The 1,090,873-nt window shown below is 42.5% G+C and overlaps 2 protein-coding genes across 2 annotated transcripts; both read left to right on the plus strand.

Moving 5' to 3' along the window:
* Positions 1–45,498: 45,498 nt before the first annotated feature.
* Positions 45,499–264,025, plus strand: SEMA3E (semaphorin 3E). The gene is made up of 17 exons (XM_065404326.1): positions 45,499–45,619; positions 160,202–160,362; positions 164,741–164,800; positions 169,973–170,092; positions 212,840–212,933; positions 226,456–226,575; positions 229,548–229,690; positions 231,528–231,642; positions 232,050–232,119; positions 233,110–233,254; positions 240,815–241,037; positions 243,467–243,558; positions 245,880–245,921; positions 248,807–248,973; positions 257,473–257,540; positions 260,361–260,500; positions 263,573–264,025. The coding sequence occupies exons 1-17, from the start codon at positions 45,505–45,507 to the stop codon at positions 264,023–264,025; spliced, it is 2,328 nt and encodes a 775-aa protein (XP_065260398.1). The 5' UTR covers positions 45,499–45,504.
* Positions 264,026–419,433: 155,408 nt separating this feature from the next.
* PCLO (piccolo presynaptic cytomatrix protein) lies at positions 419,434–973,790 on the plus strand. The gene is made up of 26 exons (XM_065409113.1): positions 419,434–419,672; positions 425,702–426,836; positions 441,521–442,906; positions 698,998–699,921; positions 710,309–715,460; positions 715,828–717,842; positions 776,237–778,439; positions 786,099–786,235; positions 801,139–801,220; positions 823,737–823,862; positions 867,518–867,626; positions 868,268–868,335; positions 869,091–869,302; positions 880,364–880,414; positions 881,870–882,000; positions 885,505–885,531; positions 890,052–890,145; positions 900,537–900,608; positions 904,571–904,751; positions 906,146–906,340; positions 907,592–907,774; positions 922,097–922,238; positions 926,366–926,433; positions 970,662–970,796; positions 971,431–971,576; positions 973,650–973,790. Exons 1-26 carry the CDS (start codon positions 419,434–419,436, stop codon positions 973,788–973,790), a joined length of 15,354 nt encoding a protein of 5,117 aa, XP_065265185.1.
* Positions 973,791–1,090,873: the final 117,083 nt, after the last annotated feature.

Consider the following 1,090,873-nt stretch of genomic DNA (forward strand, 5'->3'; position numbering starts at 1 on the left):
ACACAAAGCGTTACCTATCTTATCCCCATAGCAACGCTTCAAGGTGGGTAATATTATTTCCTGCATTTTACAGAAGGAGAAAACTGAGTCAGAGAAGTTGTGATTTTTCCCAAGGCCACACAGCAAATAAATTCATGGCAAAGCCAGGATTAGCACTGAGGATTTCCTGGCTTCCAGACCTGTGCTCAGTTCCCCAGGACACTCAGTTAACTAATTAAAAATATGAATTGTATGTCCCCATGAGTGTAATTGTTCTTCCATTTAGTGTATTTTCTCTAGGATTAAAAGTCCGTGGTGCTAACATCACCAACTTTGTTCTCCCCTCCCCCCCATTATACTAGCAGATTTACAGTAATGCTTCAGGACAGAAAGAGGCCGTGTGGCTCCATGCAATCTTTCCCTGTAGTACTTATACCCTGAAATGTTTTTTTTTTCTCTCTGCTTCAGAGTGCTTCTCTAACACTTTTGAATGATCACAGCTGTGGTTTCTGGTGCCATCTCAGTTGATCCATTCTACATGTTAATTATCCCCTCCTGTTCTCCTGATTGCCACAGAGCCTGGAATTTTCTTTTTTGACCTTGTTAATTTCTCTTCATGTCTTCTATACCCCTCCGAGTTTTATGTAACCTCCGTTCCCTTTTAAATTCCCCTTTCTTCTTCTTGTTACTATTTATATTTATGCTAACACCCAGAGGGGTTGTGCTACATTTGGTTTCTACATAGACATAGGTAGTTCCTGCCCCCAAAGACTTTACAAGCTAAGAAGGGGTTTATAATCTTAGAAAACATAAAGTTGCTTTTTCTGTCTTTCTGTTATTGATTCCCCCTTTATACCAATTCTAGTTCTTTGTTGTATTTTCAGCAATTTAGTAATATTTAGTGTGAATTCGTATGATTGCACTGTAATACTACAACAGTGGTCCTTTAGACCTTTGCACAGTATTCTTAACAATCTATTCTAATTGGTGCTCTATTCCTTACTATATACAACCCTAGAGAGGTGACAGCTGGGAGCTGGAAAACTTAAGTGGGTGCCCTCGAGAGCCCAGGGAGAGGGGAACAGGTGCAGTTACCCTGAAACGGGGACAATATGGTGGCTGTGTGGATGGGATCTCTGACACTTAGGAATTATCAATAAATTACTAACAACAGGAAAATCAAATATTGTAGAAGGAACCCACAGAGAAAAGTGTATCATTCTTTTGGGGGAAAGAATAGCAAAAAGGGAGACAGGAGTAGGATTTAGGAACCATGGAAGAAACAGATGTTGAACTTGTATGAGCAGCTAGATTCCCCAGGGAGTGGTACTTCTCTGGAAGCGTTTACAACCTAGGTACTTCACCTTAATCACCCCCACTGTATTTTAGTTCCTGTAGGAGCTGTGTAACCTTCCCCGTAGAGTAGAATGCAGTCAAATAGAAAACATTCATAACTGCAGTACAGTATGGTCCCCAAAGATATTGTATGGGATTGCAATGTCTGTCACAAAGATACTATCTGATTTACTGTAATTACACAAGAGTTTAGTATAGTGCACCCATTGAATTAGGAGGAAACATCCACCTCTGGATAGGAGAAATCTTGATGCCAGGTAGTCTTGGTGTTTGTACAACGTTTCTATGCTGGCATACAGAAGAGCTGTGACTGAGGACAAGAGATGCAACTTGTCAATGGACATTGATACCATGAGGATCTGTTCAGTTGCACTCTTTTGGATAGGGCATAGTCTGGTTAATCCAGACTCCTTTTCCCCATTAGTGGCTATTTTGATCAATGTCAGACATTTATATTGTTTGTGGAGAAGGCAGACCATCTCTTGGCTGGTCTCCCTGGACCTTTTGACTGTGTGATTTCAGATGGGTCTCGCTCCTTGATTGGATTCAACTTGGCTTCTGGAAAGGATTTCTGTGGCCTTCAGAGTTCTTTGTGCCTGGCTACCTGCTGTTCTGGTCCTTGTCCATCTTGAGTGCTTTAAGTTAACAGTGATGCTGTGATGACATAATCAGGCATTACTAGTTGCTCACTTAACAAAGGTAAGATAATGAACACTCTTAAACATGCAGAAATCCCTACCATCCTCAGAAAATCTTCTCTTAATGTTGGTGATCTTGCAAGGCTGAAACTACTTCTTCTTCGAGATTATAGTTAGGAAAATGGTGGCTTTTCAGTTACACTTATATTTGGACACCAGTAACATCCTGAAAGATTCCAGCCTTCCTCTAAATGTAGATCATGCTTTTAAGGGGCACATGAATAAACCCTGTAGATTTTAGTTTGGAGTCACATGGTGCTTTGGTCATTTTCTCAGTCTCTGGCAAAAAATCATAGAAATCATAGAACTGGAAGGGACCTTGAGAGGTCATCTTGTCCAGTCCCCTGCACTTGTGGCAGGACTAAGTATTATTTAGACCTTCCCCTGTAGGGTAGAATGCAGTCATATAGAAAACATTCATAACTTCAATACAGTATGGTCCCCAAAGCTATTCCTGACAGGTGTTTGTCTAACCTGTTCTTAAAAATCTCCAATAATGGAGATTCCACAGCCTCCCTAGGCAATTTATTCCAGTTCTTAACCCCCTGACAGTTAGGAAGTTTTTCTTGATGTCCAACCTAACCTCCCTTGCTGCAATTTAAGCCCATTGCTTTTTGTCCTATCCTCAGAGTTTAAGAAAAACAATTTTTCTTCCTCCTCCTTGTTACAACCTTTTACATTCTTGTAAACTGTTAACATGTCTCCTCTTTTCCAGACTAAACAAACCCAATTTTTTCAATCTTCCATCATAGGTCATATTTTCTACACCTTTAATCATTTTTGTCGCCCTTCCCTGGACTTTCTCCAATTTGTCCACATCTTTCCTGAAATGTGGCGCCCAGAACTGGATACAATACTCCAGTTGAGGCCTAATCAGTATGGAGTAGAGCAGAAGAATTACTTCTCGTGTCTTGCTTATACATCCCAGAATGATGTTTGCTTTTTTTGCAACAGCGTTTCACTGTTGACTCATATTTAGCTTGCGATCCACTATGACTCCCAGATCCTTTTCCGCAGTATTCCTTCATAGGCAGTCATTTCCCATTTTGTAGGTGTGCAACTGATTGTTCCTTCCTAAATGGAGTACTTTGCATTTGTCCTTATTTAATTTCATCCTATTTACTTCAGCCCATTTCTCTAGTTTGCCCAGCTCATTTTGAATTTTAATCCTATCCTCCAAAGCACTTGCAACCCCTCCCAGCTTGGTATCGTCCGCAAACTTTGAGTGTACTCTGTATGCCATTATCTAAATCATTGATGAAGATATTGAGCAGAACCGGACCCAGAACTGATACCTGCGGGATCCCACTCGTTATGCCCTTCCAGCATGACTGTGAGCCACTGATAACTACTCTCTGGGAATGGTTTTCCAACCAGTTTTGCACCCACCTTATAGTAGCTCCATCTAGGTTGCATTTCCCTAGTTTGTTTATGAGCAAGTCATGTGAGACAGTATCAAAGGCTTTACTAAAATCAAGATATACCATGTCTACCATTTCCCCCCCATCCACAAGGTTTGTTACCCTGTCAAAGAAAGCAATCAGGTTGGTTTGACAAAATTTGTTTTTGACAAATCCATGCTGACTGTTACTTATCACCTTATTATCTTCTAATGAATACAATGGGCCTCTCAGCAGCTTCTGAGATGATAGTGAGTTGTTCTTTGCTGACTAAGGGTTGCTGTAAGTGTGTCTGGAACTGACCTGCCCTGATTCAAATCATACTCAGAAGACAGCAGTCTGTTAGTGGTGATGATTAATTGTGTGTCACCACTGACAGGGTTGATATTGCATCCCTCTGGTATCTTTTTTTCTGTCTCCCATGTTGTTCAACATACATACAAGGTCACTTGGTGAGATCATTTCTAAATGTAGGGTGGAGTACCATTAGGAAGCTAGTGACATAGAGCTTTATGTCCCTTTTCCCTTATGCTCTGAAAGTTCAGTCTATGCTCTCAATGATTGTAGGTATCAGTCTGCAAGTCTGGGAACAGAAAAGTCTATCTGCCTCATAGAGGTCATGTGTGGGGAGGCCCACACTTCCTTCACGTCCCTGGCTGGGATTTGTTTAGAGAGGTAGTGAGTCAGGCTGAGGGACTCAGTGAGAACATTTTACCTTGCTCTTCCCCAGGAGGCCGGTTTGTGTTGTAATGCAATGTACCAATTTGTGTGTATTGTTTTGTATTTTACAAGATGAACGCAGTTCTTTTTCCTGATCTTTGTTGTACTTATGTTTCCTGAGCATGTGTCTCAGTTTCTACATTCCATCAGCCTGTAAACCTGCTGTCTGAGAAGTCAGAATTGAGTCAGGCTGAGATGAAGGTTACTGTATGTGATGTAAATATGTGTGACTTGGCAATACAATATTACCCTTTCATTTTCCATAAATGTGTGGGACTTCGAGCATGGAGTCTGGCAGAAAGTATGCAGTGTTCACAACTAACAAATCAGCCTTGAATTTAGACTTAATAATTCATGTGGGTACAAGTAGATGCCTGTAAGCGGGATGAAATGATTTAGTTTAATGACTCTACAACTCATGAACTAGACGACTTTAAGACTCATGTTTCTAACCACTGAAATTTAAAGTAACAGATGCTTCAGTAATGGGAAGACTTCTAAATTAAACTAAGTCTTATGGTTGTATGCTGTCACTATTCTAGAAATATTCCTAGTCTTAGAAATAGTCACTCAGATATTCTTTGTGTTTAATTATTAGTTTTCCTTTAATAAACCAAAACTACCGGTGAAAAAGTAAAATGTGGTCTATGAAGTTTTAAAATAATCATAAAATATAACGTAGTGAATTGTCTTACTGAATGTTTTACACATAAGTTATTGGGCTCAATACAGGGGTGGAATTGTTTGGCCTGAGTTTTACAGGAGGTCATATTTGGTGATCTAATGGACCCTTTTGGGCTTGAAGTCTATGAATCCACTTCCCCTCTTAGATACACATATAAGAGATCAAATTTTCGAGGTTGGAATTTTTCAGTGAAGAACCATGTCAACTTTCTAAAAAAATAAGTGGGTAGGATGAGTAAAAAACAAAGAGTAAAGACAACAAAAGGAAAAAAACAAACAAAATCACAAACCAGTATAAGGAGTTTTCTGTCAGTTGCATTTCAGTTGAGTATAAAATACCAGAGAATGGCCTGAGACATACATACCTCTATCTAACCCCAAAATACTTCAATGACCCTAACAGTGTAGCCGAGGGATCGGCAACCTTTAGCACGCGGCCCGTCAGGGAAATCCGCTGGCGGGCCGGGACGGTTTGTTTACCTGCCGCGTCCGCAGGTTCAGCCGATCACCGCTCCCACTGGCCACGGTTCGCTGTTCCAGGCCAATAGGGGCTGCGGGAAGCAGCACGGTGTGGGCCGAGGGATGTGTTGGCTGCCACTTCCCACAGCCCCCATTGGCCTGGAACGGTGAACCGCGGCCAGTGGGAGCTGTGATTGGCTGAACCTGCGGACGCTGCAGGTAAACAAACTGTCCCGGCCCGCCAGTAGATTTCCCTGGCGGGCCGCTTGCCAAAGGTTGCCAATCCCTGGTGTAGCCCTTTGCAAACATCCCTCTTTTCCCTAATATACTTCCTCATCAGCTTAACCCCCATGTGATTCTGGTCACCTCAAAGAAAAGGAGTTTTCTAATCAGCAAAAGAAGAGAGAGACTAAAACCATACACACCCATTCAACCTGATACATCCCCCAGACACACTGCCACTGACCTGTTTCCTGTCCTATACATCTCTGCCACCTTATCTAGATGGTGATTGCGCACCCTCAATCAAGCTTTTAATTCTCACTAAATATTACCTGGCAAACTAACTGTGTGTCACAGGTAAGACAAAGGTAGAGAGATAAGTTCCCGCCAAGCTACTCGGCCGCGCAGCAGCCTATTAAGCGCTTTAAAGAGATCACTGAAATATAGCCACCTCTAGAGATGGAGAATGGCAGATTTAAGAGTGTAAATCAAGATTATGCAAGGAATCAGGACAGAAAGTGAGGAATATTTGAATCAATGGATACTACGTGAGAAATGAAGGGGGAGCAGAAAGGAATAAGCCTATTGGAATTTAATCAGGATACAGGGAATAAGGTTCTTGTAAGAAATGCCATTAGGTCAGGACCACAGCTGTATATCTCATTTGAAGGATAGAACCCCTATGAGTATGCTGGCTCCTATAATAATACATTATAATTAACGTTTTTATTATAAAATGCTTATGATTCATATAGCACCTTTCCTTGAAGGAAACACTGGGGTGAATTCCCGCTCATTACTCTCTAGTGACTTGACCAGGATTTTACTCCACCTGTATGGATTTGGGAAGTGGGTTTTTTTGTTTGTTTGTTTGTTTGTTTTGCAAGGTTGACAACTTTCTCATTTGTGTTTGTTTGTTTTTCATTTTTGTTTTGGTAACGTGTTCAGAAGCATTGAGGTAGATCGCTTCATTTTCTAAGGTACCTGCGGTGATTCCATTTAGACTCCTATAATATACAGTATTTAAAAAGAAGAGAATGAGACTCTTATTCTGTTTAAACAGGATTCTTAATTCTGAAATAGCTGTTATAACATCATAAAGTTTCTTGTGGAGTCATTTTCTATAAAACACAAAGTGGGTTTTATACAACTTTTTTTTTCCCTTGAGTGCTTAGGGAAAATTCTTGACACAAAGCCTTCATTGGCAATCACCATCTGTCTCTGTGTGGCTGGCAGGTGCTAATTGGCAAAAGTGAAGGGAGTCTGGAATAAACACATAGCTCAGTATAGCCAGCCCTGTTCAGCTGCAAAAAGAAAGTTCTTTGAACTTTTACTGGCTGTTCATCAAATCAAGCTTTTCAGGGCAACAAATGCTTAGCTTTGTAGCAGTGTTAAGAGGACAATATTTGTAGCTGTGTGGTTGTGACAAAGTGTACTGGCTTAGTTTCCTGATAGTTTTTATTGCGAAAGAAATGAATTTAATCAGTGATACAGTTTAAGCTGTTAATGTAGCTTTTGTTTTAACACTTACTGTTTCATGGGAACTGCTTTGGTCCCTAAGATGTAGAAATAGTGTTTTTGATTTAGGACATAGAGACTAAAGTGTACTGTGTACATTATTACAAAACTCTAATTTCACTGAGAGTTTCTTTCATGTCATAAAGTATCTGACTAAGAAAGTTTAGTATTTAAAAGTATGAAGCTGAAATCACAATGTTGTTGTGTATGTATTTTTTTTGTATGTTAACGGCCATATTCAGGTGGCTTTACCTATGTTGAATAGGACCTTACTGACCCCTAATCTGCATGTAGTCCTGTTATGGGCTGTAGGATTAATCATGGAGTAAGGTCCAACTCAATTTAATATTGGTAGAATCGTGCCTACATGTCTTTCAGCCTATAGTAAACTTCTTTAAGAAGTTAATACATTAAGGTGATAAGCTTTTTGTATTTTGTTTTTTTTAAACAGCCTCTAATTTTTCAGTTGCACTTAATTGGGGGCATGACCATAGTATTTAGATAGCATAACTATCTCATTGTTCCTGCAAGTCATATATATAAATGGTATTGCTTTTGTCCCCAATCTGAAAGTTGAATTGGGCCCCTTCAAAAGTTAGTCCTAAGAAATATCTTTCAAAATGTGTCTCACACATAGCTGTATTTAATTACAATATCAGATTTAGAATGATCATGCAGTATGCTATAAAAATTGTGGTTTACTGGTATTTAAACTGCTAGATAATACAAATACAATTTTCCAGGTCTAATAATATTGATTCTTCAGGAAAAGTCCTTCAGAACTTAGTGGGAAAGTATAATCATTTTATAAGTGTTTAGCTATCCTTTTTGAACTTCAGCAATGTGATCCAATGGTTAGAGCAGTGGACTGGGACCCTGGAGACCTGGGATCTATTCCCAGCTGTGTTTCTATGCGCTAAGTCTCTGTGTGTCTATCCTCAGTTCCCAACCTTTGTGTTTCCTTGCCTTGGTAGGGTGGGATTTTCAAAGGTGCCTAAGGGAATTGAATGTGAATTTCATTGGTATTTGGAGGCCTAACTCCAAATGGTTGGATGTTCCTTAGAAAATTCCAGCCGTAGATTGTTAATTCTTCACAGCAGGGACTGTCTTTCCATAAGTATTTGTAGAGCACAAGGCACAATGAGTCCCACATCTTGGTTGGAGGCTTCTAGGCCCAATAATAATAATAGCATATAGAACTTATATAACATAGAATTATAGATCTCATCCGTAGCCCATAGAACTTTATGGGTTGATTTCCTTTCTAGGGTCTCTTTGAACCATTCGCTAAACTTTTATACATGTGTACAATAATTTCTTCAGAATCTCATTGCGTTTCTGAGGTTGGAGAATTTCGCCTCTGTTAAATTCTATGTATATTAGATAATGTTGTTGTAAATCATTAAAAGTCTGAAAAAAAATTTGTGGAGGGAAACTGACTGTAAATGAACAACAATATAGTCAGCTAAAGAATTCTAGTTCACTTTTGAATGTTCTTATCTTTAGTCATGATCAACTACATATGTGAGGGGTGTCACTGGCCTGCAGAAGAAATTGCCTTCAGTTATAGAATCATAGAATCATAGAATATCAGGGTTGGAAGGGACCTCAGGAGGTCATCTAGTCCAACCCCCTGCTCAAAGCAGGACCAATTCCCAACTAAATCATCCCAGCCAGGGCTTTGTCAAGCCTGACCTTAAAAACCTCTAAGGAAGGAGATTCCACCACCTCCCTAGGTAACCCATTCCAGTGCTTCACCACCCTCCTAGTGAAAAAGTTTTCCCTAATATCCAACCTAAACCTCCCCAACTGCAACTTGAGACCATTACTCCTTGTTCTGTCATCAGGTACCACTGAGAACAGTCTAGATCCATCCTCTTTGGAACCCCCTTTCAGGTAGTTGAAAGCAGCTATCAAATCCCCCCTCATTCTTCTCTTCTGCAGACTAAACAATCCCAGTTCCCTCAGCCTCTCCTCATAAGTCATGTGCTCCAGCCCCCTAATCATTTTTGTTGCCCTCTGCTGGACTCTTTCCAATTTTTCCACATCCTTCTTGTAGTGCGGGGCCCAAAACTGGACACAGTACTCCAGATGAGGCCTCACCAATGTCGAATAGAGGGGAACGATCACGTCCCTCGATCTGCTGGCAATGCCCCTACTTATACAGCCCAGAATGCCGTTAGCCTTCTTGGCAACAAGGACACACTGTTGACTCATATCCAGCTTCTCGTCCACTGTAACCCCTAGGTCCTTTTCTGCAGAACTGCTTCCTAGCCATTCGGTCCCTAGTCTGTAACAGTGCATGGGATTCTTCCGTCCTAAGTGCAGGACTCTGCACTTGTCCTTGTTGAACCTCATCAGGTTTCTTTTGGTCCAATCCTCTAATTTGTCTAGGTCCCTCTGTATCCTGTCCCTATCCTCCAGCATATCTACCACTCCTCCCAGTTTAGTGTCATCTGCAAACTTGCTGAGAGTGCAGTCCACGCCATCCTCCAGATCATTAATGAAGATATTGAACAAAACCGGCCCCAGGACTGACCCCTGGGGCACTCCAGTTGTAACCGGCTGCCAACTAGACATGGAGCCATTGATCACTACCCGTTGAGCCCAACAATCTAGCCAGCTTTCTATCCACCTTATAGTCCATTCATCCAGCCCATACTTCTTTAACTTGCTGGCAAGAATACTGTGGGAAACTGTATCAAAAGCTTTGCTAAAGTCAAGGAATAACACATCCACTGCTTTCCCCTCATCCACAGACCCAGTTATCTCCTCATAGAAGGCAATTAGGTTAGTCAGGCATGACTTGCCCTTGGTGAATCCACGCTGACTGTTCCTGATCACGTTCTTCTCCTCTAAGTGCTTCAGAATTGATTCCTTGAGGACCTGCTCCATGATTTTTCCAGGGACTGAGGTGAGGCTGACTGGCCTGTAGTTCCCCGGATCCTCCTCCTTCCCTTTTTTAAAGATGGGCACTACATTAGCCTTTTTCCAGTCATCCGGGACCTCCCCCGATCGCCATGAGTTTTCAAAGATAATGGCCAATGGCTCTGCAATCACATCCACCAGCTCCTTTAGCACCCTCGGATGCAGCGCATCCGGCCCCATGGACTTGTGCTCGTCCAGTTTTTCTAAATAGTCCCGAACCACTTCTTTCTCCACAGAGGGCTGGTCACCTTCTCCCCATACTGTGCTGCCCAGTGCAGCAGTCTGGGAGCTGACCTTGTTCGTGAAGACAGAGGCAAAAAAATCATTGAGTACATTAGCTTTTTCCACATCCTCTGTTACTAGGTTGCCTCCTTCATTCAGTAAGGGGCCCACACTTTCCTTGACTTTCTTCTTGTTGCTAACATACCTGAAGAAACCCTTCTTGTTACTCTTAACATCTCTTGCTAGCTGCAACTCCAAGTGTGATTTTGGCCTTCCTGATTTCACTCCTGCATGCCTGAGCAATATTTTTATACTCCTTCCTGGTCATTTGTCCAGTCTTCCACTTCTTGTAAGCTTCTTTTTTGCGTTTAAGGTCAGCAAGGATTTCACTGTTAAGCCAAGCTGGTTGCCTGCCATATTTACTGTTCTTTCTACACATTGGGATGGTTTTTTCCTGCAACCTCAATAAGGATTCTTTAAAATACAGCCAGCTCTCCTGGACTCCTTTCCCCCTCATGTTATTCTCCCAGGGGATCCTGCCCATCAGTTCCCTGAGGGAGTCAAAGTCTGCTTTTCTAAAGTCCAGGGTCCGTATTTTGCTGCTCTCCTTTCTTCCTTGTGTCAGGATCCTGAACTCGACCATCTCATGGTCACTGCCTCCCAGATTCCCATCCACTTTTGCTTCCCCTACTAATTCTTCCCGGTTTGTGAGCAGCAGGTCTAGAAGAGTTCTGCCCCTAGTTGGTTCCTCCAGCACTTGCACCAGGAAATTGTCCCCTACACTTTCCAAAAACTTCCTGGATTGTCTGTGCACCGCTGTATTGCTCTCCCAGCAGATATCAGGGTGATTAAAGTCTCCCATGAGAACCAGGGCCTGCGATCTAGTAACTTCTGCTAGTTGCCGGAAGAACGCCTCGTCCACCTCATCCCCCTGGTCTGGTGGTCTATAGCAGACTCCCACCACAACATCACCCGTGTTGCTCACATTTCTAAACTTAATCCAGAGACTCTCAGGTTTTTCCGCAGTTTCATACCGGAGCTCTGAGCAGTCATACTCCTCTCTTACATACAATGCAACTCTCCCACCTTTTCTGCCCTGCCTGTCCTTCCTGAACAGTTTATATCCATCCATGACAGTAGTCCAGTCATGTGAGTTATCCCACCAAGTCTCTGTTATTCCAATGACATCATAGTTCCTTGACTGTGCCAGGACTTCCAGTTCTCCCTGCTTGTTTCCCAGGCTTCTTGCATTTGTGTATAGGCACTTAAGATAACTCGCTGATTGTCCCGCTTTCTCAGTCTGAGACAGGAGTCCTCCCCTCTTGCACTCTCCTGCTCGTGCTTCCTCCCGGTATCCCATTTCCCCACTTACCTCAGGGCTTTGGACTCCTTCCCCCCCGGTGAACCTAGTTTAAAGCCCTCCTCACTAGGTTAGCCAGCCTGCTTGCGAAGATGTTCTTTCCTCTCTTCATTAGGTGGAGCCCGTCTCTGCCTAGCACTCCTCCTTCTTGGAACACCATCCCATGGTCGAAGAATCCAAAGCCTTCTCTCCGACACCACCTGCGTAGCCATTCGTTGACTTCCACAATTCGACGGTCTCTACCCAGGCCTTTTCCCTGCACAGGGAGGATGGACGAGAACACCACTTGCGTCTCAAACTCCTTTATCCTTCTTCCCAGAGCCACGTAGTCTGCAGTGATCCATTCAAGGTCATTCTTGGCAGTATCATTGGTGCCCACGTGGAGAAGCAGGAAGGGGTAGCGATCCGAGGGCTTGATGAGTCTCGGCAGTCTCTCCGTCACATCGTGAATCCTAGCTCCTGGCAAGCAGCAGACCTCTCAGTTTTCTCAGTCGGGGCGGCAGATAGATGACTCAGTCCCCCTGAGGAGGGAGTCCCCGACCACCAGCACCCTCCTCCTTCTCTTGGGAGCAGTGGTCGTGGAACCCCCGTCCCTAGGACAGTGCATCTCATGCCTTCCAATCGGTGGAGTCTCCTTCTGCTCCCTTCCCTCAGATGTATCATCTACTCCACTCTCCGCATTAGTACCTGTGGAGAGAACATGAAAACGGTTGCTCACCTGTATCTCCATTGCTGGTACATGGACGCTCCTCTTTCTTCTTCCGGAGGTCACATGCTGCCAATTTTCTTCACCGTCCCTCAGTCCGCTCTGCGCAACCTGCTCCGATTCTTCAGAACGTTGTGCCTGTAGAAGCATATCCTGACGTCTGTCCAGGAAATCTTCATTTTCTCGTATGCAACGCAGGGTCAATACTTGTTTCTCCAGACCTCGAACCTTCTCTTCCAATATGGAGACCAGCTTGCACTTTGTACAGACAAAGTCGCTTCTGTCCTGTGGAAGAAAGACAAACATGGCACAACCTGTGCAGGTTACAACAGCTGAACACTCACCTTCCATATCACCTTCCTTCTAAGAGCTTCCTCAGCTGTTGCAGCAACTCACAGAAGCCCGCGAGATGTAAGGCTCAGTGGGCTCTCCGCAGGCGAACTCCCAGGCAAACTCCCTCTGTTAGCCTCCGCTGTTCGCCGCCAAATTGTGTTGAGTTTCTGCAAAAAAGTTGCACTTTTCGCCACTAAAATTACCATGATTTTACTTAATTTACAGTGAAAATGTATTTTCCTGTACAGAGACCTTGCTAGTATTCATTGAAAATCTGAGGCATGAATTTGTAATAAAATTGTGAGGCCCATTTTTGGAACATTAGTTAGAGCTTCCCTTCTTGTTTTTGAAAAACTAAGGGTTCAACTGCACCAGGTGGAAAAGGCACAAGGTCTTTCCTGCTTGTGCCCCAGCATAAGGCCAGGCAGAATGACAGTGCTTATATGACAGTTACCATCTTGGCTGACACACTGGGAATTGAAACAGGGATTTCTATAGCTAAAAGCATAAGCAGCTAAAGCTTAAGCTATGAAAATACAGGCTCTATAGCTGGGTCTGTAACAAATATGAGCATGGAAACCATTACGCTGCGTTTAGACAGGAGACACTTTGCACACCCTCTCATTAAAGTGTATGAAAACTGGTGTTGCATGGCATGCCAAAGATGACAGAACAGAGCCCTTTAAATTTAATTTCTGAAATGACTTGCTGCATCGCTCTGAAATGCTTATGAGAAAGAACATCTGTTATTCCTCCTCTAAGCATGTCTCCTCTCATCTTCTTTGAATGAATACACTGAATCAATCCAATTGTTTGATGGCGACTGAGGAAGAAGTTTAATCAAATGGCTTTTGAGGTAGGAACAATCACGGATTAACACTGACAAGCAAGAATTATTGCCTAAAAACATGAAGGGAGTCAAGATTATCTAGAAACAAAGGGGCGTGTTTTTTCTCTCTGATGTAATGCAGCATTTCCTCCCCAGATCCAAGGCTTAATTTTTGTAATAGTTTTAGAGAACATAAATGAACAGGACTTTTTATAGGTCTTGGCTATCTACTCTCATTTCAGACTTCATTCATTGAGAGGATTTTCTCTTTCTGGACCCAGTAAATATCTTCACACGCCAAGATCTTTGGCTTACTACTAGTGAAACCTGAATTCTCTTGGACAAGGATAACTAGTGGACCTGACCCAATCAGTAATATACATTGTAAGCACTAAGCTGAATCTAAGGGCCTGAAGACTCACAGTCCTTGCAGATGAGCTGGATGTCCTTGGCTGTCTTCTAGCACAGGTAGCTTTGGGTATGAATATCATTTTGAAATATCTACAGCCATTTAATCAGTAGTTTGGCCTTCGTCTGTGAGCCGCACATCAGCATTTTACCAACAGCTGTGAAGAAAAGACAGTTTATCTATCTATATATCATATAAATTATTTCAGGAGAGGAACATGGCACCTAAATAAAAAATAAATAGAACTGTTTCTCTGCTATACCACTGTTCTGCTAGAACCTCTGCTCATGTCTAATGTAATCTAACAATGCTGAACAGAGACATCAGGGACCTTTTTATAGAGATCTGGTTATGTATCAAGTTGATGAGAATTGTGGCAAGTTGAGTGTCACAAGGAATCTTATATTCCTACATATTTTCCCCCCATGATTGTTGTTTTGACTAAAGGAGCAAGCAGCTAAAGAGTTTTTAAAATGTGGGGGAGTGGCAGCGGCTATGAAAAATCGGAAATGTCACATGTCACTGGTTCTCAGCAGCAACGGCACTGGTAACTTTGGAATTTGTTTAACACTCAATTTGCATAGTCCTAAAAATAAATCAGTCTTGAAACATTCGCTGTGCCAATGTGCATCCACGCTCATTTTTTAGGCCCCGAAGGGTGGTCTCATTTTTTTATTTTAACAGTTTGGGGATTATTACGGACATTGTCAACAGATTTAGTGCCAGCAGATTTAGGGCTGACTGAGGATCCTTGTTCTGAAATGATTTGCCTTAGTATATTGGTCCAGAGCAGACATGTGCCTAGGGTGTGTACTCAAATCATTGATTTTTCTTTAGGACTTAGTCTATTTCACGTTGCTGGTAGCAACCTTGAAGCCAAGGAATGGCTTTGTTGAGCCCCACAATACCTTTGGAGCTAAGCTTTTAAGAAGGGTGGCTGTTATGAAAGTCAGATTTTGTTAGTACGTGATGAGCATATTGAAGGGAACTGTTATAATTCCAGTTTTGTTTGAGGTCTGGTGTCGACAACAAATGGCTGTTACCAAAGATTCTCATTTTGTTCCTGCTCACCATCTACAAGAAAGAGTTGGTGTGTTCTTTAGTGCCTTGGCAACTATCTGTGGGTGGGTCACATAACTCAATGTAGGATGCTTGCCAAGTGTACCCAGATTTTTTGAGAATTAGCTACAGCAATGAAGGCAGGCATCTACTAAGCAGCACAGTATGGGGAGAAGGTGACCAGCCCTCTGTGGAAAAAGAAGTGGTTCGGGACTATTTAGAAAAACTGGACGAGCACAAGTCTATGGGGCCGGATGCGCTGCATCCGAGGGTGCTAAAGGAGCTGGTGGATGTGATTGCAGAGCCATTGGCCATTGTCTTTGAAAACTCATGGCGATCGGGGAGGTCCCGGATGACTGGAAAAAGGCTAATGTAGTGCCCATCTTTAAAAAAGGGAAGGAGGAGGATCCGGGGAACTACAGGCCAGTCAGCCTCACCTCAGTCCCTGGAAAAATCATGGAGCAGGTCCTCAAGGAATCAATTCTGAAGCACTTAGAGGAGAGGAAAGTGATCAGGAACAGTCAGCATGGATTCACCTAGGGCAAGTCATGCCTGACTAACCTAATTGCCTTCTATGAGGAGATAACTGGGTCTGTGGATGAGGGGAAAGCAGTGGATGTGTTATTCCTTGACTTTAGCAAAGCTTTTGATACAGTCTCCCACAGTATTCTTGCCAGCAAATTAAAGAAGTATGGGCTGGATGAATGGACTATAAGGTGGATAGAAAGCTGGCTAGATCATCGGGCTCAATGGGTAGTGATCAATGGCTCCATGTCTAGTTGGCAGCCGGTTTCAAGTGGAGTGCCCCAGGAGTCGGTCCTGGGGCTGGTTTTGTTCAATATCTTCATTAATGATCTGGAGGATGGCGTGGACTGCACTCTCAGCAAGTTTGCAGATGACACTAAACTGGGAGGAGTGGTAGATACGCTGGAGGATAGGGACAGGATACAGAGGGACCTAGACAAATTAGAGGATTGGGCCAAAAGAAGTCTGATGAGGTTCAACAAGGACAAGTGCAGAGTCCTGCACTTAGGACGGAAGAATCCCATGCACTGTTACAGACTAGGGACCGAATGGCTAGGAAGCAGTTCTGCAGAAAAGGACCTAGGGGTTACAGTGGACGAAAAGCTGGATATGAGTCAACAGTGTGCCCTTGTTGCCAAGCAGGCTAATGGCATTCTGGGCTGTATAAGTAGAGGCATTGCCAGCAGATCGAGGGACGCGATCGTTCCCCTCTATTCGACATTGGTGAGGCCTCATCTGGAGTATTGTGTCCAGTTTTGGGCCCCACACTACAAGAAGGATGTGGAAAAATTGGAAAGAGTCCAGCAGAGGGCAACAAAAATGATTAGGGGGCTGGAGCACATGACTTATGAGGAGAGGCTGAGGGAACTGGGATTGTTTAGTCTGCAGAAGAGAAGAATGAGGGGGGATTTGATAGCTGCTTTCAACTACCTGAAAGGGGGTTCCAAAGAGGAGGGATCTAGACTGTTCTCAGTGGTACCTGATGACAGAACAAGGAGTAATGGTCTCAAGTTGCAGTTGGGGAGGTTTAGGTTGGATATTAGGAAAAACCTTTTCACTAGGAGGGTGGTGAAGCACTGGAATGGGTTACCTAGGGAGGTGGTGGAATCTCCTTCCTTAGAGGTTTTTAAGGTCAGGCTTGACAAAGCCCTGGCTGGGATGATTTAGTTGGGAATTGGTCCTGCTTTGAGCAGGGGGTTGGACTAGATGACCTCCTGAGGTCCCTTCCAACCCTGAGATTCTATGATTCTATGATTCTAAGCCAATGTCCATCCATACAAACACCAGGAACTTTAGAGGCTGTGGATACTGTGCAGCATCTGTGGAAAAGCTGTATATAATTTGACCTCATCTGGTGACAATTATGAAAAAATAGCAGCAAGTCTGAATGAACTGGTTGCATCTCCATCTATTATACTCAGTACACACAGTTTGCATCCTGGAAAAGACCAAGGATAGAGGGCGTGTGATCAACTTATATGGGTAATATTTTATTTCCAATTTGGGCAATATGGAGATGTAGCTGAAAGAAGGAACAAAATTTGTTTACTGTGCTGTCCAAATACCTTTTTTACTTGCCTGTGGTTCATAAATTTTAGGACCAGAAGGGACCATTAGATCATCTATTCTGACTTCCTGTGTAACACAGAATACAGAATTCCATCCAGGTACTATTGTATTGAGCCCAATAACATGTGTTTGACTAAAGCACATCTTCTAGAACGGCATCCAGTCTTCATTTGAAGATTTCAAGGATTTGAATATCCCTTGGTACTTTAGTCTGATGGTTAATCACCCTCACTGTTAAAAATCTGAGCTTTGTTTTTAATTTGAATTTGTCTGGCTTCAGCTTACAGCTACTGGTTCTTGTTATGCCTTTTGCTGGTAGACGAAAGAGCCCTTTAGTACTTGGTATTTTCTCCCCTTGTTACAAATGGTTACTAGCACTGCTGGGCATTTCATTGGAAACAACCAAGATTCCTTGTTAGAGAAGAGGCAATAGCACTTCCTATCTCCTTTGACATGCTACTTGAGTGACATGATGATTTGGGACAGGCTATAAGAGCCTGATCCAAAGATCATGGAAGCCAATCAAAGTATTTCCACTAACTTCAATGGGCTTTAAATCAGGTGTTCTATCAGGTGCTGATAATTTAAATTGAAAAGAGTCTTCATCTAATAGGAATCTTCTTAATAAGATATATCTGCTCTGGAATAAGGTGTAGCTGCTCATTGTATGCCTCTCTGAGGCTCTTGTTTTTGATGTGTTAGTAATTTTTTATTTTCCTAGGGCCACATTCTGATACCCTTACTCTCACTGGATAGCACCTTGCTCCATGAATAGTCAGAGTGAAATCAGTGTGACTGCTTGTTTTGCAAGATACGGTTTTATGTGAGTGTGGGTGACAGAATCTTAGCCTTACTTTGTCATTTGTAGCAGATAGCATACTTGGAACTGTTTGGAAGGTTTACAAGCTTCTATTTCTATCTGCTTTCTAAAAACTGCACAGTCTGATCAACAGTTCTGAGAAGGAATCTGATCTCATGGTGGGGTGGAATCACTGATATATACAAGAAAATGATTTCTTGGAAGTGATTAATTTGGCTTTTCCCTCCTTCCCACTTTCTCTAACATCTCTTGCCAACTAATAACAGAATAAGGAAATCTGGTATGTTTGGGCTAACAGCTGAATAGTACTATAAAGCAAAAGCAATACCAAACCTTAAAGAAGTAGCCTTGGCTTCTGATCTCAGTTATGAAACCTAGATGTGTAGGGCTGGAAGTGATCTTGAGAGGTCATCTAGTCCAGTCCCCTGCACTGAGGCAGGACCAAGTCAACCTAGACCAATTCTGACAGGTGTTTGTCCAATCTGTTCTTAAAAGACCTCAATTCCACAACCTCCCTTGGAAGCCCATTCCAGAGTTTAACTACCTTTATAGTGAGAATTTTTCCTAGTATCTAATCTAAATATCCCTAGTTCTAGATTAAGCCTGTTACTACTTGTCCAACCTTCAGTGGACATGGAGAACAATTGATCACTGTCAGGGCCGGCTCTAGCTTTTTTGCTGCCCCAAGCAGCAAAAAAAAGCGCCGCCCCCGAGCCCCCCCCAGCCGAGCGACGGCGCCGCCCCCACCCCCAAGCCGCGCGCCGCGCCGCCCCCCCCCCGCCGGAACCCCCCCCCCGAGCGCCGCCCCCCCCGCCGAGCGCCGCGCGCCGGAGCCCGCCCCCCCCGTGCCGAGCGCCGCCGGAACCCCCCCAGCGCGAGCCCCGCGCCGCCGCCCCCGCCCACTGCCAAGCGCCGCCGGAACCCCCATTCCAGCGCCGCGCCCCGCGCCGCCCCCCCCCGTCGAGCGCCGCGCGCCGGAGCCCGCCCCCCCGTGCCGAGGCCGCCGGAACCCCCCGCGCTGCCCCCCCCGCCGAGCGCCGCGCCGCTGGAGCCCGCCCCCCCGCCGAGCACCGCCCCCCCGGAGCCCGCCCCCGCCGAGCGCTGCCCCCCCCCCGCCGAGCGGCGCCGGAGCGCCCCCCCCCCGTGGAATGCCGAGCCGCGCTCCTCCCGCCGCCCCTTACCTGGTGCCGCCCCAAGCACGTGCTTGGGTGCCTGGTGCCTGGAGCCGGCCCTGATCACTGTCCCCTTTATAACAGTCATTAACATATTTGAAAACTGTTATCAGGTCTCCCATTGGTCCTCTTTTTCAAGACTAAACATGCCCAATTTTTTTTTTAATCTTTCCTCATAGGTCAGGTTTTCTAAACCTTTAATCATTTTTGTTGCTTTCCTCTGGAGTCTCTCCAGTTTGTTCACATTTTTCCTATAGTGTGGCATCCAGAACTGGACATAGTATTACAGCTGAGGCTTTAACAGTGCCGAGTAGAGCAGGGAAAATTTACCTCCTGTATCTTACATACAACACTTCAGTCCATACATTCCAGAATAAGATTAGCCTTTTTTACAACTGCATCACATTGTCGACTCATATTCAATTTGAGATTCACTATAACTAAGGCTACATTTTAGTCATGGGTATTTTTAGTAAAAGTCATGGACAGGTCACGGGCAGTAAACAAAAATTCACAGGCCCATGACCTGTCCATGACTTTTACTAAAAATATACCCACCCTGACTAAAACTTGGGGAGGGGGGGAACAGATGCTCTGGGGGTGATGGTCTGGGGGTGGTGGGGGAGGTGACCCGGTACCCCGTTGGTATTGGGGAAGGAGGGTTGGCGGGGCTGTCAGGGGCTTCCTACCTGGCTCCGCGTCCCTGCAGCTCCTAGGTGGCAGAGGCAGAGGAAAGGGCAGGAGCTCCTCCGCTGCTCCTGCTACAAGTGCTGGCTGACGCAGCTCCCATTGGCCGGGAACTGCAGCCAAGGGGAGCTGCAGGGGCGGGGCCTGCGGGCGCCAGCGGTGCGCAGTGCAGAGACCCTCCCCTGCCTAGGAGCTGCAGGGAGCCCCCCCCCCCAGGTAAGTGCCCCCCACACCCTCCAAAGACCTGTCCTTAGCCCTGAGCCCCCTCCAACACACCCAAACTGCTGCTGCTGGCCCAGGGGCTGCCCGGCTCAGGCAGCCCCTGGGCCAGCACCAGCCACTGCAGACGTCACAGAGGTCACGGAAAATCACGGAATCCGTGACTTCTGTGACCTCCAAGACAGACTCGCAGCCTTAACTATAATCCTCCAGATCCTTTTCTGCACTAGCCAGCTGTGCATTTGATTTTTCCTTTCTAAGTGAAGTACTTCACACTTCTCTTTATTGAATTTCATCTTGTTGATTTCAGACCAATTCTTCAATTTGTCAAGGCCATTTTGAATTCTAATCCTGCACTCCAAAGTACTTGCAACCCCTCCCAGCTTGATGTCGTCTGCAAATGTTATAAGCATAGTCTTCACTCCATTATCCAAGTCATTAATGAAAGTATTGAATAGCACCAGAGCCAGGACTGACTGCTCTGGGACCCTACTACATACCCCAGTTTGACAGTGAACCATTGTTAACTATGCTTTGAATATTCTTTCAACCAGTAGTGAACTCACCTTATAGTAACACCATCTAGGCCATATTTCCCTAGTTTGCTTATGAGAATTTCATGTGGAACTGTGTCAAAACCTTTCTAAAATCAAGATATATAATATCTACAGCTTCCCCCATCCACTAGACCAGTTACCACATCAAAGAAGGAAATTAGGTTGGTTTGGCATGATTTATTCTTGACAAATCCATGCTGGCTATACCTTATAACCCTATTATCTTCTAGGTGCTTACAAATTGATTATTTAATAATTTGTTCCAGTATCTTTCCAGGTATCGAAGCTAAGTTGACTGGTCTATAATTCCCTGGGTCCTCTTAGTACCTATTTTTAAAAAAGAGGAACAATGTTTGCCCTTTACCGTCCCCTATGAGTTCTCAAAGATAATTACTAATACAGGAGAACCCTGTTTATCTGACCCTCCATTATCCGGTTCTCCATATTAGCCAAACAATCAGCGCACACACGTCCAGAAGCGGCCATCTTTCCTGTGGCTGTTAGATGGCACTGCTGATTAGCACTTTCCCATTCTCCAGCTTATCCAAATTTTTCATGATCCGATCTGGTACTGGTCCCAATTAGATTGGATAAACGGGGTTCTGATGTAGTTCCAAGTTTGCTTCAGCTAATTCCTTAAGTATCATAGGATGAATTTCAACAGGCTTTGCTGATTTGAATACATCGTAATGTATCTAAATATCCCTTTACCTGTGTGTTCCCTATTTTGGCTTGCATTCCTTTTCCTTTGTTGTTAATATTAATTGTCTGGGGTGTCCAGTCACCATTAACCTTTTTAGTGATGACTGAAGCAAAATTGGTATTAAACAACTCAGTCGTCTTGATGTCATCAATTGTTAGATCTCCTTCCCCACTAAGTAGAGGACCTACACGTTTCCCTTCATCTTTCTCTTGTTCCTAATGTATTTAAAGAGTATCTTCCTATTGCCTTTTATGTTCCCTTGTCAGTGTAACTCATTTTGTGCCTTAGCCTTTCTGATTTTGTCCTTCTGTGCTTGTGCTATTCTTTTGAATTACTCTTTAGAAATTCATCCATGTTTCATCTTTTTGTAGGATTCCTTTTTGATTTTCAGGTCATTAAAGAGCTCCTGATAGAGCCATAATGGCCTCTTTCTGTTCTTCCTATCTTCTCTTCACATTGGGATAGTTTTCAGTTGTATCTTTAATATTGTCTCCTCGAGAAACTTCCAGCTCTTCTGAACTCCTTTATCTCTTAGATTTTCTTCCTGGAACCTTACCTACAAGTTCTCTGAGTTTGTCAAAGTCTGTTTTTCTGAAGTCTGCTGTCATTATTCTAATGCTCTCACTCCTTCTTTTCCTTAGAATAATGAAATCTGTCATTTAATGATCACTTTCACTCAAATTGCCTTCTACCTTCAGATTCAGAACCAATTCCTCCCTGTTAGTCAGAATCAGTTCTAAAACAGCTGTCTCCCTGGTTACTTCCTCCACTTTCGGAAACAAAAAGTTGTCCCCAGTACATTCAAGAGCTTATTGGAAATGTAGTGTTTTGCCATATTACTTTTACTACAGAAGTCTGGGTAGTTAAAGTCCCCCATTACTACTAGGTCTTGTGTTTTGGATATTTCTGTTATTTGTTTTTAGAAATGCTTCATCCACCTCCTCTTCCTGATTTGGTGGTCTATTGTAGACCCCTAACATTATGTCATTCCTATTTTACCAGCTTTTATCTTTAAATATGATGAAATATGTATATATAAAGGGCCATCAGTTAGTGGAGTTGACTTTTGCCCTTACACAAAAGGATTTATATCCCTTGTAAGTTTTTATCCTCTCTAAAGTAACTGTGATCAGAATCTGATGCTAATCCTTCCCACAGGAAGACATTTTTCCTGTGGGAAGGATATTCCATAATTGTCCTCTAAGGGTTTTCTAGCACTTTCCTTTGATGCATTTGGTATTATGACTATTAGAGAATAGCAAGTAGATTGGATGGTTTAATTGAGTATGGCCATTCCTATACCATATATATTTTATTGTGTTTGGAAACATGGTAATCTTTGTGGAAGAATGGGGATTAATTTTTCCCCACACAGCGGCTTATACTAGGGGGGCACTCTCCCTTTGCAAGTTCTATTCATTCCCAGATAAAATGGTGAGATTATTCCCTCTATCACGGGGTTATGAGGAACCCTCTGTCATCCTGAAGCACCAACAGCACAACATTGAGGCTCTGTGTGCAAGGGGCACAGGTGTGTCTGACTAACCATTTCTTCTTTAAGAGTTTCTCCACTTTCTTCTCTCTCTGAAGCAAAAGATTATGTCGTCTTGTATGCACAGGCTGTTCAGCAATAGCCTAGTTTAAATGGAGCATTCACCATATTTTGGCTCATCATAAACCTGATCATATCTAACACCAATTTTTCAATTCGCAGTCAAAAAGTCAAACAAATGTCATTTGATGCTGTTACTTACCAATTTACTCCATAATCTCCATCTTCACCTCTCTCTCAAGCTTCTGTGCTCTAGCTTAATATAACATGACCATTAAAGCACCTCACCAGGGATACAAGTACAGTTTACTGTTCAGACAGTAGTATCGTGCGTTGGACATATTTGGAGGTTTCTCAGGCAGGGCTGGTCTGCAGTCAAATGGTTCACTGAGTAGAACCAGATAAGCATGCAAGCATTTGCTACAGAGGCCAAAACTCACTCTCCATTAGTGTAGACACACCCACACTTTACCTGAAACTCTGCAGCTCCTGATATGTTTATTTTAAATGCATATGTTTTAGGAATAAGAGGTTGAACTTAAGGTGTGTCAGATGGATTCTCCTCTTACTTACTCCAGTATAACTCATCTGAAGTCAGTGCAGTTTCACCAGTGTTAAACTGAATTATGTGAGTGGAGAATCAGGCCCAAGATGCCCATGCTTTGAGAAGAACATGTGTGAGGTCCCTTCGTACAGTTACTAACAATCCTTCCATAATAACATGGTGAAACTTTTAACTCCTGCTTCAGTTGGGAAGCCCCTAAAAGCTGAAGATACTCATGCAAATGTATTCTCTGCAAGGGAAAGGCCAACCTTGTTCAAACATGGGAGAGAAGTTAAGAGTCGTAGAAGCGGCCAGCCTTCAGTCAGGTAAAAGCAAGAGCAATGAATACCACTCATTTGGATTGGGCTATGAACTAGTTCTAGGGAAGCTCCACACTTGTTTGTGCATGAGTGCAAAAATTTATTATTCCTCAGTAGATTTGGGGATATTGGTACATGTTCATGACCTTAACTGATCTGATCCTACATCATGGTCTGCTAATGTGTAAGACTGAGGCCTTCCTTTGTGCAAAGCAGAGTTACTCTATTTTTGAGAAACCATGCATCCTAGATTAGAACCTGGACCAAAGATTTAAGATGATGTTCCAGGCTCAGGGGGCCTTAAGTGATGGTAAGGAAGGCCCACAGGAGACAATCAGCTCTCCTGCCTCCCATGAATTGGCCAATAGGTGGCCATAGGAAGTGGAACCTATGCCTGACCTCTTCTGCTTCTCCATGTGGATTCCAGACAGGGTGGGGGAGAAGTTAGGGGGCAACCAGACCTCAGAAGGAAGCCCCTTCCCTCTGACATAATAGATCCCAGGAGGTGAGTATCCCTTTTCCTGTCTGATTAAATCTCCACCCCAAGATGAGAGAGGGTAAGGGAATGGGCATTACTGGTTGTGCTTTGTTTTCCATGTATAAAATGAGAGATGAATTACAGTAAAATTAAATGCTACTGAACAAACAGGACTAAGTAATCATCAATGTTGGGCCAGAGGAGAATACACAATATTTTAAATTATAAATTTGACCTATAGCGAACAGTTTATAATCTTTGAATAAGTAACCCATTGCCAGTTATGTATAGCAAAAATGATTCCATATTCCATATTGCTGTAAATAATTATTTGACAATATATTCCAATCACATACTAAAATGTAAGGCTACATTTTCACATTAATTTAAAGATATGTAGAACAGAAACCTGGACTCCAAAGAGACAGCGCAGCAAGACTAGAAATGAAGCTGGAGATTCTGGTTTTATGGTGTTCACTGAAGAAGAATGAGAAATGTGATTGACTATGTGGAAATTTACTGGCTGCCTGGAAACTGTTTTTTCAACTTCTTCAGTGTGGAAATTATCCAGAATTACTACCAACTCACTGGTTCGCTACCATAATTACCACTAGTTCATAAATAAGAATAATCTGTTTTGGAACATCTTTCATGGGTGTTTGTTCTTAGATTTTTCTATTCGACTTCACATTTCTACTGTAGTTATTAATGTATCTTCTCTCTGTGTTTCTTTTCTATTGAAAGTTCTGATTTCAAAGACTAGGCTACTATTAAAGATGTAAGGGCAAAAGGTAATCATTTTATATTCTAAAGAAATCCTTGTTTTGGTTATAAAACAATAGATTATTAATGGTGGTGATCATACACTTGTGTGGGTTTGCCATTGATTTCAGTGGGACTAATTAGCACAGAGTTGTCTAACCCCAATGTTAAAATTCCAACACTTCACCTGCTGTATATTCAAGATAATTTATTCTCATCCTGATTCACACAGAGTTTTAAATGTGGGGAAATATACAAGCAAATAATGCTTAATATGACATCAGTAAAATCCAAACATTATCGTAGCCTGGAATTTTTTTTTTTTTTGTTAAAATTATATTTCTTTTAATTCCTTGTTTTTGAATATGCTGTTAATTTAAACCATAACATCAGTCTAAAACTCACCAAAGCAAATAGACTGATAGTGAAGGCTGGACTATGTCCAGCTCTATTTAGGGGAAGAGAAGAAAGAGTAGAAGAATCTCCACTCCCTTGAATAGGGATTGCTGGTTCTGCTCTTTTAGCAGTAGGATTCTGCAAGGCTAGTAAGGCCTGGGGTAGCATTATCATAGAATCACAGAAGATCAGGGTTCGAAGAGACCTCAGGAGGTCATCTAGTTCAACCCCCTGCTCAAAGCAGGACCAACCCCAATTAAATCATCCCAGCCAGGGCTTTGTCAAGCCGGGCTTTAAAAACCACTAAGGATGGAGATTCCACCACCTCCCTAGGTAACCCCATTCCAGTGCTTCACCACCCTCCTAGTGAAATAGTTTTTCCTAATATCCAACCTAGACCACCCCACTGCAACTTGAGACCATTGTTCCTTGTTCTGTCATCTGCCACCACTGAGAACAGCCTAGCTCCATCCTCTTTGGAACCCCCTTCAGGTAGTTGAAGGCTGCTATCAAATCCCCCCTCACTCTTCTCTTCTGCAGACTAAATAAGCCCAGTTCTCTCAGCCTCTCCTCATAAGTCATGTGCCCCAGCCCCCTAATCATTTTTGTTGCCCTCCGCTGGACTCTCTCCAATTTGTTCACATACTTTCTGTAGTGGGGGGCCCAAAACTGGATGCAGTACTCCAGATGAGGCCTCACCAGTGCCGAATAGAGGGGAATAATCACTTCCCTGGATCTGCTGGCAATGCTCCTATTAATACAACCCAATATGCCCTTAGCTTTTCCAAAGTAAAAGGAGAGGGGCTCTGGTCCTACCTCCCTTTTTTACCAATCTGTAGAGCTGGCCCCACATGCAGGAAATTTGATAGCACCTTTGCAAAGAGTAGCATAAAAGTCATGCTCCATGGAGCACTAGCAGACATTGAGCCTCCATGCCACCACATAGGGCAGTGCCATAAAAGGTCACATATGTGCCTCTGGACCCTATTCAGTTGTCAAGTCTGGATGACTGTGTGAGTTGCAGCTTCCATATAGATGCCCAGGAGGAGGGCAGGTACTGGGTAATTGGTGCATGGAGCCAAGGCAAAAACCTAGTGGAGTCTACACAGTTCCGTAAGATCCGCACCTTCCTCTGCTTTCTCATTATGACTTGTCTGATAACTGGTAGGAACCTCTCTGTGAGGAAAGCCTCTGCAGGGGAATCCTACTGCCACCCCCTCTTGGTGAGATTCAGTATCCAGCACCATAGTGCAGAGGGCAAACTCACCGCACCTATTGAATAGGAGGCGGTATGGGTGGGTGGCCCCAAACACCTGCCCCTATGGTAAAGTAGCCTCCCACAGGTAAAGGTACCGGGTAAAGGTAATCTCCCCTTTAGAACAGTGTATCTTTATAAAAAAATGAAGAGTTTGTATTTTGAAACACATACTGGATTGGCACTGATCTAATTAAACAATGTCCCCACTAACAGCTTTAACACGCTGGCTGGTACTGTTAAAGGATTAGGGCAGGGGTTCTCAAACTTCATTGCACCGTGACCCCCTTCTGAGAACAAAAATTACTATATGACCCCAGGAGGGGGGACCGAAGCCCAAACCCACCCGAGCCCTGCCTCCCTGGGCAGGGGGGGGGGAAAGCCCAAGGGCTTCAGCCCCAGGCGGGGGGGCCTGTAACCTGAACCCTGCCACCCAGGGCTGACGCCCTCGGGCTTCGACTTTGGCCCCGGGCAGTGAGGCTTGGGCTTTGGCCCCAGGCCCCAGCAAGTCTAACGCCAGTCCTGGTGACTCCATTAAAACAGGGTCGTGACCCACTTTGGGATCCCGACTCACAGTTTGAGAACCACTGGATTAGGGGTATTATTGAGAGGCGTGGACTGGTCCATGCTGATCTTTCTAGACAGTGGGATCCCCAAGATGATTTATTATTTGAGGAAACTGACCACACGAGAACTGATGGTTCAGTTCAAGTGAAAGATATATCTTTCTTCGCAGCTTACCACTTATTTTTATAAATAGAGATTTTTAAGGATGCGGAGTAGGGCATTTCTAGAGTTGGTTTTGTAAAGTATCTCAACTAACATTGAAGATACATTTAGAAATTGTGTCTAGTTTAGCCACTTGTATTCGTTTATCTGAGCAGATTGGTTGCTATGAGTAACCAGTAAGGGGTGGGTCTTAAGTCTGTACAGGAATAGAGGAAGATTGGAAAGACCATGTATTAGGTTTGTAAAACCAAACCAGGGTTGACTGAGACCTGAGGCATTTCATCTGAACCCACCAAAGACTGATGGATTACATAGATAAAAGGTGCTGCCTTTGGCCATCTCTGGTTTAAGCTGCTTGTACCTACTATCAGTGGTATAATTTGAGTTAAGTAATTGAGTTGTTGGAATTTTCATACTTCCTTTTTGAATGCAACAAATAGCTCATTTACATAAATTTTTAGTTTCTTACCCACTTATAAAACAATTGAAAATACTAAACAGAATTAGCATTTAGCAAAGGATGCAACACGAAGACCTGCATACCTTCACTTATATAAGTAATGCTAATACAGGTGAATAACCCTAATAAAGTGAGTCTATTCATGTGAATTACTCATGTTAGTAAGGGACTGCAAGTTTGCATCTTTAGTCTGAAATATCAAATCATGAAGATCAACTTAGAAACTGAATGCTCTGGTACAATACAATGATGGGAGAAGCATTAAGAATAATTAAAACATATGGTGATATAATATACTCGAAATAAAAATAATAGCTTTTGGCTATAGTACCACGGTCTCCAGTTCTGGGGTGTGCATTCGGTGACACTTCAAAAGCAAGTCAAGTAGCCAAAAAGTTAACACCAGCTCGACTCTTTAATATTTTGCTGTTTCCACACTGTACTTTTGTACTTGCAAAGGCCCATACCTTTCTGTACTGAAGTTTGGAAATATAAATAATTATATAACAATGTAATACTATGACTATTACTCTTTACAGATGAATTTCACACCTATGTAATTTGAGGATTTAAATGGTGTGCAAGCACTGTGCCGCTCATCTGCACAGGTGTGAATTTCACCTTATGCAAAGTGACAGCTCTAATTCACCACTCATGCAAATGGGTGCAATTCCTTTGACTACAGAGCCACATAGGCTATCACAGGTGCCTGAAGTTCTCAAATAAATGTGTTATTCCAGATTGTTTACCCTACAACTTCTACAATCTGTCCATGGTCAATTTTGAGCAGAAAAAGAGGCAACATTTGTCAAATGATTATTATTTGTCTTACAGTAGTCAAGTTTGAGGCCCTTGTGTGCTCAGCTCTGTGCAAATACATAGTAAGAGTGAGTCCTGCCTAGAGTGACCAGATAGCAAGTGTGAAAAATTGGGACAGGGAAGGGGGTTAATAGGAGCCCATATTAAAAAAAAGCCCCAAATATCGGGACTGTCCATATAAAATCGGGACATCTGGTCACCTAGTCCTGCCCCGACAAGCTTATACTATCTCTCTGTCCTTCTGTCTTGTCTATTTATAAAGTCAGTTGCCATGGGTTACACAGCAGGCCAAGCGGAAGGAACAGGTTTCCTGAGTTACAGTCCAGTGCTCTATCAGTGCACCACTCTGTTAATTACGATTTATCCAGTTAGCTCTAGGATAGATTGCACACTCTTTGTACCTTGCAAAGTGCAATACAAAACAATGCAAAAGATAGATAGATGTAGATAGATGTAGAAATATATGCAGATTTCTTCCTGTAACATCTGTTTTAAATTAGATGGAAACATTCCTCTTTCTAGAATATCACTGTAGTTTTACCACCTCTTGCAAAAATAACACATTATAATTTTATGGTTCACTTAAAAATGCTACTATTCAACTTCTTTTTATGCTTTCATGTGGTATAAGCAAACTATGTATTTTCCTAATCCATAACATCTGAGTCCCTTAAATGGCAAGTGATGTCTTCTACATAAAAGTAGACCATTTCCATAGTTTTTATATGGGACTGTTAAGGTAATGCTAAAGAATACCTTGTTTTTTGCAGCACTATGAATGAGTTCAAATATCTGGGGATTAAGACTGCCTTGCGACTGTTGGATCTACAATGCTGTTGTCTGGTTGAAGCATATCCTGACATCATTGATGTCATTAACCAGTTAGTACTTGGAAAGGAAGATTTAGTTTGATTAAAATAGAAGGGATCCTCAAACTGTCAATGGGATTAGTCAGGTGATTGAAGTTAAGCATGCTTGTAAGTGTTTGCAGGATGATTGTCTATCTAATAGGTACTTAAGGGCCACTCCCAACACCTCAATATCTGAGCACCTCAGAAACATATCCTTGGTATGCCTCTCTGACTTAGAAGAGTATTATCCCCATTTTATAGATGGAGAATCTGAGGCACATAATGCAGCAACGTATCCAAGACCACAGAAGTCTGTGGCAGAAGCCAGAACTGAATCCAGATCTTCTGAATCTTAGTCTAGGGTTTCACCTCTAAGACCCTTCCTTCCCCAGATGTCTGCATCTTTGATCCACATATTTCATTTGACATTTTTGTTGTCATTTTAGTGGCTCTTCATGGAGCATTCTTGAGGTTTATATGGTCATGAAAAAGACTGCATATTCTTCTCAAGGAGATCTTGTTATGAAAAGAGTCAGGTGGAGTAGCTATTATAAAAGCAAATTACACCTGCTGGTGGTTGAGACTCAGGGCAGGTCTACACTACCGCTAAGTCAATGTAACTTACATCACTTAAGCGCTGTCCACACCATGCTACGTTGATGAGAGATGCTTTCCTGACAACATAGCTTCCACATCTTGCTGAGATGGAGTAATTATGCCAGTGGAATGGTGTGTCTTCACCAGACGTGCCATAGCAATGCAGCTGCATTGGTGCAGCTGTGCCAATGGAGCGTGGTAGTGTAGACTTGCCCTCAGTTATACAGACAGGTGGTGGAGACCAGAGAAGGGAGTTGCTTGATTTAGGATGGTATCCCAAGCATGTTCAGATGCCCTTAAAATTTCTGCCATATATTTCCTCCTCCATCAGATGTAGAATAACTTGCCACTGTGTCTGCCAAATAGACTTGTATTTAGGAGGCACAAGAAGATAATTCTTAAAGAAAGAATTATCCATATTTTATCCATTTGTTATCCATATTTTAGTGAAGGAAGTTTATATTCTTTTGTAGAGCTGAGTAAGATTACTATGTATTTGCACAGAGCTGAGCACACAAGGGCCTCAAGCTTGACTACTGTAATACAAATAATAATCATTTGACAAATGTTGCCTCTTTTTCTGCTCAAAATTGTCGATGGACAGATTGTAGAAGTTGTAGGGTAAACAATCTGGAATAACACATTTAGATTTCATCCCAACCCAGTATTTCAGCATCTTTATGCCAGAACATTAATAGCCACTGCAGGTCTGAGGTGCTGCATTTCAAAACAGAAACTAACTTAACAAATTGAACAAAAGGTTTGTAAACCCTACTGAAATATATTGATGTGGAGCAGGTAACAATCCATGTGGGGAATTATACAGAGATGGGGTACGGAATTAGGAGAATGAAGAGAGGAGGACTGGATAAGAGAGGGCTGGAGACTTAGAAAATGTTGATTTGCTGTAAAAGGGAAGGAATAATTAATTAAGCTTACATTGCACATTTTAGCTTTTCTATCTTTTTTTTAAATAAGGAAATGTAATCTGCAATATCCAGCAAAGTGCTGGAGAGATAGGATCATATTTCAGTGTCTGGTGGTAAAAGCAGTATTATTAGTAATTGAAGATGTTTTGAACCAGGCATTACACATTCTTTATAAGGTGGGAGAGATCAGTGGAGTTTCAGTCCTAAAATGTGATAGGGTTAGCATCCTAGAGACACTTCATTTAAAGTAAGACTAATGGTGTCTCGTGATTAATCATTTATTACTCTGAACATTTCTGTACAATAGGATCGAGACCAGGAGACTCAGATGAGATCTCTGCCATCAAGGGGTCTTCTCACACAATTCAGTGTGACATAGTTGTGTGAACTTTGCAAATGATGGAGGGCAGTATGTGATAGTGTGCAGATCCAGATTTAAAACTAGGACTCAAATCTGTTTCTGATTTCAGATTTTTTAAAATTCTTTATATTTTGTATATCCTGAGCAATAGATATTAATATTTTATGGAGAATGCAGATCTAAAATTAATAGTGTACAGAATAAACCTTTGAATAAAATTTACAACTTTGGGTTACCGGGTGGCTCATGGATTGGTTCCAATTCAAATCCAGTCGAGGTCATTAGTGACTGAATGTTGTTACCATCTGATGACCTTTCAATGGCCTGTGAAAACTATGTGATATCAGTCTATTTGCCACTAGGCAGAGGTCATTTAATAACCACAACTGACACTTCTTGATAGCCTCAGCAGAGTGGCCAAGGACAGAATAGGCCATGTAGAGTGAACTTGTTGTCTCACCACTAGAGGTGTTATCTCTAGGACAGGGTTGAGGCATACTTGAAGATGGAAGGCTGTGCTGTTCATGCTTGTGCTGTAGCTATTCTATGAATAAATAGAGAACTTTGGTCCCAAGGTGTCATTCCAGCACCTTTCATAAGCTGATGTCTCCTGCCTGGAGCCCTGAGCATGGTGTTGTGACTGGCATGATTTACAGACTTCTCTGACACCTGTCATTTCTGCATGCAGCAAGAGGGAGACCATGGCACACTGGAGATAGGCATGAACAAGGCTGCAGCCCTTTTTCTGGCTTGTCCAGAATCTCCTATTGACTTTCTGGGTGCACTTTTCCCCACATATGCCTTTTAAACACACCCCAATCCATGGACTAGGGTTGCCAGGCATCCGGTTTTCGACCAGAATGCCTGGTTGAAAAGGGACCCTGGTGGCTCCGGGCAGCACCACTGACAGGGCCAGAAAAAGTCCAGTCGGCAGCATAGCAGGGCTAAGGCAGGCTCTTTGCCTGCCCTGGTTCTGCACAGCTCCCAGAAGCGACTGGCATGTCTGGCTCCTAGGTGCAGGGAGGACACAGGGGCTCCGCGCACTGCCCTCCCCCACCGCCCGAGCGCTGGCTCCGTAGCCGGGAACCGTGGCCAGTGGGAGCTGTGGAGGTGGTGCCTGTGATCACGGGCAGCGCGCAGAGCCCCCTGGAGGTAAGGGCCGCCCGGCCAGAACCTGCACCCCGAACACCTTCTCACATCCTAACCCCCTGCCCCAGGTTGGAAACCCCTCCCACACCCTAATTCCCTCTCAGTGCCCACACCCCTGATCCCCTCTTGCACCCCACCCTGTGCCCCAGCCCTGAGTCTCCTCACGCACCCAAACTCCCTCCCGAAGCCTGCACCCCACACTCCCTGCCCCAGCTGTGACCCCCCTCTCGCACCCAAACTCCTTCCCGGAGTCTGCACCCCCTTCCCCTGCCCCAGTCCTAAGGCCCCTCTTGCACCCCAAACCCTTCATCCCAGGCCCCACCCCAGAGCCCGCACCCCCAGCCGGAGCCCTCTCTGCCTCCCGCACCCCAACCCCCTGCTCCAGCCCAGTTAAAGTGAATGAGGGTGGGGGAAAGCGAGCGACAGAGGGAGGGGGGGATTAGCGTGACCAGATGAGAGACATTAAATATCGGGACACGAGGAGGGGGGTCGCCGGCGGAGCAAAAAAACAAACAAACAAAGAAGAGCCGGCAGCGGAGCAAAAAAAAAAAATTGGAGCAAAATTGGTGGGGGCTGAGCACCCACCGGCAGCTCCCCTCCCCGCCCCCCACCGCACCAGCTCACCTCCACCTCCCCTGAGCCAGCTGCCGCGTCCTGCTTCTCCCCCCTCCCTCCCAGCTTCTCCCCCCTCCCTCCTTGCGCCACCATACAGCTGATTCGCGCAATCCTAGGAGGGAGTGGGGAAGAGGAGGAATGCGGCGTGCTTGGGGAAGAGGCGGGGCCAGGGTGGGGATTTGGGGAGGGATCCAATGGGGCAGGGAGGGGGCGGAGTCGGGGCGGGGCAGGGGCTGAGTTGGGGGCGGGAGGGGGCACGAGCCCCCTCCGCCTGTGCTCCGGAGTGCAAAATATCGGGACAATTCGTGTCCCGACCGAACATCGGTCGGGACACGGGACAAACAAGTAAATATCGGGACAGTCCCGATAAAATCGGGACGTCTGGTCACCCTAGGGGGGTGGAGTGAGCGGGGCAGAGCCTTAGAGAAGGGACAGGGAAGGCGTGGGGCTTAGGGGAAGGAGTGTGGAAGGGGGTGAGGCCAGGGTGTTCTGTTTTGCGTGATTAGAAAATTGGCAACCCTACCATGGACCCACAAAGTCAGCCTCATCCTAGCACTAGCCAAAATGGCCATCTATCAGTCTAGGAGAAGGAGGCTTGATAGAGAGTTTCTCTGCCACTGTGGGTCCTATTTCCAATCCCTGATTATATCACATATGGGGGCAATTACTCTGGGCAGTGTCTACTGACTCGTTGGACTTCTTCACAAAGTAGTGGGAGCTATCCAGTGTTCTCTGCTCAGTGTTCCCTCCTTTTGCATTGTTGACTCTCACTCCTATTCCTGTTTTACCGTTTGTTGTCTCAAGCAATCTGTTGACTCGTGATCTCTGTGCCCCTTCCCTTGTTTGAAGGAGTGGGCTTTTAGTTCTGGTAGGCTCTGCCTACATTTTCAGGATTTCAACTAGGCTAGCACCTTTCACACACAAATAAGAAAAAAAAATTCTAATTTCCTACTTAGACTCTGAAACTAGCGAATGAAAACATCCTCTCTGACTCCTTCACCTCCCATGTGAGAGGAATTCACCCGCAAAGTGGTAGAACATCTGCTATGTTGATTTGATATTTATCATCATAAGCTCCTGATAGCATTAAAAATCTTGTGTAAATATATATAGAGGCTTGGCAGAATTCAATTTTTATTTTTTATAATGTTGACAGATGTTTGTTTTTAAGCATTTTTTAATTATCAATCTGAATTTTCAATGTTGCAGGAACTTATGGAGGGGTCAGACAATAACTGTTTAAAGACAGTAGACATTGAGATTCAAAAAGTTAAAGGTTTATAACAGTTAAAATACAAATTGTCGGCATCTCATGTCAAAATATACAAAGGAAATATCCTTAAATCAAACTCTAATAAGTTCTCAAGCAGCATTTTTTTTTACTTTTCCTCTGTACATTTCGATGATTATTATAAATGGAAACAGTTTTTTCACCTGTTTGTGTGTGTACGGTGAAATTGATGTTCTCTGATGTTTACTAATAAAAAATGTATCCTTCCAAGCCTACATATATAGAACAGAGAGATGTTCATCAGAAGACTAACCTCTAAGAGTATCTGTGGAAGGAATAAGTTCAGTGAAGCTAACGTAATCAGCAGTTTTTCCAAAAACTAAATGTGAAGTAAAGACAGGTGTGACTATTTAATTTTATTTGTAGGAAAACCTTTTAAAGAAATGTTTTAAACCAACCAAGATATTAACTGTGGAAAATCTCTTGAGCTGGAAAAAAATGATCTTCAGTAAGACATAATTGCTCCCAGCCTATAGCTATTTAAGCACTAAAGACTGTTAATACAGTAAAGGTTGTTGGTCGGCTGCTGGCTGTTCAGCTCATAGAGATAGATGTTATCAACTACTGTTGATCAAGTTTTGTGTGTACATATATATATATATATATAAATGCTTATGGGAGCATTAGGTTCACCTTAAACTATATCCCTTGTCTTGCAAGGACATTCCAAAATTTCAGTGAGTGTGATAAGAAATATTCATCTTTCATAAATGGCCAGCTGCTCTGCTGAGCGCTTTTGTCAAATGGCCTGAGTGCAGGATTGAGCCAGGAACTCCTGAGTTCTAATGAACATTGAAACATAGAAATTTTCATACAGCAACAGACCAGTGGTTCATTAAGTCCAGTTAGGGAACAGAAACAGTACCAAGATGTGACACAAATGACTCATCAAACCTTTTGAATATTGAATACTTGATACATTAGCAGCACAGCAAACAGTTTCCAGATAAGCTATCAACCAGAATTTGTTCTCACCAAATACACCTCTACCCCGATATAACTCGGTCGTGGGGAGCCAAAAATCCCTACCACGTCATAGGTGAAACGCCGTTATATCGGGGTAGCAGCAGCAGGGCTCTGGCGGTGATTTAAAGGGCCCGGGGCGCCCCGCAGCAGCCGGCGCCCCAGACCCTTTAAAGCGCTGCCTGAGCCCCACTGCTGCAGCCCCGGGACCAACACAGCTACAACAACACTGCATTCCTGGTATAAATTGGCACAGTTCTGCTAACTTCAATGGAGTTGTGCCAGTTTACATCACCAGAGAATCTGGCCCTTTGCCTTTTGCTTCTGCACTAATAGTAATTAAGTGTTTTGGGTCTAAAATATTAGAAAAACAAAACCTAAGGAGTGAGAGTTGCACAGACTGCTAATGTGCTATACAGCTACCAAAACATGAGGGTATGGATATTTTCCAACCTGCCACAATAGATATCCCAAAATGAGTTAACATCTAGTGAACATTTTAATTATTGCTCTTTTAAACTTTTATCATAACAACTGTTCTGGTAATTACACTGAGTATTAAAGTGTAGTTTGAAGCAAAACCACATAACTTATTGTAGTGTAAATCGGGGTTTCCTTAGGCAGCCATAATTTGCGCGTCCCTCTGGTTTTGTGTACTTTAATGTTTCTATTTTAGTGAATACACGTATGCTTTTTGTTAGAGTGGGGAAATCGTAGCAGACTAAACTGTAGACTAGGCTGCTTTTTGGGGGGTCATGCCCTCCTTTGGTGTTGGAGGAAGATGGCCACTTATACAAAAGCAATTCATGATTCAGAGAATCCCTGCAGAGAAGTGTGGTTTTCACTCACTCCTCACAAAGTACACAAAGCTCCTGTATAAAGAGTGTTGTGTTTGTCTAATTAATCAAACTTTTAATTGCTGGCTTCCCCATTGCACACACAGTGGTTTTGTTCAATTCAAAATAGACATGAGTCTGAACCACAAATTTTATAGGATCATAGAAGTTAGGAAAAGACCTAATATGTCATCCAGTATATGTGTCTTCCAGGGCATGGTTGTCTATTTATAAATGATGAGGCTTCCACCACATCCCTTGGGAGACTATTCCACATCCTAATGCATCTCACTGCCAAGAGGTTTTTTCCCAACATTCAGCCTAAATATTCCCTTTCTTAGTTTTATCCTGTTACTTTAGATTTTATGTCTGTGTATTACACTGAAATAAGCCCACTCCCTTGTGAGTTCCAGATTTGTGTAGGTGGTTAAAGTATCCACTCTTAGCCCCAGATTCCACAAGCTACTCTGTGTGGGCATAGGAGTGCAAATGGCATGGAGTAACTTTCAGGATTTGGCCCATAATATTATTAGCACATAATTTTGGATCCCGATTTCAAAAATCAAAGGTGTTTTCGATCAAGCATTTGATTTTTTTCATAACTGGGAAGACCAGCTGAAAAAATCAGATTTGGATTCAAGGCTGTATTCCAAATACTATATCCAGGGTGTTTGGAATTTATTTCTCACCAAATAGAAACCTATCAGTATAGAAGGGTAACAGTCTTACTGATGCTATTTGGGCTTATTTTTCACACAAACAGACGTTTTCACTCCCATACAGTCCTACTAAAAGTATGTGATGTTACCAGTGACAAAAAGTCCTCTGATTCTTAACAGGACAGAAATTTATCATTGTATTGTTATAATTAAATAAAACAATTATACCTACCACTTACAAGGTTCTTTTCATCCAAAAATTCCAAAAGACTTTACAAAGGAATATAACTTTATTATGTCTGTTGTAGATATGGGGAAACAGCGGTATGCGTAGGTTTGGGGCAAAATTTTCAAAATCTGCCACTGATTTGTGATGCTTCAGTTCTTGGGTGTCTAATTTAAGACCCTTAAGCCCATACTTTTCAGAGGTGCTGAGAACCTCATGTTCTTATTGACTTTAATTGAGCTACAGGTGCTCAGTACCACTGAAAATCAGGCTTCTAACTACAGTTGACTCAAGCTGCCCACTGAAAAATTAAGGCTCCCAAAATGAGTCAACACTTTGGGGATAAGTGGTAAGTGGCATGGCAAGTCAGTGGTAGAGAGAAATAGAACCTAAGTCTCTTGTCTCCCATTTACACTGCTGTCAGTTAAGCATTTAATTATTCCCACAAACCTCTGGGCACCTGCATGTATGGAACAACTGCACCAGCCCAAACAGTAGGATTAAATATCTGCAAATAAATTATACCTGAAAATGCTACTGAACTTTGGCATTGCAGAGCTGTAAAATTGGATTCCTTAAGTTTAATTACCACAATCACTGATTTTTATTACTGGAATGATGTGAAATGACTGGAGAGATTTGGGTACCTGAGTAGGTGTAGGTATGGGGTAACACAATACCCATCCATCCTTACTAATGATATGTGTGATCTCAGCAGGGAGACAACAGATTTCTTTGGGATAAAAGCCGTCAAATATCTAGCACTAAAACAGGACTGACACTCCAATTGCATCTCCACAGGGTCATAATTTAAATGATTACCTTAATGCTTTTTGATGCCTGGTCACCCATCTTGCTAAAATATGAAGTTGCTGGATCTTCAAAAATGAGAGTGCACTAGAAACAGAGAATTTTCAAGTGGTCCAGTCTGATTGCTGATGGCCCAAATAAATATGTGTCTAGACTGATGTCCAACATGTAATCAAATGGTAATAAGTGCATTCATCGTGATTACAGGGCAGATGGTAAAAAAATAATCATTCACTATTCATGGTGTAAGAAAAACCCAAATTCAGAGTGTAAATCTGGAACTTTCTTTGTTTCAAGTTGCGCATGATAAAGAGCAGTGATGAGATGTTCTATTTTTTAAAACAATTGTAATTTTGCCTATGATGTGGCTGACATAGTTTTTTAATCCTGTTCTAATACAGAAAAAATGTAGATTGGATATTCTGGGTTTTTCCTGAAAGAGTGATGACATGGTTAAGGCTGGGATTTCAGAAGAGCTTATGGGATTTTGGTGCCTAATTCCCCTAAAGTTCTATATCTCCAGGTACTGCCTGAAATTGTTTGCGGGCTTGGCTACACAGAGGATTTGCCGTGATTGCAGCCAACACTGGCCAGCCACCAGTTTAGCTGCACTAATGCAAAACCTCTAGTACTAACGGGCAAACCTCACCTATGCTTGAAGTCAGGGTTGGTTGCACTGGTGCAAATCGCAGCATATAGCAGCTTACTGTGTCTGCAGTGGGGATTTCTGCTGGTGCAGTTGCACTGGAAGCTGGCCGCCAATGACTGTAAATGGGACAAACCCAGAGTGTAGCCAGGGATGCGATGCCATCAGTTTGTTGCAATGGGATTGTGGAATCCATTACGTGGCAATAAAACTGGAATTGATTTTCAAATATTTTGTATTAGAATGCATATGCAATTTTAAAGCCTGCAACTGATTTGTGGTTAAATCAGTTTATTATTTATAACTGCTTTTTAGTTTCACCTGTAATATGATTATCAAAATAAAACATGGCCTAAAGTTTCAGACAGAAAATTTGTGTGTTATGGTTGTTTTGTGTCTAAACAACCAATGTTAACTTTGTTAACAAGTGTCTCTGTTGGCACCCAAACCATTGCATTCATGTGCAGAGAGAGGCTAATAACTGGAATCAGATGACTACAAAGTACCTTTTGAGGCAAATAATATTATCTACATATAACCAATTATTTCCTAAATACAGTGCCATTGAAGAACCAAGGAACAATCAATTGGCAGTAAGATCATTAGAGAGCTTAAAGGGACAAACACATATTAATTTGATTGCTCGTTCAGGCCAAAAAAAGGCATCATTAGGTTTGTTTGGGGTTTTTTTAATGTATATTCTTCCTGCTGAGTTAATAGGAAATAGCTGGTACACATAAACACTTAGTACTGAACTTTTAACCACCCTGCTATTATTTGTTGCCCTGTGATCAGAAGAAAAATATGACATTTCAGTTTTCCTTGATCTTCAACAAATAAGTGTTGTTGTTTTTCCCCCCATTTAGAGACCATAGAATTTGTTAACAACAAAAACCATCAAACCCCACATTCCAGTAGAAAAATCAGTAATTTGATTTTCATCCAAGACTAACCATACAATTCTGTGACCCATGTACTAATCATGAACCGGGCATATACATCTGATTTCAGGAATAAGATATTCTGATTTGCCTTTCTTTTATTGTAAACTGGTAAAATGTCCGTGAAAACAACAGTATTTGAAGGACGCTCATGTATTTTACCTTGCCCTCCCCCCCAAAAGGTTAACTAGAGTAAGTGATCTATCTCAAGAATATTAGGCAGCTTATTGGCATTCACCTGTCATTAATTTTAGAAATGGCATTACTGCAAACAGCAATGCTCAAAGGACAATAAATTCCAATAGTTACTTCTCAGAACCTAATCTTTTTGGAACTAAAAGGTGCGTAATTTAGTTGAGAATTCTTTTTTCTCCATAGCATTGACTTTAAATAAAATGTTGTGGTCAGCTTAAACTATAGGTTCCTGATAATCAAACGCTTATGTTTATTGCCTGTTGTCCAAAGTAGATCCTGAATCAAAGCGAGAATGCACCATCTCTAACACAATATAGAAGTAATGCTCCACAATCTTAAGCACATTAAATACATTCATATAACATTAGGGTCTGACTTCAGCAGACAAAAGCAAAGACCTCCTGCACCATCCTTTACCTGATGTCAGGATGAAAAGCATTATATAAGAGCTAGGTATTATTACGCTGTTGTTCCTCTGTATTGACAATCTCTGGGAATACTGTTTCACCATCAGTTAACACATCATAGCAGGGGTCAATGGGGTCATCTGAGTGGATCTGTGCCTTTCTTTCTGAGACATCCCAGAGGGTAGTATTGGGCAATTGCTTACCTGCTACTACGGCTCTGTCATCTGCATGTTCTATCTTGTCAACCCTCTGGTTTATTGTGTATGAGGGGGGTGTTATAGGGTCAGTGAGGAATTTTGGGTTATGGTGCCTCCAGTATATTAATGAAATACAGATTTATATTGCTACCTTTTCTGACCCTACCAATGAAGTGGAGCCATTTACCAGTGCTTAACAGGATATGGGATTGAGTCTAACTGACTGAGATAAGAGAGAGAATGATCATAGACTAGGTAGATTTCCTCTTTATTTTATCTGCCTATTATAGATATTTCTTCATAGTAGTATCTAAAAGCTGAAATGGCAGAAATAACATCAGCACCTGATGGATATGAGCTTGCTGATGTACACCAGCTGAGAATCTGATCCAGTAAATATAAAAGTTGTGTGCTTTTTATTCTCATAAATAATAAAGAGAGAAGATTTCCAGGACAGTAAAGTGTATCATGTTCAAAATAGGACTATGAGCCAGAACTCCAGGCTGGCTTTTAAAATACGTTAAGGCTATACTTGGACCACCCCCGTTTAAAAGCTGTAAACACTTCATTTTGTTTTATTGTTATAACATTTAGAATTTGTTACTGTTGCTAGTAGCTGAGAGTCTACTTATTTATATCATGCCATGTTTACATGTCACTGTACACACTGCACTTAAATCAGTTTGCATAATATGTTAGAAGTGTTTTGTTAAGAATGTTTAGATTTACAGGCTTGGTGATTTCATTGGAGTTGCTCTGGATTTACAATCGTGCAAATGAGAACAGAGCCTGGCTACAGTATTTAAGTATGCAATGCACAATATAATTCATAGTCCAATATATGCAGTTTTAAATTATACCTACAGAAATATTACTCAGACTTTACGTAACAAATTGTTGTGCTTTCCTTTTCTTACAGACTTACTAAAGAAAATGTGTAGTCTTGTTCTTTAGGAAGATGTAATCATAGAACTGTTCTGCCATCTGGAGTATATACCTTATATATTCCACTAGTGTAAACCCAGAGCAAGGTGGTTATTGGATTTGTACTAGTGTCACTGAATGCAGTGTATGTCCCAATATTCTTAAAAACTCTGAACTTTCCAAACATGAAATCACTTATTCCCCTGCCAGCCTCTGCTCTACTGGGATTAAGTTTCTGAGACTGATTCAAAGTTGACCGAGATAAACCATTGTATTTAGTTTATTAACTCAAATATTAGAGTTAAACTTGCCTTGGTTATATATAGCAATCTCTCAGGATCCCAGACAGGTACTCATACTCATCTGAGATTAAATCCTAATATTTGAACGTTTATATAGTTTTTCTTCTATCCAAAGAGTTCAAAACCCTTTACAAACAAGCCTTACAACACCCCTGTGGGGTAGGTATGTTAGTATGCCCATTTAACTGAGGGGACACAGGGGCACAGAAAGGTTATCTGTCTTGCCTCAGGTGGCCAGACTTGCAGATCTGTAGCTGTCCCCCCATGACTCGCATTGCACATTCTGCGCTTCAAGTTTGGGCAGTGGCATGTAAGAGAAAAACAGATCCAGTGTAACAGAGATGACCTTCCTACACTGGTGTAGAAAAAAGCCAGAGAAAAGGTCCAGAATAGGAATTCCTCTCCACAACCCCGCCACCTCAGTCCCCTCCCCACCGACTCCCTACAAATTAATCAATTGCCGCATACAAATATGTGATTGTCCCTTTTCTCGTGGTCCCTTAGTCCCCCTTCCAATCCATTCATCCCCTACACCAGTCCCTCAGTCAGGGTGGATCATAATCAATGATTTTTTAAAAAGAAATAAAAAAAAATCAGATTTTTTTAAATTTGGATTTTTTTTTTTATAAAATGCTTTTTGAAGAAAAAAACTATCTTTGAGCTATAATGTATCTTTAGATATCTCGTCATGGAATAGGGATTATAAATTCTAATTCTATAGTATCAGACAATATAGTCATGTAATATTTAAGAAAAGTTTTGTGAATGAGTTCCAATAGTTCATGGATTAGGGACCCAATCTTATGGGGTTCCATAGGATTCTGTATAGATTATTTAAATTAATCTTTTTATCTACCCAGTGGGACTCAGTGCTCAGTCTAGAGGATACCATCAGAGATGCTTAGTTTTGCAGTTCTCAAACTGAGGATTTGTGTATCCAGAGCTAACATGCTTGTTAACAGCAAAAATGTTTTTAAATAAATAAATAATATATAGAGGTGAGAAATAACAGACCTCAACCCTATTGTCCTTCTGCAAATTTGTGTACACAGAGTCAATCCCTTACCTCTCTCTAAAAGTGCAGTTTTTAAAAGTTCAATGAAAAGAAGATTGTTGGGGGCGGAATAGATATGGACATGGAGAAGAAGTCTGGAGATAAATATGAGAAGCAAGGGACATATGCTTGTTTTGTTAAAATATTATATGTTTGCTGTTGAAGAAAAAAATCCATAATACTTAATATTGTTTTAGTTAAATAAAACAATTTAAATATCTGTCTGGTGATGTTCTCCTCCTAATACAGCATGGCACGAAAATCCTCCAAATATTAATGATTAACCTGTTGAATTGGAGATAGTTCACCTCCCAATGACTTCATAAATATCTGCTTCAATTACTTATGGTAAATGAAATAACTAAACAATCAGTCTTTTTCTGATATAGCTGTAAAACTAATCTGAATTTTTTTCAAAATAAATTACTGTTTAAAAATGTATAGTGTGTGCCTTCTAAAAATGAAACCTACATCAATCTCTGCGTTGTGAAGAATATGTATTAAGGGTATAACAACCAACAAGAATGCACTTTTATATAGAAATCCATGATTAAATCGAGTCTTCCTGACTAGTGATTTAAATCAGTTTGATTTAAATCAAATCCACCCTGCCCTCAGTTATCCCCTTTCCTGCCTCAGTTCCTCACCTAGAGGCTGAGCTTTTCTCCTCAGCAGCAGCCATAGCTTCTGGTGGTGAGGAGCCTAATGCTGTGTCTCCTTCCCTGGCTAGGGGCTCAATCTTCTCAAAGCTCCCTCAGAGTTTCTCATGAGAGGCTCTGAGGGCAGTGACAGGAAGGGAAGGGGGGCAGGGCCTCAAGCAATGACCCTGCCCACTCTGAGAGGCTAGAGAGTCTCATTTCAGATCAAAAAGCCTCATCCTCTGGCCAAAAGGTAAAAATTAGGCTAGCTGGGCAGATCTTGCTGATTCTATTGGAGCTAAAACTCTGATAATTGCCATTATATGTTTAAAAACAACGACTACTATAGTACATCTCTATCTACAGTGTACAGTACAAACAGTTTTGGGTGGCAGAGGAATTGCCACTTGCTCAGGTACACATCTTTTCTTTGCACAAATGTGCATCTCCCTCCATTTGGGGCTAATGCAGAATCTGGCCCACAGTTTCTAGCCACTAAGGTTTAAAGCAATGGAAGCAAAAAGGGGCGAAGCCATAAAATTTTCAAAAGTGGATCTAATTTGGTGCATTAACTTTTGGCTGTACTACCTGGGAGTCCTGAGGCCTGAGTTTTTCAGAGGTACTGAGCATTTACAGTAGTGGGTGTGGTATAAGAATCTGAAGAACAGAACAGAATATGGCAAGATAATTTTGAGGTTTTGAGGCTCATAGCATATGGATTTGTTTTTCATATTGTACACCTGCACCCAGAACTTTGGGCACTTATCATAATACATTAAGTTAAAGGCTGCTCCATTGTCCATACAGGGATCCTCAAAAGCCTTAGAGTAAAAATGCTGTTTTGATCATCCCAAATTTGCAATGTTTCAGCAATTTTAGGCTTAACTTTATACTTGAGAGAAAAATGAGTCCTCTAGTATTTTAAACTCTGTTACGGATATTCTTTTAATTAGGAAATATGCAAATACAGTTAATACAAATGTACAGAACCTCAGCCAAAGCCCGTTGAAATTAACTGGAGTCTCTCCATTAATCTTGGTCATTGGATCACGCCATATACAACACCTTGTTAGTTAAAGTACACAGCCCATTGACTGAGCTTGCTAATACTTCTGTGAGGTAGGTATTGTAATACCCATCTTGCAAATGGTAAACTCATGCACATCGAGGTCAGTGTTCTGCTCTAAGGCACACTCTAGGCACACTCCCTCATAAATGTATTCCAGATGTAAACTGACACACGTTAGTTATCAATGCTTTGTTTTTGACACAGGTATATTTTCTAATTACAGATTGTGAAAGTTTTCTATGCTTTCTCGATTACAGTGTAAGAGGTGGCTGATGGGCATTTGAAGACCTGATATTGCTTTATCAGACCATCCAAACAATACATTCCCTTTGTGTATACATGTAATATACGTGTCTGATCCTACGAACACTTATTTGCATAAGCAGCTTTATTCATGTATATACATGTCTTTGGGATCAGAATCACAGATCATATGTAAAGTAAGTATAATGGTGGGATTTTACGGTACAGAAATTATAATCTGAAGGGAAACTGAACTCACCAAGGTATCTTTAAAAGCGAGGTAAAACAATAAATAAATAAAAAGGTAGTATGCAAAACGGATATTTATTTGTATTCTGATCTGTGTATTAACATGCTGTTTAATTAGTCTAAATTATGATACATTTGAACAGTTAATGATAGGGTGAATCCTGCTCTTTAATTGTTCTGGGAACAACAACTAAAATGACTTTCTAAAACATATTTTTCCAAAGGGAAGGGAAGAGGGAATCCTGGACCCCATCCTGGTGCCTGAGAATGAGAGATCGTTAAGCAACTGGAAGGATCAGTGCACAGCACATGGATCAGAAACATTCATAGAAGCAGCAAGTATTGTATATTGCCTCAACCCTTCCTGAACTTTCCCAGTAAATACAGCATGCTGACAGCCTGGCATCCCTGCTGGGTGGATCCTGCAACTCCAGGAGGGAATGGCACTTCTTGTTTTTAATTAGCAAAGGTGAAAGGTGAATTAAAACTAGCTGTTTGGCAAGTCGGAGCAAGGGACTGAGTTCTGAAGAGCACCAAGGAGGAGGGTTCCCCCCCCCCGAATGAATTGCTGAGCAGGAGGGACTGAAAATACAGCTTCTTCCTGAATCCACTGGCAGAGTTACTGAAGAGAGCTCAAGACACAACACTGCAGAGTAACGCCTTGGAATGTCCTCTCAGTTTATAAACAATTGTCGCAGGGAGAGAATATTTTTACATGACATTTGCACAGCCTGACAATGTGGAGCTGTGTGCTGTTCTGATGAGAACTGAATTTCCCATAGAGATCCTCACAAACTGAACAGAAAAAGACTTAGCTGCATTGGGAAAGTCAAGAGTGGAACTTGAAGCTTTTAAAAACAAAACAACTAAGTGAAGAAGCACAAGAATTTGATCTTGGGCAGCATGGCATCTACTAAGGACCTTTTAATCCTGGCACTATATGGCTTGTTACTAGAGTTACCGACCGGATGTCATACAACAGATACAAGGCTGCCAAGATTACGTCTGTCACATAAAGGTAGGTCAGTATGTCAGCTAGGTTTTGTGACAAATTCAACCTTGCTGTAACTCCACCACTTCAGTGGAATTACTACACCACGGATGAATTTGAACACTTGACAGAATGAAATATTCCTATTCAGAAATGAATATAAATGATTTTTCCTGTGCTTAATAAAGGGTGCAATTTAGTTTGCTGTAGACAGCAATATTTATTTTAAAGCATTTCTACTGATTCATAGTGGCTACTACAATAGCCTTTTACATCTTAGAGTGCATTAAACTAGCTAGTCACTCTGTCATTATTCTCCATGTTCTGTGAAGATTGTTCTCTAACAAGGATGAAATGCAATAGATAACACATGTGATCACTGAATAGTTTATGATATGCTGTCTTCTACCGGGTAAGTCCTAAGCAGTTAAATGCCTGTTTTATACATTTTGCTGTGGATCCAACTTATGTATATAGTGGGTGAATTCCTGTGCAGCCTGATGAATCATCTTCTAAACTAGCAAATGTCATCACACTATAATTAAAATGACTAACTGCCAATATAAGTCTGCTTTCAGATTGACTGAATTGCCCAAAGATAAATGTCATTTTGCCATGAAATAGCTGGGTGGGTATAAAACTCTTGACTCTTTATTTTAGTTGCAGTTCACCTGAAGTTTGAATCCCTCCTCCTTAATTCCAGATAAAATCCTATGAGCCAAATTATGCCCTCATTTGCACCTGGGTAGTAGGGTTGCATAGGTTTAAATTCATTCACAGGTTTCTTTATTTCAGCTTGAGCCTTTTTTACATAAATACTTGTGCAGTTCCATGCAATTGTAGTTCTCTGCAGCAGCACACACATTAACAGATGACATAACTAGAAAATATGCAGCCAGATTGTTGTTGCAGAAGAAGTTAAAAGGACAGAGTATGCATCATATGCCCATAATCTGTCAATAAGAAATGTTTTTATATTACCTATTGTACAAAGATTAAAAGAAAGTGACTCTCTTCTTTGCTGACCTAACAAGGATGGGGAGGCAGGAGGGAAGGAAGAAGGAAACATACTTGAGAAAAATTACTGTAGTTATTAAAACAGACAATTAAGCTTCATCAATATGAAATATGTTATAATAGTAATTTTTAAAAAATGTATTAGCATCAGACTACAAGTACACTTTGTACAGAGTATAAACTAGCATGAGACTAAACAGGATTTAATTGTATTTTATATAGCAATCTGAATTACCAGTTATGGGAGAAAGAAAGGAAAAGCTGAATAGGATAATTGGTCTGAATGTCTTGTTAGAGGGCTAACAGAAGTGGGTTTTGCTTTTATAGACCATTTGGAACACTTTTTAGTGGAAGAAAGATTTGTCTTAAGGAGCTGTTTTGTAATTGAACCAGTGATTAGCATCAATGAATGAAATGAATTGATCCTAGTTTTATACAGGAGACCTTATTTTTTTTGACATATGGTTTTCAAAATACAGTAGCAACTATTGATAAGTGTTGACTTTATCCTGCTTTATGGAATCCCTCCCTTCTGGAAGCAACATATTTGAGTGTCAATTTCTTGTTAGGTGTAATTAGAAATACTATAAGTATCATAGATATTACTTGGTGGTGATGGGGTGGGGGAGAGGAAAAAGGCCCAGTGAATGAGATAAATAGTCCTACTGTTGTGTTAATACAGGGCGCTGGATTAGCTGCCACTTTTGGCAAGCTTCCCATGATGGTTCTGTAGGTATTAAATGTTTCTACTCTCACTTAGTGGGGTAAATTGTTTTTCCACTGGTTAGAATCAATGTGCATTTCACTGCATGCTGCTTTCATTTTCAGAGAGCTAATAATTTGGTCATAACACATCATAATTCTGTGATGCTTTTAAATAGATTATAAAATACCAGTTTCTCACTCAGGGCCAAATTTTGACCCCACTGAAGCCAGCTGTCACTGATTCCAATGACTTTACTGTGACAAAGATTTGGCCCTATTGTATTGACTCTGATCCCTGATATGAGCACACTTATCACCACCTTATACTTGGTACATATATGTACTGCAACTGATTTTACAAGTTACACTGTGCTGGGTTCCTGTGTGCATATTCAAAGTCAAAGGTTAGAAGTGTCATACGTGTTTGCATCCTGGGAACAGCTATTGTAATTCTCCCAGCTAAAAGAATGTAGCATTCAAGAGCAAGACAATGACTAAATGTCCTTGCTCTATTCACTAACCAAATATGAATAGCAGGAGGGTCTCCCATCCTAATTTTATAGTTCCAGAGGGCTGTTGCTCTGTGTACCAAACAGGCAATAGGGTAATTATAATGAAATTATAACTTGTCCTCTTTACAAAGCCAACCTATGCTTTGGAGTAAGTCGCCATTTTGAGATAGGTGACAAAGTCAATATGGATAGTTATAGTATGGAATAGCCTTAAAATCTGCGCAGAGACAAATTTATAACAGACACTGATTAATGGAACTGCGTTTGCTATTCACACTCCTCCTGTTTGTGACTGTGTATGTTTGTGGCTAATCAGGACTTGGAAGATTATATGATAGATAGTTTGGACAACTGTATGATAGGTAGTACAATGAGGTATATGCCCAAGAATCAAACATATTTTTAACTCATCTGTTTAAAAAGATTTGTACTTCAAAACATCTAAAACATTTTCCATGAGCTAGAAATCAAGGAAGGAGTTTAACTTATTAATATTTAGTTTAATTTCAAAAATGGCTCATTTGAAATAGCTGTGAGGCAGGAGATCCTTTATCTACACAGCAGGCAAGGACTGGCCAATGGCAGTGCAAACTTTTCACACCCCTGCGCAGCAATATCAAGTTCCTGATGCACTAGGGTAACCTTTGTGGATGAGAATAGCACAGTCACCATGCTAATTAAGGGAGAGATTGTGTAACCCTTACTCATGTGTATCAGCACCTACTCACTTAATTAGCTTCCATGGCAGTTCATCAGTAGCAGTACATTCTTGAATTACCAATACATTTGTCAAGCCTCATATAAACTGTATTGGTGATTTTTAGTAAGGTGGGCACCTGTATGCAAGAAACTGGGGCTACCAGTTCAGTTTACCCAGAACCTGCTCTTGCTCCCACTTAAGTCAATGAGAGTTTCACCACTGACTTAAGTGGGAACAGAATCAGAGTTATAGTTAACTCAACAGCCATCGGATGTTTGCAGCTTTTGGTTACTAATTGTCTGAACCAATTTGAACCAGTGACAATATGTTCCCTCTTCCATTATGATTTCCCTGAGCCAACCATTCACCTTTCAGTTATCAGGAGATTTATACCAGGATTTAGAAAAATGTTCTTGGTTTCATGTTCTTCAGTGCTACAGTTTTGCCTAAAGGTCAGGATCTGATGATGAACAATAAACATCTTAGGGTGCATTATTACATCAAACTATTGATTCATGCTGATTTGTAGAGTTACAGATATATTACTGCTGTGTTCACTATTATAGAGAAATAAAGTTTCTACATTAGTATGTTACAGGTTGACAGCTACGTTTAAAATGATATAAAAATCATTAGCTCATTTTATGTATAATACAGACTCTGCCTAATGAGGTGCTAATGGAAGCCAAGTTTCAGCTAATAGTCTTTATAGGCTGATGGTAAAATTCTTTCCCAATATCCCACAGTTAGCACTCTCAGCACTGGGAAAGACATAATTAAGGTGGAATCAATAGACACTGTATGTTAAACAGAAACTATTTACGTTACATGTTGAAGTAGGACTGGTTTTGCAGAGGACGGTGGGTCTATATTTAAAAGCTTGCACAGCCGTGATAACAGGATCTGGATCAAAAGCTTTCATGAAAATGTTTGATACCCGTGTACAAATTCAATTTACAATACATTTTAAACTACGCTTTGTGGTAATGCATTTTTGTGTTTGGCAAAGAGAAAAAAGTAGAGAAATCCACCCAAAATTAGCCAGAGTAAACAAAGGAGGCTTTGGTATAATAATAATAAAAAGATTGTTTTTGTATCTGACTGTGTTCAGTGCATGAATCCATCCCATCATTTATTTTCACTAGCTAATTCAAGAAATCTCAGAAATTAGAGATGAGTGGAGAAAAAATATTATCTCATTAGTCCATTTCCCTGCAAATGTAGGTTTCCTCCTTACATTATTAACAGATTGTCAGGTTGGGTATTAAATGTGCCAAGTGGTGAACCTTTCATCTCTTCCCTTGGGAAACTGTTTGACAACCTACTGCATCTCTGTCAGGAAACTTTGCTGATATTCAGACAGCTTTTCATCCAAATTTCCTTCTCAGTTTCATCTTATTACACCTACTCATATCACCTAACTCCTCTCAGATATTTGTATTTATTTTGCTCCTTTGCCACTCCTTAACCAAGCTGTACAAAGTTACCCCTTTAATCTTTCCTGATAATCACGTCTCAATCCCCGGATCTTTTTCTTCCTTTTTCTCTGAACTCATCCAATATGTGGGTTTTACCCTTCTGATAAATCAGATCTGTGGAGGGTATATGTGCATTTGAAGGCATCCTCCGCCTCAGCCCATCTTCCTAATTTCTATTTCTATTTCCTATTTCTGTTCTTAATTCCTCCTGCAGTTTAGTGAAGTTGTAGGCAGGCAGAAGGAGAAAGTTGGACTAAAAAAGAAGTAAGCTCTTCTCTAAGGACAAACAATTTCAAATAAGGACAGGAGAAAGAACTGAAGAGAGGCAGAAAACAAGAATGTCATCCATATGTGAATTTTAATGTATATGATTAATTTCTGGGTTTTAGGTCTGTTTAATCACCATTGAGGGCTGTTGTAATTTGTTAACAAATTTGGTTTGTTGTCATTGTAGTTACGAATGAGGCAGCATTGCCACTGCAACAATTTTCAATTATAACTTCCTAGATGACCTCAGCTTTGAATTTTTTTTTTAAATTTTTTTTTACTAAGTGTGATCAAACTATTAACTTTAACATTGCACTAAGCTAGGACCATTCAAACTGTTCATTTCAAATCTTGTTAGTTGTTGTTGTGGTTCTTCTTTGAATTGTCTAGGAATTGTCTAGGAGCCCCAGTCATGGACTCGGACACAAAGACTGCTGCTGCCGCACAGAATGCATTGCCTTCTTTTATCAGAGATTCACTTGAAAAAACAATCCTGATTTCTGAGAATGGATTTGCAAGCATTCACCAAACGATTTTGATGAATAGGTTGCTCATAAACTTTGCTGTTCACGGTTGACTACTCATGTTGTCTGTGTGCGACTGAACACCTGAATCACATGGTATTGTTTCTGATTCCTGACCGGATGGATGCAACTTTTTAGCTGCAGAATAATGAATACAGCAAAATGAAGAACAAAATTCTGGGAGACAGTTTTTAGATAAATGAACATTAATGATTGTAAGTATGCCAATTGCTTTATGAATGCACAGTGGTCATCTCAATATTCCAAATAAATGATTGTAGAGCCACATGAATCCTAATTAAGGCTAAGATTTTGTCACAGACATTTTTAGTAAAAGTCACAGACAGGTCACAGGCAACAAAGAAAAATTCATGGAAGCCCGTGACCTGTCCCTGACTTTTACTAAAAATATCCCTGACAAAATGGGGAGCCCAGCTGCGGGGTCCCCATGCTGCCTGTGGAGGATGGGCAGCTGCAGGGGCTGCTCAGAGCTCTGGGGGCCCCCACCGCCACACCTATGGGGACTTGGAGCTCCAGGGTCCCCTGGCTCAGAGCGCTGGGGTATCCCACCACCCATAGCGGCTGGGAGCTTTGAAAGACTCTGGACGCCTGTGGCACCTTGGAACTCTGGGGCCCTGCTGCCCTCGGCAGCTCAGAGCTCCGGGGAACCCCCACCGCCCGTGGCAGCAGGGGGCTTTGGGGTACCCCTGCTGCCTGTGACAGCTTGGAGCTCCCAGGTCCCCTGCCCCCCCCGTGGCAGCCAGGAACTTCAGGGGGCCCCTGCCCCCTGCGGCAGCTGGGAGCTGCAGGGGGACCCTGCTGCCTGAGCGGCCAGGAGCTGCGGCCCTGCCGCCCATGGCAGCTGGGAACTCCGTGGGGCCCCTGGCATCTCTGGCCACGGGGACCCTGTAGCTCCCAGCCAACAGGGCTGAATTCACGGTGGTCGCTGGAAGTCACGGATTCCATGACTTCTGCGACCTTCATGAAAAAATTGTAGCCTTAATCCTAACCAACTCAGTTTGCTTACAATCTGCTATGGAGGCCTATTCTCTCATTAATATCACAGTAAATGGAAATTATTCAGAGGGCTCAATGAGAGAGTTACCTATTCAGGCTCTGGGTCAGATCTGAGCTACAACTGGATGAGGATCTGGTGCTTTAGAGGTACGTGACATGAATTGGTATACATTACTTTTTTGCGCTTGGATTCTTCGCCACACATGATGTATGTAGAGCACTGCAATTCTGAGTGTTTGGGAAATTAAGAACTATATTATGGCTGTAGTTCTATGGAATGTGGCTGCGAATAAAGACTAATAACCAGAATTATGAGTGTTTAGAAACAATCTGTGTCTGTGTCTTTCTCTATCTTTCTCTTTACCCAAATTCTTGAGGGTAGATAGAACTCAGTGTCAGTACAGAAATGTCCTAGGGGGGAAAAATACAGATAGGAGCTCTTTTGTCTTAGGCTCGTTTCTTTTTCTCTCTCCTTTTTTGCTGTCTCCCACTGATCAGACAACTGATTCCTTACACTGAAACCATGGCGGTTTTTAGGCTTTTCCAACTGAGCCTAAAGGGGCTTGTTCACCAGAGCTGGAATTTGTGGCAAAGAACTCACCAGCTCCTCTCATAACTACATCTTATTAACAAAGGCTTTTGTGGGTTTTGTTGCAGCAAAATTCTGAGGGGATACACTGTATTGGTGTTTGTCTTGAAGCAGACAGCTTGCAGTATAACTTCAATTGGCTTGTTGATTTTGTTTTAGAGAACTGGGTGTCATCTGAAGTTTCTAATCAGTTATCTCGCTGCTTTCAAAGAGCCACCACCATCTGTTGTTGTAAACTTTTTTAAACACATTGCCTGAGTTATTATTCCTCTGGAAATGAAAGCTGTATTTTAGTTAAATACATGCAGGATTAATATTATTTATGTGATTTACAGTATGCTGTGCAGGGCCACGCATCTGTTTCAAAACTTTTGAGAAACTTTTGGGTCAATAAATATTGTAAAACTGTGCGGTGGGAATACTAAATATTATTAAATCCGGTGTCCTGGTTTTCTTCTTGTAGTAGTCAAAGATCATGAAACCACAAAGTGCAGCCCTCATTAATTAGAAAATATTCATTTAAAAAACAAAACAAAACAGACCCTGCAAGTAAAAAGGTGCAAATCTTTATTTTACAGCTGAAACCCATTTAACTTGAATACATTATTCTTAATGTTGTGTTTATTAGATAATCTGTTCTGCCCTTAAGTAGCCAGTTAAGGATCCAAGATGGCAACATGAAAGAAAAAGTTGAGGAAGAAAGCTGGTGAAAATTTTATGCTGCTGCAAAAAAAACACTAACTACATTATGAGCTTAGTTTCAGTTAAAAGTTTCTGTAAAATGAAGTAAATGGATCTGTGTTTGTTTTAAAGAAATTGAAATAAGTTACCAGCATAAATATTGAGTTTTGGGAACTGAGCAGATCTTCTATATACACTGACATATTAAAATATTATTCCCTTTTCTGAAAATTAATAATTCACTTAATTCAGAGTTTCAATAAGAAAAATGTTAGCAGCCTATCGTGTCCATGCCTTTGGCATTTAACTCTGGAAAATGCCTTTCTCCCCTCTCTCTCTCACTTGTTTCAATCTGCCTCTGTGTTACACATTCTCACTCTGGAGGAGGAAAGTTATGAGCAGTTCACCTTGTTAACCAAGTCAGTTGTGGGCTTACATAATTGAATTTTTCCCCCCTCAGGAACTTCTGTAGTTAAAATGAAGCTATAAAGTGATTAGATTTCACCATGATGGATCTCTCTGTCCAGCAGCTCTGTAATACTCACAGTGAATTTTGCCCTTACAGAAAAAAGGAGCACAGAAATATACCACCAGATGATTGCTTTTCAGGAAAATCTTTGATCTTCGTTACCATCATCAAAAATCTGAACAAAAATACTTGCGATGAAATTGATCATTTCTTGTCACGGTGTTGGTTAAGAGAGGAGAGAGGAAGTTCTCTCTTTGTGCACTTCAGGAATCCTTCTGCCCTAAGATCCTTTGCCACTAGATCTTTTCAGAAGTCATTTAAATTACATCATATCAGTGGGCATCTGGATTCAATGCTTAACCTCACTACACCGAGCGAGCAAATCACCTCAACATGCTTTGCCCATCCCGTTGTTTCTTTTACAATCTACCAGAGATTTGTGGGTTTTTTTACTAATGGGCTATGTGTAGGTCCTCACAAATATGATTAGATGTGAAAGATCTGTTTACAGTTTCTGTACAAGTATATGCAGGTGGTCTGTAACCTCAGACATGACAACATCGAATTCCTGCCAAACCTCTCCTGGTGCTGGTATGATGCACTCACTATGAATAGGAGGCAGTAGCTGTAAAGTTTGCATAGCTCATACAGCTAGAAGAGAAATCTAAATAGACTGAAAACTTTAACTCATCCTTAAATTACTTTTTATTAGGCTCAGGTGAAAACAGATACTTGCTGGAGATCTAGTTCATCCACCTTGCTGCCTATCTGAACAGATACAACACGCAACATCCTTTGCTACTTATTAAGTCAATTAGGACTCTGATCTAAAGCCCATTTAAAGTCAATAGGAGTCTTTGTGTTGACATTAATGGATTTTGGATTAGGCCTTGAGTGCAGTGGAGCTGTTTTTCAAACTGAAATGTTAGTCAGTGTGTAGGAATATCACCTGCTTGTGTTCCATGTTTTAAACCTATTGGGGAAGACTGTCAGTGTGAAACAAAACCTTACACCATGGTATATTATCAAAAAACCCTGTTTTGAGATACTAAAGTTGCTGTATTATTTATCTCCAAAGAACTTCATGATTAACACATGTGACCACCATTGGTTATGGATAGATTGCATGGTGACACTTGGACCTCCAATATCAAGAAGAATACTCAAGATAGTTATCACAGGCTGCACATGTTAGTTGGGAAACTACTTTCAATGCTTCTGGAAGAGAACAGGTAAGAAGACATATGAGATAAAGCCTGAATCAGCCTATTAACCATTCAACTTGGAGGAAACTCTGGAGTTTCCTAAGTGCAAAAAACCCTATTTTTCATAGGCACCTTATGGTAGTACAGGTTTTAACTCACATTATAAGTTTATTTTATGTTAACGTTCACACCAGAAACCTAACTATGAGTTACACACTTTCAATCAGGGGACTTGAAACAATATCATATGACTTATGTGACCAATTGTAACTCAGCATAGTTTGAATTATTGGATTGAGTATTTAACAGCAAACCATGGAGTAAATGCAAGGTTAGAAAACTGATATATTCAAGAAAATCCTGATCTGTCAGCAGACAACAGGGAAAATGTAGTGAAATAAAGTATTTGATGGGACTTATTCACTCAACTGTAATAATATGTTGATTATATGCCAGCATCCTGAGAAGGGCAATATATGGTTCACTTTGGAGTCTGATCCGGCTGCAGCTGTTAAGAAAAAAAGAATAGAGTATATGATTCTTATGAAATTATGTTGCTGACATTTCAATTTCATCAGCACTGAAATGTTTCAGTTTTCAGGCAGTATACTCCTTCCGTGAAGCATCTGAGTCTCATCCTTTGTCTCTGTTTCTTTATCCTCAAATAGAATATTTACTAACAGATTTAGGAGGGGCTTAATTGGAACTCTCTGGTATGCTAATGATTTTTTTGGCAAGCTGCTAATAAAACAATTCTCTAAGCCAAAGAATTAATGTTTGGAAGAAAGTCATATAAGTGTAGGAAGACTCAGGATTCTGTATGTACCTACTCTATACTTACCTCCTTTGTGCTTATTTTTATCTAAAGGGCTGTTGACTTCAAACTGTGAAGGGATTTAAGCTTCCCTAGGAAGTTGAACAATGGGCTTCTTACGGGTGCTAAATTTGTTTTATAAGGGGGGGAGGGGTATAGCTTGTACTTGTAACATACAAAAGATTTGTTTAATAGGCTTAATAAAAAAGCGAGAGCAACTGTAAACATATTTTACTTGTTGACGTACAATAAATGTCACAGAAGGACTGACCATTTCTTACGCTGATCTTGCTGACCTTCGCTGAAGAGAATGATTTAAAATGAATGCAGAATATTGTAATCCTCAAAACTTCAGTATCAATACATTGAGGTTTTTTCCTAGCTATTAGTCCTCAACACAGTGTTACCAAAATTTAATATCAGTACTCTTTCTGGCCATTCTGTACTTATCTTGAAGATAAATCATCACTTAAGTCACGTTGCAGCCGGAAAGCTAAAGGCTAGTGAGTGTTGCCAAGAACTCCTGCAACTCTTATTTACAACTAAGCCAAGTATTTTACTGTGGGTGGGTGTGTGGCATAAGCAAGAGTAAAAGAAAATAAGCTTGCTCATTTGTGTATTAAATGATTCAGCTCAGCTGATTGAGAATGTTGTGATGCAAAGCTTGGAAATACTTGTTCTCGCTGAGCACAGAAAGATGTAAGCTGGTAAGCAATATACTTGCCTTTTAGGGCTCTCATGCCTGTTACAAGTCTTTGTTGCAGAGATGTCGCGTGTCTTTGTGTGTCGTTCAATCTGTCACTGTCGTGTCTTTCTCTGCTCCCTCATCTCAGGCCTTACAAAGTCCTTGTGCATATTTTCAGGTTATACAGAAGTCTGGAAGAGCACCCACTTTCAGGAAACACTACAAACGTAAAGAGGGTGTTGTGACAAAGTTCCTCCTCTATCTTGGTGGGTCCTGCGCTTATTGGTGGATTTTCTTGCCTCAGAGATTCACCATGTGGGTTGGGGAACAGCCCAGAGACCTTACCTTCTGGAAGAACCCACAGTCCAGGTCAATTGGGAGGTTTGGGGGGAACCCGGGCCCGCCCTCTACTGCGGGTTCCAGCCCAGGGCCCTGCAGCTGTCTATAGTGCCTCCTGTAACAGCTGCATGACAGCTACAACTCCCTGGGCTACTTCCCCATGGCCTCCTCCAAACACCTTCCTTATTCTCACCACAGGACCTTCCTCCTGGTGTCTGATAACGCTTGTGCTCCTCAGTCCTCCAGCAGCACACACTCTCACTCTCAGCTCCTTGCGCCTCTTGCTCCCAGCTCCTCACACTCCCCCCACAAACTGAAGTGAGCTCCTTTTTAAAACCCAGGTGCCCTGATTAGCCTGCCTTAATTGTTTCTAGAAGCTTCTTCTTAATTGGCTCCAGGTATCCTAATTAGCCTGCCTGCCTTAACTGGTTCTAGCAGGTTCCTGATTACTCTAGTGCAGCCCCTGCTCTGGTCACTCAGGGAACAGAAAACTACTCATCCAGTGACCAGTATATTTGCCCTCTACCAGACTCCTGTACCCCACTGGTCTGGGTCTGTCACATATCCCTCCCCCCTGCTCAACGCCAAGGGGTTGGGCAGCTTGGGACGCCAGACAGTGCACACGTGACAAGCCATCGGCATTGCCATGACGGCTCCCTGCTCTGTGTTGCACACGGAACTGGAAAGGTTGGAGGGATAAGAACCATCTGGTCACCCTTGTGTTCTTCTCCTTGTTCCGCTGCATCCATTGAAGAGGGGCATGGTCGGTCACGAGGACAAATCTGCGCCCGAGCAGGTAGTAGCGCAATGTTTCCATGGCCCATTTTACAGTGAGGCATTCTCTCTCCATCACTGCATATTTTTGTTCCCTTGGAAGGAGTTTCCGACTGAGGTATAGAATTGGGTGTTCCTCCTCCCCGACCATCTGTGATAGAACGGCCCCAAACCCTACTTCCGATGCATCCGTCTGCAGGATAGCCCTTGATTTCACCAAGGAGTTTATCAGTACGGGGTTATTGCAGAGGGCAGTCCATAGGTCTGTGAATGCTTCCTTTGCGGCGTCAGACCATCTCACCAGATCAGGTCCACAGGCTGTCACTAGGTCTGTCGGGGCTTGCCCTTGTGGCAAAGTGGGGGATAAATCGTCGGTAATACCCCACCACACCTAGGAACGCCCGGACTTGTTTCTTGCGACTTGGTCGGGGCCAATTTTGGATGGCCTCTAACTTGTTCACTTGGGGTTTTACCAGACCTTTTCCCACAATGTAGCCAAGATATTTGGCCTCTGTAAACCCTACAGCGCACTTGGCAGGGTTTGCTGTAAGGCCAGCTCGCCTGAAGGTATCGAGGACTGCCTCCACCTTCTCCAGGTGGGTTTCCCAGTCTGGGGTATGAATGACCACATCGTCCAAGTAGGCAGCAGCATAACTGTTATGCGGGCGTAATAGCTTGTCCATGAGGCGCTGGAAGGTAGCTGGGGCCCCATGTAGTCCAAAAGGGAGGACAGTATATTGAAAAAGACCCTCTGGTGTAGAGAACGCAGTCTTTTCCTTTGCGTCTTCTGCAAGGGGAATCTGCCAGTACCCTTTGTCAAGTCTAGGGTAGTCAAGTACCAGGCATTACCCAGACGGTCCACTAGCTCATCTATGCGAGGTATGGGGTACGCGTCGAACTGGGATACTTCGTTTAGTCGCCGGAAGTCGTTGCAAAATCTTGTGGTGCCATCAGGTTTGGGCACCAGCACGATTGGTCTGGACCAGTGACTATGGGATTCTTCGATGATCCCCAACTCCAGCATTTTTTTTACTTCTGCTTTTATTTCCTCCCTTTTTGCCGCTGGCACCCGATAGGGCCTCATTGTTACTCTGGCCCCAGGGTTCGTGACGATGTGGTGATATGTCTCGGTTGTTCGATCCAGTTTTGTCGAGAACACATCTTGGTTCCGGAAGATCATCTCAGACACCTCATTCTTCTGGTTTGGTGTTAAATCTGGAGACACTCTCACCTGTTTGGAAGGCTTGTTTTCCTGGGTTAGGTCTTTTTGGACTGTTGTGCATGCCTCTTGTGCATGCCAGGGTTTCAGAAGGTTAACGTGATAAATCTGTTCTTGTTTTCTGCGTCCTGGCTGCCACACCTTGTAGGTTACTTCCCCCACGGGTTCGACCACCTCATAGGGCCCCTGCCATTGGGCCAGAAGCTTGCTTTCTGCCGTGGGTACCAACACCATAACCCGATTTCCTGGTTGGAACTGTCGCACTTTTGCCTGGTGATTGTAATGGGTTCGCTGGGCCTCCTGTGCCTTCTCCAAATGTTCCTGTACAATAGGGGTAACCCGGGCTATCTGGTCTCGCATCTGCATTACATGCTCTATTATATTTCTCCCCTCATTGGGTTCCTCTTCCCAGATCTCTAGTATGCCATGGGGGTGACGCCCGTATAATAACTCGAAGGGGGAAAACCCAGTTGAGGCCTGTGGTACCTCCCGGATAGCGAACATAAGGTAGGGTAGTAGGGTGTCCCAATCCTTCCCATCCCGACTTACCACCTTCCTTATCATAGCCTTGAGGGTTCGGTTAAACCTTTCTACCAACCCATCAGTCTGCGGATGGTAGACCGAAGTTCTCAGGGTATGTATATGGAGCAGCGTACAGAGGTCCTTCATTAGCTTTGACATAAATGGGGTTCCTTGGTCGGTTAATATCTCCTTCGGTAGCCCCATTCGGGCAAAGATCCCCACCAGCTCTTTGGCTATAGTTTTAGAGGCCCTGTTCCGCAGGGGGACGGCTTCTGGGTAGCGAGTAGCATAGTCCAAAACAACAAGTATATATTGGTGGCCCCGAGCCGTCTTCTCCAGGGGTCCCACTAGGTTCATGGCTATTCGCTCGAAGGGGACCTCTATGATGGGAAGGGGTACTAAAGGTGCCCTCAAGTGGGGACGGGGACTGTGCAGCTGACACTCCGGGCAGGAGGCACAGTACCTCCGCACTTCTTCATGTACTCCAGGCCAGAAGAACCATCGTAGGACTCGTGCCAGAGTCTTCTCTACCCCCAAATGCCCCCCAAAAAGATGACTATGAGCAAGCCTTAATACAGTGTTCTGGTGTTTTTGAGGTACTAGGATCTGCTGTACCTTCTGCCCCTGTACTGGTGCAACCCGGTATAAGAGATCCTTCTTCATTATGAAGTAGGGTCCTGGTCCCTGGGTTTTTCCTTCCACGGGGACCCCATCTATTTCAGTCACCTCCTTCCTAATGTTGTCATACCTTGGGTCTTCTGCCTGGTCCCGTCCAAAATTTCCTCTCCCGGGGCTAATCTGCCCAAGATCTAGGGGCCCAGTCTCTGTTGCCTCTACTGGTTCAGAAGCGTTAGGGTGGGGGTCAGACTCAGGTGCTTCTCCCTTCTGCGTGGCCTCCTTTTCAGCTGCGCGGGTCCGCCTACCTACAAGAGTGACCCTCTGGCTTTGGGTCAGTATTCGGGTTCCCAAGGCCTTAGCTGCCCTTCTTTCCCTTTTTGTCTTTCTACCCTGTCTGGGAGTGGAGAACAAATCTGGGGATATTTCAGAGAAGATTGGGGGTTGACAGTCTGCTGTGGATGCCTCATCAATTTTAGGGTCCCCATTTTCTCCAATCCCCCTACTGGGAGTAAGTTTCCAAACCCTGGGAAGTCCCTCCCTATGAGCACCGGGTATGGGAGTTTAGGGACTACACCTGCTGCTACCTCAGTAGTGTTCCCTTGGATCTCGATTTTTACTGGGATGGTGGGGTAGTAACTAAGGGCACGTCTTCACTACCCGCCGATCCGGGGGGTAGCAATCGGTCTATCGGGGATCGACTTACCGCGTCTAGTGAAGACGCGATAAAATCGATCCCTGATGGCTCTACCGTCGACTCCGGAAATCCACCGCGGCAATAGCTACGCTATTCACGTAGCTGAAGTTGCGTATCTTAGGTCGACCCCCCGCTGTAGTGTAGACCTAGCCTAACTGTCCCATGGACACATGTTATCCCCGTACGTTTAGCCTGCAGCAGCTGACTACGCTTCACGAGCTTCCGTGAGATAAGTGTGATAGCACTCCCCGAATCAACCAGTGCCGTGGTCCCTACCCCATTTAGTTTCACTGGTCTGGTATACATATGTGGGGTTAGTGAGACCCCCACAAGGTGGATTAGGGAGCATGGATCTGCCCAGTTCCCCAGGTTACACTGCATAGGCTCCTCAGCATTGGGACACTGTGCAGCTATGTGTCCCCACTCCCCGCAGGCATAACATCTGTATGGAGCCCTAGGCGTTCCCCGGTCTCTTGGTTTGGGCAGTCTAACATCACGATCCTCTTCTCCCTCAGTGCTCCGACTCTTTGTGGCCTCTAATGGGCCTTCAGCCTCTCTCTTTTTCCACCTGGGCCCTCCTGGTGGCCCAGTCACCTGAACTTTAGGGCTTGGTGCTGCTAGTTTAACCCGGGGTGCCTCTTCCTTAACTGGTCGGGTCAGCTCCCTCGCTGTCCTTCGCCTCTCTACCAGGGCGACAACCTCATCATAGGTGGAGGGTTCATTCTGGCTTACCCAGGCACGAAGGTCTGGTGGTAGTCCCCTCATGTATCGGTCGATGACCAGAACCGCTAGTATCTCTTCCGGACTCCGGGACTCTGTTTGCAAGCACTTTCGTGCGAGATGGATGAGGTCATACAATTGGGACCGCGGGGTTTTGTCTTCCTGGTACCTCCAACCGTGATACTGCTGGGCCCGCACTGCTGTCATTACCCCAGATCTGGCCAGGATCTCTGCTTTCAGCTGGGGGTAGTCTGCCACAGCCTCTTCAGGCAGATCATGGTAGGCCTTCTGCGCCTCCCCACACAGGAATGGGGCAAGGATGCCAGACCACTGATCTCGAAGCCAGGCCTCCCGTAGGGCTGTCCTCTCAAAGGCCAGAAGGTATGCCTCTACATCATCCTCCCGTGTCATTTTCTGCAGCCAATGGCTGGCCCGTATGAGCCGCGTCCCATCATGGCTCGATTCAGCTCTGTAAGGGACTTTACCTTTTTTACCAGTTCCCGCAACATAGCTCGGTCTTGAGCAGCCTGGTCCATCAGCAGGCGATTAGTCTCTTGCAGCAGCCGCACTGCCTCCTGTTGGGCGGCTGCCTGGACACGGGTAGCCTCCTGCTGGGCCGCCGTAGCTTGTATCAGTGCCCGCACTACGTCATCCATTGTGGTGAAAAAAAATAAACCCTCTCCCTTTTTTTGTTTTGTTTTTTGTTTAAATCACCCTCCTTCTTCCGCCGCGCTGTGCACCCCAAGATCCCACCGCTGACACCAGTGTGACAAAGTTCCTCTTCTATTTTGGTGGGTCCTGCGCTTATTGGTGGATTTTCTTGCCTCAGAGATTCACCATGTGGGTTGGGGAACAGCCCAGAGACCTTCCCCTCTGGAAGAACCCACAGTCCAGGTCAATTGGGAGGTTTGGGGGGAACCCGGGCCCACCCTCTACTGCGGGTTCCAGCCCAGGGCCCTGCAGCTGTCTATAGTGCCTCCTGTAACAGCTGCATGACAGCTACAACTCCCTGGGCTACTTCCCCATGGCCTCCTCCAAACACCTTCCTTATTCTCACCACAGGACCTTCCTCCTGGTGTCTGATAACGCTTGTGCTCCTCAGTCCTCACACTCCCCCCACAAACTGAAGTGAGCTCCTTTTTAAAACCCAGGTGCCCTGATTAGCCTGCCTTAATTGTTTCTAGAAGCTTCTTCTTAATTGCCTCCAGGTGTCCTAATTAGCTTGCCTGCCTTAACTGGTTCTAGCAGGTTCCTGATTGCTCTAGTGCAGCCCCTGCTCTGGTCACTCAGGGAACAGAAAACTACTCATCCAGTGACCAGTATATTTGCCCTCTACCAGACTCCTGTACCCCACTGGTCTGGGTCTGTCACAGTGTGTAACAGGCTCACTCATGTTTGGAGGGATTAGTTGGCACCACCTCCTTCGGTTGCTCACCCCCTTGGTCTCTATGGACTCAGGATGCTCCTTCTTCCTGGCTTGGCCCCTTTGGCCAGGTCACTATAGTCCTTCCCTTCTGGGGCATCAAAGTCCCACTGGACAAACTGTCTATCTGTGGTCTCTGGCATTCTTCTGATTCAAGTCAATAGCACTTCCCCAGTGTCCGGTAGGGACCTCAGACCCACTTGCTACTCCAGGTTCCAGCCCAGGAATCCTAAAATCAGCAGCCAAAGTCTACCATTTCCATGAGTGTTTTCCTATTTGCCCTCTGCAGGCTTTCTTCTCCACCACCTATCTATGTAAACCCCTTCCTTGGGCTCAGGATCCCAGGGCTTCTGCCCCTTTCCCCTCCTCCCCCCCAGGTTTCTTCCTTCTCTCCTAACTATGCCCAGAGAGTGACTGCAGACCTCCACCTCTTTCTACCAGCCCTGCCTACTCCTGTCCTACACAACCCCTGTAGGGGAGGTGTGGGGTGAACACCCCATCACAGGGTGATAGGTTGCATCAACCTGTTGATTAGTGTATTGTTTTGCACAATGACACATTACAATACAGAGAGTGTTTTACTAATTCCAAAGTGCAGTTTTTTAAAAAAGTGGTTCCCAGTAAATGAATGTTTGCAGTTGTACTGAAGAATGCTACACCCTGACAACTTTGTATTGCATTTCTTAACTACTTGCATTTTTGGGATTTAAAATGGTTCATGTTGTTGAGAATAACAAATAAATAATTGCCAAAAAGGGTGATTGTTTCTCTAAAAGTGGCTTTGAGGACAGAGCTTACCTTTTTACAGTCTAGCCATGTGATATGTCAAACATTTAATCTAGAAATTGTGCTGAGGCCTCATTCTGCTGTCATTAATGGCAATGGCAAAATTCCTGAGAGTTTCCATGAAAGGAGGAACAGCCAACAGGTTCCCTTGCTTCTCTCCTTCCCTGAATATAAACCTGGCTTACTCATTTAGAGTCTGATCCTGCAAGGCCATAAGAGCAACATTTCTCCATGCCTCTATATCATATGAAAGGCAGACCTCACTGGACATGCTTCTCAGATTACTTTATAGAGCGTTCCAAGGTCTATGAGTGCAAGGAGCTATACTTGTGATTTATTATTTTGAATTATTTTATTATTGTGCTGTTTAAACATGTGCCCTTTACTTTTCTAACTCTGGAAGAGCCCCTTTCAACTACATTGGAATAGCTCTTTTCAATGTTACAAAAATGCAGCAAATAACTTTACAAAAGAAGCTCACTGCTGGAGGGTACATACTGTGGGACAACATGTAAGCTGTCAGATCAAGCCTCTGTGCTCTTAGAAGTGTAGCATATGCCTGGTTAATGACAAATACTTACCTGAAAGCACGTCTGAGGCCTAATGAGGATTTGAAAGTAATAACTGATAGGGTGTATACATGCTTGCAAGACTGCTCATAGAGTGTGCCAAGAATTTTGTAATGATATGGAAATATTGTGTAAATTAGAACTGTTATGGGATAGCAAGCCAATTGGCATACATTGGTGCCCCACAATGATGACTGGGTATGTTGCAGGATCCAAAGGGAATGCCGAAGGGTTTGTTTGAAGACATCATGTCTCAGCATATCTTGTGTCTAGGGTGGCATAAACACAACTTATAAAGTAATTTTATAACTTTATAATAATATAATATTATAACTCGGAGAAAGTAGATATCAAGCCTATGATGAAAGTTTGTTTGGAGTTTGTTTTCCAAGTTAGTCACAAATTATATTGATGACTGTAGTCCTACGGCTTGGTCGAGGTATTTTGCTGAGGTGTGTGAGTATTTAGTTTGAAAAATGATGGGAGGTTTCTGAAGACTTAGGACAAGTCTACACTACAAAATTAAGTTGACCTAAGTTATGTCTACTTACAACCACAGCAGTGATTAAATTGCCTTTGCATGTCCACCCTACACTCCTTGTGTCGGTGGTGCTCATCCACACCAGGAGCGTCTGCACCAAATTAATTGTCACAGTGGGGCATTTTGGGATGGTTTCTGAAAGGCAGTAATAGTCGATGTAAGCAATGCAGTGTCTACACTGACACTGCGTCGACCAAACTACATCGACTTAAGTGCTACGCTTCTCACAGAGGTGGAGTTAAGTCAGTGTAGTGGGTGAGTTACATCGGTCGGAGCTGCATTTTAGTGTAGACACTTACAGAGTTAGGTCGATGTAAGCTGCCTTATCTCGACCTAAGTCTGTAGTGTAGACCAGGGCTTAGATTCTCATATGCACTTTGTCCCAGAGGTTTGGTTTTTATTAGAATGTTGCTCTTCAGTCTATAAGGTCTGGTGTCACCAGGCATTGTGATTTGGATGACAGAGATTAGTTGTTAAAATATTCAGAGGAGGTTCCATACTTGTCGTAACTGTATTACAACAACATGGAATAACAACCTGTTTCTGTTGGTGTCTCAGAGTTTTGAAATTGCTTTCACTGGAGATATAATCAGGCCTGTAACTCTTTGTTCTACTCATTTGATACGGATTTATCTGTATGAATAGAGAAAACTACGGAATGCGGTAAGGGGAGAGTGGGAGTTGGGAAGCTGGCATGGCAAGCGCTGAGCTTTGCTTCAGCATTGTTGATTGAACACCACTTGTACAAGACTGTTTAAATCCTAATTTGAACACCTCTCTGTTTTGCTTTTGAAGAGCAACACCTTGTAGTGATGTATATCTATGTTGGGGGTGGAGATGAACACCAGAGAACTGAACTGACAGTCCCTGAAGTTGGGATATCGCTGTAACACTACTGAGTGCAATTATAAATAAATTACTTACATCAAGATATTACTTGCAAGGAGTGAAATCCTGGCCTTCTTGAAATCAGTGAGAGTTTTGCCACTGATTTCAACAGGGCCAGGATTTCACCCACGAAGTTTTCCCTGTATATAGAGACTGGACTGGAATTTGGTTAATCTAGGTTTGATTCCTGGTTTTACAATAAACTTCCAGTATGACTTTGGGTTGGGATTTTCACAGGGACAGCTTGCTTAATTACTTACTATCAAAACTATGTAGTTAAGTGGCACATCAGATATCAGTGTATTTATTGGTAAAATTTATGAATATATAGCAGTATAAAGAATTATCAAACATTTGCAGCTCCAGGATGGCTATATCTTCCTCCTGCTTACCATGCTTACTGAAGGAATCACTGAATGCGGGACTTGCAGTATCTCTGGTCTTCATTTTACAACCACTGAAAATTTTACGAGGACCCTTTGAACCTTAGCCCTACCACCACTGCTTTCAGAGACAAAAACTTCCATTGAACTCAGTTGGAACGAGAGTGGGCTCTTTTTAGGCCAATATGACTTCATGCTTATCCAACTTCTAACACTCTTCCCAGCTCTACCCACAGGAATGTCCATTTGGGTGCTAATCCGTCCTATGGCTTTAGGTAGGATACTAAGCAACAGCAAGCCCCATTCAGTAGCATACAGCCGGATGTACAGCATGCTGAGCCACTGCTGGAATTTGACCAAATATACTCAGTACCTCTACATTACTGTGCACCTTGTTCAATATCCTGCTGGATTGACCCCATCCTGCTTGTACAGATGAAGCAGTGTAGTCTAGAGATTGGAGCAGTGACCTGGGAGTTGGGATGGTCCAGTGGTTAGGGTGCTGGCCTGGGACTTGCAAGACCTGGGTTCATTTCCTTGCTGTGCCTCAGGCTTCCTGTGTGTAACAGTAGGCAAGTTACTCAGGCCAGGTTTACACTGAAAAGTTAAGTCAACCCAGCTACATTGCTCAGCCATGTGAAACATCCACACACCCTGAGCAAGGCAGTTAACCTGACCAAACTCCTGGTGTAGGCAGCACTAGGTTGATTGAAGAATTCTTCTGTGGACCTAGCTACTGCCCCTCCCATCACTGTAGTGAATGTCTACACTGAAGTGCTATGGCAGCGAAGCTGCTGTGCTGCAGCTGTAGTGTTTCAAGTGTAGACTAGCTCTCAGAACTTCCCTACTTCACAGGGGGCGTTGTGAGGTTAAATACATTTTAAAATTGTGAGGTGTTCAGCTACTATGATAATTGAAGTACCTTAGATAGATTGTCAGAGACTTCCCTAGTGTTCCGTTCTCAGCTCTGCTACAAAGTAGCTGTTAAGACCAACTCAAAATTATTGCCTTAGGCCAAGTCTACACTAAAACGTTAGGTTGACCCACACCCTTGAGCAACGTAGTTAAACCGATCAAATCTCCTATGCAGACTGCGCTAGGTCAGTGGAAGAATTATTCAGTTGACCTAGCTACTGCCTCTTGGGGAAGTGAATTAGTGATGGGTGAACACTCTCCCCCTCAACTCCCACCCGGGGCCCAAGTTTAAGTGTAGAAACATAGCATGAATGGCTTAGTTTATTCATTTGTAAAATAGGTGTAATACCTCACATGGGTCTCCTGAGGCTTAAACTTGTCAATTGCTTTGACATCCTTGGATGAAAGGAGCCATGTTAAGTGTAAAGTGTTGTTATTTACACATCTACCCTCTTATCTGGGATGATAGCAGTTGCAGAAAGGCATGGGAAAACCCTGTAACATTCTTTCACCACTTCTTTCATCCAAGGATGTCAAAGCAATTTACAAATTAAAACAGAAGGTGCTACTAAAAGTCACCCTGATTCATTCAGGCACAGCAAATGGAACAAATAGGCTTCAAGAGAGATTACCAAGGCACCAACAGGAGACGGTCATTAAAAATTAAATAAATAAGAGCAGAGCTTGCTTTGGCTCACAAAAGAACCAAGCCACCTTTACTTTGGCAGGTATTCATCTTCTCCATTCCTGTCCTCACTTCTCCCTGTGCACTGCTGGGAAACTTGCTCCGGTGAATAAATTTCATCCAAGGTTTAACTGCTGTAGTAGGAGCCAGATAGATGATCTGTCATCAGTGCTCTAACAGTGCTTTCACCTCTGCCCAAGTTCCCATGTAAATCACAAACTATATAATCTGTTTCATAGGTAGGGCACAGTGCAGCAGACATACTTAGAGAATCCAGTTTATCACTGACTAATATACATTAGGCTGAAGATATTTTCTTATATATTAGTTTTAAGCATCATGCCTCTTTTGTGAAAACTAAAAATAAATATCTATGGATTTCTTGTTGTACACCTCTACCCCGATATAACGCTGTCCTCGGGAGCCAAAAAATCTTACCGCGTTATAGGTGAAACCACGTTATATCGAATTTGCTTTGATCCGCCAGAGCGCTCAGCCCTGCCCCCCCAGAGCGCTGCTTTACCACGTTATATCCGAATTCGTGTTATATCGGGTCGCGTTATATCGGGGTAGAGGTGTATCTTTACAATAATGCAATGGTCACGGACAATATAGTAAATGAATAAAACCCTGAAGAGAGGGATTTTCTCCTGCAAACAGATTTTCCCCAGCAGACACTTGCTGTTTTTAGATGGTGTGGAATTACCTCTCCTGCCTTTGCCACATCATTTTGGCACTTTCCATTCCGATCACAGAGATACCGTTTAACAGTGCAATTAAAACTGCGATTAATCACGATTAATTTTTTGAGTTAATCGCACGTGTTAACTGCGATTAATCGACAGCCCTAATTATTACCTTAGAATAGCTCATTTTCTTCCCACTCTTTGTGGCCGAAAAGTCTTCAGTGAGGTCACTGAAATCCAGCTGGTGAAACAAATTACACTCAGTTGACATTGATGTCAAATTATTCAATCTTAGCTGATCCATACTTGACCTGAATCAATCTTTGATTAGGGCCAATTTTGTAAATGAGCATTCGCCTCCAGCATTAGTTACTGGCAGTGTCCAAAAAATTCATAATGCAATATCTACATTGGGAAATGCAAAAGGTGAAGCAAGTTATTCGGAGATTTGTTGTTCTTATCTCTTACATACAGTCTAAATTGAACCAATTCATCTACAGAATCCTCCTATAAATTCATGTGATATTTCTCTTGTAGTTTAGCAGCAGAAGCACGCATTTTGCATGCAGACAGCCCACTAAAATTAGTAAAAAATCCAAAGTGGGCACACACTTCATTATATGCTTCATAACTATGGGCAAATCTACACTACCACACCGCATCGACGCAGTTACACCAATGCAGCTGCACCGCTGTAGTGCGTCTGATGAAGACACGCTAGGTCAACAGGAGAGCACTCTCCCATTGATATAATAACTTCACCTCCTTGAGATGCTGAAGCTATGTCGGCAGGAGAGCATCACCTACCGACGTGTGTGAACAACGTTTAAGTTGTGGTAACTTACATTGCACGGGAGGTATCTTATTCACACCCCATAGCTACATAAGTTACATGGACCTAAGTGGTAGTGTAGCTCAGCCCTATGTTGCAGCGTTGTGACAGTTTTTTCAGTCATAATGTTGAAAACCTCAATTCAAAATTTATCTTGCCCTGCCAACATGTAGTTCAGCTCCTCAGATTCACTGAGGTTTTTTTCCGCTTTAGCTCTTTTTACTCTTACATTGAGAAACTCCATTTTTTATTATTTTAGCTGCTGTTTCATAGCTGTTAAATTATTCCTGTAGGTCTGCCACAAATTCCTTCAGGAAGCCCACCAATTTCACAGCAGTAATGAGGTCTAGCTCAGTAGCCTGAAGAGCATTACCTATTGACTGAAATCTCTGTAGAACTGTGTTTCAAGAGCTGTAAAGAAAAGCAGCTTCCAGCTTGTCCATTTTGCTTTGCAGAGATTGAGCGGCACTGTGCGTGCTCGGTTTCTGTTTTAAATCATCAGCTAGACTTTTCAGAGAATCCTGGTTATTGCCATCATTAAGACAAAGTGCTTTTGTAGCCTGGCCATGGGCAGATCATCTAGTACTAGCCAATCCTTCAGGGTTTTAGTTCTTTTATTGTCGCTAGGATCTAATCCTGATATAACAACATGCCAGCAATGGGTTGATTCATAGATTCCAGGGCCAGATGTGACCATAGTGATCATCCAGTCTGACTTCCTATATAACACAGGCCTTAGAACTTCCCCAAAATAATTCTTAGGACATATCTTTAAAAAAAAAAATCCAATCTTGATTTAAAAATGGTCAGTGATGGAGAACCAGCCGTGACTTTTGGTAAGTTGTCCCAATGGAGCAGAAATTAAAAGGAGACTGAAGAAACAAAATGAAATATTTACCTCCAAGCAGCAGTTTATCATAGAACACCAGGGTTGGAAGGGACCTCAGGAGGTCATCTAGTCCAACCCGCTGCTCAAAGCAGGGCCAATCCCCAGACAGATTTTTACCTCTGTTCCCTAAGTGGCCCCCTCAAGGATTGAACTCACAACCCTGGGTTTAGCAGGCCAATGCTCAAACCACTGAGCTATCCCTCCCCCAATTTATGCTAGTAACCGCAACTAAACTGAGGGAATGAGCTGCGCTCAGAACCCACTACTAGTGGATTAATCTCCTAAATTCATATTTGGAAACCTTTCTATGTTCCGGACATGTTCCTGGCATTATCATAACACTGACCTCTGCAATTAGATGTGCCAATGTTCATCTCCTGGAAAACCGGACAAACAGAATGGAAAAGCAGTTCTCCAAGACGACTCATTATAGGCAGAAATTTCAGAAAATGCTCTTGAATCTGCCTGCCTTGTGATACATAGCGCACAGTGAATGTAAGATGATCAACATGGAATATGTCTGGAGTGGAGTCTAATAATTGAAATGTACTTTTGCTATCTGCAACTGACGGATTATTTCAAAAAGTACTTTTTACCCCTTTAAATACATAAATTCTTTGGAAATAGTCAATAATTCTTAGGTGCCACAGATCTCAAACCCAGGCCTGGGAGGTTGAGCCTTATCTGCTGCACCACTGAGCTGCAAGGGCTGACGAGGGAGCTGCTGCTCATACCCCACCACTAGAAGCTACACTGACTCAGCAGGGTCAGATGACTAACAGCCAACTGTTGTTGTAGGCCTGCTGTTGCATAGACTGATGAGAACAAGTCCCTGCTTCCTTGCCTGGATCCTGCTTCCTTGCATTGTCCCTGTTACTGCTACCTAACAGGCATCATCCCTGTTTCTGCTACAACACCTTGTTCCTGCTTCCTCACCCTGACCCCAGTTGCTGATACTGGCTTTGATTCTTGGTGTGATCCTTTGATCCTACTGGCTTTCATCCTTGACATGACCATGACCATGACCCTACTCCTGGTTCCAACCACAAGGTTAGACAGCCCCTGTTACAGACCTTGACAGTGATAGGGATGAAGGCTTTCCTTTACCAGCATTTCCATATTTTTAATATGTTCATAAAGGAAAGAAATGAACCAACTCAACAATGCCAAGATTCCCAAATATTTACTGTTATTGGGGGATCCCACACTTTCATTATCTCCTCTAAAGTGAAGACCACTCTCAACAAGAAACTTTACGTCTGCAACAACCATGTCTAAGCACATCTCTCCGATATGTTCACTTATTTTCAAGCTGTTTTTTCAGCTCATTGTGTACCTGGCCTTTTACTTGTGTCTGGGAAATGCAAGTAAGCATTGTGTTTTGATGATAAACTCTGCTCTCATGCTCTAAAATGGGAACTGCAGCATGTTTCCAGTCATTAAATCCAGAAGTACTAAGTGCAGGTACACAAGAATCCCTAAATAATCAGCATACAAAACAAAAACTAACCCTGTCAATGGGGAATAAGGAAGCCACAGATTCTCCATTTTTCAGAAAGTATGCAAATGGCGTTTTTGATAAGCACTACTTCTGATTTCTTGTAACTTTTTTTAAATGCTGAAAAATCTCAATTTTTATTTTGACACAATTGAGGTCCTTTCATAATCCAGGAAGATTGCAGTGTCTCAGTTGCTGGAGCCCAGAGTACAGTATCGGTGACAAATGGATTAGTTTTAATATCCACTATATTATTGCTTTCATATGTGGCAATTTTCACTCTCTTCTGAAACTGATTCACTGGAGAATGTAAAGTTAGAACTTGCGAGTAATTCACAGTATGATCCATGAGTGTCAGTTGTTTCCTTCTGTTGATTTTTCTCTGATGACTATAGATCTTGGAATTCATTAATATTTTCAAAAAATTCTAATAGATTGGAGAAACACAACATCTCTGTTCTTCTGTCATGGTCATCTAGGTATTTTATAATTCTCTCTTCGATAAATTAGCTGAAACACTAGCTCGATATTGAAATAAGGCTTATTGTTCTGTAATTCACAGGATCACCTTTACCATCTCTTTTTAGATGGTACAATATTGTGCTATTCCGATCCTGATTTTCATGAGAGATTGCTTATTTTTGTCAACAGCTTAGGCATTTAATTCTAAAGTGTCTTCAGAACTCTTGAAATGCCACTGACTTGTATTTTTATTTAGAACCTAGTGATATTTGGAGTTTTTTCTTAAAGGCCTAACTCTCAGAGCGAAAGAGAATCTCAGTTTTAGTTTAAAAAGAAAAAAAGTTTGTAGCCCTCACAGTTGCAGAGAAAAACTTGAAGATATAAATAAGGGTCAAAAAACAGAAGGGAAATAAAAAAAAAACCCTGCATCTCATGATTTTTAAAACAGCATTAGATACTTTAAACATGGAACTCTGAGCCATGACTTCCAAATGCATGGGGTCGGCAAGACTTATATGAGTGCCAAAAAGTTCTAGTGAGACCTTAATTTATTAATTAGTTCCAGTACTCCTACTTTTGTCATCCTATTCTCTGACTGGGCCTCATGTGTATTACTTGAAAAATATATGTCTGGGATAGATGTTTGCCCAATTTTGTCTATGAGGAAGAAGAATTCAAAGAAATCATTTACTCCCTTAGAGCCTCATGGATCCACCAATTCTTTTGTAGGCTCCATAAATAATCTATTTGCTTTTATGTCTATTTGCACTTCATATTCCTTCCTAGCTTTCCTAATCACCAGTTGCAATTTGTGTCATATTTTGTTTCTTTCTGTTGAGTTTAATTGGGCTGGATTTCAATTTTTGGAAGGATACCTGTTTGGCTCAAGTAGCAACTTGAAGCTTGCTATTTAACCATATTGTTTTGTTTTACTTACTTTCCATATTCCTTTTCATTTGGGCCTCTTCTGACTCTGTTCTGCTATTCTTAAGTAGCCTCCATGCTGAGTCTAAGGATTTTAATTTCCTCACTTTTGGCTGTAGGATCTTTTTTTTACTAGCTTTTTGGTTGATTTTGTTTTTGTTTTTAAAGTCCTCTTTCTAAAGTTTCACATCACAGTACTATATTTTTGGTATGATTCCTCCCTCAAGAGTGTTAAACTTAATTATATTGTGGCCACTATTAGTTAGTGGCTCAAGTATAGCTACTTCTTGAATCAACTCCAGTGTGTAACTTACGACTGGGTCAAGAGTAATATTCCCTCTTGTGTGTTCCAGAAGCAATCACTTGAGGTGTCAAGAAATTGCTTCCCTCAACACCGGCCCCCATTATGACATATGGTCAGTTTATGTATGGGTTGTTAAAGTTACCTATTACAGTTTTTTAGATTTGGTGCCTCTTTGATCTCTTACCATTGTGCACTCAGTATCCTTTTCCAGTAGCAGTGGTACAAAGCCTACTTGGAATTTGTATCCAGACAATTTTGAATGCATGCTACATGTCATTACAAAATGCTGTTATGACACAATGACTACTTCCTGCAATATCCTGGATAAACCTTATTGAACTAAGTTTAAGTATCTTAGGAGTTCATTGTATTTAAAAATGCAAATATTTATGTATTATTGTGGAATTGTATGTAACTTCTTTAAGGGGAAGAGAAGGTGAATGTAAACCCAGAGGAGTGTAATGAGCTTCAAAGGACTATTTTAAAACAATGGGCCAGACAAGTTTGAACTTCTGAAGCTGCGCTTTGAGGAGAAACCCATTGCCTGGCTGATTACCTATTCACAGTCTCTGCAGATCAGACACACAACTGGACAAAAGAGGGACTCACAGATTCATGGGCATGTTTGTTCTGAGCTAATCTGTTAGGAACTTGTGACCACAGAAAACCTCGTTTGTGGGGTTTGAAGGACTGATCCCTTGCCAGAGCCCTGGTTGGAGTCAGGGGGTGATCTCTAGTAAGCTTATTAACATATATGTAGGTTCTTTTATTGTTTTAATATGTTTTCTGTATAACGCTTTTATCTTAAAAATAAAGGTGCTTGCTTAGAAAGAGCTGAATGGCAACTTCACTGACAGTAGTTACGTTGTTTATAGCCTCTGAGCAGAAGGCAAAGCAGGCCTGATGAGGCTGTCTGTCTTGGTGGGGAATTCTCAGTGTAGTTTGGGAACTGTGCAGCCTGGGAAAAGCCCCAGTCAGAAGAGAGATGTGGGTCTCCGCCCAAGAGAGGTGGTGGCTGGGGAGCCAGAAACCTGAGAGTGAGTTCCTTTGTTGGACCACAGTGGGGAAATACAAGTGTATTTGCCCTGAATTGTGACAGTTATAGCACTACATACTACAAGACACTTGTTTAAACATCACTGGAGACCATTAAAGTGAACAAGAACAACTTATCAGCTGTGAGTTTGTGGTACCTCCACAGTTGAAAATATAAATAAATCCCTGATTGGTTTAAAATATCTTTGATTTTAAGTACAGGGAATTCTATTTATTAAGCACATATTGTTATCCATGGGGGATCATGATGCGTTGATTTTTAGCCCATCAATCTGTTGTACCTATCTCATCCCTTTATTTTTTGGTCTAGTTGAAGATAAGCTTCCATCTCTCTCTCTCTTTTCCATTAAAGGCCTCTTATTTCTAATGGTCTTAATTGGATCTCTCCTCCATTGTATCTGAATTTGGACTAGAGAATATCCAAATTCAGGCTACACTCTGTCCTGCATCAGTATAGACACTCACTACAGTGATGGGAGGGGTTCTCCCATCACTGTAGTTAATCCACCTTTCCAAGAGGCAGTAGCTAGGTCAACAGAAGAATTCTTCTGTTGCCCTAGTGCTGTCTACACTGGGAATTAAGTCAGTTCAGCTAAGTCACTCAAGTGTGGATTTTTTACACCTCTGAGCGACGCAGTTGGATCAACCTAACTTTTTAGTGTAGACCTGGCTTTAGGCTTACTTCTCCACCTTACCTTATTATATTGGTTTAATGTCAATATAATCATTGCTTTGCATGACAATGTTTTAGATGCTCAGTACATTAGAAGTCTAGTTTTAGGCAGCTAGTTTGGAAAAATGTTGACCTTAGTGTTTAGGGAAGATGTTGGATATTGACCACACTGCAGACTGAAGTTGTTTATTCATCTACAGCACAGGGGTAATGGAGTAGTGGAAAGTATTACATCACTATACCTTAACCCTGACTTAGAAGGACCTCTAGTGTTGACAAGATTTATCATTCTCTCCATCTATTAAATTCTTTGTCTACCTGCAGTAAGTGCCATCAAGACTACTGAAGAAGTGTCAATTGTAAAAGTTTGTCCTTAGGCATCTAGACAGAAGCCAACAAACAGCCATCAGATGGTAGCAACTTCTGATCAATACTTAATGGGTCCAGCTTCAAAATAGAAATGACCTAAATGGGAAAAGGCACTCTGAACCATCAAATCCAATAAGAAACGTTGCTCTGAAATAGAGGAAAAGTTGATCTTTCAATCGGGTCCTATAGCTGGTTTCAGTCTTACTGAGAATCAGCTTTATTTTCTCTCAACTCCTTTACATTCCCAGAAAATTTAGTTAACGTTAAAGAACTTCCAGCTGCAGCAAGTTGGGTGGTAATTCTGTGATGTCAATAAATGTCTACTGGAGCCTGGGTTAACTCCACTAAACTTATGACGTAAGACAATTAGGGACTTTCAACCAGCAAAAGGTCTGTGGATGAACTTATGTGGGTGAATCTGACACCATAAAAGGCCAGTGGTCTCTGATTTATTGTCTATACCATTCTGCATATTGCATCAGATAAAACTTTCTTTTTCCCTATGAAAACTTAGAATGACATCATAGCAGATAGAATGATAACAAAATCATGGCCACAAAATGATAAGTGATGTCTGAGCTATGTTTCTCTTTTTCCAGAGCAAAGCACTACTTAAAATAATGTCCTCCATGTTAGCCACATTACTGTGGGTTCAAGAGTTAATAAAAATGATAGATGGCATATGATTATGTGGAATATGTTCTGAGTTCTTAAATAACGTGCATAATGAATTTGGTAAATATCTGCTGAATAATGCATAATGCTCTCTATATTTTCAGGAATCAGGGGGTAGCCGTGTTAGTCTGTATCTACAAAAACAACAAGGAGTCTGGTGGCACCTTAAAGACTAAGATTTATTTGGGCATAAGCTTTCGTGAGTAAAAACCTCACTTCTTCGGATGCATAGAGTGACTCTGTAACTTTCACTCTATGCATCCGAAGAAGTGAGGTTTTTACTCACGAAAGCTTATGCCCAAATAAATCTGTTAGTCTTTAAGGTGCCACCAGACTCCTTGTTGTTTTTATATTTTCAGGAGTTGCTTCAAGAAGATTAACTCATTGTTAATCTGCAGACTATGGCCAGATAAATTTAGAAGAACAGATTACACTGAAAATACAGCCATTTCCTTACTAGCAAATACATTATAATAGTTAAGTGTTTTATTAATGAATTTATCCTTTGCTTTGATTTTTGTCAAAAAGAACAAGCTAAATAGGGTTAGGTGAGTACATGGAAGGGAGACCTTGAGAGGAAATTCCAAGTGTTGCAGAATGTGAAAAGGCTGATTTTAGGTCTTCACCCCAGGTCCTCATTGTCATGCCTGGCACTGGGCCAGGATTTTATCCATTTTCTCTCTCCTCTCCTCTCTCTGATCATTTTGTTCTTTTTGCTTCCAAATTATTTTCTTTATTCCTCTCTTGCTTTGAAGCTGCCTTGATATGGAGAGATTCGATTGGAAGAGGAATTATGACTGTGTCACAGCTAATAGGGAGAAGGATATACATAAATTGGTGGGGGTACATAGAAGAGCCAGAAGAACGATTAAAGGATTGGAAAACAGACCTTATAATGATGGACACAAGGAACTCGATCTAGTTAACTTAACAAAGAGAAGGTTACAGTCTATAAGTATGCACATGGGGAACAAATATTTAATAATGGGTCTTCAATCTAGCGGAGAAAGATATAATAAAATCCAGTGGCTGGAAGTTGAAGCTAGACACATTCAAAAATTCTTGATACAGGGGCACTCTGAAAACATATGAGCTAATGTAGCACCAAGAGTTACATTTCCAACAGTGGTCAACATTAGAGGCCCATTGCTATTTACATATATGGGGACCACTATATTCAAAAAAGTGTCTTTTGTTGAATAAGCTTTAGTCTCAGGTCTATAGTTGTTTTTTAACATTTGATACAATATTATTCATTTGGGTAGGAGATAGTTGAGTATCCAACTCATTGTTTCAAGCACCTCTCAAATTATCAATCTTTGGCAGAGTTTTTTGGATCAGAAAAATCTCAAAAGGATACCCTTAGCCAAGTAAATCCAGAAAGTTTCCTCAAAATAATAAAAGTTCTGGAGCTTTCAGTGCATCTAGCACATTCATAAGTAAATGCTTTAACTGGAGATATTTCCGTGCTCCGGATCAGGGCAAACCAAATTGTTGCTGAAGATCTACAAATGATTTAAATGTATCATTGTCAATTAGTTGTGACACAATCGTAATTCCTCTCGCCATCTAATCTCTCCACATCAAAGTGTTGCCACCAATTTTAAGGATAGGATTCCTCCATAGGACTGCCTCCACATGGAAGAATGGATGGAAGCAGAATTTTCTAGCCAAATTTGTCCAAGCTTGCCTTCCCAGCCGTTATTGTGGACTCTCTGGAGCCACCAAATCTATAACAATTTGATCCTACACTGCGTGAAAAGAGAAGAGGGTATATTAATTGTTGTTCAGTCTGAACTCAAGGTGGGATCAATATAGTCATATCTAACAGCCACGAAGATGCATGGCTTAACAAAAAGGAAATATGATAATTTTTCAAATTGGGAAAACAAAATCCCTTCAGAGACAAAGGGACCTGTAATTTGTTCAGAGCCAGACTAGTTTTCTTACTTGCACCGCCAAAGGAACATTCTGAAAATATTATTGAATTTCTTAAAATAAGTTTGTGGAATAGAACTAGAGAGACTCCCTCAGAACTTAGAAAATTCTCGGAAGAACATTCATTTTCAGTATATTAATTTTACCCACAAACTGAGATTTTACTAACTCCATCTCCCCAAATCGTTAGCCATTGGTTTTATATTTATCTTAGGGATGTCTTGAATATTATTGAGAATCTGTATTCCTAAATATTTAATGTAAGAGAATTACTATTGGAAAAGCCCAATTTGGGAAAAGGCAATTATGGGCATAATTTTGAATGCATAAGATTTCTGATTTACCCCTATTAATTTTATGTCCTGAGAAATGTCCACGTTTATTAACAGTGATTAGAAGGTTAGGACTGGTAACCTTGGGCTTATATACATATAAAAGAGAATCATCTGCACAGAGCATAATTTTGTGCTCTGTTTGGCCCACTCAAAACCATGAATATGTTGATTTGCTCAGATGGTAATGGCTACAGGTTCTAGAGCTAAAACAAGCAAAGAGGAGAAAGGGGGCAGTCCTGCCTTGTACCTTTCTGTAATGGAAATGGAGCAGAAATAATAGCACTGGTAACTATCCTGGAAGTATAAAAGCTTAGTCCAAGCAATAAATATTTTTTTTTGCTAACACATCTAAAAGATAGTCCCAGGCAATGTGGTCAAAGGACTTTTTGGCATCTAAAGAAATGACAGATGAGGGTTCTTTACAATCTCTTGAAGCAGCAATAATATCAGTTAATTGACACAAATCATCTGATCCATGTGTGTTATGAAGAAAACCCACCTGATTTGTGTGTATAACGTGTGTCCAATTGTATGGCAAGAGCTTTAGCTAAAATCTTAGCCTCACAATTGATTAAAGAAATTGGCCTACATAGGCTTAGAAATAACTGAAATTACAACTTCTCTTAGAGTAGGTGGCAGAGTTTGCTCATTCTTGCTCTCTGTAACGGGGCGGGACTCACCCCTGCGGCGCCTCATGCTGGTCATCCTTGGGAATTAGCTCACCCAGCCTTGGAGCACCATCTGCAGGCCAGTGATCCACCTTGCCGCTGGCCCCGTGTCCCTCCCAGGACCCCAGTGCCCCTTTTCTCTGGATGCTGCCCCCTGGCAGTAATCCCTCAGTCTTAGGGTCTCCCCTCCCCGGGTAACCCCCACCCACTATTCCCACCTCGCCTCAGTATACGGCTACTGCCAGTCATTGTCTAGCCCCCACCCCCTGGGACAGACTGCACTATCAGCCTACTCATCACTGGCAAGGCTGGGTTTGGACCTGCTACCTTTGCCTACCCCTGGGCTGCCCTCTGCAACCCCCAGTACCTTTTAGCCCAATGCTAGGCTGCAGCCTGGGGCTTTCCAGGCTGGAGCTCCCCAGCTCCTCTGCCTTTCCCCAGCGTTGCTCCACTCAGGTACCCTGTCTCTAGATCCCTGCAGCCAGGCCCTTCTCTCTCTGAACGCAGAGAGAGAGACTTCTTCTGGGCCTCTGGCTCACAGCCTTTTATGCAGGCCAGCTGGGGCCTGATTGGGGCATGGCCCAGGTGTGGCTACTTCCCCAATCAGCCCAGGTCTCAGAGCTGCAGTCCTCTTCAGAGCTGCTTTCAAGCCCTTCAGGGCAGGAGTGGGGTAACCACCCCGCTACTCTCTCATTGAACATGTTCAATAATATAGGTGTTAAAGTTTCAGAGAACTTTTTGTAAAATTCAATAGGGAACCCATCTGCATTGGAGTCTTTCCAACATTTATTTCTTTTATAACCTGTGTCAGTTCTGTGATTTCTAGGGGGCATCTAAAAGTTCCTCCTGAAAGCCAGAGATCTGCAGTAGAGATAATCCACTAAAAAAAGTTATATAGGGCATCTTTTACTGATTCCTTCTTCAGCTAAATATAGTTTAGAATAAAACTGTTGCATTGTTTAGTAATATCTTACTGTGTTGTATATAATTTATTGCTACTATTGTGAATAGCAGCAGTCTTATTTCTGTTAGCCTTTTTGCTTAAGTCTATGTGTCATAAAAACATAAGAGCAGCCATTCTGGGTCAAACCAAAGGTCCATCTAGTCCAGTATCCTGTCTTCCGACAGTGGCCAATGCCAGGTGTCCTAGAGGGAATTAACAAAACAGGCAATCATCAAGTGATCCATCACCTGTTGCCCATTCCCTGCTTCTGGCAAACAGAGGCTAGGGACACCATCCTTGCCCATTCTGGCTAATAGCCATTGATGGACCTATCCTCCATAAATGTATCTAGTTCTTTTTTGAACCCTGTTCTGGTCTTGGCCTTCACAACAGCCTCTGGCAAGGAGTTCCACAGGTTGACTGTAAATACTTCCTTTTGTTTGTTTTAAACCTGCTGCCCCTTAATTTCATTTGGTGACCCCCTAGTTCTTTATGAGAAGAAGTAAACAACATTTCCTTATTTATTTTCTCCACGCCAGATTCCCAATAATTTCCCTTCAAACAGAATAAAGCAAACTCTGCCTTTTGGGACATAAGTTTTTTGATTTCATATCTTAGATTGATGAGGGTTCTGAGTTTCTCTGGAGAGGAGGCAGAAGGATACTCCACATTCAAGGTCTTAATTTCCTTCATAAGGGTATCAATTCTATGTTCTTTCTACTTCTTTTTAAAGGAGGCATAAGAGATAAGACCTTTGTTGACGTCTTCAAAGGCTTTCCAATGTGTGGCAGGTAATGAAGCAGCAGGGACATTTTTTTTAAAACAAAATAATAATCATGTATCAAACAGCAGAGAGGTATTTAATCTCCACCATTTATTTGAGGGGGGAGGGACATGCCTGGGGGCCTAAAAGATATATGTATAGGAGCATAGTGGATATAACAATAGAACCAATGCCACAATCAGTGATAGAATTTATCAAATCGTATGACACTAAGAAATAGTCCAATCTTGATGACATTGAATGAGTGTAAGAAAAAAACCTAATGTCTCTGGCGATAGTATTTCCCAATTTCTGCACATCTTGTAGGACTAAATCAGCCATGTATGTATGGGTATTAGTGTTTTTAAACAGAGATGGAAAAGATTTATCAAGGACTGGGTCTAGAGTTGCATTAAAATCTCCAGCTATAACAACAGGATGGTGGCCCATGTTATTTATACTTGTAAAAATATTAGGTAAAGAAATGGGGGGAAAAATTTATGAAAAATGTTTGAGCTTAACAAAGAGTACTATAGAATTGCCAATTTCAGCCCTGAGCACAGTACATCTGCCTGCATTGTCAGAGCCGGGGCTCAAAATATTTACATTCAACTTATGGGTTAGTATAGCAGTGCCCCTTGCATGAGAATTAAAGCAGCAAGAAACTCAGAGGCCTACCCAATCTATATTCAGTTTATGAGCTTCAAGTTATGTTAGGTGTTTCTCCTGGAGCATGGCAATGTCAACATTTTGTTTTTTTAAGCATCGAGAGTGAGTGTGAGTGTGTGTGTGTGTGTGTGTGTCTTTTAATAGGGTTTTAAAAACCCTTTATATTCCAGGAGAGACATTTAATTATTGCAGACATCATTGTTAAAATATACTGTATAAAATATAAAGTTGCTTTGTGAATAAATGGGAAATTGCAATTTTTCCTGAGCAGCATACAGTTCTTGCATATTTAAGCAGCAAAAGTTATATAATCCAGGGGTAGGTTGTTGCTTCCCGGTACATATTCTACATGAGTAGGAAGGAAATTCCTGGGGTTGGATGGTATTGGAAGGGAGACAGAAAGAGGAATTAAATATATGAAAAAAACAAAACAGAAAAGATAGCAGAGAGAGAACTACACATTGATACCATACAACAATAAGAAGAATCTGTTTAAACAGTCCAAAAATATGCACTTGACACCCGGGAACACCAGGTGAAACTTAGAGATCTTCACAATCCTCTCTCTGGGGCCCCAAACATTACAACTATAGCAATCACCTATTACCAATAAAGCCTTAAAATTCTCTGGGGTTTTCCTGGTCCTGCTTGCAGCCATGGGACTTTGTAGGGAAGCTCATGATCTCATGATCTAGCAGCCGTCAATTTGCACTAAGCCAGCCTACAGTTAGGTGGTGTGAGTTGTCTCTCTGTTTTAGGGAGCAGCCTGCTTTGCTTTTCTCTGTTATCATTCTGACTTCTACAAAATAAAGTGCTGTTATTTTTCTACCTTTCAGCAAGAGTATTTTATGTTTGGATCTAACTTCTCAGGGTGTATGCTATGAACATAACAGTCACAGGGGTGGATGAGGTGATCCCTGTATATAGTTTCTATATGAGTTCCTCAAGTGTTCAGTTGTCATCTGGATGAAAGGCACTATATAAGCATAAAAACATTATCTCATTTGGGTTTACAAATCCCATACATGATGAAATACAGCTCGGATGCATGTGTGACCTATTGGCTTTAGTACATTGGAGACAGGTTTTTTTTCTTTTCTTCCCCCATCACTGTGTCTAATTCAAAAACTCTCTCTTGAAGAAGGGGGGGGGTCGGAGGGTATGCATGTCAACTTTCCATATATACATATCTGGAATCTTTAGGCTCATATCATCTTATAAACATATCTGTCCTTTATCCATGTGTGTATTCTGAACACCCTTACAAAGGGTAGACAGCTGTCACAGAAACAGTTTTTTTCCTTGAGAGCTAATACTTTCTGGAACTAGACTATTCTTTTCCCTTTACTGCTTATATTCATACTGTCAGGTCAAGCCTATTGAGGCAAACATTTCACTTGTTTCATTTTAACATGTTGCAGCCACATTCTGATTAAAGCTTTAGTTTAACTAGAACTGACATAAGCCCTTACTTAGGGCTGTTGGTCAAAGATGCATATTTTGCCTTTTAAATAAAATGTTTCCAGAAATGAACTCAGTCACAGAGAAGGTAAACTAATTACAAATTCAGATTTCCTCGGAATCTTCGAGTCATTTAGGTAATATTTAGATGGCAATACTGGAAACCCTCACAGAGTATACATTAGTTGTTGTTTTTTAATTAACTTTAATTGACTTTTGAAACTCAGATAAGCTTTGATGCCAGGTTTATATTGTGCATAAACTGTGTCTCAATCAGATTTTGTGTGTGGAATTTATCAACAAGAAAAAAAAAAAGGAAATCTTTATGAATGAGTGGAAAGCAGTTCAGGGCCAGACTGTCATTAGTATAAATAGGCATTGTTTTATTGGAGTCTGTTAAGTGATGCTGATTTATAGAGGATCTGGCCCTTAGTGCTTTGAGTTAGGTTTGGATGAGCACTCAAAAGTTCAGATGCTTCTAGAGAAGATAGGAGTTGATAACAACCGCATCTGAACAGTCTTGCGTCCAGACATTGTTGGGGTTGGTATCCTTACCAAGATTATATATCTTATATATATATATATATATATATATATATATATGTAATCCTTCTGCCCATCTGAGTTGGCAGCAACAAACAGGATTCATAACACAAACCATGAGCAAAAGACCCCCCCCCCCCCCAAGTAAGTTTGGCAGTATCCTTTCCCCCTTAGGGTCTTAAGTCCAGCAACCCCAAAATCACCCAAAAGTCCAACAACCCAAAAGTCTCTGTCCCTGGTCAAGTATCAAAGGGGTAGCCGTGTTAGTCTGGATCTGTAAAAGCAGCAAAGAGTCCTGTGGCAGCTTATAGACTAACAGACGTATTTGGAGCATGAGCTTTCGTGGGTGAATACCCACTTCTTCGGATGCATGTAGAAGAAGTGGGTATTCACCCACGAAAGCTCATGCTCCAAATACGTCTTTTTGTCTATAAGATGCCACAGGACTCTTTGCTGCTGTCCCTGGTCAGTGCAGCCCCAGAGTTCAAAAGTTTATCTGCAGAGTTTTACCTCCCAGCCTGGGAGAGGGGGCAGCACGCAGCGGTGTTAAGGGGCACCTTATGTGGTCCGAGGCCGACTGCCCCGCCTCTCCATGGGGTTCTGCTGCAGCCTTCACTGCGAGCCGCTCCACCAGCCGTTCCGCTCCACCAGCCATCCCATGAGCCACTCCGTGAACGGCTCCGCTCCAACAGCCGCTCCGCTCCCACAAGCCACTCCAGTCATCCCGCAAACGGCTCTGCTCCGCCAGCTGCTCAACAACATATCTTCAGCCCCCTCCCCCCCCCAGCACTCAGTGATTTCAGCTTGTAGTAGGGGAGCCTCAGTTCTGGTGCACCATTGGCCCAAAGTGAATTCAGCTCAGCAGCCTGTAACTAGACTCCTAATGGAATTAAAATTAGCTCTGATATTCCACAGTAGAGAGAGAAGGAGGTTCAATTAGTATTTCAGACCCTCAAAAGGGGCCATACCATCAGGTACAAATGCCAGTCCCCAACCTCTCGCTGTTCACTGGGTTTTGGATCCCATGTCCCTTGTCTAGCGAGTGCTACTTAGTTGATGGTGAGTCCCTCTGTCATAAAACAGTTTCATTGTCCTTGATTCACATAATCAGGGTAACAACACTTTATTCTCCTGCCCCAATAACAGAGAAACTGGGGATCCCACAGCAGCCAAAGTGACCATTTGGGCTGCTAGACGGGGTGGGTGTTCCTATGCAAACAAGATCAGCCCCTGAAGTTCTTTTCCACAACTCGCCACAATTCACCACCAGATGTTAGGGTAGAGCTCATCCTGACTCTGCTTACATATATATAACAATTTTGCAATTGTTTCTTACCTCTATAATATGCCAAGCCTTGCACCTGAAAATCTCCAAACTTTGAGCTTTTAAAAATCCAAATCAAGATCTAAATCTAGATCAGAATTTTGCAGCTTGGTCTCATCTCTACTGTCGAGTCTGCAAAATTGTAAAGGGAAATCTAATCAAAACAGCATTTCTAATGAATTTTTTGGTACTTCATATACTTCAGCTGAAGGAGTTCTGTTTTTTTTCCAGAACCCACAGGGGTAGAACCTCCCAGAAAAAGACAGCAATGGAAAAAAAAGTTAGCCAAACATTTCATTAGAACTGAACTAATGATTTATTTTAATGGTTAACTGGCCGAATCAAACAGTTGCCCCCCACAATTTTTGTTAGTTTTGAAATGAAACTGAATTTTTCTGGTGTTTCATGTTGAAGCAAAAAATGGAAAAAAAAAATTAATGAGTCAAACACAACATTTCAAATGCCAACTCCAATTGACTTTTTATAAACAAAATGCCAATTTGAATCTATTTTTTAAACAAAATTTGGATTCAAATTGACATTTCTAATTTTTCTTTCAGTTTAACAAGGAGAAGGTTAAGGGCTTAGGAAAGCAAACTGGGATTAGGCAGTTTGCACATAAACTCAAGGGTCAAAATTTTCCAATTAAGTGCCTAAGGATACATCTACTTTGAGCTGGGGGGTCTGATTGCCAGCTCATATAGATGTACCCACACTAGCTCTGTTCGAGCTAACACCTAAAAATAGCAGTGTGTCTGTAGCACCACAGGTAACCACTCAGGCTACCCCAGTGGTTCTCAAACTTTTATACTGGTGACCCCTTTCAAACAGCAAGCCCCTGAGTGCGACCCCCCCCTTATACATTAAAAACACTTTATATTTAATACTATAAATGCTGGGGGTGAAACAGGATTTGGGGTGTAGGCCAACAGCGCATGACCCACCCAAGTAATAACCTTGTAACCCCCTAAGGGGTCATGATCCCCAGTTTGAGAACCCCTGGGCTAGCTGTCCCAAGAAGAATTCTGCCTGACTCCGGGCTACTTACTTGGGAGGTTAGAGCAAGCTGCTGCCCATGCCGCTGCAGGCATAGTGCTATTTTTAAGCGCTAGGTTGAGCAGAGCTAGCGTGGGTACCTCTGCATGAGCTGACAATCACAGACTTGGGCTGCAGGGCTATAAAATTGCAGTACGGATGTTCGTATTTGGACTGGAGCCTGCATTATGGGACCCTCCTCCCTCACGGGGTCCCAGAGCCTGGGCTCCAGCCCCAGCCTGAATGTCTACTCTGCAGTTTTATAGGCAGCCTGAGACCCATTTGTATAACAAATTATACAATTTAAACCTTCAAAATTCCAGTAATTCCTTTGGATGTTACACCACAAAGTCCTTCAGCCAATGATGGGGCCCACAGGAGCGTAAAGGTCTATGCGTCACCCTTAGGACAACAGAGCCAGCAGAGGCAGGATTAGAAGTGAAATCAGAGCCACTGCTAGAGCAAGCAAAATCTCTGTTGGGGCAGGAACTACCCCTCCAGCTGCAGATGGTGCAGTGGAAATTTCCAGACCTGCTTCACATGTGACGGGCTCCCGTACCTGAACTAAATTATTGATATGCCAGTGAGACCCATTGTGCAATTCATATGTTATCACTCCTTGATGCTGTATAACCTACCCTGGAAATGAAAGCTGTGACCCAAACTTGGATCCCCTCCATGATATGCATACATGTACCCATTGCTCCAACACCAGGGTCTTCACCTAGCCCTCTGTTTGTCATCGGTGTAAACTTTGGAGTATGCCTGATACTTCTGTACATGGGTGTGAACCTCTTGCAGATCTATATGCCTGGGATCTTTAAGAAAGGGGTGCCACAAGTGTAATGATAAGCACAATTATTGTCCCAGCAGCAGCAAAGCTGGTGAGTGACCTGTACCTCTCTGGGGAACAGTCCAGTAATGATGTAGTACTGAGTGAAGAGCTTACAGAACAGGCAAACCCCTGGGACAGGTGAGCCTGGAGCCTGTTCTTCAATGTGAGATTAAATCTCTCTACATTCCCGTTAGCCTGAGGGTGTTATCTCAGAGTACAGACAGGCCAGATCCCTTTATCTGCTAGGAATTGGGTAAAACAAGTAGGAACTAACTGCAGTCCATTATCAGTAATTATTGTGTGGGGATAACCCCACCTAGAGAATCACTCCTTCAGCTGATCATAGATTACTTGTACTGTTATTAAGATGCTAGCTGCAACCTCTGGCCATTTGGAAAAAAAGGTCATAGACTATTAACAGAAACTGCTGATGCTGTAGGGCAGGGGTTATATCTCCACATACGTGTGGACCCTGCTTCCACACACCAAATCTTACTCCTGTTTCAAAGCAGAATAGATCAAAGTGTGGTACAGAACTTTAATTCTCAGCATCAGGGTCCACACAGAAACTAAGTGCATGGCAGGCCAGTGCGGGGTAGATTTACACCTCAGCTTGCCATGAATTTAGGGTACGTCCAGATTACCCGCCGGATCGGCGGGTAGTGATCGATCCCCAAACACGCTCCCGTCGACTCCGGAACTCCACCAGGGCGAGCAGCGGTAGCGGAGTCGACGGGAGAGCCACGGCTGTCGATCCCGCGCCATGAGGACAGGAGGTAAGTCGAAATAAGATACGTCGACTTCAGCTACGCTATTCCCGTAGCTGAAGTTGCATATCTTACATCGACCCCTCCCCCCCCAGTGTAGACCAGGCCTTGTTCTTCTTTAAGTCCTTGCTCATGTTGATTCCATTCTAGGTGAGTGCGCGCTCACGTGCATGGTCGTTGGAGATTTTTGCCTCAGCAGTATCCGTAGGGCCGGCTGTGGTGTCCCCTAGAGTGCCTCGCTCATGCCACGGTGTATCATGTGCCACCGGCCCTACGCCCGCTCAGTTCCTTGTTACTCCTCGTGGTAGTCAGTTGGAGCGCCTCTGTCCCTTGCTTCCCAAGGGGCCAGGGGTTCCTTTTCTCAGCCTTGTGCTTGTAGTTGTAAATAGTTCTATTGTTTGTTAGTTAGTAGTTAAGTAGCCGTTAATGGTTCAGTTAGTTAGGATCCCAGCGGGGACTTTGCCCCAGGCGGGGCATACCCTGGGCTCCGGGTTTTAAGCCCTGCTCCACGTGTTACAGGCCTATACCTGTTAGCAACCCGCACGATAGTTGTCTGCAGTGCCTCGGGGAAACCCGTGTGATGGAGCGTTGTCGCATCGGTCAGAACTTTCGTCCTCGGACGCAGAGGGGACATGACATATGACTCAGGGCCTTCCTGATGCAGGCTGCCCTGCACCCAGCTTTGGAGCCAGCTGGGCTCGAAACGGCACCCAGTGGTTTGGCTTTGGTGCGTAGAGCACCCCCGGTAACGGGCTCCTCTGAGCACTGATCATCGGGATATGGAAAGAAGAGGATTCTATTCCTGCTACTTCCTAATCCCGAAGGCAAAAGGGGGCCTCAGACCAATTCTGGACCTGCGTGGCCTCAACAAGTCTCTCAAGAAGTTGAAGTTCCGCATGGTCCCCCTGGCCTCCATCTCCATCTCCATCCCCTTCCCTGGATCCGGTGGACTGGTACACCGCTCTTGACTTAAAGTACAGTTACTTCCATGTCACCGTATTCCCGGGACACAGACGGTTCCTGCACTTCATAGTGGCCGGGCGCCACTTACAGTTCATGGCTCTACCCTTTGGCCTGTCTTCGGCCCCCAGGGTGTTCACCAAAAGCGTGGTGCCAGTGGCGGCTTGCCTCAGATGTCGTATCTTGATGACTGGCTTATCAAGGGCAGGTCTCTGGAACAGGTGCAAAGGAGCCTCGATCTAGTGCTTTCCACCTGCAGCGACCTGGGCCTGTTAATAAACACAGCAAAGTCCACGCTAACGCCAGTCCAACGCATAGAGTTTATCGAGGCGGTTCTCGACTCCATGCAGGCCAGGGTCTTCCTTCCTGAAGTGAGTTTCCAGGTCATGGCAGACTTAATCTCCCACATAAAAGTCCACCCGCTCACCACGGCCCACACGTGTCTGCAGCTGTTGGGCCACATGGCTGCGTGCATGTATGTGGTCAGGCATGCCTGACTTCATCTGAGGCTTCTGCAAACGTGGATGGCCTCGGTTTACATTCCCAGCAGGCACCCCCTAGACTGAGCAGTCACGGTACTAAGCCATATCCTACTGTCGTTCGACTGGTAGTGGGACCCCAAGTAGGTGCTCCAAGGAGTTCCTTTTGTGTCCCCGACCCCATCGCTCACCCTGGTCTCGGACGCTTTGGATCTGGGCTGGGGAGCCCACCTGGTGAGCTCAACACCTGGGGCTATTGGCTACAACCCGACCTGGCCCTTCACATCAATGTCAGGGAGCTCAGGGCGGTTCGCTTGGCCTGTCAGGCTTTCTTGCCCCACCTGAAGGGCAAGGTGGTGCAGGTCCTGATGGACAATACTGCCGCGATGTATTACATCAACAGGCAGGGTCTTCGGCGCCAGGTCTTCGGCCCTTTGTCAAGAAGCACTTAGCCTCTGGGACTTTTGTGTGCGGCACGACATTCACCTGGTGGCTGCCCAACTTCCAGGAACCAAGAATGTCCTAGCGGATTGCCTCAGCAGGACCTTCTCGTCTTGCCACAAATGGTCACTCCATCCAGAGGTGGTCAGCCTAATCTTCCGCAGGTGGGGGACTCCCCAGGTGGACCTGTTTCGGCAGAACAGGAAGTGCCATGTGTTCTGCTCTCTGCAAGGCAGGGACAAGAGCTCCCTGTGGGATGCCTTCCTGATTTCATGGTCGGGAGCACTGAGGTACGCCTTCCCGCCAGTGCCCTTGATCCACAGGTCACTGCTGAAGGTGAGGCAAGACAAAGGCTTGTGGGCCCAGCATGGCCCTGTCAACACTGGTTCGGCAGGCTCCTCAGTCTGTTGGCAGCCACCTCCCTGCAGCTGCCTCTTCGCCTGGATCTCCTGTCCCAGAACCACGGCAATCTGCTGCACCTGTACCTGGCAGCACTGTACTTGACAGCCTGGCTGCTGCGTGGCTAAGTGGAGATGAACGGCAGTGTTCCGCCAGTATCCAGAAAGTCCTGCTGGGCAGCAGGAAGCCCTCCACCAGAGCTACCTATGTGGCTAAGTGGAAGCGATTTATGTGTTGGGCCTCAGATCATCACATCTGTGCAGAAGAGGCCCCACTGCAGCACATCTTGGATTATTTGCTGCACCTTAAGCTCCAGGCCTATCGCTGTCCTCGGTCAAGGTGCACCTGGCGGCCATTTTGGCGTTCCATCCTCCATTTCAAGGCAGGTCGATCTTCGCCCACCCTACGATGGTGTGGTTTCTGAAAGACCTGGAGTACCTTTACCTGCATGTTCGAGACCCGGTACCCCCTTGGGACCCTAATCTTGTGCTCCCAAGGCTCATGGTTCCCTCCTTCGAGCCCCTAGCCTTGTGCTCTCTCCTGGAAGGTCTCCTTCCTAGTCGCTATAACTTTGGCCCGTCAAGTGTCCGAAATCAGAGCACTAACATCCGAACCACCTTACATGGTCTTCTATAAGGACAAGGTCCAGCTGCGTCTGCACCCGGCCTTTCTGCTCAAGGTCATCTCCCAGTTCCATACTCGTCAAGACATATACTTGCCGGTCCTTGTCCTAAGCCTCACACGACAGATGAGGAATGCACGTTGAATCCCCTGGACATCAGATGGGCCCTGGCCTTCTACATAGATAGAAGAAGGCCGTTCCGTAAGTCGACACAGTTGTTTGTTGCAGTCGCAGACAGGATGAAGGGTTGCCCAGTGTCTGCCCAGAGAATATCATCATGGATCGCGGCCTGCATCCGCTACGGTTATGAGCTAGTGAAGGTGCCCCTGCTGGCGATCGTGATGGCTCACTCGTCCGTCCACACATTCGCTTTACACTATGCGCTGACCCAGCAAGCTTAAGATGATGCTGGTTTTGGCAGAGCAGTGCTCCAACCTGCGAGTCTGTGAACTCCGAGCTCACCTCCGAGGATTCTGCTTGTGAGTCACCTAGAATGGAATCGACCTGAGCAAGCACTAGAAGAAGAAAAAACGGTTACCTACCTTTTGTAACTGTTGTTCTTCAAGATGTGTTGCTCACGTCCATTCCATTACCCACCCTCCTACCCTTCTGTCAGGGTTGTCGGCAAGAAGGAACTGAGAGGGCGTAGGGCTGGCGGCGCCTGATATACGCGGCATTAGCATAGCACTCTAGGGGGCGCCACAACTGTCCCTACGGATACCGCTAAGGCAAAAATCTCTGACGACTGCGCATGTGGGCGTGCACACACCTAGAACGGAATAGACATGAGCAACACATCTCGAAGAACAACAATTATTAAAGGTAGGTAACCGTTTTTTTCATGTAGACAACTCAGGAGTCTTTGCAAATTGTAATAATGGGGCATATAGGCACAATATGATGTTTTCAATGGGACTACTGGCATATTTCAAGTTATGTGTTTGAACTTCTGCAGGACTAGAGCCAAAGTTTACCCATCATATAAGTCCCAACTAGAATTATGCAATTATTAACTATTATAATTCAATTATTTATTTTTAATTTTATTAATGTCATGTATTATTTTTGGTTTAATTAGTTGAATCAATTTAATTTTATCATTACTAAATATTTAATTATTATTTAACCTACAACATGCAGTAAGATGGGGAGCAAAGAGAATAGAGTGTATGTTACAAGTGTTTTGTATAAGATCAGAAAGGACACTAATAGCTTTCCTAACCCCACCAAAAGAATAGATGCATCAAATGTAGATACAGTATATTGAATTCACGAGTGTGTTAACTGATACGTATCCCTCATATTTTTTCTTCAATGTTGTTATATTGCCTCTTTTGTGCTGTAATCCTTACTTTGGCCAAACCCCTCCAAATTCAATATTTCAACAGCAGACCTTGTTATTTAAAGATGGCTTCTTAATCGTTTTAATAGCACTTGACATTCTCAAAGCCTGTTGCTTTAGTCCTAGGGGACTGCCCAGAAAATGGATGAACTGCTATAATATTAAGGCTAACAAATCTTCATTTGAATAGCCTTTGTAGTTTACCATGACAGGAAGAGTCATTAACTACTTTGTACTCCCCCCTCAGTAAATCTAGACTTTCAAAAGATGGTGTAACCTACACTGCAGCCCAACCAGCAGGTTTCATGTTTTCAATTTTCTCATCAAGACTTCATCTCTGAGTTGCCTGCAGGACACTGAAGGCTTGCACATCGTGTTACAATTGCTGTTTGCTGTGGGGTAATTGAGAAGCCGGGATTCCCAGTGTTTCAGCTTACAAGGGAGTAGTACTGTGCAGTACACACCAGTTTCCTGCCCTATTAATTAAGTCAAGGATTGTGCTCTTTATTTCATTATAGGCTAGTTAGAGAATTCTCATTTCTTCCATATGTCAAGAGATCATTTGTCTGCATCTCTGGGACAAGTGTAATAATAGATCAACCTGTATGTAACAAAGTGTGTCTGTGACCAATTCATTTGCAATGATAGGCAGTTTGAATGGGAAAACATGCTCATGTAGAAAATAAGTGAAGACGAGGAGACCTGCTCTCCCTCTTTCCTACTCATTATATTCTCTAAATGACTAAGTATTTAGGGGGGTGTGGAGGAGAAAGAGAGAGAGAGAGAGACTCTGTAGGCCAGTGGTTAGGGCACCCATTTGAGAGGTAGGAAACCCAAGGTCCATCCCCCTGCTCCAATCACTTTCATTATTTATCGACAGTGAAACAGCTTTACAGGAGAGATACCACATCAGAATACCCCATAACTGAGTAGTTGGAGCACTCTCCTGAGAGATGGGAGATCTCTGTTTAAATCCTTTCTCTCCTTCTGGTGGTGTGGTGGGAATTGAACCTGATCTCCCACATCCCAGGTGAGTGCTTTAACCGATGGGCTAAAAGCTATAAGGTAGGCAGCACTACCGCCACCTTTACAAATGTTTTGTGTGGATCAAGAAAGGTGCCTACCTCATCCCTGCAACAAATGCCTAAGGTGCCTATGCTGCCTGACTCCTGGTGGCTTGTCCCCATTCATGGATCACTAAGCAGAAATAGGCGCCTCCCTGCAGCCTGGACTTAGGTGCCTATCTCTGTGAGAGGAGTTGGGTGTAGCACACACCCCTCTCGTCAGCAACTGCCATTGACCAGTTTAGGTGGCCCTCACCTCACCTGCAGGCTTTTGTGGGTCACACTCAAAGGGTCTGTCTCTCCCTGTTCATTGCACAGGGAGCCTAGGTGCCTAACTCAGGCTTTGTGGATCACAGTTTTGTCCCTGTGGTTTTCTAGGTGCCTAAAAGTTGGGCATTGTGATGCTCAGCATTGCAGTGCCTAAGTCCCTTTGTGGATGTGGGGTGAAAGTTCGTTTAGCCGCTGTCTAGGGAGGAGTTGAATAACACCTCTCAGCTGTCTGCTCAGAACGCTACATAATTAGCTTTGTTATGGGAGCTGTTTCAATAGGAATATATCTGCTCTGAACCTGTAGATCTTGAAGTGATTGTCTATCAGGAGAGGGGTGAGCAGATGAACCTTATAAAGCCTTTAGCAAATTTTGCTTGCCCCTGGCTGCTTTTATAACCTACCTACACAAGAGAAACCTGAGGAATCTGAGGCAATTTATGTGAGTTGGCTTAACTACTTGTTTTAAGAACTGGTGTATATGAGTAGACAATGTACACCTCAGAGGGCCTCAATGAAGTAGGAGAATGTAGAGATTATAGCATTCTAGCAGAAACCAATGAAAATAGGAAGCAGTGCAGGCTTTGGTGTTTGGATCAAACTTCCATCAGCTTTATACGTTGAGTGCCAACTTACCTATTGGCAAAGCAAACGTTTAAAGCGTAGCAGATTTTAAAGGAATCTCTCTCTATTTGCAATGCAAAGTGATCTATTGGATTAAACCCTTGCTACTCCTGCTACATGGGCACAACACAAAAAGAACTGCTACCTCCCCTGTCAATGCCAGGCCATGGGGTTTCCCAGATCTCAGCATTGATGTAAAACAGACTAAGGGTCAGAGTGAGGGACAGATCTTCACTCAGAGTGAGTTGGTGTAGCACCAATGACATCACTGAGGGTATGTCTTCACCAGAGGTAGAGGTGTAATTTCCAGTTACCCATGCTAGCTTTGATAAAGCCAGCATGATAAAAATAGCAGTGTAGCTCCAGCTTCACAGGTGATGGGAGGGACTAGCTTCCTCCAGTACAGTACCATCTGGGACCCTAGGATATGTACTGAGAGTGGCTAGCCCTTCCCGCCACCAATGGAGCTGCGGCTATGCGGTTATTTTTAGCATACTAGTTTAAGCAAACCTAATATGGGTATTTCTACGCAAGCTGGAAATTCCAGTTCCAGTGCAGAGATACCCTGATTTACACCAGCTGAGGCTTGGGATCTTTAGAGCTGCTGCTTCCATAGTGTTTTCTATGCAGAGTTTCTTTGCACCAGTGTAGGTAAGCTACCAGGCTAGTCCCATTTTGAACTGGTATTAATTGTGGACTCTAGTGATTTGCATAAGAATGGCTACAAAAATATGAATTAGATTGTTCCAAATTTCCCTAATCTAGACAAGTCCCAAATTGTTTAATAAAAAAAAAAGTCTTCAATCCATATCCATTTTTGAATTAACATGCCAGGTATTTATCTCTTCCAAAGAAAATGTAGAGCTCAAGAAAAATGCCTGATTGACATCATTGAAGAGTCTGTTTAACCTCTGAGAGGGAATAAGAAGGCCGGTCTGTAGAAAATCAAGTTTCCCCACACTATTTTGACACTGTCCATCATAAACCTTGCCGCAGAGATTAATTATATCTCCATCCGCATTCCATCTTTTCCCTGTCTGATTAGGTTGACAAGGTACTAACTGGAATTGTCATTATAATTGTATAGAAGTAGCAGTTTGGGGCAGCAATCGGGGCACCATTGTGTAAGGTGATGTACACACTTGTAGTCAAAAGAGTTCTTGTCCCAAAGAGCTCACAATTCAGAATAGTGTCATTTGGGATGCAGATGCTGATCCTTCAGTCTAAGGGCTGATCTACATGATTGGATCAACCCAGCTACATCACCCAGGGGTGTGAAAAATCCATACCCCTGAGTGATGTAGTTAAGCGGACGTAAGTCCCCATGTTGACAGCACTTCCATCAACCTAGCTACCCCTCTGGAGGAGGTGGATTACCTATGCTGTGTGAAGAACTCCTCTGTCAGCCTAGGTAGTGTCTATGCTGAAGCTTTACAGCAGCGCCGCTGCAGTCCTGCAGTTGTTCTGCTGTAGCATTTCAAGTGTAGACAAGCCTGCAGGTGGGACTACTGTAATATTACCAACTTATTTTACATAGGGTGGTAACTTGGCCCAGAGATTTTAAAGAGAAGGGATTTTATGATAACGTAATGTTGCATACTATATGCCAATACTGTCACAGATGCAAAAGGATCCTTATTTGTGTCAGAGACAGGCTGAATGGAAATTCTATGCTAAAGGTATCTCTAGAAACACGGATGTTTAGATGTTCATGTATGTAGACAATTTTAACATGAATTAGGTCACTGCATGCCATTGAAATAGGTACCCTATGGGGACCCTCAGATACATAGAACAGAATGATGGCCTAGGGACTTATGGGACTGGCTAATAATGTGTTATGTGGCATAGAAATTGTCTTCTCTACCACAGTAATGCAACAGCCTAATAAGCGTCTGCTTATAAAACATACCGATTGACTGACTTTGAGAGTCTACCTATATGCAGAGTATCAGGAGGTAGTCGTGTTAGTCTGTATCCACAAAAACAACGAGGAGTCCTTAAAGACTAATAGATTTATTTGGGCATAAGCTTTTGTGAGTAAAAAGCCCACTTCTTCAGATGCATGGAGTGAAAGTTACAGATATGGGCATAAATATATTGGCACATGAAAAGAAGGGAGTTATCTTATAAGTGGATAACCAGTGTTGACAAGGCCAATTCAGTCAGGGTGTATGTGGTCAACTCCCAATAAATGATGAGAAGGTGTCAATACTATACCGGAAATCTAATGACCGCTATACTTACCTACATGCCTCCAGCTTCCATCCAGGACACATCACACGATCCATTATCCACAGCCAAGCTCTAAGATACAATCGCATTTGCTCCATTCCCTCAGACAGAGACAAACACCTACAAGATCTTTATCAAGCATTCTTAAAACTATAATACCCACCTGGAGAAGTGAGGAAGTGATTGACACAGGGAGACGGGTACCCAGAAGTCACCTACTATAGGACAGGACCAACAAGGAAAATAACAAAACACCACTGGCCATCACGTACAGCCCCCAGCTAAAATCTCTCCAGCACATCATCAACGATCTACAACCTATCCTGGAAAATGATCCCTCATTCTCACAGACCTTGGGAGGCAGGCCATGCCTCGCTTACAGACAGCCCCCTAAACTGAAGCAAATACTCACCAGCAACTACACACCATACCACAGAAACACTAATCCAGGAACCAATGCCTGTAACAAACCACGTTGCCTACTCTGTCCCCATATCTATTCTAGTGGCACCATCATAGGACCCAACCACACCAGCCACACCATCAGGGGCTCATTCACCTGCACATCCACTAATGTGATATATGCCATCATGTGCCAGCAATGCCCCTCTGCCATGTATATTGGCCAAACCAGACAATCTCTATGTAAAAGAATAAATGGACACAAAGCAGACATCAGGAATGGTAACATACAAAAGCCAGTAGGAGAACACTTCAATCTCCCTGGACATTCAATAACAGATTTAAAAGTAGCCATCCTTCAACAAAAAACCCTTCAAAAACAGACTTCAAAGAGAAACTGCAGAGCTACAATTCATTTGCAAACTTAACACCATTAATTTGGGCTTGAATAGAGGCTGGGAGTGGCTGGCTCACAACAAAAGCAATTTTTCCTCTCTTGGTATTGACACCTCCTCATCAACAGACTCCTCATTGTACCTATATGCAGACAGCTAGGCAATATATTAAATATTAATATTTATTTGGATAGTCCCGATTTTTGGATCTTTTTCTTATATAGGCTCCTATTACCTCCCACCCCTGTCCCGATTTTTCACACTTGCTGTCTGGTCACCCTACTCAAGGGTCTGTCAATAGGATATTGAGCTGCTTTTAATTTTCATGCTGATAGTTTAGCTATAGGTAATTGTGAAAGTTATTGAAAGCTGGTGTAAATCCACAAGTTCAACTGAAGCCTGTGAACCGATAGCAGTGTACACCTTCTTCAAATCTTGACTAAGTAATCGATGGAATTGTGTCAATTTCAGTGTCAGAGGACACCTAAGTTATAAAGGATATTCTGAAATCCTTTCATGATTAAAGTTAAAGTTACATATCAAAAAAGTTTGGTTTGGTTGAATTTGAGCAAACTCATGAAATACACGACTATAGTGTATTTTTGGTCACTACTGCCTCCCTGAATCAGAAAAAAAAAATCTCATAGGAAGTTTTATACTGCTTAACCACAGCATATTTTCCCATCCTTTAGGGAATACATAATTTTGGTTGAAAGGGATACTGTGTTATGTGTAACCTAAAGTTTTCTCTCATTTTAATGGATTTTTCTAAAATATTAAAGGCTGGTAATGGAAAATTTTAAACACTAGAGACTAAAATTACATCACGTTGCTTTCATTAAATGCTACCTTTAACCCTTAAGAAAAGAGAAGCAGTGATCAAAGTGGCAAATAGTTTCAACATCTTCAGTTTAAAAAAAGCTAATTTAAAAGGATAAATTCTTTGTAAGAAATGGAATAAATACAGATTCACAATGACTGCATATTTTCAGCAATGGGTGATTACTCTCTGACTTAAAGGGACAGTTGTTAATTTAATATTTTGGATGCCTATGAAGATTCTGCAAACATTCAACTTTCATAAAAATACCAGTATGGCTTGATATTGCATATAACAACTAAACATTTTTTATCATCCTTTGAAAATATACTCTTAAGTTACACTCTACATATATGGAAACATAAGTGCAGCTGGAGTGTTTAAAATATAGCCAAAATGCTGTTGTGACGTGTCTGGAATCCCACAGACATGTCAGTACATATATTTGCACTGCCTAGAACTAAACGGTTAATGCATTAGGACACTTGTGCCTATTTAAACATTGCTTTGTAATAATTGAATGTATACTAATTACAGCTGGTTGGGAATTATATGTCAACATTATATTTTGATGGAAAATGCAGTTCTGCAAAATCAAAATTATCCACACATGCAAAAAAAGTCATTTAGCAAGTACACTAAGAGCTCCCTTTGAAAGATCAAGGCAAAAATACTCCATGAAGAAGGAGGACAAAGAAATTATATTTAAATAATCACAAGTTGGCAAAGCACACATGATTAGAAGAGTCTATTACAAAAGCCCTATTCATCCAAATGTGCATATCTAAGCACAGAATTTGCATTATGGTGTCTATTCAGATTAGGTTACTTGCAAGAAGGTTTTACTGAGTCTGTCCTCACATACAGGCGAAAAACTTCAGTCACTCTCACTCCACTATATCATAGACCAGTGTACATCCACCTATTTTTCTCCCGGTTTTTGCTGGGCTGTGGTTGGCCTGCCCCACTGAATCTGCTGAGCGTGCTCTGACTGTAGGAGCAGGTTAAAAGGGTGTGCAGGCAAAGGGTGGTGGACAGGCTGCAGGAAAGCGGAATCCAATCTCCAGGGAGCCAGAGGGAAGGTTGAGCTTGAGAGGGGACCATAAGGCTGGTAAGGCCCACAGGCAGAGGCTTCGCTAACTCCCCTCCCCTTCCCCCCATTTGAGAGCCAGCAGGCCCTGCAGCACCCTGCTCCCGTGGACTTTTCTTTTCTTTTCTTTTTCTTAGAAAGACTCACTGTTTGGACTATAGGGACCACTGAAGGGATCTACTGGTAGGAAGTAGCCCAGGGAAATGATGTTGGACTTACTGCAGGGAGCACCTTGCTGGTGTTGCTTCCTATAGGGCCTGGGCAGGTGGGAACCCAGTGGAGAGGGATGGCCCAGGTCCACCTCCCACACCCTCTTAAGGACCAAGGCCCGGATGTGGGTGGAAAGGTGACGATTCCTGGCTTAAGGTTAGGAACAGATATCTCTACCGCCCTGACAGAGGGGCAAGGGGCTGGAGTTGGTTGTGCTAACCACTGGGCCTCCTGTCCCTCTGAGCCCCCTATCACCACGTGGTTATCATAGCCACATGCAGGTTTTCATAATGACAGCAAATTATCCAGTATTGAAACCACTTTTCAAAGTTAGGATTGTTAAAAGTCGTTATCAGATGTTTCATTCAAATATTGCAGCATGACAAGCTCACAGACTGTGCACAGGATTTTTATTAACCCATATGTGCTTAATTCCATGTGTTGTAATGATAATAAAAATTATGATTATTATTTATGTGTATTATGGTAGCACCTAAAGGCCCCACATCAAGATTGTGGCCCCATTGTCCTAGATGCTGAACAAACATATAAGGAGTAATTCCGGTATATAAAAATGTTCTGACACATGTTCTTAAACCAAATTCTGATCTCATTTATACCAGTGTAAATTCAGACACTCCACCATGGAGTTTCTCTGGATATATAGTGGCGTCAATAGTGTTACTTTGAATTTACACAGGTGTTACAGAGCTCAAAACCTGTTCCATTATTTTAAAATTACAGAATATCAGGTGCAATAATTGACATGCTAGAGTTACTGAAGGCAGACAAACAGTTGACATCATCATCATTAGGCAGGCAAACCATTTATTTTTAAACAGGCTAGATCATGTTGTTTTCAGTCTCGGGGCCAAAATCTGTGAGGCTCTTATTAAAATAACTTTTTTATTTGACTATAAATTGACTAAGAGCACCATACTCAACCAAGGGCAAATTTCCCCTTAGACTTCTTTGGCTACTAAGGAACACAATCTAGGCCTAAACACGGTTAGGGTTAGTGAGGTTTTGTGATAACAATCTAGGGCCCTTAACAAGATGTTAATAGACGTGGTGCGTTGTTCATACAAATGAAGGAATTCATGTGAACATTTCTATTTTTTTTACACTTTCTATTGGCCTGAGTTGGCTGCTTTTTTTTCAACAACAACACTTAACACCGACATCTCAGATTCATTTACCTCGAGGGCCAGCCTTAAGACACGTGCCAAGTGTAAAGCTACTCAAGACCTCAGACTTTTAGGTTCCCCTTTTTGTCAGCACTCTTTTCCAGACATACCCAGAACTCCTTATTCACCCAGCTGCTTGCAGTGACTCCCCCTGGGGTCAGCTGGGTGCTCAACCATGTGAAAATCAGGCCAATTATTTATCTGCCTCAATATGGATTTGGATACCAATTTTTGGAAATCTTAGCCTAAATGATTAGCTGAGGATGAAGTTCTTAAGTATTGATTACTGTGTGGTGTTTGCTAAGGAAAGACCAGTATTAATTTATAACCAGCACACCATATGCATGGCAAACTGCAGCTCCTTCTGTAACCTTCCCATACAGAAACATGTAATTTATGGTTTTTTTCTTAGAAGATTTGTATACTCTATTTAGGATTGTTATGAGCTCTGAGCTGGGTGTTTTCTGGCAGTTAATGAACATCAGAGTTTATGGCTCTGCTTAGCTTTGGCATAGGGTTGCCAACTTTCTGATTGCAGAAAACCAAACACCCATGCCCCACCCGTGCCCCGCCCCTTCTCCGAGGCACCACCCCCGCTCCCTCCATTCCCCCTCCCTCAGTCACTCGCTCTCCTCCACCCTTGCTCACTCGCTCATTTTCAACGGGCTGGGGCTGGGGGTTGGTGGGGGGGGGGGATGAGGGCTCTGGCTGGGGATGCGGGTTCTGGTGTGGTGCTGGGAATGAGGGATTTGGGGTGCAGGAGGGGGCTCCGTACTGGGGCCGAGGGGTTTGGAGTGTGGAAGAGGGTGGTGAGGCCTCCGACAGGGGGTGCGGGCTATTGGGTGGGGCCAGGGATGAGGAGTTTGGTGTGCAAGAGTGGGTTCTGGGTTGTGCCGAGGGGTTCAGAGGGCGGGAGAGGGATCAGGACTGGGGCAGGGGGTTGGGGCATGGGAGTGGGTGAGGAGTGCAGGCTCTGGGTGGTGCTTACCTCAGGCGGTTCCCGGATGCAGCGTCATGTCTCCACTCCAGTTGCTAGGCAGAAGTGCGGCCAGGCAGATCTGAGTGCTGCCCCATCCACAGGCGCCACCCCCAGAGCTCTCATTGGCTGGGAAATGTGGCCAATGGGAGCTGCAGAGCCGGCACTTGGGGCGAGGCAGCGTGCAGAGCCCCCGGTTGCCCCTACACGTAGGAGCTGGAGGGGGGACATGCTGCTGCTTCAAGGAGCCGCAGGGAGCCACTGCACCGCTGTCCAGACATTTAACGGCCTGACCGGAGCCGCCAGTGAAATAGATATGGTAGCTCACCTGATACAGGATTAGTAGCATAGGTGCTTTTAGTTTTCCCCGGGGTTGCTCCACCCCTGCTCCACCCCGGGGCCCCGCCACCACTCTGCCCCATCCGTCAACGGCCTGCCCTCGCTCCACCTCTTCCCACCCCCATTACCCTCCCCTGACACCCTGCCCTCACTTTGCCTCTTTCTGTCCCACTCCGCCCCCTCTCCTGAGGCCCCGCCCTTGCTCTGGCTCTTCCTGCCCCTGCTCCAACTCCTCCCCAGTGGCCCCTGCCTGCCCGTTCCTCGCTGCTTTCCACCCTCCCCCAAATTCCTCCCCCAGCCACCAAACAGCTGGCTGTCCAATAGCTGATCGGTGGCATGGCAGAACAGCTGTGGCTGGTGGTTGCTGAGCACCCACTATTTTTTTTCTGTGGGTGCTTGAGCCCTGGAACACCCATGGAGTTGTCGCCTATGATCAGTAGTATTAATTATTGGATAATCTCGGTGCCTGGGAGCCCCAGTCATGAACCAGTACTCCATTGTGCTAGGCGCTGTACAAATAAAGACGAAGAAGATGATGTATACCCCAAAGAGTTTACAGACAGAGACAACAGAGAGAGACAGACAAGAGGTCTGAGTCAAAGATGCTGCCCAAGTTAACTAATATAGCCATCAAACACACAGTCTCTAGCATTATGACTTTTTAAAGCTTAAAACAGGTTCTGTTTTTCAATCCTTTTTATTTATTTCATAGGAGGTTATGCTGGAACTTAGTTAAGAATATAAAACAATGCTGAAGGAGGTAAAAATTCAGGTCCCAGCAGAGAAGGTTTTCAAGCCTTTTAGCCCATCTCTGGAAGGAGAAGAGCTTATTAAAAAAGCAAAATGGGAGTAAAAGATTTAAAGGTTGAAGAGATGTAGCAAGCGGTAATGCTTGCTGAGGTAACAAGGTGCTGTTCATAATGGAAATGCAGTTGGTATGACAAGTGGAGATATAAAAGGGAAGTATAAGATTATAAACAATGAATCAGTCTTTGAGCAGGAGGAAAATTTTGGGAAGCCACTTTAAAGTTCTCAAAGATGACAAAGATGCTTATGGCTTTAGGTTTATAGTTACACTGGATTTCAGAATGTGTTACCGACATATACAGATATAGGATACATCAACTTGTTTATCTTAGAGTAACATAATGCTCCTGGGTGGGTTGGCAGCAATTGGGATTGAACATGAGACCTCTATTGCATGCACTAAAGAACAAGGTTCCAGGTAGCAAAGATGTAGCACATTCATAAACCTCCGTTTCTCCTACTAGCTTAGCTGAAGTCTAACATTTTGCTAATACCATGATGGAGAATTTATTATTTGATCTTCTAGTGACGATTGTTTGATGTTAGGCTTTAACTTCTGAATGATAATTCTTTGCACTTAGACATTTTTTTTTCTTCTGAGGATCTCAGAGCACTTTGCATGACTACTACTATTCATGAGATATGACACCATTTTAAAGATAAAGTAGAAGAGGCACAATAAGGTAAAAGCCCAAAATTTTTGTCTAATTTTGAAAGCCTCAGTTTTTGCGTGCCCAAGTCAGGAACATAGGGCCTGATTTTTTTCAGAGGCGCTTACTGCCCATTGCTCCATCTGGAGTTAATGGGAGGTACCGCTGCAAAGCATCTCTGAAAAATCAGGCGTGTTTCAAGTTTGGCACCCCCAAATTAGAAGGTACTTTTGAAAAACAAGTATTAAGACTTGCCTAAATCAGGGTAGACCTGTGACTGAAACCCAGGAGTCTTGCCTCCCAGTCCTTACTAGCCAAAGCACTTTAGCAGAAGCCCAACGGTGGACCTATGCTAAAAGCTCCTGTGCTAGAAGTTGATCCCCTATGGAGCTATCTAAGCTCCAGAGACTCTGGAACATCCTTAGCTATGCTCATAAGTTTCTTGTTATAGAATTATTCACTAATAGAGCTTGTAAATACATTGAGCCATAGTTTATTTTCAGTTTGCAGAGTTCACAAATTCTGCCAACGAATGCATCCTTAACAAACGCATTAAAAATATTGAATAGAAACAGTCTAATGTGCCGGTGCCCTGTGCCAACACTCATAATTTTAAAACTACTCAACTGATGTTCCTCAGATTTATTTTGCTTCTTAAATCTCAATGTAATTTACAAAAAACAAATAAAAATCTCTTTTGAAGTGTATCGCATCAGACGTTTTTTAGTGTGAAATTGCTGGCTGGAACAGATGGAGAAAATGTATTCCCCAACCCCCCACTTCCCACCCCATCAATTTCGTGCAAACTTTCAAAAACAATTCACAGTTGGGGTGAGACCGAATGTAGAAAATGTAATTCAAAGGAACTAATCTGACAAAGCTATTGAGCAACTGTTACAAAGAGATTAGACTGGTAGTTAACGAGGGCAAGCAGTACACGTGCACACTATAATAAGTAGCAGATAAATTTTCACTTTTATAAATCTTTCCTCTGCCTGTTGACTAGACAGATTAGCAATACTGGCTTTTATCTTGCCTCCAGTAACTAGTGGTCAGATTCTTAAAGGTATTTAGGTGCCTAAAGATGCACATAGCCACTTAGTGGGATTTTCAAAAGCATCTAGATGCCTAACTCCCGTTCAGATCAATCAGTCAATGTGCATATGTGAAATCAATGGCAGATAGACACCTAGGCACTTTTGACAATCCCAGTAGGCAGCTCTCTGCATCTTTAGGTGCCTAAATACCTTTAAAGGTCTGGCCCAAGGCCCTTAACTTCAAACAAATAACTGTAGGGCCAAAGTTTTCAGAGATGACTAGTGATTTTTGTGCCTCAAATGTTGGATATTTATTGCTGGGACATCTTAAAACAGCCTGATTTTAAGAAATTGTTGAGCACCCACCTCCTGAAAATCAAGCCCCTTTTAAATTGTCGAACAATGGTATCCCGGAAACTGATCCCCTCAAAATCACTAGTCGTTCTTGAAAAATCTCAACATTAATCAGTTCAAATGTAAAGAAGTGTTTTGAGTAGTATTGCCTTTATTGAATGTTATTGCACAGCAAGCAAAAGCTGCACAGAGTAATCTAAGGCCTTGTCTACACCACAGAGTTTTGTTGGCAAAAGGCAGCTTTTGGTGGCAAAACAGTGGAGATATAAACACTGCAATGCCACTTTTAGTGACAAAACACTTCAGTTTTGGCAACAAAATAAAACCACCTCATTGAGAGACATAGAGCTTTTTGCGGCAAAGTTAAAATGACAACCTGTCAGTGTAGATGCTGCCGTTCGTTATATCAACAGAACTGGCCTCCCCCAGTATCCCACAATGCCCGCTATGACCGCTCTGCTCACGGTTTTGAACTCGGTTGCCCTGCAGGCATGCGCCCCTCCCCTTTCAAAGCTCCCTGAAGTTCTGACAGCTGAGCCTGCTGCTCTGCTCTGGGAACAAAGAACAAAACATTAAGGTGGAATGCTGTTGTCTCCCATACTACAAACACTGCTGTGCTGTGCAGAGCCAGGGAAGGAGGTGGGGCTGATATCGGGGTGTCCCCCTTCCTCTGCCTGAGGACTGGTTGCTGTTGGTGGCTGTCTGAATGTAGAGACAGCAAGCCAACACACTCACTCACCCCAATATACAGTTTCCCCCACAACACTCTGACTTTGTTTCTCCCCCCCTACACAGACACTCCCTGTCACCCCTTCTCCCCCTTTCCCGCCACACACTTCAGTTGAAAAGCATCTGGCAATCTAGTAGGATGCCGATGGAATGATGGGATTGAGAAACCTGCATCATGTAAGGCTGTACCTGCCCCATGAGACATTTCAAACCGTTACCAAAGCACCCTGCGGCCACTTACACAGTGGGATAGATACCCACAGTGCATTGTTCTCTGTGTTGATGCAAGAGCTGCTAGTGTGGACGCACTCTGCCGACACAAGGAGCATAGTGTGGACATGCAACAGCGGGTTAATTAAAACGCTTAATTAAAGCGGCAGAACTTTTGGCGACAAAACTCTGCAGTGTAGACATAGCCTAAGGTGCAGCATTTAATTTAACTTACCTTAAGACATCTGTGTTAATTCTTTGCTTTCTGTATAAGCCTTTGTTTAAATTCTGATCAAGAGCCCATCGCTTAAATGTATATTAGGAACCTGTCACACAAACAAGAACATTTACAAATGGTGCAGGTCACTCCCATGGGCCTCAATAAATAAATAAATCTACATTAATAATGAAAAGAGGAAATAACAAATCCAGGGGAAGTAATTAATTGCCTGCTAATTGATTCAAATCAGATTCACACTTCATAAGGTCAGTTTTAATTGCTTTGAAAACATGTCAACTCTCAGAGGCCTTTCTGAAAAAGAAATGTTTGCTTTTCCTGGCAAGAGGGAAAATTCAACACGGTGTAGATAGCAGCATAACAAAAGGTCTGGAGTTTTTATTTTTAAGTTTTTCTTTCCTCCAAATTTCCATTGGCTTATAACAGACCCTGGAAGACCTACTACCAGTAGCTAATTATTCTCATTTATTTATATAATGCCGTAATATTTTTCTTCTTGAATCATTGAAACCGATGTTCATTGAAAACGTAGAGGTTAGCCATGGTTCTTTAGACAGGGTTTCAGCTAAAAAAAAACCTAGGTTCTGGCATGGGCTACATGCCCACACAAGGAAGTAAGAACCCTAACACCACGCTTATACCGTCCTTTGCTGGGGTTACTCAGATCTTGGGTCCACACATAGGAATAAGCATTGCAGCGTCACTTGCCTGCCCAAAGCAGGTGGCCAGGAAGGGGCATGAAATGAGCAGAATGAGAGCCTTGGCACCACTTTCCCACTTGCTCGCCGGAGTAGCTGAGCTGGCATGGAGGTGGGTAAGTAATTTCTTTCTGGTGTAGGCTGTTTGGTAAATTATTTCCTCTCTGGGAGCAAGGAGGGAGGAATGGTGACTCAGATGGCTCTGAGTCACAGTGTTTCTGTGGGCTGTTCCTGGGGTGGTGCAGTTTACACATCAGTTCTTGCTGAAGGGTGCATCCAAAGGCACAATCTGTTCTGGCCAAAAATAAACAATGAAAACTTTTTTTGTTGAAAAATGTATGTTTGCAGAGAATGACTTGAGAATGGAGTTTGTCCTCAGGTTTTTTCTCTTTCTCAATTGCAGTCCACTGGCATAAATCAAGAGTAACTCTGTGGAAGTCACCTGTGTAGCTGAGACCCTGAATTTGGTCCACTTCTTCCATTGCATTTATTATGATGTGAGAATTAAAAATGCTGCGTGTCTCACAGTACAAAATATACTGTGCATAAGAACAGCCATACTGGGTCAGACCAAAGGTCCATCTAGCCCAGTATCCTGTCTTCTGATAGTGGCCAATGCCAGGTGCCCCAGAGGGAATGAATAGAACAGGTAATCATCAAGTGATCCATTCCCTGTTGCCCATTCCTAGCTTCTGGCAAACAGAGGCTAGGGACACCATCCCAGTCCATCCTGGCTAACAACCATTGATGGACCTATCCTCCATGAACTTATCTAGTTCTTTTTTGAACCCTGTTATAGTCTTGGCCTTCACAACATCCTCCGTCAAGGAGTTCCACAGGTTGACTGTTCATTGTGTGAAAAAATACTTCCTCACAGTACAAATAAAGAGACATGGTCCTTTCTCTGAGGAGTTTACAATCTAATTGATATATCAATATACCAGTATAAAATGAGCTGAAGCAAACTGGGAACATACATTTACTACAAAGTGTAACATGGTATTTTGGGGAAGGGGAGGGGGGTATGAAGAGGATACCTTTCTGTAGTGTTTCATTGTACCTTATTAGATCAACCTTTTAAGAAGACCAGTGTATCAAATATACCGAGATGTATTGTATTCTTTTCCTTTCTCAGCTAATCAAATACATTTGGATAATATTTCGCTCTGGAAGTATACTCGGATAGGCACTGTAATTTTCTATATAGACCCTGAATTGGAAAAAAAATTAAACACATCATAAAGTCCATTGCTGCTCAGGAGAGCACTTAAGCATGTGCCCAAATACTGTCCTATATAGAGAGGCATATGAATCAAAGCCTATGTTTTTAAGGAAGATATTCTAACCTTACAGTCTGCCCTTAGTATGGCGTGGAGAAGCCCCACTCCAGGAGCACAGCAGAGAACAAATTGTGATGTTACGTCAAAATTCCTCCCGTTTCATCCTTGCTCTGGGAGGGGAGTATGTTGCTTCACCCTGCCCCTGCATGCCTAGTCAGCTACTCTGGCCAACATGATGGGGAAAAGGCATGGTGGGGAAAATAGCCCTGGCTCTCTTCCCCAGGGCTAGTCACAATCTGAGCAGGCAGAGTAAGGGCTGTAACTCTCTAGCCATTGAGCACTAAATTGGATAAACGTGTGCAAAGTTTCCTCAACCTTCAGTTATCTTATGTCTTTCCACTAAACAATGAGACTGTGTTAAGGAGTGAACCTTACAATACCAACTAATTGCTACAGTCCAGCATTAGGTGACAATCCTGTGCCTGTCAAATGGAGCTTTGCTAGTACTGGACTAGCCGTCGGCCCCAGGTGTGCGCCACTACTTAGTGTCAGATAAAGGAGACACATCTAGCTTAATTTTGATCTCATATTTTTATGACAAACTGTTGTGCAGATCAAAAGTGTGTGTGTAAATAAAAATAAAACAAACCAGAAACACATCCCCCAAAGCCCTAGATTTAGTATATTTAGCTCTAATAACTTTTAAACATCATCCTTCCATAGCATCACTTGCAGAAGTTACTCATGTGCAGAATGCCCACTGTGTACTGCATGTAGCACATCATCATACTCTTATTCATGCAGCCTCAGGGATTTTTCCACCAGTGGAACAGTACATAACAAGTATTACACTTTCAGCGGACTTCTTGTGGTTTTTTGGGGGCGGTTGCTTTTTTTAATACTAAAGGTAGTTAATTGGTGGCATGTCTGTACCAAAACAGATATGTAATTATTGCAGCAAAGTTTTCATCTAGAGAAAATGATTCAGGAGTCCTGAGTCAAAAATGGAGCTGGGTAAATAATTGATTTTCTTTTTTGGTTCAGTGGCAGGTCTGCAAAATAAATACAAAATTCAGTTCAGGTCGAACCAAATCTGAAATTTTGCAGAATTTTGGGTGACTTTAAAATGTCTGTTTGAGGTCTATTTCAGAGTAGGGATTCAAACCTGGGTTTCCCACACCCTCACTGCTGAGCAAAAGGGTTGGGGGAGAAAAGGAGCCAGGAATCCCACCACTACCACTACCACCACCTTCTGGCCTTTTTGTGAAGGGCCGAAACTATTCATGTCAAATTCGCAAATAGTTTTAGGTCAGCCAAACTTCATTTTTCCTCAAATAAACAATTTTTCTGAAAAAATTTGCCCAACTCTAATCAGGAAGGAAAGCTCTATTGCATGTTACCTCATATGTATCACTTCTCTAAATACTCTCATAACATAAGAATGCTTGAACAAGTCAGTCTATAGTCAGATGTGTGTGTTGCTAACTAGAGCTGGTTGGAAATTTCTGTTGAAACCACATTTTGACAAAAAACAGAAAAAATATAGTCACGAAAGATATTTTCCAGTTCCTGATCAGCTATATTACTAACAATAAAAAAACCACAGAACCGTATATAAACTAATTTCATTTACTATTTCCAAATGTATGGAATCATTAAGCAGTTTAAACTTACAAAAGAAGTATCATTATCCCTATCTTACATAGAGAGGCACAAAAATGGGATGAATTCCTCAAGCCCATACTTTAAATTGGGGGTAGAGCTGGGACTGGAATATGAGATTTCCTGGATCCCAGCTCACTACCTTAACCTCTCTCGCTCACACACATACACACAGTTTTATTTAGCTAGATAGATATTGTGTGTGTGAAATATTGCAGCTTGGAATACAGATGATCATTTCCTTTACTTTTTTTCAGAGTTTTGTGCATGGGCTATCAGTCAAGTTCAAAATGCAGCTTTCCCAAAACACTAGAAGTCCCTTTGAATCTGTGGTTTAAGTATACAAAAAAGTTCCAGACAAACAGGGCTTTTCATCTTACCTGAAATTGTTTCAAGCATTGCCTCTACCTTTTAGGATTAATTCCTGCAGTCTCATCATTTCTTGTTTACTCAGGCAAAATTTCATGGGCCCAATTTTCAGTTATACTTCGGCGACTGTATATCTTCCTAGTTGGTGTAAAGGGTCTTAAAGTGGAATTGTATTTACATCCCACTTTACTGCCCTTTGCACTGCTTGGTATAAGTTGGCCTTATGTTAAATGAGGATTACGGGCCATAAAAGTAAGGGCAACGGTTTTTGTCTCTCAGGCCTGTTCTACACTACAAAGTTAGGTTGATGTAAGTTGCCTTGCATCGACCGATGTGTTCACATGTCTACACTTAAATTTGTTTCTGGCTGACCTAAGCATCCCGTTACAGCGACACAGTAAAACCACATCCCTGAATGTTGTAGACTTGGTTCGCTGCTTGTTCAGGGTAAGCCCCTGGTGGGCCGTGAGATGCTTTGTTTACCTGAGCGTCCGCAGGTATGGCCACTTGCAGCTCCCAGTGGCCGCAGTTCACCGTTCCCTGCCAATGGGAGCTGTGGGAAGCGGCGTGGGCCAGGCCATGATGGAGCTACTGAGGTCAACGCAGTGTGAGTGTAGACACTGCATGATCTGTGTCAGCCCTAACAGTCCTCTAGCAGCTATTCAACAATGTTCCATTCCCTACGACAGTGACCGTTCTGGTCACTATTTTAAACTCTGTTGCCCAGGGGTCACAGAGAGTGGAAGCCACACCTCCCTTTAGACCCACGCCGCCTAGGTGTTTTTTAAAATGCCTTTTCCTGATTGGCCACTTTGGTGAATACACTTGGCAGCTTACCCTTCTTTGTGTGCAACTGCCCGACTGATCATGCCAGCTCCGCACAGTAGACACACTTCTTCCAGAGTAGACTGGAAGTATTGGATCTCCCGGGCCTGTGGGGAGAAGAGGCTATATAAGCACATTTATGAACCAGCCATAGAAATGTGCATATGTATGAGGAGATTGCATCGGGAATGCAGGCAGGGATATCACAAGGCCAGGGAGCACAACAATAGATCCAGTGCTGCACCACAGACCTGCCACTTCTACAAGTTGATGCATGCCATACATGGTGCAGACCCCAACAGCACCCTGCAGCTAAAACCACCATCACCTGTGGAAAATTGTGCCACTATTCAGTGCTATTGCCCTATACTCGTACCCATCGAATAGGGACTGAAAATTTATAGCTTCCTACCACAGAATAGGGGGAGGGATAGCTCAGTGGTTTGAGCATTAGCCTGCTAAACCCAGGGTTGTGAGTTCAATCCTTGAGGGGGCCACTTAGGGATCTGGGGCAAAATTGGTCCTGCTAGTGAAGGCAGGGGGCTGGACTCAATGACCCTTTGGGGTCCCTTCCAGTTCTATGAGATAGGTATATCTCCATATATTATTATAATATCCCTCCTCCTCTCATCCCTGGCGGGCCATACTCACTATGGCTGGGGCTGTAGAGCCGTTCTATGTAGAAGCACTCCGAATCTGACATGTCAATAAGCATGTTGTATTAGGTGTCTGTAAATCCAGTGGTACATCTGTTTCATTGTTCTCAGCAGCTTCTGGTGTGGTGGCCCTGAAAGATGCCCCCTCCACACCCACAGCATGCCTGGCCCTGATAAGGATGAGAAAGAAGAAGACTAGGGAGGATATGTTCTGTGAGATCCTGAAACCCAGTGCTGCATCAGATGATGGACAAAGTGCTTGGGGAGCAATATGAATGACAGCATGGAGAAAGGTAGAGGACAGGAAACAGGCCCAGGAATCCCAGCAGGACAAGGATAGGGAGATATACCAGGACATAATGGTTCTCCTTAGGCCAGAAACCCAAATGCTGCAGGCTCTGGTTGACTTACAGGTCTCAAAATCCTGGATTTTCCATCCTTAGCAGTTCTTGGAGAACTCCATGGTTGCTGCTTCATACACCCTCCAACGTACCACGTGGCATCCTGGGGCTCATTAGGACCCCTACCATTCCTTGCTGGGAGACAGCAAGGAATACCCCAGCTTCAGAGACACAGATCTGTGAGAAGCATGGTTTCTGTATGTGTAGCCACAACAGACTATTTTTGTGCACTCAAATGGACATAAATGTTTACTTCCTAATTTAAAATTATCACTCCATTATGTTAAAGATTTGTATAACATAGCCTGTGGGTTTGTATAACACGGGCTGAGGGTATTTTTGCACATTGATTTTCTGTACTGTTTTTTCCCACTCAATCAAGTTCTGGTTTTGGAGAAGCAAATTACTGTATCTTTTATTTCACAACAGCAATTGCAGTGTTGGGCTCTTGTAACAGCCCTTGTGTTTGGATGCTCAAAGTCAGTAGAGCTCCACCTCCGTCCTCCACCCTGGAATCAGCTTTTCTCCCTTTGTCTCACAGCTATTGTTCAGAACACAAGAGATAGGTATAACCATTGGGATATTTTTCTCACTAAGGATCTAGTCTAGTGAGTAAGCACTGCCAGCATCCCTTCAACCTACCTAAAGCACATTCAACAGTCATTCTGCACATGCTGAGCTAGTAGGTGAATCTTTCCTTGGTGTTGTCCATGTAGCCAGTGTATGGGTTCATGAGCCAAGGGACAAAGGGGTAGGCTGGGTCCCCCTGAATTCCTATTGACATTTCAATATTGCCAATGGTAATCTGCTGGGCAGGGAAGAATGCCCTTGCTTGCAGCTCTCTGAACAATCCTGTGTTCTTAAAGATGCAAGCGTCATGCACCTTCCCTGACCAACCCACACTGATATTCCCAGCATACCAACCACAGAAAAATAGCCCTTTCTGTTGATTTACTCTGTGACAATGTGGGCTGGTGCAGCCCCATTTGAGCAAATCTATCTGCTATTTCCTACATGTTACCAAGAGTCACAGTCCTGCGTAGCAGGAGATGATTAATGGCCCTATGCACTTGAATGACAACGGCTTCCACTGTGGATTTTCCAACTCCTTAATGATTTCCCACTGACCTGTAGTAATCCAGCATTGCAAGCGTCCAGAGTGTGGTTGCCACTTGCTTCTCCACTGTCGATGCAGCTCTAACTCTGGTGTCCATGATCTGGAGAGCTGGGGCGAGTCTGGCATGCAGATCCAAGAATGTAGCCTTTCACATCTGACAGCTCTGCAGCCATGGCCCACCATCCCAAACCTGCATTACGATGCGATCCCACCAGCTGGTGCTTGTTTTCTCAGGCCCAGAAGCAGACTCCACCATCTGAAGCTGCTCCATGAATGCCACCAACAACCTATTTTCATTACGTCGCTCAGCAAACTGTCCTCAAAGAAATTGTCATGTCCTCTGATCTTGTGGTACTTCCTGAGGGTCTGCAAATACAGGAGAATCATGCATAATGTATTTGTAACCTTCCTAACAACAGTGCAGAACTCTGCGGACTCCAGGCTTCTGTCAGAGCTGGCAGACCCTGAAAAGTGCTGTGCAAGTTTGTTTGTTCAAATAAAAAAGAGGCAAAAATTATTGGATACAGGTGGCATTATGCGATGGAAAAAGTTGCATACGGGGCACTTGATCCCTAGCTCTTAGAGGTCCCTGGGTGAGTCGTTTCTATCCCACAACACGTTGTGAAAAATTAGGGAAAAGGCATTTCACCAGATGGTGTTACGTGGCACACTGGTATACCTACCTATGGTACACCACACTTTACATCAACACAAGCACTCCTAGTAAATGCACACAGCACTGATGCAAGCAGCCAACTGTGCACTCATCTGAGCAACATACAAACTTCAGTGTGTGTATGCTGACATAACTTGTGTCAACCACAATTTGTAGAGTAGACAAGGCCCTAGTAAACTGCTGCACAATCTCTTCATCTGATCCTCATCTTATTATGAGAAAATTTGCATTGTTAAACAGCACTGCAACCTAACAGCACGTGCTAGACTTCCTATTCCAATGCTGCAAGCTATTAAAGATTTCAAAAACCTTTGTTGCTAGGAATTTTAATTATGACAGCCAGGGTCATTCGTATTGAGAGTTTTAAATCACGGGCATAAACTTCAGATCTTAGTGAATGAGGCAAGAGGTTACGATGTGAAACTTCATCCCCATTGTAAAGTTCATATGCTGCTGATTATAAGCCTGCAAACAGAGCCCTAATTGCTTCTTTCTAAAACAGCTTTCTAAAGAGTTATTTTGAGCAAAATTAGAATAGATGACAAGGACAAATTGCCATGAAATATGTGTGAGCATAGTTCTAAAAGTCTACTTTATAATTTAAGAAGATATCAGTGAGATGTTATTAGTAACATTCATTAGAAATGTTTGACATCTTTAGCCTATACAGAGTATAGGTATAGACTATTTCCCAATAATGCTGCCATGGAAGTCAATGGCATTACTCCAGTTGAATGAACTGGGAGTAGGATAAGTCCCCTCTTCAACTTCTCTTACGATTTTTCTCCTCTTTTTACAGAGCTTACTTGAGCTGAAGGTACCACATGTGGGTTCTTGCTTCATTGATTTACACTGTGTGCAACATCATTTGGGGATGTAAATCAGTGAAGAATTTGGTCCACTGTATTTAGAGATGAATTCTGACACCTATGAAGATAATCCCTAAAATGATATTTTGACTCAGTGTTTAAAGTTTCTGATTATTAATTTATTAATCCTGTTTTTAAGAACACACATTTCCAAACTCAACTTTTATATCGACCCATGATATATTTAAGCCAAACTCCGCTTGGTAGCTGCAGCATGGGCAAATAAATGTATTTGAGGGTCCTCTTCTTTGAAACGTAGCACTCTGAGAACACTCTACATGCACACAAAGAATTAATTTGCTCCAGACTTCTAGTATCTCCACTTCATGGAACACCTGTGTGTCAATGAGAATAAATTGTGTTAATCAGTAAAATATCTAATGGCATTATGCCCATCATTTTGCTTGAGTGAACATGCAAAGAAATTTTAAAAAGAATCTAACAAAGCTGCCTCTCTTGAATTCTTCATATTATTCTTCCAAAATATTAGCATTCAGTAATTCATTTTTTAGCCAACAATAATCCAGCAGACTAAAGCATAGTAAGATTGAATGGATGGAAGGGAAAGGTAGACAAACTCAGACTGGAAATGGGTGCAGATTTTTACCAATGAGGGTAATTAATCTTTGGAACAGCTAACCAAGAGAAATGGAAGAATTTCCAATAAGTCTTTAAATCAAGGTTGGATAGCTTTCTAAGTCATATATACTCTAGCTCAACAGGAATGAGCTTAACACAGGATTTACTGGGTAAAATTCTACAGCCTGTAATGTGCAACAGGTCAGACAAGAGGATCATAATGGTCCCTTTTGGCCTTAATATCTATGGGTTAATTCATGACTACTTTAAGTCAGTTGCAAAACTCCCATTGATTTAAATAGGGACAGGATTCCATTCTATAAGTCTATGAACAAATTTTCTAGTCATGTTAGAGGAAAACAATGGAAAACACTTTAGGTACATTTATTTTAGGTCTCTTGTAAGTATTTGTTACAAAATGAATACAAGAACTGAATATATTGGTGTAGAGTGTATCGGCTGTTTTTGTACTGTGGCAATAATTTCTTACCTTCCTTTTTTCTCCCTTCATCCCAAGGGATTGTAAAGAGCTTTACAAACTGATCATCAAAGTGGATCATTTCATTTACCACTGAAATAAAGCTGCCCCTGGGGTGAAGCTGTTTTGTTTCTACTAGTTTTGTACATTGCTGTTTTTATTGTACGCGTAGGCTTGTGCGTGAAGAATAATTGGAAAGTGGATCATTGCCTGGATGTTGGAAAAAAGTAATTTCCACCCATAAAAGTACAGGATGTATTTTATTAACTATTTTAAAAGTGAATGATAAGAATTTGGCAATAGTATGAGAACCTTTCAGTATAAACAGTGGAGCATGTCAGCAACAACTATGAAACACCTCAGAAAAGTCCAGCATTACGTGTAATATTCAAAGTGTGCCTTCTGATGCTCTGTTACCTTTAGCAACAGTTCTGTAGCTGAATTTCTATTGGAAAATGTGTTCTCCAGTTTAAAGGAAAAATTATACTTCAGCCAGAACCCAACAGAGCTGGAATATCTGCAAGCATCTTTCTTGTACTTTCATCTTTTAGTCCTGTAAAGTAGGTGTTAAATTCCTAGTATAAGAGCAGTCATGCAACCGAGATGATGTAATATTAGTATGGAAGTTACTATGCCAATGCCTGTATTAAACTTCTAAGCCTCTGTGTGAACTAGATAATAAAAGTGCTGTGCTGTCATGTTTTCCAGTACGTATTCTATTTCTAGTTACCTAAAGCACTATTGAATTAAATTTGCAATGGTAATTATTGAATTTTGGATGCCTCAGTTTTTGGGTGCCCAACATGAGACATCCCGTGGGCAGCCTGATTTTTAGAGGGCCAATATTCACAATTTCAAGTCTTCTCAAGTTGTGCATTCAAAATTACTAAACATTTTTGAAAATGTAAGCCATCCTGACTAAGATTTGTCTAGAAAAATTAAAGACTGTACATAAACAAGTTCCATAATTACAATATATTTAGGGGTAATCTGAAGCTGAGTTGTTAATTTCACTGATGCTGAATGTGATCGTTGTGTAACAGCAGGTCTTTGACAAAATATGTATTATAACTATCTTCAGAAATAATCCTGCACTGGACTCTGGAGAGAAGGCCTGGATGACCTAAAAAATCTTTTCCATCTCTAGCCTCAATGGGTATGTGTACACGGGAACAAAAAACCTTGTGTTAGCAAGTCTCAGAGCTCGAGTCTACAGACTAGTAATCACTCTGTGGCCCTAAAAATAGTCATGTAGACGTTCAGGTGCAGGCTCTGAAGCCGAGGGAAGGGGATCAGTTACAAAATCCAAGCTCTAGCTCGAGCCTTAACTTCTACACAGCTATTTTTAGTGCCATAGAGCAAGTCTTGTGAGCCCACGTCTGTAGCCCCAGGCTCTGAGACTTGCTGCTGTGGTGTTTCTGGTCTGGTCTATACTACAGAGTTAGGTCGATGTAAGGTAAGCATCTACTCTAAAATGTAGTTCCCATCAATGTAACTCACCCACTACACTGATTTAATAACTCCACTTCCGTGAGAGGCATAGCACTTAGGTTGATGTAGTTAGGTCGATGCAGTGTCAGTGTAGACACTGTGTTACTTACATCGCCTGTTGCTGCCTTTCAGAAGCCGTCCCACAATGCCCCACACTGACAGTTAAATCGGTGCAAGCGCTCCTGGTGAGGATGTGCACCGCTGACACAAAGAACATAGTGTGGACATGCGAAAGTGATTTGATTACTTTGGTAGCTGTACGTCGACGTAACTTAGGTCGATTTAATTTTGTAGTGTAGACCTGCCCTCTTTTTCTTTGCCGCATAGATATACCCTATGACTCAGGTCACAGAGACAGCAGAAATCTAAATATCCCATTAATCCACATGGAAATGTAACTTTTTCCTATTGGTGCTTTTCACGCCTCATCAAGGACCCAACCCTACTCCCAAAGAAATCTATTTGAGTCTCTCTATTGACTCCAGTGAGAGTCATATGGGGTTGCAATGCTCATTGTTATCAATAATAGCTACTGTGCAAGCTACATTGATACACATTGAGGACCAGATCTTGATCCTCTTAAAATCAATGGCAAGCTTCCTATTGATTTCAGTGGGACCAAGGTTTGGTCCCTGTTGCTTTATTTTGCATGCAAGTATTGTCTACTTTTTCAGCTGCTTCCGATAATGAAGTATCGAGTCTTATGCGATTAAGACACGAAAGGTCTGCTGTTATGACCCCTAATTGCTCCTGTCTTAAAACATTTCAGTACTTCTAAGATGTGTAATTCTGTTTCTTTTCAAGGCACATGAAAAGGGATAATGTTAGCATTTTGCAGTTAATTCAATTACTTTCCACTTGTGAAAACGTTGACAGGATTTCCTACCACTGCAAAAAGGGCCCTGATTATTAGGTGTGATTGGCAGCCCAGACATAACTGCTGAACTGCAGCTAAAATTGAAGCATTTTATCATCACTTGCTACATATCCTTTGCGACAAACCATTCAGCAAAACATTTAAACCATTATTCCAGTGAATTGATTTTCAACAGCAATTAATGGCCAATTTGTTAGATAATAATCTCAGTCAAAGCAGAGACCAGTTAGAATCTGCTCTAGTGATGGATAGCAGAAGTTATAGTATTTGTCATCCTAAACCACAGTAGTCGTTAAATCTGATCGACCAAATTCTTTTTTTATTTACATCCTTATACAACATCACAGTAGTCAGAGAACTTGGCCCTACACATTTAAAATAGTTCAGAAATAAGGAAAAAGAGTGACATTTTACTGGAAAAATGGATCTTTGCCTGGATATTGAATACCATAATTTTCCACCCACAAAACACAGGATGTGTTTTATTAATCATATTTAAAGCAAATCGTACGAATTTTGTAATAGCATAATAGGAAAGGCTTTGACTTTGAAAAGTAGAGCATGTCGGTGACAGCTATGAAACACTCCTAAGAAGTCTTAAAGGTGCCACAGGACCCTCTGTTGCTTTTTACAGATTCAGACTAACACGGCTACCCCTCTGATACTTGACTCCTAAGAAAAACATCTCAGTTAAAAGCTGACTAAGAGATGATATTAGAGTATAATGATGAGTGTATAGACCTTGTAGGAGAGAGAGGCAGAATCCAGGGAAGCACGGCTATTGGTCCAGCATGCATATGATTAATCCTGGTTAGGGTTTTTTCAGACAACTAGATGAACCCTTGTTGGAAATCCATAATGCAGAGATGATGAGTGGGTGCTAGAGATGTGTCCAGACTTACAGAGGGCCAAAAAATGCTATAGATCAGTATGAAGCCTAATAGGAGTCTGAAGATACTACACAGGCTGAATACACCTAAAGCTGCTGTCAAGGCTGTGAGCAAAGAGATTTCTTTTAATTCTCTTCTCTTTAATTATACATTGTCATCTCACTAAATGTCCAGCCTATGGCACCTGCAAGTTTGCAAGCCAATAAAAGGCTCTCTTACCTAAGGAGATGGTTGTGTTTGAATGAGTGGCTGATGTTCCCACCAGACTTTGGGCTGGTTTTTTACAACAGCACAGCATATAGCCATTTTACCTGGGCTAGCAGACAGAGTATGTACCCAAGGTCCATGATGAGTGTGTACTACCACACTGTACTGTCGTCTTCACTCCTATTGTTACCCACACCAGCTGGATGCAAGCTAGCTCGCGTAGATTAGCTTTTGCACAGGGTGGACATACCCTTTGACTGAATTCAGCATAAGCTCTCCTGGGATGGGTTGTTTAAATAAGTTTATAGGCCCATGTATCCCCTACACTGAAACGCTTGGGCTGGGAGAAGATCAGTTGATCACTCCCTAAGGAACAAGAGGGGGCAGCTGCCTACCCCCAAAGAAGTAGGAGGTGAGAGATGAGGTTGCAAGTCACCATCCCTTGTGAACTTCAGATAAAGTTAATGTGTGGTGAGGATGGGGGAGTAGGGAATCTTTTGGGCTCTGGAAGATGGAGCGGCTTGGGTGGTAAACATTAGAAACTCCCAAGTCAGGCTTGTTTTTCACCAATAAACAAGCAAAATACTGTAATTCCAGCTGAATTTGCACCCAAACTTCTGTGCTGGTATGTGATTAGATCAGGTATAATATATAGGGCTATTCTCTGCCTACTCCTAAATTAAGCTTTTCTAAGGTTATTTTACTAGAACCTTCATTATTTTCAAATACAAGCAAATAAAGAGAATTTAACAGTGGCTAGTAGAAACTAACAAAAGGACTATGTTCACATGCAATTTAAATAATCTTTAGTACAATCTTCTTTTTATTCCATGAACATTTCCAATAAGGTTCTGTCACAATTAGACTTTGCACTCCTGCATGCTAAATAAACTATTTTTTCTTAATTGTGGTGGCTTCTGTGTGAATAAGTACACTTAAAATAGATAACGTTTTGCTAAATTATATTAGAAAAGATGGGAAATTGATAGATTTATTTCAGAGAATTCTTGTATATCATCATAGCTCAGTTAGCCACACACAGTCCTGTAGGTGTGCTGAGATTTTAAATATGGCACTTGTTGCATAACTCACAATTTTCCTCGCAAATTCAATTTAGAGTAGCAAAGAATTACTGTCTATCCAACGTAACTGCTCCTGTAATTTTAGTAGCTGTAAATCTGGAATCCAAAGAAAGCAAATATTTTTATAAACTCGCCTTTGTTATGTCTATATTTAATTAAATGTGGGAATATGATTTCCCCCCCCCCCCATAGCCATCTGCTTTTTATTATGATACCTACATTTTCCTACAAAGCTGAATAGGCATCATCTATTAATAAAGAGAAATTATTTCACTCTGCACTTTGGAACAGATACAGAATAATTGGAACCAATGGGAGAGGCTATTTATTTATTTATTTATTTCACCAAAAAGCTACTCTTCATGTTAGGAACGATGATTCCACTGATATGTCTTCTGGTTGAGTGCACATTTTTATTGAGCTGTTACTTAATCCATCAAAGACGTTGATTATATCTTTTAATAACTTGAACAGTCAAGAAAAAGATTGATTTAATGTCATGGCAGTTTTAGCACAAAGCAGGCATTTTAAATCTGAGATATATGTCAGGAAGGGAAGAAATTGCCTCAGGGCAAAGAAGAAAGTATTATAATATTTCAGTGAAATACATCTCTCCCACCAGTTCAGCTACTCCAGTGAGGGATAGTGCTAGATGCTTCTGTTAAAAGCATTCACAATTTGTAAAGTCTTCCAAGAAAGACGGAGAGAACTTGCTCATCTAGACTGTAGTCACTTCATTTAATAATATTTAGATATCCTTTTAACTCTGGGAATTATGTAGTTTATTCAGTGTTGCTCAGAGATGATGCACTTCAGTAAAATGCCATGTTTTTGACACTTTCCTTAAATAAAAGTAAGGAAAAATAATTTTAATGTACACTACTGCTTATCATGTCTTCCTCCCTCTCATACAAGGATCTCAAAAGCACTTGGCAATCATTAACTGATTAAGCCTCCCAATAGCTAATGTGAGCTAGGTAAGGGATACGTGGGGATAACTTCAACACCACGTCACTGTGGCTTCACTGCAAAAACAGGCGTATTTTTATACTGAGATAACTGACTCAAGATACTATCTTAATGTAAAATCCAAGTGGAGACCAGGCACGCATGGGTTTTATCTCAATTTAGCTAGTTGAGATCAGGACTATATCCCCACCTGGCTTTGACCTAAATGCTCTAAATTGAGCTAAAAATCATGTGTGCCTTGTGCCCAATAGGATTTTACATTGTGTTAGCTATCTCAGTTTAAGAACACACCTAATTTTTGCAGTGAAGAAATAGCCTGTAACATCTTGTCTACATACAGTATTTGTACTACAATAATTCTATTGGTTTACTGATATAAGCACTTTTATGCTCATATAACTGCATCCACACTAGGGGATTACACCACTTTAACAAAATTGGTGTCTAAATGGATGTAGCTATGGTTGATATAAAAACTGTATGCAGACCAGCCCTAAGGCAGTCCTCTCAAGAGTGGGATGCAGCCCTTGCTTCAGTAGCATTCTATGCAAACATTTTTAAATGGGAAGAACACTAACGTGTCCAATTGAAATTGGGAGGGGAAATTTAGGGAGGCAGAATGTACCTACTGGGGTCTATACCAGCTCTTCACGATCTGCCCAAGGAGGACCCTCCATTTCCACATCTTCTCCACCCTTATGCATAGAAGATTGCTGTTCAGTGGGCTCCAGACCCATTCTTCCCACAGATCCTCTGGAGAGTACTCCATAGTTCCAGAACTTAGGGTGGGAGAGGCTGGGAGACTGGACCAACCACAAGAGTAGTTGGCAGGCCAAGGAGATGTACATTGTTTCCCCAACCCCTTGAAACGTATGCCACTTTTCCACCACAAATATGCCCCACTTGCCCTGATAGTTCCAGGGCAGGTGCAGACAGCTGGAGTCCCTAGTAGCATAGCTCTAGTGGTATTGCATGTGGGTGGATGTGGGGTGGGGAGCATTAGGAGCCAGTGCTAGTGCACAGAGGGAATCTGTTTGCAGAATGAGATTTTTCTGGCTGCTAATGCAAGCTGCAGTAGGGTATCAGGTTGTTATGAATACAGGTTTCAATAAAATCTGTTTTATTGGGACACTGCTAAGAGATCCTGTTTGATAATAGGAATGGCTGCATGCTGCTGTTTTCATGGTCCGTGTACAGTTCAGGTGGGTTTTCAAGAAGCTGATATTACAGAGGTCATGGCATTGTTGATTGCAATTAATTTTTTTTAAGATTCTACATGCATTAATTTTCTTCATCCAATACAGGTCTCATTATTTTAAAATGTACACAGGTGCATACAGTCCAACTGTATGGAACATAAGATAATAATCTGGATACATTTCCTTCTCAGTTTTATAGAGAGTTTATTTATACTACTTGATGCTTGTGCTTTGTGAAGCCAGCAGTGTGTGCTGGCTGAAATGGGATGTTTTTCAGGATAACTTCAACGGTAGTAACTTCCAGACCTTTATAGCCTTTTAGGTGCTCTGTCATAATGCAATCCACACACAGGGGACCCCAGTCCTGTTAGTCGAGGGTCAAAATTCAAACTATGATAGGGTGACCAGACCGCAAATGTGAAAAATCGGGACAGGGGGCGGAGAGTAATAGGAACCTATATAAGAAAAAGACCAAAAATCAGGACTGTCCCTATAAAATCGGGACATCTGGTCACCCTAAACGATGTACTGCTCTTCAGTTAGCTGTGGAACTCCTATTGATATCAACAGAATCACAGCTTTCAGACTGATGGAACTGCATGGCCATAACTTTTCTGTGGCAAAATTTCTCCTGGTACTTTTTAAACCAACAGAATTTTTTCTTATTTACTATGGTTGTATCTGAGAAGCTAAAGTGAAGCTGAAGAGCCTGCAAAGATTTTAGATTTAAGATTACAATGCAAGGTCACAGGAAAATATGCAAAAACTTTCCTGCTCTCACTTGCTTCTTTTGGCAGCACCTGAATAACAAGGCTTCCCCGCAAATCCCCTGGTGTTGATGGAAAGCTACCTAACTTCAGGCTAGCGAAAGTTCTGACAAGCGTTAAATACATCCTTCCAGGCTGCCCTCTGGAAAACAAAAATCCCATCTGAGGATGGTTTGCAGTTGAAATAGGAGCTAGAAGTATTTGAAAGCAGTACCAGGATGTTTTAGAAAATTTAATTATTAATCTCCAGGGCACTTAGTTAAGAAAGTGAAGTGTTGAAAGAGAAAAGAATTAAGACCGTTAAAGTATGCACATTTGCAGTATTAATGAAGACTGTCCCCATCAGAGACCAAGTCAAGTTTTATTTGGTAATGGTGCATTTCCAAATGGTTACCTGTCTTCCAGTGATCCAACGTGAAGTCAGTTTGCAAACAGCATGGCCAGTAAGTAATCCTTGACTGTATGAAGTGACAGATGTGAGAATCCAATTAGTGAATATTCACTATCTATAAAATTCATATTCAGAACACGCAGATTCCTAGTTGAAAACAGGGCAAATAGGTTTTGGTACAGGAAGAATGTCCTTGCAGCAGCCATTTCTGCCATTTCAATCCTTAGGGGCAGATTGTCAGAGTCTAACATGGCTGCACTGGGCTGTTCTGTAGTCTATTCAAGGACAGAGCAGCTATACACTATCCCTTACTAAGGGCAGATTGTAAAGTTATAATCGTTTGGATCATCCTTTTTTTAATACTCTCCTTGTTAGACTACCATGAAGTCTGACCAAGAGCTAAGAAAGTACTGAGCAAGTAATTTCTGTCCCAGCTTTACCGTAGGAAACTTTTCCCCTCCCGGGGAGTGGGGAATCAAACAGGACAAAAGAGAGAGAGAGAATCTAAAATTGCATCCCCAAAGGCCTGCTTCCTACACCAACACTTTGTTGAGTAATACTTTCTTTTAATTTCTCCCGTGCTTCCAGATCTTTTAAATTTCTATGACCCGATAACCCATCAGACCTAAGCTACCTCTCCGTGATGGCATGAAAGCAAAAGATTATTCTTATATACAGAGACTGTGCTAAGTATTGTAACAGTCTTACTGAGAAGAGTCTGGAAGCCTGGTTCTCAGTGCACACCCCTTAGCATCAATAGATAGCACCGCAGAGCACATATACTTTGATTAAGTGAAAATGGAACCTTAAGACTGGAAGGTGAGATGTGATGTAACAGTTTTATGTGGCTTTGTTAACCTGAAATGCTTTGAGCTCTTTATCTCTTTCAAGTTTCTAAGGTATAAGTGAGTCAGAAAGCCTTTTTCTGTTCCTTGAGGATGTAAGAAATACAATGGAAATTCAGTTAGAGGACTAGGAAGAGTATGTCCGCCCTGGTGATGGCATGTTGTGTACATGTAGCTACATGCCACCGTGATAAGAAGGGTGCATCGACACGGTGGTGTTTCACGTGGCAGTGAAAGGTTCTGGCAGTGGAGAGGTAGAGGGGAAAGGCTCTGGCGGGGGTCTCTCACTGTGGCAGGGAAAGGCTCTGGCAACTCCCCACAGACAAAGAGAAACTGAAGTGCTCTAACAGCTAGTCAAAATCACTAGATGACTATTTGGTTCTCTTGCATTTAGAGGTCATAAATGATCCATGATTGGGTGGTGAAAGGATTCTGAAATCCAAATACGTTAGAAGCTGATGGGCTGGCACCCTTAGCAGCTATAAGTGGTCCAGAGGGTACCCTTAATTAGCTAGGAGCTGGAATACAGAGAAGTCAGGTGGCTTGCTTGGGAGCACTAGTGTATTAGAGAAGTTCTTATTAGGTGTGAGACCTGAATCCTAATAGCTGGTTTTGATGCTGACTTACTTTGTGACCTTGGGCAAGTCATTTAGAGCCTAAAGATGTACATAGGTGCCTAATAGGACGTTCAAAATCACCTAGCACCTAATTGCCATTGATTTCAGTGGAGGTTATTCACCTAGGTTCTATTGAAAATCCCACTGAGCATTCCTCTGCATGTTAAGGCATCTAAATAAATACCGTTAAAAATCTGGCCCTTATTGTCTTGAGCTTTATTTGCCCTAATTCTAAAGTGGGGACAATGACCTTTACATACCCATTAACAGGGTTATGAGGTCCAGTTAAATAATGGTTGGAAAGTGCAACATGCCTGTGTAACCCTTCTGCCAGGCCGAGTTGATAGCAGCAAGGGCCGGGTTCAGTACATAGGGGTCCCCTCCCAACAGCGTAACACAAAACCAGCTCGAGCCCCCACCCAGTGACCTGGGAAAATCTTACACTCACCCCTGGGCGCCTCGAAGAGGCAATACTTCCCCTCTTGCAAGCACAGAGTCTCGGTGTAGCAGAAAATGTTTAATAACATGAGGTAAATGACATAGCATTAAATTGGGAAAACACCACAACTAGAGTTCATAGACCAAACCATGAGCGAAGACCCACCCCAGCAAATTGCGCCGTTGGTTCTTGAAACCAGCAACCCAAGAATCACCAAAGTCCCAAAAGTCCAACAACCCCCAAAGTCTCTGTCCCCAGTCAGTACAGCCCCAGAGTTCAAAAGGGGGGGGCGTGCAGGGTGTTAAGGGGCACCTTACGTGATCCGAGGCCAACCGGCCACCTCTCCATGGGGTTCCGCCGCAGCCTTCACCACAAGCCGCTCCACTCCACCAGCTGTCCCGTGAGCTGCTCCTGCCGTCCCACGAACTGCTCTGCTGTACCAGCTGCTCCAGCCATCCCCACAAACGGCTCCGCTCCGCTCACAGTTCCTTGGGCCGCTCCAACCGTCCCCGCAAAGCTCCGCTCTGCTAGCTGCTCCTCCAGCCGTCCCCGCAAACTGCTCCGCCAGCCGCTTAGCAACATAGCTTCAGGCTCCCCCACTAGTTAACACAGCACTCAATGATCTCAGCTCTTAGTAACTTTAGCTGTTTTGTGATTTCAGCTATTAGTGATTTCAGCTAATAGTAAGGGAGCCCCAGTGCTGGTGCACTATTGGCCCAAAGTGAATTCAGCTCAGCAGCCTGTAACTAGACTCCTAATGGAATCAAAGTTAGCTCTGACATTCAACAGTGGAGAGAGGAGAAGGTGCAATTGGTGTTTCAGGCTCACAAAAGGCACCCACCCCACCAGGTACAAATACCTGCCTGCCTGCCCCCAACCTCTCTCAATTCACTAGGTTTTGTAACCCATGCCCCTTGTCAAGCGAGTGCTACTTAGTTAATGGTGAGTCTTTCTGTCATACAACAGTTCCACTGGCCTTGATTCACAGAATCAGGGTAACAAAACTTTATTCTTCCTGCCCCAATAACAGAGAAACTGGGGATCCCACACCAGCCAAAGTAACCACTTTCAGTTGCTGTTGTCTCATGCCAGGCGGGTGGGTGTGCCTATGCAAACAAGATCAACCCCTGGAGTTCTTTTCCACACTCGCCATAATTCACCACCAGATGTCAGGGTAGAGCTCATCCTGACTCTGCTTACACATGCAAAAATATTATGAGGCTGGTCTGTTGCTGAAATGGGAGTAGAATTCAGACCACATAGGTTCCTCTTGCTTTGCTAACACTACTGAACTGCCCACTGCACCACCAATCTCGTTTGCAGGAGCATATTTTTCTGCAAGAGTGGCTTTATCAGTTTTTCTTTGTTGAGAATAATTGGAATTTCAGGGCTGCAAATTGATGGGAAACAAAATGATGAAATACGTTGCAATATGTGTATGTATGCAAAAAATATTGCTGCTTTTTCACCCACCTCTAATGCAAGTGATGCCGGAGACTTTCTGTGCCTGCTAGAAGCTCAAAGGTAAACAAAGTATCAGTCTAACAGAGCAAATTCTGCTTGTGATTTCTTTGGCACGCAGTGAAGTTTTGAAAAGAACTTTTGCTGCAATTAGTAGAAATAATGGGGGTGCTTGTAATCTCCTTTGGCCCATGACCAAACAGTCTTAAATATATTGATTGTCATATAAATTAGAAAGTTAAGTACAAGAGCTTTAATTTTTGTAACTGAATCAAATACGGTTGCATGACTCTATTAACACAACCAATGGAGCATCCAATTATTTGGTTAGCTTGTATTTAGCATTTCGCAAACCTTAGGTTTGGAGATTAGTGGAGATAAACAATCAGCAGCTCAGATGTTTGGATCCTTCTTGGTGGTTTCAGCGTTTGCAGAGACACTTGGATGGCACAGGGACTTGGCTATTCTTGCAGCTCTATGTGGGGTTTCTCCAGGCCAGGTTTGAGGCAAACTGGTGGGGATGGCAGGGGAAATGTTCATTGCTGCTATCCACATTTGTGCCTGTTTTCTGGTTAAGTAGAAGTTTTCTGTCTCCAAGGCTTTGGTACCAGCATCTTTCACGCAAATATTGTGAGGTGGTTTCAAAAAAAAGAAAAAAAAAGGCCAGTGGAATTTTGGGGCTGCATATGAAAAGGTATCATGTAAGATCATAACTACATGTGGATCGTTGCATTAAATTTTGGGTACCACATTAACAGAAAATTATTGATGGGATTTCAAAGGAAAACAACAAAAATAATCAGGGTGCTTCGGATTGAATTAGGGCTTGAACATACAAGTTACTGAAGACAGCTGGTCAGAAAAAGGGACTTTCAATTCCCATCCCCCTCCTCCTTGCCTTTCAAAAATTTGAAATTGTTATGAGATCTTGCAATTCAAAAAACTAGCCCCAGTCCAGTAAACTACATAAACCCATGCTTAACTTTAAATGCTTGAGTTGTCCCATTAACTTTGTGGTGGAATACAATGGTTGCTTCCTCATTTGTCAGCCAGCCCTCTGTTTTATGGGGCCAGATGTGGAATAAAGCACAGCTTTAATCCCTAGGAATATCCCACTTCCGACCCATCTTTTGCCTGCCTTCCTTCCCTTCTTTCTGATCACAAAAGGATCCAGCTAATCAATGAAAATAGAAGCATCACTAGACAGGGAGGAAGACAGGTGAGTATAGACTGCAGGTTACACTGAAGCCAGAGGGGAAGACGGTAGAGGATAGTGTTGAGTGTAGGTCCTTGAAGAAAGCAGGCCTTTAAGGGCAGTCGTTCTTGTTCCTCCTCATCTCTTACTCTTCTAATTAAAGGTTAGTTAAAGTGCCTTATCAGAATAAGGGAAAACTGGGGGTGAGTGTAGGTTATATTTTTAGAATTTACTGTGCGATACTTCATCTTAATTTTTAATTAAAATAAAAATCTGGTGGAGGCCACAACTAAGGCTGCCATGTCATGTGTGTGGTAGAACATCAAATTGTCTGTCATTATTAAAACCTTTGAAAATTAAAGTTTAGAGCTTTCCCTTTTAAAAAGATGAGTATTTTTCATTTATTTATTTCACCATTGAGTTGGACCATTGAAGCCTTGTTTCTAAACCACAATTTTTAATAAAAATAACATATTCCGCACACTACTGAAATAACTACCCGTGGCTACCCATCTGGAATTCATTTAATCTCATATCATGGGATTTATGTCACTGCTTTCCAATTTGACATCGAAAAGCACACACACACACACACAAAAATAACATTGACACAAGGATATAGTTATGTTTATCCTTATAGGAGCGGATTTTTCTTTTATTTTCAAAGTAGCATCCTTTGGACTGGCACACGTCATTGGCTTATGGAACAAAAATACCAGAAGTAGGCATGCTGAAGTGCGCTCGCACAGGCCTACAAAATGAGAAAGCTGTCAGTTTTGCAATCCTTGTAGCACTCTGAATGAGTCACTTCCACTGAGCCCAATGGGAGGTTTCCATGTGAGAGGACTGTGAATCAGGCATTAGGAGATTTCCCCCAGATATGCCAGGGGACCATAATTCTAATGGCCGCATCAAGACTTCATTCTCTAACAGCATAATCCCAATGTCCATTAAAGTCAATGGGAGTCTTTCCATCAACTTTAATGGGCATTGGATCATGCCCAATGAATCTTTTTAAAGAAACATTTCCCAAATTATTTTGGTATCCCGTAGATGAGTGTGATAGCCAAATAGTTTTAGTTAGTTTTATGAAGGCCCTTAAGTATCCAATGGCAGACTGGATACTTACAGAATTTGTGCTCTATATTATGGGGTATATCGTGCAAAGGGAATTTCCTTTGTTGAGGATAGATTCATTTTTTGGCATTAAGCATTGCAAATTAAACTCAACAGCTGCTGCTCTTCCATTGTCCCTCCTCATCCCCCCTCCCCAAGGTGGTTTGTAAAGGCCTGATCCACAGCCCGTTGAAATTGATGATTGTATTCCATTGACCTCAGTGGACTCTTTATCTAGTCCTTTATCCATAAACCAGCAATGAAAAGTGACCAAAGCCTCTCCCTTCTCTAAGATGGATCCACAGACCCCCATATTTCTGGCATTTTTGTGAATAGGAAGGATGCTCACCTATCCGACAGCATCCTAATATAGGGAGCAGGTTCTATTCTGCTATTCTATTGATGTCTGTGTCAGCCAGGAGAAAAAAATTAAAAGGAGCCATGTGGTCTGAAATGCAGCTTAGGTTAGCAATAACGAAGGCTCTGTAGATTTTTGTTCCAGTGTGGGACAGAATGTTCTCCCAATACTTCCTCTTCCCTCCCAAACAAATTGTCCCCTCCCTGCCACAGCCCACATTGTGGAGATATGACAGCCTGAGCTCTGTTGTATGGAAGCCAGCATGATCACCTCAGCAGTAACCAACTGTGAAGTCATAAGATAAGATTTTGTCATTGAGTTCAAAGGGATCACGGATTCAACTTCAGCTTCAGCCTCATGCCCCAGGGCGGTGGGGCCGGAGCTGTCAGCCGCCACTGGCATTGTGGGTTCTGCAGCTCTCAGCCACCGCAGCGCTGGCCCCAGAGCGCTGAGCAACCACAGATAGCGGGAGCCCCGGAACTCTGAGCCGTTGCGTACTGGGATCTTGAAGCTCTGAGCTACCCCGGATGCCCCGGAGCAGTGAGTCAATCCCCCCGTCAGCCTCTCGCCTGACAGTCTGCTCCCCCTCGCCATTATTTTTACTAAAAATCACAGACAGTGTGGGACAGAATGTGGGACAGGGCTTCCGTGAATTTTTGTTTATTGCCCGTGCCCTATCCCTGACTTTTACTAAAAATAACCCTGACAAAATCTTAACCTTAGTCATAAACAAAGAAATATGACTTCAGCTGAGGAATAAGCATCAGGAATGGCTGAACTATAAGGAAACAAAAAGCCTATTTTCATACAAATGTCTTCAGTCATAAAAACGGAAGAAAAATAAAACAGGACCTATGTGCTATAGCAGCAGAGATTGCTTTAAATAGGCCATTTTTGAAAGTCACGCATTCAGGATCAGCAGGTCTTGAAACTGTAACAGAGTGAGCATACCACTATGATGTGACCGAAATGAACTAGAGCAGTGTTCATGCTGGTATGTCACATTTTCATGTAAATAATGGTTAGTCTTAAACAGTAGGGAGCCCATTTATATGTTTGTCTAGGCTGTGAGTTGTGTTTTAATACATGCTATTGAGCAGAGGCGTTAGATCCTATGTTTATTTTTCTTTGTATCTTCATATTTGGTATCCTTAACCCCTAGAGATATTTTCCTAGTGTCTGACTGATGGTAAATGTAACAGGTTCCATAGGATGTGCTTTTTTGAAATGACTACATTTTTTTCCCTTCTGACTCATGGAATCAAATATATATGGTCTGTAGGGGAAGAAATAATATGCTATAGAAGAATATGTGTTACACTGTTAGACATGATGTATTTCATTTTGCCTCATTCTGTAGCACTTGGAACAGGTTTGGAAATTAATACAAAGAAAAGTCTCAGAAGAAGACAAATGGTGGACAGTAGACTGCAACAGAGCCATGTGATTTTCATTTGCAATGTACTATTATTGTATTGAATTTCACTTATAATATTTCCTGAGAAAATAGCATTCAAAGACATTAAAATAAATGAGAATAATATCAGTTCAATGTTTCCAAAATATCTGTAAATTTCACTAAGACGTAAAGCTAAGTTTTACTAAGCAAAGTAACTTCATTGCCAAGATAGAACTATTGAAACATGTGCAGACATTTTAAATTATAAGCCACCAACAAATGTATTTAATTTTATACCGTACTAAAGCAAATACCCAGAGCAACATAGGTTACGTCTACACTGCACACGTCTTTCAGCAGCATGTAAAGTATGTACTCAGGTAGCCCCAAAAGCACGGGTTTAAGTAGCAGTGTAGACAGTGAAGCACAGCTTAGGTGACTAGAGTACAGACATGTCTGAAAGATGTGGGTACCTACCTGAGTACGTTCTCTACATGTCTCTCTGCTCACCCAACCCATGCCTTCCTGCCTACACTGCTATTTTTAGCCACGTTGTGTCCCGCTACCTCCCAGCTGCTGGAGCCATTCCCGACCACAGGAAAAGACTCCGACAGCAGGGAAAGGCTCTGGAAGGAGGAGGCAGCAAGGAAGGGCTCCAGCAGCAGCTGCCTCCCACCACCAGAGCCGTTCATTGACATATGTAGCTATACACCGCAGTGTGGATGCAGCTTGATACAACTGCAATGGCAGTTTGTAGCTACCCGTACACTACACACTGCCAAAAGGAGTGGGTACTGTAGACACAGCCTGAGAGGACAAAGCAAAAAAGGAGCAATTCTGAAAATATTTATTTAAAATCCCATCAATAAATGACATTAAAATCTTTAAAAGTCACAAGAAATTCTGCATTTTGACTATGCAAAGGATGGGGATCCAGTGCAATGCTACTGCAAAGGATGGCAGAAAAGGAGACCTCTCCATTTATTGTGGCAAACGATGCTCTTGGGTGCATGCACTTGGACAGAGTGGATCTCTTTGATTTAAATCCCCAACGTTAATCATGATTTTAAATAGAATTTTAAAAAACCCAGAACATTTCATTAGTTAAATAAAACTTCCTTGAATGTACTGGATACTCAAGAAAAAAAGTTTATCAAAACATTTTGCAAAATTAATTGATTTATTAAACAAGCAGTATTATCTATAGTTAGAGAACTGAGTTAATTGTTTCTGATCTTTCAGGGTTTTAGAAGTAGTAGATGTCCTTCCTCTCACAGCTGGATTACATACATAGGTTGGAAAAAAGAAAGCAAGATTTCTTGTTTTGTTATCTCCAACTGGTTTCCTAAGTTTGAAGGAACTAGTCATTGAACTGAACTACTTGAATAAAATAAAATGAAGAAAATATCCTCTTTGCTTCTGCAGAAGTGGCTACCACTGTCAAAAATGTTCCAGGTGCTTAGCCAATGACTGCCACCAGTTCAGTTATTTGACTGTCTTTAACTCATATAAGCTTGCAGTGTCCAGAGGTCATAACTGGACACTGCAAGACGGAGGTTCCTAGGGTTGTGTCTGGGACTGGAGATATTGGCTAGTGTCATTCGGTTGCACAATCCAAGGAGCAGCTTACATGCCAGAGGCTGTGCATGAACAGCCCAGGAGCGGGGGTTCTCACAGCAGAGCAGGGTAAGGCTGGCTCCCAGAGTCAAGGATTGGAGTGACCTAGCAGATCACCGATCCAGATAACACCAGAGGGGAACGTCACAGTAACCCATAGGGTAATAATCAAGTGTGGGTCCTGATTAACATTCCTTAAGGTACTGTTGTATTAAAAAGTTACCTATACTGGATATACTGAGCAAAGAGAACACTTAAAGACAATTCCTAGCAGAAAGTTAGGAAAGACTTCTATGAGCTGAAATATTATAGAGCAGTTTATGTATAGATATATATAGAGATACATAATATATATCAGTAAGATATACTACCATGTTAATGTAAATTTGTTGGACAGCAAATTATTACAACAGCAAGAAAATTCAATCAGAGTGAAGTCGAACTTCAGTTCCTTAACTCACAAGTGCTTAAAATTATGGTGGTGTCTACACACCAGGTTGGCCCTACATTCATAAGGTTAAATAATGTGGCTGCACATTAAAAGGGATTGGTTGATTTTATGACACACTGGAAGGGATATTTTACTGACTAATGGAATTGACTAAGAATAATTAATTTTATGGACCATTGTACTTATTTATGTAAGATAAGAATAGTCCATTCTCATGCTTCAGGGTGTGTACTGATCACCACAAGGTTCACAACGCAATTTTTCACCACACGTACCACATTGCAGTTTTATGGGGAGTTTTATGGGGAGTCCATACTCCCCATAAGTATGGGGAGTATGGACCAACATCAGAGGAAAGATACCAGACCAGAAGAACCAATGATCTGAGTAGTTAAGGCTAATCTTATGTTTCTGTTTAGACTGTACCATAACTCTTAGGAACAATGAATTGAGCAATGTTGAGGCAGTGTAAACCTTACCTCTGATTTTCTTGTAAGTAGCTAATTAGCCCCTTAGCATTATTTTGACATGTTTTTATGGTTTCGTTTATTTAATTTTGGATTATGCAGCTTGAAGTGTGGCCTAAATTTTCAGAGTGAATGCAGCAGTGAGTTAACCTACATTTTCATGGGGTGAGGTTGTGCTGGCATGCCATTGCTGATACTGTAGTACAGTCAAGTTTATTCATTTTGAAAACTAAAAAGGCTCTTTGATTTTGAATGACCTGCACACAAGATGCCGATTTAACAGGCAGTTGTATTAACAATACTTTGCAATAATCTAGCATTAAGTAGATAAAGTTTAGCAGGAACACATGGAAACTGAATTTCTTCATATTACAGTTGAATAACAGCTTGGCAGAGATTATGTTATATGATGTTATATATATACTGTTTTAATTACTGCATAACATACATTTAAATAGGATCTCTCATGTGTAATATGATTATGCAAGATGCACTTTGGGCCCCAGGGCCAGATCCTGATTCATCCATCAGAATAAATAGTCCCATTGACTTCAGAATGACTGCTTATGTATGTGAGTAATAACTTCTCATGTGACAAGTCAATAACAGATCAGAGACAGTGATACTCCCACTGATATGTCACTTGCATCTTATAGAAAAAGCTGATACATTGATTTAATTGGAAATTAAGGTGGGTCAAAATGTTTTGGAGCGGAGGTTTCCCAAAAATTATTTGTGAAAAAAAGAGTTTTGTTTCATTTGAAACTTTTGTGATTTTTTTCTCCTCCTTTAAAAAAAAAAATCATTTCAAACAGAAGGAAAACTTTAAACTTTTTTTCCCACTAGAAAAAAAAAGGGAGGAGACAGTATTTCCCCCACACAGTTTTACTCACAGTTTTCATTTCTCTTCTTTTTTTTTCCATTGAAAAAAAAGGGGAGGGGATGAAAAAATGAGGGAAATATTTAAATTATAATTATTTATATACATATTCATATAAGGTCTGTTGTGATCTTATGAGTCATTTGGGGTGTATTCGTTGAATCATCAAACAGAAAAAGTTTTCCTTTTAAAACAGCTGGACAATCAGTATTGGTCCTAATTCCACCCTGAACCTGTGTATTCAAAAACCCATAACCCCTTATGGATTTAAGTGCTGTATAGCAGTGTGTAAAGGAAGACAGTGACGTGTTTAAGGCCCAGAACTGTGAGACAGCAAACTTAGATTTCATTCCTGGCTATTCACAGTCTTTCTCTGTGATCTTGGGCATGTCACAATGACCAGATTCTGCACACAATTAATATACTTCTCTTGAAACTCCACTTAAATTAGTAGGGATCCATAGAGTGTGAGTCTATGCAAAATTTGACTCTTCGTGCATATTTAGCTCCCACAAGTGGGACAAACGTGTTTGTACCGAGGAGAACACATTGATCCCTTTATAGAGGAGACATAGACCAAATTCATCAGTGGTAGGCCACCGATCAATGGGGTTGTACAGAAGCAATTGAAAGAAGAACTTAACCTAATATATTTAAAGTAATCCGAGGCTCTCTGTGTAACGTCCTGGAAGGGACATTACTGTGGATGAAGTCCTGAGGGTTGCAAAGTCTCTCTTGGGAGTTGGACCTGTAATTGGACTAGGATTTTGGATCAGTCAAAGTAGAAAAAGCTTCTGAAGAATCCATCCCATGTTTCTGCAGCACTTCAGTGCTTGTGGAACTAGGCCTTAGTACTATGTAGATCAGTTCCCCATTGGACACATTAAAAAAACCTACATCCAGTTGGGTTTTAATTAACAGACTAAGACCTCCTATCAGGGTAAATATCCTCGAGGAAGGGGTGATTTTGTGGTTAAGGCACTGGACTGAGACTTAAGAGTTCTTTGTTCAGTTCTCAGCTATGCCATAGTCTTCTTGTGTGGCCTTAGGGAAGCAACTGTGCGTCCGTACCTCACATGAAAAATGTGGAAAATAATCCTTTACTTACTTTCTCCCACTCTTTGTCTGTCTTTTCTACTTGTACTTTAAGCTCCTCAGGGAAAGGACTGTCTCTAATTATAGATATGCCCAATGCCAAGCACAGTGGGGCCTTAATTTTGATTGGGGCCGCTAGGTACTGCTGTAATTCAAAAGGTAAATACTAATGTTACCTTCATACCGAGTCTTAGGGCTGGTCTACATGCAGAGTTGCACCCAAATAACAAAAGGTATGAATTAAAACAGACTCAGTTATTTGGCTGCAAATCTCTGTGCGAATAATCTTATTTTGGAATAAAAGTGGCTTAAATTGATTTAGCTCAAATTGGTTTATTAACTTTTAATTTACATCAGTTTTGCATCTTTTGTTCCAAAATAATTGTCCACACAGAAACTTACCCCAGAGTAACTTAAAGTGATTGAAATCATACATTTTTGTTATTTTGGTGAAAGTTTGTGTGCAGACAAGTTTGTTCCTTTAAAGTTTCATAATACAATAGAACACAGAACCTTGGAGATAAGAGGTATCATTCAAAGTAACTTTCTTGTCCATGAATACTTACTAAACATCACAGAATCTTTTGCCAAGATGATCAAAGTCATATTTGATTCCTGCCTTTGTAATGGATTAAACTTTTGTTTCCTACATTTGTCAGCATACAGAAAAAAGAACACTAGTTGAGTTTTTTGACCAAGTGAGCCCATTTATCAAGCTGACATATTGGCTACCACACAAAAATGTACAGAGTCCATCAATAGTGTAGATGAAGGTATAAATTAAAGCCAAATTTGTATGCCACTCTGAGATAGGTGATGAATGGGATGCAACTTAGCTTGATTAATCTTTGCACATTCTTAATATCTCCTACTTGACATTTGTAGTGAGCTGCTTCTTTTATGAGCATTCTTTTTATTTCACTTATGTACAAAAGGGAGTTAATCATACTTCAACTTAGTCATCTTTTTGTCACTGACCCACCACAGGGATTTGGCATCCCAGCCTTAACACTTGATTACCTCACCACACATTCAATCAGTCTTTATATCTCTCTTTCTCTGTTGGGGAAATGATTTCACATTCCACAGCTTCAAGAGGTGCAGTGTTTAGCACATTATTCAAATATAAAAAGGCATTAATAACACATTTTCCACCTCAAAAATAAAACTTCATTGCCTTTGAGTTGACACACATGTACCAGTGGGACTTCTGTAGAAAGAAACAAGTTGAGGCAGTAGCTGGAAGCCTGCAGTTTTGCTTGCAAATGCATTCTGTGCTCAGTACCAGAATATGTGGCCTTGATTATATTTCTGGAGTAAGTCAGGAAAAAAATCAAATGACTTACACTGGTGAAGGGGGAGCACTATCAGGCCATACATAATTATGGAGAAACCATTAAGGTGTCCTCCAAAAGGCTGTTAATTTATTCCTTCATAATGATTTGTGGCTAGCATACACAGGAGGAACAATTATTACAGAGGGGACTAGACTATCCAATACAATCACACAGGAGTGTCAATGGTCATCAGTAAAGCCGTTACCTATCTGTAGGACTCTTCAAAGCTACGATTTTTAGGGGAGGGAGCATTATGGCTTTACACATATGCAGTCCTTGACTGCAGTAACTCTCCTGGCTTTGACATAACGTGAAGGGATAGCCGTGTGTGGCCAGCAGTGAGCAATCAAGATCTGCATGGCACAGCAGGCTGCCCTAGCAGAGAGCCATATGCTCTCCTTTGTTGTACTATGAGTAGTCAGAGCTAAGATGCCTAGAAGTCTACTACAGAACTGCGCTCCACAGATTAATACATAGCTCATTCTCTAGTCCTGAGGGGAAGAGGGGATCTGAAACAAAATGTATAGCAAAGGGCATGGCTGCAAGCAGAAACTGAAGAGAACTAAAATGTTTGAACATGTTGCCGGAGGAAAATGTCAAGCACCACACTGCTGCATATATGGTATTAGGGGATGACAGGGTGTCTGTAAGTATGGAATGAGTTCATTCAAGCCCCTTGCAGCCTGAGATGAAGCTCATTTGCAGATGGGCCCCGTATGCTTAGGAATCCTTTGAAGCGTATGTCATCCTCTACAGAAGTGTGGATATTTGCCAATAGTAAGTAATTGATGCTCAGACTAGTAATAATTTATGCTTCTGCTGTAGTCAGACACATGTCTAATTCATTTTAGTCCAGTTCTTCTTCTCTTATTCCTCCTGGATTTCCATAGGCCACCCCCCACCTGGAGCATATAAATTATCAAGTTCTTATCTTCTGAAGATCTTCTAGGTGAGAGAAAAATAGTCTGACAATTTACCAAAAATCGCTCTTGGTTTGTGCTTGTGATTTCACAGCAGATTTTCAGCAAATTGCTATACTTTTCAACACACCGGATATGGGCCCTATGTACATAAGTGGTGGAAAAAGCAGATATATATAAATTTTGCATTACCCTGTGCATTCACTGTAGCTATCCTCCATTGCCATATCATTCAATGAACTTCTCTGCAATGCTGCTGCAGGCAACTTTTCAGCCAATTTCATCTAAATACTATTTTAAGAATAAACAACATTCAGTTAGTTTTCTTGCTATCTCTGCTCTCCCCTCAATGAAGCCAGTGGGAATTGTGGGTTCTCAGTCCCTCTAAAAATGAGGCATTTAATTAGGTACAAATTGTGGGTTGAAGTGCCCAGATGTGAACACTGTAACTTCATTGCCTGGAGCACTAAGATGTTGAACTTTACGTAATTAATCAGAGCATGTTGTTCAAGGGCCACTACCAACAACGGTAGTAATTAAACCATTGTCTATACATTTAACAAGTAATGAAGTAGAGCTAATTCAGGGTATGTCTACAATGGAGATAGAAGGTAGAATTTCCAGCTTGAGTACACATACCTGCTCTAGCTCTGATTGAACTAGCCTACTGAAAATAGAAGTGTAGCCACCGCTGTGCAAGCAGCAGGGTGGGCTAGCTGCCCTGAGTACATACCTAAGGTATAGGATGGTATCAGACTCAGGGGAGCTTGGAGTACACTTTTAAGCAACATTACGGAAGTTACAGTGGTACATTCTTTTAATATCACATTACATTTCCTTAGTGAAACTAGGCTTCCCGTCACACTCATCCCTACACAACCATTCACACACACATAACTTATAAGTACTACAGAGCATGTGGCTTTTGTGAGATAACTACACATCATAAAAAGCAACAGAGGGTCCTGTGGCACCTTTAAGACTAACAGAAGTATTGGAGCATAAGCTTTCGTGGGTGAATGCCCACTTCATCAGACACAAGTAATGGAAATTTCCAGAGGCAGGTATAAATCAGTATGGAGATAACGAGGTTAGTTCAATCAGGGAGGGTGAGGTGCTCTGCTAGCAGTTGAGGTGTGAACACCAAGGGAGGAGAAACTGCCTCTGTAGTTGCATAATGACTCATGAAGTTGATGGATTTCCACTCCAATCGGCTAAATGCAGTGCCTTGCATAATTTGCAAATGAACTGGAGCTCAGCAGTTTCTCTTTGGAGTCTGGACCAGACTCCAAAGAGAAACTGTTCATTTGCAAATTTGACACCATCAGATCAGGATTAAACAAAGACTGTGAATGGCTATCCAACTACAGAAGCAGTTTCTCCTCCCTTGGTGTTCACACCTCAACTGCTAGCAGAGCACCTCACCCTCCCTGATTGAACTAACCTCGTTATCTCCATACTGATTTATACCTGCCTCTGGAAATTTCCATTACTTGCATCTGATGAAGTGGGCATTCACCCACAAAAGCTTATGCTCCAATACTTCTGTTAGTCTTAAAGGTGCCACAGGACCCTCTGTTGCTTTTTACAGATTCAGACTCACACGGCTACCCCTCTGATACTACACATCATAAGTATACGGCAATGCATGAGGCCTAAGGTCAAGTCACCCCATGCTCCTGAGGAGAGCAATCTTCTCCCAGAAAGGCAAACATACATATTTAAAATGTATCACAAGGAACAAGTGTTTCAACATATATCCGTCTCGAATTATTCACAGGGAGGAGGCAGATTACAGTAGCTCTTCACTTAACTTAATCTTAACTTAATCTTGAAAAATGCGACTTTAAGCGAAACGATGTTAAGCGAATCCAATTTCCCCATAAGAATTAATGTAAATGGCGGGGGAGGGGGTTAGGTTCCAGGGAATTTTTTTTCGCTGCCTGCTAGAACAGTACTTTTCCCACTACTTGCAAGATTCTCTGGAAGAGCAGCCCGTCGGAGCTACAGGGTGGGGGCTTGGAACCAGGGTGAGCCGGCAGCCCCCCAGCACCTCCCAACCGCCGGCGGGCATCGCGGATCAGTGCCTTCCCCCGCCCTCTCTGTACCTCCTGAATGCGGCAAAACGGCTCCTTCGCCGCGTTCAGGAGGGGGGAGGCGCTGATCCGCGGGGCCTGCGGGTGGGAGGCGCTGGGGGGGTGGGGTGGAGGGGAGCTAATAGGAGGGCTGCCGGCCCACCCTAGTTCCAAGCCCCCACCTGCAAAACAACGTTATAAGTGAACATTGCACAACTTTTAAGGAGTATGTTCCCTAATAGATGAGTGACATAACAACGAAACTACGTTCACTGGGACAACGTTAAGTGAGGAGTTACTGTATATTCAAATGTTAATGAATAAATAGCATTCCATTCCTATTGATTAAAGCTTTAAGTCAATAAATAACTAATCATTCTGGTGCTACCAGAATTAATTGTTGATATTGTACCAAATAGCATTAAACAGAGATGTATAAATATGTTGGACTTTGCTCTGAAGTTCATATTTGCTGGTTTGGCTTAAAAACTGAGCACTGGGAATATTGAGGTTCTCTACAGCCCAGAATGTAATGAACAGGAATGTTGTTTATTAATTAAAATACATAAAAACAAGCCCCAATATTGACTAGCAACTGTCACATGACAGTAGTAGGAAGAACCATAGAAAGAGATATTTTCTTCTAAGACTGAACAAGGAACTTTAGCAGAATGGGGAAAACAATATTATTCTGGAGCTACTTTACCTCCCTCTTCACCCAAGTGTCTGCCTGCAGCCTTTTCCAGCCCCTCCCAGCCTGCCTTCCAGCTACAGTTTTTAAAAGACTCTAAAAATATCCTCACAGTCCTATTTTGATGAATACAGCTCCTCTGATTGAAAGAGGACCAGCACAAGGCAAATGCACAACTTACATCCTCAAAATTTGCCAACTCCACATATTAAAAGAAATCATGAATCAGACTCTAAAAATAATGAGATTAAAAAATAAATAAAAATGGGGGGTCTTTTTATTTGTTTTCTGGCATTTAAGCTTTTAGGATTCACTTGGCCAAAATGTTTCAAGCTTTGGTCTGCAGTTATGAGGGATAGAAAGTTACTTTTTAAATTAAAGTACAGAGTCTAACAATCACATAACTCCAGGAACTGCACCGAAAAGTGCTAATTGTAATGGGTAGAACTGGTTGGAAACGAGAAATTTTTATTCCCCAGGAAATTCCAACATCTCAGGGGAAAAAATTATTTTGAATGAGAAGGAGAAGCTGAAATTTTCCATGGAACAAAAATTCTGAAAAATTTTGATTCAGAACCATCAAAATGTTTCATTTTGACAGTGTCAAATGTTTAATTTTTGCCCTTATAATCTATATAATATTAAAAATTATGTAATTAAGGAACCATTTCATTTTACATGTATATAATATTAAAATTAATATTACATACACGTTTAAATGAATCAAAACAATAAAATCGAAATGAAAAGTTTTACCTTATTCATTGAAACTAAACATTTTGACGTTATTGAAATGAAATATTTCAACATTATCAAAATAACATAGGCAAGTCAAAACAATTCAGCTTGACTTTTTTCCTGTTAAAACAGTCATCAAAATTGATGCATTCCCACAAAACGTTTAGATTTTGAAAAAGCTACATTTTCAGATGGGAAACTGTTCAGTCAAAAAAATGTCAACCAGCTCTGATAATAGGCTAGCTCATGTCATCTTACTTATACCGAAAACAGCCTTATTCTTCAAGTAGTCCAATTAGAGCCAATGGAACTACTCAAGGAGAAAAATGCTACTTAATGTGAACAAGGATGAGACATTCTGCAAAACTTTGCTGCCATTGCATTGCATGGTATGTGCTATTTTTAAACAAAGCACTACTTTATTTCCTGCATAAATATTATTTATAGCAAAAAAGTATCTCAAGTGCAATTTATTCAAAGTTCACATCAATATCCTACTCAGAATAATAGTAATAGAATTAAATACTGTGTGATAAAAATAGAAGGAAAAAATTGCCACAGTGCCATAAGCTTTTCATTCAGCCCCCATTTAAATTTAATGTACATTTGCAAGGTATTGTTCATAATTTATAATAAATAAAGTCTATAAGTCTACTGCAACGGAACTTCCACTTAACAAGGACAGACAAAAGGCAGACCTTTTCTTTCTGTACAACATTTCTTATAAAGATACAGTAATAAAGCCTCATGCAAGAGACTGATCCTTTCTTTACAATAAGAAGACTATGAAGGAAAGAAAATTTTATAAGCCACTTGGCCTGGTTATTTCTCAGTCAAAGGGTATATCAGTTACTCTACACAACTGCAGCATTCCAAGCAATAAATTAAATTATGGACATTAGAAGCAAGCACAGTTTACATCTGGGCAAGATTTAAAACTGAGGCACATTTGATGATTTCTGTAGTCCCAGCAGAAATATTCCTGCAGAAATAATCCCCTTAAAACATGCTTTCTTAAAAGACTTTATTCTTTCAAATGCCCATGTGCCTTGTGCATATTTGATTTTTTTTAATGTGACATGAAAAAAACAACCTTGATTTCCTCAACTATTTTCCCTTTCTTTAATCGTTCTGTGATTTGGGTAGTGCTATTGCTTTAAAGTTCTTACTGTGCTCCAGCATCCATGTGGGCAAACTCCTGTGCTTGCCTGGAGCACATTGACTTCAGTGGTGTTTAACACAAGTCCAAGTCTGCTGGGTCTGATGTTTTTGTAGGTTTGGGGCCTTAATACGTATGTAATGCAGTAGGGCTTGAACCTAGGATCTTTGGTTTAACATGCTCACCATGCTCTGTGATTGAAAAAAAAAAAAGGTTTTAGCACACTCGTAATTCCCATTTTGCTCATGCCAAACTGGGTAAAACTGGATTATGCATAAACAATATTTTAGTTCATTACAAAATTGTTTGATTAGCTCTAATGGCTGCACAAGAAGCTGGAATGGCTGTTGGCATTGCATCCTCCGGTTCCTGATGCTGGAGAACACTTTATGTAATTTGTGCTGAGAAGATCATAAAAACAGAACAGAAATAGACAGTGCATCAGGGTCAGATTCTCAGCTGGTGGAAATCAGTGTAACTGCATTTATGCCAACAGAGCTGTGCCAGTTTACTCCAGCTGAAGATCTGGCCTTTTTTTTTTAATTCAGCAGATTACAGTGAGATGCAATTTATGCTATTTATTGCAGCCATACAATTTTCCTGCCACCATCCTCAGCAACTGTAATCTCTTCCCTACAGAGGTGGGAGTAGAACTGTATGAAAAGTTCACAATGCACCATAGACACCACCCTGCCAAGCTCACTTGTTTTTGGGATTTGGTATAGACATTAAAACTTGATCATGCATTTTTTTCTTCCCGTAAAGACCCGTTGAGGTTCAAGAGAATGCAGGTAAAGATTGAAGTGTACCTGGATTAATGGATTGTTTTGCATCACAAATTAAATCTTAAAAAATGTGTGGCATGATGGTGAAATTCAGTGGTTTCAACTGTGTTTCACTTGGAGTTCTGGGATTCAAACTCAAAGCCAAAATTGGGTGGTGGTGGGAGATGGATAAGGATGAGTCCACAAGTATCATCCTTAAAGAAAATATTCACAGGAACCCTCGTGTGGCAAAGCTTTTGAGTTCTTTACAGCAATAATCTGGAGATAGGATCCTCTTATTTTTTGAATGCTACTTAAGGTTTTAAAAAAAACCTCTGACATGAGAATGTAAAAAGGGAGATAAAGTAAATATTTAACAAAAAGAGATTCCTTGCATGTCTTTGCTGGAACTCGCTTGACATAGAGGACGGGTATTTCAAGAGGCACAATTTGCTTTAAAGGGCTGTTGCTTATATTGTGGTATGTGGATGTATAAATGCTTATCATTGGAATGTGATACAGAAGAGGAGGAGGGGTGGGAAATGGCACAGTGGCAGGTAGAATTACTTGACACTTTAGCTGCATTGATTATTTCAAAGCACTATCCAAAACTCTAGGTGCTATAATCCAAGACAATACAACAACAAACCAATCCATAACATTGCTGTCCTGCTGTAAATCCATCTCCAAAATAATATGAACCCACCAGAAAATAAATACCAAGAAAAATTACGCTATTCTCCCAAAGGACATCTCTCCCTGCACTCCCCCAATCTTTTCACTCTCCCCAAAAGTGAAGGATAGAAACAATTTAATTTTGTCCAGGACATTGACAGATTATGGCTATTTCAGACCAATTGAGATGTACATTTCAAACTGTTAGATATTGTAAGATAGCTGCATTATTGATGCAGAAGATACTATTATCTGTAATTAAATCACTTAACATAGCCCCACCTGCTGCTAGGTAAGAAAGAGAGAGATGGATATAACTGACTATTTTTAATTCTTGAGAGGTGTTCAGATAGTACTGAAGTCCATGTAAGAACCTAGATAGTTGGTAGTTGCCATGGGTGGAGTGAATACGTGATTCTGTCAGGAACAGAAGTGGTCGTAACTATATAGCACAATTGATTGTGGCCATATTTGTGGTAACACCTGCAATTTGTGGGGCTGGAGTCACACAGAAAATGTGACAACTTTTTAAAAAGATCTTTTATTTTCTGCAACATAGAGCCACTGGGGCTGCTTCAGGGCCAAAACTCCACTGTGGTGTGGTTAGAGTCAAGCGAGCAGCACTCGCTTACCCCAGATCGAAATTTGGCCCATGATCCTTTGAAAAAGTAGACCCTTACTACAGGGACTATATTTATATTCTCATTGATAATTTGTTTTTGGTTTTTGATAGTGTTGTTTGAGATGGCAAGTAGCCTTGTTTGTAAAACAGAGCCTTATTTTACAATAGCTGACATCAGTTATTATAATATACGTACACAAATTTTACTATAAACCTACCCAACCTGTGGTCTCTAGGGTGTTTTCCTCAGATCTCTGTTTGAACTGCCTTGGGAAATGGAGTGTGGGCGGTGTGTACATCGAGCACATCACCGGCCACCGACAGTACCAGGAGGCGTGAGCCAGAGTGACATCGTTCTCCCACTACAAGAAAGGGACCAACTGACCTTCTCCGTTGGATCATATGAACTGGAACCATAAACTCCCTGAACATTAAATCTCACCAAATGAGGGTCAATCCATCCTCATCATCATATCCACTCATTATAATCCACACCCGAACATAGCCACTTTATGAATTTCATACCCTCATATCTCAATGTCTATACTTTGACCCATCAACCTTTTACCCTCAATCGGGGATATTGCAGATTATGTATTCCTCATGCCACCTTATCTTAAACCAAACTTTGCACCCTCGATAATCTTTATGTTATTCCCTGATAACCAGAAACTTCTATGCTCAAACTCTGTTCACTATTTTTTTTAACATCATCTTAATAAAATTTTTAAGTCACTCTGGCCTCATCGCTGTTTGTCGTAAAGCTGATAAATCCAGCCAGTAATACAAGATCAATACCCTGAACGCCACTTTCAGATATCCGCATTAGTGTGTAAAGAGTAAATTATATCACAGAAATTAATGCTGGAAATGGCCTGCTAGGTCATCTGATCCTTTCCCTGCATGGCTGTCACCTACATGATATGTTCTTGTGCTTCATCTCATCCAATTTTAATTCTCTCTCCTAATAAGGCATCTACTACTTGCCTTTGGAGACTATATCACAACTAATAGGTCTGACTGCCAGGATGATTATTTCTAGTCTTTATTACTAATTATTCTGCCTTAGACCACCCTAAACAGTTCCTCTCATTCTTTGATGCATCATTTGCCTTCTGCAGATACTTGTAGAGGGCTATCATGGCCACCCTTAATGTTACCTCAGTCCTGATTCTCCATTGACTTCACCAGTGCCAAGTAGGTGCAGAACATGCCAAGTCAGAACTGTAGCCACTGTGCACTGCGGTGGAACAGTAAATTTCTTCTACAACTGTAAATGCTCCCTCATGGGAACAGCACCCTCTTGCCTCTGAGCAGGGATGCCATCTTCTGAGCAGCAGCGTGCAGGTTTTAAGCAGCAACATGAGTCAGGAAAAAATGGGTGGGGATTGTCCAGAAGGATAAGTCCATTGCCAGACTTAAGTATGCACAGTGCCTCTCTCTTGGGGAAATAGGCATCTGTTCACCCAGGAAACTGTATTGGGAAGCCTAGAATAATCAGCTTATATCAGTCCACCCTCAGTGATGTTATTTAAATTAAAGTGGAGCATGAAAGCTGAGCAGAGGAACTGGTGGAAAAGGCTGGCTATACCAAAGCAATGCAAAGAGACTCTTACGGTGCTATAAATCACAGCAGGCCAAACTTTCTTCCCTAAGTGGGTTCCCCTTACTCAAAAATGATCTCCAGGCTCACGCTATACATGAAGGATGAACTACTATATTTATACTGAATGTCCAGCTGCAGAATCTGTCTTTCAGATTGCTCAAGAGCTGGCCATCTAATAGATGGAGGGGCTTGCTGCCATGGGTAAAGGGCTCCAGTGGAGTGGAAAGAGGGAAAAATTCATGAAGCACTAACAGGCTGCAGTTTTCTTAAGACACACAGAGTCTGTGTGTCTAACGGTGAGGTTGTGGAGATGGCTGTGGTGCGGGGAAGGTTGTGGGTTTGCATTTTGCTCAATCTCACACTGAAAAGCCCCCTCCAGTTGACCTAACTGAAAAATAGGTACCCTACTAACAGGCTAGGGCCATCAAAGGCAGTTAGATGTGATTCTTGCCACATCACTCCCTTGTGTACTGTTGGTTCTGAAACTGAAGCGTGTCAGCCTGATGAGCCATTGGCTCAGGGGAACTTTGACTTTGTAGAGACAGTATTTCAACTCACCCATTAGCTAAAATGATATAGACCCTTACCCTATAGTCCTTATGTGACAAGTAATAGCAGTCACATAGCTGATGACTGCACCTAGGTTGCTAAACCTTGATTTTACCAGAACAGAAGGTAACTATTTTGCTTTAGAAAGGTATGATGTACTTCCCCCACTCTGGCACTACCTTGCCAGCACTCGCTAACATATCAAGTGGGAGGCCATGGACTCACCCTGTCAAGGGGAGATGAAGCACAGATAACAGCATTAACTATTCCCCCCCTTATAGTTCTTAGCAGTTAAAACCAAATTCTGCCTGCCTCCTGCAGAAGAAAATACTCAGACAAATGATCTCATTGAAGTCAGCAACTGTTTCCATGAGTACGTACTTACCAGCGTGGATCAGGGTTTCACAAATAGGACCTAATGCACTGGGGGAAATGATTTAAATTCACACAAATGGACATTTAGCATCTGCTTTTATTGCTTTTTTTAATTCGCCACTGTAGTGCAATTATTTCTAGCCCCCTTCACACCATACTTCAGTGTGCAGAATATTACCAGCAACCTCACACCCCAAAACAGAATAATGTTCCCAATTCCTAACTCCTTAAATAAGGGGGAAATCTCCCCTAACAAATGGCAGAACTACTTGAATTTAACATTTTCCTCTAAAATATTAATGGAGTACAATATAAACAATTAAATAGCTTTCAGTTAAATAATGCATGCATATGAACTGTTCATCCCCGAGTTAAGGATTCTTACTTGTGACAGTTTGGATAAATATATTATTCAATGTCAAGTTATTTCATACAATACATGATGTATATTTTGCATCTGTTTCATAACATAATGGATGAATAATTGCATCTCACAGTATAAATACTGGAACAATATGCATCATGAATTATAAACTTAATAGACCCTCAGATAATCCAGTGGTTATAAATCTGTGCAAAATATGAGTTTCAGTTTACCTCCTGTGTCAAATGTTTCACTGTGGAACTGTTTCCTATTCACCCTGAAGCTAGTGGGGACAGACTCAGGCACTTTGTCAGTTTCAGTGAGCATGCTTGGAAGGCATCATGTAGTCTATCCAGTTTATAATAATGAGAAAAAACACTTGTTTGTACAAGTTGTTCTTTCATAGGTGTCCCATTCCCCACCCCCACCCCCATCTTAGCATACTACTACTTTTATCAAACACATATATATTAGCTAAATGTAGTGGTACAAAAACAATGAGGAGTCCTTGTGGCACCTTAGAGACTAACACATTTATTTGGACATAAGCTTTTGTGGGCTATAACCCACTTCATCAGATGCATGGAGTGAAAAAAAGTAGGCAGGTATAAATATACAGCACATGAAAAGATGGGAGTTCCCTTACCAAGTGGGGGGGGTGGGTCAGTGCTAACGAGGCCAATTCAATTAGGATGGATGTGGCCCATTCCCAACAGTTGACAGGAAGGGGTGAATATCAACAGAGGGAAAATTACACGGCTACCGCTCAGAAACCTGTAGTGGTACAGTGGGCACATTTCAAAAGTTGATTCTGGTTTTAGAGATAGTTATGCTTTCAGACATATTCCCTATTTTTAACATGGGAGAATAGCACTACAACCAGTAAGATCCCTAGAACTTTGAAGAATGTTTTGAATGTACTGACTGCATATCAAGCTGTGAGTGTTTGCTTAAAAGCAAGTTCTGATAGCAAGTAGTTGGTCTTGTTGTTAAGACACTGAACAGAAACTTGGGGTGGGTTCCAATTCCCTACTCTTCCACAGATTTGACCTGATCCATAGCCCATTGAAGATAATGGAAAGACTCCATTGACTTCAGTGAGCTTTGCATCAGACCCTTTTTCTCTCTCTGCGTCACTGCCCCATCTAGATAATGGAGACAACACTTCTTTTCCCCCACTTTCTTTCCATCTTCTCTATTCAGATTGTAAACGCTCCAAGGCAGGGACTGTCCCTTACTATATTTGTGCAGCACCTAGCACAGTGGAATCTGACCAGACCTTAGTTCATAGAATCATAGAATATCAGGGTTGGACAGGACCTCAGGAGGTCATCTAGTCCAACCCCCTGCTCAAAGCAGGACCAATCCCCAACTAAATCATCCCAGCCAGGGCTTTGTCAAGCCTGACCTTAAAAACCTCTAAGGAAGGATATTCCACCACCTCCCTAGGTAACGCATTCCAGTGCTTCACCACCCTCCTAGTGAAAAAGTTTTTCCTAATATCCAACCTATACCTCCCCCACTGCAACTTGAGACCATTGCTCCTTGTTCTGTCATCTGGTACCGCTGAGTACAGTCTAGATCCATCCTCTTTGGAACCCCCTTTCAGGTAGTTAAAAGCAGCTATCAAATCCCCCCTCATTCCTCTCTTCTGCAGACTAAACAATCCCAGTTCCCTCAGCCTCTCCTCATAAGTCATGTGCTCCAGCCCCCTACTCATTTTTGTTGCCCTCCGCTGGACTCTTTCCAATTTTTCCACTTCCTTCTTGTAGTGTGGGGCCCAAAACTGGACACGGTACTCCAGATGAGGCCTCACCAATGTTGAATAGTTGCGGGCCTCTAGGCACTACTGCAATATAAATGATAATAATGAAGCTGCAATGCTGCTGCTCTGTTTCTGTTGCCACTGTGGGATGTAAAACAAGAGTCCTTATGAGAAATTATTATTTTAAAGGCCACCCAGGTAAATATTTCATGCTCTACCTAGCAGAAAGGCAGCTTGTGGTGTTTAGATGCTGCATGTGAAGCTTGGAAAAGAGACTTCCACTGTAAATAAAGTTCTGTTGAAATTGTTAATACTTTGCTTGGTGGATACAACACATCTGTAACAACAGAAGGCATAGTGACCTAAGAAAATCATTGCATCTCTGCTGTTAAAATAAAACACAAATATTTTAAAACAAAGATGCCTTTGTATACAGACACAATAAAGAGGGAAGTATTGAAGGAACACTGAAAGTGCAGTTTATACACAGACTGTGAAATTAAACAGGACAGGGTAATTCTGAAACTGTGTTTCTCTTTCTTTCTCTATGGTTACTATCAGATGGGATGAGGGTATACAAACATGTACTTGTAATTTAGATTACATGTTTCTGTGTAGACTAGAGGGCCTTTCATTTTATTGGTTTTGGGGCAGGGGTGAGTTCAAAAGCATTTAAAGGATTTAGGAACACAAATTCTATTGAAATGCAATGGGACTTGTTTCCCTAAATCTCTTAGATGTTTTAGAAAAATCTTACCCCAAATTTATTATGATGATTACACTGAAGGCTAGTAGTGGAAGCCCAGCTTCGGGATGAACCCTTAAAAATTGTGTAAGGGAGCCCAAACTGTTTTTAACAGTATTTGACCCTTCAGCAACTAAAGCATGGCTAGGCATACTTTAAACAAATTGTAGCCTTTGTTCCCTATTTTTCCGTGCACACATGAAACAGAGGAATAGAAAATGTGTGAATAAAAATGTGTGTAATCATCTGTGAAGGCTCAGGGTACCTGTGCAGTGCTTTAGATAATTCATAATTGTTATATGACCAGTAATAGCTGCCTAATGTTGACATACCTTCTCCAGTTACTTTAGCTAACATTAACTTTGTCAAGATCTGCAGTGTCAAAGTCAAATGGCAGAAGTATTTTAAATGTCTCAGTTCTCTTGACTGCTAATATTTGCATAGCATTATCGACATTTTGAAAGGCTTCAAAGTTGTCCCTAGTTATTTACATAAAGGGTTTTTTCTCTCTCTCTCCCAAGATATTTAACTTTCCTAATGCTTTGCAGAAAATTAGGTATATATGGGGAAAATCTGGGAAAACAAATCAGACAAGAAATGGTTTCTTAAGGAAGGTGTTTGCTATATAATACTTTTCTTATGTTGGCTTTAAAAAGAGATTCATGATTCCAAACACTTATCCTATATCGGCCTATACCTTTAGTCTGTATTTAAATGTACCTTGATATAGATTCTTCCTTAAAATAGTGCATGATGTAAGCACCTTCATCTGGCTTTATTTAACATGGAAAACTATCTAATTTAATTGGACCTAAGAAACAAGCCTTGATTTATGGATTTCTTGGGCACCCAGATTCCCATTAAAATGCATAGGAGTTCTGGGTGTGTCAGGAAAACAGGATCAAGCCAGAAAGAGTAGCCAAAGAGATGAAAACATGGAGCCAAACCACAGTTGGTAAAAATCAGTGTAGCTCCATTGAAGTCAATTATTTGCAGCAGCTGAGGTTCTGGCCTATTTCATGTTACTCTACACCAGATCATTCGAACACAGTTTTTTTGTTGAATTAGGAAGAGCAGATTCCAGGGGCAACAAAATATTGATTGCACATGGTGCCATTTGTTTACTTTATATTTACAGATATTGTGCTCAGCCTTATGAGCCCTTAGCTTTACTTGGGGTCTGTGGTGTAGAAGGGTGTTTTTAACTCACCTATGGAATATTATATCAGACGCTGCATCTGCTGTGAGTAATTGATTTGGCAGAAAAGCTAAGCTGAAAATTTCCTTTAATCTTTTATTTCTTTACTTCTCAGTTTTCCCTCTTTTTTTGCTTTCCCTACAATGCCTCTTTTCTCTTTCCTTCTGTTTTTTATCATGTTGATGGTTCCAGATATCCTTGCTTATGCTGTCAATCACATGCCATCCTGTCGAAGAGTGTATGCCCCATGAAAATCACTTGGGATAGATTATTTTTATCCATCCTTTCAAAGGAAATTCAATTTAACAGTCATTTTGAATAGCATAAAACGCTAACTTATTTGGCATCTTTATTTTAAATGAAAGCACCGGATTCTCTTCCTGTCAAAACACTGGATTTCTCCATAGGAAGAATTCTACCACTGCTTGATTGGTAATAAGCATGTAGTGAGTGGTACACCTTAATAAATCAAGATCTCAAGAGGCCGATCTGTGTTTGATCACAAAAGTGCTGTACTTATTTGAACCATATGTACCTTCTAAAACACAAAGATTTATAAATCTTCTCTTTCATCTGTTAAACTATTAAGAAATTAAATATAATTTAAGACATTTTAACTTATTTTTAGTAGATTCACTCAATAGAAACAGTGCCATATAATATTTATAAATAACAAAATTGGCTTTCCCTTGATAGGACAGTTAGATAATGTTCTTCAGGACTATTTCAGGTTGTACTCCACCAGAGTGTAACAATAAAATACTAATATTTTCACTTTTATATATGTATTGAAACTCTATTTCGGAATAACCATGGAGGAACTAATGGTATTTAACTCCCTATTTTGCACTTTTTGCTCAGGGAAAAGTCCTACTACTAATAATAATAATAATACTAATAATAAATAAATACCTAGATGTCATATAATGTTTGTCATCCGTACATCTGAAAGTGTTTTACAAAAGAGATAAGTATCATTAAATATTGAAGTCAGTGTGGAATTTTCCTGAGTAAGGAGAGAGAAAGAAGAGCTTAGGTGAAGTGGGGACAGTTTGCCCTTGGCCACTCTTTGAGAGGGCACCCATATCAAGCTGTAACCTGGCATGTGGGGTCACAGTGCCACTCAGGTTTGGCCCAGTGGCCTCTCCTCCATGACAGAGGGGTGACCAGGCCAACCTGAGTGGCACTGCGACCCCACACACCAGGTGGTGTTGCTCGGAACAGGTAAGTTGCTTAGGCTTCGGCTTCAGCCCTGGGTGGTGGGTCTCAGGGCCCTGGGTTTCAGCCCCATTTGGTGGGGCTTCAGCTTTCTGCCCTGGGCCCCAGCAAATCTAATGCCGGCCCTGCTTGGCGGACCCCCAGAAACCTGCTTGTGGCCCCCCAGAGGGCCTCCAACCCCGGTACAGAATAGGGTGGCCAGTTGTCCAGTTTTCGACCAGAACACCTGGTTGAAAAGGGATCCTGGAGGCTCCGGTCAGCACCACTGACCAGGCCATTGACTGTGCCGTTGGCGGCGGTGCGCAGCAGGGCTGGCAGGCTCTCTGCTAGCCTCAACACCGTGTGGCTCCCAGGAAGCAGCCAGCATGTCCCCCCTCTGGCTCCTATACATAGGGGCAGAAGGGGACTCCACAATTAGCAACTGGCCAATGGGAGCTGCAGGGGCAGCACCTGCAGACGGGGCAGCACACAGAGCCTCCTGGCTGCACCTCCGCGTAGGAGCTGGACAGGGGACATACCGCTGCTTCCAGGAGCTGCTTGAAGTAAGTGCCTCGTGGAGCCTGCACCCTTGAACCCCCCCACCCCCCGCGCCCAAACACCCTGCTCCAGCCCTGATCCCCCTCCGACCCTCCAAACCCCTCAGTCCCAACCCGGAGCCCCGTCCTGCACCCCAAATCCCTCATCCCTGGCCCCACCCCAGAGCCCGCACCTGAAGCCAGAGCCCTCACCCCCTCTCACATCCCAACCCACTGCCTCAGCCTGGAGCCCCCTCCCGCACTTTGAACTCCTCATTTCAGGCCCCACCCTGGAGCCCGCATCCCCAGCCGGAGCCCTCACCCAGCCCCCTGAGCCAGCCCAGTGAAAATGAGCGAGTGAGGGTGGGGAGAGCGACCGACAAAGGGAGGGGGGATGGAGTGAGCGGGGGCGGGTCCTCAGAGAAGGGGCAGGGCATTGGCGGGGCCTCGGAGGAGGGGTGGGGCAGGGGCGGGCAGGAGCGTGGTGAGGGTGTTCAGTTTTATGCAAGTAGAAAGTTGACAACCCTAGTTGAGAACCACTGCTCTGGACAATGAAATATAAAGCTATAGGGCAAGCTTAAAAGCTAGTGAGCTCAATGGACTTGTACTGATTTATACCAGTTAAGGATCTGGCCCTATGCCCAACCAGTTGCATATATAATGGTGATTTATCTTGTTACAATATACACACTTGTCATTTTTCTTCCTTTTAAATTACCAAGATTGGGCGGTAAGGGATGGGAGATCCTAGCCCCACTGAAATCACTGGCAAAACTCCCAATTCTGTGGGCCACGATTTCCCCCAGGATGACTATATTTTTGTTTTATATTACATCTTTTCACCTGCTGTATCTATCCACCTATTCAGTTAGGTACCCAATTTCCAAGTTTTTGCTCTTTCACAAACATTTCACTGACAGTATCAAATTGGAACCATGTGATTTGCATGTTGTACGAATAGTTTGACAAAACATATCTTTGCTCCTGGTTTTCCTTATTTTTTGTTACGATCACGGTGTGGCTCTAGCCTCACTTACACCAGTTCTTCACCAGTGTAACTCAGTTTACTTCAGTGTAATTACTCCTGATTTGCACCAGAACCAAGGCGATCAGAATCAGACCAATGCCTTCCATTCAGTGCATTGAAAGAGAGCATATTTGATCTTTTTCCCAGCATACTGTTTTATCATTCTAAAACATCAGTATGGTCACACAAGACAATCTAACTTTAATAATAAATAAAGTGAGGAGGAGCATGGGTGCATGTCAAAAATTTATCCCAAATGTGTTATACTGTCACTTGTTTAAAACATGCATTACTTCCGTGTCATTATAATCCATTGAAAAAACAGATACTGAAAATGCTTTCCACTGGTTTGAAAAGAGCCTCTCACCCTCACCCCCTTTTTTTAATTAAGTTTCCATCATTACAGTGAGTTGATGTTAAGTAGCAAAATATCAACATTGAATTTCTCTTTAAAAACGAAAGAAATAAAATTGAAGACTAGAGAATATTTATTGGACTGGCATATATTCCTTTGATTAAATTTTAAAATCTCTATGTTTACAGCCTATGTTTATGTTGTTATTTTTAATGGGAGCTTCAGCTTCACTGTGGAAAGCTATGAAGGGGAACTTTACTCCAGAATTCTACATGAGCATATGCTTTGGTTTCTGTAGGGGTGGATGTAGTATCCATACTATATATCTTGGCAGATTTGTAATGTTTTATGTTTCCATTGCATAAGACATAAAAATAGATCCGTTACAGTGCCATCTGCTGAATATGATCTACAATCACTAAGAAACATAAACTAAATACTTAGAAGACAGAAAAAAGTGAAAGATTAATGTTAAGCACAAACAGCTACTTAATGAGATCAGAGCACAATCTAACAAGCTTAACTATGTAAATGCATCTCATGTTTTTAAAGGTTTGAATTCTATTGAATATTTGCAACTAAACCAAATTTAGAGGGGGAAAAACCCAAAATGTACCCAGCAATCTGTTACATGAATAGGATCCCACCAGTAATAATCTTGTCCAATATTGTAAAAAGATAAGGAGAAAGTTCTGTGCTTCCTAAGGCACTTAGACCATCCAAAAGTACAATAATCACCTTATTTAATTTCAGAGATTTTTATGAAATGTGGTTTGTGCAGACAAATACGGGAAGGTCTGTATTTAGAGTTGTGTTTGTGGGATTTATTTTTCCCTCTGATGTTTGCTGTACTCTGACTGCAGGCTTCATGTTCAAATCCACAAATTCCAAAGAAGTGTCTAGAAGAAAGTTGATTCCTCCATGGGAAGAATCATCCATGGACATCAATGATCTATCCCTTTTGACTGGGACAAATACATTCTCCAAATGGAGCTTCTTAGCCAGGATCATCTGCTGTTAAAAAGAAGAGATTGTGTCATGTGCCTCCTTTTAGTCTACAAGGACTGTAGGTTTACAAGTATCTGATGTGACAGCCAATGTAGTGACTGTTTCTACTAGGACATTTGAATGTTGTAGTGCTGTGATAACCAGGAAGAGTGAATGTCCACAGTTGACTCAAGTCCTTTAGTTTGTTACTGTCTTTAGCTGTATTGGTCAGAACAGATCTAGGGGAAATCCTAGCTCCATTGAAGTCATAGGCAAAACACACACTGACTTCAGTGGGGCCAGGATTTCACACACACACACACACACACACACACACAGTGTTTATAAAAGGTAGTTGAAAGGTGAAATTTCTTCCCCATTTTGCATATTAGCTGACTATTAATTCCTGATTAGCATTCATAAATTGGAAGAGCTAAATCCTTGATGCTATGAAAGTGAGCTTATATCATCCCAGTTACTGAATGTAGCAGAAGACGATGTTTCTTGCAGCTATTAGGATATTGCTTTCTGTTTATTGCTCTATCAAATTTCTGAGGAGTTGGCCCGGCTGCCATATTATAATAATATATGGAGATATACCTATCTCATAGAACTGGAAGGGACCCCGAAAGGTCATCGAGTCCAGCCCCCTGCCTTCACTAGCAGGACCAAGTACTGATTTTTTGCCCCAGATCCCTAAGTGGCCCCCTCAAGGATTGAACTCACAACCCTGGGTTTAGCAGGCCAGTGCTCAAACCACTGAGCTATGTGGCTGCATATTATAGCAGAGTTCCTCACTGCACTCTCTCACAATGACTTTTACTTATATTTTTCACATTAACTGAAAATTTAAGTATCGCAGACTAAAAAGTATATGGATTCTTTTTGTGTACGGAAAAACAGAGTGGTAACTTTCAGCATTACCACTATCTGCGACTTCATAAGTTATCTCTTTTTTTAGTGTGATTCATTCTGTCTTTTTAGTACAATGGGTCGAGGTGAAAGCGTAGGGGTTGGGGAAGAAATGAAGGATCTTTTCCCCCTTTGATATGCTATTTAGGCAACAGTATAGCTATTCTGAGCCCAATAAATAGCATTGAGATGCAGCTTCAAGTGTTCATCTGCAGTGTTTAAAAGCAGGATTGCTTTGAAGATTATGGGTAGGTCAGGGAGGCAGAATGACATTGCTAGTGTACTGGCTCATGTTCAGTGGCAAAGATTCCTTGTTTCCCAGGGAGAAAGAACTGTGCCTCCTGTTATCAATTTTATATGGAATATTGCCAGTTAAGGGTCCCAACCTTGTCAGACTGATCCAAGCACTTGTAAGATGATATTTTTATTTTGGTGATGGATTACTAGTTGTGGTTCCTGTGTATAATCATTTGCTCTAAAGTACTGATGGGTTGAGGATGAAGGCTGGTTTTACTGTTACCATCCAATCAGGAAGAATGGCATGTCCAGGGAAACTAAACTGACTTTTATAGGCTTGAGGACAGGCTGAACTTTATTCTTAAAACCACTAGTAGATGGTTGTCCTCAAATTTGAAGGTTGTCTAATGAGTCTTATCCAGAAGGACTTTTTGATTTATCCTGTAATCATTTGTGTTACAAGTCTCTCAGGATCTTTCTATATCTCTCTCTCTTGGTTTCTCTTCTTTTCATACATCTCTTTTTGGCAAGAGGAGTGAGCAGATTTTGGAATTCACTGGTAGCAAAAATCTGAATTAATTAACACTCCTTTGTGTTTTGCCAGGTTCTTGCCAAAGCTGGCTAGCTATAATATTTGTAGTCCACAGCTAAACTGATAGTTAAAGAAATAAAATGTCATTCCGATTTCTGCTCACATTACATGGACATCACAGATTACATTAGAGAATCGATTACATTATTGTTTGAGACACATGGCAACCCTAAGTGCTACCTCTTGTTATGAAGCAGGCCTGAGAGGGTCACCTTGCATACTCTGCTTGTTCAGCATGTCAGAATCATTTGTCAATGTCCCACATCTGGAAAGCATCTTCACTGGAAGAATGCGCTGCAGAATTAAGTAATGTGGGAGGTAAGATTGTATTTCTGCAAAAATTTAAAGAGGGAACCGAAGATTTTTTTGAGAAGGCAAAAGAGGTGAGCGATAGACTTGTGTGGTTGTGATATAATGCTACACAAAGCCATGCGCCTGTGTAGCTTTGTCATCCTCCTTAACAAAGTACAAACCGGAACATGGAACAATCAGTATTTATGGTTAACAACAGAAGCCTATATAGAGGGTCTGCACTGGGGGGGGGAGGGAGGGAAGTGTTGGCTTTTGAGAGTTGGGTTATCAGGGTAAATGATTAGTCTAGGCAGCAGCATGTTGTTGGCTATGCACTCAAAAATCACCACCTTTAAAAAGTTTTCTTTATTTAGAACACCAAGCATATTTTGCTGAAAGAAAAAAAAAGGGTTTTAATTTAAAAACTGGAGATGTCATAATCAAATAGTTCCCAAGTTCATTCTTCTAGGAGGAGAGATATTTGCTCTAGCACAATCCTCGGAAGTTTGGAAGGATAGACATTATTTGGGAAACGAGCATTAAAACAGGGCAGAAATTAGCCATAGTGAATACAGCCTGGTATGGCTCTGCAAATAGCCAACAGTGTCCTGTCCAAGAAAGAAGAGAGCTGCTGGAAGCCCAGCACATCTCATCATTTTTCATTATCCTCACATAGAAGGGAGAATAATCCGAATCAGTTCATAAAAAGTGTGCTTGTTATAAGAAAGAACTTGGCAAGTGAGATTGCCTTGAATATCTGCCAATGTGTGTCTGGAAGGCAGAGGACAGACCTGCAGAATTGGACAGGGCATGGAAATCAGTGAGCACGGAACTGGGAAGTTTTGTTCAATTTCAGATACTGTAGTTCTTTTATGAAATATATTCTAAGAGCCTATAGTTGCTCTAAGCCTTTGATTGGTAAGTGAACTGACAGAGTCAATTTAGGAATGTGTAAATATTGAAACAACCATTTCTTTGTGTGCCCAGAGGAAGCAGAGAAATACTGTCCCTGCAGTAATGATGCTTTGTATTTATAAGATAAAGATTTCAAGGAGCTAATTACACTGCCTGAAATAGCTAAGTAGCATTCTACTAATCTTACAGATAGTTAAACTGAGATACATTGAGGTTGTGACTTGCCTAAGGATGGGAATGGAAGCAAACTGGCCTTTCCAGTCCTCTGTGCTAAACACTAAACAATACGGCCTCCTGAAACAGTCCTTCCTCTCCAAATGGAGTATCTTTTAAATTTCTATAGATCCATGTGAGGTGTAGGTTATGGAAAAAAGCCTTTTAGCTTTGGCATCTATACTGGCTTATCAAGGGGGGAAGCTCCTCTTTAGCTCACATGGTATGTAGTAGCTTCTGCATATACAACACAAGGAGCCTGATTGAATTCTCATATAGAGCAAGTCCAGCCACCAAATGGGAGGTTCTGCTAATTGGCTAAGTATTACCTAGTGTTGAGCCACCAGTCTGTAGTCCATCTACAATACAAGGTTATGGATGAAATTTTTGCTATCATTTACACTCACACAGTCCCTATTGACTTCACACCAGTTTCCCCCAGCTTGTTTCACAAAGTTTTTGCAAACTCACCTTTTGCACTCTCCATTATTGCTTTTGGGCTGTTTTAATCAGTGAGAATGGGACCTGGAGGAGCATACGTGTCTTCTGGATGTTCACTATAAACACATTTAGACACCGGGAACAAATTTTCCTAGTACTGTTCAATAAAGTCAATAATGTTACACCAGGAATTAATTTGGCCCAGGGATACTAATTTTTAAATATGGATGCCTATATAGGACAAACCTCTCATAGTTAGACATCCAGATTAGTGTTATAGGAGGTGCATATATTTCCCTCCTCCCCAGCCTGATCTCAAAAGATGCTAAACTCTCTCAACATCTCAATGGGAGATGAGGATGCACCTGGCATGACTGAGTTTTATGTACAAGTCTGTCGATTTAAATGCCCAAATGTAGATTGCTCATCCTATTTCGGCACTCACATTTGAAAACAAGTCCACTCTGATTTCTTGTGCAGACCTAACCAAGAGGCATATATGTCAAGTGCAATATTGTCTCTGTTATGAGAATTTTGCTCCCAGGACAAGGTGCAGGTAAACCAGGGGAGTGTTACAAAGATATCTCTGGATCTTCTTCTGACCAGTGTATAAACAGAACTTTCAGAGGCGTAGCGAGCGTCCTCCATACCCTCCGACCGGAGGGGGCCCCGCAAGGAAGGGGGCCCCTAAAAGTGGCAAAATAAATACCGCATTCCAGTTTCTGCATTGTAAGGGGCCCCGGCCGGACATATGTTCGGAGGGGACCACCGTTCGGAGGGGGCCACGTTCTTTGTTGCTACGGCCCTGAGAACTTTACAATTCCATTTTTCTCACCCCAAGGCTGAGTCAAAAATAGAATATATAGGGTTTTTATCATTGAAAAGGAAAAGCAGGAAGTGTTGTTTGAGACAAAAATTGTATTTGCAGTTCTGGTTTGATCCCGTTTCTTATATAAATACAAATATATATATATATTGAATGCTTCTGAAAGATTTCATTTGGAGAGAGAAATTTTCTGACCATGCAGAACAGGTACAATGCAGCATAGCTTTTCTGACATTTCACCACCAAAATATCCCACTTCTAATCTTAATATAATACTAGCAGTGATGAAAAGGCTCTTCTACACAGGAAAGTTAACTAAAGATGTTAAGTTAATGCACATAAGTTAATGTGTGTTAACCCCCATGTGGATGCCCACAAGTAATGTGGCTTTAGTGTGCTGTAGCTTAATTGTCCAGCATCAGGATTTTAGTCCCTTTTTTCAGGCTTGAGTTTTACTTCTTCAAAATAAACCAATTCAGCACAATGTTCACCAATAAACAGGTCCCTTTCCCTAATGCTGGGTCCCCAGAAAGAGCCTGAGCTGCTCTCTAAAGGTGTCATTTCCAAGGCGCTCTTTCTGGGCATTAAAACAAGTCTCTCTGCTCCCTTTTGCTTTCAGCCTTTCTGGCCTGCTCCTTGCAGGATTACACTCCCTAGGCCATCTGCCTGGGATCTAAGGAGGGCCTCTCTGCTCCCTTCTCTCCCTGAATTCAGGCTGCCCTTTAACCCAGCAGACCTGGTACCGAGGGTACTCGATACGGAAAAAAACAGGCAAACAAAAAACCTGCAGCAGAGGGTCTCAGAGCCTGAGTCAACTGACTCAGATTCATGCTATGGGGCTAAACATAGCAGTGTAGATGTTCCTGCTTGGGCTGGAACCTGGGATCTGAAACCCTCTCCCTTCACTGGGTTTCAGGCCCAAGTGGGAATGTCTACATTGCTATTTTTAACCTCATCACGTGAGACCCTTGTGCCTCGAGTCAGTTGACCAGGGCTCTGGGACTCACGGCCACAGGTGGGTTTTTTTGTTTTTTGCAATGCAGATGTGCCGTGAGTCACCAAGCTTCTATCATCTGACCCCGGGACTTATTCCCTTCAGCAGGGGAGAGGGAGGATGAACCTGGGACAGGGTGCAGGTGAGCCCCAGCCCTCCTGAAAGGTCAACTCACCATGTGGCAGCTACCCCAAATCCCTAGTTGCCTTTGAAAATGTGGGTATACAGGGTACAGGATGTGTACTACTCTCATTGATTTCAGTGGCAACATTTCCATTGAATTCAATGGGAGCTGAGTTGGGCCTTTAATAGAAAAAAAAACATATGAAAGGGATGAAAGGAAGCAATGTTATTGTGAAGTGACTGAGAATGTACTTACTTATCATTGGGGGCTTAACAGACATGCAGCTTGGCGGGGGAAGCAAAGACTGGGAGAATTTATCCACCAGAGTCTGAATTTTTGGCAAATGACTTTCCATTGATTCAGCCTCCTTTTCTCATTTGCAGTTAATGTTCTAAAGAGTTGTTTCCCTTTTCTGAAACACTAAAGAGGAAGCATTTTGTTTTTCTGTCACATGATAGATTGAGCATAAAGATTACAATGTACAAATCCACTTCCAGGTCTCCAGGACATTTGGACAGTTTTGAAAATTGTTACCAGGTGTTCTGTGTCTCTCTCTTACTAGGCATTTGTAAGATTAAGAATATCTTAATGTCCCAAAAAAACTTTTACCTCATTCCCTAGAAAAAACATGAAAACGAAGTCGTGAAACTAAGTTGTTGGGTATTGATCATGCACACTGGTTGTATTTCAGAGCTCTGGGATTTAAACAGGACATCAGTCTTTCATAGCCCATCTGGATACCTTGGTCTTCACACAATGCTGCTGGATGAATATCAAGAGCGACTGTTTGTGGGAGGAAGGGATCTTGTGTATTCTCTCAGCTTGGACCGAGTCAGCGAGAACTACAGAGAGGTGCGGTAACATAAAATAGTGCATGGCATGTGATTCTGCATGAGAATAACTTCCTAGGGCTGGGGGACTTGGATGGCTCAGGTGACTGGAAATGGGATAGTTGATGTTTTCAAGTTTAAAGGGACACCAAAGGGAAATTTCTCTTCTTTTTTTTTTAACTAAATTAATACCCACGATCACTTGACCTGCAAAAGATTGATGGAAATAAATATTTCTCACACTATTTCAGCTTGTTTATTTTGTGCATTTGACAGCATTTTGTTTACAGTTGATTGAACTGTTTCCTCATATAGTCTTTCCCACAGCAATGGTGGGAAGGGAAAGCATTTAAAAAACCACAGAAGTACACAAATTGGAAGGGGCCTAGATTTCAAGTTGACTGTGTCCCTTTAAGTCACTGGCTCAAAGCCAATCTAGGTGAGCAGTGGCTGAAAGTTAGTATCATTTGTAGCCTGTTCAATGGTTTATGGGAGAAGACTTGGTGGTTTCTACTGGAGAGGTTTGCACGTTACAAAATCATTGCTTATAGTCTACGTGGCAGCCTAAGTGGAGAGACCTCCAATGAATGGGGATGGAGACTGAACTGCTTTCTGACCCCTGAGGCTGAGATTGGAAGCACATTGACAGAGCAGTGTAAGGACAGGTCCACAGTACACACTGTGCTCGCCTGCTCTGTGGATAAAGGATTTTTAAATCTGGCCCTTTTCAACAGCATCAAATTCACTTCAAAATAAATAAATAAAACGCAGTTAGAAAAATATCTTTAACTGATTTCCACCGTGTACCAACCCTTAGACAATGAGCAGCTGACGCAAATACTCAGGAGACAAGTGTATTAAAGTGGCTATGTAGGAAATTAAATGTTGGGACTCCACAAAGCACAGTGATACACACAGGGCCTTACCCTTCCACTGTAAGATGGACGTTCACTGCCCTTGCATTTGGTAGAAATTGCTCGTGTCCTGTGATGAGAGTAGTATCCAGGGATACAAAAACATTTAAGAAGTGTCTGTTTCTATAAAGTAACCAATCTTTCAATTAAGAATAAATCAGCATAAGAAGAGATGACAGCATAGAACATCTTATGCTTCTATCCAACCATCTTAACCATCTTGTCCCATCTGGACACACTATTCAGGCTCTCATTCCAGTGACTTTAAAAGAAAGATGAGCCATTTACTCTGAAACTCCACCCTCTGTCGGGAGGCCTGTGCACAGAGTATATCAAATTAGTGGCATTTTTTTTAATGATATGCAAAAGATCAGAAATTGGAATAAATGTTCAGCCTGACTGAACATATTTGGAAACATGACCTCATTGGGCTCGGCTCCTCAGAATCAACTTTCATAAGCTCTTTGGCTTTTCCTGTTGGTTATCCTAGAGTGCATTGCAGATATCCACTCCAAAGTCGAGAGGGCAGAGTAGAGAGACTTTGACTGCTGCTAGGGCCAACAATTTTATCAGCAAGATGTAGACGGAAGGCACTTCATCAGACTTTTTCACATTAGAAATTTAGAGTGAAGTTTGAGTGATCCGGTTCATGCATTTCTTCCTAAGGACCTCATCAAGCTGTAATTAATGGTATATTAATTAGCCATTTGAACTTTTCTTTCACGTTGCAAACACTCATTGAATTAATCTAAGACACAGTTATAAACCAAAGAGAGTATAATTACCATTCCAAACTGATACTGTGAAGAAGGGGGGAAAAAGAGGAAAGGCAAATTTATCTATTTCAGTCCTATCTCTGGTAACAGAGACAAGTTTCCAGAAGCAGCAGGGAAATTTTGTAAAGCTAGTGACTCTGGATCATATTTCATAAATCTCCTTTTGTCTTTGGTATCCTTAAAACATGCTGAAAAATTTTGTTGCAGTGTTCCCCATGTCTCCACATGGAATATGAAGAGAGTTTTTATTACCTCTAGCCTTAAATCTGAGACATGGGGATTATCTAGAAAAACAAAAACCCTTTTCATCACAGATGTATCCCCTCTGTCAGAAAACAAGCCAAGAATTCCTTAGAGTATTCAGCTATGATGAGTCCATTAGGAGCTCCTCTGAGAAAAGCAATAAAGTACTGGGTAGATGTAAAATGATTTTTGTGTTTATTGACTGCCAAAATAATCCAGCAAATCTAAAATAACTTAATTGGTGGAGAATTTGAGGTGTGCACTCTGTGGAGTCTACATTTTAAAGACATCTATTCTCTTCCCCAGAGTTTGATTCCCTAACACCACCAAATTTAGAATGTAGAGTACATTTGTACCTGTAGGTGACTAAGTATGAATGTATTTCTCTTTCTAACAACATTAAAAACATCTTCATTTATTGTCCTGGGCACCTTTTACATCATTTTAAGAATCAGTACAATTAAAACCAACAACAAGCTCTCAGGAAGCAGTCTTGTGGCTAAAGCATTGGATTAGGTATTTAGGGGACCTTGATTCAACCCCAGCAGGCTGTAGACTTCCCATGTGACCTTAGGCAAGTCATTTAATCTCTCTGTACCTCAGTTCCCCATCTATAAAATGGGGATAATGATACTTCCTTTCTCTTACCTGTGACTGTCTTACCTATTTGGATTGGAAACTCACTGGATAAGGTGTTTCTCTTCTTATGGGTATGTACAAGACCTAGCATAATGAGGCCCTGGTTTCAGGAGTGAGTTTTACCTACAGATCACACACAGCAGTTTTATAACTTATAAAATTGTTAAAATTGTTAGTGTATTCTACAGAAATAATTCTGAACACTACAGCTTCCAGTGGTGATACTGTACTGTTCTGGACCTTGTCTGGAGAAAGCTATGGTATTCTGTGGAGGGTGGGGAGTGATTGGAGGTGGGAAGAGAAACAGTGATCTGAGAAGTGGAAGGTGCATGTCAATAGGTTCACAGGACTAGTTCACAAAACCATACAAATGTTCAGATACTTCTGTATACCTTGTGAGGCCTCCCTCGTATGACCCTCACTGTCCTGGGATTTCTTATTCCCCTTGATACCACTTTTTGCATCTGGCTCTGCACACATTTGGGGCCTGAGACAAAGCCCACAAGACCTATCATTATCTAACACATCTTAGGAGAGGAGGCCTGTGTGGTGTTATGTATTATTCGTATCATTGTGGTGGAGTCTCCATCTCTTGAAGTCTTCAAATCAAGGTTTGAAGACTGGTTGCCTTTCTGGACAGTATGTTTTAGTCAAACACCAGTTATTGGGTTCAATACAGAAGTAATTGGATGAAACTTAATTGGCTTGTGATATACAGGAGATCAAACTATGTGATCTTCTGACCTTAAACTGCATGAATCTGTAGCTCATAACACTTCTCCAAACTGACCTAGACTTTGGAAGAAGTGAGGGTGTTGTTCAGCGACACTAAGCATGGTTCCAGCTCTGATTAAAACATTTCCTCTGCCTGAATTTGCTCAGAGTGGTTGCTTTATGTGGAGTTAAACCAGGTGAGAGTTTAGCCCAGCTATCAGTGCAATCTTACCATTCCACATGCTTATTCCTTTGCAAAGTATATTTTTAAAGTAGCCTTTTCCTATAGTGGAATACGGACAAACCTTAATGTCAGCAGTCACTTCCCACTATTTATCTGTGAATTTCCAAGCAGAAATCTTATTTTCGTTGAGCTGAAAATGGTATCACCCAAAGTGGAGACATTTTTGTTTTCAGTTCTTAAAGTGCTAAGAAGTGAAATCATCAGGCTAGTCCACCCAGGTCATTGTTTCACATATTTTTCATCCGTACAAAGTAGAATGAAACAAAATTCTATAGCATTTTGAAAAGCCACTTGTGACATTTGGCCTTGCTTGCAATAATTGACACTAAGCGGCTGATCCTGCCTTCAGTGAGGTTAATAGCTAAATTCTCATTTACTTCAGTGGGAGCTGAATTCTATCCTAAGTGATGTTTAGAGCAGGAAACAAGTGATTTTCAAATTGGTGTTCAATGGGAAAGTGTTTAAAGTCTTTGGATATTAAGTGGGCACAGTTGTACTGAATTAGTACAAAATACTTTGGTGCATGGATTTCCCTTCAATTCAGAGAACCAATATTGAGTTTCCTCCACTATCTGATGGAGAAGACCGCCAGGTGTAATGCAGGAGAAATTAAATGCCTCCTTATAGACTTGTATAGTTAACTTGTATAGTCAGAAACCTTTTGGCAAAAATTTGAATATTTAGCTTAATAACTGTTCTGAAAACTGGAATATTACAAAACATTATAAAATATTACTATATAGATTGTAGCAATGAAAACTGTACATTGAAAGTGGTGACTCTTGTAACCCGATCCAAAGAGGAAAAGCTGGATTGGCTGTGAATTATACCCATTTATATCCCCACATGAATGATCTTGTGTTATTTCAGATACATTGGCCCAGTACACCCCGGCAGGCAGAAGAATGCACAATTAAAGGAAGAGATGTTGTAAGTATCATTAATTGCAAATTAATTACCTTTTAATTAGAGATGGGGTTGAACCAGAAACTTGGATTAAAGCATCCTTTAATTTTTGAGTGTTCAAAATCCAGATCCAATTCTGAATGTTGCAGTGTGGATCTACAGCATGACTATTGTTAGCACATTAAGTCACTGGTTTAACTGCTTTCAAGACCAAGCAATAACTGAGCAATGAACACACTGGCTCCTACTACCATACATGGGTTTTCTTTGGAGGTTTCACACCTAGTAATGGCCAGGCCCGGCACTGCTTAGTTCATGAGAAGTGCTAGGATTGGCATCAGAGTGAAAGCCATTTGCTAACGGATGTTGATAGTTCTGTTTCTTCCTTTTCTCATGCAAGATCTCATTTACTCAGGAAGATTGAGGAAATCAGAACTTTCTTATCCTCACAAATCCATTTCAACCAAATCTTGCCATTTTTCCCACCACAACAATCCATTCCTTACTTTCTGTCCCACATGCTGAAACTCTCATCCAGTTCCATATTAACATCTATTTTGAGTACTACAACCTCTTAATTTTAGGCCTCTATGATACTAACTTAGCCATCACCACCCCCTCCACAACGTGACTGCTAAAATTATCTCCCTCATCTCATCTGTCATTCTGAACATATCATCTCTAGCCTCCCCTTCAAGTTCTGCACTGGCTTGAATAATGGCCTTGTCTCCTATCACATCTTCCCTCTTCACCCACTGTTGTTTGCCAGTAATGTCAGTCTAGACACCCTATTGATTTTTCTTCTTACATGCCTATCTCCCTGCCTTTGTCCGTATCGCCATGTGCATAGAATATCATCCTACCCTGGTTCACCAAGCTGCAGCCTCTCTTGATTCTAATCTCTCCGAAAGACTAGACTACTTCTTATAGCATACCCACAAGAAGCAAGTTAAATTAATAGTAATATATAAAATGCACTGTAAGTTACATCCACCCCTGTGGTCTGCTATCCCCACACACAGGCCTATGGGCCTTTAATAGGTATCAGTGCAAGGATGCCGGGACTCACACCCGTACAGAGTTCCCATTTGGCACCATAGACTGAAAATTCTTTGGGGCACAAATGATATTTATTTTGTACAGCATCAAGTTCATTGTCAGCACCTAATGAATGCACTTGCCACTGAGCTAGCTAACACTGGACAAGAGGATTTTAAAAGGCCAGGGTGAAAATGTGTGAAAATACAGCAAACAGTCAAGCGCAAACACAGCCACAACAAATATTGTCAGTGACGCCTAGGAAGCTGTAAACATCAATGGTCAACACTAGCATGAAAAACATACTTCTCATCTGCCTTGAGGGCATGGAAGCACCAGTTTTGAGAAAGGAACAACCAAGCTATCTCACTCCTTACACACCTGAAGCTGAAGTGAACCTTGCTGAAGTTTCTTAAATGTTCAATAGACTTTTTTCAGCCCTCATTTCACTGAATTACCTGCACTAGCAGGAGACTGGACTCGATGACCCAGGATACCTCCTCCAGTCCTATGTGTGTATATATATATATCAGGAGAGATTAATAAGACTGGGACTTTTCAGCTTGGAAAAAAGACAACTAAGGGGGGATATGATAGAGGTCTATAAAATCATGACTGGTGTGGAGAAAGTAAATAAGGAGGTGTTATTTACTCCTTCTCATAACACAAGAACTAGGGGTCACCAAATGAAATTAATAGGCAGCAGGTTTAAAACAAACAAAAGGAAGTATTTTTTCACATAACACACAGTCAACCTGTGGAAATCCTTGCCAGAGGATGTTGTGAAGGCCAAGACTATAACATGGTTAAAAAAAGAACTAGATAAGTTCATGGAGGATAGGTCCATCAAAGGCTATTAGCCAGGATGGGCAGGGATGGTGTTCCTAGCCTCTGTTTGCCAGAAGCTGGGAATGGGCGACAGGGGATGGATCACTTGATGATGACCTGTTCTATTCATTCCCTCTGGGGCACTTGGCATTGGCCACTGTCAGAGGATGGGATATTGGTCTGGATGGACCTTTGGTATGACCCAGTGTGGATGTTCTCATGTTCATGTTTTTGTGCTTTCAAAATCAGTCTGGAAGCAGAAGGGGAAGGGGAAAAACATGAGAAGAACCTTCCTTGTGGTGATTTCTTCCCAATAAGAAGCAGGAAGTACCATGAAATCATAGGATAAGGCCCACTGTCTTCAGATTTCCAACCTGACTGGACAGAATCCAGATGTTCTCAATATTACCCAAACTTTTGGAATTTATCTAACTTAGTATGATTCTTGAAGCACTTGAGGTTTATCTATTACTCCCTCTCAGGAGAGGTCAGTATCACAATCAAAGCCCCATTTCCCTGTGCTCACAGTGCTTTTACAGATTATAGTTTATGATGTTTTGTCCCCAGCAGCAGTCTTACAGGTTTCTAGGGAAGTTAAATATTCATTCTCTTATAAAAATATACATTGTTCTTCTTCTATAATAGCTCAACCCCCCTGAAGTTTATAATAATGTTACTACAATCCCTGAGGTCATTACCATGGAACACTGCAATGTTTTTTCTCACAGGAATCCGTGATTGATTATGAAATGCTCTATCATCAGTATTGCCAACCCCAAACAGTCAAAAATCATGAGTCAGGCCCCTCCAAAATCATGGGATTGACTTCAAACTCCATAAGATTTTTTTTTTATGTAAGTTATGGGTCTTTTTATTTGATTGTGGTGTTTGAGTCTTTAGTGTTTCTGTTTTCCAGCTCTTCTCTGCAACCATGAGGGCTAGAAATGTACATTTTTTTTAAACGAAAGCTTAAGATTCTAACCTAATCATATGACTCAAGGAGCTAGAACTTTAAGGGTCTGACCACACTGCAGCTTGAAGCATGCCTCCCAGCCCAGATAGACAGACAAGAGCTAGCATGCTAAAAAAGAGCTAAGTGTACGTTTTGGGATGGGCAGCAGCGTGGGCTAGCCACATGAGTACAAGTCCACCCGACCTCTTGGGTTCATACTCAGGTGGCTAGCCCAGGCCACTCTGTCTGTGCCACAATGTCCTTATTCCTATTTTTAGCATGCTAGCTTGAGTATCTGTCTACCTGGACTGGGAAGCACACTTCCGGAGCAGTGTAGACATAACCTAAGAAACACATCAACTACCATGAGAGTCACGATGTTAGATTTAGCAATACTGTCTCAGAGAACACTAACAACACAAAAAATCATTCCTGATCCTAACTGGAGATCAGATTGAGCCTTGGATCATGAGGATATATAATGCTAGTAATTACAGGGAACTCTAAAATATTGGTCTATTCAGTCTTCAACAGCTGAAGATGCTCTACTATCAACTGATGGTGTGGTCCAAGAGCCTCAACTGGGACAGAACAGATGCCAGACACTTTCTACATTTTATTCTCATTGTTTTCATAACCGGTTCAAGTGACCACATTACTCTATTGCTTATTTTAGACCTTCCCTATGTCCTCCTTCTTTGCCATCTTTTTTTGTTTTCTAATACCACTTTCTGCAAGATAAACCCTTTTATAAAATGTCCTTAAAAATAAATTCTTAGGCCCCTTACCTTTTACTGCCTCTGCTTTTTGTCTTTGCTGCCACCTTTCCCACTTTGCTCTGAACGAAGCATATTATACATGATAAGATGTGTAAAAAGTTTTAATAACCATCTTAGTATTTAGGTATTCTACACTTTTCTTCACCACCTCTTACAGACTCTTAAGAGGTTATCAGTTCATCTTGTAGCAGTAAAACATTAAGTATTGTAGTCATAAATACCATTGCAGAAAGCTTGTAAGAGACTAAATAGGACAATTGAATTGGGAAACCTTGTTCTTGACAGCATGTGCACAACCTTAAACTTGGGCTATGCTTTACTGATTTGGCTCAAGCCAAAATAAAACTCTATTACTTTAAATCCTGTGTGTCGACTGCAGACATGCAAATATAGAAATGGGGCTTGGTTTTGGCTTAATTGGCTTGTGAGTTGCTTGTTGGCTAGTTTTTGGCTGGTAGCTTGTTGCTTCTTTTTTTGATCGGCTCCCAGCAAGCGGGGGCAAGAGGGTGTGGGGGGGAGAGTCAGGGTGGAATAGCGGGCCCTCCACAGTCCCAGACTGTACGCCGGGGGATGCAGTCAGATAGAGTGTTGTGGTTCTTAGAGATTGGCTTGTTTTTGCCTTGTTTTGAAAAGGGAATAGCTTGATTTTTGGCGTATTGTGAAAGTCAGGGTGCTTATTTACTGTGTGAAAGTTGGCAATTGTGGACTCAGCTGCCCTGTGATAGAGGGCGTTTAGTTCCCCTCTGCATTTTTGTCAGTCGGACATCAGTCAGAGGTAAGAAACATATTCTGTAATAGTGACTCCAGCTCCTTAACACAGTAGAGTGTCAACGAGTAAAACATCTACAGATCTATAATTGATCTAATGGACATGTTAAAGATAACCTTCTCTGAAGACAGACTATATATATATATAGTGTGTGTGTGTGTGTGTGTGTGTGTTCTCTATACACCGTTTCACAAGAACATAACAAATGTGGTTTAATAGGTTTACTTAGAAGTACATATAGCAAAGTTTATTTTTCTAATTTGCTGGATCTGCCATTTCCCCCGGCCCATCTACCATTTATCCTGAGCCAGATTCTGGTCTCTGCTACACCAATATAAATACAGAGTAACTCCACCAAAGTCAATAAAATGACTGAAATTACACAGATGTAAATAAGTGTAGATTTGGACCACATATATTAGAGGAAGGAAGGATGGGCTCGTAGTTAGGACCCTGGGAATGAGCAGAGCTGGATTCTATTCCATGGAGACTGCAGATTTATCGTATAACATTGGGCAAATCACTTAATCTCCTTGTTTCTCTGTCTGTAAGAAGGGGATACCCTATCTCACAGGTATTCATTAATGGTTGTGATTTGTACTCCGGTATTGCAGTGATAAGAACTATAGAATCATAGAAATGTAGGGCTGGAAGGGCTTCAAAAGGTCTTGTAATCCATCCCCCCTGAGCATAGGAAGGATTAAGTATACCTAGACCATCCACATAAGTACTTAGACAAGGGAAGCAGAGAGATTCCCATGGCTCAGAGGAAGTGGGGTTGTTTTCAAATTATCCTGAATACTAAGTTTCTCCTTTTCTTTTAAAAATAGGACGAATGTGCAAATTACATCCGTGTCCTTCACCGATACAACAGAACACACCTCCTGGCCTGTGGTACGGGGGCTTTTGATCCCCTCTGCACTTTTATCAGAGTCGGACATCCATCAGAGGTAAGAGATATATTCTAGAGCCAGGACACTGTTCTGCGCTGTAGCAAACCCCTCCCATAGTTATATATAAGCACACAAATTTAAGCACAGTGGAACATTGAGGCTGTTGAAATGGAGGGATCCCAGGTCGCACTGCAGTCTGTGCAAGAGAAGTAGCGTTCCCTATATACCACCCCACATGCAACGACCACTCACAATTGCAGTCCTTGCACTCTTGTAAGTGCAAGGACTGGTCCCTAATAATGTCTCCATAGGCAGCCACCCCTAAAGGAAGAAGTCCTACAGAATTCTAAGAAGTCCTATAGAATGTAATAAGAGTAATAACCTTGCTATAGGTTTCTTTTTTAAACCATCCTATTGAATTAGACAATGTTCTTTCTATAGGATAGTTCAAAAAACCTGTAGAAAGTTCTCTGTTGTATCTGATATGGCTTGAGAGCAGTTATTATAGAATCATATTGATTTCTATAGAACCCTGTTAAATTCTATAGGACCCTGACATACAAGTTGGTCGGGGAACTATGAGACCTAGCAGGCCACAGAGGGGGAGCACACATTGACTTCTGTGGGACTGCTCATGTGAGTAAAGTGAGCAGGATTTTGTCACCAGACATCACCGTTATTAAGTTGTTACAAAATGACCATTTAATTAAGTAATTGCAGCCAAATGCCTCACTGACAAAGTGTCATCCTGATGTCACGAATGAGTGATGAATTGCTGAGTGATTTCCAGCCTTATGTAATTATGTAAATAGCTAATCTAACTGAAAACATATTTTGGAAAATTACACATAAAATTGCACATTACTGTCGTCTTGGAATTTGTTTTAGATGAATTATATAGCACTTTTTGAGATAAAGGTGTATCAAAGTTTGCATCCTAAGTCTTTCCCTCCCGGGCATTTATAAACTGAATAATAATATGCCTTTTGATGTGCCGGGAGATGCAAGCTCTCATCCCAGGATTGATATAATTTTTTGTTTCTTTTTCAGTGTTTTAGTTTTGATCAAACACAGCTGGTGCACTTAAATATCTTAATGCCTTTTGTAAGATTTCATCTTTCCACAGAATGCTATGGCTGTACTCTCTGCTGACTTCCAGCCTTTGCTACCACATTGAAGGCAATAGCACTGATTCTGATCGCTCTTACACCAGCAGATCTTCAAGGAGTATATTGGAGTTACTCATGGTTTACGCTGGTGTGAGCGAGGGCATAGACAGGGCTAATGGGATTGCAGAGGGTGTCAGTCGATGCAGAGTTTGGTCCTAAGTCTATAATGTCAACATTCTCATGCAAGAAAAAGGGTTTCCTGCAGTCTGCAGGAATCTAGAACTCTGCAATTTCAAGTTTTTTAGCTCAGAGTGTAGTATTTAATGGCTGAATTAAGAGCACAATGGGTTTTGGATCTGGTTCTGAGTATCTATGTGCAACTTATCTATGTGTACCTGCAGCTACATGTGGCCCCAATGAGTTGGGTGGCTTGATTTACTCAGATGAGGACTGATCTTGCACCCATTGCCCACCTAAAATAACCACTGAACAGTTTTTGAAATCCCCTAAACCTAAACCTGAGGCTCTTTGAGGACCTCGATGCCTTTAACTGGATGCTGAGAATGTTCGGCATATTGCAGAATCAGGCTCTTGGCCAGCAAGCTCAGTCAAAATCACCAAGTTCCTCTAAAAAGAACGAGGAGTCCTTGTGGCACCTTAGAGACTAACAGATTTATTTGAGCATAAGCTTTCTTGGGCTAAAACCCACTTTATCGGATGCATGTGGTGGAAAATACAGTAGGAAGATATATATACACAGAAGACATGAAAAAATGGGTGTTGCCACACTAACTGTAAAGAGAGTAATCAGTTAAGGTGGGCTATTGTCTAGGTTTTCATGTGAAAACTTGAACCCATGGTTTTTTTGTGTAAATCCATAAATCACTGAGGAGGAGCCGTATCTCAAACTTTCCAGAAAAGCTGGGAGGAGTTTTGAGTCTGTGATGAGAAACAAAACCAGTTGAGTTTTATTTTAAGACTCTTCATGAAAGTTCTGCACAGATCTAATCGTTCCTCACCTGTTGAGAAGAACTGAAAGGGAAGGGCCCACATTATAAAGCTCACATGGAGCCACCACTCCACAGATCAGCAGCAGTGCTGTGAAAGCAGGCCCTGCTCCTAGAGCCCTGGTTAGTGGGATGGCTGGGAATGAGCAAACAGTCAAAGCCAGCCTCTCAGGGTATGTCTACACAGCAATATAACCCTAGGCGTAACCCCCCCACACTTCTGTCCACACACCAATTGTGCTAACTAGGGCTTGGACCTAGGGTCCCAAGACCCTGCAGGGCTGGAAGGTCCAAGCCCATCTTAAGCTGAGACCTAGGGTCCAAGCCCTATTGGTTTCCTGTGTGCACGCATCCCCAGCTTGACTTGGGTCCCAGCCATCCTCCAGATGTACCCCAGAGTTCCTGGCTACAGAGGAGCAGTGTTGCAGTCAGCCAGTGCCGAGGCCGGAAACACCATTACTGCCTGGCCGAGCATGCTTCCTGTTCCTGCTCCGCTCGCCGCAGCAGCAGATCCAGCTCCTCCTCACTGCTGCATGGAGCTTGCCCGGAGCAGGGAGCAAAGCTGACAAGCAGGAGGCGGCTTCCGGCCACTGAGATGTTGGGGGTCATCCCTCCCCGGCCGTGATGAGACGGGAGCCCTGCTGCTCCTGCTTCCTGCAAGGCAGCCGCTTGGTCACACGCCGCTCTCTTGCCCTTGCTCCTGTGCTGCCCCTGCCCTCCTTGGGGCTGCGTGTGCAGGGGCACCCAGGCTTCCTGCACCATCAGGGCAGCAAGTGGGAGCCAGCCCCAAAACTTTCCCACACCCTCCTGTGGCAGCGGCTCTGGCTCCTCCTTGTTGCAGGGAAGTTGTATGGCTGGCTCCCACTTGCGGCCCTGACAGCGCATGCCACCCAGGCGCCCCAGCACACACTGCCCTAGGGAGGGCGGGGAGGGGGAAGGGCAGAGAGCAGAGCAGGGACCAAGCGGCTGCCCTGCAGGGAGGGGGAGAGGCCAGGATGTAGAGGGTCATCCCTTCCCCGGCTGTGCTCAGCCAGGAGCTCTGCTGCTTCCCCTCCCTGTAGGGCAGTTGCTTGGTCCCCACTCTGCTGTCTGGCCCTTGAACCCAGGCCCCCACCTTTCCCCCTCCTCCCCCCGTCCCTGGGGCTGTGTGTGCAGGGACACCTGGGCAGTGTGCACTGTCAGGGCAGTGAGTGGGAACCAGCCCCAAAACTTCCCTGCAGCCTCCCACAGCGGCGGCTCCAGCTACTCCTTGCTGCGGTGCAGAGCTTGCCCAGAGCAGGGAGCAAAGCTGACAGGCGGGAGGCAACTCCCAGCTGTCAGGATGTTGGGGATCATCCCTTTCCCAACCGTGCTGAACCGGGAGCTCTGCCGCTCACCCTCCCTGCAGGGCAACTGCTCCGCTCTCTGTCGCTTGCTCCTGGGCTCCCCTTCCCTCCCTAGGGCTGCAGAGGCGCCTGGGCAGTGTGCATACCCGAAGAGCTCTGATTGGCTAGAGAGCTGGTAGGCAAGAACTGCATGGGCTGCTGGAGAACTACATGTGACCGCTGCTAAGACCACAGATGGCTGAGAGTCTGAGCTCCAGGCTCAGGGCAGGAACAATCTGAACACGTCCCCGTTGAGCTGTCTCTGTGTAACCCACACACCTCCAGGGTGTGGTGTTCTGTCCAATCTAGTGGCACCGAGACCACTTAGAGAGAGTTAAATGACTCTGCTCTACAGCCTTAACTAAAAGCCAGTTGGCTTTTAGCTGATACGGTAGAGGCTCATGCACTAAGCTCCAGAGGGCCCAGGTTTGATCCTGCCCGCTGACAACTGGGGTCTGTCTGTGTTACACCTGCACGTGAGAACTGGCCAGAGCCCAAAGGCAAGCAGGGCCCTTATTGGCGACTGAGGGACTGATGCCGGGGGACACTGGGACCTGTTTGTTGCTGATCAAGGTGACTGCTGCTGATCAAGTTGAGTGTTTGTGTTGGAGGGATTTCTGGGTGAATTCTTTCCTTCCTAAAGGCTGTTATAGGGGTCTCAATCCCAAGGCAAGCAGTGGGGGTTTGGAACTGAGTATCAGTAAAGGAAGCCCGCACCACACTCGAAATGGGCAGATTTAATTTAGCATCTTTATTACATATACATTGAACCATAGAGAGCAAGCTTAGCTATTAACATCCTTTCACCCATAGGGGAGAAAAGGCTTAGAAATGAAGTTACAAGTGCTTTTCTTTTCATTTCCAAATGCTGTCCAAACACTTCAGACTGTTTGCCAAAATGATTCAAGCTCTGCTATAAACAATCAATCAGTGTATATATTTAAAGATTGTAACCATAATTCCAAGCAAAAAATAAAAAGCATTATTGAATGTTTTCTGGGGTTGGACTCAAAGGAACTGATACAGCACTGCTGTTTCCTAGTGTAACTGTTGGTGGGCTAGAGTTTACTTCACCGCCTTTCTCCTAGTGCCGAAGAACAGCTCCCGTATAAAAGCACATGGAGACCCAGAATCAGGGCTGTCCTTAGGATTTCTGGGGCCCTACGCAAGTTACCTGAGGGGGGATATCGAGGGATGGGGAGCGGGAGGTGGGGGCTCCTGAGGGGGGATATTGAGGGATGGGGAGGGGGAGGCAGGGGCTCCATTGAAGGCGGTCCCCAGCTGGTGCCGCTGATACCAGTGTGTCGAGGGGGCCCAGCCTCCACCCCTGCCCACAGACCCCCAGAACCTGCCCCCCGCCCGGTGCCGCCCTTCCCTCTGCTGCCCACCTGGCACAGCTTCTGCTGGGACTTGGGGTTTCCCTCCACCGCCCAACTGCCCGGCGCGGCTTCTGACGCAGCTCAGGGCTTCCCTCCACTGCCTGCCCGCACACATGGGGTGGGGTTGATGGAAGCTCTGGCCAGGGACCCCCCCACACACCCAGCTTTGAGCTGAGATTCCGCTCTCCAACACCCACAGCCCCACGCCAGATCCTACCTTGTTGATCTCCCAGGGGACGGAGAGAAGCCCTCCGGCCACTGGGTGGGCTGAAGGGAGTGAGCAGACGGGGAGGGGCCAGGGGGCTTCTTCCACTTCCCCCCTTTTTAAAAAAATTTCCCACCCGCGCTGCAGATTGGTTGTCCTGATTCACTCTGCACATGTGCAGCGAGGAAGACGCCGGGTGCAAACTGCACACAACCCCCGCCAGCCTGCCTACAGGTAGGGACAGCAGAGTCAGAGTGCAGCACAAGCTGAACAGGCCCCGCAGCCCGGTGGTGCCCCAAATTTCAAGGTGCCCTACGCAGCCCCATATTCTGCATATGCCTAAGGATGGCCCTGCCCAGAATTCAGTCAATGAGGATTTTCAGCAAGGATTGCACAGGGTCAGCCTCCCCACAATCAAGTCCAAAAAGAACAAAAGGAATGAACTTAATTCTTAAATTCCAGTTTTATAAAATCTTATGATAAATAACAACTGTCTGTAACATAACATCGTTACTTTATAATCCACATACATCATCTTCACAGTTATAAACAAAGAAAGAAAGAAAATAAATTAAATCTAAACAGGCCAGCCTCCACAGAAACTTAGGCTTGGTCTACACTTACCCCCCAAGTCGAAGTAAGGTACGCAAATTCAGCTACGTGAATAACGTAGCTGAATTCGACATACCTTACTTCGAACTTACCGCGGTTCAGACGCGGTCCACACGCGGCAGGCAGGCTCCCCCGTCGACTCCGCGGTACTCCTCTCGCCGAGCTGGAGTACCGCAGTCGACGGCGAGCACTTCCTGGTTCGATTTATCGCGTCCAGACCAGACGCGATAAATCGAACCCGGAACTTCGATCCACAGCCGCCGAACTAGCACGGCAGTGTAGACATACCCTTAGTGAGAAGAAACTCAAGAGTTTCAAAAGCTAAGGTTGAGTCTCATTTGCAGCCTTTGTATAGATGTTGGTGATCAATCTGCTCAGTCAAAAGCATTGCAACACCATCTTCCCTTCACTTGCTTGTAGAAATCTTCATCTGGAATCCATGCAGACTCTTCCTACTCCTGTGCTGAAATCACTCAGTTAGCTACTCAGCTAACTACTTAAATAACCACCACTCAGTTAAGTATATAGATTTTAAAAGTCCTGTTGCAAAATGCTTCAGAGTTAGGGGGAAACAGCCTGCTTTCTGCTTCTACGGCTCAGCTTCTCCCAACGCACACAACCACATGGCCTTTTGTAAAGCAGCTGCCCTGACTAGCTGCCCTCATGAAGTTCAGCTACAGGGAACCTATTGAGCATACCCAAAACTACCACACCCAATTTGAGAAATTTCTGGGTGTGGAGTGCTAATTGTGCGTCTGTGTGTCTAGCAACAATGAATCAGACACAACTCACTCCTCTTCCCTCCCTCCCCCTCTGCTTCTCTATACAGTAGAACCTCAGAGTTACAAACACCTCAGGAATGAAGGTTGCTCGTAACTCTGAACAAAACGTGGTTCCTTCAAAAGTTTACAACGTAACATTGTCTTACCACAGTTTTCAAACTTTACTATGCAGAAGAAAATTGCTGCTTTCCCCTCATTTTTTTAGTAGTTTACATTTGACACAGTACTGTATTATATTTGCCCTTGTTTGGTTTTGTTTGTTTGTTTCTATTGCTTTCTGATTTTGTACTTCTGGTTCCAAATGGAGTGTGTTGTAGACTGGTCAGTTTGTAACTCTTAGGTTCTATTGTAGATCTCTGAAAGAGATATCTCTCTAGTAGGTACATGGGTTACACTACAAAATTGAAATTAGCCTTTCTAATTATTTGAAACAAAATTTGGGGCAGGATATTTACATTCGTGTAAGAAACATTGTTCACATTGCATATATTACTCTTGTTTTGAAAGTTTGGTTCTAGTTAGGAATGTGACTACAAAAATAACATCCATATTTATTCTCTCTCAACTACTCAATGTCACATTTTCTCAGTTTACCAGGCAGAAAAAGATGATTTTTTCCCCTAACTCCTTACATTACAGTCTCAATTTAGGAGCTGCAACATCCAGCTGTTTTCTTTCTGCGTCTTACATCAGCACCAATGATTAAAGATTTTTCAGTCAAAATTTAGCTGACAGTTTTGTTCATGATGACTGAGGCCATGAGAATTCCGCACACATTGACTCCATGGTGGGAACAGTAGCAAAAGTGATGGGTATTTTTGTTTAATCTTTAAATTAAGCAATTGGCTCACATAAACACAAACAGCAGACCTAGAGCCAAGTTCTACAAAGTTTACTCCCAGAAGTTAATGGGACTACTCACCTGCATGAGATTTTGTGGAATCAGGCCTGCGTTGAGAAAGGAGGCATTACTTTGACATAGTCAATGTTCTGACTAGAACCACGCAACAAGGAACTATTTTCAAGGACCCATTCCTACCCTGAAGACAATGACAGTCAGGGTTCTGAGCACCTAAGAAGTTAAGTCCCTAAGTTAAGGTCATGTGAATCACAGAGTCACTGTCTTCTAACACTGAACAAGGAACTTCATTAGAAAGAGGAAAATTGTGTTGTTTCTAAAACCATTCTGTATACCTCTCATTTCCTCATTGCTTCTCTTGCAAACCTTTCCCAGCCCCTCCTGCCTAGCACTTCCTGCTACAGATGCAAAAAATCAGTGACCATCTCCTCGGAGCCCTATTTAGGAAAAAATAAACAATCAGCTGATAAAAACAGAAAACAAAATAAACAAGAAAATAAGAAAAGAGGTATTCATGACAATAAGCACAGCTCATGATCCTTCACTGATGCACTGTTGTCACCTTATTTGTCCATCCCTCCTTCTCCTTCCTTTGTTTATTGTTGTCCCTTGCTGTGATATGCCAAATTTTGGTCCTAAAGTTACACCGGTTGAAGGCATAGGAATTTTCCCAATGAACTCAAGTGAGGCAGAATAAAGTCCCAAGGATGCATGGCCACATTCTGATCCAGCTAGTGTAAAACTGCGTAGCTCAGTGGCCCTCAGTCTCAAAAGGTGTTGAGTGCCATACCTGTGGTGTGGTAGAAATAATACATTATTGAATAGGCTAGATTGTTATCTTACTGTCCAGCTCGAGTAAGGAGTAGCTGCACTGCCCAAGGAGCAGTGTGGGGACCAAATTGTGGCTTAAAAGTCACAATTTGGACCCAGCGTATTGCTTTCCTCTTTGGGACTGCACCAGCCTGGTACCTGGAATAGCTTTCTTTCCTCCTCCAATCCCCCATCTCTGCTTACCTGTGTGGGAGAAAGAGTACCAGCCCACTGGCAACTGCTCTCCCCATTGCATAGGGTCTGGCAATGAAAATAGCAGGGAAGCATGGTGACTTCTTTTACCCTTCAGATGGCTCAGACCCAGGCTCACCATTAAGCCTAGTGACCGAACTGTGTTCGCTGTATTTTTCTTCTCTTGTTGTTATTACTAGGGACATTTGTATGAATCCAGGATCTTTGTTTCTTAAAAAAATTCATCTATTCTTTCTGCTTATTTCCTACTGTTGTGTCATACACACACACACACACACACCATAAACCACCCGTCACGTCACCACGAGAGACTGAGCCGTAGAGTCAACTGGACTCCCCAAACTCAACTTCTCAACTCCCCAAACTTCTCAATGTAACTTTGCATAAACCTTAAGCTACATGTAGGGATTTGAACTGTCCTTTTATTTGTGAATATTTGCATATTCTCTGAGGGCAAAATGTACACGAACATTCAACAGGAATTTCTGAGCTATAAAAGAATTTAACACCATGATTACAAGCAACTGAAGTGTCCAAGAACAACAAGGCAGTTGGATACGCTTTGGAATGTAACATTTAGCTGAAACCTTTGCACTCAACAATTACAGAGAATGTTAGTCAGTCATTTTTCAAAGATCCATGGAAGTTTCATTCACTAAAAGATTCAGAATTTCTTTTATAATAGACAGTTAGGATCAGTGGTTATTATTATTTATTCTGTGTAGACCCCCCCCCCCCATTGATTTCCCCCATTGAGTTGCAGAGGCTATCCCCTGTGGGATGGATATTATAATTAGCACCCAACCAACTTTGCTCCTGGGGAATTGAAGTAAAGCCTTTTATTAATTGCCCTCATAAACAATACCATGATGTACTGTGCCACTCTCAACAGCTGAAAAAGAAAAGGAGATGTGACTTGCAATAAATGACAACCCGGACAGAGTTAATAAGTCACTAGACCATGTTTATATGGTGCCAGATTTTTTTTTCAAAAAGTGTTTTGGTCCTTGAATTTTTAAATAGGAGACAAAACATGTCTCTTAAGAGCCTCATAAAAATCAAAGTTTTATTGAGAGAGAGCAGGAAATGTAATAAGAGCAGAGGTTCATATGTCTAGTTATAGGTGCAAGGAGCATTTTTATGAAGTTGCTGATACTTTGGATTAAATATGTTGACACTTCAATAAAAAATAGTAGCTGTGGTTTGAAACACAGCATCTGACAGGAAACTCCACAACTGAGATTAGGGCCCATCTGAACTCATTTTCCTACACCCCATCCCCTTAAGAATTATAGATTTCACAGTCAGAAGGAACCATTGCAATCATCTAGTGTGACCTTCTATATAATACGGGCCACAGAACCTCCCCCCCAAAATTCCCAGAGCATATCTTTTAGAGAAACATCCAATCTTGGTTTTCAAATTGTCAGTGATGAAAATCCAGCATGACCCTTAGTAAATTGTTCCAATGATTAATTACTCTCACCGTTAAAAATTTACACCCTATTTCCAACCTGAATTTGTCTAGCTTCAACTTGCAGCCATTAGATCATGTTATACCTTTCTCCGCTAGATTGAAGAGCCATTTATTAAATATTTGTTCCCCATGTAGATGCTTATAGATTGTAATCAAGTCATCCCTTAACCTTCTCTTTGTTAAGCTTCTTTAAGGTTTATAGCTGTACTGAAGAGGTCAAAGGGATGCTGTTCTGGTGAGCAGGGTGACAAGTTGGAGGTTCAGGGAATGGGGGCTAAGGGGAGTGGGAGGGGACCTATGGGATACTGGGAAGGAGGATGTGGGAATTAGTGATAGGGTTGTGACCTCCTCCTCATGGCCCTCCTTGCTGAGCCCATCTACCCTCCCATTTGAGCTGGGATCTGAGGGGTCCCCGTCCTCTGGGGATGTCCAAGCCCCACTCCCTGTACACCTGTGTCTGTAGCAGTCCCTGTAGGGTCCCTGACCATCTGTCGGGGTGTGGTCCCCTTTCCCTACCCTGCCCTTCACGTGAGCTAGGTTCTGGAGGGGGCTTGCATTTATGGGGATGTCTGAGCCCCACTTGGTCCCTGCCCCCTCCAGGTTTGTGCATGATCTGGGGGTCCCTACTCATCTATGGGGGGGCTGACCCATCCATTCCTGCCCCTCTCATGTGAGCCAGGTTCTGGGGAGGTTTACTTTGCTGGGGGTATCTGAGCTCCTCACAATACCCCCTCATGAGGTTCTGGGGTGCCCTGTCCCTTTAAGGGGGTCTAAGCCCATCTCTCTACCTCTCCCTCCCCCATGTGAGCCAGGAACTGGAGAAGCCCTGCCCATCTGGGTGGCAAGTTTAGAACTGGCATGCTCGGCACATGCACCAAGAATACACTGCTGAGACTTGGTTGAGGAGCTAAGAATGCATATGCCTGACACATAGAAACTTCAACACTGGGCGGGGAGAGGGGAACACCCACTGACATGAATGGAGCCATTCATACATCTCAGAGCTATTGTTCAGGCTGTATGCATCTCCACTGAGTATTCACTTTCATATAGCTGAGAACATCTCATTGATGATCAGTGGGCCACTTTTCACTTTTCTGATCCTGCTATTCTGGTGATGGCTGTGTATGCTAGTGTACCAAGCTTGCATGCTCAGCACTCTCATATATGGTGGGGAAACACGGGCAACTTATGCTCATCAGGAGAAAAGGTTAAACAGTTTCCACTTACGCTGTTTACACCGCATACTCAACACAAAATGGCAAGAAAGTCACCAACGCAGAGGTTCTTCAAAGGGCAAATTTACTAAGTGTGACAGCCCTGCTCAAGCAAAGATGACTGCGCTGTCTGGGCCATCTGAGTAGGTTGGAAGATGGACATTTACCCAATGACATGCTATACGGGGAGCTATCAGAAGAAACAAGAAAAATAGGACATCCCAAGCTTCGCTATAAAGACACATGCAAGCAAGATATGAAGGAATTTGGAATTGATCCTGATGGATTTGAAATCTTGACAAGTGATCGTAACAAGTGGCACCATTGTCTCCATCAGGGCATAAAAGTCCATGACAGGAGCTGGCTCCTCCAGCTTGAAGAGAAAAGAGCCCGTAGAAAGCAAGCAGCTCCCAACCAAGGTACATACATTTGCAATAACTGCCAAAGATCATGCAAATCTCAGATTGGACTATTCAGGCATGTGAGACATTGCAAACCATCTACATCATAGGTTGCAATTCCCACCATCTCTCACAGACGAAAGGATACCAACCTATTCTGGTGATGGGTGTGTAGGGCACCTCCCCAGGGTTAAGGTTAAAAGCTGCTTTCTGTATAAAGGATGACTCTTTTCAGTGCTCTAAAATCTGCAGTCTTACGCCGTTTGTCTTGAAATTTGCTATGCCTCATCATGGGAGTTTAGGATAGGGTTAGTGATTCAAATGTGGGATCACTTGAGTAGGGGGGAGCCATTAAGTTCACAGATTCTAGCAACTTTGAAGTTTGAAACCCACCCCATGCAGAAATCTGAGAATGAACTGTAAACATTTGGGGAAAATCTGCCTCTGTCTAGGTTTGTGGATGTTTTTTGTTTGGTTGGTTTGTTTAATGAAATCTGAGAATATTCAGAATGTGCTGAAACTATTTTTGAAAAGAAAATAAATTGCACATATGACTGCTCACTGGGTGGAGTGTCTAGGGGTACAAGAATTGGTGAGAATGTGGGGGAGCGGTTCGAGTCTGTATTTAGGGATGGGGTTATTATGAGGAGAGGTAAATGGGAATGCATGGTAGGGGAGGACAGAGGGGTTGAAATTAAGAGGGGTGGGAGAGGAGAAGATGGGAGAGGTTGGACAATGTGAAGGTTAGCAGAAGAAATCGGGTTTTTTGGAGGGAGGGGGCTGTCAGCCCTGAATTTTTGTATTCCATGTGTGTGCTGCGATATAGAGGAACCCTACCCCTCTTCAGACTCCAAGCTGCTCTCCTGGCCCGCTGTGTGTTCTGGGATCTGGGGGAACATGTTCTTCTTGGGGTATCTGAACTCCACTCCCTGCCCCTTTGTGGGATCTTGGGTGAGGGGAAAGAAGGTAACGCACATTTAAACATTTGAAATCCAGGAAAATGAATAGTTGATAGACATCAGTCCTGTGTGGAGTGGAGAACTGGCCAGAGTGTGTGGGGGAGGGGCCAGGTTGGAGAAGAGGCAGATTGGGTAGACCTGGGGCATGGCTGAGGAAACCTGGCTGAAGCAGGAGTCCCAGCTGGAGGTTGCTTGTGGGAGTGAGGAGCCCAGCTCAGCATGGAGCTCAGGCTACATAACTACAAGGTAGCATTCAGCCCTCCAGTAAGCTGCTGCCTGTGATATATTCAGGGCAAGCAATGAGCAACTTTTTATATGTTAATGTTTCTACAGTGTCAACTAATGTCTTAAGGGGAGGGGGAGCTGGAAATGTTGGTGGATGGGGCTACATGCCGCAGGAGAAGGAGAGAGACACACCAGTGTTCTCTCACATGCTTGGAGTTACTGTAACAACCATGTAATAAAACTCTCAAGGTCTGGGGACATAGACCATGGTTGAGATTTATCTCACCAGACCTGTTAGCAGCTACACATTGCAAACATTTCAAAGCATGACCATTTCCCCCATTCTACTATAACAAAAGTGTACAAGGGGGGAGGGGAGCGGAATCATAAGCAACCTTGTGGTCTAGTGGAAAGACCACTGGACTGGGATCATTCTTAGCACTTCCTCTGGTCTGCTGGGTGACCTTGTACAAGTCATTTAACCTCTCTGTGCTTCAGTTTCCCATCTGTAAAGTGTGAATAATGCTGTTCATCTACAGATGAAAAGCACTGTGTAAAAGCTAGGTCCTTCGATTATTACTTAGTCAGAGTAACATGTTATCTGCAATCCTAGGTGAGAACTATAGCTGCCTAAATGACCATTAACTACTACCAACATACATTTCTTTTTCTGTTTAAAAAACTAGGAAATTAAATGGAAAAAACGTTGTTAACACAGAGTTAAGGGTGCCCAACAGTAGCTCATGCCCTACCAGAATGCTGAGTTCAGCAAAACTCAAACTTAAATACAGAGTTAAGGTAAACACGCATGCAACTTTAACTCTGCCCTCTTTGAATAGTGCCCCACAATGCCCATAACACACACATGCCCACTCTGCCTTTTCACTGTGTGTGAACTGCTCTTGTTGTATGCTCAAACACTGAGCCTACTCTCCTGACAGAATACCTTGTAAAATTTAACAACCACTTCATACACTTTTACAATCCCTTTACCCTTGCACACAGGATACCACTCTAAGCCTATACTTTCTCCTACACATCATTGAATACACAGACTGCTCTGATATCCCACCTTACTACTGACAATACCCTTGGGAAGAAGACCCCAGTATCCTACATTTGACACAACCTTCACCATTCTGTATTGAAATGATGCAGAATGGAACCTCAAGTTCCGTATGCACCTCCTTCCTTGATAATACATAGGGGAGAGGGGACTCAGACACAAATCTCCCCATATCACAATCACAGTTATTCCAAGCTCTCCAATTCATTCATCCACTATTCAATACATCTCCACCTAACACTGTGAATGGAGCTGGAGTGCATGCAGATAATTCCCAGTGGTTATTGCCAGCAATGAGAGGGCAGAATTAAAGTTGTGTGGGCGTTTACGTTACATCTATATTTCCTGGTTTTCAGAAGTTTGAGTTTTGCTGATCTCAACATTCTGAAAGGGCATGAGCTAACAGTGGGCAACCTTAACTCTGTGTTAACAAAGATTTTTTGCCATTTAATTAGTATTAATTTGTATTTCAGTAGTCAATTCAGGATCAGTCAGTCATTCAGGATCAATCCCTATTGTGTTGGGTGATATACCTTGACCCAATAAATTACATTATTTGTACCAAAACTCCCTGATTTCATTCAGGGCAAATTTGTGTCTTCCCCACTCCATCTTATACTGATAAAAAATGGCAAAATTCTGCCTCCTGGGAAAAATCCTGAATGTTTACCCAGATATAAATTCATAATTTTGCCATTCAAAAACAGCTTTTGGCTGCATCTGGTGGAGCACTGAGCTCCTCCAATGCCTAGTGAAGTCAGAAACAAATTTCCATCTACAAAAATATCAGTGATTTAGTTGTCCAACTTGAGACACTGTAAATGGCTTTTCAGAGGATGGCTTTTCAGCACTTTCTGATAATCGAGACCCTTTAAGTTGCTCAGTCTGGACACTCAAAACTTTATGCACTTTAGAAAATCTTGGTCATAACTTCTTATGTAATAATTGCGAGATGCTTTGGAATCCTTCAGGAGGAAATCTACAGTGATGTAATACATATGCTGTAGTGTTTCTTTCATCAAAGTTTTGTGAATTTTATAAAAATAGTATATCATGACACTGCTCTGTTGGTTTTAATATAAAATAATAAACTTTAAATACACTGAAACATATTAGGTAATATGCAACATTTATTAGACTCTGCCTCTAGCTTGGGTTATACCATCAAAGTCAAACCAATTGCATTTATTTCTAAATCAAATTAATTATAAATTCAAGGACAAGCGATATTCCCTATTCAAAGATGAAATACATAACAGATGAATGTAGTGATCTAATTATAATAATGGTTTAATTGCCAGTGCTTTATAATTCCAGGCTGCTTAGCAAAGCTGGGACCAGCAATTACCTTTCCAAAAACATAGAATTACATTCATTAATAGGAACATACAGCTTTTTTCCTCTTTAGAATAACTTTATTACTTTGGCTCTGATGCATGTTGGTTTCCCAAATGTAAACGTTTAGACAAATTGCCTTAAAATTAACTGCTTTTTAAAAAACAAATGACTGGATTAGAAAAAGAAAAGCTGGAATACTGATTTAGCTGTCCCTTTCAAGAGATATAGTGGATGAGATGATGTCTGCAAAGGAAGATCCGACTAGCTGTCTTCCAACAAATATGTTACATAATAAGAAAGCTAATTATTTCTGACTTCGTTAAATGCTTCTGAATGTCAATAGGGCCAAACAAGTCAAAGAAGTTTTGTACTTGGCTGCTGGTGAGAAAAGAACAGGAATCCATTGTGCCTAAAATCAATTCTTTCCTTCCAAGGAAAGAGCAATCAGAGGAGTCCCCTGCTCTCCTAGGGTTCTATGAAAAGTTTAAAAGGCATACCTCCCAGACACCGCTCCCCAGTAATTAGCCTGGGAGACACCCTCAATACCAGGTTCAAAAGGTGAGGGAAGGAGAAGAAAATGTCCTTGGCTGTCATCTGCCTATACACCAGCATCCCTTATAATGATGTCATAGCTGCCTGCCTCAATTATCTCCAAAACAACAGACAACACTCAGATCTCCAACCCAAGCGCATTGCCAAACTCATCCATTTCATCCTCACCCATAACAATTTTACATTCAACAACAAACATTTTGTCCAAACCCTGGGTACTAGGATGTCTCTCCAATATTCCAACATCTTCATGGGCCACCTTGAGGAAGAATTTCAGGACAAATGCACTACAAAACCAATGATATACCTGAGATACATCAATGATATTTTCATCTTTGTGGACAGACGGCCTAAACTGCTTCATAGATTTCCACCACAACTCCAACAACCACTGCCCATCCATCAAATTCTCCCTAGAACTCTCCTGTAGGAGTATTAACTTCCTGGACACCATGATCAACTTCAGCAATGGAATTCTACAGAGTACTACCTACAAGAAACCCTCAGATCACCACACTTACCTTCACATCTAGTAACCAAGAAATCTGTTATCTACATCCAGGCACCCAGCTACCACAGAATATGCTCTGAGGAGAAAGTCCAGGATACATACCGTAACACACTTTAAACCACCTTCATCAAACAAGGGCATTCCACCAGAGAAATAGATTGCATCGTGAAACAGTGCACCCAAGTACCCTGAGAGACCATGCTTCAGTGTGGAACTAAAAAACCTCCAACCGCACACCCTTAGTTGTCACCTACCACCCCACACTGGAACCCATACAGGGTATCATTAAACAATTACAATCCATACTTGATGGGGACCACATTCTAAATAAAATTTTCCCACACACTCTCTTCTGCATTCAAGCCTTCTGCTTTCGGATGCCTCCAAGCTCATCATCTGAAACAAGCTCCCCACAGACCAGGACCCACCAACTCAAGTGGCACCAGAACCTGCCAAAACAACAGATGCAAAACCTGCCGACATATCTTCACTGCTAGGATGATCAACACCCTCCATAATACACCTTTCATGATCCATATGTCCTATACATGCCTTTCACAACATATGGCATGTCCCACCCAGTGCACTAAATGCCCCAATAACAACTCTGTGGGTGAAAGTAGACAATCACTACACTCTCGAATGAATTTGCACAGAAAAATTATAAAAGACAAAAACACCATACCACCCACAGGTATATATGCAGAATATTTTAGGTTCATTGGGATGAGCTCATAATTTGATTAGGGGATAACCTAATAATTTGGTTAAGGGAAAGTGAAATAATGATTTTTGGTCCTCATAAGTGGTCTATTCACAGGACCAGCAAAGGTGGGGAGGGCGGAAGAGGTTTTGCATTGTTCCATGGCACCTCTACTGGTTTATTGAATAAGTAGTATAGATTTGCCCAGATTGGCCTCCCTACCTGTTGTCCTTGGTCAGAATATATGTATTCATTTTTATTTTAAATCTGTCCATTGCCCTATAGGGGTGTAGTAAATTACTAAGGCAACATCTGACCACCAGCGTGAGGAGAAATACAGAAGGGAAAACAATCTGGACCATAATCTTAGTCTCAGACCCTTTACAAATTATATACATATAGCCACAGTGAGATGCAGCCATCATCTGGAGCAGAGAGCATCAGCCAGACAAACAACTGGGTGTCATAGCATGTAGGGAGAACGGAAACTGTGGTCAGGGACAATGGGTTAAATCCTTTGCGGCACTTTCTGTAAGAAAAAACTTTAATGTCTACACTGAGCAGACAGAACCTCATTTTTAAATGCCTCCCATAAAAGAGCCCCAACTCAGTAAACTACACAGAACTACATGTATCAGCCTCAGAGGACTGAAAGGCTAAGTCCTTCCTTCCACAGTATGAACTGTGATTCTAAGGAGTCTACAGTAGGTACTTCAAACCTGATGCATAGGTTACTAAGCTATTGCCTTTACAATTAGCCTTGAGGGACTCTGCATGTCAGAGTTCTAGGGGAGGAAGAACCATTCCAAATTATGAATCTTTAGGGCCTGTTGGAAAGGAACAAGCATTACATAAGCAAGAAATGTGGGCGGGCTCAGGAGAGGAAGGGGGTCAGTGAAACCAGGCGGGAGTCTCTCTGTGTGTTTGCCCACTTTTTGCTCCATATTTCACCTAATGTTTTCACTGGTTTTCTTTCTCTGCCCTCTTTTTTTCCTTTGTTCACATTTTCTCGTAAGTGGAGCATGAACACAGTAACATTCAACCGTCTACTGTGCTTTTGAGCTAACATTGTTAGCATGGTTTCAGAATTAGGCAAAACGAGTTCACCTCTTCCCACTTGAATGAATGGAATTGATCTGATGTGTGAGCCGTGAAAGTGTGTTTAAAACATGTCTCAGTTTTAATGTTAAATGGATTGTCTTTGCCTTCCTGATCAGTAATTCACATTGTTGTCATCGTCCTTTCAACTTGATCTATTCGTTTAAAAAAAATAAAATTGTGTCAGTATTTATTTTTATTATTCAGATAGCATTTCTGACATATCATTTTGCAATCTAAACAAACATAGCTCTGCTCAGTTATTTCTTCTGTATACCTTTTTCCTCTTACCTCATCTCGGTTCTCAACATGCAGGGGATTAAGGAGCTGGAACATCTGGTTTCACTGATCAAACAGAAGTGGGTGGTGGTCAGCCCTTCACTAGATAGAATGTGTGACAAATTCTTACCCTGAAAATATTTGCTCAGAGACACAGCGTCTCTCTCTCATTGCCTGGATAAGGAGCCAGCCCAGTCGGAAAGCCATCAATTAAGGCTCTGAGTGTTTATCAAGAAAATTCAGTTATGGACTCAAATCTGCAGCACTAAATACTATGAAATTGTTTATTTTCTCCAGTCTTTCCCATCCATAGTTCATGTAAACCTAGTCATTATATTTATGGATGTTTTAATCTGATGTCATGAGTTCATGTATGTAAAGTGATGCCAGGTAAGCATCATCATCGTGCATTGCTTAAATGCGGCTACGTTCTAAGTTTAAAGTTAACCAAGCTATTTAGGTGAGGAGTGTGAATTGATCGGCCGTATGTACTGAATTTTCTATCACATTAGGTTTAGCCCTTTGCATGATTAAAGACAGGTGGTCAGAAGGGGACAAATCAAAACAGAGAAACAATGTTGCTATCAAAAAGAGTAAGGAAGATTCCACCTGTGTTGTAATTTGACAGAAATAAGTAAAACACTCTGCAATGTACAGAATTCATCATATGTACGGCTGGATTCTGCCACCATTACTTAAGGTGAATAGTGACTTTCCCTGAGAGGTCTCCCATTGAAGTCAATGGGACTGGTTGTGGAGTAAAGTTGCTACATAACAGGCATAAGAGTGGCAGAATCCCAGCTGTAATAATTAAAAACAGCAAATATGGAAGCATCATTGATTTTAGGTGATCTTTTTGCAATTTTATAAAGTGACCTCTTTTTCCCCACAGAAGTTATCGATCTTCAAGTGCATAAGCTCCTCATTCTGCTCATATTCATTCAGCAGCCAATGGTTCGAAAGATCGACTAGACCTGTTTTAATCCTGGATGCTCCTGGAAAATTACTTTTCATTTCACACACATGCACCTTTCCCATCCCCCGCCCAACCCTACCCGCATGGTTTGTTACCTTTCTCCAGATATAGCACCTGCTTCAGATGCAGCCCTCAGTAACAAGAACAAGATGGGGCTCTGAGATTGTCATCCTCTGCATCCATCTCACTTAAAATGGGATTTTGTTTGGTGGAAATGGTTCATCTTGGGAGCTTTGTCATTGACTTCAGTGGAAACAGGAATGGATCACACCTTGGTCACTTAGATTGACATTCTCTCTTATGTAGAGGACCCGCACAAGGCCTATACCTTAAGTCCCACTTAAGCTCTAAAAGCAGGTTCTAAAAGTGGTGCAATAGGGCCTTGCGCTGGACCTCTGCACCTGGCAAATTTCAACCTTAGAACTTATTTCCAATAATACCTAAGGTAATGATGTCCCAGTTATTGATCTCCTTTGACAGCCCTCTCCCGATTCACCTGATGCCGTTGCTCTTTCTATGGACTCAGGTTGTGTTTTCCTATATTTCTTTTGCTGTTGGTTATTTTCTGTGTGATAGCAGAGCCCTCCAAAAAGGCTACTCCAGCTTAATGAGTGAAGTAGTTTCTGCAGCCCTCACATATCACCTCACAAAGGGGAAATTATTGGAGTAATCCACATGGCATTAGGTCCACTCCACATCCTTTCTCCAGACTCCCCCAGTTCCAGGTGCATCTTGTGTGCTGCTGCAACTGCAAAGGGAGCCCTCAGGTGTCTGGGTCCTGCTCCATGGAGCAGAAGAGCACTTCCCCTTCAAATTCTTCCCCTCCTTGCAGGGCCAGCCCACAACATTTTGGCACCTGAGGCGGGGAGCTCAAATGACACCCCCATGCCCCCTCACTTGGGCCAAAACTTTGAAAGGTCTCAATTCTGCCTTCTTCCTGTTCTACTCCTCTCATGGTACTGCTCTGCTACCTACCCCAATAAAGGAGAACTAACAACTTAAAATGCCTTGTTCCAAAATTGTAAGTAACACTTAACTTTCAAATGCCTGAACATCAAATGTAACTTTTCTTGTCTGCATAGTAAACACTGGCATTTTTTTCTGTTTGAATAATCAAAGTGGTGCTTTCCGTGCCTTCTTGGTTGCAAAGATTTGAACTGCAGCCAAATCGGAAAAAGCAAGTCCGGGCATTCCTGGGTGTGGTGGGGTACTTCCGGCGATTTATTCCCCATTTTGCCACAAGAGCAAGTCCCCTGACGGACCTGATAAAAGCCCGGGGTCCAGACATGGTGAAATGAACAGATGCCACAGAGAAAGCATTCACAGATCTACAGACAGCCCTCTGCAGTAACCCCATTCTTATAGCCCCGGACTTCAACAAAGAGTTCATTTTACAAACAGATGCATCTGAAGTAGGATTGGGAGCTGTCCTATCACAGATGGTCGGAGACGAAGAACACCCGATCCTCTACCTCAGCAGGAAACTTCTCCCAAAAGATCAGAAGTATGCAGTGGTTGAGAGAGAGAGTGCCTTGCTTTGAAATGGGCCATGGAAACACTACGCTATTACCTGCTGGGACGATGGTTTACCCTTGTGACCAACCATGTACCCCTCCAGTGGATGCAGTGAAATAAAGAGAATAACGCAAGGGTGACCAGATGGTTCCTGTCCCTACAACCTTTTCAATTCACCATACAACACTGGGCTGGAAGCCACCGTGGTAATGCAGATGGCTTGTCACGGGTACACTGCCTGACATCCCAAGTTGCCCAACCCCGTGGGAACAGAGGGGGGGGGATATGTGACAGGGTCGGGCCAGATGGGTACAGGAGAGTGATCCTATTGGGATCCAGGAAGTGGGTGGGTCCACAGGACCTGGAGACCAAAAAATTACGGGGGACAACTAATAAAAGAGCAGGGACAGGAGTGAGGTCAAAGGGTCAAATGAAGCGAACCAGACGGGGACACCGAGCAGAGAACCTCAGACAGCGCCCACTGCTCCTCGAAGGCGTCAAGGGAGCCAGCGGACGCCGCCCAGAGGAACTCTGCCCGGATACGTGAATGAACGGAGGACCTGAAATAGGCCCCACAGTCACAGGAGACTCCATCGGCCAACCTCCTCACTCTGGTTTTATAGATGGCCAGTTTCGCTAGGGCCAGGAGGAGGTTGACCAGGAGGTCCCGTGACTTTGTGGGGCGACGGATAGGGAGTGCATAAATAAAAAGGTGAGGAGAAAAGTGCAACCAAAATCTTAACAAAATATCCGTGAGGAGCCGGAATAGGGGCTGCAGCCTGGCGCACTCCAGGTAAACATGCGCCAGGGTCTCCCTCACGCTGCAAAAGGGGCAGGTGTCTGGGATAGGGGTAAACCGCGCCAAGTACACGCCCGTGCTCACAGCTCCATGAAGGAGCCACCAACTGATGTCCCCGGTGGGCTTCGGGATCAGAGCAGAATAAAGGCTGGCCCACCGGGGCTCCTCACCCTCCAGAGGTGGCAGAAGGTCCCGCCACTTCGTATCGGGGCGGGACGCGAGGGTGAGGACATGAAGCAGGAGAGTGATAGAAGGCAGATATATTAGCCTCTGATTAAGCAGGTCCCTTTTCCCTGGGTAAGGTAACAGGGGCGGTTCCAGAACAATCAGGAACTTGCTGGAACCAACTAAGGCAGGCAGGCTAATTAGGATACCTGGAGCCAATTAAGAAGCTGCTAGAATCCATTAAGACAGGCAGGCTAATCAGGGCACCTGGTTTAAAAAGGACCTCACTTCAGTCAGTGAGGGGCGCGCAAGGAGCTGAGAGTGAGAGGGCGTGCTGCTGGAGGACTGAGGAGTACAAACACCATCTGGCATCAGGAGGAAGGTCCTGTGGTGAGGATACAGAAGATGTTGGGAGGAAGCCATGGGGAAGTAGCCCAGGGAGTTGTAGCTGTCACACAGGTGTTACACGAAACACTGTAGACAGCTGTGATCCACAGGGCCCTGGGCTGGAACCCGGAGTAGAGGGCAGACCTGGGTTCCCCCCATCCTCCCATCTCCCTATTGGATACAGGAGGAATTGACCTGGACTGTGGGTCCCAGCAGAGGGGAAGGTCCCTGGCCTGTCCCCCAACCCACTAGGTGGATCAGCAGAGACTGCGGGGATTGTTCTCCTTCCTTTTCCCCATGCTGGCCAGTGATGAGGTTAGCTGAGTGAACAGCAGGTCTGAGCCACTAGCAAAAGTGGCCAAACTGAGGGCTGCCGTGAATCTCTGAGGCGAGCAAATCCGCCAATAGGCGCAGGACGCACCAAGGCAGAGGAGGAACTTTGTCACATAGTGGTGTGTGTACATTTCTTGGGTGGTGACTCTTCTTAGATGCTCCTGGAGTACAGCATCAAACTCAGCCATCAATTCCACAATTTTAAGGAAGTTTCCATTGTTTGGCACATACAGCTGATCTGAAGTGCCATGCAGTGCTAGGCTTTGGGTAGCAAGCATTCTCACAATGGCAATGAGCCTTTTCAGAACATTTTGCCAGTAAAGAGACTCTGATGCAATCTTCTCTTGATGCTCTTTCCACCTATGGAATGCTCTCTGGTGATTTGCTGCCTTCTCATGGCATGCCAGATTTCTAGCCAGATTTTTCCAGTCCTTTGTTCCTGTAGAACCCAGTGTGGCTGGAACATTAGACTGGAAGAGTTTGCAACAAAACCAGTATGCAGCATTCTGGGTTTTTGAGTACATAAGCCATAGCCTCTCCACTTTGTCACCATTGGGGATTTTACGCCAGTAATGTGTTGGATGGAAATTTCTATTTTAATTGTCTTTGGGGGACATGAAGTTTTTCATTTGCTGTGGCCCATGCAGTACAAGGAAGTCCCTTAGGCTACTGCTCAAGTGGGTCCACAGTCCTGGATCATCTAGACTTAAGGAACTAAACTCAGCAGCAGCTGTCTCTTGCGCCTCCACCACACTCTTCTCTGATCTACACTTTTCTTCAGGAATGTGCATGGTTACATCCATTTGAGATGGAGATATGGATGCTGCAGTAGCTGCCAGGTAACCTGCACTCTGACTAACTGGAAGATCAGGTATCTCCTCACCACTCACATCCTCACTAGGGCCGGAAGGCTCACCGTGAACATTTGTGTCTATGTATCTCAGGAGAGCTCATTCCTGCTTAGATAGAAAAGCTTCCTTTGCTTTCTTTCTTTTTCTGAATGCTGCCCCAGAGGGGCATTTTCTTCTTTCACTCATGACTGCTGTTCTGTGCCCGCTATAGTGGCTCTCAACACTCAATTGAAGGGGACAAAGCAGGCTGGTAGCAGGGCCTGAGTGAGGGAAGATATCAGCATCTTAAGGGCCTAACTGGCTCATACTACTTCAGTTGACTGCCTGTTCTCCTCTAGTGGGTTCAGGGAAGCAGCAGGAAACAGGAAGCGCCCTGAGAAGCTGGTGTTAATCAGTCCAGGCTCCTGGGGGTGCTAGAGAGGTACCTAAGAGACTCCTTCTCCTCTCTCTCCCTGCAGCTCCTGCTGCTTTCTGTTATTCCCTCTCACCTTTTCTCCTGCCTGCCTGTTATGTCTCTTGTGCCCTCCTTCCTCCAGCACAGCACTCCACCATCTCTGTGCATCTAGAGCAGAGAGAATACATATGCACCAGCAGCAGACACAACTTTCTACACTTTGGGTCCTAGTGGCGCCCCCCCATAGTCTGGCACCTGAGGTGGCCGCCTCAGTTCGCCTCATGGTAAGGCCAGCCCTGCCTCCTTGTGTAACCACTGATTACTGTGTATTTAGTTTCCCTCGTCAAGGCCTGGTCCACAGAAGATATGAGTCTGTTACCACTAGAGAACCTGGCTCTGTAGCTCAAACTGTAAAGACCTTTTAGCTCTGGAGGTCTCTGGTATTGGCCAAAATGGCAGCATTCACATTTGTGCCCTTTAAGTGCACAATTTCCATTACCAGGGCCCCTCCACACCATTGCTCCCTATAGAGGATGTGTACAGCTATTGGCCACACCTGTGTCCCTCCTAGAAGTCTGGCCTGGAGTCACCATTGCCTAATGAGGGGCTTTGAAATCCTCAGATGATGTCTGTGCTCTCTCTGTGTGTAACTGTTACTATTGCCATAGTTTTCCACATGTATTAAATCATAGAGCGCTTTTTCCGGCTGCTTTAGGGCACAAATATTGGCAGAAGTCACACATTTCTAATCCTTTAGCAAAGCCAGCCGGCAGCATGACTCAGTTCCAGATTTTAAACATGTTTTTACACTGGAGCCCAATATTCTGCACAATTTAAATATAAAATAAAATGAATGGACCTGAAAATTACACCTGAGTTTTCAGGGAGGATTTAATGTCTATAATATTTAATGCACTCTCATTGATCTTTTCACTGTCACTGAATAGCAAAGATGATTGAAAACAGATCTCGGAAACAAATACTACGCCCAAAATAATCTTTATCGTGCTGGATAGAGGAGGAACAGAAAATTTCAGCTGGCTTTATGTGGACTTTTCTTTTTATTCTAAATCTATCTCTGCTCTGAGAAAATAAAGTTAGATGAACATGAAAGGTAGGATTTTCCAAAGTGCTCAGCATTGGGCCAACTTTGCAGCCAGTGAAGTTCATGGTAAATCTCCCATTGCTTTCAGTGGGAGTAGAGTTTAGCCAGCATTTAGCTTTTTTGAAACATAATATGTTTAGAGCTAATATTCTTTGGGCATTTTCTATAGAAAGCCGTGATTTATAAGGAATGCTCTTATTAAGTTACCGAGAAGTAATTAACAGCAGTTCAGAGAGTCAGTACAAGTCGTAATTAGCACTTAGTTGGTGCACAGGCCTTTTCATAGGGATTAACTTCACCAGAAGTGTTTTCCTATTACCTCAGGTCTTCTTTAAATCAGAAGCATTAAAGTGGATGCTGGAAAGCAGAAAAATGGGGCCCAAGACCTTAAACAAGAACGAGAGCGAGAGCTTGGCAACACAATGAGGCTAGTAGCAGAGGAAGAGTTCTCGGACCCACACCTGCCTTAACAGAATGATTTCCTTTATTGTAGAAGGGAAATAAATTTACTGTAGAACAAATAAGTCAGGGCTTGGGCAGTTGTGTGGCCTGTGACCTCATCAACTCCAGAGGTTCTTTCTTGCTGACTGGAGCTCTGCAGAGAGCATTACTGCAGAACAAGTTAAAAATTACTTAGACGAGTTAGATGTCTTCAAGTCACCAGGGCCTGATGAAGTGCATCCTAGAATATTCAAGGAGCTGACTGAGCAGATATCTGAGCCATTAGTGATTATCTTTGAAAAGTCATGGAAGACGGGAGAGATTCCAGAAGATTGAAAAAAGGCAAATATAGTGCCAATCTATAAAAAGGGAAATAAGGACAACCTGGGGAATTACAGACCAGTCAGCTTATCTTCTGTACCTGGAAAGATAATGCAGAAAATAATTAAGCAATCAATTTGCAAACATCTAGAAGATAATAAGGTGATAAGTAACAGTCAGCATGGAATTGTCAAGAACAAATTGTGTCAAATCAACCTAGTAGTTTTCTTTGACAGGGTAACAAGCCTTGTGGATAGAGGGGAAGTGCTAGACATGGTATATCTTGACTTTAGGAAAGCTTTTGATACTGTCTTGCATGACTTCTCAAACAAACTAGGGAAATGCAACCTAGATGGAGCTACCATAAGATGGGTGCAAAACTGGTTGGAAATCCGTTCCCAGAGAGTAGTTATCTGTGGTTCACAGTCATGCTGGAAGGGCATAACAAGTGGGGTCCCACAGGGAATAGTTCTGGGTCCAGTTCTATTCAATATCTTCATTAGTGATTTAGATAATGGTATAGAGAGTACACTTATAAATTTTGCAGAAAATACCTAACTGGGAGGGGTTTCAGCTGCTTTGGAGGATAGGATTAAAATTCAAAATGATCTGGACAAACCGGAGAAATGGTCTGAAGTAAATGAAATTAAATAAGGACAAATGCAAAGTATTCCACTTAGGAAGGAACTATCAGTTGCACACATACAAAATGGGAAATGACTGCCTAGGAAGGAGTACTGTGGAAAGGTATCTGGGGGTCATAGTGGACCATAAGCTAAATATGAGTCAACAGTGTAACACTGTTGCAAAAAAAGTGAACATCGTTTTGGGATGTATTAGCAGGAGTGTTGTAAGCAAGAGACGAGAAGTAATTCTTCTGCTTTATTCCGTGCTGATTAGGCCTCAACTGGAGTTGAGTTGTTCTGGTAGCCACATTTCAGGAAAGATGTGGACAAATAGGAGAAAGTCCAGATAAGAGCAACAAAAATGATTAAAGGGAAAAAAAGTGATCCGGGTAACTACAGGCCTGTTAGTTTGACATCTGTAGTATGCAAGGTCTTGGGGAAATTTTTGAAGGAGAAAGTAGTTAAGGACATTGAGGTCAATGGTAACTGGGACAAAATACAACATGGTTTTAAAAAAGGTAGATCGTGCCAAACCAACCTGATCTTCTTTGAGAAGGTAACAGATTTTTTAGACAAAGGAAACTCAGTGGATCTAATTTACCTCAATTTCAGTAAGGCATTTGATACGATTCCACATGGAGAATTATTAGCTAAATTGGAAAAAATGGGGATCAATATGAAAATTGAAAGGTGGATAAGGAACTGGTTAAAGGGGAGACTACAATGGGTCATACAGGAAGGTGAACTGTCAGGCTGCAGGGAGGTTACTAGTAGAGTTCGTCAGGGATCGGTTTTGGGACCATTCTTATTTAAAGTGGGAAAGTGCTAATAAAGTTTACGGATGACACAAAGCTGGGATGTATTGCCAATACAGAGAAGGACCAGGATATCATACAGGAAGATCTGGATGACCTTATAAACTGGAGTAATAGTAATAGGATGAAATTTAATAGTGAAAAGTGCAAGGCCATGCATTTAGGGATTAATAACAAGAATTTTTGTTATAAGCTGGGGACACATCAGTTGGAAGTAACAAAGGAGGAGAAGGACCTCAGAGTATTGGTTGATCACAGGATGACTATGAGCCGCCAATTTGATATGGCCTAATGCGGTCTTGGGCTGCATCAGGCGAGATATTTCCAGTAGAGATATGGAGGTGTTAGTACCGTTATACAAGGCACTGGTGAGACCTCATCTGGAATACTGTGTCCAGTTCTCGTCTCCCATGTTTAAGAAGGATAAATTCGAACTGGAACAGGTACTGAGAAGGGCTAGGAGGATGATCCGAGGAATGGAAAACCTGTCTTATGAAAGGAGACTCAAAGAGCTTGGCTTGTTTAGCCTAACCAAAAGAAGGCTGATGAGAGATATGATTGCTCTCTATAAATATATCAGAGGAATAAATACCAGGGAGGGACAGGAATTATTTAAGCTCAGTGCCAATGTGGACACAAAAACAAATGGATATAAACTGGCCATCAGGAAGTTTAAACTTTAAATTAGACGAAGGTTTCTAACCATCAGAGGAGTGAAGTTCTGGAACAGCCTTCCAAGGGGAGCAGTGGGAGCAAAAGACATATCTACCTTCAAGACTAAGCTAGATAAGTTTATTGAGGGGATGGTATGATGGGATAGCCTAATTTTGGCAATTTATTGATCTTTGACTATTAGTGGTAAATATGCCCAATGGCCTGTGATGGAAATGTCAGATGGTATGGATCTGAGTTACTACAGAGAATTCTTTCCTGGGTATCTGGCTGGTGAGTCTTGCCCACATGCTCAGGGTTTAGCTGATCGCCACATTTGGGGTCAGGAAGGAATTTTCCTCCAGGGCAGATTGGCAGAAGATTCACCTTCCTCTGCAGCGTGGGGCACAGGTCAGTTGCTGAAGGATTCTGTGCACCTTGAAGTCTTTAAACCATGATTTGAGGACTTCAGTAGCTCAGACATAGGTTAGGGGGTTGATACAGGAGTGGGTGGGTGAGATTCTGTGGCCTGCATTGTGCAGGAGGTCAGACTTGATGACCATTGTTAAGGTTCCTTCCCCACTCTGAACTTTAGAGTACAGATATAGGGATCTGCATGTAAACTTTTTTAAGCTTAACTACCAGCTTAGATCTGGTTTTGCTGCCACCACTCCCAAGTGCTAACTCCCTTCCTTGGGTAGCCTTGAGAGACTCCTCCACCAATTCCCTGGTGAACACCGATCCAAAACCCCTTGGATCTTAAAACAAGGAAAAAGCAATCAAGTTTTTAAAAAGAAGGCTTTTAATTAAAGAAAAAAAGGTAAAAATCATCTCTGTAAAATTAGGATGGAAAATAACCTTACAGGGTATTCAGATTCAAAGAGCCCAGAGGAACCCCCTCTAGCCTTAAGTTCAAAGCTACAGCAAACAGAGATAAACACTCTAGCAAAAGGAACATTTACAAGTTGAGAAAACAAAGATAAACCTAACACGCCTTGCCTGGCTGTTACTTACAAGTTTGAAATATGAGAGACATGTTCAGAAGATTTGGAGAGCATGGATTGATGTCTGGTCCCTCTTAGTCCCAAGAGCGAACAACAACCAAAACAAAGAGCACAAACAAAAGCCTTCCCCCCACCAAGATTTGAAAGTATTTTGTCCCCTTATTGGTCCTTTGGGTCAGGTGTCAGCCAGGTTACCTGAGCTTCTTAACCCTTCACAGGTAAAAGGATTTTGGAGTCTCTGGCCAGGAGGGATTTTATAGTATTGTACACAGGAGGGCTGTTACCCTTCCCTTTACAACCATAATGGTCCCATCTGACCTTAAAATCTATGATTCTATGATAAAACATGATCTATGAGGGACGATGGAAAAAATGGGTTTGTTTAGTCTGGGAAAGAGAAGACTGAGAGGGGACATGATAACAGTTTTCAAGTACATAAAAGGTTGTTACAAGGAGGAGGGAGAAAAATTGTTCTTCTTAACCTCTGAAGATAGGACAAGAAGCAACGGGCTTAAATTGCAGCAAGGGAGGTTTAGGTTGAACATTAGGAAAAACTTCCTGTCAGAGTGGTTAAGCACTGGAATAAATTGCCTAGGGAGGTTGTGGAATCTCTATCATTGGAGATTTTTAAGAGCAGGTTAGACAAACACCTGTCAGGAAAGGTCTAGATAATACTTAGTCCTGCCATGAGTGCAGGGGAAAGGACTGGATGACCTCTCAAGGTCCCTTTCAGTCCTATGATTCTATGGACATTTCTTGCCATAAGTTAGATGGTGAATTCACATTGTTATCTGCTTGGGTGGCAGTAAAAATAATTTTGAATTTCAGATCTTGCCATTCCATTGACACCTGGGCAAGGAGGTCAGCCGGGTATTTTTCCCCCTCAATAAGCGGATGATACATTTTGAAACTAGAATAGTTCTGCAACTAAAACTGTTGTGGCTTTCCATGTATCTAGGTGTACATAAGGTTGCTCAACACCATGCTGTCTGAGCACTTGCATTGCTTACTACACTTTTGCTCAAGTGAGTAGTAATTATGTAGGCTTCAATGGGAGTGAGTGAAATTATGCACATGCTTAAGTGCATGCAGGATGAGGACCTAAATGCCCTCTGTATGAGCTTCCTGTGTGGCTGGTTTTCTTTGAGCATCAGCTCATTCTCTAGTGGTTTCAGCATCTTAAATGGTTTGGTTCTTTGGTTTCCTAATTAAAGGCTTTGACATTGTCCGAAAACTTATTTTACTATTCTAACCCACTGTACAGATTTAGTCATTTGTTTATACAAAAAGGATACTTATCTAATACTCTTGGGTATAATATAATAGTTGTATATATGGAAACTGTTTAATCTAAATTGTTCTGCACATTACTGAAGGCTAAATGATTTGAAGTGTCTTTTCAGGCCTGATCCTATCGTCAGCTTTCAGTTATGCTACCTAAAGTATAAACCTTTCTCCCTACATCCAGTACAGTATATCTCTTTCCCCACATACTTTCTTGATGAGGTGGAATGTACAGCTTATGAAAGGTCATAGAGTTGCAGGTTCATTTCAGAGCCTTGTATTTGAATTAAAACACTGACTAGGTGCTGTGCTGATATATACAGACATGCTCTGTGATTTTTCAATTTTTTTTTTAGAAAATGTGGGAGTCAAAGTTCGTTCAATACACCTATCCTGAAAGAAGCCTCTGCATAGTGTATTTAACATCTGTATATATTATGGTGTAGGGTTTATAAAGGATGCATATTTGCAAGAAGGAAGGTTTAGGGATCAGCATGGCATGTGGGCGCAGGCAATTTGCACTAATAACTCTTTTGTAGTCCCCGAGAGAAAACAAAAAGAAAACACAGAGGAGATGGGTTCCATCAAAAACACTCCAGTTGTCTGTTGTGGACACCAGTTTTCTTTGGAGCCCTCCAGCTTTTAACTTTTCGTATCACATAAAAATATCTATTTGCAACAAGGAAAAGGTCTTTCCAGTTGCCATGTTTGATGAAGTATAAATAATATATGTCAACAGAAGTTCCTTGGTGCTTTAGGTCACATTGTTTTGGTAACACACCAGCATCTTCAAGGTGCTACTGTCATCTCATATAAATCTGAGTATTATATACATATGCATCCACTCAGATACAGACACACCTGCTCTCTATATAAACTATTGCAAAGTATAATGGCTCTCCGTCAACACAAAATTATATTGTCTCCATGGAAATTGCTCTAAAAATGTTTTAAATATGTTAATTACATTTTAATACATTAAAATATTAATTTAAATATAATATACATTGTAACTATATATAAAGAGAAATTCATCCATTATATTTATCCTCACTGTTCAGTGAATGAACCCGTCATTCACTGTGCGATCTCCAACCTTTGTGTTAAATGAGAAATGCAGAGGGCCTGTGGAAATAACAGCATGTGATCATGTTATTAGGACAGTATGGTAGTGCATACTTACAAGGGGGCATTTGGCATTTCCTGACTTGTGAGTGCTTATCTTTGTAACCTTATTAGTGTTCTTTTAACACACTTGTCTTATCTTGGTTTTTGTTTAAAGATAAATTTTAGAGGAAAAGAAATTCAATATGTGAAACTACTTGCTGAGTCCCCCTAAAATGCTGTGTCCTGCATAGTGGGACTTCCATTGCACTGGAAGGATTACTATTGACTTCAGTGCACGTTGAATTGGTGCACACCTTATACCATGAATCAAGGGATTTTGCAAGACCCTGCTTCAGTTAATAGAAATCTTAAAGATAAATAAGGCCAAAAAGAACATAAGGGGTATGTCTATGCTGCAGCTAGGAGCCTGCTTCCCAGCGTGTGCAGGCAGAAATGCACTAGCAAGCTAAAAATAGCAGTATGGCCCATAGGTACTGACTTTTATTTTTCCCCAGGAGTGATCCACGCTCGCTCCACCCTGAGGACCCTCCCCCCACTCCGCCCCTTCCCCTGAGGCTCCACCCTCTCTCCACGTCTTCCTGCCCCCACTCCACCCTCTCCCCGAGGCTCCTGCCTGCCTGCTGCTTGCTGCTCTCCGCCCTCCCCCAAGCACCTCCCGCCAGCCACCAAACAGCTGATTGGTTCTGCGGCGCCGCTGAACATACGTGTGCCTGGTGCTTGAGCCCCGGAGCACCCACGGAGTCGGCGCCTGTGGTATGGCCACAACGGCACAGGCAGTGGCATGAGCTAGTCTCCCAAATATAAAATTGCCTGAGTCCCTAGATACATACTCAGGTGGCTAGCCTGGACTGCTGCCAGTGCCGACATGGCCACATTATTATTTTAAGTGCACTAGCTCAATACTGAAGATATCTGAGGTTAATAGAGATAAGGCCAAAGACCTTGTACGTTGTGATCTTGATCCGAAGACTAATGAAGGTCTTCCCATTGACTTCAGTGACCTTTGGATCGGGCCGCGGATGAATGACTGTGCACCATGAGAGGAAGAAGCATCATGTGAGTCATTTGAGGGGCTAAGCAGAAGACACTTGCTCCATTCTACATGCCATCATAGAATGTGATTTACTCTGCTTTACAAGGTTACGTGAACAGAAAAAAAATCAAGGCTGCTTGAGCAGCGTGAGTCAGATCTCACCAGCATCCTATCCATTGCTTGTTCCCTCAAAGAGTTTCTGCATGCTTTTTCACAAGCAAATATATGAATATTTATCACCTCAGCATCCCTGGTTTACATTTTTGCCCTGTGACTGATTTTGCAGGTGAAAAGGATTCAATGTTTTTCACACTACTATTTAAATATCCCCCCAATATGTAAACACTGATACAAGAAGGCCAATCGACCAAATCATCTCTTGTATATGATTTCATTTGCTAATTAAAGACAATATAATGTTGTGACCACTCATGCTAGAAGTGAACTTTGCCCAGTATGTCAGATTGAACGTGAAATGATTCAGCAAGTGCCAAGAACCATAGTTACAGATTTCTACCTACAGTCATGGTGGCCTAAAAGTGTAATTTCCCCCAAGGAGGAATTACTGGTCTGCAATACAAATTACCTTGAGTTCTTGGTCAAACTGAAGCATAATTCCCCTGCAAGTTACTAACTTGTTAAAAGCAGCAAAGAGTTAAGTGACTTCAGTTGTACTGTTTGATACATATTTATACATATATTTTTTAACTAAAAGTGCTAAAATCGGTATCTTTCCCAGTCTGTCTAATGTCTCAAACTTCTTTTCAGAGGAATGGCAACCCCTTTCCCATTCCTTTTCATGAACATTTTGAAGGTCCTGTATTATATGGAAGAATACCCTACCCCAAACTTTGCTGATAATTACCATTAATAGATCAAGTTACTCATTTTAGGCCCATTCCCAGTGGAATCAGTAAGAGTCTCTCCATTGACTTCTGTGAGATATGGCTTGGGTCATTTTACTGTATCTTCAAGGAACACACATATCAATATCTCGGGGGTTAGGGGCGTTGCTATTTTTTCCCCTTACATGGAAAACACTTGAGGAGTCTTAAAACTGAAAAACAAACAAACAAGGAAAATCAAATTATTTTGCCTCATAAATATACTTTCATAGGGTCATCTATACATAGCCTCTTTATTAAGCCAGTGTTTAAAGCTGACCATGTGCGTAAGTGCTTTGCTGAATGGGAATGGATTTAAGCACATGCTTTACATTAAGCACAACCTAAAATTCTTTGTTGAATCAGAACCAAAGGCAAGTGAAAAAGCAAATCTCTACTCTGCAATTTAATGTAGCCTTCAACTTTAATAGTTCTGATTTTCCTTTTCTTACATTATTATTTATAATTTACATTATATTTTTATTCTCTAACATTATTAATTCCCATTGAGTTAGTTAAAGATAAAATGGCTGCAGTTCTTGGAACTAAGTATATTTTTGCAAAAGATGATTATTTTAGTAATAGCCAAGTGTGCATTCGGTTTCTTTAGTCATGGAAATTATACATAAAACTTTGATCTCTGTTTTTTTCAAGCTATGCTTAGATTTTAGTAACTCCACCCACCCATCTGTGTTGTTGTGTGACTTTTACCCTAACCACTGGAAAATGCCTGTAAAATAAATGACAAAGTTGAATTGCTATGTACTATCCTGTAGGGTGTGAGTTTTCGTCTGACAGTCTCAAAGGATTCCAGTGTCACACACACACACACACAGCAAGAAGGGCTAGAGTGATAATATCAGCCCTTGACGTTATTAATGTGTCACACTTATTTCATTTAAATTGGCATCATGTGGAAACAGACACATAGTCATCTTCAATGACTAACCTCCACGGTTAGAAATGCTGTATTTGTTGTGCTGTCCCAGAAGGCTAAAATGGAAAATCTCCCTTGGAAAAAGTTATTGTCTGCATTTTGCAAACCTTTTTTGTGATGAGCTCATGCATCTGCTAGCATTTAATGTGGTACGTGTCCTGCTTTCTATCAAAACTGAAAAACGTCTCCATGTTACACTGAAATCCAAATTTTTGCCTACCTTGATTGATAGTGATGGCTTGTAAATTTAAACCATATTGCTTAGTCAAAAATTCCAGCTGTTAAAACATAGATAATGACAGGACAATATAAATACTGCCTACCATTCTCACTACAGTTAACCTGCACACTGCACATTCCATGAACCATAAAATAGATGATTTTCGGTTTTCAGATTGTCATCATGGCTCAATGGGTCAGTTTATCTTTGTGTTGGTTTTTTTTTATTGGTTGCCTGTGATAATAATAAGAATCCAGTGAGTTAAGTTGTCTTGTGTGCAAAAACAGCTTCACCATATGCAGGTTTCACTGCACTCCCTTAAAACCACTCATTGATTTTAAATTAAACGGCCTAATGTGCACCATGCATATTATGGCCTTATTTCTGCAAAGAGATCTGTGCAGGCACTGTGGTCTGTCTGCATAGGTCTCATTGAAGGATCCAGGCCTAAATGACTGTAGAAAGTGCTGAGGAGAAATGGATGGTTTCAGTTTACAGTGTTTTGCATGAACCTGTTTTGTTGGTTTGGGTCACATTTGTTTCACATTGAGCTTCGGGTTTAAATGAGTCCAGGGAACCAGCACAATGAAATGTAGAAGAAACCACTGAGTTTTGTCTCATTTCACCGTGAAACAATAATTTGTCTCAGGTTCACTCAGAATCCCTCCACAATTCCCAGAAGGGTCGTAAACCCAAGGCAACTTTTTGAAGAATGTTGCTCAAATTTAAGGTTTGCAATAGCAGGTGAATTTTCCCTGACGGAAACTGAACGTTTGAATAGAATATTTATACCGTCCAATGGAATTATATAGCAAATATATAGTTCTTTCTTCATTTCTATTGGCTTCTTGAAAAATGATATAAAAGGAGATAATTTTCTATTAATTTCTACAGATTTTAAGAATAATTTCAAGAGAACCCTTTTCAATTTCTATGGGACTCCATTGGGTTTATCTTTATCGAATTCTATAGGCAGAGGGTGCTTAAAATTGCCACCTTAGACAAAACTTCAATATGCTTCCCCAACCTCATAGGTCTAGACTGGAAGATTTGGCCCGGTTGCCCCTGATTTGGCCTGATGGAGGGGCAGCCGGGCCAAATTTGAATGAGAGGCATTGTGCTCTGGCCCGCTGGCTTATAACACCATTCAAATTTGGCCCAGTCATCCTTCTGTCAAGCTGCCACTTTAGGCAGCTGCCCCAAAATCTACTGTCCTAGTCAGCTGCCTAATTCACCAATAGTTAAGAGTGGCCCCGGTCTGTAAGATGTTCCCATAAGACTAGCCTGGTTTGGGTTTACTTATGAAATTTCACATATCCATATCTATAGAGCAGTGGCCTACATTATTTCCTTGCATGACTTAAGATTTTTCTCTGCCAGGTTTCACTGTCCCAAGTTGATCAAAAGCTACTGCTTTTAATGGGATTTACCTAAGTAAAATGTTGAGCAAGAATGACAGTTTATGGTTCATAAATAGGGCCATGTCTTGTCATGAATACATCCCTCACCCCCTCCAGTTTGTTTAAGTTGCAGTTCTGTGTGCAAAATAATGGCACAACAGGAGATATGGACCCTACCATATCAATTGCAGAAAACAGTATTACTGCATAAATAGCGTAAACAACATTTCTGCAACTATTGGTGTGAAATGTTTATGTTAATTTGCTTCAACTCTGTGTCCACCCGTTTTCTGTTCACCTTATTTACTGAAGAAGGTTTCTTTTATCGATTTTAAATTTGCAGTCATTGATTTCATTGAATATCTCATTGTTCTTTTATCATGAGAGGGTAAATGGACAGCACAAGTATTGGGAGATCATGTTAAATCTATGAACTCACAAGTTATTTCTCTAATTACTTTTCACCTTTGTCTTTGAAAATTGTTCACATTCTTTGGTTTTTGTTTAACTGATTTACTGACAAATGCTTCAGTGAGGAAACTCAGGTGGGGGGAGGGCAATATTTTTCATTAGTACCTTTATTTTTAGTAGCTGGTTAAGACAGAGATAACAGCAGGTAGGCACATTCTCTTAAGAAGAATTTCCTTTGCATCACATTTTTGGACAGTAATGACTCTCTAGTGCATTCTTCATGGTTTTCAGTAGTATATTTTCCCTTTGTTTTGTTCTCTTTATTGTTCTTGTTTACTGTTGACCCAAAACATCCTGATTTTTTTTTTAACCCAAACTGGTGTGTGATGTTTAAGAAATTTGGGATGAAATTCAGGATTCCACAAGAATCTTATTCCCTTGTGGCTTGAAAATTGACCAGCAGCAGGATGGAATAACCCAAGCCACAGGATAAGGTGATAAAGTCTCCCTCTGTCTTTTCCTCATATCTCCTTCCTCTCTTTCCCTCTCTTTTTCTATGTTAACATTGGACTATCAGTATTCTAAATTGATTGGCAGCATTACTGTAGGCTAACAGAGTTCTCACTCCCCACCTTCCGCATGCACATGTCAACCCAAATACCTTTTCATATACAAGTGTGGAAGGAACAAGATGCACAAGAAAATGGAAGAACTTGCACAGAGCAGCAAAATATAATTAGAGCTTCAAAGAGCCAGTGTCACTGAAGATTTGGAAAAAACAACACTCTTCAAAACTGGTGACAGAGCAGGCAGCAGGAGATGGGGACTAAAGAGGTGCCAAGTTACCATTAACTTCAAACCACATCCAGCAGCAAGGGGATGTTTCAAAACAGCACCAGGAAGGAACCAATCAGAGCTCATGTTTCAAAGCAGAAAGGCTAGTCTTTAACTTCCCTCCAAGTATCAGTGGTGTGTGCCTGTGGAGTGGGATAATTAAATTGTGCATAGGTTTTTGTTCAGTCTCTTATCTAACTAAAACATACCAGTAAAGAAAGAAAGCACTCATCAATAGTTATATTGAAACAAAGCTGTTTGTTTCAAGGACTCCAGCTTCACTGGTTTCTAGTCGTTAGATGAATCTCAATTTTAAAGTATCTGTAAATGAGCAGTTTTGTAATTTTTTAACCCACACCTAAATAAACATAGTTAGATGGGAGACCCACCATGGCTAGACTCAGTGGTCAAGGGGGTAAACCCTCACTGGAGAAACTGAGTCAGTGCTGAGTGTGTCTGTGGCAGGGGTAAAACATACCCAAGGTCTGCTGGGAGTGGTTAGATTCTGGCACAGCTAGGAAAGTTGTGGGCCACCACTCCACTGAGATCAGGGAAATTGAAGCACAATTAGATTGCCAAAATATACATAGTACAATAATCAAGAATTTGCATTATAAATATGGGAGCAGAGGAGACTCAGGGGGTAAGAGATCTGGTTTCACACCTTCGGGGGGGGGGGGCGACAGATCCCTTTACTGACCAGGGTGATCCAGATGGGTGTGAAGCAACCACTTAGTGAAGTATGGATGTTAAAGAGGGGGAAGTCTATGGGTTCAGGGGGTCTTTGAACTGATGCCTGCAGGGTAGCCAGAGGCTAATCCTACTGTATTAATGTCAGGGAGAGAGGTGTGATACGGAGGCCCATTGATGGTTCACTACTCTGTGTCAGCAACTTTTGTCATGCCTGACATACTCACCACACCTAACACACTGTTGTCATAATCTGTATTTATCTGTATCATATACAAACTGATAACACCCTAGTCCCGAAAATCATTGAGTAGTGGAAGTACCGGCTGTGTTCAAAGAATTATAAATATGTGCTAGAATTATGTTCTTTAAATGTGTTTGGCAAGCAATGCACAAACCCAATCTGCCTAGAGAAAGGAATGTATATTTGCTTGTCTGACCAGGCTGGTCCTCAGGCAAAGACAATAAAGGAACATTTACATGTAAGATAAACAAAGTTATCAAGCTAGCAAGTGGGAGAGAAGACAGCATGGTGTCTGCACCCCAGAAGAAGGGAGAAACTTTGAGCTTATTTTTCAAAGAATACATTTCAAAGGTTTACTGGACTAAAAAGAAAGGGGGGAAAATCTCTAATTTCTCCTGAGGAGTCAAAGAAGCCCCACGCTTTGAACTTTGTGTGTTGGGTCCTGGCAAAATGTCCAGTCAGCCATGCTGAAAAAAAGTCTATGATAAATAAACTTTTCTGAACAAAATACTCTGTGTTTTTAAGTTTTAGGCTTAGAAGTATATTTTTACTTCTGCTTATTTATAGCCATTTCTATCCTTATTCCTTATTCTTGTTATCACTTAAATCTAGGTTTTTTTTGTTAATAAACTTGTTTTGCTTTTAACACAAACCATCTCAGCACTTTGGTTGAAGTGGGGGGTTTGTCAACCCGTTACGTTAATAAGCTGTTGTGTATTGTCTCTTTAAAGGAGCAGCAAACTTAATGTATTTGAGTTCAATTAGAGGGCTGGACACTGCAGAGAGATGTCTTTGAGGAACTTGGGAATTAGGGTTCACTGATTGTTACCTGCACAGTAAGGTTTGGACTGGCAGATTCCTGAAGAGTTTGCTGACAAAGCAGACAAGATGGTGTGTCAGGGAGCTGACACACAGTTTACAAGCTGCACACTCACTTGTTGAGGCAGAGTAGTTAACAGTGATTCACAATTGTAGATGTCCTCGGCAGAGGTCACACTGGTGTACTAGTCACTGGGTGAATCTCAACTTTAAAGTATCCTTAGATGGGCAGGTTTGTAATTATTTCCCCCCGAATCTAAATGAACTAGGACTGTCAAGCGATTAAAAAAATTAACCGTGATTAATCATGCTGTTAAATAGAATAGGATACCATTTATTTACATATTTTTGGATGTTTTCTACATTTTCAAATATATTCATTTAAATTAAAACACAGAATACAAAGTGTACAGTGCTCACTTTATATTTATTTTTATTACAAATATTTGCACTGTAAAAAACAAAAGAAATAGTATTTTTCAATTCACCTAATACAAGTACTGTAGTGCAATCTCTTTATCATGAAAGTTGCACTTACACATGTAGAATTATGTACAAAAAATAACTGCATTCAAAAATAAAACTATGTATAACTTTAGCGCCTACAAGTCCACTCGGTCCTACTGCAGCCAATCGCTCAGACAAACAAGTTTGGTTACATTTCCAGGAGATAATGCTGCCACTTCTTGTTTACAATGTCACCTGAAAGTGAGAACAGGTGTTCGCATGGCACTGTTGTAGCCAGCGTCACAAGATATTTACATGCCAGATGTGCTGAAGCTTCATATGTCCCTTCATGCTTCAACCACCATTCCAGAAGACATGCGTCCATGCTGATGACGGGTTCTGCTCGATAATGATCCAAAGCAGAGCGGACCGACACATGTTCATTTTCATCATCTGAGTCAGATGCCATCAGCAGAAGGTTGATTTTCTTTTTTGGTGGTTCGGGTTCTGTAGTTTCCGCATCGGAGTGTTGCTCTTTTAAGACTTCTGAAAGCAGGCTCCACACCTCGTCCCTCTCAGATTTTGGATGGCACTTCAGATTCTTAAACCTTGCGTCGAGTGCTGTAGCTATTTTTAGAAATCTCACATTGTTACCTTCTTTGCATTTTGTCAAATCTGCAATGAAACTGTTCTTAAAATGAAGAACATTTGCTGGGTCATCATCCGAGACTGCTATAACATGAAATATATGGCAGAATGCAGGAAAAACACAGAGCAGGAGACATACAATTCTCCCTCAAGTTGTTCAGTCACAAATTTAATTAACACATTATTTTTTTAACAGCATGGAAGCATGTCCTCTGGAATGGTGGCTGAAGCATGAAGGGGCATATAAATGTTTAGCATATCTGGCACGTAAATACCTTGCAATGCTGGCTACAAAAGTGCCATGCAAATGCCTGTTCTCACTTTCAGGTGACATTGTAAATAATAATAATAATAATAATAATAAATAATACGGAGCAGGCAGCATTATCTCCCGTAAATGTAAACTTGTTTGTGTCTGAGTGATGGCTGAACAAGAAGTAGGACTTGTTGGCTCTAAAGTTTTACGTTGTTTTGTTTTTGAGGGCAGTTATGTAAGAAAAAAATTCTACATTTATAAGTTGCAATTTTATGATAAAGAGATTGCACTACAGAACTTTTATGAGATGAATTGAAAAATGCTATTTCTTTTGTTTCTTTTTTGCAGTGCTAATATTTGTAATAAAAATAATAATATAAAGTGAGCACAGTATACTTTATATTCTGTGTTGTAATTGAAATCAATATATTTGAAAATGTAGAAAAACATCCAAAAATATTTAATACATTTCAATTGGTATTCTATTGTTTAACAGTGTGCTTAAAACTGCGATTAATCACGATTAATTTTTTTAATCACGATTAATTTTTTGAGTTAATCACATGAGTTAACTGTGATTAATCAAGAGCCCTAAAATAAATCTAGCTGGATGGATGATGTTCAATGTAAAAAAATATTTTCTTCTGGGGCAATTAGTTGAAAATGGACAATAAATTATTAATGTGGAGAAAATAGCTGGATAAGGGGAAATTGTAGGGGTCTCAATTGACCTCAGAGGATCTATTTCTTCCATTGCAAACACTTCAACAACCGTATAACCTACCTGGTGCAAATGGTGTTTCCTACAGCTTAAACATCTTTTGAAGGGCGTATTCAATCCAGAGGCAGTGGGACTGCCAGAAATCCAGAGTTTCTGTTGTTGTGAAGAGAGCTCCATAGGTTTACCAGACCAGCTGTAGCCTCTTAAGAGTTCCTGGCCCAAGTGACAGTCCCTAATTTAGATTATCTGTGCTGGGCCTGGAACAAAAATTTGTGTATAAACCTGAGCCCTAGCCAATGGGGAAATGCCTTACAATACATTAAAACCTCTATTGTTGATATGTGATTAAGGCTGATCCAGCAGAAAATTATATTTCATTCACACTGGTCTCCACATAAGTTACAGAGCTTGGGTTTTCCCAACACAGACTGCTTCTGGAGATGTGGGTCTTCTGGAGCCATGCTGGCTCATGTGTCTTGGGACAGTGCCAAGATCCAGTCTTTTAGGCTAGAAGTAGATAGGAGGATTAATACGATGATGGGTACAGTCTTAGAAATTACTTTCCAAACTGTGTTTTGGGATATATCCCAACATCTTGGAAACTCTCCGCTCATGGAAAGCTTGTTTCTATAGTGCAGTGCTTGTAGCCAAATGGCTTATATTGCTTTGATGGAAGAGCAGATTGCTTCCAGGCATAGAAGCTTGGCAGAGAGACCTGGCTGGCTGGCAACTACAGAGTGAGTAACATTTCAGAGAAGATGGGCCTTAGACAAATTTGAAAAGATTTAGTCTAACTTTGTACAGGCCTTGATTGATCTCTAGAGGATGAGAACCGAAATGTCACTCTCATTACCCTCTCTTCCCTCTCCCCCCACCCCACCGCTCTGTTTTCTGCCCTCCTGTTCTTTTATCTTGCTGTCCCTTTTAAAAACCTTTACTTTTTTAGCTTCCTTTTTTGTGTGGTTTTACATCAACCCAAACATTTGACATACATGTATACCACCAACCTAAAACTGAGATCAGTTCACCAAGCAGAAGGATTGAATTTATACAGTATGCTGAAAGAAATAATATGGTTTCATATACTTGTTTGATGAGTGAATCTGTGACACCGAACTGGCATTGCTGAAATACATGGTATCTTATATATTTATAATGCAAATTCTTGATTATTGTACTATGTATATTTTGGCAATCTAATTATCATAACTGTACTTTCTCCTCCTCTCCCTCCTTATTTTTGAAGGGGAAAAGTTTAATATATACATTTTAAAAAAAAGGTTTCCAATTAACGCACTAATCACATACTTAGATATTTATCTACCATTTATTCAACACTCAGACAAAATACACTCACCCACCAAAAACCAGCACACCTGTCCAATAATTTTGAATATTAACATTTGATAGACATGCCTAGTTTGTTAAATATGTGTAATCAGAGATTTCACTCAATTTATAAAATCACCAGAAACAGCATGTCTTGGATAATGTAAAGGTGCTCACTTTGTAATAAAGGTAACACCCTGTTAAATGAGCTGGGGATTATATTACTGTTTAATGTTTCTCTAAGCAAAAGCTCACTGTTGTAATGAACATTGTTTTGGCTCTGATATTTACATGGCAAAGATTTGTTAAAATTCATAAATAAATAGTTTTAAAAATATTTTCTTCTGTGCTCTCACCTGACATTTTAGTTAAATAATCGCATTTCTCTGAAGCTCTTTTGGGAACCCAGAAAAATGCGGGTGATAAAAGCGACAACATTGCAGGAGCAAGAGTTCAGGTTAAGTCTTAAACCGAGAAAGTTAAATTAGATTGCCCATCTTCTTCCAAGACGAATTTTGGAGTACATCTACAACATAAATCACATCACATGCTCTGAACGTTTTAATCAAAGATTCGTTCCTAAAACTTTCTAGTACAAAGAAGACACACACAAGTCCCAAATCTATGCTACATGTATTATGCCATCCTATCTAGAGAGGATGAATACATTTCTTTGCTAAATAGTTATTGAATATTTAGATAATTTTAGAAGAGGTAGGGACATTTTCCCTCACTATGAAAATGAAATGAATCACTGATTCAATAAATGTTGCAGTGTAGTCTGCATGCAAAGGTGTTTTGTGGAAATCAAAGACTCTTTATAACAAATTTATTAATGAACAATGGTACCTTATTTTCTCCACTCAGAAAAAGTCAATTCGGTTCAGAGATATCAAATACATTAAAGCTAATCTTTTATTATTTTATTTTAATGTAGTATTTATGCTGTTTTCTGTGACTTTCTTTAAAGGATTATCTATTTCAACTGGACTGGCACAAATTTGAGAGAGGACGAGGCAGGTGCCCTTTTGATCCCAGCTCCTCCTTCATCTCAACTTTAATTGGTAATGAACTTTATGTCTCAATCTTCAAGGTGCTGTCAAACTATCTTTCTGAGTTTCTTTCGTCAGCTCTCCTAGGTGTTGTCAGTATTTCTTTACAGCCTTTGGCATGTCAGACTTACTTCTATCAGTGGTGCCCACATTAATATTACATTCCAGACAGTGTTAATTTGAGCAAGTGTATCTCAGACAAGCGAGCAAATGTTATATTACATGCACTGTTCTACAAAGATAATTGATTGTCACTTAATATTAATGGTAACGTCCGTTTTCTTTTCTTTCAAAGCAAAATTATGTATTCAGCTCAAAATATTTACACAAATGAACCGTGTATCCCAAAATGACAGTTTTCACTGTGAGCTTCAAAGACTTAATTTTGACAACAGGAATCTTAGAGAAATGCTATTAGGCCGAATGGTTTTATAACTGAGGGCTTTTGTTGTGTATGCAACCTATAAGTTTTCTTAAGATGTCAAATGTAGGGGGTTTGTAATTGTCTCGTCTTGTAAACCAAACAAACAAGGTGCTTATGAGTAGAAAAGCGTGTTTTACACTGAACATTGCAGCAACAGAACTTGGCCCCAATCCTACAAAACAATTAATGTGAGCACATTACCAGGCCACCACAGAACAACATTGACTGCTGCCCATGAGGCTCTTGTTGCAGGATCGAAACCTTTGAAACTAAAATACAATGCAATCCAGCATGTATTTATTTTATAACGTGGTGTTCTTGGGCATAGCGTAGGATATCATAGCTTGCCAGTCTTACAGTACAAAGATGTTAGACTAGATGGGGACAGTAGATAAGGAGAGGTGTTGATAAGAATTACAGGTACAAGAAACAGGCCAACAACTAATGTTTGTGGGAAGGGTAAATTAGATGATTTTTGAGCTTTTCTTGAAAGAGATAGTCAGTGAGATAGAGAGGTGGGCTGGCTGATTCACAAAGCTAACAAGGACCACAAAGAAAGGACCAACTATCAGTAGAGGAGAAGGGCTGATATTATGAGTAAGAATAGGCTTGAATAGAGAGAGTAGAGGGAACATCTGAATCTAGAGGAAGGGTGAGGAGATATGTGTCAGGGGGTCATTATGAAGAGACGTGAAGATGAGGAAAGTGATTTGGTTTGATATCTTTCCGGAAAGAAACATTCTGGAGATAGTTTTGTGTTGTCCTGTTTTTCTTGATGTTTGCAGTTTACATTGCAGTGGCACAAAATGTGTGGATTTTAATGCTTTTTTGTTGTTTATCTCAAACACCAAATCTCAATTTGTCCAGAGCAGGAGGGGTGTTAATAGACTGTATCATCTTGAACTAAAATCAGAAAGCCTATCCCTAGTATTTCAAAGGTACGTACCATGAGTGGATTATATTCAGATACTATGTTCACGTATCCTTTCACTTCAACACATTATTTTGGTGAGATTTCCCTCCAATTCATGTAAAATCCTTGAAGTTACTTTTGTTCAGCAAAAACTAACATATTGTAGTGCCTTCCCAGTATCATTCATCACAGCTCAAATAATTTCATATTTAGTGGCTATATAGACATGGAAGATCCAGAAAAAATATTTTGACTGACTTACACTGTGTTACACATGCCCCTGAAGTACAGTTGATTATGGGTCTTTCACACACTCTTCATCTGTCTGTGTTTCAACCATTTAATAACCAAGACCGTGATCACACAGTGAGCTCTGCATAGGTACAGGGGTCCACCTGCACAGAGCTTAACTGTAGGACTGGAGCTTAGCAGTACGGTCCTGCAGTTCTCAGTCTTTACTCAGGCAAAACTGAGAAAATAAATTAGATTTGATTCTGCTCTAACTGCAAGGTCAATGTGAGTTTTATTATTGTCTGAAATGGGAGTCAGATTGTGTCCTGATTGAGCACTTCATGCCTGGGCATAAGGTACTTGCACTTCATGCCTGGATCTTGGAAAAAGCAGTTTTGGATACATCTGCACATCATTTTAAAACCCATGAGTCTCAGAGCTCGGGTCTACAGACTAGGGCTCCCACTACGGCACTAAAAACAGCTGTGTAGACAGGCTTGAGTTTAGGCTCAGGTTTGAGTTTAGGCTCTGAAACCTAGAGAGAGGGGTGGGTTTCAGAACCTGAGCTCCAGCCCAAGTGGCAGCATCTACACGGCTGTTTTTAGCACCGTAGCACAAGTCCCATAAGCCCAAGTCTGTAGACCTGGGCTCTGAGTCTGGCTGCTGTGGATTTTGAAATGCATTGTGGACGTATTTTTAGAGGTCCCATTCTAGAAGCTCTTCATGTGCAGAATTTTCATTGAAGTCAATTAATGTTCCACAAATACATGGTTTATAGGATCTGACTCCTAAGAGCCTATCATTTTAGTATCAATATTTTAGTATCAATAGACAAATGATCTCACTGTTTTCTACTAAGCAGTATGAAAGTTTCCTAAAAACTTTAGGTTCACCAGGAATTTGTTTTATGTTAAGAATCAGATTAACTTTTCTAGGAAAAAGTCATCCTTTAAATAGAAATATAGCCAGATTGTCTACATTCAAACTGTTGTGAGGAAATGCTGTATTCTTAAAGGGTCATACAGTAGCTCAAGGAACCTATTCTTGATGTTATTTAAAAAACAATACTCATCTGAGGGTATAAAGTTCTTAAAGGTATAAATAGTTTTATATATATTTTTATTTAAGGGGCTCTCATATTCATAGTGAAGGGAAACACTAGAAGAATATGTTTTAGAGTGATTTTTTTTTACCCCTTTGAGGCCTACAGTGGAGCAACCACAGAAGACATAACACTTGGCAAATGAACAGAATTAATTCTTAGGGCATCTCATGAGACCATGCAGTGTAGCTGTTTGGGTTTGTGGCAGACGGTTGACAGTTTGGGGTGGATTTGTCTGGAGGACAATGAGAGTGTAGAAACAAGCATTGTAGCCATTAATAAATAACCTTTGTGTGGATGACACCAAAGCAGCAAGAGTGAAAGGCTGAACTACTTGCTCGGTCCAAGCAAAACAAATGAAGGCTAATCTTTGGATGAGATAAGGCAACAGGAAGATTAGTATTGTATGAAAAAACAGGCTAAGACTTACTCAACCTAAGAAGACTTTAGCCATTTAGCTGTACATGGAGCATGCAGCCATAAAAGAGATAAGAGATTAAGAAAATAAGAGGATGAATGAGGGCCTAGCCACACATATTTGTGTGCTGGCACCCAGCTTTGACCAAACATATGCCAGAGAGGCTTGTGTACCTGAGCACCGTGTCCAAGGGATTCTGGCTCATTCCACGTGAGAGTAGGGGCCTTTCTTGTCCATTCCTTCTTTCTTGGCCCCTTTATCTAATATTGGATTTGGCACCTCACTAGACAAGCTAGTGTGTGCTTGAAGAACTATCTGCCCAGCAGAAGGGCTGGTCCTCAACACCAACACTGGCTGGCAAGAGTATAAACCCAGGGGTTTTTTTTATTCATCCCAGATGAAGAACGAATATATTGTCATATAGCTTTGTAACAAGGGAAAGGAAGTTGTAAACAGGGAAATAAGTAAAATTTTCAAAAGCACCTAAATGACTTAGGTGCCTACATCTCATTAAAAGTCAGTGGGAGTTAGGCTCCTATTTGACTAGGGCCCAGATCCTCAATGATATTTAGGAATCTAACTCCTATTGATTTCAATGGGAGTTAGGCATCTAATACCATGGAGAAGATGGACATAAGTCACTTTTTAAAGTGGGACTTAGGTGCTTTTGAACATTTACCCAAAGGCCTTTAACAAATCATAAGTTTAACCCAACTCCTTTTTTTGTTTTAAATCTCTTGAAGGATTTTAAATTTGTTTCCATCTTTGTAACCGAAGGGCTTTCTGACACCACCAAACCCTCCATTCTTTTGAGACCTCCCTCTAAATTTCATATTACTCCCATTTTGGTTTAACTGATTACCATCTTCCCAATTATAATTTGTTTTTAAGCAGGAATCCAGCATCCTTCCTAATGGGCTGAACAAAATGACTTTAAAGTTTTATCTACCTACCTCTCTAAGTGTGCGTTTTCAGTTCTGTCCTATTCAAACCCATCACCATGATATCTGACCATTTATTTTTGTGCCCATCACAGTGGTATCTGAATGCTTTACAAATTTAAGTCCATATTATTGTTCTGAAGGAAGACCTGAATTGTCTTTTCTCTCCCATAGTCTAAGATTGAGCTAAATTGTTTAGCACTTCATTTCTTTATTCTATCCTTCTATCGCTCTCTCTTTCACTCAGTTGTTCTCTTTCCCATTCCAAGAACAGGCATGAAAAACCAGAAGGATCATTATCAGAATGGATTTTCCTAGATAGAAAATAGACATTAAAACCTAGTGTAAATTTATCACAGCTTGCTCATAAAGTATTAGATATATCAAAAGTTATAGGCCTAAACTGTTTTATCAGCCACTGTGGTCTTAGTCAATCAGCCTGCGTGATTTATTACAGAGCCACTTTGACTATTGAAAGCATATGGGATGATAGGGGGATTTTTTGTTTTGTTTTTTAGAAAATAGGTCCAAGAGTTTTGTACAGAATTTTTCTAAAATTTACATTTTATACAACATCTCTGCAGTTAAACATCTATTCTGTTTCCTTATGCTGACAATAAATTGTGACGAGTTTAATCATTCATAATAGAATTTTCATCACAAGCTACTTTACCATCAGGTCAGATGACCTGTCATAAAACTCACTAAAATGTGGGATATTCCGTTTTAAAGCCAAGTCGGGAACTATCATTTTATTGAACCAGGATTTTTAATTGAAGTGCTGAAATACACAAACTTTTCTTTTGACCTAAGTAAACCTATTTAAATTTGATTTTAGTCATACATATTGCAAATGATCTTCCAGATTTAACTATTTCTAAACTTGTATTGCTAGGGCCTGAATATCCCCACTGAAGTCACTGAGCCCCAGACCTTCAAATATATTTAGGCACCTAACTCCCATTGATTGCAATGGGAGTTTCAATGGGAATTAGGTACCTAAATACTTGAAATCAATGGGAGTTCGGTGTGTAAGTATCACTGAAGACCTGGGCCTGAGCCACACCTGTGTAGAACTGCCCCATACTAGTACTCTTAATTATTATAGTTTAAAAATATAGAATACTTGCCATTGGGGTGCTTTGCAAAAGTTATAGTTTGGCGGCTCCATAAAAAGGAGTACTACTAATGGTAACTCTTAATATTTCCATTGTTTTACTACTTTCACTTCAAATTACTCATACCAAAAACATCACCAACAACTGAAGCACAGCCATTTCTGAGGTAGAAATAGCCTATCTAGTCCAAACTTGCAGTAATTTTAAGAGGAGATGTGGGAAATAATATTCATTTGATATTACACAAAGGATTCAACTAAAAGGAATGTTACAACCTTGTGCTGGAATTTGGCACCCTTTTAACCTTGGGTTATACCTGTATTCTTAGGAAAATTGTCATGGTATACGGCCATGTGTTTTATGTCAAATCAAAGATGAGATTTTCATCACGACACTGCCCCCTATTAATTTGCTGGGATATTGCATTTTTGATAACTGTGAGGATACCTGTGTTGTTTCTTTTAAAATATAGCACAAAGCCAGGCAAGAGGGAGATTGGGGAAGTTTCCAGGTAAAATCTCTATAAGGAATCAGAGAGAGAGTAGCTTTGGAGACAGTACTCCTGATATCTAATAACATTTCTTGTTCAGTGTTAGAAAAAAAGGATTTTGTGCTTCTTTACCATTGTCACTTGAAACAAAATCAGTTCTGCATTTTCCTCTTCTTTGCACATTTTTGCAACTTTTACACTTTTTTGCTTAGAAGCACAAAATCCTATTGTCCTGAGTTGTCAGACAAAATTCCAGTTGCTTTCCAGGATTGCAGAAATTGTCCCTTAATTTGTTATATCTAATTAAAAGCACTCCAGAGCAAATCCTGACTTCATTTCAATGAGATAAAAAACAGAAGATGCCATTAGACACATTAGATAGTGTACAATGCATGTGTCTTCTCCAGAGAGATAAACTACACCCACTCAACTGGGACCACACCAAAATCAGGTTCAAATATTTGTTACACAGTCTACCTAAAGTGTATATGCTGTCAAAGTCTTGCTCTGCTGATTAGAAACAGATTAGTGTGAATATTTTAGAAAGTCAAGCAAGAAAATGCATCATTTCCCTATACACACTATAACATTATACAGGTAGTTATGTTAATCTTGTGTATTAATTGCTCTGGCACATCCTAAAAAGTTTACAGTAATGGACTGTAATGTATATGTGACCTTAAAGCAATGAGAATCTCATTATTGAAGTTTAAAGAATCCTAATGCGGTATCTATTTGTTCCTCATTCAGAAAATGTACATTAGAAAAGCAGCCAATATTGGCTTTACCCTGCATTCCGTCTGCATCTAAAATTCCTAGGGAATTTTGAGAGTACTAGGAATGCAGAATTCAACCCTGTTGTTTCAAATAGCAGAATTTCCTTTCGGTGTATGAAACTCTTAATCAAAAATCATTGTACCTAACCATTGGAGCAACTTACTAAGGTTGTGGATTCTCCATAACAGGCAATTTTTAAATCAACATTGTTTTTTTCCCCTAAAAGATATTCTCTAGTTCAAATAGTAATTAATTCAGGGGGTCCAGGGAAGTGTTATACAGGAGGTCAGACTAGATCAGGGATCGGCAACCTTTGGCACGCAGCCCGTCAGGGAAATCTGCTGGCGGGCCGAGACAGTTTGTTTACCTGCAGTGTCCGCAGGTTCGGCCAATCGCAGCTCCCACTGGCCGCTGTTCGCCGTTCCAGAACAATGAGGGCTGCGGGAAGCGGCGTGGGCCAAGGGATGTGCTGGCCGCCGCTAAGCGTGCCAAAGGTTGCCGATCCCTGGACTAGATGATCACAGTGGTTCTTCTGGCATTATAATCTATGAATCTGTGAGTTGCATCATTGTTAAAATATTTTGAAATGTTTTCCTTGTGAAATCAGCTATCACAGTCCACTAATCCAAGCTCCTATTGCTTTCCCCTGATTTTCCTGATGAATCTTCTTGCTATGGAATCAATAGTCTGAGCCAGGGGTGGCCAACCTGAGCCTGAGATGGAGCCAGAATTTACCAATGTACATTGCCAAAGAGCCACAGTAATATGTCAGCAGCCCCCCATCAGCTTCCCCCCCACCCCCGCTCCCAGCACTTCCTGCCCACCGGCAGCCTCGCCAATCAGCGCCTTCCCATCCCTCACCGCACCTCCTGATGAGCTGTTTCATGGCATGCAGGAGGCTCTGGGGTGGGTGGGGGGAGCGAGGGCATCGCAGGCTAAGGGAAGGGGGCAGGAAGGGGTGGACTGGGTGCAGGGCCTGTGGCAGAGCCAGGGGTTAAGTAGTGAGCACCCCCCGGAACATTGGAAAGTTGGCGCCTGCAGCTCCAGCCCCGGAGTCGGTGCCTATATAAGGAGCCGCATATTAACTTCTGAAGAGCCGCATGTGGCTGGTTTGAGCTATTAGACCAGCAAATAGTCAAGAAAAAAGAGAGAAGAGATTTATTTGTTTAATCTGTTCCCTACTTTATATAATCACTGTACTTACAAAAACACTACGTTTGTGCAAATTTATGGAAAGACAGTGGACGGGGCACTAACCGGGGAGTCAGAAGTTCTATTTTGGGTTCTGCCCTGATTTAGTGGCAACTACGAGAAAGTAACTCTTTGTTCTCCAGTTTGAAATGGGATGCCTGATGATACTTACCTTCCTTTGTAAAACACTTTGAGATCTACAGAAGAAAAACTCTGTATAGGCTTATCCAAAGACAATGCAAAATCTGCCATTGACTTCAGTGGCCTTTGCACCAGGTCCTAAAAGAGCTGAATGTTGTTATTAAGGAAGGAGGAGAGCAAAATCAGAAAACCATAAGTAACTTTTAAGTTAAGGTTACAGAAGGAACAACCATACTGCATGTCCTGTATTTTTCAGTTATATAAATTCTATAGCATAAACAGGGAATATATTAATTTACATTCTTAACTGAAAAATAAGAATGGAAACTTCTACTTATTATAAGTGCAAAATGACAGCAGGGATTATTAACTTTGGAAATTTATCAGCATTTTCAGACATTTGTGATTCATTCTATATAACCTTAAAGTTGCATTCAGGTAAGTTTTGTTTTGGGGGATTTTTTTGTTTTTTGTTCGTTTTTGGAGGGGCAGTGTGCATTTCATTTTCTTGAATTCTTTTTTTCTAGAAAAGAGAAACATGGAATTGTCTTTTGTGCTCCTACTTAAACTTTGATGGTCACCTTTCATTGAACTTAATGGGATGTGGGAGGAATGCTGTAAGCTATTGAGCAAAATCTGCCAAATTGACTTCAGCTAAGTAAAGGCTTCAGGTTTGGATCCATTTTTTGTGTGGAGAAGGCAGGCAGTGTCAACAGTTCTTTAATTAATAAAACCTCTCTCTCTCTCTCTCTCTCTCTCAAAACACAAATCCTACCCCAAACAGAGATTTTACCCCGAAAAAGGAAAAGTGACAGACACTGCATAGTTTGACTTGGTACTGCACAACGTTTTGATTAAATAACTAGAACTATATAAAATTAACATGGCACAATTAAATCGATTAGAAGCTGACCAACTGATAGGCCTCAAAATGTAATTGTAAATGTGGTATCATCATCAAGCGGATGTGTTTCTAGTGGGAGACCGCAGGGATTGGTTCTTGGCCCTATGCTATTTAACATTTATATCTATGACTTAGAAGAAAAAATAAAATCATCACTGATAAAGTTTTCTGATGACATAAAAATTGGGGGAATGGTAAGTAATGAAGAGGACAAGTCACTGGTACTGAGAGATCTGGATCAGTTGGTAAGCTGGGTGCAAGAAAACAAGAAGTGTTTTAATACAGCTAAATGTAAATGGATACATGTAGGAACAAAGAATGTAGGCCATACTTGCAGAATGGGGGACTCTATCCTGGGAGATTATTTTACCTCCATATTTGACACTGGTGCTATCACTGCTGTGTCCAGTTCTGGTGTCCACAATTCAAGAAGGATGTTGATAAATTGGAGAGGGTTCACAGAAGAGCCCCATGTGTTACAGGGATAGAATCTAGGAGCTCAATCTATTTAGCATAACAAAGTGAAGGTTAAGGGGTGACTTGATCACAGTCTATAAGTAGCTGCATGAGGAACAAATATTTCATAGTGGGCTCTTCAGGCTAGCAGAGAAAGGTATAACATGATTCAGTGTCTGGAAGTTGAAGCTAGAAAAATTCAGATGGGAAATAGGGAGTAAATTTTTAACAGTGAGGGTAATTAGCTATTGGAATAATTTAACAAAAGTAGTGGTAGATTTTCCGTCACTGATTGGATGTTTTTCTAAAAGATATGATCTGGGAATTATTTTGGGGAAGTCCTATGGCCTGTTTTAAACAAGGGTCAGACTAGATTATGATAATGATCCCTTCTGGCCTTGGAATCTATGATTCTAAGTCCAGTAGAGACTTTGCTATTGATTTTACAGGGAAGGTGCTCACATACAATGTAGTTGGGTGGACGTATAAAACCCTGAGATAGAGATAGGAGCGCACTACATTAATATGCACTGTGATGGCGGAATCTTCACAACAGGGGGATAAAAAAGTAGAAATTTGTGCCAGAATTTTCAAACTTGGAGTCCTCAGGTCAGTACCTAAATCTATGTTCTGAGGGTGCTTTGTACATATGAAAACCTGGCCATTTATTTTGGTGCCATAAGATGATTTTAAAGGCTTGATCCGAAGTCTACTGTGGGACAAGAGAGAAAATAGAAAATCTCTGAATACCAAAAAGGTAAAAGTTTGCAGAATCAAGTTAAAGTTCTTGTGCTGAAACCACTTCCTGTCATGCTGACCATAGCTTAATCTCATTGTTTCCTTGTACTTCCCCCGTTAGCTACTGTCTTATACTTAGATTGTTAGCTTTTTAGGCCAGGGACTGCATATCATTTCTGTGTGTGTCTAGCGCCTAGTATAATGGGGGTTTGGTCCATGGGGCTTCCAGGTGCTATTGCAATCCAAATAACACAATGGTAAAAAGAAGTACAGCAAATGATTATTTGCATCCATCTTCCAGCTGATGGTATTTTCCATGTTTTGACTGTCCTGCTAATCAACTTGTTCAAAGCAGAGAAGCATCATATTTTGAATTATAAATTTCCACAGTTTTACTGCTATGAAGCAGCCTGTGATTTGTCAGATTAAATTTTTGAAAGGGCGATATATGGGTTGTGTAGTTCATTAACATGTTGCAAAGGATGTTTTGAATATTATTCAGACACTGGCAAGCTCTCTTGTCTTAGCACCACTGGGGTGCTGTTTTTTTATTTTTATTTTTATTTCATTTGCTGATATGTTACATGGTGGTGACTCAGTTTATGTTATAAGGTAATATCCATTCTTCATGAGGAGAAGCCTAGGGGAAAACTTCCCTCAGTTCTGAATCAGCTGTGGTCTCTGAACCAGACCCAGCTGCCAGGCTGCTGTAAACTTTCCAGAATCATTATTTCGACTTATGGTACCATTAAGTTCTCATATAACTCTTAACAGAAACAAAATCCCCACCTAAAGGGGGATGTGCAAGCAAAATTTGTGCTTTCATTAAAGTCCATAATCACTAGCAAATGTTATTGATCAGTACGTTTATTTTGATTAGGGAGCAAGAAATGGTGTTACTGAAATCTCCACACACATTAGCTTGGGACTGGAAATAATTTACTTCCCTCTGTTTGTATAGTTTGTGGCAGCTGTTTTATTTTCTAATGTAAGGGTGCCATCTAGTGGTCATAACAAGCTACTTTTTTAGTGAAACCTAACCAAATGCTAATATAATCTCAGATTCATAAATGGTATATTATTAAAACACCCTAAAACAGGCACTTGATGTAACTTGAGCATTTTCATATGCGCTGTCTGCATCTCATCTGTAACAGCAAGTGGTCACACAGGATATCAACACTGAAGTCCGGTCCAGTGCTGCCTGACTAGTGTTGAATCCCTAATCCCTGCAACTTCACTGGACTGGTCACCTCGTACATATGGATGATATGTGACTCTCCAAAGCCATATTTTATGGAGAGTTGAAAATGGGAGTACATATGCTAGGAGGCCAATGAAAACAATACAAGAACACTCTCAAAGCCCACCTAAAAGCTGGCCACGCCGACCCGAACACATGGGAAGCTGCTGCTGCTGCTGGTAGATCAGGATTGTGGCAGACCTGTTGGTCTGAAGTTAAAGCCATTGAGAACAGCTGAACAGAAAAGGCCAAAGAGAAGCATGAGCGAAGAAAGCAGGCTGTGGCAAAAACATGTGGCCATGTCTGCCAGACATGCGGACGCATCTGCGGATCCCTCATTGATTTACATTTGCCCAAGAAAACACACGGAAACAACTTGACTCTCTTATGTCGACTATGACTATTATTTATTTTTTAAGAGGTGGATATTGTCCTCTTATAAAACTTTGAAATCAAATTTATGTTTGCATATGTTTTCTTTTAGAAAAACACAATGTGCTACAATTTAATATACCAGTAGTTATTAAGTAGAAATCTATGGGCTAAAAACATAAGGGGCAAAGTTTTCAAAACAGCTCAGCTTCCATTTAGGCACCTAGAGAAGGGCTGGATTTTTCAAAGTGAGCAGAACCTAGCTGTTCTCCTTAAGTCTCTTATGGACAGATTTTCAAAAGTGATCAGCACTCACCACGCTGGGCACTTCTGAAAATCTGGTCGCTTCATTTTGGTACCTGAATGGGAGCTGAGCTCTTCTGAAAAATCTGGCCCCATTTCTGTTCACAGCTGTCTTTCAGCAAATATCCTACCACCAGACTCCCCCACCTCAATCTTTCCATTAGGTAGTACTGTTCTAAAATAGCATGCTGCTTGCAAATGACAAGATTAATGCCATTTTCCTTGGAAATATAGTTGGTATAAACAACCATGAACAAGAAATAGGATTACAATAAGGTAAAGCATTTTATTAGTCTCTGATACTGAAGCCTCAGCTCCCAGTGAAGTCACAGTATGTCACAGAATCAGATTTATTATTATTATTATTAATTTATTATTTTAATTATATATTATCTGTGTATTATGTAATACCTAGCGGCCCCATCTGAAATCAGAGTCCCATTCTTCTAAGTACTATACAAAGCAGAGTAAGACAGACCCTGCCATGAAGACCTTTCAGCCTAAATCAGTGGTGGGAAACCTGTGGCCCACAGGCTGCATGCAGCCCATCAGGGTAATCTGATTGTGGGTCGCGAGACATTTTGCTGATTTTGACCGTCCGCAGGCATGGCCCCCCGCAGCTCCCAGTGGCTGCGGTTCGCCGTTCCCAGCCAATGGGAGCTGTGGCAAGCGGTGGGCCGCAGGGATGCCCACCATTGGTCTAAATTGACAAGACAGACAGTGGGTAGGGGAAAGAAGCATTACTATCTCCATTGTACAGATGGGGCGCTGAGGCAGATTAAATGAATGCCAAAGGTCACACAGGAAGGCTGTAGTAGAACCAGGAATTAAACCCAGATCTCCTGATCCTAGTCTAGTGTCATAATCGCAAGAACATCCTTCTTTTCTAAGGGCCTGAAGTCAATAAGACTCTTTTCATCAACTTCAATAAGACATGAATGAGGCCCTAGATCCGTTAAGAGTAGGCACCTTTTGAGGAGCACAATTTGTTTTTAGACAGGAAATTTCACCTTGTAAAGAAGTACTATCTATAGCATGCTATTCTCTCTTATTATTTATCATTTGTATTACAATACTACCTCAGAGCTCCGATCACAGACCAGGACCCCATTGTGCTAGGTGCTGTACAAACAAAGAGCAAAACCACAGTCCCTACCCAAAATAGTTTACCCAGTTTCTCTTCCTTATTTATTGTAGCTTAAGAGTTCTGTATCGTGAGGAAGGGTGAATCTGGTGGAACCTTTGGTTTTGCTAATCTTACTAATGAATATATTAGACTCTCAGTATAGACATAGACAGCGTGGAAACTTTTTCTCCGGTAATTTAAACCCATCCGGTATTTTTAATCCTGAGGTTTTTTCAGTTTTTAACAAAATGTTTTTCTCACAAAAGAGAAGCCTGCACTATGTTGGAGAAAACAAAATTCCTCGCTACCTTCCAAAAGCTAGGCTGGCTTCCAGCAGGCTTCTAACACCACAGTTCTGTCCAAAGTATTAACTACAACTTTCCTATGTCTTGCAATTATGGGCTTTGGGGTAAAATTGTGCCACAGGCCAGCATCCCTTATACATTCCCATGGGTTGGCTTTTTTCCTAATGTTCTCAGTTCATATACAACCTCACATACTCAGTGGCTGACTCAATCTCTTGGCTAAAGTTGTAGAGAATATTAACAAGTTGTGTCTATCATGTTTTTTTTTCCATCACCACTTCCAGAGTACCTAGTAAGTACAGTATTGCCCTAACTTGTTTACTAATATGTCTGGTCTGCAGGGGGTGAGCTGTTTGCTGGGCTCTACAATGACTACTGGGGGAGAGATGCTGCTGTCTTGCGTACTATGGGTCGTATGCCACATATTCGAACTGAACCTGATGATGAACGTTTATTGAAAGGTACAAGAAGTGAAAGATACAGGGCCCCTCCTCTTCATAAAGTTAGGGAAATCTTCTTTGGAGATCTGTTGTTTATCAGAAATGAGAACTACAATGTCATGAGCCAGATTCACCTTGGATCCAGCCAGGGCCGGCTCTGGCTTTTTTGCCGCCCCAGCGGGGGGGGAGGGAGGGGCGGCCGGAGCCCCGGGGGGAGGGCGCCGGGGGGGAGGGCGGCCGGAGCCCTGGGAGGAGGGCGGCGAGCCCCGGCTGGGGCTCCGCTCTCCCCCCGGCGGCCAGAGCGCCGGGGGCAGGGCGGCGAGCCCCAGCCGGGGCTCCGCTCTCCCCCCAGCCGGGGCTCCGCTCTCCCCCCAGCCGGGGCTCCGCTCTCCCCCCAGCCGGGGCTCCGCTCTCCCCCCGGCGGCCAGAGCGCAGGGGGCAGGGCGGCGAGAGGGCGGCGAGCCCCAGCCGGGGCTCCGCTCTCCCCCCGGCGGCCAGAGCGCAGGGGGCAGGGCGGCGAGCCCCGGCCGGGGCTCCACTCTCCCCCCGGCGGCCAGAGTGCAGGGGGCAGGGCGGCGAGAGGGCGGCGAGCCCCGGCCGGGGCTCCGCTCTCCCCCCGGCGGCCAGAGCGCAGGGGGCAGGGCGGCGAGCCCCGGCCGGGGCTCCGCTCTCCCCCCGGCGGCCAGAGCGCAGGGGGCAGGGCGGCGAGCCCCGGCCGGGGCTCCGCTCTCCCCCCGGCGGCCAGAGTGCAGGGGGCAGGGCAGCGAGAGGGCGGCGAGCCCCGGCCGGGGCTCCACTCTCCCCCCGGCGGCCAGAGCGCAGGGGGCAGGGCGGCGAGCCCCGGCCGGGGCTCCGCTCTCCCCCCGGCGGCCAGAGCGCAGGGCGCAGGGCGGCGAGGCTCGCCGCTCTCCCCCCGGCAGCCGGGGGGAGGGCGCCGGGGGGGAGGGCGGCCAGAGCGCCGGGGGGAGGGCGGCGAGCCTGGCCGTGGCCCCGCTCTCCCCGGCGGCCGGAGCGCCGCGCCGCCCCACCTCCAGGTGCCTCCCCAAGCACAAGTTTGGTGGGCTGGTGCCTGGAGCCGGCCCTGGATCCAGCACAGAATTTTAGAGAGGGCTTCTCTCTGCATAAGATCCTCCCAAGGGGTTGAAAGAGTGCACCAACACAGGCTTACAGCCAGCAGTGGACAATGTGATTCCACAACCGGCAGGTCACCTATGGAGAGTGCATGCTTAGGGAGGCTAGATGTGCTGATTCAGGGCATCAGCTAAGGAGCCTCCACCTTAAGCCCAAGAGAGGACAGAGGTGACAGCCCTGTTGCCTGCCTTTTCCAGTGGGCCTCAGACCTGGGGAACAAAGAGGAAGGCTGGTGCAAGGAAGTGCAGTTTGGATCTATTTGCGCCAGTGCAAGTGAATTTGGCTCATTGGCTCTACAATGTGGTTGTAGATTGGAGGCATCTCAAAAGTGGTGATTTTTTCAGATGCTAGGGGTGAAATCCTGGTCCCACTGAAATCAATGGGAGTTTTGCCATTGACTTAGTGAGTTGGAATTTCAACCTAGATACAAGGCCTCATTTCACCAAACCACTGAAATATGTACTTAACTTTGAGCAAGTGTTTCAATCTCTTGACTCCAATGAGACTAAATACATGCTTGAGTAGTTTGTTGAATCACGGACCTGGGTACTACAATGGCAAGTACTGTATAAATCAGTGGTTTTCAAACTTTTTTACTGGTGACCCCTTTCACATAGCAAGCCTCTGAGTGCGACCCCCCCCCCCCTTATAAATTAAAAACACATTTTAATATATTTAACACCATTATAAATGCTGGAGGCAAAACGGGGCTTGGGGTGGAGACTGACAGCTCACAACCCCCCATGTAATAGCCTCGTTACCCCTTGAGGGCTCCCGACCCCCAGTTTGAGAACCCCTGATATAAATGATGTCAGAGATAATTAAAAAGTTAGATAGATGTACTCAATACATAGGCAAAATTGATCTTATCTCTAAGAGATCTTCTGTTTAAAATTAGGTTTCATGGTGGTATGGTTACAGTTTTGTTTTTTAATTTCCTCTATTTTTACACTGTGATTATGAAAAGGGGAAATATTTTAAAATATATATTTATATTTATATTTTAATCAACCAACATAAAATCCCCAGCTTAGTCCTCAATGACAGCAACATCTTAAAACAGCGTTATGGCTCCAATATCAGAGCAGAAGTGTATGAAATATTTACATTAAAAAAACATCCTATAATGATATCATGTCAGGTCCTAAGCTTCTTAAGAGGTCATGTCAATGGAATGAATGCGGTTCCAGCTTTTGAAGAAAGCTGTAAATGCTTTCCCAGAATGACTTGGGATGAAAAAGAATCACTCAGAACTCTGCCCAGGTTTGTGTTAAAGGTTCACAACATGGGTAAACCCAAATTTCAGCTTAGTAATGAAAACCCAAACCAGAAAAGTTTCAGGTGGTTACTGTTTCCTAACAAAGGTGCACCCAGCTCCTTCTAGCTACAGGCACACCTCTGTTAGCTGAACAGAGCTGGTCCTTTATCTCACTTGTAAACGGCACTTTGTCTGAAGCCAAAGTTGGTATTCCTGGGCTTGTTTTGTATGTGGCCAGAGATTGCTACATAAACTCAGTGCCAAGTTTCAGCCTAATTTAAACTAAAATGTAAAAGCCCCAGAGAACAGGGCGGGAAAGAGATCTTTTCCTTGAACATATACAAAAGCATATTGATATGCGAACTGGAGCTATAAAAATATTTTTGAAGCTAATGTTTTCCACATGTTCTGTAGATACCCACCCAAATAAAATAGGTTTCTACTCTGTTTCCGCCCCGAAAATGGTAGACCTTTCCCTGGAAAATCTCTGCTTTCTTCATTACATTTTCCTGTTCTCTATTAAAATGGTTAATTGATTTTTAAAATATTTATGATGTTTTAATAAACTTGAGCCAACTCCTTTTTTTTTTCTTCCTTTTTAAAGGACCAAAGTTTGTTGGCTCATACATGATTCCCGACAATGAAGACCGGGATGATAACAAAGTCTATTTCTTCTTTACTGAAAAAGCGTTAGAGGCAGAGATAGGCGCTCATGCCATTTATGCCAGAGTTGGACGAGTGTGTGCGGTGAGATTCTTTTGTCCTGATCCTCTAGTAGAACAACTTACTGTGTGCTCACTTTTTCATACATTCTCCCACCTTCAAATGTACCATCAGTTAGTATTGGGGGTGGAGGGGAAGGGCGTCAGATGGGTCTGAACAAAAATCCTGCATCTAACCATCCTCCAACTTTTGGGAAATTCAAAATCCTAACCCACATTTGGGCTGGAAGCTGAACCTCCTCATCCAAACACTATTGAACTCTTTAGTGAGGATGTTCAAAATCCAGACATGGATCCAAGTTTAGTGGTTTAAGCCCATCTTTAGTTCTTTTGCAGTTAAGTGACACAGTTTGGTAGTAATAATAATGATATTTAGCACTCAATGCTCACACAGCATTTCCCCAGCCAGATTCTATCCTGCATCAGAGCTCTCCTCGGAACAAGGGGTGGATGACGAATAACAGGCTGTGTGAGGGGTTGGCTCCAGCCCCAAAGCCACTTACAGCTGCTGCCAGGCCATTCTAAGTAACACAATGCTTTATGGTCCCTACGTACATGGGAGAATATGGGAGCTCAGCCACATGCTACCAGCACATACCTTCCTGGCCCCAATGTGCCACCTACATCAGGGATTGGAGGAACAGTATTCACAGGGCTCCCTGTGGATACCAACAAGGAGCTCTCCTTGGATTGGAATATTCTGCTGCTCATTTGCAGCCGGTTTCTAGCCTCTTTGCATGAATAGCGAAAATGAGCCAGATCGCAATAGATCCAGTCTTATATGTGGAGAGCACCTTTTAAATATGAACTAATTAATCCTTGCAATACCACTGTGAGCTAGTAAGCAGCATAATCCCCATTTTACCAATGAGGAAAATAGGTGAAATGATTTGACATGGTCACACAGCAAGTCAGTAGCAGAGCCAGGAATAGACTGCAGATTTCTCAGTGTCTAATCTGCCTTTGAAGGCAGCCACATTCATTCTTCATAACTAAAAGAAGACTGATGGATGTACAGAGATGTACAAATGGAACAACATGCAAAACTGCTTTCTTAGCAGGAGACACAGGATGTTACACTTAGCCTCCAGCAAACGGCTTGTTAAAATTTCTTATGCAGCCCCTAGTTAAAAGAGAGTCAAGTATATGAAACATCCTAAATAGGGATGGTATCAAACTGAAACCCAGATTCTCAACATCACCAATGCTTGGCATCCAGAAGCCCATGTCCCCTCTCAAGGCTGAGAAATGACACTGCACCTGGGCGGGCCGGGTTGGAAGGTGGGGACTGAGTGTCTGGCAGGTGAGGCACTGGGGCCAGCAGCCGTAGTGAGGATAGTTCGACTGGGATTGATGAGAAATTTCTGGGGGCTCCCCGATATAGGTCTTGGGACATATTTGCAGGACACTGTGTGGAAGGTTGCAGTGAATTAGCCCTGTCTGTAACTGTTCCATAGACAGATTTGGGGTTTCTGTCTCCAAGTCTGTTGATGCAGCACTGCACTCAGTTCATATAAAAATATACAGTCAGCTAAAATGTTTGGACTGTTGCGTTAACAGACTGTAGAAATAAATGTGAAGGGTTTACAACAGCTGGACAGGTAAAACTAGTTGCAGCCCTGGTATTTAATTAAAAATTCTTACAAACCCACAGCTTTTAATGAGAAATTGAATAAATCTCTACAGTTTTACTGGAGACTGACTCCAAAATAATAACACAAGTGGAATAATAGAAATGTGGTTTGAAATTGTATGCTTCAGACATTGAAAGGCATGATGAAAGCGCAATTCAACATAGAGTATTGTTCTTCTAGATGCATTCCTCTAAATTACATTTATTATTTGTTTCTCTCTCCACACAGAATGATATGGGAGGACAGCGAATGTTGGTGAATAAATGGAGCACTTTCCTCAAAACCAGACTGATCTGCTCTGTGCCAGGAATGAATGGAATCGATACACATTTCGATGAATTAGGTAAATATCTTGGACAGAAATAAAGTTACACCACATTGTACAGAATGTGAACTTCCCTGCTAATCCCTTTTTACCCTCAATATAGGACATGTATCATTAACAGGAAGTGACTACTAATCTTTGAATTACAACAAATATATATATACCATATATTTCTAATACAAATATTTCAATACATATGTTCCTTATATTTCAATATATATTATAATATATAAAATGGATTTGCAGAGTAGGCTATCTTCCATTACACTTGTATTTATTTATATCATGTTTTTAAAAGCTGTGTGAAATTAAGTCGTGTTTATTGAGAAATAACTTTACACTGTTAACAAGCAGTCAACTCTATGTCCTTTGGGACTGAGAAAAGTAGGTGAGCTATAAATAACATTGTATTTTCATTTTTACAGAGGATGTGTTTTTGCTACAAACTCGGGATAACAAAAATCCAGTGATATTTGGACTCTTTAACACTACAAGGTAACCAGCTAGGAAATATGACAGTAATAGAGGCATATTTGTCCAGTCTATAATTAAGGAAGATGTCAGTTATGTGATAAATATCATATAGCTGATACACATTGTATAACTGATCAATTTAATTCCGCTTCACTTAGAGCCTAATCCAGAGGTTGGCAACCTTCAGCACGTGGCTCGTCAGGATAATCCGCTGGTGGGCCATGAGACATTTTGTGTATGTTGACCATCCTCAGGCATGGCCCCCTGCATCTCCCAGTGGCCATAGTTCGTCGTTCCCGGCCACTGGGAGCTGCGGGAGGGCATGCCTGCGGACAGTCAACGTAAACAAGATGTCTCGCGGCCCGCCAGTGGATTACCCTGATTGGCCGCATGCCAAAGGTTGCCAACCCCTGGCCTAATCTATTGTCCACTGAAGTCAATAGAAGGACTCAGATTGACTTTAGGTGGTGGTGTATCATTCCCATAGGTCCTGATTCAGCAAGAAATTATGCAAATGAATAGAGAAAGTCTATGAGTAGAAGGATGGTCTAGAGTTTAGGGGCCCTAGTCTAGAAGGTGGGAAACTGAGGTTCAGTTCCCTGTTCTTCCATGGACTTCTTGTGTGACTTTGAGCAAGTCACTTATCTCTGTGACTTAATTTTGCATCTGTAAAATAGAGATAATAGCACTTCTCTGCCTCAAAGAGGTGTTGGGAGACTAAATACATTAAAAATTGTGAAGCATTCAGATACTATGGTAATGATGGAGGCCATGTTAGTACCTGAGATAAGGTAATCAGTCCCATTGATTTATGGAACCAATCACATATTTAAACATAGACATATTTTTAAAATATCTTGCTAAATCTAGATTTCATGAGTACTCATTATTAATGCATTCACCGGGTATTACATTTATGTAATAAGTTCTATTAGTATGATTAATTCAACCACTAAACTGTACACTACAGTTACAATCTTTGCATTAACATCTTTGATTTTTATTTTATAGCAATATTTTTAGAGGATATGCTATATGTGTCTATCATATAGCTAGCATCCGAGCAGCCTTCAATGGACCTTATGCTCATAAAGAAGGACCTGAATACCATTGGTCTCTGTATGAAGGAAAAGTACCTTACCCCAGGCCTGGTTCGGTAGGTCCAAGAGAAACCCTATTTTCTATTGTGATGTCAGTCTAATTCAAGTTGGGAAGCAAATAAAATAAACAGGTCATGATGGATAAATATCATAATGTCCAGAATTGTGATAATGAGTATTTGATATCAATATGATGCTATTGAAAATGGATGTAATGACTCTAGCAATACATTATTAAGACTATCAACAATATATTTTACTCAAAGTAAAACAATGACAGTTAGATCCCTAGGGGCTCAGAGGGCTTTGGATTAGACCCTAGTTATCACCTCATGACTCTGTCTACAAAGATTACATGTTTTGGTGGTTTTGGGGGCAAAAAATACATGGAAGTGGTAATTGACTTTTTTGCAATATCTCCAATTTTTTCTGGTTTTAGTAGTTTGGGAATAGCATAAAACCAGGCTTTCTCAAGGTATTTCACTACCTCTTTTCTGGTCCCTGCCAGGACCAGGATATGCAGTGGAATAGGAAAATGTTAGAGCAAAAAAAGCATAGAAATGTAGTACTGAATCATAGAATGTCAGGGTTGGGAGGGACCTCAGGAGGTCATCTAGTCCAACCCCCTGCTCAAAGCAGAACTGAAAGGGACCTGGATAGGTCATCTAGTCCAGTCCCCTGTACTGAGGCAGGACTAAGTATTATCTAGACAATCCCTGAGAGGTGTTTGTCTAACCTGTTCTTAAAAACCTCCAATGACGGATATTCCTCAGCCTCCCAAGTAATTTGTTCCAGTGCTTAACCACCCTAACAATTAAGAAACGTTTTCTAATGTCGAACCTAACTCTCTTTTCTTGCAATTTAAGCCCATTAATATCACGTCCCCCTCAGTCTTCACTTTTCCAGATTAAACAAACCCAATTGTTTCAATCTTTCCTCACAGGTCATGTTTTCTAGACCTTTAATCATTTTTGTTGCTCTCCTCCGGACTCTCTGTAATTTGTCCACATCTTTCCTGAAGTGTGATGCTCAGAACTGGACACAGTACTCCAGCTGAGGCCTTATCATTGCTGAGTAGAATGAAATAATTATTTCTTGTTTCTTGCTTAAAACTCACCTGCTAATACATCCCAGAATTATGTCTGCTTTTTTTGCAACAGTTTTACATTGTTTACTTATATATAGTTTGTGATCCACTATAACCCTCAAATCCTTTTCTGCAATACTCCTTCCTAGGCAGTCATTTCCGATTTTTTATTTGTACAATTGATTATTCCTTCCTAAGTGTACTTTGCATTTGTCCTTATTGAATTTCCTCCTATTTAATTCAGACCATTTCTCCACTTTGTCAAGATCATTTTGAATTCTAATCTTGTTTTCCAAACCACTCGCAATCCCTCCTTGGTACCATCCGCAAACTTTATAAACATACTCTCTATGCCATTGTCCGAATCATTTATGAAGATATTGAATAGAACCAGAGGCAGGTCAGATCCCTGAGTGACCCCACTCGATATGCCCTTCCATCTTGACTGTGAACCACTGATAACAACTCTCTAAGTATAGTTTTCCAACCAGTTGTGCACCCACTTTATAGTAGAATCATCTAGGCTATATAAAATGTTAAATCAAGAAAAGTTAATCCACTGTTTTGAACCTTACTTCAAAGTTCTCGTTCAATTTGATGCAGGTTTTGTCAAAGGATCAAATGGTTCTTGATTCCAATAATATAGGCCAATGCTCAGACTAGAAATAAGGTGCAGATTTTTAACAGTAAGGGTAATTAATCATTTGAACCATTTACTTAGGGATATGGTGGATTCTCCATCAATTTAAGTTTTAAAATCAGGATTGGGTGTATTTCCAAAAGATACGCTGTAGCTCAACCAGAATTTATTTTTGATGCAGAGATTACTGGGGTGAAATCCCATAGCTTCTATTATGCAGAAGGTCAAACCAGACTAGCACAATGGTCCCTTCTGGCCTATATGTATGGCTATGTACCATGGTGCCAGGACCCTACAGATGGATGGATAGATTTGATCTGAACCAGTTCCCACTTTCTATCCCTTCTTCTGAGCATCCTGCTTTCCATTCCATTTGCCAATTTTACAAACATGGTGAAAGGAAATAAAGATTTTTTTTACAAATTTGCAAAGAACAGAGCTGCAAGAAGAATATAAATGTGCTTCTTTCTCGACTTTGTTATGACTTTTCCCAGAAATGGATCTTAGTCCCAATGCACACTAAGTGAAAAGGAAACCCTGGGGCATACTCTGCAAATACAATAGAGCTGGCCTTTTTCCCATGGCATATTTTGCCAGTATACAGGAGCTGGCATCTGCACAGTTGTTTGTGCGTGGCATATAAGTTTTTATTTGGTGTATTGCCAGATTTCTGATGGGGATGACTTACACACACATTCCTTGCATAGAAAGAGGAGAAGAATGTCTATGATGATGCTTCTTCACAGGCATGGACCAGCATCCCTCTCTCAGGCTCCCTCTGTCTGTCTGTCTCTGATTTTCGATGTCTCTAAGGCTCCCATCACCATGGGATCTAAACACCACTATTCTTGGTGGTGGGCTTCGGAGCTTTTAAATAGGTTCTCAGCACATTCACATTCCATGGATATCAATGGTAGCCGAGGGTACACAGTGCCTCCCAAGAGTTTGTCAGCACCTCACAGGATCGGGCCTAGGGTCAAGAAGGCCTGATTCTCCTCTCACTTCCTCTGATGTAAATCAAGAGTAACTGTGTTGAAGTCAATGGAATTGAACCATGGTGTGAATGAGAGGAGAATCAGACCCCAGATTTTTTCCTCTCCCCATAGGGCTCCTTCCCCACAGTTGTCTTGTGTAACTAATTAGCTGTACAAGGTATTATTACCAGCTGCAATTTTGTTAGGCTCAACAAGCCTTTCCTGTAAAATGTCAGCCTCATGCAGATTTTTGGCTGTGTGAGGCCCATTTACATATGTAACCTGTTTAGCTAAAACACACATGCTGCTTTGAAATGTCACCCCTTTATCTTCTAATTGGCTAAGGGTTTGTTCTCCTGAGTCTACCAGTAGAGTAAACAGTTTGCTGGTTCATTACTCATGGTATTGCTTTTGCTTTGCTATCTGAATCAGTATTAAGCTTTATACTAAAAGCAATCATATGCAAAAATAAACTTTGTGTGCAATCCATTTATCATAGAATCACAGAAATGAGAGGTAGAAAGGCCGATTACATTATCTAGTCCATACCAATGCAGCTTTGTTCCCTATAGTATAATCTCAAATTCACCATCCGGTCTCATTTAAAATTACTGTTGGTTTCTGCTGCTTCTTTTGGGGTAGGAGTCACAAGCCAAAGTACAATAGAAGATGTTCCCCTAAAGAGAATATCTGGGATTTGAACACTGTAAATGCGATTTATACCATCTTGATGTCACAGGGCTTTTTGTTCCTTTGTTGATGTGGGGACAAACTTTAGCTATTGGTGTTGAGTCAGGATAAAAAGACTGGGAAGTAAAATGCCTAATTTTCAGCCAGGTGGTGGAAGGAAACTGAAGTAATCATCTCCAAATTTAACACTTTCCATGAGACCGCTATGCCAGTTATTGTATCTGACAAAATAAGAGGAAGTGAGGTTGCACCGTAAACAGATTGCAGAATGGTTGATTATTTTACAAAGATTAGATTCTTCTCAACTATTCCGAAAGTCTGTATTCATTCCTTTTTCAGGCAGCAAAACCCTCATATCCCAGAGCAAGGACTGAGTAAAACTGAATGAGGATTTCCACATTAGTCTCTACATTTCTGTTAGGAAATCTTTTTAAACAAATCTGAATGTCTGGGTTTTCTTTCTTTCTGAGCAAGCCACTAGCACTGAGCCATTAAATGGAACTTTCTGGTAAGAAGGACAAAATACTGTGCTAAATCCTCAGCTACACGGGAACCAAATTCAGCCCAGTTGATGGGGAGACAGGCGAAGGAGCTGTGTGCCATTCCAGCTTGACACCCATATCATGCCCCTATTCTTCATAGCACCTAGAGGCCCCAACCAAGATCAGGGCACCATTGTGCTGTCATCATCATCACCAAAGGGACATTGCCAATTTGCAGATTCAGTGCCACCTGGATCAATCTCTGGCAAGGTGCTTATGGTAGTCTAGCTGTATATTCAGTTTATGTCCATCCCTGGCAATCTTATCGCACCACCCAAGCTTTTGGCAACCATATGATTGTTGGACATGTAGTAGCATTCCTTGGTATGCATGCTTCGGAATTTGTTGGTCTTCCATTCTCATAATATGTTTATATTAAGAAAGTCATCTAAACCAAATCAATGCTGATGGAGGGGTTTGACTTTGAATATCCTCATTTCTAATCTTCTCTTGCCACTTGATATGGAGCAGCTGACGAAGATGATGGGAATCAAAAATATCAATCTGGGGTTCTTCAGCCTTCCTCAGTGCGCATGTTTCATTGCCATACAATAAAGTTGGTGTAACTGTGGTTCCATATATCCTCAGCTTCGCAGCAAGCGAAGCAAGCTGAAGGCCCTGAAACAAGGCAGGAGCTGCTGTTCTATGCCTGTCTACATCTTTTGAGCATCCTCCAGCCCTGTCTGTGACTCTGCCCACGTACTTGACAGTTTCCAGCTGTTCAGTGTCCCATCTGGACAGGTTAATACTGAGCTGGCTATAATCTAGAGCTGGAGGATGCCAGGGACTTAGTTTTATCTATTTTGACCAATGTGTACTGCTTTTTGCTCTACCAGATTGGACATCAGCTGCAGCCATTCCCCAACTGAGTGAACAAGACAATGTCATTGGTGTATTTGAGATCTCAAAATAGAATGATCTTCAGGTGAATGCCACGAATGGCTGCCTCCTGAAGCTTATCCATCAACCAGTCAATATTGATGTTGAACAATGGTGACATAATGCAGCCTTGCTGAACTCCCATAGAGATAGGAAACAATGCCATGTATCTGTCATTGACTCAGGCACAGATTTCAATTCCATTAGAGCTCTTCTATCAATGACAGTCTCTTCCCAGGGACTCTGAGTTGCTCCATTGCGCTAGAAACTATGCAAACAGAGAGTAAGGGTCAGTCCCTGGACCTTAAGAGCTTAACAAAGGGTGGGAGCAGAAAGAGAGGGACAGAGAGGTCAAAGTCACTCAGCATGTGAGTGGCAGAGCCTGAACTCTGAGTCCCAGTTCACTGAATCGTGTTGCCTTCCTGTGCTCAAGAGTGTTATGGGACCTGGATCAGCTGGCAATGCTAGCTTTATGCTAGCTGAAGATTCAGCCATTCTTGACTGAGATTTAGGGCAGCGGTAGGGTCATTTAGTGCTGCTTCAGTAGCACAAAGGGATCTTTGCGTGGACCAGGCACTGGCTCTCTGAGTTTGTGTGTGGGGACCAGACTGTCAGGAGTGGCATGGTGGTGGTGCCGCTTCTTGGAAAGATGTTGGTTGCATTGATCCCAGTGCCTTCTCCATGTTTAGTTAATTCTGAGAGCAACAGTGACAAAAGAAAGCAACAAACCTTGCTCACCTCTATGAATCAACTTCTATCGATGTTGGCAGTTGGATGAGACTAGGTGGAGTCTATAAATTGGGGGAGAAGAGCAGTTTTAAATCACACAAACCCAGAGCTCACATATTTGGTAGAACTTGACTGGTTCTGGCAGACTCTACAGTCTGTATCTGCTGGAAGTATTACTTTGGTCATGTGTGTAATCAGGCTACTATTCCGTTGTCACATCTAGTGTATTTTTACTGTGGTGCTTCTGAAAACAACACCAGCTTCCTCAGAAATGGTGTTGAAGGGAAACTTTAGAGGCAGCTGCATCTACCAGTTCCTTTCTAGAGTGCCTTACTGCTTTTAATTCAAAAATAAAAGCCTGCAAAGGATCGTATTTATTAAATCTCTCTTGAGTTGGAACTTTGCAATGGAACTTGGCAGTGCTACTCGATATGCTGTGCAGTCCAGGGAAAGCGGAGGTTCAGCTTCTCTGAAAACCCCAAACCCTTTCCCTTTATTACAAACAGCTGGTGAAACTCCATCCTTAGGCTGATTAGACAATTACTTCCAAGTCAACACTGAGCATTCATGGAGCCAACCCCCAAAAGTGGAAACAAACTTCTCCCCCTTTGACAAGTGCAGGAGCTTGTTATTGTCAATTATAGTTGGCTGCAAGTTTAAAATGACCATTTCCAGTAAACATTAAGAGGATTTTATTTCATTTTATTGATTGAAAATCCAATTTAAGTAGGGAGAGCCTGCTACTGTGGCTTTGCTTGAAATGCTTCTGAAAACCACACTGCCATGCGGAGATTGGGAGGAAGTGAATGTTACTGAAATATTTCCAGCTTGCTCATAAACGCTTTCAATTAGAGATCATGAGGCAAATTTGAAATGAAGAATCTATGTTAAGTTAGGGGACATTATCCTATTCTTTACATAATATTTAAAAATTAACTTTTATGGATAATGCCACAGTTTAGCCCTATAAGTAAATTTAACCCAATCAGTCAATTCGCTCCAATCACTGATTTACCGTGTATTTGCTTTGCAAAATGGTAGACTGATCAAGGCAAACATTGGTATTTCAGGCTAACCTGTGATATATAATACTGTCATTATGAGGTAGAAATGAGAATTAAATGCAATACCACTAAGCGTCTTGAGATCAAGAATTACTGCTGGTGCGGTGGGATTCATTTTTTAAATGTGCTTAATTTCCTATTATGGTACGTTCTGCAATCAAAGTAAAATAAACTATAGATTGATACCAAATGTTGCAGTTTTGCTCATTTTTCATGGCTGGCTGTACTGAGTAGGAAACGTCTTTCTCCCTACTGTCTTATGATTAATGAAAAAAAGCCAAGAACCATTCTGATAACATTTTAAATGAAAATGGAGGGGAAAAGAGGCACTACACTTTTTGTGAAAAACTAAAAATGTTGATGATGTCAATTTTTCATCAAAAAATCTTTTTACAAAAAAAAAAGCCATTTTCCCAATAAAATAAAGGTCTCTGGGTATGCCTGAGCATGGGCTAGCCTACCCGAGCTATTTGAATCCAGCTAACTCGGTAACAACTGCATTGAAGACAGCTCAGCACAGTCAGTAGAAACCCAGCATGGATCCTGGGGATATATTCGGCTCACTAGCCTGCAGAGTCTGAAGCCTGTGCTGCATTGTTTCTGCTGTTGTTACCCATGTTAGCTGGATTCATGCTAGCCCAGGTAGGCTAGCCTGTGCCCAGCTTTTGCTGTGTAGACATATCCTATGTCTGAAAAAAACCTGATCAGCTCTACTGCTAATGTATTAGAGACCTGGAGCTAATTTATTTCTGTAATACGTTATGAGAGGCCTTAACACTGGTTAGAAAACTCCCTTTATGTAAGTGTATGTGTGCATGCACACATATTTATATATACACACATATATATATGCCCCCTTTATTCCCTAATCCCTCAAACATCCATGCCTTCTCTTCTCCTGGGAACTGTGGAGAGTCAGCATCCTTGAGAATAAGGCCTTTATCATATATCATCTATGCCAGCATTAAAAAAAATCCATGCGTATAACCAACCTATCACATGTTTTTGCAGTGTGCCAGCAAAGTCAATGGCGGTCTGTATGGTTCCACCAAAGACTATCCTGACGAAGCTGTCCGTTTTGCAAGGAGCCATCCACTGATGTATCAGCCCATCAAACCTGTCCATAAGAGGCCAATACTTGTGAAAACCGATGGCAAGTACAACCTAAAACAAATAGCGGTGGATAGAGTGGAAGCTGAAGATGGGCAATATGATGTCTTGTTTATTGGCACAGGTAAATAAAAAAGATGGCATCTTATCTTTTTTCCTCCCAATTTCAACAAATCTATAACACCTCTCCAAGATTAAGCTCTTTCTGTTTGAAAGGCATCAAGGTGAAACCACAATCCTAATAAATAATCATACTCGACATTTCCATAGCACGTTTTAGCCGCAGAGCACCAAATGCAAGGAGAGATTACAAGTCTCCTATTTCACCACTGGAGAATCTGAGGCAGCGATTTATCCAAGGTCATTGAGCAGACGAGTGGCAGAAATAAAAATAAAAAGGGCTGGAATAGAAGGATTAAAAACTGGGGCCTAGGTTTTTAAGAATGGGAGCCTAAAATACAGCTCCTGCAAAGGGACCTGAATTTTCAAAAGTGCAACTCCCACTGATCACAGTTCAGTGCCACGCCTGAGACCCAGATTCAGGAGAAATTAAAATAAGTGGTCTGATTTTCAAAAAAGTCAGTGCAAGCTGCTGGCTTTATTGCTGGGGACCACAAGTCGGGTGGCTGGTGTTAAACAGAAACAGTCCGTTTTTAGACCTACACTGTGATGCAGTACCAGGAACTTGTCATTGGAAGACGGGGTTGCCCCATCCTGCAATTCAAAAATAAGCTGCCAAAAGTTTGAGAGTTTTGCTAAGTTTTCAGACATTCCTAATACATTTTGATTTCTCAAAATACCTTTTTTTAGCACCCATAAAACAACTTTGGAAAAGGTCAAATATGTCACAAGCTTTCATATTTCGAAGTCTGGGCAGGCCCACAGAATGGTAACATCCTTTAATGCCTAACTGTTCTTCGGAACTTAAGAAAATGGCAATAAGACCTGGAAATAGACTTGAATCTTTGCAATATCGAACTTGTCTGGAAATGATTTAAAGATTCATACCTCTAAATTTTATCATAGCAACAGGGATTACTTGACACAGGCACTAATGGCCAGTTTGCCAAAAAAAAAGCATTTAGTGCAAGCTATCTTTTAACTCATGAAATTTAGATGGAAACCACATTTCACTGTTCAAGGGATACAAAAGAAGTGTACTTGTAGAATAGCAGGGCATGCTTTAAATTAATACTGTGTTCTAAACTTTAAAATTTTGATTCCAATATGTGGTGAGATTAATCATATGCCATGGTCCTTGTCATGTATGCTTCTATGCTGGATTTCATAATGTTGACTGTATATTTTATGCTTTACACTTGTATATATAGTAAAACTTGCATGTTCAGAAAAGCAAATAATGTCCCTGATCAAGCGAAAGCAAAGATGTAGCTAGCAGAGCCACTCACCATAGTTAAGTATGTGCTTAAGTGCTCTGCAGGACTGGTGCCTAACTGCAGCTTATTCTTCTCTTCATAATTTGTTCTTAGGCGACAATTTCCAGCCTAGCAATCTTGGGTTCAGCAACTTTGAACCCAATCATGCAGTCTTTACTCTGGCAAAAAAATTCAGGGGTGCCCTTGGTATTATTTTGCAGGAAAGGGTCAATCTTCCTCTATCTGGATCCAACACCTGTAGTGTTCATGTGGTCTAACTATGAATGGAGTAGTTTGAATGGCTTATCAAAGAGGAAGTCTAAACTTCAAGGATAACGTTCCACAACATGCTTGTCAGCAGGATTCACAGAGGGACTTAGTTATGAAAATCTGAGCTCCGGACAGTAATTCCTTTTAACTGTTCCCTCAAAAAAATGGACCTCTTTGATCCATTTTTTTCTTTGAGGAGAGGTGTTGGAGCCTACTTGAATGGCTCCTTTTTATGTACATCTCTTTTATCTCTCCCTGAACTTTTTTTTCCCCCTGGTGCCTTTCTGGTTAATTTTGTTCTCCTGTAAATCAGAGATGAGTGACAATAACAGGAGACAGGAAGCAGCAATTGCCGCTGATGATGACAAACTCACAGCCTCGGGAAAATAAGGGATCTTTAATAACAGGCAGCAATACAAAAATGAAGCAGAGGGAGACCAACAGTTATTCCAATGTGTTAATTTATTGTAACACAACTGCAGTGAGAGGCAGTATTGTCTAGTGGATTGACCACGGAACCGAGAGACAGAGCAACCTCAACTGTGTTCCTGACTCTGCTCTTTCTTGCTGGGTGGCCTTGATCAAGTGACTCAACCCTTAAAGATCTCAGGCCCAAATCCTCAAAGATATTTAGGCACCTAACTCCCATTGAAGTCAGTGGGAGTTAGGAACCTGTATACCTTTGAAGATTTAGGCCTCCATTTCCTGATTTGATATCACATGTATTTTTGTGTTCAAGATTCAAAACCAAAGTGGATAATAAAAGAACTAATAATATGCAATACATTTGCAAGTTTGTTGGTTTTTATTCAATATCAGTTTAAAGAAGTTATTAATTTGCCAGTTGACGAAGATCAAAATATTACTACCAGTTATGACTTCTATGGTGTTTTCTATTTTCTTCCAGATAATGGGATTGTGTTGAAAGTCATTACAATTTACAACCAGGATACAGAATCAATGGAAGAAGTGATTCTTGAAGAGATGCAAGTATTCAAGGTATGATGCCCTGTGTAAGAAACATATATCCAACTGTCACAAATCTAAATTAAAATGCCGACAGTGTATCAATATGAGTGAAAATACAATATCTCTGTGCAGTGAAACTCTGATGAGACGCTAGTTTTTCAATAGGAAATTTTCATTATAAACAGAAGTGTAATGAACCGGAGTTGCACAGTGAATACTGAAAGAGCTGAAATAAGTCAGGAATTTCACTCTATGGTTTAAATCACAGAAATGTAGAGCTGCAATGTTCTCAAGAAGTCATCAAGTCCATCGTCTCATGCGAAGGCAGGCCCAAGTAAAACTAGACCATCCCTAGGAGGTGTTTGTCCAACTTGTTCTTAAAAACCTCTATTGATTGATTATCAGAGGGGTAGCTATGTTAGTCTGGATCTGTAAAAAGCAACAGAGACACCTGTGTCACATGCGTCTGACGAAGTGGGTATTCACCCACGAAAGCTTATGCTCCAATACATCTGTTAGTCCTAAAGGTGCCACAGGACTCTCTGTTGCTTTTTATTGATTGATTGGATTCCACAGCCTACCTTGGTACCTATTCCAGCACCTAACTGCCCTTATAGTTAGAGAGTTTTTCCTAACATCTAAACTAAATCTCCCTTGCTGCAGATTAAGCCGATAGGACAAGAATCAATCTTCAGTGGACATGGAGAACAATTGATTAAGGGCTCTTTATTACAGCCCTTAACATATGTGAAGATTATCAGATCCGCCTTCAGTCTTCTTTTCTCAAGGCTAAACATACTCATTTTTAAAAAAAATCTTTCCTCAGAGATCAGGTTTTCTAAACCACTTTTCATTTTTGTTGGTCTTCTCTGGATTCTTCTATTTGTCCACATCTTTCTTAAAAATGTGATGCCTGAAACTGGACTCAGTACTCCAGCTGAGGCATCACCAAAGCAAAGTAGAGAGGGCAATTACCTCCTGGGTCTTACATATGATACTACTGTTAATGCACTGTAGAATTCTATTAGCCTTTTTCACAGCTGCATCACATTGTTGGGTCATATTCAATTTGTGATCTGCTATAACCCCAAGATCTTTTTCTGCAGTACTACTGCCTAGACAGTTATTACTCATTTTGTATTCGTGCTTTTGAATTTTCCTTCCTAATTGTAGTACCTTGAACTTGTCTTTATTGAATTTCATCAACTCCAAATTGTAAAGGTCATTTAGTATTCTAATCCAGCCTTCCAAAATGCTTGCAACTCTTCCCAGTTTGGTGCCATCCAAAATTTTATAAGCATACTCCCCACTCCATTATCCAAACCATTAATGAAAATGTTGAATAGTTCTGGACCCAGGACAGATCTCTCTGGGACCCCAATAGATAAGTCTTCCCAGTTTGACAGCAAACTATTTGAGCATGATTTTCCAACCAGTTGTGCAGTTTAATCTAGACCATATTTCTCTAATTTGCTTATGAGACTGTCTTATGTTCAAACAGAGCCTGTAAGATTTTAGGCTAATTTATAGGTAGAAGACTAACTACGTGATTTTATCCCTCCCCCAAAAATAGTCAGTTACGCATCTAAATGGGTTAAATTGCAAGCATAACATTGCACCCAGGTTACTGGAGATTTAGTGAAGGTCCAGCTAAAAACTGGGGCCCAGAAAGAGAGATTCAGTATATACTGTGGGCCAGATCTTGAGTCCCTGCTTAGAAAAATTTCCTGTTGCACTCAATAAGAATTTTTCCTTAATAAAAATCACAGTTTTTTGGTGTGTAGCAAACTAGATGTAATGAAATCCTATCCACAGAGTCACTACAGTCCTAGGACTACAGGGCTTGGACCAGTAAGTGGGACTAGTTCTCAGTGTAGTCCATGAGAACTCTCTTCTGCCAGTGTCACAGGAAGTCTGAGAAAAAGACAAAGGGGACAATGCCACAAGATGGAATGTCAGATAATTTAATCTTATCTATAGTCAGCCTGCCATCTATAAAGAACCCTCTGCTTATCATATTGAAGTGGGACAAAAGGGATCAGTGAAACCAGGACTTGACATTATGGTCAGCATGGGAACTGCCATGTTCCCATTGGGTTTGATATTGGTCCCTGAATTAAAAATATATGGTTTTAAAAAAATCACTTTTTATAAAAATAATAGTTCTCAATTTCCTTCACTCTGACAAAGTGACCTAGAGAAAATGAGGGTATTTCACATGGTATAGAGAGGAGAGCCACATACCTTGAGTAAATACTAATACTCTTTCTGTTAAATGTACAGTCGTCATAAACAAGGCATTTCTTTTGATTTCCATGTAAAGCAAAGGACCAATCTCTTATTTTTTTCAGGTGCCAGTTCCTATTATTTCTATGGAAATATCTTCAAAGAGGGCAAGTATTTTTCTGTGTTTAAAATAACATGACTATAACTGAAATGTGGAAAAGATCTAAATTGTATATAGCTGGGTACCATATATAAAGAGATCAGGTCAAGTAATATATGATAATGTTTTAATATAAACTCATAGTTAATCATGCTCTGCTTTTTATGAAACATTTAGGTTTTTCATTGCTGTATAAATCTGCAGGGTTCACATTAGCATCCATTTCAAAGCAAGTGAAAATCAATCTAATTCATGAGTTGCTGGCATAGTAATCGCACAGGGAATAGCTTGAGACTATTCAGGGACTTTTTAACTGATAAATTTGAAGTGATTGAGCAAGGGAGCATGGGGATTTCAGTGTAAGGGAGCCTCCTTTGTACTCCCCACCTTCATATTCATTGGCCCCAGAGAGTGTTGGGCACAATTTAAATCACAGTTTCTGAGTGTCCGCCAGAGAGGGTATGATTCAAGCTGTCTCCATGATGCTCCTAGCTCTTTCTCTCATAGGGAGCAAAAGACCCAGCTGGGAATCTCCATATCAGTCCAAGCTGGCCCCAGATCTTCATTTTAACAGAGGATGGCTGAATATTAGTTCAAATGACTGGTGTCAGCCTGGTTGAGGGCAGGAATTCGAAACTGAGTCCATGGCTTTCTGGGCCGGAAAGGGCCGAGCACCACAAAGGGCTGTTGGGGGAGACCCTTCTCTCACTGATAAGCAGAAATCTGGAGGGTTTGAACCAGATCAGGACCAACCCTCCCTCTCATGGGGCTACTGAATGTGGATGTGGGCAGCACAAAGGAGCCTCTCCTTGCCTGGAAATCTGCATGCTCCTGTGGCCAATAACTTTACATTGATCAGCAACAGATTTTTCCTTAGTCCCTGTTTCCCTAAAGTTATTCCCTGCTGTGATTATTGTGCCAGCAATTCATGAGTCAGATTGATCTTCCACTTGCTTTGATAATATGAACCCCACAGATCATAATGAAACAGAGCGTGATTAAGATGAGTTCACATTTAAATATCACACACTATTAGATGATCTCGCTTTTATATGCACTTATATGCATTTCACATTTTTGTCACATTGCATACACTCACGTGTGTATATATTATAGGTGATGCAGGTAGCAATGCCTATGGTTGCCCAGTACTTCCCAGTATAAGACCCTGTTTTCAGTTGCTTATAGTTTTGCCAAACTTTAACTGCTTTGGCTGAAATGTTCCATGCCAAGGTGTTTGCCTCGGGCTTTAGAGTTTCAGCAAAAGTGGTTCAGCCATTTCTGAGTGTGAAATAAGGAAAAAATACATTGTTTCGCCTATGGTAACAAAATTGGTTTGAAATTCTTTTTTAGAAGCTCTAACATCTCATGTTTTGGAGCAGGGACATAAAATTGGGCACAGAGGTCACCCTGGCATCAGGGATGTGCCTTTTGCAGATCCCATGAAAAAACACCCCAAAATGGCCAAGTTATGAGCCTTTGAAAAAAATCTCAGTTCACACATGCTCAGTAGCGACTTGTTAGAGTTTGGCTGGTAATTCTCTGAAAATTCCACTGCACTGAGCATGCTTCAGCCCCATACAATATCCCACCCTGCAGAGCAAGAGAACCTGCTCCACCAGAGCTGCAGGATCTGAGCAGGTCTTTCCCTGCTATTGCTCCTCCCAGCGACTATGGTCCACTGTCATGCCGGGCACCGGAACTTCAAGCAGGAAGATAGTTTGTGAGTGTGTGCGCTCACCGTGCCACTCCCTACACACACCTTGCTGGCACCCCTCAGCAAGGAGAAGAAGGAAGAAGCAGCCTGACTTGAGTGCAGAGAGATGAGGTGCAAGGGGGAGAGAAGGAATAGGGGTTGCGGGGAGGGGAGATAGGAGATGAAGGTAGCTGTGGTCTCATCAGGAGCAGAGATCTGGAAAAAGGAATGGGTAGTAACGGGAGGGTGAGGAGATAGGAGCATATGTGGGGACAGGTTCAGGAGCAGAAGGGAGGAGGGGATAGGCGCATGAGGCAAAAAGGTTAAGAGCTGGCCAGGGGATAGGAGCAGAGGAGTGGGACTGAGGCAGGAGCTTGGACCAGACGTGGGAGAGAGGCAAGAGGAAGTGGGGCAGGACCCAGGGCTAGGGGGAAGAGAAAATATAGGAACAGAGGTGGAGGGAATGGAGTAGAGTGGGGGGATAGGAGCAGGAACTGAAGAGGGAGGGGGTGGGTAGAAACAGAGTTGGACAGGTATAGTGAGGAGAGAGACAGAAGGGTTTATAGCACTAGAACACACTCCCCTATGAAGCCGAGAACTGAACCCAGGAGTCCTGAGTCTCAACATTCCTTTGCTGTCTCTCAAACAGCTGTGAAACACTCTGGCAAAGTTTGTTTCATCCCCATCTTGTGCTGGCCCGCAGAGATAATGACAGCGTAAATCTGCTGCCAGTTTTTCAATCGGCTCAAGCGCCAGAGCTCTGTGCTGGGACTTTATAGGTCCACATCCTGCTGATAACCCACCAGGGGATTTTTATGGTTCCACATGATGGAATTTCTGTTTTTCAGTTTGCTTTTTTAAACACTTAGAAAATTACACCCAGAAAAAACAACATTAAAATAATGTTAAGGTTCCAAAGTCAAGTTAGGAAATGCCAGAATTGAGCTTGCGTGTCCAATCTTAATTCTGCCCTTTTCTGCATATGCATTATGTGCATCCTTTAATTATATGACCACATACAATTATATGACCTGCCTCACACAGTGCACAAGATAGCTCGCCAAGAGGGCAGAAGGGAATTAAGCTTGCATGGGCAACTGTAAAGCTGGCATTTTCTAAAGTTCAAGTGGCAAATGACCTTGTCTTTTCCTAGTAGATGCTCTGCCCATTAACAGTGTGTGCTACATTTTCTACAGCAACAACTGTATGTTGGATCTGAGTCTGCCGTAGCACAAGTGAAGTTCCATCAGTGTGACATGTATGGCACAGCCTGCGCTGACTGCTGCCTAGCAAGAGATCCTTACTGTGCTTGGGATGGGATATCCTGTTCTAGATACTATCCCACAGGAATGCAGGCAAAGAGGTGAGAACTGTATTTTGCTTCGAAATCCTCTTTGCATAATAATTATCTAAAGAGTTCCTATTGCAACAGAAATGGTTTCCCTTCTCCCCCTCGTATAAATAACTGAACAATGATGTACTTTAGCTAAGGATTTATTAACCCAGCCTTAGGGAATACTGAAGGATATAAATGAACATGCTGACATGCACAGATGTTAAGTGCACACACTTCTTAAGAGCTAGACACACTGAGTGTTAAACAAATGTCTGATGTTCCCGAGGCTACAGCTTGAAGACACGACTTCATTCTCTACAATATGCAATAATTTATTTGGATTGTATTATATGGTGAACTATACAATGCAACAGCCTATAAAAATAAAGAAAGCAAATATATTAACAGCCAAATATCATTGTAAGACATATTCAAACAGTGCCTAGCTCTCTATCAATATATTGTAATGATTATTACATAAGTCAGCAAAAGGGCATATTATTTATGATACAGTCCTTTCCATGATTTACTTTTAATTGCTACTTCTGCAAAAACATGCTCATATTTATTAGAACTACAACTTGGCCATTTTCAACAGGGTTACTTTGAACTAATGCAAAGATGTGTTCCTTTTGTACCGAGATGCTGCTGAAAAAACAGTGATGACAATTACTCCAGAGGCAGTTCATAATCTCTCCAAATCCACCAATGCTCTCTTAAAAAACAAGACAGGTCTATGGTTGTGGGGTTTTTTGCTTCATCCACGATACCTCATGCTTGTCCTCCCATGACTCTGGAAGCTTGGTAGTCTCAAACCTGTTGCTAACTGTAGCTAGGCAAAATGAATGTTTGTGATTTTTGAAAAGGTGATGGGAAGAGAATTGGGTAGCACAGTCTTTTGGATAGAATGCCTCATAGAAACCATACATGAGCAAGACAGCCAAAGATTCAGCTAAAGAAAGAATCTATCAGAGCATTCTGTTTTTGCAAGATCCAAGTTAAGCTAAGTAGGAATTCCATGACATGTCTACACATTGTATCAGATCCTCCTTGCATAACTCATGGAAGCAGTCCCAATGAAGTAAATGGAGACCACTCACTTGCCTAAAACGAGAAGAATCTGGCTCAGATTGATACAGTCCTGGAAAGTGCTGATGGAACAGATACATCATCCATTATATTCTGGGCCAGTAAGCATTGTTCCCTACAGTACAAGCAGAAATTGGATGATCATAATTATATTGCAAATTAGATACTCGTCTAATCAAGTAAATAAATGCCCTGGAGATTCCTGATTAATCTATTTAACTAGGAACTGTGTGGTGCAGATAGCCTCATGCTGTCTTGCTAATGCACCTCAACAAGATTCTGGAGGGTCTGTCTCTGGAGAGAAGAGAGTAGTTCAATCTCTCCATTCACTCCTTGGCTTCTCTGCTGTTAAGAGCTAGCTATGGTAATGGGGGCTTTGTGATGTCCACTATTAACTGGACTTGAGACCACAAACTTACTTTACATGTGGGAGGTCACTGAACAGATAGTAACAACTTTGCTTTGCTATCCACCTGGTTCAGGGTGGAGAGACTGGGCCTGCTGGAAAAAGTAGGTCTCCATAGAGAGAATGGAGCCCCTCACCCTGCACCAACACCACCTTTCAATGCTTCTGGGTAAGATGCAGGTCTGTTGTGGCTGCCTGCATTCTGGACTCATGCAGATATGTTGATCAGCCCAGCACTCAACACCCCAGAAGAGGTGTGTTTGACTTAGGGTTAGCCATGTCTCTGTTCTCCAACTTCCCCCTGCCTTGTGGCTGGCGGGCTAATTTAGGGAGTAATTAAAGGCACAGCAAAAACTACCTGTAAACACTCATGCCCTAACGCATCTGGAATGATTGGTTTCTTTCTGGCAGCCCCAATGACATCATGCCACTCTCCACCATTTTCATGCAGCACTCCCCTGCCTTGATTTGGTCCTAATACTAGCCTAGCAGCTTGAATTTAGCCCTAATTGCATGGAAGTGAACACAATATATTTGGGTTGGGTTTGAAATCTTAAAATCAGTCATACTTAATAGTGCAAACTCAAGCAGAACCACGTCTGGGTAGTTAATGCCACCCCTCCTTTAGATCAGCTACTATCTCCTTTAAAACTTAATGAGTGTAAGGCGTGAAATGTGTTTAGACAAACATGAAATAGAAAACCTGCAGGCTACTACATGTTGTTAAGTATGTTGCTAAAGAATGTCGTTACTGCTGCCAGGTTGTTTTGGCTGCTCAGTACTTCTGTTCTTGGAGCTCTGGTGCTATCAGCACTAGCAGAGAGTGCAGCCTGCTAATTCAGCAGACCTCAATGTTATCAAGGAAAAAGACCACAGGTATTGTTTGGTGACAAAGGCACTCAGCCAGGTTTATAGAGCTAAATGTCCTGGGTTCTAATCCCACAACCATGATAACTACATGGTAACTCCAATTCAACATTGTACTAGAGTGCAGAGTTGTTTTTAAGTTCATGCCTATGGAAAACACTTAAGCATGCGATTAACTGTAAGCAAGGGTTTAAGTCCTAAAATGGGATTAAGCGTATGTTTAAAGTTAAATTGATGTTTAAGTGATTTGTAGAATAAGGATTTAAGTGCTAACCCCAAAGTCAACATGGTATTAAATACTAAGATGAGTGAACATGAGTGGCTGGTACTAAATAAGGATATTGATATAATAGGCTTCACAGAAACCTGGTGGAATGATGACACTCAAGGGAACAAAATATATAGTAATGACAGAATAGATCATGCTGATGGGGGAGTGGCATTATATGTGAAAGAAAACATGGAATCCAATTTGTAACAATCTTACATGAATCAAACTGTACAATAGAATCTCTATAGATATAAATTCCATGACCAGGATGGTGATGGTGATTGAGAAATGCTCGGGGAGATTAGACAGGCTATAAAATAAAAAATCTCAGTAATAATGGGGGATTTCAACTATCCCCATATTCACTGGGTACATGTCACTTCAAGACAGGATGCACAAATAAAATTTCTAGACACCATTAATTTCTGCTTCTTAGAGCAGCTAGTCCTGGAACCCACTAAGGGAAAAGGTGATTCTTGATTTAGCCCTAAATAGAGCAACGGCTCTGGTCCAAGAGGTGATTATAGCTGAATTTCTCAGTAATAGTGACCATAATATAACTAAATTTAACATCCTTGTTGTGGTGGGTCAGAAGGACACCAAAGAAGCCCACCACAGTAGTATTTAACTTCAGAAGGGGGAAACAACACAAAAATGAAGAAGCTAGTTAAATGGAAATTAAAAGGAACAGTCACAAGAGTGAAATGCCTGCAAGCTGCATGGACACTTTTTAAAAACATGATAATAGAGGCTCAAATTAAGTGTATACCCAAGACATCCTTTAAAAATTGGAAGTAAAATCCTATTGAGGAAAATAGAAAGGAGCATAAAGTTTGGGATGTCAAGTATAAGAGTATAATTAGGCAGGCCCAAAGGATGCGAGGGAGATTCCTGCACCTGAACCATTCTTTTTAGGTGACAAATCTGAGGAACTGTCCCAGAGGGAGATGTCTGTAGAGGAGGTTTTGTAACAAATTGATAAATTGAACAGTAGTATGTCACGAGGGCTAGATGGTATTCACCCAAGTGTTCTGAAGGAATTCAGATATGAAATTGAAGAACTACTAACCATGGTATGTAATTATGGCAGTGTATACCAAGCCTTTTGAGGCCCCTTGCTGGAGGCCTTATGGTCCTACCACATCCCCTCCCAGGAAAGGAGCATTGAAGGTGGGTCTTCCAGGATAGGCTAGAAAGACATAAAGGAAGCAGCCAATTGGAGTGCAGCAGGCTTATATAAAAGGAGTTGCAGGGCCTGAACAGGTCAGTTACTGGCTGGGACCAGAGGGGCAAGAAAGAGTATTTGTTATCGGTCACAGGCAATCAAGAAGAGAACCAGAAGAAGGGCTCTAGTGGTACTTGCATGCAGTGAGAAAGAAGAGGATTTGAAAACTTCAGCCCTGAGGTCAGGGTGAAGAAAAGGGGGCTATGTGGGAACAGGCCCAGGGAATAACAGCAGCAAAGTGAAGGAAGCAGTACGTGGCTGTTGTGTTTAAGGTCCCTGGTCTGGGACCCAGAGTAGTGGACAGGCCCAGGTCCCCCCACCAGCCAATGCTGGAGTGGCCTAAGCCCCGAAAAGGAGATATGACTAGTATAAAAGACCAAGAAAAGGGATTTAAAGGGGCCCAGAGACATGGCTGAACACCCTGGTGAGGATTGACTTACAGTTCTGGTGGGACTCTAAGAAGGGGATAAGTTTCCTATGGAAGCCCAAGCAGAGGTCTGGACTTAAAGGAGCCCAAGAGGGTCAGAAGAGAGAAGGCATCCTCAGGAAGGAGAGGCTGAGTCCATCTTGAGCCAGGGAATTGGATGACTTTACTTCATATTTGTTTTGGACTTGAATACCCAAGAAGGGGTTTATCCATTTTACAACAACGTGACTTGGCTGGAGGGCTGAGCCACTGAAGACCCACCTAATGAGGCCAACAACCTACAGGATAGCTACCATGATGCTTTTTTTAAAAAAGGCCCCAGAGGTGATCCTGGCAATTACAGACTAGTAAGCCTAACTTCAGTACCAGACAAATTGGTTGAAACTATAGTAAAGAACAGAATTATCAAACACATAGAAGAACACGATTTGTTGGGAAGGAGTCAACACAGCTTTTGTAAAGGGAAATCATGCCTCACCAATCTATTAGAATTGTTTGAGGAGGTCAACAAGCATGTAGACAAGGGTGATCCCATGGATAGTCTACTTGGACTTTCAGAAAGCTTTTGACAAGGTCCATCACCAAAGGCTCTTAAGCAAACTAAGCAGTTATGGGATAAGAGGGGAGGTCTTATCATGGATCAGTAATTGGTAAAAAGACAGCAAACGAGGAGTAGGAATAGATGGTCAGTTTTCACAATGGAAAGGTAAATAGCAATTTCCCCAGGGATTTATACTGGGACCACTGTTGTTCAACATTCATAAATGATCTGGAAATAGAGGTAAGCAGTGAGGTGGCGAAGTCTGCAGATGATACAAAATTACTCAAGATAGTTAAGTTCAAACTAGACTGCAAAGAGTTACATAGGGATACCACAAAACTAGGAGACTGGGCCACAAAATTCATTGTTGATAAGTGCAGATTAATACACATGGGAAACATAATCCCAGCTATACATACAGAATGATGGGGTCTAAAGTAGCTGTTACCACTCAAGAAAGAGATCTTGAAGTCATCATGGATAGTTTTCTGAAACCATCTGCTCAATATTCAATGGCAGTAAAAAAGCTAACAGACTGTTAGGAACCATTAGGAAATGGATAGATAATAAGACAGAAAATATCATAAGGCCACCCTATATAAATCCATGGTATACCCACACCTTCAATCCTGTGTGCAGTTCTGGTTGCCCCATCTCAAAAAAAGATATATTAGAATTGGAAAAGGTACAGAGAAGGATAATTAAAATTATTAAGGCTGTGGAACAGCTTCCACATGAAGAAATACAGGGACTATTCAGCTTGGAAAGAAGGCATCTAAGCAGGGATATGACAGAAGTCTACAAAATCATGAATGGTGTGGAGAAAGTGAATAAGGAAGTGTTATTTAGTCCTTCACATAACACAAGAACCGGGGTCAACCAATGAAATGAATAGGCAGCAGGTTAAAACAAACAAAAGGAAGTACTTCTTCACACAGTGCACAGTCAACCTGTGGAACTCATTGACAGGGGACGTTGTGAAGGCCAAAACTATAGCTGGATTCAAAAAAGAATTGCATAAGTTCATGGAGGATAGGTCCATCGATGGCTGTTAGCCAAGATGGTCAGGATGCAACCCCATGCTTCGAGTGTCCCTAGCCTCTGACTGTCAAATGCTGTGACTGGATGACAGGATGGATTACTTGATGATTGTCCTATTCTGTTAATTCCCTCTGAATCATCTTGCATTTGTCACCATCAGAAGACAAGATACTGGGTAGATGGACCATTGGTCTGACCCAGTATGGTCGTTCTTATGTTGTAACAAATGGTCTGATGAACTAAAACCAGTGTTTTATTTCATCAATTTCAATTTATTCTTGTTTTAACATGTTCATTTTTTTTTTTCTGAACCATTTTCCTAGCATTTCAGTCAGGTTTCTCTTACCACAACTGTCACTCATAATAGCAAAATGTCACCAAACAGATGGATTTGCCTCTTGAATGAGGCAACGAATAGAGGAAAGTGTTGCAGGATCATGACTTTCATTAGCCTTTACCCCATGCACAGATTATCGTGATCCAGAGCACAATTCTGACTGATATCCTAGTCACCCAAAAAGAGGCCTCAGACAAGACTGATGGGGCTCATAAGACGAGTTTGCAGTCAAGGCCAATGTCTGAAACACTTTGTGTATTCACACCTAGGACTAGAGAATCCAAGTCTTTAAAAATGTCCCCCACTGCCCGGGGTCCTAAATATGCCTTGCTAGCGGACGCTTTATTCACCCGTCTCAGTCTCTTATCTGTGGATATTGAGAGGCGCAGCTGCCATCTTTATGTCCAAGTAAGAAGCACCAGGGCAAGATGAAAAAGTCACGTGATTATGACAAAATTGCAGCTTTCATTTAATAAAAACAACATATGTTTCTATTCCTCATGACTGTGAAGAAAAACTTGAAAATGTAAACCAAGTATAATTAGTGGTGAGATGTCTTCCAAGAATCTGCAGAGAGGCTGGAACAATAGTTGATCTGCCCCATATATCTTAATGCGATGTTAATTCTGAGACCTACCAACAGCAGGTTCCTCCATGTGTGATGATAGGATGAGAACTCCTACCTAGATTCCATCATCATAAAGCAACCTCCCTAACACCTCCTCATCCCCACTTAAAATTTCAACACATGTGGTATTCCATTGGCCAGATCTTCAGCTGGTGTATAGCAGCAGAGCTCTAATGAAGTCATTGCGCCTGTGCTGATTTACACCCGCTGAGGATTTGGTCCCCTGTGTCCTGGTGGCAGGAAGAGCGGTGTTAATTACTGATATTATTTAAATAAGAACAAAGTCATTAGGCTTGGCTTATTTCTGCTATACATTGTATATAGTAGGTACACATTAATACAAAAATAATTGTGTTCTAGGAGGTTCACCATGTTGTCTGTTCCTTTTAATCAGCTGTTCAGCCTTGCATGTGCAAGACAGATAGTTCTGTATAATTGTTCTTTATGCAAACACAGGAAAATTATCCTGAGTTCTAACTGTAAATTTTAGGACTCAAAATACGGCAACTTTCAAGGTGGTAAACTCAGCTTCCGGATACTTTCTTTCTTAGCAACTAGCTTTAATCTTATTTATCGTTATGGTCAGAGAACAAAATGTTCAAAATAATAGCATCATGCTTGTTGGTATCCATCGGAGAGTTAGGTATTTGCATTTATTTTCCATAGTTTTGTAAATACCTTCTTTTCAAAAACCGAGAGAGTATTGTCTAGTGGTTGGAGCCAGGATTCCTGGGTTCTTGCCTCAGCTCTGCCAGTGACGCAGTAGATAGGCTAGTTTCCCCTTTGGTAAAATGGGAATGATAATACCAATGATGTAGGAGCATTGGGAGGCTAAAGTAATGTTTGTAGAGTGTTTTAACTTCCTCTGATGAGAGGAGTTATACAAGAGCTAAGAATTAAAATAACCCTCCGGACAGATTGTAAACTGTGAAAGACTCAAAAGAACTTTTCTGCTAAATAGTGTCGTGTGTGTGTGCGCGTGCGTGTGTAAAAGTTCAAAGCAATCTTGCAGCCAGTAAATTCAACCGCTTAGGAATTCCCCTGCCTATGGGAATGCTCAGTTACTGTTGAGTTGCTATAACAGCTTCTATCACAGGCCTTCTAGTAGGGTGACCAGACTAGAAATGTGAAAAATCAGGATGGGGTGGGGGGTAATAGGAGCCTATATAAGAAAAAGACCCAGAAATCGGGACTGTCCCTATAAAATCGCGACATCTGGTCACCCTACCCTTTAGGGCTCTGGGATACAGGGCATGGTTAAAGGAAGAGAATGTTTTCAAGATACAGCAGCTTTCATGCTGCTCCAGATTTTGCCAGGGATCAGAATGGTAAACACTTCAGAAAGCTTACAGCTGCCTCCGGTCTTCTTTCCCCTAAACTAGCACCGAATTGATCCAGAGTATCTGGTTTCAGTATCTATAGACTGAGTCAAATGTACATATCTGAGACTTTCCTTTAGACACATAAGACTTCTACAGACAGTCTCCTCCTTCAGGCATCTGCGCACCTTCAGTTTAAGTGGAGGAAAACAGTACTGATGTATGAACTTAATTCCACGCAGTGATAGTGCTGGCCAATGTTTCAGCAGTAAGATCGAGTTCCCTGAATTTCTAGTGCGTCCAAATTTAGTGTAAAAGGTCAACAGTCCAAAAGTTAAACATATTTCTTAAAACAATTCCATTTTTTTCCCCCAGACGTTTCCGCAGGCAAGACGTTCGACATGGAAATGCAGCTCAGCAGTGCTTTGGCCAGCAGCTCATTGGTAATCCACACACAGTACAGCAGAATGCTAGTGAATGCCTAGAGCAAACAGCATGGATTTGACACAGGGGAAACATCAAGGGCTGAGTCTGACCTCAGCTACACAGTTTTTATACTGATGTAACCCTTGATTTCAGTGGAATTACTCCTGATTTACACCCTTGACATTAGAAGCACACTGTAAGGACCAACATCCCAATGCAGGAAAGCTTTCCTTTTCAAGGCAGTGCTTAACCATGTACTGTGCTTAAGTCCCATTGGATTCAGTGAGACTTAGGAGCATACTTAAGTGCTGTCCTAAATAGGGATGGACTTGCATTCATGCTTAAATGTTCTCCTGAACCACAGCGCAAATCCTGCAACGTGCTCAATGCCCTCACATCCCATTAATTTCAACCACTGCTACTGTGTGCAGTATAAAAACTTAGATAGGTAGCAGCTGCCAGGATGTGCTGAGATCCTTGCCAGATCAGGCCCAATAAATCTAAAGAAAAAGAATCAAAGATCAGGGGTTTCTCTGTGACAGATGTTTCTCCAGAGAATTTTTTTGCTGAAATTGTATTTTTCTGCAGGATGGATTAGAATTTGAAAGGGAAATATTTCAAGATGAAATATTTGTTAAATTTGCCCTGGGTCATTTCATACCATCCATTTTCAGCAGGATAGCATAATATATTCCATGGGGATTTCTGCTAGAAAAAAATAGAGGGCATCTATGGCCCACTGTGACACTTAACTGCAAAACTGCATGCAATGAAGATTGTAGATTTGATTGCGAACTACACTAGGAACCTCACAATAGAGCATAGCAAATGAAAATAAAGAGAGAAAGAGAAATCGTAATGGTTATTAATTCACAAAAACTGATCATGAGTTGGTATCGGGAAAATATTCTCCCTACACTCCACTCCTCTTATAGTGCTATAAGAAAATGAACTAGAAAGACTGCTGCCTTGTTCCACTATAGCATCTCCTTTGTCTGTTCTGCCATGTATTTCAGTATATATAGGAGCCTGCAACTGACTCTTGGTTAGTCACATTCAAATGAAATTTTTATTAACATTTGGGTGGCAAAGCTAGACACTTGGACTTTCTGTGCATGTGTTGTAGAGATCTGCAGTAGAGCTGGGCTGGGAATGGTTTTTCCATCCCATGAATATTTTTGAGAGTTCTAAATGTTTTCCTGTCTTGAATTAAGGGGGAAAATGACATCTCAAAAATATTTGCAATCTGAAAAATTGTGTTTTTGTTTTGCATTTTGGATCAATTGAAACAGTTTGTTTTGATAATTTTGGAATGTTTTGTTTTGATTTTGATTCCCCCCCCCTTTAAACCTTCTTTCAGTCTAATTAGCCTTTATTTTGAAACACAAAGTTGCTTTGAACCAGAATTTTTTGTTTGAAAATGTTGAAATGAAACATTTTGACAACTGGAATCTTTTTCCTTGACAGAAAATTAATCAAACCCAACCTTGTTTCGTGAACAGTTTTGTTTTGATGAATCAACATTTTTAGTTAAAAAAGAAAAAAAGCCCATCATCAAAAAATTCCCAACCAGCTCTAAGCTGTACAAATTCTGGACACACCGTACAAAACAGTTTAGAGGTTCATGGGTTTTGAGGGTTTGATCATGTAACATGCTAAGAAATCTGGACCCAATCCTGAAAAATAATTTATCCCATGCTTACCGTCAAGCATGTAAGTAGTCTTATTGGTGTCTGTAGTGGTTCGGACTCACCCCTGCCCCGCCTCCTGCTGGTCTCTTCTGGGAATTAGCTCAATTCAGCATTGGAGCGCCCCCTGCAGGCCGGTGGTCCGCCTATCCCCTGGCCCCCCCATTGTCCCTCCCTGGACCCCGGTGCCCTTTTACCTGGGGTGCTGCCCCCTGGCAGGACCCCCCACAGATCTGGGTCTCCCCTCCCTGGGGAACCCCCACCCACTATCCCCACCTCACCTCAGTATCAGGCCATTGCCAGTCACCATCAAGCCCCCGCTCCCTGGGGCAGACTGCAGTATCAGCCACTCATCACTGGCAAAGGGGGGTTTGGACCTGCTGCCTCTGCCTACCCAGGGATGTCCCTTTGCAACCCCAGTACCTCGCTGGCCTTACTCTAGGCCCACAGCCTGGAGAGTTCCCAGGCCAGAGCTCCCCAGCTCCGTTAGCCTTCCTCTAGCCCTGCTTCCCTCAGGTACCTCTCAGCTCCAGGCAGCCAGGCCCTTCTCTCTCTAAAGCAGAGAGAGAACTGTCTGGGCTTCTGGCTGCCCTGTCCTTTATAGGACCAGCTGAGCCTTAATTGGGGCGGGGACCCAGCTGAGCCTGACTTCCCACTCAGCCAGGGAGCTGCTTGCCCCAACCACAGCCCCCTCCCAGGGCTGTTTTTAACCCTTCTGGACCGGAGTGGGGTGACCACCCCGCTACAGTGTCACTGACTTAAAATTAAACACATGCATACGTGCTTTGCTTAGCACTTTGCAGGGTCAAGCCTATAGACACATGTACAATCACAATCACCCGTCATGCAGTACTTTGGCAGGCTACTATACCTTAGGGCTGGATCCTGTGAGATCCTGAGGTGATCCATGCCTTCCATTCCTCCTGTACAGAGTGGGAGCAGAGGGTGCTCCACAGTTCACAGGACAAGGCCAATAATAGGTACTAAATTTCAATCACTACCTGGAGGGCTCTGGATCAAATTCCATTCTAAAGGTGAACCTCAAAGGAGTCCTTAAAAAGCCCAAAGGAAACGTGCTTAATGAAAAGGATAGCATTTATTTTAGTTACACAACTGGCAAATAAATAAGAATCTTACTTTCCTTCACAGGAGAAGCCCTGGAGAAGACTGAAGAACGGATAGTATATGGAATAGAGTACAACAGCACTCTTCTGGAATGTACCCCTAGAACTTTACAAGCTAAAGTGATCTGGTTTGTGCAGCGAGCCCACGAAGCCAGGAAGGAGGAGGTAATTTCCCATGTAATTCTCGTTATACCATATTTATAAAAAGGGTCTGTCATATTAGGGATCTTACAGGTAAATGAGCCTTCAGTGAAACAGCTGGTACCAGTTGGTGTAATTTACATAGATTCATAGATTTTTAAGGGCAGTTGGGAACATTATGATTATCTAGTCTGACTTCCTCCATAAACAGGCCACGCCATTTTACTCAGTGATTCCTGCATCAATCCCAGTAATTGATGGTCGAATGAGAGCATACGTTTTAGAGGAGCATCCATTGGCGGCTCTTGAGTCTTTCATTTGGGGAGGCTTACACGCACATGCCAGAAGCTCCCTAGAAGTGGGGGGACCGCCAGCCCCTGGACCGTGTCCCCACCCCCCAAGGCCCCATCTCTTCCCTTGAGCCCCCCCCCACTCCTCTTCACCTCCTCCCCTAAGGCCCCCACCCACCTCTCCTCTTTGCCTCTTCCCCTGAAGCCCCCCCACCCACCCGCTCGCTCACTCCTCTCCGCCTTTTCCCTCAAGGTCTGCCCCCACCCACCCACTGCTTGCTCCTCTCCCCCCAAGGCCCTCCCCCACCCACTGGCCACTCGCTCCTCTCTGTGGCAGAGAGGAGCAAGCAGGGGTTGGGGTAGGCTTCGGGGAAGAAACTGAGTGGGCACTGGGGCAGAGAAGAGTCGGGGTAACAGTGACCCCCCCTCAATTCTGGGGAGCTTCGCTTCCAGCACTCCAAAGGTGGTGGGCCAGCGTGCCTCCAAAGGGAGGTGACCCACGCCACATCCACAGCATTTGCCCTCCAGCATGGCCAGCCTTTTTTGGCAGGGCCGCCCGGGGGGGGGGGGCAAGTGGGGCAATTTGCCCCAGGCCCCGGACCCCGCAGGGGCCCCCATGAGTATGTCGGAGACTCCCCCCGCCTCCGTCTTCCCCCATCCCCCGGCGTCTCAGCCAGTAAGGGGGCGGGGCTGCAAGCTGCGGCCGAGCGGTGGGAACTCAGGCCCCACTGGAAACACCACGCCGCTGCAGCGCTGGACGCGACGCACTGAGGCTCCAGGAGAGGGGATAAGCGGCATGGTAAGGGGCCGGGCACCCCCTCGACCCCATCCCCCACAGCCCTGACCCCCAGCTCTGAGCCCAGCCCCTCTGAGCCGGGCACCCCCCCGACCTCATCCCCATCCCCCCCCAGCCCTGACCCCCAGCTCCAAGTCCAGCCCCTCTGAACCGGACACCCCCGACCCCATCTTCCCCACAGCCCTGACCCCAGCTCTGAGCCCGGCCTCTCTGAGCCGGGCACCCCCCCGACCCCATCCCCCCACAGCCCTGACCCCCAGCTCTGAGCCCAGCCCCTCTGAGCTGGGCATCCCCGACCCCATCCCCCCCCAGGCCTGACCCCCAGCTCTGAGCCCAGCCCCTCTGAACCGGACACCCCCGACCCCATCTCCCCCACAGCCCTGACCCCCAGCTCCGAGCCCAGCCCCTCTGAGCCGGACACCCCCCGACCCCATCCTCCCCACAGCCCTGACCCCAGCCCCTCTGAGATGGGCACCCCCCCGACCCCATCCCCCCCACAGCCCTGACCCCCAGCTCCGAGCCCAGCCCCTCTGAGCCGGGCACCCCCCGACCCCATCTCCCCACAGCCCTGAGCCCAGCCCCTGTGAGCCAGACACCCCCTGACCCCATCCCTCCAAAGTCCTGACCCCCAGCTCCGAGCCCAGCCCCTCTGAGCCGGACACTCCCCTGACCCCATCTCCCCACAGCCCTGAGTCCAGCCCTTGTGAGCCGGGCACCCCCCAACCTAGAGCCCAGCCCTGGGCAACAGCAGCACCACCCCCAGGCAGCGACAGCCTATTGGCACCAACCATCACCATCACCCAGCAACAGCCCATTATGTAATTGCAAATGTATACATACCATTAAAGCATTTAATGTTTTTAAATAATGTATTTAGTGTATTTACAAATTAATTTTTGAGTGTATTTCACTAGTTATTTTTTACATTTCCAAATACATGTTACTATAGTATTGCAACTTTTTTTTATGGAAGGGGCCCCCAAAATTGCTTTGCCCCAGGCCCCCTGAATCCTCTGGGCGGCCCTGTTTTTTGGAGAGGCTTAGCCTCCCCCAGCTTCTTACACATGCCACCCATGAATGCATCCAATCTTCTTTTAAAACTTCAAAGTTTTGCAAATGATTCCAATGATGAATGTTTATCACTTAACAATTTGCACCTTATTTCCAGTTTGAATTGTCTAGCTTCAACTTCCAACTATTAGTTCTTGTTATTCTTTTGTATACTAGTTTAAAAATGCATTCCACCATCAGATTTCGGCCTTACAGGATGTGATCAGTGCTATCTATCTTAGTTACTTATATGGCCCCTGTGACAATTTTCAATGTTTTTATCCTCACAATACCTCTGTAGTGTAGGGAAGTGCCATTTTCCCCATAGGGAATCAAGGCACAGAGAGACTAAGGGCACGTCTTCACTACCCGCCGGATCGGCGGGTAGCAATCGATCTATCGGGGATCGACTTACCGCGTCTAGTGAAGACGCGATAAAATCGATCCCTGATGGCTCTACCGTCGACTCCGGAAATCCACCGCGGCAAGAGGCAGTAGCGGAGTCGACGGCGGCGCGGCAGCGGTCGACTTGCCGCCGTCCTCACAGCCAGGTAAGTCGACCTAAAATACGCCACTTCAGCTACGCTATTCACGTAGCTGAAGTTGCGTATCTTAAGTCGACCCCCCGCTGTAGTGTAGACCTAGCCTAAGTGACTTGCCAGTTCTCACACAGGAGGCCTATAGCAGGTCAGTAAATTGAACCCAGGTTTCCAATGTCCTATGCTAGCACTCTCACCACATAATCTCCTCCCTCCTGCCATAAATGTAACACTGTATGTGCTTGAAAAAGGCATGTTACAGGATCTTAGATTTGTGTCTAAATACTGACTGCTGAATTTGTAGCCAAGTCCCTACGGTACATTTAAAAATGATTGCACCAATGTTTCTAATGTAGTCCTACAATCTTGTACTCACTGTGACTGCATTGATAATGCCGTGTATCATTGGTTCATTTCTCAGGTGAAGACAGATGACAGAATCGTCAAAATGGACCTTGGCCTCTTATTCTTAAGGCTGCACAGGCTGGATGCAGGGACCTACTTTTGTCAGACTGTGGAACACAGTATTGTTCATATAGTCAGAAAAATCACCCTGGAGGTGGTGGAGGAAGGGCGCGTGGATGAAATGTTCAACAAAGACTATGAGGAGGACATACCTCACAAAATGCCATGCCCAGCGCAGAGCAGCATTCCTCAGGGATCGAAGCCGTGGTACAAGGAATTTCTGCAGCTAATAGGGTACAGCAACTTCCAGAGGGTCGAGGAGTATTGCGAAAAGGTGTGGTGCACGGATAAGAGGAGGAAAAAGCTGAAAATGTCCCCATCCAAGTGGAAGTACGCCAACCCACAGGAGAAGAAGGCACGCATCAGGCCAGAGCATTACCGCCTCCCCAGGAACGTAGTTGACTCTTGATGGACAAAATCCATCCATTCTTTCTGGGAGAATTTTTATTTGGACCTAAGGAATAGGGAGAAATCAGTCTTGGGTTTGGTAACTGAAACAGGTTTATATATATATTAAATAATGGGACTGAAAACAGAAAAGTGTTCTGTTAAATTATAGCTTATACTAGCTGTTTCTAAATAGGTCATTGCATTCAGTGTTTTCCATTTAAGGAGAACATGACAATCATTGTACTTTGAGTGCTTTAGTCAATTTCCCATGTGGACCATGCTTCTGCTGTATATTCTTGCATATTAAGGGAATATTAAAGTAAACTCAGATAGCTAAGCATTGACAAGCAGAAGAAAAATGTGATGTATAATTTCCATTGGTTTCACAAATGTCCTATTGCTTCTAAAAGCAGCACATTGCAAGATCTTAGCTTTCACTTGTGGCATGTTTGTCTGTATTCGTAAGAGCCACAAGTTGTGTTAGTGTGGTGTACTCTTATTTCTAAAGATGTTGAAGGGGAATCTTATTTACTTCCCATCATTGCTTGTCTTTACCAGTAATTTATGAAGCACAGTGTACTACTATCACAACTAAATAGTACTGCCTTGTAACTTGATGTAAGTCAAATGCATGCAGAGAACAAAAGCAGAATGAAGTTCTTCAGTGTAACTTGCTGTAAGACATTGGAGTAATAGTTTAGTCAGAGTGTAAATCATGATTATGGCAATGGACAGTTGGCTCAGTAGATATAAGATTTATAAGAATGCCCTCTTGTGGAAAAAGAGAGCATTTCCTTATCTTGGTGTTACATTTTCTGCAGAAATTTATATACTTGAGTGTTATCCACATTCTCCTGATTTGCAGCCTGTTAGTTTTACAGCCTTTCTGCTGCATGTGCTGAAATCTCAAATATTTCAAACACAGGGTTAGAAATCACTTGTACTGGGGAACAGAGCTTAAAGAAATAAGCAACATATTAAGGCATTCAATGTAATATGCTTTTGCTGTAGCAAATACTGGTGAAAGAGACAGGTAGTGAAAACAACTTGTATTTGTATAGTTGCATGGTCTGATTTACCTGATATGGAATCTCTTCTTAGCACAGCTATTTTGCTGAAATTGTGAATACTAGGGATGTGGGATCAAAAGAATAAGAAATCACTTACCACCTAGAATTTTCAGAGTATCACTAAAAAAAATACAAAGCTTTAATTTTATGTTTAATTTTCATATTTTTCTTAAAAGCGTAACACATTTTAGCACGAAGAGTCACATGAGAAATTGGATGTGAACATATGAATTGGAACTAAAAAACCTGCAAATATAAGCTACAGTTGTGATATAAAAATATGAATCACAAATAGCACAGTTGGAAAACTCTAGCTGAGTGTGAGTTCTGCAGGATCCTTTCCCATCTGCTGAGATGGGTTTTAGTGTGTGAATGATTACATCCCAATTGTTTTGCACCACTAGATAAATCAACTGCTTCAGTCAGAACATGACCCCAACCATAATGAATAGCCCCAAGTCTATAAAATTGGTCTGTCTCACAATTTTATACCTATCTCATAGAACTAGAAGGGACCCTGAAAGGTCATCAAGTCCAGCCCCCTGCCTTCACCAGCAGGACCAAATATTGATTTTGCCCCACATCCCTAAGTGGCCCCTTCAAGGATTGAACTCACAGCCTTGGGTTTAAGTAGGCCAATGCTCAAACCACTGAGCTATCCCTCCCCCTAGGTAACCACACATCTATTTCAGGGATGTTCCAGTTAACAGGTTCATATACAACTCATTCCACCTTCAACTTCTAATCAAGAAACGGTGTCTGGGATTAACGTTCTGGGGCACACAGATTTGTTATTAACCTAACAATCCTGTTATTAACCTAACACTGGAGTGGAGGTCATTGCTGTGCACTCCAGTGTCTCTAAGATACTCTGTATGTGGAACGAACAAAACACTGTGTCTGAGAGAAGGCAGTTGCTGGGATCAGAGTCTAAAGCTAGCATCGGAGTGAGCTTAACTAGGATCTTATCTCTTCAAAAGCATCATTTGCTGGGAGCAGAGAGTGTCTTGGTGCTCAGAGGGATGCTGTGTGCAACTTGCCAGTAAACAGAAGCAAAAGGAGAAGCAGGATTTCATATTATATCAGTCACACAGATAGATAAACCTCTCTAGCTTCTAGTTATTTTAAGTAGGCTGCAATTTATCTAAGAGTTTGCATGGCACGTAGCTAGAGGGGCTGGCTCAGTGATCCAGTGGCAAAGGCAGGAGGAGATCTGAGCTCTCTGCTCCCTTGACCAGGAGAAGCAGAGAACATTATGGAAAGAGCATCTACAGCCGCTTTGGGAGAGGGAACATCTTGTAGCCACACCCTGTTGCTGATGCTGTGTATGGTGTGAACACCCAGTGCAGAAAGCATCAGATGAATTCATTCTGCAATGCCAGTTTGGGGCTGGAGGGGCTTTACTCCAGTTAGTATCATATATATTGCTACAGCTTCACACAAAATTGTAGCACTGAAGTCTACGAAGTAGGGGAGGAGAACATATATACCCATAGGCATCCCTACCTATTACTTACCTCCTCTTAATTAGCTAAGCAAAATCTGACTGGCATACACATACCATCTGACTCCCCCTAGTGGTACACTATTACAACCCCACAGAAGTTCTCCAGCAGCAGGCAGGTAGTAGGTTGCTAGGGTGACCAGATGTCCCAATTTTATAGGGACAGTCCCGATATTTGGGGCTTTTTCTTATATAGGCTCCTATTACTCCCAACCCCCTGTCCCGATTTTTCACACTTGCTGTCTGACACCCTATAGGTTGCTTGACATTTAAGAGTAGTGGGTAAAGAAATGAAGAATACTAATAGGAGAGGTCCCGTAGGCTAAAGGAAATATAAATTCTCTCCTCCTCCAGGCATTACTGGACATAAAGGCATTCAGATTTTCCAAGTGAAAAATAATCTCTAAAGCAATTCATTGATTGGGGGTTGGGGAAGATGCATGGTGTCTGTCACAGCAGAGATAAATTTGTGTTATAGGAATATAATGAGGATTCTTTATTCAGGCCACTGGACATGGACACCCTTCGGAGTTCTCCCAAGCTCTCTAGCTCTCAGAAGAACTAAACACAGCTAGTCCAGCGACGCCACATCTCCCCAAATCTTGTTCTGAACTGAATCATCATAGAATGTGTTTGCTCCACTACTGGAGTATCATAGAATCCACAGCTCTTGAAGGGTGATGTTGGCATTTTCATTAATTTGTTGTCAAGTAGCTCAGTGCTAAAGGCTCATGTCAGATGCAGTACCACGCAGTGACAGAAATAACAAATCCTCTGTCAGCTTGAGGGAACTAACTCAATTATATGTATATGGAATTCTCTGAGATTATAGGTGGAAATCAGGTGATCCACAAACCAGAATTTCTGTTTCAACACAATATATTTTTGATAGTTTCCTTTCCCAATGTTAGTTAAATTTGGAGAATCATCTTAAATTCTTAGCTTGTGCAGGGCCAGTTTGAGGATCTTTAAACCTTCATCATTAATAGTGACCGTAACAATTCCTAAAACCAAGATCTCCTTTAAAATTATTATGACTGCGGAAGAAGAGCAAGTGTGACAATAATGCATTTGAGTCAGATATGCATTTTTCTGCACAGAGGTGCTTTTATAGTAGGCAACGTTATTTAAAATGCTTCTTTGTGTATATACGGGGTGGTGTTGTGTGTTTCTTTTCATTATGGATTTGATGTATTTTGTATGTGCATGAAGTGGCCTAATTATATAATGAAGTACAGTACAGTATTTGGGTGATATAATCTGTATGGCTTCCTGTTATTTATTTCGGAGCATGTGGAGCAGTATTTATTTTCACTGATCACCCAATGGATATATTATCTCCCATCAATTTCTAGTGTGGATTGCACATTTCTGAGGGCAGGATTTCGTGACAAAAGACTGGCGGATTATAATCTGTAGCAGTTCACTGAGAGGTAACATGAGTTAGTGGACAAGGAACTAGAGGGCTAGTCTACACTAGAATTGCTACAGCTGGGCCGCTGTAGTGCCTCTCGGTGCTCTCCCATTGGCATAATTACTCCACTTCCCCGAGCGGCGGTAGCTATGTTGGCGGGAGAGCGTCTCCTGCTGACATAGCGCTGTCCACACCAGCGATTAGGTCGGTGTAACTTATGTCGCTCGGAGGGGGGTGACTTTTCAACACCCCTGACCAAATTAAGTTATACCGAAGTAAGTGCTAGTATGTTCAAGCCCTGAGGACTCATTAGGCCTGGGCTCTGACGCTGACCTACTGTGTTACCTTGACAGGTCACTTCACAGCTCTGTGTCTCTGTTTCCCCTCCTGCTGGTTTACTGTCTTGTTATCTGAGCCCCTGGTCCTGCAATTTGTTGCAAGAGGCACTTAGAGAGTAATCTCTTTGGGACAGGAGCTGTCTCCCACTATGTTTATGTACAGCTCCTAGCATGATGTGGCCCTGACCTTAGGGCTTCTAGGCACCACTCCAATACAAATAATTATTATTATTGCTCTAAAACTTTTTGTTATGGGACGTTTGTCTTGTATACCTCAACACAGGTCTTAAGACTCTGCCTAACTTTTCTGTAGCAAAGAAACGTCTCTTGTGTGTAGTTCAAAATTGTGAAAGAAACAACACACGCACATACGCACAAATGCGCGGACCTTCATTTGGCTGAACAGATGAGTCGGTAACCATATTTTGAAATGACTCACAGATTATTTTCCAGCATAATTAATATACTGGTGGAGCTGCATTTTTATTAGTATTATTTTGGAGAAAAAAAATCAATTTTCTGTCCTTGAAAAAGTAGTGAACCCATTTCTTTTTTTGGGCGGGGGGAGGGAATCCATGAATATCCTCATTCTACCTAGGAGCAGCGAAGTTGGAGTTATTTATGCCACCTCATGTCTCTAGGTCCAGAAGTTACACATACTCTTGAAAGCTGCACTGTCCAGATAAGAGGCACTGGAAGTGAGCTTTTTTACATTTGTGACCTAGCAGGATGTTTGTTATTCCCATCAGCCCTGTGAATCCATTTCCGTTCACCAAACTGCTGTTTTCGTTTGAGATTTTAAAGAGCCAGAGGGAGGATTCCTGTTCATTTACCTCAGGTAATTGGTGCAAATGAAGCTGTGACTGGCAAGTCTTGTTTTTTAAGTGATTTTTTTTTCTTTGATAAAATACTTTGCCTGAATAATACTGTAATCTTGCAAAACTGGAACAGCTGACAGGATCATGATGCATCAAGTACAAATACTACAAGCTATGATTATTTAAAACAAGGAGTTAATCAGTGTTTCATTGTGTCTCAAGATCCAATCCTTCAACTAGACCCACACACACAAACCCTCGTGTCCACACGGACCACTGTTGCAGTCTGTGGCCTGCAAAGACATTATTGCCCCTCCAGACCAATGCAGCGTATAATACTATAGCTGAGATTGCAAAACACTCTGTAATATAAGGATGTACAGAACATTAACCCTCTGTTTCCTTGTGCTCATAAGTCTCTAAAGTCAATGGGGCTGTTCATGGGTGCAGGGGTCAGCCAACATGAACCCAGCTGCAGGTTTGGGACTTTAAAGCCTGGTGCTTTAAGGCCCCAATACGCACTAGTATTGCAAGCAGGGCTCCCTTTTACCTACAGGGAGCATGTAACAGGGTGCTGGCCAGGAGGTCCTGAGCCAGCCCTCTGTTAGCCCAGCCCCAATTAGGAAGCATTGATTGGACCTGGCTGAGTATGCCACGCCTAATTGGATAGAAGGGAAGCACCTGTGGACCTCATTAGCCAGCGGGCTATATAGGGCAGGCAGGCGGAGCCAAGGGCTGTGCATCCCTGCTGGCTGGAGAAGCTAGCTGTCCCCCAGGTTGCTACTTGGCAGCAGTCTGTAAATAGAAGTGGTGGGAGCTGACACTGTAAATAAAAGGCACTGGTGATTGCACTCAGAAGAGGTCTCTGGCTGATTTGTTGCGAAGACATGTGACCTCCTTGCTACCGAGCCCCACTGAATTCAATGGAGCTTTGCATAGTAGCAAAGGTAGCCTGTTTGGAGCAGCTTTTGGGATTAGGGCCATAATGAATGAGCTATTTAGGCAAATATTCTTATTTACAGCGCTCAGCGAGTTATGGCAAAACAAAATGTTCCTTTCACTATGAAGTCTGGCTGCTCCAAATGGAGACTTTGCTACTATTGATAGTGTTATTGCACATTATTTTAAATACTGCAGCTGAAAAAGGGCTATATTCGCTAACTGTTCTATTTAATTTCTTTCCGTTTACGTATACATTAAAAGCCATCTTTCCTAAGACCTCCCATCAGTTTTGAGAAATGTTAAAACATAATGCATCCAGCAAAATGGGCTATCTCCGCGTTATTGCTTCTGGCTGTAGACTAAGAGAACACTCCAGTGATTCATATTCTGAAGGCTTTCTTCACACCTGACAGTACTAGAACCCCTCCACCCCCGCAATTTAACAAAGAGAGCTCAAATCCACCTTCAATGTAGAAACTGCTGACTGGAATAAATTCGGGAAGGGTTCCAAACCCCAGAGTATCACCTCTTCCAACTGTTGCATGACTGTATTTAATAATCTATGAAGCTGATGCATATATTTATAGAGTGCTTAGGATGGGTTATACCAACCCCACTCTGGACAAAACAGGGTTAACTAGCTAATTTGGGCCCTGCCTCTCAGCACCAGTGAGAGATGTCAAAAGTGGAGGGAGGAGCTTAAAATGGAGAAACCCAGCTCAGTTGCTGGCAGACTAGTAAGGTGAGCTGTCTTGAGCTCCTGGAGTAAGGGCTGGCTAAAGGCAAGAACTCAGCTGCTTGCTCCCCAGTGACTCCGGCAGGGAAAACTGGCTGCAGATCCACTTGTGATGGGACTGTACCTTTGCCAGTGGGCATAGATGGACCCACACTTTTACAGAAGCTCTGAGGGAAGACAGTTTGATTACAATCCTGGGATGATTTGTGTTTGTTTATTGAAAACCCTTGGGTGGGGCAGACTATCTGGGGCTCAGCCAGAGGGCTGAGCTTCTTAAGACTGGACTGATGTGCACTGCTGAGACACCAGCGCCTTCCAGAGCAGAGGCTCCATGTGAGTGTTGGGGCCTAGTCCAGGGCCTAGGGATATCCTGGCAGAGGAACACCAGGGACAGTGCCCTGACACTGTGATGTGTAAGTGCTAATTGCCATACACCTAAACAATCATTAGATCATAACAACTTTCAGGTCATTTTCTTGGTGCATCCACATGATTTCCACAACCTCCATGGCTACTGCTTGACTGTTTTACTCACCTCTGCAGTTCTGGCTGCGAATCCAAGTCCTGGTGTGGAACTTGAAGCCACAATCCACGAAGCCCCGAGATATCAGAGGTACTATAAAGCAAAAAGAGTGGGAACATCCTGTGACCAGTCACTTCTTAAAGAGAGAGCAAATTGTGTGCGTTAGAAAGAGAGCGTTCTACATGAAATACATGACTGTGGAAGATCATCTCTTGTAAAAGAGGGCAGCAGCCAAATGGTAAGCTACTCCCATTGGGCTCATTCTAAGGAAATGCTTGGCTTTGCCAGAGGTGGATTTTTAATAAAAATAATTTTATGGTGGTGATTTTCATGGTGGCTAACGGAGTTAGGTGCTGATTTGGGTACCTGACTCTCTTCAGCATCTTTGAAAATCCCAGCCCATATGACTTTCAGAAAGCTAAACTGTATCTTCATAGTTATCCAAGGAATTATTTTTTCCTTCCTTTCTTCTTTTTTTAAATCAGAAAAAGATCAGGGACTTACATTGTCTTGCTAGATCTAAAAAGCAAACAAACAGAATCCCCCCTGAAATAATTGTAACACGTCGGCTGCAAAGTACCATTTACAATAACTTCCTATAATGCACAGGTCTGGCTGTTGCAGAGAAAGACAGAGAACATTTATTAAGTGGAATACAGTAACTCCTCACTTAAAGTCGTCCGGGTTAATGTTGTTACGTTGCTGATCAATTAGGGAACATGCTCGTTTAAAGTTGTGCAATGCTCCCTTCTAATGTTGTTTGGCAGCCGCCTGCTTTGTCCACTGCTTGCAGGAAGAGCAGCCCGTTGCAGCTAGCTGCTAGGGGCTTGTAACCAGGGTGGACTGGCAGCCCCCCTATCAGCTTCCCCCTATCAGCTCCCCACTCCCCTAAGTTCCCTGTACTGCAGCCGCCCAGCAGGCTATCAATTGCCGGCAGTTCAGCTGTCCCTCCCCCCACTGCCATGTGCTGCTCCTGCCCTCTACCTTGGAGCTGCTCCCAGAGACTCCTGCTTGCTGTGCAGGGGAGTGAAAGGGGGGCTAATGTCAGGGTGTCCCCCTCCCCCCTGCTCCTGCACCCCGCTTACCCCTTCTCCATATAGAGCAGGGAGGGGACATGGAGGAAGAGAGAGCCTGGGGCAGCAGCTGCTGTCTCAACTTCCTGATCCACTTAAAAAAATAATGCACTTAAGAGTGGGTCAGCTTACTAAAAGGGGCAGTGTGCATCTCTCTCTCTCTCTCTCTCTCTCACACACACACACACACACACACACACACACAAGGTGTGTGTCTGTCTCTGTCTGCTATGCTGTCTCCCCTCCCTCTTGTTTGTGCTGCCTTGTGTGAGAGGCTACATTAACAACAATGTGTTAACCCTTGAAGGCTCAGCCGAGTGCTAGTTCATCATTTAGCAGCAAGGCATTCCCTGGGAAATATCCCTCCCTCTTCCACCCTCTAACTTCACCACCTCAATCAAGCTTCACAATCATCATAGCTGTGAACAGTATTACATGGTTTGTTTAAAACATTTACTGTGTGAATATCTATATAATATATAGTTTTTTGTCTGGTGAAAAAAATTTCCCTGGACCCTACCCCCCCCCCCCCCATTCTTATGGGGAAATTGGATTCGCTTAACATCGTTTCGCTTAAAGTCGCATTTTTCAGGAAGATAACTACAACATTAAGCGAGGAGTTACTGTATTCCAAATAAAGAAATCTACTAGAGCAGTGGTTCTCAAAGCCAGTCCACCGCTTGTTCAGGGAAAGCTCCTGGCAGGCTGGGCTGGTTTGTTTACCTGCCGCGTCCACAGGTTCGGCCGATCGCGGCTCCCACTGGCCACGGTTCGCCGCTCCAGGCCAATGGGGGCTGCGGGAAGCGGCGTGGGCCGAGGGATGTGCTGGCCGCCCTTCCCGCAGCCTCCATTGGCCTGGAGCAGCAAACCACGGCCAGTGGGAGCCACGATCGGCCGAACCTGCGGACGCGGCAGGTAAACAAACCGGCCTGGCCCGCAAGGGGCTTTCCCTGAACAAGCAGCGGACTGGCTTTGAGAACCACTGTACTAGAGAGCATGCTGCTGAGAGAGAGAGGGAAATAAAAGTGGAGCCGATTGCACCAGTTGGCCAGTAGATGTCTTATACACCAGGGGATCTTTCAATTTCAGAGAAGCTTAACTTGTTTTGGGATCACAGAGGATGGTCATCCTCTGTACCAACCCCTCCCTCCCCACATGCTGCCCCCCAAAGAGCTTCCTTATTTATCCAGCATAAAAAAAAAGTGTGTGAGTGTACCCTTCCCTATGCTATACCCATAGACAACAGTTACTTTGTGTGCTAACTAGAACTGAACTCTCTTATAATCCAGGCAGTGAAGTCTGCTCAGGTTACACAGACAGTAAACTGGCTTCAGGTCTGATTAGTGACAGACTTCATGTCTGGCAGTGAAGTTTGGGGTGCACGGGGTTTTCTTTTGGTGCATGAGGGACTTTCACCTCATCAGAAAAAGTGTGGCAAGTAAGCCAGGGCCTGCTCAATTTAAAATCAATAGAGTTTCACCATGGACTTCAAAAGGAGCGGGGTCAGGCCCTATGTCTCTGTTTTCACTGGAGGCACAAACTTCTGATGCTTTCAAGCTGAGCGTTGGCTGTCTGCCTACATGAATGTGCTGAGGATACACAATAACGGGCACTGGTGTGGATCGTAGCATTGTGAAGAATGGGAGGCTTATTTCTGAGCCGTTTGCTCTTTGTTCTGTTTTCTGGTATGTTGCCTGAGTGCTGTAAAAACTGAAACAAATCCTCTTTATGCTCATGTTCTTATAATAGGAGGTGAAGGTCTCAGTACCTGTAACAGTCAGCATTTAGAGAGGGGCAGGAGGGGGCAATTCCATTTCCAGCCCAGGTAACTGGTGATGCCCAGGAGGAAGGTTGTAAAACTGCTCCTCAACCTTCTGTAGTGGGGAGGACCCATGCAACAGAGGATTTTCCAGCCCCTGCCTATGAGCATGCATGCTGGATGGAGCTATCACAGAGTTGAATTCTACTCCACATTTTGACTCACAGGCCTTTGGGCATAAGAACCATACCGATACGAGGGGACCTTGTGTGGCTGTCAAGGCTGGGGCAGGATTTGACCCATCTTGAACACCTTAATATTACAAGCAAAGTTATTGTTTCCTGTATAGTTTGTGAAGCGGTACACAGAGTATGGATACAGCCTCCTCTCCTTACATTTGTTCATGCCATACATGGCATTTCTCGCTGACTGAAAACAAGGGTGCAAATATGTGCTACAGATTTTTATCCTGTGGACATCTGTCTACTGAAAATACCAAACTTATTACACATGAGTTACTAAATAGATGGCAACTGGCATGTCCACTTATTGATCTCCTCTAACCTGGGCTGGGTTTGAACTGATGACCTAAAGAGAGAGGGTATGTAGCCTACCCATTGTTGAGTCCTTCAGACATCTGTTCCCCAAAGATATAGTTTAACCACAAACCTTGATACCTTTGTTCCATCTATAAGAAGTAGTATGTTAAAAGGACAGCTAAGATATATGTAATTCTGTCTCAACGCAGGGGGATGGGTTAGATGATCACTTGAGGTTCCTTGGGTGCTACATTTCTGATTCTATGGTAGTCTGTGCTCCGTGCCATCCAAGTTAAGATACATTGGCAGAAGAACTGAAGTGATATTTCCCCATTGTGTGACGTTGTTTGATCATTTATTTCCACAGTGACTTAATATTGGAATTGGGCATTTTCATTTAAAGTGGTAGGGGAAACAAACAGGGTATAAAATTTTGCTTGGTGACTTTGAATTATGGTGCTAAGCTTTTATAAATGGAACTAGAAACAAATTATTACACAAAGGTTAATGAAAACAATAATGCCCCTGAGGAGTCCACCACAATTAGTCAGTGAAGGCTGAGCCGCGAACTACATGGCCTTGTTTGCCCTTTCATGGGGGCTAATTGGAGAACTGATGCTGGGTTGTTAGCTTCACCATGGATTCCTATAACACCAAAAGTTACTGTAACTAACCCCATCTGAGGCCTGAGCAGTGCTGCTTAGAAATCTGGTAGCCCTGATCACGCTATCAACCTCTGGGGCAAGCACTATTGACACTCCAATTATCAGAGCCTCTGGGGCATCTAATGCTTGGTGGCTTTACCCAAGAATAACACTCACATGTAAGGATCAAATAATTAGAGGAACAGTTACTCCTGGTCTGGAATACCTGTTGTTTAACATGCGATGTATTTCATTTTAAATTCACTAAGCATTGGGTATAATTTAAACTGCTAATAAAATGATACTAGTTTTGATAATAACTAAGGCTCAGATTTAGTCACAGGATTTTTTAGTAACAGTCATGGCTAGGTCACAGGCAATAAACAAAAATTCATGGCCTGTGACCTGTCCATGACTTTTAATATATATACCCCTGACTAAAACTTAGCAGCTCTTAGGACCCTGGGCGCTGCTGCTCTGGGGGGCCCCGGGACACTGCTACTGTGGGGGCCCGGGGGCTGACGGCTAGCCCCTGCACTGGCTGCGGGGGCTGACTGTCCCCAGCCACGCCTGCTCCGAGGCCCCAGGGACCGCTGCTGAGGTGCTCCCCAGGGCCGCCGCCGGGACCGCTGCTTGGGCACTCCCCAGGGCCAGCTGTCCCAGGGCCAGCTGTCCCAGGACCACTGCTCGGGTGCTTCCCCAGGGCCTACCGCCCAATCAGCGGCTGGTGTAGCTGGCCCCGGGGCAGCCCCCAGGACCACTGCTCGGGCACTCCCTCGGGCTGCCCCCGGGACCACTGCTCAGGTGCTCTTCAGAGCCAGCCGCCCTGGGACCACCTCAGCAGCAGCCAGTGCCCACTCCAGCAGTGCCCTGTGCGTTTGGTCCAGGGAGTGCCCAAGCAGCTGGCCCCGGGATCACCCGCACCAGCCATTGCAGCTGCGAAAGTCACCGAGGTCACGGAAAGTCACAGAATCTATGACTTCCGCGACCTCCGTGACAGAATTTACAACCTTAAAAAGAACTAATTAATAACAGTTGGCCCTTTGATCTAGACTAGCTGACCCCTCTGTGATATCCTGCAGACTCACCAACTCCCATGGAATGGAACACACACTCCAGTACTAAAAGTTCTTCTTAAATAGACAACTGAGATGGAAACTTAACCCTGCTCTGTTTGTGTTTGGTTCTTGTGCCAACATTGAGATGGTTAGTCCTTTCAGCCAACGCATTTTATGCCATGTAAATTAACAACTGTCTGAGTTTTCTATGCCCATGATATTATCCTCAGTTTCCTTCCATTACTAGAGGCCGATTGGCCATTGTATATATGTAACCCATTGTCCAGTGTATATTACATGCTTCTTTTCTAGTGTCTCATCCACAGACCTTATAAATCTGCTACAGCTATAAACTCAGATGGTGCTGAGTCATGCTTTTAGTTCTAGAGGTCCTGGGTTCAATCTCTGGTGACAACTCATAATGGCGGTCTCTATGGATATACTTTTGAATGGACCAGTTATGTGCTCCCAGAGAACAGCATCATGCAGTACTTACACTAGGCTCTATGCCCCCTAGTGGCTGCCTTCTGGGATTTGCATTACTGTACTACCGTTAGGCTCATAGTCTTCTACAATTTCTATCGATATTAACGAGTTGTAGCTCTTAATTATACCATCAAAACAAATCTCTATTTTGGACCCTAAGAATGAAATCCTGGCCCGATGGAAGTCAATGACAAAGCTCACATTGGCTTCAAAAGGGCCAGGATTTCACCCTAGGTGTTTTAATATTTTTTGGTTTGGGTTTTTTTTGCAAGTTCCACCTTTAGAATTTTAGCACTCCAAAATGTCTTACTAGTCTAATGAGGGGTTTTTTCTAGCAATTGCAGAATTCGTAGATTCCCTTCATTTCTAGTATAAAGTCGGTTATTTGAAGGGATTGTATTTAAAAATAACATGAAGGGGAAAACACACACACACACACACACACACACACTACCTTGAAACAGACTGGGGCCTTTGCTTAGCACAGCCTACTAACTCTTCTTCAGATCAGGGGTTAAGCACTAGCAGCCTGAAACAATCCTTTAATACACTACAGAGCTTAATATTCTTAGAAGAGACATATTTTCATTTGAATAGATTTAAGCAGCAAGGTGGCTGAAAATGTACTTTTACATAAACTCAAACTGTGAACCAGTTCCGGAAAAGCTGATGTTGGGGATTATCAAGGCTAAATCATAGATCTAAGCCTTGTCCCTTTTTAAAATACATCACATGATAACAGAATATATTAATACACCATTTTGTATTTAATTGGATTTCTGGGTATAGAATGGGTGTCTTTTAGGCATCTCTTGAAAATACTGATGAAAAAAATGCAAAAATCCCCATATGGGAAGAACTCATTTACTGCCTAACTTCTTTTGAGTTTCATTTCTGAAATGCAGTTTAATTCTTTTGGATATTTATGATCTAGCTGCAGAAGCATTCATGCTGCTCAGTGGATGAGCACCATATGTCCTACCTGCTCATAACTAATACATGTCTAATTTTGTATGTGTGGTATTGGGTACACATTGCAGACAATGAGCCCAGGGTTCTTAACACCTACTACAGCAAGGCGTGCACACAGCTCTTATGGGTGCCTCAGAGCATGAGTTACGAAGTGCTGCGTTAGCCTAGAACTAAATTCCCCCCTTTATTATATTTGAAAATGCATCTATTGCAATGATTTTCCTTTTCTGCGTCATTTCATTTTCCTTTCCCAAACTCTCTGAATTGGTTTTTAGCAATCAACATTTTGCACTCATCATATGCACTAGCTACTTTGTGACGCCAGATGATCTGGGCATGATTCTCCACTGCTTTGCAATCATGTGTTTCTGTGCATAGGTGTAATATGCTACCAATACAGAATGGCAATGTGTTATATCCATTTTGCAGCGCTCTAAATGACTTCATGGGGTGCAAGACAGTGGGAAACCCATACCATTTGGTCCCTATATGCAGGACCAGCATTGGGTTGTGTGAGGCACTGTACAAAGTAGGCCCTATGACACCTCAGACACACTCTATTAATATTGATAGTTTATGTAGTGGAGTGGAAATATCTAGCAATTGTTTGGGCTGGACTGGAAGGTCTAACTGGTACATGACCAGGCCTCATTAGGGAAATGCAGCAAGGTTTTGCATCTGGGAAAAGGTGGGTCAAGAAGCTTGTCTGTTATGCTGAAGATTCAGAAAGCCATTTTATGAATACCCAATTTAAGCCCTATTTACATTGGCCTCATGTTAGTGTAAGGAGCATTTCGGGCCAGGTGCACTGGAACAATTTTTATAGTGGGAGTGGTGAAAGGAGGCGCGTTCGGTCACAATGCTGAACAAATTTGTCCCGTCTTAATCTACAGATGCGTGGATAGGCCAAACCTGAGCATCACTGTGACCCTGTGCGCCAGGTCATAGCTCCAGGAGCAGGGAGGCGGGCAAGTGCAAAGCGTCCCTGTACTGCAAACCAGGGGCTGCTGCTGCATCCCTAGTTTCTGCACCACTGCTTCAGGCAGGCTGTGCCTGGAACAGAGGCACATAAAGACTCCGTACCCCCACAACTGCACCATCATTGGGTGGGTAGGAGAAATCCCATGTTGCACGGAGGAAAGTCCTGAGTGGAATTATGTCTCTCCTAATGGATACTGGGTAGCCAGGGAAGCCAGCAGGCATTAAATTTAAATCCTTTCAGCCTCCCAGAGTTACCTAGAAGTCACTTCACACACACACAATCAAGCTAATTGTCCCAGGACTCCTCCTCAAATAAGTTGTCTCTCGGCCAGGATGAATAGCATGTGACCTTCCTCCTGTAAACAACTTAGGGAAATACCGCATACCCACACCACTCCCCAAAACACTATTCCCTCAGGACAAGAAGCAGGTAGATCATGAGAAATAGAAAGAAAACAAGGAAAGAAGAAGTGGGACCGCTAAACACTGAGAATGAGGTGGAGACTGAAGATAATCTAAGGATGGCCCTGTCCATCTCTCTCTCTCTTTCACCTAAGAAGACAAAAGAGGTTTGGCCGATCGCGGCTCCCACGGGCTGCAGTTTGCCGCTCCAGGCCAATGGGGGCGGCGGGAAGCCATGGCCAGCACATCCCTTGGCCCGCGCCACTTCCCGCAGCCCCCATTGGCCTGGAGCGGCAGACCATGGCCAGTGGGAGCCACGATCGGCCGAACCTGCGGATGTGGCAGGTAAACAAACTGGCCCTAGGGGTGCTTACCCTGGCGAGCCGCGTGCCAGAGGTTGCCGACCCCTGCCCTAGAGCCTAAGTTACCTCCCCATCTTTCCCTCCCCTCCAATCAGGAGTGGTGGGAGGAAAAGGAGTTGATGCACCTGTCCTCTCTTCTCCCACCCGCCAATGACATGCCCCATTTAGCGAGGTGAGTATTTGCACACTCATGTCATTGAGCTCATCAATGTATGCCATATTAATGTCGTCATATGGAGAAAGACAGCACATGGCAATGCTGGATCCAAATGAGCGTTGATCAAAATATCCAAACATTTTCACAGAAATTAATGTAAATGAAATGAAATTTGCATTTTGTTTGAAATTTTTCACTGAAGTTTTAGATTTTTCTTGATTTTTAAATAGGTATCTTAATAATGGGATGGGAGGTTACCATTTTCCCTCCACTAGCTTTCCTTTTTTATAATTATTTCCCCTTTTCTAAAGGAAAAATGTAAAATAAATACATATTAGTGGTTTTTTAAAATAATTCCCCACTGGCTCTCTTCTTTACCCATTTTCCTGATTGAAAAAAGGGCAAACTGTACAATAGAAAGAATTGGGGTGGGGGAGGAAATATCCCCAAATAAAAAAAAAATTGTTTTGGTTTTCAGAAACCAAAATGAAAGTTTTCAGTTTGTAACAAAATGAATGTTTTAATTTCATTTAAAAAATTTTCCATTAAAAAAAAATTTTTTTTAAGTATTGAATCAAAAATTATCTGTGAAAATTCAAAAAAACCATTCTTTGTTGAAAAAATATTTGATGAAAGTAATTTGACCAGCTCTAATCATATCGCAAATTCTGTCACAACATTCAAAATAAACTGTTGGGACAACTGGTAGCCCTGCCTGTGTTAGTGCTCCTTACACTGTCCCTCCTTCCCTTTAGAGTGGAGAGCTTCCTTTGCTCCTTAAGTTCTTTATATCCGTTTCTCTATATATCAACTTGTAACAAGGTAATGGTGCTACAGCCAGTAAAGAGTTAACAAGTCCAGGCTGGTCATATGGTAGCTTGGGGCGAATATAAAAGGAATCTGGGTTGCAGGGGAGCTGAAGAAAAAGGTGTGTCTGTGTGTCCTATCAGTTCCTGGCTGGCTGAAATAGGTAGTACCTCTTGTGAGTACTGCTTAGGTTTTTTTTGTGAGTGATTTGCTTTTGTTTTGTGGATGAAAAAACAAGCCCTGAGGAAAAGGCCTTAATTAAGAGTGCTCATTCTTAGAGTTTTGCTTCCCTTCCCTGGCTGGTGAAATCTGCCCAACAGCCTAGACATCTATTAAAACAATGAATTTGCCACCAATGTCTATAAAACACAAAGAAAAACTCACATTTCAGAAACAAAAAACAAAGCTTATTAAAGCCACCGTGAATCAACATATGAAAAGCCACTGCCATGCCGTAACAGTACAAAACAAGCTATATATTACTAAACACAGCAAACTACATTAACAGAACATTATTAAGATTGCAAAGTCAGTTTCACTCCAGAAGTCATAGGTGCCAACTCTGTGGGTGCTCCGGGGCTGGAGCACCCACAGGGAAAAATTGGTGGGTGCTCTGCACCCACCGGCAGCCAAGCTCCCCGTCCCAACTCACTTCCGCCTCTTCCCCTCCCCTGAGCATACCACGTCCCCGCTGCTCCTCCCAGCCGCCGCAAAACAGGTGTCCCACCTTTTAGGGTAGGGATTGGAGTCCAGCTCACTTCGTGCACAGTTTTGGCCCAGGCTGCTGTTGTAGCTTCCCGTCCAGTAGGGTTGCCAAATGTCTAATCACACAAACCCAAACACCCTTGCCCCGCCCCCTGCCCTGCCGCTTCTGCAAGGCCCCATCCCTGCCCCGTCCCTTTGAGTCCCCTCTACTCCATCCCCCCACACTCTGTCACTTGCTTTCCCCCACCCTCACTCACTTTCACCAGGCTGGGGCAGGGGGTTCGGTTGCAAGAGTGTGTATGGGCTCTGGGCTGGGGCAGAGAGGTTCGGAGTGTTGGAGGGGGCTCCGGGCTGAGCCTGGGGCAGGGGGTTGGGGTGAAGGGTGTGGAAGGGGGCTCAAGGCTGGGGCAGGGGGTTAGGGTGCGGGAGGGGGTGAGGGGTGCAGGCTCCGGCCGGGCGGAGCTTACCATGGGTGGCTCCTGGTCGGTGGCTCCCTGCCTGCCTGCTCTGGCCCTGCGCTGCTCCCAGAAGCGGCCAACACATCCCTCCAGCCCCTGAGGGGGTAGGGGGCTCCGCATGATGCTTCATTTTGGATTGATCCAGAATGACAGTTTTTTGAATTCTTTGGTGAAATGAAGAAGAAAAATAATAAGAAGAAAGTTCATTTTGATTTCAAGATTTTTCATTTTTTAAAAATGAAATTGAGAGAAATTATAAAACAAAACATCTTCCAAAATGAAAAGTTGAAACATTGTGTTTAGAAATGCCAAAATTGATCCAGGAGAATTTGAGGAGGTTTTATGGACAGCCAAATATTGGTTTAATTTCTGCTCTCTCCCCCATGAGCACAATTCTGAGGGGAAAGCTGTTCCAAATAGATATTAGTATCTTGCTGGAACTGATAGGAGATGGGTAGCTAGGGCTGAATCTCTAGTCCTTGGAAGAAAGTGTGACATGTAAGTAGTTGGTGATAGCTTTAAATTTTATATATGAGCATAGGCTAATGCTGTCAATGCAGATAAATGAGTGTTGCTTTGTGTAACTTCTAAAGCAGGGGTCTCAAATTCGTGGCCCGTGGACCATCTGCGGCCTGCAAACCTCCCCAATGTGGCCCGGGGGGCTCCAGCAGTTTTGGGGCCGGGTCTCCCCTTGGCCCCAGGGAAGCTGCCCCCGTGCGCCCCTGCGGCCAATGGGAAGCTGCAGGGGCGGTGCATGGGGGCAGCAGTGCGCGGAGGCCCCCCGGCCCGCCCTGCCTTGGAGCCCCAGGTAAGCACCGCCCTTCCCTCCCAGAGCCTGCACCCCCACCCCCTTCCCACATACCCTCTCCCACCCCCAAACTCCCTTCCAGAGCCTGCAACCCCACCCCTCCTCCTGCAGCCCCTGCCCAGAGCCTGCGCCCCAACTCCATACCAGAGCCTGCACCCCAATCCTCTATCCCCAGACCTCCTTCCCAGGGCCGGCTCCAGGCACCAGCCTGGCAAGCAGGTGCTTGGGGCGGCCGCTGCGGAGAGGGGCGGCACGTCCAGGTATTCAGCGGCAATTCGGCGGACGGTCCCTCACTCCCGCTGGGAGCAAAGGACCTCCCGCCGAATTGCCGCCGCAGATCGTGATCGCGATCGCGGCTTTTTTTTTTTTTTTTTTGGCTGCTTGGGGCGGCCAAAACCCTGGAGCCGGCCCTGCTCCTCCCCCACCCAAACTCTCTCCCAGAGCCTTAGGCAGGTGGGGGGTGGAGTTTTGGGGGGAGGGTTCTGGGCAGCATGAGTGACATTATTGGCCCACTGGGAGGATTTGAGGACTGGCACTGGCCCTATGGTAAATTGAGTTTGAGACTCCTGTTCTAAAGGGAGAAATCCACTGGGAAACAATTTGTGAACCCTGTAAAATGGCAGCAGACAGCTTTCAGTATCATTGTTAATGGAACTCCCATGTTTGCAGCCCTGTATTTTAAACAGCAGTGCCCTGCACATGTTGAAGCCTAAAGAATTGTGGTCTCTGTGCCTGTCCCTGCTTTATAAAGAAAAAAAAATTACTGAGGTGCTGAGAAAGTGACTTGAAAGCCATAAAGTAGTAGTTTGTCACAGTTTGTGATATTCCCGTGGGAATGGTTTGGTTGCACATAGTGATTTTGCTGGAGACTTTTGTCCTTTCCTGGCTGCTTTCATCTGCACTGAAAAGTTGACAAAAAATAGTAACTTCACACACTAAACTGCGGATCATTCAGCCTTGCTAATTATATAAAAATAGTTCTAATTATAATACCACAAAGTATTTTTATATTTATAAGTGGCAGGTGCTAATTTGTGTGTGTGAATTGTTGCATTTTTAGATTTAGCAAATGAGTATGGTGCTATCTTTTAATTAATCATTAATCCTGTTCCGGCCTCTGCTCTCTAAAAAGCAACTGGAAAGCTGTTGCCTGTGAATTCCCATTGCACAGGGAGGATCATGGGTGGCAAGCTGATAGGGTCTAGAAATGAAACTGATTTAGGATTTGTGGCTAGGAAAAAACGGAGATGTGGGCAATGGTGTATCTGCACTTCAGATCTTCCCAATTTCTGGAGTAGCTCCTCAAGTGCCAGGCATAAATAACAGCAGAGTTTGGGCTGCTGTAACTTGTGCTGGAAACCAGGCTGGTCCGCAGACTGCTCCAGAATTCGAGGACCACAAGTATTTAAATCTTCCTTTTGTTTTTGATGGGGTCAGCTAAGCTGGTTGTTTTTGAGCTGTTTACCTGCTGTCATGTAATGGTGTCAGTGTAACACTAGGTACACCATCCTTTGTAGTCTCAGCATCTTTTGGTTTCAGCAGGCAAAACCTGAGCTTTTTTATGCTGCAAATGTTAAACAAACAGAAATCCTAGAAGCTTCAGTCTGTTGCCTTCATTCTCTGTTATTATACAGCAGTCATCTTCATGATGCCTGAGTGAATAAGGGAATTTCAATTTAAGAAGAAAGGAGTTTTACTCTCATTTAATTTGAGGGTGGAATTTTAATTTAAAATTTCTTTGCTTTCCTTTATGGGTTTTTGTTTGTCTCTTCAGTTTATCTTAACAGTTCTCTGATTTACTATTCTTTCCTTCACTCTATTTCCCGTAGCAACCAGTCAATCACTGACTCTACCTAGAGAAGCAGCAACAATTTATGAATACACCAAGCATAACCTGGAAGTCATTCACGTGACTACAAGATGGAGTAAATGGAATGTCTGGATGCCTTCAATAAGGAATGAGAACACGTACAGACATCAGGGAGTCCTGTCAAATGAGCCGTGTTGGTAGAAGAAATGGAAATGGACATCCTTTCAGAAAAGTGAACTATATCAGCAATACATCAGCACTAGAAGAAATTATCCTGTATACAGAAGAAGAATGCAAATAATAAAATCCAATGAAGAATCAAAACAAATATTGATATATCTTCTCCTTTACTTCTTTTTAAATGGTTGTCAGATACAATATATTCACCAAAACAATAAAAACACCTTGTGATGGGTGGGGCCTTGCTGGTCGAGCTGGGGCGCCTCCATCAGTCCACTATGGGTGTGTGTGACGGGTTCAGTCACAGAGACCCCCTTGGGACTTTCACCTGACGTGCTGCAATTACCTCTGAGTCCGTTTTCCCTGCCAGCTTGGGACTTCCAGAACCCTGTCTTGTTGAGCCAGACACGCTGGCCTGCTGCAACACAGACCCAGGGTCTGGTCCACGCCCCCAAAGCTGCAGACTTAACTTGAAACAGCTCAGCAGGTTGCCTGTTTCCAGCACCAAGACACCCAGTTCCCAATGGGATCCAAACCCCAAATAAATCCGTTTTACTCTGTATAAAGCTTATACAGGGTAAATTCATAAATTGTCCACCCTCTATAACACTGGTAGAGAGCTATGCACAGCTGTTTGCTCCCCCAGGTATTAATCACTTACTCTGGGTGTATTAATAAACAAAAGTGATTTTATTAAGTATAAAAAGTGGGATTTAAGTCGTTTCAAGTAATAACAGACAGAGCAAAGTAAGTGACCAAGCAAAATAAAGCAAAAACACGCAAGTCTAAGCCTAATCATTAAGAAACTTATTACAGGTAATCTCTCACCCTCAGAGATGTTCCAATAAGCTTCTTTCACAGACTAGACTCCTTCCTAGACTGGGACCAATCTTTTCCCCTGATACTGTGCTTGTTAGTTCCAGCAGATATCTCAGGTGAAAAGCAGGGGTTTTCTCATGACTGGCAGCTTCCTTTGTCCTGCTCCATCCCCTTTATAGCTTTGGCACCAGCCGGGAATCTTTTGTCTGTGCTTGAACCGCTCCCCTCCTTTTAAATGGAAAAGTATTAGATTTCAGATAGATTCCGGTATCTAAGGCTGTGTCTACACTGCATACCTTTCAGAAGCATAGGGAGGGGCAGTAGCTTTGTTGGCGGGAGAGCATCTCCCACTGGCAAAGTACTATCCACACTAGTGCTTTTTGTCGTTAAAAGTTTTTTGTCAGTCAGGGGTGTGTTTTTCCTCACACTCCTTACCGACAAAAGTTTTAATGACAAAAGTGCAGTGCAGACATAGCCTCAGTGTACTACATGTATGTATCATCAACCACAATTGTAATCTCATCAAAGAATGAAATCAGATTTGTTTGAAAAGATCTGTTTTCCACAAAACCATGTTGACTGCCATTAATTATATTTCTATACTTTAATTCTTTATTAGTTGCATCCCATATCAGCTTTTCCGTTATTTTGCTGAGGATTATAGGCTAACTGGCATATAGTTACCCAGGTCATACTAATTGCCCTTTGAATATTGGCACACAACATTAGCATTAATCTTCTGGAATTTTCCTGGTATGGCAAGATTTATTAAAAATTCACCTCAAAGGCCAGAGATTTCCTCAGCCAACTCTTTTAGGACTCTTGGGTGCCATTTGTCCGGTTCTTCTGATTTAAAACTGTTTGTCCTAAGTATATCTTGTGTTCTATTGGTAGCTCTTTCTGATTCATCTTCTGAAAATGAACAAATCACCTAACTTTTTATGCTTCAGTTTTGCATTTGAAAATAGGTATATCTTCCTAATTTTAGATTGAAATCAGGTTCTTTTTTTCTTATGTGTTTATACAGTGCCTAGCACAAGGGCCCAGATTCATGATTGGGACTCCTACATGCTTTTCAATACAAATAATTAGTAACACCTTCCTTCTTCACAGGCTTAATTAATATTTGTAAAGCACTTTAAGGACATAAAGCAGTAGGTATTACAAAATAATATTATCAATAAATGTAGGACTGAGAAAATGAAGAGAGAAAATTATTAATGTTCCATTTTTCTAGGTAGCATGTGAGATTATTAGAGTCATATTTCAGGAAAGCACTTAAGCATATGTTTAACTTTGAAGTCAATGGGACTCAAGCACTGCTCAGTGCTTTCCTGAATCAGGGCCTAAAAGTGCTGGTGGGAAACCCCATGACTCCTTGCTCTGTCATGAACAAAAAGAATCAGACAAGTAAGAAATTACAGAATCAAAACTCCCCACTAGTCACTATTAGAGACAAGTTCCACATATTCCATACTTTTGGGGTGTGAGAAGCCTGAACCCAAACCCAGATTCAAATTTTTCAAACCTCTATAACGGGGGTGAACCACAACCCTGAATTCAAACCTCTGCAAACTTTAAACTCTGTTTACCTCATAAAATCAATTTGAATGTTGTGGCTTGAGTTTATGATTAGTTAGTGTAGCTTGCAAGACCTTGCGTGAGTAAGTGCCCATTCTCAAATACTGGTCTCAGCTTCAACACATCAAAATCATTAAAAATATGTTCACTACAAACTTTCTCTTTGGGTACGTCTACTCTAAAGCTGGAGATGTAATTTCCAGCTTGAGTAGACATTCCTGTGCAAGTATGTACCTAGGGTCTTGGACGGGATCATATCTGGGGCAACTAGCTCCTCCCCACCACTCATTCTGCCACAGCTACACTTCTGGCAGATTCTTAAGGCACAAGTTGCCTTGGTTTTCCCAGATTTTCTTACACAGGCTAAAAATCCTTCCAGCCGGGGACCATCACTTCCCACAGTTCAGTCTTTGTTCCTCAGGTGATTTCAGGTGTGGTGTTGTAGGGAGAGTGAGGTCCCCTCATGTTGTCATTGTCCCTCTTTTATATCTTCCCCTCACTTGCTGGAAAGCTTTTTTGCTGTCACCAGGGTCAAACAGTTCCCATTGTGTAGAGCTATCTCTGAGAGGTTTCTATTGCACACAGGGTAATCCTTATGCTTGTGTGCATTTCTTCAATAATCCACTAACATTGTTTGGCTTCATCCAACGTAGCACATTTGAAATACAGAGACTTGGTCAATATTCCTAGCTTCAGATACCAAAATGATACATGCATACAAATTGGATAAACACATTCAGAAAATCATAACTTTCCAGTGATACCTTACATGAGCCATCTTGCCTAAAGTACATCTCAGTTATGTCATATCCATATCATAAACATATTTCCATCAAGAATATGGAGTGTAACGTCACATGTGGATTTTACTGGTAGCCCACACTAGTGCACAATCAGAGGAACAGAAAGTAAGTGCAAATGAGTTTTCAATTGATCCTTCATGTCTATATCTCCTCCTCACAAAAATGTGTGTGTTGGCCTTGGAGAGGGGCATGAAGTATAATGTATAATTTTCCATTTCCATTCTACTCCTCAAACTGTCATGAGACATTTCACGCTATTTTTAGCCTCATTCTACCCTTCACATTATCAAGACAATTGGAAGGTGTTATATGTTTTTCTGTTCTTGTTCAAATGCATGTAATGCAAAGGGATTAATATTATGCCATCCTCTGCTCCCGTTACATACTCTATTGGAGAAACAGTATAATGGGAAAATATACCAGCCATTTAAACAGTCTGTGACAATTCACTGTAGTGGGGAAAGGTGCTAAAATACAAGAAGAAGAATACAGGTGTCCATTTTTGGGAAAAGGGATGATGCCAAGAATTGGAGGGAATACATATTGAATAATCCTTTCTTGTAACAGCCCTGAGATTCCCCGTTCTCAGAGTCTTCTTCTTTCATGGTCAGAAGATAAGTGATGGGGGAGGGCAGATACTGTACAGATCAACAAGAGATTTTTTTTCTTTTTGTAACAAAACAACCCATTAGATAGATGGAGTCTTGTTGCCCATGGTAACAGGAAAACTGCATTCCAGCTGCATGACTATGTATTTTAGTTTTATCTATTTCTTTCTAAATTATAAATAAAAACAGCAGCAAAAGAGAAGTAATTAAGGTTATGCATTGTTTGGTAATTAGAGGGAGATTTGGTAACAGAAGAGATTTGTTCAGAGAATACTGTAAAACCTATTAGTTATATGGGTAGTATTTGCTTTCAGCATTTAATGCCTCTAACTGTACATACAATAACAATATCCTGGAGGGTAGCCTCTCTCTCCACTGCCAGACAGCTTGGAAAAAGGAGCTTGAGTTTCTTTACACTGTTTGTTGGAGGTGGGAGTCCTGTCTGGCTTTGCTTGCATATACACACACTACAAAATGTACTGTGCATGCTTTTGCCTGAGTATGAAAAAGTATGAGCACTTTCACATTATAGAGTATGGGCTAGATCCACAAAGGGGACTTGGGGGTTGTCTACACACCCAATTAGACAACAGCAAGCTGGGCAGTGACTCTTCCCTGCACTAACCTTCCATGGTCTAACTTTCTATGTACACGCCGATGACGTGCCTTAATGATTTGGTAGAACACTTTGCTCTAGAGCAGTGTTTCCCAAACTTGGGATGCCGCTTGTGTAGGGAACGCCCCTGGCTGGCTGGGCCGGTTTGTTTACAGCCCCATCCACAGGTCTGGGCGATCGCGGCTCCCACTGGCCGCGGTTCACTGCTCCAGGCCAATGGGAGCTGCTGGAAGTGGCGGCCAGTACATCCCTCAGCCTGCGCCACTTCCAGCAGCTCCCATTGGCCTGGAGTAGCGAACCGCGGCCAGTGGGAGCCGCGATCGCCCAGACCTGTGGATGGGGCTGTAAACAAACTGGCCCGGCCCACCAGGGGCTTTCCCTACACAAGCGGCGTCCCAAGTTTGGGAAACACTGCTCTAGAGTCATCTTTGAAACATGACTACTTCAAAGCCCATTAACAAACTGTTAACATGCATCTGCAGGGTGCACACAGAGAGTTAGACCATGGTAGGTTATTGCAGGTTAGATTCACATCTGCCACGAACGGGTATGCCTAGTGGTCAGAACTGTGGCAGTCAGGAACCAGGAGTTGGAGCCTAGTGATTAGAGCCACATTCAGGAACCAAAAGTCAGAGCCAGAGTCAAGAACCAGGCCAGGGAGCAGGGCTAGAGCAGACTGGGAACGAGGCAGTCACAGGAGCAAGTGCAGATTCAGGCATAAGCCCAGCGGCAGATTCAATGCTTAAGAGCATGTCGGCTGGTTCCCCTCAGCCAGTCAGGTGGATGGGCCAGTCAGCCGGTTCTGCTGTAGCTCACCCATGTCCATTAGTCTGCCTGGAGTTTGAGCTAGCTAGTCCCAGGCTGAGCAGCAGGTCTTGGTTCCTGACAACACGGTCTTTGCCATGGTCCAATTGTTCTTGTACACAAGCCCTTAGTCTCATGTTGCAATGCCTAACTTTGGGTGGTGGGCTGCCCAGTGGAATCCACAGCCCTGAGTTAGGTTCCTGCCACCCAGGCTCCCTGTACAATGCGTGGGGAGAGTAAGGCACCTAAGAATGGAATTCACAGAAGGCACCAAGCTGAGCAAGGAGATGCCTAAGCCAGCCAATAGGAAACGATGAGATGGTGCGGCCCAAACTGTAGGGAGTTAGGCACCTCCCTCTGCTTGGGATCCCTGCAAAAAAGGAGAAGGAAGAGGTTTCCCCACCCCAAGTAGACCAGTGGTTAGATGACCCACTTAGGCTGTGGAAGACCTAGGTTCATATTCCATGGTTGCTCCCCTCAGGCCAGTGCCCTAATCACTGGGTTGTAGGGTATTCTAGGGTGAGACTCTCTCCTGTTGAAGTTGTTCCAGTGTTTATAGATAAATAAATATATATTCATCAGAGCAGCAACTGGAACCTGACTGTCACACACCCCTCATTAACTGTCTCTGACCCAATTAATATTATTTGTTGATTCAAAGTGGAACAGCATCAACAAGAGAGCTTGAGAGGGACTGGCTATTGCCATCTAGTTTAGAAGTTAGGGCAGTTACCTCAGAGGTGGGAGACCTGGATTCAAGTCCCTGCTCTGAACCAGGCAGAGTGGGGATTAGAACCTGGGTTTCCCCCCTTGTGGGGTATAAGGGAGTAGTATTGGTGGCACCACCTCCTCCTCTGCTGGTTTTTTTTGTGGGGGGAGAGAGGGGATCCTGTAAATGTGCTCTGAGGCCATTTAAGAACACGCCTACTGGATTGAACCTCGCAGGCAAGGTAGATGTGGGGAATGCTTAGTTTGGGGACTAGGTGCTGAGCAGCTTGGTGGTGTCAGGATTTAGGCAGCTTTTCATTTTCCCGCTACCAGAAATGTTGGTGCCTACAGGATTAGGTGGCAGCTGAGTGCATTTTTAAGGGTCTAAATTTTGGGCTTGGGCACCTAACGTGGCAGTTAGATTAGATGCCTGAAACCCTTTATGAATCTAGCCCTATGTCTTCTGTGTGCCAGTCCAGAGGAGAGAGATTGCAAATGAAGCCAATACACCAATAAGCCAAGGGAAGATAGTGTCTCTGCATTAAAAATGTACATTTGATTTGTGTTCTCTGGTGCATGTTAGAACTGTATGAGGGCTGGCTAGGGCTGAGCCAGGGTAAGTAAATAAGGGTTCCTGGAACGTTGACGATGGTTGAGCAGCCTGAATAAGAGCTGGCTGCTCTAGTTATTGTATCTGAACTACGAGGATATAATTATTCAAAATCCTTTACACCACATTTTACAAACATAAACAGACAGTTCCTTTTTTGGAAGAGGTCATAATCTGAGAGAGACAAGACAAACAGACAAAAGCAAAACAAAACCTGGAGCAATTAATCAGGAACGGAAGAGTGTGGAGAGATTGCTGTGAGGAAGGCAAAAGAATTACTGAGACCTTGTCTACACTAGAACTTACTTTGGTATAATCTATGTTGTTCAGGGGTGTGAATAATCCACACCCCTGAACAACGTACATTATACTGACCTAAGTGCTGGTGTAGACAGCCCTATGTCAGTGGGAGAGCTTCTCCTGCTGACATAGCTACTACCTCTCATGGGAGATGGAGTAATTCAGTGGTTCTCAAACTAGGGCCGCTGCTTGTTCAGGGAAAGCCCCTGGTGGGCCGGGCCAGTTTTGTTTACCTGCCACGTCCGCGGGTTTGGCCGATCGCGGCTCCCACTGGCCGCGGTTCGCCGCTCCAGGCCAATGGGGGCTGCATGAAGGGCGGCCAGCACGTCCTCAGCCCACGCCGCTTCCTGCAGCCCCCATTGGCCTGGAGCGGCGAACCGCGGCCAGTGGGGGCCGCGATCAGCCGAACCTGCGGACGCGGCAGGTAAACAAACCGGCCCGGCCCGCCAGGGGCTTTCCCTGAACAAGCAGCGGCCCTAGTTTGAGAACCACTGGAGTAATTGAACTGATGTGAGAGCTCTCTCCTGTTGGGTTAGAACATCTTCACCAGAAGCACTACAGTGGCATAGCTGTAGCTGGAAGATTGTCCTAGCTGAGGCAGTTGCATACATGAAACTGCAGAATTGCATTTCTACCACTGTGTGGGACTGTGTGAGGCTATAAATCAGGAGTGCTCCCAGAGCACTCACATGATTCAAGATGGCTTCTCTTAGCTCTAACTAGACTTTGGCTTGCTCTCTAGTGAGAATAAAGATCCTTCGTATTGGAAGCAGTTCCCTAATAGAGGAGCTACTTCCCACAGGTAAGAGAGAGTTTTGGATTTTCCCTCCTTATTTAATACAGGGTGGAACTTTATGTCTTTAAGCATATTAGAATGCAGAGAATTGGCATAATAAATCTGGGGCTCCTTTGCGCTAACCCTTTATTTCAGTGGCTCTGCTTGGTCCTTCTTTCCCTGAGTGCAGGAGTGATCCATTGTACAAACACAGACTGATTAAAAGGCATTGATAAGTATTGTGTCCTGGCACAACGCATTCTAGGTTTTTTTGCCTCCAAAAGGCTTCAGACTTTGATCTCTCATAACCCAGAGCACAATCCCAGCTGCTGAAGTAGTGTCTCTTGGGCCAGCTGCCATCTTCAAATCTCTTGTGTGCTAGGATATTTGCAAGCCAAAGGTATCTGGTGCATTTCAGAGTCTCTCTAAATTGGAAGGACTAGATTGAGGAACAATTGAGGTGACATAGCCATGAGTTTGCCATATGGAAGTTTTATTAGATCCTGAGTGTATGACACCATTGCCCTGTGATTTGTATTGGCTATCAGTAGGTTTTAATTGGGACTGATTTGTATAAGGGGTCATCTCACTCCCTGGACAACAGTGATACAGTTGCAATCAGAGGAGGATGCTCAAGATGGAAACCTCTTGTTTTGGTTTGGTCACTCTGAAGGGTTGTTGCCTCTGAAACTTAGCGTTTTGGGTTTATTGTAAGTCCCCTTCTTTTTCTCAGGCGTTTGGGAGGAGGTGGAGCCAAGATTTGGAGAACATGTTTGGTTTAATAATATAATAGTTGTGTCACCAACAGGATATAAGGGGGGGGAGATGGGGGCTCTAGGCTTCCCATTCTTGTTCTTACTGTGTCGGGTAAAGGGAGGAAGGGTAAGTGGGTGCCCAGGGCACTTAACTCTGTGTCCCTCATTCTCCTTTTTTGTTTCTGTGCCCCCGCCCTTATTTCTTTCTTGATCTCTCTTTTCTGGGCAGTCATACGTGCGTTCTTATTTTTCCAGCACAAAATACAGACAACACTGGCTGAAAAGTAACTAGAGATAAAATGTTGCATTGAGGCAAGGATAATATGAGATTTCATCTGGAATACTGAGTTGGGGGTATTTTGTAATCAGCTGCCTTCTCCAGCGTTTGTTCTGGCTGAGCTAGGAGGCCGTACTTCACTGTGTGGAATAAGTGTCATATTTAAAATAAACTATTATGTAATATATACTTATTTGGATGATAGATTATGGCTCAGATTAAGATATACTGATCCCACTGGTGAGAGAGAGTCTGCAATAATTCTCAAGTTATCAGGGAATTAGATATATTTCTTTACCAGTAACTCAACCGCATTTTAAAACACAGGCACAGACCTGAAAACTCTTGGCAAGTTTGCACTGTGAATCTATTCACAGCTCTGTGAATAATTTGTAGCAAGAAAGTATTTGAAGTTTACCTATTTTCTGTTCATGAACAGATCACTATTTTGAATTTAGTCTTTTTTCTGAACTATTTGGTGACTAATTCCTGTGTGTAGAATTTATTTGTGAGAAGTTCATCATGAGTATTTCACATTCATACTATATACATAGATTCAATGTATTGTTGCCAACTCTGACAGTATTTGTTTTTTTTCTTAAAATCCCAGCTCCTGAGGTGATGTGTGATTATGTAAGAGTCTCAAATTTCATTGTTTTATAAGTTTCTCACCCTTATGGTTTTGGAGAAACTTGAAATGTGAACCTTAAGACTCAAAAAACACAGGGCATATAAAAATAACTCTATTTTTAAACATCTCATGATTTTAAGACAATTTCATGATTTTTGTGGGGGACTTGACTAATGATTTTTCAATGTTTGGGGTTGGCCATGCCCTAGATTGAAGAAGAGTAACTTTGAGGATCAGGTTTCTGGTCTGAATACTGACAATTATTAATTCAAAATGTGCTTTCTATGACTATCCTGCAGTATATCTTAAAATGTAATACTTCATTGCAGTGTTTGCAACCCACACATTCCATCAATTTGAATAGTGCAGGGGAAATGGAAAGTGAAATTAACTAGAAACTGACTAGACTATTCTCAACTGAGAGAAATGCAAAAAGTAAAAAGCATAAATAGAAAAGTAAAGCCCCAATCCTACAATTGGTTCTATATGTACAGCCCTGCAAATGTGTGGATATCCACTTTATATCCACAGATATCCGCATCCGCGTACTATTTTTGCAGATCGTGGATGGATGCAGATACAAATTTTGTATTCATGCAGGGCCCTATCTATATGGACAGACCTTTGTGCCCCTGAATGTCCCATTGACTTCATTGAATTTTTGCACCAGAACATGGATCTAGTTGCAGAATCAGCCTTTGCCCCTATCCCCACTCCCTCAAAAACCCCCCAATCCTTTGTTTTAACATGTTGAGGAGTTTTCAGTAATGTACACAAAGTATTGTACATATCAAAAAGTTAATGGTGGGGGGGAGAGAGCCACACCTGATAGTCTCTTCACAGCTTCATTATTTTTTAATGGTGATGAAACCACTACATATTTCTTTCATGTCATTATGGATAATCAGCCAAACTTCACAGCATCTCCAGATTTATCCACACTAGTTTGGCCTTGAATTCAGATAGGCAATCTCATTAAGGCAGACACTCCATTATTTCTAGTACTTCTTGATTTTTATTTGATTGAAAATAATGCAAAAACAGACTCTTTCAGTTTTTCTGTATTTCCACCTGTCACGCTATCGGGATTGGCTCACAACTGTGAGTGCCTACCTCAGGGTAGACTGTCAGAAAACAAGGGCTGACACTCCAAACTGGTGGTATGCTCTATAACAGGGGTAGGCAACCTATGGCAGGCGTGCCAAACGTGGCACGCAAGCTGATTTTCAGTGGCACTCACACTGCCCGGGTCCTGGCCACCGGTCCGGAGGGCTCTGCATTTTAATTTAATCGTAAATGAAGCTTCTTAAACATTTTTAAAACCTTATTTATTTTACATACAACAATAGTTTGGTTTTATATTATAGTCTTATAGAAAGAGACCTTCTAAAAACGTTACAATGTATTACTGACACACGAAACCTTAAATTGGAGTGAATAAATGAAGACTCAGCACACCACTTCTGAAAGGTTGCCAACCCCTGCTCTATAATTAGATTTCACCAAGCCAGTAATAAATTTGAACTCCTGGATCACTATACCAGTCTTACCGTGTACCCTTAGGTTCTCCAGCCTATCTTGCCACCCAGACAAACTGGACTTAGTGATAATGGTCACATAAACCAAAAAACACACCACATCAGGCTGCTCCCAGTCCCAAAGGACTAGCCACTTACCCCAGATCAACTGGTACTTCAGATCTTACACCAAAGACAATGCTGGAAGCCAATTCTGTAGTTAACTATAGGTTTATGAGCTAAGAAAAATAAATTAATTATTGAGAGATTAAGGAAGATAAAATATATTAACAGATAATTCACCGTTTGTAACTCCAAGTGTTGGCAGTGATATAATAAACTGTCAGTTTCACAAAAGTCTTTGAGGGCTATCCAAAATAACTCTGGGGATCTCAATCTACTCTGTCAGTTTTTATGCCCTATTAGAATCCAAACAGTCCAGAGATGAGGGACCTTTCTTTGAATTCATATTTACATCTTCTCACAGAAGACAAGCTGAGAATCTCTTTATCCATGTGGGTTTTTACTTTGATGATGATGGGTGAGGAAGGCACTTAGACTTTTGACCTCCGACCATATACATAATGATCACTTGCTTTGAAATTAGCATTTTCTGTTAAAGTCCTTAAGTCCTTCATTAGCATTTCATAAGATTTCTTTGATGGGTAATTTGATTACAGGAGAATACACAATGTAAATGTTTGCTATTGCATTATACTGATAAGTGAGAACAATACAAGTAACCATCCTTTAGTTTTCATGAAGTTTAAACACCCAATACTCTTGTACATTTGACGGCTACTTTGATCTAACCTAATAGCAAGTAAACTGGCTTGTGGCTCTGGACTGACATAAATACATTCTAGCATGATCTGGTCAGCCAGCGTCACATCACCCATTATCTGGGCTGGAATTGTAGAGATACCAAAATAACTTTTTCTTTTAAAATTAAATAAACTTTACATTTTTGAAAATCAAGCTCAGTGCAACATTTAGCTGAATATTCAAGCTAGTTTACATTTTATCCAAATCTGTTAGTGAATCGCTACACATCAAATAACCTCTGCATTTATAGAATACTTTTCATGTTCAAAGCCCTTTGCAGATTAATTACTAAATAATTAATCTTCACAGTTCTCAATTTACTTTAACTGGTGATATGAATGTTCAGCACTTTTTAATTAGTGGCTATTTTTAAAAGTTGGGACCTAAATGATTTGCCCATTGGGAGTCAGAACCAAGATTGGAATTCAGGAATTTCTGGTCCCTGTGCTCAGGCTTTCAGATTATGCTGGTCTCTATTACTGATCCAAATGCTATGTGGTGCTTTACAATCAAAAACTAAGGGCAAATTTTGCTCTCAGACTCTCCAGAGTTATTTCATCAATGTCAGTGGAGTTAGTCCATTTACACTGATTTACCGGACAGCAGAAATTAGGAAAATTCTCCCCTCGTATAAACGTGTGTGTACTTATATAAGATCAGAATTTAAATTTACTGTGTTAATGTGACAAAGATTCATTTCAAATATTAATCACTAGAGCTGATCAAAAACCTCCAAAAAACTGCATGAATATTCAGACCAACTGAAAACCGAATTTACGTAGGCTGTGTTTGCACCTCTTTTGTGTTATCTTCCCACATGGATTCTATCTATCAGCAAGAATTTGTTCTCCATGCAGATAGTGGCAGGACAAAATCCTTACAAATAAACATTCAGGGTCTTTCCTAGGGTTGCAGAAGTAGCAACTGGATTAGAGCCACTCTGGACAAGCAATAAACAAAAAGCTCTTATCAGTTCTTATCAGACACAGCTACTGGAGTGAAGTGCTGTATTTTAAAATGACACGCCTTCCTCTGTGTTGAGGGAAAGCAGTGAAGGTTGAAATGGAACCACATTTTATATAAGTAATAAAAGGTTTTCCAAAAGGTTGAAGAGAACAGATAAGGTGCGGGAGACGACAACCGATCACCCTGAACACTCAGCTAATGATTACTGAATACAAAGAACCATCAGGGACAAATAACTTTCTGAGGTCAATGTTTCTTTCCCTGGCATTTCTCTCAAATCATCATAATCTATGTTGCTACAGTTATCAACGTGGCTTTGAGTTAAGAAGTTAATTATTGGTATGAGTGACAGGACATTAGCTATTGATGGGCAACAATTAGTGCAGATGACCGTCAGGAATGACCATGCTAGACCCGCAAACCCTGCAAAATGAAGACCAGATGCAGATCTAATCTTGATTTATTAGAACACTTGGATGATGCACAGATTCTGTCCTCTGTTTCTAGAGGCAGTCAAGTAGCAGTCTGATGGGGACTGGTGCACTTAACTTGGGTGATGAGTTACAATATATTTCAGTTTTCAAATGGAGTCCTCTGTACTGAGATGAGTGGAGTTAGCTAAAGTTAGTGCTGTCTATTCTATTTAAATATCCTTTTATCCAACTTAGGTGTTTGTGTTTTAATATTTCTAAGTGTTCTTAATGCACCTTTCACCAGGTATTTTGGTACAAACTGTGCATGCTCCTTTTTAAAGTGAAAGCTATAACTAGGTAAATGTACATTGTTTAGCCTTGCCTACTCAAATTGTATTGTACTGTTCTGATGCTGCATTCCCTCACTTACCAAATCCAGTCCAGCGTTCGAATCACAATAAGTCTGATCCACACCTCATTGGAGTCAGTAGAAGTCTTTCTACTGATTTCAGCAGGCTTTGAATCTGACCAATGTGTCCCCAAGATGAATTTGCTATAATGCACCTAACCCTGGACTGCTGGTTGAGCCTTCCTAATGCGGGTGAGGTGTTGGCATTACTGTGTGCTGTTTACCTAGTGCACATGGAGCGGCACTAATGGCTGGAGCTCCTTCAGACAACTGTGCATCAAGCTGGCAGCCCATTCAATAAAAACAACTTAAGTGCACACCAGAGAACAAAGTACTCTCTCTATTTTAGTTCAGCCAAGGTTTCTGGCTGTTCTGTGGTTTCTTGGGTTATTTTTCTGACTCACTATGACTGTCCATTAGGTGGTGCCTAAATGTCCTGTGATACCTTTCCAATGCAGAACTATTCAGAATCACTTTGAACGCAGAAAATGTTTTCAAGCATTACAGTACAGTACTAGCTGTACAAAGTATTATACACTATAAACCAAATGTATAACATTGCACCACAATAAAATATGATGGGGTGGTGTCCCTTTAAAAGTAAGTTTTGTGCTGTCAATCAGCTAATCTTTATTTCTTTAAAATATAGGCACTCACCCTACTTTACTACTACTTGTCTGTGTTTTGTTTTTTATTTTTGTGTTGGTAGCTGTGTCTGCATATATTTGTTCATGAAAACCATTTAAGCAGAAACCATTTTATTTAAAAATGTCCTCAATACTTATAAATAAATGTTGAGGAAAAAGGAAGGAATTCTCCTTGGCTCTGTTGAATTTCCAGAAATAGTTCCAAATCTCATTCCAAATGAATGGAGGCAGAATCTTCCTAGAATCAGTATACAGTAGCATTTGCACAAAATATTCTTCAACAGTTACACAGCTTCTCTCTCTCTCTCCAGCAGCTCCTATACATTGTGACAGGAAGCCAGTTTTATTTTAAAGGCTAGAAGCCTTTTCTGCTACTAATCCTTCTGCAGTCCTCATTGGCAGCCACTAGCAAGTAATGTTGTAAAATGTCATCTTCGTACAGGCCCTCAGTTTCCCCTCTCAAATCTGTGTGTTCCTGGCAAATCCAAGAATCAGTTACTCTTTTCCATACAGACAAGCAGTGACCTTCATTCTAGAATAAGGAAAACAACAAAGCGAGAAGGAATACAAAAAAAGTCTCTAGGAGAAAGCAAAGTGTGTGTCTCCTTAATAACATGCTTCAGCAACTCTACCTGGCAAAATGGCAGCTGGCTTTGCAGGCAGCAGGCTTCTAGAGAAAAGTCCACAGTAAACCCAAAACAAAATAATAAGTTACATACTGTAATTACGCATGCCACTGGAGATTTTACCTTTTATCAATAGATATTCTCAACATCAGCTTTCTATTGTGTGTTTTTTTTTTTTTTTTTTAAGAAATTCTGCACTGTGTTGCTATTGCTCTCATCAGACTCGGGCTTTGGATTGTGAGAAGGCAAGGGAAAGTGTGAATGCAAGACTTGAGTCACTCCAGGGCCAATGCTGTGGTACAGAGATGACCTTGAAAGTCTTGATGGAATATGCAATTAAGACTGCAGAATTAGGAGGCATAAGCTGCTGAGAAGTTTAGTCTCCGAGTAAGTCATGTAAAGTGTTTGAGAGGGCTGCCAACTAGGAGAGCCAAACACAGTTCATCAAGAAAATCTTACATGTGTATATATAGCTTCCTGATTAGCACACATCAAACTAAAGTTAATGGGTATGGAACCGCAGTTAAACCAAACTACCCTTTTGGGGGTTTTAGGCTGTAAAGCAAATGCCTAGTTTAGACTCTATTCAGGTAGATAAGGGCTGTAAAGCAAATGCCTAGTTTAGACTCTATTCAGGTAGATAAGGGATATTCATGAGTGACACTGACAGCAGGAACCATCACTAATGCAAATTCATAAGTGTACGAACTGCTTTTGATGTTTTTACAGCCTTTGTGCAGGCTGCCCTGTCAAACGCTTCCTGTGACCTACTCTGAGACTAGCCTTCTCGGCATCTTTGTCTCAAAGGTGAATGCAATTAGGCCTCCCAAGTTAAACCTCGTCCCCAGAAAGACCTGGTCCTGGGACACGCAAGTCTTGCCTTTGCACATTGTGCCGTCTCATAATGCACAGTCCTGAGACTGGGAGCAGTAGCAATGAAGCATATCTTTTTCTTTTATTAAATATAAAAAAGATGAGGGTAAAAGAAGTGAGAATGGATAAGGTTGGCTGTGCTTTTGGGGGAAGTGATTGAAGGAATAGGCACCTCTCTAAGCAGTTCTCTCACTATTCTTATATAATTATGCAAGACCAGTAATGTCTCTAGAGCCTAATAAAGCAGTTATAGCCTACCGGTTATTACAGACACACTGAGGAAAAAGCAGCCTATAAGTGGGAAATACGTCTCTTTAGCATTCATTTTATTCTACTGTACAAAAACTGCATCAACTTGTTTGGTCCATTTAAATTCTGCCTGCCTACTTCTTTAATCCCGGTAGTCTGAACAATGCCAACTGCAGAATCTGGGCTGCATTATTACTTGGGCATTATTCTGGTAATCAAAGCAAAACTGTAAATAATCAAGCCTATGAAGTTTATATTCAGAAATATTTATGTCTCTTTTGTTCCTGTCATTCCACCAGTGAAAAATTATTAGTGGGTGGGGGGAATATATAGACAGAGTATATTAGTTTTCACCATTTATACTTTCAATAAATATGATCAGCTTGATTCAAGAAAAATGATATCTTTTGAATTTTACTATGTGCTGTCACAGAAAATCCACTTTACAGATTAATGTCTCCCAGACACGCAAAGTTTACATGATCATCTTGGAAAAGATCCAATAGGTAAGATGCTCAAAGAAGTCTGAGTATTGTAAAGCTAAAGCTGAAGTAGGAATTTTTCTGATGGTTCTGATTTTAACTTCGTGTTTGTATTACCATGAAGTAGTTTGCACGCTATAATTGTGAGATGTTCCCTAACTAGTTGATGATTTTGCTGCTGTTGATACTTTGAGACAGTCCCTGGAGGGAAGACTGGTTGTGCTTTTTTCTTGTCTGTATAATTTAGCCCTATGTGCTGCAGTGAAATGTTGTAGACAGTTCTGGATGCTCAGAAATAAAGTCTGGTGAGATTAAGCCGAGTTTTGCAGAGTTAATCTTTTACAGTATTGCCAATGCAAAGTTTTCAAAAACCTTTAATCTATCTCCCCCCCCCAAAAAAATCATGAGATTTAAAAACAAAAAATAACCATTGGGGGGTTTTAATTGGCCTTGTGGTTTTTGAGCCATTAGTTTCAAATTTGCAAGCTTTTCTTCATTATGAGTGCTAGAAATATTTTTTTAAAGGACAGTTAAGAGTCTCACATAATCACTCGACTCCGGTTGCTGGGTCTTTAAGAAATATTACAACTCTTGTGATAAAACTGCAAGAGTTGGCAACACTGATTAAGTGACTTTAAGATATTCCATTGCCCTGTCTGTATAGTGAAGTTGGCAGAGGTGGGAAGAAATCCAGAATGAGTAAAATGTGAATATATTTTCCGGTGAGAAACTGGCCAGTGAGGACAATTTCTCCCATCTCATTTGCATTGCAAAGTTAATCATGCAGCTTTTGAGGCTGCAAGAAAAACTGCCACATTTTACCAGTACAACCCAAATGTATCGTCGTAAATCCATGACTACCTAGGACATCATTGTGGCAGCCATAGGTGCCGACTCTACGGATGCTTCAGGGCTGGAGCACCCCTGGGAAAAAATGGTGGGTGCTTAGCACCCACCGGCAGGCTCCCTATCAGGTCCTTCACCTCCCCCCAGCGCCTCCTGCCCACCAGTCAGCAACTCCCCCACCCCTCCCAGTGCCTCCCACCCCCCATGGATCAGCTGTTCCGTGGCATGCAGGAGGTGCTGAAGGGGAGAGGGGAGGAGCAAGAGCCAAGTGCACTCAGGGGAGGGGGCAGAATGGGTCCGGAAGAGGCGGGATGGGGAAGGAATGGGGGGCAGGAAGAGGCAGGGTGGGGGTGGGGTCTTGGGAGCAGGGGTGGGGTGGAGGCGGGGCCTGGGACAGAGCCAGCGGGAGCACACCCTAGCACATTAGAAACTCGGTGTGGGTGGTGGCAGGAAGGATAGAATTCAGATCCTCCTGCCCCAAAAGCCTAACAAATACGCTCATGGAGAGTCTCATTTAGCTGTTTTGCATTGTAAGGTGCATGACACACAGTTGAACAGTTCAGATTGCATCCATCATGAGTAGTCACTTCATTACAGTATCCTCCATGATGAATTAAAATGACATGATAAAATAGGTGGTCACATTCTGAAGGGCATTACCCCACCATCTCACTTCCCCCCCATCCCAAAAAAATTCTGTATCATATCTCTTCATCCTATGATATTTGTTTAAAAAAAATTAGACACAGAAAATAATTGTTAGGTCATTTGGTCTATCCCCATCAATGACAGATTTTCTGTGGTATACTCTCCTATTCTGTCTAGTTCAGTAGCATCACTTCATCATACTTGTTTATTTTCCTGATCACAATGTTCCTGTTGTACATTCCAGAGAGCAGTTGTGCCAGGTGATTTTGATCAGTCTGGAACAAATTTAATTTTAATGCATTTCTGAATTTCCCCTCCCTCACCAAATGAATGCATGGAGGTTTTTCTCTGTGCAGATAGACTATCCTGAAGTAGGTACCTGTACAGGGATATTTTCACATCAAGAATCTGCTTGGAGAGTCATTTCCCTTGCACGTTCTCACACACCTCCACTATCCCCAAAGTACTCTGCTCTCTTGCTTTCCTGCTGTGTCCCTGTGACTCATGAAGTACGTAGGCAAGAGTTACACTAACAGTGACTCAGGAGCAGCATGGAGACTTCTTTAAAATCTCCAAAAGATGGGCGTCTGTGTGGGATAACGACAACAAAAACTGATGTGTGGTGTTCATGTCACCAGAGCTAAGGGAATTGGAACTCCAACTGACAGTGGAGTGTTTCTGTATAAATTGTTCACTGTTGCATTTGAATTTAGCCACTGGCTGTAAGATGGGGACTGCAGCAGGAGGAGTGTGAGTGTGGTACTGGTGATCTGACAGGGACAGATGGATTATTTCAGGTGACATCTATTCCCAGCAGTGAAAGCACCCAAGTGCCTGTGCCAAGGAGTCAAAACAATTTATTATTGGTTAATGGGAGGGTTTATTCATGAGGTTTAATGCATAGGACAGTGACCTTGAAAATCAAGAGCCAAGGGTTCTAATCCAGGCTCTGCCCACTCACTTTTACTGTGATTTTGGGCAAGACAATTCCCCTCCTCCATTCTTTCTCTCTTGTCATTTTAGTCTATTAGCTCTTCAGGGGAAGAACTGTCCCTCACCTGGTTGATGGATTTAGTATGTGGGTACTGGATGGTGGTGGTGGTGTCCTGTGATATACAGTGGGTCAGACTGGATGATTTAGGGATCCCTTCTGGCCTTTAACTCTGACTATGTGTTTGTGCAGCACCTGCTATAAATGGGGCCTTGACTTCAGTTGCAGCATCTAATCACTACTCTAATATAAAGAATTGTGGTAATCTATCTAATGATCGGTCAGCTAAGATTCCTACCATGAACTCCACCTTTATGAAATTGTTTCACAATTACCTGCCAATCAAATATGTTCTTAGGGCTCTCTCAAGGGAACAAAAACCTTGAACTGAATATGGCAAAAAATAGTAAAAAAGAGTAAACATATTTTGGCTGTCTTTGGAACCTTTCTTACACTCTCACTAATATTTTTGGCACAGATTACCGCTACAATTACAATTGTTTTAATATCTAAATTCAGAACACCACATCTTGGATTGAAATGAGGCTCCTCGGGGGGGGGGGGGGGAGGGAATGAAAAATACAGGTCAACTATAAAATTATCTTGTTTGTTTTGTTTTCTTGCTTGTAATAGGAAGTTTGTTTCTAAAAAACTACATTAAATTAAGAGTAAGGACTAGATTATAACCTCGGCTGTACTGCAGACATCACAACATAATTCAAAATCCTACTAATGCACTCTGGCAGATTATTGATTGCTGTTTGTGTCAGACACTTTTGACGGAGTCCATCCCTAACAGACTCTGTTTTTAAGGCAGCACAGGGAGATTTTTGCCCTTCCCAACCAGCTGCCCTTAAAGGTAGAGGGCCAAAAAGTACCTATGTTACTCATGAAGGTCCTGCTTCAGGAAAAAAGCATTTAAGCACAGGCTTGTGACCCATAGACCTTGTCTACACTATAGGCGTAAGTCAACCTAAGTTACGCAACTCCAGCTACGTGAATAACATAGCTGGAGTCGACGTAGCTTAGGTCGACTTTCTGCAGTGTCTACACCGCGCTGAGTTGACGGAGACTTACCTTATGCTTCTTGTTCCAGTGGAATACCGGAGTCGACGGGAGAGTGATCTGCAGTTGATTTAGCAGGTCTTCACTAGACCTGCTAAATTGACCCCCGGTGCATCGATCGCTGCAGCATCGATCCCCGATAAGTGTAGATATGCCCACAGAAGTGAATGGCACTTAAGTATGTGCTCAAGTGCTTTCCTGACTCATGGCCTAAGGAGCTCTGTTGAAGTCACATGAGTAAGATGATCATTTGGGCTTGATTGAGAGTTGCACAGCAAAATCCCTATGCAATACACGAAAAACATGGATAAGAACCTAATTTAAGATGACAAAAGCAAAATAAATTCTGAGGTCTCCACCTTTAACTAGTTCAGCTGTCTAGGGACTGTAACAATCTCATAACAATGTATGATGTTCCCTAATTTATCCTTGTAATGTTTTTGCTTATCTGAGATGAGCTATTTTTTGCTTTTTTCAGTGAGTTTTAGCAGACACCTTTATTTTCTTCCCATCATAATCATGATTCTGGAAAGGTTGGGTGTGCAGATTTTTTTGTGTCCCTGCTGGAAAATTATCATGAGTTATACAAAATTACCCAAATGTTAAAGGTAACATAGTATATGGGCATGATATTATAACAAATTCAGGCCATCTAGGAACTTCATGGTGGTTGCTATCTTCCACACCATAGTTATCTGAGATGCCACAGAGACAGTGTCAATAGATCTTGGATCCCCCTGCTCCAAAAACACAAGCATCTACCATCTGAGCTAAGGGAGACATCTCTGTTAGCAGTATAGGATCTATGACACAGAGTTAAGTGGTTCTGATTCCACCCAGTAGAAGCCATTGGTACACACTGTGACGTTGCACTCCATATGCTTTATGGAAATATGTTTATGAATATGACATAACAGGAATATGCTTTACGCTAAATACCCCTTGGATGGTGTCATTGGAAAGCTTGTAATCTACTAAGTGTGTTCATGCTTTTTATTTGCATGTATTATTTATATCTGGAGTTAGGAGAATAAGATATAAACTTGTATCACTGATGTAAACATATTAAGTGGAGGCCATTAAGGGTGCTCCAGAAACAATCAATTGTAAATGGCCTTAGTTACTTGAAAGCCTTCCTGTGTACGTGTGGGCCAGCCCATTGGGAATGGAGACTAGGGGTCTTATAGTGACATGTGACCATGTCACCTGATAATGAAGGAGGGGTGGGGACCCAGAGAGACAAAAGATTCCCGCCTTGTTCCAAACTTATAAAAGGGGGTGGAGCAGGACAAAAGGGGCTGCCAGTTATGAGAAAACCCCTGCTTACCACTTGAGATGTCTGCTGGAACTAACAATGACTGTATCAGGGGAAAGGATTGGTCCCACACTAGTAAGGAGTCTAGTCTGTGAAAGAAGCTTATTGGAACATCTCTAAGGGTGAGATATTATCTCAAATCTGTTTCTTAATGTATTAGGCTTAGACTTGCGTGTTTTTGCTTTATTTTGCTTGGTCACTTACTTTGTTCTGTCTGTTATTACTTGAAACCACTTAAATCCTACTTTTTTTTACTTAATAAAATCACTTTTGTTTATTAATAAACCCAGAGTAAGTGATTAATACCTGCGGTAGCAAACAGCTGTGCATATCTATCAGTGTTATAGAGGGTGGACAATTTATGAATTTACCATGTATAAGCTTTATACAGAGTAAAACGGATTTATTTGGGGTTTGGATCCCATTGGGAACCGGGTGTCTGGGTGCTGGAGACAGGCAACCTACTGAGCTGTTTCCAATTAAGTCTTCAGCTTTGGGGACATGGACCAGACCCTGGGTCTGTGTTGCAGCAGGCTAGCGTGTCTGGCTCAACAAGGCAGGGTTCTGGAGTCCCAGGCTAGCAGGAAAAATGGGCTCAGAAGTAATTTCAGCACATCAGGTGACAGTCCCAAAGTGATTTCTATGACCGAACCCGTCACACACACAATACATGCAAGTTCACTATATGCATCACTAACACATCCCACATTGCACACTACGCTGTGATCTATGTAGTATGTAGACATGATGATCCCAGGAGATGAATTAGAGAGACTTTGGCAGACTTAACTCTGCATTGTCCTGCTATGTAAGTCTAAACATGGACCCTTTTATTTAATTTAATGTAATTTACTGCTTTCTCTTTCTAGTATTGGAAGTTCACTTGAGCTTTTTGATAGGAAATTATTTCCTAATGATGAAGGCTGGCTAACCCAGAAAACATTTGTAAATAGGCAGGGATTATGATTTACATTTATTCTGCTCTATCTCCTGCATTACAGTGCTCAATCTAAACTTGAAGGATTTCCATCACTTTCATGGCATTTATGATTTGAGTTGAGCATGCGACTTTACTAATTCCTGCAGATTCATGATCTGACCAAGACCAAGGTCCAGGAGCCAAGATAAAAAATAATAGTTAAGTAATTCATTAGTTTTTTTTTTATAATGCGTGTTGGTTAACGTACATGGAAGAATTGTAAAGTATAAAATAGGCTTAACCAGATAGGCTAATAAAAAGATTCATATTCTGAGTCATTATGCTAATTTTATATCAAAACTACTTATAGAAACAATGCTCCAAATGATGAACATGTAAACAGAGCCAAAACATTTGAAGAAATATAAAACAACGGACCATTAGATCATCTGTAACTAATGTATGTTCAGGGGTGGATCCAGCCTATTTCTGGTGGGGGTGTTGAGGTAGGTTAGATAGAAAATGGGGGAAGGAGGGGCTGTGCTATACATCTTGTGGGCGCACATAATTATTTATTTTTAACAGTACACATTTAAATGTGTGTTTTATCTATGTTATCCTCAAAAGGAGAATAAAAATACATACAGACAGATCGATTTTAAACGTCATCTATGGCAGGTCACTGGTGCAACATTTATTCACATAAAATCAATAGGGGGAAAAAACTAAGCCAATAAATAAATAAACCAATAATACTAATAAACAAATACAAACTTCTGGAAGAAAATTACTGGTTAAATAATACTAATAGCTAATTACTTTAAATCGGAGAATGCACATTTTAAACTTAACCATTTACACACGGCAAAGTAGGATATTTGGAAGGTTTGCAGACTCAGGGCCATAATACAACAACTCACAATGCAGTCATTCAGGAGCAGGGGGCCTCAGTGCTGGAGAAGGTTAACTGAACACAAGTGCTGTAGCAGGTGTTACCTGGACACCTTCCGCTCTGTCCTCCATCCTTAGCAGCAGCTGGAGGAGACAATGGGTGGGAAGGGGGATGGATGCTGGGTTTGTGCTGCTCCTAAGCAGTCAGTTTGCAAACCTAAGCCTGGGCTAGAACATGTACAGCTGCAGCAGGCACATGGCAGGGAGCCGCATGCTGGGGATTAGAAGCAGGCAGGGGGGAAGCAGGGGCGCCATTTCAGATTTTGGTAAGGGGGGCAATTTTAACCCTGATTCCAGGGGCTACTTGGGCACCTGAGAACTAGGGTTTTTTGCAGACAACTTATAAATTAGCTGACAGGAGCACTATATTTAATTCCTATACAGGCAGTCCTCGGACTTATGACACAATTGGTTCCTGAAAATTGCACCGCAAGTCGAAATATTGTAACTCAGAACCGCAATACACTCCGTTGTGAGACCAAGCATTGTAAGGTCGAAACCAATTGTCGTAAGTCGAATTAGGGGGTCAATTCAGAAATATTGTAAGTGCCATTCATCGTAAAGTCGAGGACTGCCTGTATAAAGAAAGAGAAAAATATACAAACACCAATTAAAGCCATATTTTAAATTTAGAACAATCAGGAGATAATACAGCAAGGTATTCCCAGTCCCAAACCTTGAGGTATCAGTTTTGGAACCTTAACATAGATATCAGAAACACAAGTTTGATACCTTGTACACTATCTTTAGAAGAGATAAATAAAATCTGCTTACTTACCCTAATAGACATACTCTGTGTTACTTCCATTATCTACTTTATTTTAGTCAATTGTTTTTCACTCCACTAAAACTGTATTTACTTAATTTTAAAGTACATAATTAAGTTTTTCTCTTTTATTAAGAATGATGATTTATTTTTCTTATTTTGGCATTTATGTTACTGATCGCAATCATGTATGTGACTCACTAACATTTGACTCCATCATTACTATTAGTATCAGACTTGGAAGCACATTTATTTTTGTATGAATTTTAAGTTATTTTACACGTATAATTAAAATACAATTTGAAAATAAACAACTTTCATCTACACAAGTATCTAAAGTTATGTGTTTAGCTAATGGGGTTTTTTTAAACTGGCACTGCTAAAATGAGTACAAGCTGAATTTACATTCTAGAAGGATACTATTATTTGATTGTACCACTTTAAATAATGAATGACGAAGCACAATATGGTAATAAAAGTAATGATAATTACTCCAGGCAGGACAGCTTAGGCATTTTAGAACTCACTACTCAAAGAATTAAATTTAAGCATAAGAGAGAAATAGAAGTATGAAATGCACAGACCAGTCAAAAAACCAATACCTTATCGAACTTTGAAAGAATGAAAGTATAGAGAATATATGTGCATTGTGTATTTGGACAGGAAGTAGCAAGATAAAAACAACAATAATAAAAGTGTGTGTGTGTGTGAGAGAGAGGGGGGAGTGTGTGTGTGACTGCGTGTGTCAGTGCGCTGTCTCTTTAAGCCAAGCATTCAGGAGCCTGAACGCTTGTTCAGTACAGCAGCAGCCGCAGCTCCCACTTCTGAGCAGAGGTACCAGCACAGATAGACTCCATGTCCCCCCAGTCCAGCTCAGCGGAGTCTCACGTGGGCATGGCCACCTCTAGCATCGGGCAAGCTTCCGCAGCATACTGCCAGGCCTGGATCGGCTTCCCAAAGAAGGGGAGACTATCATGGTGGTGGCAGCTGGGTGGCCGGAGAGTGGTGGTGCCTTGCTGGACACCCAGCACTGGGAGGGGTGGCTATGGGGAGGAGAAGCCAAAGGAAAATTTTGGAGTTACTATAGCCTCTGCATCCCACCCCCCCAGCACCACTCATGTGCCTTCTGACCTTAAAATCTAACTATTAAAGGTGTTTGGAAATATGGGGGAGTCTTCCCTGAATATTTGGCCACCCTGTAGGGTTGCCAGGTGTCTGATTTTTGACCGGAACACCTTGTCAAAAAGGGACACTGGCAGCTCTCATCAGCACTGCCATTAAAAGTCCAGTAGGTGGCGCAGCGGGGTTGGCAGGCTCCCTGCCCGGCTTCATTCAGCTCCTGGGACGCAGCCAGCATGTCCGGCTCCTAGGCGGAGGGGCACCCATGGGCGCTCCACGTGCTACCCCCACCCTGAGCAACAGCTCTGCAGCTCCCATTGGCCCTCACCCCCTCTCACACACCAACCCCCTTCCTCAGCCCTGAGCCCCCTAGTGCACCCAAATTACATCCCGGAGCCTGCACCCCAATCTCCTTCCCCAGCCCGGAGCTCCATCCCGCACTCCAAACCCCTCAGCCCAAACCCGGAGCCCCCAGGTCCCACTCCAGATCCTGCACCTCCAGCTGGAGCCCTCACCCTCTCCTGCACCCCTGCCCCAGCCCAGTGAAAATGAGCGAGTGTACGAGGGTGGGGCAGAGCAAGTGATGGAAGGAGGGGTTTGGAGGGAGGGGGGCAGATCCGTAGAGCATAGGGGGAGCCTCAGGGAAGTGGGGGCAGGGAGTGGGACAAGGGTGTTCGGTTTTCTGCGATTAGAAAGTTGACGAACCTATCACCCTGTGTCATAAACAGATAGTTAAGGGTTAATGCCTCTTTTACCTGTAAAGGGCTAAGAAGTTCACTTAGCCTAGCTGACACCTGACCAGAGGAACCAATGAGGGGATAAGATGGTTCAAAAGGAAGGAAGGAAGTTTCCTTTGTTTAGAGTAGTTTAAGTTTTGACCGGAGTGGGAAAGCTCCAGAATTCAGCCTCTTATCAAGTAGTGAGTATTAGTGAAGGAAATAAATAGGTTTATGTTTATTTCTTTGTAACTTGTCTTGGGCATTAGGGAATGAGTAATTCTTCCTTGTTTTAAGATCCAAGGGGTTTGGATCGGTGTTCACCAGGGAATTGGTGGAGGAGTCTCTCAAGGCTACCCAGGGAGGGAAAGGTTTTTTGGTTGAAGACAGTTTCCCAAATGACTCAAACTATTTGGGTGGTGGCAGCCAGACCAGATCTAAGCTGTTAATTGAGCTTAGGGGTTCACATGCAGGTCCCCAGGGGTTCACATGCAGGTACCCTAAAATTCAGAGTGGGGGTGAAACCTATGACACCCCGAGATCCAAGTGCGAATGTTTTTGTTAAAGGTTCTGAAATCTCTCTAGCTTACTTCTAGGGTGCTAATCACCACAGACTCTGCCTGAAGGTGTTTGGATATGTTGGCCTACAGTTCCAAAATGACTAGTGAGTCTGGGCGCTTCCGTTGTTGGGTGCCTAACTTGAGATGCCTCAAAGGACTTGATTTTTCAGAAAGCTCTGAGCACCCACTTTCTGCAAATCAGGTCCTTTTAAGGTATATCAAATTGGTCATCCAAAAATTGAGGCTTCTAAAATCAGTGAGGGCTTTACGTTAGGCCTTTACGTTAGGCCTTTCTTTTCCTCTTCTCCATTTTCACAGGCCTTGGGTAAGCGCCTGCAGTTTTGGATGCTTGTACAAGCCAAACACAAATTTGCTATTCTCTAGTGTTAGAGCCTGAGGTGTCTCGTCCAGCCCTACTTTCTAATCCACACTTTCACTTGCCTTTGTTCACATTTCATAACTGTCTACAGTAATCACCGTTACCATATCTGATCTTACGTAACATCAATTTACATTTTGTATAAGTGCTACTGTACAAAAGATGAAAATGTCCTGAAAGCAGATCAAAGCTCACTCTTGCATTGAAAAATGTTTAAAACTAGTCATAAAAAAATACTTGCATATTACAGGGTCTGATGCAAACCCACAAGCACAAAGAAAAAATTCAGAGTTGACACTTGCCATCTGTTCTTAAATCACTGAGAAGCAATGCCAGGTGACTTAAGGACAGCATTTCCAACTGAATACTAACTTTCCTGGCACTTGTGGACTTAGAAGAATGTCAGTTAAAGCAGGGCGTCTATTTACACAATTTTAGGATATACCTACACTTAAAAGGCTGCAGCTGCGCCAAGGTAGCGCTTCAGTGTAGACACTGCCTACGACAACTGGAGGAGTTCTCTTGTCAGCATAAGTAATCCACCTCCCTGAGAGGTAGTAGCTAGAATTCTTCTGTCGACCTAGTGGTGTCTACACTGGGAGTTAGGTCGGTATAGCTATGGATTTTTCACACCCTTGAAAGATGTAGCTATACTGATGTAAGTCCCTTGTGTAGACCGTCGTTAGGGTCTCAAGTTAATTGATTTTTGTCAGTCTTTTCTGTTCTGGCCACTCAGCATATGAGTTACACGAGCTTAGGGTATGTCTACACTGGAAACTTCAAAGTGCTGCTGTGGGAACCCTCCCGCAGCGCTTTGAAGTGCGAGTGTGGTCACGCGTGAGCACTGGGAGAGAGCTCTCTCAGTGCACCTGGTTATCCACCTCCATGAGGGGATTAGCTCCGAGCTCTGGGAGCGTGGTTCCCAGTGCTCGGAGCCTGTCTACACTAGTGCTTTAAAGCGCTCAGACTTGCTGCGCTCAGGGGGGTGATTTTTCACCCCCCTAAGCCAGCAAGTTAGAGCGCTATAAAATGTAAGTGTAGACAAGCCCATAGACACATCACAGTTTTATAGTTTTTTAACATGAACAGTATGCTTGGTGCTGTTCAATATACCAAAGAACGAGTCCTTGCCCCAGAGAGCTTGTGATCGGCAAAACAGAAACATCCACAACCAGATGGAGGGCTGACTTAAATGATTTTGTTTTGGAGTTGTTCTTAATTGTGAACTCCTTGCTTGTTGGCAAGGTGGAAGAAGTGGGCATCGTTGTAGGGAGTTTTAGACTTCCTTAGGCTTAGTGGGACAAATTCAGAAAGTGAAGTGTAAGAGGGGCCTATTACATGTTGGTGAGTTGGTGTAAGTCTAAAGAAGGCTAATGAGGGCGTCAAGGAAGGTGTAATGGGCATGCTGAGGGAACTGGAAAAGGGGGGTATGTTACACTAATTTAGACTCCTTCTAGACTCTTGTAAGGCTTGCCTTTACTAGACTTTTTTACCCTAGAGTAAAAGAACAAGGTAAAGAACAAATGTTTGTAGCCTGGATCAAACATCTACGAGGGGTTCCAGACTGGCATTTAGTTAAGTACCTGCAGTTAATTGATTAACTCAGTACAAAAGTCTAGAGTAGATATAACCAGACTCATCTCTGAATTTGGCTTCTTGATATGTCAGTTATACCAACTTGGACTCCTGTGCAGTCAGATTTGTTGCACTTGATTCTGCTCTGTTACACTGATGCAAATTGTGGTAATTCCAGTTAAATCAAAGGATATATGGTGGGCTCACTGAAAAGAGAATTGGGCTCATGGCATAAAATTCAGAAGTCATGTATAAAGTGAACTTTACATTACATTAAAAATAACAGGAGTACTTGTGGCACCTTAGAGACTAACAAATTTATTAGAGCATAAGCTTTCGTGGGCTACAACCCACTTCTTCGGATGCATTACATTGTATTAAGTGAGGGTAAGTCTAGAAAGAGTCTAACATACAGGTTTGGAAGAAAGTATAAATTGCACCAATTTACCACTGAATTTGTCCTTCCCTTAAGGGGTGAACTGAAGCAGGATAATCATTTGTAACACAGTTTACTTTCTGTCATACATGAAGAATGAAATATATACCACTAAGTATGTAGCATTCCAAAGGGCAGGTAGACACTGAAGAATGAATAGATTTCCCCCTTTAACTCACTTCTGGAGCTTCTCCTAATGTGCAAAGGGAAAGGCTGTGCTCAATTTAGGAATGTTTTGCCTCATAGGAAGGTGCTGACGATTTATATGTGGAGATTAGGAAACAACATCAGAGGAAGAAGAGAAATTAAGATAACAGCAAAATAAATGAATGGTATTCTCTCCCTGGTGTATTGGACTTAGTTTTCTGTGTTGTTTCTCTTATTGGCTTCATCCCTGCATTAAAGATAACTTCTGTGCTGCGTCTGGGTTCGATTGGATTGGCAGGAAACGATGGAGTAGCAGCTGTTCTCTGTATTTGCCATGGGTTTTCCAGTGTTGTTACAGGAAAGCCTCCTGACCTGAGTTTATAACCAAATATCTGACTGTTTGGTTTCTGATAGAGAAGGGACCAAAGTAAAGCTGTAGATCATCCGTGGACCCTGAGGTTTTTCAAAATCTAGAACTAAATTTTGCAGTTTGGGGTCATCTCCAGTTTTTGGCTATCTCAAAGTATGATTTATGTTGCCTCTAAATCACCAGCTGCTGCACACTTGAGGTCATTTTCTCCTGCTTCTGATACAATTGTTGGACTTCCTTACTGATTCTAAGTGGATTGGTATGAAAGTTAGTCATTCTGCCTCGTCAGGGAGCATGGAGATACATTTGTGTCAAATTTCTGTCCCTTGAATTTTGTGTTATACTTTTGGTCTAAACTGTTTATTTTCTTCACTTTTAAAGTATTTATTTTTCTTTCACAAAAAACATGTAAAATTAAATTATGTACTCCGAAGTGGCTGTTTATTAGAGCACAATTAGATAATGAACTACTTAGGCCTTCTTCTTCTCAAATAATTGCCTAGCTCGTTTTGTTAGGGGCTCTGATACCACACTGATGGACTTAGGATACAATCCTAAACAGAAGAGAATTTGTTCATGTGCTGCTAGAAGTAGGTAGGAAAAAAAGACTATCATTTTTACAAATATTCACTCCGTTATTTTGAAATTATTTGCTTCAGCTAATTTCATGACCCTTTGTGTATTTATATTCTGATTTTACTAACAGGCATGTTTGTGTAACCATCCAGTTTTTATTGTAGAATGTTTGTGTAAAGTGAATTTCAAATTCCACCGTTGCAAGTAATCATACTATAGTCATGAGTAAGGCTAAGATTTTGTCACAGATATTTTTAGTAAAAGTCGTGGACAGGTCACGGGCAATAAACAAAAATTCATGGAAGCCCCTGGCCTGTCCCTGACTTTCACTAAAAATATCCCTGACAAAAGGAGTAGGAGGGTTCAGCACCCACTGCTGCTGCGGCTCCCGGGTCCCCCACTGCTGCAGTGCATCCCCTCTCCCACAGGCAGCTGGTAGCTGCGGCAGTCCCCCACGACTCACTGTAGCTGGGCAGCTGTGGGGCCCACTGCCGCAGCTGGACAGTTGAAGGCCCCGCCCCGCCATGGCTGGACAGTTGCATGGGGTCCCCCCACCGCCCGCTGTGGCTAGACAGCTCCAGGGTCCGCCAGCCCTCTGCTGCCTGCCACGGGCAGCTACGGGGTCCCCCCACCAGGGCGGGGGCTGGGAGCAGCAGGGCAAAAATGTCAGAGAGGTCAATGGATTCTGTGACCTCCGTGACATCATTGTAGCCTTAGTCATAAGCCAATTAGAGAAAGATGTACCTTGTGGCCTGTGTGCAATCAACACAGCTTGAGAATTGAAATAGATTATTCACAAGTGGTTAGTTATGAGTATTTCATCTACAGGCCAACAATTATTCTTAGAAGTATTTGGCAAATAATTGAGTGATGAATAAACGTTGAGAAAACCATGATCATTAGACAATCCACAAGCAGAAGATGACACTAATTTTGTTTATTAAAAAAAATTATGACTTTTTTTTGTCCACATCTTGAAATGAATGATTGACATGTTTTGGCTGCTGTCCTACAAACACTAATGCGTGTGCTTAACTTTAAGAGCATGACTTCAGTAGAATTACTCTCATGCCTAAAGTTAAGCATGTACGGGATATTTTCAGGGCCTTAGAATAATATATGTGTGTGTAAAATGTCAGTGATGTAAGATAGCCAGCTACTATTCTATCAGAACTCTGTTAGGGGAGCTCTCCTGGACTACTGAATTATTACTAATGAGCACAGAGCTAGCAAGAAGCTGCATTTGACTCGAGTAGATGTTTCAGTTTTTCAAACAGCTGGGATTTGCCTTCGTCCTGACCATGAGCCCCACCATCACCATGATTTTTCAGGCAAATGAACGATTATCCAGAAAGATAACTCATGATGGACATGGCCTCATTGGACCTTCATCCCTTGTCTTTATAATGTGAGTTTTATAGTAATGTTCCTTAAACTCACAGTCACGGTCATAAAGCCCTGGGAAGAGACTTTGAAAATTTTATTAGAAGCTTGGACATAAAAGGTGAAATATTTTTTCATCATAATATTTCATCTTTCTGTTGAGTCAAGAGAAAACACCAAACTTGTTTGCAATATTCCTTGAGGTATAGCTGTGTAACAACTGTGGTTGGATCAATTTTGCTGAACAAAAATCCAGTTGGTTTGTTCTTGAAAATGAGATGAGTTTGTGAAAGGTTTAAAACAAACAAATTGTTCTGAAAACATGTTTTAATTTTAATAACATACTTCCAAAAGGTGTAGGAAGGATGACTTTTGTATAAATAACATACACAGCCTATTTGTTCCCAATTCTCCAAATATCAAATATTAATTATAGTAGTATGAATACACTGAATGGGGAATCAATAAATATTGACACATCTGGCTATCTACTATGGTAGGCAGCATCTAAAAAAAATAAGCACAATTAAAAACATATAACCCAGCATTTGACATTTTATAATAGAAAGTGAATCAATTGTAAGAAGACTTGAGTTACCACTAGGCACTACTGCATTGTGATGAAAAATTAGTTCTCTCCAAAGGAACAGGGCTCATATGAATTTTATCCACTAGAGCAGTGGTTCTCAAACTTTTTTTTTTCATGGACCACTTGAAAATTGCTGAGGGTCTCGGTGGACCACTTAATGATCTTTCTAAATGTTGTTTGTACCATTAGCTAACTATTGTAAAGCGCTTTGGATAAAAGCGCTATTTAAAAAAACTCAACAACTTAATGATTAACAGTTTTTTTGTTCTACAAATAAAAGCACACAACTCATATTTTAATATAAGTGCTTACCTTTCTAATGCGATGGATGTGCCCTCTCTCCCCCGCCGTGGCAGCCCCTGAGCTAGGGCTGGGAAGGAGAGGGGGGTCTCTCCCCCACCACAGTAGCCACAGAGCTGAGGCTGGGAAGGAGGGCTGTCTCTCCCCGGAAGCCACAGCCCTGGAGCTGGGGAAAGTCACCTCTTTCTCTGGCCGCCGCAGCCCTGCACATCCCAAATTCCCCCCACTCCCTCTTCTCACCCCATTGCCCCCTCCCACCTACCCCCTATTCCCCCCAAGACCACCACCTCACCTTACATGTGCGTCTTCTCCAGGGTCCAGGCACCTAATTAGTGTAGCCATGCCTATGCAGCTTCACTAATTAGGTGGGTGGTCCTTCATTCTCTTGTGTGCGGCTGCCCAGGCGCGCATCTTAGAAGGAACTATCCGCGGACCACCTGAATGGAGTTCGTGGACCACAGTTTGAGAACCTCTGCACTAAAGGGTACTTCCACGTCCCTGTCTTTGATTGTAAACTGGTCACAAAGTGCTAGATAAAATCTGTATAAGCATTTTCATTTTGCAGAAATTAAACTGTTTTTTTTTTAATGAATCATGCTCAAATGTCACTGGAGATTTTAAAGCAGTTAAGTGCACTTGTATGAAAATTTACTTTTGCATTTAGGATTTAAGTATCCTATACTGGCACAGAATATTTGTATCCACTACTTTGCAGACGCAGTTTAGTGCACACAATATCCCTTGATTGTGGAACTGGGGAAGATATGGCAGCTATGTTATTTCTTGGCAGCTGGCAAAGAAACAAGTCTAATTTGGCCATCAAGAGGTCAATGTCAAGAACACAGGCCAATTTTATTAAGTAGGGAGATTGCACTCTCAATGAAATTTCTAATCAAATATGAATATTGTATCCTACGGTTCAAGAACTAGGATGTGAGTCATACAACTGACAGCATCAAAGTCATAACATTCAGCATGCTGTAATCTGTGCAGCCCTTCTGGTTTTCTGCACAGAGCTGGTTGGTCATTGCTGAATGGCTCCTCCTCCTGGTTTCTAGCTGCTACATTGAATTAAGGAAGTTAACAACACATTAAATGCCTTGGTAATGTTACTTTTCAGCATAAGCAATTGCTGTAATTGCCACAGGGATGTTATGGGAGCGGGGAAGGTCTGCATAAATGTGACTGAGAGGGGAGGCATTTCAACAAGTGGGCCTGGGGTCAAGAAGACTCAGACTTGTGCAGACTTATCCAATACCAACATAGAATCATGGAAATGTAGGTCTGGAAGAGACCTCAAGTGGTCATCCAGTCCATCCCCCTGTGCTGAGGCAGGACCAAGTATGTTTGTCCAACCTGTTCTTAAAAACTGCCAGTGACTGGGATTTCACAACCTCCCTAGGTAACCTGTTCCAGTGCTTAACTATCCTGACAGAATACTTTTCCTAATAGCTAACCTGAATCTCCCTTGCTTCAATCTAAGCTGATTACTTCTTATCCTACTCTCAGTTGACATGGAGAACAATTGATCACCGATCTCTTTATAACAACTATTTACGTTTTTGAAGATTATTTTATGTCCCCCCTTAGCCTTCTCTTCTCTAGACTAAACTTGCACAATTATTTCAGCCTTTCCTCATAGGTCATGTTTTCTAAACCTTTGAACATTTTTGTTGCTCTCTTCTGAACTCTCGCCAATTTGTTCTGGTTCTTGAAGTCTAGTGCCTAAACCTGGACATAATACTGCAGGTGAGGCCTTACGAGTGTCAACTAAAGTGGAACAGTTACTTCCAGTGTCTTAGGCTATGTCTACACTACAGGATTATTCCAATTTTACAGAAATAGGTTTTTGAAAACAGATTGTATAAAATCGAATGTATGCGGCCACACTAAGCACATTAATTCGGCGGTGTGCGTCCATGTACCGGGGCTTGTGTCGGTTTCTGGAGCGTTGCACTGTGGGTAGCTATCCCATAGCTATCCCATAGTTCCTGCAGTCTCCTCCGCCCATTGGAATTCTGGGTTGAGATCCCAATGCCTGATGGGGCCAAAAACATTGTCGCGGGTGGTTCTGGGTACATCCTCCCCTCCCTCCTGGAAAGCAATGGCAGACAACCATTTCGCACCTTTTTCCTGGGTGAACAGTGCAGACGCCATACCGCAGCAAGCATGGAGCCCGCTCAGCTCAAGACAGCAGTCATGAACATTGTAAACACCTCACGCGTTATCGTGCAGTTTATGCTGAACCAGAACCTGCAAAACCAGGCGACAAGGAGTAGGCTACAGCAGCGCAGCGACGAGAGTGATGAGGACATGGACATGGAATTCTATCAAACCATGGGCCCTGGCGCTTTGGAGATCATGCTGTTAATGGGGCAGGTTCATGCCATGGAATGCCGATTCTGGGCCCGGGAAACAAGCACAGACTGGTGGGACCACATAGTGTTGCAGGTGTGGGACAATTCCCAGTGGCTGCGAAACTTTCGCATGCGTAAGGGCACTTTCATGGAACTTTGTGACTTGCTTTCCCCTGCCCTGAAGCACCAGAATACCAAGATGAGAGCAGCCCTCACAGTTGAGAAGCGAGTGGTGATAGCCCTGTGGAAGCTTGCAACACCAGACAGCTACCGGTCAGTCGGGAATCAATTTGGAGTGGGCAAATCTACTGTGGGGCCTGCTGTGATGCAAGTAGCCAAAGCAATCACTGAGCTGCTGCTACCAAAGGTAGTGACTCTGGGAAACGTGCAGGTCATAGTGGATGGCTTTGCTGCAATGGGATTCCCTAACTGTGGTGGGGCGATAGATGGAACCCATATCCCTAACTTGGCACCGGAGCACCAAGGCAGTCAGTACGGAAACCGCAAGGGGTACTTTTCAATGGTGCTGCAAGCACTGGTGGATCACAAGGGACGTTTCATCAACATCGACATGGGATGGCCGGGAAGGGTTCATGACGCTCGTGTCTTCAGGAACACTACTCTGTTTAAACGGCTGCAGCAAGGGACTTACTTCCCAGACCAGAAAATAACAGTTGGGGATGTTGAAATGCCTATAGTTATCCTTAGGGACCCAGCCTACCCCTTAATGCCATGGCTCATGAAGCCATACACAGGCAGCCTGGACAGTAGTCAGGACCTGTTCAACTACAGGCTGAGCAAGTGCAGAATGGTGGTAGAATGTGCATTTGGACATTTAAAAGGTCGCTGGAGATCTTTACTGACTCGCTCAGACCTCAGCCAAACCAATATTCCCATTGTTATTGCTGCTTGCTGTGTCCTCCACCATCTTTGTGAGAGTAAGGGGAGACCTTTATGGCGGGGTGGGAGGCTGAGGCAAATCGCCTGGCCGCTGATTACGTGCAGCCAGACACCAGGGCGATTAGAAGAGTACACCAGGAAGCGCTGTGCATCAGAGAAGCTTTGAAAACCAGTTTCATGACTGGCCAGGCTACCGTGTGAATGTTCTGTTTGTTTCTCCTTGATGAAAACCCACCCCCTTGATTGACTCGTTCTCTGTAAGCAACCCACCCTCCCTCTGCGATCCCAGCTTGCTTTCAAAGGAAATAAAGTCACTATCGTTTAAAAATCATCCATTCTTTATTAATTGATTATAAAAAGAGGGAGAGAACTGAGAAGGTAGCCCGGTTGGGGTTTGGGAGGAGGATAGGAGGGAAGGAAAAGGCCACTAAAAAAGTTCAAAGTAATGACAGCCTTTTGGTTGGACTGTCCACTGGGATGGATTGGGAGGGTGCACAGAGCCTCCCCTCCCCCCCCACGTTCTTACACGTCTGGGTGAGGAGGCTATGAAGCATGGTGAGGGGGGAGGGAGGTTATACAGCGGCTGCAGTGGCACTCTGTGCTCCTGCTGCCGTTCCTGAAGCTCCACCAGATGCCGGAGCATGTCCGTTTGATCATGCAGCAGCCCCAGCGTTGCAGCCTGCCACCTCTCATCTCGAGAGTCCGTCCTGTCCTCACGTTCACTGGCATCTTTCCTGTACTTTGATACCGTGTCCTTCCACTCATTCAGATGAGCTCTTTCATTGCGGGTTGATTCCATGATTTCCGAGAACATTTTGTCTCGCGTCCTCTTTTTTCGACGCCTTATCTGAGATAGCCTTTGGGACGGAGGAGGGAGGCTTGAAAAATTTGCAGCTGTGGGAGGGAGGGAAAAAAGGGAGAGAAGTATTTAAAAAGATACATGTTACAGAACAATGCTTATACTCTTTCACAGTAAACAACACTATTCACATTACATAGCACATGTGATTTCGGTACAAGGTCACATTTTGCATCTTTTAATATTGAGTGCCTGCGGCTTTGGTGATAGAGAGCATAGACGCAGATCCGGGCAACAGAATTCGGCTTGCATGCGGCCATGGTAGGCCATTGTCTTTCGGCTTCTGCAGCTTTCCTACAAGCAGCGCCCTCCTTTCCCACATACCAAGCAAAACCCCTTGAGTGCTGCGGTTTTCCTGTTAACGTGCAGCAGCAGAAACCAAACTAACCCCCCCCCCCCATCCAATTCTCTGGGATGATCGCTTTATTCCCCCCCCCCCCCCGCATGGCTGGTATCAGGGAAGATCCCTGCAGAAACCAAACTAACGCCCCCCCAATCCAATTCTCTGGGATGATTGCTTTTATCCCTCTCCCTACCGCGTGGCTGGTATCAGGGAAGATCCCCCCCCCCCGCCCTGCTTGGCTAACTGCAGGGAAGGTCTTCTTTTCAGCCACAGGCAAACAGCCCAGTAGGAACGGCCACCTCTGTCCCCTTAATTAAATTCCCGTATTTCAACCAGGTTACCATGAACGATATCACTCTCCTGAGGATAACACAGCGAGATAAAGACCATACGCTGCCAGGCTTTGTCATGCAATGATACCAGATTACTTGCTACTAGCATGGCATGGTCAAGTGTCCTACCATGGAAGACGGAATAAGGCTGCACTGCCCAGAAACCTTCTGCAAAGGCTTTTGTAGTACCTCCAGGTGAAGTCCCTGGAGGATTTCCGCTCCATCCCCAGACACGTTAACAGACTTTTCCAGTAGCTGTACTGGCCGCGAATGCATCCCAAGTTCTCAGGGCAAATTAATCATTAAAAATCGCTTGCTTTTAAACCATGTTTTATATTTTAAAAGGTAAACTCACCTGAGGTCCCTTCCATGGGGTCATGGTCTTGGATACTGCCTTGGGAGGGTTGGGAGGGTACTTCACTCAGGCTGAGAAAAAGATCCTGGCTGATGGGGAGAACGGAGTGCTGTGTGCTCTCCTCAAGCTCGTTCTCCTCCTCCTCCTCCTCCTCCTCCTCCTCCTCTTCCCCGTCCGCAGAATCCTCAGGTGTGGCTGAGATTACCCCCGCCTCGGAATCCACGGTCAGAGGTGGGGTAGTGGTGGTGACCCCCCCTAGAATTGCATGCAGCTCAGCGTAGAAGTGGCATGTCTGCGGCTCTGATCCGAAGCGACCGTTTGCCTCCTTTGTTTTTTGATAGGCTTGTCTGAGCTCCTTAACTTTCACGCGGCACTGTAGTGAGTCCCTATTGTGGCATTTCATCTTTTGGAACGTAATTCTGCTAGCACTGAATCCTCTCCCCATATAGTGATCAGATCCAGTACCTCCCGTACGGTCCATGCTGGTGCTCTTTTTTCGATTCTCGGACTGCATGGTTACCTGTGCTGATGAGCTCTGCATGGTCACCTGTGTTCTGCACGCTGGGCAAACAGGAAATGTAATTCAAAAGTTCGCGGGTCTTTTCCTGTCTACCTGGACAGTGCATCCGAGTTCAGATTGCTGTCCAGAGAGGTCACAATGGTGCACTGTGGGATAACTCCTGGAGGCCAATACCGTCGAATTGCGGCCACACTAAGCCTAATCCGAAATGGCAATACCGATTTCAGCGCTACTCCCCTCGTCGGGGAGGAGTACAGATATCGATATTAAGAGCCCTTTATATCGAAGTAAAGGGCTTCGTTGTGTGGATGGGTGCAGGGTTAATTCGGTTTAACGCTGCTAAATTTGAGATAAACTCCTAGTGTAGACCAGGCCTTACATACAACACTTCTGTTAATACATCCCAGAATGACTCCTAGAGTTTAAGGCCAGAAGGGACCATCATGGTCATCTAGTCTGTTATTTGCCTTTTGCACTGCAAGTCACACTGTTGACTCATTCAATTTGCCATCCACTGTAACCCCAGGATCTTTTTCAGCAGTACTACTGCCCAGCCAGTTTTTCCCCATTTTGTAGTTGTGCATTTGATTTTCCTTTCTAAGTGTAGTACTTTGCACTTGTGTTTATTCAATTTAATCTCGTTGATTTCAGACCAGTTTTCCAATTTATCAAGACCATTCTGAATTCTAATCCTATCCATCACAGTTCTTGCAACCCCTCTTGTTTTATTTTCTCTGCATATTTTAGAAGCAGACTCTCCACTCCATCATCCAAGTCATTAATGAAAATTATAAAACCCTCCACTAGATATGTCCTCCCAGTTTGACAGTAAACCATTGATAATTACTCTTTAAATATGGTCTTTCAAGTAGTTTTGCACTCACCTTATTGTAATTTCATGTAGACCACTTTGTTTATGAGAATGTAATTTGGGAAAGTGTCCCAATTTTAGCTTGTTGTACATAATTAAATAGGTTCCATTCAAATAATTCACTGTCACATTATCTTTCCCATTGTTCTTTTTTCTGGTTCTTCTGGTTCTTCTGGTTCTTCTCAACAAAAATGATTAGGGGTATGGAATGGCTTCCATATGAGGAAAGATTAATAAGACTCGTCTCTTTTCCAAGCTGAAAAGTCCAACTAAGGGGGGATATGATTGAGGTCATTAAAATCATGACTGGTGTGGAGAAAGTAAATAAGGAAGTGTTATTTACTCCTCCTCATAACAAAAGAACTAGGGGTCACCAAATGAAATCAGTGGACCTTTGGTCTGACCCAGTATGGCCATTCTTATGTTCCTAAATGCCAGTGGAGATGATGTTCTATGAAGAAATATTGCTATGTACTGTAAACAACTGCAACACCCAATGAGAGCCTAATCCAAAGCCCAGTGAAGTTGATATCCATCATTTCTTTGACTTCAGAGGACTCTGGATCAGGCCCTAATTCCACGCAAACTTGCACGTCATAATGCGCCAGGCAAATGACTGCCATCTGTTATCATTATATATGTGTGCATTTATGGATGGCATATTAACAAAAAAAAAACAGGAATGCATTAGGCATTTGCTAACATATTAATTTTATATATTTGTTAAATAAAACCCTATATTAGAAGAGTTAATTAGGTTGCAAAGCACACAATATTTAGGAAATGCTTGATTTATTTTCTTCCCATTGTGAATACGCATTATGATTCAGTTTTTAACTCCATGATCACATATCATTTTTCCCCCAGGGCACCTTACTCACGTGTGCGTTTGCAGTGTCAGGCTCAAAGTTTGCATCTTGAGCTGGATCTTGACCTTCTACCAAGTTTGGGTGGTGTTTGCATCCAGGGTGTTGGATGAGTCCAATTTGCAGAGGGGAATCCACTGCAAGTTCACATCTAGATTTCAGGAGTGTTCTGATCTGAGGTTTTGGTTTGGGTGCATCTCTGTTGCTCATGTCTCATTGTTTTATTAAAGGTGGCTTCCTTCCCCCATATTACTGCTGGTATATGAAGATCACACATTTTTACTCCATGTAGGCTGTAAGTGGGAGCAAGAAATACTTTATGCTTCCTACATGGCTTGTAGGCAGTAACATACAATATAATACTAGCACCAGCAGATATTTCATCCAGTTAGAAGTAAACAGTGCAAAAGCGGTCTTACGCATGGGATTACTTGATTATATTTTTGAAAGAAACTAAAATAGCCTTCTTACCGTTATCTGTACCACTCCTCCAACAACCTAAATGCTTTTATACCCCCAGTGGGAGTGAAGAAAAAGATTGGCACTAGATAGTTAAAAGCATCTAAATGCATTTCGTAAGGAAAGCTTAGGAAATATTTTTAGTTTAAAAATTGTAGGTTATTCATGCAAATTTAACAGCATTTCACTTGACCCTGTTGCCTCTTTTCAAATGCCATTTCTAAGTGCACAGGTTGTGGCTTTGGCACAGGAGCTGTTGCTTTTTAAAGATTGTACATGACATGTTTGGAACAGTTTTTAAAATTCACCCTTTTAGGTGAACCGAGACAGTGCTAGGGATGGCAGGGGTTCCAAGGGGCTGGGTGGGGTAGGGGTGTGTGATTGAAGAAATTTGCCTTTGAGGTCCAAATTGATTGAGACAAAGTTTGCATTATTAGAGCTGGTCACTGAAAAAAAGGGGTCATGGTAGCGGGGGGAGGGAATTGCAAAATGTTGCTTGTCCATTGAAATTTAAAATTCAATTACATTTTGATCATTTTTTTGGAATATTTCAACTCACTGTATCTTGCAACTAAGATTTTATTTAGGTCAAACTTTTCCCATGTGGTTGAGTACTTCTTGAAATTAAGATATTTTGCTGGACCATCTTCCCATCTGTAACTATTGGTTATGTGAAAACTAGGACAGTGTTCTGAAAATAAACTTCCTTTACTCCAATTGCAGAGGCTGCTTGGTTACATTCCCCTATATTGTTTGTGCTGTTCATCTCCGTGCTGTTCAAACCATGAGAGAACATATCAAATGTATCCTGAACATCCAGCCCCAGAACCTGGACCTGAGATATGGCAGTAGAGCATAGCTTTATTTGTATATATGTGAACTTCAGCTGTGATGATATATTTCCACATGAAGATGTTTATAGCTATCATATATCTGTTGGATTGGCCTATTACTCAATTTTCTTGCCCCTAACATATGTAGACAGTGCCTACATCTATATGTAAAATAGTCCTGATTAAATTCAATACAAAGAGGAGTGAGGAAATGAATCTGGAGCGTTTGCCCTTTTAGTCAAACCTAAAATGGAAGATAAGGTGGGATGTCTGAGTGGGTTAGAAAATATAGACAGATGGCTTTGCAGTTTAATGCTTTTATTGCAATATAGCAATTTGACTTCTCTACCCTGTTCACTGATGCTAGATATTCACCTGCCCATCCTACAAAATGCTAAGCAGTATCTCCATTAACTTCATTCTTGGAGAATCAGGCTTTACCTTTGCAGCAACTAGTTGTTATGGCGGCTGAGCGCTTTGGCCCTAAAAGAATGACTGCTCATGTGCTTTAAGTGTTGTTGTAGCAGTGTTGGGCCCAGGATATTAGAGAGACAAAGTGGGTGAATTCATATATTTTATTGGACCAACTTCTGTTGGTGCAAAAGACAAGATTTCAAGCTCTTCTTCAGGTTGCGGGGGTGGGGGGAGCGAGGAATCACTGATTGCACACCCCTAGTTGTTACCTACCATCCCACACTGGAACCCATATGTGGTATCATCAAATAGTCTTCGCTGATGCGGGCCACATTCTGAAAGAAATCTTTCCTGAGCCCCTTCTTCTGTCTGTCAAACAACCCCCTCACCTTGTCAAGCTCATCATCAGAAGCAAGCTCCAGGACACCAACTCAAAGCAATACAACACTTTGCTAGAACAAGGGATAGCTCAGTGGTTTGAGTATTAACCTGCTAAACCCCAGGTTGTGAGTTCAATCCTTGAGGGAGTCACTTAGGGATCTGGGGCAAAATCAGTACTTGGTCCTGCTAATGAAGGCAGGGGGCTGGACTCGATGACCTTTCAAGGTCCCTTCCAGTTCTAGGAGATAGGATATCTCCATTAATTATTATAAAACCTGCAGCCATATCTCCACTGCTACGATGATCGGTATTTCCCACAACACACCTTTCAGAATCCATGGATCCTATCACAGCATGCACATCCCATGCATCAAATGCCCCAACAACAACTATGTGGGTGAAACTAGACAATCCCTACACTCTCGAATGAACTCACAAAGAAAAATGGAAAAAAAAAAAAACAGAACGCCCTATCACACCCATGGGTGAACCCTTTTTGCAAAACAATCACTCCATATCTCTCAGACCTTGTCCTCAAAGGAAATCTGCACAACACCTTCAAAAGGTGAGTTTGGGAGTTTAAATTCATAACTCTGCTAAATACCAAAAATCATGGACTCAATAGAAACATGGGTTTTATGTCACAACAATTTGTAACCCACTAACTTTGTCCCATGACTGCAGAAGTGTTAATTGCCCACTTCATTTTGAATAGTTTCTTGCAATGTGTGGAACTCCTTATGTTTAACAATCTGTTCCCTCTTGTATTTAGCTGTGACACTGATTACCTTACCCAAACCTGAAGAAGAGCTCTTTGAAGCTCCAAAGCTTTTCTCTTTCACCGACAGGAGTTGATCGAATGAAAGCTATTACCTCACCCACCTTGCGTCTCTCATATGCTTAAAGTTATGCATGCGCTTATGCGTTTTGCTGTACCAAGGCCTGAGTGCTCAGCACCTTCTGGGGTCAAGTCCTCAAGTTACCAAGTGCCTTAGCAAGAAATTGCAAGATAAGGAATTCTTATGTACAGGGCTACCATTCATCTGGGGTTTCCATTCTCCGTTTTCCATGTCCATTGCCTCTTTTTCTGAGCTTCCTTTTTCTGTCTGGGCAGATTTTTCAAATAACAGGACATGTCCAGGGGGTGTGCAGAGCAGACAAGCTGCAGGTCAGAGTCCTGACTGGTCCCCTTCTTGATTGATCTTTCCCTTGCAAGCCACAGCTGTCAGCTCCCACCTACCCAGGCCCCAGCTCTCAGCCCTGGGGAAAGGGTCCTTCTGGGAGGTGCTGATTGATGGCTGTCAATGCGTGTTGGGCTTGTGCCAGCCACCCTGCCACTGTGACAGGCTCCCTCACTTCCAGTAAGTGCCCCTGCTGCAGGTACCCCCTCCAGCACTCCCAACTGTACGCTCTCTCGTCCCAGGTTCTTTTGGAAACCTGAAATACGGCAATCCTTCTTATGTCAGAATGTAAGAATACCTCTTTTAAAAAGAACACTAATTGTTATGAATGTGTGCTCAGAGCCTGCTGACCTACTACTGAATAGAAGTTCAGTCATAATGTTACAGTAGGTCAACACTACAAACTTGCCTTGGCGCAGCTGCACTGATGTAGGTGTGCTGCTGTAGTGCTTCTGATGAAGGTGCTCTAAGCCGACAGGAGAGAGCTCTCCCGTTGGCTTAATAACTCCACCTCTTAATAACTGTGAGAGGTGGTAGCTATGTCGGTGGCAGAAGCTTTCCCGCTGAAATAGTGCTGTCTACATGGGACGGGGGGGGGGGGGGGGGATGTTAAGGTTAGTATAACTACATTGCTTGGGGTGTGCATTTTTCACACCCTGGAGTGATGTAGTTATACCAAAGTGTAGTATAGACCCAGCTGTTACCGCCCAAGTGCTCGAGGCGGACTTCAAATGGTCCGTTGCCCGGTGTGCTTGGCACCAATAAAGACACCGAGGGGAGAAAGCAAGCCAAGTTTATTTCAGAGCTCTGAAATGGCACTAGGAGACCAGCATGTCTCAAATCCAGTGCAACAAATACAAATAACTTTTACCTTTTATACTTCAAGCAGTCTCTGTGTAAGCCTTTGTCCTGTTACTCCCTCTTACACCTCCCACCCCTCCCTTCTCTAGCAGTTACAATTAGGAACGTTCCCATACGCCTGCTTATCTTGTGGCCTTGCAAGGCCTGTTTACAGCAGTCTGCCTGCTAGAAAAGCTGACCCTTACATTTCTGCTTCAGCTTGCTACAAAGCCTGTAAGCAGCGAGCACAGAAGTAGGTGAGAGTTCACAAGATGGTGTTTGGGGGTGCCGATAGGCCCAGAGCAAAAGAGCTTCATCGACACTTTGGTCTTCCACTCTCCCGAGTTACCTGGTAGCTATGCCTAGTGGTCCCCCAACAATCCCTCCTTTGAGAACACTCAACAAACCTTTGTCAGAGTTTTCTCATACTCTAAAGACAAAATGCGATTAAGCTCCATACAATTAGGATTATCAATGAGAGGGTATAAAGGAACCTCTGGGGAGGGAGAGGTACAAATCTTACATATGAGCACTTTACAGCAAATGAGCAAAAGAACAAGAATAAAACATATTACCACACCTGTGAGCAAGATGCGAACAATGTTTCCCCCTACATCCCCTAGTTCCCCTAAACCAGGTATCCAACCCCAAAGGGAATCCAAAATAGTAGGTTCCCCTTCCTGGGCCTTCCACTGGTTAAAGGCCCGTTCTGCTGACAAGATGTGCTTGTTAATGTCCTGTGAAAACTCTGGGACATAGGTACAACACTCTTCTCCAATAAGGGCACAGACCCCGCCTCGTGAGGCTAACACATAATCTAGGGCCTGTCGGTTCTGCAAAGCCAGCAGTCGAAGCTGGTACAGCTCAGAACTTATGCTTTTCTCTATGGCTAGGGTATCATTGGCAAACTGGGTGAGAAATTTAGATAGTCTTCTGTAAAGTTGGGCTAGTCGTCCCACCCCATAGGAAGGGAGGGCTATCATCCCAAACCTGTCTCCTTCACTGATGGGTTCTAAGGTAGCTCTCAAGGACCGATAGTACCTGGGACGACCTGAAGGAGCCTTGGGTAGAATGCGGAGGGGAGGAGCAAGATAGCCTTTGTAACAGCTACCATGCCAACCATTAGGAAGCCATTTGTAGGCACTAGTACCACAAACCCAAATACCCAAAAGACAAAAAGAATTATTGACACTAAACAAGTCAAAAAATAACAAGACCAAATACAGAGGCCAGGTCCGCCTTCTGTGAGAAAATAAAACCAATGCTCAGGGTTTTCGCGGGGAGTATGCCGTGACTGTTCAGAAAGATCACAACGCATTCCCAGCGATCCTTACTGTCTTTTGAATAACAGCTTAAGTCCTAAATCGTCGTTAGCAGTCTTCTCCGCAGGCTGGACAGTCCACTGTTTAGGAATGGGCACTGCTTTCAGTCGAGAGTGATGAATCCAGTTCTTGTGTCCTTCGACCTTTGCCGCTGTATGGGTGACAAGCAGGACGGTGTGGGGTCCCTTCCACTTCTCTTGGAGAGGCTCGTCCTTCCAGGTCCGCACGAGAACGGAGTCACCAGGCTGCAGGGAGTGGACCGGAGTATCCAGCAGAAGAGGCTGTGAATCTTTGGTGTACCTGTGAAGAGAAGAAAGAACAGCAGACAGAGAGCACATATACTGAGACAAGAAACCACACCCCACTTCCCATTCCCCTGCCAGAACTGGGGTACCATTCATAGGCCATGCTCTTCCAAACATAATCTCGAAGGGACTAAGCCCTATCCTACCCTTAGGGAGAGCACGAATGCGAAGTAACACAAGGGGTAAGGCATCAGGCCACTTAAGAGAGGCCTCCTGACAGACCTTTGAAAGGTGTCTCTTGAGCGTCTGATTTGTGCGTTCCACTACTCCACTGGCTTGTGGTCGCCAGGGTGTGTGGAGTTTCCAGGGGATTTGCAGAGCACTTGATATCTTTTGAACCACTTGAGATGTGAAGTGTGTTCCATTATCAGATTCCATCCATTGGGGGAGGCCGAAGCGAGGAATAATTTCCTTGACAAACTTAAGAGCCACTGTTTTGGCAGTGTTGTTGCGACATGGGAAGGCTTCAGGCCATCCGCTGAATCGATCCACTAAAACAAGAAGGTACCTGTACCCTTGAGTCCTGGGAAACTCAGTAAAGTCTATTTGCCACACCAATCCTGGGCCTGGGGTAGGTTCCAGGGTGGCTGGTGGCACTGCTACTCCTGGTCGTGGGTTATTCTTTTGGCAAATTAAACATTCAGCTTGTACCTGTGATGCTAGGGGTTTAAGTCCAGAGGTTAGAAAATATTTAGTCATGAGCTGGGTGAGAGCCTCTCTGCCTGCGTGTGTGGTTTGATGCAGTTTCTGCAACACCGGTCGAATCAGGCCCTTGGGCAGGAGGATTTTTCCCTCTGTGGAATAAAACCATCCCTCTTTTTCCTGGAGACCGAGACTGTCAGCCAGGTTTCTGTCTTCTTGGGAGTACTGAGGGGCTGCAAGCTCACCCACTGATGGGATGAGGGCATGCATTTGGGCATTCTCCTCTGTTGGTGATTTCAGGGTAGCAGCTCGCTTAGCTTCCCTGTCTGCTTTGGCATTGCCCCTGGTTACATCTTGATCTTCCCTTTGATGGGCTTTGCAATGCACCACTGCTACTGCTGAGGGGAGTTGTACTGCTTCTAAAAGCCGGAGAATTTGAGACCCATGCTTAACCGGAGAGCCTTGAGCTGTTAACATTCCCCTTTGCTTCCACAAACCAGCGTGGGCATGCAATACCCCAAAAGCATACTTTGAATCAGTAAAGATATTAACCCGTTTGTCTTTTGCCAGCTCGAGGGCACGGGTCAGGGCCACTAGTTCAGCAAGCTGGGCAGACGTTCCTGCCGGTAAACTCTCAGCTTCCACGGTATCATGAAGAGACACAATAGCATAACCAGCCCTCCTTTGCCCATCCACAACAGTACTACTTCCATCTGTATACCATTCCAAGTCAGCATTTGGGAGTGGCTGATCTTTTAGATCTGGGCAGCTAGAATACTGAACATCTATGATTTCTAAACAGTCATGTTCCTGGTTTTCTGTCTCTGGTAGCAGTGTAGCTGGATTAAGGGAGGGACAGATCTGCAGGGTGACTTCAGGATTCTCTAACAGCTTCGCCTGGTACCGAGCAACCCGAGCCTGTGTGAGCCAAAGACCCCCCCTTAGTGTCCAGCAAGGCTCGGACCATATGAGGAACATACACTTGCACAGCTCCTCCCAGTGTCAGCTTCTCCGCTTCCCCAAGCACTAGAGCAGTAGCTGCGACCGCCCTCAAACAGGCTGGCCATCCCTTTGAAACTTGATCCAGTTGTTTAGAAAAGTATGCTACAGGACGCTTCCCGGCACCTAGTAACTGAAATGCCCTGTCCGCTTCTGGGGACCAGTGAAAGGGGTCTTGATCCGCTCCCTTAACACATTCATACAGAGGTTTAGCCCACAGTCCAAACTCTGGAATCCATATTCTGCAAAAGTCTGCCATGCCCAGAAATGCTCTAAGCCGTTTACGGTTGCTGGGGATGGGAACTTGGCAGATAGCCTCCTTTCTTTCGTTTGAGAGCTGTCTCTCTCCCTGCCTGATGTGAAATCCCAGATATTGAACCTCTGTAAGAGCAATTTGGGCTTTGTTTTGAGATACCCTGTATCCTCGCAATCCAATAAAGTTTAGGAGACTCACAGTAGCTCTGAAACAAGGGATTAGACCCACAGCAGCAATTAACAAATCATCTACATATTGCAGCAGGAGGGCTCTGTCTGAATTATCCCACTCCTCCAAGTCTCTGGCCAAAGCCTGTCCAAACAGAGTGGGGGAATTTTTAAATCCTTGAGCCAATACAGTCCAACAAAGCTGCTTTTTAACCCTTCTGTTGTCCTCATTATGCCTTGCAGTATTTTGCTGATCTCAGTTGCTTGGGCACATTCAGGCCCCCCTCCTTTCTCTTGGGGGTCAGCCAAGTCTTAGCTGTCCTTGGATGAGCCTGCTAGCTGTATTTTCCTCTCAGTTAACTCATTCTGTGCTTTTTCCTCTTCTCCCTTTCTCAGCTTCTTCTAACTTCCAAAGGAACCTTCCACTCTTCACTTATACACCTTTCTCCAACCATTAACACATACTTATTGCCATTATACACCTTTCCCATAACATAACTGCTGTACAGAGCTTTCAAACAACAAACCAGGATGAGCACACTCACTTCTGAGGATTCCACTCTGTACAACCTCTGGTGTCCAATAGCTTTCCCTTTTAAACCTTAAATGCCTTCTCTGTCTTCCTCCGCTTAGCCTTGGCTATAACCTGATTCCGCTCCACTTCAGACAACAGGGTTCTCATAAGTATATTACAGTCATCCCAGTCAGACTTATGGCTAGCTAGACTGACCCTATCTGTGCTGGCCGTTCCTGTGTTCCTGGCCGGGCTACCACACTCTCAGTAATCAACGGATACAATCCCACGGGGGGGGGGGGGGTACTCTCTAAAGCCTGTGGGGGTGGAGGAGCCGAAGGGGACACCGATTCTGGCATTACAACAGTGGGAGGGTTCTGGGGTTTAGCAGCACATATTACCGAGCCTGTCGGAGTCAAATGACACTTGAGCAAAATATCAGTCCTATTTCTTAATACCATAAACGTATACGCATAGAGATGTTCATTCCATTTACCTGTTTTCTGACAAAACAAAAGCAACTGAAGGATCGTGTTGTAATTAAGTGATCCTTCCGGTGGCCACCTTTCTTGGCACTCCAGCTGGTACTGAGGCCAATCAACTGTACAGAACCTTTTCAATTTACTTTTAATCAACTGATCAGATCCAAACACCTTCCAGTTCACCAGAATGCATTCTAAAGGTGTACACTGTACCCTGCCGGCTGTACTCTGTCCCTGCCCCATACTGAGGGAGACTCTGGGCGTCCCCAAGTCACAACAGGTAGACCTCTGGGCGTCCCCAGGTCAAGACAGATAAAGTCCCCACTGGACTGTTCCTACCTTATCCATGGGTCCGGTTCTGCACCGTCGCCCTATCGACGGTCCGTCGCCCTATCAACGGGACCGGTTCCCCATCGTCGCCTGCAGCTGCTTCTCCACTGTCTGTGTGCGTTGCACCGTTGTGCCCTCCGGGGTCGAGCAAACCACGTCTCTGCCGAGGCCCCCCGATGAAGTCACCGGTGAGCGCTCTGGGCGTCGGTCGTCGTCGTAATCCGTCGGCCACCAGGAGGGATCCGGGCAAGGCTAAATTTCAGCCTCGAGCCCACCCAGGGACGCCAAAACTGTTACCGCCCAAGTGCTCGAGGCGGACTTCAAATGGTCCGTTGCCCGGTGTGCTTGGCACCAATAAAGACACCGAGGGGAGAAAGCAAGCCAAGTTTATTTCAGAGCTCTGAAATGGCACTAGGAGACCAGCATGTCTCAAATCCAGTGCAACAAATACAAATAACTTTTACCTTTTATACTTCAAGCAGTCTCTGTGTAAGCCTTTGTCCTGTTACTCCCTCTTACACCTCCCACCCCTCCCTTCTCTAGCAGTTACAATTAGGAACGTTCCCATACGCCTGCTTATCTTGTGGCCTTGCAAGGCCTGTTTACAGCAGTCTGCCTGCTAGAAAAGCTGACCCTTACATTTCTGCTTCAGCTTGCTACAAAGCCTGTAAGCAGCGAGCACAGAAGTAGGTGAGAGTTCACAAGATGGTGTTTGGGGGTGCCGATAGGCCCAGAGCAAAAGAGCTTCATCGACACTTTGGTCTTCCACTCTCCCGAGTTACCTGGTAGCTATGCCTAGTGGTCCCCCAACACAGCCTTAGTCTTCTTTAGAACTCATCGAATTATTTGCTGAGGGAAAAATTTGTTGTTAGTTTCTGTTAGCGAATTCTGTGAACAAATAACAATTACATAATTATTATTTATTTTTTCTGTTACCATAGTGCATTGGAGCCCTGGTCTTGAACTTAATTCACAATTACTGGAATAATTTATGTATGTAAATTTCAGCCTTGGAATTGTTCATGAGCTGTTCGTAGTTAGCATTGCTGCAAATGTTTGCTATTCGAGCTGTGTGATTGGTCATCAGTCACATTATGTTGTTCTACTTCTCTGATTAGAAGACATAAGCTAAAAACAGTCAGATACCATGGTTATGAGCACAGAACTAAACCTAAATAGAATGAATGTCATTAACCTGAAATTAATGTTTCATCACAAAATGAATTTCTTTTCCTTGGTTAAATGGATGGTTGCTATGTTCTCAATTTGCTTTCAGTTGACATTGCTGTGAACCAGCATTGCTCGTATGAATGTTCATGAAAAGATAGCCCATAAAGTTGTGAACATGGGCAAATATAAATGTGAGTCAGAATTCCCAAAGACAAGTGCAGATGCTTCCCTCCGCCACACCGCTACCATTCACCCACCTCTAGTCACGATTAACGGGCCACTGGTAAGCAGAACTATGTAAGAGAACTGATGCAGGACTCTTTTTGCACGATGGCTTAGCTAATGTTACAAATCTTTTGATTTCTTAAGTACCAAATTCATTCAATTAAATTGAAACCCTTCCTTCCCTGCACACACAACTACACCTCTACCCTGATATAACGCGACCCGATATAACACGAATTTGGATATAACGCGGTAAAGCAGTGCTCCGGGGGGCGTGGGGCTGCGCACTCCGGCAGATCAAAGCAAGTTCAATATAACGTGGTTTCACCTATAATGCGGTAAGATTTTTTGGCTCCCGAGGACAGCGTTATATCGGGGAAGAGGTGTATACTCCAGCTATCTTTATTTTATTTTCTTGTATTACAAATACCTAATTTTAAGTCAGCCCTGGAACTAATGTTTTAATATGTCACTATTTTGCCACTATGCTTTTCTCTCTGTTGAAAACTCTCTTTTTAAAGCAAATGTATGAAGTTACTATTTAAATAGGATAAATATTACACAGTAGGATTGGAGATTAAACGTAACCTCTACAGCACTTGCCTTAGACACAGCTTACTCTCTCTTTCATGAAAGCCTGGCTCCCACTAAATAGCACTAATATGTGAAAAATATGAAGACTGTATTTAGCCTATGGTCTTTTTTTTTTTTTTTTTTTTGAAGTAGTACATAAATCCAGGCAGATTGTTTTCTTCTTAAACTGACAATCCTATCTAGAAATTCCTCTTGAATAGCTGAGGCCTGACATAAATCATCTTAAAGAAGTCTTGTTGTCTGCTCTGAAGGGGGCTGAGAAATCTATGGATTATCACAGTGGCATGAATGTGTGTGGAATTAGGAACTGGGGGGCTCTGCTGATTATTTATCTTTTTTAGACTGCACACATTATTCACAAAAAATTCCAGCTTCCTCGGCTCTGTTGCCTCCTGTTGAACATGGCATCTTTCAGAAAGGTAGTAAGCTAGTCACACACAGAGGGCTTGTCTTCACTAAAAGTTGCCAAGTGTCACGAGATAAATATGCGACCCTGCCTTTCGAAAACAAGTCCAAGCCACCCCAAAACAAGGAGCTTGATAAGAGGTGACTTGAGCTCCCCCCGGGCTACTGGTTCCACTTCCCCCATCCCTCTACCTCTTCTAGTGTCCGCTCCACTCTGCCCCGCCCCTCAGGTTCCCCACCGCTCATGTCACACCTCTCCAGCTCCTCCCTCCAGGCTTCCAACCTCTCTCTGCTCCCTCCCCCCCCCCAGCCACTCTAGGAGCACTAAGTATTTAGAAACCTGCCAAAGGCACTAATCCGAGTTTCCCACAGATTAGATTCCTTTGAAACAAATGGTTATGAAAGGACTAAACCTCCCTTAGTACAGCAGAAAGGGAACTCCTGAGCCTTCCTCTGCACGCGTGCAGTCCTCCCCTCACAGATGCTAAGGCACATGAAAATTGTCAGTACAGCATCAACAACATGCCAGGCTCTTTAGAAGGGTAATAAGACCTGGTCCCTGCCCCAAGCCCAAAGAGTTTGCAGTAGGTGGGCAACATACCAATACGGGGAGATGGAAAGAAGGCAATAGAAAGCCACATACCTGAACATCGAAGTAAGGCACAGGGTCTGGTTAGTTCCCTAATTTTTTTGAAGCATGTGTTGGGAGGGAAGTCAGAGGAATGGTGGGAAGATCAGGGTTTGAAGGAGGGTTTAAATACAACTACATTAAACAGCAAAATCTTATCATCCATTTTCTGGATTTATATTGCCTCATCCATACCTATAGGTGCAATTAAGCCATAACAATAATGAAAGAGAATCACAGGCAGTCAGAAGTAGCAGTTTGCCCATGTTAGATCAAGATAGAATACTTAGATATATCCTGTAAACACCTTTAGGGCCACATCGCTGTCAGAACATGTGTTGTCTTGCTCATTATCCCAAACAAGAACATATGGCTGACAGGAGGGAAGACCCACATCCTCAGAGAAGCGACTTGGAACAAGAGAACTACACATAGTAGAGTCAATCTTTTAAATGCTCTTAAATTCATACTTCAGTAGGACTTGGGTGATCTCCAAAATGTGCTTGTGGGTTGAAGATGGCAAACGTTATTTTTAGCTCACTCATCTTTCACTCACCTTCTCCTTCCTGAAAGAAGAAAAGCGTGGGTTCAGTACAGCATATCTAAATGTGTAGATACCATGTCTGGGGACACTGACAGCAGTTCCTTCTATACTCACTAGATGGTGCTGTACAGGTCTATAATTGGCAGTCTTTCTTAGAGAAAAAAGAACAAGGAGTACTTGTGGCACCTTAGAGACTAACAAATTTATTTGCACATAAGCTTTCGTGGGTTAAAACCCACTTCATCGGATGCATTCAGTGGAAAATACAGTAGGAATTTATATGTACACAGAGAACATGGAAAAAATGGGTGTTGCCATACCAACTCTAAGGAGACTAATCAATTAAGGTGGGCTAATTAACTGATTAGTCTTGTTAGAGTTAGTATGGCAACACCCATTTTTTCATGTCCTCTGTGTGTATATATATCTTCCTACTGTATTTTCCACTGCATGCATCCGATGAAGTGGGTTTTAGCCCACGAAAGCTTATGTCCAAATAAATGTGTTAGTCTCTAAAGTGCCACAAGTACTCCTCATTCTTTTTGCTGATACAGACTAACACGGCTGCCACTCTGAAACCTTCCTTAGAGAAGCATCTCCAGCAGAACACTAGAGGTACCTTTTCAGTTTCAGCTGTTGAAAGGATGGGTTAAGCAGTCCTATTTAATAAATTCTATGCCCCTTCCAGGACAAATAGTCAACATGTGCCTCACTGATCACAGTTTTGATTAATTAAGAAGCTTTAGACTCCAGTAATTGGGCGTCTACCCATTTCATTATTCTGTCTCTTCCTTTGCAGCCTTATTTTTATATTCTGTCTCATGCTGTTTTAGTCTCTTCTCACTCCATAATTCCTGTTCACTTCCATCATTTCTGTTATATTTCCTAACTATTCTTTGGATAAATTATCTCTTTAGTCTTGTCAGCATGCCCTCCTTCCTTTTGCAAAAGGAAACCAATGTCCCACCTCCAAAGAGCCTGATGCTGCCAGTATCATCTCTGCATGTCTGTAGAAATGGATTCTCCTGTCAGGACAGGATTTCTCCTCATGTCCCTGCTTGCAGCCAATCCATTTGGATCACTGAGTCATGGAACCTGCAAAACCACAGTCTGCAGGAGAATCCCTTATGAAGGAGGCAGGGACAGTTCATACAGAAAGATGTACTATATTACTGGACAGCCTGGTGCTGCTCGAGTGTATTGATTAGCAAGGAGAAGGAGAGCACTGAGAGGTGGTGTGGTCTGGTGGATAGGACAATGGATTGGAACTCTCAGATTTGGGCTCTATTCTTGACTTTCCTAACCTGGGCAAGTCACTCCCCACCCCCCATTTCCCCTTCCCAGTCTGTCTTGTCAACCTACACTGTAAGAACTTTGGGGCAGGAACTATCTCTTACTGCATGTTTGACCAGTGCCTAGCACCATGGACTCCTAAATGTAAATAATAATTCCCTTAAAACTAACCTCTCTGTGGATCCCCTAAAGCTGGCTCTGATGCTTTGCAGTGTGTACAGTATACACTGTATATGCATCAGTCTATGCAAACAGTGATAAAGATTCCCTTTTTGACACACACTATTGGATAGGTCTTCAAAGACACACAGATTTCTCCATCTAAATAACCATATAAAACAACCTCACAGAATAACGTATAATAATGATGCTCTGCACTTGTACAGATCCTTAAATGCAGGGCTTTCAAACCACTTTACAAAGAGCTAAAACGCAGTCTTGCAACACTTCTGTTAGGGTTAGGCAAAGAAGGGATGATGGAGATCTCTTTCTTTAGCTGCCTGCAAAACACAACAACTTTTTATCAGCACATAGTGACATTATGCGAAAGTGTAGGAATAAAACTGGAGAGAGTACCCAACTGAAGCTGCAGAAGCTGTTTGGGTAGACAGAATGCAAGCATCAGAGCTGGAATTAATTGTGAGTACTGGGGTTAATATAACTATTCTGACAAGAATTATTGTGAGATCTGTAGTGACCACAGGTGGTCAGTATGTTGGTTTGACAAGTCATCTGACAGATGGTAGCTCCAGCACTGACTAAGGAGGGCAAAGTGCTACTTGCCGAATCATCAGCATTCCTTCCTGAAGCACTCTGAGTTTCCCAGGGAGATCTGCTATCCAGATACCCGCACAGCTTGGTTGTGTGATTTGACAGCATCGCAGCACAAGGTGAAGTGGATCACAGTCTCTAGTGTTGTTTTCCCTCTCACCTGTCTTATTAATAACATGGTTTTCTTTATATATGTTGCTGGTTAGAATATTAGCCTACTTTAATAAAATAAAAATGGGTTAGAAGATAGGAAAACAGAAACGAGAAAAAATAAAGACAGAAGAGACTATGAACACAAGGAAGGAAAAAGGAAAAAATAGCCATTAACGTGAATCCAGATGATCTTATTTTGCCCGATTGTACTATAATCTGTATGAGATTCTTCATGGCAGCCAGTTTCCATTAGTGATCTGATTTGTTTGCTTTCTGCTAGAACAGCCTCCTCTTTCTGGAATTTGGCATGAACTAAAACTCTCTATCTGAATTCCTGCAAACTTTGGTAAAATCCAGCTTTGAGTCTCTGAGCTTTGCAGCTCAAGGTCCAACTCTACTGATTTCAAGGTGTTAGGCTCCCTTCTTTGGACATGACTAAATATCAAGTCTTCATCATGGTGTCCCCGCTCACTAGATCCCCTTTGTCTAGTGACAGACTTCCGTGTCAGCTGGCCAGGTCCATAGGTTGTGGTAGTGGTGAGATGCAAGGCTGACCAGCTCTGCACAGCTTTTGTCCTGCATAGTTTAAAAACTCCATTTCTGCAACAGCATGAGCAGCTCACAAGTCTCTTCATCTCTAGTTCTATTCCTACAGAGTTTAAAGCACCCCAGATTTGCATTCAAATATATCTGTCCTTCAGATAACTGAAAGCTGTATTTGTTGGGGTTTGGATAATTTAGGTTTGACACCACATGCACATAGCCAACCTGCCAACCACAGCACCCTGATTTTCTGCCCATGGTCCAATCTGACTTTGGGGATAGCAAACCACAGCAGTGCTCTGGGTTTGGTAGCAGTCATTTTGACCACCTGTTAGTAAACCACCCTGCAAACCCAAGCTTCTCTCTTACTCTGTATCCTCCCGCATACATATATACATAATGTTCATTCAACTGGCAGATTTGGAGGCATGCTGATTGCCTCATGTGTAATCACTATGCAGCATCTTCCACTGGTGAATTTTCAGTGTGAGCCAATGAGCCCAGAATTGTCTCTATAGATATATACAGCGACACATACAAATATCACTTTATTCACCACTAAAATGTAGCCATAGCCATCTATTCTGTAATAATACACTTCATATTTATGCTGGCTGCACCAAAGGTAACACCCTTTCTTCCAGTACACACTGGCGTTGTTTCCATTACTGCTGTCTCCTTCACATTGGATAGATAAACTGATGAATATGGAGTAAAGGGCAGACCTAAAAACCTATAGCATGTTTCTGGCTCCTTCCTCAACTGGTGTAAATTGGTGTAGCTCTATTGATTGTGATGGAACTTTGCACATATACACCGCTGAGGATCATTCCCCTTATCATTATTATTATAATAACTATTTGACTTATGTAGTGCACTGTATTCTCCTACTATGTTTTAGTTCTCTAGCTTTATACCTTCTGGCAACATACTAGCTCTTCTTCCCTTTCCCCCTCCCCCAAATATTTTAATTAAAAATTAACTAAACTATGTTTTGGGGCAAAATGAAAATAAAGGATTATAAATAGCACAGAAAAACACCCTAGAAAACAATGTGTTATTTCTCAGGATCCATAATTGTAAATGATAAAACTGCTTAAATAAGGTGATAATTAAATATATGGTGAGGTGGAAAATCCCTGTGGAAACATAAAACCTGCAATACTGTCATATTTAAAACTACTGTGAAACTAATTTAAAAGGGAAGGGGAATAATGTTTAAATGAATACTGAGCAATATGCTTTCTGCTGAGAATGTAAACCCAAACCTAGGTCGGATTTGTATACATTACAAATGAAATTATTCTGTGTTGTATCTGCCTTTGTGTTTTATACTGCTGTCCATCACCATAGTGTCCAAGTGCCTTGCAGACAAATGAAATAGCAATAATGAAGTCCTTAGTGGACTTCATGGAGTCTCTGGCACATCAACCTTTTCAGGGTCAAAACACTGCTTGGGATTTGTTTGTTTGTTTATTTATTTTTGGTTGGTAGGGTCTTAGTGGTACTGCAGCCCCTAAGCTGTGTTTACCTCTGTGTCCTAAGCATGTGGAAAGAGGGGAGCCAGAATCTGTGGAGTGCTTCTTGGGGAACAGAGATTTCATAGCATCATAGAACTATAGGATTAGAAGGGACCACAAGTGTCATGTAATCTGACCCCTTGCCAAGATGCAGGATCTGTTGTATCTAAACCATCCAAGACAGACAGCTATCCCCAGCCTCTTTTTGAAAACCTCCAGTGAAGGAGTTTCCACAACCTCCCTAGGCAGTCTATTCCATTGTCCTACTGTTCTTACAGTTAGGACGTTTTTCCTGAGATTTAATCTAAATCTGCTCTGCTGTAATTTGAACACATTGCCTCTTGTCCTGCCTTCTGTGGCAAGAGAGAACAACTTATCTCCATCTTTTTTCTGGTAGCCTTTCAAGTATTTGAAGTCCGCTATCATGTCCCCCCTTAATCTCCTCTTTTTCAAACTAAACATATCCAGTTCCTTCAGCCTTTGCTCATACGGCTGGCATTCCATCCCATTGGTCATCTTTGTCAGACACCTCTGGATCCTTTCCAGTTTCTCTATATCCTTTCTACATATTGGTGACCAAAATTGGACACAGTACTCTAGTTGAGTAATTAACTGAGAAAAGCAGTACTATCACCTCCTATGACCCGCATGCTGTGCCTCCGTTAATGCAACCCAAAATTGAATTGCATTGCAAATCATGTACATGGGACACCTGTTCCCACTGCATCTGCTCAGAATCCTTCACATTTTTCTATACCAGGCTTTAGAAGCCTCAGGGCAGGTCAGCCCAATACAGAGCCTAGTTACATGATGCTAAAGAGCTTTGGTGTCTCTCATTAACTCATAACTGTTCCTGAGACCTTTGCCTATACCTTAAAGTCACATTCTGCCCTCAGTTACAACCATGTAACTTAATGAAGAATGTAGCCCTTTTAGCATAGCCATAGGTTTTTTAGATCTTGCATCCTAGTAATAATTATAGCTTGCATAATTATTTATTTAGTTATTAGCATTTGAATTGTGGTAGCCTCTAGACGATCCAAGCAGGCACTCATTTCCCATTTTGCTAGATCCTGTAGACACACAATAAAAAGACAGTCACTGTCTTTAAGAGCTTACAATCTAAGTAATTGCATAGTGATTTTCATGACAAAGCAACTCAGAGGTTCACAAAGCATATCATAATATTCTCTCTATCTTTTGCACATACACACACATCAATTCATCTACCACTAAAATGCATTTACTCCATGGAATGGAAAACAGCATCTATTAATATCATGCAGCAGTTTAGAATGTAAAGTGAATTCTGTATCCTGTTGAAACTGCAGGGCTGGTTAGGCATGAGGAATGCAATAGGCACACAGTGTAACCCTTGCAGGGGGGTGTCCCTGCAATTCCTTCTCCTGAAGCCCACTGCCTGGATAACTTCAATTAAAAAAAAAACACTTCAGAATGAAAAATTAGCAGCATTTTCTTCTTAGCAATGTCTTACAAAAGTCTGGTATTTTTGCAGTCAGCCACATATCCAAGCATGGCTACCATTCAAAGGCATTACAGAATCCTCTACTTTGTTTAGTGATTAAATCCCTAGTTAATCACAAGTAGGGAATGTACATAGCAATGACACAGCAGCCATTGATGAAACAGGTTACCATCAATTCTCCATGTTGTGCAATCCAGAATGTAACATACATTAACACAAGAAAGCAGTTTTACAATGAAACCAATGTACCTAGAGTGCCGGGCCATAAAATCAGCACTCAATAGCTGTAAATTATATACAATCTATCAACTTCAAGCACAGTGTGCTACACATAATTAAGGCTAAGATTTTGTCATGGTTATTTTTAGTAAAAGTCATGGACAGGTCACGGGCAATAAACAAAAATTCACGGAAGCCGTGACCTATCTGGGACTTTTGCTGCTGCGGCTCCATGGTGGGAGCTGCAGGGTGACCATATTTCCTGAAGAGAAAATGGGACACCCCAGCCGCTTGCCCGACGTGTCCCCCTCCCCCAGCGCGAGGCTGTCGCCTGTCACTGGAACCCTGAGAAGGGCCCCCTCAGGAGTCTGTCACCTGTGGCTGGAACTTTGCAGGGGGCCCCCTGTCACTTGTCGCTGCTGTTGTCTGTCGCTGGAACCCTGCCAGGGCCCCACTGGCTGTCAGCTCCAGAGTCCTGCAGCCCCTGGGGCTGAAGCAGAGAATGTCATGCAGGTCTCTGGAAGTCACAGATTTCATGACCTCCATGACATAAATGTAGCCCTACACATAATAAAAATCAGCTCTGAGTTGGGAGGATTTGGCTAGCTATGTAAGGAGACTTAATCTGAGCGCAGTGTGACCCAAAAACCCCTTATGCCAACTGGCAACGGGGTTACAAGAACATCCTGATTCTGATATGTGCATTCTGGTTCACCAAAGAATGTCATTTGAGGTTTTAACTGAAAGCCAGGGTCACACTGGTCCTAAATATCATTGTAAAACATATCTGTAAGGCTGTGGTTTTCAACTTTTCATTTGCGGACCCCTACAAACTTTTGAATGGAGGTGCGGACCTCTTTGGAAATCTTAGAGATAGTCTGTGTATCCCCAGGGGTCAATGGACCACAGGTTGAAAACCACTGTTCTATGGTAACCAGGGCCGCCAAGAGCGGGTTCGGGCCCCGGTGAAAAAATTTTTTCAGGCCACCCAGCAAGGGCGGACTGGCTAAATAGGGCCGACGAGCGGGGGGGGAAGCCGGGGAAGTCGGGCCCGGAATTTTTTCGGGCCCCCCAGCAAGGGTGGACCGGCTAAACAGGGCCGACGAGCGGGGGGAGGAGCCGGGCCCCGGTAATTTGTACTGGCTTCCCCCCCTCTCGTCGGCCCTGATGGTAACGACAACCTTTCCCAGACCTCTTAGATATGGTCTGCAGACTACAGGTTGAAAACCACCGCTGGAAGGAATTGTGTGTGTATATATACTGAAACTATGTTCTTAAATTCTGTATCAAAGTATGAGTCACCAATAGAGGTGAAGAAACAGGTTTTCTGTCACACAAAAGATGTTGATTGACCTGTCTCTCTGTTGGGATGTCAGTTCAGCACTGTAAGTTAACACAATGGATACCCATTTGCCTACAAAGTCAGTGAAGAAATGCAAAGTCAACAGGTCAGCAGCACATAGGAACAATCCACGTGGGGTTATTGTGCCTCTGCGTATAGACAATGAACTTTCAGGACATAAGTAGAAGGCAAAGGAGACACCGCCCCCCATGCTCCCCAGGATGTAAATGGGAAAGTGTGTTTAAATTCATGAAAACAGGACCTCAGCCAACCTTGGTTGAAAAGCTGCAGAGGATTTAGGGAGTAATATAAACTTCTTTAGACAGGAGGTTAACCTGTCAGTTAACTTTAGTCTCTAGACAACATGTTATGAATGTGTTTAATATGTCACCATTTGTTTCCAACATGCTTACTCACTATCACTTGAATATTTGGTAATAAATTTATCCATGTTTTCACTATAAATATATCTAAGTGCTGTGATATTAAACAAAGTGCGGAGCCTGAGCTGAATCATACAAGTTGGTGTGTATTGAGTTCCCTTGGGGACAGCAGACCAGGTTTTCTCTGAGTGTTCAGTGGATAAGGGTCTGTTCTACAGGGGAACTCTTCAAAGGGTCTTGGGGACTGGAATGCACCAATTGTTAAACTGCGAGTCAAAGTGAGGGCTTGCATAGCCCAAGGGAGAGTGCTGGGGTGGCTAACAGGCTGGTGGTGTCAGGGAGCTGACACTCAGTTAAGACAAGGAAGTCTCCCGCATGCTGGAGGCAGAGGGTTAACAAGGTGACTTTCAGTGCTGGGTACTCTGAGAACCCTCACAAACAGCTCCTCCTATCTGTCTGGGGGATGGTTCTTTTTTGCCTTAAGTCAGTGGTTCTCAATCTATGGCCCGCGGGGCAGCTTGCGACCCAATCAGCACACAGCTGCTGATATCCTCAGGGCCATACAGGTAGTAAATATATTGTGTGGATGTTGGCCACATAACACAGAGAGAGCTGCATATGCAGCCTACAGTGGTAAATAGGTTGAGAACCACTGCCTTAAGTACTAGTGTTCTTGCTGCATACAGACCCCAAGGCTCCCAGATTGATTCTTGTTTTCAGTAATGTGCAGATGAGCAAGGATGGTCCAGTGGTTTGAGTGCTACCTTTGGAATTGAACACCCAGTTTCAATTCCCTATTCTGCCACAGACTTCTTGGGGGGCCTTGAGCAAGTCACCTAGTCTTTCTGTCTCAGTTTCCCATCTATAAAATGGGGATAAATAGTACTTCCCTACTCATGAGAGTGTTGTGAGGAGAAATGTGAGACTGAGGTGTTCAGATACTCAGATAATGGGGCCATGTAACTCACTTTGACACATTTGGCTATGTCAACCCAGAATGGGGAGACTCATGTCATTGCTTAAGGGCATGTTCCTCCTCAATCATAACCTTGATTTTGCTTTGACTTCTTTCCCCATTCTTGTTAATAGCACACACAGAGCAACAGTAGCCTTCCATACAAACCAGCTTGACTAAAGAATAATCTTGGAGCTAACATCATGCTGATTGCCCTTTTCTGAACCTTTTCCAATTCCAATATATCTTTTTTGAGATGGGGCAACCACATCTGCACGCAGTATTCAAGATGTGAGTGTACCCTGGATTTATATAGAGGCAATATGATATTTTCTATTTTATTATCTATCCCTTTCTTAATGATTCCCAACATTCTATTCACTTTTTTGACTGCTGCTGCACACTGTGTGGATGTTTTCAGAGAACTATCCACAATGACTCCAAGATCTCTTTCTTGAGTGGTAACAGCTAATTTACACCCCATCATTTTATATGTATAGTTGGGATTACGTTTTCCAATGTGCATTACTTTGCATTTATCAACATTGAATTTCATCTGCCATTTTGTTGCCCAGTCACCCAGTTTTGAGAGATCCTTTTATAGTGCTCCGAAGTCTGCCTGGGACTTAAGTATCTCGAGTAGTTTTGTATCTTTTGCAATTTTTCCAGATCATTTATGAATACGTTGAATAGGACTGGTCCCAGTACAGACCCCTGGGGGACACCACTATTTACCTCTCTCCATTCTGAAAACTGACCATTTATTCCTACCCTTTATTTCCTATCTTTTAACCAGCTACCAATCCATGAGAGAACCTTCCCGCTTATCCCATGACAGCTTACTTTGCTTAAGAGCCTTTGGTGAGGGACCTTGTCAAAGGCTTTCTGAAAATCTAAGTACACTATATCCACTGGATTCTCCCTTGTCCACATCCTTTTTGACCCCTCTCAAAGAATTATAGTAGATTGGTGAGGCATAATTTTCCTTTACAAAAAACATGTTGACTCTATTACAGTGGTTCCCAAACTTGTTCCGCCGCTTGTGCAGGGAAAGCCCCTGGCGGGCTGGGCTGGTTTGTGTACCTGCCGCGTCCGCACGTTCGGCCGATCGCGGCTCCCAGTGGCCGCGGTTCGCTGCTCCAGGCCAATGGGAGCTACTGGAAGCGGGAGCCAGTTAACCACTAATAGCTACTCTTTGAGTGTGGTCCTTCAACCAGTTTAGCACCAACCCTACAGTAATTTCATCTAGACCACATTTCCCTACCTCGCTTATGAGAGTATCGTGGAACTGTATCAAAAGCCTTACTAAAAATCAAGATATATCATGTCTCCTGCTTTACCCCCATCTATTAGGCCAGTCACCCTGTCAAAGAAGAAAATTAGATTGGTGTGGCATGACTCATTTTTTGACAAATCCATATTGTCTATTCCTTATAACCCTATTATCCTGTAGATACTGACAAAATGATTGTTTAATAATTTGTAACTTTCCAGATATCGAAGCTAGGCTGACTGGTCTGGGTCCTGGGTCCTCTTTGTTCCCTTTTTAAAGATAGCTACTGGGTTTGCCCTTCTCCGCTCCTCTGGGACCTCCCCACCATCCCCAACTCCATGAGTTCTGGAAGATAATTGCTAACAGTTCTGAGATTGCTTCAGCTAGTTCCTTAAGTACCCTAGGATGAATTTCATCAACATAACTAAATATTCTTTAACTGGTTCCTTTCCTATTTTGGCTTGCATTCCCTCCACCTTGTTAATATTAATTGTTTTGAGTACCTGGTCACCATTAACTTTTTTAGTGATGGCTGAAGAAAATAGGTGTTAAACACCTCAGTCTTCTTGATGTCGTCAGTTATTAGCACTCCTTCCCTGCTAAATAGAGGACCTAACGTTTCCTTTATCTTTCTCTTCCTCCCAGTGTGTTTAAAGAACCTGTTCTTACTACCTTTTATGTCCCTTGCTAGGTGAAACACATGTCGTGTCTTAGCCTTTTCCTAATTAGCCTAATAGTTGAATTGTAAACATTTCTGTGTTGGGTATGAAGCTTAAAGGAGGGCAAAAAGTTGTTCTCTGATGCCATTTAACTTAGCGTTAGTATTTACAATTTGTATTACGGTTGGGTTTTTAGCCCTCAACAGAAATTGGAGCTCCATTATACTAGACAAACATACAGTGACTCCCTGCCCCTATTTATAGTGTAAATCGACAAGACAAAGGTGGCAGGGAGGGGAAATATGTAAAGAAATGGGAAGCTCAGAACAGAACTCAGATCTCCAGATTCCCAGACAAGTGTCTACATGAACAAAGCTTCTTCTCCAAACCTTCCAGCTATGAGTAAGTGATCACTAGTTTAAAAAGCATAACCACAATGCAGTTACATTATAATGGGAGTGTAACCACAATTCAATGAAAGACACTGTATTATAAAGCGTAACTGACAATGCTTGTGTCTAAGGACTAATGTTCTTTTTACTATTTTACTTTCCCAGCCAAATGTGTTATTGATGTAATTTACACTAAAAGGGCCAACTTCTGTTCTCTTATAATTTGTGTAAATTTAGAGTAATTCCAAAGTAAGGATTGAAGCAGATGGCTGTTCAGGATTTGACCCATAATGATGTGAGTTTTATACTCGTGTATATTTTTTAATTTGGAAAATATTTCCATTTTGTCTTCATTATATTTATATAATATGTTTATATAGCTCTGTTGATGTGCATGACACTTTGTTGATGTGCACAGCCCTTGTCTATTTGCCTGCTTTGCGGTAATGCACACTCATGCCAATTGCTGTAGCCTTAGACTTTAATTTGTGTGGCTCTGATTTACCCTGTCCCCTCTCAGAATAGTTCAGAATATCTGGGGGGTTTTCATGGAAACGAGAGTGTTTTATTACTTGACTTCTTCTGCTCATGAACTATTATAATCCCCAGGCTTTTTTTTTCTACATTGATATATAGTTCTATACAAGCTCTTAAGGGCATTAAATCAGTGAAATATACTAATTATAATTAATAAACCTTTGGAGATTTCCTTTTAGATCTAACTACAAAAACAATTTGTGTTTTGACATAAATGAATCTGTTAATGCAGTGTTTCCCAAACTTGGGATGCTGCTTGTGTAGGGAAAGCCCTGCCCCGTCTACAGGTCTGGCCGATCGCGGCTCCCACTGGCCACGGTTTGCAGCTGCAGGCCAATGAGAGCTGCTGGAAGTGGTGCGGGCCGAGGGGAGTACTGGCCGCCGCTTCCAGCAGCTCCCATTGGACTGGAGCAGTGAACAGCGTGGCCAGGGGGAGCTGCGATCGGCCGGACCTGCGGACATGGCAGGTACACAAACTGGCCTGGCCCACCAGGGGCTTTCCCTAAACAAGCGGTGTCCCAAGTTTGGGAAAAACTGTGTTAAAGAATAGGGAAGTTGGTTAAATTCAGCTCAAAAGGAAACGAAGTTCAAACTGATCTATGGGGAGAGCAGGTGTATTTTGGGCAATAGGAATGCAACCTTCCCTACCACACCCACCCAATGTACATCATCCCTGAACTGAAGATACCATTTTGAAGGTAGTTCATTCTCCATCGCTCATTTAGTTCTGAGCTTCTCTTCTGAGGCTAACAAGAAGGGTACCAGTCATGACAGCTTTTTTATGATGTAGCCCTCTGTGAGGTAATAGGTTAAAAACACCCATTCATTTCACTTAGGCCCTTGTACAGCAATTAGATGTTGAACCACTTGCTGTCACCACCAGCCTAAGCTAGATTTCAACTAGCAGCCTAACACTGAAAGGCTATTTCCAATTCCCTGAGCCATCCAGTCCTCTACTGTTTGCCTTTAAACATTGTTTAATTTTTCAGAGCAAGGGTAATTAACCATTGGAACAGATTACCTAGGTATGTGGCAAATACTCCCCTCCACTCTATGTAGTCTTTAAATCAAGGCTGGATATCTTTCTAAAAGATATGCTCTAGTGCAGCCAGACATTTGTTGAGGTAGATACAGGAATCACTGAGTGAAATTCTGTGGCCTCTGTTATTCAGGAGTTCAGACTAGATCAGTGGTTTTCAAACTGTGAGTCGCGACCCAGTACTGGGTCATGTAACGCACTGGGTCGTGGCGGCTCTGGTCAGCACCGCCGACTGGGCCGTTACAAGTCCTGTCGGCGGTGCTGCCCGGCTAAGGCAGGCTAGTCCCTACCTGTTCTGACAATCTGCTGTGCCCCGGAAGCGGCCAGCAGCAGGTCTGGCTCCTAGGCGAGGATGCCACAGGGCTCTGCGCACTGCCCCCACTCCAAGCACAGGCTCCGCACTCCAGATTTGGGCAGTGCCTCTGGGCAAGAGCCACGCAGAGCTGCTTGCATGCCTTCACCTAGGAGCTGGACCTGCTGCTGGCTGCTTCTGGGGTGCAGCGCGGTCCGTGGTGCCAGGACAGGCGGGAAGCCTGCGCACCAACCCCGCACCCCAATCCCCTGCCCCAGCCCTGAGCCTCCCTCAAACCCAGAGCTCCTTCCTGCACCCCAAACCCCTCATCCCCGGTCCCAGCCCAGAGCCCTGACCGCCTCCTGCACCCTAACCCTCTGCCCCATCCCAGAGCCCCCTCCCACATCCTGAACCCCTCATTCCTGGCCCCACCCTGCAGCCCTCACTCCCGTACCTCAACCCTCTGCCCCAGCCCTGAGCCCCTACCACACTCCAAGCCCCTCATTCCCAGCTCCGTTGGGTCACGGGCATCAACAATTTTCTTCAACTGGGTCGCCAGAAAAAAAGTTTGAAAACCACTGGACTAGATTATTACAATGGTTCTTCCTGACCTTAAAAATCTATAACTCTTCCAAAGCTTCAGGCCAAATGCATACATTAGATAAACAGGATGACATAGTGAGTATATACAACACAACTTGTGCTCATGGAAACAAATACATTTATTTAAAAATGAAATAGGATATATTTAAAATAAAATATAAGATATTACAAGGAAGGGTCTTTATAAATGGTGAGATTTTCAGAAGCTTTCAGTCTTAACCCATCTCTTATTTCATTAAAATAGATGGAAAAACTCCTGTTGACTTTTATGGGGGGAGAGTAAGGCCAATGCTTTTGAAAATCCCACCAAGATTGTAGTGAAAAGCTAGGAGAGGGTTGCAACACCTGAGCCTTTCCTATCTAATTCCATTATGTCCCTCAGTTGTAACTAGTACATTCATCAGTGAAAATGCACTTACTATATATAAAAAAAGACAGTTAATAGTAAGTGGCCATATACATACTGTGACAGACCCAGACCAGTGGGGTACAGGAGTCTGGTAGAGGGCAAATATACTGGTCACTGGATGAGTAGTTTTCTGTTCCCTGAATGACCAGAGCAGGGGCTGCACTAGAGTAATCAGGAACCTGCTAGAACCAGTTAAGGCAGGCAGGCTAATTAGGACACCTGGAGCCAATTAAGAAGCTGCTAGAATCAATTAAGGCAGGCTAATCAGGGCACCTGGGTTTTAAAAGGAGCTCACTTCAGTTTGTGGTGTGAGTGTGAGGAGCTGGGAGCAAGAGGTGCAAGGAGCTGAGGGTGAGAGGGTGTGCTGCTGGAGGACTGAGGAGCACAAGCGTTATCAGACACCAGGAGGAAGGTCCTGTGGTGAGAATAAGGAAGGTGTTTGGAGGAGGCCATGGGGAAGTAGCCCAGGGAGTTGTAGCTGTCATGCAGCTGTTACAGGAGGCACTATAGACAGCTGCAGTCCACAGGGCCCTGGGCTGGAACCCGGAGTAGAGGGCGGGCCCGGGTTCCCCCCAAACCTCCCAATTGACCTGGACTGTGGGTTCTTCCAGAGGGGAAGGTCTCTGGGCTGTTCCCCAACCCACATGGTGAATCTCTGAGGCAAGAAAATCCGCAGGACCCACCAAGATAGAGGAGGAACTTTGTCACAATACAAAAATATCAACTACCCCTAAGGAATGAAACTCATCGCTTTCAGCAGCATTATCCTAGGCTAATTGTGGACCTAAAGGAGGATCCACACCAACTCAGCTGCTGAGAGTACTGATTTAAAACTGGTAGTACACATAACACAACCAATAGGTTATTGTGGAAGCACTCTGCACCAGTGCTTTGTTGTTATAGGGTTGCTAATGAAACGTGGGATGCTGGCAGCAGTGATTTATGTTCCTTAAGTAAAACAGTACTGAAATATTTTGAAAACCAAATAACAAAATCAATTTGCAGATTAGTGAATTACTTGGACTGTGCAAACAGGTTTAAAACATCAATTAAAATATTTTTTTTAGCCCACCACCCCCGTCTTTGAGTTCTACTTTTGGCTCCCTCTTGTCTACCTCAGCAATCAGAAATTTACTGTAATCACTTTCAAAGGCCTTCACAATTTAGCTCATTCTGCCTAGCCATCATATTATCTTATTGCAAGGTCAGCTTCCCGACCTCACTGTGTCAGTGAAACCAGGCTCAGTCGTCTGTTTCTTCCATGCATATTGTTATGTCTTCTACCATCCTACCCCATGCCCGTAGGAAAGCCTACTTGTCAAAATGTGCAAAGCCATCACATTACCCACCTTCAAAACCCTCTTTAAAACCTACTTCTACAGTGATCACTACAGAAAAGTGATATCTGATAAGAGCTGATAGACAGGTAGAGACGCGTGATTGCTGCTACCTATTGACTTACTATGTCGACAAATTGCACACTGAGCTGGTTTATACATAAACATCCTGTTATTGCTACTTCCTCTTCCTCCTGCCTTCTTGTTGTTTCATCCACCTGTGAAATTGTAAGCTCCTTGGGGCAGAGACTGCCATTTACCATATACTTGTGTTAGGCACTGTTCAGTGGGGTCCTGATCTGGTTTAAGAGTCAGATTTACAAAGATATTTGGGCATGTAAGCAATTTATTTTTGTAAATCCAATAGGTGCCTATCTGCAGCTTTAGGTGCCTAAATACCCTTGTCAGTATGCCGTAGGCCTATAGGTGCTGCCACAATATACGTATTAAATATAATTTAAAGTTGGTAACGTCATTCGTTCTCCCATTAATTTTAATAAGACACATTTGTTCATTATTTTTCCATGCTATTTGAGCCTATTTGTTGCATGTATTATTGCTGGGGTGGTAGTGATATTATTATAGTGGCAGTTGCCTCAGTGTGGTAAACCTGTTAAAGTCTATAATAACTTTCTGAAATGTTTCCTATAAGGCTAAAATTTTTCCACAATTGAAGGTCAGTTTGTTTGGCAAATTTGATTAGCTGTTTTTGAATGAGAGGATTATAAACCCCTGTTCCGTCCCAGGCCCTGCCTCCACCCCACCCCTTCTCCCAAGCCCCCACCTCTTTGCACTCCTTCCCTGCTCCTCTTCCTCCCCCCTAGCATCTCCTGCATCAGCTGTTTTGCAACATGCAAGAAGCGCTGGGGGCAGGGGAAGGAGTTGAGCGGGTGGATAGGAGGCGCTGGAGGGGATTGGAGGGAGCTGGCTGCCCATGGGCGCTAAGCACCCACTAATTTTTTTCCATTGGTGCTTCAGCCCTGGAGCACCCACGGAGTTGGTGCCTATGATTATGAGACACTCAGTAATGGAGGTCATAAATACCTAAGGCAGTAAATCACGTTTTTGTCCCACAGCCCACCTGACTAAATAACTGAAACCCTGAGAGATGACAAGATCCAGAGATAGACAAATATATTCAGTTTCAGGTAGCCATCTCAATTTAGGTCTATTGTCCCATAATGTGTGGAAAATGCCCATGTTACTGTTCATGGGAGTTAGGTACCTCACTACTCACCTGCTATGGAGAATAAATAATTTATATTTGCATTTGTATGTTTGGTACGTACCTAATTTTAAAAGAAACTACATCACCAAATTGAGCCATTTCCATTTGATAGCTGCCAAGAAGCAGGCAGTACACTTCTCAGGAAACTTAGTAACTAGCCAGTGTAATAACTAACTAAATTTAAAACCATTTTCAGGGTAAATAGTTTGCATTTTAAATATTAATGAATTGGGCTTTAATACAACAGCACAATGATTTGGCTTCTGTCCCCTTACACTTCAGTGTTTACAAAAACTGGCTCTAAGTAGCATGTTAAATTACAGCTTTAGAAACATTCAGTTTGAAGCATTTAATCTCTCAGAGAAATCCTCAGCCATCTGTTTGCCCAGGGTTCATATTGCCATCTGAGTGGAAGAACTGAATACATCTTGGATTAATTTATACTGCTCTCACGTGTTGCCAGACTCTCTCAAAACTTCTGAGCATGTGTGACAGAGGGAGTGGATAGCAGCACACAGGCCAGACACTTAAGCTTGGTTTAGAGCAGACTCTGGAAAACAGACTCAGCAGGACAGTTATTTAATTCTATTAAATAGAAAAACAAAAGCCACCTAACAGAATTAAATCATGAGATGAGAAAGTTAGTGTTCACTCATCACTCAGTCCTTATGCAGTGTAATGCAGTCTAGTTACATGTCCACTTACTATTTCTCAAACAATATGATAGACCTTTTTGATAGATTTTTTTCTAAGACACACAAAGTAATATCTTCTCCTGCTGCATCCTATTCTGTGCAAGCTGAAATAAAATCCATTATGGCTATTTTTATACACAAGGAGAGTAAGGGAGGGGCTCCTCTAGAAGAGGAAGCCAGCGCCAGTGCTCAAAATCTTTAATGTACCAATTTTCACAATATCCCTGTGAGGTAGGGCAGTGCTATTATCCCCATTTTACAGATGGGGAACAACAGCATGGTGAAGTGACTTGTCCAAGATCACAGCAGAGCAGGAAATTAGATCTTAAGAATCTCAAACTAGTACCCTAACCACTAGACCATCCTTCCTCCCTAACTACAACTTAATGTTACTGCACATTATAATGAAATATATTTTATATACTGATCTATAGCAGGAGTGTCAAAGTGTTTGGGTGTAAGTTGGCAAACCCAGCACTGCTGGCCAGGCATGCTTAGCTCCTGAATGATGACTGTAGGATTTGGTCCAATGATGACTAGAGGCATGTCAGCTCATTGCACTGAAACTGATCTTCTTTCCTGGAAGAAACTATGCTATTGCTGTTCAAGAAGAATGAGATTTACAAGCTCAACAGGTCCTATTAATGGGATGGATTTAGTTTATATGATATTCCATTGTTTTGAAACCTCCATGTCTAGTGTATCAGTCTATATTTCTACCTAGGTGAATGACAAGGCTGTTTACATAGAGACTGTTCTGTTTATTCAGCATCTAAATGTCTTATCTTTCAGATTTTATTTGGCAGCTGGTTGTGGTGGTTGGTTTTGTAACTAGAGTCTGATTAAAGCAAAAATCAGTGATGCCAAATATTCAAATAATTAGGAGAGTGCATGGTGTAGAGACTACTAATTATTGGACCAGGAGCCATTGAGCTCTAATCTTGCTTCTGAGACTGGTTTTCTCTTATCTTGCGCAAATGGATTAAGCTCTCTGGTAGGATGGCCATCTTTTCAAAAGGCAGAAGAGGGACACGTGCAGGAGCCCTGCCCCTCCTTTTCCCCTGAGGCCCCATCCCCTGGCCAGGCTGGAAGTCAGAGCCAGGCCATGGTAAGAGCCAGTCAGGGAGCCTGGACCACTGTGGGGAGTCCCGGGGGCTCTGGGGAGGGAAGAGAAGGAGCAGGGGCAGGACCTCATGGGAAGGGGAGCTAAGGCCCATCTTGCCCCCCCCAGGAATAGGCTGGCACCACTCCTGAGCCTCGATCAGGCACAGAGAGGAGCCGCAGGGAATCTGGGACAAATGCTGTCCTGGAGTCATTCATTCCGGGACCGGGACTTGAACTCTGCATTTCGGGACTGTCCCACCCAATTTAGGTCTGGTGTCATCCTACTCTCTGGGTCAGTTTATACTAGGAAGAATAATGCTTTTTTAAACTGAGTTTGGGAACCTAGTTTAAAACACCACTTCGTGCCTAATATAGGCCCAGTTGAACACTTTTAAAATTATGTTAACGGGTTGTGTGTGGGATGCGTAGGTTATGTTTCGGTAGCGGTGAAGGAAAATACTTGTTTTGTGGCCTGCCCAGCAATTCTTAAACTGGGTCTGTCCTCCATATGCCTGCTTTGCTCCTGCCCTCCTTTTACTAAAATCCCTAATCCTAAAATCCCTCTCTAAGAAATTTACCATGATCCACAACCTCTTTATCTCCTGCTACGTCTGCTTAAGAACTTAGGTTCTGACTTTCATTTACATGGAGGCCCCTTTATGCCATCAAAGGTGTATAAAGTGGCCTTGTCAGTGAGAATCAGGCCCTTGAACGTTCCCAGTGATTCTAACTTTGAAGTCTGCTACATCTGGCTCTTTCTTTCCCTTTCAGTCTATTCCTACTAACTTCCTGGCTTCTGATCCTTCTTTTCCCTAACTTTGATGTTTAGCGCGCTCTCTTAATTTCAACTCAGTTATCCACCGTTCTCCTCAGCAAGAGTGATCTCATAAATAATAGAGAGTGTACCAAGTACTTTGGGACATTGGCATTATTTTTCCTGAAGTCAGAGTATTGCCATTCTTGGAAGACCATTGCTTTGGGACTGTATCTAACAGAAGAGTGCTAATGGCTTTAGCCATTTTTTATATAGTAAAGGCTTTTTGAATGCTAACAATGATCAGTGAGAAAGGCATTGTTGTACTTCTATGGCCCAGGGTCTGTGATAGATGAGTCTTTATTCAAAAAATTCATATCCTAAGTACTGCTAGATTCCCTTGGAGCGAGAGACATAACATACTCAATTAAAAAAATTGTTTTGGAGTCACTAGAACTTTATATTTTCCCTCCTTCAGAGATATGCTGCTTTGCCAAAGGGAAAGAAAGAAAGGAACAAAATTGCAGGCCTTTAAAGATTAGTGGGTGTATTTGATTTTGTTTTCACTGGTGGAATGTCTTTTCAGTAATATAAATCTTTTTTTTCCCCCTTACAAAATAATGTACTGTGTCAGTTACTGGCATTTTCCTCCTTGGTCACTTTTGCTGCTGCTTTCTTTGTCGGCTTCAATACTATGAGGAAGGAAAGCTTTGTGATTTTAGTAATTCAGTGTCACTCTGATAACTTGGGTATTTTTAGCCATTCAATATAATGTATATAATGATTATAATGAAAATCTAGGCAAAATTTTAAAAATACAGATGCTCCCCGACTTACGCAAGTGTAACTCACTTTTTGTGCAAGTCAGAAACGTATACCTGACCATTACGCGCAAAAAACCCCTTATTTCTAGCTCACGGAACTTTTTCCGTAAGTGCGGATTTGCCTAAGTCGGGTTTGCATAACCCAGGGGGCGTCTGTAGAGCACTTAAAATCCTATCCAAAACAGAAATTCTATGATCCAAAACTGGAAAAGAGGCAGAGACTCCATGAAGTGCACTGGGGACCTCATTATTGCTAAGATAGACAGATAAGGTTCAGCAGATAAAACTCTATTTAAAGCATGTAAATAAGGCCTGGTCTACACTAGGCGTTTATGTCGAATTTAGCACCGTTAAATCGAATTAACCCTGCACCCGTCCACACCACGAGGCTATTTAGTTCGACATAGAGGGCTCTTAAATTCGACTTCTGTACTCCTCCCCAACGAGGAGAGTAGCGCTAAATTCGACATGGCCATATCGAATTAGGCTTGGTGTGGATGGAAATCGACGGTAATAGCTCTGGGAGCTATCCCACAGTGCAGCACTCTGTTGACGCTCTGGACAGCAGTCCGAGCTCGGATGCTCTGACCAGCCACACAGGAAAAGGCCCGGGAACATTTGAATTCCTTTTCCTGTCTGGGCAGTTTGAATCTCATTTCCGGTTTGGACAGCGTGGCAAGCTCAGCAGCAGTGGCAACGATGCAGAGCTCTCCAGCCGAGATGGCCGTGCAATCCCAGAATAGAAAGAGGGCCCCAGCATGGACTGATCGGGAAGTCTTGGATCTCATCGCTGTGTGGGGCGATGAGTCCGTGCTTTCCGAGCTGCGCTCCAAAAGACGGAACGCAAAGATCTATGAGAAGATCTCGAAAGCCATGGCAGAGAGAGGATACAGCCGGGATGCAACGCAGTGCCGCGTGAAAATCAAGGAGCTGAGACAAGGCTATCAGAAGACCAAAGAGGCAAACGGACGCTCCGGATCCCAGCCCCACACATCCCGTTTCTACGAGGCACTGCATTCCATCCTTGGTGCGGCCGCCACCACTACCCCACCACTGACCGTGGACTCTGAGGATGGGATATTGTCCAGGGCCGGTTCCTCGGACATGTTAGCGGACGGGGAAGATGAGGAAGGAGATGAGGAGGACGAGGCAGTCGACAGCGCTTACCAAGCTGATTTCCCCGACAGCCAGGAGCTCTTCATCACCCTTACAGAGATCCCCTACCAACCCTCCCCAGCATGTAACCCGGACACAGATTCAGGGGAAGGATCAAGCGGTAAGTGCTTTAAACATATAAACCTTTATTTTTTTACAAAACTTGAATATTAATACTAATAACAATCTTTGATTCATGATTTCTTCCCCCTGGGCGCTTAAATAATCAGTAACAACTATTTATAAAAAAATCACAGTGTCCGGTTGTGCATGATTGTGCTGCCCAAGCTGCTCCACTCTTTTGTCCCTGCTACTGCAGCTATATGAAAAGCCGGTCTATATGTCCGGGGATAGAGCAGTAGTCCTCCACGGACATCTCCACAAAGCTCTCCTGCAAGTAAAGGGATAGCCTGTTCATCAGGTTCCTGGGGAGAGCGGCTTTACTTGGTCCTCCAAAGTACGAGACGTTCCCGCGCCAGGAGACAAGCAGGTACTCTGGAATCAGTGCCTTGCAGATCATGGCGGCATAGGGCCCCGGTCTCTGCAGGCTTTCTCGAAGCATCCTCTGGATCTCGGTGTCCGGGATCCTCATGAGGGTAATGTCGCTCATGACAACCTGCTTTGAATTAGGTAGGGGACTGTTAGTATTGGGACTGCTTGCAACAAGTTCCTTTACAGAACTGTGACCGCTGGTTTACAGCCACGCGGTGGGGGCAGGAGAGGGTCAGCATCCAGGGATCTTTCCCTGGCACATCCGCGAGGGGGTGGGACAGGGCCACAGTTCTTGCTTGGCCGATTGCTGGCAGCACAGACTGGCATTGCTTTCAATGTGAAAGGTGGCCAGTGGTACTCCTAAAGTTTTAATCTGCAACAAGTCTATGGCTTACCATCTTTGCCTGCTACAGAGAGTACCGTCTCCTGCCCCGGTTCCCAGATCGGCAGTGCAAATGCCCAGGCACTGAAGGCGAGGTTCGAAAATTCGACCTTGTCCTCAGTGCGCATGTGATAGGTGTGGTTCATGGTCTTGTTCACAGAGAAAGACTAGGTTCTTGTGAATCAAGGTTCTTGATTCACAACTACATTTATCTTTCGGAGGAATTCACTGCCTTTTCCTCATTCCCACAGCCACATCTGCAACTGTCTCCCAACCCAGCCTGGAATCACACTCCCAGAGGCTAGCGCACATTAGGCGGAGGAAGAAGAAGACGCGAGAGGACATGTTCTCTGAACTTATGGGCTGCTCCCGAGCCCAGGCAGCACAGCATAACCAGTGGAGGGAGAATTTGTCCCAAATGCACCGGACACACATGGAACGTGAGGAGAGGTGGCGGCAGGAAGACCAGCAGGCGACTCAAACGCTGCTTGGACTTCTGAGGGAGCAAATGGACACGCTCCGGCGCCTTGTTAATGTTCTGCAGGAACGGAGGCAGGAGGACAGAGCCCCGCTGCAGTCTATCAGGAACAGCACTCCCCCGCCACCAAGTCCCATACCCCTCTCGCCCAAAGTCCAAAGAAGGAGGGGCGGAAGAGTCCGTGAAAACTCTCACTCCACCCCTGCAGACTGCTCAAGCACCAGAAGGCTGTCATTCCCCAAAATTTGAAAAGTCCTTTCCTGGCCGCCTCAAGCAAGCCCCCGTCCAAGTTTCACCCCCCAGTTTCATGTGTGGTTGTTAATAAAAAATACGTTTTTGTTCATTACTGTTTCAGTCATGCTGTTTTGAGGGAGAGTCTGTCTGCAGGGGGGGAAGGGGCTTGGTAATTGGACAGGACAGTCACCTTTAGCAGGCTACAGAGGCGGGGGCAGGTCCAGCAGCAGGGCACATACACAGTGCAGTGACTAGTTACCCTGGTCAGTCTGGGAGGTGGTTTTCATGTTCTGTGCGTGGGGCAGGGGGGGGTTGCTCTGTGACTTTGTGGCGGGGGAGGGCAGTTACAGATGTTATGCAGCGGTCCTTGTCCTGGATCACAGAGCCACGCAGCAGGGGATCTGTAACTCTCCGCCCCCTGCCATAAAGTCACATAGCCCCCACATACACGCAGTCCCGCTCAGGAGGGCTGGCAGGCTCCGTTGAAACAACCAGTCCGCCACTGCGAATCCTGTCATTCCTGGAGTTTAGAAGGATCATTTGCATCAGTACACTACACCCGCTCCCCACCACAGTCTGCGTCCCAGGTTTAAAACATTCCCGCGAAAACAGTACTAAAGACAACGGTTTCATTAACAAAATAAAACTGAATTTATTTTTTTGGAAGGGGGTGGTGGGGGTCTGTAACTGGAGAGGATAGTCATCCTTAACTTGGTAAAGAAACGGGGGCAGGTTCAGCTTCTCTGTACAGAAACTTAAAAGTCACTGGTCACCCTGCTCACTGTGGAACCAGGCTTTCAAAGCCTCCCGGATGCACAGCGCGTCCCGCTGTGCTCTTCTAATCGCCCGGCTGGGCGTAATCAGATGCCAGGCAATTTGCCTCAACCTCCCACCCCGCCATAAAGGTCTCCCCCTTGCTCTCACACAGATTGTGGAGCACACAGCAAGCAGCTATAACAATGGGGATATTGGTTTCGCTGAGATCACAGCGAGTCAGTAAGCTTCTCCATCTCCCCTTGAGACGTCCAAAAGCACACTCCACCACCATTCTGCACTTGCTCAGCCGGTAGTTGAAGAGTTCTTTTTCAGAGTCCAGGGCGCCAGTGTAGGGCTTCATGAGCCAGGGCATTTCCGGTAGGCTGGGTCCCCAAGGATCACTGTAGGCATCTCCACATCCCCAAGAGTTATTTTGTGGTCCGGGAAGTAAATACCTTCCTGCAGCCGTCTAAACAGACCAGAGTTCCTGAAGACGCGAGCGTCATGAACCTTGCCCGGCCATCCAACGTTGATGTTGGTAAAACGTCCCCTGTGGTCCACCAGTGCTTGCAGCACCATTGAAAAGTAGCCCTTTCGGTTGATGTACTGGCTGGCCTGGTGGTCCGGTCCCAGGATAGGGATGTGAGTTCCATCTATAGCCCCACCGCAGTTTGGGAATCCCATCGCGGCGAAGCCATCTATGATGACCTCCACGTTTCCCAGGGTCACTACCTTTGAGAGCAGTACCTTGACGATTGCGTTGGCTACTTGCATCACAACAACCCCCACGGTAGATTTGCCCACGCCAAACTGGTTCGCGACAGACCGGTAGCTGTCCGGCGTTGCAAGCTTCCAGAGGGCTATGGCCACTCGCTTCTGGACAGTCAGGGCTGCTCGCATCCGGGTGTCATTGCGCTTCAGGGCAGGGGACAGCAACTCACAAAGTTCCATGAAAGTCCCCTTCCGCATGCGAAAGTTTCGCAGCCACTGGGATTCGTCCCAGACCTGCAGCACTATGCGGTCCCACCAGTCAGTGCTTGTTTCCCGTGCCCAGAATCGCCGTTCCACAACATCCAGATGACCCATTGTCACCGTGATGTCCTCGGAGCTGGGTCCCGTGCTTTGTGAGAGGTCTGTGCCCCTCTCAGAGTTCAGGCCCTCACCGCGGTGCCGTAGCCTCCTCGCCTGGTTCATCTGCATCTGCCTCTGGGAAAGGTGGATGATAACCTGCGAGGCGTTCACAAGTGCCACAACTGCAGCGATGGTCGCAGCGGGATCCATGCTCGCAGTTCTGTGGCGTCCGCACTGTCACTGACCCGAAAAGCGCGCGAACTGATTTCCCGCCGGCGCTTTCAGGGAGGGAGGGAGGGCGGTATTGACAGATGGATGACGACAATTACCCAAAAGCACCCTCGACCCTTTTTTTTACCCAGAAGGCATTGGCGGCTCGACCCAGAATTCCAATGGGCAGCGGGGACTGCGGGAACTGTGGGATAGCTGCCCACAGTGCACCGCTTCCAATGTCGACGCTTTCCCCGTTAGTGTGGACTCACAAAGTCGAATTACTGTCCTTAGTGTGGACACACACGTTCGACTTTGCAATATCGATTCCACATATTCGATTTAAGTGAAATCGAAATACCCTCGTAGTGTAGACATACCCTAAGTGGTTTGATTTTTTTGAGAAGTACTGAGCAGCTAGAGCTTTCATTGACTTTAATTATAATTGATTCTCTGGCCTTCAGGCCACTTTATTATTGTGCCTAAATATGGGTGTAGGTACCAAACTTGAGGTACTGAAGTGTAAAAATGATGACTTTAGAGAGCTATTGATACTAAAGAGAGGAGGTAATGGGCATGATGAAGTTACTCCTGATGTAAATGAGATCAGAATCAGGCCCATTGACTTTGGAATTTCTTAACATAATAGACAATCATTTGTTACAGTCAACACACGGGGAATTCTATGTTGGACATTATTCTAACTTATAAAGAGGAAGTGATCACAGAACTAAACATTAATGGTAGCTTAGGTACAAGTGATCATGACTCGATCACATTTATAATGTGCAAACAAGATAAAGTCCAGACCATAATATATATGCTTGTGCTTTAATGGGGCCAGCTCCACAAAGCTGAAAACAAGTATGGGACAAATCAGCTGGAAGGAAGAATTCAATCAAAAAAATGTGAATGATAATTGGGAATCATTTAAGAACATCTTCTACCCCAAAAGCCACAATTGAAAAAGAAGGCGATGCCGGTTAAAATACTGACCCTGGTTAGAGGGGGAGCAAGGGCAGCTGTAAAAAATAACAATAAATAAAAATGGAAGAAAGGGGAAGTTGATAGCAATGAACATAAATCAGGAAATAAGAATTGTAGAAAATTCGTAAGGGAAGCCAAGGGACACAAGGCGAAATCTATGGCCAGCAGAGTTAAGCACAATAAGAAGGAGTTTTAAAAAAAAATCATCTTAGGAACAGAAAGAATCCCGACAATGCTATTGGTCCATTACTGGACAGAAATGGCAGAAATATCAATAATAATGCAGAAAAGGCAGAAATATTCAATAAATATTTTTGTTCTGTATTTGTGGAAAAAACAGATGATTTAGTCTCATCATATGGAATCTTTCTGATGGATGTTGAAGCTACTAAAGTTAGATATTTTTAAGTCAGCAGGTCCAGATAACTTACATACAAGAGTTTTTTAAAAAGCTGGGTGAGGAGCTCAATGGACTCTTAATGTTGATTTTCAATAAATTTTGGAGTGCTAAGAAAGTTCCAGAAGACTGGAAGAAAGCTAATATGCCCTTTTTTAAAAGGGTAAATGGGATGATCCAGGTAATTATAAGATAATGAAGTAGCTGATATGGGACTAAATTAATAAAGAATTAAAGGAGGGCAGTGTAATTAATGAAAATCAACATGTGTTTATGGAAAATGAATCCTCACAAACTAACTTGATATCTTTTTATGATATAAGTTTGGTTGATAAAGATAATAATGTTGATGTAATATATAGAGAGTTTTCGAAGGCATTGTCTTGGTGTCGCATGATATTTTGATTAAAGTACTAGAACAATTTAAAATTAGCATGGCACACATTAAATGAATTAAAAACTGGTGAATTGATAAGGTATCAAAATGTAACTGTAAACAGGGAATTGTCATCCAGTGGAGTCCTGAAGTCATCGGTTCTTGACCATACACTATTTAATATTTTCATCAACGACCTGGAAGAAAACATAAAAATAATCAATTATGAAGTTGGCAGATGACACAAAAATTGGGGGAGTGGTAAATATGATGAGGACAAGTCAATTATTTAGAGCAATTTGGATTGCTTGGCAAACTGCAAGCAAGCAAATAATTTGTGTTTTAATACACTAAATGTATACATCTGGGAACAAAGAATGTAGGCCATATGGGGGCGCTCTACCCTGGGAAACAGTAACTCTGAAAAAGATTCAGAGGTCATGGTGGATAATCAACTGAACATGAGCTCTGGTGCTAATATGACCCTGGGATGCATAAACGGGAATCTTGAGTAGGAGTAGAAAAGTTATTTACTTCTGCATTTAGCACTGGTGCAACTGCTGTTGGAATATAATGTCCAGTTCTGGTGTTGACAATTCAGGAAGGATTTTGATTGATTGGAGAGAGTTCAGAGGAGAGCCATAAGAATGATTAAAGGATTAGAAAATATGCCTTATTAGGGATAGACTCAAGCAGCTCAATCTATTTAGCTTAAAAAAGAGAAGCTTTAAGGGTGACTTGATTACAGTACCTACATTGGAAAAAATATTTAATAATGGGCTTTTCAATCTAGTAGAGAAAGATATAAGAGGATCCAGTGCCTAAAAGTTGAAGTTAGACAATTTCAGACTGGAAATAAGGTGTAAATTTTTAATAGGGTAAATAACCATTCGAACAGTTTACCAAAGGTGGTGATGGAATCTCCATCATTGGTAATATTTAAATCAGAATTGGCTTTTTTTCTTAACATATGATGTAGTTCAAAAGGAATTGTTTTGGGGGAGTTTTATGGCCTGCATTATACAGGAGGTCAGACTAGATGATCACAGTGGTTCCTTCCGACCTTGGAATCTATAAAAGCATGGTATTTTCACATAACAAATAATATAACAACAACATGTGAGGAAAATAGGCATCAGCTATCTCTATGACTTTTGGGGTTCGTTTAGCTTCTTTTCCTGTCGTAGACCTTTTCCATATTGACCAATGCATTTTTAGTCTGTGAGAAGAGATCCTTTCAATGTATACAGAATTATTTATAACAAATCTTAGTCATGTTTGGTTTTGCAGCGATTAAGGGGTTTTGGGATGAAAGAAAAATGTCACCTCTAGCAATATTTTTGATTATCATTATTCCTGAGTGCTAATTTAGCTGAATGCTCATGAGAAGTTCCATACTGATAACGCTGGGAACTTAATTTCACTGTTTAGCCATAGTATATGTACAGTATAGGAAGTGCAGTCTTGTCACACAGACCCTTGCCAAAGTGTTTCATTTCCAGGTCCATTCAATCATTTGTCTTTCTGCTGACACTGTCAACTAGGGTATTGTTTCTAATGTGGGCACTCATCCACCAGCAGTGGTTCTCAAACTTATTTGCTCGCACCCCCCTTCTTTGTGTCTGCAGTAGTTTATGCCCTCCCCAGCCCCCAGGCAGCCGACCAACAGCTGTCGCTCTCTGGCCGCCCGGCTCTGAAGGCTGAGCGGAGAACAGCAGCTGCTGGCTGGGTGCCCAGCCCTGAAGGCAGTGCCGTCACCAGCAGCAGCTCTCCTCTGCTTTTGACGGCAGCACTGCCGTCAGAGCTGGGCCATCAGAGAGCAGCACTTTTGAGTTGCTTTCTTTCTTCTGTTTTTAACCATGTGCGAATTGGGATTTTCGACTTTTGACATGCAGGGTGTTGTAAATCCATAGCAACAACAGAACACTAATCTTACTTAACAGTGGATATTCTTTGAAAACACTTATCCAACATGATGACAAATTTAATGACTTGCGCTGTGCTTTGAGTGTGCTGTCACAGGTGAGTTGCAGCCATTTTTTTCTTCTTCAGGCATCAAGTTTAAGTCCATTATTGATTCAGGATTTTCAAAAGCTAAAGGATCTTTCACCCAGCACTTTTCCTTCAAATTTTAAAACCCATCTGCAGGGAAGTAGTGACTAAAATTGTTAGACAGAGCAGCGAGATGTAACTACATGACACTTTCCATTTCATCCATTTTTTTCTTCACTGATGCTGTTCTCCTCAGTGTGTTGTAACAGTATTGGGAACATGTAGCTCGGACGATTACTTTTCAGTTGTGCTTGCCACAGTGCTAATGACTTTTGCAATGCTTGTATCTGTTCACAGTGTCGAAACAAATCAGTGTTTCATCCTTGTAATTTCAAATTCATTTTGTTTAAAATTGAGAAAATGTCAGCTAGATACAACAACTTTATTAACCATCATCTTCAAACAAATTTGCCAAATTAGACTTTCTCTACCAGAAAAATGTGCAACTTATTCTGGAGTTTGTACATCCTTGTAAACACCCTGCCCCTTGACAGCCACTATACTTCATTGTGAAATGAATATGCTCCGCTTCAAAAAGCCTGCTGTTCAGTGAACTTCCTTTAATGAAATTAACAATTTTCATTACTCCTTCAGTATTGCCATAAGATCAGGGGAAATACCCTTGGGTGCCAAAGCTTCACGGCAAATGAAACAGTGATTCCAAACAACATCATTGCCAACTGCCTCAGATATTTTTTTTCACAACTTTGCTATTTCTACACATCACATATGCTGCACCATCACATGTAATTCCTTTGCAATTAGCCCAGTCTAATTTGTATTTTCCAACTACGCAGTCATGCAATGCTTTGATTACCAACAAAATACAACAGGAGCACAGATAAAGTCAGACAACACAGCAAATCTTGCCATACATACCTTACATAAAGTAACAGTGTTGCACAGTCTGAAATATCAATACTCTCATCAAGTTGGATAGCAAAATCCCTGGCTGACTGTAACTATGTAATAAGCTGGGCTTCCAAATGCTCTGCAATATCACATATTCACCGAAACATTGTGTTATCACTGAGAGGTATACTTCTCAATTTTTCAGCAGATTCCTTATTGAAAATTGTACGCACCCTATCCAGATATGCTGGAAGAATACGTTTTTCGTCAACTGTATGGGCCATTTTCTATTTTGCTACATGGTATGCTACAAAATATGTTGCTTGTTGTGCCTTATCATTCAAAGTAGTTGGCCAACTAAGAAAGCATGCTGATAACTTTAATTTCCATTGCTTCCTTTGAAAATATTCCAAAAGGCTTATCAGCGGCATCCCCATGTTTTGTTTCTAGATGTCTTTTTTTTAACTTTGACGGTTTTAAACTCTCGTTTACAAGCGCCTCACTGCAAATAACACACTGCGGATTTCGATATTGGCTTGTGTTAGCACAATTGATGAAATCATATTTTTTTTAAAAAGCATCACTAAACTGCCTCGTCAATAATTTGGTTTTCTTTTTGGTAGCTGGTTGAGATGAGGTTGATATGGCAGAAGTCTGTCTGTAATATTATAACTTTCTGTTGCAGATGATGTACCTTCACTTGTATTTTCATTTTAGATGTAGATGATTTGATTGTTTCTGAACTTCTTTTCTTATTACGGAACGATCCATTTTTTCAGGATAAAGGTTTGTTGCTCAAGCCTTGCAACTCAAATCTTCACAGCAGTCCCATTCGATGATTACATTCAAAACAGCTATGTTGTGTACACATATAGTGTGTAGTGCCAACTCTCTGTAAACGAATAGTCTTACCAGAAATAAATAAATCATCAAATATTTAAATGATGATATGTTGTTTTAAAACTCTAATGAAAGACATTCCAAGAGATCATGACATTTTAAATTTGCAAGTGTCACAGTGACTAATATTCCGTGATACCGTACCAGGTCATGACCCATACTTTGAAAACCATTGCAGCAGGAGCTGCACTTAACGTAGGCTAATAAACAGCCCTAAGATGGCAATAAATTTAGTTACTCACAACTTGGTATAGTTTTGAATTGGTGACATAGAGGTGATAATATCTACCATCTATATAATTCCTTGGGCCATCCAGTCCCTCCAAACATCATCCTTTTTGACAAAATGTGTCATGTCGGCAAATTTGTTCAGATGTTATGTTTTCAATGACAAATGCTGCATTTGCATGCATTATGCCTGATGAATTTCATGTGTTGTTTACATTTTCTGGTAGCTGCATCTCCTCTTCCTCATCATGATCCCTAATGAATGGTATTCAAGTCTTCATCTCCAGAAAGAATGAAGTCTGTGTCAACATTCTCAGTGCATAAAAGGTTCAAAGGTGCTTAAATTCATGCCAGATGCATCAGTGAGTCATTACCAAAGCTGGTGAAATGTTTGAGAGCTTAACAAGATATTATTTCTTCTTGCTGGAAACATCTTTACACAAAGGCATTTTTCAGTTAAGAGTCATCACTGATCACAGTTCCACAGTACACAGAATCAACAATAGCTGAACAGGCAGTTTACAAATCGGGGCAATTTGCCTTTACTGTCTGCATCAATACTGTAATTTTGAAAAGTCGGATTTCTTTGGGAACTTTAAAAAGGATGCCTTTAAGAAAAACTTTCTGGAGCAAAAGACTTAATGTTTTATTAGCTGAAAAGACTATTATTTTGGAACCAGGAGATGTTTAGGAGCTCTGTTTTCTAAAAGCTTGACGACAGGCAAAGTAATTACCACTTGAATAGTTACAGAAATTGGATAATACATAATCGGGACAAAAAGACAATTGGGTCCTCCAGTACAGTCTACTTTGTTTTGTAGATCTGCTCAGTGTGTCACTGTTGCTGGCATTTTTTGGAGTCTATTTTACCAACCTAGAGCCCATCAACTTTCATTTTGGGGTTTAAATCCTTTTCCCACAAGGATCTTACTCATTTCCACTAAGGTAATGCAGTTTAATAAAGAATTATGGAAGAAATGTGTATTTTTAATATTAACTGGCATGCATTTCTAAGCCTTGATTGTCTGAATCTCAGTTATCTGAAATTCTCTTATAACCAAAACAAAGTCATGTCTCCAGACATCTTATTAATCACATTGATAATTCCCTCTTGTTATCGAAAACATTGATTATCTAAACTTATTCAACATCCCTCCAGACTCTTGGATAATTGAGGTTGGACTGTAATCAAGCATCACAAGCTCTGATTGCAATTTGCTCAGTATATCTGGATTTAGTTTACTTATTTGTCTACATTTACCACCAGTCTTTAAGCCAGTAGTTATAAACATCTGTGAATGGTGAGAACACTTTTTTTTTTAAGAGTTAAATATTATTGAATATTATTGAACTTAAAAAGACACTATCAGGTTGGAACTCTCCCTTTAGAAAATATGGAGTATCATAAGTGTAAAGTTCCCAGCTTTCACTTTATTATTATATATTTGTATTTTGGAAGCTCCCAAAGCCTGAATCAGTATCCAGACCTCATTGAGCCAGGACAGGGGTGTCAAAGTCACTCAGTTTCTAATTATGATCAATGGACTGTGTTTATATATTTTAGGATTCCATCTTCCCTTCAAGCCATCATTGGTTTATTGATAATAGTAAAGGTATGTTTGCACAAAGACCAAGGGTAGGACCTTTACTTACTTGTTTGTAACCAAACTGTTAGTTATCACTATTGATTACTTGTTCAGTGCCTTATCACACTCAGATTCACTCAGTGGCTTTTGGACCACCTATGTTTCTCTTTCTTGCACATCTTTCTTTCTCTGTTTCTCTGCAACTTCCTTGTCTGTCTCTCTTCTGTTCTTCCCTCTGCATTTCATCCCATGCAACAACTCCTAATTTCCAGCCATTGGTGGGCTACACTGCCGTCCCTTTCCCTATTCTATCTGCTGAAATGATCAGTGATGAACTATAACTTGCATAAAAGTGTTGTTAGGCTTTTGAGTTACACTCCAATAAGAGTAATTCTGGAGGGGTATTAACATGTCTCTAAGCTCCCCGCAGATTCAGGAAGACATCACTGCATCCATTTACACTTAGTTCAATTTTGGAAGGGTGTCTTTATGGGAGCTAGACGCACATCCTGAATATCTAAAGCTGGCTACCAAAATAGTTAAGTGGAGAGATTTGTCGTATGAGCCAATGTTTGACATTAAGTCAGGTCCTGTATAAATACGTACAAAGCAACAATTCCTAGCCCACTGAAGCTAGGGGTCTGCCTGTATGGATCCTGTTGCAGGCCTGGGGCCTAACTTATTATACAGTAACTCCTCACTTAAAGTCGTCCTGGTTAACATTGTTTCGTTCTTACGTTGCTGATCAATTAGGGAACATGCTCATTTAAAGTTGTGCAATGTTCCCTTATAACGTCGTTTGGCAGCCGCCTGCTTGTCCACTGCTTGCAGGAAGAGCAGCCCGTTGCACCTAGCTGGTGGGGGCTTGGAACCAGGTTGGACCAGCAGCCCCCCTATTAGCTCCCCCTATCAGCTCCCCGCTCCTCTAAGTTTCCTGAGCAGCAGCCGCCCAGCAGGCTATCAATTGCCGGCAGTTCAGCTGTCCCTCCCCCCACTGCCATGTGCTGCTCCTGCCCTCTGCCTTGGAGCTGCTCCCTGGAGCCTCCTGCTTGCTCTGCGGGAGGGGGGGGAAAGAGGGTGGCTAATGTCAGGGTGTCCCCCCTCCCCGCTGCTCCTGCCCCCGCTTACCCCGTCTTCCATAGAGCGGGGGGACACACGACAGGGCTCAGGACGGAGGGAGCTTCCTGGCAACAGCTGCTGTCTCAGCTTGCTGATCTATTGAAAAAGGCAATGTACTTAGAGTGGGGTCAGCGTACTTAAAGGAGCAATGCGCATCTCTCTCTCTCACACATGGTGTGTGTGTGTGTCTCTCTCTCTGCCATGCTGTCTCCCCTCCCTCCATCCGTGCTGCCTTGTAGAGTGTGAGGCTATTAACAACGAGTTAACCCTTGAGGGTTCAGCCAATTGCTAGTTCATCATTTAGCAGTAAGGCATTCCCTGGGAAATATCCCACCCGCTGACTTCACCACCTCAACCAAGCTTCACAATCATCATCGCTGTGTACCAGTATTAAATTGTTTGTTTAAAACTTATACTGTGTGTGTATATATAGATATAATAAAAAGATAGTCTTTTGTGTGGTGAAAAAAAATTCCCTGGAACCTAACCCCCGCTATTTACATTAATTCTTATGGGGAAATTGGATTCGCTTAACATCGTTTCGCTTAAAGTCGCATTTTTCAGGAACATAACTACAATGTGAAGCTAGGAGTTACTGTACAAATTCTCCAGGCCCATTTCAATTTGTTAGAAAAGGCCAACACCAACAAGAAGAAAAAAGGGAAAGCATCAAAGCAACTGAATAATGGCGCAGCCTCACTTCTACGTAGACACCAATGTACATATGCCATTTTGGAAAATAATAAGGTATTAACTGATTATTAAACAGTATTTCATAGAATCATAGAATATCAGGGTTGGAAGGGACCTCAGGAGGTCATCTAGTCCAACCCCCTCCTCAAAGCAGGACCAATTCCCAACTAAATCATCCCAGCCAGGGCTTTGTCAAGCCGGGCCTTAAAAACCTCCAAGGAAGGAGACTCCACCACCTCCCTAGGTAACGCATTCCAGTGCTTCACCACCCTCCTAGTGAAATAGTGTTTCCTAATATCCAACCTAGACCTCCCCCACTGCAACTTGAGACCATTGCTCCTTGTTCTGTCATCTGCCACCATTGAGAACAGCCGAGTTCCATCCTCTTTGGAACCCCCCTTCAGGTAGTTGAAGGCTGCTATCAAATCCCCCCTCATTCTTCTCTTCTGGAGACTAAACAATCCCAGTTCCCTCAGCCTCTCCTCATAAGTCATGTGCTCCAGACCCCTAATCATTTTTGTTGCCCTCCGCTGGACTCTTTCCAATTTTTCCACATCCTTCTTGTAGTGTGGGGCCCAAAACTGGACACAGTACTCCAGATGAGGCCTCACCAATGTCGAATAAAGGGGAACAATCACGTCCCTCGATCTGCTGGCAATGCCCCTACTTATACAGCCCAAAATGCCGTTAGCCTTCTTGGCAACAAGAGCACACTGTTGACTCATATCCAGCTTCTCGTCCACTGTGACCCCTAGGTCCTTTTCTGCAGAACTGCTACCTAGCCATTCGGTCCCTAGTCTGTAGCTGTGCATGGGATTCTTCCGTCCTAGGTGCAGGACTCTGCACTTGTCCTTGTTGAACCTCATCAGGTTTCCTTTGGCCCAATCCTCTAATTTGTCTAGGTCCCTCTGTATCTGATCCCTACCCTCTAGTGTATCTACCACGCCTCCTAGTTTAGTGTCATCGGCAAACTTGCTGAGAGTGCAGTCCACACCATCCTCCAGATCATTAATAAAGATATTAAACAAAACCGGGCCCCAGGACCGACCCTTGGGGCACTCCGCTTGAAACTGGCTGCCAACTAGACATGGAGCCATTGATCACTACCCGTTGAGCCCGACGATCTAGCCAGCTTTCTATCCACCTTACAGTCCATTCATCCAGCCCATACTTCTTTAACTTGGCAGCAAGAATACTATTTGACTGTTTCTCTCCTACAAACCATTCATTTGCTGTAGCATAATCTGATTCTTTTAATGGTTTCTTTCCATTGTAAGCAATTTCACAGTACTATAATAGTTTCTGTAAAAAAGAGTGATTAAAATAGTGGCTAATCCTTGATATTTGAGCAGCTGCCCTAGAAAACTGGCTTTCCCTGAAAGCTGACATTTGATAGTGAAGTGAATGCAAGATATTTTCTGATAAATCCTCAAATGGTGAATGTAGCAATAAATTACACTGATTGGTTTCGTATGGAACATTCTGAGCAGCTAAAAGGGGTTCATCACTTTAGCTATACTGCTCATTTCTGTTAGCTCTATTCCTCCTCTTACTCTGCGCAAACAGTTCTTCTCTATATCTGCTAACTCAGCCATGCCATTAGTCAGAGCCTCAGGAACTCTGCTCCCGTGAATGTCACATTAATCTTGGAGCTATATTGAAAATATTCCCAAACATCATAATGATAATTCCTCACTTGCAGTCAACATCTCCTCTGTAGCATTTAGTTTGGGGGGAAAAAAGGGTACTTATCTCAGGGTTGCATCCATTGTTCTCTTCTACAATTTAAAGCTGCTTATCGGGGGGCAGATTATATATTAGGCACAGGCCTATCATAGTGTGCTATGAAGCTGCACTGGCGCACCTTTGGCTCTCAGAAGCATTGTGCTTCAGACAACATCATCCAGAGCTCCTGGGGATGTCAGCCACTGCCTCAGGCCTTAAGTAGGTGCAACATAAAATGCTCTTCATAGTCATCCAGCTAGCCAGCTCTCCTGGGCCAGCGGTGTGGGATGCATGTAGGTCACTGAGTGCAGAATTTGGCCACTAATTTGAAAAAGAAAAAGGGCCAGTTTGCAACAAATTGCTGACAGCAGATCTTTAGTTTGCTTTTAAGTTTTACATAAGTAAGATACAATTAAAATGCATACGCACACTTCAAGCGTGCACATATTAAATACTTATGCTAAACTATACTAGATTAAAAATTATATTAAAAACTGGCAAGCTTTATACATTCATTGGTATCCCTTTAAAATCACAGTTGCGGCTTTGTAAATCTTTAATCACTGTTGCTGTTTAGCTCCTGGTCAGTCAGCTTTGCTCCACTCCAGTTTTTCTCTCTCTCTCTGCAGCAGCTTTTCTGATTTCTTTCAAGTCGCTTTTCCTTGGCTTTCCTCACTGGCTTTCAATTCATCAGTCTCTTCCCGATTGAATCTCTCTCTCGCTCGCTCTTGCTCTCTTTTTGTGACTCAGACTTCAACTCTGAAACAGCCCACGGCCAGTTGCCTTTTTAAGCTGCATTGTGGCTCTTTCCTGAGATACCTTGCTGTTCTTAGAAGCAATTACCTCATTAACACATGCCCAGTATCATCAACCATTACTTCAGAGTTATGATTGACAGCTCTGACCTTTAAAACAAGTTGTTATTGGTCTGAGTAGGCGCTGACCAGCTGTCTGCTCAGTTAACTGACCTCTCTGTCACCGCTCACTGTTGTCATTTACCTCAGAGCTGTGATTCTGCTGATCCCCACATGCACATACCTGGCTCTTTCCCAGGGCACCATTTTAGAAATTCTGGGCTTTCAACTGAGTACGCTCAGGGTCCTCAGGTTCATCTCAGGGTGGAGTGACTTTTGCTTATTCAGAATAAAGATCAGGCAGACAAAGTGGAGACGAGAGACTTCCTATAGTAACAAGCTGAGTATCTCATCACCAGTTCTAATAATTCAAAATTACTATATTATAGCTTCCCATGCATTTGAAATATAGCCTTCTCTTATCATGATTGCCATCAAGATCAATTATCCATATTTGTAAGACATTACAAAGGAATATCAGCTAAAATGAGCGTATTTATTATCCTTTTACAAATAATTGCTTTTTTCATTTAAAAACCAAAAGCCAATCGCATAAGAGGAACACTAAAAACTCACAAGCAAACAATAGCCATTTGCTGTTCTGGTTATTAATATCCATACTGTACCCCTTTGCCTTTTTCAATGTTTTCTGAATTCCTACAATCAAATAACAAATGTATAGTAGCCTCGGGCTTAGTTAGTAACTGAACCCATAAGACCGCTGAGAGAAGTTCTACTTCATCTTGAATTCTCTGAAGCAGGAGTGGCCCAATAGATAGGGTGCTGTTGTGGGAGCTATAAGATGTTGGTTCTGTTCCTTGCTCTGCCCCTGAGCTCCTGTGGCAAGTCACTTCACCTTTCTGTTTCCCTTCTATCTGTCTTACCTAGTTATATTTGTGACATCTTTGAGACAAAGACCAGGTCTTTCTCTCTGTTTGAACAGTGCCTGGCACTATGGGTGTCTAATATCATTTGAGGCCTCTACTGTAATGTACATAATGAAGAATGGTAATCTGACATTGCGTGTTCATCTACCAAAAATGCCCTTTCTTCCCCCACTGCCTCCCCAAATACATTAGGAGTTACATAGGGGTTCTGACGCCAGATTAGACCATTGGTCTATTAAGTAGTTTGGTATTTCCCATTGTTTGGTATTCACATTTACCCAATGTTTCAAAGGAAGGCAAATCCCACAATAATACAGTAGGGCCATTATTTTCAAACGGAAGCGAGCCAACTAAATGCATATTTAGGCACCTATCTAATAATGGCCCAATTTTCAAGCATGCTGATCACCTGCTACTGTCAGAAAAATTAATCATTTTGACACCTTCTCATATAATATCCTCGTAAGTAAACTAGGGAAATGTGGTCTAGATGAAATGACTGTAAGGTAGGTATACAACTGTTTGAAAGACCATACTCAAAGAGTAGTTATCAATAGTTCACTGTCAAACTGGGAGGACAACTGGGACCCTATGCCCCATATTCTTCATAGACATATGCTTATGATATGAATATGGCATAACTAAGATGTTTTATGTAAGATGGGTTATGCGAGGTATCATTGGAAAAGTTATGATTTACTGAATATGATTATCCTATTTCTGTATCTGAAGTTAGGAATATTGACTATGTAACAATAACAACTCTGTTTACACTTGGGGAACACCCACCAGACAGTAGGCAATCCGCCTGGATGGGCCATTAAGAAGGACAATAGGACTTTGAAGATGCTAATCTCTCTCCTTCCTGGGAAGTTTCCTGGGATGCTGCTTTGACACTGCAGGGTCATGTGATCATGTCACCTGGTACTGGACACCATCTTGGACTGCTTGTATTTTTTCACTAAAAGGGGGTGGGGGTCAAACTGGGAAACAAAGGATTCCTGCCATATGCAAATTCTATTTAAGGCTGGGGAGTGAGATAATTTAGGCTCTTCTCCACTGCCTCACTGCCCAGCGAGGAAGACTGCTGAAAACACCTGAAGAAACAAAGGATCTAAGATGGGGGAGGGGGGGCAGGGCTGAGCCCAGGCAAGAAGGGTCAGCCTGTGAAAGGAATACCTGGAGATTTAAGCTGCAAGCAGTGCAGTTTACCTTCAAGAAACTCTGCAGCCTGCATAAAACAACATTTAGGGTGAGAATTTGCAACTATTAACCTGGTAATTTAGTGTATTAAGCTTAGCCTGTGTGTGTTGTTTTATTTGCTCAGTAATCTGCTTTGATCAGTGTACTATCCCTTATAATCACTTAAAATCTATCTTTCATAGTTAATAAACTTGCTTTTTGTTTATTTTAAAACCAGTTTGTGTAATTCACAACTGGGGAGGGGGGCGGGCAAAGAACTGTGCATATCTTTCTCCACATTGAGGGAGGGGGCGAATGTCATGAGTTTACACTGTATAGATCTCTATACTGCGCAAGACAATATAATTCTGGGTTTACACACCAGACGGTGTGTGCACTTGAGTGCTGGGCAATCCCCGAGCTGAGTCTCCCCACACAGAGCTCATCTCCGTGTCTTTGTATCTTTCTAAAGCTGGGTGTGTCCCTACCTCTGTGTGTGCAGGGCTGCCCGGGGGAGGCAAGTCGGGCAATTTGCCCCAGGCCTCGGGCCCCGCAGGGGCCCCCACGAGAATATAGTATTCTATAGTATTGCAACTTATTTCATCTTGGACTGCATTGCAGACAACTTTTTATTTCAGAAGGTTGAAAAAGCTACTAGGGGGGAAGCTGTTCTAGACTTGATTTTAACAAATAGGGAGGAACTCGTTGAGAATTTGAAAGTAGAAGGCAGCTTGGGTGAAAGTGATCATGAAATCATAGAGTTTGCAATTCTAAGGAAGGGTAGAAGGGAGAACAGCAAAATAGAGACAATGGATTTCAGGAAGGCGGATTTTGGTAAGCTCAGAGAGCTGATAGGTAAGGTCCCATGGGAATCAAGACTGAGGGGAAAAACAACTGAGGAGAGTTGGCATTTTTCAAAGGGACACTATTAAGGGCCCAAAAGCAAGCTATTCCGCTGGTTAGGAAAGATAGAAAATGTGGCAAAAGACCACCTTGGCTTAACCACGAGATCTTGCATGATCTAAAAAATAAAAAGGAGTCATATAAAAAATGGAAACTAGGACAGATTACAAAGGATGAATATAGGCAAACAACACAGGAATGCAGGGGCAAGATTAGAAAGGCAAAGGCACAAAATGAGCTCAAACTAGCTACGGGAATAAAGGGGAACAAGAAGACTTTTTATCAATACATTAGAAGCAAGAGGAAGACCAAAGACAGGGTAGGCCCACTGCTTAGTGAAGAGGGAGAAACAGTAACAGGAAACTTGGAAATGGCAGAGATGCTTAATGACTTCTTTGTTTCGGTCTTCACCGAGAAGTCTGAAGGAATGCCTAACATAGTGAATGCTAATGGGAAGGGGGTAGGTTTAGCAGATAAAATAAAAAAAGAACAAGTTAAAAATCACTTAGAAAAGTTAGATGCCTGCAAGTCACCAGGGCCTGATGAAATGCATCCTAGAATACTCAAGGAGCTAATAGAGGAGGTATCTGAGCCTCTAGCTATTATCTTTGGAAAATCATGGGAGACGGGAGAGATTCCAGAAGACTGGAAAAGGGCAAATATAGTGCCCATCTATAAAAAGGGAAATAAAAACAACCCAGGAAACTACAGACCAGTTAGTTTAACTTCTGTGCCAGGGAAGATAATGGAGCAAGTAATTAAGGAAATCATCTGCAAACACTTGGAAGGTGGTAAGGTGATAGGGAACAGCCAGCATGGATTTGTAAAGAACAAATCATGTCAAACCAATCTGATAGCTTTCTTCGATAGGATAACGAGTCTTGTGGATAAGGGAGAAGCTGTGGATGTGGTATACCTAGACTTTAGTAAGGCATTTGATACGGTCTCGCATGATATTCTTATCGACAAACTAGGCAAATACAATTTAGATGGGGCTACTATAAGGTGGGTGCATAACTGGCTGGATAACCGTTCTCAGAGAGTTGTTATTAATGGTTCCCAATCCTGCTGGAAAGGCATAACGAGTGGGGTTCCGCAGGGGCCTGTTTTGGGACCGGCTCTGTTCAATATCTTCATTAACGACTTAGATATTGGCATAGAAAGTACGCTTATTACGTTTGCGGATGATACCAAACTGGGAGGGATTGCAACTGCATTGGAGGACAGGGTCATAATTCAAAATGATCTGGACAAATTGGAGAAATGGTCTGAGTTAAACAGGATGAAGTTTAACAAAGACAAATGCAAAGTGCTCCACATAGGAAGAAAAAATCAGTTTCACACATACAGAATGGGAAGAGACTGTCTAGGAAGGAGTACGGCAGAAAGGGATCTAGGGGTTATAGTGGACCACAAGCTAAATATGAGTCAACAGTGTGATGCTGTTGCAAAAAAAGCAAACATGATTCTGGGATGTATTAACAGGTGTGTTGTGAGCAAGACACGAGAAGTCATTCTTCCGCTCTACTCTGCTCTGGTTAGGCCTCAGCTGGAGTATTGTGTCCAGTTCTGGGCACCGCATTTCAAGAAAGATGTGGAGAAATTGGAAAGGGTCCAGAGAAGAGCAACAAGAATGATTAAAGGTCTTGAGAACATGACCTATGAAGGAAGGCTGAAAGAATTGGGTTTGTTTAGTTTGGAAAAGAGAAGACTGAGAGGGGACATGATAGCAGTTTTCAGGTATCTAAAAGGGTGTCATAAGGAGGAGGGAGAAAACTTGTTCACCTTAGCCTCTGAGGATAGAACAAGAAGCAATGGGCTTAAACTGCAGCAAGGGAGGTCTAGGTTGGACATTAGGAAAATGTTCCTAACTGTCAGGGTGGTTAAACACTGGAATAAATTGCCTAGGGAGGTTGTGGAATCTCCATCTCTGGAGATATTTAAGAGTAGGTTAGATAAATGTCTATCAGGGATGGTCTAGACAGTATTTGGTCCTGCCATGCGGGCAGGGGACTGGACTCGATGACCTCTCGAGGTCCCTTCCAGTCCTAGAATCTATGAATCTATGAATCTATAAAACTTTTTGTTATGGAAGGGACCCCTGAAATTGCGTTGACCCTGAATCCTCTGGGCGCCCCTGTGTGTGTGTGTGTGTGTACATACGCATGTGCACACGCATCAGGACAGGGTGAGGGAGCCCAGGCTGGTGGAACAGGCGGGCTCAGTGGAACCCCAGAGCAGGGGGCAGTCCGTCACAGTCACTCCATATCTAATGGAGTACCACAGGGGTCTGGCTGGGGTCCAGTACTATTCAATATTTTCATTAATGGCTTGGATAAGGGAGTAGAGAGTATGCTTATAAACTTTGTGATGCAGTTGCAAAAAAGGGCTAATATTCTGGGATGTATTAACAGGAGTATCATATGTAATGCAAGGGAGGTAACTGTCTCACTCTACTCGGAGCTGGTGAGGGCTCAGCTGGAGTACTGTATCCAGTTCTGGGTGCCACACTTTGAAGAGATGAACAAAAATAAGAGGTTTTGAAAACCTGACCTATGAGGAAAAGTTAAAAAAAACACAGGTGTGTTAAGTCTTCAGAAAAGAAGTCTGTGGGGTGGGCTGATAGTCTTAAAGTGTGTTAAGAACTGTTACAAAGAGGATGGTGAAGGTGCACTGAAGTTAGGACAGAAGTAATGGACATAATCTGCCATCAGGGTGATCTAGATTAGATACTAGGAAAATCTTTCTAACTATAAGGATAATTAAACTCTGCAATAGGCTTCCAAGGGAAGTTGTGGAATCCCCATCAGTGGAGGTTTTTTGGAATAGGTTGGACAAACACTTGTTGGGTGGTCTAGGTTTACTGGGTCCTACCTCAGTGCAGAGGCCTGGACTTGATGACCTCCAGAGGTCCCTTCCAGGTCTAGATTTCCAGGCATAAAATGTTGCATGTAATGATCCAGCCCTTTTAAAAGCCCAATATACTATTTGACTCTCTGACATTTGTGTCAGGGAATTGCTAGAGCTGACAGAATGGTATGTGAAGAAGTGTTTATTTTTTTTCCTTTTTCTATCGTGTTTATAGGAAGCACTTCTGTTCCATTCTTTGGAAGATGTGCTGCTAAAATGTACATCCAATGGATAAATCAAAATTGAGTGTCATTTTAACCACAAATTTCATTCAGAGCTTAACCATGTTCCCACTTTTGCGCCTCTAAAAATCTACATCCCATTAATTTTTTTAATACTGTCTGAAATTCTTGCCAAATTGTCCTTTAAGTAATTCATAGTACTTTGGCATCAGTTTCTCAGGAGCCATGGAAATTGGAATCCCTTTCAGTCTTGAGGCAGTAATAATTTAAAAGCTTTTTGTTTCCATTCCTTCTTTAAAATGATAATGAAGAAAAATACATTTTGAAATTATTCCAATACCAGTCAGAGTTTAATTTCAGTCGTTCAGAACTCATTACTTTCCTCTTTCATAGAGTTCTGAGATACCTTGTCATAGATAAAATTGTTTTATTGCTACCCTAGCCCTAACCCTAGATACGTCTGTATCTAAATTTAGGGTTGCCATCTCCAAGACTCAGAAAAACTAGCCACTGCACCTCCGCACCAGCCTGACCCACCTTGTCTCCTTTCAAACACCCCCTCCTTCATCAGTCTGACCCTCCTCTTCCCCTCTCAGGTGCCCCCACTCTTACTAGTCTGGCCCATGAACCCCTATATGCATCCCCTCCCAGGAGCTTTAGCCCTCAAGGGAGTCCCACTACTGTCCCCTCCCAGGTCCCCAGGAGCCCCTCCTTCCCCACCCTGATCCTTGATCCTTACCCCTCCCTGCTGCTAAGCCTTGGGTCCATCCATCCCATTGCCCGGTCCCCGGTGCCAAGGGAAGCAAGAACCTTAGCCACCACAGTTTCAGCACATTGAGGGCCTAGCACACAGAGCAGGACCCAGGTGTCACAAAAGCAGAGCTCCCAGCCCTGTGACCTGCATGTGATACTTACAAGATTGCTATCTAGCCACCAGTGTCAACCCTGTGTGTGAGAGCAGCTTACAAGTGTGTCGGGGAGGATGGGGAAGAAGGCACATGGCAACCAGCAAGGCAGTAGAAGAACTGACCAGGCCAGTTAGAAAAACAGCTAGCTGGTAACCCTACCTAACATAGATATTGTAAATATTATAGATAGAAACCAAATACAGTAAACCAGCATGCACTGCATAAATATATTTAAAAATCAATTAACAATAACACACTTTATTTTCATGCAAGGAAAATACTGCAGTCTTATTCCAATGGCTAGTTTGCGAATATTTCCTTCTAACTTTTACATAATGCAGAAAACTGGAAGTTAGGAGACCTGTTTTTATAACAGGCCTCGTTTCCTATTCTGCAGGGTTACTATGCACCTGGAAAATTTCACACATTGGGTGAACTGTCTGTATTGGCTGCTTCATATTTTGCCTGCAATTTTTGTTGCACTCTTCAATCTACAAGGTAGTCATGGTTCATCTTGTCTGATTAAGTATCTTGCTGCAATGGGTGTGTCTTCCAAACTTTATCTTAAACTTTGTTCCACAACATGTTTTCTTGCTATTCCTTTCCTCCACTTAAGTGATTATCAAGGGGTTAACTCGGGTATTCAGAGTATTATGGGTTGGAGCCATGCTCTCCATCCTTCCCTTACTTCCTGTTTAGTGAGTGGGAGTTTTTCCTTGTTTCCCCTGATGTGATGCAGTTAAATAAAGCAGCAAGTTCCTAGCCTGCAATCCTGTGAGTAGACTTATTTTTGTTGCCCTGAACAGGCCTTATACAAAAGCCGTATTTGCTTTTTGTTTCATAGCTTATTCCAGTGGCACAGCCATAGTAAAAAGCATAGAGGTAAAATCCTGGCCCTCTTAAAGGAGTAGGAATTTTGCCATTGACTTCAGCTGGGCCAGGATTTCACCCCAGGTTTGTAAAAAATGAATCAAAAGTTTGTGAAAGTTATGTTAGGTCCTCCCCTCACCCATCCTCCTGGTTCCCTGTGATACCTTATGGCAGGGGTCCCCAACGCGGTGCCCACGGGCACCATGGCGCCCGCCGGGGCATGTATGTGCGCCCGCCTACTGGCCGCCAGACAAGCAGCCCCGAAATGCCGCCGAGAACCAGCGTCATCAAGAAGCGTCGCCGCCAAAATGCCACTGATTTTCGGCGGCATTTCGGCAGCGACGCTTCCTGGCTATGCCGCTTCTCAGCAGCATTTCAGCGGCTAGTCGTCCAGCGCCCGCCACACGAAAAGGTTGGGGACCACTGCCTTATGGTGTTCTGATTAATTGAAGCCTTTCTATTAACTTTGGTTAAAACTGAAGTCCTAACTCCCACCCCCACGTTGCTTAACAATGAAGGGTTCTCCTTTCGAAAAAGACTCCATGTACATAGACTGCTGTATAGAAGTCTTTCTGTTCTGAACTGCAGCTGTCTGGCCACTCACATTTTCCAGTTTCTATATGGGAGCCAAACCTGTTTTTTAAATAACAATGTAAACTTCCCCACCCCTCTAATTTGTCTGTAATTGGGGGATCCGGCTCAGCAGATTCTGACATCTGTGTTCAGGTTCTGCCCATTGGGATAATTGATGTCTCACTGTTGTTTGATATTTCCTAATGGAAAACTCTCAGCAAGAAAGTATCTAGGATTAAAGCTTAGGTGCAAAAGAAGAAGATTGCTTTACACACAAAAATTCCATGTCTTTGTCAGTGACATAGTACCTAGCCAGTCCATTACAAATACAATATCAAGCTGAAGATTCTATTATTCCATCCTCTTTTCAGGTTTCTTACCAAGTCCAATAAATCAAGGATTTACTTATATGAATAACTGACATCCCCTAGTGAATACTTATGTCTGTAGCACATAAAAGGTTAGCTATTGCAGCTGTATAATTATTTCCTCAACACAAAAGTGTGTAAAGCTTCTGAAGCAAAATGTCAGATTGCATAGTTTTGAAGAAGTGCTGAGCAACTGCACCCAGACTGATTGTTATGAAGTACTGATACAAGAATTGCTTCTAAAGTACTTTCCAAAGCTGTGTGCCTAGAGCTAAAATTCTGTGAGCCAAAAGCAGTTTGCAAAACAGATCTTATCCCTAATTAGAGCTGGTCAAAACTTGCAAATAACATTCACTGTGAATTTAGCTCTTTTTCTGGTTCATGAATCATCGTGAACCAATCCCTGTTTGCAAACTGATCTGGAGTCACAATTTCTGCAAATACAGTACTAGCAATTGTTGGTAGATAACTTAGTTTAATCTGTAGATTAAACTAAATTACATTGGCGAACAGTTCAGTTACATTAGTTGGCTGCTATTTGTTATTATTTTTATGAGTTCTTTGTCACCTAAATCACATAGGGTGAAATCCTGGTGCCACTGAAGTCAATGGAAAAGCTCATAAAAAACCCACCTCCATGAGGGGCATAGCTACCAGCGCTGGGAGCGCAGATCCCAGCGCTGGTGCACTGTCTATACTGGCACGTTACAGTGCTGAAACTTGCAGCGCTCGGGGGGGGTGTTTTTTCACACCCCTGAGCGAGAAAGTTTCAGCACTGTAAAATGCCAGTGTAGACAAGTATAGTCTTAGTTGGGTGATAGAGGTTTGCATCCAATGTGGCGACAACTCCCCTGCTATTTGTGATCCCTTCAGTTCAATGTTGAGCCACATTGGTGGGACAGTGTAGAGACAACTGAAGTGGCTCTGGCCAGACTGGATCATTTCTATCCCAAAGAGAGAACTTTGTTCTCCACTGCTATCAATATAATACCTTTCAGAAGTGCTAAATGTTGGCAAATGCTGACATTTTAATAATGAAAACTGCACCTGGTTGATACTATGTGCTTATGTATCTAAGGACAGCACTAGGTATGTGTTTTTCCTACCTTCCAGTTTCCTCATCTCTGCAATTTAGCTTTACAATGAAAATTACCAGTTCAGGTTGATGCTTCAACGTGATAAGATTCACACTGAAGATGGAAGGGCTAAGCACTTCCCAGGCATACAAGAATGGACAGTCCCTGCTCTGAGGATGGGCAGATAGAATTCAGGATAGGGGATCCACAAAAGAGATTTTTCTGGACAAATCAACAAGAGTCACTATGGGCACCACAGCAAAAGTGGGTTTTTAAGGCAAGTCTTAGAAATGGAAAAGGATGAGCTTCTGGATGGACTAAGTAAGGTCAGTCCATGAAGAGAGGGCCTCATGGAACAAGGTGCAAAGGCGAGTTGTTCAAGAGACTGACAAAGGAGTGGACAAAGGTGGGAAAACTGAAGCGGAGTAGGGTTAGGCAGTATGAATAGTGTTAGTAAAAATAAATCTTCTTCTTTCACCAAACCCACTATTGGGTGCAACTCCACATGTTCTTCATTGCCAGCTGCTTTTGGGGATGGGCACTGGCTGGATATTTAGCTGGGTGTTGCTTTTACCACTCTGACTCCTGTCAAAACCTCATTTGCTACTGCAGAAAGTGAGAACATTGTCTTGTTGTACCTATATGGCTAAGATGCCTCCTGTGATAGAAATAGGACTTAAGGGAGATATGCACATGTAACACAATTCAAGCGAACAGTAGCAGTAATTTCTAAATTAAAGTCCTCACAGAGCCCTGTTGGGTACTATACTTCATTTATCCTACAAAATATATGATGAGCAAAATATTAATTTTGCCAGTAGAAAGTTGAGACACAGTTATTAAATCTTCCTTTTAGCTAACTGCTTGAAAGAGAGAAGTGAAGACAGATCAGACGGTTTGATGATTGATACCTCTCTAAGGCATTCAGAAACTGCTGTGATGAGCACAGTTTAAGAACACCAAGAGATAGAATGCCTTTCTCATGTGGCATATTTGTACTGGGAAAAGTTGTGTTGAGACAAATATGGTATTCTCCTCAGTAGCCACTGGATGTTGCAGGAATATCTGTCTTGTGAAATAGCTGCAGGTTAGTTTTATGGATACTTCATAAATGAAAATGTATATTATGGGGGATTTTATAGAGAAGTTCTTACCCCCTTACAATGAAAATCTTGACTATTATATTCTGGAGCCCGCAGAGGAGACAGACAAACAGAGATGCAGAGAGAGCTAATGGACACACAGCTGTCTGCTGTGCTTATTTTATTGTTCTGGCTGCAAAACTGAAACTAACACAAAACTGATGCTTCGCAATGGGAAGGGGAAAGAGTACAGAGCCTGCTGAACATTTAAATGCAGAGGACTTCACATTCCTCTATCTTACTTTAAAAAACTTTCCAAACACACATACATTATCATTTACACCGTTAACATGAAACACTAATATAACCTAACTAAAAGTTCTGGGTGTTCTACCGCAGACTTTTCAGTTGCAATGGATTATTTTGCCCTGGAATAGCAGCTCCCTAACTGAACAATTTATAAATTCAGGTGCACAACTGGTTTTTGCACTTTCTGGGGATAATGTGGTAGTTCAGCAATGTCTTGAACAACAGGAACAGTCAGTGGTAAGGAATCAGTTGGATTTGGTGCTAAAGATTCTTCCACCAAATCATCAAAATTAGGAGTTTTAACAAAAGGAGGTTACAGTGGAGGAACACAGACCTACTTAAATGTCCCTAACTCGGGTACTAGTTGAGGCTGCAACTGGTTCAACTATTGTTTCCATAAAATATCATGGGATCATTTTATTGCAAACAAAACAAGTCCCATGCATTTTATATGTTCTGAAGCTACCAATTTCACTCCAGAACTGTAGTTGCAAGTCCAAAGACTACATCTCTGACTTGAAAAGTATGATGACAAGTCTAATGTCGTTGATCAGTTTGCATAGGCTTGTGATTTAGCTGCATGTGAGGCAATATCAGGACGTAGCAGGCCCAAACAGAAACGCAAATATCACTTCAAGAAATTAGTTGCAGGTGACTCTGTGTAGTAACATGTGGTGTGACAAACAGGCAATTGCTTGTCTGTAGACAAGCAAGAAATTGTCCTATTTCTGCTGATGACTCCAAATAGACCTGTTATCTTTTAAGGGATGCTTAAGCGTTTGTTTGTACAAAGTGTTCTACTAATCTGAAATGACTGGAGGATAGCTAATGTGACGCCAATTTTTAAAAAGGACTCCAGAGGTGATCCTGGCAATTACAGGCCAGTAAGCTTGACTTCAGTACCAGCCAAACTGATTGAAATTATAGTAAAGAACAAAATTGTCAGACACCTAGGAGAACATAATTTGTTGGGGAAGAGTCAACATGGTTTTTGTAAAGGGAAATCATGCCTCACCAATCTACTAGAATTGTCTGAGGGGGTCAACAAGCATGTGGACAAGGGAGATCCAATGGATATAGTGTAGATTTTCAGAAAGCCTTTGATAAGGTCCCTCACCAGAGGCTTATAAGCAAAGTAAGCTGTCATGGGATAACAGAGAAGATCCTCTTATGGATTGCTAACTGGTTAAAAGATAGGAAACAAAAGGTAGGAATAAATGGTCAGTTTTCAGAATGGAGAGGTAAATAGTGGTGTCCTCCAGGGGTCTGTACTGGGACCAGTCCTATTAAACATATTCATAAATGATCTGGAAAAAAGGGGTAAACAGCGAGGTGGCAAAATTTGCAGATGATACAAAACTACTCAAGGTAGTTAAATCTCAGGCAGACTGCGAAGAGCTACAAAAGGATGTCTACAAATTGGTGACTGGGCAACAAAATGGCAGATGAAATTCAGTGTTGATAAATGCAAAGTAATGCACATTGGAAAACATAATCCCAACTATACATATAAAATGATGGGTGTAAATTAGCTGTTACCACTCAAGAAAGAGATCTTGGAGTCATTGTGGATAGTTCCCTGAAAACATCCACTCAATGTGCAGCGGCAGTCAAAAAAGCAAACAGAATGTTGGGAATCATTAAGAAAGGGATAGAAGATAAGATAGAAAATATCATATTGCCTCTATATATATCCATGGTATGCCCACATCTTGAATACTGCATGCAGATGTAGTCACCCCATCTAAAAAAAATATATTGGAATAGGTTCAGAAGAGGGTAACAGAAATGATCAGGGGTATGGAACGGCTTCTGTATGAGGAGAGATTAATAAGACTGGGACTTTTCAACTTGGAAAAGAGACAACTAAGGGGGGATATGATTGAGGTCTATAAAATCACCTCACTGTTGACTGACTGGTATGGAGAAAGTAAATAAGGAAATGTTATTTACTCCTTTTCATAACACAAGAACGAGGTATTCAGTTGAAGGTTTGAAAAATTCACATTTGTCTCCGTGTAATCTCAGACCATGGTCTTCCAAACTTTGGAAGACTGTGTCCAAATTTCAAAGATGACCCTCTTGATCCTTTTCTGTAACACAGATGCCATCCAAATAGCTTTGAACTCCAATCAGTCCCTTCAGAATCTCACCCGTGGCTTTTTGGAACAGTGCAGGTACTGATGTGATACCAAAAGGCAATCTGTTGTAACAAAATGAGCCTTTTGTGGTGTTTGAGATATTTACAAGATGACGGATCAACCTCAATTTGTAGGTATGCATTGAGCAAATCCAATTTACTGAAACACTATCCACCACTAAGAGTAGCAAATTTTCAGTAAGCGGTAGTGGATACTGATAGGCACATAAAACTGGATTCGTGTCACTTTGAAATATCCACAAATTTAGACTGAGCCATCCTTCTTGATCACTGGTATGATGGGTATAATGCTCTCACTGTGTGTGAAACTGATGACAAGATTCCAATGTTCACTGAACGATCCAAATCAACTTCTGCCAGAGGCTTCTGTGCATAAGGTACAACTCTGGACTTGCAATATTTCAGCTACCAGACTGTCACTTAACAGTGAGCTTCACTGACATGTTGCTCATCTGTCTAACCTCTTGTTCAGAAACTTTGGAGTGCCAGTCCAGTATTTGTTGAAGATTTCAAGGTGCTTTTGTGATTGCCTTAATGTCAGTCCAATTCACCTTGAGCTTCTCAAGCCAAGATCTGCCAAATAACCGTAGATACTTCCCTTCAATCACATACAATGGTAAAAGAATTGATTGCCCATCTAGTTGAACTTTCACCTAGAGTATCCCTTTTGGGACTAACTTTTCAGTGATGTAAGTCTTTAAAACTATGGAGGTTTCTTCCAGGGGACCTTGTGACAAAGTCTGGTGATAGGTAGATACAGAAATCAGTGAAATGGCAGCTCCAGCATCAAGCTCCATTCTTGTAGGAACTATTTCAATAAAGGGTGTATCCCAGATGCCTTCTCTGATAACATGTGTAGTGCTAGATCTTGGTCAATCTCACTAGCGCTCTTGTCTTTTTTCCATATTATGAATTCCTGTCTTCTGTCTTTTCTTAGTTCAGTCTGGATAGGTGCCTTCTTGGATGTATGGTTACTCTGTGTTGCTGGTCATTGAACTGTGTGACAGTTCACGGCGATGTGTCCTTTTTTCTGGCACTTTCTGCAAATAATCTGACATGCCCAGCAGTCCTACTGAAAGTGCATAGTTTGCACACAAAAGCCATGTGGAAATCCCTTACCTTCCTGTGGTCCTCTGTCTCGCTGATGTAGGAGGTAAACTCAGCTCACGCTAAATTCCAGAGAATCTCCATTACAACACCTGCTTCAACAGCCTTTTTGAATGTAAGTGCTGATACAATCAATAACTTCTTCCAGATCTGGACATTGTGTAATCCAGAGACTACACGGGCATCACTTAATGGTTGTCCAAACTGACAGTGCTCTCACAGCTTCCTTAAAGCAGCAGCAAATTGTGCTACTGATTCTCTACCTCCCTGATATCACTGATGGAACAGATATCATTTTGCTATGATTGCTGGGATAGGAGAAAAATGTTCCTGCACTCCTGCAGTATTTGTGGCTTACATTGCAGTTCCAGGCACATTTGGAGACAGTAGGTCACACAACAGTCCACATACCTTTGGACCCATCACTGTCAGCAAGGTTGGAATGGTTACAAATGACAAAGGTTACAGATTACTCAAAATGTTTGAGGTACACCACTCATGATTTATGGTTTTCTTCAAACACACCAATGTAAAGGTGTCATTTCTCTCTTTTCCTTTTGGACTTCATGCCTCCTGGACACCTGTTCCACCCAGAATTTTTTTTCCTTTTTATTTTTTTTTAAACTGTGTGCTATCTGCACTCAATCACCCTCTGCTGGCTGTGTGCTTACGTACACCTTTGTCTGTACATGGGCTCATCTCTGCTGGCTGCAGACAGGGCCGCCCAAAGGATTCAGGGGGCCTGAGGCAAAACAATTTTGGGGGCCCCTTCCATAAAAAAAAGTTGCAATACTATAGAATACTATATTCTCATGGGGACCTGGGGCAAATTGCCCCACTTGCCTCCCCCCCTCCCCCCCGGGCAGCCCTGGCTGCAGACCCTCAGTGCAGGCTAAGGCTGTTTCCGTCTGTTTGTATGTGGTCAGTCAATATGGCTGCCTACTTACACTCACTGCTTCTTTGTTTGCAGAAGCTCTGGGCTGTAGCCTATTCCTTTGTTCTATCTTTATTTGTCTACTTGACCCTCTCTAGCTGGCTGGTTCATGCTGTCCCAGAAGCAAAAACAGCAGTCTGTCACCCAGTGCCTCAAAGCAAGCTTAATCTCTTTTTTATAGTATTATTTGCTTACTTTTTTTCTTCTTGGTCAGGCAATGAGAGCACTGGACAGCCTTGGGATGGAAATTCCTCATCATCAAATGTTATATTTCTGGAGCTAGCAGAAAAGGAGACAGACAGAAATACGCAGGGGGAGCTGATGGAGCCACAGCTGTCTGATTTGCTCATTTTATTGTTCTGGCTCCAAAACTGAAACTAACAGAAAAGTGAGACTTTGCACTGAGCATGGGGGAATACAGAGCCCCCTGAACATTTAAAGGAACAGGACATCACATTGACATACCTTGAAGTAGTGGATGGTGTGATAGTTTAGATCCATTTAAATAAACCAAACATTTATGTATTCTTTTTTCCCTGTCAGAACAAAATTTGGACCTTGTTGAGTCAGTAGTCTTCCAGGATGAGAAGTTGAGAAGTGCAGCATGCAAATATTTCATTTTACAAGGATAAGATGCTGTGAGGAATCAGCCTGAGAGAAATAATACAGCAAGGCAGAAACAGATAACATAGCCAAGTGATTCAAGGATAGATGTATGCAGGTGTGTATATGTGTACCTAATTTAGCCACATTCAGTATCTATATCCTGCCTTATTGCTCAAACAACTTCACAATAACTGTAAAGTGGATGATATTCCTATATTCTTTTGTACACTAAACTCGTAGAAAAAGTGCATCAAATGTGTCAGAATTGACTTCCTTAGAAGAAGAAGAGATACTCCAGGCAAAAAGTAAATGTATGATTGAAATAATCTTTCCCTGGATGATGAAAATCTTGAAAGACGTATTTTCTGAACCCTGAAATAGCAGATAAATAGTTTGCTAAGGCTGGAATGTAGCTTCAAAAAATCTCCTTTACAGGCCCTCTCAGAGGTCCAGAGAAGCCCGGGCCACTTCCAGCTTTTGAGGCCCCTAGCCATAATAAAAATAAAAAATGATGACACATGAAAACAAAATAAGGCATCCAAAAAGTGAGACATAATTTGAATATTTTTTTATTTAAAAAATGCTTTTCTAGCCCTTTTCTGTGAAAATGCACTAATTATTGAGGAAAAATCTACTTTTGTGCAATGTCACAGTTGATATTAAGCATGTCAAGCACATTTAAACGCTCTTGTCCCATAGTTGAACGGTGATAGTTCTTTACCTGCTTCAACACATTGAAGGTGCGTTCACCTGAAGCCACTGATGCAGGCAAACTGACAAAAATACGCAATGCAATTGTGATATTAGGAAACGCCCCAGAGAGTCCAAGTTCAAGTATTTCTTGAAGCAATTCCTTTGGCTTGCAATCCACTTTAAAGTTCGTGGAATATATTTGTTTGAGGAAGATGACCTCGTCACTGAGATCTTTTGAGATTTCTTTGTTGTACTGTTGCTGAAATTGTTCAACTGCAGAAAGTAGATCTTCATTATTCAGTCTGTTGAATTTCCAAAGAAACTGAAAAAGGGTATACTCAAATTGACTCAAATCAACGTGTAAGATCTGATTGAATAGAGTCAATGATGACAAGGAAGACATTGATCATATAGTGCTGCTCAGCATCGGATTCAGTAGGTAAGTTGCGATTGGTGGAGAACTCAGATGAAATGCCAATATTCTGTGCTACTAATTTGGACTCAGTCAGGATCTCATCCCATTGTTCACAAATCTGTTGAATGTTATTGATAAGACTTTCAATGTTATCCCTCTCAACATCTAGTGTAGCATTGTGTGCTTCAATTACCAGATTAGTTTGGTGGATCATTGTAAGTAGCTTCATCCACAAAGAAGACATCAGAATGCATTCAAATTTGGACATGTGCTTCTGAATAGACTGAAGTTCAGTTCGAGTTTCTGCAGTGAGATTGAGAGATTCAAGCTCATTTAAAGCCTCTCTCACTGAATTAAAATGCTGCGCAACTGCTTGAACACCATCAATCCGTGCAGACCATCTAGTTTTTGGACATCCCATGCAGTGAAACAGGAAGATATTACTTCAGAATTTCCTACCTTTGTGGACTGCTACTGAAGAGATTGTACATTTGCTGAATGGTTCCAAAGTAAGTAATTGCATCCTTGCATGATTCAGCACAGTCAACACCTACAAAGTTTAGTGTGTGGTTTCCACAGCTGGAGAAAATACACTTTGAATTATGCTCAAGCAGAACTGCTTGTACACCTTTGTACTTCCCAGCCATATTAGATCCATTGTTATAGGCTTGACCAATGCAGACTTGAAAATCTAACTTAGGCTAGGTCTACACTACAGCGGGGGTCCGACCTAAGATACGCAACTTCAGCTACGTGAATACCGTAGCTGAAGTTGCGTATTTTAGGTCGGCTTACCTGGCTGTGAGGACGGGGGAAAGTCGACCGCTGCCACGCTGCCGCCGACTCCGCTGCCGCCTCTTCCCCTGGTGGATTTCCGGAGTCGACGGCAGAGCGATCAGGGATCGATTTTATCGCGTCTTCACTAGACGCGGTAAGTCGATCCCCGATAGACCGATTGCTACCCGCCGGATCGGCGGGTAGTGAAGACAAAGCCTCAGTCTTCTAGAATTGCTAGTACTTGACCAGCAATTTCTTTTCCAGTTTTTTTTTCGTGAAATTATCAAACAAAATCTTTCTTCAATTGAAAATTTTGAACTGCCTATGATCTTAACATATCGAATAATCATAGTAGTCAGTTCCTTGTGAGAACAATCTGGAGTGGCATCAACAATGATTGAAAAATACATGGCATTTCGAATCTCATCAAGAATTGTTGTTTGTACGAATGACCCACCTAGCTCAATAAACTCGTTTTGTATGCGTGTGGAGAGATAATGAACTTGCATGCGCTTTTGACTCTCTTGTGATTCTTGAACACGTTTAACATGCTTTCATAAAAGTGGGTCATATTTACTGAGGAGCACGATCACTGATACGTTGGCTGGAACCAAAGAAAGCCAATCCCCGCTCAGAAAGAAAAAAGATGACATTCAGGATGTGCTCAGGAAGTTTTTTCCGGTTATTAGTTTCTGTAGAGAGTTCAGTCAAGAGTAAATTCTCAACTGAACTTTCAGCTGATGCTGCCCTACTGGCTGATTTACATAAGAAAATAAGAATGGCTATACTGGGTCAGACCAAAGGTCCATCCAGCCCAGTATCCTGTCTGCCGACAGTGGCCAATGCCAGGTGCCCCAGAGGGAGTGAACCTAACAGGTAATGATCAAGTGATCTCTCTCCTGCCATCCGTCTCCACCCTCTGACAAACAGAGGCTAGGGACACCATTTCTTACCCATCCTGGCTAATAGCCATTAATGGACTTAACCTCCATGAATTTATCTAGTTCTCTTTTAAACCCAGTTATAGTCCTAGCCTTCACTACCTCCTCAGGCAAGTAGTTCCACAGGTTGATTGGGCGCTGTGTGAAGAAGAACTTCCTTTTATTTGTTCTAAACCTGCTGCCCTTTAATTTCATTTGGTGGCCCCTAGTTCTTATATTATGGGAACAAGTAAATAACTTTTCCTTATTCACATTCTCCACACCTCTCATGATTTTATATACCTCTATCATATCCCCCCTTAGTCTCCCTTTTTCCAAGCTAAAAAGTCCGAGCCTCTTTAATCTCTCCTCATATGGGACCCATTCCAAACACCTAATCATTTTAGTTGCCCTTCTCTGAACCTTTTCTAATCCCAGTATAGCTTTTTTGAGATGAGGAGACCACATCTGTACACAGTATTCAAGATGTGGGCGTACCATGGATTTATATAAGGGCAATAAGATATTCCCCATCTTATTCTCTATCCCCTTTTTTAATGATTCCTAACATCCTGTTCGCTTTTTTGATTACTGCTGCGCACTGAATGGACGTCTTCAGAGAACTATCCACGATGACTCCAAGTTCTCTTTCCTGGTTAGTTGTAGCTAAATTAGCCCCCATCATATTGTATATATAGTTGGGGTTATTTTTTCCAATGTGCATTACTTTACATTTATCCACATTAAATTTCATTTGCCATTTTGTTGCCCAATCACTTAGGTTTTGTGAGATCTTTTTGAAGTTCTTCACATTCTGCTTTGGTCTTAACTATCTTGAGCAGTTTAGTATTGTCTGCAAACTTTGCCACCTCACTGTTTATACCTTTCTCCAGATCGTTTATGAAAAAGTTGAATGGGATTGGTCCTAGAACTGACCCTGGGGGAACACCACTAGTTACCCCTCTCCATTCTGAAAATTTACCATTTATTCGTACCCTTTGTTCCCGGTCTTTTAACCAGTTCTCAATCTATGAAAGGATCTTCCCTCTTATCCCATGACAACTTAATTTACGTAAGAGCCTTTGGTGAGGGACTTTGTCAAAGGCTTTCTGGAAATCTAAATACACTATGTCCACTGGATCCCCCTTGTCCACGTTTGTTGACTCCTTCAAAGAACTTTAATAGATTAGTAAGACACGATTTCCCTTTACAAAAACCATGTTGACTTTTGCCCAAAAATTTATGTTCTTCTATGTGTCTGACAATTTTATTCTTTACTATTGTTTCAATTAATTTGCCCGGTACTGACATTAGACTTACCGGTCTGTAATTTCCGGGATCTCCTCTAGAGCCCTTTTTAAATATTGGCATTACATTAGCTATCTTCCAGTCATTGGGTACAGAAGCTGATTTAAAGGACAGGTTACAAACCATAGTTAATAGTTCCGCAATTTCACATTTGAGTTCTTTCAGAACTCTTGGGTGAATGCCATCTGGTCCCAGTGACTTGTTACTGTTAAGTTTATCAATTAATTCCAAAACCTCCTCTAACAACACTTCAATCTGTGACAATTCCTCAGATTTGTCACCTACAAAGGACGGCTCAGGTTTGGGAATCTCCCTAACATCCTCAGCTGTGAAGACTGAAGCAAAGAATTCATTTAGTTTCTCCACAATGACTTTATCATCTTTAAGCGCTCCTTTTGTATCTCGATTGTCCAGGGGCCCCACTGGTTGTTTAGCTTCTGATGTACTTAAAAAACATTTTGTTATTACCTTTTGAGTTTTTGGCTAGCTGCTCTTCAAACTCCTTTTTGGCTTTTCTTATTACATTTTTACACTTAATTTGGCAGTGTTTATGCTCCTTTCTATTTACCTCACTAGGATTTGACTTCCACTTTTTAAAAGATGCCTTTTTATCTCTCTGCTTCTTTTACATGGATGTTAAGCCACAGTGGCTCTTTTTTAGTTTTTACTGTGTTTTTTAATTTGGGGTATACATTTAAATTGGGCCTCTATTATGGGGTCTTTGAAAAGTGTCCACGCAGCTTGCAAGGATTTCACTCTAGTCACTGTACCTTTTAATTTGTTTAACTAACCCCCTCATTTTTGCATAGTTCCTCTTTCTGAAATTAAATGCCACAGTGTTGGGCTGCTGAGGTGTTCTTCCCACCACAGGAATGTTAAATGTTATTATATTATGGTCACTATTTCCAAGCGGTCCTGTTATAGTTACCTCTTGGACCAGATCCTGCCTCCACTCAGGATTAAATCGAGAAATGCCTCTCCCCTTGTGGGTTCCTGTACCAGCTGCTCCAAGAAGCAGTCATTTAAAGTATCAAGAAATTTTGTCTCTGCATTTTGTCCTGAGGTGACATGTACCCAGTCAATATGGGGATAATTGAAATCCCCCACTATTACTCAGTTCTTTATTTTGGTAGCCTCTCTAATCTCCCTTAGCATTTCATAGTCACTATCACTGTCCTGGTCAGGTGGTCGATAATAGATCCCTACTGTTATATTCTTATTAGAGCATGGAATTACTATCCATAGAGATTCTATGGAACATGTGGATTCATTTAAGATTTTTACTTAATTTGATTTTAAATTTTCTTTCACATATAGTGCCACTTCCCCCCGCCCCCGGCAGGACCTGTTCTGTCCTTCCGATATATTTTGTACCCGGAATGATTGTGTCTCATTGATTGTCCTCAGTCCACCAGGTTTCTGTGATGCCTATTATATCAATATCCTCTTTTAACACGAGGCACTCTAGTTCACCCACCTTATTATTTAGACTTCTAGTATTTGTGTACAAGCATTTTAAAAACTTGTCACTGTTTATTTGTCTGCCCTTTTCTGATGTGTCAGATTCTTTTTTATGTGAATGTTTCTCATCTGGTCTGGCCCTTACATTATCCTCTTCTATTCTCTCCTCTTGACTAAAACCTAGAGAATCTCTATCAATATGCTCTCCTCTAAGAGAAGTCTCTGTCCAATCCACATGCTCCTCTGCAGCAATCGGCTTTCCCCCATCTCTTCACTTAAAAACTGCTCTGCAACCTTTTTAATGTTAATTTCCATGCAACATAGTTTTCTTTGTGTGACGTTGAACTCTCATGTGATGGTATTCTGTGTTTCAATTTCCTCCAACCTCTGCTGATGCACCATCCTGATTGATCAGAGAGAACTGATGCATTTGCAGAACTTTTGTTCAAAATAAAGCAGGGTGCACAGTACAGATATTGTATTTCCATACTCCAGCATAACCAGTCTCTTGTGCAGGTTTCACCATTTGGAAGAGTTTTTGTCAGCAGGCGAGTAGGGAAAGCATGATTATCGCCATCTCATGGAATGTTACTTGGAATTTCAAAACAACTAATTTGAAGAAAAGATTGCATTTGGGCAGCCTTGTTCTTGTCAGTAATTCCGATGTCAGTCACAGTCAAACCTGTAGTACTCATGAATTGCTCTTGCTGCGTAAGATCTACATCTTCCTGTTGCTGTTGAGTTTCTTGATCGTACACAGGATTTTCTGCCGCATCTGTTACTGTTGGCACATCTCCTTTTTGACTACTGTCCTCATGTTCAGGTATTGGCATTGAAATATCACCTGTTGCAGTTGCGGAGTTTTTATTATCGGTAGCATTGTTTGTTGGGTAAGGTGTGTTTTCCAGTGGTTTGAGAAATGAAGTTATTGGCTTTGAGCTCTTAGCTGCTGCTTTGCTCAGTTGTTTTTGCCGTCTCTTGCTTGCACCATTTTCAAATCTCCTCTTCATAGTGATCAATCTGGTCAATATGTAGCCTATCCACACTTGAAATATTCTGCAGTAAATAAGTAGGTTATCTACACTTGAAATCTTCTACTGTAAACATGTACACAAATGCTGAAAAGACTTAAAACGAAGGAATACTAATTAAGAACACAAAATGAAACAGTCAGACAGGTTATTATCCTTATCACTGAATCAAAACTCAAGCACACAAGGTATAATAACAGGCTGAGCTGAAGACAAAGGGATGACATATATATAGTAAACACAGACACGGATACAGACAGAGGGATAACGTACAAAAATTTCAAGCATGTGTCCTCACAAAACTCACTGTACAAGATTGTCCTCACAAATTTTCACTTTGAATCTGGGCCTATAGACTACAAAAGCCTATGATGATGGCCAAGCAACCAAGCTAGGGGTCAACCCACCAACCAGTCATCTCTTTTAGCTACCATATGAAGATAATAATGAGGAATTCTCACACATAAATAATTCCTTAGTCAACTAGACGTAAAACTATAAAGACACTAAAATGTAACAATTCCCTACCTTTCAACACACAGATGATCCAGCACCAGCCACCAGTAGTGGTTTGTTTATATAATCAGCTGATCTGCGAGGACATGTTCATCATGGTCTAATCTTGTGCCGTCAGAACCGATATATTTTATTAATATTTATGAACATTTTTAACTCTTTAATATGAGAAAATCTATATTGGTTAACAAAAAAAAAATTGTCTTTTACCAAATCTCTTATTTGCTTACATTTGCAGCTCTAAGCTGAGAGTGTGTGTCACATTTTGGCCCGATAGGGATGCGCATAAAAACAAGTTGTGAAATTTAGCAAATGCCAAAAAATTAACGAGTGTCTAAATTTGAGGCCCCCTTTGAGCTTGAGGCCCAGGCCAAATGGCCCACTTGCCCCCTCCCCGCCCCCCCCGATTGGCCCTGCTCCTTTATAAAGATGAAAAACTCCTGTTATGTCTGTAGTTCATATTTATTAAATTCCTGCTTTTTCTCTGTGTTCATTTCATACTTGTGCCTTTAAGACCATAGAGATTAATTTAGCTAAATGGATATGACCTTTAAATGATGCTTGGAATAGAAAGATTACGTCTCCTTTTAGAATAACCTTCATTTTTCAGTGTTTCAAGTGGACTTCATTTTCTCTGTCTAGAACACTATAACATTTTTCATGCTATTGTGCCTTGATTCTTGCAGAAGTAAGAGCACATTAGGTGGCTTTCTACAGCATTGCGTAACTATCAGGAATCTCACTGCCAGTATATTGCATCCAGTGATTACAGTTTAATTTGATGAAAGGTAACAACCTACTATAAAGTGCACGCAGAGAAATGAGAACAAAAAAAATTCTAGCAATACAGACAAACCTCCAGACAGTGCCTCAGATCCACACTGCTGTTTTCTTCAGAGTATAGATATGTCCGTTTCTCTAGGTTTTCCCTTAATGAAAGTTCCTCTCCTTTGTACTAAGAAACTGAACGCAGTGTTCTAGAGAGTGACCCTACTGCCCTAGAAATGGAATTGCTTTTCTTATCGTTTGGAACCATAAGCCAATTAATTGCTTTGCATTCGGAAATAGCCATGTTTCTGTATGCAGAGGGAGTAATATATTTTCTGGAGCACTTGCCATCCAGTGCTGGCATTCATTCGTTTTTTCATAACAAGTTAATCTTTCTCTATTTTGGGTGAACAAACCCTTTGACTCCTTGCAGCCTGATTTTATAGTAAAATGGGGGAAACCATGCAATTAACAGATCTTAACCTGATTTGTATATTAGAGTGATAATTTCCCACTGATCTGCTTAAAATGTTCAGGAAAGATTATTGAATGTGGCAGCCAGTGATAAAAGGATCTGCCCGAAGTAGGGAGAGGAAATACATTATTTGCCATTACAGGACAGATTTAAACATTGGAGAAAGTCTTTATTCATGTCAGTATCATAATAAGTTGTATTTATGTCCAGGGAATTAGGAAGCAGGGGAAAGGGAGAAATCGTTTTGTGAAGCTCAGTAAGCACATGGTGGAGAGAAGGAACAACATTTGTACTAACTGCACGAGCACTCTTCTCGGTCTGACTCTGCTCATGTTTCTGGAAACCTCTAGTTTATAGGTGGCATGTGATGAGGCAGTGCGGAAGCTCCATGATTTATCAATCGGTAGATGTAAAAAGTAAAGTCCAAGCTTGAGGGGAGCAAATAGTAATGGGATTGGTACTCATTTCCACCTATGCAACTCCATTGGCTTCAGTGGGGTTGCATGGCTGTAAGTGAAGGCAGAAGTTGATCCACAGCTCAATATTGCAAGGTGCTGAGTATCTCCTGCGAGTTGCTGAATTCCCACGGGAGCTGAGGCTATGGAGCAACTAGCAGGCTCTGGGCCTTTGTGTCTGTTTGAGGGGATAGAGTTTTGATTTTTTTTTCTTACCTGGAATGATTTGACGGTGACACTGTATAATTTATTACTATGACTTACTGTGTTGCTGCATTGGGAACTCCATGGAAATCAAGGTAGCTGTATGAGATAGCTGACTAAACGTTATGATATTAATTTGATAATATATGGCCTGGGAGTCTTGCCATTGATTTCAATGGGCATTGGGTCAGGCCCAAGATGTATAGACTGTCAGATGTTCCCTACCAATGTATCTTTTTAAAACTATGTCAATCCAGTTAGGTAAGAAGCTCACCACTTTTACTGGGGGTGTGACTATATTTAGTAAACTTGTTATGTTACTACAGATCAGCATGGTAAGTATTCCTTTTTCATAGTTAATTGGGAACCTTCTTAAAGGTAGGGAGTGCTGTGTGTGTGTGTATACATACAAACACTCTACCCATTCAGGAGTGCTGGAAGCACCCTAGAAGTTTGGGGGGGCACCGTGGCTTCACCCCCAGTTCTCCCCTTCTCTGAGGCTCTGCCCAGACTCCACCCCTGCTCCGCTCTGAGGCCCCGCCCTCACTCCACCTCTTCCCACCACCTTCTGCCTCTTCCCCCAAGACCTGCCCTTGCTCCACCTCTTCCTGCTCCACATCTTCCCCTGAGGCTCCACCCACCGCTCACTCCGCTCTGCCACCTCCCCCCCCCATCACTCGCCTTTAAAGCAGGAAAAAAAATTGCTAATAAATATACACACTGAGATGGATAATTGTGATACAGGAAGAGCAGATTCCTATAGTGGAGACTACAGCACTTTGTTTACCATCAGAGATTAATCTTTGAGACCTTGTCTACACTTGTGGCATGAAGGGTACATATAGCTGCATGCTGCTGTGAAAGACAGTCTCACTTTTGCATGACGCACATGTATTCCTTAAATGTTCTCAAGACATAAAAAGTGAAGCAAGAGTAAGGGCTGCATTAAGTGCACAGAGTTATTGGTTTGAATTCTGGGCCCATGGAAGTAAATGGCAAAATTACACTTAATGTCAATAAGACCAGGATCTCATCCTTTATCTAATCTATATAATGTCATAAGTTTTAAAAGACACTGTACAAAACAACTATGAATGTAGAGCCCCTATCCCTTTTAGATACCATATAGCTGATGAGTTATGAAGTAGCATAATATGTGTGACACACAGCTGAGTATTTCTGACTCTATCTGGTAGAATGGAGTGGTGCACATGCTCTCTTGCTGATTCATACTAATGTTAATAATTAGATCTTGTTGAACAAAGATTTTTTTTAAACGGAAAAAAATTCCTTATTGTTTAAATTGACAAATTTTCATCTAAACTTTTTTGAAAATTGAAATGTTGAGTAACTTGCTTGCAAAATCAAAATTTGGAAAATGTCAGCCCTCTCTATTAACACACAATTTGGCAGGGAGAGGACACACTTTTAAATGGAAGGGCCAAGCTATTGGCAAGACTGGCATTTTGAAGAGAGATTGTCAATCAATTTTGACCTGTCATAAAATATTTATGATCTGATGGAGCAAACCTCCCGGATAAGAAATATATTGGGTGTTAGAAAACCTCTCATTCCATCAATAATGAGCAGCTAGAACAAAATAATTGAGGCCTGCAAAACAGGACTTGTGTTCCCTCTTCTTGAACGTTCACAGAAGTGAACTAATGGTATTTCCAGAAGCAATGATGAAGCATAAACCAATGGGTACATTCCTGCTCAGAAGCCTCCCCCCACTTTTCCTTTGAAGACTACTCCTCACAGAGCCCTGAAGGCTTCAACTGGGATAGATATTGTATTAGTAATACACAAGAATAGGAAATGGAAGTTTGAGGAAGTCTGAGGTGGGGCTAGGGAAGAGGAGCTGAGGGAGCAGCTGCTGAGAGATCCTCAGTTTAAAAGGGGAGTCTAGGTAGCCACTGGTGCATGAGGAGCTGAAGCAACAGTTATTTTGAGTGGGGGGGTTCTGAAAGCAGGAAGAATTCAGAGGCAAGAATATAGGAATTATCATACTGGATCAGGCCAGTGGCGTGTCTAATCTAATACTCTGTCTCTGACAGTAGCCAGTAAAAGCTGCTTCATAAGAAGGGCGCAAGAAACCCTTTGATAGGCAGCTATGGGATACCATACACATGGGGTAGTTTTTTCTTACTCTCTCGCAATTAGTGGGTGGCTTATGCCCAGACAGTGGTAAAGTATGTACCCCTTCCAAAATGCTTGCTTATTGTTTCTATCATTGATAGTATAAAAATAGGTAAACTATCCATAAAATGTCCACAAGCAGTGAGTTCCACAGGCCAGATGTGAGTTGTGTGAAAATATTTTCCTTCTACTAGTATAAATTCACTGTGCATATATGGAAGCAGCAGTTTGAGTGCATTGAGGTTGTGACAGTCAGTATCTATATATTCACCCATTTTACAAAACTACAATGGATTTTGTACAAAGTATGTCTTGTGAGGTATCATTTGAAAACTCCTAATGTGCTGATCATTATTGTCCTGGTAAAATATGTGTGGCAACACTGTATGTAAAGTTACAGGATTCTACTGTATAACATTACTGAGATATATTCCAAGTTTAGAAAAGTGGGTACAAACCGGTTCTTCAAAGACAAAAGGCAAACTGACATGTCAACCAGGTGTCAATAAATCAAATGGAATATCACCTGGTTAAGCAGCCAGTCGTTGGCAGGAAAAAAGGTGTAAGTGAGGAAAAGATATAAAAATGGGGAACGGACACCCCAAATCATCTCTCCCTTCATCTCTACTCACGGCATCAACAACACCTGAAGGGCAAGAAAATTAACGCTGAACAGGGAAAGGGGTCCGGCTGAAATGATTCCAGCCAGTAAGACTGCTAGAGCATGTGGTGAGAGAAACCTTTCCTTTGAATTCACTTAGCTTGTTAAGTTAGATATTGGATGCATTTTACCTTGTATTTACTTTGCAACCAATTGTGACTTTTATGCCTCGTTACTTGTAAACACTTAAAATCTATCTTTCTGTAGTTCATAAACTTGCTTTATTGTTTTATCTAAACCAGTGTGAGGTTCGATTGAAGTGTTTGGGAAACTCCATTTGAGATAACAAGCTTTGTGCATATCATTTTCTATTAATGAAATGACGGACTTTATATGAGCTTGTATTGTCCAGGAGGGTGCTGGGCAGTACAAGACACACATTTCTGGGGAAAGTCTGGGACTGGGAGTTTACTGGTGTTACCCTGCAATGTAATTCATGAGTGGCTGGCTATAGCACTCATACAATGTAGATGGGAGTGACTTACATGCTCAAGGCTGTATGTGAGCAGACCAGGCATGGTTGCTGTCACAGCAAAGCAGTGTAAGAGGCACCCCAAGTTGGTAAATTGAGGGCAGATAGCTGTCCGTCAATCCAGATTGTATCCTGGGTAATGTCAGAGAGGTCCAATGCACGACCTACCAAAGTGAGAATAAATGAAAGGATTTTAGCTTTCTATGAAACTAAGGACCAAAATGCTGCTGGGAGAGAGGCTGAAATTTTGAAGCTAATTTATTAGAGTTTGAAAGAGTTAAAATGTTGAGGCCAGGCATCTGATGGTGTTTGTTTACTCAGGTGTCTAAATTAGGCTGATAGAACAGGTGCCAATCATTTTGTATTTATATACTGTGCTATATATATCTAGCATGAAATGATACTGTTAAGTATGCAAGATTATTTTTTTAAAAAACAGCTCTACGCTTTTTTGGACACAGTCGCAGAGTGGGGACTTTCATCTACATTTATTATGAATTCTACCTCAGCTTGAAAAAAATGATGTCTGCTATGCCTATTATCTCAATCTGATGGCCGGCTGCTTCTATTATGTGAACATGCTGAAAGCACAGATCATTCTTGAAACTAAAAATACTGAAGTTAGTAAAGAAGCTTCTTGATCTGAAAATGGAAACTGCTTGTGTGTATTTTTTTTTTTTTTTGGTGTTCTTGCAGTCCAAGAGCCTTAGTCGTGTAAATGTACGGTCACCGCTGTTGCAGTCAGAAGATATAGACCTAAGGGAAACTGCCTATACTCTGCAAATTGTGACAGTAGACACGATAGCTTACCAAAACCAATTTGAACATGCCAAGATGACTGCCATTTCACTTGAGCTACGGTATCGATCCAAAACCTGAAGCCAGGAAAATACATAGACAAAGACTCTTCAACACACTGTAAAAATTGCAGAACAGTTCCTGGAAAAACAATTCCAAGTTGCTATTTCCAACGTAAACTTACATGTAACAAACTGATTGGTGGGACTGAAAAGTGTGGTACAAAGATCCAGCTTTCTAACTCAGATTATGCTGATTACACCAACTGATGCTGACATATACATGTAGCTAATTAATCACCTATCCAGTATAATGATGACCTTTCCACAACATTTCCCAAACAATTGCTCCATTTCTGAAGTGTGTTGAGACATGGTATTGCTAAGAAACCTGGAGTGAAGGATTTGGCAGGGCTGCAGCTTGTAGAGAACAATGCCATTACTCCCAGTGTTTCAGATGTGTGTACAGCTGTATTAATATTCCCGGCCCTCCCTGTGACCATAGCAAGTGCTGAAAGATCACTGTCAAAATTTAAAATGATAAAATGCTATCTTTATGGCACAATGGGCCAAATAGCCTCCAAGGACCTAGCATAGTGACTAGACATGCATCTGAGCATGGAAAACAACATAACCTACTAGATTTATTTATAGGCTTCATCATCATGGTATCTAAGTGACTCATTTACATTAGTGAATATTATCTTTGCAACACCTGTGTAAATTCTTATTATTTTCATTTTTACAGATAAAGAACTGAGGCATAGAAAGACTAAGGGTTAGATTTTTAATAGCATTTAGTTACCTGGAGGTGCAGACAGGTGCCTTGGCACTTTTGAAAATCCTAATAGATGCCTAAATATGTTTAAAAATCTGGTGCTAAGTGACTGGCCTAAGGTCATATGGGGCAGAGCCAAGATTAGAAACTGCCTCATCTGAATCCTACTCTAGGGCCTTAACTACACCACCCTTCTCTGGATTTGGTGATTGTCATGCTGTCTGGAGTGACTCACAACCAGGAGTGCCTACCTCAGGGCAGACTGTCAGAAAACAAGGGCAGAAACCCCAAACTGGTGGGTATGCTCTATAATTAAATTTCACTAACCCAGTAACAAATGTGAAGTCCTGGATCACTATAACAATCTTACCATGGAGTCAGAGTCCTCTTAAAATAAAATATATGAAGATAGAACTGGAAGGGACCCTGAAAGGTCATTGGGTCCAGCCCCCTCCCTTCACTAGGGGCCCAAGTACTGATTTTTGCCCCAGATCCCTAAGTGGCCTTCTCAAGGATTGAACTCACAACCAACTCTGGGTTTAGCAGGCCAATGCTCAAACCACTGAGCTATCCCTCCCCCCCAAAGTCCTCTTAGGCTGTCCAGTCTATCTTGCCACCCAGACAAACTGGACTTGGTGATTAAAGGTCACTTACACCAAAAATCTCACAAAACATTCAGGTTGCTCCCAGTCTGAGGAGAGCAGTCACTTACCCCAGATCAATTTGTACCTTATATCTCACACAAAAGACAACACGTGTAGCCAATCCTGTAATAAACAAAGCAAAGCTTTATTAACCAAGAAAAATAAATAAGAGTTTTTTACAGGTTAAAGGGAGTAAACACACACACAAATGAGTTATAATCTATATCCTAAAAGGCACAGGACTGTAGAATTCTGTCAATTCAAAATATCTTTCCGAGCAGACCCAGGATAACCCTGGGGATCTCTTCTTTAGCTCAGAATCTCTAATCCTGTGAGAGTACAAACAGCAAAGAGCTGAAAAATCTTCATGCTAGCTATTTTTATTTTCCTTTTCCAGCATTCAAATGGATGGGATGAGGCCTTCTGCATGTATTTCTCCATGTGTGGATGGGGCAATCAACAAAGCTGTTGTCCCACAATGAACCACTTTCTGATAGTCCTCCTGGATGGGCTGGGGCTGGGGCTGGGGCTGGGGCTGGGGGAGGGGAGCCGCTCTTCCCGTCTGAGTTCACAAGCATTTTTACAATGACAAAACTAACTTATATTTTACCTTGTTGCATTGAATACAGACATTACACGTAAAATTAATGTGGGCAGCAACTTACAAGCATTTCATAGGGTCTGAACACTGAATACAATCTTATAAGAATAATACCTATTTTGAACAAAACTAACATGAACTGATTTGGTTTCCAGCTATGAGTTTGTCAGTTCTTAGCTAACGCCGATGGCCTTGGCCAGAGCTGGTACTTGATTACAATGTCACAATGACGGCAAATTTTTTTTGTTTATCTGCCTCTTTGTTTATATTATTTTGGATATGGGTTTGGCACACAGAAGGGGGACTTCAAAGATTTGTAGTAGGCGGTATAACCCACTCCAAGGTTTTGCTTTGGGCCCCATTCAAAAATGCCCATTATGGCTTTGCAGGAGGAGGTTCAATATGAGTCATTAAAATACAAACGGACACACTTAATTCTGCTCTGCTGAAAACACAGGATAACTTCAATACTTGAAAAATGGACAGAGCAAAATAAACATAGAAACAAATTATTAGTAAGCCTCTAAAAAGTGTTACAGATAATGGGAAGGAGGAAAAGAGTGGGGGGGGGGGGGGGAGAGGAAGAAAGAGAATCTGAGATCCTTACTGATTCTTTCAAAATTTGTAAGATGCTTTAGATACCACAATGAGGCCTAGACACATACATAGGGTACAATCCTCAGTGGAAGTAAATAGGCCTGGCTCTGGTGAAGTTAATGGAGTGATGTCAATTTACATCAGTTGAGGATCTGCCCTTAGACTTCATTCCTTTGTTTGCTTTCCATGGTGTGCAAAAAAACTTCAAAACATGCAGAAATCAGCAACCATAAGAGGAGGAAATATTATGAACAAATTATTTTGCTCATTGCCAAATAAGATTTGCAAACTCACTTGATAAAGAGTTACTGTCTACGTATGGAGCTGGCAAGACGGGGGACAAAAATTGGGTGTGAATAATTTTTTTAACCAATTGTTAGAAAAACATTAGCTTAAATAAAGCTTGCAGGCCTTCCTCCCCGTACCCCTCAATTCACTTGAGTGGTGTGACAGTAAGCGGGGAGAGGAAAGTGTGTGACTCCCACTCAGGCAGTAAGAATGGTAGGCGCTAGCAGCCATCCAGAGATGTGCTTGTGTGTGAGATGGTAGGTCATGTGCCAAAGATTTTTGGATCTGGGTCAAATATGGTCTTAATCTCTGTGTATGCCTGTGTGCATATATGTACATTAAGTGTATTACTGATGCTTTTCCAGATTAAACTAAAATGGATTTTTGGAAGCTTTAGATAATAAAGCAACCAAAGACACCATCAAAGTGAATACATCTACAGTGCATGCTTGCACTAAAAATAATTGCTTGCTTTTGTAAAATATAGCTTGAATTTCATGAACCTTACATAAGCGGGTTACATTATAAAGAACTGTGTGGATTCAATATTTTTTTCTTGCTACCTTGAATTGGGATCACTGATGTCGCAATCCCTGTTCAGTATTAAGGGTTACACAAAGCACTCAGTTGTTCCAAGGAGGATATGAAGAGATTAGAGAGCCCAATATATCTCAGACTAACCTCTCTGCACTGGACATTCACAGCAAGACAGGCACTTCTTATTCTTTCTACTGCTACTGGGAGCAGCTAGCTACCCTGACAAAAACATAAAGATTGCAAGGATAGCTGAAATCTAAGGTATGCATTTCTGTTTTATTAGTTACAACTTTATATGTTAAATTGGACCTTTCCCATTTGAAATTATGAATGCAGGCATAATGTATTAGAAATATTAAATCTTACTAGCCCAAAAGTTTGTTAGTAAATATTTCTTAATTCTAGGAATTTTTAACAGAATTCTGCAATAGGAATATTTTTGATCCTGTAAGATTTCCCAGCAATATTAAGAAGAACTATTACAAATGTTTTTACCAAATAACGCACTGAAAATAATGTGCCATTAGCAAGAGCTTATTCCTTGAAAACATAAACTGTGATAGGAATAGTATCAGACAACTCCTATGTGGCAATAAAGATTATAAGTATTTTGGATCCTTTTCTTTTCCGTAACAATATGTAATTCACTAAACCTAAGCATAAATGGATGTACTATATATTCTCTCTTTATAGATAGTGACTTATAAACTAAGTTAATAATAATAATAATAGGTAATAGTAATTCATAATTAAACATTTCATTAGGCACTAATGAAAAATGTTGCATATCCAAAACACTAGTGAATAAATGGATAACCTCATCTGCCTGGTACCGAAAGACAAGTAAATGAGTAGCTAGTATTCGAGGAATTTAACTGCATGATGGGTTTCTGGGATCGTGTCAAGTTCTGTCCTTCCAGCAGTCAATATTGCTCTCCTGAGGGATGCACCTGCAGAATCCATGCCCTGCCAGAGAGGTCAGCAGCTCTGTGGCGAGTTGGAGAGCAGGAGGCCTACATGGCTACCCACACGTACACAGTAATGACATGCAGTTTTGCACTATGAAGAGATTAGTTCAGGGTATCTTTGCTATGTGTAGAAACAATGCATTCTGGTTAAGGGAAACCAGAGTGAAAGGGTGATTTTGGGTGCCCAACCTGAGACCCCTGAAATGGGCCTGATTTTGAGACAGTGCTGAGCACCCACTTTCTGAAAATCTGGCCCCTTAAAGCACCCAAAACTACTAAATACTTTTCAAAATCTCATCACCATTGTCAGGAGAAGTAACAAATCAAATGTGCTGTTGAGCTCGTAAGTGATGTGTGATGCACTATGCAAGTAGATCAGTGACGCACACCATCTCAGTAGACAGATCAGCAAACAGCACAATTTTACAGTGCCGATATGGCACAGTTGAGAAAGATCATAAAATCTTTTTTAAAAGATGCTCTTAATAAAAAAATAACCAAGTGAGCTGTTGTGTACAGCACTGTGAGGTGTGGGAAGTACACCATGTGTCATTGCTAGAAGTTATTTATTTAGCTGAAGTAAAAACATTGCTGGAGACTTCAAAAATGTCTAGTAAATAAGCACTTCATTTAGCCTCAGGTGTGTCAATTAAGTAATGAGGTACTTCTGCAAACTAAAAATTGTTCAGAGTTCATAACCCACCCCCATGCTCCAAATCTTAAGCTACTTACAATATTTTATTTAATTATTTTCTCAGGGGAAGATTTTCTAAGGCAGAAATGGAGCTAGGTACCTAACTCCCATTCACTTTCCATCCCACTAGTATCTCTGGAGGATGCTAAACGGAAGCTATTAAAGTCAGACATTTTTAAATCAGCATGTCTGGATAACTAGCATCCAAGAGTTTTTAAAAACTGGCTGAGGAGCTCAATGGACTTTTAATGTTAATTTTCAATGCATCTTGGGGTGCTAGCAAAGTTCCAAAGAACTGTAAGAAAGCTAATGTTGTGCCACTTTTTTTAAAAAGGGTAAACAAAATTATCTGGATAAGTGTAGGCCTGTCAGTCTGACATTGATCCCTGGCAAGATAATGGAGTGGCTGGTATGGGACTTGATTAATAAAGAATTAAAACAGGGTAAATATAATTAATGAGTCAACATAGTTTTCTAGAAAATAGATCTTGTCAAACTAGCTTTATATTTCTTTTTTTGATGAGATTCCAAGGTTGGTTGATAATTATAATAGTGTTAATATACTTTGACTTCTGTAAGGTGCTTGACTTGATACTGCATGATATTTTGATTAAAATAACTAGAACAATGTAAAATTAACATGGCACACATTAAATGGATTAAAACCTGGCTAACTGATAGGTCTCAAGTGTATTTGTAAATGGGGAACTGTCATTGAGCGGGTGTGTTTCCAATGAGGTATTTTGTCTTTGGCCGTACGGTATTTAACATTTTTATTAATGACATGGAAGAAAGCATAAAATCATTGCTGATCAAATTTTCAGATGATGCAAAAACTGGGAGGAGAGGTAAATAATGAAGAGGACATGTCACTGATTCAGAGCAATCTAGATTGCTTGGTAAACTGGGCACCAGCCATCAATATGCATTTTAATATGGCTAAATGTAAAAGTATACATCCAGAAACAATGAATGTAGGCCATGCTTATATGAGGGGGGACTCTGTGCAGGGAAGCAGTGACTCTGAAAAAGATTTGGGGTGTCATGGTGGATAGTCAGCTGAATATGCACTGCCAGTGTGATATTGTGGCCAAAGAGCTAATGTGATTTCTGGATGCATAAACAGGGGAATCTCAAGTAGGACTAGAGAGGCTATTTTACTTCTGTATTTGGCAGCGGTGTGAACACTCCTGAAATACTCTGTCCAGTTCTGGAGCCCACTATTCAAAAACAATGTTGATACATTGGAGAAGATTCAGAGAAGAACCACAAGAATCATTAAAGGATTTGAAAACATGCCTTATAGTGATAGACTCAAGGAGCTCAATCTATTTATCTTAACAAAGAGACGGTTAAGTGGTGGCTTGATTTCAGTCTGTAAATATCTACATGGGGAACAAATATTTAATAACAGGGTCTTCAATCCCTGGGACCCAATGGCTGGAAGTTGAAGCTAGAAAAATCAGAGTGGAAATAAGGTGTAGATTTTGAACAGTAAGAGTAATTAGCAATTGGAACAATTTACCAAGTTTTGTGGTGGATTCTCCATCATTGACAATATTTAAATCAAGACTGGATGTTTTTCTAAATGATATGCTCTAGGAATTATTTTGGGAAAGGTCTATGCTTTGTGTTATGCAAGAGGTCAGACTAGATGGTCACAATGGTCCCTTCTGACCTTGAAATCTATGAAATTATGAAATGACCTAGAAGAAACTAATGCAGTTGAGATTGATATTTGCCCATCTCTTCTAACCATATCAGGGTTATTGTAGGCATTGGAGTAATAACGGTTAATGCTTGATAGATAGCCTTATGGCAGAAGTGACTCTTTGAATGGATTTGACACCCTGGGATTGGGATAGGTACCTATTCTCCACAAATGATATTTATAGATTAATTTTGGCATTGTAACCTACTTATGAGTTGGCCAAGCAGCAGATCATTTGGGTTAAGCAAATGTTTTTGACTTATAATATGTGTGAAGTTTAATGAACCTTCCCAAATCTTTAAGAACCCATATGACATATGTCCCACATGACATTCTGATAAATAAGCTGGAGAAATGTGGGCTCAACAGACCTACCATTAAGTGGATACATAATTGGTTAAACAACCGCAAACAATGAGTAACTGTTAATGGAGAGATGTCAGACTGGAGGGAGGTCTCAAGTGGGGTTCCACAAGGATCTGTTCTGAGTCCCCGGTGTTGTTTAACATTTTTATTAATGATCTGGATGTGGGTATAGAGAGCATACTGATCAAGTCTGTAGATAATACAAAGCAAGGGGATGTTTCCAATACTTTGGTGGATAGAGCTAAAATTCAGTGGGATCTTGATAAATTGAAAACTGGGCTATAGACAACAAAATGAAATTCAACAAAGAACAAATGTCAGGTACTTCCCTTAGGAAAGAAAAACCAAATGCACAAATACAGAATGGAGGAAAACTGGCTTGGCAGAAGGATATGGGAGTTGTGGTGGATCACAACCTCAACATGAGTCAGCAATGTGGTGCTGTTGCAAAAAAAAAAAAAAAAAGGTAAATGCAATTTTAGATTGTGTTAACAGAGGCATAGCACGCAAGTCACGGGAGTGATAGTACCACTCTACTCGGCACTGCTTAGGCCTCTGTGTCCCATTTTGGTCACCAATGTATAGAAAGGATGTAGAGGAACTGGAAAGGATCTAGAGGCAAGCAACAAAGATGATCAAAGGGATGGAATCCAAGCCATATGTGCAAAGGCTGAAAGAACTGGGTATGTTTAGCTTGGAAAAGAGGAGATTAAGGGGGGATATAATAGTTGTCTTCAGATATGTAAAAGGCTGCTATAAGAACGATGGAGAAAAGTTGTTCTCATTTTGCCATAGAGGGCAGGACAAGAGGCAATGGGTTCAAACTGCAGCATAGCAGATTTAGATTAAATCTCAGTAAAAACTTCCTAACTGTAAGAACAATAGGACGATGGAACTGGCTGCTTTGAGAGATTGTAGAAGCTTCTTCACTGAAGTTTTTCAAAGGAGGCTGGATAGCCATCTGTCTTGGATGGTTTAGACACAACACATTCTGCATTTTGGCAGGGGATTAGACTAGATGACCCTTGTGGTCCCTTCAAATCCTATTATTCTATGATTCTGTAATTCTATATGCAATTGCTTATAGCTTAACAAGGCTGACTGGACTGTGGTGAGAGTTCTGTCTTTGCCATGTTAGGAATGAACCCATGTCCTAAAACTAAATGTAATGGATATGAACTAAAATGGATGAAAAAGTTTGATGGATCCCAACTAGGTGAGTTTTAAGTGAACCTGGAATAGTTTATAGTGTTTATTGTGGAAACTCTTGGTGGTCTACATGAACCAAAATCAGCAAGTTTAGCACAATTCTTTTCCTGTCCTACTTGTTGAAGCGCAATCTGGATATGTGTGTATATGCAGTCACAAAAATGCTACACATGCATAGTAAAGTCTCTGGGTTAAATCCTGCCTTGTTTAAGTCAATGTGAGTTTTACTGAATCTAGAAAATACCAGGATACAGAGGGTGGCTCCCAATTAATAGTAATACATTACATTATAGTGAGGACTTACTTAGTGCATGATTTAGTGTACAATAAAAGAGCATATTATTTATCAGAAATCCCCCTTCTGGAGAGGAGATCATAACGTACACAAATACATTGCTGCATAAATTAGATGAGACTAAATAACTGTGCATACAGCCCTTGTGCTGAAATATTGTTTATTAGACTCTGACCATATTTCAAGTATACCACTATTAGTTACTGTACATGATGATGATGATAAAAGAGAGAGAGAACGAGAAATGCATTTCTATTATTTGGAACAGGATATTGAGAGTCAAAGCTCCTGGATTCTAGTTCTGTTACTATGTTGCTCTGTGCCCTGGACAATAATAATGGTAGGCTCTGATTCGGGGAAGTAATTAAGTACAAGCATGTGCTTAAGGACCCTTCCTAAATAGAGATGCTTTCCTGAATAAGGATCATCATTTGTCCCTGTTACAGTATTACATAAGCAGAGAAGTAACTTGCAAGAAGCCAGGATCCACATTATTTAGGGTTTTATAGATCAAAATGAATGTCTTAAATTTCACTAGCAAATCAACTTCCAGCCAGTGCAGATAATGTAGCACAGGTATAATGTGCTGTCTCCACAATGCACCACTTAAGTGGAGTGTACTGCACATAACAGTGGTTTGGCCAATTGAGGAGAAGGGAATATAATGTGTTTACTGTAGAAATGGGGGCCTGACCAAAATCTTGTATCCAAACAGCCCATAAGTTTGCATCCAGACTTGGAAGTTCAGATCTGTCACTAGCTAAGAGCTTTGCAAAAAATTGTTCTGTTAAAAACTTTCTGAATGATTTGGACTAAGTTTAAATAAGGCTACACCTATACTACACACACAGTTGCTGGCAGCATGTAGGGTACATGTAGCTACACGCCACAGTGAAAAGCAGGTTGCATCCACACTGCGGTGTGTAGCTGAGTGTGTCAGTGAAAGGCTGGGCAGCATGGATCAGCCTTCACGTCGCACTCCCTGTCAGTACCCAGCCCAAACTGGGGAAGCTAATGCTCCAACCAGCGGCCTAAATGTGGTGATGAATCCTGGTCATGTGCCACCTGAGGCACGTTGCACATATGCTAAGAAGAAGTGAAAGGCTCTGGCAGAGGGGTGGCAGCAGGGAAAGGTTTCATCAGCTCCCTGGTGCTGAAGCCTTTCACTCGGATAAGGAAAGCTCTGGAAGGGGGGGAGGCAGCTGGAGCCATTCCCTGTTGCTGGAGTCCCCCACTGTGGGGGAGAAAGGCGCCAGCAGTGGTGAGACAGTGGGATGTTATATGAATTATAAATAGCAACCTACATGGCTTGGGTGAGTAGAGAGCTGTGTAGGATACGTACATGAGTACGTACCCACACCCTTCTGGTGTGTCTTTACTCATCTAAGCCTGCTATTTATACCCGTGCTGAGGGACTACGCAAGTACGTGCGCTACACGCAACTGAAAGGAGCATGCACTGTAGATGTACCTAAAGGCTGACTGATGTTGGTGCTCTTTTCAGGTGAATTGGCCATGTTTCAAGTGAATTTGGCTCAGTACATTGTTTTGATGGGACCCCACCTGAAAACTGTTGGTTTCACATGGCTTCCACTAAAAAACAGGCAACTCTTGGCTGAGTTTTTGTGTTCAAACTCTGAAACTTAAAGTAAAAGATCAGAGGGATGTGAACCTATATAACCCCAACTACAATAATGGGTTACACCAAACCCAGTGCAGAGAAACCTCTCAATTTTGTACAGTCCTGTTATGTTCCCTACCAGGATCTCCAAATAAGCTTGAAGGCAGCTTTTCTGCAGAAATACTGTCACGTTGTCCTACCCAATTTTTTCTGTAATAATGAATAATTAATATAACAGGTAATGTAAATAAGAATTGTTACTAAAATAGCACTTAAGGTCCCAACCAAGAGTAGGACCCCATTGTGCTATGTGCATTTTGTACACATGGTAACAGTTGATCTGTGCCAAACCTAAGTAGAAAAGACACAAAGGGTGGGAGGAAGAAAAATTATCCCCATTGTTCAAATGGGAAAATGGAACACAGACACATCTAGGATCACATTTCCCAGAAGAGCTTAGCATGCACAATGGAGGTAAGATTTTTCAAGATCGCCATTCACATTTAGTGACCTAAATATATGACCAGATTTTCAAGGTTGCTCAGCAGCCCCCTTTTTCTTGCTTATGGCCTGATTTTTAAAAGTGCTCCCCATCACCCCAAGTACTGAACACTTCCTAAACTCTTGTCATTTATTTGAAGGGACCTGGGCACTCTTGAACGTCTGGCCCTGATAGAGGGGACTGAGCTCTTTTGAAAATCCAGCTATAACACACAGATCTCCTGAATGCCAGTTCTGTGTCATAACCACAAGACCCATCTTCCTACTTCCTCTATTTACATTATACGCTTCTCATCAAGGAGATTTCATGTTCTTATTTATCTGTAAAGCCCCTAATACATTCTGGACACTGAGATGGATTTTCAAAAACACCCAATGGGGAAATAGGATGGTTGAAAATCCTACCATGTAAAGAATAATCATCATCTTTAGAGAGACATCCTTAGGTCCTCATTTTTTTTTCTACTGAGGCAGATCAACTCCTATTGATTTAGGTGAAACAAAGGGCATCAGGGTTTGACCTATTTGTTTTGTTGTGATCTGTCAGATTTGGCACTCTGAAATATTCACAGACATTCCAACCTTCCCCCAGCTACTTCCTAACTGATTGCAGTTGCTGCTGTTTTTTGCAGTGATTTCAACTGTGAGTGCTTAGCAGAGAAGCAAATCAGCAGAGAGCACTCGGTGATGATGTCAGCAGCAGGCTCTGGATAGTACCCAGTTGAGACAATTGGATAAGCTCAAGCAATAGGAGAAAAGCAGGGAGATTACTATGTACAGTATTTCCATTGACAGAGGCTCAGAATGGATGTTGCAAGATGAGGGATTTTGCATCCAGAATGGAAGAATAGGAAAAGATCATTATTTGTGTATTAAATCCATTGACCACAAATAAGCATATGACTCATCCACTAAGGGTGACCATAAGGTGGACATGTACAATGTTATTGCTATGCTGTAGGCAGCTGACAGGCCATTGTGATTGGATTGTTGGAAATTGGATTTATCTAGCTGCTGTGGCTGTGCAAAACAATGATTTAGCTAAAAAAAATAGGGTGCAGTGATGTGAATAGGGTTGTGGTAGGTTCTCTACTCTCTTGATTATCTCTATCTGGTCTTCATGTAACTAGATCTGGCCAAAGAAAACTGTCTGTGCTCACTGTCTGAATTTATATTAAAACTGGCACAGATATCTAAGGGTCTTACTCTTACTGTGCTAAATTTTCAAGCCATTTTGCCTAAATTTAGGTAGAACAGAACTTTGCAGGAACCTCCAGACAGAGGAGCAATGGCTTAGCATCCCTTCAGTTTCTCAACCTGTGCTCACAAAGAGCTAGAACATGTATATTATGCATTGCACAGCCCTGAGTAAAGGATGATGTATAGCTGTTTTGCCCCAGGGAGATGTTATTTCATACTGGGGATGTGTAATTTACTTTGTTCCCTCTACAAGTTGCAACTTACTCCCATCACATGGCTAGCCAGTGTGTAGGAGGTAACCACAGCTCACTCTGTTTGTGGAGGGCACTCTTTGTTTAGCTCCTATGTTCCCCTTGACACCTGGAGCTGAGATCTGAGTATCCTTAACACAGAACTGGTATTCATGGGAGGAATTCTAACTCCCCTGTGAGCCTGTTTTAGAGCAAGCAATAATTTAGTCCAAAATATATGGATATATTCATTTGTACTGCCAAGCAAGTGTGTCCCTGTGGTTTGGGCATTTGTCAAGAACTTTGCCAAGGACTTGGATATATAAGTGACCTCTCTGTGTATGCACACACAAGCCTCTGGTTTATAAGTGCATGAAGTGCTTCAACATATTTTGTAGCCACTGTTTATGTGGCAGGTTTGAAAATGTCTCCTCCTAAGGTGTCACATATCATTTTTCCAGATGATGGAATCAGCGTTATTTTATTTCATCCATTAAAAATTACATCAGTTCATAATATTGGATGGACTCTGTTCAGTATGCTTTGGTTAAATAGGTTTTGACATTTTCCCAGTTATATTAAAACTAATATGTCGGATACAGCATGCTCCATTTTATTTTGTGTGGTCCAGTGAATTGTTCATAAAGCAGGGAGGCAGTCCTATTTCCTGGTGTGCCATTGACATACTTGGGCAATTGACTTAACGTCCCTGTTTCTTATTTTCCCAATTTGGGAAAATTTCTTCTACTTCATACTCTTTAACTTAGCCTTCTCTTCTGTTGCCCAGCACAGCCCCCAGGAGTCCAACTGATTAATATATTGGCTTTTCTTCTCCTTTGTTTTTTATTAATTCATATAGCCAGGCATACTACCAAGCCTCAGGAGTGTTTTTCTCTTCACCACATGCCCTAGTTCTGCTGTGCTCTCCTTCTGCTCCTTCCTCTCTTTTTTGTGATAATCTTAATGTTACCCCTTCCCACTCCACCCAGCATTTATGCTATTGTTTTTACTTAAAATTAGTAGGGTACTTTTATATTAACAAGGCCTCTGGAATGTCCCGATGTTACTAGTATGTGAATTAATTTTGAGTGTCAATTTTAGCACTTGGGGTACAATCTTTATTCATACCTACTCTTTAGATAGCACCTGGGAGCTGGCAACTTGTTGTTATATTTCTGCCTGTAAATTGCCATGCTTACTTATAGAGCCATATCAACAAATAAATAATAGTAATAATAAAGTCTATTTAACGCCTAGTTTTTCTGTTGACTGGTAAAGGTGCCAATTAGCATTCAACCAAGATGGAGTTTTTCAAGATGTGGCTATGTGTCCAGTAGGGGCTCAATCAAACACTCATTCATGTCAGTGACAAGGCTCCTTTTGCCTTTGACAAGAATGGTATTTAGCCGAGGACCGCCCACTTGTTTCATACCAGCCACTGAATAACAATGATGGAAATGATAACTTTTGATAAAAAAGCTGATTCATTTAATAGCTGTTATGTATTTGCAACAACAGAGTGCTGTGCCTCATTATCTTGTGATATTGTCAGTAAGAGCAAAACCAGTGAGTTAGTGTCACTTTCAGATAGCATAAGAAGCTGTTAGAGCAAAAAAAGATTTGTGGAAATTATGGGGCAAAGTGTAGGAGAAAGTAGACATACCATGGGACTTCTGGGACAGATTTCTGTTGATTTATGGTTCATAAGGAAAGGAAAGTCAGGGAAGGCACATAAGGCCTGCTACTGATACCACCATGTAACGCAGTACATCCTGCCACAGGCCGAGTGCTCGGCAGCTAAACCAGGAACCCCACCACTTAGAATGAGGGGGATATGCCAGATACCCATAGGATGGGAAAAATAATATCCATAAAGGAATAACTCCATCTGGCACTGCTGCCTTGCAGCTACTTCTTGGGTAAACAAAGGCTAGGGGAGAAAACACTGAATTAAACCTGTGGTGGATAAAATGTTATGTCGTTGGCATAGCAACTCGGCTTTGCCCTCCGTTATCTCCTGCAGCTGTTCTGGCTTCTGAATGTGTTGGTCTCCAAGCCTTTGGGCTTAGTCAGTACTGCCAAGAGGGTGGGCTTTGGTCCTGAGGCAAGCCTCCTTATCTTTTTCCTGACTAGGTGTACACACTGAACATTCAGGTACAATGGTTGCCCTCTTCAAACTTGCTTGTTGGAAAGGATGGACAATGAGCACTGGTGTGTCAAAGGATCTAGAGGACCCTAGAAAGTCCACCATCATTGTTGACAAGGGAGCTGAGGAAGCTTGACATTGATGTAGCCACTGTCTCTGAAACCAGTCTCACTGGCGTGGGCTCTTTCTATGAGGTGCATTACACCTTTCTCTGGAAATGGAAAAAGTAAACAAGACCACCGTGAACATCAGCTGGGTTTCCCAATCAAAAACTCATTAGCACACATGGTTAAATGTCCCGTTGCAACATCAGAACATATTATATTACTAAGAATATCTACAGGAGACTTTGCTAACATCATCACTTTATGTGCCCCAACACTTTGTTCTATCTCTGAAGAGAAGGACTTTTTCAGCAACTCAGCTGTGTCATTAGTAAGCTACCACTGCTACTGGAAGACTGCAAGCTAAAGTTGGCTCAGATTACAAGACCTGGCCACTATACATTGGCCACCATGGAGAAGGAAAAATGAATGACAGTGGGCAAAGATTACTGAAGTTCTGCACCCAAGGTCTGTGCATTACCGACACCTACTTCCAAGGCAGTCACTGCCAAAAGGTTTTGTGGAGACACTCATGACCGGGCACCAACTGGATTTAATTGTAACCTGTAGAAAACACCTACAAGATGGTCTCCATACTTGCAGTTTTCACAGTGTAGACTGTGACACAGACCATGTGCTTGTATGCTGTCAAATAAGACTTTCACTATGGAAATTCCAGTGTACCAAACAAAGTTGTTGTCCACACATTAATATTAACCACACAAAAGACCAAGGAAGAAGAAGAAATTTTGAAGAAGACAATGATTATGGTGCCAGGTGTGTTGGCTACACACAAAGTTTAATAGCTAGCACTACATTAAAAGTTATGCACAAGTTCTGTTATCTAGGATCAGTTGTATCAGATAACCTCTCTATATGATGAACTTAATTCTTGCACTGGAAAGGCAGTCACCATATTTGACCAATTGACCAAGTGTGTGTGGGATAACAGGAAACTGACATTGAACCTAGGCTCAGGTTTAAGGACATTTGCAAAAAGGACTTGACAACTTTCAACATCAACAAGCTGGAAAGATGTGGATAGCAATAGGTTGCAATGGAGGGCTGTGCTGCACAAAGGAGTCAAAGACCCTGAAGAGAGGTGGTTGAGAAAGAAGAAAGTGAAGAGTATGAAGAGAAAAGCACAGCAGGCATCAGGCGCTAGTAATGTGGTGGCTTCATCCTCTGGCCCTGAACTTTACTCCTGCATTATCCGTGGCAAGGACTATTGCTTGAGAATTAGACGTTTTAGCCACTCGGGATGCTGTATTATGACACATAGTAACTGAACTGCTTTGGCACTTACACCATCATCTTTTAAGATGGACAGTTGCCATTCATAAGTGAAGGTAAATGTCACAACATTTTGAAGAAAGCCAGTTTCCACAAATATTCATGTAATTTTTTAGATTCATGAATACTTAGGGTAAAATCAAGGCCCCATTGAAGTCAGCAGCAAAACTCCCATTGGATTCAAGGGGGCAACAAGGATTTCACCCTTTGCTTTCCTATCAGTTATATTTGCTTCTGTATGCAACCACCACACCTTACACAGATGCACACCCCAGTCCACCACATCAGACAGATAGGTATCCCTGGCACTTATGGCACACCTTTATTCTTCCCTTTGATGGTTTCTACTCTGCTTCTTCTGATGTTTTGCACTGAGCTATTTTTAAAGTGCAGTGCACAAACTTTTGGTTTGGAGGGAAAAGGTAAAAGCTAAATCCTGCCATTTTTTGGGGTCCAGATCCTAAAATGCCATAAGGTTGAGCAAGTCTAGCTGCCCCAGTACATCAAAACAAAGTAAAATAAACCCAGACTGTAACTCATCATGCAAAAGTGCCATCACAATATGGAGCCAGCAGCTGGATCCAGCCAAGTTTTGGCCCCTCCTTTCTTTATGTTGAAGAATTTAGAGGGGAGAGTAGCCATTCATAGAGCACCATGAAAACGAGACCCTGACATAACCCACCACAACAGCTCTGCACAAAAAGCTGGGGTGCTATAGGGTCCAGGTGTTGAAGGTACAGTAGGAGCTGCAAAATGTGAACCCTTTCTCAGCAGTGGAATTTGTAAGATGCGGCCAAAATTTGGCAGAACCCAGAAGGGTGAATTTGGGATTTTGAGCTGCTGCTGCACTCAGCGGCGCTGGAACAATTTTTTATAATGGGGTGCTAGAGCCATTGAACCAAACAGTAAACTCTGTATGGGATGGAAACCTCTTCAAGCCAGTGGGTGTGGCAGCACCCCTAGCTCCAGCACTGGTATCTCTCCGGGTCTGTGGCTTGGGATGTAGTTGGAGCCTCTAACTTGTCTGTCTATGAATCGGGGTGTGGGTTTTTTTTTTGGGGGGGGAGCCCCAAACTGGCTGGATCCGGGCGCCAGATGCAGTTTTTTTGCGGCACTTATGAGTTGGGGGGTGTCTCGTGTGTGTGCGTGTGTGTGTGGGGGGGGCACTGGGACTCCGGGACTCCACGTCTCCTTTAAATGGCCGGGTAAGGAGGGGGCCGCTGATGTGTGCGCGGGGAGGGGAGGAAGCCACCTGCGCTCTGCACGGAGCATGCGCTCGGCGGGAGGCGGTGGCAGAGCGAGGCTGGCAGCGCCCGGGTGTCCGCTCTCTCTGTCGCCCCGGCAGCGGCAGCAGCAGCAGCAGCCACAGCGGCCGGAGCCAGCGCCCCGGAGCCATGCAGGCAGCGGCGCCCGCCGCCGAGGACTAACTGCCCCGCTGCCCACCGGGGCAGAGGCGAGCCGAGCCGGGGCCGGAGCCACCCAGCAGCCCAGCCCGCCTTGCCTGCGCCTAGGAGCGGCGGGAGCTCGCCTGTAGGGAGCCAGCCCTCCAGCCATGGGCAACGAAGCGAGCCTGGAGGGAGGAGAAGCGCTGGCCGGGCTGCCCGAAGGGGTGGCGGCTGCCGCAGCCGGGGATGGCGGAGGGCAAGGGCTGGCAGCCGGCGTGGAGGCGGATCTGAGCCAGCTCAGCGAGGAGGAGAGGAGACAGATCGCCGCTGTCATGTCAAGGGCGCAGGGGCTGCCCAAAGGAAACCTCCCCGGCACGACCAGCGCGGAGCCGCCTCCCATGCAAAGGCACGCCACGAAACCTCTCTCTTCCGGCCCCCTTCCCGGCGGGGTGGGGGGCTGCTGCCGTAGCCCTGCGAGCCGGGTGCATTGCATCAGGAGCAGGCGGTGCATGGTGCAGGCGGGGAGTAGATGGGGAGGTAGCGTGAGTAGGGACCCTGGGATGGAGCGTCTGCTCCCCCCACGGCGAGGATTTCCAATCATCACGAATAATCCGCCTCCCTTCCAGTGGGCTGCTTCCTCTCCCCCACCCCCTTTCCTGGACCAGACCCAGGGGCTGGTTAGCTTCGGTGGCAAGGGAGCGGGCGGTTTGCAGATAAGAACAATCGGGGTTTTTTTTGTATAAAGGGGCTTGGGATGCTTCCCCCCAGCTAGAATAGGAGCCAGGAGAGCTTTGCCCACACCGAGCAGTTCTGTAGCGGCTGCTACTGGAGCGATGGAGTCTCTCCGAATCTTCCCAAACTCTAGGGCATTATTTTATCTGAAAGTCCTTAATCTGCCTCTGCGAGTAACCATTGATTTATATAGATAGTCAAAGACCAAAGGCTCTGTGTTTTCACTCATATAGTCCCCCCTTATGTCTTTTCTCATTTTGGGGGGAGGGAGGGAAGGTGAAGACAAATAGGGAGCATGGGCTGTATTGGCAAATAGCGATTCTGTATCTTGTGTGGGGTTGACTTCACCTATTCATGTATATCTAAAAATTAAGATAATTTACTTCCTTATTCTCCCTCCTACCCCCAATCCATTGCTTGCCCCAAAAAGGAATACTATTTATCTTTGTGTGCTGGTAATACAGTAGTACTGTTAACTCATATTATGGTCCGGCGAAGATAGAGGTTTCCCTTTCCCTTGTCCAGGGTCCTGAAGTTGCCCGTTTTTCAGGACCACAATCCAGGTATGGCTAGTTTGGAGCCTACAATTTCCAGGGGCTGGGTGTGTTGTTTGTCTTGAAGCAGGCTACAAAAAGGAACCTCCTTTGACTGCCTGCTCCACAGGTTCTTGTGGTGTACTGACCTCATCCCAGATAAATGCCAATTCAGTTTATATAATGTCAGGGCTTGTATAAGTGAATGCTAAGAGAACACAAAAAAAGGAGGATTGGACCAAATCCACCCTTAGAGGAACTCCACAGAGGTCAGTGGAATTACACCTGGGATGAATTTGCCTCCATTTTGCTTGAAACTGAGGTTTCAGCCTATATCTCTTGCGTGTTTGTTAAGAATGGACAAATAATGAAAGTTTGTGTGGAATATAATTCTATAGCTAATTTAGGGCCTGCCCTGGCTCCCACTGAAACCAGTGGGGACTCCTCCAGCGGTGCATAATCAAGCTCAAAATTCCCTTTTGTGTAGCAGTTTGGGATACCACAAAGACACACAGGTTTTAAAAGTTTATTGTTTTCAAGTTAACCTGCCAGTACAGAGGAAGATAAACATTCCCAGTACATTGTTAGGGGTGGCTAAAATGATTTTATTTGGCCACATCTTTATATCTGCAGACAGTTGTTACCCTAAAATTATGTTCTGGGATAACTGGAATAATTAGATGATTGTTATAGCTATATAACTTAACTTCACTTTTCATTAAAATACAGCCTGTCTATATTTGGTAAAATTGACATTTTAATAATCCAGTGTGCTTTGCTATGCTGGGTAAAAGGATGACTTATGTTATCATCTACACTATCTCAGAGTTTTGTACTGGTGCTCATCACCACAATATCTGCATGCCTATCGGTATTATCAAGTATCCATTCTTGCTCAGTAGCTTTACTTGCTCTTTGCTGCTGCTGGGATTCTCTGGCAAAGGTGGGAAGCCTGATTTTTGAGGGCCTAATCCAAAGTCCATTGATCTCAATGGGAGTCCTTCAGTTGATTACCATGGTCTTTGGATCAGGCACACAATGACTTTGACTTAAGCAACTGACTAGATTAGCGATGCTGAGATTCCTTAGCTTCAAACTTTTTTGCTCTTCCAGAGGCTGTTGCTTTGAAGAGTAATACTATGTGAGAAAAGAAATTAGATATGGGAAAGAGCTTTTTAAGTCATTTAGTCCATCTATTTTCCAGTGCAGGATTGTTCCCAACAATACATTCATAGCCGGCTTATTCCAGTTTCATTTTGAAATGGTTCAGGTGGTGATGCCGAAGTTCAGGCTCAGTATCTGCACAGTATCACATTGCTATGGTGCCCTTATTGCACTGGCTTTTAGATTTTTGTTTTATAAAAATTAGTTTTGTTTTCAGTGTACAGTGGTTGCCATATTAAGGACAGCATATACCAACTGTTATACAGTGTATCTGAGATTCTGAGTTACCACCGTTATTTCCTGTTCTAAATATAACAAGAAACTGATATTCCATATACCATTGTGTGACACATCTTGGCAACTACTGACTTATTAATAGCAAGCAATATAAGTAGTAGGATACAGAGTTGCCCCTTCACCTGCATAAAATAAGTGCTGTAGTTATATCTATTTTTAGAGGCTTTGTGCTTTCAAGTAATTGGAAATGCAGCCGCTGGTATAAGAGCAAGTAATGCATATTATGACACTTTAACCATTTTATTATAAGCACTAAGACCATGTTTTTCCAAACCTGAGTACTTAAAATGAGCTACCTGAATAAAATTGACCTGATTTTTCAGAGGTGTTGAACAACTGTAGCACCAGTTAGTTTCAGTGGGAGATTCGGGTGCTCAGCACCTCTGAAGAAAATCAGACAACTTTTAGTTAGTAGTCTGCAAACTGTGACTGAATCACAAAGAGCCATACCCTCAGCTAGTGGAAATCAGTTTAGCTCCATAGAATGTTAGTGGCACTATGCCAGTCTACACTAGCAGAGGATCTGTTCCATATCATCAGAAAGGATTAGATGATCAAACTTCTTTCTAGCACAGCCACTTCATTTTTAGGTAAACTTAATTTTGTGATTAAATAGTTTAGCAATCTCCTTTCACTGGCAAAAAAATTGCTGTTGTATTTTGAGAGTATATGTTGTGAAAGTAGCCCAGCCTGAGAACCACGCTTCCTAAGTATTGCATTTATTCTTCCAGAATAAATACAGTCTGTTGTCAGTACCATGATTATACTGACTCTAAGAAAGTAAACAATGACCAGCAGGAAATATCTGTTTTGGAATACATGTATTTTCTGTAAATATGAAGGATCATTTAATTTGTGTTCATTGTTAATAATTTATTTTTGGCTTTAAAAGAATTAATTGTAATTGATGGTATAAACAGTTTGGTTTAACTAATTTTATCATGAAGGTTTTCAGGCTAATAAAGACTTGATCCAAAGCCTGCTGATATCAATAGTAAAATTCCAATTGGTTTCCATGGGCTTTGGATCAGGCCCTATTAATTACATAATTGAAATTGAGTGCTTTGTTGAATCAGGGCCTAAATGAGGAAGAGAAACAAAAGAATCAGGGCATTGGGGAGTGTAGAAAGGAGGTTTGTTTTTGGCCTAACAACTCAAAAACAGCCTCCCTTTAAAAACTATGGAGTTCCTCTCCCCATTTAAAAATGTTTGGCAACAGGAAATTCCCTGCCAGACAAAAATGAAGATTAAGTTCTGAGATTTACAGAAGTATCAACAACTATAAATGCAATATGTGACTACAATAACTGATTGTTCTTAAAACTCAGTTGTCACATGGATGTAGAAAAGATTAGAAAAACTGTGCTCCCACACTCATCTGCCCAAAAATAAATAGCCTAAATCCAGGTTTATTATTACAGAGGTAAAAGTCTTCAATACATTTGTCCTCTGAAGTCATTTTCTTCCACATTTTAGGTACAGTCTGTTTCCTTCATATAGAAACATTCATTTATGGAGAATGGCAAAACAAATCTGGTTTGCACAGTAAACATGCAGTCTGGCAGCATCTAGCAGTAATTGTTCAATTCATGCTTTTTGTCTTATTTTAAAAATAGTTAACTGTGCAAAACACTAATAATCTGGGTAACAAGATTTTGGTACACTGAAAACTGGGTAGGGCATTGGAAATCTGGGCCAATTTTGTTACAGTATTCCTTGTTCTAAGAGATCCATGTTCCATAGATAAGAGTGGCAGAGTCTGACTGCTTCTCTCACGAGTATACCACTTTAAAAAGTTCACAATTAGTTAGCCCTGGAAACATCATCATTAGTTGATTTTTTTTAAATCTTAATTTCTTCTGACTTCATGCATGAGGAATTGTAATTAACCTCATATTTCCTGACCTGAACTTTGAATTCTGTTTCTCAAAGCATTGGTATTCAATATTCTCAGCCATTAGGCAGTATTTATATCCATGCATTGTTAATGGTCATACCTCCATTTTTTCTCTTAGGGTCTTGCTGTTTTGAACCTAAACTTTCAAACTTCTTGAACGGTTGCAAGCATTAATACCAGAACCATACTCGGCCTTTTCTAGTATAAAAGCTGATACATTTTCACTAAGCAAGCACTACATCTTTGGATGAATCCAATTTGTACCACAAAGTGGCATGGAACTAAAACCAAATAGGCCTGACTGGCAGCTAGCAAAAGCTTTATAGTACATTTGCAAACATTGTATGGACTCAGTTTATGGTTGGGCCATGCTGGATATACCTTTCTTCCTGGTAAGTAAGGGCCCACTCAAGTACTCATTGAAGTCAATGAAACAACTCTCATTGACTTCAGTGGGTCATGCATTAATGTAATAAAGCTCCCAATAATCCATGTGGCTATCCTGGGGGAAAAAAACAAAAAGTGTAGCACTGAAAGCAGCTTGCTAGTCAGAGTTAATGTTAGGGTTGCCAACCTTCCAAGATAGGCCTGGAGTCTCCAGGAATTAAAGATTAATCTTTAATTAAGTATTATGTCATGTGATGAAATCTCCAGGAATACATCCAACCAAAATTGGCAACCCTAGTTAATGTGATGACAATAAAACCAATTAGCCATCCATGGGAATCCTGTTCCCTACATCCTTGTTTTGGATAATTGCAATTAACTTTTTAAAAAGCATGTCAGGATTGATGTGAAATTGCGAACTGCCAGAATCTTGAGAACCAAAATGGTTACCATATAGATTTTCTTAGCGTAGTTCATTGTCATCAGGGATTTAATGAAAGCTCAAAATATTCACGAATTAAAGTAGCGTGTTTATAGTAACATTAGCTGTTTGAAATCCAGTGTAGCATGTTACTACTATTTATAACTATGGCAGTGTTCTGATGTAACCCTTAATTAAAAATTATCGTACTGCTAATTTGTTTTTATTGTAGTCATGGACCTCAGATTCTTTAATAGGCTAACTGTAATGAATGACTGCCTGGTTTTCATGAATGTACATTAGGAAATAACATGTTTGGAAATGTGGGACTATATTTAACTTGAGATGTCTGAAAACTGATCACAATGGTGGCACAGGAGAGAATATCGTATCCTCCAGGAAAGACTAAATGATAGCACAAAACAGAACATCACATCACACCCTTTAGCTAAAATACAATAGCACTGAATAGAATATCATCCCCTCCAGGTACAAACCAACAGAGCAACAATTAAAACATCATACTACACCTAGAGATATTCTCTGGATTTGCCTCCCTTCTTTCCCTAGCTTAACCTTCTATATTCTATTATAAAACAAAGGAAAATGAGACCTGGTGAAGGAAAAACCCCTGCAGAATAAGACAGATATATTTTTGTTGTCAGATAATTCTGGGTTTTTTTAGATTAGTTTCTAAATACTAAACCAGACATCTACTAAATATTCAGATAAATGTTTCTGGAACAAAAAATATGATAATCCTTGTAGTAATAAGCCCTGATCCTGCAAACACTAAAGCACATGAGTAATTTTACTCATATGAATAGTCCCATTGAAGACTACTCACATGCTTGAAGTTAAGCAGTTGAAGATTCAGGGGCCATAATCTTTAACTTTTCCTACCTTATTTGTCTTTACATTTTCTTCCAAAGAGTTCAATAATTGCAACTAATTTATAGTTAGTCTTTCACTATTTTTATTTTACTGTATTTCTCTCCCCACAGACATCCTGAGCTTGATATAAACCACTATGCAAGACAGCCAGGTAAGTCTCCATCCAGTTTAAGCAAAAGCAGAACAGTAGATGTGTTGAAGACAGAACAACGGTCACCTGGAAGGAGCCCTTCTTCCACTAGTCTGAGAGAATCTAAATCCAGGACTGATTTTAAAGAAGATCAGAAGCCAAGTATGATGCCTAGCTTCCTCTCTGAGGCCAATCCATTAAGTGCAGTCACTTCAGTCGTAAACAAGTTCAATCCTTTTGATTTGATATCGGACTCAGATGCAGCCCAGGAAGAAGCCAACAGGAAACAAAAAGCAGTTCAGAAGGACCAGAGAAAGCCTGAGGAGCAAAAGGGACATGCAAAGCATCCAACTCAGCAACAACCTCCAAAGCCAACAGTTCAGCAAAAAGAGCCTGTCAAATCTGCACCCCAGCAAGCAGGGCCTTCCAAACTGCCACCCCAACAGCAGCAACCAGGGGCAGCTAAGCAAGCTCCGAAACCTGGGCCTGGTCAGCCAACAGGCCCTCCATCAGAACAAGCAAAACAACCATCTCAACAACGAGGGCCACAGAGAACTCAGCCCCAGCAATCAGAACCCACAAAGCAGGTACCTCAACAACAGAGTCCTGCAAAACCTTCACCACAGCAACCGGGCCCAACCAAAACATTACCACAGCTACCAGATGCTGCTAGAGCACCATCCCACGCACCAGCTCCCGCAAAGCCATCAGCACAGCAGCCAGGTCCTACAAAACAACCTTCTCAGCAACCAGGACAGCAAGCAGGTCCTGCAAAGCCATCCCCTCAGCAAGCAGGACCTGCTAAACAACCATCTCAGCAGCCAGGGCCTGCAAAACCATCTCCTCAGCCAGCAGGGCCTGCAAAGCTACCGTCACAACAACCAGGACCTACAAAACTATCAGGCCAGCAACCAGGGCCTGGTAAACCTTCACAGCAACAAGTAACTGCAGCCAGACCTGGTGAATCAGCCCCAAAGAAAACTTTCTGTCCTCTTTGCACTAGCACTGAACTGCTGCTGCACACTCCAGAACAGGCCAATTACAATACATGCACACAGTGTCAAACCGTGGTCTGCAGCCTGTGTGGCTTTAATCCCAATCCGCATATAACAGAGGTGAGTAGTGTCTAACATTGATTTTCATTCTAGGCCCCAAAATTGGGCTAAAACTCACTATGGCTAAGTCCAGAAGCTATTATGGTTTGTAATACATCACGTAGGCCCATTATAGCAAGTTAAGAGGAGAAGGTCAGGTTGTTTAGGCAAACAATTCACGTTTCATTTGCAGGGAAATGACAGTTCTGTGTTTGCACAGTATCTAACACAACAATGGGGTCCTGGTCTGTGACTGGGGCTCCTAAGCATGACTGGAATAGAAATAAGAAGACAAAATCTAATATGAACATTGTTTTTAAAACAATTACTTTTGTTTGGATTTACACACTCCCCTGCTGTGTTTGTAGCCCAGATACCATAGTCTTGTGCTGATGTCTGTGAACTAGAAATATAAATGATATAGGAAATGACTAAGCAATAAAAGTGACACTGACTAGCCTGTATTTAGTATCTTTGCTGAGGGAGGTGCAAAAGTAAACAAGCAGTCCAGATGGTGAAAAAATAAATTAGAATTTTAAAAAATTCTTTCTGTTTTAATATCTGGAGCAGTTAGTCACACATTAGTGAAAATTTGTGCTTGAAATGGATACAGGGTCAGCTCCTCAAGTGGTCTAGGTTGGCACAGTTTTGGAGCTACACCGGTGTGTAGACCAGTTAAGAATCTGGCCGATGATTTGTAATTTGATGGTTTTCAAAATTTTTTCCCAATAAGGTGGACCATTCTTTAGTTCACAGAAGGATCTCTCAGACTTATCTCCACTCCCAACCCTGATCTCCTGTAATTATAGTACTGGGTACATAAAAATAATATTAGGACAGTATTTTTTAAAATCAACTTGTTTGAATTTGATGTGTATGGTGGCTTGATTAACTACTCCTATACTACATTTGTGCTGTTTGCATCCTTTCCATGGGAATTCACATTAATATCTGGACCCCTCTTGTTACTTTTAAACCCCCATTACTCTAATTTCCCAAAGTTGCTTTGCAGTTTGGGTTTGTTATTTTCAATGCCTGCATTCTTGGCATAACCCAGAAATTTGAGCACAGTAGAACTGGTACCAAAGAAGAACCCAACAAACCAGTCATGAAGTAACCAGAGAGGATGTTAGAGAGGACAGTGGTTTTTGGTTTAGATGGGCAGGAAAGCTAATGGAAAGAAGCCTGAACTGGGTAACAGCTAGAACTTGAACATGAATTTGGAGAAAAAGTCACCAGTTGTGCTTAGCTTGGTATGGAATATAAAGACTACAATAAACAACAAGAAAGAACATTGATAATTGATACATCTCATTCACATGCACATCTTGTATTAGCGGCATTTTTGGATGGTACCTGGTGACAAATGGCATGTTGTTTGCATCTGTCAACCTTGATTATTTATTAGTTTGCAGTCTTTTTAATAAAGAAATGAAATAAAAAAGGTTTGTTGTAGTTATGCAGTGGTAACTCTCTGCACCTCTATGCAGAGGATACAAACTTGAGTTCAGAGCCCATTTGAGCCCATTCCTGGGATATCAAAAGGTTGCACTGGAGTTGATGCATGCAAATTCTAAGATTAGCAGAGGTGTGAATTGTGCTTTACAGCCTGTGGGTTCTAGGGCCAGTTGCAGGACATGTTCAAGGGGAGTGACCAGAGAATACTGCTGCTGGAGAATGTTATATGGGACATTTTAGGCAGGAGTGTTCTTTAATGGGGGTCAAAGGAGAAACACTGGTACCCTGAAACTTTACTGCCACACTCCCACCTCCTGAGTCTGGCTAGCTGGGTGGGACCTTGTGCTGCATCAAATTACAGGAAAATAATTGGATGTTTGTCTAGGTTTGGAATAATTGATCTCAAGAGAATTGATCTCAGAAATAGTGTTTAGAAATAAAAATCATTAAGCATACACAGGAAATATTATAGTATGACAGTCGTGATGTTATATGCAGTGTTGTTGTAGCCTTGTTGGTCCCAGGATATTAGAAAGATAAGGTGGGTGAGTTAGTATCTTTATTGGACCAACTTCACTTTTTAATCGGCCACTTCACCTTGAATGGTCCATTGAAGTATGTGTTAACTACTTATGCTAAACAAACTGTTCCATCTTGTATTTGGCTGTGACACTCTGAGTAAGTTTCTCAGACCTGAAGAAGAGCTCTGTGTAAGGTCAAAAGTTCGTCTCTCTCACTAACAGGAGTTGGTCCAATAAAAGATTTTACCTCACCCACCTTGTCTCTGTAGTATTGATGTTAGCTGTATTCAAAGATGAAATTCTTATAAACCTTTGTTTTCAAGCCTTTGCAGCTTTCTTGTACGGGGGGGAAAGAGAGAAACCATTTTAGTTGTTTAGTTGAAATTTCTACTGCTTGTTCGGCACTCCCAATTGATAACATTTCTGTGGCCCATTTTGTATTCAGTTATTGGAGCATTGGCTTTTCTTTCTTTCTTTCTTTCTTTCTTTCTTTCTTTCTTTCTTTCTTTCTTTCTTTCTTTCTTTCTTTCTTTCTTTCTTTCTTTCTTTCTTGTGTGTTCCTTAGTGGGATTCTGATAGCTCAAAAGTTGGCTTATGTTTAAAATATCAGATTTCCATGAAGACAGGGCCGGCGCTTACATTTAGGCGACCTAGGCGGTCACCTAGGGTGCCAGGATTTGGGGGGGCGGCAATTCGGCGGCGGGGGTCCTTCCGCGCTCCGGGTCTTTGGCAGCAATTCTGCGGCGGGTCCTTCACTCGCTCCGGGACCTGCCGCCGAAGTGCCCGGAAGACTGGGAGCGCGGAAGGACCCCCCCGCCGCAGAATTGCCGCCGACGACTGGGAGCGTGGAAGGACCCCCGCCTAGGGCGCCAAAAACCCTGGCGCCGCTCCTGCATGAAGATAGTCAAGAGCCTTCAGTGTATTTGAACCAAACTGGTTTAGAGAAAACTGTAAGTATTTGAAAAATCTTCGATTTTCCACTAACTTTTAAAGTAGGCACTATGCCTGGGTATGAAATTCAATACATTGAGACAATACATACAGCTGCCTTTAAGACCATCTGATTGCATACATATGTAAAAGGAAATTTGAATTTCATATCATACTTTGAAATAAACATGGGTAAGGCATTTATTTCACAGTGCAATCATTTCAATAAATTAAGGAGGAGTGCTTCTAATCTAGTCAGCTACTAGCTCTATGCTGATGACTCCCATATCTAACTCTCCTCTTCTGCTCAGCCTCTCATCTCCAATCTTACTGAAATTTCATTCTGGATGTTCTGTGACCATCTGAAATGGAATATGACAAAACCTGAACTCCTGATCTTTTCCCTCTGAGCCCTTCTCCCCTCCATTATATAGCTCAAAATCATCTTCTTATCCCCCTTTTCATCCAATGCCCAGGCTGTTGCCAAATCTTGCTGCTTCTTCCTATACCACATCTCATACATTCTTTTCACCATACTGCTTGAAAACAATACTTTGTTCCTTGGTTGTCTGTTGCTGTGACTACTGTGAAAACTTTCTTTTCCTGGTTTGTCCTTATTCGTCTCCAGTCCATCCAGAATGCTGCTAAAATAATCTTCCCTCTCACCACTCAGATCACACCATTTACCTAATGAAATCCTTTCTTTGACTTCTTCTCACTTGCTGCGTAACAGTTAAGCTTCTCATGTTCCCCTTCAAGACTGTTTAGTTTTCCTTGCATAAACTCTCATTTCCTCCTGCTCACTCTTTCAAGTCAATGTTCCTACTACATTGCCCTACTGTGCATTTTGTAGCACCTCTTCATGTCTTTGTGTCTTCCATTCATACCTCTTTCATTTGGAACTCTCTCTTATTCAGGCACAGTCCCTGTCCCAAAAAATGACAATTCTAAATGAAAAAGAGGCAGATGAACAAAAGGTAGGGGGAAGAGCTACAGCATGTAACAGAGGATATTCATTGTTTAGTTCCACGACTATTCCTTTGTAAACTACTATAACTGCCTTCTGCAGGGGTTCTTGCGCCTTCCTCTGGAGCATCAGGTTCTGGGCACTGTCAGTGATGGGAGATTGAACCACTAGTCTGATCCAGTATGGCAGTCCGTAAATTTCGATATTACTAGTTGGCAGATTTCTTGTAGGCATCACAACAGAAGTGGCTCTTGAAGCGGAGGGTTGAATAAGGACAGGGTAGTGCAGACTAGCTCCAGAAGAGCATTGCGTGAATCAGGACAGCATGGAAGAAAGTACAAAATAACACCAGAGGTTCACCCTCTCTTCATTTAACTTGCTTCTTAAAATTCACATCCTATATGAAGCCTGTCCACCTCAATTCAATATAGAGAACTTTGTAACCAAGACCCCAAAGTGATACTGTACTGCTAGGAGATCAGATCATCATTTGCACCAAGTGACTGAACTAACTTACATTGCAAATGTCTTTGGACAAGGTATTGTCTGTCTTCTGTTTTATGCAGCACATTCTAGACTGAAAGCACACCATAAATAGCATGTCTCTGGCAACGTATGTCTCTCTAATGTGTCTAGGTATTATATTCAATTAATCACTGTATTATATGCGTGCCTAGAAACAATTACATAAGGTAAAAAAAAATCTAAACACAGTTGATGTTTGTTCCTCCATTCTACTTCTCATATACACTTTCGAATCTCACATGAAAGAGAATGAGAGTGTCTCTCAAATAACCAGCCTCCTAACTATGTGTTTTATTGTGTGATCATTTGGAATTTCCCCCCCTTCATTTTATTTTCATTCTTACATTTCCTGTTGTAAAAACCAACAACACAGGTCCTCAGTGCGGACTGAACCAGCACCTCCAGATCGTTTAAGCACTACTAATATGTTTAAACACTTGCTTTGCTAGAACCACGGGCAAAACGCATGAACTTCTATACTTTGTTTCCTTTGGCAGGTAGTTGTAGCAGTCGGTCATCCTCTGTGAACCAGCCACTAAAGATGATGCATAACACATACTCAGCCAGGGATTGTGCTGAGATAATGCACCTGTATGCATATTACACTGGATGTCTATAAAGGGGCAGATTGACTCAAGTTCTAGAGCTCTTAATGTTGTAGACCCTAGTTATATATTTCAGATCTCCTCCATGGGCTTCTCTTTGATACCACATGCCTTTAGAGATCCTACAATTCATTCCACCTTTAAATCTATCTCAGTCCATCTCTTCTGACCTTCAATAACCCATTCCACATGTTTTCAGTGGTGTAATATGGATGCTCTTCCCTTCTACTTTTCTGTTACCTTCTATTTCCATTTTGTTACTGAATTAGAATGTTCTTCATGATAAATAATAGTTATTTACCAATACTTGTCATTATTTATATGTTTGATATATCTATATATGCCATGTCTTTGGTGAGGGGATGATTTGGTAAGGTGCATGTTAAATACATATTATTAAGAATTTAAACAGAGAAATTGAGGAAACTCATTGATGGTATCCACTGCAATTATAACTCAACAGCTTTGCACATCTATTATTAAGAAACTCATTTAAAAGTACATACAGTAGTTCAAAATACTGTTCTTACACAAGGGAGTATCTTGTTATTCAGAGGAACATAGGACTGGAAGGAACCTCTTGGGTCATCTAATCCAGTCCCCTGCTATCCAAGGGAACCTCATTATATAGTCCCATTCATGAATTTATCAAGCCCCACCCTGAGAAGTACATTCCATTCCTGGGGGAACCCTCATTATGACTTTTGTGAATTTGAATTAACAAACATAATGTTGCATTAAAGGCACACCATTTTGTATAAACCTAATACAGTATTGATAGACGTGTTTTCATTATTTTCTTTTTTGACATATGCTAATGAAGACAGCCTTTTATTAGATCTAAACATTCTCTGCAATGCTTACAGTTCAAAAACTGCAGCATTGTGCTAGTGCATGAGAACCAGAAAGTGACATGGACTAGAAATTTACTGTAAACAAAAATAAGTCTACAATCCTAGACTCCAAGTCTAGGCTTTAGTATAGCAGTAGAAATAGCTGTGACACAGCAAGCCCTCTGTAAAATACTCTGAGTCCTGAAGAGTATTTATTACTGATGGCAACATGAAGAAGGCAGTGCAAAAGAGAAAAGTAGTAAGTGTTTGAATCCTTCCATAAACTATTGTAAGTATGAAGACAAAATGAAAGATCAAGATTATATTTATTTTATTTATTAGTATCTAAATATATCATATCAGATTCAACTCTTAGATTCACTGGTGTAAAGCCAGAGCTACTCCATTAAAGTGGGTGGAGTTACACCAGGGTAGTAGAGATCAGGATCTGACCCAAAAAATATTCAGTCAGTTATCTAAAAAGTTTCTTATCTCCTGGTGTTAAAATGAAATATCTGCAGTAAAATCCTCCAATAATAAAATGCCTTTTTCCCTCCACAGAATGATTGGAGATTCACTGTTACTAAATTGCAGTTTAAACATTGCTGTGTACTGAAATAATTTGGGACTTTGGATTAATCTCTAGTGTAACTCCTTTAATTCTACTTTGCTATAAGAAAGATCCACTTAAAGTAGAATATAGTGTATATTTTTACACAAAGTGGAATTTGTTGGAAGAATTGATGAGCTCCTCAAATGAAAAGTGCTAAGTACATACACAATAGTATTATTCCATTCTGAAGTATTCCTGTTTAAGAACCCAATACACTGTCCATTATTCTTTATCAGAGGAAGATTGCATGTCTACATTAGTACTCTTTAATTCAGGGCAGAGTCGTATTAAAAGCATTGTTGTCCTGTAGCTTCTAGTTTCTTTAATGCAAAAAAAAAAAAAAAAAGAGCTAAGAGAAGCTGAACGATCCTCAGTGTACGGCAAGAAATGTCTGACCTTCCAACATGTAGGCTGATCATTTTAAATAGAAAATACTCTAAAAGGCTTTTAAGCAAGTTACCACTAGCCCAGGAAACTCTTCCGTCCAGTTTTTAACACAAGTAAATTATAAATTAATCTGCATAGCTAAAGATATCAACTGCAGTGAGCCATCTGCACTGGTATTACTGTTGCCCAGCAACTGTAATTTACTACTGCATCAGGTCATGTGATTTGGGATGCTGTTTTCTGGGTAATCACTGGGCAGGAAGTGTGGATGATTCCTTCTTTGAACAGAAAGGATAATCTGTTGTCAAATCCCAATGATATTCACTTGGTTGTATGCTTTTTATGCAGAACAGATGAACTTTTATTTGTTAACCGTTTGTGTTCTATACTGTTAGTGGTAACAGCTAATTTGGAACCTATTGTTTTGTACGTATATTTGGCATTATTTTGCATTTGTCAACATTACATTTCATCTGCTTTTTTGTTTGCCTAATCACCCAGTTTAGTGAGATTCCTTTGTAACTTTTGGTGGTCAGCTTCGGACTTAACTGTCTTGAGTAATTTTGTGTCATCTGCCAATTTTGCCACCTCACTATTCACCACTTTGTTTCCAGATAATTAATGAATATGTTGTCCCAGTACATAGCATGGTCCCCCCCAGGCTATTTACCTCTCTCCATTGTGAAAGCTGACCATTTATTCCTACCTTTTGTTTCCTATCTTTTAACCAGTTACTGATCCATGAGAGGATGTTCCCTCTTTTCTCATGACTGCTTAGTTTGATTAAGAGCCTATGGTGAAGGATCTTGTCAAGGGCTTTCTGAAAGTCCAAGTTCACAATATCCACTGGATTACCCTCGTCCACGTGCTTGTTGAATGACCCCCTCAAAGAATTCTAATAGATTTGTAAAGGCATGATTTCCCTTTACAAAAGCTGTGCTGACTCTACTCCAACGTATCATGTTTAACTAGGTTTCTGATAATTCTGTGTTTTACTAAAGCCAACTTGCCTGTACTGAAGTTAGGCTTACTGGCCTGTAATTGCCAGGATTGCCTCTGGAACATTTACAAAAAATGGCATTACATTTAGCTACCCTCCAGTCATCTGATGCACAGGCTGATTTAACTGATACGTTACATACCTGAGTTTAGAATAACAGGAGTACTTGTGGCACCTTAGAGACTAACAAATTTATTAGAGCATAAGCTTTCGTGGGCTACAACCCACTTCTTCGGATGAGTTTAGAATGGCCATGTCATCCCTGTTGTATTTGGGCTGGAGCTGAACCTACTCCTGCTTTGCCCACTCCAGGATTCTGAGACTTAGATTCTTATCTGTTATGATGTTTTACCAGCGTACATGAATTATTGCTGACTTGCACTTTTAGGGCCTAATATTATCTAGGTAAAAATTTGTTCTATAAATCAAGTTTAGATTCCTGTCTCTGGCTCCTGTTGGAGGCTTTGGGAGCCATAAACACATGTTTGTTCCTGTGCTGGGAATTGACTTCTAGGTCACGCTTTGGTGCAGAGTTGGGCCTTTTAAATACATTGGACCTGATTCTCATTTATACTGAGGCTCCTTTACAATCCCCTGCGGTGTAAAGGGTTCATAAATCTTTACACTGTGCTGGGAATATACAGGGTCCTTATGTTTTCTACACCCTTTAAGGCTCCTTCACGCTGCCAGGAGACTTAGTGTAAATGATAATTAGTTTCATTAACTTAAAATGTAGCTTTGCTCTGAGAAATGGCTGTTAGAATAGCTCCATTTTTATTGTGTCTCAGTGAATGTTGTTTCAAATGTGCTCAATTTGAAATTTAAAGAAGATGTGGGGACCCTGCAGGTCAGCTAAAGCATTCTGTGACACCCGTGCTAGTCCATTGCCTTCAATGGGTTTGCACAGGTGTAACAATTATATTGATAATGCACAAGAAGGAGTAGAATCCAGCTCATCCTGAGCTGTCTTGTCTCTGTAGGGCTAAGGAAAGTTAAACATGAAAGCAATAAATATGTATTTTTGTCACTGGAGTCAGCAGTTCTGACTCTGAAAGGACAGAGAAAGAAGAGCTGTTGAATAAGATGGTACAGGTTTTTCGTTCATGGTCACTCTTCATAGATGGTATTGCTAGAAAATAGAGAATACACTTACTTTGGAGCTCCCATTTTTAACTAGTACAGTCATTAGAAAGCTGTTATTATTTCTCTGAACATATGGCTCGTCTGTTTGTGAAATATATTTTAGTGTTTGCTTGTTATTTTGAAATTACGTAATTTCACATCAGAGAGCTAGGAGATGAGGATAGTGGTTTCCATATTACAGTGCTGAAGTCTGAACAAAAGTGTTACTAGGGATATGTGCAACAGGAAATCTGTTAAATTTTAACAGGGCTGAGGGGCAAGAGAAAGGAAGAAACCCGTGGCAGATGACAGACTTTTCATTGTATCTGTGGCAAAAAGTTTCATTGAAATTATTAAGGAAAGTATGTTTGGAAGCACATTAATCTGACGTGAGTCCTTAAGGATACTGAATTGTTGAAGTGGAAAAGAACAATCTTATTCTACTATGCTTGTGTCCATGAGATTTCAGTACAGGTTGTGCCAATGTTCCTTTCTTTATCAAAATCTATTTTCATTGATTTTAGAAAAACTCTCTTTGGAGTGAAAGGCTTTGGACTGAAAGTTTTTAAATTTGAAATGATTGTGAAGGAGATAAAAGATTAAAAAAATTTGGTGGGGGGAGGAGGCGCAGATGACTGTAGTTACTATTAGGGCAGTGTTCAGTTCCTCCACAGATGTGTGCAGCTATCTTGGATTTCTGTGCAAATCTCTCCTCGAGTTATTGGGTGCTTATTCTCAATATTTTGTCAGTCCTTTAAATAAAATGCCCGTCTCAAACACATTTCTATCACCATGTATATGAAACACAGTCCTTATTTATGAAGCATTCTGGACTGTATCATGGAGACTGGCTGATGCTCCCTGAATGCAGGTTAGGGGGAGTATGAAAGGCTGTGTAAAGCTTATCTTTCACTCCTCTGGTCTTTCCATACTCCGTGCATTGCTGGTCCTGCCTTCCGGGTTAGAGCCATCTCAGGGAGTTGCAGATGGCCCCAAATGGCCAAAAACTAAGCCGGGAGATCAATATGGATGGAGATGATCTGGCAATGTCCCATTTTCCTTGTTATACTGGCAGAAGAGATGAAGAGGTGTAGCATAGGAGCCTCTACTCCACCAAAGAATCCACTGGGGTGATTGTTCCTTGGCCAGTTACTCTAGCTTTAGTTCCCATTTACTTCAGATCAGTGGTGAGGCCACACTGCACTAGAGGGTTTGGCCATTTTTGGCTCTGGGAAGAAATACATATAACTTAGAGTTTGGGATTTGGGCCAGGGCATTGCTGCCCATGACACATTGCTCTGACTGCTGACTCTTTCTCCTTTTATGATGATGGTCATTGAATAGAGGGGAAATGGAGAGTGAGGCGCTCACCCTTCCACAATGCAAATTTTACATTCTCTGTAAAAATATGGAAGAGCAGCCCTGGATATAGCCCAAGCCTACTCCCGTTGAAATCAAAAGCAAACTCTTTGATGGCAGTAGACACATGATCAGGCCCATATTTCAATATGTTTTAGTTGATAAAATACAGCTCTTAACATAATTTATTTTACAACTCCTTCAGTTAAAACACGCGCAAACTACAGTTCATTGAGTTTAAGATGAAATGTATTGGTTATAATGGCTTTGGGGTTTTGGCACTTAATTCCTCCCACTAAAATGCCTGGGAGGAATTTATGAGAAAAACAGAGAAATCCCTCTGTTTTAGCTTCTTAATTTCAGTTGTAGAAGTTATTCATTAACTTTTATTTTAAAAGCTTTATTTTGATTCAGAAAGTAAAAAATAAAAAATGAAAACCTAGAATACAGAGGCAGTTAACATTGTTGGTGCTCAAGTTATAATATATTGCAAACTTCAGAACAGAGTGGACTCATATTTATTTATTTAGACTCTAATTGGACACTATAATCAGGCTGGACTTAACCAGGTGCTGTGTTTACCATTCATTGTATCACATGGTGAAGAAAGCATTTGATAAAATTAAAAGGACATCATTATTTTTTTTAATGACTTTATTGGTGGTAAGAGAGACAAGGTGGGTGAGGGAATTTCTTTTATTGGATCAACTTCTGTTGGTGAGAGACAGGCTTTCAAACTTACACAGCACTCTTCTTCAGGTCTCGGAAACGAACTCAGTGTCACTGCTAAATACAAGGTGGAACAGATTGTTTACCAAAAGTAATTACCATAATACATATTTCAAGGGACCATATAAGGGGAAGTGACCCATTAACACCCCTCCAGTCATAGGAAGGAAATGAAGGGGACAGGGGAAGAAACAGCTGGATGGAGTTATTAGTGGGTTACAGATTGCTGTAATAAGTCATAAATCCATCTGTTTAGTCCCTGATTTTTAGTGTCTAGCAAAGTTATGAATTTAAGCTCCGAGGCTTGTCTTTTGAAAGTGTTGTGCAAGTTTCCTTTGATGATGAGGACTGATAGGTCAGATATTGAGTGATGACTTTGTGAAAAGTGTTCACCCACAGGTGCTAGGGTGTTTTTGTCTTTTATCATTTTCCTCTGAGAGTTCATTCAAGAGTGTAGTGATTGTCTAGTTTCACCCATATAGTTTGCTATTGAGGCATTTAGTGCACTGGATGAGGTACACCCCATGTTGTGATTGGTATGGATCCTGAAAGGTATGTTGTGTGGGGTGTTGATCATTGTAGCAATGGAGATATGTCTGCAGGTTTTTTATCTGTTGTTCTGTCAGGGTCTGATGCCGCTTTGAGTTGGTGTGTCCTGGTCTGTTGGGAACTAGCTGCTGAAGATGAGCTTGGAGGGATTGGGGGTTGTTTGAAGGCCAAAAGGGGGGGTTCAGGAAAGCTTTCTTTCAGGATGGGGTCCCCATCAAGTATGGGTTGTAGTTGTTTGATGCTACTCTATATGAGTTCTGTGTGGGGTGGTAGGTGACAACTAAGAGTGTGCAGTCGAAGGGGGGTTTATTTCTGTATTGAAACAGGTTCTCTCGGGGTATTTGGGTGACCTGTTCCATGAGGTAATCTACTTCTCTGGTGGAGTGTCCTAGTTTGGTGAAGGTGTTTTTGAGCATCTTAAGGTGTATATCCTGGACTTTCTCCTCAGAGCATATTCTGTGGTATCTGAGTGCCTGGCTGTAGATAACAGATTTCTTGGAGTGTTTGGGGTGGTTACTGGATCTATGAAGATGGGTGCAATGATCTGTGGATTTTTTTGTATATAGTTATCTGTAGGGTTCCATTTTGTGGAGCTGATCTTGGTGTCCAGGAAGTTGATGCTGGTGTGGGAGTGTGCCATAGAGAGTTTTATAGATGGGTGATGGTTGTTGAAGTTGTGGTGGAAATCTATGAGGGAGTTTAAGTCATCTGTCCAGAGGATGAAAATATCATTGATGTATCTCAGGTATATCATTGGCTTTGTAGTGCATTTGTCCAGAAATTCTTCTTCAAGGTGGCCCATGAAGAGGTTGGCGTATTGGGGAGCCATCCTAGTGCCCAGGTCTGTGGTACTATTGCTGGTAAAATCAGAAGTTAGGAGGAAAATAGCAACATATTTTATTCATTGAGGTTACTTTGATATGCATCATTTAAGCCATCAAAATACGACTTCAGAGCCTTTGCGCCTGCCCTGTGTACAGCAGTAAATTTCATTCTTTTTTAAGTCAGTCAGCTGAAATTAAACTGGCCTGTTTCAGTTTTGTTTTTAGTCAGTTTCACTTTTTGGCTGCCGTGCACTAATCAGATATTTGAGTTGCGAACACTGCAGAGGAGTGTTTAAACACAAACCAAAAACAGTCTTAGGAAGACAAAAGACAGTGTCAGTATGACAACATTCATACTAATACAGTTTTGGTTATTGCTAAACCTACATCTGGGGCCTAACCAGTGTTCCTATAAGGGAAGCAGTTATTGTTGTTGAGATCGTCTTCCATAACATATGTATATTGTACATATCTGAATAGTTAGGGACAATCTAGGTGGTGTTTAAAGATTCTGTGTCTAAATGTTAAAATCCCTTTTATGGTCATTGTTGAAAATGTATTGCTGGGTAAGTACAGAGGGAAATGTAATAATTAAAAAGCAGTCTGGGCCAATTCAGTTTTCATTTCCATGGGTGCAACTTGAATTCAATGGGAGTTGCACACACTTGAAGTGGAAGCTGAAGTTGTCTCTTAATTATTTTGTCCTGTAAGCTTGGCTCATCCCCTTGAATACCAAAACCTTCATCACATAAAATGTCCTAGTTTTCATCTTGGTCGGTGGTAGGGAGGAGGTTTTGCAAGTCTGGGGAGGGAGCAGGATGCATGAATCTCCCCTCACCTGGGGCAGCCAAGATCCTATAAGGAATTCTGTACTACTCTTGTGATCTGCCCCTGTGTGCAGCTCCCTTTGTCCCTTGGCAGTGTGGCTCACGCAGGAGATGTGATATCACTGGCTTCGTGGCTGAACCTGTGCCCTACTTTCCCCTCCAAAGGGAATAGAGAGTGTGGAGGAGTAGGAGATAATGCTGTAATGAGCAGAACTAACTCTCCTGCTGGAAATTGTCGCCATGCAGGATACCATGCCAAACTGAGTAGCAGTGAAAAGCATGGGGAATGCCATGTGGAGCAGATGTTTTCCTGGCTTCATCGCCCTCTTCCTCTGGCCTGACATGTCCTTTCTGAAATCCTATGGTGCCCCAACCGCAATTGTGCAGATAGCCTTCAGGGGAAAACAATGCTGTATTTGTTCTGCTCTTCTCTCTTAAAACAGTTATGGGGGCATAAGAAGAGAGCAAGAATGGTCCAGAGATTAGGGTCGTAACCTGTGACTCAGAAGAGCTCAGTTCAATTCTTTGCCCTGCCATACTTCCTGTGAGCCTTTGGGCAAGTCATGTAGTCTGTTCCCCATCTGCATTTATTTCCCTCACAGGGCTGTTGTGAGGTGAAATACATTACAAATTGTGAGGTTCTTGGATACTACAGTAATAGAGACCTAGAGGTACAGAAAATAGATGAATTATTTACCTTATTCCTTCCCTTTGTGCTGAATAACGAAGAGTACAATGGGGCTTATGGTAATTACTTTTAGATCTAGTAAGCCTAATAACGATATGATTGCAGGAACACATAATTATGGTTCATGTAGGGCCATCATTTTTTAAGCAGAGCTCCTCATTCATTTCAGATGAAGACTTGTGCTCAGAAGTTGATGGTATGAAATGGGTCTACATAAATATATGGAATTCATTAGCACACCTCTATTGTTAGTTCAATATGTGCATATAGAGCACCACTATGACTTTTTGCTGCTATTATATAAAACATAACCAAAACTATAAACTAGACCAGGAACTTAATAATTGCACAGTTAAAGGTAATTATGCATTCACTTTTGTCCTAATCATTATAATTATGCTTTCAATTGGCAGCATTAATTTGCCAAACTATTTTTTGAGTATTATTATTATTTCATTAATTATTACTGTTTTCTTTTTTAACTTTTTTTTGGCAAATCAGTATTGCTGATGAATCAAAGCTGGCAAATCAATGCTGCCCCCATCAATTTCCACAGTGCCTGAAGTGTGGACTTGTTCTGATGGCCTGGACTGCAGGAATCAGAAGTGAAATGAAAAATTCAGTTGTATTTTTTAGCCATAAAGCAATATTTAGTGGTAATATTTCCCCCTCTTTTGTTGAACTTTTATCTGATTTACTAATTCTAGCCAAAAGTTGATTTACTAATATTAGCATTGCATGACCCTAATTGTAAATCTTTTTCTGCAGGTTAAAGAATGGCTCTGTTTAAACTGCCAGATGCAAAGAGCACTAGGTGGTGATTTAGCTTCAGTTCATGGTCCTGTGCCACAGCCTCTTCCGCCCAAACAGAAGACAACCTTTCCACCTTTAACAACCAAACCACCCTCCCAGCCCCAGCAGCCTACTCAAAAGAAAGATATTTCTCAAACACCTGCTCCTTCCCAACACCCAGAGCCTAAAAAGCCCCCACCACTGACAAAGCAACCATCCATGCCTGGCTCTCCCCCTGTGAAATCAAAGCAGCCACCCACTGAGCCTGTTACCCCGCACATCTCTCAGCAAATTGAACCCACTCCAAAATTTGGCCAGATCAAGCCAACTTTGGTTGAAGATAAGCAAAAGAAGCCCACAACTGACGGTGTGCCTACCTCTTCAGCATCCGGTCTGAAACAGGATTCACAAGGTCCCAAAGCTCCATCAACTCAACAGAAAGCAATGGAACCTCAGAGATCAGAACATGCCAAGCTATTTCAGGACACCCATCTGGCTGGGAATAAAGCTGTCCTGCCAGATTCCAAAACCTTACCACAGGTGTCACGGCAAAAGTCAGATCCTAAATTTGTTTCTCACCCTGGATCAGACACTAAAGGTCAAAAAGCTGTTGAGCCAACACAAATGAAAGAAGACCCTAAGAAGACACAAATAAAAGTAACCCCAAAACCTGATGCCAAGCAGGTTCCAAAAGGACAACAAGCAGCTGTAGGCCCAAAGCCTACCCCAGTGCAGCCAACACCTCACCCTCAACAGCCTCAGAGAGCTCAAGAGCAACCAAGGCGTTTCAGTCTAAATCTGGGAGGTATTACTGACGGCCCTAAACCACAGCCTACAACTCCACAAGAAACAGTTACTGGGAAACTCTTTGGATTTGGCGCTTCAATCTTTAGCCAGGCTTCAAATTTAATCTCCACATCAGGCCAACAAGGAGCTCAATCCTCGGGCCCTCTACTGGGGCCTGCTACTAAGCAACCCCCTCTGCCATCTCAGGTACCACCCAAAGAGGCCAGTCAGGCTCAGCCATCTCCAAAAGCAGCACCTGTGAAAAAAGAAGCCAAGCCTCCTGTGGCAGAAAAATCACAGCCACCCAAGTCAGATAACATTGTAACCGTTAAAGGATCTGAATTAGAAAAGAAACCTATTGCTGCTAAAGACAGCAAGTCTCAAATTGCTGAATCTAAAAAAACTGCTGGGCCACCGGGACTGGAAAAAACTACTCTACCTAAATCAACTTGTACTCTTTGTAAAACTGGACTAAACATTGGTTCTAAGGATCCTCCCAACTTTAATACATGTACAGAATGCAAGACTATTGTGTGCAATCTCTGTGGATTTAACCCGATGCCGCACATAGTTGAGGTAGGCAGTGGCATTTATATTTACTCTATATACGTTAGTAACTGGTTTTCTAGATTGTGAATGTCAAAGCATATTTTTAATTAACAAGTGGTGCTGAACAATTCTAATGCTTCATTTGAGAGCTTGTATTTTTTTAATTAAATCTTTCTGAAACTTGGAGGGTAGTCAAAAGCTACTTTAGATGAATTTCCTGTATTTTAAAGGCAGCTACTGCAGTAGATCTCCTAGGTTTTGAGGCAAAGGCAGACTAATAATAATGATGATTACTGAACCCTTTGAAATTAGAGGTATTATAGCATGGCAGATTATTGTACTCATTCTTTGGAGCTCACCCTGGGGTAAAAGTTCTCTTTCATGTCTGTCAGTATAGCAACATTAACATGGTTTATTCCCCTCTCCTCCTCCTTTGATCAGTGAGCACTATTGAATGAAAGGATTTATTAATTGTTAGTCACTTTTCCCCAGCACAGTCTTTTAACTTCTCCCTAAATCTGTTAGGCAGAGTTGTACCTATACCTTCAGGTTCCATTAATCACATTCTGACTCTTGACTGTATGTGGGAGGCAGACTCATTTTTATGTGCCCAAACCCCTGAAGATTGAGGGATACGTGTGTGCAAAGTGGGGCAGGATTTAAACAGGCAACGATCAGAAAGCCATTTAACTGATAAAAGGACTGGAGTTTGAATGGGATTGTTCATTGTTAAAATACGACAATATGGGTAGTTTCTTTTCCATGTAGCTATGCAGCAAAATGTTTCCACAAAAGACAATTATTGGATCAGGTTTAACTTTTGTAACCACCATTCTTTCCAAAAAGGCAACATTTGATCATTTATTTATTGTTCTTTCTTGCAAGGGATTTTTGAAAAAGAGGGAAGGGGTAAGGAACTTCATGTCAACTTATAAGCAGGGCAGAAAAATGCCATACTTTCCTTATTGAGTTAGCAAGACCTTACTTGGTAAAAATAGACCACCAGCAAAATACTTGCAGGTAATTCAAGTGTGTAACTCAATCTACTTAGTACCTGAGAAAAGAAACTATTAGTTAAGGGTGTTTGGTATCCAAGTAAATAAACTAGAAATGGCTATCTGGGTTAGATCATTGTGACATCACTGCCATAGCATGAGTAGAAGCATAGGAAGAATACTGAAAAGAAAAGAACATTCAATGTGTGTGGACTTTATCTCCTGGATTCTCTTCCACCACAGTATTGCCAACCCTTGAGAGTGTGGAAAACCTGAGTCAGAGCTTCTTCCCCTTCAAAAAACCCCAAACTAAACCAAACAACAAACTCTCACGCTTCTGTGTCTGTCTTCTGAATTTTTCGGTTTTTAGGGCAGAAATCCTGCACTTCCAGAATTTGAGATAATTTGGGTTTAAAATTCAGGTAGAGATTTTTTCAAAAGTGACAAAGGGATTCAGGTGCAAAAGTCCCATTACTTTTAATGCGGCTTATACTCCTAAATCCCATCATCACTTTTGAAAGCCCCACACTTGGCTGTTAAATAAATGCATTCACAAAAATGTGAGGCTTCCCCCTGACTTCCCTGCTGGTTCCATGTACCTTCTCCTAACACCTCAGGTGGGAAACTGGCATGCTATTTCCTGTTTTCCTCCCTTATCACTGTCCAACCTTCCTGCCTGGACTCCTCCTGTCAGCCTCCTAGTATTCCTCTCACCCATATCTCCCTTTCTGCTCCCCTTAATATTCACCCCCACATTCTCTTCCCTTCAAAGTCTCCTTCCATTTCTGCTCAGTTTCCTGCCCGTTATAATCTCTTTCACTCCCTCTCACAATATCCAGCACCTCACATTCTAATTTCCTTCCCCTTTAGTCTGTTTGCCCCCATGTCTCTCCTTCCCACCTAGTTGTCTTCCTCTTTCCCACATTCCTTTGTCTATTTTCCTTCCTGAACTGCAAATTTCCTTAGCTGCTGTCCCATTCCTATGTTACCCTGCACGCCCTTTTCTGTTACTCATACCCCATGGTTTCCATCTTATTTGCTTCTTTCCTCTACTTCCCTCCCTCATTTAGCAAGCCACTCTAGCTAAATGTCTTTGTCTCCTCCTGGCCACACATTTTGAAGAGGATGCAGGGTTCTGTCCCCTTGAGAAGAATGGGAGGTGGTAATCCTTTTCCAATGGGCAAAAAATCATGAGGAAGCCCAAGTAATCCAGACATAAAAACCACCTGAAATTGTGAAAATTGCAAGTAATATAATGGGAGTTAGCATTGTATTCATTCTGTGGTGCTCAATACAGCTGGAGTGTGATGTGTTCTGTCAAGGGACAAACAGCTAGTCAGATTGCGTTTATTACCAAACTTCACATTCTCCAGCAACTATTTTGGAAGGGAGGGTGGGGCGTGCTTTATGTGGGGATCAGAGGAAGGAATGCTCATAGTTGTTAGAATGAGATCATGAGGGAAATTTCACTCCCTCTGTTTAACACACACACTCTCTTTTTATCCTTACTCTCAGGGCTGGCCCACAACATTTTGGCACCTGAGGCAGGGAGCTCAAATGACATCCCCATGCCTCCTCGCTTGGGCCAAAACTTTGAAAGGTCTCAATTCTGCCTTCTTCCTGTTCTACTCCTCTCATGGTACTGCTCTGCTACCTACCCCAATAAAGGAGAACTAACAACTTAAAATGCTTTGTTCAAAAATTTTAAGTAACACAACTTTCAAATGCCTGAACAGCAAATGTAACTTTTCTTGTCTGCATAGTAAACACTGGCATTTTAATCTGTTTGCATAATCAAAGTGGTGCTTTCCGTGCCTTCTTGGTTGCAAAGATTTGAACTGCTTCCTTAAGGTCCACAGTCTGGGACAGCTCATGCTCTATTGAGATGGTTGCAAGGTCGACCAGCCTCTCCTGTGTCATTGTGGAGTGTAGATGTGTTTTTATTAACTTCAGCTTGGAGAAGCTGCGTTCTCCACTGACAACTGTTACAGGAAGTGTTAGGAGCATGCACAGAGCATTTGGAAAGAGGATGGTCATCTTATTTGTGCACATATATTCCAGAACAGCCTTTGGAGTTGGTCCTGCTGAAATGTATCTTGAAAGGGCTTTCAGTTCATCACCTAAATCGCTCACATTAATATTGCGCATGTCATCATGTCAACACTGTCTAGTGCCCTATTGCTGGTGTAGGTCTTCTTCAGGTATAGTGAGGAGTTTTGGAACATCCTACAACATCCCAAATATACTGCTGTGTTCCTTGAGCTGCATGGAAAGTTCTTCAACTGACTGAATGAGGGTCCGGCTGGAGAATCTTGCCTGTATGCTCGGGGTTCTACTGATTGCCATATTTGGGGTCGGGAAGGAATTTTCCTCCAGGGTAAATTGGCAGAGGCCCTGGAGGTTTTTCGCCTTCCTCCGCAGCATGGGGCAGGGGTCACAAGCTGGAGGATTCTCTGCGACTTGAAGTCTTTAAATCACGATCTGGAGACTTCAACAGCTGAGTTAAGGGAAAGTGGGTGGGTCAGCTTTTGTGGCCTGCATCATGCGGGAGGTCAGACTAGATGACCATAATGGTCCCTTCTGACCTTAAAGTCTATGAGTCTATGAGACTGTATTGCACAATCTAGCACCTGATTAAAGAATTCAACTTTGAATTGTTGTTTGGGGTCTCTTATGGGATTATTCCGTTCCTCGTAATCAAAATGTCTTCTTCGGTGACTCTTGTATTCTTGAATGGGTGGGAAAATAGCTTCAGTGTGAAGTTCCTCTGCCAACTTCTGTGCACTCTTCAGAATGTTTTGAAATCCCTCATCTGACCGATAAGACTGTAGGTATGACTTTGCTTTGTCCAGTTGTTCCATTGCTCCAGATATAGCAAGGTCAACACCTTGGAGTCTCTTGCTTACAACATTTATTTCAAACAGTATGTCATGCCACAACACTAAGCCACACAGAAATTTGAAGTTATGTATGTTTCTGGTGATTCCATTTCCCTTTGCCACTGTTCTCCCACAAACAGTTCCTGTCATAGCATTATCCTCCATAATGGCAACTATGGCATCATCTATCTTCCCAATTTGGTGTTTGATAGGCTTTATATCCTCCACTCGCCTTTCCCATCATGTGGTACTCAATCGTTTCAGTGTCAGAGAGGATGTTCCCAGATGTTGCTTCAAAATTTGCCATTGATGAGTTGATGCAGAGAAAAATACATAGATGCTTTGAATTACATTAAAAAACTCAGCAACTTCACTGATGCAACTCAGCTGCATCACTGACCACCAAGTTCAATGAATGAGAACTGCATGGGACGAAAAAAGCTCCAGGGTTTAACTCTCGGATCCCTGTCTGCACTTCTCTGTTCTTTCCTCTCATGTTGGCACCATTATCGTAGCCCTGACCTCTCATGTCAGCTATCTCGATTCCCGTATCTTCCAGCTTTTTAAGAAGCACATTTGTCATACCAGCTCCAGTAGTATCACTTTTCTTCCGGAATATGCATGGTTACATCCATTTGAGATGGAGATATGGATGCTACAGTAGCTGCCAGGTCACCTGCACTCTAACTGGAAGATCACCACTCACATCCTCACTGGGGCCGGAAGGCTCACCGTGAACATTTGTGTCTATGTATCTCAGGAAAGCGCCTTCCTGCTTAGATAGAAAAGCTTCCTTTGCTTTCTTTCTTTTTCTGAATGCTGCCCCATAGGGGCGTTTTCTTCTTTCACTCATGACTGCTGTTCTGTGCCAGCTATAGTGGCTCTCAACACTCAGTTGAAGGGGACAAATAAGCAGGCTAGTAGCAGGGCCTGAGTGAGGGAAGATATCAGTATCTTAAGGGCGTAACTGGCTCCTACTACTTCAGTTGACTGCCTGTTCTCCTCAAGTGGGTTCAGGGAAGCAGCAGGAAACAGGAAGCTCCCTGAGAAGTTGGTGTTAATCAGTCCAGGCTCTTGGGGGTGCTAGAGAGGTACATAAGAGGCTCCTCCTCCTCTCTCTCCCTGAAGCTCCTGCTGCTTTCTGTTATTCCCTCTCACCTTTTCTCCTGCCTGTCTGTTATGTCTCCTCCTTCCTCCAGCACAGCACTCCACCATCTCTGTGCATCTAGAGCAGAGAGAATACATATGCACCAGCAGCAGACACAATTTTCTACACTCTGGGTCTAAGTGGCACCCCCCACCCCCCGCAGTCTGTCACCTGAGGTGACTGCCTCAGTTCGCCTCATGGTAAGGCCAGCCTGCTTACTCTCTGAGTTCTAATCTAGAAAGACCAAATTCTGCTGTTTTAAAGTCTGTATCTTTCCTTTTTGTAAAAAAATCCTTCTGCCTCTTTATACTGAAGTCAGGATGGGTTTTGGATCAGAAAACAATGCAACATTAGTCCTAAAATGAGCTTTATTTTGCAGTTGCTAATGCACCAGGGCAGTTCTTACTGGTGGTTGTGCATCAGTCTATGAATTGTTACCTGGTACCTGTCAAAACATGAGATGTGTCCTTTCATCACTTGGGAAACCAGAGGGAAAGCTTTGGGTATGGGTAATAGAGAAGGGCCTGGAGGGTGACACAGGAATGAAGGCAGCATCAACGCAAACGTGTTTGAGTGATTCTGATCCTGCCCCATTTAAGGAGTGCACAGTGAGGCTCAAAGAGCAAGAAAACACATGTTGAGTTGACAAATACTCAGGAAAATCTAACCGACCAGTGTATGTCAATCTTTGAGTACTTTTAACATGGAATATCCAACATGCAGCCTGCTATCATGCTGTGGACAAGGGTGGCTGATACTTAAGAGGGAACGAGATGCCTGTTTATAATAAAGGATATTTGTTCCTGTCGTTATGTGACAGCACCTCACCTTTTAAAGAGTATTTCCTTCTCTGAATCCATTGAAAACAATCCCTGTGCTGATGAGCTCCAGTTAAACCTACAGGGCCAGTCTCTCAAAGGCAGGGCCGACTCTAGGTTTTTTGCTGCCCCAAGCAAAAAAAAATTTGGCTGCCCCCCACCCCAACCCTGGGCTCTCTCCCTCCCCCCGCCCCTGCACCCTCCTTCTGCCCCAGCCCTGGGTCACTGGTAACTTGCTCCTAGGGTGGGTCGTGCAGCAGGAATTTTGGATGTGCACAGAACACAGACAGGATTGGTTCCCATATGGTTACAGAACTGCAGTAAAGTGGAACAATTTTCAGCTTGTGTGACTGGAGGATATCTGGATGCATATTATAAGACTGTCCTACATAAATGAGGAAAAGCTGAGGTGCCTTTATTATTCTTTTGTTCCACTCTTTGTTTCTATGGGGAATTTGCCAATGCAATATCACTGTCTTCCTTTTACACAAATAAAACTAAAAAAAAAAAAAAAAAGGCAATGGCTGTTGAAAATAGCAATTCCAGTCCTAATAACCACTGGGAAGCATTTCTTGCTCAATTTTATCCTACTTTTTCTACAGTAAGTTACAGTGGATCAGTACATTTGATTTGGGAGAAATGAAGTAACAGCTGCCCAAATTGAGCTTGAGCACTCCTGAATTTTGAGGTGTTCAAATCTGGAAGGCAGGTGCTAGATTCCCTTTCTGAATATTAGCTAAATCTGGAAAGGAAAAGTCAATTTCTGCTTCCATGGCTCAGAAGTGGAAATCCTCCTATGTGCCTGGTACTGTATCTAAAGCTGCCCAGGTCCTCTAGCAGAGCCTCCCCTCCCTTACTTTTCATTTTAAATTCTAGTGGGATCCACGTACCTCCCTTGCTAGGCTTTAGATAGAGAGGGGCACTGTCCATTTAGTCCACCCAATTCCTTCTTTGGGGGCTGCAAGGTGAGGTCACACCAGTATCCCTAATCCAGTCTGGGGAAGTCTTCTGAAGGGGATATCTGGGCCAAAGCCTACTCCTTGGGTATACTACTAGGGTTATCATATGTCTGTATTTTCACAAACATGTCCGGCTTTTTTGGTTTTAAATGGCCATCCGGGAGGAATTTTGTAAAACTCTCAAAAGGTCCAGGATTTCCCTCCCAATGCAGAGCGCGGTGCGGCTGACAGGGCGGCTCGACTGGATTGAGCCGCTCGCATGGAGCCTCCAGCAGCCAGATCCCCTCCCCTGCAGCCTCAGCGCGCTACGCCGGCAGCGCTCGGGGGGGGGGGGGGAGGCTGTGCGCTCCGCAGGGGACAGCAGCAGCGTGTCTGCGGCAGCATGTCGGGCTCCGTGCGGAGCCAGACACGCTGGTCTGAGCAGCATGGTAAGGGGGCAGGGGGGTTGGAGAAGGGGTAGGGGGTCCCGGGGGGGAGTCAAGGAACAGGGAGCAGGGGGGGTTAGATGGGTCGGGGGTTCTGGGGGGGCCTGACAGGGGTGTGGAGAGGGGTCGGGACAGTCAAGGGACAGGTGGCAGGGGGGGTTGGATGGGTCGTGGGGGCCTGTCAGTGGGTGGGAGTGTGGAGAGGGGTCAGGGCAGTCAAGGGAGCTGGGGGGGTTGAATGGGTCGGGAGTTCTGGGGGGGGCCTGTCAAGGGTCGGGGTTGTGAAGCAGGCTTGGGGCAGTCAAGGAACAGAGAGCGGGGGGGTTGGATGGGTTGGGAATTCTAGGGGGGCCTCTCGGGGCAGGGATGTGGAGAGGGGTCGGGACAGTCAAGGGACAGGTGGCAGGGGGGTTTGGATGGGTCGGGGGGGCTTGTCAGGGGGCGGGGGTGTGGAGAGGGGTCAGGGGACAGGAAGCACGGGGGTTGGATGGGGCGGAGGTTCAGGGAGGCAGTCAGGGGCAGGGAGAAGGGGGGGTTAGATGGGTCAGGGGTTCGGGCGGGCAGTCAGGGGACAGGCAGCAGTTGGATAGGCGTGGGAGTCCTGGGGGTCTGTCGGGGGGTGTGGATAGGGGCCAGGGTAGTCAGGGGACAGGTAGGGGGTGGGATCCTAGGGGGGCAGTTAGGGTGGGGGGGGTCTCAGGAGGGGGCAGTCGGGGACAAGGAGAAAGGAGGCTTAGATAGGGGGTGGGGTCCCGGGGGGTGGTTAGGGGCAGGGGTCCCGGGAGGGGGTGATCAGGGGACAAGGAGAAGGGGGGGTTGGATGGGTTGGGGTTTCTGTGGGGGGCAGTCAGGGGGTGGGAATTGGGAGGGAGTGGATGAGGGCGGGGCTACCCTCCCCCCCCCGTGGAGTGTCCTCTTTTTTGAATATTAAAATATGGTATCCCTACCCTTCACAGTGCAGCTCTCCATTCACAGCAAGCTGCAGCATGAGGTCTCAGCTACCTCACTCCCTCCCCCTCCCTTTCCTGTTGATAGCAGCCAAGGGAATGCTGGGAAATGTAGTTCTTTCCCTGCTCCAGGGCTGGTTCTATCGGCAGGGAGCTAACCAAGGAACTACAGCTCCCAGGGCCCCCTGGTGGTTCTCAGCTCCCATGCTGGATCCCTGCCGCCCCTGCAAATGGGCCGCCCCAAGCACCTGCTTGCTTTGCTGGTGCCTAGAGCCACCCCTGTTCAGCGGGTGTAAATCAGCAAAGTTCCATTGATATCAATGTAGCTGCACTGATTTTCACAAACTGAGGGTATGGCCCAGATTGTCTTTTTTAAAAAAAGAAGTGATTGCTTTTTTTCTCATTTGTTGATCTAGCAGTCAAATATTTATTTACCTAAATGATAATTTATCTCTGAAGTAAACAACAAAGAATAATTAAATAAATTACACTTGATAGATTTCAAAGACTTGCAGGGGCACATAAATATGGTGCATTAACACAGATCTGAGCCACTGTTCTTATCCTACCATTTACACAATGGGGAGGAGCATTGTTTACCGACTGTTTAATTAGCTTTCCTGTGGGTTTCCAGCTCAGGTAGTTGGAAGCAGTTCTATTTTTAGTAACAGAATACAAGAAAATTGCAACTGTCAAAGCTCAGAAATGAAGACAGTGGCAACGACCATTTTGTGCATTTAAAGCTCAGTGTAGCTTTTGAGAAAATACTGAACAGAATCAGAACTGGGTGGCTAATGTAATTGTTTGACATGCTGCGGGGGTGTGGGTAGGGGGGATGGCAGGAGGGAGGCATCGTGCCATGAAATAGTGTGGCAATAAACTACAAGGAGGATTTTCAAAAAAGGAAGGTGAGTTAGAAACATCCAGAGGGAAAAGCTAGGACATTAAAATCATAGAATCAAGATAGATCCTCTATAAATATAACATCTTAATATAATCACATAGCCTATGAATAAAAAAGGAAGCAAAATGATATATGTGGTGTGTATATAATGTTAGCATATGCAGTATGTCTAATCTAATAGAAATGCCAAGGGAACAACAGACCTAGAGTTCTTTAGTCTTTTGATAGCTGTAAAATTATCCATAGATATTGGAAGGAAAAAATCGTTCCATCTGTGAAAGAATTTATTATGGAAATGGTAAGAAGAATATTTTTGGAATGGAAAATAAGTTTGGGAGAATTTTTGGGGAAAATGGATGTAATTTCTAAAACCTGTGAAGGAACTATAATTCTAAGAAAGGGATATGCGCATGAAGACATAGCTTGCATATGACAATCTTAAATAGGGGAAAGGAATATTTATTATTAGGCTTATTTGATGGGGTTGTCTTCTGTGTAAAATTCTACAATTTGACTAATAAATGGAATGTTAATGTTTTTGCTATCTTGGGCCCCCACTTGTATTTACTAGACTTTATTAACATTAATACATAAATAATGATCTTCCCCAAAATAAAACAATGGTGAAGGGAGTGGGGAAAGTGGCTACATTGTGAAGTCCTTCCCCAGGCAAACTTGGTGGTATCATAAAAGCGAAGAGCTTAGCAGGATTCAAAGCTCAGCCATTTATTTGGGCAATGAGAGCACCCAGAGTTATAATACAAAATATGAAAAAAATAAAGTTTTGCAATGAATATAAGCCTTCATGCTTCAAGACATAAACAAACTTCTAACTTTTGGAGCTAGCAGGACATTTTCCACGATCCCATAACCGCATACTGCAGGGTCTCTTGTACTTTTCTCTGAAGCAGTTGGCACTAGCCACTCTCAGAGAAAGGATACTGGTGTAGATGGCCCCTGATCTAACCCAGGATGTGGATTCCTATTTTCCAAACTCCCATTGAAGTTTGAGGGGAAAATGGAGCATCAACATCAGCAGCTGACCCATTTTGTTTAAATGGTTCAGGAGTTTATTCAGGCCCAAATACTTTCCTTTAAAAATAATGGAAAGCCAGCCCAGTTGAAATGAATCCTGTAATTAAATATCCAAATGTGGCAGGGGCTCTTTAAAGCAAGTCTTTGGAGCACTTTAAAGTAATGAGCCATCCAAGATTGTAATGAAAATGTCCCAAAAGATGTACTGTATCATCTGCGATATCCATTACTTCTCTTTTTAATTTAGTAGCAACTGTGCACTACACTATCTGCCCTTTAGAGAAAACCTGGACATGCTGCTAGTTTATCTCCTATTAGAGTTTTATAAATTTATTTGTTGTATTGTGTTGGGGATTTGTTTATAGAATAGAGGGTATCTAGAAAACCTAGAACACAGCAGAAAAATCTGCTGGTTGAAATACATAAAAAGGAATCCGTACCATCCTTCACAGCTAAGGGGTTTATCTATTTTCAGCAGCAATATTTTTTACTTCTGACATTTAAAGCCTTTCTCTAAATTCTGATTATAAAAAGGTGCATGCTAGGAATGCTTTGTTTCATAACAGTGCCTTTATTATGCAAAAATGGACAGGAAAATACAATGTATAGGAATTCACCATGGTTCATAGAAGTTGTATCCATTAATTGATAACAACCACTTATAATCAAGAAAATTGTAAAATTCCTTTTACAAAAGACTATCTTGCATTTGAACCAGACAAAAAATAACCAATCACATAATATGCAGAATTAATAAAAAAAAACATTTCTTCATTATCAGCACAAAATGAAATTAATTTTACACCATTTCAAGTATTCCACATTTCATAATAAACTTTGATTGTGTAGTTTGTGTTAAAAAAACCTTGATAACTGAGCAATTGATGTTTGTCCATATTTTTATAAAACATATATACAATTGAAAGAACTAATTCATAGATTCCAAGGTCAGAAAGGACCATTGTGAACATCTTGTCTGACTTCCTGTATAACACAGGTCATAGAACTTCCTTAAAATAATTCATGGAACATATTTATTAGGCAAAATATCCAATCTTGATTTAAAAATTGCCAGTGATGGAGAATCCACCATGTCCTATGTTAAGTTGTTCCAAAGGTTAATTACTTTCATTGCTAAAAATGTATATCTTATTTCCAGTCTGAATTTGTCTAGCTTCAGATTCCAGCTAATGGATAGGGTGACCAGATCACCACACTAAAATATCGGGACACATTGGGGTGCCATCAGCGCCGCCCACAGTCCACTCCTGCTCCTCCCAGGCTCCGCCCCCACTCTGCCCCAGGTCCTGCCTCCTCTCCGCTCGGCCCCCCCACCACGCCCTTCTTCATCCCCTGGCCTGCCATTGGCTTGCTGCGTCCCTCCTCAGTCCCCCACCCCACCGCTCGCCCGTTCGCTTGCCTGCCCGCCGCTTGCCTCTTCACCCCCTCCTCCCACCACTCACCCCTACGGCGCCGACTTCCCATCTGCTGGGTAGGTGTTCACCCACCCCCCGCCTCTTCCCACCCCTTCACCGCCCTTGCTCAGCCCCCATTGCACCCTCTTCCCCCAAGTCCCCACCCCTGCCCTTCCTCTTCTCCACCTCCTCCCCTGAGCGTGCCATGTACCTGCTCCTCTCCCCTCCCTCCTGGAAAGCACTAAGCGCTGCCAAAAAGCTGTTAGGCAGTTGGAAGCGCTGGAGGGGGGAGGAGCAGGGACGCGGCATGCTGGGGGGGCGGGGAGGGAGGGAGAAGAAGGCGAGGAGTGGGGAGCTTGGCTGCAATTTTTCCCTGTGGGTTCAATTCCTCCCTCTTCCTCTCAGGTGAGTGCCCAAACCACTGGATTCTAAAGTAATTCTCTCTTTCTCTGGCCCAATGCATACTTAATTATTTCTACACCGTGGAACAGCTTCAACAGGAGGGACTGAGAAACCCACACCAGAATACCTCATAGCTCAGTGGTTAGGGCATTGACATGAGAGGTGGAAGACCCATGTTCAACTGCTTTCTCCTCATCAGGCAGAGGGAGGAATTGAACAGGGTATTTCCATATCCTGGGTGAGTGAACTCAATGATATAGGGGAGGCCTCCCCCAGTTTTGTATGGAGTTAGGCAGGCAAGATGGACAGAGCAGTGCCTAGTTTAAGAATCCTGCTGAGGCTTAGGTAAGAGAGAGGCTTCCAGGCGCCTGCCTGAGACATCAGTGCTTCTGCTCAGTGGCAGAATCTTACGTGCTATGGGAACTTTGGCCCCTCTAGAGCTAGGTGGCATCTCAGTGAGTGGTTTTGTGAATGCCAGTGACACTTAAATATTGGGTCCCTACAGCAGGAGTTAGGCATGTAAGTTCCTTTGTGAATCTGGCCCTTAGAAGTCTGTTCCATTGCCTTTCAGTGAGACTTCGACTCCTAAGGGTTAGATTTGCAAAGCTATTTGGGAGCTTAAAGATGCTCATAGACACTTAGTAGGATTTTCAAAAGCACCTCAGAGTGTTAGGTGCCTAGGTCCTATTGAAATCAATGGGAGTTAGATGCCTAAGCTGCTTAGGCATCTTGAGAATCCCACTGGATACCTATCTTTAAGTGCCCAAATATCTTTGTAAACCTGGCCTCAGGTGCTTAAGTCTCTTTTGAAAATGGGATTTAGGCTTAGTCTACATTAGAAAAGGTTTGCTGGTATACCTACACCAGTAAACCCTTCTAGTATATATACAAATAGAAGTAGTGTAGAACCATTCTTTTGCAGATAGAGCTTAGTTTGAATAAAATAGTTTAGTCTACTCTATGGTTTTTGCTGATATAAAAATTCATAGAAAATCATACCCCTAACCGACATTACTATACTGGCAAAACTTTTAAGTGTAGACCAGGTGCGAGTTTTCTAAGTCATTTCTGTGCTTTTGAAAATTTTCACTCGTAAAAATTGTTACTGTGTCTTTCTTAAAATTAAATTTATTATTGATGACCCTGCTTTTGCATTTGGATCTTTCATGGAGAGACCACTGAGTCCAGGTAAAACCCCATCATTGGGGCTCAGAAAACACTGTTTCCATGGATTCAGTTTTCCAGATTGTGGCCTAAAACTTCACTTACTCAGGTTTTGGTCTAGGTTACTGCAAGACTTTACTGCTCTAGGGGGAGACTAAAGGCACAAATGTTAGTTTGACTTTCAGTGGGAGTTGGGCACTAGAACTGGATGTGAATGTTTTGATGATGTATTTTCCACAAAAAATGTTGATTAATCAAAACTAAAACAGTCTTGGGACGGGGTCAGTTTCAAAGAATTTCCCAACGGAAAAAATGTTGGAGAAAAAAGTTTTGAAATTGTCTGTCCTGTTTCGTCACTTTCAAAATGAAAAGGTTCATTTTTTCAGAACAACTTTCTGTTTTCAAATTTAGCTCACTGTATACTAAAACAAGTTTAAAAAGTCAAAATTAAAAAGAAACATGTAGAAATTATCAAGATGAAATGTATTGATTGACTCAAAGCAAATGGTATTTTCAGCTTGGTGGATAGTGAAAATTTCCAGGATTTAGTCTTTTTGTCCCAGTTCATAACAGGAAAAAAATTTGAAATCTCGAAAATTCTGACAGGATACTGATTCCCATAAAAAACGAGGAGTTCTGTGGCACCTTAGAGACTAACAAATTTATTTGGGCATAAGCTTTCATGGGCTAGAACCCCACTTCATCAGATGCATAGAGTGGAAAATACAGGAGCAGGTATAAATACATGAAAGGATGGGGGTTGCTTTACCAAGTGTGAGGACAGTCTAATGAGATAAATCAATTAACAGCAGGATACCAGCGATAATTGATTTATCTCGTTAGACTGACCTCACACTTGGTAAAGCACCCCCCATCCTTTCATGTATTTATACCTACTCCTGTATTTTCCACTCCATGCATCTGATGAAGTGGGGTTCTAGCCCATGAAAGCTTATACCCAAATAAATTTGTTAGTCTCTAAGGTGCCACAGGGATTCCTCCTTGTTTCTGCTGCTACAGACTAACAGTGGTTCCAGGAAGTCTAATGGTATGTCCACACTGCAGCTGGGAGGTGTGATTCCCAGTGTGTAGACAGCTAGTATGCTAAAATAGCAGTGTGGGTGTTGCAGCACAGGTGGTGGCTTGGGTTAGCCACCCGATCTTGGACCTAGGGGGTTGGGCAGGTTTGGACTCAGGTGAGTAGCTTGAGCTGCTGGCTGTGCCAAAACATCTATACTGCTATTTTTGGCAAATTAGCTCAAGCAGAGCCAGCGCTCTGTCTCTCTGTCTACCTATGCTGGGAATCACACCTCACAGCTACAATGTAGACATACCCTTAATAGTTTAAACTGAAAACTTGGGCCAGTAAGATAACACACTACCTTTCTGCAAACTCAGTTTAAAGGCCAAGCCGGTGTAATAGGCAGTCAAAAAAGAAAACCCTCAGCATTCTTCAGATGCACGGAGACAAATGGAGAAGGGTAAAAAATATGGATCATAAAGTTAAAAAAACCTTTCTTTTATTTGGGGGACATGGCTGGCCTAAAGGCTAAAAGCAAGGCCCTCCTGTCGCTGACACTGGACTAATCCTTCCACTGGGAATGAAATGTCACGGTGGAAAAAAGTGTCTGGACCACCCCTGACCTCCATTATGGCGATTCTGCCTGTATCATTATTGTGTGTTGGATTGACAAGGGGGGATGAATCATAGGTAGGGGAAACTAAATTAAAATTTAAAAAGGACATAATTTAAAATAAAAACCAAGAAAACAGTGAATAATATGAAAGATTTGAAAAATATTTCAGGACAAACAATAAAAAAAGCAATTGAGGACTTGATTGGATTTCACCCTTTGGTGTGAAGGAGGAACAACATCCTCCTTTCCCCACAGACTTTGCCAAGGGTCTTCTGCAAGGTTTGGGTAGCTGGGGTGGTGGTGGGGGTAGGCTGGAGCAAGGGACCCAGAGATTGTGTATATTTCCTTCCTAGCACTACTGGGAATCCACTCAGAAATTAATGCAGCCTAAGTGTGGATAAACTTCTGAACAGAATCCTCTCTTTTAATGGTGATTCTAAGGGCTACTGCCTATGGGTACTTGTAAGCAGTGCCCCATGGGCCACTCACTGGAAGAGTCAGTGTGGAGGCACTAGGGCACCAAAATCCACTAAGATCAGTGTAGGTTTGGGGAACCCTGTGCTGGGAGGACACAAAGCAAGCCTCAATGGAAAAAATTAAGAATGATTGCTATCTCAGTACTTTTATGGCCTCCTGTAGTATCTGAGCACCATGCAGTCACCAACCTTTGACAACCCTCAGAAACCTCTTTGAAGTAGGGAAACATTATCCTCATTTAACAGAAGGTAAACTGAAGCAGAGACCGATTGTGGCTTGTGACACAGTTTGGAATTGAACCCAGATATTCTGAGTTCTCGTTCAGTGCCTTCACCACAAGGACATCTGCCCTCCTCTTGCAAAAAAAATTCCTTCTTCCTAGCACCTCCTTTGGATTTTACCGATAAGGAGGAAATCTGGCACTAAATCTAGACTCTAAAAAAGACTGACAGTGCCTCTGGAAGTAGGTATTTGATCTTTTGCTAGTGTTAGCCTCTTAATTATTTTGCTTCTGTTTCCTCTGCTTCTAAAAGTTTCCATTTTGCCCTCCAGAACCCAGAACTGCAGGAGTGACTAAACATTGTAGATACAGACAGCGACGTGGAGATGTAAATCTACACAAGGCCAGATGGCTTTTATTAGTGTTGTAATGTTTGTTGTTAGTATGAACTCCGAAAGAGATGACTGCTGCAGCAATACATTTCATATATGAACTGCTCCTGTCTAGCTGGCAATTCTCCATATCCAGAAGGAATTCATATAGACTGAATTCTTCACCTGTAGATCTTGTCTATTTCTTAGCACCTTTCAGGATGAAAAACACTTGGTCGTCATGATTGGCATAAGGCTTTAAATGCTGCTCTTGCAGTCTGTTTTTTTCCCTGCTATTAGAACATCAGACAGACTATAGACTAGAGCATTAGTGAGGGACAAGATGAAGTCTGAAACCTAAAGTAGATAATCTGAAGAATTACTGACTTGGCCTTAAGCTAGGTGATTTTCTTCTATTTTATTTCATCAGGAATTTGCATCATGCAGCCATTATTAAAGAAATTTTCTAAAGTCTTAGTTTAGCTTGGTTGTATCTAAACTTGACATCACCCAATGAACTTTTTATATTTATATTAACATTTTAAGGTATTTTTTTCCTACAGCGTTTCTTTTGTTACAGGATCTTTCTTGTCTTTCACCTCAAGTGAATGCATAATTTTAGTTCATATTGTCTTGAGAAAGAAACAAAAATGCTGATTTTAGGCATTTTAAAAACTGGTCTAGGCTTCATGCACTTTGATGATCAAAACAGAGGAGACTCTGCAAGATACCATGACCTATTTTTTCAAAAATGACTTGTGATTTTGGGTGCCTCAATTTTTGGGTGTCTGAATTGAGATACTTTTAAGAGGTTTTATTTTTCAAAGGTTCTGAGCACCTTTAAACATCCAACTGCATTAATAATATACACATGCACAGTCCCAGGTTATCTTTCTAACATGACCAGAAAAATAAATAGCACAAAATCTTTTTTAAGTATCACTGGACTGAGAGAAGATTTGGTTACTGCTGGTCTTGCCATAGACACATCATGGAGTGTCTTATTGATGTTGTAACCTCCCCATAGGCAAAATGAACAGCCTGCACTCTTCCTGGGAAGAAATACAAAGGACATGATTGGGGCATGATATCTGTGGTGAGACTTTGATGTGTCTGAAACCTACAGCCAGACTTCTTGACAATTGGTAGCTCTCATGGACTCACATAGTCCCCTCTTTATGCATTGTAAGCATACATGCTCTTTTCTATCCAACTTGTAAAGGACTGGTATCCATCTTTTATAGTCAAATTACTGGGACCGATAAGATGGCTTTGTAGATCTAGTAAAACTCTGACAAGAAGTTCTACTGTAACATGTATGTACATTCACTGGGGTCATATCTTATTTCCCACAAGACAGTCTGTGTTGTCAAAGTAGTTAATAAGTCCCAGTTAGCACACGCAGTTAACATTTCATATTACACTGTGCCAACCAAGAGGCTAGTGCTCATCAAAATACTATAGTAAATTAATAAAGAAATTTTAATGCTGTGTACAATATAAATCCAGAAAAGCACTTGGCAACCAGTACTGCACCCTTTTACACCCAGTAAGGTTGTGTGCTTGTAATCAAGAGCAGTATTTCAATACATTATAACCATCTGCATGATGAATAATAACAGTAAAAGTATGAGGGGAATCTTAGGATGTAAAGAGAGAGGCCCACGCATGAATACAGAGGAGATATTCTGACACTATATTATGTAAAGAATAGGAAACTTATTAGAAATTGCCTGTGTAACTGTGACCACTATTTTTGGAAGGATTTTGTGGAGATTGAGAACGTTCTGTGGACCAAAACCAAAATGATTCAGGATTTTGGGAGAATGTTACTTATGAAGAAGATTGATTTGGCCAATATAATTGGGGACAGGGAATTCTTATGTCATTAAAGTGAAGTGGAAAAGAGAGGATTAGATTCATGCCAGTAAGCTGTTTGAGTTGCTGTCTTACAGTATTTGAAAACAAGAGGTCATGGACTGATGCCGAAGAAAGGATTAGCAACATCTAGGCATTCAGGCAGAATTTCTTTACACAAAGGGTGGTTGGAGTAGAAAGAAATTGTCATATTTTGTTACAATCATCAACGAAAGGAAATAAGGTAGTGTGTATCCATTTTTGAGGGTCCAGGGCATGTTTTTGGGTGGAACAATAAAAATATACTAGTCACTAATTGCATTTTGGGGGTTAAGCCAGATGCTGAGACAGTGAGGAAGCCTAGGCTTCTGAGGACAGGGCTCAGTAGACCATATGGTGGTCTGCTGTTTCTAGAGCTCTCCTAGGTTAACGTCTTGTTGCGTTTTTATCAGACTGACTTACTATTGTAAATAGTCCAGTTGTCATGTAAGGAAATATTAAACTGAGCATAAGAAACTTGTCTTCTAATTTATATCCTCAACCAATGCAATGATTTTGGGAGAGTTGTGTCCTAGCAGACGGACAGAGTTACTAAACAATTCCAGCTAGTCAGAAAACTGTAAATATTTTTTTCAGTTCTTAATTTAAAAAAATAATAATTGAGTATATTTTCAGGCTGATTTTCTGCTTTGGAACTCCACTCCTATCTATAAAGTCACTGAGTTAAACAAATTGATCTTTTATTGTAGAAATCAGTATACATTTCCACCAATACAATTTCATCGAAGTTAATGGCAAAGCCATATAGTCAACTTTCTGATTTAACTTAAACTGTCTGAGCCTTTCCAAAACTCTGAAAAGTTAAGAAAAATGCATGTTACTTTTTGTAGGTAGACTTGAGATTAATCTTTTTAATGCAGTGCAATATTTTTGTTTATATGAAATGAGTTACAATGTTGGGGCGTGTATTCTTCTCTAAAATGCTAATAAATATTCTGCAGTGACTGGCATTTTCAGTCTATTTGATGGGAATTATCACTTAGCATATTTAGGGCACAATCAAAAGCTCATTGGAATCAATTGAAAGGCTTCCAGGTAGAGTTATTAGAAAATGTCTGTTCTCCCCTCTCCCCACCCATGGAAAATTTCAACAAAAACTGAACAAATTTTGTCAATTTTCCATGGAAAATTTGAGGTTTTGGTGAAAAATCAAAATCAGAAATATTTCAGCCCCAAATGGTCAAGATAACATTTTGCATGAAGCATCACCGTCTCTCCTCTTTGTGGTGGGAGGCGGTGCATCATGGAAAATGAAATCTGGCTGTGGAGGCTGTTCAATGGAGGAAAACAGGAGCATGATGCATCCAAACAACAATTCACCTGAAGCACTACAGAGGCATTTCGTAATCAAAATATTTTGGTATTCAGAAAACTACCATTCCCCCCCCAATATTTAGGTATTCAGTTTTTTTCCTAATAAATAGAATATTTCTGTAGAAATGAGACACTTTTTGAGATTTTTTTTTTGTAGACAAAAATCTCATTGAAATTTGAAAATCAGTTTAGATGGGGAAATTTTGATCTGTCCTTCTCTTTATTATTGCCCAACTTCTGTTGGCCCCGTTGACTTCAGTGAGCTTTGGTTCAGGATTTCAGAGCTTACAGTTGAATCCAAGTGTTTTTTCCTTATATTATGGAAGAAACAGGTTAAGAGTGGAAGAAATGTTAGAGAGAAATAGAGTCTAAAGGACATACCATATATCTAGCAAGTATAAATAGAGGGTAAAAAATTAACAGGTTCTTTAACGAACATTGGGTGGGTAGGAACACACACACATACAAAAAGTTAGTATTTGTAATGATATAATCATAATATTCGTAGATTTGATACCTGTACGAAGTTATTACTTTATTCCTATTACAAGATTTTGTTGTTATACTTATCTGTCAGTATATTAATTTCAGGGTGTGTAATTTGGGTACTGGTCCTCTAAGCAAGAACACAATGTAGATTAAGTTAAGCTATTATTTTCTGGCACTTCTGCCAAAAAAAAAAAAAAAAAAAAAAAAAAAAGATTTTTCAGGAGTTTTTGTTTTGTTTTGAACGTAACTGAATGGAGTTAAAGATTTTGGCCTAAATTTCCATGGAAAAAGTGACTGGTAATTTTTGATGCATCAGTTTTTAGCTGTACAACTTGACATACTTTAAACTCCCATCCCTGACAGACAATCCTTTTTAAGGCGTTGTTGTAACTGTGTTGGTCCCAACAAGGTGGGTGATGTAATATCTTTTATTGGACCAACTTCTGTTGGTCTTTTCCCCATACCTGAAGAAGAGCTTTGTGTAAGCTCGAGAGCTTGTCTCTCCCACCAACCGAAGTTGGTCCAATAAAAGATATTATCTCACCCATCTTGTCTTTCTAATAAGCCTGTTTACGATTGTCAAGTCTGGGCATCCAAAATCACTACTCATTTTGAAAATTTGGGACTTTTTGTGCATTACAGAAAGGGTTTAACAGCACTATTGAGAAATGAGAAAGGAATAAAACTTTAATAAAACAAACTGGAGAACAGCTCTGTGAACTGCTGCTCGCAGCCATGTGGTGTTCCCACCCCACACTTTCAGGGCACCTCTCCAAATTCCTGTGTTCATAATACTTTCCCTTATGAGGGAGTGCCTTTAAATTATAATCTTCTACAAAATATATCTCTACATCTTCCCTCTTAAAGAAAAACAAATTTGTGTGTGTGTGTGTGTGTGTGTGTGTGTGTGTGTGTATGCAGCTAACAACTATCTAATAAAACATGGAATAAATTCTCAACCCATATAGTACATTTCCGTAAACCCAATGTATAAACAACCTAGGGAGGAGAAGTTACCAGCACATCACTCTCAAGTGAATCTTTACCACTCACTTTCCTCAAATACACCTTCTCCAGACAGATTAGCAAATCTCTATGAGACTTTCAGGATGTTTAATCTCCTGCTCTGATCTTCTCTGTATCAGCCTTTAATTAGAGACTGAGTTATCCTCTTGTTCCTTGACAGTTTCTCCTTTATGTGTTGATGATAAAGGATCAGTCAGATGGGAAATGCCAGAGTCCACATCTACTGTCAGTGTGTTGGAGCTTTCTGGGATTACTTATAGATCCCTTCGGTTACGTCGAAATGTGTCTCCCTGGTCTGTCTGGCCTACATAAGACTTTAGATGCGGCTGTTCTTTAATGGTACCACTTTAGCCCTTTAGAGGTGTGATTCCTCAGGCACACTCTATCACCTGGGAGATCACCGGCCCATTTGTCAAAATAATATTTCTGCATCCACTTCTGATTTTCTTTCATCTTCCATGTGGTTTCACTGTTATGAGAATCAAGTAATTGGTAAATTAGATCTGATCCTTCTTCCCATGAACAGCTGAGGTGGAGAAAAGCCATTCTTCTGGAGTATACTTTGGTAAACCAGTAACCCTTTATACAAATCACTGTCAAAAGTCTTTCTCCTAAGCTTCTTTACTGTCTGTGTAGCCCTTTCCACAAGTGCATTTGATTGGGGGTAATTTGGATTTGATGTTTTGTGATGAAAATGCCAATCTATTGCAAATTGCCTAAAATCTGCACTGGAGAATTGCAACCCATTTTTGCTAAAGACTTCATCTGGAATTCCATGTCTGGAGAAGATTCCCTTCATGCCAGCTATTACTGACTTACTATCAGTATTGTGCAGTTTGCAAGTTTCTGGATACAGAGAATAATAATCTGTGACTATTAAATAATCCTTTGATTGCCAGGTAAATAAGTCAGTTTCTACCTTCTCATAAGGCTTTTGTGGAACTGCATGAGGTCTCAGTGGCTCTGCCTGTTGCATGGCTTGTATTTCAAGCTTGAAAAGCAATTAGTAATGCCGTGATTGATCTGTGGCCAAAAACTGCTCGTTGTTTGCACTTCTCAATTCCTAAATGACCCTTGTGGATCTACTGGGCTTTCTGGTCGAAAACCAGACACCTGGCAACCCTCTACAGTGCCATTTGCAATGAGACTGGAATATTGTTGAGCTGTATTTACTAGAGATTTTCATTAGACTTCTGCTGTAGCCTCACTATGTAATCTACCCTGTCAGTAATCCATATGATGAAAATATAATATCTTTGCACATACATTAATATTCAAATGGTCATTTATTAATTAAGATCTGGTTGGTTCTCTACTGTTATCCTTGTGAAGTCTTGCAGATATGTTGTGTTTTGAATGAACAATGTTTATTTCTGTATGATATGCAGACCCATTTGGGTTCTTCCTGGCACACTTTTTTTTTCATCTGGGCCGAAGTGAGTTATTACAAGAGCATTATCTCACGGACGGTGACTATTTACAGAGTTGGCTATCCAATGTGGTATCCTAATTTCTTCACCTGCTCCTTAATTCTGTGCTGCTTATCCTCCATTTATACCTACATATCTGTAGTTTAATAATTGCTTCTGGTATCCACTTTGGTCTCAAGAAGGAGCATTCAGAGTGATTTCCCTTCAGAACCTGAGAATACAACCTGTATAATGCTTCTACTTATGTGGCATGCAGAGTTCCTCTATCTAGCCCCCTCTCTCCATGCAGTAGAATTGTGGTATTTAGGAAATTCCCTGTATACAGAGGAAGCGGAACAGGAAGATTTGCTCTAATTTCAGAAATTTGGATTTTAAATATATCATGTTCCTGGTGGTTAAGCATAGAGGGATACCGATAGCTAAAAACAATCTTTCCACTAGTGCATTTTTCCAGTTTTGTCACATCTTTAAATGTATTTTTCATGTACTGTTTACATTCAGATAAAAACTCTTACCTGCTGTTGACAGATCTATTCTGCTGTTGCCTTTGTTGCTTGTTTCTCTCTGTTGACCTTTTTATGAAGTCTGTCACACTAAGACACTCTGGAATGAGTTGTAACTCTGCATTTTGTACAAAAGCAAAACTGACATAAAAGCCTCTTTCCTGCTACTGTGCATCATTTTCTCTTCTCTTATTTTCAGCCATACCATAGCAGTTATTCTTATTGCCTATTTTCCACCTCATAGAAAAGTTAAATGTGTGAACATCTCACTTTATTTAATTACTGAAAACTAAGACCCATTTTTTAAACATTACTAGAAATGAAATTAGACATGTGGAAAAGAGAAGGTGCTGATGTGAAGCTGATTATTTTCAGGTTACTGAAATAAAAAAGTAATAAGACCAGTTGTTAACATAAGTGTGTTTCTATTCAATTATATTCTGTTCACATATTGAACTAAAAGAGAATATACCAAACTTGAAGCCAGCCTTTCAGCCCAGCCCAGTACATGGAGTAATTTCTAGACAATAATTGGAGTTTGAGGACTATGTTATCTATGTAGTCATCTATTTATGTGGCTTCCATTACTGTAGTATTAAAGGTACCTTCAGGATCAGAGTAAAGACCACTTGGGTTTCAAGTTTGCAGGTCTTCATCCTACATCAGCATCTTGAATGGCTAGACACGGTGCCAAGCTACATTGTACAGATATGAACTTTCCCAAAGTTCATCAGTGTTCAGATTGGGCAGCATGAAATTTTAGGCATCTGTACTTGGTATGAGTGACTTGCAGAATCAGGCCTGCTGCTGCTGCTACTTAGAATTTTATGTATATTTTGTAATCCTAATATTTTATTTTCATTACAGACCATGAGTTGTTGGATTGTTTATTGTTGATTCTTTTTATTTTTTGTTTAGTTGTTCTCTCCTTTTGCAGTCCTTCCCTGATTTGTTCAATCAAAAGCTCCATGGGCTTGATCACTTAGGCACTCAGATACTGCAGTCTTGAGGGCCATATATCTACCTGGATAAATAGATCCATAGCCCAGTAAAGTCAGTGGATGCATCTCCATTGACTTCATTGGGCTTTGGATCAGGCCCTATATCTGGAGATACAGTGTAATTTAATATAATTTTTAAGTGTGTGGGGGAGAATTTATTTTGTTTGTTTAAAACAAGTTGTGTATATATTTTACTGAATATAATGTATAAACTATGAGTAAGGACAGGATATCAATTGGGGGATGGTTTTTAAAAATATGACAAACTGGGTTAAAATTCTTAGTGGCAAAAATAATGTGGGGTGAATATTTTGGAGCTAAAAATGGAAAATATGAAGAATTTTCTTGATTGCAGAGGTTCCGCCCATGCTTACTTGTTGAGTAGTATCTTAGTAAACAAACACTCTTACTGAAACTGAATAGTAAGGTAACTAATGAAAGTAAACATGGCTTCAAAAGAAAAAAATAGGAACACATTTCTATCACTTCAGCTACCATTTAGTTCTTACTTTTAGTTTTGATTTGTAATAAGCTTCTGCTGATGACTTTTAGGCGTTTTAATTCTTTTTGTGATTAAAACTATAAATAATATTGCATGTGTTTTTAAGAAAAGAGGTATTCAAAAACATTCAAGTCAGTTGAACTGGGCCACTCAATAAAGTTATTCATGTCCATATGTGTTTGAAGGATCAGATCCTAACTAGCAGCCAGACACCTTAAACTCCTCAGAACACTTTAAAAACTTCTCTCTCTCTTAGCAGATTCCATTATGGAGGAAGTTTAAATGATTCTTTTAAAGTCTCCACTCAGAAGGAAGGATTTTCAGACAAAATTCAGCAAGTGATGCATAAATCCATTTACTCAATTAACTTGCCAAGACTTGTTGGAAAGACCATTGATTTCAGTGAGACTATTTGTGTAGAAAAGTACTTCTCAAGGAGCCTAGTTTAGCTTTGTGGTGTTAACTGTGAATGTTTAGAGCCATTATTCAAAGTGGCCAATAGGGGGGCATATAACAAGGGTGTAATGATCTGTGTAAACAGGAAATAAAGATGGTCTTGCATTCTCCTTTACAGTTCCTATTCAGGTCAATGAAAAGATTCCTACTGACTTTAATGGAATCTGAATGTTAGTAAAAGTGGTCAAAACTTTGAAACCCTTTGTAACTTAGATCAAAGTATTTGCCATCTGCCTACTAGGATACACTTTTACACTGAAGATTTTGAGCTTTAGGGTCTGATCTTCCAAAAGGATTATATATGTTAGTAACTTGACTAACATTAGTTGCCCACTTGAAATTTCTAGCTGTATATCTGTGTACAAAGATATATTGCTGGAATCCTTACGGGAAAACTTGTAATATATGAGAATTTTCAAATAGATTGCATTTGGAGGGCTAACAACTCACGGCTCCATCTTACAAACATTCATATGAGCAGTCTTCACCTCTGTGAGTAGTCAATGGGGCTGCTTGTGGGCTAGATTCCACTATCCTAAATTCTGCCACACTGAGTAGCACCTTTTTCTGCAAGTGGCCCAATGGGTGTGAATGGGGCCAATCACTAAGTAAGGTGGTATTCATTATAAGTGTGACAAAATGTGGTCCTATATGAGTAAAGAGTACCAGCATGAGTAAGGGTTCATAGGATGGTGAGTAATGCTAGACAATTACTCTAAATAATGTTTTTAATGCATTTCTATATTTCTACATACAACTATTTGGTGCATACACAGCAAACTCTTGAAAATATATCAAGTTAAAATATAGATATTTTATTCACACAGGCATAATTAGGAAAAATATACAATGCCAAAGGATCTTTTGGATGACTGCTTAATATTGTTTTGATTGTCTCTCAAACCTGAACTGCAGTTTAATGTATTTTTGGCTCTTTTTTGGAAAGATGTCACAGCATGTTTCATATAAGCAAATGCATTTATTATTAGAAAATGTTACATTAAAAATTTATCTGCCAGTATTATGGCAAGGAGAAGAATTTAGACTTTTAAGAAATGATTTGGAGGGTTGGCAGCAGGAATGTGCAGTGCTAATGAATACTGTGCTGAGGATACAAAATTGGAGGCAGGCCCAGAACTGTTCAAGTTCAGGAGGTCACCCAGATTGCAAGGCATTTTGTTGGAAAGGCGATGGCTGTTTGTTCTTTCTTTCTTTCTTTTTTTTTTTTATGTTCCTGCAAGGTGTTGAGAACTGTTACCTCCCATTGGCTTCAGTGATAGTTGAAGGTGCACAGAACCAAGAGGATAGTTAATAGGATTAGTAGCCGTTGATCCTAATTGGAGGTTATGAGCATGCTTAGGGTAGTTCTCTATGAGGAATGGGAAGAGTCAACAAGGTAAATGGGAAAGAAGTTTGTCCCAAAGAAATTGAATGGAGAAATCATCTCTTAGAACAGTGGTGGCAACCTGTGGCCCGCGGGCCGCATGCAGCCCGTCAGGGTAATCCACTGACGGGGCCGCAAGACAGTTTGTTTACATTGACACGGCTGTCCACAGCTCCTGGTGGCCGCGGTTCGCCATTCCCAGCCAATGGGAGCTGCGGGAAGTGGCAACCAGCATGTCCCTGTGGCCTGCGCCGCTTCCTACAGCTCCCGTTGGCTGGGAACGGTGAACCGCAGTTACTGGGAGCTGTGGGCAGTCGTGCCCATGTAAACAAACTGTCTCGCGGCCTGCCAGCGGATTACCCTGATGGGCTGCATGCGGCCCATGGGCCGCAGGTTTCCCACCACTGTCTTAGAACCACAACTAGTGAATACTTCTGTAATGCCTTTGGGTCAGGGTCAAGAATGTGAAGTAAGAATCTATATGCAGATGCATAAGGACCAAAAGGAAAAAAAGCACTGTAAAAAACTTTGATTGCAACACTTGTCTGTCTTATGCTAGGTTGGGTAAATAAGATGAAATCTTTTTATTTCCCCTTTTGTTGAAAATAAGCTGTCATGTTTACAGAGCTAGCAGCACCTCTGTTTCTGGTCTGTCTGAGTGCACCCCCTCAGGTGCCAGACCTCATGTTTTTACCTTTCCTGCAGTAGAATTCCACAATTCTCCAACTCTTAGGGTATGTCTACACGTGGAGCTGGGGTGTAATTCCCAGTTCAAGGAGACATACCTACACTAGCTCTAATCAAGGTAGCATGTTAAAAATAGAGTGTATAAATATAAAAAATAGAGTGACAGGCTACATGCAAGACTATAGACACATACTTGGGGTGGCTTGCGCCGCTTTCTCTACACTCTATTTTTAGCAAGCTAGCTCAATTAGAGATTGTGCAGGTATGTTTCCTCATGCTAGGAATCACACATACCCCAGCTCCAACTGTAGACATACTTATAGACTGGGCCAGGGCTCAAGTACCCAGTGTAACAACTATGATTACTTGGCTGGCACCTGCAGTTCTTCTCTTTGGAGTCTGTGACCAGTAGCACTCAGTGTCAAAACATCCTTCTTAAGACCAAAATATTATTTGGTTTGCAGCAGGAATGAAGCATAAGAGAGCGAGAGAAGGGGGTTTAAAACAACAAACAGTTTTACAAGTATGTGTCTCTGACCTAAAAGCTTATTATCCCTAATGTTGACCTAGGCAGGCCTAATTTCTTCAGACACCCCAGTAAGTACATGTTTCAGTCTATATTCCCCCAAACAGCTCCTCTGAACAATTACCTCCATCTCTTGAGAGAAAAGCCCATTTTAAACGGCCAGAGTTACTTTTTTCTTCTCTGTTCCCAGGTTTTGGACCTTCTGGACAGAACTAGTTTTGCAGGTTGGCTGGGGAGGAGGTAAAAATCTTCAAAGCTAATAGTCTGGGCATTGTCCCATAACAATTCTCAATTGTTTCCTGAGGGGTAGCTTATCTTGAGCCATTCTTTTGCTTTCTGCTTGCTTTACCTTAAGGTCCTCTGTTAACATAAAAATATGGTCATACAATAAACATCCCAATAAATCCAGTAAATACAGTATTCATAAATTATTACATAGCAACTCCAATTCTGTCACAGGAGCAAAACCAGATATCTGAGGAGAAACACAGGAATTGTCTCCTCTGATCAGTTGTCCATGTGGTCTGGTGTCCCATCTCCAACACTGGTCAGTGCCAGATGCTTCCAAGGAAAGTGCTTCATAACTCATCACAGACAATTATGAAATAGTGTCTCCACAGAAGAAGTTTCTTACTCTGGTTGGCTTATAGCAGGATGGTTTATATCATTTATACATTTTATCCTGTCAAATACAACTATGAATCCTTTAGCTTTTTGGCTGTAACTTAGTCCAAGCCAACTTGAACAATTATAGATAAAGGCTGGGTGGGAAGCTGAGAGAAAGGTATTATGTTTGGTGATGCAAGATCATGAAAGTAAAACAAAATCCAAGTTCACCTCTATGTTGCTTGAGGGCCACACAGAACAATAAACTGTGAATACAGAACTGGTTGAGATCTTATTCAAAGATTTCACAATTAATGAGGTTCCGAAGTAAGAAGCATCATCTTTCAAGATCAGATAATTTCTGCAGTTTTCAGTCGCAGGGCTTAGTGAAGTATTGCAGTTTCTTAGCCATCCTGGATATGAGTCAACAGTGTGCCCTTGTGGCCAAGAAGGCTAACAGCATTTTGGGCTGTATACGTAGGGGCATTGCCAGCAGATCGAGGGATGTGACCATTCCCCTCTATTCGGAATTGGTGAGGCCTCATCTGGAGTACTGTGTCCAGTTTTGGGCCCCACACTACAAGAAGGATGTGGAAAAATTGGAAAGAGTCCAGCGGAGGGCAACAAAAATGAGTAGGGGTCTGGAGCACATGACTTATGAGGAGAGGCTGAGGGAACTGGGATTGTTTAGTCTGCAGAAGAGAAGAAGGAGGGGGGATTTGATAGCTGCTTTCAACTACCTGAAAGGGGGTTCCAAAGAGGATGGAGCTAGACTGTTCTCAGTGGTACCAGATGACAGAACAAGTAGTGATGGTCTCAAGTTGAAGTGGGGGAGGTTTAGGTTGGCTATTAGGAAAAACTTTTTCACTAGGAGTGTGGTGAAGCACTGGAATGGGTTACCTAGGGAGGGGGTGGAATCTTCTTTCACAGAGGTTTTTAAGGTCAGGCTTGACGAAGCCCTGGCTGGGATGACTTAGTTGGGGATTGGTCCTGCTTTGAGCAGGGGGCTGGACTAGATGACCTCCTGAGGTCCCTTCTAACTCTGATATTCTATAATTCTAGGATTCTTGGAAATCTAACTCTTTTCTGATACCTTTCTCCTAACTTAAAGCAAATCAGGTTACATGAAGATGCTGTTAGGTGACTTTGGCATTTAGTTCATCTTCCCAGTCAAGAGGCAAATATCCATTTTAATATGGCAAGTTTAAATGAGACCTTCACAGTAAACCACAGGTGCTGGAATGAGGGGTGCTGACCTCTGGCTTGAAGTGGTTTCCATCATATACAGGGTTTACAGTTTGGTTCAATGGCTCTCAGCACCCCCACTATACAAATTGTTCCAGCACCCCTGCAATAAATAGTTTTTGTTAATGACAAAATAAGACAAGTGGATATGCAGCTGAAGCAGAGCGAAGAGTTTTGAAGATTATATTAACTCAAAATTCTCTCAAGCTCTCATTTTTCTTTAAATGCACAATCAACTGGACATTTATTAGATGGCACAAAATTCATTTAGAGAAGAAATGAAAATAAATTCAGAAAATTCTAGAACAGTTCTTTTCTGAATGTGTTTAATGAAATACATGGAATCATAGAAATGTAGGTCAAAATGATCTCAAGCTGATATCTAGTCCATCTCACTGTGCAAAGTATACCTAGACTATCCCTGACAGGTCTCTGTCTAATCTGTTCTTAAAAACCTCCAGAAACAGGGATTCCACAATCTCCCTAGGTAACCTGTTCCAGTGCTTAACTATTCTTATAGTTAGAAAGTTTTTCTTAATATCTAACCTAAATCTCCCTTGATGCAAACTAAGCCAATTACTACTTGTCCTACCTTCAGTAGATGTGGAGAAGTCTGTTATGTCTCCCCTCAGCCTTCTCTTCTCTAGACTAAACATTTCTAGATCTTTCAACCTTTCCTCATAGATCATGTCTTATAAATTTTACACTCCTGTTAATACATAAAAGTCTACAACTGACTAAATGTTTAGCTTTAATAATCACAGCAAACTTTACTTTTGAGATTACATTGATCTCATTCAGTGGCTCTAAAATAAGAGGGGGGGTGGGGTCTTTTTTTGCCTGTCTAGCCTATCATGAAAATGACTCATTAGTGGTGGAAATATGCATGTTCATTTACTGGTTGCAGAAAATATAGATTATCAAATGAGTCCCATCTACAGTGTCAAACTATGTATAGCAAAAAAGCCAGTGTTCTGTTTGTGAATCAAAGGCCTGGTCTACACTAGGCTTTTATGTCGAATTTAGCGCCGTTACATCGAATTAACCCTGCACCCGTCCACACCACGAAGCTATTTAGTTCGACATAGAGCTCTCTTAAATTCGACTTCTGTACTCCTCCAAAACGAGAGGAGTAGCGCTAAATTCGAAATGGCCATATCGAATTAGGCTAGGTGTGGATGGAAATCGACGGTAATAGCTCCGGGAGCTATCCCACAGTGCACCACTCTGTTGACGCTCTGGACAGCAGTCCGAGCTCGGATGCTCTGATCAGCCACACAGGAAAAGCCCCGGGAAAATTTGAATTCCTTTTCCTGTCTGGCCAGTTTGAATCTCATTCCCTGTTTGGACAGCGTGGTGAGCTCAGCAGCACTGGCAACGATGCAGAGCTCTCCAGCAGAGATGGCCATGCAATCTAATAGAAGGAGGGCCCCAGCATGGACTGATCGGGAAGTCTTGGATCTCATCGCTGTGTGGGGCGATGAGTCCGTGCTTTCAGAGCTGCGCTCCAAAAGACGGAATGCAAAGATCTACGAGAAGATCTCTAAAGCCATGGCAGAGAGAGGATACAGCCGGGATGCAACGCAGTGCCGCGTGAAAATCAAGGAGCTGAGACAAGGCTACCAAAAAACCAAAGAGGCAAACGGACGCTCCGGATCCCATCCCCACACATCCCGTTTCTACGAGGCACTGCATTCCATCCTAGGTGCGGCCGCCACCACTACCCCACCACTGACCGTGGACTCTGAGGATGGGATATTGTCCGCGGCAGGTTCCTCGTCGGACATGTTAGCGGACGGGGAAGATGAAGAAGGAGATGAGGAGGACGAGGCAGTCGACAGCGCTGGCACCGCTGATTTCCCCGACAGCCAGGAGCTCTTCATCACCCTTACCGAGATCCCCTACCAACCGTCCCCATCCCTTACCCCGGAGACAGAATCAGGGGAAGGATCAAGCAGTGAGTGCTTTAAATATCTAAACATTTATTTTTACAAGAACTAGAATATTTATAATATTAACAATGGCTGTTTATTAAAGTGCTTAAACATGTAAACAATTAACTGCAAAAAAACTGGAATATTTACAATCGTAACAAAGGGTTTTTCATGATTTGTCTGCCTTAGGCTCTTCACAATTTAGTCCCAAGTATTTAAATTTTTTTTTACAATGTCCGGTAAGTCATGATTATGCTGCCCAAGACGCTCCACTCTTTAGTCCCAGTGCACCTACGCGAAAATCCGGTCAATATGGCCGGGGATGGAGGCGAAATCCTCATAGGAGAACTCCTCGTAGGTCTCCAGAAGGTACATTTCCAGCCTGTTCATCAGGTTCCTGGGTAGGGCGATCTTAGTGGGCCCTCCGTGGTAGGACACGTTACCGCGCCACGACACCATCAGATAGACTGGTATCATCGCCCTGCAGAGCATAGCGGCAAACGGCCCTGGTTTCTGAAGGCTTTCTCGAAACATCCTTTCCCTCTGGGACTCCGAGATCCTCAGCAGGGTGATGTCGCTCATTACGCCCTGCTTTGAATTAGGGAGGGGAATGTTAGTATTGGGACTGCTTTACAGCCACGCGGTGGAGGGAGAGGGGCAGCATACAGGGATCTTTCCCTGGAACAGCCGCGAGGGGGTGGGACAGGGGCATAGTTCATGCTGTCCTGATTGCTGGCAGCAGAGACTGGCATTGCTTTCAATGTGAAAGGAGGCCAGTGCTACTAGTACAGTTTTAAGCAGCCAGAAGTCTACGGCTTACCATGATTGCACGCTACAGAAGTTCAGGTGTCCTGTCACGCTTCTCAGATAACTGCAAGACCACTGCAGGACCCCAGGCACTGAAGGCGATGGCCGAAAATTCGACCTTGTCCTGAGTGCGCATGTGAGAGGTGCAGTGCATGGTCTTGTTCACAGAGAAAGACTAGGTTCTTTGTACACAACTTCATTTATCTGTCTCAGGAATTCACTCCATTTTTCCCATTCACACAGACACATCTGCGACTGTCTCCCAACCCAGCCTGTCAGCACACTCCCAGAGGCTAGCGCAGATTAGGAGGAGGAAGAAGAAGACGCGGGAGGACATGTTCTCAGAACTAATGAGCTGTTCCCGAGCCCAGGCAGCCCAGCAGACACAGTGGAGGGAGAACTTGTCCCAAATGCACCGAGCAGTCATGGAACGGGAGGAGAGGTGGCGTCAGGAGGACCAGCAGGCTACTGAAAAGCTGCTTGGACTTCTGAGGGAGCAAACGGACACGCTCCGGCGCCTTGTGGATGTTCTGCAAGACCGGAGGCAGGAGGACAGAGCCCCGCTGCGGTCTATCTCTAACCGCCCTCCCCCGCCACCAAGTCCCACACCCCCCTCACCCAAAGTACAAAGAAGGAGGGGCGGCAAGGGCCGAAACTTTCAGTCAACCCCTGCAGACTGCTCTAGCACTAGAAGGCTCTCATTCCCCAAAATTTTAAAAGTCCTTTCCTACACACCTCACAGAAGCCCCCGTGCAAGTTTCAACCCCCACGTTTCATGTCTGGTTCATAATAAAATATTCGTTTCTGTTAATTACTGTTTCCATGATTTTATTTTGGAGGAGAGTCTGTCTGAACGAGGGGAAGGGGCATGGTAATTGGACAGGACAGTCACCTTTACCAGGGTACAGAGGCGGGGTCAGGTCCAGGATCAGGACACATACCCAGTGCAGTGACTAGTGACCCTGTTCAATCTGGGAGGTGGTTTTCGTGTTCTGGGGGGGGGGGGGGGGGGGGTTGCTCTGTGACTTTGTGGCGGGGGAGGGCAGTTACAGATCTAATGCATCACAGAGCCCCGCAGCAGGGGAGCTGTAACCCTCCTCCCCCTGCCAGACAGTCACATAGCCGACACATACACGCTGTCCCGCCCAGGAGGGCTGGCAGGCTCTGTTGAAACAACCAGTCCACCACTGCGGAACCCGTCATTCCTGGAGTTTAGAAGCATCATTTGCATCACAACAGTAAACCCGCACCCCGCCACAGTCTGCGTCCCAGGTTTAAAACATTCCCGCGAAAACAGTAATAAAGACAACGGTGTTCATTAACAAAACAGAACAGATTTTATTTTTTGGGAAGGGGGTGAAGGGGGTATGTAACTGGAGAGGATAGTCAACGGTAACTGGTTAAAGAAACGGTGGCAAGTTCAGGTTCTGAGTCCACAAACTTAAAATTCACTGGTGACCCTGCTCAGTCTGGAAACTGTCTTTCAAAGCCTCCCGGATGCACAGTGCGTCCCGCTGGGCTCTTCTAATCTCCCGGCTGTCTGGCTGGGAGTAATCAGCAGCCAGGCGATTTGCCTCAACCTCCCACCCCACCATAAAGGTCTCCCCCTTGCTCTCACAGAGATTGTGGAGCACACAGCAAGCTGCAATAACAATGGGGATATTGGTTTCGCTGAGATCACAGCGAGTCAGTAAGCTTCTCCATCTCCCCTTGAGACGGCCAAAAGCACACTCCACCACCATTCTGCACTTGCTGAGCCGGTAGTTGAACAGTTCTTTTTCTGTGTCCAGGGCGCCAGTATAGGGCTTCATGAGCCAGGGCATTAGCGGGTATGCTGGGTCCCCGAGGATCACTGTAGGCATCTCCACATCCCCAAGAGTTATTTTGTGGTCCGGGAAGTAAATACCTTCCTGCAGCCTTCTAAACAGACCAGAGTTCCTGAACACGCGAGCGTCATGAACCTTGCCCGGCCATCCAACGTTGATGTTAGTAAAACGTCCCTTATGGTCCACCAGTGCTTGCAGCACCATTGAAAAGTAGCCCTTTCGGTTGATGTACTGGCTGGCCTGGTGGTCCGGTCCCAGGATAGGGATGTGAGTCCCATCTATAGCCCCACCGCAGTTTGGGAATCCCATCGCGGCGAAGCCATCTATGATGGCCTGCGCGTTTCCCAGGGTCACTACCTTTGACAGCAGTACCTTCACGATTGCCTTGGCTACTTGCATGACAACAACCCCCACGGTAGACTTGCCCACGCCAAACTGGTTCGCGACTGACCGGTAGCTGTCCGGCGTTGCAAGCTTCCAGAGGGCTATGGCCACTCGCTTCTGGACAGTCAGGGCTGCTCGCATCCGGGTGTCCTTGCGCTTCAGGGCAGGGGACAGCAACTCACAAAGTTCGAGGAAAGTCCCCTTCCGCATGCGAAAGTTTCGCAGCCACTGGGATTCATCCCAGACCTGAAGCACTATGCGGTCCCACCAGTCCGTGCTTGTTTCACGGGCCCAGAATCGCCGTTCCACAGTATCCACAAGACCCATTGCCACCGTGATGTCCTCGGCACTGGGTGTCGTGGTTTCAGACAGGCGTGTGCTACTCTCGGAGTTCAGGTCCTGACCCCGGTGCCGTAGCCTCCTCGCCTGCTTTCTCTCTATCTGCCTCAGTGAAAGGTCGATGATGAGCTGCGATGCGTTGACAACGGCCACAACTGCAGCGATGGTCACAGCGGGATCCATGCTCGCAGTGCTGTGGCGTCCGCGCTGTCACTGACCAGAAAAGTGCGCGAACTGATTTCCCGCCGGCGCTTTCAGGGAGGGAGGGCGGGAGTGACGGTTGGATGACGACAGTTACCCAAAAGCACCCTCGACACATTTTTTTACCCAGAAGGCAATGGCGGCTCGACCCAGAATTCCAATGGGCAGCGGGGACTGCGGGAACTGTGGGATAGCTGCCCACAGTGCACCGCTTCCAATGTCGACGCTTGCCCCGTTAGTGTGGACTGACAAAGTCGAATTACTGTCCTTAGTGTGGACACACACGTTCGACTTTGTAATATCGATTCCACATATTCGATTTAACTAAAATCGAACTACTCTCGTAGTGTAGACATACCCAAAGAGATTTTGCTCAGATAGGTCATTGAATTGATAAGTGTATGAAGATGTTTCGTTGCTGCTTGCTCTGTCCCAGATCAAGAAAAGTGAAATTACCTGATACTTTGCAATCACAGTTGTCTATTGAATTGGCGATTGGCAAATCTCCATTTATTTCATCTATAAAAGTCCTTTGAACATTTGTAGCACATTCTGTTCCACTATCTAGCATAAATGAAGCAGTAAAAACATAGACAAAAACAACGCAAGATGGTGAAGGAGTAGAGAAACCAATTGTGTTAATTGAAGAACATAGCAGGGGCTATTTCAGTACATTTCATTTAGCTTCCTTCCCTAACAGATGTGTTGAAGGTAATAAGGGTTGTTTTTTTGTTGTTGTTTTTTTTTTTGCTTGTATTATATCCTGAATGGGTTCATAACAGCACAATATGAAATACGTGATATTGTTAATGTAAACAAATGTTAAAAACCACGCACTAAATGATAATACAAAGTTCCACAAATTCCATGTTTTTCTGTCAGTGAGTCTTTCTGGGCCCATTATTAAAAGGGCAGGAGGGTATTGTGCTCAGTGTAATGGGCTGAACCAGGAGATCTGGTTTCAAATTGTGGCTCTGCCTGACTTTTTGTGTGACTTTGAGCCCAAATCACTTCATTTCTCTGCCTCAGTTTCTCATCTTTACAGTGGGGGTAATAACACTTTTTTCTCATATCCTTTGTCTGTCTTGTCCAATTAGATTGCTATTAGATAATAGGAGCCTCTTGGAAGTACATTAATAAGTGTGTAAAGATATACAAATATGATTTTTCTTATATATCATTTGGTTTTCACAGCTGTACCTATTAATTTAAACCTTTTTTGATAATCTTGGTTGTACAGGTGATGGCGCTTTATATTTTAGATAGCCATAAGAATCCATTTCAGTTCCCCAGAGCTCAGCAAGCTATTACCACTCTGAGTCAAACTTCCTTGAACATTAATGCAGTTGTCCCTGTAAGCGTTATGATGATGATTTGTTTTTCTGCATGGAACTACTTGACACTATTATATCTGTCAGATTCGATAAAAATACACGCCTCCTCAGCCTTATTGATGTGTAGAAATTGTCAAATTTAGCATATCTTCACATCTAGTAGCATCATTGTTTATTTGAGACCATGTTGGTTTACCATGCAAGGAGTTTGTCCTTCAAGCTGGAAAAATCTAGTCAATGTGTTTATCATTACTCCTGACAATACATATTATAGTGTTAATAATATCTGATTGAAATTTCCGTCAAATTTTCTGGGGTTGCCTGAGAAATGTATTACTACGCCTTATAGTCGCAAATGACAATTTGTATCTGTTCTTTCATTATCTTTAACCAAAGCTGACACTGTATAATGGGGAAAATCTCAGGTTTAACTGGTCTGGCAAAAAGACTGAGATGTATTCTCTTCTAGTGCTCTAAATGCAAAATGATACCAATAATTAAGGCAGGCAGAGGAGAGACATGATTTTGAATTGTGAATAGATTTTATTGGTCAACTATGACAAATTTGTGAATTAAATATTTCTTACCTAAAACCAATACTTAGGAAATCAGTGGGGATTTAATCACCACTAACAGAATAAGGATAATTTAATTTAATGTACCTAGTTATTAATAACATATAATTACAGCTATGGTGAGGAGATGCTGTTCCCATCTGGATCAAGTTTAGGCAACGGTTCAGTTTCAAGACTTGAATCGGGAGTTAGAAATCAGATTTGAGATATGAATTGGAGATAAGGGTTAGAGGCATTGCATCTTGTATACTACTCTCAATGCTGACTCCAGATGGTGGAAGTCTAAAACAGATCAGCTATTCTCATGAGATTTCAGCTGCATCTAGTGGTATTGCAGCTTCCTTATAAAGACCTATATTTTGCTTAGTGCTTAAAAGAGAGCAACTGTAGGGATTCAGAGAGACCACTTCTCTTCTGGAGAGGTCACCATTAAGAATGACAGGGTAGCTCAGAATCCATGTCCACTCAATTATTTTACCTGCCTGCTGAGACTGCCATTAACCAGACTGCCAGTTAGTGTAAATTGTGATAGTCCTTTACACACATCAGCTAGCAACTAGATCGAGACACCAGCTGATTTTTTTGCATAGGCAACCAATTGGCTATCTGATGGTGATGTAGAGATGGAAAGCTATATTCCCCATTACGATCCTCTGAAACATTAATAGAACAAAATAGAATACGTCCCAAATTCTGCTCTCATTTAAATCAGTATAAATCTGGAGTAGCTTCACTGACTTTAGTGGAGTGATACCTGCTATATGCAGGCATTGAGAATTTAGCCTTATAGAATTTGATTTGATTCTTATCTAAATGGCTTCCTCAGAGTTAATAATAATTCATAACATTTAGCATAAGGCAATGGACTGAGACTTAGGAGATCTTGGTCCTATCCCCAGCGCTGTCCCTGACCCACTGTGTGACCTTGAACAAGTCACTTCATCTGTTGTTCCTTTGTATGCCCTCCTACCCTTTGTCTTGCTTGTTTGCTTTTCAAAGCGGGGGCTGTCTCTTATTTCTGTTTGGACAGTGTCCAACTGTCAGGGCCAGGTCATGGGCGATACAGCCTAAGGGTTAGCATCAGGCACAGGCCGAGGGGCTGGGACCCAGGAGCCAATTACCAGGAATCAAGGTGGGTTGGAATGCCAGGAGATCAGAATAGAGAGAGAAACCGGAGGGCAGAAACCAGCAGGCAGTTAGTAAGAGTCAGGCCGAGTCAGGATACCAGAAGGCAGGAACAGGTAAAACCAGGCAAGCAGTCCATGAAAGGGCGAAGCCCAGTTGTACAGACAACTTCCTGTTTCTTCCTCCGGCTTAAATAGGAGCTGTGGCCCAATCAGAATCCTTGGAGCACGGGGGAGGGGCTTATGCCCCAAGGGGCTTCATGGACCCCAGCCCCTGTTGTTGTCTGTGAGCTAGTGGGTGGAGGATTGGAGCGTGATGACTCCCAGGTGCTCCACAGACCTGGATTCAAGTCCCTTGGGGTCTGCCACCCGCACAATCTCAGCTGGGGCCTCAAGGGGTACATCTACACAGCCCACAGCAGCAAGCCTCCCATCCCTAGTCCAGATGCGCTAGCAGGGCTTGCATTAGTGCTCTAAAACAGCTGTGTATACAGTGCTTTGAAGCTGTAGCTTGGGCTGGATCCTTGGGCTCTGAAGCTCTGTTGACTTGGACTGTGAGGCTCATTGTGGTTGGCTGTGTAGATATAGACTCAGCATCATTGAAATATAAATGACAACAGACCTTAAGATGGGAATTCTTTTTCTCTTAAAAAAAATCTATCGGTATGATGAATGTTTATTTTCAAGTAATGGGTATACTTTTTTACGTAATGGGGAGTAATTTTTGTCCCTCTCCTTTTACTTGACCATAACATTTCTCTCCCTTTTGGCATTGTCCTGCATATGGAAATACAAAGAAGTTTTAATGCCTCAAGAGATTCTGCTCTCTGGCCCAACTGAAAATACAAAACCCTAGAACTCTTGTAAGGAAGCCTGTTCTTGTGAGATTATGCCCAATTTTGCAGGCAAAAGAGATCTGTAGAGTTTGGATAGGGTTCAGATAAGTGTTTCAACTGTTGTGTGCTTATCCAAATTGAACCTACAAAGCTGTATGTTTGACTGTAGGATGTTTCATTAATACATTCTATGGAGACAGATGCTGCTTGGTGGGCACTTGAAAAAGAGGAGACCTAGATTCTATTTCTGGCTCAATCACAGGCTTTCTGTGTGACATTGGGCAACTTTTCTGTGCCTCGGCTTCCCATTCTTTAAAATGAAGATAATTATGCTAACTATCTCAGGGAGGTTTTGTGGACTTAATTAAAGCCTGTAAAACACTTTGCATTTCTCGAATGGAAGATGCTACTCAAGTGCCAATTATTATTTTATTTAGAATACACTTGTTCTGGTGTCCATAGTTCAAAAAAGATATTGAAATATTTGAAAGGGTTCAGAAAAACCATAATAATTCGAGATCTGGAAAACATGCCTTTTATTGAGAGACTTAGAAAGTTCAATATATTTAGTTTTGTCAAGAGAAGATTAAGAGGTTCCTTGATCAAGGTTTACAAGTACCTTCATGGGGAAGAGATTTCTGATTATAGACAGCTCTTTAATCTAGTAGGAAAGGCCATAATGATTCCAGTGGTTGGAAGATGAAGCTAGACATATTCAAATAAGAAATAAGGTGCAAATTTTTAACAGTGGGGATAATTAACAATTGGAACAACTTACCCAAGGTTGGGGTGGATTCTCAGTCACTTGAAGGTGAGCTGAGAAGCAGATAAAACAGTATTAACTCTGCAAAATAAAGAGCAGAATTTCTGCAATTAGTCAAAGAACATTTTCAACAGCATGTCCACCACCCGTTCTAGCAGTAAACTAAAAAGCAGTAAAACAACATAGGAAACAGAACTGGAGTATTTTGCAACCAGACAAGGGAGAGAATTTTTAAAAAACTTGTTATTTTCCACGTACTACTTTTGTAGACTTCACTGGGATTTGAGGGTGTCTCTTGCTCACAATATCACAGGACTGAGTAAGAAGTGTGGTACTTATAACTGCCAATATTTAAGATCAGATCAGATGAGTCACTACTAGAAGTGGGCTTGAAGTCGCTGGACCTGAGCACCTCAGAATCTTGGAAAAGTTCAGCTATAGATCTGGATCTAAATTTTGTGGCTTAGCATCATTTCTGTTCTTTAGTGGGGGGTATTTAGGATATTAGACTGAAAAACGTGTTCTTTTCTATGATTATCTTGTTACAGAGCTTTCTGTTTTCAGAGATGGTTTATAAATTGTTACATATTGTGTATCCTATAGAAAGAGGTTGTATTTAGGTTTAGCACTTTTTCTTTTAGTTCAATAAATGGAGTATAACTGAATGAAAATATGCCTATGCCAGGAACTTATCTTTATTGTGCTTTTATTGCATTAGCCAGCAATAATCAGCTAAAAGTAGGCACCTTCTCCTTTCCACTTGTCTAGTTTCATTTATATTAATAAATGAGGTGAATTGAGGTTTTTGATAATTACATACCCACTTTAAACTTTCTCGCTCTAAGTTCTAATTGCTTTTGGTTGCCAATTTACTTCTCTGAATAGTGAGATTATGCTTTGGGACCAGAAGTCAAAGAAGAGACTTTTCACTGTCAGAAGAAGGCTTTGATGATAACCTCTTCTTCTAAACAATATATTGTATATTTGTAAAATCTATACAATATCTTTTAATATAACCAAGGAAAGTAGTGCAACTTTGGCTTGTTCTTTGTGTCAAATCTCTTTGTAGAATGTTGTAAATGTTATACATCCTATTTACTGTAAATATAACTTGAGCATTGTTCCGAGGATGTGGCATAGAGATTTTTTTCTCCCATTAACAATCAGTTTACTCTTCCCCTTCACAGCTTTCTCAAATGGTGTTTTACAAGGACTATTCTTCCATAAAAATAACAGTTGCATGGACTTTCAATACTTATGAAGAATGCTAGATTAAGCACACTGTAAATTGAACAGGTACAATGGTAATTTCCACTCCACGCACTGCCCTGCTAGTACGCCTTGGCTTCTACCTTGTAGAGGACACCACAAGGAATGAGCACATACTTCAATATACATTCCTATTTATTCCTTGGCTTTTCTGCACTCTCTAAACTACTGTCAGTTGTGATTTTTTGGGGGGTGAGGTAACTGAGAACACTACACACATTTCACACAGCTCCCAAAGAGCCACTAGTTGGTAATGTCTTTTCAGCTCTACCAATGTGGGCTGGATTTGAACCAGCAGTGGAGAAAGGCTTTTTACCCATTGCCTTCCCTCTAAACCAGCCCACCCCCCATAAAGAATATTCTGAGGCATGCACATTACTGTGAACTGGTTGATGAAGACAAGAGACCTTCCTCCTAATATCCATCTTGTCTCTTTGCAGTGCACATTGCTTGTGCTTGGGTGGAGCATTGAGGATTTTTACCTTTTGTGATTAAAAAAAAATAATTAAAATTTCATCCTGAGGTTTAAAACCTGGCCCCAACCTTGCAGATGCTGAACTTTCAAAATTGACCAGCTTTCTAGACCTGTGGTGCAAATGCAGCATTGATCAGGGAAAAATCCTAAGTGTAAACTCCCCTGAACTCCATGTTATAGACTAAAGGTCTGATTCTCACCTTACTTAACCCAGTGTTACACCAGGGTAACTTCATTATAGATCTTACACCGTGTGAGATCACATTCAAAGGCTGTCAATTCCCCATTTTCAATATATATTATCTTCTTTTACCATAACTTCTAGTGTACTGTTAGTAAAATCACAATTGCATTCAGGAAAACAGAAGGGTTCAGAGGAATTTCACAGATGTTAGAGGCTTCAATTATTTTTTTGGTATGTAATATGCTCCCTAATGGTTTAAATATCTGAAGGAATTTGAGCCCTGTATTGCTCCATGTAAGTAAATGATGATAAAAACTTGAATGAATTATTGTGCTTAAGCTTTTATTTTGGCAAACTTCAATTTTTTGCCATCTTCTCAAACCATGTGTAGTTGTTAACACTAACACCTTATAAATAGAGCTTCCCATATTTTCCCCTAGTTTCTTTGCAGCTATTTTAGTCTCTTGTCGAATACTCTCACATCTTTCACACCTCAAAATTTGATAATACATCAAATTCTCACTGAATTTGTCATGCTGTCAATCTCTGTATCCCTGTGAACCCATGCCAAGTTGGGCTTTTCTTTTGGGGGGCTTTATTATTTCATACAGCATTTAATGTACTTAGAACTGAAAAGCAGCAAAAGACTTAGGAAACATAATTGCTCTTGTACCATCCGATGTATGGTTGTTAATAAGTAGCAGATGGGCTAATTCTCCACCTGTTCATTGTAGCATCCAGCTGTTTCAAATGATAATTATAAATTATCAACAGGGGAACAGTCCCAGACAGATTCAGAAGTGTAAAGTCCATTAAGGTTTGGACCAAAGAAATAGTCAAGCAAAACCAAAAAGTTTATCCCAGTCATCCCAGGAAGGAAGACAAGACATCAGAATTGTGGTTTAACTATGCTAGCCTGCAACTTTATTAAGTAACACATCTGGGAACTATCTAGCAATGGCTTTCTCCAATGAAGGCCATCCTTCCTAGAGTAATCTGTTCCACCTGATAGAGGGCTGCCATCCTTCTCTCACCGTTAACCTGGTCCCAGCTCTGCTGCTGAGACCCCACTACCCTCCCTCATCTGAGGGTTAAGAGAATAGGAAAAGGGGGTTTTCTCCTTGCTATATCAGTCATTGGGAACCCCAATCTCATTTCCTACCTTATTTAGGGGTTGCTTTCTTATGATCTGTTTCTAAATTCTCATATGTCAGGGAACCAGACCCCCCTGTACTTGGCATCTGCCACTAGGAGGCACCCATAATTTGCTTGGCTGCCTCCCGCCACTCCTGTTTGATTCCCAGATTGAGTCCTTTGCTAATAGCAACCAGAATCATATCTAATCCCCAGTCAGAGACGTGTACCACCTCTCCCTTGAGGTGGCTCCCCTGCCAAATCCTGTTGTGGCACCTCAAGTCTCATTAGAAAGTTTGGACCAAGGAAACAATCAAACAAAGCCAAAATGCTCTTACATTCCTCATCAACACTTTGTTTTCCTGTTGCAGTATATTATTGTGAAAGGAAGAATGATTGTGTGGTTGTCTTCTTTTGAATGGCAAGAGAGGTGATTAGCAGTGTTCAAATAATCAAGTCCAGATTTATGAGCCAGTGAGTAGCTTGGGAAGTGGCTTGATGTAAGTCTGAGATGCCATCAGCAAAGGATGAAAGCAGGCACTGATTTAATAAGTGGTCCATAGTTGGCAACTGGTGTCCAGTCATATTGTGCATTGTCTCTCATCTTCTAGGGATATAAGAGATGACAGCATCTGCCATCTGATATTCTGAAATGGTTCAATGTAGACCATTGTTTCAGGGTAGGGTAAAGGCTGGATATTCTTTTGTGGGGTCAGTAGGCAAGTGTGTGTTTGGAACATTAGTATTATCACAGAATTCTTTCCTGTATGCCTCAAGATTGAATGAGGATGCTTTAAGAGCTTTAGCCTGATCTCAAAAAGGCTTGCGAGATTTCAGGAGTGTCTTTGGAAGGTTCTGGATGTCCTCATAAATTGGTAAATTCAGGTTGCCCATGGTTTGATTGTACTCACTAGCAATATGTGTGTGTGTGTGTGTGTGTCTCTCTCTCTCTCTCTCTGAATTTTGGGTCCAGGTATATGTGCCAGAGTGGGCAACCATTGAAGGGGTGTTAATTTTAATGTTCCAGTTATGATTCTCATGACAGCATTAAGCTGAACATCCAGATATTTGGTAAGTGAGCTTCCCACTCAGACTGGTGCACAATATTCAGCATTGAGTATACCAGTACTAGCCTTGGTGTTTGAAGCATATGTGCATGGGCATCCCATGTTGTGCCTGCAAGTTTTCCGATGGGACTAGTTTTTGCTTGTATCTTTTCATGTGTTTTCCAGATGAGCCTTAAAAGTCAAGCTTTTGTCCAAGGTTACACCCAAGTACTTCAGATAGGGCTTATTTTGGACCTGTTGCCTACAGAAGGTGACATTGGGTGGTTTCTTGGTGGCTTTGTTGTTTACTTGAAAGGCTATTACCAAGGGTTTTGAGGCATTATAGCAGAGCTTCTAGTATTGAAAGTATTCTGCCATTATCTTGAGGTTGAGGTGGAGAGGTTGTCATTGATAGTGGCGAGGTCTTTGCCTGGTACCTCGAGTGATGTCAGCACAAATGAACTTACATGAACTAATGTAAGTGTTAAATAGTGAAAGAGCCAGCACAAGTCCTTGAGGATGCATGCTTTGCTGATCTGCCCATTCAAAAGGAAATGGTCTCTACAGTTACTCAACATTGTTGCCAGGAGTTGCATAGTGCAACGGCATTTGATGACCCCAGATGCCCATATCACCATAGCATGCCGTAGGTGGTGGATAAATCTATCAACACTGTTCCAGTTTTTAGATTCCACTGGAAGCCAGCCTCAGTGTGACTAGTAATGGCAAGATCCTGGTTGTAGCAACTCCATCCTGATCTGAAACCAGACTGTTCCTTTGGCAGGATGGCCTCATAGATGGGATGAGATGGACCAGTAAGACCCTCTCCATTAACTTGCAAATTGTGGACAGGAGTGCTATTGGGTGATGGCTGGTGGCATCATTTGTTGGTTTCCCATGTTTGAGGAGGGTAATGACTACAGCCTTAAACCAGCTTTTTGGGATCTTTCCCTTGAATGTAAGGCAGGGAATCGGTCTGTGAACCATGCTTGTCCGTTTGGTCCCAAATTCTTAAGGAATTTGGGGTAAATGTGATCCTTGCCACGTCTAATAGCCATGAGGGCCTTGTTTATTTCTTCTTTAATATATGGGAATGATAGCAGTGAGGTGGCAGGGCTTGGTGGGACATTTAAAAAGAGCTCTTTCTGAACCTTCTATCTAGTCAGCTTTTCAATTTTCGTCTTCAAATTATGGAGAAGGTGTGAGACAACAGCACTGGCCATCACTTTTGGTTAGTGGTGTTTTACTAGGTCAGCAGCTTCAAGCTTATGGAGTGCCAGGCTTTCTGACTGGAATGAGTGAACTCAAGTCCACTGTCTAGTTCCATCTCTTAGGCGGGAATTATTCAGTGACTCTAGTTTTTTTTCTGTGTCTGGATCATTGCTCTGTCATACTATTTGAAGAGTGCTTCTGTCTCTGACTGCCAGCAAGGAGTACAGACCTTGCAGTAGCAGTGCAGAATGTGTTTTGTGATGTCTTTGAGAAGGTGAACAAAGCAGTTGTAGTTTTGTTGGATCGATTTAATATGGTGTATCCTGCCTTCAACTTCTGCAGTATATGCAACCAAGTTTACGTAGACAAAACTCCAGTGTAGGTGGTTATGGCATGGGAATTGAAACTCAGAGATCTGGGTTCTACCACAGACTTCGGAGTGACCTTGGACAAACTTTCTACATGCTCTGTCTCAGTTTTCCCATCTGTAAATTTGGGATAATAATCTCACTATTGCGAGATTGATACCTATATTGTGCTTGGAGATACATAGTTGGAAGGCAATATATAAGCTAAACATATCTTCCAAAAGAAGATATTCACATAGCTGAAGTTTTATATATTGCACTCTTTGAAGTGTATGGGGCCTCATTTTCAGATGTTTTGGCCACTTGCAGCTTCCATTGACTTAATTGGAATTGTGGGTATTCAACAGCTCTGCAAATCAAATTAATAAAATGTGCTTAAGTGGTCCCTATTTAAATAGGGTGACCGGATGTCCCGATTTTATAGAGACAGTCCCGATTTTGGGGTCTTTTTCTTATATAGGCTCCTATTACTCCCCACCCCATCCCAATTTTTCATATTTGCTGTCTGGTCACCCTACTATTAAAATGTCATATTCACCAATTTATTCCATGACATGACACTAGAAAATAATCTCAATGTCTCAGATACCATTGTGCTGTAACTCTCGGTAAAGGCTGACTTTAGGATGAGGATTTGTTCTTTACATGCATTAATGAATTATAGTTCACAACACTTTGTGAGGTAGAGAAGTGGTATTATATCAATTTTATATTCATACTTCATGATTATAATCTCATGCCAGGGACATGTCTCTTACTTGTCTGTAAAACACCATGCATATAGTATTATGTTAATAATTTTACAGATGCATAAATTGTGGTTAGTAATTGACTCAGCATCTGAAATGCGAGAAGAAACATCCTTTCCCTCTGTATAGTGTAATGGAAATGTATTTTAGTCTTGTGAAACTAATTTTTTCAATTAACTCAAGAGGGTGTGTCAAGTTAACTGCAGCTTTCTTGTATTCTATTTTTGTGTGGCTCTAAAGTCAGGTTGTAGGTATTTCATCTGGTTTATCCCATCATAACAGAAAATAATCTGCCTTATTTTTCCTCAGGCAGTGCATTGCAGGAGAAAGCTTTCTATTAGATATGGTAATCCCTGATTAAACAGAGATCTCTATTACAGCAACTGTTCAAAATTCAGGTATTGTGTGAGTCACAGCGATCATAGATATGCATTTCCCAGCGATCATAGATATGCATTTCTCAGGAAGTCATCCTCTGCCTGAGTTAACTTCAGCAAATGTGTAATGCCATCCAGATTGATTTCTGAGGTTGATATAGAAATTGTCACATGGATCTGGGTGGTGTGGAGAGGAGAAGTTCTCCATTTAAAATTGTTAAAAGATATATTTTTAGAATGGGCTAAAAAGACTGTGGAAAGAAAGTCTGGAGGCATCGTATTCTGCTGCATCTATGGAGTGTTTGAGATGGACAAGGCTGTGGCTGATAAAATGCAAAGAAAAGACCTTGTCAATTTAATATAAATGAGACCAATAGGGACAAAATAGGGAGCTAACCAAGCTAAACAGGAAAACAGATATAAAAGTTTGCAGGTAGCATGTTTCAGTAACACAGACAATATTGTCTGGGGTTTTATTTATTGATTTTTTGTGGTGTCAGAGTGTAACGCTGACAGACCCTGGTCGTTGGCGGGCGGGATCGAACCTGGGGCCTCGTGCATGAGCTAAAAGCCCACCTGGCTGTTAGCTAAGGCTGTAGAGCAGACTTGTTTTATCTCTCTCTCTGAGTGGTCTCGGTGCCACTAGATGAGATGGAACACCACACCCAGGAGGTGCATGGTTTACAAGAGCACATCTCCAATATAGTGTAAATTAGTTATCTGAAAGTATTGGGACAGATCTGGCAAAGTGACTTCAATTTTTATCAAAGTCAATGGGAATTCATAGTGTCCAGCATCTCAAAAGTGGGGTTAAAGAACTGTTAGGGTTTGCTCCTGTAATGTGATGAGAATCTCCTGCAAAATACTGAATATCTTACCTGCAGTTGGAGTTTAGGGGGCCCATCACCTCACTGCACCAAGAGTACTCTTTTCACTCTACACTCCTGACCCCAAAACCACTCTCCAACTTTCTTCCAGGGTCATGTTTTCAGTTGTCCTTCCCTCTCTGACTCACTCTCTCTCTCTCTCTTCCTCACCCCCAACCCTGTCTTTCTTGTCTCTTCTCAGTTTCTAAGTTCTGCCTCCGCCCCCAGTTCTCCCCCAAACACACACATACACCCAAAACAATACTCAGCAAAAGCGCCTGGGTGGGTTCACACACTCCATTTGTCTTAGGTGGGACTTATGCTTAGTTATGTTAATTGAAGCGTGAGTTACACCTGTCAGTCTCAATCACATAACAAGGTTTCACCCAGCTCATAACAGTACTATGGTCATTATTGGTGGGGGCCTTGCTCTAATAGCACTTAATAACTAGCTGCCTCTACTTTTTGCACCACAACCAAAAACTGTATCTTTGTAATGTAATTGCAATGAAATTAAGATGCCAGCAGCTCAAAGCTGTCTGCTGTAGCATGTTATCTTACTCCCTGGGAGACAGCACTAGACAGTCAACCATTAATTCAAAACAATGATGTTTGATGGTTGTACTCTAGTTTTCTTGTTTCTTTGACTGTCCCTTGGCTCTCTTGTTCTGCTTGGTTTAGAGGACTCTAATTAGAATGGTTTCCTCCAGTGCATTTTCTCAGAGGAATGTCAGAAATATTATTTGAGCTCATATTTTTGCTTTAAGAGTCTATGGATCTGCAAGCATGTTTGTGCTTTTTTCCCTTCAGTGTATTGCCCAATTTTAGTTGTTAACAAATTGAGGTATACAGGCCTATACCCAAAGTGGCTGTATGCACATACATTTACAGATTAAATTTACCATACACTTGTCTTGCTTGCTTTGGCTTGAATCCCATAGTAAGATGAGCACTAAGATGCATACATGCAAGGTCAGTCACTCCAACTAGGGGCTGGATCCTACAAGGTGCTGAGTGTCCTCAGCTCCCACTGAAGTCCATGTTGAAGGTACTCTGTGCTTCAGCAGTCGGGCAGATCGGGCCCCGAAATAGCATAGGTTTTCTTTACACAGGTATATTATACAACAAAATAAAAAGTAACTGGGAATTATGGGGCTGTTTTTCAAAGATGGTTAACCATGTGTGCAAAGCTAACTGGGTTATCACCTTGCATTTTTCCACTTCAACTCATACTGCTCTCTCCTTTTGCCGCAATCTAGCTAGTAATTCAGAGACAAAAAGGAACACTTAAATGAATCTTGGGTGAAATAATGTCATTATCTATATGTCTCTTTGAAGTTTGTGATAGACTGCCTAATGGATAAATTGCCCTATGTTAATTTGTGTAACTAATTACCGATGTTGCTTAGAAAGCAGAAGGTTACATCAAAAGCCTATTGTTAACCCAGGGCTGTGTGGTCAAGTGGCTGCTAGAACACTATATATAAGAACCTTGGGTCAGATCTGCTTAAGCTTCATCAGGGGAAGTTTGAGTCACAAGACTGAGATCCCAGTTAAGCTATAACACCCTGAATTTGATATTGGACATTGGACTATAACCTATGGACTAAATTCTAAAAGAACTCTTTGCAACTAGAAAGCTCACCGTTTCTGCTATGAATCTGAGCCTCAAGAATTGAACTCATGTCTGTATGCATATTAAACTTTTAACCATACTCACTCTCTTTCCTTTTTTAACAAATTTTAATTTAGTTAATAAGAATTGGCTGTAAGCATGTATTTGCGTAAGATCTGGAATATTCATTAACTGGGAGGTAATGTGTCCAGTCCTCTGGATGGTAGAACCTTTTTAATATGATGAAATAAGATTTTCAGAAATCCTCATCATACCTGACTTGGGTGCCTACGTGAAGGCCTGCGGCTGGGTTGCTCTAAGGGATCTGTGTTGTTGACTTCTGAGTAACCAGTGAGGTCTAACAGAAGCTTTTTTGTGCTGGCTTGGTAAATCTAAGTATTGGAATATCCACTAGCTTTGGGGATTGCCTGCTTCATTCTTTGCAAAAAGAACAGGAGTACTTGTGGCACCTTAGAGACTAACGAATGTATTTGAACATAAGCTTTTGTGGGCTACAGCCCACTTCATCGGATGCATATGCTTATGCTCAAATAAATTTGTTAGTCTCTAAGGTGCCACAAGTACTCCTGTTCTTTTTGTGGATACAGACTAACACGGCTGCTACTCTGAAACCTGTCATTCTTTGCAGTTCACCCTAATTGAGTGACGTCAGCTGGCTCCCCTGTGACCCCGGTCACAGTAGGCATAATAGGAGAGAGTTTGGAGAAAAACAGAGGAATATAGAAATTAAAATTCTGCCTCAGCCCAATGGTGAATCTAGTCCCATATTCCTTCTCTGACAGTGGCCAATCCCAGATGCTTCAGAGGAAGGTTGAGAAATTCTGCAGCGGGCAAGTATGGAATCACCTGGACAAGGGAGATGATTCTTCCTAATCCCTGTAATTAGTAGAGGGTGTGTGCCTGATGCATAAGGATTTATACCCCCATATTTTATTTTACTTCCTTCCATTCCATCCAGTCCAATTTAAATGTTTTCATATCCATGCAGGTTCTGAACCTTTTTGCAAATTTCATTATACCATTTTCTAGACCATTTTTTCTACACGCTTTTGTTTGAATTGATTCATTCAGCACATGGATGAGAGGGGGTTCAATGGGTTACAGTTGCACTGAGGTCCCTTTCCTGAGTGCCTAAAATTATTTTAGAACCCAGCAGTATGTAGTCCTTCTACACTGTATTATCTTGTTAGCTATGATTTTCATCTATTTGTGTTCTCCAGTCACTTACTTTTGATAGGCCCTCTGAGGTTCCTTGCAGCCTTTTCTTGACTTGACTTCAAAAGAAGAAGTTAGAGGTGTTTTAGTGTCATATACACAAGCACCTGAACCCCTATGAACTTCTATTCTCTGTAGATGATCTTGAATAAAATGAAGGCATTAGTGGGCAAACACATTACCACAGAATATTAGTCTTTGAAAACTAGCAGGTGTTTTCTATTAAACTCCTTCGCAATGGAGCGATGCATTTTTTAAAAAAATAATTACAATCCAGAAAACACATTCTCTGGCAGATTATAGCAATTTTAAACAGATAAATTTTGGGCCTGTCTGCTACTTGTGTTTAACATTTATGACTTGACATTTAGTAACATAATTTTGGCATTTCGAAATTGAGCGATATATTCAACTATCAACTGTGGATGATTGATTATTGAGCAGTGTAACATCTATCAGTTAAAAGAAGGACAGAGTACTTGTGAATATACTGTAGGGAACAATTTTTATTGTCAGGAAGATAGCCAAGATGTCATAATGGCATTTTTTTCCCTTTCCTGATTTCTAGGAGTCTGTGAACCATACAATGGAATGTAGAGGTTTTCCCATGAACTACCTAAATGGAAACATATTTTACAACCACTCATTTGAAGGATTCTTCAGTTATCAGTAGTTGTGCTAACGTAATATATTATGGAAGGGAAATTACATATACTGAGCCAATGTTTAGGTTGCAGTGCCTAAAGTTTTATACACTTAAGGAATGTAATAGTTCGGTAAAGCACAGAAATCATGACTATATAGTAAGCATAGACTTGGATATAATATGCCATTAGGGCTCTTTTTAAAAGCTTTTTGACTTTCCAGTACTTTATTATGCCATGACTGGCTTTTTTTAAATGTGTAAATCTCCTATTGGAACTTCTTCCTAATCTTTGATCTTTTTATAATATTTTACTTTAGAGATACAAGCTTTACATTTGATACTGAATAGAGTTATTTTCATCATTGTCTATTGAGATATGTGGTATTAGATAACAAGTGATATTCCATTTAAGAGCAGTATAACATTTCAAAACTTTAAAAGTCTGGCATTTTCCCATATGGTGTTGACAGAGGAGACCATGGTTCTATTGGCTATCACTGTATATTGATACTATTCTATGATTCTATTGTTCAACCTACTTAGTGTAACTGTTATTCAATTCTGTTATATTTACATGTGAAATGTGGTAGAGATCATTTAACATGTCGATGTGAACTGATTTCAGATGCATGGAATGTAGCTCCGTCCAAGTTCCAGTTCCACTGAGGACCAACTGAAATATGTTATACATGTTTGGATTTGTAATTTCAGAATTTTAATGGCTTATACTGCTTGCCATTAAGCTCTAGTGACAGTTACCACACAGTGCTGTCTCAGATACTGCAGTTAATTTTCTAAACTTATTTCTTATGCTGCATGGTAATGATGGGTCTGATGACTTTTTAATGGCCACTGCAGTATTTTAACAATGAAAATAAATTTACATTCCCTACCAAATATATATACATACATATACACACACATTGGAAAAAAACGTAGTCACCCATTTTTTTGGGGACAAATAGTTGGATGTAGGTTGAAGAGCTAATAGAAAGCATTGGAAGATTACTGACCAGGTTAACAGGACACTCAAAGCACTGAAGCACAGGCCTGGTCTACACTAACCCCCCAAATCGAACTAAGATACGCAACTCCAGCTACGTGAATAACGTAGATGAAGTCGACGTACCTTAGTTCAAATTTACCGCGGTCCAGACGCAGCAGGCAGGCTCCCCCGTCGATGCCGCGTACTCCTCTCGCCGAGCTGGAGTACCGGCGTCGACGGTGAGCACTTCCGGGATCGATTTATCGCGTCTAGACAAGACGCGATAAATCGATCCCAGAAGATCGATTGCTTGCTGCCGAACCAGCGGCTAAGTGTAGACATACCCACAGAGTACCTTCAACATGGACTTCAGTAGGAACTGAGGACGCTCAAAATTAGGATGCAACTGTTAATTGCTCCTTGCTGCCCTACCCCCATATCTTACTCTGGCGCTTTGATTTGTGACAATACTTACTACTTAATTGAAATTTGCAAAATTTGCTGTGACACCCATCAGGTGATAGCAGCTTAGCACAAATCTTAAAACTGCCATCAGCAGCTCTGCAGGGCAGGCCATCATGTGGTCCATTCAGACAAACACTGGTACTTAGTTATTTTTATCAGTTTATATTACACTAGCACCTAGCCTATCCAAACAAGGTTGGGTCTCTGTTGCACTACAGCAGTAGTTCTCAACCTGTGGGCCACTTGCGGCCCAATCAGCACACAGCTGCGGCCCATGTGACATTCTCAGGGCCATACAGGTAGTATATATATCATGTGATGCAGCCCACATAACACAGAGATCTGCATATGCAGCCCACAGTTGTAAATAGGTTGAGAACCACTGCACTAGACACTGTACAAGCATATAATAGCTGTTCTCTACCTTGAAGATCTTACTATCTAAGATTACAGTGCATCAAAGCTGCATACCTTTTAGTACTTACTTATTTCCCCAGACATTTCAGTTGGATTTATCCTTGTGCCTAAACACTTTGCTGAATCTTCATCTAAAGACAGACAAAGGATGGCAGAAGCAGCAAGAGACAGAGTTGAAGTGACTTGCCCAACGCCACAGAGCAGGCCAGTGGCAGAGGCAGGAGTAGAACCAGGTCCCTAATTTCCAGTCCAGACTTTCACTTCATGAGCCAGGAATGAAGCCATAGGGCAAAAATCTCAGCAGAAAATGGAGAAGGCAACTAGAAAATTAAACGTCTGCAGCAATACAGTGGAGCACAAGTTGGAAAGGATTGTGAGACCCAGGGGCTCACTTGATGCCTGCTTGGTGGTGAGCTTAGTAGCAGTGTGATGAGGGGAACAGTTTCTGTCCTGGGATTGGCTACAGCAATCTATTTAGCAAACTACATAGACTGTATAGGCCGTCAGTAGATTTTATTCAGTGCTAATTGACTTAGTACAGTGCCCCCTGCCTCAGTAGCTTGACAGACTTTGTGTTGACTGAAAAAAATAGATCAGAAGTCATGTCGGCAAAGTTTGCTCAGTTTGTCATTAGCGGTGTGCAATGACCATGTGTTGGGTGAGATTACATTGGGAAAACTCAATGAAACACACAGCTTGGTTAAGGAGAGTTAACATGGTCTGGTAGGGAAGGTTGTAGCAGAGAATATTACTGCTTTTACTTGCGCCTACTAGAGAATTAGTTGGACTTCGGCATCACTTTCAGTGGTACCTCCAGTTGTATAATCTCTGTCTCTCTTACCTCAAATGACAGTGGTTCTAATGCTGCAAATTGAATGGGTTGTGCTGCCCAGTCTCCTGTAAAGGCAGCAGCTTTGCAGTGACAGTGGCTCTGGCTCCTAGGAATATGTGTCTTGAGGGAGGAGAAAATATCGAGCAACGATGCTGATCAGGATCTTTTCCCTCCCTTTCAACGTCCACAGTGCTAATGAAGTTACAATGTCATATCTAAAAGTGAGGCGGATAAAATTCAGAACATTTTAGGGCTTTAATTAAGAAAGCACATTCCTCTGCAAATTTAAAAATGAGGATCCAGTCAGTTTTTCCATCTGAGTTCATGTACTTCTCTTGTTTATGCAGTTTTTAAAATTGTTCAGTTGGCTGCGGATTTACCCAAGAAGCAGCACAGGAATACCTGCAAATGGTACAACCTGAATTGAGCTGGCATTTGTCTGGTACTATGAAGCTGTCATGGTGGGTGCTTGGCTTTCTTCACGGGAGCCAGGGATATTATTTTGGTCATATGTCACTGCAGACAGTTTACTAGTCTAGACTCATTTCCCCCAAAGCATTTGTATTCACGTGAGTTCATAGAATGGACTGAAATCTGTTTAGTTGGTTTGTGATTTTAAGAAAGAAGGATCTTATTAGATCATTCAAATCTAACCTCACCATTTCAGCTGGTTACCTCTATACTGAGAGCAATTACTTGTGTTTGACTAAAGCACATCTTCCAGAAAAGTTTCCAGTTTTGTTCTGAAGACTTCAAGAGATAGAGAATATACCACTTTCCTTGGTAGTTTGTTTCAGTCATTAATCACCCTCACTGTTAAAAATTTGGGCCTTATTTCTAAAGGCTAGTCCCAGTGCTCTAAAAAACCCACCTCCACAAGAGGCGTAGCTACCAGCGCTAGGAGCCGTGCTGGTGCACTGTCTACACTGGTACTTTACAGTGCTGAAACTTGCTGCGCTAAGGGGAGTGTTTTTTCACACACGAGAAAGTTGCAGTGCTGTAAAGTGCCAATGTAGACAAGCCCTAAATGGAATTTGTTTGTCTTAAACTTCTAGCCATTGGTCCTTTTTTGCCTTTCTCGGATAGATTAAAAAGCCTGTTAATACCCGTGAAGATTCCTTTAGTCTCCTTTTGAAAGGTGCTAATACACCATAATGAGCCCTCTTTCAGTCTTCTTTTTGATATACTAAACAGATTTTGCTGCTTTAGTCTCTCACTTTAAGGCTACGTTGCTAATTTGGAAAACAAAATCACTGCCAGTAAAGTATTAGATGCTCTACTACAGTGGCATTGGCTTCCAATGGATGGATATAGATAGATTTATGAAAAACTGGATAGTTTTATGATCAATAATTTATAGTTATGCAGTATACTGTAAGGATAATGATATGGTGAGATAACTGGCTCTTACGATGAGATAACTGGCTCTGTGGATATGGGGAAAGTGGTGGATGTGATATATCTTGACTTTAGCAAAGCTTTTGATACAATCTCCCACAGTATTCTTGCCAGCAAGTTAAAGAAGTATGGATTGAATGAAATGACTATAAGGTGGATAGAAAGCTGGATAGACTGTCGGGCTCAACAGGTAGTGATCAACGGCTGTCTAGTTGGCAGCCGGTATCAAGCGGAGTGCCCCAGGGATCGGTCCTGGGGCCGGTTTTGTTCAACATCTTTATTAATGATCTGGATGATGAGATGAATTGCACCCTCAGCAAGTTCGCAGATGACTCTAAGTTGGGGGGAGAGGTAGATACACTGGAGGGTAGGGATATGGTCCAGAGTGACCTAGACAAATTGGAGGATTGGGCCAAAAGAAATCTGATGAGGTTCAACAAGGACAAGTGCAGAGTCCTGCACTTAGGAAGGAAGAATCCCATGCACCGCTACAGGCTGGGGACCGACTGGTGAAGCAGCAGTTCTGCAGAAAAGGACCTGGGGATTACAGTGGATGAGAAGCTGGATATGAGTCAGCAGTGTGCCCTTATTGCCAAGAAGGCCAACGGCATATTGGGTTGTATGAGTAGGAGCATTGCCAGCAGATTGAGGGAAGTGATTATTCCCCTCTATTCGGCACTGGTGAGGCCACACCTGGAGTACTGAGTCCAGTTTTGGTCCCCCCACTACAGAAGGGATGTGGACAAATTGGAGAGAGTCCAGCGGAGGGCAACGAAAATGATTAGGGGGCTGCAGCACATGACCTATGAGGAGAGGCTGAGGGAACTGGGGTTATTTAGTCTGAAGAAGAGAAGAGTGAGGGGGGGATTTGATAGCAGCCTTCAACTACCTGAAGGGGGGTTCCAAAGAGGATGGAGCTAGGCTGTTCTCAGTGGTGGCAGATGACAGAACAAGGAGCAATGGTCTCAAGTTGCAGTGGGGGAGGTCTAGGTTGTCTATTAGGAAACACCATTTCACTAGGAGGGTGGTGAAGCACTGGAATGGGTTACCTAGGGAGGTGGTGGAATCTCCATCTGTAGAGGTTTGTAAGGCCCGGCTTGACAAAGCCCTGGCTGGGATGATTTAGTTGGGGATTGTTCCTGCTTTGAGCAGGGGCTTGGACTAGATGACCTCCTGATGTCTCTTCCATCCCTAATCTTCTATGATTCTATGATAATCAAATTCCATGCTTCAGGGCTTAATTTGATTGAGTTCAGGAAAGGAGTTTTCTCCTATGTAAAGCATTGTACCATTGGCTAGAACAGTGGTCCCCAAACTGGGGGTGGGGAGGTGGGTATGGAGGAACATTCGGGAGGCACAGCAGGACCTGAGCCAGCACCATGGGGGGGGGGCGCGAGGAGGGAGCGCTACTCAGCTCTGCTCTGCTCCCAGTTCCGTTTCGGCACTGCCCCAGCTTCGGCTCCCGATTGTGGGCCTGGCTCCTGACTGCAGCCCTGGGGTGGGGTGCGGGCACAGACAGTTTCCATTATAGGTAAGGGGGGCCGTGATGGAAAAGTTTGGGGACCACTGGGCTAGAAGTATTGTGGAAAGTACTTTCTTACTAAGTATTACATATTGACTCAGCTGGCCACAAGATACTAGTATTCTCCAACTGTGAAATATTTTTTAGCTGGTAAAAACTTTAAAACTGGTTAGAAACACTTTAAGTGAAACCACTGTATAATAATGCTAATGCAGTGAAATAGGAGTACAAATACAATACGCAATTGTGAGTGCTATCAATGGATCTTAGGGTAGGCACTCATTTACCAGGGTCATGATTGGGAGATATGTAAATAGGTGTAAGGAGAAGTATGAGATGGAAGAGCTATTACTTGCTGTCAGTTTGTTTGAATAAAGAATCAAGTTTAATTTTGCTTATTTGAGTCAAAATAAAACACTGGTGTGAGCAAGTTTATTGCTCAAATACTCAAGTCTCCACTGTCATATACTGTAATGTAACACTTCAATAAAGGTTGGATGATACAAGTTGCTGAGAGTTGCAGAGCCATCTTCAGCACCCCTTGTCCCCCAATGTAAATGCAAGATCAGGCATTATAGGGAATAATAAACTTTTATGTACAAGTGCAGTGACAAAAAATCAGGTGCGAGAGGATCAAGACTGATTTCAAATCTACAATATCCAAATTCAGGTATAAGAAACAAAACATTACTGTACCAAATGTCTAGTGATTATTAGCAAGGCTACTTTGAGGGATTTTGTGCATTCAATAGAATTGAGAAGAACACTTTTCAGATGCTGGTCACATCAAAAGTATTTTATCTACATTTTGTGGTAGCCCCTTTCCTATCTTAGTTCAAAGTTATTCCATGTAGGCTTTAAATTACCCTAAACAGTCCCTTGAACAATATGTTTAAGTGGTGAAATTGGCTGAGGTACTGCAAGAGAATGCCTCAGGCTGCTTTTTGCTTCTTCTCCAGAACAAGCATTTCTTCTTCTTTGTGTTTCAATAACTACTTTTCACCAGCTGGATTTTAAATTGGTGATACACACAATGAGACCATCTGTTTTCTGTTCATTTTCTAGTGTGTCTTAGAGAGAATTTCAGAACAAAGATAGTCAATGTTTTATTGACCTACAATGAATCCTGATTATTAGAAGGCTAATTTAGAAGACTAGGTGCCCATATAAAAGGAAAAAGCAGTAACTGTTTTATACTACTTGACAATTCTGGGCTAGAGTAAGTCTGGTCCTAGACTTTCATGTAGGTATTTGGATACTTTCTTTAGTAGGTTACTGTCAAAGGCATTTTCCTCTCATTAAAGTTTAGCTTGTTTTATGAATATATGTATCTTGCTGATACTTACTTTTTTTTTGCATATCCCCCTAGGTTCAATAATAGCAATGACAGTATATAAAGCAAGAGTGCAGATTGTCAGCTTGAAGTTGTCCTAGGCACGCGGTTTAAAAAAGTGAAGGCTTATTTGTTGAATATCTAGTGAACTGCGTTGCATAGTTGTAGCTGTGTCAGTCTCAGGATATTAAAGAGACAAGGTGAATGAGTTTACAACAGAACTCTTCTTCAGGTCTGGAAAACTTACTGTGAATATCTGCACTGCAGTTGGATAGTCCCTTTGCCCAAGCCCCATAGGTCTGAGTCAGCTGGCATGGGCCAGCTGCAGGTTTTTGGTTGTAGTGTAGATATGCCCTGAGTAAGTTTCCCAGACCTAAAGAAGATCTCTGTGTAAACTCGAAAGTTGGTCCAATAAAAGATATTACCTCACCCACCTTGTCTCTCTAGTGAGCAGGTAGGCAGTTAGATAAAAAGTGATAATCACCTGCTCATTCACCTGCATGTCCACCAATGTTATATATGCCATCATGTGCCAGCAATGCCCCTCTGCTATGTACATTGGCCAAACTGGACAGTCACTACGCAAGAGGATAAATGGACACAAGTCAGATATCAGGAATGGCAATATACAAAAACTTGTAGGAGAACACTTCAACCTCCCTGGCCACACAATAGCAGATGTAAAGGTAGCCATCTTACAGCAAAAAAACTTCAGGACCAGACTCCAAAGAGAAACTGCTGAGCTCCAGTTCATTTGCAAATTTGACACCATCAGATCAGGATTAAACAAAGACTATGAATGGCTATCCAACTACAGAAGCAGTTTCTCCTCCCTTGGTGTTCACACCTCAACTGCTAGCAGAGTACCTCACCCTCCCTGATTGAACTACCCTCGTTATCTCCATACTGATTTATACCTGCCTCTGGAGATTTCCATTACTTGCATCTGAAGAAGTGAGGTTCTTACCCACGAAAGCTTATGCTCCCAATACTTCTGTTAGTCTTAAAGGTTCCACAGGACCCTCTGAATCTTTTAGGGTGTTTGTCCAGTGTGACATATAGCTTGTGTGATATTCATATCAGCAGAGGATAAGAAGCCCAAGCTTTAACAAAGAGATTATGCTCCAGAATTCTATCTAAAGATTTGTTTTTACACAATTTACAAATTTGAAGCAAAAGATCTGCTCGGAGAGTCACTTTCTATTCCTTATTACAAATAATGATAAAATGCATTATAGAAAACAAAATTCAGACTATTTGGAGCTAGGCTTGGCTTTTGAAACCCCAAACCCATTAATGTATTTTAGGATGGTTGGTCAAAATATCCCTATTAGTACAGCAGTTTCATGAGTGATACTGCACTGCCTTGCATTTTGTGTAGTTATTTACACCCATGGGAAGAGTGTGTAAAATGCTACTAAATTGGAACAGTAGCATTTTATACCCACTTTTCATAGCTACTCTAATCATATAGTCTGAAATAAAACCTACTTCCTTACCTGGAACTTGAATCCTGGACCCTCACATTAAAAATCAGATGCTTTACCGACTGAAGCCCTCCCTGTGTGAAGGTGTAACATATGGTGCATGACCCTGGAAAATCCAGGCCCACAGTAATTGATTTGTACCATATCTGTTGGTACTATTTCATACAATTTTTGTGGTATGCATGTTTAAAATATTAGCATCCTATCTTAATGTGTTCAGTGCCCTTCCCCTTCATCTTTTCACTTGTATAATACTTTTAGCACTTGTAAAAAGTTCCTTATTGACTGTCCTAGATATGAAAGGTCTTTCATTACCCAAAGAATAAGCATAGCATAACCAACAAAAGTGCATGCATCCTTACAACCCTTTAACAGTATGCCTCAACCTCAAACTATAGGGATAAGGGGCATGTTCACTTTCCATGCCTATTTAATTCCTGGCCTCTCTGCTACTATCTGGGTTGCCAGTTTGTGACTATTATAATGGTGATTTTGAGGCTTGGACACTTGTTCATAAAGAACTGGATTGCAACTTATTTCTTATTTGCCACCAACAGCTATCCGCATGTAAAAACTCAGTGTCAGATTCAGTGGTGAATCTACAGGGAGTTTTAGTTGATGTACTTTCTTGTCCAGGGGTTCTCAAACTGGGCATCGGGACCCCTCAGGGGGTCATGAGTTATTACATGGGGGGTCGCGAGCGGTCAGCTTACACCCCAAACCCCACTTTGCCTCCAGCATTTATAATGGTGTTAAATATATAAAAAAGTGTTTTTAGTTGATAAGGAGGGTCGCACTCAGAGGCTTGCTATGTGAATGGGGTCACCGGTACAGAAGTTTGAGAACCACTGTTCTTGTCCCTTCATCATGCCCATTTCCATAATTTCCCTTGGGGACTGTATTACTTAAACTTAGAGTAACTCACATCTTTACTCATCACCTCTGATTTTGTCTCACTTGAAGCTAACTGGGTCTAAGCTGGTGAAATGCACATATCAAACATCTGGAAGAGAGAAGTGTAGTAGAAAAAGCAAAATGTAAGGATTAATATCCGTCACTCCTTATTCTAATCTGCACTATTTTACAACTTTTTTTCCATCTGCTTGGCATGCACTGAAAATAGACCAATTTAGACTCACTTAGACCTAATTACACCCACTTACCAATCTGTGACTTAGAAGTCACCTCTGCATTTGTTCATGAGACACTACTTATCATAGAATGTGTTTAAAAGTAGCTTACCAATCATTATGGTAAATGAAGATTGCCTGCTGAAGGCTAGTGTGATTGCTAGGAGACAGAGTTAGAAATTGGATTGGATATTACTAATGTGACTGAGTGGTATTTAGGTCCTAGCTAACTGGCCATCAGAAAAGGTCACTTGCCAAATAGATAATAGACAAGACATTTCAGGAATATATATGACTCAATTGTTGACCCTTTAGTGCATAGGTAGCAGGAAGTGGCTGGAAAGCTATCCTAAAGGAACAGCTGAAGATTCCTCATCGTAGAGGAATCTACAGGTGGCATGAAACCAGTGCATTGAGGCATATGCCACCCACTCGGTCCCTTTGTGTTGGGGCCAGAGAGAGGTGGGCTGCGCCAAAGTGTAAGGTGTTCAGCCAGTAGCTCAGGTCATGTAGCAGTCCCTATCTATTTTTTATTATCATTTGTTCCTTTTCTGCAATACAGAGTACCTGTTTCCAGAGCACCTATTAAGCTAAAATGTATGTGCTGGTTTGCAAGCCTCATCAATAATGTCATCACAGTTCGAGGATTAATATTTGTTCCTGAAATGTTGCTGCAGAATTAGAAGAACAAGCACAAAGTATTGTTTCGTGAATCCTGTGCAATCATATCTGCGGTTGATATTATAATCAAAAGAGAATTTTAAAAGGCTATCATGAGTTAAATATCCTATAGGTGACGTTTATGATGCTATGATATAGAATGCTGTGTCTGAATTTCTCCTTTCAAAAATTCAAGGCATGGGTCTTGATTTTCCTCTCGTTTGCACAAATATAAATTAGTGGTAACTGCCACTGACATCAAAGGAGTTGCATGCAACAGTTTTAACACCAGTGTAAGAAAAGGAAGGATGTCTAGTGGTTAGGGCACTACCCTAGGACACAAGGAGACCTTAATTCACATCTCCTTTCCACCACCTCTTTCCTATGTGACTCTAAGTGAGTCACTTAGCTTCCCTGTGCCTCAGTTCCGCATCTTACAGTTGGGAATAAACTGTGCTTCCCTCTTTATTTAACAAAGGGGGTTGTGACACATGTAGATAATGTGATAATAGGCATCAGATAAATAACTAAGATAGATGGGAGAATCAGGTGAATAGCTTTATATCTACATAGAACAATATATTTTCTAGAGACGTTTTCTCTGCTTTTCATGCAAGATATTTCCATTTGCCTAAAGCTGAAGAGATTTTGCAAGATGATACTTTGTCCTTTTCCATCATCTGAAGAAAGGTCTCAGTATGGCATAGTCTGCTCTGAATCGTTATATGCAGTGTTGTTGTAGCCAATATTAGAGAGACCAGGTGGGTGAGGTAATATCTTTTATTGGACCAGCTTCTGTTGGCAAGAGAGACACGCTTTTGAGCTTACACAGAGCTCTTCTTCAGGACTGGGAAACATACTCAGAGTGTCTCTCTCACCAACAGAAAGAAGTTGGTCCAATAAAAGATATCCCCTCTCACCTTGTCTCTCTGAATTGTTAGAGTAGGAAGATACTTTTCACCATGAAATGAAAATTGGCTGAAGGGCAGTAATCAGAATGGAAGTGTAAAATGAGACCTTTCGCACGCTGCTTGTATTACAAGGTTGCCACTTGCAAGTGCCTCCTTGCATCTAGTTCTTGGATCGTAGGTCTCACTGCATCAGGTGCTCCCTGCTGCTGGGCTACTTGCTCTGTGATAGTTTCTTTTCTGGTAACTTGGCCCTCTGGCCAGGTCATCATTTAGTCCCCCCCTTCCACTGTCCAAATGTTGTCTCCAGACTGTGCTCAACCCCATCTTGGGCTCTCTGACAGTGGGTGGCGGGGAACCCAGGCCCATCCTCTACACCAGGTTCCAGCCAGGGACCTACAACCAGCGGTGTAGGTCTGCTTAGTCCAAGGCCCTGTTGCTGTTTCTCCTTCCTACCCAGCCTCTCTATCTACTTGTCTGTTTCTGGGTTTACCTCTGAACCTTAATCTACTCCCCATGGCTACTTCACCCCTCCTAACCTCTTGCCAGACTCCTTATTCCAGGGCAGAATCCCATTACTCCATGTCCCTGATAGTCTCCCTCCTCTCAGGAAGTGACTGCAGACTCCTTCCCCTTTTTGCTCTCAGTTTCTTAGCAGTATAGTATTGTCCTAGCCCTTCCCCAGTTGGGATTCACTGTCAATTAATCCTACCGCACATTCTGTTTGGTGACACCAGGTGACCTAACTGGCCTCTCAGACCATTGTTAACTCTATCAGGGCTGGAGTGCAGTGCACACCGCATTACAATGCAAAAATAACAGTATTCAAACTTTAGCTCACCCTTTATCCATGTGGATGATGGTGCTGACAGACCAATTGCCAAATATATACAAGATGATAAATTGGGTGTGTCACAGGGTAGGTCCACCCCATCAGAGGGGTGTCCTGTTGTGGTGGAATTGAAGTAGAACTGGGACAGCCCAAGTGGCCTAATCTCCCCAGCAGCCCTGGCTTTCAGGGCAGCATGGCCTAATGGTTGGGGTCAGTGCAGCAGCCCTTTGGTGAGCCATAGCCTGACGGCCTGAGTCACTAGGGCTACCCTTCTAGGTAGGGCAATGCAGCCTAACGCCTGGAGCCAATAGGACTACTCTGGCACAGCAGCATGGACTAGTGGCCTGAGTCAATGGAACCCCACACCCCTTTTTGCAGGAGAGCAGCACGGCCTAATGGCTGGAGTTGATGGAACCCCCCCTTTGCGGGAAGGCAGAATTGCCTAGTGACTGAATTAGAGTGAGCTGCCACCCAGGGGTGGGCAGCGGGAAGGGTAGGGGGTCCCTAGGCCCTCCCTAGTCCACCAGGTCCCAGCCCAGGGCCCTGTCTGTGGTGTGAGTATCCACCACCCACTCAGTGGAGATCCTTCCAAAACACGCTGAGTCAAACCCCAGTAACTCAACAAGATCAATGCTTCATCCCCCTGGGCTACTTCCTACCTGTTCTTCCGCGCCTGATAGTCTCAGAGGATCCATGGTCTCTCCTGTGGCTGGGAGTCAGTTGGAGCCATAGCCCAGCTGGCCTCTGTGTCCTAGAGCTCCAGCATTCCCTCCCCAGGAGCCTGCAACACACCTCTGCTCCCTTCAGCAGTCAGTCCAGACTAAGCTGAGCTGCTCCCTTTTATATCCTGGTTCCAGCTGGAGCATGCCCAGCAGATATGAGGGAGTGTGGCCGCCTGGTGTGATTAACCACTGCTGAACCAGTGTGGGGTAGGTGTATCCTGTCACAGGGTGGCACAACAAATAATGAGGGAGAATTACTTGACATTTTCTTGTTTACTGGAAATAAATGGACTACGGATCTGAACCTGCAACCACTGAGGTAAATGGTGACTTTCCTATTTATTTCAAAGAAAGCAGAATCAGGACTGTGCCCTAGGAATACAAAGAAAATAGAAATTACTTTACTTTTCATTATTTCTGTCTTTCCAAATGGCCATATTCTGCCTGATTTTCTGATAAAATATTTAAATCTAGCTTTTTTAGCAAGCAAGCAAACAGAGATTAAACACCTTCATTTCCTAGAATCATAGACTTTAAGGTCAGAAGGGACCATTATGATCATCTAGTCTGACCTCCTGCACAACGCACAGAATCTCACCCACCCACTCCTGTATCAAACCTATGTCTGAGCCATTGAAGTCCTCAAATCATGGTTTAAAGACTTCAAGGTGCAGAGAATCTTCTATCAAGTGACCTGTGCCCCACGCTGCAGAGGAAGGCAAAAAACCCCCAGGGCCTCTGCCAATCTGCCCTGGAGGAATATGGCGATCAGCTAAACCAGGGGTTGGCAACCTCTGGCACGTGGCTCGCCAGGGTAAGCACCTGTTTGTTTACCTGCCGCATCCGCAGGTTCAGCCGATTGTGGCTCCCACTGGCCGCGGTTTGCCACTCCAGGCCAATGGGGGCAGCGGGAAGCCTCGGCCAGCACATCCCTCGGCCCGCAGCCCCCATTGGCCTGGAGCGGCGAACCGTGGCTAATGGGAGCCGCGATCGGCCAAACCTGCAGATGCGGCAGGTAAACAACTGGCCCGCCCTCCAGGGTGCTTACCCTGGCGAGCCACGTGCCAGAGGTTGCCGACCCCTGAGCTAAACCCTGAGCATGTGGGCAAGACTCACCAGCCAGACACCCAGGAAAGAATTCTCTGTAGTAACTCAGATTCCATCCCATCTAACATCCCATCACAGGCCATTGGGCATATTTACCACTAGTAGTCAAAGACCAACTAATTGCCAAAATTAGGCTATCCCATTATGCCATCCCCTCCATAAACTTATCAAGCTTAGTCTAGAAGCCAGATATGTCTTTTGCCCCCACTGCTCCCCTTGGAAGGCTGTTCCAGAACTTCACTCCTCTGTTGGTTAGAAACCTTTGTCTAATTTCACGTCTAAACTTCCTGATGGCCAGTTTATATCCATTTGTTCTTGTGTCTACATTGGTACTGAACTTAAATAATTCCTCTCCCTCCCTGGTATTTATCCCTCTGATATATTTATAGAGAGCAATCATATCTCCCCTCAGCCTTCTTTTGGTTAGGCTAAACAAGCCAAGCTCTTTGAGTCTCCTTTCATAAGACAGGTTTTCCATTCCTCGGATCATCCTAGTAGCCCTTCTCTGTATCTGTTCCAGTTTGAATTCATCCTTCTTAATCATGGGAGACCAGAACTGCACACAGTATTTCAGATGAGGTCTCACCAGTGCCTTGTATAACGGTACTAACACCTCCTTATCTCTACTGGAAATACCTCGCCTGATGCATCCCAAGACCGCATTAGCTTTTTTCACGGCCATATCAAATTGGCGGCTCATAGTCATCCTGTGATCAACCAATATTCCAAGGTCCTTCTCCTCCTCTGTTACTTCCAACTGATGCGTCCCCAGCTTATAACAATAATTCTTGTTATTAATGCCTAAATGCATGACCTTGCACTTCCTAGAGATGAGATTCATACAAGGCCCTATGTATGACTGAAGCTCCCCTAAGCATTAAGTGGCTTACGTGGTACAGAGAACCGTTTGTGAACTCCCAGAACAGGGCTGAAAATCATCCTGTGTGAGTGATAATATTAACTGAAGTGCCTTGATGAGACTAATAAGTTGCCTGTATGGGGGTTTCCTAGAAACTACATTCTAGCAGAAATGAATCTTATCACATGGCTGTTGGCTTGGAATTATTAATCTGATTTTATATAAAATACATGGCCTATAGAGAATGAAGAAAAGATATAAAGAAAAAAGTGTGTACCACTTGGAAATAATCACGACCTTTTTCAATTGACTACTGAAATAGTTTATGTAAGGAATATATAACATACAGTTATGTAGAGAATTAGCAAACTATTTTCCTGAAACACACAAGTGTTTTTGAAGTCATGAAAAACTGAGATACCAAACAATTGGAAAGAGCAAATGTGGTAGTGATTTAATCAAAACAACAGAGTTATCCTGACAACAGATACCTTATAAGTTTAGATCCTAATGAAACCAAAATTAAGAGTGAAAAACAAAATGTAAAAATCTAGAGGCTTGGTTGTGTGTTTATAAAGAACTGATCTTGCCAGACCTCTGTGGGTGGGTGGGAGTAGGAGGGTGGATGGGGACTAAGTAGAAATACAAAATTAGTGGAGATGGTTTAAAAACCAAATTAAAAAAACCCCACTACTGAAAATTTTAATAGAACAATTTTCCGTTTTTACTGTTATTTTATTACTTTTTTAATTGAAAAATCCTGACCACCTTTGCAACTGGTCAAAAACCAAAAACAATGTGTTCAATCTTTTGGGGGGGATTTTTCATTGATTTAAATTTTGGATTAAATATTTAATCAAAAATGCAAAATGTGAATTTTTTGAACAGCTCTAGAAATTTGTGCATACATGTATCATGTATATTGATTTTAACAGACAAAGGCACATGATTTCACAAAATGTTACCAAAGGCATTCAAATAGGTTTGAGTATAGCACTGTCTGGCACATGGATTGAAACCGCAAAGAAAGGAACGTTAAATTGCTTTCATCATATGTCACCTAAAAAGTCAACATTTATCAACAGAAACCTTAATTACTTTTCATGATAAAACTATGCTATCTCTCATGTCGTGTGGCAACTGTTGACAAATGTTGATTTTTTTTGTTAATGGAATCCGTTTTGGGTTGTGTCTAGTGGAGCTGTATTGTATGAGTTTGTTATTAGGACTGGTCTTCATATCATCATTAGTAAGCCAGAGAGACAGTAAATAGTACACTAAACATTCACAGATGATACCAAATTGGAAGCTATTGTATAGCCACTGAGGAAGGAGAACTTATTGAAGCGGACCTGAGAAATTAACATAATGAGACTGGAAAAATGGAAGTGAATGCATCTGGTGGAAAAAAGAGAAGGGGAAGAAACTGTTATCATAAAGTCAAACAAAACCTGGGGTGATGATGAATGGCAAACCACAAATGAGTTTGATTTGTTGTATGTATCAGAGGGGTAGCTGTGTTAGTCTGTATCCACAAAAACAACAAGGAGTCCGGTGGCACCTTAAAGACTAACAGATTTATTTGGGCATAAGCTTTCGTGGGTAAAAAACCCACTTCTTCAGATGCAGTGAGTTTTTTACCCACGAAAGCTTATACCCAAATAAATCTGTTAGTCTTTAAGGTGCCACCAGACTCCTCTTTGTTATATGGCAGCAGGAAAAGGGAAATACATGTACAGAGACACACCATGATGCAGGAAGGTGAGTCCCTTCAGATACAATCCTGGTGGGACAACAACTGGAGTACTGAGAACAGTTACAGAAATCTCATTGCCCCCAAAATTTAAATACTGTTCTCTAAACTTTCTGCAAATTAACAAAAACTGAGGCAGCTAAAAGGACCAATGTTCTATTTACATATATTGTAGGGTTGTGAGCATCATCAGAAGTGGAGAAAAAATATTTAAGGATGATATAAACAGGAGTAAGAGGATGGAGTAAAGACATGGAAAATTCATGGTGAATATCAGGAATGAGAGCTATATGATTTTGGAAGAGTCTCCCAAAAGAAATCACATAGATGGACATATTTAAGATTGGACTTGACAAAACATTGTAGGGGAAAAAAAGACCACACTGTCTAGATGACTTATTTGGACTTTTCCAACACCTATTTCTATGACTCTTAAATTCAGTCTCCTGCACTGTCAATTTGCACATACATTCAGTGGCTATGTGACCTTTAGCCTACTTTTGTATTGCAGAGGCTCAGTAATATGTGACCTGCAGCTTCCAATGGTGGAGTGATTCTCGCTTATTCAAAATGGGGGTCAGGAATGCAAAATGGAGTCTGGGGAATTTCTCTGGTATCAGTGGATTGTTATAGAAATATTGTGCACTATGTAGATGTATTAGAAATAAGAGTAGCTGAAAAAATATTCTTTCCTGAGAGAACCTTCTCTCCCCTCATCAAGCATTCTCTGCATTAGCTCTTGACTCAGTCAGAGCTCCCTCCACCCTCATTCATCTTTAAGTTACTGTGTTACAGGTTATAGATTTATTTTCAGGCCAGAATGAACCACTATGATCAGCAAAAGTGCATCTAACGGCTGGGAGCTTGCTTTCCAGTGTGTGTAAATAGACACCCATTAGCTTCTGCTTGAGCTAGCGAGCTAAAACTAAATATAGCCCGGGGAGCATGAATGGCAGCTCAGGCTCACCACCTGAGTGCAAATCCTCCCAGATCCTCTGGGTCTACAGCTGATTACATGGCTATTTTTAGTGTGCTATCTTGAGCAGAATTTGCACGGTGTCTGTTTACTCATGCTGGGAAGCATGCTCCCACCTGCAGTGTAGATGAACCCTTTGTCAGGCCTCCGGTATAACACAGGCCAAAAACCTGTGGATGGAATTATACTCCCTCACTGTATAAGTGAACACTGTAAAGTCCAATAATGTACAAAGAGAAGCCAAGAAGGAGGTAATCAACAACAACAACAAATTCTCAAAACATAGAAATCATTTTTGTGCAAAAAGGTAATAGAATAGCAGAACCTTTTCACCTGGATAAGCGAGGAGCAGCTGCAGCACACAACTGAAGAGAAAGCCACGGAAACCCAACTCTACCCCTCATGGAACCCTAGACCAGGGGTGAGCAAACTTTTTGGTCCGAGGGCCACATCTGGGTATGGAAATTGTATGGCGGGCTATGAATGGTCACAAATTTGGGGGTTGGGGTGCGGGAGGAGGTGAGGGCTCTGGCTGGGGGTACAGGCTCTGGGTTGGGGCCAGAAATTAGGAGTTCAGGGTGCAGGAGGGGGCTCCAGGCTGGGGCAGGGGGTTGGAGTGGGGGGGGAGGGCTCCAGCTGGGGGTGCGGGCTCTGGGGTGGGGCTGGGGATGAGGGGTTGGGGGTGCAGGAGGTTGATCTGGGCTGGGATGGAGGGGTTAGGATGGTGGGAGGTGGATCAAGGGGTGTGGGGTGTGGGAGGGGGTCAGAGGTGCAGGGTCTGGGCGGTGCTTACCTCAAGCAGCTCCCACAAGCAGCAGCATGTTCCCCCTGTGACTCCTATGCGGAGGCATGGCCAGGCGGCTTTGCATGCTGCCCTGTCCGCAGGCGCCGCTCCTGCAGCTCCCATTGGCCGCGGTTGCCAGCCAATGGGAGCTGTGGGGGCAGCGCTCAGGGCGAGGGCAGCGTGCAGAGCCCCCTGGCTGCCCCGTGTGTAGAAGCCGGAGTGGGAACATGCCACTGCTTCCGGTAGCTGCGCGGAGCAGGGCAAGCCCCGGACCCTGCCCCCCGGCAGGAGCTCGAGGGCCAGATTAAAATGTCTGGAGGGCCAGATGCGGCCCCCAGGCAGTAGTTTGCCCACCCCTGCCCTAAACCCACCCACTAACCCATGACAACAATTCAAACCAGAGGAGTCCAACCCAAAAGTTAATCAAGACAGCACAGAAAATACTGTTAAAGATGTTCTAAAACGTCACTGAACAGGCCCTTTAAAAAAAATCTGGATTAAAAACAAATTAAACAAACAAAACAAAAAACTCCACAATGCTATGCAGTGTGCCTACAAACTGGTATAATTTATTGTTGGGAAGAAATGGACAGGAACGGGGGGAAAATGCCCTTTAAACAACTTATCATTGAGTAGTGGAACAACGGAATAAACTGTCATTTAGAATAGTAACCCTGCACCCGCTAATTAATACAAACAGCTAAAACCACATAAGTGCCACCTACCAGTCAACCAGCAAGCTTTAACAACACCCACTTTACTGCTGTTGGGAGTGTCTGATTCCACCAACAGCGAGCACTAGTTGACACAGAAATGTAACCCCACCTACGTATGTTTTAAGCTGTTTTTCTAACTTTTGAAAAGAATCAAATTTATTTAAAATTAAAGAAAAAAAAATCCAATGAGTTATGTTAAATGGACTCTTAGAAGGTAGGTGCAGTGCTATGAGAAATAATTTAATACTTTTAAGGAAGATCTGTATTCAAAACGGTAACTCAACTTGAAAACACTTAGCTCACTTTCTACTCATATAATATGTGTTTATGTGAGTGTGTGTCTGTATACCGCATATTTATCATCTAGATAAATTTCACAGAGCTACAATAATTGAGATAGAAAAACATGCAAGGGAAACCTTAGATTGGAGAGATTACAATTTCAGAGGCAAAACATAAGCTCATTCCGTCATCCATTCGTCTATATAGAATGCTGCCACCAGAATGATCTTTATTTTTTCAGTCTGACTGCATTCCTCCCCCACTTACTGGATCCTGCATTTCCATGGTACTGAGTTTAAAGTTCTCATCCGCATCTTTGAAGCCCTGCACCCCCAGTAAACATTTTCACCGTAGTGTCAGATTGAACTTTGCACCTGGCTATCTGCCAATGATGCCAGTCTTGATGCCGCATTTGTTTCCTTTATCCTCTCCTGTTCCTATTTCCAGGCTGTTCCTTTTGCATGGACCATCTTTTCAATCCCAATATGCTAAGCCCTCTATCCTTTCCACATTCAAAACCTACCAAGAATCTTACTTTGTCTATTTGATGGGTATTTTTCCAGTTAAAAGAAACTTGTCCACTCAAAATTACTGTTTTTGAAAATAATTAGTATCTAGAATCCCTGCCTCTTCAGCAGCCTTTTTGTCATTACATTAAAAAACAAAACAAACAAAACTACATTAAAAGAATGTTAAAGTTGCAAAGTTGAGCACTGAAAAAGTTAGGAAATGTCGAATTAAGGTTGCCGAATTTGGCCCCCTTGTGTGTATACATTGTAATAGTTTTTAATTACATACTGTGTTCTGTTTTTCCCTGCTATATTTAGTGCACAGTATGAATGGAGCTCACTAAATGGATAGTTATTCAATCCTAGATGTTGAGGGGCATCCTGTGTGATGAGAGTATTCATTTAAAGCAGTTACAACAGCAAATGAACACTTAAATAAGCACCCTGTATGGAGAAAAGTACAGTAACTACACTGGAAGCATGTGAGAGAAAGCCACATCCAATTTTTAGAATGCCTATTAGAGTTGCATTCCAGGTATGTTTCTTATGAATTTTTCATGATGATGTGTGACCTTTCTTTGCCCTGGAGGTGTCTTGTGACTCTAATACAGTGACCTGTGACGGATTGCTTGAACAGAATAGCCCCAGAGCACAGCTACAGATGAGAAGAGGATGCGCCTTACTTACAGTGAAGCATGTCAAACAAGGGGACAAAAGGGATCCTTAAAATAAATACAATACATGAATAATAACAGGCAGCCAATAAAACCAGAGAGAAGTCAGGGACCCTTTTAGGACAGAAGCATTCCCAGCTTTTTCTGGCATGGCTAATTCTGATCTCATACACCTGCTTACATAGGGATAGATTGGGCTCTTTGCAATCTTTCCCAGTAAGGGGTAGTACATGGCTGTGCTACCTCAGGACCACAGCTGGGAGTGACATTTTGGTTGCTGCTTCCCTCTTGCTTAATGGGGGAAGTAAAACGCACCCGCCTTTTCGTGGTACAGATTAGTTTCTTCTCCATGCTAACTCAGCTCTGCTTAGGGTGACCAGATGTCCCGATTTTATAGGGACAGTCCACATATTTGGGGCTTTTTCTTACATAGGTGCCTATTACCCTCCACCCTCTGTCCCAATTTTTCACACTTGCTCTCTGGACACCCTAGTTCCGCTACCTGGTGCATTGAGGGGACAGAGCCTCACTCCTTGTGTGGAGTGGCAGGAGGAGGAGCAGCCTTGGGGAATGGTCTGACCCTTGCATTGTGAGCTGTGATGTGGGTAGCTCATGCAGGGGAGCACTGTACAGCTCCTTACTCCTCTGTGTGGCTGGGCAGGCTGGCTCACAGCTGAGCACATCATATTTTGTGAAATCAGGCACTGCACATGCCCTTGGAGTTCATATTGCTCTGCTCAGTTATTTTCCTCCAAGTACTTCTCACCACTAAGACCAAAAATACTTTGCAAGTATAATTGGACTAGGGCATGATACGTGCAACTCCTGCAGGAGGGGATGAAATATCTTGAATACATGCTTTATCAATGGTAAGGCAAACCTCTTCTGCTTCCTAAAGGAAAGTAAAAAGGAACTGGTTTATAGAAATTAAACAATTTGCTTAGATACGGTACTAATTGAGTTGCCAACCCTCCAGGATTGTCCAGGAGTCTCCAGGAATTAAACATTAATCTTCAATTAAAGATTGTCATGTGATGAAACCTCCAGGAATATGTCCAACCAAAATTGGCAACCCTAGGTACTAACCCCAGAGGCACATGAGTTGAGGTGTGGGAGTCACTGTTGCCAAGGGAATGGGAGGGAGATATGGAAGGCACTATTGCTGAGGCAGTGGGGGGTGGGAAATATAGGGGACACTCCTGATGAGGAGAGAAGGGCATGACACTGGGGGGGAGCACAGCTGCCAAGGAGAGAGGTCATTACTGCTATTTGGGAAAAGGGAGGCAGACACTGAGGGGCAGATTCTGCCCAGTGAGAGGGAGTGGCAGCTTTCAGGGAGCTGGTTATGGCTCCCTGAGTCTCCAGCACAGGTTAGAGCATCGAGGGGTTGCTCTGAATTGTGACTGCTAGCTATGGTTCCTAAGGGATCACATGCCAGCTGGAGATTGTCAGGGTTGATCATGATTTAATCACTCCTCCTCCCTACTCCAACCCCGTCAACGTGTCCTCTGTGTTGGAAGCTACAAGGTGGGAGGCATAGGAGCTCACTGTGTTGGCTGTAAGCCTGCTGGGAGCACTCCCATGCTAGGGGTATCCCCATCTTAGGGCTTTAGAATTAGTCTCTGCTTTTTTCACATTGTATATTGAATACCCACTATTACTAGTCACCCGTGAAAATTTTAAGGCCAGGGTTTTTGAGAGCTTTTTTTTCTATTTTTGCATTTTATATTTCAAATAAAATATAAAACAGTGAATTCCTCTTCACAAGGAGAGAAGTATACGGAATTCACTCTTTCCTGATGCAGCTGGGAGTCAGGATACAGCACTTTCAAATATGGATTAGGTCAAGAGGTGACATTTAGTGTATTAGTCTCAAAGGAACTGCTAATGGACACACCTCACAAAACTATCACTCATACTGGCATGACTTCTAATGTGCCCAGAGAGCCCCAGGTACTAAAATTATAGGTAAAGTGTGTGGATAGAGACTCGTTGGCAGACCTGCCTGAAGAATCCTACATAGGGAGTGCTTAGCTCACCTTCCATTTCCTTTGCTTTCATGACCATTTTAAAAGATAATCCCCAAAACAAATACACACACAAAGACATAACCAAGGAATCAAAATGAAGTTCTCTAACTCAATACTTTATGCCAGGGTGCAATGGTATCTATTAAAAAGTCAACTTTTGACAACAAATACTGCACAGAATTACCTGGGATACCAAAACTTCTCCCTCTACTCTAGGAAATAGTTGTGCTAAGTGTAAGCGGGGGAATGGTCCTGCTATTATGGGGAACTTTCCTGGCTTCTGCACTACCTCGGTGAAGTGGGCTAGTGAAAGGATCTGAATCCTCGCTCCCACTTCCTTTACCCAGAGGCCTCCCTGCCCTTGAGGACTCCCCTTCCACTCTCCTGTCTGGCAGAGTCCTTGTAACCCCAACAAAGCTGGGCCCAGGATTCCTGGGGGGCTTGACCCCCAACCCTGCTGTGGTCACCTAGGACAGGGGCTAGGGTGTCCCCACTCTGGGGTACCCTCTCTGCACTGGGCACCTCCCTGACCCACTGATCATTTCATACAATTTAAAGCAAATACAAGTTGTTTAATTAACAATTAATTTAAAAAAAGAATAAGGAAAAATGGGAAAGGTTAAAGGAAAACACATCACCCTGCTCTGTGGCAGGAAACATTACAAACAGTGTTTCTGGACGTCAGGGCACTTCACAGACTGTTCCTTGTAGGTCCCAGGTCTCCTTCTTAGGCCCTGGCTGTGCTGCAGGGATGCTGCAGTTTGGACACTTGCAATGGTGATGGTCACATACCTCCGGGCTTTGGGTGGTGGGACCCTTCTTCCCAGCATCAGCCCCCCATCGGGTTAAGATACCCCTCCCAGTCTGGCCTGCAAGGACCCTTGGCTGGGGGTGTCTTTCTGCGCTGGGCCCTTTTGCCCAAGGTCCCCACTTAGCTGGCCCCAGTTGCTCACCACACCTGGCCCTGTGGCTGCGGCCCTGCTCCCAGCATAGGATCTGCTCTCTCCCTGGGCTGTGTCTCTGGCTCTGTGGTTGCCTTTCTGGTCCCTCTGGATCTGGCACGGCTCTGCTCCCCAGCTCAGCTTGGGCCCCTGCTTTCTTCTTAGCTCAGCCCCACTCTGTCTGACCCAGGCAATTCCAGCTCACACGGAGGACAGGACCCCTCTGGCCTCCTGACTCCCTGATTAGCCTGCCCGCCCTGTCATTCAGGCTGACTTGGAGCATTGGCCTCTCCCCATTGTTCCTGAGGACTGTCAGTCTCAGGGTCCTGCTTTCCCATCACCCTTCCCCTTTTAGTGCTGGGAGCTAGCCAACCAAAACACCCCCACTGAATGTTAGTAAGGGGGCAACGGTCCCCTTACATAAGCTAGATACTTGTGTGGTAACCATTGGCCAGTATTGATATTTTATGGAGATAATTGTATTGTATTAGCAGCTGTTCTGTAAAATCGTTGAAGGTATATCTACACTAGAAAAAATTAGTACCCATATTACAGCAACCATTGAGGGGGGATTAGCGATCCATCCTCCAAGATATTTTCAGAACAGATCCTTACAGTAGTGAAGAGAGGGGGTTATTTTTTTGCTGTCTTTGTTTGCTGCTTCTGAATGTCCAAAATCCAGCTTAAGGCAAGAAATGGATTATATTTATTGGCTGCAAAGAATGGAATGACTTAGGTCCTGATTTGTGCAAGTGGTCAGCCTTTGCACTTCTTTGGAGCTCAGTTGAGGTTGAGTTCTGTGCAGACATAGTAGTGTATTATGTGGTGAGAATCCCAGCAAATGCACTATGGATCCTATGCCCAGGAAGTTCTGCTCCAAAGACAGCTTAGCAGAGATGGGGGAAAGAGCCTTCTTGAAGCAGAGAGAATCTGAGGAAGACTGAAACACCAGAGTGCTCATGGGCAAGGTAGAGAAGTTAAGGGGATTCCAGCCTCGTCACTCTCTGTCACTTGCCATCCTGGATTGGATACAAATTGAATACAGCATACACCTATTGCTTCCTACCCCAGAAAAGGTCTAAGGTCTTCAGAGTTCCAATACGATATGAATTTCCTCTTCAAACAGGCAGCAGAAAGATTGAAAGATTGCACTACCTTTTACTTTACTGCACAAGCTGGAAAGCTTGACTCTCAGATCCTGATTCTGATTACATTGGTGTAAACCTGGAGTAATTTCACTGTTGTCCATGGGGTTACACTGGTGTAGTTAAGTGAGAGAGGAGAATCAGATCCTCAGATCCTTGGTGATTTCCAGAGCTGTCCACTAGGGGGAAAACCCCATTTGCTTGAAAACTGAATAGTGTTCGTCCGGAGTCACTGAACCCCACAATGCTGTTTTCACAAAGGATATTTTTCATAGTATAACAAGCTTTTGAGTCTCCATAATGTCTTCCTTAGTGAACAAAGGGTTCATTTTGTTTTTTTGATACTGCTGTATTTTTCACCCAGGTGGCAAGTACTGGCAAGCATAATTGAAAGAGATTGTCATGTTTAAGGCAGAGGTAACAATCAAAATTTTGTTTTTATGGTAAAATTAATTTCAGTAAATAGCTCGCTGGCCTACTCAGCAGGAATGAACACAACATTTTTCTAAAAGAGACAAAAACAACCTCTTAGAGCGTTTCCAAAGCAGACATATTAGAACTGCAGTGAATCATAGAATCATAGGTCTGCAAGGGACCTCAAGAGGTCATCTAGTCCAGTCCCCTGCACTCATGGCAGGACTCAGTATTATCTAGACCATCCCTGACAGGTGTTTGTCTAACATGCTCTTAAAAATCTCCAATGACAGAGATTCCACAACCTCCCTAGGCAATTTATTCTGGTGCTTAATCTACCCTGATAATTAGGAAGTTTTTCTTAATGTCCAACCTAAATCTCCCTTGCTGCAATTTAAGCCCATTGCTTCTTGTACTATCCTCAGAGGTTAACGAGAACAATTTTTCTCCCTCCTCCTTGTAACAATCTTTTGAGTACTTGAGAACTGTTATCATGTCCCCTCTCAGTCTTTTCTTCTCCAGAGTAAACAAACCAATTCTTTTTCAATCTTTTCTCATAGGTCATGTTTTCTAGACCTTTAATTATTTTTGTTGCTCTCCTCTGGACTTTCTCCAATTTGTCCACGTCTTTCCTGAAATGTGGCGCCCAGAACTGGACACAATACTCCAGTTCAGGCCTAATCAGTGCAGAGTAAAGTGGAAGAATTTCTTCTCATGTCTTTCTTATAACACTCCTGCTAATACATCCCAGAATGATGTCTGCTTTTTTTGCAACAGTGTTACACTGCCTATTCATATTTAGCTTGTGATCCACTAATACCCCCAGATCCCTTTCTGCAGTACTCCTTCGTAGGCAGTCATTTCCCATTTTGTATGTGTGCAACTGATTGTTCCTTCCTAAGTGGAATACTTTGCATTTGTCCTTATTTAATTTCATCCTATTTACTTCAGACCATTTCTCCAGTTTGTCCAGCTCATTTTGAATTTTAATCCTATCCTCCAAAGCACTTGCAACCCCTCCAAGCTTGGTATCATCCGCAAACTTTATAAATGTACTCTGTATGCCATTATCTAAATCATTGTTGAAGATATTGAACAGAACCAGACCCAGAACTGATCCCTGTGGGACCCCTCTCGTTATGTCCTTCCAGCATGACTGTGAACCACTGATAACTTCTCTCTGGGAATGGTTTTCCAACCAGTTTTGCACCCACCTTATAGTAGCTCCATCTAGGTTGCATTTCCCTAGTTTGTTTATGAGAAGGTCATGTGAGACAGTGTCAAAAGCTTTACTAAAGTCAAGATATACCACGTCTACCGTTTCCTCCCTATCCACAAGGCTTGTTACCCTGTCAAAGAAAGCTATCAGGTTGATTTGACATGATTTGTTCTTGACAAATCCATACTGACTGTTACTTATCACCTTATTATCTTCTAGGTGTTTGAAAATTGATTGCTTGATTATTTGCTCCATTATCTTTCTGGGTACTGAAGTTAAGATGTAATTCCCCAGTTGTCTTTATTCCCCTTTTTATAGATTGACACTATATTTGCCCTTTTCCAATCCTCTGGAATCTCTCCCATCTTCCATGACTTTTCAAAGATAATCGCTAATGGCTGAAATATCTCCTGAGTCACCTCCTTGAGTATTCTAAGATATATTTCATCAGGCCCTGGTGACCTGAAGACATCTAAATTGGCTAAGTAATTTTTAACTTGTTTTTTCTCTATTTTAGTCTCAGATCCTACCTCATTTTCACTGGTGTTCACTATGTTAGATGTCCAGTGTCTGTTAAACTTTTTGGTAAAAACTGAAACAAAAAAAGTTGGTTAGTGCAGTGGTTCTCAACCAGGAGTATGCAGAGGGCTTCCAGGGGGTATGTCAACTCATCTAGATTATTGCCTACTTTTAAAACAGGCTACATAAAAAGCAACAGTGAAGTCAGTACAAACTAAAATTTTATACAGACAATGACTTGTTTATACTGCTCTATATAATATATCAGTGTTTCTCAACCTGCAGGTCGTGATTTATTTTCTAATTATATGGTATAAATGAAAAAGTAAGCAATTTTTCAGTAATAGTGTGCTGTGACACATGTATTTTTATGTCTATACTATGTCAGTGTTTCTCAACCTGCAGGTTGTGATTTATTTTATAATTATATGGTATAAATGAAAAAGTAAGCAATTTTTCAGTAATAGTGTGCTGTGACACATGTATTTTTATGTCTGATTTTGTAAGCAAGTAGTTTTTAAGTGATGTGAAACTTGGGGTACACAAGACCAATCAGCCTCCTGAAGAGGGAACAGTAGTCTGGAAATGTTGAGAACCACTGGTTTAGTACTTTGCCATTTTCACATTTTCTGTTATTTCCCCTCTTCCCCCCACACTGAGTAATGAGTCTCCCCTTTCCTTGTTCTTCCTCTTCTGATGTATTTGTAGAATGTTTTTTTGTTATCCTTTATGTCTCTAGCTAGTTTAATCTCATTTTGTGCCTTGGCCTTTCTAATTTTATTCCTACATGCTTGTGTTGTTTGTTTGTATTCATCCTTTGTAATTTGACCTAGTTTTCACTTTTTGTAGGACTCTTTTTTGAGTTTCAGGTCACTGAAGTTCTCCCGGTTAAGCCAGGGTGGTGTCTTGCCTATCTTTCCTATGCAGTGGGATAATTTTCTCTTGTGTTCTTAATGTCTCCTAGAGAAATTGTCAACTCTCTTGAACTCTTTTTCCCCTTGCTTCCCATGGGATCTTATCTACCAACTCCCTGAGTTTGCTAAAGTCTACCTTCTTTAAATCCATTGTCTTTATTGTGTCATTTTCCCTCCAACCATTTCTTAGAATCATGTACTCATCATTTCATGATCACTTTCACCCAAGCTGCCTTCCACTTTCAAATTCTCACCCAGTTCCTCCATATTTGTCAAAATCAGATCTCTCCTAGTAGCTTTCTCCACCTTTTGACATTAAAAAAAATGTGTCTCCAATTTGTTGGATGATCGTTGCCATGCTGTGTTATTTTTCCAATAGATGTCTGGGTAGTTGAAGTCCCCTATCACCACCAAGTCCTGTGCTTTGGATGCTTTTGTTAGTTGTTTAAAAAATGCCTCAGACGCCTCTTCTTCCTTTTTAGGTGGTCTGTAGTATACTCCCACCATGACATCACCCTTGTTTTTTTACGCCTTTTATACTTACCCAGAGACTTTCAAAAAGTCTGACTCCTATTTCCATCTCAACATCAGTCCAAGTGTATACATCTTTAATATGTAAGACAATACCTCATCCCTTTTTTCCCTGTCTGTCCTTCCTGAGCAAGCTGTACTCTTCTATACCAATATTCTAGTCGTGTATTATCCCATCAAGTCAAGCATTCCACCACCAGGATGCATGTGTCTCTGCCTGGGCTTGTACGGTGGGTGTACAGTAGATATTTAGGTTTATTAGGAACTGGGGAACATGTTGGAAAGGAGGAACCTATACAGGAAGGATGGGCTCCACCTAAACCAAAGTGAAACCAGATTGCTGGCATGTAAAATTAAGGTGGCCATAGAGGAGTTTTTAAACTATGGGCTGAAGGAAAGCTGACAGGTGCGGAAAAGCATACAATTTGGTGCACCCATCTCTTAGAGGAGGATCTATTCATGGGGAGTCTCTATACGCTAGTAAAGGGGGGAAGATAGAATTTGATAAAGTACAGGTAGGAGCTGAAGAGAAACAGTCAAATGGAAGAGTCCCATTCAGTTACATCACATGAAGGCAGACAGTTAAATATTCACAAATGTTATAAATGCTTATACACAAATGCAAGAAGTCTAAATACTAAGGTGAGTGAACTTGAGTGCCTTGTATTAAATTAGGATATTGAAATAATAGGCATCACAGAAACTTGTTAGAATGATGATAATCAATGGGACACGGTATAAAATATGTAGGAATGATAGAGTAGATTGTGCTGATGGGGAACTGGCACTATATTTGAAAGAAAATATATAGTGAAATATAGTAAAAATCTTAAATAAATCAAACTACCATAGAATGTCTTTGAATAGATATTCCATGCTTGAATAATAAAGAGTATAGCAGTAAGAATATACTACTGACCACCTGACCAGGATGGTGATGGTGATTGTGAAATGCTCAGGGAGATTAGAGAGACTATAAAGATAGAAAACTCAATAATAAATGGGGGATTTGAAATATCCCCATATTGACTGGGTACATGTCACCTCAGGATGGGATGCAGAGATAAAATTTCTAGATACCATTAATGACTGCTTTTTGGGGCAGCTAATCCTGGAATCCACAAGGGGAGAGGCAATTCTAGATTTGGTCCTAAATAGAGCATAGGATCTGGTCCAAGAGGTGAATATAGTTGAACCGCTCGGCAATAGTGACCATAATATAATTAAATTTAACATCCTTGTGATGGCGGGGAAATACCAAAGAAGCCCACCACAGTAGCATTTAACTTCAAAAAGGGGAACTACACAAAAATAAGGAAGCTAGTTAAACGGATATTAAAAGGAAGAGTCAAAAGAGTGAAATGCCTGCCAGTTAGTTGCATGGAAACTTTCTAAAAACACCGTAATAGAATGTATACCCCAAATAATAAAACAGTAAGAACTTAAACAGAGTAAAAGAGGGGAGTAGAGGCAAAAAAGCATCCTTTAAAAATAGAAGTGAAATCCTACTGAGGAAAACAGAAAGGAGCATAAACTCTGGCAAGTCAAATGTAAAAGTATAATTAGACAGGCCAAAACAGAATGTGAAGAGCAACTAGCAACATTTTGCTGTTAATTTTTGTAAGTACATTGTTTGTCAGGCGCCCTGCTTCCAATCAGTGGGGCCATAGGACGATCAAGATGCTAAAGGAGCACTGAAGGATGATAATGCCATTGAGGAGAAACTAAATGAATTATTTGCATTGGTTTTCATGGCCGAGGATGTGAGGGAAATTCTCAAACCTGAGCCATTCTTTTTAGGTGACAAATCTGAGGAACTGTCCCAGATTGAGGTGTCATCAGAGGAGATTTTGGAAGAAATTGATAAAGTAAACAGTAATAAATCACCAGGACCAGATGGTATTCACCTAAGAGTTCTGAAGGTACTCAAATATGAAATTACAGAACTACTTACTGTGATATGTATCAGAGGGGTAGCCGTGTTAGTCTGGATCTGTAAAAAGCAACAGAGAGTCCTGTGGCACCTTTAAGACTAACAGATGTATTGGAGCATAAGCTTTCGTGGGTGACATGCATCCGACAAACAGGGCTGGCTCCAGGCACCAGCTGAGCAAGCTGGTGCTTGGGGCGGCAGATTGTTGGAGGCAGCATTCTGCCCAATCCTAGGGCGGCACGGCCGCTTTTTTTGTTTTGTTTTGTTTGTTTGTTTTTGTTCCGCTCTGGCCGCCCTGTAGGGGGCGGCGACGCGGAGAACCAGAGCGCCCTGCAGGGCTGTCCTCTTCCTTCCCTCCCCGCCGACCGGAGCAGACCCCTCGCGGCAGGTGGCAGGAGGCGGCGCAGCGGGAGGGGCCGCGTGGCAGCGCCCCTGCTGTAGCCCTGGCCGCCCCCTTCTCTCTCTCTCTCTCTCTCTCCCGCCCGCTCCCTCCCTCCCCCCCCCCCCAGCCGGTCCCCCTGGTTGCTGGTCCGGTTGCCGCAGGTTTTTTTTTTTTTTGCTTTGCCGTTCTGGCCGCCCCGTGGTTTTTTTTTTTTTTTTTTTTTGCTTGGGGGGCCAAAAAGCCAGAGCCGGCCCTGCCGACAAAGTGGGCATTCACCCACGAAAGCTTATGCTCCAATACATCTGTTAGGCCTGGTCCACACTAACCCCCCACTTCGAACTAAGGTACGCAAATTCAGCTACATTAATAACGTAGCTGAATTCGAAGTAACTTAGTTCGAACTTACCGTGGGTCCAGATGCGGCAGGCAGGCTCCCCCGTCGATGCCGCGTACTCCTCTCGCCGAGCTGGAGTACCAGCGTTGACGGCGAGCACTTCCGGGATCGATTTATCGCGTCTAGACAAGACTTGATAAATCGATCCCAGAAGATTGATCGCTTACGGCCGGACCAGGAAGTAAGTGTAGACCTGCCCATAGTCTTAAAGGTGCCACAGGACTCTCTGTTGCTTTTTACTGTGATATGTAATTTATCACTTAAATCAGCCTCTGTACCAGATGACTAGGGGATAGCTAATGTATGTATATTGTGACAAAGTTCCTCCTCTATCTTGGTGGGTCCTGCACTTATTGGCAGATTTTCTTGCCTCAGAGATTTACCATGTGGGTTGGGGAACAGCCCAGAGACCTTCCCCTCTGGAAGAACCCACAGTCCAGGTCAATTGGGAGATTTGGGGGGAACGCGGGCCCGCCCTCTACTCCGGGTTCCAGTCCAGGGCCCTGTGGACTGCAGCTGTCTATAGTGCCTCCTGTAACAGCTTCATGACAGCTACAACTCCCTGGGCTACTTCCCCATGGCCTCCTCCAAACACCTTCCTTATTCTCGCCACAGGACCTTCCTTCTGGTGTCTGATAATGCTTGTACTCCTCAGTCCTCCAGCAGCACACCCTCACCCTCTCACTCTCAGCTCCTTAAAAAGCAACAGAGGGTCCTGTGGCACCTTTAAGACTAACAGAAGTATTGGAGCATAAGCTTTCGTGGGTGAATGCCCACTTCATCAGATGCAAGATTTGATCTGATGAAGTGGGCATTCACCCACGAAAGCTTATGCTCCAATACTTCTGTTAGTCTTAAAGGTGCCACAGGACCCTCTGTTGCTTTTTACAGATTCAGACTAACACGGCTACCCCTCTGATACTTCTCAGCTCCTTGCGCCTCTTGCTCCCAGCTCCTCACACTCGCACCACAAACTGAAGTGAGCTCCTTTTAAAACCCAGGTGCCCTGATTAGCTTGCCTTAATTGATTCTAGCAGCTTCTTCTTAATTGGCTCTAGGTGTCCTAATTAGCCTGCTGCCTTAACTGGTTCTAGCAGGTTCCTGATTACTCTAGTGCAGCCCCTTCTCTGGTCACTCAGGGAACAGAAAACTACTCATCCAGTGACCAGTATATTTGCCCTCTACGAGACTCCTATACCCCACTGGTCTGGGTCTGTCACAATATGAACATGATTTGTTGGGGGAAGAGTCTACATGGCTTTTGTATAGGGAAATCACACCTCAACAGTCCATTAGAATTCTTTGAGGGGGTCGACAAATGTGGACAAGGGTGAACCAGTGGATATAGTGTATTTGGACTTTCAGAAAGCCTTTGTCAAGGTTCCTGACCAAAGGCTCTTAAGCAAACTAAGCAGTCATGGGATAAGAGGGTAGGTCCTTTCGTGGATCAGTAACTGGTTAAAAGACAGGAAACAAAGGGTAGGAATAAATGGTCAGTTTTCACAGTGGAGAGAGTTAGAGCAGGATTCCCCAAGAATCTGTACTGGAACCAGTGCTGTTCAACATATTTATAAATGATCTTGAAAAGGGGTAAACAGTGAGGTGGCAAAGTGTGCGGATGATACAAAATTACTCAAGGTAGTTAAGTCCAAAGCAGAGCTACAAAGGGATCTCACAAAACTGTGGTGACTGGGCAACAAAATGGCAGATGAAATTCAGTGTTGTTAAATGCAAAGTAATGTACATTGGGAAAAAAAATCCTAACTATATATACAAAATTATGTAAATTAGCTGTTACCACTCAAGAAAGAGATCGTGGAGTCACTGTGGATAGTTTTCTGAAAACACCTACTCAGTGTGCAGCAGCAGTGAAAAAAAAGCTAACAGAATATTAGGAACCATTGGAAAAGGGATAGATAACAAGTCAGATAATATCATTATACCACTGTAAAAAGTCGTGGTACACCACACTTTAAATATTGTGTTCAATTCTCAAAAAAAGATGTATTAGAATTGGAAAAAGTACAGAGGACAACAAAAATGATTAGGGGTATGGAACAGCTTCCATATGAGGAGAGATTAAATAGACTGGGATTGTTCATTTTAAAAAAGAAATGACTAAGGAAGGTATGATAGAGGTCTATAAAGTCATGAATGGTGTGGAGAAAGTAAATTAGGAAGTGTTATTTACCCTTTCACATAACATGAGAACCAGGTGTTACCCAATGAAATTAATAGGCAGCAGGTTTAAAATGAACTGAAGGAAGTATTTCTTCACACATTGCACAGTCAACCCGTGAAACTCGTTGCCAAGGGATATTGTGAAGGCCAAAAGTATAACTGGGTTAAAAAAAGAATTAGATAAGTTCCTGGGGGATAGGTCCATCAGTGGCTATTAGACAAGATGGTCAGGGATGCAACCCCATGCTCTGAGTTTCCCTAAGCCACTGACTGCCAGATGCTGGCACTGGACAGACAAGGAGCATCTGGTAATTAACAACTTGGGTAGACTGATCTGGGGAGACTCTGGATTGGAAGGGTAGTTGGGGTCACTGTGCAAGGAGTAACTAGGCTGGTGGAAGCCTAGTTGGAAGCCAGGGTCAGACCTTTAGGCCTTGAGGGCTGGTTACTGGTGTCAGGGCTCTGAGCCATGGCAGCAGAGCATTAAGGCTTCCACAGTGACAAGGCACTTACAAGGCAGAACCCCTTACTGGTCTGGGTGATCCCAGAACATCACAGTTGGGCTAAATTAATTCTCCCTTCTTATGTCATCTTCTTATCCCTTAAAGCAGAGTGAAGGATCCTAGGTTAGTGTAAGGGGTGGGATCTAACTTACAGTATCTTAGGTCTTACGTCTGTTTTTTCTCATCTATTGTGTCATCAGCCGGGGTAACTCCACTGAAGTGAAGTGAATTACATCACTGTAAAGCCAGCACGAGAGCAGAACCAGGCTCTTTAAGTCTTTCATTTGCAGCTTTTGTAAGTTAATGATAGGGGGAAAATTGTTTTAAAATAAAGGATTTCTAGAGATCAGGGTTTTCATCTTGGGGTCATGAACGGGTATCAGGGTGTTAAATGGGGGAAGGGTCCCGGCTAGGTGGGAGGGGAGTCTTGGGGTGCTCCCAGTATTGAAAATGGGTCATGGTATAAAAAATACTGAAACCCCCCCAAACTTGGTCATATAAAATTACTCAAATCCATCATCCTTTTTTCCCTCCACCCATCCCAGTAACACTTGTTTTGCCTTTGAGTAGTGAGGAAGGCTGGTCCATTGGTTATAGCCTTAGCCTGAGACTGGGGCGATCTGGGTTCAAGTCCCTCTTCTGCCACTGACTTCCTGTATGACGTTGGTCAAGTCTCTTATAATTTCTGTGCGCCTATTCCCCAATCAATGAAATGGGGATAATAGTACTTTCCTACTTCATAAATGTATTGTGAGAGTAAATATATTAACGGTTGTGACACACTCAGATATTATGATAATAGGAGCCATACAAGTCCCTAAAATGGAAGGTATGGATTAGTTTTCCTTTTCTCTTGCACAACATCACTTCTGTGTATTCCAGCTCCACAAGCTGGCTTTCAGTTTCTGGGTAATATGGAAGGATTTAAGATTCCTATTTGCAGAGGAAGAGTTGCCCCCTGTTGAGTGGAAGGAAAGTGCAATCTTTGATCACCATTGAAAATATACAGGTTGCCCAACTGAGCTTTGTTTAGTCTGTTGTGGGGAGGCAGGAAGCTGCTTATTTCTTTGCTGTGATTAAGGTAAAAAATCACTGTAGTTCAGTTATGTGGTTGTGGAGGATGGTATCAATGTGACTACCTAGAAAAAACAGCCTGTCTCATAAAACTTGAATGGCAATAGGCAATCAGAGACTGTTTTTTTAAGCGAACGTCAGGGTCATGCATTTGATAAGCTCTGTTTATCTGTAAGAGTTTTTATTACCTGGGGTTAGCCCAGTTGATTAATGACTTGAGGGAAAAGTGCTGGCCCATTACAGGGACTCCTGAATCTCCTTCTGTCACCAAACAGCTTCTTGTATCTCACTGTTTTTTTTTAGTATAGCCATATCCTGGTGCTTTGGATGTCTGGCAGCAAAGCATTGCATTGGAGATAAATGCTTTAAACTCTTCAAGCAACATTGGGCCTTTTGGTTTGCTGTCTCTTTTTAAACTGTAGCATACAAAGTCTAGGGCACAGAGGATGAAAGCTTCCACAGATGATGACAGCCTTAAGCTGACATTGAGAATTTGAGCCACTTGGCTGATAACTCTTCATACCATTTGATGGACCAGCAAACAGATTCTTTGGGCATTCTCTGCACTTTCCAGTAGTCTCTAAATAATGTGGATGGGCTGTACTGGCCTTCACAGGGTCATTGACATTACCTCTTTTGGGCATCATGTAGATTGGGGATTGATTAAGCCACTAATACTGCTCAGCTCATAAACTCTAACTAGATGTTATCGTTATAAATTTGCTTTGGACATTGTAAGAAAATATAAAAAAAGCACTGAATATTATAATCAAGCTGGGAGAGAAAAATATAAGTATGTCATTAAAATAGAATATGTGACAAAATGTTGGGCCTGATTCTCTACTGACTTGTGCTTTTTGTAGTCATTCACATGTGCAAAGTGTGTGGGTATAAACATCACTCCTCTGACTTGCCCAGGTAAATGACTATGCAATGTGAAAGGCACTGGAGAATCAAGCCCATTACTTTTTCTTAGAGGGATAGAAGCCAGGTCTACAGTTATTAAGTTGGCCCAGCTACATCACTGAGGGGTGTGAATAATCCACTTCCTTGAGTGATGTAGTTAAGCAGCCTAACTCCCAATATAGACAGCGCTACGTTGACGGAAGAATTCTTCCAGCAGCCTAGCTACGGCTTCTCAGGGAGGTTGATAATCTATGCTGATGAAAGTACCCTTCCCGTTGGTGCAGTGAGTGTCTCCGCTGAAGCACCATAGCTGTGCCACTGTAGCATTTCAAGTGTAGATAAACCTAAAGAAGGAAATGACTTATGCCCTGATGCAGCAAGGCCCTTAAACATGTGCTTGCCTTTAAGCACATGAATAATCCCATTGGCTTCAGAAGGGCTAATCACATGCTTAAAGTTAAGCATATGCTTAAATATTCTGCTAGATCAGATCCCTGATTTGTTAGTTCATCTTTCTTCCTATCTTTGTTTGGGGGTGGTTGTGAGGGACCAGCTGAATTAACCAAGACAATGTGCTCTGGCATCCCTGGTAAGAACAACGCAATGTTAAGGAGATGGAGAGAAGCATGTTTGACAATGGAAATTTGAATGCATCAGTCCAAAAAGCCAGATAGCAGAAAAGAAAAGGCTGATGAAGGGCAGGGACTTTTTGAAGGAGGGGAAAATCGATGATCCGTAAATCTTAAATTTAGCCTGTCTTGTAAATTAGCTTCTCTTTTTACCCAAATTAGACCTTCTCACCCATAGGTGCTGGAACTAGGGGTGCTAGGGGCGGTGCCGCACCCCCTGGCTTGAAGCGCTTTCCATCATATACAGAGTTTATTTATGGTTCAGTTCAATGGTTCTCTGCACCCCCACTATACAAATTGCTCCAGCACCCCTTCCCCCACCCTATCCTTGTCTTTTACACTACTGCCCGTGTAAGCAGTCAGCTTGGTATTGGGCAAAAGCTGCATCTAGCCAACTTCCTGAATAAAATGCATCTGCCTTTACACAGATCACTTAACTATAACCGAATTTGTCTGCAGATCTCTCAACATGTAATTTTACCACTTTTTTTTCCTCTGAGCAATTAAGCAATTTAAAAACAGCTGGCACCATAGGTAACTTGTAGCATCCTAGGTTCAGATCTAATTAGATCAAGGCCACACTGTTGTAAACATAATCTGTTAAATGTGGTTGAAGGAAAACAATAGGGTAAACTTGTATGTTTAATTATTTCATTGTGTCTGGTTCTAAAGAAGCAAATGCTGCATCTTCCTGTAAGTTTGGCTTGGAGTTGGACTTTCACACTGCAGAAAACCTGGTATCATCATGGGCCAGATTTCCAAACAGGCCTCAGCAAGGCCTCCATTTGAGCTCATGTGACAATGTATGCCTAAATCACTTACACACACACAAAATAGTGTGCTGCCATGTGGGTCAAAGCCATTTGTATTCTGTTTATGTTTGCAAGTGATTGTGCTGTTCACATGCCTATAAGTTATTGCCACATCGGCAAATGGAGTACAAGTTTAGTCTGATTTATAAATTTGGCCAACTGCCCTTAAAAATATTCTGTGCAAATGGAGCCCAGTTTCTCACATAACATGGAAATGGAAGGGTGTAAAAAGCTAGATAGAATCAACATATTGAAACTTTTACCTTTTAAATTCTTTTTACTGCAAGATATTTTTAATATAGTTTTCCTGGTGATGGTTGACTGTCAAGCAGTGTTTCCCTTTCCCCATTATTCTCCTTTTATTGCTCCTGAAGTAAAATCACAATTTTAGACAGTTGATATCACAGGAATTTTCATGGCAATAGACTGCATTTTGTGACCCTTGAATTACGATTACCACCACCTTTCCCTGAATTGACCCTTTGGTGAAGGCTACTCAAATAAAATATCTGCAGTGAAAAGAATGAGGAATAAAATTACAGGCCAAGTAACCTTCTTATATTAATGATTCCTCTTATCATGTTGGCATTATTATATTGGTGGTGATGGGGGACTTCAACTACGCAGACATCTGTTGGGAAAACAACACAGCAGGGCACAGATTATCCAACAAGTTCTTGGAATGTATTGGAGATAATTTTTTATTTCAGAAGGTGGAGAAAGCTACTAGGGGAAAGGCTGTTCTAGATTTGATTTTGACACATAGGGAAGAACTGGTTGAGAATTTGAAAGTGGAAGGCAGCTTGGGTGAAAGTGATCATGAAATGATAGAGTTCATGATTCTAAGGAATGGTAGGAGGGAGAACAGCAAAATAAAGATAATGGATTTCAGGAAGGCAGACTTAAGCAAACTCAGGGAATAGAGAGGTAAGATCCCATGGGAAGAAGTCTAAGGAGAAAAGCAATTGAAGACAGTTGGCAGTTTTTCAAAGAGACGTTATTAAGTGCACAAAAGCAAACTATCCCACTGTGTAGGAAAGATAGGAAGTATGGCAAAAGACCACCGTGGCTTAACCAGGAGATCTTCAATGATCTAAAAATCAAAAAAGAATCCTACAAAAAATAGAAACTAGGTCAAATTACAAAGGATGAATATAAACAAATAACACAAGTATATAGGGACAAAATTAGAAAGACCAAGGCACAAAACGAGATCAAACTAGCTAGAGACATAAAGGGTAACAAGAAAACATTCTACAAATACATTAGAAGCAAGGGGAAGACCAAGGATAGGGTAGGACCGTTACTCAATGAAGGAGGAAAAACAATAACAGAAAATGTGGAAATGGCTGAGGTGCTTAATGACTTTTGTTTCAGTTTTCACCAAGACGGTTGGTGGTGATTGAATGTCTAACATAGTGAATACCAGTGAAAATGAGGTAGGATCAGAAGAGGCTAAAATAGGGCAAGAAGAAGTTAAAAATTACTTAGACAAATTAGATGTCTTCAAGCGACCAGGGCCTGATTAAATGCATCCAAGAATACTCAAGGAGCTGACTGAGGAGATATCTGAGCCATTAGCAATTATATTTCAAAAGTCATGGAAGACAGGAGAGATTTCAGAAGACTGGAAAAGGGCAAATATAGTGCCCATCTGTAAAAAAGGGAAATAAGGACAACCCATGGAATTACAGACCAGTCATCTTAACTTCTGTACCCGGAAAGATAATGGAGCAAATAATTAAGCAATCAATTTGCAAACATCTAGAAGATAATAAGGTGATAAGTAACAGTCAGTCTGGATTTGTCAAGAACAAATCCTGTCAAACCAACCTGATAGCTTTCTTTGACAGGGTAACAAGCCTTGTGGATGGGGAGGAAATGGTAGACGTGGTATATCTTGACTTTAGTAAAGCTTTTGACACTGTCTCGCATGACCTTCTCATAAACAAACTAGGGAAATGCAACCTAGATGGAGCTACTATAAGGTGGGTGCAAAACTAGTTGGAAAACATGCCAGTGAGTGCCCTAACTACTGTTTTAGAAGTTTGGGTTTAACTGTTGTCCACTGGTTTTGCTGAGGATTCTAGCCTAAAATTTAAATGAGAAGTTTTGTTACTATCAAAACAGTTCACTTTGACATTTCCAACATTAATTCTTTTCTTTATTTGGCTGAAACAATTTTCCGAATGTGATGCAAATTTGCAAAAGTTGCATTTTTTTGCAAAAACATTTTTGCCCAGCTCTACTCAAGTGTAGTCCCATTGAAATCAGTGAGACTACTTGTGAGCATAACTTCTCACTAATGGAAGTAAGAATTTCAGTCTTGCCCAAAATAAAAAATCATTTTCCACGGGGATTCACCTGTGAAATGTGCTTATGGTTTTAACTGCAGTTAGTGCATTTGAGTCCACAGGAGCTCTGGGGGCAGATTTTTGGAAAATTATGTCATTTGTGATACTACCAGTCTGAGAGCCCTATGAAAGAGCAAACAATACTAGCAGCCATCTAAGTTTGCATCCTGTTTAAGAATCTAAACAGAACTCAAATATTTAAACTATTTAAGTGGTACAAACAGTTACATGGTTCTTTGACCATTAAACCGTTATTATAGCAATTTGGAAATTTTACACAGAGCTGTTGGTCTCACAGCTAACATTTGTTTTCAGAAAGCTGGATGCCTCTTGCAGTGTTCATAAACACCTGTTGGAATTAAAAATTAAACACCAGTGGGCCTGGCTTTCTGCTCCCTTACAATGTGTGTGTCTGTAATCAACTACACCTGTAAAGTGTGAGTGTAAAGGACGTGTAAACTGCTACCAAAATCAGAATTTTGTAGTGGTTTACTCTCCCTTTGCTCAGGTGTCGACCATTATAAGAGGTGCAAGGCAGTAGAGAAGCAGGCTCAGTATAGTTTCAGTTTTATTCACTGTTTTTATTTTATCCCCTTTTTTCTTCCACCTGATGAATTTTAAATACTGCGCTGCTTTGAAAACTGGCTCTTGCTGCCTATTAGTGGGAATCCTACTTTACTGCATATGTGCTTAAAAAAAGGAGGGGCAGGCCCCAATCCTGCAAACACTTAAGCATAGCAATAATTTAATCATCGCAGTATTTTCAAAGTGCTCACATGTTTAAAGTTAAGCAGGTGCATAAGTGTTTGCAAGATCAGGGTTTTAGAGTCTGCCTTGTTCTTAAGATTGCAGTCTCTGGGTTAAACTCTGGCCTCTGCACCAAGACCAAGGGAATGAGCTTGGCACAAGGGGTTCCACAACAGGTTCAGGGCTACAGTAGCCCTTTATGGTTGCTACGATCCACCTCCCTTTTGCAGAGATTTTGGCAGGAGAATTACCTGCTCAAAGCTCTCCTTGGCCTTCCCTATCTTTGCACAAGGAAAAGGATCTGTTCCACTCAATATGGGGCCTCTTGCACCCATGGGAGTGAAAGACTCTGCTCCAGTGGAAGACTCAGCTAAAATATATGGGTTAGCAGCAGCACTATTACATAAGCTTTCAACTCCTGGAGGACCATTCTGTATAACTGATTCAGCAGTGTTAAATGACCTTTCTGTCCACATTGGTGAATTGAAGTCTTGAAAATTAAATTTCAAGTTAAGGAATTGCACCTTTATTGACAGGACACTGGCATTTGCACTCATGTTCTTCATATGCAAAATGTTAGAACACTTGTGATAGCATTTTACTAAATGCTTGATGCCAAATGGTTTCTGAATTTTTTGTACTAGATGTGTTGCTATGTAAGTTCTGACTTTGAAAAGCCACATTATGGTAAATGGGGTAATTTTTGCTGGATTTTTGTACATACCTAAATACTTTCTTAAACTATGCCTGCATGCTTCTGCAAATTCTACATAATATATTTGACATTTTTGTCTTGCTTTGCATAAGGGTCAGAGACCTGATTCTAGGCTGTTTTGTTTTTGTTTTTTTCTCCACAATTGTTTCCTTATCTTTTAAATCAACAGGTTAAGCCTAGAAACTTGTCATTGTAAACCAAAGAGATTTGGATCGTTTGGTAAACCTGGCACAAGCAAACAATATATGTTTTAATATGGCTAAATATAAATGTGTACATCTAGGATAGGGTTACCATACGTCCGGATTTTCCCGGACATGTCCGGCTTTTTGGTCCTCAAATCCCCGTCCGGGGGGAATTGCCAAAAAGCCGGACATGTCTGGGAAAATAGGGAGGGGGCTTGGGTCCGGGCTGGAGCCGCTGGGGCCGGCGCCGGGCCAGGGCCAGGCCCGAGCCGCTTGGCCGGAACCGGGGCCCAAGCCGCTCGGCCGGAACCAGGGCCCAAGCCGAGCTGGGCCGGAGCTGCTGGGACCGGGGCTCGGGGTGCTCGGGGTGCTCGGCCGGGGCCAGTGCCCCGGGGCCCGAGCCGAGCTGGAGTTGCTAGGGCCGGGGGTGCTCGGCCGGGGACAGCGCGCTCGGCCGGAACTAGGGCCGGCGCACCAGGGCCCGAGCCGGGCCGGAGACGCCGGGGCCAGAGCCTCTTGGCTGGGGCTGGCCGGCCGCCGGAGGTAGCCGCTCGGCCGGGGGGGGCGGACTAGGACGCGCCTCCCCCGTCACCACCCCAGCCGCAGCCCCAGCCCCAGCTTACCTGCTGCCTCCCTGTTTCAGGCTTCCCGCGAACATTTGATTCGTGGGAAGCAGGGGAGGGGGAGGAGCAGGGGGTGGAGCGTTCAGGGGAGGGGGCGGAGTTGGGGCGGGGACTTTGGGGAAGGGGTGGAGTTGGGCGGGTCCAGGGCGGGGCTGGGGGCAGAGTTGGGGCAGGGGCGGGGCCCCGTGGAGTGTCCTCCTTGTTTTGTATTAAAATATGGTAACCCTAATCTAGGATGACAGAATGTAGGCCCTACATACAGGATGGGGGAGTCTAGTTTGGGAAGAAGTGGCTGTAAAAAAGATGTGCGGGTCATGGTGGATAATCAGATGAACATGAGCTCCCAGTGTGACACTGTGATCAAAAGAGCTAATGAGGGATCTCAAACTAGGGGTCGGGACCCCTCAGGGGCAGGGGCGGCTCTATGTATTTTGCCGCCCGAAGCATGGCAGGCAGGCTGCCTTCAGCGGCATGCCTGAGGGAGGTCCATCGGTGCTGTGGTTTCAGCGGCATGCCTGCGGGAGGTCCTCTGGTCCAGCACCTTTGGCGTACCCGCCGCCGAATTGCCACCGAAGCCGTGGGACTGGCAGACCTCCCGCAGGCAAGCTGCCAAAGGCAGCCTGACTGCCGCCCTCGTGGCGACCGTCAGGCCGCCCCCTGTGGCTTGCCACCCCAGGCACGCGCTTGGGGTGCTGGTGCCTGGAGCCGCCCCTGTTCAGGGTGTGGCGAGGTTATTACATGGGGGGGTCACGAGCTGTCAGCCTCCACCCCAAATCCGCTTTGCCTCCAGCATTTATAATGGTGTTAAATATATTGTGACAAAGTTCCTCCTCTATCTTGGTGGGTCCTGCGCTTATTGGCGGATTTTCTTGCCTCAGAGATTCACCATGTGGGTTGGGGAACAGCCCAGAGACCTTCCCCTCTGGAAGAACCCACAGTCCAGGTCAATTGGGAGGTTTGGGGGGAACCCGGGCCCGCCCTCTACTCCGGGTTCCAGCCCAGGGCCCTGTGGACTGCAGCTGTCTATAGTGCCTCCTGTAACAGCTGCATGACAGCTACAACTCCCTGGGCTACTTCCCCATGGCCTCCTCCAAACACCTTCCTTATTCTCGCCACAGGACCTTCCTCCTGGTGTCTGATAATGCTTGTGCTCCTCAGTCCTCCAGCGGCACACCCTCTCACTCGCAAGGAGCTCCTTGCGCCTCTTGCTCCCAGCTCCTCACACTCCCACCACAAACTGAAGTGAGCTCCTTTTAAAACCCAGGTGCCCTGATTAGCCTGCCTTAATTGATTCTAGCAGCTTCTTCTTAATTGGCTCCAGGTGTCCTAATTAGCCTGCCTGCCTTAACTGGTTCTAGCAGGTTCCTGATTACTCTAGTGCAGCCCCTGCTCTGGTCACTCAGGGAACAGAATATTTGCAGTGACCAGTATATTTGCCCTCTACCAGACTCCTGTACCCCTCTGGTCTGGGTCTGTCACAATATAAACAACTGTTTTTAATTTATAAGGGGGGGTCACACTCAGGGGCTTGCTATGTGACAGGGGTCACCACTACAGTAGTTTGAGAACCACTGAGCTAATGCAATCCTGGGATGCATAAACAGGAGAATCTCGAGTATGAATAGAGAGGTTATTCTACCTCTGTATTTGGCACTGGTGGAATTGCTGTAGGAATACTCTGTCCAGTTCTGATGCCCACCGTTCAAGAAAGATGTTGATAAATTGGAGAGAGTTCCGAGAAGAGCCATGAGAATGATTAAAGAATCAGGAAATGTGCCTTTTAGAGATCAATTTATTTATCTTAACAAAGAGCGGGTTAAGGAGTGGCTTAATTACAGTCTATAAATGTCTACATGGTGAACAAATATTTAATAATGAGCTCTTTATTCTAACCAAGAAAGGTATAACACAGTACCACTGCTGGAAGTTGAAGCTAGACAAATAAGACTCCTGGAAATATTTAACAGTAAGAATAATTAACCATTGGAACAATTTATCAAGGGGTGTGGTGGATTCTTCATCACTGACAATTTTTAATTCAAAATTGGATTTTTTCCTAAAAAATCTGGTCTGGGAATTATTTTGGGGGAAGTTGTATGGCCTGTGTTATATAGAAGGTCAGACTAGATAATCATAATGGTCCCTTCTGCCCTTGGAATTCATGCATATATGAAATGTAGCAAATGAGTAAATAGTTGTGTTACTGAGCAAAAAGTGGTGGTTGATTGAAATATATACAAGTTTTTTTCCCATGTATTTTTTAAAATCTAGTACAAACTTGAAAAATTGTCCTGAAAATTTCCCAACCTAGTCACAAAGATTTACTTCCTATTACTGCCATGATCATATTGCTCAATGGAACCCCCTACAGACCTCCCCCAATATATTTATTCACATGTCACAGAATTTCACATGGCTGAGCTAATAGTTTGCATGTGCCAATTGAGTTTGAAAGGCTCAATGTGCACTTGTCAGTTCATTTAGACATGCAGGCTTTTCCCAGCCTCATTTTCAGTTGTTGTTCACATTACAGTTATGAAAATATTTCCATTTGTTTGGTTTTGCTGTTGTACCTAATTGCATGCTTTTCATGCACATCCTTTACAAATTACCTCCTGGTATTTCCATGCAACCAGAAAAAAAAAAATCTCAGTTTTTGAGGTTCCACAGAAGATTTTTTTCCTTTGGAATAATTATTTTCTTTTAAAGGAGACTGGCAATGCACTTCGAAAAGTAAATGTTTTCAACCAAAGATAGTAGTCTGAACAACATGTCGGTGAACTTCATCTTGCTCTACACCGGTAATTCAATGCGACACTTTTGCATTATATTATCATCAGACTCTGAAAACTTATTAAATCATGTTCCAAGTGATCAATTGATTTACCCTTCACAAACTAATGCCTTCATCACTCATTGTTTTCCTTCTTTGTTCCAGCAGAATGCAGATAGTTATAAAGCATCTTGTCAGTTCCTCATTTTCTTTGTTTCTTCGAACATGGGCTTGACTATTCCATAAGAAATTAGAAAAGTGGGCACTAGGCAGCAGCCAGCTAAATTTGCTTGACAGAAATACAAATAACCACATCATTTTCATTTGGAAGAACAGTCAACCATGGCCATTCCATGTGTTCAAAGTATTTCTGCAGAAAGGTTTATCATTTTACAAATTGTGCAAAATTGACTTGTCGGTGGAAGTGCATTTCATAAAAGTATAACCCAAACACATGTTTTCAAATTCATCATAGGGGATGGAGGAAGAAATCAGATATTTGACTCAGTCCAATCTGTAAATGGTCCAGATAAATGATTAAATGTGTGTGTGTGCGTGTGCGTGTGTGTGTGTATGTGTAAGAACATACAGAACAAAGCATCAAGCTTTTGCCAAGGCACACTACACGTATAGCAATCCACTTTGCAGTTTTCTTGCAGGCCGATTTTCAGGGCTGATTTTAGAGGAAAGAATAGCTGAAGAAAGCTATTCTTCAATCCTCCTAATTTTAGGAAATTAAATTAGAGAGCTGCTAGGGTGAAGGAAATTTGGATAGGTGAATGACCTCCACCTGCCCACACCATGTGATTTACCAGCCAGCTGTTAATTTTATAAAAGGTGACTGTTCAGAGCCAGAAATTATAGAGTGTGCATGTTAACACTGTTCAAAAGCTGGAAATGATACTCACTGGGGTTTTTAATAATCAGTCGGCCTGCCAGCTGCATTCTCCTTTGTTCTATATTGCAACTATATTGTATGAGATTTCTCCAATTGCAGTAAAAATCCTGCTATTAGTATGAAGAGAAGAAGAAGATCTAGTTTGTGTCTTGGGAAACAAAATTTTATATTATGGGGGGAAAGAGAAAAGAATAGGCAGGGCTGCTGCTTCTTAATTATGAAACGAAGTATAGACCCCCAAAGGGCAGTTGTTTGCATCCGGAAGCCATGTTTTAGCTCGCTTGCAACATAGGCAGGTGTCACTAGTAGAGCTGGCCAGAGATCCACAATTCCATTTTGTGACCACTTTTGAGGTTTAAAAATGTTTTAGTTCCTCATTGGAATGAAAACAACATATTTTGAATATTTTCATGAAACAGAATAGCATCAAAATGTCAGTTTTCCACTCAAAAAGAGCAAGTTTTCAATTTCTCTTTTTCTTTCTCTCTGGAATTCACCAGTGTCCACCCGGAACCTCAGAAACCTTCCCAGTGAAGACTTCATCTAAATGGATTTGTCTCTGCAAAATGTTTTGGGCTTTAATGAAACAACTGGCTTTTTTTTCTGATTGAAGAAAAAGTTCTGTCAAATGTTCCATGCTGCTCTTGTAAGTAGATGGAGAAGATAGCAAAAGAAAATACTGGGGATTGGTGAACAGGTAGTTTCTGTTACTGTTGTTCATCATAGGAAGGACAGATCACAGCAGAAATGTACTGGATTACCTTTTGCAGCATGTTTCTTAAATCTGAGAACAACACGTCAGAATTGTGTTACATGATTTGCCTTGTTAAAAGGAGGAGGCGAGAAAAATATCAAAATTGCATTAGTTTTCCCAAATAGTTTATAATATTAGGGATCCCTTACGTTTCAAGGAAAACATCTTGTTAAGGGGTTTTATTTGTGGTACCAAATTATATATAGAAAACAGTCATATATTTGTTGCAAATTTTATTATCCTTCACATGATTATTGTTGAGATATGGGATAAAGTATAATTTACATTGATCTGATGTGGGGGTGTGGGAGAGCAAAAAAGGGGCTGTCCCTTTTAAAATAACTACAAGATTTTACTTTTTTTCTAATATATCTCTGTGTATGACTCCGACTACCATAATTTCTAAGCAGATTCCAGTTATTTTAAAAAAGAGCTAACTAACAATAACCATCTCTCTCTCTTCCCACTGTGATGACTCCCTCATGGGGTGCCACCTGGAACTGAGGTACAACTCACCAGTCTGGGTTCCTTCTTGTACTGTGACAAGCTGCAAAGCCCTTCAAGCTTGCACTCACACCAACATCCACAGGCCAGCCAATCATGAATCCACAATAGAGAAGCTACAGCCAAAATATTCCCAGCTCCCCAGCCTAAGACCCCAGAGCTGTACCGTCCTGACCTGGTCAAAACACAACCAGTATGAATTTATTACCCAGTCTGTCACTGCTACAAAGGAAAGTGCACCAACTCTTGTTCATGAGCTGAGATTTATCCCCTTTGCACTTCAAACAACACACAGTGTTTTAGGTAAAATATAAAATAGATTTATTAACTACAGAAATATAGCTTTTAAGTGATTATAGGGCAGTGGTGGGTGAACCGCGGCCACTGGGAGCTGCAGGGGGCCGTGCCTGCGGATGGTCAACATCCGCAAAATGTCTCCTGGCCCGCAATCAGCTTACCCTGATGGGCCTCATGTGGCCTGTGGGCCGCAGGTTGTCCACCACTGTTATAAGGGATAGCAAACAGATCAAAGTAGATTATCATAAGAAATAAAACAAAACCACAATCTAAGCCTAATGTACTAGTTAGTATTTGAATCAAGCAGTTAGATAGTACAAGCAGGTTAGCTTTTGCATATGTAAGCGGGGGAATGGTCCCGCTATTGTGGGGAACTTTCCTGGCTTCTGCACTACCCCGGTGAAGTGGGCTAACGAAAGGATCCGAGTCCTCGCTCCCACTTCCTTTACCCAGAGGCCTCCCTGCCCTTGAGGACTCCCCTTCCACTCTCCTGTCTGGCAGAGTCCTCGTAAACCCCGACAAGGCTGGGCCCAGGATTCCTGGGGGGCTTGACCCCCAACCCTGCTGTGGTCACCTAGGACAGGGGCTAGGGTGTCCCCACTCCGGGGTACTCTCTTTGCACTGGGCACCTCCCTGACCCACTGATCATTTTATACAATTTAAAGCAAATACAAGTTATTTAATTAACAATTACTTTTAAAAAAGAATAAGGAAAAATGGAAAAGGTTAAAGGAAACACATCACCCTGCTCTGAGGCAGGGAATATCACAAGCAGTGTCTCTGGAACGTCAGGGCAGTTCACAGTCTGTTCCTTGTAGGTCCCGGGCCTCCTTCTCAGGCCCTGGCTGTGCTGCAGGGACGCTGTGGGTTGGACACTTGCTCTGGCGGTGGCCACACACTCTCAGGCTCTAGGTGGCAGGACCCTTCTTCCCAGCGTCGCCCCCGCCCTGTCAGGGTTACGATCCCCCTCCAAGTCTGGCCTGCAAGGCCTCTTGGCTGAGGTATCTCCCTGCGCTGGGCCCACTGCCAGGGTCCCCCTCACTCTCCCCAGCTGCTCACCGCACCCAGCTCCGGACTGCTCCAGCCCCAGCTCCAGCTCCACTCTGCCTCAGCACGGCTGCTGCTGCTGCTCTGCCTCCAGCTCCCTGGGCTCCTTCTCTGGCCTCTCTGGCTCAGGTTGCTGCAGCTCTCCTCCCAGGGCAGGTCTGCTCTGCAGGCTGCTTCTGTAACTCTGCTTTGGGGCTGCAGCTGTGCTCCCAGCAACTTAGCTCAGGCCCCTGCTCTCTCCTGGCTGTGCTCTGGCTTTGGGGCTGCAGCTCTGCTCCCAGCAACTTAGCTCAGGCCCCTCTCTGTCCTGGCTGTGCTCTGGCTTTGGGGCTGCAGCTCTGGCCCCTCTGGATCTGGCACGGTTCTGCTCTCCAGCTCAGCTTGGGCCCCTGCTTTCTCCTTAGCTCGGCCCCACTCAGTCTGACCCAGGCAATTCCAGCTCACACGGAGGATGGGACCTCCCTCGCCTCCTGATTCTCTGATTAGCCTGCCCGCCCTGTCAATCAGGCTGATCTGGAGCATTGGCCTCTCCCCATTGTTCCTGGGGACTGTCAGTCTCAGGCTCCTGATTTGCCATCGACCCTTCCCCTTTTAGTACTGGGAGCAAGCCAATCAAAACACCCCCACTGAATGTTAGTAAGGGGGCAACAGTCCCCTTACACATACACAGGCAGGCTTCCTTCTTTCCTGCCTGGGAACTGCACTTCCCCCCCAGTTCAGTCTTTTTTCCTCCGGTACTTTCAGGTGTGTTGTTGTAGGGAGAGTGACTGTCCTGATGTCATTTCGTCCTTTTATATCTTCTTCCAACTTGCTGGAAAGATCTTTTGCTGTGACCTGGGTCAAACAGTTCCCATTTTATTGTGCTATCTCTGAGAGGTTTCTGTTGTACACAGTTCCTGGGGTAGTCCTTATGCTTGTGCTCAATAAACCATTAACATTGTTTGGCCTTTTTATTGTTGTATCTGAAAGGCTGCTTGTGAGTATTCTCAACCTCACATGTTTCAGTAGCACATACATAGCCAAACTTCACATACAATGATAGCCTATACAATCCAATGAGATATTAATATCTAGCAGATCAAGCCTTTTAGAATGTTACCTCACAAGGCATACTTTGTACAAAATATATCCTAATTATATGACAATGGTGAATATGGGGGTGCAAGGGTGTTACACCCACCCTGTAGCAGAATGAGTTTGATTAATTTATAATTTGAGAGTTGTTGTTTTTTTGGTTGCCTGATACCCTGACCTGAGAGAAATAATCTGATACTGCTTGCCTGTGAGTTTCATTGCTTTTTCTCTTTATTTTCTAATAAACATGGTTTTCTTTAAGATATATTTAAGCTGGATCAACCATTGCAGGCCATGGGAAAGGGAGAGGGAATAGGAGGAAGAGGGAGTAGGAAGCGAGAAATTACCTGGACTGGAGCATTTTACTTGTTCTTGTCTACATGGGGAGTTCCACGAACATTAATCCAAATTATTTAAAAGGTGTGAAATTGAAGTGGATTCAGTTAAACTGTATTAAATCCCTGTGTGAACTCTGTTATTCTTAATTCTGTTTAGTTTAATTTACCCATAGTTCTTTGAATAGATGCAGCTGCGTATTCCATGTAGATGTGAGAGCGCCCAGCACACTGAAGCCAGAGAACTTTGCATAGCAGTACCCATAAGGGCAATGCTTGCGCCCTGTGACCCTATTCCTCCCCAGCCATATAAGTGTGGCACCGCCCCAACCTTCCTCAGTTCCTTTTCTCTGCCTAGCAGCTAGAGTCAGAGCTCTGTGTGGTGTTTTTACTTCACATTTTCAGTCTCTGTTTTCTGATTTTTTTCTCTAGATGGTAGTACCTTAGGTTTAGTATAGTGTTAGAGTAGTTGGTTGCCCTTTGTGATGCCCTCACCAGCTTCAAGCATTGTCTGTCATGTGAGTGGGGCATCTCTATTAGTGATCCCAACACTAGGTGCTTGTTGGGAATCAGCACTCCTGTGTGCTTTCCCTCCAATTCCAATCATCCCGCAAGTCATTCTCAAGCTGGAACTGGATTTGTGCCAAGCTCATTCTCACTGCTCCAGCATGGCCAAGATAATGTTGGTTTTCTGACCTCCTCACCTTATCAGTTTGGCCTCCCATATCTCTTCCTCTTCACCCTAACCTCCTGATTCAGCATCACAGTCAGATTTTGCATCCAGCCCGCAGCTCCCTGCATCTCACGGCGTGGATGCTGCATGGTTATATGAGGAAGAGGAATGATGTTTGGAGCTGGTCTGGCAAATCTTGCTTAATAGTGGAAATCCCTCCACCAGAGCAGTCTATTTGGCCAAGTGGAAATGGTTCTCAATGTGGTCATTCGCTCAGGGAGTGCAACTAAAGATGGCTTGTATCCAGTACATCTTGGATTACCTGTTATACCTTCAGTCTTCTGGTCCTGGTCTTAGTTGGTTGCACCTGGTGCAATTTCAGCATTTCATCCCCTCATCTATGGGAAGTCAATGTTTTTGAACTCCATGGTAGTGAGGTTCTTGAAAGCAGTCACTCGTTTCTCCCCCTCCAACTAAAGACCCGGTTCCTTGTGGGACCTTAATATTGTCTTACCGGCTCTTAAAGGACCTCTGTTTGAACCTCTGGCAACATCTTTTTACCCTCTGTGTCTGAAAACTGCTTTCCTTGTGGCAAAGAGAGTGTGTGATTTGCAACCTTAGGCAGCAGAGCCTTATTACATGAGACAAAGTTACCTTGGGCCACACCCTATGTTTTTTTTAATTTAAATTGGTTCCTCAGTTTCCCTTGAACCAAATTATAGATCTACCTGTGTTTTTCCCTAAGCCACATTCAACTCCAGATGAGCAGCATCTTCACACGTTGGATGTCAGGAGATGTTTAGATTTTTACCTGGATAGGACTAAACCTTTGTTCTTCATCTAGTCTGTTTCAAATGCAGACCAAATGAAGGGGCAAGCAGTCTTTTCCCAGACAATCTCCAGGTGGGTATCTCCTGTATCATGACAGCATATGAACTAGCTCAGTCTGCACCTTCTCAAAGGGTGTGAGATCATTCCACGAGGGCCCAGGCAGTGTCAATGGTATTTCTAGGTGACATTAGTGTATTGGACATTTGCATAATACGTCCTCTGTATGTATGTTTATAAACCACTGTCTCATTACTTCTGCATCCAGATCAGATGTAAACTTTGGGAAAGCGATCCTGCACTCCTTGTTTGAATGGACTCAGAGCCCCACTTCCTGCACCTCCTACTTGAGAGTCACCTACATGGAATACACGGCTGCATCTGCTCAAAGAAGAAAAAATGGTTACTTGCCTGTACTGTAACTGTTGTTCTTTGAGATGTGATGCAGGTGAGTATTCCACAACCCTTCTGCATTGGAATCTGTACTTTTGATGTTCAATGCGAAGGAACAGAGGCGGGGGTTAGGGCAGTGCTGTCCTTATTCATTTGGGTGATAAATATAAAGATATCTGTTATCCTGAACACTTATGAGCACTTTTACAGAAATGGGGGCACAAATGCTGTCAATCCAGATTTCAGGGTGTCTTCTTGGCTTAATCACTCATGTGCAACACACAGATGTGTTCATAAATCAGTGTCAGTATCTGCATGCTCAGTGTTGCTTGTTTTTTGATTTGCAAACATCTGTGGAACCATATGGGGTTCCTGTTTATATGCTGTCTCCAGATTTTGACTATTTTATTCAAACTCTATAGTGATTTAAATAACAGCCCACTTTATAGCAATCAGGAGGCCCTGTGATAACAATTCTTACTAAATTCAAGCACAGAAGAGTGGTAACAGCTGACAAACTTCAAAACGAGGGAGACCGGAATTTTGCAGATTTTCTCTGGTGACTTCAATTTAAGAATTTTGTCTTTCTTCACAGGTTGTAAATAGTTTCTGAAAAGCATCTCTGTTTAAAAAAAAAAAATCAGAGCAAGAATATAAGAAATTTTAGCAATGTTGTCTCTTTCACCTGTTTTGTGTGTTCCATGGAAAACTCCCACAGAGGATACTCTGCTTTCAATGGGGAATCATTATTTTATTAGCCTATTAGAACTGTGATTGTAATGTATTGCATACTGTACAATGCTGTTAGTATTTCACTGCACTCTTGTTTTTGCAAGTCCTGATGTAAAAATGACAAGAAGCGTTAGAACAAACTAATTTTATTTGAAGTTTTAAAAACAACTTATTTGTAATAAAATATTCTCATTAACAGTAGAATTAACAGAACCACTGAATCCATATTTTAACATTTTTGTTTTTGTTTCAGGCAGAACTGCTTTTAATGATTAACTATTAATTATAGACATTTTTAGTGGTTGGTGTGTGCCTATATTTATAATATTAAAGTCCAAAAGAGTCCAACAAAATGTGTCCTTTAAAATGAATACAAGTGGCAAAGGAATAGTGTTCACAGTGTTAATTCTGAATACCAAAACCTATTCCATTCACGTTATCCAGCACTTTGCCACAATATTATTAGAAAGGTTTATATGCGGTGGTTACAGTCTGCTCGAAGGCATAAATCGTGTCTTATGCCCATAAAGCTGGAGAAGTCTGGTGATGCATCTTAAAAAGCAGATGTTATGTAATACAGTAGGTTTGCTATGCCTTCTGCCTCATCATTGTTTCTAAACAGGAAAAATATTGCAGTGTCACATCATAAAATAGAAGGGAATATTATGATAATCTAATCTGATTTCCTGCATAATACTGGCCATGGAACTTCACCCGGTAATTTCTGTATCAAGCCCAAAGTATCAAATAGCACAATAACATTTTCACTCTAGCTGCTATATTAATCTGGTTGTGTTATTTTATAATTCATAATGGCTGTTTAATCTCTCTCCCCTGCTTCCCTCTCCCTGCGCCCTTAGATGAATGAAGAGAACCAAGTCTGGTTCAAGCCAATCGGGGTCTCTCTTGTGCAATCATTCAGTTTGGGCCCTGGATTTGGAAGACCCAAGCTTCAGTGTTTGACTTGCTCCCCACCACCTTCCCCAGATTCCTATGCCTTGCAAACTTTAGGGGGTTCAGCTATTCAGTAGGAACAGGTCTTATATGAACTAGTATGTGTGTGTGTTTGGAGGAAATTCAGAGAGTAATAGATGGAGGTTTCCTCTGAAATAAGAAATGGGAGGTAAATAGGGGAACCTTTACTATGTCCCTGCCAGAACAGTGATAAAGGGGGTGACATCTGATTCCTCCATGGGGCTCAGGTTGTCATTCCCCACCCCCCATGATGATTAAGAGCTCTGGAGTACTTGAGCATAAGCAGTAAACAGCACAGCACCATTTTAACTTTTTCCTGGATGGATGGAATGCAGATGACTTCTGGGCCCCCTATGGCATCATTGCCTGAATAAGCCCTGAAAAGAAACTTTGACTTTACCCTATTTAGGTTAAGGGTATATCTCTACAGTGCCCATGGCAGGAATGGCTATAGTAGCATATATTCCATCTTACAAAGATTTCCATAATAATAAAGATTTCCTTTGAGGAAAATACTCAGTGTTACTAGAAAAAAAACCTCATGTTAAATGCTCATAGTTCAATACTCTTGAAATGTTTACCCCATCTGATTAATGTATTAATTTCTGATTTAGATCCTCTAGATTCAATAGAGACACTAGATATGGGAACACATTATAAAGAGTAGTTACTATGCATGTTGATTAGACCATATGCAGGCTTAAATGCATCCCTGAAAACAGTGGAGTTATCCCAGGGTGAATTTGACCCCCAAAATCTTCAAATCTGTGTTTGATAAGCACTCACTCAGCTTCTGTTCAATTTTACTGACTTCAATATACATTTTCACAGAGAATTCATTTTGCCCTCATGATAGCGCAGGTCACTTCATACTGATGAAGAACACACCATTCCTTTTTCATCACTGTTTTAAGCTATATTCAACAGCTGCAAGCCACTTGTAATATATGTGTAAGCAGTAGAAATGGTGTTGGTTTTTCTTGGGGGGTGGGTGTGCTTAAAAAGAACAGAAACATCAGCCAAACAGTCTTCATAAATTTGGGGACGAGCATTAAGTTCAGAACGATCATTGTGTTTTCTTTAGCCATAAAACATCCTCAATTAAATGACATTTTAATATGGACATAAATAGTTCAGTGGTGCGCTTTAAAATGAGTTTCAGTGAGGAATGGTAGGTTGTACTATATAAAGCACAGTTCACTCAGCTTTAAAAATAAATCTTTTCTATTGTTACAGCTATTAGTGGGCAATTACTGTATAGTTATTGAAGCATTGCAGAAGTATATCAATCAGAAGTATAAATGGAAGGCATGTTCAATCCATAGGACCCGGTTTCAGTTGTGCTGAATAATCAGGCTGCTTGATGCACAGTTCTGTCCATGACTTGGTAGGAGAAAACAATGATTTTCTATCCTCTACGATCGATACCATGGGCAGGATGTATTTCCGTGGAGATCTGCCAGTTTACATCAGATGAGGTTGTGGCCATGGGGCTGTAAGTGCGCTCTCATCCTCACATAACACCGGTAAAAAGATGACCTGTGATTGCTAATTCAATGAGAGACAGCTAGAGCACTGTGCTGAGTCTGTCCAATTATGTCACAAGGAATTTTTGGAGTCTTACATTATGAATACAGAGACTGCAGAAGGGAGTTCTCCATTGTTGCACTTCACCTGTATTCCCCTCTAGGGTCCACTTCAGGAATTACCAGTCACGTCTCAGATCTGTCACCTGTCTCTGATCAGGGATCTTTGTCTCACTCCCTTCTGACCGTAAGGATTTAGGAGGCACAACTCCCTGGATTATACTGTAATATCGCCAGGAAGCCAGTCTGCCTAAAGGCCAGCACCTGTGCTTTGCTTTCTCTGAACAGTGTATTGCCAGCAGTTACAAGATACCACCCCGCCCTTTCTAAGTAAGCACATTTAGTCTTAAGGTAAAAGCATTATGGAGCAAACATATACAAACAATAAACAGATTTAAACACACATTAAACATACATACCCATCAGTCTTATGGGGCCCTAGTAGGCCAAAGTCTTTCCAATCATTCTTCAAGGGTTGGGTCCCCCATTGGACAGAAGATTCTGTCCGTTTGTTGGATCAGAAAGAAGGCCTTGAGTCATTTTAAACCCATCCTTTTTATATCAAAAGCCCTATCTTGTCTGATGGTTTCTGGAGAAACCAGTTTGAACTAGTATATGTGGGTGGTGCATCTCTGGAGTTGTTTACAACCTAAGTGATTTACCTTAATTACCACTCCCCCTCCCCCACACACACTGTTTTTAGTTCCTGGAAGAGCTGTGGCAAAATTTGTACCTGGAGTTATATACACTCCCTGGCCCACAGTGTTACAGAAATCATTCATACATTTCACACAAATATGGTTCCCAAAGATATTGCATGGGCTTGCAATATCTGTCATACACTTCATCACACCCATTCAGGTAGTTTGGATCAACAGAACTCTTCTGAGAGAATAGCCTGTTTAATATGATCTCTGTCCACTTGGCAAAAGAACTGAGTATTTCATGGCATGAGGATAGTTTGTTACTTTTTCTGTAAGATTTCTTGGCACTATCCATCTTGCTTGCTTGATGGCCAAACTCAGAGTCTGGATCGAGAGAATATATATTCACTGGGAATGGTGCATCAAGCTTTAGGCAGCAAACTGTCAAAGGGACCCAGGTTCTTCTTGACTGACAAGGTCCAGTGGGGGATAGGAAGGGTACTAGGTTCATTCATGAAGAAATAAATGCTTGTCTCCTGCTCTTTTCCCCTCTCCTTTTGGACTAGATGACTTCCTGAGGTCTCTTCCAACCCTAATCTTCTATGATTCTGTGATATACCATAATTGAGGGAGTTTGCTGATTTGTACCCATGTTTACAATGTAGACTTCGCCACTGTGATTCATGCCTTAATAAATTCAGAGCTGATTACTGCAGTGTGCTCTACTTGGGGCTTTACCTTGCATCCGGTTTGCAGCCTGTCAGTTAGGTACTGTGTCTTTCAGCTGGTGCTGTCTGGTCTGTGTGGGTTTCCAGCTTATTTCCAGGTGCTCTGTAAAGTGTTGACTTTGACCTTTTTAAGCTTTAAATGGGTTAAATCCTGTTTACCTTAGAAATCTCCTCCCATCTCACTTGAGACCCCAGACGTTGCAATTATATGATTTAACTAAATGTTAAATTTCACATTAGAGCTGGGCAAATAACAAATGTTTTCCATTCACCATCAATTCTGAAAAATTGGAAAAAAAATATTTTGGGTCAAACTGAGAATGCAATTTTCCAACATTTTCAATGAATCAAAAAGTTTAAAAAAATGTTTTCATTCAACCCTAAATAAACATTTCATTTAGATTTTTAGCTTTTTTTTTTTATAATTTTAAAAACAAAATTAAAGGACATTTTAAAAGAAAAGCTGTTTTGAATAAAAAAAAATGAAGTGATTCTATATTTTTTAGAATTCTTTAAAAGGTTTTTTTGACCAAAACAGATCATAGAATTATAGAAAATTAGGGTTGGAAGAGATCTCAGGAGGTCATCTAGTCCAAGCCCCTGCTCAAAGCAGGACCAACACCAACTAAATCATCCCAGCCAGGGCTTTGTCCTTAAAAACCTCTAAGGAAGGAGATTCCACCATCTCACTATGTAACCCATTCCAGTGCTTCACTACCCTCCTAGTGAAATAGTGTTTCCTAATATCCAACCTAGACCTCCCCCACTGCAACTTGAGACCATTGCTCCTTGTTCAGTCATCTGCCACCACTGAGAACAGCCTAGCTTCATCCTCTTTCAAATCCCCCTCACTCTTCTCTTCTGCAGATTAAACAAGCCCAGTTCCCTCAGCCTCTACTCATAAGTCATGTGCCCCAGCCCCCTGATCATTTTTGTTGCCCTCCGCTGCACTCTCTCCAATTTGTCCACATAATTTCTGTAGTGGGGGGCCCAAACTGGACGCAATACTCCAGATGTAGCCACACCAGTGCCCAATAGAGGGGAATAATCACTTCCCTCAATCTGCTGGCAGTGCTCCTACTAATGCAGCCCAATATGCCATTAGCCTTCTTGGCAACAAGGGCACACTGCTAACTCATATCCAGCTTCTCATCCACTGTAATCCCCAGGTCCTTTTCTTCAGAACTGCCGCTTAGCCAGTCGGTCCCCAGCCTGTAGCGGTGCAAGGGATTCTTCTGTCCTAAGTGCAGGACTCTGCACTTGTCCTTGTTGAACCTCATCAGATTTCTTTTGGCCCAATCCTCCAGTTTGTCTAGGTCACTCTGGACCCTATCCCTACCCTCCAGTATATCTACCTCTCCCCCCAGTTTAGAGTCATCTGCGAACTTGCTGAGGGTGCAATTCATCTCATCATCCAGATCATCAATAAAGATGTTGAACAAAACCAGCCCCAGGACCGACCCCTGGGGTACTCCGCTTGATACCGGCTGCCAACTAGTTCAGCAGAATCAACATGCATTTATGGAATGGTTTCAGTGTTGACAAATCTGAATTTTTCACTGAGAAAGAATTTTTGTTAAAAAAAAAAATCAGTCCAATGCTAGTTCACATCCCACTTTTCTTCCAATGTTTTTCAGTACGTTGGCTCTTCAGGCATGTTGCAAAGCCTCTCTGCTGTCCCAGATATTCCCTGGTTTGATTGGTTAGACTGATTTGTGGAATGGATTGAGAGGGAGAATTCTATTTTAATGTGGATTGGAGGATTTATTGGGGGTATTATTTGGGGTAATATTCTTTTAAGGCACTTAGGACCAGATTCTCCTCCATCACCAGAATTAATAGAATTACTCGTGATTTACAAAGTCTTAGCCAATCTAAAAATGTACAGAGAGAATAAATTGCGGTTTAATCTACAGATGCATGTTGTGCTGCTTCAGTACCTTCCTGTCAGAAAAGGCTAATGATACATGTATCATCTAAGGCTTGGTCTACACTTACCCCCCAAGTCGAAGTAAGGTACGCAAATTCAGCTACGTGAATAACGTAGCTGAATTCGACATACCTTACTTCGAACTTACCGCGGTTCAGACGCGGTCCACACGTGGCAGGCAGGCTCCCCCGTCGACTCCGCGGTACTCCTCTCGTCTAGCTGGAGTACCGCAGTCGACGGCGAGCGCTTCCTGGTTCGATTTATCGCGTCCACACCAGACGCGATAAATCGAACCCGGAACTTCGATTGCCAGCCGTCGAACTACCGCGGTAGTGTAGACATACCCTAAGAAGAAACTAATGGTTTGGGGAAGTGGGTGTCCTCCAGTTCAAGACTAGGAATGAGGAGAGCAGGCAAATGGGTTGCCTTCTGCAGATCTGGGAGATGGCCTGCTGGCTCCCTTGTGCAGGCTAGATGTGGGGGACTGAAGACCCTTTCCCCCTAGAAGACACCACTAGATGACAGAGTAGTTGAAGCCTATTGGTGAGGTTTTGGCTGCTTTGGTAACAAAACCATAAAAGTGAAACTGTGTTTGTTTTTAATTAACATTTTGCTCAGATCTAGATTACAGGCCCTTTAATACAAGGCCTCTGGCTCAGAATCATCAGTTAGGTCTTCCAGAGTAGTAAATTATCTAGGCACTCTCTTTGATTTTAAAATACTAACTTCTTGAACAGTAACAGCCAAGTGGGCGCCAGGCCCAGTATAGAGTGGCTAATTGTCTGTCATATCTATTTGAAAATCAAGTCTCTGTCAATATTTGTCCATTAGGAGTATGGCAGCCTAGCAACCTGTTTTAGTCTGATCAGTGAGTACATTTGTTTAACAAATATTAAGGACAAGATTATGTCCCACCCTGCTTGGTGGTCAAAGGGCCTTTCCCTGTCTGTGCCTAGCACAAGTACCAGGCTTTGTGTGGTATGTACATTCCTCTGAATGCAAGGACTATAGGGGAGTGCCTCTTTCAGTACTACTGGCAGATCATAGAATCATAGAATCATAGAATATCAGGGTTGGAAGGGACCTCAAGAGGTCATCTAGTCCAACCCCCTGCTCAAAGCAGGACCAATTCCCAACTAAATCATCCCAGCCAGGGCTTTGTCAAGCCGGGCCTTAAAAACCTCCAAGGAAGGAGACTCCACCACCTCCCTAGGTAACGCATTCCAGTGCTTCACCACCCTCCTAGTGAAATAGTGTTTCCTAATATCCAACCTGGACCTCCCCCACTGCAACTTGAGACCATTGCTCCTTGTTCTGTCATCTGCCACCACTGAGAACAGCCGAGCTCCATCCTCTTTGGAACCCCCCTTCAGGTAGTTGAAGGCTGCTATCAAATCCCCCCTCATTCTTCTCTTCTGGAGACTAAACAATCCCAGTTCCCTCAGCCTCTCCTCATAAGTCATGTGCTCCAGACCCCTAATCATTTTTGTTGCCCTCCGCTGGACTCTTTCCAATTTTTCCACATCCTTCTTGTAGTGTGGGGCCCAAAATTGGACACAGTATTCCAGATGAGGCCTCACCAATGTCGAATAAAGGGGAACGATCACGTTCCTCGATCTGCTGGCAATGCCCCTACTTATACAGCCCAAAATGCCGTTAGCCTTCTTGGCAACAAGAGCACACTGTTGACTCGTATCCAGCTTCTCGTCCACTGTGACCCCTAGGTCCTTTTCTGCAGAACTGCTACCTAGCCATTCGGTCCCTAGTCTGTAGCAGTGCATGGGATTCTTCCGTCCTAAGTGCAGGACTCTGCACTTATCCTTGTTGAACCTCATCAGGTTTTTTTTGGCCCAATCCTCTAATTTGTCTAGGTCCCTCTGTATCCGATCCCTACCCTCTAGTGTATCTACCACGCCTCCTAGTTTAGTGTCATCTGCAAACTTGCTGAGAGTGCAGTCCACACCATCCTCCAGATCATTAATAAAGATATTAAACAAAACTGGCCCCAGGACCGACCCTTGGGGCACTCCGCTTGAAACCGGCTGCCAACTAGACATGGAGCCATTGATCACTACCCGTTGAGCCCGACGATCTAGCCAGCTTTCTATCCACCTTACAGTCCATTCATCCAGCCCATATTTCTTTAACTTGGCGGCAAGAATACTGTGGGAGACTGTATCAAAAGCTTTGCTAAAGTCAAGGAATAACACATCCACTGCTTTCCCCTCATCCACAGAGCCAGTTATCTCATCATAGAAGGCAATTAGGTTAGTCAGGCACGACTTCCCTTTGGTGAATCCATGCTGACTGTTCCTGATCACTTTCCTCTCCTCTAAGTGTTTCATAATTGATTCCTTGAGGACCTGTTCCATGATTTTTCCAGGGACTGAGGTGAGGCTGACTGGCCTGTAGTTCCCCGGATCCTCCTTCTTCCCTTTTTTAAAGATGGGCACTACATTAGCCTTTTTCCAGTCATCCGGGACCTCCCCCGATCGCCATGAGTTTTCAAAAATAATGGCTAATGGCTCTGCAATCTCATCCGCCAACTCCTTTAGCACCCTCGGATGCAGCGCATCCGGCCCCATGGACTTGTGCACATCCAGTTTTTCTAAATAGTCCCGAACCACTTCTTTCTCCACATAGGGCTGGTCACCTTCTCCCCATATTGTGCTGCCCAGTGCAGCAGTCTGGGAGCTGACCTTGTTCGTGAAGACAGAGGCAAAAAAAGCATTGAGTACATTAGCTTTTTCCACATCCTCGGTCACTAGGTTGCCTCCCACATTCAGTAAGGGGCCCACACTTTCCTTGACTTTCTTCTTGTTGCTAACATACCTGAAGAAACCTTTCTTGTTACTCTTAACATCTCTTGCTAGCTGCAACTCCAAGTGTGATTTGGCCTTCCTGATTTCATTCCTGCATGCCTGAGCAATAGTTTTATACTCCTCCCTGGTCATTTGTCCAATCTTCCACTTCTTGTAAGCTTCTTTTTTGCGTTTAAGTTCAGCAAGGATTTCACTGTTTAGCCAAGCTGGTCGCCTGCCATATTTACTATTCTTTCTACACATCGGGATGGTTTGTTCCTGCAACCGCAATAAGGATTCTTTAAAATACAGCCAGCTCTCCTGGACCCCTTTGCCCTTCATGTTATTCTCCCAGGGGATCCTGCCCATCTGTTCCCTGAGGGAGTCAAAGTCTGCTTTTCTGAAGTCCAGGGTCCGTATTCTGCTGCTCTCCTTTCTTCCTTGTGTCAGGATCCTGAACTCGACCATCTCATGGTCACTGCCTCCCAGGTTCCCATCCACTTTTGCTTCCCCTACTAATTCTTCCCTGTTTGTGAGCAGCAGGTCAAGAAAAGCTCTGCCCCTAGTTGGTTCCTCCAGCACTTGCACCAGGAAATTGTCCCCTACACTTTCCAAAAACTTCCTGGATTGTCTGTGCACCGCTGTATTGCTCTCCCAGCAGATATCAGGGTGATTAAAGTCTCCCATGAGAACCAGGGCCTGCGATCTAGCAACTTCTGCTAGTTGCCAGAAGAAAGCCTCATCCACCTCATCCCCCTGGTCTGGTGGTCTATAGCAGACTCCAACCACGACATCACCCTTGTTGCTCACACTTCTCAACTTTATCCAGAGACTCTCAGGTTTTTCTGCAGTTTCATACCGGAGCTCTGAGCAGTCATACTCCTCTCTTACATACAACGCAACTCCCCCACCTTTTCTGCCCTGCCTGTCCTTCCTGAACAGTTTATATCCATCCATGACAGTACTCCACTCATGTGAGTTATCCCACCAAGTCTCTGTTATTCCAATCGCATCATAGTTCCCTGATTGTGCCAGGACTTCCAGTTCTCCCTGCTTGTTTCCCAGGCTTCTTGCATTTGTGTATAGGCACTTAAGATAACTCATCGATCGTCCCTCTTTCTCAGCATGAGACAGGAATCCTCCCCTCTTGTGCTCTCCTGCTTGTGCTTCCTCCCAGGATCCCATTTCCCCACTTACCTCAGGGCTTTGGTCTCCTTCCCCCGGTGAACCTAGTTTAAAGCCCTCCTCACTAGGTTAGCCAGCCTGCTGGCGAAGATGCTCTTCCCTCTCTTCGTTAGGTGGAGCCCGTCTCTGCCTAGCACTCCTGAGAGATGTGGCAGTCTCTTTAAGAGTTGCACAATAACAGCACTCCCTGGATCTCCAAGTGACATTGCGCTTGCCTCAGGTAAAAGCCTCAATGAGCTCCTATTGAGGTTGTGTGCCTCTGAAGAACTCTCAGTATGGGACTGTGCCTTAACAGCACAATAGAGCCCACAGTGAAGAAGAGTATATTGCTGCAAGCTGTTGATGAAGGTCATCAAATGGGTCTTTGGCCTATAGACAATCACAGACCTGATTAAAGCTGAAGGGTGTGCTAAGCACTCTTTTTGAGGTAAATGGAAGAAGCAGTTAAATGCCTTTTTGTTATGATAGTTGGGAGCAATAAAAGCCACTGCCCAAGGCAGTGGGACATATGGCAAGGCCAAAAAGAAGCTAAACTATGTGGGTGAAGGGGTTTCCTTGGGACTGATTGTAAACACAAGGTCTCTGATGTTGATTGGTTGCTGCAGTGTTTATCCATATGTGTGAGAGGCAGAAAGCAATAAAAAGGCAGCAGGAAATGAGAGAAGAAGCAATGTGTGTGGCCCTCAGAGGAAACTGAGAAACAGATTATTTTGGTCACAGTACTTGTTGAAAGGCAGACTTGGATTTCTGAGCAAGGAAATGGCCTGCTAATTATTTGCGGCTTCTGTATTCAAGGAAACGGGACTTGCAGTACTTTCTTTCTGAATAATCAGGACTACATCAAAGAAATCCCTGACTTGTATCATCAGTTTCTCCTCCTAATGGAAATTACCTGGCAAGGCCCTGAATATTGGCTAACCACTCAGACCAAAGGGACAACATTATGTATATACCTTAACATTTTTTTCTCTGATTTCTGCCCCACTCTTTTCTGTTTTCTTCTAACAGCATTGGGAGAATTTTCAGCATGATGCTGGAAGATTTATTTAGTTATACATCTTTTTTCCCCTCTCTCCTTAGATGGCATTTTCAAGATGCTATAATTGCAGGATAGGATTCAGAAAGAAAGTACTGCAAGTCCCTTTCCCCTGAATACAGAAGCCGCAAATAATTAGCAGGCCATTTCCTTGCTCAGAAATCCAAGTCTGTCTTTCAACAAGTACTGTGACCAAAATAATCTGTTTCTCAGTTTCCTCTGAGGGCCACACTCATTGCTTCTTCACTATAACCTGTCATGCCTGTAATGCTTTGTTTTACAATTACAGATCAAATTCTGCCTGTATTGACATCCTGTGTAATAGGGTTATTGGTGGGGGTCTAAGTTAGAGCAAATTTACCTCTAAGTTGTGACAAGAGTTCAAAGTTGAACAATTCAGCATGAGAACTAGACTTCTAGAAGAAATGGGGAAACAAGCTTCAAGTACCCAAAGTGATATTAAAACTTTGCAAATCCCTTTTCCTTTCATCAGAGAGACTTGCTGTCCATTTGGACTAGTGAGCCTGTTGCTCAGGCTGAACCACTGATCTCTGTATCCTTATCCTTGCAATATGAAGAATTACAGGGTTAACACAACTTACACCAGTGGCAGGAGTTCCTCAATTACAGCTCACGGGCAGTGGTGCAAGTCGAATTCGTTTCTTACCGGTACACTGCACCAGCTAAAGGGTGGGGGGGAGGGCACGTGACCTCCTTACGTGACCCCAGCCCGGGGCGCTTCCCCCCCCCTCATCCCCATGGTCCATCCCACATTACCTGGGGGGGAGCACTCCCAGTGTGTGGACACAGAACAGCTGTTGTGTGGGCAGTTAAGAGAAGAGGAGGGCTTGCTCTCTGGAACAATAGCTGGCTCACAGAGTCGCACCTGCTTTGGGAATTGCCAGCAGAAGAGCTTCAACCCTCTGACAACAGAGAATATTTTTTTCAGACATGCTGGTAACCGAGCCCCACGCCGGCAGCTCCTCCGGCGCAGCTGTACTGCCCTTAGCCCCACCCCCAGCCCCTCTACACAGCTGCGTCTCTTGAGTCCTGTCCGGGGTCTGTACAGCAGCCCCGCCGGAGGACAGGGATGAGGGGGCGAGGCTGGGGAGGTACAGCCGTGCCAGTGGAGCTGCCGGCATGGGGTTCTGCTTCTTTCACCGCTGCGGTTCCCAGGAGAGCCCTACTGAAAGGAGCAGAACGTGAGAGCGCCGGGCAGCCCCACGCCGGCAGCTCTTCCAGCGCAGCTGTATTGCCCCCAGCCCTGTCCTCTGATGGGGCAGCTGTACAGACCCCAGACAGGAGACGCAGGCGTGCAGCTGTGTGGAAGGGCTGGGGGTGGTACCAGCTGCGCTGGAGGTGCTGCTGGCGTGGGGCCGCCCAGCGGCTCCGCATTCTGCTCCTCCTGTGTCTTTCCTGTACACCCTACCTGCTATAAATAGCTTTCTGGTACGGCATACTGGACCGTACTGTCCTACTTGCACCACTGCTCACGAGACACGTTCCGTGTTGGGCTAGGTATTGGTGCTGATGCAAGCACTTTCAAGATCACACAATAAGATTAGCCTAGTGAAATTTATTCCATAGAAGTACAATTGCTGAGGGAAGGAAGAAGCTAATCCACTAAATAATGGCTCACAGCATCTGTACAGTCATTTTTGTGCATTGAATAGTGTCTAAGATTGGGTTTCTTTGGCTCCTGGAAAAGACTGGTTTTCCTTAATTAGTCTCTGAAGAAAGGGTTTTTTCCCCACTAGTAGATAGAGCTGTGTGAAATCCTGTTACTTTGCTTCAGAGGGTTGATACAGACCTTTTCCCTTAAGGTTTGAACATGAAGGTTCATGAGCCTTGTGCCTGATCCCACAAGCCACCCTCTATAGGCAGAATTCTCACTGATTTTATGGGAGTTCTGCATGCAAAGACCTTGCAGAATCAGTCCCGTTTGAGTTTGAATGAACTCTAAATGCCAAACTGTTCAGCTTCACAGTATTTTGCATTGAATCCTCCAGTGGTGCATGATTTTGACTTGAAACCATAAATCAACCCGAGATTGCTCGAAAATGGGCCCAAGATAGCTTAGCAATTTTCACAAACCATTTGTCGAAACTGGAACTGAGTTTAAAGTTTTCAGTGAAACCCAAAACAAGGCGAGTTTCCTGTGGGCTTGGCTTGCATAAGGAAAACTTTGAGCATCTCTACTGGTTATTCTTGCCTTATATCTAGTGCTGAAAAAGAACGTACTAATAAAATGGTAAGCACTACTTAGGGTTGCCAGCTCTGACTGAAGCTATTCCGGGAGATTTTTTGTCCCAATGTGATGTAATCTCATTTTCTTAAAATAGCCCTATTAAAATCTCCCGGATTGCTTTCAGTAGTCACCGGGAGATCAATGCCAGTTCCGAAAGACTCCAGGCCAATCCTGGAGGGTTAACAACCCTAGCAATACTAGAAGCTGCGGCGGGGTTCCTTTCCTTTCCTTGTCCCTTAGGTTAGAGATGCCTCAAAGCTGGTCTCTTTCAAAGAAAGAAATATTTCACTCCTTGAGACAGAGACCTGAAACTTCCAGCTTGCCAGCACATTTTAGCAAACACATACAAGGGTGAGCAGGCTGAACTCCTCTGGAATAAACTGGACTTAGAGTAGGTGACTTAAAATGCTATAAAGCAGCTACTTTAAATTAAGGAAGTGCAGAGAAAACCTGCAAAGCAGGACAGCAGAGGGAGCTTTGATAGAGAAGGATACAACATCTTTGTTAAAAGAACGAGGAGTACTTGTGGCACCTTAGAGACTAACAAATTTATTTGGGCATAAGCTTTCATGGGCTAAAACCCACTTCATCGGATGCATGCAGTGGAAAATACAGTAGGAAAATATATACACAGAGAGCCTGAAAAAATGGGTGTTGCCGTACCAGCTATAACGAGACTAATCAGTTAAGGTGAGCTATATATGTCTTTGTTGTTATAGCACAAGGGGGTGCAATTGCAAGTGAATATGGAAATAGACTCTGCTGGAGAAGTCTCACTCCAGGGGAAAATTGAAAGCCTCTTGCTAAGCTTCTGTTCTGTCTTGTGCATAATCATTGAGTTTAGTACTTTGGTTTAACTTTACAACTGAACTGCAGCTGATTTTTTTCTCACTGTGTTAATGAGAATATTAATATAAAGGTTTTACACGTGTGTAGATATAAAGTTATTTACTTCTGCATGTGTAGTTATTCAGTTATTTAGATAACACTTTTTCTTGGCCTGCCCAACAGAATCGGCCCCATCACACCTTGGGAGGTTGGCCTTCTGAGAGAACACTAACAGTATGTTTGTTGGTAAAGTGTCTTTCCCCAGTGGGTCGCTATATGTTGTTAGATCCGCAAGCTGAACAATTTGCTCTGATATGCTTTATGCCTCTTCCCCTTTATGAAGGTGTTGTTATGGATTTGAGAAATGTGCAGGGAAAAGATGGAACAGAAAAAGCTGTTTGTCTTTTAATATTACCACAGTGTCTTTAGTGTTTTCAGCAAAGATTTTAATTAAATAATTTTAAAAGTTTAAAACCATTTGTTTCATTTCAACATCTCTTGTTTTATGTGGCTACATGCACTGTACTCCTGTTGCTATTAGTATAGCAGCTGAACACTCAGATTGATATGCTACTGATAGGTGTCCATGTGTGGATGAATGGGAATGTTGTACTTTGTATTCTAGGTCTTCACTTAATAATGGTATAGGCAGGTGAATCGAGAGGAAATTTGGAAAATGTAAATGCTCCTGGTAGTCCAAATTGGAATACCCCATGCACTGTTCGGGTTGCAGGCTTTGATATCCCACCATGACTTTCTGTGAATGAACAGTTTTCAGATATCCAGTCCTGTATGATGAAAACTTGATACACTTGCTCAATTCCCAGAATTTAGATTGCTTGGAAAGCAAACTTTATTCTTAATTAGGTTAGATGCTAAATTAAGGTACAATATAAATAATTTGCAATTCATTCCTCCCAGTCTGCCAATCTAGGCAATTACATATTTGCTATACAGGTACATAATTCAAGGCAAATACAGTCTAATTTGCAGATGTGATTAACTTATCCCAAAAAGTAACAATGACATTACTACTAACTAATTATTACTAATGCCTGCTACTGTATGGGAAAAGTAAGCGAATGAACATTCTGAAATTCCTGTGGTAAGTGTCTAAGGAAACAAGAAAAAAGTAGATACAGTTTGGAGCAAGACACTGATGTTTGTGTCCATCACATAGTTCCTTACACCCTCTCCCAGATGATTAACGGAGCTGCACTGATTGCTGGTTCAGAGAACTCTGGATCTTGGGTTCCCCAGGCTAGAGAAAAAGTGAATACACGGTAGTTGCCAGTGTGCGCAAGGAGAAACTGTATGAAAACTATCAGTGTGAGGAGCTTGGTTGTCTGAGAACCCATTTCTTCAGGAAGTTCTTCCAGGATCTGAGCCTTATATAGTATGAAGTGGAAAACTTGCACTAGAATGATATAAAGGTCTGACTTAAACTGAAAAAGCCAGACAATTCAAAGGTAAAACTCAACACTAGGGTTACCATATTTCAACACTGAAAAAAGAGGACACTCCACGGGGGCCCTGGCCCTGCCCCAACTCCACCCCTTCCCCGGCCCCGCCCCAACTCCATCCCGGCCCCGCCCCAACCCCGCCCCTTCCCTGCCCCAACTCTGCCCACTCCTCTGAACACCCTGCATTCCCCCTCCTCCCTCCCGCTCTGATCTTGGTTGGGGGTTGCTAAGTGCTTCCCTGCTCCCCACTCGCCCTGTAGCCTCTGCACCGCCCCTTGCCCTGCAGCCTCTGTGACCCCTGCTCCCCACTCGCCCTGCAGCCCCTGCACCCTCCCGCCCCTGCAGCCTCTGCACCCCCTGCCTGCCCTGCCCCTGCACACCCCCGCCCCTGCAGCCTCTGTGACCCCTGCTCCCCACTCTCCCTGCAACCCCTGCGCCCCCCTGCCCCTGCAGCCTGAGACCCCTGCTCCGCACTCGCCCTGCAGCCCCTGTGCCCCCCTGCCCCTGCAGCCTGAGACCCCTGCTCCCCACTTGCCCTGCAGCCCCTGCGCCCCCCTGCCCCTGCAGCCCCTGCGCCCCCCTGCCCCTGCAGCCTCTGCGCCCCCCGCCTGCCCTGCCCCTGCAACCCCCCGCCCCTGCAGCCTCTGTGACCCCTGCTCCCCACTCGCCCTGCACCCCCTGCCCCTGCAGCCTCTGTGCCCCCCGCCTGCCCTGCCCCTGCACCCCCTGCCCCTGCAGCCTCTGTGACCCCTGCTCCCCACTCGCCCTGCAGCCCCTGCGCCCCCCTGCCCCTGCAGCCTGAGACCCTGCTCCCCACTCGCCCTGCAGCCCCTGCACACCCCCGCCCCTGCAGCCTCTGTGACCCCTGCTCCCCACTCTCCCTGCAACCCCTGCGCCCCCCTGCCCCTGCAGCCTGAGACCCCTGCTCCGCACTCGCCCTGCAGCCCCTGTGCCCCCCTGCCCCTGCAGCCTGAGACCCCTGCTCCCCACTTGCCCTGCAGCCCCTGCGCCCCCTGCCCCTGCAGCCTCTGCGCCCCCCGCCTGCCCTGCCCCTGCACCCCCCCGCCCCTGCAGCCTCTGTGACCCCTGCTCCCCACTCGCCCTGCAGCCCCTGCACCCCCTGCCCCTGCAGCCTCTGTGCCCCCCGCCTGCCCTGCCCCTGCAGCCTCTGTGACCCCTGCTCCCCACTCGCCCTGCAGCCCCTGCGCCCCCCTGCCCCTGCAGCCTGAGACCCTGCTCCCCACTCGCCCTGCAGCCCCTGCGCCCCCCTGCCCCTGCAGCCTCTATGCCCCTGCCTGCCCTGCTCCTCCTCGCCCTGCAGCCCCTGCACCCCCCGCCTGCCCTGCCCCTGCACCCCCCTGCCCCTGCAGCCTCTATGCCCCTGCCTGCCTAGCTCCCCCGCTCCCCCGGCAGCCTCTGCCTGGTGGGGGCTTCAGACGCTCGGCTGCATGGGTCCCTGCAGCCCTGGCCGCAGCTTCCTTCCTGCTGCCGAGCACGTTCCCCGGCCTGTCTGTCCCCGCCGGAAACAGCTCCTGCGGCGCCGGGTTCCGAGCTGCATGGGGCAGCGGGGCCACAGGAAGGGTCCCCCAGTGGCCGGGGGGTCCCCGACCGCGAGGGAAGCCCGAGCCCCTCCCGTCCCCCACCCGAGCATTGTAGCCGGGGCGGCTGGGCTGTGCTGCGGACCCGGCGGATCGTGCTGGGGCTGGGCGGACCCTGGCTTATGCCTCCCTATTTCCCCGGACATGTCCGGCTCTTTGGAAATTCCCCCCGGACGGGGATTTGAGCACCAAAAAGCCGGACATGTCCGGGGAAATCCGGACGTATGGTAACCCTACCAACACATTGTACCTGGGTAAATGCCTGGGTCTCTCAGAAGGGTGATGTTTAGTCTGCAGTAAATGTCACAGCAGGAATGAATGGAAGTATGGAGTGGGATTCAACTCAGAGTTTATCATGCATTCAGCATTTGGCACTGGCTCAGATTCAGCTGTAGTGTAACTCAATTGACATGGGTGGATTTACACTAGAAAGAATTTGACCCATTGACCATAAACATTGTAGTAACATAATTTTGGTGTTTAATTTTTTGGTTAATGGTGTTGGAAGTTCAAAACAAACACCCACCCACCCTATCCCCTTTTGTTTATTTTATACTGGGCTGCGAGCCTTTTGATGGCATGTGTTATATGTAGCTCTGTAACCATTCTGATTGCATTCTGTGTAGTTTCTAGGAGTCTGCAGAAGAGAGGTGCTGTTCGATGAAGTAGAGTGGTGCAGATGGGTAGCAAGCAGAAATATTGTGCTCCCTCGTAGTGACTTGGCTTTTGTTCTCTTTTGGTTTGTTGTTCCTCATATATGAATTGTGTATGGAACAACCCCACAATAGTATACTTATAATCTTGCAGACTTTACTCCGTTTACAGATGGATAAATTGAGGCAAAGCAAGATTACATGACTTTTTCAACTTCAGTTGCAAAGATGTCAGACAATGAATCAGTTGCAGGAATAGAACCCTTTAATCCACACTCTCAATTTCCTGTGCTATTCAACTGTAGGACCCCGCCATGATACAGTAGAGAGAGTAGCTGCATATATTCAAATTTCAGGATTGTAAATTGCATTGTGGGGATTGCATTTTTGAGATTTGTGTTATATGTGACACTCTTCTCTTACAAAAGCCTCTACTGTGCTACTTTTCCACTACTGTACAGGAATCTTTGCCTATTGCTTAGATTTGTAGATCAAGAAAACATTTTAGCTGCAGATCCTTGTTGCCAAGTTGTGGAATATTACATGCCCTGGAAAGAATTATGGAGCATTTCTCTTACTTATACAAGAGTCATACAATAGCTCCCAGGTGCCTCCAGCATAAATGACTCATTTGAGGGCTCTATAATATGTGAGATAAACCCATAACTCACTTCTGTCCACAGAGGTTTTTTATATAACATGAAGGATGAAGAATTTGCTTGTGAAGATACTGATTTTTCTCAGTAGTCTGGGCTTGTGCAATGGCATAGACCAATTGTGTATAATTTGCTGCATAATGAATGCTGACTTTTATAAAACAGATGCAGGATGAAACTACATGCACGTGGTGTTTCTGCATTTAACCAGCTTGTTGAAGCTGATTTGCATTCATCCAAGAGCTCATCAATATTACATGTTCAGACAGTTTGGGACAGGACCAAATCCTACTTTTTTGCCTCAGTCATCAGTTCTGAGTAGATGTTCACAAACTGTAAAATTTCATTAACCCAGATTTGCAATTTAGTGGGATAGTCTCATCTCAGTGCAAAGAGATTTATTTATATGTGTAGCTTACCATGCACCAAGATAGCAATATAAGAAGAGAGATGAGGTATATATTAGGTAACCTGCTAGGTTCTTTCCATCTCTAATTTCTCGGATCCTTTGATTTACTCTTGTCCACATTTTTTCTTAAATAAACTGCATATGAGTTTTGGGATTTAATATAGTTTTTCTGTGGAATCCATTAACGGAAAGAAAGTTTGGATAGACTATCTAAAATAGTAGATGAAAGAAGCGCAGTAGACACCAGCTACTTGGATTTTTGTAAAGTAGTTGGATAGTATCTCACCAACTCTTACTCTCAACATCAATTGAAATTGATTTGGATATTTTCATGGGCTAAGTGACTGAGATAGGTTTGTGAAAAAACACATAGCATATCAAATTTAATGTTGACAAATGAGAGGGTAATGCACATTGGTGGGCGTAAGAAGAAATACTCATATATATTGCTGGATTCTAAATTAACTGTAACTCAAGCAAAAGACCTAGCTGTCATTGTGGAAAGCTCATGAAAACATCCGCTCACTGTGCAAACAACAGGAGGGATATATAAGGAATGGAACTGAAAAGAATACTATGACTATTGTAATGCCATTATATAAATCAATGACATGCCATCACCTGGAGGGCTGTGGTGGGTTCCGGTTGCCCTATCTCAACAGAGTTATTAATAAAATAGAAGGCTCTTCTGAGATGGTGATGAAAATAATTAGAGGCATAAAAAGACTTCCATTAGAAGAGAGATTGAAAAGTTGGGATGGCTTAGCCTAGAGAAGAGAGAAAATTGGATGCACCGATATTTATCCTTTCCCATCATACAAGAATAAGGGGAAATGAAATGAAATTGAAAGACAAAAATTAAAATTGGTACTAGGCAATATGTTTTACAGAACATATTCGCCTGTGAATCTCATTGCAACAATATGTCATTGAGGGCAAAATCTTAGTGTGATTGAACATTTATATATTGTTATTGATAATGAAAACATCTACAATTTGCTTATACATACACACACAAGAAGGGTTATAAACCTACATGGTTCAGTGTAATTAGTACTGTACTGATAGCATAAGGAAGAAACTTCTCATATGGGTGGTTGTTCCATAATCTCCACTACTGCTTTTCTTGCACTTTCCTCTAAAGTATTTGATGCTGATCATTGTCATAGACAGGATACCAGAGTGACCATTGATCTGATCTGCTGTGGCAATTCTTGTGTTCCTAAGGATCTTAAGTTTGGCACTCAAAATGGAGACACCCAAAATCAATGGCCACTTTGGAAAATATTAGCATATAAGTACAGGTGGCAAAGTTATAGTACTTTACTTTATGAATGAAGTTAATAGAATGTTTGGTCAATGGAGTGCAGAATTATGCCCAATGATACAGAAATATTAAAAAGGCCCATGAGATAAGTAGATGTTTATTATGCAACTAATTTCAGCTTAGCCATTTGTAAAGTCTTTTCTTGAAATATCAAACGCTCTAATGGGTTTTCTTTCTTATATCTTGAGTTACTACTGCTTTGATGGACTTTTTAAATCACAGCTATTATCGATTAGTGTTGATAACTAACATTTGTCTGCAGTAAAGGATAATATATTTCAGTATCAATAAAACCCAAATGATAGAATGATTTAATTAAAATTCCTTCTGTTTCCTCATAATAGTGTCCTTCCAGTGGTAATTATGAGTTTGCTATTCAGTACACATAAAAGAAAATGTTGGCTTCTCCTGTATTGCTGTTCCATCAGCTAGTGAAATGATATTTATCAAGATAAGCACAACCTGAGTTAATTTTACATTGGCTGATTTCTCTATAATGGATCATGTGAAGCAGTAGAATCTTAAAAAGAAAAAAAAAGTAGCAACTTCCTATTTTTTCAATATTGATAAAAGAAAATGAATGCCTGACAGAGGGGTTTAGGTCATTTACTTTATTGTATGAGCTGTAAGAATAAAAAACTAAATACATTGACTTCTCCTGCTACTTCTAGAGCTAGAGTCCAACTTAGAGACTTTTGTTCTATCTGAAAGTCTTTGATGTCTCTGTGGGAGGCTTTGTTGAACTACCCAAAATAAACCCAGCTAGGAAGGACTATAGGGACCAGAACACTGGACAAAGTGAAATAGTTCTTTCTTCTTTTCCTCACAAAGTCTTCAGGTTGATTTCAAAGCATAAATATAAAATAATAAAAATGCTTCCGGGAGAGGGCATAAAGAAAAATAATATAACTTTTACAGCTACTAGCTAAAGCATTACAGCTTTATACTGTAAGCTCTCCAGGGCAGGGACTTCGTTTTTAGCTGTTTGTTTTACTGCTTATAAAGTGCTATGTACAGTTTGAGCTCTCTACATTTCCAGGCAAAAAAACTAAGTTAAAATGGAATTAAGGGTGAAAGTACATATCAGTAATTTAAATACAGTACATTACAGGTACATTGTACTATCCCCAAAAGCCAGGAAATTCAGAGATAACATTAAACTTAAAAGAAAATCAAACATCCTAAGGTACAGAAATACTCCGTTAAGGCACCCAAACAATGTAACTCTGCCCTGTAGTGATGCCATGCATGGTATTACTTGTGATCGTAGATTAAACTGATTTTATATGTGTCTTAAAAAATCAGTTTAGATTAGATCTGACTTCGGACCACAAGCACTAGCATGTATATATTCCTCAGTGTCACGCAATAGAGGGTGGAGTTAAAGTTCTTCCATGTGCCTTGTAGATAGGGTCGCCACCTTTCTAATTGCACAAAACCGAACACCCTTTTCCCACCACTTGCCCCGCTCCTTCTCCGAGGCCCCACCCCCTCCTCACTCCATCCCTCCTCCCTCTGTCGCTCACTCTCCCACACCCTCACTCACTCACTCATTTTTACCGGGCTGGGTTGGGGGGTTGGGGTGCAGAAGGGGGTGAGGGCTGCAGCTGGGAGCGCAGGCTCTGAGGTGGGGCTGGGGATGAAGGGTTTGGGGTGCAGGAGGGGGATCTGGGCTGGGGGTTGGGGCCGAGGGTTTTGGCATGTGGGAGAGGGCTCCAGGCTGAGGCTGCGTGTTGGCGCATGGGAGGGGGGTACAGGCTCTGGGCTGGGGGCATGGGCTCTGGAGTGAGGCCAGAAATGAGCGGTTCTGGGTGCGGGAGAGGGCTCTGGGCTGGGGCTGAGGGGTTTGGAGTGTGTGTGGGGGTGAGGACTCTGTCTGGGGGTGCGAGCTCGGGGGTGCGGCCAGGGATGAGGGATTTGGGGTGTAGGAGGCAGCTCTGGGCTAGGCAGAGGGGTTCGGAGCGTGCCAACCCCATGCCAACTGGACTTTTCATGGCCCGGTTAGCAGTGCTGATCAGAGCCGCCAGGGTCCCTTTTTGACTGGATGTTCGTGTTGAAAACCGGACACCTGGCAACCCTACCTGTAGAGTATGGAGAGCCTCAAAACTTGCAGGGAAGAGACAATGTGGTGCCCCTACTGCTCCCACTATAAAGGGCTTTCCTAACAATATCTAGTTTATTTAATAATATACTCTATTTACACTTTAAAGTGTGTGCGTCATTGGCTCTGCAGATCCCAGTGGTCACAACAAACCTGGAATGATACATTTGTTAAGTGAGGAATCATCATATTTGCAGTTATTGTGCTGAGACTCCATGGAAAAAATATCATAAAGCACGCAAGTGATATACAATAATTTATTCTTGAAGTTAGATATCACTGGGTCTGATCCCAAGAGATGGTGAACACGTTTATCTCTAGTTGTAGGTAGTGAGAGTTATAGGACTAAGTACCTCTTAGGATCAGGCTCATGGTCATTTTGTTTTACCTGCCAAAATAATAACTCGATATAAGAGGTAAAGTAGGCTGTGACTGTTTGTTTTAACTGAGGTGTTTTGAGTTTGTTGGAGGGTAAAACAACATCTAAATATTGCATTTTCTTATCCTCTCATAGTTGAGAAACAGCCAAGCATATTTTAAGATATTTTATTAGGGAGATCGGGAAAGTGCGGAAAAATGTAAGGATAAACTAGATGCAAAACTGTACACTTCTATACACATACCACACCAACCAGTGACCTCCATCTTGCTAAGAGATCCACATGGGAAGATCTTTAGGTGTGTTTCTTGTCCCATTGAAACACTTTTCTTATGCACATTTTAATCCCTGAAATGAATGTGTGAATTCCAGATAATATGTATTTATAACAGAAAATCTGGCAAATACTCAACTATATAGGCAGGGGTGTTATACTGTACCATGAGGCTGTGCTGGCTTTTCACAGAAAATTCTATTTTAAAAGGAAATTGCAGTAGTATTGATTATTTTCCTCTTTCAAAGTGATATACTACTTTTGCTATTCCACATTAAGCATCTGAAAGCTCTGCCGGGCCTAATGCTAGTAAGAATCAGGTTGCTAAATCTTTTGGTAGCTGAGTTATTTCAACAGTACTTACTCTGAGGAGTTTGCCTTTGAACATTTGTTATAAGGATCAGAATCTAATGGTGGTGTATGTGCAGATGGTGAGTGTCTTTAGAGAATGGCAGGGACTGCAAGATTCTCTAAGCAACTGGCATTATCTTGCTAACAGGACTTCTTGCTTGGATGTGTTACCTATTCTTAGTGTCTTAAATGTTGAGGGTTCATGAAAAACTCCCTAGAATCTATACTAGCTTTTACTCTGAAACAAAGTGTGTAGCTGTACCGGACTGTATTGTGGCTAATTGTATTACTATTTGGCTCAGTTTTATCAACATTTCTTTCATGTTGTTACATGAAAGTCTTGTAGGTTCATTTTTTGTCATCATCAGCTTTATTTTTCACATTTTTTCCCGATCCATTACGAAGCCAAGGCCTCCCTAGGATTACTGTATTGTGTTGGTCATTAGTAGGGCCCTACCAAATTCATGGTCCATTTTGGTCAATTTCACGACCATAGGATTTTAAAAGTCATAAATTTCATGATTTCAGCTATTTAAATCTGAAATTTCATGGTGTTGTAATTGTAGAGGTCCTGACCCAAAAAGGAGTTGGGTGTGTGTGTGTGTGTGTGTCAAGGTTATTGCAGAGGGGGTTGCGGTACTGCTACCCTTACTTCTGCACTGCTGCTGGTGGCGGTGCTGCTTTCAGAGCTGGGCAGCTGGAGAGCGGCAGCTGCTGGCTGGGAGCCCAGATTTGAAGGCAGAGCCACCGCCGCCAGCAGCAGCGCAGAAGTAAGGAAGGCAGGCAGGGTATGGTATTGCCACCCTTACTTCTGCGCTGCTGCCTGCAGAGCTGGGCCCTCAATCAGCGGCTGCCATTCTCTGGCTGCCCAGCTCTGAAGGCAGCAGTGCAGAAGTAAAGGAGGCATGGTATGATATTGCCACCTTTACGTCTATGCTGCTGCTGCTGGGGCGCTGCCTTAAGAGCTGGGTGCCCGGCCAACAGCCCGCCACTCTCCGGCCACCCAACTCTGAAGGCAGCGTAGAGGTAAGGGTGGCAATACCCTGATCCCCCTAAAATAACCTTGTGATATCCCCCCTCCCCCAACTCCTTTTTGGGTCAGGATCAAGAACAAACAAGAACAAAACAATGGAACTAATCCCCCCTCCTCCTTGGTGTGTATAACTCTTGTTTATCTTTTTGGAATGCCTTATCACTTGTACAGAGGGGGAGAATAGCTTCCCCCACCATGTTATCTGATGGTTCATGAGTTAGGTACTCATCCAGTGCTTTGAGTTACAGGAAACATGTCTTGTACATAAGATACAAGATCACACATGGTTTTAATAAGAACTGAAACTGCTAAGAAGCAAAATCTATGTCATAGTTGTGTTTCACTTTGGCTCTTGGCCATTCCGAAAAGCTGGTTGCAACAGACACCTGCCTGTAGCATATGAAATGGCTATAATCCAGAAAGAACACTTAGTAAGAAAGAAATCAGTATTGAAGCAATAACAGCCTAACGTCAGAATGGGGAAGCTGCTGCTGCTTAATGCTGCACAGGACAAAAGCTGCTCCTTTGTGCCAGTAATAATGAACGGCCTGTGGTTAGCACCTTATCCACAGCAGCTTAAAAGGACTTGAGAGCAATATAGTGTAACAAACCCTATGTCCTGTCATTTCAGTTTGTCTGGATATTATTCATATAAATCAGGTTTTAATGCACGTGAAAATAAAAATGTGATCCAGGTCACTTGACAAGTTATAGTTATATAGAGAATATATGGAGAGCTCTTTTCACCCTCAGTGCGTGCATTAAGTTAACATTTACTTGGTATGGGGCATTGGGTTGACGCTCATAAGTTTTGCAAAACTCTCAAACTGTTCATGCAGTTAAACATCCGGTTTGAGTTCTGGCATTTTTTCTTGCAATTCCTTTCCACCAACGGTTAGTTAATTGAGACAAAATAAACATTCATTCTAAAGGAAATATGTGCTATGGAATAAATTTAGTAATTTAACAACCCAGCCACTACCCTGCAGTCCTCATCCTGCAAAGGGATTCTGATCCCTAGTGGAGACCCAGGTACTTCAGTGGGACAAGGCTAAGACTTAAAGTTCTGCTCATGTGGACCCTTTCTGCAAGAGGCCTTAGGTTGTGCATATTGGTGGCCTGTATACAGTAGATGTACAGTACTGTATTACCATTGCATTTTTCCTCACTTTCCCTTTCTGCTCCTTTTTTCTTTCTAGTTGTTTTTGAGCTGTTCCATTTCCTCCTCTTTTCCCCCCCGTGCTTGATTCCCCCCTCCCCCACATTTTTCCTAAGTGCAATATAAAAGCAATAATATTAGTATTCAAGATGCACTTCCAAACTCAACAAGTTTGGTTGTTTTCAAAATCAATCAAAATTAGATGAATTTGCCTATCTGCGATTAGTGATTGTTTTTTTAGAGGGAGGAGGAAAGGGTATAATGTCCCACTTTTCTTAAGTATTTAGGGCTTTATCCAGCAATGTGCCTTTTATTTTGTTTTTATTTATTTATTGTTACTTTTGCGATCAAGTTCTGATACAAACACAAAATTAGCACCTACCTTGGAGAATCAAATCCTGCTCATTTTACCTAAAGACTACCATTGTCTTCAGTGGGACTCCTCATGTGATGAAGGAGAGCAAGATTAGGTCTGGAAAAGCCCCATGATCATTTTGGAAGGCTCTTCCTGATTTTGTTTTAGATGGCAGAACCGTTATAAAATATATTTCACTGATCGCCTGAGACAATTTGCTGACTGATAGCTGAGAAATTAACTGCTGCTATTTCTAATCTTTCCAGTGTGCTTTCCTGTGTAGTACTGGATATAGTTATGCAAGTTTGTCGGGATGAGATTTTATTTATTGTTTTCCTCTTTAGTGTAGAATGGAAATAGGGAAGTATTTACTGCTCGGTGTGTAAAGCAGGAGAGCTATGCTAACAAATTATTTTCATTTCACCTCAAAGGTTTTCATCTCAATCTGGGGCCTGATTCTACTCTCACTAATGCTGTTGTGAATAAAGAGTATCTCCACTGAAGTTAAAGGCATTAAACCTGTATAAAAGGTGTAAAAAGGAAGCGAACCAGGCTTCAGCATCCTATATTCAACAGAAATAGCTGTGCAGGGAGGGAGACAGACAGGAAATGGCTCCATAGAATAGAAAAAATGTTATGCAGGCCAAAGAGAAAATGCACAGTCATTTTAAAAAGGTGCCAAAAGGTTGATAAGAATGGGGAAGGGTGCAGGAAGAGACTTACCATAGAGAAAGAGAATGAGAAAAATGAGCGAGATCACAGTCAGAGGGAGAAATGTAGCAGATGGAGATCACAGGGAATGACAAGGGAAGACCAATGTGGGGACCAACAATAGAAAGATCAAAGGTATGTGAAAAAAGAAGCTGAGAGAATACCTAGCTGGAAAGCTTAAAGAGACAGAAGGATGGCTCTGTTTTTTCTCCTGTCCATGCACTTTGAGGCAGTGGGCACCTGCAGCTCTTTGGTGGCAGTGGGAGTTATAGGCTCTCAGCACCTCTCAGAATCACACCATGAAAGCTTAATATTTTTAATAGCAAACTGGAATGGTGAGAGAGGGGGAAAAGCCACCTGAAAATGGCCTAAATACACACAATACATAACACACATTCCATGACACTAAGTCATTTTGTAAAGTTTCATATTTGAATTTAGGTTGCTTTTTCAGGTCAGGTCAGCAAGTTCATATTGAGCCCTGTTAGATGTCTTGCCTCCTCCGAGTGTCTACACTGCTGAATCATTGAGAAAATGAATGTGCCAAGTTGACACATCATTTTGTGGGTAAATTCTAGTTTTCCTTTTTGAGATGTTTTACAATTCTCTGCCACAACTACTTATCCCTGGGAAGAAATTGCCAGGCAAACCTGTCAAATCCAGACAGTTGTCATAGATAATTTGTTGTGTTTGTTCGCATTTCTCAGGTCAGATGTAGGGTTTCACAGGCAGTTTGTAGCAAACATAATGACAACTTTCAAAAGGAGCTGAACGCTTTCCAAAGAAGAGTTGAAGAAAGCTTCAGTGCCTCACCAAATCAGGCACACTCTCACTCATTACTTATATAGGCCTCAGTCATGCACTCATTCAAGTCAGTGAGAGTTTTACCGTTGATTTAAGGCCAGATCCATAGCCTGTTAAAATCAGTGAGAGTCTTTCTATTAACTTCAATGTGCTTTGGATCAGGCCTTAAATGTGTATAGGTCTGGGCCCCAAACAACCAAGAATGTGTTGTAAGCACTTTACAGACATAAACCACGATGAGGCATCCTCCTCACAAAAAAAAAAATTAAAATATAAGATCTGATCCTGCAAACATTTATATACAGTGTATTAACTTTACTCACATAACTAGTCTCATTGAAGTAAATAGGACTACTTAACGTGGGTAAAGGCAGAGGTTCTCAAACTGGGGGGGGGGGGGTGCCTCTGCTGGAGGGATGTGAAATGTATTCTCGGAATGTGAGATGCTTTAGTGGAAAAAAAAACTTACTGCACATGTTTTACCCGCAGCAATGAATAACTAGCAAAGCCGATTCCTCCAGCCATATCAGGTCCTCAGATGGCGCTGTGCATTTGATTCTAGATGGCGCTGTGGATTTTGACGGTTTTCTGTTAAGCTTGCATGCCATTCTACAAAGTTGTTGCCATCTGCATGTTAATCTTTTTGCTAACACACGGTGTGCACATTTAAATGTAAGCATCAACCACAATCAAGCATTTTTGCTTTTGCTCTGATTACAATGGATCATTGGCTCTGTTTGAAACAATGCCTTACTGTTTTCATATTTAGTGAGAGTTGCATGTTGATTATTTTTATTGGTATATGTACTTGTGTGCCAAGGAGGTGTAAACTACTACAGACACAAAGAAGGAGCACACAATGAGATAAGTTTGAGAACCACTGGGTTAAGGTACACATGTGCATGTTTGCAAGATTGGGACAAAACAAAGACAAAGGGAGGAGAAAGAAAGTCACAACAGGTTACAAGGTATGTTTACTGTAATCAAATGGCATGCTCTGTCAATTTTTGGTGGTTTTTAGTGAATTTAACTTGTGTGTTTATCAGGTCTTACAATTATTATAATTAGCAGGAAAAATTTTCTAAAGACCTCCAAGCATGGACATCTTTAAGGGAGTCCAAAGAAAAGCAATAGTAATTATTTTAAAAGATAATGATATTTTTCAGTATATGATGTGTTATATTAAATGAAGTGCTTGCCAGTGGATTTTGCAACCATTTTTAAAAAAATCTAATATGGGGGTGGGGTCCAAAATTGATTTCATGGCTTGACTTTAGTTGTGTAATTTTCCATGTTAAATTGAAAAGGGTTTATTATTTTGACTTCAGGGCTGAAAAGAAAATCTATTCCCACTTAGAGCAATGGAAATAAAACTTCAATTAACAATAACATCAAGTTCAATCCTTACACTACAGCATAAGGATGTGTTTATTGCTCTGTGGAGATTGTGAGCCAATTTCTCTGCTGGTGTTAATGGAGCTGTGCCAGTTTATATTAGCAGAGACCCTGTTGTTATGCTTACACAGACTTCTTCAGCACCAGTTATATAATCACATAGCACATAAGAAATTATGAAGACCCATATTGTAGGTGCCATTTGGACCATTCACATCCCCATTGCAGGCATTAAAATATTAGAGAAAACAAACAAAAAAACAGCTCTGTGAAAACTATACTAAATCCTAACTATCCAGGGGGTTGGACTAGATGACCTCCTGAGGTCCCTTCCAACCCTGATATTCTATGATTCTATGAATATCATTGTCAGGGCCTCTTTCCTGTGTTCTAGCCATTTTTGGACATGCTGATACAGTACAGTAAGATGAAGTGTACAAGATACTGGGCCTGATCAGTTCATTTTCCGACTCCTGCCTGCATAACTTTTTCATCGCCTTCCCTTATTCATAGGGCACCCTCCATCTTCCCTCTGACCAGGTTATTATCCTTCCTCCATTCCGTTCTCTCCTAAAGATTCACTTGTTTGGCCACGTCTACACTAGAAAGTTTTCCAGGTGGTATTTGTGCCAGCATACATCTGCCCATGTTGCAAGTTTTTGAAGGTGCAGCACATTCTTGCAGAGGGAGGTTGTTATCGGCAAAAGACGTGCGGCAGTGTGGGTAGGTATCCCTGTGTCTTTGTGCCAGTGTTTGGTGTGCTACCGGGTGGGAAAAGTTTCCCATAGATCTACATACCAGCACTCCTCTCAGGGAATTGTGGGAGCTTTGGATCAAGTTCCCACACAATTCTCTGTGCCCCATCCCATAATTTTCGTTTTGTGCTGTTTCTCTAAATTTCCACAGTTCTTCCAATACAGCCCATAATCCTTCCTCACTCTGGCTTTCAATCTCTCTGCCCTCTTGCTGACAGAACCATGGATGCTGAACAGGTCAATGGAGTTTTGTGCCTGGTTTAGAGACGGGGTGACTGATTCTTCTGTGTTTGTCAAATTTTCAACAATTACGATGGCGGACGCTCATATAGCAGCGAAAATGAGAAAACTGGAGAGGAGAGAGTGATGCAGACAGTGAATGAAAGTCAGCGGGTGCTGCAAACAGTCACTGGGCCCATGAAACAAGCACAGAATGGTGGGATTAGATCTTGATGGAAATCTGGGACAATCAGTAGTGGCTGCACAACTTTCAGATGTGGAAGGTCAGATTCCTGGAGTTTTGTCTCAAAACCGCCCCAGCCCTTCTGCTCAAAGACACCAAAATGAGAGCTGTTTGGACAGCGAAGAAACATATGGCAATTGAGCTGTGGAAACTTACAGCCCCTGATTGCTATTGTTTGGTGGACATCAATTTGGTATTGGAAAGTCTATGGTGGGGGCCGCCATCATCCACGTGTGCAGGGACATTGTGTCCTGATGCACAGGATTGTGCTTTGGTGAATGTGCAGGAAATAATAGAGGGATTCAGGACAATAGGTTTCCTAAACAGTGGTGTGGTGATAATAGAGATGCATAGCCTGATTCCCGCCTCTCTTCACACCCCTTGCTTCTCAGTACGTAAACAGAAAAGGGTACTGTGATGGGGTGTAAACCTCACACTGGCACTTAAGGAGTTAAGAGGAGCTGGCGAGCTCAATAAGTGAATCCAGTTGCACTTGGAGGAGGGACCATGCCCAATTTGGGATGAAACCCAGCTGGACAGGAACTGGGTGGCTACTATAAAAGTAGGGCTTCCAGCTAGAGAAAAGGAGGCCCAGGAAGAAAGTAAGCCTTGGGATCCTTTCCTGAGATGAAGCTGTGGAAAAGCATCAGGAAAGTTAGGCTGTCTGGGAAGGGAACATCCCTGGACATTGGGTCCTGAAAGAAGGACAAGACTAGGAGAAAGCTTGGAAGAAAAGCTGGGCTGCAGGGGAAGGGAATAGCCCTGGGCAGTGGGCCCCTGAAAGATGGGCAGGACTGAGTGAGGGCTTTGAAAAGGGAGTTTAACTCTGAAGGAGGGGCAAGACTAGGAAAGCTGGGCTTTGGAAGAAGGCATGGACAAAGGGGAAAGGAACCATAGAAGGGTCTTCGGGAAGGAACTTGTATTTGTCCCTGAAGGGAGAGGGCAGCTGGGGAGAAGGAGACGCCTAAAGCAGGTCTGGAAGAAGAGAGACTCCAGGGAAGAATCCATGAAGGTCAGTGGCTCAGGAGGATCTGGGACTCCAGGGAGAAGGCCCTGGGGGGCAACGCTCTGTGATAGCGAGGAGGAACTCTGCAAAGTCTTGGAAGGGCAAAAAGTGTTCAGAGGATTGAGTCTGGGAAGGATGGAAGAGCTTTTGTTTAGTCAAAAGGAGTGGGACTAAATCAGCCTCCACCCCAAATCCGCTTTGCCTCCAGCATTTATAATGGTGTTAAATATATAAACAACTGTTTTTAATTTATAAGGGGGGTCACACTCAGAGGCTTGCTATGTGAAAGGGGTCACCACTACAATAGTTTGAGAACCACTGAGCTAATGCAATCCTGGGATGCATAAACAGGAGAATCTCGAGTATGAGTAGAGAGGTTATTCTACCTCTGTATTTGGCACTGGTGAAATTGCTGTAGGAATACTCTGTCCAGTTCTGATGCCCACCGTTCAAGAATGATGTTGATAAATTGGAGAGAGTTCCGAGAAGAGCCATGAGAATGATTAAAGAATCAGGAAATGTGCCTTTTAGAGATCAATTTATTTATCTTAACAAAGAGCGGGTTAAGGAGTGGCTTAATTACAGTCTATAAATGTCTACACAGTGAACAAATATTTAATAATGAGCTCTTTATTCTAACCAAGAAAGGTATAACACAATACCATTGCTGGAAGTTGAAGCTAGACAAATAAGACTCCTGACCTGGCTAGAGGACTGAGTTATAGGAAGAGTGGTCAGGGACATTTTTCCTGGACTGGCCCGTTCACACTGGTGGGGTGGCAGTGCCAACAGTGTTCCTGAGGATCTAGCCTTCCCTTTGCCATAAACTAGAGCACCTGGACAGCAACAGGGAAACATTTAACTGTTGTCTGAGCTTATGCAGGATGACCATGGTGTGTGCATTTGGCAGATTAAAGACACGTTGGAGTTGTCAGAAGACTAAGCTAGGTCTCAGTGAGACAAAAATATTCCTATTGTTATTGTTGCATGTTGTGTTCCACATGATACTTACGAAGACAAGGAGGCAGTGGGAAGACTGGTGATATTGAACAGCCTGAGACCAGGGCAGTTACCAGGATATATCAAAGTGCTGTATGGCTGAGGGAGGCCTTAAAAGCACACTTTGACATTGTGCAGGCCCAAGTGTGTGCTGCTTTGTGTAATTGTGTGCTGGGTCACAAATAAACAGTGCTTGGCCTGCATGTGAATTTTACCATGAGTTGTTGACAATTTTTATTACTCTGGTAAGGGGCTATTGATCTGGGGGTTTCACATCTGGTTGGCAACACAAAGTAAACAAATAATGGTTTTCACAAAGCTGTTGTTAGTTATTGTGCAATAAACAACAAATAGTCTTCTAAAAACAATTTCAAAACTACTAAATACATAGTGCAAGGTGCCAACCACTCCTGGGTGATTCACAGATCAGTGTAGATGTAATCGTAGCAGTTCTTCTTATGGGGGTGGAGTGGAAAGGATATAGTGGCAGGATATGTTGGCACTTTGGGGGAATGTGTGTGTGAGGGAGGTAGGTAAGAAGGAATTGTCCATGCAGTACAAGAGCTACTGGGGTGTAGATCTTTGGAGATAGGCCTTTGTAGCATCTGAGTTTGTTGTCTGAGGAGCTGCAGCATGTCTTGGTGCACTTCCTTATGCCCATCTAGGTCCTTCTGCGTCTCCTCAAGCATGTGTTCCCTCCAATCACCAGAGTCACGGGAACCAGACTTGGAGTTCCAAAGCAGTTCAGAGAACATGTCCTCTCTTGGTCGTTTTTTTCCCCTCCAAGGCAGTCTTGCAGCAGATGTGGACAGTGCCTCTCAAAGATACCCAAGCAACGACCACAGAAAAACAAGACAGAAAGATAGAGGTCATTGTTAAATTTAAAGCAGCAAACGGCAAAAATGTGTGTCAAAACTCCCTAAAATTTTCCCATAAAGCTCTTCATACTAATACGAAATGTGTCAGATGCGCTATTGCTTGCTTCTCCCAGACTAGTCCAGGTAGTAAACACACTCCCTGATAGTAAATGTTAGCAGGATTGTAACCTTAGGCTTGGAGCCTGCAATGATTTATGCATGTGCTTAACTTTGAAATCAAGGAAATTATGTATAGTACATAAAGTTAAGCATGCACAAGACTTTGCAGAGTCAAGGCCTTAGACTGTAATCTTTTCAGAGCAGGAGTTGTCTTAATTTTGTGTCTTGTGCAATACCGAGTACATCATTTGGCATTTAAAGGGAGACCGTCCGACTTAGAAATCACATCTTTCTATCAACACTTTTGGTTGGGTATGTTTAACTGGAGACATTAATGTTACTGTAACTGAAAGATTTTAGAGGGGAAAATAATCTTTATTCAGTTTGTTTACTCTGTGCATTCCAATAGCACTTTGTGTCAAATTACTTTTACCATTTCCCCTGTTTGTGTGCGTCTTCCACACTTCCACCAGGAAGATAAAACCCTTTTTTTAATATAGGAAAATGTCATTTTAAAGCTACAAAAATTGAGATGGGGACTCAGGTGAAATACCAGAAATTAATTGTAACTCATATTCTGAAAATGACTAGGTTTCAAGTTGACAGTGTCCCTTTAGCTAATAAATAACAATTATACTAGATGCTAATGGATAGATTTTTCACATCAGAAAATCTGCAAACCATTGTAGGATTTCTGAGACTACAGCATGGGGTGCAGCTCTTTGTAGCCAATGGCCCCATGTATATTGGCTTTTGGAATTGTATTAAAATTAGTGCCTGTAATTCCTATCCATGATGCTGGAGGTTAAGCATAAAATGAAAGTTGTACCTTTTGATTTTTCTTGGCTATTTATAGTTCATCACCCTAGCGTGGACTAGCTACCATCCTTGGCAACCCTATTTGGTATAGACTAGAATTATTGATGACCATAGTAACTTCAAGATTGTGAATGAAAAGAGTTAGTTGCCTTCTAGGTGAAACTTCAGGCAAAGTATATAACCAACGTCAAAGAGAACATGCAGATTGATTTTATTGTAATAAAGCCATAGACTAAAAGCTTCACGGGGTTGCTCTGAAATGCTATGCAGCACATAAGAAGAAGTTAGAAAAATACCGCCACCTAGAAATATTGTTGTTTCATTATTCAAAGATTGTTGTGCCTGTGAGAGAACAGGTATATTCTTATTTCCAGGTGCTAAATATGAGAGTTGTTCGTTGCCCATATGCTGATAAAAAGGGTAACTTCATCGCTAAAATTGTAATGCAAAATCTTCATACCTAAAGAGAGGGGGGCTTCAGTTGAAGGGAGAGAGGCTTGACTTTTGCATGGCCAAGTCACAGTCTCCAAAAGAGGGTATAATTCTTCGAGTGCTTGCTCATATCGATTCCAATTAGGTGTGTGCGCGCCGCGTGCACGATCGTCGGAGAAATTTTCTACCCTAGCAACACCTAGGTGGGTCGGCTGTGGAGCCCCCTGGAGTGGCATCTTCATGGTGCTGGATATATACCCCAGCCGACCCAGAGCCCCCTCAGTTCCTTCTTACCGCCGGTGACGGTCGTTGGAACTGTGGAGCGCGGCATAGCTGTTCTCCACTCTCCCTAGCTTTACCCGTTACTTCTTGTAGATAGTTGTTAATTGTGTTCTTTAGATTAGTAGTAGTTGTTAATAGTTTGAAGAGTAGTTATAAATAGTTTTTAATAGTTAGCGGGGGTTAAGGGGGCTTTTATTCCCCTCTTTTTCCCCCCCGGCGGACAGCCGGGCTCATGCCCAAGGCTCCCGGCTTTAAGCCGTGCACGACATGTGCTAGGCCTATGCCAACGGGAGACCCCCATGACTCTTGTTTGAAGTGCTTAGGGGAGTCTCACCAGACGGACAAGTGCAAGATTTGCAAGGCTTTCAGGCCAAGGACGAAAAAGGAGCGGGACTTCAGGCTTAAGCAGCTCCTCATGGAGGCGGCACTTAGCCCGGATCCTCCTGCAGCGCGCCAGGTTCCGGCACCGAGCGCCTCGGTGCGTAGCGCCCCAGCGGCACCTTCCGGTACTGCACCGCGAGCAGACGCGGAGAAGGGGCCACGGCACCGTCCTCCCTCGGCACCGCGTCCGCCGCAAGTCCCTCGGCGCCGGTCCCTCTCTCTGGGACATAAAAGGCCTCGCAAGACTCAGGACGCTGCCGTCCAACAGGCACCGGCTCCCCCCGCACCGGGGGTAGAGCCGCGCCCGGCTTCCGAACGCCAGAGGGTGCAAGTGTCATCAGCACCGTTGACTCCGGCACCGGGTGTAGAGCCGTTGAGTCCGGTGCGGACTGGCTCACCACCCCACCAGGTGGTGGAGCCCTGTCTCCCTTCCACACCGGAGACATTTGCCACGGCGAGAGACCTCATCGCCCTCACAGAGCCGGCGCCTTCTCAGCCCGCGGCACCGCATGCCCTTCTTACGGTACGGTCCAGGGGCAAGCCGACCCTGATACGCCCGCTATCTCCGGGCGTGGACTCGCGGCACCGCTCCCGGTCTCGGAGCAGGTCTCGACGCCGCTCGCAGTCCCGGCACCGATCTCCATCTCGGCGCCGGTCATACTCGCGGCACAGATCTTCCTCCCGGCACCGGTCTTCTTCTCGGCATCGACCCGAGCATCGGTACCGGTCGGAGTCCAGGCACAGTTCCCGGCACCGGTACGAGCGCCGCTCCCATTCGCGAGGCCGCTCCCGGCACCGGGTTTACAGACGGTCTTCGTCGTCCCGATCCAGATCCGGATCCCGGTACCGACATGGACATCGGCACCGTTCTCGATCCCGGTACCGTTCACCGGCACCGCGGAGAGACCGTTCGCCGATGGATCAGCACCGCTCGGCACCGTACCAGGACGAATCCCTACACCCACGCTCGGCACCGCCCTGGCCCTCGAGATCGGCATCTCACTCGTCTGAATGGGCCCCCCGTTCAGCGTACCCTGCTCAGGGTCAACCTGCAGACGACTTGGGTCATTGGCAGGAGGGGGCGGAAAACCTTCGACAAGACCCTACGCATTGGTCTTTCTGGACCCCTTGGGGGTATCACCAGGCTCAAGGGGCTCCACCAGCGGCCTCTCGCTCGGCTCACTCTGAGCCAAGGGTTCCTGAGGCCACCGTCTCCCGTCCTCCCCCAGGGGGCATGGAGGCTCCGGTGCCGACGCCCATGCAGGCACCAGACCCTGGTGCAGGGGATCCTGCACCTCCAAGTCCCTTGGAGCCGGACCCGCACACAGATCCTTTACCCCCGGAGGCATCCTCCTCATCTTCCCCAGATGAGGCAGTGGCGGGTACAACACCCTCAGGTCCACCTCCTATAGATCTTCGTGCCCACCAAGACTTGTTACGCAGGGTGGCACGAAATATGGACCTACAGGCCGAGGAGATAGTGGAGGTGGCGGACCCGGTGGTGAGCATCCTTTCATCTGATGCCCCAACCCGGGTGGCGTTGCCCATTATCTGCACAATTCAGGCTAACGCCACGACCATATGGCAAACCCCGGCCTCCATCCCTCCCACGGCCAGAGGGGTAGAGAGGAAGTACTTTGTTCCCTCAAAAGACTATGACTACCTCTACACACATCACCCACCGTGTTCACTGGTAGTCTCGTCAGTGAACGCCAGAGAGCGCCATGGCCAGCAGGCGGCAGCGCCCAAATCAAAGGACGCTAAGCGATTTGATTTGTTCAGACGCAAGGTTTATTCAGCGGGGGGGTCTGCAGCTCAGGGCCGCAAACCAACAGGCGCTCTTAAGCCGGTACAATTATAACTCATGGAATTCCATGGGGAAATTTAAAGAGTTGGTTCCCCAGGACTCGAGGGAGGAGTTCGGGGCCCTGGTGGAGGTGGCTAGAACCTCCTTACAGGCCTCCCTCGACATTGCGGACTCGGCCGCCAGGACACTAGCGTCTGGGATAGCCATGCGACGTGTCTCCTGGCTCCAGGTTTCAGGGTTACCACCAGAACTGCAGCAGACCCTGCAGGATCTGCCGTTCGACGGCCAAGGCTTGTTCTCGGACAAGACGGACTCTAGGTTGCAGAGCCTCAAAGACTCGAGAACCATTATGCGCTCCCTGGGGATGCATGTCCCAGGACTCCAACGCAGGCCCTTTAGGCCCCAGCCACAAAGGTTCTACCCTCCTCCCCCTCGTCCGAGACAGGGCTTCCCCAGAAGGCGGGGACGAGGTGGTAGACGGAGGTCGACCGGCCCTCAACCGGGTCAGAATCAGGGCCCGCCTAGGCCACCTTCGGGCCCTAGGCAAAACTTTTGAAGCTGCGCCCGAGGACGGCGCACCAGCAACTACCCAGGATCCATTTCCTTCCTTTCGGGATCGCCTCTCCCGTTTCCACCGTGCTTGGTCCCTTATAACTTCGGACTGTTGGGTCCTTCGCACGGTGGAGAGGGGATACGCTCTCCAGTTTTCTTCGTTCCCCCCCTCTCACCCCCCCTTCCCGTCCCTCTTCAGGGACCCTTCTCACAAGCATCTCCTTATACAGGAGGTTTTTGGGCTCCTCTCTATGGGGGCCATAGAGGAGGTTCCCCCAGAGTTAAAGGGCAAGGGGTTTTACTCCCGCTACTTCCTGATCCCCAAAGCAAAAGGAGGTCTGCGACCCATCTTAGACTTACGCGGACTCAACAAATTCATAGTAAAGTTGAAGTTCCGCATGGTCTCCTTGGGGACCATCATCCCTTCCCTGGATCCTGGGGACTGGTACGCCGCCCTCGACATGAAGGACGCATATTTTCATATAGCGATCTACCCCCCTCACAGGCGCTTCCTTCGTTTTGTAGTAAACAAGATACACTACCAATTTGCCGTCCTTCCCTTTGGACTGTCCGCGGCTCCGAGAGTGTTCACCAAATGTATGGCCGTCGTGGCAGCATGCCTTCGGCGACAAAGGATACAGGTGTTCCCGTATCTAGACGACTGGCTGGTCCGCGGCCGTACCAGGGAGCAAGTTCGGGCGCACGTCCACATAATACTACAAACATTCCACGACGTAGGCATTCTACTCAACAAAGAGAAGTCCACTCTGGAGCCAACCCAGAGAATAGAGTTTATCGGGGCAGTCCTAGACTCCACACTCGCCCGAGCTCTTCTGCCAGACACTCGGTTTCGCACCATCGCGAACATCATCCATGGACTCCAGGCCTTCCCGATTACCACGGTAAGGACGTGCCTCGGTCTGTTGGGTCACATGGCCTCTTGTACTTACGTAACCAGGCATGCCAGACTTCGGCTTCGTCAACTTCAGGCCTGGGTGTCGTCGGTGTACTGCCCTTCTCGGGACAGCCTGAACACGGTGGTCACGATTCTGAACTCGGTCTTGACCTCTCTCACCTGGTGGCTGGATCACAAGGAGGTTTGTGCAGGAGTGCCGTTTCACGCCCCACAACCCTCCCTGCACCTGGTCACGGACGCCTCATCTCTAGGTTGGGGGGCTCACCTCGGGGAGCACCACACCCAAGGCCTGTGGGCCGCATCCCAACTAGCTCTGCACATCAATGTCCGGGAGCTGATGGCGGTGCGCCTAGCCTGTCAGGCATTTCTCGGTCTCCTACATGGCTGCTGCGTGTTAGTCCTCACAGACAACACCACGGCCACGTTCTACATCAACAAACAAGGAGGAGCCCGGTCGTCTCCCCTATGCCAAGAGGCCATTCGCCTGTGGGAGTTCTGCATTGCCCACTCGATACATCTCATGGCATCGTTCCTCCCTGGAGTCCAGAACACTCTGGCGGACCGTCTCAGCAGATCCTTCCAGACACACGAGTGGTCGATTCGCCCGGATATCATCCATTCCATCTTCCAGAGGTGGGGATTTCCCCAGGTAGACCTGTTCGCATCACGAGCCAACAGGAAGTGCCACGTGTTCTGCTCCCTACAAGGGCGATCTCCGGGCTCCCTGTCAGACGCTTTCCTTCTGACGTGGAAAGACCAGCTGTTCTACGCTTTTCCTCCATTCCCACTGGTCCACAGGGTACTCCTCAAGCTTCTCAGAGACAAGGCACGTATGATTCTAGTCGCTCCAGCTTGGCCAAGACAGCACTGGTACACCACGCTTCTGGAGCTTTCGGTTCAAACTCCGATCACGCTTCCCTTGTGCCCGGACTTGATCTCCCAGGACCACGGCCGACTATGTCACCCCGATCTGCAATCGCTCCACCTTACAGTGTGGATGCTCCATGGCTGAATCGGACAGAGCTGCAATGCTCTCATCCTGTGCAACAGATTCTGATGGGAAGTAGAAAGCCCTCTACACGGGCCACTTACTTAGCCAAGTGGAAGCGGTTCTCATGTTGGTGCGAGCAGCGGGCCACGCCCCCATTGCAGGCATCTATTCCTCTTATACTTGAGTATCTCCTGTCCCTGAGACAGCAGGGCTTGGCGATATCTTCAGTCAGGGTTCACCTGGCCGCTATATCGGCGTTCCACCCAGGAGAACACGCTTCCTCGGTCTTCTCTAACCCGATGGTTGTCAGATTCCTCAAGGGCTTAGACCGCCTTTACCCACAGCAACGCCAACCCGTTCCGGCGTGGGATCTTAACCTGGTTCTCTCCAAAGTCGCAGGACCCCCGTTCGAGCCATTGGCTACCTGCTCGCTCCTTTACCTATCTTGGAAGACAGCCTTCCTTGTAGCCATCACTTCAGCAAGGCGTGTTTCTGAACTCAAGGCCCTCACATCTGAGCCTCCATACACAGTCTTCCATAAAGACAAGGTGCAGCTTCGCCCCCACCCTGCCTTCCTTCCCAAGATAGTATCAGCTTTCCTTGTGAACCAGGATATATTCCTCCCGGTCTTCCATCCTAAGCCACACGCCACGCGCCAAGACCAGCGTATGCACTCCTTGGATGTGCGCAGGGCCCTCGCTTTCTATATTGAGCGTACAAAACCATTTAGAAAGACGACGCAACTCTTCGTTGCAGTAGCCGACCGGATGAAAGGCCTACCGGTCTCCTCCCAACGTCTCTCCTCTTGGATCATGTCCTGCATTCGTGCTTGCTACGACCTGGCTGGTGTCCCGACGCCACGCCTCACTGCCCACTCCACGAGGGCACAAGCCTCCTCGACTGCCTTCCTGGCTCCAGTGCCGATCCAGGACATTTGTAGAGCTGCAGTTTGGTCATCAGTCCACACCTTCGCTGCTCACTATGCGCTTGTACAGCACTCCATAGACGATGCTGCATTCGGATCAGCGGTTTTGCACACAGCAATGTCTTACTCCGACCCCACCGCCTAGGTAAGGCTTGGTAGTCACCTAATTGGAATCGATATGAGCAAGCACTCGAAGAAGAAAAGACGGTTACTCACCTTTCTAACTGTTGTTCTTCGAGATGTGTTGCTCATATCCATTCCAAACCCGCCCCCCTTCCCCACTGTCAGAATAGCCGGCAAGAAGGAACCGAGGGGGCGCTGGGTCGGCTGGGGTATATATCCAGCACCATGAAGGCCCCACTCCAGGGGGCTCCACAGCCGACCCACCGGGTGTTGCTAGAGTGGAAAATTTCTCCGACGATCGTGCACGCGGCGCGCACACACCTAATTGGAATGGATATGAGCAACACATCTCGAAGAACAACAGTTACAAAGGTGAGTAACCATCTTTTTTTTTTTTTTAGAGCTGCGTTCTGAGGATTAAGAAGCTCTCTTTATTGAATGATGATCCCCTGGCTGTTTAAACATAATGGATCTTAGAGAGAGAATTCTTCTATAAAAACAGGGGAAAAGTTGAATTTGTAATGAAGCCACCTCTAAATATAAATTAATTTAGGTCCTTATCTTTCATAGATTAATGCACATTCTTAACTTTGCAATGTGAGTAGTCCCATTTATTGTAACAAAACTACATAACGTTAAACATGTGCATAAGTCTTCGCAGGATCAGGGCATTTATCCTGTTTCTAGACTGAGGGAGAGGTTGACTTTCATTATTTTTCTTCCAAAAAAACAAAACAAAACAAATGAATTTCAATCCTGGAATATAATCCTTGTTACATCTGCCCCGTGCCTGTGTTAAAATCCCATTGACTTCATTAAGACCAGGTCTACACTACAGACATATATTGGTATAACTACGTCACTCAAGAGTGTGAAAAATCCACACCTGTGAGTGATGTAGTTATACTGCCCTAACCCCCCATATAGACAGAGCTATGTTGATGGGACAGCGTCTCCCATCAACAGAGCTACTGCCCTTCAGGGAGTTGGGTTAACTACATTAAGCTTCTTACATAGTAGCGTCTTCACTGAAGCGTTATAGCTATGTAGCTGCACTGCTGTAGCGCTCTAGTGAAGACAAGCCATCCAGGAGTAAGGCTGTATCCATGTGGATCAGATTGTGGGATTAGGATTTTAAACACTATTCAGAACCTGTATTTTCTCTTCTGCAGATGAAAAGATCATCACCCCTCTTTAAGGCTTTGTGAAAATTGTTTTGCAGGGGTTTTTCCCAAGAGTTTCATGCCTGGAGTATTTCACCTTTGCACAACGTTTTGCAAATTTGTTTTGCAGTGAAAACGTGCAGAGATCGGCATAATAGAAGTTCTGTCCATTTTAAATAAAGTTTCGCAATTTTTCTGCTCAAAAAAGTCCTTTTTGGAGTGAAAATTGAATTAAATGTTCATGGGTTTTTTTAAATAAAACTATATCAGTGTTTGAAATCACAACAAAATGTGAAAGGACTCAGTTTATTAGGGTTTTCCATTTTGTTGTGAAAATGTTGTACAGCTCTAGTGCTTGATTCTTGTAACCCTTACTCATTTAAGTAAGCACAATGGGTTTGAGTCCCTACCTTGGAACATTCTAATTAATATTAGACTAGAATATCAGTATTTGTCTACCCTTTTCCTGCTAACAAAGCCAACAATGTCTGTAGTGTTAAATCAGGGGTCGGCAACCTTTCAGAAGTGGTGTGCCGAGTCTTCATTTATTCACTCTAACTTAAGATTTCGCGTGCCAGTAATACATTTTACGTTTTTAGAAGGTCTCTTTCTATAAGTCTATAATATATAACTAAACTATTGTTGTATGTAAAGTAAATAATGTTTTTAAAATGTTTAAGAAGCTTCATTTAAAATTAAATTAAAATGCGGAGCGCCCTGGACTGGTGGCCAGGACCCGGGCCACTGAAAATCAGCTCACATGCCGCCTTTGGCACGCATGCCATAGGTTGCCTACCCCTGTGTTAAATGCTAAGATTCTATGGATGAATCTATTGTAAATTCATTATAAAATCCAATATGTGTAATATTTTCTCATATCCATCTGGGCTAGTTGCTTTGACTTTGTTGAACACTGAAGTTAACTGATATGCTGGAATATTAACAAAGTATGAGCCATTTATTGGAGATCTCTGAGATCATGGGATTCTCTTCTTGTAACCTTTGAAAGTCCTTTCCCAAATGTCTCTGCTGAGCAAGGAGAGATTTCTTAGCCTCTCTGATGTATGTTAATGCCAGTTGATGGAGTATGGCAGTAATCAGCCACCTACCTAGCTGTCAGTGGGGAGAATTTGTCATCTCCCCCATTTGCCATCAACTTTGCAAACAGTTGAAAATCCAGAGGCAGGTATAAATATGCAAGCAAGAGTGAGTCAGGCTAGAGATAACGAGGTTAGTTCAATCAGGGAGGATGAGGCCCTCTTCTAGCAGTTGAGGTGTGAACACCAAGGGAGGAGAAACTGCTTTTGTAGTTGGCTAGCCATTCACAGTCTTTGTTTAATCCTGAGCTGATGGTGTCAAATTTGCAGATGAAATGAAGCTCAGCAGTTTCTCTTTGAAGTCTGGTCCTGAAGTTTTTTTGCTGCAGGATGGCTACCTATTGTGTGTCCAGGGAAATTGAAGTGTTCTCCTACAGGTTTTTGTATATTGCCATTCCTAATATCTGATTTGTGTCCATTTATCCTTTTACTTAGGGACTGTCCAGTTTGGCCGATGTACATAGCAGAGGGGCATTGCTGGCATATGATGAAATGCAGTATGTGAAATCAGACTCCTAGGGGTTTCATAGAACATAATGGGTCACCAGTCCTATATCTAGTAGAGATTTTGTGTTTGTTTTTTAAAAAGAGCTTATTTCACATTTGAGTCTGGAAATTGTCCAAAGACCCTTAGGTTGACAACTTTGCTCTTCTGGCACAATAGGACTTTCTACAAAAAGGGTAAAGCCCATCTGTGCAGGAGACACCTTTCTTGAGGGGCAGCCCAAGACTGGGGAACAGACTTCCAGAGGAACTAAGGACCATGGCAAACCTCACCACTTCCTGCTCCAAGTGCAAGATGCATTTCTCTGACTTTGCCTTTTCTAACATAAACATAGTATCTGTGTGTGAATTCCAAAATAAAGCACTTCGCTGCACACGCTTCTCCTAATAGGGAGAGGATGAGAGACCAAACGTGTCAGATATGCAGATATGCTTAATGCACTATTGGGAAGCTCTCGGATACTGTGGTGATGAGAGCAGTATAAGCGTCTATGTAGAATAAAATAGAATAACATCAGGTGAGATAAGCTTGCTGCAGTCTGGCACAGGACTGATCTCCATCATTAGCATAGAGCAATAGTGTCACAGCTCCAAGCAGCTTTTAGGCCAGAAGGTAAATAAATTAAATAAAAAAAATGAGGATCTCTCAAGTTATGGGAAATTCCTGTGTTTGGATTTTCATCTTTATTATGGGTCCAATTAACTATAAGGGAGTGAATTATGTTTATGTGTGGGAATTATGATTCTAAAAACAAACAAAAATCACTCAGAAAACTATTAAAATTGCCGTTTCAATCCTTCTTGTTCTAAAAATAGTTGAACACCTGGGGAATTCACCTCTGTATGGTGGTTGATCTGTAGTGGCTACCCTGGAGCCAAGAAGCTTCAAAGCAGCTGTAAGCTTTCTCTGGGGATTACTCTCAATGTAGAGGGCCTTCTTGACACACACAATGCAGGCCTAGCTGGTTCAATGGCACCCTTGGTGCGGGGCACATGCACTGGATGGACCAGGTAAAAGAGGAGTATGGTCTGGTCCAGGGGCAGCAAAAATGGGGATGATGGAGGGGACTAGCCATACACACAGTGGAAATATTGTGTGTGTGTATGGGGGGGAGGGGGGCTCCATCCCTGCATAAATGTGTATATGGTCAGGGAGCACAGATTGGGACCTGGAGCAGCCACCACAGTGCCCAGGATCGGGCCAGGGAGCAGGGAGTGGGACCTAGAGGGGCTGGAATGGGCCCAGGAGCAGGTACAAACCCCTCCTTCATAGCCTGGAGCCAAGTTCTCACCCCTTTTCCTGCTCCCCCACCAAGTCCCAGTATCTCCCCTCATTCCCCCTCTTATCTCTCTACTCCCCCATTTGGAGGGAGCTTCTGCCCCCGAGTCTGGTCAACTCATTATTACATCCCAGCTGCCAGAATGGCCCTTAGGAGCCTTTGTGGCCAGGACACAAGTTAAGTGTGTCTAACCTGTGTCTGGGGCCACTTTCACGCCCAGTAGCCACAGAGAGGTGTATTGCCTCCCCTCTCATTCCCTGAACTGGGCTCAGCACCATCACAAGACTTAGTTCTCCCCTTGGGGGCTGATTCTTTATCAATCCACACTATCAATACCCACAGGAGTAACTGCACCGACCTCACTGGATTTATTCCTGATTTACAACTGACTCAGGGCCATAGTGTGTGTTAGCCACTTTGATATTTTAACACCAATGCTACGGCTTTATAGTTTACTAATCTGATGCACTCCAATGCTACACTAATGAGTTTAGCTTATTGAAGGAAGAGAAGATTTATGGACAGCATGCATTGTGATTACTGGAAGCATCGTACGTTCCAGTTTGGCTTGTTTACAAGGAATTCAAAAATAAGTGTCTTTGACGTTTTTCTCTATTTTCTGCCTTGATCTGGAACAGCATGCGCCTTTGGCAGTTTGCTGTTATGCTCTAAGTGTTTTCATTGTTTTAGCAGCTTTAATCCTTTAAGAAAAGTTCATTTCAGTTGACTTTTGTGCTGTTCATAAAACATCTTTAATTAATCTGACCCTGAACTGGACTTCGCTGAGCCTTCCCTGTGCAACTGATTGATTTATAATTAGCATGCTCATTTTCAGCTTTACAAAAAATATCCTGTATCTCTTTCCATTTAGTTTTGTCTGTTATAGTGCTCTCTGCTTCTTTTTCATTTTTGTTTTAAATTATCCTGGAGTGTGTGTTGCTGAAAGAATACTGTAATTATATCCTTATGAATCTTAACCTCTCCTTTTAATTGCAATTAAGGGAATCCATATATTATTATATTTAGGTTTCTGCATAAATCGAGGAAACAACATGGAACAAAGAGGGTTTTGAAAGCTGAAAAAATGATGACAAAATTAGTTTGTATGTATAAAAATGCTGACTTTTTTTTTAAACTGCTTATGCTTTCAAAATTCAGGGATACAGATAGAGCTCCGAAGCTTTCCAGCTTATAGCTCACAGTATTTTATTGATATTATTAAGGGAGGAGAGTCATGTTCAAACATTTTCCCCATCCTTCCCTCTCTACCTTCCCTTTCTACAATGGTCTCTGTGAAGTATTCTGCTTATTCTGGATGTGCTGACCTTTTGTTTTATGTGGCTTGAAATAGAACTTCTGCCACTCATTAGCAGCAGAACAATCTATCAGAGGGGTAGCCGTGTTAGTCTGAATCTGTAAAAAGCAACAGAGGGTCCTGTGGCACCTTTAAGACTAACAGAAGTATTGGGAGCATAAGCTTTCGTGGGTAAGAACCTCACTTCTTCAGATGCAAGTAATGGAAATCTCCAGAGGCAGGTATAAATCAGTATGGAGATAACGAGGTTAGTTCAGTCAGGGAGGGTGAGGTGCTCTGCTAGCAGTTGAGGTGTGAACACCAAGGGAGGAGAAACTGCTTCTGTAGTTGGATAGCCATTCACAGTCTTTGTTTAATCCTGATCTGATGGTGTCAAATTTGCAAATGAACTGGAGCTCAGCAGTTTCTCTTTGGAGTCTGGTCCTGAAGTTTTTTTGCTGTAAGATGGCTACCTTTACATCTGCTATTGTGTGGCCAGGGAGGTTGAAGTGTTCTCCTACAGGTTTTTGTATATTGCCATTCCTGATATCTGACTTGTGTCCATTTATCCTCTTGCGTAGTGACTGTCCAGTTTGGCCAATGTACATAGCAGAGGGGCATTGCTGGCACATGATGGCATATATAACATTGGTGGACATGCAGGTGAATGAGCCGGTGATGTTGTAGCCGATCTGGTTAGGTCCTGTGATGGTGTTGCTGGTGTAGATATGTGGGCAGAGTTGTCATCGAGGTTTGTTGCATGGGTTGGTTCCTGAGTTAGAGTTGTTATGGTGCGGTGCGTGGTTGCTGGTAAGAATATGCTTAAGGTTGGTGGGTTGTCTGTGGGCGAGGACTGGCCTGCCTCCCAAGGTCTGTGAAAGTGAGGGATCATTGTCCAGGATGGGTTGTAGATCACTGATGATGCGTTGGAGAGGTTTAAGCTGAGGACTGTAGGTGATGGCCAGTGGAGTTCTGTTGGTTTCTTTTTTGGGCCTGTCTTGTAGCAGGAGGCTTCTGGGTACACGTCTGGCTCTGTTGATTTGTTTCTTTATTTCCTTGTGTGGGTATCGTAGTTTTGAGAATGCTTGGTGAAGATCTTGTAGGTGTTGGTCTCTGTCTGAGGGGTTGGAGCAGATGCGGTTGTACCTCAGTGCTTGGCTGTAGACGATGGATCGTGTGGTGTGTCCGGGGTGGAAGCTGGAGGCATGAAGGTAGGCATAGCGGTCGGTGGGTTTTCGATATAGGGTGATGTTAACGTGGCCATCGCTTATTTGTACTGTGGTGTCTAGGAAGTGGACCTCCCGTGTAGACTGGTCCAGGCTGAGGTTGATGGTGGGGTGGAAGCTGTTGAAATCATGGTGGAATTCTTCCAGGGTCTCCTTCCCATGGGTCCAGATGATGAAGATGTCATCAATGTAGCGTAGGTAGAGAAGGGGCATGAGTGGACGAGAGCTGAGGAAGCGTTGTTCCAGGTCAGCCATAAAAATGTTGGCATATTGTGGGGCCATGCGGGTGCCCATAGCGGTGCCACTGGTCTGGAGGTATATATTGTCACCAAATTTGAAATAATTGTGCGTGAGGATAAAGTCACAGAGCTCAGCAATAAGTTGTGCAGTGTCATCATCAGGGATACTGTTCCTGACAGCTTGTATTCCATCTGTGTGTGGGATGTTTGTGTAGAGAGCCTCTACATCCAGGGTGGCTAGGATGGTGTTTTCTGGGAGGTCACCAATGCATTGTAGTTTTCTCAGGAAATCAGTGGTGTCACGGAGATAGCTGGGAGTGCTGGTGGAGTAGGGTCTGAGTAGGGAGTCCACATATCCAGACAGTCCTTCAGTGAGAATGCCAATGCCCGAGATGATGGGGCGTCCAGGATTTCCAGGTTTGTGGATCTTGGGTAGTAGATAGAATAACCCCGGTCGGGGCTCTAAGGGTATGTTGATTTGTTCCTGTGTTAGTGTAGGGAGTGTCCTGAGTAGATGGTGCAGTTTCTTAGTGTATTCCTCAGTGGGATCTGAGGAAAGTGGCCTGTAGAATTTGGTATTGGAGAGTTGTCTGGCAGCCTCCTTCTGGTAGTCAGACCTGTTCATGATGACAACAGCACCTCCTTTATCGGCCTCTTTGATGATAATGGCAGGGTGGTTTCTGAGGCTGTGGATGGCATTGCGTTCTGCACGACTTAGGTTATGAGGCAAGCGATGTTGTTTTTCCACAATTTCTGCCTGTGCACGTCGGCGGAAGCATTCTATGTATAGGTCCAGACTGTCATTTCGACCCTCAGGAGGAGTCCATGTGGAGTTCTTCTTCCTGTGTTGTTGGTGGGAGGGTATCTGTGTATCAGTGCGCTGTTCAGTGTTATCTTGAAAGTATTCTTTGAGTCGGAGGCGGCGGGTGAGAACTACATCTGAACATACATAATCTCTGAAATACATGTGAAAATAGTTTCTCGGTGCCTATGCAAAACTTGCCACGCCTCAACAGCTGATGGAGGTCTTCTGCAGAAGAATTGCTTCATGTGGGACACTGGTGTCATACGATCTCTATTTATGAGACTTTAATTAGTGACTGTCATATACCCCTTTTACATGTTCGGCTGCAGGGCTGCTACTAGCAGGTCAGGCTTCTGTACCAGATACCTACTGGCTACAGAGCTTCCTTCCCAGAGAGATACATCAGGCGTGTTCACTATAAGATCCTTTAATGAACTGCCAGGAATGGCTATTGTGAGCGTAAGATAGATATGTTACACATGGTGCCACCTAGTGGCTGAAAAGTATAATACAGTTTAGCATTCCATTACCTCTCCCTTTAATTTTTACATTTCTACTATTTACAAAATTTACACGATCATGCTATCTTTAAAGTTAAGGAAGGATCAGTCTGTTAAATGTCGCTGAATCATACTGGTTTTCTAATTACAAGGCCCGAACTTTTAATAACTTGGCCATCTGGCTGTCCATTAGTTGCAATGACTGGCTGTGGTTGGTTTGGAATCTTTGAGTTGTCTTCTTTTTGTTTTGCATCTGCCATATGTGGAATTTATTTTGTTGATTGATCTTTCTGAGGAATAAACTGTACATGTCAATGGTTTCTGTTGAATATCTTCACTGTCGGTCTTGAGCACATATGATCAAGGCGATGAATTCTTTTTCTTTGCAACAGCTGGAGTTGCCCATCTTTTTTCTCCCACCAGTTTGACACAAACATAGTCAGCCGGCAGTTCTCTGAGTAACATATGTTGCAAAAGTGTTTGTTAGCTCTCTTTGCCTTTTTATCCAATTAGGTTACTCTTTTCAAGTCTGGCTTCTTTGAACATAGGTTCTTTTCCATAGTTGGAACAGTAGTTCTGAGTTGTCCTCCCATCAGGAGTTGTGCTGGACTATATCCAGTAGCTTATATTGGTGTCAATCTGTAACTCAGAAGAGCCAGGAATGGATGTTCCTGTTGTAGGATTTTCTTGGCTGTCTATATAGCTCTCATGGCCTCTCCATTCACTGGTGGGTAATATGGGTGGCTAATAATATAATCAAAATCATATTTAGTTTGGAGTGACTTAAATTCCACTGTGGTGAATTGTGGTCTGTCACTAGTTATTCAGGAAAACTGAAATGAGAAAAGTACACTTCAGTTTCTTGATAACACTGCGACATATGTCTTTTAAGTACATTTTTATATATCTGAAAACATAGTCCACTACGATTAGGTAATGATGTCCTCTGAATTCACATAAATCTACAACTAGTCTCTTCCACCTCTTCTGGTAGAGGTGTTTGCACACTGTATTGGTCATCATTGTCTCTTCTGTTGATTTGTATTGGATCTCCTTTCAAAATTCCAATATCGTCAAATCCTAAATTGAGTTCTTGCACCTTTCCCACTAGGCCCATTATGGCACCACACTGCAACAGAGAAGGTTTTTGGTCTTTGATCCTTTGATTGCATGCACTCTGAATGCATAGTGTTTGTCTTTGTTAGTTGTTTCCATGGAAACTGGCCCATGCAGTTCAGAATGCCTCCAGGGATAGTCAAGGCTGTGTCAGGTAATTTCAGCTCCTGAGTCAATTTTAAAGTTACTAGTCATTCCATGAATATTCAGTTTCACTTTCCAGGTAGGCTCTGTCATCACATGTGATGAAACAATGATTCTTGATAGTCTGTAATTGTAGTCAGCACCCTGACTGCCTTAGTACTGCAAAATGTCCATATTTTATGCATTTATTACATATTACATATTTCACCTTTAGCTGGACACACATCTCTTGAGCTATGACATTTTCCACATCTTATACATTTAGTCCGAAAGGTTTTGTAGTTAACCTGGGACTCGCTCGTAGCCTCAGGTCTTTCATGGTAATGACTTTTAACATTGTTTACAGCTTCTAAGCTAGTTTCAGGTTTTTCTAGTTGCAACTGCCTTTTGTTCTGTTCTTTGACTAGTTCATATTGCTTTGCTGTCTGCATAGCTGTGCATAGATTTAAATCTGTTTTGAATTGTAGTTGCTAAGACAAGCTTTTGTCTGTTAACCCAATAACCTGCATGTCTCTGATACTTTCATGTGAAAATATGCTCTTTCATAAACCACATCTCTCTGAGGTATAAAGGTATGCATCAGTCATAGCCAGAACCCTTTCATAGTCATATTTGTGACTGTCTTTAGTAAAGTCAAAGGACTGAAAGATATAAATCCTCTGTCTGCTTTCCTATAATATAAATTAAAGATGATACCTGAATATCTCCAGTTTCATTATGGAGTTTTGAAGCAATGTGAAATCTTGCAAAATACTGCTTCCAGTCTGTCCATACTGAAGGCCTATCAAAACTGAAATTCTCCGGTGCATTGAAAAGTGTCATGTTGATGAGATCGTGCCACCTTTGTTACCTTTTTTTTCTGTCTGTAACCTTTGTTGCTGTTTTCCGTTTCTTTTTGTTCTCCTCTGGCACAAGTTTACTGCCTTTGCTTCTGAGACCATGTCATGTACTCCTTATACATAGTAGGTGTAGTAGAAAGAGAGCCTTTTGACAGGGCCTGACTTTCCCTCATAGGATAACTTTTGCTGACTTTGGTTCAGGCCTCAGGTCTTGCACCAGGCCCATGCTTCAGACTCCCTCTTCCTATTACAGTAGGTGGCAGGGCTGCTATAAGCAGGTCAGGGTTCTTTACCAGATATGGACTGGCCATAGAGCTTCCTTTGCAAAGAGATACAGTATTTCCAACCTCATTAGATCAAAAATCATGAGTTGGACCCCCCCAAAATCATGACATTTTAAAAAAAGATTATATTGTGGTTTTTAGGTCAGTCTCTTGATTTTTGAACTCCCCCTGCCCATTCCCTGGGTGTGGGCATGTGGCAATTAGTGTTGCCCACTCTTCCGCATGTTCTGGATATGGTGATTTTGTCCCCTGCTGCATTAATCCTGTCCTCTAGTGCCCCCTCAGCTCAGTTCCCCAGTCCCCATTATCACAACTCCATCGACCCCTGCCACCCTCAGTTCACCCTCCCAGCACTCACCCGATCTGCTCAGAACCCACCATCAATACAGCGCCCCCTCACTTCAGTCCCCCTGCAGCCTTCAGGCCATAGTTTATCCCTCCCAGCCTCACCTCTGTCGTCTTAGGGTTCTTCACCCTATCCAGGCCTGGGGGTGACTGCAGTGGGGTCCCATCTCCCACTTCCCAGGCTGACTGTGGGAGCCCCACCTCCTGGGGCTGAAAAAAAAATCCTGAAAATTGATAGTTCTCTCACAAGATCATGAGTGAGGTTTAATTTTACTTAGAAACCGCATATATTGCAATAAATTCGCAAGAGTTGGCATGGCTGGAGATACACCAGATGTGTTCATTATAAGATCCTTTAATGGACTGCCAGAAATGGCTGTTGCGAGCTTAAGTAAGATACGTTACACATGATGCCACATAGTGGCTGAACAGGATAATACAGTTTAGCATTCCATTACATTGAACACCTTGGAAAACTGGGGAGCTTGACAACTGGGGCAGTTGTCCTAGGCAGAGGCCTGGCTGTGTGAATCCTTAGCGTCTGTGTTGCTTCCTTACTAGCTGATTTCTTCCTCTTGTGTAATTGTACTGATCTGTTGCCCAGTTCTTCCCCCTCTGACTACTGGCAGGAACTGCCCTGGCTTCATGGCTGCTCCCAACTGGCATTGGTAACTATAGTTCTTTTTTTTTCCCGAGCTGCTTTTCAGCCAGGATCTTCAGAGATGAATTAATCATGTGTAAATATTGTGTCACACTCATGTTCAGCAGAACCATGATAATCTGCACTTCATTAAACCACATACTTTATAATCTGCCAACAAAAAAAGGGGAGGACCAAAATTTGTCTCTCCACAGACTTCAGTGGAAATTTAATAGCAGATGCTGTAGTGAAGTTTCATATTATTAAGACTTGATTTCTTTCACAAACGATACTATAACACAGGGGTCGGCAACGTTTGGCACGCGGCTCGCCAGGGTAAGCACCCTAGCGGGCCGGGCCAATTTATTTACCTGCTGACGCGGCAGGTTCGGCCAATCGCAGTCCCCACTGGCCGCGGTTCGCTGTCCCAGGCCAATGGGGGCGGCGGGAAGCCGCAGCCAGCACATCCCTCGCCCGCGCCGCTTCCCGCCACCCCCATTGGCCCGGGACAGTGAACCGCGGCGAGTGGGGGCCGCGATCGGCCGAACCTGCCGTGTCAGCAGGTAAATAAACTGGCCCGGCCCGCTAGGGTGCTTACCCTGGCGAGCTGCGTGCCAAACGTTGCCGACCCCTGCTATAACATGTCTACTAGATTAAGCAGCTACTACTTACAAAATTAATGAATAAAATACATTTTGTGATATAGTCCTTTTTTAGAGAGTTTATTACTCTCTAATTTGCAAAATTTAGTCATTCATAACCAGTTTCACAGATTTTAGTCCTAAGTAGCTGAATTCTACCATATTAGAGAGCTGTTTATTTATTACTGTTATTACTGCTAGACTTTTCTGTGGTATGGTATCTGAGAGTCTTGCAAATATTTTGAATTTAGCATCACAGTTCATCTACGAAGTTCAGAAGCATGATCATCTTTTTTATAGATTGGGAAACTGGAGTACAGAGAAGTTAAGATCCTGATACTGCACAGACTTAAATGTGGCTGAGTGGGGGGAAAGGGGGCGAGACCATTGGCCCTATTGAAGTCAATGACTCAAGCTCCCATTAACTTCAATGGGGACAGGATTTCATCCTAATAGGCCCATTGAGACCTTGGTCACTTGCATGAGGTTACACAGGAAACCTGTGCCAAAACTGTAGAATCCAGATCTCTTGGTTTCAGGTCCAGTGTCTTAACCACAAGATCACATTTCTTGTTTGATTTAAAAAGAATCTGTATATATGAATTCACTGTTCCATTAATAACATTACATTTGTATTTGATTATTATGTATTTGATTTGCAGTCATGCCTAGGAGCACAGTCATGAACCATGACGACACTGTGCTAGGAGCTGTACAAACATTGAACAAAAAGACAGTCTCTACCCCCAAAGAGTTTATTATCCAAATCATAAAGTTTTTTTGTAGTCAGTCTTGCTGATAGATTTGGAGTGAAGAAGTTTTGTTTAGATTTGCAACAGTAAAAAAAGGAAAGAACTGTCTCTTGAATTTATGGATGTTCATAGTGTACATGCGGATCCCACTGATGTAAATTTTGAATCTCAATTGGAGCATGTCACAAACTTAACGAGTCGGTGTTACTGTTGTAAACTAGGCCATTTGCTTCAATCAAAAGTGATTTTTCTTTACTCACTACTGTTGTGATTTAGATAGACGCCTGCAAATGCTTTGTGCTCTCCTCTTGATGTTCTCAAGAAAAAGAAAATGTCGAGTTGAAGAGAAAAACGTGCTTGGCAGAGAGATTTGTTGGTTATCTGAAAAATGTGTTTAGATTACAGTACTGTATTCTCCTTTGAGCATTAATTACAGGGAAGTGGAAGTTATTTTATTAAATTACAGATTCTTGGCATGGAACCAGTCAGTTCCCTCGAGATTTTTATTTTTATTTTTTGGCAGTAGAAGGCTGTTCATCATGCACCTGTGCCTTACCTGCATGTAGAGTGCTAGGAACAAGTAAGATGTTTTACATGTGACTTGTACACCTTAGGGTACAATCCTGCATCCACTGATGTCAGCAAGACCCTTGAAACTATAGGGCTTGTTGTTCCAAATTGCTGTATTTGCTAAAGCTAATTGATAGAATGTCTTTGGGTCAATCACATAATCTAAAACAGAAACTGAATTGGCACAGATTTGTGACAGGTTCTTCTTGAAGGTTTGGGTTTGTTTGTTGTAAGAGAGAACAAGAGACAATTTACCTGTTGGTACATGCATTCTCTCATTTATGGGTACCCAATTTGATATTCTCTTGCTAATGTTCCACAGTCTGATTCTGTGGTTCATTCACAAGAAAAGTACACTCTGTATAATTCAGATCTCTCTTACTTCCTAGAGCTGATAGAGAATCCAGATGTTTGGAGATCTCAAATGATAGCCACACAGAAAAAAATACCATAGGGACAGCAAGCACTGCTGACTTATGTTATATCCAATTCTAATCCAACATAGCTCCAAGCTTTCTACTGTCCCTAAGCCATCACTAACCCTTATATATTAGACTTCTCTGTGTTAAAGCAACTGTGGACTGAACTGAAATCTGTACAGAAACAGTTAATACCTTATATAGGCAGGGACGGCTCCAGGGTTTTTGCCACCCCAAGCGGCGGGGGGAAAAAAAAAAGCCGCGATCGCGATCGGCGGCAGCTCCACCGCGTCGCTTTCTTCTTCGGCGGCAATTCGGGGGCAGGTCCTTCCCGCCGAGAGGGACCGAGGGACCCGCCGAAGAGCCTGACGTGCCACCCCTTCCACTTGGCCACCCCAAGCACCTGCTTGCTCAGCTGGTGCCTGGAGCCGGCCCTGTATATAGGCTTTACAGATAAATTATCTGTTTTTCTCAGTCAGGTGTTTTACGAAATCTGATTTTTGTTGCTTTAATCTTGGCCAAATCATCCCCCCTAGCAAACTGGTGGAGGCCTTATTGAACAAAGTGTCCATCATTATTATTCATGTCATGAGGCTGTCTGAATCACTATTAGACAGATGAATAACTTGTATGTGTGCAAATTTCTTGCAGGATTAGAGAAATAATTGGAGGAAATGTGTTTGTAAAAAATTTTCTTCATGGCATTGATTTTGTATTTTTTGTTTTGAGATTGTAAACACAGTAAGCGCCCTTTCAACTCTTAATCATAGATAGAGGAGGACAATCTTTTTTTATTTTTATTTTTCCCACCAGGAAATCAACTCTAATGCTATTGCCTCAATGGAAACCTTGAGTTGGTCTTAGGTAATGGGAATGAATGAAGGTTAGTGGTGTTTTTGTATCCAGTGCATTTATCTGCAAGGTTTACAATAAGAATTTCAGCTAGTGTGTTTTGCCATACCATGGTTGTTTGGGGAGGGTGATATTTTATCTACCTGGGTCTTACCAGGCTGCTGATTTTCAAGACATGGGCCAGAGCATCACAGATTACAATAAAGAGGTTTTCACACTGTCATATTCCTAACTCACAATGTGAGGAGGGGATATTGTCAAAGAGGAACAAGAAACATTTTCTCTTCCCATATTTTCTTAAAATTATCCTCATTTCTTTTAATGTTTGGACTTTTGACCTTCCCATGACTTTTTCGTATCAGAGAGGGGTTCTGGTCTCTTATACTAGTAGTATTTCTCTGTGTTCAGTGGCCTAACACATTTAGCATCAGCTTTCATCTTCAAAATGCATCACTTCTGTATACAGTATGTTCCATTCCGACCCCAACGACTCAGGTATAAACACTAGAAGTTGAATTATTATATATTACATTTGAACACCCAAAAATGTGCTGTGCTCTTGATGTACACTAAAATGTAGGTACATGCAGATCATACCCTCTAAACTGATAAAGATGGACAAAGAATAGAAAGGGGAGTTACAGATAAGCGGAGTGACCATTCTGCCAGAGTTTCTGTTGATAGGAGTTAGCAGGATCAGCTAGCAGTTGGTGGTTCAGGGGAGAAGTTGGCACCTCTTTATCAGACTGTTTATCAGACTGGGAAACAGGTAGTCAGTTTTCTCATTGCAGAAAAACACTCAGAGGTAAACTGATTTTACAGTGGTGTAACTTGTTGACTTTAGTGGAGTCAGTCCCGATTAATACTGTTGCAAACTACAGGAGACTATCATGTGTAGTAATAGTTATTTTATGAGTTTGTTCAACTTTTGGAACCTTAATGTCATGTTAAGATAAATTCTTGGTTTTAAGCCTCATTGATGTAGTCAATAAACTTTTGCTATCCCATGCATCCTTGCAAGTGCTAGGTGCAGGCCATGAGCCTCAAATACTAATGAATAAGTTTACAATGATGAGTGCTCTCTTTGAACTCAGTGCAGCTACTCACATATGAAAAATGACCCAAGTGTGTAAAAGTTTGCCAGAATGAGTCCTTATTTTGTAGCCTGGACACCATTCTCACATAGGCTGCTGCTTGGTTAAGAGAGGACTCCCTTTGTTTTTAATATTCTAACATCACTTTTGATGCATTATTAAAGCCATTTGTTGGATAAACAAGTTTTCTGTCCTGCTGCCCATCAGCTCTTCTCTGGTGGAGTCACTAATCCTGAAATTGTGATGTGCAATCCCTTTGTTGACAGAAGTCTGTGAAGTCATAAATGTTGGATTATATAGGAGATAACTTGAAGGTGCTTCTTGTTTACAACGTAATAACCATATACTGGCTATATAAAATCTGAGGCTGAACCATGGTGTTTATTAAACTAGGATTGCTTTTACTGACGTACCAGGAACCGCCAACAGGGTGGTGTTATTTATTTGGTAGTAATTTGATTCCCCCACATTACATTATTTTAAAGCTCCCAAGGCCATAACTTTTTCATAAAGTTGTATTTAAAATTACCTATGATTTAACAATTCTGCTGAAAAGAGAGAAGAGGGAGGTGAGCCAGGGTGCATGTGAAGAGCACTGCGCAGAGGCTCATTCCAGATGAAATGTTAAAAGCACGGCGCTTTTTCCTCTCTAAGCCAGTTGGCAGTGCCTTGGAGCTGTATATTTCAGCTGAAAATAAATTATTGTTTTTGAAGGTTTAAGGGGGTGATTAGAGGGAAACAGCAAGAGCTTTACATTTAAATGAGATAGGGGCCAAGGAGGCAGTGTTGGGATCTGGAATAGTTTAGGGCTAAGGTTTAGGTTCTGTGATGGAAGTTTGAATCTATCAGCCTGTAGTCTCATAAGTGGTTCTCACAGGTTCAGGTGGCTGATCTGGTGGGACTGTCGCCCTTTTGGCTGGTGGAAGTTTCACAGGGTGACAGTTCTCAGGAAATTTCACTGTTGTGAGCCACGGTCATTGAAGAATGGCTGTTGTCTCTAGGGAATTCAGCCATGTCCAAACCAGAAAACAAGTTTAGGAAACAAAACTGGAGCTAGAACAACAGAATCCAGTTGGGATTTGGGCTTCAAATGCACACACACAAACACACCCAAACAAAATTGGCGGTGGCAGGAAGTTTTTGATTAGGAGTTCCAGTTTTGCCTGATCTCCCCACCTCATTATCTCCCAATAAATAAACAATTGAACATTTTTTTTCTTGTGAAAAGTTTGCTTTCCATGGAAAATTTTGATTTATTTCAATAAAAAATGGAGTTCACCCCCCCTTATGCACCATCTCCCCTAACCAAGAGCAGATTCTGTGGTGAATCATAAGAATGTAGTCCCCTGCCCCCTGCCGTGGCTGGGTAGCTGCAGGGAGTCCCCCCCCGCACCTCCGTCCGCAGCAGCTGGACAGCTGCAGGGTCCGCTAGCCCCCTGCTGCATCTGGGAGGGCTGTGAGGTCCCCCCACCAGGGAGGGCGGGGGTTGGAAGTTGCGGGGCTGGGGCTGGCTGGGAGCTCCAGCCTTGGGGCAGAAAATGTCACAGAGGTCAATGGAAGTCAATGGAAGTCATGGATTCTGTGACTTCCGTGACCTCCATGACATAATCGTAGCCTTAATTATTATTATTTATTTCTATTACTGCAGTGCCTAGGAACCCTAGTCGTGGACCAGGTTCCACTAACAGAAAATGTCTACATTTTCAATAACTATTTACCATTCATAATAAATAGTTGGATCCGTTCTACAAATATCCAGACAGCTCTGAGTTAGTAATTGTACATATGCACTAAATGGCTGCAACACTTTCACTGCAATTTAATTTGACTCTACTGTAGAATCAAGCAAATGGAGACACATGGTAGTGAAGGGAGAATGCTTTTATTGAAACTAAGAGCGTGGGACAACCCAACAGTTAGTAGTAAAGTAAATTTAGGTGTAAATCTTTTCTACTTTTCAGTTTCCTCCAGTGTTATCACCCCTGCCTCAGTTATGTGCTCTCATTGAGCCTTCTTATTTTTAAAGGCTAAAACAACATTATTTGCAATGTTAATGGTTAATCAACATTGAGGGCCTCCATAGTACAACATAGTATTATGCAAAGCTATATAAGTAGAATATTACACTTGTACAATAAAGGAAAGTGTTGTACTTCGGAAACATCACTAACTCCTCACTTCCTACAAGAAAGCATAGATTGTTACTGACTGGATGATACCGGTTAGATAAAGTATGAACAATGTCTTACTATTTCCGTACAGTGACCAGGTGTGTCTTTCACTAGACATATGGTGACTATTATTTCTACCATGACATCAAATCATCTAATAACTGCAGTTTGATATAACATGTTATCAATGATCATGAAGCAGAGAAGTTTAGAAAGTGAAACAATGGGCGCTTAGAGCATATAGTTGCTGTGCTGATGATTAGAACAATCACAACACAGAATTCACAGTGAAGAGATTATATAAAATAGGATTCCTTAAAGTGCGACAGAGGCATGTTGTCTCCTAAGAACACCAAATTGTATAATACAGAATCAGTGTTAATGAAAGTACTACTATATTCTCATAGCATCTGTTGCCTGTCTCTCATTCTGAACTGGAAAATTAATATATGATGATACTTTAGATATCTAGAGTACTTTACATTTGAGTACCTGCAATTGCTTACAAACATTAGTTAGGCCTGTGCTGTGGTAAGAGCATGGGTGCTGGAACAATTTCTATAGTGGGGATGCTGAGAGCAAACTGTAAACCCTATATATGATGGAAACCGCTTCAAGTCAGGGATATGGCAGCACTCCCAGTTCCAGTATCTGTGGGTAAGAAATGTCAGTATTATTATCTCCATTTTACAGATGGGGAAACTAAGACACTAGAAGGTTATGTGACTTGCTCAAGGTAACACTGTGAGGGATTCAGATTCCCAGAACCTTTCTTAAAGCACATGACCGCCCTACCTCCCCAGCAGTACTTAGAGAGGAAATGGCAAAGATAGCAATGAGAGATATGCTCAAGAGTTTGATGGCATCATCAGAAACCACAGGGCGAAATCCTGGCCCCATTGAAGTCAAAGCTCTCACTGATTAAAATGGGTCCAGGATCGCATCCACAATGGTATCATCAGAACCACAGGGACTATATAGCCTTTCCGGTGTTTTCCAGTAATTGCTGTATTTTCCTGTATTTCCTTATAGCAGAATATTCTTCAATGTTCTTTACAATTAGCAGATCAGATGAATGGTAGCACATGTTTATATTTGTAATATATATTTGTAATAATGTTTTATTGAAATATCCAAATAATTGTATTTTCAGTCTATGTGCCCCTTAGGGTATGTCTACACTACGAGAGTAGTTCGATTTTACTTAAATCGAATATGTGGAATCGATATTACAAAGTCGAACGTGTGTGTCCACACTAAGGACAGTAATTCGACTTTGTGAGTCCACACTAACGGGGCAAGCGTCGACATTGGAAGCGGTGCACTGTGGGCAGCTATCCCACAGTTCCCGCAGTCCCCGCTGCCCATTGGAATTCTGGGTCGAGCCCCCAATGCCTTCTGGGGGGAAAAATGTGTCGAGGGTGGTTTTGGGTAACTGTCGTTATCCAACCGTCACCACCGCCCTCCCTCCCTGAAAGCGCCGGCGGGAAATCAGTTCGCGCACTTTTCTGGTCAGTGACAGCCCGAACGCCACAGCACTGCGAGCATGGAGCCCGCTGCGACCATCGCTGCAGTTATGGCTGTTGTCAACACCTCGCACCTTATCATCCACCTTTCCCAGAGGCAGATGCTGAGAAATCGGGCGAAGAGGCTACAGCAGCGCGGTGAGGACCTGAAGTCTGAGAGTGGCACAGACCTGTCACAAAGCACGGGACCCCGCGCCGAGGACATCATGGTGGCAATGGGTCATGTTGATGTTGTGGAACGGCGATTCTGGGCCCGGGAAACAAGCACGGACTGGTGGGACCGCATAGTGCTGCAGGTCTGGGATGAATCACAGTGGCTGCGAAACTTTCGCATGCGTAAGGGAACTTCCCTTGAACTTTGTGAGTTGCTGTCCCCTGCCCTGAAGCGCAAGGACACCCGGATGCGAGCAGCCCTGACTGTCCAGAAGCGAGTGGCCATAGCCCTCTGGAAGCTTGCAACACCGGACAGCTACCGGTCAGTCGCGAACCACTTTGGCGTGGGCAAATCTACCGTGGGGGTTGTTGTGATGCAAGTAGCCAACGCAATCGTTGAGCTACTGCTCTCAAAGGTAGTGACCCTGGGAAACGTGGAGGTCATCATAGATGGCTTCGCCGCGATGGGATTCCCAAACTGCGGTGGGGCTATAGATGGAACTCACATCCCTATCCTGGGACCGGACCACCAGGCCAGCCAGTACATTAACCGAAAGGGCTACTTTTCAATGGTGCTGCAAGCACTGGTGGACCATAGGGGACGTTTTACAAACATCAACGTCGGATGGCCGGGCAAGGTTCATGACGCTCGTGTTTTCAGGAACTCAGGTCTGTTTAGACGGCTGCAGGAAGGTATTTACTTCCCGGACCACAAAATAACTCTTGGGGATGTGGAGATGCCTATAGTCATCCTCGGGGACCCAGCCTACCCGCTAATGCCCTGGCTCATGAAGCCCTATACAGGCGCCCTGGACACTGAAAAAGAACTCTTCAACTACCGGCTGAGCAAGTGCAGAATGGTGGTGGAGTGTGCTTTTGGACGTCTCAAGGGGAGATGGAGAACCTTACTGACTCGCTCTGATCTCAGCGAAACCAATATCCCCATTGTTATTGCAGCTTGCTGTGTGCTCCACAATCTCTGTGAGAGCAATGGGGAGACCTTTATGGCGGGGTGGGAGGTTGAGGCAAATAGCCTGGCTGCTGATTACGCCTAGCCAGACAGCCGGGCGATTAGAAGACCCCAGCGGGACGCACTGTGCATCCGGGAGGCTTTGAAAGCTAGGTTCCTGAGTGAGCAGGGTAACCTGTGACTATTAAGTTTGTTTACAGAGAAGCTGAACCTGCCCCCGTTTCTTTACCCAGTAAATGTTCACTATCCTCTCCACTACCCCGTTCACCCTGTTCCCCCCCTTCCAACACACGTTTAAAAATAAAATCACTTGAAATTTGTTAATGAACACCGTTTTCTTTATTACTGTTTTCGCGGGAAAGTGTTGAACCTGGGACGCAGACTGTGGTGGGGAGCGGGTGTAGTGTAGTGATGCAAAGGACGCTTCTAAACTCCAGGAATGACAGGCTCCGCACTGGTGGACTGGTTGTTTCAACGGAGCCTGCCACCCCTCCTGTTCGGGACTCTGTGTGGGGGCTTTGTGACTTTGTGGCAGGGGGAGGACGGTTACAGATCCCCTGCTGCGTGGCTCTGTGATCCAGGATAAGGACCGCTGCATAAGATCTCTAACCGCCCTCCCCCGCCACAAAGTCACATAGCCGCCTCCCCCCCGCCCCAGAACATGAAAACCACCTCCCAGACTGACCAGGGTAACTAGTGAATGCAATGTATGTGTGCCCTGCTGCTGAACCTGCCCCCGCGTCTGTACCCTGGTAAAGGTGACTGTCCTGTCCAATTACCAACCCCCTTCCCCCCCTTCAAACAGACTCTCCTCTAAAAGAACATGATGGAAACAGTAATTAACAGAAACATATTTTTTATTAGCAACTACACATGAAACTGGGGGATGAAACTGGGACGGGCGCTTGGGTGAGGCGGGAAGGAAAGGACTTATCAAATTTTGGGGAATGAGAGCCTTCTGGTACTTGAGCAGTCTGCAGGGGTGGAGTGAGAGTTTTCACGGACTCTGCCGCCCCTCCTTCTTGGGACTTTGGGTGAGGGGGGTATGGGACTTTGTGGCGGGGGAGGGCGGTTAGAGATAGACTGCAGCGGGGCTCTGTCCTCCTGCCTCCGGTCCTGCAGAATATCCACAAGGCGCCGGAGCGTGTCCGTTTGCTCCCTCATTAGTCCAAGCAGCGTTTGAGTCGCCTACTGGTCTTTCTGCCACCACCTCTCCTCCCGTTCCATGTGTGATCGGTGCATTTGGGACAAGTTCTCCCTCCACTGGGTCTGCTGGGCTGCCTGGGCTTGGGAGCAGCCCATAAGTTCCGAGAACATGTCCTCCCGTGTCCTCTTCTTCCTACGCCTAATCTGCGCTAGCCTCTGGGACTGTGATGCCAGGGTATTTCGGGAGACAGTCGCAGCTGTGGGATGGGAAAAAGGGAGTGAATTCCTCAGAAAGATAAATTTTTGGGTGAACAAAGAACATAGTCTTTCTCTGTGAACAAGACCATGCACAGCACCTATCACATGCGCACTCAGGACAAGGTCGAATTTTCGGCCTTCGCATTCAGTGCCTGGGGTCTTGCAATGCAGATCAGACAAGTGGGACAGGACAGCAGAATTTGGGCAACAGGCTGACATGGTAAGCCGTAGACTTGTGGCTGCTTAAAACTTTAATAATAGCACTGGCCTCCTTTCACGTTCAAAGCAATGCCAGTCCCTGCTGCCAGCAATCCGGCAAGCATGAACTCTGCCCCTGTCCCACCCCCTCGCGGCTGTCCCAGGGAAAGATCCCTGTATGCTGCTCCTCTCCCGCCTCCACCGCGTGGCTCTAAACCGCCGGTTACAGTTCTGTAAAGGAACAGGCAAGCAGTCCCAATACTAACATTCCCCTACCTAATTCAAAGCAGGTCACCATGAGCGACATCACTCTGATGAGGATTTCAGAGACGGAGAAAGAACGGATGCTTCGGGAAAGCCTGCAAAGACCAGGGCCGTATGCCGCCATGCTCTGCAAGGCTATGATCCCCGAGTACTTGCTTGTCTCCTGGCGCAGAAACGTTTCCTACCACGGAGGACCCAATAAGGCCACTCTCCCCAGGAACCTGATGCAAAGGCTTTCCAACTACCTCCAGGAGAGCTTCGTGGAGATGTCCCAGGAGGATTTCTGCTCTATCCCCGGACATATAGACCGGATTTTACTGTAGCTGCACTGGCAGGGACTAAACAGTAGAGCGCCTAGGGCAAAACAATCATGCTAATCCGGACATTGTTAGATTTTTTTCAGTAGTTGCACTGCCAAGGACTGAAACGTGAAGCACCTAGGGCAAAGTAATCATGAAAAACCCATTGTTAATATTGTTAATATTCCTGTTCTGTTAAAAATAAATGTTTACATGTTTAAAACACTTACTGACTGATCCTTCCCCTGATTCTGTGTCCGGGTTAACGCCTGGGGACGGTTGGTAGGGGATCTCTGTAAGGGTGATGAAGAGATCCTGGCTGTCGGGGAAATCAGCGTTGTAAGCGCTGTCGACTGCCTCGTCCTCCTCATCTCCTTCCTCATCTTCCCCGTCCGCTAACATGTCCGAGGAACCGGCCGTCGACAATATCCCATCCTCAGAGTCCACGGTCAGTGGTGGGGTAGTGGTGGCGGCTGCACCTAGGATGGAATGCAGTGCCTCGTAGAAACGGGATGTCTGGGGCTGGGATCCGGAGCGTCCGTTTGCCTCTTTGGTCTTCTGGTAACCTTGTCTCAGCTCCTTGATTTTCACGCGGCACTGCGTTGCATCCCGGCTGTATCCTCTCTCTGTCATGGCTTTTGAGATCTTCTCGTAGATCTTTGCGTTCCGTCTTTTCGAGCGCAGCTCCGAAAGCACGGACTCATCGCCCCACACAGCGATCAGATCCAAGACTTCCCGATCAGTCCATGCTGGGGCCCTCTTTCTATTAGATTGCATGGCCATCTCTGCTGGAGAGCTCTGCATCGTTGCCAGTGCTGCTGAGCTCGCCACGATGTCCAAACAGGAAATGAGATTCAAACTGCCCAGACAGGAAAAGGAATTCAAATTTTCCCGGGGCTTTTCCTGTGTGGCTGGTCAGAGCATCTGAGCTCGGACTGCTGTCCAGAGCGTCAACAGAGTGGTGCACTGTGGGATAGCTCCCGGAGCTATTGCCGTCGATTTCCATCCACACCTAGCCTAATTCGACATGGCCATGTCGAATTTAGCGCTACTCCCCTCGTTGGGGAGGAGTACAGAAGTCGAATTTAAGAGACCTCTATGTCGAACTAAATAGCTTCGTGGTGTGGACGGGTGCAGAGTTAATTCGATGTAACGGTGCTAAATTCGACATAAACTCCTAGTGTAGACCAGGCCTTAGGGAACAAAAAGAAAATTTCAGATTTCCCCCCCTATATTAAAGGATCATTATATATATATTTATTATTTTAACTAAAATTTAACTAAAATTTAAGATAATAAATGTAAGATCGTCCAGAAAAAAAGCCCAAATGAGCAAGATTTGGCATCTCCTTCTTGATCAGAATCATGCATGCACGACAGTAATATAGTTAATTATGTTTGGCTATAACATTATGTACGGACGAGGAGCAGAAATAGGTATAGAATACTGTATTTTATGTATATCTAGAATAGCTAGTACCATATTTTAACAAGATAACAAAGCATTCTTTCAGGAGGTGAAGCTGCCTGTTGCCAGCTTTAGGGGTGATAGGTGGTGTTGTCTGAGTGCTCTAGCTGCACGAAAATTGGCTGGATTTTTTTTCCACACTGTGGTCTCTCCTCTTTCCTTCTAATAATGTTAATGCTACAATAATTTCACTGCATTGTCCTGCTAGCCGTATCGTATGCCTTTCATATTGATTATTTTAGAGCTGTTAAAAATGCAGGGAAATTATAAAATGAAGGCACTGGCCCCCTTTTGTTAATAAAAGTACTGGTGAAATGCACGTGTGTCCTGTTTCCACTTGCTGGTGTAGAATCTTGTTCCATGAGCTGTGCAGAAATTCTGCTTTAAGTAAGTATTGAGCAGAATCCTGGGCTGAGTCTGGCTTCTGTGGCTTCAATCCAATATTTTTGTGGTTTCCTTTTGAAAACTAGAAGACTGTGGGTTTGAGGTTTCTGTGGCAGCTCCTTTTAATTTTGCAGTTTGTATTTTAAAGGGGCAATCCTGCCAGCTGATGACAATGACAAGCAGTTATGTAATGGGAATTATATGGAGCAAGTAATATCAAACTAATATATTCTGTGTTTTGAGACTCACTCAGTATTGGCATTGCTTTTTCCCCCCTATAACTTATGAGGTGAAACAAATACCGGTAATCACCTGTAATATATTCCATTGTTTTCTTGATCTTATCACTGTTTGGCTTCTAATGTGACTTCACAAGAACAAAATACACTTCCAAGTTTTTCATTATTGTGTCTGATACTACAAATTTGGTACAATCATGCATCTAGTACAACCCCGGAGTCTGATTCCACAAGAGTAACAAATAAATCATTAGAAGTTGAGAATGGGCAGAACCGCCTGGGATTGGGCCATGTGGAACTATGCAGTAGAGCATGATCCTGAAGTCACTGGAAGGTTTGCCATGATTTTGATGGGAGCAGGATCAGTCAAGTTGTTAAAATATAGCTGCTATAATTTCTCATTCAGATGCTGCACAGCTACCATAAACTATACCAAGGTGTGTTGTAGCTGTGCTATACCTGTGCTAAAGTAATTGATAATATATCAACTGTGTGCTGCTTTCCTCTTTTGACCCTACAGTAATGTACTGAAGTTAAGTGCCATAAATTTCATAATCTCTGTTATCCTACATCCCCTCCAGAGGATTCTAGCTTGCAGGCTGCTGTCTGAAGGGAAATCAGTTGTAGTGTACGATTTTTTTTCCTTTACCAAACTGATTGAAAAATTATGATAGATTTTGTGTCATTTTAGAATTTAAGATTTTATTTTACTTACTGAGGTCACAAAGTTTGAAAGTGAGGACAAGAAGTTTGTGTTTGTGATGAAAAGGGGGAACCATTGGAAGAACTTAAAGATGGCGGGAGACATAGCCAGAGTGACAAACTAGGAAAATTATCTTACTTGTGAGTAGAGGTGGAGCATAACTGATTTTTTGGTTCTAGCAGCTCTGAATTTTTTTTAAAAAATTGGTTCAACCTGAAATGAATCTGAAATTTATTGGAATGTTCAGCAAATCAAAAATGTCTGTTTTGTGTCTAACAAAACTGTTTGTTCAATCCACAATATTTGGTTTCTTGGCATTTTAAAGGGTTAGATTCATAAAACCGGGAGGGGGTAAGCCCCCTAATAACTTTTAGCCCAGAAGTTAGGGCACTTACCCAGGATGTGGGAGACCCATGTTCTGTTTCTTCCTGCGTTTCATGTGGAACAGGGATCAGAATTTGGATCTCCTGCCTCTCATGAGGAGTGGTCTAGCCACTGGGCTATGACTCTCTCAATCTCTGCTGTTGAAGCTCTTCCACATTGTATAAATACATAATCAGGATCCAGGACTTGCACTTGGCTCTCCCACCTGCTGGGTGAGTGCACTCACCACCAGATATAGGGTTATTCACTCTCTCTTTCTGGCCTGTGACTATTCAAGTATTTTACATAAAGTGGAACAGGTTCAACAGGACAGACTGAGAAAGACCTGCCTCAGAATACCCCAAAGGCCAACGGTTAGGGCACTCTCTTGAGAGATAGGAGACTGAATGTTCAAATGACTGCTTCACATCAGCAGAGAGGGGAATTGAACCCAGATTTCCTGTGTCATGGGTGAATGCTCAACAGTGGGCTAAAGGTTATAAGGGGGAACAACTCCTCCAGCCATTTTGTGAATGGCACCAAAGTTCCTTTGTGACTCTAGCCCGAAAAAATAATTTTGGATAAAACTATTTGGTGAATTTGTGTCAAATTTATGAATAGTTTTGAGTCAACACAAATTGTCCAATTTTTTTTTGCCCAGCTCTTCTTGTGGGAAATGGAAATGAACATTTTTGGATCTAGACTCAGCACAGTACAGCTGGAGATAGGCCTGAGTCATGAAGCTCTCTCCCAAATCTGGGTCAAGGGTTCCACCACCCTTATAAGTAATGTTGGTTTGTGGTCTAAAGTTGGTGTCTAAAATGAGAGAACAATATGCTCAGGCAGAAGTCAGCAGGCCTGCAGGGAATTCAGAAGTGTCTTATATGAAGTGGAGCAGAAGGTGATGTAGAAATACACCCTTTATGGATGCCTTGAAGGACGGGGCTTCCAAACTCAAGCCAGCAGTACCAACTTCAAAATTATTTAGACAGCACCAGTTCAATATCCTTGCGTTCTTTGCCAATGCTAGATGGAGGACTTGGTTTCAATAACCAGTCCTGGTTTCCCACAGAGCTGACAGAGACTGTGAAAATTCTTTGTTGTGTCTCAGTAACTATCCTTTCAGCTAATCAAGGAAGTATGGTGACTGAAGGTGGCTAATGTGGGATCTGGAGCTTGGTAAAAAGGTTTGACCCAGGAAAAGTAAGTTGATCACTCAGGGTTTTGACAGAGACATGGTAGGAAAAATAAATTGGTACAATAACCTTTTAAAAGATTACTACGATATGTCATTTAAAAATCAGTTTCAAATATATGTGTTAGTCTCTCCCTTAGCACAACCTATCATTCAGGACTGTATCTGTGAACAACAGTTTCCATTAGCTACCCACTGGCAGAGAGGAGAGATATAAGATATATACCCATAAACCATAGCTTTCCATTTGTTGGACACATGCTGCATGTCTTAAGGCCAAGATACACTGGAGGATAATCTTCCTTTAGATATGTTTCCACCTCACCATTTTTGGAAGCTCCCAGGTTTGATCTGTGCTATCTCTAAATACCTTTGATTTTATATAATTTGAAATGCCCCTACAGGCATCTGCAAAAGAGCTGCTGCCTCCCAGAAGCTGAAAATCAATAACAACCTGATTACATGATAATTCCAAACTGTGACTAATTGTTGCTAAAGAAGTGGGAAAGGAACAAATGAAAATGTAAGAGGGAAAGGGTGTGCTGTATCTGAAAAGCTGGCCCTCTGCCCCATCCCAAATAATTGAAATTACTCCATTTTTCTCTTGAGAAAGATGCCTGCTCTGTGGAACACTGTGATTTAGAACCACAGGGCAGCATTGGTAGGTAAAATCACCTATTCACTGTTTATATGTTATGACTGCCGAGGATGATGTTTAATTTCCTTTTGTCTTATTTTCATCTCATTTCCTGACAGCCAAGTAAAATTATGTTCTCTGTCTTTGATTAATTAGTTACTATTTGTAAAGCCCTTTGAGGAAGAGCAGTGCTGTTTAAGTGCTTCTGAGTATAATTGTTATACATGTATTGTGCAAAATCTTACTGTTTTATTCCCACTTTAGAGGACTTTTTGTTACAATTATAGATCACTTTCTAATTTTAGCACTGGTAACATGCTATTTTTATGGACAAATGGAAATGTCATTTGGGTTCAAGTAAAAATATTGTCAATTCTACTGGCTTCTGTAGCTTTCCTAATAGCTTTGAACATATTTTGGATTCCTTAGTCGGACAGAGTTGATGGCAGGAGAAGGAAATCTGTTGAGAAGCTGGATGGAATAGTGACTTCTCCCTCTGCTGAGGGCATCTTCCAGCCAAAACATCAAGGATGGTTCTCAGTTTCAAGGATCCATTGCAGTTGTTCCTGCTCCTAGACATACATTTAGCAGCAATGCTGAGAAGTGGCATCGGTCATCTTCAGCTAGTGCCCATTCTTCTTGCTCAATAATTTTGTAAAAGTTAATTATACATTCATTACCTTCAGGTTGAATGGGTCTTAGTGTCAGTGGGGTTAGTTCAAGGAAGGAGAATGGTCTGTTGGATAGGGAACTGGCTGGTGAGTTGAGCTACATGAGTTCTGTTCCCAGGTCTAGCACTGACCTACTGCATGGCCTTGGGTAAGTCACTTTACCTTTCTGTGCCTCAGCTTCCCCATCTGTGCAATGGGGATAATGACATGGTTTAGAGATCTATGGATTAAAAGTGCTTTATAAGGTCTTAGTATTTATGATTATAAGCAAGAGTTTTTTCGGATTTTTTTATTATTTTCTCCAGCCACACTGCGACTACTAATATTAATGAAGGTTAAGAGACAATGGCCAACATTTTTCAAACTGGGTCCATAAGGTTTGCTCCTAAATTGGTATTTAGGCTCCTACTCATCAAGTTGAGTGATTAAAGGTGGGCACTTCAAATGAGTAGCCGCTTTTGAATATTTACCTGTCTTTCTGTAAAATGTGACAAATTCCAAACCCTGGAAGTAAATCACTTTCCTTGGGACTTAAAATGAACAAATAGTGGAATCCATCCTGGCCTCAGCTATGTTGGCATTCATTTTCCATGTCTTGTAAAATCAATTACCACTCTAGTATATGCAAGCATAGTACAGTAGCTATTTTTTCAAACTACTGTACATGCCAAAGTCTGTCCTCAGACCTTAGGTCAGGATGAAGCGCAAAATCTTTTCTAGTGCGTGAGGGCATTGTGGGGAGATTGCATGGTTCAGATTAGTTACCCTTTCTGGGATAATAAAACAGGAGTACATTGTAAAGTGTGGTTTTCAAATAGTAACCACTAATGCTGTAGGAGAGAAGGGAGACTGGTAGGAAATTATCCAGGGGACATAAATCTATCCCAGAGATGACTGGTGAGATCTTTAACTGTGTAAGTATGAGTTAGTGCTTATCACTGCACAAGAATGGAAGCCTTAGGGCTTTGTACACACTAGCGCTTACATTGGCATCACTTAAGTCGCTCAGGGGTGTGAAAAAGCGACCTAAGCGCCAGTGTGGACAGCACTATGTCATTGGGAGAATCTCTCCCGCCAACATAGCTACCACTGCTCGGAGAGGTGGAGTAATTATGCTGACAGGAGAGCTCTCTCCCATCAGCATACAGCGCCTGCACTAGCAGCGCTAAACCAGCCTAGCTCCATTGGTATAGGTGTGCCACTGTAGCGATTCTAGTGTAAACTAGACCTTAGAGTGGGGATGTAATCGTCACAATGCAGGGCTCTCTGCTCCTTTGCCCCCTCTGAGGGCAACTCCTCCAGGTGACAGGCCCTGAGCCTTTACTTCTCTAGGGTGGAATCCTGTGATTCCCTTCCTCTTTAGATTGGGTCCTTGGATGTGGAGGAGTCCGCTTACCACCTGTGATTGCTCAACTAAATTCAGCTGGCCTGCAAGACTTCCCTTGGGGAGCTGTGACCAGTATGAACATAGTGACATATAGAACAAAGTTGTTTAACCTCATCAGAAGGAATGCAGAATAACAAGAAAGGGCCTTTTAACATGACAAACAGTCTATCCACAATAAAGTTTAGGTAGGTTTAGCTTATCCAGACACCCTCACTTCTAGAACTCTGGGAATCAGTCTGTTTCCATGTACCTCCCCAAGCACAAGGGCTCAGGTTTTTAATCTGCTTCAAAGCTCTTTAAGTTTTCTCACTTGAAGATCCCTGTGATGGGTTGCTCTACTCACCGCTGGATGGCGCCACCTCCTGGCAACTCTGGGGATTAGCTTGGTCAGGCCAACACCACTTCCAATGGATACACCCCATCAGTTTCTCCTCTGCAGCCCTTCTCTGGCTCCAGGAACCGCAGTATCCACTTCTTGACTCAGCCCTCTGGCCAGGTCACTATTGTGGTTTCCCCTTCCGAGGGGGAGGGAGAGAGGTGTATCAAGCAATCTTCCACTTTACTGCCTCACAGTCCCACTCCCACAGTGGCTGGCAGGGGAACCTGGGCCCACCCTCTACTCTGGGTTCCAGCTCAGGGACCTTCTACACAACAGCCAAAGTCTGTTCCCTGCACCTTGCTGCCTTTCCCTGAGCCGCTTTCATACCTCCTGGCCTTCCCCACTCTTCATGGTTTGCCAGTCTCTTCAGTAACTTTATCCAAATTATCTTTGCAGCCCCCTAGACACACCTGCCTTTTCCCAGGGAGGGATTGCAGGTTCCTTCCCTGCAGCCCTCCCTGCTTCCAATTTCCTGTCTTTTGTAGAGCCCTGCCTGTCCCTCGCAGGTGAGCTTCTCTCTAATTAGCTGCTTAAAGCTCCCCTGTTTGCAGACTAATTAGCTGATTGGGCCCACCTGACCTAATTCAGCTCTTGCAGGGCTAGTGTAGGGAACACACCCCATCACAATCTGATACAAATCTGGACCTTTCCCCAGTAGGGCCAACTGGACAGATTAACTTCTGCAGGGTCAAGAGTAAACTTCAAAGGAATTAGCATGAGAATTATCCTTTTAATTGGAGTACTACGGGAAATGTTTCTCTTCTTTCCCATTGGAATTAACCCCTTGTAAATTCTGTAGCAAACAACAAAATAACAATCGGGCAGAGAGACCGAACATAGAATATTAATAAAATATTAGCAGAATCTTCCAGGTCCTTCACAATAATGTATTAGAAATTTGAAAGTTTTGCATGGAAAATCGAAGCAATAAACTTCGCTGTCTCCACGTGTGTACACATACACCCCATACATATAGAGGTTTTCAAGAAACAATGATAAAGTCAATAGGTCAGACAAGTGACACCTTAAAAGCTGTAGTTCTCGTTCCATGTGTCTTGCTGATAAGATTAGTATTTTGTTAGTTTATATATATAATATTTATATATCAGGGGATGTAAAGCCAAGTGTTTGATAAACAAACTACCTGCAACCCAGTAATAATAAACTTCATAGGATGACCCCATGCACACATTTCTTTCCCCTATTATGCCTTTTAGTCTATATAGGAATGGGATTCTTGTAAATTTCATTACTCTTTCTACTCACGAAATGGAACAGGCAGGCACAGAGGGGAAAAATAGAGTACTCATATACACATCTGTGATTCATAACACAGGTCATTTGTGATATCAACACTGTCTGTTTTACAAAAAGGCAGCAAGCAAAATTATTAGGGTATGGAAAATGAACAAGCAGACTGTATAGGCCAAATCCTAAGGTCTACTCTCAGGATTCCACCTGGGCCTTACATTGAGTTTGTGCAGTGGGGTAACATGGTGGAAATACCTTCCCCCTACCTCTCCTGTGGCTCACAGAGGGGCAAAGCAGAATCACAGCTCCTCTGTGCTCTGGAGAATGCAGGGTGACTTCATCCTTGAGAGTGAGCATGTTCCAAAGAGGGATGGCAGGAGGCTAGGACCTGCCTTTGCTAACTCTGTGCATCAGCTATCAAAATAGGCTGGTGGGGAGTGAACAACTACTCAGATTCAGAGAAAAACTAAATCCCATTGGTGACTTCAGTTAACACACAACATAAAAACAAAACATCAAACAGCTGGAATTGTTTTTTTTCCCCCTTCTTCTGTCTTGTAATTTTTACATTTGTCTTGAAGTATCTATTTCAGTAACTCACAGAATAGTAGCTAATAAGGGCACAGGGACAACTGTGTCTTACAGCATCCTGTTTCAGTGGTGTATTATCGCCTAGGCTGACAAAGCCTAGGCCTAGGGCGGCAAATTTGCAGGGGTGGCAAATTTATAATAGCAGCATTTTTATAATCGCGGCATGTTTGCACAAGCCCACTGTCTGTCGGATGCCTGTACACAGGCGCCAACTTTTGTCCACGCCAATGGGTGCTTGTGCCCCCCCGGCCCCACCCCGACTCCACCCCTGCCCCAGAGTCCCCGCCCCAACTCCATCCCTCCCTGCCCCTATTGGATCCCTCCCCAAATCCCCGCCCTGGTCCCGCCTCCTCCCCCAAGCGCGCCGCATTCCCCCTCCTCCCTCCCAGGCTTGCCACACAAATCAGCTGTTTTGCGGCGCAAGTGCTGGGGGGGGAGGGGGGAGAAGCAGGACCCAGCAGCGCGCTCAGGGGAGGAGGCGGAGCGGAGGTGAGCTGGGGCGGAGGGGTGGGGTGGGGAGCTGCCGGTGGAAGAAATTAAGTTCATATGGGGGCGGCAATTATTTCAGGGGCTAGGGGCGGCAAAATCATTAATCCGCCACTGTCCTGTTTATCGAATGATGTTTTAAACTTTTGTTGACTTTATGAATTTGAACTTTCATATCCTTTCAGTCGTGTAAGAGTGATTTTTCTTCTGTCTTTGCATTAGTGTTTGTTAATGCATTTATAACCATTTTTCTACAATAAATATTTGGGAAATTATATATTATCTTCTTCATAGAGACCCCATATTATTTACTGTTTTGCCTATTACCTTGTTCAAGCAATTAGTTCCCTTTTCTCCTAAGGCTGGGGTTTGCCACCTTTTCTACCAACCGGAGCATGCAGCTGTCTGTCTTCTCAGCTATCAGCAGTGTGTTCCTTATTTTTCATTAGGGAGTGTTTAAATATTTATAAGAAATCTACTCCATTCTTGTGTTTTGGGGAATTCATGCCCCATCTCTGAAAAGCCAAATTCCTCAGCTGGCTCATTCATGGGAATAGGAGTCTAGACCTTTGTGTCTCACTCCAAGAGCTCCATCAAATGTCAGCAACCAGGAAATCTTCTCTTAGGGTAAATCCTAAAGATAGGAGGGTAGCAGTAACTTTGCTTCTGTACCAATGCTGTTTGCACCGACTGCAGTTTACAAAAGAGGATTACACTGTATTTTGAATGTGATGTACTGCCTGTCAGTTGTTGCTGTTCTCATAAAAAAGGCAAACACAAAGTTGTAAATAGATTAATTAAGCATTTTTTCCATTCCGGCTTGGTTTCCTCAATCATTTTCTTTGTGAAGACATGTGACGTTATTGTTCTCACATAGTGTGCATACTTAAAAAAAAATGGTTGGATAGATTGGTCCACATTGTTGTTGTCATTTTTCTAGTGGTTCTTCCATGAAATATCTGTTTTCTGTTCCCAGTTTTGACTGTGTTTAGGACCAAATCTAGATACCTCTTGAGGTCATTAGCTAATTCCCATTGATCTCAATGAGCTCAAGATTTGGGGTAAAATTTTCAAAGACGCCTAAGACTCATTTTCAAAAGTTACTCAGGTCCTTCAGAGTCTAAGGGTATGTCTACACTACGAAATTAGGTCGAATTTATAGAATCCAGTTTTATAGAAATCGGTTGTATACAGCCGATTGTGTGTGTCCCCACATAAAATGCTCTAAGTGCTCTAGTCAGCGGACCGCGTCCACAGTACCGAGGCTAGCGTCGACTTCCGGAGCATTGCACTATGGGTAGCTATCCCACAGTTCCCGCAGTCTCCGCCGCCCATTGGAATTCTGGGTTGAGATCCCAATGCCCGAATGATGCAAAACAGTGTCGCGGGGGGTTCTGGGTACATGTCGTCAGACCCCTCCCCCTCCGTCAGAGCAACGGCAGACAATAGATTCGCGCCTTTTTACCTGGGTTACCTGTGCAGACAACATACCACGGCAAGCATGGAGCCCGCTCAGCTCAGCTCACCGTCACCATATGTCATCTGGGTGCTGGCAGACGTGGGACTGCATTGCTACACAGCAGCAGCAGCTAACTGCCTTTTGGCGGTAGACGGTGCAGCATGACTGGTAGCCGTGGGGCTGGCAGCCGTAGGGCTACATTGCACCAGCCCCTTGCCTTTTGGTAGAAGATGGTATATTACGATTGGTATCCGTCGTCATCGTACTGCAGTGGCTGTCAATCATGGGCACCTGGGCAGACATGCTCAGTCCTATTGAACTGTCTTGACGATGATGGCTATCAGTCGTAGTATGCTATTTTCTGCCAAGCGCCCAGTATTTTCTGCTAAGCACCCAGAAGAGGCCGAGGGCGATTTGGGTGCTGGCAGACATGGGGCTGGCAGACGTGGGGCTGCATTGCTACCCAGCAGCAGCCCCTTGCCTTTTGGTAGAAGATGGTATATTACGACTGGTATCCATCGTCATCATACTGCAGTGGCTATCAGTCATGCTGCACCGTCGGCTGCCAGCTTAAGATGTAAAAAATAGATTTGTTCTGTATTCATTAGCTTCCCCCTCCCTCCGTGAAATCAATGGCCTGCTAAACCCAGGGTTTTGAGTTCAATCTTTGGCGGGGGCCATTATGTGTGACAGTTGTTTGTGTTTCTCCCTGATGCACAGCCACCTTTGTTGATTTTAATTCCCTGTACCTGTACGCCATGTCGTCACTCGCCCCTCCCTCCCTCCTTCCCCTGGTCCATCAGATACTAGTTTCGCGCCTTTTTTCAGACCAGGCGCCATAGCTAGCACTGGGATCATGGAGCCCGCTCAGATCACCGCGGCAATTATGAGCACCATGAAATCCACGCGCATTGTCCTGGAGTATATGCAGAGCCACGACATGCCAAAGCAAAACCAGGACCAGCCGAGGAGGCGATTGCAGCGCGGGGACGAGAGTGATGAGGAAATTGACATGGACATAGACCTCTCACAAGGCACAGGCCCCAGCAATGTGGAAATCATGGTGTTCCTGGGGCAGGTTCATGCCGTGGAACGCCGATTCTGGGCCCGGGAAACAAGCACAGACTGGTGGGACCGCATCGTGATGCAGCTGTGGGACGATTCCCAGTGGCTGCGAAACTTTCGCATGCGTAAGGGCACTTTCATGGAACTTTGTGACTTGCTTTCCCCTGCCCTGAAGCGCCAGAATACCAGGATGAGAGCAGCCCTCACAGTTGAGAAGCAAGTGGTGATAGCCCTGTGGAAGCTTGCAACGCCAGACAGCTACCGGTCAGTCGGGAATCAATTTGGAGTGGGCAAATCTACTGTGGGGGCTGCTGTGATCCAAGTTGCCAGGGCAATGAAAGACCTGGTGATATCAAGGGTAGTGACTCTGGGAAACGTGCAGGCCATAGTGGATGGCTTTGCTGCAATGGGATTCCCAAACTGTGGTGGGGCCATAGACGGAACCCATATCCCTATCTTGGCACCGGAGCACCAAGCCACCGAGTACATAAACCGCAAGGGGTACTTTTCAATGCTGCTGCAAGCCCTGGTGGATCACAAGGGATGTTTCACCAACATCAACGTGGGATGGCCGGGAAAGGTACATGATGCTCGCGTCTTCAGGCACTCTGCTCTGTTTCGAAAGCTGGAGGAAGGGACTTTCTTCCCGGACCAGAAAATAACCGTTGGGGATGTTGAAATGCCTATCGTGATCCTTGGGGACCCAGCCTACCCCTTAATGCCATGGCTCATGAAGCCGTACACAGGCAGCCTGGACAAGAGTCAGGACCTGTTCAACTACAGGCTGAGCAAGTGCCGAATGGTGGTGGAATGTGCATTTGGACGTTTAAAAGCGCGCTGGCGCAGCTTACTGACTCGCTCAGACCTTAGCGAAAAGAATATCCCCATTGTTATTGCTGCTTGCTGTGCGCTCCACAATATCTGTGAGAGTAAGGGGGAGACATTTATGGCGGGGTGGGAGGTTGAGGCAAATCGCCTGGCCGCTGATTACGCGCAGCCAGACACCAGGGCGGTTAGAGGAGCACAGCAGGGTGCGGTGCGCATCAGAGAAGCTTTGAAAACGAGTTTTGTGACTGGCCAGGCTACGGTGTGAAACTTCTGTTTGTTTCTCCTTGATGAACACTCCGCCCCCCCCCCCCGGTTCACTCTACTTCCCTGTAAGCCAACCACCCCACACTCCCCTCCCCCCTTCAAGCACCGCTTGCAGAGGCAATAAAGTCATTGTTACTTCACAATCATGCATTCTTTATTAATTCATCACACAACTAGGGGGATAATTGCCAAGGTAGCCCGGGATGGGTGGGGGAGGAGGGGAGGAAAAGGACACACTGCAGTTTAAAACTTTAACTCTTATTGAAGGCAAGCCTTCTGATGCTAGGGCAATCATCTGGGGTGGAGTGACTGGGTGGCCGGAGGCCCCCCCACCATGTTCTTGGGCGTCTGGGTGAGGAGGCTATGGAACTTGGGGAGGAGGGCTGTTGGTTACACAGGGGCTGTAGCGGCGGTCTCTGCTCCTGCTGCCTTTCCTGCAGCTCAACCATACACTGGAGCATATCAGTTTGATGCTCCAGCAGCCGGAGCATCGACTCTTGCCTTCTGTCTGCAAGCTGACGCCACCTATCATCTTCAGCCCGCAACTTGCTCTGTTCATCCCGCGATTCAGCACGCCACCTCTCCTCTCGTTCATATTGTGCTTTTCTGTAATCAGTCATTGACTGCCTCCACGCATTCTGCTGTGCTCTGTCAGCGTGGGAGGACATCTGGAGCTCTGTGAACATGTCATCCCGCGTCCTCCGTTTTCTCTTTCTAATCTTCACTAGCCTCTGTGAAGGAGAAACATTTGCAGCTGGTGGAGGAGAAGGGAGAGGTGGTTAAAAAAGACACATTTTAGAGAACAATGGGTACACTCTTTCACGTTAAATTTTGCAGTTCACATTACACAGCACATGTGCTTTCGTTACAAGGTTGCATTTTTCCTCTTATATTGAGGGCCTGCCGGTTTGGTGTGAGAGATCACTCACGCAGTGCCAGGCCACAGATTTCGGCTTGCAGGCAGCCATGGTAAGACACAGTCTTTTGGCTTTTTTAACCTTCTTAACATGTGGGAATGGTTTCAAACAGTAGCGCTCTCATTTCCCATACCAAGCACCCGTTGGGTTGGCTATTTAAAATGGGTTTGCAATGTAAAAGGAGGGGCTGCGGTTTCAGGGTTAACATGCAGCACAAACCCAACTAACTCCCCTCCCCCCCACACCCAATTCTCTGGGATGATCACTTCACCCCTCCCCCCCACCGCATGGCTAACAGCGGGGAATATTTCTGTTCAGCAGAGCAGGAACGGGCACCTCTGAATATCCCCTTAATAAAATCGCCCCATTTCAACCAGGTGACCATGAATGATATCACTCTCCTGAGGATAACAAAGAGCGATAAGGAATGGATGTTGTCTGCATGCCAGCAAACACCGGGACCATACACTGCCATGCTTTGTTATGCAATGATTCCAGACTACGTGCTACTGGCCTGGCGTGGTAAAGTGTCCTACCATGGCGGACGGGATAAGGCAGCCCTCCCCAGAAACCTTTTGCAAAGGCTTTGGGAGTACATCCAGGAGAGTTTTCTGGAGATGTCCCTGGAGGATTTCCGCTCCATCCCCATACACGTTAACAGACTTTTCCAGTAGCTGTACTGGCTGCGATTGCCAGGGCAAATTCATCATTAATCATTAAACACGCTTGCTTTTAAACCATGTGTAATATTTACAAAGGTACACTCACCAGAGGTCCCCTGTGTGCCCTCAGGGGATGGGAGCACGCCTTGGGTGAGTTCGGGGGTTACTGGCTCCAGGTCCAGGGTGATAAACATATCCTGGCTGTTGGGGAAACCAGTTTCTCCGCTTCCTTGCTGCTGTGAGCTATCTACATTATCTCCATCCTCATCTTCCTCGTACCCCGAACCCGCTTCCCTGTGTGTTTCTCCAGTGAGGGAGTCATAGCACACGGTTGGGGTAGTGGTGGCTGCACCCCCTAGAATGGCATGCAGCTCCGCGTAGAAGCGGCATGTTTGCGGCTCTGCCCCGGACCTTCCGTTTGCTTCTCTGGCTTTGTGGTAGGCTTGCCTTAGCTCCTTAATTTTCACGCGGCACTGCTGTGCGTCCCTGTTATGGCCTCTGTCCTTCATGGCCTTGGAGACCTTTTCTAATATTCTGCCATTTCGTTTACTGCTTCGGAGTTCAGCTAGCACTGATTCATCTCCCCATATGGCGAGCAGATCCCGTACCTCCCGTTCTGTCCATGCTGGAGCTCTTTTGCGATCCTGGGACTCCATCACGGTTACCTGTGCTGATGAGCTCTGCGTGGTCACCTGTGCTCTCCACGCTGAACAAATAGGAAATGAAATTCAAACGTTCGCGGGGCTTTTCCTGTCTACCTGGCCAGTGCATCTGAGTTGAGAGTGCTGTCCAGAGCGGTCACAATGAAGCACTGTGGGATAGCTCCCGGAGGCCAATAACGTCGAATTCCGTCCACACTACCCCAATTCCGACCCCCTAAGGCCGATTTTATCGCTAATCCCCTCGTCGGAGGTGGAGTAAAGAAACCGGTTTAAAGGGCCCTTTAAGTCGAAAGAAAGGGCTTCGTCGTGTGAACGTGTCCAGGCTTAATTCGACTTAACGCTGCTAAAGTCGACCTAAACACGTAGTGTAGACCAGGCTTAAGTTTCATTGAGGCATAGGTTCTTAAGGCCCAGATCTCAAAGGTATTGAGGTGCCTAATTCTCATTGAGGGCAATGGCAATTAGGTGCCTAAACACTTTTGAGGATCTGGGCCAAACTGCCTAAATGACTTTGAAAATGGGATTGGCTCCTAAGTCACTTAGGTGCTCTTGAAAGTTTCATCCTTGGCCTTCATGTTTGACTCATGAGCCAGATACAGAGTAGTAACTCAGCTAGACTTTGTTTATAACATTTGGTATTTTCATATTGACATTTGAGTAATTCATTATCTGATTTTTTTTCTAGCTAATAAATATTTACTTCTTTAGTGTGTCCTCACAGATCACATCTCTTAGCCTTGTGAGCCTTTCAATCAATCTCTTCACTTTCACTGTATCATTTCGAATGAGAGGGAGAGATTTGTTTTTTTGATAAAGTAACCAATATTCTCAATGATGTCTTGCCAGGGAATTGCAAAATTACCTATGTGTCTTTTGTTAGGATATTTATTTATCATAGTTAATGAAATGTTTATGTTATGATGCTCATTTTCCTTGCATTTATACAATGCATTGTCATATTTTCTCACCTAACATTTACAGAGAGCAGTCTGCTGTTACTGCCAACAAGTCAAAAGCTGCGAGGTGTAAAACAGTAGGCTATGTAGTATGTAGAGAGGCAGGAGATCAATTGGATTACAGTAATAGTGAGCGCATCCTTAGTATCAATTCAGTTTCAATTACAGGAACTGCATCTCTGGGGTTTTTGTCCCATTTGCACCACTGGTTTTGACTTGGTTAAATATGTAGATTGAATCTGGTTTTGCAATTCGTATGCTGTTCACAGTACTGAATAACAATCTGCCATGAAAATGGGTTTTTATTTTCCAGCTTGTAAGTGCTGTACATTATCCAGTTGCCAATTCATTTAATACTTCACAGTATTTCTACTTCTTCAATCTGTGATTCAGTTTCCTGTCTGATGCCACAATTACAAAGCTTCCTTCTTTTTCTGCTTTCTTCTTGGTTTAATAGCACTGGAGGAAAAAATAATGTTCCATATTTATATTGGACATTTGTAAAGCCTCTCCTCCATGGCTCAGTACTCTTCATTTGTTTGAGGAGAGAGATTTAAATTTGATACATGTAAAAACATTATCAACATTATCCTGTAATTAAAAGGGGGAAGAACTCATTCTTTCAACAGCTGATTTTTCTATTTTAGCATAGTTAGAAAACCATTAAGCTCTTCTGTTGGCTTGAAAGCAGACGGCACTGCTTAAAATTGCACCTTGTTATGGCACCATGTTAACAGTTGCTGAAGTTGCAGATGATTAAATTGTGTTGGCATTTAAACAGCCCGGTATTCCAGTGGCTTTCATAGTTTCGAAAAATATGTGGTATCCAAAAAGTGACACAAGTGAATGTGTCTAGTTGCAGTATGACAATGATTCCCAACCTTTTTGGCCATCGGTGTCTTTTTACCAGATTGTTTTCTCAACTGAACCAACCAGTGTCCACTGCCTCCTATGAAATCTGTCCACTAATCTAGTGCTTGAAACCTACTCTCTCAATTGCACTACTAGTAGGGTGACCAGATAGCAAGTGTGAAAAATCGGGAGAGCGGTGGGGGGGTAATAGGAGCCTATATAAGAAAAAGACCCAAAAATCAGGACTGTCCCTATAAAATCGGGACATCTGGTCACCCTAACTACTAGGGTTTGGGAGTAGCCTTCACTCTACTGTAGATTAGAGAGCACACAACATAACGGAATGTGAGTTGTCATTGTTTCACAGGGACTCGTTGTTAAGGACGTGTTTTTTCCGGGCTGCTCCGTAAGTGTGTGTGTGTGTGGGGGGGGGCACAAGGAGACACATTGTAGTCCCTGCTCTCCCTGAAGCACCTTCATGCACCTTCTGGACCTCAAAGTGGGTGATAAGAGGAGGTGGAGCCGTAGCCTGACCGCTCAAGGCACTTGCCAGTACAGTAGCTCACTACACAATGGGAAATCTCTCCCTGGCCTGATGCAGCTCTGCACCAACCCTAATGTGGTGCTGTGCGTAAATGCATGACTGAGCCTGAAATAAGTTATGGGTAGCCTCAGGCTGCTGTCCCATGCAAATGGTTGGGAGTTACTGCTATACAGTCTATGCAATGACGTATTCAGCACTTCCTTTTTTTAAAAAACTGAGGATGAATACCAGGATGGCAGTAGAAAGAAGCAAATGTTGTCTAGGTTGCTCCTGCCCCAGATAGTTAGTGATGCCTGATAATTACTTAACAGTGTCACACCGCATTAAAATGTCATTTTTAAATCCAGTTATGACTGTTCCATCTTGGTATCCAAGGTGCTTGCTACATAAAAATTGACTGATAGATGAAAAAGAACAGACACAACCAAACCTTTTTGTTTATCATTTCTGGAAGCTTCTTTTTATTGCAGTGAGCACTTGAGAAGCTACTGAGGAACCATGAGAATTATTTTCACTGAATGTTTGTTTGGACTTTAAATATTTAATAGAAAAATAACAGGCAGTTGTAAAACTGGACATAAATCAGCCTGCATATACATGTATCATTTAGTAAGCTCCTTCATATTGTGCATTATACTTAAACAGATGGGCAATGTAATAAAAATCATGAATTACTGAACATAGCGAAGTGTTTATATTAGGTGCAAATAATTCAAATATATGGTACAAGAATGACTCTGAGAACATGTTGTGCTAAAAAGCTATTTATGCTACCTGTAAACTGGAAATCTCAGGGGACCTCAGGCTTCCCATAATGAAGTGCACCTAAGTAGGGGTGAAACTGATACCAGTGTTATTTAGAGCAAAGAATAAGTGTATTACAGACGAGAAACTCACATACCTAAAATAGAATTGAAGAAATAGGCGATGGAAAAAATCTGTTGGCTCATCTAGTCCATATCCCTAAATGCTTAGTGCTTTACCAGTCTTATTTTAAATGTTCCAAAAATGGGGCTGAAATTGTTCTCTGGTCTCATTTCACACACAGCTTGCCATTAGAGCTGGTTGGAAATTGTAACTACAGCTTCCATGAGGCATCATGCATAACTCACATGGTCACAGATTAATATCAAAGTGACTTAAAAACAAGGCATTTTGATTTGGGTCGACCAGACTGAAGCAAAATACTTAATTTGGATTTTCCCAGTGAAAAAAATAAACAGAAATTGGCATAATCAACAATTTCCTCTATAAAATTTAAAATTTCAGGAAATCTCATCAAAAATCATGTTGATGGAAAATTCACAACTAGCTCTACTTGTCACTATGCTTGACTTTTTAAAGGCTGTATAGGAATGATTGTTGCAAAGATTACTCCTATCCCTGTGCTAAAAAATAAAGGGCTGAATTAACAACAATCCTGTTTTCATCTCTCTCAGCCCACCCACCCCCCTGAATATGGTTCTGAAGAGATAAAGGGAGTTCTGTAGACAAAGCAAGATCTATAGGTATATAGCAGTGCATACAACTTTGAAAACCATTGCCATAAAAGTTTACTAACTTGCAATTTGTTTTTTATTCTCATAAGTTTCTGAGTTGCATTATTTGAAAGGCTATTGAGGTATAGTATAATTTACTGAATGCTTAGAGTGCAACAATATTAAATGTCTTATGTTGATGTGCAGTAATTTGCCACAAATTGATCATATAAATGACAAAATTGTTCAGTTGAAACAATGTTAATAACTGAATTCGGACAAAAATAAGTGAAACGACCATCTCAAAGAAGACAAGAATGTTTGTGTCGCTTGTTTGTATGAAGTCATTTAATCAGTCATTGACAATTCAAGAGGGAAAAAGTCTCTTTTGAGAAGCTTTGAAGACTCTGAGTTTCAGCCAAAAAGAAAAAAAGAAAAGAATCAAAGTTGTGGTACAAGATGTAAGAAACTCCATAAACATTTAAAACATAAGACATTCTGGTGCATATTAATGAAATATGACTTTAGCATTGCTATCAGAATGACAGTGTTTTAGATTAATCTGCAACTTCTCATAGTGCTATACATTAAAATTTAAAACAGGAGTTCAAATAATTCTGTGCTTATATCTTCCTCCTGCCATTTGCAGTGTAATAGTGGCATTGTTGATTCCTACTAATCATTGGGCAGTGATACACCTGAAGGTGTGCTTAATAACAGAAGATCTCCAGCCAACACCACCTATATAAAATTCTTTGTAAAAAGTCTTTAGTTGTCATGGTGTTGGGCTGTGTTTACTGTTAAATGTGGTGTTTTATTTCTCCAGATTTCAGCCAATGCATTTTAGTTGACATTGCTAATTCTTAAACTTAGGACCAAATTCAGAGCTGATACATAAAGTGGTGTATATTGCACATTGGTAAATAATTGTAAGGGTATATGGCAGAATCTGAGTATTAGGGAGTCTATGTTAGTATAACTCACGCTCTGAGGAATAGGAAGTAGGAGAATGAAGATGTAAATTAATGTGGGGAGTGGCTTACTTGAATTTAAAATTTCTTATACTCTTATTAGTTCCTTTGCTTGCTACACTCTTTTCTTCCAGGTTCTTAGTGTGTGAATGACACCCATGTAGAGTCAGTAGGGTACACTTTGTAGTGATGCATAAACTATATAAATTGCCTATCTGTAAGTAGTTGAGCTTGCAAGGGATTTTAAGTTAGTCTAAAATATGTCTACATTAGTGACTGTACATGTGTCCATGCTGTGGGCTTGTGACATAAACCCCCCACCCCACCCTATTCTCCACACTTAGGGTACTCCTCCACGTATAATGGCATGTAAGTACATCCACTGCACACCCAGCTAGCACGGATATAAATAACAGTATAGATGACGAGGCATGGCTTAGTAGAGTAGAGTGCCCTACGTGCCTGAACCCCCAAGGTATATATACCCTACACAGCTCCCTACATGCCCAAGCACTGCTTCCCACATCTACACTTCTATTTTTAGCAGTGTCCCACTGCCTCCCTGCTGCTGGAGCCTTTCTCTGCCACAGTGAAAATTCCCCGCTGAGAATTATCCAGCAGTGGGTAGAAGGCTCTGGCCAGGGTAGAGGCAGAGGGGAAAGGCTCTGATAGGGAGGAAGCAGCTGGGAAAGGCTCTGGCAATGGGAGGCAACAAGGAAACGCTCCAGCAGGAGGAGCTGCTGGAGCCTATCCCAGCTGCCTTTCCCCTGACAGAGCCTTTCCCCACTGCCTTCCCACGGTCAGAGCCTTTCCCCACTGCCTCCCTGCTGTTGGAGCCTTTCACTGCAGTGTGCAGCTACTCACTACAGTGGCAAGTGTGGATGGAGTCTGTCTTTCTCTGTGGCACGTAACTGTGCGTGTAGTGCCTGTACGCTACACATGCTGTAAGTGTAGACATAGCCTATAACCCCTGAAGCACATGTCTCAAGGTGAGTAGCGGGGAAGTAAGCTAGCGTGCCAAGTCAACGACGTAACGTACAAGCTGAGGAGAGTGGAAGGAGGTGTGCTACCACAATTTAAACTCCCTTAGATTTAGTTAGATTTGCCTCTGATTTTGGCCCTTAGTGTTCCACTTGTTTAGTGATATAACAAAAAAGTGCAAAATACGTAATCACACGTTGGTTGGCACATTTCCCAGAGTCTCAGATTGCTATCATTTTCTTAATAGTAACAATTGATCACCATATTTAGCAGTTTTATTTTAAACAAAGTATAAAATAAAATAATGTAAATTATTCATTCTCAAGCTGCTCCAGTATGAAAACAAATTGTCGTATCAGGTTGCGAAGAAGTCATTTTGCTAACAGTGTTCACAGTAAAGGAAAGTAAAATAGTGACCCATTCCAAGAATTAAACAAAGGTAAATCTATCTTGGATTTTCTAACTTATCGAACCTATTCACTCCATATAGTGAGTACCATTACAATAATATTTACTGTTGCAGGCACCTGTGCTAAACTTAGTATCTTCCTGTACTTGCACTTAAGTAATATTGGGGTAATGCACTCACTGCAAAATGTCAAGTGTTGGCTTTTCAGTAGTGCCCGCTGTAACTTGCGGCAGTAATTGGTGCACTTCCATATTTAAACTCTAACCTCACTCTAGTAGTACATTTTATCATTCTGTCTGTGGGGATAGCATTCTATTTGCAAATTCTAAGCAAAGCGTCTCTTTCTCTAGAAGGCCATCACTATCACAACCAAAAAATGCTGCAAACAACACAGCAGATGGTCAAATATTTTTTAGCTGATAGAGCTATGAATGTGTATGATAAGTGCACTGAAGTCACATGCTTAATTCCCATTGATATATTTGACCGCAGTTTATTTGAAACAAAAATAACACCCCCAAACCCTCACAGTTCAAAAGTGTGGGAGCAATTATCTTGCCAAGTAAGCAATTATTTTGATTTAAACTGTGATGTAAACCCAACTGATTTGTGTGCTCATAGCTCCCTTGATGCCTTATGTTACTATAGAAATAAAAAGAAAACTGGAATGGATTTATGCAGTTGTTTAAAAAAGCTGAACTGGTGTGTGGATCTGCTTGAGACTGAGAATTGGGTGTCTTGAGTACCTGTATTTTACTGGAGTCACAAGCTGTGCTTGAGAGCATCATGTTTCTATGTAAAACAGTCAGTAATAATATAGCTGGCTTGACCCAACAAAAATATATATTTATTTGTTGTTGCACTAGAGCTGGCTTTTCTTGCTAAGTAAATATCTATAATGATTAACTTGATGATAGTTCTACAGATTCTGAGAGGATGTGGCTATAATTTTTATTTTGGTCTAGAATAAGGACTGCAGGATTTTTCTCATTTTCATCTTGCTAAGAACTACTGAGTTGCTGGGAATTATTTTATTTGTTTAAAAAAGAAAAATAAACTTGTTTTAAAGACATAGGAAGTATTTAATCTTAGAAAACACATAAGAGATAAAAAAATACTAACGCTCCTTCGGTGGGATTTTTGGTCACCTACCATGTGATAATATTCATTTTTAATAAGTTATAGTGAATTTTTCTTCTTCTTTCCATTAAAATGGAACCTTCAGGGAATCACAACCAGCCTGCCCTTATCATATTGCTAATTAGGATAGAGGTCCTGGCTAGCTGGGAAGAAAGTCCTCAGGGAGGGGTCATTGGTATGGAAAAGATTGATAACCACTGAATTTTCTCATTTGTTGGGGTTTATAGTGTTCATCTGTAGAATCATAGAATAATGGAAATGTAGGGCTGGAAGAAACCTTGAGAAGTCATCAAGTCCATCGCCGTGCCGAGGCAGGACCAAGTTAACCTAGACCATCCCTGACAGGTGTTTGTCCAACCTATTCTTAAAAACCTCCAATAATGGGAATTGCATAACCTCCCTTGGAAGCCTAGTCCACAGCTTAACGACCCTGATAGTTAGAAAGTTTTTCCTGATATCTAACCTAAATCTGTCTTGCTGCAGATTAAGCCCATTACTTCTTGTCCTACCTTCAGTGGACATGGAACAATTGATCACAGTCCTCTTTATAATAGCCCTTAACATATTTGGAGACTGTTACATCATAGGGAAAAATTATTCCCCCTGTTGAAGGAAGTAGAATGGAACTACAGTGAAATTCTATGCTGTGTTATGTAGGAGGCTTCTGGCTTTAAAATCGATGGGTGAAATCTTTGCACCGTTGAAGCCAATGGATAAATCTTGGCCCATTGAGGCCAATGGCAAAACAGGATTTCACCCAATGAATCTACAACGAATCCTGTTTTTACTTCGTATTTATAACCACGGTATATTGTCTTAGCCCCAGTACATCCCCAATCAGGAGCTAGAACATGTAGAAAAACAGTCATGGGGACCACTTTTATTTTTTTCTTTCTCCCTTTCTTTCAGTAATTCTTCTAGAAGTCCCTTACATTTTAGCCATAGAGGGTAAAATCATTAAATTTAATGACTAAATATGAAATTTGGTTTCGTCTTCTAATTCTTGAGTATAAGAAACAGGAGTGATCAGAGAGAGCCTGATTCTGCTCTCCCTTGCACTTTGGTAAATAGGAGTAAGTTAATTAAAGTAAATGGAGTTACACTGGTATAAAATTGGTGTGAGAACAGAACTGGGCCCAGAGGTAGACATATTGCCTGGCTCTTAAATAGGTGTCTGGGGAGGGCACAAGGAATTTTCCTTCTCCCCCATATGATGCTGACCAATTTCTTCTGTGTTTAGAGATCCATGGAGGGGGCATAGCATTTAGCTCAGTCTTAATACATGTGCTATAATGCCTGCAACATTTATGGCCAGTTAAATTGAAGCAATAGCTCTAGAGAAGAAAATGTTATGCTGCCCCGGAAAGAGTGTTTTGCACACATCTGCTTATTGGGGAATGTGTTGTAATAGTTTTGTCTACTAGAAAAGCAAGTAAGCACAGGGAAGATTCAGGGCAGTATATATTTTAGACTAATTTGGCCTTGTGGAAAGCGCTGCATGCCCTTCTGATATACACAGAAACTGCTATTTTAAAACAAATCAATGTCATAGCAACTGAACAGTCGTATCCCATCTGGTATACCAGTGGCCCAATCTACCTGCTTTGCAGGAGAGCACCAAAACCAACCTGCTGTGTTCTATAACTGGAGGACATTTCTTCCTGACTGATTAACACTGTAATTTTTTGCCTTGATGCCTGAGGAGGATTAATAGCCCCAGTGAGAGGTATCATAGCTAATGTAACCGCAGACACTGTTCTTTATTAATATGATGATCTAATCTTGCCTTGAATCTGTTAGCTATTCAACTGACTCTCTACCAGTGAATTTTATTGTAATTATAATTTTTTAACTTTCATTTAGTACCCTCTTGAGAGTAACAAAGAGGGACGCAACTGGTCTGTATTCATTCTAGTCTAGTCTGGTCTAGTCTATTCAAGTTCTTACACCATGCTCATCGTCATAGTACCTTCATGCCTTCTGTTTTATTTACCTCTGTCCTATTTCCTCCTACTGTTCTCCTCTCCAAACTAAATACTCTTTCTCCCCCTTAGAACTACTACATAAATTGTATTTTGGGTATGTGTCCATTTCCTGAACCATACTGCAGACAGTGAACATTTAACATCTACCCAATTACTGTATAGAAAAGTACTGAGCTTCAGATGTTAATAGTATTTGTTCACGTGTAGTCTGGCTGTTATACTTAGATCAAAGTGCCAAAACCAGTTAACACCAGCTGGACAGAGAGGCATCTTTAAAGGATGGCTGAAATCAGGGCTTCACACATCCACTCAATTGCTTGCCAAGTAGAAAACTTTACACGGTGAGAGGGAACACTGAGGATTTGTCATATTCTCAGTGATGGGAGACAGAAAGCTACAAGAAAACATGGAGTGAAGAATGTTAGTGTTCATAGTCCACAGTTTGAAACGTGTTGCAGCCAATAACAACCTCATATTTGATTAGCAGATGGTTATTAGCAGCAAAATTAGTTCTGTTTAACGTGCTCAGTCAGTCCAGTTCATGAAGTGATTAGCAGGTTAAAACTGAAAAACTGGTCTCACAAAATAAGCCTTCTTGTCTCACAAAATAATCTGGGACACACTGATGAAAGTGTCAGCATTAAATACCAAGAAGAAAGGTCTGGTTTACATTATTCTCTAAACTCCCAATTTGTTTGCAAATGAGTGGAGATAAACATGAAAAGGTAGCCAATATAACCTTCATCACTTACATTTAAACCTTTATCACTGATTCAAAAGTTCCGAACAGCCAGACTTTTCTCATCAAATTTAAGGGCTAGTGCTTATTCCTCTGCTGACTTTTCTGTATACCATGGTTAGGTTGTTTGCTTTTGTGCACAATACTCATTCATAAGAAGGCAGCCAAGCCTGTTCTAACCTTTTACAGTCTAAATACTGTTCAATAAAACATTAGGATCTTATTGAACCATTTTACCAAGAATAATGGAGCAAATCATTTGAAATGGGAAATAATCACCATTGACTCCACCTCATTAATACTGCACCAAATTCAGCCCATTAGTTTGTACATCACCCAAAGAATGAGAGTGATGTTATTCATGCACTGTTTTCTCCTCAGCCCGTACAACTGATAAAAGGTATGCAAATGTTATATTTATTATAGTATTATTGGTTGGATTAAACTTCACTGAAGCTGATGGGTATCACTGTCACGCTTCATTTAAGAGTAGAAACGGTTGAGCTCGTAAATGAAAGAATAGCAGTTGCCAAACCAAAATAAAAATACATGTCACCACCCAAAAGAAAGGCACATCAAATTCCAAGGCCACTCAGGAATTAGAAAGATGGGGGCAAAGTGGAGTAGCTGGATATTGTTTTGGGCAAGGGTGTTGGGGGGGGGAGGGAAGAGCAGAGAGGCACATACAGAAATACCAGAGAAACGGAGAGAAAAGGCAATAAGGAAGCACCATTAACAGCCTGAACAAACACTGAGTGCGTGGTCCTGAAAAAGCTGAAGGAGAGAGCTTTTGGGTCACATGATGGCTAAAAGAGGTTTGAGGCAAGGAAACTATCTCCTATGGTTTGGTTTCTGCTGTGCTCAGGGAAGCAGAACTTTACACATTCTTTATAAATAGACAAGATTGCATCAAAGGTGCCTGACTTCAATATCAGTGTCTCCTTTTAACTAGAAAAACCTACAAGACCCCAAATTTCTGGCTAGCCACTTGGGCCAAAAGGAGTAAAAATATACATACCAGCTCAGTAAAGGTAAAGCATTTCTTTATAACAATCTAGGTAGTGGTCCCTAGTGGTGGTTTTATAAAGAGATTTCTGTGTGCTAGAGCTGAGGAGCTTTTTTGCTAATTCCAAGCAGGGCATTTATAAGATGTGACACAACTAAAATATTTGGCATTCGGTCATATCTTTCTTGTAACAAGAAACGGGGGGCTTATTATGCTCCATATTAGTGTGTCTCTAGAGTGACGGCTTGTTTAGTAAATGGCACTGTGTGCTTCTTGGGAACACTACCCTGTGAGACACATTAACAGCACTTCTAACGTTTTATTCATTGCAGCACTGCGTTCCAGTGCACTGATTCTGGTAGGCTGCCACCTTATTTCCTACTGCTTTGTACCATTAGTGTCACACGTAGAGTTTACCTGCTGCAAGCCCAGTCTTCCAGAGCAGAGTTCATCCCTGCCTCTACTCAGACAGCTGAGAGCAGGGTTGATAATTGAAATTGGATTTTTCTTGATTTTGTTATTTAAATTACCGTATAATGTTTTTTCTTTTTAAAAATAAACCTGTTTAAAATTAAATCTACATTTAGTACACAATATGTTAAGGCCTACATTTATTATAATCTCTAAAAACATTGAAATAAAAAATCTATATGCTTGTTCATGCCTGAGCCTTTATCAAAAACTTTGAATTAAAGGCTACTTTTCTATATATCTGTTAATTTCTCAACTGCCTCCCTCTCTGTTTCTAAACAAATAAAATACTGCAGTAGAACAGGCATGTGTATGAGCAGAAGTCTTAGATTGTTGTTAGCTTTTTGTTTTTCTGGGGGTAGGGGTTGGGCGGGGAGTTACATAACAAGAGAGAAAGAGCAGAGTGTGCAACCAGAAAGGAGCAACACTGGGATCAAAGCAGGACACTGTGGGAAGACGGGACAACATTCTTCAGAGTACAGCCTCTAATGTTGATTTCAACACGTAGCAATGGGAGAAAAAAACCCTGCAGATCATAAAAAAAGACTATTTGGGAATTTTTTCAAGAAATTCCTGTAGCTTTGGGTAAAAAAGGAACACATGCCACATGTAAACATTGCAACAGAGTTGCAAGAATGAAACATTGTCAGAATGAAACATTATGAAAAATTCTCTTTGGAAGGCAGTGAGTTTGAAGACGGTGATGTGGACATGTGTGAACAATCTGGATCAATGGGTTCATAAACTTATTTTTTTGCACCATTCTTGTGAACTACCTACAATGTTTTGCTATGCTAGTAAGTGATAATTTAGATTATTGTCATAAATTTGTGCTTTGGGTGGGTTACTTACTTATGAATTTCAAAATGTTTGAGATCAAAATGTAATCGGTATGTTAGTTTGTTTTCGGTGCATTTATCCAATTATATTTTTACCGTTCCTGCTGGACATCCAAAACGATGGGGTTTTTTGCTCAATATAACCAAACATCTTAGGTGAAAATTTCCTGTCTACAAGTCAAGTTTTATTATGAATTTATGAATTTTAACATTTAATACATTTTTTCATGTTATTTGGCATGTTGCTAGACATAAACACTTAAAGAGATTTAGATAATCCTTACAATTTCTTTATTATTTCCCCTATAAAACTGGATTTAGAGTAAATAATATCATTTAACCAGTGGTACAAACAGCTGCAGTAGGAGGAATCTTTCATTAACAATATCAATTTTTTAAAGCACTGCATTAATACTCAGTGAGTGTGAGTGACTTTTTCATCGTTTTGTTTCATATTCCAACGTAAACACATAAGTGATATGAACATCCATCCTCTGCAATGTCTACAACTTCAGGGTCATCTGCTGGTACCACCAGTAGTGCTGCAACCACATATATATATATATGAGAGACAGTAATTTACCTGTATAAAACAACAAAACACTTTCTTCATCATTCAGTCAAACCATGGATGATTTTGTAATTAGGACCAGCCAATTCCAGCATGACTCCATAGATGAAAAGATTGCTCAGTTCATTTATACAACAAATTCTCCCTTTCTCTACACTCCACCCAGCAGAGCAGAAGTTGCAGAAAGGTTGCTGGATACAGTGTATGAAAAGGATATTGAACAGTGGGCAAAAAACATTGACAGAAAATTTGTTAATCTGACTCATGATGGGTGGAGCAATGTACTCAATGATCCATTGTGCTTGTGTGACAACAGAAGAAGGGGTTGTCTATCTTACAGAAACAAGTGATACATCAGGAAATGCCCACACAGCAGAACACTAAAAAGAAGTAGCTGTAAAAGCTATAACAAACTGAACAAAAATTCAAGTTTGCAGAAGGTAACAGAAGTGCAAATGGAAAAGTTGTTTGAAATTGGTGATTCAAATTGCAGCTTTCCACTTGGTGATTTAAATCATGTTTAAATTGCTGATTCCCTTTATAGGTGCCATATATAAACCCACTTTCTGCATTTGGTGGGGAGAAGGCTAGCACGCACTCCCTGTGCAGAGCAAACATCACAGCTGCTTGCCCTCAGTGCAGGCATTGCTGAGGAGCCCAGCCATAGGGAAAATATGGTTGGGCGCAGTTGCAGTGAATTTCTGAATCCCAAAGCAGATTATAAGAGGAATGTGCTCTCAGTCTGGCCTAGACTGTACCACACATGAAGAAGAGGAAAATGTGTTGGAAAAAAATCCTCTTAAATTAATTGAATGAACTTTGTTCTGTCTGATTTAAGGTTGACACCTTGGATGCAAGAACCTTTTCTATCATTTTAATATCAGAAGGTTATGGAAAGCCCAATTCAAAATCCTTTAGCACACTGATGCCCCATCCAGCCATGGTTCACCAGAGCTGTCACAGGCTACATCAGGGATTGGCAACCTTTGGCATGCGGCCCACCAAGGTAAGCACCCTGGTGGGCCGGGCCGGTTTGTTTACCTGCCGTGTCCATAGGTTCGGCTGATCGCGGCTCCCACTGGCTGCGGTTCGCCGCTCCAGGCCAATGGGTGCTGCAGGAAGCGGCGCAGGCCGAAGGATGTGCTGGCCGCCGCTTCCCGCCACCCCCATTGGTCTGGAGCGCGAACCACGGCCAGTGGAGGCCGCAATCGGCCGAACCTGCGGACGCGGCAGGTAAACAAACCAGCCCGGCCCGCCAGGGTGCTTAGCCTGGCGAGCCGCGTGCCAAAGGTTGCCGATCCCTGGGCTACATCCTGCTAGGCTGCAGAATCTTTACACAAAGCATAAAGCAACACTGGGCTGCATGCTGAACATAGTAACCTGCCTTCCTATCCTGTAGCCCTATGGTTGCACAGTCTGCAATTGTGCTGGTAACTGAGTCCTGATTGAACAACACAGTTTCCCAGAAGGAGTATTTAAAACAAAGACCCACAAGCCTGTTGCAGTTTCATATGCATATATCCATAGAAATAGTTCCAGATCCTGCTGGCCCAGTCAGCAGAAAGTTGGCAGTGTCTGTGCACTTGTAAGCTGAGAATCTAAAGTGAGTAGAGACTCCATATTGATTTCCTCCACTTCTTACACAGCATGATTCCAGCCCATACATTCCTTACCTAGTAGCAGCAGAAGCTATATTTTAATATGTACTTTCAAATGCTAATTGAGGCAACAGCTGAATTAACATTGGCATATTGTTTTGGCCATGGGCTTGTACATTCAGGGTAGGCAGCCACCTGGATCGTCCCTGGCGAGGTTTCTCAATTCATAGCAAATACACTGGATGTCAGTACATGCTCCCTTTATTGTCTACACTTTTACCCATCTGGTCCAATGGCGTTGTTCCCACTTACAAGTTGGTCAGACCATCTCACATATTGGTGCCAAGTGAATGTGGGTTTAGATGGACAGCTCCAAAAACCAAATGCAATCTCTTCTGCAGGAAGTCTCTGCTCTGAAACAGCAGGCCCACATTGGTGCCACATGTTTCTTACTTGATGACATCTGTTAATGCAAATGTGCCAATAAAAGTACCTGTGCATGTTAAAAATGGAGTCAGCTATTGCTTGTGCATGCTGACAAAACAAGCACCACTGTCTTATCTCTACACTGAAATTGCATAAGAACACATTATTTTCACATTATTTTTGTTACTGTTTTAAACCAGTTTTATTGCAGAGAATGGCACCAGGGAACATCATCAGTGCCAAACCAATCACTCACAGCCCAGTTCAAAAGCTGTGTCCTTACTTCCAGTGAATTTTGCTATTTCTTGATAAGTGAAGAACAGAATATGACGCAGTTTCATAGATTATGGGGTAACGGCTGAGTGGAATCATTCCTGAGTGGATTGATATAAATCACCAAATGGAAAGGCTTGAATTTAAATCGGTTTTAATCAACTTTTCCATTTGTACTTCAGTTATTGTCTATAGAAAGGCACATTCTCATGGGTTGATATAACCATTAAAATGTTGATTTACAACTAAATACAGCCTTTACATTAGATTTGGTACATGTTTTTTACTATATAGGAGGGTAAACTATAATATTGTTATTAATTATACATTTTAGTATGTTAGACAATGGTGATGATAGATTGCTTATTTACTAGATAATTAACTTTTTGCTCATGATTTGTGTCCAGCTGCATAAGGATGGAAACTGGAATTTAATTAAACACACAAAACAGCATATAAAATATATTTTTATTAAAGAAAACAACCTTAATGTTTTGGATACATAAAATTCTCTTAGCAAAACATGGTTCACATTTTCAACTAAATGATTTATTAAAGGAGCAGAGGGATTAACTATCGCCAGTGAATTGAACTGATTATTTCAGGTCAGCCTTGGAAAATTTTCAAATATGCCTAAGTGAAAGTGACTGGAACTTAAATTCCTACTTGTCTAAGTCTCTTGAAAATTAGACAGCATTCTCCTTAGTTAGTTAGGTTCTCTTTCAAACTTTTAAATCTAGTAGATCTCATCGCCGGGCTCCTTGTTTTTATTCATAGACAAAAAGAAAGACAACATTTTTGTGCTTTTTCAACTCCCAATTGACTTCTGAAATTTGAATGGGAATTAGTCCAAGTGAAGAAAATATTCTTTCTGTGCCTGCAGAAGAGGCTACTGCTGTCAAAAGCTGATTTAGCATAGGAACATAGGAATGGCCATACTGGGTCAGACCAAAGGTCCATCCAGCCCAGTATCCTGTCTACCGACAGTGACCAATGCCAGGTGTCCCAGAAGGAGTGACCCTAACAGTTAATGATCAAGTGATCTCTCTCCTGCCATCCATCTCCACCCTCTAATAAACAGAGGCTAGGGACACCATTCCTTACCCATCCTGGCTAATAGCCATTAATGGACTTAACAAGCACTTCAACAAACACTGGTTTCAGGTGCTTAGCTAGGGACTTCCACCAGTCCAGTGGTGTGACTTTCTTTAAAACATCCTGCCTGAATGGTTTGCCTGCAGCCCATGTCATAACGGAAGATGTTAGGCATCTACCCAGGCACTTTGGATTGAGAATATTGGCAAGAAAATGAGATGGAGTAAGTATTTGATCCATCTGTTTCTTTACTGCCTGCAATTTAACTTTGTTGTTAGATATTTCTTTCTTCAACCTCTTGTCCAAGTTCTTTGGAAGTTCTTTCCAAATTTCAAAAGCATCAGCAATACAGCAGCAATCTTTCAGAAGTTTGTCCAAAGATATGGAAATAGATTTTAACATATTCAGCATATCTTTTACATTTCTCTTTAGTCCCATGTTGACTACTTTGCCTGTGATAGTTCCATATGTTTTGTCATGATTTGCTTCACAAATTGTCAGGATAGGCCAGTTCTTAATAAATAGCTCAAAACAGTCAGTGATTGAATTCCATCGTAGATGTTGGGGAAGAATTAGTTTGGATCCTACTGCTGTCTTTGGTGAAGCTGAAACAAAGCGGTTGTTTTGGAAGTATTTTGCAATTACAGCAATGTTTTCCTTTATTCCTGGGGTTGTACTTAAGTCTTTGGCGAAAAGATGCATCAAATGAGCATTGCACCCATACGTTATAAATTACAGTTTCCATACCTGCTTCTAGATTTCTTTTCATCTTTGCCACATTTGCAGCACTGTCTGTGACCAAGATACGCATTAACTCTTGAATTTTTGTTCAGTTTGTTATAGCTTTCCCTGCTACTTTTTTAAAGTATTCTGCGGTATGGTTCTGTGTTTCTGCGACAACCAACCCCATCTTCAGTTGTCGCACAAGCACATATTACTGGATCACTGCGTATCCATTGCTTCACCCATCAAGACTCAGATTAATGAATTTCCCATCAATGTTTATTGCACACCATTCAATTTCTTTCTCATAAACTGTGTCCAGCAACCTTACAGCAACTTCTGCTCTGCCAGGTGACATGTAGCCTGGTCATAACGATAGAACCATGTGAATACAATATTTGTTGTGAACGAGACGGAAGGGAGAATATGTTGCATAAATGAACCAAACAATCTTTCCATCTATGGAATCTTGCAGGAATCTGCTGTCCTGTCTACAAACTCATCCCTGATTTTACTGGATGATGAAGAAAAGTCATATATACATATATATAATATAAGGTAATTTACTGTCTTATATATGTTTAGTTGCAGCACTGCTGCTGGTAGCCATTGCAGATGTTGGATGTTCATAACCTGTCATGTCTAAGCTGGATCATGAAACAAAATGACCAAAAAAAAAGTCATTTTCATTCACTGGGTATTACTCAGTGCACTGCTTTTAAAACTGAGATTGTTAATGTTTATACCACTGGTTAGATGATATAATTTACTCTAACTGCGGTTTTATTGGGGAAATAATAAATAAATTGTATAGATTATGTAAATCTATTGTCATTTTTATGTCTAGTAACATACCAAATAACATGAAAAATAGTTTTAGATGTTAAAACTCATAAATGTCTAATAAAACTTGATTGGACAGGAAATTTTGGTTATATTGAGCAAAAGACATCATTTTGGATGTCCAGATAGAACAGTAATTGATAAAACAGTCCCACAACAAACTGACATACCAATTATATTGTGATCTCAACCATTTTGAAATTCATAAGTAAGCAACCCATTCAAAACACAAATTTATAATCACAATAAAAGTTATTTACTAGCATAATAAGCCATACTCGGTAGTGCACAAGAATGGTGCAAAAATAAGTTTACAAACCAGTTGATCCCGCTTGTTCAGATATGTCCACATCAACTTGAAAGCCATTGCCTTCTGAGGAGCATTTTTCATAATGCTTCATTCTGACAACCAGCCTTGCACCTCTGGTTGTCTCAGCTCTTTGTTGCACTATTTTACATTTGGCATGTGTTCCTTTTTTACCCAGAGCTAGAGAAATGTCTTGAAAATATTCCCAAAGAGAGTCTTTTTTATGATCTGCAGACATGGCAGTTTTAATTTTCTCCCATTCCTAGGTGTTGAAATGAACATTAGAGGCTGTACTCTGAAGAATGTTGTCCCCTCTTTCCACAGTGTCCTGCTTTGTTCCCAGTGTTGCTCCTTTCTGATTGTACAGTCTGCTCCTTCTCCTTCATTATGTAACTCCCCGCCCACCCCTTCCCACAGAAAAACAAAAGAGCTAACAACAATCCAAGACTTCTGCCCATGTAACCCATATACCTGTTGCACTGCAGTATTTTATTTCTTTAGAGAGAGAGGGAGGCAGTTGAGAAATTAATGGATTTCTGCTTATCTCTCTGTCTATGTACACATGCAAGGAGACAGAGCAAGACCATTTAATTGACATGTCCAGAACCATCCAGAAGCAAGGGCTGGTAGTTACTGAACAGATTAGTGGTTTCCCATGAACTGGAGAGTAAGTTTCCACAGTAGGTGGAATCATAAATATTCATAATTTGAGAACTGAGCTAATCAGAGCTCAGGCAGGGAAAAGTTATAAAATAGCAATATGAGACCACCCAGGTGGGCTCAGTGGATGATCCTGATGATCTCCATGATGGTGTCTCCTGGAGTCAGAGCCTAGTTCCAACTAGGGTTGCCATCTGTATTCAATTAAATATTATGTCATGTGATGAAACCTCCAGGACTACATCCAACCAGAATTGGCAACCCTAGTTCCAACCTGTGTTGACTTTGCCAGTCTCTAGTACCCAGGAGATCAAGCCCTTAATATAGTACGTGACCTGTTATGCCATATTTCTAAAGCTTGATCTAAAAAGTTAAATGTTTCCCTCAAGATTCTTTCTTGGTATAGAAAAGCAGCCTTTTTGTCCAAGTTTTTGATAGAGGCTCAGTCATGAATTCAGCATATTTATTTTTTTGTTTCAATGTTTTAAGAGATTAGGCCTTAACATATTTTGTATTCAATTCTGATTTCATTTTAAACAGGTTTATTTATTAAAAAGAGAAACTTCTTATAATTTAAATAACAAAATAAAAAACCCTATTTACATTTTTTTAAAATCCATTTTTTTTTCATTCCTGAATCATTCCAGTATCTACATGGTATAAGTGAGGATTAAAGCACAAAAGATAGGTAATCTCACTCCTTATCACTGTCAGCACTTGGCTAGAACTATTAGAGCTTGATGTACCATAGTAATTTAGCACTCTGCATATAACTCTTGGCAAAATACAGTGTAAATATGTGTATTTGAATATACTCTGTGCTTTAAAAAACACTTATTTTGGAAAGCAACTAGTCTTAAGCAATGTTCATGCAGTGATTGCTACAATGCAACTTCCATGTACATGCATGTTTGTATGTATATATGCAATATACATGTATGCATTCCTATAACAGGAAATGCGTTGCAGGAATGCTGTCATTCATCATTAGGGAACCTTCTCTGGTATGGTGACAGGATTTCAGGCACTACACTGGTTCTAATAGATATTACCAATATCTGTAATTCAAACTCCATTGATGCAAAAATATCTCTTGCTACTCAATCACTTTGACTCCATTACAGTTGAGCTACAGATGCCTTTGGGGCATTATAGTTAAATCTGTGAAGGAATCTTCTGTTGATTAGAAATCTTGACAGATGTGCCACCATTTCCTTATAAATTTATCACAAAATAATGCGGTTTACATAATTTTATCTGTTGGTGCACTTAGTGTTTTATTTAAAAAAACCTAAATCAGTCTTCTTTCTTTAAAATGATTAATTTGAAAAAGATTCACTTATTTTAGAATTATGTATGTGGGAGTGTTTGTTTCCTCCTATCATTTGTGATATTTCTAACAGATTTTTTCTACTGTTCATATTTCTCATCTTAAGCTAGTAGAAATGAAAGAGGAATTGCATCTAATGGTTAGAGCAGAGAGTGGGATGTGATTAGGATGTGACCTGCTGTGTTTTTAGATCTGCCACTTATTTTTTGTTTCACCATTTTTAAGCCCATTCTAGTCGCCATGTTTCTGTTTACCCTTTTGTAAAATGAGTAGATTAATACCTATCTAATGTTTGGCGTATTTAATGTTTTTAAAAAGCTGTGGTGTTGCTGGATGAAATAAGCTAGAAATGCAAAGTATCATTTAAAATATTAGGCTCATGGTGTTATGCCCAGTCTTGACACTCAAAAAATTATTAATATTATTTTTTACTATAGAGGAATTTTCCCTCAGACAGAAGGATATACATAGATGGAGCTGAATTATTATATATGATCAGACAAATTTTCTATCCACGCTGCAGCATTTTGCCTGCTAATTTTTCCAAATGTCACAAATGGGTTACTCTGCCTATCCAGGTGGGTGACAGTTTCAGTCAGTGTTATGCAGTCATGCCTTTGCACATTGACTGTCACTGCAGACACGTGAGATTAATTGTGTCCTTTCGTAACCATCATCTAGAACTGGAAATTCCTAGTATACTTATCTCTTGCTCTCACGTCTTTCGCTTTCTGTGAGTGAGGGAGTGAGGGACTGTCTCAGGACTTTATCTTTAATGGAAATGTTACCGAATTAAATTAGCTGCTTAAATAAACATCAAATAAGTTCGCTTAGTGGAAGTGAGTTAATTTTTTCTGAATACTGGCTGAACAGGAAAGTGAGATTGTCTTGGTAATATTTATAATAACTATTCCATAGGAACACAAATCATTCCTGACTAAAGAGGTGACTAAAAATTTTAGAGAAAGTCTGATACCTCCCAACACCGAGATACACCTCTACCCCGATATAACGTGACCCGATATAACACAAATTCGGATACAATGCGGTAAAGCAGCGCTCCAGGGGGGCGGGGCTGTGCGCTCTGGCAGATCAAAGCAAGTTCGATATAACGTGGTTTCACCTATAATGCGGTAAGATTTTTTGGCTCCCGAGGACAGCATTATAGAGGGGTAGAGGTGTATGTGAAAGGCACAGCTGGTGAGATCTTCTCTTCTTCTCAATCACCTTTGAACATGGGGGGGTCCTAACTTTTCAGAGAGGATCATTCATCAAAATATTGTCTTGGAAGCTGGATTGTGAACTCTTTGGGGGGCGGGACAATCATTTTTCCCCAGTGTTTGTACAGTACCTAGCGGAATGGAGTTCTCGTCTATGACTGAAAACCCAAAGTGCTACCACAATACAGAGAAATAATAATCATAATACATCTTCATAACACACTGACATGATTTCAATGCATAGTTTCCCTCTCCAGGTAGCAGTGAACACTGCTATTTAGAACTTGTGGGTGGAAATTGTATTACCCATTCGAGTATCTCTCCTTTGAACCCTAAAAATTAAGCCTGGATAAATATATGCTAGGTCAATGCAGCCCCTCTGCTTTGCCCAGTTAGCATTCAGTGTATATTCTCAGTTGGTTTATGATGTCATTTTTAAACAACTCAAGTGATAGTGCACCCATAAAATGACTCAGGGCTTGTCTACATGAGGACAGTCTGAAAAGTGAAGATGAATCAACTCAAAGTGTGAAGTTAATGTGCAGAAACTGAAGAAAATCAAGCTCCCGTGTGGATATTCTCATTAAGGAATAAAGTGTCCTTGGTGCACTGTAGCTTAATCCTCCTCCAATGTAAACTAATCCAAGTAGGATTAAACTACAGTGAACTAAGGCCATGTTAGTCCTGAATGAATGTTTCCTCAGGGGGATTTAACTTGTTTAATTTATGGATTTAACTTCACAACTGTATTTGATTTGTCTTAACTTTCTTCAGTGTCCCTGTGTAGACAAGCCCTCAGTGAGCATACATTTAGAAATGGCAGTGGTTCCGATTTTTACCTATCATAAAGAAAAGTTAGCAATGTCCAGTGCAGATCATGGGAGATTGAGTAGTGAAAATGTTCTCCATTAAATCAAAAGTTGTCTTCTCTGACCTTAGCTCAGCAGGAAGAAAAAAGTGTGAATTACTCTTTCAGCCTTCATTAAAAACACAGGCGTAATTTGACTTCTATATTTGATGGGGCAGCTCTAGTCAGGCCAATGGGGCTGCATTTGGGGTGGGGGGGCAAATTCTACATCTGCCTGAGGCTTGCAGTTTATGGGGGGCAATGCCTCCTCCCACCCGCCCACACAGAAACTATGTCCATGATTAAAAACATAATGCATGTGGCTGAAATAGACACTGAAACAGTTTGTCAGTTACATCCCATTGTTAGGCCCCAAAACCGAAAAACATGCCTATCTCAGTCCTCGCTGTTGTTTCCCATGCATAAAGTTACACGTATACAGGATGTATAGAGGATATATGAAGAAGGCAAGGGAGTTGGGCGGATGCGCCCCGACCCTGGGAAAGAAATGTAAAGGATGGGAAGTTAAACAGATGTATCCTATTTACCCCTAGAAAGGAATCTAACAGACCCCCAGAAGAATAATCAATCAAGGGGGCCCCAACAGCTGTATCCCACCTACCCCTGGGAAGGAATTTAAAATTCCATAGGTTAGCAAAATGTATGCACGCTAAGTTGTTTGTTACTGTGTATAAAAAGGCTTGCTTTGTGCTTGTAAGGTGTGTCTCTCTCTCTGGCATTAGCCGAGAAGAGCACCCACTCAGCTGATCGATCAATAAAAGACTTGAAGCCGTCTTCTAGACTCCCGTGCCTCCTTGGGGTAATTGGCCAGCTCCAGGGGGAAACGAGCTCATTTGGCTAACAATGGCGACTCCGCCGGGACTTCTCTCCCTGTAGAGGACACTGACCGGCGGCCGAGGGCGATTCCGAGGAGTGGCCACCTCGAGCTGTTGGTTTGCTCGGGCCTCGGGTCGTCACGATCGGTCGGGGCGGCTGTGTCCTCTCTAAAGAGAACTCCGAAGGACACGGCAGCGAGACGGCTTCAGAAGGAGGGGAAGTCTGACTGCCGGACGCGGCCACTTCGGGCGGTAAGTGCGTTTACCTCCTGGGTTAGAGGAATAACGCCCCCGAGGTGTGGGTTGGACGGTGGAAATCCCCTAGGCAGCCGGTATAAGGGAATGTATGTTAACATTGTTGTAGCATTATAGGTGTTTTTGTCATTGTGTTTTTGGGTTAAAGGGTAAGCAAATAACGGCTAATGAATAACGTCACTAACTCCACAAGTCCCTGGGCTATTCTTAACAATTATTGGGACCTGGAGCAGCCTCAGGGAGTACTCTTGTTTGTGGGAGGGGTAATCTTGTTTCTCCTCCTAATGGTGTGTTGGAAACCGAGACTGTAACTGATTAAGAGATCTGTGTGAAAGATGAATGAGTGCCGCTGCCAGGTCTGAGGCTTAAGCTGACTTCAGCCGCCCCAAGACTCCTGCGAGGGGAAACCCGGTGACCAGGATATCTTGATTGCAAGGGGGGTCAGCCGAACCTCGTGACCAAGCGGATATCTGAGATAGTACTAGATCCCTGCCCCTTTCCCCCCCCCTCTTGATACCTCTGTCTCGAGAAATACTAGGTAAAGCATAATGGGGTCCGGACAAAGCACCTTCTCCGGGACACCCCTGGGATGTATGCTGGATAACTGGAAGGCGTTTAGACGCCAGGCTGATTATGGAGTTGTATTATGTAAAGACAATCTTGTAAAATTCTGTACTCTTGAATGGACGACATTTGGGGTGGAGTGGCCCAGGGGAGGGACACTTAAATCAGAAATCGTACAAGCAGTACATAGCATTGTGACCCGGGATGGGCATTGGGATCAATATCCCTATATAGATATTTGGCAGGACCTCGTGGCCAATCCTCCCCCATGGTTGCAGAAATGTAGATCACAAACTGTTAAAACCTTAATGGCCCGCGCCCCTGTTAGGAAGCCCTGTCCCCCTGTTAAGAAATCTTGTCCACCGGCTGTGATTCCTTGTGCTCCTGATCCTATGCCCCCTCCCCCTCTGTATCCTGGCCTCCCGGTCCTGGCAGCCTCGATTGATGGCCCCTCTCCCTCTGAGGGTGAGGCCTCAGCTATAAAAACAAGGGATGAGCCGAGCGTACCAGATTCCTCCGAACAGGAGCCCCCTCCGACCCCCTCAGGCTCCCGGGTGTCTGATTACACTAGGAGCAAGAAAAGTCAGGCGATAATTCACCTTAGCCCCGCAGTAACTCCAGGAAGGAAAATGTGGAAATTGGCACCTAATTATTCACCCGGGGACACTCGACTAACCCTTACTAGCTCCTCAGACAAGGGTAAGGATAAATCAGTATTCGAGTGCCCCCTGAGGGAAACTGCACTCCCCGGGGGTGAGCTCACTATGATATATGTTCCCTTTACTACTAGTGATCTATATAATTGGAAACAACAAAATCCCCCGTTCTCGGAAGACCCTGCCCCGCTAACAACAGTATTTGAAACCTTAATTACGGCCCACAACCCTACCTGGGGCGACATGAGGGTCGCTCTTAACACTCTATTAACCGCGGAAGAAAGGCGTTTAGTCCTCTCAAAGGCCCGCGAGTGGGTAGTTGAAACAGAGGGAAACTCAGCCACGGTAGCTGAGCGACTGCCTGAAAGCCCTCCTGAATGGAAACATGATGACACAGGCCGGGCTTCTCATAGCCGATACGCCACGGCTATAGTCCAGGGTATGAAGCACTGCATTAGGAAAACCCCAAATTGGGCCAAATTATATAATATAAGGCAGGAAAAGAGTGAAAATCCAGCTGCTTTTTATGAGCGGCTTTGTAATACCTGTAAAAGATACACAGACCTGGATCCTGAGGATATCAACGGGAAGCGGGTACTAATCCCCCTTTTCATTGGGCAGTCCTACGAGGACATTAGAAAGAAGCTGCAAAAGTTGGAGGGGGCGTCGGGCAAGAATATAGAGGAACTGTTAGAAATTGCCATGAAAGTTTATGATCGGAGGGATGATGAGGAGCGAAAGAAAGGGGCCCGCGTTTTAGCCATGGCCCTAAGGGAAGGAAATGAGGAAAGGGGGGACAAAGTTAAGGGACGGCAAGGGCCACCTGGGAAGGGGAGGGGCCCTCGCCTGGGTCGAAATCAGTGCGCTATCTGTAAGGAAGAAGGGCACTGGAAGAATGAATGTCCCCGGCGACAGGCCATGGGAAAGGAACGTAAAGATAGAACCCCGTCCCTTCCCATCCTCTACAACAGCACGGGACGTTCAGGGGAGGGATCTTCCCCATAGGGGGGCCGGGGGACCCAGCGGCCCCTCCTGGCGGCGCAAGCTGCCAGCCTGGATCCCACGGTAAAAATTAAAGTGGAGGGCCGCCCAATTGAAGCCCTTATTGATACTGGGGCCACCCTTAGTTTGCTCCCCCTTAATAAGGCTCCCCGAGGTAGAGCTCGGGAGCGTGCCATGGTCCAGGGAATAGAAGGACAAACTACCGCTTTAGGAAAAACCTTGCCACTCCTAGTAAAAATTGGGGACCGTCAAATCTCCCACCAGTTTGTTTGCAGCCCCTCTTGCCCCATCGCGCTGCTCGGACGAGATATTCTTACTAAGCTGCAGGCAGAGATCTCGTTCGATAAAGGGACTATGGAAGTTAGACTCCCTAAGCAGCAATCCTCCAACTACCAGATGGCTTTGATAAGCGCTGGAAATCACTCCCCGGAATGTCAGGGGAAGAGTGAAGCGAGCCAGCTGTCAGGGGTTAACCTTGAGGTTTGGGCAGAGGAGGGAGGCGTTGCTCGGGCTCGGAATGCTTCACCAGTGCATATTTCCCTTAAGGGGGGAAGCAGCCCGGTCCGAATTCGACAATACCCCCTTAAGCTGACCACTAGAGTCGGGTTAAAACCTCTGATTCAAAAGTTTCTGCAGTGTGGGTGGCTCAGGGAAGGCACGTCTCCTTATAACACTCCGATAATGGGGGTGCCTAAGCCTAATGGACAGTATCGGTTGGTCCAGGACCTAAGACAGATTAACAAGTTAATTGAAGCCCCCTATCCAGTCGTCCCGAATCCCCATACTATTCTGGGCCAAGTTCCCAAAAATCACAGCTGGTTCTCTGTAATAGATTTAAAAGATGCCTTCTTTTCCATTCCCCTTGATTTGGAGTCTCAGAGACTGTTTGCCTTCGAGTGGGAGGACCCAGATACCCACTACAAAGCGCAATACCTTTGGACCGTTGTCCCACAAGGACTTACCTGTGCACCCGAGATTTTTGGTAGCCAGTTAAGAAGGGACCTCGCCCCATTCCTGGCTAAACACCCTTCATGTAATATAGTCCAGTATTGCGATGATTTGCTCTTAAGTACTGAGACAGAGACGGCTTGTAAAGAGCAGACTATAGAGCTCCTTAATTACCTTGGGGCACAGGGGTATAAGGTCTCAAAGGAAAAAGCGCAACTGGTTAGACAGCAGGTCACTTTTCTGGGGTATCATTTGTGCCAAGGAAGTCGCAGTCTGGGTAAAGAAAGAATCCAGGTTATACTTAACAACCCTCAGCCCCGGAACCCCCGAGAATTAAGGGCCTTTCTGGGATTAACTGGCTTTTGTCGGCTCTGGATCCCTGACTACGGGGGAAGAGCCAAACCATTATATGAATCCTTGACTAAAGAAGGTCTGCTCCATTGGACATGGACCAAAGAAATGGAAAAAGCATTTCGAGAGCTAAAAGAGGCCTTGGTTCAGCCTCCTGCTCTAGCCCTCCCTGACCCTCGAAAGCCATTCACCCTGTACGTTCATGAAAGGGGAGGGGTGGCTGCTGGAGTTCTATGCCAGAGATCGGGACCAACCTGGCGACCCATTGGATATTACTCAAAGGTGTTGGACCCTGTCGCCAAGGGATGGCCTGCCTGTTTACGGGCCGTTGCAGCAACCGCTCTCCTTGTACAGGAGGCCGAAAAATTGACCCTGGGAGGGGACACTGAGGTTGTGGTACCCCATGGGGTGCCTCAAATATTAGGGACAGGTGCTGGGGAGAAGCATCTAAATCCCAGCCGACATACCAGATACGAAGTAGGGCTTTTGCTAGCTCCTAATCTGACCTTTAGGACAGTTAGCTCCCTCAACCCAGCTACCCTATTGCCCGACCCTCGGGTTTCTCATGAGACCGGGCCCACTCATGACTGTATTGAAGTCTTGCAACAAGAAACCAAACCTCGCCCTGATCTTTCGGACTTGCCATGGCCCAACCCTGAAATTGAAGGGTACGTTGATGGGTCCAGCTACGTGATAGATGGCAAGCGGTTCACCGGCGCAGCGGTAGTAATTAAGGACAAAGGGATATACAAGTTTAAACTTAGCCCTAATTTGTCCGCCCAGGCTGCGGAGCTAGTGGCTCTTATCGAGGCTCTCCGGTTAGGAGCTGGGAAAACTATTAACCTATATACTGACAGCCGCTATGCTTATATGGTGGTACATGCTCACGGGACCCTGTGGAAAGAAAGGGGATTTATCACAGCGTCAGGCCAAAGAATTGCACATGGAAGTCTCATCAAAGCACTTCTTGAGGCTTTGATGCTTCCCCTCCGGGTTGCCGTGATACATGTGCGTGCCCATGGAAGGGCCCCGGAGGCTGAGCAACGTAGATACAATCAATTGGCTGATCAGGCCGCAAAGGAGGCCGGCCGGAAAGGGGCCTCATGGCTCCTCTTGGTCCAAGATACAGAAGCTAAAAACCCCCCTCCCCAATACACAGCTGAGGAGGTATGCCACGCGCAGGCTGCGGGGGCCCGGCAGGTTCCCTCGGGATGGTGGAAACTACCAGGAGGGGAGACTTTTGTCCCCCGACCAGTGCTTCAGGAAATTCTTCGGCACATGCATAAAGAGGGACATATGGGGTCGGGGGCAATGGTCGATTTGGCCACCCGATCCCTTAAGGGGCTGGGCATGCACATGGAAGCCCAGAGAATAGTTAGTAATTGCCCTGTCTGCCAACGAACTAACCAAAAGGGGTGTGGCCCTCCCGCCCCAATGGGAGGCCGGCCGTGGGCCACGTACCCTTTTCAGAGATGGCAGGTGGACTTTGCAGAAATGCCCCCTTGCCGGGGCTATAAATACTTACTCGTATTTGTGGATCAACTTACGGGATGGGTAGAGTGTTACCCCACCCGGCATTGCCAGGCCCGGGCTGTTACTAAGGCCCTGTTGCATGAGATACTTCCCCGATTCCACCTCCCCGAAACGATTGAATCTGATCAGGGAAGCCACTTTACCTCACAAGTGGTCCAACAGGTGTCCCAAGCACTCGGTATACAATGGAAGTTGCATACACCCTGGAGACCGCAAAGCTCGGGTCAAGTAGAAAGAATGAATAGAACTCTCAAAGATACTCTGACTAAAATATGCACAGAATCTAGTTTAAAGTGGCTTGATGCCCTACCACTCGCCCTCACCCGCGTTCGAAGGGCCCCACGTAAGGGTCTTAAACTCTCGCCATTTGAACTAGTTTTTGGATTTCCACCCCGAGTACTTATCCCGGGATTCCGGGAGGATGTAACCTGGGAAGTGGGAAATGACTTACTATGGAAACAGGTTTCCGGGTTGCAATCTGTTTTATTGCAGCTTCATCGATACGCGGCGCCATTCCAGGCCCTCCCCTTGGATCAGACCGTGCATCCATTCCGGATCGGTGACCAGGTCCTTGTCAAGAAGTGGAAACGCGACCCCCTTACGCCAAAGTGGGACGGTCCACATACCGTTTCGCTCATCAGCCAGGCCGCAGTTAAAATTCTCGGGAGCGACAAATGGACACATCACACCCGGGTAAAGCGGTTTCTGAACCCAAGCCCGGAGACTGAATCAGCGGAAGAGGACACCAGCCCTCTGCCCACCCCGGTTCCGGACGCCCGGGGTGGCACAGGCGAAGACTCCACCTGGGAGTATCAGCATTTGGACGGACTAAAGGGGCTGTTTAGAAAAAGATAATGAAATTGTTGGTAATATCTCTGTTTATGTACTTCCATCACTGTTATGGTTGGGGGAATAGGTTTGTACAGCTGGGGGAGACAATAGCAAACTCCTTTAACCTCAGTAACTGTTGGGTGTGTGGAGGCCCAGGGGAAATAAATGAGTGGCCTTGGGTAGCCCAGCCGGTACAACCCAAATGGTGGCTCAGTAATTTAAGTATAGTCCACAATGGGACAGGAGTTTGGGCTGAGGGTGGTAGTCCCTGGCGGCTCTATTCCTCTGGAGTAGGTATCCTGTGCCTTAATCGGACAAGGCGGGAGGGAGTGTACGTGGGGGAAAGCAAGTGCGATTGGACGCTATCCCCGGGTTTTGATTGCTATGACCCCGACTGTCGCCCATATGACTGTTCCAAATACCAAGGGCAATGGAACCATACACATGTGAGGCTTACCGATAATAGTTGGGTAAAATGCTCCTACCAGGAACATACAGGCAAAGGTTGCGAGGCAGTAAGACAAGATAGGTTCTTCGATGTCTTAATTTTAAGTTGCCAGCAAGACAATACCACTAGTAAGGACCACGTGGCACGGGGCTATCGATGGGCATGGCAACATCATAACGGAACTCGGACCTATTTCAGGCAATTCTGGTCTAGCTCCAATCAACCAGAGTGGGGCTGCGATTGTGCCTGGAAGGTGGGGGCTGGGGCATGGAAATGTAATTACTGCGATCCTAACGGTAAAACGACCGTTGTGGGGGGACCTCTAGGGATGGGTAATTATTTATATTTCGAACAACCAAAAGACTATGGGGCCTGGGATGGTCCCTTTGCAAATGGAACTTGGGCCTTGAAAGGCCATTATTGGATCTGCGGATCCCATGCCTACCGAAGACTGCCTCCAAATTGGTCAGGAATATGTTACATCGGCTATATTAGACCCTTGTTCTTTCTATTACCCCAGATGCAGGGAAACAAATTGGGGATTAAGGTGTATGATGATTTAATTAGAGAAAGGCGGTTCGTGGACTCCACCTTGGCCGCCGGAAGTTCCCAAACATGGGGAGCTCAGGAGTGGCCCCCTGAAAGAATCATACAACACTATGGTCCAGCTACATGGAATCCTAATGAGTGGATCTCAGGGGCAAGGGAGCCCATTTATAATTTGAATCGAATAATTAGGCTGCAAGCCGTCTTAGAAATAATAACTAATCAAACGGCTGCAGCTCTTGATCTTTTGGCCGATCAGTCCACTCAGATGAGGAATGTGCTCTACCAGCATCATCTAGTTCTTGATTATTTGCTGGCAGAAGAAGGGGGAATCTGTGCAAAATTAAATGAATCCAATTGCTGTTTACAAATAGATGATAATGGAGAAGCGGTAAAACAGCTAACAAAAGAAATGAGGAAGCTAGCCCATGTCCCGGTCCAAACATGGGGTGGGTGGAATATGAATTGGTTCACGTCCTGGTTACCGCAACTGGGATGGCTCCGAGAAGGCCTTTTTCTCTTTATACTCTTTATTACAACCCTATTAACCCTAGCTTGCTTTGCTCCCTGTGTAGTTGCATTAGTCCGGCGAATAGCTAAACAAATTATACACCAACGAATGATGGCCCTATACCAGCCAGTGAAGGCTGAGGATTGGGGGCCATAAGGCTCTCAAAATGCTTTTTAGGGGGGAATCTTGTTAGGCCCCAAAACCGAAAAACATGCCTATCTCAGTCCTCGCTGTTGTTTCCCATGCATAAAGTTACACGTATACAGGATGTATAGAGGATATATGAAGAAGGCAAGGGAGTTGGGCGGATGCGCCCCGACCCTGGGAAAGAAATGTAAAGGATGGGAAGTTAAACAGATGTATCCTATTTACCCCTAGAAAGGAATCTAACAGACCCCCAGAAGAATAATCAATCAAGGGGGCCCCAACAGCTGTATCCCACCTACCCCTGGGAAGGAATTTAAAATTCCATAGGTTAGCAAAATGTATGCACGCTAAGTTGTTTGTTACTGTGTATAAAAAGGCTTGCTTTGTGCTTGTAAGGTGTGTCTCTCTCTCTGGCATTAGCCGAGAAGAGCACCCACTCAGCTGATCGATCAATAAAAGACTTGAAGCCGTCTTCTAGACTCCCGTGCCTCCTTGGGGTAATTGGCCAGCTCCAGGGGGAAACGAGCTCATTTGGCTAACACCATAAGGCTAAGAAAAGGCAAGGACTTTGCACTTGTCTGAAAGATTACAAGGGAGGTGATAAGCATTAATATATCCAGTGAACTCATTTGATTCTTTGGAGCATTGCTTATTGAAGCTAAGTGTTCCGTTCCCATTAATTACTTGTAAAATGTGTTTTGCAACCTTTTTTTGCAGAAAACCGTGGTTTTTAAACTGGGGTATGCGTACCCCTAAGGGTACTCGAGCTCTCATCAGGGGTACACGTGAAAAATCCTCTAATGGCAGACAACACATCGTGTTATCCCTTACAGACCTTTTTTTCCTGTTTTCATAGGTATATTATGAGTGTTTGAAAAGGGTTAGGCAGCTTAAAAAGTGTGAAAACCACTGGCATAGAGCAATCCATCAGAGAGATGCTAGACAGTTTGGACACCAACAACCATATTTTCAAAGGTGCCTCAGACCAGTCTCAATTGGTTCCTGTGCAGGCTTGCTTATATAGGTTACCTGTGTGTACAGTTTTTGTGTTATAAAAATATACATGTGCATGACTAATTTAGACCTGGTTGCAAATGGGGTTTGCATATGCACATTATCATTTGCATATGCACAAGAGATGGTGAAAAAAATTTATGGGTCCGATTGATTTTGTGTGCATTATTTAATATAGAAAAAAATAAAAATTTGCCACATTTGAAATTTTGATATAAATAGAAGGGAGCTGGCTACTACAGAAAAGTAGATTCTATTTTGCATAGTTTGTTAACATATTTCTGAGCTAAGTTCTGGAGGTTTACGTTTGGTTGTGGTTGCGGATCATGTAGTAAGCAGATAGAATGCAATTTAATATTGAATATTGAGATATTTGATTATACCTGCAGTGCCAGCTGTTAAGACAAATCCTGATTTGATTCTCACCCTAAATCAGAGGTAATTTTGATACTGGAAGATTTTCATCAAGTTGTTCTGAACATAATCACACTTCTGTGAGCCTACATTCATTTGACAAACCTTCTTGATCTAATTGAGCATAAAACTGGGAGCAAAAACCTATCGTTCTGACTCTGGCTGTGCCACTGATTTGCTGTGTGGTCGTGCGCAAAACATGTAGGCTAGGATCTTCAAATATGTCTAGGGGCATTAGGCACCCAAATCTTATTGAAACTCGTGGGATTTGGGCACTTAGTCTCCTTTGAAGATCCCAGTCTTAAAACCTGGGCCTCAATTTTCCCCACTTGTTAAATGATGATACCCACATCTTTCTAAAGCCAATCAAATCTTCGGGTGAAAGGTGCTATATAACTTCCAGCTGGTATTAGTAATTCAAAGTTTTATATGAAAAAGGTCCACAGTTATGCCCTCACTTGTGTGAAATCTATTATTTCTTTAAATGTAAGCCGCTGTTGCCTGTGTGATTATTGGGGCAGCTCAGTGCTAGAGTATACCTGAGGTGCCAGTAGTGTGCCAGATGTACCATGAATCAGAGGCAAGTACTGAAGTGCTTCAGCAGCTTGGCCTTGTAGGTGCTAGCCCTAGTGGGCCCCATTAGCCACTCAGACATAGGGCTAAGTGAAAAGGGAATTTTACTAGGGCTGGCAGGAAAGGAAAAGGTTCCAAACACCCTAGAGGCAGAGGCTTAAACAGTTACCGTTCAAAGTGAGCAATAGCGTTTCCTGTTTGGTCCCCTGGGGCAGTCAAATTGAGAGTCAGAGTCCTCAGGCCTAGCGCCTGGGTAGCTCTCTTCTAGGGTGACCAGACAGCAAGTGTGAAAAATCAGGACGGGGTGGGGCGTAATAGGCACCTATATAAGAAAAAGCCCAGAATATCAGGACTGTCCCTATAAAATCGGGACATCTAGTCATCCTACTTTCTTCAGTTCAGTCTCTATTCAAGAAAATAGGAGCAGGTTTCCAGGCCAGGCTCAGTTAGTGTGTCTCCTTGGGGCTCCTCTGTACTGGCTCCCTGCCCAGCTGCTGCAGCTCTACCATACAGACCCTCATTCAGCTGAAACGTCCAGCAGTAACAGCCTGTTCCACACATGGTTTTGCAAGCATTTCCTGGGATTTTTCCTCTCTGCATACAGCTTCACTGCAGCTCCTGGCTAGCTGAGGCCAGCCACTGATTCCCTAAAGGAGCCTGTGCACTTCCTGGTTCAGAACCCTTCACCTTACCTGGCCAGTGGGGAGGGCTGATGGGAAACATAGTCCTTGCTTAGCAGATCCATCACACTTGCACTGGGATTGGAGTTCAGTGGAAAGACGGTCATCCACAGAAGTGGATGGTGGTGGGTCCCATTAGGAGTCCAATGCAGAGACCTTACCCCTCCTATCAACAGAGGCAAATTAGAGAAGTCACTGGGCATATTATCCAGGGAAAAGATATTCTGCTGTCATCACCAACAGAGGTATTTCCTAGCCCTGACCCCTGGTGATGGAGCGCCTGTGATTTTAGCACCAAGGTGGTAATGTGGGCTGTGGGCTAAGTGCCTAGGTCTCTTTTGAAAATGGAACATAGGCACTTAAAAAAAAATTACCCTTAATCTTTATAAAGTAATTTGAGATCATAATATCTGTTCAATAGGAATCCATGATTTAAGATATTGCACAATATCCAGATATTTTTCTCTTGTATCTACTGGTTCAGGTCTTAATTCTTTTTCAGTTTAGGACTTTTTCAAATCTGATAGACTGTGTTTGTCACTGTAAAGTGTTTAGCCACTTGGTTTATTAAATTTTTTAGTAGGGATAATTGATCTGGGATTTCCAGTTTGTGTAGACATCACTGACGGCATTCCTTATGTCTTGCATTTTTCATTCAGACAGCTAACTCAGAATATGGTATATAAATTTTGTTATACTTCTTCTATATAATAGGGTCTACTTTTAGTAGGAAGTGTGAATTTTAAGGATGGATTAAAGCCACAAAATCAAAATCCAGATGTGAAACACTTAAAAGTTGAGGTGTGCTTATATCCAAGGATTTGCTTCAGCCTGTTACAAAAATAAGGCAAAAAATTCGGATCTAGTTCAGTACAGTTAATTATTCAAAGTATGGGACCTCTTAATCAAGATTTCCACATCAACATTCCAGGTGCAACAAGAAATGTAGAGAGTTTTGAAAAACTACAATATGTTAAAATTCAAAATCAATCAAAGGAAATGCTTTTTCACACAACATATGATTAGACCATGGAACTCATTGCCACAGGATGTTGATGAGGCCAAAGTTGTAGCAAGAATAAAAAAAATTGGACATTTATATGGATAAATAGAATATTCAGAGTTGTTTTAGTTAATGATAAAAATATTGGAAGAGATACTAAACCTCATGCTTAGGGGTTAAACCAATCTCTAACTAGTAGGGATTAGGAGGTTTATTGCACCTTCCTCTGAAGCCTATGGTGCTGGCTACTGTTGGAGACAAGATACTGGACTATGATATGATAATCCCTGTTTCTAAATGCTATACAAGCATTTGAAAACACTGGAATAATGCCAACTTCTGCCCTGGCCTGTGCATGCAGAATTCCCATTCAATAGTAATCGGATTTAAAAAACTGTTTAGAATTGTGGAGAGAATTAAGGTATTCTGAGATGCTTGGGCTCACTTTAAAGTTTGGGGAAAGTTCAAGGAGGGGCAAGAGATTTTTCTTTTAGCCAAATTGGTTTATGTATTGATTACCTGAGTGCTTATTCTGTTAACATCTGTTGCTAAGGTACCAAATAAAAAGGACAGATCTACAGCACTGTGAAAAGTGACTGTAAAAAAGGCTTTGTGAGTTCCATATTTGTTTCTCAATAACTTCCTTATCAAATGGGCTTTTGTATGAATGCGTATCAGTTCACATGTAAAAGGTTGTTTTTTTCTAACTGTCAGATCAGCTTGGTGTGGTAGATATGGAGCTACTCTGTAATATCTTACGGATACTCTGTGTTGGCCTGGTTATTGGGATATTTACTGTATGAATGTATGTCTGGAGAAGCTAGGCCTGGTTAGGTTACATCACAGGATAGTAGCGCTTTAGGTAAGATAGACGTGAGTGTAGAGTATTGTTTAAAAATCCTTTTTTCTTTAATGCTTTGTTCCTACTGCTAAAATAAACAGTATTTTAAACAGACTATCTGATCACTACATTCACCACTGATCACAGACTCTGGAAGGGAAGAACCACCGGGGTACAAACTCAGTTGGACCCGCAGGGTAAGAACGGTGGATACACATGGTGTTGTAGCTAAAGGACCCCTGTATAAGAGTGGGAGAATTGTGGAATTCCATTCAAGAATAGGCAAAGGCATGAGGCCTGACACCTGAGGGGGTGCACTCTGAGAGACCACAAAGGGAGCAGAGGTGCACCAACACATTACTGTTTTCAGAAGTTCTTACGTGTATTTCTATTTGATGCTTGTCCAATGGCTTTTGCCAAGAGATTGAAAAAAACAATGCATGAATACAGCTCCAGTATACAATAGGCCTTGATTCAGTCCGATGCCGAGAACATCTGGAGGGTGGCCTTTTCATCAGTTGTTTTCAGAGGAAGTGGATGTTAGTCAGGGCACCTCTGAAGAAGCTCAGCACGCCTCTGGATCAGATCCTAATCAGTATCCTAAAAGTCTGAATCACTTTTACTTGGGGAAAAAAAAGTAGGTGCACAAAGTAAACTTATGATTTTAAGTGAGGTAGCTCACTTTTGGAATTGCAGACTGTTGATGAAGTTATTCTTTGAAAGCATTGCAGAGTCTTGACGTAAACCGTTCTTCACAAATCCAGAATATATTGATAGCAGCTGGAACCTGGGTATAACGAAATAAGAGCCTGTAAAAGACTGGCTGGCATGAATTAGTAATGTGAAAATGCAAGACTTGGGAAAGGATACTGTTGGTTATTTGGTATCCTAATAGGCAGACATTGTCTTCCACAGAGGAATTAAAACTTTCTGCTTAAACACTGAGTTCCATAGAACGCATACAATGATACTTTGAAACTTGTTCACCGAAGTTGTCTAGAGCTGTTGAAATTCATTACTATTTCTGTCCTCCTTTCAAATGGCATAAAATATCTTTTTACAGAAAAGCCTTCCTCATGCTACTTTGTACCATAACTGTGGGACCATTGGTGGAACAATTACAAAAAAAAGGTAAAGACAGTACATGTCTGCTATAAATCAATCAGTCAACCAATCAACCAATCAATCAATTCACATATTCTTCCCAATGTAGATGTGAGCCTGTAGCATTTGCTTCTTTTCTTTTTTCTTTTTATCCATATATCTTTTTTAAAAATTCTGTGAAATGGACTATAATGTTCCTGAACTTTGCTGAATTGAACCCCCGTGGAAAAAAGTGTTGTTTATAGCCAGAAAATTGGTACAGCCTGGGCATCCAGAGTGCAGTCTTCACTATTCTTCCTCCCCAATATCCCTCCACACTGTTCTTGAGGAGCTGTGTTTAGAGATAAAAGGGTAGTTCACTGTCTGGTCCGATTCTCTGCTGGTGTAAATCTGTGTAACTCCCTCGAATTCAGAGGAGTCACATCTGTTCATGCCAACTGGGGCTCTGGCCTTGGGTCCACTTGGGCTCTCTGTTGAGACTATTAGCAAAGAATGCCATTTTATATCTATATATAAACTTTTCCACAGGGACTCATTAGTTAGTTTACTTAGTAAAGTGTTAAAAGATTTTGTGTCATTAATTAGGAACTGCTTTTTCAAAGCAAATCCAGGTAGAGCGTTGAGGAAAGCTTCTTTATTTCTATGCTTATATAGACCCTGTAACTTTTCACCATTATTAGATTTCTATTCTATGCAATTTGCAAACTGTGTTTAATGAGCAAGCTACAGTTCTAGCTTACCAGCCACCAGAAACTCCATATGCAGTAGTGCAGAGCATCCCAGACTAGTCTGAGAACTTGAATCAGCTGTTTATCTCACTCTTTCTCTACCAAGCATTGTTCGGCGGTGCAGCAGTAAATTGAAATGTAAATGTTTTGAAATTTGCTTTTGTCCTCATACAGGACAAAAAGTCAAAATACTGAGATTTTCCCTGAAACAGAATAATTTAGATTCAGAAATATCAATACTCTTTGTTTTGGTTATTAAAATGAATTGAAACGTTTTTGTTTTGGGTCCATTTGACATAAAACTATGCTTGTCTGAGCTGCTCTGGTTGCTAAAGGAATCTGATCCTATGGGCAGGGCTTCCTGGCCAGACTGCATCTTCTTTGATGCAGTGTGATCATTTGACACCAGGATGCACCGTGATGGTTCAACCAGAAGGCAAACCATGGTGCATCATGGGAGATATAGTACATCTAGGAAGTCCAGCTATAGAGGAAAATGGGAGCATGAGGCACCTGAATTACAACCCCTGGTGGTTTGGGGGATACAGATTTCATGTGTAAGTGACCCAAAATGAAACATTTCAGTTCAGTTGAAAAACTGATGTATTTTGATTCGGGTTGACTCCACCCAAACCAAAATATTTATTTTTGATTTTCCCAACAGAGAATGAAAGAAAAATTCAGCAAAATCAAAATTATGCAGTGGGAAATTTTGATTTTGCCAAAACTGCATTGTATGTAAAAATAAATAAATAAAAATAAATCAGTAACATTTAAACAAAAAATTCCTAACCAGCTCTAATATTAACTAACATACAGGTGAGGAGGTTTCTCCAGAGTATAACAGAATCTGTAAATCTGTTAGCAAATTATATATTAGATACAACTGTATATTAGACATTAAGGTTGGGATCATTGACTCCTTCAGTTATTTTATACCCTGAAGCATGAAATATAATTAGCTTTAATTTAGCATTTGTATTTACAGGTTTTATTGGTTATGAAATTATACAGACCCTTTAAAATCCATACACTTTTTAAATTTGATTATGGCTCTTTTGATTTGATGATGGCCTAAAGGGGAAAATTCTATAGATTTATTATAATCTGTGAGCATATTCTCATCGTAATTTGGACAAACTTCAGCTACAGTTAATGGATATACTCTGGATTTACACTGGTGTAACTGTGGTCAGAATGTGGCTCTGTGTATGTGGATTTTTTGTTTATGGGATGCATAAAGCAGTATCCCAATGATCATGGTTTCTAGCAAGTTTCTAGAGTTTCTAGCAAAGACAATGAGGAACAGCAGAATATGGCTAGTGTCCATTTTGCTAATAAACACATTTAATTATTTGATATTTTTATGACAGCAGTTCACAAACATCCCCAATCAGGATTATGGCCCTGTCATGCTACATACTATATAAAAAATGTAGACAGTGGAGCTGTCTAACAGACAACCGATCTGTTAAAACTGAAACTGTTCCAGAAACAGGTTCATGTTTGATTTTCCTGACTCAAAAAAATAAAAATAAAAAAAAAGTTAACAAAACAGTTCTGAAATGGTTGAAATATTTAATTTAAACATTTCTGTAAAGAAAATGTCCAGTTTCTGGTTTGAATTGACTTTCTGTTTTGAATTTTTAGCTAATTAGACAGAAAAAAAAGATTGAAACGTCTTAGAAATATTGAAATGAAACATTTTGATTGACCTAAAATGAAAACAAAAATCTTTTGGTTCGCAACTATTTTTGAGATTTTGACTTTTGTCCTGTTTTGAGAAAAATTTCCCAGGACCGGAAAACCATTTCCTGCCTAGTTTTAATAGACAGCGACGCTGCCCCAATGAGCCTATTGTCTATGAAGATAAGAAATATAAAAAGGTAGGACGTGGAAGTCAATGCGTCACGTACAATGTGTATATACATTTGTTATGTGTTATTTGTTTTGTAATCTGCAGAAAAATTATCCTGCCTGCCCCACCTCTGTGAAAGACATTTAATAGTAATTTAGTCTAGTGAAGTCTCATAGCACTAAAGCTTCATTATTTTTAATGACTAGAATGCCATGCATTAAATAGTACATCCTGAATTACACTATATCTCATAAAATTGAACTACAGTTTTCAAAATACACAAATAAAGTATTTATCTTGTATTATACTTTGTTCTTGTTGCCATTCATTTGGCTGAACCCTGCAACTACTTGCTAATATAAATAGTGTTTGCTATAGTTAGTAAGTTCCACTCACTCTTTTGCAGGATCTGGCCCTTGTGCAAGTAATTTTCAAAATTCAAGTAAGACAACTATTGTCCCAGTTAATGGGGGAGAAGCGAGAAATAAATATGAGAGGTTTTATTTTTTTCCAAACTTTCTTGAGTTGCTTTTTCCCCCAAATTGTTCGTAGTCTTCATATTTGAAGGTCTGAATATTTCTCACACCAAGCTAGCAACCATTTCAAGTGTTCTGTTATTGAGTATCACCCTTAGGGGACTCAACAAATCGAATTGATTTTCACTGTTAACTCCTCTAACCAAGTCACAGTTATTGACTTTCCTGCAATTTAAATAATCTAAGAGATCATAAATTCTGCATAGGGATCAGCTTAATTACTTTATAGTATCGTCAGTGAATCTTAATTGTATGTGGCCTGTTAAGAATGGTCTTGAACAGACAAATCTGAGATCACGATTCACTGAATAACAAGTCAGATTCTTTTTATGGGACACAGACAATCTCATGATGCCCATCATTACAAATTGGCACTCTTTCCACTGTGATTGCTGATATGCAGGGAAACAAATTAATAATAGTTGACCCAGCAACTACATCCACCACTGTGTTGTCTCTGTTTGAGATGAACTGTGTAAGTATTCAGTAGGGTAAAGGGTGGTGATTTTCCCTACGTAAAAGTTCCTCATTCAAGATTTGTTTACATCTAGAGATTTGTTTGCAAGCATAATGTTGCCTTAAATTATTCTTCCAAAAGCAACTGGATAGGGTTGCCAACTTTGTAAACTTTAAAAACCAGACATTCCAGCAGGAGTGCCGGAGCCTCCCCTGCCCCATCTCTTTCACCCCAAGGTGGGATATGATAGAAGTCAATAAAATCATGATTGGCGTGGAGAAAGTAAATAAGGAAGTTTTACTGACTCTTTCTTATAACACAAGAACTAGGGGTCACCAAATGAAATTAATAGCAGCAGGTTTAAAACAAACAAAAGGAAGTATTTCTTCACTTCACACAACACATAGTCAACTTGTGGAACTCTTTGCCAGAGGACGTTGTTAAGGCCAAGACTATAACAGGGTTCAAAAAAGAAGTAGATAGATTCATAGAGGATAAGGCCATCAATGGCTATTAGCCAAGATGGGCAAGGATGGTGTTCCAAGCCTCTGTTTACCAGCGTCTGGGAGTAGGAGGCAGGGGATGGATCACTTGGTGATTGCCTGTTCTGTTCATTTCCTCTGGGGCACCTGACATTGGCTGCTGTTGGAAAACAGGATACTGGGCTCAATGAATGTTTGGTATGACTCAGTATGGCCATTTTTATGTTCTTATGACCTTTGCCCATAAAGGACTTATTTCTATCTATGCCACTTGAAAGCTTGACTAGTCGCCTGTTAAAAAGGCAAATTCAAAATTAAAGTCAGCTACTAAATCAGATACTGCATATCTATCTATCTATCTATCTATCTATCTATCTATCTATCTATCTATCTATCTATCTATCTATCTATCTATCTATCTAACTGGTATGCATGGAATGATAATCAATCAGGTAAGAAATGCTGGGGTAACTCATTCTTAGGGCAATGATTGTCATAGGAATGAAAATGGCAAAATTATAATGCATTCTTGTCACAGATTGTAATGAGAATAGAAAATGGCACAAATTTTATTCACTACAGTGACAATTGTAAGACCGTAATGAGAACAGAAGACAGCATAAATTCTGTGAGCTTTCTAAAATGCAATCTCGCTGTTATCCTCAGATGCCGTTTTCCAGGTTCTCTAGATTGGCATCATTTAACACAGTACAGTGAATTTCCTGCAACTCCACTCAACCCCATCCCCTAGTGCCTCATTACACATATGCCCACTTTTTAATAATATAATTTGATTTTTTTTCACAAGAAGGCATATTTTTGAAAAATATTTTATACAATCCATTGTAGAAAAATGCAGTGTAATATGACAAGGCACCCAAAGTAATTATAGAGACTATATACCAGGGGGTAGTCGATAGGCAGACCACGGGCCAAATACAGACCACCAGATGCTTTTGAACATAACTGGAAATCTTTCTATTTCCTTATTATGATCATGTTATTAATTTTTTTTTATTATTTTCTCTGGAGTCTTGACCTTGACTATACCTTGACCAAGAAATTTGGACCTTGACAAAAAATAATTGACTACCCCTGAAAATGGAAGCACTCTGCAATATACAGCATTAGCTTGGGGACAGGGTTCTGGATGACTGTAGCTGACATACTGAACTATCTGCACACTTCTGTGTAACATTTAAAGACGACAAAGTAAGTCTCGATCTATAATAAATGTCTGATATTTAGTAGTGCTGGGAGTACTTTCAAGGCCATCCATCAAGTCTCTGATACAATTTTAAAGTACCTAGTGTCGTGGAAAGAATCACCCACGCAGTGATTTTAGTTCACAGACTCAGAGCCTGAGGCCTTTATTGCAATACATACCAAACGCGTTGGGGTGCAGTTTCTAAACTGGCACACCGAGCAGCAGCTCGCAGGCTGCTTTTATTCCATTAAACCACAAGCAAGGTACAAACAATACGTCATGAGTTAAGAAATTGGGGGTTAGTCACAAGCTGGGCATGGGTTGATCACGAGCTGATCACGAGCTAAGAAGCTGGGGTTGGGGTCAGTCCTCCCCCCCTCCCCCCTTTTGCCTTCTTTCTTAATTTTTCCGAAAAGTGGGTGTTTATTTGGGTAGAGGGGCGCGTGGTGGTTTCTGCAGGGGTGGTGCTCGGCCCTAGCTTGGGTACATTTCTTAAGACTTGGTATATGTCATTTTCCGGGGGATTTCGGTAAGGGTTTAAGGGGGGTTTCCAGGGGACGCTTAAAGGAGAGCTATCATTGGTTAATTTGCAGATAGCTGGAATTGGAAAATGTTGCAAATAGTTATAGCAGCAAGGATGATTAACTTTCTGCAAAAACAATTTCTTAATGTCAAGCAACTTTATAAACTTGCGGTTTATATTTCTAAAGCCTTGCAGTTATTATATTTCTAAAGCCTTGCGGTTATTATATTTCATCAGTTATGAACATATTTCATTAGTACTGCTGCGGGGGGGGGGTTTATTCTTCCATTCCCTCCTCTGGACATGACCCTTGACCGAGTTTGGCAGAAAACTGTGCAGTTTAGTCTAGTTTAGGCCCTGACCTGGGCCCTGCTTTGTGTAAGGGTAGTTAGCATAACAGATCTTTGTTGGAGGGTTTATTTTGGGGCCTTTAGATTTAAAGCTCTGGCTATCAAAAAGAAGCCCCCCCCCCCCTATTTCCCCACAATTTCCCTCCTCTGATGCCATATAGGCATCACTATCCTTATTTAGAAAAGAGGCCATAGGACAGTATTCGGATTTAGAAATGACACTAAGGTGGTCGATTTTCGGATCTGAGGGACAATATAGTGCGGGGTGGGGAACATCTGTGAAAATAAAAAAGGGCTTCCGGTGGTGGTCGGGGCTGAACCGGGAGCCGGGGCAAATGGCAAAATTTACATAGACAACAAGCAACAGCCAACATTAATCCGCAACAAATTGCTAGAACAATCCAAATAGAATGTGAAGGGCAGAAGAGGTTAGCCAACTGGGTGTAACTTGGGCAATTTCTTTAGAGGCAAAGCACGCAATGTCGTGGGAGGAGCATAAGGTATGTACTCAATAAGCAGTTTGGAAGGCTTTGGCCTCTTTGTTATATTCTATTTCTATTACATGCATTTGGGTTTTGCAGGTGAGATAAGTTGGAGAGCAGAGGGAGTAGAGAAGTGAGGTTTAGGAAGCGGTTAGGGATAGGGGAAGTCCAATTAAATGTAAAAGGAACACTTGGATGGAGGGTTACATAAACCTGAGGATTAGCAGGCCATACAATAAAGCGGCTTCCTTGTGCAGTGGTTAAGTTAAGGTGAAAGGGGATAGGGATATGGGGGTCCGATGGCAGGGCACATCCATGGCTCTTACTAAATAGTAATTTTTCCTCTGGATTTTTACCTATCGCTTCCCCTTCCCAACATGCCAAATTAAGTCAACCACTTCTCCAGGATGCAATTTGCGGAGGCAAAATAGCTGTGGGGGTTCCAAGGGCCATAATGACCACAAGGTTCCGATACCCACCCAGATATGTTGAACAGCGAAATCATAGGGAGTGGTGATGAAATGGCTAGGTTTATGGGGTGGTTTAACTTCCCATACCTGCCGGTGGATAACCCAGTCCCATAGACAATTCGCTCAGGGTTTTGGCACGAGTAAGTGCACTGGAGCCCAGGTGCCATTTACCGGTTCCGAAGCTTGGAAGGTACATGCAACAGAGTCACAGCTTTATTTTGACAATGTTCACGTATTTCTCCACTTCCACAGCTTGGGTGGCATTCCCACAGTAGTGGTAAGGGTTTCAGGCCACCGCTGATTTAAAACATTGGTTTGCTTTTTTTTTCTAAGGGACCGTTAAAGAAATCCTGCATTTGACTACAGGCTGAATCCCAGACAGTGTCCTTTCCTGCTAAGGCAAGGGTGTTTATTAATTTTGATAGAAGGGTTTGGGTTGTGGTTCCCAGTCCTGACAAGGCATGGAGGGCTTTTATTTTGGTATAGGGGTTGGTTAACCCTGCCTCAGTAAGGAGGCCTGATGCTTTTTCCAAATTTTTTTTTTTTTTTTTAGGCGTTCTTTATGGTCTTGGGCTTTGTCTATTGTTCAAATAGCGGCTACTCTAGTTAGGCCATGTAAGATTCCTTCTACTACGCCTCCCTTTCCCCAATAAAAACTTTCCCACTGCACAAGCTGGGCCAGTTGAATGGCCGCTCTCTGAAAACAATCAGGGTACTAGGTAGTTATTTGGAAAGCAGAGAGGGAAATGAGAAAGTGGTGGTTCTCATAGTAGCATTTAGCACAATTCACCACTGTAAACAACAATTCCATCGGTAGGATGTGCTATACCACATTTGTTGTTCCGAGACTTGAATTTTCCTGAGGCTACGGCCAGACAGATTTATATGGGAATTAGAGAAGATACGAGGGGGAGTAGCTGGAGAGCGGGGACTACAACAATGGGCAACCATATAGAGCCGGAATACACTGCAATACGACACAGGCCAAACCGGAGGCTACTGATTGGCCAAGATTACTTTTTCCCTCCCCACCCCAAGTTCGTTAAGGAGGAGAGGCTGAGAAATATTAAAAGTTTCATTTTCAGGTAGTTTTGGCTAGCTTCCACAAGCTATTCTTCAAGATTTCGTAGTCTTAGTTCACTTAGCTGTCCGGCAATGAGGCTGCAAGGGAGGGGTTACCAGCACAATCACCTTGCTTGGTTGGAGGCTTTATTATGGCCTCAGGTGGAGAAGTTGTTTTCCTAGCAAGGTCCGAAGGCTTAATGGATTTGTCAGCGGACAAGAGTCCCTTAGCATGGGGCCAGGGCAGTTCTTTGCTGATGGACCCTTATGCAGACCCAGTCTCTGGTTTCAGTGAGTGGCAGGACTGCTGTATATAAAAAGACCTAACACATTTCGTTAGTGCCTGACTATTGTGTAATTTATTAAATGACTGTTTATTTGAGCTAGGCCAGCAGGGCACTGTTGGTAGCTGCATTGGGTGCCCTGGTAAAAATTTTTATGAGGGCTGAATTTGGTCCTTTGATTGGGAGTGGCCTTTAAAGGGCCTTTGGCCATACTGGATCTGTGAAGCTGCACACATACTGGATCTGTGAAGCTGCACACATACTGGATCTGTGAAGCTGCACATAGCTCTTTTATAATCAGTTCAGATATGCCAGATTGTGATACAAAATCCTTAAGCAAAAGCCCCACAACAGCCCCCGCATGACATATTTTACCAATGCAAAACTGTTGCAAAACCTCCGTCCAAGATCCTGCATTTGCCCTTCTTCCACAAGAAAACACACCACCAAAACTAACACATAGTAATGTATTTTCCCGTAAAAAAGCAAATGCCTGCAACACTCAAACACCTGAATAAATTAATTCAAATATTTAGAAAGAGTTCTTAAAGAAGGACTACCACATACTTACAATTATAACATTTAAACATTTGAATAAAATTAATTCAAATATCTAGAAAAAGTTTTTAAAGAGGGAAAAGTGCTGTCTGCCCAATCATCACGTCACTGGCAGTAGTGCTGGGCCACAGAGGAAAAGTTTTACTTAACTGCAGCAATCAACGGTGCACGGTCATCCGGTGATGCACGCGAGCAAATAGGGCCAGAGCACCTGAGGTGCAACCGTCCAGGGAGCACCAAAGGTGTACAGGGTATAAGGTGTACCCAGCAACACTTAAAGATTTCTATTTGTGGCTTTTTAGTTGATATTAGCTTTTACTTGCTATTTGTTACCAAAACAGATTTAAAATTTTCCATTCTTCTGGCTTTGACTATTTTGCTGCAGCCACAACTTTGGTCTTTATTTTAAACACTTTAAATTTTGTAAAGCATTAAGTTACTTTAAGGATCAAATGCTAAATACCAAAATTAAACAACACTAGTTTACTTTGTTTGACAAAAGTATTTTTCTTGGTTCTATAACCCCAACACAACATTAACTTATCTTAAACTTATAAAACAAAAAAAATTATACACACCAGGAGTGTTTCTTAACAAATTTAACTAACTTTTTTTATAGTCAAATGATTTTACCTTAATATCCTTTTGCCTGGACTATTTACAGACACTCCCAAAGGAATGGCTGCAAAGAAACCAAGAATTTCTTTTTTTTTTTAACATTTATTTATAGTTTTACTGCTTATGCCATTTGTGACGGGTTGGATCACAGAAACCCCCCTTGGGAGCTGCCACCCAATGTACCAAGACTACTTCTGCTCCTGTTTTCCCTGCCAGCTCAGGACTCCAGCACCCTGTCTTGCTGAGCCAGACACTCCAGTCTGCTCTAACACAGACCCAGGGTCTGAATTACTTGTCCCAAAGCTGCAAGTTTACCTGAAAACAGCTCACAGTAGTGTGCTTGTCTCTAGCACTCAGATGCCCAAATCCCAATGGGGTCTAAACCCAAATAAATCCGTTTTACTCTGCATAAGCTTATGCAGGGCAAACTCATAAATTGTTCGCCCTCTATAACACTGATAGAGAGATGCATTTTATATTTCTAGTTTTAGATACAAGAGTGGTACAAATCAGATGACTATACTCAGTAGATTATAAGCTCTGTAATGATACCTTACAAGAGACCTTTTGCATAAAGCATATCCCAGTCACGTTATATTCACTTATTACCATATTTTTTCTAAAACTATTCCAGTTACATTATATTGACTTATTATTAAGTTTTTATAAAACCATATAGACTGCACAACATCACATCATTATTTAAGCAATTACTATTATGAAAGAAAGAAAGCAAGAAGCCAACCCTGCAATTACTTAATTTCCACCAGCAACTACAGAGTTAACCCCTCAAACCCCCCCCCCCTCCTAACTTCCTCAAACTGCGGTTGCCTGCAGGTTTGGGCCCAATCCTTTTTTCTTATGGGCACAGGCATTGTTTTACTATCAATTCAGCAAGGAGGGTGGGCTGTTTTTACCAACCCTCCTTGTAGAAGAGGATTAATTATTTAACAAAGCAATTACTATTATACTTAAAGAGTGGTTAAACAACACAACAACACTAAAACACTTGCTATCATGCTTGAAGAATAGTTAAACAAGAGTAGAATACTGCAATAAGCCCAGGCCTCCTCATTTAGGCGAGGCCAATTTCCCAGGCCTCCTCATTCTCCAGGCGAGGCCAATTCCCCAACAGTCGCACACCAATGGGGAGGATAGATAAGGGAGGTCCTCGCATGCACCCTGTTCGGCAACGAGTTACCAATCCGCCCTTGAGAGGAACGGGGTAGGATGCCCGATTGCCCCAGGTTTTGGCAAACGATTTCCAGGGGCTCCCCTTCAAACACAGCAAGGGGAGGGAGCTCACTCCATACGCGAGTCCATGCTCCAGAGGAAGATTTGGGGAAGGGTTTTGGTCGTAGGCCAATCACACAAAAAGTTAGGAAAGCTTTGGTCACCGTACACCTCTCCCCCAGTAGAGAGCACCGGCCCGCCTTCAAGAGAGCGGGATGGGATACTCTACTACCTAGGAGTACGCGGACGGATTCCTTGGGGCCTCCCTGCTCTCCGAGCAAGGAGGTGGTCCCCGTACACCCCTCCCCCAGCAGGGAGCACCGGCCCGCCTTCAGGAGAACGGGATGGGTTGCTCCACTGCCTAGGAGTACGTGGACGGTTTCCCGGGGCCTCCTCTCTCTCCGAGCGAGAAGGGACACAATTGTCACTTAACGGGTAGAAAAGGGTGGGGACTTACTACTTACACAAAGCGGGGGTCTCCGCTATTCTCGGTCCCTTACCCCGCCCGTAGCAGGTCCCGGAACCACCTTACGACCTACAATTACACCACACCTAAACCGGGATCTTTGCTATAACAGTCCTACCCAGCCACCAGCTGAATACTGGTGGGAGTCCTGTCAATCCCCGGGCCGCAGGTCTCACCAGTCCACACAGCCTATTGCTGGTGGGATCCACCAGCCTATTGCTAGTGGGAGCTACTCCGGCCCCTTCGGCTGCCCGGGTCTTCCTGGATTATGCCCCAACTCCTGTTGAAGTCCAGGCAGTGGATTCCGCCCCCCTTCTACTATGGAGTCCACCTGGATTCCGCCCTACCTCCTGTAGGGTCCAGGGGATTACGCCCCTCCTTACTTAAGGGGTCCACCCGCGTCCTATAGGTCTGGTGGATTACGCCCCTACTCACTATGGGGTCCACTTTCCCGGGGTGCTCCAGCAGCCTGTCCTATGTCTCCCTCTGAGGACACCACTGCCCAGAGGGATAACGCCACAAAACTGACTAAGACAAAGTAAAAAGCTTAAAAAAGGCAAAGCATAGGAGTTTGGCGTACTTCTTATCAAGATTAGAAACCTTAATTTACACTCTCTCACGCTGTTCGTGCACAGCCTCTTCCTTAATAGGATAGTGAGCTATGCCCGGACATAGGGAGAAGGCATTAAATGCCTCCCTCTCAGTTGTTTACCTCTAGTCCTCGGGCCACTCAGTTCTTGAGTCAGTGGTGGTTTCCTTTATGTCCCAGAGAGATCACCCAGCCTATTCAGCCTCTGTTCCTGCCTGAATAATCTCCTATCATCCGAAACTTGTTTTTATTCTGGGCTGGCACTCTAAAAGTGTTTAACTGCCAGACGGATGTCCAAGTAATTTCACCGAGGCTGTTCCAAGGAAACCGTTGGGTCTAAGACCTCGTGTACACACCACAAAACAGACAGTCCCCTACGCCCCCCCTAGCTTATAGCCTAAAGAAACAATGATAGAGATAGCGCAGCATGATGCAAGACATTAAACAGACAAGTTACAGAACGGACACACACAAAACGAACAGGCGTCAGGCAAATGAGTCTAACCTTAAAAGGTTCGGATCACAGCGCGTTCTCACCTGAACCTAGAGCCTATGGGCAGCTCCTTACCGAATCCCAAATAGAGACAAGGGTCTCTTACCTGGCGCCTGGGATCGGTGTGGGAGCGGTCCACGGTCCTCCGGTCCGGTGGGACGTCGAGTGATCCCGGACGAGCCCCCAAATTGTCGTGGAAAGAATCACCCACACAGTGATTTTAGTTCACAGACTCAGAGCCTGAGGCCTTTATTGCAATACATACCAAACGCGTTGGGGTGCAGTTTCTAAACTGGCACACCGAGCAGCAGCTCGCAGGCTACTTTTATTCCATTAAACCACAAGCAAGGTACAAACAATACGTCATGAGTTAAGAAATTGGGGGTTAGTCACAAGCTGGGCATGGGTTGATCACGAGCTGATCACGAGCTAAGAAGCTGGGGTTGGGGGTCAGTCCTCCCCCCCCCTTTTTCCTTCTTTCTTAATTTTTCCGAAAAGTGGGTGTTTATTTGGGTAGAGGGGCGCGTGGTGGTTTCTGCAGGGGTGGTGCTCGGCCCTAGCTTGGGTACATTTCTTAAGACTTGGTATATGTCATTTTCCAGGGGATTTCGGTAAGGGTTTAAGGGGGGTTTCCAGGGGACGCTTAAAGGAGAGCTATCATTGGTTAATTTGCAGATAGCTGGAATTGGAAAATGTTGCAAATAGTTATAGCAGCAAGGATGATTAACTTTCTGCAAAAACAATTTCTTAATGTCAAGCAACTTTATAAACTTGCGGTTTATATTTCGAAAGCCTTGCGGTTATTATATTTCTAAAGCCTTGCGGTTATTATATTTCATCAGTTATGAACATATTTCATTAGTACTGCTGCGGGGGGGTTTTTATTCTTCCATTCCCTCCTCTGGACATGACCCTTGACCGAGTTTGGCAGAAAACTGTGCAGTTTAGTCTAGTTTAGGCCCTGACCTGGGCCCTGCTTTGTGTAAGGGTAGTTAGCATAACAGATCTTTGTTGGAGGGTTTATTTTGGGGCCTTTAGATTTAAAGCTCTGGCTATCAAAAAGAAGCCCCCCCCCCTCTATTTCCCCACACTAGGCCAAGATATCAGTGTTTTTTTGGGATTTTCCAGTAATTCTGAATATAAATTTGAGTTTATTTTCTGATGGATTAGAAGAAAGAAAACTGTACTAAATGCACATACTTTGGGTGAAGTGGACTCACTGTTCTAACACAGTGATTAATACTGCTTCACTTTCAGATGAAGATCTTAAATATTTATTTTAAAACATCAATTCTCAGCCCCTTGTTTTGTCAGACATTCAGGTTTTGTAATATATTCACAATGGCATGCTTATCAAATCTGTCAAGCAAACATGCAACTTCCTATGGCTTTCATCAGGTTTCAAAGAGGAAGCTCTCAAAGCAGATTAGCTAGTCCTACAGATGTGTGTTTTTCTTAAACTGTATTATTGCCATAGTTACTGCTGACATGTTATATAAAATAAATGGCTTATTGATGCATAAAGGCCTGGCAGAGCAGCAGTATTGTTAAAAAAAAATCTCTGCATTTCTCTCAGCATGCTCACCACTGGTAGGGAGATTTTAAAAGGCTGCATTTTTTAGACTGGAGATCTGTCAGTTGAGTATTTTAGTGGTTTTGCCATGATCAATTTTTAGGCAATTCTATTTCCTATTATGCCCATTAGTGTTTGTCCTTGCGCACTGGAGGATTGCCCTCATTCTGGCAGGTCTTAGATTAATTATCTCATCCTGGATCTTACACACTAAGACATTTCTCCCCAAGTTGTAGTAAATTTGATATGTTGATTTTTTTACTAAGAATGTTGGTACCCTGAATCAGCAATTCCTGCTATACTTTGTCTGTTAGAGCATTTCACTGGATTCAGTTGGCAAATCTGGTTACCTAAAAGGGAAGTTCAGAACCAGTAGCAGCCAACAGTTCATGTATGTATTTAGTAAAGCTTTAGCCACCATTACTTATGTCACAAAATATTTAGTTTGTTTGGATTTGCTATCTTGATTGTCAATGTCTTTAATGAAATTAAGTATCAGAGGGGAGCCGTGTTAGTCTGAATCTGTAAAAGCAGCAAAGAGTCCTGTGGCACCTTATAGACTAACAGACGTATTGGAGCATGAGATTTCGTGGGTGAATCCGTGCTTTTAATGAAATTGTCATCTTTAAACGGTTATTAAAACTGATAGCAATAGTGTAATGTTAAGATAACTGCTGAGCAATGATTTGTTAAAATTACACTTAATCGTTTATTTATAAACCTAAACAAAAGTACATTGCCAGTACAAGATGCAGTGCATGATGCAGCTTGATCAGGAAAATACTCCGTGTCACAGATACATCCGTTTATGGGCTATTTGCCATCCAGCTGTAATACCGAGTATTGCAGATGTGCATTTTTTTTTTAAGTATGACTCAAACATTGTTAATAAGAGATACATACTGGAGTAGTGGATATCTTCTACATTGTCTAGTTTATCTCATTAAGGAACCTTTACAGGTTTACTTTAAAAGATTTATAATAACAAAATGCTGAGTTCCTAAATCCACATAAAGTTTGAAACTTTCTGGGCTGCAGATTTCAGACCTGGAGTCAGTTACTCTCTCTCACTCATGCTCACACTCAAACATGCACAGTTTAGGGTATATGATCATATCATGTTAGGTGTACATGTGCATTTAATATGAAGTCTTAATGATGATGAACCCACTGTTCCTGCAACACTATTTCACTTCAGATCAGTATTTCTGCAATGCGTTGTCTAACAAGATTTGACTAAACTTTCCTTTCCCCCCCTCTCTTCTTTTACATAATTTAACTTATTTAAATACCCTGGCTATTAATTAGCTTCTTTTGCTCCGTATTTATTATTGTTTTCCATGCCTTGAAATGGGCACTGAAAAAATGTGGTAAAATGGGTTGCAGGTAGTCTAGTCTAAATTACAATTGTGCATTCTCTTAAAATTCTATTTGAGTTTATAGCTCTTTATTCGTTGTTAAGCTACAGCATTTTAGTCAGGGATATACAAGGCTCACAGTACAAACAGTGTGTTCCCTGAAGAGTGTACTATCTAAACAAGACAGACGTAAAGTAGACAGGATGCACATGGAATACCAAGAGAGGGAATTACTATGATTTTTATTTCATGTTTACAATTTTTTATTCTTCTGATTTTACTTAGGTTTCCTCACCCGAACAACACATTTCTACACATTTCTAAAGAGACTAGTGAATGTAACAGTGCCTTTTGTGAATCCAATTACTATTTTGGGCTACATTTTGACTTCAGGTATAGCTTTGAACAATGGGTGGTGCATAGACTGCACCATCCTAGGGTATCCCGAAAAGCATTGTGAATGAGAGAGACAGCCCTCTGAATCACAATTCCCTATCTGCTCCCACCTGTAGCAATCTGCATGGTACTTGGAAGGAGGAGCACAGGTTGAAGGAGGGAAGAGTTTAGAGGAAGCACCAGGAGGTTAAGTATCAGAGGGGTAGCCGTGTTAGTCTGAATCTGTAAAAAGCAACAAATACTTCCGTTAGTCTTAAAGGTGTCACAGGACCCTCCGTTGCTTTTTACCAGGAGGTTAGTCTATCTGCATGTGGCATGAATGCTAAGTGCAGTTGCAGCACCTCTGTAAATAGATCTCTTAATAAAGAGCCAGTTTTACAAGCATGGAGTCTTCTCATGATAGTACCCAACATGCAATATATGAAACACCCCTTTATTCTGAAGGGAGAGGAAGATCATAGTAATTTGCTGTCGGCCCATCACAGCACCAAACTGTGACACACCCTGCACTGGCTCAGCTGTGCTGGCCAATGAATAGGGAAGGCAGATCCAGTGATTCCATGCTTCTTCCTGCCAAATGCTCACTCTTCCTTGCCCACAGGCTCCTGGGAGAAAGTAAGAGAGTGTGTAGGCCCACTTATTTCTCTGCACCCCACCCACATACGGGCAATGGGATGCATGGAATTACCTGTTTCTATATGTAGGCATGATTTGGGTACCTGAGTACTGGAAATACTGCTCTAAGACCTCAATTTGGGGGGGACGAAGCACTGATAAACTTCCTATATGGAGGATTGTAGGCTCAAGCCCTTGAGTGATTATTTCCGAGGTATTTCAAGCAGTGGTGGTAAATTCATCCTGCAAATAATCTGAAAACAGTAAAGTAAAAATCCAGCCTGTGCCTCTTCAGTTGTCATTTTAGATATTGTTAGGGAATGACTGCAGCAGAGCACTGTCCTTCAGTACAAGGTAGTGTAACAGCAGTCGTGCATCCAGATTCTTTCAAATCCAGATTCTTCTGGGGCATAATGCAAACTGCTTTAATGTACAAACATTTACTTGCCTACCATGGAAGCTGCTTCCAATTCTGCCCTTGAACACAGATGTGAACTTTCCACTCCATTGCCTAGAGATGTGTTTTCCAAGACAGCCACATAAATGGTTCATTTATAGGCATATGTATATTATCTTAGTGTTGAAAGTTTGGGAATTGATTATACAGACTTTAGTGTGGATATGATGATTCTTGTTATGTTTTGGAATTAATTTTTAATCCTCCCTTCCTCATACCTGCAATTATGATCTTCATAATATTCTGTTTTGAAGTATCTATGTCTGCTACTCTAAAAAAAAAAAAGTCATTTACCAAGGCATCTGCAGTCTGTGGTTATTGATTTAGCATTTTTAGCAGCTGTTGGTTGATATATTTATTGAATTCTTACCCAAGTCAATGCTTATTTCAGAATCAAATAATTATCATAAAGACAAAAATATTTTATTTTTATTTTAAATTGCCTATGGAGGTGAATTTGAACATGTTTACTATTTGTATTATGATAGCACCTAGAGACCCCAGCTGGTATCATTCCGGTAGGAATGTACCTACCATTAAGATTTTCCAATCTAAATAAAGTATTCTTATCCCTATTTCACAGATGGGGATCTGAGAAGAGAATACCCAAGGTGACACAGGAAGTCTGAGGCAGAATTAAACCCATTTTCTGGTGTCTCATTCAGTGCTTTAGCTACAAAGCCAGGCTTCTTTTGATTTACTTGTAGAAACTCTTCTGTTTATCTTTTTTATCATTTCCCCTTGATTCTCAATGATTAACAAAATTCAGGGGGAGATAGCTCAGTGGTTTGAGCATTGGCCTGCTAAACCCAGGGTTGTGATTTCAGTCCTTGAGGGGGGGCATTTAGGGATCTGGGGCAAAAATCTGTCTGGGGATTGGTCCTGCTTTGAGCAGGGGGTTGGACTAGATGATCTCCAGAGGTCCCTTCCAAACCTGATATTCTATGATTCCATGAAGAGGTGGAGAAGTCCTGTTAGGTTGTCTAGTCCATTCTGCAGCTTTGTAGAAAAGTTCACCCTTTTATTATTTTCTAGTGTTCTGTCCAGTTCTATTGTAAATAACCTAAGAAGAAATTAACCCAGCTTGAATTGAGAAAATGGTGATGTGGGCCTTTAAAATTGAAGATCAGAAGACATGCCATAAAAATAAAGTTAGAGGATTTCATTTTGGAAAGATGATGGGGTGTGTGGGCATAGTCCAATAGATGTGGCAAGAGATAAGGGAGCAGAACCTCAGCTAATGTTAATCAGCTTAGCTCCATTGACTTCACTAGAGCTAAGCTGATTTATGATCTACCCCAAAAGTACAGTCTGGTGCCCACAATTAAAAAGGTTGGCTGTGGCAATTGGAAAAGATTCAGATAAGAGCTACAAGAATGTTTTGTGATTTGGAACTTGTCTTACAGTCAGAGACTAAAGAAGTTCAATGTACATAGTTTAGCAAAGAAAGTTAAGTGGTAACTTAATAAAAGTCTGTAAGTAGCTACATAGAAGGAAGATTTCTGATAGTTGGCAGCTCTTTAACCTAGCAGAGAAAGGCATAACAAGATCCAATGGATTGGAACTAAAGATAGACAAATTCAGACTAGAAATATGGTGCAGTAGTTTTACAGTGGCAATAATTAACAATTGGAGCAACTGACCTCAGGATGTGGTGGATTCTTCTTCACTTGCGGTGTTTATATCAAAATTGTATGTCTCTTGAAAAAATCTGGGCTAACTCAGCTAAGTTATGGGTTGGATGCAGGAACCTGTTGGTGAAATTCTATGGCCTGTGTTATGCAGGACGTCAAACTAAATGATCATAATTGTCCTTTCTGGCCTTAAACATTATTAATCCATGAAGGGTTTTTGTTTTTGATTTACTGCTAAATTCTTCTTGAAAAATATATTATAATTGGTTGAAGATGTGGGGAGAGTAAATCTGTCTGGTGATGATTAACAAGAAATTTGGAACCATAAGAAAATTTCTAAATAATTGTGTAATAAACAATGAGGGTGAGCTAACGTAACATTTGACTGGTAAGGCTCTTCTGTTGATTGAGGTCAGGGGAGATTAGAAAGAGTAGGAAGGTGTGACGCAGTCCCCAGAGTGCAACCTGTACCACTGGGACCACTGAGCCCTCTGTCCCAATCTGGGTTGCCTCTTGCACTGTGATGCTGTGTCAAGCTACAAACCTCTGACAAGTACTACTTACACAGACATCCACAATCAGGGACACACCCAGCTACATGAATTACCTCCCAGCCACTCATGAACCAACAATAGAGAGGCTTCAGCCAGTTCCCCCCAGCTGCCCAGTCTTGCACCCTAGGACTGTACCATCTTACACTGCTCAAGGCTCCGTTGGGCAATGCAGGTTCATTAAGTAGTACACCACTCCCTCAGCATGGAGTGGACACACACTAGCCTTTGGAAACTGAGCTGAGATGTCCCAAAAACATCAACCAAAACACACTGTTTTAGATAAAATATAAAACAGATTTATTAACTACAGAAAGATAGATGTTAAGTGATTATAAGTGGTAGGCATAAAAGTCAGAGATATTTACCTTAAGAAAATAAAAGGTAAACACACTTTCTAAATTCTAAACTTTTGGTCTAAGCAAGAGGTAAAACATACAGCTTTTCTGACCCTGACAGATAGTACAAGCAGATTACAGTTTCTCAGTACACAAGCTGTGACTACCTTCCAGCCTGGGATCACCCTTCCCCAGTTCAAAGTCTTTGTCTGCCAGACGTTCCTCTAGGTGTTGAGATGGAGGAGAGGGAAAGAGAGAGGCTAAGTGATGATGTCACTGTCTTTCTTTTTATACTGTTTTCCAGCTTGCTAGAAAGATTCTTGCTGTGTTGTGGGGATCAGGCAGTCCCTATTGGTCAAGCAGTCTCCATTGCATATGTGCTCTCTCTGAGAAGTCTCTGGAATGGCCATTGGGAGAGTGGATTCCCTTTAATGCACCATCAGTACATGTCTGGCTGGTCCTTCATTGTAACTGAAAGGTTGGCTGTGGGCGTCTCCCAACCTCACAACATATTTCAATAACACACATAGATAGCAATGCTTCATAGCTTCACATCTAATGACAATACATACAATCCAACAGGTTATTGTACAGGTTATGGTACAGCAGATCAAGACTTTTAAAATGATACCTGACAAGGTATAGCTTGTACAAAACACATAATAATAATATTGCAGTGGTGAATATAGGGCAGGGATTGGCAACCTTTGGCACGTGGCCCTCCAGGGTAAGCCCCCTGGCGGGCCAGGCCAGTTTATTTACCTTCTGCGTCCGCAGGTTCGGCTGATCGCAGCTCCCACTGGTGGCGGTTTGCCATTCCAGGCCAATGGGGGCTGCGGGAAGTGGCAGCCAGCACATCCCTCAGCCCGCGCCGCTTCCCGCCGCCCCCATTGGCCTCAGACAGCGAACCGCGGCCAGTGGGAACTGCGATCGGCCAAACCTGCGGACAAGGCAGGTAAACAAACTGGCCCGGCCCGCCGGGGGCTTACCCTGGAGGGCTGCATGCCAAACGTTGCTGATCCCTGATATAGGGATTCCGAGCTGCTTACTTTGAGGTACAGAAGTGTTGTAGGGAAATGAGAAGAGACTGATTATTTCTGGGGGATTATTATTTTCTACCTTTGAAAATAAGAAGATTATATTTGGTAAAGTCAACATTGTACAGGTGCTCTGAGTCATGTAGGAGGGTGAATTTTATAAAAACTAAAAATACTTCTAAAAAATTAATATGATCGAAAAGTAAGATTTGGCCAGCATATTAGACATGCAGAAATTCCAAGAAGTTGGGAGTGGTTTGGCTGAGAAGGAAGTATTTAAAAGGGCTTTTTGTTAAAAGCTGAAACATAGGTCATACAGAATGCTCAGAAATAAATATTTGAGCATAGATCACAGCTTGTATTAATTAATACTCTTTTGAATGTCTGCACTCAAAAGAAGTGTGATCAGCATCTTGGATTCTCTGTGTGGTAGGATTTTATGGGTTGTTACCGACTATGCAAAGTCTGACACATATCTGCATGGAGTAACCTCATAGACTTTAAAGCTAGAAGGGACCACCATCTAGTCTAACCTCCTGCACATTGCAGGTCACAGAACCTCACCCACCCATTCCTGTAATAGACCCATAACCTCTGGCTGAACTACTGAAATCCTCAAATCATGATTTAAAAACTTCAAGTTACAGTTAATCTACTATTTACATTAGTTAAACCTGCAAGTGACCCGTGCCCCATGCTGCAGAGGAAGGCAAAAAACAAACAAACCCCAGGGTCTCTGTCAATCTGACCTTGGGGCAAATTCCTTCCCGACACAAAATATGGCGATCAGTTAGACCCTGAGCATGTGGCAAGACCCAGCAGACAAACACCTAGGAAAGAATTCTGTGTAGTAACTTAGAGCCCCGGATCTATTGTCCCATCTCCAGCTGTTGGGGATTTTTGCTATAGGCAGTCGCTGATGGGCCACATACCATTGTATGTAATCCCATTGTACCATTCGTACCATCGTACTAAGGTGGAATCGCCTTCCTTAGAGGTTTTTAAGGTCAGGCTTGACAAAGCCCTGGCTGGGATGATTTAGTTGGGGATTGGTCCTGCTTTGAGCAGGGGGTTGGACTAGATGACCTCCTGAGGTCCCTTCCAACCCTGATATTCTATGATTCCCTCCATACACTTATCAAGTGCCGTCTTGAAGGCAGTTAGGTTTTTTGCCCCCACTGATCCAATTGGAAGGCTGTTCCAGAACTTCATTCCTCTGATGGTTAGAAACCTTTACCTAATTACGAGCCTACACTTGTTGATGGTCACTTTATATCCGTTTGTTCTTGTGTTAACATTGGCACTTAACCTAAATAAATCCTATCCCTCCCAGTTATTTATTCCTCTGATGCATTTATAGAGAGAAATCATATCTCCCCTCAGCCTTCATTTGATTAGGCTAAACAAGCCAAGCTCTTTGAGTCTTTCCATTCCTTTGATCATCCTTGTAACCCTTCTCTGCAACTGTTCCAGTTTGAGTTCATCTTTCTTAAACGTGGAAGAACAGAATTGCACACAGTATTCCAGATGAGGTCTCACCAGTGACTTGTATAATGGTATTAACACTTCCCTATCTCTACTGAAGATATCTTACCTGATGCATCCTAGGATTGCATTAGCCTTTCACAGCCACATCACATTGTGTCTCATAGTCATCCTGTGATCAACCAGTACACCTGGGTCTTTCTCTTCCTGTGTCACTTCCAACTGATAAGTCCCCAGCTTATAGCAAAAAATCTTGTTGTTAGTCCCTAAATGCATGACTTTGCACTATTAAATTTCATCCTATTTGCATTACTTCAGTTTTCAAGGTTGTCCAGATCTTGTATGATATTCCAGTCCTCCTCCGTATTGACAATACCTCCCAACTTTGTGTCACCTACAAATTTTATTAGCACACTCCCACTTTTTTTGGCAAGGTCATTAATAAAAATGTTAAATAAGATTGGTCCCAAGACCGATCCCTGAGGAACTCCATTTGTAACCTCCCTCCACCCTGACAGTTCATCTTTCAGTATGACCCATTGTAGTCTCCCCTTTAACCAGTTCCTTATCCACCTTTCAGTTCTCATATTAATCCCCATCTTCTCCAATTTTACTAACAACTTCCCATGTGGAATTGTATCAAATGCCTTACTGAAATCCAGGTGTATTAGATCAACTGCATTTCGTTTGTCTAAAAAATCAGTTATCTTCAGAGTAGTAGATCAGATTAGTCTGGCACGATCTCGCTTTTGTTGTATTTTACCCCAATTACCATTTACCTCTATATCCTTAACTACTTTTTCTTTCAAAATTTGTTCTAAAACGCTGCATACAATTGAGATCAAATTAATGGGCCTGTAGTTTCCCATATCACACATTTTCCCTTTCTTAAACATAGATAGTAAATTAGCAATTCTTCAGTCATAGGGTACGACCCCAAAGTTTACAGATTCATTAAAAATCCTTGCTACTGGGCTTACAATTACATATGCCAGTTTCTTTAATATTCTTGGATGGAGATTATCTGGGACCCCTGATTTAGTGCCATTAAGCTGTTTAAGTTTGATTTCCACCTCAGATGCGATAATTCCTACTTCCGTATCCTCATTTCCATTAGCCACCCTGTCACTACCCCCAAGCTCCTCATTACCCTTATGAAAAACTGAGGCAAAATAAAAACACTTTACTTATTTACTTTATTAATTTTATATAGCAGCAGCCAGAACATCAGGAAATGGTTATATTTGGTCCTTTTATTATAGTTCTAAGTTCTAGTTAATATTTTTGGACCTGATTCTTCTTTACTACAACTGTTTCACACCGGTGTAATGTTGCTGATTTCTGTGGAGCTCCTGCTGACTTATACTGAGAGGAGGCTCAAGTGCATTGACTTCAAGAGAATTAGTCCTAATTTACACTACTATAAGTTAGGTCTGAATCAGGCCCTTCATTTATAGATTTGACCTTAATATTCCTAGTTGAAGGTATATTTGTTTCTTGTGCATCTCCATGAGTCTAGGCAATTACTTCATTGTGTGCATGGTTATACTCATGATACCTGCTGAAAATCAACTCGTAGTTTATTGCATATGATTGTCAGACTCTATAAGATTTATTTTCACATTAGAGATCAAGAAAACATCTGCTTTTAGCCAAGCTGTAGCATTACAGTATGGTCTGCCTTTAAACAGATTACAAGCACATTTCAACAAGAGAAATTGGAAAGGAATTTCAATGATTGCTGGCTTGAAGTTTTCACAAGAAAAAGTTTCATTTTAATCAATTCATGTAAATGGTTCAGTCATATAAATTGCTAAATTATAGCAGCATCCAGTAATGTCACTTATTTTGTTCCTGTCACAGGAACACTGAGATAAAAATGCAGCCATAGGGCCAGATTCTGCTTCTGGATTCATATTAGCAGCTCCCATTGATTTAATTTGAGAAAAAGATGGACATTCCTGTATAAAGCCCAGGTATTCGGTGTAAATGTATGTCCAACAATTACTAACACGTATGTGTTGACCCACAATGTGCAGCAAGGTGCCTAGTGCTTAGCTCTGACTCTGAGCCCGCATTTCTCAAAACCAGCCATTGTTTGGGTGAGGCTAGTCCTGAGCTGAGAGAGTGGGTGGCAGCCATTATTCTATCCCTGTCAACTGCAACCATTGCCTCCCTCCCTCACCCCCTTCAAGGCCCAAAAGCTTTAGCCTAAAGAAGTGAACACACCTCTTTCTCACTGCAGCATCTGAAGGAAGGAAGGCGTCATCCAGAAGTACTGGAGGGGAGGCAGGAAAGTGTATTGTGTACAAAGTCTGGCTCACTCCGACCTGGAGTAACAGCACTGTATTTATTTACTTTATTACTTTTATAACCTGTCTATTGCCATGGCAGCTGCAAGCACATCAGGAAGTGGTGACCTATGGCAACTCTTATTATAGTTCTAGTTAATGAGTAACATTTTCCAGAGCTCGTAAGTGACTTTCCTCCATTTTCACCTGGTTACTAGATAATGAGGTATGTCTGCTGGGGATAAAACTATCCTTTACACTACTAATCACTGCTCCCATCTCTTTCCATATAAAAATGTATCTCCTGGGAAAGGATTCGGATACCAATCATATGAAACAAAGAACAAAAATGAAATACAAAATAATACTAAGTGGCTGACATTTAGTTGGTAACCCAAGTGACAAAACGAGATCATCTACAGTGACCCTGGTTAGCATGAGTCCCAAATTAAAGGACTTGAATTCGGAAACTGAAGTCAGTGGATGAGCTCCGTGCTTTTGAAAATTAGATCACTTATTTAGGTGTCAAACTATGGGCTTAAGACTTAACTTCAGACCCTCATTTTAAAAAATCTTGTCTTTGGTCTTCAGTCCATACTACCCATAGACGCAGTGAACAAGATGCACAACTCTCATCTAGCACTATTTTTGGGTGAAAAGAGCTCCCTCTCTTCTGCCGACAGCAGATACAGAGTCTCAAAGTGAATGGGAAAAGAGTGCGGTGGGAGAGTGAAATGTCTTCTGGTTCTCCTCCGGTAAGGTGGAACTCCACACCATTCCCAATGCAGGGTCGTGCTTTAAACACTCAGTCGGGCCTTAAACAAGTTGCTTGTGCTGCAGAACAAATACATTATTTAATAGATATTTCAATCCTCCACTATAGCAACTCATTTTGGGTCTGGGTTTGGCACCCTCACTCACATGAAGTAGTATCTTACTGCCCAAGTAAGTCCCAGTGAATGCAGAAGGATTACTCATGCAGTAAGGTACCACTCAGCATGAGCAAGTGCCACAAAAATGGGCCCTTAAGCAATTTTAGCATTGGTTCTAATTTATGCAAAACATATGATTGAAATGTACTATATAGGTCAATTATAGGTCACTATATAGGTCAATTATAGGTCAATTTGAGGTATCTCTGTGAGTCATCAGCATAGATATGGTAAATGAATTTGTGTTTGCAGATGAGATTATCAGAGATAAGATGTAGAGATAGACGAGAAGGTGGACCAAGGACCAAGACCTGTAGAAAGTTGGAGGATGTAATGAGGAGGATCCTCCAGAGGAGATGCTGAAGGACTGATTAGAGAGGTAGGAAGAGAACCAGGAGAGGAAAGAATCACGGAAACCAATAGAGGACAAGATTTCAAGAAAAGAAGCATGGTCAGTGTGTCAAAGGTGGCTGACAGGTCAAAGAGGAGGATAAGGATGGAGACCTGGTTCTAAGTTTTTTCTAGGAAGAGGACTTTGATGAGAGTGCTTTCAGCAGAGTGCAAGGGGTGGAAGCCAGATTGCAGAGGACCTAGTATGGAATTGGAGGGGAGGAACTCTAGATACCAATTGTAGCTAGCACATTCAATGAGCTTAGAGATGAAAAGAGGCAAATAGGGTGCATTTTTTTAAGATGGAAGAGAATCATAGAATATCAGGGTGGGAAGGGACCTCGGGAGGTCATCTAGTCTAACCCCCTGCTCAAAGAAGGACCAATCCCCAACTAAATCATCCCAGCCAGGGCTTTGTCAATTCTGACCTTAAAAACCTCTAAGGAAGGAGATTCCACCACCTCCCTAGGTAACCCATTCCAATGCTTCACCACCCTCCTAGTGAAAAAGTTTTTCCTAATATCCAACCTAAACCTCCCCCACTGCAACTTGAGACCATTACTCCTTGTTCTGTCATCTGGTACCACTGAGAACAGTCTAAATCCATCCTCTTTGGAACCCCCTTTCAGGTAGTTGAAAGCAGCTATCAAATCCCCCCTCATTCTTCTCTTCTGCAGACTAAATAATCCCAGTTCCCTTAGCCTCTCCTCATAAATCATGTGCTCCAGTCCCCTAATCATTTTTGTTGCCCTCTGCTGGACTCTTTCCAATTTTTCCACATCCTTCTTGTAGTGTGGGGCCCAAAACTGGATACAGTACTCCAGATGAGGTCCCACCAATGTCGAATAGAGGGGAATGATCACATCCCTCGATCTGCTGGCAATGCTCCTACTTATACAGCCCAAAATTCCATTAGCCTTCTTGGCAACAAGGGCACACTGTTGACTCATATCCAGCTTCTCGTCCACTGTAACCCCTAGGTCCTTTTTTGCAGAACTGCTGCCTAGCCACTTGGTCCCTAGTCTTTAGCAGTGCATGGAATTCTTCCGTCCTAAGTGCAGGACTCTGCACTTTTCCTTGTTGAACCTCATCAGATTTCTTTTGTCCCAATCCTCTAATTTGTCTAGGTCCCTCTGTATCCTATCCCTACCCTCCAGCGTATCTACCATGCCTCCCAGTTTAGTGTCATCTGCAGACTTGCTGAGGGTGCAATCCACGGCATTCTCCAGATTGTTAATGAAGATATTGAACAAAACCGGCCCCAGGACTGACCTTTGGGGCACTCCGCTTGATACCGGCTGCCAACTAGACATGGGGCCATTGATCACTACCCGTTGAGCCCGATGATCTAGCCAGATTTCTAACCACCTTATAGTCCAAGTAAAGCATGATTGTATTTTGAGGGGAAAGAACTAACGACCAGTGAGAAGTTAAGGAGAAGAGTGAGGGAAAGGATGAGAATGGTCTCAAGGGAGATCAGGAGATGGGATAGGATGGGGTCAGTGGGGCAAGTGGAGAGGTTAGAGGAGATGAGTGAATAAGAAATGTTCCTTTAGATTCCCCATAAGTGGTTAAGCACTGAACCAAAACGTTATGCAGATTGTGAGCTCTTCAGAGGAGGGCAACTGTCTTTGGTATTTTTGTGTCATGTATGGCACTGGACACTGTGTCAGCTCAGAACAAATAATAAATAGTAATGATGCCTAGGACTGTTACTATCAAAGCACTACCCTGGCCAGTTGTTACTGGGTACTGGGATTTTCACTATCCCTGCCACAAAAACAACTATTCTTTTAAATCTTTGTGTTGTAATAAAGAGTAAACATGGAAGGTGTGTGGCTATGAAACATCTACAAAATAGCAAGTGACTAGTTGAAAAAAGATTAAGGCAACTGACTTTTTCTTGGACTTAGTGTAGTTTTTCCAGTTGGAAATAATTCACTATACAATTATGACCTAGAAAATGAACACAACCTATAATATACTTATCCTATGTGATCTAAATGATACTACATGGGCTACAACCCACTTCATCAGATGCACTACTGTTTTTTTTCACTCCATGCATCTGATGAAGTAACCCATGAAAGCTTATGCCCAAATAAATTTGTTAGTCTCTAAGGTGCCACAATGACTCCTTGCTGTTTTTGCTGATACAGACTAACATGCTACCCCTCTAAATCTTAATAGTAAGTCCTTGGAGTGTTCTCACTGGATAAAAGGCATTTGTTCATGGAGCCATGGCATTACCCTTTAGCAAGGGCCTTTTAAGGCACTACAAAGTAGTAGAACAAAGTCTTACTGGGCCATTTCATATTCTTTGTAAACATAATGGTATTACTTGTTCATCTGTCCAGGTTCTCATACTATGCCCATTACTGTGGTATCCAAGAAGCAAGTAAAAAAGCTGAAAAATGTGTGCTATGTACAAATTTGGATAAAAACTTTATAATAACCATTAAGAATTTAGAAAAAAAGGTGGGCCCTGATCAGGAGAATTGTACATAGTAATTAGATTGGGTGTGGGGGAAGATCTCTGCACTAAATTCCAAGCTGAACTTTATACCTGGAACTAATCTGTAAGGCTGCTAATTTTCACTTCAGATTCCTCCTCAAGATGCATTCCTCCTGTCACACCTACAACATATTGATCAACTAATGTTGGCTAGATTGATCTGCAGTCAAATTAGCTGATAGTGTTTATATTTTTTAAAAATAATTATCTTAAATGATCTGGAACAATCAAGTTGTGTGCCCTATGTAACTGCAATCTTATGGTCATTACTTTCATTGCCTTTCCTCCTGTTTGTTACACACTTGTTTCATCTTCATTCAAATTAGATAGTAAATTCTTTGGGGACAGAGATCATTTTCCTTTACCTGTTTGTGTAGTGCCTTGCCCAATGGAGTGTTGACTGGGCCTGTGTGCAACACCCAATTATAAATAATACAAAGCCGTCTAAACAGATTTGTTCAATTTGGTCCTATCGAGTAATAGTAAAGTAATTCTACCTACTCTGCATTTAACCTACAGGATTATAGACACACTTTATTAATGAAAATTATTTTTTTTAATGAGAGAAAGAGTAATCCAAAATACCTAGGGGAACTGAAGGCAAATAAAGTAAATCAAGAAAAAGTGTCTCTAAAAATGTCAAGCTAAACAAAGCCTTAATAAATTAATGAAAATCTGTTGTTGTTTTTTTGGAAGACTGCCTTTCCTTCAGCGAAACACAAATTGAATAGCATTCCCATAATCTAAGACGGGGAGTCTGGACTCTAGCCATATAGTACAATAGCTTCTACTTTTATTGCTGCTTATTGGATGGCAAGGAATCAAAAAGGTAAATCCCATTACAGCACCATGCAGAAAGACAGTTCATACACTGAATAGCAAAATCAAGCAGACTGCATGTTGTGGTAACATCACATTTCTGTTCAAATAACATCATTGTCAGTGACAGTAGACTTATCTAGGCAAAAGGTTTTGTATTACTCAGGTAACACTGAAACTTTTCATTGCTGTTTACTTCTGTTTAAAACCACTGTAGAGCCAACACAGCCAAAAGAGAGTGAGCTGGATTCTGTTTTTTCTTGGGCTTCAGCAGATATGTTTACTGCATTGACTGAAGCCAGCGAGACTTAAGCGTATTGATAAGCCCTTAGCCGAACTGGAGGCTTAATGACAACTATGCAAACCCATTGTCCTCAGTGAGTGTGCATCTGATCAGGATATAGCAAACAATTCTGCTGATACCCAAGAAAAAAGAGAATCCACCTCACTCTATTTTAGCTGTTTGCAATGGTAACAGGAGTAAAAAATATGAAAAGATATTTTTATCACTAAAGGCAGCAAATATGACTCTCAATATTCATAGGGAACAGATCTGTAAAGGAAGAAGATGGAATTTTTCATAGTCATTTTTCAGAGTAAAACTGCAGCTTAACTGCAACTTTAAATAGAAAAAAAAAGTTTCATTTTAAAACTAAAGGCTTATTTACACATGGTGTTGTTCCTGATTAACCCCATGTGTGAACACTCTTATTCTGGAATAAGAATACCTTGTTTGAAAGTACCTTGCACTTCAAACTCCTCCAACCCTATTTTAATCCAAACTTTCAAGTGTAGTCAAACCAGTAAGTCTGTTTATTTGGAAGCTGAAACAAGGGAGCTTGGTAGTCAGTACAGTTAAAAGATGTGAATTTCTTCAGTGTTATTAACATGCTTGAGAATATTGTTAATCATGTTAAAACAGTGGAAAAACTACCTCCAAAAAAGTACACTGGTTAAAATTGCTTTTGAGTCATATGACTGCACAATATTAATGTTAATATCAACGTTATATTTTTAAATGCAATTGACTTGTTACCTGTACTTTCTAAGAAAACAATCTTCAGAACCTGTATACTACAAAGGCAAAAGAAAAGCAAGCAGATTTTGATAGCAATGAAAGTATTTTACAGAGCATTTGAGAGCTCATTCTTTTTTTTTAACTAAAATAAAGGGCTAATTTTTTTCTCACTTTTCATGTATTATGGATATTTTTGTCTTCTTGCAATGAATGTGTGTTGCTTGATTATATAAGAAGTAGTTTGTCTTTGCAAACGTGTTCATTGTATCTTATGTTTTAAAGTCAGTGATTTGGAGCAGTGATTTTTCAGTGATGCTGCCATGATTACTCTATGTTGCTCCTCTTCATAGTAATACTTTTTTTTTCTGGCAGAAGAATAAACATATGTTCCAGACATTCCAAGGAAACTTGCTAGGCTGATCTCTAGGTTAAACTACAGACATTTGTAGTCCAGAACAAACTGACAATCAGTTAACTCCATGTAAAAACTCGAGTATAGTCGTACCCTAGGCATTTAAAACTAGACTGGATAAAGGATCACTATAGACTCTAATAAAAATTCTACACGGGCAGGGAGATGGATTAGTTGACCTGATCAACATTTTCAACTTTAACTTTTCTGACACTGTGATATATGAATACATGAGCCTAGGAACTGCAGTGCCTAAGCTCTTGCGTGACTTGAAAAACAGAGACAATACATTAGTATTGAATGGCTAGATGTGTGCCCTTTTCATGGTGGTATTTGTATATAAGAAAGCTGAATTGGTATAACAGCTGCTTTTACTATGTCCAGCAGGACGGGATTGTCAGGATTCCCGATAAAACAGGAAAGAGCTGTGGAGCCGGAACACTGAGGCACATTAGTGTTGTTTATAATACTGATAACTACTACACCCAACTCAGTGATAAAAGGGTGTAAAGTCTTTAAGGAGTCGAAAGGAAGCAAGAGGAATTATCCAGTGAAGACTGCTGAAGGAAGATGATGTCCATTTACCAAGTCATAATAAATGTGGGTTGACAGGCAAACTGAAAATATAGCCCTGGGGAAAAGCTTGTATTCAGGGCATGAGGTTAACTGAGGAAAAGACAAGGCTAAAACTCAGGCATATGACTTTATGGTACAGAATCTGATTTTACAGATTCTGACAGGGAATCAAGATCTGACATAAAAAGGATTTTTAAACTTTATTGTGATGAGATACACACGTGGTTCTGAAAATGCAGTTTGCATTTCAGAGGCGATTTAAAATTGTGCAGTTTAGAAAAGGAATGTTACCCCTGCTTGTTCATTAGAGAATCCCAAGATCTGAGAACTGATGACTCGGTGAAAACATAACCAGAGAGTGCGAGGAGAAAGATGGGGAGTCTTTAACACATACTCACACGAGCAGTTCAATTTGCTGTAGTGTAATCACTCACACGTATAACGAATTCAGGTCTAGGTCCTTTACCTTTATGTCCTGAAGACAGTCAGTTAAATAATCAGCAGTTTATCTCATCCGCTTATTTATTTTTCTTCTTATGAGCTTGACAAAATGAGGCACAAAATGCAGACAGTCCCTGCCTTGGAGAGATTATAATATAAGCAAAACAGACACAGAATAGACAGCATGCACAGGGAAGACCAGAGGAGAGAGTGACTGGGTTGTTTTGTATTCTCATTTTGAATATATCAGTAACATTATTGAAATGCCTGACTCATTTCATGTGGGCAGGGCACAAGAAGTGAATCTTGATGAAGGATTGAAGTGGAGAGCGGATAGTGGGTTGATGACTCAGAATTGGGAAGACGTAGGGGCAGCATATTGATGGTTGCAGGGGAAGCAGATAAGAGGGACTGGCATAATTGGCAAAGCAAGGAGTGGAAGTGACATGATAAGATATTAACACATAGATGTAGACTGGATTGGAATTATGCAGGGATCAGGCGATAGGGATATTTTTGGTAAGTAAGAGGGAAAACATGAGAAGCAATTAGGGGGTATGGAGAGCAACTGGTCAAGTGTTTTGTTTTTACATTGAGTCTCTTCAGTTTAATCCAAAATATAAGTGTGTGACCATTGACTTACGAGGAGAGGCTGAGGGAACTGGGGTTATTTAGTCTGCAGAAGAGAAGAGTGAGGGGGGATTTGATAGCAGCCTTCAACTACATGAAGGGGGGTTCCAAAGAGGATGGAGCTCAGCTGTTCTTAGTGGTGGCAGATGACAGAACAAGAAGCAATGGTCTCAAGTTGCAGTGGGGGAGGTCTAGGTTGGATATTAGAAAACACTATTTCACTAGGAGGGTGGTGAAGCACTGGAATGGGTTACCTAGGGAGGTAGAGGAATCTCCATCCTTAGAGGTTTTTAAAGCCCGGCTTGACAAAGCCCTGGGTGGGATGATTTAGTTGGTGTTGGTCCTGCTTTGAGCAGGAGGTTGGATTAGATGACCTCCTGAGGACTCTTCCAACCCTAATATTCTATGATTCTATGATTGTACATGTTTTCAGATAGACATTTGCAACTCCCAGTATTTTCTACTGGGTCACCCTGCAAAAATAGGCCAAGTAGATTCTTAGTATTAAAAAAAGGCTACTTTTGATTAAAATTCATGAATGTGTTCAGTTGCACTTCAATAACATTACTGTAAAAGACATTGCTTCCATTTAATATACTGGGCAATGTGCTCGTAAAGGATATCAGTCTAAGCTGTACGTAGAACTCACTGAACTCTTGGATGAAATATCACAGAATCACGGTATATTTTTACTTCATGGGTTTTTAATGAACATTTTTACGAGTTTTATGCCAAATCAATACAGTTAAGTTTAGATTCTGATAGCTTTATTCATGTTTAAGTCGTACCATACATCATGAACAGTCCCAGTGAAACAATTGAATTACTTGTGGAATAAAGTGCTACTCATTGTGACTAAAGGTATCAAAATCTGACCTGTATTTCTCCAGTGTTGCCATTTAGCAGTTTTAAATTAAAATCTATGGCATTTGATCAAGTTATTTTGGAAGACAGAAACTTTACAAAACTCATGAGAAAGAGCAAGCATCAATGATATTGTGGGAGACTGTTCTCCATTTGCTATATATTAGTCATACTGTAGCAGTATATGTTATATTTAGTTACTTGTAAAACTGTAATGGTATTAATGGTCAAATGATTATTTTTGCATTGGTTTTATGCCCAAATTTGTTTCTGGCTGTGCTACTTTCATCTGGGATAATAAAAATCAATGCGCGGTTTTTAGTGTTTCTAATATTGCTCAGATCATTTTTACAACATGAAATAACTAGACTGGACAGAGACTTTATGAAACAAATAGTGAAAATATTTTCAGGAAAATGTGGTTGTATCTTATTTGTGTTCTTCACGAATAAAGAAGCGTCTTCATTCTTTGTAACTGATGCCTCCCAAAGAGAGAATCAGGACCAGACTATTCAATCTAGCAGGGAAAGCTATAACATTATCCAATGGCTGGAAGTTGAAGCTAGAAAACTCAGACTGGAAATAAGGTGTAAACTTTTAAGAGCGAGAGTTATTAACTATTGGAACAATTTACCAAGGGTTGTAGTGTATTCTTCATCACTGACTACTTTTCAATATAGAGTGGATGTTTTTTCTAAAAGCAATGTTCTAGGAATTATTTTTGGGGAAGTTCTGTGTTATACAGGAGATCTTTCTATATGATCATAAAGGTCCCTTCTGATCTGGGAATCTAGGAATCTACTTTTTCCCAGTTGTAAATCTAGGATCATTGATTAAGGTTTAAAACTGCCAGCATGCATCCAAGATAAAAAGAAAATTGTGATATAATTTGGCCATTTATTGAAAGATCAAATTTCTTTCAGAACTAATTTATCAGGGGAGAAAGGAGGGTAGTTAATATGCTTTGAGTGCTGAGCAGCAGTGGCCTTGGAGCAGAAAAATAATTGATTAAAAAAAAGCTTATGAGCATGGTTCAGTGCCCACTGTAGTCTGTAAGATTCTTTCCATAGTTTTGAATGGACTTTGGATCAGGCTGTTTATTATCTTTGATCAGGACTGTACTTACAAGTATCATAAGCCAGCTTCCTCATGACTTGGCTGTTCCCAGGGCTTTTAACTATTTGACCTACCTCAGAGAGATGCTCAGGACCAGAGTCTGCTCTCACTTACACCATTGCTAACCTAGAGTAAGCCCACTGAGCTGGTTTCTTGTGTGAGTCAGTAGAATAGCTCTGCATCTCCACACAGAATGAAAAAACTTGACAGTTCCAAGGCTCAGTCCTGCAAGGCCCTCTGCACATAGCACAACCCCTGAAGTCAATAGGTGTTCAACGAGCATAGATCATTCAGGATCATACCTAACATTATGGTGGGAGATGCTGAAGATATAAATTCTGTAGAAACTAGGACTGTACTAAGCTCAGGAATATGCAACAAAAAGTGCCAATGGATTATTAATAGAGCTTTAGAATTTGCCGATTGACTGAAATCAAAATGTTGACAAAGTTCCTCCAGAAACCACATAAGGGTCTGATAGTTTCTTGCCAGCTAGACTGCCTGTCTCTAGGGCAGCCTGCCAGGCAGACTATCCCATAGTCAAGGACCTTAGGCCTTCCAGGGTACATGCTCCAGATGAGATGACAGGAAACCAGGTAGGTTTCAAAACCAAATTGGAATGAAAGCAAATTTCAGCAAATGGAATTATCTCCACAGAGCAATAATCATTAAGAACTTTTGTACCACATCAGCAACATATTGGATTATACTTCATACATAAATACAACTCATATGTTAGTACTTTGGGATATTTGCAACAACAGCTTGCTACCTTGAGGTGGAATACAGTAAACTTATTCATAAGGAGTCTGAGTATAAAATAAATTTAGTACACATCAAGCATAATGTGAGGCCAAATCCTTAGCTGATATAAATCACATAGGTCTATTGACTTCAGTGGAACAACACTAATTTATACAAGCAGAGGATATAGCTCATGGAGGACTGCCAACCCCAAACGTTCCAAACTCATGAGTCTGGCAGTGTAGTCGTGTGGTGGTCGGTCCTCCCCCTCTGAGTTGGAGGGAGGCCATCCCATCTCACTACATCATTGGGATCTCAGCCTAGTATTGGGGAACTAGCAGTTTGGCGATAGTGTCCCAACTGGCCCTAATCTCCTCCTGCAGAGAAGGGCACACCCAGTAATCACTCAGCTCTGGGCTCTTGCAGCAGAGTCGGAGAAAAACCCAGTAGTCAATTAGCCCCGGTCTCTTGATTCAGAGACAGGGCAAGCACAGGGGTCAGACGTCCTAGCTTCAGCAGACAACCAACAAACCCAGGCCCTGGTGGTGGCAGGTGAGGTCTGGGCCTATTCCACCGGACCCCCAACCCAGGGCCCTAACAGTGTCGGAGTGGTCTGCCACTGGGTCAGCAGGGTTCCCAACTGCAACTCACTGGCTGTACCTGAGGCAAAGCTGCAGCCAGACTAAGGTTGGCTGCCCCTGGGCCACTTCCTCCCCTCCCCTTGGGGTGTACCTGGATTAGCGGGGCGTCATCTGCCTCTTCTGGGTAGGTGTCCCATGGCAGGGCATCACTGGGCTCAACAGCAGGGTCAGCAGCTGGGAATGTCTGTCTTCCTCTGTGTCTCAGCCCAAACTGAGCGGGAGGCCCTGCCTTTATATTTCCTGTTCTGGTGTCGTACTTCCGGTGGGAGGGGTGAGGCAGTCCTGGCTCCACCCACGTGGGCAGGGAGAGTGGTTCTTTCCCCTCTGGCTCAGAAGGAGGTCACCCGGCCTCACTACAGGCCCCCAAAATCATTAGATTGGCTTATGAATCATGAGACCAATTACAAAAATACATTTTGGTTCCTTTTATTTGTATTCTGGTTTTGAGCCCTGTGACACTATACTGGGGTCACATTTTCATGCTTTTCTCCCCAACCATGCAGGTTAAAAATTTACCTTAAAAATAAAAATACATCTGAGATTCTCACATATTCACATGACTGTAGAATCTGAGTCTTTAAGAAAAACATGAATTATTGCAAATCTCAGAATTAAAATCTTGAAAGATGGCAACAGAGCCTAAGGTTTGTTCAACTAAACTGATAGATCATTTGCCAGGATCATCTCGGTATATCTCATCTAATCAATCCCCAACCGTTTGGGGGCCTCGGGGATTGGTGCACCGCAGTCCCTCCTATTCGCTGCCTGTGACGTAGAATAGTTTAGTTTTCTGAGGGCTCTAGTACTTTAGACCAGTGGTCTCCAAAGTGGGGTGTGCAAGAGGATCCTTGGGGGTGCGCGTCAGGAGGAGCGCTTTTTTTGTTTGTTTGTTTGGGGTTTTTTGCTTCGGCGCGGCAGGGGGTGCGTGCTCAAAAAATTTTTACTGGTAGGGGAGCGCGATCAGAAAAGTTTGGAAACCACTGCTTTAGACTAATTTCAGTTGTTGGGTTTGTTGTGGGTGCTGGGTGGCATTGGTAACCTGTGATGTACAGGAGGTCAGACTAAATGATCTTGTGGTCCCTTCTTACCTTAAACTCTATGACTTTATGACTCTAGTAGCCCACATTACTTTGGAGATGGTCTTTCTTATTGTGTAAGATCCATGGCAGCTGTTGGGCTTGGGTTAGCATCTCCTTGATTTAAAATGGAGGAGACTGTAATGGTGGGGGCCATTGACCCAAGTTCATTCAGGCAAAATAACCTCTTTATTCATACAGCTTGTTGCCTGAGGGGTTAATGGAGAGCATTCTTTGGTTGTTTTTTGTTTAAGGAGAAAGTGTTGGAGTCTGCATTGGCACTGGGCCAAATTTGTATTTATAGTGAGGGCAGGTCTACATCTAAAATGTTGCTGAAGCGCTTTAGTGAAGATGCTCCTATGATGCTAACAGAAGAGCATAGTTAATCCACCTCCCTGAGAGGCAATAGCTGTGTCGATGGGAGAAGCTCTCCTGCCAACATAGTGCTGTCTACACAGGGAGTTAGGTTGGTATAATGGCCATACACACCCCAGAGCAATGTCTGTACTGGATATAAGTCTGTACTGGAGACCTGACCTGACCATAAACTCACACAGGCACGTGTACACACATTCTCTAATTTTGAGCTAAGGGCCTTAATTCAGTGTCCACTGAAGTCAATGGGATCCTTTCTTTTACTTTCTGTGGGTGTTGGATCAGGCTTTTATGTGACTGTCCTGATTAGCTCCTTATAGAAATCAATATAAGAAGCTACAGATGACTCAGTAAAGAGTTAGATCTTGCAGTCTTTATTGGGGGAAAATTACCAATTATTTCAAATGCTTTATGTGCTTCTGTGTCAGTGACAATTACTAGTACTCATGTGTATGGGGCATTGTAATGAAAAGTAAAATAATAGGTAGGTAAGTGCAATTTTAGACAAAATATGTGAACCATGCTAAAGTGCAGATATCCCTCATTTTGGATGCTAGCAACATAATGATCTATTTGCTGACAAAGAAGGCTACTTCTATTTTAAATATTAAACAATCCCTTCTTCATACCTTGTCGTGTTTGCACTTTAGTTTTTATAAGTGTTTGATTCACACATAACACTCTTTTCATATGCAATTCTAATAAATAATTTACAATTCTTCTTATTTATTATATTTTCTAAATCTATTTTGGCCTAGAGCCAGCAAGATATTGGTGGAATGCTTAACAGAATTCCAGTTATTATTCTTGGCCTTGTAAGACTTCATAAGCGGCCTGTAAGGACAGAAACAAAATGACAGGGCAATTGCTAGTTTTAATCTGTTTGACGTTCAGTTGCGACCATTCTTGAGTATGACAGAGCAAAATATAAACTGCACTGTGGGAAGAAAAGAAGAATACAAGGGCTGAGCACCTCATGTGAGGTGCTTGGTGGCTGAGGCCCAGATTTACAAAGGCATTTAGGTGCCAAAACATGCAGATAGGCACTTAGTGGTATTTACAAAAGTGCCACAGTGAAATAGGCACCTATGTTTCATTGACTTTCAATGGCAGTTAGACGCCTAGCCATTTGGCACCCATCTCTATCTTTGGGTGCCTCAATACCTTTGTAAATCTGGCCCTGGACACTTTGCAGAACTGGATGCACATTCTTCTTTTTTCTTCCCAGGTCAGTAACATAATCCCTTCCAGCTCTACCTCTGTGATTGTAGGATTAGCCTTTAAAGACCTTTTTTTTTTTTTTGCAAGAATACTTCTATTCTAAAATTATCTGAAGCATGTCTTTGATGTAGAAATTAAAGGGGTCTCTGTTCTTCAGCCACTGTTTTCTAACATATTATTACTATCACTGTTATTTCTCTATTATATTCTATGTTTCCAAATAACACCCTCCAAGTGATAGGTGTTTCAACAGACACTAAGCCACTGGGTTGGCACTATGAAGAAAATAGGAGCTCCAGTCCAAATGCTGTAAAAGAAATTGAATCTATTAGGCCTTCCCCCATCTTGTTGAAAAGAACAAAAAAAAAACACAACAAAGGTTTCTGTAATTTACAGCATAAGGATCTTGGTCCAATAATGGGGCTCATTAGCTGGCTCTGAATTAAAGTTTCCAGGCTAACTCCTTCTCCAGAGGTTTCTGGTTTTTTTTTTATACTGTTTACTATGTCTCAGGTTCTCATTTGAAACCTGCTGCAACTATAGCCAAGTTCTGCTGAAAGCAATCTGACTCTTCTGTAGCCAGGCAACCACCAACATGAGTTTATGCACAGGTGCCCATTTGCCATTTGTCCTTTTCCTAGTTTTCTGGGAAAGGTAGAAAGAGAGACAGAATGCAGCAACGATTTACCAAAGGAAGAAGAAAACAAAAGAAGGATGACCTATCTTTCATTCATATCCCATTGTCTCTCACACACACTTTTATCACACAAAACTAGAAAATCCAGAATAGGGAAAAAGAACTAATCTCTATCGGAAAAACAGATAAACAAAAGTCCAAAGCAGTCCATTAAACAGAAAGACCATCCTATTACAATGATGAACAAACATACAGGAAGGTATTGTCTCAATGTGTATAAGAGGCTTAGATGTTAGGCATATATGGGCAAGCTTTCTAGAAAAGAACAGCAATATTTTGGGTGAATGATAAAATTTTCAAGGGTATTTATGCCCTCCTGTTACTTTCGATGCATTAAATTTTGCATTAAAATGTTGCATTCTGTGTGGTTTAGATGAATGGTGTGAGTCTTCCAGCAAAAGCTATCTATGGGAACCAGGAAAATAATTGTGTACAATGTGCATAGGATTTTGATTACAAGTACTGTAGTGACAACAATAACAGCCAAAAGCACAATATGATTTTACTTTCAAAAATATTTATTTTATTTAATGTTGTTTGTTATGTTATAGGTACAAGAATGGCTGTGCTTAAACTGCCAGAGACAAAGAGCAATATCAGGACAACTTGGGGATATGGGCAAAATGCCACCTCCAATGGCAGCCCCTTCACAATCAGTATCCAAACCATCTGTTGTTCCTCAGAGCCAGCCTATGCCAACCGAGTCAGATCACCCTCAGAAAACTGCAGCACTGCCTACCCAAATAGTGGAAAAATCAAAAGAAGAACCAGGAATTCAGAAGAAAGTTCCAAAGCTTCCGCAGGGGAAATTGGCAAAGACTCTTTCAGCTGATAAAATTCAGCAGGGGATTCAGAAGGAAGATCCAAAACTTCAACAGGGGAAATTGGCAAAGACGCTTTCAGCTGATAAAATCCACCAGGGGATTCCGAAGGAAGATCCAAAATTCCAGCTGGGGAAACTGGTTAAGATACCATCAGCTGATAAAATCCAGCAAGGAATTCAGAAGGAAGCTCCAAAAATTCAGCAGGGGAAACTGGCAAGGAAACCCTCAGCTGATAAAATTCACCAAGGAATACAGAAGGACGATCCAAAACATCAACAGGGGAAACTGGCAAAGACGGCGTCAGTGGATAAAATTCCTCCGGAGATAAGTTCAGATGTAAAGCAACTTATAAGCAAATTGGAAGAAGACAAAAAATGTGTACTCCCAGAAGAGAAACCATTCCTCCCAGAGGGCAAAAAAGAGGACGTCAAAGTTGAGACTAAAGGACAAGGTATCAAGGAGAAGTTAGAAGCCAAAGTACCTCCTGAGGAATTGCAGGTTAAGAAACAAGAGGAGATTAAGAAGGAAGATTTGGCCACTGGGATTCCACAAATGGTATCCAAACATGAAAAAATCCAGAAAGAAGAAACCCTAGCTCAAGTAGCACCTTTGCCAAGACCTGATCATGTGGAAACAGTGAAAGAAAAAACAGTAAGATTTTTTTTCTTTTCCTTTTGCTACTGTAGGCAATAAAGGACCTGCTTCTGCAAACCCGTACTTATGTGAGTGGTCCTTACTCTCAGAGCTGTTGCAATGACATGGGATGTCTTTCACTGGTAAGGGTGATAACTGTCAGTAAGGCTTTGCGCAACAGAGCTCATAGTGCCCTTGTATGGGTTTTCATTTGAGTTTGCATAATTTTCAGTCTCTACAGTTCAGAACTGAGACTGAACCAAAATTGCTTTTTTGAAGTCAGATTCAAATCTTTCTCTTTTTTTAATGGCTGTTGTAGATTCCTTTAGGCTTTTGTTCAGTTTTAATCGTTGAAGCTGATACACATATTTCATAGATCTCAATCCTTGGGAGAACCAAGCTGCAACAATGTTTCACTCTGTTAATGACAGTTTTCACTGGTCTCTCTTGATTATTTTTTGCTGTAGAGATTTTGATTTGGAGGAAGTGACCAGTATAAATTATAAAATAGCTATATTTCTTAGTCCGGAAATGATGGGCAAACGTGCTGATTTCATGGGCCTTCATCCTTCTTTGGGATCTGCTAATACAGATTTTTATGTCCATGTGGGGTTGCATTGGCCCACCGAAGGCAAATGGGATTTGCATGATACAGGGGTCTGCAATACTAAATCCCAGTATAGGATTAATGCTATGTTTTGTAGTAAACTTACATACATAATATATAACTCATCCACATTGTATATCTTATTTCCTTCTCTTGTGGAAAATTGCATGTTTTCTAGTTGCAATTATATATGGACTTTCCATTCACATAAATCAATGAATGTTAGCATGTACTAACTGATATACCTGGCTGCACTGTACAGACGAATTTCCTGTACCTACTGTAATTGTTAAGCCATTCGTCAATTAAATGTGGCTAAAAAAATGATTTATACATATTTTGTGGGAGATGAAAAATTGTGCTCCTTCTAATTAACTTTGAACTAGTGATTGATCATTCATTAGAAAAGTATTGGGGTGGGTGAAGGGAAATTCTTTCATGTCTGCCAGGTGTGATAAAAGCTTTCAAATAGAGCTGGTCTATTTTTCAACAACAAAACCCACCGGGGTAGCGGCGGCAGGGCTCCCACAGTGATTTAAAGGGCCTGGAGCTCCTTGGCGGCCGGAGCCTTTAATTTGCCCCTGAGCCCTGGGGCTCCCAGCCGCCTCTGCAGCTGGTAGTTCGAGGGTGATTTAAAGGCCCTTGGGCTCCCAGCCACAGCCGGAGCCCCAGGGCCTTTAAATCTTGAAAGGTCCCGCCTCTTCTGGTTGAGATCACACCTCTTCCGGTTGAGGCCACACCCCCGTTCAGGACTCCGGCTTAACGGTAAGTCCTTTAAGTTACTTTCACCCCTGACAACATCTAACATGATACACCATGGTCTCTCCTTATGGTGAGGGGAGGTAATTGCACCATGGGAGTCCTAGCCAGGATGCATCATGGGAGATGAGAAGATGCATTTTAAAAATGGGAGCCCAGTCTATAGAGAAGGATGGGGCTGTAAGGAAATGGAACTACAACTCTCATGTGGCACAGTGTCAGGATATCCAAAACAACATATTTTAACTTTTGGCGGAAAGATTTCATTTTGGGGGCATTTGATTTTTCAACAAAAAATCAGAATTTTGCATGGACAAGAGATACTTTTTCACAGAATATTTTGTTTTATGAAAAAACCAATTTTCTTTCTAACAACATATTTGATGAACAGTTTTCAACCAGCCCGATTCTTCAATTTCTATAATTTCATTTTGTATTATGCAAAGACTAAAAAATGTTGCCTAGTGTTTAGGGCATAGGTCTGAGATTCCAGGGTTCTGTTGCTAGTTCTCAGACTCATACACTAATCATGGTATTTCACCTGATTTCTGTATAGAAAACTTGCTCACTTTCTTTTTGTGTTAGTACCACTAAATACTTATTACAATCAAGGAGACTGCTGGAATAAGGTGAATGGGATTTAGCCTTCTGTACCTCACTTTACTGATCTATAAAATGAATATAATGATAAACATATACTCCACATTACCAGAGTGAAGCTTTGGCATTTACTTAGTTAATATTTGTAAAGCAATTGGAGTTACACATGAAAGGAGCTACTTATATATATAATTTTTATTATTATTATTATTAAAACCAGAACTCTTTGAAACATAACACACATTTTGATAAAGATACTAATTTTTTAAATGCAAGGGTTACATTATTTTTTTCCTTTCCTTCTTTTTTTGGTCACTGGGGAAATCCTTCTTAGTTTCTACCAATGTGAAAATAAGTTGTACATCTGTTAGTTTGTTTCCTAAAAGCAATTATGAAAATTTATTGTTATTTATTGAACACCATTAATGTTTTCTCTAAAGTACAACAAACGGCAGGAGATACAATCTTGCCCCAGGGCTCTTGTAAACTAAGTAAGACAGAATATAACAATTTGAGTAGATTGCACATTTACACCTCTTGATTTGGTGCAGGTCAATCTCCAGGCAGTGCAGAATATTTTTTAAAATGAATTTTGGAGAGGAATAGTTAAAGGATTTCTATAAGAAGTATTTTTAAAGTAGGGATTTGAGTGAAAAGGTAATAAATTTTAGCACTTACAGTTGCTATATGCAGTTTGCTATCTCTATGCAAACATTAATTACATCTCACAGTATTCCCATGGGATAGATCAATGTTAGTATTCCCATTTAACAGAGAGCGAAATTAAAGCATACATTGCAGCCGAGGTGCGTGGTTTCAGCATGTGATCCGAGATAGCTTTAATCTAGCTAGCGTGAGTACCATTAGTGAAGTCACAACAGCAGGCTTCAGCATGGTCTGTACAAGCCCATCTAGAACCCTGAGTACTTACATGGGTGGCTAGCCCATGCTGACACCTGTGTAGCCACAGCTTCACTGCTGTTGGTACTTGCACGAGCTAAATTAAAGCTATATTGGGTATGTTTACACGTGCTGTCATCACACCTCTGATTGCAACATATACATACTCATACAGAGGTTAAGGTCCTCATCCACAGCCCAGTAACATCAATGGAAACGCTTCACTGGGCTTTGGCTCAGATTCTGAAGGACTTGCCCAAAGCCATTGAGTCAGTAATTAGACCCAAGATTAGACTTCATTAGTTTCTGGCTCCTATTCCTGTGTTCGGTCCACTTGACAACACTGCCCTGCTACAATTATTTGGTTTTAGGTTTTGTCCGTGCATTATCTTGCTCCATTATGTATTATCTGTCAAAACACCTGCTAAGTTTCAGAGTTACAAGATCAATAATTGGAGGAGGAAGGAAAGACCAGTTTAGAAGGGGCTTTTCTCTGAGTGCCTGAACATAGTGAGAAAGTAGAGCTGGTCATAATTTTTCAGTATTATGATTAATTTATTTTATCCAGAATATTTACACAAGATCTTTTGAAAATACTCCATAAAGAAGTCAGCATTTTTGACCAGCTGTAGTAAGGGAGGAGACTGGACAAATTCAAAGGGACCAAAACAAAGCCCTTTTTCTCCAGCATTTTAAAGGGTGATAAGTGACAACTTTGATGTCAAAGAATCATTTACTGGTTTGTAAAATTTGATGTGTCTTAACAAATATACAGTTGCCAAAATGTGTATGTTCTTCTCATTGGTTAAAATCTTACACAACCACTGGTCTTTCTAGTAATTCATTGTTTCTTAATTAGAGCTGATTCAGAAAAACTTTGACCAGAACATTTTCCATTGGAGAATTCAGTTCTGTTGAAATTTAAACAATTTAAAAAATTGCATCAATTTTGCCAGTATTTCATTTAATTGAATAAAAGTTCCAACAATATTGAAACATCCTGTTTTGAAGTTATAATGAAATGTTGCAATTTTTTCCTTTCAAAATGTCTTTTTGTTATGATTTTTTTATTTTGTACTATATTATCTTTTATAAAATAAAATAAAATTAAAAAAAAAGGTTTTTACCAACCCCAAACCACTTCTTTTAAAAAAATTCTTTCTTCGAGAATTTCAAAATTATTGGGTTTAATTCCTAATCAGAACGATTTTTAAATCTCCAACTCCTTAACAAAACAGAGTTTCCATTCTCTGCACAGGTCTGTTCTTAATCCTTGTAAGAATGACTCAGTCTTAGAAAATTTACATAGCATACCTTTTAAACATTCATTTTCTTTTGAACAATATTCTAATTTAATCTAAATAATTTGACATCTGTAAGCAATTTAGCCACAAAACATTTAAATATTACCGTCTCTACTTAGTAATGTCATTCCTACCATGCCAGGGAATATTATAAAGAGATACCTTGAACAACATTGTCAGAATCTGAGTGATGGATAAATATGTAAGAATAAGGGGGATTTGGAAAATGAAAAACTCTTACAGGAAATAGTTAATAATACCTAGCTCTTATACAGTGCTTGTCAAAGGAAGGTAGTATCACCATCCCCTTTAATAGATTGGGTAACAGACACACATCTCTAGTTAACAGGGCCGGTACAAGGAAGTTTCCTGCCCAAGGCGAAACTTCCACCTTGTGCCCCCCCACCGCCCTGAGGCGCCTGCCCCCCCCCCCCGGGAGCCATGCAGCAGCTCCCCACCCCAGCTCACCTCTGCTCCGCCTCCTCCCCGAGCACGCCGCCGCCGCTCTAATTCTCCTCCCCTCCCAGGCTTGCGGCGCCAAACAGCTGATTGGCGCCACAAGCCTGGGAGGCAGGAGAAGTGGAGCAGCGATGGTGTGCTCGGGGAGGGGGCGTAGCAGAGGTGAGCTGGGGTGGGGAGCCCTGCGGCAGCTCCCCCCCCCCCGCCCTGAGGCACCCCCGTGGCAGCTCCCAACCCCCTCGGCCCGGGGAGCCGTGCGGCAGCTCCCCACCCCAGCTCACCTCTGCTCCGCCTCCTCCCCAGCACGCCACCCCCGCTCTAATTCTCCTCCCCTCCCAGGCTTGCGGCGCCAAACAGCTGATTGGCGCTGCAAGCCTGGGAGGCGGGAGAAGTGGAGCGGTGACTGCGCGCTCGGGGAGGGGGTGTAAGAACGCTGTAAAAAAAAAATTGGGGGCACCGCTTTTTGGTGATCCCAAATCTTGGCGCCCTAGGCAACCGCCTAGTTTGCCTAAATGGTAGCACCGGCCCTGCTAGTTAACAGAGAGGTAAAGTGACTTCCTCAAGACTGTCTAGCAGGTGAGTGGCAGAACCAAGGAGAGAACCCAGGTCTCCTGAGTCCCCGTCAACTGCTGCAGCTGTTAGGCCACACCTGCCTCTAAGGCTGCAGTGATTTAGAGCTTTAAACAGAGGGTTTAATTGCTGTAATATAGGTACCTCCGACACATTTTTAATTTTCATAGGAATGAAAATGAAAACTGCAAATGTAGCCTCTCTAGCAGGCCAGTCCAACTCCATGGAAAAATAATCTTGTCCTCTGCCAGTAGAAAGACATTACCATTGAATTAGGTGGGAATTGGAGCAGGGTTTAAATTGGCAAGCTTACGGAAAAAAGGCCCTGTAGGTTTGTACACCATTCCGGAAAGCCTGCTGAACTTGACTGTATGAACCTGAGTCCCTTCTAGTTTTGACAGTGAAGCAGTTATATGTTTGCCATCAACTTCAGGCCCCTAATGTTGTTCTCTGACAGTGGTAACAGTAATTTCACCATCCCACCTACATAGCCCTCACGCGCACTGTATTTTCCTTCAAATATCATCATTCATCAAAACAAGTTGTTCTACAGTTATAATTGCCTTGAATGTAAGAAGTGATATGAGGCATGCAATGATACATCACAGGTAAATTAGATGTATGTTGCCTCAAAACACTCTGATGTGTCTTATTATATTTGCATGATGTGTATCACCAGACACGCAACTATACACATGGGCGTAAGGCGTAAAATAAATTCTTGTAAATTGTTCTCCTCCCATAGTGGATTTTTAAAAAGCTCATTACATATATTCTTATAGCTCAGGGGTAGGCAACCTATGGCACACGTGCCAAAGGCGGCACGCAAGCTGATTTTCAGTGGCACTCACACTGCCCGGGTCCTGGCCACCAGTCCGGGGGGCTCTGCATTTCAATTTAATGTTAAATGAAGCTTCTTAAACATTTTTAAAACCTTATTTACTTTACATACAGCAATAGTTTAGTTATATATTATAGACTTATAGAAAGACACCTTCTAAAAACCTTAAAATGTATTACTGGCACGCGAAACCTTAAATTAGAGTGAATAAATGAAGACTCAGCACACCGCTTCTGAAAGGTTGCTGACCCCGGTTATAGCTAATAGAAGCACGTTAATATTTTAGAGCAAATTCTGCTCCCCAGTTGTGCAATGTGGAACTTCTCTGCACAATGCAGGCCCCTATTACGGACTACACAATTCCATGAGTAGAGCTCCCTCTGGTAGCAAGGGGAGCTCTATGCAGAGAATGCAGTAAGAACGCTCATTGCGGATTAGAGACTAAATGTTTATAAGCTGTCATCTCATTTGTTATTCAGTGATTACAAGAGAGGCTGTTTCTAGGCAAGGGACCAAAGGGCACAGAAGAGCTTGGGCTGGCAGTGTTCAACGCTGGGACGACAAGCAGTAGAACTACCTCTAGCTCTTTTAGCCTGTTCTGTCAGGGGATAGCAGGGGATAAATTACAGTTTGGACTCCATAGATAGCCCTGTCAGCAGCAGCTAGAGGGGGATGTGCCTGAATCGGTTCATCTCCTGGCTGCCCTGACCCAGGGCTGTCCCTACCCATACGCAAAGAACGCAGCTGCGTAGGGCACCAGGAAATTTGGAGCACCAAATTTCCTGGTGCCCTACGCAGCTGCATGCTGCTCCAGCCCCTGCGCTGCCTCTTACCTATGGCCCCCACCCCAGCCCCGCCTCTTCCCACCCCTGCTCCACCCCATCCCCGCCCCCACTTCAGCCCTTCCCCTGAGGACTGCCGCAGGGCAGGCCTGACCCTTCACTCACCGACCCGGCCCCAGCCCACTCTGCTCCGCTGGCTCCCAGCTGTGCCGCCGGTGAGTGCTGGGGGGTGGTTCCTCCCTGCGCCACAAGTCACAAGGCTGGGCGCCGGGGGAGCAGTTGCTCTACCCTGTGAGTGCGGGGTCGGGCCTGCCCTGCACTCACCGGTCGGCAGGAAGTGGAGCGACCTGGCCCCAACCTGCTCCCCTCCGCCAGCTCGTGCTGGGGGGCGGTTCCCCCCTGCCCTCCAAGCCTGCCCCTGCCCCCCGCGGAGGCCTGGGCCCAGATACCCCCCAACACACACACAGAGGCCTGCCGCGGGGGGGGGGGGGGGGGCTGCGTATGGCACCAAAATGGCTAGGGATGGCCCTGCCCTGACCACTCATCCTGTCTGGTCTATGCCTGCTGGCTCCAGACCACAGCAAAACAGAGGCGACTGTCTCTTCTGGGAGGATTTTCCACAGCCAGGAACCTACAGCCCAGGTTCCATTGGCTTTCACCAATGGGACCTAGTGAGGCAGTCAAGCCCTAGGAGTCTGTTTGATCATGATTTTAATTTGATCGATGTTTTAATTTAGTAGCTCATCAAATTTATCCATGAAAGGCTCCATGTTATAAAAGCTAAAATAAATAAATAATTACAGATAGATTTTGAATGAGTATAAAGTTTTAGGGTTACGTCTACACTTTGAGCTGGGGTGTCTAGGAGACATACTCATGCTAGTTCTCATCACATTAGAGAACTAAAAACAGAATCTAACCGCAGTAGTGTGAGTGGCAGGAAGCATAGCTGCCCCAAGTACAAGCCCATGAGAGACCCTAAGCACGTACTGAGGGTGGCTGGCCCATCCTGCAGCTCATACTGCTGCAGCTACACTCTATTTTTAGCATGGTAGCTCAATCAGCGCCCTGGCGAGTATGTCTCCTTGAGATGGGAATCACACCCCCAGCTCCAAGTCCAGATATACACCTCTACCTCGATATAACGCTGTCCTCGGGAGCCAAAAAATCTTACCGCGTTATAGGTGAAACCGTGTTATATCGAACTTGCTTTGATCTGCCAGAGCGCGCAGCCCCGCCCCCCCGGAGCGCTGGTTTACCGTGTTATATCCGAATTCGTGTTATATCGGGTCGCATTATATCGGGGTAGAGGTGTACCTTAGATGTGAAAACCTCATGGAAAAGTTCAAGTGACTAAAATAAGACATAGACATGCTCTGAAAAATTTCCTTTAAATGCTTGCTTTGTTGGCAAAAGGAAAGAAAACAGGCAAACCTGTTTTGTTTTGTTTTTTAAAGGTTATATTTTAGTGTGGCCCTTATATGAAGATTAGATGTGATGCTGTTGATTTCCAGGGTAGTTTTCTCTGAGTAAGGAGAGATAAATGGTGTCCTGGGTCATACTGATTTCCCAATTGTTATTGAACAAAAAATGTTTGGAGTCCAATAGATTAACTCTCAATAGCATTTTAGTGTCAGGGTTACCACCAGAATTGTCAAAAGAAGTGAGTACTTCTCGTGGCGCATGCCTTAGAAAATACAATGGCATTGGTCCTGATATCAGATATTTGGGCACACGGTATTTCGTCTATTCAAAGGTTAATACCTAACTTTGCAAAGTGTACGGTAAAGCATTCCAATGTAGCTGAGACTGATACCAATGTATTAATATAACATTAATTAATATACAGTATGAAGAGGGTAGTTGTTTTAGCACAGTGTGTCTATACACACACAACACATCCAGCACAATGGTAAGGTGCTTTGAATATAAATCATAATTATTTTAAAAATCTCACCCTGATTAATCTTCAAAACTCTAATAATTGGCAATAAGAAATATTTTTCTACAAGGGTTTTTTTAAATGGAATTGCAAATAAACTCTCTATAATTAAAAAGACCTGAAGGTAAATATAAGTGTAATAGTAAAAGTAACTGTTCACCCCATTTCAATAACAGATTTGCTTCACAATAAGTTTCCATTAAAAACAACTTTTTTCTGATAAAATAAGTAGACAAAACAAAGCTTCAAATCAGTCATTTGCTACAGTCCAGGGATGGCCAATATTGGTCAGCAAAGGTGCCGAATATTGCTTAGTTATTTACTGAAGGCATAAACCTGCGTAGTGAACTTGTCATGGCATGGGGGGCAGGAGGCTTTTGGATAATGGCTTTCAAGATGCCAGTGGAGGCAGGGACACTTGTCAGTGAAAGTGGGATATGTTGTCAGCTAGGAGGCAGTATGGGTTCCTGTCATTTAGGGGAGGATAAGATATTTTATTAGCTGGATGGGGGGCCCTTGTCGCTAGGAGGTGTAGGAATGTTTGGCAGCTGGGAGACAGTTTGAGGGATAAGTCTCATTCAAAAACAGGAGTATCCTTGGGGTGAAGGTATTGCCAAAAGAGATGGATGGGTGGTTTTGTCACCTTGAAAGGAGGCTAGAAGCACTTGGTCATGTATGGAAAGTTCTGGAAGTTAGGAGGGTAGTCAGGGACTTTTAACTAGTGATAAGGAAGGCTAGTACAGCTGGGAAGATTGGGTTGGTTTTGGTTTTCAGTTAGGTGTGTCTGCCTCGTAGGCTTTTTTCTCTTCTCTTCAGATCACTGGCTGACCTTCCTGTTTTTCTCCTTATGACTCCACTTTTCTAGCAGCAGCAACTACCTACATTACCAAGGAACTTAGAGCCCATCTGCTTCTATACCTAGGCACTGGGAAAATTCCTCCCAGTTGAATTTTTGTGCACTCTGCCATGCAGTAGATTCTGTGGTGTTCCAGATCCCATTCACTCACTTCAGTATTTCATGCATTCTGCTTCATCCTAGAGAGTTCAGCACTGGGAGGCAGAAACCAAAGGCCCATCATCCTGGCAGGTGAGGTTATTCTTGGGGACGGGAGATTACATTGGGAAAGGAGGCAGTAGATGCCAGAAATGCTGCAGGCTGCAATATAGCAATCCCTGTTCTACTATATCTACAACTACTTAGTCAGCTTTGTATCCTAGGTGATTAAAAAACCACATTTAAACTAAACCCATCAAAACCTTGCATTGATCATCTACTACTGTGCAACAGACTATAATGAGAAAGTGTTCTGAAAGATAGACTACAGTATTTATTTATGTTTAAAAATAAAAGATCATTAAGCGCCTAACATGATTAAATCAGTTGCCTGTGTGAACTGTCATGCAAAGCATAATTAGATTAAATTGAAAAAACCTCATAATTTGAGGATCTTTTTTTAGATGTTTTAAGAGCTTTGCCTACTAAAATTAGTGTTTCATTAATTTATGGTTTGATCTTCTGGTTTAAAATACTTCTTATCATAATGTTTCATTGGGGACATAACTCTTCTTTGAGAAAAAGCCTTGTATGTAATTGCCTGGCGACATTAAGAATTGATATATATATACATATTTATTTTCTAGGAGCAGGAGGTTGACAAATCAGACACATCAATCTCTCAGCAACAGAGAAGTCCACAAGGTCTGAGTGACACTGGGTATTCTTCTGATGGGATATCAAGTTCACTTGGTGAAATTCCAAGTCTTATCCCCAGTGATGAAAAAGATTTACTCAAGGAACTTTCTAAAAAAGACACTTTTTCGCGAGAAGGCAGTCCTTCAAGCCCCTCAGATCTTGCCAAGTTGGAAAGTACCGTTCTATCAATTTTGGAAGCTCAGGCAAGTACACTTGCTGAGGAAGAGTCTGGGAAGACCAAAGATCTTTATGGTATATATGGCGAACAGACAAAAGATCCACATAGAACAAAGCCTTTGCCAATGACTCCAGAACCTTACAGTTCAGATGAGGAGGATCTGGAAGACATTCAAGAAGAAGATGAAGAAGGTCTTGAAGAAGATGGAAAACAAAGTGTTCCAACTCAGAAAGACTATAAGGAAAAGACGGATGCAGTAGATGATATATCAACAAGAAGGCAACGCTATGATTCTGTAGAAGACAGCAGTGAGAGTGAAAATTCTCCTGTCCCAAGAAGAAAAAGACGAACTAGTGTTGGCTCTTCAAGTAGCGATGAGTACAAACGAGAAGACAGTCTAGGATCAGGTGATGATGAAGACTTCATTCGAAAACAGATTATAGAAATGAGTGCTGATGAAGATGCCTCAGCTTCTGAAGATGATGAATTCATTAGGAACCAGCTTAAAGAAATCAGTGTAATTGAAAGCCAAAAGAAGGAAGAAGCGAAAATCAAAGCTAAAGGGACAGCTGGAAAACATAGAAGGATGATGCGGAAAAGTAGCACAAGCTATGATGAGGATGCTGGAAGACGTCACTCATGGCACGATGATGATGATGATGATGATGATGATGATGAAACTTTTGATGAAAGCCCAGAACCAAAATATAGGGAAACCAAAAGTCAAGACAGTGAAGAACTCACTGTAACTGGAGGAGGTGGAGGCCTTAGACGTTTCAAAACAATAGAACTCAACAGCACAATAACAAATACATATTCTGAGGAATCTGAACCACAGAAGGGTAGCTTATATTTTGATGAAGAGCCAGAGCTAGAGATGGAGAGTCTTACAGATTCACCAGAAGACAGATCCAGGGGAGAAGGGTCTTCTAGTTTGCATGCCTCCAGTTTTACTCCAGGTACATCTCCCACATCTGTGTCATCTCTCGATGAAGATAGTGACAGCAGTCCTAGTCACAAAAAAATGGGAGGAGAAGGCAAACAGCAGCGCAAAGCCAGACACCGGTCACACGGTCCTCTTCTTCCCACCATTGAAGACTCTTCAGAAGAAGAGGAGCTAAGGGAGGAAGAAGAGCTGCTAAAGGAACAAGAGAAACAACGTGAATTAGAACAGCAGCAAAGAAAGAGTTCTAGCAAAAAATCTAAGAAAGACAAAGATGAACTAAGAGCACAGAGAAGACGGGAACGTCCAAAGACCCCACCAAGTAATCTTTCTCCTATTGAAGATGCATCTCCAACAGAAGAGTTACGACAGGCAGCAGAAATGGAGGAGCTGCACCGGTCTTCCTGTTCTGAATATTCACCAAGTATTGAGTCAGATCCTGAAGGATTTGAAATCAGTCCAGAAAAAATAATAGAAGTGCAAAAGGTTTATAAGTTGCCTACAGCTGTCTCTTTATATTCTCCAACAGATGAACAACCTGTTGGGGTCCTAAAAGAAGAAAGTAGTCAAAAAACATTAAAAAGTGCTGAAGAGGTATATGAGGAAATGATGCACAAATCCCATAAATCCAAACTATTTCAAAGTGCAAATGAAAAAGAAGTGTTTGAAAAAGACTCTTTATATGGTGGCATGTTAATAGAGGATTATATTTATGAATCTTTAGTAGAGGACACATATAATGGAACTATTGATGCTAATCTTGTAATGAGACAAGATGAAAGTAGTGAATTTATTCAGCAGAGAGGGAGAGAGAAAAAAATAAAACCTCCAGATCAGATTTATGAAGAAACTATGCACAAAATTGTAGATCGACAGAGAGACTATTACAGTGTAGAGCCTTTGCATTCAATTGTGCCTCAAGAAGACATTGTGTCTAGTTCTTACATTATACCAGAAAGTCATGAGATAGTTGTACTTGACAGTGTTGTAACTTCCACCACTGAGGAAAAGCAGTTGTTAGATGCAGATGCTGCTTATGAGGAGCTTATGAAACGACAAAGAATGCAGCTAACGCCAGGCTCCAGTCCAACTCAGCCGACATCTGATTTAATTCCTGCGCCAGATACAAACGTATTTATAGTTGGAGATATAGGGGATGGTGAATCTTTAGCTTCAAGTGCTCCTCTGACAGTTTCAGATACAGCTTCAGTCAGCAGCACAGTGCTTTCTATTCCAGATGTTAAAATAACTCAGCACTTTACTACAGAAGAAATAGAAGATGAATACCTAACAGATTATGCCAGAGAAGTTCAGGAAATCATTTCTCACGAAACGTCAATGTTGACCTACTCTGAGGCATCAGAAAGTGTGACATCAGTTTTACCTTACGATACACCTTCTCTTACATCATCTACATCTTCAATTTGTACCACTGATAGCTCATCACCTATTACTGGAATAGATAGCACAACTGCAGGTTATGTAGACATAGCAGATGTTGTAGGTAAATTAGTACATCCTGAAGGTATTGGCACAATAGTTCAAGTTCCCTTAAGTTTCACAAAAGAATATTCTGAAATAAGCACACCTTATGAACCTGTTACTGTTCTCCCTAAAAAGACAGTTGTATCCACAGATATGGCAAGTGTGGATCGTGGTGTAATTTCTTTGCCTGAAAATGCACCTTCTGTCGTCACAACTATGGCTATAAAACCCAAGCAATATACTTCTGACTCCACTACCTTTGATTCACCCAAACCAGAAAAAGACACAGCCAGAAAAATTAAAAGTACAGCTGATGCTGGTATTGCTAAAGTACTTTCTGAGGATGTACACAAAGGAGCTGAGTTTGACATGACAAGGATTAACTTGGCTGAGGCAGCATCTGACCTACCTCTTGAGTGTGTAACATCAGAGCCAGCCCCAGTCACATCCTCTGTATCTACTACCCATGTTACAACTAAGACCAGCACTGTATCTGCATTACCATCTATTGCTTCTTCAGTTCCTACTGTAACATCCAAAGTATTCTCATTTTTTAGAAGCTCTCCTTTGGATTCTTCAACCCAACCATCTCCACCACCTCCACCCCCTCCTCCTCCACCTCCACCACCTCCACCTCCCCTACCATTACCCCCACCTACTCCACCAAAGCCAGCTATTTATCCCAAAAAGAAGCCACAGGTTAAGACTCCAGTGACAACAACTCCTGCAGTGGCACCTTCATTTACTAGTGTTGTAGCCATAGAGGCCACAGAGGTGTTAAAGAACAACATGGCATCTGCCCAAAAAATATACACCCCGACACCACCTCCTGTGCCACCCAAGCCATCCTTAATTCCAGCGGGGCTTGTGTTCAGTCACAGGCCCGTTGAGGTAACTAAGCCTCCAATTGCTCCTAAGCCAGCAGTTCCTCAGCTCCCAACAGCTGCTCATCAGCCAGCAGAGAAACAGCCAAAACCAACAGGTCAGTCAAAACCAACAGGTTTGTCATTGAAAAGTATGACTTTGAATTTGGTCTCTTCAGCAGAGTGCAAGTTGACATCCCCTACGTCCCCTTTGTCTCCACACTCTAATAAATCTTCACCAAGGCTGACCAAACCCTCGCAGGAAACCTATGTTGTTATCACATTACCATCTGAACCTGGAACTCCCACAGAGTCTATAACTAGTCAAGCTATTACCAGTTGGCCTTTCGGGTCATCCTCTAAGGAACAGCTTCCCCAAAATGTGCAGCCTCTGTTTACTCCATCTATGAAAGCCATGGAGATTCAAAGTATGGGAGATCACAGCATGTATGTTTCAGGTGCTTTGCAAACGCTTGCCACTGTTCCTGTCACAGCACAATCAACTTTTGAAACAGTCCCTAGTTCGGTAACACAGTTAATAACAACAGAGGTGACCAAGACCACAGTGTCTGTGGTTAAAAGCTCAGTTCCCACTGTTGGTTTAGGTAATGTCTCCATTACTATACCTCCAGAGCCAACACAAATAGGTGAGCAACCCCGGTGTAGAGAGAAGGGAAGATTCCATCTGTTTGGTGATGTTATTGACCTTCGTACTTTAACTAAAATGGATAAAATGGATATTGAAATGACAGACAGCTGTATGGATCTGTCTGCTGTTCCCATGGATGTGAGAAGACAAACTATGGCAAGCGATATATGTGGGCGGCCAGTAAGTGCAGTCCAACCAGCTATCATAAATCTTAGCACTGTGTCAGCTGCAGAACCCTCTCTAGCACTAGTCTCAGAAACAGTAACAATAATGACCTGCACAGCTACTGTAAGTTACACATCAAGTACAGAGAGCCTTGTAGATCTGGGGCATGCAATGACAACACCACTGCAGCTGACAACATCAAAACATTTTGAGCCTGCATACAGAGTAATAGGCAGCCAGGCATTCTCTGCAGGTAGAGATGAAGTGCCAATAAACTTATCCCTGGGTACTTCAACACATGCAGTGTCATGGGCTACTGCAATGCCTGTTACTGTACCTCCTGTTGGTATGACAAATGGTTGGACTGATGTCTCCACATCCCAGGAGCTAATAGAGAGTGGAGCAGTTGACCTTAGCACCACAAAATCCCACAGAACAGTGGTGACAGTGGATGAAGTTAGTTCAGGAGTTGTCACCAGTGTAATAGAAGAAGATGAAAAGCCTGTTGATCTGACTTCAAGGGGAAGAGCTGTTTGTTGTGATGTGGTTTATAAATTACCATTTGGCAGTAGCTGTACAGCACAGCAGCCTCCAACCACACTGCCTGAAGATCGGTTTGGTTACAGAGATGACCATTATCAGTATGATCGCTCAGGGCCATATGGGTACAGAGGATTTGGAGGTATGAAACCATCCATGTCTGACACTAATTTATCAGAAGCTGGTCTTTTTGTGTACAAAAGCAAGAATAGCTTTGATTATCGAGTTGGGGCAACAGATGCAGCAGTAGATCTAACTTCTGGAAGAGTCACTACAGGTCAGTATGAAACAGCAGCAGATCTTTCTTTGAAATATAATTGTGGTGTTCCTCATCTCATATCAGGATAATTTTTTTTTATTTTTCCTCCTGTTATTATGTTTTCTGTTGGACAGTGTGACAAATTATTCTGGATTACACATGTATTTTATTTCTTCATTTTACATATGTGTTTTGCACAGAGGTCCTGCATGTGCCTGCATGTTCAGCAATGCTTTTTTCTTCACGTCTAAAGTAGATCATTAACCTGAAGATTTGCATGCAGTTCCCCACCCCTGTTTAATTCATCAAGATGGGATGGCTTTCAGAATCCACAAAGCAGCATTCTTTTTGGGGACTGGACTATAACTCTGCCCTATAATTTCAGGTGAGGTAATGGATTACTCAAGCAAGACCACTGGTCCTTATCCAGAGACTCGGCAGGTGATTTCAGGCATCGGAATTAGTGCACCACAGTATTCCCAAGCAAGAATAGTACCATCTCTGGGATCCCAGTATGGTGTTGGAAGTGTGTTAAGATCCTCTAATGGTGTCGTTTATTCCTCGGTTGCAACTCCGATCCCAGCCACATTTGCCATAACTACACAGCCTGGTTCTATTTTCAGTACAACTGTCAGAGATTTATCTGCTGTCCAAACAATTGACTCAGTGTCCTCATTATCAACCTTGCAACAGAATCAGCCACTTCCAAGATCATACAGTTTCTTGACAACAGTGGCAGCTGAAAAAGACAATGCAGTTACTGGCATTGATATTGACACAGGGTTGCAACCTGGCACTATAGAAACTATTACCACTGAGCCAACTAACCTGATGCCTGCTTTAACTATAGCTTCTGAAGCTTTTACAGATGTACTTGAAGATGAAGTTGCACTTCTCATTGCCCCTGAAGAAGACAAACAGCAGCAGCTTGAATTGCAGCGTGAACTGCTTGAGCTTGAGAAACTTAAGCAGCAGCGCTTTGCAGAGGAACTAGAGTGGGAACGTCAGGAAATCCAAAGGTTTAGAGAACAAGAAAAGTTAATGGTCCAAAAAAAACTTGAGGAGTTGCAATCCATGAAACACCATCTCTTATTTCAGCAAGAAGAGGAGCGACAAGCTCAATTCATGATGAGGCAGGAAACCTTAGCCCAGCAGCAATTACAGCTTGAACAATTTCAACAACTTCAACAGCAGCTTCATCAGCAGCTGGAAGAGCAAAAAATTCGCCAGATATATCAGTATAATTATGACCCTTCTGGAACTGTCTCTCCACAAACAAGCACAGACCAAGCCCTTCTGGAAGGGCACTATGCTGCTACAGAAAATGGCCAGTTTTGGACTAGCGATGACCCAGCCACCACAGCTTCCACTGTGCTGGGCATTGAAATTCCACAAAGCCAAACATGGTACACAGTTCAGTCAGATGGTATTACCCAATATATATCTAGGCCTGGTATGCTAAGCTCTGTTTCAGAAATGTCTCTTAAGGACATGGATATGAGAGAGGAGAAACAACTGAAAAAGAGGAGCTCCATGCCAAAATTGCGTGGTCAGTATGACAAGCTTGATGAGACTCTGGAAAAAGAGCCCAGTTGTTTTAAAAAAATAGTGGACAGTGGAGTACAAACCGATGATGAAGATGGTGCAGACAGAAGTTACACAAACAGGAGAAGGAGAACTAAGAAGAGCGTTGACACAAGTGTTCAGACAGATGATGAAGATCAAGATGAATGGGATCTTTCTAACAGATCAAGAAGAAAGTCTCGTGTTGGGAAATATAACGAGGGTACCACTGAGGTAGACAAGGCTAAGCCATTTTCCAAAGTGTCTAGCATTGCAGTTCAGACAGTGGCAGAGATCTCTGTACAGACAGAACCTGTAGGGACGATAAGAACACCTTCAATAAGGGCCAGGCTGGATGCTAAAGTTGAAATCATTAAACATATTTCAGCTCCAGAGAAGACATACAAAGGAGAAAGTTTGGGATGTCAAACAGAAACAGACTCAGATACACAGAGTCCCCAGTACTTGACAGCCACGTCTCCACAGAAAGATAAAAAGCGTCCAACACCATTAGAAATAGGCTATTCATCCCATCTTCGTGCAGATTCCACACTACAGGTAGTCCCTTCCCCTCCTAAATCTCCCAAAGTTCTATATTCACCCATTTCACCTGTTTCACCGAGCAAAGTTATAGAATCTGCCTTTGTACCCTATGAAAAATCCATCACTGATGACATCAGCCCTCAGAAAATGCTACATGCTGATATTGCCAAGGGTCCTCCACTGAGCCCAAAATCTGCAAAGATGATGCAGCGCTCTATGTCGGATCCTAAGCCCTTGAGTCCAACAGCAGAAGACACTTCCAGATCTCAGTTTCAGTACACTGAGGGATTTGTGGTAAGAATTGTTTGTTTTTTCTTTCTTTAACATCAAAACTGTGAGGTTCACTTTTTATGCAACATGAGGGATGTTTCACTCATTAACAGGATCTGTTCACAAAAATTGTTTATACACCATGCTGAAAAAGTACCATGATGTGTCAGAAGCTTGTTGTGGTGATTATTTGTTTCATTGCTTGTTTTGGAAAATGAAGAGAGACCCACATTATTTTCTCAATGAGGTATTAAAAGACACACCATGGTATCACCTAAAACTAAGCGGGTACTTACAATTTTGGATGCTAAGATTACTACCAACATTTTTTTCAGTGAACTACATTCACATGCATTCTAACAAGGATCCTTTTTTCCCCACCAAGTTCCTATGCTATAGTGTGGAATGCAGATACACTAAGGTGCTGAATGCATGTGCCTTTCAAGGTACCAATAACCCCAGACTTACTTCTGGCTGGTTGAACTATCCTTTTTGTCCCCATTGGAAAAGGGAAGGAGAATTTCTCCCTGGAGTTCTCAATTAAGTAAGGATTCTCCTTGTTCTCTCAATTTGTACTTGTTTGACCACTCCCCATTCCTAGAAGTCTCATATCACAGCTACCATCTTTCTGGATAAGGAGAAGTAGGTGGGAGTCACCTGTATGTTCAGTGCTGCTTCTTATTGGCCATGGGGGTCAATTTGAAATAACAAGAGACATTCCCACCCCAGGAAATCAGTGTATAATTTGTGGAGCATTCCCTGGGAAATGAAACATGCCGCTGGCTGAGAATCAAGCCTGTATTCTTTTTATTATTTGAGAAGGAGGAGAGAGTCATCATTTAGTATCAAGTATCAAAGGGGTAGCCGTGTTAGTCTGGATCTGTAAAAGCAGCAAAGAGTCCTGTGGCACCTTATAGACTAACAGACGTATTGGAGCATGAGCTTTCGTGGGTGAATACCCACTTCGTCGGATGCATGTAGCCACGAAGTGGGTATTCACCCACGAAAGCTCATGCTCCAATATGTCTGTTAGTCTATAAGGTGCCACAGGACTCTTTGCATCATTTAGTATATTCCCAATTGTTCCATTTGTGTGTGGGTGTTCCCTTTGTTCATTTGAATGTGCTGTTGTTTAGTCGTAAAAGGCCAGTGGGAGACCTCACTCTGGTTTCTCTATTAATATTCTGTGTTTTTCTTCTGTGTTTAGCTATGTTTGGACGTGTGAGTGGTTCCAGGATATGGCATGGGGTGGAATAATGAGTGTTTCTCTCCTGCCTCTATGTTTGCACGTGTGTCATGTTTTCCAATTTCAGGCTATCTACTCCCACCCTCCAGGGTCCAGATTGTGTGTGACTCCTGCACCAAAACAGAATCATAGAAATGTAGGACTGGAAGGGACTTTGATGGGGCATCTAGTCCAGTCCCCTGCACTGAAGCAGGACTGAGTATATCTAGATCATCCCTGACAGATGTTCGTCTAACCTGTTCTTAAAAACCTCCAATGACAGCAAATCCAAACCTCCCTAAGTAATTTGTTCCGTGCTTAACTACCCTTACAGTTAGGAAGTTTTGCCTAATGTCTAACCTAACTCTCCGTTGCTGCAATTTAAGCCCATTACTTCTTGTCCTGCCCTCAGTGATTAAGAAGGACAATTTATCACCCTTTTACATACTTGAAGACTGTTATGTCCCACCTTCTCCAGACTAAACAAATCCATTTGTTTTTCAATCTTTCCTCATAGGTCATATTTTCTAGACCTTTAAACATTTTTGTTGCTCTCCTCTGGACTATCTCCAATTTGTCAGCATCTTTCCCGAAGTGTGGCACCCAGAACTGGACAACGTACTCCAGTTGAGGCTTTATCAGTGCTGAGTAGAGTGGAAGAATTACTTCTTGTGTATTGCTTACAACACTTCTGCTAATTCATCCCAGAAAGAAGTTTGCCCTTTTTTGCAACAGTATTACATTGTTGACTCATATTTAGTTTGTGATCCATGATAATCCCCAGAACTCTTCTGCAGTACTGCTTCCTAGGCAGTCAGTTCCAATTTTGTATTTGTGCAGTTGATTATTCCTTTCTAAGTGTAGTACTTTGCATTTATGCTGATTGAATTGCATTCTATTTATTGCAGACCATTTCTCCAGTTTGTCCAGATCATTTTGAATTCTAATCCTATCCTACAAAGCACTTGCAACCCCTCCCAGCTTGGTATTGTCCACAAACTTTATAAGTGTACTCTCTATGCCATTATCCAAATCATTCATGAAGATATTGAATAGAACCATAGCCAGGATAGATCCCATGGGATCCAGCTCAATATACCTTTCCATCTTGACTGTGAATCATTGATAACTGTCTAAGTTCGCTTTTCTAACCAGTTGTGCACCCACCTTATAGTAGGCTCCTCTAGGCTATATTTCTCTAGTTTGTTTATGAGAAGGTCATGTGAGACAGTATCAAAAGCCTTACTGAAGTTGAGATATATCACATCTACTTAAATCACATCCATGTTGACTTTTATTTACCACCTTATTTTCTTCTAGATGCTTACAAATTGATTGTCCAGTGATTTGTTCTGTTATCTTTCTGGGTGCCAAGGTTAAGCTGACTGGTCTATAATTCCCTGTGTTGTCCTCATTTCCCTTTTTTATGGCTAGGTACTATATTATCACTTTTCCAGTCCTCTTGGATCTTTCTTGTCCTCCATGACTTCTCAGAGATAATCACTAATGTCTCAGAGAACTCTTCAACCAGTTTTTTAAGTCTTCTAGGATAAATTTCATCACATCCTGCCCACTTGAAGAATCTAACTTGTGTAAAAAGAACAGGAGTACTTGTGGCACCTTAGAGACTAACAAATTTATTAGAGCATCCACAAGTACTCCTGTTCTTTTTGCGGATACAGACTAATATGGCTGCTACTCTGTAACTTGTGTAAGTAATTCTTAACTTGTTCTTTTCCTATTTAAGCCTCAGAACGTACCCCATTTACACTGATGTTCACTATGTTAGTAATCCAATCACTACTAACTTTTTTGGTGAAAACGGAAACAAAGAAGGCATTTAACACTTCGGCCATTGCTACGTTTTCTGTTATTGTCTTGCCCTCCTCATTGAGTAATGGGCCTACCATGTCCTTGGTCTTCTCTTGCTTCTGTATTTGTAAAATGTTTTCATGTTACCCTTTATGTCCCTAGCCAGTTTAATCTCATTTTTTTGCCTTGGCCTTCCTAATTTTGTCCCTGCATGCTTGTGTTGTTGTTGTTTTTATATATTCATCCTTCATAATTTGACCTAATTTCCACTTTTGTATGGCTGGTTTTTTTTTAATTTCAGGTCATTGAAGGTCTCCTGGTTAAGCCAGGGTGGTCACTTACCATGTTTCCATGTAGGTGTAACAATAACAGAATAACAAGTGTTCCCTGTGCACTCCCGGAAGGACTCTGAAAAGGGGGAAGAAAAGTGGTGTGCTCATGGCACTGCCTCCCCTTTTATCCACCTACCCAACCCTCCTGCCCCCACATTGTCTCCTGAAGTGGGACCAGCACACTATGGGGAGCAAAGGAAGGAGCAGATTTCACTTCCCCTGTAGGCTTGGAGCAGGTCCTGGAAGGACAATGGATCACTGGAGCTCATGGGACAGGACACCCCCCAACTCACAGCTGCAGTTTAACTAAGCCATAATCTAGCTCTGAATTGTCAGAGGATTATTCTTTCGCTATTATGGGTGCTGTGCTGCCTGCTGTCCTGTGCTGGGGAGAGTGGCTCTTGTCCTCCCCTTCACATCTATCCTCAATCAGTCTCGTATCACATTCAAACATCACCTTTAAGCTCCTCCCTCCTCCAACATGATCTTGAATAAGCACTGTTGGCCCCTTATATACATGCTTTCCATCTCCCTTTTTGTCTTGTTAGATGCCCCTAGTTATATGAGGGTGTTTTATTGCATTTTGTTTTTATTGCATGAATGTTGCTGTTGTGCCCCTCTCCAAGCACCTCCACGGAGTGGGAAGCTGTAGAAATTACATTGTATTATTAACAGAGGCTTCACAGCAGAATGTTGAATATTCTAATCACAGCAGGCTTTGGATAGTGTCCTTAATAGGAATGATTAGATTAAGCTCAGAGGGAATACAGAGAACTATTATTGAGTATGCAGAACAAGGCACACTTATTTCTATAAATAGATACAGTTGGCATTGATTTATCAATTTGTATAAAGAGGAATGTGGGTCTTATGCACTTCGTAAAAAGTTGTGTGTAACCTGAATAATGAAGTTTGTCTCTAAAAGGGTGTTAAATATTAGAGTTTGAAAATATACAGTGTGAATTAATGGATATGGAGTATGTTATTTTTAATTAATATTTATCATGTCTATTATTTTAGTGCCTAGATGCCAACTGAGAATGGGGCCCCATTGTGCTAGGCAATATATATAAGCAGCCATATGGAAGTAGACAGTCCCTGCCCCAAAGAGCTTACAGTCTAAATAGACCCGGCATACACAGGGTGGGAGAAGGGTAGAACACACCAGCAGAGTGAACAATGTGATGATGCCAAACATCATGTTAGTTCCATGTTATTTTATTTTATTTTGTTACTTAAATCCCTTTGGTGGGGTTATGTTAGGTGGAGATTAGCAAAATGGAAGGGGTAGCAGAATTGGAGCAGCAGCCAATCAGCACAGGGGAGAGAATGTCCAGCGTGAAAACTACAGAAAGCGACCTGATGACATCATCAGCATCTGAACCTCTCTGCTTAAGCAGCTCCTGCAGCTACTCTTTCAGCTTCAGTCTTTGGCTGGCTCCTCCCTGCGGTTTGTTTCCCCAAGCCCATGTGGCTGGAAGTAGGGGGTTAGGTGCTGATACCCCCAGAGAGGGCATCTTCCTTGCACAGTTTTGGATCAGGAGGTGCTGGGGAGGAGGAGTGGCCCTGGCTGTTTGTGATATAAATGATACACTAGGCAGAGTTTGGTTCAAGAAGGCCTAGACAAATAAAAACTCCAGTGGAGCTAAGCTGATTGATACCAGCTGAGGATCTAGCCCTAGGGCTTTAACATCTCAGAAGCACAGGGAGGAATTATTGTTTTCCCAATGCTTCTTTCATTGGTGTAAAAACTGTAGTTATCTTTCATAACTACAAGGGCCCTCCTGCAAGTTAGCATACACATATTGCCACAATTCCTTAGCTGCCAGTTTGTTTTATGTTAAGCCCGCTGCACTTGGATTTAAGTACTGTACCACTTCAAGTTTATCCTAATTTAAACATGCAAGCTGACATATTTTGCTTGTAACAGAAGCTTTTTGGGGACCTGGGCTATGTTTTTGTTCTGTGTTTGTACAGCACCTAGCACAGTGGGGTCCTTGTCCATGACAAGGGCTCTTAGGTGCTGCAATAATGCAAATAATAATAATAGTTAATAATAAATGCACACAGGAGTGTGTTACGTGAGGGGTACTCAGAGAATGCCCTTATTTAAAGGGTACAGGAGAAGGGAGTCAGAGTCGTCTCTCAAAACACCTTAGCTCAAAGAATTTATATGCACAGCAAAACTTGGTCTGAGTCCTGATGTGCAGCAGGGAAAACGGCAGAGCTAAAAGCAAAATCAGGAGATGGTAAATTAGAAGTGATCTTTCATTGCATTCTGCAAGCTACATGTGTGTATGTGCGTGTCTGTCTGTGGGTGTGTCTACAGTGCAAAAAAAACCCATGGCAGTGAGTCTCAGAGTCTGGGTCGACTGACTCGGGCTTAAGTTACATGGCTCAAAACAGCAGTGTAGACATTCCGCTTGGACTGGAGCTCAAGTTCTGAGACCTAGTGAGGGGAATGGGTCTCAGAGCTCCAGCTTCAGCCTGATCGGGAACATTCACACTGCTATTTTTAGCCCCATAGCATGAACCCGAGTCAGAGACTCACTGCCACAGGGTTTTTTTGTAGTGTAGACATACCCTGTGTCTAGTCATTGACCAGGTTTATATGGGTGCTCTCTTTAAAGTCTGTTTTGCCAGAGGTGTCTCTCTGTAGGCCACATGATGTGTGTTTCAAACTGAGATGTCGTCAGTAGTGGGAACAGACTATACCTATGCAAAAGGCTTTTACACCCAAACTGAAACAAGCAAAAATGAGTCTCTCCATCATTTAGGTTTTGCAGCAGTTTATTTCCTGACATTTAGCTTTAGCAGAACACATGTTTCCTAATAGAACATTATCTTGATTTTGCAAATATCTTTTTCACCTGCTGGAAGAAAATATGTTAAAGTAACTACATGACTAAGGCAGTGCTGTCGAACCTGTAATCCAAGAGCCATGTGTGGCCCTTGAGGCTCTAAAATTTGGCCCTCAAGGCTGAAGAAGAAAATCTGTATTTCATTATAAATAAAATGTGATTCCTGAGCAACAGAGATCACACAGCATCTCTGACTGCCTCCTAGTTTCCCCAGGAGTCCCAGATGTAAAATGAAGACACGCTGGGCATCTGTTGTCCTTTCCCTGCTGCATAGGCTCAGCAGCCCCCACGCTGGCCACCTCCCTCATCACATGAGAGGGAGGAGAGTAGCTTTGACTGCTGCACTGCTTGCTTTCCTGCTGGGTGTGAGAGCCTAAATGAGCATTTTGCTAAGAATGGCTCCACTCCTCTGCATAGCCAGGTAAAAAGAGAAGAAGTTGAGAACCAGCAACCAGTTACAGCTCTCCCTGAATCTCACCTCAGCCCTATCACCCACCCTGGCCCTGGTCCCAGGACAGGCTAAACCAGCCTCCCCGTGAATCACACATCAGTTGAGAATATCTGGAGCACAGTGCAATCTGCCTACTTCCACTTTCCAACCCTTACATGCTCCCTATAGGGAGTGAGACACTTCCAGTTCTCATGGGTGCATAGACTTTAAGGCCAGAAGGGACCATCATGATCATCTAGTCTGACCTTCTGCACATTGTAGGCTACAGAACCTCACCCATCCACTCCTGTAAGAGACCCATAACCTCTGGCTGAGTTACTGAGGTCCTCAAATCATGATTTAAAGACTTAAAGTTACAGATAATCCACCATTTACACTCATTTAAACCTGCAAGTGACCCAGGCCCCATGCTGCAGAGAAAGGCAAACGTGTCCCGCCCCTCCCCCCCAGGTCTCTGCCAATCTGACCTGGGGGCAAGACCCACCAGCCAGACACCCAGGAAAGAATTCTCAGTAATAACTCAGGCCTCTGCATCTAGTGTCCCATCACCAGCTGTTGGAGATATTTGCTGCTAGCAGTTGCATGTCTCATCATAACTCGATAAACTTATCAAGCTCAGTCTTGAAACCAGTTAGGTTTTTTGACACCACTGCTCTGCTTGGAAGGCTGTTCCAGAACTTCACTCCTCTGGTGGTTAGAAACTTTCATCTAATTTGTTGATGGCCAATTTATATCCATTTGTTCTTATGTCTTGTAACGAGGCCCTTCGCTCGCCCTCGCACAAATCAGCCAGAGACCTTCTCTAACTGCAATCATCAGTGCTTTTTTATTAACAGTGTCAGCTCCCACCACCTTGTATTTACAGACAGTTGTAAACCAGCAACCTGGGGGACAGCTAGCTTCTCTAGCCAGCAGGGATGCACAGGCTGTGGCTCCTCCCTTTCCTTGCTCTTCCTTCCGTTCGTTCGTTCGTCCGTCCGTCCCCCCTTCCTTCCAGCCTGCCAGCTTTATGTAGCCCCCTGGCTAATAAGGCCTGCAGGTGCTTCTGTTCCACCAATTAGGTGTGGCATACCCAGCCAGCCCCAATTAATACTTCTTAATTGGAGCTGGGCTAACAGGGGCCTGCCTCAGGACCTCCTGGCCAGCACCCTGTTACATGTCTACATTGCTTAACTATAGATTTTAAGGTCAGAAGGGACCATTATTGTCATTAATTTGACCTCTTGCATAACAGAAGCCACAGAAATTAGCAAGTGATTCCTGCATCATTTCCATAACTGTTCCCCTTTGCAATGCAGAATAGAACAGAGTATCTGCCCCCAAAGAATTGATTGTGGCCCTTAACTCCTTTGAAATAAGACATTTGGCCCTATGGAGAAGTGACTATGTTACCTTGAAATGCTGTGATATGAGTTGCTATAGCAGTGTTTCTCAAACTGGGGTCGCTGCTTGTGCAGGGAAAGCCCCTGGCTGGATGGGCCGGTTTCTTTACCTGCCACGTCCGCAGGTCCGGCCGATCGCGGCTCCCACTGGCCGCGGTTCGTTGCTCCAGGCCAATGAGAGCTGCTGGCCGAGGGACTTACTGGCCGCTGCTTCCAGCAGCTCCCATTGGCCTGCAGCAGCGAACCGCGGCCAGTGGGAGCCGCGATCGGCCGGACCTGCGGACGGAGCAGGTAAACAAACCGGCCCGGCCTGCCAGGGGCTTTCCCTACACAAGCGGCGACCCCAGTTTGAGAAACACTGTGCTATAGGATAAGTGTGTTTAGTGAAATTGTATGATAGGGTATAATGTTGGCTGAAGCCCAAAAGAACACATGCTGCAGGGTGCACAGAGACACAGAGGCTTGGACTGCTGGATGGTATCTCCACCTGGACTACTCATTTGGCGGGTAGGGGGTGTTGAATTTGATGGGTCATCAGCTGGCTCCTGAGGGGAGAGGGAGCAGGATCAGAGGGAATCAGAGAACTACACTGTGATCAGGAAAGGATGCACTGATGGGCACTTATAAGACTAGGCTTTCCCTAGCAGAGTAAGACGTAGAAGAGATACTGAAAGCTACTGTTGTGTAGACCCCCTGAGGCTCTGTCTGTCAGTCTTGGGCAGGGGTCTCTCCCAGGCCTCCCTCTGTGGAGAGCTTTCTTCTGCTTCCTGTTAGAGGCAGGAAGCCTGACAGTCTCAGTTACACTCAACCACCCACTCACCCCTGGCATATTCTGCAGCTTCCTGCAGTTGCCTGCTACCTTTTACTCTGAGATCACCTCGGGTGGGACTCATCATGCAATCAGAGTTGGCTTAGCCCCTGGCTGTCCAGCCCACAGGGAAGCCACCGTTTTACATGCTATAACCATTAGAGAACTTGGAATTTAACCCATTATTTCTGGGTCTTTGTTTTCTAGAAAATAGCTGAGAAACCCACTTGCAAAATTTGTGTCTCCATCCCCCACATCCACATTCAATTACTTATTAGTTCAAGTGGAAGAGAGCCTGCATGGTGGATGATCCCAATCCTGCTGATGTCCCATGTAGGTGGTCAGTATGGTTCCACCTGTTGAGATGTTTGAGGGTTTGTTTGTTTTTCAAATGTAAAGTTTTGTTTGTTTGTTTTGTTTTTTTAAATAGGAAATTGCACTAAAAATCTCTGCCTTAATTCAACACCTTGCACATATGCATTAGGATACAGTGTTAAATGGTCACATACTATTTTTACATAGGACTTCTGCCTCACTCAGTGGACAGAATGGACTGTGTTCTGGGGATGAATTAGGGTTGTGCAGTGAATGAGGCTGGAATCTTCAGGACCCTTGCTTCATCTGTGGCAGAAGTTGGAAGGTATGTGCTGAATGAGGCTGGGCACTACTGGAAGAAACAGGATAGTCTCACACTCGAGGAAGCTGAAGGCTGCCCTGGATAATTGGATTTTATCCCTTCCACTGCCACAGAGTTCCTGTGTGATGCTGGGCAAGTCACATAAGTTAAAAATTTCACTGGTGGCCACTAATTGCATGTACCTCTTTTTTCTGGGTACCCAACCTGAGACATTTGGGGTCTGATTTGCCAATGTGCTGAGCCCTCACAACTGCAAATGAGGCCAATGGGAGCTGTCATTGAACAAATAAAGTGCTACCAAATGCTAGACTCTCTGGGAAATCAGGGCCTCAGTTTCTCAGATTGGACACCCAAAATCAGTTGACATTTTTAAACAATTTTGTCTTTAAATGCTGTGCCTTCATTCCCCATGAGTAAAATGAATAATAATACCATCTCACCTCTCAGGGGTGTTATGAAGATAAATACATTAATGTTCATAAAGAATTATGCTAGTTTGAGGTGAGTGCAATAGAAAAACCCAGGAGGACATTAATAATTCTCTGTGCAGTACAATGATTGGGTGGTGTGGAATAAATAATGCATGGGACCACACATTGAATGATGAGGATAAAAAGATTGAATATTGAATAGCTGTGCCCACCATTCTCTGACCACCATTCATCCTGTGTACTGAATGAAGTAGAGGTGCTATGGAAAATACAGTATGTGATCATGTAATTAAAGACAGTACAAGAATGCAATAGAAGCCAAAATTTAGATTTAGTGTAACCTTGAGGCAACCATCTTTCCTAAGTAACTCCAAAATATCCATAGGATTTTTATGATTTAAAAATCTGCATTATCAGTATTAAGTGACCGCCTACAATGTTACATATATGTATATATTATTTATATTTCTAATTTGAATATTCAAAACCTGTGCTAAATTACTGGGAAAATGGGGGCCTTTTTGTGGATTTTTGTAGATACATTTTTACCAGTTTCAATTGAGACCTAAACTCTAGTTGTTATTCCCAGCTATATAAATGTCTATACTCTTAGGGATATATAAAGGCTTAACAGCAGATGCTGCGATGACGTTCCCAGAAATATAGCTTTCCTGGTGTATTAGACAATAATATCTAAATATGATGACCACTCCCTATATATGAGCATGCCCTTTGTGTGTGTGTGTGGTTTCTGTAGACAGAATCTGGACCAAATTTCTGTACACGTAACAGGCACAAATCCATTGAGTTCAGTGGAATTTCTCCTATTTACATAATCATAATCTGACCTGCTGACTCCAATAGAATTATACCAGGGATAGATTTAGTTCATGGTGTGTTTCCATTTCACCACATATTTATGGTATACAGTACCTCATTTTACATAGATTAAGTATAGTTTTTGTTTATCAATTACACTGATGAATTCAATCCATTAACAGTTTGTATGACTATCTTTTCTTTGAATATCAAATTTTATTGTCTTCTGTAACTGCCTGACATATTAAATGTCATAATTTACATTACTATCATTGGAGTATAACAAATCACTCCAAGTCTGTGTTTTCCGATAAGGAGGTTCCCAATTAATGAAAGGGCAAGAGTACAACAAAGACCGACACATTCTCCTGCAGTGTTGTAAAAGAAACTGCAACACCCAGCTGATTGTGGAGTATTCTCCCAAAGGAAATGGTGGAAGCCTCTTTAGCAGTAGGAAATGTTAATAAAGACTCCTAAACTAGTAGAGCAAAGGTTAGCTGGTTGCACAGGTCTTTTCTATACTTAATTTTTAATTTGTTTGGATACTCTGTAATCATGATTAAAGCTTAATGGAGACTGGGTAGGAGTTCTGCTCAGAAAAGTGACTTTGTGAAAGTGTATTTGTGGGATTCACTCTTTTATTGCTTCTCAATGGTTTCTAGGTAAGATAACTTCAGTTTACAAGTTAAAATTATACCAGATTTACCATGGTGCCGGGCCCACGGTCCAAAGGGGCCCCGGCCCAGCCTGCTCTTCTCCGCCCCCCCCAGGGGCAGAAGCTTAGTGCTGCCGGCTCCTGCTGCAGCAGGGCAGGCTCTGCCGGCAGCCACGCTCCTCCCCCGCCTCCTTCCCCAGCGTGCTACGTTCCCTCCCCCCCTTCCCTGCCGCCGATCAGCTGGATCAGCTGCTTGCCAGTAGGAGGGAGGAGGAGGAGCGGAGCCTCAGCATGCTCGCTGCTCCGGGGAGGAGGCGGTGAAGAGGCAGGGGCGGGGCCTTGGGGAAGGGGCTGGAATCCAGCCCCCTGCCGTGAGCCCCCCCACGACCCCAGCCCACACCCACAGCCCTCTGCCCACCCTGACCCCTGAACCCCCCTCACACACCCGCAGCCACCTGCCCACCCTGACCCCTGCACCCCCCTCACACACACCCAGCCCCCTGCCCTGACCCCTGTACCCCCCTCACACCTCCCCAGCCCCCTGCCCACCCTGACCCCTGCACCCCCCCACACACACACCCAACCCCTGCCCTGACTCCTGCACCCCCCAGACACACACCCAGCCCCCTGCCCTGACCCCTACATCCCCTCACACCTCCCCACCCCCCTGCCCTGACTCCTGCACCCCCCTCACACACCCAGCCCCCTGCCCTGACTCCTGCACCCCCCTCACACACACCCAGCCCCCCCACACCCCATGCCCTGACTCCTGAACCCTCCCACATCCCCACCCCCATCCTGAGCACCAAACGGGAGCTCCTGCACTCCCCCCCATTCCCACCTGCACCCCTTGCACCAAACAGGAGCTGTCCCAGGTAAGTGCTCCACACCCCAACCTCCTGCCCCAACCCTGAGCCTCCTCCCTCACCCTAGCTCCTGGCCAGACCCCGCACCCCAACGTTTTTTTATAATATTTGGAAAGATCATTAAGTGGTCCGTTGAGCCCCTCTGCGATTTTCAAGTGGTCTGTGGAAAAATAAGTTAGACTACAAGAACAATCAAGGCACCTCACTTTATTTTCATTTACTTGCTATTACTTATAGGAGGAGGATGAAGAAAAAAAGAATGAAAAATGGGCGGGAGGAGATAAGAGAAAATGTTCTTTTTCTTGGCTGGGTCCCAAGGAGGGGCCCCAAAAATGAAGCTGAGCACAGGGCCAGGGGGCCCACTAACTCTAAATCCACCACTGGCTGTCATGTCACTTGGGCTAGGAATACTGCGTCGACTGATCCCCACAGTCTCCAACCTGCCTGGGCAGTACAGCAGACATGGCCCTGCCTGTTAGCTCCTCTCCACTCACTAGCCCACCCACCCCTTGCTTCCCACCGCTTAAGTCTTAGCCCTCTCACTTTTAAAAATGATTGCTTGCCCCTCCTCCCGCCCTCAGGCTTTTCTGGCAGCCCTGTTGCCAGGTATCCAGTTTTAGACTGGAAACTCCAGTAGAAAGTGGGACCTGGGTGTCCGGTTAGCAGTGCTGACTGGAAACTAAATGTCCAGTTATAGGAGTAACCACATTACCCTCCGCTCCTCCCACTCCCAACACCCACCCCAGAGGGCTGGAAGAGAACCTGCCCTGCTGCTGCTGGATGTCACGGAGTGTGGGGGAGTCAGGGTCCTGCACCCCCCACTTCCTGCAATTCACCGTGACTCTCAGCCAGCCAGTAAAACAGAAGGTTTATTAGACTACAGGAACACAGTCAAAGCAGAGCTTGTAGGTATGGAAAACAGGACCCTTCAGTCAGGTCTGTCTTGTGGGGTAGGGAGCCCAGACACCAGTGCTGGGCCTCCCTCCGTTTCCCCAGCCCAGGGCCGGCTCCAGGGTTTTTGCCGCCCCAAGCAGCCCCCCCCCAGAAAAAAAAAAGCCGCAATCGCGATTGCGATCTGCGGCACTTCGGCGGCAATTCGGCAGGAGGTCCTTCACTCTGAGCCAGAGTGAGGGACCCTCCGCTGAATTGCCGCCGAATAGCTGGACGTGCCGCCCCCCTCCGGAGTGGCCGCCCCAAGCACCTGCTTGCTAATCTGGTGCCTGGAGCCGGCCCTGCCCCAGCCAGCTCCAAACTGCAACCCCCTCCAGCCCCTCCTCTGTCCTTTGTCTCTTTCCCCGGGCCAGGAGGGCACCTGATCTCTTTGTTCTCCAATACCTTCAGTTGGCACCTTTCAGGGGAGGGGCCCATGCCATCAGTTGCCAGGAGACAGTGTGTCAGGCATCCTCTGTGCAGACAGCATCACACCTGTCCTCTAGGGCTCTGCAACAATCACACAGCCTTATCCCACCACCTAGATATTTAAGAAATGCATCTTGTGGCAGGTCACTTAAGGACCACTGGTTAGGTTCAAAATTTTAATTTATATTCTTACTTTGTTACTAACTCTGGGGAGAGAGAGACCCCCATCTGTCAGGGGAGTGGAGTCTACTAGGTTACAGTAGGGGGAAATACATCTGGGTTCTATATAAACATCAGAAAGGCCATCCTGGGTAAGACCAATGGTCCATCTAGCTCAGTAGCCTGTCTTCCAACAGTGGCCAATACCAGGTGCTTCAAAGGGAATGGACAGAACAGACAATCATCAAGTGATTCATCCCCTGTCACTCCCACTCCCAGCTTCTGGCAAACAGAGGCTAGGGACACGCAGAACATGGTGTTGGATCCCTACTGACTCTAGCTAATAGCCATTGATGGACCTAGCCTCCATGAACTTATCTAGTTCTTACTGGAACCCTGTTATAGTTTTGGCCTTCACAACATCCCCGGCAAAGAGTTCCACAGGTTGACTGTGAAGAAATACTTTCTTTTGTTTGTTTTAAATCTCCTGCCTCTTAATTTAATTGGGTGACCTGTAGTTCTTGTGTTATGTGAAGGAGTAAATAACATTTCCTTATTCAATTTTTCCACACCATTCATGATTTTATAGACCTCTATAATATTCCCCCTTAGTCGTCTCTTTTCCAGGCTGAAAAGTCCCAGTCTTTTTAATCTCTCCTCATATGGAACCTGTTCCATACCCCCTAATCATTGTGTTGCCTTTTCTGTAGCTTTTTCAATTCCAATATATCTTTTTTTGAGATGGGGTGACCACATCTGTAAGCAATATTCAAGATGTGGGCATACCATGGATTTATATAAAGACATTATGATATTTTCTGTCTTATTATCTTTCCTAATGATTCCCAATATTCTTTTTTGACTGTCGCTGCACATTGAGTGGATGTTTTCAGAGAACTATCCACAATGACTCCAAGATTTCTTTCTTGAGTGGTAACAGCTAATTTAGACCCCATCATTTTATTTGTATAGTTGGGATTATGTTTTCCAATGTGCATTACTTTGCATTTATCAGTATTGAATTTCATCTGCCATTTTGTTGCCCAGTCATCCAGTTTTGTCAGACAGCTTTGTAACTCTTCACAGTCTGCTTTAGACTTAACTATCTTGAGTAATTTTGTATTGTCTGCAATTTTTGCCACCTCACTGTTCACCTCTTTTTTCCAGTTCATTTCTGAATATGTTGAACAGTACTGGTCCTAGTACAGATCCCTGGGGGATACCACTATTTATCTTCCATTCTGAAAACTGACCATTTATTTCTACGCTCTGTGTCCTGTCTTTTAACCAGTTACTGATCCATGAGAGGACCTTCCCTCTTATCCTTAGAGCAAAGGATCAGGATCCAAAAATTACTGAGTTCTTGGGAGACCTTGAGCAAATTCCTTGATCTGTTTTTGTTTCAGTCAAACCCAGCTATGAAACTGGCTTGAAAACCCACTGAAAACTAGACACCGGCTCTGAGCTGAGCTTTCCTAGGTAAATAAGTTATAAAAACAACACAAAGAGCCATCTCATCTGTAAATTATATATTTTTAGAGAGTGTAAAGATTTTTCAAATAAAAGGGGGAAACTGGTTAACATTTAGAGTCATTAACATTTATAACCCTTTCTTCCTCTGATGCATTTGAAACCCTGCATTATCGACCTCCTGGAATAATCTCTTTGTGACTCAAATGAGGCATCCTATTTCCATCTGCCAGATCTTCCAAAGAGAAGGGGGTATCCAACATTTGATAAGCATGTCACATAAATGGGATTTTATAAAAGGTATTTAACTGGGTCAGTGTGCAGTGCCTATTACTTTTACATTTCTTTATTTCCCACCTACTCCCTGTTCCATGAACAGACACTTCACCATTAGGGGAAATTAGCCTAATGATGTCGTTTGCTTTTCAAAGTGGGTCCTTCACAGTCTTTCAAAAAGCATGGTCACAAAAGGCCTGTTTTTTCCCCCTTTCCTGTTTCCTTTCCTGCTCACATGTTCTGCATCTTCCTCTCTGCAAGTGGCCTCTCACATTCAGGCCAAAATTCCACTCTCTGTTCTACATGTGGGATAGAGAGGGAAGAAGGTATAAGAAGTCCCTCCCTGCTCAGATCCAACACACATGCGTAACAACACACACAATTCCATCCAACCGTTATTTGAGCACTAAGCTTGGGGACAGTTAACTTGGGGACTGGCTAATCCATGGACTGAGAAACAAAGAAATGCTAGAACCAAGCAGAAGCCAGGGAGCATAAGAGGAGTGTTATGGTTGACAGTATGGATTTAAACCAGGACCTCCAGAAACTTGACCTAAAGATCCAGGCTCCAAGCTGAGACAGATTCACATCCTGTGTAGATCAGGCACAGAAGAGGACACATAACACACATTGACTAGATGATGACAGAAGCTCACCCTTCACACACTCCTTTTTACTGCTAATCCACCTCTGCTCTGCCCCCCATATCGTTCCACCTCCATCCTACTTGCACTGCCGCACAGCCTGACTCCACTCACTAAAACGTTCTTTAGTGGAAGAGCCCCTTCAAGATTCTATGGTGGCAACTACCACAATATCTTAAAGTGGCACCTTCAAGCATCAAACTTAGCTTGATGTGTGTGTAGGGAAGGGTGGAAGGAGTGAGTACCCACCAACCAGCAAGTAGTAATATCTGTTACTTCAACACTTGTGTTATGTTTGCTTCTTTACTGGAAGCCTTTAAATCATTCTTGTGTAGGGAATTGGGAGAGGGGGGTCAGAAAAAATGATGATCCTTAAACCATCTTTACTACTGGTACTGTGTAAATCCTCAGCATCCATAGTATCTGGGCCAAATGAAGTCCAGAGAGATTCTTTTGGTTACACTGATAGTGAATTTGGCCCGTTGCACTCTACTGGCTAAGCTAGTTTATGAGCGTCTGTGGGGGAAAAAATGTAGGAAAACAAAACTGCATTAGCACGTTTTGCAGCGGGACAATGCAGCAGAAGGCTGTCACTTGCAAAATCCTCCTTACTGTTATCTTTGGGTAAAATCTATTTAGCTGACTTGGGGGGAAACACTGATTTGGCAGACTGTGTATTATTACTGAAAAAAATAGCAAAGAGAAAGTGACACAATCCTGACATGGCATTGCATACCTATTGCATTTATATATAAATTACAGACATCGATGTATTTTTGTCAGCGCACTTCTGTATCCGTTGCATACACATACATTTGTTTCAGTGACATCTCTTTATGCTTCCCTCCCACACAGTCATTTTGGAACCATTTTGTTCACAAGACCAACATATTCATTAAACCATGTTCCTAAACCCACAATATCTATATGCATTGCATTGTAGATTCATACATTTCCATCCATACATGCGCCCTCAAAAGTATATCAAGACATATTTTATCATATACCAGATATTTGGAGGACACAGCGGGGCATGGATTGCCCACTGAGACAGCTGGGCTGAAGGGAGATGAAGCACCAGTGCTGTTGGATTGAGGCAGTGCCCACACCCCAATATGGAGAAGTCTAAAAAGGAGAGAGACAAAAATCAAAAACCATTATAATGTCTCAAACCTTCCTTTTCTATGACCCAGTTTGCGACTTACTCACTTTGCTCCATGTTTCATTTGTTTAATTCCAGTCCCTGTATACAGGCACCTGTAGCTTAAAATTCTCATTGCAGCTACTAGAAGCACTTTCCATGGAATTTCATGGGTCCAAACCCACAATACAGAATGCAAAATAAAACATTCCAGACTAAGTCCACCAAAACCGCTTATGGCCTTTTTGTGCTCCCAGCTCCAGTATTCCTTTCTGACCTATTCTAGCCAACAAGGCCATTTCAGGTCTTCCTAAAAAACATGAAAAAATCAAAGACAATTAACGTTTGGCACAGGAACCCTTATATCAACACACACTAAGCTGCTTTTCAACCAATGATTATGGGTTTGTGTGTGTATCTATATAGACACACATGGGGAGAGAGGGAGAGAGAGGCTATATGTATATAATATTAAAGCTGGTCAACATTTTTCAGTTGAAACTAGCTTTTCATGGAAAATTGGGTATACCCATACCCATACAGTGACTCAATAAGCACTTCCACCATCAATACATTGTTTGACACCCAAATAGCTATATGAAGAAAAGCTCATTCCTTTGGTCAAAATGAGTAACAAGGTGGATTTAGTGAACATATTATTAACCATTTTCACCACCATTTGATCAGCTATTGTCCCTCAAACTCTTTATGCAAACTCCATTCTTGACTAGAGATGGCCAGAGAATGAAAATTCTATTTTGCAGAAAGTTTCGAGGTTTCAAAATCTGCATTGGTACAAAACAAATTGTGTTCAAATAGCTGTTTTCCACTCAAAAAGGTCATGTTTTTGATTCAGGTCTCTCTCGTCAGAAAGTCCACACTGTACCTCAAAGACTTTTCTATCAAAAACTTTATAGAAAAGAAAGTCTCTGTGACATGTTTCGACCTTCACAAAATAACATATTTTGATGACAATTTTTGTCAAAAATGTTCCATCCAGCTCTATTCTTGACTAAGTATTTCTAACACCAGTTCCACACTTCATATTATAGCAAAGTGTTATCTTTAATCTTAAGTGGTTCCTTTCAGTTGGTTGAAAACTAGGGTGACCATATTTCCCAAAGGGAAAAAGGGACACTACAAGGGGCTAGACCCAGTCGTCCCCCACTTCCCACATGGGGCTGGCCTGAGCCGTTCGCCCAATCCCCGTGTGGGGCTGGTGTCACTGCTTGCCCGAGCCCCCATCCCTGAACGGGGCTGGCCCAAGTCCAGCCCCCTCCTCCCCGCACGGGGCTGGCGTTGCTGCTTGCCCAAGCCCTGCCTCTCCACCCTCCCTTCCCCTGGTATGAGGCTACGGCTGGCGTTGCTGCTCACTCAAGCCCTACCAGCCCCCTCCCTGAGCTCTGCCTCCCCCCGTGTGCAGGGTTGGCATCACTGCTTGCCCCCCTGCACATTTCTCCATACCCCACTTGTTTGACAAAGGTGGGCATTTGTCCCGTTTGCTCTTTCTAACTTGATCAGTTGGCAACAGCAAACAGGACAGATGCCCACTTTTGCCAAACAAGTTGTGACAGCTGGGACAGGGCTTAAAAAAGGGACTGTCCCGCCAAAACGGGACCCATGGTCACCCTATTGAAAACTCAGACATTTAACAGCATTCCTCATACATTTGCTTGATGATCAAAATGTAATAAACTATTACTTGAAAATAATTTAAGATTGGGAAAAAAATCAGATGCTTTATTAATCCTGTATGGAGGTCACAAGAAAGATCATAGAATATCAGGGTTGGAAGGGACCTCAGGAGGTCATCTAGTCCAACCCCCTACTCAAAGCAGAACCAATCCCCAGACAGATTTTTGCCCCAGATCCCTAAATGCCCCCCTCAAGGATTGAGCTCAACCCTGGGTTTAGCAGGCCAATGCTCAAACCACTGAGCTATCCCTCCCCTTAAGTGTTTCCACAATTTATATTCCTACATGACTAAAATATGAAAGAAATACAGTGACAAGATCTTCTGTGTAAACCTTCCCTCCCCATAATAAGACTGATAGATTCCCATAGGGTGCCTTTAAAGCAGATCAGTCTTCATTTTTTTAAATTGCTTGGAGTGTGTTATTGATGACACCTTTATTTTCAGGCCACATTTACCATAGGCTGAAGTGTCTACAACTATATTGAAGTCAACATGTGCACACTTATAACCAAGGTCCATTTGGTAGTGTGCCCATGTGACACACTCCCATCTTCCTGCTTCCTACTGTATTTCTCAGCAGCGTTGCCCAGTTGAGTAGAGGCTTAGTGTATGAGAGAATGGAAATTTTCATCTACTGTAGCTTTTCTCATAACAAGGGTATCTGAAAAACCAGAGAAACCCTCCATCACCACCCCAAAAAAAGAGAGAATAAGTGAGGGGGACAATTAATCTCGAATCCTTGGGCTGGATCTGTGTTATTAAACACCTTCATTCAGTTATTAGCTTTGTAAGTCATCCTCTGGGGCTCTGAAAGTTTTACTTCCTGTCCAAAGGGTGCGCTTTGTGCCAGATTCTCTCTTTGCACAGCTGTTTCAGTTAATGCTGTAGGCAAGCAGTACCTCATAGTGTCCTCTGAAATAAGAGTTACTTTTTATGAGGCATGGAAATGCCCAATAGCCTACCACAATCTGGACTCCTACCAGTCCTCCATTTAGACCTTGGATTCTCTGCCACTTTTTGCTGAACTGTATCTTGGCTTTTATGATTTGGTCTGGCGTGTTAAATTAAATTTGTTGAGACAAACACACATTTTCATTTGTGAACCAAGCTGGGATTTGAAGTATACATGTGTATGTTTATACACACATTGTATATTTTGTACACACATTGACAAAAAATTCTGTTATAGTGCAGCTCTTCTCTTTAAAAGTGTTGCATAAGCCTATTGTACATTTTTTTTGCTAAGCCAATATTTTTCTTAGTTATCTTTTTATGTTTTACTTGACATTGATCTTTTTCTTTTTAAAACATCAATAGGACTTCCATCTCCCAATAGGAAAGAGCAAAAGTAAATATGTGTAACTTTTGCATATGTGTAATAGATTCTGCTTAGAAAGTCAAAAGTCTACAATTAAGAAAAAATATCATTCATGCTTCAAGCTGTGTTTTGCTTGTTTGTTTATTCTTTTTGTTTGTTTGTTTGTTTAAAGCAGAAAGATTGCTAATTTGTTCACAAATATTCATAGATTTTCATGCCAGACCTTTATGATCATCTAATTTGACCTCACTATTATCATCCCCATTTTACAGATTTTGAACTGAGGCACACAGAAATTTAAGGGTATGTCTACGTGGCAATTGGAGATGTGATTGCAGTATGTGTAGACATACCCGAGCTAGTTTTTGTATCCAGATAGGGAGAATACCAGTAGCAGTAAAATCATGGCATTATGGGCTTGAATGCAGGTTGGACAAGCCCACCCATACCTCTGGGTATTTACATAGGTGGCTGGTATGCACACTCGCTAGATTAAAGCCTCCAGCATATCTCCAATTTCAGTGTAGACATACCCTAACTGACCTGCCCAAGGTCACAGAGGAAGTTTGTGATGGAGCAGGAAATTGATGGTCCAGTCACTAATTCCTTAATGACTGGACAATCATTCTTTTCATCTATTTGATTCTGTATAGCAGATTCACTGCAGACACATTTTTATGCTTTAATAAACTTAGCACAACAAAAGTGGGTGTCAAAAATTAGGCCTTTAAGTTCCAAGTTGATGCCTAAGCAAGTGGTTTGATTTTTCACAAATTTTATTGAAAGGACACAAGAAAAAAAATCGTGCAAAAAGCTTAAAGACATGTGGATTCCAGTTTCTCCAGGTTTTTTTTTTTTTTTTTTTTTTTTTTTGTAAAGTGAATAGACTGCTGGTAGATGGATAGCACAGTGCAGACAAACCTTCTATTTACAGAACAAGAAAAGCACAGGTAACACTAATTCAAACTTTCCCAGACTGACCTGTCAATGTAGCCTGACGTGGAGAGATCACTATTAAGTCCAAGCCCATTTAATCGTTGTCATCTCTGCACAAGTTGTCAAAATCATTTCAAATAGTGCCAATTTTGGTGGCACAGGAAGTCACTTGAACCGAATACATGTACCATTTTCAAAAATGCTTAAGTGACTTAGAAGCCTACGTCCCATTTTCAAAAGGGATTTAGGCACTGAAGTGTGAATGAAAGTCACTCTGGTATCTTAAGTTATTGTATGACATTTAGGTACCATGGTGGCAGATGTCTTAGAAAAATTTAAGATATGGAGGTAGATAAAACTTGGTTCACTATCTTCCTTAACCACATTTTCTATCACCGGTTTTATAATTCAGCATTTCTGACGTATTTAAATGAAGTAGTAACAGTGTAAGAAGTGGAAATTGTCTTGTAATAGGCAGAGTTAAATTTGGGTCTGAAATGATGAGGGACACCCTTCATAAGAGATACTGGTATTTTCTGAGTTTATCAGTTATACCTCTGATATTATTGCAAGCAGAGTTAAAACATGGATTTCTAGGAAGGGAGATGCCTGTGTTTGTTGCTTGTTTCGTGGTATATTTGTGCAAAGAGAAGTTTTTGGATGCGGGAAAGAGTCAGTAATGCCTGAAGCTATGTGTTTAGGCAGTGAAAATACTTGATTTGTAAGTGATTGTAGAGGTTGTGCTGTGTCATCGATTCCTTCTGTTCCTGCAGCCTCTTCGAACATAGTTTAGATGAGAGAAATGTAGCCCAGGTGGAAGTCTCACTGTTATTTCCATCTCCCTGATCTTAGTGCAAAGAAATAGACTGCTACCTGTAGCCTACCTTGCCGAAGAAAAAAGTGTTACCAGATCCTCACCCAGTAGCCACAATAGCTGCACCTCTTTTCTGTTCTAAACAAAACCCAAACGAATAACCCAGCGTGTCCTTCAGAGCCATGACCGATGTGATTTTCTCCCCTATCTGCATAGCACCATCTATAAAACTGTTATAGAATCATAAAATATCAAGGTTGGAAGGGACTTCAGGAGGTCATCTAGTCCAACCCCTTGCTCAAAGCAGGACCAATCCCCAGATAGATTTTTGCCCAGATCCTTAAGTGGTCCCCTCAAGGATTGAACTCACAACCCTGGGTTTAGCAGGCCAATGCTCAAACCACTGAGCTACCCCTCCTCTCCTCAATCTTGCTTTGATGAAACCTATATGATATGAAAATAAACACTGTAATTCCTCCCTGCAGTATTGTACATCCCAGTTCCAGCACACCTGCCACTGGGGTGGGGGAGAGCTGTGCATGATCTGGTGAATGTTAGCACTTGCATTGTGTTTTCAAACATTAATTAATTAATCTTCTCAGCCTGCAGTGAGATTGATTAGGAGCAGTATGGCCACTTTTACAAATGGGGAAACTCAGACAGAAAGGTTCAGTAACTTGACCAAACCGACAGTGCCAAAACCGGATTAGGACATAGTCTGTTCTTGGTCTCATGCTGTGTCCTCTAGACCACGCCACTTTTTATGCTGTAGAACTGCTACCTGTATTCAGAAGTCTTCGTTGGCTGTTGTACAGAGGAGCTGACTCAGCCATCTGGGGGAAACCTTGAAACAACCGTGACAGCTTTGGTGGCACTGCTTCCTACAGTTCAGGAAATGATCGGGGTTATTCCTAAAATTAAGAGCTCTCTGCACATGGGTGGATGGAGATGAGGAGTGAGATGTAGGAAGTAAAAATGATAAAAATCTCAGTTCTAGTGAACAGTTTATATTGGTTTAGTTTGGGAAAAGGGGAGTTGCGTGTTTAATGACAACTTCTCCTTCCTATTCTAGATCTCCAAAATAGACAGCCTCTGTTTATACCACTGGAGTGCTGTGAACCCATCTTTCCAACGGGACACAGTGCTTCTTTATAGGCCTGCTTAGAACATGAAATACTGAATCTTAAAATTGTGACGTGAATATGGACAGAAAAGCTATTTTAAATCCACTCTAGAGATTATAACTGATACATGAGAGAAAATGTCTGTCCTTCCCAATATGTGGATAGTTATACGTGACTTTACTGGCAGAGGGATACAAAAAACAGTTGCAATAACATTTTTTGAAAACTCTCTAGGACATCTCTAAAATAGCATTGTTATTCCCTTGGATTGATAACAAAAGTAAAAAAAAGGGACTCCAATTCAAATATGATGATGGGTGTAAGAATAATATTTTACTGGCATAACCTACATTAATCACTATCTACCACTTTAGAACTACTGCCACAGTTTCAGGGTAACTGCACTTTATATCCTCTATTCATTGCCTGCTCTAGGAGTACCCAATCAGGTCTCAGGCCTCCAGCCATCACCCGTATCTGGGCAGGGACCTGTGTCCCACTCCCTTCTGATCAGTGTTTTAACCCTGCCATACAAGGGCAAGCTTCAAAGGCTGGACATCTGCATAACCAGCCTTGGGATTTTGCACTAATCATTCCCTAGTGATTCCAGATTGTCAGACACCCCCCTCTTCCCCCTCCCCACTCTCCCCCCCCCCCCCCGTCCCCAGAGAGTCAGGAATACACAAATGCACATCATCTGTATTGATAGGAAGGGCTATGAATATTCTACATCTGGCCCATCTCAATGTAATGGCTTTTTGTGGTTTTCATGTTTTCAGTGTAAAATACGATAAGGTCCCCAACGTTACTGCATGTGTTTGCAATATCTACCTACTATCCCAAACTCATCCCAATTAGGAATGGCCAGAGAACAAGAATTCTGTTTTACAAATTATTTTGCAGTTTTGAAATTTGTTTTCATTCAAATCCCTGCTCTGAATCAGGCAGTACAAGGACTTGGGGTATCTCACATCCCAAGTGAATACCCTACCCACTGGGCTGTTCTGGGGTGGGTCTCTCTCACTCTCTGGTTCTGACCAGAAATTCCATCCAGTGAGCGAGCGGCCAGCGAGCAAGTGAGCGGCCGACGAGCGAGCGAGTGTGAGAGCAGCTGACGAGCTTACTTAATACCATGTGCAGTGACACAGTATTACAGCTTACATCTCCATGGAGAGCAAAGGTATAGCTAAGAAGGGATATATAGGTAAAGCATTAAGATCCCAATTCAGCAAAGCACTTAAATGTGCTTACATTTCATTGACTTCAAGCATGTGCTTCAGTCCTGATTAATTTAATCACCTGATTGTACATTCATATCTTTGATTTGAATATTTTCATGCATGGGATTGTGAATTGATTTTTAGAGGTACAGATGCTGTTGTAAATTTTCAGATGGTTTTCATGATCAGTTATCATTTAATCCCCCAACTGAGCAGATGAACCCCACACTTACGTAGATCCATTACTGTGGGTAACCTTGTTTGAGTAATTAATAAGCAGTGCAAAAATTGTCTTCTTCCTCTGACCCCTTGTAAAATAGTGAAAATAAGAGATTGACACATCTATTGAAATGGTAGTAGGAAGGTGTCCCATTTGAGAAGATCTGATGTTGACTTAGAAGCAGATGGTAAGTGATGGAGGTGAAAAAGGAGCAAATACAGGAGAACAAATGATAGGTTGCAAGGTAAATAGAAAAGAAGAAAATTAACACTTCTCTTCTGTTTCCATTTCATTACAGCTCTCCACAGTCATTTTCATTAGATTCCTATTAGATGTTCTGCCCTTCACGTCCTTTCCCTATTTAACATTCCCCACCCACCTTTGCCTCTTTTCTTTGTGCTCTCTCTCTTTTTTCCCTCTCTCTTCCATGTATTTTCTCATTATCTTTTTCTCTCCCAATTTTCTTTTATCTGTGCTCATCCAGTCTCTTCTCTTCCTCCCTCTTCTCACCTGTCCTTATTGCTTTTAAATATTTTCACTAGCTTTAAATCACTGTTATTTCATTAGCACTCATGCTGGCGTTCTTCAGGACTCTTACACCAGCTGTGCCAAGCTGCATCCTTTCCAGTCGGGGCTAGACAGGCGAGGGGGCCATGTCAGCAGTTCAGGGGGAGTATTAAATTAACCTCAGCAGCTCCAGAAAGATAATGTTAAACTTGTTGAAAACTTAATATTGAAAGAGATGAGCCTTGAACCTTTTGGTGTCCTTATTTGTCATAACAAGAGCTAGAGAAGCGGCATGCTGCTTGTGGATGGTCTGCATGAGTTAGGATGGTTGCCAGTACTGGCTACTAAGTATTTTTAAATGTATAGATCTGTGAAACTTCTTATCTAATTTATTCCAAGGAACTGGTGGAATAACCATCAACATGATGCACTTCAAGCTAGCTAGTAAATACTCTGTAGGGAATGATGCTTAAAACCATAAGCTAACCTCTAGGCACCTCATCCAAAACTCATTAATGTCTTTCCATTGATTTCAATGGGTTTTGGATTAGGCCCTAACGGAGGAAGTTAGAAAGAAATGTCCCCTCTGAGCTGGTTATTCCACAATTGTCCACCACAGAGGTTTTTTGCCCTTTCTCTGAAGCATTGTGTTCTGACCACTATAAAAGACTATATGGCCCGCCAGTCTGGTCCAGTAGGGAAGTTCTTGTGTAATAAAGTTTGTTCTGAGCTCAGCCATAAGAGCTGTTTCCATTATTGAATCATTTTTAAAATAAGGGAAATATTTTTGTTGAAAGGGAGAGGGTTCAGAGATCATAATCCCTTGGTAACAATTAGAGCTTTAGTTCCAAATGACTATCTGGTTAACATTCATGATGGAGCTTTTTAATTGTTATTCATTTAACAATAAGTAGAATTGACACACACACAAAATACAATGCATGTGCCAGAATATGATTTGTCTATTTAAAAGGACAATTTTCGCACACAATTTTTGCACACAAATAATGTCAGTAAAAGCAGTAACACAAATAATGGATCAACTGACAGTCAGTCATTGTCAGTGCCATTAACTTCAATGGGCATTTAGCCCATTTACCTCAGAAGGGAATTTGGCCCAGTATGTGAAATGCATCTGAATGTTCCATACCAAAGTGTAGCAATGGTAATAGAATAGCTTCAGTTCAGACTGCATGAGGCTCCCTCTGCTTTTAGGCCTATCCTCATGATTCTGTTTCTATTGGTCTCCAGGGACTTATTTTGAACAACTATCTTATCCATACTGATGTGTAATGTTACTCAGAGAACAATAAATTATTAGGCACGGAATGGAACAAAAAGGATCTCTTGTTCACAAAGTATAGCATGTTGAAATAAAGCATGCACTGAATTCTCTATGCTTGACAACTGGTAATTATTTAACGGGGGGGGGGGGGATGTGTTTGGACACTTTAAAATACAGGGGCATGTCTGATTCTCCACCCAAAAGCTTTAGGCACCACTTGGGAAGTTTCTACTGAAATGTACAATATCAGGAGTGACAAACTACTTAAATAATTACTGCTAAATACTACACAGTATATTGAAGGGAATATAATGGAACTGGTTGTGTATGACATTCAAATGTTCAGGGGTTGAGGTTGCTTTGGAAATCAGGTGGAGAACTGAGCAAGAACTGACTTTCTTGGGAGATTTTCAGTTCCTCCTAGTTTACCTTGATTATGAAATACAGCAAGAGTAGCCTGAAGAGCAATTCATTTTTATTTTCAGACTTGGTCAGGAAAGCCCTGAAGTGCAGCTACATGAATATAGGAATTGCGATACTAGAACAGACCCAAGGTCTATCTAGTCCAGAATTCTGTCTCCTACAGTGGCTTGAGAAGAAGGTGTAAGAACCACACTCTAGGCAGATTTGAGATAATCACACTTCTCACACACATACATACATATTAGGTGTCATCCTGGTCATTAATAGGCAGAGACTCGCTTAAGACCTGAAGTTTTTGGTGTAATGTTCATTCCAACCTTTTTGTTACTAACTGCTCAAACTCTGGATATTTTTGTTATACATATATATGTCCAATTTCTTTTTGAGACACACGAAAAATGAAAAATGTAAAAGGTGTTTGTTTTTTTGTTTGAATCTCATCAAAGATCTGGTTTCGGTTTGCATTTTAGGCAAAGGTTTGAAACAGGTTCTTGTTTCAAAGTGTGAGTGAGTGAGTTCACTCACTCCTAATGGGGAGTCCACTGGAAATTGATACTTATGCATTATTTCCACACCTCTGAACTACAGGTGGTTGGAAAACAGGTTAAAATACCAATTTTTCCCTCAAAATTCAAAATCTTTAAAAAATTTAATCAAAATTTCAAATTCAGCAAATTTTCAACCAGCTCTACTCTCAGTTGTCCCTCATTACATGAGACTTCCTTGTTATATTTGATGATGATTTATTTGTATTACCGCAACACCTAAAATCCCTAGCCATGGACCAGGACCCTGTTATACTAGGTTCTATATAAACACAGAACAAAAAGAGTCTCCCTTCCCCAGTGGGCTTACAATCTAAGCATATGACATAAGAACATAAGAATGGCCATACTCTGTCAGAAACAATGGTCCATCTAGCCCAGTATCCTGTCTTCTGACTGCGTTACTTACAACTATTGTTGGCTGTCTTCTCAATTTCACGGCAGGAGCCATGAAAGTGACAAGAAAGCTGGGTAGCTAGAGCCGAGAGAGCTGGGCAGCTGGACCCTACTCCCAGCTGGGAGACAGGGTGAGAAGCCTGGGTGGGTTCCCTCCCCCCCTGCTCCCAGCTGCTAACATTGTCTCTCTTCTCAACTTCACAGCTTGGGGCGGTGGGGGGGGGTATGAGAAGCTGGGGCAGCTGGACCCCTCTCCCTGCAGGGAATGGGGAGCAGAGGGGGGGATCCCAGCAGGAAGCTGCGAGCAGAGCTGAGAGACTGGACTCTCAGCTCCCCACATTGCTACTCTTAGGTTGGGATCGCTCCTGGTGAGGGCACCGCAGACCACCGACTCAAGAAGGGTAGCATGGACATGCACTGCGATCGCTGTAAGTCAACCTAATATAAGTTGATTTAAGTTTCTAGTATAGACACCCTTTCTATCATCTGCAGACTTTGCTATCTCACTGTTTACCCCTTTTACCAGATCATTTATAAATATATTGAACAGTCCTGTTCCCAACAGATCCCTGGGGGTCAGCCTATTTACCATTTGAAAACTGACCATTTATTCCTACCCTTTGTTCCTGTTTTTTAACCAGTTACTGATCCATGAGAAGACCTTCCCTCTTATCCCATGACTGTTTAGTTTGCTTAAGAGCCTTTGGTGAGGGACCTTGTCAAAGGCTTTCTGAAAGTCCAAGTATGCTATATCCACTGTAACACCCTTGCCCATACGTTTGTTGATCCCCTCAAAGAATTGTAGTAGATTGGTGGGGCATGATTTCCCTGTACAAAAATAATGTTGACTAGTTCTGAAGTTTCACATTTGAGTTCCTTTCGAACTCTTGGGTGAATACCATCTGGTCCTGGTGACTTATTACTGTTTAATTTGTCAATTTGTTCCAAAACCACCTCCACTGACACCTCAGTCTGGGACAGTTCTTCAGATCTGTCACATAAAAAGAAGGTCTTAAGTGTGGGATCCTCCCTCACATCCTCTGCAAGTGAAGACCAATGCAAAGAATTCATTTGGCTTCTCCTCAATGGCCTTGTCTTCCTTGAGTGCCCCTTTAGCACCTGAATCATCCAGTCGCCCTACTGCCTGTTTGGCAGGCTTCCTGCTGCTGATGAACTTATTTGGTGTTAATTTTTGTGTCTTTTGCTAAATTGCTCTTCAAATGTTTTTGGCCTGCCTAATTATACTTGACTTGCCAGAGCGTATGCTCCTTTCTATTTCCTCAGTAGGATTTGATTTTCAATTTTAAAGGATGCTTTTTTACCTCTAACCATCTCTTTTACTGTGCTGGCTAACCATGATGGTATTTTTTGGTCTTCTTACAGTTTTGTTTTGTTGTGTTTTTTTTTTTAATTTGGAATATACATTTAACTTGAGTCTCTATTATAGTGCTTTTAAAAAGTCCCCATGCAGCTTGCAGGCATTTCACTCTTGTGACTGTTTCTTTAATTTCCATTTACCTAGCTTCCTCATTTTTGTATAGTTCCCCTTCCTAAAGTTAAGAACTACTGTGGTGGGTTTCTTTGAAATTCCCCCTCCCAAGTATGTTAAATTTAATTATATTATGGTCATTATTACTGAGCAGTTCCTCTATACTCACCTCTTGGATCAGATCCTGTGTGCCCACCCTCCCTTGTGGTTTCCAGGACTAGGTGCTCCAAGAAGCAGTCATTAATGGTGTCTAGAAACTTTATCTCTGCATTCCATCCTGAGATGACATGTACCCAGTCAATATGGGGATAGTTCAAATTATTATTATTATTGAGTTTTCTATTTTTATAGCCTCTCTAATCTCCCTGAGCATTTCACAGTCACCATCACCATCCTGCTCAGATGGTCGGTAGTATATTCCTACTGCTATACTCTTTTTATTCAAGCATGGATTTCTGTCTATAGATATTCAAGACAAGAGACAGATGTAGTCAAGAGAAATAGACAGAGGGAGGAATACGCCTAGACAATGAGATAATATTGTTCAGCATGATGGGCTGTGGTCTCAACACATCAGCAGCCTAACTATTGTCAAGTTTTTTGTGGGTATCAAGGCAAAAGAGCATTTTGAGGAGGTATCTGAAGGTGGATTATAAGGTAGCTTTGCAGATAGCAGGTTGTGGAATCCCCATCATTTGAGGTTTTTAAGAACAGGTTGGACAAACACCTGTCAGAGAGGATCGAGGTTTACTAGGTCCTGCTTCTATGCAGGGGGATGGACTTGATGACTTCTTGAGGTCCCTTCCAGCCATACATTTTATGATTCTTTTTTTACGGGGAGCAGCATGAGAGAAAGCACAAAGTTGTTTGTTTGAAAATTGAACAAGTGGGCAGTGGAGGCTGGCAACATAGGCTGACAGGAGGCAAACATCAACAGCTCGATATCGAATGAGAGATGGTAGGGAGGATGCAGATTGACTGTGAACTTGCCTCTGTCTCAAACAAGCATCAAGTCAAATGTGGCTGCAGAGTATAATTTAGTCTAAAATATGTCCTATTTCACAATTAAAGCCCTGGAAAGTGTTACATGTGTTCAATTGATCAATCATACATCATTTAAAGGTAACCCTACTATTTTATCTTTTCTCCCTCATTCTGTGTCTGTATCTCATGCTGTGCCCTGCATTTTGGTCTTGGCAGAATGACAATGACAGCTGAGCTGTGATCCGTACTATGTACTTTAAATAGCATTCTCCATCTGTAGTTTGAAAATGCACTTTAGTGTGTATAAGGCCATCTCCTTAAAGAAAACCTGAAAGCCAGTGTCATGTCCCATGCCATTTTGTTTGAAAATATATATATATATATACATGGTTTGAGAAGCCAAATGTCATTATTAATAAATCCTAATGAATTTACTCAAGCAGGATTTTTATGTACCTGCACATTACTAACTTTATTCTTAACTTTCCTATCGAATGCATTTAATTAATTGTTGAATAATTGGTGGTCGAAAGATTAATGGGCTGGCCCAATCACTTAGTGTCCTGCTTTGCATGTATCTGCACTGTAGGGAACATGGTTTTCATACCCTGTGTCTCTGCTTGGGCTGATGCCAGCTCCGAATTTGGTGGCTGAAGCATGATGATTTGCAAGAAAGTGTATCTCCTGTTGCTTGTCAATGAATGTTCCAGTTCATTAAGTTACCAGTAGCAATTATCTTGGAGATGGGGGAATTAAATTAGAAACATGGCAGGAGTCATCTTAAAGGCACAGTCTAGGCTGCATAACCTTCTGATAACCTGGAAGAACTGTTGCAAAAAGTACTGAAGAAGAAAAACCAGAAACTACATATTTTGGATTAATCTGTAGGGAAACAAAAAACAAAAAAACCTAACTCCCGTATCCCAGTGAGTTAAAGTAAAAATCTTTCTTTTGCCTATCTGTATGCCATGTGTTTTAGATTTGAGTGAAAGGTGTTTCTTGGCTCCCTCTTGAAGCTCTATGTGTGAAACAGATAATTGTTCTCCTGGTTTTTAATTAATTTAATGAAGAAAGACTTTTTAATAATAATCTGTAGCCTGGCCTAGTGTCAACAATCAAAAATGGTGAATGAGAAAGCTATGAGAACCTTTGAAGAGTCTTGGAGTTTTGTAAATGTCAAGGAAGGAGGACATTTTTGTATAGGATAGGACATGGGGGTATAGCTAGGAATTAATAGGAGGAATTTAAATAAAAGGAAAAACACAATATCAAGGAAACATCCTCAATCATTGACCTTAGGGTATGTGTACACAGCAGGTGAGAGGTGTGATTCCCCACCCAGGTAAACAGACTCTTGCTAACTTAGCTCGGAGCTAGCATGCTAAAAATAGCCCTATGGAGACTGCGACATGGCACAGTTTATCCACCTAAGCTCAGACCCAGGGATTCGCACAGGCTTGGACTCGAGTGGCTAGTCCAAGCTGTCGCCCATGCCGTAATGTCCACATTGTTATCTTTAGCACACTAGCTGCAGCAGTGTTAGCACAAGTCTGACAATGCACGCTGGGTCTCATACCTCCCAGCTGCAGTATAGACATACCTTTATAGAGGGAAAAGACCTTGTCAACAATTTGATCCCCCTGGTGAAAGCAACATTATTTGTTGTTCTACATTTATTAGTGTTTTGTCTAGTCTGGTTTTAAAAATGCACCTCTCTCTCCTAGGAGGCTATTGTACGGCCTTAATAGATCTTGCTAACAGGTAATTTTACCAATACTGAGCCTTATTTTTGTCTTTCTTAATTTGTACTATTCTAATTATACCCCCTTTTTCTGAACAGTTCTGCTCTCTGTGTCCATGGTGTTTTCTCAGGACATAGGCTTAAACCAAAAACCTGAATCCAAACTCCCCCAAATTGAAGGCAAGTTTTGATCCAGGCCCAAACTTGCTGTTTCACTCTTTGTTGCTTATAGCCCTAAATAGTTGTAGGATGTTGTTCTGTCCAGTACTTAGTTGTTATTAAGTCAAACAATACATTTTGGACTCATAAAATCATGCTCCTAAGTCAATCCCTCCGGTTCTCAGATTTTTTTCCCCATTCCCTTCAGTTTGTCAGCATTTTTTTGGAATTGAAAGCTGTTAGATTGTGAAACAGTCTTGTCCAATTACTATTATTACATTTACGTGGATTAGAGATAGAGTCTCATGACTGGGGATTAACTGAATCTTGTTTTTCATTAATTAGTGTTATTATTATCATCCCTGTTATTTATTATTGCTATAAAGCCCAAAGGCCCCAACCAGGATTGGGCCCTGCTATGCCAGGTGCTGTACTAACACACGCAAAATACAGTCTCGGCCCTGAGGAGTTTACGAGACAAGATGTCATTTTTGCCATATTGGCTCCACATTTTTGGTTGGTTGGTTCATTGGGTCCCCTGTTCGGGTTAGGGCTTGAGGAGCAGACAGGACCTGGCTTGGCCCATTTCTCTCTCCCTCTCCCTATCTCACCACTGCTGTTGCCCTGAGCTTTTGCCAGGAAACTCTCTCTGCTCCCAACTGCTGGCTGCACCCCAGCTGCTTCAGCTCTTACTTCTCTGAGCCCTTATGGCTTCAGCCGGGGAAAGGGGGCGGAGGAGGAAAGAGGGTGGTTCTCAGGGCCTCGTGCCGTAGAAGGTAGCTTGCCTTCAGAGGCCTGCTCTTCAGGTCTAAGAATGGGAGGGCAGGGGGACCCTTGTATGGCCTCATTCCTGCCCCACTGCTGCCTCACCTCCTTTGCTCTGCCACCTGGAAGGCAGTAAAACCCCTTCACCTGAGTAATTTAAAGCTGTACTGTCAAAGTAGGAAACAGTTTTGCACCGTTCTCTCAGGACACTGGCCAGGTATCCATGTGAGGCAGAAGAGCTGTACAAGTTCTAGAGGGAGCAAACAATACAGAGAACAATTTACTGACCCATGAAAATAAATCCTGTCACTAGAAGATCACTCTCCTCACACCAGTGGCGTAGCCAGCTTTTAAGAGGAGGGGGAGCAAACCTAAAAAAGGCGCCCCCCTTGGCTCCTCCTCTGGCCACGCCCCCGGCTCCTCCTCCGGCCGCCCCGCCCCTCCCCCCTTGGCTCCTCCTCTGGCCACGCCTCCCGGCTCCTCCTCCGGCCGCTCCACGCCCCACCCCCCCGTGGGTGGCTTCTCCGGCCACACCGCCCCTCCCCCCCATGGCTCCTCCGGCTGCGGCTGCCCGGCCGCCAGGCTGTGCCCCCCCTTGCTCCTCCGGCCGCGGCTGCCGGCCCGTCGCCAGCCTGCGCCCCCATCCTCGCTCCTCCGGCCGCGGCTGCCGGGCCACAGCCAGCCTGCGCCCCCCTCCCACTCCTCCGGCTGCCGGGCCACAGCCAGCCTGCGACCCCCTCCCACTCCTCCGGCCGCAGCTGCAGGGCCACAGGCAGCCTGCGCCCCCCCCTTCTCCGGCCATGCCCCCCCTCGCTCCTCCGGCCGCTTTTGCAATGTGTGCTGAGGGGAAGCAGCTGCTTCCTCTGCACCCCGCTAGCTACGCTACTGCCTCACACTGAACATATTACTGAACATATTCTCTTCCAACATACTTTTAAATCTTGTAAAAACTAGGTCCACAAGTTAATGCGGCTCCAGGACAGTTTTAACTTGCATGACCAACAACTGTTTAGCAGAACAGCAAAGGTCCCTCTGACCTTGTCAGCAAATGCAGAAGTCATATTTTCACTTGGATGAACTCTACTTGAACAAATGATTTAATATATTCAGCGCAAGCATGTTTTTCCTCTGCATCTCACATGCATGTTTTCCCTTTCCATACATTACTGAATTTATTATGACCACTACCAAGAAAACCCCTCTCTGTATTACAGTGTAGCACCTAGGAACCCCAATCAACGATCAAGGCCCCATTGTGCTAGGCCCTGCACAGACATGTAACAAAGAAGACAGTCCCTACCCCAATGTGATCAGACAGGGTGTGACAGGTGCAAGCAGACTGGGTGGGGATAACTTGGGAGGATGTGATAGTTGTAAAGCAGTTTAACACACTACTTGCCTAACCCATGCTAGCTAGGAGCAATTTGTAGGTATCATGAGGTAGGTTTTAAGGAGGGATTTAATAGAGGATAAGGCTTTATGAAGTTTGACAGGGAGATTTTCCCCTGCATGGGGAAAGCAGCATGGGATACAGTGCAAAAATTAGAGGGAAGATCCTTGTCAATTCTGTGTCCATATCTCTAAAACCACAATCATAATTGATACTAAATGCCAATCATTTGGCAGTTTCAGCTGAGTCAAAGTAATGAACAATTATTGAGATTGAACCCCTGGCAGCTTTCTCTCCAGGTTAGGGTCAAACCACTTTGGCAAGGCAATGTTAGGGAATCGTGTACTATGCATGCATGCAAAGCTGTCATTCTAGAACCTTGCATGAGTACAAAGAACCCTTTTTTTTGTTAAAAACACTTTTACAATAGTTAAAGTAATAATATATAGATCATCACTTAGATCTTGCTGATGCTAATTAGCTGCTTTAAAAAGTTGAGTCTTAGCCAGTTTTAGTTATGTGCGAGGAAATGTACAATACTACCATACATTGGGCTACTAAGGGGTACATCCTGTTTAGAAACTATTTAAAGCTCTGTACTGATCTTTTGGATTTGTATGAATGCTTCTGGACATATGCAGTTCTGTCCAGTATGAATGCAAATCACTGCAGTCTGTGAAGCTGTAACTCCAATATTTTCATTAGTTCTCTTCAAATTGGAGTAAACCCTGCAGTCTTTACTCTGGCAATATTCTCATTAAGCCACGCAGCGGGGATTTGTTTAGTATTTTTAACAATTAATCTGGATTTACTCTGTTGTAAATTAAAAGAGATTCTGGCCCATTGGCTGCAGAGGAAGTGTTGTCAGGGTAAGGACTTCCCCTTGTCTTTAAGCCATGAAACTTAAGCAGTAATGCCCTCATGAGTCGGACCCCCCAAAGTCATGAGATTAGCCCCAAAATCATAACATTTAAAAAAATATATCATGTTTTTAGGTCAGTTTCTTGATTTTTGAACTCCCCCTTCCATCACCAGGTGCATGTGACAATTAGTGCTGCCCAATCTTCCACTGAATAAGAGGATTTTTGGCCCCTGCTGCAGGAGCTCTCACACCCACATCTGCCCATCTCCTACCCAGCAATTAATCTTGTCCTCTTGTTCAAATTCAGCCTCCAGGCACTGAGCCTCAGCGGTCCAGTCCTTTGCAGATATTTTGGAGTCTATAGCATGCGGCTATAAGCATAGGAATATTGTCACAGGCCAGGTCCAGCCTCCCATATAGGCAGTGCCAGTGGGCCTTTAAATGGCCAAAAGCACACTCAAAATCCATTCTGCACTTGCTCACCCTGTTGTTGAACTGTTCTTTGCTGCTGTCAAGGTGCCCTGTGTATGACTTCATAAGCCACGGCATTAAGGGGTAAGCGGGGTCTCCCAGGATCACAGTGGGCATTTCGATTTCACCTACAGTGATCTTCTGGTCTGGGAAGAAAGTCCCTGCTTGCAGCTTCCTGAACAGGCCAGTGTTCCAAAAGATCCATGCATCATGCACCTTTCCAGACCAGCCTGCGTTAATGTCCATGAAACGCCCACGGTGATCCACAAGCACCTGGAGAACCATTGAGAAATACCCCTTCTGATTAATGTACTCGGTGGCTAAGTGGTCTTGTGCCGGAATTGGAATATACGTGCCATCGATCGCCCCTCCGCAGTTAGGGAAGCCCATTTGTGCAAAGCCATCCACAATGTCACGCACGTTGCCCAGAGTCAGTCTTTTGAAGCAGGATGCAATTAATGGCCCTGCACACTTCCGTCAAGATCATGAGTGAGGCTTAATTTTACTAAAAATCACGATTCTCATGATCAATTCACAAGAGTTGGCTTGTCTGCATAAGTATAAAAGAAAAAAAAAGCAGAGAGTTACACAGACATATGTGCTACAAACCAACCTTACGGAATAGCTGATCTAAAACATTTAACAACCAAAAAAAGCCAGCTGTAAAACTAAATAGCTTCCTGTCTTTTTTTTTTTTTTTCAGGTTAAAGGAAGTGTAACTATATGACAGAAGGGGATTAGGTCAGGACATGCTTTGCTGTTAATTTCATATGGTGATGGAATAAACTCCATTTTGTGCCACATATTTTATGCTGAATGGGGCAGTCTACGTAGATCTGGCCAATTACACAGATTTCTCACTTAGATCTCTTTAAATACATAGCGGGCAGCTTACTTGATACTGTCTTCTGTTGCCTAACCTGATCTCTCCACAGAGTGACAATGTGCACAAAGTGGAATGGCCAGGCTCAATTTCCAAAGACAGTCTTGTCCAGTCCTCCTTGAGTGAAAGGATGGTGTGGCCATTTGACTGGACCTTGGAGATTGTGGGTGAAGAGAGTGGCTAAAAGGGGGAGGAAAAGGGCCACAACAGTGAGATGGAAGGTTCCTGTCCTTCTCCCTCACCAATGAAACTGCACCCGGATGTAAGGTCAGCACTCTCTTGATGCTGCTCTCATATGAGCCACAATTGTTTTTAAGTGCTGGAACTAGTTATCATTGTTGTAAAAGTAGGTACGGAGATTGCAAATGGCACTTCTTCCACATTACTCTCTCTTTTTCCACTGCCTTTTCTGTACTTTTCTGTTTCACTGATGTTTAAAAATGAGTTTGCTGAACTTCTACCTTCATGTTATGCTTCTCACAGTAAGCAGAAGTAGAAAATCCTGGCTCTAACATAGTATAATTGGTATTCAAATTTGAGACGATCTTACTGTTAAAGGTTACTGATTTCTCCTTCTCCAACCCTACACAGTTGACTAAATATTACGTTGACAGTAAGGGCATGATCGGATGGAATATGGGAATAGTTATAATGCTTACTCGTATGAAAATTAATTTTGATTTTGTCAGTCATATAATTCGGGAACTAATTCAAAAATGGTGAAAATTATCAGGTATACAATTATATTCTTTTATTTTGAAACAAAATAAGGAAGTTAAACTTAGAATCATGGGACCTGCTCCTGATTTCACTTACACTGGTGTAAATCAGGACTATTGTAGTTACTATGATGAACAAGTGGAGTAAGTGAGAGAAGAACTGTGCCCATAATATCATGATGATGAAAAATGCCCTCTAGTCTGCTTTCCTGCAACTGCAAGAGTACATTGACTAGTGTTTCATCCAGTCTAGCTTTAACTAATCAGTTGATGGAGTTTCCACCATTGCCCTTGGAAGACTATTCCACAGCCTAATGCAGGGATCAGCAACCTTTGGCCCGCAGCCCACCAGGGTAAGCACCCTGGCGGGCCGGGCCGGTTTGTTTACCTGCCGCGTCCGCAGGTTTGGCCGATCGTGGCTCCCACTGGCCGCAGTTCGCTGTCCCAGGCCAATGGGGGCTGCGGGAAGCGGCGCAGGCCGAGGGACGTGCTGGCCACCGCTCCCATTGGCCTGGAACAGCGAACCGCGGCCAGTGGGAGCCGCGATCGTCTGAACCTGCAGACACGGCAGGTAAACAAACCGGCCCGGCCCGCCAGGGTGCTTACCCTGGCGGGCCGTGTGCCAAAGGTTGCCGATCCCTGGCCTAATGCATCACCCAGGAAGCCGTTATTATGGTTATTTATTTTTACAATACCCAAAAATGTGCTAGTGGCTTTGACAAAGCAAATTTACCCCTTCCATTACTCCTTGCTGTTACCTCTTTTATATGTTAACCAATTCCTTTTCCCTTCCTGGTGTTTATAATCCTTTAAATATATATGGACTGCTATTATGTGTCCTCTCAGTTCTCTCTTAGCCATGCTATACATGTTTCACTTTTAACCATTCCTGGTAAGTCAGTTTCTCCAAGTCTCCTAACCACCTGTGTTGCTCTTCGCTGAACGTCTTCAAAATGGAACGCCATACTGATACCTGCTGGTGACAGCATACCCGTCCACACAGAAACAAAACAGGAAAAGGCTAGCTGCACATCTGAGACCTTGGCAGCATCAGAAAATTTTTTGCTTTCTGTTTTTGGTAGAAGTGAAGGTTTGAATCTGTACAGTTATTAGAATGGTATAATCCCTTGTGTAGACACTTTTACTCCAGTATGAGTACCTCGTGTGTGTAGCTTGGGAAGGCATTTAAGCTAAACTGAAAAATTACACTTTTCTACAGAATAAGTGTCCCCTTATATATTGATATAACATGTGCACTTATCCATGTAGACAAGCTTAATGGAAAGTATGTACACACTAAATTTTCAGTATACGTCACTGTGGGCCTGTCTCCATTGACTTCAGACATGCTGTCAATTTATCAAACTGTTCTTTCTGAGCTAGCTATCATTTATATTCATTTATTTTACTACGTATTAAGTAAGTTAAACTTAGAATCATGGGACCTGCTCCTGTTTTCACTTACACTGAGGTAAAACACAACTAACTTCAGTGACTTCATTGGAGTTATTCTGACAAATAAGTGGGGTCAGTGAGAGGCAAATGATGCCTATAATATCATGATAATGAATTATACCCTCTTAAGACATCCGGGTCTGATTTCCTGCCACTGTGGCCCTGCCTCAAAGGGCTCTTGGTTTAGATACAGATGGAGAGCACTACAGGACAGTATAATAGGGTACAAAGATGGAGCAGGAGGTGGTTGTTTTCAGTGGAATGTATTGCACATCAGGCAAATTTTTAAGGTGCTTTTGGAAGGAAAGTGAGTGAACTTGTATGCAGGCTAATTAGGAGGCTGTTCCACATGTTTGGAGTGATGTGGACGAATTTAGGGACAAGCGAAGATAACAGTGGGAGCAGTTAGAGGTGTCACTTACATGCAGCCCAGAACTGTAGCCAGGGATTTGCCTGGTGAGATTGTCCAATCTGTGCTCTACTGATCAGCTGGCCACTCTCCTCTAGATCCCCAGCCCTGATCTAGGGAAAGTGTCTACTCTGTGCTCAGCTCACTCTGCCTGCCTGCTTTAATCTTATATGAGGGAGGCAGGCTGCAGATGTTACCTCTCCTGGTCATGACCACCAGCAGCCTGAGCTGTCAGGTTAAGCTGACCCCAGAGAAATTCTCTCCTTAGTTGTGGGAAAGAGACAGATGTTCCCTCCCTGTTCCCCCTGCATCCTGGGAATGGAGAGATGAGAGAATTCGTGGTCCTGCATGGAACTGGGGGGAAAAAAACATACTCTGCTGCCATCAGCTCAGAAAGGGCCCTGGAAGAATTGCTGCTTGCAGGGCCGGCTCTAGGCACCAGCAAAACAAGCTGGTGCTTGGGGCGGCACATTTTTAGGGGGGGCATGGCCGGCGCCAGAATGCCGCCCCTAAAAATGTGCCCCGGCCGCCCTAGCTCACCTCCGTTGCTGCTGCCGCTTGCGCGCCACGGCGCGCAAAACAGCTGATTCGCGTGCCGCTACTCGACCTCCCTCCCAGGCTCTCAAGCCTGGGAGGGAGGGGGAGCAGCGGCGCGCGAATCAGCTGTTTCGCGCGCCGCGGCCACTCGGGGTCTCCCCCTCCCTCCCAGGCTCTCAAACAGCTGTTTCGCGCGCCACTGCTCCCCCTCCCTCCCAGGCTTGAGAGCCTGGGAGGGAGGGGGAGACTCCGAGTGGCCGCGGCGCGGGCGCCGCTTCTCCCCCTCCCTCCCTCCTAGGCTTGAGAGCCTGGGGGGAGGAGGCAGGGCTGGGGATTTGGGGAAGGGGCGGAGTTGAGGCGGGGCCGGGGGTGGGGTAATTAAAAAACGGGGGGGGGCGGCCAAAATTGTTTTTGCTTTGGGCGGCAAAAATCCTAGAGCCGGCCCTGGCTGCATGAGGAGCTAGGAGCAAGAATAGAAATGGCTGCAGTTACTGGCACACAAAGCAAGGCTGTTGTTGGAGCACCACATGATGCCAGGGGAAGAAGTCAGAGCTAAGCAATTTTGTGGCAAGTGGCCAAGGAGAGGGGGGAAGAGGAGCCAAGGCAATAAGGATATTTTTGTACCTGTTTTTTCTTCTGTAAAATAGAGTTAAGAACTTACTTTATCTTCCACACAGAGTTGTTTTGCGATTTAGTCTGCACAGTGCTTTGATATCCATCAGTAAGCAGGACTGTGTAAGTTCTGGGTCATTCCGCCTATACATAGAGGCTTTTCTGACCTGGCTTCAGTGGTGCTAGTCCAGATTTTGGAAGTTGCTTGCAAAAGAGTGAGCACTCAGTGTGCTCTCACCTGTTAAAAATTTCTATTTAAGATCTAGCAAAATGTACCACTGATGAGAGCTCGATTGTAATTAATGTTCATTATTCTAATCCAGAGGAATGTGACATGATGAGGTTTGGAATAGCCGATAAGAAGTGCAGTGTAAGTGCTAGTTATTATAACAGCACAAGAATCCATCCTGAAAACTTGTGTTATTTGCAAAAGGAAGGACTGTTCTCCAGGTTTGATGGTGCGGAACGAGGCCGATGTCCTTATCTACTGTTGCAAGTAGCTACATGCCCCCCTTAGCCCCAGCATAACAGTTAATTCTTTAAGTGCTGCATAATATGTGAGGGAAACTGAGGGAAATGCTAGTGTTTCTGGAATGTCTGCTTTTGAACCTCCTAGTGTCAGCACCACACAGAATCTGCATCAGCATTACCTAATATGAAATCTGCTACAGAAGTCTGAGTCACAGTCATTGTTAATTAAACAGAAGATATACTATACTGGAGACAAAGATGGCCATAGCTCACAGGGCACAGACACCCTGACCCAGCACAGACACCACTGACCCAGCTGCTTCTCAAAACTTCCTAGCACCACCTCCGAGGTAGACTCTTCCCCACTTAAATGCCTCTTTGGCTTTGAATGAAAAACAGTAAAAAATGTAAACTATTTAAAGAACACTAATTAAATTAATATCTTCTAGTACAAAGTCCATGTAATTTTGGAGCCTATGTCTCTGCATTGTCAAGCAGCTAAGGCAGGCTAGCTCTAGTTGTGCCGTTAGTCTCTCTCTAGGGGTTGGATTGTCCAGATCATTTCTGGTCTCTGATTCATTCGTAGCTAGTTCGCAGAGTTCACGCTGCATTCCACCTGTCCTCCACGGCCTCTTGTATCTCAGAATCTGTTGTGCTGCTTGGGTAGAATATTCTTTCTCCACCTTCTTGAACAAGGTCGTTGGTGTCACGAATCCATTCACGTGAATCCTCACACTAAACTGTTTGTGAGCAATCCATTGGCCAAACGTTATCCACACAAAAATTCAACTAGTCACAAAGAGCCTTTGTAAATTTCACAACCCATTCATCAATAATTTGCAAATGGGAAAAGGAGCTAAGTCCATACACAAACATATTTATTTAGTGAATTGTTTTCCCACCTTCATGATCTGGAGGGAATACTCCAGCAATGGAAAAGTAGTCTTTCTGTGGCCTTACATGAAGGTTTCTTGGTAGTTAATAAATATCTAGCTGTTGATAAATAAAATAAAATGCTTTGGGATATTTAACTTCAAAAAATCACTGAAGAAGGTCAGGAGGCCAGTTCTGTAAGACGCTGAGCACCTTATGAAAGATGGTCAGCCCCTTCAGCTCTGCTGCTACCTGCAGACCTCTTCTAGGTCTTTATTATGAAGTTTATGTGTAAGGCTACAATTTAGTCAGGGGTATTTTAAGTACAAGTCATGCACAGGTCACGGGCAATAAACAAAAAATCGTGGCCCGTGACCTGTCCATGACTTGTACTAAAAATACTCATGACTAAATCTTAGGTGCTCTGGGGAGCCCTGGGACGCTGCTGCTGCTCTGGGGAGCCCTGGGGCATTGCTGCTGCTGCCCTGGGGGGTCCCAGGGGGCCGCTGCTACTCTGGGGGGACCCCTCTGAGGTGTCGCGGCTGCTCTGGGGAGAGCCTTCCAGGGTGCCATGGCTGCTCCGGGGGGCAGCCCGAAGTGCCGCTGTTGCTCTGGGACCGCTGCTCTGGAGCTGCGCCCAGGACTGCTGCTGCTCCGACAGCCCCTGGGGCCAGCTGCCCGGAGCCGCCCGAGCAGCGGCCCATGCCGCTGGCCCCAGGGCCACCTGGGCAGTGGCTGATGCGGCTGGCCCTGGGCCGTCCCAGTTACTCAGGCGGCCCTGGGGTCAATCACACCAGCTGCTGGAGAAGCCATGGAGGTCCCGGAAAGTCACGTGCCTTATTTATGTGTTATAGACATTTGTTTATTTACATAATATGCTCAGTGGGTTTTTTGCTTGCTTGCTCACATCCTCATAGCTTTTCCTGTCTTTCATCAGACAATAATGTCTTCTTCCCAGTAATTTAAAACGTAAAATGCATTTAAGTGCATGCCGAACCCCATTGTCCACATCTAATATTCTGTGTGTGTTTGTGCTTTGTAGGAGCAGTGAAAAGTATTGAGGCTATTTGAATAGAATTTGGGATGTGTCTTTGCCATGCCAGGCGTGCATTACAGTATAACAGAAGTCAAAGCCCTTTTACATCAAGTTTTCATATCCGTCACTCAGCTATTAGGAGCAGAGATTCTGATCATGATTTACTCTATTCTGAGGACTTGAGATTTTTCCAGCTGGATTATGCTTTTTTGCAATGGTTGAATGTAATGAAAATATTACCTTACTCCTTTGGTACAGAGGTTCTGATGCTGACACAGTCCTCACCTCTGACTATCTGACCCTTTCTTTTGGCTTGGCAGATGTTTATTGTGCTGTCTGAATCAGTCTGCAGGAGGATTCTTTCCCCATTGTACAGTAAACACGGTACAAGTACAATACAACATGGTGGAATAGAGCATCTCTCATTCAAACTGTATCTCAGATCACGTCAAAGTGCTAAATAATGTAATTGCCACGTTAAATAATAAATAATAGCAGAGGGAGAGAGAAATGAAGAATAAGGGAGAAAATACATGTTTTCAAATCAGAGCTGGAGAGAGTTGGACAGTGGATGAGAGAAAGAAAGGAAAGCTGCCCACGTAGGAATCGAGACTAAAGCTTCAGATGAGAAAGCTTTCACAAAACAGTGCATAGATAGTGGGAATGGATAGAGAGGAGGCTAATGCTGGATGTACAGAGGGAGCAGAGGAAATTAATAAATATAGATTATGGATCTCTGGGAAGAAAGACCTTGATAGTTCTTTGGACTGAGGAATATTTTAGTAAAAAACTTTCCATTGTAAATATTTCCTATATCGATGTCTAACTCCAGTTAAATGTATGCTCTTGGGGCTTTTTCCAAGGCAAAATATTAGGGGTTAAAGTTTCAGAACTTTGGGCCTGGTTCTTCTCTCATCCTGGTTTTACACCAGTGTAACTACTAACTTAAATTGAATTGCTCCTGATTTACACAGGTGTAAGGGAGAGGAAAATCAAGCCCCTGACCTCTGTTTGTGCACATGCACTGCGTTGCAAAGCCCATTTGCAATTGACCCTCAAATGGGTTTGCGTCTCATGAAAATCTGCCGGTTTCATGCACAAAGGATAGTGCACAAAAACTACCTGTAAATGATTACACACACAAAGTTGTGCATGCATAAAAGAAAGGCAGGTGGAGGCCTCCTTTGAAAGGCCACATATAAGAGCCACATACTTCTCTAGATCACATTTTGAATGTCTACAGCATTTGCCTCTCCCCCTCCTCCCATCCCGAAAGATCAAAGGAAGTCTGTGGACCTTAAGGTATTTAACTCAGAAGGAAGTCAATACCTTGTGTCACTTCAACAGTTAGGAAGTGCACTGTACTGTCCCCTTTGCATTTGAAGTGAAACTGGCAATTTTGAGCAATTTCACAGAGGAAATGAAAAGATTAATGGAATGGAAAGTACAGAACTGTTCAATTGAAGAACGACTAACCATCTGATTGACATGAATGAAAGCAAAAAATAAAATAAAAACAGCCGTGGAAAATGCTTATTGTTTTTCAGGTTCTAGGGGGACTATTTAATAAAAACAAACAAAAAACTTCACACAGATTCAAGCACCAAAGAGAAATTAATCTCTGCAGGGCTTCCCGGAGAATGAAGAACTATGGGAGTAATCAGAGTGACTGGCATTTCAATGCTGCTGTCTAGTGATGTAGGAACTAGTTTTTTGCCTGACTGCTCAGACCCTAGAGCAAACTACTCGCAGAGAAGAAACAGACAAGACATGCATTAAAGAAAAGCTCTGAGATAACACTAGTGAAATAAAAAGAACAAGGAGTCCTTGTGGCACCTTAGAGCCTAACAAATTTATTTGGGCATAAGCTTTTGTGGGCTAAAACCCACTTCATCGGATGCATGCAGTGGAAAACACAGTAGGAAGGTATATATATATAGAACATGAAAAAATGGGTGTTGCCATACCAACTATAACAAGAGTAATCAATTAAGGTGGGCTATTATCAGCGAGAGAAAAAAACTTTTGTAGTGATAATCAGGATGGCCCATTTCAAACAGTTGACAAGAAGGTGTGAGTAACAGAAGGGGAAAAATTAGCACGGGGAAATAGAAACACACATTTTTTCATGTTCTCTGTGTATTTTCCACTGCATGCATCCGATGAAGTGGGTTTTAGCCCACGAAAGCTTATGCCCAAATAAATTTGTTAGTCTCTATGGTGCCACAAGGACTCCTCGTTCTTTTTGCTGATACAGACTAACACGGCTACCACTGAAACCTGTCACTAGTGAAATAGCGAGTTTCCTTATACATCAAAGGCCAAATTCAGCTCATCTGACTTGTGTGGGTATTCCCATTGAGGCCAGCGGAACATGAGTAAAGGGAGCAGAATTTGGCCCATAGTTAGCATGTATGCACAGTGTTTAGTATTCTGCTCTCAGTACTGACTGCAAGGTTGGCTTTTTTTTCAAAATCCCAGTTTTAATATCTGTTCCTCATACATTTCATCTTCTTCCCCTCCCTCTATTGGCTTCAGAGCAGGGAGCCCAAACTTCTGTGGTAGTTGTATTAATATTATTAACCCTGTTTATTACAGTAATGCCCAAGGACCAGCCAAGAATGGGGGCCCCGTTGTGCAAGGCGCTGTATAACACAGAGTGGTAGATGGCTCCTGCCTCAAAGGTTTATCAGTCTAACTAGATTGATAGACAGGATGGGGGAAAGGGGTAGAACACACAAGCAGAGTGACCGATGTGGTGGCAGCAAACATGATGTTCCACAATTTTTTGGGAGTGGGTTTAGTTAGGAGAGGATCTGCTAAATGGCAAGACCAGGAAAGTGGGGGTGAGACGGGACAGGGAAGAAGAGAGTAAGAGGCCAGGTGCGAGGTGAAGCTCAGATGAAGAGACTATGAGGGCGGGGGAAGGAGAGGATTGGAGCAAACAGCCAATCAGCACAGAGCAAAGAAAGTCCAGTCCAACCTGCAGAAAGTTCTCTGAATCTCCCTGCTTTGGCTGCTTCTGCAGCTGTTCCTACTGGCTCAAGTCTCCGGCTGGTTTCTTTCTGCAGTTTTCCCCCAGGCATGTAGTGGAGGGAAGGTGAGGCACCATCTGATACATAATTTTCCCAGAGAGCTGGGGTCTCCCCTGCACACTTCTGAGTCCAGGGAGGGACTGCTGAAAGAACAAGTGACCATGGCTGTACCCCATTTTACTCCCTTCCCCCCAGTGTAGCAGTCCCTACTTTGGCTGCTCCTACCCACTGCAAGCTCTGGCTGGTATCCCTCTGCAGTTTTTCGCCAGGACCACATGGTGGGTGGGTAAGGAGACACCACCTGGGTCCTGTTGCCCCAGTGTGTGTGTGTGGGGGAGGGTCTCTCATGCACTGTTCTGGGTCCAGGGGTGCTGGGAGGAGGGGTGGCCCTGGCTTGGCCCTATTTTACACCCTTCCCCTGCCCATCACCAGCTGCATCAGCACCCATTACATAGGCAAAGCTCTGCAATTACACATGCAGTACAACATTTGCATGCACAAATAAGGCAGGTGAAACTGTAATTGTGCTTGATATGCATGCACAGATCCTGGCTTGTACATGCTAATTCCAAGATTTGTCCCTGATTAAAGCAAAGATGATAGTCAAGTTCTTGGCGTGAACTTATAGTAGGGAGGATGTTGGCTTTGTCAGCTGTAAAGGAGAAAAGAGGGGGGATTTGGGGTTGAAAGATTGAGCTGGCTTTTGTTGAGCTTGAGATAACAGTGAGCTCTCAAAACTGGGAGATGTCAAAGACAGTGAGGGATTGGAAACTGAAGTTAAAAGACAGAGGTCAGAGTATGAAATGTACATCTCAGAGTCATAAACATAAAGATGATGGCTGAGCTTTTGTGAACAAATGAGGTCACCCAATGATGGAGAAAAGTATAGGGAGCAGAGGAGGGGCCCAAGAGCCACAACCTTGGGGGAAAGGAAAAGGAGATAGAGCATCAAGAAGAGATGGTGAAAGAATGTTCTAGAATCCAACAAAAACTGTAGAGGTTAAATCCCATTAGCAATTACTCTAAACCAGTCAGTCCCGCAAAATAAAGTGTTGCTTTTACACAAATGAGAAGCAATGCAAGTGTGAGCATTTCCTAGTGCATGGGTGGTTCCTGTAATGGGGCAGATTTCTGCTGTCCTGATCAACAATACTTTCAAATTGGAGAAGACAAAAATCAGTAGAAAATATTCTACTTTTTAAGACTTTCTCTCTCTTAAAAAGAGAGAGAGAGATGCTGATCTCAAAGGGAAAATCCATATACTAAAACCAGCACAAAATTTAATAGGACTGACAACCTTTACACAGTTGTAAACAGTGTAGTTGTAGCTTTGTCAGTCACCAGATATTAGAGAGACAAGGTGGGTGAGGTAATATTAGAGAGACAAGGTGGCCCAACTTCTGTGGGTGAGAGAGAGAAGCTTTCCAGCCACATAGAGCTCATTTTCAGGTCTGGGAAAGGTACTATGAGCCTGGCAGCTAAATGCAAGTGGAACAGATTGTTTAGCATTAGTAGTTTGCACATATTCTAAAAGACTATTCAAGGTAGAGTGGCCCATTAACACCTCTGCAATCAGGGGTTAGTGGATTACAGATTGTTCTAATAACCCATTGTTGTCTGTAACCTACTAAAACAAGAAATTTATTTAACAAAGAACAGAGATTGGAGAAAAAGTTAATAGAATTAACGGAACAATGGTTACATATAAAGTAAAATCATAACACACTTTCTAGAGCCTAAGATAAAAACTATCAAGACATTCCCCTGCCTCACAAAGGTTAGCTCAGCCAATGGTTCTTTCCCAGCTTCAAACAGCCAGACCGGCTGTAATCCTCCATTCATAAAACAAACCAACTGGCAGCTTGTTCCCTCAGTGAAGGATAACTTGGTGAACTTCTTGTGATGGGGTGGACTAAGCTGAGAGGCCCCCTGCTGGAGGCCTCAGAGTCCTGCCACACTTGTCCCAAGTAAGGAGCAGTGGAGAGGTCTTCCAAGCAGGCTAGAGTGGTTGCAGGAGAAGCAGCTATCAGGGCCCAGGAGGGCCCTATAAAAAGGAGCTACAGAGCCAGAGCAGTTCCTTATTAAAGCTGGAGGAGCATGGATGTTGAAGCTGGTTGAGGGTATGGCAGAACAATGGACAGCCCAGTACTAGTAGGCACCAGAGGAGCAAGGAAGAGCTCCTGGCCGGCTTCTGGGCCTGAGCTTAGAAGAGCCCTGAGCTAAGGGTAAGGGATCGGTGAAGGCTGGGGCCCAAAGTAGTGGGTGGGCCCGGGTCCTCTCCACTCCTCATAGGCCACAGGGGAAGGGCCTACAATTGGACATCAGTAAACCCCCCAGAAAGGGACTGAACTGTCAGAAGGCTTAGCTGAATACTGGGGCAAAACAGACTAAGAGGGCAAAACCATTACCTCCAGGGAGGAAGACCTGGTAGTACAACCCGATGGCAGGCCTGGGACTGGTTTAAAGACCACAGACATACCCAACCAGAGGGGGCGCTCGCAAGAGGTGGGTGCCGACCCTGTTACACCTCTGTATCCCACATATAATTCCAGTGACCCATTGTCTTCACTTATAAACAGGGAAACTCCCCCACTGCTTGTTTTTTCCTTTCTAGAATCTCCCCTGGAGGCTTTGCAATCACTTGATTAGTATTGTGCTTAGACTGTAAATAGGTGTTCATTGTGAAGTATACAGTGCTCAATCTACATATAACCAGACAGGTGTTGATAAGTGTCTCCTGCCTGGAAGAAACCTGTTTTTCATCTTCAGGTGACCAGCCCCAACTCACAGACCTTAAGAGCATAATTTTCAGTATCTATACATAACTCCTTTCATATTATCTGTACATAACCCCTTACATGTTATCCATCCATACCTTTTTCAATGATTGATGATCAGTGTGACACAAGGGGTACGTCTTCACTACCCGCCGTATCGGCGGGTAGCAATCGATTTATCCGGGATCGATATATCGCGTCTCGTTAAGACGCGATATATCGATCCCCGAACGCGCTCACCGTCGACTCCGGAACTCCACCAGAGCGAGCGGCGGTAGCGCAGTCGACGGGGGAGCCGCGGCCGTCGATCCCGCGCCGTCTGGACCCCAGGTAATTCGATCCAAGATACTTCGACTTCAGCTACGCTATTTGAATAGCTGAAGTTGCGTATCTTGGATCGATCCCCCCCCCCGCCAGTGTAGACCAGCCCAAGCTTTCAGTAAAGACTTTACATGATACCCTTCGGCAAACTAGTATGTAGGTACCAGAGCTAAGGGATCCCTTTGTAACCTGTACGCCAGTTGGCATTAAGGTGTCCCTGTGTCACACCATAGAATTGTATTCACTGATTCTTGCACCTAGAGTATATCCTTCAGGTAGAGTTCCAGTCTTAAAGTATCCACTCTTATAGTAACTCACAGGGCTGTTATGAGGCATAATTAATATTTATAAATTAGCTGTTTGAGTAAATGCTGTATAGATTCATAGATGCCAAGGTCAGAAGGGACCACTTGTAAGCATCTCTTCAGCATCTCCTGTATAACACAGGCCATAGAACTTCCCTGAAACAATTCTTCTTTGAATTAGAGCAGATCTTTCAGAAAAATGTCCAGGCTAAGTTTTAAAAACTGCTAGTAAATTGTTCCAATGGTCAAATCATCCTTACTGTCAAAAAGTATGCCTCATTTCCATTTGGAACTTGTCTAGCTGCAAGTTCCAGCCCGTGAATAATAGATTCCCTACTTGACTGAAGAGCAAATATTTGTTCCCCATATAGACACTTATAGACTGTGATCAAGTCATCCGCTAATCTTCGCTTTGTTAAGATAAATGAATTGAATACCTTGAGTCTTTCACTTTAAGGCATGTTTTCCTATCCTTTAATCATTCTTGTGGCTCTTCTCTGAACCATCTGCAATTGAGCAAAATCCTTCTTTAATTGTGGACACCAGAAATGATCACAGTATTCCAGCAGTGGTTGCATCAGTGCCAAAAACAGAGGTAATATGACTTCCCTATTTCTACTCGAGATTCCCCTGTTTATGCATCCACCCTTTTGGCCACAGCATTGCATTTGGCCACAGATCATGTTCATCCAATTATCCACCATAATCCCCAAGTCTCTTTTCAGAGTCACTGCTTCCTAGGATTGTTTATCATTATTTGTTTGTTTATTATTTGGGAAATTCAAGGAAAGAGTAACTTGAAGATTTGTTTGGGTTTTTTGTTTTTGTGTAATTGCTTGATTAATTTCTCTTATTGTGGACTGAAAAAAATGAGCTTTTGGTGGAAACTTGAAAGAGAAGATTGGTGATTTGGCAAATCAAGATGTGGGGAGCTTTCCATGCAAGGGGTTGGGCATGGGGAGGGGAGTGGAAGAATGAGATGAAGAGAACATCAAGGGTAGAACAGAAGGGACCAACAAAATAAGAAATGAGAGCAAAAATGCAGGGTTGTATATACACTAAAAAGGGAGGACAATAAGTGTAATAGTGATACAGTGATATATAGGGAATAAATGGACAATTGTTGTTAATTATGACACCAATAAAAGTAATAATAAAAATGCTAATGGCAATAATTTATTTGTATGACAGGGTTGGTTGTGATGGCAGAGGGCAGGGCTCAACAGCCATGGGGCTCATTTCTGGTTTATGTCTTATGGTCCTAAAGCTGATGCTTCAGGATTTTATCTGGCAACCTGCAGGGGTCAGAAAGGTATTTTCCCCCAATGTATTCTGCAAGGGTTTTTTCTTTAATCATCTTCTTCCTCTGAAGCATCAGGGATGGCCACAGCTGGAGATGGGACATTGGGCAGGGTGGGCCAGGACTCTGAGTTGGTGCTGAACATTCTCTTTTTTGGGTGTTTGGCTGGCTGGTTCTTGCTCACATGCTCAGGGTTTAACTGATGGCAATCGGTGGGGTCGGGAAGGAATTTTTTCCTGGATCAGATTTGCAATGACCTTGGGGATTTTTTTTTTGCCTTCCTCTGCAGTGTGTGGGTGCGATGACTTGCGAGGATTATCTGGGTATGTCTCACATAATCATTTCTCTTCTATTGCAGGGGCCTCAAACAGAGGCACATTGGTCCCTCTTGTTCTATGCCTATGACACATAATAGTCTAGTCTCCTGTGGGTCTCATTTACTTTGGTCTAAGATTGATTATTGGGTTTTAGTCTGCGGGTGCTGGGTGATGTTAGTGGCCCATGATATACAAGAGATCAGACTAGATGATTTGGTGGTCCTACTGGCCTTAAATTCTATTACTCTATTTGCTAACCAACATGATCTATTCTATTCTATTCTGTTCTGTTCAGGTTCTTATACTGCTCTCATCACTGTAGTATCTGAGCACTTTCCAGTAGAATACTAAGCAACAACATGACTAACATCTGTCACATGTTTGTTTTCTCATCCTCTCCCCAGTGGGAGAATTGTGTGTTCAGTGCAGTGTTTGATTTTGGTAGGTTTGTTTTTGTTTGTTTGTTTGTTTGTTTTGGGGGGGTTATGTACATATTGCTCAGTATTTATATTAGAGAAGGGAAATCAAAGAAACGCACTCTGCATTTAGCATGGAAGGCAGTGGGGTTAGTTTCTCCCACACAGACAGGCTTTATCCTTATTGTAGAAAGTTCCATTGTGCCACAATTGTCCATCTTGTTCTTCATCCCTGAGCTTTAGGTTCTTTTAGATATCCTGGGCCCAGGCCATTGAATTAATCATTATTTTCAAGGCACACCTTGAACTTGACTCCAGTCCACAAAGGACTATAGCAAAAATGGTGAATTCTTCAGGTTATGATGCTGAAACAAGAAACAGAGCAAACTATTACTACTCCTTGAGAGACAGTCCCTTCCTGGGGTCTTATGTAGGTCTAAACTATCCTCTACTTGGACTGGTGTTTAAATACTACAGTTTGGACCTTAGGTCAAAAGGCATTATTTAGGGTGGAACAAAGGAGTGAGAGGATGAAATTAAGAACATGGAAAATTAGGTGAAATATAAAGAAACTTCATACATTTTAAGGCCAGAAGGGACCATTATGATCATCTAGCTTGTCTCCAGCATAACCTTTAGCCATAGAAATCCCTGCACCCCAGTGATTCCTGGCTGTGGAACAGACTTCCAAGGAAGGTAGTGAAAGCCCCTTCCCCCGGGACATATTAAAACTAGACTGGACACAGCTCTAGATCAGGTACTATAGGGAACAATACTGCCTTGGCAGTGAGGTGCACTATAGATGCTCTAATAGGTCCTTTCCGTTTCTAATTTCTATGGTTCTATGATACCAAGATTGCAGTTTGGGTCGGAACAGCTTCTGGGTTGTGTATATCTGTTTCCTTGGTTGTGCACAAATTTAAAAAAAAATACAAAAAATTATTTGTCACCTTTTTGTGTTATACAACCACTCACTGTGCTTGAATTTCTCTTGACCATAGCTAGAAACTACCAGCACCATTACCAGAACTCCGTATAATGTTGCTAACATCATTGATGATGATGTTATCCAAAATAAAGAAGTAGAAAAACCAGCAGATGTTTTGAATATTGCAGCACTACACTGCAGCAAAATATCTCTTCCCTCCCCCCCCCCACCCCATCCAAATGTAAACTGAACAGGAAAATAACCAAGCTCACTGTGCCTGCCCTGTACATCTAGGAAATAATATGTAAATCTAAAAATAAAAAAGATTAACTCACACATACTGGGACATGAGACTGAATAGTACTTTGTAGTTGGGGTCCCATCCCATGAGGTGCTGAGAACATCAAATAGAATCATAGAATATCAGGGTTGGAAGGGACCTCAGGAGGTCATCTAGTCCAACCCCCTGCTCAAAGCAGGACCAAACCCCAACTAAATCATCCCAGCCAGGGCTTTGTCAAGCCTGACCTTAAAAATCTCTAAGGAAGGAGATTCCACCGCCTCCCTAAGTAACCCATTCCAGTGCTTCACCACCCTCCTAGTGAAAACGTTTTTTCCTAATATCCAACCTAAAGCTCCCCCACTGCACCTTGAGACCATTACTTCTTGTTCTGTCACCTGGTACCACTGAACAGTCTAGATCCATTCTCTTTGGAATCCCCTTTCAGGTAGCTGAAAGCAACTATCAAATCCCCCCCTCATTCTTCTCTTCTGCAGACTAAATAATCCCAGTTCCCTCAGCCTCTTCTCATAAGTCATGTGCTCCAGCCTCCTAATCATTTTTGTTGCCCTCCGCTGGACTCTTTCCAATTTTTCCACATCCTTCTTGTAGTGTGGGGCCCAAAACTGGACACAGTACTCCAGATGAGGCCTCACCAGTGCCGAATAGAGGGAAATGATCACGTCCCTCGATCTGCTGGCAATGGTCCTACTTATACAGCCCAAAATGCCGTTAGCCTTCTTGGCAACAAGGGCACACTGTTGACTCATATCCAGCTTCTCGTCCACTGTAACCCCTAGTTACATGCGTCTGACGAAGTGGGTATTCACCCATGAAAGCTTATGCTCCAATACGTCTGTTAGTCTATAAGGTGCCACAGGACTCTTCGTCGTTTTTTTACAGATCCAGACTAACACGGCTACCCCTCTGATACTTGTAACCCCTAGGTCCTTTTCTGCAGAACTGCTGCCTAGCCACTCGGTCCCTAGTCTGTAGCAGTGCATGGGATTCTTCCGTCCTAAGTGCAGGACTCTGCACTTGTCCTTGTTGAACCTCATCAGACTTCTTTTGGCCCAATCCTCTAATTTGTCTAGGTCCCTCTGTATCCTATCCCTACCCTCCAGCGTATCTACCACTCCTCCCAGTTTAGTGTCATCTGCAAACTTGCTGAGGGTGCAGTCCACGCCATCCTCCAGATCATTAATGAAGATATTGAACAAAACCGTCCCCAGGACCGACCCTTGGAGCACTCCGCTTGATACCGGCTGCCAACTAGACATGGAGCCATTGATCACTACCCGTTGAGCCCGACGATCTAGCCAGCTTTCTATCCACCTTATAGTCCATTCATCCAGCTCATACTTCTTTAACTTGCTGGCAAGAATACTGTGGGAGACCGTATCAAAAGCTTTGCTAAAGTCATGGAATAACACGTCCACTGCTGACTGTTCCTGGTCACTTTCCTCTCCTCTAAGTGCTTCAGAATTGATTCCTTGAGGACCTGCTCCATGATTATTCCAGGGACTGAGGTAAGGCTGACTGGCCTGTAGTTCCCCGGATCCTCCTTCTTCCCTTTTTTAAAGATGGGCACTACATTAGCCTTTTTCCAGTCATCTGGGACCTCCCCCGATGACCATGAGTTTTCAAAGATAATGGCCAATGGCTCTGCAATCACATCCGCCAACTCCCTATGGACTTGTGTTCATCCAGCTTTTTGAAATAGTCCTGAACCACTTCTTTCTCCACAGAGGGCTGGTCGCCTCCTCCCCATGCTGTGCTGCTCAGTGCAGTAGTTAGGGAGCTGACCTTGGCAAAAACAGAGGCAAAAAAAGCATTGAGTACATTAGCTTTTTCCACATCTTCTGTCACTAGGTTGCCTCCCTTATTCAGTAAGGGGCCCACACTTTCCTTGGCCGCCTTCTTGTTGCTAACATACCTAAAGAAACCCTTATTGTTACTCTTAACATCTCTTGCTAGCTGCAACTCCAAGTGTGATTTGGCCTTCCTGATTTCACTCCTGAATGCCTGAGCAATATTTTTATACGCCTGTACTACACAAATAGGAATTGAAGGTGCTCAGTTCTTCTAAGCATACATCTTTACTGAACATTAGTGACAGTGGCATGTAGCTACATGCTGCAGAGAAAAGGAAGCTGTGGTCACACTGCAGCGTGTAGCTACATGTGTCAGTGAAAAGCTCTGGTGGGAGGGACAACAGGGAAAGGCATCTCCCAGCTGCTGAAGCCTTTCCCCTCTGCCTCTCCCCACCATAGTCTTTCCCCACCTCCAGAGTCTCTCTCTGTGGCAGCAGAAGCCTCTATAGTGGGGAGCTGACAGAACCTTTCCCTGCTGACTCCCCACTGCCAGAGTCTTTTCTTTTAGTGGGGAAAGGGTTCAGCAGTGGGGAGGCAGGAGGATATTACACTGACAGGGAGACACTGCTAGTGCAAGTTGAGAACATTGTGGATACATACATGGGTACATGCTATAGGTTTCAGGCATGTCTTTACTCATCTAAGCCATGCCTTACCATCTATACTGTTATTTAGACTCATGGTTTTGGGGCTATACACTTTCATAAGATGTGTGCAGTATAGATGTTTCTTTAGAAGTTGTGGTAAATAAAGTGGGAGATAGCTCCCTTTGATGGACACCCAGCCAGCCAGTTAGCTGTAAAATCCCTCTCGGTAGCTGTTCTTTACTTGCTTTACCTGTAAAGGGTTAAAAAGTCCCCCAGGTCAGTGGTTCTCAAAGCCGGTCCGCCCCTTGTTCAGGGAAAGCCCCATGCGGGCCGGGCCAGTTTGTTTACCTGCAGCGTCCACAGGTTCAGCCGATGTGGGGTTGAACTGGCTGCGGTTTGCCGCTCCAGGCCAATGGGGGCTGCGGGAAGCGGCGCGGGCCGAGGGATGTGCTGGCCATCCTTCCCTCAGCCCCCATTGGCTTGGAGCAGCGAACCACGGCCAATGGGAGCCGCGATCGGCCGAACCTGCGTATGCGGCAGGTAAACAAACCGACCCAGCCCGCCAGGGGCTTTCCCCGAACAAGCGGCGGACCGGCTTTGAGAACCACTGCCCCAGGTAAAGAAAAAAAAAGTGGGCACCTGACCAAAAGAGCCAATGGGAAGGTAGAACTTTTTAAAATTGGAAAAGAAACTTTCCCTCTGTCTGTTCTCTGGGCTGGAGATAGAGCAGCCATGCTATAAGCAATTTAAGCCAGGTACGGTCATAAATCATCAGATCATGCCTAGAACTACTTATCTGAACTCCAAATGTGTAAGTACATCAGAATGTTTAGCTAAATGCCATTAGGATTATTTCTTTTATTTCTTATTGGCTAGTGGACTCCTCTGTGCTAACCCCAGATGCTTTTGTTTGCTTGTAACCTTTAAGCTGAACCCCCAAGAAAGCTATTTTGGGTGCTTGATTTTTGGAATTGCTCTTTTAAAATCTAGCAAAAGCCTAAGTTACAGATGTATTTTCTTCTTTTTGTTTTTAATAAAATTTACCTTTTTTAAGAACAGGATTGGATTTTTGGTGTCCTAAGGGGTTTGTGCATGTTGTTTGATTAGCTGGTAGCCCCAGCTAATTTCCTCCTTTGTTTTCTTTCTCAGCTCTTCCCTGGGGGAGGGAGGGTGAAAGGGCTTGAGGGTACCCCACAGGGAGGAATTCCCAAGTGCTCCTTCCTGGGTTCAAAGGTTTTTTTATTTTTTTGCATTTGGGTGGTGGCAGCGTTTACCAAGCCAAGGTCAGAGAAAAGCTGTAACCTTGGGAGTTTAATACAAGCCTGGAGTGGCAAATATTAATTTTTAAAATCCTTGTGGGCCCCACTTCTGCACTCGGTGTGACAGAGTTGGGATTCAGCCTTGACAGAAGTACTCTGTACCTCATAGGATCAGGCCCTTAATTTGTCCTTTTTCTTCATGAGTAATCTATCCATTTTGACTTTTTGGTGTTGTAAATGAAAACAAGACACATTTTGTTAATAAAATGTGGTATAAACTGATGTACAGGTTTACCCACTAGCATTGCCATCATCACAGCATAATCATTCTTCAAAGTATTGCATACCTTTAATGAGTTTGCAGTTAATGGCTCTTCCCCAATATCAGTCACCTTCTGTGATTGCTATTTCAGATTGGGAGGGGGTGGGAGAATCATGGCTAGAGGCTGAATTTACAATATAAATTAACAGCCAACTAGACCTACGGTAGATGATTAATTTGTCTTTGATTATAACTGCTCACTGAGTGAGAAAAAATTAGCTTCTTTGATTTGTTGGCACAATATGGGTTTGGGAAATGGCCACAGGAAGTTGAAACTAAAATTAAATTACATTTATTGAAATGCAAAGCATGCAAAAGTTGATGGAATTTAGATTATGAGGAAGAAAAGAGCTTTAAATGGCCCTTCAGAACATGGTGAAAGTTTGTTTAAAGACCCATGACAAATGACATTGGGTTGATTATTTTGACTTGATAAGGTTAAGGTTAACAGGGGGCCGGCAAAGAAGGCTGTTAGTACTTCTTCTTTTTTTCAAATTTTTTCAACTATTAGTTGACAACACATTGTAGCTTGGAAATAATATCTCCTATGGTAATTAAAATTAATCTTGTTGACATCTTATCTGATTGAAGTAACATTTACTTCAGCAAAAAGTGCATTTTAAATTGACAACAATTGCTAGAGTGCTACACTTCTGTTGCACATACAGAGGTAGAAGCAGGTATCTAGTTGGCATATAAAATTCTTCAGTTCTTGTCTTAATCTGCTTTTTAGTGTTTACATAGGCTGTTAAATAGCTTCCATGTTCTACCATCACAGTGACTCCATTTCTATGGGGACTGAAGTGATTGTTCTACATGTATACTTCAGGCCACGAGCGCTGGTCTTTACTAAGGCAAAGCTTACGCAGAGCAGAGGGAGAAAGAGTAAAATTTCCAGTGCATCTGTGTAATTTAGTAGACCTATTTGCAAAACTGCCTGTTTCCCTTGAATGTGACTTGGGAGCTTTTGAAAAAATTACCTAAAGTTCACGACTTGTATTTATATAGGTCCTTCTGTGACCTCTCTTGGTATCACGTCCTGCCACTGCCACTAATGCCATGGAGAGTTCCCTAGTTTTGGAACTAATATCCCTCTGCAAGGACAGTCACATTTGAGGGGAGCCAAGCAGGGGTTGCTCACCTCTTGTGCAGAACAGAGCTCTGGCCTGCAGGGGCTCCCTCATGGCAGTGGGGATAAGGCAGCAGTCAGCGCCGGCTCCAGGCACCAGCCTGGCAAGCAGGTGCTTGGGGCGGCCACTCCGGAGTGGGGCGGCACGTCCAGCTATTCGGCAGCAATTCGGCGGATGGTCCCTCACTCCCGCTCGGAGCGAAGGAGCTCCCGCTGAATTGCCGCCGCAGATCGCGATCACGGCTTTTGTTGTTGTTTTTTGGCTGCTTGGGGCGGCCAAAACCCTGGAGCCGGCCCTGTTAGTAGTGATGGGGACAGAGTATCAACCACTCTCCAGAGGGTCAGTCACAGCTTCTCCAGTTCTCCACCTGACAGTGGGGCGTGTTGACACCATAACGAGCTGCTTCAGCCACTGACTTTCAGTATGAGTTGTGTATGCTTAGCATGTGCTCAGGAGCTGGCCCAGAGTTGTCATGAGAATATTGTATGGAGGGAGTGTGTTTATATGTATGTGTGTATACAGGTACTCACTGTGTGTCAGGGTATAAGGATAAAATGGCAAATCAAAAACTCAGTGGGACTGCAGTAGAGCTGACAGAACAATTCTGGACCTTAAACTAATAAAGAAAAAGTCCTAGGCCGGTATGCCGTGTAAAGCATCAGTGGCAATTCTTTGATGCCTGCCCTGTTTTGAATTAGATGACTTATCGAAACAGGCTCTGAATGCACCCTTGTATGTCTTTTTCTGTTGCCTATTTTCAGATGTCACAAACTCCTCTACAGCAGGTATAGCATATGTTTAAGATCTGAAACAATGCTGAAAAGTGTTCTTACCAGCCTGCAGTGTATTAGAATTTAAGTTTCCAGAATAGTGACTCAGTTTTGTTTCTTTTATTATAGGCTAAAGGTTCTTCAGGTATAACATCGGGCACCCAGAAGAAAGTAAAGAGGACTCTACCCAACCCACCTCCAGAAGATGCTACCACAGGGACCCAGTCAGCATTCACTACTGTGGGGTCAGTTTCACGCAGAAGGATCTGTAGAACCAACACCATGGCCAGGGCTAAAATTCTCCAGGATATAGACAGGGAATTGGATCTGGTCGAACGAGAGTCAGCCAAGCTTAGGAAGAAGCAAGCAGAGCTAGATGAGGAAGAAAAAGAAATAGATGCCAAACTGCGGTACTTGGAAATGGGCATCAATAGGCGGAAAGAAGCCTTATTAAAGGAAAGAGAAAAGAGAGAGCGTGCCTATCTCCAAGGAGTAGCAGAAGAACGTGATTACATGTCAGACAGTGAAGTTAATAATACCAGGCCTACTAGAATGGAAGCCCAGCATGGCTTGGAAAGACCACGAACTGCACCACAGACAGAATTTGATCAATTCATGCCACCGCAGACCCAGCCAGAAACTCAGTTTGCTCCCCCTACAAGCCCTTATACACAATATCAATATTCTTCTCCTGCTCTCCCTACCCAAGCACCAACTCAGTACACACAGTCACATTACCAACAGCAGCAGACTTTATATCATCAACAGGTTTCACCCTATCAAACCCAGTCAGCCTTCCAGCCTGTGGCAACCATGTCCTTTACTCCCCAAGCTCAGCCTCCACCAACCCAACAGTCATCATATCAGCTCCCATCACAAATGATGGTGATACAGCAAAAGCCAAGGCAAACTACACTGTATTTGGAGCCTAAGATAACATCAAACTATGATGTGATTCGTAATCAGCCTCTCATGATAGCACCTGTTTCCACTGATACTACTTATGCGGTTTCCCATCTTGGCAGCAAATACAATACCTTGGATTTAAGGATAGGGCTGGATGAGAGAAGCAGCATGGCGAGCAGCCCCATATCAAGCATATCTGCAGATTCATTCTATGCAGACATAGACCATCATCACACACCACGAAACTATGTGCTGCTGGATGATATAGGAGAGCTTACAAAGGGAACGGCAGCACTGAGCTCTGCTTTTAGCCTCCACGAGAAGGATCTGACAAAAACCGATCGGCTTCTTCGAACCACCGAAGCCCGGCGAGCACAGGAAGTGACGGACTTCCTAGCACCACTGCAAACTTCTTCTAGATTGCATACTTACGTGAAAGCAGATGAAGATCCAATGGAAGATCCTTATGAGCTAAAGCTTCTGAAACATCAGATCAAGCAGGAGTTCCGCAGAGGTGCAGAAAGTCTCGATCACCTTGCTGGCCTTTCTCAGTATTACCATGCAGATACCAGCTACAGGCATTTCCCCAAATCTGAGAAATACAGCATCAGCAGGCTCACACTTGAGAAACAAGCGGCCAAGCAGCTCCCAGCAGCCCTCCTCTACCAAAAGCAGTCAAAGCACAAGAAGGCTTTGATAGACCCCAAACTGTCAAAGTTTTCACCTATCCAGGAAAGTCGAGACCTTGAGCCTGATTATTCAAGCTATATGACTTCTAGTACTTCATCACTTGGGGGCATCACCTCCAGGGCAAGGCTTCTTCAGGATGACATCACTTTTGGCCTCCGAAAAAATATCACGGACCAACAGAAATTTATGGGGCCAACACTGACATCATCCCTTGGAGCCAGCCTTGGGACCACACTAGGTCCAACAATGAGATCCACATTACAAGATGAAGTTGACAAGTCCTATAGTAGTGGCAGTAGATCCAGGCCCTCATCTAGACCCTCTTCAGTCTATGGACTTGATTTATCATTAAAAAGAGATTCCTCTAGCTCTTCTTTAAGACTGAAAGCCCAGGAGTCTGAACCATTAGATATTTCTTTTAGTCATGCAGCTCCCTCTGGAAGAACTAAACCTACAAGTCTACCTATTAGCCAAAGCAGGGGAAGAATCCCAATAGTAGCACAGAACTCAGAGGAAGAGAGCCCTTTAAGTCCTGTTGGTCAGCCAATGGGAATGGCAAGAGCTGCAGCTGGACCCTTGCCACCAATATCTGCAGATACCCGGGAGCAGTTTGGATCAAGCCATTCACTACCTGAGGTCCAGCAACATATGAGGGAAGAATCACGGACTCGCGGGTATGACCGGGATATAGCCTTCATCATGGATGACTTCCAGCATGCCATGTCAGACAGTGAAGGTAAACTAGGCCTCAGACTGCTATGTTACTCTCACAACACAAATCCTCATTTCTATGCATGTGTCTGATTTTTATCATCCTACAAGGACTTGTTCTTCTTTTTGTTCCTTTGTGCATCTTTTGTGTATCTCTCTTTTCTAATTTTGTTTTTGTTTTACTCTAAAAGCAGATTCTGGATGGTGCTTCAATACAATAGTACGCTCAAGTCATTTGTTGTTGTTTTGGTTTCCTTTTGGTTTGCTTGTGCATTTTCCTTTTTATTTGTCGGTGTCTATTTTTCTAACTGCATTATATAAATAGAATAATATGTATATAAAGTGTGCCCCATTTACTCTTCTCTTCTGTCCTTACATGGGGCTTCATCCTTTGAAATTTGATCGTTGGAGGTTTTTTTACACAGTTTCTCGTGAAAAATTGCTGACCTGGCCCCCCAAAGTTTAAAAAACAGTTGAATCTTGTAAGAAAAACTGGATGCATAAAGTTTCATTATGGGTTTCAAGAATCAGTAACTCAACTTCCTGAGGCACACAGAATTATAATTACACCTTATGAGCAATAGTATTATGAGCTAAAAGTCGGTACTGTATATTAGAACCGTAGAGAGTTTACTGTGATAGCAAATGAACATTCTAAATCTGGTCTGTTAAAATATATTTTGTCATGTGGACTTCTGTGCATTCAGAATTGTGATGATGTAAGAAAATTTATTGTTTAGATGGCACAAGGTAACCTCATTCATCAATAAACTTGCTTAAAATATTTCACTTCCATTGGTGGATTAACCAGCTTAACTGGTTTTATGTGGACCCTATACAGTACTTCTGCCAGATAAGCACAAGAGCTTATCTCACTTAGGTTCATGAGAAGGAACCCCTCTGATGTATTATAAATGGTGTAATTAAAAAGTGTTTCATTTAAATAAATACAGCAGAATGTTAAGCTGGTGTTAAGTACTAAATAACTGCAAATTATCCATCCACTTGGTTTGACTCTAGTCAAATTTAATACATTTTAAAACTGTTTAAAAATCATAGTCACTCTGAAAGAGAATGAAACGCACATGTTTAAGTTATCATCTGCTTTTCATTGTATGTGCTCCGTTAACTTTTCTTGTGTATATTTACTGCACAATAAAAAAAACCCAAAATTTTGCATGCACTATATTGTTTGTAAGTGACAATAATTACCGCAAAATAATAATTTGCATGATTGTGAAGTAGGGGTGGTTGCTTCCTGTTCTTATACATAACCCAAATTTATGATTTTGAAAAAGCATTGCTTCCCTTAGTTCATAAGCTGTATCATTTTGAATTCAAAGGGGAAATCTTGGTTTAGAAGATGAATAACATTTGCTTTCCCTGTATTTGATCTCACACTATTGTAGACTGAGAAGCCGCAAGTCATTTTTCTATAAGTTTCTGTGCATTTTGCGGTCTGACCCTGAAGCTTTTATTTCAGGGCAAGTAGGCTTTTCCTAATTAAGGGCCTGATTCTGCACGGTGCTGAGTATCTCTCTACTGTGCTTAGTGCCCTCAATTCCCAATGAAGGAAGATGGGAACTGAAGGCACTCAGTCCATCACAGGATGAGCTCTGCATAAGGGCTGTATGGAACGTCAGCACCTTCCATTGAAATTAATTGAAGTTGCATTGGAGCTAAAGAGAGTGGGATTGGGCCCCAAATCCATATAAAACGTTGTCACTTCCCTCTATTATTATGTAGTACATAAACAGATCATGGATAAAACCACAGTTGTTTATAATACTGCTCTACAGTTACATTATTTATTTGTGACAAATACTTAGGATGTAAGGGCTGGTTTTGATCTGGTTCTGAATCTGATATATTTTTTAGAGCTATTCTAACTCAGTTCACAACTTGTTCCTTATTAGGCTGACCACATGTCCCTGGGAACAATTGCTACCCCTTTTTTCTGAGCTTATCCCAATGGCCGTTTCATTTTTACAAATAACTTTGCTTTGTCCCATTTCTCATAAAGCCTTGCAGATTGGCCAGCACTAGGAGCTGTCAGTCAATGGAACTGGAGAAATTATTATTAAATAGAAAGCCTGCTGGCTCAAGTGCAGGTGCACCAGCAGGACCACCCCTCAACCAGCCTGCAACATGATGACACCCAGCTTCTCCTCTTCTCCTGTTCCTAAAGCTGTCCAGTGAGCCCTGTCACTCAAGTCCTTGACCCAGCCTTCTTGGTCCAGAGAGTCAAAACCCTAAGGTGGCTAGGAAGGAACAGGAGCAATGTCCTGGCAGAGGAAAGGAAGTAGTGGGCTTCTATTTAATTCTCACCCTCCCATGGCTCACCAAACCCAACCCCTGTACAACCATATTCTCCCCCCTGACAGTTGCCCTGGCTTTTCACATCCAAGATCTGGTTCCCCCTCTCTGGAGGCAATCAACAAATAAATCTTGTTAAACAGGTGGCTCTCTACCATTCCTTTTATTGAAGACACTTTCTAGCTTACTGGTGCTTGACACTCCTGGATCTGTTGCCCTCTGGAATCATACGTAGCCATCAGACTTCCTGTGCAGCTTATGTATTATTCCTGCACAGTAAGGGAGCACATTCACAGGCAGGAGTATTAATGATTATTTTATTTTTGAGTGCTTGGTGTTGCACCTGGCTTGAAGGAGTTCCAAAGCAAATGGACCAACCCAATCCCACACCCCTCAAAGTCAGTGGCAAAGCTCTTCTCTTTGGTGGATTGTCGTCTCTGTGGAAGAAATGTGTTTGAAGCTTGTGTGAGAGGAGGAGATGGGAGTTCTGAGTGTAAGGGACACCGAGGAGAGAATGCATAAAGAAGAGAATGGGAGAAGGACACAGAGGGCATTGAGGAGGGCAGCATGGATACGGCCTAGGCACCATGAATAGTAATAGGAGGAGGTGAGGACAAAGATGCTGGTAATGACAGAGTTGTTTGAGGGCCACAATGGTGGTGAAGCATGAACTTTATATGGGACTTGAGAGGAAGCTAGTGAAGCAATGGGTAGATGCTCTGATTGGATGTGGAAAATATAGGAGTAAGTCTGTGTGTGATATTAGGTGCAAATATGAATGGGACGTATGGGGTACCAACCAGAACCAAATAACTTGGTGGACGTGGGGAAATCCATACAACTTGGACATAAAGTAAAGAGGGAAAGGAGACTCTTTCCTTTGAACAGTGATGCAATGTTGTATAGGAATGGCTAAAACCTCATACAAGCATACTCTATGGTGCAGTCAGAAGGGTTGTCAGAGAAGAGTTATTGTGTAGCAAGCTCTGCTGTAAATTAACAATGCAACGAGAGTGCTGCACATTAACTGTCCATGTGGACCCTTCTGTCACTCACTAAAAGTTTGCTAGTGCTCTTTGATCTACTTCACTTTGAAATGAAAGCAGGTCAATGTGTAGGCGGGAACTTTTAGTGTGCGGTAGCAGAGTCCACACTGCCAGCTAATGTGTAGCAAGTTAATGCACTGTAGATTTAAACCCAGGTTGCTGCACACTTAACCCTTGTCTACACCTAAAATAAAGGTCTACCTACCTATTTGGCTCAGGATTGTGTAGTGTAGACATAACCAAACTCTTCATCTAAACAAGAACAGAGTGTGGTGTTTTGGACAGTTACTTTGGAGTATTGCAACATATCTTCTGAGGGAAACCAGTTCCAATATAAAAGAGCTCACTTTGTATTTTTTTTAAATCTGTCTCTTTGCATGGATGTGATTTCAATTAGTCCAGTCAGTCCTAATCAGAGTTGCAAAAATGACTTTTTTTTTCTTTTTTTAGCCAAAGAAAGCTGCCATTTCTTCTGTTAGAGGCAATTTTTCAGTACAAGTAATATGGAATACTGATTTTAAAATATCTTTGCTCCCTAAAAAGAGAGAGGTCTGTTTGAGTTTCTGTTAGTCTTAGGGAATGCCTATGCAATAGCAAATAGGAGACAGAAGTAGAAATGCAATTTCTGAGCCCAGACCATTTGTATGAGTAATATACGCAAATATATTTTAAAGTCATGCTATTTTTACACACTGTAGCAAATCATAAACCACAAGGTCAATATTATTTTTTAAATTGGGTACATAAAGTGGGACTCCAAACTTCATACTTAGACACCTAAATAAGTATAATAGTTTTCAAAAGTGCAAAGCACCCAACAGCGGGCATTGAAATCAGTGGGTGCTTAGCACTTTCAAAAATCAGGTTACTTCTTTAGGTGCCTAGCTATGAATTTAGAAGTCTAATTTTAAACTTTTTTTTCCAAATCTTGGCCCTAAATTAGCTAAAATTATCAAATTATTTCCTCTCACATATGCCATAATGTTGAAAACTCCCTTCTTTATCATTTTTTAAAATTTTGAATAATTCCTACACTGCTTTGTCGGCCATGAACTATGTTACATCTATACAGACCATCTATATATACTTGTGTCATAGAGCAATTGTGTTCTTGCTAAAGAGCTCATGGAAGTTTCCTAATTTGTAGTACAATTGCAAATGTTTTGATCAGGTAAAGTTAATTTACAATGAGTAGCCAAGAAATGTTATGTCCTGACCTCCATAAAACATAAAACCATTGCCCTGACCTCCATAAAAACCTTAGATTTTATCTTCTTTGGCCCAAAGCTGCCAGACATTGATTATATCCCATAGATCATTAAATATGTATGAAAATATTAAGGCTCCAATCCTGCAAACATTGTTTAATTTGATTAACATGAGTAGTTCCTATTGGTTACCTCTGAGAATTTAAATCCTAATGGTTCCCTTCTCAGAGAGATTTTCCCCCCTTTAAATATGAGGCTATTAGTATTAATCCTATGGTAAATTTGGAAAACGTACCACTCAGATATGAGGAAATTCCAAAAGTCTGAGATGAACACTGATCTTTACCATGCCTCACTGGTTTAGAGCATATGGTCTTGTCTCCCCCTACTGATTTTCCCCATTGAGGATAAAGGACTTCTGCTTAGTGGCTGCAAATACAGGAGGCTTGTGGTCCTGAAGGTTCTGGGTTTGCATAGGTGGACACATGCTGACATGCTTTGTTACACACCGGCCATAAAACGCCTTGTCTCTGTAGACACGTCCATGTTGCCATTGCTGTTCTTTATAAGCCCACCATGAATCTCAATTTTTTAATTTTTTCAAGCCACTAATAATAAATATCCTGGGAGAGGAAGAAACTGGAGAAATTAAAGCAGTTACTAATCATTAAGTGATCTAATATTTTTTGATGCCATGTTGGTTTTATTGAGGTCACTCTTACATAAGGCCTGATCATGCACTTAACAGTGTGAGAGGGGGACTGCTTTACCAGCATAGGGCCCCATTGACTTCAATGGGACTCTGTACAGGTGCAGTAGTCAGTCTGCGTGCTCTCTGTTGCAGGATCAGGGCCATAACTTCTTATGCAGCCGAGGGTTTAAAATGGCTGCTCTCAAGATTCTCAGTGAAATTCCCAACTCCAATCAACCCACGCAACCGCATGCAAAATACCCAAATAATCAAACAAAAAGTTCACAATCGTTTCCTTTAAACTTGAAAAAAATCATAGAATTGATGACAGCTTTGATTGAAACACAGCTTGATCCATAAGCCTTCATATGGGATTCCACAAGCACGCTAGCTTTCTGAAGGGAGAAGGCCAGCAAAGATTATTTTAACTGTGTGAGAGAGTCTCTGTTTCAGGGTTTCTCCTGATTAGATGATGAAACAGATTGTGGTATTCAGAATTAGTATCTTGGATCAGAACAAGACCTTTGGTTTTTAAGCAGAAAATTTGATCAGGAGTTTCATTATGAGCTGAGTTATAGAGCAGCCTGATAAATGCAGTCAATCAGGCATTTGCAGCAAATCTGCGAACTATGGAATATTTACATAATAGATGATAATGGCTCATTAGAATCAATTAATCACTATCTGGACAAACATCAACATTTGATATCTCATTTTATTGTATCCATGCTAGTCTACTGGATAAATAATGTTGTCAAACAGTTTAACAATAGGGATCTGTGCACATACAGGATAAAAATTGACCTCTTAATATTTGTCCCAAAATACATGTGTCCTACTTTTAATGGCAAAAGTATTTCAGCATGTGTTTATATTGTTTTTAACCTTATATATAATGTGCTTTAAAAGATCCATTTATATATAGCTAGCCTTTCCCTTTTGTGATTGGGAAATAAAACACATTTATAACTTTCTGTTATAGTAAAATGTTGCAATGATTTTTTTTCAAACTTCTGTAAGCCATTCAAGTCATATTTACTAAAGAATTAGAAATAGAAAAAAATACACGAATGTTTTGCATTTTTAATTTCCTTTTGTGGCATTGAACAACTGCATTTACTCTTGTTACTATAGCAACAGCTGACCTTATTTTAGTTTTGTAATTTCCTGGTGATTTTTCTAAAATAATAATGTCTTTTTCCAATGCTAAATTTATAATGATTATTCTAACATGAAATTCAGATGTTCCATGGGATTCTAATTAGCTACAGTTTATCTTGTTTTATATTGATATGTGTGCATGCAGAAGAAAATCTGTATGTTGTATAATAAAAATAGTATTTAACTTATAGCTCCTGATCTCTCACTGGTGCAAATCAGAAGGAACTGGCCAAATCAATCATCATAGTTCATTTGACTTCAGTGAAGCAATGCTCATTTACACTGGCTGAGATTCTTGCCCAGTGGGTTTACACCAGTGTAAAACTGGTTTAAATGGGAGGAGAATCAGGGTTCCATCCTGCTTTCCTTGCACTCTACAAAGCCTGATTGGCATTCTTTGTACAAGAAACGTTCATAATGCATAAACGAAGATGTACAGCAAGACCCAGTGAATGGGATTTAAAATGAGAATTCCTGCAGCATTTCTGCACCATGTTATAAAGTGAGCTTTTCTTCTTCTTCAGTCTGTGTTTTGGGATGAACAATGATTTAGTTAAGCAGACTCCATTTTCATAGAACAGTTTGCAGTGGCTCTCCGAAGAAACTTGAACATACAGATGTCCTTTGACGCAGAGGCTTTTAAGGAGTCACTGCTATAACTATTGATTCATAAAAGTTCAGCTACATCTCAGGCCTGGTATACATTAGAAAATTAGATTGATTTAACTATGTTGGTCAGGGGTGTGAAAAATCCCTGTGTAGACAGCACTAAATAGACAGAACAATTCTTCTTTCGACCTAGCTACCGCAGGGAGGTGGATTATCTACTCCAATGGGAGAACCCCTCCTGTCGGCGAAGGTAGTGTCTACACTGAAGCACTACAGTGGGGCAGCTGCAACAGCGCAGTTGTGCCACTGTAGCATTTCAAGTGTCGACAAACCCTCAGAAATGTGTGAAATCTGCAGTGTATTTCTAAGCACCCAGACAGAGGAAAGTGGTTATGGCACTCAATACTTGTTTGGTTTTTTCTTGATATTAAATATCCATAGTCAGTTCTAACACAGATGGGATCTCATTCTTGTCTCCTCTGCCACTTACTACTTAATTTTACTTGAGTTAGTCTGTCTTCAGCTTTGCCTGTAAGTTTGCTTGAGCTGCATGGCCAATTAATAATCACTGTGCATGTTTGCTGTGTGCGCCAAACTGTTGCCCTTCTCTCCGCTCTGAGTCAGAACATTTGACATGTCCTTGGTTTTCAAAGCCTATCACCTCCGCCGTGAAGAGACAGATTGGTTTGACAAGCCCAGGGAGTCTCGTCTGGAGAATGGACATGGCTTTGACAGAAAACTGCAAGAGAAGTTATCCCACTCCAGACCACCAAGTCAACATCAAGATCAAGTAAGATGTGTCTATAGTTTTGTGGATGTTCTGTAGAAAGCTTGTTAAATCATACTATCCTGTAACATGTGGACCACCAGATTTATCAAAATCCAGCTACATTTTAAGCAACTTAGGAGACCATCAGAATTATTTATGATCCCTATTCTTTAGGATTAGTTTTGTCCTTAAACAGTTTTTGGGTAGAATTAACCTGCTCACCTGGAATTACATAGGCAGTGGATACACCCACACAGAATGATTCAGCCTAGTCCAATTTTACATTATTGACTTTAACCCAACCTGATTTAAGACTCTGCTTTTTAATGTTCTTAGGAACAGGGCTGGATTTACTTTGAGGTGTTGTTATGAATGGAACTGAATTCTGTTATGTTACATGGGTGTAATCCCTGTAGCTCAATGATGAAACACTGAACAAATCAATGGAATTGCACTCAGGTAACAAGTAAGAATTTGGGCTGTTCATTATACTGAGATATAAAAAAAACACACTGATCAAAGTGTTTTAAACTTGCTCACTTTGGGGTCTAGTTCACCTTCATATATCCCATTAGCATCACTGAGGTTTAAACATGTCATCAGTAGATCCCTATATGTTTCACTTGCTACTTTGACTATCATACACACTTATTCAGATTCTATCCTGGCTCCAGTGGTATGACATGGGTGCAAATGAAGGCAGAATTACAAACAAACTAACTACATACAAACTAACACATTAGTTAATTTGCCACGGTTAATTCCTTAGATAAAGGGCATATTCTGCTATCCTCCCACCTACAGAACTTCTGTCTAGCTCAGTGAGAGTTTTAGGTGCAGTTTGATGGCAGAATGGCTCTTCATGAGTAAATTTAGGTATTAATTCAATCACTTCATATAAATAAAGGACACTATATATGTTTTTCTCTTTTGCCTATTCTCCAGCCTAGAGTTTGCCCAGTCCAGACTACATTTTGCTGAAGCCTTAAAATTTCACCTGTCCTGCTGGAAGAAAGGGTCTTTTTTATAGGACATCAGTGTTATTTAGTAGAATTCACCCTGCAGGCCAGATCTGCTGCAGGACAATTGGGATTTTAGAGGTTCCAGATCTGTAAATAGCATTGACCAATATATATACCTACCTCCTATAAGAAACATGGGTTATTTTGGAATATATATGACTGAGTTTGACCATTGCAGCATCCCAATGTCAACTTAGATTCCCTCTGTCACACGCACACATTTGTAGAATTGTTTCTGTCCAGGACAAGAGTTAACATTATATTGGACTCTCCTTCATAGGCAAAGGTGGAAGATATGCCCAATGTTTAAAATCCTATAGCTTTACTATTTTTCAATAGTCCCATAGGGTTGTTAATCACAACAATGGCCAGGTCTCATAAAGACTAGAGCCAGAAGGGACCATCATGGTCATCTAGTCTGACCTCCTGCACATCACAGGCCACAGAATCTCACCCACCCACTCCTGTAATAGACCCATAACCTGTGGCTGAGTTACTGAAGTCTTCAAATCTTGATTTAAAAGACTTTAAATACAGAGAATCCACTGTTTACTCTAGTTCAAACCAGCAAGTGATCCACTCCCTACACTGCTGAGGAAGATGAAAAAAACCCAGGGTCTCTGCCAATCTGCCCTGGGGGAAAATTCTGTCCCAATCCTAAATATGTTGATCAGTTAGACCCTGAGCAGGTGGGTGGGAACCACCAGCCAGACACCTGGGAAAGAATTATCTGAAATAACTCCAAGTCCTCCCATCTATTGTCCCACCTCCAGTCATTGGAGATATTAGCTAATAGGAGTTGTGGATAGGCCATATCCCATTGTAAACAATCTTATCATACCATCCCCTCCATAATCTTATCCTTGGTTTTTCATCTCATATAAGAAACAAGATACTAGAGCTGGTCCAAAAATTGTCAAAACTTTATTTTGGAATTTTTTGGTGGAAAATGCCTTTAAAAAAAAAGGAAAAGGAAAAAAAGAATTGGCCAAAAATATTTGTGTTTTCAGTTTTTAATGGAAAATTGAAATTTTCTGCTAAAAATTTAGATGAAAATGAGATTTTGGTTTCTGTCAAAAAATTTTGTAGAGCTATGTATCTCTTCTTCCCCACAAAATTCCAACCAGCTCTACAAGGCACCTTCATCAGCATGCTGTCCCTTAACCAGAGATTAAAGGAAGGATAATTATCAAGTCAGATTCTGCAGGGATCGTCCTGGATCCAGTTATGTTCAATATCTTCATCAGTGATTTAGATAATGGCATAGAAAGTACACTTTTAAAGTTTGCAGGCGATACCACGCTGGGAGGGGTTGCAAGTGCTTTGGAGGATAGGATTAAAATTCAAAATGATCTGGACAACCTGGAGAAATGGTCTGGAGTAAATAGGATGAAATTCAATAAGGACAAATGCAAAGTAGCCCACTTAGGAAGGAACAATCACTTTCATACATACAAAAAGGAAAATGACTACCTAGGAAGGAGTACTGCGGAAAGGGATCTTGGAGTTATAGTGGATCACAAGCTAAATATGAGTCAACAGTGTGACACTGTTGCCACACACACACAAGAAAAAGCAAACATCATTCTGGGATGTATTAGCAGGAGTGTTGTAAGCAAGACATGAGAAGTAATTCTTCCAGTCTACTCTGTGCTGGTAAGGCCTCAGCTTGAGTACTGGATCCAGTTCTGGGTGCCACATTTTAGGAAAGATGTGGATAAATGTGGAGACAGTCCAGAGGAGAGCCACAAAAATGATTAAAGGTCTAGAACACATGATCTGTGAGGGAAGATTGAAAAAATTGGGTTTGTTTAATCTGAAGAAGTGAAGACTGAGTGGGAACATGATAACAGTTTTCAAGTACATAAAAGGTTGTTACAAAGGGAGGGTGAAACCTTTGTCCTCCTTAATCTCTGAGGATAGGACAAGAAGCAATGGTCTTAAATAAAGGGTGGTTTAGGTTGGACATTAGGAAACACTTCCTGTCAGGCTAGTTAAGAACGTAACAAATTGCCTAGGGAGGTTGTGGAATCTCCATCATTGGAGGTTTTTAAGAACAGATTAGACAAACACCTGTCATGAATGGTCTAGTTATTACATCGTCCTGCCTTAAATGCACAGGACTGGACTAGGGGACCAATTGAGGTCCCTTCCAGTGCTACACTTCTATGACTCTATGACACAATAGGGAGCTAAAGCACAAGGAGAGTTCCCCTTCCTCTCACTGATTTAGAGGAGGAAAGCTCTCCCACAGCTCTCCACAGAGGGAGTGGAAGCTCCCTGCAAATGTGGGGAGCAGAGGGATAGGATTTGGGGAGTGAGTGAAGGCACTGAGACTTGGCTGGTGGGGAAGCCGCTGGCTCCAGTCTGGGAAAAAAGGAGCCAGGGGTTCCTATTCCCCTCCCCCCCCCAGTCTATTCCAGCCACTCGGGGTCCTGCTCCCCAGCCACATCCCTACCTCCACAGTGCACTCCAGCTCCTCTGGGTCTCACTCTCACCACTCCTCTGCCCACCCCACTGCCCACCCTGGGCATGTGCAAGTTTACTTGGGGGCAGAGCCCCCACAATAGTTGTATTGCATGGACACTAGTCTTCCCCCCCACCACCACCACCCCGGCCTCTGGTTCCATCACCCTTGGATCTCTCTCCGTCTAGGCTGGTGTGTGGAGAGAGCTCCTCCTTCTGTTTCAAACTCCTTTACCCATTATCCCCTGCTGGGACATTGTTTCAATATTGATGCAGAAAGGGATCACCTGTTGCCTCTACAACTCTGCATCCTGTAGCACATGAAGTGTTTCTCAGAGGTCTTCCATCCCAGATGCCTTCTGCAAGCATTCACACAAAATCTCATTGGACAAATATTCATGGGAAGAAAAAAGGAAGAAAAGTGCAACCACAGCTGAAGAGAATTCAGTTTTAAATTGGTGGTGAATGTTTGTGGAACTCTCTTTTTTACAATAAGTGCTAGGTAGATTATTTCTTTGCTTTGGTTACATTTGGTTGCAATTTCTCTCTTTTATCAATTTAAATTCGGGCCAAGATTTTCAAAAAATGGCTAGTGACTTCAGGTTCCTAACTTGTGACATTTTTAAAAGTCTGATTTTCATAAAGAGCTGAGCAACCACCCTCTGAAAATCAGGCCCTTTAAAGATTTCTCGCTGATCTCAAACTGGCAATATGGATGTTTGCAGAAGCTGTGGTAGCCTGCTCGTACCCAAGTTGATGAGCGAGAAACGTCTGGCTTCACTCATCCAGTACAAATTCTCATTCTCTTCTTTCTGTCATAAAAAAATGCAAATATTTTACAATCCCACCTACCATACTAAAATACTGTAAGTGTCCTGCTTCGTGTCTGAGTGACCTTTAGCACAGCTCGGATGCTTTTGGAGCAGGAAATTTGTGCAGCCTAATGTCAACCTAAAAGTCCTCAGTTGCCATGGATTTGTTATGGTATGACACAGTGGATTAATCTGATACTATTCTAGTAATATTACAGTACATCAGTTTCCACAGCAACATTCCTGGTGTTACTTAACATTCTTAAATATAGTGAAATCACAGTGCAACTTAGGATCATAACAGCTAGTGTTTCCCAGTACAGAAATCTGGGCTGCTTACCCGAAGATGGCAAAAGTACTTCTTAAATCCACTGAGTATTTGACCGGCAGCATCACCTTGATTTCTGTCATTGATCCCCACCCCCCACCCCCACCCCCAGCCCCACTCTCTGCAGCAGCAGCCTGCTGAGTCTCTACCAGTGGACTAGAAACTTCAGCCAAACACCAGGTCCAAGCTCCTATCACTGTTGTTTATCATGCATTATTTATATAGCTCCAGAAAGTGTGCTAGGTATAAGAAGACAGGACCCTAGCAGGCAGCTGTTCTTTAAGTGATGATAGCAGGTTAATTCCTGATCCAAAGCCTGTTGAAGTCAAAAGAAATCCTCCCATTGACTTCAATGGGCTTTGGATACATCATGGACTTTAGTACATAGGTAATTTAGAAAAGCACGTAGGCAAGAGAAGAGATCATGAAGGTTGAAAAGAGGAAAAGGAGGGAGTAAAAACAATAGGAAAATATGGGAAGGGAATACAGCCACAGCAATTGAAAGAACTGTTGTCCTGGAGAAAGGCCTATTGACTCCTGTATTTGTTGTTAGTTCTCTCTCTGTCTCTATTTTAATTATTAGGTTGCCGAAGCTGGCACTCATAGCATCAGCGTTGCTTATGGATGCATAGCAAGGCAAATGCAATGAGTTTGGAGAAGCAATTTGAAGGGGGAGGTTACTTTGCACTCTGGAAGAGGGAGGACCAGCTAAAGAGTGTGGGGGCAGGGAGAAGAGAGAGGGGAATAAAGGAGTAGGCACGTAAAAAGCCACAGAACAATGACTCGGAGAAAGAGAAAAAGGATGGGTTAAGGCGAGAAAAGTAGGTAAAGGGTGGAGTGTTTGAGAATAGAACTTTCCCATTCCAGAACTGGCCTTTGTAAACCCAAATGAAGCCCAAAACAACAACGAAAGTTAGTGCCATCATGGTTTCTATCACCAAGTTTTTCCTCAAGTACGAAGGCTAATATAGGAAAAGAATGATGCAGTCAGATTTTCATTTTGGACAGACATGCAAACATAAACATGTGCAAACACATTTCCCCCCAACCCTTACCCCTAATATATCAGTAATAGTCTATCAGTAATATAAAGTTCTAGAGTCTCCAAAATTGCAGTGATAAACACTTGGGGATAAAAGAACAGGAGTACTTGTGGCACCTTAGAGACTAACAAATTTATTAGAGCATAAGCTTTCGTGGGCTACAACCCACTTCTTCGGATGCATATAGAGTGAAACATATATTGAGGAGATATATATACACACATACAGAGAGCATGAACAGGTGGGAGTTGTCTTACCAACTCTGAGAGGCCAATTAAGTAAGAGAAAAAAAACTTTTGAAGTGATAATCAAGATAGCTCAGTACAGACAGTTTGATAAGGAGCAAGTGTGAAAATACTTACAAGGGGAGATAGATTCAATGTTTGTAATGGCTCAGCCATTCCCAGTCCTTATTTAATCCTGAGTTGATTGTGTCTAGTTTGCATATCAATTCTAGCTCAGCAGTCTCTCGTTGGAGTCTGTTTTTGAAGTTTTTCTGTTTTAAGATAGCCACCCGCAGGTCTGTCATAGAATGGCCAGACAGGTTAAAGTGTTCTCCCACTGGTTTTTGAGTATTATGATTCCTGATGTCAGATTTGTGTCCATTAATTCTTTTGCGTAGAGACTGTCCGGTTTGGCCAATGTACATGGCAGAGGGGCATTGCTGGCACATGATGGCATATATCACATTGGTAGATGTGCAGGTGAACGAGCCCCTGATGGTATGGCTGATGTGATTAGGCCCTATGATGATGTCACTTGAATAGATATGTGGACAGAGTTGGCATCGGGCTTTGTTACAAGGATAGGTTCCTGGGTCAGTGTTTTTGTTCAGTGATGTGTGGTTGCTGGTGAGTATTTGCTTTAGGTTGGGGGGTTGTCTGTAAGCGAGGACAGGTCTGTCTCCCAAGATCTGTGAGAGTAAAGGATCATCTTTCAGGATAGGTTGTAGATCTCTGATGATGCGCTGGAGAGGTTTTAGTTGGGGGCTGAAGGTGACAGCTAGTGGTGTTCTGTTATTTTCTTTGTTGGCCCTGTCTTGTAGGAGGTGACTTCTGTGTACTCGTCTGGCTCTGTCAATCTGTTTTTTCACTTCAGCAGGTGGGTATTGTAGTTTTAAGAATGCTTGATAGAGATCTTGTAGGTGCTTGTCTCTATCTGAGGGATTGGAGCAAATGCGGTTATATCTTAGAGCTTGGCTGTAGACAATGGATCGTGTGGTGTGTCCTGGATGGAAGCTGGAGGCATGTAGGTAAGTGTAGCGGTCAGTAGGTTTCCGGTATAGGGTGGTATTTATGTGACCATCGCTTATTAGCACAGTAGTGTCCAGGAAATGGACCGCTTGTGTGGATTGATCTAGGCTGAGGTTGATGGTGGGATGGAAATTATTGAAATCATGGTGGAATTCCTCAAGGGCTTCTTTTCCATGGGTCCAGATGATGAAGATGTCATCAATGTAGCGCAAGTAGAGTAGGGGCGTTAGGGGACGAGAGCTAAGGAAGCGTTGTTCTAAGTCAGCAATAAAAATGTTGGCATACTGTGGGGCCATGCGGGTACCCATAGCAGTGCCGCTGACTTGAAGGTATATATTGTCCCCAAATGTGAAATAGTTGTGGGTGAGGACAAAGTCACAGAGTTCAGCCACCAGGTTAGCTGTGACATTATCGGGGATACTGTTCCTGATAGCTTGTAGTCCATCTTTGTGTGGAATATTGGTGTAGAGGGCTTCTACATCCATAGTGGCCAGGATGGTGTTTTCTGGAAGATCACCGATGGATTGTAGTTTCCTCAGGAAGTCAGTGGTGTCTCGAAGATAGCTAGGAGTGCTGGTAGCGTAGGGTCTGAGGAGAGAGTCCACTTGGGGATAGGCTTTTCTCCTCATATACTTTCTGGTCAGGTCAGAAAGATGAAGATGGTTTTCCTCGCTGCATTTTGGCATTTCAGTCATGCTGGAATGAGAACATAAGAATGGCCATACTGTATCAGACCAATGGTCCTTTTAGCCCAGTATCCTGTCTTCCAACAGTGGCCAGTACCAGATGCTTCAGAGGGAAGGAACAGAACAGAGCAAGTATCAAGTGATCCATCTCCTCTCATCCAGTCCTACCTTCTGGCAGTCAGGAGTTTAGTACACACAGAGCATAGGATTGCATCCCTGACCGTCTTGATTAATAGCCATTGTTGGACCTATCCTCCATGAACTTCTCTTCTTTTTTTTTTTAACACAGTTATAGTTTGGGCCTTCACAATATCCCCAGCAACAAGTTCCACAGGTTGATTGTGCATTGTGTGAAGAAGTGCTTCCTTATGTTTATTTTTAAACTGCTGCCTCTTAATTTCATTGTGTGAACCCTAATTCTTGTGTTAGATAAAGGGTAAATAACATTTCCTCATTCACTTACTCCACATCATTCATGATTTTATAGACCTCCACTATATCTTAGTCATCTCTTTTCTAAACTGACCAGTTCCAGTCTTTTTAATCTCTACTTATGTGGAAGCTGTTCCATATCCCTAATCATTTTTGTTGCCCTTCTCTGTACCTTTTCCAATTCTAATATAGTTTTTTGAGATGGGGCCACCTGAACTGCATGCAGTATTCGACGTGTGGCATGCCATGGATTTATACAGTGGCATTATGATATTTTTTGTCTATCCCTTTTCTAATGGTTCCTAATAGTGGTGCCCATTGAGCAGATGTTTCCAGAGAGCCATCCATGATTACTCCAAGATTTCTTTGAGTGGTAACAGCTAATTTAGACCCCATCATTTTATGTTTAGTTGTATGTAAAATGCAGAATGGCTGAGGTGTTGGAGTTCAGTTAATGGTTAGAGTGATGTTTCAGGTAAATTATTTTGTCTGAGATGATCCCCCATTTCTAGTACATATATTTACTGAAACACCTTAAGATGATAAATATGTTAAATGCATCAGAGAAAGAAATGAGAAATCAGTTATCTAAGCACTCAAAGTCACAGAAGAAGAGAGCCAGTGCTCTGTAGTACCATGCAAGAGACATTTCACATGTTGATCTCCCACTTCCCATGTGATACCAGCACTTCAAAGGTCATTAGTTCAGTCCCCTGGGGAATATCTGTTGTATGTTGCTCCATAGGCTAATCCAGCTCCCTTAGAAGACAATGAAATACACATATTGATTTAAATGACAGTTGGATCAAACGCTTTTGGAGCAGCATTGCTGGGCTCAAATGTCCAGCCCTCTTCACCTGAAAGAATGGTGGCTCTGACATGGGCCCTCAAGGGGAAGGGATTATGATATTGGTGATAGCAGGCTCCATGAGACACACAATAGCCAATGCTTGTTCCATAGTGATAGCTACTGCTTAATTTAGGGCTAGTCTACACTTACCCGGTAGTTCGACGGCTGCGGATCGAAGTTCTGAGTTCGATTTATCGCGTCTGGTGTGGACGCGATAAATCGAACCAGGAAGATCCCCGTCGACTGCGGTACTCCAGCTCGGCGAGAGGAGTACCGCGAAGTCGACGGGGGAGCCTGCCTGCCGCGTGTGGACCGCGGTAAGTTCGAAGTAAGGTATGTCGAATTCAGCTACGTTATTTACGTAGCTGAATTTGCGTACCTTACTTCGACTTGGGGGGTAAGTGTAGACCAGGCCTTAGACTCAAGACATTTCACTTTTTTTTTTTTTTTTTTTTTGTAAATTGCCCTTGAATTTCTTTCTTTTAAAATTCCCTGGAAATCTGATGACAAATTTGCCATGATTCATTTTAAAATCTCATCATCAACCCACCATAAGATGAATCATCAGCAACCACTGCATTATAGGTCAAGATATTTCCTTTATGTTATTTGGCAAACAATTACTGATCTTTTCCATCACCCAGCTATATTGTACATGCTGAAAGACAGAGAATACATAACGCGTTGACATTTCCTCTCTGATGACTACTTAGTGATATTTTTTACCCTTATGGGTTGCTCTCATGAATGGGACAGGAGACTTTGTGAGCTTGTATTCTTGGAGTTCTTTACAATTCTGCCTTTGTAAAACTTTCACATCAGGCAGCTCCTCTGAAAGTGACAATAGCAGGTTAAGACCTTTTCCAAGGTCTATTGAAGTCAAAGGAGGCACATGGCTGTTTGCATGTATGGCTGGTCTTCTGTAGTCTCTTGATACCGTGGCTTCTGCCATATACAGCCCCTGAATCCCCACTCAGAGGTTTCACATCACAGAGGGGAAAAGAGACTAAAGTAATGTAGATAGGGCCAGAGTTAACTTACCTGTTAAAGTCCCAGACAGATGTTTTTGCAGGGTTAGACAAAACCCTAAGGAACAGTAAAACCTCAGGGTTACAACACCAGAATTACAAACGAGCGGTCAACCACACACCTCATTTGGAACCGGAAGTACGCAATCAGGCAGCAGCAGAGACCAAAAAAACACAAAAACCCAAATACAATACAGAACCGTGTTAAACGTAAACTAAAAAAAATAAAGAGAAAGTTAAAAAAAATATTTGACTAGGTAAGGAAACTCTTTCAGTGCTTGTTTCATTTAAACTAAGATGGTTAAAAGCCTCATTTTTCTTCTGCATAGAAAAGCTTAAAGGCTATATTAAGTCAATGTTCAGTTGTAAACTTTTGAAAAAACAACCGTAATGTTTTGTTCATAGAGACAAACACTTCAGAGTTATGAACAACCTCCATTCCCGAATGTTCTAGTATTTTACTTAGTAGTAAGAGGTGTTATAGAAATGGCATGCCGCCTGTGCTGCTTCTCCCACATCTGACCGGTGAGATGAATGGGCTGATGTGATCTTTAGTTTGCCAATGGCATGATCATGTGCATGGGACTCAGACAGAACTTCTGTTGAAGGCAATAGTTCTTAATAGAAGAGGGGGTCACCAGAGCTAATCACAATTCCAGCCTTACACTCGTTGAGCACAAAGATTATGCAAGCTTAGAGCCACTGGCCCTCCTGAAGTGAATGGAGCAAAATAGGGGCCATGATCCTGGTCCCATTCTGCATTGGAGATGGCTCTGCACAGAACAGCACATGTGCCCTTTCAAAGTGTTGCAATGGCAGCATTCCCACTGTGAGCTCTTACCTCTGCACTGCATCAAAGAAGACCATTATTGGATGTGTCACAGTCAGGCTTTGGGAATCAGGGCAGCAGGATCTGGCCCAAACTTTCAAGGTCGGGAAGAGGTGTGACATCATTAAAAAGTGAGATCACCGAAGCTTTACAGGACTGATCCAAAGCCCATTGATTTCAATGGAAAGACTCTCAAAGACTTTAGATGAGGCCCCCAGAGCAGAATTACTGGATATGCAGCACCAAGGAGAGAAACTCCTGTTGGCTGTCCTGTCCTCTGCACTATAGAATCTCCTGATTCTTGTGTCTCCCACTAAACCTAATTTTCATACAGAGAAGTGCCTGGGCATGATATGTCACTGTGGGGAAAAAAAGATGTCATAACTAAAATGATTTCCCATGTCACAATTCGAAAGAGCACCAGCAAATTTACCCACCATTCCCAGCTGTTTAACAGCATAAAGATGATTCACTTTTCAGAGAGACTTCAGCTGACTAATAACATGAAACATGTGACCAGTGCCACGGGTTCTGGAGGGAACACTTCATTCTCATTTAGTTTTTCATTTAACTCACTGGGTTAGAAACCGCGGGGGCCTGCTGAGTAATGTGCTGAAAAATGTGACCTGAGTCCAATGTCTGCTTAAAATATGAGGGTTGTGCATTGGAGTGCACACTGTAAGGGTGAAATTAAACTGTGACGGTCACTGCAGTGTCAGCTGTGAACTGGGAGGATTTTGAGTGGAGTGGTCTACACCTTCTTGAATGCTGTGAAAAGGGTCTTTGTAGCTGTTGTGTTGATTCATTGGCACCAACACCCCATCTGACTGGCACGGGGGGACTGCAGGTTCAGCCCTGTGACCTAGTTCTAGGTTTGGAGGGTGCAGATTTCCTCCACGCATGCACGCTGTTCGTATAAACAACCGGCTTTTCCTCTCACATTGGCCAGATTTACACTGGCATGTGGAGTCACGCCTCATTTATGCCAGAGTAACTGAGAGGCAAATCAGATCTGAAGCCCCAACATTCAGGCTTTATGAGGGGAATAGAGTTCACCCTAAATGAATGACCAGGAACAGAATGTCTGAACAAATGACAATCTTGCCATGCTTGTGTTCTACATTGTTTATAATAGATAACTATACTTTATATAAATGCACATGAGCGACTGGTTGATGTAAAAACACTCCTAATGATCAGAGATAACATAACCATTCCCACTAGCATTACCTATTTTCAGCAACATTTTTTTGCCATTCATTTTTCTGCCTCTTTCCTCTCAGCTCTGACACATACTATTCTGCAGCTAATAGCCTAATATGATCTTCAGTTTAAGCACTCTTTCCCACCAACAATAAAGGAGAATATGAAGACCTGGATGCCAATAAACTCTGATACTTTTATTCATAAGCGTATTTATTACCAAGATTTATACTGATCATAAAAGTCTGGAAGTAGAAGTATTGAGAGAGCAACAGACTAATGCGAGTGCTGGTCTATTTTCTCTGATATGCCTGTCAGTGAGACATGCAATACGGTGGTGTACATTTTGGGGATTATTATATATTCAAAAAATAAAGATAAAATAAAATATATTGGAATTTGCAATGTATAGGCCAGAACCTCACCTGTGATAAATTGACACAACTCTGTTGATAAAAATGGAACTATGTTGATTTATCCCAGCTAAAGATCTGCCCCAATGTGCTTATAGCACTTCTTTGACTATTACTTTACCTTAATTTTTTTTTAATACTCCAGTAGATATGTACCTATAAAAATGATTCAGTGTAGCTTTCAGGCAATATAACTGCAGTTAACCAACTTCTGTAAGATTTCAAATAGATTATTTTAATAATAATTTTACTTGCTATATTTTGCTAATAATAAGTAAAACCAAGATTCTGATGGCTTGTGTTCATTAAAATCCCGTAGTACTTTGAGCAACAGTAGACATGGTAGATCCCGGTGTCTTGGCAAAATTCTAATTTAAGTAAGGCGATTCTGCATGCAGTACCAGCAGTCAGTTTTGACTTGCTCTGTAGTGCTCATATGCACTGTTAAACTCATGGGCTACCCCTTAATTAGCTTGTATTTAAAAATCCGATTTCACAGCTCATGTTACGAGGCAAAACAGGATAAAGTAACTTGTGCAAGACTGTTCCCACTGAAATCAAAGGTAATTTGGTTACCGACTTCAATGGGGACAGTAGTTCAATTCTGTAGAGCTAGCACTAGGATAGGAGGTAAGATCTAGTTTTCCTTCTTACCTCTGCTACTGACCTTCTGTGTGAATTTAGGCACGTCACATCACCTCTCTGTTTTGCCTCCCACCTTGTGTGTGTTGTGTATTTAGATTATAAACTCTTTGGGGCAGGGACTGTGTTGGTAAATTATCTAGTACAATGGCTGTTGAAGCCTCTACATGCTACTTTAATCAAGGACCTTTCTATTACTCATTTGTCTAGGCTATACCAAACTTGCCCTTTTCGATTTGTACGAACAAGGGTGACATTTAAAATGTCTTCTAGTTCAAATGATTCTACTAATTTGAGAGAGATTCTTTATACTTAATATGAGGAATACTAATAGAACTAATAATAGCCTTAAAGCAGTAGACACTTCTGAAGGGTGACCAGTGTAGATGGATATAATAAGTGAGTAAATATGAAAATAGAATAGCAGTTTATCTCAGAAATCTTCAAAAGAAATCAAGATGGAATCCCATTGCACGCCTCACATAATTTGAATTTGATCATAATCACTTACTGAAGCAAGACAAAAAAGGGTTGTTGTGACTCAATCAGCAAATTAAATCAGAGGCAGTGAGGTCCAGGGGAGAAGGTACCAATAGTTTATTGTTATTAAATAAACTACTGAAACTGCATTACTGCTTGTATGCTGACCCATTGTGATATGATCATCTGTTTTTAAAAGTCTTGTCTAACCGAAGAATATGTGAGCCTGGCAGGAAATCCATTGCAAACAGATTTGTCATTTTGAGATACAGCTGCAAAATAGTTTCCTAACTCTATCTTTTATACTTCAGCTCACAAGGAAGTGGCTTAAACTCCACATGTGCAATTGGTGACCATAGAAAAATAAAGGCAGGGAGATTGTGGATTCTGCTCTAACACTGAAAGATGAAAATGGGGGACAAGTTGGGGTGAAAGTGTCATAGGCATAGTCTTGCATCAGTCTTTCCACATGGACCCTTTCAGCAGGGACAGACAGAAAGCATCTGTAACCCTCTGGTCAGTGTATGTTTCATGTCCCTCCCAGTGCCCGGTCCACAGGGGCTATGGATCTGTAACAGCTGGTAGCTTGAGAACATAGCACTGTAGCACAAGCTGTAGAGACTCATGCTGTCAGCTCTGGAGATCCATGCTGTCAGCCAAAATGGCGATTGTCACACATCTTCATATAAATGATATTCCTAAAAGTTTTAGGCTGGGATTTTCAAAGGAACTTTAAATCTTGACAGTCATTGCGGGTTAGGCATCATTCTTTGAAAACACCGGCCTTAAAGAATTAACTAATGCAATTAAAGAAGGAGTCTGAGGTTCAGGTGAGAGAGGAAATAAAATACATGCTTATAGATGAGACTGAAAAAGAGTAAGAGCCCCATCTGACTATATAACTTGTGCTTCGTTTATTGTACTATGGTGAGGGGTATGTTAGCAATGCCCAAGATGGGGAAAGATTCATTCAGAATGTGTATTTTTGGTGAGACCAAAGCAATATCTCACGGACCTTTATACATATATCCACACTTTCATCTTAGGCCTCTGTTTGCATTCCAACATTCTCCTTATGCATTACACAAATCCCATGGTCAAAGGATCAACAGTCATGCTGCTTTATGGGTTCCATTAGGGGATGTGATAGAACGAAGCAGACAATTTCAAGTCCCTAGGAAATTAAACCAAAACTAAAGCCGGCCTTAAAATTATTTTAGTAATATGGAAGTAATGCCCAAACAATCATGTGCCTGTTAATTTGTGGGTTAAAACTCTGGGGAATGATTGAACAAGGATGAGATATGATTGTCAAATATCCCCCAATCAGATATATGTTTCGTAGGAGCGTTGGTTGTATGATTGGCTTTTTTAAGTTGTTATTAAAATGGACATGCTTTACATTTTTTTATGACATGCATGTTTTATGTTCCTCAGATAAATGGGAAGCCTCTTCAGTACATTTTCCCTCATGCAAGACTCAAACTACTGAGAGACCCAAAGGATCACACTGTATCAGGTAAAAACAAAAAATAATAAAACCCAAACAAAATTTACACCTGGTTTTATTAGAATGCTTATTAAGTAGCATGCATTGATTTGCGATGCTAATGATGGTTGCTCAGTCCTGTGTGGCAGGAAATATACTGCTCATCTTACATGTTTTTAGAGATAACAGAAAACAGTGACCTACAAAAAGGGCCACGGGACTTTGTTAAAATAGATAAATTACTGTAAACAATTTGATTCTGAAAACACATAAGCAACTTGGCTATATTAGTGAGACATATCCAGAGGCTGTATATCTGTCACTCTCTATATGTCTGTCCTCTTCATATGACAATCTCATATAGAATTTAATAGGGATGAAGCCATTAAGGATCTAAAGAAATTGAATAGACTTGTGTAAAAATTGAAAACTTTCAGAATTTTATGAAGAATTCTGCCCTTTCTATAGAGTTTCTGGAACTACCCTAGAGAAGCAGTATAATTCTTTATTAAATTATATCAGATAGTTAAAAAGCCTATAGAAAAGTTATTGCTTTCTGTTATATTCTATAGAAACTTTTCTCCCTCGTCATCCCTTCACGATGTGTGTGTGTGTGTGTGTGTAGAGAGTGAAAGAGATCAGCTGAGAGCGGATATGTGTTATTTTGTATCCTATTACACGCTCTACAGCTGGTAAATCAGGACCAGTGCTGCAGTACGATTCTTCTATGTCAGAGTGTAAAACACCTTATATATCAAGATCTAATAGGTGCTAGGTCTGTTTGTTGTTTTTTTCAGAATTGTACATTTTTTAATAAGAGAGTGTATTGATTAGGAATTAAGTGTTTTTCTGTGGAGATACACGCTATTTATATTCTGCCAGTGGTATGTAATTTAGGCTTTCGTGGTTTTGTTGCAGAACAATCAGACTTTCTTTTAACTACTATTGAAAATTCTAATAGCATATGTCAAAATCCACTTCTGTCTAGAAGTAATTACTTGTTGCCAACCACTGGTTTCCCTCCAGCATTTAATTGGAAGTAGCATCATGTTTCGTTGCATTGCTATATATTGCTTTCCCAGCATTTTTGGCCGAAAATCTCAAGTATTTTTTCACATCCTCCCCCTGTCTTTTAGGCATGTAAACAAGTGGGGCACTCCCATGCGCCCCCTTGTGTCTGGGGTGCATCCGTACTGCTCTGATTTGTATCCTCCCTCTTCCAGGCCCTTTTAAACAGACTCTACACATTTACTCATCCAATCACCACCCTTATTGGGCCTGGCTTCATTCAGACAAATGAACTCAAAAAGCAAAACTCAAAGTCCCCAAAGTCCATCCCAAGGCACAGCTTTTACCTCAGAGCCTGGTGTTTACAGGGTCCTTTTATCAGCTCTTAGGAGGTAGGATGACCAGACAGCAAGTGTGAAAAATCAGGACGGGGTGGGGGGTAATAGGAGCCTATATAAGAAAAAGACCCAAAAATCAGGACTGTCCCTATAAAATCGGGACATCTGGTCATCCTATTAGGAGGTGCCCCATTCTAGGGTTTGGCTTGCCTCTGCGTTGCTCAGAGCTGACTCTCTTACAGATGTCCCAGAGTCAGCTCCCGCTTCAAAAACTGCTTCAGGGCTCTTATAAGGAACCAGCTGCTCGAAGTTCCCTCCCTGGTCCAGGTATTTCTGGTTGGCTCATTTAGCAAGTCTGCTCCAAGGTTCAAGTCTCCTGCAAGCAGCTCTTTTGCTCCCTTTCACAAGGCGTTACAGCAGTTTTCTCTCTATGTACTCCCTTGGCATTAATTCTACAAAACAGATATCGCACCCACTAATTAATTTAAAATACGTAGCTCTCCCACTATGCCAGACTACAGAGTTTAAAAAAACAGTTCATACCCTTTGTACAGCCCTGGGCTCCTGAAGTCAATTGGAGTTACTTGTAATCCTCCTGGGGATTTCTTGCCCTGCAGGGAAATGAATAATGCTGAGATCCAAGCTGTTCTCTTCCCGCAGACCAGGTGGAATTATAGCTGCATGAAACTAGTTACCTCATGGTTTTATTTTGCAGTGGGCCTGATTCTCTCACCACTGTTGTGTGCTGTTATTTACACTTCTGCACACGGAGTATAAACTGCTGCTGCCTAACCTGAATCCTCCACTGGCTCACACCAATGGCAGCATTTCACACCCACTGTGCACAAATGTAAATCACCATGCAGGATGAGAAGCGATGGAAAATCATGCCTTGTATATTTAATTCCCCTTCACCTTCTGATACTCTCACTGTAAAGGGTTATTTTTCTCAGTTTCCCCTTCAGCCATTGTGATAATGTGCTAAACAGTGGGCACTTGCCATTCACAAGAAAAATCACCATCGAGAATGGTACAACTTGCCTATGGGAATCAGTAGCCTCCAATCTAAAAATATTTGTGTGTATTGTACATGGGCTCATGGGCTCCTTATTGGTGGGTTAGCACAAGCAGGCGGAGTTCCTGGAATGGTGATACAGGCATGAGCTCAGTAAACAACAGAGCAACATGAATGTATTGCTGGAAGAGAATTCAGAGGTACCTCTCCTGGTGCTACCGGTGCCTACTGGTACACGATAGCTTCACTTTCTCACTCGAGCTGGAAGAACACACCCTAAAGTTCCTCCCAGTTACTTCCTGACACGAGGCCTTTCCCCTCTGGGAGAAGCTATAGTTTGTAGATGTGGCACACAGAGACCTAACCACCAAAACTGGGGCCAGATTTTCAGAACAGTTCAGCATGTTAGGTGAACGCTTCATGCCCTTTGAACATCTGTTCATCGGTGTCACGCTGGGAGCGGCTGGCTCCTGAGACTCCTTGAGAATCCAGCCCAATGAAGGATTGCCGTCCCTGAGTTACTGGGAAATGGAGCATAATGTGGTAGAAAGGCTAAGATCCCAAACAGAGAAAAGAGGAGAGCAGTGACTCTTAGGGCAGGTCTACACTACCCGCCTGAATCGGCGGGTAGAAATCGATCTCTCGGGGATCGAATTATCGCGTCTCGTCGGGACGCGACAATCGATCCCCAAATCGACGCTTCTACTCCACCAGCGGAGGTAGGAGTAAGCGCCGTCGACGGGGGAGCCGCGGAGGTCGATTTGCCGCCGTCCTCACAGCGGGGTAAGTTGGCTCCGATACGTCAAATTCAGCTACGCTATTCGCGTAGCTGAATTTGCGTATGTTAAATCGAAACCCCCCCCCCCGTAGTGAGGACTTAGCCTTATATATATTCCCTCCTATCCCCAGGGATGTCTGGGGCACTGCCACTGCACAGTGTTTAGGATAGGATGGCATGGAGCCTGCTGATTTGTTAAATGGTGGGTTTCAAGTGGAAATTTACTTATTGCTGCTTGGAGCAGAAGATATTCTCTTTTCTCTCTCTCTCTCTCTCTCCCCCCCCCCCCACCCCCATGACTTCTGTCTCCCTTGCACATCAGGTAGGTTGCAAATGCAGGAGGATGGTAGTTAGCCAAAGGCAGGACAGCTGCTGTCAGGGAGGAGGTAGGCAGGAAAACATTTGAAGGCTTGAGATTTGCATATTTCATTCCTCACATATCTTTGAGGTAAATGGAATTTTGGGCCCCCTTTGCATGCCAGCCTTCCCTCGCCCTGCTCGTCTGAAGAGGAAAACTGGTAGAAATGCTGCAAATGTAAACATGCAGTGTTTTCTGCTGGGTTTTTATGATCTTGGGTGGTCTCTCCCAGGAGCCACACTCCCCAGCTCCTATTTGCTATTATAAAAATGAATTGTTTGACCAACCAATACCAACGAACTGCAGGTGACTAGTTCTAGTTATCATCAAAACAGTGAATGAAGCTGTTTATATAATACCAGAGGCAGAGGAGATCTTAGAAAGCTTTTATACAGTGCCAGATCATTTAAAATTGTAATAATTAACTAATACATATCTTAGAAATCACACCAGCCCCACCACAGCAGAGGTGGCACAGCAGCAAGATAATTGGATGATCCCCTATATAACATGCATCTCCTCATTTAAAAAAAAACAAAAACAAAGCAGAGGTGTCAGAATATTCAGCCAGTCAGATGATGTGATCAGCTAAATTTGTAAGCTATTTGGGGCAAAGATGTTCAGTTATTATACGTTTGTACAGTGCCTAGCACAACAGAGTCGTGACTCAGTTGAAGGTAATAGAGGCTATAAATTTTAAATATTAACAGTCTCAGATCTGTTTAAATCCTTTTCAAACAGTCTGGAGTGACCCTGCATACCTAGTACACAGTCTTTTTTAAAGTGAAAGCAGACAATACAACAGTCACATTACTTCCAGAGTTGAGGGCCTGCTGAGCCTATGCCTTAGGCTGTCTCGGTGCACACCCAAAAGTTTCCCTCAGATTTTGCCAGGAGAGTGAGGTGCTGAAGGCAGGGGCATGCCATCTCTGTATGCAAAGCATGCACTCCATGGCCTCTATGCCTGACCGGTTATATGTTGTCCAACTGGAGGGCTGTGGACTGGATCCAGCTCCCAGGATGGTTCCGTCTGGCCTCCACAGAGCGTGACCTTGTACACACCATACGTGCAAGCTACTCCTGCACAGAGGATGCCATTTTGGACTGCCTAAGGCCTACAAGGGAGTTGTTGCATGCCTTACTAAAACTGGCACAGCATGCCATTGGCTGATGGAATGAAGGACTGGACCCCTAACGATCAATTAGTTTTCAGTCCTGTGAGAGGCTACTAAGATCGGAGTGTGACTGATCTGTGGGAAAACTGAATGGATCTTTCCAAACTGCCCCTCTTTTTCTGTATCATGCACCATCCCCTAGAGCGCTCAGCTCTTCTCTGTAGTGCAGGAAGATTTATAATACAAAATGTCCTCAATACATTTGCCAAAGCCCAGCAAGTGGCCTTTACTGCTAGGCCTGAATAAATTGCTGAAAGGTTTTGTCTCTAAAGATTCATTAATAGTTTTCAATACATTTGGAAGGAATTGGCATCGTTGTGCAGCTCAGATGCCAAAGCAATGATGGCAGTGATCAGAGAATGATAATGTAGCAGCATTTAATGATCCAGAAACACACTGCTTGTTTTCACTCAAAGTTTACTTGTCTCTTATGGGTCCTTGGCCACAGCCAGCAAGAGAGTTCTTTTTAGCATGCCAGCATCTTCCCTTCTGGTGTTTAAAATGGAGTGGTTACAGCTGGAATAAAAGAGGGCAGGGGTGGCTGCCTGAGATAATAAGGGCGCTGGCAGTAGCTGCTGCAAATGTTGCAAGAGGGACACATACACATTATGTTCCTCCTCATGATCACAAGACCCTTTCTCAGGCAAGATGAAGGCTCAGCATGGCAGGAAATCTCAATAACTCTGCATGTCCGGCTACATCCAAGTATGGGGTAGCCCATGGCTGCAGCGTATCATCATGTGGGACTGAATTACGGTGCTACAGGCAATGCTCCTTTCCCAAATGTACGGTGTCAAGATGTCATCTTTCCAGTTCTGTGCCTGCTGGGCAAAAAGCACCTGTTAGCTGCAAGGCTGTCTGTGCTGCAGAACACCCTCCCTGCTGCCCCTTTTGTGCAGGCAGAGCAGCGGTACAGGGAAGAGTCTGCACTGAATATGCTAGTTAGGTTCTGGGCAGAGGCTAGGCCTCTGGATCGTCACTTCTGCAGATCTAGTGTTCAAGAAACCACACACAGGAGGGACTGGGCTGACATGTCTGCAAAGAGGCTTCAGAGATGCTTCGAAACCCTACCCATAGTTTGACGGGTTAGTTTCTCTCTTCTCCCCCACCCCCGCCATCAAAATCAGACATAATACCCAGGCCGAGCAAATTTACTGGGCATTTGTTCAGGGAGGTGGGGGTGAATTTAACACAATTTTCAGGTATCAAGCCTACATTGCTAGACTTTCTTCCTAGTGCATATATTTTGGGTTATTTCAGCTTCAAGTCAGTTCTGACAACAAAACCATAGATTAAAATGCAGACATGTAGTGAACATAAGGAACTATTACCAGTCCGATAACAAGTGCATGAAACACAGGTACCATCCAGGTTTAGCCTGGGGTGGCGGCCATGAAGATAAGGGAATGGGATATAACTTGTTCCCGATGCTTCACCCAGAGCTGGTGCTAGCCCACTGGGGGCCCTAAGCAGGAATATTTTTGCCCCCCCCATACTAAAAAAGCGAATAGGGGGCCCCCTTGAGCTGCTCGAAGCCCTAAGCAATTGCTTAGTCTGCTTATGCCTAGTGCTGGCTTTGAGTTCACCCTTCACGTCGGGGCAGTTGCCTCCATCCTGGAGTGTATGTGGGGTGCCCCTGCTTCCATGGGCCCAATAACCTGGAGACTGGAGATGATCCTTCCTACAAGAATTGCCCTGCCCTTCCCCAGAGACCAGCACACAAGCTCTCCCTGATCACGCACACAGACACATACAGGTGCGGGGAGTGGTTTATCCCTAAACACTGATGATCCCAACTCATGGACCTCTTCCCCTTCTAAGGGAGATGAAAAGCAAGTAAACATGAGGGGAACGGAAGGGAATACAGATTTACGTGGCCAGGATCATCCTGTGGGATTCGCCATTGCAAGCAGTGAGGGAAGGTGGGGCTGGGTCACTTAATGAACCTAGGTAGAGGATGAAGATGTTTGTTATGTTACTTAATGCACTGCTAGAAAGTGCTTAGATACTACAGTGATAGGGCAGCATAAGAACTATATAGAATAGAATAGAAAACAAATCTGGTTATGCATCTATGCAGCTAAGTCTTCAAATTGTGTTGTCCATCAAGAAGATATGACTGTCCTGCATCATAGATTCCAAGCTATAAGGGACGATTGGGACCATTTAGTCTGATCACCTGTATAATACAGGCCATTGATCTTTTCTGAGTTGATTCCTGTTTGAACTAGAGCATTTGAAATGTATCTAGCTGTTTAATGGGCTTCTAAATTTATTTGTAAATGAATGAGCATGAAGCTTATTTGATTAAATAAGCTGAGGGTCCACAATTCCTGTGGCAGTCAGTCTGAGTTGTGCTCACTGCTTGGCACTTATGAAAATCAGGCCAATCTGGAATAAGTGGTGTGTTGCTGTTTTTCAAAATTCCCTAATGGCTAGTGGGGAGAACCCCTAACCTCTAACACTGCGTTAGCATGTCACTGTATTTTTAGCACAGATTAATAGCAGTTAGGAATGGCCACTGAGTGGGGTTCTTGTGCCACAGCTCACAGATCAATACTTACTGTGAAATCCTTAGGCAGAAGTAAATGAAAAATAGATTCCCAGTCCTAAATCTAGTCCTGAATTGTTAAGGACACTAGGACAAAGACAGCCCTCATTTATGCCCATGAACCTCAATGAGTTCAATTAAGTTGCATAGGAGTAACTGAGGGCTGAATTGGAGAGGCAGGGAGATGATATATCTATATATCTTAATAGTCATTATACAGTGTAAATTAATTAGATGTCACCTTTCTGGGTAAACAAGCAACATGTTTATGCATGTATGTGTTTACCTAGAAATATTTTATAGGCTTTTATTCCATGTCTGTGATTGCCTCGCTAAATAGCTCTTTATTCTGAATGCCCTAAAAAGTGTTTTAAAAAGTAAGTTCCACTGACATCATTCAGCAGCTTAATAGCCTGTGTACTTTCCTCTTTTAGAACATGATCATCTCTTGAGTGTGTGTCATAGTGTGTGGGGATTTTTTGAGAAGAGAATATACCCTTTACCCTTGAAGCTTCATGCCTGGTATCTTACAGACTGGACTAGAGAAGACATTGGAAAAATAAAGCAGGAGGGTGGAAGGCAGATTCCCACAGAGAAGAAAGTGAGGTTAAAATTTTAGGCACATATGAGTGATATGAGTACACAAAGCTTGTCAAGAACATTAGGGAAAATTAGAAACCCAGGAAAAGCTGAGGTAAGGTTGCACTTCTCAGATAAGCTCTTAAACTATCATAACTACCACAAGAGAAGGCAGCATGCCATCTTCCCTTCCTTATACGGAGACTATCAAAAATGTATAGTGTGCAGCTTTGGTTTAATAATTTGTCTCATCCATTCATGTCTCCAGTAACTAAGTATGATTCATGGAAGTGCTCTAAGAGCATGTTCTGGGGGTATGAAATTTATATAGGCAGACATGCTAGCACAGTCAAATGATATTTAAAGAACTGGCTGTCACATGAGATCACAGAGCTCTTTACTTTGAGGTGCTGAACACCTATTACAACTGGGTGCACCTTCCAGGATTGAGCCCTTTATAATGATTTGAGAACAATTGCCTTCAGTGTTTGTCTATGGATGGATAAGGTAGTAGTAGTAGCCTGGGTGCCTTATTTGACAAGTGCAATGCTAATTCTGCCTTTCCTGAGCTTCTATGTTTTTAACCTCTAATATTCTTGACAGGGAATATGCACTCAACTCACCTATGCACTCTTGCCACCTTAGTGGCACTTCAGCTAAGGTTTTTCTGTGGAAATTTCCTTAGCCTTCAAAAAATACAATTGTATGATCTGCTGGAGAAAATTTGTTTTACAGCAAACTTTAAGAGATCCACAAGAAGGGAGGTCAAGCTGACCTAAGGAAGTTTTTCTTTTTATGTGGCATCTCCATTACTGGAGATTTGCAGCCATGGTAGCCCATTCTGTATGATCCTCTGCTAATCTCATTGTGAAGGAGTAGTCTTCTTCATCCACTCAGGATACCACATCATCCATCCAAGATTTTCTTTTTTTGCCTCACGTTCTTCTACCATCAACCATCCCTGGAACATGGATCACCCACTGAACTGCTTCAAATGAAGTTCAAGGTGGGGAAAATCAAGCCTGAGGGCTCAAGGTGGACATGCAAAAACTGAGATGCCCGAAATCAATGGCTGCTTCTGAAAAGAACAGTTATTGATTATTTGTATTGTAGTGGCACCTAGCAGCCCCATTCATAAATCAGGACCCCATTGTGCTAGGGCAGGGATCAGCGAACTTTGGCACGTGGCCCGACAGGGAAAACCGCTAGTGGGCCGGGCCGGTTTGTTTACCTGCAGCGTCCGTAGGTTCGGCCGATCGCGGCTCCCACTGGCCGCAGTTCACTGTTCCAGGCCAATGGGGGCTGCTGGAAGCGGCGGCCAGCACATCCCTCAGCCCACGCTGCAATCGGCCGAACCTGCGGACACTGTAGGTAAACAAACCGGCCCAGCCCGCCAGTGGATTTACCTGACAGGCTGCATGCCAAAGGTTGCCAATCCCTGTGCTGGGGCTGTACAAGCACAGAACAAAAGGACTGTCCCTGTTCCAAACAATTTGTCTAGTTCTTCTCTAAAGCTGCATAGGGTAACATGTGGTCTAGTAGATAGAGCCTGGACTGGAACTGGGCTCTGTTCATAGCTCTGCTGATGGCCAGTTGTGTGACCTTTGGCAAATCATTTTAATCCCACTCTGTGCCTCAGTTTCACCATCTGTAAAATTGGGATAATGATACTGATTGCCTTTGTAAGGTGCTTTGAAATGTACTGTTGAAAAGCCACGTACAATAGCTAGGTATTATTATTATACAAAGTTTGGAACTATTATTATAAATAGTTTTTCTAGAGGTGGTATGGACTGAGAAGTCTAATGAAAAAGCCAGGAGGTTAAGATAAGTAAAACAGAACAATGGCTGGCATGTTGGGCTCTTTTGCTCTTCCTAAAAGTTCTTATTTTGCTGGGTGATGGCTGGGGAGGCAATTACAAGTGGGTTTAATATAGGTCATCTTTCCAGAAAGGACTGGCATTTTGGTCAATTTCTTTTTTTCTCTGTGTAAAAAAAACAATACTATGACACAGTTATTTGGCTAGCAAAGGGTACAGTGTTTAAATGAACCTGGGGAAAATAATTGACTTTCTTCCTTGTCAGAAAAAATTGTACATTAGGGGCTCATTTTGCCAAACAGCAAACTGAATAGCAAATTAGCATGCATGTAACTCATATTATGTTTGTCTTCTGCAGGAGTCAGGTTTTTACAATAGCTGTTCATTTTGTGCACGAGAGAAATCAAGTGAATACATTACAAATGAATATCCAGTCCCACGAGATGTTGTTCTGACTCAGTTAAAAAAAAGCCTTTGTCAACACTCTCTTTACAATATGGAAAAATTCTTAATAATCTTAAAACCTTTTCTTTTATGCCAGACCTAGTGTGGGTGGAACAGACAGCTCAGGAGGAAGGGAACTGGTAACTTACAGTCACCAGTTCAAAACCAGCTTAGGTTAATAATGACTGAAAGGGTTTACCAAGCTCGATCAATAATGGCTGTATGCTGGCATCTGTGAAACAAATGGAAGGTCTCAGTCCAGTTCTGTGGACAGATTTCCATTTCACAGGTTCGTTGCACCACCACAAACCTAACCAGCATCCCAGAATTGAATATGTATGGGAAACAAACTGTCAAATCACCACGTAATCCTTCCAGTGGGATGGCCTGAGGTTAGCTTGAAGTACTGCTGCCCACTGTTCTGCAAGTGAACAACACACTTCTGTCTCTGGGGCTGTCAGTTCAGCAACTTCCCCAAGCAATTACTAATACTTTATTAAAAGATAAATAGCTAGAATTATAGGGTTCCTCCACCCTAGCTCCTGTCTAAAATTCAGGTTAATTTTCTAATGCTTTTCACAGAACTATGAGTCATAATGTAGTTCCTCAGAATATTAACCACTCCCATTGAACAGCCTATGGGAAGGAAAGGAAGCACATGGAATTTCCTATAGATTCCTCCATGGAGAGGAATGCTTCCCGCTATGGAAGAAGCAGGGGTTTTAACTTCCAAGCCTTATAGAGTCCCAAGATTTTCCTGGATCTTGAGAAATTCCCCAGTGGCGCAGGGGCATCCATGCCAAATCTTTATGCCTCTACACTGCACTGCGTGTAGGGGATCCACAGCAGTTAGTACAGCCTCAGGCAGGATCAGCTTTCCTGCACATTTTTCGCAATGTTGGTTTGGAACGATGCACATCCCCCATGAGTGGATCCCCTGGTCCCATAAAGGTGGCTGGCAGGTGACATACATTCTGCATGATCCAAGGTGGCAGGGTGGTCCATTCACAAAAGCCACCCTCTGCATGCGGATCAGAAGCGTGTGCTCTGGTTCAGTTGATTAGACAAAGTTGATTAGCTGAACAGAAAAAATTGAATCATAGTTATGAATGACCTTCGTCTACAGAACATCAACCACAGTTGTATGAATTTGTGACACAAGGACATGATATGCTACTAAGTCTGGGTGCATAGAGTCTTGGGCCATATCTACACTAGCAAGCTTACAGCGGCACAGCTGTATCGATCCAGCTGTGCGGCTGTAAGATTGCTCGTGGAGCTGTGTTATGCCGATGGGAGAGAGCTCTCCCGTTGACATAATAAAACCAGCTCAACGAGTGGCAGTAGCTATGTCGGTGGGAGAGAGTCTGTGCACGCGAACACTTATGCCAGCAAAACGTACGCTGCTCAGGGGGGTGGGATGTTTATATCCCTGAGCGACAAATGATTTGCCAATAAAAGTGCTAGTGTAGACATGGCCTTAGTTAAGAGAGCTATATTGCACTAAGGGCCAAAATTTCAAGTCCGTACTTAGTACTTTCTCAGGCAAAATCCCACTGAGTTCACAAGTCAACGTTCTGCCTAAGAAATAACTGAATAAAAACCAAGGGAAAATCTCAGGATTTGCCCAATATGCAGCAAGATTTTGTAAATTACATGGCGGTTCTTTACCATTCAGCAGAGCTTGGAGTAAGATGCACTGTACTGGAACATCACAAAATATGCCTGATAGTATTGACAGAATACACTGGACATGCCTTGATATACAAAAAGGCTGTCAGTTATATAAATCTTTCTTGTAATCATGTTTTTCATGCATAACTCACAGAAAACACCAATACAAAAATATTCTACGTTTTCCCCTCTATGGGAAGGACATTTGTAAAAAAGCTTGACTTAAGGTAACTGCTGTAACATTAAATGTGTAATAAAGAATGAATTTTATAGTGAAGCCATGAATGATTGGCTGACATGTTCGCTGAGCAGACTAATGTCTGTCTCTAATAGTAGATGTGTCTTACTTAAAAATCCTAAAAGATCTATGGTGCTTGATTACTATTTTGGTCTTGGAGTGAGTTGAGATGGTCTCTGGTACTTTCCCATATTAGGTTGGAAAGTAGTTTTGCAAAATAGACAGAGGGCGGTGAACAAGTGGAGATGTGATTTTATTACCTCATTTGATGGAACCTAAACTCCACTTTGTTGAAAAGTGTAAATCTAAAGCTATTTTTGTGACTTCTGACTAAACTGCTTTAGAAGCTGGAGACAGAGTATATTTTAAATGTGGTTGGATATTGGGCTGTAAGATATTAGGGTTAGATATTCCCCTTAACAAAGAAAGTGAAGGGGAAGAGGAGAGAACAGAACAAGCAGAGAAAAGTGAAAATGAATGGAGAAGGATAAAGATTAGTTGTTGCAGGTTGCACTAATGGCAACACAGCGGACCAAATATTCTTGATTGCTGTTGCTTGGAGCAGGGGCTAAGAGGGCTTTACATAGATATGAATTTAAGAGCCTACCTTTAGGCATCAAGGCTTGAAAATGTTGTCTATAGATATTTACTGAATCTATTAACAATCTCTAGGTGCTAACAAAAGGCTAGTTTGGGTTGTATCATGCAGACAATAGTGAGGGGTGGAGCAAAGGTGCACTGCCAAAATGGAAACATAGGAGGCACTGTGTGTCCAGGGCTCCCTGCTTGCACTGAGATAGTAGAGTAATTCATGGCATGTTTTCTTCCAGTGCAGCCACACCCTATTCTATACAGCCAGCGAGCACTGGCATGTGGTTGGACTGAGCCATGGCTCCATCTACCCTCTAGCTCTCCCCTACCATGCTCTGTCCAGTTTCACCAAGGGGGAAGCATCTTCGGCACTGCCCTTGCACTCCCCCAAACATCATGGTTGTGACTCAGGATCCTGTATGAAATGAAGAGAGGCATGTTTCTAACTCCCTTCTCCTCAGTATGGCTGTGTTAAACAAGGGAATAATATAACCCCCAATGTGTGGGGGTTTTAAAAGTCACATGGGCTATATCAATGTATTTTAAATAGATAGAATCCAAACCTTTTAGGGATTCACAGGTCAAAGCCAAACCATTAAACTTTACTTAAAAATTGGTGATCAGTCAATGAAATTCTTTAAGCCAGGTGTAATGTGCTTCCTGAAAGAAACACTGCTTAATAAGCAGGCTGCTGAATTCTGAACTGTGACAGTTTTTTAATAGTTTCTAATGTGTAGCCCCATGTAGAAGTACTCTGTGATCCTTCCAAGTACTTGTCAAATCAGCATGGGCCATAGCTGCAGCTGGTGTAAATGAGTGTTGCTCCATTGAAGTCAATGGACCTTATTATGATATACACCAGCTGAGGATCTGACCCTATGTATATCTTATGGTTTAATCGTCTGTGGCCAGAAAAATGGGAGAACTGAACAGATTTAATCTGGTTTCGAGGAAACATCTTCATGTAGCTCATTTAGTTTATAAAAAGCTTCAAACTAATTCTCCAGAGCACAAGCTTGAAAACATTTGTACCAATCCTGGCAATCCAGTGTTGGTTTTAAAAGTCACATTAGCTAGAGAATACCACAGACTGTAAGTTAAAAAAAAAATTAAAAATTACACATCGCTTGTTTTTATTACATTTATAGCACCAGAACTGATTTTTTTTCCCTTGTGCGATCTGTCTGCACTTTATCCTGACCTGTTATCCAAAGAGACTCATCATGTCACTACCATGTTGTTTTATCGCTGTTTATGATATCAAATGCAGAAAGCTCAAAAGATTCTTTGCAAGGAAAACTAGTCTGAACACTTCGTAGCAGAGAAGTTTTAATGTTTTCTGTGGCTGATCACTTTAATTCAGAAATGTGCCCTGTGTCATGATGTAAAGGGTTACCAGGATCCTGCCTAACCTGCTGAGCAGTGCACCCACCTTACGAAAATCAAGTCCTTTCTCAAGCTGTTTGCCCAAGATAACTAATTGAATTTGAAAATCTTGACCTAAGGTTCAAAAATCCTGAAGTGAGGGAAGATTGATCCCATATAGATACCTATCTACTACTGACACAGTGTAGATTACTGTTCTCCACATATATACCCCTTTCCTCCAATGTTTTGCCTACACCCACTGTGTGTTCTCTGAAAATCTATTGTCCATATTAATTGCTTCTTGCCTGATTTTGCAAACCTAATTAGACAGACAAATGATTTTATTTTTGTAAAATTTAGCCCAGAGAAAAGATTTGCTTGGTTTAGCAGTTGACCAATATTTGCACACAGCTTCTGCATCAAGAACCTGCCATTCATGAATTAGTAAACAAGTCGTAGCTAAAATATAGAGCTTTCCTTTTCCCCACCCACCCATCAGATAGTGTTCACATCAGTCACACAAGGATGTCTGCAGCCCTGTAATGTTGTTTGCTGCTTCTAAGAGAAAAATCCCTGCAAACTTTATCCTCAGCCATGTCTAGATGTAGGAAAACTCTCTCTCTTTCTCTCTCTCTCTCACACACACACATACACACACTAAGTATTTCTCTGCTGTAATGCATCCAGCTTTAATTTATGTAATGGGTTATTGATATTTATTTGGAAGAGCAAGTATCATCACCATTTAGTCATTGAAATACTTCCCGTAACTCTGGATTGCTTATTTTCTAATGGATATACTGGAGCTGTGTGTTTTTCTACTAAGTGCTAAAGAGATTTCATGAACCTCCCTACAGACAGTACAACGTTGATTGGCAAAGATCTTATTTTTATTTCTGATAGGCACAAGGAGACCCATAAAATGATATTGTACGCTTTTTCTGTTCCTTGAAATGAGACTTCTAGAGTCAAACAAAGCTGATGTTAGGTTGCTGAAGAGAGAGAAAAACCATCTATAAATCTATAAATTGTCCATTGCACAGGATTTTGTTAAAGGAAAAAAGAAAAGTAATCTCTTGGTTGATTTTAGCAGCAGTACAATGGCTTCAGCTTCTGCTGATCAGTACTGGGCCTGGACTGCAAATATCAGTGGTATAGAGCAAGAATAAACCATTGCAAGATTCTTCAGTAATTGCTACAAACATTGAACTATTGCTGCACACCCTGCTGCTTTGGATCCTTATTGTAAAATATAGCAGATTTAATAAAATGTGTGTACACGGGTTACCAGTCATGGCAGACTCCAATTTTTCTTCTAGGTTTGATGTAATCACACACAAGTGATTAAAGCTCTAGAAGAAAATCTCCGCTCTTGGGGTCTGGTTTGATAAAATCGCATTAACACAGACATTATAAGCATGCAGGAAACTACTTCCACCCAGGCTTGATTCATCCATCTTTTCCAAATTCTATAAAGCAGCTCCGTAGGCCTCCACAGCCCTCTCACTAGGACTGTGGCAAACTTCTCCCCTTGTATCATCATTCACAAGTCTTTTTCCTAGATTACAGGGGTTCACTTCTTGGTATTCCATGTAGTCTTTACCTTTGAGTCCTTGCCTGGAGAGACCTAACATCCTCTACTCTTTCCCTTCAAGTCTCCCAGTAGAGACACTCCTTGCTCTCTCACTTCACACTGGGTGACTGGACCTGCCTTTTATATCCTGCTTCTCCTTCCCCAGCTGGCCTTGCTGTAGCCTACAGTCTCATGATCTGGGAAGAAACCAGACACAGGTGAGAGCTGGGCCTGGACCTCTCTTAAAGGTCCAGCCACCCTGTGGCAAGGTGTAAGGTTCTGATCATGCCATGAAGTCAATGAGAAAGTAAGAGAGAGCTTCAACAACTCAGAGCATATGGCCAACATGAAAACAACTCCTTGAGTTGTGTCTTCTCAGTGTGTCTGAATGTCGCAGAATCTGGCCCTTGATGAGGATAAATCCATACATTTTAAGCCAGAAGGGGCCATTATGACCATCTAATCTGACCTACATAACACACTTTATACAATGTCACCCAATGATCCTGCATCTAGCCCAATAATTTGTGGTTGAACTAAAGTGTATGTTTTAGAAAGTAATACAAGACTCCAAGCACTGGAAAATAGGAAAATATCAGCAGCATGAAAATGCCATTGATTTTACCATTTTGCAGTCTTTTTACTGTTCTTGTTTTGGGACTGTCAATGCTGCTGCAGTCTAGTGTATCAAACCCTGTTTCAAGAGAGAGGTTGGCTCTTCTCATTGAATTCAGAGATTCTGTGGAGTCTTCAAAGAAGTGGACAGTCAATTACTACACCCTTTGAGGCAAGAATTCTTGAAATTTGCTACATATCGCCAACTACAGGCAATCTTCAAAATGGAGAGTGAGCCAAATTCTGGTCTCATTTACACTGTTGTAAATCTGTTGACTGAAAATGGAATTACTCCAGGAGTATAGTGTAACTCAGAGCAGCATTTGACAGATAGGCCCAGATCCTCAAAAAAGTATTTAGGCTCCTAACTTCCAGTGAAAGCTTTGAAATCAGTGGCGGTTAGGAGCCTAAATACATTTGACGATATGATCCGTAGTCTGTTTCACCAATGGTGTAAATGAGGAAAAAAGAGAGCGGCAATTTATTTTCACAGTGGGGTGCTGGTGCTCATTAGGACACCAGTGACATTGGTGTCATACCTAAATTGTGCGCATCTGTTTACTTTACAGAACCAATTATGCAGTTTGACCTGGTTTGGTGCGATTGGGAATATACGTGATCAGGGCTAGTATAACATTTTATGAGTCACAACAGAGATACAATGGCAGAGCGTATAGACATCCATAACAGTATACTTTAAGCAGTCTATTCTCAACTTCAAACATGCATGTGGAAAAAAAAGCATAGATCCTAACTACCAGTGACTCAATCCAACATTTTTTGTATTTTTTCCATAGCTTTGAATTCATGCTAAAATAAAAGTCCTTTCATTTATTAGACTTTTGTCATCTTTTCTCAGACTTTTGTGAGTATCTGTTTTCAGAAATAAGTAGCTGCTTATAAGTCAAACCGGTAGCTGTCTGTGTATTGAACCATGCTACAAATTCATTTTCCCGTGATACATTTCTTTAGAGTTGAGCATCAATTTCTGTCCTTCTGTGAATGTTTTGCTGAGGGTGATAAATCTTAAAGCTTGAGTTAAGATTAGATAGCAAGAGAGTTTCACAGCCTTGGGAGATCAGTAAAAAACAGTTGCAATTAATTAGCAGTGCTTCCAGCTTTGAAGCATCTTAAAAGGATTGCATCTAAATGTATAACATTCCCTTTGAAGAGATGTTTTCTCAAAGACAGTTGACAGTTGAAAATCCATAGCCAAAGGTAAACAAGGTGCCCTCTCTCATTCATAGCACAGTGATTCAAGTTTTGATGGGTAACTGGACCTCTGTTTTAGAAAAAAGAAACACGGAGTTCATAAATCAGAAAACCAGAAATTGAAAGATGAATATCAAAATTGTTTGAAAGATGGAAATTAAGACTTAAAGATTTCAAAGAAGAAATAAAAGACCAAGGGAAAAAAAGAGATCTGAGAATCTATATTATGGATGATATTTTTTAAGCTACCCACATTCAGAGTGATAACTTGGGCAATGTCATTACAGACAGATGTAATGAGGTCAGTATCTTCAATAGGCACAGTATACAAAACAGGTTTGAAAGTCTGTTTTCACAAAACCCAAAGAGTGAAAATTTAACTCTGGTTATGACGATTTAATTAAACCCAACAAATCAAAAATTTCCAAGTTAGTTCAATTAGTTTAAACCACATGCTGATCTGTTCTCAAACATTTCTTTTAGAAAAATTTTCACAGTATAATTATAAAAGATAAAATGCACTTTTCTCAAACAAAGCGCAGTAAGATGCTTACTTCGGGAGGGGGCAATAAACATGTCTTTGATTGAAACGGGAATTTAATTGTAAATTCGTATGGGTGACCCTCAGTGTATTTCTACTTATTATATAATATGACTCATAGTTCTGACTCCAGGAAATTAGAGTATGAAAGCAAAATTCTACCCTGTATGTATAGGTGCTGATTTTCAAAGGTGGCTGGGGGATTTCGCCACACTGCTCGCACTGAACTCAATTATATACAACCATTGGATATCATACTGGTTAATAATAAATCTTTTGACTGTGCAATCTGGGAGTCTGCTTGGGTAGCTGCTTTGACCACGATGACTATTGCTAGCTACATCTAGCTTTTAAGTTTACAACAGTTTCTCTTGGTAGTGGACTTTGTTATCATGATCCAAACCTCTGTCACCTTTAGACTAGACCACTGCAGTTAACTCTACTTGGGATTTACAGGGGGAGGTTTTCAAAAGTGCTCAGCAATGCAATTTTATCACAGACTTTAGTGGGAACAATGTTAGGCCAGTGGTGGGTGTTCTTGAAAATCCCACCTTAAATCTGTTCAGAAAATGCATCTGGTATGGTACGGGGCAGCCTGTTTAAAGAGTAGAGCTGGTCAAAAATTTTCCAGTTGTCCAGTTTTTTGAATTGCCTGTCAGGGTGCCCAGCTCCCAGGCTACCTAGACTGGCTGGCTACATGGCCAGCCAAGAATTTTTCAAAAATTTCCTTCCCGCAGAAAATGTCACATTTCCAATTTTTGTTCCAATTCGGAATGAAAATATTTTCAGAATTCCAAAATTTTCCACAGCAAGGAAATTCCGGTTTCCTCACAGCTCTGGTTAAGTGCGGGTGTCCCACCCCTAGCACCTTACAACAGCACTTGGGGATCTTCACTGGCTGCGTGTTTCTGGGTGAAATGTTAGGTGTTGATTTTGATGCATAAAGCTCTATGGTCCTGATCCAGTGCTGATAGACGTCAATGGAATGACCCCTCGTGAATTCATTGGGCAATAAATAAGATCCTTAAATGGCTTGAGGCCTGTTTATATGAGATAGTACCTCTCTTCCTGTGCTATGCTGCCACAGCTTTGATTTAAGAGAGGGAGCTGCCGGCATGATGCTCTCTGTAAGGGCCCTCAGCTTTGGAAGTTACTCCCCAACACAGTCTAAAAGAGATCATCTCTGTTGACCCTTCAGGGCACATTGCAAAGCTCATCTGTTTGTTTCCGTGGACTTTAAGGGTGGTGTATTTTCACTTGATTAAGTTACAGATGGTTCCCATAACCTGCATGATGTGAAGTACTCATCTGTTTTAAGGATTGAATCTTTAATTTCTATAAAAATCACAGAGGAGCACAGGATTGATGCATTTTATTTTACTATAAACTAATATAAAGAAAGAAAATAATAATATAGTACCTAATCCAGAATGGTGCTAAATTCCCCCAACTCCCATTGAAATAACAACAAATAATAGTGAAATAATCAAGTTGTTTATTTACATTACAATGAATAACGATTTCCCCTGAATGTAAAACCTTAGAATAATCCAAGAGTTGATAATAGCACAATCAGAGAGCCACACCCAACCATTGTTTTATGCACAGCATGAGACAAGTCGCTATATGCCAAATCATCACCTTTAGAGCATTAGCAGCCCTGCAGCAATATGATTATCCATGTGAAATTTATACTTAAAGAAATATCCACTCCCATAATTGTTATGCTTTGTGGTAGGAAGCTGATTACAATCCCCTATGCTTGTAATTACACTGAATGTCTAGGTGAGTGAGTTCTATGACATTGATTTTCATGGATCCTTTTTGTATTTATTTTGGAGGGTCCCCTTCAAGTCAGCCTATTTCCCCCCAGTTCTTAAATTAATGTTATTTATACACACAAGAGAAAGAGAAAAATTTTGTTTTCTCTCAGTGAGTGTCAGGAAAAATGAAGTGGCTGAACAGAAAAACTTTGTATGTACAGAACGTATTCAGTAAAGTTTTAGCTGAGTGTGAAGCCAAATAATAAAGGCAAACACATGGTATGGGGTCAAATTGGTCACTATTTTTATTAAAGATACAAGTATTGGATCCACACACTCTGAGCCCTCTCAACTCCCACTGAAGATATTCAGAAGCTGAAAATGCTTAGCACTTTGCAGGAGTGCTCAGCAGCAGGCACAGCTGAGCCACATTTCAACCAAATCAACTCAACTTGGGAGGCGATCCTTGCCAAACCAAACCCAGACCAATGTTCATTTGTAACCCACATCATGCAGGACCCATATGCACTGACCTGCTGATGTTGGCAACTGCTCTTGAGGGCCCAAGGCTCAGTTGTATGTTTTGAGGATTCATGTAGGGGCATGCTTTCCCCATAACTAGTGTGAATGGAAGGGTCTTGTGCTTCTGATGCCAGTAGATCTACTCTCACTTCACAGACACATACTGCATGTGCACACTGAGTGTGCGGGTCACTTGAATGAGCTGCTTTGCTGAATCATGGTTTATTGGCAAGGACAACCTATCTGGGTACAACCAGCTAAAAACTGAAACACCCAAGATGCCTGACTAATACATGGTCTACAGGATCTCAGACGAAGGCATAGACCCAACCAATAGATAGCCAAATTGGGATGGAAAAACCTAGTAGGAATCTCTTTCCTGGCCCTAAAGGCAGTCAGACCAGGAGACCAATCCAGAATAAGCAATGAGATAGCAAGAAGTGGAAAAGCATCTTCATGCCAGGCATGACACAGCCTATACATGAATACACCTTGAAGGTAGTTGGTTATAGGATATACCACATGGGTAGGATTGTGGGGAGGAACATGGATGCTTCAGGACAGACCCACTGTCAAGAGGGTTGGAGCCAGTAGCTCCAATTGCCTCTCTGGCAACTTAGCATCCTTTATGACAAAACCTGACTGCTTGGAGCTCTAGTAGCAGTCTCAGGGAACACATGAATATGAAAGGATACGGCGTGGCAATGATTTTGAGCAATGGATTTTACATAGCTGATGGCTCTAATCGCCCAGTAGGGGCTGAGTTATTAATTCATAAATTGAAAGCTAATGACTTTAGCAGTTATAACAAGGATGGAAAAATTAGTCTTGATGCTTCTAGATAAAAGTCTGAAACATCTCATTTATGATTTTTTTTCTTCAAAGGCAAATTTTATGTTTATTATACTCTAAATATTTTTTAAATATAAAGAATGCGGGAAGAGTTAGGTATGCATGATTTAATTTTATGGCTTAAATTTAAAAAAAAAAATTTACAGAGTATTATTAACTTTCTGAAAATGATGATTTGGTGATTTGTTTCTTGCTTACTGAAAATAATCAAATTCTATTCCACTATGTTCAACTTAATAACTTTTAAGAATTGAGCAAGTATTATTTTAACATTAGATGCAGAGATTCATCAATCTACTTGACAATATCTATTTTTATCTGAATTAATTACCAAGGATTGAAATGCTTGTTTAGTCAGAAAATGTAGATTAATCAAAACTGAAACTGTTTGTGGGAAAAGGTCAGAACATCCTGATTTGGAAAAAAAAAAGATGAAGAAGAAAAAAATAGTCAAAATATCAGGTTTCGATATTTTTGAAACAAAAAGTTTCATGTTCCAGGTTGAAATGCCTTTTTTTTTTTCAAAATTCAAATGAATTTAATTTTTTTTTAAAAGGTCAAAATTGAAATGAAACATTTTGAAATAATCAGAATGTTTTGATTGACCCAATCTGATTATTTTTTCTTTCAGGCAATCAGTTATCCAAAAATTTTGAGAATTTGACTTTCCATCCTGATTCAGAACTAGAAAAATATTTGAAATCTTAAAAACTGTCACTTGACAGGAAAACCACTTCCCACCCAACTCTACTTAACACCACCATCAAAGTCAACCCCATATGATTGTAGATTTCTTATATTCTGATAATATCCTTTGATGTAAAAGCAAATGTGTAAGAAAAGTAAGAGTACCTTCCAAAGACTGTATATTTGCAGTTCATGGTTCTCCACTATCATGTGTTCATCTAAATTATATGTATTTTTTTAGATATGTAATAAAACTAAGTGCAGCCAGATTACACCTGCATTTGTTGTATCAAATTAAGGATTGTTGTACATATATCTGCTATCCCAATTAACAATTTTGCAGTACGTTGTGGTTATTAGAAGTACACAGGGTAGGTTTTAGGGTATATTTTTAGTGTTATGGGAGAGGTTTGATGAGTGGCTTCAGTGATACAGCAATTACATCTGGGGAACTTTTCCATAATGCTCTAACATTTTTCCTAAATTACAAGGTGACTGAACCATACTATTATGGGGAGGGTATCCATAATAGTAGGGCACCAGTGAGGCAAGAGACATCCATGCAGATGGCTTCCATTTCTGCAGAACTAGAGATGCCCTTCTCTGTGTATCTCCAACACCCAGGGAGTTGGGAGGCCTCTCCTTTTGTGAATTCAGCAGGTCCATGTTCCCTTTCCACTACAGGAATTCTCTATTGGCAAAGGCAGTGTGGTTTTGATAGTAAAATTAATCTCCATGCTCAAGTTCAGAAGCTGCTATAGGTGTTTGTTTTCCTTTATGTAGCCTGTGATGTGCTACATAATGTAGCCTGCCCATACCTGTTGTTTCTTTCTTTTCATTGCAGGCAATGGACTGGGAATCCGAGTTGTAGGTGGGAAAGAAATTCCAGGGAACAATGGAGAAATTGGAGCCTACATTGCCAAGATCCTCCCCGGGGGCAGTGCAGAACAGACAGGGAAGCTGATGGAAGGTAAGATAAAGGCGTCATCAAAAACTGGCAACCAAGGAACGTTCTATTGCATGGTTTGTGGGCTACATTCATTCTTTCTCCAGGGCAGCACTCAGTGCAAAGGTGGGGCGGAAGGCATCAGGGAGTCAGTTACAGTTCCCCAATTCTAAGCCCAGACCCCTCTCCAATGAGACTTAAAGCAGCATTTTGACTGTTCAAATATCAGATCCTGGTGAAAGGTCCTTTAATGGCTCCTACACCAATGGAGAATGTATATGACAGAATGGCGCTGTGACACACCCCTGCCAGTCCCAGTACACTCTGTACACAATATATTAGTATAGTTTCAGGAGTTCAAAACAGTACTTGCAAATATTTGTTTGAATTCTGTGTTTAGTTTGACAATGTTCTTATATCCCTTATTACACTCTCTATGAACATTCCCATAACTGGGCTTTTCTTCTTACAAACAATTGAGGAATAGCTGTTCTTCATATGAGTACCTGAATTCATCTGCAAACAATGTTCATGTGTGGAAAAGAGTTCCCTTCTCTTAATTCATCATCATTTGTTGTTCCTCTGTTTAAAATAAAATCAATCATCCAGAGCAGAAACAGGACCAGAAATAAAGAAGATTGAATAGTCAAAGTGAGCCCTTCTCAATACCCTCCTTTCCCAATAGGTTGAAATTTGTTCACATAAACTTTTTGGTGCATGAACAACAAATATATTTGCAGGAATCAGGACTGATTCACAACCATTTTGCAAACATGATAAACTGAGCAGAGAATGTCTTTACAAAAAGAATCATCTCAATACACTCTAGGAATAACCAGGAATAGAATTTAACCCAAATTTGTTGTTGTACCTTTTGGTTTTAAAATGCTTGTTATTTTCTTTGTCAATAATATTTTTTAGGCCGTAAATAAGGAAAAGGTTCTATTTTCAAAGTACATTTAAAGATTAATGAGGGAATTGCTCAGTGACAAAAAAGTTCTCTTTGTTTTTGCTAAGGGCCTGATTCTGCCACAGATATATTGAATTGGTGCCTGATTCTGCATGTGGTTCCATTGCATTCAACGGCTTAGTCATAGAATAAGGTGCATGTCTACAGATCGGACTACTGGTTAAAGAGGATTACATTAATACGAACTAGGAACCTGTTAGTTCATGTCTGCAGCATCCACACAGGGGAGTTACAGTGCAACACTTCGGTGTGTGCTGCTATTCAGACCCCTGTAGTCCAAACTGTGCAGCTGTGTAGACAAGCCCTGAGTCTGAATAAATGTTAAAGTATCTGACCCTACCTCTGTTCATGTTTCCCCACAAATATTTACACCTTCCACTCATAAAAATTGGTCTTTCATAGATATGACTGGAGTGTCCATTTCCTTAACTAAATGGCTTATATGGAAATCCAGAGGATGATTAGGAAGCAACAATGCAATATTGCCCGCAATATGGAATGTTTTGGGAATTAGTAGAGGCACTTAACGACTGAAAATCCACTGACTGTGCTGAGCAAAAAACTAGCCTTCTGGCTCTTTTGCTGTGAACAGCTTTTGGAATAAAGTTCTAAAATAGCTCCCGACATACCATTCATTGATGTTTTCAGCTGTGTTAGGGAGAAGTTTGAATGGACTATGTCCAGCAGACAGTGTCAAACCAAGTGACTGGTCATCTGAATTCTCCTGTCATTACCATTGTGTGTCATTGCCATGGTTAGATGAACAGGCTAATGAAATATTTATCTCCTCTTTTCCCTTTCCCTCTGCATCATCTGAACAGCCATATTTTAAATTGACCTTAATAGCTCAGTTCTGGACTCAGTTATATCAGCATTACTCGGAAGTAACTCCCTCAGAATCAATGGAGTTACACTGCAGTTGTGTCACTATTACTGAGAACAGAACGCAGCCCTTGGAATAGCACTGAAATATAGTCTCATTGCTGCTGTGTAATCTATTCCCTATCAGGGTCAAAATTAGCATTCTAGTAGGGTATGCCCACCCACTCGATACACTTCCCATTAATCATAACTTGCTGAAAATATATCTTGCTCAATCTTACCATTACTGCCAAGTGACTTTTTATGTTGTTTTAAAAGGTTATTGTTCATCTGCAGAGAATATTTGTCTCTGCTACGACTGCATTTCTTGATCAGGTGGACATGTGGCTAACGCTGATTTTGTTTTCTGAACTTATAAATCTGCTAAAATGTATTTGATTTGTAGTAAGGTCTGTGGGTCACCGTCTGCTTTCTGGTAGAACAGTGTGGATCTAGAGTTAGTCCAACAAAGTTACTAGTACTGGTGCCTGAGAGTAGAACTTAGCCTTGTATGTTTTTCAGTCTTTCTGTCTCATCACATATGAGAAGGCAGGTTTATATCTTACGCATATGGTTATTTGCAAATGTTAATGCTCTTTGATCAGCAATCTATTTGTATAGCAATCATGATTCACTTTGGTGCTGTAATGATTCGTGGCTGACTATTATTGTACATACTCCATAGTCATCAATTAAGCATATACATATGTCATCAGGAACAGAAATTATGACTCACCAGCCTTTCCACGAACGTGGCCTCCACTCATTACAAAAGAGCAATATTTCCATTAGCTCTTGTGGTGCAGGAAACTGAAAGCACTGGAACAGGTCTGAAACTCCTTCCAGTGGAAGAAAGTGATGAATATATGCACAAGTCAGTATATTACAATGCATCTTGCTTGTATGTTCTTTTTGGATCAGTTAATGTTATTAGGTGTATCTGCAGTAGTGATTAGGAAACGCCAGTCTTTTTGGGTTCTCTCATCTTGAATTGCTCTAGGAGTTCAAAAGTAGCTCTGATTCATCATTCATTGGTATCACAGAAACTGGAAGTGGAAAGCTGATTCCACTGAGCCATCGAGTGCAGATACTGTCACAGTTTGATAGATGTGTGTCTGAATTCACTTTCATGTTGATAGAGACAGTTCAGTAATCTTCCACCTGTTATTGTTTTGAGGGGTGCATATAATATTTATTGAATGTTTTAATTATAAAAAGAGAGAGAGAAAAGTGATCAGTCACAAGATTTACAAAAAGAATTACAATTTGTGTGTATGTGTATATGTATGTATATGTATATATATTACACACACAACATTATTAAAATTGCAAAGTCAAGCATTCAAAAATTAGGAAATGCCAGAACAAAGATTGCCTGTGCAGCTCTCATGCATATGTATTTTGATACAGTCTTTAATTACATGATCTATACTATTTTTTCCACAGGATCCCAATTTCACTCTGTGCACATAATAGACAATGCTCAGTTAATGAATTCAATATTTTGTTTTATCCTTATTGTGCAAGGTGTGACGTTAGGCTTTGTTTACAATGAACTATTCAAACCCTGCTATGGAGATAGAATTGTTAATGTCTTCCTGGTCTTTTCTGTGGTGCTTCTCACTCTAGTGTCTGAGTGCTTCACAAACATTAATTAATTTATATTGAGAACACCCTGTTCGTGATAGGGTGGTATTGTCCCCATTTTACAGACGGGGAATTGAGGCACACAGATTTACATCAATGGTGTTTACTAATTTGGGGTGTCCAATTTGAGACACTTAGGAATTTTTCAGAGTCCTTAGCATTTTATAGCACTTCATGTTTTCAAAGAATAGTTTCCATTGACTTCAGTGGCAGCTGTGAGTGCTCAACATTTCTGCAAATCACACCCCATGGTCTCAGGTCAGGCACCCAGAAAATGAGGAACACACAATTAGTTACTACCTCTGAAAAGCCTTATTTAAGTGAATTTCCGAGCATCAGACATCATAGTCTGAGGAAGAGTCATAGTCCGGGGATAGAATCTAATTCTTCAGGGCAGCATTCAACTGCCTTAACCATGAGACCGTCCTTTTTCATCCTGCAACCTCTGTCTCATTCACTGCACCCCTTCCCACTTCTGCATCTGATGAGGTAGGAGTCCTATGGGCAACAGCCCCCTTCACTTCACAACCTTGATTCATCCCCAGAGCCGGTCCATTCTGTGCACTCAGTGAGGCAGGGGACCTGCAGAAAAAATAATATATGGTCATGTAATTAAGGACTGTAGCATAATGCATAAGCAAAAGGTTGCACAAGTAACTTTAATTCTGGCATTTCCTAGCTATTGAGATCTTAATAATGTTTTTTTAATGCAGTTTTACTGCGGTGTTGAATTTCCTAGGGTTTTGAAAGAGCAAACTAAAAAAACTCCATCATATAGTATTATATTGACCCCACATGGGTCATGAGCCAGGTTCCAACCTTTAGATCCACTGCACAGATCCCTACCACTTAAGCTAACTAAGTAACTGACAGCTGTAGCAGGTAGTCCTCCTCTATGTGGACCAGCACTGGGACTGGGACATTTTGCCAGTGGTTTTCACAGATAGTTGCTGAGCACAGAGGAATGGTGAGATTTAGGAATTGAGGGTCCAATTTGCTGACCAAATTCAGAACAATGAAGTAATATTATTTACATCTTCCTACATAGCCCATGGAAGTAGCAGAAAGGAAGACAGAGTTTTATTCTCCCAACAAACTAAATATATTTGTACCTTGCCTTGCACCATCTCTGCTTAATTGCATTGAAGGTTTATAGCATACCATTGGTGAGAATCAGTTTTCATCTACTCTTCATTAGCTATGGGCCTCCCATGAGTCTGAGGTGACTTAGGAAGGAGAGCAGGCAATGGAATCAGTGTTAGGAGCTGTTATGCCCCCAGAAGACAAAATGGATCCAATTCTGTACTGTTCTGTAGCTGCTGTGTGTTCGTTCTACTGGAATAAAGTAGTGTAAAAGACCACACTCACTTAAAGGGGATTCCCAGGTAGTGTACAGCCAGTACTCTGGCTTTTCATCTCACCAGTAGCAGCTCTTGTCATAGAGGGACGGTTAGGGGTGTTCCTGGTGAAATGGGGTATAAATATAGGCAGTGAGGCACCCCAGAACCAGAGCATAAAGCCACTCTTCTTTTCCTCCCCTCCCCCCATCCCTGAATCATGTGATAAGCTCAATTAATTAATCTGGTCCAATGTTTCATGAGCACTGGTGTGGAACACACTGTAGAGAAGATCCTGCAGTATATTTGAAAAGCTCTAGAAAACTGCAGATGAAGGACACAGGTGGCTACATCACAATAAAATGAGAAGAGATTTCCTGGTTTCCATCAAGCCAGAATCCTGAATAAACAGGTCTCTCATGCCACTTCGATTATTACACTCCTGGCAGAAACCCGGAGGTATAAGTGAGCTCTAAGATGAATATCACAGCAACAAAAGAGAAGCATGCTTCCGCAGACAAGTTTGAATTCAGGTTCTAGGCAAAAGTTGATCTGAACCAGTTCTCCCATTTTGTTGTTTGAGTGGTTTAATATATGGCAGCACAAGAGGAAAATAATTAACTTTACCCTGGTCTCTGAGCATTAGTCCTAGTGATTTAAAATGCTGTCTGTGCTCATTCTCTGGTTGTGTAAACAGAGGGGACTGGCTCTCAAAATGTCCCTGGGCTGTAGGCTCAGGTTTATCGGTCCCAGGAGAAACTGATTTTATTAAAGGAAGTTCATACCAACTAGCAGACAGTTCTATAGTTGTGCTGAAAGCTTTGCTCTAAAGCCCTTCAGAAAGAACTTAATCCAAGAGTGCCAAAAGCAGCCCCCACATGTCAGCTATAAATTGTCACTTAGGCAGTTGTGCTACTGTCTTACATATTGGATTCTCCTCTCAAACTATTACTCTGACTTGTTCCTCTTTCAAATGAAGAATGATTATTAGTGGCAAATGTGGCATGCTGCTTTTCTTAAGTGTGGCTGTTGATATTAGACAAATAAGATAATTGTTTTTTTTAATTAATTGCTTCAGTGAACTTCTGAAAGTGAAGTTGTACCCTAAAAAGTGACTTGGTAAAAAAGGGCACTTCCTTACTCGGCAAGTCTTTTCTGCATGTGAATGAGTCTTACCTGCTGACTTCAGAAGATAATATATGTTTACTGCTTCACACCTGTTACCAGTTCACAGCCAACATAACTAGCTGTGAGTGAGCTGGATTCTGTTCTTTCTTGTGCATGAATTGTTTGCACAGTTTCAATCAAACAAACCTGTCCAACCTATCTGAAGGCCTGGGGTCAGTACACCTGTACATAAGGGTCTAATTTGGCCTGCAGAACCTTTGTTATTCAGGATGGTGCATGAGAAGGAAAGAACTCAGCTTGACTTTCAGATCCCATGCTGAGCTTACAGAGAGAGTAGTTAGAAAAAAAAATCTTTTGATTTACAAACTGCACACCTTTGATGTGGAAATCATTGAGAAGCAATACCCGTATGAGCATCCACAATCCTTTTTATAGTCTCTGTTTAGGATAGTTAAAAATTCTTTCCCTGATTCACAAAAAAGGGCATAGAGTTTATGTAGACGTAGTTTGAACACATGACAAATTGATCTATCTGGGCTTTTTAAGGAGCACTTCATTAGAAAACTATGTTCTTAAAATATATTTATTAGTGATCTGTCTGTCTCGGGCAGCATTAGCTCCTAAGTGCAGTTCCCCAACACTGTGAAACAGCCATAGCTGTGGGAGAATAATCAGGAGCTAGGAGGCAGTGTGGAATAACATGGATCTGCTGGTTCACGGAGGCAAGAGGAGCTGAACCTTCTCTTACTTCTTCTGTGAAACCTAAATAATGAATTCAGATGATACTCCTTGAGTAGAGACTTGTGGCGTTTCCTGGCCCCCTTGAGGATTTTTCTCACATTTAATCCCAAAGTGTTTTATAACTGTGAGAATGAAGAAGGGGGAGACAAATGGACTGAGGAGTGCAGTATAATAAAGATTCATAGATTTTAGGGCAAGAATGGACCATTAAGACCTTGTAATCTGACCTCCTGCATAACACAAGAGAGAATTTCACTCAGCATGTCTTCCTGCATATAACCCAATAATTTGTGATTGAACTGGAGCATATTTTTAAGTCATCATATAAAAATAATTTAAATCATATCTTCATTGAGATCAGTAACTCTCAAAGAGTCTTGTACAGATAAATTCCCTTTCCCCATACAGTTGTCATTGGGAAAGCCATGTCAACCAAACTATGAATGTTGTGGAAAAAAACTAATAAAGAAGTGTCATTTACCCTTTCACACAATACAAAAGCGAGGGGTCACCCAATAAAATTAATAGGCAGCAGGTGGAATACAAACACGAGGTGTTATTATTCCAATGCACAACTAACCTGTGGAACTCATCGCTGTTGCCAAAAGTATAACTGGGTTCAAAACAGAACTGGATAAGTTCATGGAGGATAGGTCCAAGACAGGAGTGGATCATTCCATAATTGCCCTGTTCTGTACAGTCCTCCTGAAGCTCTGGTACTGGCCACTGTCTGAGACAGGACACTGGGCAAAATGGATCATGGTCTGACCCACTATGGCAGGTCTTATGTTCTTATGTACTTGGGGAAATTTTGGCTCTTTTTAGCAAGTGAATAATTTTGGCAAGATTTTTACTTATTTGCCTATTTATATTTAAATTTTGTCTACAATCAGTAATGCTCTCTAAAAAAAATCTTATTGGCACAGACCATATTGTTAGCAAGCTTCAGAAAGGGATTAAACACCAGTGCAAATATATGAATAGAATTTGCAGTTATAATAATGATGGCGAAAATAACAAAGACTATTGATTCTCATGCTTCCAGGCTTAAGGTGATCACCAGATGGATCATATAACACTTTGCAGGGTGAGGGGAGGGGGCAAGGTGTATTGTTGCCAAATTTCATGTTATTGTAAGTAGTTTGCAGTAAAACTGTATGAGGCATATACTTCATAATTCTTACCCACTATTATGAAGCACTTTGAGATCCAAGGATAGAAAAGCACTATGCAAGTGGCACAATTCTAGGGGCGGCACTCCCGGTGGGTTTTTTTTGCTTCGGCAGTTGCGCTCTTGGAGGGTTTGGATTTTTTTTGCTTGGGGCGGCAAAAATCCTAGAGCCGGCACTGGCCTTGAGTGCTGTGTGGCAGCATGATAAAAGCAAGATACACTCAGGCAAGACCTGGCAAAATTAAGCCTGAAGAACAGGAATTCAGCCTCACAGATTTCATTGACTTTAATGGCAATTATTCATTCAAATACCTCCACACAGCAAATTTACCCTACAGTATCTATCTGTTTCATGTTGCTTGATGATAGTAGTTTCCATATTGATATGCACATGTAAGAAAAAGAGAGCAGGATAATTCTAGAGTCACTGTACAACAAAGATTTTTTTTTAAAAAAAGAGGAAAATCTACATTAAAATCACCTTGGTGTATTTTTAATTATAAAATGCAGGGCAAAAAAGCATCTTTTTAAATAACTTCTGGGTTATGGGCACAGTCATTTTTTCCAAAAAGTTTTATAGAATTAATTTAACTATGAAACTGAAGTACCATGATTTTGCTTTCTGTAGCACTCCCTGTTATCGAATGTAATACAAACTGCTCATATTAATAGGCTGAGAAGCAGCAAGCCACATATTTGTGTGATTTATAGAACAATTTTGCTGAGATCCATCTTTCCCAAAGACTAATTTGGAGTCCAGGTCAAATATGTTTCCTATGTGTGTCAAGATCAGAGAGATAGGAAATGGAGAAAAACAGAGACATTTCTAAAATGGCTCAAGTTAAGGCAATCACTAACTGAGAGGACTTAGGAAGAAACTTCTTTCATGAGCTAGTTATTCCATAATTGCCCATTTCAGGGTTTCTTGCACCTTCTGAAACTTCTGCTGCAGGACCCTCTCCGAGAGAAGATGCTGAACTAGATGAACCAGTGGTCTGATCTGGCGTGACAATTCCTCTTTCCTTTAATTTATTGTATAAATTGTAATTATAAAATTACTTTTTCATATTTCCAGTTCCATTATCAGTTGTTACAGTATATTATAAAATGAGAAGATTATGTAAATTAATATATAAAATGAATGTTTTAAAAGACAGATTAAAGGGGAAAAGTCATATAAGTACTTTCAGAAAACTGCATTGGGAATTTCCTTTAAATTACTTCTATGATAAGCCCTAAATTTATCACCCTTGCAATTTTGGCTAAGAAGGTTGGTTTTGGCTTGAAAATCACCCGGTTTATTTGAAGGCAAAAGAGAATATTTCTACACAGTTAGATGAAAAAATGTGCAAACTGTTTTTGAGTTAAGTCACCACATTACCCTAACTCGTCATTCTGATTAGTGTCTAACTTTAAGGCCTGTTATCTCAAAACTGGATAGATATTGTCACTTCAAACTTTCTGCATAGTTAGTTCATTTTGACTATTGGTGTAGTGTATTGGCTATACTTAGAGAAGATATGTTGTCAATTACTAATGTGTTCGAGATGGTTGCATCTCACTTATAATTGGTCATTATTAGGGCTGGCCAGAAAACAAGAATTCCATTTCATGAACAAAATTCAAGGTTTTTATTATTGTTTTCTTTCTGCATCAGGACGAAAATGAGACATTTAGAATTTTTCACAAAAAATTCTAGAGTGAGCGAGCCCACAGAGCACCCAATAGTCTGATGGGGAGGACACTCACCTGACCTGGGGGAGAGACAGGTTCAAGTCTCTGCTCAAAATTGGGCTATAGAGTCAGCCGTAGCCACCAGGCTATAAAATCAGTCTGAGCTGTTCCACTTTGAGAATTTATACATAATTTAATATTCATCAGGTCAGAGAGAGACCGATTTTATAGCTTGGAGGTTAGGGCACTCAGCTAGGATGTGGGACACTCAGATTCAAATCCCTGCTCTGCTTGATTCTGAGCAGGGAGTTGAACCCATCCCAGTTCAGTGCCTTCCCTACCTGACTATTCTGGGGTCTCTGTCTCTCTCTGGCTTTCAATAGAAATTCCTTTCACGCTGATACATCGCCTCAAAACATTTTGATTTTGATGAACCAGCATTTTCTGATGAAAAAAGTTACACCTCTACCTCGATATAACGCTGTCCTCAGGAGCCAAAAAATCGTACCGCGTTAAAGGTGAAACCGCGTTATATCGAACTTGCTTTGATCCACCGGAGTGCGCAGCCCTGCCCCCCCGGAGCACTGCTTTACCGCGTTATATCCGAATTCGTGTTATATCGGGTCGCATTATATCGGGGTAGAGGCGTATGTCAAAAAATTCCCAACCAGCAAAAGTCATTATTATGTGTGTGAACATTTTGTCCTCTACAGGCTGATTACAGCCTCAGTCCAGATGAACACCTTTTAACCTGCCCTGAAATAGCTTCTCTGCCCCAGGTGCAGAGCAGAGCCCAAACTGTGATTCTTTGAGTTCCATTTCACACCCTGCTTCCCCTTTCCACAGGGGGACCTATAATCGGTGTCAGCCTTTCCACATCTGCTCTGGATCAGCTGCAGTTCTTTAATAGCAAAATATTTTGTGGCAAAATGGTGCCCAAATGTGTTTGCTTGAAAACTAGGAAGAGTATTGGTCATACTGGTTTTGAGTTACACGTCATAAAGGGTTTGAGCCAAAATCGATGAGAGTTTTTCCACTGATTTCCATGGGCTATTGGATCAGGTCCTAAATGATTATAGCGCTGTCTTGCAGCTCTGTAACTATAGTTGTGATCAGAATTCCATTAGGAGGCCCATTTTTCATGACTCAGCTATAAACAAATTAGATTACTTTCAGGATATGTGAAAACTTTGTAGGTAACTTGTCGAACTGCTTCAAATTATCAATGCTTATAACTGATACTTTTTTGAAATTGTACTCATTGCCTGATTTTCGGTGGGAGGCTAAAAACGGTGTGATTGTAAAATGTAATTCTTTACTGACAGATAAATAAAGACTAGAGTATAAGATACATTAACAAACTCATTTGAAAGAATTGGCCTTATCAATTGGTATTGGGGTGCACAATTTATAATGGATATATGATGTGATGCATGCTTTAAGTCTGCATGTGATATATCCTTTATAAAGTCTACATGGGGTGTGGTTGGAAGGGAAGAGACAGGAACTCTATAGACCACTGGTATAGGTTAGTGTAATTGTATTTAAATCAAAAGAAAAGAATACATAGTATGAAAAAGTATAAGGGCTAAATCCTGGTAGGTTCTGAGAACTTCCATTTCCCTTTGAGCCCAGTTCTTATTTTCATTGCATTTCAGAGACTTATTAAACTAGAGTTTGCAATAATCACTAGGCATATCTTACTTTAGGCCCCAATCCTGCAATTGACTCCATGTGTATATCCCTACAGAGGCCCATTCACTTGTATGTACACAGGTGACTTTAATATGACTCTGGATGGATGGTACATCCATCCATGCATAATCGGTTGCAGGATCTGGCTCTTCTGGGCAGGAGCTCCATCTTTTGTTTATGAAGCACCATGCATAGTGAATGTTAAATAAAGTAGGGAGAAAATAAAGATCTCAAAAGTGCTATAAATTGATGTATTGAGACATCAAGCTGTGTTAGCGCTTATCTACATAGAGAGCTAGTGCGCAGCAAGGTGGGATGTAAACCTATAGCGTGCTAACCTGCCTCACACTAACTGACTGCTGCTCACTAAAAGTTTCAAAGTGTGCTTTGATCTACTGCTGCTTGAAACAGCTTGTAGAAACAGCAGTAGATCAAAGCGCACTACATAACTTTTAGTGAGCGGTCGCAGGGTCCACAAATCAGTTGGTGCGTAGCAGGCAAGAGCGCTGTCGATTTTACAACCCAACCTGTCAAGCACCAACTCTCCATGCAGAGAAGCCTTTAGACTGATGCTCTTCATGAACACTTTATAATAATATGAAAAAGAGAGCTCCAGTACTCACTCTGTTCTGATTAACACAAAAGTAATGTATGGTGAACTTTTACTATCTGAGCTGTCATCGTGCAATCAGACAATATATTCCAGTTTTAGTAAAAAGCTCTCTGTTATACTACATTGAGTGATGTATGGATACGATGCCAAATTCTGACCCCATAGGCTCTTGGGTAGATCCCATCATAGTCCATGGGAGCCACATGTATATATGCAAAAGCAGAATTTAGCATCCAACTATATTAAATCCTGATACAATATTAGCTTCAACATTTCCTAACACCCAAACACTTTCTTTAATAATTTCTAGCCTAATGGCGCAGCCAGTATAATTTGAAATGTTAGAAGCAATTTTACTGCTTCAAAGTTTATTAAAAAATTGATCATCCCAGGAAATGATTCAGATAAAAAACTAGAAATGTTGTTCATACACAAATTCTTGCCCAGAAAGTTTACATGAACATATGTACAGCTACAACAATTAAGTACATCCCTTTCAATTATCATGAGACATAACAAGGGAAGATAGAAAACAATTGAAGTGATCAACTAGGGTTTAAAGACCAGAGCAGCAATGTGTGTGCCAAGGAATGCCCACAACATCTTTACCATTACTAAACAAACAACTGCTTTGGATTAAAAAAAATTCCAGGATAAGAATGCCAAATGCCACCTCATAGCTGGATTATTATATTTTATCTCAAACTAATTGTAATATGTATGAAACCCCAGGCAGTTTCTGGGTGAGATTAATAATTGATCTGAGATAGCATATCATACATGGTAAAAGACATTTAAACTTTAAAAATGGGTGGGGGTGGGGGAGGATAATGCATTAAAGTGCTGATTGAAAGGGTGGCCTAGAGTGAATAGTTGTTCATTTCATTTTAGTTATTACTCTAGACTTCTCAGAGGCGCAGTATCCCTCAGATTTATATCTGTAGAAAATTTTATGGTTTTCTGCCCAACAAACAGCAGGTAGCCACTTTATTCAATAGTTCTTGAAAGAACCACAGAAAAGTCTGGAGTTATGGTGCTCCAGTGTAAAATATCACATCTGTTTCCTATGGAGATATTTATTATTTTGTCATTCCTATAGTTTTCTTTTTTGCCAACATGTTTCACACCACCAGTTACTAGGATGTAGGTTTCTTATGCTTACTCCTCTTATGAGAGTTATTGATGCAGCAAATTGCTGCAAGACATGTACTCCACCTACTATAACAGGGATCGGCAACCTTTGGCACATGGCCCGTCAGGGAAATCCGCTGGTGGACCAGGACGGTTTGTTTACCTGCAGTGTCTGCAGGTTTGGCCGATTGCAGTTCCCACTGGCCGTGGTTTGCTGTTCCAGGCCAATGGGGGCTGCGGGAAGCAGCGGCCAGCACATCCTTTGGTCCGCGCCGCTTCCCGCAGCCCCCATTGGCCTAGAACCGTGGCCAGTGGGAGCTGCAATTGGCCGAACCTGCGGACGCTCCAGGTAAACAAACCATCCTGGCCTGCCAGCGGATTTCCCTGATGGGCCGCGTGCCAAAAGTTGCCGATCCCTGTACTATAAAAACTCCATTGTTTGTATAATGGCCAGATTTTGATGTCAGTTATATGCGTGTAAATCCAGAGTAATTCCACGAAACTAAATGGAGTCACCCTGGATTTACAGCAGTCTAACTGAGATCAGAATCTTGCCCATGATGGGCAAAGGCAACTTGCTACCTGGAATGCAGCATTTATTTATCTGGAGAAACAATTTGCCAAATGCATAATATGGTGTGAAATTTAAAAATTTCTATTCCTAAAGCGCAATAAGGAGGACATTAAATCTGGAGTATTTAATTTGCTCAAGATAAATAAAGAACTTGGCTCATATGTACTCTGACAATTTGTTTTATTATCCTAATTTTGTTTTTAATAATAATTTGTCATTGACTAATAAAAAATATAGCTAAGCCCCCATCCCCCAGTGTTTGTATATTAGAAGACCTCTTTCCATGGTTGACACCATCTTTTTTATTAAACCAATTTTTAAAAAAAAATTGTTTATGAAAAAGAAGCCCTAGTAGTTGAAATATTTTTGGTTTTTCTTTTACCGGTTTAACAAAAATCAAAGGACGCAAAAATCAAAGACTGGGATGGTTCAGCTTAGAAAACAGATGAATAAGAGGGGTTAGATAGATGTCTATAAAATCATGAATGGTTTGGAATTCATTGCTAGGGAATACTGTGAAGGCCAAAAGTATAATAGGGTTAAAAAAGAATTAGATAAGTTCATAGAGGATAGGTCCATCAAGGGCTATTAGTCAAGATGGTCAGGGACGCAACACCATGCTCTGAGTACCAGAAGCTGGGACTGGGCGAGAAGGGATGGATCACTCGATAATTGCCCTGTTCCGTTCATTCCCTCTGAAACATCTGGCACTGGCCACTGTGGACAAACAGGATACAGTAGAACCTCAGAGTTATGAACACCTCAGGAATGGAGTTTGTTCATAACTCTGAAATGTTCGTAATTCTGAACAAAACATCATGGTTGTTCTTGCAAAAGTTTACAACTCAACATTGACTTAATACAGCTTTGAAATTTTACTATGCAGAAGAAAAATGCTACTTTTAACCATCTTAATGAAACAAGCACAGAAACCATTTTTTTACCTTGTCATTTAAAAAAAAAACCTTTGTTTTTTTAGTAGTTTACATTTAACACAGTACTGTACTGTATTTGCTCTGTGTGTGTGTCTGCAGCTGCCTGATTGCATACTTCCAGTTCCAAATGAGATGTGTGGCCATTCTTATGTTCTTATTTTCAACATGTTAATAACAATAAAGGCAAAGGGCAAAATTCTGATGTAATTTATGCTTCACTGTAAAGTTGCATGGGTGTAATTGATAGCAGAACTTGTCCTAGTAAATATCAAAGAGGAGTGTGAAAAGTATTTCTTGGGTTCTAAAAGTACCATTGCTTACGAGCAGATTTTTTTTTTACCAACACCTAAATTGCCCCTCACCTTTTAATATAATGATTATGATTATGAATTTTGAAACATAATATTTCCAGACTAGGTCAGACCAGAGGTCCATCTAGTATAGTATCCTGTCTCTGGCAGTGATAGGTAAGGTGACCAGATGTCCTGGTTTTATAGGGACAGACCCAATATTCAGGGCTTTGTTATATAGGCGCCTATTACCCTCCACCGCATCCCAATTTTTCATACTTGTTATCTGGTCACCCTAGTGAGAAGTACCAGTGGCTTCAAAGCAGCTGCAAGAAAACTTGCAATGGGCGCAGTTCCCGGCCAACAGGAGTTGCTGGAGTGGCGCTTGGGGCCGGAGCAGCACGTGGCGCCCCCTGGATGCCCCTAAACATAGGAACTGGCGGTGGGGCATTCCGCTGCTTCCGGGAGCTCTGGCACACATGTGCGGAGCAGACCCCGACCCCGCTCCCTGGCTGGAGCGGGGCAAGTCCCAGACCCCGCTCCCCAGCAGGAGCTCGAGGGCCGGATTAAATCGGCTGGAGGGCCGGATGCGGCCCGCAGGCCGTAGTTTGTCCACTCCTCATTTAGAGGTTGGCTTAACCCCCAAAGCTTGCGGGTTTGTATCCCTTCCAAAATTCTTCTTTAATTATTTATAATTATTATTATAACTCTGCTATTCTTGTTATCCCTGCCTAACCCCCTTTTGAATCCTGCTACATTCTTGGCCTCCATGACTTCTTGTGGGAGTATGTTCCATAGGCTAATTGGTCATTGTGTTGAAAAAATATTTTATGTTATTAAATTTCCAAATCATTTGGTAATCCTGGTCTATTGGTCTGGCAGATACAGTGGGAATAGTTTGGGACAAGGCTTCCAACTGCCAAGACAAGCGATGGCCAAAATCCCTAACTGTGAGGTCACATAAAAGTGTTAGGAAAGCAAATTCCTTTTGACCAGACAACAAGATCTGCTCGAGGTTTACAAGAGCCAAGAGTGCTGGGCAAAAGGGAGTTGGCATTTGGAGGACAGTGTGTAGATGATCCTGTTTTTAGCTCGGAGAAACATTCCTTGCTTTTCATGATATTGTATATTATTTCCCTAGAAAGGACTGGTGCCTGAATGGCATTGCTCTGTTTACCAATTGCCTCTAGAGCAACACAGAGTCAGTAAATATGTGCCCCGACAAAAGCAAGACTGAAAGCTGTCATTTCAAAATCTTTATCCTTGGCTGAGCTGTCATACCTGAACGATAGCAGTACAAGCATGAAACTAAAATAATGCTGCTTCTGCCTCTGTAGGCCTGTTTGTTAGCAACATGTTGAAGAAATGCACAACTACAACTGAAAAACATAGAGCATTTTACTACAAAGATAACTCCATTATACGTTGCTTGGTATAGAGTTAGGCTTTGGAAAGGGGCATCCTGCCGGCTGTCCTGGGGATTAGCTCCACAGGTCGGTACGCCCACTCCCGATGGTGCTTCACCTCTGCTGTCACTTCTGCTCCTGGAGCCATGTCACTCCAAGGACCACGGCATCCTTTTCAGGACACAGCCCTCTGGCCGTGTCATGATCTGTGCTCCCCCTTCCTGGGGGCAAGTGCTGCAGTCCAGCTGTCCCACCACTTCCCCAGTGACGACTGCAGCCAATGGTCCAGCCACTTCTCCAGCACCATCTTCACCCTTGCTTCAGGGCCTCAGCCTGCAAATCCCAGCAGCTGGCTGGATACTCTCTGTAGCTCCCACTGCTTGCATCACTGCTCTGTCCAGGGTGCTAGCTTTGTTCTTCCTGCCAGGCACCCAGTCCTCTCTCCTTCAGCTCCAGGGAGTAACTGACCCTACTCTGCCCTGCAGCTCTTCTTATATGGGCCTGCCGGGTCCTGATTGGTTGTTCCTCAGAGCCCCTGTCCTATTGGCCGCCTCTTGCACAGCCTTCCTAGGGCTCTATTAACCCCTTAGAGGTCAGTGAGTGGCCAACGTCCCATCACAGCTTGAACTAGGAACCCTACATCTGAACTTTACGGAAATTCTGAGCCATATTGGAATTTGGCCTCTGGTCCCTATCTCTGTAACAGGCCAAACCAACATTAAAGAGAACTTTGAGAAAGGCCAGAGATGATCATTATGACTTATTCCATCTCTGTTTTTGTATTAGATCCTGCCACAGGGATACAGAATCTAGATCATCTATGCATTCTTCCATCCACCTTCTTCTGTGCATCCCTTTATGCTTTGCACAGTGTCCCTCTTGCTGGGCAGTAACTGAAGCCCAGACTGTTCTTAAAACACAGTTGTCCCAGGAAGCACTTCACTGATGACCTCTTAGGGGTTGATCCTGCAATAAGCTGCGTAACACCTGAAGGTGCTGAGTGTGACGGGTTCTGTCCCTACTTCCCTTGCCCAAAATAAGCAAACAGAAAATAACAAACTGGTAACCACTTCGACTGTTCTCCAGCCACCACACTTAAAACCCACTTAAAATCACCACCAGTGTCTCAGAGCAACAAGCTGCGCACATAACCCTGCTCGCTGCACCATTGTGATGGATTTCCCCCCTTCTTCGGGGTGCCACCTGGGACTGGGGTACCACTGAGCCCGCCTAACCCACCAGCCTGGGCTCCCTTTACATGGTATTGCGGAGACAAGCCAGCCAAGCCCTCCTTCAGGCTTCAGACTGCACTTCACCAGCACACATACAGGTAGGGACACACCCAGCTGCAACTTTACACACAGATGCTGAGATCAGCTCTGCATGGGAAGGCTCAGCTAAGGAATTGCCCAGTACTCAAGTGCACGCACCCCTTCTAGAGGGTAGACCCAAATTGTACCATCTTGCACTGCACAGAAAATTGTACAAGGTAAACTTATGAAATTCACCCCTTCCCTCAATGTGGAGAGAGCTATGCAACAGCTTTTTGCCCCCCGGTTATGAGTTTCACACACTGGGTTTTAGACAAAACAAAAACAAGTTTATTAACTACAAAAGATAGATTTCAAGTGATTATAAGTGATAGCAAACAGACCAAAGCAAATTACCCAGCAAATAAAACAAAACACAATCTAAGATTTGTATACTAAAAATTGGTTACAAGTAGCAAATTCTCACCCTACATGAGGTTTTAGGCAGATTACAGAGACTTGCTTGCAGCTTAAAACTCCAGATATTCCTTTCACAGGCCAGACACCCTCTAGCCAAGGGCTCAGCCCTTCCCCTCCAGCTCAATCTCTTTGTTTCTCATGTGTCTTCAGCAGCCTTCTTTTTTGGGTGGAGAGTTAGTGAAGAACGAACCGCAATGATGTCACTCCCCTGCCTTAAATAGTTTTTGCATATGGTGGGAATCCTTTGTCTCCCAGTGTGATTCCCACCCCAGGTCAGTGGAAAAATACTAGTATTATCATCCAGTACAAGGTGACTTGGTCACATGACCTGAAGCCATAACTCAGAGGTTGTAGTGTCCCCAGGAAGATTTCTCAGTGGGTGATTAGCATCTTCAACGACCTATTGTTTTCCCTAATGGCTCTTCCCAGCAAGACATCTAGACTGTGTTCTGCCTAGTGGGCATTCCCCAGGTGTAAACACACGTGTAATTAATGCATAGCCAATATTCCTAACTTTAGATACAAAAATGAAACATGCATACAACTAGGATATTCATATTCAGTAAATCATAACCTTTCCAACTATATCTCACATGAACCATCTTGCATAAAATACATTATAGTTATGGCATAATCATATCATAACAATATCTCTATGAAGAATATGGGGCGTAATGCCACACTGAGCATTTTCAATTCAAATAGAAGTGAGTGGCAATTGAGGATTCTCAGCACTTTTCATGTTTGGGCCCCTCCATGTGTATTGGTTTCTTTTTATCTAAAGGCCAAGTTCTGCCCTTGCTTATACTGATGTAAATCCACCAACTTCATCCATTATTGCCACAAATGCTGATTATGAAGCTGTAATTTAAAAAGTTGTTTCCAGTTAAACTGGAAGACATTAGCCACACTGGACAATGCTAATGCAGTTTGTTTTCTTTAAATAAAAGTGGTGTGACAAATATAGCACTGGATAAATTACAATGTGGCCATTTAAATGCTACTGAAGATGTAATGTGAACAAACCTCCTGTAATCTGTGAGGCTGCACTAAAGATTGAGCAATCTTAGAATCTGGAAAAAATCATCCAACGTAGTCAGTTGTTGTGCTAAGTGAGGTGCAAGAGTTTTTAGATGTGCATTTTGGCCAAAATATATGGCTATTTATTTAAGTGTCTAAAAATGGAATTAGGTGGCTAACTTTAGGAACCCAATTTTGAACAGTTGTCCTTAGATCTTTTCAATTTGGACCACCTAACTTCAATTGCACATTTTCTATGTTGATTAATACAGCATATTAATCTATATTGACCATGTTGTGTATTTCACGCTAGTGTCAATTCTTAAATTGCTGCTGTATGGCAGATATTTGAAATATAAGGAGTTTGACTATTCACATTTGATTATAATATATTTTAATCAGTGGGGATCAGCTATAGGTGGGGGTGATATCAGCATAGACCCAAGAATGCAAAATGAGTGTAACATTTGATGTCTGACTATTCTAGTTTAAATAACAGTAACATAAGAGATGAGTGGGTGTGAAGAAAAAACAAGTTTCTAACCTTACACACCAAACAAAAACAAAAACAAAATCCTTCCTTTTTCTTGGTAACATAGTGTGCTAATCAAACACACATATCATTGTTGTGCTGTGAATCTGCAATTCGGTAATCTAATATATAGTTTGTATCTAATACCAAGAAAAATCCTATTGAAATATATATTATTAATTATTAATTATTAATAATATATCTCATTCCAGATACAAATCTTATCTATCTATCTATCTATCTATCTATCTATCTATCTATCTATCGTCCAGTTCCTGGTGGACTGGTATCCATCTCACAGAAACCACCCTGGTGGACATGCATCCATCTTACGGAAACCACCCTTGCAGTTTGCAATAGAGAGCATTCTTGTTTGCAATACGAATGGAGATACCAATACCTGACTAAGTATGGAGTCTTAAAATAGCACGTATTTATTGCCTCTGTGTCCCTAACCTCTGTTTTCCAGAAGCTGGGAATGGGCAACAGGGGATGGATCATTTGATGATTACCTGTTCTGTTCATTCCCTCTGGGGCCCCTGACATTGGCCACTGTTGAAAGACAGGATACTGGGCTAGATGGATCTTTGGTCTGACCCAGTATGGCTGTTCTTACGTAGTCTTCAAGGTGATTCTGCCAGAGCTGGATGAACAATAGAAGGGAGAGTTGGGTGATCTTCCAGAACTACTACTCTCTAGTGTGTGAATACACAAAGGACCTTCCTCTCTAGGGGAGTCAATCTGGGAGCTTTCATGAGCATTATATTTATTTTTGTTTGCAGTGTTGTAGCTCTGTTGATCCCAGGACATCAGAAAAACAAGGTAGGTGCGGTAATATCTTTTATTGAACCAGCTTCCGTTGGTGGAAGGTACAAACTTTAAAACTTCTCAGAGTTCTTCTTCAGGTCTAGGGACCAATAAGTTGGTCCAATAAAAGATATTACGGTATGTACCTTGTCTCTCTCATTATATTTGTTATTTTTATTTTCAAAGGAGTGTAAGGGGACATGAAAAAGGCATGTTCAGCAAGAAATAAAGTAGTGAGTGTTTTAGGAGGCATAGAAAACAATAGTCCCTTTGTACATGGATAGCCCGAGGGTTGTAATCTCTTGAATCTATTCCAAATTCCTGTAACATTGTGATATAAAATGGCAGTAAGTATGAATGTAACACCATTGCTTGGGAAACATTCTGGGAATCCTCCTCATTAAAAGGACACAAGAGTACTGAAAGCGGCAGAGAGTTTATTTAAAGATACTGTAGATTCACCAAAGGCTGGCCATGTCTAACAATGCTTTATTGAAGAAATGATATAAAGATTGGATGGAAGAATCCTGTATATATAATTTACCAAAACTTAAAGCCGCTTTTCATACATTTCGCTAACAAAAAAGTCTTATCTAACTTCAAAAGGTCAGCAAGAGTAGTGTGTGGGGTGAGATACCTGCATAATAAAGACTGGCTTGATGATAAAAACCAAAGGGTGAGATCCTTGACCTCGCTGCTTTGTGTGCCAGATTTATCTTACTTATTCTGTTCTTGCTCTCCCGGGTATTCCTAGTGCATATCGGGGCAGGAAGGAGTGTGACTGGAACACGCTCCACTCTCCTGAACTTGGGCTGGTGGAATTGTCCACAGCAGGCAAAAATTGGAACAGCTGGGACACTGATGGGAGACTAGTGGTGTGAACAAATTGGCCCCAGAAAGGTGGTGGAAAGCAATAATAGCCACATATAGAGAGTGTCTCTGCTGCTTGTTGGAATCTACTTGCACTGGAGAATTAGATTTGTAGTATTTATCATCCCAAGTGCAGTGACAGTTATATTTAGCAGCATTGACCAATCATCTAAGTGTGTAGCAAGTTTGTTTATTTCTTCATTACTACATAATATGCTGAACAGAAAAGCATGAAATTAACCTTTAAAATGATACAGTAAAAGGAAATGAGTCATTGAAGGCGATATTAATCAGTACATCAGCATCTAGCTTGCTAAATTAGTCATGTCATAGAGAGGGTGAAATGAGTCAGTCCAATGGCTTAATATCCTTCATATATTTGCTGATCATATTGTTAAATGGAAATAAGGATTGTTTTGGGTCTAACTATAGGAAAAGTCCACGTCATGCTTACTGGTGATATTGCCTGAATGTGGGGCTATAGGGACTGATTGGGACTAGTAGCTAGACTGGGATGGCTGTGAAAAGACAGATTGCAAGAATGAAAAGGCTCCATGGACTCAGAAAACCTCTCAGGGAGGCACTTTCATGATTGATGCTAATAGGACAGTTGTTCAGGTGGATCCATTTTGTTCTTAGACAATATAAAAGGAAAAAAAGAGGATTTTTCTCCTGTTTCATTTAATCTCCGATTCTTGCAAGCAGCCTGCTAGCTCTACTGAAGTGGTGGCTCTAGCTTTGATATTGTAGAGGCTGTGTGATCAGATACAAAGCAGGGGACCCCTCTAATTATAATAGAAATAGCTGCAAAGACTTAGCTTCTTTGGGGCTGCCAAATCCCACCCCAATGAGCTATCCAAGGAGGTAAATTGCTTCTCTAATCCTGAGTGCTTACAACCTGCCTCAGAGCTGAACACCAAGTGATGTGAAGAACTATTATCCTACTTCACCGAAAAGATCATGCACGTTCGGGAAACCTTCTCAAACAGCATGGATCATCTCTGCTCCGCCTGCACCCAGCAACCGACCAATCAACAGCCCACCTGCATTCCCAGAAGTCAATACTTAGTAAGTAGTTCTGGACACTTTGACCCAATACTTGTGAATTGACACGTGCCTTTCCTGGCTTATGAAAGAGAATCATGACCAACTGGTGCCATTCCTGACCAAAATAACCAGCATCTCATTCAGAGAGACTCTTCCTTTCTTCCTTCAAACACGCAATAGTCTGATCTACACTGAAGAAAAACCCCTGGATACTTCAGCCTTAGTCAACTTCACCAGATGTCAAACCTGTCAGTCCTAAGCAAGCTCATAGAGAAGCTAGGCAAAGGCCAACCACAAGCTCATCTAACTGAAGCCAACATTCTAGAACCAGCACAATCTGGATTTCGAACAGGTCATGGAATGGAAACAGCTTTGGTGGCACTGATGGATGATCTCCACCTGTCAGTGGGTAGAGGACAGACATTCATTCTCATCCTCTGGGACCTCTCCTTAGCGTTTGACACTGTTGACCATGAGATACGGCTCTCTCACCCGAGAGAAGTAGCAGGAGTCCAGGGTAATGCACTAAAATGGTTTGAGCCCTTCTGAAGGGACACACGAAAAGCATAGTGATGAGAAACGGCATCTCTTTTGTAATATTACAAGTATTAAAATCATGCCTAAGATTACTCCTCCACCATTAGACCCCTTGCTTGTGGGGATCCCCAAGGCTCAATTGTCTCTCTGATCCTTTTCCACATCTACCTGCAACCAGTAGGTGAACTGATCAGATGACATGAACTCAAGTGCCAATGATATGCAGATGAGACACAGCTCTACTTGTCCTTCACCACATACAACCACACCAGTACCACCAAGATGGCCCTGAGCTTGGGTGAGATTAGCTCATGGATGAAGAACAGCTTCTCTGAAGCTGCAGCAGAGCATCACAGAGGTGATGCTGGTGGGCAGAGGGAAGAACGTTGAGGAGTTTGTAGCCACAGTGCTGTCTCCTTTAACTGAAGGCACAATTGGTCAATTCTGTCTGTAGTCTTGGAGTGTTCTTGAATTCCTCACTGATGCTGAGTTCTCCTGTCAGTGGCCGCACGTAATGCTTTCTACCATCTCCAGCTGGCTAGGAGACTCCATCCCATCCTGTTGGACGAAGACCTAGCCTCAGTTATTCATGCCTGCTTCACCTCTCGGCTGGTCTACAGCAATGAGCTATACCTGGGGATGAAACCTTCAGCACCTAGGAAACTCCAACTAGTACAAAACAGGGCACCGTGTCTCCTCAGCAATACAGACTACCATGAGCACAGCACAGGTGTCCTCTGCTCTCTACACTGGCTTCCGCCTGAATTTCTAATCCAGTTTATGATTTTGGTCCTTATCTTCAAAGCACTCCATGGCCTGGGCCCAGGATACCTAAAACACTATTTAAAGCTCCAGGATGAAGACTGTGGTCAACAACGTTGCTCCTTTGGCACATTCAAACTCTGAACAGTAAGAGTAAAAGCTCAGGAGACAGAACCTTCTCTGGGGTGGTCAAGGACTATAACAAACCTCACTACTTCCTGCTCCAAGTGCAAGGCACATTTCTTTTACCTTTCCTTCTCTAATATAAACATGCAGCAACAGGTATATTTAACAACAACAATAACAAACAAAACCAAAAATAACCCAACACCACCCTACTAAAACAAAACCCTCCACTCCATGTACTTTTCTCTCTGTCTGAGAGGATGAGAGAACAAACAACACATTACGGATGTGTAATTATGTTCCTTAATGCACTATTAGAAGGTGCTCAAATACTATGATGATGAACGTGGTATAAATGCCTATATAGAATAGAATAGGAAAGCAAAGAAAATACTTCACAATAATCTTAGGGGGAGACAAGGCTCTAAAGGAAGAACCATGGAAACACTCAGATACCACATCAATGGGTGCTGTGTAAAAATGCAGACAAATGAACAGATATAATAGATGGACAGATATGATGGAAAGAAAAATGGTTACAACAAACAGACAGAAAAACAGATATTCAGGCACTGAAATATATCTACCCATATCTACATGAATGCATGGCAATGATGTCTCTTGATCTGGTGCCATTCAATACCATTTCTAGAAGTGCTGTCTCTGAATGGAGATAATTTGAGAAAGAACCTTACAGCACTAGCAGATCAAGATATACAATTCTCTCAGCTGTTTGTATTTTAGCACATGTAGAAAATTTTGGTGCCACCTAGTGGAGAAAAATAATAGACAAAAATGCATATTAAATTTGATATGTATATACAGCAGAATCCCGTTTATCTGATCTAATTGGACTGGGGCCAGATCGGATAATTGAAAATTCGGATAATCTGGAGAATGGGAAAGTGTGAGGCTCTAGCACCATCTAGCGGCCACAGAAGAGATTGTCCGCTTCTGAATCTGTGTACGCTGGAGCTGGATAATAGAGGATCGAATAAACGGGGTTTTACTCTACTTGTTTAAAAAAGCTAACGGCGTGTTATCCATGTTTGTTTCAAGTAATTTAATTAAGCATTTTCTAAATGGTTATGCTTAATTATATGGTAAAGAATAATAATTATTAGTTATATTTCAGGAATATTTACTACTGACTAAAGTAGTCCCCTCCAGCATTAAGAAAGAATGGAGGTCACATGTTAGCAAAACTGGGAGAGGATAGAATCGTCTCTGAACATGCTGGTTTAAATTCAACAGTTCCAATCATATGTAACTGACAGAATAATTGGGCCCCACTGCTCTGAAGCGTTTGTAAATCATGCTTAACCTAGGGTGACCAGACGTCCCGATAAAATCGGGACCGTCCCGATTTTTAGCTGTTTGTCCCACATCCTGACTGATCTCTGGTCGGGACGCAATTTGTCCCGATGTTTTGCTCCGCCGGCAGCACTCGGCTTTTTTTTTTTTTGCTCCTTCCCCCCCGGTGTCCCGATATTTTCTTCCTCTCATCTGGTCACCCTAGCTTAACCAGACACTGTTTCAAAGTGAGACAAATCCAGTCTACTCAAGAAAGGGCTTAGTGTTGAAGCGATCCTGGTATAACTGTACCGATTCCTAGTGGAGACACAGCTTTTATCAGCGAAAGAGTGCTTTTGCCAGCATGACTTGTACCAGTCCCCTGAATGACATTAGCAATACCAGCAAAAGGACCTTTTTGCTAGTATAACTGCATCTACACTAGATTTTTTTGCTGCTATTAAAATGTTGTAAAGAATTACACCCCTAACCTTAATTATTATAGTGGTAAAAGTTCCTAGAACTGGCCATACACAAAGCACTGGATACTGCACTCAGCAGGCCAGGTACTCAAGCCGCCTGCTAAAATAGGGTAAGCATGTACTCCCTATTTGTAAAACTGGCACTGAATTCAATGTGAGCTTGATGATGACTGTTAGTCTGTAAAGAAACATGTGCAAACTACTGGCTTTTGTGAAATGGTATGAGTGTAAATGAAGACAGAATCCATTACAACCTGAGTTTATAATTTTTCAGGATGCACTGTAGACCCAGCTTTCTTCCTTTGCCCATGAGGAGATGAGTTTTGGGTAGAACTTGGTAGTGGTGCTCTAGAACTCTGGAGATTGTGTGTGGCGGGGTTGGTTAATTTCTGTTCTTTTTATGTTGTCGCTGAGTTATTTGAATTAACTGGGAGAATTGACTGGTCTGTTCAATTAGTGTGTTTTTAAAAACATTGTCAAGGGCACCCAACTATTATTATAGTTAGTAAAAATCCAAATAAATCCAAATAAATCTGGCACTTTATTTTTAGAGATAATTATTTGGGTGATAGATGATAGATAATTTAACAATTTCTAGGAATTACCAAAACTCATTTTCTCTTTAGAGAGTGTAATGTCATTTACAATATTATTCTTTCATTATCTTCAGTATATTTTTGGAAGTTTATAGTCTCTGTTGGCATTTTTTTCTGCTGTTCTATATCCTACACCCCACCCTTGCCATGTACATCTTCTGTCGTTATTTTATTAATGATTCACAGCACTGTTGAAATTCTGTTCCATCCTGTGTTATTAATGTTTTTGTTGCTTAAATTTTCTCTAGAGGATAGACAATGTAAAATTTTCATTTTAGTTAAATACAATTTGATACCTCAGCTGCTTTTGAATGAAAAAGGATTAGGTTAGTGGTTTTATGTAAGGAGCGATTTAGGCCTGATTATTTCACTTTCTTACAGACCCTGACTTTCATCTCTCCTGAGTAGAGACTCTGAACTGTGCTAAATCATGCAGTAGCTGAGAGATGTGGTCCAATGCCCCTGGCGATTCGTTTGAGAGAGAATCAGTCTTGTTTCCCCTTGTGACCCAAAATTCACGTTTGAGCTTGAATCTACAAAGCTGAAATATTGGTCCAATGCTTTCAAATTTGGGAGCTTAAACATTAACCACCAAAATCCTGAGGCACATAAGCAAATGGACTGATTTTCAGAGGTGCTAAGTATGTGTAACACCCAGTGAAATCAATGGGAGCGGCAGATCCTCTGAAACTCAGGCCACAGTTTAGGTGACTATCTGGATTTAGTGTCTAATGATAAGCACCCACGTTTGAAAATGTAGGAGTTGTCTTTGGACCTGATCTGTTGTCCATTATGTCAATGGCAAGGCTTCAGTTGAATTCAGTAGGCACTGGAGCAGGCCATTAAATCAGGCTTGTTCCTCCTTTTCCAGGGCCGCATTTACAAAAGAACTGGGGCACTCTTGTAGGGTCTTCTCGATCTCAGTGTAACTGCAGGCGTTTGCTAGGGAACCTTCTACTCTAGAGCTTAGGCTGCTATGAATTATACTTCCCGAGCTACAAATATCAGATAGACAGTGTGCAGATGCCACTAGACACTTGTTTTATGTTTGCCTCCTTCCTGGTGTACATACAGTCAATACAATATGTTGTTGTAAGGCAGCATATAGAAACACGGGAACTTGCTGATAAGAGATGATTTGTTTTGGTGACGATAAGAAGAAATAGAAGTTGCTGCTAATTAATATGCATGCCAACGCTAACATGAATTCACCCTTATCTTTATGCATTAAGAAAAAATAAAATAACATGGCTTGCCAAAGACAGTAAGTAAACAGAATAAATTAAGTGTGATTGATCATTCTGGCATGTTTATCCGCAGTTCCAATGTTCTGTCTAATGTTTCTTATTCTATTTAAAAAAACAGCAAAATAACATTACATTTATCTTGTAAATATCCCCTGAGTACCAGCAGCTTCAAGTGATTTGCTGTTAAAATGATTATTATAGTGCTGCCCTGAGGACATTCATGCTTATGCCAAAAAGGTGACTCTCTGGTCTCTTGGGAATATTGGGAGGCAAACATTTGAATTGAAATTTGATACAAAGAGATAAAAAAGGGTGACCAGCGTAGGATAGTCAGAGTGAAAACACTGAAGTTACCATTTTGGTAGTTGAACCTTTCACCCATCCCCACCCCATTTGTCTGTTTTGTCCACCCGTCACATTGTGTCTGACATGAAGATCATAAACTCTCTGAGGCAAGGCTAGTCTTGTTGGTTAGTTGTCTGTACAGTGCCTAGCACAATGGGGCCCTGAATCCTAGGTGCTAACATAATATAAATAAAAATAGAGCATGATTTTTAAATTGCAGTTATTGAGAGTACACATGCAAATCAGGGAGGTGCACACACTCTGGATAGTTACAGTTACTTGTATGTGCCTGATTTGTAGATACAGCTGCAGTAATTGCACATCCAAAGTAGGATAGGGAGGGATAGCTCAGTGGTTTGAACATTGGCCTGCTAAACCCAGGGTTGTGAGTTCAATCCTTAAGAGGGTCATTTAGGGATCTGGGGCAAAACTCTGTCTCAGGATTGGTCGTGCTTTGAGCAGCTGGTGGGACTAGATGACCCCCTGAGGTCCCTTCCAACCCTGATATTCTATGATTTTGGTAGAGAATGAACAAACCCTGGACCTAATCCTGCAGTATTTACTCATGTGATTATTTCTTACCCATGCAGATAGCTACATAGTGTTAAATTGAACTGTTTGCAAGAAAATGTACTCCTTGCTTGAGCAAGGATTGCAGCATCAGATTCATATATATCTTGCTTGATAAAATTTTGACTAAAGTAGCATGTGATGTGTACAAAAGTATATATGAGAAGGGTAAATATCAGAGCAGGGGGGTTACATTTTTAAGGTGGTACATACAAGCAGAACACCAAGTAAAGGCATGAAATTTTGAAAAAGAAAACTTAGGCTGAATATCACAAAAAAATCCAGATGGTAAAATCTGTTAGACGGTTAGATCAATTAGCCATATGCATTACAGACTATCACTCAGACCTGATGCCCTCTTCTTTTTGTTTTTACTCATGTTGAAATATACTCTGCAATATGCATGACAACTAATGATCCCCAGCACCTGTGAGCCCTCAAATTAAACTCAACATATCGTTAGTAGAGAGCTACCAGATTCACTTGGGCATTAGTTCATGAAGTACAATTACTATGGGGAGGTACTTCCTGTGCCCCACACACAAGGGTTTGGTTCTAGAATGGGGCATTCTTAACAGTTTTGTTCACTGATCCTGCTCAATTCCACACTAGGCTCCTAGAATCTTAGACCCACACATCCCTCCAGAAGACGTTTAACCAGCACCAGGCACCTCTGTAGGTTTAGCGCTTGTCTACATTACAAAATTAAGTCATCTTAAGTTAAGTCAATATACAGCCACCACAGTACTTAAAACGGTGGTTCACGTCCACACTTGCTCCTTCTCTTGGCGGTGCACGTCCTCACCAGGAGCATTTCCACCCATTGAAGTGGGGCATTGTGGGACACCAACGGCTGAAGCCCAGGAGCCCTGGGGCTGATAGCCTCAGCTGTCAACCCCATGTGGGGCTCACAGCTTGCCCTTCCCTCCTCGCCACTGACAGCCACCCCGGCACTGACAGCCCAATCAGTCAGCTGGGCTTGGGCTCGGAGCTGGGTGCCCTTCCCATCCTGGTGCTGACAGCCCGAGTTGTCAGTGCAGTGGTGGAGGGGGACCCCAACTGTGAGCCCGCACCCAGCTGACCACTTGGGCTGTCAATACTGGGATGTGGGGGAGAGCTCCAGTTGCCAGCCCTGCACGAGGCTGACGGCCAACAGATGATGTAGGTAATGCAGAGTCTACACGGACACTGCGTCGTCCTAACTACATTGACATAAGCACTATGCCTCTCGTGGAGGTGGAGTTATTATGTTGGTGTAGTGGGGGACTTATTTTAGCAGAAGCAACATTCTAGTGTAGACAGTGATGTAAGACAGTAGATGTAAGCTGCCTTGCAGCGACCTAACTCTGTAGTGTAGGCCAGGCCTTAGTAACTTGAGCCTCTATCACTTACAGCCTTTAGTGATGGAGTGCCTCTCTCTCTAACTCACAGAGGGCCATGGGGCTGAAATGCTAACACTCAGCCGCCACGTGAGATACTTTACAACCCTGACCAATGCACCTCTCCTCACTGAAGTTAGGGAAGTGTTCTTAGTCCCCTATCTCCATTGTAGACAAGGCACTGTTGTTAGTGCATTACCAGTTACAGGAAATTTCTGCTCTCCCATTCATAGACACTAAAATGGGGGCAAAAATCTCATGGGATTCACTCTCTTTTAACTTGAGCCATTAGAGCTGGTTGAAAAATGGGAGCAATTTTTTCACGTAAGTTCCTCCCCCTCTTTCCCCCCCCCCCCCCGCACCCAATACATCCCTCTCTTTTTTCTGGGGTCAAAATTTCAAATTTTGGTGAGAAAAATCTTCAAAATGTCAACAAACCTGGGATGTAGGTTAATATTTTTTATCAGGGGGACTAGGCTGTTAATCAAATTGATCTGCCCTAGCCACCGCCACACTAATTCAGGGCATTTTGTGCATCAGCACGGTGTAAACTCAGCAGGTTCAACCTCTACAGCCGAACCCATTAGAGCTATGTGAGAAAATGTTGGTTGAAATCAAATAACTCTAAGAGGCTGCTGTTACCAACATCTCTTGGGTTCTCAAATATTGGAAATCCATGGGAACGTGTGCATCTCTCCACAAGTAACATTATTCCCAAGCGTTAAGGTTAGATATTTTGTCATGGTTATTTTTAGTAAAAGTCATGGACAGGTTGCAGGCAATAAACAAAAATTCAGGGAAGCCTGTGACCTATCTGTGACTTTTACTAAAAATAACCGGGGGGGGGGGGGTTGGAGCTCAGAGGAGGGAGGAATGATAGCTGGAGCTCCATGGGGGGGACTGACAGCCCGAGCCCCACCGCCACGAGGGGGGCACCACCATGGGGACGGGGAGGAGGCACAGCCCAAACTCCAGCCTCGGCTGCAGCCCTGAGGGGGAGCACAGCCACAGGGCAGGGTTGCACAGCCCGAGCTCCAGCCCCGGTCGCAGCCACTGACTGCTGAAGCCAAAGAAGTCACGGAGGTCCAGTAAAGGCATGGTAAACAGTAAAGTGACCTCTGTGACTAAATTGTATCCTTACCAATTGTTAGTCATTGCACGTTTGTTAGAAGCAATACTAAAAAACCCAGTTGTCTCTGAGTTTGCTGAATAAAAGGCTGATAATCTCCCAGGGCAACGCTGTGGACAGAAGGACACTGTGGATGCAATCCTTGGATGCATAAACCGGGGAATTTCAAGTAGGAGCAGCGAGATTATTTTCCCTCTGTATTTGGCATTGGTGTGACTGTGGCTGGAGTGCTGTGTCCAGTTCTGGTGCCCACAATTCAAGAAGGAGGTTGATAAATTGGAAGGGATTCAGAGAAGAATCAGGAGTAGAAAACAAGCTCACTGTTTAGTTTTATAAAGAGAAGGGTAAGCGGTGACTTGGTTACAGTCTACAAGTACCTACATTGGGAACAAATATTTGATATTGGGCTCTTCGATCTAGCACAGAAAAGCAGAACATGATCCAATGGCTAGAAGCTGAAGCTAGACAAATTCAGACTGGAGAGGGTGTATATTTGTAGTTGTGAGGGTAATTAACTATGGGAACCATTTACCGAGACCGTGGTGGTTTCTTCCTCTCTGGCAATTTTAAAATCAAGATTGGATGTTTTTCTAAAAGATATGCTCTAAGAATTATTTTAGGGAAATGCTATGGCTTGTATTATACACAAGGTCAGACTCAATGATCACAACAGTCCCTTCTGGCCTTGGCATCTATGAGATGCAGTAAATACAAATTTTCAGCTGGAATGTGGTCTGTTGGGGCCTTAAACCAGGGAGCAGAGCTGCTGTGGCTTGAGAATCAGGGAGCTTTGTGTTGGAGCTGTCTGTCTCCTGCAGTGAGTGAATCTTGGCACAAGAGAGAATGAGTCCTTCAGTGTCTCAACCACCAGACTAGTCAAGTATGACCAGTAGGCCTCTGGGCCTGCCTGCAAATGATCTGTATGTAATTCTAATGGTTTTTGTATAGAAGTGGTAGCAGACTAGTAAATCCGTGACTTGTATGTATATCATAACAGAGACATTTTGTTCATAGCTTTCTCTTTAAGCCAGTGCATTTTAATTTGAATGCAGAGAGATCTGCTTATTGTCCTATTTATATTAACAGTAACATGATGTTTTACACAGGCCTTGTATAGCATATTTTATTTAATAATTTATATTCTCAGGTAGGATACCAGCTATATAACTGAGCGCCAGATTCTTCTATCAGAAACATACATAAACTTTCTCAAAAGCTGTATGCCCTCTGGTGCTTAAAAAACCTTTTACAGATGTCATGGGAGCAAATTCTGCTCTCAGTTGCAATTAATGGAAGTTGAAATCAATGAGAATTGCATCTATGTAAATGAAACCAGATTTTGGCCTTAAGAATGGAAATGGAAAACAAAATTAAAACTTGAACACTGAAAGCATTGATATTGATAGCCACAGAGTGTAAAAATTGATATAACCAACTCAGATTCATCTTTGCAGTACCATCTGCCCCAGAAGCCAATGGTGCTATGCCAGAGATAAGTTGAGTATTATGTGTCTGTATCTCATTATGGGGACACAGTATAAAAGAGACAAATTGCCACTCTTGATTTTTTTTTGCACATCTTTGGAGATGGTGACCTTGAGCTCAGAAGATTCTGCCAGTCCACCACGCACATACTAGTAAATGAGAAATCTTTTACTGCTGCCACAAAGATGATGTACTAGTTTCCAATGCGGATTTTGTCTATGAGCACATCCTAATTTTATAATGTTTGGATTTTCAATTAAATTAGAGTACTCAATAGGGAGCTTATTCCTCCAGAGGTCTGTGAAACGTATATCCGATTTTTCAAAAGGTATTCCAAGAAACCGAACAAAAACTCTCCGAACTTCTCTTTGTGTGAACAGTATGCTATTTTTTTTTGTTTTTAACGCACCAAAATGGGAGCACTGAGACTCTGAATGGCGTTAATTACAGTGTTTCACAGCCATTTGGTCAACATGGCATAAATGATCATTCTTTTTGCAGTATTTTCTTATCCAATATATTATTTGTTGAGGAGGGGTGGTGAGGAAAGAAATACAAACCACTTATCTTGATATGATCATTTTCACAAGGAGAAATTTTAATCGTCATCCAGATAACTAAGATGACCCCAAAATTTAAAATCAGCTTCTATTACACTGCAGAATAGTCAGAAAGAAGCATAGGCCCAGCCTACCCTCAGCTGTGGCCAGTCAACCCACAGCGTGGCTCAGGAGGGAGGGTGTAAGGTTGGCCTTTACAATCCACCAATCCTGGGCCAGCTTTATACCACACCACACCCATGGCCTAATTTAGAAAAGCCTAACGGTCCTAAGTCTGGTCTGAGTCACAGCGGCTGCCAAAAGCCCCAAGTGACCATCGCTTAAGGAAGTCCCAGACATACCCCCTTTCTTCAGGTGTGCTCACTATGCTGGTAACTACTAGTGCTGCAAGAGCTGCTACAATTCTGAACCATCAGAGGATTCCCCTTACATTAGGTTGACCCTCCCTTGACTAACTTACGCCATCTCTAGGGTTGCTTCACATTGGGAGGCAGTGCAAAGTGGTCATTTTGCAGGGCTGGATCTAGTGCAGTCATTCTACCATGCAGAACAGATTGTCCATTTTTAACAACCGTGAGCGCTGTCATTATATTAATTATTATAATAATGGAAAACATTCAACCTAGGCACGAGTGATGAATGGGTGAGGAAGTGAAGGTGTCTACTGCAAATAATGAGTTTTTGTGTGATTCATGCCCAGTAGTAGAGAGAAGCGCATTAACACATTGACTTTCGTCAGCCTATTTTTAACCATGGAACTTTTCCACCAGGAACTTTTAGAATTAAAGAAAAATAACTAGAAAAAATAGACCATAAAATAATCTAGTGGTGAATGTCAAACTCTGGCAGCTAATGCCATTTTTCATCATTCAGAGTGCATGCCATGATATAAGATTACCTTTAACTTATAGAGCACTTTCTGAGCTTCTCAAAGTACCTTTTACAAAGGTTAATCCTTATAGCATCCCCATGAGGTAGGTAAATATTACTGTCCCCATTTTATTCACCAGCAACCTCTGTCACAGAGAGTCTGATTATCCACTGACTTATGCAGTGATTGACAGCTGTGCAAAAGAGGCCAGATCACAATGCTAATACACATGCAGGTGTCAATGATGGCACAAGGTGTAGGGCAGTGGATAAATAAGGCCCAGAAGGTTGATGGAGCTTGGATCAGGGGCCAGTAGCAGCCTATAGCAGGACCAGGACTAGAAGTCCCAGTCTTGTGTCTCAGCCTCCAGCCCATCTTTCCTCTTCTTTCCTTATGAAAGCAATTAATCAAAACAGTAACAGCTCATTATTTTAAAAGGAAATTCATAACTCTGTATATTCTAATTAAAAAAAAATATTTCTAACTCTCAGTGACACGACGGACACCAAAAACTCAACATTTTCCTACTTGGACACATATGATAATTCTAGCACTTTGAGTAGGAGAGTCCACAGTATCGTAATGGGTGAAGAGTGGCAGTGGTTGACTTAATAATAGTGCCCACTGTGTTGTATATAGGTGTTAAATCCAAGGGGCGATCAGCTACCATCAAACTTGTCTTTTCAGCTTGCTTTTTCTGTAGTTAATGCAATTTTGTTTATGACTGATACTCAGGAAAATAAAATACTTTCATGACACACAAATTATAGCCCCTGATCAATTTTCACATATAATGATGCAGGAAGCTCATGTCTTAAAAAGCAATATAAAGGGGGCACAGAATGAGAAAAATAACTAAAGATGGAGGGATATTATTATACATGTTGTATCTTCCAATTGCTGGCCAGAGACTCAAACTAGGGTCCTGTTGTCTTTGAACCCAAATGGAACTTGGCATTAGGGACTAGCAAGCAGGGCAATTTCCCAGGACCTCATGCTACAGGGGGCCCCATGAAGCTAAGTTAAAGATGGTGGGGCTTGGTCTTCAGCTGCAGCCCCAGGTGGTGGGGACTCAGGCTTCAGCCCCAGGCAGTAGAGTTCGGGCTTCAGTGGGGTTGGGCCCATTCCTTAGTTTCTGCCCTGGGCCCCAGCGAGTCTAACGTCAGCCCAGCGTCACAGTAGGAGCTGTTCTAATGCACTCTGGATTAGAAGGTGTTCTTTCATATCTTATCAAACCTGACCTGCCTGTTTATGAATAGGGCAGTACCTATGCAGAAGTAGTATCTGAGTGCCTCACAAACATGAACGGATTTATCTTTGTGAGGCAGGGAACCCTTATTCCCCATTTGCAGATAAGAAAATAGAACTACAAAGAGAGATCCCATAGAAATTACTGTGGTAGAGCCAGGTAGGAAACGTAGAATCCCAGTCTAGTATCTGACCAACAAGGCCAGCCTTCTTCTTGATGACTGTCTGGTATTGTTCCAAGGTGTTTTTTCCCCCTGTTTCTATTGAGCCTCACCAACATTATGGTTTGTTGTTTTGCTCCTTCTCTTCCTTTCACTCCTTACCTACCATATTCAGCCACCTATAAGAAGATTCTTGGGGGAAATAGCAAACTTAGCCCTCTTCTAAGCGCTTCTGTATGAAGCAAAGGGATCGAAATAACTGACATCCACATCTGTGCATGGGGAACAGAATAACCATGTTCTACCAGTATTTACTGCCTCAGCACAGGACTGGCCAAGAACTGACCAGTCATGGAGATCAAACTGCACAGGTGCTGGAACTAGGTGTGCTGGGAGTGCTGCTGCACCCCCTGGCTTGAAGTGGTTGCCAGCATATACAGGGTTTACAGTTTGGTTCAATGGCTCTCAGCAACCCCGCTATACAAATTGTTCCAGCACCCCTGCCAAACTGTGTTAGCCCTAGAAGAGGAGGCTCTTGTATGTCTAGGGTGTGGCATACTAAAGGGTCAGTGCAAGGATGTAGGTGCTAGTGAAGATTTTGCTGTAATGGTTCTGTAGATAAACAGACTACATCAGTTTTCAGGAGCTGAAGTCCAGCAATCTCACTGGCACTAAGTTCACTTCAAAGAAAAAAAGTGGTCATGTGTTTGATGATCCATCGCAGGGTGTCTTCCCTGAAAATTTTCTGAGAATGATAGCAAAGAACATGCCCCCCTAAGTAAATAGAACTACGTGTGTAGGCAGGAAAATACCCACACATGAATAATATAATCAGGCTAAGAGTAGCAAACCTTGTGGGAGATCTTTACATCTAGAAACTGATCTTACTTACTAATTAAATCAGATCTAAAACTCTTTGCTTCTAATCTTATTCGGGAGCTCTTTTAAAAAGTGACAGATTTTAGTTAAAGCCTCACTCCTGAAAGAAATTAATTACAATTCTACCATAAATATCAAGGGAGGTTTTTTTTAATAAAAAAGTTTTCAGGCAATTCCAGTAAGAATAAGACTAATGACTGTGTTTCTCAAAGCCCATTTCCTACAACAGGCACTAGAGCCATTATACAGTCATCAGATAAATAAGTTTTAACAACATTGTGGTCCACATTCTGTTCTCTTGATGCTGGGATAAATCAAGAGTAACTCCACTGAAGTCCATGGAGTTACACCAGTGTAAAACTTGGATCTATAGGGTGGTTTGTAGCATTTACCCACTGGCCCATGTTGGGGGTAGTGCATAGCTGCAGTGCCCCCTGAGGGACATTTCCTCCCTACCACTAATGGGATGGTGCGGTCTGTTGCTGTAATCCTTGTAGCCAACTGTACTGACCAGTGTGAAGGAGGTGTAATAGTTATACCTCTCAGATATCCAGCCCAGTTCACAGTCAGCTGGAAAGGGAAAAAGTGATTATAAAAGCCGACAAGTGGCTAGGTTGAGATGGAATTGCAGGATGAAAATAGACTCCTGCAGTAGACCGTGAAGCAGGGGGACTGAAGGGCAGGGTCTATCCTCCTTTCAGCACTTAGAGAGGCAAGGGGGAAAAGCCTGGAAATGTAGCTGATGGTGGGAAGAGGAACTACTTTTTGTTTTGATTTGAAGAATAAAAGTGCCCAGAAAGAGGCTTGAGCGTGGCAGTGAGTCCTTCCTGGGCTGGGCAAACAGGACGGCAGCTCACAGTTGATTGTGAATGTGGGCAGGCAATTGACTGAGAAACTGAGGCAGCCCAAAGCCAGACTAGGTAGGTGGTCCAGTTATACCCCACAGCTCAATAATTCTTTCATTGTGCATGTTGTCAAGCACTTTGACGCCGCCCAGCAAAACATTTAAGCATGTGTTTAAGTGCTTTGCTGTATCAAGGCCAAAATGTTCAGCATTCTGCAGGATCAAGCCCTAAAATCACTGTTTAAAAATGGGCTCAGGGGCTTTATGTGCAATCATTCTTTCCTGTAACTCCAGTCTGCATATGGTACTGTTGCTCATTATGTAGGCTTTCATAATGACATTCAGACCAGCATTGCAATTTTATTTTACACATTTTGTTAGCTGTTGACATGCTAAGGGTTATTCATTGGGATGTTTACTCACAGTTAGCTATAGCCACAGTTACAGATGATTCCTTTATCGAAGAGTATGAGTCTGAAGTTGTAGTTAGCCATTTTAAGCCTGTTGGGCTGAGTAGAAATTTTCTGTTAAATTTTAGTCCATTGTGTGTGTCCTGATTCAGGACACAACAAATGTTCGGTTAACACTATGTTTTTAAGGTGGGTGGAAGACAAAAAGCTAGACAGAAATTTTCAAAGCTGGCTAAGGGATTTAGACACTCAAGTTCCATTAAAAACAGTATTGGCTAATTTTAGATAGCTTTGGAAAACTCAACCCCTAGAAAATTTAATTTTTTTTTTAATCAGTGCAAATATTTCTCCTCTTACTTCTAGAAACACAAAAGCAAGTTGAGGGCATACACACACATGAGCTCAAATGAATCAGTCACAAGTACATATTCATGTCAAAATAGACCAATTTAAATGATTCATAGAGTTGCACCTCCAAGCTCTTCAAGAATATTGCAATACTATTCAGATACTTTTACGATAGCCTTGCTCCAGGCTCTTTGAGAGCTAGAGCTACGGGGAACCCAGAATAGGAAATTTCATATGTTACAGTACACCCAGTTTTACAGCATTTTTGTGGATTAATTAAAAAAAAAGATATAACAAATGGAACCATTTCCGATTAGTGTCTGTTCACGTATACGCATTGAACATCAGTGGTGAGCCATGCTTTGACTTTTTTGGCAGTGTTGAAGCAGAGAAAATATTGGCTTGTAGGAGATGGCACACAATTGAATGGGCTGGCAGTGCCAGTGTACTCCATGCCGTTACAACATGGGTCCTTTCCCCTGATGTCTGGTCTGCATACAAGGCTTATGAGTTTTCAATAGCTAATGATTATTGGGCTTAGTCCTTTTGCTCAGGAAGTAGCAGATCATGTTCTTAGCATTGAAGATGCCAGGGTCCAAGCAGAATTGGTTACACCATTGCCCCATATTTGGAACTAGGATTCAGTCTAGTGTCTGCACAGGCACTGTAGTGGAGCCTTTACCAGATGGGGAAGTTGTAGTGATGGAAAAGAAAGCGTAACCTCCTCAGCAGTGGAGGATCCACCAACACCAACCAAAAAGTGAGTGATGCTAGCAGGGAAGGAGGTATGGCCTGGATGACCAGGGTATTTGCCAGTTCAGCCTCCATCAGTAGAGCTACTCTTAAACCCTGGCCATAACTTAAAGCTGCTCACTCTTTGTAGTAAATCTCAAGGGGGGATGCAGACGTATCACCTCCTGCCTTCTATCAAATTAGATTTCACCTGGGGTGCAGCAGTCAAGGAAGATATATGGAGGTATAATTTACCCCTCTGAATAACTGGCCTCCTCATGGTGATGAACATAAGGGCAAATCTTGCTCTAAATTCTACTGGTCTGGAGGGAACCCCAGCATTGGAATCATTGTATTTCCAGGATACCAGGCTGGAGCCAAGATCTGGGGAGCTGTGTAGGGAATATGCACCCCAATGTGATGTGGAGTGTAGTCCCATAGGGGTTTCTTATGCATCAGCATACCAGAGGTTTATGGTGGCAGAGGTGATTTAGGCCAATGCACTGGCCAGCACAGCTGAGTCAGCATGGCAGGGGTATCTTCACTAGATATCGGGCTGGCACAGGTTACCTCCCCCCGAAGGATGAAGAAATCAGGACACACATTATGGCACTGAGTATCACAATCTGGTTCCTGGTCTACTCTTTGGGCAGCACCACTATACATTGCCCCTTGCTTAGGGTTTGTGGCAAAGTCACAATTTAGTGATGGAGGGAAGGGGTATGGAGGTAGCACAGCCTAATGGATAGACCCACTGGGACCATTATACTTAGACTTTTGTAAGGTATTTGACTTGGTACTGCACAACATTTTGTTTAAAAAACTAGAACAATATTAAATTAATATAGCACACATTAAATGGATTAACAACTGGATAACGGATAGGTCTCAAAGTGTAACTGTAAATAGGGTATCATTATTGGGCAAGTCCATTTTTTTGGGGTACCATAGAGTTCTGTTTTTGACCCAATGTTATTTAACATTTTTATCAATGTAGAAAAACATTAGATCTTCACAGATAAAGGTTTGTAAAGGATACAAAAATTGAAGGAGTGGTAAATAATGAAGAGGAAAGGTCACTGATTCAGAGCAATCTGGATCGGTTGGTAAACTGGGCACAAGCAAACAATATGTGTTCTAATATGGCTAAAAGTAAATGCATACATCTGGGAACAAATAATGTGGGCCATACTTACAGGATAGGGACTCTATCCTTGGAAGCAGTGGCTCCGAAAAAGAGTTGAGTGTCATGTTGGATAATGAGCTAAACATGAGCTCTCAGTGTGACTCTCTGGCCAAAAGAGCTAATGTGAGCCTGGTTTACATAAACAGGGGAATCTTGCATAAGAGTAGAGAGGTTATTTTACCTCTGTATTTTTTTCACTGATGTGACCCTGCTGGAATACTGTGCCCAGTTCTGGTGCCCACAATTCAAGAAGGATGTTGATAAATTGGGGAGGGTTCAGAGAAGAGCCACGAGAATAAGTAAAGGATTAGAGAATATGCCTTACTGTGATAGACTCATGGAACTCAACGTATTTATCTTAACAAAGAGAAGGTTAAAGGGTGACTTGATGACCGTTTATAAGTACCTGTGTGGGATACAAATATTTAATAATGGACACTTCAGTCTAGCACAGAAACATGTAACATGGCTGGAAGTTGAAGCTGGACAAATTCAGACTGGAAATAAAATGTAAATTTTTAACAGTGAGAGCAATTAACCATTGGAACAATTTACCAAGGATTGTGGTAGATTCTCTGTCACTGACAATTTTTAAATCAAGATTGGATGTTTTTCTAAAATATCTGCTCTAGAAATTATTTTGGGGATGCTGTATGGCCTGTGCTATACAGGAGGTCAGATTAGATGATCATAATGGTTCCTTCTGATCTTAGAATTTATGAATCTATGAAATCTCTTTTGCTGGATTTCTGGGTGAACTTGGGCAAGTCACTTCACCTTGCTGTGCCTCAGTTTTCCCATCTATGTAATGGGGATGATAGTGCTGACCTCCTTTGAAAAGTGCTTTGAGATCTATGGATGAAAAGTGCTATATAAGAGCTAGGTATATATATACCAGTGCCCATCTGAGACACACTCTGGAGAGGGTTGGCTTCATAATGTTCACCCTGGGGCCCAAAGATTTTAACTATTCTGCTGTCCTTTGAAAGGCAGAAAAGGTTGCACCTTGTGCTCACATAGTACTGAAAATATGAACTGCTGAGAGGAAAGTCCTTGCTGAGCTTGCTTCTGAGGGTTTGAAATGCACAGCATTAAATGATATTTTCACATCTACTCTCTGTGCATTTTAAAATATAATTAAGTTTGTTGCATAATGATTGTACCTGAAGCAGATTAGACATTTGATATCAAAACCTCATTTAAATAAAAAAAAGATAAATCTGGCAGCAGTTAATGTTTCAAACACCTTTGTAGATAAAAGGAGCAGTAGTTGTTTAGCTTAGATCTAGATCAAAGCTGTTTGAAGTGGTCTGCTGAGGTGTGATATTTTTAAAAAAATAAGTGGTCAAAGCCAGGTCTTTGTTGGCATGAATTTAGTACTGGAGTCATAGCCCTGAAGAGAGAAGCCTATGGTTATTAAGAAAATAGATATATGTCTTGATCTGAAAACCCTAACAGATTTTAGCAGGCTTTGGATCGAGGCCATAATGTGGGGGACACTGGCAATGCAAGCTGCCTTCATGATGTATTTTCTTGTATCCAGAGCCTGTGAACCGTGTTTGATGTTCACACTTTTTAGGGGCTTTGGGAAACAAAGTTGACATGGGCAGAAACTGCGGCTGGATACCAATTATGGCTGAGGAGTCATTTAATCCTCATCAATCTCATTCCTTTTTTTTTTTTTTTTTTTTTTTTTTGCATTTTGGAAGCTACATTAGCTCGAAGGATATTCGATAGTACCAGTTTCTCAAGGGGAAGGGGTAATAGTTAGAAAATAATTAAGAGAGTAGAAACCGGTCAGATAAACATTTTCCTAGCTAAAAACATTCTTCTAAGTCACTGTGCCATATCTTGGTCTCATTAAAATCAATGGCAGAATTCTCATTGACTAAAATTAGACTGGGTTTGCCACACCTAAAGGCAGTAGGTGGCCCAGTTGGGATACTGATATACTGACAGACACGTGCCAAGCACACGATACATCTGCCATAATAAGGTAGAATTGATCGTGGTGGGCTGCAGGGCTCCTCTTGCTGATCCTCTAAGCTGGAGCAACTTGCTGTCTCATTTTCTGGTGAGTAGCACTTGGTGCCGAATCACATACATGGTGTTTTCTCCAGCATGCTAGGCGGATGTCATTTGTTAGTAAATGTCATGCATCATAACAGGATGCCACCCATCTTCCCAAACATCCAGCACCTTCCTTTTCCCTTTTATCTCTTTGCTGCTAAATGGAAGTGCTGGTTTTAGCTCTTTGCACTGTATTTAATTAATCAATGTACTATCACAGCAAGGCACCCAATTTTCCTCTGTGTTCTTCCTTTCAAAAATATCGTATAGCCAGAGGTTGGCTTGTAAATGGAAATAACTCTAGTCCCCTCCCCTCCAGAAACCCCAATAAACCAGTGTGTATGCTACTGTGCACTTACACCGCAGTAAATCAGGAGTTGCTACAATCACTCCTATCAGGATTACTCCTGATATACTTCAGGGTAAGTGAGATTAGAATCAGACTCTATAAATCTACATCCTAAACAGCAAAACAATTATTTGTGATTCTTCGAAAGCCAGATCGTCCTCTTGAACAAGGATTTGTCAATGAAAAGTTGTTTAATTTTAAAGAAAGGTGAATCTATTTTGGTAAATCTATTAAAAATGTGCTTCACTGCCTTCTGAGCATCACTTCATATTCATTCCTCACATTGTTTGTATTTTCATTGCTTTGACACTAAATGACACTAAAAATTCTTGCTGACAAATGCATGGGGAAATATGGTATTTCATATTCTAGCGGTATCCTGGGGAAATGTGGCACAATGGAGTATGATAGCCTATATCTTTTCTCACTCTTTTAGCACTGTATAAATTAATTCCTTCTCCTCCAAAAGCAATTAACATTATATTTTACTTAATCTTTTCCTTTGGTTATGAGTTTGTCACTGTGTTTTACTTTATTATTTTTCCCCATTTGTTGTATACAACAGCACAGGATTCTCAAAATAACCATAAGACCCATGTGATGACTCAATTTTATCTGTGTAAGTGGCAACAAGCCAAATGATTGTGGTTTTCTTGCTGTGAAAATGATGTGGTTTTAAGATTTTTACTCATTGATTTTAGTGTGACATTAAGTATTCTGGAACTTGATCTGTTAAGAACCTTTTCCTTCCATAGTTCAAGGGCTGGATTTTGAAACCCATACACTGGTGAGAAGTTGACCTAATTGGGGTTACTCATGTGAGTGACTACTCACCAGTGTGAATGCGGAGTTCACAATCTGGCCCTAATTGGAGAGCTGGCTACTGCTCTATGCTCTGAGCTCCCCTGTTTAACTCAATGGTATGTTCAGTGTAAACATTCTGACCTAAAAGAGCTTATTGTAACCAAATAAGATTTCTCATTTGATTAGGTTATGGTCTCCAAATAATTAATTGGGGGGCTTGATCCTGCATAGTGCTTACTACTGGAAATTGAATGGGCCAGCTCATGGCATTACGCTCCATAGTAAGTCTTTGCAGGATCAGGCCTTAGGACAATTAGAACAGACACATATAATAATGCATACATTTAGGACAGAATTCTGTTCACCACAGACTCAGATTTCCTCCACCCCCGATAGTGAGTTACTTATCTTCCCCCCATGCACACACATCATCACCCTCCTTCTGGTGAAAGGTGGGTAAGCAGAATTCATGCCTGAACTTGTAAATGTCCAAGATAATTTATCAAGGCTAATTTCAGACATTTTGAGTTAGACCTTCACTTGGTGTAAATTGGCCTAACTTCATTGATATGGTCCTCTCTTTTTTTATTTTTGTAATGACAGAATACAAACCATGGCCCAGCATTTACACATCTCTCCCACAAAGTTAGGCCATTTCTTACCACAGACACTCAGTAGCTGTTTGCCAGCAAGCTGGGAATGTCAGCTTAGCCTAATTCACAGATGTTAGTTCGCCAGGAAATGTCTGATACATAGAATGGTGATTTCTTTAATACATTGGCCAGTGTGCATGTATTTTGATGTTCTAAAAATCTTTCACTGTCATGCAACCCAGACAAAGCATTTTATGCAGTGTGCATGAGCAGCCAGAAGGGCATTCAGCTGCCAACGTAGTCATATAGGTAAGCTGATGGCATCATAACATTCATTAATCTTATCAGTGTGCAGTGAAAGGTGTTTGGTAATGTAATGTACCAAAGACCATGTAAAACAGATTTTCTGAATGTCACATCAAATCATGCACTTTAAATTAAAGGCTGGGTCACATAGCAACAGTATTTCACCCTATGCTGTTTTGCTATCCTAGGAATGCAGGTATTGGAATGGAATGGCATCCCCTTGACTGCAAGAACTTATGAAGAAGTCCAGAGTATCATTAGTCAACAGAGTGGGGAAGCAGAAATATGTGTAAGACTGTGAGTTTTTCCCCATCTTTCTGTTTCCATTTTTTTTGGCTTTTCATGGCTTTTTTTGATTTACAATTGTTAAGGTGGAACCTTTGCTAGCCTTGAGGATTTGTACCTGTATAAATAACTAGAAAAAGGGTTCAGTGTTACTTTTGGAGGTTTATTTGTTCCATACTAAATCATTAAAAATACAACAAAGGGATGAGTTAAAAGAGATTTTTAGCTAATTATGTTTTTATCCATAATGATGTCTCCCTTTCTAGGACAAATTCTCCTCTCATTACACAGGTACAATTCCATTGAATTCAGTGGGGTTGGCCAGTGTAAGGAGATAAGAATTTAGTCTTCCCATGACTTCTGTTGAAACATGTTATATTAGGATAGAAGCTGTAACTCATCTAAACACCATGAGAAATGTATGTATTTCAATATAATCTTACATTCGATCCATTAAAGATTTCACCTTAAAAGAATCATTTTTCTCAGCACATTTGACTTTAACGGCATTGCAAATTTGTATCAGCTAAGAAGGGGCCATGCTTGGGAGCTGCTTTCTGTCATTAATCACGTCTCATTTATCGACTTAATAAAATAACGAGGGTATAAGGAAAGAGTTTCTTTTGTCTCAGGCTTCTCATTGCTTTCTTTAGGGACCTCAACATGCTCTCAGATTCTGAGAATCCCCAGCATTTGGAACTGCATGACCCAGTAAAGGCTGGTAGGTGAAAGCAGATTGCTTTCAAATGTATGGACTGGATGGCCATAAGCACCACAGCTGAAAATTATGAATGATATAGGCAAAGCTTATAAGCACATAGCAGAAACTCATGAAATGTCTGGTATGTGACTTTATTTCCTAAATTGCTTAAAAAGAAATGTTCTCTGCTCTGATTAGCTTATGAAGTCTTCCATTCCAGACTTTGGAGTCTCTTTCGTGCTCATATCCTTTCTTAGTCCTTTTTCTTTTTGCATGAATTTGCTCAGCGGTGACTTGAATTTATTACTCAGTTATTGAAACAAAAGATTTTGGATGAACTGTTGTCATACCAAAGTACGGGTTCTTAACAAAACTGGAAGAGTTCTAGAAACTATAGACCTGGGGCCAGGTCCTCAGCTGGTGTAAATCAGCAGCTGAGGCTCTGGCTAATTATCAGCCGAGGATCTGGCCAATCATCTCTAACCTTACTGTAACAAAAGCGAACTTCCCTTGCTGGCTAAAGAAGATTCCTCCTAAAGGGTTTATGCGGTAGCTGGGGTTTGATGACTTGGTGTTGAGTGGGTGGAGAAGGGGACCTACTGTTTTCAAGTTCTTTTTGCACTGAAATTTGGAGTCAGATCTTCAATTAGTGGAAATAAAAGCAGGCAATCTGACAACTTTGTTTGTTTATTTAGTGTGTCGACCCACAGCTGGAATAGCCAGAGGACTGAATGGTTTAGCAATTATCAATGTAAAGCTCTTTTACTTTAATCCAGTAGACAAGGCGAAGTCCCCAGGGGTCGATCCTAAGCAGCTGGCTGCGGAGCTCCAAAAGGTTTCCCTACAGCAGTCCCCTTTGGTTGCTTCCTCAGCAGTGGAGAAGGGATCTCATGTCCATTCTGGCACTCCCTCTGCCAGCTCCAGTGCTGTTCCCAGTCCCGGCCAGCCTGGTTCACCCTCAGTGAGCAAAAAACGACACAGCAGCAAGGTAAGATGCTTTCACTTGTGATACGCTTCTCAGTTGTCCAGTGAGTAAAACGTGGACACAAGAAGTGAGTAATTATCTACCTACATGATCTCTTCACTGTAGCAACAGAGAGACTCACACATGTAAATGAATTTACCCTCACCACACCCTCATGACAGAGAAGAATATTATTGTTCCTATTTTATAGGTGGGGAACTGAGGTACAAAGATGATGTGACTTACCCAAGATCACACAGGAAGTCTGTGACAGAGCCAGGAATTGAACTAAGATATCTTTAGTCCAATTTGAGTGCTTTAGCAAAAAGATTGTCCTGCTTATCCTTCCTCTGGTCTTTCATGTGCATCCTGTCTACTCTGTGGTGAAATACCGGCTTTAGTGAAGCCAGAACTCCCATTGACTCATTTGGTATGTCTACACTGCAATTAAAAACCCGTGGTCGGCCTATGCCAGCTGACTTGGGCTCACGGGGGTTGGGCTAAAGGCTGTTTAACTTCAGTGTAGATGTTCAGGCTTGGGCTGGGACCTGGGCTTGAAGACCCTGCAAGATGGGTGAGGTGCAGCCCGAGCCTGAATGTCTACACTGCAGTTGAACTTCCCCTTGGCCCAAGCCCTGCAAACCTGAGTCATCTTGCAGGGGCCAGCTACAGGTATCTAACTGCAGTGTAGATGTACCCATTGGGGCCAGGACTTCACCCAGAAAAACGCAGGGGGAGACTATCTATGCCGTGCACAGTGCTGAGGCAGATACTGATATTATAAAGAATAAATAATCATAGTGGCAGTACTGATAAGAATTGCTTTGAGTGCCAGGAAGAGAGTAAACAACGACCTTAACATCAAGCTCTGCCTTTCTCACTAAACAACAGTATGAGTTAGTTATTAACTGTACCCTCAGATCTTCTTTGTCAAATATTGTCCATTTCTCAGCTGAACTGCTTTATGACTGGGGTACCAAACACATATTCAAAAGGCATTAGCAATATTTTTCAGTGGGAAGTTGGGAAAAAAGGGCTATAAAGTTATGCATCACTTCTCTACATTTTCATCAAAAGATTTGTTGCCTGCAATAGAAATCAGTGTTGCAAAGATCGCACTCCTTGTGCAATTTGTAAGGAAGAGCGCTCAAATCTTTTCTAAAGGAAGCTATTAGGATAGTGAAAAGCTGAACATTAAGGAGAGTTCCAAACAGGGCCGGCTCCAGGCACCAGGCAACCAAGCTGGTGCTTGGGGCGGCCCCTGGAGGGGGGCGGCGCGGCGCTCGGGCCGCTGGGGAGAGCGGGGCCACAGCCGGGCCGCCGGGGAGAGCGGGGCCACAGCCGGGCTCGCCGCCCTCCCCCCGGCGCTCTGGCCGCCCTCCCCCCCGCGCCCTCCCCCCGGCTGCCGGGGGGAGAGCCGAGCCCCAGCCGGGGCTCGCCGCCCTCTCGCCGCCCTGCCCCCAGCGCTCTGGCCGCCGGGGAGAGAGCCGAGCCCCCGCCGGGGCTCGCCGCCCTGCCCCCGCCGGGGCTCGCCGCCCTGCCCCCGGCGCTCTGGCCGCCGGGGGGGGGGGGGAGAGAGCCGAGCCCCCGCCGGGGCTCGCCACCCTCGCCCCGGGGCTCCGGCCGCCCTCCCCCCGGCGGGAGAGCAGAGCCCCCGCCGGGGCTCGCCGCCCCCCCCCGGGCTCCGCCCCCCCCGCGGGGGGGGGGGGGGGGGGCAGCGGAGGCTTTTTTGCCTGGGGCGGCAAAAAAGCCAGAGCCGGCCCTGGTTCCAAATGTGAAAGTAATGCACTTCCTATCTACTTAATTATCTATATTTAGAGCTCTGTATAGGATTTTATAAGGTCTCCCATTATTTTTATTGTTATTTATTTATTTATTTATTTGTACTGTGGTAGCACCTAGGAACACCAGGCATGAGCCAGGACCCCATTGTGGTAGGTGCTGTACAAACACAGAAAAAAGATGGTCCCTTCCCCAAAGAGCTTACAATCTAAGTAAATCCGTGAGAGGTAAACACAAGAATCTCAGACTTATAATCAGGATTTTTTTAGAGAGTTGCTGTGGGAAAGTGAAATAGGTTATGCTTTTAATGATGCTCCTTTATGTTTTATGTGAGTTCCACAGTCTTGGTCCAGATCCTGAGAAAATTGTGTGTCTTTTAGATAAGAGCCTTCCTCTATTTGTTAGCCACTTTAGTTCGGGTGTAAATTATTGTCCTTAAGGGAAGAGGAATAAATATAGTAGGAGGACAAACTTTTACTGAGGGGGCCTGGCCAGAAATCCCATAGATGGGTTAAACATAAGCTAGTTCATGCCAATAAGATACATATTAAACACATAATGTTTCACAGAGGAAAAGCAATCCAAAATGCATTATTGTTTTATAAATGTACTTAAAAATTAAGTAAAATGGATCTTGGCATTCAAATTAAGAAGATTAAGTAATTAAAAACCTCTCTTTTTCTGTAAATCATATCAAAAGTATATATTCCCTATATAATAATCATTCCTATCACTGACATATCATGACTTCTGTTTCTTGATCTACAGAACATGTTCATAACTGTACTGAGATCTGTTAGATCACAGTATTATAACTTATTCAATTTGGAGCTCCCTTCTACTTTTGATTTACGACATTGGCAGTCAGACTACAATCTTGATCCATCACATTTGCAAAAGTTTCATGATGGCCTAAATGTTTCAAAGTGCCTAGGTCTTCCTTTTGGTAGTAGATAAAATCTTCTGCTTAAAGGTTTTTTGTATAGCACATTTGATGTACTTCAAAAATGATGTAGGAGTCTCTTTGATATCCTGTAATGCAGATTCCCTCACATTTAATACTTTGTCCCATTACCATAGAGAGTGATAGAGCATAACATCAGAGCCTGGCATTACAAGAGCTCCTCATCACAATAATGACAACCTTCCGTAGGAAGTGTGACAGCATTACAAAGCACCAGTTCTTCTATGGAAAAAGAAATGTAACAAAAGAATTTGAATGATGATGCGGAGAAGGGAGTTAGCATTTTGAGCCATGAATGGGTTATGTCCTGTACAAGTCTATTTCTTTTCTAAACATGATGCACGATCATGTTGCAGTTCAGATTACATGCTGGATACTAGGCATCTGGCTACAAAATGTCCTTCAGGAACAATTTTCTTTGCCTCTTAAAGAAGAATAGGCTGCCTTTCTAAGTCCTTAGGGTTCCTAACTCCCTCTGAAGCAGCAGAGAGTTGCTTTTCCTTCTGCCAAATTAATCTTTAATAATGCCCTGATTCAGCAAGATACTTAATCATGTGCCTCACTTTAAGCATGCAGTCAGTCCCACCGAGTGACATTTCAATCAACTGACTTAACAAAACCCTACTTCAATATTTAAATTGAAATGTGTGCTTAAGTGTTTTGCTGAATTGGAGCATAAAGAATAAATAAGGATCATTTTAAAAGGCTGTACAATTGTTAAAGCTTAACAGAGGAATTTACAATTTTCCATATAGTGTATGTGTATTTTTGCAGATACACATTATGGAGCCCCAGTGACTTCTTAGTTAAAAGGTGTAAATAGCTTTGCATTATAAGTTCAGTTTGGAAAACCGCACAGCCCCTGCTTTCAGCCTAACGTTTATCAGATGGTGTTTCCTGGCAGAAAATACATTTTCTTTTTACCCAATATTTGTGATAAATCAGCTGTGGCATTTTTGAGTTTCTAAGTTTTGAAAAATAAGGCTGCATCCACCCTAGAATATCTTGTATCTGTTTTCCAGCAGCAGTGTAGTCCAGTTAACCAATGATACCAGTCTTGTCAGCTCTAGTATAGACAGACTTCAGCCTTTTTAACCACCATCTCATGAAAACCTGCCCTGAGCTATCAACAAGTAACATTCATCCCTTTGCTAAGGGCCAGGACAAGCCTGCAGGGGCGGCTCTATGTATTTTGCCGCCCCAAGCACGGCAGTCAGGCAGCCTTCGGTGGCATGTCTGTGGCAGGTCCGCTGGTAACGCGGATTCGGCGGCATGCCTGCGGGAGGTCCGCTGGTCCTGCGTCTTCGGCGTACCCGCCGCTGAAGCCGCCGGATCGGCGGACCTCCCGCAGGCATGCCGCCGAAGGCAGCCTGACTGCTGCCCTCACGGCGACTGGCAGGCCGCCCCCCGCGGCTTTCCGCCCCAGGCACGCGCTTGGTGCACTGGTGCCTGGAGCCGCCCCTGCAAGCCTGTGAACTGACAGAAGCTGGGATTGAATGACAGGGGATGGATCTCTCAATAATTGCCTCTTTCTGCTCATTCCCTCTGGAGCATCTAGCACTGGACACTGTTGAAGACAGGATACTGGGCTAGATGGACCATTGGTCTGCCCAGTATGGCTGTTCTTATGTTCTTATGAACCATTTAAGCCCTGTTGTGAGGGCTTAAATGGGATTTAAATGATGCATAGGCCATGAATTAAGAAGTGAATTTTAGTCAATAGTGTCTTTGAGTATTTTTTTCAAAGGTTGAATGGCTAATTTTAGGAGTTGTTTGCTATCAATATTTGCAACTTGGACAATTCAGTTGGGACTTGGAACAGTTTACAAACTCACATGTCTAGTATAGTTTAGCAGCTGTCAGCTGAATTGCTCAGATTAAATGAGTTTGTAAGGTCTTGAGTAGCAATGGTCAGAAATTTTTTACTGAAATGATTTTTTGTCAGAAAGTGCAATTTTGAAAAAAATCAAAGTTTTTCCATGGAATTTTTTCCCTGGATTTTTTTCTTTATTTTCCATTGGGAAAAATCTAAATGAAATATTTCAGGTAAGTTTGACCTGAATCAAAATACTTCCGTTTGTTGAGCTGACGTGAAACATTTTGTTTTCAGTCAGTTCAACATTAAACCGCATCTGCCGATGGTGCCGTGGTGCCTCCTGGGAATTGTAGTGCAGGTGCTTCATGTCCTGTTCTCTCCTATGGGCTAGGCTCCTTGGCTGGACTACATTTCCCTTGATGCACTCCTCCCTCCCTCTGACTGAGCTGTGTGGGGCATTGTGGGAGTCCCATCAGTGCAGTGCATCATGGGAGCTGTAGTGGGCACAGGGGGGATGTTAGGAGGCGTCTGGTAAGAAAAGCAGATTTTTGACAGTTGGGCCAGGACTCTGGTAAGGAAAGCCTGCACATATCTCTGTTGGGGAGTACAGATAGGTAGGAGAATGGGAACTTACAAATTCTCCTGGTTGGGGAGGAGGGTTTTGTGGCCTTGTGGAGGGGACAGAGCACATTGCCATAGATGTGACATGGTCCATTTAAAAATAGATTCATCCCTACGTATCTCGGGTGTATCCACATGGCGAGCTAGTCCTCCAAGTCTGCTTAGTGGGTCAACCTCTACCAGGTATTAGATCTTACTCAGAAGCTGTGATGCCTTTAGCTCTTCCATTGCCCTTTAATCACTTCTCTGAGAGAAGGAAGTTAGTGCAACAAGGAGCATCAGTAACTCCCATGCACATTTCTGCTAGGAATCTACTGTTTTTTTGTGTGGGGACCATGCCTCAAAGAGAATAAGCTCCCCATTCTCTGCCATCCATATGGATTTTGACACGTGTGCATTACTCTCCCACTTCTTCATGTCATGTTTGCTTCCTACCCGTTTTCCAGCCCCTTTGTTCCCATCTTCACCGTGCCGCACAGGGAAGCAGAGTTCTACATAACGAGGCACTATGGCCGTGGATTAAATTCAATGTAAGCAAATTCAAGGCCGATGCACACTGCAAGGAAAACTTCATAATAGTTTGTACTCACTCATGGATTCTGAAATAGCTGCAACATTACCTAGGAGTCAAGATAGACAGTGTATGCACTGGCAGTCCAAAGATCAAGTAAGAGATTAGGCTGCATTAAGAATGCAGAAAACAATATAGAAAATATGATTATGTCTTTATATAAATTGATGGTTTGTCCCTAGCCTGAATATTTCATTTACTTTTGGTAACCTCATTTGAAAAAGAGCACTGCAGAAATAAAAAAGGCCAAACAGGGCACTGAAAGCAACTAGAGACAAGGAGATTCTTCAAAAAAGATTAGGATTCATTTCACTGTCCGTGTAAGCATGTGTAACCCTACAGAAGTCAGTGGAGTTAGACCCACTTATGTCATCAGCAAATTTGGCCTCAGACTGTTTAGCGTGTAAAGAAGATGAGTAAGAGGAGACATATTAGGAGATAGCATAGGAGTATAACATTAAAAAATAGTTGAGAAGCCCATTTATTATCATAAAAAATACCTAGCCAGATCTCAGAACCCTTTACAAAGGAGGCATCATTACCCACATTTTACATATGGGGAAACTGAGGCACGGGCAGGCGAAGTAAGTTGCCTGTGGTCATCCAGTAATCCAGTGAGAGAGCTGAGGCTAGAACTCAGGTCTCCAGAGTCATATTTAACAGTCTGATTTAACTAGTCTCCTAATAAAATAACAAGGAAAAACGATGAAATGCGTAGACAATAAACTTACAAATTCCTGTTAAAGAATGTTTTATGTAACGTAGAATTAATTTTATAATTGTCCCCCAGGGCAATGAGTCCAATCGCTTTGTAAGATTCTAGAAAGGATTAGACACAGACCAGATGCGTGGCAGTAGTCTCTGCTGATGCACTAGCCATAGGAGAAAAATTACCAGGGTCACCAATTCTCAATACTCTCCTAACACACAACTATCTGGGGGCAGGAAGGTGTGTTTCTCCATGGCACTTATTCATGTGACATTAATGTGGCAGGAGAGGGTGGGGTATTCCTCCAAACACTGTGTACAAGCCAGTGTCAAAAAAGAATTCCTATGTTCCTATTAGAGATTGCCCTTAACTACAACATTTGGATATAGGGGTTAGGTTCATCTCCAATTCCTGCAGAATTTTACGATATTTATTGGTTGAATACATTGGGCCAGTTTGTGCCTATCCCTTGTGCAGAGGTGGCGGAAGAGCACAAAGAGGTTTTTCCTTCACCCCCTCCCTAGGTGAGTCACCCTGAGCGACGTCCAGCAGCAATTACAGTCCTTACTAGAGCTGGGTGGGGAAATGTAGTTCTGTTTTTTTGGAGGATTTTGATATTTCAAAATTTGGTTTAATTCCGATTCAAGATTTTCTGCAAAAGGGAGCAAAGCCCTGGCTCCAGGGCAGTCTGCATGGTGGGCTGACTGGGTACCAGGGATCTTAGGAGCTCAGGTTACCAAGGAGCCATGAGCTTGGGAGCTGGGGCTTCCAGGAACTTGGCTCCCTGCCAGATGTGCTGCTGAGGATCTGGGTGTGACTCGTGAGAGCTGGCAGGAAACAAGGCAGGGTTTAATCAGAATCCTGTCTGGTTTCCAGTGGAGTTCCCACTGAAATTGAACCGTTTCTGCAGAACCTTTTGATTTTGACAAATTGCAAATTCCAGCAAAACAGTATTGCATCTGCATTTTCCCAACCAGCGCTAATTCCTACACATAAGGAGACTAGGGAACTGCTCCCGTTTAGTGCACCCAGGGAGGAAAGGACACCGCACTACCCTTAGGCGTGGTTCAACATACGCACAACCCAGAGCTCCAGCCCCTGCTCTAGGTCTCATCTTGAACTGTTGCTTTTCAATGCATTGACAAATTCTCTTTGATCCTTTGAGGACTGCAGTAGCTGCGAGACATATTTTACAGCACGACCTTAGCATAGCAAGAGGTGTCGTATTGACCTAGAATGCCTGGCAGGTTGCAGTTCACATCTGCAAGTTAGAAGGAGGTCAATCTTCTGAGCATTTGTTTACTGGCTGTAAGAATAGTGAGTTTGTCTTTGTTTGGAACTTTCATTGTCTGCTGCATCAACCAAAGAATCAGGTATGGAGAGAATATAAAAGTATTGAAAACTTTGCTGTAGAACCTGATAGACCCGGGTTGCAGGACCAGCCATTGGAAGAACGGACGCAGCTCCAGGTTGGCTCAAGGACACCATCATATAATGAAACAGGATATCAAACAAATGGTGAAATTGATCTTAAACTGAAGAAACATAATTATCTAAGGACTCTTTTGTCCTTGTCAGCAATTCATGGACCTCAAAAAAGGAGAATAAATAGGAAGAGGCAGGGATATACAGAGATTTAAAGAATCCTTATTGCGGTTGCAGGAACAAACCATCCCGATGTGTAGAAAGAATAGTAAATATGGCAGGCGACCAGCTTGGCTAAACAGTGAAATCCTTGCTGATCTTAAACGCAAAAAAGAAGCTTACAAGAAGTGGAAGATTGGACAAATGACCAGGGAGGAGTATAAAAATATTGCTCAGGCATGCAGGAGTGAAATCAGGAAGGCCAAATCACACTTGGAGTTGCAGCTAGCAAGAGATGTTAAGAGTAACAAGAAGGGTTTCTTCAGGTATGTTAGCAACAAGAAGAAAGTCAAGGAAAGTGTGGGCCCCTTACTGAATGAGGGAGGCAACCTAGTGACCGAGGATGTGGAAAAAGCTAATGTACTCAATGATTTTTTTGCCTCTGTCTTCACAAACAAGGTCAGCTCCCAGACTGCTGCACTGGGCAGCACAATATGGGGAGAAGGTGACCAGCCCTCTGTGGAGAAAGAAGTGGTTCGGGACTATTTAGAAAAACTGGACGTGCACAAGTCCATGGGGCCGGATGCACTGCATCCGAGGGTGCTAAAGGAGTTGGCGGATGAGATTGCAGAGCCATTAGCCATTATTTTTGAAAACTCATGGCGATCGGGGGAGGTCCCGGATGACTGGAAAAAGGCTAATGTAGTGTCCATCTTTAAAAAAGGGAAGAAGGAGGATCCGGGGAACTACAGGCCAGTCAGCCTCACCTCAGTCCCTGGAAAAATCATGGAGCAGGTCCTCAAGGAATCAATTATGAAACACTTAGAGGAGAGGAAAGTGATCAGGAACAGTCAGCATGGATTCACCAAGGGGAAGTCGTGCCTGACTAACCTAATTGCCTTCTATGATGAGATAACTGGCTCTGTGGATGAGGGGAAAGCAGTGGATGTGTTATTCCTTGACTTTAGCAAAGCTTTTGATACGGTCTCCCACAGTATTCTTGCTGCCAAGTTAAAGAAGTATGGGCTGGATGAATGGACTGTAAGGTGGAAAGAAAGCTGGCTAGATTGTCGGGCTCAACGGGTAGTGATCAATGGCTCCATGTCTAGTTGGCAGCCAGTTTCAAGCGGAGTGCCCCAAGGGTCGGTCCTGGGGCCGGTTTTGTTTAATATCTTTATTAATGATCTGGAGGATGGTGTGGACTGCACTCTCAGCAAGTTTGCCGATGACACTAAACTAGGAGGCGTGGTAGATACACTAGAGGGTAGGGATCGGATACAGAGGGACCTAGACAAATTGGAGGATTGGGCCAAAAGAAACCTGATGAGGTTCAACAAGGACAAGTGCAGAGTCCTGCACTTAGGATGGAAGAATCCCATGCACAGCTACAGACTAGGGACCGAATGGCTAGGTAGCAGTTCTGCAGAAAAGGACCTAGGGGTCACAGTGGACGAGAAGCTGGATATGAGTCAACAGTGTGCTCTTGTTGCCAAGAAGGCTAACGGCATTTTGGGCTGTATAAGTAGGGGCATTGCCAGCAGATCGAGGGACGTGATCGTTCCCCTTTATTCGACATTGGTGAGGCCTCATCTGGAGTACTGTGTCCAGTTTTGGGCCCCACACTACAAGGAGGATGTGGAAAAATTGGAAAGAGTCCAGCGGAGGGCAACAAAAATGATTAGGGGTCTGGAGCGCATGACTTATGAGGAGAGGCTGAGGGAACTGGGATTGTTTAGTCTCCAGAAGAGAAGAATGAGGGGGGATTTGATAGCAGCCTTCAACTACCTGAAGGGAGGTTCCAAAGAGGATGGAACTCGGCTGTTCTCAATGGTGGCAGATGACAGAACAAGGAGCAATGGTCTCAAGTTGCAGTGGGGGAGGTCTAGGTTGGATATTAGGAAACACTATTTCACTAGGAGGGTGGTGAAGCACTGGAATGCGTTACCTAGGGAGGTGGTGGAGTCTCCTTCCTTGGAGGTTTTTAAGGCCCGGCTTGACAAAGCCCTGGCTGGGATGATTTAGTTGGGAATTGGTCCTGCTTTGAGCAGGGGGTTGGACTAGATGACCTCCTGAGGTCCCTTCCAACCCTGATATTCTATGATTCTATGATTTGAAGAAGGGGACCATAAGCATAAATTTGATGTGATAGTAGATGGGGAGCCAGTGAAAGGATTCAAAGAGGGGAGTGACATGAACAAGTTGATGGGCAAGGATGATGATACTTAAGAATCAATGAATGAACTATAAACAGAAACTGATTTGGAAGTGTAACATCCACTTGAAAATTCACTCACTTTCATCCTCTCCTCCGTGATCATCCAAGAAATTATGAGAAAATAATTGGCCTTGACCTAAAGTAGGTTAATCCATGCATTTCTACAGAAATACAGCTATGTCATCTCTGCAAAGTCAATTAGGCCTGGTCTACACCTAAAAATTAGATTGACACAGCTACCTCACTCAGAGCTGTGAAAAATTTCACACCCTGTGTGACATAGTTAGGTCAACCTATCCCCTACTGTAGACACAGCTAGGTTGATGGAAGAATTTTTCCATCGATCTAGCTACCACCTTTTGGAGAGATGGATTAACTACCTTTGCCTCTTCTTTTCATGTCAGAAGCATCTACAGTACAGCGGCACAGCTGGCAGCGCCATAGCTCTGCTGCTGTAGTGTAGATTTACCCTTAATCTCTGTGCTCCAGTTCCCTCTCTGTAAAATGAGAATGATGCTACATTCTTTCCCTCCTGAATGTTGTCTGTCTTATCTGTTTAGACTGTAAACAATTTGGGGCTGAGACTGTTTCTTGCTCAGTGTTTGTACGATACCTAGCATAAAGATCTCAGGTGAGGTCACTAGGTGCCAATAATAATAAATAATAATAATAAATAATAAATTAATAGCTGGAGTCAGAAGAAAAGTGGCTTTCTAAGGTAAATGGTAGATAGAGCAGTGTGAACAGAGCTTTGTAAAAATGTTACCACTGAAAGACTATTATGTTTAATCTATGTGTCTCTCTATATTTTTTCATCTGGCAGCCCACTGAAGCCACAAAGTCCACATCCCATCCCATCACTGGAGAAATTCAGGTAAATACATACAAAATTTATTGCAGCTAAATGTGTTTAGGTTTAGAATGAGTTTTCAGAAGGGAACCTGTGCTGTGTGATTTGGGCTGATTCTGAGGTAATTTGGACCCCTTGAAATGTCACTAAAGCCAATGGGATGACGTGGGGTTTAATCAGTGCCAGATTTGGACTTCTGACGTTATTATCAGTGTGTGCAATACAAAATCAATCAACAGTGGCATGGGAATTCCTACTGCTCTCAAAAGGGCTACAAAATAAATGGAACGTGATTCCAATCTGTAATCCTTGGACACTCGCTGTGATTCACTTCAGAAGATCTGACACTGAATATATATAGAAGCAAAGTTATGGATTTTCCAAGATGCAGTTCAATTTTTTCCATGCAGTGCCGAGTAGCTGAATATATCTGATTTGAATTGACCTCAGTGGTGGTTTAAGAATAAAAAGTTCACTAAACTCTGGAAATGAAAGTTTGGGGGGCATAGAAAATGCTGCTGATGGGATTGCCTCCCAGTTCCATGTGAGCTCTTATTTCAGGGTCACCTTACTCAAATGCGAGTCCCACTGACTTCAAAGTGCAGGTGGGCCCCCACGGAGTGGGTAAGCTCCCAACCTCATGACTGGAAGCCCTTTCTGCTGCTGCTAGGGAGCTGGGGAAAGCAGCTGGTAGCACCTTTCCTTCTCTGTCTACATCTGTCCCCTTAGTCCACTTCCTACAGTGGCTCGGAGAGCCAGGTGTCTGTGGTTTAAAGCAGGACATCCTAGGGGAATAGCTGGCTCTGGCAGCCTCTTTTGTTAACTGTTAGCAGATATGGTATAAGGAGCAGAGACACTGATAGTTTGTGGATACAGGCCAGCTCTACCATAGGTGCAGAGTGAAGAAAATGACAGCACCACCAGAGACATGGGGGAATGAAGAATGGAGCCAAGAGAGTCTTGTAGAGTCAAGAGAAGATGACACAAGTTAGGATGGACATTTAGGGTGTGTGGGGAAAAGCCCATTTCAAATTATGGGGAAGGTGCACTTTGAACCTGTGTGAGTGAATATTGGCTACTCCCCTGACTGACTGGGAACAATCCTGTACTGTCAACGGGATAGACTGAGATGGCTTATGGTTGTGAGTGCATAAGACTGACTGATGGAGCCCACACCACCATGCTGGTTTTAGACTCTGTACCTGAGATCTCTAGTGTAAGAGCTAAAGCTGTTGGCCAGGTCATTCTCCTTTTTTGTGGAGACGCGAACAGTCATTTTAGCAGGAAGCAGAAACTGTTTCTGTGCTCCCAGTTCACTGAAAGATTAAATCATCTGTTGAAATGAACCACTTGTCAGGTAGATGTGAATAGGTGTTGCTGCATTTAATAGACATTTATGCAAAGGAGTTCAGGGGAAAATTGAATTCTTTAGTAAGCAAAGGAAAAAATAATCCTCAAGTATTTTAATGCCCTCTCTAGCTTCAAATCAACTATGACAAGCATCTTGGCAATCTTATCATCCACATTCTTCAAGCAAGAAACCTTGCTCCACGAGACAACAATGGCTATTCTGACCCTTTCGTTAAAGTCTATCTACTTCCAGGGAGAGGGTAAGTGGAGGGGAAATTTCAGCTTGAACTCTGTTGCTTTTCATTTGTCTTTGATGCCAGTCCTGAATAACAGAACTTAGATTAAAGCTTCAGAAAATCTGTTTAGTATCAAGCAGCACTGAACATCTCTTTATTTTTTTTAACAAGACACTGCAAATAAAGGGCCCAATTCTATTTCCTGTGAAATCCATGTGAGTTTTGTCATTGATTTCAGTGTGATCCGAAGCAGGCCTGTAGATTTAATCTTTATTTTGAATTTTTATAGAATAGAAGTCACACACATGCACAAATTATGTTAAAATAACATTGTGGTCTGGTGAAACCTGCCAGATCCATGGAGTTCAGAGTTCTCCTTAGGAATCTGTCTTTAACTCAGTAGCTCTGCCTGTTTTTTCTGGTTTTTCTGTGTTTCGGAGACTGTAATGAAGAACACTGCAAGGTGAGACTAGGGTGGAATTTCATCTATAGCGCACTTTTTTTTTTTCTAGTTTTTGTGAATTTAAACCAAGATTTGCCATGTTAATTCCACATACAATAATCTCTCTATGATTGGTTTTAAAGGTACAGTGTAAATTTAAAAAGGAGAGCTATTAGACAGAAAACATCCCTTTCAGGGAGCATATGAGAGTTAAAATATTTGATAGGTTGGTATGTGTGGTTCGCCACTGAAGTGCTTGTGTAGTGTTTTATAATTTTTTTCACAGATCAGAAGGACTCCTTTGAACCATTAGTATAATGGCAAATCTATAATCAGGCTCCTTTCAAATGCATACTGCTGCCTGATAGACTATAATAACTTTGGTTTTAGGTCCTGATCTTGCAAGTAGTTACACATGTGCATAACAAGCAGTCCCACTGACTTAAATAGTGGAACTGCATAAATTTAAACACATGCATAAGAACTTGCAGGAGCAGGGCCTTATTTTGCAGTGGCACAATCTGCAGGGACCTGGGTGTGGGCAATCAATCTAATGATTAAAGTCAGGAGCCTGGAACCAAAGCCAGAGTCAGAATGAGGTTCTGAGCCAAAGATCAGAGCCAGAGTTTGGTTCCAAGCCAAAGGTCAGTGCCAGAGTCTGGTGCCAAGCCAAGGGTCAGAGACAGGAGTCAAGGCAGGAATCCAAGCTGTAGTCAGCATTAGGGCGTAGGATCACAGACCTGGAGCGAGGCAGGAAAACAGGAACTGGGAACAGATGGGGGTCTGAGTTAAGGAGAGCATGAATGAATGAGAAGGGAGAGCTCAGGAGTCACGCAAGCAGGCAGGGTATGTAGTAACAGTCAATCAAGGATTCACCTAGCTGCTCAGACACCTTCCTGTGCCTCTTTCTAGTTTATGTAGTGCATCCCAGCCAATCAGTAAGGCTAGACATCTCCCCCAATCAGGAGTTTTGTGGGTGGGGTCCTAGGTGAGCTATATCTTCACTAACCCTCTTCTCAACTGGTTCAGGTGAGCTGCCAATGTCTTACAACTCACAGGCCCGGGTTTGAGGCCTGTAATCTTTCATACAATCCTGTAAACTGTCATGCATGTGAATAATCCCGTTGGCCCTAACAGAGTCTTAGGCCTTGACCACATTAGTTAAAAACATATGTCTGACCTTTGTACTTAGAAGAGGCAAAAGCTGTTGGAGAATATTTGTTTCAGAGGCGTTATGCTCCTCTGGTATAGCTAGGTTTATTTTTTAAATCAAACCTTGATCGGCCATTGTCCCATCAAGTGGGTTCATGCCTTCCCGCTGCTTGTAAATTAAATTTTAAAATTAACTATTTTATATAAATGACTTTTTCCAGCAAAGCAGCACCACAGTCAGCTCTTGAGTGTGTGCACTAGTATTTTAAACCAGTAGTTCCTTAAGAGTCTTAGAATGTGACGTACTGCACAGATTTGGCAACCACATAGTACATTACTTTAAGAACTTAAATTCTCTTGGACATAATTGATGGCAATCGCTCCAGAGGATCTGTGACAGTCATTCAGGCTATCAATCTGCTGTCTCAAGCAATCCGTAGGTACGGATTGATGGCCCAATTCTGCAAACTCTTACTTGCCTATGTTAAAATAATCCATATAGACTTTAATGGACAGATGGACTTTAATAGGCCCCAGCTCTGCAAGCACATATGGACAGAGTTAGCGTCACACATGTAAGCTATTCCCGTGAGCAGTCCCATTCATTTCAATGACTCAAACTTGCAAACATTTATACAGATGAACAAGTAACTCATATAACCATTACATTTATTTATATATATTTTAAAAATATATATTTTCTTTGCACAATACCCATCGGTATTAGTCCATATGATGGAATATTGGCCTGCACTTTAAAAGTGAACCTATTTTTGAGCTATGCCATAGTAGCATGACGCCTCTGAAATGAGTACTTTCCCTTTGGTTTTGGCCTCCTATAATTTTTATATATATAAAATGTGATCATGGAATGAGACCTTTGTGGTCAAGTTTTCAAATTGCCTCCCTAATTGCAACCATATAATTTATGGACACATCCACTAAACTCCAGAGTGGCATCATGTAAGCAAACTATGTAAATATGTGCAGATATGCTGAATTGTGCAGACAAATATTTGTTTTGCACCTACAAATGGATTTGCCAGCAATTTTGGTCAGTGTAGCTAATGAGGCTGTTTTGAAAATTTCACACTTATTACCCAAATGTTCAGCTTAGGATGAATTTCTGAACTATGGTCCCAATTCAGCCAGGTACTTAACCACATGTATAGCTAAAAGCACATGAATTGTGCCATTGAAATCATGGCTGATTCAGGCTATAAAGGGCTCAATCTTGCTCCCAGAGAAATTGGTCATGAAACTCCCATTGAAATCAGTAGGTCCAAAATGGCTAAAAAAGACAATTTATGATGGATACATAGTAAGTCCTTACGTATTGTGACATCTGCAGTTCCATTTTATGTAAAAACTGAGTTTTAATTACTTGTACCTATTGTCATATGAGATGTTGTGTGTGGGTGGGGGTGGAGGGGTGTTATGGCCCTGATTTTGTAGAAATAAGACTTTAAGTTAGACATAGGTCCAAGCTACAAAGTTCTGACCTGAATTCAAATCCAGATCCAAATGGTGACAAAGTTCTGGGGCATTTAAATTTCTGTTCTGGTTTGGGCCTATTTCTAGTTCAAACTATGATTAATGTTATCATTCACAATGGGACACATTGCTTTGGGGATTCTTTGTACATACCACTGACAATTAAAGTGGAGAGATGCTCAGTAAGTTTATTACTTTTATCTGATTACAAATGCATTCACTGATTGCTGATACGTGTCTTTCCTTTGATCTAGTTCAATCCACATCAAAATTTGTATTCTTGTTAATGTCTGTTTCCTGTGATTCTGAAACTAGAAATTGCTCATTTATTATTTACATGTTCTCTTTTTCGTATCTGTCTATTCCCATTTTCTCTCATGCTGCTTCCTCTACTTTCCCATCTCTTTTTATTACACTGTCTCCTCACTGGGTCCATGCAGACAAGTCATGGTTGTCCAGAATGCAAGGTAGAGTGACTTATCTTTCAATTTTATTCTTTGAAGCATGTGTGCATCAAGCTGTGATTATCTTATGCATGTACCTGTAGATTTTCCTTGAGTTCTGATGACCTATAAATCCAGGAACCAAGACTAGCTTTGCTGTTCACTGTCTAATGTAGCTGATTTCCAGGAGGGAAAGAAATTGCGGGGAAGTGGGGGGGGGCGGAATTGTTGTGGTTCCTGATGCAGTAACGTTTTAGGATCAAACTCCATAGTCCTTAATTATGTAAAACTTCCAATGAAGTGAATGGGAATTTTGTTCAATCAAGTACTGCGTAAATTGGTCCTTACTCTTGATGCTTGTGATTAACTGTGAACTTGTCACATAATTTTCAGCAGAGGTTACTGCTGAGAAACAATCAGAGATGCTGACATTATTTGGAAGTGACCTGTCAGTTCAGAGGAAAATGGCATATTTGTCCAAAAAAAACCTTGTTTTGACTAAAAGTTTCTGACCAGCTCCAACCCAGAGTAACACCAGATACAATTCAGCCCTCTAGCCTCACATTTACTTAAAGAGGAAAATTTAAGCAGGCCAATAGATGGCTTTTTAATGAATAAATTCTGCTCTGCCTAAAATCACTGTAATTTCATAATTAATATAATTATATAATTCATGTATTCAAATGTTAATTTTTACATGTAAGAGTTGTATAATACTTTCTTTATTCTATACGTAATGTATTGTGTTACTGCATATAGCAGCAAGGTATAAAAGGGGAAATCCAGAGAAATGATAAAGAAAAGGAAGAGCCTCTGTTTGTGTTCTTTCCACATATGGCATGTCCTATGAGTCTGAAGTATAAACTCCGTTGGGAGTAGACTAGTTTTAATGAAGGTGTTGTATCAAAGCATCACCATCTGTTAATCACAGGCAAAGGGAAAAGTGGTAATCTAGTGGGACAGATCCAACGTATTTGCCAGGTCTTTCTTTTTAAAATTGTACAGTCCTTCAAGTAGCATTCTGCTTTGTGTGGCTTTTCTAGATTTAGTCAGTGTTTTTTTTTTTAATCTATTTCTGTGCAACAGACTCAGTCCCTTTTGCAATAACACTTCAGGCCAGATTTTGCTTTCACACATATAAAATTGGAGTAACTCAGGATCAGCCTTAGGGAAAATGATGCCCTGGATGAACTTATATTTTGGCGCCCCTGGCACAGGCACCCGCCCATGACCCCCGGCCCCCACCGGCTCCCCCTATTACCCCTGCCCCCCCCCCCCCCCCACGGGGTCTCCAGGCTCCCCACCCTCATTGCGCCCAGGCCCCACTGCCTCCCCCCCAGTGCTTAATTTATAGTGAGAGAGGTACCTGGGCTCAGCCCCAGTAAGCCTGGGCACAAATTAAGCACTGGTTGGGCAGCTCAGAAATTCCCTCTCTGGGCAGCCTGGCCTGGATGGCCGGAGAGCAGCAGCTGGTGGCCAGGTGCCCAGCTCTGAAGGCAGAGCCGCTGCCATGGGTGCCTGGCCAACAGCCACTGCTCTCTGGATGTCCAGGCCGGGCTGCACAGAGAGGGAACTTCTGAGCCTGGAGCCTTCCCCAGCCATACACGTCCTGACCACTGAGCCCACGGGAAGGGGAGACCAGGGGCTGCCCCACTGGCTGTGCAGGGGCAAGCCCTGTTGCCTGTGCCTCCCCGTCAGGCTGGTAGCTCCAGGTGGCATCACCTGCCCCCCTGGCTGGCTTTCCAGTGGCTCCAGCCCCAGGCTTGCCCCGCCACCCCACCCGCTCCACAGTCCAGGCCCACCAGCTTGCAGCACTCAGATAGTGCTCCCCCCCACCCCCGACCACGGCGGCCTGGGCAGTCACCCATGTTGCCCACCCCTAAGGCTCACACTGGAGTAACTGCATGGACTTCACGGGAATTACTCCTGATTTACAGTGGTATCAAGGAGACCAGTGAGGGGCAGGGAGTCCAATCCCCTACCCACTTTCAAAAACCAAGAAATCCTTCCCCTGAAACCAGTAGATCCCCTGAGTACTAGAGTCATCCAGACCAAGTTCCAGTGCCTCTGAACTGTCTTCAAGCTCCTATGTTCCCCACTGTCCCTGCCACCCCCTTCCCTCCCCCCACCAGATAGGAGGGAAATGGATTCCATAAGAACATAAGAATGGCCCTACTGGGTCAGAACAAAGGTCCATCTAGTGCAGTGTCCTGTCTTCCAACAGTGGCCAGTGCCAGATGCCCCAGAGGGAATGAACAGAACAGGTAATCACCACGTGATCCATCCCCTGTCGCTCATTCCCAGCTTCTGGCAAACAGAGGCTAGTGAAAGGGGAGTCTGGGCAAGTTAATTTTTACAAGTTGGCATTAGCTGACCAGCAAAAGATACTCAGTTGAGGAGTAGTGTGAGGACAGAGAGACGCTCACCCCAGTCCTGCCCCTTCTCAGCTTACCCCATCTCCAGATGTGCAGAGACAGCTTCAGAAAGGCCAAGGGAGGGGCTTGGGAGCAAGGGAATGGGGGGAACATGCCACTGAGCTTGTCTGGTTTTCTGAACAGGCATAAATATTTAAGTGGACCATGAAATAGGATCAGTCATCATAGCCCTTCTGCTTCCCAGAGAGGCTTACGGTTTGGTGGTGGTTGTGGTGGTGGTTGTTTTTGCCTTCTTTGTAAAGAATGCAGAGTAATAAGACTGTCGGGTGAATTACTTGTTAACATGCACTCATTCCCCCTGAAATCCCATCCATATCTTTCTTACTGATACATGAAAAAAATAAAAAGAGAAAGAGCTCCTTTTTTAACAGATATCATTACACTCTGAGGTTGTCAGACCCAATCGCATTATGGACACGTTCTGCTTTCCTCTCTTAAGTGGAAGTGGGAAGATACTCTGCTTTACAAACCAGAATGCCCTACACATTTTTTAGTAAATTGAAGGACAGCAGAACATCATGTTTTGAAAGAAAATGAATGGGGCTGTGTGGAATGGGCTAGGTGTGGGATGCAGAAGAGCTGCAAGTCACTGTCTTTATAAAGTGTCCCTCAGAACTGAATGTATGAGGAAAAGAGGCAGGAGAGGGATTTCATATCCCTGTCACTGTGATCACAAATGCCTCATTATTATGGAGCAGACCTCAGATATGCTGTATGTTCCTCAATGACTGTATATAATATGGTGTGTGAGAGAGGAGAATGTGGGCCTTTGGGCCTTTCTGAAAAATACGTATATAGAAAAAGATATGAGAAAACAGAGTAGAGCCTGTCAGAAAATGGTAAGTATTTTCTGTGGAAAAATTTAGAAAGAACTTTTCCAAAACTTTTTGCACAATTGATTTCAGTGGGGCCACTTGTATAGTATAATGTACTGTTTGACATGAGTAAGAGTATCAGACTACGACCACTGTGTCCAAAGCTGTAATTATGCAAGTACTCAAAAAGGGGCAGTCTGTACTGGTTTTTTCTCCATTAGAACCATATCAGAGGGGGGAAATCGTATTTGCCAAAAGAACAGGGACAAATCAACTGGGAAATATTATTTATACTTTCAGATTGGTCTTACAAACAAAGAAGAATCATCAAAATAAACCAATCTTCAAGTCTTTGATTGTTCCTTTACATTAGGGCCATGTTTAAATGTAGATAAAAGAACAGTTAACTTTCATTTTATCAAAAAGGTTCTGCACTTTAAATCTTTTTGGGTTCTCAGAATCTTAGAAGTTCTTGGTATTTTCTTAGGTAACCCTCTGACATCTTTTCCATTAAAATTTTATATTAAATTAAAATTGGTATGCAAGTGGATCTAGCATCAGAGCTTGTAGTGCCCAAGGAATCCATAATGTATGAAAGGGAGTGCATTACTTGCTCTGCATCCAGGAAATGCAGAGTATAATTGAGTATATTTCAGCTCCTTTTTAATGCAGCTAATTCAGCCAAACCTCTTATACTTGCCTATTGATAAAAACAAGCTTGATGCACTTATATGCTTGGTCTCACTACAGTTAGAGGCGAAGCCAGAGAACAGGATCAATATGAAATTAGTGTTTCTATCATTAACAGTATATCAGTGTACCATGGCTTTCATTTAATGTTCCTATAAGATGAGACTCCTGTGATTAAAGAATACAAAATAAAAATAAAATGGATTAAGCCTACCTAAATGCGCTAACAGAAAGATGTTCTTTGGGAAAGAAACACATTATCATTTACAGTTGTAATTAAAGCCCTGCTCTAAAGAGGCAGGAGGTATTTATAACTACAGTTTAAAAAAAAAAGCTTGTGTTTCCTGATGCTGGAGGTTGAACAGTTTTCTTGTAGGCAGGCTGAGCTTTCAGAAGGCTCAGAAGGTCAGGTTTTTAAAGACAGCATCATGAAAGCATGGTACAGCAACTTGGGCAATGCTGTTAAAGAAGGTAGGCTCTCATTGTATTCTTATAGCCCTGAGTTGTTGCGTTTTTTTCAATTTCCATGAAATATATTCTGCACAAGAATGGAAGGAAACAAAAGAGGACTAATGTAATGTTCCCTTCCTTTGTTCAAATTCAGTGCTGAGTACAAGCGGAGGACTAAATACGTGCAGAAAAGCTTGAATCCCGAGTGGAATCAGACGGTCATTTATAAAAATATCTCCATGGAGCAGGTGCGTGACTATTAGCACTATCCACTGTGATTTTCTGTTCTGTCTATTATTTGTATGGCCAGTGACTGTCATTGTGGAATCAGGGGTGATGTTGGAGGGAGTTCATCCCCCTGAGAAATCCTGCTACCAAATTGAAGGGAAGTTTGAATGATTTCTTTGCCTTTGATAGAGTTCACACCTTCTACAGATACAGTTTGAACATCCCTGCCAGAGATTTAGTTGTCCCTTCAACTCATAAAAATACTTCCCAATAGTATTTTTTTTTAACTTTGGAATTCACCATATTGCACCTACTACCAGCTATTTAAAAAGGGGTTTGGAGGCAAATACCATTGATCCCTCTATTAGTTCTATACGCACGCACACACCATTTAAAATCACACCAGGTCAACACTACTATGCTGCAGAATCAATATACTTAGCATATTTTCCAGGGATAAAGTATAAGTAAGTTCAGCAAGCACAAGTTGTTTACCAAGTGGTGTTGTCTTTGTCTCGCTGTCTGGAGTGGCTCATGACCCTGAGTGCCAACCTCAGGGCAGACTGTCAAGAAGCAGGGGAAAAACTCCAACCTGGTTGTATGTTCTTAGATTTCACCAGTCTACTAACAAGTGTGATCTCCTAAAGCACTATACCACTCTTACCATGGAGTCACAGAGAGTCCAATTGCCACCCGAGCAAGCTGGACTTTATAATAGATGGTTGCTTTACACCAAAAATCACAACAATAATCAGGTTAGTCCCCGTCCCAAAGGACCAGTCACTTACCTCCGGCCAGTTGTACTCAGATCTCAAACCAAAGACAGTGCTTGTAGCCAATCCTGTAACAAACCAGCCAAAGGTTTAGGAACTAGGAAAAAGAAATGAGAGTTCTTTACAAAAGTAAAGCAGGTAAACATACACACACAAATGAGTTACAGTCAGCTTTCAAAAGGTAATAGAAACTTCTGTAGTAAGCAGACTCTGTATATCCTTTAGGGCTAACCCAGGCAAAACATGCTTAGAAAGCCTCACCCCTCAGAGTTCAAGCAGCAAAAGAATAAGAAGTTCTCCTTAACAGGCATTTTTATTCCCTTTCCCCAGCATCCCAGTGATAAAATGAGGGGTTGGGCACGTAATCTCTTCAGGGCTGTGGGAGAAGCAATCAACAAAGTCCTTGTTCCACAATGGCCCATTTGGATTCAAAAGTCTTTACTTATGGGCAGGAGATAACGCCTTCCGTAGGAATCCAGCTTTTTGCATTAGGTTAAGTCTTTTTTATTGTTTGGTGAGCTTCATAGTTTCAAAACAAACATTTTACAGTTATAGAACAAACACTTCAGTACTACCTTATAGCATGGTTTTAAGTGAGATTATGCATGGAGCAATTTACAGGCATTTCATAAAATCTAAACACTAGACACATAGGTATAAATCCAGTACCTATCTTGACAATACTACACAGGTAAGACTGACTGGTTTACCGTTATGCATTTCTCAGTGTTCAGTGAGGCTTAAGGGCTTTGGCATTAGTTGGCACCTGGTCCGGTGGCATCACAGTCTTCTTTTGAGACTAGTTAGTTGATGACCATCAGAGTATCTTCCTTCCTGACTGCATGGCGTCTAGCAGGTCTAAGATGCACCTGCTCAGTCTCAGGATTGTAACTTGAGACTCAGGCTTTAGGGGTGCTTCCAGGCCTGTGAGGCTGCCTCCAAGATCCCAGCACTTTCAGCAATGCCACAGCTGCAGGCATGGCAACTCTGAAAGTGATGTTGAATTAACTAGAGGGGGTGAGTCAAGACATAGGGCATGTCTAAGATGTAGAAACGAGAAGTCTTGCTCCCTACAGTCGTCCAGATTCGCTTATACTAGGGGTTCTATCGTTTTCCATATTCAAATAAAATACAAATGGAATGTTGCTGTTTTCAAACATAATAGTGAGGGGATTAAGGATGGGCTTAGTCAGCTGAGAGGAACATGTTAGGGTTTTTATTTTCCAAGGGTAGACAGGCTTCAGTCACAGCTGTGGGAGGGGAGTAGCTCATGTTCTCAAAAGCTTTCTTCTGCTTACTATTGTTAGTTTTCTAAATTTAATCTTGAGTTCCGAAATCAGTTGTAGCAGCCTTTAGCATGCCAGTGCTCTGAGTGTGAGAAAGAGATGTTTTGTCCTTTTCAAAAAATTCTGACAAAACGAGGATCTCCCTCCTGGTTTAAATCCAAGAATTATGGAATAATGGACCTAGACAGATTATTTGTTTCCAGCACCTGGATCTAGTTGCACTTCCCTAATGTTCCTATATTTCTTAGCATTTAGTTCTCGACACTTTCAGATTTAATTTTTCACAGCCATCCAATCTTTCAGTACTTTATAAATGCCTTCAGCATGCCAAGCTTGCTACATCAGAATGTCCAGATTTTTTCAGCTGCCTTGATGTGGTCCTTCATTCTGACACACAGCCCTTAAAATTAGCCTTCCAATTTCAAACTTAATTATTCATACTTCTCTTTCAGTGATGATAGTGTGGATTAGTGGATTAGTTTTTGAATGAAGCAAAACTGAGAAGGCTGGAGAAGGGACTAACATGGCTCACAGGATTAAAAATGGGTAGGGCTCCATGTCTGTCATGGAGGTCACAGAAGTCACAGATTCCGTGACTTTCCGCAACCTCCGTGACTTCTGCAGGTGCCAGTGTGGCTGACCCCAGCGCTGCCCGAGCAGCTGGCTCAGGGACAGCTGCTCAGGTGGTCCTGGGGACAGCCACACCTGCCACTGCTCAGGCAGCCCCCGGCAGCAGTCCCAGGGCGACCGGCGCAGCCACAGTCTGTGGCCTGAGGCAGCAGTCTCCCTGGGTGGCCGGCCGGAGCAATCGCCGTCTCCAGCCCCAGGCAGCGGTCCCCGGGTGGCCGGCTGGAGCAGCCCCAGTCTGCGGCCCCCTGCAGCAGGTGCCGCTGGCCTCGGGTGCCTCCGGCCCCAGGCGCCACCCCCTTCCCCAGCAGCGCCCCCCCCAAACATCCCTCCCCACACTCCCCCACAAGTTTTAGTCACAGATATTTTTAGTATAAGTCAAGGATTGGCAACCTTTGGCGCGCGGCCCATCAGGGTAATCCGCTGGCGGGCCGGGACAGTTTGTTTACCTGCAGCGTCCGCAGATTCGGCCGATCGCAGCACCAATTGGCCACGGTTCACCGTTCCAGGCCAATGGGGGCTGTGGGAAGCAGTGGCCAGCACATCCCTCAGCCCACACCGCTTCCCGCAGCCCCCATTGGCCTGGAACGGCAAACCGCGGCCAGTGTGAGCTGTGATCGGCCAAACCTGCAGACGCTGAAGGTAAACAAATCGGCCCGGCCCGCCAGCGGATTTCCCTGATGGACCGCGTGCCAAAGGTTGCCGATCCCTGGTATAAGTCATGGACAGATCAAGGCCGTGAATTTTTGGGACCTGTCTAGGACTTTTACTAAAAATACCACCGACCAAATGGTAGTATTAATAATGGGGTATGGAGTCTTTTACTGCTAAAGTCATGGGCTCAAATCCAGCTCAGATATGGCTTCCAGGGTTTGTGTAAATGCCGTGTTTTGGTGTCACATCTTGAGGGTTTGCACACAGAGCATTTCAAACTAATCCAAAAGTTCAAAGTGAAATTCAGCCAAATCCAATGCCTGTTTCCACCGTGAAGGTATGCCTGCAACACAGCCCCTAAACCTCCTAGGTTCACTAAAGAGGTTTGTAAATCTTAGCAAACTTTCCAAATAATCCAGGCTGATTTTCAAGTTTAAAATGGTTTGGTTTCCGGTTCTGCTGTGAACATATCACAGGTCTAGTTAGCAGTGACTGAACAGCAAACATTTATTTGGTGATCTTAAATGAGCTGATGATCTCAGCCAGAGCCTAGTAGGCAGTTGTCTGTATCTCGGCCACTCTTACCACAGGCCCTAATTGGCAAAGTAACAGTCAAAAGTTTGCCATTCAGGATGTTAGCTAGGGCCTGTGCTAAGAGTGGCTGAAATACAGACACCTGCCCACTGGGCTAAGATAAAAGAATTTAAAATGTGACAAAAAAGGATTTAAAATTTTTTGAACCTTTGCTTCTACTGTCACTACTAATCCTATTCTGTTCTGTTCCATGGAGGTTCTGGGCAAAATTTTCAGACTGAATAGTTTATTCAAGGAAAAATGCAGTTTGAGTCAAACTTTTAGCAAATTTGACAAATAGTTTCGGCCATTCACAAAATGGTTGGAGGAAGAAATGGTGTTGGTGCTGTTATCCTTCCCATTTACAACCATTAGCCCAGTGATTCGGGCACTCACCTGGAATATGAGTGACCCAGGTTTAAATCCTCAGTCTAGAACAGACCTGAAATGGACTTTTTTGATTCAACAAAAATACCAAAAAATTCAGATTCTGTTTGATCCAAACTGCATTTTGTTTTTTTATTTTTCAGAAATACCACCCAACCAAAAAATCAGTTATTCACCCAGCTCTATTTTAATACAACACTCATCACCTTGGTATCTGAGTGCCTTCCAGTAATACATTAAGAGAAGTACATTATGTGACTAACATCTGTCACATGTTGTTTGTTCTTTCATCGACTCTGCCAGGGGAGAAATGTGTGCCATAGAGTGTCTTTTTTTGGTAGGGACTTTTCTTTTCACACCTCTCCTGGCATATATCTGTTGGCTAGAGAGAATAAGATGGTTGTGTAGGTGGATGATTCTTCTCTTAGGAAAATTCGGTGCCATTCCATGAATTAGCAAGAGTTCCACAGAGCAGCAAGATTAAATAGCTTGCCAAGATAGCAAATAGCACCATACTCTCTCCCAGCATTGGATCTTTCCTGATTTTTGTGATTCCAGTTGTTCCTAGAGTTTATGATGGCTGCAAATGCACATATAAATACACATATACTATAGCTTGGAGAATTGTCCCCATGCCACGCTGTTCATAGTGTCTGGACGCATAGCCAGCATGGATTGATATTTCACAACAGTTTGATAATGACGATAAATAGGAGTTTAGGAGAATAGCTATGCTGGTTGCAGAACAGATGTTCTGATCAGCAGACGACTCAAGCTACATCAGCCTCTGAATAAGCCATATACTGTCAGCAATCGTTTCCTTGCTAGTGTTGGTTCAGAAGCTTGATAAGGATTATTCGTTCAGAGAAGCATTTTCCTCTCCTCCATCAGTTTGGAGAGTTGGTCTGAAATCCATAAGATGAAATTAATTAAAGGCAAGATCAAAGTACTGCACTTAGGAAGGAAAAATCAAATGCACAACTTACAAAATGGGGAATAATTGGCGAGGTTACTGCTGAAAAGTTTCAGAGGGTCATACTGGATCACAAATTGAATTGAGTCAATAATGTGATGCAATTGCAGACAAGGCTAATATCATTCTGGGGTATATTAACAGGAGGTAATTGTCCTGATCTACCCGGCACTGATGGGGCCTCAGCTGGAGTAATGTGTCCAGTTCTGGGCACCACACATTAGGAAAGATAAATTGGAGAGAGTCCAGAGAAGAGCAACAAAAATGATAAAAGTTTAGAAACCTGAACTCTGACGCAAGATTAAAAAAAAACTGGGCAGATTTAGTCTTGAGAAAAAAAGACTGAGGGGGGAGCTGATAACAGTCTTCAAATATTTTGAGGGCTGTTATAAAAAGGACAGTAATCAATTGTTCTCCATATCCACTGAAGGTAGGACAAAAAGTCATGGGCTTAATCTGTGGCAAAGGAGACTTAAATATTAGGAAAAGCTTTCTAACTATAAGGGTAGTTAGATTCTGGAATAGGCTTTCTTGGGAGATAGTCGAATTCCCATCACTGGAGGGTTTTAAGAACAGGTTGTACAAACACCTGTGATGGATGGTCTAAGTTTACTTGGTCCTTCCTCAGCACAGGGCATTGGACTTGATGACCTCTCAAGGCCGTTTGATTCTACGATCAAAGGCATGCTTGCCTGCTGACAGCAAATAAGTATTATTAAATGTTTGCTAATACAGACCTTTTAACGTCTAGACATTGGCTGGTTATACAATTTTTCATTTTCATTTTCTCTTTCATAACATAGCAGAAATTAAACTGAAAATAATTATGAGAAAGACTTTTGAATGAAACAGACTTTTTCAAGACTGTGATGATTAATTTTGCAATGTTGCAAGTTCCAATTAGACAGTTAAATGGAAAAAATAAGTAAAACTGAGTATTTATTTTTGGAAGGGGAGAATGGTGGAGATATTTTCAATTTAGGGAGGGGTACTAGACATATATTACAAACACTGCTATGTATTTTCAGTGCAAGCCACCTTTCTTTGGATAGGTGGAAGATGGAGTGATGAGAGCAGAGGATTTGGCAGGAAAAGTTCTGAGTTTTATTCCTGTCTTTGCCACTGACACATTACATGGCATTGGACAAATCAAAAAAACAATGGCTGCCACAGTTTTCTGATCAGTATAAAGTGGGTAGCAATATTTTCTTACATTACGGGAGTATTGTGAGGCTCAGTTCTTTAATGTTTGTAAAGCACTTACACTTCCTTGAATGAAATTAATATATAACAGATTTATTTAGAAAGGATATAGTTTTCAAAGACATGTAAGTGACTTAGGAACCTAAGATAATTTTCAAAGGTGACGTAGGCACTTTTGAGCCTCAGTCTCATTGAAAGCCACTTAGGTTCCTGAATGCCTTAGTCACTTTTGAAAATGCAGTGTAGGTTCCTAAATCATTTAGGCTCTTTTGAAAATTTTATCCACATTCCTTTCCTGCCCCTGTGTACCAAGTCCTTTATAACAATGTAAAAGGCACTGCATTTAAAAACCTCATAAAATATTAATATAAAACTAAATAACTCCAAAAAATTATAAAATTATTATTCAGTATTAATTATTCTGCACCAGGCATCCTGGCATAAATTAATACTATGCTCTTCCAAAACTGATTTGAAGAAATGTAATAAGAGAAGGCTCTACATCTGGGGTAGGACTCAGGGACTGCTTAAAAATGTTCTGCTTGCTCCATTCAGCGAGTTGTGTGAATTTTCCCAGGGGAGAATATAGAAAATATTTCCAGTGGTATGTTCCATAGCTACACATACACAAATATCACAGTCATCAGCAATATCACACAGGCAGTGATCTCCGGACCTTCAAACGGAGATCTCTGCCATGTGAACTATTAATATAGTAGTTAGCTGTTAGTTGAGTCTGAGCCAGTTACTAGAGGAGACATTAATCACATACACAGGGGGGAGGGTCTGACATTCTAGGCAGTATATGGGGAAATGGCAGACATTAGCTGTTTATGCAGAGACTGTTGTTTCTAAGGACAGTAAGGATGAAATCCTGTTCACACTTAAGTCAATGGTAAAACTGCCATTAGTAGCTTGAGTGGGCCCAGGATTTCATCCAAATTGTCACATGATCTGTCATAATGCTCACTTCTATCTAGCAACTTCCCACACAAGAAACACCCACTAATTGATTCAGGCTCAGCAATGACTTTGTCTCACCATGACTGGCACCTAGCCAAAGTTGCTTCCTGATCAAACCGTGTTCATGCCATCTAGCTGTCCCTTCGCCTGGGAACACTTGTTCTTTTCCTGAGGAGTGCACTCCCCACCTACACAAACACACCAACTCAGGTTTAGAAAAATTACTTGCAATCACATCATCCGTTAACTTCCTGAGGGGACCTTGAATCACTGGCTTCAGCAGCTAGAATTGGATTATGTAAAACAGCACCTCACATTGCTCAGATAGTGTCACACACAAGGGCTACTTGTAAAATCTCTAACCACAAAATGCTCTTGACTCTTTAATTGTGGTACACACGTCTTCAGACAAATACTTCCCCTCAACTCATATTTGAAACTTATCTCATGCACCCTGCTTAGCAGAGTTCCTCCGATGGTTTTCCATTATCCTGGTATGTTATAAAAGCTTTATTAAGAGGATTAAAATAGACACTACAAAGAAATGTGGAGTACTATACATTTCCAGCTCTGTTTTATTATCTTGCTAATAGAAAAATGCGGTTCCAGCATAGGACCAGTTGCTTGAAATCCTGGTCTGCGCTGGATAAGCTAGCTCCATCTGAAGGGGGGTGTGATTCTTGTTCAGTGGCACAAACATAAATTATGCAGGTTAAATACACAATGAAACTTTTTTTTTCAGATTTAGACTTAAGAGAAATGATAAGAGAGGGAGGAAGAGAGACTAATGTGCTGCCAACATTTTAATAAAGGGCTCCCTCAAAAACATTTTGCCTCACTCAGCAGTGCTCTCCATGTCAAATACTCTTCCCACACAATAAAATATGTATCAGTTCCACACAAAAATTCAATCAGATCCATACTTTCTCCCCTCCTAGATCCATCTATCCTTCCTTGTGTCCCAGTACAGCACATTCATAACCTGTAATGAAGAGGCACTCTTTAGAACCTCTCTCTAAATGTTTAAATATCTTTGCCTATATTTTGTAAAGGGCATTCACAAATGATGTGCTAAGCTTTCCGTGCTATCTTGCCACTTTATACAGTCTCTTGTTCAAACTTCTGTTTAATTTTTCACAGGATATTTCCAATAAAAATGTGTTCTATATTGCCCGAGTGGATAGGATATAAAAAAAGAGAGATAACAGAATTTCACTTAGTTAAGAACACTTTTTAAATCTTTGCTTTCAAATCATATTTTTATTGTTGCCCTATTTAGCAAGTGCATTATATATTCCCCCAAAAAATATTTTAAAATCTCCTTTTACGGGGGGTGGGGGGTTAGGATAAGTTGATTTTAACATAATTTTCAAAGAAACCGGCACTGCATAATTGTTCATTTTACTAAGACTAAGTGAGACCAGAAGATATTTTGTAACAACAACAATAATAAATCCACTGTTTAATGTGAAGGTCTTCTACATCATTAAGAATATCTGCATCAAACTGAGCAGCACTGGGGAATTTTGACGAGGTGGATGCTGCCTCGTTTGAGAGGATACTGTGTAACATGTACATGAAGTGGTATGGCTTGTGCTGCTGATTAAGACTTCCATCCTATTATTACTCCTTTGGCCCAAGGTTATCCAGTATTTGAGACCTTGCTGGGTTGCTTCTGTTAGGAGGAGAAATTGATAATATGTGTCAGGTATTTCTTTGGTGCAATCCTGTTTGTTGACAAAGTATGTTCACAAAGTCCTGTTTCCTTGAACACAGTAGAAACAAACAGGAGTCAGTTCCTTGCTCCCAATTTGCATGCTTGACTTTCCTGTGTGTCCTGTGCTCCAAGGAGCCCTGTCCCCCTCAAGGCCACCCTCAGGACTGTTTCTCTCACTGTCTGCAGCTTCCGCCCTCTAACACACACAGCTGCTGCAATCAGCCAATCAATCCCCTTGCCCGTGTGTTTCCAACCAGTCCTGGGAAACTTCTCAGACCACGCAGATTAAACAGGCCATGTGGCCTATTGCCTTGGGAAGTAGTTTCTATTGTCTCCAGCTATCTCACTTCATGAATGAAGCTTATTTGTTCTAGCCATTTAGCCTGAAAGAAGGGTGGTTAGCACAACTATTAGCTTTAAAGGGCTCTGTGACAGTCTGTCAAAGACCTGTTTGCTAGCAGCCATTAATATCTTCTTACATAATAACAGTGGAATTGGTTCTGCATGGGTGGACCTACCCAATTGACTTCACTGAGGCCAGGTTTACACTACCACTTACTTTGGTATAACTTACGTCGTTCAGGGGTCTGAATAAACCACCCACCTGAGCAACATAAGTTACACCGACCTAAGTGCTGATGTGAACAGCGCTATGTCAGCAGGGGAGCTTCTCCTGTCAGCATGGCTGCCGCCCCTTGAGGACATGGATTTATTATGGCGACAAGAGAGCTCTTTCCCATCAGCATAGAGCATCTTCACCAGATGTAGCGCTTCACCGATGTAGCGCTTCTAGTGTAGACTAGCCCTGAGGTCCTGGCTTCACAGATCAGATTGTAGGAGGGAGGCATTGTAAAGTAATATTTAAAATCCACATTCCAACTCACGTCAGCTCCTGGCAAGTCAATTCACCCAACCTGAGGAACAGAAGAGCTGGAGGAGTAGAGATCTGTAGTCACTATCAACATTTAAAAAGTCGCAGTAGGGGCCTTGTGGTGGACGCACTGTCGGGCTTTCAAAAACAACTTCTGAGAGTCCCAGCAGCGCCTTCTACAAGCCCATCCGTCTTGACAGCAAACTCCAGCTTTGCCCAAAATTAATTTTCTGAGATCAAGGTTGATGTGGGGATAAAAAATTGCCTGGCTGTCGCATTGAAAAAGAATGCCGGCAAGTAATAACAAATAGAAGCTATTGTATGGATGCGGCATGAGGTTTATGATGGCAATTGGGATTAATCATCTTTTGATTTAAACTGTAGCTGAAGAAGAAAACACTGGAAGTGACTGTCTGGGATTATGATAGATTCTCCTCCAATGACTTTCTGGGTGAAGTGAGTATCTAACTTCCTCTCTTCCAGCAACCTCCCTCCCCGCCTCTTGGGAGACACCTGATTAAATGCACATTGATAATCAGAGATTGTTTGTTTGGTGGGTGTGGGACTCACAGAAACATTTTTCTTTAGGCTTAGCTTCTGGGCCATAACTATACTGCTGCCCAACTTCATAATAAATGTGTGAGATTTACTTCTTTCACCTAAAAAGGGCACTGAACTTTTCCGTCTTTTGGTATATCATAGTAGGGCTAATTTTGTGCACTTACGTTTAAGTGATTATGGTGAATAGTTGCACTAATTTAGCTTAATGTTTCAAAAGTAACTTGATGAGAGATCTCAACTCTGACAAATAGAGTGTGTCTTTATCTCAGCATGGGAAGTGAGGACTGAGGAGTTTTCTATAGTGTGGGGAGAAGAGTGGCAGTGCCAATGAATCAAGGACCAATTTCTGCCTGAAGGCCATGATTTCGCAAGGCACTAAAGCACATTGAATTGCAACGAAGTCAGTAGCGTTGCACAGGTGTAACTGAAAGCACAATCTTGTATAGTTTATTCATAATGTTTCAATAACTAATACTGCACCAGGTCAGCCATGATGAAAAGCTTGGAGACAACCTACTTTCCCTTTTTGTTTTAAAGCATATGTAATATGGAATTACCAGCAATAACCATATCAAATCAGTAATTAAAATTATTACCATAGAAGATAACAATTAGAAACAATTACCCAGAAAAATCAATTACTAAAATTACCATTCAGATAAAGTGATACGAATGTGAAAAAAATTGCTTACCCTGCATTTAAGGTGTATTATACAGCATATGCAATTAAATGTTATTCAGTTTAGCACCAGATATGCTTTATTGTGACCATAGTACCAGGCAAGCTATGTCACCACTTAAAAAATCTCTAGAACAAATGTATGGATGAGTTTAAAAAATGATTACTTACATCCTACCTACCACATCACACTGTTGCTGTCTTCAGCATATTTATCATACCCCAAAATGAATGACTTTAGAGAGTATCTACATATTATTATTTATGACCTTAAGATTAAATTGGTGTTCTAATGACTGCTTCTCTGGCATGATTAAAACTTTTGACTTGAAATATGAGCACCATCTGCAAGTATTTAATTTAATTTATAACTTCATTTCTATTTAAATTTGAATGCAATTCCTAGTGGGGAAAGTGAGAGAGCGAGAGAGAGCGTAAACAACTATATTTCAGGCCCATTATTTGGGGGCTGTCAAGGGTTAAATCAGAAGGAAGCCTAACCAGTGACAGTGGATGTGGGGTGCATCCAAAAATATAACTTGTCAATGACTGATGGCCCTAAGGGCACCACTGATGAAGCAACTAAAAGGCCCCCAAAGAGACCAAGCCAGAGCTTGGGTCATGCCCTGGCATATGAGAGCTAAGGACAAATGTTTTTTCTGCCCTCCTAGTGAGAGACAAACTTGAGGAGACTTCCCAGGTAGAGCTAATAAAAATAAATAAATTATAAATAAATAATAATACTGAGGAGTCTTTCACCAATTCATTGGCCTGCTGAATCAGTCTGTATTTTTTTCTCTAATCAGATGACAAAGGCTTAGTTCCTAAAGTATTTGCACCCTTTCCTTCTGCCAGCACGAGAGAAGATTCCCTTACTATTACATGTATGAGTTTATTGGGAGCCTGCAAGGGTTACAACCTGCAGGGGCTTCTGTTTGAGTTACCTACAGCTTCTGGCTGTTATCCAGCTGGCTTGCTGCTAAGTATCCAAGTGTTTGATCTACAGGACAGTCACACAGTGACCTCATCCTGGGGTCAGATACCAAGAGCTGTTCCACACAGAATATTGGTCTGTATGTAGATCAGTCTAATTCTAACAATTTTGTGCTTTGGTGTTCCCACCACTTCCGAAGGAGAACTAGCCAAGAACTCACCATCAGAACTATTTCCTACCATTATTCAGCCTAATTTCCATGACACTCCTCTTTGCTAAGTTCCTTTTTAACCACCCTAAACTATTCATCTCTACTTACTGCTGCTCCATCTGTGAGTGGTCTCTTTGCATTTGTCTCAGGCTGACCAGCCTCTTTGGTGAGTCTGTGGTACCCTGCTAATGGGACAGTGCTCAATGACAGTTCCCCAAGCTGTGTTCTACATGCACCACATTCAGTGTCCCTTGGATAGAGTTCCTCTAGTCTTTACTTAACCTTTGGTAGCTTCAGGCAGTGGGCCTGATGTATACTTGTTTGCTGTTTAGGCTGGGAATTGTTCTCCTTTAGTCTCTGCAATAATTAGAGGCCTCCTAGAGCACTGGGGAAGTTCTAGAAAACTGGAAGAAAGCTAATGTGCCAATTTTTAAAAAGGGTAAACAGGATGACCGCAGGTCATTATAGGCCTGTCAGCCTGACACTGATCCTGGGAAAGATCGTGAAGCAGCTTATAAGAGACTCAATTAATAGAGAATTAAAAGAGGGTAGTGTGATCAATGCCAATCAACATGGGTTTTATTGAAACTAGATCTGTCAAACTAACTTGGTAACTTTTTTTTTGTTTGGTGACATTACTAGTTTGGTTGATAAAGGTAATAGTGTTCAGGTAATATACTTAGACTTCTATAAGGTCTTTGACTTGATACCACACAACATTTTGATTAAAAAACTAGAATGATATAAAATTAACATGGCACACATTAAATAAATTTAAAACTGGCTAACTGATAGGTCTCAAAATGTAACTGTAAATGGGGGATCATAATTGAGCAGGCATGTTTCCAGTGAGATCCTGCAGGGATCCGTTCTTGGCCCTATCTATTTAATATTTTTATCAGTGACATGAAAGAAAACATAAAATTCTATAAGTACCTACATGGGGAACAAATATTCTCCATCACTGACAATTTTTAAATCAAGCTTGAATGTTTTTCAAATGTAATGCTCTAGGAATTATTTTGGGGGAGTTCTCTGGCCTGTGCTACACAGAAAGTCAGACTTGATGATCACAATGGTCCCATCTGGCCTTGGAATCTCTGAATCCTGAAGTAGCTGCTCCTTTAAGATGGCTGACTACAATATGGCCCAAAATTTTACCCGCACAACCTCTTTTCTGTTCCCAAATATTTAACGTGGTTTTTTGTTTGTTTGTTTTTTTATGGTGGAGCATTCCGCAGTTCTTTAATGCCTTAAAGAGAGGGTCTAGAGGATTGTTCATCCCCCTGGGCAACTCTTGCTTGGCAGCTCATAGGTCGCAGGAAGTTGTCTCCAACTTATTCTGTGCTCCCTGCTCCCCTTCATGAACTCAGTCTCTCCCCAAAGAGCTCTGCTTCCTAAGGAGAGAAGATTTTTGTAATCAACTGCCTAGTCTACCTCCTTTGCACTGGCTGAGTCCTAAAGAGAACCTCCCCTTTCTGGGCAGATCTTTCTAAAGGCTTCCAAGACTCCTGCCAGCAGCGCTAGTTGCCAAGAGTAGTGGATCTCAGCAGAGTAAATTCAGAGGAGCACAGGCTACATCATTTAAAGGTCTGCACAGTTGTTCCTCTCATGGCAATGCACTCAAGGCATCTTCTTCCCCTCCCCAATGCAGCTCTGATTCCTAAAAGGCATTACTGAGTACTGTTTTTTTTAAGCAATGGAAAATAATTGTTCCCTTAATACTTAAAGTTATAGCTATCTCTTTCCTTTGTGGGGTAAAAAATAATAGATATTAACATTTGAATATAATCATCAAGCACATATAAATACTTAAAGAACCTTTCAGAATCATTCTTATATTATACAAGATCTCTTTAGTAACAAATATTCATTAACATCTCATCTTCCCCTTATAAGTTTTACATTGGTATGATTCTATTAATTTTTGTGTGTGATACTTTTGACTTACACCAGCATCAGTGAGATCAGATTCAGTCCTCTTTGTGTCTCATGTTATATCTTAATCAGATATATCATATGTCATTGTGCAGATATTGATTGAGCTATCCAGCACCTCTCAGCTTGACAACACCCCAAGGTGGTATCCTCTGAAGGAGCAGACTGAAAGTATTGACCATGGGAAATCTCATTCTGGGCAGAGCAGCCAGCAATCACCAAAGCCATCTGTCATCAAGAGCAGAAGTCACGGAATCTTCCCTGACCCATCCAAGGGTAAGAGCTATGGGAAATTTCCCTAACAAGTCCTCAGAAATATATGATGTAACAGAACCTTTTGTGATTTTCAGGGTCCCATGGAAAAACAGAGTGACTTGCATATATTTTCTACATATGTACTTTTATTAAAGGCTAAATTGAGCCTCACAGTGATTTCAGTGGAGTTACGACTGCTTACACCAAAGCTGAATTTGGCCTTTTCAGTACCATGCAGTTTACTAAGTAATTGTGTCTTTCAAACAGTATATTATAAAGTGAGATCCTATGTGTTGTGCACAGGTATTAGAGATCTCATGGTACTTTTCATTTGCCTATGTCTTTGGCCAAAATTCAACACATATACCACTTTGGATTAGGCTTTCTTTTTTATTTCATTTAGTATTTTATGGCACTGTGTTTTGAGCATGTATGCTAATATTTAAACTGTTGTCCTCTGACATTGTCAAACTGACATCTTTTTAAAAAATCATAATGAGTGTAAGTTCATTTCACCTTCATTACGGGCCTGAGTAGAATGTGGCTTACACTGGTGTCAATCAGGAGTAACTCCATTGAAATCAGTGGCGGTAGTGGAGTTCAGTGGAGTTACACTAACGTGAGTGAGTGAAGAATCAGCCTCAGTGTCTCCAAAACCGACAGTCAACGTGTATCATTCTTCAGAATATATTTTTTTCCAAACTAAATATAGCAGTTTCCCAATATCTCAGCTGGCAAACATTGTATATATGCAGCACATGTAGTACCAGAGCAATGTCCATGTGATAATGCAGTACAGATGGAGGCCAGATGACAGCAGCAAAGTAACAGGATAGTGTTCTGGTAATAACACACAATCTGTCCTATTTCTTTTTGGTGTAATTTTGCTATGATGACAATTCTGTAAAGCACTGTGTACTTGCAAGGACAATAAATCTTGTCTAAATCAGAGAGGGCTGTGGATATAATTATATAAGGGCTAGATTGTGACTTGAACTACACACCACTACAGGGGGATCCTAAACTTGCTCGGCCTAGCTTGGACTTGAGTCTGGACACTCAGGGGTAAATGGTGCTGCTTGCCTGCTTCCTTCTTGCAGCACAGGTGGGTAAGGAGGAACAGGAAATGTGCTAAGCCTTGGCTCCACCCACCAGTTCACCAGCAAGCAAAGCTGGGTCAGCATGGGAGGTGTCAGAATTTGCTGCTGGTATAGGCCAGCAGCAAACTATACCTTGGACCACAGAGCAACAGGAAAGCAGGGAGGGAATTGTGACTCATTGTGCCAGACACAGTGCCTGCTGGGGCTACTGGTGGAGTGAGGCATTTCAGGACTGTGCCTGGAAACACAATTTTCTGTGAGAGAGATTATTTATTTAATAGAAATAACACTCATGTTTATCCTTTTCCCCATCAGACATGCAGATGCCCACCATTGAGAAATCTCACAGCAGTCCCGGGAGCTCTAAATCTTCTTCCGAAGGACATCTGCGCTCTCATGGACCATCCCGCAGCCAAAGCAAAACCAGCGTCACTCAAACCCACCTTGAAGACGCTGGGGCAGCCATCGCTGCTGCTGAAGCAGCTGTCCAACAGCTTCGCCTTCAACCAAGTAAAAGACGCAAATAAATTCCTCAGCATGGCAGCTTAATGTTCATCTGTTGCCTTTTTCCCCTGCTGTCCTTCCCGGTTTGCTTTTTGTTTGTTTCTGTTCTTGGCACATTGTGCTCACTCTGTTCAATGTCTTTCTTTGTGTGTGTGTGTGTGTGTGTGTGTGTGTGTTAACACATATAAGTACAATATACTCCTCCTATTTAGAAGTCTTTTTTTTTTATTTATATAGACTGCGGTAAAACTGGCTGTTTCTCCATCACTCCCACCATTCGTGGCCCATGACATTCCAGAACTGTGCATGACTCATGGAATCTTCCACTGTGTGTTATTGTTTTGGTGTTGCTAAATATCTCAACCACAGAAATAATCAAACCCCAGATAGGTGGCTGCCAGCTTTCAAAGAATCACATCCAACATGCATTGAGAGCACATTAACAGCATGATATTAACATCAGAAAACAAGCAGGACATCTACACTGGAGGATAATGGTGGGGAGGATTTCAGGTTGAAAAAACAGTCGTTACTTAACAGCATGACTCAATTTCCTATATTTGAAGCATGGTTGCTTATAAGTCTCTAACATTCCACTCTTTTGAAAGGCTTATTAAAGGCAACCTACTCTGTACAACATTTCAGATAAATTCGTATTAGTGAACAGTAGGCTGACAATAAATATACCAGACTATTAACAAGGAACTCAGGTACGGAATAGTATTAATAATCTTATCATTCCACTCTCCTTGGGCTTTTCTAAGCCAATTGCTGTAGTAGTGGATTCCATTTCATTAGATGCTTTATACCACAGATTGATTTAGGGCTAGAATAGGATTTGTCTGGCCGCTGGAAATAGATTCACAAATGACAAACCTTCCATTCAGAATTCTAGCACTACAGAGTACAATTCAGACCTGTATCTTATTACTGGTTGAGGATTTAGTTTCTGCAAATTAAAACCTTCCAACTGTGGACACACTGTGTTTGTCTTCAGGGTTTGTTGGTGTGCCATAAACTCATCGTGGTATAAAACACAAAGAGGGGGGAAACTATTTTCCTTGTCCCACCGTCATTAATAAAGAAACAGCCAGTTTTCACACCCTTTAATGCTGTGCATGTGGTGTCTCTTTGGTGTTTGAAAACCCTACTTATTTAAGTGCAGAACAAAACACTTCTGTTTGCATGAATAACATTTAAGCTGGTTCCATCTGAGGATACATACTCTGGGTTTCCATTTCACCTACACTGCCACAGCAGCACATAAAAGCGGTCAGTCTAATCATGCCAGGAAGCAGCACAGACACAGCATAGCAGGAGTCCTCCCAATTCAAAGAACTCAGTCTGACAATCTGCCTCCACCAGCCAATGACAACAAAGACCAAAGCCAACTAGCCCTCAGAAAAGTGATGTCTGATGGACCAGTCAAGCCCGAAGGAGGTGAGCAGAAAGACATGGCCGAGAAACCAACCAAAGCCAGAATCCTTCTTGCCATGTCTACTGATTCATTGCAGAGTTTAATTATTTATTTACCCTCTGTAAAGTGCTGTAAATGTCAATGCGAATCAAGACCTTTACTTGATCTTACCATAATTGTGTAAGTCCCTAACAAAACAATGTGCTAAATAATATGATAGAACAGTGATTTGTGCACTTCCATTCTGCTGGGGGACCTGCTCTTCTGTTGAAAAATGGATTAACTGTGTTCACATTGCCTAATAAAATGCATGCCTTTAACCAGGTCTGCTTAAGCATGCTTTAACAGTTCTTGTGTTATAACAAAATACTAATTGCACACTTCTGCTGCTGGAATTCCAGCTAGGACATAGAGCCATTCTCTTCCCTCCACCCCATGTTGTTGTAACTGCCAATGTATTACTTTCAATGCAGATTTCAGTGTGGTAGCTGTGTTAGTCTGTATCAACAAAAACAATGAGGAGTCCTTGTGGCACCTTAGAGACTAACAAATTTATTTGGGCATAAGCTTTCATGGGCACTTCATCAGATGCATGAAGTGAAAAATACAGGAACAGGTATAAATACATGAAAGGATGGGGGTTGCTTCACCAAGTGTGAGGTCAGTCTAACGAGATAAATCAATTAAGAGCAAGATACCAAGGGAGGAAAAAATAACTTTTGAAGTGGTAAGAGAGTGGCCCATTACAGACAGTTGACAAGAAGGTGTGAGTAACAGTAGGGAGAAATTAATATTGGGGAAATTAAGTTTAGGTTTTTTAATGACCCAAAGAGTGGCCAGAGAGATTGAAGTGTTCTCAAAACACCAACCCAGGAACCAAACCCTGCTACAAATCCCGGTGCCAACTCTGTCCACATATCTATTCAAGGGACACCATCATAGGACCTAACCACATCAGCCTCACCATCCGGGGCTCATTCACCTGCACATCTACCAATGTGATATATGCCATCATGTGCCAGCAATGCCCCTCTGCCATGTACATTGGCCAAACCAGACAGTCTCTACGCAAAAGAATAAACGGACACAAAGCTGACATGAGGAATCATAACATTCAAAAACCAGTAGGAGAACACTTCACTCTCTCTTCTCACTCAATAACAGACCTAAAAATGGCAATTCTTCAACAACAAAACTTCAAAAACAGACTCCAACGTGAAGCTGCAGAACTGGAATTAATTTGCAAACTGGATACCATCAGATTAGGCATGAATAAAGACTGGGAGTGGTTGGGTCATCTGATGAAGTGCGTTCTAGCCCACGAATGCTTATGCCCAAATAAATGTGTTAGTCTCCAAGGTGCCAGAAGGACTCCTCGTTGTTTTTTCAATGCAGAGTTTTGCAAATACCAGTGAAAAGGAAAGGAATAAAGGAATAGTATCCTAGCAATATCTAAAGTAGAAATATGTTCCTCTCTGTTGTGGCCAATTGTGCTATCAAACCTAAATGTTAGGTATGCCATCATCCACCTACCTATCATTGCCTCCCAACCAGAACTTCATCTGATGTAAATCAGCTAGGTTCATTGTCTTTTGGAGCACTTCACTGATTTACATCTGCTGTGGAATTGGCCCAGATTATTCTGCTTGTGTCCTAAACCACGTGGTGTCTGAACTAAAGTAGATAGGTAGGACAGCTTTATTATTTTACTCCCCGTCAAGAAGATAAAAAGAAAAACTCTTATTTTGTTTCTAGTCCCCCATTTATTACCCTTCTGTTTTTATCTCAAATTTTCCATGTCTCCCTAGAATGGAAGGAGACTATTGAACAATTATTGTTATTAATACTAATAGTGAGCAAAACCCAAAACATATGAAGGTTCTTCCAACAAACGGAATGTTTATACGGGGCATAAGAACATATTTAGTAGCACTATGCAGAGAATGGAGATTCCATTTTCTGGAGGCTTTTGGGATTTAGAAATTTGTTTTCATTCCAATTTGGAATAAAACCTGAAAATTTCAAAATTCTCTGGAAAAGTCCCAAAAGCATTTTGTTTGGGGTTGTTTGAGCTTTTTAAATTTTTATATTATATTATATATTCTACTGAAAGAAATTGAAATGAAAAGTCATTTTGATATGAAAACTACAATTTCTGATGGAAAATGGTCCCATTGAAGATTTTCTGAACAGCTCCAGTATTTAGCCAGCCTTTTTTGATCTGGAAATCTCATCAGAATATATTCTCTCTTGATAGGTCTAGCACTTTCTAAGAGATGTGTGAACCGAGAATTGAGCTAGGATGCAGGAACTCATGAGTTCTAACTGTTTTTTATTCAGAATTAGCATTAACTGTATAATTTATTCAACAAATTTTGCATCATTTTCCTGTTCTGCAGATCATTTCTCATCCTCAAATTTGTTTGATCAAAGTTATTTGCCAGTTACTGTTCTGTAACTCATTCATGGCAGATAATTTTGAATATTTGATTTTCAAGCTGTTTTGACTGACCTTTCACCAGGCTCTGGAATGTGAATGATTTATATAACAAAACCAAAATGAAGTATAGAGATATGCACAAAATAAATTACTTTGTTGACTTTATATAAATACCTTTTCAAAGTACAGAATATTTTTTTCTTGGTCCAAAGAGCAACCCATGCACTTTCAGTCTCAATGACTTTTACTTTAGATTAACGGAAACAACAAAGTAAGGAAGAACAATAGCAAAGTCTGCATGACAAGACAGAAGAACGCAGTATGAGCTTTACATGTGAGATGCTGTATCAGTTCTGCCACACAAAAATGGCAGCAGCTCATACAGACAGCAGACTCTTAAGAAGTTAGAAGTACAGAACCCAGAAAATAAACTCATAGTGGTTACCTGACTTCATAGGTGATACAAGATAGTTGGTCACTTCTCAGTGCACATCCTGTTGTACAGGGAACTCAAGCAGAACAAAGTGCTGTGCAGTGCCCTGCAATGGCCTCTCTTTGGCTCACTTCTTTACACAACAGTTCTGCTGCCAGTGGTCTTGTGCAACTACAAAGGAGGTGATTGGCTTTGCCCTGAAATGCAACAGGCTTCATCTTGATTCTGTCATTGCATAAAAATGTTGTACAGTTAGTCGACTGATAAAGAAGCAGAGGAGGAAGTTTTGTAGGCTCAGGAAGACTGTTTTATATCTTTCAAAGGTGCCTGCATTGCATGAAAGTAAAATTTGCAGAAGCTGAGTAGAGGATTCGAACCATGAACTTCATAATAGCCAGCTGCGTATTGTCTATGTGCTTCCAAGCAGACACTACTGTATATCCCATGGGAGAATGGTACATTAGTGTACTTGTTCTTATGAGAGAAAGGCATGCTAGTGGAGTTTAGTGTCAAAAGGGCAATATGGACATGAAGTGAGATAAGACTGGTTTTAATTGAGTTTGCCTTCTTGCTTATGCTCAATTTCTTTTACTTGACACAATAAGAAACTGCTGCAGAAAAAAACAAGTAGTTTAGGGATATAAAACATAAGTAGGGATGTAAAACATAAGTAGTTTAGGGATATAAAACAAGGTAGAAGTGTTGTGTACTAAGCAGATATATATGCGACTGCATTGTAAACTTGGTTAGATATAAGTTAGTGAGCACCGTGTAATTGTGAGCCATTTACCAGAAAAAATGCAATATTGTGCAGTTCCTCTCGGTAGCTTTTATTTTACTGGCTTTGGCCAATTTGGAATGGAAAATGCAACTGATTTCCTGGGTACTTCATATTGCTTGGACTGGATAGGATTGTGTAGAGATTTAAATACCAGCTTAAGCTCCCTTCATGTACAGAAGCATTGAATGCTTCTAACAGGCAATACCAGGTTTTCATTTCTTGCCATAGTTTGGGATGACTCCTTCACACTGTAAATAATTTACTGCCCAATAAAGCTGCTTTATTCCAAGCTTCTCTGGGCTCCTAATTTCGGGGTAAATTAAATAAGCTTTCTTATTGCGACAAACAACCAGTTTTCCAGAATCCTTTTGTCATTATCAAAACAAGAACAGTTTGTCCCCGTTTTGTGCAGACAGTAATAATCTTATGCTATCTTTGGTTCCAGCCTGAGTACTGGCACCTTTTGCTGTTGCTAGTCTTACTATTTTTTCTTCCACCATTTTAAAATGACATGTAATTTCAGGAAATTGTTCAGAGTCTTTGTCCGATAATTCCTATTTCAAAAGTCTGTTAGCCAGTGGCCTGAGCCCCAGGGAGCATATGTGCTAGAACTAGATTGTTAAGATTGCTTTGTTGAGTAAAGAAACAACATTGCAGCACTTTTAGTAGGACACTATCCTGCCACCATTACTCACATTGTGTGATACTGCACGTTGTGGGAAGTCCCACTGAAATTTCACAAAATTATAAATATAAAACATATGGTCAAATCAACGCATAATGTAAAAATCAATATAAAATGGCAGATATGTGGGAGTACTCATGGAGTAAAGTACTATCCAGAGTGAGGAAGGATGGCAGAATGGGACTCTTAGGGCTAAATTGTGGTATATCCCACCGATCAGTGTTTGTTGTGTGCCCTCACCCCCCCATACTCAGTTCATGAAGAATGTGAGTACTACAGATACAGAGCTGGTAGTAATTCATGCTTTTAGCTCTGGCAGGCTCTGGTTCTGTCTTTGGTGTTGGCCAAGATGATGTCATTTTGCCACAGTTCTGGGTTGAGGATACTTGGTGATGCATTGCTGCAGAAGGACAACCAGCTGGCATTCTTTCTCCTAAGGCTCTATGGTTACAATGGAGGAAGTAACACATTCCACCAGCTTGATCACATGGTTGGCACATTTAGGATGGGAGGCAGAACTGTGGCTCCACTTAATTCCCACCTGCTCTTTCTTTGGTTGCTTGCTGAAAGAGCAAGTTGATAGGACCACCAGGTCCTCCAAAGCCCCAAATCTTGTGATGCACTCCGGATTTGGACACATTGTACTCCTTTTTAAGAGGCTAGGTTTTATTACCGGAATTCTGTGGAATGTGTCTTTACCATTCAGTTGGATGGTCTCTTGTCAAAGGCAATTGGTTGAATTCAAACTTGGCGGAGAGGGGAGCTGAGCTGGAGTATGGAATCAATTATTTATGTGCCTGACGTCTTTCTGAGGGTTATATATTGCAATTTTCCAGAAGTTCTAAACAAGACCAGGAGCCACTGTAAATGGGCCTACCCCTCGAGTGAGAAATGAAATACTAGGACCGCTGTGCTCTCTGGATCATAACACAGACACTGGTTTCGCTGAGCAACTTTAAGGGAGCAGTGGTTTTTAATCTTATTTCAAACTGTCATGAGCAAACCTTAAAGGTTTAGAGAGTTGTCAGGGTTCCCTCCCCACTCTGAACTCTGGGGTACAGATGTGGGGACCCGCATGAAAGACCCCCTAAGCTTATATTCCACCAGCTTAGGTTAAAAACTTCCCCAAGGCACAAATTCCTTTCCTTGTCCTTGGACGGTATTGCTGCCACCACCAAGCGATTTAAACAAATATTCAGGGAGGGACCACTTGGAGCCCTATCCCCACCAAAATACCCCCCCAAGCTCCTTCACCCCCTTTCCTGGGGAGGCTTGAGAATAATATACCAACCAAATAGGTTAACAAGGTGAGCACAGAGCAGACCCTTGGGTTTTTAGGACACTAAAAACCAATCAGGTTCTTAAAAGAACTTTATAATAAAAAAAAAAAAGTAAAAGAAGCACCTCCTTAAAATCATGATGGAAGGTAATTTTACAGGGTGATAAAAAGATTTAAAACACAGAGGATTCCCCTCTAGGCTCAACTTCAAAGTTACAAAACAGGAATAAACCTCCCTCTTGGCATAGGGAAAATTCACAAGCTAAAACAAAAGATAATCTAACGCATTTCCTTGCTATTACTTACAATATCTGTAATTTTAGATGTATCATTTCAGTAGGAACTGGATTACCTGCTTGGTCTCTCTCTTTGTCTCAAGAGGGAACACACCGAGAGCACAAACCAAACCTCCCCCCACCCCCCACCCCCGATTTGAAAGTATCCTCTTTCCCCATTGGTCCTTCTGGTCAGGTGCCAGGTCAGGTCAGGTTAATGGAACTGATTAACCCCTTACAGGTAAATGATTCTGTACCTCTGGCCAGGAGGGATTTGATGTTACTGCATACATAAAGGTTGTATGCACACACCTCAATCTGTGACAGTTCCTCAGATTGGTCACCTAAAAAGAATGGCTCAGGTGTGGGGACTTCCCTCACAACCTCTACAGTGAAGACCATGCAAAGAATTCATGTAGCTTCTCCGCAATGGTCTCATCTTCCTTGAGTGTTCCTTTAGCACTTCGATCGTCCAGTGGCCCCACTGGTTGTTTGGCAGGCTTCCTGCTTCTGATGTACTTTAAAAAAAAAGTTGTTCGTTTTTGAGTTTTTGGCTAGTTACTTTTCCAATTCTTTTTTGGCCTGCCTAATTATACTTTTATACTTGACATGCCAGAGTTTATGCTTCTTTCTATTTTCCTCAGTAGGATTTAGCTTCCAATTTTTAAAGGATCCCTTTTTGCCTCTAATTACTTCTTTTACTTTCTTGTTTAGCCATGGTGGCACTTTTTTGGTCCTCTTACTTTTTTTTATTTTATTTGGGGTATTCATTTAATTGGAGCCTCTGTTGTGGTGTTTTTAAAATGTTTCCATGCAGCTTGCAGGCATTTCACTTTTGTGACTATATCTTTTAATTTCTGTTTAACTAGCTTTCTCATTTTTGTGTAGTTCCCATCTCTGAAGTTAAATGCTACTGTGGTGGCTTCTTTGGTGTCCCGTCCCCCCATGCACACACATCCTGAAAAGTCTAAATAATTATACAAGCTGCCCATACTTCTGTCTTTATTCTGCCAAACTGGGCTGAAAATCTAGCAAGAACGGTTCTCTTATGAGATTTCTGGTGCTTACTGCTTGGGTTGCAACTAGTACAGGCTTTCTGGTGGCATTTTGGCACTTCAGCTTGTGGTCCTGGCCAGTCATGTAAAAAGGAATAACAGTTGGGATGGAGGAAAAGATACTCTCTGCAATTTAGAACTCAGAAGAAGGTTCTCTTTGATATAGTTATTATTTTATCTAAATCAGTTGGCCCCACATTTAATCTCAAGTTCCCCTCTTTAAACAAACTGCTCATTCAGTCTAGATGAATGGCTGGGAAGTCTGGCGGTGCTTAATAGTTTCCATTTCACTATTGATTGATTTGACAGCACATGGCTGTAGGTGCTGTGTGAATTATCTCCCTTATGCTTAGCTTTAAAAAAAAACCACATGCACATTTCTTTTCTGTAGTCTCAAGCCCCCTTCACTGGGAGATTTAGTAGTAAAATTTGGATTCTTTTTTCCCCTTCCCATTGATTTTAAAATGACATTATCCTTTAGTACGTTTGAGACCTGGAACTCATGTTTCTCCAGTTATGGAATCTGATTCTCTAACTGGCTCCATAAATACACAAGTTTAACCCCACCCCCCTGTGACGGGGCTGCCCGTGGGAGCCAGCTGAGGTCACTCAATTAGTGTGAACTGCAAACAAAACGGGGCAGACAAACCCCAAACGCTGGTGGATATTCCAATACTTAGATTTACCAGGCCAGCACAAAACAGCTTCTATAGTACCTCACTGGTTACTCAGAAGTCCAAACAACGCAGTTCCCTTAAAGTACCCAGCCTCAGGCCTCCGTCCAGACACACACGTCAGATATGATGACGATTACTGAAAATCTTATCTCATCATATAAAAGAAAAGGTTCTTCCAACCCCAAAGGGTCAGCCACATACCCAGGTCCAATTATAACTTAGATCTTACCCAAAATTCATGCTTATAGTCAATTCTTATTAACTAAACTAAAAAATTTTAAAAAGAAAAGAGAGTGTTGGTTAAAAGATCAATATACATACAGACTTGAATTCAATTCTTGAGGTTCAGATAAATAGCAGAGATGAGCTTGTAGTTGCCAAAAGTCCTTTTAGAAATAGTCCATAGGTTATAGTCCAATGTCCATATTCAGGGTGGCTCCAGTCAATGGCTGGGGATCTCAATCTTCGTGGCTTAAGGTTTACCCCTCTTGAAAGCCAAAGCAGATCTGAGATGAAGCAGGATCGTGTCCCAGGGTTCTTATACATTTCCAACAACCTTTTGGCCTGAGAAAACAATAGGCTTAACTCTCCTGCTTCCAAACATCCTGGCAATTAGCACAGGGTAATTTATCCATTAAACAGTTCAGACACAGGTTACCACAACCTTCAAAGAGACATATAGATAATAATACTATTTCACTCAAGTATTTTCCTAAATGTTAATATTCCTTTTTTGATCTTTGAATCAAACAAGACTTGTTTGCTTACATCACAAGACCTGAGCAAACACCTACCCTTCTACCTCTAACAATGCAGACTTGCATTTCAAAGCTCAATTCATTTACATATCTTCCTAACCAGTCTGTAAAGTTTGGCCATGGGTCAGGTCAGTCTGTGAGTTAATTAACTCTTTCTGGCCCTGTCATCTTTCAATGAGATATTATATCACACTCATAACATCACACCCCCCCCCCCCAATCACCCCTATGTGGAGACAACTAGTATTGTGTTAAGATTATTTTTTTTTAATTTGGAGAAGTGAGGAATCTTCAATTTTCTTTATCCTGCAATTGTTTTCTAAGGTAGGTATATAGAGATAGCTGCATGAATAGCTTGCTGTTGGTGGGAAAGTCTTCACTGGGATCCATTAATGGCACTGAATGCAGAAGACATATTGGTGGCACCTGTATATGTCTAATCCTTTTTCATGGAGGACTAGGAAGATTATTTAGGCATGTGAACCTTCGCCTCCCTCACGGGCTTCTTTTTTCATCTATTATTTTCCACTTTCTTAATCTTAGGGGTTTTTGGGTACAGCATGGACAGCAGCAGATTCAGAGGAAAGAAAAACTTTTCAGCCTAGAAGGCAATCAATAGCTCTTCCAATCCCATTCATGCACAAATCATTAGAAGCCTTTCTGTTAAAATAAAATCTGGACATTTTCCTTATACAAACTCAACTGAAAAAGAGCAAACTGATAGCAGTTCTGGTGCCATTAATCTCATGACCAATGTCAGTCGCTGGTGCCATTAGACCCATGATGTGAGTGTTAACAAATCATTTTATTGCTGGCAATTAAATATATACTGAGATGCCATATCAACCACTGCAGCTCAAAATTAGATAGAGAATAAGATGATAAGTTAACAGTAGGAGTTTGTTATCAACCACCTGATCGGAATGGACACCAAAACGAATGGCCAATAGCAGATATCCAAACCACTACCAAGGAGGAGACTAATAGTACATCCTTTAACCCTCAGCCCCTACTTTGATCACTCCATGCAGTCCGATGATTTTTCCAGGGCCCCTTAAGGCTGTTGGCAGTGTCTTGGACTACTTAGACTATTTCTTAGACTACTGTTTCTACCCAGCGCTCCAGCCTAAGAACCATTTTCTCGCCCGTTTCCTTACAGGAGTTTAGAATGTCATAGGACACAGAACTGGAAGGGATCTTTTGGGTCATCAGGTCCACTATCCTCCTATTGCTGGTAACCCTATCATATAATCATGACATTGTTATCACCAGGAGTTGAACCCAAGATCTCTAGAGCTAACACATGAGCATAGCCCGTAGAGCAGGTTGAAAGTTTTCCATCAAAACTGTTTTTCCATGGACAATTGGGTTTTTGATGAAAGGAAAATGTTCACAAAAAGTGTCTGCTTTCTGTGGAAAGATTCAACATTTTGTTGAATAACTAAATGTTTTCGGCCAAAAACTGAAAACATTATGGCTACAAACTTTGTGGATTTTGTTTTTTCAATTAAAGGTCAAAACTTTTTGTGGGGAAAAAAGAAGTTCAAACAGATCTACTCTACAGAAATAGGTAGAGTAGTGGCAGACTCATTCCCTTTGTGGATCAGACACAAATGAATAACACACATTGAACTTTGGGGTCTTCAAAATCCAGATATAAACCTAAACTTGGGCTCACCATGTCTAATATTCAATTCCAGTAACAGAGTTGATGGGAAAGGAAATCAGTGTGGAAAAATGTAAAGTAGGGTAGAGTAAAGAATAGAAACGAAAAATACTGAATGCAAAATACACCCTAAAAGGACATTTTATTCCAAATGAGCACCAGGAAAGAAGTTTGGTGTTCACAGAGAATAGAACTCTGACACCTTCAAAATGTAAGTAAAATCCAGGAGATAAATTCAGCTATTGAGTACAAGTAGTCTTATGACAGCATTTAAGTACTTCATAAAGGAAAAATCAAAGCATAACTCCAAAACGGGGAATAACTGGCTAGGTGGTAATATGGCTGAAAAGGTTCTGGAGGGTTATAATGGATTATAAATTGAATGTGAGCCAACCATGTGATGCAGTTGCAAAAAAGTCTAATATCATTCTGGGATGTATTAGCAGGAATGTTGTATATAAGACAGAGGAGTTAATTGGCCCACTCTACTTGGCATTAACAAGGCCTCAGCTGGAGTATTATGTCCAGTTTTGGGTGCCAGCCTTTAGGAAAGATGTGAACAAGTTGGAGAGAGTTTAGAAGAGAGCTACAAAAATTACAAAAGAAAACCTGACCTATGAAGAAAGGTTAAAAAAACCTGGCATATTCAGACTTGAGAAAAGAAGACTGAGGAGGGAGGGAACTGATAGTATTCATGTACATTAAGACTGTTTTAAAGAGGATGGTGAGCAATTGTTCTTCATGCCCACTGAAGGTAGGATGAAAAGTAATGGGGATAATCTTCAGCAAGGGAGATTTAGGCTAGACATAAGGAAAAACTTTCTAACTATAAGGATAGTTAAGCACTGGAATAGGCTTCCAAGGGAGGTTGTGGAATCCCCATCACTGGAAGAAGAACTGATTAGTCAAACACCTATCAGAATGGTCTATGTGTTATTGGTCCTGCCTCAGCACAAGGGGGTGGACTAGATGACCTCTTAAAGTCTTTTCCAGCCCTACATTTCTATGATTCTAAGGTTAGGTGAGGTCTTGTTTGGAATGCTGTGCTGAATTCTGTATTCCTACTACTACCCATAAGGATATAGAGGAAGAAGAGGTCCACTGGAGGACAAATTTAGTGACTTCGGGACTCCAGGAACTAGTCTTTACAGAATAAACAAGGAAACTGGGAGACATATCATTCCCCTCTGTTTTAACCCTGGACAAGCTGAGATGTGCACTAATGACCCTAACTGGCAGGTAACTTCATAATGAAGGAGCAGCAACACCGTCCCTCTGCGCAGTCACCACTTTGGGTTTTTATGGGTTTTGTGGGGGCATGGCTGCTCAGATGTGATGGCATGAGGAGGGAGCCAGTCTGGGAAACAAGCAGGAAGAATTGGAAGTCCTGGCACAATCAAGGAACTATGATGTGATTGGAATAACAGAAACTTGGTGGGGCAATTCACATGACTGAAGCATTGTCATGGATGGATATAAACATGGAAGGACAGGTACGGGAGGAAAGGTGGAGGAGTTGCATTGTATGTAAGAGAGCGGTATGATTGCTCAGAGCTCCAGTATGAAACTCGAAAAAAGCCTGTTGAGAGTCTTTGGGTTAAATTTAGAGGAGAGAGCAACAAGGGTGATGTTGTGGTGGGCGTGTGCTATAGATCACCGGATCAGAAGGATGAGGTAGACAAGGCTTTCTATGGACAACTAAGTGAAGTTGCCAGATCACAGGCCCTGGTTCTAATGGGGGACTTCAATCACCCTGACATCTGCTGGGAGAGCAATACAGCAATACACAGATAACCCCGGAAGTTTTTGGAGAGTGTTGGGGACAACTTCCTGGTACAAGTGCTGGAGGAAACAACTAGGGACCATGCAGAAAAGGACCTGGGGATTACAATGGACAAGAAGCTGGATATGAATCAGCAGTGTGCCCTTGTTGCCAAGAAGGCCAACAGCATATTGGGCTGTATTAGTAGGAGCATTGCCAGCAGATCGAGGCAAGTGATTATTCCCCTCTATTCGGCACTGGTGAGGCCACACCTGTAGTATTGCATCAAGTTTTGGTCCCCCCTCCCCCCGCCCACAGAAAGGATGTGGACAAATTGGAGAGAGTCCAGCCGAGGGCAACGAAAATGATCAGGCACCTGGGGCACATGACCTACGAGGAGAGGCTGAGGGAACTGGGCTTATTTAGTCTGCAGAAGAGAAGAGTGAGGGGGGATTTGATAGCAGCCTTCAACTACCTGAAAGGGGGTTCCAAAAAGGATGAAGCTAGGCTGTTCTCAGTGGTTGCAGATGACAGAACAAGAAGCAATGGTCTCAAGTTGCAGTGGGGGAGGTCTAGGTTGGATATTAGGAAACACTATTTCACTAGGAGGGTGGTGAAGCACTGGAATGGGTTACCTAGGGAGGTGATGGAATCTCCATCCTTAGAGGTTTTTAAGGCCTGGCTTGACAAAACCCTGGCTGGGATGATTTAGTTGGGGTTGGTCCTGCTTTGAGCAGGGGATTGGACTCGATGACCTCCTGAGGTCTCTTCCAACCCTAATATTCTATGATTCTATGTGACATCATCCTATGACATACTTATCTGGAAACAATCACTGGGATTAGTGCTGATCCTGCAAACAGTCTCAGAAATTAGATTAAGGGTGGCTCTGGTTCACGCATGAGCAAGGAGGAATCCAGATTGCCAGAAGTAGGAGGCCATGGTGCACAGTGCGGGTCTTGTCCTGAGATTTCTTCAATTGCCCCACGGATCTCTGGAAATATATGCTTTTGGCAGGCCTTCTACTCCCTACACAATCCATTTCCCTGCTCACATGAATTGTCAGGAGTACCACAAGTGGCAGAGTTCTTAGTGTAATTTCACCTATCTGATGGGCTCTTCTTTGGCAGAGTATGTTATAGTGCTGTGTCTGTCTTCTCTGGAAAAACAGAGGCTTTGGTGGGTATCTCACTGAGGCAGGCATGGTTTGGAAAGTTACCTGCTAATCGTCTCTTAAGAGTGACTATAATTTAAGTGCAAAGTGTCATGAAATACATCTCAAAACCAACGGGGTCTTAAAGGAACCTAGGTAGTGTTCAAATAGCTGGACTGAGTGACTGAAAGCAGCCAATGGTAATAGAGTTTTAAAGAGTTACTTGATGGCTGAATTTACAAGGGAAGAATCATTGTGGGAATATGAACTGATGGTTAGGACAGACCAATGATTCATGATGCACTGTTTCCTTTTATCCCTATTTTCCAGTGTCAATTATTAATCCATTTTCAAAGTATATTTAGGGTGTCTTATTTAACTTCGGGTCACATTGCAAGGCAGTTTGCAGAAGCCTGCACCGGAAATAACACACACCAAGTCAAACTGAAATATCATTAACTTGGATGGGATATTATCTGGGTTCTGGGCTGTATTTGAAATTATTTGTTTTTAGATTTTTGGCACATTTCATGTATAAATACAATCCCTTTGTATTCTTTGTCTTCAAGCTTTAAAGCTGACCAAGATGACAGGAAAACTTTACTAAGTGAGAGCTTTTAGCACAAACGTTTCTATCCTCAGCATTATATCCATTCTATTAAAATAAGTGAAAAGTGCCATCCATAGCAATCTTTTCAAGAAAAAAAACCTATATTTATTTTTCCTGGGAAATTGTGTTATTCAACATGTGAACAGATATTGTTCATTGTTCTTTATTAAGTGTAATGTCACAGTGTGTTATCTGTATATATTTCTCAACTTGCCAAGGGCCAAATGCAGGAGAATTAATTAATTTTGAGTATCAAAAATAGTAAACCAAAATAAACCATCTAAAGCAAAAATAATTTCTTTAGAGTTGACATACAGTCACCACATGAAATTAACCTAATAAATAGAGGTTTAGCACCAGTTTACTAAATTGCTAAGGGCTGTGCTTAAAAACTCAAGGCATACAGTAAGATTACCAAAGATATTAATGAGCAGTTGAGAAATGTAATGGTACGATGTCTGAAGAGGAGGATGTTTCCATACACAATTTGTGTGGGACTAGATGGTGTATCGATGATACTTCCTTTGGATTCCCTGTACTGTATCAAAAGTCATCAAATGCAATGAAGGAATGTTTCATAAAGAGTAACAGGAAGGTCCATTGGGATTCTCATTGTAGGACTATCCTACTCACTTTGTCAAATGAATATGAAGTAAAGTAGAGCATAAAGTTGTTTGCAGCATGTAATTGTGATGAATAGCACTTTCTTAACATTGATTACATTTATATCTTACAAGCTTTTTTGTAACCCATTATTCCTGCTCTGTACAGCAAGGCCTACCAACCACCGACCTACAGAAAGCTCTGTCTCCACTGGCTCGTCAGCCAGTAGTTTTGGCAGCGGATATAGCATGGATAGCGAAGGAAGCAGCAGCACCACAGGGGAGAACAATCTGTTTCCTATTCCAAGAATGTAAGGCTTTTTCTTTAATACACTGTATTGTCCTGACAATACTATGTACAGCACTTTGAGGCCTCAGGCTTCCTCATATGTCATTTCTTCCCAAGACTTGTGTTACACAGTATAACAGCTAATAGCATTTAACCAGATAGGACTCTTGTCAGAGTCCGTAATTGCATTTTCCACTGTTGCACAATTATAAATGTTCAAGCCCACTATACCCATGATTCTACAGAACAAACTAATCTCTGCAATCCAGGAGCAACCTCATCCTCGTTCCTTTTTGTGCACATTTGTAGAGATGGGCTTGAGACACAAAGTGCTGATGGAGAGCAGAACTTCTGCCAAATTTGGGGATGTTCAATTTGCGTCTTTAATTTGGCCCCATTCTCGACACAGGTACTAACAGCAAAATTCAGATCCAAACCTCCCCAAAATTTAGGAATTTGAATTTGTATTTTTGGTTCGGCCCATGTCTGCATTATCATAGCAGTTTGAGGAAGACTTCTTCATCAAATCCCTTCTTTTGCCAATATAGGGGTATTCTCCACAGTCTGACAAGTTTCACCATCAGGAAGTTTATCCTTATTTTACAAGACTAAGCTTTATTATTATTAACCTTATCCATTACTTCTAGTTATACCCCTTGTATCATGCTAGATAATTTCTCTCCCCTTCTGATGTTAACACTCTTCAGGCGGAAATAGATCAATTGTTTTCAAAGTCTGTCTGGTCCATGAAACATTTGCTGATGGTCTTTGAAGAGCTAGCTGGTCACACCAGGCTGGCTATGCATATTGACCCTATTCGCTGCAGCACCTAATCCCACCACTGTGTGGTACTAAGAGTCGGTTAATGCTGCTAGGAAGAGTGCTGGCTATGGCTTGGCACCGTTTGGCCCTCTTCAGAGGGGAGTACAAAACATGGGGCTGTCTGAGACCTAACAGCAACATGACTCCCATTGCTAGAGAGGTGTGTAGATGCTGAGCACCTCACTTCAGTAGAGAAATTCTGATTTCCTCCAGCTCTGACTCTGACCCCATGTTTCTAAATCAGACCCACCCTTTGGCCAGCGCCAGTGCTATCAGCCCAACACTGGGCTGGAACCACACTAATGTCTAATGAACCTTTTCAAGGAAATCTTCCTTTCCTTGGCCTTTTCCCAGCACACTCTGGTCAGTTCTTGCTCTGCAATCCTGAAATCTGATGCACAAGAGATGAAAGCAACTTTTTTTAAAGGTTCTTGACTTTATAAACAAAACCAATTTGTTCTCTAGGGTTTGTGACATTCCAAAGTGCTCATCCCTTATTGAAATGTAGTGGAATGGCAAATGACTGTAACTTATTAGATGCTAACAAGGAAAAGAGCTCTCAATCTTACTTTTAAGTTTCCCCTTCAGCAGCTTAGGGGAAGGGGGAAATGAGCTCAGGCAGTTAAGTTCCATCTGATTAATTTTTTATTGAATCTTTCACTCAACCTTGCTGTAGATTAAAACAAATTGTACTTCAGGGGAACAAAAATTATTTTTAATTGTATTTTACAACCCAGATGCATAATTAGTTTATAATGATTCCTAAAGATAAAATACAAGTCCATGGCATGTTAGGGAAGCCTGAGTTTTAAACCACTCTTATTTTGGGCCTAGTGCTGCTGGCCATTTGAATATCTAGCTAAGAAAAAAAAAAATTAAAAAGTGATACTATGGGGATTATTTGATGAGGTAGCTAATTAGAAGCATGTCATTGCAGATGTTAGACATTGTTAAAAATCTCAAGGGAAATTAATGATTATATAACAATAGAAGAAAGCATTTTATAAAATCACTGCATTTGGTGGGTCATTTTTTTGCATCTCTCATTATTAAAATGCCAGCGCTTGTATGAAACTTCTGAAAATTACCAATGTCACTCAGACCAAACCCTGCTGGAGAATAGGGGCCAGATTCTTCATTGCCCAATCCATTGTGTAGACTTTTACCCCAGTGCAAAGAGGCGGGTGTGAAATGCTACTAAACTAGAATGGTAAATGACTACACAATTTGCAGGGAATCTGACCCTGGGTACTAATAATTCTCTACAGCATATTTGCCATACTTCGTAATAAAGTTCATCCCGAAAAAAGAAATACTTTGCTAGGCAATTAAACTGAATTCAAAATTCTGTTTAGTATTTACTTTTTCCCCATCAGATTTTTTTTATTTTATCACAGAGAAGGACCACTTCCTTCTGCAATGTGAAACTTAAGAGCCTGATCCTCAGCTGGTGTAGCTCAACACTGCTCCATTTGACTACAATGGAACAATTCCGATTTACACCAGTTGAGGATCTGGCACTACATCTCTATCACGGTATATTGTAAGGTCATCCATTGTAAATTGGAAGAGTCAATTCAAAATTGCAAAGTTTATTTTCTGGAGGATTGTAATTATGCCTCAAAGCATGTTGTGACTTGCTAGAATAGTTAAAGAGTAAGCTGAAATAAACAACACAGGACCAGATACTGATCTCTGTTACACTGATCTCTGTAACATAGATAAAAACCTGCCCATATTAACCAAATGAATAGAAAAAATAACTCTTCTTCTAAATCAAAGGAATTTTATCACACTGGGTAGCTGTCAAGATCAGACATAATAGATGAGATCAGAGTTATAGTGTCTCAATGATGAGTTGTTTATCATGCTCAATGAGTATGAAAGAGCCTTCCCATCCCAACCTGAATTGTAGTATCACAACAGTTATTAAAGAAATACTGTGATTGAGCAAAAACTTGTCTTACTGTACAAATCATAGTAATCTAATTCAAATATCTTGCTGAGGATGCCTCTTATGGTATAAGAGCACTGACTCATGAATGATGTGACCAAAAACATAAAGAGACAAAGTGGGTGAGATAATATTTTTTACTGGACCCACTTCTGTTAGTGAGACGAGTTTTTGAGCTTACACAGAGCTCTTCTGCAGGTCTGGGAAATATAGCTAAATACAAAGCGAACCAGATTGTTCAGCATAAGTAGTTAATATATATCGTAAAGGCCCATGCAAGGTGAAGAGGCCCATTAACGCTTCGCCAGTCATAGTGGGGGAAAGAGGAGAGGGAAGCTGGGGAAGAGGGGGGTTGTGTGTTATAGATTATTGTAATAGACCATAAATCCAGTATTTTTATTAAGTCCATGATTTTTTGTGTCTAACAACATTATGAATTTAAGCTCCCAGGCTCATCTTTTGAAGGTGTTGTGCAGGTTTCCTTTCAGGATGAGGACTGAGAGGTCGATATGAAGTGATCATTTTGTGAAAAGTGTGCACTCATGGGTGATACTGTGTTTTTTTCTTTTATATTTCTCTGTGTGAGTTCATTGGAGAATGTAGTGATAGTCTGGTTTCACCTACATAGTTGTTATTGGGCATTTTTTCCCTCCTTTCTTCCCTATGACTGGAGAGCTGTTAATGGGCTACTTCACCTTTAATGGTCCCTTGAAATATATGTTAACTACTTATGCTAAACAATCTGTTCCACCCTGTATTTAGCTGTGGCACTCAGTACATTTCCCAGACCCGAAGAAGAGCTCTGTGTAAACTTGAAAGCTTCTTTCGCTCTCCAACAGAAGTTGGTCCAATAAAAGATATTACCTCACCCACCTTGTCTCCCTAATATCCTGCTAGTAACGTGGCTGCAACAACACTGCATCCGGTCAAGAGCTGTGATATATTACATGGGATAATGCTTGTGTAACTAAGATCAGTTTCTGGACCTGTGTTATTTATTTCACCTTTCCCCTTAACCATAAGAGACCGATTGGGAGAGTAGAATTTGATCAAGTAACAAGCTTTCCAAAGATGTGATTACAAGCTTCTGCAAAAAAGAATTTAGCATCTCTGAAGTCTCTTCCAGTTGACAAAGGGAGACTTGCTGTTTACAGAAACAAGAAATTCTGCATGTCCAATCACATTCTCTGCAAAGTTATTGCTTTTCCTGTTATTTATGAAAAATATTTGGCACCTTGAGGGATGTCAGGAAGTGATTGTTTCTTTTCTTTTTGGACTGTACCAATGCCCTTTCTGTTTGAGGATTTCTTTTGTGCTTTGGTATCTTCTGTTCAAGGCTTCATTGACCGTTACAAAACTGCTTTTTTCAACAGAGGGAAGATGAGCCAGAATGGACAAGAATCAGTAAAGCAGTCAGGAGTGGGATTAACCGATGCAGAAGGTAAAATGAAATACAAACAACATTACAAAGAGGTGCCTGACAGTTTATACAAAAGAATAATTATTCTTTCAACTTTTCACGTTATGAAGTATTAGCTGAATCTGTGTTTGTATTACAGTCTTAAGGCCTGACTCTGAGGGTCCTTGCTACACCCTAGCAATGTCAAAGGGCTTTAGTGTAAATGAGAATCAGATCTTAGCTGTTTATTTAAGGTCATTAAATAGCCATCTTGCAATGAATAACAATTCTCACACAGCAGTTCTCATTGCTTTTCATGCTACTGGAGTAAAAATAAATGCTTAATGTAGTCTATGGAACTGATTCCATGCCCCCACTGAATTCAATAGAAAGACTTCACTGGGCACTGGATCAGGCTCTTCTTAGTACATTTCATGCTACTAAATATAGGAAACATAATATGAGATGGCTCCATCCAACATTAAGTTAAAATAAAGGGACTATCTTAACCTCCAGGCTGACTGCTGGTCTTGTACCCAGATGAAGCTCCTTGAGAATATTGGTTTGATGGGGAAGATCTTGGATTTTTTTATTTAAATCTATGAGGAAAGTTAATGTCCATGACAATGAGGACCATATGCCTATCAGTGCCTGTGAGGTTCCCCACACAGCTGTCCCAAAGTTGCTCAGGCCACAAATATAACACCCCCACTATTCCTGCATGGGCATCTCTTCCCCAAATACCGACAGTAATCTCTAAAATGGGTCATGCTTTTGTGATGTACACCAATAGAATGAACTATCAAAGAACAGTGTTGGTGGGAATTGGCATGATATAGACAATGTCCATAAAATGGGGCGGGGGGAAATTAGAATTAGAGCTGGTTGGAAAATGGTGTTTTTCTATGGAGAAATCATATTTTTGGTGAAAAATCAAAATCCCAAATATTTCGTCCAAAAACATATATTGCAGTTTTGAAATGCTGCTGCAGTGCTTTATAGGAATTGTAGTTTGGATGTATCATGTTCCCATTCTCCTCTCTAGGCCAGGCTCCTTGGTCAGACTACATGATACATCAACATCTCCCTTCTGGGTGAAAAGAGAAGTTGCAACCATCATGGCAGTCATAGTGCATCATGGGACATGACGTCTAGTTGGGGAGCTTGTCCTCTGTAGGAGAATGGGAGCAGAAAGTTTCTGTGGAAAAAAATTTAAGTCAAAGCCCCAATTTTTCATTGTAAGACAGTTTCAATGGAAAATTTTTGACCAGCCCTAACTAGAGTGAGTCCATGAAACTCATTTTCACTTGTGAGTATTAAGTCCCTACTTGAATCTGGGCCTGAAAGATTAGTACCCTGATCCCAGGTGCCACCTAAGATAAACACCAAAATCAGGAATGTTCACGGAAACAGCTTGTGTTTCAGTGTGTTATGCACATTTTTTATTTTCTAAACAATATTTTTAGAAGTGATTATATTAATATGATTGTAACTGGTGCTGCACAGCCTGGTAGGCTATTCTGTCAAGAGATTCCCACGCAAAAGATGTTTGCCCTTAAGACATTGAAGCTTTCCATTTTTTAATTCTTGCATTGTTGGTTTTTAGTCATCCTGTGCACTGTTTCCACTCTATGTGGTGACTAAAACTCAGAATCTGACTCTCCTCTCACTTACACTAGACTAAGGCTGTGTCTACATTATGGACCTTACAGCGACACAGCTGTATCGCTGCAGCTGCACCGTCATAAGGTTTCCTATGTAGCCATTCTATGCCGATGGAAGAGAGCTCTCCCTCTGGCATAATAAAACTACCCCCAGTGAGTGGCAAAAGCTCCCGCCAACATAGCGCTGTCCACACTGGCACTTTTGTTTGTGAAATTTATGTCATCCTTGACCAACAAAAGTTTTGCTGACAAAAGTGCTAGTGTAGATAAAGCCTCAGTATAGCCAATAGAGTTACACTAGGTGTGAGAGAAGAATCAGGTCCTTAGATGGCGCTGGAACCAATCTGATGAGTTCTCGTTACTAGTACTCAGAGTAGTTCAGCAGTCTGGTTCAACAGCTCCAAAGGCAGCTGTATCAAAATCGGCATGTCACATGTCACAAATGTCTTTAAACAAATGTAGGGATTCAGGGCAGGTCTACACAGGGCCGCCGAGAGCAGGTTCGGGCCCCGGTGAAAAAATTTTTTCGGGCCCCCTGGCAAGGGCGGACCGGCTAAATAGCCGGGGAAACCAGGCCCCCTTCCGGACCACCGGGCCCCAGTAATTTGTACCGGCTTCCCCCCCCTCTCGTCGGCCCTGGGTCTACACTACAGCGGGAATCGATGCTCTGAGATTGATCCACCTGCGGTCGATTTAGCGGGTCTAGTAAAGACCCACCAAATCAACTGCAGATCGCTCTCCAGTCAACCCCAGTACTCTACCCCCGATGAGAAGAGTAAGGTAAGTCGACAGGAGATTTTCTCCCGTCAACCCCCTGCGGTAACTCAACCTAAGGTATGTCAACTCTTGCTACGTTATTCATGCGTAGGTAGCGTAGGTCGACTTACCGCGGCAGCATATACATAGCCTTAGACTGAGAAAAGTGGTCTCATGTTTGGACAAGACAGACAGGAAACCCCTCCTCCTACCCCCCCCCCCCCACCCTCTATAAGGTTCAAGTCACAGATGGGATGCAGAGTATTAAAAAAAATACAGAGATGGGAGGAATAGGTTGCAAGGCTCCTCTCCAATTTTGCACAATCTTTGTAGGTAATTAAGATGTGCAAGTATGTGATTATTTACAAATCTGTACTTAGATGCCTAAATGACCAAAATTAAAGGTGTGTATATCGCTTTACAGGAAAATGTGGGCAGTTATCCACACCTCTAATTTTGCAGACAAAGAGAAAAAGAAGAGAAGAAACATTAAGATTAAAATGTTATCCTTAACATCCATAGCAGTAGAAGGGTTATAAGTATAATTCTAATAAATATGATTCCCTAAATTATACTTAAGGTGAGTTTGATTTATTTTACCTTCACGGAATTAATGATGCCTTTGTGTGAGCTCAGTGAACCAAAGTACAATATAGGACAGGAATCAGATAAATAGTAAAGCTATGTACATTTGGGCTCACCTGAGATAGTCCCTCCTTCACATTGAATTCACATTCTATGTTTATATACAGTAACAGATGCCTTGAAACAAACCCTCAGGTCTTTACATCCTTTACCTTTAGAATGTTTGAAATCTAGATCCAGATTTTGATCCAAATTTTGTGACTTAGATCTGTTTCTAATATCCAATAATACCAATTCTCTGAAGCAGTGCTTAATTAGTGCCTGGGCTGAGCCACATTACCTCTAGGCTTGGCTATTCATAGCCCCAGCAACTCTGGGCTTGCCATGTCAGTTAAGAAAGTAAAAATAACTGCTTGAGCCCTGGCACCTCTTTCATTACAAATTAAGCACGGCTCAGAAGGAAACAACCATTTAAAATAGACTAAGTTGTCATTCATAAATGTCTATGTTCATCTTGCTCGCTCTCTCTCTATTTAAATTTCATCCAATAAAAATATTAGGAAGGAAACACAGGACTTTAATAGAAAATTATCTATGGATATCTTACATAATGGGTGATGTGTATTTTAATACATGTGCATATAAAAATAATCAGTACTAGATGATAGTGGACTTGCTTAAATTTTTACTAGTGTCTGCATAGAATACAGTTTGATATTTGGTACAGGAGATCTAGACTTTAAAGAGGAACAACTGTAGCTTAGGGAGCAGGATATAAAAAAGCTGGTGGAGCAACACATTGAATAGGTTTTTTCTCCGACACATTTGTGAATTCCCCTAAAGTAAATAGGCAGCAAGAATACACTTATGGCACTGTAGCAGTCTCAGGGGACTAGATTCTGTGCTACACCTCCTGAGAGACACAACCCGAAGATAAGAGGAGGAGCCAAAGATAGCTTTAGCCACCTTTGCACCACTTGATTTCCAGGCTGCCATAGAGAACAAAACAGTCACCGGCATAAGTCAGGGCAGGCCTGGGAGCTGCTGTAACTCATGACAGTCTGTCCTGAGTTGTCTATGGGGTCTGTGGCATTTCAGAATCCTTGTAGCACTGAGTACTATGACCACACCCCTTATGGCCGGACTTGTGAGAAGAGGCAGTATAGAGGTGTTTAAGTTGGCACTAAGCCGATCCTGCACTGGGAGCATTCTCTGTTGGCTCTTTGCCACTCATAATGAACTAAGCAGCTGCTTTTATTTGTCGGGGTAAATTGAAACGAATGTGTACATTCTCTCCTCAGAAGAGCCCACTAATTCATTGGAGAGGAGTTGAGGAAGCAGACTTCGGACATCAACTGATAGTGTGAAAAGGAGGGAACTTACGTTAGAGCTAACGGTGTTTTGTTACCATGAATCAAAGATTTGATAATGATTAAACTGTCATGTAATGGTCCATGCAGGCAAAGATCTTGGTAGCCCTTTAAGTGGTAATATTTCACAAACATATTTTTGGCCCACATTTTCTTCAGGGTCTTATACTTTTCTTCAGCATTAGCCATGCATACCGTCTTGCTCCACCTCATTTTTTTGTCTTGAGCAAACCTATTTATTATGTCTGAGGCTGGAAAATTCCACTCTCCTTTCAGCTTTTCTCTTGCTTGGTGTTCATCTATAGAGGCAACACAAGAGTTTCATCTCGATGCCAATGGGTTATTGTGATTCTGAAAAGTGTTATCTCCCCTGGGAGTTTGGAAATAGCCAGATTCATTGTGTAAATACTGAATTGTTCGGTATATGTAAGGAGATGAGAGAGGGAGAGGGAGAATGCATAACCCTTCTTACTAACAAGAATAATTCCCAATTATCCCATGTGTCCTGAATTAAGGTTGTGTTTATTTTAGTTTAACAGAACTTTATATATTGTTTGCTACAACCGAATCCCAGCTCGGCTCCATATCTCTCTAGTAGCACATTGACTGACAACACACTCAGCCAGTGAAACACCAAACCCGTTCATCAGAAAGCTCACTGGCCAATTATGAATCTATGAGTCTATGCTGTGACAGCTGATTCCAGCAGTTTCAAAAATTTACCTCTTATAAATTGACTCTGTAAAGCCCAGTCTGTATGGAACTCCTTTTGATGGTAATGTGAGTTCAATATATAAAGCACTTTCAGAAGAAGGTCCAGCGGCAGAGAGCTTAAGCTACAGCTGGAGTTCTGTCTAACTTCTCCACGGCAGTTTTAGACTAGTATTCACAACTATCTAGGCTATTAGCAACAGCTATTATGAGCTTCTCTGACAGTGATATACTTGCACTATTTGCTGCCTTCCAAAATGTCTCAAGCATCACAGACAGGTATGTCAAACCATTACTAATGCAGTTTTTTTTTCTTTAAATTATGGTCTGGTCTTGCAAGTATTTTTCTTTAATCAATAGAAGCTTATAGTTACTTCCATATAACAATTGATTTGACCATAATGGATATTGATCCAAGACTTTAAAGAGAAAACGAGCCAACCAGAAGTGTTACCAACGCTATCTAGGTGTGATTGAATGGATATTTTTAGTTTTTAAATTCATCTCCAGGAATGCAGTGCAAGAGAAAATTGCCAAACCCTCTTGAGATCTTGCTTCAAGAGCCCTATGAGTCAAGAGACAGTGTTCATTTTAATAGTAGCAGGCTATGTGCTTATGGGCTTATTGTGGACTTACTTACACTGAGTCAATGGGACTATTTGTGGAATAAAACACTACTCCAAGTGAGTAAAGATGGCAGAATTTGGTGCTTAATCAGCAAGAGATCTATATATGAAATGAGGCACTGCCTGTTTTCTGCAGTAAAGGCTTTTTTATTTTTTTTATTTTTAAAAAAAGCTGCTATGCCTAGAATTTTTCAGCCTTCCGTGTTTTTTTTTAAAACTGCCTTTTGATATAAAATCCCTATCATGCTTTGTGTCATCAAGTCCTAACTCACATCTACCATCTAGGGCTCCCAACAGCATAAGATTAATCAATGCCAGAAATATTTAAAAGAGAAAATATCAGCAAGGATGATCTCTGGCACTGAAAAATTGCTTTAGTGCTGGAAGAAGGTGGCATAGAGGAATAGAAAATAAGCAGGGAAAGTGCTGCAGTTTGTGTTGACTGATGTAGCGCTCCTCCTTTGCTTTCTGAAATTCTGCTTTTCATTACACAAGTTAAAGGTATCAGATATATTTTTAAATAATGGATGATTTAGAGGAAATGTTATTAGAGTACAGGACTAGGTTCTAGGAAGTCTAAGATGCACTGCTGAATGTCATTTTATGGCTATGTGGACTTGAGCCAGTTCCTTATCCACTAAGTTTGACCAAATTTTTTCAATAAAAATTGTTTGTCAGTGAAAACTCCAGTTTTCAACTAAATGAAAAATTTCATTTCTGCTTTCTGTGGGAAATTTTTTTTTAATCTAAAAAGAATGCCTCAAATATTCAGTCAAAAACCAAAATACTTTGATTTGGATATGCTGCCAGAGTGCCTCCTGGGAGTTGTAGTTCAGTTGCCTCATGTTCCCATTCTGCTCCATTGGCCTGGCTCCCCACCTGGACTACATCTCCCATGATGCACCATGGCATGGGATATCCATGATGCATGACTCCATGAGAGGAGACTATGATGAATTGTGGGAGAAAAAGTTGTACTGGGCTACTACTAATGCATTCTATGGATGTCTTTCTCCATTCACGAATGGCTTGCTATATATTTCTTCTTTGTTTTCTGCAGCCATTTTAATAGAGTTAGCAATTTTAACTGGTGATTTGGCTTTGCCATTTGATTGGCTATGGCATGATGTGGTATGACTAATTTGATTGGCAATGGTACAGATGTAATATTCAAATTCTGAGATAAATTCCTAAACTCACAGCAAGTAAACTGGAGTTCATTGTCTGAAACTACAGATTCTGGGATACCATTCATGCTGAAATGTTTAATAGCTTTCTTTGTGCTGATCACTGAAGTAGTGTCTGACAGTTCGTGTAGTTTCTAGAAGTCTGAATACTAGTCTACCACAATGAGTTAGTTTGTGTGGTTTGCAATGAAAAAAATCCATTCCTACTTTGCTTTAAGGTCTCTTAAGAACACTGTCTATTTTAATTGTCTTTTTGCTGCTTGACCTGCATTGCCCCACATGCTCATCAGGTCTCTGATACCCTTGGTCATTTTTGGCCAGTATACAGTGTTTGTTGTTTACAGGATCACTCTGGTGTATTCCTGAGTTTCTATTCTCAATGATCCAGTTATTATGATTCTACTGCCTTTATATAGGATGCTATATTGGACTCTCAGCTCATCTTGATAGTTTCAGTATTCCTGGGAGGCAGGTGGGGCTTCTCCCTTGGTGTCTGGCCATCCTGACAGAATGACAGATGCGAGCACTTGTAAATCTTGTCCTGTATAGTTTGTTGTTTTTTTCTTTCTTATGCAGTAATTTTAGTTTCTGATTTCATGTACCTGCAGCCGCCGCCTCACTTCTGACACCATGTTTAATAGTCAAGCATTAAAAGGGAGAGAGACAAGACAGTGTAACATTCAACCTTTATTCCATCCTCCATATACACTCTGCTCCCTCATCAAGAACTTCCTGAATGTAGAGTTCTCTAAGAGTCTAGACTTCATCATACTACATTTCCGTCTATTGGGAAGCTATTTATCGTAACAAATGGAATTTATACTAAGGGTGAATTTGGACTAGAGGGCTGAGACTATAAGGAGAGAGGAATCTGAACTATGTTGGAAAGAGATATAGTGGATCCAAAGTACCTGGAGAAAGAAGTCCTTGTAGCTACTTTCTGTGGGCCCCAATTGTGCAACCCTTCTTCATAATGGTTGGTACTTACTCACAGTAAGTCAACTGAGCTACTTGTGTTAGTAAGTGCTCATCAACATGACTAAATGTTACCCAGTGCGACCTGGAGAATAAAATGCTCAACTCATCCCTAAAGCCCATTTTGCTCAAAGTCAAGTTGAAGGAATTACACATTTTGAGTAAAGGTATATTAGTTTAACTCTGGGATTATGCTCCTCACTGACACCAAACCGAGTGTAGTTTAAAGGATGGGGAAGCAGGAAATGACATGCTAAAGAGAAATTTGCCTATTGAACATTCACACTGGTGAATGTGGATCTGAGTTTACAGACTATTGCCAAAGCTACTGTGAGGGAGTGTTTTATTTATCATTCATATAAATATATTGTTGTTGTGTTTTCCCAAATTGATCATGTGTTCCCTTTTCCCCTAATAAAGTTTTCCTTATTTCATACAGAAACTGAATATGTGCAAGTGGGGAAATAGTGCCTATTAAGGGTGCCCATGGAAGGTATTTAGTGATCCCAGAAATTCTGGGAGGGGCTCGAACTGGGGGTGTTCGTTAGTTTTGGCACCCTAGCTGTTTGAACCCAGCCCTTGTTATTGCCAATAGCACCTGGCCAGAAGGGTTACATTACTAATCCTATATATTCTAATAGCTCACTTTCTTTCCTATAAAAAATTACCATGATCAGAGTAGGTTAACTGCTTAGTGTCATGACAAGGCATTAATTTAGATTATCAAATGTGTTGTAGAGTATCATAAAGTTTAATAAGCAATAAAATAGTTAGAAATGGCAAGGTTAATATGAAGTGTTGCCAGTTAATGTTTGCCCATTATTCCAAAAGAAATTCAGTTAAGATTAAACTATAAAGTAAAATCATATGCTGAGGTTGCATGATTTCCATGCAAAAACATGCATTCCATGTGTGGACCGAAAAAGCCCAAAATATGAAACAATTGTAATGGGCCAGATCCTTTGTCTATATGGGGCCAGCTGGTGTAAATTCAACTCAATGGAGGTATGATTATATTACAGCAGCTTGTGCTATCTTTTCTTTGGTTAAAGTTTTATTACATTTGGTGAGTTATGCTAAATGATTAATTAAATAAAATACAGCTCTTTAAATCAAATCTAGGTCTTTTTATTTGGGAAACTGCTGTCTCTAGCAGAAAATGGAAAGAGTATCTGTATAAAGAGAACCAGTATTCCTTTTTCCTCTTTTAAAGATAAGATATCAGTAAGTATATTTTTAAAGTTACCGATAAACTACTTTTTGCAAGACCTTTTTCCCTTTCATTTGCAATACCAGATAGTTCTTTCTTTCTTGCTTGCTTTCTTGCTTTCTTTCTTCTATGTTGATCAAATATATACATTTTTAATTAACAAATTTAAATAACTTTAGGCCCAACTTCGATATCAGTAGATGCTGTGGTATGTCAGTGTGTCAGTTTACCCCTTTATGTAACTGAAATTAAACCTACTACTTCAAACAGTTGTCTAAACATAACTAGTGTTTCTGAAGGGTGAAATCCTGACCTCACTGAAATCAAGGGGATTTTTCACAGTTTCAGTAGGGTCACAAATTTCACCCAAAGGGCTTTGAGTATTCTCAATAACCCATTATTATGTTATGTATTATCATGTGTTTATTTGCATTTTGTTGGGGCAGTACCACCTTTCCACAATATGGGCAGTAAAAGAGAAATGGATTGTGGGCTAGCTTCTCTCCTCATGCCAGTGTAAACCAGAATTAACTCCACCTGAGGGCTGGTCTACACTGCTGGTCTACACTGCTATTAGCGTAGCTGAAGTCGAAGTACCTTAGTTCGACTTACCTGGCCGTCCTCACGGCAGCAAGTTGACCGCCGTGGCTCCCCCGTCGACTCTGCATACTCCTCCTGCCAAGGTGGAGTACGGGCGTCGATTCGAGGATTGATTTATCACGTCTAGAGGAGATGCGATAAATCGATCCCCGATAGATCAATTACTACCCGCGGCCTCAGGCAGTGGAGTTGCATCTGCCTAAAACTGGCATGAGAGGAAAATCAGGCCTGGAATGATTACCAAAGCGATGCTCTCAGATATTGTGACCAACACAGAACTATACACATAAAGTAACATTGGAGAAACCAGGAAAATTAAGTTAAAAACAGTTGGTCAATTGAGCAACTAAGTGGCTACAAATAATGCTGCAAGGGGGGAGATCTGGGTTATTGAACAACCAGGAGGTCAGACTCCATAGCATTTACAGTAACTGTTTTATTTCATGACCAGCATTTTTGTCTTGCCCTCTCTGTGATCTCTCACTCCCCACATTCTCATTGATTTGTGGGTTTCAGAGCTTCAGTGTACTGCACTTAAATAAGCAAGGTTCCTTTAGCTCCTAACAGTTGTTTATACAAATGCAAGAAATCCTCTGCAGCACATTCCCATTGGAATTCTGATCACCCATCTTGTCCGACAGAGTTCTCTGAGATATACCATGTACTGTGTAATTTCTCGCCCCTGGGCTGATTTCAGTTCTGTCATCACTAGTTCTCTTAGAATTCGAGTGAGAGCGAAATAAAGGGCAAGATTTATTAACAATTTGAACTGACCGTTTGTATAGTGCAGCGTGTTAGCAGCAGAAGCAAAGCCAACAATTCAAATTTAATTTAGGTAGCTGTAACCTCATAAACTTAGATTTGAGTTACGGACTCAACCTTGATTAACTAACTTCACAGGCCAATCCTTTGGGCTGAGTTATGTCATGTTCGGAATGTTCAGGCTCCTGGAATTAGATTGGCTCCAAGAAATCTATTTATATCTGGTGTTCCCTGTGCTATAAACAGTTCCCTGGTGTCGTGGGTTACAGTTAAAAAAAAAACACCTTGTTTTAAACAAGAAGAGCAGGGTTAAGATGAACTAGCCCAAGCTGTGAGTGTGGGATTCTCCATTCATCAAGAGCACATTTTAGTTCCATGATCTTTTGTAGTCTGCAGAGTAAATTTCAGTCTTGTGACTGCTGGGCAGTGGATTCCAGAGCTCTTCAGCCAAATTAGGTTCCACCCCTGGAATTTGTGTGTCACTGCTGGTCTCACTTGTTCTCCGACAAAACTCCCAGTGACTTTTCATTTGTGCTAATCCACATAGCTGCTCCAGAATATCTGTATATGTACGATGAGAAAGAGTTGTAAGGGGGTAGGTTGTAGTGGTTAGTGATTTCACTGGGAGTTTTGCTTGTGTAGGAAGTGAAGGATTTGGCCATTCATTCTTTCAGAGTTTGTATATCTAATTTGCTCAGACACTTTAATAATCCCTCTGCATAAAGAGGGCCTGATTTGGATTTTACACTGGTTTTATGCCAGTGTCAATCCATTAATTTTAAAGCATAGAGAATGCTATACCAGATCAAACACATGGTCCATCTAGTCCAGTATCCTGTCTCCAATGGTAGCCTGTACAAGAAGAAGCAGCAAGAAAAACTTAGTAGTCAGTTATGGGATAATCTACCACTGGAAAGTCTCCTTCTACCCCATAGTAGAATGATAGAATCATTGAAATGTAGGAAGGGACCTCAGTAGGTCACCTAGTCCAGTTCCATGCATTGTATTATCTTGAATGTCCCTGACAGGTGTTTGTCTAACCTGTTCTTAAAAGCCTCCATGACAGAGAATCCACAACCTCCCTGGGTAATTTGTTATAGTGCTTAACTACCCATACAGTTAGGAAGTTTTTCTTAATGTCTAACCTAAATCTCTCTTACTGCAATTTAAGCCTATTACTTCTTATCCTGTCCTCAGTGGTTAAGGAGAACGATGTATAACCCTTCTCTATAACAGCCTTTTACATATTAGAAGACTGTTATCATGTCCCCCTTCAGTCCTCTCTTATCCAGACTAAACATACCAGGTTTTTTTCAATCTTTCTTCATAGGTAATGTTTTCTAGACCTTTCATCATTTTTGTTCCTCTCCTCTGGATTTTCTCCACTTTGTCCACATCTTTCCTGAAGTGTGGTGCCAAGAACTGGACACAATAATTAGAGATCAGTTTAAATTCTGAAGCATGAGCATTTATATTTCCTCCAAAAACAACTTTTTTTGAGTATTTCTAGTTATAATTCTTATTATGTATATAATTTTCAACTAGCCCTTTGAATTCTTCAAAGTTCTTGGACACTGTGGCAATGAGCTCCATTGCTGAATTATGTGAATTTCTTTGGAGCTAATCCTGATAAACCACAGTCTGAGATCAGAATCAGGCCTTATGTATTCACAGAGTCACATGGGAAAGCATTTAGCAATCCAACAGCTGTTTCATGCTCTGTCTCAACCTCACTATATTATTAATTAATATTTGTATGTGTTATTTGGTTAGCTGTGACAATATACGCAGTGCTGCACAAGATACTTAAATAAAGACAGTTTCTGTCTCAAAAAGGGTTAATATAAATTTGGCAGAAAGTAACTTTTAAGCACATTTCCTTTAGTTGACAAAAAATGCTAATCTGATTCAGTGTGCAGTTCTAAAACAACTGCTGTGCTCAACAGCAAGTGTAATTACCATTTGAGGTGTTAAGTTCTGTAATTATTTTGTACTAATAAGAACCACAAGATAGTGTCAATCTATTTTTGTTAGGAAAAGCTCGAATTGGACAGCCCAAAACAAATGTTTTGTGAAAAATGTACTTTGGGAGGAATTTGGGGTCAACACTTTACTCTCCGTTACATACAGTACAACTCTATTGAAGTCAATATGGATGCAACTGTGTAGCAGAGAGCAGGTTTTATCTTATCAGTGATGACAATTATAGTTGGTCACAAACCCAGTTTAACGATCAAAACTCAATTTAAGGATCAATTTCATATTAGGAGCTTGAGAATACGGTACCAATACTAGTCCAAATTCTGCTTTCATTACATTTGTATCAGCCCGATTGCCTTACATGATATAACTCAAGATCTTGCCTTTAATTTCCAATAGTTGAAGTTTAAATGACAGTTACGGTGGTGTAATGGCAAATCCAGCAGGAGTTTTGTCTAAACCTCCAAAGTTTTTGAGGGGAACGTGCTTGACTATGGATGTGGTGGAGCATAGAAACCCCAAACTGGCCAGGAGAGAGTCAATGAACTGCTGTGGGCTCTATCACATGCACGGGTGCCAACTTTCCAATGTGCCCCCAGCTCTGCCCCAGGCCCCGCCCCAACTCCACCCTCATCCTGCCTCTTCCAGCCTCATTCTGCCCCCTCCCCCCAGCGCGCCGTGCCCTCGCTCCTCCCCCTCCCTCCCATAGCCTCCTTCACGCCACAAAACAGCTCATCGGGGCAGGCAGGAGGCGTGGGGAGGGAGGGGGAGGCACTGATCAGTGAGGCCGCCGGCATGTGGCAAACACTGGGGGGGCAATGGGGGAGCTGATGGGGGGCTGCTGGTCTCCCGCGACTCTGCGCCTATGATCACATGTGCAGTAGGTGTCAGGCTTAGAGAAAGGAGTTAAAAGGGGAAAGGAGAGCCCAGCTCAGGGAGGGAGTGCAGACTTCCAGCTCTCATGCTGTGAGACAATCCTGGCTGGGCCAGAAATTGACTAGTGACTGTTGCCTGCCAGAGCCTCCCTCGGGGAAGATAGGTCTGACATGGGACAGTTGTTCTGATTTGCTACCAGTGACTTTCCTGCTGTTGCTGGGCCGGACTGGCAGGCAGGCCCGGGTGGGGAGTGGGAGGGAGCCACTTCTCACACCACCCAAGCCTGGATGCCAGTGCCAGGGACAGGCGCTGAGTGAGCCAGAAACATGCTGGGGGGAGAGGGGACAGCCGGGCTCTCTCTCAAGCAGCTGCTGCGCTGCACAGAACAGCAACCCGGAGTAGCCAGCATGAGAAGTGGCTGGTCTGGCCCCTTCCGCTCCCCGTCTGGGCCCAGCTGCCAGGCACAAGGGCCGAGCGTGCTGGGGGGCAAGCGTAGTGGGAGAAAGACAGAGCCCCCTCCCCTCCGCAGGTAACTCTGATGGAGTGGGGAGAGTGCGACAGGCCAAGCAGAAATTGGGTGGGGCACTTGACCCTGCATGCCTCTCATGTGTCGCCTCTGTCAGTTAGGATTGGTCAGAACACTTATGTACAGATTTATGAACTCAAGGAGATGGGCTAAATTAGCCCTAATTGTGTCTTGCTTAACTTAACCATTTATGGTGTCATGTTCAGAGCTGCTTAGCACCAATGCAGCTCCCCTTGGAGAAGGGCATAAACCAAACACTAAACACCCACAACAAGAAGTTATTCTGTAGTTGCCCAATAAAGGGCTTCTTGAACCTCCATATGCAGCATCTGTACAAGATTTGTTTCTGTTATTGGCCACTTTTTTCATTAAGGCTGATCAAATGAGATGCTCTGCTATAGTGATCATGGCACAGTGGAGTGAAATCTCCATTACAGTGCATGTTTACTGTGGAAAAGGCAGCTTGTGTTATTACAGTATATACAGTATGACATCAAAAGGCATTATCTGTCTATGGTACTTATATGGTTCCCATTACTGTTGTATCTCAGTCTTCAATGTATTTATCCTCACAACACCTCTGTGAGATAGGGAAGTGCTGTTAACCCAATTTTACAGATGGGGAACTGATACATAAAGGTGCTTGGCCAAAGTCACACAAGACATCTGTGGAGAACCCAAATCCTAGACTAGTGGCCTGACCCCAGGACCATCTTTCATTCTCTGGTAGTCTGCCATAGTGTAATGGCTTGCTGAAAAGGAGTGTAGATTTGCTAGTGTCAGTAGTATGAATGAATACCAGATTTGATCCCTTCTTTAATTTTGAGGAAAATCTAAACTTCCCTACTTAATCATATCTGTCGGATAGCCTTGGGACTCCTTCCCCAACCTGGGAACCGCTGCCTTACTATAGGATAGACCCAAAGTGGAACACTGAATACAAATACCTCTGAATTTGTGCCCAAAGTCTATGGCACAGGCTGACTTCTAGTCATTAGTTGCCATGGCCCATAGTCCATGAGAAGGGGCAAGAGAAGAAGAAGCTTATGTTGTTTTTCTGTTACAAGGCTAAAAACAGTGAAGCAGAACATGTGCTTGTCATAGCTGTGTGGCACAGCATTGCCATTATCATTTTTGCATAAGCTCATCAGGGTTAACATCTCATCCCATCCTATTCACCCTAACACACACACACAATATTAGAAGCCCTCTGGGAATCACGACCAAAGCTAGTGGTTATCTAAGAAATAAACAAACATGACTAACCATTTTCTATAAAGATATATTCATCTGCTTTTCTCTGCCCCCTGCAGCAAAACTCACCAGTGAACAAACAGGGCTTGCTTTCCTGCAGTAGTGCCAACTTGTTGATTGCACCACTGTTGTGTTTAAAGATCTTTCCTTAAGGCAGCCTTTCTCTATTGTTGACAATAAAATGGATGGTCTCTGAAAGGAGCCTTTTGTGCCACTGTTTGGCTGCAAACAATTGGGGGATAATGCAAGGACTGCAAAGGAGATTTAATATCCTTTCAACCTTTCTAGAAGATTGGAGCTAAAAATGTACAATCAAAGCCTAAAGCAATAACAGAAAAATATTCTGAAAGTGGTGGTTCTGTCAGTTGGAAACAATGCACTTTCCCCGCCACGTAATCACATTTTATAGGAGTTCATCTCAGACTATGTGGTACTTATTCAATCATTCTAAACAGAGTTTGTTTAGGACTTTAGAACTAACCAGTAAGGCCTATTTTGTGTCCCCCCTCCCACTTCCCCACTCTGCTTTCTCCCAGATGGACACCTCTGTAATGACATCAATACAGTGTCTTTAGACAGCATCATCTTGGACTATGATCTTGGGGGATATCACTAGTTAAGCAAGGTCAGACCTAGGAGCATCACAAGCACCAACACACACCAAGAGATGGTGAAGGTGGTGATTTAATAGGTCATAGATATCCCTCATAGTCAGACTGATACCCAGGATGGTGTTAGGGGAGGCACGTTGTTTTGCTGGAGGTGCCATCTTGAAGGTAAGATTTAAACCAAGGTCCTGCCCACTGTTGGTTATTAAACATCTCATAGAACTTTTCATAATTATTGTGTCTTGGCCAGATTCCCACTCAAGTAATTACTGCTACTTAAAATTCCCCACAGCAGTTTCAAATAGATACAGTATTTTTTCTTGTCTTTTTGCTGTGTCTATCTACAGCACACAACATTTATACAGATATGGCCAGTCTCATCACAGGCTTTATAAATAAGGTATTGTAGAAAATGTCCGTGTGCTATAAAAGCAGAGACAATCTACTAGATCCTGCTCTTCACTAGAATAGGAGGATGGTCTTGTGGGCAAAACAGTGACCAGAGGCTCAGGAGAGGTGGGTTCAATTCCAACTCTGCTGCTAGTTTTCTCCGTGACTGTAGGGGAGTATTCAGTAAGCTCTACTGTTAATATTCCCAGCTCTTGTATCCCAATACATGGCATTTGCATCTAATAGTACACACATGCCCAGCAATTCAATATACTTGCTTAATATGTCTTGCAGCATTATCCAGAAGAAATACAGAATTTTGCAGCATGTGAACTGTCCTTTAGTGAAATGAAAGGTATTTCACACCCAGCTGAGAAGCCTCATATGGTATGTCTGCACTGCAATTAAAAACCTGCAGTTGGCCCATGCCAGATGACTCGGGCTGTCAGGACTTGGGCTGCGAGGCTGTTTAATTGCTATGTAGACGTCCGGGCTCTAGACTGGAGCCCTGATTCTAGGACCCTACCTGGTGGGAAGTTCCCAGAGCTCAGGCTGCAGCCTGAGCCAGAACACCTACACTGCAGTTGAACAGCCCATTAGCCCACACCCCGCAAGCCCTAGTCAGTGTCTAATTACCGTGTAGACATACCCTTAATTGCAGTGTAGACATTCAGGCTTGAGTTGCAGAGCTTGGACCCTCCCACTTCACAGGGTGCTAGAGCCCAGGCTCCAGCCCAAGCCAGAATGTCTACACTGCAATTAAGCCCAAGTCAACCCACAAGCCCAAGTCAGCTGGCAAGGGCCAGCCACAGGTTTTTAATTGCAGATTAGACCTACCCATAGTGTGTTCTGTCTGTCTGGTGCTCTGAAATAGTTAAGAAAAATGGAATCTGTTGCCATAGATGGAGCTGGTAGCCCTGTCTATCGTTTAGGTTGCCTGACACTTTCTTTTATAAGACCCCGTTTTCAGCTGCTTATAGCTGTGTGGAAAAAATAGGATGTGATCATGTAATTAATTATAATGAATATCCCCAAGGGAGGCGAATTAAGGTTGCACAGGCAATCTTAATTTTGGCATTTCCTAATTTAGGACAGAGGGTTTTTTAGCATAATTAATATTAATTATCACAGAAGAACTCAAGTTATGGATTACCAGTGAAATCCTTCAACTGACTTCTAGATTCCTAGATCAGGTGTGTTGGGCAGTATTGGGAGTACAGGTGTACATGATCCTGCATTAAATCTTGATCCTGCAAGGCACTGAGCACTCTGACCCCAGTCCAGCAAAGCACTTGAGCATGTGACTAACTCTAAGCATGAGTCATCCCATTGATTTCACATCCTTACAGTTAAGTGCCTTTACTAGATCAGGCCCAGAACACTCAGCACCTTGCAGGATCCAGCCAGTAATGAGGGCTGTTGGAGATTTACCCAGTTGCTCCTGCTCACTAGGTGGAATTAAGCCTAAGGGGATGTGATGCTGATCATTAGCTACAGAATTTTTATTCCACATCCCACTTCTATTTGATCCTGTCCGTCAGGGCCGCCGAGAGCGGGTTTGGGCCCCGGTGAAAAAAAATTTTGGGCCCCCTAGCAAGGGCGGACCGGCTAAACAGGGCCGACGTGGGGGGGGGGGGGAAGCCGGGGAAGCTGGGCCCTGGGCCCCCTTCCAGACTGCTGGGCCTCGGTAATTTGTATCGGCATCCCCCCCCCCTCTCGGCGGACCTGCCTGTCCTCTTGAGGGTTAGGAGGGCATCAGCATGCAGGGCACTTGAGACTTATCGCTGCTCAATGCAGAGGATTGCACCTTCGCTTAATCTTACTTCCCCCAAGATTTAAAGTGGCAAATAAGTTGCACAATATTTCACTGCAACTCTGCAAGCAGTTTCAAGATCAAGGCCATAGTCTCGCAGATCTAAGTGATGTCCTTGACTGCCACCTTCTGTATTTGGATTCTTCCTTACCTGAAAGATGTGTAAAAGATTATCTAGCTACAGAACATCCTACTGGCTTCACACAATGAAGATACACAATGTTACAGCTAGAGATGGGCAAAAATATTGGGACGAATAGTTTATTTGCCAAAAAAAAAAAATGCAATTTTGTCAATCAGAAACCATTCACGAGTTTAACCTGAATTCACAAAATAGTTTCATCCATCTCTAGCTGTAACATTGTTTATCTGTTGCAGCCAGCCTGGGAAATTACAGCTCATGTGCTGCATCTTGGAACAGGTCGGAGCCCTTAGCTTGTAAAAATTTAATGATGTAAATACAAAAACCCAAATGGTCTCTTTATTCATCTACCCTTCTTAGCTCTCCATCTCCATGCAAGTTTGCATAAAAAGCAAAATGATCAGGGGGCAGATTCTCATTTGTACTATGCTCCTCCTTAAGGACCCTTAAAGGGAAACTTTTACTTGTCAGTGTGGGGCAAAGGTGTGATGTACATGAAAATTCGGGCACAGAAGTTTATTGGTAGCTTATCCAAATAATTTCGAGTCTGCAAAACTGCGCTGGAAATCTCACAAGAATGGATTTCTTGGAGGATTTCAGACATGCCCAACACTGGAAATAGCTTTAAAACAGCTTTTGTTGTAGAATGTTAACAAAAAAAAATTCAGTTTCAGTTTTTTTTCTAGATAAAGATGGGAGTGGACTTGGGGGAGCGTCCACCTTTTCCCAAACCTCTTTGCTCATCCTTACGTTTAAAGCAAGATATAGCCATTCCTAGATAACCTGGGTGCCAGCAGGTTGGATGTAAACCTTTCAAGGATCCCAGTACTATTACAAAGACTTTCAAGTCAACTGCTGACTAAGCTAGAAACAATTTCTCGAAGTCCACTGTGACATGAATGAAATGTTCAGTGTAGCTATTAGAGCATTAATGGGGCACTGTATTCCACAGATGAAAAATAATGACCTGGCTAAGTGGCAAATGGGTGACAGAGTGTAAATGATGCATTCTCAGTCAAAAGCACAGATTAAAAAGTGAAGGCTTCAGACAGAAGGTTAACAACTTTTGAATAATTTTTACAAAGGGCAGTATATGAAATGAAGAATTAACCAAGGATGCTGGAGAAGGCGCTGAAATGCATACTGATGCCTCTACTATAATTTATATGAAGGATAAATGCCAGCACTACTTTCTAAGGTCAAGTGTGTGTTTGCCAGTCAGAAACCAATTTTATAACGATCAAAAGTGTCACTGACACTTTCATTCAATATTAACTGAAAATTGTGATTGCTGGCTATGTGTGGCCATGATGAAAATTAAGAGGACTAATTCAAAGACTTTGGTCCTCTCAGGCACTCTTGTTTCAATCTGCTCTTTGATTTAAGCTGAGAAATGCTCTGATAGGTCATGCGGTTCAAGTACTATGCCTTTACTTCGGCATGCTGCTAAGCATCTCCTGTACAAGATGCGGTATGTATTTCACTATTAGTGACTAAAAAGGACAAGTTAAATGTTCAGCATCTTGCAGCAGGCAGACACCAGCTCTCAGGATTGGGCCCATAGGCTGTAGCTGAAGGTCACAGGTTTAAAGCATTTGCTGAGCTGCTGCAGCAACATAAATGATTGCCCAGATGGTTCATGTCTACTTCTAGCAGTGATGAGTCTCATAAACTGAGCCAGGCTTGAAGTGGCATTTCTGCGTGGACTCTTGGATTGCACACAAGTTAAACAACCTATTTTCTGGCTTTCTACGGCACCTATGTGGGCCTGTGAAGTAAGGAACTGATGGGCAGGATCCCCTGGGAGGCTAATATGAGGGGGAAAGGAGTCCAGGAGAGCTGGCTGTATTTTAAAGAAGCCTTATTGAGGGCGCAGGAACAAACCATCCTGATGTGCAAAAAGAATAGCAAATATGGCAGGCGACCAGCTTGGCTTAACAGTGAAATCTTCGGTGAGCTTAAACACAAAAAGGAAGCTTACAAGAAGTGGAAACTTGAACAGATGACTAGGGAGGAGTATACAAATATTGCTCGAGCATGCAAGGGTGTAATCAGGAAGGCCAAAGCACAATTGGAGTTGCAGATAGCAAGGGATGTGAAGGGTAACAAGAAGGGTTTCTACAGGTATGTTAGCAACAAGAAGAAGGTCAGGGAAAGTGTGGGACCCTTACTGAATGGGGAAGCCTAGTGACAGATGTTGTGGAAAAAGATAATGTACTCAATGCTTTTTTTGCCTCGGTCTTCACAGACAAGGTCAGCTCCCAGACTGCTGTACTGGTCAGCACAGTATGGGGAGGAGGTGAGCAGCTCTCAGTGGTGAAAGAACAGATTAAGGACTATTTAGAAAAGCTGGACATACACAAGTCCATGGAGCCAGATGCAATGCATCTGAGGGTGCTGAGGGAGTTGGCTGATGTGATTGCAGAGCCATTGGCCATTATTTTTGAAAACTCATGGTGATCGGGACGGGGGGGTCCCGGATGATTGGAAAAAGGCAAATATAGTGCTTACTGGTAAACCTCACCTCAGTCCCCTGGAAAAATCATGGAGCAGGTCCTCAAGGAATCCATTTTGAAGCACTTGGAGGAGAGGAAGGTGATCAGGAACAGTGAACATGGATTCACCAAGGGCAAGTCATGCCTGACCAACCTGATTGCCTTTTATGATGACATAACTGGCTCTGTGGATATGGGGAAAGTGGTGGACATGATATACCTTGACTTTAGCAAAGCTTTTGATATGGTCTCCCACAGTATTCTTGCCAGCAAGTTAAAGAAGTATGGATCGGATGAATGGACTATAAGGTGGATAGAAAGCTGGCTAGATCATCGGGCTCAACAGGTAGTGATCAACGGCTCCATGTCTAGTTGGAAGTCAGTGTCAAGCGGAGTGCCCCATGGGTCGGTCCTGGGGCCGGTTTTGTTCAACATCTTCATTAATAATCTGGATGATGGGATGGATTGCACCCTCAGCAAGTTCACGGATGACACTAAACTGGGGGGAGAGGTAGATACGCTGGAGTGACCTAGACAAATTGGAGGATTGGGCCAAAAGAAATCGATGAGGTTCAACAAGGACAAGTGCTGAGTCCTGCACTTAGGACGGAAGAATCCCATGCACTGCTACAGGCTGGGGACTGACTGGCTAAGCGGCACTTCTGCAGAAAAGGACCTGGGGATTGCATTGGACGAGAAGCCAGATATGAGTCAGCAGTGTTCCCTTGTTGCCAAGAAGTCTAACGGCATATTGGGCTGCATTAGTAGGAGCATTGCCAGCAGTTCGAGGGAAGTGATTATTCCCCTCTGTTCGGCACTGGTGAGGCCACATCTGGAGTATTGCATCCAGTTTTGGGCCCCGCACTACAGAAAGGAAGTGGACAAATTGGAGAGAGTCCAGCGGAGGGCAACGAAAATGATTAGGGGCACGTGACTTATGAGGAGAGGCTGAGGGAACTGGGCTTATTTAGTCTGCAGAAGAGAAGAGTGAGGGGGGATTTGATAGCAGCCTTCAACTACCTGAAGGGGGGTTCCAAAGAGGATGGAACTAGGCTGTTCTCAGTGGTGGCAGATGACAGAACAATGAGCAATGGTTTCAAGTTGCAGTGGGGGAGGTCTAGGTTGGATATTAGGAAAACCTGTTTCACTATGAAGGTGGTGAAGCACTGGAATGGGTTACCTAGGGAGGTGGTGGAATCTCCATCCTTAGAGGTTTTTAAGGCCCAGCTTGACAAAGCCGTGGCTGGGATGATTTAGTTGGGGTTGGTCTTGCTTTGAGCAGGGGGTTGGACTGGACGATCTACTGAGGTCTCTTCCAACCCTAATCTTCTATGATTCTATGGTTCTAAGTTCAGCAGGAGCATCTAGCACAAATCTTGCGTTTCTTTAGAATTAGCGTCTAGCTTGCCCCGACTAACCGTAAATTACTTATATTACAGAGTATCCAGGGGTGGCGAGTTACATGGGCCCGTGGTGCCCGTGCTCCAGGAATATTCAGGGTCCGGGGGTTCTGCTCCACCAATGTTCGGTCCTGGTCTCTCCCCCAGCCCTGCCTGCCACCCCTACGTGCCTCCCCCGGAGTATCTCCCGTCCTCGCCTGCTGTCCCGGGCAATTTAAAAGGGCCCCTGGCTGCTGCAGCCACCACCTGCAGCACAGTGGGGCTAGGGTGGCTTCCTGCCCACTCTCGCTCCGCACCGCTCCCAGAAGTGACCAGCACGTCCCTGTGGCCCTGGGTGGGGGGGTGTCTCTGCATGCTGCCCCTGCCCCAAACACCAACTTCGCAGCTCCCATTGGCCGGGAGCTGCAGCCAATGGGAGCTGCGGAGACAGTGCTTGCGGGTGGCGGCGCGCGGAGACCCCCTGGCCCCCCTACCTAGGAGCTGCTGCCAGAGGGATGTGCAGGTTTCTTTTGGGAGCTGCCTGAGGTAAGCACCACACCCCTCACCCTCTTCTGCACCCCAACCCCCAGCCCAGAGCCTGCACCCCGCACCCAAACTCCCTCCCAGAGCCTGCCCCCCACACCCTCTCTTGCACCCCAACCTCCTGCCCCAGCCTGCACCCCAAACTCCCTCCCAGAGCCTGCACCCCTCCCGCACCCAAACTCCCTCCCAGAGCCTTAGGCTGGTGTGTGTGTGTCACCCCTGAGAGTATCGTTTAGAAGTTTCAATGATTTTGAACACCAACATTAAAGGGCACAGAAAACAGGCTCTCAGCACCTTCTGAAAATGGGGCGTAATAGTCAGTGAGGGCAGAAGGAGGCTGCAGTGTGGAAGTCTGCAGTCACTCTTTGGGTTTAGAGAGGGAAAGGAGGAAAGCAGAAGCCCTGGGATCCTGGTTCTGAGGGAAGGGTTTACCCAGAAAAGTGGTGGATAAGGAAGCCTGATATACACAGGGTAGAAAGCTGACCAGGGAAATAGTATCAAGTTTTGGGATGGAGCAGATGTTGGCTGCTGATTGTAGGGTTCCTGGGCCCACATCCCCCTACCAGCCACTGAGGAAGTGGCACAGTCTCATCAGTAGAACAAAAGACTGCCCGAGACAGATCGTCCAGTGAGACTTTGATACCCCGGAAGGGGAAAACTATAGTGTTCTGGCCAGAGAACCAAGCCACGAAGAGGGAGCACTGCAACTCCTGGAGTGTGAAAGGGGACACAGCATGAGTAAGAGAAGAAGCAGGCATGAGACTGGGAGGAGCTATTCCCCAGAAGCAACTCCAAGGAGGTTTTTCAGTGGTAAGCAGAGAACCCCATTATAGGCCCTTTAAGAGGCTCTGTGGTTGTTCTGGTGAAGATGGAAATATAGAACCGAGGTCATGATGCTTGTGGTCATTAGAGGTTCCATGCCCCCATTTCATAAGGCATAATCTCTGTCCTGGCCAAATTCCAAATCAGGCAATTAATTCGGCCTTCCGAAATTTCCTTTGCATTTTTAGTTGTAAACAGTCTTCTCTCTCACTTCCTGCCCTGTTAAACAACGGCTACATCAACTACAGCTATGGCTGAACCATACTGGGGAATGATAGTGATCCCTACAACAGTTTGTTACATTTCATCAATACTTTGGGATTTTTTGTGATGTAAAGTAAGGTAGCTTATTAATAACTTTCATTAAACAGAAGAAAGAAAGAAAGCAATATTCCAGCCCCAAATGTTCAAGAATCATGAGACTGGCTTAAAAATCATGAGATAAAACTTTTATTTTTGTCTTTTTTCTGAGGATTTTAGGGTACACTTAGTTCACATTTTCATGCTTTTCACAACTAAAAACTTACTTTTTCAATTGAAAGTTGAGATTCTCATACCTCCAGGACTGAGGCTTTAAGTAAAACAGCAAATATCACAGACTCATGAATAAATCACAAAAGTTGGCAACACTGAGATTTGGATTCCAAGGCTTTGGAGAAGTCTTGTGATGTTGTGACAATGGTTTCGCTGCTCTGCACAGCACTATTCCCTGCAGATAGACTTGCCGGGATTGATACAGCCTAGCTCTTTCTAAGGCTATGTCTACACTACAGCCGGGATTGATCCACCAGCAAGCAATTTAGCGGGTCTAGTGAAGACCCGCCAAATCGACAGCAGATCACTCTCCAGACGAGAAGAGTAAGGTAAGTCGACGGGAGAAACTCTCCCGTTGACCCCCCGCAGTGTAGACACCGCGATAACTCAACCTAAGGTACGTAGCTGGAGTTGCTTAGCTTAGGTCGACTTACCGTGGTAGTGTAGACATAGCCTAAGTCATTTTATGATTACTACTGAGCAGTTGCATGGTGACCTAGTCTGTTGGATTGAGGTTCACTTACTCAGCAGATGGGTCTAACAAATATTTACTAAAGCAAAACACTCAGAGGAGTGAAGCACTCATGAGCAGGAAGCCCATCAGGATGATCTCATCACAGTTGCCTCTAGCACCTATTAATACAGCTTCAGCCTCCCTTTGTTACACAAACTTATTTATAACTTTTTGTTATCTTTTCTTACCCATATATACTAATATTAACTCTTCTCCCCCATCAGTTCAGGCTTAGTTTAGTTCAAATTGGTCTTTTGTAGTTTTTTAGTTACTTTATCTTTTCTTGTTCTCACAGACATGATTACTTTGCAGTTTCTTATATATATGCAGTTCTACTTATGCTTACTCTGTGAAATGGTGTCAGAACAGACGCTTGACATCCACAGCAAGCTTCTGCAGGCCTAAATATGACTTTCCTCCCAACACAGTCGCTAATATCATGGCTTCTACTAGGCCTGTTCTGCCAGGGGGCAGTGAGGGACTTTTAGATCATTTGCAGAAGCTAGCGCTGTCCTTGCAGAAGGTCTTTGCCACCATGGCTCTGGGAGGTCCCAGCCTATTGGATCTGGATGCAAATAATCGGGAGTCCTCTGCCCCGCTAAAATCCATGATTTCCAAATCTATCATCCTTGAGGAATGTTTCTGCCTCTGTGCTCCCCTCCTACAGTTTCTCTCTAGCATCACGTGATCTTGCTTATAGTAACTTTAGAGATGTAGAAATGAGGTGTATGGTCCTTTTATCTACCTACCAAAATGTTACAATCTGCAATATTAGGCCTGATTCTGATATCGCACGTGTCCACTGATATAACTCTATTCACTTCAATGGAGTCACTCCAGATTTATACCAGTGTAAGTGAGATCAGATGTAGACCCACTGTTATTTTTCCCTTCAGATTTTTCTTTCATACATAGGTCTTCAGCACAGGTACGATCTAGCGTTGTTGTTGGGTTGTTGTTTTTTATTCCCCTAACCCCTTATTATTTCCTGATGCTCTAAATTTTTATGCAAGATGTTTTTGTTCAAGTATATCCCTGTAGACTTTATGCATATAAATGAATTCAAAAGTGCAATGAAATCTGAGATTTAGAATGCACCTATTATAGCAGCTACATGGCACCAGTGGTGCATAGATGAAAAATAACGGTGCTAGTAAGTGCCAAATGAGAGCCAAAATGTAAATTATGTGTTAATCAAAAGCACAGGTTTAAAAACATGAAGACTTCAGACAGAAGGGTAACTACCTTAAAGTAGTTTTTACAAAGAGCTATACAGAAAATGAAGAATTAATGAGGCAGAGATGGAAACAACTTTAGAAAGCACATCCACAACAACTGTGAATAACCTCTCCTGTGTATCATCACAAAATGTGGACATTACTGTATTCTGCTAGAAATTGACTATTCTCCACTGACTCTCTGTTCAGTCTTATCCCTTCCAAGAAAAATTTGAAGTAATAGATTTACAGTTTGGGATGAGTTGGTTCCACATTCATTGTGATGAATGGAACATGCTCCTCCTTCCCTGTACTACAGGCCAAATTATGCTCTCATGTAGGTGCACCTCATTAGTAATTGCATGTGTCCATCTGAGGGCAGAATTTTGCCACAAGTCCCACAGCCAGCCACAATATGATACCGGCAACACTGGAAGGTAGACTTAGATTTCTTGAAGTCTATTATGTTTTTCTAATACAAAGAGTTTTGCTAGACTCATCCATAGCTATTACTGCTCTTATCAATACATTAAACTCTCTATTCTGTGGACCAGATTCTCATGATCTTACTTACACAGACTATTATTTATTTACTTGTTTATGTTACAGTAGTGCCCAGAAGCCCTAGTCTAGGATCCTTGTGCTAGGTACTGTACAAACACAGAAGGTCACACTGAAGTCAGTGGGACTACTCATAAAGTGCTATACACGGCTGTTACTCTAACAGCATCATCTGTTTTTCACTTGAAGGAACCATGCAGCAGCAACTGCTCCGGTGCGCTACACTATGTCGTACATATCCCAAACGAGAGCTCCAGAGGTGCGTCAACACAACTTCAAGAGAGCACCTCCATTTTATTGAATAGGCTGGCAACTACTATAGAGATCTGAGGGCCACTTTATGCCCTTAGATGTTGAGCCTCTTGTAGTTGAGAGTCAGGTGGGAAGTTACGGTCTCCTTCTTAAAACTTTAACTTATGGCCCCCAGTGGCTAACAAGAAATGAAACTGCACCTAGTGCGTGTCATTTAACAATACTAAAGTACTGCATTAGCTTGTGTATGCCTATAGATACATTCATGCGTCCTTTTCTCTTCCCCTTACCCTCCCACAACAAAAAGCTGTAAATAGCTACATATCTAAATGTGTGTAAGGTGCATTTGTATGGGTTTTTTAAATGACTGTAGCAATTCGAGCTGTGAATAATGTGTGAAATGAAACAACCTGTTCCACTGCACACAAAATATAAGCAATGCTGTGTTCTCTGTGTAGCACATGCACAGTCAGGCATTGTTCAGTTTAACTGAAATGAAAGCATATCACAGATAGTACAGATACAAATATGCATACACTTTAGGCAAATCCCTGAAATGCACAGGCACAGTATGAGGAGTTTTAGGACAGAGGGCGAGCATCAAAAATACTGACTTCCTTTGCCTTTAAACGGCTAAGTCAGAAAACCTCAGCGGTGTTCTAACACAGTTTTATTTGTGAAGATTTTCAAAAGTGGATGCTTAAAGTTGGACACTTAAGTCCATATTTAGGAGTCTTAATAAGTGACCTGACTATCAAAAGTGTTGCGCTCCCAGCAGCTCCTACTGAAGTCACCATTTTTGAAAATCAGGCCATCTATCTAATTACCTAAATAAGGATTTAGCTGTCTCACTTTAAATATTCACTTTTTAAGATCTTGGCCTCAGTATTTTCTTCAGTTCATACCTAAACATGACTGGAGACAAATGAAATTTGACCACACAATGCTGATGTCACTTTAAAATCATCTCTATGATGAAGCAAGAGGGTGGGGAGGGGGGAGGATTTCAGTGTTGTGTAGCACAGAGCTCTTTGCGAATGTCAGTATGATACACCTCATTTTGTTTTTGTGGACAGGCAGGGCTGGCTGTGGTTATGTAAATACATTTTGTCTTTTTCTCACTTTGATCCCCCAAGTGGATAAAGTATGAAATTTCCTAAACTGGAATTTCTCTCTAATGGCAGTAGTGATCACAGGGATTGGGTTTTCAATCTAATGTTAAGGCAATTTGCTTGGTATCTTTCATCCCCCCCTTTGTGTTTTACACTATAGCACTTATGTTGCTCTCATCATATAACAGTGCATTCCACATTACATTAATGTAGGTTTCCAGGCTTCCAGCTGTGTGTTTTTTGTTTTTTGTTTTTTATATTTCCACCTACAGACTATTCTATCCAATTAATTCTATTCTCTTCTATTTGGCTTCACAGAGTTGGGGGATGGATAAACCCAAATTGCCAGATCTCTTTCCTACAATTTATTATCTAGTGCTTTTTCTACTCTAGTTTTAAGTGTCTGAAGCAATGGGCTTTCTACCAATTTCCTTGGCAAACTATCCCAATGTCTACTATCTATTTTCTACCTTAGACTAAAGTGGTAATATTGCACCTGATCGAAAGCTCACTGAATTTAATAAAAGTCTTTGCATTGACTTCAGTCATCTTAGGTTCAGGTCCATTGTGCTCTCATTGTACTATAATATAATCCAGATTGATATTAACTCATTTGTTCAGGTTTCCAGTAGTTAAACCAGAATGTGTAAATTCCTGGTTGTTCAGTAGTTGCTATGAGCAAAGAGCAGGGCCGGCTCTGGCTTTTTGGCCGCCCCAAGTAAAAAAAACCACCACCAACAACAACAACAATAAACGGGGTGGCCAGAACGGCAAAGCAAAAACAAAAACAAAAAAAACCTGCGGCGCGGGTGCAGAGGGACCGGCTGGGGGGGGGGGAGGGAGAGGGAGCGGGCGGGAGAGAGAGAGAAGGGGCGGACAGGGCTACAGCAGGGGCGCTGCCACGCGGCCCCTCCCACTGTGCCGCCTCCTGCCGCCTGCCGCGAGGGCTCCGCTCCGGTCGGCGGGAAGGAAGAGGAGTGCCCTGCAGGGCGCTCTGGCTCTCCGCGCCGCTGCCCCCTACAGGGCGGCCGGAGCGGGGGGAAAAAAAAAAGCAGCCATGCCGCCCTAGGATTGGGCGGAATGCCTCCTCCAAGAATCTGCCGCCCCAAGCACCAGCTTGCTCAGCTGGTGCCTGGAGCCGGCCCTGGCAAAGAGGGTAACCAAATTCGCTATAGGCTGCTCAAGAAATGCAAATCTTTGTTCATGCCTTTCCTTGGCCACTGAGATCAGAGTATATAAGGATCCTGCATTATTTTGGCCAAGACAGCAAAATCTGACTCAGGAAGGGGTTTGACAGTCAGAACTGCAGTAACACTTATGGATAAACTTGCAATCAAGGTGAAAAGGAATGAGAAATTTGCTTGGTTGGAGAAGGGAGGAAAACAGATTTTCAAATGGTCATAAACTGAGCAAGAACCTAAGCAGTTTCTCTATAGCTGTCGTCTTTCTATTGTATAAGTAAGAAACACTTTGTGTACTCTCCTTTATATAACAGAATGGAAAAAGAGCTTGCAGACTCACTTGTCCTACTTTCACAGAAGGCTGATGCTATTGTCTTCTTGTTGTGAAGTTATAGCAAATGCAGGTTTTTAATGGGAGCTTGCAGATTTGCTCTTTCTCTAGCAAAACAATGTTTTCGTAGGCTACAGCTACACTACAGAGCTTACAGCAGTGCAGCTACACTGATGCTGAATAAGCCACACCCCTGAGCGACATAAGTTACAGCAACCTGGGTGCCAGTATAGACAGCGCTATGTCGGCAGCAGAGTTTCTCCCACTGACAGAGCTACCACCGCTCATCGGGGCTGGAGTATTTAAGCCGAGGGGAGAGCTCTCTCCCATCAGCTTAGAGTGTCTGCACTAGCAGCTATAAGCTCTGAATTGTAGCCATAGCCTTAGTCACACCCCCGAGCGACATAACTTATACTGACGTAAGCTGTAGTGTGTACATAGCTTTAGTAAAACTAATAGAATGGGACCATCCTAAGGCTTAATGTGCATTATATTAATCAGGGTTTGGATGGCAGTGTATATATGACATTAAATGGTTTCCTTCTTATTATTTGAGCTACTGCCCATAGAAAAGCCAGGGCAATGTGTGCCTTCCATCATCAAAATTCATTTTAGCTGTGCTGATGCAGACAATCGTTTATGGGGCTGTATCTGATATATCCCTTTATATAAGGTGATGTGAAAGTAATGAGAAGATTGAACCAAGCTTAATCAGAATATCACAGTGCAATATTCATCAACATTTATTGTGTGATTAAAGGTATGGAAAGTTATTGCTGTGATTAAAGGTATGGAAAGTTATAAAGCTATTTTAAGAAATTCATTGAGACTCTAAATCTAAGCTTGTGTGTCTTGAAATTTGAATGAAGTGTACAGTAGATGTTACCAGAATAGTTCATATTAGAGCATGAGGGGAAAGATCCTCAAAGTATTTAGGTGCCTAAAGAAAAGATAAACCCTAAATGGGATTTTCAAAAGCACCAAAGTGAATTAGGCACCTAACTCCCATAGGTTGACTCATTTTGGTGCTTTTGAAAATCCCACATGGTGCTTATCTCCATCTTCAGATGCCTAAATACATTTGGAATATGGGCCTTACTCCCTCTTCAGAACAAAGGGGAAACTGGGAAAGGATTGTGACTGTGTGTTACAATTTGTTCTCTGGTTAGCTGCTAAGGTGGTGCAGTTATGTGTTGCCCTGAACTCAGGGAAGCTTGTTAGTCTACAGCCTAGCTGTATGGTAGACAACAAATCCATAAACCCACATATCTTAGCTATGTTCTGTAGAGCTGTTAAATATCTCTTAGTGAGACATTTCAATGCCAAACAAAACCGGCAACAACTATTTAAAATATTCTGAGACTGCAGAGAAGCTTGGATTTGACTCCAGCCAAGGTATAAAATGAGATTATCATTGTAGCTCTTTGTGATAAATGGAGTCTGAGATTCACCTTCCTTTAGATAATGTAGTTGGCTGAAATTCTGCGTGCCTGGCATTGTAGCAGGAGACTTACCCAGTACTTTTTGTTTCAGAGCAGGTTTTCTTATTGTGGAGTACACATGGCCGCTCTGAATCAATTACACAGGTCAATCAGATGCCAGAATTGAGATCGAGTCATAGGAAATACATTTATCATACATACACACTGGGGCTGATTCACTGGTGCAGGGGGATGGAAATGTTATTTTTCCCCATCAGGGCGAGCAGCTCTACTCTGAGAGGACGATGGGAGAATTCAAAGCCAGAGGAAGACAAATAGATTTTCCATCCCCAACCTCATCCTGGGGCTTGCCAAATGGAAAGGTCATCCAGGATTTGCATTTCCCAGATATCCCAGCCACCATCAGCGGTGACCACTTGGGAGCTGCTCTGGCTGTGGGCCAAAAGATGGACATTTGCCTACATGCTGGGATACATTGGCAGCCAGCACTGTGTGCTCTGCAGTGTTTTATACTGTTGTCACAGGTATGGGGTTGCCCCCTTTCTGTTTAATAGTCTCATTAACTTTCCTACTTATCAAATGCATTCCTACAAAATCTATACAGTTGCCAATCTCCCATCAAATTAGTTCTTCTGGCTTTATTCCCTTACTACCCTTTATTTTAACTGGTTTAACACGTCCATGCAATCTGCAGGGTCAGAATACTTTCCGTTTTTATTGGGACCATGTCTGGCACAGAAATCTATTTGCTCTCCATACAGAAATTGCAACACTGATTTAGCCAACATCAAAGCCAATCTCTACCATTCTATGATGGCAAAAATCAAACAAACATGCCTTCTTATATCTGAAGTTGAAGGAGAATGACTTTAAAAAAATCATGGTGTGAACCTGTTTAAGGTTTTTAATCATTCTGCTTTAGACTTAGCGTCTGATGGTACTCCCTGGGTTAAGTCAATGAAAGTTTCACTAGTCTCTTCAATAGAAGCAAGACTATATTCTTAAGATTTACAAATACATTTCCAAACAGAATACACATTAAAAGCAGCTCTTATTTTATCACCAGATGTGGTCTAAGCAAATCTGGTCTCCCTGAGTCACCCACCTCAGTGTTCCTGCTCTTGCTCTGACCAGTCTCTTCACTTTCAGATGGCTAACCTGCTTAGGATCTTTTGTAAACCCCACCAGGCACCAATTTTCATTTCTAAGTACCTAAAACCCTTTGTAACTCTGACCACAGATCCTTTAGTTCAAGTTAGTTCCTTTAGTTTAGTTAGAGAGACTCAGGGCTGGTCTAGACTGGGGGGTGTGGATCGATCCAAGATACACAACATCAGCTACGCGAATAGCGTAGCTGAAGTCGAAGTATCTTGGATCGAATTACCTGGGGTCCAGACGGCGCGGGATCGACGGTCGCGGCTCCCCCATCGACTGCGCTACCACTGCTCGCTCTGGTGGAGTTCTGGAGTCGAAGGTGAGCGCGTTCGGGGATCGATATATCGCGTCTTAACGAGATGCGATATATCGATCCCGGATAAATCGATTGCTACCCGCCGATACGGCGGGTAGTGAAGACGTACCCTGAGGCTTTTAGCTCTGGAGATTCTCCATGCTGGACGAGATGGCAGTTGTCATGCCTTAATGTCAACGATTTAACATTTCGCAAGTTCATATTGTTTACATGATTTTTTGTTTTCAGAAAGTTTACTACTATCTCATGCAGGAATTTTCTACTAATCTACTGCTAGTATTAATATTCCTGTGATAATCCTGCTGCAAATTCTTCAGCTCAGTGCTCTGGGGAAGAAAGAGCAACTAATGGAATGGCTATTAGTACAAGGATGGACCTATGTTGATGGCTTTGGGGAAGGTGTTTCTAAATTGCTGCAGAATAAGAACATAAAGTATATTTCATGGAGATATGTCACGGATGAATTGTTATTTCCCAGTAGCTCTACAGAGTATGATTTTTGGTACTAATACTAAAGCTAATAATTGTATTTCTAAACCACCTTCCCCAGCACTTTGGACACAGCTCCGTGACTCCTGATAAATAGGGCCCTACCAAATTCATAGCCATGAAAAACGCATCACGAACTGTGAAATCTGGTCTCCCCTGTGAAACCTGGCTATTGTAGGGGGGTTGCCGTGCATTCAGAGCTGGGTGGCTGAAGAATGGCAGCTGCTGGCACCAGTTCTGAAGGTAGTGCCACCACCAGCAGCAATGGTCACCTGGGGGGGGGGCATGGCTGGCCTTATGGGTGTTTACGTGGGTGACTGCCCAGTGTGCCGTGGTCAGGGGGGTGCTGTGGTCACACACAAACACACAGTACCAAGGCCCCTTTAAGCTCTGGGCCTGGAGCTGGGATGGGGCAGGGCTGGGAGCGCCCCAGTCAGGGGCTCCTACCATCCACTGGGCTCCAGCTGCTAGTCCTGATTGGGCTGGTGGAGGAACGGGACTTCCTCTTCCCCTGCACGGACCACTCCTGGGGTCAGGTCAGACCCACCTCTGGGAACCTCCCCTGGCTGCAGGAAGCTCTATGGCTGCTGGCTGGGAGCCCAGCTCTGAAGGCAGCACTGCCACCAGCAGCTGGGCAGAAGGGTGGCATCATATGGTATTGTCACCCTTACTTCTGTGCAGTTGCTGGCCGGGATCCCAGCTCTGAAGGCAGTGAAGCACAGAAGTAGGGAGGTCACGGTATTGCCAACACTTACAATAGCCTTGCGACCCCCCCCCCCCAATCCCCTAGAACCTCCTTTTGGGTCGGGATCCCCATGGTTAGAACACTGTGAAAGTTTAGATTTAAATATTTGAAACTGTGAAATTTAAGATTTTTTAAAATCCTATGACCATGAAGTTTACCAAAATGGACCATGAATTTGGTAGGGCCCTACTGATAAATATAAGCCTACCGTGCTGACCAGTATTATCTCACTATGTCCTTGTGCTCCCTCTCTGTGTCTGTATCTACCTGATGTCTCTTTTCTTATACTTATATTGTGAACTTTTTGGTACTGTCATTATGTTCTGTGTTGTACAGCACCTAGCACCATGGGGTGCTGTACAACACCATGGGGTGTTGTACAGCACCTAGCACCATGGTCCATGACAGGGGCTCCTAGGCACTACCAAAGTACAAATAAATAATAACAATATGAATGAAGATGCAATATCAGTAAGCGTTTTTTATAAAACAATAAGATATTACATGTCTGGCGGGGCGGGGGGGAGCCAAAGTGTCTGCATATGAGAGAGCAGGAGTTTTGATCTCCTATAAAATTTTAAAGCAGAATGTTTTTAAGTATTGCTTAAAAGTGGCAAAGGATGAATTGAGATGGATGTAAAAAAGGCAACAAATGTCACACTAGAGCGGCCAGCAGGGCAAAGTTGCAAACCAAAGTATGGTGGTAGAATTCCAAAGGGGCTAGAGTTGTCAGAATACAGATGTCAGGAATGAAGTATTGGATGAATCTGCATTGACTAGACCGGGGTGGGCAAACTCCGGCCCGCGGGCCAGATACGGCCCCTCGGGGCTCTGGATCCGGCCCACGGGATTGCCCCCCATGGTGCCGCAGGCGCCACGCTGCTCTCAGAAGCAGCCGGCACCACTTCCCTGTGGCCCCCAGGCGGGGGGGCAAAGGGCTCCGTGCATTGCCCATGCCTCCAGGCACTGCCCCCCGCAGCTCCCATTGGCCGGGAATGGGGAACCGTGGCCAATGGGAGCTTCGGGGGAGGTACCTGGAGCTTCCTGGAGCGGCACGGCGTAGGGTCAGGGCAGACATGCAGGGAGCCTGCCCTGGCCCCGGTGCGTGCCGCTGCCACCCCGGAGTCGCTTTAGCTAAGCGGCGCCGGGCTAGAGCCTGAACCCCACCCCCCAACTCCCTGCCCTAAGCCCCCTGCCTGCACCTCACACTCCTCCTGCACCCCAACTCCCTGCCTGCCTTGAGCCCCCTGCTGCACCCCGCACCCCAACCCCCTGCCCTGAGTCCCCTCCCACAGTCTGCACCCCTCCTGAGCCCTCTCGTACACCCCGCACCCCTCCTGCACTCCAATCCCCTGCCCTGAGCCCCCGGCCGCACCTCAACCCCCTGCCCTGAGTCCCCTCCTGCAGTCTGCACCCCTCCTGCATCCCTGTCCTGAGCCCCCTCCTGCACTCTGCACCCCAACCCCCTTCCCTGAGCCCCCTCATACACTCCGTGCCCCTCTTCTGCCCCAATCCCTTGCCCTGAGCCCCTTCCTGCACACTGCACCCCCCTCCCACACCCCGCACTCCCTCCCGCACCCCAACCCCCTGCCCCGGCCCTCCATACAATTTCCCCACCAGATGTGGCCCACCCCTGGACTAGACTGTGGGGCAGTGAAGTTGGCCTGCAGAGTTCAGACAGAAATGTTGTCATTCTGAGTTTAGCTCATATTTGAAAGTAGGTACATCTTACTAAAAGTGGGTACATGGACAAACTGCTGAGGAAGACTACAAAAGAATAGTACAAGCATGTAGGGATAAAATCAGAAAGGCTAAGGCACCAATGAGTTACACTTAGCAAGTGACATAAAAGGCAATTTAAAGGTTCTTTAAATACATTAGGAGCAAGACAAAGATGAAGGAAAATGTAAGTCCTCTGCTTAGCAGGGAAAGACTTGCATCCAAGAGTTTTAAAAGAGCTGGCTGAGAAGTTTGCTGGACTGTTAATGTTGATTTTCAATAAATCTTGGAACACAGGGAAAGTTCCAGAAGACTGGAAAAAAGCTAATGTTGTGCAAATATTTTTAATAAGGGTAAATGGGATGACCTGGGTAATCATAGGCAGTCAGTCTGTTATTGATCCTAGGCAAAATAATGGAGTGGCTGATACAGGACTCGATCAATAAAGAATTAAAGGAAGGTAGTATAATTAAAGCCAATCAACATGGGTTTATGGAAAATAGATCCTGTCAAACTAACTTGATTTTTTTATGCGATTACAAATTCAGTTGATAAATTAGGCTCTGATAGAGACCTCCCTATGGGATGGGGGAGCAGGCAGACACTGGACATAGCGTTGGTATATAATGCTCTAAATATTTGTATTGATTACAATATAAACCCCACTCACTCCACATTCATACCCCTTTCATACTACACCAGAATACGAAGATTAGAACGAAGTCCCGGTGGCCAGTCAAGGTCTGATCCAATCATAAGGCACGGGGAGCCCCGCGCTGCACACCTCTTCTTTATCAGGGCTCTGGATTGATGTCTGACTTCAAATTTCAGATATGTCAGGCAACTGTTTATAGACCAGTCTGTCGTGTCATCAGCTCTTTGTCTGTTTACTAAGTCTTTCACCCATAACTCCAGGAAAAGATCTCCAGGCAGGCCACCATTATTCAAGACATTCCATTTCCTCTTATGAACATGACAAACTTGTTTTGCACAGACAGTCCTTGACCGCTCATAACCTTAAATCCTCACTTCAGTTACCAACACGCAACTCACGTACTCATGTCACACGCACAGCATGTACACTGGGCCTAAATGGCCTATAGCGTTTTACAACATATACTACTATGTATCCCAACTGATAAAGGTGACAGTGTTGATATAATATACTTAGGCTTCTGTAAGGCACTTGACTTGGTACCACAAGATATGTTGATTAAAAAGCTAGAAAGATATAAAATTAACACGGTACACGTTAAATGTGTTAAAAACTGCATAACTGATCATCTCAAAATGTAATTGTAAATGGGGAATCCTAATTGAGCAGGCATGTTTCTAGTAGGGTCCTGCAGGGATTGGTTCTTGGCCCTAATTTAACATTTTTATCAATGATCTGGAAGAAAACATAAAATCATCACTGATAATGTTTGCACAAAAATTGGGGGAGTGGTAAATAACAAAGAGGGCAGGTAACGCATAAAGCAAGGATCGCTTGGTAAACTGGGTACAAACAAACAAACAAAATGCATTTTCCTATAGCTAGATGTAAATGTATACATCTAGGAAAAAAAGAATGTAGGCCATATGTACACGATGGGGGATTCTATCTTGGGAAGCAATGACTCTGAAAAGGAGTTACAGAAGTATTGGAGCATAAGCTTTTGTGGGTCAATGCCCACTTCATCAGACGCAAGTCTGATGAAGTGGACATTCACCCACGAAAGCTTATGCTCCAATACTTCTGTTAGTCTTAAAGGTGCCACAGGACCCTCTGTTGCTTTTTACAGATTCAGACTAACATGGCTACCCCTCTGTTACTTGAAAAGGAGTTGTGTATCATGGTGGATAATCAGTTGAACACGAACTCCCAGTGTGATGCTATGGCCAAAAGGGCTAATGCGATCTCAGCTGCATAAGCAGGGGATTCTCAAGTAGGAGCAGAAAAGGTTACATTATGTCTGTATTTGGCACTGGTGCGACCGCTACTGGAATACTGTGTCCAATTCCGGTGTCCGTAATTCAAGAAGGATGTTGATAAATTGGAGCAAATTCAGAGCAGAGCCATGAAAAAGGACCAGAAAACATAGGCCTTGCACTAATTTGGATTTGGAGAGTGGTGGTGGAAAATGTTAGTGACATCAAGGATGTAGTAGGTGGGTCAATCAAACTACTGGTTACTTTCACAAAGGAAGAGGGAAGGGATGGAACCAGGCTGCAAACTGATTGTAGGAGTTTTTAGGGAAGGTACTTATGAGGCTAAAGGAGAAAGATGTGACTCATTTGGGAGATGGATAGGACCCAAAGAACAGAGGGGAAGGGAAAGATCTCAAAGAAGTGAGAAGAGAATAGAAAACCTCTGGTTTGAGACATTCCTTATAATGTTCATCCATCATTACTTCATAATAGCTCTGCAACTGCCTCATGTCACCATGACAGGATGAAATGCATTATGAAGATGAACTGAGACCATTGCAAATAACTGGAATGATTTTTTTTTTAATAAAAAGAGTAAATTGTTGAGCCAACTTCTGCCGTCTGTATACAGGGAACACTTCCCATTGACTGGTAGTTTTGCCTGAGTAAGGGCTGCGGAGTTTTTCTTATATGATTTAAATTATAGGCTCATATGATTTTCAAAATGCCAGTTAATATCAGTCAGCTGAAATTTAAATAATAAATAGTTAGCATTTACAGCACTATTCACCTTCAGGCTGATTTATCATGATGGGCCATTGTGATACAGCTGTCTTTTGGGGCAAGAAGGAGGGATGAAGCCACAGTGCTCCAGGGACACAGAAGACATTCAGCTTCAGCAGAGGCTACACAACTGCTGCTGCATCCTTTGGCGGAAAGAAGCTTATAGCCCCATGTGTGACCAGCTAGCTCCACTGGTCAGTGCATGGTGGAGGAGGAAGCAGGCATGGCACTAGCTCCTCTCTCCACCCTCTTTGGGTTATTATGCATTCCCAAGAGGGCACAAAGGCTGTAATTCTGCTGCTCCTCACATGGAATACACAAGGGGGAGAGAAGCACCTTTCTTTGCTGTGTATCTGGTGCTATATAATGAATCCAAACAGGTAGGATTCATGGTTAGATAGGTAAGTATTATCCCCATATTAGAGGTGAGGTAGAGCGCTAAACTGGCTTTTCCAAAGCCACAGAGATTCAATTTTAGGCCGGGACCTGGGGACAGACCGCAGGAGATCCGGGTACTCATTCATGCATCCAGACTTTTGCAATGTTAATGCTGTAATACCATAATGCTACCAATTCTAGCATTTTTCTAAGTACTATGGAGGGAGACAGTTGGATTGTCTTATTCTAATTTAGCTGAACCAAAGAGCATGCTCGGTTAAGCGATACAAATGCCTAACTGCACGCACGATGCTTAGTCCCAGAATACATCCTGTCTCATTATACTACGCTAGAAATCATTATAACTGTTCCATGTCCACATCACTAGGTATCTGTGTCACAAAAGTAAAGGAAATATCAGAAAAGAAATGCCAATATTCCATCAATGAATATTGTGCAGTTCCCACAGCTCATTAATTCAATCCCTTAGGGTATCAAAACAGATAAAGAACTAAAGAAATGGAATTAGATGCCAACAAAGGAAGTATCAGAGGGGTAGCCGTGTTAGTATGAATCTGTAAAAAGCAACAGAGGGTCCTGTGGCACCTTTAAGACTAACAGAAGTATTGGGAGCATAAGCGTTCATGGGTAAGAACCTCACTTCTTCAGATGTCTTGCATCTGAAGAAGTGAGGTTCTTACCCACGAAAGCTTATGCTCCCAATACTTCTGCTAGTCTTAATGGTAACAAAGGAAGTCTTTATTTCAGTTCTTATGCCTGTAATGACACTATGATAATTACCACACATCTCTTCATCTTATGCTGTACATTGCAAGATTATGGAAATTGTACGGAGTGTCATTTATTATTTCAGGATGAGCGATGTAACATTTACAGTCAAAAATAGCAAGTCTTCAGAGCATACTTAAAAATAGTTTTAGGACCAATTAGAAGACAAGGAATTAACTTGATTAACCTTAATGCAGAACATTCATCCAAAAGAGAACATGTATACCAGAAGCCTGGCACACCATCTAAATTAAAATCTATAAGGTTTTCCTCATTATTTACCCAGCTGTCTCTTCCCTTATGTATATATACTTCCATGTAGGATAATCTGGTGTTGAGTTTGGCATTCTGAATGTTCATTAGGGAGATGAATCCTGCCCATTCCTCCGTGAGTTTGGAAGGCTTCATTATATTGCAACAATGCAATTTGTTGGCAGGATTCAAGGGGTATGTATTCTTTGTGCAGTGCAGGCGTCACCTCCCTGAACATGCTCAGTGGGAGTAACAGGGGGTGGGGTTTAAATAATCCACTGTTACATGGCTGCTCCCCACCAACACATACAGTGGGGCAGGGAGCACTGCAGTCAGACAGGCTGCAGTCACACAGAAACTCTGTTGCAACCATGTGCCTGGCGGGGGCCGCTTGTTCCTCCTGCCTAATTTTCCAGCACCCAGATGAGATACTTGGTTTGGATGCTAGGGAGGGGATTTCGGCTGTACAGAATAAAGTGTAATGTGGCAGAAAGCACCAATTCAAGAGGCCAGTCCTGGCAGCTGGAGGTATTCTGTGGTTCTGATTCTCTCATGTTGAGGAACATAGCCCCTGTGAGTGTGTATTTCCTGTGTATGTTGGAAGCGGTGTCTGCCTTACAAGCTAATATAGGAACACTGAGAAACAGTGGGGAGGGGTTGTCATTTTGCTTCTTTTCCAGCAGGAGTCTTCTGTCTGTTATTTTATTTTTATGTATTAATTATTTGCATTGTGGTAGCACCTAGGAGCCCCAGTCGTGGACCATTGTGCTAGGTGCTGTACAAACACAGAACAAAAAGTGGTCTCTGCCCCAACGAGATTGCAAATTCTGTGCATTCTCACCAGTTTTGCTGAACTGGGCTGTAAAAAAAAAAAGAAGAAGAAGAAGAATGACAAGAGCTGAGCTAATAACTGATTGTTTGGTTCAGTGGTAGTTTCAAAAAAATATTAAAAAATTATTCTGGTCAAAACTAACTAAAAGTTGTTAGTATTTTCTGTGAATTGAAAAAAAGTCCATTTCAGGTCTGTTCCAGAGTGGAAATTCAGACCTGGGTCTCCCACATCCCAGAGGAGTGCCCTAACTATTGGGATATAGGTCAGGGGGTGGGGCCAGCAGCATCCCCCCCACCATCTCCTCCTCCGCTGGGCATTCTGTGGATGGCCAAAAACATTCATGTCAAATTCACAAATATTTGTGGGTCGACTGAAACAGCATTTTCAGCGAATAAACTATTCCACAGTCAATGTCACTGATCCCACAGTCAGTGGTTTCACTACTCAAATGGTGCTTCAACCAAAGGGTAACGTCACTGTTCACTCCTTCCTAGGACAAGCTCCGGCTGATAGCAGGTATCTGATTAAAAATAAGTAAAGATAAAGGGTGAAATCCATGCCTTATGAATACAGACATAACCCTCGAAAGAGGGTAGCTGAGGGTTATGGTGCTATTAATAATTAACTTAAAAAACACTGGAAAATGACATTACAAATACTTCCAACTTCGCAGAGCTGAGACAAAGCCCCATGATTTATAAATGCAGTAAATTGGTACAATAACTGCAGATAAATGAATTAATAAATAAACTCTCTAGCCATCCAATTTCCCAGCAATATGGAGGCTCATAGTTATATATGAATAAGGGTTTATATCACTGCCACTAGAGCAAATTAAGTTTATAACACACCTCAACTTCTTAAGGTTACCATTTAACAAAATAGTTTTCAGCAAATTATTAAATCAATTGGTTCTTAATTGCTAACGGATGCTTAATAAGTCTGATGGCCTAATAATAAGCAATAATTATCCTGTCTTGTAGAAACTCATTAAATACTTAATCATAGCTATATTTTTTAAAGAATCTAATTACATTGTTCTTGCTAACACAGTTCTAAGGTGGTTTTAATCAGCTAGACATGCTTGTTACCCAATTCTTGCACCTGAGTAAATATGTTTTCAACAACTAGGTAAGATTTAAATAAGTACAAAAGCAGTCTTATTTCAGGAGATGATGGGTGCACAAGATTTGGATTTATTCTGGATAAACCATCAATGTATGATTAACTGTGCAATGACAGTCCAATCCTATAAGGTATTGAGCACCTTGAACTCCAAGATCAGCCATAAAGACGCAGGAGAATAAATTTTAAACCATCTCAAAATAGGTAAAGCCAAGCCCATTTTTAAAGAAGTGCTCAGTCTTCACCAACTATGAACTCTCCTGAACAGTTCTAGGCAGTTATATAGTGACTACCCCCTCAGTATAGGCCTGCTTTAAATGTGTTTGTATTTTGAGAACCAAAACCCCAAACCAATGAGGAGGTGGGATACGTCTGTATCCCATTCAGAGTGATTATGCCAGGCTGGGTGAAGGGAGAGAATGGAGAGAGGAAGCCAAAGAGGTGGAAGGAAGTGAGATAAATTCTGAGTCTTTAAAACAGTTTTGGTTCTTTAAAGCAACAAAATGTGTTTCAGTCCCGTGTTTCATGAGGCTGGTGCAAGGGCCCAAAGAGTCCCTCAAAGAGTCAGGTTAAACATCTTCAATCTCGTACAGTGGGAGAAGTGAAAATGAGTTTGGAGATACAGGAGGGCTATCAGGTTTCAAGTATCCTCCCCAAGGAAATATGTTTTCCCCGAGTAGCTGTTATAGCAGAAAAGTATCAGTGGGGATACACACTGATCTACAGTAAAATGCTAGATATTGAGACACTGAAGTGCTGCATCATAAAACGGGACTGGCATTTTCAGACACACTGTAAGATATTGTAAGCATCTCTCTCTCTCTCTCTCTCTCTCTCTCACACACTCTCTCTATAGTGCACTGAATCCCATGTAACATTTCTCCATGCTGGCTGATTTTGTGTTATATTGAAAAGACATGTAAGTGAAAAAAACAAGGAAGCAGACTCAGCCAGGAAAGATGTTGCCTCAACAAATGTTGCAAATGAATGTAAAAGGGACGGGGATGGAGGGGGCAATAAAATAAAAAACTTGGCAGATGTTCTAGGAAAGGCTGGTGGTTAAGTAAAGATTGCCTGAAACTAATCATAGGTTTCTGCTACAACTGTTTATACTGGCTTCACGTAGTTAATTATTATGGGATTCAATGCAAAAACAACATTGACCAAAGCACTGGCAAAGCATGTGGTAGATTTGCCACTGTAGCTTTGAAATGTGTGCTGCCTTCATAAACACCTTTGCTAGTCTATCTACAGAACAAGACACAGCTCTACCCCCATCTCTATTTCCGAGCCTTTCAGTACTCGGGATCCAAGCTTGCAATGTGCTGAATACTGTCAGTTCCTATTGGTTGCTCAGCACTTCGCAGGATAATACCCTTGCCATCTTAACAACCTCGCTGAGGTTGAGTGGCACATCAGATGGAACGGACTTATGGGTAATGGTAATAACGTATCTGACCATCCTCTTCACCTGTCTTGGCTCTTGGTAAACCATTTCTGCCACAGTCACAGATCCTAACACCATGGGCATCATTGATCTTTCACACACATGTGCTTTACGTTGGTGTAATTACACTGAGAGAGTTAGACCAGTTTTGAGTGAGAAGAGAGTCAAGCTCTATATGTTGTGTTAGTGGGTCTGGCAAAAAAATGGGTGCTCTGATTGATGGAATGTAAATCAAAGCAAAACTCTCATTAGTGGATTAAGAGCAGGAACAGACCCTCAGTGGAAGGTTTTCTGATTGCCAGGCTTGATAGTAATTTCACCTGCCCACATAAGAGTCCCTTCTGTCTCTCTAGGGGTGAAATCCTGACTCCACTGAAGTCAATGGGAAGCCTTCAGCTGAGTGAGGATTTCATCCTCTGATGCAACCAGGTGCCAGTTTGTGGTCATGGCATTCTGTAATTAGCTGGCTGCTTTCCATGACCTCAATACAAATTTATTTAAATGGGGGAAACAATACAGTATGTGAGGATTTTCTCATGGAAATCTGTGCTCCAGCAACTGGTGCTGTGTAATGGGAATTATTCAAGTGCTGTTATATATTCATGGGACATGGAATAGCATCTAAAAGTCACTTTGGGAATTTTGATGCTTTAAGAAAAGCAAGATTTTGTAGCAATTTGAAAGGCACATGTTTAATTGTTTCCATTCATCAAGATCACTTTTTACGATAACTCCTTGGCACGACCTGCTAGGATTTCCTGGTAATGCATTAAACCCCAGACAGCTGGCACCAAAGAGTTAGACATGAAAGACTCTCATGGACTTCACTGGGCTTTGGATCAGGCCCCAAGTGAAGAGGAAGGTGAAACATTACATTACACCAGCAAAGTGGCAGATAGAGGTAATCTAGGCCCAACCCCACTTTGGGTTGTTGCAGAGCCAGGACATGTTCTGCCAGGAGCACAGGGGAGCACTCATACATCTCTGCCCATTTAAGCGATGCAGCATATCCCCCTCCACTCTGGGCATCTAGCCAGGAGAAATGCCTGTGCTGTGGACCTGCCATTCTGCCTAGTCCATGTGCAGGCTGCACAAAGGTGGAGGAAGGCTCTTTTCTTCTGCCCCTCCCCCCACTGTACACGCACATAATGTCTGGGGAAAATATGGCCCATATCGCGTATCGTCTAAAGGGAATATAATTGCATTGCTCCACATACATACATAATGGTTTGACATAGAGTAGTCCTGTCCAGAGAGCTATTAGGGAATTTATGACCGTTCAAAATAATTGCACATACATGCTTATTGGATTAATTTGATTTTTATACATCTTTATTGTAAATTGAATAATATCCCTTATTCTTTTCGAATGGGTAATTTCAGAGTCCTGACCTAAAACTTTCAATAGCACTTCGGTGATTTAGGAACTTAAACCCATTTTCTTTCAATGATACTTAGCCAGATCGGGCTGGATTTTCAAAAGTATTTAGGTCTCTAAAATGCAGATAGGCACCCAGCATAATTTTTAAAACTCCGAGGAGCGTAACTCCCATGTGAGTTAGGTACCTATGTGCTTTTGGAAGTCCCATTAGGCACCTATTAGTTACCTCAACACCTTTGAAAATCTGGCCCAAAATGACTGTCGCTTTTGAAAATGGGATTTAGTGTCCTAATTCACTTTAGAAAATATTCCCTTCTTTGCTTCTTAAATCAAATAAGTTCTGATGTCTATGTATGTGCTATTGTTGACTGCATATGTCTGCCCCGTTTGCTCATATAGTCGGGTTATACTTTTCTCATTTGTTAACAATGAGAGGTGCTGTATAAAAACAATCTCCTTCCTAAGTATGGTACCAAATGCCCCCCTCAGTTTCCTTTCACTATAATGGGTTTTGTTTTTCTGCTTTCCAGGTAAAACCCAGGTGATGGGTGAAATCAAGATTGCATTGAAGAAGGAAATGAAGACTGATGGAGAACAGCTAATAGTTGAAATCCTTCAATGCAGAAATATCACCTACAAGTTTAAATCTCCAGATCACTTACCAGGTACCAGTCAGAAACAGCATTATGATACAGTAATGAGCATCAAGCAGGACATTGACTCAGACATTTAATGATATTATTACCATAGGGAAATCATTTTGTTTGTTAAGCAAAATGACGTATTCTGTAGCACTGGCAGGGAAATGTTTTTTGGTCCTGTGAACATTTTTGATGAAAATGAAAATGTGTTTGTTGAAATTTTTCTTCAAATGTTTTTTGCATTTATGTTGAATTCAAAATGTTTCCATTTATTGTTGCATGAAAAATGTTCATTTTTCAGTTTTGTGTTTTCACCAAAAACAGACATTTCTGTTTGTCATTTCTGTTTTGACAAAAAAAGGTACTTTTCATTGAAAAAATATTTCAGATGAAAAATTCCTACCAGCAATAATATTTTGACAGAGCCATAAAGACATCAAGACTGGCTTTGCGGTCAGTGATACCAGTGTAAATCCAGAGTAACTCCCTTGGCTTCAGTGGAGTGACTCCAGTTTCACTCTGGTGTAAATGACAGCAGGATATGTCTCCATGGTAAACAGAGGTGTATTTTGTCTCCGTACATCTCATCCATTGAAATCATTAGTGACAATGACTCCTTAAGAGCGCCTGTATCATAGGTTGAATCATTCTTCCACAGATCTGTATGTGAAGCTGTATGTTGTCAATATCGCTACCCAAAAGAGAGTAATTAAGAAGAAAACCAGAGTGTGCAGGCATGACCGAGAGCCTTCATTTAATGAGACGTTTAGATGTAGTTTGAGTCCTGCTGGGCATTCTCTTCAGGTAATTCTGCATCTTATTACAACATAATTTTATATGTCTTCCAGGCTGTGCTGTGGGAATTAGAGATCAAGCTCTCATTCCCAGTGACTTGCCTAACAGGTTACTGAGAAAATAAGATTGCAAAGGAAATAGCACAGTTATCTCCACTCTCTTGCTGTCTTTTAGTAGGGTGAGTTCAGTGTACCTAATGTCATGTCTTTAGGGGAAGGATGGTCCTGTAGGTGAATGAATCACAAGACTGAGAGTCAGAAGATTTGGGTACTATTCACAGCTATGCCTCTGACTCATGGACAGAGATTCTGCAAGTTGCATAGTCTCTATTTCCCCATCGCTAAAAGGGGATAATGATATTTACTCAGCTCTGCAGAGAACTTTGAGATCTTCAGAGGCAAAATGCTACTTAACAGCCAGGTGTTGTTAGCATTTATTAGAAATAATCTACCGAAGCTCAAAGAGATAGATGTGAAGCATAACGCACTGGAGTCGGCTTGTTTAATTTACAATCTGGCACATACCAAGGCTTGTGTGGAGCTGCGCCAGGAGGCACAGTCCCTCTCCCTGCTGCTCAGCATGTCAGTGGGACTGTGCACTCTGCTTTCCTCGGTGTGTCCAGCTAGCTCCTTGGGTTGGTGCAAAGTAGGCAACAGCATACGGAATGTCTCTTCTTAATTTTCATTACCTGTTAACCCTAATGTTCTTCTGGAAACGCCTCGTCTAAAAATAATGTCTCTTTAATATAGGCAGGACTGATGGCACCACCTACTATTATTATGGTTGCCCAACATGTAGTTACTTGAAAAATGTCAGCCCACACAGCTGAGCTCTTTCCAAGAAAGAGGCTACATAAAATATATTGTTTTGCCCATGTTAAAAAATTACGATGATCTTTCCTTTGCTTTGCAGCAGGGACTTGAAATTTGGCAGGGGGGTGGCTTTTGTTTCAGGATGTATCTTTTGCCACCCCCATTGTTCTGTTTGGACCCAGCAGAGAAGTAAATAGACACAGAGGGAGCTATTAGAAACACATCTCCCGGCTGCGTGGTGGCTTTTTTGCCCTGGCTGCAAATCAGAAACCAACATGAAAGTGAGGCTTTGCACTAGGGAGGGCGGGAGTGCTCAAACATTTAAAGGGACAGGCTATCACACCTATGAAAATCTGTTCAAATCTTGCCTTTGAAAAATTGCAGCTCACACATGCTCAGAAGGTTTTTTTTTTTTTTCAATTTTGAGCAGCTAAAATCTCCAAATATTCTGTCTACTCTGGGCATGCTCCAACTAAAGGCTGAGCAGCACTTCCCTTGCAATTGCAGCTCAGGGCTGGGGTCTGGGACTGGGTTTGAGACCGAGCACACTGGAAATGAGAACAGAGGGACTGTCATTCCTGTGCTCTAAGTGCCCCTCCTGTTGGACCCAGGCAATGTGGAGGCAGAAGCTGCCTGATTTGAATCTTCAGGGATGGGGCAGTAGACGGCGACAAGGAGCTTGCAGGGATAGACTGGGACCAGAGGCTAGGAGGTGGGGAGAAGGAGCCTGGGAGTTGAGGTGGGGAGGTGACTGGGACAGGCAACCTTAATTATGGCATTTCTTAACTTTTGAGTGCTTGAATTTGCAACTTCTATCATGTTGTTTTGACATAGTTTTCCTGTGTATAATATTTATATAGTGCCTTTCATCTGAGACTTTAAAAATGCATGACTGGCACACCTAGATGTCTAAAACTGGGCTCCAAAATTATAGGCCATTGTCAAAAATTTGGGCCTTTGTGACTTCACCAAAGCTACATTTTGTGTTTGAGCTGAGGATAGAATCCAGGACTGCTGAATTACATTAATCTGTTCTAGCCAGTAGATCACAGAACAAGGAAGTGGAATAGGGGAGAAGCTCTGCATTCACTGCATTTCCTCTCAAATGGGAAAAGATCCTTGTGTAGTAAGCTGTGGGTTGATGTTTCCTTACTGTTCTGCAGGTGCAAACGTAGAGGTCAACGTTTCTGAATCTTTATTGTACACCAGCAAGTGGCATGTTTAATTAAGTTAATAAAACAGTTTTAACCATATTTCTTTTTCTTCCCAGATTCTGCTTGTCTCCAATGGAGGGAAGTTTATGAAAAAGACACTGATTGGTGAAGCTTATATCTGGCTTGACAAAGTGGATCTAAGGAAAAGAATAGTAAACTGGCACAAACTGATGGTCAGCTCCACACAAACACATTGAGCAGACATGTCTGCTTAGGGCACTAAACCTTGCAGCGTCTGCTGTAAATGGTATTACTCCAAGACTATAGTTTGATATTGTGTTTAGCTAGGCTTTCAGAATACAAAGTAGGGAAGAGTGGGCTCTGGGCTACATAGCACACTTAAATGAGGGCTAGTCAACTTGTTTTGCTGTAAAAGACAGCAAAGAAAAAAAACTGAGCCCAGAATCAAAAGCGAGGAAGTTTGAAAAGAAGATTGATATGAGGGCTCCTTGACGTTGGACTCTTTGTGGCTGTCAGGAGAGTAACTCGGAAAGAAATAATGAAGGCTTGAAGGCAGCTGTTAATGCAGAGTTTGGCTGCGGCTGGAAGTAGTGTGTCTGAGAGAACAATCTGGGTTTCTCTGCAAGCAGAAGGAGATCATTTTATGCAAAAGCACCTAGGCTGACTGGTTTTTCAAATCTCACTTATCAGAAGTGTAAAACTTGTTCCTCTGCACCTTAGAATCTCTGATAATTTGTTGTTGTGAGATTATGCCACAGGACACAAACTGCAGGCTGTTTGTAGTGGTGGGAACATTATTTTACACGATTTTTTTCTTTATGTAAAGAAGATACACTATAGAGAATCAGATCAAACCGATTCCATTTTGTTTCCATGCGTTAACAATGGGTGTAGGTCTCTGTCCTGGAATGTAAAGAATAAAAGCACATCCATGGCTATTTTTTGTTTTTGGAGGGTGGTTGGAAAGAGAAAGGATCAAATGGAAATTGCACTAAATAAGGATGGGGGTGGGAGAGAAAGTTTTCTGTGCCAATGAAACTGCAATTCATCCTTCCCTTTGGGTCAGCGGTTTACAAAAATGGGTTTGTCTCTTTACAGTTTAAGCACTGAGATCGATACTATCATTTCAACTATTCCTTTTTTGTCTCCAACCATCAGCTTTACCCTTAGACTGTTTAAAGGCAGTAAAAGTTTAAAATATATTGTATGTACTCTGAAACATTAGACCCATTGTGCTAATGCTACCCTGCTGTTTGTGGGGTTCTGGATCAACAACATCAGCGACACACGCTCCTTCTTGACAGCTAACAAGAAGGAATAACAAAATGTTTACCATCTGGGGACTGAAACATTAATGCGTGTCGAGGATTTCCTTTGAGAAACTCAGGTGAATGACTGAATATAGTCCATTCAAAAGTGGCTCGTCAGTTATGAAGTATGTAATTAAATGAATGTCACTGGCAACTATAACTTAAGGTTGTGTCAGAGCTTCCAAAATAAAAGTTCTATTTTCAGGCATTTATAACTCAGCAGTAACAGTTTCCTTTGGACTGAAACTTTGCCTAGGAGATCTTAAACTGGGTGTGATATTTTTCTTCTTAGATTAAAAGAAAAAGGAAAGCGCTTTCATCATTCTTAAAATTGTAGAAATATTTAAAATAAATTGACATGGGATTAATTCCCTTACCGTTCAAAAATGGCTTCATATTTTATACCTTCATATTTTTAAGTGATTTGGCAGGGGATTACCCTGAAATATCATTGCTTTTTTGTATTTAAAAAGAAAGTGACCAAATTTAAAACGCTGGCAAGTATTTACTGTGTTTGCCCAACAGGAACTTTTCATACACCATTTTAAGTACCCACGTTGTTTTTTTACTAGGGATAGCACACCTCAAGATGACTTACATGGTAAATTCAAATTATTCCTTGGGATAAGAATTATATGCTTTAAATAAAATTGGGATAGATGAGAAACCACATTGACTCTGAAAGAGCTATTGTAGTTGTTTAACTTGATGACACTTTTCTACATATTTGTTTTCCATTTATTTATTCAAAATTAAAAATAACACCATGGGAAATGAGTGAAATATAGAGCAACTGGAAAATGTTAGGGATGCACAAACCAAAGAAAGACAAGTAAGTCCACGTTAAGACTTTGGTGTTCTACATTTTACTTGCAACACAATGCATTCCTACCATAATGCCATAAATTATCATAAAGACACAACAGCACTGTCAATGGGAGCATGGTGTGTGCTTTGACTTTTAATGTTGTGCTTTCGTCAGTGTATAACCCAAGTCTGATCTTATGTAATCACAGCCTGTTGGTGATAATATAAAATATCCTAAATATTGTGATTTATATGGAGAATAAGATTCTTCAAAACCAAAATCCCCAACCAAACCAAAAATCCCTAAGTGGGATTTTTTTTTTTTAAATCTTTCATGTAAGTATTGCTCTTTTGTTGGGTTATTTTAAATGCCTGATGTCTACAGTGAGTCCTTTCTTTTCTAAAATGTCCAATTTCAATTACGGCGTGAAGTAAAAGCAGTGAGATGTGCAATTTTGTGCAAACTGCTGGTAATTTTGTTCTTGCTCAGATTTATTATGAAGACAGCGAGTCATGCTGATGGTTGCTATGGAGATTTCCAACAGGCACTAGCACTAACTGGATGGCTTACTAGGAAGCCTATAATCATTATTCTTAATTGACGAAAGTGGGCTGGCATACTTTGCTCTTACATGCATTCACAAATGTTTCTGGTATTTTTATGAAACAGGATTGTTTGTCTGGTGTGGCTGGGGTTGTCCAGGAAAGCCACAGTTACTTTGGAATTAGCCTCTGAAATGGGTTTAATTCATGCATCTTTATATATTGAAATTCAAGTGTAACTTGTCTGCTGGAATCCCACCCTGAAATACAAAGGGTAGTGGCTGTCAGGAAAACTGGTCGCTATTAGCAATGGCTTGACCAACAGCAGCAGAGACAGGACTCTTTTGATTTCATGGTTGTTATCCGTTGCAAAGAGCTAGTGACAGAGCAGGGTCCACGCACTTTCCCTTTTGTGAGATACCATCAATTCAGAGTTTGCAAGATGCTTCCAAAGTGTGCCAAGTTCCTTTTTTGATCAGATTTCTAGGTTGTACTGGAATCATTCTATGCAACACTGTTTCGTGTTTGAATGCATTTTTCTTTTTTGGGTGAATGAAGTCAGAAAAAACCCTTCTTGTGACATTAAAAAAACAAAACAAAACACCAAACAAGGACTATTAGTATTTTTTCCTTGTTTTGTATATATTGCAACATATTCTTTCACCCCTCCCCCCCCATTTTATGTTTCTTCTAGTGGCTGAAAGTGCTTATATGTGGCAGCAGATCTTATCATCTCTGAATAATTGATTATTAGTGAATTCATACATTTCTTTGAAGATGCATATTGTGGGTAGGCAATGGCAGAGGCAGTTTAATTTGTTTTATTCATACGTCTGCTGGGTCAACAGAGATTGAAGTTGCTTCTTTGTTCAAGGCCTTGTACAGTGGAAACAAGCTGAATTATGAGAAAAAGCACAGTGTATGTGTTTACAAATAACAGGGATTTCTAATGTGGTCATTACTATTATGCATACAATGAGCAGCAAACCATTTTTTTTTCATAGTTCACACTAGACATGAGAGTTTCTATGATGAATGTTGAGCTAGTACTTTATCATTACACTTTAAAGGGATAGTATCCAGGGGAAATATGAATGCTGCTTCTTTATTATTACCCACGTTTTTTACATCATATCTCAGTGGAAGTAACAAGGGCCTGATCCAATGCCTATCAAAGTCAATGGTAATCTTTCCATTCATTTCAGAGTGGTTTTGGATCAAGACCTAGGAATTGGTAGAGTTAATTTTCTGGATACATAGGTGTTCCAATGGTTAGATTGTGGGGGATATTGTAGCTGGTAACCAGCTGATATTGATTCTGACTCTAGGAATGAGGAGGAGGAGGACTGCTGGAGAAGAAGAAGCTAGTGTGCCCAATAGAGATGATTTAATTAGCATTTAGTTTCATGGAAATATCATAAAGATGTTAATAGTATTTTTTTAATCTTATTATTTGAATCATAACTGACAATATTTTTAAGTACTTTATTTTCATTGCTACAGTGTCTGTATCCCAGATTCCACTAAGTATCTATCTAGATGTGTACATACGTATATGTATAAGAGAAAAATTGCATCTGTGTGACTGAAACTTGAAGTAGTAATAGAACAGAGAGGTAGTTCATTGTCAGTATCCACCTACATCACATTCGGGGCCCAATCCTGCATTCCTGGTTGCACCAGGGCTGAAGGCTTGGGCCTTCTTTTTGAATTACTAGTTGCCTTTAGTAAGAAAGTAGAAAGAATAAGCAAAATCCGGATACTCTCTCTTTAAATCATAAGATGCATTTTGATGTTTTCTGTATGTTCTGGTTTATTCTTTTTTAAAAGAAGATTAATAAATAAATATACTGATGAGCTCAAAAATTATATTATATTATATATATTTATCCATAACTCAGAGTAGGTGATTTGAGAGAAAGCAGTTTTCTTAATTTGTTACCCTGTAAATAAGTATACATTTTTGTATAACAAATCAAGTTTGAATTATGAATTCCATCTGGCGTCCAAGCATGTGAATGTGAGCATTATTTGACTGTATCTTGTATAGATGTTCAGTGACGTGCTCAGGTGCTCAGCCGTAGCTGACTAGCGTGTGTGCTGTCATGCTAGCCGACTATGTGTACAGCATACCCAATGTTTAAAATAAATCTACAAAAATACCTTAAAAAAACAAACAACAACAAGAAGAGTAGTCCTTGGAGAAATGTAATGTTTCTGCAATGAATGTTGCATGCATTGATGGTGGTTTGTTAATTTTTTTTGTTTTGTTTTATTTATTTTGCTTCCGCATTCTCTCAGCAAAACAAAACAAACTTGTTCTAAAAAGTTGTATAAACGGAGACAAAAGCAGTATGAGAACTGTATAAAGAAAATGCTTGTAAATCTGTCTCGGTTTCCACTTTATGTATAAATCCATGTTATGGTTTTGTGGTTGTATACAGGATGTATCTTGAGAACTTATGCAAATTGTGCTGTATAAAGGCTGTTACCCCAGTCTGACTAATAAATATTTAAAATATCCACGTTGGTCTCTTTTCCCCATTGAATGCATAAATCTGTACAGAAAAGAATTTTGCTGATCCAAATTCATCCCCCTCATTGATTTCAGTGGGCTTACAGTAGGGTTGTATTTAGCCCACCTGTGATGCTGTACCCAACACCTATCTAGTCAAGCTGCCATTCCGAACCCTACATGGGTACTACCTCCCAAGGTGTTTGCAATTCCGCCATTATCCCACATTTTCAGTTTTAAATAGAGCTTGCTTTGCCCTAGGGTCCCTCAGGCAGATTAGCACCTGCATTTCCCAAGAGGAATGTCCATGCCTTGACCAGCGTTCCTCCTGGCATCTCCCAGACAGCACACATCAGTGTGATTGCAGCAGCACCATGGAACCATGTGCAGCATATCGCCTCCTCCACACCTGGCCAACTCTGGTATAAAGATGAGACGGAGACATGTCCCAACGCTGTACTGTCCACTCTTAGGAACCTATCACCCATGACAGCACTAGGAACACACAGAAACAATATTCCCACCCCACCTTCCAATGGGATTCTGGCCAGCTCCCTTAGAAAGGGGAGAATGGACTCCCCTTCTGGTACCCTGTTCACTGGACCATTCTGCCACCCCCATAGCAAGCCTCTAATAACTTAATTCTTAAAATTTATAAAACTATTATAATAAATTATTAAAACTATTTCTTATTTTTCAGCTCTCGAGTCTGTTTGGAAATAAAGAAGTAGTGGCAGCACGCTTTAATAATTCCCATGATCAAATTCATTATGAGAACATGAAAAAATTCATTAAACTGAGGATTTCCTGGATTCACAGAGGATTTTCAAAAAACATTGGCTGCTAATCCTACAAGTAAAATCTGTAATAACACCCACAATTCCCACTCCGCATCAGAAAGTGACAAAGTACACTGTTAACACATGAAGATTTTAAGTCCTGCTCGAAATGATAATTGAACACAAATTATTTGCTACAAAGGAGAATCAAGATGATATGAATTATGAAATATAAAAAGAATAAATCAGCAAGAAGTGTGTGGAATACAGAATTCCTTTTCCAAGCCACATGAATTGTTCAGATGTTTTTTACATAAAATTTTTGCAAACTGCTGTTTCCAGACCTGCTTTGAGATAAATGCATCCAGGAATTTCAAAATATAAGGAAACTGAAAACCTTATGGCTTTAATCTGTTATGTTTATAAGGTGCTGTGTTGTAGTAGCCATACTAGCCCCAGGATATGTAGGAGACCTGATATGAGAGGTACTATCTTTTATTGGACCAAATTCTGTTGGTGGAAGAGACTGAGGAGGAGATAATAAAGCAGATAATTTGGAGGCCTGGTAAGGAATAGAACTGTCTGCATCCTAGCAATATTCCAAAAGAATTACTGACAGTTCAGCCTGTTAAATTTTCAAGAGCTACCAAAGCAAAAGAAAGCTTATCATAATAGTTAGCAAGCATTTTTCATCCATAGACGTGCATGTCGGAACAAGATGGGTAAACAGATCAGGTGACTTCCCCCAGTGTCATCGTGTGTTAAACAGAGCCAAAGGCAGAGCTCGGGTCTCCTGCTTTCCAGTCCATACCCAATCAATCAGACCATGCCAAGCAGAAGAAATGTAGGCATGTAGGTCACTTTACCAAAACACACTTAGGTGCCTAGGAAATGTAGGTGCCCACAGGAGTAAGTGGCAGCTGAATGGGGGCTTTGAGAATCTCTATTTTGAATTTAGGCACCGAAAGTGGCAATTAGCCACCTAATTCCCCAGTGTAACTGCAGCAGGGCCAGGAATCCCATAGAAGGTGCAGAATAGTTCCGAACTGATGCATCAACTTTCTATTTTTGCCCAACCGTTACATTATGACAGCACTGATTTTGAGCACCTTTTATTTTCTGTGCATTCTGTTTTTAGTCTGTAGTCTACACACCCCCTGGCGCATCGTAATATGCTCACACTTTGGAATCTGTTTTCCTTCATCGTTAACCACCCTTGAAGTAAGCAAGTACCTGCTATGCTTTAGAATGCCTTGTGAAGAAGTCATTTGTGGATTCTCCTTCCCCATGCAACAGTGGATGGACGCCTGGAAGTTCCTATCTCTATGCCTCCTCCTCCGCTTCCTTCTCTTCAACCTTCTCCTCCTCCTTGCCCCTTCCAGCTATGTCTAGCCCCTCAGGTAAAGTGGTTATTTCATGCAGGCTACAGCGTACTAGGAGTATTCTAATGACCGTCATGGGGCTGTACTATAGTGTTCCCACACCGGACAGAGGGAAATCCCTCCACTGCATCTTCAAGATGCCAAAGGCTCTCTCTGTCACTAACTGAGTGTGTTTGTGGGCACAATTGTATCACTCTTCTGCCTCAGCTGGGTTTCCTATGGGTGAGGAGCCAGGGCTGGAAGGGGTATCCTCTATCAGCTATAAGGGTCTGTGACAGGGCCCACTCACCCTGCATTGGATGGGGAAGGGTTAACCCTTCCCCATTGGAAGGCATTGTGGGCTGAGGAAGCCATGACCCCTCAACTCTACTGGGAATGCTCCAAATGCACTAGTATAAAAGGGAGCAGCTCAGCTTAGTGGGGGCTGACCATTGGAGAGGAAGGATGCATGCCACAGGCTCCAGCCAAGGATCAGTCGAAGCCCGAGGCTGTGGGAGCCAGAGACGCTGCAACCCAGGCAGATGCCAGGTTACCCACAGAGGCCCTGCAGAGTCCAGAGTCACTGGGGCCAGTGCAGACCAGGGAACCTGGAGACAGAGAAGATGCCCAGACTGCAGCAGCGGGAACCATGGTAGGAAGCAGCCCAAGGAAATTAGTTAGTGAACTGGAACTTTGAGTCAGCGTGTTTAGGTCGGACCCCCCACCCCACTGACTCAGTGGCATGCGTTCTTGCCACTATCAGGGTCTTGGGCTGGGGCCCGATGGAGAAGGATGGCCTGGGCCCTCCTACCCGGGATGCCACCACCCCTCTTTTGTGCATGTAGGCCCCCTTCCCTGACTGGGGCCACTATGCCTTACTGCCTTGCTAACAGATGCGGATGTATAGACTTTGGCCACTAGGCCTTACTGCCCCACTAACAGAGGTGAATCTATGGCCTTTGGCCTCTAGCCCTAACTGCCCTGCTAGGAGGGGTGAACCTATTGGCTCTGGCCGCTGGGCCTTACTGCCCTGCTGAATCATGTAAATCTAGTGACTTTTGCTGTTAGGCCTTACTGCCCTGCTAATTGGAGCTAATCTATTGACTCTGGCCATTGGGCCACACTGCCCTCCTAACAGGGGCACACATACATTAGGATTAAGACATCTGTCCCCATGGTAGGGTGGCAGCGTCCAGAGCTGACGCAGCCAGAACATGCTGTGGATTGGACTTGTGTGGTTGATACATGTGGTGTGATTGGTGATGGGTGGGGGAGGTGAGTTCCCCATGTCTTACCTTACCAGTGTGGCTTCCTCTAGGGAAGGTCTACCATAGACAGGGTCTTCTCTGTAAGACAATTGCAGGAAAAGTGCAGAGAGAAGCATATTCCATTGTACATGGCTTTTATAGATTTAACAAAAGCCTTTGATACAGTTAGTGCATCAGGGCTTTACATTGTTTTGAAGAAGCTTGGTTGTCCACCTATGTTGCTAAACCTTGTGAAATCCTTACACAATGGCATAAAGGCAACTGTAATATAGTAAAACCAAGGGTCTGACTCATTTAACATCAACCATGGAGTGAAGCACGGTTCTCCTACATTGTTTAATATTTACTTCTCATTCCTGCTTCAACATGTGTTCCATGATGTTCGAGAGGATGTATCTTAGCACTAGACATGATGGAGGTTTGTTTAATATTGAAAAGTTCAGAGCTAAGATGAAGGTGAAGGAGATCATCATATGGGATCTGTTGTTTGCAGATGATGCAGCCCTTGTGGCTCACAGTGTTAATGCCCTACACCATCTTATTACCAAGTTAGTTGGCATGCCATGAGAAGGCAGCAAATCACCAGAGAGCATTCCATAGGTGGAAAGAGCTTGAGATAAGACTAAGGTTAAAGGCCACCATAGATGATCAGTATCAAGAGAAGATTGCATCAGTCTCTCCTTACTGGCAAAATGTTCTGAAAAGGCTCATTGCCATTGTGAGAATGCTTGCTACCCAAAGCCTAGCACTGCATGGCACTTCAGATCAGTTGTATGTGCCAAACAATGGAAACTTCCTTAAAATTGTGGAGCTGATGGCTGAATTTGATGCTGTACTCCAGGAGCATCTAAGAAGAGTCACCACCCAAGAAATCTACACACACCACTACCTTGGAAAAACAATTCAAAATGAGATCATACAGTTACTGGCAACAAAAGTCAAACAGAAGATTGTGGCAGATCTGAAGTCAGCAAGATATTATTCTGGACTGCACACCTGACATCAGCCATACGGAACAAGTGACTTTAATGGTGCATTTTGTAACAACAGAACTTAGTGAAAATGTCCCTGCAATGGTGACTGTCAGCGAGCATTTTCTAGAATTTATTGACATTGATGATACCACAGGTGCTGGTATGACAAATGTGCTTCTTAAAAAGCTGGAAGATAGGGGAATTGTGATAGCTGACATGAGAGGTCAGGGCTACGATAATGGTGCCAACATGAGAGGAAAGAACAGAGGAGTGCAGACACGGATCCGAGAGTTAAACCCTTGAGCTTTTTTTTGTCCCATGCAGTTCTCATTCATTGAACTTGGTGGTCAGTGATGCAGCATCAGCTTCTAGTGAGGCTGCTGAATTTTTTAATGTAATTCAAAGCATCTAGGTATTTTTCTCTGCATCAACTCATCAATGGTAAATTTTGAAGCAACATCTGGGAACATCCTCTCTGACACTGAAACCACTGAGTGCCACATGATGGGAAAGTCGAGTGGAGGCGATAAAGCCTATCAAACACCAAATTGGGAAGATAGATGATGCCATAGTTGCTATGACAGGAACTGTTCGTGGGAGAACAGTGGCAGAGGGAAATGGAATCACCAGAAACATACATAACTTCAAATTTCTGTGTGGCTTAGTGTTGTGGCATGACATACTGTTTGAAATAAATGTTGTAAGCAAGAGACTCCAAGGTGTTGACCTTGATATATCTGGAGCAATGGAACAACTGGACAAAGCAAAGTCATACCTACAGTCTTATCGGTCAGATGAGGGATTTCAAAACGTTCTGAAGAGTGCACAGAAGTTGGCAGAGGAACTTCACACTGAAGCTATTTTCCCACCCATTCAAGAATACAAGAGTCACTGAAGAAGAAGACATTTTGATTACGAGGCATGGGATAATCCCATAAGAAACCCCAAACAACAATTCAAAGTTGAATTCTTTAACCAGGTGCTAGATTGTGCAATACAGTCAGTTGAAGAACTTTTCATGCAGCACAAGGAACACAGCAGTATATTTGGGATGTTGTATGATGTTCCAAAACTCCTCACTATACCTGAAGAAGACCTACACCAGCAATGCAGGGCACTAGAGACAGTGTCACATGATGACATGCGCAATATTAATGTGAGTGATTTAGGTGATGAACTGAAAGCCCTTTCAAGATACATTTCAGCAGGATCAACTCCAAAGGCTGTTCTGGAATATATGTGCACAAAGAAGATGACCACCCTCTTTCCAAATGCTTTTGTTGCTCCACGCATACTTCTAACACTTCCTGTAACAGTTGCCAGTGGAGAACTCAGCTTCTCCAAGCTGAAGTTAATAAAAACACATCTACGCTCCACAATGACACAGGAGAGGCTGGTCGGCCTTGCAACCATTTCAATAGAGCTTGAGCTGGCCCAGACTGTGGACCTTCAGGACGCAGTTCAAATCTTTGCAACCAAGAAGACACGGAAAGCACCACTTTGATTATTCAAACAGATAAAAATGCCAGTGTTTACTATGCAGACAAGAAAAGTTACATTTGCTATTCAGGCATTTGAAAATTAAGTGTTACTTAAAATTTTGAACAAGGCATTTTAAGTTGTTAGTTCTCCTTTATTGGGATAGGTAGCAGAGCAGTACCATGAGAGGAGTAGAACAGGAAGAAGGCAGAATTGAAACCTTTCAAAGTTTTGGCCCAAGCGAGGGGGCATGGGGCATCATTTGAGCTCCCCGCCTCAGGTGCCAAAATGTTGTGGGCTGGCCCTGCCGCTCTGGTTGGCGGTGTTAGCTTGTAGATGGAGTGAGGCATTGTGAGGCGGACTGGCTCAAGCTTTGCGATTACTGGCATCAGAGGAGGAAAGAATCTGCGGCTCGGATTCAGAGCATTGCTAGTGCCTGGGTGTGCCCTACCTGTGGATGTGACTGTCATTTGTACATCAGACTCCGCAGCCATCAAATAACTCAAAGGCATATACACCACGCTCTGTAAAGAGCGACGGTGTCATTGACCTAATAGACACCCATAGGGAAACTCGCCTTGGCGCCTGAGACCAAATGGACAGGATGCAAGGTATTTGGCTATGAGGTCTAGAAACTCCATTCTGGCATTGCATGCTGCGATCATGTTCATTGCATAATTCCTGTGTCTGTTCATACACACATGGGCACCCTGTTGTGGCTTTCTGAGGTTCACGTATGTGTCATCGACAGCTCTGAACTGAAGGGAAGTATGTGTTTCGGTAGAATTCTGTCATGGTTCTCCTCCAGGCAGGTGGCTCTAACGGGAACTGAGTGTATTATATTAACCTGCATGGTTGACTGTAGTGACCAGAAAGTGATCCAGTATCCTTGAAGTGCTTGAGTCACTGATGCCGGTGGTCTGGGCAGTGCCCTGATCCCCAATAAGGCCACAGCAATGCTTGCTTACATGTATGGGACTGGGACTGCATGACACCTGTGGGTAGCAGTGGCTAGGTCCTCCTGAAGGATGTTACACAGGTGGTACGTAGTGTCTGCGTTGAACCTGTAGTGCCATATGCAGGCCCAGTCTGAGACCCCTATAAAACTTCAGTGAGGTCAGAGGATGCAGGTATTTCCTTGCAGATGGTGAGATTTGGCCTCTGCTGCCACAGGAGCCACTACAATGCTGTTGATCGTTATTAGTAAATCCAACTCTCCAGACTTCCCAGAACATGATCCCTCCCCCCCCCCCGCCCCCAGGCATCCCAGCCCACTCCCTAGCCCTGTCCCAGCTCTCTCTCTCCAGGAAGACCTCCCCCACTGTGGTTCCCATTCCCTGCCCCATCTGGCTACCCCAGATATTCCTCACCTTCACCCCTGAATTTGACCTACTACCTAATCCCCTGCATGGCTATCCCAGACCTCATCCCTGATCAGCTACCTGTAAGGATTGATGGGAATTCAACCCAGGCCTGGAGGGCTCCCAGGCAACCAACATCCCCACGCTGCCACCCGGCAGCAGCTATATCCTGGCTGCTCCCTGTGACCCAATCTGCAGAGCCTGAACACCACAGAAAGTTCCACCTTGAGTGATCTGACTGACAGTGGTCTTAGTTATCCCTGATTGGCTCCTTGATCCTATATAAGCCCATGGGGCATACCTAGAAGTGTCCAGGCAACAATGTGGATTCCTGGCTAGCTGCCAGGACTGTCCTGCTTCTGAACTCTTGGTATTGATCTTGGTTATGTCTTGGATTCTTTCTGCCAATCGGCCCCCAGAACTGCCACACGGACCCTGATATCTGGTATTAACCTTCGGCCTGATTCCTGACTCTGTCTCTCTCTAACCCTCATCTTGACTCCTGATTCTGAGCCCGGCTTGACCCTCAGCTTGACTCTTTTGGCTCTTGATCCTGACAATGGCTCTGACCCCTGGCTTCATTTCCTGGCTCCTCAGCTCCTGCAACTAGTTCTGTCTTTCTCCACACCGAATCCTGGTTCCCAACAGTTTTCTCTCTCTCTCTCTCTCTCTTTCTCTCTCTCTCACATGCTCTTCTTATGCTGCCCTGTGGCCCTGGCTGCCTTTTCTTGAGGTTACTCAAATGCCCCTCTACCCAACTGTGGCCTGCATCCAGCCCTCCCACAGTGGGGAAGGACCTTTATTGGGTGTTAGACATTCTCTGAGCACATTTACCAGGTTGGGCCTCACAGGCAAGATAGATGCTTCTCCATCTGTTTTACCCTGCTTTGTGGCTTGCTCTGGGGTTTAGAAGGGAGATAGATGTTCAGAGGGCTAGTATGAGGCAGCAGTACGTGTGCCCAAAGGTAGAAATGTAAGAGCCAAAGGGCAGTTAGGCACTTAAGTCCCTTTGTGAATCTAGCCCAGAGTCTTATTCTTATTGCAGCTTGTTTTATTTACATCATATGTGCTGGTCTTTGAACAGAGGTGGTCAAATAGCACATGGGTATTCCCCTAATTCAGGAATCTCCCAGACAGCAATACCGCCTCAAGAATTGCAGTGTTGTCAGCTCCTGTGATTTTTATGGTGAGTCTAATGATATTTGGTGATTTCATTAAAGTTCCTAGAGGCAAGTGATTATGTAAGAATTTCAGCTTTCACTTTTTTAAAGTAAACTTCTAGCCTTCTTGGTATGGAGAAGAACCTGAAAACCTGAACTGACTGTACCCTAAAGGCTCCAAAGCTAGATGACAAATAAAAAGAACCCCAAATATTTTATTTTTTAAATCCCCTGATTTTGTGGGGCTTGACTCATGATTTTTAAACAGTTGGGGTTGACAATATTGGAATAAACTCTAGATAGAAAGATTAAGGAGCAAATTCTCCTGCTGACTACAACAGCTCCCCCAAAAAGAAGCTTCATGCCAAAACTAATAACAATGCAATACTTCTTCAAAGACTGAATAGTGCTAGCATGCCAAGAAAAATACAGGAACTTAAAACTATGCCACACTGCCATCTGCTGGCTCTGACTATAACAATAACATATGCCCATTCAACATTGACCTCTGCTGGAACAGAACTGGACCTGATCCAAAGTCTATTAAGTCAATGGAAAGACTCCCATTAACTTCAGTAAGGTTTGGATACTCTCATATAGTAAGGGTCTGTCTAGACAGAAATGCTCCAGGGAGGTACTGTTTATTTAAATAAATCCATAAACTCATAAAGTAATAAAATAAAGCCTTCCCAGAGAAGGTTTAATCACTACAATCTCTTCAGTTGACTTGCAAAGCAGCTGTCAGTAGGTGACTTGACAACAGAGCTGAGAGAAATGTAAAAAAAATCCCATCAGAAGTGTTAATGAGGGAGAACTCTGATGATGTTCTGAAGTTTGGCACTGGAGAAAATAAAATGCATCTGAAAAGAGAGTTCTTGGCATTGAGTTACCTTGAACAATTTTAAAGGGCAAGCCTGCTCTCATGCGTCCAGAATATGCAGAAGGAAGAGGCACACAGGAGGATCTTTCCATCTTGCTGGAAAAATGTAATCAGCACTTGGGAATTAAAAACAAGAAAAAACATCAAGGGGTGAAAAAGGTTAATTGATACTTTCAATTAGAAGCATTAAATATCACCTCCAGGATGCCAGCGCTAAGTGTGAAAACAATGTGTCAGTACTTCTTGTTGGTGTGGAATTTTTAAAAATGCTCCTGCAGTCATGAATTTACACATTTCAGCAACATTAAGCAGCATCATTTTTTCCAGTGGCTCTTGACCTCATTTTCAGTAGAGAAAAGACAACGTTAGCATCAAAATTCAATCTAATCAGTAATTACAAATCCCCAAGTGATTTTAAACATCTTTTCAATTATAAAATATTCTAATTGTTATTTTATTGGTTGTTATATGATGTATGCCTATAAATATAAATATAGCATCCTAGAGACAAATCTGGCACTAAATAGAACTAAACATAGTATTACCAAATAAAACCTGCTTAGTTACTGTAAAAATAAGTTGCATATTTAAAAATGTGTTATTTTTCTTTGCAATGGTTCTTACATAAATCTTAATATAGCACAAAAATAACCTGATGCACTTTTTAAAAAAACAATTTATAAAGGTTGGTATATTTTCAAATGGAGGAGAAACAAGGGGGGGAAATCAAATGCCCAGCCTAGCCCACATTATTTAAAAACTGGAGGGGAGGGGGTTATCCATAGTACAGGAGATTATAGCAACATAGTCAATACTACCCAGTTTATCATGGCTATACTCATTCTAGAAAAAATAGGGGGAAAAAAGAGTTCTGTATCACATATAGGGTGACCAGACAGCAAGTGTTAAAAATCGGGACGGGGGTGGGGGGTAATAGGAGCCTATATAAGAAAAAGCCCCAAATATCAGGACTGTCCCTATAAAATCAGGACATCTGGTCACCCTAACCACATACATTTATGACTAATGCATATGTATGTGACTTGCAGTGTTCTATATTATGTCATGGATCGCCTTACTGACCACACTGAAGTTTGATCAGTGTACCTCAACAGCAATAATACAAACAAGTGGGCAGTGGAGCTACTGGACAGCATAACAGAACTAGGGACAAATTGTGTCCTCAGTTACCTCTTTGATTGTGTTTCAATAGCGCAACTGAAGACCGACTGTTTCATTCTGCTTCTCTAAATTTTCAGGGCAAGGGTGGGAGTTTAAGCTAGTGCTCATGTTGAGCATGTCAATGAGGCATTGTGCCTAAGACAAACACAACGGGCTAGATTCCCTGGCTATTTCTGGCCCCTTTGTGCCACTCTGGCAATGCAAAGGGGCTGGAAAGCCATCAGATCTCCCTAGGTAAGGATTCTCCTGGTGTGTAATCACCAGCTGGCACAGAGCCAGAGTGGTCTGCCACAGGTGGTATGACTGGAGCATTACTGCCTTCCTGCAGTCTTCAGCTCGTGTGATGCTTGTTGTAGGTCAACTGATTAGAACGGCTTTGAGGCTGCTCTATTTCATGCCAGGGTCAGACCAGCTTAGAATTGGGCTTAATGTCAGGGAAATGCAACTTTATGGCTTCCACCTCAACTGCACCCAACAGGAACTGGGTGAAACTGTGAATCTAGGTGATGGTCTCCAGATGTTCACATAAGATGCAGATCTGAGTAGTTCCTATTACACTTTTCTGGAGTGTGACATACAGTCCCCATACCCACATCAGCCTAGTTACCTCTCATGCCCACCTGCTTTGGGAAGTCTAGTACCACTATTCACCCTAGAATCACACAGTCCTACAAGGTCCTGGAGCGGGATCTCAGGTTAGGAGGAAGGCTCCTTGCCCCCATGGCCATCCACACAGAGCTAGATACATTAGTTACATCAATTGTTTACACCACTCCATGTGGTAAATTTGCTATGCCATTTGATAACATTGTGGCAAACAGTACAAAGTCATTAGGAACAATCATCTTAATAGGATGGTTCTGCATCTTCCATTATTCATTTGAGGCATATAGGACCAAAAATGTACTCCTGCCATAACACCACCGACTTTAACAGAGTTATTCCAGCACAGGAATTTGGTCAATAATGCTTAATAAATATTCCATTAGGAATTAGGTTTGTGAAGAGAGAAGATAAAATACTTTATTAAAGGCACAAGCATTCACCTCAAATCAAGTCTGCTCAGGCATCTGGAGCTTCTAGTGCCCAGGACACATGCTAAGAGTTTTTAACACATGTATTAGCATACTCACTCTCACTTGGTCCTTTTTTAATTATATTTGCACAGATATCCCATGGTATTCAGATAGCCTTACCAGGCACAAAAATCACTTTCATTCCAAGGATGGGATTTGCAAAGGTGCCTAAGTGACTCAGAAGCACAAGCTTTTGAAAATCCTTCTCTAAGTCATGTTTTTGTTGATGTTGAAATTGAGTTAACAGAAAATGAGAAGTTGAGTTTTTCAGTTGTCATGAACTTAGTGAAAATGCAGAAGTTGCTGATTTCACTCTGTGCTAAGCAGAAAGCCAATATTAATAACCTTTAAAAGGGAAATTTTATTTGTAGAAAAGTCATGAATTATTACAAAGAGACCCTGGGGTTCTGAATTTTTAATATTACATTTTAATGATCATGTTGGATCGACAGTACATGTTCAATAAAACTTGGAAGCCCTCCTTCATTCAAACTTCAAAAGAATATAAAGAGAAGCTGACTAGGCAATGGTCTACAGATATGACAACAAGGAATGGGGGAAAAAAGTGTGTAACCTCCCTGAGGAAAAACAAACACAGAGCCTGTATAAATCTAGAGCATTTAGAAGAGAACTGTTGCAGATGAAGACAATAAGAATAAATTATATGGTTACAACTAGGATGGGAAATACCAGAAAAATAAATTTGAAGCTTTTGCAAAATTAACATAGTAAAAGAAAGCATTAATGTGCATTATATGGAAATGCCATTTTGCACAAACACTATTGTTACCTATTGTTTATTTAGAGAGCGCAGTTAAAGCTGAAATAATACTGTAATTACCTGAAAAAACCCACAACATTGTTTATGTTTGTCACTTAAAATGAACATCTTCCGTAAACTGGAATCATGACATACTTGATTAAGATTCTTGGAACCCAGCTGCTCAACCCAAAAGATTACGTTTCCCAAAGTTATGGTATCTGTTCCCACCATATACAGGATTATTCTCTATAGCATTAATTTCCACTCTCTAGGAATTTAGTTTTTAAATCAAAGAATAATAAAATATTAGAATATTTTAAGTAAATCTAAAATGAATACTAGAGCTGCTTGAAATTTTTCTGTTTAAAAAAATTGAGATGAAAAATGGCCCTTTTCTATAAAGAAAATTGTTATATGAAAATGTTTTTTTCAAAAATTTTCAGTTTTACAGTTACAAAAAATTGCCCTCAATATTTTCATTTTTTTTTCAATTGAAAAATATGGGGCAATTTTTCAAATGAAAAATTCAGTTTCTGAAAACTAAACACAAAAACTTTTAATTTTTGGTGTCATGTTAAAAAAAATTGAAGAGTTCTGTGAAAATTTTCCTAAAACACATAAAATCTTATCGTTTCTTTTGAAATTTTTGGAGGAAATACTGACCAATAATTATTTTCCCAACCAGTTCTAATGAAAACAACAACAAGAACAGCACTGTAACCTAGCTGAAATCACTTGGAACTCCTGCTTTAAATAGGCAATCACGAACAGTCAACCCAAAAGTTGTAATTTACTCATAATTACTACGGAGTGATATCTGAGCCATTACGGTATTACCAGGTATCTCAGATACCACTAAGAGACTTCATAATGACAACCATTGTTCTTGTAGAACAGCTACTATTATTATTTAGACAGAAGTAGTGTTTAGCGGCCCTACTCAGTAATCACGATCCCATTATGGTTGGTCACAATAGCAACCTTCCTGAGATGTTACCCCGAAAAATGAGTTTTGGGGTGCTGCTACACTAACCTTCCTATTGCCCCCTTAATATGCTCTTCCCGAGGTAAAAGTTCTCAGGGTTGCTAAGGAAACACTCAAAGGACAGGGATATAACCTTCCAATAAAGTAATTGACACAGGCAGTAATCTTTCCAAAACAAAGTATCCTTTTATTAAAATAACTAATAGACCCTAATACAGTGTATTCTAAAAATCCTAAATAAAGCACTAAAAAATCGCTGAGACACAAATCCCTTATTGCATGTTAAACAGCACTTGAACTACAATAGCATATAGTTCAAATGATACTAAGGGAAGTCAGGAGTGCCGCCAGCTTTTTTGCTGCCCTAGGTGGCGGAAGGTCCCGCCCCCGAAATGCCGCCCCCGACAGAGGCGGCGGAAGGTCCCGCCCCCGAAATACCGACTATGACTGGGGCGGCCGAAGATCGGCCGCTGCGGTCACCGCCCCCCCAAATGTTAGCGCCCTAGGCGACCGCCTAGGTCACCTAATGGGTTGTGCTGGCCCTGAGTGAAGCAATTTGTTGCAAGTGGCCATTTTGCACCAAATTGCTGACAGCAGATCTTAAATTGCTTTAAAGTTCACATAGATAAAATACAATTAAAACACACACATCTCTAGCCTACACATCTCAAGTACTACAAAAACTATCCTAAACTAATTCTAAAACTCTAGTTAAAGAATATTAAGCTTACTCTATAAATCCGTTGCTGCTTTCTCTTTAAAAATCAAATCACTACTGCTGTTGTTCAACTCCTGGTCAGTTCTGTTCTGCTCCAGCTTTCTTGTCTCTCCCGCTGCAGTTTGTCTTTTCTTTCTGGCACTTCAGCTTCTCCTGCACTGGTCTTGCCTTCTCAGACGCAGCCTTCAGACTCTCCAAAACGCTGCTGGCAGCTGGCCTTTGATGCTACATAGTATCCCTGTCCTTATATAGCTTCCTATTCTTGGCTAGTTACCTCACTCACACATGCTCAGTCTTGACCATTACTTCAGACTTCTGATTGACAGGTCTGACCTTTAAAACAAGTTGTAACCAGTATGAGGGGGTTCTGGCCAGCTAGAGGCTTAGCTAACTGACCTCTCTGTCACCCTTCCCTTTCTTGCACATGCTCACTGTTATTGTTTACCTCAAGTTAGGACTCTGGTGAACCCTACACACACCTTTTGCCAAGGCACCATCTTGGAAATTCTGGGCTTTCTGCCAGGGCACCTTTTAAAAAAAAATTTAATTGTCAAGAAATCCTAGGTTCTTACTAAACATGCTCAGGGTCTGCAGCATCCATCTCAGAGTGGAGTGGTTTTTGCTTATTCAGGATAGAGATCAGAAATACAAAGTAGAGACTGGAGAATTTTCTCTTGCAATAGGGACTTGGCAGGAGGATAGGGTTGCCAACCCTCCAGGATTGGCCTGGAGTTTCCCAGAATTGGCATTGATCTCCTGGTGGCCATTGAAAGCAATCCAGGAGATTTTAATAGGATATTTTAAGAAAATGATATTACGTCATGTTGGGGGGAAAATCTCCTGGAATAGCTTCAGTCAGAGTTGGCAACCCTACAGGAGGAGCATGGGTTGCCAAAAGAAAGCGTTTGGAGAAGGCACTAAGCAGTTAGTCTGCAGGCACATTCTACAAGGCTAAGCTGCAGTGGCAGCATCTCTGTAAATAGTTACTTTAATAAAAAACAGTTTAGTTTAGTGTTGTGAACCTATCAATCTATGAAAGAGCCAGTGTAGCTTAATAAGAATGGAGGCCTCTATGTTATTACCCAGCACATGTTACACAAACTACTGTACAGACATGACACACAGAGAAAAAAAAATCCTTGTCCCAAGAGCTCTCAAGCTATATTTCAATCTATTCACTTTTTTCTATGGCTATAAATTGGTTTGTCAATAATTATCAGTTTTCAGACAAAACGGGGGTCTCAATTATTACTTTTCTACTGATCATTAGCAGACAGCTCTTGAGATCAGGCATTTTGAGACAAGAATTTAGCATAAATAAAATGCATTCCCTAAACAAAGAAGTCATGTCTTACTCTCTCTTCTTTGTCCTGTATTGGTGTTTAATAATCAAAGCAATAGTCTCAAGGTGTTCTATAGAGCTGCAGCAAGCTGTTCACTACAGCTTCCCATGCTGGTGTCCCAGTCCCTGGGAGCATGTGAGAAATGCACAAGAGCTCCCTCCTTGCCTCAGGCAAAAATAATAAACTAAAAGTAACCAAGAAGCTTGCTGAGCTGTCACTGGCAAACTCCTGAATTCAATGTTTGCAAGCAAGAGACTCTGGAAAATTCAGAAGAAAAATTACTGTCATGAGGACATTAATTTCCTATTAATGTTCTCAGTGTCTTTTGCCTTCTGCAGGGCATGCTAAATGCACTTTTGAAATTCTCAGTCCTGGCTCATGCAGCCACGCTGCCATACAGGGGCTAGTCAAGGACACTCCTGCCAGAGGCGCTTATTCAGTAGTCCCATCTCTCTTCATATAGGGGATGTCTGGCCAGATGGGGAGGGAGGTGCAGAGCCTACATCTAAATGTGTCCTCCCCTGTCTGGACCAGGATTAGGGGAGCAAAAAGCTGTTTTAGAGCCCCATTTCTCACCCTTCCCCACTCAGCTGCACCAAGTGTAATCACAGCACAGCTGAGGATCCAGTTCCGTATTTTTAAGCAAACATGGACTGTATTAAAAAAGAATGTGCTAAGACACTGTAAAAGATCACGTTACCTACACACAACCACTTGGGCCGTAGCAAATTCAAAGAGAGAACTGGTTAAAAATCCTTTCACTGAATGCGGATAATATAGCTCAAAGATGTATTTTTCACCAGAGCTGCAATTTCACCTCCCCTCCTGAGTAAATATAAAATGATTGGAATGCATCCACACCATCTACTGGATGCTGAAGGGAATGCAGCTCAGAAACAAAAGACTTGAGAAACCAAGTGCCAGGAGAAATGACTGCTAAAAGCCAGTAGGAAGGGGGAGAGCCACTCCCCTCGCTCCCACTTCTTCAACACATTTTTTAGCATAATATTTTAGTCTCTAGAGGTACTTTGTGAATTTTACTTCTTTTGGCACATCAACTGCTGACTGAAACAGCAGCTTGAATGTCAATCATGCTTTCTGTCAGCACTGACCTCAGTGCAGCTCTTGGGTGCTGAGAACTTTTGGAAACCAATTAGATGGCCAGGCTGCTGAATATGCCTTTGTTTTGGATGCCCCAATCGGGGGACTGATCGAAATCATCTACTCACTTATAAACATACTAGTAACATCCTAGAATCTTCTGTACAGCGGCAGTATTAATATACTAAAATATTCATGAAGGCCTAATTCAGGAAGAGGCTTTTAGCATTTTGAAAAGAAGAGAATTTTCCCATTACATCATGTAACAAACAATACCATGAAGTAGGAGGACAGCAAATACAGGACTAGTAAACTACACTACTTTATCAGCAGACTCACGCATCTCAAGTTAACGATACCACATTTGCATTTAGACGCAATACCAATCCTGTCTCTAGCCATAAATAACTACCTCTTCCAGGAATTGTGTTTTAATATAGAGTTCACGCCATTACCTCTGCTCCCATTTGACTTCACACACAGCCGTATTTATTAGTACGACTAGGATATATTACAGAATCCCAGAAATGAGAGCTGCAATGGACCTAATACAACTCGGTCACCTAGTTTTTCCCTGGGCCATTGAAGGGTTATTCACAACAGAATCTTGTCATGTACAGTTCTAAATGACCACTTACCTTGGGAGAATACAATTTAATAGGTTTCACCATCTGGCCATTTAGTCTGACATTCAGTTATTTTAATTTGCTTAATTTTCTCATATAGCTAATATAAAAAAAAAGAACATTACGGTCGCAAAGCCAAGCACTCAAAACCTGGGAAATGCTTGCCTGTGCAACCTTAATTTGATCCCCTTGTGCATTTTGATACAGTGTTTAATTACATGATTACACAGTATTTTCCATAGTTTTGCAACATTATAAGCAACTGAAAACAATGTTTTATAATGGAAAGTGTTGGGTAACTTTAACAACAGGTGTTGCTGCCTCCACCGCCTATAATATACACATATACACAGGCAGTATTCAGGGGCCATAGTGAAGGCTGTGGCCCCTTTTTGCTAGGTGCTGTAAAATCCTGTATGAAGACAAGATCCTTTCTGTGAAGAGGTTTCAGAGTGGTAGCCATGCCTGAATAAAGACTGGGAGTGGTTGGGTCATTACAAAACCTAAACTTAATTTCCCCAATACTAATTTCTCCCTACTGTTACTCACACCTTCTTGTCAACTGTCTGTAATAGGCCACGCTCTTACCACTTCAAAAGTTATTTTTCCTCCCTTGGTATCCTGCTGTTAATTGATTTATCTCATTAGACTGACCTCACACTTGGTAACTCAACCCCCATTCTTGCATGTATTTATACCTGCTCCTGTATTTTTCACTTCATACATCTGATGCCCACGAAAGCTTATGCCCAAATAAATTTGTTAGTCTCTAAGCTGCCACAAGGACTCCTTGTTGTTTTTTCTGTGAAGAGTTTACAATATAAGACAAATAAAATATGCAGGGTCAAAGGAGAGTGATACAATCAAATATGTACGTTTAATATACACATATCTACTTCTTGCCAGTTGGTGGTTTTGAAAAGCAGCTCCCAGCAGCAGTTGGAAAAATTAAACTGAACTTGACTGCCTAATTCATCCACTTGAGAGGCAGGCTGCCAGAGGGGCTAGATAGTAGAGGGAAGACTAAGCCAGGAGCTTGACTGACATCCCTGATTACAGCCAACCCTCAATACTCAGAATAGTCTGCACATGGCTGGGACCAAGCTTATTGACGCCAGTTCCTCTCAGCCAACTCCATCCAAGATGCCTTGGGCAAAGGATTTCATAATCTACTTTACCAGTCCTGAAGATAAATTTAAAGGCCCTTGCCAACTGACTTACTGGCAGTATTGCCAAAACCCAAGCTTTCAAAAATCATGTGTCTGCCCGCCCCCCGCATCTTTCTCTGCACTTTCCCCCAAATCATTAGATTTTCAAAATTAATGAATTCAGGTGTGGGGTTATTTGCCTTCTTTTCTCTCCTCTCCCCCAGACATGAGCCCTTCCTCTTCCCCCCTCTCCCCCGACCAATTCTAGAGGCAGTCACCTTGGGTGCCAACTTTCCAGGGCTTTGTTTTTGTTCCTTTCTTCTTCATTCTTTGATTGGCTGGCCAGTTTTACTGTGTTGATTGGTCTGCCTTTTCCCCCCTCCTCCATACTCTGATTGGCTGACCATTTTTGCTCCAGTGACAGATCAGCTGTAGTTAGTTTGATTTTTTTGCCTTTGTTTGTGTGTATTTTTCTTTGTCACTCAGGGGCAAGGGATGGGGGGCAACGAAAACACTTTCTGTCCTGCCAAGCAAAGTGACTAGGGCAACTCCTGCCCCACTCCAATCCCCAAGCTTTTCTCTGGAACCAAGAGAGAAAAACTTAACTTTTAAAATTTTTAATGAACACTAGGATTCTCATGTAATCACATGACTCCAAGAGCTGGAGCTTAAACAAAAGCTCCAAATATTGTAAGACTTCTGATAAAATTCTTAGAGTTGACAACTGTCACAGAGTCACCGGGGCGATGCTCTGGAACTACTCCGTATAAAGCCAGTGAGGACTCTGGGGGAGCATGCCTCGTCTCTCTGAGCATATTATCTCCAGGGCAAGAAGCTTACATAGCTTCGACCTTCCTGGGTCTGACCTTGGAGCATTCACCATCCCCTTCCATACCGTGCACTTCCCACAGCGAGTCCACCCGGGCAGGGCTCCTGGGGAAGCCAGAGGGCCCTGCACCCCAACTTTGCAGTCAGACATGACTCTCAGCCAGTGTAAAATGGAAGGTTTATTAGTCAACAGGAACACAATGTAGAACAGAACTTGTTAGCACAGAAATCAGTGACCTTCAGCCAAGTCCGTTTTGGGGCATCCTGGGCCGGGCAGCCTGGACTCCCCCTCTTCCACTCCCCCCAAGCAGACTGCCAGCTTCCAGCGACCTGACCTCAGACACCCTCATTGCTCCTCCTCCTTCTCTTTGTCTCGCATCTGGGACAAAGAGTCACCTAGTTGTCACCTGATTGCATCCCTCTCTTGGGTCTCAAGTTATGAAGGGCACCGGTCATAGCATATGTGCAGGCAGCTGGAGCAGCTTCACCTGTCCCAGAGGTCTCAGGCAAAGTCATACACTCCTATTCTCACCACCGAGGTATTGGTGCAGCACACAGGGAAACTGGGGCACACACAAGATTACTGCAAAACAATAAAACTCACACAGGCTCAACAGTAAGACCTACATACAACATAACAAGGGAAAATCCCCACTTTGTTACAACAACACTGTGATTCTAATTTCCAGGGTCTGATATCTCTGGGTTTATACATATAGTAAGGTGAAGGGTAAGAAAACTGTGGAAGCCTGGGGAAGAAAGAGGAAGCAAGATAGAAAGCTGGCTAGATCGTCAGGCTCAACGGGTAGTGATCAATGACTCCATGTCTAGTTGGCAGCCGGTATCAAGCGGAGTGCCCCAAGGGTCGGCCCTGGGGCCGGTTTTGTTCAATACCTTCATTAATGATCTGGAGGATGGTGTGGACTGCACTCTCAGCAAGTTTGAAGATGACAGTAAACTGGGAGGAGTGGTAGATATGCTGAAGGGTAGGGATAGGGTACAGAGGGACCTAGACAATTAGAGGATTGGGCCAAAAGAAACCTGATGAGGTTCAACAAGGACAAATGCAGAGTCCTGCACTTAGGATGGAAGAATCCCATGCACTGCTACAGACTAGGGACCGAATGGCTAGGCAGCAGTTCTGCAGAAAAGGGCCCAGGGAAGCTGGATATGACAAGAAGCTGGATATAAGTCAACAGTGTGCTCTTGTTGCCAAGAAGGCTAACGGCATTTTGGTTTGTATAAGTAGGGGCATTGCCAGCAGACGATAGATCGAGAGACGTGATCATTCCCCTCTATTCGACATTGGTGAGGCCTCATCTGTAGTACTGTGTCCAGTTTTGGGCCTCACACTACAAGAAGGATGTGGAAAAATTGGAAAGAGTCCAGCGGAGGGCAACAAAAATGATTAGGGGCTGGAGCACATGACTTATGAGGAGAGACTGAGGGAACTGGGATTGTTTAGTCTGCAGAAGAGAAGAATGAGGGGGGATTTGATAGCTGCTTTCAACTACCTGAAAGGGGGTTCCAAAGAGGATGGATCTAGGCTGTTCTCAGTGGTAGCAGATGACAGAACAAGGAGCAATGGTCTCAAATTGCAGTGGGGGAGGTTTAGGTTGGATATTAGGAAAAACTTTTTCACTAGGAGGGTGCTGAAGCACTGGAATGGGTTACCTAGGGAGGTGGTGGAATCTCCTTCCTTAGAGGTTTTTAAGGTCAGGCTTGACAAAGCCCTGGCTGGGATGATTAAGTTGGGAATTGGTCCTGCTTTGAGCAGGGGGTTGGACTAGAGGTCCCTTCCAACCCTGATATTTTATGATTCTATGAGAAGCCAGTACTCTTTATTTGCATTGGTCACAATGAATTTCCACAGCATAATTTTGCACACCTACTTATCACTTGCACTGCATCTAAATGGGATTTGTGCATTCACATAGCTGGAAAACTTTACAGTCAGAGGTGCACATAAATCCCCAATTTGTGCAAGCATATATGGAAGTTTGCATACACATTGGAATTGCAACTGCATGTCTATGAATGGGCACCTGCTTTATGATTAAAAAACATCACCCGATTAACATTGCTGTCTCAGTTTCCCGTTCATTAAAGGTCAATAATATTTACCTGCTCCCCCACTGCTATGAATTAATTTAGAACTGCAATTAGTCCCACAGAAGTAAGGGACTGCAAGACCAGTCCTAACTAGTTATTATTTATAAAGCCTTTTGAAGTTAAGTGTGAGGGAGCAGAGGTTTCAAACCCACACATACAGTTCCTCAGGCAGCACTCAGGCCACAACTGCCATCACCCCCGAATAATTAGGAAAGGGCTAGCTTGCTAAGGGGCTCCTGCACCCCCAAGATCCCAATTGGGGGAACCCCCCCCCCCACAATTGACTAAGTAGTGTTGTATAAGCCAGGAAGTTGTCTGAGCAACTAGAGGAAGCCTTGGTTGTCTGCGATTCTGGATCTTGTCTGCTTACCTGAGCCCTGCATTCCTTCCTGCTGCTGATTCCTGTCCTCACATCCCAGACCTCTGTCTACTTCCAGGCCCCTGCGCCTCAGCCGTACCCCTAATGCTGTCTCTGGCTCTGATCCCTGGCCTGGCATCTGACTCCATCTCCAGCGCTGACCTTCAGCTTGGTACCTGATATGTCTTTGGTTTTGACCCTCTGTTCAGACCATTAGGTCTGACTCCTGCTCTGACCATTAGCCATGACCACCCATTCCCCATGTGATGCAATAAGTGTTCAAGTTATTATAACCTTCTTTGAGGTACTTGTAGACACAGATCACTTTTGAAAACTACATGTGTCTTTGCTGTATAAATTCTGGCTCCTTCACAACTTTATTTTTATGTATTTATTTTATTTAACTACTGTATATGTACAGTGTTTGACATTTCCTAGATATGCATCTATTTTTAATCACTCACCACTTGGGGAATCTGTTGATGATAGCAAATTCATCCCTAACTTTGTAGTTTTAATGAGGAAATGCTACATGCTACCAGCAGATGGTGAAAGAGCGCCAGGAAAAGAGATTATACTTTAGTTACTAGCTGTTGAAAAAATGGAAAAGCAGATACAAACAAAGGATGTTTTTCTCTTTTTAGAAGTCTATAAAGAGTTTCACAAAAGTGATCACAGTTCAATTTCATAATCTAATCCAGGTGTTTGAAGTAGCATCTTGATCTGAGGATACTGTGATGGACTTTGAGTTCTTTCATATTTATGTATTGGTTTTAAGTTTTAAAGGTCTTATCTGTCCAGAAAGTTAATCCAAACAACCAATGGCCCCCACTACTTTAGATTAATGTGTTCATAAAATACACAAGCCAAAAAATTTTAAACATGGGTGTCTAAATATAGGTACCTAAATGCATATTTATGCACCAGAATAAGTAACCAGATATCTAGAGGCACTGGGCACCCGTATGTCTCATTTTATCTGAGTGGGAATTGTGGGTGTTTCAATATGAAGCCAATTTTATGCTAATGTGAACATTTTAAAGTGTTTTTTTTTTAACAGCTTGATTATATTTTGCAGACCTTGAACAGATACAAGGGGATTAGAAGCTGACACAGGAGCAAAAGTTGAATAGCTATCAGTTCCATATATTAGCAGAACAGTGTTTTACAGTCAAATAAAATCTCTGTATTTCCAAGGCCTCTGGTGCTTTTGTCTTATCTTTTCCATAGGCTAGACATGGTAGCCTGATAGGAAACTACTCTCCCTCTGTCTCAGATCATACATAAGCTTTTCTGTTATAAGACTATCTCACGTTTAATTAAATTATTTAGCCATAGCAAATTAATGACTATTTAAGTAATTATACAATCTTCCTCACTACAGTATCTGAGGGCTAGATCCACAAAGGGACTCCAGCACCTAATTGCCACTTCAGGCCCAACATTTACTACTGAGATCCTCACAACCCCCACTCAGCCACCACATAACTCTGGAGCTGCCTGAAGGCCCCAGGTTTCCCCCAATAAAGACACCATTTCATTCACAGGCAAGTCCCAGCAGGCTTCACAGACAAGGTGATTCCCTGCCCCTTTCTCCTGCTGAGCCTTATCATAAGAATATGTCTTATCCGTACAAAGAACAGCTGGGAGGAGAATGGGTACCCCCATATTCAATAGCACACTGGTTCAAGTGCTCACCTGCAATACAGGAAAACCAAGTTCCAGGCCTCACTTCCTGATTTGGAGGAGGTCTCCCATGTCCCAGACAAGTGCTCTAACCCTGGGGCTATAGAGTCATTCTCTGTCTCTGGCACAATAAATATTTATGTATTTTATACAAGGTGGAATGGCTTCAGAAGCAGAGATTGAGAGAGTCCCAACCCAGAATTCTCTCTAGCCTGGTGATTAGGCTAGTCAACTGATGATGAGAGGTCTGGGATCAAATCGCTGCTCTGAAACAAGCAGAGTGGGGATTTGAACCTGGCTTTCACACCTCCCACGTAAGTGTTCTAACCATGAGGTTATTGGGCATAAGGGGACCAACCACCTAAATTTTTCCCCCCCATGAGAATGGGCTGACCTGGCTTAGGCATCTAACTCCAAGAAGAGGGTCCATGGCTGTGAATCCTGAGGGGAGGGAGGTGCCTCCCTCCAGCCCAGAGTTAGTTGCCTAACTCCCTGAAAGGGGTGGGGTCTAAGCTCTTTGGCATTTCCTACTGGCTAGCTTGTTCATCTTACTGGATTCTTTTTGAGGATCCTTTTTAGGTGCCCAATTCTCCCCATGCATTACATAGGGAGCCTAACTCATGGCATCGTATGCTGTTTGGCAGCAGGACAAAAAAAAGCCCACAGCTGGCCCATGCCAGCTGACACAGGCTGCGGGGCTGTTTCATTGCTGTGTAGACTTCCAGGCTCGGGCAGGGTCCTAGAGCCCAAGCTCCAGCCACGCCTGGATGCCCCGTGAGCCCTAGTCAGCTGGCATGGGCCAGTCACGGGGGTCTAATTGCTCTGTAGACATACCCTTCAAAGTTAGGCACTGTAGCACTGAGTGATGCCTAAGCCCCTTTGTGGGTCTTCCCTGTGTGCCTCCCAATTAAACAGGTGTTACAGCTGCCCAGTTCCTAGATCCAACTCAGGATTCCCTTTCAGAGACACCTGATTCAGAGTAAACAGTTCAGTTAACATGAAAACTAGTGACTGTTTTATGAACAACACATTCAACTATCAAAGGGGTAGCCGTGTTAGTCTGGATCTGTAAAAGCAGCAGAGTCCTGTGGCACCTTATAGACTAACAGACGTATAGGAGCATGAGCTTTCGTGGGTGAATACCCACATGCATGCATCCGAAGAAGTGGGTATTCACCCACGAAAGCTCATGCTCCTATACGTCTGTTAGTCTATAAGGTGCCACAGGACTCTTTGCTACATTCAACATAAACCTGCACAGAAAATAATGCAGAATGTGAACTACTCTTGTTTTATGGTGCAAATGTTAGGGAAGTAAATTGGATAAGATTGGATTGGATAAATTAAGCAAAGCACTCAAGTGCATATTTAAGTCCAACTTTAAAGTTAACCACGTGTTTGACTGAGTCAGGCAGACTTAGCCATGTGCTTAAATGCTTCGCTAGATCAGATCCAAAGAGAATGCATTTATACATAGTACGCAGCCCAGAAAGGCAGTTTTCTGAAAGGCAGAAAAGACATTTACAATAAAATCTTGCTAGATTACACTTATAACGGTCTAGCAACCCCACTGCAAACTACTGAACTGCACTAATTCACAAATGGGCACACATAGTAAGATTTATTGATTATTAAGCTAGAATGGACTACTGTTATAATCTATTCTAACCTCTTGTATAACATAGGCCATAGGACGTCTCTGAATTAATTCCTGTTTGAACGAGAGCATACACTGCCCGGTTCTCTCGGCGGCGTACACTATGTTGCATGTGTAGCCCCCTCCAGGGCCGGCTCCAGGTACCAGCCGAGCAAGCTCATGCTTGGGGCGGCAGATTCTAAGGGGCGGCTTCCTTCCCATCCTTTTATTTTTTGCTTCGCCGCTCCGGCCGCCCCGCAGGTTTTTTGTTTTTGGTTTTGTTTTTTTTGCGTTTTGGCACTCCGGACGCACCGCAGTTTTTTTTTCTTTTTGGTTCACCGCTCTGGCCACCCTGTAGGTAAATGTTTCCAATCATTAATTACCCACCCTGTTAAAAGTTTGCACCTTATTTTTCCTCTGAATTTGGCTAGCTTCAATTTCCAGCCATTTGCTCATAAGAACATAAGAATGGCCATACTAGGTCAGACCAAAGGACCATCTAGCCCAGTGTCCTGTCTTCTGACAGTGCCCAATGCCAGGTGCCCCAGAGGGAATGAACAGAACAGGTAATCATCAAGTGATCCATCCCATGTCGCCCATTCCCAGCTTCTGGCAAACAGAGGCTAGGGATACCATCCCTGCTCATCCTGGCTAATAGCCATTGATGGACCTATCCTCCATGAACTTCTCTAGTTCATTTTTGAACCCTGATATAGTCTTGGCCTTCACAACATCCCCTGGCAAGGAGTTCCACTTGTCAACTGTGCGCTGTGTGGAAAAAATACTTCCTTTTGTTTGTTTTAAACCTGCTGCCTCTTGTTATACCTTTGTCTGCTAAATTGAAGGGCACTTATAGACTGTGATCAAATCACCCCTTAACTTTCTCTTTGTTCAGCTAAATAGATAGACTCAAGGAGTTCAATCACTGTAAGGCCTGTTTTCTAATCATTTAATCATTCTTGTGGCTCTCCTCTGAACCCTCTCCAATTTGAATTGTAGACACCAGAACTGGACACATTATTCCAGCAGCGGTCATACCAGTGCCAAATACAGAGGTAATATAACCTTTTTATTCTTATTCAATGTTCCCCTGTTTTTACATCCAAGGATATCATTAGCCTTTTGGCTGTAGCATCTCATTGGAAGCTCATGTTCAGCAGATTACCCACCATAACCCTCTAGTCCTTTTAAACAGTCACTGGTTCCCAAGATAGAGTCCCCCATCCTGTAAGTTTGGCCTACATTCTTTGTTCCTATATGTATGACCTTCCATTTGGCTCTATGAATCTTCTTTTCGTGCACCTAGCTTACCAAAAGATCCAGATCACACTGCATCAGTGAACTGTCTTTTTCATTATTTACTATTTCGCTATAAGGAGGATAATGCATCACAAAATGCACTTCACTTATTTGATGATACTTCATAGTATATTAATGAATACTCTATAGCATATATTTGAAAGTAACAAATCTTTAGCAGTATGAGACCCACTACAGCCTTCTGCTATTAAAGCTTTACTGAGAAGTGGCGTGAGACAACCCTTTATGGCATGCAAATATTGGGGTATGCAAATTAGCAAGGTTCCAATGTAAAATTTATTAATGTTTTAAAATCCAAGGGAAGCACCAGAAGTTATGCTCTCATGTGGATAAACTTATGGCAATCAATATTACAGCTACGTCAGTGATTATGTATTGTAACTGCGAACAAATTAGCTCTTTGTTTTTTTAATACAGATCCTACGTGCTTGATTTTGGTGAAAATCAGGAAAATAGAAGGAGGAAATGGGGGACACATAGAGCCCCTGGCATCTGGTAAAGCATATCCATCAGCTGCAACCAGATCTGTAATTGTCTGTAGATCAAAGAATCAGTCCAGCATAACAGTGACCACCATTGAGTTCTGCCCATCAGCCAGATGGATTTTAAAATGCTGACACCCTGAATGACTTCTCTCCTGGGCAGAAAGAAAAGAAATAATTTAAATTATAAATTATAAAAGCTTATCTATTTATATGTGTGCCTGAAATAGTGAGGAATAAGAGAGGGAGCCCACAGGGAGTTTGTGGGGGAGAATGGAGGAATCCAAGGAGCCCCTGGTATGTGCAAAAAGCTCAGCCTACAGAAGCAATGAAGTGTGCAACCTTCTAGTATGTTGGGGTATGGCTACACAGCAAAAGCTGTGCATGGCTAGCCTACCAGAACTAACTTGAATCCAGATTGCTGCTATTGTTACCTGCACTAACAGCTCAGTGCGGGCTTCAGCGGGGGTAGACCAAGCCTGGCACAGACTTTGGGTACTTTCCTGGCTTGCCAGTTTGCGCTGAAGCCTGCGCTGCAGTCTTCTCTGCTACCGTTACCTGTGCTAGCTGGATTCACACTAGCTCAAAGGCTAGCCTACACACAGATTTTGTTGTGTAGACATACCCACTGTGTGCATAAACATCCCCCTCTTGCCTGCAATCTGCTCTTATTTAATTTATTAGTGAGTCAATGTAATTTCATTACTTCCACTTCAGAATCATAGTAGCCTTTTCTTGTGATTTATTTGCTAGGAATCATAATCATTAGGGCTTTCCTCAGAGAGACTTTTGTTGCTATCTTTGCTTATGCACTGCCAACTTTCACCATTAGATGGCACTGTATGACTACTGCTTACTAAACCTAATTTGCCTCACCAAAAGAGAATGACAGTAGTCCATGAAATAATTTCATATCCTGGCTTCTCATTACCTTGAGGGCTTCAATTGTAGGACTTGCTAAAAGCATTATGGAAACAGATAACTCTGGAATTGTGCCTGGAACAGAATGAATTGGAGAAAAGACCTTGTTCATATCCAGTTAACAAGCAATAGCTTTTCTACAGCTAAACATCCAGACAGGGAGTGAATAGCCAATGCGGTCAGGGTCCCCTTTTGACATACAGACAGCAGGATTGAGCTAAGCTAAACTCTATAAACCATTCCCCTCAGGAACTCCTCCTCAGTGAAAGGGAAACATAGGAGTAAGAATATCTACCAGCTGGAAGAGAGGGACATATACCATTGCCAAATGGCCATTTTACAGTTGTGCCTACTTGGCTCTATCAAATTTAAGGGAGAGGGTCAGGAAAGCAGGTTGGGGGAAATAAAAGTTCCTGTTGGAGGGCAACCTTGGAGTGGGGACCATTAGCAGAGACAAGGGTCCTACAGTAAGACAAGATCCTACTGACATTTATGCATGCTTAACTTTATACATGTGAGTAGTTCCATTGATTTCAATCAATGGGACTACTTGTGTATAAAGGTAAGCATGTGGATAAGTGTTTGCAGGACTGAGGCCAGGGATATGGTTATGCTGGAGGGCACTGGTGGCTGCAACCAAGTTGTCTTTTGATATATGTGTAATCACAGCTCTATTTAAAGTAGATGAGTGTGCTAGCTACCTCCCATTCAGGCTAAACTGAAGGAGCAATTAAATGCATCTTTGTTCAGTGATAGTTCAAACAATAGAAGCCACTGCCCAAGACATGAGCCAGCCTGGCAAAGCCTGAGTAGATGCTGAGTCATGTAGCCCAATGTGTTTCCTTGGAGACTGATTGCACATGCAAGGGCTGGGGCATTGCTTGATGGCAGCTGTGTGTATCCATCTGTGTGTGTGAGCATAGAAAGCCAATAGAGACGTAGTGTGAGTGTAGCCATGGGGGGAAGCCGAGAGATATTTATTTGAGGCAAAGAACTCACTGAGAAGGCAGACTTGGATCTCTGAACAAAGAAATTGCCTTGTTCCAACTGTATCCAGGAAAACAGGACTTTGTGTGAATCCTTTGCAAATATACAGGATTGCAATAAACAAATACCAACTCATCTCATCAATTTCTCCTAATGGAAACAACCTGGCAAGGCCCTGGATATTGACTAACTGCTCGGGCCAAGTAGCAACAATACTAAAGTAATGAGCATTCTGAAAATTAGATAGATAGGTAGGTAAGAACTGCTTTGAATTGTGGAAAGTTTATCACTTTGTTTGTTCCAGATACTTCCTGCTAACTAAAATTAAACTTTAAATATGACTGGGTGATTGCATACACAGCACTCAAGAGTATTTCCTGCCTTCTCCCCTTTTAGCCATGCCCCTAGTCAGCGGCAGTGGGGACTGAACCTGTGACCTCTGACTCTTAAAATGGGAGCTAAAAAGCCTGAGTTAAAAAGGTCCTGTTCTCTTAGTCACAGCTGGCTGTAGGGACGCATAGCTCCCGAATCGTCAGCTCACAGGTGCGGCACACTGTGTCTGTGGCTACGAGGCAGGAGTGGCCTTCACCCCAGCGTCTGTGATTAGGAAACTTACTGGCTGACTTGATCATCACCCTCGCAGCTGGCTTTCACGTGCACAAGATATGGGTTTGTTATCTTATGTTGTTGTACACTGTATGCTTCTTCTATGCGCAAGAATTTAACCAGTTAGAAGTGTTGTAAGCAGGGAAATGGAAAGAATAAAAACCTCAGGGAAAAGTCCCTGGGGGGCTTTTTGGCTTTCTGGCTACCACAGACCAGGCGTTCTGTTTCCTTTCTTCCCTCGTCGCCACAGCTGGCAAGTCACTGAAACAGAGAAATGGGACCTTGTGAAGTCATCTAGTCAAGCCCCCCGCACTAAGGCGAACCATGTACACCTAGACAATCCCAGGCAGGTTTTTGTCTAATCTGTTCTTAACAACTGCCAATGACAGTGATTGCACAACCTTCCTGGGAAGCCTTCCTGTGCTTTACCATCCTTATAGTTAGAAATTTTTCCTAAGTAAAAATCTGCCCTGCTGCAGATTAAGCTCATTACATCTTATCCTACATTTAGTTTATATGGAGGACAATCGATTACCACCCTCTTTATAACAGCCCTTAATATATTTGAAGACTGTTATTAGGTCCCCTCTCAGTCTTCTTTTCTCCAGACTAAACAAGCCCAGGTTTTTTAATCTTTCTTCATAGGACAGATGAGTCTAAACCTATTATTTTTGTTGCTCTCCTCTGGACTCTCCAATTTGTCCACAACATTCTTAGAGTGTGGTGCCTAGAACTGGAGACAGTACTCCAGCTGAGGCTTCACCAGTGCCAGGCAGAGTGGAATAATTACCTTATGTGTTTTGCATATGACACTGTTGTTAATACACCCCCAAATTATATTAGCCCTTTTTTGTATTTGTGCATTTGATTTTTCCTTCCTACGTGTAGTACTTTCCACTTGTCTTTATTCAATTTCATATTGTTGATTTCAGACCAATTCTCCAATTCGTCAAGGTCATTTTGAATTGTAATTCTGTCCTCCAAAGTGCTTGACACTTTTTATAAGCACATTGTCTACTCAATTATCATGTAATGAGTGAGGTTCCAGACCCAGGACTGACGCCTGTGGGGGCATCACTAGATACATGATCCCAGTTTGAGAGCTAATGATTGATAACTACTCTTTGAATACACTCTTCCAACCAGTTGTGCAGCCATCTTATAGTAATTTCATCTAGACCACATGTCCCTCATTTACTTATGAGAATATCATGTGGAACTGTGTCAAAAGCCTTATCAAAATTAAGATATATCATGTCTACAGTTTCCCCCCATCCAAAAGGAAATTAGGTTAGTTTGGCATGATCTGTTCTTGATAAATCCATGTTGGCTATTACTTGTACCTTTGTTATCCACAAGTTGCTTACAAATTGATTGTTTAATCATTTGTTTCAGTATCTTTCGAGTTATTAAGGTTAGGTTGACTGGTCTATAATTCCCTGGGTCCTCTTCATTTCCCTTTTTAAACACAGGTACTATATTTGCCTTTCTTCAGTCCTCTGGGACCCGACCGTCTTCGAAGTGTTCTCAAAGATAATCACTAAAAATTCTGGGATTGCATCAGCTAGTTTCTTAAGTACGTTAGGGCGAATTTCATTGTGCTCTGCCATCTTGAATACCTCTAAGTTATCTAAATAGTCTTTAACTTGATCTTTCCCCATTTTGGCTTGCAATCTTTGCCCCTTGTTGTTAACATTCATTTTAAGTGTATGGTCACAATTTACTTTTTTAGTGAAGAATGAAGCAAAATATGCATTAAACACCTCAGCTTTCTTGCTGTCATTTTATTTGTTCTCCTTCCTCCCCTAAATAGAGGGCCTACACTTTCCTTCATCTTTCTCTTGCTCCTTAAGTATTTATAGAACCTCTTCTTATTGCCTTTTATGTCTCTTGCTAGATATAACACATTTTTGTGCCTTAGCCTTTCTGATTTTGTCCCTACATGCCTACGCTATTCTTTTGTAGTCATCCATAGCAATTCATCCATTTCCCCACTTTTTGTAGGATTCCTTTTTTATTTTCAGCTTATTAAATAGCTTCTGACAGAGCCATATTGGCCTCTTCCTATCTTTCCTTTGCAGTGGGATAGTTTACAGTTGTTCCTTTGAATATTGTCTCTTTGAGAATCTGTCAGCACTCCTGAACTCCTTTTTCCCCTCGGATTTTCTTCCAATGCGACCTTTCCTACCCATTCTCTGAGTTTGTTAAATCTGCTTTTTTAAAGTGCAGTGTCCTTATTCTGCTGCTCTCACTCCTTCCTTCCTTAGAATCATGAAATCTATCTTTTCATGATCACTTTTACTGAAATTGCCTTCCACCTTCAAATTCTTAGCCAAGTCCACCCCCTCCCGTTAGTCAGAATCAAGTCTAAAATAGTTGTCTCCTTTGTTGCATCCTCCAATTTCTAAAAGACAAAATTGTCCCCAGCACATTCCAAGAGCTTACTGGACAAGTTGTGCCGTATTACTAATGGTGTGGGTTACCATTCCATTATATAGATGATATGGGTGGGATGCAGGGTTTTGTGAGACTAGGCAAATATGTGCTCCTTGTATATGCCATGGAACCGAACTCCCTGGAGGCTCCCTGGAGGTGGAGATGGTAAATTTGCCACTGCACAGCTCCTTTAGCTATTGACCCTTGTGAAGCAGGGTTGGAAGTCATGAAGATGCTACTCTGGCCCTGAAGCTGGTATAGTGGCTGAGGAATATATCTGTTGATGTTCTAGGACTGCTGGGGCATTTTTCCTCCCCCCATCCCAGTGGAGATTCCTAGGGCCAGGCCTATTTCTTGGGCTGAACTCTAGGAAGAGGATCTGTGCTTAGTGCTAACATCCTTTTTGTAATACTTCTCCTCAACACCTCCAGAACTGATTATGTACCAAGAGCTCTCTTACAGTCCATACGCTGCATTACAACTTTTTGTGGAAGACTTTGTGTTGGGATGGAGAACGAATATCCACTCCTGTTTGGTGTCCTTCGTACTGGAGGGTACAAGTGCAGGCTAGGGACCAAGTGGCACACTTCTGCAAAGTCTAAAGAGAAGTTGCATCACCTGGTGACATAAGAACAAGATGCAGGGGGACATCAGGATGAAGCTGACACTGAAGAGACCTTCATACAAACAGAATACTGTTTATAATGATGACCTGATGCAATTGCTAGCAGCAAGTCCCTGTGATAGTCATAACAACATCATATTCTCATGTCTTAGCCAGAGAAACTGAACAGGCCTCTCAGCAAGAGGAGCAATAGATACAGTTTCCATCCCATGACACACTTATTCCAGGAAGAGAGCAAATCAATGTGTTTTTTTACAAGCATATCCTGTGTGGTTTCATTGTTAAGTAATAGGTCTAAGTGCAATGTTTTCTGTCCATGTGTGGAATGCGTTTGGGCAGCGGTATTAATATTAGTTCTGGCCTCATAATATTTTATTACTATTGGGGCCTTAAACCAATTTTGTTCACTCCATCTTATGGGTTGACAATATCCCTTCCTCTGTTATTACAGTTTGTTTGCTAGGTTGCTGGCAGTTTAATTTTTTATTGCTTTGTTAACATATAACTACATAAATATGGGAACAATATATCAGCTATATAGAACAGTGACATATCGCAGTGGGAACATACAATGTGTATACATATGCACAGTAATGGTAACAAACTGATTTTGTTCCACCAAATGAAACGACACTATTGCAGTCCATTGCCATAAACCTTTCATAATCTCACAAGAATTCTTTCACTAAATACTGTATAAAAACATCACTCCAGTCTCCACCCACAGACATATGGTATTCATAAAGTCATGGATTCTAAGACCATAAGGAACCAATGTGATCATTTAGTCTGACCTGCTGTATATCACAGGCCATAGAACTTCCCCAAAATAATTCCTAAAGCATAGCTTTTAGGAAAACATCATTCTTTATTTAAAATTAGTCAGTGATGGAGAATGCAACACAACCATTGGTAAATTGTTCCACTGGTTAATTACTTTCAGTGTTAAAAATTTACACCTTATTTCCAGTCTGAATTTGTGTAGCTTCAACTTCCAGCCATTGGATTGAGTTATACCTTTCTCTTGTAGACTGAAGAGTCCATTATTAAATCTTTGTTCCCCATCTAGGTACTTATAAACTGTAATCAAGTCACCACTTAGCCTTCTCTTTATTAAGCTAAATAGATTGAGCTCCTTGAGTCTATCACTGTAAGGCATGTTTGTAGAAATGCATTTCAGTGATTGCATATTTGAGCTTTAGCATATTATAAAAAGTGATCGAGATTTCACACCGCTTCTATTGCAACAAAGAAACCATTATTTAATACTTGCTCTTACTGTGGAGTCTAAGAACATCCACTCCAGTTACTAGAGATCATCTTCAGGGGGGTTTAGACAACCCAAAGCTATACTTTTTTGTCAGTTCCATTAGGCAGTGTTTTCTTAAAGGCACACTATTAATCTCTTAGCTAAAATAGTTAAAGACGTTATTAATTAACATCTGTAACACTATGATGACCACAATTAAATATATTATACTTACAGTTCCTGAAGATACAACATAACACCCCATTTCCCTAACCGAGCAGGAGGAAAATTCATAGATTTTAAGGCTACAATGATCAATATGATTATCTAGTCTGCCTTCCAGTATAACCCAGGCCATAAAACCTAGCCCAATAATTCCTGCATCAAGCTTATCACTTCTGTTTGAGCTATATCATATTTTAGACATAATCCAGTCTTGATTTAAAGACTACAAGTTATAGAGAATCCACCACATCTTGAAGCAGGTTATTGCACTGGCTAGTTACCTTCCCTGTTAAAAAGTTGCCCCTTATTTCTAGTCTGAATTTGTCTTGCTTCAGCTTCTAGTCATTGGATCACCTTTATGCCTTACTTAATACTTACTTAACATCAAAAACATTTATAAATAACAAATGAACCCATTTAAATTATTGATCCAGTAGATTCAGGGGTTGGGGAAAGAATCTACACTAAGCATGAAAAAGGGGAGGAACTACAGTACGATTAATTTATAAGGGAAGAAGAATGTTTTGCTAAACTGAATATCTGGCTGGAACTCAGACAGACACAATAAGCATAATAAATGAGATACAACCGATTACACTAGATGAGTGAGCACTTTTACTTAAGTCTTTATAAATGTTCAGGTGGAGCAACTGCAAAGTTTATCATCAGAAAATAGCTGGGGTACTATTAGAACAAGCAAAATGAAATAGCATCCGAGACAGAATCTCTCCATCCCACAACGTGACTGTGAAAATCTGACCCACAGGCCAGGTAGAAGGCTGCAAACCTTCTGGGCTCTTCAATGGATAGAGATGGTTGAAAATATTCCCTCTATATATTTTCAATGGAAAAATAGTTTTTTCATTAAATGAAAAATGGTGCAGAAAATGTCTCAATTTTTGTTTGTTTTCTGCAGTTTTGAGCCAAAATTTTTCAGTTTTTCTGCATTTGTTTTTTCACCAAAAGATATGTTTTCCAATGAAAGTTTCAAAAGAAAATAATTTTGTTTTTGTCAGATTTTTCTGCAGATTCCCCTTCCCTTACCCCTTTAATTTACCAATCACCTTTAGCAATAATATTGTGTATAGTAGGGTGCCCAAGGAAGGGGAGAAGGAGGCTGAATGGATGCTTTATGGTGGTCACAGAGATGAAGGGGTTTATGTATGTGAACTTCCAATGCACCATAACCATTGAAGTCTGTAGCTTGGAACAAAGTGAGGGCTAATTTTTATTAGCACCATGAAAGGAATTTTCCTCCTTCAGACTTGACACAGAAATAAGGTGTATGTGCATATATGCATAAATGGATGTGTGTGTGTGCGTGAGAGAGAAAGAGAGAGAGAGATTGTTTTATTCAGAAACATTACAAAAACAAATTCCAAACGCAACAGGAATGTCACAAGGTTCCTTATCCTTATCACTCCTGTTCCTTTGTGGGAATATGTTATACTGGTATAAACACCTTAGACGAGTATTACTTTGTCCACACTAGAGTTTTAACAATGTGATACCATTGTTAACGATCCCAGTGCAATTGGTAAAAATGTTATGCGTATACAAGCTCTTAGACACCTGCCTGATTTTCAAGAGTTCTGAGGACCCGAAGTAAATGACAGCTGCTGGGCAGAGCTGGGCACAATTTTTTGGCTGAAAATTTTCAGTTAAAAGCACACATTCGGCAACACTGAAACATTTGCAAATTCCCATTGATTTTGCTGAATTGTTCATTTGGACAAATACAAAAACCAAGACAACGGTGGGGAAAAAATCAAACTGTTTTGTTTTGATATTTTTTAAATGAAATATTTCAATTTTTCAGTTTGAAATGAATTTTTGCTTCAAAATGTATTTTAATTGGATTTTGAATATTCAAAAACATTTGAAAATGGTCAACATTGAAGTGGCACATTTCAGTTTTGTTGAAACAAAACAGTTCATTTGACCTGAAACTGTGTGTGTGTGTGTGTGTCTTTCAATTCACCAACATTTTCCAACAATTTTTGATTTGGTCCAACACAAATCCCAATATTTGGAAATTGCCAATGAACTGAAAAAAACCCTGTTATTTGGTCAGCTCTACTGCCGGATGTTTAGTATAACTTGTTGGGAATTTTTCAACAAAACCAAATCTTTTCACGGAAAATATCTGTTTTGACAGAAAAAGAGGAAGCAGCACTCTAGAGTAGCCAATATCACTGTGGTTAGGGAATGCATGTGGGAGAACCTGGTTCAACTCCCTGCAATGATTTATTAAGAACAAGGGTCTTCTGTACCTCACATAAATGCCCGAACTCACTGTTGAATCTTTGTTTTTGTTTTGTTGTAAGAAAAATTCCCAGAGTCTTGTTTCCACTCCTCATTGGAACAAAAAGAAATGTCAAAAAATCAATTTTTTTTCACAATGTGGAATTTTTGTTGTTTTCTGGCCAGTGCTAGCGCTTAGCACATTTGAAAATCAGGTGCACATCTGCCTAAATTTATACATCTATTTTTTTTTAAAAAAAACTTGGCCTATATGTTTACAATTATATTTTAAAGTTAAATTCGATTTTTGTAATTAGGGTTTTATATTGCTGCCCATTACCACAGTACCCGAGCATCTAGTCCATTAAATGCCCCATATTTCAGATTAAATTCTTACAGGAATAAAAAAACAAAAAAAGAACAATCTTTAATTGAACAAATTTCTACATTCAGCCTACGTCCAACACTAATGGCAAACCACTGAAACGTGAGAACATGGTAAGGAATAAAGCACTGAGATGCTGCAGTTGTCTTAAATGCTTATTATTGTATTAAATCATGTTTATGAAGACATGACAAAGTTATAAAGTACAATGCAAACAAGCAGGCAGTTAACAACAAAGCATTACATACTTAGCATGACAATTTTATTACTGCAATACACCAATATTACAATTGCAATAAGAAATATAATAAGCTTAAGTTATTTTGAGACAAAAGAGCACAGCAGAGCAAATTTCTATGGGGTGGTATCATTTTATAACAGTACCTTTTCTGAAAAAATTTCAGAAATGCAGTGTCATTAGCTAACAGAATTCAACTATCAGCCAATACAGCATAAAGCCTTTTTCCAAGTTATTTTTATTATTACTATTACAGTATTGCCAACCCTAGATGTTCAAAAATCAAAGTCTAGGTGAGGTGCAGTGAGCCAATAGCTCCCCAAAATACATTCTGTACCCACACATGGCCCATGCAGGGTAGAGGGTAAAGGGGTGGGAGGATTTGGGGTTCTGGGGATAAAAGGCGAGGCTGGAGGAAGGAATTGGGGGTGCAGAAGGGGCTGGAGTGCAGTGGGGGAAGATCTGGGGCACTGGGGGCAAAGATGGATGGTACAACAGAGAGGCCGTTGAGTCACCTCGCCGTGGAAGAAAGGTACATTGGGGGACCTGGGCTAGGGGGCAGTATAGGTGAAAATGAAGAAAGGCTGTCACTCAGCTGGGGGTTGGGAGGGACATCGGGGGCCAGTACTTACCAGAGAATATGACATCAACCACTTCTTCCTGGCTCCTGGCCCATGGGGCTGGCTGGGCTCAGCTCCCCGCAGCGAGCGTTATGACCCCTGGTGTCACAGTGCTTAGGTTTGCCCTGGCCTCTCTGAGATGGGGAAGCTGGGCCAGATTTGTGGGAGTGGCGTTCCTACCTGGTGCATGAGGTCGCAGTCACTCAAATTTGACTGGGCCAAACCTGAGTGGCGCTGAAATCAAGCGCACCAAGTCGCAATGCCCAGAGCGGGGAGCTGAGCGCAGCCAGCTCTGTGACCCTTTGATGCATTCTGGTGAATCTGTTTTGGGTCATAACCCAGAGGCTGAGAAACCCTTATCTAGCTGATAGTGTACTGGACTAGGACTCAGCAGAACTAGGTTCAATTTCTTGCTCTGCCACAGTCTTCCTGTGTGACCGTGGGCAAGACAAGAAACGTGGTCTTGATAAACTTAATAAAAGGTGGGTGCACAACTGGGTGAAAAAACGATACTCAGAATGTAGTTATCAATGGTTCATTGTCAAACTGGGAGGGTGTATCTAGTGGGGTCTTGCAAGGCTCTGCCCTGGATCTAGTACTGTTCAATATTTTCATTAATGACCTAGATGATGGAATAGAGAGTACATTTATAAAATTTGCAGATGACATCAAAGTAGGAGGGATTGCAAGCACTTTGGGGGATAAGATTAGAATTAAAAATAACCTTGAGGAATTGGAGAATTCTTCTGAAATCATTACAATGAAAGTCAATAAAGACAAGTTCAATGGTCTAAACTTAGGAAGGCAAAATCAAATGCACAACTACAAAATGGGGAATAAACTGGCTAAGCAGTAGTACTGCAGAACAGGAACAGGGGGTTAAAGTGGATCACAAACTCAATATCAGCCAATAATGTGATGCTGCTGCAAAAAATTCAAATATCATTCTGGGATATATTAACAGAAATGTCTTATGTAAGACCCAGGGGGTAATTGTTCTGCTCTATTTGGCACTGGTGAGACCTTATCTGGAGTACTCTGTTCAGCTGTGGGCACCACACTTTAAGAAAGATGTGGACAAAGTGGAGAGAGTCCAGAGGAGAGCAACAAAAGTGATAAGAGGTTTAGAAAACATGATCTATGAGGAAAGGTTGAAAGAACTGGGCATGTTGAGTCTACAGAAGAGAAGACTGAGGTGGGGACATAATAGAAGTCTTCAGATATGTAAAAGTTGTTATAAAGAGTAGGGTGATCAAGGTAAAAAACCTCAGGGGACTAAATTCATCACTTCTTTGAGCTCATGCTTTGAGCTGTTAGATGCACTTGAACTACAAACTTCGGCATTGCAAACCTCCCTCCCCCCCGCCCCAAGAAGTGAAGGCAAAGAAAAGTTTTGCACAAACACCAGAACTGTAACCACTGTGTTTTGCTCAGCAATATTAATTAATTATCCTTGGATACTTTGGAGACCCACAATACAAAGGTTGGTTGCTTATTAAAATCCCAGCCATCTATAAACAGAAAATATATCTAACTCTCCCATTTGCCCATGACATTGAATATCCATTCAGGTGTATTCATCATTTTTCACTTTATTGTATTTTCCTTTAAGCCTGAATTACAATGCTGTACTTTAGGGACCTAAGGGGCAGACTTCCTTTAGCAGCTTAGGATAAACTATAGTGCGATGGTTATATGCAGAATACCACTGCAGATGTTCACAGCTCCCTCTGAATAACTATGGGCCAAACACACCTGCAGCATAACTTCATTGCAGCAGAAAGTCAGTTTATACTGGGGATGAATTTGGCCCTATGTGTTTAAAGCTTGAAGAAAAAGCTAAAGGAATCGAGGGAAATCAAGAATATTCAATGACTTTCTGATGCATGCGTATCCTTTTATTGGATTTTTTCCTCAAGGGCTTATTACGGGTGCATGGTTTTTGTTCAAATCTGAAAGGTGTTCATGACTTATTTATTTATTTTTCTTGGAAAAAAGACAAGGAAAGAGCCATACCATGAAAGATTATAAAATTAACATATATATTAATCTTCTGTTGTTACAGAGACTTCTGCCAAGTTTATAAGAAAGTTAGGTAATAATTCTCTCTTTCCATAGTGAATGTGAAATATTTTAGGCTTCAGTGATTATGAGCATCTGAGCTGCAAGATGTTCTGCCACATTCATATACATCTCACATTTCTGCTCTCAGGCTGGTGTTCTTGAGGGACTTACTGGGATAACAGCTACCCACCAATAAGCCCTACTGGTGGCAGTCAAAAATCTGCTTTTAACAGTTGCTATGAGCAGCTAATCTATCTCAAATTTAACTCAGGCATTTCCTTCCCAACTACACTGGCAAACAGAAAACAAAAACATTATGCAAAAGACCAAACAGAGAAATCACAAAGGAACCGGCGAATCTTACAAGCATATTTAAAACAACTGCTTTTAAGTTTGTCTAGATCTCCTATTCCACAGAGAGTTTAAGTTCTGTCCTGGAGAAAAACAAAAGTTTTCAAGAGTAAGACGAGAAAATCCAACAACAAAGGAAAGAAAAAAATAATCAACTGACAAGCTTGGCTTACTGCACAAATTGTAAGGTGCAGGTATGCAGTTGAAGATGCCTTGAGATGAATCATCATAAGTTACTATAATTTTTTCAGTGTGCCATTCCCAATAACAGCAACAAACCTTTCCCATCAACAACATAGTATCTAGTTTACAGCCAATGTCCAGCCTGTCAGTCTAATCCCACTACCTCTACTGACACAAAAGAGGTCTTGTGGTTAAAGCCCTGGATGGAACTCAGAAAACCTAGATCCAAATCACTGCCTATGCCATAGCGTGCCTGTGTTGCCTTTGGTCAATCACTTAATCTCCCCCTAATCACAATGCCCTAGAACAATGGGGCTTGATCTCAGACATGGCCTCTAGATGCTACTAGAATATAAATTAAAATAATAATAATAAGTTTCATTAAGTTCAATGTAACTGTGCATCTGAAAGAGGGTTTCATGAATTGAGTCTTATATGGATTTAAAGAGGCATATGTTTGATTTGGGGCACAACATATAAATGAAAAGCCCATGTCTGCTGCAGAATATGCAAGGAATAGGTAACTGAATATTTGTGTATTACATACCTATAATTCCATGGTATTATATGATTGAGCTTTAAAGATTATACTATTTTAGACATATTTTCAAAGCCACCTAAATAAATATGTAATTAAAGTTGGATGTATCCAGTTTCTGCTTTTTTTTTTCTGTATCTCTGTGTTTACAAAGAAACAGAGCAAATAACTTAAGCATTAATGTATAGAAAATACAACACAGATGTATGAAATGAAAATGGGTGTAAAGAAGCTATCACAGAATTCTCTTCTGGATGCCATAACCCTTTCAGTTTAATCAGTTTAATGCTTCCCTGTATAAGAACCCTAATACCTGAATCGATGCCTACGTACAGAATCCGTCGCTTGTCATAAACATAAACCAAGATTGCCCCTTTAGGTATGGATGTGGTTGGGCAATTTATATATGCCTCTGTTTGTTTCAGCTTATGAAGGCTAAAACTACTGAATTGTAATTGGCGTACATAGTTAATGTGCCTGTTACAAACATGTTGATATCATCTGACCAGCTTCATATAGGAAACAGTTTATATATATATCTAGCATAATGATACTGACTTGCTTTGCAAAGCGCTTTTTGATCTATCAGTGACAATAGCTGTTTAAGAGCCATGTTTTGTTATTATTTACAGAGCAAACCACATTATCATCCAAACCACAAAAGAAAAGAGTTATAAGTAAGCTGGTATCATCAGGTTATTTGTTCTGTGTCTTTGTAAGTGTTTATACACACAGAGAACAAATAAGCTTTTATAGTGAGTAAGGCCTAGTTAGTGGAGCTAAAGAAAAGGGTGAGCCAGATTCTGTAGGTAGAGCTCCTGTAGGAAAGAGGAACTAAAATAATTCTAAATTAAAAACCTGGATAAATTACTTCTGTATTTGTGTGATTTCTTGCACAGGTTTTGGTAGTCAAGGATTAAATATCTGCAGCTTTTTATTCAGGTATTCAATCCATATTTTCCTTTGCTTAATTTCATCCAGCATGTTGCATGTACCTTTGTGTTTACGCTCTTCAAATATTTGTACATGCATAACATCTCCTCCTTAATAACTGTTTGGCCAAGGTATTCATACATAGGTGCTGATCCTGTGCCTAACTTTATACTTAAGTCTTTGCAGCATCAGAGCCTCAGGTACCACAATAATGATAGATAGAGGGACAGAGCAGAGGGATAGATCATAAAAGATAGATTGATAGATGGATTTTTGCAGGATCAGTGCCATAGATTTTTCTCTTTTTACTCATAAATCAATCCCTCTAGTCCCTTGACAACAGAAGTAGCCTGAGTCTGATATAGGAAATAAAAGGAACAGAAGGGCCCCTGAGTAATATACAGTACTGAAAAATGTAGTGTAATAATTACTATGCCATTACACCATGAATCCACATGTTCCTCCATTATATCTGTGCCCTGAAACTTAAAGCTTTGCCTCCTTCTCATAATAACTTTCAGTCCTCTCTAGGAAGAATATGAATTCTAATGAAATACTTTGAAAAAACAATGAATAAATCATTGACTTAATCCCCCTTGATAACGGATGTACCAAAAAAGTTAATTCTTAATTTCCATTCACACACATCACAAATGAAATTTTCTCGTCATTAAATCTAAAATAGCAGATGTGGGTTTTTTTAAATTAAAATGATGGCAAATGATGGATTTTTAAATGCTTTTAATGCTGTATATGTTACCCAAAGCTACAAGCAAAATATCCCCCTGGGAGGGTGATGCTAGGTTGCTAGTGATAGTTAGTGACTGAGGTTTTTCTCATGATATTAAAAAGTAGAAAAGAAATAACAGCACTAACACAACAGTTCAGAACTCATTAAAATGTTCTTTGTTCATGAAAAGCACTCAATATCCTTGACAGTTATAAATATCCAGTGGCAAGTGTAATATTTCAGAAAGGGAAAAGTCTGAGATTAACACTTAAATGATAAGTTTTATCTCATAGACAGAAGGGCCAGAAGTAAGTTTGTATTAATTGTCCAAGGAACACTGTGCCCGCAAGGGGGGCCGTGATACCGGAGAAAGAATGACACTCAGTGCCTGACAGTAAAAAGCAAGGCTTTACTGAGGGAAGAACTTACACTCCAAGCTGCGCGGGGAGCCCCTGAGGCGCGCGGAGGGGCTGCGGGGGATCTCTGGCCGTCCGGGACAGCTGGCCAGGCAGGACTCCTGTCATAACTATAAAGGGAAGGGTAACAGCTCTCCTGTGTACAGTACTATAAAATCCCTCCTGGCCAGAGACTCCAAAATCCTTTTACCTGTAAAGGGTTAAGAAGCTCAGGTAACCTGGCTGACACCTGACCCAAAGGACCAATAAGGGGACAAGATACTTTCAAATCTTGGGGGGGGGGGAGGCTTTTGTTTGTGCTTTTTGTTTTGGGGGTTGTTCGCTCTTGGGACTAAGAGGGACCAGACATCAATCCAGGCTCTCCACATCTTTCTGAACAAGTCTCTCATATTTCAAACTTGTAAGTAAACAGCCAGGCAAGGCGTGTTAGTTTACCTTTGTTTTCTCAACTTGTAAATGTACCTTTTGCTAGAGTGTTTATCTCTAAACACTGGAAAGAGTCCAGCGGAGGGCAACAAAAATGATTAGGGGTCTGGAGCGCATGACTTATGAGGAGAGGCTGAGGGAACTGGGATTGTTTAGTCTCCAGAAGAGAAGAATGAGGGGGGATTTGATAGCTGCTTTCAACTACCTGAGGGGGGGTTCCAAAGAGGATGGAGCTTGGCTGTTCTCAGTGGTGGCAGATGACAGAACAAGGAGCAATGGTCTCAAGTTGCAGTGGGGGAGGTCTAGGTTGGATATTAGGAAACACTATTTCACTAGGAGGGTGGTGAAGCACTGGAATGCGTTACCTAGGGAGGTGGTGGAGTCTCCTTCCTTGGAGGTTTTTAAGACCCGGCTTGACAAAGCCCTGGCTGGGATGATTTAGTTGGGAATTGGTCCTGCTTTGAGCAGGGGGTTGGACTAGATGACCTCCTGAGGTCCCTTCCAACCCTGAGATTCTATGATTCTATGATTCTCTGTTTGCTGTACTTTGAACCTAAGGCTAGAGGGGGGTCCTCTGAGCTCTTTAAGTTTGATTACCCTGTAAAGTTATTTTCCATCCTGATTTTACAGAGATGATTTTTACCTTTTTCTTTAATTAAAAGCCTTCTTTTTAAGAACCTGATTGATTTTTCCTTGTTTTTAGATCCAAGGGGGTTGGATCTTGATCCACCAGGAGTTGGTGGGAGGAAGGAGGGGGGATGGTTAATTTCTCCTTGTTTTAAGATCCAAGGGGTTTGGATCTGTATTCACCAGGGAATTGGTGAAGAGTCTCTCAAGGCTACCCAGGGAAGGGAATTAGCATCGAGAGTGGTACCAGATCTAAGCTGGTAGTTAAGCTTAGAAGTTTTCATGCAGGCCCCCACATTTGTACCCTAAAGTTCAAAGTGGGGAAGCAGCCTTGACAACTCCACTGAAGGGAGTCCGCTGCAATGCTATATCCCCCCGCGCTTATCTCAATGTTACATGGGGTCAACAGCTGGCTACATTCATTGCATTCATAAATCGTACTCATTATATAAGCTAACTTGTTTACAAACAAAAACATGCTGAACTATACTAAACTACATTTTGGCAGGATCTGCCAGACAAGGTTCATTGCATGGCCTTCAACTGCGCAGCCTGCATCTTCCGCTTGCATTCAGTCACATACTCGGTCCGCCACTTAGCTCCTCACCAACCTTCCGCAACCTTTCCCCTACAAACACTGTCTCAGCTGGTAGACACTGAGTTTGTTTAAATTTAAGCATGTGCATAAAGCCCATTGAAGTTAATAGGATTAAGAGAATGTCAAAAAACAAACAAACCCACAGCAGCAAGTCTTAAAGCCTGGGTCCACTGACTCAGACTTGTGCTGCAGGGCTAAATATAGCAGCATAGACGTTCAGGCTCAGGTTGGAGCCTGGGCCCTGCGACCTGGAGAATGGGGAGCGTCTACACAGCTATTTTTAGCCCCACAGCATGAGCTCTGCAAGCCCGATTCAGTTGACCCAGTTCTAACACTCACTGTCTGTCTTTTTTTGCTGTCTAGCCATACCCTAAGACGCCTCAGGGTCTGACACAAGGCTACTGAAATCAATAGGAGTCTTTCCATTGACTTCATTAGGCTCGGAACAAGGCCCTAAATCTGACCTAACCTTTTCTCTTCTATCTGCTATACAAGCAAAGTCCACATCGTTATTAATATGTTCTTTCCCCCAAACAAATGCTTGCTTGAGCACATAACAAAAACCATGCCGCCAAGTGCTCAGCATTCATGAGCCAAGAAAAAATAACAGAACAATGTGTGTGCAGAATGGAGAAGCTGGGAGAGCTAATAGACTGTGGTATAGTCTCCAGTAGGAAATAATGGAAGGACCCATACCAGACCTGTGGAACACATGCTTCCCTATGGTAGGGTTACCATACGTCCGGATTTCCCCGGACATGTCCGGCTTTTTGGTACTCAAATCCTCATCCGGGGGGAATTGCCAAAAAGCCAAACATGTCCGGGGAAATAGGGAGGCAGCATAAGCCAGGGTCCGCCCGGCCCCAGCACGACCTGCAGGGTCCACAGCGCAGCCCAGCCCAGCCGCCTGGCTACATTGTAGAGAGCTCGGGCGGGGGAAGGGGGGGCGCACCTGCAGAAGGCGGCGAAGGAGCTGCTGTTGCCCCCGGAGGCCGGGCGGACCGCGCGCCCCAGCCGAGCCCGCAGGACGACGGGGAGGCCGGGCCCAGCCAGCGGCTCGGGCTTCCCTCACGGGCGGGGACTCCCTGGCCACTGGGGGACCCTTCCTGCGGCCCCATCACCCCGCGCGGCAGGAAGGAGGCTGCGGCGCAGGGCGGGGAGTGCGGCATGTGCCGGGGCTGCAGGGACCTGCGCTGCCCTGGTCGCCGCTGAGCGTCTGAAGCCCCCGCCAGGCAGAGGCTGCCGCGTGAGCGGGGGAGCAGGGCAGGCGGGGGGTGTGTGTGTGCAGAGGCTGCAGGGCGAGGAGGAGCAGGGCAGGCAGGGGCATAGAGGCTGCAGGGGCAGGGGGGTGCAGGGGCTGCAGGGCGAGTGGGGAGCAGGGGGCACAGAGGCTGCAGGGGTGGGGGGTGCAGGGGCTGCAGGGCGAGGAGGAGCAGGGCAGGCAGGGGCAGGGGGCGCAGGGGCAGGGCAGTCAGGGGGGTGAAGAGGCTGCAGGGCGAGGAGGAGCAGGGCAGGCAGGGGCATAGAGGCTGCAGGGGCAGGGCAGGCGGGGGGCACAGAGGCTGCAGGGGCGGGGGGGTGCAGGGGCTGCAGGGCGAGGAGGAGCAGGGCAGGCAGGGGCAGGGGGCGCAGGGGCAGGGCAGGCGGGGGGCACAGAGGCTGCAGGGGCAAGGGGGGTGCAGGGGCTGCAGGGCGAGTGGGGAGCAGGGGGCACAGAGGCTGCAGGGGCGGGGGGGGCGCAGGGGCTGCAGGGCAAGTGGGGAGCAGGGAAGCACTTAGCAACCCCCAACCAAGATCAGAGCGGGAGGGAGGAGGGGGAATGCGGGGTGCTCAGAGGAGGGGGCAGAGTTGGAGCAGGGACTTTGGGGAAGGGGTTGGAATGGGGGCGGGGAAGGGGTGGGGTTGGGGCGGGGGCGGGGCGGGGCGGGGAAGGGGCAGAGTTGGGGCGGGGCCGGGGGTGGGACCAGGGCCACGTGGAGTGTCCTCTTTTTTAAATGTTTGAATATGGTAACCCTACCCTATGGATCAGCACTGCATTGGCCGAGTTGTGAAATAAATTACTTGAAAGTATCTTCTCTCTCTAGTAACTCTTGATGGCTCACCATAACAGTTGCACGGATTTTTACAAGCACTCACTATTTAAGGAGCAAGAGCAAAGATGTGAAAAAATAGTGCTTGAAAATGAATTGTGCCTATAAGCTGAGGCTTGTGATGTGGGCAGTGCAGAGGCAGAAGCACCTGGAGTTACTGTGTCTCACACAGGTATGTAGCCTCTGATACTACAGGAAGAGCACAACCATTGCTGCCAGGGGTGCTGAACAATTTGTATAGTAGGGGCACTGAGAGCCACTGAACCAAACTGTTTCCATCATACAGAGGGTTTACTACTTCAAGCCAGGGGGTGCAGCAACACACCCAACACCCTTAGTTCCAGCACCTATGATTGCTGCACCCTGTTAAAGGATAGAGAGGGCTCTCTGCCATCCCATTTAAGGCCATGGTCCTGCCCCTTTGGGGAGCCTCACCTAGCCATGTAAGTGGCATGGCATCTGATCCTGCTTCTGTTGAAGTACAGTAGAACCTCAGAGTTACCAACACCTCGGGAATGGAGGTTGTCCATAACTCTGAAATGTTCGTAACCCTGAACAAAGTGCAGTTCAGGCTCCAGATCCACTAGCTAAAACTCCAGACCAGGTTTCAGCAGCAGCTGAGCTCCCTACTCAGCACTGGCATGAGTTTGCAAGCTTGTCCCCCTCCCAGGGCAGTGGGGTTAAAAAAACAGTGCATCCCCCTCCCAACCGGGGAAGGAGGGTAAAAACAGCACGTCCCCCTCCTGGTGGCAGGTGGGGAGGGGTGAAAGCACTGCAGACCCCATCACTGCTCCTCCTCTGCTGGCTCTAGCTGCCCAGTGTCTTGCTGTAAGTGGCTGCCCTGTGTGTAGGGGTGGGGATGGGGGGTGGAGTGGGGACAGGCTGCCCAGATGTGCCTACCTTTAAGATGCAATAGAGGCACAATACAGTATTTGCTTCCTTTTTTTTTTTTTTGTCTCTGCTGCTGCCTGATTGGTTACTTCTGGTTCATTCACATGGTGTCCGGTTGATTGGTCAGTCCAAAACTCTGGTGTTCGTATCTTTGAGGTTCTACTATAAGTGACAAAAGTCCCACTGAGTTCTACCTCCAGCACAGATGCCCATGGGGATCATCCTCTCCCCTTCTTATCCAACAGCACAGGCAGGGCACAAGGGAGCGCTTGCTGCTTACCACTACATCCAAGGACCTCCTATTGCTTCTGCAGCTGCCAGGCTTTCATGTTATGCCCAAAGGAAGTGCTTCTCTAAGATGATACTTCCGGACCTGGTGCTCGTGGGGACGTGATATTTCTGAGCATGCTTGTCAGCATCTTGAGGCAATAGTTTGGGGGATGGAAGGTATATAAAGCCATATTTAAAGAAATGCATGTTCCTGTCAGTTTAACAAACTCCCCACAATAATTCATCCTGAATTTGAGACGAATTGTGGGAAAAACAATCATAATAAATAACACACACAACAGATGTATGTAAGTCAATAGAGCTCCACAATTTCAAAAGCATTAAAGCGATCTATTATTATACTATTATGGTAGTGCCAGACTGGGGCACTGTTGTGCTACGTGTTGTCCATACACATGGTAAGAGACACAAAGCTTCTAGTCTGAACAGACAATACAGACAAAGAATGGGAAGGGAACCAGAGGGACAGAGCAGTGCAGGGACTAGCCTAAGATGACACAGCATATTAGTGGCAGAGCAGGAAAAGAACAGAGGTCTCCTAATGCCCACTCCATTGTCCTGTCCATTAGACCACACTGCCTCTTATTGGGAAGCTTAAGGACTTTAGAAGGAACCAGTTCAAATAAGCATTCTAGAGTCAGAAGTTTCAGACATGGGCACTGTCATAGGATGACTTTTGTCTCATACTTGAAGGCCTGGATCAAAATATAGACACTTACATTGGATATTTACTTACCATGTATCAGTTTGAACATCCAAATCTAGAATGGAGATGTCTTATTAAAAATTGTTCATATTTGAAAAGAGAATTTGTCTACATGCGGAATAAAATACAAAGGCATGTGGTTTGTCAGGATCCCCATTTTTATAGAGAGCTGAATCTTTAAGACTTTATCAGAGACATTGGAGACGTTATCCAATGAAAGTACTTTACAGAATTTTTAAAAACATATTTCCCGCCAGCACCTAAGATCTACTTACACATGTTCTACTGGTATATGAGGAAATCTAACTTGACATTCAAAGAACCAGGAAAAAAAATATGAGGATGTGCAAATTAAAGTGTGATGGGGGGCTTCTTTAACTCAAACCATCTTACAGTGTCTCTTTGCTCCACATTGTGCAAATTGGTCACAATTTGACTCACTTATGCATCTGCAGAGCAGGTGTAATTAGGTTTATGAAAGTCCCACTGAGTGTAATTTACACCACCTTATGCTTCACCTCTGATTTGGTCTTCTCTTTTTAAAAAAGGGTTAATGAATTACCCAAACTGGTCTATCTCATAAAAAGTATTTCTAAAAATAGACCAAACCAGGGGTCAGAGCCGTCCCATGGGTAGGGTGAATCAGGGCAACTGCTCTGGGCCCCGCACTTTAGGCCCCCTTCTTCCCCCCGGGCTGGTGCAGTTGACCAGCACGGTTGGTCCTGGAAGAGACAAATCTGTTACTTCCACCCCAGGTCCCGCACCCCTCTAGGGACGGCCCTGCCAGGGATGGTTTTCTAAAGCTTCATTGACAGGGTTATGGTTTTGCAAGTTTGTGTGATTCAGATCTGGCCACATTTTATCTAAACACCCAACATTTGCAAGGCTCTGTAAAATGATTCCAGAATTAACACCATTTATTAAAAAACATGTTCATCTAGGCTGAATATTGGTATCCACAGACTGACTCCACAGTAGGGTGAAATAGGATGTATATAAATCTCTTCAAATCACAGTCCTTATGGGGGACAAAGATTAAACTTTTAAATCCTGCATCACATTATTGACCCACAGTTAGTGTAAATTAGTGTAGCTCCATTGATTTCAATGCAGTGACACCAATTACAGTAGCTGAGAATCTGGCCTACTATAATTTGTGAAAAAGATCAGGAATTTTGAAAACACCTTCCAAAGACTAATAGGGTGTATTGCATGCATGTAAGGATCCAGCATGACATTATATTAAACAGCATGACATCTCAAGGACATTATATTTGTCAGTTTGGAACCCAACTTCTTTGACTGCAGTCCAACAGGGATCTCAAGCAGGACTTTTCATGTCTTTGAGCACTAATTACCATCATCAGGCCTCTGTATTAATTGGTTATAAATATTCATGTGTATTTTTTGGTTCCTTTAAACAGTAACTGGGGCATTCTTCTTGTTTGCAAGATGATAACTGTGTCCTTTGCTAAAGGACCTCAAAGGCTGAAGGTTAAAGAGTTTCTATGGTTAATACTGAGATAAAAGGGAATACTCTCAGGTTATCACTCTACTGACATATGCCTTCCATCCTCTGACTGCTGTGCTCTCACTGGCTACTATATCCTACCCCCCCCACCCCCCGCTCTGGCTAGCTACTACCCTCAGGCCTTCCCATCCATTTGTTCACATCAAGCAATGTCCATCACACCATCTCTCCACTCTGTTACCCCTCTAACCCCAACCTTCCCCCCTTGCTCCTCCTTGCTTCTGGAACAATGTTTAGGCATTCATTCCCTTAGTGAGCGGCAGTGTGATCCAATGGCTAGGATTCCGGACTGAGAATCAGGATACCTAGAGATTAATTCTCCACTGCCTTGCCATTTGTGTAGTTATTTCCACCTGTGCAAACCAAATCTGAACACTAGTCCTGTACTTTACCTCCGCTTTGCACTCATTGCGCATGGATGTAAATGACTATGCAGGACTGAAGGAATTGGCAAACCAGCCCTTAGTTTCTATCCTGGCTGTGCTACTGAGTTGCTGTGTATATTTGAACAAGTCACTGCAACTCTTTGAATCCTGTTTCTTCTGCAGAAAGTAAACCCTGAAAGGGGATCTGGAGGAAACTATGTATGGGAAACTATTGCAGTTGTAGTAGTTGACATTCTAAGAACAGTTAAGGCAATGGAACAAGCTGATAAGGGGAAGTTGTCCATTCACTTTTCCTGGGGTTATTTCCAACTGGAGCTGACATTATTCTACAACGGTAAACGATTCAGTGGATGGGTAACCCAGTAGAAATCCCTTCCAAACCAAACAATCCTACAATAGCAAAGACAATCCTTAGCTAACTAATTTTTGTTGTTGTTGTTGGTAATTATCCCCAGATATTATAAAGAATGGCGCACTCATCTTGTTGCTGTATATGTAGATCTCAGTTACACCAGTTCCTGTCCTGTTGTTGAGTGGAAGTTATTTAAACCCCTTCAAATTCCTGGTGGAGCATTATTGATGAACGTGTATTTATTAACTGCTTATGCACAGAATGTGATGACTGGGACTAACTTCCATCGCACAGTAAATGCTGAGGGATGAAAGATGCCTTCTTTGCCTGCAGCAGCATTTAAATTACATGCCTAATGGAAGGCTCAGATTTTCACTTTAAAATTACACAAGTATGTCAGGTCAGGTGGGATGACTCCAGCGAATCAATATTTAAAACTGTGCAGGCTGAATATGCGGGGCAGCTGTGGGAGTTATGATCAGCTATTCATAATGTCAGAAAACACACAGGGGCAGAGTGAGATTGCTTTACTCATGCTGAATAGTACTTTACTCCATGAATAGTCCTTCTGGAGCCAATGGCACTACATGTGCAGTGAGGGACTGCCCTACCTAGGTTAGGCTATCTCTCTGGCCCACACATGGTGGAACGACGGCATATTGCTATTTGTGGTCCACACCTCAAATGGCCAAAGGCCAGTCTCCATTCCAGAGGGCACCTGCACCCAGCTATAGGAATACGAGCTGAAAGTTGGCCAATTCAGTTCTGTCTCCCTCAAAGCCTGGGGCAGGTTCATGCCTCTAACCCTCTCTAAGAAAAAAATCAGACCTTACACAGGTCAACATTTTCAAAAGTGACTAGTGGTTTTTGGTGGTTCAATTTTGGGATGTCCAATTTGTGACATCTGAAAGGAAGTGAATCTACTCCTGTGAAAATGGGGCCCTTTAGTGGTGCCTAAATTTAAGCAACCAAAAACTGAGGCACTGCAAAAATCACTAGTCGCTTTTGAAAGCCTATGCAAACACTTGCAAATCTGAGACTTTTATATGTTTGTTTTCCAGAGGATTTAAGATTCTTTGTCTGTGCACACGTCTTTGTTTCCTTTAGGTATTTACTTCACCTATAAGACTCTGGGTGAAATTGCAATAGTTAAAAACAAAGGGAAAGACATGATGCTCATTTCGTCTGAAGCCCAGTACACTACACATAAAGGGGCTTTGGAATGGGTGTTAATGTATCCATCAACTTTACGGCCCCTTTACATTGCCAGAGTGGTGTAAAAGGACCTTGGGTGTCAATGAAAATGAGACCCATAATTTAAATCAGTACATCAAGACAGTGCTAACAACTGCCAACAGTAAAATAGCCTCCTAGTTACATTATGTGTGGCTATAAAGGGAAAAGTTCTGCAATTACTTCACTTCTGGGTGTAGCAGGGTTGAAGAGTGCAAATGAGGACACCGTTTGGTGAATTAAAGCTTCCAGAATTGTCAGGCTGTTTTTAGGGTCAGTAGAAGAGAGATAGGATAAGGATCTTATTTTTGGTGGTGTATTTGGTGGAAGAGTCGACTGGAAGCACGGCAGCATTAACATGTGGAGACACGTGCCTCTTTTGACAGTTTACCTCAAAGAAAGAGAGACTCTTTTATGCCTCCTTTGTTTGCTGGACTCCCTGAGAAGCAACAAATTTGCATGAAGAAATCACATTGCTCTGATCATTTTAATTAAAGCTTGTAATGCATCACTGGCTACATAAAAACAAACATCACACTCTTCAGCTGTACCACACACATAAACACACACATGCACAGCATGTGGAATGAATGGAACTCAGGGCCTTCTGTTCCAAAAACATATGCCTCTACCACTGATAGGATTATCTTTAGCAGTTTTTGAATGGACCAGTGAAACCTTCATAACCCCTCTGCTAGGGGCCAACGGCAGTAACACAGGGTTCAATCTGTCTAGGGGTCCTTTTCTAAAAATATATATATAACTATGGCTCAAACCCCCACCCACAGACTTATGACTACTTTCCTATTTCTGGCTTTGGGAAATTAAAATAAAAACACCTTGGTGAACATTGGGAGCAGTTTTTCCTACTCACAGGCACTCATAGTCCTTGGGAACACAGAACCCCATGTGTCTGTTTTATTTGTGGGGAAAAGGAGAAAACAGTCAATAGCAACATGATAGCCCAGTATATATACAAAATATAGAGAGACTATATCAAGAATACATATGGTCAACATTTTTCTAATGAATGTTTTTCTATTATCAAAATTTTTATTTCATTTCCATAAACCCTAACTGGGGGCAAAAACATTTTGATAAGGTCAAAATGAAATATATTGATTTTTCCTGCAGGAAATTTCTGCAAGAAATTTCGATTTTTCCTTCTGATTCAAAATAAACACAATTTGAAATTTCAGAATGTCCCATCGACCGGGAATTCTGGGTACTGCCCAGCTCTAACCAGGAGTTTGGGCAACCCTACCCCAGTCCCAAATGATAAATATCCAGCTCATGGGATCTAGATGCCATCTCATCACAAACCCCACCCACCTAAAACCCCACTCATGGTTGAGTTAGTCCCAGAAATAGCAAAGGAACATCTGGGGGTGGCTCTCTTCATTGGTCTGCTCCAGTCCAGAGAGAACTGCTCTGCCATGTCGCACTCCAATGTGCTGCTACCCAGTCCAATCCTAGGACTACAGATCTGTTTCTACTGGCCAGGGCACTGTGACATCAATACAGCACTACTGCTGCTGTTGCCGCCAAGTCAGTCTGGTCCAGTCCAGCTTGGAGTCAACTCTGCTCTGCTGCTGGTCCAGGCGGATCTCACTGTGGAATCACCTCTTTACTGCTGGTCCATGCAACACTGAGTAGGTGGAATTATACATAAACAACATTATAATTAATGTAAAGGAAGCTGGTCGAAACTGCCTTTTCTCCAATGGAAGGAGCAGAGAGCGCCATTCCTTTATGCCTTCTAACCCTGGCGTTATTGTTGCTCATCACTAGCATAACTATCTACAGTGTCCACACCACTGGACAGGATAGGCCAGATCCAAAGCCAATGGGGGGTTTCCCAAACTTTCAATGGATCCAGCCCTATATACGAGGCTGGGACATAGAGGAAAGGAACAGGAATCTAGGGCATTCAAGTGAACATTCTCCATTCCCACTGTAGTCATTCTCTAGTCCCTTGAGCTTTCCCTGGTATAGTTCCTACAAGTTCTGACTACCCTTAATATAAGTGGCACAGGTAGCAACCTAGTTAAGCTTGCCTGACACTTCCAATTATAAGAGGCTGTTTTCAGTTGCTTATAACTTTGCTAAGTGTTAACCATTTGGGCAGATATTTTCCATGCCAGTAGTCTGTCTCAGGTATGAACAATGGTGGGAGGGAGGGGTGAGGAGGAAGACAAATTGTCTAGAAGGGATGGGGCTGGCATGAAAACCCAGACTGGGGTGGGAGAGCAAGCGACTGGGATGAGGAGCCAGGGAGAGGAGACTGGGACTAGGATGAGGCACACACTTGAGGCACCCCCTGAGTGCCACGGCACACAGCTCCATAAGGGTTTCCTTCCTTAAGAGTTTTTAGGGACAAGGCAGGAGAGAGTTGCAGGATCCCTGATTACACAGACCCAGAGGCCATGCTCCCTTCCAGGGTAGGGGAATCACAGCACCACACTAGCTGCTAGGGATACTACAGAACACAGTCTGGAAGACACAGAACACAACAGATGTCAAGTGTACTGCAGCTTGCAGTCTGGGGCTGGAAAATAGGTATCTGGCTCAGTGACATCCACAGCCCATCCCATTTACTTGAGCTGTGTCTTTGAATCCCCTAAACAACTCTTTACCTTCTTTCACACTGACCACCTTACTAATTCCAGGGATTCAGCTTTGACTAAGAGCTCCTGTGTTTTGCAAAGCTTTTATTTAGTTATTTTCCAAAAGGAAAATGCCTTCCAGATTTCCAAAGCGTTGTTTTTTTCCCTTCAGGGCAATGTTTAACAAAACACCACGAGATGTATCTGATTAAAAACCCAGCCAACAATAAAGTGATTATCTTTCTGCACAGTGTGCAGTGCCATATGGTGACTGAGCAAGTGGGAAGAATTGATGCTTAATATGCAGCTCCACTGATTTACGGTTCCCGACTTCCTGTGGAAAATGACTATTTCTTTCATAAAAACCTAATTAGTTTAAAAAGTATGTGTTTGCTGAGGAAAATTTATGTTGATCAAGTTGCTAGTGCAGTTTCAAAAATATATTAATGATCTGTAAACAGCTACACTGGCAGATGCATTCTGAGCCAGCTGTCTCGTTCTGTCCCGCTGACCCGTACGATCAGAAGTACTGCTTGAAATAACCACAAGCAGCTGTTTTTACTGTTGCTTATTATTTATCGTATTTATAAACTTCTTACAATTACATCAAATCAGGGTATAAATCCACTAGCAGATTAAACAGCAATTATATTCTTGTTAGGAGTTCTGCTGACAAAACTGAAGGCTTTCCAAAGGGAACAGTGTTTTAATCTCTATTTTCATTTTTTTTTTTGCCTGCAGCAATAGAGATGGTACTGGGGGGCAGAGGACACAAAAAGGAAAGGGGAACTAACACAGCAATTGAATTCAGACTGAGAAGGCTTAATGTAGAAAAGCATTTCAATAACTTCTCAGAAACATAACAGGTTACTCCTTACTAAATCCACATACGTTCTGCTCTTGTTCAATTGTAACTCAGAAGACGGTTCTGTGAATTCACTGGAGATTGGGTTTGATTCTTCAAGACAATGAATGCCCTACGGGACCAATCCAAAGCCTGCTGAAATCATTGCAAATATTTCCATTTAGTCCAGTTGTTAATTCCATCTGAGATTGATGTATACTCCGAATGATGAAATTTTATATGATTTCTAATATATATCTACTTAACCCTATCTAATGACACTGTGGAAGTTTTCATTATCCATATAACTCTCTAATTCATTTTCAATCCTACCAAAATCTTGGACTCAATCTTGTGGCAATGAGCTCCACAGGATTATTATGTATGGTGTAAATAAATTGAATCCCACAAGGACTTTCACCACCTCAAAGTATGCAGATTATACCTACGTGTGAGTCAAACCCACCTCTACTCTGACCCCTGGCCTCCCCTCTCTACGCATCTCACCACCAGCTCAAACTCAATCTTTTCAAAACTGAACTTCTCTTGTTCCTTCCAATCTTTCTCCCCTTCCTCTCTTTTTTTGTCTCTGTTGAGAACTCCATTATCCATACCAATTCAGAGGCTGTGCCATATCCATTCTTCACCCTGCTTCTATTCCCCAACTTATCCCTTCCAGGCTCTCCCTAAAGCCTGTTTTTATTCCCTATACAAGCTGTGAAAAAATTAATCTTTTCTCTCCATGGATACAGCTGAACCCATTGTCCATGCCTTGCTCATCTTTCATCTTGATGGTTCTAACATTCGTCTCTCTCTGGCCTCCCGACTTGTCAATGCACACATCTTGCAGACTATCCAAAAATGACTGTAGCAAAGGGTTATAGTGACTCATGCTGGATCTAGCACTTCCTAATTCAAAGAAAAGACAGAAATTGTTGGCCTGTGTTTTTCTTTGCTTATCCTGGTGTTTTCCATTGTCTGTGTTTACTTGTAAACTCTTTGTTGCAGGGATCATGTGTTCCTGTCTTGTCTTATTACATATGTTTGTAGATCTGCATAACAATATTGGCAGTGGGCTCAGTTCTGATCTCACACTAGTATTAATTGGAAATAACCCGACTGAAGTTACAGTTACACCAGTTTAAAACCAGCATGATATCAGAATCAGGCCCATTGTAGTCCAAGCCACTCATTATAGCGCAATAACTAGCATCACTTCCAGAATGGGGAACTGTAACTTCTGCGAAAAACAGACAAAGAGATTGGGAAATTACTCTCTCTTCTCTGAATATATGTAAATCCTTAAAGCCAACGGGAATGACACGTACACTGATAGAGTAGCATACTTCTTTGTGGACCCATTTCTTTAGCAATTTGCAGTTAAAACTTAGGCATAAAAACAGAAAGTGTTCCTAATGTATGAAATTAGACATATGGACAGTAGAGTTGATATGGTATTTGGCATTAGTCAAGTAATCTGAATTTGATCTTATTTCTAGCAAGAAACTACATAAAGGGGAAAGATTCTCTGTTAATTCTGTAGTTCAAAGGTATTGCAGTAACATAAGTAGCATTGCGTTAAAGAAACCACTGAGAAGACCAACATACAGAACCCTAAAAACTGAGGAGACAAGGGGTCAGAGATTTTAAGAGTTAATTAGAGGAAAATAGCAAGAAATAAAAGTATCAAATAGCTACAAGGAAAAAGGAAACATAGAAGGGAATTGTCTCTGCTGGTGAGGAACAGAGTGTTAGGTGACAGCTAGAGAAGGGATACTAAACAAAAGTAAACTCCCAGCTTGCTAGTTTAGAATCTAAACGAAGGACCTTTCCTTTGCTGGAAATTTCTTCCCGTCGCAAGATATTTACACGCCAGATGCGCTAAATATTCATATGTCCCTTCATGCTTCAACCACCATTCCAGAGGACATGCGTCCATGCTGATGACGGGTTCTGCTCAATAACGATCCAAAGCAGTGCGGACTGTTGCATGTTCATTTTCATCCTCTGAGTCAGATGTCACCACCAGAAGGTTGATTTTCTTTTTTGGTGGTTTGGGTTCTGTAGTTTCCGCATCAGAGTGTTGCTCTTTTGAGACCTCTGAAATCATGCTCCACACCTCATCCCTCTCAGATTTTGGAAGGCACTTCAGATTCTTAAATCTTGCATTGAGTGCTGTAGCTGTCTTTAGAATTTTCACATCAGTATCTTCTCTGCATTTTGTCAAATTTACAGTGAAAGTGTTCTTAAAATGAACATGTGCTGGGTCATCATCCAAGACTGCTATAACATGAAATATATGGCAGAATGCGGGTAAAATAGAGCAGGAGACATTGAACTCCTTGGGGGAGAATTGTGTCACAAATTTAATTAACACATTTTTTTTAAATGAGCATCATCAGCATGGGAGTATGTCCTCTGGAATGATGGCCGAAGCATGAAGAGGTATATGAATCTTAAGCGCATCTGGCACATAAATATCTTGCCACACCAGCTACAACAGTGCCATGTGAACACCTGTTCTCACGTCAGGTGCCATTGTAATTAAGAAGTGGGCAGCATTATCTTCTGCAAATGTAAACAAACGTGTTTGTCCGAGTGATTGGCTAAACAAGAAGTAGGACTGAGTGGACTTGTAGGTGCTGAAGTTTTACATTGTTTTGTTTGTGAATGCAGGGTTTTTTTGTACATAATTCTACATTTGTAAGTTCAACTTTCATGATAAAGAGATTGCACTACAGTACTTGTATTAGGTGAATTGAAAAATACTATTTCTTTTGTTTATTATAGTGCAAATATTTGTAATAAAAATAAATATAAAGTGAGCACTGTATACTTTGTATTCTGTGTTGTAATTGAAATGAATATATTTGAAAATGTAGAAAACATCCAAAAATATTGTGACACTGGCAGACCAGGTCAGATGAGGGCCACATGTCAATTCGCTTGTGTATTAGTAGATCAAAGTGAACAATGTATAAGTGTGTATTCGGATGTTTAAACTTCCTGAAAACTACTGGAATGTGACTTTTCTTGTTTTCACTTATCTGTTCCTGTTATAATGTAATAGCAAACATTTACATTGTGTATACCCATGTAACTAAATAATCCATCAAAGAAATGTTGTGAAATGCTAATGAAGGACTTAAAGACTTTAACAGAAAATGCTAATTTCAAAGCAAGTGTCCTTTATGTGATGGTCAGAGGTCAAACGGCTAAGTACATTCCGCACTCATCATCATCAAAGGAAAAGCCCACGTGGGTACAGCTTTCTTTCTTTGTGAAGATACTATAACTATGGATTCAAAGAAAGATCTTCTATATCTGGACTGTAGGGGACAATTTCCTGGTGCAAGTGCTGGAGGAACCAACTAGGGGCAGAGCTTTTCTTGACCTGCTGCTCACAAACAGGGAAGAATTAGTAGGAGAAACAAAAGTGGATGGGAACCTGGGAGGCAATGACCATGAGATGGTCGAGTTCAGGATCCTGACACAAGGAAGACAGAAGAGGAGCAGAATACGGACCCTGGACTTCAGAAAAGCAGACTTTGACTCCCTCAGGGAACAGATGGGCAGGATCCCCTGGGAGAATAACATGAAGGGCAAAGGGGTCCAGGAGAGCTGGCTGTATTTTAAAGAATCCTTATTGCGGTTGCAGGAACAAACCATCCCGATGTGTAGAAAGAATAGTAAATATGGCAGGCGACCAGCTTGGCTAAACAGTGAAATCCTTGCTGATCTTAAACGCAAAAAAGAAGCTTACAAGAAGTGGAAGATTGGACAAATGACCAGGGAGGAGTATAAAAATATTGCTCAGGCATGCAGGAGTGAAATCAGGAAGGCCAAATCACACTTGGAGTTGCAGCTAGCAAGAGATGTTAAGAGTAACAAGAAGGGTTTCTTCAGGTATGTTAGCAACAAGAAGAAAGTCAAGGAAAGTGTGGGCCCCTTACTGAATGAGGGAGGCAACCTAGTGACCGAGGATGTGGAAAAAGCTAATGTACTCAATGATTTTTTTGCCTCTGTCTTCACAAACAAGGTCAGCTCCCAGACTGCTGCACTGGGCAGCACAATATGGGGAGAAGGTGACCAGCCCTCTGTGGAGAAAGAAGTGGTTCGGGACTATTTAGAAAAACTGGACGTGGACAAGTCCATGGGGCCGGATGCGTTGCACCCGAGGGTGCTAAAGGAGTTGGCGGATGAGACTGCAGAGCCATTAGCCATTATTTTTGAAAACTCATGGCGATCGGGGGAGGTCCCGGATGACTGGAAAAAGGCTAATGTAGTGCCCATCTTTAAAAAAGGGAAGAAGGAGGATCCGGGGAACTACAGGCCAGTCAGCCTCACCTCAGTCCCTGGAAAAATCATGGAGCAGGTCCTCAAGGAATCAATTATGAAACACTTAGAGGAGAGTATCAGAGGGGTAGCCGTGTTAGTCTGAATCTGTAAAAAGCAACAGAGGGTCCTGTGGCACCTTTAAGACTAACAGAAGTATTGGGAGCATAAGCTTTCGTGGGTAAGAACCTCACTTCTTCAGATGCAAGTGTCTTGCATCTGAAGAAGTGAGGTTCTTACCCACGAAAGCTTATGCTCCCAATACTTCTGTTAGTCTTAAAGGTGCCACAGGACCCTCTGTTGCTTTTTTTAGAGGAGAGGAAAGTGATCAGGAACAGTCAGCATGGATTCACCAAGGGGAAGTCGTGCCTGACTAAACTAATTACCTTCTATGATGAGATAACTGGCTCTGTGGATGAGGGGAAAGCAGTGGATGTGTTATTCCTTGACTTTAGCAAAGCTTTTGATACTGTCTCCCACAGTATTCTTGCTGCCAAGTTAAAGAAGTATGGGCTGGATGAATGGACTGTAAGGTGGATAGAAAGCTGGCTAGATCGTCGGGTTCAATGGGTAGTGATCAATGGCTCCATGTCTAGTTGGCAGCCAGTTTCAAGCGGACTGCCCCAAGGGTCGGTCCTGGGGCCGGTTTTGTTTAATATCTTTATTAATGATCTAGAGGATGGTGTGGACTGCACTCTCAGCAAGTTTGCCGATGACACTAAACTAGGAGGCGTGGTAGATACACTAGAGGGTAGGGATCGGATACAGAGGGACCTAGACAAATTAGAGGATTGGGCCAAAAGAAACCTGATGAGGTTCAACAAGGACAAGTGCAGAGTCCTGCACTTAGGACGGAAGAATCCCATGCACAGCTACAGACTAGGGACTGAATGGCTAGGTAGCAGTTCTGCAGAAAAGGACCTAGGGGTCACAGTGGACGAGAAGCTGGATATGAGTCAACAGTGTGCTCTTGTTGCCAAGAAGGCTAACGGCATTTTGGGCTGTATAAGTAGGGGCATTGCCAGCAGATCGAGGGACGTGATCGTTCCCCTTTATTCGACATTGGTGAGGCCTCATCTGGAGTACTGTGTCCAGTTTTGGGCCCCACACTACAAGAAGGATGTGGAAAAATTGGAAAGAGTCCAGCGGAGGGCAACAAAAATGATTAGGGGTCTGGAGCGCATGACTTATGAGGAGAGGCTGAGGGAACTGGGATTGTTTAGTCTCCAGAAGAGAAGAATGAGGGGGGATTTGATAGCAGCCTTCAACTACCTGAAGGGGGGTTCCAAAGAGGATGGAACTCGGCTGTTCTCAATGGTGGCAGATGACAGAACAAGGAGCAATGGTCTCAAGTTGCAGTGGGGGAGGTCTAGGTTGGATATTAGGAAACACTATTTCACTAGGAGGGTGGTGAAGCACTGGAATGCGTTACCTAGGGAGGTGGTGGAGTCTCCTTCCTTGGAGGTTTTTAAGGCCCGGCTTGACAAAGCCCTGGCTGGGATGATTTAGTTGGGAATTGGTCCTGCTTTGAGCAGGGGGTTGGACTAGATGACCTCCTGAGGTCCCTTCCAACCCTGATATTCTATGATTCTATGATGACTCTTACAGGGAAGTTTACCAGATGCAAAACAGAGATCCCCAGAAATAATATGGGTAACTTGAAAGACTTTTGGGAACTTGCAGTTTATTATATCACTGCCACCATTTGGAGTTACAAACTGCGATTCACCTGTAGATATATTTTATCTGCTTTAACCTCTCAATAACTCTCGTGCTTTTTTCTTAGCTAATAAATCTTTTCTAGTTTACTATAGAATTGGCTGCCAGCATTGTCTTTGGCACAAGATCTGGAGTACTAATTGGTCTGGGATAAGTGACTGATCTCTTGGGATGGGGAGAAACCTGATGTGGTGTGATTTTTGGTTTAAGTGACCATTATCACAAAGTTCAGTTTGACTGGGGGGCAAGAAAGACTGGAGAGTCTAAGGGGACTGTCTGTGACTCCATGATCAGACTGGTATAGTGATCCAGGAGTTCACATTTGTTACTGGCTTGGTGAAATCTAATTATAGAACACACCACCAGTTTGGGGTGCCTGCCCTTGTTTTCTGACAGTCTCCTCTGAGATAGGCATGCACAGTTGTGAGCCACTCCAGAGATTGTGACACATATGACTAATTTAAAGCATGTGCTTAAATTAAGTCCCATTGACTTTAATGAGATTTAAGCACATGCTTTAAGTTAAGTATGTGCTTCAGTGCTTTGCTGAATGAAGGTGAGTGGGAAGGTCTGAAATACATTATATCTATAGTACATCTGTCAAAATAATTTTATATAGGCAGAATGAAATTACCCAAGTTGTACTTTAGCTAGGACACTAGTACTAAAACCATTACTTTTGCAAAAGTGTGATGGGATCTTTTAATGATCACAAGTAGTGTGGGCCTAAATGTACCTCTCATCTCTCAGTTGGTTTGTTGTTGTTAAGAAAATGTAACAATGAGATTTGGTTTATTATTTTTGAGAACAATATGTGATAACTTGCATACATTTATGCAAGTTTTGCTAAGAATGTTAGAATAATTGTGGCCTGTAGACTTCCAGTAAAATGAGAAACTCTATATTAGAGTAGACAGTTACTTGTCATTCACAAAGATGAAAATGCAAAATAGAGAGGCTTATTTCAGAACTGATCAATAATAAATCAACAGACCAGAGATGATTCAGAGTCTGCTCATGAATTAGTAGTTTGACATAGACCAAAGAACCATCAAGGAAGGCAAAGGAAAATGAGAAATCAGAGGAGGAAGAGGAGGAGAAGGAGGAAGAATGGGTTTCAAGAAGGCTTCTTCTATATGCAGAATAAAGTATCTAATATAAAATTTTTGGCAAAAAGATGGAGTAGCAGATCATTCTGACAAAATGGGTCAGACTTGTGATGGATTGGATCACAGAAACCCTCTTGGGAGCTGCCACCTGATGTGCCAAGACTACTTCTACCCCTGCTTTCCCTGCCAGCTCGGGACCCCAGCACCCTGTCTTGCTGAGCCAGTCTGCTCCAACAAAGACCCAGGGTCTGAATTACTTGCCCCAGAGCTGCAGGCTTCACTGAAAGCAGCTAACAGAAGTGTTCTTGTCTTTAACACTCAGATGCCCAACTCCCAGTGGGGTCTAAACCCAAATAAATCCGTTTTAACCTGTATAAAGCTTATACAGGGTAAACTCATAAATTGTTCGCCGTCTATAACACTGATACAGAGATATGCACAGCTGTTTGCCTCCCCCAGGCATTAATATATATTCTGGTAAATAAGTAAAAAGTGATTTTATTAAATACAGAAAGTCGGATTTAAGTGGTTCCAAGTAGTAACAGACATAACAAAGTAAGTCACCAAGCAAAATAAAATAAAACACGCAAATCTATGTCTAATCAAACTGAATACAGAAAATCTCACCCTTAGAGATGCTTCAGTAATTTTTTTCCTCAGACTGGACACCTTCCAGGCCTGGGCACAATTCTTTTCCCTGGTACAGCTCTTGTTCCAGCTCAGGTGGTAGCTAGGGGATTCTTCGTGATGGCTCTCCCCCTTTGTTCTGTTCCACCCATTTATATATCTTTTGCTTAAGGCGGGAATCCTTTGTCCCTCTCTGGGTTCCCACCCCCTTCCTTCTCAATGGAAAGACACCAGGTTAAAGATGGATTCCGTTTTCCACAGATCCCTGCATGGGGTGTGGCCCTGCGGGGTTCATGCCCTGAGCTGGGCTAGGGGGACTTGTCAGAGCCTCGGCTCCGAACCTCGATTGGCGTCTATGGCCCAGATGCCCCCATCTCTTGCTTGAGCTCCATCTTCTGCCTTCTTTTGCCCACTGGATGCTCTAACCCTGGACCCACCTGGCTAGCCATGGTTGGAATCCTACTTACCGACTTCCTGCTGGACTGGTTCCCTCTGGGATGAAGGTGGGTGAAAACCCTGGGCTAGATCCTCAGTTGATGTAAATCAGCACTGAATTCAGCGGAGGCTTACCCCAGCAGCGTTGGCCCGGGAAGGAGGGTCCAGCTGTGTACAGATTATTGAACGAACGACAGCTCCTGCCACCTGCCCCTTAACTTTCAGCATGTGTCCTGTGATCACAGAATGCTCTGAAATCCTGTCTCCTGCATGATCCGCACGTCCAGATCTGCTTTCGCTGCTCATTCCCAGCCCCGCAATGATCGCTGCTAAGGTCACCCTCTTGACGCGATTTGTGATCGTGTCCCACCTTGCTTGGCTGTGGCTGTTTGCCCCCGGATGGGCTGCGGCCAGGGATCGCTCCCTTTTGTGGATCCATCCTGCCTTGCTGCAGAACCGTGCGGCAGGGTCTAAGCTTTCACCCCTGCAGGGAGAATCCTTCCCGCAGTGACCCACGTGCAGTGATGACTGCTTGAGTCTGCCGCAAGCTTCCCTAACAAGCACTATCTGCCCTTCCCTGTTTGGCTCAATGGGGCGGGGCGTTAACTCTGAACCCTACTGATGATCAGAGGTAAGTAGCACCAGGAATTCGGTAGCAGTTGATCGTTTCAGTGCCAACATCATGCAAAGTGTTCTTGGGGACACCTTGGGCTTGGAGGGGAGCTGGCGTGGCGAACAAGGATCATCTTCTTCTTGCCTGCCCAGACTGACTCCCATATGCCCCCTGGTGGCAAAAGTGACACACACACCCTCTTACCCAGCAACTCCTACAATGTAGTTATGATGCACAAGAGCCTGGTGCATTGGAAAGGGGGTGGCGGGCTCAAATACATGGAGATTAATGTCGAAGCCAGTCCCACGTTAGATCCTGCTCCGGTCGCCTTAATCCCCCTCTGCCCCTTTGAGTCGTGGCAACCTCAGGCGGACCCAGCTCCCCTCACAGAGCACTAGTGGCTTGTGCTAGCGAAAAGGAGGCTGAGAGGGGATCTGATTGCTGCCTATAAATCTGCTAGGGGAATATCACGGAGGGTGAAGAGCTAGCTAAACTAAAGGACAATGTTGGCACAAGAACAAAGTGGCCTGGCACCAACTCTGGCTGGAGATTAGAAGACGCTTTCTAACCATCAGAGGGGTGACTTTAGGGATTAGCCTCCCAATAGGAGTTGGGGTGGGGCAAATAACTTAGTTGTAAGAGAGCCGGACAAATTCACGAGTGGGATTGTATGGCAGGGGCTGCTTGTGACGATGCGGGGCAGGGCTCAGAGCCCCGGGGCTCGCGTACGGTTTATGTCTTATGTTCCTAACGCTCAGGCTTCAGGGCCTCAGCTGGCCACCAGCAGGGGTCAGGAAGGGATCCCTCCTCCTCCCCCACAATGTGTTATGGGACAGTCTTTTCCCCTCCTCCTGAAACCTCAGAACTGGCTGTGGCTGGAGATGGGACATGGAGTGGGAGGGTCAGGGCCCGAGGTGGCATTGAGCGTTCTCTCTCTCAAGGTTTGGCTCGCTGGCTCTTGCTCACGGTCGAACTGATCGTCATATGTAGGCTCGGGAAGGAATACTCCTTGCCCCTGGTCAGATTGGCAGGGACCTTGGGGGACTTTCACCTTCCTATGCAGCGTGGGGGAGCGGGTCACTTACCAGGATGATCTGGGTGTATCTCACTTAATCCTTTCGCTGCGGGGGCCTCGGGCACTGGTGCCCCTCGGTCTCTGCTGTTCTCTGTGGCACATCAAGAGTCTAGTCTGCTTTGGTCTCATTTCGGTTGTTGGGGGCAGTGTGCAGGTTCTGGGTGGGGTCAGTGGCCTGTGACATACAGCTCAGACCAGGCGATCCGGTGGCTTTAAACTCTTTGACACTCAGCTGAATGAAACTCTGCATATAATAACAACGTGACCTGGGTGACGGTCCTGTTCTGGGCTGCTTCAGGCAACAAGTCGCCTTGCAGAATCTGCTACCAAAGGTGCAAGACGGGCGACGTCTGTCCCCGTTTAAAGATGTGTCTGTTCCACCCATCTACCATCTTATCTCTAGGCACCTCATCTGAACAATTCCCCTAAGGCACCCCGATATCCCCGCCAGGTGGCATACTTGGGGTCAAGCACATGATTCAAACACCACCAATGCCTCTGTCATGACAGATCCGATTGTCTAGCCCCCTGGTTTTACCTTCCACACAGGATCTGTGGGCAGAGCTCAGTAGCTTCAGAGGGTGCAGATGTTAAATGGATTCAAAACTGGCTGACTGATAGATCTCAGAATGAGAGAGACAAGGTGGGGGAGGTTGTATCGTTTGCTAGTATCATTGGTAGAAGGCACAAGCTTCCAAGCTACACAGAGCTCCTCTTCAGCTCTGAGGGAGGAAGCCCAGTGTCTGAGCTCAGTACAAGTTGAGCAGAAGTGGTGACCCATGTTGGAGGAATGAAGTGGGTCATTGGAGGCTAGCTTGTTCTGCGTAAAGGGTTTGAAGTGGGCAGTTAAGGGTAGCAGGCAACAGGGTGTGAAACAGATTGTGGTCGTGAGCTATAAACCCAATGTCCTTGTTTTAAGCCCATGGCTTTTGGTGTCTGGCAGTTACAAATGCAAGTTCCCAGGCTTGTCTCTGGAAGGCGTCGGGGACAAGTATTGAAAGATCACGTATGGAGAGATCCCTTTGGGAAAAGTGTTCGCCCGCGGGTGATAGACTGGTTTTGTCTTTCTTTATCATTTTTCTGTGGGACCAACGCAGCTATAACGCTAAATGAGGGATTGTCACGGAGTGGGGGTGTTCCCAGTGGGGTCCTGCTAGGATCAGTTCTTGGCCCTGCACTATTTAAAATGTTTATCAGTGACCTGGGAGAAAACATAAAATCCTCCCTGATAACGTTTGGCAGGATGGTTAATAAGGAGGAGGACACGTCACTGATACAGAGCGATCTGAATCACTTGGTAAGGTGGGGACTTTTAATACAGCTAACTGGCAATGGATACATCTAGGAACAAAGAATGTGGGACATACTGACAGGCTGGGGGGCTCTCTCCTGGGAAGCACCGACTCTGAAAAAGATCTGGGGGTCGTGGAGGATAATCAGTGGAATATGAGCTCCCCGTGCGACGCTGGGGCCAAAAGAGCTGTTGCGATCCTGGGAGGTATAAATTGGAATCTCGAGTGGGAGCAGAGAGGTTATTTCCCCTCTGGTGCGACCGCTGGTGGTATATTGTGTCCAGTTCTGGTGCCCAGGAGGCTGTTGATAAATCGGAGAGGGGTCAGAGAAGAGCCACAAGAAGGATCAGAGGGTTAGAAAACCTGACTTGTAGTGACAGACTCAAGGAGCTCAATATATTTTGCTTAACAAAGAGAAGGTGAAGGGGTGACTTGATCCCAGGCTATCGGTACCTCCATGGGGAACAAATATTTCATAATGGGCTCGTCAGTCTAGCAGAGGAAGGTCTAACACGAGCCAATGACTGGAGTTGAAGCTGCACAAACTGAGACTGGAAATAAGGCGTAAATTTTTAGTGGTGAGAGTAATTAACCACTGGAGCGGTTGACTAGGGGTCGTGGTGGATTCTTCATTGCTGGCAACTTTTAAATCAAGAGGGGTTGTTTTTCTAAAAGATCTGAATTGTTGTGGGGCAGTTTCTGGCCTGGCAGGAGGTTGGACTAGATGACCACCGGGGTCCCTTCTGCACTTGGACTCTCTGGAGTGGCCAGATGTGCTGCAAGTGGCTACAAGAGGGACCCCCCGTGACTTTCCCCTTTGCCCTGTCGCCAGTTAGAAGATGTTGCCCATCCACTTGCAGGCTGCATCCATGGGCCAGAGCTGCCTGCTGCCCCCCGGCCTCGTGAGTGGTTCAGACCTTTATGCTACCCCGCGGGACTGGACCCTCCCATGGCAACCCCCCTACTAGAGCAGTCACGGCAGGTTCTGATTTTTACCCAAGATTTGGACACCCCTGGGCCAGAGAAAAGCAGGGTGCAATGGAGGTGGGGAGGGGCATACGTTTATGGAGGGGATGGTATGATGGGATAGCCTAATTTTGGCAATTAATTGATCTTTGATTATTAGCAGGTAAATATGCCCAATGGTCTGTGATGGGATGTTAGATGGGGTGGGATCTGAGTTACTACAGAGAATTCTTTCCTGGGTGCTGGCTGGTGAGTCTTGCCCACATGCTCAGGGTTTAACTGATGTCGGGAAGGAATTTTCCCCCAGGGCAGATTGGCAGAGGCCCTGGAGGTTTTTCGCCTTCCTCTGCAGCGTGGGGCACGGGTCACTTGCTGGAGGATTCTCTGCACCTTGAGGTCTTTAAACCACAATTTGGGGACTTCAATAACTCAGGCATAGGTTAGGGATTTGTTACAGGAGTGGGTGGGTGAGATTCTGTGGCCTGCATTGTGCAGGAGGTCAGACTAGATGATCATAATGGTCCCTTCTGACCTTCAAGTCTATGAGTCTATGAGGTGATATGATCACATGTCACTGCAAGACTTCATTACCCACTTGCCAGCAGACAGGTATACAGGAAGACTTACAGGTAAAACAGAGCCATCTGCAGTCAATTGTCCTGGTTAATGGGCGTCATCAAAATTCCAAACCACCATTAATGGCCCACAATTTGCATAATTACAATAGGCCCTCAGAGTTATATTTCATATTTCTAGTTTCAGATACAAGAGTGATACATTTATTCAAATAGGATGATCACACTCAGTAGATTATAAGCTTTGTAATGATACCTTACAAGAGACCTTTTGCATGAAGCATATTCCAGTTACATTATATTCACTCATTTTTATAAAATCATATAGACTGCAACGTCACAAGACTCTTGAAGTCAAAAGGGCTATAAGTCATGGCAGAATTTACTCCATTGAGCAAAGAACATCCTTGATGTGATTGTCTTGATGTTACTGGAGTTACATCAGGGACACATTTGGCTTTAGGACTGTATTCCCCTCTCACACCAACTTCACCATTGACTAACTCCATTGAATACAACTGGGTTATTATTAGGGCTGTGAATTAATCATAGTTATTGCTTTGTTTTTCAGTGCAGTTATGTAACAAAATATAGTAATAATTGTACTTTTGTAAGTTGCACTTTCATGAAAAAGAGATTGCACTACAGTACTTTTATAAGGTGAACTGGAAAATACTATTTCTTTTGTTTATCTTTATTACAGTGCAAATATTTGTAATCAAAAATATAAAGTGAGCACTGTACACTTTGTATTCTGTGTTGTAATTGAAATCAATATATTTGAAAATTTAGAAAACCATTCAAAAATACTTATAAGTTTAAACTGGTATTCTATTATTGTTTAACAGTGTGTGATTAAACTGTGATTAATCGTCACTTTATTTTTTAATCTGGCGATTAATTGTGATTATTTTTTAATTGTTTGACAGCCCTGGTTATTATTCTTAATTTATATCATCATGTAACTGAGAGAAACAGGCTCAATATGTTCAAATGACTGCTGATGTGGTGCTGAAGGAATGAACTGGGAAGGGTGTATGGAATGATACATCTTTCAGTATCACATCATAACAGAATCTGCTTATAGATCAGTAGAGGTCCTAGATTTGGATAAATATTGGAATAAAATTTTCTATTTTTTACATTGTGTTGGATGAAGAAGAAAGGAAATACTATTCCCCTGAAAAGTTATTCTCCACTTGGAATATAACTTCAGACTTTTATGTAACAATGAATGCAAGTGCAGACAATTAGAAAATTATTAGGATACCTGATATATACATAGTGCCTTTCATCAGACAGGCTCAAAGTCATTTACATCCACTATATGCCTACTAGGTAGGCATTTTTATACTTATTACATAGATGGATAAACCAAGACACAGATTAGTCTCAGGTGCTACAGTGGTGTGGTCCATTTAAGTAGAGAAAGATGAGGTGACCTTCCCAAAGTCATTGATTTCAGTGGGAATTAAGCACTTAAATTACTGTAAGAAAATGGGAGTTAACCCCCCCAGGCTCACAGGATTTGGGAATGCAGTGGAGGAAAGCACTGGAATTAGTTGGTAAATCAACTCTGTTGTGAGTGTTTTACTTCAGTTCCTCAATATTCAAAAAGTTAGGGGGAGCAGGAATACTTGGACATGCTGGTGCACTGTTCCATATAGAAATAGATTATATATGTTCTGTTCACCCAATGTGCTCAAACATTTGTTTTCTGCTAGTGAACACGATAACAGTAGCAAAGCGTGTACTGAAATTCACCACTCATGCCATCCAGCTAATGAGTTGCTAAACTGGAAAGCCAAGCTTCTTCAGGCTATATAAATATTATCTATCATGGTTAAGCAAGGCCATCTAAGGAGCTATCCTCTGTTTGACACCTGGTGGCAAACACAGCCTGTTCAGTAACTCAACTGGCCTTGTAGTCAAACCATGTTCAACAGAAAAAAAAACATGATCAGCTCCTTGTCCTAACAAGATCAACCAAACTTTCTGTAGTAGGTCCTGGCTGCCAAACATCATTTGGCCCTACCCACAGAATAGACAAACTGCATTCAACCAGAGCTAAAATGGAACAAGAGCAGGATTACTGTTTGACATCACACGTCAATGCACATCTCAAATTTTTAGTGTAAATACGCAATAGAAGGAAAAGTTCTCTTTTTAAAGCAGTCTGCTTATGCTCACCTCCCTCCTCTGCATTACCCAAGACTGAGCAGGATCTTTCCTTCCAGCATATGCAGGTTGACAGGAGCTAGGAGGTTTTCCTTACTCCTCCATTCAACTGCTGCTGAAAAGTGCTGCAGAAATTACTCAGCAGCAGCTGCTGCGATTCCAATAAATATGTTAATTAATTAACTAATTAATTACCGACATTAAAATTTTGCCACCCACAGAAGCTTAAAGAGGATTGCAGAGCGGTAACGTTAGTTAAGAGACATAAGCATATAGGAGAAATTATTTTTTAAAAAGAGCCCCTGAATCCCAAACCATCATTGAAACACAAACTCAGGCAGATACTGTTTTGGTGGATTTGTCAAACTCAGGTAAATCAATTATGATGATTATCACTTATGAGTATTATTTATTTATTATTTTATTACAGTAGCTCCTAGACATTCTGTAGCACAACAGACATTAAATATATATTGTATAGATAAACTCACATAATTTCACCCATGGGAAATAAAAGAGAGAACCACACATGAATTATGTTAGAAGTTGTTCAGATACTCCAGTGATGAGGACGGTACCTGAATAAAATGGAATAGGCTCAGGTGCTAGGTACTGTATAAACACAGGGTAGCAGCGCAGTCCCTATCCCAAAGAGTGTGCAGTCTCCGGCTAGGTCTACACTAGGGAGGGGATCGATTTAAGATACGCAAATTCAGCTACATTCGCGTAGCTGAATTCGACGTATCTGAGCCGACTTACCCCGCTGTGAGGACGGCGGCAAATCGACCGCCGCGGCTCCCCCATCGACGGCGATTACTCCTACCTGCGCTGGTGGGGTACGCGCGTTGATTCGGGGATCGATTGTCGCGGCCCAACGAGACGCGATAATTCGATCCCCGAGAGATCGATTTCTACCCGCTGATCCAGGTGGGTAGTGAAGACAAGCCCTTAGGCAAGATGCAGTAGGGGGCATAGCACACAGTAGGAAGAAGCAGCAAAGGGAGGACTGGGCATAGATATCAAGTTTTGAGGAACTCCTCAAATGACATTTGTGGCATTTAAGAAGTTAGGAGGCTAGAAAAGGGGAAGGGAATGCTTCCCCGGGGGAAAATTATGCAGTCCCCAATTCCCCTCTCCTACACTGTGTTTGCCCCAACAGCCACCCAGGCGGACACCAGCAAGTTGGTTGCTCCACTACCTACCGTTCTCTCTTATTGTGCTCCAATTCCTCCTCCCCCAACTAAGTAGTCTCAATTATGCTCCTCCATTCTCCACCTGCAACTTGCCTGCCATGACAGATACAGTAGAGCCAGTGCCAGTCACCCCCTTACTCAACAGTTCTCAGCCCTACACGTTTTGCTTTCCTGCTAGCCAGCCAGCTACCAATGGGCAATCCCTGCAGCCTAGCCTGAAGCGTGAGAATCCGCTGGGAGGTAAGGAGTCACAACGGAGGTGCCAAATGCACTAGATGCTTTATGCTTGGCAACTCTGTGATGGGAACAGCAATGAAAGCTTGTGTCAACACAGGGCAGCTATGTGTATAGCTAGATGATGTTTCTGTTGTTTTTTTACATTGTAAGGGATAAATAATAGGAGTCCCTAGTGACCACCTACCAAGGTAGCAGAGACTTCTAATATTCGTTAATTTAACAATTACAACTGAAAGAGAAACAACTATATTATATCACCTAGAATTACAAAGAACTCTTTCATTTACCATGCTTACTTGAAGAATTCACACTGTATTTGGTACACCTACCAGGATTACAAGAAGGTTGCTAATGTCTTTATCTTCATGTAGCTGTTAGTCCATTGCAAAACATATGATGATTGCATAACTAGTGCAAAACCTTCTCTTAACTGTTGTTTTTATCATAACAGATCACATCTGCTTTTCTAGCTACATCTTTTTATCAAGTGAACGGTCTCAGCAGCTGTCTTAGAAGTTTTTATACCCCACCCCATTTTTCCCCTTTTCTTTTCTGTTTTAAATGAAAGGAGACGTTATTAAGCTACAGCCTTAAGACACATCAAGGCTGTCATTGTGAAGGCGAGGTTATTCTTTCCTGTATTTCCCAGGTGGGTTTCAGTATGTCAGGGATGAACAGTCACTTTTATGAAATGGTGCAACCTGCATGTGAAAATCCACATAACACTGTGAAGGGTTTGTCAAACTGGTAAAAGTGACTGCACACAATATCGACCCCAAAAAGCCCCAACAGCTCAAGAGCAGACAGCAGGGTGAAGAGGATGTTTTTAGGTCAAACAGGATCACGTATTTTGATGGGGAATGGAATGAAAAACTAGTCGGTCAGATTCAAACGGTTGCTCAGATAATGCCGTGATACCATTTCTTTTCACAAAGCAGCTGGATAAAATGATGGTACTTAAATGATGGCCCATTTCAAATAGTGGTCTCTATTCAAGTGCTGTATAACTAATAAACAGAATGGAATTAATCAGAATGGAATTGTTTTGATTTTCATTATTCCTAACACTGCACTCTAGCATTCTTGGAATAGTTTATTAGATTGTACAAACTCCCTACTCCCCAGGGACCACTTTGAAACCCTCCCTCCCCCCATCAGTGTTTAGGTACATAAGATTCAGATCCTAATTTACAAGAGTGTGTGCCTTAATGAGATTTCAAAACCCTGCATTTGGATACTCAGATTGGCATTTAGAGATATTGCTGTCTTTTTTCATAGACCTAAACCCAGATTGGAGAGACATTCTGTGAAGGCACCTACGTTTGAAAATGTGTTTCTCTCACATTAGGCCAAATCCTGAATTCCTTGCTCAATTACTGAGGCAAGAAAACACTTTTTTTTTGTTGGCTGTATTCTCTTAGCTCTGGCCTTAGAGACACTTATTAATCACAGTAAGAGACAAAAGAAAGATTTTTTATCTCTAGATTCTGTGCTAGTTCTTTCTGATACCTGTAACACTAATTTGGATTTGGCAATGAATGTGGAGTGGGGGTTTTCCTATCTTTCATTTCCATCCAGCTAATTAGTGACCCTTAAATGTGGGAGAACGTGTCTGTGGCAGTTTTATTTAGGAGGCAGGGAATTACCCCCCTTAGCCCTGGCAAACCAAAGAGGCATTTTGAACCTTTAGACATGTGGGATCAATTGACACCACTATTTCCACTGATTTATGGGAAGTTGCTTCTGATTCGCAGTAGTGTGAGATCAGGATCTGACCGTGCAGTTATACAGGCTCCAATGCAACGACTTAACTGACATACTCTTAACCATGGGACTATACACAAGCTTAAAGTTAGGCACATGCTTAAGTATCTTACAGAATAATGAACATATACTATAAAGATGGACCTGAGCTTCAAAGATTGGGTCTGGATCCTAGTAAGGATCCACTTCTGATCTTCCTCAACATCCAAGGGGCCAGGGGCCAGTTGAGGAGTTCAGATCTAAAGTTCCCCAATATTTGAGTATGTTTGGATCTGGAATTTTAGTTCAGGTCCATCTCTAACATACACAGTTAGCAACATCCAGAGAGGAAATGACTCCATCAGAGGCAAGGGAAATCCTTCTTTTCTGGATCCTTTTGACCGCTGGTTATTCTCTTGTATTTTCAGTATGTGTGTCATTCACTGTGATATGTCAGTAACAAGGAGTTGGTCATTATATCCCTTTTGAGACCCTTGTTATAGGCCCCCAGCAGCACCACTCTTTCTTTTGAGGGCTGTGATAAATGAAGGGTGGGAGCAGCTCCCTTTGATGAACACCCAGCCAGACAGTTAGCTGTAAAATCCCTCTTGGTAGCTGTTCTCTACTTGCTTTTCCTGTAAAGAGTTAAAAAGTCTCCAAGGTAAAGAAAAAAAAAGTGGGCAACTGACCAAAAGAGCCAATGGGAAGGCTAGAACTTTTTAAAATTGGAAAAGAAACTTTCCCTTTGTCTGTTGTTCTCTCTGGGCTGAAGAGATGGGGCAGCAGGAATGCTGTGTAAAGTTTGAACCAGATATGAAAATCATCAGATCATATCTAGAAATACTTTAAACAACCCAAATATGTAAGTAAATTAGGAATGTTTAGAAAGATGCAGATAGGTTTATTTCTGTTTCCTCCTCGGTGCTAATCCCAGATGCATTTGTTTGCTTGTAACCTTTAAGCTGAACCCCCAAGAAAGCTATTTTGGGTGCTTAATTTTTTGGAATTGCTCTTTTAAAATCTAGCAAAAGCCTAAGTTCCAGATGTATTTTCTTCCTTTTTGTTTTTAATAAAATTTACCTTTTTTAAGAACAGGATTGGATTTTTGGTATCCTAAGAGGTTTGTGCATATGTTGTTTAATTAGCTGGTGGTGACAGCTGATTTCATTTGTTTTCTTTCTCAGCTCTTCCCCGGAAGGGGGGGTTGAAAGGGCTTGAGGGACCCCACAGGGAGGAATTCCCAAGTGCGCCTTCCTGGGTCCGAGGAGGTTTTTTTTGCATTTGGGTGGTGGCAGCGTTTATCAAGCCAAGGTCAGAGAAAAACTGTAACCTTGGGAGTTTAATACAAGCCTGGAGTGGCAAGTATTAATTTTTAGAATCCTTGCAGGCCCCCACCTTCTGCACTCAAAGTGCCAGAGTGGAGATTCAGCCCTGACAAGAGCTAAACTAAGTTATGATATTTTCTAAAAATCCTGCAATCAAACAGTGGGGTGAAAAAAAGAGAGGACTCTGCACCCAACAACAGAACAAAATACCATTGGGAAATGCAAAGAAAATGAACCATGCTGAGGTTTTGTTTGTTTAGGAAAGGAAATTACAGTTTTCAAGAGCGTTTTTTGGCAGTTATTTTTCATTTTCCTAAAGAATTCACATAGGAAATGCACTGCATACGTATTTCTCAGCATATTCTTTTTTGATGGAATTAATTTTCATGATGGAAAGACACAGTTTCCTATTATAATGCAAATAAACAGGAAGAAGTTCTTCACTCGTATTGCTGATCTAGTCCTGTCCTTGATTGTGCAGCTCAGATTTTACTTCACATTAAAGATGGCTCCAAAGTAATCATTTGGATCTGAACAGCAAAGAACTTTGGTGAAGTTTGGCGCCTGTTCTAAATGTTGTAACTGACTTTTTGCTTTATCATGCTGAACCAAAAACCTGAAGTCAAACATCCATGGAACTGTGGGGCAGTTTGGATCTGGAGCTGAATTGTGCTGTTCACTCTCATCTCTACTGTATAATTAATCAGATATGGTTGAATGGGAACAATAGGAAATATATCCACATGCTCATTTTACAGGAACTAAAATACAGGAATTGCCATACTGGACCGGACCTGGACAGATCCATCTAGCCCTATCTGACAGTAGCCAGAACCAGCTGCTTTAGAGGAAGGTATAAGAAACCCTGCAGCAGGCAAATGAGAGATAACTATGTTTCTTAGAAGAGAAATCTTGAAGGGACTGATTAGAATAAAGGCGGTGAACTGTTTTTGCAATCATGGGATAAACTTCTGCCTCACTGAAATCGATGGGGCGTGGGGAAGGTTGCCTTTGATCTAAATGAGACCAGGGATTCACACACACTCTCTAATTTTCTTGGAGACTGTTTACATGAGAAACATTACCCTGATGTTGCCGCAACAAGATGCCAAGAGAGGATCTGGGTGCAGGCACAAAGACAGGATTCTCAGTTCCTGGCCTCAGGTGCAGAACAGAGGTGACACATTGAGTCTATGAGAGAGGGAAACAACTGCATTGTTGTTTGAGCTGCCCTCAAATGCCAATTAGTGAAGGCATGGAAATGAGGACTTTGCAGGAAACTGATTACTCTGTGGCCAAGTCCATCATGCCAACCAGGGAGCATAGCTAATGCTGCTAAAGAAATATTACAAGGAGGTGGTGGTGGTGGTGGAAATAACCCTGTCTGCTTGCAGAATTCTCTAGTCTCAAGGGGTGTTCTGTCTGTGCTGAAAAAGGAACATAAATAGCAAGCCCTTTTTGGAAGCAACAAAATATTAGACTTGTAGATGAGATATTTGAGTTTATGTTCCCAGATTAAAGCAGCATGCAAGGCTTGAGCGAAGGAGAAAATTTGTAATGTGAGAATTAACAGCATCTCCCATTAAAAAGGGTTTAGAAAAATTGCAATCCACATTCCTAACAAAAGTGAAAAGCACGGGTCAAGGACTCTCATGAGGAGATTTTCCCCAGTCATTATACAAGGGCTACACGTGATTAACTTGTTGATTAGGAATTACTGATTTATGTCCTCTGGGGCTTGATAGGAGAACTTTGCTTGACCTTTCAACTTTCAAATAACACTCAGTAAAATCATGCCCTTTCCTACCAGCACCATGTATGAGCCAGGAAACACTGCAAGTTTCTTTCCCTTCATAGAATTTCTTCTGGATTTCTCCACTGGGGGAAAAGCGTTTGCTCCCATATAGAAGAAAGTTGGGGTCTGGCTCACTAGCCCCTGAAAAACCCTTCCTGACATCAGGAAACCATGTTCTTCCACATCTTCTCTGTGTCCCCTTTAGCTTTGCCTACCTCTATTCCACTAGAGCTATGCCACCAGTGACTCCTCCACCAATGCGTACACCAAGACACCCCTATGAGAGTGTTTACCAGTGGGGGGAGGGGCAGGGCTCTGCAGGAAAGGCATTACTCCTGGGTGATGAGGGGGGAACAATGGATTGATCAGAGCCACGCCTGCCTCTTCTGACTTTTTCCTGTTCCCAGAGCACCCCAGCCCATTAACAAATGCCTGTGGCAGCATCTGAACAAAGGTTGGGGAGAGGATGCCACGGAAGTGGCTGACTCGCCCCTTCGAAGTCAGGAGGGGGATCTCTCTGCACAGGCCCCGAGGACAAAACAACACCACAGAAGAAAAGGTTCCCTCTGTAAGGAAGCACAAATAAGGCATGGAGCAACACATCCAGCATGGCAGGGGGTGAAGACATAGGGAAGCTTTGTGATGAGAGGAAGTCAAGAGCTGAGAGGCTTTTCCACCTCCTTTCAGGCCTTTTCCCAGCAATGACGTCTTCCCAGGACCAGCCAGCAGACTGGAGAGGAGAGAGTAGAAAGCAAGTGGCAAAAAGTGCAAGCAAAACAATTTGTACACTGGGAATGAGAGAGACCCTGAGAATACTGGGCCTGGTACAAAGCCCAGGGAAGGCTTTCCATTGTCTTTACTGGGCTTTGGATCAGATCCATGAGATACACCTTAGAAGAAACAGACAGAGAAATAGGTCCCCTTGGTTGGAGAGCCAACAAGCAGACTATGACATAACATAGGCCTCTGCAAACTAACCAAAAATCACCTGTGTACCTTCCTCCTGTCTTTTTTGGCCACTGTATACTGTCTCCTGTTTACTGTCACTGTTGACAGCCCAGTCCATCCAGCTCCTACATAAATACATCAGTGCATAATTATTTGTATTTAAACATTAGGACTGGACAAGACTTCAATAGTTTGGTCACTACTGTCCCAGTCAAAGAAGGTTGTTTTATGTCTCCTACTTTGTTTTAAATATTCAAGCATAAGTTGCACAGTCCCTTCACTACAATTATATTTAAAATATTGACATACAATAAACCAGGCGACAGCTTGCAATGATTTAACAGCACTCTTTGCACCAGCCATTCTATAAAATGTTAATGGACACACACAAAGTGATAGACATTAATGTATTCTGTAGAATGCAGGCAAGTCTGCACTTTATTTTTTTACAGAGACCTCCACCCGTAAATACAAAATTTATTAAAAACAATATATTACTGGATGCATATAGAACTAAAATATTCCAAAGTCCTGCCAATATCTTCTTGGCCAGCAGTTTTTGAGAGTTAATTTTAAAGTGGAGCAGGGGAAGGGAGCAGCATTTAAGTTCTAGAAACTGTGTTTCATTCTTCAGGAAACAGCACAGTTGAAAGAGCTCAGACCAAGGTATAGATAATGCCCCAGCTTCCCAAAAGAGGGTGTTTTGAAGAGATTTGAAGGAGTACAGGGAGTCTGACTGGCACACAGGAAAAGGGAGATGGTTCCAAGCAAAGATTGCAGGCTCTCAGGTGCCATGGTGATGGGCACAATACAAATCTAAATAGCATATATTAAATGCACAAGTGAAAGCATTGAGAAATGCACTCTGGTAAGAGTGTTTCTGAGACCCATGGGAAGACTAGGTGTTTTAAATCATTTCAGTAATATAGCCTTTACTTTAACAGTTACATTCACTCTCCTACTGAGGGCCAGCGTATGACCTATGCACCACCTGAGTTTTATTTTAAGAACCAAAGTGGTGCAGCAGCCTTCTGCTGGACTTTTGCACAGTGGTGACTTGGAATGACTGAGGAACTCAGGAAATCCAGCGCGGTCTACTTCAGAACCTGCCTGGAGAGGACCAATCCCTTATCCCTCCTCCATTTGGATAAGCGACATATTCATGGCCCTGGCACTTGGAGCTGTGGCATTTGTGATGCCCCTCATTCTCATGTGGGGGTGTGATGGTTGCCATCTTGGATGACATAGGTTGAACTGGAGACCTCCAGGGCTAAAAGCATGAGTCTCTACAGTTTAAACTAAAGAGCCAGGCTCTTAAGCTGAGGCCTGTAACAGACTTGTGTCCCCTGTGGATTGGGCACAGAGAGGAACAAATAATACACACTGATCAGTTGGTTACATGGATATGTAGGTTAGGTCACAATTTGGACCAGATGCCTATTCTTAATTTTATGCACATCAATAGTCCTATCAATTTTAGTGAGAACATTCACATGCATAAAATGAGGCATGTGTGTAAGTATTTGTAGCATTGGAGCTTACATTTGGCATACCTCTTGCTATGGCATGCTTGGGCTCCCTGGTGTGGGCCAAAAACAGACAGGGAGGCAGAGGAATTCATTTTGATCTCCTTTTCTTTTTATTTCACTCTCCTGGGCTTTTTCTCCCCATTCGAATGTGGTCCAATATATAGAATTAGGACAAAGTACTAGTAGCCTCATCACCGCTTGCTGGCAAAAGGCAGTCAGATGACCCTGGGAGCATGGGACCAAACTTTATCCTCCTATCTCCTCCTCCTTGCATGATTACAGCAAGTTTCCTTTAACTCAGAAAGTAGAAGCGAAAGTCAAGTAGCCAGTCACCACAGAATTATACCACATGCTATGGTGAGCTCAACGTAGGTACAATGGCCCAGCAACATGACTACAGGACTGGGCCTGTAGTCATGCTGCTAGGTCACAGCTGGGGAATATTATAACTTCCTAGAATCAGATGGAATGTTTTCCACTTAATTTTTTAAAATAATAATGAAATTATTTAGTTTTGAGAGAACATTTGTTCGCTAATCCTATTTCTTTTTTTTTTTTTTGGCCTAAACACCACACAGTGGGGTACCTTTAAGATGTCCCTGTCTCCTTTTTCCTTGATCAGGCACACATGAAGATGAGAATGAAATTCTTGGTTTAGACGCAGGAATGCTAATCTTTTAATTCATTAGGTATAATACATTGGCAGGAGACCAGGAAGTATTCATTTTAATTGCCTTCCGAAGTAAAATCAAAATGAAATTATTTGATTCTAAAAGTACTCCATCCAGTATGGAGTGCATTGTAACAATCTGTACAGTGTGTACTTGGCAAAAACACAAAGTTGGGAAAACTTTTAGTTTCAAACTTAAATTAAAATAAAAAATGGAATTTGACTATTCAAGCGTAAGGTACCTCTGCCCCAGCTGTTAGATTTGGCTATACTGTGTTGTGCTCAGGATCCAAAAGTGACTTTCCTCCACCTTTGCTGCTTCCTGGTTCTGGATCCAGCTTGGGACCAGTCCAGCCACCAAAGTAAGTTAGACCAGCCTCAGGTATGCTGTTTATATTCCCAAGGAACTGTTCTGGCAGCTCGTAATCACTGCTGTGTAGAGATCCTTCAAGCCATGCCTCCTTTTCCCCAGATATGCTTCCCATGTACTAGACCAGGGCCAGAGGTGTGGTGTAGAGCCACAATGCCAGCTAAAATCCTCCTTTTCAAGGGGTAGTTCCCAGCTGGCTATCTCCACTGGATTACCAGCCACTTTGTGCCATGTTCTTTGGTAATGCTTCTTTGAAGTGGAATTAACACACAATTTGAATCCCGCCTTTTCCCCCCAAGTAAAATTCTATTTTCTTAATCATTTGGAAACTAGTTGATCCCCAGGTGGCTATCAGTCCGGAACTTGGCAAATTTCCCAAAGGGAGCCACTGGGGTGCTGCAATGGGAGAGATGTAAAGGATTTTAATATTTGGAGGAAAAGTGTCATTTGGACCTGCTGTAAATCCCCACTTGATCCCCTGGCAGGAGCCCCTGCCCTAGCCTGCCTTCTGACAGGAGCTACCCCAATGCTCATGGCCCATCACTTCCTTCCCAAACTCAGGAAAATGACATGGATCAGGAAGACAGCCTGAGGGTAGGAAACAACTGGCATGGCCCCATGCAAGGTATGGTAGAAGTGGAACTACAAGGACCTTTTCCTACTTAAGGGGGTTCCTTTTCTAGTGCTCACAGAAGATATAAGGAAGGTAGTAGGCAGGGTGGCCAGCTCCCAGGTATGCCTTCCTGGTGTAGGAGGAGACCTCTTTCCTGTGGCTATGGGTTCCTCAAAAGCTTTAGGGCCTGACTCAAAGCCCATTGTAGTGTAGTGTAGGTGATTTTGGCAGCAACAAGGGCCAGGTTCACTAGCTAGGGGTACCTCTTAGCATTACAAAACAGAACTGGCTCAAGCCCCACCAGAAATCTGGAAAAACTGACCACCACCCTAGGGCACCACTAAGAGACAATGCTTCCTCACTCACAAGCACTGAGTCTGTGTATGACAAAAGAAAACTTTTTATTAAGAGGAGAAGGAAACAGCATTAATTTGGGAAAACACGGCAATGACTCAAAAGTATGTAAACAGTAAGTAAAGCACCTGTTCCCCCTCCTCCCCCATCTCGGGCAGCAGTCCTTTGCCTCAGTTGCCCACCTTGTGGTGTGAAAATCCAACAGATGAAGGTCTCTTTAACATGCCACTCCCCTTTTCCCTGCACTACTCCTCCGCTCATGGTTTGTTGTTCAAGGTCAGCAAAGCCCAGAGACCAGGGGTGCGTTCAGGTGTGTTCACCTCCCACCATGGGTAAAAAATGGGGGGGGAAGTCACTGATGCCTCCACCTCCTTTCGATATTGTCGCTGCCACCTGCTGCTGTTCCTCAGTCTTCAGCCACAGTGCCATGTTCTGAGGCTCCTCCACCTAACCTAGCCTTCAGGGATTTCAGCTCCTAGTTATATCAGCGGATAGTGAGGAACCTCACTTCTGCTGCCCTCTCTGCATTGTCTTTTGCCATAGCACTGTCCACACCAGCAGGTGTAAGGCTCAGCCCCTCGCAGTGTACTGATGTTTTCAGCTCTAGTGATCACTGAGAAGAAACCATGGCTATCAATTGAGTCTAGTCAGTTCTGTCTTTAAACAGTGGAGGAAGAGGGTCAAATGGCGTTTAGGACCCTTTAAAAAAATCTTCCCCACCCACTCTGACTTTCACTTGGATTTGGGGTCACTGCCCCTGCTGAGCAGGCGAGGTTGATGTTAGGGTGATCCACCTCAATTAGGGCATATAAAGGGAAGCTGAACTGTACTTATGTCATACAATAAGGATAACATTTAATTACTCCTGCATCCAAGACAAAGTGAATTTTAAACCAAAACAGCCAAAATTGATCTCTTTGGCAAAGCAGCTTGTCTGCTGATCACCTAGACAAAATAAATGTGTCTACGCAAATACGGTCTGCTCCTGAGATCTTTTACCCCAATTCATCAACAAATAGCAGATGAGATTCAGACCCTGCAGGCCTACTGCAGTCACTGGGAATCTTTCCACTGACTTCAATTAGCTGTGGATCAGGCCTTCAGTGTTTAACTTGCTAGACTTGTACATTACACCAAACAGTGCTGAGTTAAGCTTTTTAGTGTCCAAGCTGTGAGGGAGAGTCTGGAGGGAAGGGAACGTTTGTCATACTTTAAAGATCAGCTTCTGAAAGTACTGTAAGCAAGTTCCTTCTCTGGTGATAGCTCTGCTTTAAATTAATGTTATTGGAAATGTACAAAGTGTATGGAATGTAAAATTTAATTACCCCTTGTATGGCCAATATTTCTGCTGCAGAGGCAGCCTCAGTCCTCAGCTCTGCGGTGTCATAGACCTGATGTCATGATCCACTAGCCAGCTGAGAATCTATGAGCATCCTCTGATTGTTTTTAAATGGATCTGAGATACCCGAGCTTGCTATCTCCAAACTCCTTCACATCAGAAAATGTGATCTCAGCCCATCAGGCACCCTTGCCTGCTCCAAATATGCCTCAGCCCTGCCCTGCAGCCAGATCCTTGAGTTTTAAAGACTTTTTCTTTTTTCCTCTGCTTGTACAGTCATTTTAAATGCAGATAAAGTTAGTCTAAAACGTGGACATAGATTCCAAAGCCAAAAGGGACCATTGTGATCATCCACTTTGAATTCTTATATAACACAGGCCATAGAACTTCCCAAAATAATTCCTAGAGCAAATCCTTTAGAAAAACATGCAATCTTGATTTCAAATTTGTCAGTGATGGAAAATCCACCACAACCTTTGGTAAGTTGTTGCGATGGTTAATTACTCTCACTGTTAAAATTTCCAGGCTGAACTTGTTATGTTATGCCTTTCTCTAACAGACCAAAAAGCCTATTAGTAAATATTTGCACCCCATGTAGCTACTTATAGATTGTAATCAAGTCACTCCTTAACCTCCTCTTTGTGTAGAAAAATAGATTGAGCTCCTTGAATCTATCACTATAAGACATGTTTTCTAATCCTCTAATCCAGCAGTTCTCAAACGGCGGGTGAGACCCCAAAGTGGGTTACAACCCCATTTTAATGGGGTCAGCAGGGCTGGCTTAAACTTGCTGGGGCCCAGGGGTGAAGCCCAAGCCTGAGGGCTGAAGCCCTCGGTGGCAGGGCTCAAGTTACAGGCCCCTGCCTGGGGCTGAAGCCCTCGGGCTTTGGCCCCTCCACCCGGGGCAGTGGAGCTCGGGCTTTCCTGGGGTCATGTAGTAATTTTTATTATCAGAAGGGGGTCACAGTGCAATGAAGTTTGAGAACCTCTGCTCTAATCATTCACCTGGTTCTTCTCTGAACCCTCTCCAATTTATCAATGTAATAGGGCACACTCACCTCTCACGAACGCCCCCTCCCCCCCCCCCACTTGGCCAAGTGCATGTGCCTGCACTCTCTCTCTCTCTCTCTGGTGTGTCTTTGGTGACTCAGCCCTCCGACCGAGTCACACACAGTCTGTCCGTGGGATGAAAGCAAAGCAAAAGCCCTTCCAGGGTACATGTCCAACAGGGGTTTCTCTCAGTGCCCCCTGTAATGTCTCCCACAAGTTGTCCCTGCTCCACAATAGAGCAGTGCCCTAGGACTCCCTCCCTGGTGACAAAGTCTTCGTTCTTAGGGCCTTTCCGGCCACAACTCTCCAGCTGGGCCGCTGAAGTTCAGTTCCCCCCTCTGGGGGTGCCTCAATGTCCAAGCCACTTCCCCCACTGGGGGCTAAGGAAGATCCGGCCTACCCACTACTCCAGGTCCCAGCACAGGGATCCTGTAGATAGCAGCTGTCTGTTGTGTCCCTTTAAGTCACACTGCTGCTCTAATTCCTTGGGCCACGTCCCTATGCCGTCTTCACCCTTGCCTCAGGGCCTTGTCCTGATGGAGTCCCACAACCGGCACAGGGCTCCTTCTCACTCTCCCTAGCTTCTGGCAGCACTACCTCATCCAAGGTCCTTCAGCTCCCTCAGCCAACCACACACCATCCATGATCCTCCAGCTGTAGCAGGGAACTGGATCTTACTCTGGCCCTGCAGCTCTTCTTATACTAACCTGCAGGGCCCTGATTGGCTGTGTCCCACACAGCCACTCTAGGCAGCTTGGTGGACCATCCCCTTTTCTAGGGCGGGGTGTGGCAGGGCCATGAAGCCTCCAGCATGGGGCCTTAGAGGGTCTGATATACCCTGTCACAATCAACATCCTGCTTGAATTGGGGGCACCAGAACTGGACACAGTATTGCAGCAGTGGTCATACCAATGCCACATATAGAGGTAAAAAAATCTCTCTACTGCTACTCAAGATTCTCCTATTTATGCATCCAAGGATTTCACTATTCTTTTGGCCACAATGTGTAGCACTGGGAGCTCATGTTCAGCTATGATGAGAGCCCTGCGTGGATACAGAAATATGTATCCACATCCGATCTGCTATCCCAAAAATGATCTGTGGATATCCGCAGATTTGCAGGGTTCTACACGGGGGGCCGAGCTGAGGCTCCAAGGCATCCCCCCGCCAGAGCCCGGTAGGGGAGAGCTGCATGAGCAGCTGTGAGAAGCCTGTCCCTCCACAGGGAGAAATCACGGACCCTCCTCCTGCCCTCGGCCGGGCAGGGAGTCTGGGGGGTGGGGATTGCTCTCAGCCTCCCTTCCCCCGCACTGTGGGCAGTTGGAGGGTCCGCCACAGCTCCCCGACTGGGCTCCACGCTGGCCTGACTGGGGGGAGGGAGGAGACCTGTGGAGCTGCCTGGGGGCTGCTCGGGCCCCCACCCAGGGCAGGTGGAGGGTCCGCCGCAGCTCCACACAGCTGTCCACCCGACTCTTAAAACGTCGCCGGGCTGCAGCTCCGAGCCACGCCCCCTGCTGGAGCCGGGTCAGGGAGAGCCGTACTGACAGCTGTGGGGAGCTGCGGTGGACCCTCCACCTGCTCTGGGCTGGGGGCCCGAGCAGCCTCCCACAGTGTCCCAGCCTCCCGCAGCCCCCATTGACCTGGAACAGCGACCAGTGCGAGCTGAGATCGGCCGAACCTGTGGACGCTGCAGGTAAACAAACCATCCCGGCCCGCCAGCAGATTTCCCTGATGCCAAAGGTTGCAGATCCCTGTTAAATAGCATAGGGCCAAGAACCAATTCATTTTCTTGCCTGGAATCAAAGTCAGATTCACAGGCCTATAATTACTTGGGTCTTCCCACTTACTCTTTTAAAATACTGGCACAACATTAGCTTTCTTCAACTCTTCTGGAACTTTCCTGGTGTTCCAGGAAACTTTCCAAGACTTTTGAAAATCAACGTTAGTGAGCTCCTCAGCCAGCTCTTTTAAAATTTGTGTATGCAAGTTATTTACACCTACTGCTTTAAAAATGTCTGACTTTAGTAGCTGCTGAATAACACACTCCTGAGATGCTTACAGAATAGAAAGAGTGTTAGCATATGACATTACTACATCATCTGTTTTTTCCCAAATACACAGCAGAAATATTTATTGATCATTTTTGCCTTTTTGGCATTATTACTGATAATTCTACCATTTCCATCTAATAATGGACCAATACCATTGTTAGGATTCTTTTTTCCTAATATCTTTTTAAAACTTCTTATCATCCTAAACTGTGCTGACCATAGGTTTTTCCTTTTGTCCTTTTTCTTCCTTTATCAATTTTCTAAAGTTCCTAGCTTCTTATTTATATTAATTACTATCAACTTTCCCTTTCTTCCATTTGTTATACAGTATTTCTTATAGCTGCCTTTACTTCCACACTAAACCAAGTCAGTTTTTTAACCAATATGGCCTTCTTCTTCAGTTGTGGGATTGTGATTTTTGCATCTAGTAAGGTATTCTTAAACAATTCCCAATTATCGGTCACATTTTTCTGATTTAATTCTTCTTCCCAAGTGATTTGGCTAATAGTATTTTCAGCTTTGTGAAACTGGCCCTTTTCAAATATATATACTTGATGCTTGAAAAGGGCCAGTTTCACAAAACTGAAATATATATCACTGGGCTGGGATTTATTCTGTTTGCATGTTATAAATGATATCAAGTCATGATCACTTTACCTAAGCTACTATTAACTTTCAGTTCTGTGATTGGTTCCTCTTTATCTGTCAAGATGTGGTCTAGTATGGAATCCCTTCGTGTTGGCTGCAACACTTTTTGAGTTAGGAAATTATCATCTATAATGTTTAGAAATTCTAAGGAAGTTTTAGTACTGGCAGCATGAAACTCCCATTATATGTCACTGAAATTGAAGTCCCCCCATGATCATGCAGCTTTTTTTCCCCTACACATTATAGATAGGTGCTTCAAAAACTGCTCATCCTATTCTCTAAGGTGATTTGGTGGTCTGTAACAGGCACCAACTAGTACCCCGTCTTGTGCTTTATCTGTTAGGACGTTTATCCATAAGTATTCAAGATCATTTTTTTCTGAATGATCAGTGACTCAGAAACAGGTAATGCTATTTTTGACAGAGCGCCACTCCCCCTCCCCTTTTGCCCACTCAGTGCTTCCTAAATAGATTATAACCATTGATTTTAACATTCCAGTCATGGGAATCATCCCCCCCAGGTTTCAGTAATACCAACTAGATCACATTTATGCTAATCAATGGGCGTAAATACCATAGGAGAAATGGGTATGGTGATTACAGCATGAGACTGAGAGTCAGGGTTTTGCGTTCTAGTTTAACTGCTTCCCTGTGTGACCTTGAGCAAGTTACTTAACCTCTCTGGGCCCCATTGGTAAAATGGCGGTGGTAACACATACCAGCTCTCAGGTCTGGTCTTTAGTTCACTAGAGTCTAGGCTGTGCCTTTTGACGCAGGCTGGAGCAAGGGCTGAGGTGTGAGATGCACCGCTCCAGGGGATACAGAGACTCAGAGATAACTCTCCTTTTTCCTTGGTCCAGGGAGGGAAGCAGGTATCTAGTAAGTAACCCTCCCCTGTGGCAGCTCAGCTATGCTGATCAGTGAGTATAAAGAGGAAGGAGCCAAGGCTCCACTTACTCCCCTCATCCCTGCTCTGGGGTTATATGTAAGCAAGCACACATAGGAAAGATAGGAATTATGGCAAGAGACCACCCTCGCTTAACCAGGACATCTTCAATGATCTAAAAATCAAAAAAGAGTGCTACAAAAAGTGGAAACGAGGTCAGATTACAAAGGATGAATATAAAAAATAACACAAGTATGTAGGGACAAAATTAGAAAGGCCAAGGCACAAAACAAGATCAAACTAGCTAGAGACATAAAGAGTAACAAAAAAAAACATTCTACAAGTACATTAGAAGCAAGAGGAAGACCAAGGTCAGGGTAGGAGCGTTACTCAATGAAGGGGGGAAAACAATAACAGAAAATGTGGAAATGGCAGAGGTGCTTAATGACTTCTTTGTTTTGGTTTTCACAAAGCTGGTTGGCGGTGATTGGATGTCTAACATAGTGAATACCAGTGAAAATGAGGTAGGATCAGAAGAGGTTAAAATAGGGCAAGAAGAAGTTAAAATTTACTTAGACAAATTAGATGTCTTCAAGTGACCAGGGCCTGATGAAATGCATCCTAGAATACTCAAAGAGCTGACTGAGGAGATATCTGAGCCACTAGCGATTATCTTTGAAAAGTCATGGAAGACGGGAGAGATATCAGAAGACTGGAAAAGGGCAAATATAGTGCCCATCTATAAAAAAGGAAATAAGGACAACCCGGGGAATTAAGCACTGAAATAAATTGCCTAGGACGGTTGTGGAATCTCCAGCATTGGAGATTTTAAAGAGCAGGTTAGACAAACACTTGTCAGGGATGGTCTATATAATACTGAGTCTTGCCAGGAGTGCAGGGAACTGGACTACAAGACCTCTCGAGGTTCCTTCCAGTCCTATGATTCTAATGTACCTACTTAATACTACATACCCAGATTCTAGACTGGAGTAGTCCACCCAGGAGGGCATGGGGAATTCTTACTTCCCCTCCTTACTCACTACATCTGCAGCCATGTAGTCCAAATCACAATCCATCCCAACGTCTAATTATGTATAGAGTGACAATTGTTATTTATCACCTGTCCACAGATTTATAGAGCTTAAGGCCAGAAGGGACCACTAAATCATTTAGTCTGACATCCTGTATATCACCAGCTATTAAATTTCACCCAATTACCCCTGTATTAAGACCAATAAATTGAGTTAGACTAAAGCATATCTTTCACTAGATTAAAGAGCTCTTAGGTACCCAGTATTTTCTCCCCATGAAGGTACTTATACACTGTAATCAAGTCACCTCTCAATTTACTTTTTGATAAACAGATTAAGCTTTTTAAGTCTCTCATTGTAAGGCTTTTTCCTCCATCCCTCAAATAATTTTGTGGCTCTTTTCTGCACCCCCTCCAATTTTTTATAATCCTTTTTAGAATGTGGACTCCAGAATCGGATGCAGAATTCCAATACCAGTCTCACCGATGCCGTATGCAGAGGTTAAGAACAGGATTTACACTATTATCTTTCTCCGTAGGCCTCTGAACAGCTATAAAATAATCAGTTTTGATCACCACTGATGTAGGATGAAGTCAAAGCAGCTGTGAAGGGTTCTACATTCCATTTCTGGAGCCATCTAGTCCCCCAGCTGCACGTCTTCTGTGGATAAGCAGCAAGATTCAGTACCCATTGCTTATGAACCCAGCCGCTTTCATGACCAGTAACTTTTACCAAAAGAATACTGTTGTCTTAAAAATGTGGACCAAAAACCCCAACCATCTCTGCATCCTTGGGGACTTACTATATGCAGATGGCGGATTTAAAGTGGTTATAGTTTGACGGATGTTTATAGACACTCTTTTGCTAGGTGATAAAAAAGATCCTATGAAGCAGCTTAAATGCACATTGCAAGAGCAACATGTAATTCTTAGACATTGGCAGTCAGTTGCTTATTAATGCAATGGAACAAGCGTTGTTGTTTAATTTACACTCCGCGGTACACAGAAGCACTTCTCAACTAGACAACCTAGTATATCTGCCAAGGCAAGGCCCTGTATTTCTGCAGAGCTTCTGATGTATTGGTAATGTCAGGCTGTCATGTCATGGAACCGCTTCCCCTACAGAATCAGTTCCAGCACGCATTTGTATTGCTTCTGGTCAGTACTCTGCCACGAAGAGCTTCATGCTGCCTGCACATTTGTTTCTTGAAATATAGCCTGTGCACTGGCCAGCTTCAGATCTCATTTTGGTCACTTTGTAGTGACCACGCTGGAAGTGCCACAATTGTGTGCATGGTTATCCAACCCTTGTAAACATGCTTCAGACTTATTAGTGTTCTATTATTAGATCATATTGTATTATATTACTATTCCAAGCAGTTGGTAACACAGAGCTGATTCTCATCTGATCTTCCAATAACAAACAATTTCAATATGCAAAATGTCACACGCTAATTTATTTCAGCTCATGCCACCTTCGGTGCTTCATTTGAAAGTCTGCATTTTAAAGTATTGTGAGTGCATGGAAAGATGCCCTGGAATAGTGCTCATTACAGCATATCAGCTTTCCTTCTGAGTGGAACAGCCATCTCATCCCAGTTGCCTCATATCTATCGACAGGGAAGTGTTATGTTTCCTTTCACTTCAGGAATATGAGCGACCTTGTTCTGCACATCAAGGTCAGCAAGAATCCTTCAATGGTGGGGGTTAGAGATCTTTCTTCAGGGGGATTCATTCTGAAACAGTCCTGTAGGCTTGAGACATCATGTAGAAATGCACATATTGTTGTGTAAAGGAAATTCATTTGTAAGACTTTAGTGACATTGTTACATTACTCACCGTAATCTAGTGACCCTTTTATATATGAGTGCTTAAGAAGAGCGACAGTATGAAGGGTTATTGCTAGAACATAAACAAGAAGAGCCCAAAGAAAAATTGCATAAACTGCTGATACATACAAGAGAGTTAAAAGGTTTATTTTTTATCAGCTTCTAAACACCCAATTGCATGTGAAATACAATCAAACAAAGCCTTGATTTTGTTAAATAAAATATATGGTTCATTTTAACTGACTGACGTGAAACAATATGTTCCAGTAATAATACAGTAATACAAGCCCAGATCTTTATAATCCCTAGGAATTTTATTTCTCCAGAGTTATATAACAGAATATATAGAAAAGAAATTTGAAAATAAATGTAAATTACAAGCAGCTTCCTATTTTTATATAATATGGTCATGTCAGCTAACTCACACTTTTGGGGCAGAAGTAACATATATAATAAAGGACATCACAGGAGATTGTTGTGGATAGAATACTGGACTGGGACTCATGAGACCTGGATTCTATTCCTGGGTCTGACACTGGGTGACCTTGGGCAAGTTACTTTACCTCCTGTGACTCAGTCTCCCCATCAGTAAAATGGGGATAATGACACTGATCTCCTTTGTAAAGCGGCTTGAGCTCTACCAAGGAAAAGTGCTAAATAATAGCTAGGGATTTTTGGGGGGAGGAGGTTGTTCCTAAAATACAATAACTGGGAAATGTTAAGGCTCCACGCAGTGTATTAAGCACTCTGCCACCATGGTTAATACTGGCCAAATAAAAGTCATTCTTGTGGCACGGACAAACCCAGCAGGATCTCCAAGTGACTCAACCTCTCAGAGTAAACCTTATAATGGAGCAAGCCTCAACACTACCACCACAGACCTCAAATTAGCTTGAAAGGAAATGAGAAACAGTCAATTATTTCAGAATAAATAACACTGACTTAACCCCAGCATATGGGTTCACATCCATTTGATGTTGTTATATAGGTATTATTTAGATACATTATTCATCATGTACCATAGGTGCCGACTACGTGGGTACTCCAGGGCTGAAGCATCCATGGAAAAAAAATAGTGGGTGCTCAGGTGAGCATCCACCAGCCACAGTTGTTCAGCAGCACCACCACCAAGCTGCTGTTTGGCGGCTCAGGGAGGGGTTTGGAGGAAGGCAGAGCAGCAGGCGGGCAGGGGCCTTGGGGAGGGAGTGGAGCAGGAGTGGGAAGAGGCGGGGTGAGAGCAGGGCCTATTGGGGAGGGGGAAGAGCGGGGGCCAGGCCTCGGGGGGAGGGGAGGATGGGGTTCCAAGCACCCCTGAGGCAAACTAGAAGTCAGTTCTTATGTCATGTATCCATATTTTCTTATAATATTAAATAGAAAAAAAGTTTTTAATGATTTTGTACATACTGGGCCAGATCCTCAGTTAGTATCAATTGAATAAAACACTGATCTCAAAGCTTGACACCAGTTTACACCAGCTGAGGCTCTGGCCCATAAGATTTACATTTTAGATGATGTATGTTTTTTAACTATAACCGCAGGTAGAAGCAGAGCACGTGCTCCTATCTGACTGTCACTTTCTTAATACCTCAGAAATGTCCAGTCAGGAGAGATGATGAATCCCTCTACACATATTTATTTTGGGCAAATGTTCAGGAATGGGACCTATGCTATGACCCAGCTTGTGAGTGCCTAGCAGCTAGCTAAAATGGATTAGATGTTGAGGACCCACAGCTCACGCTGGATGTAATAGGACCTGTTGGGTCTCAGCACTTTTGGACTTCAGGCCCCAAGTTTGAAATGTTCGGACTATGGGACACAGCAAGGTAATGTCAGAGCTGGGATAAGTCCTTTGCTCAGTCTCTTGTTTCATCCATCAGACTATTCTGCTTTTCACACTACTGAACATCCCTCCTTGTGGCTAGAAGCCATGCTGGCTACTATGCTGAGGTGATGGCTCAGCTGTGGCTAGCTAGGGAGTTTGTAGTAGCCCTATTGGCTAGGCAGCACTGCCCCCCTACAACTATTAACTGGTCTGCATTCTTCCCAAACATAAAAGGACCCATGGCTATGGTTTCCCTGAGCCCCCAAAGCCTACCCTAGGTGGCTGTGAATAACCATGATCATCAGGAAAGATCAGTGACAAGCTTTAAAACCTATGGATCGTTTTGCGGTAGTTTACATTGTATGGCTCTCTAGACAAGGAAAAGGAAATGTACTTACTTGCCTAGGCCTTCTCTCTTTGGATCCAGAGATTTGGATCAGAATGAGAGCTGGGCAAAACTTTTTCAGCAAATAGTAAATTCACAGAAAAATATATTTTTTCAGGGCATGAAAACATTTTGTTTGACCCAAATGCATGGGGGCGGGGGGGGGGTCATTTTGATGAGAAAAAACAAACAAAAAGTTCTGGTTTGAAATGAATCAATTTTTCCCCCCCAGATTTTTTCATTTGGTCACCAAACAGAAATATCAATTATTTCCTCAACTCTATTCAGGACCTGTCATCGCTGGCACCAACCTCATTCACAGACTCCAAGCAAAGCCAAGGAGACTAAATGCTCCTAGCCCAAGATCTGAGATTCAGGCGCATCATTAGGAGGTATTGGGAAGGCTATCCTAGTCCTGTTTGTGCTGTATTTGTTCTGCAGATAAAGATAGGACTTCAGTCTGCAGGGCTGTCACTTTGGAGCTTTGCATGAGGGGGCGGAAAGGTAAAGTCTAAGTGCAGCTTTGTCCAATTATTTATCTGTTCCTTTTTGTATGAATTCATTGTGCTGTAGCAGAGCAATAGATTCTACAGCAGTAAATGGCAGGGTTAGGATCTCAGTAATAGGTACATTACGTAGGACTTTCATTTGTTGGGTGAAAATTGTGATGCACTTAAATTTAGCTTCAACAGTTTCTTGTAGCCTTTATTTTATATGTTTTAAGACAATGCTATTGTCACCTATGAATTATATATACACGCAAAAACAAATAAGGAAAGAAAGATACTTGATCAAGTCACCTCTTCTGGGAACAGAACAACTCTTTTTTGTATCGCTGATCTCTGCTATGTTCTTCCTCTGTGTTTTATCCACACTCTTGTTATCAGTCACCTACTTTTTATCCCTTGTTCCATAACTTTGCACAAACTCAGTTTACCAAGTTATCTCATCTGTGTATCTACCTACCTATTCTAACCCCAAATTAAAACATTCTAATGCATAAATCACAATAACTAATCTAAACAAATATGTTTTTGCTTATCCTGCTAAAACTTACTTTTTTCTGTGTAGTTTTGTCATTTATTCTCTGCTGGCAACCCCACTGGCTCTATCGAGCTTTTATCTTACAATAGTTGTTATTCTCCTTACTGGTCTGTTTTTGTGGGGTTGGGTTTTTACTTGTTAGCTTGTCTTGTTGGGAGGGGCGAGGGAGTCTACCTGGAACTTGACACTCTGTTTCATTCTGCTATTTACACAGATTAAGTTTTTTACAATTAAGACTCACAAACCAGGGTTCATGGTTTACACAATCCTGAAGCTGTTTCTGAAATGCTGCATCAGAGACACAAACAGAAAGCAAAAATGCCTTTATATTTTCTTCCAATACTATGTGCAATATTCATTTCTCTGACATTATTCAGTATATATGGTTTACTAATAATTCCTTACACAATTTTCTATCAAACGTTCATCTGACATATCAAGTTTTGGCCACTGTCAGAGGCACACTTAGTGTTTCCATGATTTTTACAGACAAACAAAAATAGGCAGGTCTCTGCCCTGTGGAGCTTGCTTCCAATTAGCCAGGGGGAAAAGCCAGGGATGTCAATAAAGAAAGAGTGAATAGGAGGATGGCAAGAGGAAGGTTGGAACAGTGAAAGCCCAGTGAGTGAGATATGCTAAATGCGACATTGACATTACTGTTCTCCTCTCTGAAATACCTCCACTGAAACCCATGCATCTACAGAGCTGTAAGATGAGTGTAAGGGAGCAGAGTCAGGCATTTTATTTCTTGGAGCTGTGTGAATACTGTAGTATGTTTCCTCCAAATATTCATTCAAATATTGAACCAAATTAACTTTAGACATAATCGCACCCCTTTCCATGCTTGCCGTCTGCAGGCTTTTGTGCAGAGAAGTTTTACTGGCAGAACAACTCACAGAAAGTCAATTTTTATTATGTGTATTATTGGGTACAAATTTGAAGCTTGCATGCTCAATAAACACAGAAATAATTGTTTTAATTCATGTGTATAATCACCAGAACCATTCATCCAATTAGTGAAAAAGAGTCAAAAGAGCCATGTTACCCAAGTGACTAAGAGTATGTCTACACTACCAAATTAGGTCGATTTTATAGAAGTCGATTTTTAGAAATCATTTTATACAGTCGATTGTGTATGTCCCCACTAAGCGCATTAAGTCGGCGGAGAGCGTCCTCACTACCGTGGCTAGCATCGACTCACGGAGCGGTGCACTGTGGGAAGCTATCCCACAGTTCCCACAGTCTCCGCTGCCCATTGGAATTCTGGGTTAAGCTCCCAGTGCCTGATGGGGCAAAAACATTGTGGCGGGTGGTTTTGGGTACATGTCGTCAGTCTCCCTTCCCTCTCTCCCTCCCTTCCTCCCTCCATGAAAGCAACTGCAGACAATCATTTTGTGCCTTTTTTCCTGGATTACTCATGCAGACGCCATAGCATGGCAAGCATGGAGCCCGCTCAGCTCACCGCTGCTGTTGCGAGCATTGTAAACACCTCGCACATTATACTGCAGTATGTGCAGAACCTGGCTAAGAGACTGCAGCACGAGGACGATTGTGAGGAGGACATGGACACAGATGTTCCTGAAAGCACGGGATGTGGCAATTGGGACATCATGGTGGCAGTGGGACTGGTTGATACAGTGAAATGCCGATTCTGGACCCAGCAAACAAGCACAGACTGGTGGGACCGTATAGTGTTGCAGGTATGGGATGATTCCCAGTGGCTGCGAAACTTTCACATGCATAAGGCCACTTTCCTGGAACTCTGTGAGTTGCTTTCCCCCGGCCTGAAGCGCAGGAATACCAAGATGAGAGCTGTCCTGACTGTTAAGAATCGAGTGGCGACAGCCCTGTGGATGCTTGCAATGCCTGACTGCTACCGGTCGGGAATCAATTTGGAGTGGGCAAATCTACTGTGGGGACTGCTGTGATTCAAGTAGCCAATGCAATCACTGACGTTCTGCTATCAAGGGTAGTGACTCTGGGAAATGTGCAGGTCATAGTGGATGGCTTTGTTGCAATGGGGTTCCCTAACTGTGGTGGGGCGATAGACGGAACACATATCCCTATCTTGGCACCAGACCACCTTGCCAACCAGTACGTAAACCGCAAGGGGTACTTCTCAATGGTGCTGCAAGCACTGGTGGATCACAAGGGACGTTTCACCGACATAAACGTGGGATGGCCGGGACAGGTGCATGAAGCTCGCATCTTTAGGAACTCCGGGCTGTTTGAGCAGCTGCAAGAAGGGACTTACTTCCCAGACCAGAAAATTACTTTTAGGGATGTTGAAATGCCAATAGTTATCCTTGGAGACCCAGCCTACCCCTTGCTCCAATGGCTCATGAAGCCATACACAGGCAGCCTGGACAGTAGTAAGGAGCAGTTCAACTATAGGCTGAGCAAGTGCAGAATGGTGGTAGAATGTGCCTTTGGACGTTTAAAAGCTTGCTGGCTCTGTTTGCAGACTAGGTTAGATCTCAGCGCAACCAATATTCCCATTGTTATTACTGCTTGCTGTGTGCTCCATAATAGCTGTGAGAGTAAGGGGGAGATGTTTATGGCGGGGTGGGAGGTTGAGGCAAATCGCCTGGCTGCCAATTTTGAACAGCCAGACACCAGGGCGATTAGAAGAGCACAGGTAGGCGCACTGCGCATCAGAGAGGCTTTGAAAACCAGTTTCATGACTGGCCAGGCTACGGTGTGACAGTTGTGTGTGTTTCTCCTTGATGCAAACCCGCCCCCTTTGTTGTTTTTAATTCCCTGTAAGCCAACCACTCTCCCCTCTTCGATCACAGCTGGCAAAGGAAATAAAGTCACTATTGTTTTGAAACCAAGCATTCTTTCTTTATTAATTAAAAAAAAGGGAGATAACTGATAAGGTAGCCCGGGTGGGGTAGGGTGGGGTGGGGAAGGAGGGGAGGAGGGAAGGATAAGGCCACATTGCTTATTGTAGCCACACTACAAATCAAAACTGTTTGAATGACAGCTTTCTGTTGCTTGGGCCATCCTCTGGAGTGAAGAGGGTGGGTGCCCGGCGCCTCCCCCCTGCGTTCTTGGGCATCTGGGTGAGGAGGATATGGAACTTGGAGAGGAGGGCAGCGGTTGTACAGTGGATGCAGTGGCGGTCTATGCTCTTGTTGGCTTTCCTGCAGCTCCACCAGATGCCTGAGCATATCCGTTTGCTCCCCCATTAGCCTCAGCATTGCATCCTGCCTCTTCTCATCGCGCTCACTTAATACTTTCCTGGACTCTGCCACTGAATGCCTCCATGCATTCAGCTGTGCCCTATCAGTGCAGGAGGACTGCATGAGCTTGGAAAACATGTCATCGCGAGTACGTTTTTTTTCGCCTTCTAATCTGCGATAACCTCAGGGACAGAGATGATGGGGGAGCATAGAAACATTTGCACCTGCGGTGGGATAAAAAGGGAGAGTAAAATTTAAGATGATACATTTCTGAGAACAAAAGGGAGTCTCTTTCACAGTGAATCAAGCAATTCACAGCAGACAGCACATGTGCTTTATGTACAAGGTCGCATTTTGCCTTTTATATTGAGCACCTGCCGGTATGGTGACACATCACACACAGCTGGGCAACAGAATTCGGTGTCCAGGCAGCCATGGTAAGCGGATTTGGCTTCTATGGTCTTCATAACATGTGGGAATGTTTTCAAACTGCAGTGCCCGCCTTTCCCATAGCAAGGAATGCTGGTTGGATTTGCCATTTAAAAGGAGGTGCTGCGGTTTTCAGGTGGATGTGCAGCACACACCTCCTCCACCCCTCCGCGTGACTATTTGGGATGATCCCTTCACCCCTTCCACCGCTATGTGACTATTGTCAGGGATTGGCTAAAATTGGCACAATTTTAGCCAAGCACAAACAGCCCAGCATGAACAGGGTCCTTTTACTGTTCCCTTACAAAAATTCCCCTATTTCAACCAGGTGACCATGAATGATGTCACTCTCCTGAGGCTAACGCAGAAAGATATCGACCGAATGTTGCTTGAATGCGACCAAAATCCAGGACCATTTGCTGCCATGCTTTGTGCTGCAATGATTCCAGACTACTTGTTACTGGCTTGGCGTGGTAAAGTGTCCTACCGTGGGGGACGAAATAAGGCAGCCCTCCCCAGAAACCTTCTCCAAAGGTTTTCAGAGTACCTCCAGGAGAGCTTCATGGAGATGTCCCTGGAGGATTCCCGCTCCATCCCCAGACACATTAACAGACTTTTCCAGTAGCTGTACTGGCTGCAAATGCATCCCAAGACTTCATGGCAAATCAAACATTAAACACTATTGCTTTTAAACCCTGTACTGTAGTTACAAATGTGCACTCACCAGAGGTGCCTTCTCCGCCTTCAGGGTCAGGGATCCCGCCTTAGGAGGGTGTTGGCTCCAGGGTGATGAAAAGGTCCTGGCTGCCGGGGAGAATGGATTCACTGCTCGCCTGCTGCGCATTCTCCTCCTCCTCTTCCTCATCCACAAAATCCTCCTCCGTGTTGCATGAGTCTCCCCCCTTGCAGGTGTCTACGGACAGTGGTGTGGTAGTGGTAGGGTCCCCCCCTAGAATGCCATGCAACTGATCATAGAAGCGGCATGTATGGGGCTCTGACCCAGAGCGACCATTTGCCTCCTTTGTCTTTTGGTAGGCTTGCCTGAGCTCCTTGACTTTCACGCGGCACTGCTGTGTGTCCCTGTTGTAGCCTCTGTCCATCATGCCCTGTGCGATTTTGGCATATATATTAGCATTTCTTCTTTTTGATCGGAGTTCTGCCTGCACAGATTCTTCTCCCCATACAGCAATCAGATCCTTTGTCTCCCGTTCGCTCCATGCTGGAACTCGTTTGCGATTCTGGGGGGACTGCATGGTCACCTGTGCTGCTGAGCTCGCCACACTGACCAAACAGGAAATGAAATTCAAAAATTCCCAGGGCTTTTCCTGTGTACCTGGCTAGTGCATTGGAGTTGAAAGTGCTGTCCAGAGCGGTCACAGTGGAGCACTCTGGGTTAGCTCCCGGAGGCCAATAACATAGATTTGCATCTGCACTATCCCAAATTCAACCCAGCAAGGTCGATTTTAGTGCTACTCCCCTCGCCGGGAAGGAGTACAGAAGTTGATTTTAAGAGCCCTTTAGGTCGACGGAACGGGGTTGCTTGTGTAGACGCATTCATTATAAAATCGACCTAACACGGCTAAATTTGACCTAACCCTGTAGTGTAGACCAGGGCAGAGGCAACATAGCTTGAAAAAAACATTCCTTTCCCTCAGCAGCACTATTGCTTCTTTTTAAACAAAAAGTTAATGTATCAAAATTTGGGTTCAGAGTGAGGAGTGTGGGCAAAGGTAGAGATCAGCAATAGAAGGCTAGCAAAAACGAGTGAGTTATGAATTTGGAACAGGACAGAAAGGCTGTATGGCACTCAAGGAAGGGAAGTTGTTTCAACCACAGGGAGAGGCAGCTGAGGAAAGGCACAGAGTTGTTGTTCTTGATAAACCCAAGATCCAGACTAAAAAACCCACATTTCACAGACATAGCTGGTCTCTTATCTTCCAAATTCATGCAAAGCCACTCACTGTCTAATGTAGATTCCACGATGATGGGACTGGAGACCCTATTGATTAGTACCAATGACAGAAGAACAAATATATTTATGCAAGCCTGATAATATTTGTGTAATGTACTAAAAGTGGCTTGCCAGTTACAGTGGTTTTGGATTTCCCCCCTAGTAATATGACCTCTCTCTATGAACATTGCAGAAATCCTGTGTCATAGGTCAAAATGAGACTTGTACATCAAGGCCTACATAATTTCCAAATTCACCCTGATGCTTTGTCTGCTCCCAGAAAAGAAAAACAATTGCATAGTTTAGAAAGACTTACAGCTGAGCTTTAATGAATGACTGGTATAGCAGCTATATAGATTTCTAAAGCCCTACACTATTAGAATCCAGCACAGACTTCACAGCAAGATTCACTCAAAAGATTGATGAATCAATTCAGAAAAGTTCAGATGGATATAGCCATAGTCTTTATGGCTCCAAACTCTCACAACAAAATTCTACAGCTCCTAAGGTCTATCAATAACTCAGCCTTTAAAGTAGAGAGAATACAAAAGTGAGGGCACAGAGGATGTGTAAATTCATAGGGTTTAGTGTTGTGTATTTGGTTGTCGTGGTACTAGAATCTTGTTGTCCCAAGGATATAACCTTTAGTGTCATCCTCCAGATTTAACGTTCTTCTCTAGGATCTACATCTTCATTTAAAAGAAAAACCCGAAGAACAAACATTTGAGGGAATGGTTTGGCTCAGAGTATTGGTAACAATATAAAGGGTCTTCCATGTACTCGTAGAAATGTAGGGCTGGAAAGGACCTTGAGAACTCATCAAGTCCAGCCCCTGAGGTGTGGCAGGACCAAGTAAGCCTAACCATCCCTGACAGGTGTTTGTCCAACTTGTTTTTAAAATCTTCCAATGATGGTGATTCCAAGACCTCCCCTGGAAGCCTATTCCAGAGTTTAACTACCCTTATAGTTAGAAAGTTTTCCCTAATATCCAACCTAAATCTCCCTTGCTGCAGATTAAGCCTCTTACTACTTCTTCTATTTCAGTGGACATGGAAAACAATTGATCATATTCTCTTTATAACAGCCCTTAACATATTGGAAGATGGTTATCAGGTCCCCCCTCAGTATTCTTTTCTCAAGACTAAACGTGCTCAGATTTTTTAACCTTTCCCCATAGGTCAGGTTTTCTAAATCTTTCATAATTTTTGTTGCTTTCCTCTGGACTCTGTCCAATTTATCCACATCTTTTGTAAACTGTGGTGCCCAGAATTGGACTCAGTACTCCAGCTGGAGCCTTACCAGTGCCAAGTACAGCAGGACAATTACCCCGTTTCTTACATACAACACTCCTGTTAATACACCCCAGAATCATTTTTGTAGCTGATTCACATTGATGGCTCATATTCAATTTGTGGTCCACTATAACCCCCCAGATCCTTTTCAGCAGTACTACCACCTAGACAGTTATTCCCCATTTTGTAGTTGTACATTTGATTTTTCCTTCCTAAGTGAAATACTTTGCACTTGTCTTTGCTGAAGTTCACCTTGTTGAATTCAGAACAATTATCCAATTTGTCAAGGTCATTTTGAAGTTTAAACCTGTTCTCCAAAGTTCTTGCACCCCTCCCAGCTTGCTATCATTTGCAAATTTTATAAGCATACTCTCTACTCTATTATCCAAGTCATTAACATGTAGCTAGTTTAAATCAATCCCTTGTTGGTAGTGACTGAGATCTGGATCCAAAGCCCATTAAATTCAATGGGAGGCTTTCCATTGATTTCAAAGGGTTTTGGATCAGGCTTTGAAATCATAAATATCTGGCATCTGTTTAAAGGCCGACATGGAAGGACTGCTGGTCTCAGGCTCCATGTAGTTCCTAGGGGCAGTGGTTACAACAGATTGAAATGGTAGGGAGAGAGCTCCTTGTGCCAGCCCAGGAGAAAGATGTAATGAGGGAGGAACCTCTGCTTATCCAAGCCATGGAAAGCTGCACTCCTCTATTTATTCTTGCTTTAGCACCAGTGAAGAGACCAGGAGTTAAATCCGGACCCCATTGAAATCTATGGGAATCTTGCCATTGACTTCAATGGAGCCTGCGTGTCACCCCATTTGTCTTCATCACAACATCTGGAACTGAATGGCACTTTTAGTATTCATGTAGTATTCATGCTGCAGAAAAAAGCACCTCTGACTGTGAAGAGTTATAAAGGGATCTCACAAAACTGAGTGACTGGGCAACAAAATGGCAGATGAAATTCAGTGTTGAAAAATGCAAAGTAATGCACATTGGAAAACATAATCCCGACTATACATATAAAAATATGGGGTCTAAATTAGCTGTTACCACTCAAGAAAGAGATCTTGGAGTCATTGTGGATACATCCACGCAATGTGCAGCGGCAGTCAAAAAAAGCTAACAGAATGTTGGGAATAATTAGGAAAGGGATAGATAATAAAACAGAAAATATCATAATGCCTCTATATAAATCCATGGTATGCCCACATATTGAATAGTGCATGGATATGTGGTCACCCCCATCTCAAAAAAGATATATTGGAATTGAAAAAGGTACAGAAAAGGGGGAAAAAATGATTAGGGATATGGAACAGGTTCCATATGAGGAGAGATTATTAATAATATATTAATAATTTCAACTAATTATCATATACATATTTCATCTTGGAAAAGAGATGACTAAGGTGGATCTGATAGAGGTCTATAAAATCATGAGTGATGTGGAGAAAGTAAATAAGGAAGTGCTATTTACTCTTTCTCATAACACAAGAACTAGGAATCACTAATGAAATTAATAGACAGCAGGTTTAAAACAAACAAAAGGAAGTAACACACAGTCAACCTGTGGAACGCTTTGCCAGAGGATGTGAAGGCCAAGACTATAACAGGGTTAAAAAAAGAACTAGGTAAGTTCATGGAGGATAGGTCCATCAATGGCTATTAGCCAGGATGAGCAGGGATGATGTCCATAGCCTCTGTTTGCCAGAAGCTGGGAATGGGAGACAGGGGATGGATCGCTTGATGATTACCTGTTCTGTTCATTCCCTCTGAAGCATCTGGCATTGGCCACTGTCGGAAGACAGGATACTGGGCTAGATGGACTTCTGGTGTGACACAGTATGGTTGTTTCTATGTTCTTATGTTCTCTGTCTTGCTAACACATATGGAAATCATAGCATCAAGGAAGTGTATACTTCCCCCATATACTTTAATGGGTGATAATATTAAAGTTTATCTCTAACCAGTTATATGACATTACCTAGAGCTAGATGAAAAATTGTGGGGAAATTTTTTTCAAAATTTGTCAAAACTATTTTTTTCCACCAGCTCTACATTGCAGCCCATAGAGCTAGCTTCAGCATTTTATTTTACTTAGCAGTAACGCAAGGAACCTATATGCCTGTATGGTGTAAGATATTAGCTTAAGCCGTTAGCAGATGCCATAAGTTAGCATAAGGCTTTGAGGCCTATGACCTTTGGCATAGATAAATGGCCCAACAGTTACCCTGAGCTTTGGGAAACTGGGAATAGCATGCTTAAGGGAGGATTTTGTGTGTAACAATACCAGGTAAGCACAAAAAAATGAGCTGATACTGGGCTTGGATATTTTAGTATAAAATGTTGGCAAAGGCTTAACTATTCATAGGGCAGGGCTTCACTACGGGGGGGGGGGTCGATTTAAGATACGCAAATTCAGCTACGCGAATAGCGTAGCTGAATTCGACGTATCGGAGCCGACTTACCCCGCTGTGAGTTCGGCGGCAAAATCGACCTCCGTGGCTCCTAGTCGACGGCGCTTACTCCCACCTCCGCTGGTGGAGTAAGAGCGTTGATTCGGGGATCGATTGTCGCGTCCCAACGAGACGCGATAATTCGATCCCCGAGAGATCGATTTCTACCCGCTGATTCAGGCGGGTAGTGTAGACCTAGCCATAGATTCTAGGACTGGAAGGGACCTTGAGAGGTCATCGAGTCCAGTCCCCTTCCCTCATGGCAGGACCAAATACTGTCTAGACCATCCCTGATAGATATTTATCTAACCTACTCTTAAATATCTCCAGAGATGGAGATTCCACAATTTCCCTAGGCAATTTATTCCAGTGTTTAACCACCCTGACAGTTAGGAACTTTTTCCTAATGTCCAAACTAAACGTCCCTTGCTGCAGTTTAAGCCCATTGCTTCTTGTTCTATCCTTAGAGGCTAAGATGAACAAGTTTTCTCCCCCCTCCTTATGACACCCTTTTAGATACCTGAAAACTGCTATCATGTCCCCTCTCAGGCTTCTCTTTTCCAAACTATGAACTTGACTTGGCAACAAATTGAGGTATATGATAATTAGTTGAAATTATTAATATACTAACCTACAAGATATAGATATGCCAACATTAGTACGGTGAGGAAGTTAGATATGGACAAGAGAGGCTAGGCATTTGAATGAATATTCATGACAGAACCTAAGTCCTATAATAGGCCAGACCACCATGTAAAAAAGAGGTCTGGACCATTGGACTCATTTGGCTTGCCAGGGACAGGGCTGGACCTTTGTCTCTTACCACTAGATCCCCAAGGAAGGGTGTGAGTATATGAGCATAAGTGTGAGTAATTGTACAAGATATCACCTTAACTCTATATTTTTGCTATCTTTTTATGTGTTTTGGAGCTTTCCTATCTTTACTAGTTGTGCTAATAAAAGTGGTGAAAGCTTTCCTTTGCCCTCAGTGTGAGTGTCTCTGTTGTGCACACTAGGTTTCCCAACCAGTTATTGAATTTAATAACGTTGATTCTGTTGTGCCTGATTCTGGGACTAGAAACCTACAATAAGAACATAAGAACGGCCGTACCGGGTCAGACCAAAGGTCCATCTAGCCCAGTATCCTGTCTACCGACAGTGGCCAATGCCAGGTGCCCTAGAGGGAGTGGACCTAACAGGTAATGATCAAGTGATCTCTCTCCTGCCATCCATCTCCATTCTCTGACAAACAGAGGCTAAGGACACCATTCCTTACCCATCCTGGCTAATAGCCATTAATGGACTTAACCACCATGAATTTATCCAGTTCTCTTTTAAACGCTGCTATAGTCCTAGCCTTCACAACCTCCTCAGGTAAGGAGTTCCACAAGTTGACTGTGCGCTGCGTGAAGAAGAACTTCCTTGTATTTGTTTTAAACCTGCTGCCTATTAATTTCATTTGGTGACCCCTAGTTCTTGTATTATGGGAATAAGTAAATAACTTTTCCTTATCCACTTTCTCCACATCACTCATGATTTTATATACCTCTATCATATCCCCCCTTAGTCTCCTCTTTTCCAAGCTGAAGAGTCCTAGCCTCTTTAATCTCGCCTCATATGGGACCCGTTCCAAACCCCTAATCATTTTAGTTGCCCTTTTCTGAACCTTTTCTAGTGCCAGTATATCTTCTTTGAGATGAGGAGACCACATCTGTACTCAGTATTCGAGATGTGGGCGTACCATCGATTTATATAAGGGCAATAATATATTCTCAGTCTTATTCTCTATCCCCTTTTTAATGATCCCTAACATCCTATTTGCTTTTTTGACCGCCTCTGCACACTGCGTGGACATCTTCAGAGAACTATCCACGATGACTCCAAGATCTTTTTCCTGACTTGTTGTAGCTAAATTAGCCCCCAGCATATTGTATGTATAGTTGGGGTTATTTTTTCCAATGTGCATTACTTTACATTTATCCACATTAAATTTCATTTGCCATTTTGTTGCCCAATCACTTAGTTTTGTGAAACCTTTTTGAAGTTTGTCATAGTCTGCTTTGGTCTTAACGATCTTGAGCAGTTTAGTATCATCTGCAAACTTTGCCACCTCACTGTTTACCCCTTTCTCCAGATCATTTATAAATAAGTTGAATAGGATTGGTCCGAGGACTGATCCTTGTGGAACACCACTAGTTACCCCTCTCCATTCTGAGAATTTACCATTAATTCCTACCCTTTGTTCCCGGTCTTTTAACCAGTTCTCAATCCATAAAAGGACCTTCCCTTTTATCCCATGACAGCTTAATTTACGTAAGAGCCTTTGGTGAGGGACCTTGTCAAAGGCTTTCTGGAAATCTAAATACACTATGTCCACTGGATCCCCCTTGTCCACATGTTTGTTGACCCCTTCAAAGAACTCTAATAGATTAGTAAGACACAATTTCCCTTTATAGAAACCATGTTGACTATTGCTCAACAGTTTATGTTTTTCTATGTGTCTGACAATTTTATTCTTAACTATTGTTTCAACTAATTTGCTCGGTACCGACGTTAGACTTACCGGTCTGTAATTGCCGGGATCACCTCTAGAGCCCTTTTTAAATATTGGCGTTACATTAGCTAACTTCCAGTCATTGGGTACAGAAGCCGATTTAAAGGACAGGTTACAAACCTTAGTTAATAGTTCTGCAACTTCACATTTGAGTTCTTTCAGAACTCTTGGGTGAATGCCATCTGGTCCCGGTGACTTGTTAATGGTAAGTTTATCAATTAATTCCAAAACCTCCTCTAGTGACACTTCAATCTGTGACAGTTCCTCAGATTTGTCACCTACAAAAGCCAGCTCAGGTTTGGGAATCTCCCTAACATCCTCAGCCGTGAAGACTGAAGCAAAGAATCCATTTAGTTTCTCCGCAATGACTTTATCGTCTTTAAGTGCTCCTTTTGTATCTCAATCATCAAGGGGCCCCACTGGTTGTTTAGCAGGCTTCCTGCTTCTGATGTACTTAAAAAACATTTTGTTATTACCTTTGGAGTTTTTGGCTAGCCGTTCTTCAAACTCCTCTTTGGCTTTTCTTACTACATTCTTGCACTTAATTTGGCAGCGTTTATGCTCCTTTCTATTTGTCTCACTAGGATTTGACTTCCACTTTTTAAAGGAAGTCTTTTTATCTCTCACTGCTTCTTTTACATGGTTGTTAAGCCACGGTGGCTCTTTTTTAGTTCTTTTACTGTGTTTCTTAATTTGGGGTATACATTGAAGTTGAGCCTCAATTATGGTGTCTTTAAAAAGCGCCCATGCAGCTTGCAGGGATTTCACTTTAGTCACTGTACTTTTTAACTTCTGTTTAACTAACCCCCTCATTTTTGCATAGTTCCCCCTTTTGAAATTAAATGCCACAGTGTTGGGCTGTTGAGATGTTCTTCCCACCACAGGGATGTTGAATGCTATTGTATTATGGTCAGTATTTCCAAGCGGTCCTGTTATAGTTACCTCTTGGACCAGCTCCTTTAAATCAAAATTAATTGGAAATCAATCCCCCAGCTCTTTAAATCAAAATTAATTGGAAATCAATAATAATCAATAACCACTAAAGAATTGGGCTACAACATTAACCAAGCCGCTGTGCATCACCTCACCAGAATATCTACATTATGTGCTTGTCTGGGAGGATTGGATGGAACCATTTATCAAAATTTTACATTTTTTGCAAAACATCCCTTGCCTTGGTATTTTTCGCCATATTTTAAGTCAGCATCTTTCATGTATCAAACACAGTTTTTTTCTTATTGTAACCCAGAGTTTTAAAAAATAAATTCTAAAATTTTTTTAGTAAAATTATTGCATAAAATTTGGCAAAACCCCCCAGAAAATGGGACCATTTCAGACCCTGTAAAACAGAAACAATATTGAAACTTTGAAATGTTTTGGAAAATCACTTTTTCTATCAGCGCTAGATAAGATGCAGATAGACAATTTGGATTCCCAATGGACAGTGAATTATTACAAGCTTAATCTATAGAGTGATTTATTTTGAACAAATATTTCCTGAACCTCTGAGGCTAAGCCTCCCCAAGCATGTCCAGAGACGGAACCCCACTCTGAGCCTGCAGACTTCTAAGCTATGCCTTTCCTTTCTGCAAACATCCCTTGTCTTGACATCCCTTCTGCAAACATCCCATTTGCTGTAGCCCAACAAGTCTCAGCCTGACATCTTCTAAATTTTGCGTAAGTAGCTGCACTCTGTACTGATCTAACCAGAAAAGCAGCTAGATCTATAGGTTCCAATGCATAGAGTCCTAAGGGTATGTCTACACTACGAAATTAGGCCGATTTCATATAAGTCGATTTTTTAGAAATCGATTTGATACAGTCGATTGTGTGTGTGTCCACTTAAGACCATTAAGACCATTAAGTCGGTGGAGTGCATCCACAGTACCGAGGCTAGCGTTGACTTTCAGAGCGTTGCACTGTGGGTAGCTATTCCACAGTTCCCGCAGTCTCCGCAGCCCATTGGAATTCTGGGTTGAGCTTCCAATGCCTGATGGGGCAAAAACATTGTCGTGGGTGGTTCTGGGTACATGTCATCAGCCTCCCCCCGCCCCCATGAAAGCAATGGCAAAAAATCGTTTCTCGCCTTTTTTCCTGGGTTACCTGTGCAGACAACATACCACGGCAAGCATGGAGCCCGCTCAGCTCACTGTCACCGTATGTCTTCTGGGTGCTGCTGACAGATGCAGTACTGCAGTGCTACACAGCAGCAGCTCCTTGCCTTTGCAAGTTAGCGAAGAACGGTTAGCAGCCGTATTGTACCATCTGCTGCTGTCTCATGGTTCCTCCTGGCCGGCCTCGGTGAGGTCGGTCGGGGGCTCCTGGCAGACATTGGTGCTCCTGGCCGGCCTTGTTGAGGTCAGTTGGGGGTGCCTGGACATAAATGGGAGTGACTCCAGGTCAATCCCTTCTTTAAGTTTCATCTAATGGAGATTCAGTCCTGCCTGGAACATCAGGCAAGCCTACCAAAGAACCAGAGAGGCAAACGGCCGCTCCGGGTCAGAGCCCCAGACATCCCGCTTCTATGATGAGCTGCATGCCATTCTAGGGGGTGCCCCTACAACTACCCCACCCCTGTGCTTCCCTCCTCCCCCGCCCCTCCGGGGCTACCTTGGCAGTTATCCCCCCATTTGTGTGATGAATTAATAAAGAATGCATGAATTTGAAACAATGACTTTATTGCCTCTGCAAGCGGAGATCAAAGGGGGGAGGGGAGGGCAGTTGGCTTACAGGGAAGTAGAGTGAACCACCATTCTGCATTTGCTCAGCCTATAGTTGAACTGTTCCTTAATACTGTCCAGGCTTCATGAGCCATAGGAGCAAGGGGTAGGCTGGGGTAGGTGCGACTGCGCGGTGCTGCCGACAGGGAGAGCAGCCTGAGGCAGAAGCCTCCAGCTGGCATGATATTCCAGGCAGGACTGAATCTCCATGAGACGAAACTTAAAAAAGAGAATGACCTGGAGGCCGGTCAGGAGCATCCATGTCTGCCCAGGCACCCCCAACCAACCTAACCGAGGTCGGCCAGGAGCACCCATGGGACGACGACGGCTAGCAGTCATATTGTACTGTCTGCCGTCCGCAGGGCAAGGCAAGGGGATGCTGCTGTGTAGCACTGCAGTACCGCGTCAGCCAACAGCACCCAGGAGACGTATGGTGACAGTGAGCTGAGCGGGCTCCATGCTTGCCGTGGTATGTTGTCTGCACGGTAACCCAGGAAAAAAGGCGAGAAACAATTTTTTGCCATTGATTTCACGGAGGGAGGGGGGGCTGATGACATGTACCCAGAACCAGCTTGCCATGGTGGCCAAACAGGAAATGAAATTCAAAAGTTCACGGGGCTTTTCCTGTCTACCTGGCCAGTGCATCTGAGTTGAGAGTGCTGTCCAGAGCGGTCACAATGGAGCACTGTGGGATAGCTCCCGGAGGCCAATACCGTCGAATTGCATCCACACTACCCCAAATTCGACCCAGCAGGGTCGATTTCAGCGCTAATCCCCTCATCGGGGAGGAGTACAGAAATCAATTTTAAGAGCCCTTTAAGTCGACAAAAATGGCTTCATCGTGTGGATGGGTGCAGTGTTAAATCGATCTAACGCTGCTAAATTCGACCTAAACTCATAGTGTAGACCAGGGCTTAGAGGAAGAACATATGTTAAGAGGGTTCTGTGGTTAAGGGATCCCCAGTGAAAATGCAGAAAGAGAACAGAGAGGCACAGAGCCTTGGGATGTATCAGGACTGCTGGTGCTTCATAAATTGTTATTAATAGTTTAACTGTCACATATAAGCCAGAAAGCACAAAACATTCAGTTTTGGTAGGTCCTATAAAATATTTTTTTTAGTTTAAGTATTACATACATATGGATGCACATTCACCCACCAGATATTTAGAATCCAGAGGACTTTTAATGTGGCACAAACTTTAGACCCTAAAATATTGTTCTTTAAGTGTTCAGTTTTAATTCCTAAACTGAAGGGGGGGGGGGGGCTGTGGAGGTAGGAAATCAACCATTTAGTTAATAGCAAAATGAGAAACATTTTTAATAATAGACTCATTTAACAACATAGATGATATATCTCTCTGATTTATGGGCTGCATATGTAATTATAGCACAATCATAAAATGTTACTCACAGAGCAATCCAATATATTTGTTTATTTGTGCTCCCAGATTAAGAAGGTAATGTTGTCAACCAACCATGTGAGGGCATTGCAGATTCCAGATTAATTACCATCTGGATGAGACAGATGTTAAATCCTCAATTTCACAGCAAGGCATCTATTGCTTATTTCCCATGGAGTGTTTCTTTGTCTGATCAATAAAATGTATCAGCCTAGCTCTTCATCTTGCCATAGAGGTCAGAGAAATGACAGAGGTACGTTTGTGTCAAATAAAGGCTGAGGAAACTAATCCAATCCAGGCAGATAAACACCCCAGCTACAAGCATCCTTCAATCTTCCGCTAGGCTACTGATGATGATTAAGTTTTATGCATTTGGGGATTTGTAAGCATTGGCACAGTTAAAAACTTTTTACGGATTTCCCAACTAGAATTGGTCTCAGTAACTTAAATGTGCAGAGCCTAATTCGTCTCTCAGCTAGGCTAGTGCAATCCCAATGAATTCAACTACAGCCAATGGGGTAGTTCCACAGCAGATGCTAACTAATAATATTTCATCACAAGCTGAACTATTAATGGTTATATTTGTTGTATAGACTAAAAAGGGGAGTAATGAATCTGGTTATTATATCAGTGATCAGCTATTATGGGGATGAGTGCCTTTGATAATAAGTAGTGTGCTAAATGCTTAACTCCAGTTAAGTTCATGTGGAAATTGAAGACGTGGGGTGAAGTGATCTTCCCAAAGAAAACAGGGATCCAGTGACAGAGCCATATGTGGGCAAACTACTCTGGGTTGTGTTTCATGTTTTACATGAGAATCAAACTGTATGATAGTCTATATCATTTGTTTAGGAAATAGTATGTGATCATGTAATAAAAGACTATACCATGGTGCATTAAGGGGAAGAGTTAAGGTTGCAAGTGTAAATTTAATTTGCACGTGTCTTGCTTTGCCATTCTGTCTCTGTGGCCCCTATTGTATTTCAAGGTGTAATCCAGACCAGTAAAGGGCTGTGCACTCTTAGGTGCCTCACAATGCCTTTCTGCGGTAGCTCCTACATGGGCCGCTCACAAACAGCCTGCCAGCAAGCAGGTCACACCCTGAGTGTCTGTGTATGGCCATAGTCCTGGTTCAGTAACTCAGATCCTAGCAGCCTGTCAGAAAACACCAGCTACACTCTGGTGCCTACCAGCCTTGGTTATTACTTGCAGGGTGACCCCAACACATTCCCAGACCTAGATTTTCTCCAAAAAATGTGTGTTCTGTACTGTTTAGCCCTCTTCTGGACAGTTCAAATATTTTAAGTCCATTGTCCCTGTGAGGGAACAATATGCAACAACTTGCCACCTTAAATGGATTTACCCACACAGTCACAACACTGGGTTAATTAAAGAACCAAAAAAAAGTTTATTTAAGTATACAGAGATAGATTTTCAGTGAGTACAAGTAATGAGGTGTTAAAGTCAGAAATGGTTACAAGAAAAATAAAGATAAAACACTTTCTAAACTTAACAAACTAGACTTGGTTTTAAGTGAAGTCCCTTCCCACATGTTTTCAGTATATTACTGACCAAATTTTCAGCCAAAAGTCCAATGGCTGTTTCTTTTGTATTCTTAGGTGAAAAGACAGAGATAGGTAGGGAGAGAGAACCTGGAGTGATTTTGCCCCTCACGTTTATAGTTCAGTCACCCTTTGAAAAGCATTTTCCTGAGTGTGGCCCCTAGTTAAAGTTCTTTCCAGCTGAGAGCAAGGAAACATGGAATCTGGAGGGGAAGAGATGCTATGCTATTGCTTTCCACATCTGTTTGCTAAGATGCAGAGCTGTGTGTCTCTTGCCTTCCCCCTATTCTGTGTCAAAGATTGGCCACTTGATAAGTGATGGCCCATCAGCTTTGATGATACCTGGCATGGGGCATCTGCTTGTCCTTTGTTTTTGAGAAACAGGTTTACACACTTCCCAGACTTGTTAGATAAACACATTTCAGTCATCATTTCAGGTTATGTTCATAATTTTGCTTATAATGTTGCTTCATGCATTTCACCATGATATTATTGACGAACAAGCGCATTAGTTTTCAAATGATACCTTACAAGGCATATTTTGTACAAAGATTATTACAGTAGTGTGTAAGGTGTGAATACTGGGGTGCATTACTATAATATCAGTGCAGCTGATTATTAATGGATTTTCTCTCTACAACACTTCTGTGAGGTTCAGAAATGTTATCCCTATTTTAAAGATGTGGAAGCAAGGAACAAAGTCCATTTTATAACTTGCCTAATGTCAGGGAAAGAACTGAACACAGGTCTTCCAAGTCCTCATCTGGTGACTTAAAAATTAGAAAGAAGCATATAGTCTGGTGGTTGTGTTGTTTTTTATGTAGAATATAGCATTATAATGGCTATGATCAGAGCATTGTATATCCTTTAAGAAGGGTGATGTTGTCACTAGTAGGTGTTGCATCACCTACTTAGGAGCAGTTCTGTCTCTTGCTGAGTGGAAACATGGTTTATGCCAGACTTTTTTATCTAACTTTATTGTCAATATTCCCTCCATAGAAGTGCATATACTTTTCCAGCTTTGCATCTAACAAGCAGATGATGGACCTTGAACTCACTGACTCTAAGGAGAAAGCCTTGTTCTCTGAGTTAAATTTACCTGTGTTCAGAGGGTGTAATCAATGCTCTATGCGTCACTTAACCCCTTGAGGAACTTGAAAAATACCCTCATCCTCTCAACCATGTCCTGTAGGAAGCTTCCCCACACAAATGCCATTAGTGTCCTTAGAATCTAAGCTTCTATTTGGCAAAACCAAACAAAACCAAAACACAAGCTTATGGTTGTGACAATAACATTTCAAATTGAAACCAAGTATATAGTGGTGCAGTGTTAGCTTCCTGAGTCTGCCAACAGTGTCAATGTCTCTGCTGCTGCCCAAGGCTTGCCCAAGCTGCAGCAGGATGAAAACTGCTATTTGGGACCTGCAGTCAGTTGTTGTCTGAGTGTGTGTTCTCTCTTTCTACTATTGTGAGTAGCAGTCAAACCGACAAGAATCAATTCAGTTTCACACTACTGCTGCTGTTGCTTAAGAAAGCTAGCAGGAGGAGCGGAAGTGGGCACTGGAGCTACTCTATAGTGAAGAGGACTCAAAAAACAAGGTTGGGGAAGTGGAGGAGTAACAGAGACAGATACGTACCTCTGACAAGCATCCAGCAAGTCTGGGAGGGGAGAAAGTAAAGAAGATCCATGACTCACACAGGCAGTAGAGAGGAAGCTTTGTGGTGGAAAGAGGGACCAGAAAGAGAGAGAATCCTTTTGCAGCAGCCAGAAAAGGTTAGGGAAAAGTGGTGAGGTTACTCCTCAATCCTCACCTTATTTCCCTTGGACAGTACACCCCAATGCCCATCTTTT

The sequence above is a fragment of the Emys orbicularis genome, chromosome 1, assembly GCF_028017835.1.
Source record: "Emys orbicularis isolate rEmyOrb1 chromosome 1, rEmyOrb1.hap1, whole genome shotgun sequence".
Lineage (NCBI taxonomy): Eukaryota > Metazoa > Chordata > Testudines > Emydidae > Emys > Emys orbicularis.

Bases quoted from the DNA above. Each gene is read 5' to 3' on its own strand.
- SEMA3E (XM_065404326.1), top strand. From the start codon at position 45,505: ATGGCATCTACTAAGGACCTTTTAATCCTGGCACTATATGGCTTGTTA. The intron at 160,363-164,740 runs GTGCGGTAACAT...GTGTTATTTCAG, and splicing joins TCAGCGAGAACTACAGAGAG to ATACATTGGCCCAGTACACC. The intron at 243,559-245,879 runs GTATGATGCCCT...TATTTTTTTCAG, and splicing joins AAGAGATGCAAGTATTCAAG to GTGCCAGTTCCTATTATTTC.
- PCLO (XM_065409113.1), top strand. From the start codon at position 419,434: ATGGGCAACGAAGCGAGCCTGGAGGGAGGAGAAGCGCTGGCCGGGCTG. The intron at 890,146-900,536 runs GTGCGTGACTAT...TTTAAACTGTAG, and splicing joins AAAATATCTCCATGGAGCAG to CTGAAGAAGAAAACACTGGA. The intron at 906,341-907,591 runs GTAAAAGACGCA...ACACTGCCACAG, and splicing joins ACAGCTTCGCCTTCAACCAA to CAGCACATAAAAGCGGTCAG.